The sequence below is a fragment of the Saccopteryx leptura genome, chromosome 2 (assembly GCF_036850995.1).
Source record: "Saccopteryx leptura isolate mSacLep1 chromosome 2, mSacLep1_pri_phased_curated, whole genome shotgun sequence".
NCBI classification, from domain to species: Eukaryota; Metazoa; Chordata; class Mammalia; order Chiroptera; family Emballonuridae; genus Saccopteryx; species Saccopteryx leptura.
In genome coordinates, this window is record NC_089504.1 from 310,777,880 (window position 1) to 311,931,312 (window position 1,153,433).

The 1,153,433-nt window shown below is 42.3% G+C and overlaps 13 protein-coding genes, 3 long non-coding RNA genes, 6 other non-coding genes and 3 pseudogenes across 46 annotated transcripts; 13 read left to right on the plus strand and 12 right to left on the minus strand.

Moving 5' to 3' along the window:
- Positions 1-23,405: 23,405 nt before the first annotated feature.
- Positions 23,406-238,589, plus strand: CALD1 (caldesmon 1). Of its 7 annotated transcripts, none has more exons than XM_066362748.1 (15): positions 23,406-23,424; positions 120,961-121,050; positions 140,796-140,908; positions 203,855-204,001; positions 207,837-208,809; positions 210,077-210,154; positions 214,111-214,250; positions 218,650-218,908; positions 221,681-221,821; positions 223,833-223,876; positions 223,991-224,069; positions 225,890-226,027; positions 226,477-226,572; positions 232,331-232,411; positions 235,875-238,589. In XM_066362748.1, the coding sequence occupies exons 3-15, from the start codon at positions 140,838-140,840 to the stop codon at positions 235,881-235,883; spliced, it is 2,256 nt and encodes a 751-aa protein (XP_066218845.1). In that variant the 5' UTR covers positions 23,406-23,424; positions 120,961-121,050; positions 140,796-140,837; the 3' UTR covers positions 235,884-238,589. The 7 variants fall into 7 exon arrangements, with proteins under 7 accessions (XP_066218845.1, XP_066218843.1, XP_066218847.1 ...); XM_066362746.1 differs by lacking the exon at positions 23,406-23,424 and adding an exon at positions 55,545-55,814; XM_066362750.1 differs by lacking the exon at positions 23,406-23,424 and adding an exon at positions 55,546-55,814 and having other exon boundaries at positions 235,878-238,589.
- Positions 180,331-184,918, plus strand: LOC136394014 (small ribosomal subunit protein eS1-like; annotated as a pseudogene).
- Positions 226,570-290,890, minus strand: LOC136391225 (uncharacterized). 2 transcript variants are annotated; one of them, XR_010748829.1, is made up of 4 exons: positions 290,599-290,890; positions 230,200-230,346; positions 228,045-228,113; positions 226,570-226,693 (listed from the first exon to the last, which is right to left on the minus strand). It is a non-coding gene; the product is annotated as an uncharacterized lncRNA (long non-coding RNA). The 2 variants fall into 2 exon arrangements; XR_010748828.1 differs by lacking the exon at positions 230,200-230,346.
- LOC136396350 (small nucleolar RNA U3) lies at positions 231,934-232,046 on the plus strand (annotated as a pseudogene).
- Positions 245,915-285,323, plus strand: AGBL3 (AGBL carboxypeptidase 3). 4 transcript variants are annotated; one of them, XM_066366174.1, is made up of 18 exons: positions 245,915-245,977; positions 247,483-247,543; positions 249,876-250,061; positions 253,325-253,432; positions 254,549-254,687; positions 256,013-256,792; positions 260,030-260,192; positions 262,153-262,279; positions 263,282-263,382; positions 263,605-263,717; positions 264,421-264,487; positions 265,153-265,239; positions 270,717-270,774; positions 272,423-272,494; positions 272,643-272,665; positions 275,759-275,972; positions 281,515-281,746; positions 284,945-285,323. In XM_066366174.1, the coding sequence occupies exons 1-18, from the start codon at positions 245,915-245,917 to the stop codon at positions 285,321-285,323; spliced, it is 2,973 nt and encodes a 990-aa protein (XP_066222271.1). The 4 variants fall into 4 exon arrangements, with proteins under 4 accessions (XP_066222271.1, XP_066222270.1, XP_066222272.1 ...); XM_066366173.1 differs by lacking the exon at positions 272,643-272,665 and adding an exon at positions 273,758-273,806 and having other exon boundaries at positions 275,776-275,972; XM_066366175.1 differs by lacking the exons at positions 272,643-272,665; positions 275,759-275,972 and having other exon boundaries at positions 265,165-265,239.
- TMEM140 (transmembrane protein 140) lies at positions 290,085-302,961 on the plus strand. Of its 3 annotated transcripts, none has more exons than XM_066362756.1 (2): positions 290,085-290,586; positions 301,564-302,961. In XM_066362756.1, exon 2 carries the CDS (start codon positions 301,578-301,580, stop codon positions 302,133-302,135), a length of 558 nt encoding a protein of 185 aa, XP_066218853.1. In that variant the 5' UTR covers positions 290,085-290,586; positions 301,564-301,577; the 3' UTR covers positions 302,136-302,961. The 3 variants fall into 3 exon arrangements, with proteins under 3 accessions (XP_066218853.1, XP_066218855.1, XP_066218854.1); XM_066362758.1 differs by lacking the exon at positions 290,085-290,586 and adding an exon at positions 293,333-293,428; XM_066362757.1 differs by lacking the exon at positions 290,085-290,586 and adding an exon at positions 299,520-300,002.
- A 308-nt stretch (positions 302,962-303,269) lies between these two features.
- Positions 303,270-307,581, minus strand: CYREN (cell cycle regulator of NHEJ). Its single transcript, XM_066362759.1, has 4 exons — positions 307,437-307,581; positions 305,600-305,871; positions 304,523-304,598; positions 303,270-303,822 (listed from the first exon to the last, which is right to left on the minus strand). The coding sequence occupies exons 2-4, from the start codon at positions 305,743-305,745 to the stop codon at positions 303,577-303,579; spliced, it is 468 nt and encodes a 155-aa protein (XP_066218856.1). The 5' UTR covers positions 305,746-305,871; positions 307,437-307,581; the 3' UTR covers positions 303,270-303,576.
- Positions 307,582-310,969: 3,388 nt separating this feature from the next.
- On the minus strand, positions 310,970-332,125 carry WDR91 (WD repeat domain 91). Of its 2 annotated transcripts, none has more exons than XM_066362755.1 (15): positions 331,968-332,125; positions 330,530-330,709; positions 329,750-329,810; positions 328,052-328,134; positions 326,957-327,087; positions 326,383-326,548; positions 319,144-319,299; positions 317,683-317,876; positions 316,758-316,908; positions 314,961-315,055; positions 314,663-314,831; positions 314,069-314,177; positions 312,902-313,014; positions 312,226-312,423; positions 310,970-311,509 (listed from the first exon to the last, which is right to left on the minus strand). In XM_066362755.1, exons 1-15 carry the CDS (start codon positions 332,088-332,090, stop codon positions 311,345-311,347), a joined length of 2,094 nt encoding a protein of 697 aa, XP_066218852.1. In that variant the 5' UTR covers positions 332,091-332,125; the 3' UTR covers positions 310,970-311,344. The 2 variants fall into 2 exon arrangements, with proteins under 2 accessions (XP_066218852.1, XP_066218851.1); XM_066362754.1 differs by having other exon boundaries at positions 329,750-329,957.
- Positions 332,126-332,384: 259 nt separating this feature from the next.
- Positions 332,385-332,536, plus strand: LOC136396003 (small nucleolar RNA SNORA62/SNORA6 family). The gene has a single exon (XR_010749439.1). It is a non-coding gene; the product is annotated as a small nucleolar RNA SNORA62/SNORA6 family (small nucleolar RNA).
- An 11,421-nt stretch (positions 332,537-343,957) lies between these two features.
- On the plus strand, positions 343,958-353,325 carry STRA8 (stimulated by retinoic acid 8). The gene is made up of 8 exons (XM_066362788.1): positions 343,958-344,143; positions 345,292-345,367; positions 345,941-346,025; positions 347,938-348,180; positions 349,621-349,921; positions 350,530-350,603; positions 352,679-352,790; positions 353,244-353,325. Exons 1-8 carry the CDS (start codon positions 343,958-343,960, stop codon positions 353,316-353,318), a joined length of 1,152 nt encoding a protein of 383 aa, XP_066218885.1. The 3' UTR covers positions 353,319-353,325.
- Positions 353,326-353,432: 107 nt separating this feature from the next.
- LOC136391241 (solute carrier family 23 member 1-like) lies at positions 353,433-381,010 on the minus strand. Of its 3 annotated transcripts, XM_066362785.1 has the most exons (14): positions 380,918-381,007; positions 380,299-380,377; positions 379,926-380,027; positions 378,611-378,757; positions 375,871-376,028; positions 368,572-368,731; positions 362,070-362,251; positions 361,154-361,274; positions 359,966-360,122; positions 358,933-359,186; positions 357,864-358,028; positions 357,366-357,474; positions 357,167-357,262; positions 353,433-355,311 (listed from the first exon to the last, which is right to left on the minus strand). In XM_066362785.1, exons 3-14 carry the CDS (start codon positions 379,965-379,967, stop codon positions 355,055-355,057), a joined length of 1,848 nt encoding a protein of 615 aa, XP_066218882.1. In that variant the 5' UTR covers positions 379,968-380,027; positions 380,299-380,377; positions 380,918-381,007; the 3' UTR covers positions 353,433-355,054. The 3 variants fall into 3 exon arrangements, with proteins under 3 accessions (XP_066218882.1, XP_066218881.1, XP_066218883.1); XM_066362784.1 differs by lacking the exon at positions 380,299-380,377 and having other exon boundaries at positions 379,926-380,059; positions 380,918-381,010; XM_066362786.1 differs by lacking the exon at positions 380,299-380,377 and having other exon boundaries at positions 353,434-355,311; positions 378,611-378,754; positions 379,926-380,059; positions 380,918-381,010.
- Positions 381,011-381,068: 58 nt separating this feature from the next.
- LOC136391244 (uncharacterized) lies at positions 381,069-391,889 on the plus strand. Its single transcript, XR_010748831.1, has 2 exons — positions 381,069-381,448; positions 390,440-391,889. It is a non-coding gene; the product is annotated as an uncharacterized lncRNA (long non-coding RNA).
- Positions 391,890-407,423: 15,534 nt separating this feature from the next.
- On the minus strand, positions 407,424-526,907 carry CNOT4 (CCR4-NOT transcription complex subunit 4). 6 transcript variants are annotated; one of them, XM_066362778.1, is made up of 12 exons: positions 526,701-526,907; positions 484,259-484,521; positions 468,789-468,986; positions 460,338-460,424; positions 459,110-459,211; positions 458,283-458,408; positions 455,028-455,152; positions 442,611-442,668; positions 440,537-440,786; positions 439,144-439,641; positions 409,527-409,739; positions 407,424-408,832 (listed from the first exon to the last, which is right to left on the minus strand). In XM_066362778.1, the coding sequence occupies exons 2-12, from the start codon at positions 484,430-484,432 to the stop codon at positions 408,531-408,533; spliced, it is 2,133 nt and encodes a 710-aa protein (XP_066218875.1). In that variant the 5' UTR covers positions 484,433-484,521; positions 526,701-526,907; the 3' UTR covers positions 407,424-408,530. The 6 variants fall into 6 exon arrangements, with proteins under 6 accessions (XP_066218875.1, XP_066218874.1, XP_066218877.1 ...); XM_066362777.1 differs by having other exon boundaries at positions 455,019-455,152; XM_066362780.1 differs by lacking the exon at positions 409,527-409,739.
- A 34,927-nt stretch (positions 526,908-561,834) lies between these two features.
- On the plus strand, positions 561,835-638,836 carry NUP205 (nucleoporin 205). Of its 2 annotated transcripts, none has more exons than XM_066362774.1 (43): positions 561,835-561,971; positions 568,467-568,609; positions 570,319-570,490; positions 572,224-572,368; positions 572,759-572,918; positions 573,341-573,569; positions 576,374-576,538; positions 578,903-579,078; positions 581,132-581,248; positions 581,637-581,774; positions 583,343-583,493; positions 584,533-584,738; positions 585,787-585,969; positions 587,451-587,501; positions 588,117-588,326; positions 591,909-592,008; positions 592,804-592,941; positions 594,399-594,588; positions 595,495-595,615; positions 596,658-596,739; positions 597,040-597,204; positions 599,979-600,103; positions 606,163-606,277; positions 609,437-609,586; positions 610,168-610,239; positions 610,568-610,725; positions 611,396-611,476; positions 612,307-612,498; positions 613,010-613,277; positions 613,372-613,470; positions 615,633-615,781; positions 617,011-617,202; positions 618,761-618,882; positions 620,683-620,821; positions 623,268-623,394; positions 627,929-628,005; positions 629,997-630,125; positions 630,310-630,436; positions 631,445-631,611; positions 633,445-633,568; positions 633,958-634,086; positions 634,632-634,705; positions 638,601-638,836. In XM_066362774.1, the coding sequence occupies exons 1-43, from the start codon at positions 561,944-561,946 to the stop codon at positions 638,751-638,753; spliced, it is 6,039 nt and encodes a 2,012-aa protein (XP_066218871.1). In that variant the 5' UTR covers positions 561,835-561,943; the 3' UTR covers positions 638,754-638,836. The 2 variants fall into 2 exon arrangements, with proteins under 2 accessions (XP_066218871.1, XP_066218872.1); XM_066362775.1 differs by having other exon boundaries at positions 597,046-597,204.
- LOC136393540 (peptidyl-prolyl cis-trans isomerase D pseudogene) lies at positions 602,951-604,066 on the minus strand (annotated as a pseudogene).
- A 1,131-nt stretch (positions 638,837-639,967) lies between the features above and the next one.
- LOC136391243 (uncharacterized) lies at positions 639,968-651,277 on the plus strand. The gene is made up of 3 exons (XR_010748830.1): positions 639,968-640,094; positions 649,228-649,281; positions 650,253-651,277. It is a non-coding gene; the product is annotated as an uncharacterized lncRNA (long non-coding RNA).
- Positions 651,278-656,010: 4,733 nt separating this feature from the next.
- SLC13A4 (solute carrier family 13 member 4) lies at positions 656,011-693,349 on the minus strand. 4 transcript variants are annotated; one of them, XM_066362769.1, is made up of 18 exons: positions 693,196-693,349; positions 692,547-692,781; positions 687,536-687,664; positions 678,233-678,369; positions 675,888-676,060; positions 675,487-675,541; positions 673,136-673,207; positions 672,544-672,583; positions 671,721-671,795; positions 669,840-670,024; positions 666,878-666,997; positions 665,695-665,796; positions 665,464-665,565; positions 664,690-664,787; positions 664,362-664,486; positions 660,679-660,840; positions 659,377-659,514; positions 656,011-657,545 (listed from the first exon to the last, which is right to left on the minus strand). In XM_066362769.1, the coding sequence occupies exons 2-18, from the start codon at positions 692,643-692,645 to the stop codon at positions 657,408-657,410; spliced, it is 1,950 nt and encodes a 649-aa protein (XP_066218866.1). In that variant the 5' UTR covers positions 692,646-692,781; positions 693,196-693,349; the 3' UTR covers positions 656,011-657,407. The 4 variants fall into 4 exon arrangements, with proteins under 4 accessions (XP_066218866.1, XP_066218867.1, XP_066218865.1 ...); XM_066362770.1 differs by having other exon boundaries at positions 693,290-693,328; XM_066362768.1 differs by having other exon boundaries at positions 692,547-693,349.
- On the plus strand, positions 676,948-677,023 carry TRNAS-AGA (transfer RNA serine (anticodon AGA)). Its single transcript has one exon. It is a non-coding gene; the product is annotated as a tRNA-Ser (tRNA).
- Positions 693,350-694,766: 1,417 nt separating the features above from the next.
- FAM180A (family with sequence similarity 180 member A) lies at positions 694,767-710,366 on the minus strand. The gene is made up of 3 exons (XM_066362772.1): positions 710,057-710,366; positions 700,367-700,467; positions 694,767-698,629 (listed from the first exon to the last, which is right to left on the minus strand). The coding sequence occupies exons 1-3, from the start codon at positions 710,130-710,132 to the stop codon at positions 698,285-698,287; spliced, it is 522 nt and encodes a 173-aa protein (XP_066218869.1). The 5' UTR covers positions 710,133-710,366; the 3' UTR covers positions 694,767-698,284.
- A 16,044-nt stretch (positions 710,367-726,410) lies between these two features.
- On the minus strand, positions 726,411-726,486 carry TRNAT-GGU (transfer RNA threonine (anticodon GGU)). The gene has a single exon. It is a non-coding gene; the product is annotated as a tRNA-Thr (tRNA).
- Positions 726,487-729,640: 3,154 nt separating this feature from the next.
- LOC136396322 (small nucleolar RNA U3) lies at positions 729,641-729,854 on the plus strand. The gene has a single exon (XR_010749661.1). It is a non-coding gene; the product is annotated as a small nucleolar RNA U3 (small nucleolar RNA).
- Positions 729,855-836,920: 107,066 nt separating this feature from the next.
- Positions 836,921-884,825, minus strand: MTPN (myotrophin). Its single transcript, XM_066362773.1, has 4 exons — positions 884,495-884,825; positions 850,466-850,579; positions 849,553-849,636; positions 836,921-840,325 (listed from the first exon to the last, which is right to left on the minus strand). Exons 1-4 carry the CDS (start codon positions 884,564-884,566, stop codon positions 840,239-840,241), a joined length of 357 nt encoding a protein of 118 aa, XP_066218870.1. The 5' UTR covers positions 884,567-884,825; the 3' UTR covers positions 836,921-840,238.
- A 39,437-nt stretch (positions 884,826-924,262) lies between these two features.
- On the minus strand, positions 924,263-926,008 carry LOC136391245 (protein SET-like). Its single transcript, XM_066362789.1, is given in 2 exon segments — positions 924,263-925,181; positions 925,183-926,008. Coding segments are annotated over 2 exon segments (828 nt in total). The 5' UTR covers positions 925,983-926,008; the 3' UTR covers positions 924,263-925,153.
- A 42,084-nt stretch (positions 926,009-968,092) lies between these two features.
- On the plus strand, positions 968,093-968,168 carry TRNAI-GAU (transfer RNA isoleucine (anticodon GAU)). Its single transcript has one exon. It is a non-coding gene; the product is annotated as a tRNA-Ile (tRNA).
- A 38,704-nt stretch (positions 968,169-1,006,872) lies between these two features.
- Positions 1,006,873-1,007,013, minus strand: LOC136396036 (small nucleolar RNA SNORA67). The gene has a single exon (XR_010749467.1). It is a non-coding gene; the product is annotated as a small nucleolar RNA SNORA67 (small nucleolar RNA).
- Between the last annotated feature and the right edge of the window lie 146,420 nt (positions 1,007,014-1,153,433).

Consider the following 1,153,433-nt stretch of genomic DNA (forward strand, 5'->3'; position numbering starts at 1 on the left):
CAAAACCACCCAGGTCACCCCACCCCTCAGGGGAGGGAGAAAGCGTGGGGTTCTGTGTCAGGAAGACACAGGTTTGAACCCCAGCTCCTCTAGCTGTGCTGGCTGCTTGCTCCCGGACAAAGAAAGGAAAATCATGGAAATGGCTATATGCCTACTGTCTGCCAGGCTGCAGGCTTGTTTTGCACACGCAGTTCAATTCACATTCCCTTTGCAATCACACTTTAAAGGAGCTTGGTGAAGTCATATGGTCAGTAGCTGGCTAAGTCACCCTAGGTTCGTTTGACTCCAAAGCCCATGGTTCTTTCTACTAGACCAGAGGTCCCCAAACTTTTTACACAGGGGGCCAGTTCACTGTCCCTCAGACCATTGGAGGGCCAGACTATAAAAAAACTATGAACAAATCCCTATGCACACTGCACATATCTTATTTTAAAGTAAAAAAACAAAACGGGAACAAATACAATATTAAAATAAAGAACAAGTAAATTTAAATCAACAAACTTACCAGTATGTCAATGGGAACAATGTTCCTCTCACTGACCACCAATGAAAGAGGTGCCCCTTCCAGAAGTGCGGTGGGCCAGATAAATGGCCTCAGGGGGCCACATGTGGCCCGCGGGCTGTAGTTTGGGGACCCCTGTACTAGACCATGCTGTTTCCCTAAATCTTCAGCCTCTTAGGGCCTCGGTTTCCTTGCTTGTTAAATGGACGTAGTCAGATCACTTCAGAAGGTAAATTGGAGCAACCTCCAGTCTCTTGGGGACTCTGGCCTCCAGGGGGAGCTCAACCTCCTCCTGTCTACCTCTCTCCCCTCCTCTGCCCTGGTTGGTCAGCTTGAAGAACTTATCAGTCATAGCACCGGTGGGGCAGAGCAGTGTGCTGAGATACCGGCCCTGTGCACTTCCAGGGGGGTGGCTTCTGTCTCCTTCTCTTTTTCTGTGTAAAGTTGCTGTCAATTCCCCTTGCCTTGGGAGTTGCAAAGGTGGAAGAAGTCAACTCCCTCTCCTTGTGGTCTCTCTTCCCCCATCCATGTCTGAGGACAATGAGATGAAGTGGCCCAGGGTTTGCTCCTTAGAACTGGAGAGCCCTGTCACCTGCTTCTCATTCCTCAGACACCATTGTTCTCCAGGGCCACTGGCCTGGCCTGGATACCTGTGTGGAGAGCCCTGGCCGGCTCCTGTCCAGGCCTCCAAGCAGGTCTTGTTATGCTTGATGGTCCTCTCCTTAACCCGGTGGTTTTAGATCTCATGTAGAAATGGACAGAGACAGACCTCCACAGGTCTCTCTTCCATGGAAAAAGGAGGCTTCTCTGGGATCGGCTGGCCCCCTAAATAAATTCTGCATTGCGTGTGGAATCCAAATCCTGTTGAGAATAAAGCTTTACTTTGTATGGTTTCATAATTTGTCCACTTACCTCTCTCAGGGAGGCTTTCAGATGTGGGTGATTTAGAGCACGATTCAGCTGTTCCCCAGTTTCCAGACCACAAAGAATTTTTTTTTTAATTCAGTGAGAGAAGGGGAGGCAGAGAAACAGACTCCTGCATGCACCTTCACCAGAATTCACCCCACAAGCCCACTTGGGAGTGATGCTTTGCCCATTTGGGACATTGCTCTGTTGCTCAACAACCGAGCTCTTCTTAGCACCTGAGACAGAGGTCATGGAGCAGTCCTCAGTGCCCAGGGCCAACTTGCTCCAATTGAGCCATGGCTGCAGGAGGGAAAGAGAGAGATAGAGAAGCGAGAGGGGGAAGGGTGGAGAAGCAGATGGGTGCTTCTCCTGTGTGCCCTGACCAGGATTCCAACCTGGGACTTCCACATGCTGGGCCAATGCTCTACCACTGAGCCAGCCAGCTAGGGCAACATAGGATATTAACATCACCCTTGATCTTCAGAACCCCCATTCCTAACAGTTAGTGTTTGACAAATGCTACCTCTCCAGTAAATGTGAGTAGAGCCCAAGAGGTCATACAGTTTAGGGAGGTTTCAACTTAGGGTCCCGCTGAAATCAGTGAGCATTCCCTCTCTCACTAGTCAACAGTTCTGTGAAAGCTTTGGCCAGTGTGATACAGCATGAGACAGAAGCAGGATACTTCTTTCTCTACATGGAAGAGAGAGGCCCCTTCATTATAACAGTTTGGTTTCATTCTTGGTTTGAATTAGGAGAATTTGAAATATTGCAATACATTATTTATAAACAACATTTTTAAAAAATGCAAATCCCCTCATTTTTATTTTTCTGTATGTAGAAGTGAGGGGAAACCTCAAGAAGTCTAACTCCAGATCTGGTGGCTGAGTGAGTATAAAACCTTGGCTGGGCTGTGTGCCCTATGGTGGTCTGGAACAGCCAGGGAACAGCTGTAGCCAAAGCTATTGACTGTGCTGCATCCATATTCTATTTTTTTACACATTCCAGAACTTTGGGAGTGAATTTGGTGCCTAGGGCCTTGTTTTCTGGGTTTTTTTTGTTGGTGTTGTTTTTTTATCATTTGCTATTGCTATAAGTGAATTTCCTCTTTGTGTCATGTAACAATGTCACTCAAATGCCTGCTAAGTGGTGGAGCTAGAGCTTTTAAAAAATATTCTTAGAACTAAAATAGGGATTGGCATGCTTTTCCTGCAACAGCTGGATAGTGCATATGTTGCGACTTGCATGCCATACGGGTTCTATCACAGTGACTCAACGCTTCCCCTAAAACATGGCAGCGGCCACAGGCGACACATGAATGAACGCCTGTGGCCGTGATCCAGTAAGATTTTATAGAGGAACACTAAAATTTGAATTTTATATCATTTGCACTTGTCAAAATTTTCTTTCGCTTTTTAAACTGTTTAAAAATGTCAAAACCATCCTTACCTCATGGGCTGTCCAGGTGATGGGCCAGATTTAGGTCCCCAGACTAGCAATTTGATGACATCGAATGCCATTAAACAGATGTTATTTATGTGCTTCACAGCTTTGTTAGAAGTAAAAGTAAGCCATAATGTTTGCTGACTTATGCAGCACACACATACACAAGGCGCACACCACATACACACATGCATACGTACTTATTCCTATGAAAAATAATTTTTAAATTTTGGGGGAGGATGTGATTATAGACACCATTCAATGGAAAACTAGATCATTTTTCAAGTCACTCTACAGAAAAGACATAAATAGATTGTACTATGATGTTTTATAATAATAGTTGTATTAATTAGTTACCAGTTAAGCTAGAGAACCAAAGAGATCTAAAAATACTATCACTTGAATGAGATAGAAATGCATCTGTCCCTCTGTTAGAGTACAGGTTGGCAGTGCAGGGTTGGGAGCTGATCCCTCCTCTCTTACTCTTCTATCAGCCTCAACACTCAGCTCTTACCTCATAGTCCATGATGGCTGCTTCACCTCCCATCATCACATCTACATTCCAGTCAGTGAGAGGGGAGAAAAGGGAAGGAGAGGGCAACTTGGTCATAATATATAATATATATATTCAAAAAACACTGCTACCTCCTTTCAGTTAACATAGAGCACCAAGAACTGGGTTGAAACACAACAAAAAGTCAACATGAAACAATCGTTTTCAAGATATTGGATATCAGGCAATAAAGGACAGCAATCCCTGAGAGATAGGACACAGATGAGGTGAGCCCTAAAGCTATCCCAGGCCGGGGTGCAGGATGGGAAATCCGGAGTTGGGGAAGTAGGGCTGGGAGTCCCGGGGAGGGGTCACAGGGCAGAGTATGGGAGAAGAGGTGCCACACAGTGAGACAACCCCAGAGATCTGTGGAGGGTCCCCCTACCCCCAGGTCTCATGTGAGCGCTGGTGTCTGCATGTGTGTGAGGGAGAAACTAGCCAAGGCCTGCGAAAGAATCACCAGAGTATATTAGAAAGAAAATTCCCTAGAGCACACACAGAATCAGGAATAGCTCCTCTTCCCACCAGCCAGAGAACACTTTGTAAGTCATGAGCATCACCGAGAATCCTCAGAGGGTTTTGCTGCAGTCTTAATGGTGGTCCCTTCTAACAAAGCTTAATACAAAGCCTAAAAGGATCAGATTGGTTCCCAATGTGATGGGATGAATGGTGACCCAAAGCCTAATTTCTGGAACCAATAAATGTTACCTTGTTTTGAAAAAGGATCTTTACAGATGTGATTACATTAAGAATCTTGAAATGAAGACAAGACTCTGGATTAGCCTTGCATGCCCTCAGAAGTGTCCTTCTAAGAGGAAGGCAGAGGGACATTAGACACACACAGAGGAGAAGGTGATATGAAGACAGAGGCAGAGGTTGGAGTGATGTGGCCAATGGAAGTTTGGCACCACAAGCAAGTAAGAAAAGACAAGAAACGAATTCTCCTCTGTAGCCTCCGGAGACACTCTGCAGACATGTTGGTTTCAGACTTCCGGCCTCAGAACTGGGAAAGAAAGAAAATATTTCTTACTGTTTTAAGCCACTAAGTTTGAGATCATGTGTTACAGCAGCTTCCGGAGACTAATACCCCAGGTTGTTTAACTGCAGCCCACAATGAAACTGAAGAATATTTTAGAGGCATACAAAATTATTCAGCACCCAACAAGAGACAGTTCACGAGGTTTAATATCCAACCAAAAATTGCCAGGCATGCAAAAAAAAAAATTTAAAAAGTTGGGAAATAGAATGCATAACGAGGAGAAAACAGCAACCAGTCAAACTGAGCCAGAAAAGAGCCAAAGTGTAGAATCAGCCCACATGCCATTAAGATCAGGACCTGAGGCTGCTACGGAGACTGCTAAGTCCGGAGTTCCATCACCAAACGATGAGCTGGAGAGCATCGGCGGACAGCTAGCAGTCTCAGCCACGATAGTAAAAAGAAAAAAACAAAATAAAACTTGTCTCACCAGTTGTATTAGTCAGGGTTTTATAGTCGCAAACAACTGAAACAGATGTGGTCAATTTAAGCAGAGAAAAAGCATTTAATAAAAGGATATTGTGTATTTCACAGACTTCAGAACCAGGCTTAGAAATTGAGCAGGAACAAATGAGGCCTGGCAGCAGCCAGGACCACAGCCAACATCGTGCGCGCTCTGGGCCCAGCCTGGTGAGGGAGGGTAAGGCTGGAGCTGCAGCTTGTCCGCAGAAGTCACCAGTCATGTGTGCAGCTGATGCTGTCAACCGCCAGGTAGGGTCCTCCTTGGCTCTGTTTCTTTGCTTCTTTGCAATGCTAGCTAAAGGCTGCAATAGATATATCCCCTCCCCCTTCCGGTGGGCAGAGCCTCAGCCACAGTATGAGCCCCAAGGGAGGCTGGCAGAGTGCGTCTTCAGTTTCTGCAATGCAAGGCAAATTTGCCCTGATTCAAGATGGATGAGAAAAAAAATCTCAAGCCTGACCAGGTGGTGGCACAGTGGATAGAGCGTTGGATTGGGATGCAGAGGACCCAGTTTCGAAACCCCAAGATTGCCAGCTTGAGTGCAGGCTCATCTGGTTTGAACAAGGCTCACCAGCTTGAGCCCAAGGTCGCTGGCTTGAGCAAGGGGTCACTTGGTTTTGCTGTAGCCCCCCGGTCAAGACACATATGAGAAAGTTGTTCATCAATGAACAACTAAGGTGCCGCAACAAAGAATTGATGCTTCTCATCTCTCTCCCTTCCTGTCTGTTCCTATCTGGCCCTCTCTCTGTCTCTCTCTCAGTCTCTGTCACATAAACACAAAACAAAACAAAACAAAAAAAAATGAGAAGAGGGCATAGAATCTGAACAGCCAAATCATCATCATCATCATCATAAATGATTGACAAAGGTCCGTTCCATGAGTTTGGAGTCTACTGATGTTAGTGAGCCGTGAGTGCAGGGCAAAAGCATTAGGGACTAATCTTCTACTCTTCAGGACCCAACTTCCTCACTAATCTAAGTCTGCCTTTACTTGTTATTCCTGATGAGTAAATTTTAGTCAGACATACATATTTGAGGTTTATGAAGGATCATTCGGAAGTACATCATTTGAGTCTGTGCTATTCATTTCCTATTTTGGAGTGATTTTCTTTACTAACATTAGTTACTCTATTAAGTACCTGTTGGCTACCAATCTTTGTATCCAGGCTGGGGAAGGATAAAATAAAAAGAGAGAATCACAGCTGGTTACACGGACTGTTCTTTTCATTGTGCTATGATATTTACTGTAGAGGATGATGTTGGCTCTGTTTTCGTCCTGACCAGTTTGGTTCCTGAGTTAATTCATTTTTTCTTTAATGTTTTATTTATTGATTTTAGAGAGAGAGGGGAGTAGAGAGAAGGAGAGATTTCAGAGAAAGAAAGGAAAGGAGAGAAAGAAAAACATTTATTTGTTGTTCTACTTATTTATGCGCTCATTGATTGATTCTTGTATGTGCCGATTGGGGATCGAACCCACAACCTTGACATATCAGGATGACTCTTTAACCAACTGAGCTATCTGTCCAGGGCTGGATTAATTCTTTGACCTGATGATTCTTAAGCAGTCACCCCATTCTCCTTTGCTGAAAGAAAGTATATGAGATTAGGAAATATGGGACTGGAAGGACCAGTATTTTAGACAGTGGCATTGGAATGATTTAAGAGTAATGGGAAGAGAGCTACATTGTCCTAGGCATTCTGTCATTTGAAGTTAATTTCTTGGACCCTTTCCATAGGTCCTCTCATCAAAATACAAAACTCTGCCTGACCTGTGGTGGCGCAGTGGATCAAGCGTCGACCTGGAATGCTGAGGTCACCGGTTCAAAAACCTGGGCTTGCCTGGTCAAGGCAAGTTTGGGAGTTGATGCTTCCTGCTTCTCGCCCCCCCTTCTCTCTCTCTCTCTCTCTCTCTCTCTCTCTCTCTCTGTGTCTCTCTTCTCTAAACTGAATAAAGAAATAAATAAATTTTAAAAAATACAAAACTCCCAGAAGGCGTGAGTTTTTTGGGTGATAACTATTTGTCACCACGGAGTGCTTCATGCAACAATTTAACTCATTATTCTACAGAAAATCCCCATGATAGAGGTAGTGTTATTATTCCTTTTCTAAAGATGAGGAAAGTGAGGGACAGAGAAGTCAAATTAGTTGCCCAAGGTCACACAGCTAGTAAATGGCATAGCTGGAACCTCTCAGCTAGGACAGAGGTGGCAGGGGACAGGACACAGGGCGGGGAAGGTAAGCATTGACTAAAGGAAGAAGGGAGCCCTGGTCCACTGACAGCACACAGCCCATGGAAGGTGGCCTGTGTCCAGGTGGGAACACATAGGGAAGATTTGGAAGACTGACACATCACCAAGCATCCCCTGGCCATGGGCATCTCTTATTTCTGGCTAGTGGACATTAGTTTTCTTGTGCACACTGTCCCTGACTGCAGGGCTCTGCCTTCTGACAGGCTCCCCAATTACTTTTATACCTAGTAAGAGTGGCCAACTCTGTCTGCCTCCTTGAGGTTCAAGGACAATGGTGGGAAAGAGAGCGCACTCTCAGTGGGCGTGGTGGGTGATGCTTAAGGAGATATGAAAGATGAGTTGTTGTCTATTGGAAACAAAGTCAGCCACATGCATAGCAGAGAGGCAAGCTCCCAATGAGAGAGAACAAAAGGGGTGGGCGCTATTGCTAAAGCTAGACAGAGTCCCACTGAGGGATTTGGCCCCTGGATGTCAGGTTCCATGGACTAAGCCCCACAGTCTTCTCACTGGAGAGAGGGATTCACAAAGCCCCACATAAACAGAAATACTCACCAACATGGAGCCCGTGAGTTGCTGCTGCTTGTGCCGGGGAATTTTCTAGCCCTATCGTGAATTATGAGTGTGAGTTCTGGGCACTGCCCCTTTCCCAGAAAGGGCCACAATCAAAACCAGGATTCACATTCCGTCCTGATTCTCTGTCTCTTTCTGTCCCTTCTTACCTCCCTCCTTCTCTCTTTCTCACAGCGTCCATAGTGTCTGACTCTAAATATAAATCAAAAAACCAGAAATCTTAGAAGATGAGTAGAGAACTAAAAAAAAAAAAAAACAGCACCCAGCAATTCTTTGGGTTTCCCACCCACCCCAGGCAGTGGTGGGCAAAAACAGGAGGGGGTCTGCCAATCCATCATGCAGTGACTTCAGCTTCCCAATCTTTTCATCATCAAAAAGAGTCGGGTACGATCAGCAGAAATAGGCTTCCCAAGGAGTCATGCAAGCACCACACTGTGATTTAAGCACTTAAAACACACACACACACACACACACACACACACACACACAAAAGCCTAGACTTATGGCACTTAGACTGATAACAGATTATATCTCAAAAATGCTTTCTCTCTGGCATCCTGTCTTATGAAGAAACACAGAAACTGGCCATGTGGATTAGTCTATTTATAATATGGGGGGGGGGCTCATTCATCTTCTTAGAATTCAAAAAATTAAAACATTGCTTAATACCATAATTAGGAACAATGCCAGTTACAAAACAGCATTGTAGAAGGTAATTTTCGGATTAAAATAGATGAGGCTTTCATGATTCATAATAAGATTTTATGTCAGACAGGCTGGCATTTGTGGGGGAGGGGGTGGAGAGGGATTGGAGTGGTGCAGTGGGGGGACTTGCAGATTCAGATTGCGTAGACCCAAAGGAAGGCGGCTCTTATCCAGCCCTCTCTCGCCTATCTTAGCCCACCAGACCTACTACAGTGCTCAGCCACTGTCAACTCCATCATCTGGTCTACCTCCTTTGTCTTCCCCTCCACTGTCCTGCCCCTCCTAGACTTCTCTGGTTCTGATTCTTCCTCTCTGTCTTCTACCCACCACTTTGACCTTTGACCACCTCCTCCTACACCAATAACCTGCCATCTGGCCTCTTGACTAGAGCTCCTCCTACCTGCCCTGAAGCTTTGCTCTACCGGTTTCACACACTCTCTCTTACTCCCTCCCTTTAGCTTCACTACTGGATCTCTCTCTGGATGTAATCATACTCGATTCTCTCCTATGCAAAGCATGTCAACCAACCAAAGAAAACCAAATCGACATGCGCACATGTGAACCCATTTCCTTTCTGTCTGCTAAGCCCCTAAAGCAAATGTCCCTTTCTTTTTCTCTACATCACAAAGTTTCTAGTCGTCTCTGTTAACTGCTTCCACTCTGATAACCACCCCACTTCCTTCTTAATCCTTGCAGTCCGGCTTCAACTTTTATAATTTTGTAACAGTTTAAATTTTTTTTTAATCGATTTTAGAATGATAGAGGAAGAGAGAGAGAGAGAGAGAAAAAAAAAGAGATTGATTTGTTGTTTCACTTTTTAAAGCATTCACTGGTTGATTCTTGTATGTATCCTGACTGGGATCAAGCTTACACTTTAGCAGATTGGAAGGATGATCTAACCAACTGAGACATCCAGGCAGGGTCTTAATAGTTATTTATAGGTCAAAAGCCTGTTACCAAATGCAGAGCTTTGTTTTATTCTCATTTTGATAATCACTTTATATAATTGACCCTTGTCTTCCACGCCTAATCATTATCCCCTATTCCTGAGAAATTCTCACCTCCTTTGTCTTGCCTCATAATACACTATTCCTATGCCCCCTTATACCCCGATGTCTCCTCTACTTCCTCTTCTTTTCCATATCTAAATATAAGTTTTCCCTAAGAATCTGCCCTTGACCCTCTTCTCCATCCTCTCTTCTACATGGTCTCCTGTTAAATTCATTCCGTTTCATGACTTTAATTCTTTCTTCTTTGGGACTCATTTCAGCAACTTCTTCTCTATCCCTGACAACTCTCTTGGTTCCAATTTGGTTTTACCACCTCCTTGCTGGAAATTTCCACTTGTATTTCCAGCCAGTGTGTTCATCTTAATGGATTCCTATTTAAATTCATCCTTTTCCCTCTTGAACACTTTTCTCTTTCAAATTCTGTTCATCAAGATCTTTCTAATCTCATCAGTTCAAGTCGTTCATGGAATCTTTCATTCTTCCCCTCTTCTTTGTCACCCATTGGCTTAATAGTCAAATCCTGTCAATTTTGTTAAAAACATATATCTTTTACGTTTGTTCTTGTATTTTTATTCCCACCAATATCCTTTAGGTCAAGATCTGTATTCTGAGCAATTTTATTTAATGCTGTGACCTCCTAACAGGTCTCCCTGCTTCCAGTCTTACTCTTTGGAGCTGCACCTTATAGTCTGACACACTGCTACCGCTTTCATTTTCCTAAAGCACATATCTTTATTTTTCTACTCAAACATTTTCAATGACGGCCCTATGCCTAATGTGTAAAGACCCAAATTCACACAATACACCTGGTGCCCTCTACTTCTGGCACCAAACTACCTCTCTGATTTTGTTTCCCATGAATTTTTCTTTTTCTGTTGCCATCAGTTCGCTACTTTGACCACAACAAACACACAATCACATGCTATACTATTACATCTAACACAAGTACCAAAACGTGGGGGAAGGGGGCCACGACCCCTTCTCACCTGGGGGCTGACAGCCACAGAGGGGCCGAGGCTGCAGGTCCTGTGTCTCCCACCAAACCTGGACCCCAAACCCCAGTACAGAAAACAAATATGGAGCCAGACAAATTAATAGTCAGAGGGGAGAATTCAAAGCCAAGCCACGCTCGCACAGCTGTTGGCAGTGAACGGAGCCTGTCTGCTCCTGCTCCCCTGAATTCACAGGCCGGGGCGCATCCTGGGGCCGTGAAGTTGAGGACACACATGCAGGTGGCCTGGAGAGACTCGGGGCCTCTGGGGGAAGCAGTGTAACTCTCCCTGAAAGCTTGAAGGACAAGCAGGAACAACCTGGGAGATACAGGCAGGAAGGAGCCAGAGGTGGGCAAAATCATTTAATCATTTAATCACTAAATTTATTTATTTATAAATATTAATAATTAAACATATGAATGAGATTCTATACTATATCTCGATTGTGTGCTCTATATAAATTATATTATATATAATTATGACAAGACGTTCTGAAGCAGGATGGGCCTGGGCATGGATGTCCCCACACTCATTCTGCTCCTTCACCATTCCCTTGACAGACGTGAGCCCTCCATTGCTAATGATCTGCCCTTTGCAACACTCACTACACTGATCACAGCACACTCTGCTGTATAATGACCTGTTACCTGTCTTATCCATTTGGGATTGGAGGAGGCCCTGATAAATTACACCCTTTTTCTTTCCACCTGAGTTTTGAACTAAAAAAGTGAGAAGAAGGAATGGCAGATAAGATCAAAACAACATTTGATTATTGATAAAACTGGTTCTGAAGAGAGGTGCTTTGTTGTGCTGCAACAATAGGCTTCCTAATACATGAAACCCCAGAATGTGACAGACTGCCCTGTAGTCACTGGCAGTGTGGGACAACACCCACCGCCCAGAGAGGGTGAGGCTAAACTGTGCTTCCCAGTCAGGGGTCTGAAAGTTACAATCAGCTAACTCACTCTTCCACCGGGTTATTTAGGCGGTGGGGGGGGTGGGGGGTGGATTTCTCCTAGAAGCCTAGAAGAACTCAAAATTCATTCTAATAAAACTGTAGACTTGATGGAGTTAAGGACTACATTTTGCACATCTTTTAATGTGATACACATATTGGGTGTTTACCAATGTTCGCTAAATTATTATAAATATCATTATTACATATAAGCTATATAATAAATCTATGACATAGAACTTATATTATGTAATGTGTATATTTTAAGTTGGATGTATTATAATAATATTATGAGCTACCATCCATAAAATATAAAGGTATTTCTATTAACAAATTATATGAAAATTAAAAGGCTACTAATATGCAACAGTGACATTACCAGAGCCTTATTGAGGCTAATTTGGCTATTACACCAGAAAACAAGTTATTCTTGAACCTGCACAGTAAGAGGAAAAATCTCACAGGGAAAGTGGACATGCTTCTAGCACCTCTTAGTATCACCAATAAAACAATGCTTCCTATCAAGATTTATTTCTTAAAATCATATTGAAGCTGCCATATTTTTCTTTCTTTCCAAAACTGATGAGGAAACTTATTCATATTATTTTTCAAGGCCAAGTCATTTAATAAATACATTTTTATTAATTTTAATGGGGTGACATCAATAAATCAGGGTACATATATTCAAAGAAAACATGTCCAGGTTATCTTGTCATTCAATTATGTTGCATACCCATCACCCAAAGTCAGATTGTCCTCCATCACCTTCTATCTAGTTTTCTTTGTGCCCCTCCCCCTCCCTCTCCCTCTCTCCCTCCTCCCCCTCCCCGCCCCCCCTCCCCCGTAACCACCACACTCTTGTCCATGTCTCTTAGTCTCGTTTTTATGTCCCACCAATGTGTGGAATCCTGCAGTTCTTGTTATTTTCTGATTTACTTATTTCACTCCGTATAATGTTATCAAGATCCCACCATTTTGTTGTAAGTGATCCGATGTCATCATTTCTTATGGCTGAATAGTATACCATGGTGTATATGTGCCACATCTTCTTTATCCAGTCTTTTTTTTTTTTTACAGTGATTAAAGCCTTTAAGCAAACTCTTGAAGGCCAAGTCATTTTGTACCACCCAGGCACTTTGTATAATGCCATCCATCTGGACACATAGAAAATTAGTGTTTGAGAGTCACTGTCTTCAAGTTTTATTAAGCTATTTGGTGTCAAGAAGATGCAGCACAAGTGTATGTCTTTGAAGTGCCTGAGTATTGACACATCGCCTCATCACAGCACATAACACAAAATTTAGACACATTAGTCTATTTGGAGGGGTCTTAATGGAAAAACTCATTGCACATAACAAACACCATTCAGTGTATTCAAATAACTATGTGCAGATGGGTGAAGAATTGAAATAAACCTTGGAACTTAAACTTGGGTGGTAATACCATATATGCATATAATCTGTTGAGTGTGTGTGTATCGTGTAGCATACTTATTTGGATAACAGTCAAACACCTCTGAAGGAATGGTATTTCTCTTCCTTCCTTCTCCTCCTCCTTCCCCTCTCTCTCTTTTTCTGTAGCTCTAGATAGAACTTGGTGCTCTTAGCAGAAATAAATTTATATAATGATTTCAAGTACTGTGGGATCCCTAGGACTGTTCCTGAGACTTGAGCTAAACATCATCCTATTACCATAAGGGACTTGAAAGTTGAATATGGAACATCTTGTAACATTTCATGATTACCCAAGATTAAACTCTGCTGGGTAGTAGAGATATTGAATAAGCCCCTCAGAGAAAACCATTGACTAATAAGGGAATACCACTTGAGACAAGACAGGGCTCATGGGCTTATTGCTGCTTCCCTTGTCAGACAGTGTGGTACCTAGGGGAGAGTAAGCTTCTAGGATAAGGGAGTGCTGCTTGCAAACCTGGAAGCTCTGTTCAGTCCCTGAAAGAATTATAGACACCTGTAGCTCCTGAGAACTCCTCTGGGTTCGATGTTATGAGGGGTTTGATAGAATCTTTGAGCAGCATCCTACGAAGAAGTATCTTGGGGACACGGATGAGCACCCTTCAAGAAACTGATGACATTACTACTAAAAGGAAAAAAGTCTACCAAGACACTGAGCAGACATCTACAAGAGCTGCTCATACTAAAAGCCCAGAATGGGAAGGAATGGCCAGATAAGGTGTAGTAAATCTTTTTCAGGGGGTTTTGGCCCCTGCTGTTCCCTGCATATGATGATTTTCATGGGAAATGGAAGTGTAAGTTCTTCTCTTTTATGTGCCTGTTAGAATAGAAAGAGTGAAGGCAGAGGTCACTTTCTGCTTCAAAACCCATCACCACCAATATAAAAAACTCGAACTAAGCAACTCCTTTAAATGAAGAGAATAAGTGTATTAGATTTGCAAAGATAGGATGAAATCCAAAAGTCTCTTCATGGAGTCTTAAGATCAATAAAAGAGAGTCTTAAATTCTATTTTCAGGATGTGACCCAGCCAAGAGGATAGCACATGCATGTGTTTAAAACTCTTTGTACATATACATATGCATGTGTATACAGCTACAGAAAAATGCCCACTCATGGACACACATCACCAGCTCCCTCCCCCCCTCCCCTCCTTCTCCACCCCTTTCTTATGCTAATCTACATTCTACTTAATCCCAGACTGATCCTGGCAACAGGATCCCTCCCTTTCCTTTCCTGCTCAGTTACATCAAACAGAAATCACACTTTTTTTTTTTTTGGCAGATAGATAAAATGAGTGCCCTCTCCATTCCTTAAAGAACAAAGCTAAACGATATATTATCTGCCCAATGGCACTTGGTTCGGGTAATAAACTGAACTCTGATATGTTGCTTTAGCTTGGTCTTCTTGTTCACTAATTCTTCTTCACATATGTTTCATCTACTGTTTAGTTCATCCATTGAAATTTTACTTTCAATAACTATGTATTTTATTTCTAGACTTTCCACTTGGTTCTTTAAAGATATCTGCCTTTCTTTCCCTTTTTCCTTTCTTCCTTCCTTGTGATGATATCTTGTGTGTTTTTTTGTAGATTTCTTTCCTTTAGTAATTCCTTTAATCATTCTAAACATGCTTATTTCACATTCTTTTTCAGATTGTTCTATTAGCTTGATTCCTTGGTAGGTGAGAGGTGGTGGTGATGCATTCTGTTGTCTGTAGTTTCTATTGACTCTTGCTCATGATAGATTTGTCTCTTCAGTGTTTTATAATTCCTTTTATAGTGAGCTTATTTTGTGTGGGGTTTGCTTATTTTCTTGAAACTACCTGTAATTCTGGATTGTAAAATGTTTCTCCACTATGTTTTTGTAATTGTTTCTTCCAGGCACTCCCAAAATATGACTCGCCAGGGACCAGTTTTTGCATTAATTTCTTGGCTTGGCAGTGTCTGGCCCATTCCAGTAGGGCAATTTTAAAAGCTAAATTCATGTGTAGAACAAGTCCAGGGTTTCAAATTCTCAAGAAAGAGTTTTTTCCACAAAGAGAGACAAATGAGTTTCCATGTCATTTTGCTGAGGTAGTTGGGGAATTTTAACTTATTTTATTATTATTAATTTTTTGGTCAATATTTTCCTTGATGGTTCAGGTCAACAAGGGTTTTAGCTTCATGTGGGAGTCTTATATCCACCCCCATCACATGCAGGCTCAAGGAGTTATCTCCTGTGGTCATTAAAACCCAAGTTTCAAGGGTTTTAAAGAACTGTAACTCCAATGCTGAAGGCAAGTAGAGCATGCATTCATACGCTAACTTATCTTGTTTTGTTTTATTTTTTTATCCTTCTGTGATTTGCCCTTTTGTCCTGTAATCTTAATTTTGCTTTAAAAATATTTTTTGTTCTATTTTATCCTGCAATTCTAGGCATGCCTGAAGGAAGAGTTTACAGGTCATGTTTGCATACCATATCAGAATTAGAAGTCCTTGTAGCTATGCTTTATGTGTTCTTCCTCATACTCTTAGATCAAAACTTCATGACTTTACGCTAAGGCTGATGCAATTGCCCTTGAATGTATTTTCCTCCAAGTGGTCTAAGATACCATCTCTCAGATGCATCTTTCTAAAATATCACTTTGTCCATTTGATTTTCTGACTTAACAATAGGTAATGATTTCCAAGTTGCCTGTAAAATACAGTCTGACTTTCTTATCCTTGCATTTAAGGTCATCTATAATCTGGCATCTAATTAAATATATTTTCTCTTGGTTTAAATGAAGAATCTTTTTCTCTGTTGAATATTTATTAACAAATTAGAAAAATACTATCTGTTACATTAAACTGTCAGCTGGATCCCTGACTATAGGACCAGTTTTTAAAATCTAATTTAATATGGGTTGTATTAGCCCTTGTGTTATCCCAAATCTTAGCATATGCCCTAACTTCAACAGACTTTCAATGTCTCCTTCTTAAATTTAAAGAGGGAAGTGGACAGTGATAATTGGACCAAGTCATAGAAGAAATGTAAGTGGGGAAAAGCTTTAACTTTAATGGCTTGAGGTGGGGGGCTTGTACACAGTAAGAAAACTAGGCAGAGGAAGTCAGTCCATAGACTGAGACACAAATGGGCACAAATCCAGTCTCAATATGAATTATAATCACACTCTATATATTTTACGTGACTTTTAGTTTTAAAAACATTTTTATATATAACCACAGTCCATCTGATCTTTACAACAACCTGTAAGGTAGGTAGAGCAAATTTAAAAATAAAGAAACAAGTTCAGAAAGATTATTCATTTATTTACTCAACAATTGGAACTGAACACACAATGCAGAGTACAGATGATGTATTATAGAATTTTATACCTGAAACCTACATAGTTTTATTAACCAATGTCATCCCCAATAAATTCAATAAAAAAAAAAAAAACCAAACAATTGAACAAATATTTATTGTACCAACTCTATCACAGGCACTAGGCTACAGTTCGGGATTCAGCAATAATGAAATGGGCCAAGAGAATTGTCTCATAGACCTAGCAGTCTTATAGTTCTGTGACTTATCCAAAGTTATATCTACCCAAGAAATGGTGGGCTTGGAATTAGAACTCAGCTCTTATAATTCTTGATCCATCAAACCCCCAACTGGCAGGTTCAACCTCACACTTAACTTGAAATAACATGTGGGTCCTACCTAAATTATATTTGCTGTTGGTTTTAGAGCCAGGCTTGCTGTTCATTACACTCATTTCCTTATTTTTCTGGGCATATAATTGGACTGCATTTCCCAGCCTCCTGTGCAGGTAGGAGTAGTCATGTGACTGAGTTTTAACCAATGAACTATGCAGAGGTGATTTGTACTACTTCCATCTGGACCATCGGAACACTGCATATGGAATAGTCTCTCCTTTTTATTCTTTAGCTGCTACATGCAGAAGAATCCAATGACCAAGACACAAGATAGAAGAAGCTAGATTTCCTAAATGACATATAGAAGGCAGCCTCTCAATCAAGGATACTTCATGTAACTTCCTGTGAGTAAAAAATCAACTTCTATTGTGTTTGTCTTACAGCAGATAGCATACTCTAACAAGTGCACCCTTCAAATTAAAGCCTAAAATGAGACTACAAGAATGGTAATCAAGTGACATAACTTTATTCTTAACCTGTTCAATGATACCCCCCATGTTCTTTATTGATAACCTGGACATAGACAACAATATTTTCATAAAGTTTAAAGGAGATACTAGCACTCCAGGAAAAGTTAAAATTTAAAATGATATTCAACAGTGCCATAAACCCAATGGATCTTGATATCTGCAGAGCATTTTAAATAAAATAGTATAATAAGGACACCCCTCAATGAATTCAGAGCTGCTTAAACAATCATACCCCAAGTGATTCATGAACACAGTTCAGTCTGCAGAGGGTTCTGCAATTGAAATATTGGGCTAGTCTCTTGGTCTTGTTTCAATCAACATTTTTATCAATGTCTTGCATGAGGATATAGAAGGTATGCTGATCAAGTGTGCTAAGACGCAAGTCTGGAGGGGATAGAAATAAGATATAAGATAGCTGACAGAATCAAGATTCAAAATTATCTTGACATGTTGCAGTTCTGAGCCAAAACTAACAGCACGAACCGTAATAAGGATAAATGCAGAGTCTTGTTTTTAGGTCCAGAAATGAATTATAGGAAGAGAGAATGGAGAACATGTTACTTGGCAGCAGTTGATGTATAAAGGCTCTGGGGGTCTTATTTGAGCAAACACTCCATTTGAGCCAACAGTTGTGATACGGCCCCCCAACCTGAGCTGCATTAATGGAAGCACTGTGTGATCATCATGAGACACTAGGCTCTGCGCTCCTCGGATGAAACCCTGGGTATTATTTTTAAATTCTGTGTATGTTGGAACAGTGACAAACTAGAGACTACACAGAGGAGGTGATGAGGATGGTGACTCAAGATGTCCCTTGATAATGCTAGCGTCATTTTTCCAGCTTTGTATTATAGTCTGTCATTTCCACTGAGTTATGGGTTCTATTACCAAAAGGATAATAATAACAATAAAAAATGGCACCAACAATGGTCAGAAGCAACATTGATTGAGTTCTTCCCATGTGCCAGGCACTTCTCTAAATACTTTACACGTATTGCCTCATTCAACCTTCATGGCAGCCCTATGAAATGGGCTCTACCAATATCCCTATTCTACAGATGAATGAAGGCATGGTGAAGTTAAGTCCTGTACTAAAAGGTGCAATTATGGAACAAACTTGGGCAATTTGACTCCAGGTTTGCTGCTTTTAACCTACATGCTATCCATCTGATCAAGCTGTCCAACTCCCCTATCTCAAGCACTCAATTTATGTTCAATGATTTTAATGAGGGAGAGGAGAATGACACATAGAAACCAAGTGATGGAAAGTACCACAGAGGGGAAGAACTCTCTAATGAGAACTGGGAACTTGTCTAGTTGCTCATTGCTTATAAAAAGAGAAATACACTCATGAGGTTTTGACACACCCAGGCACCTGTACTAGTAATCACCTGAATAATAATAATGTTGTACATATTTGACAGTTAGTATTTGGTTTTCAAAAACATTTTATTTTTGTATTGAGGCATAACTGACATGTAACATTATGGAAGTTTCAGGTGTCAAAAGCCTTTGAAACAACCTTGATGTCCTTTAAGCCTCTGAACTGTCTTGGGAATTAAGCATGGCAAGCTTAGAATGAGCAAATAAGCCCAGAATGGTTACATTTATTCACCCATCTACGTATTTATTCAACAAACATTTATTAAGTGACTATTATGTACCAAGCACTGCAGCAAGCTCACAAGAACCTTGTAAAGCAGATGTTACTGCCATTCCACAGATAAGGAAATGGAAGTCCTGAAGATTGTGTTAGCACTAGCATTATGAGACACACACACACACACACACACAGACACACACAGTATGTATGAGATGTTTGGGCCCTCCATTATGTATTTTTCTTTCTTTTTTTTTAAACGTTAGTCTTTTTTAGAAAAAATTATTATTATTATTTTTTTTTTCATTTTTCTGAAGCTGGAAACAGGGAGAGACAGTCAGACAGACTCCCGCATGCACCCAACCCGGATCCACCCAGCACGCCCACCATGGGGCGACGCTCTGCCCACCAGGGGGCGATGCTCTGCCCATCCTGGGCGTCGCCATGTTGCGACCAGAGCTACTCTAGCGCCTGAGGCAGAGGCCACAGAGCCATCCCCAGCGCCTGGGCCATCTTTGCTCCAATGGAGCCTTGGCTGCGGGAAGGGAAGAGAGAGACAGAGAGGAAAGCGTGGCGGAGGGGTGGAGAAGCAAATGGGCGCTTCTCCTGTGTGCCCTGGCCGGGAATCAAACCCGGGTCCTCCGCACGCTAGGCCGACACTCTACCTCTGAGCCAACCAGCCAGGGCAGAAAAAATTATTTTTATTTATTTATTCATTTTAGAGGAGAGAGAGAAAGAGAGAAGGAGGGAGGAGCAGGAAGCATCAACTCCCATTTGTGTCTTGACGGGGCAAGCCCAGGGTTTTGAACCGGTGTCCTCAGCGTTTCAGGTTGACACTTTATCCACTGCGCCACCACAGGTCAGGCCATTATGTATTTTTCAAAGAGTGAGATTGGACCAGTCATTTCCTTGTTGCCTCATTGTTAAAGTTCGCAGTCCTGTGTGCTAGAAAGGAGTTTCCATGATGTCCCATTAGCAGTTGAGTAACTAGTAGTTGAGCTCTTGGTGTCCAATATGATGTTCCTACCATGACCCATATTATATGAGGAAAAAAAATCAAAGTGGTATTCATGCAATTGAGAGTCATTATTAGCAGTAGGGATGAGAAGAGAAATAAACACCTATTAGAAAATGAGATCACCCTTGGAGAATGCTTTGAGATCTTTGGGAAAATGTGGTTGGGGGTGGGTGGAGCATGCTAGGACACCTTCCCTCTGTGGGTTCCAGACATTCCAGGCTTCTAGCCTCCCAGCTGTGGAATGTCCTGGAATGTGCTTGAATCAGTGTTGGCTGTGGAGCCTGGGTGCAGTGAGACTCGGCTAGCAGGGGCTGGTCTCGACCCACCTGGGATCTCTGGTGTGGTTCAGCAGCCCCAGGGCTGGGATGTGAAGAAACTAATAGGACAAGCACAACTTGTCACTGCAGGCCTCTTTAAGGGCAGAGGTCAGTCTGGAGCTGAAAGAACATAGGAGTTCCTCTGTCTCTTTTTGCAAATACCCGCCATGTCATTATAACGTCCGATAGAGGCTGTGCAAATGCCCCCATCAACCCTGTGTCCACTGAGAGGCACAAACAGCGTGTCACCTACTCTTTATTGAATGAACATCTTCTCCCTGATCAGTTTTCTAGGTCTTCAAGGTTAAAACTGAAGAAAGCTGTGGGACCCAGACAGTGAAGGGTAAGTAGTGTTGGTAGTGGAGAGACAGATTAGTTGGTCCTCCAGCCCTGGAAGTTCTTGGGAACTGTCCTGCCCATCTCTCTGCCCCAGTTTGTGTAAACATAAGGGCCAGCCCCCATGTGGCAGGCAGCCTTTTAAAGGAGTGTCAATAAAAGATCTTTCGTGAAGGTTTGGTATGCTTATCAGGGGAAAGATTTCTGTTTCTCTCCAGGGGAGATGTGAGAGACGCCTATGTTTTCCAACACTTCCCAGAAGAGAGCATGGGAGAAGGAAAATTACTGCTTGGAGTTTGGTTGCCAATGGCTTAGGGATCAGACCCCTTGGCCCTGGCTTGCTGCCTCCATGGAGAAGCATCTTTAACCTTCATGCCAGAGGGTGTTTTGCTTCTGGTGAGGGGAGGGGAGATCAGAGAGGAAATAAAAGCACAAAAATGAAAAACAAAGAATTCCTGAAGGTCTGATAAGCAGTTCAGCTATGCACCAAAACATAAATATTTGGCCAAATTATTTACTTCAAATGCTTCATAGTTCTCCGGTTGAGCCGTAGTTTTATTACACTTTGAAGTTTTCAGCTCTTGACAATCTGTGCAAATCTAAGGGGCATGGAGATTGGAGTTCATTTCCCTCCCTGAGATCCCAGAAAATACTTAGCTTCTTCCCTCGGATGCCTGGTAAAGTGATTTTGCTGTTTTGTTGGCCATTTTTTTTCGCATAGAGATGTTCTCGGTTCGTATAATCACTCAAGTCAGCATTTTATTAATGAACAAGCAAAAAATAGGCAGCACATCGTGGAAAACATTAGCGTAGAACTGATTTAAAAAACTCTAATGGTCATTCACATATCTGCCTCCTAATATAATCAGCGGCAATGCTGTAGTCCCATCTCTGTTCACCTTCTGAGATTGAAGAACCTTTTGAGATTTGCATGACTTCATTTAGAGCGTGTCTCACAAATATAGGACTCACATCTGATTTATTTGTGCAATGGCATGACAGAAATCACTTGTTCCCTTGGGCAGAAGACTTAACATCCCTAAAATCCAAAGTTTTGTATGATTTTTCAAGCAGTTGGTTAATTTCCTAAGTGCAGTACTGTAATAAATTCAACAACAATAACAACAACAACAAAATGACCAATCTGATCAGTTGTTTGTTACCATTTTAAAAATAAGTGGGATGTGCTAAAAAGTCTAGCAAACACTGGAACCCTCTTTTCCTGCAGCACCCATGTTTGAAGGTGTTAATTTAATTAAATAAGGAGGCCACTAGACTAGGGTGGCTTTAAAGGCTTAATAACCTATGTAAACAACCCACAACCTAAGCCAGCAATGTTTCAGGGTTAAGACATCAAAACCTCAGGACAACCAATCACAGCCAACTAGGCTTTTCCAAGTAAGGCAACCACTGAAGTTATAGCCAATCAGATCACTTCCCTGTTTTGCTTCCACATCTTGTCTATAAAGTCTTTCCCCAATTCCTGCTGGTGGACCGTTCCTAACTACTTCCGGTTTGTTTGGTGCTGCCTGATTCAAGTCAATTTTTGCCCAAACTCGTAAAAAGGTAACATGCCTCAGTTTATCTTTTAACAAAGGTAAAGTCAAGGAGGGAAAATTAAAACACAAAGCCCCACAGTTAAGCCCTGGTCCACTGGGAAACCTTTTCTCTAGTAGCAGGTCCTCATGCTTCGTAGTAATGAGAAATATTTTATTAAAGCCAGCAGTGGGTGATGTTATGCAAAGCTGTCACTTTCGAGGCAAAGCAAAGTGGCTGAGGAAGTATTATTCAAGCCTGCTCTCAGGCCTGAAGTCTTTGACCTCATTCCCAGGAAGCAAGACCAGGGACCGCGTCCAGATGTTTCTGGTGGGAGTGAGTGTGTAGCTCAGAATTCGGTCAGTTATTTCATGCAGAAAATCAGAGGCCCTGCCTCTTCAGGGTGGTTTTAACTATCTATTCTGCTCTCTTCTATCACAAAATATCTGTGTGTGTGTGTGTGTGTGTGTGTGTGTGTGTGTGAGAGAGAGAGAGAGAGAGAGAGAGAGAGAGAGAGAACAAGGGAGAGTGAAGGAGAGTGAGCAAGATTGATTACAGGATTTTATTTAAGAAATATTGGACATATTGAAAGTACAGGAGGTTCACCTATTATGCAGACATTACCTGAGTAACTCTGAAATGAGGCAAAATCAGAGTACACTAATCTAAGCTCACTAGAATAAGATTCTTCAAGAAAAGTTATCTCTGAGTCATCCCGGTCACTGTAACCATCAGCAAGTCTTTCCTCAAAGGCGCCTCTCCCTTCCCTTGACTCACCACCCCTTGGTTCCTGCCCTTCCTGAGCCTCTGAAGGCCCTTCTCTCTTTGCTCTTCTGAGGTCAGTTGAAATGCCTCTTTCTCCAGGAAGCCTTTCTGGGAGAAAAGGAGTGACCCTCTCCACATCACACAGACACTTTCTCTGGACTCTCATAGAATTTGAACTTGTTTACGGCACTGATTTTGCTGTGCCTCATGTCAGAGCAATTGAAGTTCATGTCTTATCCTTCTGTTTATGTCCTCTGATTGGTAAGCTCCTGGAAAGCAGGGTCTCTGACATATCTTACTGGGTACCTCCAAATTATTTAGCCCAGCACCTTGTGGGCACCGTGCTACAAGGCACACAATAAGCATGTGTTTATTAATACAATAAATGCACCCAAAGCCAGATCTACTGTAGAGAAGTGGCCGACAGCCTGCATGTTCTACAAGGGGGGATAAAAGAACATTTAAACTCCACTTTCTAAGTCCATCAGGTAAATATATCCCTTATTTTCTCTCCATCCAACTCAATATCAAGCATCTTAAATTTGGTTGGAATTGACTGAATGGTTTAGAGTGGAATAATTTATGTACACATCTCTCTTTTTCTTTCTTTTTTGTCTTTCTTGGGAACCGATGACACATCGCTGGACAGAGAGGAAACATATCTGGGTGGGAGAGACAGGGTGGGGCGCGTGGAGCCTGCATTCCGCTGGCTACTGGGTTTCGCTGAAAAGAGCAAGCTGTTTTCAAGAACCCTGGACTACAGTGCCTCCCTCACACTGTCCTCTGGGGTGCCTTCCTTGAGGAAGAGCAAGCTGGAGAGATGTAGGAGCTGAGAGTTCAGTCCAGCAAAAGGTAACGATTTTAAATCAAAACATATGCAAGAGGGGTGAATTTCACCTAAATTCCAAGGGGCAATTGCCACTCTGCTCTCACTCCTTGGACCTATCATCTCTGGTTATTTTTTTGAAAAGGGAGGGATTGGCGTTGTCTTGCCATTCCTTAGAAGTGGCTATTTAAAATATACTGTGTCTCTTTTTAGTCTCCTGATTGTTCTGTGTAATTCCTGGTATGATGTGGTCTGATTATCTAAGTAATGACAAGATGAAGAGAAAATGGTAGATGAATGAGAAGAGGACAAAAGGAATGAAGTCCATGTCTGTCCTTTCTTGCTCAGGGTCCAGAAGTTTTGAAAGACTTGGGGAAACATTTTTGTTGTGGTGACAGTGGAATGTGTTGCTCAGCTGGTGGTGGAGTGTTACAAAAGTCATGACTGTGTGGGTCGGGTGGAGCAGCTGCTATTCGTTCAGGGTGACTGGAGAGGACCCAGGGGGCAGTGAGTGGGAGGAGCTCTACCGCGCTGGGATCTCCAGCAATGGGAACTTACCGGCTCAGAGCTTAGACTGTCATTTGGATAGTCCCTCAGTTTGGACTTTTGTGGAAAGGAGAAAGCTAGTGAGAAATAATGGCTGTAGAATTGGCAATTAGTATTTTTTATTATTTATTTATTTATTTATTTTGTATTTTTCTGAAGTGAGAAGCAGGGAGGGAGAGAGACAGACTCCCAAGTGTGCCCAACTGGGATCCACATGGCATGCCCACCAGGAGGTGATGTTCTGCCTATCTGGGCCTTTGCTCTGTTGCAACCAGAGCCATTCTAGCGCCTGTGGTGGAGGCCATGGAGCCGTCCTCATTGCCCCGGCCAACTTTGCTCCAACAGAGCCTTGGCTGTAGGAGGGGAATAGAGAGACAGAGAGAAAGGAGAGGGGGAAGGGTCAAGAAACAGATGGGCGCTTCTCCTGTGTGCCTTGACCAGGAATCAAACCTGAGACTTCCACATGCTAGGCTGACGCTCTACCACTGAGCCAACCGGCAGGACAGTCTTCTTTATTTTTTAACTTATTTAAAAACATTTATGGTGTTGACGTGGTTTCAAGTTTGTTGATTAGTCTAATGAGGCTAGAGAAATAAAAAGAGAAAAGATACTTTTTTTCTTCACAAATACAAAGAACTACCTGTCACCCTGGGAACCCATAATGGAGGTGAGACCGGGTGCAGGGAACAAGAATGGAATGGGACTTTTGTGCTTCAGGACAATGCTTTAACCAACAGAGCTATCTGGCCAGGGCTCTTGGAATGGGACTTTTAAGGGACAGACCAGCAGAATGAGATAAAGGGCAGGTGTTATCTAGCCTTGGAGAACTTCTGAATGCAGAAGGTCAAGATTCACCTGTATCCAGGGACCCAAGTGGTCATTCTAACATGGTGAAGGAACTCTATTTGACCAGTCCTAGAAGAGGGATTCCCAAAGTTCCACAAGACAGATTTCTGAGATGCGAGAGGTGCGAGGGTGGACTACATTTCTGCAATTTAATTTAGAGAGTGGACATAGATTTCTAGAGCTGAGGGTTAGACAGAAGAGGTCCTTGATCTCACAGAAAGAGCAGACTCTCAGGCCTCTTTGGGGAATGTGGTTCACGGTAAAAAACAGCCTTCTAGAAGAAAGCCAGTAGGTACATGCCTCTGGAACTAGAGAGGTATGAGGAAGAGACAGAAACATGGGGAAGAACCCTTCAGAGAGCCTAAAGCAAGTGTTTTGGTAACAGGAGAACATTGGGAGCTATGGGTCATGCAGGGTGCCGTCCTCAGAATCTGTCACCTAACAGTCCCCTGAGTGAACACCCTCCAGTTTACAACTTCCTCCGACATGTTTCTGCCCATTGATGTTCCAGTCTGGGCTTTAAACCCTCCAATAAACCATCCTCTCCAAACATCCAGCCTTTCTCAGTCTCCTTCTTAATCAGGAAATGCCTTTTGAAAACCCCAGCCTTGGAGATAAATATATATATTTACTATTTTCTGCTCATTCAGGGCTTTGATATTCCCAATGCTTTTCCTATCAGTTGGAGTCCATTTTTGTTATTTGAACACAGAGAATTTAATGTATTAAAACACTGTGATGAATTATTAAACTGTTAACTCGGTCAGTGATAGGGTAAAAGAACTCTAAGATATCATGGAGGAAGCGATAACCGAAGCAGCTATCACCTGTAGGACTGAAAGAATAAAAGGAAGAACTGAGGTGATCACAACTTAGAAACTTCAGGGAGAGCTCCCACAGAGCTGAAATTCAGAGTTCTGGGAAGAGGCTGTGTGGCTGGTGCTGATGTCTTGGAGCTTGGGGGAGTGACCTCAGGAGACCTAGATTTCTGAGGAGAGAGCACAGATCAGCTGTCTTTGGGGACTGGGTGGAGGGTTGATGTAGCAAGTGTTAGGAAAACTGCAAACTAGATTGAGCTGTCGCTTCAAGAAGTAACTGCTACTGCTCCTGTGACTTAACAGGCTGGTGGACCAGAACAAGCCCCTTCCCTTCCTCCATCAACTGCTCTTTGGCGCCCCCTATTGGCTCAGCCTGCCTAAAGTCTAAGACAGTGGTCAGCAAACTCATTAGTCAACAGAGCCAAATATCAACAGTATAACGATTGAAATTTCTTTGGAGAGCCAAATTTTTTAAACTTAAACTACATAGGTAGGTACATTCCTTATCGAGGTAGCGCCCACATGTGGTATTTTGTGGAAGAGCCACACTGAAGGGGCCAAGGAGCCGCATGTGGCTCGCAAGTCCCAGTTTGTCGACCAGGGGTCTAAAGCATATGTATGATTGTGCTTATCTTTTCATTCCTTATTACTAGAATAATTCTACTTCCACTTTCTTAAAGGTCAAGTAAGAAATGGTCTACCACACAAGTCAAGAATGGTCTACCACTACATGGAATATTTAGTCAATGGTCAATTCTAGATCTTACTCTTCTACTAATTCTGTCAGAAATAGGCAATTCATTTTCTTTTTCTGACCCAGTGGCCCTTAGCAAAGTTCCAAAACAAGTCATTTGTGTTCTTCTCTAGTGCACCTGTTCTCTACACTGTTTCTGTTGGCAGGTTAGTCATGTGAATACCTTCTTGACCTAGGGTACCATCCAGTTTCCTTTTATCATAGGCCTGTTGTTTGAGAATAGGACATGTTCTTCCATCACTGTGTTTTAACCTGGAGTCCCTTCCTACCACATCTCAAAAAATCACACTATAGTATAATCTCAAACTGACTTTGTTTACAGCACACACTGAGCTGGTTAAGGAGACAGTATGAAGCAGTGTGGGCTCTGGACTGGATACTCATGTCTAAGTCCTTGTTTTCCCACTACCAGCTGTGTGCATTCCTTGTACAAGTTACTTAGCTTCTAGAGGCCTCTCATTTTCTCCATATGTAAACTGATGTAATAATAGTACCTACTTTATAGGGTTCTCCTTATATTTAAAAGTGATATGCACATAGTGAATAATCAATGACACCTAATTATTAGTAGAAAGATCTTGAAGTTGTATTATTTCCATTTTCCATCTCCCCTCTAATATTTTGGGGTGTAAAATACTAGGCACCTCTCATATATATATAAATATATATATTTAATTTCCGCTGATTTGAGGGAGAGAGAGGAAAAGAGAAGGAGAGAGAAACATCAACTCATTGTTTCACTTAGTTGTTCCATTTAGTTGTGTACTCATTGACTGTTTCTTGTATGTGCCTTGACTGAGGTTGAAAACATGACCTCTGGTGCACTGGGTTGATGCTTTATCCACTAAGCCACATGGCCAGAGCCAGCACCTCTCATATCCTTATTCATCTTCTCAGCTTATACTTGTCCCCGCAAAAACCACTTCCATAGGTTTATCAAGGTGATTGTCTTCCTTTCCTTATTTAACTTACTTAATTTAAAGTTTTTCAACTATGTCATCTAGTCTCCAATCACTATCCTTTCTTGGTCAAGAATCCACCGTTCATTCCAATACCTAAAACTACAGTTTTGTCTTTTAAACCTCATTTCTCATTATCATCTCTTTTCTGGGACATTCAATGCCCAGATCTTTCTTTCTCTTCCAAAGCCTTTACTGTTGGTAGAGAAAACTATAAGTTCATTATCAATGCTATGGATCCCTTTGATTCCTTGCCCAAGGCCTCCTAGTTTCTTTTTAGGTCATATCATTCATGATGCATTTTAGACTTAAGATGTGCTGGGAGGAGATTTCTAGGAGCAAGTTAATGGGAATCTTCAAGTGGTAGAAGAATAAGGAAAGAAGACCTGGGAGCTTAAGGGGGTCATTTTCCAGAGCTTGTTGACCCAGCTGGGGTATATGGTACGCACAAAATGCTTACTTCCGATAGGTTAAGTCGGGAAGCTTGATATCTAAAAATGAAGCTATCTGCATAATGCCAAAGAAATCTGTTATTTAGCTACATCGACCAGTCAAATAATTTTTAAGTTAATTTATTTTTCTTTCTGTGTTTGTATTTGCACATCCAGCCCAAGACTCCCAAAGGAATAAATTATTATTTCAGCCCAAGACTCTCAAAGGAATAAATTATTATTTCAGCATGTGAAGTTTTAGCTTCTTCTTTTGGCTACCCCAAACCATCCAAATTGTAAGAATAAAACTATGTATCGTATAGTAATACCTTCATAAATCTACCTCCAAGAGCCAGAAAAGAGGCCCCAAGAGTGGGGAATTTCACATGTGTCCATGCGTGTACACAGTGCAGGCGAGAAGATAAATGTGTCAAGAATAACCACTACCGAGTAATTATGTAACTTACATTTCTGCCAATAAATTCTGAGGCTGATCTATGCCAGATAGGACTATAAATCCAGTCTGTGCACCAATTATCAAAAGTGCAGCCTACAATCTTGAATATGTTATTTTCCGAGAGAAAAATAAACAATGGAATGCTCTGTTGGATCTGCGTTGCACACTCTGTTGAAGGTTGGGGTGGGATGTGGAGTCTGTTTGGAGAAGACTCAGCTTCGAAGAGAAGTTCACTCTAAGGACCCAGAAATTGTGATGACTTTATGAAACTGGAGCCTGGACTCTCACATGAGAAAATAATGAGAGAAGGCTTCTTCATTCTTGCAGAAAACATCCTTAGAGTAATGTCGGGATCTGTCTGAGAAATGGGAGTTTTGTAGAGTTGTGGTGCAGCCTGGGAGTTGCTAGATTTTTTAAGGCACACCTGGTAAGAAATGGCTCAGGTCAACAGCCCTGGCAGTGACTGCTGCTTCAAGAGAACTGTGGCAAAAGCCCATTGGCAGGGACATGACACAGAGAGGGCCACAATATGAGTTCCTCCCCATCGTTGTTGTCTTCACGTTCTTTATATTCTCACCTTGTAGCATCGGGCCTTGACTGTAATGATTGTCTGGTTCCTATTGCCTGTAATTTCATGCTTCTGATTCTCAGGTATTTGCTAGTCCCTTTCCAGCGCACTCTAACTCCCAAAGTTTGTGTTTTCCTTCTGAGTGCTTGTCTCCTCTGCTGCAAACTCTGCCCCCCCCCCAATTTCCCAGATGCCTTTGCAAGCTCTTCTAGCTGCATTAACTTGAGGCAGATGTCTGACTCAGCTTTCTCAGTCAGGGTGGAAGGCAGGGGACCCTTCCATAGCTATCCCCTGAATATATTTGTTAGGCATGTGTGTTCTGTAGGAGGGGGTGAGGTCCAGACCTAGCCAGCTAGATAGCAGTCTTCTTTTTTCAAGGGACATCCACAGTACAATTCTGAATGAGACCAGCCTGAGTTTGAATCCTGAGCTGGGAAGCCATAACAGAGGGAAAGAGAGGCAGTGTAGGGAACAAGAAGCAGGGCCTGCGATGTGGAAAGGAAGAACGTCATAAGGGAAGGAGGGGAGAAAAATGAATGACAAGTGATGCAGTCTTCTTCAGGTTAACTAGGTGTATACTAAAATGTTAGTCTTGGTTATTGTGGCTTGTGCAACTACCGTTGTCATTTCTAAAATTCTGCAACATCTCTTCTTTGTCATTTTTTAACAACACCTTGTCTCAAAGTACAAGCACAGAATGGAAGTGCATATTTAAAAATATGTATTAATAAAATAATGCACATTTTCTCATTTTTAACAATTAAAACATTAAAATAAACTAACATGCACTATTGACCTCTATGCCTAATCCCAGTCACCTCCCAGAACTACATCTGTTAACAGAGTTTTAGCCCTTCTAACCCTTTACAAACAAAAAAATTTACTTATATATGATCTTGTTCATGTGTTCATATGATTATGTTTAAGATATCTGGTTTTATTCTATATATATCATCATGAAACTTCTTTTACTCAACAGTATATAATGGAATTTCTTAATTTCACTACCTATAGTACTACCTTATTCTGCTCAACTGCTCTATGTAGAATTAGTTTATTTCCAACTTAGGTGATTACAAACAATTCTGTAACAAATAGCTTTCATCATGTGTGAAGGTGTACTTAGAATAGATCAGAGGTAAAATAGTTAGGCCATAGGGTATAAGCATTTTTAATTTAAATAGTAATTGTCACAGTCACACTTCACCCAAGAATGCGAGACAATACCATTTCGCCATACCCTCACCAACACTGATATTTTAAATTTTGTCAATCTAAAATGATATTTTTTATTGGCATGAAATGTCTTTTCATTATTGGTATAGTGACAATATCCTTTATTATGATTTCAATGGGCATTTATTTGATTACAAGCAAGATTGGACATCTTTGTCTATGCTTACTGTCACTTGGATTTCCTCCTCCGTGAATTCACCCGTTCACATCCTCTGCCTACTTTTACACTGGGTGGCTTATCGATCTTTTCTTCTCATTGATGTAGAAGTGCTTTAGATATTATTGATTCTACTCAGGGCACCTCAGGGGCACCATTCACCTTGCAGTCTACTTGCAGAACATACCCTATGCAGCAGTACCTGGAAGTTCTTCATTTTTATTTAACAGTGATGATTTATGTAAACACGGGGTGGGGCAAAGGTAGGCTTTCAGTTGTTCATATGGAAAATAACACAATCATTAACAAATAATAATGTAAGAATAAATTCTGTTTCCTGTATTCACAACTGTAATCCTACTTTTGCCCCACCCTGTATTTTATTCTTAATCTGTCGCATGTCTTTTAACTTTGCTTGTCTTATTTTTCATAATGGTGATGCCATTTTTTTGTCATATCTATTGGTCTTTTCCTTTGTGTTGTTTGCCTTCTTAGTCTTTTTAAAAATGGTCTATCCAACCAATGTAATAAAACATTTTCTGTACTTCCTCTGGTTTTGTTTTTTTTTTTAGTTTTTCTATGCTTATATTTTACTATATGTAAAAATTATTAGTGAACAATGTGACAGTGGGATATAAACTCTTTTTTTCCCTAGTGGATAAACCAGTAGTCCGAACAAATTATTGTATAGACATTTTTTTTCTTATGTAAAATGCTACCTTTATTATATACTAATTTTCCTATATTCATGAGTATATTTTAGGGCTCTGCATTCAGTTCATGTGATTAAAATAATATTTGGAGAAATTATTCATTTTGCTACAGGAGTTAAAGTGTTATCACTATTAATAAGTAAGAGCTAGTGATTCAAATAAAAATCTAGTCTATATTGCTTTTAATGCAGTGTACAACCTGATGTTATAGTAAACTCTCTTACAAGTTATATGGAGTTCTTACTTCTGAAAAGAGGCCTCATCAGTCTCAATAATCTGTTTGGCATCTGTATAAAAACCCTCCATTGAAGACCCCCCTCTCTAGGGATTGTTATAAATATATGGTTAGAACAAGTGGATCTTACATGATTCTTAGAAGATCCTGATGCCCAGTTAAACAGCCGACTTAATTTGATTTCTTCCTGAAAATTATGCTGGACTTGAAAACTCCTAATCTGCTTTAACTACATGCAGAGTAAATAAATAAAAGGTAATGAATATATCTCTTTTTTAATAAACTTATTATTAATTTTAATGGGGTGACATTGATAAATTAGGGTACATATATTGAGAGAAAACATCTCTAGGTTATTTTGACATTTGATTATGTTGTATACCTATCACCCAAAGTCAAATTGTCTTCCGTCACCTTCTCTCTGGTTTTCTTTGTGCCCTCCCCTCCTCCACTCCCCCCCCCCATTACCCCCACCCTCTTGTCCATGTCTCTGAGTCTCATTTTTATGTCCCACCTATGTATGGAACTATATAGTTCTTAGTTTTTTCTGATTTACTTATTTCAATCAGTATAGTGTTATCAAGGTACATCCATGTTGTTGTAAATGATCCGATGTCATCATTTCTTATGGCTGAGTAGTATTCCATAGTATACAGTATGTCTGTAAAGTCATGGTGCACTTTTGACCGGTCACAGGAAAGCAACAAAAGAAGATAGAAATGTGAAATCTGCACCAAATAAAAGGAAAACTCTCCCAGTTTCATATCTATTCAGTGTAGTTCGATGTGGGCTCACACACAGATTTTTTAGGGCTCCTTAGATAGCTATCCCATATAGCTTCTACAGACTTGTCACTGACTGATGGCCTACCAAATGGGGTTTCTCCACCAAACTGCCGGTTTCCTTCAACTGCTTATCCCACCAAGTAATGTTATTCCTATGTGGTGGCACTTCATTGTAAATGTGCCAATATTCACGTTGCACTTTGGTCACGGATTCGAATTTAGCAAGCCACAGAACACACTGAACTTTCCTCTGTATCGTCCACATCTCCACTGGCATGGCCATGGGCTGCTCTGCTGTATACACAGTATTACATCATCATCTGTGCATGCGCACATGCTGCCACATCATCCTACAGAAACTGGAAGGGTTTCCCTTTTATTTGGTGCAGATTTCACATTTCTATCATCTTTTGTTGCTTTCCTGTGACCGGTCAAAAGTGTACCATGATTTTATGGACACCTGTATATGTACCAAAGCTTTTTAATCTACTCGTCCTCTGACAGACACTTGAGCTGTTTCCACATCTTCACTATTGTGAACAATGCTGCCATAAACATGGGGTGCATTTCTCCTTTTGAAACAGTGCTATGGTGTTCCTGGGGTATATTCCTAAAAGTGGGATAGCTGGGTCAAAAGGCATTTCGATTTTTAATTTTTTGAGGAATCTTCATACTGTTTTCCATAGTGGCTGCACCAGTCTGCATTCCCACCAGCAGTACAGGAGGGTTCCCTTTTCTCCACATCCTCGCCAGCACTTATTCTGTGTTATTTTGTTGATGAGCGCCATTCTGACTGGTGTGAGATGATATCTCATTGTGGTTTTAATTTACATTTCTCTAATGATTAGTGATGTTGAGCATTTTTTCATATGCCTATTGGCCATCTGTATGTCCTCTTTGGAGAAGTGTCTATTCATTTCTTTTGCCCGTATTTGGATTGGATTGTTTGTCTTCCTGGTGTTGAGTTTTACAAGTTCTTTATATATTTTGGTTATTAACCCCTTATCAGACGTATTGTCGAATATGTTCTCCCATTGTGTAGTTTGTCTTTGTATTCTGTTCTTATTATCTTTAGCTATGCAAAAGCTTTTTAGTTTGATATAGTCCCATTTGTTTATCCTGTCTTTTATTTCACTTGCCCTTGGAGATAAATCGGCAAATACATTGCTGCAATAGATGTCAGAGAGCTTACTGCCTATGTTTTCTTCTAAGATGCTTTTGGTTTCATGGCTTTCATTTAAGTCTTTTATCTATTTTGAGTTTATTTTTGTGAATGGTGTAAGTTGGTGGTCTAGTTACATTTTTTTGCAGGTAGATGTCCACTTTCCGAACACCATTTATTAAAGAGACTGTCTTTACTCAATTGTATGCTCTTACCTCCTTTGTCAATATCAGTTGTCCATAAAGTTGTGGGTTTATTTCTGGGTTCTCTGTTCTGTTCTATTGATCTACATGCCTGTTCTCATGCCAGTACCAGGCTGTTTGAGTACAATGGTCTTGTAGTATAACTTGATATCAGGAAATGTGATACTTCCCACTTTATTCTTCCTTTTCAAGATTGCTGAGGATATTCGTGTTCTTTTATGGTTTCATATAAATTTTTGGAATATTTTTTTTATATCTTTGAAGTATGTCATTAGTATTTTAATTGGTATTGAATTGAATTTATAAATTGCTTTGGGTAATATAGACATTTTAATGATGTTTATTTTTCCTAATCATGAGCACAGTATATGCTTCCATTTGTTTGTATTTTCCTTGATTTCTTTTATCAATGATTTATAATTTTCCGAGTACAAGTCTTTAATCTCCTTGGTTAAGTTTACTCCTAGGTACTTTATTTTTTTGGTTGCAATAGTGAAGGGGATTGTTTCCTTAATTTCTCTTTCTGACAGTTCATTGTTGGTGTATAAAAATGCCTCTGGTTTCTGAGTATTAATTTTATATCCTGCCACCTTGCTGAATTCATTTATCAGGTCCAGTAGTATTTTGACTGAGACTTTAGGGTTTTCTATATACAATATCATATCATCTGTAAATAATGATAGTTTTACTTCTTCTTTTCCAATTTCGATGCCTTTTATTTCTTCTTCTTGTCTGATTGCTATAGCTAGGACTTCCAGAACTATGTTGAATAAGGGTGGTGAAAAGGGGCACCCCTGCCTTGTTCCTGATCTTAAGGGGATTGCTTTTAATTTTTGCCCATTGAGTATGATGTTGGCTGTGGGTTTGTCATAAATGGCCTTTATCATATTGAGGTATGTTCCCTGTATTCCCACTTTGCTGAGAGTTTTGATCATGAATGGATGCTAGATTTTATCAAGTGCTTTTTCTGCATCTATTGAAATTATCATGTGGTTTTTCTCCTTCCTTTTGTTTATGGGATGAGTCACATTGATTGATTTGCGAATATTGTACAAGCCTTGCCTCTCCAGAATAAATCCCACTTGATCATGATGTATGATTTTTTTCATATATTGCTGAATCCGGTTTGTTAATATTTTGTTGAGGATTTAGCATCTTAATTCATCAAGGGTATTGGCATGTAATTTTCTTTCTTTGTGTTGTCTTTTCCTGGTTTTGGAATCAGGATTATGCTTGCCTCATAAAAGGAGCCTGGAAGTCTTCCTTCCTCTTGAATTTTTTGAAATAGCTTGAGAAGAATAGGAGTTAGTTCTTCTTTGAATATTTGGTAGAATTCAGTTGTGAAGCCATCAGGTCCAGGACTTTTCTTTGTTGGGAATTTTTTGATAACTGTTTCAATCTCATTTGTTGTAATCGGTCTGTTTAGGTTTTCTGATTCTTCCAGATTAATTTTTGGAAGATTATATGTTTCAAGGAATTTGTCCATTTCATCTAGGCTATCTAATTTCTTGGCATACAGTTCTTCATAGTATTTTCCTACAATATTTTGTATTTCTGTTGTGTCAGTTGTTATTTCTCCACTCTCATTTCTAATTTTATTTATTTGAGTTCTCTCTCTTTTTTTCTTGGTGATTCTTGTTAAAGGTTCATTGATCTTGTTTACCTTTTCAAAGAATCAGCTCCTGGTTTCATTGATCTTCTGTATTGTTTCTTTAGCCTCTATGTCATTTATTTTCACTCTGATCTTTATTATTTCCTTCCTTCTACTACCTCTGGGCTTTACTTGCTGTTATTTTTCTAGTTCTTTTAAATGCAGGGTCAAGTTGTTTATTTGAGCTTTTTCTAGCTCCTTAAAGTATGCCTGTAATGCTATGAACTTCCCTCTCAGGATTGCTTGCTGTGTCCCATAAATTTTGAGTTGATGTATGCTCATTATCATTTGTTTCTGGGAATTTTTTTGTTTCTTCTTTGATCTCATTGTTAACCCATTTGTTATTTAGTAACATGTTATTTAGTTTCCAAGTGTTTGAGTATTTTTCATTTTTTCTGTTGTGGTTGATTTTTAGTTTTATGTCATTGTGATCAGAGAAAATGCTTGATATAATTTCAATCTTCTTAAATATGTTGAGACTGCTTTGTGCCCTAACCTGTGGTGTATCCTAGAGAATGTACCATGAGCACTTGAAAAGAATGTATATTCTGCTGCTTTAGGGTGAAAGGTTCTGAAGATATCTATTAAATCCAGTTGATCTAGTGTGTCCTTTAAGTCTGCTGTTTCTTTGTTAATTTTCTTTCTTGAGGATCTATCTAGTGATGTTAGTGGGGTATTGAAATCCCCTACTAATATAGTATTGCTGTTGATCTCGCCCTTTATATCCATCAAAGTCTGCTTTATATATTTAGGTGCTCCTATATTAGGTGCGTAGATATTTATAATGGTTATATCTTCCTGTTGGATTGCTCCCTTTATCATTTTATAGTGACCTTTTTTATCTCTTACTATAGTCTTTGTTTTAAAGTCCATTTTGTCTGATATAAGTATTGTTACCCCAGCTTTTTTTTCATTTCCATTTGCATGAAATATTTTATTCCATCCTTTTACCTTCAGTCTATGTGCATCTTTAGTTTTAAGGTGTGTCTCTTGTAGACAGCATATGTACAGGTCTTGTTTTCTTATCCATGCTGCTACCCTATGTCTTTTGATTGAACCATTTAATCCATTTACATTTAAGGTTATTATTGATATGTAGTTGTTTATTGCCATTTTATTCTTTAAAGATGTATTCTTCTTTTGCTATATTCTTTATCCCCTTTGATCTGTTTACAGCAGGCCCCTTAGCATTTCTTGCAGCATTGGTTTGGTTGTAGTGAATTCCTTGAGTTCTTTTTTTTTGTCTGGGAAGCTTTTTATTTCTCCTTCAAATTTAAAGATAGTCTTGCTGGATAAAGTAGTCTTGGTTGTAGGCTCTTGTTCTGCATTATTTTGAATATTTCTTGCCATTCCCTTCTGGCCTCAAGTGTTTCTATTGAAAAGTCGGATGTCATCCTTATGGGGGCTCCTTTGTAGGTGATAGCCTTTTTTTCTCTAGCAGCTTTTAATATTTTCTTTTTATCACTTAGCTTTGGTATTTTAATTATGATGTGTCTTGGTGTAGATTTCTTTGGGTTTCTCTTTAATGGAGATCTCTGTGCTTCTTGAACTTGTGAGATGTTTTCCTGCATTGATTTAGGGAAGTTTTCAGCTATGATATGGTTGAACAAAGTCTCTATCCCTTGTTCTTTCTCTTCTTCTTCAGGAACCCCTATGATGCAGATGTTATTTCTCTTTTTGTTGTCACAGAGCTCTCTTAGAGTTTCCTCATACTTTTTGAGTCTCTTTTCTTTTTTCTGCTCTGCTTCCATGCCTTCATTTATCTTGTCCTCTAACTCGCTGATTTGATCCTCAGCTTCATCCATCCTGCTTTTAATTCCTTCCATTGTGGTCTTCATTTCAGATATTGTATTTGTCATTTCTGACTGATTCTTTTTTATTATTTCAATGTCCTTTTTTATATTTGCTACGTCTTTATTTAGGTGTTCATAATGACCATCTATTGTTGTTCTAAGATCTTTGAGCATCCTAACAATCGTTATTTTAATCTCTGCATCTGGTAATTTGGTTATATCTGACTCATTCAGGTCCTTTTATGGGGATTTCCCTTGATTCATTTGTGTTGAATTTCTCTGCCTTCTCATTTTGTCTGTGTACAAGAACATTTTGGCCAGTGGAGCCCACTGGGTGTGGCCTCTGTGTTCCTTAGGTGTAGTCTGTCTGTAGGCATACCACCCCCTCTGCCACTGCTGCCTACGGTGTTCGGGTATGGACATTGCAGGTGCCAGCTCACTGGGGCTGTCGCTGCAGTTTCCACCTCTCTTCCACAGGAGAAACTGTGATCACGTGCCCAGTTCTACAAGCCTCGGCACCTCGGCCTTTGCCCCGCTCTTGCGGGTAGGGTTATGCCCCGTGCCTGGGCTGCAAGCCTCCACACTGCAGGCAGTGGTGAGCACCTTTGTTCAGCTGTGGGTCTCCACCTGTTTCTGGGCTTTCGCCCAGCCCCCATGGGAGGAGTCCTGCTTTGGTCAGCTGCAAACCTTGGCTCTGTAGGCTGGGCGAGGCTGCGTGCCCATGCGCCCTTGCTCAGCAGCGGGTCTCCACCCTTTCTGGGGCTCTTGCTCTTCCCTCTCAGGCAGGGTTGCAGGTGGGCCTGCAGCTGGGCCTGACCACCTTCACGCTTTCCCTCTGCCCCTGCTGGGCAAGACTGAGCTCACATCCAGTCCTCATTCTTGGCTGGCCAGCTTCTGCCCTTGTCAATGGAACCATATTTCCAGGTCCCGCCGCTGCCCGCCCTCAGGCGAGCCCTCTGCAGTGTGTTTAGGGGCACTGCAGCTCAGACCCTAACACTCACTACTGTAGTCCTGAAAGCTTCCGCCTTCTAAGCTACTCTGATCTGAGTGCCCCGGGAGAGCTTATTTGTCCTGCTTCCCTTTGCTGGTATTGCTGTTTCCAGGGGAAATATTCACTTCAGACTTGGGGAGTGACTCAGCCCAGGGGTTAAGGTGGCTGTTTCTCAAAGTGTTTCTCCCTGTGCCTTCTAGATTACACTATCTTTCTGCTACTCTGCTCCTCTCCTCTCTCCTGGCCCCGGAGCCCTGGGTGGGTGGTTGTGAGAGAGGTTTACTGCGCGTTCCCTTTAAGAAGAATCCTGGATCTGAGAAATCTGTCTCTTTCTCACAAACCATATCCTGACTTGTTTCACAGCTAAATACTGTCCATATGCCTCTTTTAGGCTCTGGGGCTGCAGGCTGGGGTTTTGTTCCTGGGGCTCAGGACCCTCCCCTCTCTGCTAAACTCACTTCCCACCATGCGAGTCTCTCCGGGCTGCCATTCACTCCAGGGATCTGGGAAGCCCTCCGCGTTTCCGCTTTTCCTATCAGTCTCAGTGTGGCTTCTTCAGTATTCCTTGGTTAAAGAGTCCTCTTAGTTTAGTCCAAAGTTGGTTTTTCCAGATGTTGGTTCTTAAAATTAAGTTGTAATCCACTTTCGTTCTGGGAGATGGAAGTTGGTATGTCCACCTACTCCGTCGTCATCTTGCCACTCCTATCCATTAATCTATCTTTTTAATAAACATATCTTTAAACTGTAAGTAAATTGATGCCTTGCAACAAGCGCCCAACAATATTGTAAAATGTGAGTTATTCCACGGAGCCATAAGAACCTTAAATGTAGATTGTGTCTGAATATCACTGTCTGACTAATAGCAGGCACTGAATAAATCTTTGCAGAATGAATGAAACTAGTCCTAGGTTTAACACAAAAGCATCATGTATGCTTTCTTTTCCCCACACAATTTACTAATTTGCTGCCTTCAGAGAGGCCATCTTGCTCTCGCTGCTTTAAGACATATGATGTTAGAACTTGGCATGCCTCTGGCTTTCTTAGCCAGAAAACTTTGAGTTAATTTAATTTTTTTTCCCCTTTGGGATGTATTGAAACCCATATGATGCAATTGACTATTCAAATGCTATAGAGATGTTTACCTGAAACCTATATGTTCTTATGGACCAATGTCAACCCATTAAACTTAGTTAAAATTTAAAAAAGAGAGAGAGATTAAAATAAAGAGAAAAGAAAAAATGCATTAGAGATCTTCTAATCTAACCATTTTATTGTAGAATGGGGATGACTGTCTTGCTGACTTGACTTGATTATATATATATATATATATATATATATATATATAACCATATTAATCATATTAATAGTGAATATGTGAATATTATTATACATTTAAACTTGAAATGAACTGATCATTTGGGATAAGGGTACAAATATATCTAGAAACACATGAAGTTAGTCCTCCTTCCTGTAAAATTTTTATAGCTCCTATTGTGTGTGTGTGTATGTGCGCGTGTGTACAATTATAAGAATGTGAGGGTGGAGAGGTTGCTCTCACCTATAGAAATATGGGACAATTTACAGTGACATGTGCAATTTGGGTTGGCTGCTTTTTACTTCAAAGTCTGTTTTACTTTGTGAAACAGTTTCTTATCACGTGTATTTATTATTCTTCCAAGGAATGCTGGGAAGGAGACTGCTTTTATTGAAGTTCTCATGTTGACATGTGAGAAAACTGAGTTCACACAGAGCTTGACATTCTCTTCCTGGAAATACATACTTAAAATAACCCACAAGATCCAATTAACTGTCGGGCACTGAGCTCAGTGCCCTCTTCTCTTCCTTTTTCTTCCAGCCCCAGGGCTGTTCACAGGGATGAAACTGATGTCACGTGGAAATTCCCCAAATCAAGAGTTGTTGAAAAATCCCCAGTGGGACACTGGATTAGGCATATCCCCACGTTGCTATTTCTGAATGTAAAATAATATCTCAAAGATTTCTGGCTCTTTTCAGCTAGTGTATTTGGCTCTCACACATGCTTGAGCACCAGGTACATCCCCATTATTGTTATGAAGAGCCTCTTGGATCCAGTTAAACCTATAGGCTATGCCCTCCAATAACTTGGAGTCGGTAAACATACTGGTGAGAGGCCAGTCATTCCATAAATATTTATTGTGGCACTGTACTGGAATTGCAGAGATGGTGATAAACAGGTAGCTCTGTCCCTGTCTTCGAGAAGCTCAAAGTGCCTGGTGGGTACTGCTAAGTAGAGAGGCAGTTGCAATATGGTAGAATAAGTGCACTTCTATTGGAAGTTCACTGTGTCGAGGGCTAGAAGGAGTGTTAAACTGAGGGACACTCTGAAAGGATTCCTGGAGGAAGGAAGGCCTGAAGAAGTTAGCTGGACACAGATAGGGGGAACAGTGTTCAATGCAGAGAGAACAGTATGTGTGAACACCTGAGGACAAGAGGGAGCAAAGCACATGGAAAGAAATGAAAAAAAGTTTAATCTGGCTGGAGCAGAGAGTGAAGGGGCTGAGCATGTCTGTCCAAAGGGAGAGGGGTGATGACCAAGAGGCTCTCGGAAAGGTGAACTGGAGCTAGATTATTCAGGAATGAAATTGTCAGCCCCTTTTAGATGACCAAACAGTGCACGTTTCGTTCATTCATTCAACAAATTTTTGTTGAGCCTTTACCATCTACCAAGAAAGTGCTGGGGATTAAACAATGAATAAAACAAAGATCGTGTCTGTCCATAATGAAATTTCATTCTAAGGAAGGGTGGAAGTCAATGAACAAGCAGCCAAGTTGAACATGTAACATGTTCAGTGGTGACAAAGGCCAAGAAAAAAAATAAAAGAGTTGGGGAAAGGCAATGTTGTGGGATGGGTCATTTCGTGCAGAGTCATCAAGGCACCTTTGATATGGTGGCATTCAGCAGAGATCTAAAGTGCAAGAGGGAGTCATGCAAATATTTACAGGGGAGAGGCAACAGCACATACAAAGGGCTGGAGCAGCTGTGTACCCGTTTTGTGGCAGGAATTATGTTGTAGGAGGCTTTCCTGGCTAGAGCAGGACAGAGAGGACTGAGGTGGTAGGAAATGAAATCTGAGAGGTAGGAGCGGGGAGATCACAGACCGACTTGTTGGAGTCTATTCTTAGTGGGGGATGGGAAATCAATGGAGAGTTTTCAACAGGGAGGAGGCATGGCCCTGCTGGTATAGTTCTAGCTGCAGCAGAAGAATGGATTAAGGATGAGGGCTGGGAATGGGGAACTGGGGTAGGCAGGAAGACCAATGTATTGCAGAAAACCAGAGGAGCAGTATGGATGCCCTGAACCAGGCAATGTCAGTGAGACATGCTACGAGTTAGAGGCAGAAGAGAGAGGACATTGAAGGGTGCTAAGGGGCACTCTGCCTTGGTCCCAAAATACTGTTAGGACAAACATGCACCCTGTCTGTAGTTTTCCCAATTATAGTATCTCTTTTGAGTTTTAAGAATTGATAGTCCTTTTAAAGCAAACACTACTATTTTTTTAAATCATAAAAGCACAGCATTTAGTGAGAAAAATAAGAAACAGATGATCTATGTATACACAAATAATTTATATTAAATTATATTATATTAAATTAAAAATGCATGCACACAAAACAATACTTATAATTGTTGGGGCAAAGGCATGCAATGCAAAGTATGCAAAATAAACAGAGCAGAATGGTTGCCTAAGTGCAGGGAAGTGAAATAAGAGGATATTATGAAAACATCAACAAATTTAACTTTTGCTTCTCCCTACCCCCACTCCCTGTCCCAGCCCAGTTTTCCAGAAGATATCTTATTCCGACATTTAAGAAAACTTTGGTGTTTTCCTTTCTGCACACAGTGGAATTTCACCAATTTCTTTGGAATGACAAGTATCAGAAAAAAGTTTTGTGGCTCTAAAACCACTGTCCTATAATCTATCAACATTCAAGGTCTCATGCACAGAAAATTTGCAGTAGATTAATTTCAAGTTAAAGAAGTAAAACTGGCAGTGAGGAGGCTGCTGTTTTGTTTTTTAATCTCAGTTGCATGTGGTAATCACTCATGACTAAGTAGCTCTTAACAGTTTATAAAGCATGTTTACATTTATTAATCTATTTGAACTTTATATCAACTCTTCAAGGCAGCTATTTTATAAACGAGGGAATTAAAACTCAGGGAGATCGAATGACTTACTAAGTTTCAGCAGATCGTTCGAGAAGGATTATTGACTGAGGCCTGAGATTTAAGAGATGGTTTTCAGGTGGCTCTCTGGAGCTGGAGGGACCGCAGGTAAGTGAGAAGTGGGGAAAGCCACGTGACTGAAGTCACTGAGGCAGGAGGTGCAATCCACGATCAGAGAGGAAAGGGGGGAGGATCCGTGTTGGGAATCATAAAAGAGGCAAGAAATGTGCTGATTATAGATCACTTTAAAAAGCTAAGCCAGCTTTGGACCTTATCCCGTTGGTAGAAAGATATTAACATTTTCTGAGCAAGGGAATTCAAGAGGAAAGTAAACAAACATTCAGGACTAAATCTGCACATTCATTTGTCATATCAGAAGAGGGCATTATTAAAAACATGATAGTAAGTGAAATTTTTTTATAGTCCCCATGTTGGGCAGATAAAATGTATTATGCTCACTTTGTTAAAGATGGCACTGCCCACGTAGAGGCCGTTGCCCAGGTGATATTAATGTGTGTTGGGGACGGGCTGTGGGCAGGCAGGATCCTTGGAGCCTGGGGCTTGGTTTTGGGATTAAGCCTTTCCCACCCTTTTTGATGTGGGGTGGTACAATCCCATCATGCCCCAGATAAGTGACTTTGTATTAGAGACTTCCCTATTTTGTATATTGGATTAAAGGTTTGGATTTCTACACTATAAAATAGGGGCAGAATGGGAGCTTGCTCTCTTGGTTCCTGAGATTAGCATGAGAGAGCAGAGAAAGGCCACATGGAGGAGGCCAGGAGAAGCAGCCAAGATGGAGTGTTGAGTGAGAAGCCAGTTTGTGCAGAGTTTGTGCAGGGAGAAGGAAGGAGATGGGGAACAGAGGTGAATAAGTCTGGTGAGCTAGAAACCTTTGATTCTAGGAAACTCGGATAAGTCAGTAGCTTTGTGAGCACTGAATATGAGTGGGTTTTGGAGCCCAGTGTGTATTTTTTACTTGCCCGCCGGGTGCAAGCTAGAATTAAAGATGGTGGCCCACTAGTTTTTGGCTCCGTTGTTTATTTACCGACTGTCCAAATACAATGCGAACCTGCATGTGAATGGCCATGATGGTGGCCCTGGCTGCTGGCTTTACATCCCACTATGATAAAAACGACCTCTCCCTCCTCAGTTACCCAGAGTAACCCACACTCCTTAGAATTTTTATGGCAACACTTGCCTGACTTTACTGCACGTACGTGACGACATGTGTCTGTCCACAAAAGGCAAGCCCCCTTTATGGGAAGGAGGTGACTGCGCCTTACACAGTTGGCACTGTATTCCCAAGGCTGGGAAAAGTTTGAGTAATGAAGAGGCGCTTCATAAATGTTTGTCTCATGAATAAATAAATGAGCATTTCATTCATAAAACAACTTCATATCTATTTTATCTCATTTAATTCTTTTTTCCCATTGATTATAGAGCAAGAAATAGAGAAAGGGAAAGAGAAAGAGAAAGACAGAGAGAAAAGCATTAAGTCAATGTTCCACTTAGTTGTTCCATTTAGTTGTGTATTCATTGATTGCTTCTCCTATGTGCCCTGATCAGGGTCAAACCACAGTCTCTGGTGGGCTAGGTTGACGCTCTATCCACTGAGCCACCTTGCCAGGGTCTATCTCATTTAATTCTTGTATCTGCCCTGTGAAGTCATCATGTTATTCTCGGAGAGAGAGAGAGATCAGGCCTGGGCCTGGGGCGTGGCCACATTGAGAGAAAAGAAAAAACAAGTGGAAAACTCAGAGGCCAGAGAGGTCAGACAGCAGGCCAGACATCAGTGATAGAAGCTAAAGACAAAGAGAGAAGCTAAAGTCACAGTGCTCGCGGAGGACTGTGGAATGGTCCACGGCCCAGGGATCTCAGACAGAACCGCTCTGAAGAGGGAGGGGGTCCGAAGTCAAAATGTCCCGGGTCTAGGAAGAAGTGAGGTCATGGAACAAGAAGGAGGGAGGGGCCCAGCATAGCCGAGTCACTTGGCGAAATCTGACACGGTAAGGAAAGGGAAGAGTGGAGCTAAAAGAAACAAGAGCCTGTCAAAGGAATGTTCCTCCCAAGGCTGGAACATGGTTACAACACAGAACAGTGACCAGTGGAAGAAGAGGGCAGCGTAAGGGAGCTTGGGGGTGAATGGACCTGCAGGGCCCACGTGAAGCTATCTGGATCTCTCTCACTCACACCTCTGTGACACACAGTGATCAGACCCGCCACAGAGCCTGACCAGGGCTTGGCTGAATTGATGTCACACACAATGACATGGCTTGTTCCAAGCAGCTGTCTTCCCCACATATCACCAGACTCAGCTACCTCTTTGCAAATACATTTTCTTTCTTTTTTTTCTTTTTTTTAAATTGGATTTTAAAAATAGTCTGCCCCCTAAGAGAAATCACTGCCTCTCAGATGACATTCTTTTAACCTCACCCAAAATAGATAAAATATTTTAAATGTTTTCTTATTTGCACCCCTCATAAATATGCCTGCAATGCAAAGCCAATTATGAGATTGGCTTTTTTTTTCCCTGAAATGAGTGGAAGACATAGTGTGTCCGTAAAGTCATGGTACACTTTTGACCGGTCACAGGAAAGCAACAAAAGAAGATAGAAATGTGAAATCTGCACCAAATAAAAGGAAAACTCTTCCAGTTTCATACCTATTCAGTGCAGTTCGATGTGGGCTCACACACAGATTTTTTAGGGCTCCCTAGGTAGCTATCCTGTATAGCCTTTACAGACTCGTCACTGACTGATGGCCTACCAAAACGGGGTTTCTCCACCAAACTGCCAGTTTCCTTCAACTGCTTATCCCACCGAGTAATGTTATTCCTATGTGGTGGCGTTTCGTTATAAACGTGCCAATATTCACGTTGCACTTTGATCCCGGATTCAAGTTTAGCGAGCCACAGAACACACTGAACTTTCCTCTGTACCGCCCACATCTCGACTGGTATGGCCGTGGGCTGCTCCACTGTATACACGGTGTTTCGTCATCATCTGCGCACGCGCACATGCTGCCACATCATTGTACAGAAACTGGGAGGGTTTTCCTTTTATTTGGTGCAGATTTCACATTTCTATCATCTTTTGTTGCTTTCCTGTGACTGGTCAAAAGTGCACCATGACTTTACGGACACACTGTCTTTTCTGATTAGGAGGGGCCACTGGGTTTCCCCACATGGTCCCGGTTGGATCTCAGACAGCCTTCCTTAAGCATGGGCCAGGAAGAGCAAACACATACAGCTGGGTAAACAGAGCAGAGGAGGGGTCTCCCTTAGCACCTGCCATCTGGAAGCCTATGTCCATCTTGTTCAGGTGTCTCAGCTTCTCCACTAGGAGGGCATTGCCTTAAAGGCAGCCACAGTGTTTTTACAAGATTATAAAAGGCACAGAGCCTAATACTAATCCTTGCAGATAATAGATGCTCAGGTTGGTTGAATGAATGAATGAATGAATGAATGAATGAACAAAACTATCTAAGAAAACTCTAGGTAAGGCTCTGGGTGATTCAGACCCCCATTGGAATCACTATTTGCACCTGCTCAGGAAACTTAGTCCGGAAAATATTATAACTGGGTGACTCTTAAATGTGTATCTCAAGCCTCATCCTTTCCCCTACATACCAGATTTGTATGCTTTTAGTCATCTTAATATGGCTAAAATGTGTCTAAGTGATTCTCACCCCTCCCTGCATCTCACGGATGCAACCTTTTTGCTTTCGCTGAGGGTAGAGCAACTTCAATAGCAATAAATATGGGCAGAGTGGAAACCATAGAGACAACCAGTTATTCTCCATAGCTTGGAAATAAGGAGACAGAGACTTCCTACAGGGAGACAGGAGACTGGCCAGTCCTGGCAGGGGAAGTGGGCAAAGGGAACATTCATCTCAGAGGCTGCTTCATCCTTTCATCAGCTCCTCATCCTCCCCCCCAGACAACCAGCGCCTTTCTCCTTCCCCCTGCTGCATCAACAAACCTGCCTCTCCTTCTTCCTTCTGTGCCCTATCAAAATGGAATCGGGTATAGTTCTAGTCCACCAATACATGGGTCTGTAAATAATTCATATGAATGGAATCACTCCCACTGAACCTTGCTGGGCTTTTTTCCACACAACAGTGTGGTTTTTGACAGCCAAGAGCATCTTGTTCATTCATTGTGGTTACTGTATAGTGTTCTATCCTATATCATAGTTTGTGTAGCCTCTTCCCTGTTGATCCCCATTGGGATTTTTGCCAATGGTGTTTTTATTACAATCCTCTAGTCAGCTGCCTTTTATATGTCTTCTTGCGTGTTGTTATCATGGTGAAAGGAAGACACTCAGGGGTAAAAGCAAAACATGAGATACCTCTTAAAGCCCCTACTCTTCACGGGGACACCATCACTCTGGCCACATCCCATTGGTCAAAGCAAATCACAGGTCCAGCTCACCTAAGAGCACCATAAAGACACATGGCGAAGAATGTCAGTGTTTAATCCCATTACAAGAGGAAGTGAAGAATTGGCTACAATAATCCAATCCATCTCAAACTACATTATTACTAAAGTCAAAGAATACCCTGTAGCTTTTAACAAAAAACAGTCATCATCTACTCCATCCCTGTCTATGTGATCCTTCTCACGTGTCATGGCCCCTCAACTCTTTCCCTGTCTCCTTTTCCAGGCCCTAAAGTTTGGGGTGGCATGTCCCACCTCCTCTCTTCACTGTTTGCACCTGCTCAGGTAACTTAGTCCCGGTTTAAAATATTATAACGGGGTGACTCTTAAATGTGTATCTCAAGCCTCATCCTCTCCCCTACATACCAGATTTGTATGCTTTTAGTCATCTTAATATGGCTAAAATGTGTCTAAGTGATTCTCACCCCTCCCTGCAAATTGGCATCTCTCTCGGTGGTCATTTCATTAAATAACACTACCATTCATGCAGTTATTTGGACCATAAAAGGAGGCATCCTTGATTTCTCTTTTCCCCACATCCCTCATCCAAACCATCAGTGAGTTGTAATGTATCCAAAATCCATTACTTCTTCAGTCCCCTGACCACAGCTACCTTGGTCCAAGCCAGCACCTCTTGCCTGTGAGGATGCAATGATAGCTTCTTCCTGCTTCGAATGCTTGCGGTCTCGCTGCCTAGTCTATACTGGGCAGCCAGGGTGATGGTTTTTCTCTGCTCAACCTCTTCCAATGACTTTCATCTTACTTAGAACAAAGCCCTTATGGTGGCTGTGAGGCTCTGGAAGATTGAATCTGGCCACTGGCAGCCATTCTTCTCCAGTTACTCTGGACTTTGCTGTCCCTTTATTGCATACCTGCAATTCTTGCAGTCGAGAGTGTCCTTCCTTCATATAGTCTGCTTTCTCCTTCCCTCTATCCACCTCTCTGTTAAAAACTTTCCGACAGGACTTCCCTGATTTTCTCTGTTCCTTTACCCTTTCTTATTTTTCCTTATGGCACTTTCCACTGCTTGGTATATATTTATGTATATATTAATTAACGCATTTATTTACCTCCCTCCATCAAAATGTGTTTTCTTCACAATGCTAAGAACAGGCCCCAGCACGTGGTGGGCACTTCATAAATATTTGTTCAGTGAATGAACAAACTATTTTGGGGAGTGGTATTTATTTTCATATTCCTTCATAATAGGTTAATTCTACTATTTATTAGAATTTCAATGGTAAACATTAACTATTGATTTCCTGCTAAACAAAGCAAAGCTTTCACTCTTATCCACCATCATCCTGCTAAAATGCTTTTGCCCGTTATCCTTCAAATCTAACTGCATCATCGTTATGCAGTGTGTACTTCATTATGACAGGGTAAAATTTCCCCACAGTTGAACTATAGAGAGCGTGCAATGATCACTTTTACTTTCATGTACAAACACAGTGTTTTTCCTGATATTATAATGACCTCAATCTCACATTTACTGATTTTCTGTGGACTTACTACAAATGCTTTCCCCCAAGAACATGCCAGGTAATCTATTTTGACTTTTTGTTAAAGTGTTCTTCCTGGAGTCCTCTACTCCAGTTGCTTTCTTGAATGGCTGCTGTCATGGAATTTTCTTTCAACATCATCATGGGACCAAACCACCTTTGTGATGAGTTTGCGTCTTGTATTTTATGACCCTTGTCTTTTCTTGGTTTCTAGTTTCAAACCCAACTGTTTTTTTTTCCCTTTGTACAGGGTGTATAACCTCAAGACCTTGCTAACTGTGGAATGAAATATGTTTCCATTCCTTGTCCTGGATACCCAGTGGGCCTTTTGAATCCAGAAACTTGTGTCCTTCAGTGTGGGGAAATTCTAATGTATTATTTCTTTGATAATTTCCTTCTCACAATCTTCTCTGTTCTCTTTTTCTGGAACACTCAGACATTGAATTTTTAATTGATTCTTGAATGTTCTTTTCTTTTTTCTCATCTTTTTCATCTTGTCCTCTTCTACTTTTTGAGATTTTTTCCCTAAACTTTATCTTCTAATTTTTGAATTAAATTATTATAAATTTCTGTCATAATATTTTTCATTTACAAGAATTCTCACCTCTTCTCTGAAAGAGCCTTTTTAAAAATGTTTTTGATTTTTTTTTTTTTTTTAAAGAGAGATAGAAAGAGACAGGAACATTGGTCTGTTCCTGTAAGTGCCCTGACTGGGGACTGAACTGGTAATCTCTGTGCTTTGGAGCAAAGCTCTAAACATCTGAGCCAGGGGTCCCCAAACTTTTTACACAGGGGGCCAGTTCACTATCCCTCAGACTGTTGGAGGGCCGAACTATAAAAAAAACTATGAACAAATCCCTATGCACACTGCATATATCTTATTTTAAAGTAAAAAAACAAAATGGGAACAAATACAATATTTAAAATAAAGAACAAGTAAATTTAAATCAACAAACTGACCAGTATTTCAATGGGAACTATGGGCCTGCTTTTGGCTAATGAGATGGTCAATGTCCGGTTCCATATTTGTCACTGCTAGCCCTAACAAGTGGTATGACGTGTTTCTGGGCCGTGATGCGAGCGTCTAGCGTCACCAGAAGTAGTACTGTACGTGAGCGATGCTGCGCTTTGCGGCGCCGCCACATACAGTACTCCAGGAGCACAGCATCCGCATCCTGTGCTCCTCTCACTGACCACCAATGAAAGAGGTGCCCCTTCAGAAAGTGCGGTGGGGGCCGGATAAATGGCCTCAGGGGGCTGCATGCAGCCCGTGGGCCGTAGTTTGGGGACCCCTGATCTGAGCGATCTGGCCAGGGCTGAACGTGCCTTTTCAAAGCATCTTTCTGTTATTTCGTGGCTATAATATCTTCTCTTATCTCTCTGAGGATAGTAATTATAGTTTTCTTGAAGTTATGTGGTAATTATAGTTTTCTTGAAGGGTTTTTGTTTCTCACTCTGCCTCTCTTTCCTCTGAGTTTCCTTTTTTATAATTCTGATTTCTCTTTCTTAACTTGATGTTCATATTTGGGTACTGAACAGCTGATTGTAAATTCCTTAGCGTGAGTTCACTAAAGGCCTCCGGCAATGGGCCATATGTTTTAGGGGTCCCTCAAATGTATCTTCGGATATTATTTTCCATGGGTATGCCAGTTTCCCTGGAGTGGAATCTTCCAGTTCTCTCTCTCTGTGGCATACAAATGTGACTGTTAGTGTGCTGGGAGTCGCACTGTGTGAAGCGAGTGGGGGTGTTTTTGTGTTCATTGAACACACTTTCACTTAAAAGTTTGGTTTGAGTACACAGCCTCTGACCTGTCTACTGCTTTGCCTGGCATCTGAGGTCAGAATGTCTCTTCGGAGAACAGACGTCCAATTTCTGTCTATTTCAGCTGATTGGGAGAGGGGTGCTCCCCTGTTTGTGCGTGTAGGGTTTTTATTTGTTCTTCTGTTTGTGTGTACGGGGGAGATATCTGGGTTTTCCACTGTTCCTTACTCATATTTTCAATCAACCCTGTTTTCTCCTTCATCTGTCACCTCCAGAGATTCCCTGGGCTTCTAACTCCTGAGTTTTTCCTGGTTCTGAGTCTTAATTGAGTTTTTTCTTCGTCCCTGGCCTCATTCTCCACAGGGCCAGAGTTTGGTTTCTCAGCTCTGTTAAGGCAATTACCAACCACCCGTTCATTTTCCATAGTCCAAAAACTGGCTGACATATGAACTGTGTTGATGTCTTTCCAGCACTCTTTGCCTTGCAGGATTTATTTACGCTTTTTATTTCTTGACTATCTCGTTTGTGTGAGGTTTGGGCAAGCAGCAGAAATAAACAAATGTTGTGCGTTTGATCTGCCAAGTTGAATCATATCCTCAAAAAAAATTTTTCAGCCCTTTCATTTGTATGTTCTATTTTTTTTATGATTGAAGAATCTGTCCATGTTGTATCTATCATGAAAATATTCATCTACAATATTTCCTAATCATTTCCAAGTTTTCTTTTTCATATAACCTCGTTTCTTTTTGTGCTGGGTGGGAATTTTGAAACTAATTTTATTGTTTCTACACAATCTATCGTAAATTTCCCGTTAATAGAATAGAATAGTCAGTGCTTTCTCCCTGATCTGCAATGCCTCTGCTATTATTTTAGGAATTTCCACATGTGCCTGGGATAGTTTTTAGTCTTCTACTTTGTCCTATTTGTGCATTCCTGAGCCAATAGCACTTACCTTAATTAGAATTGCTTTATAAATACCTCAGTACTTATTTGTAGATCTTTATTTTTCCATATGAATTTTAAGATTATTTTGTCAAATTCTATAAAATATATCATTTAGAAATTTTTAGCTGTAATAATAAATGCATAGGTGAATTTGAGGAGAATTTACATCTTTATAATTTTGAGGTTTGCCATTCAGAAAAGTGATATATATAGTTATATATTTTATATATTTTTTTTAATTTATGATTTTAATTTGTGTTTACATAGATTCAAGTGTCCCACCGAATATATCTCCCCCCACCCCCTTATTCCCCTCGCCCCCCCATGCCCTCTACCCCCAATGCCTTCCCCCCTTCCCTCCAGGATTTGCTGTCCTGTTCTCTATAACGCTGTGTTATGTATATATAATTTCATTAATCTCTTTCCCTTCTCTGATCCCATCTTCTCCTCTACTTTCCCTCTGACCACTTTCCCTCTGGTCCCTTTGATCCCGCCTCTGCCTCTGTTCCCTTGCTCAGTTCACATTGTTCATTGAATTCCTCAAATGAGTGAGATCATATGATATTTTTCTTTCTCTGCCTGGCTTATTTCATTTAGCATGATAGTTTCCAGGTCCATCCATGTTGTCACGAAATGTAAGATTTTCTTCTTCCTCATGGCTGCATAGTATTCCATTATATATATGTACCACAGCTTTTTAATCCACTCATCTACTGATGGATACTTGGGCTGTTTCCAGATCTTTGCTATTGTAAACAATGCTGCAATAAACATGGGGGTGCATTTCTTCTTTTGAATCAGTGATTTGGTATTCATAGGATATATTCCTAAAAGTGGAATAGCTGGGTCAAAGGGCAGTTCCATTTTTAATTTGAAAAAGTGATATATTTTACCATTTGTGCAGGCTTTTTACATTCTTCAATCCAGTTTTGTAATTTTCTTGCATATACATATTTTGTTATGTTTATTCCCTGGTAATTCACACACTTTTGTGATGAATATAAATAGTATATTTTTCTATTATTATTTTTTTTTTTTGTATTTTTCTGAAGCTGGAAACGGGGAGGCAGTCAGACAGACTCTCGCATGCACCTGACCGGGATCCACCCGGGATGCCCACCGGGGGGTGATGCTCTGCCCATCCGGGGCGTCGCTCTGTTGCGACCAGAGCCACTCTAGCACCTGAGGCAGATGCCATGGAGCCATCCTCAGCACTCGGGCCATATTTGCTCCAATGGAGCCTTGGCTGCGGGAGGGGAAGAGAGAGATAGAGAGGAAGGAGAGGGGGAGGGGTGGAGAAGCAGATGGGTGCTTCTCCTGTGTGCCCTGGCCAGGAATCGAACCCGGGACTTCTGCACGCCAGGCCGACCCTCTACCACTGAGCCAACCTGCCAGGGCCTCTATTATATTTTAAAACTAGAAATGGCTGGTTGCAGGAACTCTGGACTTTTGCATACTGAACTTGATTCCAATAATCTTGCTAAACTCTTTTATTATTTCTAATATATTTGTTGATTCTCTTGAATTTTCTACATACATAATCAACATCGTAGCAAATAAAGACTTTTTTTTCCCTTCTAATTCTAGTAGCTATTATTTCTTTTTTTCTTTTTCTTTGTCTTGGCTAAAACCTCTAGCCCTTTTTTTCAACTGTAGAAGAGACAGTCATCCTTGTCTTTTCATTGATTATAATGGGAATATTTTTAATGTTTCATCATTAGCATAATTTTTGTAGTGTCTCTCATGTTTATAAAAATTCTATTGCTAGTTTTTAAAGAGTGTCCCTTTTTTATAAGTGAGTACTAATTTTACCAAGTGTTATTTTTTATTTATCAAGATGATCTTTCTCTTTTCTTTTTTATTTTTTTTTACATTTCAACTACTAATATTATATATATATATATATATATATATATATATATATATATATATATATATATCAGTAGATTTCCAAATTTTGGCTATCTCAGTGTTATCTTTTTTTTTATGTTGTTGGATTCAATACGCTAATTTTCTCATCTAGGCTCATGAGTACACTTAGTCGATCTCTCTCTTTCTCTGTACTGCATTTGTTGTCCAATTTTGGTATCAACATGCTACCCATCTGACCTTATTGTTTTAGAAACTTGAGTTTCTGGAAACACTTTATTTGAATAAAAGAAAGTGTGAGTGTGGGGGGAACAGAGCATGGGGATGTTCTGCTACCTTTTAAAATGTCTGAACTATCTGTTCTGTTCAACAAAGTAGATATTTTAAGCTAGAAGAACGTGTATTTTTCATGGAACTACATGAAGTGATTTCAATGTTGAACACAAAAACATGGCCCGCCTTTACTTTCCCCAAATTGACATACAAGCAAAATCTAATTGCTCACTACTGATCTACATGATTACAAATAGTTCATTGGAACTGAAAATATATGAGTCATCCAGATGTTTCCAAATGTCTCATTATATTTGTTATGGTTGATTAGGTAGATCTAGCCTATGCCAGACAAGCTGTTCTCTATCTGGGATGATCCAAGTGGGAACTATCTTCCACAGAAACTTCCTATATAAATCCTGTGTATTTTTAGTGTTGTTTACAGATGACCTCTGGAAAAAAAGCAAGGACTAGGAAAGTGAAGTTTCCCATGGCAGAAATTGGCAACATTTATCTTCTTTCTTTTTAATTCCTTTCCTTTCTTTTTTATTCTTGCTTAGTTAAAAAAAAAAAAAGGTATATAGACAATGAAAAAAAATCATGTTTCTATATTATAATGTATATTATCTAAAATTTGCTAAATTATTCTTTCAACTATAGAGTTCCTCCACAGTAAGTCTATTTTCAAATACACAAAATAGGCCAAATGGTGGGTCATCCACTATACCCTGTAGAGGAGGTATTTAGAATTTATCTAGGGAAACATACTTCTCTTTTCTAAAAACATCAACCCAAAAATATTTAGCCATTTATCTTCTAAAAACCATACAAAATGCTTGTCCTTTTCGTGTTTCCTGCTGATAATATTTTCCCCATTTGTAGTGCAACTTTTCTTTCCTCTGGGAAGCTGGTACTTATTTTATTCATAGATTGCAAATTACACCCTGATGTTGTACAACCAAAGGGCATTACTCATACAAGCAGGGAGACTGTCGCTGTAGGATATCATCAGCAGTGGCCGCGTTAAACGGCACGTTAAAACAGGCCTCGTTGAATTATGGGATCATACTGCCTGGAGACACGGGGCCCCAAACATCTCTGGACACAGGTCATATTTTCACCCAGACATCACTGATTGAGTTGCTTTCACAGCTCACTGATGTCTGTCTGCCTTATGGTGTCTTCAAGCTCAAAGTTTATCAGGCTATGCAGTATATAATCTGCCTTAGCAACCTGTCCGCATAGGGGACCATCCCCAGCAGCAAAACTGTGTTCTCAAAATCTATTTCCAAATCATTTATTTGGGATCAGAAAACAACCTTCCCATAGGGACAATGCTATAAATGACGGTGCTCCACAAATGCCTGGTTGAGCCACAGTGTACTTGAAACATGGCCTTGATGGTCCCATTCCCACCGACCATTATTTATTCTGTTTCCCTGAGAAAGAGCATTCTGAGTTCTAACTTGAGATGCCTGCAGTTCACCTCTCCCTCTGCTTGGCAGCCTCCGCTGTAACTTTTTTAGGCTATCCCACCATAGCTGTTGAAGAGAGGGGATAGGGTAGCCTTCCCAAGGGAAAGATAGGTGTAATGTTGATAGAGGGGCCTCTGGGTAACTTGTTCACGCTGGAGGACTGAAGAAGGACACCACCCATTAGGACCAGTCACTTCACTTCTCATTCTTCTGAATGAGGCAAAAAGGCAGAGACTTTTTCCTAAGTAGAGGTCACTTCTAAGTAAAACCTCAGATTTTTGAAGACCAAGCTTCTTAAATATTTTAACCCTTCTATGTCAGTGATGAAATAGTCTCTAGGCACATAGCTATATATATATGACATATATCTAGCACCTACCCCTAAGGCCTGATGAATTAGTAAATGCTCATAATTTTTCAGTGTTATTGAATCCAGTCCTGATTGAGTGAATTCTATATATAAAAGTACAAGAGCACAGATTGAATGCACATGTGTGCCAGTTAACTTCATTCGAATTCAGCATCTCTCTAATTCATAGAGTGCATCCTACCAATGAAGGCTTGGTCAGAGTACTTTCAAGAAGTCATTAGAACACCAGTGTCATCTCTGTGGGTATATGCGCTTGTCTACACCAGTCACCAAGTAGGTGCTGGGTGTCTCCATGCCCTCTCTGTCGAACCCATTTTCTTGCACTAGCTCCCCAATGACACTTCTGAGGAAACCAAGGGGAAGGGGAGAGGGAGGTGACGTGGAACACCAATAAGGCTAGCCAAGACCTATTTAGGACCCTACTTACCTCAGTTTCTGCTGCTACACTTACTCTGGCTAACATTACCTGCTATAAGAGACGTCAGCCTTTTTGGTCTGTTGTTTTTAAAACACGTGGTGACACATTTTAAGGGGCTGTGCCTCTAGCAGGTTAGAATCTCGTGTGTATACCAGACCTGGGTCCCAGTCATTTCAGACTAAAAATGACATAATGATTTTTTTTCATTTCATATTACAACTACTTTTAAAAAACATACACTTGTGAGGCTCCCTCTGTGAAAAAGGCTTCCCTGCCCACCCCACCCCCAACAAACTTATGGACTGTTAACTTTTTAGTTCCATAGACTGTGCTTTCTTCTTAAAGTTCCATTTGTGTTCTACAAGACAGCCTCTTTCTCCAAGATTAACATTTCTCATGATTGTTCCTGACAATGGATTCACTTCCAGAGGCCCTGCGAAGGATAACCAAAAAAGGGCATGGAACGGGCTGGTTTTGGCAGCCTGCACGCAGTTTCTGAGCCTTTTAGGTCTCGGTTTTTCTGATGAGTGATTTCCTGAGCATGCCTAGGGAATGACAGGCATCTCCACAGGCAGGCTACATCCACCTCTGCTGAGGTGTCGTCATTGGCTGCCTATTAGAAAAACCTACAGGACAATGCATACCACCGACTGCCGACTGTAAACACAGGGGATGTGTGTTCACTTAGCACGGGCTTCTGGGAGGGGCTAAGGAAGGGCGGTCTGCAGTTTTATTGAATAGAGCAGTGTGTATTGGGCTGCCTGACTGCCTGCCCTCTTGCTGTGCTCCCGCTGAAAGAAATCGGGTCCTTCCTTTCCGACTTAGTCTCCGGGAAGAAGTTTCAGCCTATGAGGTAAGGCACCAAGGACTTTCTTTTCATCTCTTCCAGAGAGTCTGGGGACTTTTCTCCCTTTGGGTTTCAGTCGACATTCCTGGCTAAGGTAGCTGGAGATGCAAGACAGTAAAAGCCAATAAACCATGCAAATTCTCAGATCAGACTGAGTCTCGCTGCCCTGCAGATGTTCCCGGAAGACAAACAGGATGAGATTTCGAGTTCTGTTCTTAGAGTTGGGACTGAAGGAGAGATCAGATCATATAGAGGCGTACAGGCAGGGACCACTGGCAACTTTGATGAGAATAGCCTTTTGTTCAAGAGTCTGATGGGGGTTATACCTGATTGCCGTAGGCCACTGTCAGTACACACGCTGTGCCAGTCTGTTCACACCAGCAGGCTCTCCTGCATCTTTTGTTATCAGAGATTTAAAGAGGGTTTGCTTTTTACAACTTTTGAGGTTGATGAGAAGCCAAAAAGTGATGGGTTTGTTTTTTTTTAACTAAAGACATTTACATTGTATTCTGCTACCAGAATTTGAGTCTGGACTTGTAGAGCCGCCAGGAAATAAGGTCAGGGGTAGAAAGGGCACTGAGCACTAGTTGGGTTAATGTCACTGATCTGATATTTGCAAAGACAGAAGATGCCAATCGCGATCTGTTTCCTTACAACCTAATAATGGGAGAATGCACGGACTGGTGGGTGTGTTTTCTGAAATCACTTTCAACATCCCACCAAACTATTTCTTAAGAAATCTTATTTTCCTTTTTGAAAGTGCGCCTGAGTGTGTGACTTGATTATGTGAAACGTTGCAGGTTACACGTGTGTCCCAGAAACGAAGGAAACGGTCTTTCATTTCACGATAGCCAGACATATTTGGGCATCTTCAACAGTAGTACAAGGCAGCCGGTCGGTAGTAGCCTAGAATTCCTTTTAGAAAGAGCTGATTGTAAAGAGTGGGGTGGTGGTGGTGGGGATTTAAGTGGTGTGGCGATACATGGTCAAAAAAATAAAAAAGTGGATGAGAACACAGTACTTGGTATTCTTAGATCCCTTCTGTTAACAGGGCTATGTAAAATAGACTTGTAAACCGAAATAGTCAAGTCTTTCTCTGTGTTTGGCAAAACCAGACATATAGGATTAGAACTTAAGTGAAGGCTAGGAGGTATGTGACCAGAAGGGCAAATCTGATAGTTTTTTAAATAAATATGGATATTCCAGGTTTTCAGCTCCAAACGACTGGCCCCATTTAATACTGTATTATTCCATGGAGTGAGTTGGGTTTTTTTTTTTTTTTAATTGAGATTCATTTAATCATCTTTTCTCTTTGTATTTAGAAGTTGGGGGCTAATTTTCCTGAGCATGCCTCTCTCTCCTCCCAGAAGTGCTCTATGATAACAGGATTCCCTGGGAGTTTCTCCTCTGGGAACAGCTCGGAGTGAGTGTGAGAGAAGGGCGGCAGTTTGATTATCTTCCTTCCCCCAGAGAGATCAAGTTCCCGATCTTCACAGCGTTTTTCACGTCAATCAAAATATGGAGAGCAATTCCTTTTTTTTCAGCCCTCCTCTCTAAACCGTGTAGAGAATGCAGTCTGGAAGACAATCTATAGCCTTGGGATCAGAGGATAAATTCCACTTGGGAACCAACATCTCCAAATTCCTGAAAGAGTTCAGTCTGTGCCAGCACCCCTCTCTCCTTTCCTCCTGAGCTCCCCACCCCCCTACCCGCAACAACCACAAAAACACAGTTTGGAAATCGTGCTTTAAGTGTTCTGCTGTATCTAGTGATGGAGCGAAGGGATTGGGTATTTTACTTTACATTGAACTTTAGGCAGCTGTTTGTGCTGCTTTCTTCCCGTTGAATATTAGCTAGAACACATCTCCCCAAACAGGGAGGTGAGCAGAGCACAGTGGAGCTGCAGTGTGAGCGCTTTCATTTTATTGAGATCATTTAATACAGAGAAACACAGATGGTGTGCACAATCAGGAGAGTACCATGGATTAAACCATAGGTAACGTGCTGGGTTGTTTCCATTGCTCAAAGCCAATAGAAATGTGCAATTTAAATAATTTAGATGAAAAGATGGCTTTAATCATATATAATTCTGCCCTGGCTGGGTAGCTCAGTTGGTTAGAGCATCATCTTCATACACCAAGGTTGCAGGTTCAATTCCCAGTCAGAGCACGTAAAAGAATCAACCAATGAATGCATAAATAAGTGGAACAACAAATCACTGTTCCTTTTTTCCTCTCTCTCCCTTCCCCCCTCTCTCTCAAATCAATAAATTAAAAAATAAAAATAAATAAACATTCTTTCATTAAAGAGGAAAGCCAGGTTTGAAATGCAGCTTAGAGGATTTAAATGAGATACATATAAGCATGCCCTGAGAGGGAGCCTATTAATGATTCTAATTGGTTCTGATGACTGGCTTGTGGACCGTCTGCTCTGGGGCAGTACGTTGATCCCATGTCCAATCATGGAAGGTTCCATAATCAAGCCTAGGTATTCTCTGTTCTGACAAGTAAAAGGTATCTCAGTAGGCCTTTTCTTAAAAAACATATGTAGTTGTCTCCATTTGTCATTTTCACGGTAGCATGTTTACTAGTTAGTCATTCTTTAGCAAGATAAAAAAATAGTGACCTGTGGATGAGCATGAAGACGGATTAGCTCGGTCCCTGTCTGCCTGCAATCTATCACATGTCTCAGAAATGTGGTGGGTTGAAGCTGTGGTGGGGACAGGGGAAACGCTGACAAAGTGGTATGCAAATAACATGGTAGGACGAAGGAGGAGGTTAGGAAGATGCTGCCAAAAACTTTTCAGACTTTAAAGAAGAGTTTTCTGGGTAAATTCTCTCAGCGCCTGAAAATAGAACCATTAGCTCCTTACTGAAAGTCCTTCATCTGTCTAGTTCAAGTTTGTTATTGGAGAGAAGCCCATAGGTTCTGAGTAGTGGGGCAAGTTAAAGACGTACTTGTTGTTCGGGCTTAAATCATGAGCATCGCTATGAGAGCTCAGCCTCCATACTGGCTCCCCTACTTAAACAGCGCAGACCTGTGAGGAGGAAGCCATCAACTGTTTGGCCTCATCTGTAGAATGAGCATTCTTATGCTTCTCTTCCCTCCCATAATGTCCAAATGAGATGAGGCCCCATCTTCTGAATAGGCTATATACTCCAAACTCTCTGCCGTTTGAGTTTTGTGGACCTTATGCTAATCTCAGTTGGTCTCATCCCCACTTCTTACCTAGTATCCCTAATTATCTGCTCCTTCTTCATAGTTGTGGATCCTTGCATGGTATTTTCTGGATCCTAGTTCTTTCTAGAACTCTGAGCCTAGAGTCCGGAGCATACTGGTCTACCTCCATTTTGTCTGGTCATCAAAGACAAGAAGACACAAGTAGCAGGAGGCAGAATAAGACAGGTTGTCGGTGGTGCAAGGCCATCTCCAGGAATCAGGAAACCTGAAGATTCCGTCAAGTAGAAGACCGATGACAAGGTGCTGACAACAGAAAGGCCTTGGTAAATGAGGCGGCTCCTCTGCCTCCAGCCAAAAGCATGGAACTAATCCCAGCATGTCAAGGCTGGGCCGTGCAGGCGGGGGGTGAAATAATCAGGAGCACCTGGCTGCAGTGCCTGTTGGTATTGAGACCAGACTGCTCCATGGATCTGGCCTCTCACCTGTGTTTGCTTCAGTCTTTTGTATCCCCAGCTGGCTCTCCTGTTACCGACTAGTGGTGGCATCATTAAGTTCCCTACCCCCTGCCCCCCATCCTCCACCTCTGCCATCTTCCCTAGCTTCTCCATCTTCAGGCCAGCATGGGGCTTTCCTGATCCAACACTGACAACTTGCAATGACCCAGCTCTAGGATGAGGCCAAGATGACAGCAGAAGGGTCAAACCTAGATGTGTTCAAGATAAGGCAAAGGCTTTCACTTTATAAGGCACAGGGAGAAGAGTTAGAGCAGACAGAGTGATGTTACAGAAATTTTCATGGTACAGAGCCATTCTGCCTCTTACCCTCACTCCCCCCAACCCACAATTGGCTGGCAGAGGGTACTTGTTTTTTTGGGTTTTTTTTCTTTTCTTTTCTGAAGCTGGAAACGGGGAGAGACAGTCAGACTCCCGCATGCGCCCGACCGGGATCCACCTGGCACGCCCACCAGGGGCGACGCTCTGCCCACCAGGGGGCGATGCTCTGCCCCTCCAGGGCGTCGCTCTGCCGCGACCAGAGCCACTCTAGCGCCTGGGGCAGAGGCCAAGGAGCCATCCCCAGCGCCCGGGCCATCTTTGCTCCAATGGAGCCTTGGCTGCGGGAGGGGAAGAGAGAGACAGAGAGGAAGGGGGGGGGGGTGGAGAAACAAATGGGCGCTTCTCCTATGTGCCCTGGCCGGGAATCGAACCCGGGTCTCCCACACACCAGGCTGAGCTCTACCGCTGAGCCAACCGGCCAAGGCAGAGGGTACTTGTTTTGAGAGGAGGACAAGACAGAAAGGATGATCAAAAGGAAGAGGTGATGGGATTTGCCCTATCAAGTGTCCTTCCTATATTGTTGTTGTTGTTAGGGATACCTTTGGGAGTCTGTGCAAACTAAATCCTGATGGTCCTCTGTGAGCCTGTTCTTTGTGATTGACCAGAGAGAAGTCCTTGAGCTGGGGAAATTTGGGGTGGAAGCAGTATAGTCTTTATGTCCGTTGGATGGGTGGATGAGAACATAAGTAGAGGTGCCCTTTCTTTCTTTTTCTTTATTTAAAATTGATTTTAAAGAGAGGCAGGGGGAGAGAGGGAGACAGAAACATCAATTTGTTTTTGTATGTGCCCCAACCAAGGATCGAACCGGCCACATCTGCATTTTTAGGAAGGTGCTCCAACCAACCAAGTTATTGGGCCAGGACTAGAGGTGTTCTTTTTTTTATGATTTTAATTTATTGTGTTTACATAGATTCAAGTGTAACCACTGAATATTAGAGGTGTTCTTTCTTGTTACTCTGGGTTTTTGGAAGGAAGAAAGGATGGTGTAACAATGCAGATGGATAGTTACACCATTTCAAACAAAAGAAGATCATTTCTATAGAAGCAGTTTTCTGGGGAGCCTGCAGGAGCTGGAGAAGTCAGGAAGGGCTGCCAGTCCATGTTGCTGAGAGTGCACCAAGCCAGAGCTCAATGAAAGGATTAGAAGCAGCAGGGAGGGGTCATTGAAGGAGGAGAATCTTTTTCAGTATTTTAAGTGAATTGGGTGTTCTTGGTAAGTACGTACTCATTTTAGTATATGGCTTTTATATGTATCAGTGATGGAGAACTTGAAGATAAATTGCTTTTTAATCATTTCCTGAGGCTTTTGGCATTGTTCTGTGAATACACGGATGAAAGCACTTGACTTGAAGGAAATCATCTCACTTGGAGAGAGACATGTTAAGTAGGAATATATATAATTAGTTCCTTTTACACCCACATGTAACATTCCTGAACTGGGGAATGAGGCCTGTTGCCCCTATGTGCTAAGGATGGGCAGGGCTAGGTCCCAATGCCCAAGGGGTTCAAGGGCCAGAAGCACTAGGGACATTAATTCCATTGGAGTCAGGAGGGTTTAAGCCAGAGGGCTATAAAATTCAACAATGGGCTAATGTGTGAGTGAAAGAGAAACAGCAAAACTCAGAAGTCAGGCAGAGGTGCAGAAACCAAGATTCTGCTGAGCAAGGCAGTATATGGACAGGTATGGTGACATATGTGAGAGCTCTTGGCACAGGGCTCAGAACAAGTAGACCCTTATGTTTAATAGCTCCAGTAGCTCAAGTAAAGGAACAGGATCACAAGATGCATGTGGACTAAAATAAAAGGATGGAATCAAAAGGAAATCCAAGAACAGAAGCCAAGCTAGGATCAGGGTCCAAAGAGAGAGGGGTCGGAATCAAGGTGGGTTGAAGGATCTCAGCAGACCTTTATGTGCTCCCAGGGGTGTAACTCAGCTGGAGCACGGGTGGCTGCTTCTTTCCATTGCTCTACAGACTGGAACATTCCTTCTGTGCTTCCTGGTCAAATTCTGAAAGAGGAGATCTGACTGGTTCAGCTAATAACTATTGTCTTCAACAAAATTCTTTGGGGACACCCAACTTTATTGACTTGCCTATGGCTGAATTGCCAGTGGGTCTTGCAGCAGTAGTCACCCCTGGGAGGGAGGGTGGGCAGGTGGAGGGAATCCAGTGGGCAATTCTAGTTAGAAGAGAAAGCTAGACATGGAAGGCAAATGAGCTAAAATGCCCAACAGCTGTCAATGAATATCACTTAAATTTTTTGGTGACTGAATTGCTAGAGAGGCAAACACCCCATATCAGGGTCATAGGGTACTCAATGACCACTTCCGCATACTCCCGATGATCCAATCTTGAGGGAGGTTAGCCCGGAAGCTAGCACTCCTGATAACTGAAAAGATAAGAATGATCCATTTTAGAAAGGTCCTAAAGAAAAACACTTGGGTGTTTTTGTTGGCAGAAAACGTTCATATGAGTCATAGATGTGATATGGCTATCTCCAAACTCAGGCAATCTTTACCATCCAATAAATAATGATTTAATTAATCATTCAATAAATAAAAACTACTACATCTCAATGTAAATCACAATACTTAATAAGCTCACTGTGTCGAAACTAGTGTACTCTTAACAGGTGGAAGTTTTAGTTCCCGGCACTGTTCAAAGTGTAATCATTCATTCATTGAACAGCTGTCTCGTTGTCATTGGGAGGAGTAAAAAAGAGAACGTGCTCTATTCTAGACTCATTCTTCAGAGAAGCACTGACAGATAGGAACCCAGGGTTGGGCATCAAGGCCACAGGGGTCAGAAAAACAGATAAGGGATCTGGGGCTATTTATCCCAAAGGAAAGAACATAGGGGCCACATGGATGTCTTCAACTATCTGGAGCACTTTTATGTAAAGAGGGAAGAAAGCATCTGTGCTTTTTAAGATAGTAGGACTGAATACACATAGAGTCATGGATTTATTTTATTTTTTTTTTAGTTGAACAGGACCTTAGGAGTCTTAGCCCAGAGAGTACAAATAATTTTTTATCTGTTTGCCAACTCCCAGTAATTGGTAGTGATCATCTGGAACACTGTGTTGAGAAGGATTCTGAGGCTGAGTCTAAGCTCACCGGTGTGACAAATGCTGTCACTGATAGCCATGTCTGTTGTTGAAGAAAAGGGCCATTGATACTCAGGAGCCATGTATTGAATGTTATTGATGTGGTCCATAGATAGGTTTCTAACCTTCGTACTTTGGATCCCTGAGCGACCACGAAGTTATTGCAAGAGGTAAACAAACCCCTATATATGCAGCAATTATTTCTGGCAAACTAAATACAGAATACACCATACATAATATTGTGCTACTATTTTTTTAATATAGATGCAATATGATGATAAAATGTTCATCATATGATATATATCATATGATGGTAAAATTTTACATAGTTATTGAATTCATAGGAGCCCTGGTATTGTTTTTTTCCCCCCATCAGTGGACGTAAAACAAATGTATAATTATAATGTGGGGCCTGACCAGGCAGTGGCGCAGTGGATAGAGCGTTGGACTGGGATGCGGAGGACCCAGGTTTGAGACCCCGAGGTCGCCAGCTTGAGCGCGGACTTATCTGGTTTGAGCAAAGCTCACCAGCTTGGACCCAAGGTTGCTGGCTTGAGCAAGAGGTTACTCAGTCTGCTGAAAGCCCATGGTCAAGCCACATATGAGAAAGCAATCAATGAACAACTAAGGTGTTACAACAAAAAACTGATGATTGATGCTTCTCATCTCTCTCCATTCCTGTCTGTCTGCCCCTATCTATCCCTCTCTTTGACTCTCTCTCTGTAATGAAAAAAAAAAATTATAATGTGGGTGGGAAGGTTGGGCAAGATATTTGGGATCTTAACAAGCAATCCTTTAAAACAGTAAGCCAGTGATTTACTTTTTATTTCCCTAGCCACGGCAAGTAAAATTAAACATATATTTGTAGGTTTCTTTGATAAAATGTCAGTAAGATTCATAAAGGCAGGAAACACCTTTTTTTTTCTTCATTAATATACACTCAGCGCCTGGCACATCACAGAAGCCCAATAAATATCTACTGAATGAAAGAACAAACCAAGTGAATGGACCATGGTCACCCAGTTAATTTGTGGCAAAGGTGGTTACAGAACACACGACTCCTAAATCCTAGGCTGTTAAACCTTTTAGTACACTGGATTGTTTTGCCTGATAGCAAGAGAAAATGTCCCATTTTAACACTTCATGGATTGGAATTATACAATGCAGCCCTAGGTGCTGATAATCTAGTCAATTTTAACCAATGTCCTGGTCTGAATCAGGGCTTTTTGAAAACAACCATTCCTGAGACCCATCCCCTGGAGGTTCCAATTCAGTAGGTCTGGAGGTCCAGCCTCTGTAGTGTGTAAGAACTCCCCGGTGATTCTGCTAAAACACCCCGACTCAGAAAGAGTTCTGCATGAATATGCTGAAATACTTTATGGCAAATATGTGGAGTAATTTAGTTTTCAGAAACCTAGTTGTTTAGTTTTGCATAATCTCTTTCTAAAAGTTATTGCTGTGTCCTCCAAATCCTCAGTTTTGCCATAGAGTCTCCCCCAGAAGGGCTAGAATGCCTATCTGAACATTCCTCCGGCTTCCCATACGCTTTGGGTTTGGGCACCGAGCTATCAATCTCGTCAGGTCAAGCTTTCTGATGAGATTTCCAGTGTTTGCTTTTCTAAAGCACTGGAAATGTGGCAAGAATAAAATTTCTCATGGTATTTCCACTTCCTGTTCCAGGCACCATTACTAAGTGAAATTTAGGCTTCCGGGGAAGGGTGAATGAGGACACATTTTTTCTTTAAGTAGTTCTGTCCTTAAGATGTTATCCTTTAGCTATTTGACTTACCAGGAAAAACAGAAGATGTTGTCTTTTTCTGTTTGTTTTTGTTTTTCTCTGTTCTCCTCTTTGTGGTAAGGAATGTACAAATCCTGGGAGGGAAAAGGGGAAAAATTTCCTCCACCCTCACCCCACATCTCCGCTGGATTCGATGCTTCCCCTGTCCTTTCAGAAGCACATAAGCCCTGAGAAACAAGAGCCGTGGAAATGGGAGGGGGGCTTCTTTCGTGGGACAGAAAGTCCATCTCTAGGGTCTCCCTTTATTCAATGGTCAGGAGTCACATCCTCTGTGTTGCACAGAAGAATCTACCATATTCAGCACACCAAGTCCATAAATTACATTCACTAAGGATTGTAGAGCTCCAAGCTTCTCTGTGTGAGTGACCTGGTACAATCAGAATGCCAGATTGTTACTATATTTGTACCGATGCTATTTGGTTTACGAAGCTGGGCTTCCACTGTGTCCCTGAAAGAAGGGCTTGCTGGAGAACAGCAGCTAAAAAGGAAGTAGATGAGGACCCACGTCTGCATAGTGACACCATACTGACTCAGTCTCCTTTCCTTCTGACACTGCCCCCTCCACGCGCCCCAAACCGTGGTGGGCGGAGCCAGCTCCTACCAGCTCCTGAAAGGCAGCTGTTCTGTTCTCGAGATTTTTGAGAACCAGTTCAGTCATTTAAAAAGAATCAAATTCTATAAACTTACAGTTAAATAGCATATTAAAAGCCAGGATCATACATCCTCAAAACCCATCCCTCCCTAATTATTTTACTGTTTTACTATTCTCTGTGCTCTTGAGGTTAGTCATGTCTGTTGTGTCTGTATGATGGAAATACATCCTATAGAATGAGGTGTCAATGAACTCCTCATCCCAATTCTTTGCTCACTGATGTTACATTGGGGGCTTGAGATCAACCATTTATACCATGGAAATTTGCAAATGCCACAAGTCAGACTTCCCTCCCCTCCCTACGCTCCTTCCCCACAGAACTTATAGTCAAATATTTACTGTAGCTCACCACTGACCCTAGGCTTTCGGTTGGTAGAATCAGCCTCTACATAGGAGATTCCATCAGAATACCTCTGTTGTTTATGTGCATTCATCACGTCTGTTTATGATTGCAGCTTTATTTGTTTACTCGTCTACTATTTCTTAAGCTCCTGAAACATAAATACCATTTGGGGACCTTGTGAACGTTTTTCTGTGCTGTGACTTGAGCCTCATAAAGGGCCTTGCCCCACACATAATGGATGCTTATTAACTGAGTTCAATGAGTAAAGGAATGAATGTTCATAATTTCTTCTTGGTAAGAAAACTGAAGCCAGTATTAATGCTTGCACTCATTGATTCTTCTCTAATTCTATCATGACAGAGTGCTTAAAACAGTACCTGGCACATGCTAAATTGTATGTACATATTTATTAGATAAAAATCAAATAGATATTCTTCATAACAACCAAATTTACAGATAAAGAAACTGAGTTGCAATTCGGTTAAATAACACATTTCAGGTCACTGAGCTCATATGTGGCAGAGCCAAGATTCAAACCTACATAATCTGGTTCCATAGTCCACATGCTTGACCACCGCACTATGCTGTCTATTGCTAATTACTCCAACTGATGTAAACTCCTGTTTTGTGTGTGACTTTGGAGGTGGGAACTGTTTGAGAACAGACTTTGGAATCAGGGAGACTTGAATTTGAATCTCAAAGTTACCATTTTCTAGCCTGTTTCTTCACCAATAATAGGGTATTATTATTCCCTCCTTTTGTAGATATTATAAAGATTAGAAATAATATCATTAAACTGCTTTGCACATGAGTAGCTATCATCTGTGACTTCCTATGGAAGCCCTCTGTAGGCTGGGGCTTCCTTTAGTTCCTATGCCTTTAGCCATACACTCTCCCAAGTTGCCAACTCCATGGTCACAACAGATGCAATAATAGATACCGGTTATGGGACACCCTATTCCGGGTCGGCATAAGCACTTTCTAGCTAAATCTGTCTGCCTCTGAGGCTTGGACAGCCCTGCTCTGCAAAAGCTGCCAGCCACCATCACCCCTTTTAACCTCAGAGCTCCCTCCCCTGCCCTCATCACTGGATGGACACTGCCTTTACCATGCTGAATAACCTTTATCTAGCATGGCTAAGGGTTTTATTATACCAGAGGCTGGACTGTTATGTTGCTTTTAACTATTTTAGACCTGGAATGAGAGAAGGAGAGAGGAGAAAACAGAGACTCATTGGGAGAAAAAGTACTGAACTTGGGAGGAAGAGCGAATAGAGACAGATTGGTTGTCGTCTTGTACAAGCCCTTGTAGGTTAGAGGTGGTTGAGAAGATAAGCTAGCTCATTCAGCTGTCTTGAGGGCCTACTGCTCTGACAGGCACTGGGTAGTTGAGTAAATTAAATAACTTGCCCTAAGTCACACGACTGGCCAATGGCAGAGCTGGATCCAGCGCAGCTCCCTGACTTTGGTCCTTCCCATCCCTCCTGGGCTGCCAGCTCTGTGTCTTTGCTCAGGAAAACGACGATGGAAGCCAGAGTGGGAGGTTTCCGTAACCAATCATTATAATTTGTCAGAGAGCCACACAGCAGTTCAAACAGATGAGCACACTGTCATTCCCTGCCATATTAGGAAGTGGGCTAACCACCATTTCTTTCATTACCGATGGCAGAGATTACTCAAGGCAGAGTTAGGCAGGATGCGACTCTAGGCCTAGAGCAGTTTCAGAAAAAGAAGAAGAAACCTGCAGAAATACTTTTGTGGATTCCCCCCCCCACACACACCCCTGGGAGCAGAGAGACTTTAACAAGCAGGTTTTACAACTTTTCCCCAACTCAAGGAGAGATGTTCTGGAATTAGGGATGGCAGGATTCAACTCTTTGTCCAAATACATTAAGCTACTTTAGGGTTTGATCATGTCAGACGCAGAGATTGGGAAGGCCACGTCAGAGCCGATGCTGTGAGGACTGGTGAAACGTCAAGAGCTATACCCCTCTGTGCCGTGGGCGTCCACTCGTGTGGCCAGCCATTCTCAAATGTAGTATTTATCAATAAGGCTTCATATTCAAGTTTGACCTTCCTGCCCCACACACAGAATATTCATGTGGCCACTTTTTGCCTTAACAGTCAGGCATACTGGGGACTTCAGCACATGGCCCTGTACCCAACTTTACAGAACAGGAAGAAACAGAGGCATGAGCAGTTGGAATGACTTACTCTGAATCAGGGCAGTATGATCTTGCCACAGAGGACACTTGCCTATCCTTTTGGGTAGCGCAAAGAATTACTTTGTCTTGTCAAGGAAATGACAAATCTATAAACATTCTGGTCAATTCCTCCTAATGCCCATCTTTGACAAGACTGCATCCAGGGTATTAGCTTCCCAGGGTTCCTGTAATAAAGGACCACAAGCTGGGGGGGGTTTAAACAACAGAAGTCCAACATCAAGGTGTCAGCAAGGTGGGTTTCTTCTGCGTGCTCAGAGGGAAAGCTGTCCCAGATGTCTCTTCTGGGCTTCTAGATGGCTTTCTTCGTTCTCCTTGCATCTTTGTCTGTAAATTTCCTTCTCTTATACAGACATCAGTTGTGTTAGATTGGGGCCATTCCTAATAGCCTTGTTTTAACTTAATCACCACTATAAAGACCCTATCTCCAAATAAGCTCACAAAATAAGGTCACATTCTGAAGGACTGGGGGTTAGAACTTCAACATATACTGATAAGAATTCTGAGGGAGACACAATTCAGCTGGTAAGCTGCCCCAACTCAAAATGATAGTAGAAATCTATGTGCCATGTTTTCTAAACTTTAAGTGCCAAAGACCCTATAGCTGGTGGCATTTCATCTTCCCTCTGGGATTGCTTAGCTAGAAGTCACATGGCCTTTGGAACTTGCCCTTGACATTTACTTTCTGCCTTTTGCAATACAACATTCTGACCCAGCAAAAAGTCAGAAGAGGTCTCTGAGATGACGCACTGAAGGGCAGCTCCACATACTGTGGCCCGTCTATGGAAGCCTGTGGGACCAGGGGCAGACAGTCTGGTATGCAGCCATCAGAAGCGGGGGAGGGGGCTGGAGGCTGGATGAGGACAGGATGCTGGACCCAGGCAGCCTGCGATCTGAGAGGTGGACTGCTAGGAGGAGGTGAGCAGTGTTGGAGCAGCTAGTTGGCTGGGGATGCAACAATTGATGAGATTTTGCTGTGCCTGCTCAGGGTGGAGAGCAAGGATGGCTGTTTCCAGTCTTCTTTTTTTTTTTCATTGATTTGAGAGAGAGAGAGAAAGGGAGAGAAAAAAGCATCAACTTGTCATTCTACTTAGTTGTTCCATTTAGTTGTGCACTCATTTGTTATTTCTTATATGTGCCCTGACTAGGGATGGAACCTGTGACCTCCATACACTGGGAGGAGGCTCTGTCCACTGAGCCACCTGGCCAGGGTCTCCATTCATTTTTAAACATGCTGATCATAAGCACTAGTCCCCAACTGCAGGGGAAAATACAAGAAGCCCACACATGCTCGTGCTGTCGCTCCTCTGTCTGTCTCTTGTCTTTGTTCCCCATCCATCCTTAAATTCTTCTACTCTTTTCCTGTCGATGGCCCTTCTATCTTGACCCGCGCTTGGCGTGCTTAGTTACAAATAGCTCACACATTCGACCTCACCTCCCTTCCCCCTTTTTTCTTCTTTAGCCACTGTTTTCCTCTACCCTTTCCTGGAAGCTCCTCCTGGTGTCTGTTTCCCAGCTGTGGTCCGTTTCCTGCTCGTGGCTACTGGCTGTCCTGGGCCAGAGGTGATCTGTAGGGAGGCTGACTGTGTCATTATTATCCAGATCAGGGCACTTTCGAGAGGGAAAGGGGGAGCTGGTTAGAATTTTCCTGAAATAAGAGTTCTGAGCAGGGACGGGTCCTGGCCCTCGGAATGGCCCTCACAGCCGCGGTGCGGTGGGCCCTTCCATCCACCTCCCTGCACCTGGCAACCACCCCCTCTGTTTCTGTAGCTTAAAAAAGATCAGAACACTTATGTCCTGGTTCTTCTTTTTATCCCCACCCCAAGGACCTTGATATATTTTTGTCAATGTGCGTTTCTATCCCCCCCCCCCCCCACGTCTTCTCTTTCTTCTACTTTATTCTGGGTCCAGTCTCACCACTTGAATTCCTCTTCCCTCCTTGGTACAGTCCTGGCTGCATCTCAAGGAGGCCACATGTGTCTGCCCTGGTACACGCAGGACAGATTTCCCGCATTCCCGAGACAGAGGTGAACACACACAAGCACGCACACACACGCACACTGTTTCTACCACCATCAGATGTTCAAGTTGCTTTGGGTCTCAGATGAGCCCTGATTGGATGGTCCCCCCACTCCTGTACCTCTTCCAGAGACTAGAACAACCTGTACACCATGTAAGTAGCCATGCCCAGAACTCTTATGCAGACCTGTTCTCCGTATGTGTCTGGGATCTTACAGGCCATGTTTCTGATATGTGTACACTTGAAGTTCAAAATGTCATATAATGCCTGAGAAGTAAAAAGAAAATTCCAGTTAAAACTAACTGTGCACAACCTTCATTCTGACTTCGGCAATCCGGGTTACTCCAACCTCTCAAGGGGTGGATACCGAAGGCCTAGCCGTGGTTACTATCGGTTTAGCAGAAATAGAAATACACTTAGAGGCAAAAAGAGAGAATACACATTGACTTGGGCCCCCTTTCAAGTGTAGTTCTTTTTATGATTTGATCATCTTCAACTTAGGGTTCATTCTGAAAAATGACTTCGATGATCAAAGAGGGTCATGTGCGGAGGGCCCGAAGCTCCTTCTCGGCTGTAACCGGAGATGACAACTGGATGTCTGAAGTGCTTGTCAGGATAGCAGTGTCAGCTGGGGAAAGCTATGCTCATCCTTTTAATTTAGTTTACTTATTTTAGGGTTTTGACTGTAATTTTCTTTCTCTTTTTTTTTTCAAGTTCCCTAACAATTAATGAATGGAAAGAAAACAGTGAAAGAAGATACTTTAAGGACAGAAAGAGAATTTTGTTAAAGTTCTCTCCATCCTTCCCTTCCTTGTTCCCTCCCTCCATCCTCCCTTCCTCCTTTCCTTCCTTCTACTCCCTCGATCTCTCCTCCTCCTCCACCCCCCTCCCTTATCCTCCTTCTCCTTCTATTTTTTGGTTTCTTCTTCCATTGAGATTTACACAGTTGGAAATGTGCTATTGCGTGGCTTTAGCCTTGATGGTTTTATGTATCTCTTGCTTAGAGTCAACTTTACTTAGAAAAAGATTGCTGGTAACAAAAGGAAAAATTAAAATGCTTTAATTTCACTCTGTAGGGTAGGTATATATGGATGGAAACATCTACCAAGGAATTCTCTGTGGCCCCTAAACTGGGTAGAGTGGTTATGTCAGCCAGCCCGGAACTTCCGGCCCACCTGTGTTCTAGTAAATAATAGGAAATGAAATGTGTAGGCGTTGGGAAATGTTTTAAGACTTTTGTGCCTTTCCCTATTTCTGCTCTTTGATATGTTAAGAAAATAAAACAATTACTCCTTCTGTTGGGAGTAATTTCTGGCTTGCTCATTGTATTTTCCTGAAAGTGTTGGCAATAAGGTTTAAGGTTTTTTGATACCTTGACTCTTCTGTTTGGTGGGCCCTCAGACTCCAGGCGGTGGTCTAATATAAAGGAACCCCTGTTCCCCCTTCATGTCCACAGAGGAGAACGTGTCCCTTCTCTATAGCACCCAGGTAATGAGATCTTTAGTATAAAGGCATTTTTGAAGGTAGTATGTCTTTAAGACATGGTTTTCCTTTATTTTTCTTTTGAAAGATGAAGAGTTTTGCTGATTGGTTTTTTGGGGGGAACAGGTAAGTCAGATATTCATGAAGGAAACTCAGATTTAAAGTTTCAAATTTGAGATTTCCAAAAATTATCCTATGCATGACAGCTTCAGCGGGCTCCTTCTTCTAGGGCTGTCCCAACCCCTCCCTATTTACGGCTTTTCTTCTCCTTTCTTTCTTTCTTTCTTTCTTTCTTTCTTCCTTCCTTCCTTCCTTCCTTCCTTCCTTCCTTCCTTCCTTCCTTCCTTCCTTCCTTCCTTCCTTCCTTCCTTTTTTCCTCCCTCCCTTCCTTCCTTGCTTCCTTCCTCCCTACCTCCCTCCCTTCCTCTCTCCCTCCCTCCTTTCTCCCTTCCTTCCCTTCCCATCCCTTTTCTTCCCTTCCCCTTCCTCCCTCCCTTCCTCTCTCCCTCCCTCCTTTCTCCCTTCCTTCCCTTCCCATCCCTTCCCTTCCCTCCCTCCCTCCTTTCCTTCCTTCCTTCCTTCCTTCCTTCCTTCCTTCCTTCCTTCCTTCCTTTCTTCCTTCCTTCCTTCCTTTCTTCCTTCCTCCCTCCCTCCCTCCCTCCCTCCCTCGCTTCTCCTTTCCCTTCCCTTCCTTTCCTTTCCCTTCCCTTCCCCTCCTTTCCTTCCTTCCTTCCTTCCTTCCTTCCTTCCTTCCTTCCTTCCTTCCTTCCTTCCTTCCTTCCTTCCTTCCTTCTTTCCTTTCTTTCCTGTCTCTCTCTCTCTCTCTCTCTCTCTTTCTTTTGCTTCTGAAGCAAGTATAGTTCTTTCCATCCTCACCTTTAGAAGTAATATTGACAATCATCTTGTTGGGAGACTATCTGAAACTCTAAGGTGCTGAACAGCCTGGTAGAGACAGATTAACATTCAGTGTTATCTTTTTCTGTAATGTAGATGGAGAGTTTTTATTTTTATTTTTTTAAAGCTTTATCTAAAATGAAAGCACACGGTGGACAACTGCAGATCTTAGAATCATGTAGCCCTCAGACCTGTCTTCCATTGGCATTTAAATTTCTAGTACATGGGATCACATATGGGAGAGTGCTGTGCTTTGTAATGTCTTTGATTATAATATCTACAGCCGACTATACTGCAGTTTAAAGCTGCTCTGGGAACTGGAGAGAAGGAGTGCGAGGCAAGCGTATCTGGTCCTCGCAAGCGTGCTGGGGCCAAGCTAAGACACGCAATCACGTGGATGGGTCCAACTGTTTGTTTTTATTATTTTAAAAATATTTTTATTTCAAAATAATTTTTAGAGTCACAGAAGAGTTGCAGGAATATTACAGAATTCTCTATATCCTCACCCGATTTCCTTTATTGTTAACATTACTTACTTTGCACATTTGTGGCAACTAATGGGACAATATCGATCCATTATTAATAACAAAACCCCCTACCTTAATCTGGATTGTCTTAGGTTTTACCTAATGTCCTTTATTGTTAAACCCCTTAAAACAGAATCATGTTTTATATGGTAAAAGTTGAATATACTTTAGGGAGATATTAATGGAACTTTACTGCATGAGTGAAAACTGCATAAGCAAACTCTTTTCTTGAACATATACACGCTAACGGACCAGCGATCTCCTGAGGACTTTCTACCTGAAATACCTTAGACCTGTTCTGGCCTCCAGTTTGCTTCCCTTGAGGTCCTTAGTGGATTCCTTAGCCTTCTCCTGATGTGAGATGCTGGAACCCTACTGCTGCTGTCTGAGGCTGGTCGCCTCAAACAGGCAGTGAGATCCAGCAGCACCACCTGGCCCCTGGTGGCGCAGTGGATAAAGCATCAACCTGAATTGCTGAGGTCGCCAGTTCGAGACCGCTGGGCTTTCCTGGTCATGGCACATACAAGAAGTAAGTTGATGCTGAAACTCTGCCCTTATGTTGCATCAAACCACAGTTAACTTGCAAGAGCTTTGACGTTAATGAAAGTGAAAAAGAACTGATCCCAATGTTTTCCCAAATCTTGAAATCTCTAGGATTCGGCCAGTTTCAAAACACCACTATTAATGAAAAATACCTATTCTTAAAATATAAATTATAGAGGGCTTGCTTTATAGAAATCATCTCGACTAAAACCTCCCATATACTGAGCTTCCAGACGTTCTTTGAAATATGAGTTAGCAGCAGATGATAGCAGAAATAAATCTGTTTCATTCAGGTGCTGTCCTTGAGTAATTGGTGATGTCTAGCCGGGGACTCAATCTTCTACAAACTCAGTTCTTCTAATGAAGGGGTTGGTGTAGATGTGACCTCTCCTTGCTCTAACCTGGTTTGGATTTGTGGCTTTATCTCTCTCCCTCATAAGGCTTATCACTGTCCTTTCTATCAAGGTTACTTCCTTAATGTTGTTGTGCTTTTACTGACAAACCACTTTAAAAAGGAGAAAAAAAAAGCTAATTTAGTTTAAATAGTCATTACAAATGGGCTGCCTTCAGGTAACCAGTTGTTTGATTTATAACAGTTGGTTTGTTGTTAAAGTTGATTTTGTGCAGAGATACAATATAGCCCATGCAATGGAATCAATAAAGATGAAAATATATAATGATGAGGAAATGAGCTATCTTCCTGGGTACCTTCATATCAAGAAAATAATTAGAAGAACCTCCTTATCAGTGAGTGAAAATATTTTTGACTCAGACGTAGTCCTTAAAACCTCCTAATAGCAATGGTATCAGCACTTTGCATTGGTTATTCAAGCATAAGTAAAGCTGGTAAGAGATACCTTTCATAAAAGAAATGATTGAATTGACTCTAGATTAGGAAGACATCAAAGTCAAGGAAGAGAGTAATAGCTCAAGACTTGGGGTACAAATGGTTACGAGGGTTAGTCATCTGCTTTGGTCTTTCCTGTTCCACATGTAGCTGTATAGTTTACATAAAAGTTCCTCTCCCAAGGATCAGAAAGAACAGATTTATAGAACCAGATGTGCGTTAGCATTTCTACAGGTGTGCTGTGCAGCTGAAAGAACATGTTGTACCGGGGATGGAGTTTCTTATTATGTAATCAATATAAATTACCGCTGGAGTTTTACAGAGGTTGATAAAGCAAACATGTACCCTTTACACTGGCCTTTTGGCACGGACAGAAAACCTGCTTCACTTGGGACACAATGTGAAAAAGTGCACTCTGTGGTACTTTTATAAAGGACTTGGTAGCAAATACCATCAGAGTGATCAGGCAAAGTAATTCCAGTTTGCACGCAGAGGGGACTAGCTGGTGAATAGATGGAAATGGTGTTTATGTGTTTTCCTTCATCAAGAAAGACAAGGAACAGTTCATAAATATTTATAAAGTCTCTCAGCATCTGATTGGAAAGCGCCAAGGGGATGAAAATGATTAAAAGACCAGTGGGGGGAGAAAAAAAACTAGGAAAAAAAAAGATGAAAAAGAATAATAGCATTGGCAAATATCTCATTTAAATGGTACAGAGAGTCAGGCCAAAGTCAGGGTTATAAAAAAGAGTAAACTTGGTAAGGTGCAAAGCATTTTGTTAATTATACACAAAACGAGAGTTTAAAAATTCTAAATAGTAAGAGCAAAAATGTTGATTAACTTTGTGTCAATAACTAGCACAAATGGTTTTATCTTACTTAAGATTTTCTCCATGTTTTATAAATTTTGTTTTCAATTACAGTTGACATTCAATATTATTTTATTTTTGTTTCGGGTGTATAGCATAGTGGTTAGACCAGGGGTCCCCAAACTACGGCCCGTGGGCTGCATGCGGCCCCCTGAGGCCATTTATCAGGCCCCCACCGCGCTTCCACAAGGGGCACCTCTTTCATTGGTGGTCAGTGAGAGGAGCATAGTTCCCATTGAAATACTGGTCAGTTTGTTGATTTAAATTTACTTGTTCTTTATTTTAAGTATTGTATTTGTTCCCGTTTTGTTTTTTTACTTTAAAATAAGATATGTGCAATGTGCACAGGGATTTGTTCATATTTTTTTTATAGTCTGGCCCTCCAATGGTCTGAGGGACAGTGAACTGGCCCCCTGTGTAAAAAGTTTGGGGGCCCCTGGGTTAGACAATTATATAATTTATAAAGTGGTCCCCTGATAATTCTAGTACCAACCTTGCACCATATGTTGTTATCATAATATTATTGACTATATACCCTTTGCTATTATATTCTTACATCCTGTGACTATTTTGTAATTACCAATTTGTACTTCTTAATCCCCTTACCTTGTACACCCAGCCATCCCATCCCCTCCCAATTGGCAACACTCAGTTTGTTCTCTGTGTCTATGAGTCTGTTTCTTTTTTGTTTGTACATTTATTTTGTTCTTTAGATTCTACATATATGTGAAATCCTGCAGTATTTGTCTTTCTCTGTCTGACTTATTTCACTAAGCATAATACTGTCTAGGTCCATTCATGTTGTCACAATGGTAAGATTTCATTATTTTTTATGGCCAAGTAATATTCCATTGTATGTATGTAGCCCTTCTTTATTCAATTGTCTATTAACGGGTTGCTTCCATACCATGGCTATTTTAAACAATGCTTCAATGAACATGGGGGTGCATATATCTTTTTAAATTAATATCTTGCATTTCTTCAGTTATATTACAAGAAGTGGAATTGCTGGGTCATAAGGTAGTTCTGTTTTTTATTTTGGGGGGAACTTCCACACTGTTTCCCACAGTGACCGTACCAATTTGCATTCCCATCAACAATATACAGGGGTTTCCTTTTTTCCACATCCTCGCCAACTCTTGGCTTTTGTTGACTTATTGGTGATAGCATTCTAACAGGTGTGAGATGATATCTCATTGTGGTTTTAATATGCATTTCTCTGATGATCAATGATGTTGGCATCTCTTCATATGTCTATTGGCCATCTGCATGTCCTATTTGGAGAAACATTGGTTCAGGTCTTCTGATTTTTTAATTGGATTGTTTTTGGGTGTTGAGTTGTATGAGTTCTTTATAAGTTTTGGATATTAGCTTCTTATCAGATGTATCATTGAAGAATGTCTCCTCTCATTCAGTAAGTTGTCTTTTTGTTTTGATGATAGTTTCCTTTGCTGCACAAAAACTTTTTAGTTTGATGCAGTCCCATTTATTTTTCTTTTGTTTCCCTTGGAAGGCAATATATCAGAGAAAATATTACTAAGAATAATGTCAGAGACTTTACTACCTATGTTTTCTTCTAGGAGTTTTATAGTTTTGGTCTTTCAGTTAAGTCTTTAATTTATCTTGAGTTTATTCTTGTATATGGTGTAAGAAGGTGGTACTGTTTCATTTTTGTGTATCTGTCCAATTTTGCCAACACCATTCACTGAATAGACTGTTTATATTCCATTGTATATTCTTGCCTCCTTTGCATGGATTCATTGGCCACGATTACAATGTACTGGTGCTGTGTGAATACTGACCCCACAGAACAGGATTTACCCCAAGAGATCTGGTGCCTGCCAAGACCTCCCTTTGGATGTGCCACTTATAGAGCTAATCAGATGGTCCTGTGTTGTGGCCTGAAGCTGGCTATCTGGTGTGTTGGTTCTGGAGTCTCTTGGGAGGGACTCTGGTTCAGGTCAATGTCAGTTGCTGCCTGTGACCAGCCCACGGATACCTGTTAGGAGCTATGAAGTGATTGAAGCTTGTAACTGCCTGTGCTAGATCTGGATGCATGTTGGGGAGGAGCCATGCTGCAAACTAAGGTTGGCTGCCACCAGTAGTGAGCCTGAGGCATGTCAGTCAAAGTCCCAAGGCACCCTGAGACCTACCACTGCTTGCCGGCTGCCCATAAGGCTCAGTTTCTGAAAGAGCTTTGGGTAGAATGCAAGTTGGGTGAGGCAAGGTCTCAGGCAGTGACCAGGGTAGGGCAAGTGGCTTTCAATAGGTTTATACAGATTCAGATTTGGCACCATTGCTGGGCCTGAGACTACTCAGCAAAAGTCTCAGGGTACACTGATACTAGCTGCCTCCTGCCTGGGGCCCACGAAACTTTGTGGTACAGCAGGGTCTTAGGAAGTTATCAAGTTGGAGCTAGTGGCGTTCACCAGCTAATGCAGATTCAGATTTAGTCATGAGAGTGGAGAGCTCAAGCCAGGGACAATGTTGCCCAGCCCTCCAGCTCTTGCTCTGAAGCCACACAACCCAGTTTCCCTGTATGTTTCTGGCACCCTTAAGCTTCATAAAATTCCTCAAGAGTTTTTTTTTTTAAGACAGACTGCAATATAGGCCTAGGCTGGTTGTCACTGAATAAGCCTTGGCCCTAGGTAAGTTGGGTGGGGTAGGGCTTCAGGGAGTCATCAGGGTGGAGCTAGTGGAGTTTACCAAGCTAATGCAAGTTTATATTTAGCCTTGTGGAGGGAGGGCTCAATACAGGGTCACTCGTGGCTGTCCCTCTACGCATCGCCATAAAGCCATACAACTCAGTTTCTCCTTGAATGTCTCAGGCACACCTCAAGCTGCTGTCTCTCTGCCAGAGCCCAAGTTGAGTGCCTGTGAGGGATAGTTTTTATTCAGGCCCTTTAAGAGGATGCCTGGGTTTCCAGCAGCCTTCTATCTTACCCAGATGGATGGAACCCCCACTGATTTTTACAGGCAGATGTTATATGGGCTCCAATCCCAGCACTGGTATCTAGGCTGTGGAGCCTGACTTCTTAGAGAAGACCTCTGGAACTGCAGTATCCCTCCAGATTCTCAGCCACCACATGTGGGTTTAGGGCCAGCCCATTTCACATCTCCACTCCTACTACCAGTCTTGGCATGGCTTTTTTATGTCTATCCTTAGTTATTGAACTCCTTTTTGGATAGTCTTCGGATGGTGATCCAGGTTGTTTGTTCTATATTTTGTTGTAATTTTGCTATAGTCATGGGAGGAGGTGCGTACAGTGTCTTCCTACTCTGCCATTTTGATTGGAACCTGGTTTGAATACTTCTACTTGAATACTTCTCATTTGCTTAAAGCTTCTCTGATTTATTTTAACTCTGTTGTTCAAAGCTCTTATACTCTTACTAATTTTTAAAAGTTTCTCAATTAATTTCCAAGAGAGCTATGTCAGTTATCTCCCATAAAGATTGTGCATCTGTCCATTTCTCCTTTAAGTTGGCCATCATTATTAAGATTAGTCATATGCTTCAAGACTATGTTGTCTGGTATATATATACATTCATGATTCTTAAATCTTCCTGATGGGGAATTTCTTTCATCATTAATTCACCTTAAAGTCTATTTTGTCTGCTAGTAATGTTGCTACAACATCTTTCTATTGTTATTTACTTGTTACATAACTTTAAACCTTTCATTATTCAATATTTCTGTGAATTATTTAAAGCAAATTGCTCATAAATAACATGTAGATAAATGTCTATATATAGTAAGAAAGATTTCTATCATTTGACATATAGCCTACAACACAAAAGTGCTAATTTTTTTTCTCCAATAGTAGAAAGTTAATGTCTAACATTAGCAAAGCCACATACTCAACGCTGTTTCATATGGGTGTAAGAATATACAAATACATCTGCAAGAAAGAAGAGAAACTGTAGAAATAAACACCATCTTCCTCATCTTTCTAACATTATTATAACTGTATAAATATTGCTCCTGACTACATAGTATACTGTAATTACATTTTTGTTTTAGACTATTACCTTATTCCCCTTTAATGACAGTTTTCTGTCATTTATGTGAACATCAAACCCTTTTACATAGTCAAACAAATCAGGTAATTGTCTTTTTTTTTTTTTTTTTTTTTGTATTTTTCTGAAGCTGGAAACAGGGAGAGACAGTCAGACAGACTTCCGCATGCGCCCGACCAGGATCTACCCGGCACGCCCACCAGGGGCGACGCTCTGCCCACCAGGGGGCGATGCTCTGCCCCTCCGGGGCGTCGCTCTGCCGCGACCAGAGCCACTCCAGCGCCTGGGGCAGAGGCCAAGGAGCCATCCCCAGCGCCCGGGCCATCTTTGCTCCAATAGAGCCTTGGCTGCGGGAGGGGAAGAGAGAGACAGAGAGGAAGGAGGGTGGAGGTGGAGAAGCAAATGGGCGCTTCTCCTATGTGCCCTGGCCGGGAATTGAACCGGGTCCCCCGCACGCCAGGCCGACACTCTACCGCTGATCCAACCGGCCAGGGCCTATCTTCTTTTTTTTTTTTTTTAAATAAAGAATATTCTTGCCTGACCAGGCGGTGGCGCAGTGGATAGAGCGTCGGACTGGGATGCGGAAGACCTAGGTTTGAGACCCCGAGGTCGCCAGCTTGAGCGTGGGCTCATCTGGTTTGAGCAAAAATTCACCAGCTTGGACCCAAGGTTGCTGGCTCAAGCAAGGGGTTACTCGGTCTGCTGAAGGCCTATGGTCAAGGCACATATGAGAAAGCAATCAATGAACAACTAAGGTGTCACAATGCGCAACGAAAAACTAATGATTGATGCTTCTCGTCTCTCCGTTCCTGTCTGTCTGTCCCTGTCTATCCCTCACTCTGACTCTCTCTCTGTCTGTAAAAAAATAAAATAAAATAAATAAAAATAATTTTTAAAAAAAGGAATATTCTTTTTGTGAAGTTCTTGGAATTTTCTACATTTGTTGCATAGCTAGCTGTTCAGAATCTTTACTTCACAGTCATCTCAGGCATTTCCTTCCTAGGATTGAAAGGAATTTCTTTTGCATGTGGACTGAAATCTGAATCCTGTTTCCTTAATCCCATCTCCCTAGTTCTTTATACTTCTATTTTGATGGAAAAGATCATCTAGGAGCTTCCTGAGCATGGGTATAGAAGAGACAAAAAATTTTAATGTTACTGACTTAGCTTATACTTGATTCATTATTTGGCTGGGCATAGAATTCTAGGCAGGAAATCATTAGACCTAAACCATCTCAAAATGTTCCTGCATTCTCTTCTAGACTCCAGTGTTGATCTTAACAAGTCTGATGCCATTTTGCCTGTTTTCTCCACCTCTCTGGAAGTATATAGGATCTTCTATTTATCTTTAATAATCTGAAATTTTATGACAGTGTTTCCTGGTATAATTTGCATTTTTATTCATTCTGTTGAACACTTAGTAGACCGGTCAATCTGGAAAAATGCATTTTTTAGTTACAGGAAATTTTCTTTTATCATTTTGCTGATAATTTTCTTCCTACTCTATTTCACCACATTTCCCCTCTCTCTTTTCTGGATCTCCTCAACTGATCTTCTGATTTTGTATTTTCTCAAATCATTGTTTTAACTTTTCTGTATTTTATGACGATATCTGGAAGGCTTCCTTAAACTTTGGCTTTATAGTCATTGCTTTTAACCATAATATTTTAAATTTCCAATAGTTCTTTTGTTGTTTTTGTCTTGGGTGTCCCTTTTTTGCAGAGATAATAGTTCTCTGACCTCCTAGAAAATATCATTATATGTTTAAGGGCTTTTCTGTTCCTGGCTCATTCGTGTTTTCTATGGTGTTCCTATCTTCTGTTGTGTGTGCCATTCTCTGTCATTCATTCTTTCCTCAGAATCCTGGTGATCCCTGGCTGGCGTTCCGTATACAGGCGAGAGGCAGTAGGCACAAGGGCACTGATGGGTTACCTGGCAGAAAGTGGGTCAGTTTCTTTTGATGAACAATCACCAATGTCTGTATCTCTAGATCATTTTCCTTGAACAAGTTTATCCAAAGAAGCCTTTTACAATCTCTTCCTGGTGGTTTAAGCCAAGTTCTAGCATTCTGAGCCCTTGTAGGGTACTGCCTGATTGTGAAGGCATCCCCAAGGGATAGTTTCCCATTTGCCTTCACTGGTCCCTGTCAATTTCACTGTTTTGTTGTTGTTGTTTTTTAGATCATGTTTCATATCAGTTCCTTGGCTGGAATTTCTAGGCAGGTAGCTCAGATTTGGATCTCATTCCCTCACACAGAAAGGAGTTTTCTCCCCCTCAGCCCAGACTTTCCCTCTTGATGATAGGTTGCTTCCCCATTAGTTGGTTGCCATGGTTAGAGTATTCCTACTTCTGTTCAGAGAAGGCATGCAACCTTCCTAGCTCTTGGCTTTATGAATGAGCCATGTTCAGTTTTCTGCCTTGTTACCAAGGAATGCTGCCACACTTTTAAATGTTTTTTGTTCGTTTGTTTGTTTGTTTGTTTGTTTGTTTTTACGGGGACAGAGAGAGAGAGTCAGAGAGAGGGATAGATAGGGACAGACAGACAGGAACGGAGAGAGATGAGAAGCATCAATCATTAGTTTTTCGTTGCGACACCTTAGTTGTTCATTGACTGCTTTTTCATATGTGCCTTGACCGCGGGCCTTCAGCAGACTGAGTAACCCCTTGCTTGAGCCAGCGACCTTGGGTTCAAGCTGGTGAGCTTTTTGCTCAAACCAGATGAGCCCATGCTCAAGCTGGCGACCTCGGGGCCTTGAACCTGGGTCTTCCACATCCCAGTCCGATGCTCTATCCACTGCGCCACCGCCTGGTCAGGCTGCTACCACACTTTTAATTCAAGTTCGCCTCTCTGTCTTTTAATTCCCTTTGTATGTAGTAACCTGGTGGTGTTTTCTTCTTGTTTTCAAGCTCATTTAAGTGTTTCTATATGTTTTTCTTACTCTTCTTCTGCAAGATTTAAGTGTTTGAAGCAGAGTAGGAACAGTTCTCGGATCTGCTTAGGCCACCCTGACAAACAAAAATTCAACATGGGGGCCTAAGTAATCAATTAAAAATTCCTGTCTCTTAGAGCACTGAGTAAATCATAATCCCTAAGGTTGTTTGTATATATGTCTCCATCCTTAGCCATAAAACTTTACGTATTAAAAAGCTTCCCTATTAGAATTTTTGTAGTATTTATTTTTCTGTATGCTGGTAATTTGGGGATGTTAGCCAAATGGGGAATATTTTTCTGGTTTTTCTTATCACAACCTGGATCCCAAACAGTAAACCTGATAGATAAAAATGAATTCTTTGGAATATCCTACTAGCCACTGCCACTTTTTTTTTTAAACTTTAAAATTCTCACCTATTTCTTCATTCAGTCTGCACTAGTAATTTAAGAAAATTAAATTAGCCTGGGGTAGATTTAGCCTTAAATATATTTCAGAAGGTAATGTGCTGCCTCCTAAGATGATAGCTATGGTGGAAGAAAGATACTAGAAAGGCAACGTTCTGTATGTGTGCAAGTAAAGAACCATTGTGATGGTCAGAAAAGCTAGCCTTGGTCCATAATTCTATCTCTCATGCTCAAGCTCTTAAATAGTAGTGATTTTCCTAATGGGAGAAACGGAAATCTTACGCCGTGAGGATTATAAGGAATATGAGATCTGGAGACCTCAGATTGTATTTTTATCAAAGTATTAGCCCAAACACACAAAATTCTTTTTATGATTACATGGCTGGTTTATTAAGAAAACTGAATTCATTGGCAGTATGAAGACAAATGATTTTATATTTTTCCCTGTCCGTACACCTAACTGTTCTATGTCAAACTTCCTTTTGTCACTAGGTACAGGAGTCCCTTAATTACACCTCTGCCCAGCTCCTAACCTCAAAGAAGATAAATTTTTATTTTAAAATTCAATTCTCATCTCATATCTGATTCAAAGCTTTGCTCCCACCACCACCCCTCTGCCCCCGGAAATGGATTCTAGTGCTTACAGTTGTAGGGTCGTGGCTCTTGAACAACTTCCCCTTCTTCATCCCAGTGAATAACCTTGGAGGAGGAAGAGGAGGAAAAAAAGATCTCTGCTGGCCTTCCCACAATAATCAGTTGTTGTAAAATGACCTCAGCTAGTTGCCTGGTACTTTATGATGAATGTCGATAGTTTCCAATTATTAGATGTAGGCCCTGCTTCCTTCCACATAACCCCAATGCTACATGTGTGGTGAGCTACCATGGAAACACGTCTCAGACATTAAGCTCCGCACACATGCTAACATTTATTAGTCAGTAGCACAAAAACAATTATAAAAATTGTCCTGTATATTTGGGAAAGTTCTTTCTGTGTCCTTTTCATTGCTGTGACGAGCACCTTGTGCAAAAGGATCACTCTCTGAAAATGTTGCAATAGTCTGGTGGCAGGAGCAGCTTCCCTTCTAGACAGGCCCAATGGTCCATTCAAACGGGCATAGGGCTGAATAGAATCATCGACCTATGTCACACGTCCAAATCAGATTTTTCATGCTTGTACACACAAGAATGGAGATGCCAGAACAAACATTTCCAGCCAACCAATCACATATTTGAACACTCATCCTTTTGCCAAGTGAAAAATTATTTCTACATCCTTTATTGCTCTTTTGCAGAACTTCAGGTAGAAATTTAGATAGTGCATTTAAAATACCAGTCTTCTGCTTTCTGGAGTGTGTACCCTAACTTGAGTCCTTCGTATACTAACAACAGTTTCTAGCGTTCCGATTAGAGTTCATTTAAACACACAGGTATACACTATCCACACTGGAGTACTTAAAAATATTTTCCAACGATCTAACACTGAGCTAACTCTTTGAATACAGGTGATGAGGGATTTGTTTTCAGGGGATTAAAAAAAACAGTTAAGGATTTTAGATGAAAATAAAATACTACGTATTTTTTCTTGACAGAGACAGAAAGAGAGTCAAAGAGAGGGACAGATAGGAACAGACAGAGAGAAAGGGAGAGAGATGAGAAGCATCAATTCTTCATTGCAGCTCCTTAGTTGTTCATTGATTGCTTTCTCATATGTGTCTTGACCTGGGGCTACAGCAGAGTAAGTAACTCCTTCCTCAAGCCAGTGACCTTGAGCTCAAGCCAACAACCTTGTGCTTCAAATCAGTGACCTTTGGGCTCAAGCCAGCGACCATGGGGTCATCATGTCTGTGATCCCACATTCAAGCCAGCGACCCCTTGCTCAAGCTGGTGAGTCTGTGATCAAGCTGGATGAGCCTGCACTCTAGCCAGTGACCTCAGGGTTTTGAACCTCAGTCCTCTGCATCCCAGTCCGACACTCTATCCACTGTGCCACTGCCTGGTCAGGCAAGTACTATATACTCTTATTGATCAATGTCACTCCTTAAATTTTAATTTTCTAAATAAAATTTAAAAAAAAAAGAAAATAAGAAGAAGGAAATGGTACAACCAGGAGAAAAACTAATTCAGATAAAATCTATATATACTTGTACTAAGGAAATAAATGAAGGCCAGAATCCATGAACCTCTGACTTTCATGCTAAAATTACCAATAAAAATTCATGTATAATATTGGGACACAAAAAAGTATAGCTGCTACCAATCTTGCTCCTGGCCTTTGACTGACACTGCTAATTAAATCTAGCATTCTTTCTCATAGCTTCAGAATTCTTTTCCATTCAGGATTCCAAGCAGCTGAAGCTGGTAGGTGAGAACTGATGGATGGCGAGGAACTCGGTGTAGGGCAAAGGCATGGGGTCTCTACCCTCTGTCAGGCTTAGGCAAAATGTTAAACCCTTTTGAGCTTCCATTTTCTCCTCTGTAAAAAGGCAGGGGTGGGCGTTGTAAGAACTAAACGAAATAATATAAATTACCTAGCTCAGAGCCTGTAGAGTTTCAATCAATGGTAGTTACTGCCTCTCTCTGCCATGAGATTTTCTTTTTTTACCAAGCTGATGTATGTTGCTTTTAGCTTGTGTCTTTTCCAGGTGAACACCACTTCATTCTAGAACAAAATGTACATTCAACAGGGTAGAGTTGTCTATATTTTGACTGTCAGTTTGAGCCATGTCTGTCATTTTTTATTTTCCAACATGAAAAGAGAGGCTGAGAGTATTCACATTGGAAAACAAAGAAAATAAGATTAAAATTCCCTCAACTCAACTTTGGAGCCACTAAAATATCAATGTCTTGACAGCTTAGTCACAATCGCAACAGGCTGTGAGCCAACGTTTTCCTTTGTATTGTAGAGGTGATGAGAACATCTCTTCATTGGTAAAAAAAAAAAAAAAAAAAAAATTAAGCTATACAGACAGAAATGGGCCATAGGAGCCAAATTCCACAAGAACACCCCCGAGTTTGAGGCTTCCCCCCCAACGTTTGACAACATTTAGAAAAACAAAGACTATAAAGTTTTAAAAGGAATCTTGGATGGCTTACAGATATAATAAGGTCACCCAAACGCTTAGTAGATACTGAATTTATGTAAAAGTGGTTAAATTGATGAATATTATTCTCAGAAGTAGCATAAACTTAAGAATCATAAATGCTTACTAAAAGTAAACATATTATGACTAAGTTGTCAGTTGCAGTCTAATCAGCCCAACTGGCCTAATCCTGCGTTTTCAGCAAATAGACTTAAATCCTGTCCATATGAAATCAATCAAATGGTTGGAGATGGCCAGTCATCCAATAGGTTACTCTCAGCTGTTTTAATCAGTGTTTTCTAAATAGTCTCAGTTTCTGACACAGTCTTGAACTGCCAGCTTATGCCTGGTGAGGAATCTGTTCTCTTTTACCAGTTGGTTATAATTATACCATGATTTATTTATAAGCATATGTCTTATGGACTCACTATCAGTAGGAGTGCTGCATGCTGTTTTTCTCAATAGTTAATATACTCTTGCCCCGCTCCCTAGGACAACAGTGTGCCCTCTGAGATGCTCCATGGGGTGAGAAGCTAGTCTGCAACCATTGAACTGGCCAATGAGAGGATGAAACCGTTGACTTCTTCCTGAGTGCTCCCCCTTGTGGTGGCAACAGGCTTTCTCTTTTCCCGCACCCAAGAGCCAATATTTGAAACAATCACAGTAATGAAACTCTGTGAGGTCTGCTATGGCCTTCATTCTGTTCTCAGCCTTTGCATTCTCAGTCTGTGAATGCCCCCCCCCCCCCAGCCCCTTTTAGCTGACAATGCAGCAGCTAGCTGTGTGTAGGTAAGCCTCCTGGCAGTTCCTAGTCCACCCTGGGAATGACTGACCCCCGGGGTTGCATGCAGAGTTCCCCAAGAACATGGCAATCAGCGTGAGCTGTCAGCTAAGAAGACTGATTCTTCAGTCCTGGGTGCTTTTTCATTCACTCTCTGCTAATTAAGAGTCAACCCATAATTCCAGGTACAACTGGTATACCACCACCTCCTCACTGCCCCAGTCAGAAGCAATGCTTCTCCTCCCGGGTTGCCACAGCTTCAATGTCTGCGCATTATATCTAATCAGCAGGGTTTACTATTGTTCCTCTGCTTCCCCATCAGACAGGAGCAATCCTCATTGACCTTTGTAGATCCTGCTTTCAATTCCACGGCCACGCACAACCTCAAGCACAAGGTAGAGGGTCAACAGATGCCGAATTGAGTTCAATTAATCAAAGACAGAAATGTCCAGTGACAATGTATTAATATTTCTAATATTATACTACCTGGCATCCTACCTGGGCAGAGGGGTTGCCAAGAATCCAGAATCACCGGGAGATTGTTTTGAACTCCAGGCTGATAGTATAGATTGGTCAGAAAAGCTACTCAGGACACTGTGAAATTCTCTCTGGTCACTCCTCACCAACCCTCATCCTGACTGAGAACTTTCAAAGAAGCCTCTTTGTCCAAGATACATAATTAAGAACCTTCTCTTTACTCCTATTCATTTTAATAAAACCTCATAAAATTAGCCATCGGTGCCTTTTCATCACATTTGAAGTTTAATTGACTGATAGCTCAGACACGATGGAAACGCTTAGATTATCTTAAGTTGCATTTAAACAAAACCATTTACGAGAGATCTATTAAGCATCGACTTCTTAGATGGGCTATTTTTAATGTTTCCTAAACAAGTTATTGTCGGTGGGCCAACTTTCCCTCTCTGCCTGTCATTTTAGAAGCCCATTTGGACATGTTCTCTCGCTGGTCTTGTTCTCTCATCCCACTGGCTACAGAGGAGTCCGTTTTTGTTTGAAAGGGTCAAAACATTCAGAATCTGACATCCAAAATATGTGCTCTTTTTTTTCCTGGAGTCAAACCCCCTGAAGTATAAATTCTTTTTAAATGAAGAAAGCAGTGCCAAAAGGAATGAAACATTTTTGGTCCCCTTCCAAAACAGAGAGATAGCACTGAAACAGGAAGTGGATGATTTAAATATCCACTCGGCATCTTGGCAACATATTTATGTTTAAGGGACTTAAGGTTAAAAGGTTTTAGTCTGGCCTGGGAACACTCTATCTTCCCCTAGGGTTTGATGCTTTGGGGAAAATTTTTTAAGCACTTATCAAATATTTGCCATTAGCCATTTTTTTGGAGAGCAGATTGTAACAGGGAATGTCATAGGACATGATCCTGGTATGTAGCATGCCAGCATTTCTCTCCTGTTTCTTTTGATGATCTCTTTAGCAGTCTAGCTTGGGATGGTGGGACATTGTTTTATTTTCTATAAAGAAAGAAGAATGCAGTCCTTAGTTCTTTTAACTACTTCTCCCAAAGCTGGAACTACACAGAACGAGCGAACAAGCAGAATGCAGAATTGAGGGTTCTTTGGTTGTGTGTATGCCGTTTCCAGGGGTCATTGAAAGGCCCCCCCACCCTCCAGGACATTTCCCCTCACCCCTGTCTGAGTTATGTGCCTGTCTATTCTCACAGTGACACATGTCCATACCACACTACCATTTCTTGCCTTTTCTTTTCTTTCCTTCCATTCCTATTCTTCCCCCTTCCCCCATTCTTCATTCTTCCTGGTAGTACCTTGTAGGCCATTTGTTGAACTTTGGATTTTTTTTTCCTATGTCAGTTAGGCAGCAGTTGGAAAGTGATGACTTAGACTTTACATCTGGCTCCTGTGTTGAGAACAGAATGGTGGGGTGAGGGGGCGGTGTAGGAGTTGATGTAACTGAAAGACGGTGATGGCTCGCACTGGGTTGGCACTGGTGGAAATAGTGAAAAGCAGTCACAGATCTAGATATGGGTTTTGAACATGAGTCATCAGGATTTGCTAATGAATTGGAGGGAAAGAGAAAGGCAGTGTGTTCTGGAGCGAGCTTATGAGGGCTCATGAGAACTGATAGTTAAATCTATCACATGGTCTGACTTTGGGTGGTGGGCACACAATGCAATGTACAGATCATGTACATAGAGGTGAACACTTGAAACCTATGTGATCCTATTAACCAAAGTCACCCCAATAAATTTCATTGAAAATGGGACAAAAAAGAATAGTTGACATGTAAGTTAAAACCTGAAAAAGAAATCTTTAGCAATTTTGTGGGCCAGTTGTTAAACACCAGCCCTGTTACAAATTAAATTATGTAAACTTCTGGTTGATTGTATTAAAACAAAGGGTCATAAATACTAAAAATTGATCACTTCCTAATTATGTTATTATATTTCACAAATCATTTGTGCCCTTGAATTTATTTACATCCTTTGTATCTATGTGGTAGCAATACTCCATGATGGGGCACCCTGTGGATCTCTTCCTGACTCTGTGTTCACTGATGTGACATTTGTGGCTGGAGATGGATGATGGTAGGAATATTTATACAAGAGGATTGGGCCTTCCCTTATGATCCCCCCCCTCTGAAGCTGGGAGCCTGCTGTTACAGGCTTATAGCTGGGAAGAGGAGTCAAAAATGGACTCAAGGTTTTTTGGCTTAAGAAACTGGAAGAAGGCCCTGGCCCATTGGCTTAGTGGTAGAGTGTCAGCCCGGTGTGTGGAAGTCCCAGGTTCGATTCCCAGCCAGGACACAGGAGAAGTGCCCATCTGCTTCTCCACCCTTCTCCCTCCCCTTTCTCTCTCTCTCTTCCCCTTCTGAAGCCAAGGCTCCATTGGAGCAAAGTTGGCCCAGGCACTGAGGATGGCTCCATGGCCTCCGCCTCAGGCGCTGGAATGGCTCCATTTGCAACAGAGCAACGGTCCAGATGGGCAGAGCATTGCCCCCTAGTGGGCATGCTGGGTGGATCCTGGTCGGGCACATGTAGGTGTCTGTCTCTTTGCCTCCTTGTTTCTCACTTCAGAAAAATTAAAAAAAGAAAAAAGAAAGAAAAAGAAACTGAAGGAATGACGTTTCCATTTACCAAGTTCAAGAAAAATGTAGAAGGAGGATTGGGGGTGGAAATAAGTAGTTCGTTTTGTACACTTTAGATTTGACACAGTGACTGGGCATCTGATAGGAACTATTCAAAGGGCTATTGGATGTACAAGGCTGGGGTTCAAGAAGAGGTCCTGCTTGAAGATATACATTTGAGAGTCATCAGCATTTGTGTGGTATTTAATGCCAAGAGACAAGATGTATGGATGAATGCATGAGTAAATAAGTGAATGAATGAATGAGGAAGGGTTTGAACGAATGGTAAATCTTTAACAATTTAACATTGGGGGGAAAAAACAAAGAAAGCAAACAAAGTGAGAAGCAGCTTCTGCTCCTATCCTAGATCTCTCTTCAACCGACATTCCCTCCTGAATCTTGAACTCAGTAGACTCTTGTCTCCCACTCGCAGTCTCTGCCCAACCCTTTCCCCTCTGTCTTGACCCATTATCACCTATGACTGGGTATAACCCCAGTAGTTAAGTCCAATGGCTAAGCCTCAACTCCCTTGAGCCTGGCTCACCTCACTATTTACCAAACTGAGAGTTCACCTTGACTGAGCACAGATTTGTCCCTTCACAGATGTGTTCTGGACGAGCTCCTGGCGAGCTCCCTGGACTAGCTTCTGATCCATGGTCCACAGAAACAGTCTCTTGCTTCGTCCCCTCTACTTGAAACAGGCATTGTTAATGACTGCCATTGGTGCTTTAGTACACTTAGTTCAATGGTGCTGTCTTGATTTGTAAGAGAATAGTAATTCTAATTAACTTCAGAAGGCTTCAACTTGAAAATTCTTGGAGAACTCAGGAGACAGATCGATGTTCCTGACTCACTTTCTGCCTGGCCAGTGGTGGTGCAGTGGGTACTGTCCACCTGGAGCACTGAGGTCCCTGGTTCAAAACCATGGGCTTGGCCAGTCAAGGAAGATAGAACAAGCAATCAGTGAACAACTAAAGTGAAGCAACTACATATGAGTTAATACTTCTTGCTCCCTCCCCACCCTGTAAAATCAATAAATAAAGTCTTTAAAAAAAAAAAAAAGAATCTTCCTTTTAATTACTATCCTGTTAACCAAGATCATTCATTTCTGAATTTGTCCTTCCAATGGCAATCAACCTTCAGCCCTAACATTATATTTTTCTGGAAAGGTATAATAGCTGTATGCACATATATGGACTATAGAGTTTTAAAACGAAACCAAATTTTACATCCAATTCAAGTTTATCTCAGTATCCAGTCATGTGCGTGACATTTCAGCAGATGTGTCCCTGGCTCTGTCCTAAGTAAGGCTGAGGTACATGGGGACCCTTGCCATGGCCTTCAGCCCAAGAGCCTCACAGTTTATCAATTAGCAACTATTTATTGAAGGAAATTGCTGACCTTCCTGCATTTTCCATGTATTTTCACATGCTTGAGGAGGTGGGAAGTTACCATATTTTTCGCTCCATAAGATGCATTTCCCCCCCCAAAAGTGGAGGAGGAAATGCCCGTGAGTCTTATGGAACAAATGTTCATTTTTTTTTTAGCTGCTGCAGGTTCCTAGACCACTAGAAAAGTATTTGAACATTAAAGTCTCTTTTCATTTGTTAATAACAGTGCTAATGGTTGTTAATACTGCTGTTGAGTTTACATTGTTGAAATATTATTGTGGTATATTTTATTAAATATTTTAACACACCATTTGGTTCCGAATATTTTTTTTTCTTATTTTCCTCCTTAAAACCCCGGGTGTGTCTTATGGTCAGGTGCATCTTATGGAGTGAAAAATACAGTAATTATATTTAGTTAGTAATGTAAAAAGCTACCTCAAAATATTTGAAAGGGCTTATGATGTCATTCTTAGTTCATGTGTCCGTTCTCAGAAACAAAATTATTCCTGAATGGTCTCTTTATGTTCAGTTAATTCAAGCTAGCAGTTGGCTCTTTTGTATATACACCATCAATTTGTTTGGAAGATTTATGTTTATGTTGCTTTGACTGGCATTTTGGAGGGTATTTAGAATCTTCAAATGAATGGGTAAAATTTGGAGAGTAAAAACACTTTGAAGTGAACCCTGCTGTCCTATGATAAATATCTTTAGCCAAATTCCGGAGAAGACAATTCCAGTGATTGCAACGCTAGTTACATTTTACTGACTGTTCCATGCCTTTAGTAGGTGAGGCGGTATGAGTCAGAAGGTAGAACATTGAACTTAGGTTTCCTTGAACTTCTCTGATGGCATCTGTTTTCTCTCTGGCTTTGTAAGTAGTCATTTACCTTCTGTTTTGGAAGAGTGGCTGTTATAGGAATAGAGAGACAGGATTAGTTGAGTTGGATTATTTAGTGTCGAGAATGTTATTGTTGACACCAGATTAATAAAGTACTGTTTACATTTGCTAGAATATTGTAATTGCCTCTATTTTCTTTCATCTTATTATTATTATCATTATTATTATTATTCTCTAGTCAAAATTGTCAAGTGTGTACCTCTGGAGCAGTACAAGGTGGGCAAGTGTTCTGAGGGCTTCTCTAGGACTACAATAAAGTAGGGTTCTCTGTGTAATGAGTAGTTACCATCTCAACAGATAGACATGTACCTTCTAGAGCTGTTTAGAAAGGACTTTTACTTTTTATGTGCTCTTTTCTGACCGCTGACATTCACTTTAATATTTTTCATTTTTTAACTTTCTATTTTGAAATAGTTATAGACTAGCAGGAAGTTACAAAAATAGCACAGAGAGGTCCCAAGAACACTTCCGTTTTCCCCCTCACTAACATCTTCCATAACTACAGTACAGTATCAAAACCCAAGAAATCAACATCGGTACAATCCACTGACCTTCAGATAGGAAGGACGTTTTAAAACAAGAGATAATTCAAAACAACCACAGCTTTCCTCTAGAACTTGTCCCTTTTATGGGGAAGTACCTGCATTTCGTTCATTGAGCAATTTTCCACATTTTGAAGAAACAAACTCACCAGCAACTGAGCTATTCTTAAAAATTACAATATTTCTGAAGGATTATCTTTGTAAAGCCCAACCTGTTAAAGACAGAGCCCAGTTATTGTTCCATTTCACAAAGTACACAGAAGCTAAATGGTCAAACGACGTGGGAAGACAGAAATCAGTTGGCGATGAAGTATTTGGGAGTCCAAGTGAAGCAGGACTTTTCTTACACAGGCCACAATTTAAGGAGACTTTAAAGATAGAAGATTTTATTTCCCTGTATAGCATTTGTCTGAAAGGTCATAATATGTGTCAGCAAGATTGGAATTTTCAAACAATAGTTTTCCTTGCAGTAACTTTTTAACTATTTAATAGGAGTTTATCCCCCCCACTTTTTTCTTTAAAATTTTTTGAGTTGTATATGCAAAGATCATGTTCCTTGTAGAAGGAGGCAACACACACACACACACACACACACTCACACACACACACAGAGTTGAGTTGTTTTATTTTTTTTTTCCTTACAGTATAGCTACTCTACTCTGAATGCAAACAGCAAAATATTCTGAAGGGAACACAATATTTTAATTTTCAAGATTCATATTTTATTAGTAATGAATTTAGTTTTGTGGGACAATAATGAAACCAATGTGGAATGGTAAACCCGGTACCGTCTAAAGCAGGTTGAAGACTGACTTGAAGTTTCAACTAGAATTTCATCAGACATACGTTTTGCTTTGTAGGTATTTTTTTCCTAATTAAGTGAGAGGAGGGGAGGCAGAGACAGACTCCTGCTAGTGCTCTAACTGGGATATACCCAGCAAGCCCCCACAGGCTGATGCTCTGCCCATGTGGCACATGCTCCATTGCTCAGCAACCGAGCTTTTCTGAGCGCCTGAGGCAGAGGCCTCAGAGCCATCCTCAGTGCCCAGGGCCAACTCACTCCAATCAAACCATGACTGCAGAAGTAGGAAGGAGTGAGAGAGAGAGAAGCAAGAGGGGAAAGGGTGGAAGAAGCAAATGGCCGCTTCTCTTGTGTGCCCTGACCGGGAATTGACCAGGGGATATCCACACGCCGAGCCAATGCTTTACCACTGAACCAGCTGGCCAGGGTACTTCGTAGGTCATAATACTGGTTAATAAAAGGAAAACTGCTTTTTGATAATGAGTTATTGCAGAGGGCCTTCTACTTCAAACATATATGCATTCTATTCATGTGCTTCTCTGTTTTTGAAGGTTCAATGTTTATTTGAGGGAGGTTTATGTCAATTATCTAATCAGAAGCAGACCCAGACTCGGCCAAAAATATTTTGGAATGCTTGGCCCACTTCAAAGGAAGGTTCCATGTCTCCTTACCCACATGAACCCTATTTTTCATAGTGAAGAGCAAGGTCATTCGATTTTCTTTTTTCAGAGTGAAAATTAATTTTCGGCTGAATGCAATGGGTCATATTTCTGTGCTCAGTCAATCTTGCAATTATCACTTCACTCTGGAAAAATGTAACTCAAAGACCCACCACTGTGCCAGAGCTTCTGTGGGTCACCACAGAAATAGGTCAGGTGGCAGCCATGCTCCAAGAGGCTGCTGGATGCAATGTGAAGTTGGCATTGATGACGCACTCCAAGATCGAAACCAAGCGCTCAACCAGTGGCAGGGGTCCACAGGCCGACATTTTTGTTTATTTTTAATGGGAAACTTGAGGACATAAAATAGGACACTGGGTGCCAGGGGTATGTGGTGGGGGTTTCAATCATGTTTGGTCACTGGGGAAAATCTGAACTGGCCACTGGAAGGAGGGCCTTTCTTTGGAAGGAAAGACAACCAATCCAGATCCCAAATCTAGACAAATGTTTTTTCCTCCTACCTCCCATGAGAGCTCTTCTCATTTTGCACAAAGCAAGAACAAGCAAGGACAAGAAATCTGGCCAGATGGAGTAGTCACTTCACACAAGGTCCAGGAGAAAAAGTCAAAGGCCCAGAGGAGAGAATGCACTTGAGACATGAATGACACTCTCTGGGAAATCAAGAAGGATTCTCCTCTCCATTCCACCCTCTCACTTGGCTTCCTCAAGTCCCAGCTCTGACGTCACTTCCTCAGGAAAGTTTCAACTGACTCAAGTTTGGCTAATTCCCTTTCTCTGTGCACTGACAGTGCCTGATGCTTTCTCTAGAATGATATTGTCACATCTTATTGTAATATTTAATATTCATATCCCTAGTAGTCTGCCAACTTAATAAGACTGGGACAATGTCTTTTATATTTATAATTTTATCTGAATATTTAGAATATACAACATATTGGAAGAAAGGTTATAGGACATGGAGAAAGATAATCTTTGTTGCGGCTGGAAGATGGCTTCTTTGACCACATTATCCACTAGAGATGTTTAGGTGATCTGAAGCTCTACTTTGCACCTTAGTAATTAATAGAACTGCAAATGAGATTCTCGGTAAACACTAATGTCTGTAAAAAAAACACACCTCTGCAAGCCCTTTTCATGAAGAAGGGGCTGAGAGTGAAGAAGAAGCCCCTGCCCTTCTCAAAGCCAAAGCAAAGGATTTGAAGCAAAAAAAGCAGTGCTGAAAGGTGTCTACTGCCACACCCACACACACACACAGATGCAAAGATCCACATGTCATCCACCTTCTGATGGCAAAGACTCTGAGGTTTGAAGGTAGCCTGAGTATTCTCAGAAGAGACCCCCATGCAGGAGAAATGAGCTTGACCACTATGCCATCATTGGTTTCCCCTGACTACTGAGTCAGCCATGAAGAAGATAGCAGACAACAACACACTCGTGTTCATTGTGGATGTCCAGCCAACAGGCACCAGACCAAACAGGCTGTGAGGAAGCTCGCTGGTGTTGACATGGCCAAGGTCAACACCCTGATCAGGCCTGATGATGAGCGGAAGGTACAGGTTCACCTGACTCCTGACTGTGATGCTTCGGATGTTGCCAACAAAATTGGGATCATCTCACCTGAGTCCAGCTGGCTAATTTTAAATATAAAAATTTGACACTGAAAAAAGAATTAGAAAAATAGAAAATCTCGGCAACATTAGCCAAATATTTTTTTCCTAGGATGTGGGGTAGAAAGAAGCAGGAGGTGGTGAAGAACCATAGAAGTTTTGATTTTAAAATATATATTAGCATTTCTATTTTTTTAAAGGTTATTATAAAAAAGATTAATACTGTAACTTGGGTACAATGGGATTCATTCCTCAGAAAATGTTAAATGACAACATGAAACCATGATGACCATTAGAAGGGAGGGGAGGAGAAAAGCAATGCAAACTATTTACTTGCCTTTAGTGACTAGAATGTAATTGTTTGTGATTATTCTTCTATTTAACCAATTTAAATACAAAACAAAGTCTAAGCAATTGTTGGCATGATGATTATAAAATGTTAATGTTATGTACTTTAACAGTATAAAAATAATGATATGACTTTAAAATGGGGAAGGGAGGGAGTGTAAGAAAAAATGTAAGGGTACAAATTTCCTTATGTTTCATAGTAAAGTCAAAGAATGTCTAAAAGTGGCATCTGTAATTCAAACAATAATTATAAATCCAGTCTATCTATCTGTCTATCTATCTATCTATCTATCTATCTATCTATCTATCTATCTATCCATCTATTTATAAATCCTGTCATCTATGGACCATTTCCTTATTTCCTTCAAAGACTTAGCAATTAATTCTTATAAAAATGAGTAACCTGTGACAGATGGAACTCTCCCGTTGGCCAGACACTTATAGGGGAAAGTCTGAAGCTATTAATAAGACTGTTGAGACTAACTTCACAAAACAACTGACAACTTTGTGGCTTTTCACCAATTCTTGCTTAAAGCAGTGCCAATTCTTTGGGCAACCCTATATTATTTTGGGCACAGTACTGCTTGCTAAGTTGACGTTATACGTTGAAGGGAAATCAGAAATGTTCACTTTTAGAATTGTCTGTTGGTAAGGGGCCAGTAGCTGTCTCTTACTACGCCAATGTCTGGGCCCAAAATGAGGTTTGCCAGATATATGGGAAAATGTTATATCTCTTTGCATTCTACTGACAATTTATTTGGTGAATGATAAAGGGTAAATGGGATGAAGAGAGGCTTTCTAGAATTTCTAGAATCATGTGTCTGAACAAGACATAAATTTGATTAGTTCAGTTGCCCAACAGGGTATAAACAAGGCATTCAGTAGACTGACCAAAGTTTTATTCTTCAGTTGAATGTCATAATATACTGATTTTTATAAGAAACTTGACAAAATTTAATGTTACAAAATTTTTAAAGAAACAGACTCACTTGCCTAGCATACTCTTTGGATGTTGTAGGTATTTGATAATTGTTATATGAATGAATGCTAACACTCACTCTAAGTAATTTATGACATTGATATTTCCAAAGTATTTCAAATTTCTAAACTATCTCCTCTTACCATCTCCTTTTCAAATTCCTTCCACAAATCCTGAAACTTGTTCTACTTCATTAAAAGAGAATTAGGTATATTTTATTGCCTTTTGAATACCCAATTTTTTATTGTGTGATATAGTTAGTGTGTCTGTCTCTGACTAGATTGTATGTTCTTTGAAGGCCAACACTATGCCTTAATTTACCTTTGTACTTTATACATGGAGGGTCTGTATTCAAGTCAATAATTGTTGAGTTGACTGGAGACGAAATTGATGGGTAGGTTTATAGAAAACTTTACCTATGTAATAAGTCTTTGGTAAGGATCAAATGTGATCCTGAAGGTGAAAAAATTTTTGGTACTGTAAAGTTCTAAACTGGTGTTAGTGATTCTTATCACACCCATTCCTTGGTTGGAAAGTTTAACTTCAGAGCCCTTAAGCAAAAGTGCTAGAAAGTCTCCATACATCCCATTTACCCATTATCATTCACCAAACAAACTTTTCTCTGGAACAGTGCCTCCTCTGAGGATCATGCTGCCCACTGCTCACCCCAACTGCCCCTCATCTCTCTTCCTTAGAATGCCAGAGTTGCTGAAGATTAGGGAAGATTTATTTTTACCATTCCCCTACTACATATACATAGATATCATATCAAAAGTAAAATTTGTATAATTTTTATCCAAAAGGTGTTTTTGAGAACATAATTAGACAAGGAGTTGAAGCCTTAAGCACTCAACAGAACAAACATAGTGTCTAGATATTTGCATGTTTCACCGATTCACTTTGATCATAACCACAGGACAGCAAGCATCTGCATGAAAACTAAAAAATTCAGCCTCTTAACATGACTGATTACAAATAGCCAAACATTAGATACCATGTCATCCACATCTGGTTGATAGACTGTGAATTCCTTTTTTTTTTTTTTTTTTTTTAATCCAGATGGCTTCGGCCATAGCTAAAGCAGTCTATATGGTACTTGGCGTTGTAGAATTCAGCTTTTGTGCTGTTCTTATCCCCCTTCCTGCCATTGCCTGGATCTCATTAGAAACCATTAGTGATGTAATACTAAACCTATGGAATCTTAAACATGCTTTTAAAATCCTGTGGAATAAAGATGTCTCCTACCAAACCAAAAATGCAGTGGGAATAGACAAAGTTACATTTCTTTAAGAAAAAAAAAATGACTCATGTCATAGTTTCCAAACTGTTTTGACTGAAGCTTCTCAAAATAAACCTTCAGCAATATGCAGCCTTAGAAGTCTGACTTTGAAAAAAGAAATTATTTCTGAGAGTTACAATTCAATCCTTTCTGGGTGTTCATGTATTTTTGTAGATAACCTACTTTTATTTCAACCATTGAATGACAAAATATTAAATAGCCACCAGACTAAGAAAGAAAAGTATGTTTGAAGTGGTCTTAACTCCTACATAAACCAAATATAAAGAACATGCCATATAATTTTTTAAATTACCACAAAAATAGAATTTCCAGAACATTACCAGAAGGGGGATTTGGTCCATTAAGAATAACAAGACAGTTTGGATGTCATGAAAGTGGGAAGATTAGGCATGCAGTTAAGCTTAATAATGATATTTTTGATTCATAGGGTATTTCCTAGGCTAGGCAGCATTTTTAATTTTTCACAGCCTTGAACCTTAATCTTTGAAGGGTAATTCAAGTTTCAGAGCTTACATACTGAAATTTGTTTGCAGTGGCAGTTTGCCATTGACTTGCCTCCGGGTTCTTTTGTAGTCTTTCAGCTGGGGGACTCTGAGGTGGCCATTTGTTAAGTCCAGGTCTACATATGGCCACCGAAACAACTGGTTTTCAGTCAAATCTCATTTAGAAATCCAAACAACCAGTTTTAGTTCAGTTGATCAGATTGATTTAAGACATCAATTGCTTCTGGTCAAACAACAGCGAGTGAAATAACTGGGTAACTGGACTTTTTCTTTCTTTCTTTCTTTCTTTCTTTCTTTCTTTCTTTCTTTCTTTCTTTCTTTCTTTCTTTCTTTCTTTCTTTCTTCTTTCTTCCTTTGACAGTTTTCTTTTGCAGTGGTAGAAAGATGATAAAGATCTGCATTCTGGTTCCAACTCTTCCACCTCTTCCTAATTCCTACAAGTTTCTTAACTACTCAAGCCTCCTTTTTTTTTTTCATCTATAAATGGAGAGAAAAAAACCCCACTCACCTCATGAGTTTGTTGGAAAGATTAAATGAGAGATATGTGGCATTTGATACACACTTGGAATACACTAAATGTACATTTCTTCCCATTCTTGCTCAATAACACACATGGAGTCTTCTACTTTTCCATTTTCCATTGTGATGGGAACAACAATGAAAAATGAAGGGAATATCTAACACAGAATCCATTAGGCTATTAAAAGTACTTTAATCTAAGATGTATCGTACTTGGTTAAATCTGAGTTCTAGAGCCCGATTCCTCTAATGATGGCAAGAAGTGACCATTTTTGGAATGAATGTTATTCCCTGAGATTTTTTAACTCCCAGAACTTAATGTTGTTATCTTATAACTGTTTTTTCCTTTCCTTCAAAGGCCTTTTCAAAATTATCATCTAAAAATAGATAAATAAATAAATAAAAAGTAACCACTATCATCCAATAATATTTTTAAACTCTTCTTGAACCCATATGCATTTTTAGCCTGGTGCCAGCACTGAATGTATTGCAAATGTTTACGACCCAAAATGTCAAGAGGTTCTTCTAATATTTGACCTGAAACTATCATTTCTAAGCATTAAGAGTAAGATAAAGCGGGGAATGGAGGGTGGGGAAAGACAAGGCAACTAGCATTTGTAAGATGACAGTCAGTATAATAGAAAATGAACAGGCTGATAACACTCAAGAGGACTTGAACTTCAATCCCAGCTCTGTCTCATTCTAATGCATAGAATTAAGAGGATGTAATGTGCTCAGTTAAAGCAAGTTTGCTTTGCTATTCTTTTTTTATGGCACCAGAAAGTTAATTTTGGATTTCCTATTTCAAAGCATTTATTTTAGTGAGTAAATAGGGTAGTTTAAGAACTTTAAATTGCTCTAAAACATGTAAATATTAAAGAGGGAGAGAAATGAGTATATTTTTCTCTGTGCAAGGATAATTTCATAGCCTAAGTCTGAGATATGTAGAAGTTTTATAATATGTATATTCTTTCAAAATAATGTAAAAATTTTCTCCTTTAGTGAAGTCATGTGGAGTTAATTGTTTGCTTGTACAATTTACGAAATTATAATCAATTGTGCAATTAATGTAAAGACCTCTAATTAGAAAATAACCCAAGGTATTTTTATAATTACAATAAAAAATGATCTTGTCCCTTCCTGTAGATTTAATCTTCCAAATGATTTTATAATCATTAATAGCACAATCCTTAGGCCTAGGGTCAGAATTCAGTGTTGTACCTGGTAATGGCTCCCTCTATAAACTAATCAGAGGAGACTAGAGTACATTGGGGAAAAATAAAGGCACATTTCTAGATTCTTCATAGACTATGTTTTCCTCCAAAGTTTTACTGCCACCATCTTAAATCAGGTTTCAAGAATCTAAGAACTTATTTCCATAATATGTAAATTTAGTATTCATTTAAGCAAAATTGTCATCTATCCTGAGTTTATGCCCTCAGTAACTCTAAGAAGAAACAAATTTTTTTTCTTACACTTGGGCCAGATCGAATCTTTAGGCAGCACTCCCTTCCTCACAGACTAGGGTACATTTCAGGAGCCAATGGGTATATTTTTCCATTTCGATGGCCAGATATGGGATTGAAAAAAAGAATCGCACAGAATTGTACAGAATGGATTGAGATTAAGAAGTGGCTAGAAGCAGAACGTGGACTTTGCTGATGTTAAGAGAGCATTGTCTTCAGGTCAGGTACCATTCTACTGCACGTGACCCAATATAATTCCTACAACAATGGTGCAAGGTAGACTGTTTCCACTTTCATAGAGAATTTAAACAATTTGCAAGTCACCAAATAAGTGGCAAATCCGGAATTAAAGAAAAATCTCTCTGACTTCAAAACATCTGCCCATGCGTCCAAACAACAGAAGAAATTGCAGCATCTATTACCAGCTGACAATTGGGTGGAGAAAGTATACAAACAACGGGAATAGCAGGGAAGCAAGAAAGCCCTCGTGACTGAAACCCCAGTAGAACCCTCCGAAATGATGACTATTAATTGTATTTGTGACAAGAGAAAGGGTGACATTTAAAATAATAGTGATATTTCAAATATATCAGAGGGTTGGGGATCAGTGGAAATGGGAATGCCAGTCAGAGGTGCTTTTTAAAGAAAATAATGGTAAATCCATGATGGTCCCAAGATGGGAGGTAGAGATGATGAATTTCTTTTCAGCCCTCTGTTGAAAGCTATTTAATTTTACACAAACTCAGAGGAGCTTGGCATCTGAGCTGGGTATCCCCAGTTTTTTTAACCCAAGAAGGGCAACGTGTTCAATAGCCTGTCCCCAAGAGCCTTTTTGGGCAACTTTTATTATTCCTCTTGCTTTTAAGTGGTCAAAGGGGGCAGATGTCTGGTTTTCGTTACTGAGCAGGGAAGTACAGGTTCGGCTTCGTTGATGTGAATGGGTAAGCACTTATATCTGAATTGAAGTTTGTGTCTAAACAAAGGGCTCTGTGGCCCTTTTCTTACTAAAAAGTTGTTAAGTTTGGCAATCCTCACTCTGTCCCAGTTAAACATGTTCTTAGCCATATTAGGTTATGGGGATATAAGCCAATTTCCTGGCTGGTTTATGAGTAGGACCTCTGTACTGAGGCAATTTTCTTGAGAGCTTTTTCTCCTTAATTTCAAAGGAATAGAGACAACTGTGGCTCAGAGTATATATTTTGATATATACTCCCCAAAGTATTAGGAATAGCCGTGGAGACTGAAATCAGTTTTTTAAGCTGGAAGACTTGGAAAAAATGGGTATTTGTTTGTTTCTTATTGGAAAGCTATATCAATTTATTAAAAGCCCAACCAAATTTTATCACAGATGGAGGGGAGGAGTCAATACAAAAGTACATCCGCTCTCTTCGGTTTCCCGGTCTTGCTCTTGTTGCTTAGTCTCTAGGGATAGGGAGTCAGCATTCTGAGTTCTGGGTCCACTACATTCCAGGCAATTGCAGACACGGAACTTAATTTCATTGTCAAATGGAGATAATATACTGTCTACCCCCCCAGAGTTCTTATGAGACTCAAAGGAGATAATGCACGATTCAGCAATTACCATGCATATTTGTAAACTTTCCATATTTCCTCTTTCAAAAGACAACTTTTGGAGAAAGGTTGTAGCAGCAGAGTAAACATTTAGGTTATGTAACCGATTGCTTTGGTATACTTGTCTGTCCTTCGTTTGGAACTTCCCCTATTCTGCCCTGACAGCTAATAAATATCCACATACTCATTCATTTATTTAGTTTATTGATCACTTGGCAAATGCCAAACTCTTAATAGGAATTCTCTCTGCAAACAGATAATAAACCCATAGAGCTTCCCTGACTGGCTTATCATCATATACTATTTGGAAATATTTTGGCTGGTTGCTGGCCCCTTAATTCATTCCATACCTATTTGTTGAGTGACTGCTCTATTTTAGGTAACTGCGAAGTTCTAAGGAGTCAGTGGTAAAAACAAACAAACAAAAATCAGACACAGCCTTATGGAGTTTTCAATCTGGTAGGAAAGACACAAACATTAAATAAATAAGTGCTCAAACATAAATGTCCTTACAAGTTGTAATTGCATATGAAGATGAATGGCAGAGTTATAAACAAGAATAGCATGAAGGTAAATATGTTAAAAATCTGGGTCTCTAACACAACAATTTTTAATTTACTAGACCTTGGCAATGAATGGATAGGATGCTTGAAGCCTTTACTGTATGTCTCATGCTATAACACAAAAACCAGGGCAGACATTATTCCAACTTTGACTTTGTGGGTTTACGGGAAGCTAAGAGTCATCAGAGTGGGAAATGTGCTAGTATAACTCAGTAGGAGTCGGGGTGGAGTCATCCTAGTCTTGGAGAACAGCATGTCCCAAGGCTCAGTAGCCTACAGGATTTGGATCTATGCAAGAAATCGAAAGAACACTAGTGTGACCAGATCACAAAAGATAGTGGTAAAGCAGAAGTTGGAGAGGTAGGCAGATCATAAACAGAGGCCAGATCACACACAGAAGTGTTGGTCATGGTAAAGAATTGAATCTATGTACTGTGAAGCTATTGGAGTTCTTTAAGCAGGACAGTGATGTGATCAGAGTAATGTTTTCAAAACTGTTGTTACTTGGAGAAGACCAGAAGGTGTGAACAGGGAGACCAGGAACAATGCTCCTGGAATGGTCCAGATGGGATATGGTGGATTGAATTAGGAGGGTAGCAACAGTGATGAAGAAGGAGAACCACTGGATTGAGTAATTTATTGTGTGGGAGTGGTAAGGAAGGGGCGTCTGGAATGATTCCCAGGTCCAGGTGGATGCTGGTGCCATTTGCTAAGAAGGAAAAAACTATGGGAATGTGGACTATGTTTAATTATATTGTTTTTGCTTAAAGAAAAAGGAGCAGTGCTTGAATGTTTTGTGAGTTGTAGAGAGGAAACAAAAGTACAAAATAAAATCCTCATCTTCAGAGTACTTACACCCCAACCTCTCAACTCACTGTTGACACTTCTTAGGAGACCTTCTCAAACCACCAGCAGCTCTGCTGTGGTGGTATGGGCTCCCTCACTGCTTGGACTTCTCCCCTTTCTACATATAATGTGTTTGACTTTCATAGTTTAATTTACTCTACCTTTGAACTCTCTTATTTCTCAAGGCTCAAATTGGTCAATCTTTAAAGAGATGGTTTTTATAGACGGCATTTTAGGAGAGTTCTTCAATAATCTTGGTGTTGAACTGGATGCTACTTAGAGGTCTTGACCATTTTGCTTACTGTTATTTGCTATACTGTAACTCAACCACAAATACTTTAGTGGTGTTTCAATTACTGTTTCAACTTATCCGGTTGGTTTTTTGGAAACAAGAGGAATTCACAGAAGGAGAATGTGATTAATTTGATCCTCCCGAGAGACACTAAGCTCTCTACAAACATTACTTAGCAATTTAAAACAAAGCAGTTAAGTTTTAGGGACAAAGATTTATGTACAAGACTGTCCATCACAGCATCACTTATAATAGCCCAAACTTGGAATACTCTATATGTCCAATAATAGAGGAGTGATTTTATAAATCATGATATTATTCACCATGTTAAAACAATGACGTAGGAAAAATATGTATAAGTGAAAAAGTTGAATATATGACATTGAGTTTGCTTGTGAAATGAAATTATATGTATTGCTAAAAATAAAACTAGAATGAAATATAATGAAACATTAAAGTTATCTCAGGGTGGGAGGCATTAAAAGAGACTAAAAATTGATTTTTTTCTTTTCATATGTATTTCTGTATTTTCTATTATGAAATGTATCTTTGTATGCTCTTTATAATAAGAGGTGTATCTATGGAGCATTCAGAGCTAGTTCTGACTTTGCAGATTTGATGATTTGGGACCTTTTCCAATAGAGTGAAAGAGAAAGAAAAGTGGTCTCGAAATCATCACTTCTTCACTCAGTCAATCAATTATTGTCGTGAATTGCTCTGGGACTAGAAAGCAGTATAAAAATGTGATTGCTCACTCAAGGAGCTTATTGTCAGGTGCCTGCACTCTGGAATTGGACTCCTTTGGGTTCAAACAACCTAAAAACATAACAAGGACAGTTTTGATTTTCATCTCTGAGTTTTTCCTTTTGAGTCACATCAGGAAATGAAAGGGCTCAGAGAGAGAGAGAGAAAGAGAAAGAGAAACACTCCCCGAACAATCTAAGTATCTGTGCAGCCTCGATAGCATTTAATGCTGGCGAAATGTGATGTTTTCTTCTCTTTCTCTTCTGGCATATTTCATATAATGTATTTGTAGTCAGGGTTCTGGGATGGCATTTGTACACAAGCTTAGGTGTTTCAATTTATTCACAGTCATTTGTCATAGTCATGTTTTAATGTTTCAAACGTATACAGTTGTCATCTCTGGAAAGTTTATTTTAGAACTTTTCCTTATGATGCTGAAAAAGTAGGTTTTACGGTTATGTGTAGCAGCTCTGCTTAGCCTATAATTGTACCTTCACAACGCCAGAATTGTCATCTCAAAAAGAGACAAAGGGCTGCCCAATAATTATTTGGAGACAATTGCCCAAAAGGCTTTATTAAACTAATTTATCCTGTTCATTTAATTCCATCAACTCAGCTGAACATGATGAGGCTTCTGTTGGTATTTTTGTTGGCATATGAATTGAGGTATTGCAGTGTTTAAAACATGCTGCTCTTATTTATTATGGCATGTTCAAGTTAACATATTGTATTAATGTGGACATGGGTTTCATTGATCTGCATCTTCTCTCCATCCTCCATTTGGTAAATAACATGCTTTTTTTTTTTTTAAGAACAGCAGCCTGTATTTAAGTTTGTGGCTACAACAGATTGAAGACTAGATATTGTGTGCATTACCATTGACCATCTAATATAATTGCTGGTTAAAATGTCAGTACTAGGCTCCACCATGATTCTGATTATCCACCTTGTATCCGCTTTTAGCCTAGCTCTGGAAAGAAGGACATTAGATAATGAATCAGGCCTGACCTGTGGTGGCGCAGTGGATAAAGCATCGACCTGGAATGCTGAGGTCGCCAGTTCAAAACCCTGCACTTGTCTGGTCAAGGCACATATGGGAGTTGATGCTTCCTGCTCCTCCCCCCTTTCCCTTTCTCTCTCTCTCTCTCTCCTCTCTAAAATAAATGAATTAAAAAAATTTAAAAAAAAAAAAAAAAAAAAAAGAAAACATTAGATAATGAATCAAAATTTAAAAATAAGCCCTGGCTGGATAGCTCAGTTGGTTAGAGCTTTGTCCTAAAGCATAGAAGTAGCCAGTTCGATCCCCAGACAGGGCACATACAGGAATAGATTGATGTTCCTGTCTCTCCCTCTCTCTTTCTCTCTCTCTAAAAATCAATAAAATAAGCATTAAAAATTTTTAAAAAAGATTTAGAAATAAAAAAGTTTGAACATGGAGACCTCATTTATTTATTCACTTAGCCCATATGTATTGAGAAACTAGTGTGCTTGTAACTATGTGACACACTGGGGACATAGAAGTGAATAAAATGTTAAAAGGGTTCATCACATGTTAAGTGTTCTAACCATAATGAAAAAAAAACCCTCAAGTTAAAAACAAAAGAAGTAAATAAGCCATAAATAGTTTAATATAGTATTTACTTTCCTCCCTAGGGAGTTTGCTGTGTGAGGGCAGAGACCTTGTCTCTCGTCATCTCTGCTGTGTCCTTAGCAACTTCCATTTAATAAGCGGAGACAGAATTTCAGACTGGGCCTGACATTTTGTCTTACGAGATAGGAATCGTAGAAAAGCAAATCTCAAAATTTTTTTTCTGTGTGACATATGTGAGGAATGATATTCATAGGAAAGACCCACTCTCAGGAATACACATAGGTAGGCCTTTTTCTGCCACTCAAGAAATGTTCCTAGAATACAGTGTGTGAGAGTTAAATTTATAGGTATAATCTTAATCCTTCCCAATGCTTTTAAAAAGTAAACCATATGGAATCTCAAATTTCCGATGACACATATCACTAGTAATAACACTGTGATTGACGCTGTGGAAAGCCACAGTGGTGGGCTACCTTTCCTTGCCTGATCAATTTTAATGTTCAAGTGCTTAGAGATGAGGACAGTCACTTGAAGGATTTATTACCTGTTTGACTCTCTCTTCTGTTATTACTGCAAAGAAAGTCTAAATTCCAAGGGCCACAAAGAATCAAATCTGAAGACTGTTATTTAAAAAAAAACATGTAGGCCCTGGCCGGTTGGCTCAGTGGTAGAGCGTCGGCCTGGTGTGCAGAAGTCCCGGGTTCGATTCCCGGCCAGGGCACACAGGAGAAGCGCCCATCTGCTTCTCCACCCCTCCCCCTCTCCTTCCTCTCTGTCTCTCTCTTCCCCTCCCGCAGCAAGGCTCCATTGGAGCAAGGATGGCCCCGGGCGCTGGGGATGGCTCCTTGGCCTCTGCCCCAGGCGCTAGAGTGGCTCTGGTCGCAGCAGAGCGACGCCCCGGAGGGGAGAGCATCGCCCCCTGGTGGGCAGAGCGTCGCCCCCTGGTGGGCGTGCCGGGTGGATCCCGGTCGGGCGCATGCGGGAGTCTGTCTGACTGTCTCTCCCAGTTTCCAGCTTCAGAAAAAATACAAACAAACAAACAAAAAAACATGTAGCTCACGATAGCAGTTGGGAATCAAGCAGTGGATTGATCTGATTTCCAAAAACAAATGTAGTGGTTGATCTGTCTTAAAAACCAGCTCATGCTAAATGAACTTGGTTGTTAAGTTACCAGACAGAGACACAATGGTGTTCAGCAAAGACAACAGATCGGAGAACCGAGATCCACCCACCACTGAGAGGCCTTGGGTAAACCTTTAACCTCGCTAGGCTCTCTAGGTCCCATCTGTGAAATGTTACCAATAGTATTTGTATTACTGACCTCCAGGGTTGCCATGAAAACCACTTGAAAAAAGGGATGTGAAAGCTCCATTTACTGTAAAAGTGCTGTGTATTTGTATTCTTAACTCCTTCATGATACCATGAGTCGCTTGGAAATCAGTCCACAAGTGGCCGGACTCATTGACGATGGAAGCATAATTGCCCTGTGACCAACCCATTTTGTCTCCACCAAGCATTCCAGGCATGTCAGTAAGGGACCAGCATCTGTGGGAAAAAGTCAAAAGGAGACTGATCAGAGGAACTCCACTGGTGCTTCCCAGGGCCCTGTGCACAAAACGGTCCCCTGTGCATTGTTATTCTGCTGTGTTTGCTGATGTCCACAGTTTCTAAGACAATAACAGACCGATAACTGGGCGATGTTAACCAGACAGGGTGAGTGTGATGATGGACCAGTTTTCTAGAGCAAAGGGCTCTGTATCTCGTCCATGGGACTGCAGCCTTCACTGGCTACTCTTTCCATTGAAAGTGTAAACAGAGAATGCAGAGGCGGACTTTCTTTTAAATGATTAGGAATGACATCAGCCAATAAATTTTTTTCAGGGCTACGCACATGGATGGTTTTGCCTTTCGTTACACGGAGAGGACAAGGTGGTTGTAGGTTCTGACCTGAGCCCTGAGCCCTGAGCCCTGAGCCCTATCACTGCCACTGCCCAGATTCCCTAAGTCAGAGTTTTGTGCTTCACAGTCACCAAGTTCAAGGCTCTGGATTAAGTCTTGGCTCACAGCTCTGTGGTGGAGGAGGGGTGAGCAGCACTGGCTGATTAGAAGGTTGAGAAGAGGAACAGGATCATTACATTCTAGGTGTTATTTTGCTTTGTTTTGTGTCTTTTGCTCATCTTAAGCAACTGACCATAAAAGAAATATAATATATGGCTCTATCTTTATTAGTTAAATTTCAATTGGTAGTCGAAACTACACTAGAAAAAGTTTTAAGAATACTTTAAACAAACAAGTACATAGTATATAACAAGAATATGAAAATGAATTCACTAAATCAATAAAGCATGCTTAAATTTTCCACAAGTTGACTAAACTGAAAAAAAATAATAATTCAGTTGCTTTAATTGACCTGTAATCTCAACTGGAAAGTACTAAATGAGGATTTAGCTCCTTTGTGAATATGTAAAATTTTGAAGTCTTAAACTTCATTGTTGAGATTGTCAATAAGTTGAAAGTATACTGGAATTAAAGGAGTTCAGTTTAGTTAAACTAACAATTATTAAACTTATATTCTTAAAGTTGTGCTGTATAGCAGATATCTCCAACTAATTCTTCTTGCATGAAAAGGCGGTAGGAATCAAAGCCCTCTTATACTGCCGATGGGAATATAAAATGGTGTGGCCACTTTGGACAAATGTCTCATAGTCCCTCAAACACTTAAGCATAGAATTACCACATGACCCTGCAATTCCACTCCCAGGTATGTTCCCAAGAGAAATGAAAACACATGTCTATACAAAAACTTGTACACATATGTTTATAGCAGCATTATGCATAAAAGATGGAAACAGCCTAAATGTCCATCAACAGATGCCTGGATAAACAAAATGTGAAGTATCCATACAGTGTAATATTATTTGACCATAAAAAAGAATGAAGTACTGACACGTTTTACCACATGGATGAATCTTGAAAACATTGTACTAAGTGAAATGATTCATTTACAAACGACCATATAGTCTATGATTCTATTCATATGAAATGTCCAGAACAGGGAACTTTATAGAGGCAGAATATAGAATAGTGGTTGCTTAGGGTTGGGAGATATAGAGGGAAACGGGGGGAAGGTGATGGCTTAAGGGTTTCTTCTTCTTTCTTTTTTTCTTGTTCTTTGGATGATTAAAATGTTCTAAAATTGACTTGGTGATGGTTGCACAACTCTGAATATATAAAAACTATTGAATCTTACACTTTAAGTGGATGAATTGTATGGTATGTGGACTATATCTTTATAACACTAGTATTTAAAAATAAAATAAAATAATACCTGATAAATAAGATATACTTAAGAAAAAACAAAGAAGCCATACATAGACATAGGCAGAAGAGCACCAGGGACACTGTATCCATTGGAAAATGTAATATACATAAAGATTAAATGCCCCATTTCTTACCACTCATTGGAACCTGAGTATTTAACATGTTTTACAAATAACACAACAGATATCAGTGCTTGTTGATCATGGTAATGATGATAGTGAGGGTGGTGGCAATGATGACAACAGAAAAAATTGCCATGATCTCTCTAGTCTTTGGACTTCTTAACATCTTCATTAGGTCTTTGTGGACTTGTGATAGCTCAACCAAATTCCAACTTCAGATACACGTGGGTCTGTAGGAAAGATTACATTTTTCTCAGGAGCCAACATCTTATACATTTGTAGCCACAGGAAGCTTGTCAAACACTGATGTCAGCTACTTTCCCATGAGAAGTCCAGGAATTTCATAGAGCCATAAATGACTTTCTCTTTCCTATTTGCTTCAGACAAGCAGAGCACTTTTCATAAAGCTTAAAAATAAACATCTGACTTTTACCCTGCTGTGGATACATTCTTTTTTTAAAATTTTTATTTATTGATTTTAGAGAGAGAGGAAGGGAGGGAAAGAGAGAGAGAGAGAGAGAGAGAGAGAAAGATCAATTTGTTCCACTTATTTATGCATTCACTGGTTGATTCTTGTATGTCTCCTGACCAGGGATTGTCAGGACGACTCTCTAACCCAGTGGTAGTCAACCGGGTCCCTACCACCCACTAGTGGGCGTTCCAGCTTTCATGGTGGGCGGTAGCGGAGCAACCAAAGTATAAATAAAAATATAGATTTAACTATAGTAAGTTGTTTTATAAAGATTTATTCTGCCAAACTTAGCAAAAATCCAACATAAAGTACTTGGTAAGTAATTATTATTATATGCTTTAACTTGCTATTACTCTGCTCTATAAATATTATAAAGTAAAGTTACTTCTCTACTTTATAAATCACCATTACTGTGGAACCGGTGGGCAGTTAGAAAATTTTACTACTAACAGAGATAGATACAAAAGTGGGTGGTAGGTATCAAAAGGTTGACTACCCCTCCTCTAACCAACTGAGCTACCTGACCAGGACTGGATACATTCTTATTGCTTCTCCAATCAGAAGTTATCTTGCAAATGAAAGAAAGAAAGAAAAAAAGAAAAAAAGAAAGAAAGAAATTATCTTGCCTATAAAAATCCACTCTTGTTCCTCTGTTAACAATCAAAATCTTGACCATTGAAAATAGCATCATGGATCATTCTTAATTCAAAAAATGTCTGAGAAAATATAGGAAAGGCTCCAGCAAAATAGGCACTGTTTTAAGACATTAAAGCCCCCTTTCTTTGTATTATCATGTGATTTTGTTCCATTCCAATAAGGAAATTTTTTCTTCTTCGTAGTTGTACAGAATGACTCTTCTAAGGATATACATCTAAGCTATATCCTCTGCATTCCATGAAATTTCAAGGGAAATTCAGCAAAATTTCTTTGGCTACCTTGGCTAGTCCTGGCCACTTAATGGTATAGAAACAAGCTACAGGTTGATTCATTCTGCTTTCCCGATTCAGAATATGAGGAAGGAGGCTTACAATATCCCAGGTTCAATAATAGGTACTCTGTGTTATCTCATTCACTCATTCACTCACTCACCTAACATACTTTTATGGAGCATATGTTATATGCCATGGAATATGCTAAAAAATTGGCATAGAGTTATCAATAAGACCACGTCCTTGTCATCAAGAAGCCCATTCTTATACAATGTGACAGTACAGAGTGGCATTGCTGCCATAAAGGCATTAATGAAATAGTATGGGGGCACAGAGGAGGAAAAACCTTTCAAGGCAGTTATTACGATCCTTGTTTTAAAATAAGCAACTGATCTCCAACAAAGAATGTCCCTAAGGTCCTCCCTCTATCATGAACCCACAATCTGTTTTCTTTCACAATTCTTTGTGGCTTTTAAGGGGAAGGACCTATGTCCAATCCAGCCAAATAGTATAAAACTTCGTCAGCAATCCAGTGAGTCTGTATGTTTCAGAATTACAAGAGAATTCTTACTTTTGTTGACTAAGTGACATTCTTGAATTATAAGAACAATTCCCATAGTGTTTAGCCTGCTTGACAGGTAAATTCTTAACACAATATCTTATTAATATACCTCATTCCTTTTATTTCCTAATTTAAACAAATATCTGTATATACTCATATGCATAATTCCATAGTAATGTGGAAAGTGTATCCCATGAAAATCAAGAGGTTCTCCCAACAGACATTAAAAACTCACCCTAAAATATAAGCCTACCACGGACAAATGTTACTCAGGATACACAAGTCAAAAACGTAAATGGAAATACACAATTTAAACAAGCACAGAGGAAACTTGTACAAGGGTTTGATGCACATAGGAGCCACTGGAGACGTTTTGGAAGGTGGGTGGTAGAAAGTGAGAAGGGGAAAGTGTGATTAATAAGCGATGGGCTGAACACACTGTGAAGTTTCCCAACATCTTAAGATAAGTAGTCCTGTATATCTGAATTGCTTTAGTATGGGCCACTTGCAAAAACATTCAATATTTCCATTCTCAGATATAGTAAGCCAAAATATATATATGGAAAGTTCACTAAGTCATTGGTAAATAATCCAGTGTTGACTTTTAATTTTGAAATAACTGGCCAAATTGATCCCAGCCTTCCTGACTACAATTTTGCCCTGCAGAGTACATTGATTTGTATTACCTTATTGTTTTCTCTCATTGTTTGTCTTTCTTTTATTATTATTATTTTATTTTCCTACTGGTATAATATATGACCAGGGATATTGAACTTTTATGATTTTATGTATTTCGAGCTCATAAATTCCCTTCATTTGTCATATTTCTAGCCTGGGGCTTTATCTTTTTCTATTCACATGTTAGAAAAATAATGCTTTCTATGGATGTATAAAGTACAGAAATGTGTACAAATCATAATGCTCCAGCATGAGTGTTCACAAAATGAACACAGTGGGTAGTCAGCACCTGGAACAAGAAACAGAACATTATTAGTGCCCCAGAAGCCCCACCCCCTTTTAGAGTCCTGCCTCCTCCCTCCTCACCACTGCCCCAGGAAAACCAATTCCGATTTCTAAAACCAAGTATTAGTTCTGCCTGGTTTTTGAACTTCATACAAATGGAATCCTAGTGTGTGTGTGTGTGTGTGTGTGTGTGTGTGTGTGTGTGTGTGTGTGTGTGTGATAGAGACTTCTGTTATTTAACACTGTTTCTGAGATTTGTTGGTTGAGCAATACGAATAGAAGTTAAATAGAGCCCTGGCCGGTTGGCTCAGCGGTAGAGCGTCAGCCTAGCGTGCGGAGGACCCGGGTTCAATTCCCGGCCAGGGCACACAGGAGAAGCGCTCATTTGCTTCTCCACCCCTCTGCCGCACTTTCCTCTCTGTCTCTCCCTTCCCCTCCCGCAGCCAAGGCTCCATTGGAGCAAAGATGGCCCAAGCGCTGGGGATGGCTCTGTGGCCTCTGCCTCAGGCGCTAGAGTGGCTCTGGTCGCAACATGGCGACGCCCAGGATGGGCAGAGCATCGCCCCTGGTGGGCGTGCCGGGTGGATCCCGGTCGGGCGCATGCAGGAGTCTGTCTGACTGTCTCTCCCTGTTTCTAGCTTCAGAAAAATGAAAAAAAAAAAAGAAGTTAAATAGAAGTCAAGATTTGGTTTTCCTTTTTCCATATGGATATTCAGTTGAAGTGCTGAAAACTATCCTATCATCTGGTAGTTTAATAGAATTGGGAAGTTCACTTTAGTTAAATTAGGGCTGATGTGGCTGGCCCTGGCCGGTTGGCTCAGCAGTAGAGCGTCGGCCTGGCGTATGGAAGTCCTGGGTTCGATTCCCGGTCAGGGCACACAGGAGAAGCGCCCATCTGCCTTTCCACCCTTCCCCTTCTCCTTTCTCTCTATCTCTCTCTTCCCCTCCCACAGCCAAGGCTCCACTGGAGCAATTGGCCCAGGAGCTGAGGATGGCTCCATGGCCTCTTCTTCAGGTGCTAGAATGGCTCCAGTTTCAACAGAGCAATGCCCCAGATGGGCAGAGCATCGCCCCTTAGTGAGCTTTTTGGGTGGATCCTGATCAGGCGCATGCAGGAGTCTGTCTCTCTGCCTCCCCGCTTCTCACTTCAGCAAAATAAAAAAATAAAAAAAAAAAATAGGACTGAAGTGATTTGAAACTCATCTGCCATTTCCCCCCCCCCCCCCTTAATTTCTTTATTTCCACATATACGTATCCATGATCAGTACATTATATTGCTTGTTTCACATTTCAGGACACTATTGTGATGTCCATCCCATTTTGTTTCTTTTTCCTTTTTTTCTTACTAAACATGTTTTAAGATGCCATTCTGCTTTAATAGATGAGATTGAATTTAAAACACAATATTTGGTGAACTAGTTCAGTTTGATCTACATACATTTTACCATGCATTTATCGTACAAGATTTCCTCCAATTCATTGCTACAGTGAGTATCCTTGAATGTGTCATTTTATGTATTCTTGCAGGGTTATTTTTGTAATGTATTCCTAAAAATAGAAGTGGATTATAGACTATAATTCACATATTTAATTTTACCAAGCACTTCTAAATTACCCTACAAAACATCAACTTTTTGGATGAAACCCAGACCCTTTAGTTTGTTCTTTTTCATGGATGAACTCTCCAAAGGTCCTATCTGAGATTATATCCCAAGCTACATTCTTCTTTTCTTGTTTCTATTTTTTAAATAAAAGTATAATTTACACAGAGTAAAGCTTACCCTTTTTAGCTTATACAGTTGTATAAGTACCACCATAATTAGATATAAAACAGCTCCACCAACTTCAAAATGGTTCTTCCTCCTCAAACTTTAAATTCTTCCTCCTCAGCTGCCAGAGAGGTTGGAATCTCTGCTGTGCGTTTCATAAGCTTTCTGTTCGGTTTCTTATTCTCTTACATCCCCTTATCCTTTCTATTTTAAGGATTCAGCAGATGCCTGCAGGGATAAATCACTGAATGTAAGGCCACTTTTCTAGGCCCTTTTTCTCTCCAGATGTTGGCCCCTTAAGGCTTGGTTACTGAAGAGCTCTCCAATGCCTTCAGAGTTTGGTTTTTTGGAATTTTATCCACATTTTCTCATTGTTCTCCATGAGAGCATTGGATTGCCACAAGCCATCATAGGCAAACACCTGGGTTGGTCTATCCACATTAAACAGACTCATTAAGACCTTCTTTCAAAATGTTTTTCCTTGATATAGATCTCAAAGGGTAAAAGAAATGTCATTGTTGGCAGCTAGGACTACTCCGAGTGCTCAGTCTGGAAAGAGCTTTGGAGTCAAACAACTGGACTCCAGTTCCAACTCTGCTACTTATTAATGATGTGACAGGGAATCTGAATCTGTTTCCCTTCTTTCAAATGGGGATAAGAGAAACAACTGGTTTTATAGTTTTCTTTTGACGATTAAATGAGATAACAGATCGAGTACCTTGCACGTAGTAGGCATTCAGTGACTCATACAATATTATTATGTAATATGTCATCATTTCTCTTGAAACTATAAAGTGCACTCATTTCTTAGAAATGATGGAGAAGGTGTGGGGGTAGGTGGTCCCTGCAAACCAATACACTTTACTGAGCAGTCTGTTCTATGCTGAAAAGGGTGAACTTGATTGAACTTGTTTTATTCATAACCGTAACAAAACAATAATTTTTTTTCCTTAAAAGATCATAGAATTATACACAAACCATCTGAGTTGGAGGGATCTTAAAAATTTATTCCAAATGCTTCATGTTACAGATGAAAGAATGGAGGGGCCAAGAGTAGTTAAATGACTTGGTCAAGGTCAATTCACTCGTTAGTATTTATTTAAGTGGCCCAAATTCCCTAAGATCCCATATTTCTTCCCTTCCAAAATACTCCTTGCTCCCATATACCACTATAAATGTAAAACAGAGACCATTCTCAAGGGACAATTATTAATGTTTTATTGTTACTGGCTCATTCTAAAACCCATAGATCTATTTTTAAATATTGTATTTTAATTTCTATCCACACAAATGATGTGACTTCCTGCCAACTAAGACTGAAATAACTACTTACCATTCCTTTCCCATTCCAAGGATCTGTCCCGTAGCTTTTCTTTCCTCTGTTATTAAGAAGTAGTCTGCCTCAGCCTCCAATGCATAAGGAGGAGCTCACATAAACCCAGAGGAAGCGGTTCTCTTTAGTTTACCAAGTGGAAGGGGGCACCAGGAGACCTCTGTCATTCTCAGCACTGGAGCACAGGTGGCCTGTGTATCCCTGGCACTCTCCTCTATGGGGTAGGGACCGATGGCCAACACCACTAACCCCATCATGTTTTCCAGCAAAGGCGGCACTTGGAGGATCATTTTTGGGTCATTTCCTTTGTTTAGAAGATCTTTTAGCAGTGTGTATTCTATTGAAGGACAAATGAACCTGAATCCCAGATGGACCAAATAACTTGGAAGAGTTTCATGATCACAGAGCACACAGCCATCTTATAAAAGCTTCTACCTCACACCAGGATTCTCAGGGGCTCCTCATGGAACACTCCTTTTCCAGCTCTTCCCATGGGTCACGCCTTCCTAGAAACGTATCTTCAGCCTAGATGTCTCCTCTTTAAAGAGACCATTCCTCACCATCCAACTTCCAGTGCCCCTCTATCACAACATGCTGTGGTATTTACTCACCATAGGAAATGTGTGTCATCTCTATGTACCCCATCAGAGTGTAGGTTCCATGAGGCAGAATCTTTGGTCATACAGTGTGTCCCATTCGGGCTTAGTGTACTCACTCAGTGAATAAGGGAATGTGGTCATGGATCCTTACAATCAGGCTGGGTCAGCCGCTGGGCTTGAATGCTGGCTTCACCACTTACCAGATGGTTGAATTAAGCAAATGACTTAGATACAATGAACTTCTCAGTGTTGATCCTAAAATAAGAATGAGTATCTCACTAGATTGTTGTAGTGGTCAAATAAGATAAATGTATGCAATGTGATTAGAAGAGGTGCTAAAAACCCTTGATGCGCAGTAGTTATTATTTCCATAATTAAAATAGAACATATTATTTATTATAAAAAAGTCATGGGTTATAATAGATACGTATTAAAATTGAAATCAATGGGTCCTAATTCAACCCATAAGGTAAAATTTTTTTTAATTTATTGATTTGAGAGAGAGAGAAACATTGATTTATTGTTTCACTTATTTATGCATTCATTGGTTAATTCTTGCCTGTGCCCTGACCCAGGGATGGAACCTGCAACCTTGGCATATTGGGATGATGATCTAACCAACTGAACTACCTGGCCAGGACCAAGGTAAATTTTTTAATTAATTAAAACTGGTTTTGGCCCTGGCTAGTTGGCTCAGTCTGTTAGAGCATCATCCCAAAATGACAAGGTTGTTGGTTTGATCCCTGGTCAGGAAGCAACCAATGAATTTATAACTAAGTGGAACAAAAAAAATGAATGCTTCTCTCTCTCTTTCTCCCTTTCTCCCTCCCTTTCTTTCTCTGTCTCTTTAAAATCAATCAATAATAAAATAAAACAAATTTAAAAACAACTGGGTTCTTCTTGTTGGCCATTCAAAGTTATTCATTTTTATAAAGGAGTCAACCTTTGTGATAACTCCCTGCTATAATAAATTAGAACATCCTGAGGGTTTTTTAAAAAATCACTGCTCTTGGATAACTAGGAATCTCTTTGGGAGGAGCGAAATTCCTTCTTTCCTTTTATTATACCTTGATTCTCCCATAGTGAATGAATGCTTTCATATAAAACCCAGATTTCCCCACACGCTGCTGGTTCAATCAAAGGAGCCATGAAACAGTACCTGGCTGTTCGCCGTTGGCTGGGAAGGAGGCTGTGGAAGGAGACCTCACGTGTTTACCTAACGCAGCCCAGCCTAAGCTCTCCCTAACCCTCTCTCTTCATCTAGTTCTTTCCCTTCCTTACCATGTCCACTCTAGCCTTGCCCTCAGAGAATTCCAGCAACTGCCCCAGAGCAGTTCGGGTCAGCCAGAATCTGTGTAGGACAGCAAATTCAAAGCTATGGCTTGAGGCATCAGTGAGGAATGGTCCTCCCTGGCATCTATTTGAAGTTGCAGGATAACTGACAGTTACAGAAAGTTCTGAGAACAAGGCGTGAGAGTTTTAGCAACTTTCTGGCCCTTTGATCCCACATCTGAAAATAGAAAGGAAAGCATATCTGAAGAAAAGCTCCTCTCTTAGTCATTTGCCTTTAACTTTTACCATTTCTCTTAGAAGCTTTCCTTGCTTTGCCTCATGGACAAGGCAGTTCATGAGCACACATGTAGATGCTACAGACGAAAAATACTTCTTCTCCACTGATAGCATTTTCTTCTTGTTGTTTTTTTCTATTCATCCCCAAGTTTTAAAATAAAAACACTTAGGGACTAGGAAGCAGGGACAGAGAAATTAAGTGAAGAGAAACTGACCCTGCCAGACGGTTTGGGAAAGGTACTATGAATTTTTTTTTTATGAATTTGAATGTCTATCAGTATGTCGCTTTACAATCCAAGCACGTAACTCCTTGCCGTCTAGTCTCCTAGGCCTATGCTGAAGTCTGAATGTCAAGGATGGGAGGATTTTTGGGGTGGGTGATATAATGTGTGTCAGCATTTGAATGTAGAGAATTTTTTTAAGGTGAAAATTCCTGGGCCCCTCTGAAGGGTATCCTATGTTTTGGGGTTTTTTTTAAATAAACATGCCCAGAAGATTCTGATAGGCAGCCAGTCTGAGAATCCCCCTTTTCAGGTGACAGTACATCATAAATGCCATGAGGCCAAGGACAATGGCTATTTGCTCATTATTGTATGCCCATCCTATCCCTGGCACACAGAGGGCACTCAATCCATATTTGTTTGTAATTTTACGCACAGGAACACATTTTGTAATTTGCTCTCATCTAAATTCCATCATCTAGTACTCCGAAAATCACTTAGCAAGTGGTTCTTAATTGGGGGAGAGGAGAAGCAGAGACTGCTTTGGGAAATCAATGAAAGATAAAGCACGCAAAATTTGGCCTATGGTTTTGGGCAATTCACAATCTTCCTGAAACCCATTCATAGTTTCTGTTTATTCATTCACTCTTTCTTTTAAAATTTTTTTTAATTCATTTTTAGAGAGGAGAGAGAAAGACAGAGAGGAGAGAGAGACACAGAGAGAGAAGGGGGGAGGAGCTGGAAGCATCAACTCCCATATGTGACCAGGCAAGCCCAGGGTTTTGAACCGGCGACCTCAGCATTTCCAGGTCGACGCTTTATCCACTGCGCCACCACAGGTCTCATTCACTCTTTATTCATTGTGTAATGTCTTACTGGACACTGGCAGGGGGCTGGGAAAGGCTTAGATGCACTTTTCAGCTAAGGGATGGCTCGCAGGCAGGTCCTCTTGTCCACTACCCTCAGATTTATAGAAAAGACCTTCAAAATTTGGCCCACAGTAGAAGAAAAGGAATTTACATGGGACTTGTCTCTGTATCCCAGAAGTACAATTACATGTTTTATCACTCCAGATTTTTGGCTCCTTTAAAGGAGGGCCCATATCCCCTGTGAGCTGAGCAAGGTACTTTAGATGTGTAACAATACAGTAATTGACACATGTATTTGGAACGAGTAAGAAGAGGTGGTAGATATTCAGGGAAGGGAGCTAAGGTAGTCTGAGTGGCTGCTCAGAATAAGGAAATTTTTGCTAATTTAGGAGCCCCGACTCCTAGTTTTCAAACCAGCCTTCCTCAAATACCACAAACCATAGGGAACACACTAGGCAGGTTTTTGTTTTGGTTTGATTTGTTCGTTTTCTACCTGTGATGCCTGGAATGAGAATCTAGGACACCAGGACCGATTTCTAGCAGTGCTGTTTGTTTCAAGGCAGTGCCTTGACCTTGGTGAGCTTCGATTTTCTCCCAGTGCAAAATGACAGAAGGTGGGCCTGCCCTGGTGGTGGCGCAGTGGATAGAGCATTCATGTGGGATGCTGAAGACCCAGGTCCAAAACCCTGAGGTCGCCAGCTTGAGCACAGGCTCACCAGCTTGAGCACGGGGTCACCAGCTTTGAGTGTGTGATCATAGACATGACCCCATGGTCTCTGGCTTGAGTCCAAAGGTTGCTGGTTTGAAATCTAAGGTCACTGTCTTAAGCAAGGGGTCACTGGCTCAGCTGGAGCCCCTGGTCAAGGCACATGTGGAAAGCAATCGACTAAGAATTGCTGCAACTTGTGCCCTGGCCAGTTGGCTCAGTGGTAGAGCGTCAGCCTGGTGTGCAGGAGTCCCAGGTTTGATTCCCGGCCAGGGCACACAGGAGAGGCGCCCATCTGCTTCTCCACCCCTCCCCCTCTCCTTCTTCTCTGTCTCTCTCTTCCCCTCCCGCAGCCAAGGCTCCATTGGAGCAGAGTTGGCCCGGGCGCTGAGGATGGCTCTGTGGCCTCTGCCTCAAGCGCTAGAATGGCTCTGGTTGCAACAGAGCGGTGCCCCAGATGGGCAGAGAATCGCCCCCTGGTGGGCATGCCGGGTGGATCCCGGTCGGGTGCATGCGGGAGTCTGTCTGACTGCCTCCGTTTCCAACTTCAGAAAAATACAAAAAAAACCCAAAAAAATAAAATAATAAAATAAAAAAAAGAATTGCTGCAACTAAGAGCTGGTTCTTCTCATCTCTCTCCCTTCCTGTCTGCCTTTGTCTCTCTGAATAACTAACTAACTAACTAACTAACTAAATAAATAAATAAATAAGACAGAGGGTAGGGATGGGGGAAAGCAAGGTACATCCTTAAGGTCCAGCTGAGACTCCTGTTATTCTGCTAAATGAAAGGCAAACATGAAAAGGCCGGAGTTGTCATTCCTATACACGCATCCTCATTAGCATCCCTTGTTGTATCACGTTGGGGCAGGTTTAGGGTGTGATGGTGTTTTACTGTCACAGGTATTATTTCTGTGGTCTAATGCTTAATATTTATTGCTGTGTTTCAAGTGTAAGAGAGTTGACTCTAGGATATCTACGAGCACATTTCTATAATTATTTGCAATCCTCCGGCACCTCCTCACCTACCAATGGGTCAAGCTCCTAACCATCAACAAAGACCTGGGACAAAGCGAAGGGTCTTTGAGTCTGAAGTTTAGAAGCCTCGAGGGTTGAGCATGGAGAAGGGGTGGCCTAGACTGTGTTCTAAGGCCTTTATTTTCATTATTGGCGTGAGCAGTGCTCCCTGTTTCGTATTAACTACACTGCCTGCTCTCCTCCATTCTTTAGAATAATTTCAGGGTTGAGTCTGTAATAATTATGTTTAGTTTTTAAATGCACAATATATTTTTATGTCTATGCCTCATTTCCCCTTTAAGGGCCTAACTGACAATAGTACCTGAGGAAGGGGGAAAAGCGATATTTTATCATATGTAATCTACATCAGCAAAAATTCATTCTGCTTAATTATGTTTCCATTTTCCTTTTATGCCAGAGATCATTAAACCATTCCAAGATCAATCGAATTCCACAGGGTTTGGTGATCAACAAGAAGGCTCGGACGTGGATATCTGATCGCTTACCTGTGAGTAGAGTTTATGTAACTTGGGGACGGGGTGGGCTACTCTCCTCTTAGCAATTATATAGCCTCTCTGCCCAATTTTCTAAATTCTTGCGCCTAAAGATACATTGTGCTTTCTGCTAAGCCCCTCATCACTTACCTACCAGGCAATCGATCAAATTCAGAAGTAATTATTTAGTAATAGGGTGTTTTTGCTTGATATTTACATTTTTCCTGCATATATAATCTCTTTGGCAAAACAGTCCCCTTTCAATAATGAAGTCCTCACTTCCTGCAGAGAATGCTGGCGGCTTGAAGGAACGGAGGGAAGATGATCAGTCTTTGGGGGTGTAGAGTCACTGCACAAACACCGGTGATGTCAGGTGTATTTATTGGGTGCCCCTCACTTTCAACAAATCCCCCTCAGCTAGGGATGAACTTCAGCCAGCGGAAGGTCGACTTGGGAAGCAGAAGAGGGGTTTTAAAAAGTAGAGAGAGGAAGGAGAAACTAAGGGAAACTACACTTGTCCACAATTTAGCCGAAGTTGGCACCAGGAGGAAGAAAAGTTTTCAGTAACAAGCATGGTTCCTGAGCGATTATTGTCTCAGGAGTTTCTTGGTTCCATCCTGTGTCTGTTTGCTGTGGCTAGCGTGGCAAAATACCACAGACTGGGTGGCTGAAACAATGAAGATTTATCTTCTCAGTTTTCTGGAGGCTAGACGTCCAAGATCAAGATGTCAGCAGGTTTGGTTTCCTCTGAGGGCTCTCTCCTTGACTGACAGGAGACCATCTTCACACGACCACTCCACTGCAAGCATGTGTTTGGCCCTATTCCCCCTCCCCAAATTTCCTGTTCTTATAAGGACTCCAGTCATATCAAGATAGGACCCACCCTGCCTGACCAGGTGGTGGCGCAGTGGATAGAGCGTCGGACTGGGATGCCAAGGACCCGGGTTCGAGACCCCGAGGTCGCCAGCTTGAGCGCGGGCTCATCTGGTTTGAGCAAAAGCCCACCAGCTTGACCCAAGGTTGCTGGCTCGAGCAAGGGGTTACTCGGTCTGCTAAAGGCCCGTGGTCAAGACACATATGAGAAAGCAACTAAGGTGTCGCAACAAAAAACTAATGATTGATGCTTCTCATCTCTCCCTTCCTGTCTGTCTGTCCCTGTCTATCCATCTCTCTGATTCTCTCTCTCTGTGTCTCTGTAAAAAAAAAAAAAAAAAAAAAAAAAAAAAAAAGATAAGACCCACCCTAATGACCTCATTTTAACTTCATCACTTCCTTAGAGACCTGATCTCCAAACACAGTCACACTTGGAGGTGCTGGGGGTTAGAGCTTCAACATGCGGATTTGGGGGGAGCACAGTTCAGTCCACACACCCTATTGTCATCTTTTCTCTTACGTGCTGATTTTTAGCTTGCTACACGTGGACTTCTCTCTCATTCTCTACTTCTGAACTCCCTTAGCATTGATATAACCCTCAGGGCATTTGGTTTTATTTGCTAGTTTGTTATAGTCCTTTGTGTATCCCTATGACACTGCGTAATTTTTTGTTTAGTTGATGAGTACCTTTTACATCTCTCATGGCACAAGAGGAGGGTTGGTTTACAGTAGACATTTAATATTTATTGAAAGAAGGAAGGAAGGAAGGGAGGGGAGGGAAGAAAGGGATTTAGACGAAGCCTCTGAACCTGCTATTTATTTGCTTTAAGACTCTCTCTAAATGTTGATTATTAGTGGCGCTTTCTCTTCACTTGCCACCCCTCTGTTCCCCACAACAAGTGGGAATAAGTCAAGGTCAAGGCTGGATTAAGCGATGGCAGGAGAGTTCCCTCTGTCCTCAGAGAGGTCGGAAGGAGACAGTGAATAGCATAGACTTGCTCCAGGTAAGGTCACTCTCAAACACTGGGGACCAAGAGGGAAGGACAGTGAGTTTTCATTGAGACTGGCTGAGTTTGAAGGCTTAGGGGGTTGTCTGATTATTTGAAAAAGAGGCTATCAGAGGTCTGAAGGCTTCCTCCTTCTTCTCTGCCTGCCCCCACCCGTGTTTTATACAATGACCTTGAAGATACCAGCTCTCTTCAAATACCTTCTTCTCTACTTCCCTTTTGTTGTTTCTTCGAATAGCCAGGGAAAAGACGCCAGTTTCCTCATAACGACCCAAAATGTCAATGACACCCGAGTCTGTGATGTTTATGCTAATTTTTATTTACCTATAAGGTGAAAGGAGACATTCTGAAGTCAAGAGAAAACAGTTCTGCAATCTATGCACGGCCTAGGTGAGGTGTTCCGAATGAATGGTGGCCAGTGGCCAGCGTAGGTGCCTCCCGGCCGTGTTTCATTAATTTCAGGCTTGAGGACTTGGAGAGAAAAATCCTTTTCCTATGAACATGTAAAAAGAAGTGCTTTGAGCTGTGTGCAGGCTTTGCCCTTGTTTTAGAACAGCGTAGATGGGAGATTTTATAACCACTTTGGGCCAATAATTTTGGAGTCACTTGAAGCTCCAGATGGAGTGGAAAGAGATGGGTTTTTTTCTTCTCCTTTCCTTAAGTTTTGCTGAACAAGCCTCCCTGGGCACCCTGGACAAAGTGTTCAGTCTCCTGTTTAGTTCAAGTGTGCCCATGCTGGCTCTAGCAATATCTAAAGGGGTCTTTCTTCCACTAAGAGTCTTTTCTACAGCTCTCTGGCTGTGCTTGTAGAACGAAGCTCATATGAGAGGAGCTTGAGTCACTCCTTCCCTAAGTGCCTTACACCAAGGAGACTGCTTCCGGGTCCTTGTCATGGGGCATAAGGTGGACAATATACAATGAGCTCAAGATTGGTCAGAGGACACGAGGAACATGGGTTCCCATGGTTTCCCAACATTCTGGAAACCTTCATAATAAATAGGGTAAGAGGACATTCTAGCATCACTATCTACAGATTTTTAAACTTTGGTCAAATGATGATGTTTTTCTGACCGGAGAATTACACCTGGCCTTGAGAGGTGCCTCCATGAATGCACACATCCCAGCCTTGCATGGTTATTGATGAAAAAGAGGTTGTGCGAGGTGGATATGCCGAGACGGGTGCGGAGCACAGATAACAGGGAGAAAAACAGACAATGATGTTAGGAGTTCTGGTCTAGAACTTTCCCACCTTTAGTTCCAATGAGCACAAGTGTATACAGTAGAGAGAGAAGGAATGACCAGACTATATGGATTTCAACCAAAACTATCAAAAGTCTGACCTGAGGTTCCAACTGTGATAGAATTTGGTACAGTTTAAGGACACAGACCCAACTACTCCCAAACTCTGTTTTGGGATGTTCAATGAAACAGAGTTGTGAACATCTTGCCCCATTCCACGCAACAGCCCTCCAATGGGATTAAGTAGAACAGGCACTCAATCCAAGGAGGGAAAAAAATCTGAGACATTTTCCTTTCCACTGTTCTCTGTCTCCCAGGTCCAACTTAATGTCAAATTAAATCTAGATTTTTAAAATTGACTTTTACTAGAAGAGACAGCAGAACTGCATTCCCTGGAATAGATATTTTAGGCCAAACTTATTACTTAGGCTTTTTTTTCCCTCTTCTTTTTTGTTAATTCAAAACAAGATGTCTATCATTCACTCTAACACCAGCCTTTGAGAGCTGGAGACAAATGGAGTCTGAATATTCACGCCCATGTGGTACAAATGAGCTGTGATCTCAGGATGCTGGCTGGTTCTGTGACAGGGGAAAAGAGCAATTGACTAGTTTAATATTTTTGGCTGAAAACACTTTGTTCAAGAGCGATGGAAAAGGCCAACATTAACATTGAGTCCTGTGATTTAATGACCAAAAATGATATACCGTGGAATGGAGCATCCCAACTCTGGGAAAAAGTACCGTGGCCCCGCCCAGGGATGCAGAAAGGGAGCAGAGAAAGGGAGACGAACAAAACATGGGGGTGGGGCAGAAAGAAGGAGGGCTTCCAAAAGCATTTTCTCCCAGTTCTTCCAAAAATTCCACCCGTGAGTATGTTATGCCCACGATTGTGAATCTGATTCTATCACAGGAACTTACAAATTTATACATATGAAGACATTTGTTACAATGAGAAACTTGGGGGGACATATCTAACTGCCTCCCCCAGACTGCCTGCTAATTATTTAGAAATAAAAGATACAGGCCCTGGCCGGGTAGTTCAGTGGATAAAACATCATCCCGGCGCATTAAGTTCGCAGGTTCAATCCCCAGTCAGGGCACATATGAGAAGCAACCAATGAGTGCACAACTACATGGGACAACTAAGTGGAACGATGAATTGATGCTTCTCTCCCTCCCCCTGCCCCCGTCTCCCTTCCCCTCTCTTTTTCTCTCTCTTTCAAATCAATGGAAATTAAAAAAAAAAAAAAGGAATAAAAGATGCAATTGTAAGTCGGGGTTGTTGGAGAGACTGGTGACTACCACTAGCATCATTTGTCTTCTTTCTTGTTCTTCAAACAGATATATTCGGCTGCTCGTTAACTTATTCATTCTACAGCTGTATATTGAATTAGACCTTTTCCATCCCAGGTGCTATATTAGGTCTGGGCTGCACTAGCAATTTCAGTGTTCCTTCATCCTCCCCTATAAAACAGACTCTTGTTTTAGTCAATGCAGTGGAAAATTTGGTGAATCCAATAATGTGTTCATTGACGCAAATTGTGATTTCTGATACTTTTATTTGTTTTTCATTGGCTTCATCTTGGCCAAGAGTCATAATGTTTTAAATTTCTCTGCCCCTTCATCTACCTATCATACTCAATTATGTGGTTTATAGGCAAAACACTCCATGCACTGGCTATATCTATAATTCTACTTTTCTGAAAATCGCTTTGAAGAATAATGCATAATTGCCCCCAATGTTATGTTTCCTAAATTCTGGTCTGCATGCAGCGCTTTTTTGTTTTTTTTTTTAAGGGAAGGATATAACTGTAGTTTTGAAGTCATTGAACATTAAAAGCAAAGTAAGGGTGCTGGGATAGTTTTCTGGAACGCTCCTAAGAAGCAAAGATGAGACACCTGAAGTGGATTTTCTGTAAAACCAATGGAGCTTTAGCCATTGGGCCTTTCCTTGGACAGGTCCCTGCCACAGAGCCTGCTGCCTAACTTTGTACATTTCTTGGTGTGTTTTCTTTCTTAAAGAAGGCCTCCCAAATAATCTTCAGATTCCACAAAACCTGGATCTGCCCTAAGACTGACAGACAAGCTTAGATGGTCCAGCATAATGTCAATAGGTAATTAAATCAGTAAAACAAAGAAATTGCACGTTGATTGTTTTAGAGCTTTAGAATGAATTCAGCTTATTTTCAACATTACCCTTACTTAAATGAAGCAATAAATCAGTTTGCCAGAGTGCATATGGACATAAACGGGCTCATTTTTGCCTCATTTATAAACATTAAAAGTGAATGTACCCTAACAGGGAGCCGGTCAAATCCTCTAGACAGGAAATGGCTCCCAGGAAGGGACATTCGTAGAGTAGCGTGGGTCCTTCCAGGCAGTCACACAATCATCTCATCATTGAGGTTTTTGCCACAGTCTACCATGTATTCTGCATTTACTGGTCTTGTGAGATGGCACACAGAACTTTAATTAAAAGCACAGACTTGCCTACCAAGGTGGTGGCGCAGTGGATAGAGCGTCAGACTGAAATGTGGAGGATCCAGGTTTGAAACCTTGAGGTCATGTACTTGAGCATGGGCTCTTCCAGCTCGAGCACAGGCTCACCAGCTTGAACATGGGGTTGCTGGCTTGCGCATGGGATCATAGATGTGATTCCATGGTTGCTAGCTTTAGCCCAAAGGTGACTATCTTGAAGCCCAAGGTAGCTGGTTTGAGCCCAAGGTTGCTGGCTTGAGCATGGGGTTACTTGCCTGTTATAGCCCCCCAATCAAGGCACATATGAGAAAGCAATCAGTGAACAACTAAGGTGCCACAACAAAGAATTGATGCTTCTCATCTCTCTCTCTTCCTGTCTGTCTGTCCCTATCTGCCCCCCCCCTTCTCTGTCCAAAAAGAAAAAAAAAAGCACAAACTCTGGGACCAGGCTGCCTAGGTATAAATCCCAACTCTTTCTCTCTTTATCGATCTATCTCTCTCTTTTCCTTTTTCCAAGTGAGAGGAGGGGAGAAGGTGAGACAGACTCCCACATGCACCCTGACTGGGATCCACCCAGCAACCCCGTCTGGAGCCAGTGTTCAAATCAACTGAGCTATTTTTAGCACCTGAGGCTAACGCTCAGACCAACTGAGCCACTGGCTGTGGGAGAGGAAGAGGGGGAGAAGTGGGAAAGGGAGGGGAAGAAAAGCAAATGGTCGCTTCTACTGTGTGTCCTGACCAGGAATCGAACCCATAATGTCCATATGCCAGGCCAATGCCCAATCCACTGAGCCACTGGATAGGGCCATGACTCACCTTCTCTGAGCCTCAGTCTTTTTATCTGTAAAATGGGGACAATAAGGATTGTTATCAAGATTTTAGATGATATTTATAAAGTTGTTCAAACTGGAATTGGTAAATAGTAAGTGCTGCATTACCGTTGGTTAAATAAGTAAACCTCTCCATCTGGACTGTACCCCGATACGTGTTCACTTGTGGGTTCACCCTTGCAACTCTGCACAGTGCCTGGCCTGGTCAGTGATCAGCCATTAGTGAAGGACTCCATAGAATAGGGGTCACAACCCTGCAACCTGAGCCCAAGTTGACCTGCAATGTGCTTCCTTTGTCCAGCATGGGTATTTATAAAATTTGGATTTGAATGCCCTAAGGATGCTTGCATTCTCTATTTCCCCATAGGCCACCACTTCATAAAAATGGACCACGTTGGTCCTTAAAAGCACTTATCATTGCTGCTCACAAAAATTAGAGGATATTTTATCTTATAGCTTCATATTCCTTTTGAAATATTCCCTAATTTTTGTGAGCAGTATAAATAAGTTGAGTAAGTACCTGCTAGGCACAGAAATGTGCACTGCCTAACACCAAAGATCCTTTTCATCATGGACCGAGTGGACTGAGGCTACATCGGCCAGGTTGGGGTCAGGGACAGCTCAAAAGCTCAGTGACTTAAACAAAAAAAGGTTTGTCACTCCTGTTTTCTCTCTAACCCTGGATAGGCAAGGAAGGCTCTCTGGTCCATATTATTGTCATCCTTCCCTGAGGACCTCAGCTGACAGCTGCTATTCGGAGATATTGCTGGTTACCATGGTAGAGAGAAATCTCTGAAGGGTCTCACATCAACAATTAAAAGGCCCCAGAAGTGACATGACACTCCTGTTCACAATTCATTCGCCGAGACTAGTTACTTGGCCCCAGCTGACCACAAGGAGGCCAGTAAGAACAATTGATAGTGTGCAGAACAAAGCAAGAACATAGGACGACCAGCATTGAGGGTCATAGCTGTGGCATTCATTGGAACTTGGATTCTCAGGCCAGAAGCTTTTCAATAAGCTCAAGGCAGCAAATATTCCCATGCATCTGTAAGGGTGCAGCAGAAAACCCAGCACTTGTGAGCGGGTCACAAGGAGATCTAGGACCTCCACTGAGCAGATTCAGACTTGCTCAGGAGAAGTCTTGTAATTTTTGAAAAACAAAGGCATATAATGTTGATCACCAAAGAGAGCAGTAACAATAGTGTTGCAGATGTTCAAAGATTGGATCATTCTGGAATAAAGTTAAGACTGAGTTAGACTAAAAAAAAAATTATATATATATATATGGTATATATATATATATATGTGGTGTGTGTGTGTATATATATATGATTTGGAGGGCACTTCAGGTTACAGAAGAGAGGAAGCGGGGACGAAGGCCCAGAGGTAGAAACGAGGGCTAGATTATTTCAGGACTGCGGAGTTGGCCCGGCTTGTGTTTGCATGTGAGGGTGGGGTTGGGAGAGGAGCCAGATGATGGGTACAGTGCAGCTAGTTCATGGAGGGCTACAGAGAAGCAGGATAGTGGGAGGGAGATCATCTTCCTTCACTAACCCCCTCTAAAACTAAGGCACCTAAATTTCCCAGTCACGCCCTCACATGCCTCTTCCCCAAACCAAGACTCCCAGATGCTCAGTAGCATCCCAGACCCACCGGGCAGTCACTGAACGGAGACAGTAGTAAACCTTGGGTTGCTCCTGATTCCAGCTTTAAGCTTCTTTGATCGCTCCTCCTGCTAAGGAAGAATAATATATTCAAGTTCAAGTGAAATAGCCTCTCGTTGCTAGGGTCAGTTCAGCCTATTTTTATTTTTATTTTTTTGCTATGTAACATCTGTTTTTGAAATTCAGCAGAGACCCTGACTTAAATCTGTTTAACTTAAAAAGCAAAGGAACATCTTGTTTTCATGAATGTCCAGAGGCTGTGTGTCAACAAATAAAAGGTCTGTTTGTGGTATTCAAAGTGGAAGAACTGGTCGGGAGATGGGCTGCCACTGGGAGAGATTTATTGTGGCCTGGTCGTTTCTCGGAATCGGGAACCAAAGTTTGAAGAAAAAAAAAAAAAAAGTGGGCCAGCTTCGTTTAAATCAGCAGATTTCTGTTTGACAGCGGATGAGAATCGCGCTGTTTTGGTAGAAGGTCCCCGAGCTGGGTGGCCACTGGAAAGATGCGCTCTCACTCATTCCTCCTACTTTAGCTCTTGCAGGTGATGTCTAAAGTGGTTCCCTGGGTCAGCATAAATTCCAGCAGATGGCATCTGATAAATCATTATTTGTATATTACTCACGTGGGATCTCAGGTTGAAAAGAAAAGGTGAGACTAGTTCGCCCTCCCTAAACCGGACTAGCTACTTCACTCCTCACAGCATCTTTTGCAGGCAATAGTGGGGAGGAGTTGGATTTATCAGCACTTAGAAAAGTGAGTGTCTGGCACATAGCAGATGTCGTATATATTTGCTTACAAACTAGTCTGCGTGTTTCCTTTATGAACACACATCTGTGTGTGAGTTAATATCATTCCTGTTTGCAAAAGCCAGTACGGCCTGTGTCTTATTCTAGCCTCTCCACCCCAAAACCATTAGGTCATTGCTGTAGTTCTCTCGCACAGCAGCTTGTGTTTTTCCTTCCTAGCCCTTATCCCAATTTGTATTTTATTTATGGCCTGTCTCCACCATCAGACTATCAGCATGATAAGGGCAGGGTAGTCATATTCATAACTTATATGCCCCACCAAACAATGTGGCTAGTATGTGAATGGTACCTTGAAATACTTGTTGAATGCTTTTTATTGATGTTTTCATCATGAAAACAATAACAGTTTCATGGTTGTAGATCCTTAACAACTTTTAACTATATGGGAATTTAAGCACAATGAAGAAAACAATAGAGCTTAAATATACAGAGTTTTTTGTGTGTGACGGCATGCTCACATGAATTTGACCATACACTCTACTGCCTTCAGTAAAGGTCATGGTGGGATGGATCAGTCTAACCATCTCTAAGTTCTTGAAGTTGTCAGGTCACGTCGGCCATTATAGCTGGCCAAGGTTAATGTCATAGCACAAGACAATAGCTCAGTATTTGTTTTTCTCTCAAATAGTTGACTAATTTCTGGTGAAATTCAGTCTGTGACTTTAGCTTCATTTGCTAAATTTCAGCTCACTAAACTACCTAATAAAGGCCGAACAAGGATCTATAGTCAGAAAGATGTTTTGGGCGCCTGGTGGACCTGTGGCTTAATAATATACTCATTCATTTGTCTAGGGGTCCCCATAGACCTTTCTGAAGGTCTCGCAAACTCCAAACATTTCAACTTGAGTGGAAACAAACCGGATTCATTCGCTCTGTTTTGCTTTGGCTGCCTGTGTAGACAGGGTTGAAACGGGAATGATTTGTGAGCTCCAGAGAGTCTCTGGAGACATGCTCATTCGTTTACAAGAGGTGCAGCTCCACAATAGCTCCTTGCTTTGTGTACTTGAAAACATTCCCAAAGAAACAAAGTTGGATGCAGAAAAAATAATGAGAGAAAAGAAAAATAATACTCTGAATTCTGAACAATTCTACTTTAATAGGTTGATTTGTCTGCCAGCTGGCCGTAGTGTGGACTACTTGTAATATACACTTTTGGTAGGCCGCATTTTGTTCTTGGAACTGTTTATATTAGACTGCAGAAACTTAATTATTCTAAAATTGGCAGAACTCGCTTTGGTTACTTAATGCAAAATTGCTTAGTCATCTTTATACATAGTGTGGACAGCATTGTTTAAGTGTGAAAAATTGGGAAATGCAGTGGTGCTCCAAAAAGATTTTTAGGTCAGGTAGAAAGACAAGAAGGTGACATTTTTTTTTTTTTCAAGATGCTTAGCAGTTGGTTGCCACATGTTTTAATTTGACAGGCTAGGTGACTGTTGAGTTGAAGTCCTTGATTGCCAGTAATTTTCTGTTTTCTTTGTGGACTTTGTCGGGAGTAAAAAGCTGCTGCTTCTGCTTCTTAGAATGTATCCTGATCCTAGATTTTTCAAGGTTCGTGGTTACCCAGCAAAAATGGGAGGGACTCTAGCATCAGCTGTCAGATAGCTTTCTTGTTCTCAGAAACAAAGAGGTCATTTCAAGCTGGTTGTCACAAAGATCCCCTCTTAGTCTCTTTTGAGTTTAATATACAGCTTACCACACTTGAACTACTGCCTTCCAAATGCAATACAGATTTATAGGGCTTCGGCAAGAAGTAGGCAGGCAAAATGAGTTTCTTCCTCGTATTTTGGGGTCTGAAGTGGCGCCGAAGGTCTCCCGTTTTTCCAGGAATGCCCATGACAACCTCACACTCTTCCTGTGACCTGGGCTGGGGCTCCTAAGAGAGATGGTGAAAAAAGATAAAAGTCCTCTAGCCAATGGGTACTGACACCAGGCCTGGAAAGTGTAGGTTCCCAAGCAAACATCCAGAACAGGGCCTTCTGTTTCTAATTACTGAGAATGGTTAGAGAGCAAAATCAGGCAACACTTCTTCTTGGACTGATGGAAGCATTTAAATCAGCTCTGAATGTCAGTATGTTCTAATTATGATGGAGCAGTGGCAAGGGATCTCCGGAGGCCTTGGAGATTTGGAGTGTTTCAGGTCAACCCTGATTCTCATTTCTTATTCATCATGTGTCTGCTTTGTTCTTCTTTCTCTTTGAATGGCCCAGAACAAATATATTCCCCTAGTCAGTAATGCCTGATGCTCCTCTTCCTGAAACCAGAATGCCTTTCTAAGGCAAGGTTCTTTTCCACTAGAGGAAAACAACAACTCCAAATCACTCTATAAAATGGAGCTCCAAGGCCCTGGCTAGGCAGCTCAGTTGGTTAGAGGGTCATCCAAATATGCCAAGGTTGCAGGTTCAATCCCTGGTCAGGGCACATACAAGAATCAACCAATGAATTCATAAATAATTAGAATAACAAATCAATGTTTTTCTCTCTTTCTCCCTTTCTCTCTAAAATCAATAATTTTTTTTTAATGGAGCTTCATAGTTGACTACCACCCTCCCTAAATTACTAAATGCTCAAATGGCGCATGGCATTTTGACATGTGTTAGCTGGTTTGTCTGTTTACCAATTAGATACATCGAATAAAGAATGCCCTGGAATCCATTTCAATTCAAAGAATATGAAACTAAAGCTGACTAAAAGATATAACAGTTGGATCTTTGAGGGATTAAAATCTCCTAGGAAAGATAGCTGTGTTCTTAGTAATCAAAATACAAGTGATAGGCTAAGTACTGCAATAGATATATTATGTGGGTATCAGAACAAACTCATGTTAGTAAGTGGTTCAGAGATCCTACAGCCTTGTGCTTAGTCTTCAGCCTATACTGTGAGCCATTCCTGACATGAAGCAAAGTCCAGAAATCCCCACACTAACAAACTGCTGAAACCACCATCTAAATGATTCATGCAAAAGCAAAGAGGAAGCAGTCTAGGTGCTTTTCAATTTATTATTTAACCGCTGTGTAGATTTATATGTTTAAATTATTGATCTATTACGTCCAAGGGACATAATGGATAATATCCCTTGGTTTGGTTTCAAAGCTTTTCATCTTAGATTATAAACTCCTAGAAGATTGTCTGTAACTTGCTTCATAATTCCAGAACACGAGACATGCATTTGATGATCATGATGAATAGAAGTTGAAAAAAAAAAATCAGTAGGGAGTAATTAGTCCCTGGCCAATAATCACATGTCCTTCATGAACAATGACAAAGTACCTCTGAGACATACCTTTGAATTGTTTCCAAAAGTACAAATGGGTTTGCATTCAGCCATCTAAACTCCCTCACCTTGCTAATATCTTGTTTTTGATCACTAAATTAAAAGTGTTTGTTGAAAAACCAATCAGAAAGAGCAGACCCATGGAATGCTGATATTTTTATAATTGGGTAGACCACAAAGGCCAGAGGGTCATGCACAATAGAATTACTGTTGTGTAAAATATTGACACTCTCTGTTCCATGTTTATAATTGATAAAGACCAATGGCCTCTGATCTCTGGTCCCAAATAAACCACTCTTAGGCCTTGTCATGCAATTTGAAGTGTGATCTCTCTTCAGATGGTGTCTCAGCTTCTTTTGTGTTTGCCAAGACTTGTACTTTCTTAGTAGCAAGTGCCCAGTCACATTGAGATGGCCTGATTTAAGAGGCCCTCAACAGAAGAGAGAGGTTACTAATAAGGGAATTAAAAGAGCTCATCGAAGCTGACCTGTACCACACCTCATATTTCATTCCATCTTTTCTAGGAGATTGTAAGATCTTTGAAGACCGACACCATGTCTTACACACCTTCCTGTGCCTGAATGACATAACCTTACTTCACATAGTACAATCATTTTGTATGAGGAGTTGGAAGACCTTACATCATGGCTATCCAACAGAACTTTCTGTGATGACACAAATGTTCCTTGTACTGTCTTCTATGGAAGCCACTAGACACACGTTACTGCAGAGTACTTTATATGGGCTCATGAAGCTGAGGAACTGAATTGCTAATTTTATTTCCTTTTAATTAATTTTTTAATTAAAAAAATTTTTTTTCTTAAGTGAGAAGTAGGGAAACAGAGATACAGACTCCTGCATGCACCCTAATCAGGATCCACTCAGCAAGTCCCTACTGGGGTTACTGTGTCCATCTGGGGCCATTGCTCTGTTGCTTGGCAACTGAGCTATTGTAGTGCCTGAGGCAAGGCCATGGAGCCAGCCATCTGCAGTGCCCGGGACAAACTTGCTCCAACTGAGCCATGGCTGCAGGAGGAGAAGAGAGAGATAAATAAAGAAAAGGGGGAGGAGAGGGGTGACAAAGCAGATGGTTGCTTCTCCCATGTGCCCTGACCAGGAATTGAACCTGGGACATCCACACACTGGGCCAATGCTCTACTGCTGAGCCAACCGGCCAGGGCCATTTTAATTAATTTTAATTCAAATTGCCTCAGGTGACTCATGGCTACTGATTGGACAGCACAGCCATAGAACGTTAAAAATACCTTTTACTGTAGCCATAAACAAATGGCCACTTCATCTCTACCTGACTATTTCCAGTAATAGTGGGTCACACTTTCTCAGCAGCCCTACCCATTGTCACATAATTCTGTGGGGGTCAGGACCCCAACCTTACCACATCAGAATTAGCCTCTGTTATTATACATACATTTAGAAAGCATATATATACAATTTGTTTTTTGCAAAACTATGCATTTTTTTGTACTCGCAAACACAGATCGGTGGAAAAATCTCCATTTTTGCCATAAGGTTGACATCTGTGTCTTTTACTCTGCTCTTGGGACCAAGAGAGCAGCAGTGGCCACATGACCATTCTAAGTTGGCATTAACCTGTGTCTTTCAGCCTAATTCTCCTTGGATTTGCCAAGGAAACGTATTTTTAACTCTCAAAAAGGGCACAGAAGGAATTGTGTTCCAAATTTTCACTTCCCCTCCCTCTTCTAGGAAAACCTTTTGAGTTGGTTTAGAGATCAGTCTAAGTAGTAATCCTGTTTTTTTGCTGATTGGCTGTGGTTAAGGAGCTGATGCCAAAGTTTTGTATGGCTTAGTCGCCTTTCTTTAAATGGCGATAAATCTACTTTTTTCACTTGGGAGGGTCAAACAATGCTAGCCATAGAGCTTTGGACAATATAAAGTGCTCCAAATAACAAGGTAGCACTTGTGATAACATTGTAAGATGCAACTACATTTTTTAAATGTGTGGGTTTCCCTGGAGTTGAAAGTTAGCATATATAAATACCATTATTTTACAAATCTACAATGCCGGAAGTGTCCACTAAATAGAACGAAGAATCTTGCAAATGGAAAAATACAAATAGAGACCAAGCAATGAGAAAAGACTGAGCAGGAAAGGGAGGGAAAAACAAGACAGGACATAACCCGTTAGCTCTTAGGAGGGCTTTGTGTTCTAGATTCCACTGATGAGAGAAAAGAAACACCTGAAGAAGTCAGAGTTCCTCAGGGTATTCCTATTCACCCTGATGTCTAAATTGCTGGTCTTCACAAATGTGCCTTGATGATTTCATGTATTTTTTTTTTTAAGTAGCACAGGTTTTTGGAACAAGATGGTGAAGGTTGAGGAGCTCAAGTTAAATCCAAACTGTATGTTACAATCCATGGGTTTATTTGGTTTTTGAGTCCCAAATGAACCCTTCAGTTCAGCAAAGAGCAAGGCAGGTTGATAAATTGGATTTTTTTTTAAAAAGGACAAGAGTTCATTGTCAGAAAGAAAACACACCAGACTCACTGTGTAACTACTGCAAATGTGGGTTTGTGTAACTTCTGAGATTCACATATAATCTATTACCAAGGTCTTTAATTCTTTTTGTAAACACTGATTTGTCAATAAACTACAGAGATAAATCAGCTTGAGTTACACTTTTGATTCTCTGGATGTTAATCTAGAATAAAAGTCTAATGGTTTACAACTGCCTTTTGCCATTGATGATCGTTCGTCTCTTCCTTTGGGAGAGTAAGAGGGAGAGAACACAGTCTGAGTGGTAGAAGATGAAAAAAAGAAAAAAAGTCTACTTTTTCAGATCAGCTATAATTCCTAAGTGCCTATCATGTTGCGATAGTGAAAAAAAATTTGAGGCTGTATCTATTCACAAATGGTCTTAAGAATAAAGCATGTAGAAAGTAAAATATCAATAAAAATATTTAAATACTAGATAAGACTATTGAGGAGCTGTGGCGAGTCAGTATATTATTAATTACCAAAATGAGCGATAGATAGTCAAGGAGGGTGATTCCACTTCCAAGCGAGAGTCCACAAGAAAGGCATTGTGAAAGAAGTGAAACTTGCACCAGAAATTCATCATTGAATAGAGTATGGGCAGTGAAGAGAATAGGGAGCCCATTCCAATGGGTGGAATGGTATTAATAATGAAAGTGCAGAGGGGGGAAATGGTATGACACAGTTGAGAGGCAATAAAATATTTTTAATTAGGATGCCAACAGATGGTCTGCTTGAGAGAAGCTTAATGCTTTCTAAATCAGCAAATTAGAAGAGAACACACTTAGATATCAAATCATTTAGACCTGGAAGGGAGAAAATATGGATGTGTCATGTGTGATACATCTATCTTTCCTGGATTAGAAAGGAGGTATAGACCCATTATATTGCATGGAGTAGGATGAAACCTTGGACATCATCTGGTCTAACCATCACATTTTGCAGTGAAGAAAAGCTTAGAGAGGGCCAGTACATCTCCTAACTCTGAGTCAGGCCATCGTTTGTCAAGGATTGTAGTGGAGGGCAAACAAAGGATTAGGGAGAGTTAAAATGACTTGAAGAGCAGGGGGTAGGGAGAATGATGGAGTATGTCACACCCAGAAATCACTCAGCACGTGTAGTATGAAGAGAAGCATCTCTGAGTTGCCATAATGACCCAACTAAAATGAACACAAACTATTAGGAGAGACGATACATGGCCCCTGACTTTCTTTCCCAAAGCCCCGGATCTCATGAACAAAAACTAAAAAGCAGATAACAGGTGTGACCCAAGGTAGAGGATGGGTATGATAGGCTTGGTAGGAGCTTACAGAAGCAAGAAAGTCTGAAATATAAGTGCCAGGAAGTTCTTTTGGAAGCTAAAGTAACTTATCCAAAGTCCCCGACACAACAGGTTTTATTCTAGATGCATTTCAGGAGCAGTACTGGTATTGCCCCCAGACCCCCAAGGACTGTCCCCAACCCATTCAGTTTATGATAATTTGAAGGTAGATTGGACTTGCCTTTCACCACATGGCTTCTTCCTCTGATAACTGAGCACTTATGGTGTCATTACCAAAAGGAAGGGCAGTGCGTTGAGTGATTTGAAATCTGTAACACTGACTTATTGCTTAATTACTCAGCAGAGGTGTGTCCTGTTTTAAGAATATCCCATATGTAAGAACCCACATTGAAAAGACAGCTCTCAATCCATGTGTTTTGTTTTTGTTTTGTTTTGTTTTTGACAGAGACAGAAAGAGTCAGAGAGAGGAACAGATAAGGACAGACAGACAGGAAGGGAGACAGATGAGAAGCATCAATTCTTCATTGAGGCATCTTAGTTGTTCAATGATTGCTTTCTCATATGTGCCTTCACCAGAGGGCTACAGCAGAGCAAGTGATCCCTTGCTCAAGCCAGAGACCTTGGGCTCAAGCCAGCCAGCAACCATGGGGTCATGTCTATGATCCTATGCTCAAGCCAGCAACCCTTCACTCAAGCTGGTGAACCCACACTCAAGCTGGACGAGCCTGCACTCAAGCCAGTGACCTCGGGGTTTCGAACCTGGGTCCTCCATGACCCAATCTGACGCTCTATCCACTGTGCCACTACCTGGTCAGGCTAGATTCATGTGCCTTTGTAAAGCAATTTTTCTACTTTACAGAAGGAGTCATATCAGAGTTCTTTCAATAGTTTGACTGGAATCCCCCCAGCACAAAGATTTAGATTTTCATAAAACTTTTCAAAACCCCATTTGTCCCATCCATGATCGTAACTCCTTTAGCCGGCATTTCTCTTTTGGGCTACTCTGTCCATTTCTGACACTCCAGCATCTCTCTGCCCTGACATTTCATCACATCATTGGTTGGGAGCTTGTCATCCACTGGGGTTAGGGGAGGAAATGAGAGATTGCTAACTGGGGACATGGGAGCTACTGCTCTCAAGAGAGGAGAGAGGAATTCTACCCAGACATGGCCACCCTTATATAAGATCAGTGCCAGTACAGTTCAGAGAAGCTTTGTGATATAAGGGTAAAGATTAAGAAAAATCTTCAGTTCCATGCTGATGTGAGACCAAGCAAGAGCCATCTTCACAAACACACAGAGCTTTTCTCCCCCACACAACATGCACACACACCCCAACAGAGACCCACACCCCATGGTATATATCAGCAGATGGTGATTGCTCTTTTTCCTCAGATACACCCACAACACATCTACAAACATAAGGCAGAAAAGCACTTGTCTATGCAGATGTATTCTCTCCCGCCCCCCACCCTAGTGACCCTCTTGCATAATCAGCAGCATTCGTATGAGTAAATAACTAGATAGGTATAGACTCTATACCTATACTATACTATACTAACCTCTATACTATAGTATAGAGGTTTTCTAGGGTTGGAAAAAAAAAAGCTTACGTAAGTAATAAAAGGTGAGGAGTAGAAGGGGAGAATGGGTAGTAGAAAAAGAATTTGTGTGAGTCGAGAGCCAGGGAGGCTGGCCAGCCCAAGTGACCGCAAGAGGTTAGTCAGTTTCACTTCCCTCTGAGTCCTCCAAGATCCCACCAGCCATGTCCACCTTCCGCCTGCTGCTCGGGAATAGTTCTTTCACTGCTCATTAGCACCTCTGCCAGGGGTATAGGCTGAGGCTGGGACCCCTGTGGCTCGCAGGGAGCCAGCCGGACTGTTTAGCTTGGATGCCAGGGAGCTGAGGCTTGGAGGATGTTCTTCAAGCTACTCGGATAAATGAAGAAAAGAGAAATTGTTTGCTTACAGACAGACCTCTTTCTCCCATTTCTGTTTGCTGTCGCTATAGTTATTTGAGAAGTGGCTTCATAGACAACAAAAGACTTTATTGAAGAAAGGAAGGGGTAGAGTTGGGGTGGAGTTGACTCTGTCGCCACTCGGAGGGACCCAGGTTTGGTCCCAGGGCCCAGAGGGCTGTCCTCACACACCCTGCACTGTGCTCCGAGCAGGAGCCCATCCGGGGGACCCTCAGTTCACCTTTTTAAAAAATTTTAATTACTATGATGGAATCAGGCTGGAAGATGTAGAGAAATTTCTTTATGGTTGATGATATATATATACATATGTCTATATGTATGTATTTTTTAAAGGGAAACATTTTTTTCTTCATAACTAACAACTTCTTAGAATGTCCTCCTGATAAGAATAGATAGAAAACACCCTCAAATGATAAAACCCCAAAGAAACACTAGCATTTGAATTTCTAAAAGACTTGTAAGCAGTAAAAATAATAGCCCGAGGGAGAAGTAAGGGGAAAATTCAAACACTGGCTAGTTTTGTTTTTGTTGGCTGAGGGTTTTATTTTTATTTTTGTTTGTGTGTTTTTGTGTTGTTTTTTTTTTAGGGGGAAAATGCTTGGGGGAATAAAAACCCTGACAATTTATTTAAGAAGGGCTCTGAACTTGGTTTGGAAACCGAAGCTTTGTATTTTATTCCCTCAAAGATGCGTTAGGGGGCTGGCTTTTCGGTTCCGCCGGGCTCCTTAATTTTTTTACGCGGAGCAAATGGCTTGTCTCATGTGCACAGAGAAGGCTGGAAAATATTTTTTGTGATCTGAGTGCAGCAAAGAGTCTAGGATTCCAGAGGAAGTGGAGGCCTCCCGTTCCACACAGGAAACAATCTTCAAGCAGGCCTTAAATGCCAGATTCCAGGCCGAGTTTAACTAACCGCTGACAGCTCTGTAAACAAAGCAAGGACAAAAAGAGCCCGCTTCCCCTTTTCTGGTAGTCATTTTGGGTTTGGGGGCTGCAGGGGAAATTCTGGAATACTTGACTCCATGGCACAGAAAGGCAGGGGAAGCGGGCTCCTCCGTTGAAGATCTGGAAAGGGAGACTCGTTCTGGGATTCAAACCATCACGGAGGAGGTAGGAGAGGGGAAAACCGTCGGATTACCCTGAGCCGGGATTTTTAAACTCTGGAAACAGCTTGATCATAATGTAACCGCTTTAAAAAAAAAAAAATGCTGCTACGTGAAGTTTATTCAAGGTAGTGTTGCTGAGGTCTTTATCATCATTCTGATATTCACACTCTTTTAGATTATGCTAGTGATGCCTGGCTCCTTGTATTATTTTGTTTCTTTTACTTTTAGTTCCTACACGACCTATTCCCTCTCTTGCCACTCTTTTCTTTTTTTCCCCTCTTGTTTGTTTTTCCCTCTCTTTGTTCACTCTTTCATAACGTTCGTCTCCATAGTGTTCAGCAAATTACAAAGAACTAAAACCTTTCAGTAGCTCTTACGTGATCTCATCAATATTTCAAGTCTTCAAAACTTGTCTCCTGAGGTCTTTACTTATTTATTTATTTTTAATTGAAATCCTGGAATCTTACTTACTTGTCACTAATAGTTTTATGAATTAGTCTGAAATTAATACATAAAAGACTCCCCGGGCTCAGGAGTCAGAAATTGATCATTAAGCTACCTTACCTGGTCTTCTAAGGTGTTTTTCTTAAAAGTAAAGAAAAAAATGAGGGAATGAAAAAAACGGGAGGGGGGATGGGCTACAAGCTATTCACGGGAGATAATAACTCTGACTCATAGATGATGTTGATTCCACCTCCTCCTCTCTAGGACCCAGACATCATCTGGTCTCCCTGAACCTGAATCCACACCATGGATGATTTTGAGCGTCGCAGAGAACTGAGGAGGCAAAAGCGGGAAGAGATGCGCCTGGAAGCGGAAAGGTAAGAATCTAGGGTTGGAAAATCGTTTTTGTCTTGTGTTATTAAACCACATTGGTTTCAGGCTACCAGGAGCATCACAGCAGAAGGGCAGCATGTATTGTCCACTAGCCAGTTTGCAGCAGCAGTTATGGAAATTGTGCCTGTTAGTACTCCAAAGGCTGACTTAAAAAAAAAACAAGCATCAAGAAAAAGAGAGATTAGAGAAGAATCACATAGCTGCAGTACCCGATGCCTTTCAGAGTGGAATGTTTAAATGACAGAGTCAAGGTGTGGATAAAAGTTTTAGAAACAGTTATAATATTAAAATGACCTAAACATGACAAATATGGAATGCTGAAACCATTTAGGAAATGGGAGTCTTTGGTCTAAAAAGGTAAAAAGGCAGTAAGTCCCAGATGGATCTGTGACACTTTTATTCTTTTTAGCAATCCATGTATTGTGGGTTAATAGCTTCTAGGTATGTTACTGTGGAGATTCTGAGTCTGGTTGGAAGCTGTTACATTGTGTGAGGTTGTGTGAGTCCTCTGTCCTGGTCACTTCAAGGGCAGGTTAGGGAAATAAAACAATGACATGTGAAGCACAGGACATAAATGCATATTTTCCATTTTTTGGCCTCAGAGCAAAGAACAGTGGCATTTAATGTGGCTTAAATCAGATGATCTCTTGAGAAAGCAGAACAGGCATTCACAGGAGAAAAAATGTTAAAACAGTGATCGCCAAATCAAATCAGTGTTGCCTCACAGTAATTCCAGTGCAGAGGAGAAGGTAGAAGTGAGGGTGTCTTCACGATTCTGCAGTAGAGTACTGGAACTCATGCCTATAACAAAAAGTATTCGAGGCCATCGGCTCTACTTGTATGGGGAATGCAAAAGAAGAAGATAAAATGTCTTTGATTTACTTGGTCAGAGCAGGCTGCTGTTCATGAAATGCCTATGCACATACATGCATGGCACCATGCACTGTACCCGGGCTCTGTGGGTTCAAATCCCCGCTCTGCCACCACCGAGCTGTATTGGGCATGAGTGAGCAAGTGATTTCACTCTAAATCCCAGCTGCCTTATTTGTAAAATAGGCTTAACATCTCAAACGTTTGTGGTGGTTGTTGTAAAGATGACTGAGCTTCATGAATGACCTCATAGTAGGCTTCCATAAACAATAGTTATTATTATTTTTTTTAATTTTAGCTTTAACCATTATCATTAGCTAAACAAGTAAAAAACAAAATATCCTTATAGCCAGAATTGAACATGAGCTCCCAGAGAAGAAAGGCTGTCATTATCACATGATAAAATTAGCCAGGGAAAGCCCCTTGGGCAAGCTTAGCCATGGCGGAAGTCATGATGGTGGCGAAGAGTAAAAAGGGAGCCGTGTAGGTGAGGGATCACACCAGCAAAAGCCCAGAGGTGGAAATAAAACACCTGGTGCAAGAACCGTGTTGAGTGATTGGGAAAGCAGAAGTTGTACTTGTACGTCTTGGATGTTTCGGTATTGTATGGGCGATAGGCAGAGAACTTAGCAGGGGAGCCATGTACGATGAAAATACATCAGACAATGTTATCTATGGTGGACTAGAGTGGGGATCCCAGCACTGAAAGAGTTAGGATGGTGCATACAGTAATGAGGGCCTGAATCAGGGCAGCGAGTATGTGAATGAAGATCGAATAGGAGAGTCTTTATAGCGGGAGACTTAGCTAAGCTTTCAGGAGAGGGAGAAACTCAAAGACAATGCCAAGGAATAGAAGTCTGAGGAGCTGGAAAGAAAGCCCCCTGCATTGTCCCACCTGGGAAACTGGGACGGGTTCCATTCTTGGGTGGGCATGGGGGGGGGGTGTCTAATATCAGCTAGAAACCACATCTGAATGGAGATTTCCTCCAGGCATTAGGAGGTAGAAATTTTCAAGGTTTGTTCAGCAAGGGAGAGAAATTACTATAAAAGAAATACCTTTGGCTACACTTAGTATGGCAGGAGTTACACAAAAGCTGAAGGTGGTTGGAAGTGATGGTGGCAGAATGCAAGCACAGAGAGAGCAAGAGGCCACAAAGACATAATGAAAACCATCGGCGAAGACTGAAATGATCAAGGCAGTAGGAAGAACCAGGGAGAGTATTGAGGGCCCCAGAGCTGAGTGGACACTGTGGCCATGGTCAGCATCCAGGCTCCATAGAACATACCTCTTTATTCTCTCCAATAAGGTGTTATTTGGCCTCCAGTTCCCTTGAAAGCCCACACAATATCTTTACCCAATGAGTATGTCTTAAGCACCAGCCAAGTTTCAGTGTGTGTGTTAAGGACAGGAAAGAGAACGGTGTGATAGGAGCAGACAAAGTGTCTGCCTTTATGCCCCTCCTGGGAAATTTGGAGACCAAAGTCCAGCAGGATCAGAAAACAGACCAGGCAGAGTGTGGGGGCAGGGCCTAGCAGAATGGCGTTGGGAGGGACTCAGGAATGAGGACAGGAAATCAGGCATCAGGCTAGATCAATATCATCAGTGTCTTTGCCTTCTATGTGAATAAGCACACAGGGAATCAATGTGTAGGAATGTTAGCACTAACTTGATGTGGTTAGAGCCATGCTGTAATTAGAGTGCATAAACCAGGTCTCTTTAGAACCAGAATTTTGCCTAAGAATTTTCCACACAGCTGCATAGTCATTCCTTCCAGTTTTTTGGTTTTGTTCTGTTTTATGTGGAAGGATATGTCTTCCTGTCTTCCTTTAATGTCAATCTTAAAAGGAATGCACCCCATGAAGCTTAGGAAGGTATCTTTCATAACCTAAAATAAATTTACACAACTGTACCCTACCCTTGTTTAACTCCCACTTCTCTCTGTATTAATTCTTTTGGGGTATGATATGCCATCTGATTTCTTTCTTTTTTTGAGAAAAGTGCTTAAGTACTTTCTTGCATTCATACCCTTTTGTGTTTCAAGGTGAGAACCTTTTCATTCTCTTACTCCGGGCTCTGGTATGTAAGTCTGTGTTTACCTTTTAGGATTTTGTAAAATCAGATCATTTATGGGAATTATGAAGGTCCAGCCAACTTTGATGGGAAAGTTCAGGGTGTGTACAGGAAACAGATGGCCAGAACTAGAAACCAAGGGCTGCCTAGAATCGTGGTTTCAATCTGAAGATAAAGGGCATATAAGATTTTGGGTGTGTCCCTTTTCCTTTAGCTTTAGAATTTGGCTTAGACCTTGGCTTTCTCATCTGTCACAGGAGCTGGTATTTTCTTTGGGGGATTGATAGTCATTTTTACTTTCCTTTGGCTTTTGGTATCACCTAATTTTCTTTTACAATGGTCCTATATGACTTAATATAAAATCAAATAAAACAATAAAGCAATTTTTCAGTTTGGAAAATGTGATTCTATGGATCCTACCGATTATACCTGAGAAGACCTGACTCCCCTTTGGGTTTAGGGAAATAAAGAACTCAGCCCTGATAGGGAGTGGCATAGCAAACACGGAGTGGCCCCGGGGCTCAGAGCTGCAGGTTCTATAACTCTCTCTTTCAACAAATGTTTACTGGGCAGCTACTCTGCTCCACACTGTATATTGAGCACTGAGCATAGAGCAAAAGAATGACAGAATGGGGAAGAGTGAGTGTAATGCTTTTGAACCTATATTATTAAACCAAGTGATGATCAGGAAACTATATTTTTATATCTTCAAATAGAATATGTACTCTGATATTTACTGATACTTCCCAAAGATGGCTTATGCCTTTTGATTTTTTAAAATTCGATTTGTTGTTCCACTTATTTATGCATTTATTGGTTGCTTCTTGTATGTGCCCTGACCAGGGATCTAACCTGCACTCTTGGTGTATCGGGATGATGCTCTCACCAGCTGAGCTACCTGACCAGGGCCAGCTTATGCATGTTATACCCCTGTAGACTGTGTGGGGGAGAGAATCTGTGATTTTCCATCTGTTACCTACAAAGGCTTTCCAAATAAAAAATGCCCTGTTATTTTAATTAGTTGTTATTGAGTTTGACTAGCAGGTGCAGTTCTACTTTGCAATGATAAATCATTTAAAACTTGTACTCTCACCAGATGTTATAACTACAAGTTAAAAAGCGAGCCAGACTCTCATGCATTTTACTCCTCAGAAATAGGTCTCTGTGCCCTGCTTTCATGTGCTCGGGCCTAGCATGAACTCACCGCAGCACGGCTGCCCTGAGACAGGCATGCACACACCTCGTTCCCAGGGTTTGCAGTCCAGTCCATTTCAAATCCTCCAGCTTTCCATAACCTAAACCCCTGGTCAGCAAACTGCGGCTCGCGAGCCACATGCAGCTCTTTGGCCCTTGAGTGTGGCTCTTCCTCAAAATACCACGTGCGGGCGCTACCTCGATAAGGAATGTACCTACCTATATAGGTTAAGTTTAAAAAATTTGGCTCTTGGGCCCTGGCCGGTTGGCTCAGTGGTAGAGCATTGGCCTGGCATGTGGGAGTCCTGGGTTTGATTCCCAGCCAGGGCACACAGGAGAAGCGCCCATCTGCTTCTCCACCCCTCCCCCTCTCCTTCCTCTCTGTCTCTCTCTTCCCCTCCCGCAGCCAAGGCTCCATTGGAGCAAAGTTGGCCCGGGCGCTGAGGATGGCTCTGTGGCCTCTGCCTCAGGTGCTAGAATGGTTCTGGTTGCAGCAGAGTAACGCCCCAGATGGGCGGAGCATCACCCCCTGGTGGGCATGCTGGGTGGATCCCGGTCGGGCACATGCGGGAGTCTGTCTGACTGCCTCCCCGTTTCCAACTTCAGGGAAAAAAAAATGACTCTCAAAAGAAATTTCAGTCGTTGTACTGTTGATATTTGGCTCTGCTGACTAATGAGTTTGCCGACCACTGACCTAGACTATGAACCCAGGTAATCGAGAACATTCTTCCCTTCTTTATTCTGCCCCTTAGCCTGTGCATCATTTTGCTCTTCACCTTGACCTTGTCCTTGCTTTTGCTTTCCCACTGAATCCTTCAGATGAGGTCTTTAGATTGGTCGAAGGTACTTCATTAGGTCATCAAAAAATGTATCAAATATTTACAAAGTACAAAATACTATATTGAACCACAGGGGTGAGTGGTCACTAGTCCAGACAATGTCCCAGTAGTCACCAGGCTCATCTCTTAGGTCTATTAGGAACTTGAGAGCAATCTTGAGACTGAAAGAGATAGAAAAAAATTTCAGTGGGCAGAATGCATTGAGCAGGTAATCAGGGAAAATCCAAATGCATTGTTTCTGCACAAAAGATACCATTTGTTCACATCTCCAATTAAATGGTATTTTTGAATCAATTACTCTTTGAAGAAACAATTCGCTTTGCTATTTATAATTCTTCACCTATCTCATGAGAAGAAAACATTAATAGGCATGTTCTGCTTCCCTTTCTGTTTCTGTGTTTTATCTAATTCCCTCTCTGTCTTTGTCTCTATTTCTTGGTGCATCTTAATGGATTTTGCCCTGGTCCATGTGCATTTTCATTGACACTTGATTGACTTGTCTTCCTATCTCCTCCCATCCATACACCTAATCTGTTTACTTTGGATTTTAGACGTGTTGGGCAGCTAAAATATATTGTGCTCACTTTGTTAAAGATGGCGCTGCCCATGTGGAAGCCCATCGCCCAGATGATAATATTATTTGCCCTTCTTGCTTGGGATGGGCATGATTATATTAATGTGTGTTGGGGGAGGGCTTTCGCACCAAAAGATTTTAAAAGGAAGAGAGATCACGTTTTTCTGGGGAAGAGGGATTACATTCTAGGAGGTGAGCAGAGAGGAGAGCAGAGAAAGGCCACATGGAGGAGAGGAGAAGCAGCCAAGATGGCAGAATGCTGAAAGAGAAGCCAGTTTGTGCAGAGAGAAGGAGATGGGGAACAGAGGTGAATAAGTCTGGTGAGTTAGAAACCTTCGATTCTAGGAAATTCGGATAAATCAGTAGCTTTGTGAGTGCTGAATGAGTGGGTTCTGGAGCCCAGTGTGTGTTTTTACTTGCCCGCTGGGTGCAAGCTAGGAGTAAAGTTAATGGCCCACCAGTTCTTGGCTCTGTTGTTTCATTACCGTCTGTCCAAATCTAATGCGAACCTGCATGGGCCAGGTGGCTGCGATGGTGGCCGTGGCTACTGGCTTTACAAGATGGATGTGCTTTTGTATCCTCGGGGAATAACATAGTATCCTCGGGGAATAACATAATTCTGGTAAGGAATGGGGAATGTTTTCAAAGGGGTCAAATTCAACTTTTTCCTAGTCAACAAGTACAAAACAATGTTAGGCCTTTGTGTGTGTCTGCAAAGATGAACCGATTACAACTCCAACAGTAGGTATGTCTGAGTAGAATGTGCATGCTCTATATAATGGAAGCAACACTGAGAAGCATGGTAGGAAGAGGTATAAAGCTTAGCAGTCAAGAGTATGCGCTGTTGCATTAGGCAGCTGTGCTGTAAAATTCCAGGTCTGCCACTTATTAGCTACATGACCTTACAAGTTAACCTTCTGTTTCCTCATATTTAAAATGGGGGAACCCTGGCTGGTTGGCTCAGTGGTAGAGCGTCGGCCTGGCGTGCAGAAGTCCCGGGTTCGATTCCCGGCCAGGGCACATAGGAGAAGCGCCCATCTGCTTCTCCACCCCTCCCCCTCTCCTTCCTCTCTGTCTCTCTCTTCCCCTCCCGCAGCCGAGGCTCCATTGGAGCAAAGATGGCCTGGGCGCTGGGGATGGCTCCTTGGCCTCTGCCCCAGGTGCTAGAGTGGCTCTGGTCGCAACAGAGCGAGGCCCCGGAGGGGCAGAGCATCGCCCCCTGGTGGGCAGAGCGTCGCCCCCTGGTGGGCGTGCCGGGTGGATCCCGGTCGGGCGCATGCGGGAGTCTGTCTGTCTCTCCTCGTTTCCAGCTTCGGAAAAAAAAAAAGAAATGGGGGAAATAATAGTACCTATCTCCTAGGAATTGTGTGGGACTATGAAGATATAAAGGGATAGTACTAATCATCTCACGTTTATTAGATAATTATTATGTATTGAATTATTACTATTATTTATGATGCATTTATTCAACAAACATAACTATTAATTAGTACTATTATCTATTTTGATTCTCTGTAACATACAAAGAAGTGAAGATACATTTTCTATTTACCATAAAACAAAATGAAAACAAACCATGAAGCTTTTCTTTCTGCACTTCTCAGAGGGTACAAGAACTTAGGATGGTAGAGAGCAGGAATTGGCTGTTGAGCGAAGTTTTGGGTGGGTGTGATTGGTAACAATGTCTGAGTAAGGATTGCATTGTCTTAGGTAGAAGAAGAGTTAATGCCATTTCACGCTGAGCCTTTCTTTTCCATTGGGCCAAAGGGATTTTTAAACTCCCCTGTATCTGTGGAGAAACCCACAGCAATGCTTTACCCATGAAGCGATCTGAAGTGCACATACTCCTCTGCTCAGAGTTTGGTTCGTTTTTACAACAAGCAGGTCTCTCACTTGGCAAGACATGAGCGCCTTACAGTCCCAGCTCATGCTCTCCACACCCAGCGTGAGTTGTTCCTTCCAATCCGAAGAAAGGCCCCTATTGGAGAGTTGTGTTATCAAATTCGGTTGCTCCCAGACATAAATCAAGGGAATAAAAACACTCTTGCTGTTGTCATTGTTCATACATTTTTATGGACCTCTGAAATACTGATGATTAGATATTAGAAAGTAAATATTTTTACTGTGCTAGAAAGAAAAAACAATTTTAAAAAATGTATTGGGGGCCCTGGCTAGTTGGCTCAGGGGTAGAGTGTCAGCCTGGCATGTGGATGTCCTGGGTTTGATTCCCAGTCAGGGCATACAGGAGAAGCAACCATCTGCTTTTCCACCCCTCCCTCTCTTCCTTCTTTCTCTCTTTCACTCTCTATCTCTTTCTTTCCCTCCCACAGCCATGTCTTGGTTGGAGCAAGTTGGCCCCCATCACTGAGGGTGGCTCCATGGCCTCCTATCAGGTGCTAAAATAGCTTAGTTGCCAAGCAATGGCTCTAGATGGGCAGAACATCACACTGTTGGGGGCTTGCTGGGTGGATCCTGGTCGGGGTGCATGTGGGCATCTGTCTCTCTGCCTCCCTACTTCCCACTTAAGAAAAAAAAATCCACCGGGGCTACATTGTCCCCTCCCAGAACACTATCACTGAAACTTTTTTATGTGATTTAATACTGCAGCCAATCAATGATTATACAACATGCATGCACACATGAAATCACTTTTACTCACAGTGTTTAGCATTGTGACCTTGAAATGTTAAATCAAAACCTTATCAAATGAAATTTTTTGTTATTCTGTAATCAGAACATTACTTTCCCTTAGGAAGTTAAAGAAAATATTTCTTCAAACATGTCTAAATTATTAAAGTAGCTAAATTTGCTCAAAACTTCAGACCAGGCCCTGGCCGGTTGGCTCAGTGGTAGAGCGTCGGCCTGGCGTGCAGGAGTCCCAGGTTCAATTCCCGGCCAGGGCACACAGGAGAAGCACCCATCTGCTTCTCCACCCCTCCCCCTCTCCTTCCTCTCTGTCTCTCTCTTCTCCTCCCGCAGCCAAGGCTCCATTGGAGCGAAGTTGGCCCGGGCGCTGAGGATGGCTCTATGGCCTCTGCCTCAGGTGCTAGAATGATTCTGGTTGCAACGGAGCAACGCCCCAGATGGGTGGAGCATCGCCCCCTGGTGGGCATGCCGGGTGGATCACGGTCAGGCGCATGCGAATGTCTGTCTGACTGCCTCCCTGTTTCCAACTACAGGAAAAACAAAACAAAACACTTCAGACCAGTTTTCACTAACCTAAGAATTCCCCTAGTCCTAAAAGTATCCCACTTTGTGGTGATCAGTGGAGCATTGAGTCCAGGTCGTGGTGCAGTGGATAGAGCGTCTGACTGGGATGCAGAGGACCTGCGTTCGAGGCTCCGAGGTCGCCAGCTAGAGGGCGAACTCATCTGGTTTGAGCAAGGCTCACCAGCTTGAGCCCAAGGTTGCTGGCTTGAGCAAGGGGTCACTCATTCTGCTGTAGCCTCCGGGTCAAGGCACATATGAGAAAGTAGTTGATGAACATCTGAGGTGCCACAATGAGGGATTGATGCTTCTCATCTCTTTCCCTTCCTGTCTGTCTGTCTGTCTGTCTGTCTCTCTCTCTCTCTCTCTCTCTCACACACACACACACACACACACACACACACACAAAGAGTCCAGGACCTACCCAAGGTGACATTTGTTTAATAAAAACTGCAAAGCTAGATTAAGGACCTCACATGCTGGCTCATAAATCTATTCCTAGCTGGGGAAAAAAATGTGGCATATATATGAGTCAACACACAGTTTAAAATAACAGTGAATTTTTCTTTACAATCTGTATATGTGACACTTATAATTATCAACCTTTCACCTAAGGAAAGGCAAGATGATGTGTTCTGTATGGGTGACAAAGTCTGACAGATATGGGTTTGAATCCTGCTTTGGCAGCATACTAGTTGGGTGGCCCTGTGTCCAGTTACTTAAACATCCTTTGCATATTTTTTCATATAATGCAATGGGAATAACTATTCTGTCTTACGAGGTCATTGTAAAGGCTAACCATGAGGAGCACAGAGTATATGCTCAACAAATGTTTGATGTTATTATTAAAATCATATTACTGTTTTGTTAAGCCTTTGGTACAAAATAATAATTTATAGATTTTGTATTTTTATTCGTTTGTCAGTTCAGTCATTATAATTTGTTGCATCCTTACTACAAAGCTTCTTTCTTATAGTGATCCCGACACATACTAAGGTATTTCTACTGAGGTTGGGGAAGAGTTAAATCTTTTGGTTGCATCTAAGTGTCCCACACAAATATGACTGGCATATGAAGATTTTAAAAGCACATATTGTGACCAGGTGGTTAATTTCTAAATCATCAATGATATGTCTTTGATTTTAAATATGGTGTGTAAACATGACTCAGAATTTCACCTGAAGAGAGCAGTTCAGCAAAAAACAGTTTCTAAGTGAAAAAAAGTATCAGATTTTTCATCTAGTGTTAGAAAATAAAAGGAGCCATCATTTGTTGAGCATCAACCCAGTGCCAAGCTAGGTGATGCAATTTATATGCCTTATATCATTTAATTGTCGAAACAACCCCATGGCCTTAGAATACCATAGACTGAGTGGCCTGTAAGCAACAGAAACTTATTTCTCATGGTTCTGGGGGCTAGGAAGTCCAAGCCCAAGGTCCTGGCAGATTCACTGTCTGGTGACAGTCCGCTTATTGGTTCATAGACAGCTGTCTTTTCTCTGTGCCCTCACATAGCAGAGAGGTGAGGTAGCTCTCTGGAGTTTCTCTTATAAAGGGCACTTATCTTGTTCATGAGGGCTCCACCTTCATGACCATTTAGTCACCTCCCAAAGGCCCCACCTCCTAATACCATCCCATTGGGGATCAGGTTTTAATGTACGCATTTTGGGAGTGGGGACACAAAGATTCAGTCCATAGCAGGCATGGATCTTATTATCCCTATTTTACAGTGTGGAATCTGCACATCTGTAAGGCTAAGTAATATGTCCAACTTTGCATAGGTAGGGAGCACAGTCTGGTTTGTCTAGCCCAAATCTCAAGACAAGAACTTTCCACTATAAAACATGGATAATTTATAATAAATTGATAATTGATCTAATTTGGAATTTTTCATTGGTTGTCTTGGTGAGAGAGCCATCATCTCTACAATGCCAGAGTAAGTCCCTAAAATGGGGGAAATTATTTAAAGCAATTTTGGGGCCACACACTAAATGAAGTTATTGGGCCTAATTAAACTATTCTTTGTGCTCATTCAGGTAAATTGCATACATGTGTAGACACATTCATTGTGTTGTTTGCCCTCAAAAGATTTCCCATGTTATTCCCATTTCACAGAAAAGTAGCAATAGAGATCAAGTCTTCTCTCTCAAGCCAAAGAAGGCTGTTGGAATACTGTTCTTGGCTTGCCTCTGGGTTTCTTTCACTAAGACTGTATTCACCACTAGGACAGGGGCTTAGTCACATCATCGCTCATAAAAGCTTATGGTTGTCAATGACCTTATAGATAATCTCCTGCAGTGGCATGTTACTTTTTCATTTTTGGACCACACACTACTTTGAGTCTCTGCTGAAAACCCTAGACTCTTCTCCAAGGAAAATGCACACATTGCACCCACAGAACTTGGCACTTATTTTCAGTGGCGTCATGAACCTCCATCCACAAACCTCCAGGGTGAGGGACGGGCATGAACTCTGGGCCAAGACTCCCTAATCTAATGAAGACTAAAGAGGACTTTGTGTTTTACCTTTATCACTGCTGTCTTTTGGGAGGATGGAAAGGGGACACAGACATGATGTCTTCCAGGGAGCAGGATCATGCAGACTTGGGTTTGAATCCCGGCTGGGTTACCAGGAATAACTCTACTTAGCCTCTCTAAGCCCAGTTCCTCATCAGGAAAACGGTCATCATAACAGTTCTTCCTCATCAGGTTTCATGTAGATCAGTGGTCCCCAACCTGTTTTGGGCCACGGACCGGTTTAATGTCAGAAAATATTTTCACTGACCGGCCTTTAGGGTGGGACGGATAAATGTATCATGTGACCGAGACAAGCATCAAGAGTGAGTCTTAGACGGATGTAACAGAGGGAATCTGGTCATTTTTTAAAAATAAAACATCGTTCAGACTTAAATATCAATGAAACAGAAATAATGTAAGTTATTTATTCTTTCTCTGCGGACTGGTACCAAATGGCCCACAGACCGGTACTGGATAGAGGCAGGGAAGGATGGATGAATGGATAGATAATTAGATAATATATACGATGCCTATGATATGGGTATATGATACATGTATATATATTTGTGAATATGTGATTAGTGCTTAGTAAATGTTACCTCTTGTTGCTGTTTCTCAGCTGTTAGGAAGGTGCTATCAGGAAAGCTCTCTCCAATATCATCTCCCAAGAAATTCATTGTCTCAGCAGCTCTCTTCTGCTAAGTATCTGAATCTCTGACCATGTGCCTAGTCCCGATACCTTCAGACAATTTGGTGTCTGATCTCTACTTTGTTTCAAGCCTGTTTTAGCAGCCACCTTGAAAGTGATGGGAGAATTATGGCTAGGAAGCCGCCATACTGATAAGAAAATCTGCCACCTTATTTTTAAGAATCTTTCCTCATTTCCCCTACTGGCTTGAAATTGCAATAAAAATGCAGGATAGTTTGGTATCTAACATAGCCAAGTCTTTATCTCAATAGTTAATATATCCAATATTCAATTAATCATATATCTCACAGGGGTTTTGTTTTGCCTTGTGAAATTATCATTTCTTTTTTCATACTGTATAATGATGGTTTCATACTACTAAAGCAGTAGCCAAAGCCTCTCAACAATACTTATATAAGTACTGTACTAATAATAAAAAGATGTGCCTAGTTGTTACAAAATGATTTTTAATCCTTTTAGTCTAAATTAGTCATTTTATTCATCCTAATAATGAAAAAGCTGACATATAAAATAATATGTATAACATATCCAGAAATTATAGATCATTATAATGCATACCCTGTAAACCTATCACTTTAAGAACTGGAACAGTTTCAACACCAGTGAAACTCCCTGCAGTGGGAACCAGGCACAGAACTTTATATTATTAGTACAGTATTTATATTCATTGTTGAGAGAACTCTTGGTTACTGCTTTAGAGAGGACAAGAAGCTTGCCTTTCTAAACACACAGGACCAAAGGAGTCCTTCTGTTGTCGAGAGCTGGGAAACTTGGAAAAGTATGACAAAGAAGTGTCTACAACAGGGGTCCCCAAACTATGGCCTGCGGGCCACATGCGGCCCCCTGAGGCCATTTATCTGGCCCCCGCCACACTTTCGGAAGGGGCACCTCTTTCATTGGTGGTCAGTGAGAGGAGCACATTGACCATCTCATTAGCCAAAAGCAGATCCATAGTTCCCATTGAAATACTGGTCAGTTTATTGATTTAAATTTACTTATTCTTTATTTTAAATATTGTATTTGTTCCTGTTTTTGTTTTGTTTTTTTACTTTAAAATAAGATATGTGCAGTATGCATAGGGATTTGTTCATAGTTTTTTTTATAGTCCGGCCCTCCAACGGTCTGAGGGACAGTGAACTGGCCCCCTGTGTAAAAAGTTTGGGGACCCCTGGTCTACAAAGCAAGGAATTCTCATCAACATCAAATAAAAATGGAATGAAGGCTATCAAACATGTATGTTAACCATATCGATTCTGCCCATTGGTTTTCTCACTGACCGACACAGGTGTAAGAGCTCTGCATCTGTAGCCACCACTTGGCCTAGCGGGGGAATGGCAGAAGGAATTATGGCAGACTTCCAAATTCTTGGTCTAGGGAACTCTACCTCAATTACCTTGAAGTCTTCTAGGGAAATTCTTGATCTTTAATATTCCAAAGGTCCTCAGCAGTGTTACAAGCAAGTACCACTGGACATAAAACATGAGCCTGCTGTAATGATCTAGGGGCTGCATAGATAGATTCTCCTCTGCCTGTGGAGATTACAGAGGACTACCGTGAATACTTGGTGAATAACATCAGTTCTTTTCACTACTGTGCTGTCTCGTAGTAACATTCACCCGCAGTTGGAAAACCAGTTTTTAGTCTATCATAAATCTTCAGTAATTCAGATTCCTCCATTTTTGAATTTTTGTCATTTATTCTGGGATCATAGGACAGGCTAACCTTGAACTATTAATAAGTAAAGCATCTGATTAATATGTTAAATATGTAAGCTACATTCCATGGCTTAGTTTTTAAACACTTGAGAGGACAGCTTTTTAGAACTTAAAAAAAAAAAAAAGAGAGAGTTGGAAACATTCATTTACATTTAAGAACCTAATTTGTTCATTATAAATCATTTTTATTTATGCAATTTTTAAACAAGCTTTTAATGTTTTGTTAGCCTGGTGGAAGTCACTGGGTAGACTGAACATATTTTCAAAACTAAATTTGTTTTAAAATATTTTATAAATTGTACTGGCCTTCTTTCCAGATAGTCTAGGTAGGTGAGCTCAGATGTTGTACTTGAGATTAGTACCATTTGACCATGTTAAAATGTGATGGTTTATTTTCCATTTTAATAACTCCCTGTATCGCATACAGTTCCTTTGTTGGAATAAAACTCTTGGTAAAGTACACATCAGCCACTATAAATAGCAGCCATAAGCCTGTACATTTAGGAGAGTCTCCAGGGAGTGTATTTTAAATGGCACATTGTTTAGAATAGGAAATTCTTTCGATGTTCATATTTTCCATTGTGGGTGACATGAACTATCCCATGTCACATCTTCACCGGCTTTCATTTTCCTGCACCACTTAGGAATCCAACTGATACGGCTCCGATAGATGGCTCAATGTGTGCTTTTTATTTTCCAAAGGCTCTCCTAGGTCTGACTATCCAGTGAAAGTTCTGTGGACTTAGGGGCTCTCCAAATGCAACTTTGATAACTCCCAGAGCCAGTACTGGTGACTAGGTCATGAAAGAGTCCTTTATTCCTGGAGCTGGTTGCTCTCTGCTTAGAATAACAGCAGCCAGCCCATTTTTGATCCCCACAGAAAACCTTTCTGGGCCACTCAAGAGACTAATATGGGAAATGGCTGAACAGGAAGTGAACAAACAGACAAGCGGGATGGCTCACACTGGTGGGTTCGAAGAGGAGCATCCTCAGCAGGTATAATTATACAGCATCCTTCCCAAGGCACTATAGCAACTGCAGTAGATGTATATATACCTCTGCCCACTCCTTCCTTGAATGGTCCTTCTGTTTCTCCAATCAATACCGCTATGCAATTCTTGATTTTTTTTTTTTTTTAGTGGGGACCTACTTGAGAGGATTTAATATTCCCTTACCATTTCCCTTTTTTTTTTTTTTTTTTTTTGATGAAGAACATGAGAAACTACCATGAAGGGACTTTGGACAAAAACTGTGATATAGAAAGTGTGGCTAATGATCCTCTTCCTGCTACGCCCCCTTTAAGAGCTTTTAATTCTTCCTATGTAACCATGAAAGCCAAACCTTCCAAATGTATGTTTTCTGAGCCTCAGAGTTTATCCTGACTACTTAAGGAGCATCTTTGCTACAGAAACTCCATTGTTTATAAACTGAACAGGTCCAAGTTTTGGTAAAACTCAAGGCTGAGGCAGGATGGAAATTCCTAACCCCTTCATTTCTAAGTGCCTTATACCATGGGCACGTGAATGTAAATTCTCCCTCATTAAGGTGTTGGTCAGAGCTATGGGAGAGCTGAGCTGGGGAGGCATACCCTTCAGAAAGGAGTTAGTTTACCGTGAGAACATTGCCTCCAGTGCAGAATTACTGCTAGGAGACAAAGCTTGGTATCCTATTGGGTTATGTGGTCAGAAATTTAAGGCTCTCTCTCCCCCTTCTCTGAAAAGGGTTTAGAAATTCAAATCATTGAACCCAGACTCACAAAGTAACACACCCATTGGTGCACAGTCACTGGCAGGGTTATATCTGGAAACCTTGTCATTTCCTCTAACTTTGGATAAAGGTTTCGCAGATCTAGGCCTCCTCATCTGTAAAACAGCTAACACTTCTCAGGGTGGCTAGGAAAATGAAATGAGCAATGGACAAAGGCCATCAGAAGCATAAAGGGTGGCACACAGGACATGTTTCTCATGTAGGGGTGCCTGTATGATTCATTTAAATCGAGTTCACTTCTAGTTAACCCCACATTTAGTTGCATCGTGAAGGCAAATGATGTTAATATGCTTAGTCATTCCCTTTAGCTGGCCTGTTTGCTCTAATACTCAAGTCCCTAGTGTTACTTGTAATTAGCATCTGCACTGTAAGACCAGATAATCATTACATTACAGGGTTCGTACCAAACCCTCAGGAGTCCAGCAGTGAACAACCTGTGTAATTGAAAATTTCTCTAATGAAAGAACAAGTTTTGTGGTCTAGAGGGGGGAACTTCTTCAGTTAATCCCACAAGGATGGCCAGCCCCTGTCTAGTATTTCTTTCTGAAATAAAGTGTTTTACATACAAGTTAGGTCTTCAGTTTAAACTCTAAATAGTGGCTTATTTTCTAGTATCGGGATATAGTAATGAACTAAGAAATAAAAGAATAAAGAAATGTATTAGAACCCAAGATTTTTTAGCAAGATATGGGGTTTGATTTCTTTTCAGTGAAGTGGAGCACTTTTTGCTTTTATAAAGAGTTAATATACCTCAAAAAATACCGTGGGAAAGAAAAAGGAGTATTTTTAAGTAACAATCAAATCTCTGAATTAAAATTCCAGTTAATTCAGTTAACATTGACTATGTATAATACATATATTCTACACTAGACATTGAGTTTGCTAATTATACAAGTATAGCCTCTGGTTAATTTGTTACCATAAAATTTGTAATTAAAATAAATTTAGTGAACTGTAACACCCAGAACACACAGTCCTGGAAACACTATAAAATAGCCTCAGAATTGAATCTTTGAATTTTTAATTCTTAGACCCACTGGGAAGGAGTCAGAAGGAAATATAATTTGAAGTTATCCTAGGAAGACTCTGAATTCTAAAATACCTCGGAGACTCTCGGATTACATCAGCCCTCTGTACTTTGCAAAATGTTTTAGAAAGCTGAATGCATACTTCAGATCACTGGCTTTCAAATTAGAAGTGACTGTCTGCTACTTTTTGTATAAGTATCATCTATTTTACGTTCTTCGTTGTCTTCATGAGGTCTTAAAATTAAAAAGCTTTCCAGATGGCTTTTCAATTTAAAAAAATGTCCCTGGCCATATACCTCAGTAATATTGTCCCAATATGCCAAGGTTCCAAGTTCGATTCCTAGTCAGGGCACATACAAGAATGGGTAAATATGTGAAATAAATAAATGAATGCATAAATATATGGAACAGCAAATTGATGGTTTTTCCCCTCTCTCTCTCCCTTCTTCTCTCTCTCTCTCTCTAAAATCAATCAATATAAAAAAATACCATAAAAAAAGAATATGAATCAGATTTTTTATTAAATATTTTCACTGGAAAACCTTCCTGGTTCTATTCTATAAATGAATGAGCAAAGAAGAGTTCCATTAGCTTTTCCTTCCTTGATCCTAATAGTAGCTTAATTTCATTGCTCGGTATCTTCAGAGAAAAAAGCATCCTAAAGCTAAAAAGCTTTCTCCTAGTCTATTTCTAATCTCCTCTTAAGCTGCTGCTATAAAAGCCCCCGAGAATACCACCAAAGAACATTTCTAAGAAATTCAACATGTAAGTGTCCTATCATAGTAGATCTCCCAGATGTACGCAAGTGGAGTCCAACTGCAGTCTAGTGACTTAGTTGGTTTGGGCTGCTATAACAGAATTCCATAGATGGGATGGCTTTTAAACAAACAAACATTTATTTCTTACAGTCCAGGAGGCTGGGAAATTGATGATCAAGGTGCTGACAGATCCAGTGTCTGGTGAGGGCCCACTTCCTCAATTGCAGTTGTCTGTCTTCTTTTTGTATCCTCTTGTGGTGGAGGAAGAAAAACCAAGATCTCTCATGTCTCTTATTATCGGGACACAAATCCCATTCTTGAAGACTCCACCCTCATGACAGAACTAGAGTTATACAAACATACAGCAGCAACTATTCATTCAAGGAACTGATGTCAGAACACTACTATTTCAAAGCATTGTTTTATTGTTTTATTTTGGGGTGAGAGAAAAATCGACTTTTTTTTTCAATTACGGTTGACATTCAGTATTATTTTTATATTAGTTTGAGGTGTACAGCATAGTGGTGAAACAATTATAAAATTTATGAAGTGTTAAATTCATAAATGGGGATGGGTAGCCACTCCATCTACAAAATTCTGTTATAGCAGCCCAGTAAATCTAGCACCACCCGGTACCATACAGAGTTATTACAATATTATTGACTATATCCCCTATGCAGTACTTTGTATCCTTGTGACTGTTTTTTAACTACCAATTTGTACTTCTTAATCCCTTTATCTTTTTCACCCAGTCCCTGGACTTTTATCTTATCTGGCAACCCTCAGTTTGTTCTTTGTATTTATGAGGCTGTTTGTTTTGCTGTGCATTTATTTTGTTCTTTAGATTCCACATGTAAGTGAAATCATGCTGTGGCAAATGGTAAGGTTTCATTCCTTTTTATGGCCAAGTAATATTCCATTTTATGCATATACCACATCTTCTTTATCCATTCATCCATTATTGGGAATTTGGGTTGCTTCCATATCTTGACTACTTTAAATAATACTGCAGGGAACACAAGGAATAGATATCTTTTCAAATCAATGTTTTGGATTTCTTTGGCTATATACCCAAAAGTGGAATTCCAAAGTGGCTACACCAATTTTTACTCCCACCAAAAATGTATGAGGATTCCCTTTTCTCCATATCAATGTCTTATCATTTTCGGAGTACAAGTCTTTTACCTCCGTGATTAAATTTATTTCTAGGTATTTTTGATGCAATTTTAAATGGGTCTGTTTCTTTAATTTCTCTTTTTGATAGTTCATTATTGGTGTATAAAAATGCAACAAATTTCTGAATATTAATTTTGTATCCCACTACTTTACTGAATTTATCAGTTCTAATAGTTTTTTGGTGGAATCTTTAGGATTCTTGGGCCCCTTGGAAGGCTACTCCAGTGCAGGTAATGTCAGATGCTGCCTGTGACCAACCTGGGGCTACCTGTTAGGAGCTACAAAGCAATCTGCAGTTGGTCGCTGCCTATGTTGGGCCTGGGTGGACATTGGAGGGGCCACGCTGTGAACTGAGGCCAGCTGCTACCAGTACCACACCTGGGGTAGGTCAGCAAAAGCCAAAGGCATCTCGAGACTTGCCACTGCCTGCCAGCTCTCGGTATGGCTCAGCTGCTGAAGGAGCCTCAGGCAGAATGTGAGTTGTGAAGCAGGGTCTCAGGGATTCACAGGCTGGGGTGAGTGGTGTCCACCAGGTTAATACAGACTCAGGTTTGACATCAGTTCTGGGCCTAAGACCACTCATCAAAAGTCCCAGGGTACACCTGCCTGGGGCCTCCAACCCTTTGCAGTGGGGTGGTATCTCAGAGTTGTCAGGGTAGAGCTAGCGGAGTTCATCAGACTAATGCAGATTCAGATTTGGTTGTTGTTGGGCAGATAAAATATATTATGCTCACTTTGTTAAAGATGGCGCTGCCCATGTGGAAGCTCATCACCCAGGTGATGGTATTGGTTGCCCTTCTTGCTTGGGATGGGCGTGATTATATTAATGTGTGTTGGGGGAGGGCTTTCACGCCAAAAGATTTTAAAAGGAAGAGAGATCACATTGTTCCGGGAGAAGAGTGATTACGTTCTAGGAGGAGGGCAGAGGGCAGGGAGGAGAGCAGAGAAAGGCCACATGGAGGAGAGGAGAAGCAGCCAAGATGGCAGAGTGCTGAAGGAGAAGCCAGTTTGTGCAGTTTGTACAGAGAGAAGGAGATGGGGAACAGGAGGTGAATAAGTCTGGTGAGCTAGAAACCTTTGATTCTAGGAAACTCATATAAGTCAGTAGCTTTGTGAGCACTGAATGAGTGGGATTTGGAGCCCAGTGTGTGGTGGGTGCAACTTGCCCTCCGGGTGCAAGCTGGGATTAAAGATGATGGCCCACCAGTTCTTGGCTCCATTATTTCATTACCATCTGTCCAAATCTAATGCGAACCTGCATGGGCCAGGTGGCTGTGATGGTGGCCGTGGCTACTGGCTTTACAGTTGTGTGTAGGGAAAGCTCAACATAGGGACAATGGTGGCTGTCCCTCTAGGCTCGCTTGAAGCTGCAAAACTCAGTTTCTCCCTGGATGTGTCTGACGTTCCCTGAGTTCAACGGAATTCCTTGAATGTTTTTTAAGAAAGACTGCAATTCTGGCCTGGGTTTGTGTTGCCAAATGAGCCTCAGGTTATACACAAGTTGGGTGGGGCATCAGGGTGGAGCTAGTGGAGTTAAGCCGCTTAGTGCAGAATCAGATTTTGCTGTGTTGTGCATGCGAGAGAAGAGCTCAACCCAAGGACAATGACCGCTATCCCTCCAGATCTCACCCCAAAGCTGCACAACTCAGTTTTTCCCTCTATGTCTCTGGAACCCCTCAAGCCACTGTCCCTCCACCGGAGCCTAAGGTGAGTACCTACAAGTGACAATGTGTTTGTTGGTGTTTTAAGATGATGCCTTGATTTCCAGCAGCCTTGTGTCTCACCCAGACAGACAGAATCCCTGCTGATTTTCACTGCCAAATGTTTACATAGTCATCTCTTCTCAACACTGGTGTACCAGGCTGGGTCTGAGACCCCCTCATTCTTTAGGGGGCACCTCTGCAATTGAGATAAGTGGGAGTGAGGCCAGCCCCTTTCACATCTGTCCCTCCTACCAGTCTTGATGTGGCATTTCTTTATATCCTTAGTGATAGGACTTCTGTTTTTGCTAGTCTTCAGATAGTTATCCAGGTTGATTATTTTTTATAATTTAGTTGTCATTTTCAATTTGTCATGGAGGGAGGTGAGTGTCGTGCCCACCTACTCTGCCATCTTGACTGGAACTCAGAATTGACTTCTGTTTTATTGTATTAAAGATGTGTTTTAAGCTGGAAGGCAGAGGGGAGTTGGAGACATAATCCTTTTAAGATAGAAACTTTTCTCTCCAGAAGAAGAAAATAGTCCTGCTGGTTAAAAACCCCAGATTTTTTTTTTTTTAAACATCTTAGACAGTAGACCTAAATAATTTTTACAAAATACTTTTTTTTAATTTTAAAATTAAATTTAATGGGCTGACATTGATCAACAAGAGTACATAAGTTTCAGGTGAACATCACTCTAGCATTTGAACTGTTGATTGCGTTGTGTGCCCATCACCCAAAGTCAAATCATTTTCTGTCACCGTATATTTGTCCCTCTTTTCTCCCCTCCTTCCCTCCCTCCCTCCCTCCCTCTCCCTCCCTCCCCCTTCCCCCTCCCTCCCTCCCTCCCTCCTCCTCCCCCTCCCCTCCTCCCTCCCTCCCCCCCTCCCCCCCTCCCTCCCCCTCCCTCCCTCCCTCCCTCTCCCCCCCTCCCTCCCTCCCCCTCCCCTTGGGTAACCATTTCACTTTTTCTATGTTCATGATTCTCAGTTTTATATCCCACCTATGGTGAGCTATATATTTGTCCCTCTTTACTCCCCTCCCCCCTGTTCAAAAGAGTTTAAACAGAAACAGAGGGCCTCAAGGCAGATTGGCTGGAGGGGCTGATTCATACATGACAACATAACCTTTACTGAAGGCATGCAGACAACAGTCAACTCAAATCGTCTCATCTGTCCTCCTACAGTGAAAAATTACAAAGAAATACCATCAAACTTAGGAAGGCTTCATCGAGGTGGGGCTCGACACTGGTTCTTCTAGAATCACTGTAATTCAGAGAAGCAAAGGATCTTGGCAAAAAGAGAAGGAATAGCTTTGTTGGAGAAAGGCAGAAAGCTCCAGGAAATATCAGGCAAATGGTGGCAGATGCCAGTAAACTCTTCAGTGAACAAACATTCCCTTTAGATAAATGTTAGGCTGCATTGCATTGACTGAAGCTGTGTGTTAGTTGCCCATGGGGATAGAGCTAGAGGTCAGGATATGCTTAAGGAGAAGAATTAGCAAAGGAGTGGCGGAACTCAAGGTTTGGCTTTGGAAAAGACAAAATGCCCTCCTTTAAACTGAAAGGTAGTATCACAATCAGGAAACCTGCATTTTACCATGAAAACTACAGAGACATCAAGACAGGATGAAAGGACATCTCGCTCCCACACTCTCATCCTGTTTCATTCTAGATCCAAATGCTCACTCAGGTGGCATTGATGGTGATCCCACTAGAGTGAGACCGGATAAGGAAGGGAAAGGGGAGGGGAAGAAGTGGTCAGAGGAAGTGGATTGGACACAAGCAGGTTCAGGAAAATAGCTGCTTCCAGGTAGGCAGGAAGAAAATGAGATCCTAGAATAAACAGGACACTGTTACTTTAAAAGTTTTATTTATTTATTTTTTATTTTTTATTTTTTTGGCAGAGACAGAGTCAGAGAGAGGGACAGATAGGGACAGACAGACAGGAAGGAAGAGAGATGAGAAACATCAATTTTTCGTTGAGGCTCCTTAGTTATTCATTGATTGATTTCTCATATGTGCCTTGACCAGGGGGCTACAGCAGACTGAGTGACCCCTTGCTCGAGCCAGTGACCTTGGGTTTAAGCTGTTGAGCCTTGCTCAAACCAGATGAGCCTGCACTCAAGCTGGCGACCTCGGGGTCTCGAACCTGGGTCCTCCACATCCCAGTTCAACACTATTCACTGCGCAACCGCCTGGTCAGGCTAAAAGTTTTATTTCTTAAGCTGGATGGTGAGCACACCTATATTTGTTATAGTTTCCTTATTCTTTTTAGTTTGTTTAAAGATTTCAAAATAAAATATAATTTTAAAAAGGTACAGATGCCGCCTGACCAGGCAGTGGCGCAGTGGATAGAGCATCGGACTGGGATGTGGAAGACCCAGGTTTGAGACCCCAAGGTCACCAGCTTGAGTGCAGGCTCATCTGGTTTGAGCAAAGGCCCACCAGCTTGAACCCAAGGTTGCTGGCTCCAGCAAGGGGTTACTCGGTCTGCTGAAGGCCCGCGGTCAAGGCATGTATGAGAAAGCAATCAATGAACAACTAAGGTGTTGCAACGCGCAATGAAAAACTAATGATTGATGCTTCTCATCTCTCTCCGTTCATGTCTGTCTGTCCCTGTCTATCCCTCTCTCTGACTCTGTAAAAAAAAAAAAAAAAAAAAGGTACAGATGCCTGACCGAGGTGGCGCAGTGGATACAGCATCAACCTGGAACACTGAGGTCCCAGGTTTGAAACCCTGAGGTCACCGGCTTGAGCATGGGGTTGCTGGCTTGAGCCCAAGGTCATTGACATGATCCCAAGATCAGTGGCTCACTGGCTCGAAGCCCAGAGGTCACTGGCTTGAGCAAGGGGTCACTGGCTCTGCTTCAGTTCCCCACCCCAGTCAAGGCACAAATGAGAAGCAATCAATGAGCAACTAAAGTGAAGCAACTATGAGTTGATGCTTTTCACTCTCTTTCCTCCCTCTTTCTCTCTCCCAACCTGTCTCTCTTTCTTTCTCTCTCTCTCTCTAAAAAAAAAAAAAAAGAAATCTTACAGATGTCACTCATGCATCTTCAATTAGAATCTGCCTATGGCTGTCAGTAGAATCACATATAATTCTTAATGCTACCTGCTCCTGCAGAACTACAACCCCAATAAAAAAAATGTTTAAAAAGCCCCCTCTGACTGCTTCTGGATGTCTACACAAGATCATGAACGGTCCGTTCCACTTCTATGCAATCTCCCATGTCTTCCTGCAGCTAGGCCTCTGCTCCAGTGAGGCCCTGGCCCCTCTCTGTCATGAAGTCATTTGCACAAGACCTTCCACTGCCATTGCCCTGAGGCCCACCTGACCTTGGGCCTCTGTCTCATGCCCTTGGGATACAAGCTCGCAAGATTCCAAAATGGCCTGTATTTCTTCCAGTCCTCCGGAATTCTGAAACCACTCTATACTTTATATAGACGTAGGAATAGGGATCCTCAACTCTGCTCTGTCGCTCTTGCTCACCTGGGCATCAAGGCTTGGCCTGGACTGAGAACAAACCTTGGGCAATGGCCTCAGCTTCTCTGCAGTCCACGTTCCTTTTTGGCACAGCCAGGCAGTAATTGGGCTGGGCTAAGGGACCAATCCAAGACACACAATAGCAACCGCCCCTGTACATCGTCTCCCTGGGCCCACCCCAGCACTCAGACATACATGCTCAGATGTATCCCAGTTTCAGTGGTAGGCACAACTAAACCTGAGACCATGCCAACCATTCACATCACTGAACTTCCCATTTCAACTCAATTTCAGAAAAAATTACCTTGGTCAAGGCCATTATTTGCATGAAGCCACGTGGATTAACTCATTTATGCAGCACATACTATATATAGAAGGCCTACTCTGTACTGTGCTAACAGGGATGAGAAGGGGTCACAAGGATGAGTAAGACATTCTCTTTCTCCTCAGGACACTCATGGCCTCCTAAGCAGAGACAGAATTATATTGATAGAAACACAGTATTGGTTAAAGCTAGAACCTTGAGCTCTGTATTGCCTCAAATAGATAATGAGACTTCCCAGGTATTGAAATTCAGCTAGGGGTTCTTTGAAAGATTTTTTTTTTCTCCCTTTTTGAAACCAGGTTTTGTGTTCCTCAGTTTCCTATCTACATTACCAAGAGCTTAGTTAGACAAGACAAACACAAGACAGGGTATGCTAGAAGAGTTGAAAAACGGGCCTCCGAAAACAGTGTGATGTTCTATAGATTAAAAATAAATAATAGGCCCTGGCCGGTTGGCTCAGCGGTAGAGCGTCGGCCTGGCGTGCGGGGGACCCGGGTTCGATTCCCGGCCAGGGCACATAGGAGAAGCACCCATTTGCTTCTCCACCCCCCCCCCTCCTTCCTCTCTGTCTCTCTCTTCCCCTCCCGCAGCCGAGGCTCCATTGGAGCAAAGATGGCCCGGGCGCTGGGGATGGCTCCTTGGCCTCTGCCCCAGGCGCTAGAGTGGCTCTGGTCGTGGCAGAGCGACGCCCCGGAGGGGCAGAGCATCGCCCCCTGGTGGGCAGAGCTTCGCCCCTGGTGGGCGTGCCGGGTGGATCCCGGTCGGGCGCATGCGGGAGTCTGTCTGACTGTCTCTCCCCTTTCCAGCTTCAGAAAAATACAAAAAAATAAATAAATAAATAAATAATAATAATAACAACAAAAAATTATAGAGAAATGCTGGAAATCAACTAACTAAGCAAAAAATCTGGAGAAGAAGGGGAAAAAGCTGGATTTAGCACAAAAATGAATGAATAGCCTCTGTACAAGATGCTGTTGTCAATGCGTAGATGATGATAGGATGTTAGGACGTGTTCCCAGAGGTGGGCAGGCTGCACTGGGACTTTGTCTAGATGTGTTCAACCTCGGTCAAGCCTTGATTATGTCCAGTTTTGGCTATTCATTTGAAGAGTTGTTATAGTTCAGGCTGATATTAAAAGAGTGGATACTAGGCATTGGCAGATAGCCAAGAAAAGACGAGATTGAACGATGACTTCATATACCTGTGGCCCTCATCAAGATAAGTGGATTTCTGTTTGCGTGATGGGGCATCTAGTCCAATAACAGAATAAACTGAGCATAAGGCTGATGAATCACTGGCACCTTGATCCCAGGTGTCACCTTTGAAGTGTGGTACTTGAACTCTACTGTTTTGGGGGTACGATTCACTTTCTATCTTGTATTAAAATTTTTATATCCATCCTTTATCTCCCTTTGGGTCTGACCTTCTTATCTTCGGGCCCTCTGCAGCACGTAACTAGAAGAATTGCTTGGAGTAAATAATCAAAAGTTGTTAAGTGAAGAGGGGTGAGGTGGGGAACATGCTGGAACAAAACTGTATGGGCAGCGTGGTAGAGGAGATAAGAGTGTAGTGACCCAAGACAATTACAGGCCTAGACAAAGACCAGGCAAAGGATGGTTCAAGGATGTGTCAGCAGATGCCTTAGGACTCTGCTGGGGGTTGCATGGGAAGATGAAGGTGAGGGGTAGATAATGCCTTTCCCTAGCCCACCACGTATTCCTGATGGAACACCCAGGGGGGACCACAAACATAGCAAAGAAGATGAGGAAGGAGAGGAAAGAAAGAAGAAAGAGAGGAGTCCGTCCTTTCCACAGAGGGAGATGGATAAAGGGGGATGTATTTCATGAGAAGAATTCTTAGGAGGATTCATTAGAAAAGCAATATCATATGACAATTTGAAGCAATGTAGTTTAAATGACTATGTCCAGTGCCATGCGCATGCGGCAGACGGGGCGGGGGTTGGGGGCTGGATGAGTGGAGGGAGAAGTCATCAGCTGTGGAGGGAGACTATTAAGGGGCCAAGGGAAAAGAAGAAAGAGGTTCTGCCTGCCATTATGTAGTTAACCCCTTCATCTCCGTTTCTATTCACCCCCTGGTGAGCAGCTGTCTAGGCAAGATCTTTTGCCCCATTCTAAGAGTATAGAATCTATGAATAAGAACATTTTTCTTTAAGAGCCTTAAAAATAAAATCCCCCTTAATTTACTTGAACTGTGGAGTAGCTATTCTTTGGGTTTAAGTTGAGTTTCCGTAGGAGGTAAGCAGGTGTGTGTGTGTGTGTGTGTGTGTGTGTGTGTGTGTGTGACTTAAGAGCAGGAGGGCACGTCCCGTCCCATAGACCCCTCTTCCCTGGGGAACTGCTCCACGGTGGAAGCTGTTCGCAACCACTGCAGGCTGTAAAGTCTGGAACAGATCAAGTGGCCCAGTCTCCTACCTCCATGAAGTCAAGTTATTTTTTTAATCATATTTTATTAATGAAGGACCACCCGGTGGTGGGAGCTATTCCTTTCTATTTCACTGACCTCCCTCCAACCTTCCCAGCTCAGATTCACTTTGGTGATAAATTAGACAAAGTATCCGGAAATGAAAGGTGCTGTAATTGGAGAATGGCCCAGACGTTCGTTTCCTCTTTAGTTAAGAGTCCTGAACTGTCATGTGTGTGACAGCTGCTATCTTGCTACAGGATGATTGGCCCAATTGCCTATAAATGATTATTAATTCGGTTCTCAGAGAGAGTTCTGGAAGCAGGACACTGAGTGTAGTCTGTGCTACTCAATGAAAGCACATACTCCTGTCAGTCTCTGCGGGAACCGAACACTGTTCACCAATTACCTTCTGGTATGTTCTTCCTCATTTCTCTCACCTGGCCTCTCCAGCCCCAGCCGGCCGGACCACAGGGGTTTCTTGGACGCTGTTGCCCACCCCAGCCTGCTTCATCTCCTGACTCACTTCTCTCCCTTACTTGCAAATGCATCTGATCCCCTTTTCGTTCGCCTTTGGTACTTGCTGTCCCCCACTAGCGTCTGACCAGGTCCTGGACTTCCTTCTCTCCTCACTATTGTGATGTCCATCCTCTGCTGGGGAGCACACGTTTTGACACCTGTGAGTTCTACTATCTTAAACTGAAGACAGATAGCTATTTCCCAAATGCATTCTGTTAGTGACAGGGGCCAAATAAAGATGGGTGTGATTTTCCTCTCCCTGTCTTTACAGCGAGCTTCTGACTGTCTACAGACTCTATCCAGGCTACACGACCTTGTGAGCTTATTCTGACTATGCTGACACTACATCTGCCACCTCAGAATTGGAGTGTGGGTGGAAGGAGGGGAAATTAGAAGGTGAAATGTATTCCCAAAGTCAAAGGGGTCCCCTGAGCAGATGTGTTAGTTTTCTATCGTCTCCGTAACCAGTAGCCACAACCTTGGCAAATTAAAGCAGCAAATTGACGGTTCTAAAGGTTAGAAGTCCAGCACTGGCCCTATGGGGCTGTCACCAAGGTGTGGGCAGGGCAGCATTCCCTTCCTAGGGGAGAACCCACTTCCTTGCCTTTCCGGTTTCTAGATAACCACCATCCTGGGTTAATGGTCCCCGTTCTTGATTGTCCCTTCTCCCTCGGACCACAGCCGGAGAGGGTTATCTGACTTTAAAGACCTGTGTGATACGATTGAGCACATCTTGATCATCCAGGATAATCTCTCCATCTCCAAAAGCTTTTAACTTAGTCACATCTAACGTCCCTTTGGTCACGTAAGATAACATAGTCACAAACTCCAGGGACAAGGACATGAATGTCTTTAGGAAGAACATTATTCTGCCTGCCACAGCAAGCCCCTGAAGTTTTTGAAGGGGGTAAAAAATTACACATGCACAATTTGGTAGAAAGGATAATAGCAAAATGCCTCAATATCTGTTTCTGTCTCAGTATGGAGCAATAAACTCGTGCCAAGTCAGCGAGGGTTTTGTGAAGGCCTCTTGTGTGAAGGCAGACTCTTTTTTTTTTTCTTTTTTAAGTGAAAGGTGGGGAGGCAGAGAGACAGACTCCCGCATGTACCCCAACAGGGATCCACCCAGCAAGCCCCTACCAGGCAATGCTCTGCCCTTCTGCTCTGTTGCTCGGCAACTGAGCTATTTTAGCACCTGAGGTGAGGCCATGGAGCCATCCTCAGTGCCCCAGGCCAACTTGCTCAAACCAGTCAAACCATGACTACAAGAGGAAAAGAGAGAGAAACAAAGAGAAAGAGAGCCTGACCAGGCGGTGGCGCAGTGAATAGAGCGTCAGACTGGGATGCAGAGGACCCAGGTTCGAGACCCCGAGGTCGCCAAGCTTGAGCATGGGCTCATCTGGTTTGAGCAAAAAGCCCACCAGCTTGAGCCCAAGATCAAGGTCACTGGCTCCAGCAAGGGGTTACTCGGTCTGCTGAAGGCCCGCGGTCAAGGCACATATGAGAAAAGCAATCAATGAACAACTAAGGTGTTGCAACACGCAGTGAAAAACTAATGATTGATGCTTCTCATCTCTCTCTGTTCCTGTCTGTCTATCCCTGTCTATCCCTCTCTCTGACTCACTGTCTCTGTAAAAACAAACAAACAAACAAACAAAAAACAAAGAGAAAGAGAGGAAGGGGAGAGGGTAGGGTGGGGAAGCAGCTGGTCACTTTTCCTGTGTGCCCAAACCGGGAATCAAACCCAGGACATCCACACACTGGGCCGACACTCTACCACAGAGACAACCAGCCAGGGCCGAAGGCAAACTCTTTTAATGAGTGTCTCTTGTACTTTGCATAGTCAATATATGTTGAATGGCAAGTGTGTAATCAAAAAAGATATGTAAATGCTATGTGCATCATGAAATATGGAAATAGTTAACTTTGAAGTTCATTAAACTGCATTCACTCTATACATTATGGCTGTGATGACAGCATAGTGTGTAAGTAGGAAAACAACCAATATTTTCTAGTTAGTTGAAGAGAGCATTTAACCTAACTAAATTAAACCTTTTAAAGCTGAGCCCAAGAGTAGCTGCTGGAGTCCTACTCCCTAATAATGAAGCGAGTTGTTGAAATGCTCCTCGCTCCCGTGTCCTTGTTTGTGACATGACGCTTAGATCTCAGAGATGTTTCCCAAAGGGGGCCCCAATGTGTGAAGCTGATCGTTTACCACAAGAATCACAATCTTCTGTTGTGAAGATCTAAGTGGTTCCTTTCATTTGACAGAAAGCCAGTATTATAAGTAGCTTGCTGTCCCATCACCAATGCATTCATTCCTTGTTAGAGAGAAAGAAATGTATTCATAACTCAGGCTAGGACAAGTGTCATCTCCAGAGAGTGTCAGCACCACCCCATCCTCAGGGGCTACAATTTGATTGCTTTCCAAGCCATTGCTGACCGGGCTCCCTTGCCAGGCTTGGCTGATGAGATCACCACCAGAGTGCCCTGGGTGCTGACTGGGCCCTCCGTTGCAACATATCCTAGGCGGGCTGATGCGCTCATTCCACCGAGGGGCATGCGCACCAGACATCCTGTATAACCCGGTTTATCACTGGTGGGGCACTCTCTCTTCTCCCCTTTGCCTTTGCTTTGCATTTTTATATCATGCATATTTCCCAGGGAAAAAAAAGGGGGGGGAATAAGAGGAGTTTCTCAGATTTGATTTCTCAGTGGGAACTGTTTGCCTTGGAAGCCACCTACACCAACGCTAATTGAGAACAGAGCTCAGACCAAGGGCCTGAGAACCACGCGGATGAACTTCTCGGTGGGCTGATTTCCGTTGATCTTTTCAGAACTGGATTGTGTTTGCAAGTGATATCATGATCGGCCATGTTTCACTTTGACCAGTTCTCTACCGTAGAATAATTATTTGTAATTAACCATAGAAAGTCTTCATCATGAACAGTACTGGGGATGCTGGCCCCTCCTTCCCCAGTAATAACATTCTGGAAATCTCCAAGCAGTCGGTGCCTGGCCTTTACCATCTAAACACGATGGGCCTCTATTAGAGAGATTACAGTAAAAAATAACAATCAGCTCTCTGATGATCCTATGCTGAGGGAAAGGGTGGGGAGGAGTAGATTTGGCAGAGGACAAGCCCAGACTTTCGTCACAGGGACAGACCCAAAAGTGTTAACACAAAGGGACAACACTGGGAGCATCCTGCACGGGGTATTTGAGCTACAGATCACATGGCACCTCAGGGGGCCCGGCCCCCACCCTGACCACTCTAGAGGGTCTCTGCACCTCCAGCACCTCCGCCCCTTCCAGCTGCGGACATGCTCAGGGGATCCGGTTCGCAAGGAAGACGCAGCCTGGCCGCGCTCTCCCAGTGAGTGTTTGCTATGCCTATTTGGTTAACTCTCTCTCTCTCTCTCTCTCTCTCTCTCTCTCATAGAGGAATTGTAGTTGTAAAAGAAAAAAAAATGTTTAATTGTGGGAGTGGGAGGAGGGAGGAGAAACCAGCAGGCAGAGGGAGGCAGCGAGTATGGAAGTTTCAGACCTGTGTGAGACATTCTGGTCTACACTTCAGGGATGTTCTGATTGGTTTCCATTTTTATGTTGGTCTAAACTTCGGGGATGTTCTGATTGGTTTCCATTTTTATGTTGGGTTGGAGACCTTCGCAGGGGTTTATATGTAGAGTTTCTCTCCTCCCAATGCTGATGCATAGAGCATTGTGTGTCTGAAGATCTGCTGTTAATTTAGACCTGAGCTCTCTGCTCAGAATGACCCATTGGCAGGGCTCAGATGTTGGCTAAAGCACACATTGCCCAATCCTTAAAGTCAACAGCCCAAAGCCCTTAATTTACTGACCATCTGACTGTGACAGAAAGAACCAGAGAGCACATGCTATTGATCTGGAAATTGCTGAGATAACAGACTCCAAGGTTTAGAATCATGAAATCCTGGAATGTCAGAGCTCGAGGTGGGGGTGGCCTCCAGGGCTGTTTGCTGCAGTGCTCTTATTCCATGGACAAGGGCAGGGAACCCAGGGCAGTGACTCTGCTTACCCAGAGCCCGACAGCAGTCCGCCGTGAAGCCCATGTGTTCAAACTTACAGGCCAGGTGCCTTCTCACACTGGTGCTTGCGAGGTTTGGAAAACTTACAGTCTTGGGCAAAGGTACCGCACAAGAGTAAAAACACCAAGTGGGCTTTCAGTAAATCTTTCCCATTTTTGAGAGTTTTGGCACGGATTCAGCATGACAATTGTTGTTCCATTTGCTCCAGCATTTGTGCAACAGTTAATCAAATACACAGAGGGACTCAGTGGGGTCCTAAAAACAATACACATGTCCACTAGATTAGCAGATCTATTGGGTAACTAACTATAAGTGTGGTCAGCTCAAAGGGATCTGGGAGGTTATCTGTATCAGTGGTCCCCAACCTTTTTTGGGCCATGGACCGGTTTAATGTCAGAAAATATTTTCATGGACCGGCCTTTAGGGTGGGACGGATAAATGTATCACGTGACCGAGACAAGCATCAAGAGTGAGTCTTAGATGGATGTAACAGAGGGAATCTGGTCATTTTTAAAAAATAAAACATCATTCAGACTTAAATATAAATAAAACGGAAATAATGTAAGTTATTTATTCTTTCTCTGTGGACCGGTACCAAATGGCCCATGGACCGGTACCGGTCCGTGGCCCGGGGGTTGGGGGCCACTGATCTATATCATTCAATGGTTATCAAATTAGTTGGGTTTTTCTGTTTTTGTTTTGGGGTTTCTCTTAGACATTTAATGATACAAGGAGTTCTGTTCCATAAAGGAGATGTTCCATTCAGTTGGTGGTTTTGGTTCGAGTGCACCTTGTCACCACTCTCCCCAGTCACACCCATTGCTCACCCCTCCTTTCCCTACCTGCCCTCCCCACGCCACCAACACTTCCTGGGAATCCTAGGTCTCCATAGAACAGTTCCAAAACCATTGATCTTGTTTAATGCCTCTGTTTCCAATGAGGAAACTGAGGCACATGGTCAGTGGTGAAGGGCTTGCCCAGAGCTGGTCAACAACAGAGCCTAGAATGCTAGGAAGAAAGCTCTCTCTCTCTCTCTCTCTCTCTCTCTGTCTCAGTTCCTGGTTCTGACTTTTTTCCCACTCCATTGTGCCTGAGCTTCTGTGGTTCTATCAATTTACTTTCTTCATGTCTCTCCCACTCTTCTCTGCTCACTCTTCCATTTTCTGAATTTTAAGTTATTGCCTCCCATCTGGACAATTATAATTGCCCCTCATCTAGTCCCAGCCTCAGTCTCTCTCCTCTTTCAGATTCTGCCCCCTCAACCCCCACCCCCAACCTTTGAAGATAGAGCCCACTCTCTTTAACATGGTATTCAATGTTCTCCGCTATCTGCCTTTCATAGTTTTTCCCACTCTGAGTTTCCCCTCCTCTGGTCAAATCAGACCACTCATTGTTCCCCAAACTCATTGTGTACAAACCAACACCACTCCTTGACTCCCTTGATACCCTACCTGGGGAACACCCCTGTGCCTCAGTTTCCTCATCTGAAATAAAGGCATTAAACAAGATTAGGTTTCTGACCCGTTCCATGGAGACCCAGGATTCCAAGGAAGTTTAGGTGGAGTGGGTAGGATCGGTGGGGAGAGAAGGGACAGGGAGTGGGGGTGACCAATGGAGCATGACTGGGGAGTGTGGGAGGAATGAGAGGCTCTACCTCATCTGCTTCTGACTGCCTTCTTGTCCTTCAAGACTTTGATCAAATTCTACCTTCCTCCACAAACCTTCCTCAGTTCCTCTTTTTCCTCCATGCTAATAACCCACATCCACCCTCCTATGATTAGCCTTGTACTGAAGTTAGTGCTAAGCATGCCTCTTTTCCCCCTACCAGATAATAGTAATTCATTTGCGGGCAGGAACCATTGTGAATTTTTGAATCTTTTAGTTTCCAGCATGGTGCCCTATCTTAAGTTTCTTGTTGTTGGATTATCCAAACAGCTCATCTCAGTTCATGCTTTCCATCTGAGTCATTTGAACACACAAAAAGCCTCTGCACCTTTTGCTTTGGAAGGAGTAGTAGCTTAAGTGCCAAAACAGGTGCCCAACAAAATGAACTCTACATTCCTTCGCATTTGCATCAGATAATTATCGGTGTCATCACCTCCAGAGCTAGATTGGCAGTGTTTTTTTTAATGAGGCACATTAAAATTCCTGAATGTCAAGACCTACACAGAACCATGTTATTTTCAGGGGCAGGCGTGAATGGCGATCCTGTTCTTTAGAGTTCAAGGTGCTGCTTGATTCAGTCCCAATAAGATTATTGAGGCATTTCGTCACTTGCTACTTTTCTCATTTTCCCAAGGTCCTGGTAAAGTCTTCCTGAGTCAAGCTTTTGGATTTCTCGTACATAGTCATGCTTTAGTCCATTCACAGTTAAACTTCTCGTAAACAACTGTGCTCCTGATGTGTCCTGAGAATAAAAAGGTTTTGTTTTATGTCGCATTTTAAAACAAATGTGGAAGGGTGTATAAATTTTAAAACCATGGAATCAAAGAAACGTAGGAAATTATTTCGTTCATCCTACAGTTTTCTGAAGAAACGAAGATAAAAACATGGCAGGGAAATAAATGATTGGCATAATTATGTAAGATTCAGCAGATATGACAGAAGAGGTGTCCATACAAATGTTCAGATTTGTAAAAACTAAAAGAATACCTGTGTTATCCAGTCTTATTGGAGAATGTAACCATGGTCATTTTCCAGCATGCTAAGTTTAAAAAAAAAAAGCAAAATTTAATAGAAACTCTCTTTTTCCCTTCTTTAAAATAGATATCACAACACATTTGAAACACTTCCCAATTGCTGAGATTGTCATTATGAATATAGTTTTTTAAATTGTTCTGTGAAGCAGTGATACCTCAGTGAATAATAAGACTCCCATCCCAAAGTGGATGCAATTACTAAGTGCTGTTCTCTGTCTTATGTCGTTTATCTCCTCTGATGGCTATTAAGGCACCCATCTCTAGACCCCACTCTCTGTACAGCTGTAGCCAAGGATGTCAGTAATCGCCGTTGGTTAGGAGAGCTTTCAAAGTAGAAGTCAATAGTCCATGCGGAGGAGCAGTGAGGGGCCTTCTCTCCTACAAAGTGAAGGGCAAATGCATTCTGTGACTCTTGGTTTACATACCAAACTGGCCCTTTTTGCTCATGTTGTGGTTCAAAGACTGGTTTTAATGATTGATTCTTCTGGATCTCTTACCTGGTGAAGGGTGAAATTATTACTTGCTATTTAGTGGATGGACAATAAGAAAGAATGACAGAGAGACAAGTAATTGTGCTCTGCCTATATTGGGCACTCTATAAATAATATTGTTGAATTGCTCGTGCAGTGGTGACACCAAATCTTTGTGGGGAGTGATCTCGACTTTCTGCCTGTGTCCTTGCCACCTGGCCACAATCACACTGCCTAGGCAGTTGGTAGCCCTGGGCTTTTTCCTCCATACTGATGTTATTCGCATTGCTCATTTCTCTTTCCCTCACCTTCCCATTGACCTTGAAATGAGCGCTCACTTCCTGCTGCTTCTCACATCGCTCCCAGCCCATCAAAAATGGCTTTGCAGCAGGAATGGGGGATGGAGAGGTGCTCCTTCGCCATCTGGAGGCTACTGACTGGACCAATGAGGATACGTTGAGGATAAGTTTTTCCCATAAAAACAATGCAGCTTCAGTTCACAGTACTAGCTTCAGATATATCTTTGGGTCTGAAAGGTGGTTGTGGGCAGGCCTGAGATTCCCAGCTGCCATGTATAATGATGTTTGAAGTTCCAAGAGCTAATTTGCAAATTAAGGTTTTGGAAACAAACTTTTTATAAATACAGGACTGCCTTGGCTTCATTTCCAAGCCTAAGTGAATTTTTAAGAGGAGCCTTAAAAATAATCTGTAAACTTCACTAATTTCTATGCATTCATTCAACAAATATTCATGAAAGATCTTCCTGTGCTGGTTAGTGCTGCTGGGCTGGGAGCTAAGAACATAAAAGAAACAAAACACAGGTTCTGGCTTTAAGATAATCTAGTCTTCCAACCTCCACCCACTCAGGCCTCTTTCTTCCATCCTCCCCCATCACCTAACACTCAACATCCCTCTCTGTGTGGCTGTTCTCAGACCCCATATACCTACCAAGGGATCAAGTATTAGCTACCTGACTCTTTCCTGTTTTCTTTTTCTCTCCGATCTTTTAACTTACCATATTTCCCCATGTATAAGATGCACCCTTTCCTGAAAAATTTGGGGTCTAAAAACTGGGTGCATTTTATACAGTGGTTGTGGCATTTCAAATGCCATAAATGAAACTGAGGACAAGGCAATATATGAAGACAGTGATTCATCATCAGACACAGATGAGGACAAGCTAATGGATGGGAGTTTTGACAGTGATGAGGAGTTGTATGAATTTTATGATGAATAAAACATGAGTTCAATAACTTGATGTAATACTTTTTTTCCCCTCAAATTTCGGGCCCCAAAATTAAGGTGCATCTTATATATGAGGAAATACGGTATACTTAGGTTAAAATAACCTTAAATTTAAAAAATTAAGTTTATTTTGTGACTTAGTATCATATATATGCACACGCACACCTATGGACTTAAAACAAATATTTCACAAAGTAGTGCCCACTCTTGCTGTATACAGTGAATGCTCCCTGGTATTTTTTGTGTGTGTTGTACTATAGATTTTGTGTTAGCTTTATCTTTAAAGTATACAATGTGATGGTTTGATATAGCTGTACATTGTGAAAGGAGTCCCACCATGGAGTTAATTAACACATCCATCACCCCCATATTTACCTTCTTTTCCCTTTCTTGTTTGGTGAGAACACTTAAGTTCTAATTCCTTAGCACATTCCAGTTATATAATAAAGTATTTCAACCATAGTCACCATGCTATACAGTATATCCTCAGACATTATCCATCTTACAGCTGAAAGGGTATATACCCTGTTAGCAACCTCTCCCAAACTCCACCCCCTGGCAAACAGCATTCTAGTGTGTTGTTTTTATTTTTTAATTCTACATATGAGTGATGCCATACAGTGTTTGTTTTTCTCTGTCTGGCTTTTATCAGCATGATGCCCTCTAGATTCAACCACATTGCAAATGGCAGGATTTCATTCTTTTATAAGGCTAAGTAATATTCCACCATATAAATTATAAATGTGTATATATATGTGTGTGTGTGTATATGTACCTGTTTTTACTTCATTCATCCATTGATGGACATGTTGGCTGTCTTCATACCTTGGCCATTGTGGTCCATGCTACAATAATGTGGGAATACAGATATCTTTTTGATTTAGTTTCCTGCCCCCTGATATTTTCTATACCCTTTCTTTTTTAAATGAGAAAGCGCGCACGAGATAAATATATATATATATATATATATATATATATATATATATATATATATATATATATATATATATATGGAGAGAGAGAGAGAAGGGGAGAGGGCTGAGAAGCATCAACTCATAGTTGTGGCACTTTAGTTGTTTATTGATTGTTTTCTCCTATGTACCTTGATGGAGGCTCCAGCTAAGCCAGTGACTCCTTGCTGAAGCCAGCAATGTTGAGCTCAAGCCAGCAACCATAGGATCATGTTAATGAGCCCACACTCAAGCTGGCAACCCTGCGCTCAAGCTGGTGAGCCCACGCTTAAGCTAGAGACCTTGGGGTTTCGAACCTGGGACCTCAGCATCTCAGGTCAATGCTCTATCCACTGCACCACCACCGGTCAGCCTTTCTATATATTTTTTATTTCATTAAAATTAGTGGTCACAACCTACTAAATAGATTTCAGGAGCTGGAAACTGAATTTTGCAAACCACTGATCATACTGCATGAACTTGGTACCTTGGCCCCTGCCTTCGGAGCAGCTCGGACGGCTCTGCTGACGCGTGACCACACTGGCTGCCTGCAGCTGGGGTCCGCCTGGAGGTTTAAGAGGAAGCTTTTCTGGTGGGAATCAGAGTGTCTGGGTTCTGGCCTAGCTCCTTTAATAATCAGCACTGTGATGTCCAGGAAGCCACTTCATCTTCCTGCAACACAGCTATAAACTGGAGAGGCGCATGCCGGCTTGGTGTAACTCTGAGAGGCGGGGGGGCGGGGGTAAGGCCATCCATTAAAATGACATGCAGTTAAAGTATACAGGCAGATATTAAGTACAAGGCAAACGCACATCATGATTAAAGAGCCTTATTTTCTCAATTAAAATGTAACATGCAAGGAACAAACTTAGAGAGACCATTTGTTTTTGTAGAGTTGGGAAGAGATTCTTGCCCGGGCTATATAGTATTATGCAACTTTGTAAATAAAAATCTCCGAGTGGCATTTGTTTGTGATGTCGTAACTAGGTTTGTATTTAAGAAGCTCAGCCCAGCCATCCTCACTCCTCTGCCTGTAAATACTTTTTCTGGTTATAAAACCCAGGAAGCAACTAGGTGGTCGGTGGATTTTTAACTCACGAGTCAGTTTTGAAAGAGTGTGCTTTGTTGGATCATATCCGCTCTGGCTTGCTGGATTTATAAACACTAATTTCCAACTGTGTTTAAGACGACTTTTTATTAAAAACAACTGACATGAAGCAAAAAGTAACCGATAAAGGAGATTAACTTTTATGAAGGCAATATCAACTTGTAGAGAAAATATGGTACTTTTCTCATTGATCTTCACTTGTTCCTTATAATTTGATTGGAAACCTCATGCCACACAGACGTTGATTAGAATATTTCGCTCAAGTCCTGAACTTCCTGTGTAGGGCCTGGTATTTTTTGTCTGGTCTTTTCTATGCTGATGAACTCCTATTTAGGGCTAACCCACACTAGACATTTGTCTCTTAGAGGCCAGCTCTGCCTGCGACATTAGCAGTCCTTGTCTTTTCCTTACCCTCCCGTGACTGCTGTCTGATCCTGACAAAGAATGTCTATACTCACCATTTCCAGAACTTGATTCTCCAAATAACTCCTTTTGTATGTAACAGAGGTCATATAAAATAATATTATAATACAATAAGGACTACATTCACCCCAAAGAGAAGGAAATAAAGTTGCCACTTTTGCTCTGTAAAGGCTAAAAACATTCTTTACACAGATCAGCAACACCCCACCACAGGCTACAGCTCATAACGACCCTGCAAAATTTCCAGAGAAAAAGACATAAAATGCATAAAATTTAAGTAGTTTTTAAAACCAAGCTTTAATGTAATTTCATGACATTTGTAGTTTTTATGTACATAATTTCCACAGCTGTTTAATAAATTGTTATGATAGGCCTAACAATTTAATTGAAAAAGACTGTGTTCGTGCAACTTTTTTCATGAGTGAGGCCCGGGGGGTTAGGTACACTGAACCTTTGGCACAGACAGAATGGCTTTAAAGAGGAAACTGGCTCTGGCCGGGTAGCTCAGTTGGTTAGAACATCGTCACCATATGCCAAGATTGCAGGTTTGATCCCGGGTCAGGGCACATACAAGAATCAACCAATGAATGCACAAATAAGTGGAACAACAGATCAATGTTTCTCTCTTCTCTTCCCTTCTCTTTCTTTAAAATCAATTTAAAAATTTTTTTTAAATATAAATAAATAGGAACTCATCCCTGTCATCTCACAAGTAGACTTTCTGGAGTGAAGTAGCATTATTGGTTGGAAAAGGGGTCTCAGTACTCTTTCTATTAGCCAGACCTACCCTTCATCGCACAAAACAGGCACATTCTTGACAGATGAGAATCCAGGGCCAGATATCCTGATTCCACTTCTGCATTAAGACCTCATTCGTTACAAAGTGTGTGACCTTGAGCAAGCCATTTCATTTCTCTGTGCCTAAGTTTCTCCATCTGAAAAAAACAACAACAGGTATAATACCAGTCTTGCAGGTATAGTGAAAATTGAATGAACGCGTCACGTGACAGTGTGTAAACCATAGTGGATGTTTAATCAGTTCTACATTTTATTTTTTAAGAGAGAGAGGAGAAAGGAGAAACATTGATATGTTGTTCCACTTACTTATACACTTACTGGTTGTTTCTTGTATGTGCCCTGAAAATCAAACCCACAGCCTTGGTGTATCGGGACTCTAACCCAATGCTCTAACCACCTGAGCTACCTGACCAAGACCTAATCAGTGTTACATTTTCTACCTTTTCCTTCCTTTTCCTTCCTTTTTCGCTCCCCTTCCTAAAGACCCCAGAAAAGAGATGGCTTGGTATCTTATGCCAAGAAAGTCACTGGTGCCCGGGGTAGAAGGCAGCTCAATTCAGTTTGAGATTGATGGGTATTCATCACAAGTTCCATCTACATTAGAAAAGCCAGAAGAGTTCTTCTGCTCTGATTTTCGTTGGTCCATTTACTGACTGCTTAAAAATGGTAACCCATACTGCTACACTTTGGACAACTCAAGTTAAATGAAACTTGCTAAACTTGAACGTTGGGGGCCCACTATGGAATTACTACTTTTGGCCTAAACCAGATACATGGTGAGGGAGGGCGCAATAGGATGTAAGGATTTGTTTGCCAGAGGTTTGGATGCCGCCAATCTTGATGTGATTGTGCCAGGTAAGGGGAGTATAAATTAAGAATACTGACTTCGCACTCCAGATAAACTTGGATTCAGATTCGAGTCAACGTCATCTTAACTGTATGCCCTTTAGCAAATTACTCATTCGCACTGGCTTTCTTAGTTTATTTACCTACAAAAAGAGGGAAATGTATGTAAAGTGGTTAACACAGTGCCTGGCACTTGGTAAGTGCTCAGAAGGATGTTGAGGGGATGGTGATTAACAATGGTAATTACTGGTATGAATGGGGTGCCTGGGGGTGGATCGAGGTGGCTTTTGGGTAATTACAAAAGCATGAACAACTGTGGAGAGTTGTATTTTCCTACTGGCTGTTGTAACAAACCACCACCAGGTGGGTGGCTTAGAATAACAGAAACTTATTGTCTCACCATTCTAGCTGCTAGAAGTCTGGAGTCAAGGTGTCAGCGGGGCCATGCTCCTTCTGAGTCCTGTGAGGAGAGGATCTTTCCTTGCCACTTCCAGATCCTTGGCAGCCCTGGCTGTCCCTTGGTTTGTGGCATCGTGGCTCCAATGCTTCTCTTCCTTCACATGACATTCTCCCTCCTTCTCTTCACATACCTTCCTTCTGTGTGTCTGTCTCTGTGTCCAAATCTCCCCTTTTGGTAAGGACACTAATCATATCAGATTAGGCTCCACCCTAATGACCTTATCTGAACTTGACATCTGTAAAGACTTTATTTTCAAATTATGTCACATCCTAAGATACTAGAGGTTCGAACCTCATCATATTTTGGAAGAGGGCACCATTCAATCCATAATATAAGTATACAGACATCCTAGAATTTAAAGCAACAAGCCTGGTCCTTACCTCTGCATTTTAGTTTGCTGAGGTCTCCACAAGTAGGGCAAACCTTATGCATCCTGGGAAACCTATGTGACAATGACATTCTTCTATCAGTTAGGTAAATAGTGAACAGAGCACTTCCTAATCACAGAATGGAAAGGGCTCCTTAGACTCAGGCACAGGCAGAGACATCCCCCTCCTGCCCCGCCCCAGCGAAGGGCACCCAGTTAGTACATACCACGTCCAGTCATCCCCAGGGATGCAGCCTGGAAGACAGATTGAACCGCCCCGGGTCTATTAGGAGTTAGTATCATGGGAAAGATTTATTTTCCACTTACTCTCCCTCCACTCTCTATGTCTTAAAATTTCTGACATTACTTACGCATTGAATTTGACACAGGAAAGTATTTTGAGCCTGTCTCTCCTAAAGATTTATGGGCTGGGAGGGAGGTTCTGTATAACATCCCCTCCACGCAGGGAATGGAAACTCTGTTACCTGGCTGCCCCCCGGGAGCCTAAGAAGATGAGAGTTTTATGAGCCCATCTCAGAGCTGTAGGTAAATCTCCAACCAAGATAACCAGATACCAGAAGAGCAAAAGGAATACAGCAGAGGGGAGAATAAGTGTACAAGTTACAATAGAAGGCATCTCCATATATCAGATGGGTGGCAGGTTCACTGTAATGAACCACTCACCAAAATAGGCAGTAGAAGGTGCTAGAAAGGGCCAGAAAAAATCGTATTAAGAAGGTAGAACCATTCGATCTTTAAATTGTGTTCTGTATTAGTTTCCCAGGGCTGTGGAAACCAAGTTCTGCATACTGGGTATGTTAAAATAACAAGCAAGGTTGTCTCTGTCTGACGGCTGTGAGGGGCACCTGTCCCAGGTCCTCTCCTAGCTTTTGGGGGCCGTCTTTAGTGGTTTTGCATGAAGACTTGTCACTCTAATCCTCTGACTTCACGTGACATATTTTCTATGTTTCTTCACATACTCTACCTTCAATGTATGCCTGTTTCTGTGCCCAGATTTCCCCCTTTCTATAAGGACACCAGTCATATTGGAAGCGGTCCCACCCTAATGACCTTATGATGACCTCTGTGAAAGGCCATATTTCCAAATAAGATCACATTCGGAGGTACTGGAAGTTAGGTCGATAACATATCATTTTTAGCAGACACAAGTCAACCCATCACAAGCCCTAAAAGATTTGAAGTACAATACTTTAACATAGCATTTCATAGTTCAATTCATAAGCAGTAAGTGGAGTAATTTTCCAGTACAATAAGAATGCCAGCTGGCAGAAAGATATGGGGACAGTGGGGACTTCTGGATGCTCTGCTGACAGGCAGTCTGTTCAAAGCCATGTAGTGAGTCAGACTAACCTCCCCGCGTAGAGCTCTGACCCCACTACCTCTGGGTGTGAAGCCAGCCCCAAAGAATAGGAAGGGGGATTATCCTCTTCCACCAGGACACGCGTGTTTTCTGGCATGGGAAGATAAGGCTGTCTGGTGATAAATTCCCATCTGCATTTTAATGAGTGAGAGGTGACATGGATTAAGAGAGAGACAGAGAAAAATGAGAGAGAAAAAGCATTGAAGGTTTTGGAAGTTTGAGTTGCAACGCCCCCCACGCCTACCCCTACACCACCTCAAACAGCAAAGACAGAGAAGCTAGTCAACAGAGAATACCAACAAAAGAAAAGAATTTCCTCAACACTTATTCTGCATTTCTCAGTCTTCTCTGGTATTAACATTTAAAAACTTTTATTTATTGATTTTAGAGGGAGAAGATGGGAGAGAAAGAGAGACAGAAACATCGATCTATCCCTATATGTTCCCCGACTGGGGATGAAACCCACAATCTAGCCAACAGAGCTATCTGGCCAGGGCTGGTATTAATATTTTCAATGAAAAGGAGTTTAAGGTGCTTGAGTCAGAAAAACCTGTCTGCCCAATTCTCCCCCTTTGTGTTTGGAAAGAACAGCATACCTGGGAAGACATATAAGCACAGGACCTATAACCCTTATGATGAGAAGGAGGAAGAAGAGGAGGATCATAACAATAATGATAACAAAATAATAAAAATGTTTAACATTCATGTAGTACTTGCTATGTGCCAAACACTGTTCTAAGTACTTTGCAAATATTAGTTCCTTTAGCCCTTTGACAGCACTGTATGAGTTAGGTAACGCTACCTTCATTTTACAGAGGAGGAAAATGGGGCCAGGGAGGCTGATAGACTGGCCCGCCTCCTCTCCCCGCCTGGGTTGTGTGTTGACTGGCTCCTGGCTCCATGCCTGCTCCAGCCTGGCTTCTGGTAGCTCCCTCGCTCTCTCCAGATTAACACTTAACGGATGTTATGCCCTGTCCATGCTTTCACAACTCTCACCTCTGGTCTTTGAGTGGGAGAATCTGGCAGCAATTATAATATGACATCAGATCCTGCTTGATGCTTCTGCTGGCAGGACAGGGCCAGAGAGGGTGAGAGAAGTGGTCTGGAGAGGGTCTTTGAACTTTCATGACTCGTTACCTTAAATAGCCAGTTCAGGGCATTAAATACTGTTTCCCGTGCCTTACAGAGAAGTAATGAGTGTATCTGTTCCCCCAGTGGGAGACTTGGACTTCCATTCAACTAGCAACCACTCTCATTCCATTGCTAATAATATCACATGACTTTCCTAGGTCAACTCAAAGAGAATAAACTCTGAATAATTTTGAACTTCTCCATATCTTAACATCTAAACCCTGTCCTGTCGAAGTCAAAGAACTGAGACCTGGAAAGATTCAGAGATGCTATGTTGCAGTGGGCATACAGCCTAGACTTCAGGGTCAGCCACATGGTAGCTAAAATCCTATGTGTGATCCTGGGCAAGTGATTTGTGCTGGGTTTGCTCGTCTAGACTTAAAATAAGAATAACCATTTCTAAAAAGGGAGCCAAGAAGAAAGTGGCTGATTCATTTGCTAAGGAAGATTGGCACGTTGTGCAAGCACCAGCTATATTCAGTGTAAGAAATATTGAGAAAACACTACTCATGACAACTCAAGGAACCAAAATTGTAGCTGATGGTCTCAAGGGTCATGTTTTTGAAGCGAGCCTAGCTGATCTGCAGAATGAAGAAGTTGCATTTAGAAAAATTCAGGCTAACTACTGAGGGTGTTCAGGGCACAAACTGCCTGAGTAATCTCCATGGTATGGCTCTTACCCATGACAAAATGTGCTCCATGGTCAAAAAATGGTAGACCACGACTAAAGCTCATGTTGATGTTGAGACTACCAATGGTTATTGGCTTTGTCCATCCTGTGTTGGTTTCAGTAAAAAACACAACCATCAGATTCAGAAGACCTCTTATGCTCGGCATCAATAGGTCTGCCCAATCTGAAAGAAGATGACGGAAGTCATGACCCAAGAAGTGCAGACTAGTGACTGGAAAGACACGATTAATAAATTGATTCCAGATAGCATTGGAAGAGACCTAGAAAAGCCTTGCCAGCCTAATGTGTCCCAAGATGTCTTTCTTAGAAAAGTCAAAGTGCTGGAGATGCTCAAGCTTGAGTTGGGAAAACTCACGGAGCTTCATGGTGAAGGTAGCAGTGCTGGAAAACCTATTGGGGATGAGACAGGTACTGAAGGTGAATGAGCTAATGGAAATGAGCCCCCAGTCCAACAATCTGTTCAAGATTCAGGCTTTCAGTGGTGACAAAGAAAAAATCCTATTTGTGGAAAAAGAAATAAAGAATACTCATGCCTATTCAATGTTATTATAAGGATTAGATGAGCTGTGTCCTGTAGATTGCCTGGCACCGAAGAAGTACTGCACACATGGGAGTTATCACCATTAAATTAGCATCCTTGTCCTTTTAAACAATTTGTTTGTTTGCTTTACTCATTCAAAGTCAAGGTTGGCTGGTCAAGTACATTCCTCTTTTATTTTTTTTTTAAACCACCAATGTTACTGTTTATTTTTAAATAGACAGTGGCTGTTGTGTTTGACTTTTTCGCTTTAGAAATGTTACCTATGGCTTGAGTCAGATTTAGCAGAATGAGTTGTTAGCAGCAGCCTAACCCCAGAGGAGTGAGGTGAGTCTTGGGGCCTCCTACCATCTCTCAGGGGCCCAAGCACCCTTTGTTTAGAGAAACCTGAGGTACTTGAGGATTAAATTCTCTCTGGTAGCTTCAGAGCTCCTTGTCTGAGCAGGACCACATTTTTGTGACATCCTTAAGCTGAACGAGAGCACCAATTGTTCTCTAGAAAAGCCCTTGTTCTCCTGATGTCCTGGCTGGCTATAAGTCACCCAGCTCCACGGAGCCTATGTTTTCAGCTGTGACATAGGAATGATCATAGCGTCCATCTCACTGGTATTCCAGCAATCACATTAAAGCACCTCCATGATGCATGTGTTCTGTAAATTCTAGAAAGTCAGAATTGTCATCAGTTATTCTTTGCATGAATGTTGAGTTCCTGAGTTGACTCTGAAAACATCTTAGCCACTAAACAGGATGGAATTAACAGGACAGCTCTGCTGACACAGGCCATGACAGGGAGACTTCTCATTTTGATTTGGAAGCTCCTCCAATGTCATAGGAAAAAGGTGTGCACGGTGCTACCTTGTGAGGAAAGAAAGTAGTGGTTATCTAAGACAAGGGACAGAGCATGGAAAGGGGACCTGTGTAGACAGATGAGAAGCAGAAATCCAGAAAGAGGACAGGGCTTTTATTTTGTTCCAGGTTTAAAAAAAAAGAAAAGAAAAGAAAATGACACCTCTGGCTAGGTTCAAATGTGTGCTCTAGAACTGGAAGAGACCACCCAAGCCCAGCCCTTCTTGAAGGGTCAGACCCAGTACTCATGGGCTACCCATTCAACTCCCCACAAGCATTCAACATTCAACTTGAGATTCCTTGACTGCATTTCTAGAGCAAAAACGCCCTTCCAAAAAATGCATTTAAAATATATACCGTATATATATTAGGATTGGGGTTTTTTGGTTTGGCCTTTAAAAAAAAACTTTTTTTTTTTTTAATCCAAAACCGTAATTGTGGGCTACCGAGATGGGTTGCCGTCCACAGAGCGAGGATTTCATTTTTCCAGTCTCCTCCCTCAGTGGCTGTTAGGCTCTTCTCATTTTTGATGAGCTGCACATGTTGTGGAAGCCACTCCTGAGCCTCAGACACAGCGGTCGTCCTTGCCCCTGCCAGTCTCCTAATAAGGGAATGAACAGGCTGCTATTGGGGAGGTGGGAGGAGTCAGGCGGTAGATGATATTTTTGCTGATTGAGGAGGATAAGGTGTGGTTTGGCAGGTAACCTTGTTGGTTTGGCTGGCTCCCGACCTCGTCCTTTTTTTCCCTCTCTCTCTTTTTTACAGTTCCAATTCCATGAAACAGATTCTAACAATTGTTTTCTTGCGGATCCTTAGCTGAGCTTTGAGAGTAACATCTTGACCAAAAATCATTCATGATGGGGGAAATATTGGAACTGGGGGGTCATGTGATGTTTTCATCACAAAAGAAGGTTGAAGTTATAGGTTAAATCCTCCTGGGTACCAGGTCAAATTTGGTCATGAAGAGAATGAGGGATATACCACACAGGACATTTAACCAATTTTAAAAATTGTATCTGCACAACAATATTTTATTAATAGCTACATTCTGCATGTAGCCTGACCAGGCGGAGGCACAGTGGATAGAGCATCGGACTGGGATGCGGAGGACCCAGGTTCGAAACCCCAAGGTTTCCAGCTTGAGTGCGAGCTCATCTGGTTTGAGCAAGGTTCACCAGCTTGAGCCCAAGGTCACTCAGTGGCTTGAGCAATGGGTCACTTGGTCTGTTGTAGTCCCCCAGTCAAGGCATGTATGAGAAAGCAATCAATGAACAACTAAGGTCCCGCAACAAAGAATTGATGCTTCTCATCTCTCTCCTTTCCTGTCTGTCTGTCCCTATCTGTCCCTCTCTTTGTTTCTCTCTCTCTGTCACAATAAATAAATAAATATTTATAAACAACAAAAAACAGCTACATTCTGCTTGTAAATACTGATCTACCCCAATTATCAATACAAAGAACCTGGCATTTAGGACCATAAAGATAAAGGGCTTCATCTATTTCCACTCTGATCTCTAAAGACTTGCCCATTGCTCCTCTACTGTATTTATTATTATTATTATTATTATTATTATTATTGTTTTTTAGGTGAAAGAAGGAAAGATAATGAGACAGACTCCCACATGTCCCAACTGAGTTCCACCAGGCAACCCCATCAGGTGCCAGTGTTCAAATACTGAGCTATTTTTAGTGCCTGAGACTGATGTGCTCCAACGACACTATCCTTAGCCCCTGGGGCCACACTCAAACTAACCAAGCCACTAACTGTGGGAGGGGAAGAGAAAGAGAAGGGAGAGGAGTGGAGAAGCAGACGGCCACTTCTCCTATGTGCCTTGACCCAGAATCGAACCAGGACATCCATACCAGGCTGACTATCCTCGAGCCACTGGCCAGGACCCCTCTCTATGTTCTGAATGACTCTACACTTCCTTTGCCATAACTGCCTCTGGCTGGGACTGTTCACTCATTACGAATCAGTGTTTCTCAACCTGGCTGTAGACTAGAATCACCAGGGGAGCCTGACTACCTGGACTGCACCCCAGCAGGTTTGGTTGAATTGGTCTGGGACACAGCCTTGCAGAGGGGTTTTAAAAAGCTCCCCCAAGTAATTCTGTTGTGCCACCAAGATTGAGAATCGCTGCTCTAAAGGCATCTTCTTTTATATCCTCCTGCTTCCAGATGGCAGGGTCAGGCTCCTTTTCTTTCTGACGTCTTGCAACCTTTAAAGAACATATAGAGAGAAAACAAGTCAGACAGGTTTCTTCACAGGTTTGTAAGTTCAGTTCAGTTGTTTGAAACCTAACAGTAGAGAATTGTGCTTTCAACCAGAATCAACTTCTGGACACATGGGGGTATTGTTTATTTCCCATACATGTAAGGGGTAAGATACTCAGCCAGGTAATTGAAAGCCAGAGTGTCCATTTCAAAGTTATAAATAATAAAGATATATTTTGAATGTTTTCTCTGCATTTATGCAAGACAGTCATCCCTCAATATTTAATTTAATTAATAAATTCTCTATCTGGCTTTTTTCTTATTGCTTAATCTAATTAACTGCTCTATGTGAACTGCTGCTTGATCTAGTCATTGAACATTTAAACTGGCTGGCCGCTAATCTGATCAACTGCTTAATCTACTCGAGACTGATATAATCAGTCCATAATTTAAACAGTCCCTCTAAATGGCTCTTTAATCAACTACGGGTCTGATCGGCCCCTGATCTAATCTGCTGCACAATCTAATCAACAATTAATTTAATCAGCCACAAAACTGATCAGCTGCTTAATCTAGCAGTTTTATTTTTAATTTTTTGAAGACTCACCATACTGTTTTCTATAGTGGCTGCAGCAATTTTCCACCCACCAACAGTGCATAAATGTTCCCTTTCTCCACATCCTCGCCAACACTTATCATTTATTGATTTATTGCTTATAGCCATTCTGATAGGTGTGAGGTGATATCTCATTGTGGTTTTAATTTGCATTTCTCTGATCATTAGTGACACTGAGTGTCTTTTCATATGGCTATCTGGATATCCTCCATGTAGAAGTGTCTATTCAGGTCCTTGGCCTATTTTTTAATTGGATTATTTGGTGGGGTGGTGTTAATTATAGGAGGTCTTTATAAATTGTAAATATTAACTCCTTATTAGATACATCCTTGATGAATATATTCTCCCATTCATTCAGTAAATTATCTTTTTGTTTTGTTGTTGGTTTCCTTTGCTGTGCAAAATTTTTAGTTTAATATAATCCCATTTGCTCATTTTTTCTTTTGTTTCTCTCTGCCTGAGGAGATATATCAGAAAACATATTACTAAGAGAAATGTTTGAGATTTTGCTGCCTATGTTTTCTTCTAGGAGTTTTATGGTTTTGTGTCTTACATTTAAGTCTTTAATCCATTGTGAGTTTATTCCTGTATATGTTGTAAGAAGGTGGTCTAGTTTCTTTTATTTATTTATCTTTTTGCATGTATGTGTTTAATTTTGCCAACACCACTTATTGAATAGAGTGTCTTTACACCATTGTATGTTCTTGCCTCCTTTGTCATAGATTAATGACCATATAGGCATTGGTTTATTTCTGGGCTCTCTATTCTGTTCCACTGATCTGATTGTCTGTTTTTATGCTGTCTTGATTACTGTAGCCTTGTAGTATAGTTTGATACCATACAGTGTGATACCTCCAACTTTGTTCTTCTTTCTCATGATTGCTGTGGCTCTTTGGGGTTATTTGTGGTTCCATATATAATTTAGGTTCTACAGACACCCTAAGATGGCTCATACAGTGCTATAGGTTAGAAAGCAAACAGCTATGGGAACTAAAGGCCTGGGTCTAGTCCTGACTATAATTATTTGTGTGAGTCACTTCACCTCTTAGACCCCAGGCTTCCATGCATGATATATGGAACTTGGATTGAAAATAACCTCCAAAATTCCTTGTAGTTTAATTAGTCTATAGTTCTAAATACCACCACGTGGTAGATTTCACCTGGGATCTGATTTATTTATTTATTCATTTTAGAGAGGAGAGAGAAAGGGAGAGAGAGAGAGACAGAGAGGGAGACAGAGAGGAGAGAGAGAGAGAGAGAGAAGGTGGGGAGGAGCTGGAAGCATCAACTCCCATATGTGCCTTGACCAGGCAAGCCCAGGGTTTCGAACCGGCGACCTCAGCATTTCCAGGTTGATGCTTTATCCACTGCGCCACCACAGGCCAGGCACCTGGGATCTGATTTAAAAGCAGAATAAGTGCTAATCTGAGTTAATTCTTTGTGGCACAGTGAGTATAAGACAGCAGGGAAGAGGCCTGGCCTGTGGTGGCGCAATGGATAAAGGGTCAACTTGGAATGCTGAGATCGCTGGTTCAAAACCCTGGGCTTGCCTGGTCAAGGCTCATATGGGAGTTGACACTTCCTGCTCCTCCCCCACTTCTCACTCACTCTTTCTCTCTCCTCTATAAAATGAATAAATAAAATCTTTTTTTAAAAAATGGACAGCAGAGAAGAGTGGCAAGAATAGGAAAGGATATATATACTGTTCTGAAAAAATGGGAAGTCATAACTTATTGCTCTTGAAGGATCCTCTGCAGCGCTTCTGTGCTAAATGACTGCAGGATTTGCTAAACTGGAGCCTCCTCTTGCCGCTAAGATTTATGGAGCCCTCAGTGTTGGGTAGCTGCCCCACCCTCCCCTGTTTCGTGGGGAAGGCTGCAGAGTGAGATGGAACACCTGGAGCAGAGACTGAAACAGAAATCCTCCCTGTGTGCTTCCTTAGGGCCACCGCTGCCGAAGGAGCGTCTCCCCGCGGGCTGGGTGACATGGTTGGTTTACTCTTCCATTTATTAGCAGCCGGCAGTCAGCATGTGCCAAGCACAACTGGAGTTTCACTAACGCCCTTCATGCTCTCTGCCCTAGCCAGACTGAACTGTTTGCTTTTCCATATCCATGTTTCCTGACTCTGCAGCCTTCTTATTTGAGCTCTCTGTGTGTGGAAAGGTCCTCTTTGGTCCCCCCAACCCCCACACCTAGCCCCCTCTCCTAAAAGACCCAACACAATCAAATACCTCTTTCTCCATGAAGCCTTTTCCGATCCCTTAGTGGGAATTGTCTCCTTCCCCCTCTAAACTTTCAATCACTTTATCACTGAGTCTCCTGGGGTATTGACCTTATGTCTTAGCTTCCCTACCTGGTTAGACATGCCTTTCAAGAGTTTGGTTCACCTTGGTTTTCACCCTCAGTGGCTTGAATAGAGTAAATACTCAATAAGTAGCTGTTGAACGGGTGTGGTGCTAATTCCGGCCACCTGGGTGTCAGTTTGCATGTTGGAGTGGCATTACCAACCATCATCCCACTATCACAAGATAAGATTCTGCCCTCATTGCCCATCACCTTATCCTCAGAATCTAAGCTAAGGCCCTCTTGCAGCCCTCTTTGCTACCCAGAACTCACCACTGTGATGTCCCACCAGAATTTAACTGTCCTCCCGTCAGAGTCTAGGTTCCACATGGATTAGTGGTTTGGTTGGGAAGAGAAAGAAACCCAAGAATCGAAATCCTTCAGCCAATGCCAATGCCATAGCTTTGTCATTGGTACTGAGATGATATGGCATTTTTAGAATAAAGTTGGTTATTGCCCCTCCTGAAACACAGTGCCTCCTGTATTTGGTGACAGTTTTAAAGAACTAGTGATTGCACTGGTGTCTAGTCAGAAGACGTCATAAGCTTTGTTGGTTAATAATCTCTTGTTGGGTTAGAAATCTGCTGGAATGGACAGGTACCCTCAGGCAGCTTACGTGCTGTCCAAGAATGTTCCTCTCTGGCCCTGGGTGTCTGATTCTTAAGCTGTTGATGATTCTCATTAAACTAACACACACAAATATAAGTGCTCAGTTATGTCATATTATTCTATCTTCTCAAATCTTCCCATTTTTAGAGGGGTCTTCTATTAACTCAAAGGGAATTTTTTGTTTGTTTGTTTTAGTGAGAGAGAGAGAGAAAAAAAGAGAAAGGGATAAACAGATAAAAAGGGGGAGAGATGAGAAGCATCAACTCATAGTTGCAGCACTTTAGTTGTTCATTGATTGCTTTCTCATATGTGCCTTGATGGGGGGGAGCTACAGCAGAGCAACTGACCCCTTGCTCAAACCAGTGATCTTGGTTGGGCTCAAGTCAGCAGCCATGGGGTCATGTCTATGATCCCATGTTCAAGCCAATGACACTGCGCTCAAGGTGGTGACCTCAGGATTTCGAACATGGGTCCTCAGCATCCCAGGTCAACGCTCTACTCACTGCGCCAACATCTAGTCAGGTAACTCAAAGGGCATCTTAAATGTGGGATGGTTTTAGTTGGTTTGGTTTGGTCAAGCTGGCTTTTTACCAAATTGCCACAAATGGGTGTCTACTTTCTCCACCCAACCTGAAACAGACCCCATCTTCAGTAAGGTTTCCATCAACTTAGGAAGATGACCCACCATGTGCAGAGAAGACTCCTTGACTTCCTTTCACAATCTCAAGGAGTTTGGACCCATTAGCAGTGATTGGATCCCAGGTCCCCTGCAAGAAAGAGCCAAATGTCCAAGTTCTGGCCCTTCATTTTTCATTTCCTGTCTTTACTCAAGGTCTGTCTTTGTATCTGCTACTGCTTGTAAACAAAACACTGCAGTTCTAGCATGTGCCAGGGGCGCTATGAGCCAGCCAAATGTTAGGTAAGTTTATGCAACACCTCTCAAGTTGGCGAGGCAGTAATCACCCCAAAATGATCTTTCTTGTTAGAATTACAATCACTTCTTTTACCCGAGGTGCTATAAACAAAGCTTCATGTCATACCTATCAGTATATTTGAGCTTTCTGTTTCTTTTCTTTTTTTTATTCAGCGAGAGGAGGGGAGGCGGAGACAGACTTCCCCATGCACCCTGACCAGGATCCACCCAGCAAGCCCACTAGGGAGCAATGCCCTGCCCATCTGGGGTGTCACTCTGTTGCTCAGCAACCAAGCTCTTCTTAGTGCCTGAGGCAGAGGCCATGGAGCCATCCTCAGCTCCCAGGGCCAACTTGCTCCAATTGAGCCATAGCTGCAGTAGGAAAAGAGAGAGAGAGAGAGAACGAGAAGCAAGAGGGGGAGGGATAGAGGAGTAGATGGGCACTTCTCCTGTGTGCCCTGACCAGGAATTGAACCTGGAACATCCACACACCAGGTTGATGCTTTACCACTGAGCCAACTGGCCAGGGCCCTGAGCTTTCTGTTTCTAAAGAAGAGAAAAATAACAATAAAGGGTGGGGGAGATAGGAGGCTATGCCACCCAAATAGAAAAAAATAGAGCCAAGAGAGGGTATTGGGAAAGAGGAAATAAATACTAAATCTTTTTCCAATTAAGAAGAATGAGAGTGGAAGCAGGAAAGCTCCAGAGGGCACTTTTAGGGGAGGGAAAGAACATAAAAGACCTGTTATGAAAATCCATTACACATATATTTCCATGCATGGAGCACTGTTTGTCTACAGAGGCTGCAGAGAATCCTCTTGACTGACTGGGGACATGGGACTTTAGTTAGCAGTATCCACATGCTGTGTACCGTTTCCATCGGCTCGTCTGCTATACCACTTTCCCTTCACAAGGATTTCCCTTTAATTAGTCACAGGTTTGTAATCTTCACTTAAGGACAGCTTGTTTTCATTTTTCCAATCACTTTATTTCTTGGGCTCAATGTTTACCAGTGTGATAGCAGTACCATAATTTGAAACTCCACCATATGAAATTATAGAGCCTCGCACTACATCGCCCAAATATTTTAAATTAGTGAAACTGGGTCACACTAAGTACACGGCTCATCTAAAATGAGTTCGTGTTTTTACCATTAGAGACAAATGGATGTTTCTGTTTCTAGGAAGCGAAGTCTTGGACTATGAAAAGAATCTGCCTGTTTGTATATCTGTGGTCAGAGACAGTTGCATCCACATTGGTCATTGGGAATATGGGGGTTGCCCTGCACCCTACTTGGGACAGTTGCTAAACTGGCTGTCTATCCGAGTCCAGACCTAACATGCAAGAACAAGAGCAGGCTGCCTGACCAGGCGGTGGTGCAGTGGATCAAGTGTTGGCCTGGGATGCTGAGGACCCAGGTTCGAAACTGCGAGGTCACTGGCTTGAGCGCAGGGTCGCTGACTTGAGCGTGAGATCATAGACATGACCCCATGGTCGCTGGTTTAAAGCCCAGGGTCTCTGGATTGAGCAAGGGGTCACTGGCTTGGCTGGAGCCCCCCGGTTAAGGCACATATGAGAAAGCAATCAATGAACAACTAAGGCACCACAACAAAGAATTGATGCTTCTCATCACTTTCCCTTCCTGTCTCTCTCTCTCTCTCTCTCTCTCTCTCTTTCATTAAAAAAAAAAAAAAAAGCACAGGCTAAAAAAAAGAGAGAAAGAAAGAGAGCTGGCAATTAGTGTTGCCAAGACATTGACATCTTGGTCTGAATTGTTCTATCATTTTTTACTTAAAAAAAAAAAGAATTAACTAAGCCCAAGATTTATTGTCCACGTTTACAATGTGCATTAAAGCAAGATTGTCCTTTCATAGATACAACAGTCAGAAAATAGCCCAATTCAGATTTTACTTCTGAGTCACAGGATTTTTACAAGGCTGAGTTTATTAATGATGCTATTTATTTAAGATTCTTATTAGCCACAAAAATCCTAGTTTGGAGATGAAGAAAAGGTAATGTTAATGAAAACTCAGGTAGTAATTGAATTTATATCTCTATTAACCGCATTTATTTTTTTTTACCCATTGAGTCTTACGTAAGGGTTGAAAGAGTTTATTTTAATAATCTTACTGGCCATTTACACATTTCTCCTCCTTCTTTTCATTCATTTCAACCAAGATTTAACTTGAACAACCAAGTGAAAGGCGAAATATGTTTTCTCCAATATCAACCTTCTCTTTACATACCTTCTCTTTCCAACACAATACAATCTACAGACAAATTATAGAGTTGTGCACCTGAAACCTATATAATTTTATTAACCAATGTCACCCCAATAAATTCAATTAAAATAATGAAAATAAAACTAAAGGATTATATATTAAAGAAAAGAAATGGCCTGACCGGGCAGTGGTGCAGTGGATAGAGCGTCGGACTGTGATGCGGAGGACCCAAGTTCGAGACCCCAAGGTTGCCAGCTTGAGTGCGGGCTCATCTGGTTGAGCAAAAGCTCACCAGCTTGGACCCAAGGTCGCTGGCAAGGGGTCACTCGGTCTGCTGAAGGCCCATGGTCAAGGCACATATGAGAAAGCAATCAATGAACAACTAAGATGTCACAACAAAAAACTGATGACTGATGCTTCTCATCTCTCTCCATTCCCATCTCTCTGTCCCTATCTATCCCTCTCTCTGACTCTCTGTCTCTGAAAAAAAAAAAAAGAAAGAAAGAAAGAAAGAAAGAAAGAAAGAAAGAAAGAAAGAAAGAAAGAAAGAAAGAAAGAAAGAAATGTTTGGAAACCCTGTGCCCCATCTATTATTATAAACGATATTTATATAAACATGGAGAGTCTCAGAAACATAATGCATATATAAGTATGATTATGTAAAGTTCTAAAAAGGCAAATCTAAAAATTGAATCATTTAGGGTTGCATCACTTGGGGGATAAAACTACAAAGAAAATCAAGAGAATAAGTAAAATAACCCCAAATTCCAGCTAGACATTATTTAGAGGAACTTAAAAAGAAATTGGGATGGGATTGAGAAGGAGCACATAATCACCAAGGTGTGAACGCTGTTTAAGCTGGGTAATAGATACATGACTGTTTCATTATTATTCTTTAAAATGGCCATGTACTACACACTCATTTAAAGGTACAATATATTTCATGCTAGACATCTTTTTAATTTAAAATATTGACCCAAAGAATTAGAAGCCATCTTTTAAAAGTCTCCTGGGACTACCTGCTTTGGTTTAGAAAGGAGTCACTAAGTTTAGGGGTCTGGCTTCCCTAGAGCAAGACCATTCTGACAACCATGTTCCAATAAACCTTAATTGGCCACTCAGCCATGAGTCAGAATGCCCAGCACTCCCAGGTCTCTTCTGACCTCACACGATCCATCAGTCCTGATTTATTTGCTTGACAGGACGTTGCAGTCGTAAAGACGCTAAGAACCAGCCTGCAGCGATAGTGTACAGAGGCAGCACATGTTTACCTCCCCCACCCTGGTCTGTGGTTATAGACACTCATGTGATTATGGGATGACACCATTGTGTAAAACATATGGTAGACTGGTGGTGATAATTTGTGGGGACAACATATAAAAGAACTCCAATCCAACATGTGCAAGCACACAATCTCATACTGTTGAGAACCAAAATTTACGGTTGGTATGCAACTCTAGTAGCTCTCAGATGTGTGTGCGTATGGGGCGTTGGGGTGGGAGAGGAGGATACAGCTGAAGTGAGGCACACCTCTCTTCCCAGGTAAATTTCTCAGAGTATCTATCCCCTTTTATGCCTCCACCAGGTCAAAGTCACACCACTGATACACCAGTAAATCTTACAGTAAAATTCAGCATGTTTCTCTTTTTTTACCTTTTCCCCTCTATTATATATATATTTAATATATATATTAAATCAAGGCAGCTTTCTTTCATTCTATTTTATAATATTAATTACTAATGGGCCAATTGATGATTGGCTACCAATCCATTTCTAAACATTTTCTGACCTGGAAGTTATTTTTATTTTCTGGATTTTTTTCCCTCTGTTTTGATTTTTAATGCCCTTCTCTTAAAGGTATCCAAGGGAGAAAACATTCAGAATTGGACCTTATGTGCCTTAAGTGAAACCACAACATTTTGCAGACACCACATATAAACAAAATCATATTTAAGAGCCTGGAATATTTCTAGAAACCTCTTTTAACTTTCAAACATGCAGTCAATCTGCAGGGTGAGTATGACTCACTTCAGTAGCTCAGGATTTTTCCTCCTGATCCCAGCACGGCCTGAGATTGTTGCTAAGAGCATGTGAGCATTTCACAGAACTGAGTGCATCTGTTTTGGAGAATCTGCTTGCATTTCGTATTATGAAAACATCACTGGGGGTTTTTTGGTACATGAAAAAGAATAATGCAAGAATGTATGAGTCATTTTGCCTTCTAGTAGCTGACGAGCACAGTTTCAACCCACAGGAGGTGTTAACTCTTTAAGTGGAATGCCCTGTTAAGACCCAGGTTAAGACGGTGACGTTGGCAGAACCAAGAATGATGGAAATCAAAGGAAAGTAATTGACTAAGAAGTTCTCCTCAGTGGCTGTGAACCTGAGAAAACCTTCCTCCTGGGTCTGGCGTGCATGGGGAGTGTACAGCTGCAGAAAGTGGGGATGGGTTCACGTTTGAGATTGAGATCCACTTACAGCCTGTAACCTCTCCTTCAGCAAATGCCACCTGCTCTCAAATGACCCCTTCCATGAACGTGGAAGTATAATGGGATGCCCAGAGATAAGAACTGACCTTAGGGTGCAGCTGATTACTTATCTAATTTGGAATTTTAGGTGCAGCATTCTCTTTATTATTTTTAAATTAAATTTAATGGGGTGACATTGATCAATAAGAGTACCTAGTTTTCAGGTGAACATCTCTTACACATTTGAACTATTGATCGTATTGTGTGCCCATCACCCAAGGAACAATGAAAGAAAATGAAGAGACTTGGAAACTTGGGTCCAAATGGGACTCCTTTCAGTCTCTCATGAACTGGCCTCCTTTTAGAGCGTGAGCCTTCCATTTTCTCCAAGGTTGTGCTCACTTAATCCCCGTGCCCGCACGTGTGTGTGCTCACCAAACGTGAGGCATGTCAAAGAGCACAAAAACAGTTGGAAGGTGACAGTTCAAAGTCTGTTCAGTGGCTCTGGAAATTCTTACTTTTTCTTATTCTTTTTTGAAACGTGGTTTCCTGATCTGAGATCTTGTTTTGTTGATAACATACTATTGCTGGCATTATTACTTAAAACGTTCAAGGATCGTGTCCTGTCATCTGAAGTCAGGAAATAGCAAAATGGGAAAAGAAAAAAAAAAAAGACCAAATGAAAGGAACACCTTTCAAACCATGGGGAGCCTGGGGTAAAACCAAAATCAAACTGCCTGTATGGTAGATGCGATTCTGCCTTTGTTGCACAGGTCTTCAGAAACCTTGGACGGGGGTGCCGTTGTGAAGAGGGCACAACTCGTGCTTGCTGTGATGTCTTTCTAGGGAAGCTTCTGTCGCTTCTTTCTCTCACCCAGTGTACATTTAGAGCCTGGTCTGTCTGAGTAGGAAGATGCTGACTCCTCAGTGATTTCCCAGTTTGCCATATCTGCAGTACTTCCGTTTGTTTGAACTTGCTAGCTGAAAGGCACAGCGTGCCACACAGCGGTCTCGTTACTTGAATATACTGAGGCTGCAGCGCTCCGGCGGTGGAGGCTTCAAACGTCTTTGGTGTGAAAGCCACAGCATTCTAAGAGCCTTTTCTCAGTGCACAGATCTGTTTTTCCTTAGAATTTAACACCAGAGCCCTTCTAGCAGTGGTTCTGGAAATGGAAGAAAGGCCAGCTCTCTCTACTTTGTTCACACCGTTCACACAGTCAAATAACATCAACTAATTATTATGGACTTTTGAGGATGTTTAGCACTTATTCATACACTGAATATTCGATGAGCCAGTTTGCTCCCCATCAGAGCAAATATGTATGCATGCAATGGTTTATAAGATGCATGCTGACCCCTGCAGTAAGGTTGATCATACCTTTCTCCAAGTGTTCATGGCAAAGGCAGCTACCTAAGAAACAGAGCATAATTCTCTATAGTAAACCTGCTAACACCGAGCATGGGCGGGAAAGTTGCAGATTCTGGTCAGTGGAACATTTTTTTTAAATAGAGGAAGTCCTTACATAGCATTTGGGGTTACCTGCTTTTTTTTTTAAATAAAATGCATTTGATTAAAACTCTCATAAAGAGGGTTTAATCTTTCCCAGATGATTCAGAGGAAGTCCGGGTCCCACACTGCCTCTGAATCATGTGGGAACATCGGTTGTCTTTGTAGTGGAGAGAACCAGCAGACGGGTTAGTGCAGTGTCTGCTGAAGTTTCACAGAAGGAGCAAATGGATTGTTCTACTTTTATTACAATCCAGTGGGTGGTTAGGTATGATTTTTACTAGTCAGCAGCATCTCAAATATGTTTCCATCTGGCGTCTGGGAAGTTAGAAATGTAAACGTTTTATCTTCAACTGGAGCATAAAGCAGAGGTTGTTGTGTTAGCATCTGCATGTATTAAGGATGCTAAATACTCTGTCTTTTTGCATAAATTCTGCTTATGGTGAAATTAGCACTCACGCACGTTGCTGGTGTTACATACCTTTCCATGAGGCAGTTTGTCAATGCGTGTCAAAAGTCTTTAAACTCAGAAATTCTAATTTCTGAAAATGTTTTCTACGTAAGTACTGAACCAGTGTTAAAAGTATAGTTTTAATGTGATGTCCTTTGCAGTATTGTTTATAAGAACATAAAGTTGGAAAAGTCTTAACTGTCCATCAGTAGAAAATGGGTTAAATAGATTATAGTACATCCGTGTAATTACTGTGTACCTCTATACAAGGAATACCGTGTTGCTGTGAAAATTATATTTTGCTAACATGTTAGAAATAGTCATAAATAAGGTAAAATTTAAAAACCGTTTATAACATTTTATATATATATATAAAACATAATCCCACTTTTTAAAAATAAAAGTATATGTGATACATAAGAAAATGTGTGGTAGGATACTTCAAATATTAATCATGTTTATATCTGAGTGGTGTGATTAAGGAGCTCATTTTTACTTTGTCTTTTATGCATTTTGCATTGCTTGGTTTAAGAAAATAAGTGTAGCCTGACCAGGCAGTGGTGCAGTGGATAGAGTATCGGCCTGGGACACAGAGGATCCAGCTTCAAAATTCCGAGGTCACCAGCTTGAGCGCGGGCGGGGTCTCTGGTTTGAGTGTGGGCTCATAGACATCACCCCATGGTTGCTGGCTTAAAGCCCAAGGTCACTGGCTTCAGCAAGGGCTCAGCTAGAACCCCCACCCACCTCGCACCCAGTCAAGGCACATATGAAAAAGCAATCAATGAAGAACTAAGGTGCTACAATGAAGAATTGATGTTTCTCATCTCTCTCTCTCTCTTCCTGTCTATCTGTCTCTATCTGTCCCTCTCTCTGTCTCTCTCGCTAAAAAAAAAAAGAAAAGAAGTATATGTTGCTTTCAGAGTCAGAAAAAAAATGAACAATTAAGTTTCTTCAATTTTGAAAGAAAAAAAATATAAGCCTGTGATAATTATATGAAAGGTAGGTTGATGTGGGACAGACCTAACAGCAAAAAGCTACCTGGCTTTGCACACCAAGGACTAATGTAGGGAGTCTCACCTTAAAGAATTTCCACACAAAAAATAAGTCATTTGGTATGGATACAACCTCACTTACAAAGTCAACTGAGCCAGCAACTGGGTGTGTCCTGATTCAAAATACTATAAAGTCATTTGGGCTCTTTTTTTTTGGTTCTTGACTTTGAAAACAGTTTTAACATGTGTCTTCGTTAGTAGTAATAAAAAATCCTTAAAAATCTAGTTCTGGTAACTGAGCAGCCTAGGCAAGGGGCTACTGGTAGACTGTGATTGACTGTAAATTTCAGGCTCTACCAGGTAGAAAGAGTTAGAGAAGGCTGGGGATGAACTGGTTGTTCGGGCCACTCCTCCAATGAGAAATCTAGGCTGAAGAAAGACTGAGTGTGACTTGGCCTCAATGGCAAATCAAGTTTGTTCAGGGCTAAAAGCCCAGAGCATCTAGCCAAGAAACACGATGGTAGGTCAGAGGAAGACAGTAACATCCCAGATTGTTCAAGCGTAGTGGGAAACTAAGGGCTAAAAAGGAAACCCCTTTTAGGAAGTGAAGATAGTTCTGTTTGCAGCATAGGATTTCCCATATGGAGCTTTTATATCTCTTGCTTGTCTTGGAAAAGGAAGGCCCCAGTAATAGCCAAGACCTCGTGGCTGATCCAGAGATGTAGAAGAACGCATTAAGACTTTGTGTTTGATTAGCTTGGGAAGCAGTCATTAAGGGCTCTGCTGTGGTTAAAGCTGTCTACGGAGCAATAAGCCAAAGGAGTGTTAGGCCAAGAATCTGAAGGCTGAAGCCAAACCACTGAGAAGGTCTTTTGACTGCAAACTAGGCTGTGATTGAATTAGAAGGGAACATTCGAATCATGTCATGTTGTCACCTCAAGTTCAGCAAGTCTAAAATTGAACTCATCCTTCCTCATAAAGCAACTCTTTGACTGCACTTTCCTAAGAACAATAAAATCTTGCACTGTAAAATGCCTTACCATAACATCCATGATTTCAGCGGACTGTCACACACTCACAGATGAGGAAATTCAACTCAGGTTAATCAAGGGCTGCCAGCGAAGTAAGAAGCCAGTTCCAGAAAGCAGATTTTCTGAATTCTACTACCCTAGTCATCTTTGCACAATATCAAACTGCCCGTCTCGCCACGTTGGCAGAAATAAAACTGGTCAGCGACACTGTATTTATACTGGAATTTGAGTATTGCACACTAGCCAATTTCAGTAAATACGAGATCAAGATTTTTCCGAAGTAGCAAAGAACAAACCAGCCAACCTTAGGAATTGTTCATCTTGCTTTTTAGAAGATACCTAGATGAAAAAAATTTATAGCATTTGTATTATTGATGTCAAAGGTTAGAAACAGATAACGCAAAGCCCTGTATCTAAGCCTAAACACACCTGACCTGTAAATCTAACAGCAGTGAACCACTCTCGGTCAGAGAAGGTTCATACTGTTAGTATACATTGTACAGTCCTGCAATTCTGTTTTCTCTCCTTTGTAAACTATTTTAGCTTTGTCATTATACAAGAATTAGAAGCATGGAACTTTTACATATCTGGATATCTATTTGTAGATCTGTAAGGAGTATTGTAATGAAAGCACTTGAACTCTAACGTATGTAAAAAGCAGCCTGTTGCACAACGCAGCTCCATCCCAACCCCTGGACCCATCAGGCGAGCTTGTCCCTGGGCCAGCGCACCCGTGCCTTCTGGGCACTGTGTGTCTCCATGCACATTAGCCCGTCAACAGCGACAAGTTAACCATGCAGGTCGTTTCCTCTCGAGTCTCGGCATCATAGTTCCCAGGTCCGATTCTTCATTGGGGAATAAACATTGAGGGAAATGTATCTAACATAGTGATATTGATTATGTAATTGCCCTACATAGGCATTTGCTTCAAGTGAAACTATGAACGCTAAATATGTACATGTGAGGAACCTCTGTGCGTCTTCTACCTGCCCAAGTCTTTAAGTTTCTACTGAAATCTCCACATGTGGGCTCCCAGGATGTGCCGGCACGCGGGTGAGACCCTGAAGCCTATTTTAGAATGAACGTGGAGGGAGCTGCTCTGACTTTGATACTTCCTATCTGTTGTCACCTCCTCTCTCCAGTGAAAAGGAACTAAAAGGGAAAAATAAAATCCAAGCAAAGAGGATATCCTGCTTTCAATTATGATTAGTGATTTGAAGTTTTAAATGCCAAAATCCTGGTTTGGTAACTTAATTCAGTTCTTTTCTGACCTTGTGACAGTGTCGGCACAAATAATGAGTACAACATGCTGAATCTTTAATGCGTGTTTTGATTACTTTTAGCTAAGGCTTTGGGTTTCTGCTTCTAAACCTTACATCAGGGGTCCCCAAACTACGGCCCGCGGGCTGCATGTGGCCCCTTGAGGCCATTTATCCGGCCCCCACCGCACTTCCGGAAGGGGCACCTCTTTCACTGGTGGTCAGTAAGAGGAGCACATTGGCCATCTCATTAGCCAAAAGCAGGCCCATAGTTCCCATTGAAATACTGGTCAGTTTGTTGATTTAAATTTACTTGTTCTTTATTTTAAATATTTTATTTGTTCCCGTTTTGTTTTTTACTTTAAAATAAGATATGTGCAGTGTGCATAGGGATTTGTTCATAGTTTTTTTTTTATAGTCTGGCCCTCCAATGGTCTGAGTGACAGTGAGCTGGCTCCCTGTGTAAAAAGTTTGGAGACCCCTGCCTTACATGCTAGTCATCAGCTTGGTAAAGAAATCTAAATATGCTAACACAGCCTCGGAAGGGAAACCTGCTTTTGCATAGATTTTAAAATGTAAGCTGTTTATTTGATCATTGCCAGTTATCTCCTATAGATATTGGATTAGTGCTTTCAGATATGTAAAAGTTTGAAAACTAGAGAGTTTGGATATCTCAATCGGAACCGTCCATTTAGTACCTTGTGGTTCAGGAAGGAGTCCAGTTCAAAGAAAGGACTCACCAAGAACACCATAGCACTGTTTGAAAAGGAGAAATGCACCCCCATGTTTATGGCAGCATTGTTCACAATACCCAAGATCTGGAAACAGCCCAAGTGTCCGTCAGTGGACGAGTGGATTAAAAAGTTTTGGTACATATATACTATGGAATACTACTCAGCCATAAGAAATGATGACATCGGATCATTTACAACATGGATGGACCTTGATAACATTATACTGAGCAAAATAAGTAAATTAGAAAAAACTAAGAACTATATGGTTCCATACATAGGTGGGACATAAAAATGAGACTCAGAGACATGGACAAGAGTGTGGGGGTTATGGGGAGGGGGGAGGAGAGGGAGGGGGTTGGGGGAGGGGAGGGGAATAAAGAAAACCAGTTAGAAGGTGACAGAAGACAATTGGACTATGGGTGATGGGAATGCAGCATAATCAAATGTTAAAATAACCTAGAGATGTTTTCTCTGAACATATGTACCCTGATTTATCAATGTCACCCCATTAAAATTAACTTTAAAATATATATATATAACCATGGTATGAAGACATGTAACAATAAAAATTATTATTTAAAAAAAAAAAAAAAGGACTCAGGGCTGACCCTGTCAAGAAACCGGTGAAGATGGGTGGTAGTTGGCATGCTCAAGGGGTTGTTCTTGTGACGTTTGCAGAATCGCCTACCAGAGGAACGATGATGATGAGGAAGAGGCCGCCCGGGAACGGCGCCGGCGGGCCCGACAAGAAAGGCTGCGGCAGAAGCAAGAGGAAGAATCCTTTGGGCAGGCGACAGACCAGGTGGAGGTTAATGCCCAGAACAGGTACTGTGCTCTTTGGAATGGAGAATGTCTAAGTTGGTTCTTAGCCTGTCTGATGAATGGAATGTGTAGGGCAAATTCAACTCTTTTCAGTCCAATTTGTTTAATTATTTCATGGTCATTTCAGACAACTAATCAGACCAGTCAAACTGACTTCAACATTAGGACATTACTACTCCTTTCTCTCCCCCCCTACACCTTTCCCCAAACGTACTTCAACTGAATGATTTTGTTTTATTTTATAATCTAGTAATTATTTTTATTTACTCAATATGGTAAGTTATAGTTTTAAATAAGGGGAACTGTTTACATTCATTCTTTAGACCATTGCTCTCTACTTTGAACTAAAGATTTATTAATTTAATAATCCTGTATCTACCAGTGGCAGATAATACTTTTATTTTAAAAATAGGCATGAATTGCAAATATCTTATTTTTCCTGACATACAGGCTGACTCCATATTCTGTGATCACTACACTATTGAGCAAAGTGCAGAATCCTGTTTAATTTAATGCAGTTATTCAAACAAGCTTATGACTTTAATTCTACATTTTTCCTATCCATGCCCTGGTAGAACTCAGGGAAGTCGAGAGCACTTAAGAGATTCAACTTCTTCAACAAGGACTTTTACAAGTTCACACGTACAAGGTCACACAGTCCATTATGCTAGTGGCTAGTGTACATCATTGATGTGCCCCAAGGTGTAGAAAAGATGAGGCTATTTGGAGAGGAAAATGGAAGAAAATGTTCATATTAATGGACAACAATAGACTGTGATTAAATATAATGGAACCACCACCTAAGATTTTATATGTGGTTTTGGTCTTAGTTTGTTTTACTTTGTGTTGTTGGGAGGGCACCATTGATAGTTTCTTTAATTCAGTCTATCTAGAAAATTCTGAACAGAAAGAGTTCTGGCTTCTTTAGCCCAAATTTGAGTGGGTACACAGAAGGTTTCCGAAGTCAGTCTTGAAAATGCTAGCAGGCTGGATGAGTTCAATGAGGAAATGTATCGGTTAGGTGGAGAAACAGAGACCTTGTCTCTTGGTAAGTAGCTTCTAATTAGGGAGGAATATCGCAAAGGGGTTGGAGGTATATTCTCTGGGGTTCACTGCTTAGCTTTGAATCTTAACTTGGCCTTTCACTATATTTCTTCCATTAAATGGAAATGAAAATTATACCTTTCTCTTAGGAATGTTGTTAAATTTAAATGAAATAATAAAACATGCAAAACGCACAGTGTCTTGCACATAGTAGGCACCTAATTTTAACTATTATTAGGAAGATGGTGTCAGAGGCTTACAGAAGAGGGCTTTATAGTCATTCACTGCCTTTCCTACTTTTGAGCTGAGTTGGAAGGGGAAAACAGAGCCTAAAAATAGCAAATGGAGTCTTTGCTGGACTCTGGTTATTAGTGAATGATCAACAACGGTTAAAAAATTTACTCATAGTCTGTAGTGAGGTTTTTTTGTTGTGTTTTTTGCTTTCAAATCTTGCTTCTATTTGAGTTTCTCTTCTTTTTTCACATTTTATTAATAATAGTTATTTCATGCTGTTGATTAGACACAAAGTTCTTTTTCTTTCCAGTAAAATATATTAAGATCTGAAAACATGTGATTTACTTCTAAATTATAAACAACTGTAACTGGTATTTCTACTGGTGATTGCTGTCACGATTTATAAATTGGCAAAGAAAGGTTCAGTAAACTGTATTGGTTTCTTAAGAGTACTCTGATCTGACTAGCCCTTTAGAATTTGGGGTACCTTTTAAAAATTATTTGAATTCAGTTGATCCAAACACCTATGTACATCGACTTTTCCCCTTAAATTCTAAACTTTTTGTGTTTTAAGGGAAATTTAATCCTTGTATGTCTAATTCACGGAGACAGTGTCCTGTAGCAACTAGCAAAGGCCAAGAAAGTTTAAAATCTAGCCGTTGGTCTGCCATTTCTTATTGTTAAATGTGAAACGTGTTTTTCCAAAATTAAGTGAACTTGAACTTCAAAAGGGCCAAGTTCGGTATGAACCATGAAATTTGATGGAGTTTCTAAACATTACAAGACATACTCTTCCAACTCTGGCCACAGTTTCTAGTATCACATGACTAGTTGTTTCCTGCCAACCGAGACCAACACCCCTGGAGCGGGCAGTGTCCAGCATCCTGAAATAGGGGGTGAGGTGATGGACATGGTACAGTTAGATTTTTAGAGATTTTCTTTTCTCTTTAAATAAACATCAAATCTAACTGCTCTTTGTCTCCTGCAGAAAGAATGACAAGAGACCCTTTGTAGCTGGTGTATATATCACTTAGGGTAATGTCAACGGCTAAAGCAATGTGCCTTCACATTTTAGTAGTTTAAAAAAGTCATTAAGCCCTGGCTGGTTGGCTCAGCGGTAGAGCGTCGGCCTAGCGTGCGGAGGACCCGGGTTCGATTCCCGGCCAGGGCACACAGGAGAAGCGCCCATTTGCTTCTCCACCCCTCCGCCGTGCTTTCCCTCTCTGTCTCTCTCTTCCCCTCCCGCAGCCAAGGCTCCATTGGAGCAAAGATGGCCCGGGCGCTGGGGATGGCTCTGTGGCCTCTGCCCCAGGCGCTAGAGTGGCTCTGGTCGCAACATGGCGACGCCCAGGATGGGCAGAGCATCGCCCCCTGGTGGGCAGAGCATCGCCCCTGGTGGGCGTGCCGGGTGGATCCCGGTCGGGCGCATGCGGGAGTCTGTCTGACTGTCTCTCCCTGTTTCCAGCTTCAGAAAAAAAAAAAAAAAAAAAAAAAAAAAAAGTCATTAAAATGTACAAGTCCAGTGTGGTTACTTCTGACTTAGCAGGTAGAGCTGTTCACCTACTTTCTTTCCTAATGGGATGCTATCAATTCCTGGGTCTTTGGAGTCCTCTGATCTAGCCAACAGAGATAGAGATGGTAGAAAAGTATGCTTTTGCTTCCTGATTGTCTTGGTCTGGAGACATCACTTTGGCTCATATTTGATTGGAAATGATTGATCACATGGATCTACTGAAGTGCAAGGAAGAGGGGAGGGTAGAGATATAATCCTTGACTGACAACCACTTCCTGTGACTAGGAAGGAAGAGCATGCACTGTGGTGGACAGTCACACGCCTCTACCATGGAGGTCATCAGCATGAGTATTAGTATTTCCACACTATAATGGACACTCCCTTCCTCCCCAAGTACTTTGCGTTCCGCAAATCCAGTTCAAGAATTCTATGTAGATGACTTGATGATGTGTGAAAATACTGTAGGATACTAGAGGTATTCACTTATTATTCCAGTTTGGTCCTTGTCTTAGTTCGAGTTACCCAAGACACAGATCCTGTGAACAAAGGCTTGACCACAAGTCGTTCATTTGTAGAATGATCCCAGAAAGCACTGATCTCGGTATGGGGAAGGGACACAGGGGACAGAAGGCAACCAAATGATGGTTTCCGTTCCAAGCCAGTGAGCAATGTGGGGCTCAGGAGCTGAACCCCACTGGGGAACTCTAAGATCCAGTGTTCTCCGACTCAAAAGGTGTGGGGAACAGAGGTTTTATACACCAGTGTTCATCAATTGTTTGAGGGCTGCTCCCAGGGCGTGTTAATATTCAAAGCATTCTGGCACGTAGAGTAGACATTGGTGGCCAGAGAAAGACCAAGGGCACAGACTTGCACATGCTGTCAGTTGAAAGCCAGGTAGGTGTGTACTAATCTGGTAACCTGCCAGGGGTTATAGATGGGCATGGGTACCGCCAGCCTCTGCTGTAGTCCCAGGGTGGGTCAGGCTGGTGGATCCAGCTAACCGATTAACCAGCAGCACGCTTCTCTGGTGTTGTTTCTGCTGTGCAGTGTCTCCGACCAGGAGGTCAAGACAACCACCACCAACACTGAGGTGGAGGGCGACGACGAGGCCGCCTTACAGGAGCGCCTGGCGCGGCGGGAGGAAAGACGCCAGAAGCGCCTCCAGGAGGCGCTGGAGCGTCAGAAGGAGTTCGACCCCACGATAACAGACACCGGTTTGTCGCTACCAAGCCGGAGCCTGCGAGACGACGCGGCGGAGAACGACACCGCAGACAAGGAGAACAAGAGTGAAAGTCGCCAGGAGAGATACGAGATCGAGGAAACGGAAATCGTCACCAAGTCCTACGAGAAGAATGACTGGAGGGAGGCTGGAGAGAAGAAGAAAGAGGACAAAGAAAAGGAGGAGGAGGAAGAGGAAGAAGAGAAGCCAAAACGAGGGAGCAGCAGAGCAAACCAGGTAGAGGGGACGGCAGAAGAGAGAACAGTAGGGACACAAGAAGACACAGTGGGGGTGCCCATGAAAAATGGGCAGATCAGCACAGAGGAGCCTAGAATAGAGGATGAGAGGGAATGGGGTGCAGGCGAGCTTACCCGTGATGAACAGAGGGAGCAGGAAGAGAGGGAAAGAGCCCAGGCAGAGAGAGACAGGTTGGAAGCGGAAGAAGAAAGAGCAAGACTTAAAGCAGAGCAAGACCAAAAGCTAGCGGAGGAGAAAGCAAGACTTGAAGCGGAGAAAAAAGCAGCTGCGGAAGAGAGAGAAAGAAGGGAGGCCGAGGAGAGGGAGAGGGTTAAGGAGGAAGAGAGAAGAGCCGCAGAGGAGAGGCAGAGAGCAGAGGCAGAGACAGAAGAGAAAGCCCAGCTAGAAGAGCAAACGCGTAAAAAGCAGCTGGAGGAGCGGAGAGGGGAAGTGCCAGAGAAAAAGCTAAAGGGGGAAAAGGTAGAAGAGAAACCAGAAGGGCAGGGGGTCAATGAAAGGAAAGGACAAGAAGATAAACGGCAGACAGCTGTCCCACAGAAACAGGTACAGTAAACATTTTGCACCCAACGTGTGATGCCTGTGATTTGCGAGGAATGGAATGCACATCAAATTTGGGGCTGAGACCACATCCCCATAGCCACACATGCTTGGTCATTGGGCAAGCCGTTCATTTTTTTTTTTTCTTTTTTTAAGCCATAGCAATCTGCAAACACAAAGCAATCGATTGATGGCTCAGTGGTCATTCAACCAAATTTACTGAGACAGCCAGAGAGAAATGTAGTGCTCTGGGCTTGCTTGTTCTGAACACCAGAAAAATGAATGAACCTGAAGATGGTACTTGTGGTGGTGCTGTGTTGACTCGTGATTCTGCACCTACCTCTAAACTCGTTCTTTCTCACACTTTTGCCTCTATCCACGGGTCTACAGGAGGCAAGGGCATCTTAACACCTCACTTTACCCAGGGGTTTGGCATTTAATAGCAAAATTATCAGCACTGGGGTGGGAAACTGCCAAAAAGAAGAATCATGGTCAGAAATAGCATCTTAAGAAGGCAAATATAAACCCCTCAAGATCAACTGATAGTAAAAGAGGGAAAGATACCTGTTTGGACCGTTGTTAAAAAAACAAAATGTCAAAACCTTGGCATCCTGTAGACCTGAGCTTAATGTAAACTTGCAGAAAGCTCGTCATCTGGGGTGGCATCCATTTATAATTGACTGGTAATTAAAAGCATACATTTTGCTTCTTTTACCATCTGAATGACCCATAAGTTGACATAGCTCAAAGAAGGGTGGGAAGTGGTAGGGGAGGGGGGGAGGGTATAAGCTACAAAAGTTTTTTCTGTCTGCAAGGTTGCATTAAAAGCTCTGTACTTAACAACCTTCCGCTTGCATGATCACCTTCCAGAAAGGACTTTCTATCGCTAAGCCTGCATTGGGCTGCAGTTGTCTTTCACTCTCGCTTGTGACAAGGGGCTCAGGAACACAAGCTACAGTTGAGATGCTCGGGGACCAAATGCACCAGACCACACACAAAGTTTGTAAACACGCCTGAGGAGCACCACATCACGCTAGATAAGGGCAGGCACGTGGGAAACAGATTTTTCAGTGGGAAGTTAAATACCCGAGGCTGCTGTTTGAAACCACTGGCACAGAGGTGATGTGAGCACTGACTCTGCAAAAAGAGAAGTCAGTCTGAACCACGTGCCAAGTGACCTGAGCACCTTCTCACTCTAGTAAGAGCTAAAAAGGGCTTCTTTTACATAAGTGACCTTAACTGTTCTTGAAAACAAAAACAAAAACAAAAAAAGGAAGAAGAAAAGGGGACTAGAGAGCAACCTAAAAGAGAAAAGTCCCAAGAAGACAAGCCTACCTTCAAAAAAGAAGAGGTAAATATTATTCAGAAATCACCTAATTTAATCATAAAGCAACAGAGAGCAGTGTTCCATGACATTTTCAGTCTGATGATCTCCAAATTGTAACCTCTGATCCAGTGTTCTTCAAGCTGTGACTCATGATTCATTGAATGGTGAAATCAACATAGAGCATCTCAAAATCAGTTAAATGTGTCAATTGGCATTTTAAAAAAACAAAATAGACTAGAAACATCGGAGGGCATTGGAAGCACATAAGTTTATGTCACTGCACTGTGACATAAACTACTGTTCTGACTGTGGGTCATAGTCAAAAGAGCTTGAAAAACGCTCCTCTGATCAATCTTCCCTGCTTTCTAGTCTTCTAAGTGCTATTTCTTTTCCCTGGGCCATCCCACTCTCATCTCCATTATGAAGTATTTCCAGCTGGCTTTGATTAATGATTTAACTTCTCAAAGGAATAAAAACACCCCCACACACATCTCCATAGAAAATTTGATGAACGGAAGATGCTATTTGGTTTTTCAAAAGACAGTTTTTGGCACAATGTTCTGCATTGCATTTCTGAGGCACACACAGGAGCTGGTGACAGGGTGTTTGACTGTAGGTAAGTAGCCGATCAGTGGACCAGAGTCCACTGAGGAAAGAATGTCATGATCTGATATCACTGAAATACTACATCAGAAAGCCAGACTTTGTTTTAACCATTGGGCTTATATGAGTCCCAGGTCATCCTAAAAATTGGGACACTAATTAGTTCATAGTACTTGAACATGGTACAACTAAATTACCAAAAATGGAAGAGTTGAATTATTTTGCCCATAGACTGACCCGTAGCTATTGAGCACCAACTCAGATGAGATCTTGCTACATTTCTCTACCCATTGTGGCATAGATTAAAAAACAGGGGGGGGAAATCTGTAATTAGAAAACACATAACCAGATTAAATGGGGGCAGGGTGGTTATTCTCTTAAGTTGTGTTTTAATAAGATTCGTGTAAATTGTAAAAACCCTTAAATTCATGTTAGATTTATTTTGTTGAAGATTTACGTTCCTCGTTTCTGAGAGAACACATGGTGCTTTGGGAGTAAAAACTGAATCTGAGCTCTACCCATTTAAAGGAAGGAGCAAGCATAAATGCTAATAACTGGAAAACCAAATTTGGCTCTAATGAGGCAGCGAAGGAAATGGCGGGACATGTGGGGAAACACTGTTCTCATTTTGTTAACAGAACATGGCACATTCGTTTGCAAAAAAAAAAACATGAAAGTTACCTTGGAACTGAACTCAAACAGAAATGTCCCACGTGGGTTCTTCTCTAAAGCTGGTGTTTCGTGGTGAATAGCTTCATAGAAAGACGAGGGCATGAAATCGGAACTTAGTTCTGAAGTTCAAGTTGGGGAGGGGAAGCTGGCAAAGCCCTGTTTGGATTCTGTATTTTAAATTTAATTCACTTCCCTGAGACAGGACTGGTTTTCAATGACCAGAGAATTCCACGTCTATGTACTGGGTCCCTGAGCTGCAAAGAGCTCACCAGCTGTCTTCCAAGTCATCCCTTTGCCTCTCCAGATAAAGCCCAAGTTCAACAGGTGTCCCTGGAGTAATGATTTCAGACCTGCCTGTTTCCCAGTTTGCTCAATAGGACATTCTAGTGTCCCAACATTTTGGGCCTCTTTTTTATACATGGCCAGATTACCTCCTCTGCACAGGCTTAAATCATCATCATCATCATCATCATCTGCCTTTCCTGTTTTAACACTGCATACATAAATTTCTAGTTGAATGACCTGGTGTTCTCTCTAGCTAGTTGTATGGTTGCTTTAATGTAGACATCTTTAAATCATAGTTTACATGATTTAGTCATTTTAAACACCCTCCTCTGTTTTTTTCATTTCTTTGTGGTTAAAAAAAAAATCTTTTAAGCCTTTTCTTTCAAGGAGCAATGGAGGCTCAGTCAACCACACGTAAACACAAACATCACGTAAGCCTTCTTAGAGAAAACATTTCCAGAAGGCCCTCCAGTGCCTCCCAAAACACCTTCCATCTCCCCCACTGCAGTTTAACTCTCTGTGGCCCAAAGTGGGTCGCAGATGATCACCAACCTGGAAGGGTGAGGAAGAGATTGTCTGGCCCAGGGGTAGTCAACCTTTTTATACCTACCGCCCACTTTTGTATCTCTATTAGTAGTAAAATTTCCTAACCACCCACCAGTTCCACAGAAATGGTGATTTATAAAGTAGGGAAGTAACTTTACTTTATAAAATTTATAAAGCAGAGTTACAGCAAGTTAAAGCATATAATAATAATTACTTACCAAGTACTTTATGTCAGATTTTCGCTAAGTTTGGCAGAATAAATCTTTATAAAACAACTTACTATAGTTAAATCTATCTTTTTATTTATACTTTGGTTGCTCTGCTACCGTCCACCATGAAAGCTGGAACGCTCACAGTGGGTGGTAGGGACCAGATTGACTACCACTGGTCTAGCCTAACCTCCTCCTCTTATGTATAAGGGACCAGCATCCCAGAGAAGTTCAGTGACTTAATCAGAATCACACAGCTACTTTGTCTACAGCACTGGAACCAAAATTCAGGCTTCCTGACTTCCAGGCAAAGCCCTCAGAAAGGAGGGCAAAACCACAGCTCCCTTCTTCAGCATGTCCCCGTGATGCCAGATCCTAGGTGTCTACCCCTGGGAGAAAGATGAAAGTTTTAACACATTAGGGCAACATGGTAGTTGCCCATTAAATTACTATAGAATAGTCTGTCTATAGTAATTTAATCAAATAAGGCCCAAAGAAGGCAATCAGGAAAAGGATTATTGAAAGTTCATCAGTAAAGATATAAAAAACAAAAAACATAGTACTCTGCTTAGTAAAACACGTCCTTTGAGAGGTTATCTGAAGAATAGCTGGAAAGAGATGAATGATCAGGGAAGGGAAGGTTCTCTAGGCAAGACCTAAAGCCCTAAATTCTCATGGCCCACCCTGCTTCTGTAGGTTTCTTTAGAACATTAGTGCTTTATCTGTTTGTTTTAAAAAGAGCAATAATCAACCTTCCCTGTTTTCACTCATCTTTGAAGAATGGGTGAGATGATATAGGTAAAGCAAGTTGTACTCCTTTACCCCCCCCAAAAAAAAAGCTATGTAAATTCGGTTTACCCTGAAATAATCTCTTATTTAGTATGAGGACCTTATAACATGAAACCCACAAAATATTAAAGCTAATAACGGCTTTTCATGTATGACCTTCTGTCACCCGCAAGAATCATAAAACCACTTCTGGAGACTAAATTATTACCTGTGCTGGAAGTCAAGGTAAACCCTGGAATTTTTCGTATTCCATGCTAATTTTAGTGGTTTAGATGATTACAGACATGGTCCCACAGACCTCTGAGTCATCCCCCTACAGGAAGGGTTATTGTGTCTTCTGTCATGAAGACCCTAGTTATAGGGTCATTCTCCTTTGACATCAGCCAAAATCAGCTTGGCAGATCTGGCGAACCTAGTAGGTTTCCTCTTCCTTTCTCCTCAACACAGTTGTGTCTTTCATCCAAGAAGAAACCTATCCATGCAACCTGGGCACTTTCCCATCAAGATCACACTAATAATCACTCTTCCCACTGGGAACTGCAGACAGCCACTCATGTGGAGTTCCAAGAACATAATAGTTTCCAATGGTAACACCTCCAGCGCTTTTGAAAATAAAACCCCCAGTGAAATCAGGAATGATCTCGACTTCCTAAAATTGTACTCGAGGTCTTTGCTCAGTGGCTGGAGAACCAGAGAGCTCACACTCTAAGAATTTCTTCTGACACCCATCTCCACCACATTGTTCCATGGTGGTTTGTTTTGCTTGTGAGGTTTCTGGCTTCCTAACAGTTGGGGGGTCTTATTGGGTGATACCAACCCAAACCTAATAAGATGTTTTCATTGTTATATTTCTTCCTGATGTGTACTGTTGGTTAGATCAAAGATGAGAAGATTAAGAAAGAGCCCAGAGAAGACGCGAAGATCTTCTTGGATGGAAAGAAGAGTTTTACAGAAGTGAAGTCGCAGAATGGAGAATTCATGACCCACAAACTTAAACACACTGAGAATACTTTCAGGTAAGACACAGTTGACTCATTAACAGTGACTGTGTTTACATGTGGGGGGGGGGGGGGATCAGTCTCCCTATCCTGTGCCTCCAGCCAGAAAAGTGCTAAACAGACAACATACTTTTGTTGTGAGGTCACTGGTCATTGTCTCAGAGGTACACAGTCAGCAGGTCAGGCTATCAGTCGCCAACAGAAAAGACCAGCAATCATTGCTCAGGCAAGATTTAATCTGCTTTTCCCATAATTTAGCAAGGTAGATTATGTTTCGCATCCAAGTTTCTGTTCCTGACCTAGCATGCTCCTGTCAGATCAGTATATTAGGAAAGATTATGACTAAGATGCATATCATTGATTCATTCTCTGTATGGTCAGGCAACTTCATAACAGACCTTTTTCGGCACCATTTTCAAGAATGTTATTTTGTAGCCCTAGCTGGGTAGCCCAGTTGGTTAGAGCATTGTCCTGATACACCAAGGTTGCTGGTCAGGACCCCTACAAGAATCAACCAATGAATGCAAAAATAAGTGAAAAGCCAAATTGATGTTTCTCTCTCTCTCTTTCTCTTCCTCTCTCTTATAAAATCTATCAATAATTTTTTAAAAAATGAAAGAGTGTATTTCATAAAGGTTGTAATTTTGCATAAAACTAGGATTATTCTGTGGCCAAATATCTGGGAAACATCAGGTTAGAGTAAGTAAATCAGATCTCTTTGCCACAGGACGTTGAAAGTACGTGGTGTCAATTTGCATTCGGAATCTCTTAAGAGGGAGGAAGAAGGCATCTGACTGATCCTCCATTTAATAAACCTTTGGAAAAACCCTCTTACATGGCTTCAGCTACCCCCTCCTTACTCCATTATGTTGAAAATCTGGGCAGTTGATTTTAGGACAGAGAGACAACTATATGCAGGTAAATTCTTACCATTAGATACACTGAACACTTAGAGCTCCCAGCAATTTGGTGGAAGGACTCAAGTTGCAGGTGCCTGCCATGGACACCAGGCTACGTGATTCTCTGTGCCTCATTCCAACTCAACACACTGCCTCCAACTGCTGGTACCAGTTTTCATCCTCTCTCATGTCACTGGCTGCTATGCTGGATGTCCTGGCAAAGAGTCTGGGTCCCTATAATGTCCATGTCCAGGCAGCCTTCCCTCGACCCTGTTTTCCTGAACACTAAATAACAAAGTCTCCAAGTAGTTACGGTCCTCACAACAAAGTCTTTGTAACATACAGAAGTAAGTAGAGCTCCTAGGAATGATCATTTCCAGGCCCCCTAATAAGTTAAAATGGATAAACATAATTGTCCCCAAACAATTTTTCTATACAAAAAACGAGCAGAAACCTAGTCACAGTTATCCAATAGAAAGCCTAAATGGCAGAAAGCAGATGTAAAGAATTAAGAGTTTATCAGGAATTCATGGAAAATCTAGAAAGCAAGTTGATTCAGGCAGGTAAGCTGAACCCAAAACTTGTTAACTTAGTGGGTTAATGTTTTAAAACCCTAGAACAGCGTCAAGTTCATGAAAAGTGTTCGATGAAGATTACTAAACCGCACTAGCATTTTATGTTTGGTAGTTTAAAATATGTTTTGTGGGTATGAATAGATTTTTTTGGTTGTTAAAAGAAATAATGCTTTAAAAAAAATCTGTCAGTAGAAAGTTTTGGTTAACAATTAGCCAAGTTGTCAACCAGCTTCAGCCAAAGCTCAAATTAATAATTTACATGTCCATTGTGTGGAAATTTAGAGAGCTGGGTAATCCCAAGGGCAAGGTTGGAGAAAATGCCAACAGATTGAGCACTGAGAGCCCTTCAACGTGACTCTTACTTTCATTTTTCCATGTTTGTGCAGAAAAAAAAATGACAGAAACAAGCTGTCACCGTAAGGTTATTGTTTAGCTGCCAACATATGTCCACTTTAGTTTCCATTAGACGTTGGTGACCACAGATGCAGAGATGCCTGTTTTTGCCCCGTGAAGTGAGGAGCTGGGGAGGAGGAACCTGTTTAGGTTAGCACAGTGCCTACCAGCCCGATGAAAACAAGCTGTGTGTTTAATGGTGAGAGGTCTGCTGTTCATCCTAACACCTCACGAAGCCAAAAATAGCAGAGAGAGAGACTTCTAGAAGAAATTTTCATATTATTGGTGGCACCCGAATGCTGAGAGCATGCCCGCCCATCTGAGCAGAGGTGACAGGGACAAAACTCTTGTTCCTGTTTGGAGCATAACCCCTTTTGTTTGATTTAATTACTGTGCCCTTTGATATTTCTTATAGCTAGATTGTTTCCTCTAAGAGGTGATGTAAACATCTCAATTCAAGGAGCACATTTCTAGGGATCAATTTTACCAAGGGTTTTATAGAAAGTATGAAACAGGGTTTGTTTTGCTTACTGTTTATTTTCTTTATATAAGACTTAAAAGTTGGGGTTTTTTTCTAACCTTAGGAACAATTGTACTCTTTATAAAACATTCAGTAAATAGTAGTACAAAAATAAGTACCTACCACCCAAAGATAACCACTAGTAACATTTTTTCCCCAGGTATTTTCTATGTATATACATTCAAAATAGCCATGCATATATAACACAGCATGTGTTTATGAGTATAATTATAAAGCTACATTTTAAATCGATTGTTGCATTATGCATAACCATGTATCTTAGCTAGCCTTCTACACCAATGAATAGAAGCCTGCAGTTGCTGTTAAGAGTGTTCTACAGGCCCTGGCCAGTTGGCTCAGTGGTAGAGCGTCGGCCTGGCGTGCTAAGTCCCGGGTTCGATTCCCGGCCAGGGCACACAGGAGAAGTGCCCATCTGCTTCTCCACCTCTCCCCCTCTCCTTCCTCTCTGTCTCTCTCTTCCCCTCCCGCAGCCTAGGCTCCATTGGAGCAAGGATGGCCCGGGCGCTGGGGATGGCTCTGTGGCCTCTGCCTCAGGCACTATACTGGCTCTGGTTGCAACAGAGCGACGCCCCAAATGGGCAGAACATCACCCACTGGTGGGCGTGCCGGGTGGATCCCGGTTGGGCACATGCGGGAATCTGTCTGTCTGCCTCCCCGTTTCCAGCTTCAGAAAACAACAACAACAAAAAAAGAGTGTTCTACAGAATGGGAAGTACGATTTCTTTAACCTTCCCTAATGGTGGCATTTTGAATGTCCAAAATGAAGACTGAGTGACATCTAGTGGAAGCTAGAGTTTCTACAGGCACCGGTTCTGCCCGTCCAACTGAACACTAACATGAACACAGAGACAGCAAATGTCTCTGAAGATAGAAAGATCTTAAATTGAGAGATTTCCTCTCTGGAGTCACAAGTTCCCTTTAAGAACTTGAAAAAGTAATATCAGGATTTAAGGGACCGTCTAATCTTGACTGAGTTAAAAATAAGAGTTCCTTTTCAACCATCAAGAACCTAGAATTTTTTTAACTTCAGCTCCTCATAAGAAATAAATTTTACATCTTGACCCAGTGAGTCAGAAAATGGTCATTTGTCTTGCTCTATGCAATATATTCTGATGGTTCCTAGTTTGTTTGTTTGTTTGTTTGTTTGTTTTAATGCTGATTACAATTCACTAAATTGATTTTCTGACCTGCAGTTTGAAAAACATTGTAGGGTGCAGTATACTCAGAACTACCTCAGTATTTTAGAAGCACGAGATGGACACATAAGACAGATATTGTTGTGTCCTCTTGAACTCATTTTCTGTTTTATTCTTCTTGCTCTGCTGCTAGAAGCACCATGCCCGTCTCTATATCGAATAAATGGTACTAGACAGTGGTGATTCATCTGTTGCTTAGACAAAAGCGTTGAACCTGGGCTACCGATGTTCATATCTAGTTAAGAATGCCCTCACTACTTGTTGATTAGTATTTTAATAAATTTCTTTTTTTATAGCGAATTAATAAGCGACTGTAAATAGGCACATTTTCTTTACCCATTCACCCATCAGTGGACACTGAGATTGCTTCCATGTCTCTGCTGTTGTAAATAATATGCAGTGAACATGGGGGTGCAGACATCTTTTGGAGTCTGTGCTTTCTTTTTCTTTAGATAAATGCCCAGAAGAGATATTGTCGGATCATATGGCAGTTCTCTTTTCAATTTTTTGAGGGACCTTCCTGCTATTTAGCATAGTGGGTGCACCATGTCACCGTCCCACCAACAGCGTCTATTGGCCCCATGGTATAGCTGAGGAAGCCCAGGGCCAGGGGCAGAGCAGGGACTGAAATTCAGACTTGGAGACTCCAAGCGGACCCCAGCCTGCGCCTAGGGCTGGCGTAAGGATCTATGGCCTAATGACGCGCAGTGGAGATTTTCTGTGTGGGGTGCAGAACCTGCAGCCCGCATTCCCTCCTTCCGGGAGGGGCTACAAGGCACATGTGTGTCAAATTCTTTTGCCTCCCACCCCCAGCCGACCCGGAGGGAGAGCCAACGAGGCCAAGGAGGCGGAAGGGGGCTCCCAAGTGGAAGCTGGCAAGCGTCTGGAGGAGCTACGCCGCCGCCGCGGGGAAACCGAGAGCGAGGAGTTCGAGAAGCTCAAACAGAAGCAGCAGGAGGCAGCCCAGGAGCTGGAGGAGCTGAAGAAAAAGAGGGAGGAGCGGAGGAAAGTCCTGGAGGAGGAAGAACAGAGGAGGAAGCAGGAGGAAGCAGAGCGAAAAGTCAGGGAGGAGGTAAGCAGCTCATCGGCACCCCGGCTACCCGAGGCCCCGAGTGCGCCACTCTGGTGACCCTTCCGGCCCTGGGAATAACTTCCCCGGTGAAATGCTGCTGCTCTTTGGAGCACAGCCTCTTCCAAATACAGTTTAAGAATAATAAACTTGCTATGTGCTAAACATGGTTCCAAAACCTTTATACATATTAATTTATCCGATTCTCATGAGAACAGGTAGCTTCTCCCCATTTTACAGATGAGGAAACTGAGGCACAGAGAGGTTTATATATATAATTTCCCCAAGGTCCCACTTAATCCATTACCCTGTCCTGTCCCTCAATAAAGAACAGCAGAAGAGGGTGAAAAGGTCTGCAGATTAGTTATAAGAACCAAGAGGCACATGATGGTTGTATTTTTGATATTTAGAGTTTTCATAGGGAAGATTTTTTAAAATAGGACTGGGCTCTTTTAGTAGAAGAGTCTAGATTTTACCAGTCAGAGACAGTTCCTGCTTTGTTCATTACTGTAGACCCAGGAACACAAACACAGTGCCAGGCATGTAGCAGGAACCCAGTAATTATGAGCAGATAAATTTGTTCAGTATTTTAGGACAAAACTAAGAACAACAAATAAAGTTACCAGAAGGCTAATTTTAAAAACTGGGAAGTGCTTAACCACCTACAAGTTACATTGCTACCTTTGACAAGGTGCATTCTTTTCTTTCATCCTGAGGTATAGTATTCTCATTTTATGGACAAAGAAAGGGGAATCCAAGGGTTGGCTGGCTTGTGTGAAGTTAACTGACTAATCAGTGGTAGAATCAGTATTGGGACCCAGCTGCTCCAACTCAACCTGGACGTTTTCCCACTAACCTTAGGGAATAGGGATCTCCCATCATTCAAGAGATACAAAAGGACTTCAGATGCCTTTCGGACTTGGATCCTATACAAACATTCCCTAAACTGTGAAAAGATTGGAAAAATGATTCCAAAATCTCTCACAAGTCCAGCTGTCAGTGAGCCAATGGTCTCTGATTGGGAAGCGGTAGAGATGATAGACCTTTAGCATCAAGCACACCTGGGCTTTTATCCTAACAGCCCCTTGCAAGCCGGGACCTCCGGAACGTTACTGGACTACTCTGAGACTTCTTTTCCTTGTCTGTGAAATACCTACATTCAGGATTGTTGAGGTGATGAAATAGGTCATTGTATTCACAGGGCCTGGTACCGAATGGGCACTCAGGAAGTGGTCGTTATAATCAGTTAACATTATTTAAAGGAGGAGAGTACCAGTGAAGGCAGAATGCATTCTTAGAACTGGGTTGAATTGAAGATTATTTTATCTAACCTCCTACCCATATAACATACACTGGATGGTTTAAAAGCAACAGAAATTATTTCTCAGAGTTCTGGAAGCTGTGAAGCCTGGGAACAAGGCCTGAAGATTCTGTGTCTGGCAAGGGGGACCTTTCCTGGTTCACAGATGGCCATGTTCTGTGTTCCTACAGGGTGGAAGGAGCAAGGGAGCTCTCTGGGGGTCTTCTTTTGAAGGCACTAATCCAGGGGTCGGGAACCTATGGCTCACGAGCCAGATGTGGCTCTTTTGATGGCTGCATCTGGCTCACAGACAAATCTTTAATAAAAAAATAATAACGTTAAAAATATAAAACATTCTCATGTATTACAATCCATTCATTTCCTACCACTCTTGTTCATAGTTGCAGGTGGCTGGAGCCAATCACAGCTGTCCTCCAGGACAACACCAAATTTTTATTGGATAATGTGTAACATACACAGGTTGTTGTATGGCTCTCACGGAATTACATTTTAAAATATGTGGCGTTCATGGCTCTCTCAGCCAATCCCATTCATGAGGGCTCCATTCTTGTAATCTAATGGCCTGTTAATATCATACTGACGGTTGGGATTTCAACCTGTGGATTTTGGGGAGACACAGACATTTCGTCTGTAACACACGGGATTCTTATGAAGCATCTTCCGACAGGTAGATGTAAAGGTCCCTGCCTGAGATCACCCAGTGATAAAGAGTTCACAATCTGAAAATTACACAAGAGAACATAAAGCTATCAAAATCGTTCCCAAAGGGTGTGCAACTTAATCACAGCTCTGGAGGTTTTAACTGAGAGGAACAGGGGAGAATATTTTAGACCAGGAGTGAAGGCACAGAGGGGTTAATGCGACAGATCGTGAAGACCTGTGATTTCACCATTGTGGTGCAATATCTACCTCATTTCAGGCTTGTCAAACCAGCTAAAATAATTTCAATTGAGGTGGGGACAACCATAAAATCACCCCTTGTCCAATTTGGCAAATCTAGTGCCATGGATTTATATAACTTTGCACATAAGTTATCTCATTTGTCTTACAACTCTCCTAGGAACTGGGGAGAAGAGCTATTTATATTGATTGCACATGTTCAGAAATGGAAGGTCAGTGTCAAATGACTTGACAGGATGATGAGAACAGTGATCATCCCACTGAGCACTAGTCTGAGCGTTTTACATGGGCTTCCGCATTCAGTCCTCATCAAAGCCCAGTTCAGTGGATTCGATCATTATCCCCGTTTGACAGAGGCAGAGACTGAGGCACAGAGCAGATCAGTAACATGGTCAAGGTTGCAGTTGGGAAGTGGCCGCAATGGCCGCACTAGAGTGTGAATCAGGCAGTTGGACTCACAAGCTTTTTCCTCTGGCACTTGTGCTCATTTCCCTTACACACTCGTTCCCCTTGGTTTGAACTTCTCACTGATGCCCTTGTTATTTTCTCTCAAGGAAGAGAAGAGGAGGCTAAAGGAAGAGATTGAAAGGCGAAGGGCCGAAGCTGCCGAGAAACGCCAGAAGATGCCAGAAGACGGCTTATCAGATGACAAGAAGCCATTCAAATGTTTCACCCCTAAAGGTTCATCTCTCAAGGTATTTTTTTTATCAGAAATCTTTCTTTAATGCCTCGACTGTAATATCTTAGAAACTTGACTTTTGCCCCTTATTGAGTTATTGATGATTCAAAAACCTTTGCCTCATTTCCCTTTTTTCCTCCTCCTTTCAGCCATTGCAAAGCTTTTCTTTGTTTCAGCATGTGCCAAGGAGAGAAATAAAGTGCAAGAATTGGTATCTGTTATTAAATGCTCAGGTGCACGTTAAGAAAACAGTCGGCCCCACTAACATCTATTAGTATTATTTAACTTGTATTAGGAGTGAAGCATGTTTTCCTAAAACCTTAAGAGTATTTACGAATAGTCCATGCATCCCAGCCTAGTCCACTAACATCTCAGAAACGGGAAGGGACACTCAACCACACCACCTGTGGTAATTGTAGTCTAGTACAGTGGTCCCCAACCATTTTTAGGCCCCGGACCGGTTTAATGTCAGAAAATATTTTCACAGACCGGCCTTTAGGTGGGACAGATAAATGTATCACGTGACCAAGACAAGCATCAAGAGTGAGTCTTAGACAGATGTAACAGAGGGAATCTGGTCATTTTTTAAAAATAAAACATCGTTCAGACTTAAATATAAATAAAACAAAAATAATGTAAGTTATTTATTCTTTCTCTGTGGACCGGTACCAAATGGCCCATGGACCGGTACCGGTCCGTGGCCTGGGGGTTGGGGACCACTGGTCTAATAGACCCCTTGGCCTCCCTGAAGAGGGCAGAAAATGGACCCTTTCAGCACCTCTGCTTTTGCACCTGCAGGTATATGCAAAAAAAATAAAAGAGGGGGGTTCACTGTTTGCTAATACTAGGGGATACATGGTAAAAACTATTTCCAGCCTGGAGCCTGGGAATCATAAGGAGTCAGCGAATATTTGCTGACTTCCAGAGAACATCTGCATTTGAGTGATGCAGTTTTAGTAAAATATAATGTTTGATTTAGTAGCTTTAGGTTTAGCAGAAAGAAGTTCCTAACTGAAAAAAAGAAGAAGAGTGTATTAAAGACTAATGAACTGCCCACTTAATATACACCCATCACAGTTTCTCTGGGCTTATTTCTCACTCAGGCTGATACGAGCGTCATGGGATACCTCAGCCATTACTAATGAGCTGCACCCCAGCCTCGCTCTACCCCCCTTCTCCTCCTTTCGGGGCAAATTAAGTTCAGCAATAGGCTTGCTGGCTCTCAGGTTAGGGAACAGCTCACAGTGCCTCGTTATCTTCCCTATTTGACCCTATTACATACCAAATATATAGGCAAAACATTGTGGAACGTTGTCTTCCTCAGAGAGCATGGCACATCTGTACTCATGTGAACATGTCCTGATGGGTAAGAGCATGTGGGGGTTTTTGGGGGGGGGAATAAATTGTTGCTAAGAGAGTAGATCTTGAAAGTTCTCATCACAAAAAAGAAAAAAGTGTTGTCAGGTGATGGATGTTAACTAGACTGACTGTGGTGATCATTTTGCCATATATTCAGCTATTGAATTATGTTGTAAACCTGAAACAAATATGATGTTGTATGTCAATTAGAGCTTAATAAAAAAATAAGTAGAAAAAAATTATAAGTATGCCAGAAGGCAAATATCTATATCTATCTATCTATCTATCTATCTATCTATATATATATATATATATATATATATATATATATCACCATGGTCTTGAAATGTAATTATTTTGCCATTCCTTTAAATTATTTCAAAGGCATTTTTATTCCATTTCTGTCTAGCCTTTACTCTGCCTCCAGAACTTCATATTTCTGTGCACGCTGTCTCTGTCCGCCGCCAAGCTTCCCTTCATCCCAGACCTCAGTATCAGATACCTTCCATGTAGTTTCCCTCTCTGCTGGAGCCGCTACGCACAGCTCCCTAATACTCTCTGACACTCTTTGGTGCTTTTCCAAACCAGCGTCAGGGAGGATAGTGATATGGGCTGAGAAACACTGTTTATGAGATGAAAATATGAACTGGTTTTTTTTTAATTCCTAGATAGAAGAGCGAGCGGAATTTTTGAATAAGTCTGTGCAAAAAAGGTAAATGTAGTTGATTGTTCAACAACTTGAGACTCATCAGCCATTAGATGTATGGAAAGATTTTCTCTTATGTTTTTATGTATGTGTGTGTGTGTGTGTGTGTTTACTTAACAGTGGTGTCAAATCAACTCATCAAGCGGCGGTTGTCTCCAAGATTGACAGCAGACTGGAGCAATACACCAGTGCCATTGAGGTAAGAGATGTCCTCAGGGTCATGGCCAAACGGAAACCAACTCTGGTTATGTAAATGAGCATAGAAACACTTAGGACAATAAGCAAGTACAATGACCACATTACTGTTAGAACATTCATAATGCTTTATCATACTTTGAAGTGGTTATAGAGAAGAACAATAGTAAAGGTAAATTCTAGAAGGGTTTTAAATAAATTATTGGTCACTGCTTTCAGCCGGATTAGTCTTTAAAGAAGGTGTTATTATTTTAATGAATGGGTTGATTGATACTCAACTATACTATTTATAGGTTAGTATGTATATCTTCTAATATTAATTCCTTTTACAGTAAAATGTGTTGCCATATGTAGTTCAAACAGGTCTCATATAACCTTGGTTAATCCTCTTTCATCTATAAAAACTTTTATTATCAAATAAAAGTAGCAGTATAAGTTAATGTAAAGGTGATTGCCAGCTAGAGGTTATTGAAATTCAAATAGATTATTTTATACTTGAAAGACCATTGTGTTATGCTTTTGTCAATTTCAGTTTCCACCAAATTGACCTAGGGGTGGTACCATATTTAAAAATAATGTACATTTCCAAGTACCAGAGCACTAAGAAGGTAGGAAGCCATTAATCAAGATGGAATCCTGTTTTTTTCTCCCTTGTGGGTACTTAAGTCAATGATTTTAGCCGCCTTCAGTGTCAGAACACCTGCTACAAAGACATTGGATCAGCTTGTCTTGATTTTCTCCTCTTTTTTGTACGGCAGAGTGGAGATAAGTGTAAAATAATCCACCGTTAAATAAATGATGAGGGAATAAGAAAGAGATCTGAGTGATTTATCAAATGAATAATGAGGCCCTCATACTCGAGAGGGGACTTTTCATAAGATTCACTGTCCACTACAATAAAAGACACATGCAGAGTTATTTTCTGTGGTTAAAATTATTACAGCTCTAATAGGGTTAATGCAGCCAAGACTGTGGCTTCAGCCTTTACATAGTCCAGTGATGGTGCCACCACATGCTGACCACCTTGACAACACAGGGCACAGGCCACAGAGCAGGGCCAGGCGAGAAATTGCAGGATTCTGGGCATGCCCACAACTGCTGGCAAACTGTCTCAAATGCACACTTTTCTTCCTTGCACCCATTCTTTCCTCCTTCCAGTATATTCTCCATGCAGTGGTCGCTCAATCTTTCAGTCCTTTAGCACATCCCTGTCTCTGGTCCTTTGCATATGCTGTTCCCGCTGCATGGAATGGTGTGTGTGCCTTCTTTCACTTAGTCACTTGCAAATCTTCCATCCATCTGGGTTTAAATGTCACATCCTCAGAGTAGCCTTCTGTGCTCCCCTAAATCGGTATTATTTCCCTATTGTGTGCTCTCTTGGCATGCTTTATACCACTAATTTATCTTTCATAACACCGTGATGTGAAATAAATATGTGTATAGTTAGTTACGATCTTCTTGTCCTCTGCAGTTTACAGAGCAGACTGTCCTGTGTTGGGGACCACTATATCCCCATACCCTAGCCAGTGCCCTGTACACACATAGGCACTTAAGTATCTGTTAATGAAGTAGACTGTCATTTTAACGATATGTGGCATCCCGATAAAAAAGCATATTTCCTTCTTGAAGGACCCTCTGATCTAGATATCAGGGTTTGTTTTGAGGCATGTATGTCGTCAGAAGGCAGTTTTACAGCAGGAACTGTGACTCATTTTTAGTGAAGGCACTTAACACCATGAGTCTTTTAATTGATACTGTTGAGGAAGACAGTACTTGGCAAGAACAAATTTAGCACTATTCCTAAAGATAATTCACACACTTCAGGGAACGAAAACCGCCAAACCCACAAAGCCGGCAGCCTCGGATCTTCCTGTCCCTGCTGAGGGCGTCCGCAACATCAAGAGCATGTGGGAGAAGGGGAACGTGTTTTCTTCCCCCAGCGCGTCGGGCACACCGAACAAGGTGAGCATCAGGGCTCTGTCTCTTAATTTTGGAGGGCGGATTCTTTTTTGTTTTGTGTGGGTTTTTTATATAATCATACTAGTTAATTATAAAAGCAGTGAAGGAGGTGTGATTCTTTCTTTTGCAACAACTGCAAAAAGCAAGCTCAGAGAGCTAAAGTGTATACTATGCTCTGGTGACAGTACGCTAAATAGAGTGCTTGAAATTGATCATCAGCCTTGGAGTTGGGGGTGGGGTGAGGTGCCAGAGCAAGCCAACCAGATAACATTTGTTAAATATCAAGTTTAAGGTTTATTTGACTCAAAATATCAATTGTAACAATCATTAATTGGTGTTATGAGACGGTTATGTGAAATAACATTTAATCATGTTTTAAGATTGAAGATTTCTTTCCAGGTAAACTCTGTGGGGGTTTTTTTCTTTACTATTGAATGATTGACTCCTTGTAGGAAACTGCTGGCTTGAAGGTGGGGGTTTCCAGCCGCATCAATGAATGGCTAACTAAAACCCCAGATGGAAACAGGTCACCGGCTCCCAAACCTTCTGTAAGTACGTGGCTTCGGGTTTTTCTGAAGTTCTTTGATCTCTCAGCTTCTAGCAGCAGAAGAAAAGAGGCTGTTGGTCTCTGCCTGGGAAAGACAGTGCTCCTGTTCTTTGCTGTCACTGCTGAATAACGAACAGGGAAGGGTTCAGATTTAGAGAGAACAGTCCCAAGCAGTGGCACCATAATTGCCCAGAGGGCAGCAGTGGTTAGCCAAAGGCTGAGACCATTCAGATGGACACTCTTAACCACTCTATGTGTTTAGCTCCTAGTCTATAAATTATAGCCAGGGATTTGAAAATGAAAATGTCCAATAATCTCGGCCACTTTTTTGTCAAAAGCACCCCTAAACTTTATTCCCCAAAGAAAATGTATATCTCAGGCCCATATTGTCGAATTTGCCTAATTTCTGTAACTTAACACAAAAAAATACCATTCTTGGGTAGTGTTGAAGTAATTGCCATAATTTCTTTATCAACACCTCCAAAGCAAAGCTATTTTTAAAAACAGTAAAACTGGAAACTTAAAAAAAAACAAAAACTGGTTATAAGTGTTATTTTTAGACATCTAAAATTTTCTTATTTATGAAGTGTGGCTATCTTACTATAAAAATAGTCTTTTAACCTTTTCATTAAATGTATATGATAATTGCCTTGCATTTATCATTCTAATCATAAACCTTCTTAAGCTCCCTAATGTATATTGGCAAGCTTTCCCTGTTAGGTTGACTTTGATGTCTTTCTTGGTGCCCAAAGAAGCAGAGACTTGATGTTCACAACTACTCCATCCCAGAGGTAGAAGAGAAGCATTGTAAATCCAAGACCTCTGTGCCATTGAGCATTTAATTGCATCCATTGAGTCCATATGTAATCTCCAACGTCACTAAAAGTTTATCACTTTTTCAATTTAAGAAGAAAAAGACTATATTTTCTCACCTTCTTGGCTATAATACCTTACAGTCAATTAATATTCAGCTCAGGATTTTTTACTGAAGGCTCACATGAGGTGTAAAACTAACTTAAACCCAGTTTACAATCGGAAAGTCTTTATATATTGAAATCTTTTCCCCCTTCCCAGTAGATATAGGAAAGGGGGCCAATAACGGGAGTCAGGGGAGGCGAGGGCTTGTACCCACCAGATGTATACTCTTTAATGCCACCCAAGGTGACACACACAGGAGAAGTTACTTTTTAATGGCAATTTGTATAAATTTCGTGGCTCCAGGCCAGTGATGGTTGACCTTTTTTGAATCATGGACCCTTCTGAAACCCTAATGAAATCTAAGGACCTTCTCTCCTAAAACATGCACAGTTCCGGAAATTCACAGACCCACTGAAGAACTCTCAAACTAGAAAAGATAAAGGGAAGAAAGTCTGCTTTTCTCTTTGGTGACTTTGATGCATGGCTGCAGAACGAGGTCACCTCACGTTTATTATATTGGTGGCCTCTTTCATTTCTCTACCCGATTATACTCACACTTGGTCTGGGTCTTGATGACGCATACTCTTTTATTAGAACTTTAATCCTATCCTCGTCTATGTCGTCCTGATGGGAGGGTTAAAAAAAAAAAATTCAGTTATTCGAACAGGTATAACTATGTCCAAGTTTCCACCAAAAGCCCATTCTCTGGGGTTACTGACAGCGTCCTAAAAATGGCAGGACAAAAGTATGGCAGGGGAATTATAAATTAATGCCTGCTCTACCTACCAGTTAATAAGTAATGTGCTAGACCCTCTGCTAGAGGGTAGAAGGAACAGGAGAGAATAGGGCCATTCATACAGGTTGTCGTGATCTCCTTTCCCATGAGCCACTGGAATTTGCGGACTAGGCTGACTGACTTCCTGAAGGAGAGCCAGGTTGGCAGAAAGCGATATGTAATTGCTATTGTAAAGTAAAAGCTAGACTGAGTGCACTTAATAAACTACTTTAAGCTTAGTGCCCATTTCAGGGGTAAGAGATTCAGCACTTGTCAAAGTATGAATGGCAACCTGGCAGCATCTTTGGGAAAGGACGGGACCTGGGCCCAGGCAGACCAGGGGGTCACTCCCAGACATTACAGACCCAGCGGAAAAGAGATGAAATTTTTGAACTGCAGCAAGAGCCAGAAGGGTCCTGCAGATGCATTAAAATTTGTCCGGGGCAAGGTAAGTCCAGGAAGGCAGCTTAGAAAGACAGGTCAAGCCAAGATCTCACTTGGGTCTTGTCAGGGGTCTCACACTGGTGGCCTGCGGCTAAGACCTGAGCTTGGCCCACACCATTGTGCTTTGTTTTTCCTTTTAGAAATTATAATTCGAATACACTTTTGAAGTGTGGAAATGTGTGATCTTGAATTTGTTGATTCCCTCTTTTCCTTATTTTCTTACACCAAGCCTGTCCAGGCTGCTGGTTTCTAGTCTGGCCCTTCATAGCCGGTGTCTGAGTTTGGCACCTTTGGGACCCTGGTCATACTTCCCCTGAGCCCAGGATGATAGAGAATTACCTAAAGACCCCAAAGATGCCTTTTGATTTAGGACCCAAGGTGATTTATTCTCTGTCGCTTGTTTCTATCCCTTGCAGTGTAAGAGTAGAGGGGAAAGCCAGGGTTTGTATTTGCAGCTGCATGGCATGTAGCCCTTAAGAAAAAAAATCAGAGGGAAATTCTTTCACCAAAGTGGTCCTCACCCGACGAAACCTCAAGAAGGAAATCGGTATTTCCTTCGGGAATCAGTGTTCAGTTCTAAAATGCACTGGAGAGAAAATACATCCGCTACCAAGTTGTATAATAATTTCCATATATACTAAGAAGTCAAAGTGCTCAAAATATAGTTTGTCAAATCAATATTGGGAGGGGGGGGTCCCTGAAAATTAACTTATTTAAAAAGAAAACATTGATCGACATCAGATCCCTTACTGGGACCTGGAATGCTACTTGTGGGTAGAATTTATGGGATTTCAGTATAACTTGGTAACTGGCAGTCAATTCTGAGTATGCCTGTTTTAGCTGGTTCTCTGTTCTTTGTGTCTAAATTACATGTTATGTACAGCTAAATGAAAATGCTAATTTGTCTTTCTTTTTGTTTAAAAAAAAGAGAGAGAGAGAGACAACCATGTCTTTCTCAGCTGAATTCTCTTCTTCATTCTTTGATCTCTGGTTGATTGGAAACCTGCCTCTCCTGCCTTCATTTCTTCCTGTTCTTCCGGACTGAGTTTTTCTCTAAAATATAGTCTGGTCAGGTAATTACGTTTCTATTTCCCCTTCGATGTAAAATGCCAACTTACCGGTTGGATGTTACTATTTTCTGAAAGTAGACTCTCTAAACTCTTTAAAGTGACCTCAAAAGGTTCATAGGTAGAATTATAAGGGAACTACAGTCTCCATTTTCTGCCATAGAACATTCATGTGAAAGAAAAATATTGGTCTTCTCCGAATCAAATAAATAAAGTAATAATAGCCACTTTCCATAGCTTCCATCAGCATGTACCTAATTATAGTGTTCCAAAATTTTAAAACAGCCTTCCAGACAATTTGGCAGCCTCTCCCCACATTGGCAAATGTAGTGGAATCCTTCAAAAACAATTTGATTTGTTGCTCACTGGGTCCAAGTTAAATAGGTGTGACCCTCTAATAGAATATCAGGAATTCATGCCATACCGTAACTTCAGAAGCTCAGTAAAATGCAGGCAAATCTGAAATGCTTCCCAGGGTACCATTTGATGGGTGCATTCTCACTGTTGAGATCTCTACCCTGTCAGTCAGTGGCATCCATGAATAAATGCAACCGCTGTTCGCTTTGCCTTCCTAATGAGAAAAGGATGTGCCAAAGTAAACATGACTATTTCAGCGAAAACACATTTATTTTCTACGGACTACCTTTTGCCAAGTCCTAATCTAAGCACATGCTAGAAGAAAAGTGAATGGAAACAGAAACGTGGGTCTTTATCCAAACCAAATTAATTACAAGGTAGCAAAATGAAGACTCAGAGCTCTAGAACTGTTTTCTTCCCAGGATTTCCACATGTTCTCATATATGTCATTACATGTCAGTTTCTCTTATGGGTACAATTTGTGGTCGATGTTTGCTTTGGTGGGGCTGGGTTCTCCTGATGCACTTCTGAATTATCTACTGGCTCTGCAAGGACCAGAGGGATTTTAATCTGAGGAAAGTGACATTAGAAAAGTGTTTTAGTTTGGACTGCGCGGAAGCAGACCTTAACACAGTAATCAAGTGTAAGTCGTTTACTTGGGAGGTGGAGAAGAGAGCCAATCAAGAATGTTATTGATGTTATTACACAAGTCAGCACATGGGCTATTAAAACTTGATCCCACTGGGGAAACCCTAGAAGCGACCATAAAGCACAGGTTTCAGGGTTAGTTTTTTGACCTGAGACATGAGTGAGCCTGAGAAATATCCTTGCACTAAGTCTCGTAGGTGAGTGGTTGAGGACTGTTTTTGGGTGTGTTCACTCTGAACTTCCAACCTGCCTTCTGGGTAGGCAAAGTGTGCATCTGTAGCCGGAAGAAGTTCAGTGTTGGCGACTGGCTGTCAGGCTGGTATGCACTCGATTGTAAGGGCTTGGGGACATGAGTGGAGCACCAAAAGTTAATCTACAAGGGATCAGATGTATATCCAACCCCAAAGGAATTACAGGTGACCTTTGAACAACATGGGTTTGAACCACATGGGATGCAGATTTACATTTACATGCAGATTTCTTTACATGCAGATTACTTTCAACAAATACTGTCAATGTATTGTGTCCTCCTTATGGTTTTCTTAACATTTTCTTTTCTCTAGCTTACTTTATTATAAGAATACAGGTGTGATACATATAACATACAAAATAGGTTAATCAACTGATTATGTTATCAATGAGGCTTCCAGTCAACAGTGGGCTATTAGTAGTTAAGTTTTGGGGCATCAAAAGTTGGGTGCTGCCTGACCGGGCAGTGGCGCAGTGGATAGAGTGTCGGACTGGGATGTGGAAAACCCAGGTTCAAGATCCCAAGGTCTCCAGCTTGAGCACAGGCTCATCTGGTTTGAGCAAAAGCTCACCAGCTTGAGCCCAAGGTCACTGGCTCGAGCAAGGGGTCACTCGGTCTGCTGAAGGCCCATGGTCAAGGCACATATGAGAAAGCAATCAATGAACAACTAAGGTGTTGCAATGAAAAACTAATGATTGATGCTTCTCATCTCTCTGTTCCTGTCTGTCTGTCCCTGTCTATCCCTCTCTCTGACTCTCTCTGTCTCTGTAAAAACAAACAAACAAACAAAAAAAAAAAAACACAAAAAAGTTGGGTGCTGATTTTCTACTGCGCAGGGGTGTGGGAGAGGAGATCGGCTCCCCTCACCCCTACATTGTTCAAGGGTCAACTGTATTTAAAACCAAGACTATACTTTTAGGGATCATTTCTATAGTTTGTATTTAAAACCAATCTATACTGCATTCATTTCTCAGAGCATAGAAAGTTAAAAACGGGCTTTGTTCTTTTAAATATGCTTGTATTCCAATTTAACTGATCAGTAAGCAGCAGGTCCTTGGTGAAGAAGAACAGGACCTACGTGCTGGATAGTTCCAGCGCAGTCTCATCTCATAACACAGGTAATGGTCTCTATAAAAACAACGGCTAATGATCTTTCCCGTCTCATCCATTTCTGGTCACTAGGATAAAGTGTATCTAACAAGAAATGGATTCAAACAAACAACAGATGTGATCTGTGTAGACCTGGCCAGAGAATATAAGTGGCCATAGATTAATTTTTTTTTTCTGCTTTCTCTGTTAGGACTTGAGGCCAGGAGATGTATCTGGCAAGCGGAACCTCTGGGAAAAGCAGTCTGTGGATAAGGTCACGTCCCCCACTAAGGTAATCTACTGGAAGGATTTGCATTTCATACTTTTATTTTCCTGCTGCATCCTGCGGTATGGGGTCCCAGGTCAAACAGAGAAAGCACTGGCTCACAGAGCCATGCCCAGGTAACCGTCAGGTTCTACAGACCTGTGTATAGGAAATGCCAAGTTCACAGAGCCTGCGGCATCACAGGTTTGACAGTCATACAACATAAACAGCCCAGACCCGTGGACTAGTTCCCAGTAAGACATTCTAGAAACAGCAGAGTGGGTGGAGTGCTGTCAGCAGAAGACCTTCTGCTATAACCATGGCCACATTTCCTTACAAGGCTTGGAGCCGCAGCCCTCTGAAAACCACCTCGGGGAATATGGGGGAAATGTCCATCGCCCTGGGTGGTTCGAAAGCTGCTTTCTGGAACCATCCTAAGGGATTACGTTGCCAGCAGCTGAGGACTCAAGGTGGCTGTGACAAAAGTTAAAATACTATTCAAAAGTTAGGCAAAGCCCGCTACCCTATGAAAACTAATGGCTGAGAGTGCTAGGATTTGTCTTTTCTTTTTCTGGTCTTCTGCTCAAGGGATGTATTCATTGGCCGTGAGGCTCAGACTAAAAATAGGACCCCTTGTTGTACAAGGAGCTAATTCAACTCTTAATTATAGCCCTCCCCCATTTTCATTAAGAACGCAACATTCTCCTTGGAGGGAACTTGAAGAGGGAGAACTCAGAGACCAGCAATAAGTAAGATTAGAACAGTCTGCTCATGAACTTGGGAAAAGACACACTTTTTAAAGCAAACTCAGGAGTGAAGGAGACCTCAAAGGCACCTGGAGAGTCCCTGCAGTTCACTGGAGAGAATTCCTTCCCCTTCCCATCTTCTCCACGCCCTGGAGTCTGGTGCACTGGCCACATGTGTTCCTCCATCTCCTTATTAGTCTACATTGCTCTTACATTCAGGGAAACATGCTAGCCCAGTCTCTGTACTTATAGTGGCTTTTAAATATGTTCACCTTTCTAAGTCATTCCTAAATATGTTAAAGCACCTAGTAATAATTATCAGCTCTACAAACCACTATTATTTAGTGAGTGTCCATTGTGTGCAAGGCACTATATTCTACCTTCTTCATCTACATCATGTCATTTGACCCTCCAACCACCATGGGAGGTGGATATTATTATTACCCATATTTAGAGCTGAGGAAAATAAGGTCCAGAGAGGCTAATAACTTTGCCAAAGTCACACAGAAAATAAATAGCAAAGTCTGGCTTGCAACCCGGGCAGTCCGATCTGAGCCTACATTCTTAACCATTATTCGTGCTGTTTTCTTTAGAGGATTGCATGTTCTATAGAAAATATAGTTTTAAAGTCCCTTGTATAATTTTGTCCTGGTGAAAGGGGATAGAGAAGTTCTTTAGTTTTTTTTGTTTGTTTGTTTGTTTTTAAACAAAGAATGAAATTTTGTTGGCCTAACCATTCTGGCCCCTCTAGCATAGATCTCTGACCTTTGGGAAATGACAGTCCAAATGTTTATATAGCCTCTTTTGGAGTAAAGGTTGTCAGCTGTCCGTAGTCCAACATCACAGGTATAATGGGGCCATGCTATAACATTACCCTGAGCCAGAGTTCTGGGAAGTGGAGGGAAGATATGATCTGGAATGGTAGGACTTGGAGAACAGCACTCATGACACAGCAGGAACGGTGGTATTCCTTGGAATTGTGCAACATGGTACAAGGTGGGAAAGTGCCAGGGTGAGTCTCGACACCCACTGCCCCCTCCTCTTTGCTCGAGCCCACAAAACCCTTTCTACAGCAGTAAGAATATAACCACCAGGCCCAGAGCTGGGGTATGAGGTTGCAAAGTAGGTCGCTCCTTTGCTCCTAAATGTCAAACTCACTACACGTCCTGCAGCCACTTATTTGAAATGCAAATGCACAACACATTTGAAAATGCAGATTCATAATACTACATTCAGCCCTCTGTATCTTCAGGGTCTGCATCCGCGGAGCCAGACAACCATGAACTCAACCAACCACGGGTCAGAAATATTTGAAAAAGTGACGTTGTCGCTGACGTGTACTATACAGTTAGGTCTACCATGGCTGCATCCGTATTGATTGTCTAGACTCATTTTCTTATCATTATTCCCTAAACAATACAGCATGACAACTATTTATATAGCATTTACATTTACTAGGTATTATAAGTAATCTAGAGAGCATTTAATGTATACGGATTATACAGTGTGTCCGTAAAGTCATGGTGCACTTTTGACTGGTCACAGGAAAGCAACAAAAGACGATAGAAATGTAAAATCTGCACCAAATAAAAGGAAAACTCTCCCAGTTTCATACCTATTCAGTGCAGTTCGATGTGGGCTCACGCACAGATTTTTTAGGGCTCCTTAGGTAGCTATCCCGTATAGCCTCTACACACTCGTCACTGACTGATGGCCTACCAGAACGGGGTTTCTCCACCAAACTGCCGGTTTCCTTCAACTGCTTAACCCACCGAGTAATGTTATTCCTATGTGGTAGTGCTTCGTTATAAACGCGCTGATATTCACGTTGCACTTTGGTCACGGATTCAAATTTAGCGAGCCACAGAACACACTGAACTTTCCTCTGTACCATCCACATCTCAACTGGCATGGCCATGAGCTGCTCCACTGTATACATGGTGTTACATCGTCATCTGCGCATGCGCACATGCTACCACATCATCCTACAGAAACTGGGAGGGTTTTCCTTTTATTTGGTGCAGATTTCACATTTCTATCATCTTTTGTTGCTTTCCTGTGACCTGTCAAAAGTGCACCATGACTTTACGGACACACTGTATACAACTACTATGGCATTTTCTCTAAGGGACTTGAGTATCCATGGACTTTGGTGACCATGGCAGTCCTGGATCCAATCCCCCTAGTATATACCAAGGGACTGACTGTACTTTAATATTTGTGAATGCCTCAGTGAGGATTTTTAGCAGCTAGCTGGGGGAAAGAAGTGGTACACAAAAAAGACTGAGTTGCATAAGTTTCAAGGGAAATAGGGCTATCAGAACGAGAAGGGTGGGGAAGAACAGAAGAAAACTCAAGACAAGCATATTCCACTTCACCATTGGGCCTTGATGTGGCCAAGACTGAGTCATTCTGTCACGTGTGTGTTTGGGAATGTGCACTATAGATCCCTGGCCCTGATAGTGGAGTTAAAAAAAAATAACCTGACTGAATGCCCTGAGCAAGGTTAAATATCAAGATAGAGAAAAGGGAATATAAAGGAGAGGAAGGTAGAAAAGGAGGGAGGAAAGGGAGAAGAACAAAGTGAAAATAGCCAAAGAAACGACTTTAAGAGGAACCTATTTGAATAGAATGCCTCCCTTTCATAAATAGTTATTTCTGCCATATAATAATTCTTTTTTCCTTCTGACACGAAACATCTGGCTGGACCCGTGACCTGCCGATTTAAAACTCTCTTCTCTTAGCAGGTTTGAGACAGTTCCAGAAAGGAGCCAGAATAGCCACTCAAGACGCCGGACCAGCTCAGTGGAAGAGGGCTCATGTGCTCTGTTTTATATTTATGTTCATTTCCTAAATTGGGTTAATTTCCCTTTGGTTTTATTTTTCATTATCCCAGTAAACCCATGTATATTATCACTCTATTTAATAATCACAGTCTAGAGAAGTTCATGGTAAAAGTACTGCCTTTGCACAGGAGCCTGTTTTATAGAAACCCATGCTGTGAAATACTTTTCTACTGATCATCATCACTCTGCCTGAACAGTGAGGCCAACCACACCGGAAGTCAAACAAAAGGAGGGTCAAGTTGAAATTGCCTGAGGAATGTGTGCAGTATCCAGAAAAGCAAACCATAGTGCGTTTTTGGTGTTTTGTTTTTTGTGTTGTTTTTAATTAAATACAGAAGTCATGTTGTTTCTGCACTTTAAAGCATGGAAGAAATTATCTTCGTAGGCAATTGTAACACTTTCTGAAAGTAACCCGTTTCAGATTTGCGATACTGCAATAATGATTGTCTTTTTTTTTTTTTTTTTTTAATGTACTGTTAAGGTATTACTTTTTTCATGCTTGGTGAATATCTACATTGGATAATGAGGTTAGAAGACAGTGGTACTGATTTCTTTAGGTTGGTTGCTTTGTGGATTTCTTTGGTAGTGATAGTAAATCACATTTTAGATGACCTTGATCATGCATGTCTGTGCATACACGTATACAAACACACTAATGGTAGAAAGCTTTTTTATGTGCTAGGCTATTATATTTAGCAGTATGTCCTTGTAACTAGCCAATATCACAGCTTTTCAAAAATTAAAAGTCACAGTCTTATATTAATAGTCATATTGGCCAATGGAGACATGGCAGAATTGGTATCGATACGTTTTTCAATGCCCGATATAACCTATAAAAATAAAAAGAGATTTGAAATGTCAAAATGAATTGACATTTTCTATAAAACATAGTATTTAGCTTATAATTAAAAGCAATCTTGACGTCCAAGGTGAATGTTAATCTACCATCTGGGCCAACCTCAAAGCTTAGGGAAAACTTTATTCTGTTATCAAGTTCACAAGAGGTTGTCCTAGATGCTAGCTGAGGTCTCTTCCTTGTCTAAAATCTAAAGAGAATTTTAGTGACAAGGTTGTACAGATGGAATTCCATATATAGTTATATAAACACCAACTCTGGCTAATGTCTGGAAGCAAGAAAAGTAAGCAGAATCCAATATTTAGGAGTCATGACAGTCCCTCCAGCTTTAATATACTGAACCATTTTTTTAATTAAATGTTTGTACTTTTATGATTAGCCATTGGTACGCGCCATAAGTTGATAGTGTTGAAATCGCAAAAATAAATGTAACTTTTACTAGTTTTACCATTTTCCCCAAAAGTCTTGATCAATTCATCTTTTTTACACATGCAATCGAGACAGCAGATCTTACTTTAGCTTATAAGTGTTTATCTATTCTTCACAATAGATCAGCGATTTTCAACCTTTTTCATCTCATGGCACACACAAACTAATTCCTAAAATTCTGCAACATACCAAAAAATACATCTTTTGCCAATCTGACAAAAAAAAAATAGGTATAATGTTGATTCATTCACACCGGATGGCTATTGTTGTGTTGACTGTTGTCATTCTTTTTCTTTGATAGTCTAAGGAAAAGAGGTTGATGCCCCTGACTACAGAGTCAGCTACTGCATGTTTTGAAAATTCTTGTGGCACACCAGTTGAAAACTGCTGCACTAGATGGTAAAAGTACTCCAGGGTCTTGGCAATATGATTTATCATAGCGATAACATAGTGTAGTTCTATAAACTTATACCTCATTTGACTGAACCAAAGTTGTTTTACCACAATGAGGGAGCCTCCCAAATGACTATTTCCTAATCTACAGTATTCCCCTGGGAGAGCTAGCCCAAGGAAGGACTGGCATGAGCAATGCAATGACCATGGCCTTGCAAAGTCTTATTTTTCTCAAAAATCAGTAAAGAGTAGTTGAATTATCTAGCTTTTAACACACCTGGGTCAAAGGAAGGAAAAACCACCAAGATTGCACAAGTCATCCAGCCACGACAAAGTACATACGAGTCTATGATAAGATAAACTAGAATCCAAATGTTGTACCTAATTCAACCTTGACTTCCATCATTGGAGTGAAATGGATCCATTTTAATTAAGGCCCATGGTGATATAACATTGCTTTGTTGTACTTTTGAATGAGAGCTTCTCCTGATCACTATTATATATATATATATATATTTTTTTTTTTTTTCTAGAAAGTCTAAAGTTGAGAAGAAGATATATCAATCCTGACTTTTATTCCAATATCTGGATGGAATAAGTTTTAGGGTAGAATTTTGCTCAGTTTGGATTTTAATCTTTTGGAAAAAAAAACAATCCCATGTTTACCTGTTCGATTACAATTCTCTTTGTTTATCTTTAAGAGGTAAAACTGCAAAGTGACTAGCATGTTCTGTGAATCTGCCATTCCTAAGGATTTTATAAACACTTGATATTTTTCACTGACAGTTGATCGCTGCAATAAATATATATTGTGAAAATGCATCCACAATAAATGGAATTCCTCCAAATGCCTTGCCTCATTTGTTTTTATGTACTATATTAATGCTAAGAGTTATATCTGTTGTAATAAAGAGATAGCACAGCAAACTATTTCAGATTGAGTCTTGGTTTCATTCTTTAAAGAAGAAAAGCCATTTCATATTCTTTTTTTTTTAATCTTATACGGGCAATTTTTTTACCACAATATTGAAAATTGCTCTGGTCTGGACAACTGACCAAACATGTATGAAAAAGGTTAAAGAGATTTTAAAAATTCTTCCAAAAATATCAAATGTTCCTCCAGTCCCAGTGTTCACACACCACCCCTCTTGCTCCTGGGACAGCAGTACTGTTTCCCCAAAGAGAGTGTCTTTTATAGTAGAAATACCCATTTAATATATATCATTTGTTTGCAGAATACTTAGTGTTGGCAAGGCAGTGGCAGTTAACTACATTTCTATCTAAAGGTGTTTCTTCATAGCAATTTTGCACATTTATGTAGCATTCCTTGGTCTGAAATCTGAGATTCTTCCCATAAAGGTTTGAAACGGAGAGTCCAGAGCTCCTGAACCATCCCTAAATCCTGCCCATAAGATGAACAGAATTAACTAAGTTGCTGTAACTTAAAAAAAAATACTTAGTACTTTTTACTGCCAGGTTCTACCAAGAAGAACGATGGCATATGTGCAGACAATAAGATAGTTATCATCAAAGTCAATTCACAAAATTAAGCAATGAAAAGAATACAATCTGTAGGACTAATACCAAGGTGCGGGATTAGAGGTGGATGTAACTTAATTTTACAATGATATTATAGTCTATTGTATGATGTAGAAACAGGTGTATTGGAGGGTTTTTTCCTACCCTTGCTTCCATGTGTGCTCCAAATGGAAGAATGGGATGAGAAAGAAAAGATCTCATGATTCTAAATATGTGTTCTTCCAGAAAAGATGACCTAATGAGGTCTTAATTTGTGTCAAGCTTATTATCTGTGTTGTCCAAACAGTCTATCCTTCCTGATTATTTTTGTTCCTTTGTTCTATTACTGAGGGGGGGGGGGAATGTAAAAACCTCCCACTGTGATTATGGATTTGTCTGTTTCTCCTTATCAGTTTATTTTCCATATTTTAAGGTTATGTTTTAGGTGCATATACAACTCTAGAGAATCATTATATATTCCTAGTGATTTAAATATTTTATCACTATGAACTGGATTTCTATGTGTAGAAAAGACGTCTGCCTTTATTTTTTCTATTCTTAATATTGCTCTAGTTGTATTCTTTTGGTTACCATGCACAATATAACTTTTTACACCACCTTACTTTCAACCATCATCTAGTTTTAGATGCCTATCTTTGAAAATCATATGGTTTGAACCCAGGTTTCAATCCAGTCTGATCATCTTTGAGCTCTGACTAAAGAATTTAGTCCTTTTATATTTAATAGAATCATTGATATTTTTGCATTGAAATAGCATCCTAGTTATGTGCCAGCTGTTGCTTTTTCCTCACTTACCTTTGTGCCAGGATTTCTTCTGCTCCCAAGCAAATGCTGAACTACAAGAGGCAGCTGAGAGGCTGGGCTAGACTTCTGGCAAATCAGTGGGGCCAGAGGACAAAAGAATCTTCAACTGTCAAGGATGAGGATTTGTTAAACTACTTCCAGATCATGCGTTTCCAAAGATCCCATTCCAGAGTGTAAGGATGAGCTCAAAGGAATCTGGTCTTCATAAAGACCACCGCTTGCCTGCACTCTGGGGAACAATTACGTTGTTCTCGTGGGGAAATCAATTATAAATAATAGACATAAAATGTGACAAGATATTGAGTAACAATTCAAGAATTTAAGATAAAATATTGCAAGGTTTTAGTACATAACTGACAATTATGCAATATATAATTCAGGATTTAGAGGGAGGAGAGAATACTTCAACCTAAGGTAAGCAGAGGAAAAAATTGCTTTATTTTCTTTTGTACCCTCAGCAATATACCCAGTGTTCGACATATAGCAGTGCTTGGTAAGTGATGAGGTGATTTCCTGAGAAATGCAGTTCATAAACTCTGCTAGATGTACTGTTGTCAATTTTTGTAGAGTTCTAGAGATCTGATAGATTAACTTGTCTTATGACATTTTTATTCCCAGATTTATAATTCCTGTAGCAACTCAACCCTGCATCTCAGCTCCATAAAGACTGTTGGCCTCTTACTTTAATACAGATGTAACAGAATTTTGCCAACGCATGCTTTTAAGTGATACCAGTTTTTGTTATCTAGAAATTTCTTCCCCAGAAATATTTCATTAAAATGGGTTTTAGAAGTCCCAACTGATCATTTCTACCTAGATTTAAAAACCTTCATTCAATCATTTCTTCCTGAAGGTACTAAGATAAAAATCATGCAGCCCTGGCCAGGTAGCTCAGTTGGTTAGAGCATCATCTTGATACAAGGTTGCAGGTTCAGTCCCTGGTCAGGGCATACACAAGAATCAACCAATGAATACATAAATGGAGCAACAAATCAATGTTTTTCTATCTCTCCCTTCCTCTCTCTCTAAAATCAATAATTTTTTAATTCCAGGGAGCACTGCAGCAAGGCAAGTAGGTGCTCAAGTATCAGAGGGATATGGTGTCACTGTCACCAATTGGAGGTCAGCTAGTCAAACGGTAATGACAGCTAACATTTATTGAGCCCTTACCAAGTGCACGGCACTTACATGTTATTTTTCTCATGTAATCCTCATAACATGATAGGTATTACTGAGTTATTCCCACTTTGCATGTAAATAAATTGAAACACAGAGAAGTTAAAAAGCTTGCTGAAGGTTATGTGGATATTAAGCTGCAGAATATCTTAACCCAGGCAATTGGCTCCTGAGCCCAGGTTCCTAACGTGTAGGCCCCACAATCTCACAAGCGATGAGCATCCCTTGAAAAGCATGAAACTTCACACTGACCCTGGGAACTACTCTATTTTTTGTAGAAGAGGCAGGCAGCACTTTTACTACCTCATTGCCAAGTGTTTAAGAGAATGATGCTTTCCTCTGGTCCCCAAACGTAGATGTATTCTATAAACTAATTATGCAAACTAATTTTACCAACGATAGAAGGATTAGAAAAGATTTCACTGTGGGAATGACCGTTGAGCTGAGTCTTGGTCAATCAACTGGCTGGGACAGATCTCATGATTTGAGCTTAGAAACAGCTTGAGAGGTTTAGCCCTATCCTGGGTCTTCCTAGACCCAGACAGTCTGAGAAAGGCCAAGATGAATACTAGATGGGTGACCCCAGGGCTCCCAGGACCTAGTATGGTTTCTTCAGCCAAACTGGGACAGGACCTCTATAGCCACATAACCACTAACTTCTGTGATGTCATAAATAACTCTGTCCTAGTCACTTCATATTCTCATTTAAGTCTCTGCTCAATACACTCAAAATAAGTAGACAAAATAAACTAGTCTTAACACAACTTACATTTGGTCATGTTGCCAAAATTCTGATTCCCACACTGATCATTGTGCCTTTTAGAGTCTTGTTTTGGTTTTTCTTCTTTTCTTCCTCTACTTTTATTATATTCCTTTTATACTGAATGTTTGGAGTTCATAAATTCACTGAAAATTTGAGGAAAAGTTGTTGTAGGGGTAATGCTGCCTTCCCAAAGGTTTAAGCTGGCCGCAGGAGGAATCTGTCCAGTAACCTCTGATAAGAACATAGAAAAGCAGAACAAAAAATTCAGACTGACAGAAAGTCCTTGGGAAAAGTTTACTCCAGGTATGACCTCCACTTAAACCTAAATGCAAAGAATTTCATCTCTACTACATACTACTATTTGTAATAGAGTAGAAAAGAAAGAAAAAGAAACAAGAGTTTAAAAAGAAACAGTTGTTTAAGAAAACCATGTTTAACTTATTAGGTAAGAAAAAAGTCCTAATGAAATCTCTTTCCTTAAAATGATTCTGACTTCAGCCAAGCTTTGGTTGAACAGTACTGCCCAGCATTATTCACAGCACTGGTCTCTCGAAGCATTGGTATTTGCTGCTTTCCCCACCTGGCTAGGTCTTCCCCTAGACATCCACATGGCCCATCCCTTTACTTACTTCCGGTCTCTGCTCAAATGCCTCCTGGCCAGAGAAGCTTCCCTGTACACCCCATCAAAAGAGCAACCCCTGCACCAAAGACCTCCCACCCATGTCACTCCCTATGCTTATTTCTCTTCATAGCAGTCATCATCACCTGGGTGTTTGTTTGCCTTCAACTGGTTTGTCTGCCTTTTCCTAAGAGTATATAACCTCCATGCAACCACCTTACACCAGGAGCTGTCCCCGACAGAAAGTGGGCATTCAATAAATATTTTAACTAATGGAAGAATTATGATTTTTCAGGTTTTTAAAAAAAATTTCTAAGTATTTTTATGCACTAAAATATCTTTTCTCTATAAGACTACTTGAAATATGACCATGTAAAATATTTGGACTAAAAATCATGATTCAATCCCAGCTCTGCTATTAATTTCTTAGGTATCCTGGTTAGATCATTTCTTGGATCTTTACTCTGTACATCTGACATCCTGTGGCTCATAACCATGGCTCTAAAATCCAACAGAAAAAAAAAGAGATTCTGTATATAAAAATTATCTGCTCATGGCACCTTCAGTAACCTACTTATGGCATGAAACAAGGTACAATTATAAAGGGCAACTATCTTTCAAGAGAACTTTATCTGCCATGTGCTCTGGTTTTGTTTTGTTTTCTGGAATGTCCAAACTTGTAAATTGCTGACCTCAAAAAAAACCCAAACCTGTTATTTTTCAGAAACTTACAAAATCTAAAAATATCGACCCATTCCCATTCTTAAGCCCAAATGCTTTGCCCTTTATTCTACTTTCAAACTTGCTATAATTCATGACCTCCATTTCTACACTCCTACAAATCTCATGACATATAATGCCCCAGGTCGGAATCGAACACCTGAAGACTTTTTCCTAGCTACACTACTTGAGAACTTTCATATATATATTATCAAGCAGAACATCAGGAGAAAATCAAGATGGAAGGTAGAGAAATAATGTCTAAGTCTGTTATGGGAAGATCATATTTAATTAGATGAGGCCACCCGTGTGAAGTGATTTGTGCGGTGGCCTACCAGATTCAATAAGTGACTTCAGGTTCAATAAGGTACCTAATGATGATTATATAATATTTAAAGAATCTCTGAGCTGGTAACTTTCAGAGCTCACCCTAGTATATCTATGACTCTTCTGTCAAGTATTTAAAGAGAAAATTTACATTTCTGAATTGAATAAAGATTAGTCCCTCAATCGTGCAGAACGCAGCTCTGTGTAGGTTACAAATAAAGACCAAAAAAGCACCAGTCCGAACCAGTCTGTCCTGACACTTTGGGTCGTGCAGAACCCAAGAACAAATCACTGTCGTGCCTTCTCCTCCTAAATTTCCTGCCAGCCCAACCCCACCAGACCCTGGGCTGTTATTTTCACCCAGCTAAGGCTTCTCTCTGCCCCTAGTTCCCATCATTCTCCAGGGTCTCCGTTTCTCAGGCTGAAATCTCGCTGCGGCTCTTTCCCATCTCGCTATGAGATCCGCCCGGAGTCTCGCGAGGGTGGTCCCGTTGCCCTGGTAACGTGCCGCTTTGCCTCATGGTGAAGGGCGTGGCTGGAGCAGCTAAACTGGGCCGTAGTTATCTCGGGCTGCTCCGGGCACGGAAGAAACAACTGGCCTGGCCAGAGGACTTGGGGCGGGAACAAGAGGCCGGCCGAGGCAGGACAGTGAAGTGCGTGGTTCTGAAGACAGCAGATCACAGTCGGGGCGCCGCTTGCAGGAAACACAGCGCACGTGGACAGACCCCTTCCCCCTGGAAAATGAGCTGCTACCGGCACTATGATGTCCAAGCGTGAGCGTGGGAGAAACGCTTTTGACACTAAGAGTTGTGGCTTAATCGTCGTGCCCACCGAGAAAGTCATCGTGCCTGCCCGCAGACCTGCGCGGCGTGGCTGGGCGTGGTGGCGCCTGCTGTTGCTTTTTCTGCCTCAGCTGTGGAAGATACACGTGGAGGGCCCATTAGATCATCAGTGTGAGCCTCCTGAAGCTCAGGTTTTACTTTATAGCAGGTCAGGGCAGTTGGTGCTACCCTATCCAAGAAGTTGGCGCTTGGGGTGCTCTATGCACGAAAGAGATGTGGTTGTGGCTGGGTTAAGTTATTTATTTATAGCAAGTTAAGGGAATTCACATCCAAAGGTCTGTCTCCCCCTGAGAGGCTTAGCCGTCGCTTTAGGACTCCGGTTGGTTAATTACACGCTGATTTCTTCTTTGCAATTGGCTCACTTCATCTGGCTGGGTGCCAGTCAGGTTCCTCAAGTTACAGCCTCCTCTGCAAAATACTGTACCTACAGTTTATTTAGCAAGAATAGCATTTAGTAAGAACCTCCTAGACAGGAAGACCCCTGACCTGTCTTACGTTGCTGTATCTCATACGTTCATGGGAGGAAATAGAATTGAGATTTATGCCAATCCAGTTTCCCAAATCTATAATCATGGTGAAGCCCCAGGCTGCAACTTCAACCTCTTAGTCCTGAAGGTCTTAAGACAGACTTCCCTGTTGCGTTTGTAGTTATTTGTTATATGGAGCTTGGACTTTTCTTCTATGTAGTCTTGTTCCAAAACATGGTGTTTTTTTAATAAAGTAACTTAGTAAATAGACTGGGAATTGGTAAATTCCTTTGGCCTCAACAAAAATAGAATCTATTATTTCATTGTCTTAGTAATAAACACTTGGGTAGATACTTGCATAGTGAGGGATAATTGTCATCGCCAATACAACCTTCTGATAGCTATAGAAATTTTGGTAAGACAAATATAATTGAATATTAGAACAGAGATATTTTGTATCTACAAAAATATTAACCAAAATATAAAGAACAAAGTCTGTTGTAGGCATTTGAACTGTTGGTCAATTTTAAATTAAGCAGAAAATAAATTTACTGCAACATTTCACTGCCTGAATAAGTAACTAATTTTTCTTTGATTCTGTTATCTTTTTAATGCATCAGGATTATTCTGAACTTACTGCTTTCTGTTATTTAATTGTAAATATAAATAACAGATAACAGGGTGTAAATGATTTGGCTTTGTACCCTGTAAATTCTTTTTCAATTAAATGATTTACTTGTCTTTTATTGTGATTTGGTCTCTTTCTCATAGAAATGAAACATTTCTTCAAATCTTTGAAATGAAAGTTTATTTAGCTGTGTCCTAATAACTTAGTTTTTAAAAGAATTCCACTGTCAATTAACTACAGTTGAATATACTTGGGGTACTAGTTTAATGTAATAAACACTTTCAGTTTAAAAAGAAAACCATCAGTAAATTCCTTAGAAATTGTTTTACAGCCTACCTACATGATAAAAGAAATTTCGAGCCAAATACTAAAGAGATGTTGGAAGATTCAGAAGAGGAAGACTATTCAGATGGAACAATCAGTGATCAAGATGAATCAGTATGTTTTCCTCAACTTTATCTTACTTATTTTGAGATAAAACTTTTGTCACATAGATTCCTGGTAAAAAGTATTATAAAATCAGTTGAATTGTAAGAATCAGTTGGATGTTTCAATCACTTGTCATTGAGGAACAGACTTTGATTTAAAGCTAAGATATTGCTGGGTACAGTATGCCCCATCTAGAAAGAAAGCCAACATTGACAGTGTTTTTCCGAGAAAAAAAATTAAGATTTCTTCTAAGTCGTAGTAAAATGTGTGTATTAAATCATTATTCGGGTTTGTTTGTTTTTTATGATGCCTGTCCACGTTCTTATACATACTGATTCTACTGTGTTCACCACAATATGTATCAAATCCTGTAACCTCCTATGTTTTTACCTACTGTGTAGCTCCATAATAGGTTTAACGTGTCTGATATAACAAAGGAAAGGGGGGAATTAAAAGGGGAAAAACCAAAATGCAGTATTTAAAAATATTTTGTCTGTTGGGGTGGTGGACACACTATGCAGTGTACAGATGATACATTATACAATTGTATACCTGAAACCTATAACCAATGTCATCCCAATACATTTAAAAAAATGTTTTTAAACTATTTTGTCTGGTTCTAGTAATATTTGTGAGATATTTTCTTCCCATTTCAGTAAAGTATAAATTATCATGTATGTAAGTTAAGGTCCCAAAACTAGCTCCCAAATGATGTAAAACCCTTTAAGTCCATGGCTTCCTGTGTTCCCTTCTTTGTTGTTATTGTTGTTGTTGTTAATTCCTCTGAATTTAAATTGCCAAATTTACCAAGAACTTTTAAACTTTATTTCTTCCCTACAATCATTAATATGACCTTACCCTGTGGAAGAGGAATGAAAGATGAAAACTTGAAGGTTTCAGGATATTTGAAGTGTTGTGTGCTTTGAGACTTGTAACCCATAATATATTTTTATCATTATATATACACATACACACATACATACACACACACACACTTTTTTTTTTTTTTTTTTTTTTTGTATTTTTCGGAACTTAGAAACCAGGAAGCAGGCAGACAGACTCCTGTATGCACCTGACTGGGATCCACCCGGCATGCCCACCAGGGGGCGATGCTCTCCCCATCTGGGGCGCCACTCCATTGTGGCCAGAGCCATTCTAGCGCCTGAGATGGAGGCCATCGAGCCATCCTTGGCGCCTGGGCCAACTTTGCTTCAATGGAGCCTTGGCTATGGGAGGGGAAAAGAGAGATAGAGGGGAAGGAGAGGGGGAAGGGTGGAGAAGCAGATGGGCACTTCTCCTGTGTGCCCTGACTGGGAATCGAACCCCGGACTTCCACATGCCGAACCAACGCTCTAGCACTGAGCCATCTGGCCAGGGCCCCTTTATATATATTTTTTAATTAATGATGAAACACATGCACTCAACTCTGAATATAAACTAGAAGTAACACATTTCTGGATTTGGAAACTGTTGGGTTTTTAAAAGAGAAGTATTTTAAAACTCTTTTGTTTTAGGATGAGGATACCTTCATGAAATTTATAAGTGAAGATCTCCACCAGTGTGCACTTTTAACAGGTTTGAATTCATCTACATATTCACCCTTCTTATGATATGACCTTGAGTGAATGAAAAATCACAATATGAAGAAACTAGAAAAAAAAGATTGAATAATATAAAGAATTATTGTTATTGGAGAAAAAAGAGAAATGTATTCACTTTTTCAAGAATCTTTTGGAGTTAAAACTTTCAAGGTTTGTTTTAGGTAAACCTGATTTTTAATGAAACGAAATGAAAATGGTCAATACTTTATAAAGGACTTAACATAAGACTACCTTGACATTTTTTTAAATAATCAACTCTTTAAATGCATTTACAGTATTAATTGGTGTTATAATGGGCACAATGTTTTAGAACTGCATCTTTATTTAAATGAAGTATGCCTGTATAGAGAGTTCCCTTAAAGTCATTCATTTGCAAATTTACCTGTGTTTGTGGGCATCTTGATGTATATTTGATTTTTAAAAATGTATACATTTAGAGTTGTACTTTCACATACAGTAAAATATTTCTCAGAAATGTTCACTATATTTACATTTACAAAGAGTATGAGATATGAATCTAATTTTATTTCCTAATTCATAAATATCAATAGTTGCCATTTTGAGTCATGTTCAATAGACTCAAATTTACATTTACAAATAGACAAAGTATGGTCTGTTCATGTAATGGAATATCAGATGCTTAAGAACTGTCTGTTGGCCTGACCAAGCAGTGGCGCAGTGGATAGAGCATCAGACTAGGACCTGGAGGACTCAGGTTCAAAACTCCGAAGTCCCCGACTTGAGCACGGGGTTGCTGGCTTGAGTGTGGGATCATAGACATGACCCCATAGTCGCTGGTTTGAAGCCCACGGTCACTGGCAAGGGATCACTCGTTCAGCTGTAGCCCTTGCCCCCATCCAGGCACATATGAGAAAGCAATCAATGAACAATTAAGGTGCCACAGTGAAGAATCGATGCTTCTCATCTCTCTCCCTTCCTGTCTGTCCCTCTGTCTCTCTCTCAAAAAAAACAAACAAACAAAAAAAAAACTGTCTGTTGAATAAATGGATCTATATAACAATCTTCAGAAGTAGCAATGGAGGGTAATATTTACAAGTAGTAAGGTTTATATTCAAAGAGGTTGCATTGGCCAACCAAAATCATGTTAGAAACAAAGTAGGCCTGACCTGTGGTGGCTCAGTGAATAAAGCATCAACCTGGAACACTGAGACTGCCGGTTCGGAACCCCGGGCTTGCCTGGTCAAGGAACAGATGAGAAGCAACTACAAGTTGATACTTCCCACCCCTCTCCTCAATGGCCTCTCTCTCACTCTCTCCTCCCTAAACTCAATAAATAATAAAAAAATATCTAAAAAGCAAAAAAAAGAAACAAAGCGGTAGATTAGAACTCAGTTTGACTCCTAGTCCAACTGATCTATCTGCAATTACACAAAACTAGCCAAGAACTAACTCTAGGTAAAAAACCACATTTCATCGGTGGAAGAGCAAGAGAAATCAGACAAATGGAACCAAGTATGTGAAAGGTATAGAAGAAACCGAAGTGTAGCATCATGAAGGACAAAGGAAATGAGTTTCAGGAAGGGTGATTATCAACATCAACTGATGCCCCAGTCATCCCATTGAAAGAGAGAGAGTTCTGCACTGCCTACTTGGGACAACCCCATTGTATTCTATGTGAATTATGTTCCTGGGGCTGTGCACAGTAGCCCCAGAATGAGAACTGAGAAAACATTGTGACTGAGAGTTCACTAACAACCATTGAGAATATAGTTCCAGTAGGTGGTAAGGAAACATGGTCAGTGGGTATATTTAATCTATTACATAAATAGTTGCCTCGGTGTGATTAAGAAGACTCAACAGCAAACAGTTTGCTAGAAAAACTCAAGAAACAAATGCAATTCGTATCAAAATCCAAAATGTTTTCGTAGTAGCAGTGACAATCTAGTATAAATTAATATTGCCCTAGCTGCAGAGCTTAGTCGGTTAGAGCATCTTCCAGAAGTGCAGAGGTTGCCAGTTCAATCCCCAGTCAGGGCACCTTTAAGAACAGATCAATGTCCCTGTCTCTATCTCTCCCTTCCTCTCTCACTAAAATCAATAAATAAGAAAAAATTTTAAAAATAGCATTTGACACCAACAATTTATTTTACCTATTGTGAAGATCGTTACAAAATTTCCTAAGTACTTTTATTTTTTAAATGCCATGAATAACAAAATATTTATACTTATATCCACAGGTATTCACAAATTAATGGTATTGGAGAGAAAAAAGGAATATATAAAAAAATTATAGGTATTGGAGTGGTGCTTCTTAACACTCATGATTGTGTTGGATCTTTTTCCAGCTGACTCTATCAGCGACCCGTTTTTTCCCCAGAGTCCACAGGTGCTATTGGAATATCAGCTAGGGAAATGGGTGCCTCATCTTCGTGAGCCACGAGATTTATACGGTCTCTCTTCTTTAGGTCCACTGAGCCCCTCACGGTGGCCGTACCACTGTGAGGTCATTGATGAAAAAGTCCAGCATATTGGTATGTCCTTAGCAGTGTGGACAACTCAAACATATTAGTAAACTTACTTTGCCAACCTTGTTTTTAATGAAAAGACTCCTGGTGTTATATAGTCTTTCCAACAGAAATGTAAAATGAGCCATAATGTATCTCTATATGGAATTTAAAATAAGCTTCCCTAGTTGTACCAAAATTAATACTAATAACTTTATTGTGATCATATTACATATATAGATTAAGAAAGAGTGACACCTTTATAATAGTGTATCTTCATGCGCCCTGACTAGGATCCACTCAGTAAACCCTCTAAGGGACAATGCTCTGCCCATCTGGGGCCACTGCTCCATTACTCGGTAACCAAGCTATTTCAGCACCTGAGCAGAGGCCATGGAGCCATCCTCAGCACCCAAAACCAAATTGCTCGAACAATTCAAGTCATGGCTGTGGGAGGAGAAGAGAGAGTGAGTGACAGAGAGAAGCGGGTGGGGTAGAGTAGCAGATGGTCGCTTCTCCTGTGTGTCCTGACTGGGAATCGAACCCGGGACTTCCACACGCTGAGCCAACACTCTACTTTTGAGCCAACCAGCCAGGGCCAATATCCCACTATTTATTCCAGTTTTCCTTTATGCCACAGACAGGCTCGGCTAGTAATTGTCCAGGTGCTGAGTGAGAACAGTGTGGAATGAAGAAATAAACTCAGAGAGAAAAGGGATGGGATCAGGAGGTCTCTTTGCACAGCTGATAGCTTGCAAGAGCAAGTCTCCACCCCTAAACCACATTATTTATAGGGCAGAGCAAAGTCATTAGCAAATCAAAGAGAACTCTGAAACAAAGTCACATTTCTGAGGCAACCCAAGAATTCTCCCCAGTGCAGAAAACCCTCCACCCTGCATAACATCTTAACTTCACAAAAACAAGGATAAAAAGAAAACTGCCTCCAGTCTCTTCGAGGGACATGGGGGATAGGATGAGTTGGAAACACAGCTAACACAGAGGTGTGGAGAAGGGCATGTAAATTGCCTTTACCAACTTAATCAGTCAGAGGTAGTGGGGAAGAGCTTAGCCTTTAGCAATTTAAGAAAATGAGGTGGGGGATGGGCAGCAAGGATCCTGTCAGCTTATTGCCAGTCCCCCACACCTCTGTCCCCCAAAAATCTAAACAGCGAGGACCCTGTCAGCTTGCAGTCTCCAACACCTTTATTTTCCTTAGTATAATTTAAATTTTTTCTCCTGCACTACCTCTAAATTTTATTGTTAGGTATTATATTTTGTTGCTATTTTAAATAGAATCTTTATTGCATATTATTTTCTAACTTATTTCATAGAGGAAAGTTAAGTTTTGGTGTATTAATTTTCACCTTTTATTTCTAGTTTTTAAGTTATTGTACTTGTGCTTTTACACAATATCATCTAGGAGTAATGTAATTAAATCTCATTTCCAGTTTGTATACCTCATATACTTGTCTTTTTTGGGGGGGGGGGTTGGACTGAAGGCATTGACTGGTACTTTCAAAAAATATTTAATAGTTTTATAGTCATCCTGTTCCTCATTTTAATGGGAATGCTTTTAAAGTGTTTTCTCTAAGCAAAATATTGGCTTGTGGGTAGAAATAAATTTGGTTTTGATTTTATTAAGGAAGTATCCATTTATTCTGTATTATTAAAAAACTTTACCAGGAATAATTACTATAATTGTATTAAATGCCTTTCAACATGATTAGAAAGTGTCATATGGTTCTCACTTGATGTATTAGTTTGGTGAATCATACCAGTAGGTTCTTTAATACCGAACCAGCTGTATATCACTGGAATGAACTTCAGTTAGTCATAGTGTATTATTTTATGTTGCTAAATATAAAATACCAGAGCCAAGCATAGTCTGACACACATAATCCAATAATAAAAGAAAAGTAGGAGAATGAATCATCACCAGATTCTTTCTCCACTAAAAATGTGGCAACAGTCTGACCAGGCAGTGGCGCAGTGGATAGAGCATTGGACTGGGATGTGGAAGGACCCAGGTTCGAGACCCCAAGGTCACCAGCTTGAACGCAGGCTCATCTGGTTTGAGCAAAAAGCTCACCAGCTTGAGCCCAAGGTTGCTGGCTCGAGCAAGGAGTTACTCAGGTCTGCTGAAGGCCCACGGTCAAGGCACATATGAGAAAGCAATCAATGAACAACTAAGGTGTCGCAATGCGCAATGAGAAACTAATAATTGATGCTTCTCATCTCTCCGTTCCTGTCTGTCTGTCCCTGTCTATCCCTCTTCTGACTCTCTGTAAAAAAAAAAAAAAAAAAAAAAAAAATGTGGCAACAGCCTGACCAGTGGCGCAGTGGATAGAGCATCGGACTGGGATGCGGAAGGACCCAGGTTCGAGACCCCAAGGTCGCCAGCTTGAGCGTGGGCTCATCTGGCTTGAGCAAAAAAAAAAAAAAAGAAAAAAAGGCTCACCAGCTTGGACCCAAGGTCGCTGGCTCAAGCAAGGGGTTACTCGGTCTGCTGAAGGCCCGTGGTCAAGGCACATATGAGGGGGCAATCAATGAACAACTAAGGCGTCGCAACAAAAAACTGATGATTGATGCTTCTCATCTCTCTCTGTTCCTGTCTGTCCCTATCTATCTGTCTCTCTGTCCCTGAAAAGAAAAAAGAAAAAAAATGTGGCAACAACTAGAGTAGTTGGGCTGTGGAGTCTTTGATTTCCAGCTGAATAAGCTCATGGTCAAAAATAAGACCATGCATTTGAGCATGGTTTAGACAACTTTTAAGAAACTTCGTCCCAAAAATAATGAAGGAAAGAAAAGCTGGTATAGGTCAAGAAGAAGGCGGAGGTCCCAGGATAGCCTTTCTTTTGGCAAACAGGAGATACTTGAGCATGTATTGTACATAAGCTTAGGAGCCAACCATTATCACGCAAGATGCTGAAGATGCAAATAAAGGGAGAAAAAAGGTGAAGTGAGATCCCAGAGGTGGGTCCGAGAGCTCAGAGTCCGGGAGAGACAGAAACTCTAGTACATAATCTTTTACAACACAGAATAACCATGAGTGACACACTACAATCACTTAGGACAGGATGCTAATGATAAAGGGTTTTGTTCATCATTACTGCCTGGGAATCCTTGGTAATATTTAGCCCCACACAAAACTCTAAATTTTAGCCTAGATCTACCAGCGTAAAATTTGAAAATATACAATAAATTTTTCCTGTTTTGTTTTTCTCATATTCAAGTAATGTTTTCTCTCTATTGCTCTCTCTCTCTCTCTCTCTCTCTCTCTCTCTTTTCAGATTGGGCTCCTTCTTATCCTGAGCCAGTGTATGTTCCAACAGGCCTGGAGATAGAACCCCTTTATCCAAACTCCAAGGAAAATACAGTGGTCTATCTAGCTGAAGATGGTGGGTACACAATGAAACGTGTCACTATAAAATGTCATTTTATAGTGTGTGTGCGTGTGTGACCATGGATCACATTTTCATGCTTCTCTGCATGCTTTGTAATTTTTCTTTTTATCATATGCAAGACATTGTGAAGGCTATGTTGTAGGGGTCTCTATTATATTCTGTTTTAAACTTATGTTGAATTTTGTCCTGGTAGGCAGCTAAATTGCTGGTAGATAATTTTGCTTCTTTCAGGCTTGGTTTTATTTTTCTCATGGGGCCAACTTATAATATGTTCATTTCATCTTTAGTACTGGGGCATGGTTCCTACTCTTGGATGTGGTTCTTATGCCTCATGGACAGCCTTTCTGGAGTCCAGATTAAATGTCCGAGGTGCTTAGTGAAACCTTCCCACTCTGGCTATGTTGAAACTCCAGTATGATCTAGAATTGTACATCCTCTTTGTCTCATCCCCACAGCAGCACTCTTTCCTATCCTGCTTAGTCTCACCTGTGCGTGTGCAGTCCACCCCTCAGCAAAGGGCCGGGGAAACACCATGTAAACTGTTGACGCCCCTTGCTTCTTGTAGCTCTCTTCTCCCTGGTGCCCTGCCTCTCAAATTCAGCAGCCCCGAGCAATAATCGTGCCTCCTCAGCCCCGTTAAGACTGTTACACTATTTTTAAGTGTCACCTTCCTAAGATGTAATCAGAAAGTACTCACAAGAAGAAAGCCAGGGTTAAACACAGAGCTTAATTCCTGTGTTTATCTTCTTTCAAAAATCCGATATAGTTCTGGTCTATGTGTTGTTCAAATATATGAAAAAAAGTTAGCTCCTCTTTTTTTGTCCAGTTTCCTAGTCATTTATAGTTAAAGGTCAATTTCAGAACCAATTATTTCATAATCATCAGAAGAGGAATGGGTACTTTTAATGTAATATATGAATTTATTTTAGGCATTGCTTTTCCAGCCTAAATATTTTTGGATTTTCTTACTTCAACATGTATCAATTACTATACAAATTAAAATTTCTAGTGACACTTCCCTTATACTTGTACTGAAGCCCCAAACTCTGTGCAGAATAGCTTATACTTTTGACATGGCTTGATACTTTTATGGCCTCTTTCTCTTATCAGCTTACAAAGAGTCTTGTTTTGTGTATTCCCGAGTTGGGGGCAACCGAACAACCCCGAGGCAACCTGTGGATGATTGTGAGGACACTTTGATGTTTGAAGCAAGGTTTGAGAGTGGAAATCTACAGAAGGTAGTCAAAGTGTAGGTTTTAATTATGTTTATTTAGGGAACTAGACCATCAGCTATTTATTGTTTTCTGTATTTGATATATTACATATTTAGTATCCATCACTGAACTGTAATTCCTTGAAGTATAGATGCTAATAGAAGGGTACCCTGGAGGTGGATATTAAAGGTTCAAATAATTTTGAAAACTGTGAATTAAAGTTAAGCAGGTTTCCATACTGTACATTTTCAATATGAACTGTCTCACAGACACATATTACTCCTCAAACTTTTTCTTAGAGTAGTTCTTGGGATGAGTGTTTCATAAAATATACTTAGGAACACACATGCTATCCAAGGGCAGTCTTTCAAAAAATTCTATAATGAAAATGTTTAAACATGTACTTATAATAAAGGATAATGAATTTCTACATTAACTACCATATATTATCACCTAGATTCAATAGCTATCAAGGTTTTGTAACAAATTCATTCCACCTATTACTAGGTCACTGTTTATAACTACACACACACACACACACACACACACACACACACACACACACGTGCATGATGCTGATGAATAGAAAGTTACTATACTTGGTAAAGAAAAAGGTCACAACTAACCAGGTAAGTTTGATAATGCATACAAGGTGGGGCAAAAGTAGGTTTATAGTTGTGAGTATACAAAACAGTTTATTTGTGTATTACTTATTAATTATTGTATTATGTTTCATACAAACAAATATAAACCTAATTTAGCCCCACCCTGAATTATAAGTAATATACAGTAAAATTATTTTTGCCTTTAAGTATTCTCAATGACTAATCTAGGGAATACAAATAGTGATCAAATACAGTCCTCACAGTGTTTAAAATGTCTTAACCTGTGTGGTCGCATTAATTTGTATATGATTTGAATGTTCTCAGGGATCGTTATTTCAGGTCACTGGAATTAGAATCTAATAGAAAACAGAAATATATATATCTAAAGAAAAAAGAAATTGGACTTTAATTCAGTTTCAAGAACTCTTCAATTATTTCTAGGAAACAATTGGAACAAAAATATAATTTTTTATCAAATTCTCACTTTTACGTACTCTTGAATAATAATAAAAAGACTTTAGAATTAGCATAGAAGCAGTTTCACCATCTAATAAAAGGGATAATTTCTATCTTTTGCTATACTTCTATTTAAGATGCCGACTAACCATTGTTTCTACTGCCCAACCCCCCCCCCCAAAAAAAAAAAAAACCATTTTCTGTGAATAGGTAAAAATAAAATAGTTTTTCTTATTTCAAACCTAATGTCATTTTTACATTTTTATTTGCTTTTTTCCCCTTCCTTTTTTGTGTATTAGGGCAGAATTCGAATACCAACTGACTTTGCGCCCTGACCTCTTCACAAATAAGCACACACAGTGGTACTATTTCCAGGTCACTAATACCCAAGCAGGAATCGTCTACAGATTCACAATTATCAACTTCACCAAGCCCGCCAGTCTTTACAGTCGGGGTATGCGTCCACTCTTTTATTCTGAAACCGAGGCCAAGGTTCATAATACTGGCTGGCAGAGAATAGGAGACCAAATCAAGTATTACAGGAACAACCCCAGGCAAGATCGGCGCCATTCCTTCTCTCTTACTTGGACATTTCAGTTTCCACACGACAAAGACACCTGCTACTTTGCTCACTGCTATCCCTACACTTACACCAACCTGCAAGAATACCTCTCTAGTATCCATAAGGACCCGGTACGGTCCAAGTTTTGCAAAATACGCATCTTGTGCCCCACGCTCGCTAGAAATATGGTGTACGTTTTAACTATCACCACCCCCTTGAAGAACGCTGACTCAAGAAAGCGGAAGGCCATCGTGTTGACTGCAAGGGTACATCCAGGAGAAACCAACAGCTCTTGGATCATGAAGGGCTTCCTAGATTTTATTTTAGGAGACTCGTGTGATGCGCAGTTGCTTCGGGACACTTTCATCTTCAAGGTGGTACCCATGCTGAATCCCGATGGTGTGATTGTGGGGAATTACCGCTGTTCCTTAGCTGGACGAGATTTAAACCGTAACTATACCTCCCTACTGAAGGAATCATTCCCTTCCATTTGGTATACCCGGAACATGATCCATAGGTAAAATAAGCCTCAAAGTACCTCTCTGCTTATTTAGTGAACTTGGTAGTAAGAATTTTGGTCCCACAATCCCACTCATGTTAGTAACTAACTATAGCCACTTAATCTCCCCACCACCACCACCCCACTTCATTCTTCCTAACTCTGCTTCTAAATCCTACGGGCATTCTGCCACTGGATTTACTAGCCTTTTATTAAATAATGATAGTGGCTCCAGAACATTTTCATGGCTCTGTGAAACTAATAAAGGTGTATATTCCATATTTGACTTCTTGCTACAGCTAATGGTAGGCACTGATGTTTGCCTTGGGATCCTTGAATCCCTTATACATGAAAATCAATTATATCTCCTAGAGCTTTCTGGAACTATGTTGATCATGCGTTGCTCTACGATGAGCCTTTTGATTTGCAGGTTACATAGCTATTTAAAAATATCATGAATAATAGCCCTGTTTTCCCTTCGAATAATGGAACAGCTTTTAATTTTCCCAAGAATTCAGAATACTAAAATGCACATAATATGTAAAAAATTTTGTTGAATTACTAGATTAAGTGTGTGGAGCTGGAGTTAAACATACCAGAGTGGAATCTGCTATATCATTTGCTGACTGTGTGGCCTTGTACAATTTAAAAACAATCTAAACCCCAGTTTTACCATCTATAAAATGTGAATCATAATACCGTATAGGCGGAAGAATGAAATGACATTATTGTTGCTAAAGTACTCAGAATAAAATATGGAACATTGGAAGCTTTCCATGTATCCAGTGTTTCCTCAAATATAAAAAAATTGTTAAAGAATATAAGAATTACAGAAAGTATATTTTAATATAAGGTATTAGAATATCTTACCTGTAAGAAAAATATCCAAACTGTTTCTAAAGTAACTTAAATTAATGAAAGATGAGAGACCCTAAGATCCTGCTTTACAAAAGTAATAACACTTCCTTAGGAATTAATTACTTAGATGTAGAAGTGTCTTTGGACTCATAAGAAACCAAAAGACCATTAAATTTTGGGAAATGTTGGTTTAAAGATGTACAGCATAGTTCCTATTAAAGGAGCTAATATGATATTCTTGCCTGGGTGAAAAAGATGAAGGGATTAGCAAAGGAAAAGAAATGAATAGACAGACAGCAGTGTGGGGATTGCAGGAGGGAAAGGGGGTGGAGGGAGGGAAGGGAGAGTAGAGGAGGTATTGATGGAGGGAAACTTGACTTGGGGGGGTCAACACACAATACAGTATACAGATGATGTATTATAGAACCATACACCTAAAACTTGTATAATTTCATTAACCAATGTGACCCCAATAAATTCAATAAAACTTTTTTAAACAAACAAAACTTAAAATAGTCATTTAGTGGCTTTATATCAATCTGAAATTATCAATCAGAATTTATCGAGCACCAAATGAGTAACGGGCATAAATTAGTACATGTAACAGACTTCAAGATGAAATTTCACTATAGTTGAAAGGAGTATTCTTTCTCATAGACATCATGCTTTGAAAGTTTTGATTTTAGGTTAACATTTTTGTTATAAAAATACAGTAATCCACCATCCACAGTGTCACTTTCCACAGTCTGTTTTCTGTAGTCAACTGTGGCATAAAATTATTACATGGAAAAATTCCAGAAATAAACAATTTGTAAGTTAAATTGTATGCCATTGTGAGTAGCATGATGAAATCTTACCTTGTATCAACTGGGGCATGAATTACCCCTCTGTCCAGAGTATCCAAGCTGTATACATTACCCTCCTCTTCATCACTTAGTAGTCATCTCATTACCAGATTGACTGGCATGGTATCTAGTGCTTGTGTTCAGATCACCCTTATTTTACCCAAATCACAAGAGAAGAGTAGCAATGGTGGCAATTTGGATATGCCAAAGAGAAGCCATAAAGTGTATGTGTGTATAGGCAAAAAGACAGGGTATCGGAGCTCTGGTACTATCCAAGGTTTTAGACATACACTGGGGGCTGGGAATATATCCCCTGCCAATAAGGGGGAGACTACTGTTATAGATTTCATATTATTAAAAGCCATTGCTAACATTTTGGTATTTATCCTTCCAGTTAAAACAAATAATCTATGAAATTTTAAGTAAAATTATAATGTTATATAAAGTTTAGAAATATGAGAAGGCAAAAAACACCTATAATTTTACCACTTTAACGCCACCGGTTTTTTACCTTTTGAAAGCCATCATCAGTCAGTTTGTGGGGCTTTTTAAAATTACTTTTACATATATTGAATACCTAAACTATACAAGTTAAGGATTATGCTCTTAGGAGGATGTAATAATTTCCTTATTTATTATAAATTTACCAGGAAATAGTCAATTCAAGCTTTGCTAGCATTTTTCTTAAAATGATATTTATTCACGATCTGGCCAGATAGCTCAGTTGGTTGGAGCATTGTCCAAAGCACAGAGGTTGCTGGTTTCATTCCCAGTCGGGGCACAGACAGGAACAGCTCAATGTTCCTGTCTCCCTTCCTCTCAGGCTAAAATCAAGAAATTAAAAAAAAATTTTTTTAATGATATTTACTCACCACATTAATCAAGAATTAACTCTTCATTAGCTTCAGCACCAAATCATAAGGCACTCAACTTTTAACAAATATTTTGGATACCTGTGTGCATTGCCCTACACTAAATGATTTGAAAGATTTCCTATCCTTAAGAAGATTAAATGTCAAAAATAAGCAAACTTGACTAGGCAAGTACCAAGTAACTGGTACCAATATTAAGTGCTACAGGAGTGCAAAAAAAGATCTATGGGCTTGAATAGAAAGGAAAAGAGACGTGAGCTCAGTTTTGAAGGGTAATGGGGTAGTACTTGCATTTACAAAGATGAAGAAAGAAGGTATTTCAGTCAGAAAGAATCTACACGTGAGAGCTAATGGAAAAAGATGGACATGAACTATTTTCTGTATACAAAAGAAAGCCAAAATAAACCAGATCCTATTGGAGGAAGTGTTTGGAATAAGGTACATTTTGTCCTTTTAATGGAAGGCATTTGTATTTTACATATGTCAATACAAAATTATTGCAGAGTTTTTAAAATTGTATATTAAATAATAATATGCAGTATAGATAGGGAGTTTAAAGCTAGTAAATAAATAAGGAATCCTATTTATTTGGATATTAGACTTGTAAATACATAGTTGACACCCATAAAATAAAAACGCCAAGGTGAAATGTAGTAACTTATTCTTTTTCTTCTTGGTAGATTGATGGAGAAACGAGAGGTGCTTTTGTATTGTGACCTTCATGGTCATAGTCGGAAAAAGAACATCTTCATGTACGGCTGTGGTGACAGTAATAGATGTAAGGCATCGTATCTACAGCAACAAATCTTTCCACTTATCCTGAGCAAAAATTGTCCAGATAAAGTAAGCCCTTTTTAAGATTTTAACTTTTCCTTTATTAAATATTGCCCATGTGAGACAGCAGAATGGGTAATCTTATTCAGATTCAGTAAACTGATTTTTTAATTTACTTATTTTGCCTAGCATTAAATTGACCATACGAAAGTAACTATGTAGAGCCTGACCAGGCGGTGGCACAGTGGATAGAGCATGGGACTGGGATGTGGAAGTACCCAGGTTCGAGACCCTGAGGTCGCCAGCTTGAGCATGGGCTCATCTGGTTTGAGCAAAGCTCACCAGTTTGGACCCAAGGTCGCTGGCTCAAGCAAGGGGTTACTTGATCTGCTGAAGGCCCACAATCAAGGCACATATGAGAAAGCAATCAGTGAACAACTAAGATGTTGCAACGAAAACTGATGGTTGATGCTTCTCATCTCTCTCTGTTCCTGTCTGTCTGTTCCTATCTATTCTTCTCTCTGACTCTCTCTCTGTAGAAAAAAATAAAATAAAATAAAGAAGAAAGTAATGACGTAGAATGTTGAGTGACCAATAATTTGAAATACAAAGAATCAATGCCCATTATTCTACCACCATACTTGATGATTAAAAAAAAAAAACTGATTGCTTTCTTCCAAAGGTCAAGAACAAGGCAAGGATATCTATTCTTACTCCTTCAGTTCAGCCTTTTCCTGGAAGTTCTAACAAATGCAATAAGGCAAGAAAAGGAAAAAAATGGCAGACAGATTGGAAAGGAAGAAGTAATAAAGATGTCATGATTGTCTTCATAGAAAATCCAAACCAATCCACAAAAAAACTCCTAAAACTAATAAGTGAGTTTAGCTATGTCATAGGATATAAAGTCACCCCACACACACACACACAAATTTAATTTCTATAAACTCACAATGAAAAATTGGAAACTAATGTTAAAAACAATACCATTTACCATTTATTTTGTAGCTACAAAATAAATGAAATACTTATGACTGCAAAGGGATAGCATAAGAGAGCTCTTTAGAAGTGATGAAATCGTTCTCTATACTGATTGCCATCCTGGTTACACAAATCTACACGTGTTAAAATTCATAAAATGGAACACAAAAGGTCAAACTTATGTTGATTTAAAAATAAAATGACAAAAACTCTGTAGATACTGATGTTATAACAATTTTTCAGGCAGTTTTCAAATGATCTTTCATATGAAAATAAAGCATCTTTATTCTGTCTTGAAAATCAATAACACTAATATTCATTCTTAAACATTTTTAAGCCCCTTCCTATAGTTTTCTTTTTACATACAAGATTTTAGCCCAACAGTATCAAGAATTATTCAACTTGTTCTGAATGTATATGTTACGTATATGTTACGTATAGATAAAAGTGAAATCTGTATTTCTCAGAAATGTAAATATGTCCTTTTTTTTTTTTTTGTATTTTTTTCTGAAGCTGGAAACGGAAAGAGACAGTCAGACAGACTCCCGCATGCGTCCGACCAAGATCCACCCGGCAGGCCCACTAGGGGCGACGCTCTGTCCACCAGGGGGTGATGCTCTGCCCCTCCGGGGGGTCGCTCTGTTGCGACCCGAGCCACTCTAGCGCCTGGGGCAGAGGCCAAGGAGCCATCCCCAGCGCCTGGGCCATCTTTGCTCCAATGGAGCCTTGGCTGCGGGAGGAGAAGAGAGAGACAGAGAGGAAGGAGAAGGGGAGGGGTGGAGAAGCAGATGGGCGCTTCTCCTGTGTGCCCTGGCCGGGAATCGAACCCGGGTCCCCCGCACACCAGGCCGACGCTGTACCGCTGAACCAACTGGCCAGGGCCAATATGTCCTTCTTAAAATGAGTTATTTCCACTGGTCAGGAAATAAAAGCAGCTCCTGAAGTTTTAGAATTACAGCTCTTGAACAACCACTGTTCCACTTTCAATGCTACTCCCCAAGAATGACATTGTTATAAAAACGATGGGTCTCGTTCATTTGCTTCTTTCCAGTTTTCATTCTCAGCTTGCAAGTTCAATGTTCAGAAGAGCAAAGAAGGAACAGGAAGGGTGGTGATGTGGAGAATGGGAATCAGGAACAGCTTTACCATGGAGGCCACTTTCTGTGGATCTACGCTGGGTAAGACCACCCGTTCTCATTCATGGCTCTCAGTGCTCTAAACCAGAGACATTTTTAATGGAAGATTCATCGTGTAGATAGTTTAATAGTGAGCACGTTCTTCCCACTTAGATACGTGTACTGGTATCTAATCAATTCTGTGAATGGGATGAATAAACAAATTCCCACTATAGGGACCTCTATCTATCTCATCATTTCTCATTGTTAAGAATAGGAAGTTTTAGCATGTAGATGGAATACCTGATTGGTTGTTTCATGAATTAATTCTTACTTGCTTAATTTGCAATTTTTTAAAGAAGGGGTTTCTAAGATGACTAATGATTTCAAGAAAAACAGTGCTCATACCTAAAATACTAGGATAGAAATATTTTTCAGTGGATTTACTATTTGCAAGACAAACAGCCTGGTGTTTTATTGTTAATTTTTGTTTTCTGGTGAATTTATATTTTAATGGCAGCACCTGGTCCCTTGAACTAAAAATAGAAATGTTCTGTAGTTTCATTTAAGAAATCATTTAGTTACATCTAACATATATTTAGAATACCCCATATTAAGATAACTGTCATATTATTAGAAAATGGATCAACTCAAAGGAATACTGAAAATCCACATGTGTGATATCTGGCTAGTTTTTTAAAGCACCTTGAAACTGATATAACATTACTAATGATAATGAAAATGTCAAAATCATTACCCAAGTCTTTCTAAGTGATTGTTAGGGTGTTTGTAATCGGTAAGCAAGTATCCCATAACTTTCTTATTGAATTTATTTCTGCCTTCCAACATAAGAGTGCTCCGTGTTAAGTCACCTTCGGTGCAGGTGGTGGAGGGGAACGAGGGAAAGCAGCAAGCTGTTAATGACCTGCCCTGGAGGAAAACCCAAAGGACGGGATGTGGAATCATATCAGATGTTCTCTTTATAGTCTGTTTTACCACTTCAGCCTATATGCTAAGGAAAAATTAAGTCATCCTCAAGGGTAGATCAACTTATTGATGTTTTAGGTAAAAAACGAGGCACTCATTTCAACACAAAAGACTTGGAGTCAATGGGATATCATTTTTGTGATTCTCTCCTGGACTACTGCGATCCAGACCGAAATAAGGTAAGCAAAGCCCACTTGGTAACCCATTAAACTCCATCTGCCAGATACCATAACCTGCCTATGAGCCTATGGCACTTGATTCCTTTGAATATCCTAACAGTGTTCAGGGTTTTTTGATAGTTGATGTCCCGTGAACTATTGCTCAGATGTCTATAAGTATTCAATAATTTAATTAGGAAATAAAATTATTTTATCATTAACTCGTTTATCATTTTCCCCTAGTATTTTCAGTGCCTAAGAGAATTAGAAGAAATGCAAAAGCATGTAAACTTGGGAAAAGCCCTTGATGACTCAGAGACGTCTCTGAAAGAAATTACATTGGAGATAGAGTCTCAGTAAGTCAAGACAGTGGACGTAATGTAATTTGCTGTGCTATTTTACTGTGCTCTTTATAACATTATTAGGGTATAACTTTCTATCTCAACTGAAAATCCTGAAAATTTTTCCCATGCATGCTTCTTTGGCTAGATCTCATCAAGACGTTATTTATTCATTTAGTCAAGTAATATTAAATGAGCACCTACTATGTATTATGTGAAAGACATACTCAAATTGTTTTCAATGCTTTCATTACCCACAGAGAACTGATACATTTATAAAGATGCCACATAAATACTCTAAGTTAGTGATTGATAAGTGCAACATTCTGTGCTAAGGCAATGTCATTGGCTCCTGTAGGAAATGCAGAATAAATATTTCATTCTTTGTGTTTATTTAGAGTTTTTCAAACATTGAGTTAGTGCCCTGTAACCTCCAGTGGTGACTAATAAATTTATTTGCAGACAGAGGCTATCATTTTGAACTCATGGATTTGTTTATATTTGTTGTGTTCCCATCAATTTCAGCCAATATTCTTCTAATACCCTAAGATGCCTATAACCACCAAACATCTACACCACCTTTGTAAACATCCTTCAAATAATTAGAACTATCTTTACCATTCCAGGAAGGTAATAAAGCAAAAGTAACAGTTGAAATGTTAAAATGACACCAACACATTCTGTAAACTAAAATAATATTTTATTATTTTTTTTGTAGTAGCCGAGGCTCTGAGAGTTCAGAATCGAATGACTCTCAGAATTCCCTTCTCAAGCTAACTTCTCAGGTAGGAGTGAAAATTTCTGCCAATGGTATGTTAAATAGGTACTCTTCTTATTAGACCAACACTCAAGGGAAAAAATTTACAGTTGGGTTGTGTAGTACTAATTGTGGTTTTCTGATTATGTACCATATTTTTAAATCATAGAATTTTCTAAGCCTAAGGATTCTTAATGTTCTTACTTTATTTTTCAAGATAGTTTTTAAATTTATTTTTTTTTAGAGAGAGAGAGAAACACTGATTCGTTGTTCCACTTATTCATGCAACCATTGGTTGATTCTTGTACATGCCGACTGGGGATCAAACCCGCAACCTCGGCATGTTGGGACGATGCTCTAACCAACTAAGTTACCCCACCAGGGCCAACACTCTTACTTCATTAAACACACACACACACACACACACACACACACACACGAAACTATTCAAACCCAAGTCACCCCTCTGTTCCTTAGATCCCATACCAATTTGCATCTTCTTTTCACCTTCTAGAGCCTCTTACATTTATTCTGTGTATAATAGGCAGTTTTTAGTAGTACTTTATGGGAGGAATAGGAAAAAGACTTTATCCTCCTATAAGTGGAAGTCTCAAAGTAGTTTTATGTCTGCATAGATAAAGTCCTTGATATATTGATTCAATGTGGATTTTTAAATATGATTCTTTTACCTAGCTAAAATCCAAGAAAAAACATTTGAAAACAAAGAAGGAAAGAAATTCTACCATAGCGAGGCGTCAAAATGGCAGAGAAGAGCAAGAGGTTAGTGTTTATTGACCTGGTTGTCAGCAGCTTGTGAGGAAATGATTGCAAGAGAATGGCAAGTTCTTTCCTCTTACTCTTCTTATACCCTAATTGTTTCCTCAGGAAAAGCAAATGATTAAAATTTTGCTCATATTATTTACCGTTTATAAAAGCACAAAAGAACCTTAACAGATGAGAAGTGAGTCTTATTTAGGTGTGATATTTAAATCTCACCTATACTTGCTTTGCTTGGAGAAATATTTGAGGCATCTTACAAAGATGCAGCCAGGGATAGCAAGAGGAAGTAAATTAAAACTAAGAGCAATGGGAATACAGGAGTATAAACTATTCAATAGATGGTGCGGGGAGATCAGCTTCTACCAGGACAGCTGGGAGCTCTGCGAACCCATTCACTAGCAAAATTGAGTAAAATTATTTAAAAACAAAAAAACACAACCACTTCTGGTTGTGTTTTTAAAGTTTCTGGAAATGGTCCTAAGGGCATACAGCAAATGAGGAATCTTTGATTCAGGAAAACCTACAACTTGGCTAAAAAACAAAAACAAACAAACAAAAAACCAGTGAGAGCTTCTTGTATTTAAATCAACAGTTCTCCTCCCTATATCTTCCCAGCTCAATGAGACTGAAACTCCACTCCAGACTAGTGCAGCCCAGAAACAAGGGTCCCTCCTTCTACCCAGAAGGAGGCTCACCTTTGGGTGCTGTATCACTGAGAATATTTTCGGCCCTCAATGCCCTTGCCTTGGCTTGTCAAGGTGCGGTTCCACATTGGGAGAGGCAAACAGAGAAGACCAGAGACCACTGCCCTCTTCCCACCCACAGCTCAGCTACAGAAGAATGTCACTGTCCCCACCCCCAGCTCCAGAGACACTCAGGCCCCAGAAATTTTGCCTTGGGGGACAACCAGATAAAATAGCTCCTAATCTCTTTCCCAAAGAAGTGTCTTAATTTACAACAGATCCTAGAGAAATTCAAGTTTAAGGACCATTCTCAAAAGGCAGTTGATAGGGACTGGTAGGTAATAGGCTGAACTATTTCATCCACTGGGTTTGCCAGGGAGAACTGGGGAAAGAGACAGCTGGGAGGACCTCTCCTGGGATCAGGACAAAGCTCAACACTGACTTTAGAACCCGTGACTTCAAAGGAGCACAGATTTGATTGGCTTGGTCTGTAGGACAGTCTATGTCCTATGGCACTGTTTAAAGCAGTAAAGCCATCAGCCAGGTATTAATGGAACTTATACGTGGTCAGGGAAGGAGGCAAAGAACACCCCGCCAAAGCCACTGCCATCCCAGGGTGAGTGTGGCCACACCCACATCTGTAACCCTGGGGAGCAAATCTGAAGTTTAGCATTGCAGGTGGATGAGAGGCTTCACTAAATTAAACCAGCTGTCACTAAAGAAACAAACGAGTAACTAACAAGTCCAGAGGGATAAAGGGGGAAGGGGAGAAGAATGAGTACTCAGAGTTCAACAGAATTGTCTAGTTAGGAAATAAGCCTGACAAATGAAGATGGTCAATTAAAGGGGTATCCCTACTTGATGGGGTCGAAATAATCCATCCTTGGATCCCACCAATCAATGCTTCAGCGTCTGTTACCTGCAGAAAACCTGGAAGTTGGAGAAGACCTGAGGATCAGACTCAGAAGTTGAAAAGATTTCTACTCCGCTATTCAAACAAATAAAAACATTAGAAGTTGTTCTGTAACTATTTCCTCTGTTATGAGTAGTGATTGAGCACCAGTGGGAAATTGAAAGTTAGCAGAGCCAAGTTCATTCGGTACACAGTAAACATCAAATACGCTGTCATACTCCAAATGTGGATTGAATGAACTGGATCTAATTTCCCATGAACCTTTGAGGTTATTCTTCTTTCTTCCTCTCTTTATTCTATTTTTTCATGTTTTATTTTGAAATAATTATTGAGTCACAAGAGTTATAAAATGTATATGTGTACACTTCTCCTCCCCCAATAATAGCATCTACAGCAGGGGTCGGGAACCTATGGCCCGCGAGCCAGATGTGGCTCTTTTGATGGCTGCGTTTGGCTCACAGACAAATCTTTAATAAAAAAAATAATGTTAAAAATATAAAACATTCTCATGTATTACAATCTATTCATTTCCTACTGCTCATGTTCATGGTTGCGGGTGGCTGGAGCCAATCACAGCTGTCCTTCAGGACAACACCAAATTTTTATTGGATAATGCATAACGTATATGGGTCGTTGTGAGGTCAGGAAGTAAACTTCCCTCCTTTTAATCAAGTAGTCAGCTTGCTAATTGCAGAAACCCTTTTGATGAAGAAGATGGCTAAAAGAAAAAAAGATGAGGAGTATCGTACTTTTCAGTAGGAATGGACAGAGGAATTCGTCTTTATGGAGAGAGCAGGTTCTGCAGTGTGTCTAATATGCAATGATAAAATTGCATTGATGAAACGGTTAAATATAAAGCGGCACTTCAACACACACCATAATACATTTGCATCGAAATATCCAGCGGGGGATAGCAGGAAGAAAGCATGTCAAGAGCTACTGTGCAGAGTGCAAGCAAGTCAGCAGCAACTCTGTGTTTGGACCCAACATGGTGACTGGAATTTGGCTAGCTTTGCTGGTGCTTTAGCAATTGTGAGAAACAGAAAGCCATTCACAGATGGGGAGTATGCCAAAACATTCATGCTTGATGTTGCCAATGAACTTTTTGACAACTTTTTGGATAAAGACAAGATAATCAAACAAATAAGAGACATGCCTCTGTCGGCAAGAATTGTTCACTATCGTACCATCATGATGGCAAATCAAATTGAGGCAACACAAGTGAAGGACATAAATGCAGCACCATTCTTTTCTCTCGCTTTGGATGAGTCAACAGATGTAAGCCATTTATCCCAGTTCTGCATGATTACAAGGTATGCTGTCGGTGACACACTACGTGAGGAAAGTCTTGCTGTTTTGCCTATGAAAAAGACAACAAGAGGGGGGGAGGATTTATTCAAGTCTTTCACTGAGTTTGCTAAAGAAAAAAATCTACGGCCCTGGCCGGTTGGCTCAGCGGTAGAGCGTCAGCCTAGCGTGCGGAGGACCCGGGTTCGATTCCCGGCCAGGGCACACAGGAGAAGCGCCTATTTGCTTCTCCACCCCTCCGCCGCACTTTCCTCTCTGTCTCTCTCTTCCCCTCCCACAGCCAAGGCTCCATTGGAGCAAAGATGGCCCGGGCGCCGGGGATGGCTCTGTGGCCTCTGCCCCAGGCGCTAGAGTGGCTCTGGTCGCAACATGGCGACGCCCAGGATGGGCAGAGCATCGCCCCCTGGTGGGCAGAGCGTCGCCCCTGGTGGGCATGCCGGGTGGATCCCGGTGGGGCGCATGCGGGAGTCTGTCTGACTGTCTCTCCCTGTTTCCAGCTTCAGAAAAATGGAAAAAAGAAAAAAAAAAGAAAAAAGAAAAAAGAAAAAAATCTACCGATGGATAAACGTATTTCAATGTGTATTGATGGTGCTCCATGCATGGTGGGGAAAAACAGGATTCGTAGTGCTTCTTCGTGAACATGAAGAGAGATCCATCCTAAGTTTTCACTGCATCCTACATCAGGAGGGTGCTTTGTGCTCAGATGTGCGGCGAGCAGCTTGGTGAGGTGATGTCGCTTGTCATTCGGGTGGTCAACTTTATTGTTGCCCGAGCTTTAAATGATCACCAATTTAAAACACTGCTGGATTAAGTTAGGAATAATTATCTTGGTCTGCTTCTGCACAGCAATGTGCATTGGTTGTCAAGAGGGAACATGCTCAGCCATTTCGCGGCTTGTCTGAGCGAAATCCGGACTTTTCTTGAAATGAAAAACGTCGAGCATCCTGACTGAGTTAGCTAACACTGAGTGGCTCTTGAAGTTCTACTATCTCGTGGACATGACTGAACATCTGAACCAGCTCAGTGTGAAAATGCAAGGCATTGGAAATACAGTTTTATCCCTTCAACAAGCAGTGTTTGCATTTGAAAACAAGCTGGAACTCTTCATTGCCAACATTGAAACAGGTCGTTTACTACACTTTGAAAAACTGGGAGAGTTTAAAGATGCATGCACAGCAAGTGACCCTGTTCAACATCTTGATCTCCAGCAGCTAGCAGGCTTCACATCTAATCTCCTGCAGTCATTCAAAGCACGCTTTAGAGAATTTAGTGAGCGTACTCATCTTTTTAAGTTCATCACCCATCTACATGAGTATGCAGTGGACAGCGCTAACCTGAGTTATATCCCCGGTGTCTCCATCAGAAATTTTGAGCTACAAGCTGCTGACCTGAAGGCCTCAGACACGTGGGTGAATAAGTTCAAGTCACCGTATGAAAATTTGGAAAGACTTGCATGACAGCAAGCAGGGTTGATGAGCAAACACAAGTGGGGAGAAATAAAAAAACTTCAACCCGCAGACCAGCTGACTGTCAAAACTTGGAACGCTCTTCCTGTCACATACCACACACTGCAGCATATGAGTATTGCTGTACTGACAATGTTTGGCTCTACATATGCATGTGAGCAATCTTTCTGACAACTAAAGAACGTTAAGACCAACCTATGATCATATTTAACGGATGGAAGTCTCAACGCCTACATGAAGCTTAACTTCACCATGTATCAACCAGACTACAAAGCCATCAGCAAAACCATGCAGCACCAGAAGTCACATTAATGGTAAAAAGTACTTTATTCATCATTGGTTAGCAACAGCATAACAACATTATTAAAAAGAATTCAGAGACTTATTGTACTTTAAAAGTGTTGGTCTTACATAAAATGCACACATTTACTTGTATTTAGTGTTAAACATATTGTATGGCTCTCACGGAATTGCATTTTAAAATATGTGGCATTCATGGCTCTCTCAGCCAAAAAGGTTCCTGACCCCTGAGCTACAGTGTTTCGTGTCTCTTCGAGTCCATCTGCGTCCTATTGGCAACTCCCCTCACATAGAAAGCAATGCCATGCATGTTCTTCCTTCCTGTACTTCTTCGCGAGCGACAAGAAAATATCTTTCATCTTTTCTATATAAGCTTAGTTTTGTAATTGTTTATACATTTTCATACCATTTTATATATTTTCACCCAGTTGCACACTCTTACCTTCCTATATCTTTGCTTTTCTCATTTCAACACATGAGATTATAAACTACATGTTTTGCCTTTCATCATAAATAGGCTCTACATGCAATGAAAAGATTTTAAACTCCCTTTAAGGCCAAAATACAATATCAGTATTTTCTTCAACTCATTGCTATGGGAGAAAAGTAGTGTTGCTTTATCCACTGTGCCACCACCTGCTCAGGCTAGGAGCTTCTGATTTAAGAGATTATTTTATCCATTCTAAACCTATGAGAATAAAATGAGAAATGTTGAAAACAACTCTTCCATAAACCATATAGGAAATTTATCTCATTTTCATGTTTATAACATAACATTATTGTCCTTCTGGTTCTGTGTTCCATTAGGTTTGTGATAAAGGACATCTAGTGCAAAGACACAAAGAATCAAATTCTGATGTGAAAGGTAATGTTCTGCTCTGTCTTCTCAAATAATCAATTCCTTCACTCAACAAACACCTTTTTTTTTTGTGCTACAGCTTTGAGGTTGCAAAAGTGCACGGTGCTTAGGGATATTAAGAAATATATTACAGGCCCTGGCCGGTTGGCTCAGCGGTAGAGCGTCGGCCTGGCGTGCGGGGGCCCCAGGTTCGATTCCCGGCCAGGGCACATAGGAGAAGCGCCCATTTGCTTCTCCAGCCCCCCCTCCTTCCTCTCTGTCTCTCTCTTCCCCTCCCGCAGCCAAGGCTCCATTGGAGCAAAGTTGGCCCGGGCACTGGGGATGGCTCCTTGGCCTCTGCCCCAGGTGCTAGAGTGGCTCTGGTCATGGCAGAGCGACCCCCCGGAGGGGCAGAGCATCACCCCTGGTGGGCGTGCCGGGTGGATCCTGGTCGGGCGCATGCGGGAGTCTGTCTGACTGTCTTTCCCCGTTTCCAGCTTCAGAAAAATATAAATATATATATATATATATTACAGTGTGTCCATAAAGTCATGGTGCACTTTTGACTGGTCACAGGAAAGCAACAAAAGATGATATAAATGTGAAATCTGCACCAAATAAAAGGAAAACCCTCCCAGTTTCTGTAGGATGATGTGGCAGCATGTGCACATGTGCAGATGATGATGTAACACCGTGTATACAGTGGAGCAGCCCATGGCCATGTCAGTAGAGATGTGGATGGTACAGAGGAAAGTTCAGTGTGTTCTGTGGCTCGCTAAATTCAAATCCGTGACCAAAGTGCAACATGAATATCGGCACGTTTATAATGAAGCGCCACCACATAGGAATAACATTACTCGGTGGGATAAGCAGTTGAAGGAAACCGGCAGTTTGGTGGAGAAACCCCATTCTGTTAGGCCATCAGTCCGTGACGAGTCTGTAGAGGCTATACAGGATAGCCACCTAAGGAGCCCTAAAAAATCTGTGTGTGAGCCCACATCGAACTGCACTGAATAGGTATGAAACTGGGAGAGTTTTCCTTTTATTTGGTGCAGATTTCACATTTCTATCATCTTTTGTTGCTTTCCTGTGACTGGTCAAAAGTGCACCATGACTTTACGGACACACTGTATTTCATATCTTTCTCCAATGAACTCATCTTTTAATAGGGGGAGACAAACAAGTAAACAAGTTAACTGCAAGTTGTTTTGCAATGTATGTTTTCATTTAAAATTTCAGTGCATGGTTCACTTCTCTACATGTTCATAAATGGCGGCCAAGGATTCCATTATCTTAGTAAACCTTAATTTATTAGGTAACCTCACTGGTAAACTTTGCTTATGTTTTTTCTATTGAAAACAACAAGAAAGATCTTATAACTTCCCATTTGTGCATATTCCTAACTATTTATAGTATTTATAATAGATTCTTTAAAAAAATTGCTGATTCAAGGGTTATGAACATTTTTTAGTTTTGCTATAAATAGCAAAGATGCAACGAAAATTCATAAGATTTTGACAGCTGTATTAATTTAATTGAGCTACACTAAATATGTCAATTGTTTACATATTATATGCAAGCATTTTTAAAATTTAGAAACAGATAAATTTATTTAGAAAAAAATGTAGTAAAAAAGTCAATGAATTGTTTTTATGCTACTAATGATCTTTTCTAGATACAAGGCCAAATGCATCAGATGATCGTATATTTGATTATTTCAGAAGACAAATCCCTAATCAAACACTAGGTAAGTAAAATGGGAATTTGGACAAGCTCAAAGTGAGTGATGACTTATTATTTGTATGTGAGCTATTTAATAATAGTGTATGATCAAGATCTATGTTGAAGAAGCTAGATTATCTTCAGAATAGACAAGAAACAATTTCCCTTCCCAGAAATTTTAAATCTCAAATTCTTAGTGTTCTTTATAGCTCTAGAACTATATAGAGGAAGCCAACAGAAATTATTATATGTCCATTTATTTCTTGTCATTTTGTCTAGTTAAAAAGAAAAGAAAGAAAACATATATCTTATTGTCTAGCTTTTTCATTCTCATCTCACTGAGTCTTAAGGCTCAGAAAAGAACCTGAAGAGTTCTCCATTCTTATCTCCTACTCATTACAGGACCCAAGTTTATCCAACCAAATTACAATACTCTTCATTTCTTTGCTATAGAGCTATAACATTGAGAAAAAGTTCTTTTCATGTTGAGTTAAAAACATGATTTATTACATACTATACTATTTTTTTCAATCTGGTATGGCTGTGTCCTTGGTTGGCTTTTTTTTGTTTGTTTTTTGTTGTTTTTGTATTTTTCTGAAGTTGGAAACGGGGAGGCAGTCAGACAGACTCCCGCATGCACCCGACCGGGATCCACCTGGCATGCCCACCAGGGGGCGATGCTCTGCCCATCTGGGGCATTGCTCTGTTGCAACCAGGGCCATTCTAGCGCCTGAGGCAGAGGCCATGGAGCCATCCTCAGTGCCTGAGTCAACTTTGCTCCAATGGAGCCTTGGCTGCGGGAGGGGAAGAAAGAGACAGAGAGGAAGGAGAGGGGGAGGGGTGGAAAAGCAGATGAGCACCTCTCCTGTGTGCCCTGGCCGGGAATCGAACCTGGGAGTCCCGCACGCCAGGTCGACGCTCTACCACTGAGCCAACTGGCCAGGGCCTCGGTTGGGTTTTTAAAAGGTTATTCCCCCTACTATACAGAGATGTCCTTCATAGATCCTGACATACATATATCCAGTTCTCAATTTTTGACAGTTATTGGATAGGATTTCTGCTGTTTGTTATTCTGTTGAAACACTTTAATTAAAAGGCTTCCATGGTAAACATGTACTAACATATTTCTTATGTCTGAATAAGACAATTGTAGATTAATTGAAGATAAACTCAATTAAGTTAGCCATTAAATATATGAATGAGATAATTGTCAAGAAAGTAAAACATTAAGTTTTGTTAATCTTAAAAATCTAAGTTCAGAAACGTTATCATATATTTTCTTTTTTAGTGAAAACACCTGGACAAGCCTCTTCCTTGCTTCAAAAAAGATATTTGAGGTAGGAGAACTACTACTTTACTTCTTTTCCTCTGTTTTATAAGATTCTGAGTTTGAATTAAAGCAAAAGGTATGTCACTTTTTATAATGATTGCTGATTGAATGTCTCCTTAATATTCTACATAGTATCTGTGACTATGTCAGTTTTATACATAGGATTGCTGCCCAGATTACATATTTTGAAAGGTTCTGAGATTTTAATATTTCCAAACTATCCCTAATGGGTTCCTTAAAATTTACAGTTAGACATTTATTTCTATGCATATGTCATTGCAGTATCTGAGTTTCTCTTTTTTAAAAGAAATATTTCTGACATAAGACAATTATCCAATACTTTAGCATGAAGGACTATCAAATGTTTTATTATTTATAATAGTAATCAGAGTACTGGTCACATAGGGATACTACTACTATCTAAAAACTGAAAAAGGAATGATAGAAAGAGAAACCAGGGATACCAGATAAACTTTGTAGTTGTGTCTAAACCCATGATTATTATATCACTAGCTCCCTTGGCAAGTTTTTCCTATTGTTACAAATAATGTAAACAACCATCTGAACAGTGAAATAGGTAAGTATTTGAAAACAGACTGAAATTATAAAACAGAGGAAACATGGTATGCCCTTTCTTTCTTCCTGGGCCTCTCTTCTCAGAACTTGGTTTCTGTTCAAGAAAAAAGGGGTCTGGCCTGACCAGGCGGTGGCACAGTGGATAGAGCATCGGACTGGGACACAGAGGACTAAGGTTCAAGACCCTGAGGTTTCCAGCTTGAGTGCTGGCTCATCTGGTTTGAGCAAGGCACACCAGCTTGAGCCCAAGGTTGATGGCTTGAACAAGGGGTCACTTGGTCTGCTGTAGCCCCTCACGGTCAAGGCACATATGAGAAAGCAATCAATGAACAACTAAGGTGCCGCAACGAAGAATTGATTTGATGCTTCTCATTTCTCTCCTTTCCTGTCTGTCCCTATCTGTCCCTCTCTCTGATTCTGTCTCTATCAAAAAAAAAAAAAAAAAAAAAAAAAGAAAGAAAGAAAGAAAAAAGGGGTCTGTTGAAATAAGTAGAATCTCCTACCCCCAACACTTAAAAAATTAGGTAAGAAACCATCTTGGACATACCTGTACTTGGATCTAGAATTGATTTAAACTAAGACTTAATTTTTTAAAAGATATTATTTGTCATATCTGTGGAAAGAAATCAAATGATATATCAAGATAAGAGAAAGTAATACAAAAAGTTCTGAAGTTAAAAGATATGAATTCTAGCCTGACCAGTTGTGATGCAGTGGACAGAGTATCAACCTGGGGTGCTGAGGTCCCAGGTTTGAAACGCCGAAGTTGCTGGCTTGAACGTGGGCTTGTCTGACTTGAGCTCAGGCTCACTAGCTTGTGCATGAGGTCACCGGCTTGAGCGTGAAATCATTAATATGACCCATGGTCGCTGGCTTGAGCCCAAAGGTCACTGGCTTGAGCCCAAAGGTCACTGGCTTGAAGCCCAAGGTCTCTGGCTTGAGCCCAAGGTCACTGGCTTGAGCAAGGGGTCACTGACTGGGCTAGAGTCCCCCAGTCGAAGCACACATGAGAAGCAATCAATGAACAACTAAAGTGACACAACTATGAGTTGATGCTTCTCATCTCTCTCCTTTCCTGTCTCTCTCAAAAAAGAAAAAAGATTTAAAAAAAAAGATATGAATTCTAGACCTGCCCCTCCTTTGTCTTAGCTGTGTGATATTGAAAACAAACAGGTTAATCTCTCTAATTTCTTAATATTCTTTTTCATTCCCTCTCCAATGTGAGATGCAAGATAAGTTGACCATCCTGCGTCTATCATGGGACTGGCAAGAGCCCCAGTGAGATCATATCTGTAAGACATGCTGCAAGCTGTAATATACAAATAAAATATGGTGTTACATTACTCTTGATTAAACAGTTCACTGTTGACATTGAAATCAGAGTGCCCAATTTCTTTCAGCTCCCAAAGTGTGATTCAGAGGCTGAGCAAAATCCAACAAAGACATTTTTTAGAAACTTTCAAGAGACCATGCCAGAAAATAATCCAGCCCAAGAGCATGGATTTGTATGGAAACTACTTCAAAGTGACATCCTCAAAGTGTGTGATGAGCGTACAAACTCCCAGTGTCACTGAGATGACAAGGACACCAACAGAAGGTGGTTTTGTTTGTTTTTTAATTTTTAGGATTTTAATAAGTATACAGGTGGCTTTCACTGTATCGCTAATAAATCCTATGAAACCAGGATTTGGGGAACTGCTCTTATAAACAGAGGTGATTAATAACCATTTTATTCCCAATTCTGAAATATACTTGCCTGATTTAATAATCTCTGAGTTGAATGCAGAAGAAAATTATTTCCATTTAATATAGTCTTGGGGAAAAAAACCTATTTAATTGCTCTATTCTCAGTTATCTTTGTGTTATTGTTGCCTTTGAATACCACAGAATAAAAAAGCAATGAACCACTGATACAGCATGGATGAATCTGGAATAGTTGAGCTGAGTAAAAGAAGCTGGACACAGAAAAGTAAAGGTTACATGAAATCTCATTCTTATGAAATGCAAGCTAACCTGGAGTAGGAAGGGATAGAGTAGGGATGGACGGGAAAAGGGCAAAAAGAAATCTTTTAGGAAAGATCACTCTACATCTTGACTGTGGTGAAGATCTAACAGATGTTTGCACTGTTAAAACCCCAGGGTTTTGGGCCAGAGCAACTGGCTGGATTGAATTATCCATCTGCTGAGATGGCCAAGGCGAAGGAGAGAGCAGCAGTACAGTTTAGACATGCTGCTTGTCTGAAATGTCTTTTAGACATTGACGTGCAGGTATTGACTAGGCAGGTAAGTATCTGAATCTGGAGTTCAGGGAAGAGACGAGGCTGGAGATACAGTTGGAAATTTCTAGCATCAAGATAGTGTTCTAAAGCAGGAAGCTGGACGGGATCTTTTGGGCATGTAGACATAGGAGAGGGTTAAGGAGCAAGTTCTTGGGAACTCTACTGACAGATCAGGAAAAGAGGAAAAGCCCACAAAAGACTGTGGAATAGAAGGAAAGACAAGGGAAAGTGTTGTCCTGGAAGCCAATGAGAATCTCTCAAAGAGGAAGGAAACATCATCTAAGCCTAATGCTTCTGACATGTCAAGGGAAATGGGTTTACTGTTGGATTTAACAACATGGAGGTTTTGGGGGGAATCTGATCAGAGAAATTTCAGTACAGTAGTCCCCACCTGTGTCCACAGCTTCATTTCCCACAGTTTCAGTTTACCCCACAGTCAGCACTGTCTGACAGTATTAAATGGAAAATTCCAGGAAAAAAAAATTGCATGTTTTCAATTACGCACTATTGTGAGTAGTGTGGTGAAATCGCAAGCCATCCCACGCCATCCTCCCCAGGACATGAGTCATCCCTTTGTCCACGTACCCACCCTATATCCACTCCCCACCCATCCATCACTTAGTAGCCACCTCGGTGATCAGAGAGAGAAGAAAGAAAATGAGAGAGACCACGTTCACATAAATGTTATTACAGTATATTTCTATGATTGTTCTATTTTATTAGTAGTTATTATTACTCTTTTACCATATATAATAAATAAATTAAACTTTAGTATAGGTATGTATGTGTAGGGAGAAACATAATATACACAGGGCTCAGTACTATCCACACTTTCAGGCATCCACTTCGGGTTCTTGGAACGTACCCCCTGCAGGTAAGAGGGTAGTTGCCATTGTCCAGTTACCTACGTAATAAGCAAGACAGCCCGATCTCCTATATCTCTGTTTTTGGTATCCAGCAATGAGAAGCACTACCCATTTTACTCCCAGAGATCCTCTTGAATCTGCTTCTGTTCATTACACTGCTGCTCCTTTCTGCCTCCCGTGAATTACTGCATGATTAGCCTCCTACCTGGTCTCCCTGCCTCAGGTCTCCCTTCTCTTCAGCCCGTGAGCCTCCTGGCTGCCAGTGGGATCTTTCAAAAATGCTGATCTGATTATATCATTTCCTTGCACTCAATCTTCAATACACTCTCACTTCTGCTAACAATTCAATTCAAAAATCATTAAGCATCTACCCCTCACAAATCGTTCCTGACTCAGAAAATCTCCCAACAGTATTAACACAAAGCCTCTAGGCCTGACCAGGCGGTGGCATAGTAAATAAGAGTGCCAGACTGGGATGCAGAGGACCCAGGTTCGAAACCCCAAGGTTGCCGGCTTGAGCGTGGACTCACCAGTTTAAGCATGGGTTCGCTGGCTTGAGCGTGGGATCATAGACATGACCCCATGGTCACTGGCTTGAGCCCAAGGTTGCTGGCTTGAGCAAGGGGTCACTCGCTCTGCTGTAGTCTCCCACCACCACCACATGAAGGCACATATGAGAAAGCAGTCAATGAACAACTAAGGAGCTGCAACAAAGAATTGATGTTTCTCATATCTCTCCCTGCCTGCCTGTCTGTCTGTCTCTCTCTCTCTCTCTCTCTCAAAAATAAATAAATAACAAAGTCTCTAGTTTTGAACCACTTCTTCACAATGACTTGATATGCTAGTTATTAGAAACGACACCTGTGATTTCCTGAATGGGCCATGTTAGCCCCATACCTAGATTATTACAGTTTTTTTGTTTTGTTTTACTCAGATGATTTATACTGACTTATCAAGACAGATTAATTAGGAAGCTTTCCTGATCCATCCCTAAGGATGGCTCAAAGTCCCTCTTCTGCCATCCTGTATTGAGTACCCTGTCTTATCTCTATAGAAACATATTCTAATTAATGCTTCACTTTTCTCTCTCTACTTCTGTTAGTAGAGTCAAGGTAAGGATTATCATTTTTATTCCCATTTACCAAATAAAGCCTAATACCAGCTACACAATAAGCATTCAGTGAATGTTTGTTGAATGACCTAGAAATGACTTCTCAGGACTCCATAGATGGGTTTATTTCCTATATACCTACCCTCATTAAATACCTTTCAAATCCAGCTTAATTCAGTGAGTACTTAAGCTACTTGTTTCCTTTCTTTCTAATAAAGGCCGGTTTCTTTTTTAAAATAAAAAGCTTTAGGCCCTGGCCAATTGGCTCAGTGGTAGAGCGTCGGCCTGGCGTGCAGAAGTCCCGGGTTCGATTCCCGGCCAGGGCACACAGGAGAAGCAGCCATCTGCTTTTCCACCCCTCCCCCTCTCCTTCCTCTCTGTCTCTCTCTTCCCCTCCCGCAGTGAGGCTCCATTGGAGCAAGGATGGCCTGGGCGCTGGGGATGGCTCCTTGGCCTCTGCCCCAGGTGCTAGAGTAGCTCTGGTCGTGACAGAGTGACGCCCTGGGGGGGCAGAGCATCGCCCCCTGGTGGGCAGAGCATCGCCCCCTGGTGGGCAGAGTGTCGCCCCCTGGTGGGCGTGCCGGGTGGATCCCAGTAGGGCGCATGCGGGAGTCTGTCTGACTGTCTATCCCCGTTTCCAGCTTCGGAAAAATACAAAAAATTTAAAAAAAAAAATTAAAAATAAAAAGCTTTATTGTGGAAATTTTAAACATAAAAGCATAGAGACTAGGATAATGAACCCACAGGTGTTCTTCACCCGCCATTAGTAATTATCAACAGTCTGCTATTCTTGTTTCATCTATATTCCCACTTTTTTTGCTAAAATATTTAAAGCAAATTTAGCAAATCATATTGGTTTGCCATATCTCTAAGTGAACTTTTTTTCCTCAAAACCTAATGCATTTCTTACTTTTATTCTAAGCATATTCTACTTTTCTTATGCTATCTATACAACAATTAGGCATTATAATTGTAAGTATTCTTGTCTTATCCTTTAAAATGTCTGCTAGCCTTCCTTCATGCTCTACTCAGGGTTCTTGTTTTCCCCCCTCTTTCCATATATGTTGAATTTTTAACTGTGCTAAAATATACAGAACATAAAATTTACCACCTTGTTTTTATACTTATTTTTAAGCATCAAGCCCAGCAGTGTCTCCTATATTCACATTGTTGTGTTTACAATTGCCACAACCCCTTTCATCTTGCAAACCTGAAGCCCCCACCCATTCAACAACAACGCCCCATTCCTCTCTCCTGCCAGCCCCTGGCAACTCTCCTCCTCCTGATCTCCATGACCTCGACTCTTCCAGGTAGCTCGTATTAGTGCAATCAAATAGTGGAAGAGAAGTGCAGCATTTGTCTTGTTGTTTCCAGCTCCATGTCCTCAAAGTTCATCCATAGTATACCCGGTGTCAGTTCCTTTCATTGTTTAAGGTTGAATAATATTCCATTACAGGTGTACACTACACCTTGTTTATCCATTGACTCATCAGTGGGCACTTGAGTTGCTTCCACTTTTTGGCTATTGTGAGTCCTGCTCTTGTGAATGTTTATGTACAAATAACATTTTGAGATTCTGGCTTTTAATTCTTTCAGGCATTTACACAGAAATGGAATTGCTAGATTGGGTAGTAGCTCTATTTTTAATTTTGACTCACTGCCACACTGTTTCCCACAGTGGATGCACCATTTTAGATTCCCACCAACAGTGCACAAGGCTTCTCATTTCTCCACATCCTTGCCAACACTGGGTTAGTTTCTATTTTTTAGATAATAGCCATCTTAATGGGTGTGGAGTAGAATACTTTTAAAATAGAGTTTATTTCTGGAGCAGTTTGATAAACACTTTTTTTGCAAACATTATACTTGTATTATCACAAATAATTCCTTCATATCATTTAACAGAGGGGATTTCCAATATGCTCTCCCCATGGCTTTCCTCCTATCTCCATCCTTCTGTCCAAGCTATCATCCTCTCTCCTGGATTATTTCACTATTATTGAAATATGGTAAGCTTCTTATTTCAATAACCTAACCTACCTGCTTGTCCAACCTTGCCCCTATTTAATTATTCTTCACTCAGCAACCAGGGGGTGATCCTGTTAAACAAATCTAAGATGTGACACTCCTCTGCTTACAACCTTGCACTGACCCCTCCCCCCCACTTGACACTCAGTAAAAATCAAAGCCCTTATAATGGCATATAAGGTCCTAGGTAAGCTGAGCCCATCGTATACCTATCTGAACTCTTACCCCTTTAGCCACTGTGCCATCTTGGTATTCCTTGAACACACCACCATGCTTATACCTCAGGGCCTTTGCACTTACTATTGCCCTTGCCAAGAATACTCTTTCCTCTGAAAGCTGCTAACTCACTCCCCAACTCTGTTGCCACACCAGCATCACAGAGAGACATTCTCTGAACACCTTTCTAAAAACAGAAGTCAACCTTTCCCCAATAATTCTCTATTCCCTTCCCCAGCTTTATTTTATCCCATAAACTTTACCATTATCTAACACAGTAGTTTTCAACCTTCTTATTATACTTGGAGATGGGTGAAAATAGGAGAATTATTTGGGGGACCACTAAGGCAGAAATCATTCTGAGCACAAGCAAATTTGACTAAGATCATTGGGTCTATAAGGTTATCTCTTTTGCAGACCAGCACAAAATTTCTGGCAGACTGGTCCACAGAAAAGAGGTTGAAATTCTAGCATATTATATATTTTACTTGTTAATTTCCTTATTTTCTGCCCGTATAATTAAAAAATAAGCTTCAGATGGGTAAGAATTTTTAGATACAATCCTTGACACATAAGCTTCAATAAGTAATTGTTGAATCAGTTCAGTCTCTATATTCATATCTTTGTGGTGGCCCCCAGATCTGCATCACAACCTAAAGAGCAAAATGAAACCACCTGCATCTTTCCAAAGCAAGAAGACTGGTGTAAACTGGACAGATGATGAAAAAAGAATCTACAGAGACATAAGAATAGCTCAGACTGAGGAACTACTGCACTCTTTGATCCCCATCATGGAAGGCACTAAACACATGCCAACTGCTCAGATAAAACAGACATTCGATCCAAGAACCAGCCTCCAAATCCAGCCTCGGTAAGTTAATACAGTTTTGTCATGCTTAACTATTTAACATATTCTTTTTTCAAGAAAGCAAGGCTAAGTAATTCATTATCCTAAGGAACAAACATAGGCTCTTAACAATGGTGGCAGCCATACCACATTGGACAAACGGACAAAGGCCCAAAGCCGTAAGGAACATTAAATATGCAAAGAAGTTATCAGGTCTTATTTGGTTGTTGATTTGTGTGAAACCACTAGTTAATTTGAATCTAGGAATAAAGTATGACCATAGCCTGACTTGAAATTTCTCACCCATGTTTAAACTTTATAATCCTAGAGGTCAGCTGAAATTAGAAATAAATTAACTTGAGTTAACTTCAGCTTCTTGGTACTCAGAAGAAAACAGAAAGGATGAGACTAGATTTCTCTTAATGATAAACGAATAGAACCAACACGAAGGCTGACAGCAAACCTGTATAAATAAAAGTAATGCAGCCTGACCAGGCGGTGGTAGTGCAGCGGATAGAGCATCGAACTGAGATGCAGAGGGGCTTGAGTGTGGGGTCGCTGACTTGAGTGTGGGATCATAGATGTGACCCCGTGGCCGCTAGCTTGAGCCCAGAGGTCACTGGCTTGAAGCTCAAGGTCGCTGGATGCAATTAGACCTCTTAGGCGAAAAATATGAAACTTGACCTAAACTCATTACTTATGCCAAAAAATAAAATTCAAAATGGATTATGGACTTAACTGCACAACATAGCTTTATAAAACTTTAAAAAAAAATAGGAACTCTTTATAATCTAGAGTTGGGGGCAAAAAGTTTTACTTTCCACCAAAAGCATAATCTATAAAGAAAAATTGGTAAATTAGACTGCATCAAAAAACAGTGTTTGCTCTTCTAAAGACCTGGTTAAGAGGACAAAAAGGCAAGCTATAAAATAGCAGAAAATAGGCCCTGGCCGGTTGGCTCAGTGGTAGAGCGTCGGCCTGGCATGCAGGGGTCCTGGGTTCGATTCCCGGCCAGGGCACACAGGAGAAGCGCCCATCTGCTTCTCCACCCCTCCCCCTCTCCTTCCTCTCTGTCTCTCTCTTCCCCTGCCGCAGCGAGGCTCCATTGGAGCAAGGATGGCCCGGGCGCTGGGGATGGCTCCTTGGCCTCTGCCCCAGGCGCTAGAGTGGCTCTGGTCGCGGCAGAGCGACGCCCCGGAGGGGCAGAGCATCGCCCCCTGGTGGGCAGAGCTTCGCCCCCTGGTGGGCGTGCCGGGTGGATCCCAGTTGGGCGCATGCGGGAGTCTGTCTGACTGTCTCTCCCTGTTTCCAGCTTCAGAAAGATTAAAAAAAAAAAATAGCAGAAAATATTTGCAAACCACATAAATAAGAGATTAGTCATCTACATTGAAGTCTCAAAATGTAACAGTAAGAAAACAAATATTGTATTTAGAAAATGAGCAAAAAAATATGAACACATTTCTCCAAACAGACACACAGATGGTACATAACCACTCCAAAAGATGTTCCACATTATCCACTAGGGAAATGCAAATTAAAACCACAATGAGATAGCTCCGCACTATCAGAATGGCTAAAATTAAAAATAGTGATAACATTGAATGATGAGGATGCACAGAAATTGGACTGCTCATCTATGGCTGGTGAAAACATAGAATGGTGGAGTCACTCTACTCTGCAACACAGTTTTACACTTGCTTTAGAAACCACATATAGAACCACCATATGACCCAGAAATTGCTCTCCTGGGCATTCATCCCAGAGCAGTGGAAACTTAGGTTCATACATAAACCTGTACATGTATGTTTATAGCAACTTTATTTGTAATAGCCATTAGCTAGAAGCAGTTCACATGTCCTTCAATGGGTGAGGTGTTTTTAAGTGAGAGGAGGGGAGATAGACAGACTGCCACATGTGCCCTGACTGGGATCCACCCAGCAAGCCCTCTACAGGGTGATGCTCTCCCATCTTGGGCCATTGCTCAGCAATCAAACTATTTTTAGTACCTGAGGCAAAGGCTCCATAGAGCCATCCTCAGTGTCCAGGGCCTATGTTCTCAAACCAATCAAGCTATGGCTGTAGGAGAGGAAAGAGAGAGAGAGAGAGAGAGAGAGAGAGGAGGGGGCGGGGTGAAGAAAATTGTTGCTTCTCCTGTGTCCTGACCAGGAATTGAACCCAGAACTTCCACATGCTAGGCCGACACTTTACCACTGAGCCAACTGGCCAGGGCCAATCGGTGAGTTATTAAACACACTGCATACATCCAGGCCATGGACTACTACTCAGCAGTAATGAGGAAGGAATCACTTACACACAGAACCTGGATGGCTCTCCAGAGTTATGCTGGGTGAAAACAGCCAATCCCAAAGGTCATATACAGGATGATTCTGCTTATACTACAAAATTATATGATTCAGACAACAGATTAATGATTGCCAGGAGTTAAGGAGGGGATGGGCAAGGAGGAAAGCAGGTAAGTCTACAAGAGGAAAACGTGAGGAACTGTTCTGTACTTGATTATATTAGTGGCAATATACTGATTATACTATTGTACTATTATTTTCAAGATATTACACCTGGGGGAGACTGGGTAAAGGGTCCACGGGCCTCTCCGTATGATTTCTTCCAACTGTAGATGTCTACAGTTATCTCAAAATTAAACTTTTAATTCAAAATATAGTTGAGATTTTGTGGTCAAAAATGGAATTCTAAAGAAAACAGACTAACGAAGTGACTGCAATTTGTAATTTTTATAACCTCCCTCTCTAGAGGAAAACTTCCCTTTCTTGGACTTACATTGATATTTTACTAACTCTAGAAAAAAAGAGGCCCTGGCCGGTTGGCTCAGTGGTAGAGCGTTGGCCCGGGCGCTGGGGGTGGCTCTATGGCCTCTGCCTCAGGCGCTAGAATGGCTCTGGTTGCAACAGAGCATCGTCCCTTGGTGGGCATGTCGGGTGGATCCCGGTCAGACACATGTGGGAGTCTGTCTGACTGCCTCCCCGTTTCCAACTTCAGAAAAATACAAAAAAAAAAAAAAAAGAAAGAAAAAAAAAGTAAGGTATGTTTACTGAGGTCTTCCTAATTAAAATAGACAAATGAGATTTGTGAAATTTTAGAGAACATTAACTTCCAATTCACCAAAGGCAGGGGGGAAAGACATACTGTTACAAATACATAGGGTACACACTGGGCAAAAACTCATGTGTTTTCTTTCTCTCCTAGACTAAATCCTGCTACTTATGGAAACATAAACAGATACAGCACACCTCAGGCTACATCTGAACATCTCCCTCTTATAAACCGAGGGAACCTCAAGGTAAGCTCTTCAAAATGGCTTCAGTCTCTGTCTCAGAGGTCATTTGAAGGCTTGTCACCTCTCAAAGGGCACAAGAAAAGGAGCAAACATTCTCGAATCAAGGCCATAAACACTCCTTGGGAGACCCCTTCCTCAAGTTTTGAGAAGGATGCAAATATTATCAAAGGCAAGAGTCTACAAGCTGAAGAATACAGCCAGCAAAGCTCTGTGCAGATAGGCCCCCATCTCGCTGAAAATAAGGATGAGCAACCAACAAGAATGGTGGACAACCCATCTTTGACTTGAAGTTCCCGAGGCAGAAATAATCTAGCTTTATACTGCACCGAAAACTGTGGATGAAAGAACGTATGCTTACATATTAAAAAGAAGGAGAAAGAATAGCCTTTCCCATCTCTCAATCGCCCTTCCTCCGCCTACACATGCTTATACTAAACCACAAATCCTAGATACCCCATCTTCTTCAGTGGGAATATCTTTCAGAGCTAGAAAAAGAAATCCAGAGAAAACAAAGATTTTAAATCTTCTTAGGTATTTATATTTCATTACTGTCAAGATAAGCGGGGGAAAAAAATCTCTGAAATTTTGAATTCTTCCAAAATGACTTATTCATACAACACCAAAAACAATAAGAATTCAGGAAGGACTGACCTGTGTTATCACTGACTTTAATATCCCTGTTAGCCGCTTGAATGAATCAATCAACCAACAACATTTCCTGAATTTCTGTCATGTGTTTAGCATGCCAGAAACCAGTCGTCTGACTTCGTTTGCTTTAATATTGTATTGGATATTTTGAATCTTTTGCTCTCATTATTTGACTACCTGAGACACATCTCTTTGAGTTTCCCTTGCATGTTTCTGCTGTTTCTTGTTTTTGTTTTATGCTTTTCTGTCCAGGTTGAAGAATATTATTATGTGAGTCAAAAGATTAGAGTTTACACAGCCTAGGCAGTTCTCAAGTCACCTGTCGTTGAGGCCATAATGGGTCATCCTCAAGGACAGACATTAGTCAGTCAAATGTGGATCAAAGTCCTTCCAATCTGAACTAACTAATGCCAAAGGCATCTCACCCTCTAAATGTAAAACAACTTTAGAGGGAAATGAGGAATGGTTTGGATGAAAATACTCATCTAGGGGAAAGTCTAACCCGCCTTCCCAGAAAGATAGGAAATAGAGAATGGGAATTAAAGGACCATGAAAAAAAATGCTTAAAAAATAATACACATGAATGAAACAGGTTGTCTTTAGAGACAAACATACAAATGATGGTGACCTCCCCCACCAAAGGAAGGGCAGTTATGTCAGAGGTCCAGGGTCACGTGCAGGTTCAATTCAGATTTCAAAGCAGCCAATCCTGAATATCCAGAACCACTGTAGGATGTCTGTTTTTTCTCTCTTTTACAAGTAATTTAAATTTACCTCTATTTAGTTTACCTGCTGTTACATAATTGTATTCTTTGTTTGCGCATATTGATGTCTGATAGAATTCTAATTCCTAAGAGTGTTTTTAAATATAGATGGTTTTAATCTAATTGTGATACATTATTTCCATTTCATCGGGACCCTAGAGTTAGATGGTGTTAAGTACTGTGGTGTTTTTACTATCATTTTAAGCGACCGTTGACCTTTTACAAAACCAGGTAGAGACACTTGAAACATAAAAAAAGACTGTTTCAATATATCTCTTATTAGAGATCTGTAAAAGTAGCTCGATATTTACCTCAGTAAACTTTTACTGGTTTTATTATTTTTAAGAAAACAAACAAACGAAAAAAACCTAAACAACAACAAAGACATCCCTGGGAGAACCTGTATTTTTTATTAAGTTCGAAATTCATAGATGAAGGGATTTGACATTTATAACTATTAGTTTCTTATTTTGTAATTTTCTGAAGTTTGTCATTTTAGATTTGTTAATGATATTCATTGCAATGTAAGTCTATAGATTTTATGCAGTTAAAACTTTTCCCTGTAAAAAACAACAACAACCAAGGGACAGAGGCCAGTTCCAGGGCAGCAGCCTGAGGCACTCCTCCACCCACTCTTGGTGAGAACACCAGAACTGGTTTAAAAAGAAGGTCTCTGGAAATTGTCCCGAGGACATACAACAGGTGAAGAAACACTCATCCAAGAAAATCTACTAAATCTCAGTAAGAGCAGGGAGTCTACAGCACATGAGCAAGAACACAGGGATCACACTACCCCGTCGGTCCCCCAGTCCAGGGCTATGGTACCTCCCCAGGAGGGGCAGGCTGCTAGCATTTCTCAGGCCCCTACCTCTCCATTGCAGAGGCGAAATTCCAGGCAAGTACAGCCAAGAGGTCAGGGTCTCCACCCCAACACCCCGTCCCTCCACCCAACTAGAAGACAAAAGCTCTTCCGGGAATCATTAGGCCCTGGTCTCCTTTGCCACAGGTTGGTCACAGGGCTGAAGGTCCTTACAGGGAGAGGCAAGCTGAAAAGACCAGAGGCTACAGCCCCGCTCAGCACCACATGCAAAAAAGCAGAGGTATTGCTCTGGGAGAAAGGGGTCACTTTCTGCATGCTCAGCTCCAGGCAGTAGCTCGGATGCTTTGCCCCTGGAGGAGAGGCAGGCCATAAAGAGAGAGCTCTGATGTTCTCCCCAAGTGAACTGATTCGTTTGGAACTGAGTGTGAAGGAGTTTAAACCTAAGGGTGTTGTCAAAAGCCTTGGAGAGCCTGACCAGGCGGTGGCGCAGTGGGTAGAGCGTTGGACTGGGATGCGGAAGACCCAGGTTTGAGACCCCAAGGTCACCAGCTTGAACCCAAGGTCGCTGGCTCCAGCAAGGGGAAGACCTACGGTCAAGGCACATATGAGAAAGCAATCAATGAACAACTAAGGGGTTGCAACGTGCAATGAAAAACTAATGATTGATGCTTCTCATCTCTCTCCATTCCTGTCTGTCTGTCCCTGTCTATCCCTCTCTCTGACTCACTCTCTGTCTCTGTAAAAAAAAAAAAAAAGCCTTGGAGATTTCGGTGGGAAGCAATTAAGAGGATGTAATAGCTTGTTAAGGGCAACCAGTTTAACCAGAGGCCGCTGTGTTGCCCAAGGGAACCAGTAAAAGAGACAAGAGACAGCCCACCTAGGGTTTAAAATTTTTTTTTTTTTAATTTCCAATTAAAAAATGGCAAACTGGATACACATTGAATTTTGCTCCTTCTCAAAACCCCACCGAAATAGCAACTATTTTCTTTTCTTTTTATAAGACAAAGCTGCAAGGATGAAAATAAGAGGAGACCATTTTGGAAGCTAGAAAGTAAAATGGCTTTAAACTTCTCAGCAGCAACACGAAAGCAAGATGGGACTGAACGAGGCTTTCAAAATGATACAGACAGATTATCTTTAAGCTAAAATGTCATATTCTGTCTGACTTTGATAAATCATGTTTAAAAGTAGATAAAAAGAATAAATCAAGATGTTGGACATAGGAGATCCAACAGAGGACAGAGGCAAAGGGAATCCCAGCTGTGTGGCAGGTGGCCCAGACTGGAGCAGGCTGGGAGCCACTGGTGTGGCCCTTCTCAGAAAGAGATCAAAAGCTACACATACAAATTTCTCAAAAGAAAGATCTGACAAAGATTTAGGAGTTGGATGAGTGTTAAGTATATTGAAAACCGAACAAACAAAAAAATAAAGAAATTTATCTCCAAGGCAGACAAAAAGTTATGCAGGAAAAAGAAATCACAATGTGTTTTACATGGCTCAGCTCTTCTATATGGTATCTACATAGTTACAATACTGTAAACACTGAGTCTTGATTTACACAAAATTATAACAAGTTTGGAAGGAGGTGGGAGAGAGGACTTAATACTTGTGGAACGTGGAGTCAGGAAGAAGAAAACTAAATCTTCATCTTCTATAGTTGAGTCTATAGACTATACCTGAAACTGCAAAATCAAGAAGTACCAGGCCCTGGCTGAGTAGAGCATCATTTTGGCCCGCTGAGGTTGCAGGTTCAATCCCTGGTCAAGGCACATATGAGAAGCAATCAATGAGTGCACAACTAAAATGGAACAACTAAGTAAAACGAGTTGATGCTTCTCTCCCTCTCAAATCAATGAAAAAAAATTTTTAAAGGAAGTACCAGTATAAGCATGTTATTTAGAGAACTGAGGTAAATACTTAAAGAATCGGTTTAACAGGTGAAAGTGCTTGCCTCCGGAGAAGAAAGGCAGAGTGTGGGGCGGTTGCTTTTCACAATAAACTTTGAAGACTATCTGACTCTTTAAAAACTAATGTGCATGAAAACTTTGAGTACACTTTTAAAGCACATATTTATTTCTCTTCTCTATCGCGTCTCTTCACTCACCGGTGCTATTTGCAGAGTAGCTAGTTGACATTAGTACCAAACTGTTCATTTCTGTCTCTGCTTTGAAGACGTTTATTATGAAGGCTAAACTAGATATTTCAAAATTTGGCTTTTAATAATAATAGCTACCGTTAGTATATGCCCCATACTGTACAGAGCATGTTCAGACGTTATCTCCCATTTCCACAACAGCCATGCCAAGTAGGTTTTGCTTTCATTTTACAGGGGACAAACCAATGTTTGGAAAGTTAGGCAATTTGCTAATCTCCAGCAGAGCCTTGTTATGCCAAGGCCTGTATTTTCCCTTTCTGAGGTTTGAGTTTTTAAAGAACTGCAAAGTGGGGAAAAGGTAGCCAATCCAAAAACTCATGTGGGGGGAGGGGAAGAGAAACCTGGAAGGATTCAGCAATATTACTAAGTAGCTGTCTACTGATTTAACCAAACTTAACCTCATCTCAGAATTTCCAACTGATCAGAGAAGGAAAGTAAGCAAATTTTTAAACTCTGGCTAGGAGCCCCCATGATTACAAAATTAAAAGCCTCGTTCTGCTCTTATTTTGAAATCAGAGATGTTGCAGCTGCTCTGTCTAAACACCCTCGTGAGAATGCTGTGTCCAGGAAGCTCAGTCATCCCACAAAGCTAATTTCTGAAAAGTGGGGAACAAGATGGCATAACTGGTTCCCAGTGGGTGACCTGGGTCTGGGACCAGATGATCTTGACGGTCCCTTCTGTGATTCTAGGCTGTGTTTATCTTGGGGTTTAAATCCCTGGAAGGTTTGAGAGCGTCTTGGCCAGTTTCTTTCCTGGAATTGTAGTGATATAATCAAGACACTTACTTGTCTTAAAGTCACCTGGTTGGCTGGCTCCAAGTGTGGTTAAAGTGCATGATTTGTGACTGACATCTTGTTTATAAGCTGCCTTTCTGAGAAGTCAGGACCAGTACCGGCAAATTAAAAAGTGAAAGTGAAATCAGCTGATACTGACCTCAGCGCAAATGACCCAAAGTTCAGTGATCTGTTTACTCACGTACACACCACTGCAAAGGCAAGCAGCTCCCAGCTCAGGACAGCCTCGGTCTGCGATTGCCCATCCCCACCATCCTGTTTCTGTAGACTGACACCAGCCAGCCAGAGAGAACCAGCGAACAAGACACCGAGCCTGATTTCCTGCTTCCCCCTTTCTGCGAGTTTCTGTGGGTCCTGCATTTTCTTTTGGTAAGTACCTACCTTGCATGCACTTGTCGCTTGCCCGGACGGCTGCCACTCCGTACGATGCGTTGGTTTTCTTCTGAGACCGTTCACGTTCTAGCAGCGGGCATGGGGGAATTATTGGCAGTCGGTGTCTGTGACCTTCCGCCCCCCCTTGTACAGTTTACCCTGTACTCTGCTCTCCTCCCTGACTTCAGCATCACCCTGTGTATCTCTGGCCTCGGAACTGGTGAGGGGAATGCCGGGATCACTGGTTAGAAACCTACGGGGCTGAGCGTGGGAAGCAGGGGCTGGTTTGCCCGAGGTCTGCACCAACACCTGCAGCTTGTGAGGTAGATTGCTCATCAGAACTAGGCAGGCAGACAAGCAGAGATGGGGCCTGTCTCTCCGACTCGCAGTCCTAAACTTACGCAAAGGCAGTTACGGAACACTGTGGATCCTAAAATGCACACTGAGCTAAGGTTGCCAGAAAGACCTGCGTTCTTGACTTGATTCAGAAAGAACAGCATAGGGTCTAACAGATTTTCGGTGCCTGCGTTATCAGACTCCATTGCTTCTCAGGCCTTGCTGGCAACGCATGGTGGGTTAGTAGTTCTGTTCGTGCATACCTTTAAAGGTGTTTTTCTTTTTTCTTTTATTTAATATGGGCTGTTTTCATAGTAACTTTCATTATGCTTCTTCACTTATAAGATCAAAGGAGGAAAAATACATGCATCTCTGCGATCCGGTCTTTCCTTCTCTCCTAACAAAGTGCGTTATTCAGCGTTTTCTCCCTGGGCCCCATCCCTCCCAAAGTTCTGGGTCCCAGAGTCAGTTCACGTGATGTTCTCCTTTCAAGCTGCACCTTATTCTCTCTCCCAGGGTTCTCTGCAGCGTCGTCCCTCTTCGACCTCATTACTAAGGTTGTTTACGTCTGTTTGTTTTATTCCTTCACTTTTTCATAAATATGATACCTCCTTTTGAAAATAGTCTTAATGCAAAAAGAGAACAGTGGCCCCTAATGCCACTATCCAGAGACACCGCGGCCAACGCGAACGTTTTAGACCATTTCCTTCGCGTCTCTCGTGCGGTCACAGGATGTCGTGTGACTTTAGACCTGTTTTTCTAAATGTTGCATAGAGTTTCATCATCTTGCTGGGTTTTATCTTAATTCTAATGCTGAGCTTTCCAGTTGCTTCCCCTTTTTTTTTTCTTTTTGTCAAACTAACACTGTGATGAACATGCCTGTGGAGGAATGATGGCATTTCTGATTACTGCCTCAGGGACAGACTTGTAAGTGGAATTATTTGGCCAAATGGTGTAACTGTTTTTAGGAAATTTAATGCATATTGCCAACTTGCTTCCCGGATAGTTTGTAAGAATTTTCACCCATGCCATTGTTGTATAAGAATGCCAGTTGTACCATGCTCTTAAAATCAAGTGTTCTTATCTGCTGTTTTGATGAAGCACATAGATTATTTTCCTTGGCCTAGCTTTGATTATGTTACCTACGGTATAGACTTTTCTTTTACGTTAGTTAATGTTATACAGTGATTTCGAATAAACACATACTTGTTCTTTGTTCCCATTTCTGGCCCAGAATTTCACAAGTGATAAATACAGATAAAGACATCTTGTTTATCCATAACAAACCCTTTAAACCACATCTGTTAACGAGGTGACTTTTGGAAAACCCCTGAGGTTGCCAGGGATAGCAAGCATGTGATTAGAGGATTATAACTTTCAGCCCCACCCACAGACAGCCAGAGCCAGTGAGAGTGACTGGAGGTTGAGTTAGTCACCAATGGCCAATGACTTAATCAATCCCGTCCATGTAAAGAAACCATAAAAATCCCTGAAGTAGAGGGCTTGAGAGTTTCTGGGTTGGTGGACATGCTGCAGAAGTCATGGAAGCTCTAGTCCCCTTCCATCCCATACCTTGCCCTAGGCAGCTCTTCCATTGGCTGGTCCTAAATTGTAGCCTTTTATAATAAACCAGTAATCTAGTAAGTACTCTGTTTTCCTGCATTCTGTGAGCCATACTCAGCACATTCATCAAGAACAAGTTTTATGGCAATAGAAGAGGCAACAGGAAAACAGGGCAGGATTGGCTAAGAGCCTTACAAGGTTAGTGGTCCTGTTTCCAGGGTCAGGTAAGCAAGATACAGCTGAGCTGGAGGACTGTGATTGGCATGTTTTAGGTTTCCATGTTAGGTGTTTCCCATAAAGTGTAGGCTGAGCTAGGATGTCCTCCATTTTGTGAGTCCCATTCCCTGGTTGGCAAACTGTGGCTCGCGAGCCACATGTGGCTCTTTGGCTCCTTGAGTGTGGCTCTTCCACAAAATACCACATGCGGGCGCTACCTTGATAAGGAATGTACCTACCTATATAGTTTAAGTTTAAAAAATTTGGCTCTCAAAAGAAATTTCAATCATTGTACTGTTGATATTTGGCTCTGTTGACTAATGAGTTTGCCGACCACTGCCAAAGGTGAATTAATTTTATCAGCCCAAATCTAGACCTCAGTAGGCTTGGGAGGTGACCCCCAGATCCCCAGTGCTTCGTGAAGACAGATACCTTTTGTCCACTTGGCAGCCATAGGAAGGTGGGGTACTAACAAGTCCTGGCACAGCTCTGAACGAGAAGGGACAGCCGTCTCCGCCCTTCCTTGGGCACCTTGCCCACCAGGAAGCAGAGCCAGCCCAAGGAGTGACCAGAGGAGAGTCACTTTCCAAGGCTCCCAAATACTAGCATGAGGGACGGAGGGGGAAGCCCCTTAGCATGTGCTGTCCATTTGTCTGTGATTTACTCTCTTTGAGTTATTTTTCATGCGTTTAGAAGCCATTTCACATGCATTAGAAGCTCCCAGGTAAGAACCACATTCTCTTGTATGGGGACAAAAGTGAAGTTCATGAACTGCGTAGCCTCCCTTCCAGACAGCTCTCCAAATACCTTTTGCAAAACTAAAGGTCAGTCTTAACGACTGTCTATTATTCATTGCCTTTGTCTCTGTTTCTTTCACTGTTAGATACAAAGTGCATGGACAGGCCTTGGTCTTTACAGCAGGGCTGGTGGGCAGCATGGTCCTGAACAATACTTGACATTGACCCACGCCTCCCCAACTCATCGTGTGTCTATTTTCAGCTTCCCCCCACCACCTGGGGGCCTATTCCCTTATGTTGGAAGAGGGACATGGGATAATGGTGCACTCAGACACAGTCCTTGGCCGACAAGGCCCTTGGAGACCTGGGCCCCACTCACCTGTCCAGCTTCATCTTATCCCCTCTCCTCAGTCACTTGGTGGCAGCCACACCGGTCTCCTGTCTGTTCCTCTCCCAAGGGCGTGTTTAGAACCACTGTGCTCTCCTCCCAGAAGGCTCTTCCCTTGGCCCAACCCAGGGATGGCTCTTCACACCCATCAGGCCTCAGACCAGACATCTCCTTCCTAGAGGGACCACCCCTGACCCCCTAGTCTAGACTCACCACTGTCTCCTGTCAGTTTCTCTCCTCCACTGCAGCCTGTTTATTTCCTTCTCAGACTTTTTCAAAAGTTATAATTATCTTTAAAAAAAAAAAAATATGTGTTTGGTGTTTGTCTCCTCAACTAGAGTCCAAGGCCAGTGAAGGCAGGCCCCTGGTTCACTCTGGGTGTTCCAGAGTCCCCGGTCCGTGACTCAGGGAATCACCCAAAACGTGTCACTAATGGAGCCACCAGATGAAATTATGGACCGTCAGGAGAAGGGGGACAGGGAATCTCTGTCAGGATTGCAGGAGACAAGACTGGAGCAGCAGAACCAAGTTCACAGCCCAAGGCAGCCCCTAGTTCTTAGTTCAGTTCCTCTTCACCCCTGCTGTGGGTCCTGGGAATCTTAGCCTCCCATGAACCTGACTGAGTCCTCCCAATAAAACGAATGACGATGGGTCCCAAGGTATAGGCATTTTCTCCTTTTCTTAAGGGTTTTCTCTAATTGTTGTGTTTTGGGGTTTTTGTTTTTGTTTTAACCTTTGTTCCTAGCTGGATCCATCTGCTCCCAGAGGGCTAATAAATAACAAAAGAAGCAAACAAACAGCAAGTTAATATTAACGGCATCATCGAAACAGCCTATTTCAGTAGCTTGCTGCTGGTGGAGGTGGGACCCATGCGTCTTGCTCCATATTGCAGCCTCGTGGTGTCCTGTTTCTGCTGGGGAAGCTGTTTTTATTTCCATGGGAGAATTGCAGCAGTCAGAATGTCACAGTATTTCCTAAAGAGCTGATGTAAGGCCTGGCCATCCACGGGGCATTCTGGGAAACCCAGGCTGCTACCACCCTGCACGCATTTGGGAAAGTGCTGTGGCCCAGTTTTGGAGAAAAAGAGAGAAAGCCGGGCTCATATTTCTGTCAGAGGAAGTAAGACACTCTTGTCTTGCTTTTTCCCTTTTTATTTTTTGGCAGGGCCACACCCAAACCTTGAGCGCACTGCTCCTGAGTGCGTTGGCCAGAGAGAGGGGCCTGGTGGCCCCCCTCTACTGAGGAAGCATTCGATCTGGCTCTCTACATGGTCAGATTCTATTCTTCTATCTTGTTACTACCGTCTTCCTAGGCTTTGCTTCTCTCTCTCTGTTCATGCTACATGCCCTGACCCTCCGCCTCAGCCTCGCTCTTCCTTCAATTATTCATTCTCTCCCTGAATCACGGCTTTGTCGGTGTAATCAGAGCAGTCACAGGGACCAGTTTGCTTATATGGATGGAACAGACCTTCTGGAGTCTCCCAACAGCGTTATAAGAAAGGATATAGGAACAGGATGCCATGTGACATGCCCAAGGTCACATGACTAGTGAGCCCTGGGAATCCAGATGGACTGTGCTCGTAACCACATCCCTCTGTGACAGCTGCATCCTAGAGTCAGTCACCAGACATCAATGCCATCAGCGTTCGGGTCTTCCGATCCTTCATAGAAGCTCTGTTGAAGAACTCCAGCACTGTTTTTGTCCTCTGGAGTTGCACCCTATCAGGCTGGTTAACACTGGGCTTCTCTATTCTGGTCTTCGGTCCTCTATCCATGATGGTAATTTAAGTAGTTTCTTACTAGATCATGTCCACATACTGTGCTTAAATGACCTCATTTAATTTCTAGAACATCTACAAAATAAGTTGTATTACTATACCCATTCTATGTATGAAAACACCAGTCACAGGGAGGTTAAAATACCTAAGGTCACGTAGCTAGCAAATGGTGGAGCTGAGATTTGAACCCAGAACACCCAGCTTCAAAGCCTATGCCCAGAACCACACTGTCTAGTGACAATGACAACAACGCCCACCAGACCTCAGTCAGCACATGCTCAGATAGAGGCAGGTTCTTCCCGTGATTTTGACCATCCTGCCTGACAGACTTCCCCACCCACTGGCTGTGTGAACTTGGGGAAGTTACTGATCCTCACTAAGCCTGTTTTCCCCTCTGGGAAACGGAGATCATAATAGTAAATCTGCTCCCAGAGGGCTGTTGGGAGAACTTAATAATACCCACTAAGTGCTTAGCATAGAATAAATGCTCAAGAGATTGTGAAGTCTGTTTTTAATTCTTTATAAGCCCTTGGTCAAATAAGATTTCTTCTTAAACCCTTTCCACTGATCAAAGAGAATTCTAGAAGAAAGTTTTCCCTCTGTGGTCTCCTATAGCTTTCTTAAATCCTGAATGGAAAGGAAGACCAGGAGATTATTTTGTAACTGATAAATCACCCAATAAATTACCTTTTTTTTTTTCTTTCAAGAGTCTGTTCTAAAATATTTGCAAACTGTAACATCTGATAGCAACAGAATTATAACATCCAAATTCTAGCAGGCTATCCTCAAAGCCACAGTAGGAACTGCTCCTGGTGGCGGCGGGTTGGGGGTGGAGCTGCTAGCAACATATAGACGTATTCACACTGTAAAGATGTTTACAGAGTGAGACATAAAACATATATAATGTGACCTCAACTATGTTAAACACCATTATAGAAATGCACTATTAAAAGTGGTTATTGCCTGACCTGTGGTGGCGCAGTGGATAAAGCGTCGACCTGGAAATGCTGAGGTTGCCAGTTCGAAAACCTGGGCTTGCCTGGTCAAGGCACATATGGGAGTTGATGCTTCCTGCTCCTCCCCCCCTTCTCTCTCCCTGTCTCTCTCTCTCTCTTCTCTCTCTCTCTCCTTTCTAAAATGAATAAATAAAATAATTTTTAAAAATAAATAAAAGTGGTTATTTCTGGCCTGACCTGTGGTGGCGCAGTGGATAAAGCATCGACCTGGAACGCTGAGGTCGCCGGTTCAAAACCCTGGGTTTGCCTGGTCAAGGCACATATGGGAGTTGATGCTTCCTGCTCCTCCCTCTCCCTTCTCTCTCTCTCTCTCTCTCTCTCTCTTACACTCTCTCTCCTCTCTAAAAAAAAAAAAAATTAATAAAAGTGGTTATTTCTGTGCCCTGAAGTTATGGAGGAGATTTTCTCTATTCTGTCACATGTTGCTCCTTATCTACCATCAGCATGCATTTACTTCATTATAAACAGAATAAAGTTCACCTAAAAATGGCAACAATAACTCAGCAGTCTCCCCTTTTTCCCTCTGAAGGAAGCACAGGCTTAAAGGGAATTAAAAGGTTCATTGTGGTGAGAATGTGATTACTGCGATTGCTATAAGCAAAAAAAAAAAAAAAAAAAAAAAGGTAGGGTCTTAGGACATCTTAGTACAGCAGAGGAGTGCCATGGAGCTTTCCAAACAAATATCCATCTACTGTCACTGGGAAACGTTTAAAGAAGGAACCTAGGATGAGCCTCCAACCTCTCTGTCCATGAATGCCTGAAGTCTGCCGTATTTCCAATAGGAAGCATGTAGGAGTCATCCCAGCACTCTGTTGCATATGTGAGACAAAAAACACACGGCCCCTTGTCTCAAGGTGTCTTGGTAAGATATGTACATATTAAGATAGGTACACGAGCCCTGGCGGGTGGTGCAGTGAACAGAGCGTCATCCCGGAGTGCTGAGGTTGCTGACTAGGTCCCAGGGTCGCGGGATCAATCCTGAGGGTGCTAGCTCAACCCTGAGTTTGCTGATTCGAGCCCCGGTCTGGGCAAGTATGGGAAGCAAGCAATGGGTGCACAACTAGGTGGAACAATGAGTTGATGCTTCTCTCTCCTTCAAAAAAAAAAAAAAAAGTTATGTACATGAAACTGAAACTGGAAATACTGGTATTTGTGCTGCCTGTTGCCTGTCCCCACTCAGCCAAACAAATAGAGACAAGGATTGAATCTTTATGCGTGCTTTGTTCAGATGGCCGGTGATCTGAGCAGCTGGGGGTTATGTACCCCCCAAAATGATTTAACATTTCATCTCAGCCAACCTTTTCTATAAAGGGAAGAAAGGGAGAGGTAAGGAGTTTAGAATTTAGGAAAAAGTTAATTAGATAAATGTTGCAGTCCAGAGGTTTTGCTAGCATTTTTTCCTCTGCTGATCAGTAGTTCTTTATCTGTGTCCTTGTCAGTGGACGTTCCATCCTTGGAGCCTGGGGCTTAGATACCATCTTGGTGGCTTGCAGAGCTCTTGGGCCTGGAGCACAAAGGCGGTTGTTTGCAGCCTCGTGCAGTCACGTAGGCCTGTTCATGGGTCCCAGCTCCTGGAACAAAGCTTTTTACTTTGTCAATCAGTAAGCCAAAGCTACTATTACTAATGCTAAATTTTTAACTCTTGAGTTCCCCCATCAAAGTAACCAAAGGATACATGGCATTTTCATTCATTCTAGAAAACAAACAAAAAAAAACCCCCCAAAAAACCCCAAAATGAGTCTACTATGTATCAGGCACCATTCAGGGGAGAAAATGGAAAGCAGAAACAGATAAAAATTGTCCCTGGCGTGATCACAGCTACTGGGAGCATCCATTCTAGCTTTCGACTAAACCAAAGTGTGGGCTGAGGTGGTCCAGGGAAGCGGGGGGGGGGGGGGGGGGGGGGGGGATTAGGAGGATTTAGAGACAGAAAACAGGGAACTCTAGGAGGTGAGCAGAAGGGAAAGAGGACACTCTGGGTAGGTGCTGAGCTAAGCAAAGCAATATGGAAGCCCACAGCGAGCAGGGTTCCCAGTTCAAGTTCTAAGTCTCGCGAGATGGTGGAGAGCCCGAGGCATGCACTGGGCATCGGAATTGGGACTGAACTCCTCGTGCAGAGAGGGGAGAAGAAGAAACCAGGGACTCCACCACCTTCTCCACATGCCTGAACAGGGACTTCTTAGATCCACTCTCTTAAAAACCTCCAGAAGTTCAGCTGAGAGAAGAGGAAGTTGAAAACAAAGGCCTTCAGGAGCTACAGTGGGAGGAGGCTAATGCAATCTCCTTCTCTGAGAAGTCCTGCCATTCTTTTAAGACCAGCCGTTTTCAAGCAAAAGATGTTATATTTATAATGATTTTTGGAACCCAAATGTAACAGGCTTGACACAGGAGAAATAAGGAGGAACATTTCTACAAAGGAAACCCCACCCTGCTGATTTCTGGCCAAGGGAGGCAAGTCAGACCTTATTTCCTACAGCACAAGGATCTAAGTCAGAGTTCCAGCCCTAGAAATTCATTTTCTACCCCGAAATTCCTAACACCCCTAGAAACACAGATAGAGGCTCATGCAAGCATTTGTTACATACACACAGTATGTCCCAGTTGGGAATTTTTCCCCTCCCGGGCCTAAGCTGGTTAAAATCTCATTATGCCAGTCTGATAAGTCATGGACCAAAGACAGCGTTTCTATCCCGGTTCCTCTTTCTGTAGCGAGCATCACAGCTCTAGGAATCGCCCAACCGCCTTCAAACAAGGCCTTCAGCCACTTGGGCTTTCACTAATGAGGGCTTCCCAAGACTCAGGATAGGCGCTCGCAGGGGCAGCTTCCAGGGCCTCCGCTGACCTGGCCCCTCACTCTCCCACCCCAGAGTCCCCCTGCCGAGGTCCCCAGGCCATGCCCTGGGCAGAAGACCATGGTCAGGTGGTGGCAGCATGGATTCAAGCCCTCGCTGTGCGCACAGGCTTGCGCTGTGTCCTAATGGGCACCTGCCTCACCTTGGGCCACATCCCTGGATCCCTGCCTAAGGAGTCACTGATTACGTCTTTATTCTCATTCTTCGCATTCACTCCGGTCCCTTGAATGGAGCCATCTGCCAGACTAGTGTTTGTGCTTCCCCTTCCCCCTAAATTCATATCTCGAAACCTAACCTCCAGGGAGCCGTAATGACATTGAGAGGCGGGGCCTATGGAGATGACTATGTCATGTGGGTGGAGCCCTCAGGAATGTGACTGTCCCTATAAAAAAAGGCTTCAGAGACGCTCCCTTGCCCCTTTCACCACATGAGGACACAGCAAGGCTCCGTCTCTGAACCAGGAAGTGAGCTGCGCTAGACACTGAACCTGCCCGCACCTTGACCTTGGACTGCCCAGCCTCCAGAACTGTGAGAAATAGATTTCTGTTCTTTATACACCGCCTGCTATGTGGTTTTCTCTTATAGCAGCCCTTTTGGACTCACACACCGTCCCCTGCCTGCCCCACCTCCTGTGTTGTTTATTTCCACTTGGTCCCTTTCGGTTCTTGCAGAACAGACATAGGGTGTGGTCAGACAGACCCTCAGTCAGCTCTAGGGGAAAAAGGGGGCCATTCCGCCTAAGGGTCACTTCACAAGTTGAGCTCCATGGCTGTAGGTGTCTTGGGCCCTCTCCCCAGTACCACCAATGGCCGCGACTGGCTTCCTGGCTGGACGCCTCCAGCACTCCTGGCTGGGCCGCAGACTATCTGGTTCCTGGACAGGGCGCCCCTCCGCCTTCCGGCCCCAGCACCGCGTGCCTTGTCAGCGTGTAAATGGCTGTTCTGTTCTGTATTGGAAAATTTATTAAAAAAAAAAAAACAGTGCAACGATGATTGCTTTAGAGGCCAATTGGGAGAAGTCCTTCTGATTAGAATTGTAGTGAAGATTTTTCAAAGATGGTGAGGATGGTATATATACTGTTTGCTACAGTTAGCAAGTTTTCTGTGGCTCAATTTGACAATATGCAATAAAATCACTAAAGGTATTTCTCCCCTTGACCCAATCATTGCCGTTACATAGTTAGCCCTCTCCTTGACTACAATGGTGAGAAATGGAAACAACTTGTGCAATAGTGCACTGGGTAAATCTATGGCATGAACTATTATGCAGCCTTTGGCCATGTCTTTGAAGACTAACAGCCTTGGAAAATGTTTATACTATTCAGTGAAAAAAGCATTATGTTCAATGGGATGATTATTTAAAAATACATGAACATGCATATTGGTAGGTTAACGGGTTCTATGTACATGGTGAGGAAAAAGGTGTTTTTAATATTTTTAAGAAATATTTTCCAATATTTTTTATAATCAACATATATTACTGTTGTTGGGGAAAAAAAATACTGGAGTTGTTTTAAAAGCAGTGATGTGATTTCATCACTGGGTGGCATCTCGTCTCAGCCCAGTGATAAGTTCCCAGGGCAGGCGGGGGACTCGGGGGGTCTAGCAGTGGGCCTCAACCTGCTCACTTTAGGATGGGCTGCAGAACTTCTAGAACACACCAGTGCTGGCCCCAACCTCAGAAGTTCTGATCTGATTGGTCTGTGGCCACAGCTCCCAGGAGGCCCCGGGCCTTCCGCATCTGCCCCTTCCTTCAGTCCCCAATAACAGCCTTGTCCCTTGCCCTAGGCAAACCCACCCTCAACAGGGTCTGAGAAACCCCCTCACAAGTCTCCAGGGCTGGTGGTGCTGACGCTGTACATCGGAGGCACCCAGCGCTGCCTGGGAGAGCCTGTCTTCCAGCCTCTGCCCAGAGAAGGCTGGGCCTGGGTCCCACAGGAGGTCCCCCCCAGGTTTCTTGGGGGTGGGGGTTGGAGAGAATGGGAGGTTGCTGCGGGTTTTTACAGATTATTCCAGAAGGGAAGCATGAGCTTGTGAGGAATGGAGGGGGAGAGGAGAGCTGGACACTCACTGGTGTGACTTCTCTCCAGGTGGGCAAGCGAAAATGACCATCCCGAGGCCACGGCGGGGCGACCAGCTGCTGTTCCTGGGCATCATGGTCCTCACGGGCACAGCCATCGCGCTGCTGTTCTACGCGCTCCTCTGGAGGGCCGGCAACCTGGTGGACTTGCCCACCCTGAGAATCGGCTTCTACAACTTCTGCCTGTGGGACGAGGATGCCGGCTCCCTGCGCTGCCACCAGTTCCCCGAGCTGGAGGCCCTAGGGGTGCCACGGGCGGGCCTGGCACTGGCCCGGCTCGGCGTGTACGGGGCCCTGGTCCTCACCTTCTTTGTCCCCCTGCCCCTGCTCCTGGCCCGCTGCAACAGCAACGAGGGAGAGTGGCACCTGGCGGTGGGCTTCCTGGCGGCGGCCTCCACGCTGCTGGCTGGTGGCCTGGGCCTCTTCCTCACCTTCACCTGGAGGTGGCTCAGGCCCTCGCTCCTGGGGCCCGGGTTCCTAGCTCTGGGCAGTGCCCAGGCCTTACTCATCCTCCTGCTTATGGCCACAGCTGTGTTCCCCCAGAGGGCAGAGAAGGACAAGGGCAAGCTAGAGAGCTGCTAGTCCTGTCACGGGCCTGCATTGTTGCAAGGGCTCGGTCTGAACAATGCTCAGAGGAGGTGCCAGGGGTTCACGGGGTGGAATGGTTTCTCTGCCCGCCTGCTTCATAGCTCATGCTGGCCTCAAGCGGTAGCAGATGGGCCCCACTGAGGAGGGACACCTGCAGCTTCTTAGTGGTGGGTCATCTGTCCTTTGGGACTGCTGATACCATAGCTCACTGTTATGAGAATTCCTGCTTTAACTAACTCATCTGAGCACACAATTCTTATTCTCAGGATGGTGAAGAGATAAGGTTCCTGTCACAGGGCCAGATTTCCAGGACGATCTGCCAAAGGCCAAACTGAAAAACCCAGTGAAGGTTTATGGCCACAAATGGGGACATGGAGGCAGAGAGAGCACCTCAGTGTCCTGGGGCCCTGGTTAGCAAGCTCTCCCCTACCTCTCCATCCCTGCTCCATGACACTGCTCCCAAAGGTGCAGGAGAGACCTCAATGGAAGTCACTGAAGACAGACACATGGGCTTTGCATTGTTCCTGAATAAGTCTCCTGGGCCCGGGGAGTCCGCGGGCAAGTCATTCCTCACGTGGGAACTGGGAGTTCGGGAGCAGAACACGCCAAATCCTGAGCAAGGCGGAAGGTGAACAGACAGGATGGTTCCACAGCCACTGCCCTCCCTGCTCAACCCAGGCTTACAAAGGACTGTTACACCTGTACTTTGGGAACTTTGTGTATTTTTCAGCACCTGTGTATTAGAAAACCTGTACAGCAAACGGTCGCCTCATTCTATGCCTGTCAAAAGCATCCCGAATACAGAGGCAATGTAGACTCTGCTGATTTCTTGTCCTTAGCATGTCCCCTTTGGGGTCCTGTCCCACTTTCATGTTAAGAAAGCCCAGGGATCGAGGCCAAGGCCACCAAGTAGAAGGAAGGGGGCAGCTCAGGGGAGGAGGCCTGTCCCAAAGGTACCCCGGGCGCCCCACGCTCCCAGACAGAGCAGAGCACTGTGGGCAGTATGTCTTTGCAGGCTGAGGAGGGAGGGCTCACGGACTGATGGGCTGCCTTGTGAGGGGGACTATTTTTAAACCAGGCTTCCTCCTCAGGGAGAGGTTGTGTTGACAACACTGGAGAATTCCAGTGTACTGAGCAGCCACACTTTTTTTTTTTGTTTATTTGAAAATTATTAAAGTTGATTCTTTGGTGCCAATAAGTTTCACCACCACTACCTAATACAACAGACAATGGGGACTGCAGACCCTTGGGCTAAGGAAGATCACAGTGCAGAAGGATTCCAGCAGCAGATTCCTCACGTCCCAAGGCTCCTGGGCTCTGGTGGCAAGGTCCACCCCCCAGCCGGAGGGTGTGGAGCTGGGAGCAGCCCCCAGGCACAGAGCCAAAGCCCAGCTTCCTCAGCTGCTCTAGACAGAAAGTCCTGGGAACGGGTCCCTTAGCTGAAGAATATCTCCCTGACGTACTTGAACACATCCTCGTCTTCCTCGTCTTCCTCGGGGCTCCTGTAGGCAGAGTCCGGCCCCTGAGAAGGGCTGAGGCCTGGGGGTGGGGCACCGTTCCCATTGTCCTCGTCCTCACTTCTCCCAGGAGAACTTGGCGACTCTGGGCAGGTGGGGGACAGCTCTGGCTTATCAGGGCTGGCCAGGGGCGGCCGCTCCAAGGCCTCTTCCTGTTTTCGGCTCTGTGAAGCAGCAGAAACGGCACACAAAGCACATGTAACTGACAAAGGAAGGAGCTCAGAATGTAAAATGAATATGGGCCTAAGCTCTGTCACTTATGGGCTAAGCAACTTAGAAAAGTCCCCAAGCCTCAATTTCTTCATCTGTAAAATGGAAACAATAGTATCTGCAATGACCATATTGCCAAGATAGTGCAAGGATTATAGGAGGTAGCAATGTATAAAAACACCTGCTCATCTATACAGTACTACCCAAATGTAAGGTGCTACAATTATATTGGCTTCAGGAAGCCAGGAGACTTCAGTGCTGCTCTGCTAAGAGATGCAGTGGCCAGAAGTCATCTTGTCTGATTGAGACTCTGCAGAGAACACTAGCCATTAGACTATCTGTCCCCTACGCATCCACCCCAGCAGAGGGTCACCACACACAGAGGGCTGCTCTTCTTCACCCAGCCCGCCCTCCCCAGGCATCCAGCCCCAACTGCTCGGTCAGTGCACACCTCAGTGGGGGAGCCAAGGGGAGTGTGGCCTCAGAGAGTCGTGAGACAAGGGACAGGCAGAAGGGCAGACCGGCGAGAGGGCTTCCCGGGGCTGCTCGAGAATGCAGGGCATGTTCTATTGACATGAACCAAGGGCTGCGTCTAGTTTCAGCCCATAAAGAATCTGTGGTCCAAAGAGTAAGAAGAGACACAGCTGCCTATACCTCAATCAGGACCCCCAGAGCAACGTCGACGAGCTCGGCCTCACTCATGCAGTACACGGTCCTCACTGCCGGAAGTCTGAAAGGACATGACACTACAGGTGAGAATGATGGCTCTCGGGTGTCACAAGGAGGAAGGTGACCAAGACAGCTACATCCCTGTGCCTACTTGCTGGGGATGAGAGTGGCAGCTTCCTCAGGGCACCAATGTGACTTCCTCATTCTTGTGACCAGTGACTGGCATAGGGAAGTCATGGAGGCAACTGGGGGGGGGGGGGGAGTCGGGGAGGCTTCCTACCTTCTGCCATCTCCCCCAGGGGTCTGGAAATAGTACACTATTTCTGCCACTCCTGAGAGCCAAACTGACATACACATACTATATGTGAGCAGATCAAGTGGACCATTAGGTGAGACCAGCCTGCCACCTAGCTGAATGCATGAACACAGCACAGAAGGGCTATGACAATTAAAGAGGGAGGCTGGTCAATTAAGAAATCGTGGAAAAGGAAGAGCCCCAGCAGCAGCTCTGAGCACCAAGTGCTCCATCAGGAGAGGTCAGGGACATCCCCACCCTGGCAGCCTGAAGACCCCACAGTTAGCATCATTCGATTACCCCGGCCCTCAGCAACTGGTTTCATGCTGGCCCCGTGGCCTGCATCCTCAGTCCCAGGAGACCTGCTCACAGGAGGGCTGGATGGCCTGGCCCACTCATCTTGCCCACTGCATGGTCATTATTATTGTTGCAAATGAAGAGAGAGTGGCATTTTAGACAACTGGTGTTTGACAGCTCGGCTGATGTGTGAACCTCAAGAAGGGAGCCACTCTCAGGGAGCTGGAGAGCCTGACCGTGGAGTCACCCTGGGGCAGAGGCGTCTGTCTGTGCGGAGACAGCTCACACAGCCTCCCACATGCAGGCCATGCACCTCCTAAGAGCTGAAGAGACATAGACTGAAACACCAGCCCACCTCACTGTTCTGCCAACAGTGTAGGGCCCACCCAGCCCCAGCACCTGCGACATCCTCAAGTCCCTCCCCCTCCTCCTGACTCCCCAGGGCCCGACCCAGGCTGAAGGTGTCCCACCTTGCTGCAGCCAGCGGCACCTCTTCCATTCTCTTTCTCTTCGGGGTCTTCACCGGCACCCTCCTCTCCTGAGGCGCCTGGGCTGTCATCCAGCAGGGAAGGACCCTCTTTCTATCCCCAGAATTCAAGGCTTTCATCTCTCTCATCGCGGATGCAGAGTCAGAGCCCAGGCTTACGGACCAGCTTTTCTAATTCAGGACTGCAAATCCCACTTTCTCATCAGACCCGGAATTATAGGTGTTTGTTCTGGAATGGGAGCAGGGCTTGAATTCCTACAAAGAACAAAGCGCAGCAAATTAAACTAAGCTAGTACTCCCAGTCATTAGCCACAACTACTGGGCAGGTCACAGGTAAGCAGTTGGTGAGTGGGGCCCAAGGGACTCAGACTGGCCACTCACAGGGCAGCCAGGGAGGTGTGGTGTGGGCAAGCTGAGGGGCTCAGGGTGAAGCAGCTCTTAGACCTGCCCCAGGGCCCTGGCCCCCACACAGGCAGCCCCAACAGGAACTCCTCCAGTAGCCTCAGCACTGAGCCACTGGACACCCTCCCAGGAGGAAAAAAGGAGGAGCCTCTCCCCCTTCTCACCACCCCATATGCTCTGTGCCCAGCATGCTGTCTATTCTGCCACTAAAATCTCTCATTGAGGCCCTGGCCGGTTGGCTTGGTGGTGGAGCATTGGCCTGGCGTGCAAGGGGTCCCGGGTTCGATTCCCGGCCAGGGCACACAGGAGAGGCGCTCGTCTGCTTCTCCACTCCTCCCCCTCTCCTTCCTCTCTGTCTCTCTCTTCCCCTCCCGCAGGGAGGCTCCATTGGAGCAAGGATGGTCCCAGCTCTGGGAATGGCTCCTTGGCTTCTGCTCCAGGCGCTAGAGTGGCTCTGTTCGCAACAGAGCGACGCCCCGGAGGGGCAGAGCATCGCCCCCTGGTGGGCAGAGCGTCGCCCCCTGGTGGGCGTGCCGGGTGGATCCCCCGTTTCCAGCTTCGGAGAAATACAAGAAAAAAAAAATCTCTCATTGACTGCTCTCTCCACACTTCTCATTCCCTCCAACCTGGTGTGCTTACAAGAAACCCTGAGGCCATCTGATTCACTGGCCAACACCCCATCCTATCATCCAAAGATTCTTCTGACTGGTCTGTATTTTAACCAGCAGTAGGGATCAGGGACTCCACCTCTCTCCTTCCTACCCTCTCTTGATCCCACCTCGGCCCCTGCTACCACCCTGTGGCTCAAGGGGCGCAGGTCTCCACCTTCCCCTTAGCCGTCAGCTCTGAAAGCAGCTCGGGGCTCCCGCCTCCGGAGGCTCTCACTGCAGCCGAGGTTTACTCAGAAAAGGGCTTTAAACCAAGATAAGGGATTCCTCTCTGAACCACGACTTCACCATTTATTGTTCATCCAGAATGGCTGTTTATAATTAAAACAAAACAAACAAACACCCTAACTTGTCCCACAAGGGGCAGCGCTTTGCACATGGACTCACTTCTGTCCACTTCAGGCAGCGGTCCAAGTCACCTGCCACCGCTATGAGCGAGGCTAACCGCCAGGCCCGGCACAGCGCAACGGCCGAGGCAAGTTTTATCTGACCCCGAGGCAGGCATTATTAAGCCCATTTTACAGACGGGGGACTGAGGCTTGGTGATTCCCACTAGGTCACAAGAAAGTTGGAACGTGCAGGACGTAAACAGTTCTCCACACGCCGCCGAATCCAGAAGCACCGGGGCTGCGCGGGCGAGCTGGGAAGTCCGGCGGCCCCGCGGACACCAGACGCGCCCAGCCCTCCCGACTCTGAGCCCGCCCCGCTCTCGGGGACGCTGCACCGCCCTGGTAACACCTGAGTGCCGACCTGCAGGGGGCGGAGCCCAGGAGGCGCGAAGACATCCACGCGGGACTTCGCTGGCGCCAGAAACACCCCGACAACTCACTCCCGACCCACGGGAGAGTCCGGAGTGCGGAGGGCCGTGCCTTCCGGACTCACAGCCTCTTCTCGGCTTCCGGGGCGGGCCCGGCTCACGCTCGGTCTCCGCACTTCCAGCTCCCCGCCGCCTGCTTGCGCGGAGGCCCGGGCTGCGCCCCCTGCAGGCCGCTCGCGAGTATGCACCCTCAGCCGGCGGATGTGTAAAGCCGACCCCGCTGTCCTGGGTCCTGACAGTCCCCTTGACCAAACTCTAATCAGGTTCCTCTGAACTCTTCTCCACTAGGCCCTGACTTGGGGGCTTCCGTGTTCACCTCCACATTGTCCCATTTTAGCAAAATCCTGCTAAGTTGGTTCAGCCCGAGTCCCCCACCCTCAGCATTTGATCACCCCACAATCTGATGGGGTTCCTCATCCTCCACTCCCCCTCCAGCCCCCCCCCCCCCAGGTGATGACTGATCACCCAGGTTGCCTTTGGCAAGAATCTTGTTAGGTCAGTTTAGGTCAGTTTAACCAGAATACCCCCTTACCCTTTCTTCTTAGAATTTTCCATCCACAGACCCCCAACCTACTCCTTGGCTATAAATTCCCACTTTTCTCTACTGTTTTAGGAGTTGAGCCCAATCTCCCCCCACTATAAAACCCCACCGTAGTACCCGCCCCCGAATGACGTTAGCCTTACCGGTCTTTAACAAGCGTCATGAAAATGTTTTAACAGAATGCTATCTTTTAATGATCCTTAAATGTGGATCCACTGAGTTTTGCTGGTTGTTTTTTTTAAATGTAGATTCCTGGGGCCCCTGGATCAGAAATTATGGGAGGGAAGGGCGTAAGGTGAGTTCCTAGAGTGAAGGAAGAGAAATTAAAGCTACCATTTACATGTATCTTAAAGAAAGGTGTTACCAATATTTACAATTGAACTTGGCGGTCAAGGTGTTCCCTCGGCAAACAGGGTGGCTCCATAAAGCTGCCCAGGTGTCTTATCAGCCTAATGGGGAGCACTGCATGTTATCATGGAGTTCATTTCACATCTAGCTTTAACATCACACTCACAGCTTTAAACAGCCTAAAGGACGCTGGCAAAGACCCCCCCCCCCCCCAGGTCACAGACTAAAAACGCAAGCATAGTCGCAGGTGAAACTTCTCCTACTGCATTTTGAGGCAAAATGATTGATCGAAACTGAAAATCTGCACCCAAAATTACAAAATTATCAAGATAGTCATTTGAAATATGACTTACAACAAATCAGTTAACAATAGAATAATTTTCTCCCCATACTCGAGATGCACAATAGGGGAGCTTGAGCCCAAGTCCAGAGACCCGTCCCTGGAGCCAGGAGCTGTCCCCTCCACCTGTGCGGCCCCTTTGGTGTCTCCAAAGTACTTATATCTCTCTTCCTGAGTATTCATTTCAATCCTAGGGAAGTAGGCTGGCAAAGTTTAAATCAATCATGGCTTAAGGAGACAAATCAAGTCACAAAACTAACCTGCCGACACTAGTTTAAACCTGGGCTGTGCCTCTGGCCTTTGCAGAGCAACCCACGGGGGCAGGAACTGCTTTTCCTGTTCCAATGGAGGCACTAGAACCACTGACCTCTTGGGGCTTCTGCTCTCACAAGCTGTGAGCCGGGACAAACCCAATTCTACCTGGTGGGGGAAAGGCATTGTTTCATTTTGCTATTAGTAGAACCACTCCCTCCATATTTATCTCCTTAAAGCCTCTCCTCAACTGGCTGAAAAATTAGGTCCGGGGAGCAGGAAACCTGTGTATCTGCACAAAAGCTTTGAAAGGTGAGAAGCCCAAGTAGGGACAAACCCAAGCTGTGGGATTTGGACGCGTTGGAGTCAACTACTCAGATGTTTTGAATGCCGCGCTCAGGGAGCCTAAGGCTTCGGAGCAGAAGCGGGCAGGCACAGCCGGGTCCCAGGGCAGTGGGGGGAAGGCACCACGAGGCTCTTACCACAGCCAGGGCCCACACCTGTGCTGGGCATGTAGGCTCAGGGGCCAGAGGCCGGACCAGCCTGTTGGTTTCTTCTAGCTGCCTTCGTCCAATACATCGGAAGAGTCTTGCTGGGGTCTTGGGTAGATGCTGAGCAGGTATTGTGGAGAGTTTGACATGCTTCATCAAAGGATGAGAGCCCATCCTGGAGGGGTGTGGGTGACACAGGGAGGACCACCAGCATGAGGGCACTCGGGATGAAGTGAAGTTTGGAGGGAGGAGGGGAGAAACAGGCCAGGAGGGGCAGGGTTGCCCACACCACACTGTATTACCAATTTCAAAAGGCCACAGGTTAATGGTGTATTGGTTTTGTGGTTAGGAAACGTTGTGGTTTGGTTTTGTGCTTTTAGGCAGTGTTCTGAAACCCTCCACCATCCCTCCTGGTGGAGCCCCGATCACATCCCGCTGTGAGCCAAGCTCAGAGCAGAAGGGAGACGAGAGAACAGACAGCTGCTCAGTTTCTTCCTTCGTAGCCTTACAAACATTTCAGCAAATGGAACACATGACCACTTTTTAAATGACCTATCCTATGGAATCACCAGGGCAGATAAATAAGGTTGCTGTTTCAATGCAGAAGATGAGGAAATTTATAAATGGAAAAATCTGGTTTTCTTCATTTAAAGGGAGGATTACCAGGGTAGAGATCAGTAAAAATGTGTAACTACTTATTACTATGTCTCTGGTGTTTTTTCATAATCGAGCCATGTAAATACCTTCCCACTTTCCCCCAAACTCACAGCCAAAGCTTTTGTACCGATTTAACTCATGGTTTTCCAAAAGCAAGTAATCGGGAGTACCCCCACTCCAGATCAGTACCCAGCACCCATGACTGTGCTGGAGCCTAGTGGGCTCTACAATGAGCATTCCTAGCGGCATGTCAACAGGGCAGCCCTGCCAAGTGTTGGAGCCCGAGGCACAGGCCTGAAACGCCAGTACGAGGCTTATCAGCTGACTGTCCCCTGCCTCAGACAGAAATGGAAGTGGGAGAAGGGGAGCCATTCTCTTGTTCTTCCTCACCCTGTGAAAGCATCTGACTCTCTCAGGCCTCACTAACCAGGGAGCAGAAGGCACAGACAGGGCTGTGGGTACAGTGGGGATGAGCTTGGCCAACTTGGTCCAGTCCTCACACCATTCATCAGCAGGGGGCACTAGCGGCTGGCTCCACTCTCCCTCAAGGTGGTGTAGCTGAATGAGAGGACCCATGACAGAGGTATTGAGAAATGCAGCCACCAGAGGGACAGAGGCAGCCAGGGGCAGCCCCTTAGACCCTGCCCTTGTCCAGAGGAGCTTCTGTAACCGAAGCTGCCAACTCTCACGAGACAGAAGGAAGACTATGGCCTCCTTGACTTTGGCCCAAAGAAACAGGAACAGCACAAACCTTAGCTAGCCAGTGGAAAAGAAGTCCCAGGGCAAACGGAAGGGGAGGCGCTCTGCTGCACACACATTCCAGAAAGAGACACCAGCTAACCACAAGAGCATTCTTCTTTAAAAAGAAAGGAAGAAAGAAAACTGAGCAAATATATACAAAATACTGTCCATCTCTCCTGGCCAACGGAGCAGCCATTACGCCGCTTCTCCTGCTCCCTGAGCTTCCCTCCCGCTGTCTGGAGTGTGCTTCTGCACAGCGCAGCCTGCTGGCCGCTGCGGAACACCTGCCACTGCTCCATGTGGCTCCTGTCCCTATCACCGTGGCTCCACAGTGTCCCGAGTCCCCAACAGCCTTTCCCTGAAGACTCCTGCCCAGGCAGGGGCTGGAAGTGGAGCGTCCGCCCTCCTGTCTCATCTGTCCTCCCGCCTGGATAACACTGCTTCCGTGGAGGTCCCACGCAGAGGGTCCCATCAGACTTTGTGGGCCAGAAGGGTGGTCAGCTTGATCTTGCCGTCCATGGAAGCAGTGAGGCAGGTCCCGCAGTCCATCGCCGTGCTCCAGTCCACGGTGACCACAGGGGCCCGGTGGCCACCCAAGCTCAAGCAGCTCTCCAGAACCTTCTCATCCCCTCCGAGCTGTAAGAGGACAGGCGATGGGGAGGAGGTGTGAGCAGACACTGTTCACAAATATACCCACTTTATCCAGCAGCCCCTGGGGCCTGGGGGCTGCCACCCCACTCTGAGGATGTGCCCAGGCTCACATGCCCACCTTCCTGACAGCCTGTTTCATTTCTTGGCTCAGAAAATACCTCATTGTCCTGACTACAGTTCCTCCTTCATCCAGAGTGGGAAACAAGTCCCTGGTACGCTCTAAGGACAGAGAAAGTTCTCTGCCACCTGGAACCTGCATGGCCTGGGACCCTGCACCGCCCCAGCGGCTGGCCTCCCGCCGTCTCTGCTCCCGGGTGCTGGCTGCAGCACGATTCTGCTTCCTCGCTCCAGCACTTACCTGTCTGGAGCGTGCTCCTCCAAACCAACACACTTCCCAACCCTTCTCCCCACTCCTCAGTTTTCTACACTAACTTATACAAAAAGGACGGAGGCACCAAAGGGGCAGTCTCGTCAAAGGACAGCGAATAAACCAGCAGAGGAGGATGGGCTGTCACTCTGCCCCACTCCTCTGCTCACCCCAAGCTGAGACCCAGCCCTGCCGCAGGACGGCTTCAGCGCTGTCCACCTGGTCAGAGGCTCCTCCGTGGCCACATGGAGCAGGATGGGGACAGAGGCCGTGCTCAGCCTGTCCCAGCCCTCCGAGAGGAAGCTCCCCACCCGACATGACATCCCCCAGGTACCTTGTAGATGACGCCCCCAGTGGCAGAACAGGTCAGCATGTAATTTCCCTCCGAGTCAAACGCGAAGAGCCGGCCCCGGGGAACTTGCACCTGCTTGTAGCCGCTGTAACCGGACAGCACAAAGGGGCCCGTGGCGTCAGCGGGGAGCCCGAACTCGGACACCTTCAGGCCGCTCTTGTGGATGTTCCACTGGATGAACTGCGACACAAGGCACAGCCCAGTGCTCTCAGTGGCGGCGGCCCACAGGGGAGTGGCGGCCCGGGAGACAGGCGACAGGTCTGCAGGCCACCCGGAGAGCCACTGGGATGACCGCCCAGTCCCATTTCTCTCCAACACAATTTAAGCATTTTTTTAGGGAAGAAATTCTCAAAAAGGATCAGCAACCTCACATCCAAGTCTGAACTTTCTCTCTGGCTGGACAACCAGGAGGAAGCACGTGGGTCTGCCCCTTCCGTCAGAACGGCTGGCTCCCACTGGACGCATTTAAACCTCACCAAGACCCCCCTGTGCGACTGGTTACCAGCATCCCTACTGTCCAGATGATGAAACTCAGGCCGGGAGAGGCCCGAGGTCAGATGTAAGCCCAGCCAGCCCATCGCCATTCTGGTGCTCGCTAGACTCTCAGATGCCTAAGCCAGGGCAGGGAAGTCCTGCCCCCAGTCCTGCGCCCACCCACCTTCCCGTCCTCGCCGATGCTGTACACGGCGTTCTCGTCGTAGCTGAACTCCACGGAGCACACCTCCCCGCAGTGGGCCTTCCAGCTCATGGCGCACTCGTGCTGCTGCATGTCTGAGGCAAGCACAGGGAGACGAAGCTGAGTCCTGCCCACCCCGGGGAAGCATGGCCCACGGCAGGAGGCAGCCTCCACCCTCTGCCCAGTATGTGGCAGCTGTGCTAGGGGCAGAGGGCCTCGTGGAGCTGAGCCTGCCGCTAATTTTCTCCTCTGCTGTATCTAGTTTCTGTTTAACCTATCTTCAATAGCAGCTTCTTTCACTGGGGCCCCCCGCAGGAGCCTGAGCTCATCTGAAGTCCAGGAGGACACACAAGTCCTTCCTAGGAGGCCTCTAACTTCCCACCAGGGGAGGTGTGAAGACACAGCCCGCCACCCCAACCCAGGCTCTCATCTGTAAACAGCACGCTGGACAGGCCTGACGCACACTGTTCTAACGCTTTACGGGACAGTGAACTGGCCACATCAAGAGGACAGCATGGCATTACTCTCGCGGTTCCTCTCGGGTCTCACTCAGGCCACAAGGACTCAGATGGAACAGCTCAAGACTGAAGGACCGCTAAGCTCCACCCATCCCTCCTGTATCCACTGACACTGACCATGTGCAAGGTGAGCATAGGGGTCTGGAAACAGCAGACTCTGACCAAAGCTAAGTTCCATGACGAGCACCCTGAACTGGGGTATTTTGTTTTTTGGTGTGTTTTTTTTTTACAGAGACAGAGAGTCAGAGAGAGGGATAGATAGGGACAGACAGTCAGGAACGGAGAGAGATGAGAAGCATCAATCATCAGTTTTTCGTTGCGACACCTTAGTTGTTCACTGCTTGCTTTCTCAGATGTGCCTTGACCGTGGGCCTTCAGCAGACTGAGTAACCCCTTGCTCGAGCCAGTGACCTTGGGTCCAAGCTGGTGAGCTTTTGCTCAAACCAGATGAGCCCGTGCTCAAACTGGCGACCTCGGGGTCTCGAACCCGGGTCCTCTGCATCCCAGTCTGATGCTCTATCTACTGCGCCACCACCTGGTCAGGCTGAACTGGGGATTTTGCTTCTAGTCCTCCTGGCAAAAATCCAAGTCTCTCCCTGGGACCTTTAAGGGGGTGCCCAGAGCTGGTTACCAAACAGCCGGATGACACCGTCGGCCGCCCCTGTGACCAGCAGGTTCCCATTGTGATTAAAGGCTGTGCAGTTGATAGCGATGGGCCCAGGATCCAGAGAGAACTGGAGCTGGAAAAAACAAACTAAAATTTTAAATGTCCATGAATCAACCAGAATTCAAGACAAGTCCCGTCTGAAGCGGGGAGGAGGCCGGGAGCAGGGCGAGGCCCACCGGAGCATTCAAGGGACAAGCAATGCTCCGTCTCTGGATGGGGGACATAGGCACCACTGCCTTGCTCTTCTCATTATCTCATGTGTGTGAGCTCAGTATGCCTTTTTACATATTCAGTACTTAATTTAAAATTTTAAAATAACAAGTAAACATGAAGTTACAAAGCACGGTAAGTGCCTTACAGGAAAAGAACACGATCAAGGAGGACCCAGTTAAACGCGGCTGTATAAGGGAAAGCAGCTAAGGGACCCCGGAGGACAGGTGCTCTCCAGAGAGAGAGAGGACAGCAGGCAGGCGGGATCTGTGGCTGCAGGATGCGACAGGAAGTGCCAGGAGGCTGGAGCAGCGACCAGCTCCGGAGAGCCCTGGGGCGTGCCCGCACCTGCTGCTTCATGGTCTTGGTGTCCCACAGCAGCAGCCTGCCGGGAACCTGGTTAGTGCCCCTGCTGCTGATGTCCAGTGCCGAGATGTCCACCTGGGGAGCGAGGCTCGGAGCCGCAGCAGAACAGACAAAAGAGGCCCCGTTGGGGCTGCACGCGAGAGACAGGATTCTGCAATACACGTGGGGCAGGGTCAGCACTCCGCCCGCCCACAGGGGACAGATGGGGGTGGGGGTGGGGGAAGGCTCCGCAGAGTACCAGGCCCGCAGAGGCCGGGGGGGGGGGGCAGCGTCAGCTCACCTGGGCATGTCGTCATTGATGTTGATTTCACAGAGATTCTTCTTGGCTTCCGTGTCATAAAGGCGCACAGTCCCCACACCACTGCCCAGCAAGAGCTGGAATGAGAAGGGGGGAAGTCAGGTCAGGCAGGGAAAGCCACTGTAGGCCAGGCCCTCTCCTGTGAGGTATGGGCAGGCTGCAGGCTGAGCCCTCTCCGCTTATCCAGGTAGTTCAAGGGTAATCTGGCTAAAATGGATCTCTTTAAAAATTAAATAAAGAGGCCCTGGCCGGTTGGCTCAGCGGTAGAGCGTCGGCCTGGAGTGCGGGGGACCCGGGTTCGATTCCCGACCAGGGCACATAGGAGAAGCGCCCATTTGCTTCTCCACCCCCCCCCCCCTCCTTCCTCTCTGTCTCTCTCTTCCCCTCCCGCAGAGAGGCTCCATTGGAGCAAAGATGGCCCGGGCGCTGGGGATGGCTCCTTGGCCTCTGCCCCAGGCGCTAGAGTGGCTCTGGTCGTGACAGAGCGATGCCCCAGAGGGGCAGAGCATCGCCCCCTGGTGGGCAGAGCGTCGCCCCCTGGTAGGCGTGCCGGGTGGATCCCGGTCGGCGCATGTGGGAGTCTGTCTGACTGTCTTTCCCCGTTTCCAGCTTCAGAAAAATACAAAAAAAAAAAAAAAAATTAAATTAAATAAAGACATCAGAGCTGACCTTGAACGGAAGTAAAACCACAAAGGGAATCCGTGGATGGGAAAGAGGTGTCACCCGGACAGACCTGGAAAGGTTCTGGCTGATTGAGACCCTCTTTTCTTCCCTCCTTTTGTTTTAAATCCCAGCTGTTCCAGCCCTTCTTTCTCCCTCCTGATCTACCACCACCACCTCCTTGGGTGCCAGCCCAGCTGCTCATGGGCCCTGGGCCCCATCTGCGTGTTGGGGACAGCTCTGGTGCCGGGCCTGTAAAAGCCTCCAGAAAAAATAGAGGAAGCTACCTTTATCTTCAGGAACTTGCGATTTATTTGGTGAAAAGCCTCAAACGGAACATGTACCAGCAGCAGAAAGCACCAGAAGCAGGTCTGAGGGTACCCCCAGGAATACAACCTATACTACGACCTCAGCGTCCACTCGGCAAGCTGACACTGGGCATGTCCTGAGACCCTAGTGCCATAACCACAATGCCTGTAGTTGTCAGAATTGTGAAAAAACAAGGCTTGCCTCTTGGATTGCTTGCCATGATCCCCTTGAAATGGAGTAAAAGAAAAAACTACAAATCAACTTTCCTCTTTAACTACAAAGCCTACCTCAAATATTATAGTCCAGAAGGAAAAAGAACAGTGTACTATTTATTCCTGGAGGAATCAGACCTGTGAAAACCACCTAACAGGGTCCTATCCCCCACCAGCTTTGGCAGCTTCCTCTGGGCCTGACCCAGAAAGGGGTCTTAGCACTAGGGGGGAGCAGCTGAGAACGCTGGGGGTGAGTTGTCAGAGATGTGGACAGATGACGGGGCTGATGGGGAAGAACAGTCACACAGAAGGGAAAGCCAGACAGCTACAGGCAGGAAGGCACCTCTGCCATCTGACTGGAGTGTTCTCCAGGTCAGACTGCAGGCCATCTCAACTCTTGTTAATCCTACAACCTCCTTGCCATCCCTTTGTCACCCCCAACAGGAGCCTGCAGGGACAGTCCCAGATGTGTGGTCCCCATGAGCGAGCGGGAGGGGGTCTGACCTGGCCACCCCTCGCAGCCTGTGCTGCCTGACCAGTGGATGGCCCTGGGGAGTCTTCACAGACTGCCATGCAAGCACGCAGGCACGGTACTCACCAGCCGGTCCCGCTTAGTGGCCCACTCTAAGGACAGCAGCGGTGACTTGGAAATGGAGGATGCCTTGGTCTGCATGGTGGGGTTGAAGGACCACACTTTGATGACCCCGTCTACGTCTAAGCTGGCAACCCTCCTCCCCGAGCAGTCCACTCTAAGATCGGAGAAAAGGGAAGCCGTGAGCGTCCTGTCCACAGTGCACCATCCTCCAGCAAATTCAGATGCTTGCTTCTGACTTCGTTTTCAGAAATAACCCTGAAATGCCTACTCTCCAATGACAAGCGGGCGATTTCTAGAGATAGTCATTCATTTGTCCAAGAACTACTTAGAAGCACCAGTTATGTGTGGAGCCCTGGGAAGGAGGCACTCGGCCCTGACCTTGGGCACCCGCTGTCTGAGGACTGAGAGCCTCCAGGGCCCATCAGGGCTGTCAAAGCAAGGGACACACCTGCCCTCTGAACTTCACACTCTGAGAATTTCTTCCTGAAAGGTCACGTTCTAACCATGTGCAAGAACAAACTTATAAATGGGAAATACAGGGTGGGGCAAAAGGAGTTTACAGTTGTTCTTATAGAAAAGAATACAAGAATAATACAAGAATAAACTGGGTTTTGCATACTCACAACTATCAACCTACTTTTGACCCACCCTGTGTTAATCTAAAATTACCAACATAGAGCAAATTAAAATTGAGTGACCTTTAGGGAGTTCAAATAAAAGGCAGCTGTTCCTAAAACTCAGCGTCCCATGATTAGAAAGGACAGAGGCTGATGGGGTCAGCTCTGAGCAGGACACCCCCACAGCCGATGGCAGCTGCCTAGCTGCCCTCTGACTCTTAGTGGGTGCCTATGGTCCTTCAGGAACCAGGGCACTTTCCGCCTCCTGCTGGCACACCTGCACCCCCACAGCGTCCCGTGCCTAAGCCCACCTGCAGTGCATGATGGAGGAGTGGTGCTCCCCATACTCCTCCTGCCCCAGCACAATGAACGGCTGCTCTGGGCGCGCCCCTGCACCCTCAGGGCCGGCGGTGGCAGTCCGTGTCAGCGTCTCCTGCGCCTCCATGTGGAGCTCTGGGCAGGGCTCTGGCTCCGGGCCACAAGCGTCAGGCTTCTTCTCTGCACACTGTGCCAAGCGAAGTGGAGCTAAGTCAGCTGTGGCAGGTCTGCGTGGGCCCCACCCTTGCCACACACACGACACACCTAGGATGCCAGGCAGCAGCATGCTGCAAGGGGCTCTCGGCGGTTGTGGGTCTGAACTCCAAGAGCACGGCCCGCAAGCCCAGGAGAGACATGTGCCTGCTCTCCTGATGCCCCTCGGGGAGACCCTGCTCCTCTCACAGCCCCTGCTCAGGGAGTAAAGGGCCGAGGGCGCCCCCTCCTGGTCACAGAGATTTGGGACACACACCACTTGGACAGTCCAGGCCCCTGATACCCTTAAAATAGGCAAGTAGCTCCAATGAGGAGATGAATGGTCAACAAGAGGACAGGCAAGACTCAGGTAGCGAATCCCTTGGGCTTCAACCCAGAGTATCTGACAGAGGTGGAGGCAGCCTGACCCAAGTTCAGCAGTGACGGGAGCCCCGAGGGCTCAGCACGGCAAGGGCCCAGTCGCAGGATGACACGGTGTGGGCATGTGGCCCTCAGGGCAGCAACTCCAGACGGGTCCCAGGGGTTTAGGAGAAAAGGGTCCTGAGATCAAGCAAGTCTGCGGGACTCTGGGTTGAACCCAGGGAAACAGGTCTCTGTCCCACAAAATCTGACAGCCCGTGACAAACATATTAATATACACAAGAGAAAATAAGGAGAAAATGCAGCATGCGAGGGGTCCCAACCAATTCAGTCATAGAACTCACCTCATGGGAACCGTTTCATTTTTTAAAAAGAGTTTTTTTATTTCTTGATTTTGGATAGAAAAGAGGGAGGGAGGGAGGGAGGGAGGAAAGGAGAGGGAGGGAGGGGAGGAGAGGGAGGGAGGGAGGGGGAGAGAGAGAGAGAGAGAGAGAGAGAGAGAGAGAGAGAGAGAGAGAGAAAGGATGGGCGGGCAAGAACCAACAACTTGCTTCTCGTATGTGACCTGACCAGGCAAGCCCAAGGTCTCGAACCAGTGACCTCAGCATTCCAGGTCGCCAACCTATCCACTGTGCCGCCACAGGTCAGGCTCATGGGAACATCTGCAGTAGCATTTTATGGCCCCTATTTAGAAAATGCTACATCAGAAAAGGGGACCACTAAAGGGCCAGTCAAGCACAGTGCGAGCAGTTAAGCCCAGTTCAGCAAAGCCACGCTCTACACAAGAGCAGCAATCAATGGAGGTAAGAGTGGGCCCTGCACCACCCGCCATTTTCACGGCCCTCCGTGGGCATGTTTGGGATGCTGAAGACAGGCCATACCTGCAAAGTCATTGACAAGAGCTCCTTCCTTTCCTTGCCATGGTCCTGCAGGCGCCGCTGCCGGTGCTGGGACCAGCTAGACTCCCCAGCGGCCAGCCCGCCAAAGAGGCTCTTCCCATCCTTGGGCCCACACACAGGGTCCTTTGCCCTTGAGCTCTGGAGGACAAGACATCAGGCTGTGAGAAGTCTCTTCCTGTCTGTGCCCACGCCATGGCACCAGGGAGTGGTTTCTCTACCCAACAGCTCCTGGGTAAGGTTTCTCCCCAGCCATTCTGAGCAGGGAGTTAAAATGTTAGCATCCCGAGGAGTCCCGGGTTCAATTCCCGGCCAGGGCACACAGGAGAAGCGCCCATCTGCTTCTCCACCCCTCCCCCTCTCCTTCCTCTCTGTCTCTCTCTTCCCCTCCCGCAGCCAAGGCTCCATTGGAGCAAAGTTGGCCTGGGTGCTGAGATGGCTCTGTGGCCTCTAGAATGGCTCTGGTTGCAAGACAGCGATGCCCCAGATGGGCAGAACATTGCCCCCTGGTGGGCATGCCGGGTAGATCCCGGTCGGGTGTATGCGGGAGTCTGTCTGACTGCCTCCCCGTTTCCAACTTCGGAAAAATACCAAAAAAAAAATGTTAGCATCTCACTGGTGGGAAAAGCTAAGAGTGAAACAAAGGACCTCCTCCTTTCTGTTTTCTACTATGTCAGGAGAGACCTGTAGCCAGCAGTCCCCAGTCTGCCGTTTCTCTAACACCTGGGGCTAGGTATGCATATAATTCCTTGATCTAATGGGAACAATTAACTTTAGTTAGGGGGAAGGAGGTCAGCACAGGCCCTACACTAAGCATTCTAAACATTTACAAACAACAGTATGTTTGGGCAACACACACAAAAAGTTTATGCAACATACAATCACCTCCCTGGAGGGAAAAAGGAACACAATACTCTTGTGGGTCAAGTGCATGTAAGCCAGCTAATGTTAACAAACATTCAGGTATTTGGAAAAGATCACTAGGCAACCAGAAATTCTTAATAGAAATTAATGGAAAAACTCCTGTTAGATGAATGGCACAGGAAAGAAATTGGCATCTTCTGGCTCCTTTTTGGAACAAGAGTGACAAAGTGAGCCCAGGTTATAGCAAATGAATTCAGTAATCCCCACGCCACTCCCATGGAGAGAAGATTCTTAATCAAGAGGCTTATATTATAAGGAGCTGCCACCTCATCTCCTTTCCAGATTATCTGGACAGGACCTCTTTCCAACCTTCTTCCCACGAATCGTGATGGTCAAACTAGCCCCCTGACTTTCACAGGGGTACAGATACCAACAGCCACTCACGTTGGAGACCAACCTCCTAGCAAACTATTTACACACAAGACCTAAGTCAAGAGAAGAAAGTCTGCCAAAGTCTACTGTTGCTCTCTAGTTCTGCAACTTGCCATTTCTTATGTGAACACCATTTCTTATGTTAAAACAACTCAAGAGGACGAACCTAGATTCCTTGGGACCCCAGGAGTCATGTGAACAGTTCAGGAAGGAAAGTGTAAAGGGCTGGAGCCTAACTGGCTGAACTGTAGGGTATTTGCTATTTTTGTTTTTCTGACTGAAGCTCCCCCAGTGGTACCTACTGATTCTTGTTACCAGATGTTTCTTCTACAGAGTGTACTTCATTCTCATAATTCTGGCTTATTTGGGGAGAAGTGGGGTTCTTAGTCAAGATAAAAAAATAATCTATGAAGAAAAGCATTAACAGCAGCAGTATATACTAGTCACTGAATGTTTACACATGTAAGGCACCATGCTATCAACTTTACAAATATTCCCTTACAGATGAAGACATGACTTTAATATGAGTAGATGAAGCTTAGAGGGGTTAGATGACCTGCTCTACAGAGGTACTACTTGAAGAAGCTGAAATTCACAGTCAGCACCTCCATGCTTTGAAAAACCTGAAGACAGTAATACCATGAGGGGACCTTGTAGAAGCAAGTGACACTGAGTAGAGAAGATGAGAAATGTCACAATCTTGATGCTAAATCACCTATCTGAGACAAGGCCCTTCTCTGTGCTCTGGCCACTGTTGAGAGGTACCCCATGGTCCAGGGAACAATGGACAGGTCCCACAGTTTTAGAGAGAAGACTTCTCTTACCTTCTCAGAAGCAGAGGGTGGTCAAGACAGTTGATAACAGAGGGGTCCTGAGGTAACCATGGTATCCCTCACATGGTCCCCAGGTGGGTGTGCTCACTCCCTGGGATGTGACCCGAGTGCCAACCCTCATTACACAAACCCATTGATTCCTCCCCAGACCTAGTCATGCAGAGGACAAACTGCTCAGACTGAAGAATTGCACAGAGGTAGCTACATTTATATCAGACAAAATAGACTTTAAGCCAATTACTGTAATAAGAGATAAAGAAAGTCATTACATGATGATAAAGGGGTGAATTAATCAAGAAGATGTAACAACCATAAATATGTACACACCCAACATCAGCACCTATGTATAAAGCAAATATTAACAGACCTAACGGGAGAAATAGGCAGCAATACAATAATAGTAGGAACTTCAATACCCCACTTTCTACAATGGAGCGATCATCCAGATGGAAAAGCAATAAGGAAACACTGGACTTAAAACTACACATTAGATCAGAACGACTTAACAGACATTTATAGAACATTCCACCCAAAAGCAGCAAAACACACATTCCTCTCAAGTATTCATGAAACATTCTTCAGGATAGGTCACAAATCAAGTCTTAAAAAATTTAAGAAGACTGAAATCATACCAAGGATCACAATGGTATGAAACTGAAATCAATGATAAGAAAACAAAAAATTTCACAAATTTGTGGACAGTGAACAATGTGCTACTGAATAACCAATAGGTCAAAGAAGAAATCAGAAATTTAAATAAAAAGCTTGAGGCAAATGAAAATGGAAATACAACATACAAAACTCATAGGATGGGCCCTGGCCGGTTGGCTCAGCGGTAGAGCATCAGCCTGGTGTGCAGGAGTCCCGGGTTCGATTTCCGGCCAGGACACACAGGAGAGGTGCCCATTTGCTTCTCCACCCCTCCCCCTGTCCTTCCTCTCTGTCTCTCTCTTCCCCTCCCGCAGCGAGGCTCCACTGGAGCAAAGATTGGCCCGGGCGCTGGGGATGGCTCTGTGGCCTCTGCCTCAGGTGCTAGAATGGCTCTGGACACAACAGAGCGACGCCCTAGAGGGGCAAAGCATCGCCCCCTGGTGGGCATGCCGGGTGGATCCCGGTCGGGCGCATGCGGGAGTCTGTCTGACTGCCTCCCCGTTTCCAGCTTCGGAAAAATGAAAAAAAAAAAAAAAAAAAAAAAAACTTATAGGATGCAGCAAAAGCAGTTCTAAGAGAGAAATTCATAATAATAAACAACTATGTTAAGAAAAAAGAAAGATCTCAAATAAACAACTTAACTTTACACCTCAAGGAACTAGAGAGAAAAACAAGGAAAGGAATCTCAAAGTGAGTTGAAGGAAGAAAATGACAAAGATAAGAGAAAAAAATAGAGACTAAAAATGCAACAGAAAGGTTCAATAAAACTAAGATTTGTTCTTTCCAAAACATGTGTCCAAACACCTAATATTTTGATAGAAGAGGCCATGTTTTCTGAACCCAAAGGTGGCTATGGGTTCCACAGCGAGCTACATCCAAGGGGCTGAGCAAGGGAAGTCCCGTGCTCTGGGCTGACAGCTGTTTTCTGCACTAGTGGGATCCTGGAAAATCAGGAAGTCTCAGAAAGCCCGGAACCTGCAGGTGTGACAGATTTATCAGCCCAACCAAGATCTTTAAAGTGGCTATTTGAGAAGAAAAGGGAGGAACCCACATAAAATTCCATCTGTTCCCAGGGAAAGTACACAGATCACAGGGGGAACCTCCCTTGGAACCAGGAGTGGAAGAGGCTACAGGGGGAGACGGACACTGTTTTCTCTCCCTATTTTCCCACCACACCTGATAAATGCTGTCTTTTCCTTTCTCCATGCTTGCTGTTAAGTGCTCAATTCAATTGGCCCATACTAATGGAGTAGGGAGGCTTAGGATGGACTTCCATTTCCTCCAACTGACACAAAAGCCACTTTTAACACTCCTTCAGCATGGACAGAAATACAGCATTAGGAAGTACAAGGCTGAGCTTCCCTCACAAGTCAAGATGGCAAGGAAGTTGTCAGCATATCATTAGGCTGGGGGCTGGCCAGTACCCTAATATTCCAAAATGAAAATTCAAACAGGCGCTAATGAAAAGCACTACAATAAATTAAGAAGTGGCTTTATAATGACAAGCCAGTTTATACCAAGAGAACCGTGGACCTAAGTGTGACCTATCAGATCCTGCTTAAATCCTAGCTACAAATGTATATGGTGTAAATAAACAGTCACTGTGACATAACCACTAATTCAAAGTTTTAAGAGCAAACATCATAAAAATCTTAACTACTAGATTCGTATAACATTTCAGTGGCCCAAATTATATTCACATCTACCTGTCTCCTGAAGTTCAGGAGAGAGACTTTTAACTAATATTTTATCATTTGACCTCCTCACCTCTCACTCTGAAGAAGGCTATGAACTCATTTTCAGTGGCCCGAATACAGCTTACCTGGCAGTCCTCCAAATGGGGCAGGAAACAAGTGCCAGTAATTTGATCTCCCTTGCAGCAAAATAAAGCCACCCCAAAGACAGAACTCACATAGCAGAAGGACAGGCAAGAAGGCTCCCACCTCCCCATCCTACCAAGAACCATAGAAACAGCCCCAAGGGTAGCTGAGAATGTCTCAGTGGCTGCGAGGTGGTTTGAGAGTACACAAGGTGGTGCACTTAGTTTTCTTTACATGACAGCCAATGAGAGGTTACCTCTACAATAAGTGATTCCCACTGGCAGGCCCACAGCTGCTGCGTGGGCATGGAGGGAGTGGAATTAGAGCCGGAGGGAAGGAAGGAGTAGAAGCGCAAGCCGCTGAGCTGGTTGCTGTCCCAGAAGTCCCCAGGAGCTCAGGAACTGTGGCTTCGCCTCCACTGGTTGTTTAAATTCACCTCTAGATTCAGATTGACAGCACAGAGTGTATCACCACCTACTGTGCCAAATACGATGTATAAATACGTCAGTAATAATGACAACAGTAGGGCAACCAATTAATTACAAGTGGGCAAAATGCTGGTGTGGTGGAAATTTATATTGATAGATACAAATAATGTTTAATATGGGGAAGCCTAATCATTTTATGTGGTGCTAATTTAATAACATAGCTTAAGGCTTTTTGTTTGAGTATCTTGAACCTCAAATCTACTAGTTACTTTTAGAACTGAACCACCAATGCTGAGTCAATTACTAAATCAATTAAAAAAACCATTGGGTTTTTCAGAGGGTAGACACCTGTCATCTCCACTCAGGAACTGGACAGAGGGCTATCTTCGCTATCACATACAACATGGGGACCCAAGCTTTGTTTGGGTATACATTAGAGTCAAGGGAAGGAATGACTGCTACAAACTACAGGCTTTTACTCTCATCTCTTGAACGTGAACTGTGCGAAATATTCCCAATCCCGTTTCAGCCTCACCATAGGATACTTTGTTCCTGAACACACAAACAGCAAGGCCACAGGCTTCAACCCAAAGGAGCTCTCTGTGTTTTCTTCCATTTTTAAAAATACAATTGCGTAATTTCACACACATTCCAAGGCACCTAACACTCTCTACATGATCTATCACCCTTATAAACTATTGCACAATGAGAGGTCTGCAAAGTGAACAGTAAAACTTACTCAGACATAGTCCACAGAACTGGAATTCTGATGAAGTTAGAATTCAGAAAAATGGTCATAGAACTGTGATTGATGTTTGACTCATTAGTGCTAGTCATTGTGCATTGCTGCCACTATGTCTCAGAACTGACTCGGGTACCCATGCAGGCAAGTACCTTCACAGATGCAACTACGACTGAAACGTACTGAGCCCTTAGCATGTGCTAGGTACTGTATACCAAAGACCCTTAGTTCAGCCCCCATCATCCCCCCAGGGAGGAAACGCTATTATTATCCCCCCCAAGCAAAGTGGGGTGAGTTTGGGCAATCTGAGCAAGGGTGACAAACCAGGAGCTGGTGCAGAAAGCACAGTGGTCTGACCCTGAGGCCCCTGCTCTCCGACCCAGTGTCCTCTCAGCACCTGCCCTTCAACAGCAGTACTGACCCCAGAGCTGTGCTGACAGCCACCCTCCCACCCCACCCCCAGTGGCAGCCCCAAACTGCAGTGTCACTTGCAACAGTTCTCAAGCCCTGGCTGGCAGGAAGGTGGCGACTCACTTTATCTGTAACTGACGCAAGCATATTAGGGGAGAAAGGGTCCCTACCCGAGCAGTACAGCGGAACATGGGGTCAGCCACACCTTCACATCTCTGAAAGCAATGGCTGCCGACCAGCTCTGTGAGGAAAACTCCTCGGTGGCACCCTCAGCTGTCGTGGACATCCACCAGCATAAAAGAAATTCTGCAAGCTTCCATAAATGTGAAAAAATCCTTTGCAGAGTCAGTAAATTCCAACTTGTAAAAGAAATTCACTGGTTCTGAAGTAACTCCAATTTACTCTTTATCTACATCTACTTTATCCCTCAAATTCAAAATTCCAGAAGTTTAAAGTCACCGAATCACAGGCATAAAGGCTCCTGAGTGCAGAGGAAATCTCCGAGAAAAGGCGGGGCCCTTCTTCAAAGCATCCTTCCTCTCACTGACGTCCCCCTTCACCTGCTGAGCGTCAAGAGAGGGGGGCTTTCTGAGAGCTGGCACAGGAGCTCGGAAGTCCCTTTGGGTTAGAGCCGGGTCTGAGACCGGGCACCACGCCTGGTCAGCACACACACCGCTGCCTCCTGTCTCCTTCTGCCCACAACACGAGCAATTCCAGCCACGCACTTCCAGCTAGAGGGCAGGATGGGGGGAGGATGGGGCGGGCGAAGAGTGCGGGGAGTGGAGTTTCCTGCTATTCCTTCTGTCCTCCCACTGTACTGCTATCTCTAGTCTCCCCCTGCACAGTGTCACTTGTTGATGAGCAGAAAGGCAGGGAAGGGGCAGGGAAGAAAGGGAAGGATGTGTGACTTTCAGTCTAGCCAGCACACCCAAGAATCAGTCCTAAGGGGAAGGCAGACATGTCTCCACTTGACAAGTAGGTCTGGAAGTCTAGTCAGATGTCAGAGGCCCTGGCAAGAGTCAGAAAAGCAGACTTGTGCTTACCTGACCACTGACACACTCTTTCTTGGCCAAGCTCTGAGCCTGGGGTGGGCCCTGGGCAGGTGACAACCGGGAGGGGCTCTTCTTACTCTGAGGCAGCAGCGAGGACAGGAAGCCCCCACGAGGCAACTGCGTGAGGGAAGTGTTCCGCTGGCTGCACACCATGGCTCTGCACAGACACACACAACACAAGGTCACAGGCCTGGCAGGGACCTAGGAGAAGCTGGAGCACACACCTGCTGGGTGGCAGACAGCGCCAGTGCCCAGTGCCTTGGCCGGGGTTAGAGTGGCATCACCCTCAGTTCTGTGGCTTGTGCCAAGGCTCCAGGACTGCAATTGTGTTCATGTACCAGGCTGCACACACTGGGATGTGCAGGCTCTTGCATAGCTGCGCAGGCTCAGAGGACCTCGGCGGCCAGGGAACTGACTCAGAAAGCTAGGAAGGACGAACAGGGAGTGCAGCCAGTTCTTCGGCAATTCAGCACCTCTAGGAGCAAAAGGACCACAGCGCGGTGCCCCAAGTAAGCGCACAGGGGACAGAGGAGAGGAAAGGCTGGGCCCTCCCAACCACACTCACAGCTCCGAGTCCCCCAGGCGGTCCATGTTGGAGACATAAGGAGGCAACTTGTGTTGGACCACGGGCTCTTCCTCCTCTGGCTGCAGCTCCTCTTTCTTCAGTCGGTGGATTTCAGCTTGCAACGCAAAAAGCTACGCAGAGATGGGGCCAAGTTAATTGGTGACATCACCTCGCTGGGGAAGATTAGACACGTCACATCCAACACCCAACCTCACTGGCTCATAAGGCCACTGGCCCTCAGTCTTGGTGTCTGTCCCCATCTCTGCTCACTGCAGACTGGGAACATGAGCAAACGCCACTGTCACTTGGCTACAGTAAAGTGAGAAAAATTATCAAATATACAAAACTCACTCTTTTCTCCTTTTTATTTGACTCGCTTCCCTTTTATCACCTGACTTGCTTCCTCTTGAACGCACTGAGAAAAACAGCTCCACCCAATCCTGCTTTGCTCTTGGGGATCAACAAAATCAGACCTGGGAATTATCATGGTAAAGTTGTTTCAAATGACGTTCAGCATGTGTGACCATTTGCTAGAAGAAAATGATACACACACACCCCAAAGCCCAAGAATCTTAAACCCCCAAACCAAAACAGTTCGTCATCTTCCTTGTTCTGGAAATCTCCCTTTTTCTAAAGATGTCTTAATTTTAAGGATAAATGCTTTGAGGCAAAATGAAAGGCGAATGTGGGTCCCTGGCTCAGACTGGAGAAACACAGAGCTGAGCAGAACAATTAACTTATTCCTGGGTTGTAAACAATACAGATGTGGATAGATGTGGGAAAGGACTGGGGGTACGAAACAGACATCTGAACACAGGTCAGTTGCCAGGTGGCATGATTGTGTACAGTCTTCTCCTTTTTAAAAGTCCATGACTACTGCTGTGTTACTCATGCTATACATGTGACTTAAAATAGGAACCTCATCTCTGGTTTTTTGAGGCTGTTACAACCCCCAAGTCCCTAACGCTGACTTGCTGGTGACTCACTCTCACTTGAAACCAGTGCGCTCCTATACTCAGCACCCGCCGCCTCTACCTAACTGCAAACACGAAAAGCAGAAGTGCTCCCCCAGAAGCAAGCGTGTTCACAACCAACCTTCTGCCGCAGAACTTCATTTTCTTCCTGAACCTGGTTGGTCCTCTGGCACTCCGCATCGAAGTTCAGGATCACGGGAACTGGTGCTCAAAGTTAAAGAATAAGCCTGCCTGGGAAATGATTAAGAGACCTTCCCAGACTCTTGACACCATAGCAACCCCCTTGAACACCTGATGTGGGAAGGGAAGACACACTTGGCGCTATGGGCCCGTCTCACCTTTACAAAGTTGTTTCTCCCTGAGGCCAGACCTGGCCTGACTTTGTTCAGACAGACCTACAGACACATGACAACCTGCCCGGCTAGCCTACAGAGAGGGCATAAAGCCAAGCCTGAGCCCTCTCTCAATGCCAGCAATAGAGTCATATCCAGCAGGCCTCCAAGCCAGCCTAAGCTTCAGCAACATTCCGCTAAGAGCACGCCCAGGGCCACAGGCTCTGCAGGCTCATTGCCAGCCGCTCCACCAGCGGGCAGAAGGATCTGGCACTTGGCTCTCCGCTGCCCAGACTGAACCTCTCCCTGGCAAAAGTTCTAAGAAGAAAAGCTTTCTGCAGACTGGACAGCCACATGCCACCATGTGAATATCCACATTGTAGGTCGGGGTGTCAGTCCCCTCCGACCACCTTGAACGGCTTCCATCAGGAGGGAAAAGCAGGTAGGGCCCACTACTGAGGCAGTGAACAGTGGCTTGAGTGTGTGTGACCTAGTTTGCAGGGCATTGTCTTGCAGTGAAAGGACCTGAAGTGACATTTTCAATTTCCCTAGAGGGCCCACGTGGTTGTTGCAGAGCCGCCTCTGGCCTGACCCCTTACTGGCCTCATCTGAGGTCCTCGGGATGAAAGCAGCAGCAGGGCCAGAGGAAGGCAAAGCGGGCAAGGGTGGAATTCACAGCAGCCACAACACAAAATACAAGGACGCCCTGCCTACCTTCACCAGCAGATGTCCCTCCCAGAGGTCAAAAGGGCTGCCGCCCTGGGTGGGCCGCCACAACGCCCATCCATCAGTGAGCCACCAAGCAGCCCCATTCAACCCGACTCCCTCCCCTCTCCTAGAATTCCAGCCTAGGGAGTGAGCACAGGCAATAGAAGACGGTCCCAGGCCTGGAGATCGCAGGCGTTTCTGACAAAATGGTAAGTATGGCAGGCTGTAAACTGTTTACACTCTGTTTCTCAAATAAGCACAGAGAGTCTTAAGGCTGCTCTGTTTTCTGGCAAGGCGAGGAACACTGAGGTCACTATCAGAGAAAGCGCCCCAAACATTAACAGAGGGTGGAAGCTCCAGTCTAGAAATGTTCTCTACCTAATTCCAGCAAAGGCATGTGATCTCCTAGGCCAGGCACAGAGAGGCTGCTCTTGCTGACGAATGGTCTCACTAAGCAGCAGCTGCCTACCCAGCTGTGTGTGCTCAGAGAGGTCCTCACCCCTCTCTGAGGGCCCGGTGCCAGCACCCCACTGCATCTACAGTCTCCACCCACCCATGCATGTCAGCTAGTGCCTCAGCAGCAGGGCGTCAGAACTACGACTCATGATTTCCTGGCCTATGGACAAAAATGACCACAGTCTGCCAGCCCCCCTCACATGATGCATGACAATGAGCCTCGGGCATTTGGTAGAAGAAATTATTGCATCCAGAGCAGCAGCTGATTGCACTGTCTGGATGCATTGGGCTGGACCCACGGCCATAGGCCGCTCCAAGGATATGCATGCACCGGAACAGGACACTCAGGAAGTTATGCAGGGACACAATGAAGGTGTCGGCCCACTGTCGAGAAAAGTAGGTAGCAAAGGTGGGGTTGGTGTCTGGGGAGGGCAGGAAGGGCAGGACAAACCAATCCTTCCACTCAGCCTGGTTCTGGAGCTCCGTAGCCTGCTTTGCAAAGAACTCCTGAGCCTTGTCAGTTCTGTTTGTCTGCCAAGTCACAGAGCAGGTAGCAAGAGAGGAAGAGACAAAAATCCAGAGGTGAGAGTCTTCATTGCTGCACAACAAAGAGCCTTTGGACATCAGCCTGCTCAGTAAGTGGCCAAACATGATCTACAAACTCCACAAAATACAGGAAATCACCCCTTTCTTCTCAAGTTCCTGGTAATTTCAAAGAAGCTGGTTTAAACTAAAGTCTTGATAATAAATGCCATCCTAAAGATTAATTCCTAGTTGATTGTCAAATAATCTAACTAACTGTTCCCCAGGTCAGCTATAATCTTTATTGCTCACACTTTAACCCAGCTACTTATATTGTTAAAACACCAGCCAGGCTTACACACTTAAAACAAGAAAAGAAACGGGAATGAGGAAGACAAGTCAGATGATCTACAGATGAGAAGGGGGGGGGGGATTAGGAAAACAGTCAAAAATAACTTGCAGTGTGACTGTTCCACCCTTTCCCAGGGTAACACAGAAAGTCCTCCCTAGGGGCGAAAAGAAAACTCTCTTTCTGGATCAAATAACTCTTTCCACTAAGGAATCCCTGAACCAACAAGCACCTGAATTGTGTAGACAAGATAAAAGCGGAACAGGCTGGTTTTCAGCTTGTTGATGGTGGGTCTGTATATATCCTCCAAGCGACTGAAGAGGCGGCGCTCCAGGTAGCTCCAGTAATCCCGCAGGGCAGCCAAGTCGTACACCTGCATTAACTGCTGCAGCTGGTCCACAATCTTGTCCACCTGGTAGGAGAAGGCGGTGAAGGACAGAAGGGAATTCTCCCTCATTCCACAGCGTTAAAATAGGTCTTTCCTCTTGCTGTAGCTTTGGGATGTTAAAAAAAATTTTTTAAGTTCGTGATCTATAAGACTTTAAAAACATATTAATAGCTTTTAAGTGATTTTCTGATGTTAGGTGTATGGATTGACCCTCTAGCAAGTGCGGAAATTTCAGGTGTAAAAACACTGACTCAGGAAGCAGGAGCTATAGGTCCAGTCTTGGAAAAGAGAGAGGGAAACAACCTCCAGGGTTCTCCTCCCAGCTCCCCCATTCCAGGATTTCAAGGTGCGTGGTGAGGCACACTGACTGACTCCTTCAAGTCATCCAAGCACCTGCAAAGCCCTTGCAGCAGTCAGACAGAGAAGTCACCTCTTTGTGAGAAGCAATCACATCAGAGTACACAATCTGGAAAAGGTTTATGGCTACCAGTACCAACCCAACATCCCCATTTTACAGATCAGGGCACTGAGGCCTGGAGAGCTTGAAATGCTTTGCTTTTCCCACTAAATAGCCACTAACTTTGGCAAGACAAGAACCCAGGTCTCCAAGCTCCCCTCCAACACCCTTGCTGCTAGCTCACCGTCTCTCTCTCAATTTACCTGTCTGCACTCAAGTCAGCAAACACACATGTATAAATTTCAAGAACTTCACGGAAAATCATGTCTTAGCAGGGGAACTATACTACATTAAAATGTGCAATGAGATCTTCCTCAACTGCTGGAGCAAAACTGCCAATGAGTCACTGACAAGGCCATTTTAAATGAACACCGTAGGTACCTGAACCCAGCTAACATTTTGGGCTGCAGACCCCTTCGCTCTCAATGCCATCGGAAGCTATCTGTGTTGCCCAAATTCAACCGTCTACCCAGCCTTTGCTCCGAAAGCCTCATCGCCATCCCGGAGGCCGAGGGCTGGCCGCACCTGCAGGAAGGCTGGGGGCTTGGACGGAGCCCTGAACCAGGAGTTAGGGCACCTGGGCTGCAGCCTCCTCGGCGATGCTCCTGACTCGCTGGGCAAGCAACTTCGGGCAAGTCAGGTCCCCTCTCAGAGCCTCAGTTCCTCATCTGTCAGGTGCGGGCCAGACGCGCTCAAGTCGAAGGTCCCCCCCGGCGCGGCGCGGTGACAGCGCCGCTCCCGCCCCAGGGGACAGTACTGGGGAAGAGCCCGCTCAGTGCTCCCTCGGGGCCGCTTGTGCCCGCGCCGTTCCCGCCGGCCTCTCACCCGGAACCCCTTCTCCTTGTCCGCCTTGATCTCGGCGTCCAGCTGCCGCAGTGTGTACGTGAAACCGCGGAAGAGCAGGTACTCGCGGACTAGCTCGTCGGTGCGCTCCACGGCCTCCGCCATCGCTGCGCCAGCGCCGCGGAGCCGCGACACGCGAGGGGCGGTGGAGGGGCGGGGCCTCGGGCTCGCGGGGCGGGACCAGGCGCGGACGGCAGTTGCGTCACGCCGAGACCCGCCTACCCAAGCCCGCACGCACTGAGCGCCGCACTCCCGTGGCCCCGCCCCGCCCCCACCCCGCCCTGCTGTCCCGTTATCATCACTCTCCCGGAAGAGCGGCTAGAAGACGCAATGCTTTTCTGAGTTTCCAGGCAGCGCTGCGGCGGCGGCTTTGTCATCTGAGTTATTGAAAGTGGCGGCTCTGCACATTGTTAGAGCTTGGAGTTGAGGCCCTGGTGGCTGATGAACTCACAAGTGTAGGTAGTGTGCTACACGAGGGGCAAGTGTTTCGCTACAACCACAAGGGTCTCTGGCCCAATGAGTGGAGTTTGATAGTAATTCTTGCTACAAATTTAAAAAATAAAAATAAATAAATAAATAAAATAAAATAAAATAAAAAAGAAAGAGGCCCTGGCCGGTTGGCTCAGCGGTAGAGCGTCGGCCTGGCGTGCGGGGGACTCTGGTTCGATTCCCGGCCAGGGCACATAGGAGAAGCGCCCATTTGCTTCTCCACCCCACCCCCCTCCTTCCTCTCTGTCTCTCTCTTCCCCTCCCGCAGCCAAGGCTCCATTGGAGCAAAGATGGCCCACGCGCTGGGGATGGCTCCTTGGCCTCTGCCCCAGGCGCTAGAGTGGCTCTGGTCGTGGCAGAGCAATGCCCCAGAGGGCCAGAGCATCGCCCCCTGGTGGGCAGAGCGTCACCCCTGGTGGGCGTGCCGGGTGGATCCCGGTTGGGCGCATGCGGGAGTCTGTCTGACTGTCTCTCCCCGTTTCCAGCTTCAGAAAAAAAAAAAAAGTGGCGGCTGCCATCCAGGTCAAGTAGGGCAGGCCCTTGGAGAGCATCCCAGATAGTCGCGAAGTGGGCAGGGTCCTGAGGTACCCTGCTCATTGGCATTACATCACTGGATCCTCGGTGCCCCTTCCCCATTTTGCAAATGGGGGACTCTGGAGTCCCAATAGGTAAAGTGACTTGTATGAAGCCACACAACCAAGTGTGTCCATTCGAGTTCTCACTCCCCCAAAAGTTCTGCTTTCATTACTGAGACTAATCAACTACAGGACAAGATAACCGAGAGACACTAACATGTTAGGAGAAAAAAAAGGCAAGTTTCAGGACAGTATTTATAATATGGTCCCAGTTTCTTGTAAAAACAAAAACAAAAACAAAAAACAAGTGTGTGTGTGTGTGTGTGTGTACTTTTTTTTTAATTAAGCAAGATTATATACTAACCACTTAGTTTCTTTTTTCTCTAAGAGGTTGAACTATAAGGAACTATCACTTCTTTTTTGTTTGTTTGAATTTTTTGCTAGGTGTATCTATTTTCATAACCAGGGAAATATGATGTCTACCTCGCAGAGTAGTTATGAAAATTTTACATGATAATGTAAATATTTAGCACAATGAGTAGCCTGTCAATAAAACTCAATGTTTGCTCTCTTCTCCTTTCCTCTAATGGTGTAGCTTTCTGTATTTGTCAAAGCGCAACTCAGAATTATTACTGCCACTCTGTCCAGAACCTCTAATTCAACTATATGGAAATTTAGCTCCAAAGGGGCTCCAATATGCATCAGAGAAACTGAAAACATAACACCAAGCAAGCCACAGCAAGTCAAGGTAGAGACTGTTCCTCTCTCTCTCCCTCTCTCTCTCTCTCTCTCTCTCTCTCTCTCTCCACTTTACCTCTCTCTGCAGGTTTAAGTAACCCCAGGACAACCTGCCTTGCTTCTCAGAGCAAGAAAGAAGAATCGCCTCTGACAACTAGGAGGAACAAACCAAATTCTACTTTGAGTGGAATCTCCGATTGTCAAAAGCAAACTTGGGAAATCCCAACAAGTAGCAACCACCAAAACCTCTGCCTACAGGAAAGCTGTGAATTAGATTTCCCTAAGGACACCTATGTGTAACAGGGGAAAAGAAAGCTGAAACAACCAAAATCTTCAACATTAGGGAGAAGTTTAAATAGATTATGCTACATCCATCCCGTGCAATATTATGTAGTGGTTTAAAATCATGTTGTTACTGTTTTTTTCTCCCAAAAACTAATTACTTAGAGACATAGTCACACTGTGTGTTAAGAATGTAAGACTGACACTCCAAGAAAAAAAAATATGGGTTTTTCTTATAAATTATACATGTGGTTACTATATGACTCAGTATTGTATTCTTGGGCATTGATCCCAGAGAAATGAAAACTTATCTTTGTATAAAATGTCGTACACAAATGTTCAAAGCAGCTTCATTCCTAATAATCAAAAACTGGAAACCACTCAAATGTCCTCCAAGTTGTTGGTAGAAGCTGAAATAAACAGGGCCAACAGGCAATACTGTGACCCAGAGCACAGTCAACTTACCTCCTCTGGCTAAACAAACTGTAGTTCATCCATACTGTAAAACATTACCCAGTAATAAAGAGAAATGAGTTAGACATACACATAAATCTCAAGGAAATTATGCTGAGTGCAAAAAAAGCCAATCCCAAAGGTTCCATATGTACCAAAAGTTATGTTCCATTTATGCATTATTTTGAAAAGACAAAATGTAGACAATTTGGAGAACAGATTAGTGGTTGCCAGGGGTCAAGGATCGATTGGGGGCCCTGGCCGGTTGGCTCAGCGGTAGAGCATCGGCCTGGCGTGCGGGGGGGACCCGGGTTCGATTCCCGGCCAGGGCACATAGGAGAAGCACCCATTTGCTTCTCCACCTCCCCCTCCTTCCTCCCTGTCTCTCTCTTCCCCTCCCGCAGCCAAGGCTCCATTGGAGCAAAGATGGCCCAGGCGCTGGGGATGACTCCTTGGCCTCTGCCCCAGGCGCTGGAGTGGCTCTGGTCGCGGCAGAGCGACACCCCAGAGGGGCAGAGCATCGCCCCCTGGTGGGCGTGCTGGGTGGATCCCGGTCGGGCGCATGCGGGAGTCTGTCTGTCTCTCCCCGTTTCCAGCTTCAGAGAAAATACAAAAAAAACCCCACAAAAAACAAACAAACAAAAAATAAAATAAATAAAAAAATTTTAAAAAAAGAATGGATTGGGGCATATTAGAGGAAGGGGATGTGATTATAAAAGGGTAAATAGAGGGCTCCTTGTGGTAATGGAACCATTCAGCATCTTGACTATGGTTGTGGATGGGTGATAAAATTATAGAGAACTAAACACGAACACACACAAATATGTACAAATGAAACCTGGGAAATCTAAGTAATATTGGTGGGTAATAAATGTCAGTATCCTGGTTGTGATATTGTACTATCATTTTGCAAGATATTACCACTGGGGGAAACTTGGTATAGGGTACATGGGATCTCTTTGTATTATTGGCTACAACTGCATGTAAATCTCCAATTATCTCCAAATAATAAGTTTAATTTTAAGAAGTGTGATACAGAACTGTAGATACAACGTGATTGCTTTATATAATATTTATGATATATACATACAAAATGTTTATAATTCTTGGCTTTAAATAGTCGTGGCAGATTTTATGGGTGCTTTCTGACTCTGTGTTTATACCTTTTTTTTTTTTTCTGAAGTTAGAAGAAGCGGGGAGGCAGACTCCTGCATGAGCCCGACTGGGATCCACTGGGCATGCCCACCAGGGGGCGATGCTCTGCCCATCTGGGGCATTGCTTTGCTGCAATCAGAGCCATTCCAGCACCTGAGGTGTAGGCCATGGAGCCATCCTCAGTGCCCGGTCAAGCTTTGCTCCAGTGGAGCTGTAGCTACAGGAGGGGAAGAGAGAGACAGAGAGGAAAGAGAGGGGAAAGGGTAGAGAAGCAGATGCACTTTTCCTGTGTGCCCTGACCAGGAATCAAACCTAGGACTTCCACATGCTGGGCTGATGCTCTACCACTGAGCCAACTGGCCAGGGCCTATTTATACTTTTTAATATCTTTCAAATTTCATACTGTGGACACATACTCATTTTATTTTCTAAGTATAATGAATATCTTTAAACAGTGTGTTCATTTGTTTTAACAACTTTTAGAGATGGACTCTGCTAAAGTAGGAATTCCCAGTTCTGAGCAGCTTATACAATTCAGTTTTTGGAACCAAATGCAGGCCCTCACACCTAAACTTTGATTAGCAGGTTGCCTCATTTCTCTGTCTCCCAGCTTTTTCATCTGCAGCGTGGAGGCCTTGGGTCAGAAGAAACCTGAGTCCCCACAGCTCTTACGGTCCACAGGCCTCAAGCTGGTATAAGCACCCGCTGGTAACCTTGGTTGGTCTGTTTAGACACCATGGGTCCCAAAGACTGAAGGTGAACCACCTTCTCTCAGATCACTGTGACCATATCCCTTGAGGAGTTGCTTATGTTAGAATCAGAAAGTCCCCACTTGCACAGGGCAGGAAACTGCTAAGAATGGAATTAGACTGCCAGCAGTAGAAATCCATCAGTTTATGAGTCTATAAAATCATTCACTTTCACTGCTGGAGCAATTCAAGTCTCCTGGGTTAATAAGTAATACCGCCTTTGCAAACATCAAGTGCAGGGCCGCACGGGGGATTCCCATCTCTGTTGGCACACTTCCTAAAAAACAACGTCTTCCTTCTGCAATAGCTGGCCCAGTTCTCTCTCTCTCTCTCATTATTAAATTATTATTCTGATTCTTTGGGAAACCCTAATATACCTTGCAACAGTTCTTCACTTTGAGATGAATCCACTATTCCTTTACAGCTGCCTAATATAGGGAACATTGTGCAACAGTGGAAACGAACGAGACAGAGTTCTATGTACAAATATAAATGCATCTCCAACTGGTACTATTGAGTGACAACAGCATGTTGCAGAATGATACTCATATGTAAACTTCTGTCCTCCAAAAACTCACAAAACTATATGTTCCTAGGGAAAATACCTGTTTGAATGTAAACATCTAGCAAAGGATCTGGAAGCCTGATAATAACAGTTGTTAATTCTGTAAAGGTGAAGAGAAGACCAGGGTGGAGTCAAAGTGTTTTCATTTTTTTTTTTCTTGTATTTTTCTGAAGTTGGAAACCAGGAGGCAGTCAGACAGACTCCCGCCTGGGCCCGACCGGGATCTACCCGGCGTGCCCACCAGGGGGCGATGCTCTGCCCATCTGGGGCGTTGCTCTGTTGCAACCAGAGCCATTCCAGCACCTGAGGCAGAGGCCATAGAGCCATCCTCAGTGCCCGGGCAAACTTTGCTCCAATGGAGCCTTGGCTGCAGGAGGGGAAGAGAGAGACAGAGAGGAAGGAGAGGGGGAGGGGTGAAGAAGCAGATGGGCGCTTCTCCTGTGTGCTCTGGCCTGGAATTGAACCCCGGGACTCCTGCACACCAGGCCGACACTCTACCACTGAGCCAACTGGCCAGGGCGTGTTTTCATTTTTCCAAGGGGAATGTGTGTTATTGGAGAAATTAAAATTAGTTTTATAAAGAGAATTAAAGAGCTGACCAATGATTTGATTTATAAGAACTGAATTTGCCTGCCCCACAGTCATGTTACTGTGGGGTGTGTGGGAGAATCTCAGAGTATGATCTATGCTATTGTGAGGTGGGTATTGTATAACAGGATCTATGTTATTGTGGAAAGTATTTCAGAGTAAGATTTATGTTACTATGACGGGGTTATATGAGAATAGGATCTATGTTATTTTAAGGGATTTCAGAGTAGGAGCTATGTTACTGTGGGGGGTTATTTCGGAGTAGGGTCTATGTTACCCTGGGGGGGGCTATTTCATAGTAACATCTATGTTACTATAGGGATTATTTCAGAGTAGGAACTATGTTACTGTGAGGGGGCATTTCACAGTAGGATCTATGTTGGTGAGGGGTATCTCAGAGGGGCATCTATGTTACTTTGAGGGGAGTATTGCAGGAAAGCACCTATGTTACTTTGAGTAGAGTGTTTCTGGACAGGCTTTATGCTACTGAGAGGGACAGGTCAGGGTCAGAAGGTGATGGTGTGTGTCTGGATATTGCTAGGGAGAACTCTGATTATATTCAGAGTTGGTGGGAGGCCATCAAGAGGGCTCAAGGTCACCAGAAAATTCATAAGCAAAGCCTTCTGCCTGCCAGTTGTGGGGAAGGTGGGCTGAAATAGACAGAAGATCTGCATTTTCAATAAAGAAGTCAGGCGGGCCCTGGCCGGTTGGCTCAGTGGTAGAGCGTTGGCCTGGCGTGCAGAAGTCCTGGGTTCGATTCTGGCCAGGGCACACAGGAGAAGCGCCCATCTGCTTCTCCACCCCTCCCCCTCTCCTTCCTCTCTGTCTCTCTCTTCCCCTCCCACAGCCGAGGCTCCATTGGAGCAAAGATGGCCCGGGCGCTGGGGATGGCTCCTTGGCCTCTGCCCCAGGCGTTAGAGTGGCTCTGGTCGCGGCAGAGCGAAGCCCCGGAGGGGCAGAGCATTGCCCCCTGGTGGGCAGAGCGTCGCCCCCTGGTGGGCGTGCCGGGTTGATCCCGGTCGGGCGCATGCGGGAGTCTGTCTGTCTCTCCCCGTTTCTAGCTTCAGAAAAAAAAAAAAAAAAAAAAAAAAAAAAAAGAAGTCAGGCGGGCCCTGGCAGGTTGGCTCAGCAGAAGAGTGTCGGCCCGGAGTGTAGAAGTCCTGGGTTCTGCTTCTCCACTCTTCCCCCTCTCCTTCCTCTCTATCTCTCACTTCCCCTTCCACAGCCAAGGCTCCACTGGAGCAAAGTTGGCCAGGGCACTGAGGATGACTCCATGGCCTCCGCCTCAGGCACTAGAATGGCTCCGGCTGCAACAGAGCTATGCCTCAGATGGGCAGAGCATCGCCTCCTGGTGAACATGCTGAGCAGATCCCAGTCAGATGCATGTGGGAGTCTGTCTGACTGCCTCCCCGCCTCTAACTTCGGAAAAATACAAAAAGAAAAAAAAAGTCAGGCTACTATAGGTAAGGAAGCCTGTTAGTAATATCCCACCCTATGACAACATTTCTTCTGAATTAGATCTGCTCCCCAGTAAGACGCACCCAGGGCGGCAGGTGTGAGGGGCGGTGGTGGTTGAGAGGTGGGGTAGAGTGACTAGATGAAAGGCTGAGCAGGTCTGTTTCTGACCTTCAATGTGTCCCGTTGGTGCAAAGGTAGGTCTCTCCAACTCAGAGCTGCACAGACTCCCAAATACTCCCTGTTCCCATGGGGCCCCAGAGATGCTGTGATCGGGCTGGTGGTGGGAGGTGAGGAGCAGGGCCAGGGAGTGGAAAGAGGGTAAAAGCAGTTCCTTGGGGTCCTCAGAGACCCTGAGTCAAAGGCTGCCTGAGTGCCGGAATGGGAAGAGTAGAAATCATTTTATACTTATTGTGAAAAGGAGAGGAGAACTGACTCTCACAGAATGTGTTCTATGTGAGTTTCTTTATACATAACAACATTGTTTAATTCAATGATCCACCAAAATCTGAAGTTGAATGTCAGGAGTGCCAATCTCATGCCAAGTACCATATTTTCATGCTGTAGGTTGGGCTCACAGAAGGTCCTCAAAGTCACTGCAAGGTGGATCCTGAATTAGAATCCAAATGCATGAACCCCCAAGTGCATGCTGGTCAGGCTAGACCGTGAGACCTCTGCTAACTCCATATGTTCCTTGTGTTGGTAGTAAGAAGAAGGGGAAAAGGGAGATTCTGAGTTTTCAAGGCTGTTAAATGCAGATTTCCAGGCAGGAGAGATGGGGCTTGCCTACGTCAGAAAGCACCTGGCCTGGCCGTTGCTGCCAGTGTAAACCTGATGGCGTGGAATCATGACCATGACATATTTAGGGGTGCAGGGCTTCAAGCAGAAAGACACCTATGTACATAGAAGAGTGTATTCTATATTGGGGGGATGGATTTTTTCCTAAACTGGAAGACTACCTGCTTCCTTCTCTCCCAAAGGGTAACCAGAGCTTTTCAAGGGCTCTTCCGTGCAAACCCTCTTACTCTCTGTTCCTCTTTCTGCCTTTGTATTTAAAACATCACCCCCCTGTCCTTGATTTATACATCTCTCAGTTTCTGTGAAATCCACATGTTTCCATCTTTTTCCCTGAGACCTGAAGCCTGTGCCCTGGACCCTTTAATTTAAGGTGTCTTCTCTAAGGCTCAGGCTAACCCTATACGGTAAGTGGCATAACCCATTTGAAGGATGCTAACCTGGGGCTCAGTGGCAGGTGAGTGGGACCAGTTGGGGAACATCCATTTAGTTCTTGGTGGGCACAGACAGACCACGTGGAAAAACTGAAGTAACACAGGTATTGCCTCCCTCTCCCACTCAGCCTCCACTTGTAAAGGAGCTGCCACTTGGCAAGGTGAGAAGGTCAGGTCAGCCCCGCCCTTCTCTCTTCTCACCTCCACTTCTTGTGTGCCTTGGGACCCCAAGTTACATTGTTTCTTCCACTGCCAAACTCTCATTGGCCTGCCACAGTGCATTATCCCCATTGGCTGTGGAGGCTGGGGACACACCGTGATTGGTCTGTCCCCCTGTGCCGAGGTGCTAGGTCGGTTTTTTAGCCCTGGCAGAAGCCCTGGTCCCCACTCTGGCTGGTCCAAGGCTTGTGATCGCTGTCTCTGCCGTCGGCCTCCTGTGGCCTGCCGCATGTCAGGGGAGTGAGGACGTCGTGTGCATGGATGCCCATCCCTCTTGAGTGTGAGTATTGACTAAATGCTGAAGTTTTCACACCAACTCACCTCCAGAAATGTGCACTTAGCCTTGTTAGTATTTATTTACATGTGAATTAAGTCAAGCTCGTGTATCTAATCAGGTGAGCTTTTAGGTCTGAAGCCAGACTTTAATACAAACATTTGTGTATGTCATTGTGACGACCTATATATTTCTTAGAATGACTTGAGATTTTTTTTTTTACATGATCTGATAGATGTGCCTAGGATCTGAATGGATCAAATGCTTAAAAATGTTTAAAAGTTTCTCTGAACTTTTTTTTTTATTTAGTCAAGGAGTTTTGAAAAATGGCAGCTCTAATTGGGTATTAAGTTTGGGGTTAGGTTGAAACTATCTGTTATTCCCTGTCCCTAAGGTTTTCTCTCTATCTCCAGTTTCCTTTATCTCTTTCAACCCAGAGCTTCTGCTGGTCTCCAAGCCTGGGAGATGTGGTCTTAGCTGTCCAGGCAACAGAACTCTGCATGGTTTCAGTGTGGGAGAAGGAGCTCAGAAAGTCAGTGTTGACATTAATCACACATGCACACACGTGGTAGGCACCCTTATGTGCCGGATGCGTGGATATTTACCAAGGGCCTTCTTGGTTTGTTGGCAAAACGAGATCAAGTTAGAAATCAGTGTGGACTAGCTCTGGGAAACTTCTTAGAGGATTTGGAACTTAAACTAGAAATTGAAGAGCAAGTTGACTCTAGATAGGTAGAAATTGGGGTAGGGACATTCTAGGTGGGAGGCAAGTAGGCCACAGAATAGAGGCGGGTGGGTCGGATAGCAGATGTTTCTTTCATTGGTAGTGAGAGGAAGGGGGAAAGAGAGATTCTGAGTTTTCAAGGCTATTACCATGCGGATTTCTGGGCCCTGGGGATGGAGTCTCAGACTACACTCTCTACACTGCTCTAATTCTTTTTACTGCTGGGAACAGCGTCCTTAACACACTTTGCATCTGTAAGGGCTTTTGGGAAACAAGGTTTGTGTTTTCTCCTGTTTTTAAGTTAAAGATGACTTCTTGATCTCATTTTGAGAGTTAGTTCCTCCAGTCCTAGCCAAAAAAAGCCAACCTTGGAATAAGGCAGAGGGGGTTCTGCCCTCCCCCCCATCCTAGATTGTGACTTTTGTGGCACTTGTCCTTGGAGATCCATCTCTTCACACCAATCACAGGTACTGACGGGACAGATCCAACTGTATTATTGCAACAAAGAGTTCTACCTGAAAAATACCGTCTTAAGCTCCAGTCAGGTCCACAATGCAAGTCAATAAAAAAAATAACGTGAAAAGAATGTGTTTTGAGGGAATTCATAGCAAATCATTCCTAGTGGAGAGCAGGAGGCAGGATTTAGGAGAAAGATGTTTAAAATTGCACAAGGTCTAATCAAGCTTAACATCTACTTGGTTTTGATTCTCCCCTTAAAGCAGAGTGGACGGATCTTCTCCCATCTTCCCTGAGGTGTGCCCCACCCCACACTGGTATCTCCCAGCGCGTGACACAGGAGCCTGGGGCATTGCGGGGTGAAGTGGAGGCCACAGCTCCCAGTTGCTGGGCAGGATGCTCTAGCGCCACCTTCTCCCCTAGCGGCGGCAGCGAAAGCTGCTCCCAAGGGGTGCAAGTAATAGGACCGTCTGCCCCCTATGGGACAGGCAGAGGATCCTCCCACGTTGAGGGCGTGACTCCCGGTGAGAAACAATGAAACAGGAGCATACAGGGACCCTTAAGGGTGACTAGAGCGGCACCCACGTGCCATGGGCTCTGGGAAGCAAACTGGGAGGAAGCAGACACCCTGGCGAAGACCACATTGTTGGTGGGAGACTTGCCTTCTGACTTGATAGGCATTTTCAAATCCCACGCTGCCTGATGGGGTTGGCGACCTCTGGCCAACCTACCCCCTAGAACAGCGGTTCTCAACCTGTGGGTCGCGACCCCGGCGGGGGTCGCCCATTTGGCTTTAGGCGACCCCGCCGGAGTCGCGACCCACAGGTTGAGAACCGCTGCCCTAGAACTTAGCAGCAAAGCTTTCTTCTACCTCCTTCTCGATATTCCCTCTACAGAGGCGAGTCTGCTCCCAGCTGCTGTCACGTGGGTGCTTTGAGAGAGGTGTCGCCACGCATAAGCTCGAGCCAGAAAAGTCTCAGCCTGGACTGGGAAGTGTGTTTGCCCACCAGATGCCTGGGCCCACCCGGGTAGCTTCATATCCAGTTTCTGAGGCAGGGTCTGGGCATGCGTGTTTTCAACAGTCTCCCCAAGTGACTGACGTACATCAAAACCGTCCGTGGTCATGCCTGTCCCTGCACAGCAGGACTGAGCTCAGGGGGGGAATGGACCCAGAGGAGACCTCCCATCCTAATTCCCTCAAAACCCTGGCACTGAGCACCTTCTGGGGTCCAGAGGGATGAAGACGCAGACTCTGTGTTCAAAGAGCTGGCATAGCAGTGGTGGGGTAAGCGCCTGCTGGAGGGGTCCCCGCCTCAGGTAAGAGAATCTGGTCCCTGTCTCTTATTAAAACTGTTACGTATCAGTCCCAGAATCGCCTCTCCTAGAGAAGCGCCACTGGTTCGTAAACACAGATGTAACAAAGGACGACGCAATGATGATCTTCAGATGCCCCTAGAAGTGAAACAAGCCAAACTGACTTCTCTGTCGTCAGGTGACCTTTTGCTTTCACAGATAGAAGAGTGCGTTCTCTTCTTCTTGAATAGAATCTAAAGAATACACCCTGAAGGGTTTTTCCTCATATCTATATACCTGTGTAGCCACCACCAAGATCACAGTGGGGTGCTATCTTGCAGTAGGAAATACTACAAAGGGGGAGCCACATACCTGTTCAGCTTTTAACAGAATGTAAGGAATAGGATCTCAGGGAGTAATTTGCTCTTCTTGGCCACAGCGGTCAATTCACAACTGTCCGCTGAGTACCTGCAGTGTTCTGGAAATTTCCTAGTGTAAAGTAGCAGGGCCCTTCACATGTAAGTCAAACATGAGAGGGCTTGTGTTTTTAGGAGCTGAACATAAATAATAAATTTTGTGTCATCTGTTTATTATATATCGATTATTGATTCTAGTCATTGGTTGAGGATCCTTTACTTTCTTCCCACTTCAATCTGCCTTCCTTCTTCTTTTATATTATGTCTTTATTATTTAGGGCTAAAAAAAAAAAAAAGACACTGTAGCTTTTAATGGCGACCTCTGGAGAAGGCAGCGACCCCGGTGGCAAAGCCATGACCCAGCCCCTGGAGCAGGTGCTGGAGACCCGTTTGGCCCGCAGACGCCTGTCCCAGGCCCGCCACCGAGCCACCCTGACAAAGCTCTTCAGTGAGCTCCGGAAAGTTGTTTACCACCAGTCTGATTTCACAGCCTCGAAGGTATGAGGTCCTGAGTGTGTGCAGGGAAAGTTTCCACACGTGGAGGGACAATGGCGCAAGGTGGGGACTAGCGTGGAGATGCCACGCCCCCCTGGTTGCGTCATCGATGGAGGGGCCGGGATGGGGCAGAGGCCAGCTTTGGACCCCTCATGCTCTGTCTGCTGCTGTGTCTCTCTGCCTTGTGCCCCACTCCACACGGCTCTCAGTCCCTCCACTGAAATCAGCCCTTCCTCCCATGCCACCCCACAGCCCTGTGCTTCTTGCCTTTGTTAGCACTTACTGAATTCTTTTTGTGTTACAAGTAGTTGTTTCCTGCTTGTCTTCCCTGTTAGAATGTCAGCACCCCACAAGCAGGGGCTGTCTTGTCTGCTCTACATCCCCAGACCCCACACACAGTTGTGTCCCCTCAGACATGCATGCCTGATGAATGTGTGTCGCTCCCAACAGGTTTCAGTGGTCAGTCAGCGACATACATACAGCACTTAGCGCTTCTCATTTTTGAATAATCTTGCAGTTATCATTCTGACTTTAGTAATATTACAGGAAGGGAGGGAAAAAGAAAGGAAAAATGGAAGGGAGGAAGGGAGGGAGGGAGGATGGCAGGGAGGAATGATTGTGATTCTAATCTTGCAGAACAGGAAATTCAGAGTTCAAGTTGACACAGCATTTAAATTTCTAGATCAACTGGAGTGTATGCATTTAGCAAATAAAAAGCATCATTAGAATAGCACAGTTAATATTAACCAGCCAGTCGTATGTCCACTGTGACAAGTGAGCTGAGGTTAACGGAGAGCCCGTGCCCGCCTCCTGGGGCTGGTATTCGTTCAGACGGCCTCTGAGTCATTGCTCATCCCACCATCATGTAGTCCTTTGCCCTTTTCGTAGCCCTAGTAGTTGGCTGAATGCAACTTAATTGTTTCCAAATACTTTGGTGTTTTGGTGAGAACCATCTCCAGAATCCAAATTAAACGCCATGCCTCCTGCACATCAGAACAAACTTCCTACCCTTTTTATGGACATCATGGAGGACTGGGACTGCACCCAGAGAGCATGGCCTCAGACCCGGGAAGGGGCTCCCGTGTCCACAAAGGCAGTTTGTGCGGTGTGAGGCCAGCCTTTCAGTGTTGTCTGTCTCTGTCCTCCCTCAGTGGCAGGTTTTGAACAGGGCGAAGAATCATATTCTGGAACAGGAACAAATCTTGGATAATTTGCTGAAGGTGAAAGGTAACAGGTCCTACCTGCCACCCCCATCGCTGTCCCAGGGAAAGAGAAGGCTGGTTGGTTTTCCTATTGAAAACGGAGACGTTGGGTAAAGCCAAGTGAACAAATGTCTACTGAGCACCTACTGTGTGCCAGGCACTGTGCTTGGGCCAGGGTTATGATGAGATGCACAGCCTGACCTCAGGGGTCGGCCACCTGGGGCAGCATGACACGGTCCCACTGGGGTGCTGTGGAAGGGTCCCTGATCTCATCTTGAGAAAGGACTAGACCAGTGTTTGCCAGAACCGGGCTCCCTTCCTTGGCACTCAGTTTGGCAGAGGGCTGCTGGGAATTTGAGTTTAACGAGCTGGTTGGAGCTGAACACTGGAAGGGCTACTTTCAATGTCTTGACTGAGGCCGGCCAGTCCAAGAAGCCCTTTCCTTTTCCTTCACCTCTGGGAGGAGGGGTGAAACTGGGCTCTTGAGTCCTTAACCCCAAAGCCCAGATGGGCTCAGGGACCACCCATCCTCCCTCTGGACCAGAAAGGCAGGAGAGATTCCACAGTTTTGTGACCTTTGTCTTCAACTCCCCAACAGAATCCTTCAACCTGGAGGATGGGAATGCAAACAGCCTAGAGGAAGTCAAGAAGAAATATGTCAGCATGTTCTGCAGTGATGACGGGTAAGGCCCCCAGCACCAGGAGAACTGGAACGTGCTGGTGTCCCTGTTCAAGGTCACAGAAGCCTCTCCCCCTCCAGAATTCAGAACAGCAGAAGAGGTTCTGCTCACCCGCTTAGAACCCTCTGTGTGCTGGACAGAATTCTTTTCTGTTTTAATCTAATAATGTGCCTTGGATTTTTCTGGTGACAAAAAAATCCATGCTTATTACAGGAAATGTCAAAAATACAGAAAAGCCCCAAAGAGAAAATAAAAATACATGTAGGTTCGCCTCTCGTGGAAAACCAATGTTCATTTCAAAGCACAGCCTTCTAGTTTTGTCATTTTCATTTTGCACAGTATTTTATAGAGAAATGAAATCGTAGTGTTTGTTTTGTGTTGTAGCTTTTAAACACTCCACTAGTGGACTTACTGAAGGGTGCCTATGGAAATAAGGGAAATCTAAATCTCAGCCTGTTTTCCAAGCTTCATAGGAGCCTAAGAAAAGCCAGCTTGGACTTCAGAGAGGTGTCACGGATGCTGACAGGGGAACCTCATTTACAACGTCACACTCAAACTTTGAAAGGCAGACTGATCTGAGAAATGTCTTTCTTAAACTTCCATGATCTCATTTTATTTAACTCTTACACGACTGGGCTTTTCATGTGTACCATGTGGATACATTGTTTGCTGTGGTCTCAAGATGACATCACCCCTGTACCACGTCTTCATCCTGCAGAGCAGCCTGGACTTTGGGAGCGATGGCAGGGCCCATATCACCTCTGGTGGCCCTAGGGCACATCCAGCATGGTGACTATTCACATTGGCCTCTGATGAGACACAGGAGCACAAGCAATTTTACTTGCTCTGAAAATGGGACCAGCAACAGCTTGCTGTTTAGAAACTACCCAAAGCCCACGGAGATGAAATGATGTCTCCTACCATTTTGGGCAGGGCTACTGATGACTTATTTTCTTCTCTGTGCTCTTCTGTATTTTCCAAAAAAAATTTAACAACAAAAATGCATTTTATCCTAACAGGAAATAATCAGGGAGAAAAGATACATTACTAAATGAAATTCATATTGTAGGGCACAATCTCCTAAGATTACCTTCCATACACCATTTTGGTCGCAGAGGAGAGGAGGCAGGTGGTGTGAGTGTGCGTGTGTAGTGTGCGTGCATGCATGACAGGGTGATTGTAGCCAAATTTTACAAATCTGACTGGGCCCCACCTTCCAGTCAGCTTGGGAGATGCTCTCAGTGAGGTAAATGTCTGCACTGACATTTCCCCAATGGTTACCAAGTGCTCCCCATCCCATGGATTACATAAGCCATTCTTTCCTTCCTGGTTGAAGATATGAACTTTATCACATACAATAAAGTCTTATCAATATTTGTATCGCTCGCCCATAGGAGAATAGTCACATTTCTTTTTTCCCCCAGTTTTATTCTTCAATTACAGTTTGGCTACATTTTTTTTTAAATAGTGTAACTAGGGAGGATTTTTCACTAGCAATATTATAAACCTATAATAATTGAAACCGGGCTACCAGCATAAGAATAGATTCATTATATTGTGTAGTTATCATACCATAATTAGATAATTAAATTACGAGTGACCTTAAGTGTCTTTGTGCAAGATCACTTGTATTTCCCCTTGCTGGGAACTTTCTGTACCTGTTCTTGCCCATTTTCCTGAGGGACTGGTGGTCTTTTTCTTATGTAATTAATTGTAGAAGCTCTTTAGGTAGACTGAGACATTAGCTCTCTGTCTCATTTATGACTTGCAAACAATTTTCCCTTGGTCATTTATTATTTTGCTTTTGATGATTTTGACAGTTCTATATATTTTCCAAGATTGTGTTAAGAATTTTGGTGTCCATGTTCATGAGGGACACTAATCTGTAGTTTACTTGTTTCTGTTTTCTCCCCAGCCTGTTCCCAAATAATATTCATCCAAAGGAGTACGCCAACTTTTGCCCATTTGAGGCAGCCAGGAAGGATGCTGAGGAGGAAAATGAGGAGGAAGATGAGGAGGAGGAGGAGGAGGAGGAGGAGGAGGAAGAAGAAGAAGAGAAGGAAGACCACAAAGTGGAGGAAAAGGAGGAGGAGGAGAAGGAAGTGGCACTGTTATACTCCCCAGTCACTTTGTCACCAGACCTCATGGAATTTGAGCGGTATGAACAGCTGAGAGAGGTGGCTGCGTGCACAGCTGGAGCACACGGGGGAAGGGGGTTAAGAGATGAGGGGACGAGGCTCTGGCTGGGGCGTACAGCTGCCTCAGCATGCTCTCAGACCTGGCCCTAGTCACGGAAGCTGCAGAATTTCCATAGAAGGGGCCTGGAAGTGCAATTGGCAGAAAAGCTCAAGAAATAGTCTTGAAGCCACACGTGCATAGCAATATGCTGTTACTTAGACCAGGTGTTTATTTGGGGTGCCTTTCGGGGGGTGGTTGATGGGGACTATAAGGGCTAAAGCCTCCCCCCTACACATACCCCAAAAAGTCTGTCTCGGGCAGCATTATACAGTGTGTCCGTAAAGTCATGGTGCACTTTTGACCATCACAGGAAAGCAACAAAAGACGATAGAAATGTGAAATCTGCACCAAATAAAAGGAAAACTCTCCCAGTTTCATACCTATTCAGTGCAGTTTGATGTGGGCTCAAGCACAGATTTTTTTAGGGCTCCTTAGGTAGCTATCCCGTATAGCCTCTACAGACTCGTCACTGACTGATGGCCTACCAGAACGGGGTTTCTCCACCAAACTGCCGGTTTCCTTCAACTGCTTATCCCACCGAGTAATGTTATTCCTATGTGGTGGCGCTTCGTTATAAACGCGCTGATATTCACGTTGCACTTTGGTCACGGATTCGAATTTAGCGAGCCACAGAACACACTGAACTTTCCTCTGCACTGTCCACATCTCAACTGGCATGGCCATGGTCTGCTCTGCTGTATACACGGTGTTACGTCATCATCTGCGCATGCGCACATGCTGCCACATCATCCTACAGAAACTGGGTTTTCCTTTTATTTGGTGCAGATTTCACATTTCTATCATCTTTTGTTGCTTTCCTGTGACTGGTCAAAAGTGCACCATGACTTTACGGACACATTGTATAAGAAAGATGGCAAATGGTTGGTTCAGACCCCCACTGCCACTTACTTTCCTCCACAGACTTGAGATGCTTGGCAGCCAGATTGGCTTCGGGAGTGCTGGCTCAGTGGATGGAGGTTCCGTCCACACTAAGTCTGGCTCCCAGGCCTCAGAGTAAAGCAAGTGTCACATTCCGTCTGCACAGTCACAGCCTCGGGATTTTAAGCACTTCTCCTGTGGGGTGACAACCAGGCCTCTCATCTTCTCTACTCTGAGGCAGAGCTTCATGGGGTTGGGGGGACTGGGAGGGCGAGACGAAGGACCCTGAGGTAGAAACCTGTCATCCCGGCCCCCACGGTGGCTTCTGCTCTCCCAGGGTCAGGGGCCTGCAGAGACTAGTAAGGCTGAGCCACTGGAGTACCCCAGAGAGGTGGCTGGGCCTGTGGGCCGTGGACAACCCCACCCCGGAGTCCTGAGTCTCGGGCTTCAGATCGAGGAGATGGTGTTGTTTCTGTCCCAGCTATCTGAACTTCTACAAGCAGACAATGGACCATCTGACCAGGAGCGGGATGGTCTCCTCGCAGGAGGCGACACGCCCCGTCGTCTCTGCGGCCATCTCCCACCTGTGGCAGAACCTCTCAGAAGAGCAGAAGGCCCATCTCCTTCAGGCCTTGGCACAAAAGCCCAGAGGCCTTCTGGGCCTCCAAGGGGCCACCCAGGAGCCATCCTGTTCTGAGGGCAGCACCAAGGACAGTGGCGTCGACAGCCAAGGGGTCGACAGCCAAGGGGCCAGCTGCTCCCTCGGCTCCACCCCAGAGGAGGTGAGCAGACCCTTATGGTGGGGCGGTGTCACCCCAGGCCAGGAGACGCCAGGGATCTGCTTGGGATCACTTAGCAAGTTTGAGGTGCTGTTTGGATGCTGGCTCCCGAATGAAGTGAGTTTCTGATTTTCCTGACATCTCTGTAACCACACAGTGGGAGGATTGGAGAGATTAAGTCACTTGTCTGAGGTCACACAGCTTTGTGAGTGGCAGGGCTGGGGGGTCTGCTCTCCTGCAGCCTAATCCAGAGCCCCCTTGACCTCTGTAGTCAGCTGCCCTGGCCTGAAATGGCTTGATCGGCAACCCTGGGCTTAAACAGGCTGTCCCCTGGGGAGGTGTAACTGAGTCCTCCGGTAGCCTGCGCTGGGCACTGGCTCCTGTCTTCTTTGGAAAGAAGGGGCCACAGTCCCCAGTACTTCCCTCAGTTTGTTCTGGGTGGGCAAGAGCTCAGTATTCACCCCCTGGGAAGGTCACCGGGCAGAGACCTTGCTTTCACCCTTCAGGGGTGAGGGGCAGAGAGACGGTCTTCCTACCCCTCTCCCCACAGCCGAGGGCAGGCATCAAACTGCCGTCATTTCTGACACACGAAGTTCTGTGCTTTCTTTCAGCTCCTTTTTGAAGATGCCTTTGATGTGGCATGTTCCTTGGACAAAAGTGAGGTTCCAAGTACATCTAGCTCCAGGTGAGGATAGGGTGTGAGATGGTGTGTGTGTGTGTGTGTTTATACACATGTTAGCATGTGTGCCTGTGTGTGCCTGCATGCGTGCATGTGTGTAACAGTATGTATGTGTGTGCACCCCTGCTGGGGTGTTTAGGAGCCTTTCCCCTGCAGCCCCTCAGAGGGGAGCATAATTCAGTAGTTCTCAGAGACCCGCTTTTTCCTGTGATTCAAAGTAACCTAGGTCCAAGATTGTGCCACAGCTCTGGGGATGGTATTGTCTGGAGTTCTTCAGAGCAGAAAATTCTTCTATCCTGGCCCAAGGCTGAGACATAACAGGTTATCAACTCCATTCCAGTTCATGGTACACTGTTTTCCCAGGACGGGGTGGCCATGGGCAGCTTACAGCGAGGTGGCCATGAGCAGTCTGGTCGGAGAGGTGGGCAGAGGTCCTGGGCATGGAGAGCCTGGGCCAGCATGAAAACAGGCCCCACGCCTGAAGCTGAGGGGAATCTCTGAGCTTTACAAGGGGGAAGCTGCTTGTCATCTGGTGTCAACAGACGGGAGAGGAGGGGAGAAAATGGCTGACCCCATGGGGTGAGAAGACACAAAACAAGCAGCAGCTTGACCAAATCTTACCCCTGGGGTGTTTGCTCACAGAGAGCTAGTTTAGGGCTAAAATTCCCTTGCTACTTCGAAGAGCTGTGGTCTTACAGCCTGAAGATGCAGGCCTTTCAGTTACCTGTGCTTGTGTGTGGCTAAAAAGCAGCCTGAACATTTAGTTTTTCCACCTCAGGAGTGAGGGTGACATTCACATCCTCACGATCTCCACAAATAACTCCATTCTCCCCTGGGGCTGTGTGGCCACCGCTGTCCCTGCTAACCTGGCCACAAATCAACATCTGTCCTTCCCCTCCACCTGCTCCACCCCAGCCTAGACAGCCCTGCCCAAAATCTGCACAGCAATTTTGTGGGGTGACTCAAGCTCTTCTGAGCTCTGCGTGGAGTTGGGCTTTGCTGAAACTGGCTGGGGGCAGACATTCCGAGCCAGGCTTGGGCTGTGAAGACAACTTTGCTGAGAAATTGCTAAAGTGTACTTGGCAAACAATATTTGGAAATTCTTACTCCGCTGGTGGAACAGTGAAACAATCTATTTTAAAAATATTATTTTTTCTACTTTCCTGAGAAAAGGCAGGAGCGGCAGCCAGAGGGTTCCTAGCTGGCTGTGGGACCTCATTCCATAGGTCAAAATGCCAGCTGTCCTGGCATGACTCACGGCTTCTTTGCTTCAGGCCCCTGGTTGTTGGGCTTCTCTCCTTGACCCAGGAAGGCAGCAAGAAAGGAGTCTGCAAAACAGGTCTTTTCTCTGCATCCTTGTTCCGGGAGACCTACAGGGTGGAGGCATCCGAAGGGACTAAACCAGGGGTCCCCAAACTACGGCCCGCAGGCCACATGCGGCCCCCTGAGGTCATTTATCCGGCCCCTGCCGCACTTCTGGAAGGGGCACCTCTTTCATTGGTGGTCAGTGAGAGGAGCATAGTTCCCATTGAAATACTGGTCAGTTGGTTGATTTAAATTTACTTGTTCTTTATTTTAAATATTGTATTTGTTCCCGTTTTGTTTTTTTTACTTTAAAATAAGATCTGTGCAGTGTGCATAGGGATTTGTTCATAGTTTTTTTTATAGTCTGGCCCTCCAATGGTCTGAGGGACAGTGAACTGGCCCCCTGTGTAAAAAGTTTGGGGACCCCTGGACTAAACTCAAGTGTGTGACGTTCCCAGGAGTGGACCAGAGTCGTAGGGCATCACTGTAGAGGTTGATTCTCAGGGAGCGAGGACATCTTGCTCCTTTGTTCCAGGGGTCACAGCTCAGGACACTAAGTTAGGACACAGGCGCCAGTCTCCCCATCATCTCGCTTTCCCCATGGGTTCCAGATGTGACATTGGGGCTGAGGCAGTGCAAACCTTTAGGAAGGGCCCCTGGCTATCCGAGGATTCAGCTGGGTGTTTCAAAGTGCTTGATTCACACCATCATCCAGATCAGGCAGGGGTACAAGCAGAGGTCAACATGTGCTGTTTCTTCTTCCTCTCTGTTCTCAGTTCCATGCTCGCCAGCGGCAACCCAGAGAACCCAGAGGAGAAGTTTCAGCTCTACATGCAGATCATCGACTTCTTTAACGGCCTTTGCTGTGTTAACATGCAGCTGAATCAGGTAGAACAGAGTGGAGTACAGAAGACCTCTGCCCGCCCACCCCCCTTAGGATCCTAAAAGAGCTCTTGAGGGGGAGCCCCCCTTTTTCTCTGGAAGCAGCTGCAGGGTGTTGCATTGGTGGTGTCATGGTCTAATTCACCATCCTCTATTGATGGGCATTTGAATAAAGCGGTAAGATTTCCCATCTCTCTTCTGGGATCCTGTAAAACTCCTGGGTGGGAAAGAAGCCAGTTCTACAATATCCAGGAAAAGCCTTTCTGGTGATCACAAAGTGAAATGGGACCTCCCCCATTGCCCTCACTTCCTGGCCAGAAGCTGGAAGTACAGATGAAGCTGAAGAGGTGTGGGCAGACTAAGGGAGTGGGACTCGCCCAAGATGGTGGGATCTCCACATCCACCTGGGCTGGGAATCCTTAAATAAAAATCAATCCTCTTCCATCCTGTGTGTTGCAGGAGCCAGATGTCCCCGTGGATGATGAGATGATGATGTTGCAGTGCATGGAGACCTTTGACGACGACGATTTGTAGAGGGAGGGAAGGCGATGGATGAGGTGGACAGTGTCCGATTCTGAATGCCGGCAGCTAAGGTTGCAGCTGCCTCGGCCTTCTGGGATATTTTGGATGAATTGTCCCAGAAGCATTTTTTTTTTCTTAATTTTTTTTTTTCCAGAAGCATTTGATGGTTTTAGTTTTTGATGATTATAAAGTATGAAGAGCAGCATGGCTCCATGTTGGTCTTGCAGTGTTGTTTGGTATGAGGGGCTGGCTACAGCAGGACACACACCTGCTCCCCTTGTGTTGTGCTCCTAATCAGGATGAGGGGGTACCAGTGTAGCTGAGGCCCAGGACACGGGCCTTCTAAGAAAATGACAGGCAGGACCTGTCTCTGGAGGTGCCATGATACTGGGTACTATCAGCACACTCTGGGTTCAGGTTGTTTTTCTGGTGGGTTCTGGAGAGTTCTAGAGACCCACCACTCATCCTGCCCGCTCTGGGAGCCCAGGAACAGTTGACCTCAACCATGTGCTACAGGACAGCAGGGTAGAACCAGCTATAGCTGCTGCTTCTGGTGACAAAGACCCCTGAATGGAGTCCAAGCCAGGCCCTATAGTGTTATAAGCGCTTTCTGGACAAAGAGTGTGTAAGGTACCTGGGCAGGTATATTGGGTGTGATATGTGGTCAGACATTATCCCAGATGTTTCTATGAAGGTATTTTTTTAGGTGAGATGAACATTTAAATTAGTAGATTCTAAGTAAAGCAGATTACTTGCCACAAAGTGGTGGGCCCTGTCCAATCAGTCAGAGGACTGATTGACCAACAGATTGACTTCCCCAGAAGAAGAGGGAATTCTGCCAGTGACACCCTCAGACACTCGAGCTGCAACTCCTCCCAGCCTACCAGGGTCTACCCTGCAGATTGAGAACTCACAGGGGTCCACTGCTTAAAGAATCTGTCTCTCTTCTGTGTGTGTGCATCACATATATGTATCAATATGTAAACATGTATCAATCACATGTATGTATGTATACATGCATATATGTGTATGTGTATACACACATACATCCTACTGGAGGCCCCTAACTAATCCCGAGTGTGCAGAGAGAACAGGTTCACCTGGCCCTTTACAGTTCACACATCACAGTGACACAGTCACCTCTACTGAAGGCCCCCAAATGCTTTGGCTGTTTCAGCTCCTGTCCACTCCTCAGCCGGGCTCTCCCCACTTACTGTCCCATGATGCAGGATCTGCCCCCAAGGACCCTCACTGGGGGTGTGCAGAGGCTACAGCTCCGTTGGCACTTGACTGTTCACAAACTGCAGGGGCACAGAGGGGAAGGGCCTGGAGGGGCCGGCAGGTCCACCTGTCTCTTTGGGGAAGAAGAGACCTGTCCTTTCAGCCAACGGCCCCATGTCCATCCCCATCTCCACCCTAAGCCTCTTCCTCCCAAGGCATCAAAATACTGCCAAGAACATGTGGACAGAGGGAGTTTCTGCAGGGACATCGAGCTACACTGGGGTTACACTAGAGATGGGAGGGCTATAGCCCAGGCAAGGAGGCAGTGTGAGGCCAGGCCTCAGTGACTAAGTGACCAGGACAGCGCACTTGTCATGGTCTTCATCTAATGTCTGTTCGGCTCCCGGGTTGCACGGTGTATGGAGAGTCGGAGGTGCGGCGGGAACTCCTGCACATGTGGAGAGAGCAGTGCATTCTGGGTTGCCGGAGGGTGGAGAGGGCTGGGGACGTGCGACGGAGAGGCGGACTCACATCCGGGTCTCAGGGGCCCCGTGCGGGCGCTCTCCCGAGGAATTCTGGGAGCAGAGCGTGAGCTGGCTCACGCCCACCACTCCTGGCCCACCACGCTCCGTCTTGGGCCAGAAGGGCAGGCGCCAGGCGCAGGAGGACGTGCAGGACCTGGTGCCAACCCCACAGGGGAGGCCATAGATCTCCAAGACCTTCGTTGTCTCCTCAGACTCCTGGACTTGATTCCACGCCAGGAGGCCCCTTTCCTCCAGACTTCCTGGGAGGAGACAGTGAGCAGTCAAGATGGGGCCTGGATAGAGTGGATGAAGGTGGGCTGGAGGGAGCCCTGGCGCCCCTGCAGGCAGCCATGAGGTCCCCTCTCGGTGCCCTCCACCTGCCAACAGAGCCGCCAGGCCATCTCGGGAATCACAGCTCCGCTAGCTCATCAACTCCCACTGTGGGGCTGACACGGGGCAGAGCTCCAGAGTAGGACCTTCTGTGAACCACTGTCCTTCAATCAGGAATGCTGGCCTTTCCACATTTTAATGTTTCTCAAATGCAGACACTTTTTTACACGGGAGAAGGAAAGAACTAAGCATAGAATACCCTAAAGCAGGTGCAGACATAGAGATCCTTTCCAGCCCTATAGAAAGGTCAACAAGGGAACATCGAAAGCCACCAGGGATGGTGGCTCCGAGCTCTCCACTGTCCACATCCCCATGCCCCCAGCACTTAGAGACCCCATTTGCTCATCATCATACTTATGACCTCGTATTGCAAAGGACTGTTCTCTCATCTCTCTCCCTCATTAGCCTGTGGGTTTCTGGAGACAGAGTTCAGTTCCAGGCCACCAGCAGAAAGTGAGTATCGTTACAAAGTGACTTACAATATTTTTGCTGGTGGAGTTTGTTTTAAAATAATAATAATAATAATAATAATAATAATAATACCTGTGAGGCCCTGGCCGGTTGGCTCAGCAGTAGAGCGTCGGCCTGGCGTGCGGGGGACCCGGGTTCGATTCCCGGCCAGGGCACACAGGAGAAGCGCCCATCTGCTTCTCCACCCCCGCCCCCTCCTTCCTCTCTGTCTCTCTCTTCCCCTCCCGCAGCCAAGGCTCCATTGGAGCAAAGATGGCCCAGGCGCTGGGGATGGCTCCTTGGCCTCTGCCCCAGGCGCTAGAGTGGCTCTGGTCGCGGCAGAGCGACGCTCCGAGGGGCAGAGCATCGCCCCCTGGTGGGCAGAGCATCACCCCCCTGGTGGGCGTGCCAGGTGGATCCCGGTCGGGCGCATGCGGGAGTCTGTCTGACTGTCTCTCCCAGTTTCCAGCTTCAGAAAAATACAAAAAAAAATAAGGTAAGAAATAATAATACCTGTGAAGCACAATAAAATGCAGTGCAGTAAAACAGGGTATGCCTGTCCATAGCACCTGGAACACAAGTGCTCAAGGAGTTTTTATTAAATATATGAATGAATGGATGGATGGATACCTGCATTCTCTCCCTCACCAGCTAGACTGCAGGCTCTAAGAGAGCTGGGGCTGTGTCTTTTTCTTTTTGCTTCTGGTGTATTTTCTCACCGGAGGGCTCTGTTATGGGGTGAATTGTGTGCCCCCCCCCAAAAAAACTGTATGTTAAAGTCCTAACCCCTGTACCTTAGAATGTGACTATATTTGGAGGCAGGATTGCATTTGGAAAAATGACTGAGTTAGAGAGGAGGGCTTCAGGGTGGGCCCTAATCTAATCTGATGGGTGTCCTTATAAGAAAGGGAAACTAGGACACATACAGACACCAGGGATGCACACCCACTGAGGGAAGGGCAGGTGTGGACATAGTGAGAAGGCAGCCGTCTACAAGCCTAGGAGAGAGGCCTTAGGAGAAACCAACCCTGTCAACACCTTGATCTTGGATTTCTAGCTTCCAGACTGTAAGAAATTACATTTCAGTTGTTTAAGTCCCAGACTGTGGTATTTTGTGAAGGTAGCAAGCTAATATAGACCCATACAACCCACTCAGACCCACTCAGACTGTGGCCAGCCCAACCTGGTAATCAGTGCTAGAGAAGCAAAATGAGTGGCCTGAATGCTGGCCATCTACCCAAACTACTAGCTTTACAGAGTGAATGTGAACCCTACCAGGGATGGTGTTGTCCAGGAAAAATCCCAGAAAACCACCGACGAACATGCCCGTGGTCAGCAGCACCTGGATGACCTGGTCCAGCTGGAGAATCCCTAGAGTGAAGATAAAAGTGACAAGGATTCCCAGGGATCAAGGGCCCTGCTGGCTCTGCCCCTGGAGTGGTCACAGTCCAGAGAATGTATGTATTAGAATCACCTGTCTGGAGCCTCTCAGGGTTCTTGTTCACCCAGCTGGGAATGGCGAGCCCACAGTAGATGGAGAAGCCAAAGACAAAGAGGTTCCTGGATGAGTTCATGTCCACGTACTGTGGGAGAGAGCCCCCCATGGCAGCCCGGACCCATCAGCACCTTTGCTGCACACCAACCTAACACCCTCCCAAATGCCCCTCCCCTCCTATTGCCACCAGTGGTCTGAGGGGAGGGCACTGAACTCAGAGCAACACACCCTCTCAGGAGACAAGACAATCCCCAGCTCCAACTGGAACTGAGTGGTTTGGATAATCTAATTCAAACTGATACGATTTCTGGTTTTTGGATGCTTCTAACTATTTCTTTCTTCCATTGGGGGGGGGGGGCACTGGGACCAAGGATGCTCTTCTCCTTGCCTACCCCCACCCTGTTCCATTCATCTCAGTCCCCTGGCCTCCTTTCAAGACAGGAAATGCTGCTTCTTCCCCAAGGGTGCCCAGCTCACCTGAAGATTGGAAATCCCCACAGCGGAGATGACCCCAAACATCACAAGGAACATGCCTCCGATCACAGGGGTTGGGATAGTGGCAAACGCAGCCCCGATCTTCCCGAATATGCCCATCAGGAGCAGCACGCAGCCTGCAGCGACAATCACCATCCTGCTCCCCACCTACAGCACTCGGGGAGGGGAGGGGTCAGGATGAGACGCTCAGCACTAGTCGGGCCACACATCACAGAGGCCTCTATCCTGCTTCCGGGACACCTGACATACGCTCTGCTCCAGGGTACATGCAGAAGCAGCACCTCCTCACTCCAAAGTAACCCCCTCTGCTCCCACACAGGATATGGGAAAGGATGAGGGTGTGACCAGGTGGCAGCTGAATATTCCAGTTTGGAGGTCTGACACTCAAACTTCAGAAAGTAAAAAATTTCCTCAGTGCCCACAAAGCCACTGATATTCTGCAATCTCCAGGAGGAACTTCCTGCCTGGCAAGTGGCCACAACCAGGGAGGGTGAGTGTGGCAAGCAGAATGATGGCCCCTCAAACCTGTGACTATGTTACCTTGCCTGGCACAAGGGATTTTGCAGATGTGATGGCATTGAGGGTTTTGAGGTGGAAAGAATAGCCTGAGTTATCCAGAGTGGCCCGAAATATTCGCACACATCCTATAAGCAGAGGCTTTTCCTGGCCATAGTCAGAGGGCTGTGTGACCACGGAAGAGAGGTCAGAGAGATGCAGCACTGCTGGCTTAGAAGATGGAGGATGGGGCCTGTAGCCAAGGAATGTGGGCAGCCTCTGGCTAGTGGGAGAGCGAGGAGATGGCTTTGCCTCTGGGGCCTCCAGAGAGGAATACAACCCTACCAATACCTTTGTTTTAGCCCCATGAGACCCATGACATCAGATTTCTGACCTCCAGATCAAAAAAATCCTAAATTTGGGTTGTTTGATGTCACTAAGTTCGTGCTAAGTTTGATGCCACTAAGTTTGTTACAGCAGAAATAGGTGACTAATACATTGGGTGACAGATTTTGGCACCCTGCTTGCCCCCACTAGCCATCAGCAGCAGCCTTACCCTGGTGATGCCCAGTGCCCCGACATTCTCACTGTAGGAGGTGGTGCCATTCCCTGTCCCCCAGGCCCCTGCCACCAGGCAGCCGAGGCCCTCGATGCCAATGCCTCGGTTAATGGCATGCTTCGGTGGGGGTGGGGCCCCCACCAGCCGGGCACAGGCATAATAATCGCCTACTGATTCCACCATCGATGAGATCACCCCGGCGATGATCCCGAAGACCCCAGCCAGGCTGACGGTGGGGAGGCCCCACTGGCCTGAAAATGCAATGCAGAGGGAATATTAATCCAGATGATAACAGGCTACTGAACCCTAAATATGTAGTACCTTTGCCAGAGGGGGTCTCTGTGAGGTTTAAAAGACGGGGTAGCATGTCTCCAATGCCACCACCGTCCAGAAGCTTTGCCTCAGACTCATGCTCTATCATTCCTCCTTGAGGGTGGGTCGGACGCTCTGACCTTGAGATCACCATGCACAAAAAGAGCCAGCGATGGAGTGTCTTCCCAGAAAGACCTTGAAGCATTTGGAAGATGAGATTCTTACTCAGGGAGACCCTAGCTCCTCAGTCCATAGGCCAGGCAGCCCTTCCTGGAACTGGGTTATTTATACACCATGAGCCAAGAATTACGGAAAAAAGAGCCCAGAGGTGGCCTAAGGGATGACCTTGAACTTGTCTCCCCAGAAATGGTTTCATCAGTCCCAGGCTTCCCTTGTGTGGGATCTATCATGTCCAGGAGGAGACCCAAAGGTCCAGCTGGGAAGTAGACCTCTCTGTCCTCAAATGAAGGGTGCCTCACATTCTCACTGTAAGAAGGGGTACCATTCGCTGTCTCCAAAAGATTCTTAGGACAACCCAGGGTTCTCCTTCTTCTCTTAGGGGTCTGATACAGACTCCCTAGGACTTGGCCCTCATGGTCAGGTTCCTTAAAGAAAAACCCACCTCCAACCCTATTCAGGTCTCCATCCTGTGCCCTGGACCCTGTGGGCAATCCTGGGAAACATGCCCCAGGCCAGAGGGTCCCCATCTTCTCATTACCTGGGTAAGGGAAGCGAAACCAAGGGGCCTGGCTCAGGACATCGCCTTTGGTGTCGGTGCGGGCCAGGTACCCATAGGCTGTGGGGGCCGAGGGGAGGGTGTTAGTCACTGTGAGCACGAAGCAGAGGAGCCAGGAGATGCAGAGCGCCAGCAGCACCTGCCAGAGGAAGCCACTTTTCACCACCGGGCTGCCCAGTCCTGGCCCATCCCTCCCCCAGGGCCATTCCAGGGACAACAGAAATCTGGTCTGTGGTGGATAATTAGCACATTAAAGGAAGATAGAAAATAACCAATGGGGAGCCCTTGTGTCAAACAGAGGCAGAACATCTAGTAAAGTGGGCACTTATTACATAGTCTGCCTCAGTTTCTACTGTTTGCTGGTCACGTGACTTTGGATCAAATTTTCTGAGACTCGGTTTCCTCACCTGTACAAAGGAACTACAATTACTGCTCTGTAGAGCCTGAAGCAGGATTTCTTACAGCAGGGTCCCCAGATACATGATTTTTAATCTCTGGTGGCTGAATCCCAGACATCTGTACTTTTAGTACTGCCCCCAAGTGATTTGTATGCACACTAAATTTTACAACCACTGGCCCAGAGGGTTGTTGAAGGACCAATGAGATCATTATGTGGAAGCATTTTCTTACATTGTGAGATGGGGTCCACAGGTCAGTTAAACCTGGAAACATACATGTGATTGACAGCTACACATACACGAAAGTGTGGTGCAAATTCAACAGAGAAGGCTCTGAAAAGGGACAGACCATCATCCTCACAGGGCCCTTGGATTACCCATGAGCCACTGAGAAAGAACCTGATCTAAGCATCGTGGCCCTTAGATTTATAAAATTAGCAGTGAGCTTTGGCTGTCTCCCCAGTATCTGGCCATGAGGATGGCCCAGGGAACCTGAGAAGGCTGTCTGTCCTCACTGGTGCCCAGACCAGCAACCTCAGGCTGGGTTCTCTGCTTCTGGGAAGGAGGCATTGAAGGAAGACCTGGACGGCATTACCTCAATGGTCAGGGAGCATTCCCACAGACCACAGGTGCATTAAGGTTGGTCACAGAGGAGAGGCTGCTGTAGATGGGGGAGCATTGGATTTGGATACCATCTGGGAGTGCAGGAGGCTGCCCCTTACTCTCCAGGTGAATCAACTAAGAATGGAAGAGGGTGGGGAGTGCTTCTTACAGGAAAGACCTGAAACAGGTAGAACTTAGAGGTATGACACTTCTTCTGTCGTCTACAAACGGGCACAGGCACAGCGATGTTTCTCAGGTACTCAGAAAACAGCACGATGAGGAAGATGGTCCTGAAACAGAAACAAACCACACCCAACCTGGCGAGCGGGGAGGGTCTAGGACGCTGAGCCACCATGAGGGGCAGTGGCTGCCCTGGTGGTCCCCCTGGGGGGCTCACTTTCCTTAGGGGTGGCACTGAATTGATCCAGCAGTTGGAGCCAATAAGGCCAGGTCTGAGACCACCCTCTCTCCTGTGTCATTCTGCAGGTCCTTGGGGTCAGGCCACAATGGGCCAAGTGAATGACAGTGTCCTGTGTCATCTTCAAGTCCCTTCAAGGCTCTGTTTAAATGTTCAAGGCCTCTTTTCTCTAGGAAGCCTTCCTGATGCCCCCAGCTGGCTGTCACCACCCCTCCCCTGAACATGCACAACATTCTAGCTCTCATCACTGTGCCCTGGTATCACAGTCTTCTCTCTCTGAGACTGAAATAGGCCAAAGAGCTGAGACCATGTCTTTGTACCTTTCCCAGGTGGCAGAGGTTTACAAACATTTGCTCAATGAAAACCTAGTAGGCGCGGGGGCAAGGGGGGTGACGGCTGGTCATATCAACTTATTGTGAACCCTACACTAAGTATTCTTCTGTATTGCCTGTGGTTAACTCATTGTCTCTGTGTACTACTGATGTAATAATAAATGGTAGCAATAATAAATTATAAGTAGCAATTTCACTGTTTTTCAAGGCATCATGTTCACAAAAGTATCTACAAACCACAGAGTTGGCCAATATCTGGGATTCTTATTATTCTTACTGGGTAATCTTCCACCAAAGAGACGTTAGATGGTGCTCCCTCCCCAGAGAAGACTTACGTGGCGGAGATCCCCCAGTGGATCCCGGCATCATTGCCCGCCGAATCAAAGAGAGGCAGGGCCACCAGGGAGATGGTTGGAGCAATGGTCAAGGGGCCAATGAAGCGCATGAGATAGCCAATGAGTCCTGAGAAGCCCACCAGCATCTGGACACAGGATGCGACCATGATGGCACCCTGCAACTGGAGAGACCATGCAACTCAGACATCCCGAAACCTGCAGCAGGATGGTGGGCCTCGGCCCAGCCCAGGTCACTACATCTAGTCACCCCTAGGTGCTACATGCAGAGGCAGGGCAGAGGCAAAGCTGTACCCCAAAAGAACGAATGCAAGGAGAGCTCTGAACTCCCTCCTCTCTCTAGTTCTGGACTACCTGTTGGACATCCTCACCTAACACGAACCTTCTCAGAAAGTAGCCTTTTCAAAAGCATTTGTTGATCACAGTGATGATGATGATGATGACAACTCAATGTTAGCATCACTCAGGAGTGCACTGAACATCTTTTTGTTTTCTTTTTCTCTGTGTTCCTATTTCTATTGCAGGACTTAGCAATTTTTATTTTCCTGGAAAGGACCACATAGTGAATATTTTAGTCTTTGCAGGCCCTATGGGCTCAGTCAAAATTTTTCCAGAAAGCATGGGAACAAATAAGCCTGAGTTTCAATAAAACTTCACTGATAGGTTCTGAAATTTGAATTTCACGTCATTTTGACATGTCGTGAAATATTATTCTGCATTTGATTTTTTTTTTCCAACCACTTACAATGTAAAGCCATTTTTAACTTGTGGGCTGTAGTTTGCCAACCCCTGACCCATTGGACTGATTGTGTTTCCTTTACTGTTTTTATTGTTTTTATTTTATTCGTCTGGGTGTTATACATTTTATTTTATCCCTGATAACTTCCCTTACCTTGAAGTCTGCTCTCTCTGGAAGTAATACAGTGACTCCTACTTTCTTTTGATTAGTGTTAGCATGGTATATTTTTCTCCATATATTTACATTTATCTATATGTATCTTCATATTTAAAGTGGATTTCTTGTGGACAACATAGAGTTGGGTCTTATTTTTCGATCCTCTCTGACAATCATTCTCTCAATTGGTACATTTCGACCACTGATGTTCAAAGTGATTATGATGTAGTCAAATTAATACCTACCATATTCATTACTATTTTCTATTTTTTAATTTATTTAATTATTATTTTTTGTATTTTTCTGAAGTGAGAAGCAGGGAGGCAAAGAGAGACTTTTGGATGTGCCTGATTGGGATCCACCCAGCATGCCCACTAGGGGGTGAAGCTCTGCCCATCTGGGGCGTTGCTCCATTGCAACCGGAGCCATTCTAGCACCTGAGGCAGAGGCCACAGAGCCATCCTCAGCACCCGGGCAAACTTTGCTCCAATGGAGCCTTGGCTGCGGAAGGGGAAGAGAGAGATAGAGGGAAAGGAGAGGGAAAAGGTTGGAGAAACAGATAGGTGCTTCTCTTGTGTGCCCTGGCTGGGAATCAAACCCAGGAGTTCCATATGCTGGGCTGATGCTCTACCACTGAGCCAACTGGTCAGGGCTCCTCATTACCATTTTCTAATTGTTGCCTTCATTCTTTGTTTCAATTTTTGTCTTCTACTCTTTTTCTGCCTTTTGTGGTTTTAATTGAGAATTTTATGTGATTTCATTTTATTTCCTTTTTTAGCATTTTCTCTTCTTTTTAAACTTTTTTTTGTTTGTAGTGGTTGCCCAAGAGTGTATAATATACATTTACAGATAATCCAAGTCCATTTTCAAATGATATTATACCACCATGGGTAGTGTGAGTACCTTATAATGATAAAATGATTCTAATTTATCCTATTTGTTGCTGCCATTCATTTCACTTAGCATTCATATAAATATACCCATAAAAACTACCACAACACAGGAAAGTGATGTTAAAATTGGTTTAACACATTGAAAACTTAACTTGCCACCTTTTCCCAGTTTTCTACCCTTTTTTGCTACCACTATTTCCTTGAAATAGAATCGTTTTTCAGTTTTACTTCTCCATTACTTCTCACATCCCAGTAAGTCATGACATTCCGATTGGTCCTATAGTCACGCCACTTTTATCTGAGGCTAGTATTTGATGTACATGTGATCTGCTGACCATCAGCAGTTTTGAGGCGTGAAACGTGGGTAGACAAATATAATTCAGGGAACCATGGAAAATCTACTTTCACTTCCAACCGCCCGGCACAGAGTAAGTAAAATTAATCAATCAATCCCTTATTAAAATGAGGTTGAAATTTGTAAGAACGTCTTTTTGTTTATAGCATTGGTGAAAAACATTGGACCAGTAGATGGAGATAAAGTACCAGACACCAGACTTGGGTTTGGGCTCACTGTATTGAATACTTGGAAAAGATAGTAGAGTCTACTGTCTTACACCTCGGTGAGTGGAAACCAGACCCTGAGCCCTGTGCTTCAGAGAAGGGGTTGGCAGGACAGTAAATACTTCAGGTTTTGTGGGCCATATGAGGGTTCTGTTCCATATCCTCTTTTTAAAACAACCTTTTAAGGCCTGACCTGTGGTGGCGCAGTGGATAAAGTGTCGACCTGGAAATGCTGAGGTCGCCGGTTCGAAACCCTGGGCTTGCCTGGTCAAGGCACATATGGGAGTTGATGCTTCCAGCTCCTCCTCCCTTCTCTCCCTCTCCTCTCTCTCCCTCTCTGTCTCTCTCCCTCTCTCTCCTCTCTAAAAAAAAAAAAGAAGAATAAATAAAATAAAATTAAAACAACCTTTTAAGTGTAAAAACCATTCTTAATTTGTGGGTAGTTTTAAAAACAAACAAACAAACAAACAAACAAACAAAATAGACCACAGTCTGGATTTGGTCCAAAAGTCACAGTTTGCTGACTCCTGCTTTAGAAGACTCCATATATCATAAACACAAAATTAGATAGTAAATGTATTAAAGAAAATATGAGTGTCCCTATTACTTGGGATCCTAAGCTCAGTGCAGGGACAGCATGACCCATATCTCTAAACATCGTCTCTGGATACTAAGACTGTTCAGGTCACAGGGGAATTATTTTCCATAACTCCTGCCCAGTGTCCTTAGAACACAAGGTAACTCCTTCTGAATGTGACAGAGGTTTGTGTTATGGCAAAGGTGGAGGCAGACACTTCATTAGAACACAGGAGACAATGGAGCCACAGAAGTGATTAGGGAAGAGAAGAGCCAAATTAATTTGCCAGATCTTGCTTCTTGGATAGTATTAAGGCAAGAGATTCTCACAAAAGAAATTCGAGTCCTCAGTAGTCTGAGTAAAATGGGAAATCCTTTTAAGATTTTATTTATTGACTTTAGAGAGAGAGAAAGGCAAGGGAGGAGCAGAAAGCATCAACTTTGGTATGTGCATTGACCAGGCAAGCCCAGGGTTTTGAACCCATGGCCTCAGCATTCCAGGTTGATGCTTTATCAACTGTACCACCAGAGGTCAGGCAGGAATCCTGCTTCTTGTTCTATGCTTAATTTAATTTGGATCTACCGAGGCCAAGTATAGGCATCTTGGGGAAAGCAAAAATGACAAATAGAAAAAAACAAACAAATGAACAATACCGTACACACCACCTGTGTTCTGTGATTCATTACCAAAGGGCATCCTGATTTGGAAAAGGTAGCACAACACATGGCATTCTGAGTGTGGCCAGTCAACACACAGCATTGGCCAATCAGCACACAGCATGGGCCAATCAACACACAGAATTCTAAGATTGTGTGTCAACACACACAATTGTAAGATTGACCAAATCCAGGGCCTGACAGCTTGACAAAGAAAATTCTTAAAAATATCTTGGTCTGGAACTGCAAGTAACTGTGCTTTAAAGAATAAATAGCCCTGTTAACTCAGGGTCCACCCTGGGATTAAAAGGAAGCACAAGCTGTTGTTGAGATTATTAAAGCACAGCAAGCCCAGGTAATCAGAGCGTAAGCATGTGCAAAAAGGCTGTTTTTCTGTTTCCATTTATGGGCCAGATTGGAAAGTCTGGTGTGTTCAGGATGCATCCTATGCAATGGAGAGGATCCAGTGACAACATACTTATTAGATCATTTGAAAGTGCCTCGGAGAGGGACACCCAGGAGGGTTTAACAGTGTTATTTTTGCAGCCCACTATCTGAAGGATAGCAGAGAAGGATTCAAAATATTCTCTTTCAATCGGAGCAAGGAAATGGGCTAGAGGGAAGCCCAGCGGGGGAAAAGGAAGATGGTGGCAGGAAGAACTGGAGTCATTTAACAAATTACTGGATTAGATGATGCTACTCTTGCCCTTTACATTTAAAAGAAGTTGAAAATAATAAAATTATTTCTTAGCAGTATTGCAAGATACATCTTCAGTCTGAGATAAGGGGTGCTGGCATCAGAGTTAGTTCTACTAAACTGAAAGACATCTAATAAAACTGGACCTGAGTATACAGGGCTGTACTTAATGGACAACAAGGAGTGAACATTGTGAATATAACTGGCACATTAGGACATGGTCTTTTGCTTGAACTTTTCTATAAGATTAAGATGGTTCATGGATGAATTATGAGTTCACAGGGGAGAAAAAATGAAACTGGAGCAATATTATCAAACATACAGCAGTAGTGGTGTGCACTGAAATGTTTTGTTGACTCTATTCCTTCCCGTTGGTCAAATATGGGTAAGAATAGGAATCTTGTACGATGTCCCCTCTTCTGACTTTCCTTCTCCTTTATGTTTCAAATACAGATGATGTGACTGTTGTCACAGTCATGGGGCCATGAGGATACTGAACATGGATTGGGGTGGGCTGCAGCATGATACCCCGGCTGATCTAAGTCTTGCTAGCTCAGCTCCAAGGGATATACAAGGAACAGACTCTTCTCTGAGTCCAGGAATGCCCTTGGTCCGGTTCTAGTGAGCCTGGGGAAGCAGTGCTGAAGGCAGTAAGTGGGGGTTATATTCAGGCTTGAACAAACTTTGTACTGGAATCCCATTATTGTCTGGTGCTTGGGTAAGTCTGCTGTTGCTCTAGAGGAGGCGGTCCCTGGCTCAGCTTTAAGCCTAGGTGTTAAGGGTCAGCAGGGATGGAGATGGTTGGGCTTCCTAGAGATCTGAAGTGACCTTTATTCTCTCATATACCTCACCCACAAGCCACCAGTGCCCCTTCAACCCCCACACCGGGTGAGGATATTAAGGCCTGGGAGCTACCAAGTCTGTGGTCTCTGTGGGTGTGGCAGAAGTCTGCCAAGAATGCTCAGTGTGCTGCCTTCCTTATCTATTGCTTAGACAAGAGTGGGGAGCCTGACTGGTGTTGGCGCAGTGGAGAGAGCATCCATCCAGAATGCTGAGGTCCCAGTTCACAGCTGTGAGGTTGCTGGCTTGAGTGTGGGCTCACCAGCTTGAGCGTGGGATCACCGATATGATCCCAAGATTGCTGGTTTGAGCCCAGTAGTCGCGGGCTTGAGCAAGGGGTCACTAGCTCAGCTTGAGCTCCCCAGTTAAGGCCCATATGAGAAAAAAATCAATAAGCAACTAAAGTAAAGCAACTAGAAGTTGATGCTTCTCATTCCCTTCCTTCCCCCCTCTCTCCCTTCCAGTCTCTCTCTCTCTAAAATAATAAATAAATTGATCAATTAATTAATTAATTAATTAAAAAAAGAAGAACCTAGAGCATGGTCAACTTCAGAGTCTACTTTAATATCAACAGTTCCTTTCCTTTGATGATACAAATAAATTAAGCAAGGGTCAGGCTTCACAGTAGGTAAGCACAGGGGCACACTGTCCAAAGTGGGCAGACTAAGCAGACAGTACCCACTAACAGAATGGCACTGAGCCAGGCCTGGTCCTGCATGTTGGTTTGCTCCTTACTCTGAGCCTGCTATGGATATCTTTAGTGTGGCACCTGTGCATCTATGAAAAACTTGTAGCAGAACGTCTGGAAAACTCCAAGTGCTTAGTAACCACGATCTACTGCTACTATCATCATCCTCATCACCACCACCACCACCACCATCATCATCATCATCACTGTAATGTGTCTCTCTCCTCTTTGCTGTCCTAGCACTTAGCACAACCCTTGGCATCAACAATGACATTTGATGACAATACAAAACAAGAGTACTACCTACTGCCCTCTGCCTCCTGAGACTGGCAAGGGGAATGCTTGTGCTCTTCCCCCTTGAAATATTTGAGTGTTTCCAAGTAAACCTCACTTCCCTCTCCATCTTTCCTACCCTGGCTGCCCCAATCCTTCTTTTCTCATCATCCTGTTTGATTTTCCTCATTGCACTTAGAACTCTCTGAATTCCCCCCTTTTCATTTACTTATTGGAATAGTTTTGTCCCTCCCTTCCATCCTGTTCTGCACATCCACACACTAGGACGTTAGGTCCTCGTCTGTCTTTCTTAACGCCCAGGTGAGTTGCCTAGTGGTGAGTTGAACGATGAATGTTGAACAAGCGAATTAACACAGTACCCACCCGATCTCGTGTTCCATTACCTCTCGGATTCTCTTCTGCCATTCCTCGGTGAATTCAGGAGAGCTGGTATTCACCTGGCTGGCATTGAGTGTCCACTCGGGACACTTCCAGGTAGGAAGGGAGAGCATGGACAGGGAAGGTGCCAAAAAAGCAAATGTCCCTCCCTGGAGAATGGGCAGCCTGGAGGAGGGAAAGAATACATTACCCAAACAATCCTTTAGTACCCCAACCAGAGCCTTTTAATCCCAAGTCCTAGCTAGGTTTAGAGGCAACACATGACGCCTGCTGTTCTCAATATTCAGGGAGTTCCTGCCAAGCCTCTACTCAGACCCATGAACCCTGCCAAACAGGTAGGAGAGGTGAGGAGGGGAAATACAAGCAGACCTAACCCCCATCTTGGAGATGCAAGCCTAGGATCAGAGAGTCAGTATCTGGGAAATAATTTGGACACAGCACAGAGCTCAGGGAACACATGTAGTGGGTGCCACTGTCTACCCCTGTCCCGGGGGACCTTCTGCAGACCGCAGAGCCAAAGCAATGCTCACACAGGTGATGTTCTCCCACCAACAAGAGATGCACAGCCTAAAATCTGGGTTGCCAGCTTCCCTTGTGTCTTCGTAAATGAACCTCAAAGCCCAGCCCTCTACCTTCAGGCTCCTAATCACATGGACAGGATGGGTTTGAGGTCAATTATCAGGGTGTGCTCCCCACCCAGATCCTTCTCTCTCCCGGTAGGCGTGTCACTATGGCTTCCGTTAGAACTCTAACAGCGCCTACTTGACTTGTCTTCCCCTCGAGGTGCACAGAGCCTGATAAATTAACCTCCAACAATCTTCTCTTACCAGAAGGTCACTGGCTATCATGGCTAACCTAGTCTGCCTGCCCTGGACATTCCAATTTGGGGGTGAGGAGTGGAACGAGGGACCCCAGTATCTTAATTGCATTTGGCACTGTGGTGCACCCAGCTCAGATGCCTTGGGGTGTTTTTGAACACAAGATTTCATGAAGACATCTTAAAGAATTATTCCAGAGAAAGACTGAACATATTGAATGAAATGAAAATACATGGTTTATGAAAGAGTTCTGCTAAGTGGCCTTTGTATCCTGATCAAGCATTGGAACCAGCAATGCCTGGGTCAGCCAAGGTAGTGGGTTGTCTAGGTGTGTGCCCAGGCGTGGGGACACGGGACTGCCTAAAGCTCCAGTGATCCTAATGTGCAGAAATGTGTGGGCACTTCCTGAGAAGGCAGCACACCTGTAGGACTTTTTTTTTTCAATGTTTCCTCTAAATAACAGATGTTACAATATGGGACCTTTTTCACTGTTATTTGGCACTCCCATTTCTTGGGGGTTGGTTCTCTAAGATTTGTTTTCTGTGGTCCTTGTTTTCTCTTCTGTTGTTGGAATCCACGTGCTGGGACTGGTCCAAAGCTGTGTGTTTGTATCAATTCCTCCTTGCTTTGTGCCATCTGCTTGACTCCTGGGGTAGCACAGCCTGACCTGCAGTCTCTGTCTACTGTAGGGGCTCACGTTAACATTGAAGGGTCGATGTCTGATGTATGGCTGTTTTCGTGCATCACCACAACATGTCAGTTAGGATGGAGTTGTTTTTATTGGACTTACTCATCGTTTTAAAACTTAATCATTCTAGCATTGTTGTTGGATCAATTTCAGATCCTCCCTCTCTCCAATTCTCTTGTTTTTGTTAGATTTTATTTGCAAGACATGCTCTTATAATGTCCCACAAGTGTCGACATGCTATGTATTAATTTTAGCTATTCATTTATGCCTCATCTTGTTCCAAATAGGACTTAAAGGGACCCAGAACTATGTTGTGATACAGTAAGGATCTGACACTCTATACTCAGACCCTCCCATTTCATTTCCACCAGTCCTCCCCCCACCCCCATGGACCATTACAGAAGAAGCCAGTGTGAACACAGACAGATTGGGTTCTGGGAGCAAATCTCCGTGGCCACCCTCACAACACCCCACAGACAACATAAGCAGACTCTTCCTCCACCCTCCACCATCATTCGTATGCTCAAGTCCAAAGAAGAGAAAACTCTCCACCATTCTCCTTTATAACCACAATTTGCATCTTTTCTAAGATGAGATAAAATATCAGCATCTATAGTCTTAGGAATGTGTCTTCCAAATCTGCTAGGATTGATATTATGGGTTAGCAAAGCCACAGAAATGTGCACCCAGGGGTAATAATAATATCTAAGTTTACGTACTTTTTTTTAAAAAAACCGCATAGTGTTTTTATATTTTATCTCAAGAGTACTGCTTAGGCCTGACCAGGCAGTGGCACAGTGGACAGAGCATTGGACTGGGATGCGGAGGACCCAGGTTCAAGACCCCGAGGTCGCCAGCTTGAGTGCAGGCTCATCTGGCTTGAGCAAAAAGCTCACCAGCTTGGACCCAAGGTCGCTGGCTCGAGCAAGGGGTTACTCAGTCTGCTGAAGGCCCGTGGTCAAGGCACATATGAGAAAGCAATCAATGAACAACTAAGGTGTCAAAACGAAAAACTGATGATTGATGCTTCTCATCTCTCTGCATTCCTGTCTGTTTGTCCCTATCTGTCCCTCTCTCTCTGACTCTCTCTCTGTTCCTGTACAAAAAAAAAAAAAAAAAAAAAAAGAGTACTGCTTAGTGTGCAGGGCAAGATGCATTGTCTGTTTGGGAGAAAACTGGTGCTAGGGCAGGGGTGCCAGTGACCTTGGTGAAGAACTCAGAGCAACTTAAATGTCATTTAATAGAAAATGATTAAATAAAATAGAACATAAATATGTATTCTAGTATATGGAATACTGAATGAACATTTTTTTAAAAGTGCTGTTGCAGAAGTATGTGTATTGAAATGTAAAGATATTATAAGATATAATGCATTATACAATTTATTTTATTTTTTTTAGTGAGAGAAAAGAGAGAGAGAGGGAGAAACAGACAGGGATAGACAGACAAGAAGGAAGAGAGATGAGAAGCATCAACTTGTAGTTGTAACACATTAGTTGTTCATTGATTGTTTGTCATGTTCCTTGACCAGGGGGCTCCAGCCAAGCCAGTGACCCCTTGTTCAAGCCAGCAACCTTGGGCTTCAAGCCAGCAACCTGGGGCTCAAGCCAGTGATCATGGGGTCATGTCTATGATCCCATGCTCAAGCCAGCAACCCCGCGCACAAAATGGTGAACCCATGCTCAAGTCGGCAACCTCAGCGTTTCGAACCTGGGACCTCAGGATCCCAGACCAATGCTCTATCCACTGCTCCACTGCCTGGTAAGGCTGAACATGTTTTCAAATGAGGGGGAAAGACTGTTTTCTATCCCAATTAATTATTTTTTAATTATTAAAAAAAGGAACAGATAGTGCAATACCTTGTGGATAGTACAATCATTTTTTTTTGGTGTGAAAAACAAATTTTCTGTACCAGGCACTGAGCCAACTCCTTTATATACATTATCTAATTTAATTCTCAAGGCTTTGGAAAATATGCTACAGTTTCTCTTCACAGAAACATGGGGATTCTGAGGAAATAAATGCAAACATTGTCCAGGGTGGAAAGGAGAGGGAGCCTTAAGTCTCTACCAGGAAGGGCAATGTGTCTTGAGCACCCAAGAACCTGGGGGGGGGATGAACTCCAAGGAGGTTTGGGGTTGGGACACGTGGAGTTTGAGGGGCTTGTGAGTAATTGGGGAAGAGGTCAAAGTTGGGGACAGCAACATCTGGAGTTTTTTTTTGGCAGAATCCAACCTCACCTGCATCATCATTTCAATGGTCACTCTTGAGCTGATACAACGAGTGGGCAAAGGATGGTGGCACAGGGACTTCCTCTGACATAGGTCAGGATGGGGCAGAGCATCAGGAATGTAGGACTGATGAAGTCTTCTTGAATTAACAGAGTCACTGGATTGTAAGAAATCCTGGGTATTCGGAGTCCCCGCTACAGTCAACTACCTTGGGTTTGAACTGTGTAGGTTCACGTATGTGTGGACTTTTTTTTTTTTTTTCAATAAATACCGGCACTGTTTTCAATCTGTGGTTGGGAGTTTGTGGAAGCAAAGGGCCGACTGTATGCACTGATCTACACCATTTTGTACAGGGGACGTGAGCACCCACAAATGTTGGTATCTGTGGGGGTTCCTGGAACCAATCATTCATGGATCCCAAGGAACTGCTGATGTAGTTAAATTTTGGATGAGTCAAAAGTTATAGGTGGTGGCCCTGGCCGGTTGGCTCAGTGGTAGAGTGTCGGCCTGGCATGTGGAAGTCCCAGGTTCGATTCCCAGTCAGGGTACACAGGAGAAGCGCCCATCTGCTTCTCCACCCTTCTACCTCTCCTTTCTCTCTGTCTGTCTCTTCCCCTCCTACAGCCAAGGCTCCATTGGAGCAAAGTGGACTCGGGCTCTGAGGATGGCTCCATGGCCTCCGCCTCAGGTGCTTGAATGGCTCTGGTTGCAACGGAGCAATGGCCCAGATGGGTAGAGCATCACCCCCTAGTGGGCATCCTGGGTAGATCCCAGGCGGGCACATTCGGGAGTCTGTCTGTCTGCCTTCCTACTTCTTACTTCAGAAAAATAAAAAAATAAAATAAATAAAAAAAGTTATAGGTGGATTTTCAATTACCCAGTGGGTCAGCACCCCTAATGCCCACATTGTTCAAGGGTCAGCTGTACTTTACCATCAGACAAAATGCACTTTGTTCATCGTCTTACTGAGCTCCCTGCACCTAGGGAAGGCCTTGCTAAATTGTAGGGGATCCCATCACACAGGCCATGTTTTGGAATCTGTGGCATTTGTGGTATTTATCTCCTTGTTAAAAATTTATAATTTGCCTGGCCTTTGGTGGTCCAGTGGATAAAGCATTGACCTGGAATGCTGAGGTGGCCTATTCAAAGCCCTGGGCACATACAAGAAGCAATCAATGAACTAAAGTAAAGCAGCTATGAGTTGATACTTCTCAATCCCCTACCCCTCTTTCTCCTCTCTCTGTAAAATCAATAAATAAAAATCTTTTAAAATTATTGTAATTCGTAATTTGTGATCTTTTTTTAACTTCTTTTATTGAATTTATTGGGGTGACATTGACTAATAAAATGATATAGATTTCAAGTGTACAATAGAGGTTTCAAGCGTACCTGTATATTATTGTATTGTATCGTGTGTTGGCCACCCCAAACCAAGTCTCCTTCCATCACCATTCTTCCCCCTATACCCTCCTCTACCTTTCCCCAGGGATGATTCTCTTTGTGTACCTGATTTTGTATTTGTCATTCTTTTTTCTTAATGAGGACCCCCAAATCTGTGCAAGCTTCAGGCAGTCCTTGGTCTGGGTACTAAATCAATGTTAAAAGAAGAAGATACAAGACCAACCGATCTGACTAGAAAGGGTCCCTCCCTGGGAAGATGGTAACCCGGGGAGCCACTAGGTGGGGTTGTTGGCGTTCAGGTGGGGCGGGGACGGTGGAGGAGAATGTGCAGAGAGCATGTGTGGAAATAAGGAGGGGGAAGGCTGCAAAGACACATTTTCCAGGCTTCCTTCCCAGCTCTGCCCAGGCCAGCTCAGAGCAACAAGACTCCATTTTACTCAAACTGAGTTTACCAGCCTACATATAAATATAAAGGACTTAGTGGTTAAAAAAAAAAGGAATTTCAGTTATTATACCAATTGATTATCTCAATGCTACTGTAAGGGAGCAGGGCAATGTCATCCTTGCCCTTATTTGACAGGTGCCAGACCACAGATCTGGTTCAGTGACTGTCTACTGTCTTTACACAGAACAGAATTCATCTTCCCTGCTTCAACAGGTAACCTTCCTGAATTGGAGCCACTGTATTTGTCATTCTGGTATGTCCAGACCTGGGCATTTGGTTTATGCTATGCCAACCAGAGCTCTTCTCTGGATTTTTTTTTTTTTTTTTTTTTTGTATTTTTCTGAAGTTGGAAACGGGGAAGCAGTCAGACAGACTCCTGCATGCTCCTGACCGGGATCCACCCGGCATGCCCACCAGGGGGCAATGCTCTGCCCATCTGAGGCATTGCTCTGCTGCAACCAGAGCCATTCCAGTGCCCGAGGCAGAGGCCATGAAGCCATCCTCAGTGCCTAGGCCAACTTTGCTCCAATGGAGCCTCGGCTGCGGGAGGGGAAGAGAGAGACAGAGAGGAAGGAGAGGGGGAGGGGTGGAGAAGCAGATGGGCTCTTCTCCTGTGTGCCCTGGCCAGGAATTGAACCCGGGACTCCTGCACACCAGGCTGACTCTCTACCACTGAGCCAACTGGCCAGGGCCTCTTCTCTGGAATTTTAAAGTGTGAGGCCAACCAGAGCAGTACTTGCTCGCATGAGTGAGTGCCAGCAGCCCTGTCCACAGTCAGAGCAGGAAGCCCTGTGTGTGAGCACAGGTCCTGGCAGGATGATGGAGAGACAGCCCTGCCCTCAGACTAGGAAAGGGGAGTCCCTGCACTTAGCCCAATGCTCTGGAGGGCCCCACTCTGGCTTCTTCTGGGGAGGCATCTACAGGGTCAAGGAGACATGCCTATGTGCCCCTCCTCTTTGAGTCCCAAGAATTTTCTGTCCAAATGGTCCCAAGTCTTTTCTAGACCCTCCTTGGACCTCTTTCCCAAGTTTGTCCTGATGAAGACAGGTGTGCTCACCCCTAGGCCTGAAGGATGGCCAAGGAGTAGCTGTTTGGGGAATCTGGTGTATGCAAGGGTAGAAGTGTGCGGATGGAACTTGGATGTGCAGGTTGGGGTGTCCACACACATGCATGCATGAATACGTGTGATCTGAAGCAAAGCTCTAGGCAGAAATGGAATTGGGAAGACCCCAGACTGAGCCTTCCAAAGTAGAACTTTAAAGAGTCAGAGAACTCTAAATTCAAGCCTGGCCTTCCAGGTAAGATCACCAAGTTTGTAAGGTTGGTTTATAACTCTCGCCCTGGATCTTGCCAGTATTAGGGGCAGGCCTGCATAAAGACAAGAAATGGAGAGAAAGTCCTGGTGGCACTTGAGTCCACGATTAGACATGTTCCTGATGTATGATGTACCTTGACTCTCTCTTGGCTTGATCTTATAAGTTAATAAAGAACACATTTCTGCCTAACCTAATCTGGATTCCTGTTACTTTAATTAAGAAACCTAGTTAAAATAGACAGTAAGTGTTGGAGCTAGGACTTGAACCCCAGCTCTGACTCAGCTCTGTGCTCATTCTATCATGCCCCATCAGCCTCCTAACCACCTTTCTCGCTACAATCCAAGCACAACTTGCTGATACCCTGACAGATAAAAGTCAGAACCCACAGGGAGTAGTTGTACCTACCTGATGCCTAAAAACACTTGCAGGAGAGTGCAAATGCCAGAGACGAAGAAAATGGTGCTGATGAGGTAGCTCTGGGTGAGGGGGTCATGCTGCAGACACAGGCCCTTGGCCAGGATGAGAGGCACTGCCACGAGCCCCCCCAGGGCTGTGAGGAAGTGCTGTGGGCAGAAGAGAGAGAATAGACAGGCAGGTACATGGTGTGGCCATCTGTTCCACCTTCATTCCCATTTCTACTGATGGAGGCAAGAGCTCCACCACTGGTCTCAGAAGGGCCTGGTCATCAGTGACAGGCAGAGGTCCAGGCAAGCAGTGGCAACTAGAAAGGCCTGGAAGCAAGAAGCAGGAAGCAAGCCAAAGGGTCTGGGGTCGAAGGGCAGGGCCCTAGTGCCAGGAACTGATATCCTGAGTAATAAATCACAGCAAGGACACAGTTCAGGTGGACATAGCAGGAACCATGGAGGAAGCTTTAAGAACAAGAACAAGGTGAGAGGCTCATTAGTAAAACAAGATACAAGGTAAGGGCGAGACCATTGACCAGGAACACCTGAACACATTCTCCAGAAGTGATCATAGGCTGAGTCACAGAACAGCCTTAGTGAATTTAAGAGGATTGAAATCATACCTTAAAGCAACTAGGAAAAGAGCATACACAGCCCAAAGGTAGCAGAAGGAAGCAAATAACAAAAATCAGAGCAAAAATAAAGAAACCAGAAAAGCAACAAAAAAAGATCAATGAAACTAAGATCTGTATTCTTGAAAAGACAAACAAGCCCTTATTTAAACTAGTGAACAAAATAAAAGAAAGAGAGAGAAACAACACAAAGAAATAAAATCTGAAATAAAAGAGGAGTTGTCCTGGCTGGGTAATACAGTTGGTTAGAGCATCATCCCAATAGAACAATGTTGCAGGTTCAATCCCCAGTCAGGGCACATGCAAGAGTCAACCAATGAATGCGTGAATAGGTAAAACAGTAGATTGATCTCTCTTTCTCTCTCTCTCCTTCCTGTCTCTCTAAAATCAATAAAAATAAATAAATAATTTAAAAAAGAAATTAAAGAGGAATCATTACAACTGATACAATACAGGCACAAAGATCCATAAGACATAAATTGGATTACCTAAAAAGAATAGATAAATCCCTACAAACATACAACTTACCAAGTCTGAGTCATGAAGAAACAGAACATCTGAACAGACCAATAACAAGTGAGAAGTTTGAATCAATATACAAAACCCTCCCAACAAAGAAAAACCCAGAACCACATCATTTCACTAGTGAATTCTACAAGATTTAAGGAAGAATTAACACCATTTCTTTTCAAACTCTTCCAAAAAAAATTGAAGAGGAGGGGACACTCCCAAACTCATTTCATGAGGCTATCCTATAACCCTGATATCAAAGCCAGACCACAGGTTAACATCCTTGATGAAGATAGGTGCAAAACTCAACAAAACCCTAGTGAACGAAGTTGAATGTTACATTAAAAGGAGCATATACCATGACCAAGTGAGATTTATCTCTGGGAGGCAAGGATGGTTCAACATACATAAATCAATATATATGATATACTACATTAATAAAAATAAAGGCTAAAAATCATATGATTATCTCAATAGATGCAGAAAAGCATTTGACAAAATTCAACATCCTTTCATGATAAAAATATCTACATTAACCATTGTATTGGCTCATAATATTTTAAAAATAAGTATGACATTTGGTCTTCTTAATGTATTTAAAAGCACAAAGAAAAAAACAGAAATGTATATGCCATCCCCAATATTCCACATGTAAGAGTTTATAAAATTAAAAGAAACACATCTATGAAATTAGAAAATTCATGTTATAAAAAGTGAATGTTGAAAGATACCCTCCTTTTCCTAGTTCCTCTTCCTTTATTAGTTTTTTGTGATTCCTTCAAAACATACAAAATATTTATTTTTATCATCCTCTCTTTTGTTTGTTTTTAACACAAAAAATACCACACTATATATAGTTATTTATTTTGCTTTTTTACTTAATATATCTTGGAGAATGTTCCGTAACTTCAGGGCAAATATATATTTCTTTTTTAAACAGCTGCAGAAAAAAAGTTATTTGTTAGCTTGTATCACAATTTATTGAACAGGCTCCCTATGATGAATATTTTGGTTGTTTCTTGGGCTTTGTTTGTTTGTTATGTGATTTTGATTTTGATTTTGCTATCATTAATAATGCTATAAGAATATCTTTGTACTTATCATAACAAATCTTACCAGCATATCCTCAGAGAAATTCTTAAGCATTAGAGACTGGGTTAATGGTTTTGAATGTTTCCCATGTTGATTGAAATCACCAAATTGTCATCTAGGAAGGTTGTACCAAATAACATTCTAACAAATGTGTTCAAGAGAGACATTTCCCCCAAATTTCCCAAGCATTGGTTATCAAACATTTTAGCTGTTGCCAATCAAATAAATTAATATCGGTTTCCTTAAAAATAAAATGTCCCAATCAGTATCATACTGTAACCTATCAGCTCAGCATGAGAGAGAATCCTCCTTAATTCCTTCTTCTACTCCCAAACTCCTGGACAGAAAGAGAGACCAAAGTAGCCTTGTGTTCCCCTGGAGGTCAACTACACAATAGACAAGACCCACAACTCAAGAGTGGATCTTGACTGATTTTACCTGGGTGTGTGTTAATGGGGCTTTTGAGGCAGACTCTCTTTGCACCCAGTGTTTGCTGGGTGGCATTACCTGTATCCCCAAGAAGATGCAAAGGTACCATGGTGGGATGTCCAGGATGCCATAGACCAGGTGGCTGCCGCTGGGACTCCTGGACGGGTCCTTCTTCTTCCTGCCTTGGCCATCATCATGGAAGATGACCACGCCATCACCCCTCTGCTGGGAACAAGAGAAGGACACATCTGGGCATTTTGAAAGGAATCGAGTGAACTTGCTGATTTCAACTGTACGTATAGATGGATGGCCATCCAGGGGCAAGAGTCAATGAGACAGGGATAACTGTTGTCCAGCTTGGGATTTCTCCCAACTCAAAAGACAAATGGTTTTCGGTATTCTACCTCCGTGGTAGGGCCTTCATGTGAAGTCTGGGGCCGTGCAAATGAAGGAGGTGCCGTGCCCAAAGTCCTGGCAGAGAAGCAGCTTTGTGCAGGAGGGGATGGGGGTTGACTCCAAGGTCAGAAAATGGGCAGGTTTTCCTCCCAGCCAGTCAGGAAACTGGGGATCCTGGTCCCAGAATGATGTAACCCAGATTTGTGGGTGGCACCTGTCTCATAGCCCTAATGGGCCTCATTAGGGCTACAACCCCAGGTGGTGTGGCGGGTGGGGCTCTTCCCTCGGCAGTGGGCAGAAACAAGAGCAGAGGGTCTCCACTCAGTTCCCCCTGTTATTTTCAGGTGGCCAAAATAGGTTAGAGAGGTGATAGGGCTCAAAGTTTAACTAGAGAGGCCTCCAGCTGGGTTTCCCTGACTTCCCTCCTCTGGACCTCAGGTTTCCCATCTGTAAAACGGGAACAGAACATAAAGTGCCTGGGGCATTTTGGTCATGCAGTAAATATCAGTTTGGTCTCCCTCCTCTGCCCTCCACTCTCTTTTCTTTTGTTTTGATTTAGGAAAGGGCTTCCATTCAAAGAAACTAACCCTGAGAAACCTGGAAAAGGAACATTTCAATCCAACAGAGACCAAACTGTGAGTAAAGGTAAAGCAGAGAATGTCCCCCCTCGTCCTCTCCCTGTGTGATTCATTCACAGAGGTCAGCACTCAGGGAGGAGTCTCCGCCCCCGGTGATGGTGAGGTCCAAGCACAGCTGCCCCTCTTGTCTGGTCCCCTAAAATCTTTTTTAATTTAATTTTTATATGTTTAGATTGTATTTATTGATTTTAGAGGGAGGAGACAGAGAGGGAAGGGAGGGAGCGGAAAGCAGCAACGCGCAGTAGCTGCTTCTAGTTGCTACTCGTATGTGCCTTGACTTGGGGTTTTGAACCCGCAACATCAGGACGCTATGCTGGGACCCTCCCCCATCCCCTTCCCCCTCTCATACCAGCACTCACCAAGGGGTCTGGGCACTCAGAGCTGGTGGTGGCAGAGTTCATGGCCACTTGGGGTCTTTCCCTTCGGGTGCCCTCTCAGGATGACAAAAAAGTGAAGCCACTCTAGTAGAGAAAGATTAACTTCTCAATGCCTGCTGAAATAGGAAGAGAAAGACAGGGATCCCCAGCTGGGTGTGGAGAGGGTGGGGCCTGCAAGCCCCACCTACTGAGGGATAACAGTCCCACCCCACTCCAGCCCGCTCCCTCTCTGGTCACTGCAGGGGACCAAAGTGCATTCTGTCGCAGCAGACAGTTCATCATTTGACAAGTTGGGGTTATTGTAGAGAAGTTAATGATCCCCCATGGCACAAGGAAACAAAGCAGGATATATAACCTCTTTGGGGAAGGCAGGAGTGCATTTTCCGGAAGGTTCCAGCGGGCAGGAGATGAGGGGGGTGGATGAAGGTGAGGCCCTAGGCGGAAGTGAGAGACTTTTCAGTTTTCGAAAGCTGATTCCTAGTGACTAATTGAGCCGGAATGAAGGCATTGCGAAATTGCCCAATGGGCCTGGCCCTTAAGATGCATTAATAAAGTCATTAATGAGGAAGAGGGTATTGCTGTTGACCTGGAAGCAGCTGATAAAGCTCATGGGTGGGGCAAAGGCCTCCAGTGACACCTGGGGGAAAGAATGCCTTTAATCCTTGACACCCAGCAATGTCTAATCACCCACTTTTAGAAAAAGGAATCCAGGGAGGTATAATCCTGGGTCTTAGTTGAGACAGGCACTTGAAAGGCTCTATTCAAAAACTCTTGATAAAATCCCATTCCATAAAATTCAAAGCAAGCCAAGTGCCAGTTATTCAGGATGGTGGAATGTTCTAGAATGGGCGGCCCTGAGTCTCACTGTTCAGGAAACACTTGGCAGACACACACAGGCATCAGTGGGAGTTGGTCCAAGAGAAAGCACTGAACAACACAATGAGGAGACCATCGGCCGAGGAGGGGGGTCATACCTGCTTCAGGCTGGGACAGAAAGGCGAAGGTCAGAAGAGAGGCAGGGTCACCAAGCCGCTCCCCTTTCCTGAGCACGTCACCGTGTACACACTGCACTCCAACTTCTTTAGATGATCTTAGTTCATGTTCACAACAGACTAGCATTCACAGCCTTAGTTTGCAGATGGAGAGATTCACGGTTGGATAGGTTAAGCCGTTGGCCCAAGGTTCACAGCAAATGCAGGAACTGAAACTCAAATCCAGACAGTCTGGTTCTACAGCCCACAGGGGTCATGGAGGTGCCACTTGGAGACCACAGACCACGTGGGTCTGAAGACGGGAAGGATGAGGCTCCAGGGGAGACGGCCCAGAGAGCGTGGCCACAGAGGAGGCTTCTTCCTGCTGTCCATCAGTGAAAACACTGATCCTCCACAAACAGTGCCCAGGGGGCCCCAAGTTGGCCTCAGAAGTGAGCGGGGTGGCTTCACTCCAGGACGGCCTGGACTCCTGCCTCTGAACACACTCAATGCGTAAGCTGGATGCCTTACAAGGTGAGGACAAAGAGCAGGTGCCCGCATTCACATGGGTCTCTGCAGTGAGCTGCCCAGGCTTTGTTACCATGACGCCGGGCTGGTGTGGGTCAGAATGGGGGCTGCCTCCACAGCGCACTGCTGCCCCCAACCTCCCAGGCCTGCGGGCACGGGCAAAGCTGGCTTCACGCTGGGCATCGCTACTCCCTGTCACTTTCTGAGGTAATATGAAAGGAGACTTCTCAGAGACTCTGCCCTTTCAGGGTCTTGCCTTTTCTGGTGCTGCCTTCCCTGCTGCTTGTCTAGGCGTACAATTTTTATTTATTTGTTTGTTTGTATTAATTTTAGAGAGAGAGAGAGAAACATCTACTTGCCATTCCACTTACTTATGCATTCATTGGTTGATTCCTATAAATGCCCTGACTGGGTATCAAACCCATAACCTTGGCATATTGGGATGATGCTCCAACCAACAGGGAAATGATTTAAAGGCCACTGGTCTTTAAGAGGCTTCATTCAAATGAATACCTGATTTCACACACTCTTGACGTGGAATGACAGGAAACCAACATTAGCCACAGAGGGTAGGACTTTCTACAGTTTTTTGAGCCCTGACTTGTTTCTCAGTCATAGGATTTTAGGTTGTGATTTGCAAAATATTATTTTCCCCAGTTTTGATATGTACAGCTTGGGAAAGCGGCCTCAAGTGGATTGTGGCATTTGATTTATGACTTCATGGTCTAAATAATCCCCATAGTCATGCTTAATGGAATTTGTTTATAAAACAGAGGTTGGCAGACTCACAGGTCCGTCTGGCCCATTGCCTGTTCATGCGAATAGAGTTTTACAGGAATATGCTCATGCCCACTTGTCTCCATGGTCCCCAGAGCTGCTTTGTGTCACAATGGTTGAATACTTGTGACAGGTCCACAAAGCCCAAGATAATTTATTATCTGACCCATTACAGAAAAAGTCTGCTCACTCCTGTTCTGGAACACTAGTCCAAAGACTCGTGTTTAAAAAAAACAACACTCAATTTGAGAAGTCTCCAGCATGTCATTTTCATTGCACAATGTCAGTATGATTTTTAAATACATAAATGTAAACAAAGTATAAGTCTTTTTTTTTTTAACCTCATTTCTCCCCTTCGGTTGCTACCAGTCTTTGCTTTTCTCTTCAGAGCCTGACGTAGTACAAGCGTCTGTTTGGGTTTACTCTTGCGGTGCACAGACGTGACTCAGGGCCTAACAAGGACTGTCACGCAGGCAATTTGCCATTTATAATCTTGTTCCTCTGCTCTTATGGAACTCTCTGCTTCTGCAAACCCTTCCGCTTGCCTCTGTGCCTCGGTGTCCAAGTCCAACTGTTGAACAAGCAGGGCCCACGGAAACATGTCCAGGTGGGGTCCCAGGAGCCAGGGCTGGACACATGGATGGGATGAAACTGACCCAAGGGCTGCGGAGGAGTTGTGGAGCCAAGATCTGAAACCAGCTTGGGGAGAGGAAGGTTGAAAACCACTTCTCTGATATCATCCGGCAGACTGCACATCTGGGGAACAGGTTGTACTAATTCCTCAGCTGCTCCCAGCTGCCCCTTCTCAAGCAGGAACCGGTCCTGCAGCCAGTGTCATCTTTGTGACTGGGGCTCTTCCTTATAGTGCTCTGGCTCTCCATGCCAGGCCAGTGAGGCTTAGAGTGGAAGGTGGGGCTTCAGCAGGCTCGACCCTCCCGGCTTCTGCACATCCTCCTCACTCCAGTGGCTCCTCTTTGTGAATTCACTGAGAGGTTTGGGAGCCCAGGGCCGAAGAAGACCTGCTAAGATCTGTGCTATTGACTGAATATTCGTGCCCCCTGCCGAATTTCTATGTTAAATCCTAAAGCCCAATGTGATCGGATTTGGAGGTGGGGCCTTAGGGCGTAATATGGGCGGAACCCTTGTAAATTAAATTAATGCCCGTTATCAAATTGACCCCAGAGAGCTCCCTCGTCCTTTCTGCCATGTGAGGACACGACAAGAAGTCTGTGAAGCAGGAAGCAGGTCCTGACCAGACTCTGACTCTACCAGAACCTCGATCTTGAACTTCCCAGACTCTAGAACTGTGAGAAATAACTGCTTGTCATTCAAGCCACCCCTGTCTATGGCCCCAACAGACTAAGACAGTCTGGCAGGTGCAAAGTCCCCTGTGAATAGTTTCATAAGAAGAGAAGAATGGTTTTGGCCTCCTGCCTTTCCTTCGTCCAATCCCTTTCAATAGGAGTTTGACCTGAATATTTTTGGCAAGCAAATCGACTTTCTCTTCAGTCACCTCTAAGAGGGCCGAGCAGCACTGGGGCTTGTGGTGCACACTCATGATGCTTCTCCCGAGGACCACGCAAGGTGCCCATCACGGCCGGTTCCTGCCCAGCTCTGACAGTGACCCACACGTCCTCGGTCCTCTGCTGAGTGCCACCCTGACAAGATGTCAAAGGCTGATTTCGGGGCCCAAGCATGTAAATGTCTCATACCCCTATTTTGCCTCCACCTTCTTGCAGAGAGATTTTCTTACTGGGAAGTAGAATTCTAGATTTTGAGAGCTGGAAGAAACTATAGAAGAAGTTAATGTCCAGAGAGCCCTGGCCTGATAGCTCAATTAGTTAGAGCATTGCCCCGTTTGCAAAGGTTGTGAGTTTGATCCCTGGTCAGGGCACATAGAGGAACAGACTGATGTTTCTGTCTCTTTCTCTCCCTTCATCTCTCTCTAAAATTAATAATTTAAAAAAAAAAAAAAGCAAAGAAAGAAACTAATGTCCAGAGTAGAAGGGGACCTGCATGTTCCACACTCCTCATCTCAGTTAATGACACCAACATCCACCAAACATCCACGCCAGAGCTCGGTCCGCCATGTGTGATTCTTCCCACATTCTGCTCACCTCACCTCCTGAGTATATCACGGGGTCTCCAGTTCCCACTCATGGTAGCAACTGTATTAACCTCACCTAAGCCACCTTCGTTGTTCCTCTCTCTATTCTACAATGGCTTCCTTATGATTTTGCGCACAGCACTCTGGATAAACCATGTCTTTCTCCTTTTTAAAACTTACCCTGGCCCTGGCCGGTTGGCTCAGTGGTAGAGTGTCGGCCTGGCGTGCGGAAGTCCTGGGTTCGATTCCTGGCCAGGGCACACAGGAGAAGCGCCCATCTGCTTCTCCACCCCTCCCCCTCTCCTTCCTCTCTGTCTCTCTCTTCCCCTCCCGCAGCCGAGGCTCCATTGGAGCAAAAGATGGCCCAGGCGCTGAGGATGGCTCCTTGGCCTCTGCCCCAGGCGCTAGAGTGGCTCTGGTCGCGACAGAGCGATGCCCCGGATGGGCAGAGCATCGCCCCCTGGTGGGCATGCCGGGTGGATCCCGGTCGGGCGCATGCGGGAGTCTGTCTGACTGCCTCCCCGTTTCCAGCTTCAGAAAAAAAAAAAAATACAAAAAAAAACCCCTTCACTCTGACTCGCCTGTGCCCTGAGGAGACCGTTAGAACTTGTAGTTAGCGAAGCCTGTGATGACCTTCACAGTTGGCCCCTCTGAGTCCTCTTGCTCACCACCCCCTCAGGAGGCATTCCACAAATAGCAGTCCGATTTAATCATATTATCCAAATGTATTCAGCACGTCTCACTCATTAACTTGTGACTGAACTCTTGGGCTAGCTCTTTGTCCAGAAAGAGGTAGATTTTAAAACCCTACTCCTACTGTCCAAGATTCCGGCTATAAAACAACAGGAGATGTCCCAGGGAGAGGGCCGGTTCCGATTTCCTCTCCTGGAGCCCAGGATTCACAATCGCTTGCTGGCCAGATGCCCAAGGCAGGGGACACTGCTGCCACTGCCTCAGGGTGGAGGCACAGGGCTGGCTTTTCTCTACAACTTTAGAAATGTTATCTCCATTTTGGAGGGTTACACAGCCCCTTAGAAAAGGGCATAACTTAACAAAGGTCTTTGGTCTCTGTTCTGGTTTTTAAATGGGCCCGGGATTGTGCTTTCATTCTGGTATGGGGAGGCCAGCAGATCAGGAAATGACTACCGTTGAGAAGGTAGTTTGTTGAGTGCACAGAGGGCCGGCCACTTCCTCCCACTTTCTCCGGTCTCTGGCGCTCTCCGCAGCTCCCACCCACAACATCATCAGGAAGACCCGCACTCGGTCTACCTGACCTGGCTGGGATGTACCCTCATTACTCCCACACATCGACATTGACTCAGACACAGATGTTGGCAATGACTCAGAGTTACAGGCTGAGCAGAAGCCAACTGCTGACGCAGAGTCAACCACTGACCTCTACCTCACTGGTAATGTAACATCGATCACTGACATTTATTTGAGGAACATCCAGGCTTTGGAGTTGTCTATTGATGTGGAATCTAACGTCCCCAACTTTGTGAAAGAAGTCACTGAGGAAGCCATAGCAAATGTCACTGGTGATCATTCGGAAGAGCCTAGGACTGGAGCATCAGATGACCCCAGCACCTCCACAGAGAGCAATGGGTTCATCTCAGCCCTTGCTTTAAAATGAAGCGTATTCTCCATGGGCTGTGATCTTTATTCTGCTAACCACAACTTTCTAAGGAGCTTCTCAGCTTCTGAATCAACCTGCTACTCCATTATAGGAGTCTGAATAATTGTAAAAGACTAGTGAGCCTTAGGCTGTACCTAGCTGAGGATAAACACAGTGGAGACAATTGTCCCCAGACAGAGGAGGTGCATTTCTTAACCATGTTCCATTTAATATGGGATCAATAAATGTTCGTTTGAAATTAAAAAAAGAAAAAGAAAAAAGAGAGCTTGCTACTCACAGTTCCCAAGAGGAGGCAGAGTAGGCCACGTGGGGCCACACAGCAGAGCACCAGTCAGGAGGAAGACAGAGCGAGGGGGTGCTGGAGAAGAGCTTTCTTGTTATTTTTGCAGGGAGGAAGGACTGAGGCAGGGTCAGTAGCTGAACAGGTCTAGGGCTGGCTGGGCTGAATAGTTCTGGCTGTCCCTGTTTGTCTGGTAGCTGGCCCTGAGATGATTAGGGCAGGGGGATTGTGGTTTGGCCAGATTAAAGAGGGGGTGGAGGGTAGGGCTCAGGATTGGGTTGTTTGCATATGAAAGCGGTGCTCACAGGGGAGTCCTTTACAACCTCGACTAGCCTTGGGAGCAGCGGTCTGTCCCTGGTCAGGAGCTGCAAACATCAGAGCACCATGAATACAGGAAATAGCCCTGGCCAGGTAGCTCGGTTGGGTTGGTTAGAGCTTCATCCTAATGCAAGTTTGGGGGTTTAATCTCCAATCAGGGCACATACAGAAGCTGATCAATGTCTCTCTCTCTCTCTCTCTCTCTCTCTCTCTCCTCTTCCCTCTCTCTCTAAAATTTATAAACTCTTTTAAAAAAAGAGTACAGAGAATAACTACCAATCTGTATTTCTCAGTCCCTTTACCTTTTTCACCAGGTCCTGCTCCCCTCTGGCCACCATCAGTCTGTTCTCTGTCTCTCTGAGTCTGCTTCTGTTTTGTTTGTTCATTAGGTGCCACATGTAAATGCAATCATATGGTACTTTCTCTGTCTGACTTATTTCACTTAGCATGATACATTCTAGGTCCATCCATGCTGTCCCAATTGGTAAGAATTTTGTTCTTTTTATGTCTAAGTAATAATCGATTGTATATTTGTGCCACAGCTTTCTATCCACTGGTCTACTGATAGTACCAGTTGGGTGCTGGAGGTGTCAGGTAGACATTTATTTTTTTTTTTTTTGTATTTTTCTGAAGCTGGAAATGGAGAGAGACAGTCAGACAGACTCCTGCATGCGCCCGACCGGGATCCACCTGGCACGCCCACCAGGGGCAACCGCTCTGCCCACCAGGGGGTGACGCTCTGCCCCGCCCCGGGGCGTCGCTCTGCCATGACCAGAGCCACTCTAGCGCCTGGGGCAGAGGCCAAGGAGCCATCCCCAGCGTCCGGCCATCCTTGCTCCAATGGAGCCTCGGCTGCGGGAGGGGAAGAGAGAGACAGAGAGGAAGGAGGGGGGGGTGGAGAAGCAAATGGGCGCCTCTCCTATGTGCCCTGGCCGGGAATTGAACCCGGGTACCCCGCACGCCAGGCCGACGCTCCACCGCTGAGCCAACTGGCCTGGGCCTCAGGTGGACATTTTGTAAAGTATATGATTGTCTCCTCACTAATACAAAATAACACTGAATGTAAACTGTAATTGAAAAAAAAATAATAATTAAAAACAAGGAAAAGAGTAAAAACAATATAGAAAATATGAAAACATAGTTAACACAATGCTAGATGGAGAGGTTTTGATTTCTCACGAGCACATTGCTCACCAGAGCCGCCACCCAGGGTCCTCTGTTTGCATCATCCCCTTTGTAACCACCTCAGTAGTCCTTGCTTCCACAAAGAGGGGCCCATGGGTCACCTGGCCCATGGTGTCACAGTGGATAGAGCATCAACCTGGAATGCTGAGGTCGCCAGTTTGAGACCCTGGGCTTGCCCGGTCAGTGAACATACAACAAGCAAGCAATGAACAACTAAAATGAAGCAATTATAACTTGATATTTCTAGCCTCACCCCTCTGTAAAATCAATAAATAAAATCTTTTTTAAAATGGGGAGTGTCCATGGAAAATGGCAAAGGTAGACTTCTGGGAGAGAAAAATGGGAGCGTTTAACAAAACCTTTCCTTGTCATTCTTTCTAAATAAGCTGCACAACTTGGCAGGCAAAATAAACTGAGACTGAAGGGAGACGGAAGGGAGAGAGGCTGCCAGAGACCTCAGAGGAGGGAAGTGGAGGCAAGAGTTGAGCATGTGGGAGGTCCCTGCAGCTGAGTCACCCGCTTCTCAGTTGCTTGGCTTTTGTTCTGTGGATCCAACGCGACAGTGGCAAAGGTCAGTCCCTACTGATGTCTGCTTAGGGCTGGGAAGAGGGACGCAGCCGCTCATATCAGAGCAGCAGCACGGGTCAGGCGGGTCAGGCGTAGTCTTGGGTTTGTGGAGAGGAAGACATCAAAGGGTTGGGGAAACAGCTCTGGAAGGAGAAAGGGGAGAGGGAGCAGAAGGAGGGAGACACTCAGCTCCTGGCATCTGGAAAGTGCAGTGATCAGTACCTTCCTGCATGGAACTCAGACATCTATTCTAGTCAGTGGAGTATCTCGCGGAAGCTTCTTTGCAGGAGACTTGCAAACAGCAGCATGAGTTCATACTCTCCTCCTGGTGTAGCAAGAAAGCTTTACCCAGTGGAGGTTATTAGACACTCAGACAACTTTATCAGAGGAAAGAGAATTTATTAAAAGCCGGTGGAGCCCTGGCCGGTTGGCTCAGCGGTAGAGCGTCGGCCTAGCGTGCAGAGGACCCGGGTTCGATTCCCGGCCAGGGCACACAGGAGAAGCGCCCATTTGCTTCTCCACCCCTCCGCCGCGCTTTCCTCTCTGTCTCTCTCTTCCCCTCCCGCAGCCAAGGCTCCATTGGAGCAAAGATGGCCCCGGCGCTGGGGATGGCTCTGTGGCCGCTGCCTCAGGCGCTAGAGTGGCTCTGGTCGCAACATGGCAACGCCCAGGATGGGCAGAGCATCGCCCCCTGGTGGGCAGAGCGTCACCCCATGGTGGGCGTGCCGGGTGGATCCCGGTCGGGCGCATGCGGGAGTCTGTCTGACTGTCTCTCCCTGTTTCCAGCTTCAGAAAAATAAAAAATAAAAAAAAGAAAAAAGCCGGTGGAGCATGTGGGACAAACAACCCAAAGCACAAGTTCCCTGAGATAGATCTTCTTACAGGTGATATACCTTTTACAGAATACATATGTCCATGCAAGGGGCTCATGATTCCTTTGTCCAGAGCAGGGGGAGTCAACCTTTTTATATCTACCACCCACTTTTGTATCTCTGTTAGTAGTAAAATTATCTAAGCGCCCACCGGTTCCATAGTAATGGTGATTTATAAAGTAGGGAAGTAACTTTACTTTATAAAATTTATAAAGCAGAGTTACAGCAAGGTAAATCATATAATAATAATTACTTACCAAGTACTTTATGTCAGATTTTTGCTAAGTTTGGCAGAATAAATCTTTATAAAACAACTTACTATAGTTAAATCTATCTTTTTATTTATACTTTGGTTCCTCTGCCACTGCCCATCATGAAAGCTGGAACGCCCACTAGTGGGCGGTAGGGACCAGGTTGACTACCACTGGTCTGGAGGTATATATACATCACTCTCAAGACTCCAGGAGGGGAGAGTGAGTATCAGTAGGGTCAGCAAGGGAGAAGGGGTTTCCAGACCACTGGTCTCAGCTATATACAAGAAGCTGCTCCAGGCAACCTTTCAGAGAATTATAGGATGCAGTTAATCCATAACTAGCTGACTCAGTTACCCCTGCAGGCTCCTTTCCTTTGCATTCTTCTTGTCTCTTCCTTCTCAGGGAAGAGGGGAGCCTATCCTACCTTCCTCACTGGAACTGTCTTATTTAAGTTTTAGTGACACGCTTTCTTCCATAACTGTTTCCTGGCACAAAGATAGGGAAGATGCTTCACTCAACTCAAGCCTGGTCAGTGGAAGATGACAGATCTGTATTCGAACGTGGGGACAGTGAGGTCCGGACAGTGACTCATTGAGATCATTGCAGATGTTCTGTAATAGAATCCCTCCAGTGGTTTTCTACCTGCAAACATAATTTCTGCAGTGCTGGAAGGTTTTTCTTTCTCTCTCTTTTTTTTTTCTTCTTTTCTGAGTAAGAGGAGGGGAGATAGAGAGACACTCCCACATGCGCCAGACCAGGATCCAGGATCCACCCAGCAACCCCTGTCTGGGACCTATGGTCTGCCCCTCTGAGACCATGCTTGCAACCCAGCTATTTTTAGTGCCTGAGGCGGAGACTCCACAAAGCCATCCTTAGCACCTGGGGCTGATGTGCTTGAGCCAGTCGGGCCACGGCTGCAGGAGGGGAAGAAGGACAGAAAGAGAAGGGGAGGGTAAGGGGTGGAGAAGCTGATGGTCACTTTTCCTGTGTGCTCTGACCAGGACTTGAACCCAGGACATCCACATGCCAGGCCAACGCTCTACCACTGGGTCAACAGGCCAGGACTTGGAAGGTTTTTCTTTTCAGCATTCACTCTTGTAATTCCCGCTGCTCCTCTGAGTTACTCTAAAGAACCTCAGTGCCCAGGCTGCTGCTCTGCATCATCAAGACAGGCTCAGGACACTCTTTGGGCTCCAGGTTATGTTTTGGGGGCTGAGTGGGATGTCAGCAGCACAGCACTGACCTGTCCGTGAGGGTCGACACTGCAGTCTGGAGTCCCACAGGGTGAGCACGCAGCCACCAACACATTGTGAGCCTCCTCGACGCACATGAGCAGTTCCAAGGGCTCTACTCCTCAGCTCTTCTGCAGTGTGGTCCCAGGGAGTCCTGAGCACTCTGAGGACGGCTTTCCCCAGCCACGAGGGCCTCCTCCGTCAGCGGTGCGTCCACCTTCTCCACTGGGAGCTTCCTTCCAGAGAGGGTGCCAAGGAGCCGTTCTGTGTAAGCTCCGGGCCTGAAGTCTGAAAGCCCCAAAGGCTGGGCACCCAAGTACACCCCGGCCCTGTGGGTGGAGGGGCCCAGGGGATGCAGGGAGGAGCCCATGCCCAACTCCCAGCTCAGATTTTTGCAGAGGGTGCTGTGGGGGTGACAGGGAGACACTCGGGCTGGGGGAGCCCTGGCTGCAGGGAACAGCTGCAAGCAGGGAGTTCCATCAGAGAGCCTCCCGCCACCCCAGTCTTACCGTAACCCAGGTCAAGCACGGCCACTGTGTGGTAAGTAGCACCGGAGGATTAATATCCACTCTTGGGCTCCCAGCCAGCATTCCAGGTAATTCCCCTTGTGAAGCTGGGGGAGGTGGAGGGGCCTCTTTGTTTTATCACCTTGCAGCCTGCAGGAGCTTTGTGTGATGGTGACACCCAGTGGAGACACGGACACCAGCTCCCTTCTCCCTAGAGGCAGAAATTGGCCTGCCTTGTGCTGCCCCTGAAGATCCCGAACAGACCCCATCTTCCCAGGACTGGGCGTTGAGTGCTGTCCATGGTGCTGACACCCGACAGTAGGCAGAAGGGCACGCTGGATGGACGGAGAGGCCTGAGAGCTGACAGCTGCCGCTCCACGAGCTTCAAGGCCGCGGCTCACACAGTCGCTTACCACACAGGACTTACTAACTCTCACTATCTTGCTTTTGAAGGGAAGCAAATTTAGAAAGAGACTGTCCTCAGGAGGCTGAGTTCACAGAAAGAACTGAGGAGGAACTGGGTGACTCTGTCCCTAGACATCTTTAGAAAGAAGACAGGCTGCCTGCCATTGAATAGCAATTGGGGGAACAGCATGACCCATATTTGCAGGGCCTAGGACACAAGTACCCACAGAGGCCTACATCCATGTGTCTACTTGTTGAAAAGTTACAAATCAAGCTAACAAACTGAATAAACATGTTTTACCATCCTGCCTGGGTGCATGCCCTACATAAGCACTTAGTAACCGCCGGTGTGCATTTAGAATTCTCTGACTCCTGGGGGGCCTGTGCTTAAAAGCAGTGGACCGACCCCCACTACTCTCACCCTCAGCTCTTTCCCAGACTGTGGGAGCCCTGGGTGCCTGTGAGTGGACACCTGTCCATATATCCTCGCTCTACTCACCCCGCCCCAGGAGCAGTGGCTCCTGGCCACTCTTCGGTGGGGCCTGGGCCACACACCCGAGGAAGAGCCTGTACCTGCTCTGCACGTGGCCCTTTGGGCAGGAAGGCCAGGATCTTGGAATGATGGTGTGGTCTGGAAGAGGGGGCTGTGGCTCCCTGTTGACATGCCTTCCTGGTCCCATAGACCCTTTGCTCCACGGGGAGAAGGCACACTCAGAGGGGCAGATGGGCCTCCCCTGTTGTACCTAAGGGCGCTCCTGGGCAGGGCAGCTCAGCCCCTCACTCTCTCCTCTACCAACAAGCAAACAGCAGGTGGACGCATGAGCCTTGGAAATGGTGTTTTCTGTTCCCCTACCCCGGTCCTCTCTCTTGTCGCTGGTCTCCAATGCTCCATCACCAGACCCCACCAGTAAACAGGGCATACTCATTAGACAGTAGTTCTCAAACTTTTTGAAGTCAGGATGCATTTAAAATTCTAAAAATAATTGTAGGTGCACTATATACAAATTTCTGAGAACTATGTTATAATAATTAAGTCAACTATTAAAGAAAAAAATATAAAGTTCAAGCGTGCTTTTATGGTAATTAAATAAATACGACAAAATTAAATTTATTCTGACATTAAAATACATTTTTAGCCTGACCAGGCAGTGGCGCAGTGGATAGAGCATCGGACTGGGATGCGGAAGGACCCAGGTTCGAGACCCCGAGGTCACCAGCTTGAGCGTGGGCTCATCTGGCTTGAGAAAAAAAGCTCACCAGCTTGGACCCAAGGTTGCTGGCTCCAGCAAGGAGTTACTCAGTCTGCTGAAGGCCCCCGGTCAAGGCACATATGAGAGGGTAGTCAATGAACAACTAAGGTGTTGCAATGTGCAACGAAAAACTAATGATTGATTGATGCTTCTCATCTCTCCATTCCTGTCTGTCTGTCCCTATCTATCCTTCTCTCTGACTCTCTCTCTGTCCCTGGGAAAAAAATACATTTTTATGTTACATTTTTTGAGTTATGCTTTTTAGAATTCATAAAAAAGAGGGGTTGAACAATTTAAAAAAATGACAAAAAACTTATCTTTTTAAAATTTATTTATTTTATTTTTTATTTTTTTATTTTTCTGAAGTTGGAAATGGGGAGGCAGTCAGACAGACTCCCACATGCACCTGACCGGGACCCACCCGGCACACCCACCAGGGGGCGATGCTCTGCCCATCTGGGGCATTGCTCTGTTGCAACCAGAGCCATTCTAGCGCCTGAGGCAGAGGCCACAGAGCCATCCTCAGCGCCCAGGCCAACTTTGCTCCAATGGAGCCCTGGCTGCAGGAGGGGAAGAGAGAGACAGAGAGGAAGGAGAGGGGGAGGAGTGGAGAAGCAGATGGGCGCTTCTCCTGTGTGCCCTGGCGGGAATCGAACCCGGGACTCCTTCACGCCAGACCAATGCTCTACCACTGAGCCAACCGGCCAGGGAAGTTATCTTTTTACATATATATAGGTACATTCTTAGTAAGATTTAGTCAATTCAGCAGGTCCTGGTGCAAATGTGTTAAGTTTTTTCATTCTTGTGTTTATGAGAAACATGAGCCTGATGTGTCCTAGAGATTTCTTCAATGTTTGGGCATATATTTGAAAGGCAAACTCTCATTTCCTCATCAATACATTGAAGAATTCCTCTCTTTTTACTTTTGTGTTGAGGGTAGAAAATCCTAATTCACATAAATAGGATGTTGAAAATTGTAGTAAAATATTCAAAGCTTTTTTAGGTATTGTCACATATTCTTCTTTTATAGAAATCCAAAAGACTTCAATAGACAATTCCTTATGTTTAATCATCAATCCAAAACCCCACCATACATATCATCTTAACTTTACACCAAACAAAGGATAGAAGAAACTTGCCTCCAGTCTTTCTGGTGAACATGGGGGGTAGTATAAACAATCCAGCACCACAGCTTAACAGCCTTTTGCAACCTAATCAGGCAAGTGAGGTGGGGGGTTAGGCAGACTGTCAGCTTACAGCCAATTCCCCAAACCTCTGTCCCCCAAAAATCTAAACTTCAAAAACCCTGTTGGTTCTTTGGTCCCAAACAGGCACATACAGTGTGTCTGTAAAGTCATGGTGCACTTTTCACCGGTCACAGGAAAGCAACAAAAGATGATAGAAATGTGAAATCTGCACCAAATAAAAGGAAAACCCTCCCAGTTTCTGTAGGATGATGTGACAGCATGTGCGCATGCGCAGATGATGATGTACCACCATGTATATAGCGGAGCAGCCCATGGCCATGCCAGTTGAGATGTGGACGGTACAGAGGAAAGTTCAGTGTGTTCTGTGGCTCGCTAAATTTGAATCCATGACCAAAGTGCAATGTGAATATCGGCGCGTTTATAACGAAGTGCCACCACATAGGAATAACATTACTCAGTGGGATAAGCAGTTGAAGGAAACCGGCAGTTTGGTGGAGAAACACCGTTCTGGTAGGCCATCAGTCAGTGATGTCTGTAGAGGCTATACGGGATAGCTACCTAAGGAGCCCTAAAAAAATCTGTGTGTGAGCCCACATTGAACTGCATTGAATAGGTATGAAACTGGGAGACTTTTCCTTTTATTTGGTGCAAATTTCACATTTCTATCGTCTTTTGTTGCTTTCCTGTGACCGGTCAAAAGTGCACCATGACTTTACGGACACACTGTATTTCTCTGGAATACCATAGGGCACACCTGGAAATCTTCTAGGGTGCACCAGTGCGCCCTGGTGCACACTTTGAGAACCACTGCATTAGACCATTTACATGGATGGAGATGGAGTATTAGGCAACCACAGCAGATGTGTAGTAATGCAGGAGTAGGAACAGTGGACCAACCATTTCCACCCTCAGGCCCAAGGACAAGGTCGGGTGACTAAGGTCACGGCCCCACTCTCCACCCTCCCTCTAATTTTCTACTGGTGCTCCCCAAGGGCCAAACTCCACCAAAGTCAGAGGGCGCAGGATGTTGCTGTGGCTCATTAGGTTGGCCCCCGAGGGCTCACCACAGTATGGAGAAGTGTAAAAGGTGGACCTGGAAGGACAAACAGAACATATCTGGGACAGACACCAAATAATGACTCATATAGAAATGAACAGTCAGAGAAGACGAAAGGTGAGCATTTGTGAACAGTTTGCTCTCAGGATCAATGAAAACTAAAGTCTTGACAAGAGTGTGTGTTCAATACTGTGCTACCTGGCAATGGGGGTAACTGGCGAGCAGCTCACATAGATACGCTGCACCTGTGTGTCCTAACTCAGAAAGGTCAAGAGTCTGCCAAAGACACTGAGCTAAGTGAGGGACTGAGACCAGAATCTGGGTCCACCGCCCAGCCCCTGGCTCTTCCCACATTCCAGGCCAGCACTGACAAATGAGATCTATAAACAGGGTAGGGAGGGAGAACAGGTGCGGAAAACAGAACCGGGCTTCATGCAAGTTGGGTGTGGACATCTGAGCAGAAATAGCCAGCCAGCACTCAGACATGCTGGACCTCAGCCCATAGAAAAGAATCGCTGGTCTGCTCCTGATGCTGAGCACCAGACCCAGAGGTGGGAGAGGTCCACACCTCCTCTCAACAGAAGCTGGCTTAGGAGTCCGCTGTCCACCCAACAACCAGTATTCCACCCTTCCTGCCTACTTCCTTATTGGCTTTCTTCCTCTTCCTGCCCACCAGCTCAACTCCCTGACCGCAGCTCACACTCCCCGTGTCTTTCTCCAACCGTCAGCACATGTCAAGGCTACTGCCCTCGCCTTAGTTCATCTGAAACCTAACAGCAAGAGTATATATACATCCACCAGGGCCAGATTCGAAAAGAAACATCAGATGGGCAACACTGAAACAAAAATGAGAAGAAAACTGAAGGCATGATACAAACTGGCAGTGACATTGGGTAGCAAAATGGACACCCTGCACAGTGTCCCCTGAAATGTCATCTGATCAGAGAGCGAGAAGCTCTTCCCGAGTCTGTGACATGAAGCTGTGCTCTACGACTGTGAAGTGGCTCAGCCCCGCCCTCTGACACCACCAGGCTCATTGCGAGCAGTAGCGTTTGGTCTGAATGGGAATGTACCAGCTTTCCTGTCATTACTGGCAAGGTTGCTTAATTAACTTGCTGTCACTGTCACTGCTTTGGAGCGCAGTGCTACCTCTGCTATTTTTAGGGGCTTGTACTCGGAAGCCACCTGTCCCCTTTGCTGGTCTGGCTTCACATCAACTTGAATCGTGCAGGAAAGGAATGATGCCTCCTGGGGAATCTCACCTCGCTTCTTTAGGGTCCCACAGTTTCCAGATCAGCTTCTACCCTTCACAGATTCATCAACGGACACCACGGCCCTAAGAAGCCAGCCTATGAGAACTGGACTAAAGACACCAGAAGCCAGATGAGCCATGAGGCCTTAGAGCCCCAGACAAGGCTCTAAATCAATTGAGCTACCTGGCCAGGGTTCAATAGCCTTTTTTTTTTTTTTTTTTTGTATTTTTCTGAAGTTGGAAATGGGAGGCAGTCAGACAGACTCCCGCATGTGCCCGACCAGGATCCACCCAGCACACCCACCAGGGGGCGATGCTCTGCCCATCTGGGGCATTGCTCTGTTGTGACCAGAGCCGGTTCTAGCGCTTGAGGCAGAGGCCACGGAGCCATCCTCAGCTCCCGGGCCAACTTTGCTCCAGTGGAGCTTCGGCTGCGGGAGGGGAAGAGAGAGACAGAGAGGAAGGAGAGGGGGAGGGGTGGAGAAGCAGATGGGCGCCTCTCCTGTGTGCCCTGGCCGGGAATTGAACCCAGGACTCCTGCACACCAGGCCAATGCTCTACCACTGAGCCAACTGGCCAGGGCCGACAAATAGCCTTTTAACTGGTTTAATTATCTCCAGTTTTCTTTTCCTCCAGTTCTCTTTGTATAGTACAATCCAAATTACCTTTCTAAGATATGAAAAGATCTATTCTTCCATGCTGCCTACAAGAGAAAACCCACGCTCCTTAGCCTTGTGGTCAAGGACACCTACCTGACCTAAATATGAGCTCTAGGGAAGAAGGAGTCATGTCTGTTTTACTCCCAACTGCATCCCTAAAGCAAATCACAGCCTAGTCCCTCTGTGCTCAATAAATGTTTGGAATTAAAAATTATATATATATATATATATATATATATATATATATATATATATATATATATATATATGGTTATACATATATATGGATTATTTTTTGACAGAGACATAGAGAGTCAGAGAGAGGGACAGAGATGAGAAGCATCAATTCTTTGTTGCAGCACCTTAGTTTTTCATTGATTGTTTTCTCATATGTGCCTTGACTGGGGGTGAGGGGGGGCTACAGCAGAGCGAGTGATCCCTTGCTCGAGCCAGTGACCTTGTGCTTCAAGCTAGCAACCTTCGGGCTCAAGCCAGCGACCATGGGGTCATGTCTATGATCCACGCTCAAGCCAGCGACCCTACGCTCAATCTGGTGAGCCTATACTCAAGCTGGCAACCTTCGGTTTCAGACCTGGGTCCTCTGCATCCCAGTGCCACATTCTATCCACTGCACTACCACCTGGTCAGGCTATTTCTGGTATAATTAACAAGAAAATGAAGCTATCCCTGGAAGAAGATCAATATACAGATTTTGTCTATTGTGAATCTTATAAAAAAATTCTGTGTACCTTCTGTTAAATTTGACACTTAAATTTCTAGCTATTGACAACTGCAATAATCCCAAAATAATCATACAATCTTAACTTTTGGAAGAAACTTCAAGGGTCATTGAGGGGTCCAACTTCTTAGCTGGTATGGCATTCTTCTAAATGGCTCTGTCCTCACAATCAGCTGTAATTTGTGTGCTCAAGTCCATGGGCATCAAGACCTTTTCCAGGAGAGGGAAGCATGGTTTCAGAGCGCCCCCTACTGTTGGCCTTGTGTGGACCCAGTCCTCATGGTGAGACGTATGATACCTTCACCCAGTGGTAGTCAACTGGTCCCTATCGTCCACTAGTGGGCGTTCCAGCTTTCATGGTGGGTGGTAGTGGAGCAACCAAAGTATAAATAAAAAGATATATTTAACTATAGTAAGTTGTTTTATAAAGATTTATTCTGCCAAATTTAGCGAAAATCCGACATAAAGTACTTGGTAAGTAATTATTATTATATGATTTACCTTGCTGTAACTGTGCTTTATAAATTTTATAAAGTAAAGTTACTTCCCTACTTTATAAATCACCATTACTGTGGAACCGGTGGGCAGTTAGAAAATTTTACTACTAACAGAGATACAAAAGTGGGCAGTAGGTATAAAAAGGTTGACTACCCCAGCACCCCATCCAAAGCCGCAAGCCCAGGATTTTCTGCCAGGCCTGGAAAAGCTCCAAGTTGTCTCCACCTCCTTCTTTTCCCGTTTGCTCTAAGACGGATGAGCATTTCTGGGCAACATCAAATTATTCTGATTGGGCCCATTTCAGATATGCTAACCTGAATTCAGCCTTTGCTACTTGCTTTCTGCTCCTTTTATCCATCCTTCTACCTTCCTGCTACATTTCCCAGAGTGGTAGTGGCACATTTCCTGTGTTCTCAAGCTCTAACTCTCGATTCTAACAGGCTTACGACTTCCTTTGGGTGTGGGGGGCTTCCTTTATTCTACTTTGCCTCTCAAATTGTGTTGTCACTGTCCTCATATAAAACATCTTTGCAGTACACTGCCTCCAATTCATTCATTCCTACTCAGTCTTCATTCTGCAACCTTCTAAAACTGACTTCCAGGCCCAGTGCGGGATTAAAGGCAGCCCCTTGAAGATCATTACTAATCTCTTGCCAATAAAATGTAATAGCATCCCACTGCCCTCTGTTGTTGCCTTCCTTCCCTGTTGCATTTGGTTGAACTGAATGTCAAGAAGGACGCTAAGTGCCTGACCAGGTGGTGGCGCAGTGGGTAGAGCGTCGGACTGGGATGTGGAGGACCCAGGTTCAAGACCCCGAGGTCACCAGCTTGAGCGCAGGCTCATCTGGCTTGAGCAAAAGCTCACCAGCTTGGACCTAAGGTCGCTGGCTCAAGCAAGGGGTTACTTGGTCTGCTGTAGCCCCATGGTCAAGGCACATATGAGAAAGCAATTGATGAACTAAGGTGTCGCAATGAAAAACTGAGGACTGATGCTTCTCATCTCTTTCCGTTCCTGTCTGTCCCTATCTATCCCTCTCTCTATCTCTCTGTCCCTGTAAAAATAAAATAAAATAAGGATGCTAAGCCCTGGGTGTACACAGACAAAAAGTAGCATCCCTTCATCAATGGAGGTATATATACGGTACAAAGGGAGGCAAGACCACCCAAATCTGCCTGGGAGTGTGAGAAAGTGTGAGAAAGCTCCACGGAGCAGACGCCAACGTGAGGATGGGAGAGGTGTGCACATCCCAGGTTGAGAAATCGGAGATGCACAGTCACCTGAAATAGAGCACATTATCCTATCTGGTCGGGGAGAGGGCACTGCACACTGTGCCAGCAAAATGTTTAATTTCATGATGAAAATATTGGGGGTGAGGACTGAAGTTTTGACTGGGAAGTGACATGACCCATTTTAGACACTCTAAACCCAGGTGCAACCCAGGTGCTGGCTTGTCTGTTGACAATTAATTCATCATGAGCCCCACCCTCTGCTCCCCTTTCTGCTGCATCCCAGAGCTCAGATTCCTTCCACCTGGATCCCAGGTTAGACCCTGCTGATGGGAGGCACGCAGGTGAAATCTGAAAGATGGACGAGAAGAAGCCATACTCTGAGGGGTGGCAGCCCCAGGCAGGTGGCTGGCCATTGGCAAGTGTGAGGTTTTGACAGCTGCTCCCCAGTGCCCACAGAATCCCTTCGTTGATGCTGCAGGCAGCTGAGAGCTCTGTCCTAAGACTCCTGCACTTCCAGGTCTCCTGACTGCCAGCAGAGATCCTCTTGCCCCTTCCTCTGCCAGCCCCTCCCGGGGGATTGGCAAGCCCTTGCTTCCTGATGAAACCTTCACGAATACAGAATACTGGCTTAAATAATTCCTGCCTGGAAATGGTCCTGTATGGACACCATACACTCCGTTCTCCTTCATTTCAGACCACTCATCTTTTTTTACCCCAAGATTTCTCTCTCACTTCCCTCCCCTATAAAGATGACTCCAAAACTGGATTACTACCTCTGGCCTTTCTCCTAAGCTCCACACCCAAATTTTCAACTATTTCCTGGGCACTGCCACCTGGATGACCTGCTGAGACGTACAACTCAGCAGATCCAAAAATAAGAATCGTCTTCCTTTGCAACCAGTTCCTTTTCATGAGCCCACATATCCTTTAAGCACCAAAATGCTTATTTATTGCAGTTATCTGGCTTAAAACCACATCGTATACATACTGCTCACAAAAATGAGGGGATATTTTATCGCTTCATATTCATTTTGAAGTATCCTCTAATTTTTGTGAGCAGTATATTTCACTCTGATGTTCAAGTAAAATAATTCTTGAGAGGCTACTGCGTGCCAGGCCCTTTGCTAAGTGCTGGGGATATGTCGCTTAATAAGTACCCGCGCCCCCTGCTCTCAAACAGCTTACAATCTAGTGGGGGATCTAGGGGAAACCTAAAACAGTTCTGAAATTGCTTTTCTTACCCTTTAACTATATCCAATAACCTTCACCTGGACTAGTTCTCTAGGGTTAGTAGCGAGACTTTTATTATATCATGAACTTCTTTTTTTAATGTTTTGATAAAACATATAGGCACCTACCATATTTTGTGGATGATTTTAGGTCATCGATGGCCCTTGTGAGGCCAAACCTTACATGCCTTGGGTTCTTTCATTAGCCCGGACAACTCTACTTCAGCATCGCGCCATCCTCACCATTTATGCCCAGAGCTGTATATTTATAAAGCACCATCGTATATTTATAAAATATGTATTTATTTATTGTGGCAGAGACAGAGAGAGTCAGATAGGGACAGACAGACAGGAAGGGAAAGAGATGAGAAGCATCAATTCTTCATTGCAGCTCCTTAGTTGTTCATTGACTGATCTCTCATATGTGCCTTGACGGGTGTGGGGGGAGGATACAGCAGACAGACAGAGTGCCCCTTGCTCGGGCCAGCGACCTTGTGCTCAAGCTGATGAGCCTTGCTCAAACCAGATGACCTCGTGCTCAAGCTGGCGACTTCAGGGTCTCGAACCTGGGTCCTCCACATCCCAGTCCAATGCTCTATCCACTGCGCCACCGCCTGGTCAGTAACCAACGTATATTTATAAAGTACAATCGTATCACGTCTCTTCCCTGCTTGCAAACGAGCAACTGACTCATTTCCAACAGGAGCTGTACCCAATGCACCCTCAGGCCTTTTCTCTGGTGAGCCAACCGCACAAACCCCAGGTTCCTTCCAAACCGAGATGCGGTCCCTCACCGTGCTCTGTGCCACCTCGAAGTCTTCCTTTGTGAAGGCTGTCCCCCCCACCCAAGTCTCAGCTTATCCAGAGCTTTTGCTACTTTGACATTTTGTACTTCTGACACTCACATGCAGTCTTGTTTTAGAGTTAACCAATGAAACTTTTTCAGCAGAGCAGGGATCACATGAGCACCTGGGCATAATGGCCAGCCTCAAGTAGATGTTTGAAGAAAAAGAAATAAAAACTGGGACTAAATTAAACCCCAATCCTTTTTTTACATCTTAACACTAACTATGTCCTTCATCCTGTTCCCTCTCCTATGTAATTGTTCTTAAATATTTGAAGACAATTACCTTGTCGTTAGCCCTTATCTGTACCAAGTCCAGAAGATACTGGTTAAGGTGGTAGCCTAATTCAATGTAAACAAAACTCCATATAAACACAGAAGTGTCAAGAAGTCCTCCTTAAGGGCTCTCTTTCTCAACCATCCTTTGACTCACTTTATGATTTGCGATAAGTACATTATCTCTTCATATCCTTTCTTCCATTACCACTTAGCTAAAACCAGGGGAAACAGATAAAGCGCCCTTATCTTAGTTGTTTTATAAATATAAACCAGAAAGCTGACATAGCACGGGGAGCTCCAAAACAGAAAGGGAGTCGGACCAAAGTCAAGGATAAGTGTAGTTGCAGATGGCCAACGATTAGTTCTATCTCTGCTGTAAAATCCATGATCCAGGACAGAAACCCAACTTCTTTGGACCTATTTGTCTACTGTTGCATATTATGGAGACTAATCAAAGCCAAGGAATTCATGCTACTGACACAACAATGAAAAATAAAAAAAGGAAGTTGTAAAGCCAGCAGGCACGGCCAGGACCACTATCACAGCAGCCCGGCCTATGCAGGTTCGCATTGGATTCGGACAGTCGGTAAAGAAACAACGGAGCCAAAAACTGATGGGCTGTCATCTTTAATTCTAGCTTGCACCCGGCGGGCAAGTAAAAACACACACTGGGCTCCAAAACCCAATCACATTCAGTGCTCACAAAGCCACTGATTTATCAGAGTTTCCTAGAATCAAAGGTTTCTAGCTCACCAGCCTTATTCTCCTCAGTTCCCCATCTTCTTCCTTATCCCAGATACAAACTCTACACAAACTGGCATCTCACTCAGCACTCTGCCATCTTGGCTGCTTCTCCTGGCCACATGGCCTCTTTCTGCTCTCTGCTCTAATGATAATCTCAGGAACCAAGAGGGCCAACTCCCGTTCTGCCCCCACTTTATATTGTAGCTTCACAACCTCTAATCCAATATACAAAACAGGGAAGTCTCTACTACAAAGTCACTTCTCTGAGGCATGATTGGCTTGTACCGCCCCGCATCAAAAAGGGTAGGAAAGGCTTAATCCCAAAACCAAGCCCCAGGCTACAAGGATTCTGCCTGCCTTTAACCCGCCCCAACACACATTAATATCACCTGGGCAACGGCCTCCTCGTGGGGAGCGTAATCTTTAACAAAGTGAGCATAATACATTTTATCTGCCCAACAGAAGTCTTCTGGACTATATACCAGGCAGTGTATAGACATTATTTTAGTTTTGCGAAAACTAAAGCTGAAACTAAGAAAGCCACAGATCATTTATTTCTCTTTAAATGTTCTTAATTGTGGGCCTTAGCGTATTTAAATTAAGAAATTTCAACTCATAGTTGCCTCACTTTAGTTGCTCATCGTACGTGCCTTGACCAGGCAAGCCCACAGGGTTTTGAACCAGCGACCTCAGTGTCCCAGGTCAGTGCTCTATTCACTGCACCACCACAGGCTAGGCAATATAAGTATTTTTTTAAAGAGTTCATGCTTATTACCTCAGTCATCTTTCACTTGAATAGACCACTTGCACAGAAGTAGCTGCATCTGACAAAGGGTATGTCTCATGATTATATTTAAGGTATATAAGTTGTTTCACTTTTAAAAGCTTAAATTCCTTCAATATAATGACCTTAAATCAAATGATACAGGGTATGTCTTGTCTTCAAGTTCAGGCACAAAATGTTGGACAGAACTAACTGCATTCAGCTTTATATTAGTTAACATAGTATAAACCTTGTGAAAATATGTTGTTGACACTTATTATGTATTTTCAAGATATAATTCATACACAATTAAGGACAGACTATTTTTTCCTCCCCTGCAATTTCTAGAATAGTTCTAAATGTAAAGTAGCCTAGAAAATGACTGGCATCATCTGACTTGCAACCCTCCCATCAAATTGCAATAAAAGGAAAGTAAAACTTGCTTTTAATAAGCAGACTGAAATTTTAACCATTGAAATAACTCTCCTGTATGATGAGCCTTGGGAAAACAAACTACTGACTATGTCAAAAGAGTTTCATTGGAAAAGAGGATGTTATAAAGGGAGAAACCACTTCAGTGTAAACATATGGGCAGGTGCCAAACTAACAAATATACAACATGGTGACTGGCGTTCATTGACCAATGACAAGAAGCACTCCCCCTCCTTCCTCACAAACTATGCCTATTCACTTATAAAATCAGAGCACAAATCAGGACTAAGATGATAGATTATACCCACATCTTTAACTTCGTTTCTTCCTATATGTCTACTACAACTAGAATAAGGAGAAAACAGGGGAACTATAAGGAGTCAACAGAACAAAATGTGATGACCTAGAAGGCAGATAGTTGAGTGAACTCACTTATCTGATCTGAGAAGCCTCAAGCTAATGGTGAGGAAAGCTGAGACCCAACCACACAATCCTCACCACACAGAAACCGACAGTGCCAGGAATCCCTGAACCAAGGAAAAGAGGTGCAGGGTAGGGTGAAAATGAAGATTAGTAAGAAAGATGTTTTAAGAAGTTAGTTACTTAGATTCATTCTCCAGCTCCACACCACAGAGCAACCACACTTACCCTGACTGGGTGGATACCTGGAGACTTGATCTCTGGAAAGAATTCAAAACAGGGATTAAATAAATATATGCATAATGAATACAGAGACCACCAATCCAGCCCTGGCCATCAGACCCTTACCCTCCAGGCCAGCCATTGTAAGACTCTTCTCTTTGGAATGTGACCAGCCCCAAAGTAAAAGACTAAAGACATTGAGAGTAGAGGGTTCCCCAACATGGCCCAGCCAAATCTTCTAGCAGTATAGTTCCAACACGTAGCCTTCACGTTTCCAAAACTTCCTATCAGCTCTTGATCTTAGTCATGAGCAGATAACCAAGTTGCTATTATGGAAGATAGAGATCAAAGCAAACCAATTTAACAAACAATTAAACCAACTTGGAAAAATAGAAACAATACAAGGAGACTAAAACTATAAACAATAAAGTTGAGATAAACCTTGTTAGAAGGAAGAGCAATAAACAGAGAAGGAAAATTTGAAAAAGAAGACAAACAGAAGGAAAGTTCAGAAGGTCCGATATTTGAATAAGATATTCAGAAGAGAGAATAGAAAAAATGATTGCAAGAAATTCACTAACAAAATATGTCAAGAAAATTTCCCAGAACTGAAGGACATGAGTGGCCAGATTTTAAAGTCTATTGTGTATCCAGCACAATGAATTAAAATAGACCCACACCCAGGAAGACCATTGTGAAATTTCAGAGCACAAAAGACACAATTTCTATACACTTTGGGGGGGGGGGGGTGAGGGGGAAGATTATATATAAAGGATCAGAGCAGCTTTGGATTTTTTAACAGCCATACAAGAAGACAACAGAGTAGTTATGCCTTCAAAAACTTGAAAGGAAAAAATATTTACAATTTAGAATCCTGTATTTACCAAACTGTTAACCGAGGACAGAGTATTTTCAGATATGTCAATTACTCAATATTTATTTCCCACACCTTTTTCAAGTTACTATAGAATGTCACTCCAACAAAATTATAATTTTTTTTTAAAGACAAGGGATAGTGCTCACTTTGGCAGCACACACATATACTAAAAAGACTACGGTATGGCATATAGATATACAGAGGAGAATGATGCAAGAAAGGACAGAGGTGAAAATACTAGGAACAACAGCTGTGTACCGGATCTGAGTATAGTGACCGGAGACAGACACTGAGGGTTCTCGGTACCAACATCTCACTGCGATGCTACTGACAGACTGCCTGTCAGTTGGTCCAGGCTCTTTTCTGTGCTTACCTGATCACCAAAACTAATAGGTTATTTCTGTTCTCTCCGAGCCCTGGTGTACTATCAGCCGATGCTTATCTTAAACCAGCCCACTCCTATAATCTATTCCAGAAAACTGGAGGGAAGCCATGCTGAGCTTAGACACAGAACACAGCCCTGCTCTCAGCCAGACATCCAGGACCAGGCTCACACGAGCGCCCTGTTGGATGCCCCAACGATGCTGGACCCTGTTGTCCAGGATTCACTCATGAGCTTGAAACATTGTCTCCCCCAAATTTGCCTTTCTAGAAGTTATCAGAGAAGATAAAGCCAAACTATGACCCAGAAAATCTGTTTTATTTTCTAAAAACCTTGATCGCATTGTGACGTTGCCCTTTTCTTACACGGCTAGGGTTTGGTTTACTTCTCAGTTTTTCTAAAACTAAACAATGTATTTCTCAGGGATATCTACAGCAAAACTGAAGAAAGATTAATACACAAACCAAGATAATGGTTATTTGTGGATGGTGAGCAAAGAAAAGAAAGTATTTATATATTGGAGAAGAGGAGAGGGGGTCTTTTTAGATATAGTGGTTCTACTTTTAACTTGAGTGGTAAGCACACAGATTTTGATTGTTTTATTCTTCTTTGAATATTTATGTTTTAAAGTCTTATGCATGAGTCATTAAACTACAGTCACAGCATAGCCTTGCAAGGTAGAATTTCCCCCCTTTTACAGACAAAGCAACGTTTTTTTGTTAATCTATCCATACTTCAGGAATATCCAACTGCCACCCCTCAAACCCTTGATTACAATTCATGAGCACTTGATTAATTATATGTGTTGACCCATCATCGAAGCAAAGTTTACAGGACAAAGAGAACCTGAAGTCTTTAGTCCTCTCCTCTCTATCACAGTACCATTTTGATAAATTAGAAAAGGGAAAAAGCCCCACAATTCATCATTCACCCAGTCAACATCTATTTGTGGTGACACGTGAAACTACCCCGTTTCAGTTTTCAAGAACTGTGTAGAAACTGTTTATTTTGGAGGGAGATGTCAGGAGGATTGGTAGCAGATTCAGGTACAAGGTAAAGGTAAGGAGAAAATCACCCCAATACATAGAACCTAAGATTTGGATCTACTTCATTCATTCTACAAAGATTCCCTTAACGGATGTGGCCGAAAACAAGCAAACTCCCAACTGTGGACTTGAATGGAATCAAGTCAGGACATCTAAACCCTATAGAATACTAGGAATCTGGTAGGGGACCTTTCACTTCTGTCCTCTGTCAAATGCGGTGTGCCTATCTTTCTCTCCATCATTAGGTGTTCCCCAGAAAGGCTGGTCATTCAGGGAATGGGGGGGGGGGAGAATACATCACTGTTTCCCATCATGGCGCTCACACAGGTGCTGTACTTGTTTGGCTCCTGTCATGTGTCCCCAAGACAGCCAACATCTCAGCACAACAGTAGCCCATCTGCTCCTTCCTGGCACATGAGATTCCCCAGTGGGGAAGGGCTGATTGGCATAATACAACAGTATAAGGAGGTATCATCTACAGAAAAGCAACTAGAAAAGGACTTCTTTGGCACAAGATGAACTTCAAAGATGGTAGACTGACAATAAAACAATTTTTTCCCTTAATTTCTTCTCTACCATTTCTTCTCTACCATTCTCCCTATTGTTGAAGATGCACGACCCATGGAGACATCCCGTGACCGTGATCACAGAACACTTCAAACTCACAGGCAATAAAGTAGAAAGACAAAAGAACCCAGAACAATCCAAGGGTCATCATCAAGTTTTTTGTTTTATTTAAGATTTTAGTTTTAATTCTGAAGAAAGAGGTACATTTCCTTGTTTTTAGTTTTAGCGTCAGGTTATAACCAGGTTTGTTTTCTTTTCTCCTGTCTTTTCAATACTGCACAAATGTCCAGAAACTACAGGGTTAAGTAAAAGCTGCAGGCAGGGAGGTCAGAGATTGGCTCCTCATGATGATGGATGGCCCAGCGCAGTGCTATCCCAGAATGTCCTAGTCTGGTGAATTTAAAGTAAAAGAAAAAAAGATTCTGACAAATGAGACTCAAGAAATCACTTATATTTCAGCTTTTATATTATGCATAGGTATTAAATCTGTGAAGACTTTTTTCTTGAAAACATTGGAATTTAAGTCTAAAGCCAAAATTTTTTTTTTCCTTAGAAAAATAAAATCAAATAACTTCTTTCCCTTCTTATAAACTCCTAGCAATTGGCCACTTACAGATCAATTTGTCTTTCCTTCAACTTCCAATCAATCCTTTTGCTTAACAATAACACAATCAAGTCTTCTCCATCAACTTGCCAAAGGAATTAAAGACGAAATTAAATTTTAAAAAGGCATTTGCCCTGCACTAGGGATAAGCCGAACAGAAGATGGAGGCCAGGACCACTGCTTTCCCTCACGCAATTAGCAATCTCACTTCAATTCACCTGGTTTTCGGACTTCTGCAGTTGATAACACATTTACTTGACCAGTCCTAGAGATTAATCGTCATTTTCTGCTAAGCAGATTTACGTCATTATTAGGCGCGACAAACTAATTTTCTAAGTATCGAGACTGCCCTTTGATTTCTTTTTTTTTTTTCTTCTTCCTTAAAAAAGGCCTTTTTTCTTTTTTTAGGAAACATTCAACAGTGTCACTCAAATGCTGGATCAACAGAAATTCTTACAATAAAGAAAATAAAGATGGTGATGACCCTGCGATCGCATTGCACCTGGGGACAGGGAGAAAACAAATCAATCGGGAACCGAATTCTTCAGAACTTAAAAGAGATGCGAAGGGAGCGGTGGGTGGTGGGCCGAGAGGGAGAAAACAGGGCGGGGAAAATCCTGCGTTTTCTACTGGTTTCTCCTCTTTTCCTAATGGCGGTCCAGTGTCGAGCTCTGTAGTAAATCTGTGGGGGTTTTGCTGGGGGGTCTGAAGGCCGTCTGGAAGCCTGGGGGCGGGGAGTGGAAGTTGGAAGGGTTTGAAGGAGGAGGGTAGGGGTTCCAACTGGCTCTGTGCGCAGGGATCTGTGTGCTGAAGGGGGCGCTGTGGTGCGTTTGTGATGGGGCGGCGCCGGGGCCGTCCATCTCTGTGAGTGCCTGCAGGGACTTGAGCCAGTGTGGCGGATTGTCATCTTGAAGAGAGTCTAAACTGTTTCCTGAAGAGGCTGGAATACCTAGGGAGAGAAAAGATAACAAGAAGGAACACGGTGAGTTTGTGCAGAAAGAATAAATTTATCCACAAAAAAAACTTTTTTTTTTTTAAAGGTGATTAGTTTGCCCAAAAAGAAACAGAAGAAATAAACAATTTTCAACCCCTTCCAAGGAAAACCTTTTTTACCTTACGTTCCTTTTATCCCCTACCCACACCCACCACGATTCATTGTCACCGAAACCCATGCCTCTTCTTCAACTACACATTGTCCCCAACTGTCACAGGGTCAGAGAGGCAGAAATGAGTCCCCAGAATTGCATGACAGTATTTCCCAATTGTGCTCCTCCTCAAATAGGAATCCATAAACAAGAAAGCCTTATAATAGAGAGCTTTATTTTAAAAAGTGGAGTATGTTCCTTTAAAAGGTAAGTCAGATCCTTATTGTACTGGAGACCTAAAACGTATGCACCTGCTGCAGACGTTAGTGCCTACTTACACCAAAGAAGCAACCTGGGCACCCAATGCCTTATTATTACACAGTTAGGCCAACAGAGTTATGCTAGACTGCACCCCTGAGGAAAAACAACAACAACAAGCCACCTACATGGTGGCTTTGCGCAAAGAAACTGATGGGAAAGAGATTTCTGTTTTAGGTTAATCTGCACTACAAACCAAACGGATGGCGGTCAGTGGAGCCGAAGGAGTGAGAAAGTTACCTGTGATGATGGCTGGGTCTGTCCAGCTGCCAGGGTTGTCCCAACTCAGGCTGTCGGTGGTGGCAGTGTTGGACGGTGGTGCACTGTGGTTGGCGTTGGAGGGGGAGGAGGAATTGGGCAGTCCACCAAAGTTGATGTTAATGTTGGGTAGAAGTGCCCTTAGCCCGTCCTGCCATTCCTTCATATTTAAACTCTCTACAGAACTGCTGTTGTCTGGGAGATTTACCAACAAAAAAATGAAAGATAAAAAAAAAAATAAAAAGCTGACGTTAGAAACAGAGGTTGTTCTTTAGTGGTTAAATGGGAGAAGAATTATTCTTCCTTTATTTAGCATTTAAAATGGGTTTGTCCTAGGAAGATAAACTTGGTTAGGATTTTGCTCGGGAGTTCGGAGCCCCTGAGGCACATGAAGAAAAACTTGCTCAAGGATCAGGAGCAGGGGTTTCTCTTCCTTCAGGCTTTTCCCAATTTTCATTTGTGAATCAATAATCAGTTTACAGACACAGCGCTCCAGAACGCCATCTATGTCTGGCTACCTTATGAAGTTCTTTCTCAGTTAGCAAGGCACTTAGCCAGCTGAACTGATTTATTCTATTTTAAAAAAGCAAGCCTGCTTATTTCTGAGCCCTTTCAAAGGAATACGTCATTTTATGAAGAATAAACATAAGACAATAGAAAAAGAAAAATAATTAAGTTCTTCCTGATTACAAAACTGGTAATGCATTTCAAAGAAGAAAGGCAGTAATGACTAGGCTTTTGAATTCGAAGAGTATTTTCCCATTTTCACGAAGGCCAAAGAGGCAGGGGCTAAGCTACCTTTCAGACAGAGTAATTTCCTGCGTAGTCTGCCTACCCTGCACCAACAGTTCTACCAATCACTGAAAACACCAGTCCGGAAGTCCTACGGTTAGTTTTCTGGGTTCTATTTATGAATAGTATCACACATGACAAGGCACTATCAATATAAGATGTCTTTTATAAACTGTGACGAACGATCTACCACCATCCAGAATCCACATAGTATAACTAACTGCTCAGGAGGAAAGGATAAAGTCTAACTAGTGCTTAGAATTAATTGAAAATAGGAATATAGGTTAAACTACCAACTGGGGTTTTTGAGAAGAGCCTAGAAGATTATTTCTGGAATTGATTAGCAATCACCGATGTGATGATGTAAAAATGTTGATGATGATGATTATATTTTAACAGTCAATGCTCTTTGGTGAATTCAAAATTTTGTTTTGCACCAATCACTGATCTATGCCAAATTATATCCTGTTTCAGCAAGTGAATCATTTAACCTTATATTAACCTTATTTATAAAAAGACAAAAATCTACAATGAAACTCAAGAACAAGTCATCTCCACATTTACTAAAGTGAAGAAAAGGCAAGCTACACTATACAAATAAGTCAAAAGAAGGGAAAATAATTTTTTTCCACCTACTTGCATTTCACAATCAATGCAATTTCTTAAAGCTGACCCTTTTCTTTGCTCATTTTCATCATGTTGTACAATTAATAAGGCACCCCCACAGAACTTGTATAGATAGTGAGGACCAACCTGAACCCAGACTCTACCTGAGTTGCTGCTTTTTTAATAACACCAACTGTCTGTCTGTTGTATAGACTATTAACTGACCTTTTAATGGGTCAACTATTTAAGGGAGAACCCAGGGGCCTAAGAAACCTATGATTAAATGGAAGCAAAAAAGAAAAAAAAAAGCAGCATTATAGTATGTCCATCAATTAGCAGGGTAGACTGGACTTTGCAAGGAAGTTGGGGGGCAATTCTAGTCAACAACACAATCATCAGCATTTCCCTGGCTCCAACTGCATGTGACATCAACAAGATCGCACTAATAAGGTCCCTCAATTACAGGAATGTTTGGTGACTGTGGAACATCCAACCTTTAAAGTAGTCATGCTGTCAGATTGAATGACTTAAGAAGGTTTTCAATTATCCAGGAACTGAACTTTGGAAAACTAGGAAAACCTCCTGGCAGGGAAATAACCGTTCCCCGATAAAAAAAAGATGATGTATAATCGTGGAAAAATTTTGAAGATGAATGGTCCTGAACTAGGTAGCCAAAGTTAATAAGAAGATATGCAGATAATTTTAGCCTCTCTCTTCTACTGAGTAGGGAAAAAGAAAATACCTGTAACTCACTCAGACTGATTTTTGCCTTGTTTTGCTTTATTTAGTAAGAACTAAAACTAAGAAACCCCCTTGCCTGACTGGGCGGTGGCGCAGTGGATAGAGCGTCAGACTGGGATGCGGAGGACCCAGGTTCGAGACCCCGAGGTCGCCAGCTTGAGCGCGGGCTCATCTGGTTTGAGTAAAGCTCACCAGCTTGGACCCAAGGTTGCTGGCTTGAGCAAGGGGTTACTCGGTCTGCTGTGGCCCCACGGTTAAGGCACATATGAGAAAGCAATCAATGAACAACTAAGGTGTTGCAACAAAAAACTAATGATTGATGCTTCTCATTTCTCTCCATTCCTGTCTGTCTATCCCTCTCTCTGACTCTCTGTCACTGTAAAAAACAAAACAAAAAAACTAAGAAACCCTTAATTTTGCATTAATGGAATAACACTGCACTTACATAAACTTTATTTGACAATTGGTATTACGTGGCCCAGGCTCAGTAACTTGGTTAGAGTGTCAACCCGATATGCTGAGGTTGCGGGTTCGATATCTGATCAGGGTACATACAAGAATCAGCTGATGAATGCACAAATAAGTAGAACAACAAATCGATGTTTCTCTCTCTCTTTCCCTTCCTCTCTCTCTAAAATAAAAATTTATTTTAAAGAAAATTAGTATTACAGTAAACTCCAAAGACATTTGTTCATGGACAGGGGTTTTATGGGAACTCTAAATTTCCACTCAATTTTGCTGTGAACTTAAAATTGCTCTAAACAATAAAGTCTACTTTAAAAAAAAAAGACGATTGTTTCTCTGATTTTAGACTAATGAAATCAAGCAAGAGTATGTCAAATAAATTCACAAATGGCACATGATCTAGAAACAGTGAGAAACTCAGAGCTTTCTGGGTGAATTATGATTGTAAGATACCTTGGGAAATAAATTAGCCAATTTATAACTTTTCCAACCTTGTCAAAAAGCAGTCAAGTGACCTAGTCATTTTGGGAGCCTGACAGCCCAGGTAAACAGTATACAGAGAAGCTGCAAGTGTCTAGCAAAGTGGACTGACACATTCAGCTCTTGGAATGGGACTGACACATTCCAAGTTCCACAGAAGAAAAGTTTTCATCACTGTTTTCTCCACGATTGCTGTGCCAAGTCTTGGCACAAAGAAAGGGCAAGAGAAATCAGCTAACTCTTAACACCATCAAACTAGCTCATCTCTGTGCAGCGTACTTAAAGTTACCTCTTACCTTGCTCCTGCCACTGACCCAAATTTGTTTTAGCTTTTTGAACTTCTGTTAATTCCATTCCTTGCAATATACCAACAGGACGATTTATCAACCTTGGCACTCTAATGACATTTTGGACTATATAATTAACTACTTGTTGTAGGGGCTGCAGCACTGCTGGTCTCTACCCACTAGATGCTAGACACACATACATACACACACACAACCCTAGCTCTAACAGCTGCAAATGTCTCCAGACAATGCCAATGACTCCCGGGGCGGGGGGGGGGGGGGGGGGATCATTACTAGTTGAGAGCCTTCAACAAAAAGAATTCCTTGATTCCTGGGGCTCTAAATAAACCCACTTGTACAATTTCCCTTTCAAATAGTACCAGGACTTTGACCACTAGACCCAACTGGATGCAACTTCATTTCCCATTATTTGTATAGGACTTCACACTGGGGTACAAGTAAATCCGTACAAGTCTAATGGAAAACACCCTGGGCTATAAAGCGCAGATGAACTGTATAAGGAGGCTCCAACGGATTATTAATATAACTGTGGGCATGTCAGTCATTCTATTAGTGACTCAGGACCCTGTTTTGTAATTAGGAATGACGTCTGCCTTATTCTCGTAAAGATAAAATAAGAGAAGGGAGTGTAATGTGAAGGCCATTTCTTACCCGATAAATGTCTAACAACGAGTTTTTCTCTAGTGCTCAATACTAAACAGATAGCAAGCTTCCCAAAAAGCCGAGACAGGAATTCTCATTTGCTAGGAACTGTCTCTGCATAGTGGTCTCCTCCTGGGAACACAGGAATAATGCCAAGCATTCTCACAGAGGCAGCGTGTGGTTAGTCTAATCAACAAAGCTTCTTGTCACCAAAATATTGCAAAGGCAAATAACATGAGAAAGGGCTTTCAACTTCTCACAAGAAAGACTAAAGAAGACCAAGTGCAATAAAAATCAAGTTACTAAAAATATTTTATAGTAAAATGAGCAATTTTATTTTTAAAGTACTTAATTATTAGTAGGATACATTAGAGGATTGAATGATTTTTAAAATTTGCTAATATGTTTAAATGTTTTATGATATAAAAATTAATTTTAATTTACTTTTCAAATATATACAAAACACTATTTTTAAAAATAATTTTTAAAATAATTTTTATTTTTTATTTATTCATTTTCTGAGAAGAGAAACAGAGAGAGATATAGGGATAGAGAGAGAAAGGGAGAGAAGCAGGAAGCATCAACTCCCATATGTGCCTTGACCGGGCCAGCCCAGGGTTTTGAACTGGCGACCTCAGCATTTCAGGTTGACGCTTGATCCACTGCGCCACCACAGGTCAGGTCCAAAACACTATTTTTGATTCTAAATATTTTGAGGGCAAGAGAGCAAGTTGTTTGTAATAGTTTTATTTTTCAGTATAGGACTCAAAGACATAAAATTTAAAGTACTTTTGATGCCATATACCAAATGCTCACATTCCATAGTGTAAGAAGTATCAGTATACTTTCAGTTTACCTGGCTTATGAAACCTTTTATTAAAGAAAAAATTATAGCTATGTAGCTCAGTTGGTTAGAGCATTGTCCCAATATGCCAAGGTTGCAGGTTCAATCCCCAGTCAAGGCACACAGAAGAATCAACTAATGAATGCACAAATAAATGGAACGACAATGCAATGTTTTCCACTCTCTCCTTTCCTCTCTCTTTCTAAAACCATCAATAAAAATTTTTATAAATAAACAAACTATGGTTAAAATTCTGCCAGCTTGCTGACAGACTAACACCCAGTCCATAATGAGTTGATCATTGCACACTAAACAAGATGACAATCTCAACAACAAAAATCATTCTAAACAGTGTGTGTGTGTTAAGGTTGCCAAAATAAAAGTCAAAGCAGCTATTTCCTGAAAGCACCCAAAGACAAAGCACTTTAACCACGACTCCTGTTACCTCGGTGCTGAGACAATGCCAATCTGCAAAAGCAGCTGAGGACATGTCACAGGGTTGTACATGATTAATGAATACTACGAAACTACAGCAAAAAGAGAGGCCAGTTAGGCACGCGCATGGGAACTCCCTGGTGGGTGAAGAACAGTAGCCGTCATTCATTCACAGAGTTCCGTTAGTTTCTATGGAAACCCAAGCACATGAAAAACCCACACGTTGTAAGTACCTTTGGTATTTTTACACACCAGACTCGTCCAACTACTTACTAGGAAGTATAGCAGTTGCATTGTTAGGAGGACACATAGTCACTGTGTCCTTCTCTAACACACCCCCCCACCTCACCCTGTTATATACTATTTCCTATCAATTTCAGGCTGGAGTCCATTGCCATCAGCAAATAAGAAAGCCTAAACTTTCTTAAACGTCAACAACATGCCTCTAGCAACTCAAATATAACAAGTTACACTTGTCCTAGATGTCAAGCTAAACTTTATAGACCAAACAAAACTTCTATCAAAGAACTTAAAGAGAGTCTTTAGGATATAGACATGCTATACCCAAAAATCATTTCAACTTAACTAAAATTTGTAAGGAAAAGAACGACTGCGTGAATAAATTCTTTCAATCAGACGTATAAAACCAGATTATGAAAAAATGTTATTCTACTTAAAAAGAGTTGACTCTCACATTTCTAGGATTGTTTATTATAAAGCAAGACAGACCAGCAGTGCAGAACAGATTCGCTGCTTAAGGGTTCAACAGGTCTGAAAGTAGAGATTTGATTAAGTAAAAAAAAATTCTTAGAACTCAAATTAAAGAAAATTCTGAGAAGAACTGAACAAAGTCATAACAAAAAACAAGTAAAATTTATTCCCACTAGAAGGAAGCAGAAATGATATAAACTGGAAAAAAGAGGCCATGAGGATCAGCTAAGTATCACTTGGGTTTTCTAGACTGTCTTTACTTCCTGCCTTTGTCCTTGTTTAGGATGCTTTCCTGATCCGTCAATGAATTTTAAACTCACTCTTCCACGAGTCCAAGTCTTTTCTCTTCCACTCAGATCATTCCAGATGACAGAACTTATGATGGTCTGAACCACACTCACTGGGCAGCCAACCGTGCCGTGACACCCATCTACCATAGTTACTGCTTACCCTGACACAGAACTCATCTCCCCTCCCACACAACTGGAAAGGTCTGCAAGGAGGTATTTTGTACAATTCTTTAGCAAGTAGCCAGCATCTTAGAAACTGACACGTGCCAAGGGATCTGCTGAAGCGAAGGTCCAACTTGAGCTAGAAAAGTTGCTTTGCCCAAAAAGCTGGTTTAATTCCTATCTCTATAATGCTACAAATCAAACAGTTCTCTCCAAAGAGATGAAAATCTTTTTGAAAGCAGCAATCAGCTAAGCTTTAGGGTCCAAAGGGCTTCTCTGCATGTAAACTGAATGAAAGGAACTAAGATAGTGGTGCTTGAGATGTTAAAACACAAGCAGTGCCATTTTAAAAATCCAACACACCAAGATTATTTAAGAAATGTGTGGTTTTTTTTAAAGATATTCTAATAGTATGTATACAGGATGGTCAACTACAGTCCACCGTTTTTCTACTCTAGGCACTACTCATTCACTTGCTATGCACATTATGTAGTGGGTTACTTTAGTACCAACAACCCCATATGCTAAGTATCAGCCACATTTTACAAATGTGGAGACTGAGGGGCGCTGGTAGTTTAAAGACTTTGTCCCAGGTTAGATAATTTAGTGTCAAAATCAGTAATCAAAGCCAGACTGATTCCAAAGCTTTTCTTCTCACCACTAAGCACACTGCCAACCAGTCCCTGCCCTGGCAGGACTCATGGGCCAGGAGAAGGGGAGCATAGACATGATTCAACAACTACATCATGTGATAATAAATGCTATTCTAGTACGAAGGAAGAAAAAACAAACAATTCTGCCATCTTGCATGCAGTGTAAATAGTGAACAGAGAAGCTCGGAGGAAGAGAGGCTGACATGGAAGAGGGAGAGGGCATTCCATACGGAACAGAGAGCAGCAGAAGCAGCTGATCATAAAACGCAATAGAAACATTTCAAAATATAAGCAGATGTGTTTTTGCAAAATGAGTACTTTTCTAGAGTGTTCAACAAGGAACTATAATTCTGTTTGCCGAGGAGAATTAGATCGTCTAATGGGAACCAGAAAAACATCTAGATTATTTGCTTTATGAAGGACCTAAGGAAGCAGAATTTAAAGAAAAAAATAGAAAAAAATGTCCTGATATAAAGCTGTATATAGAATGAGGAAAAAGTAAACTTAAAATTTAATGCAAAAGATAAATATATTCTTAGAAGCATTATAACCTGGAAAAGAACGAACCTAAGCCAGACTATACATAGAACAGAGCTAAATGATGGGAGGTACAAAAATCCAATATAAGAAACATACACTATTTGAAGTTGGAAGCTGGGAGGAAGGCATTTCAGTGAGCACAAAACTGAGCACTGAGCACGAGCAAAGCTCTGTGAGGACACACAAGGACAATGGGGAGAGCTTATGGTCCAAGAGAGGACAGACAGATCCCAAGAGTATGACTTCACCAAAACAAATTACAAAACCGCAGACACACCAAGGGTGTCAAACATCTAACATCTCTGAGGGCTAAGTCTGCTATGCTAGAAGAAAACAGACCTGATCAAGATCACTTCTTGACCAGCTTCACTTTCCCAAGGTGGAAATGAGGAGGAAAATTTTCATTCTGGGCTTGTGACCAGCAAAGAACTGGTTGCCTATTGTGAACAGAAGCCCTCAAAGTCTGAGACGTAATTTCAGGATTTATAGAAGCAAGAAGCGAGTAAGTAGACTCGAGTTCCTGGATGGCAGGCATGCTGGCTATTTTTCCCATCACCAGTGAATTGCAAATGACCTATTTACCTGTTCTTTTTCCTACTAGATTGTGAGCTCCTCCAGGAAAGGGGCCTTGATTTAATTCTCTTGGTGTATAGTGAACAGTTCCTGAACTGAACCCGAGAAGTATTTATGTTTCCAAGGGAACATCCCTGCCTTTGTTTTTTGAGACAACAGCTTTCCAAAAAAAGGTAAAAAAAAAACAAAACGCACACATACAAAAACAAACAAACAATGGGCCAGGGTGGTGGCATGGATTAAGGAGGCAGTGCTTCACAGACCACAGAAGATGCTAAAATATGACATAATACAATAGTAATTTTAGTAAAGAAAATGGGGAGAAATCTAAAGAAACCAGATGTTGAACAGGGAGAATCTCATGGGATTAGATTTGAAAAATTTAGAAAGATGTATGGAGGTATATAACCTACCTGTATTAGAGTATATCATAATCCTTGAAGATTAAAATCAGAATCCACAATGACTGAGGCTTGTGAAAAATGCTGAAGGCAAGAAAAAGCTACAATGTGAACAAGAGAAAATTAGGAAAAGTCAACACAGCCTGTTATCAGTGTTAAGCCCCGAGACAGAAGACCGAGCTATGTGGTTCCATCTTCATTTTGCTTCCTTGTGTCTTCTTTATGAAAGAGCACACCATCCTCAAACCAGAAAGGACCGATTAAGCAATGTATACACGAGAACTGTCCATAGAGATGCACAACACTAAAAATAAAAAATAAAAATCTACTCGATTTAAATGAGTTTAAAATCTCTAGGTGCAGAACGAATTCTATCCCGAGGTGTTCACCCTCAGAGGCGATCACAGAGCCATTGTGAAGAGAAGAGCCAGAAGAGGAGGAGATGGCAGACTCCAGAAGCTACATGCTTATGATTAGTTCTTGGGGAAACTCTGAAACAGATGAGGAGCTGGGTGATTTCTTTAGAAATGAGTAAGATAGGTTCAAGCAAACACGATCTATTGTTTGTGTTCAGGGGCATCTTTCATGGGAAATAATACATAACATTTTGGCTAGATCCTCAGTTCCCTTCTAACTGAAATACACAGGAAGTTACTCTTTAATTTTGAAGTAGAACAAGTTGTCATGGAGGCAGGTTCTACTGACAATTGTTTTCCATTGGAAATATCCTTCTTCTACATCCTATGGTCCATTTCCTTTCCTCTTCAGTTACCTGCCCAAACCCAAAGACTGCAGCTAGCTGCATTCCCATCCCACTGACACATATATTCTCTAAAACCAAAGCAACAGAGTGATCAACAAGAGCCAAAATGCATTTCCATAAAGAATCAATCATATCAAAGCCATTTATTCTTTGGGTAGGTTTCCTAGGATGTCATGAATATATCTTGAATTCAATAGCTTCTGGTAAGTGTTCTGATGGTAACCTTTTGGGATAAGATGGTAAGGGAAGCACGGGTATCTACAGTGTTTAGGTGGATGTGCACAGAACTGAAGATACTGTGTCAGCCTTCAAGTTTCTGTTTGAGCTACCACTTGGCATATCTTTTGACTTCATGCTTTTTTGTTATGCTTAACAAACCGCACAAAGTTAACTTAAATATGCAAATACAAGCCAATTCTAGAGATGACAGAATCTATAATTAAAACTCTAACTATTCTTAAATTTAAATTCTTCACACAAATGTTATTAATAATGTTACTAATAACCTTTACCTATCCCTTTAAAATCACATAGGCATATCATATCATAATCATAATGTAAACTTGTAAGATGGTAATATGCAAATAGCATACACTCCAACCACACCAAATCCAAACACATAAAAATTCAGATACACAGATTTTTAAAAATGCATTAGGAAAGCACAAGGATGGAAGATGCTAACTGGTCAGGTATATAAAAAAGGTCTAGCCTGTAAGACCTTAATAGACTTTTTTTTTTGTATTTTTCTGAAGTTGGAAACTGGGAGGCAGTCAGACAGACTCTCGCATGCGCCCGACCGGGATCCACCCGGCATGCCCACCAGGGGGCGATGCTCTGCCCATCTGGGGCGTTGCTCTGTTGCAACCAGGGCCATTCTAGCGCCTGAGGCAGCAGAGGTCACAGAGCCATCCTCAGCACCTGGGCCAACTTTGTTCCAATGGAGGCTTGGCTGCGGGAGGGGAAGAGACAGAGAGAGAGGAAGGAGAGGGGGAGGGGTGGAGAAGCAGATGGGCGCTTTTCCTGAGTACCCTGGCTGGGAATCAAACCCGGGAATCCTGCATGCCAGGCCGACATTCTACCACTGAGCCAACTGGCCAGGGCTAGACTTTTAATATTTAATATGACAATTAGGTAATAGAACTTTTAAAAGGTAACATTAGGACCATATAAATAGATGCACAATGCCTAAATTAGCAATTGTATGATATTGGGCAAATCACAAATGATAAACACTCTGAGCCTAAATTTCCTCATTTACAAAATGGGGTAATACTTACCCCAGAAGGTATTTTTTTAATAAAAGAATCCTATAAACTGAAAGGAATATACAAATATGGTTTTAATTAAAAAGTAAATTATCTGATCAAATCTATTGAAGTGTGAGCTTCATATTTTAAGTCATTCATTGTCAAGTAATAGCATATGTAGAGGAGAACTAAACTACAGAGAAAATTAGAAACCCTGTTAAGTGTCAAAGGGTTGAAAGAACGAAGAATGTTTCATCTACATCCAGAAGTTACTAGATAAGTGGTAACTACATTCATATATTTAATGAGAAGCATAAATGGGAAAAAGATTTTGGTTTAACCAGGAGAAAAATATTCTTTAACAATAATAAGTTGCCCTAAAGATTCTCCCAACTATTAAGAAGTACAGATAGGTTGGTTACAAAATAGCCATGAGGATGTGAAGTACAGCATAGGGAATATGGTCAATAATATTGGAATAACTATGTATGGTGCCAGATCGGTACTAGAAATATCAGGGGGAACACTATGTAAAGTATATGATTGTCTAACCACTATATCATACATGTGAAACTAATACAAAATAATACTGAATGTAAACTGTAATTAAAAAATAATAATAATAAAATCTCCCTACTTAGGAAAGTATTAAGCTCCCCAAACAGCTCATCATTACTCAAAAAGAGTCTGGAAGAAAAGGTATTTTATAGACTTTCTGAATTCTGTGCATATTTCTAAGGGGAAGATGTATGTATGTATACATACACACACACACACACAGTGGCAAAAGTAGGTTTATAGTTGTGAGTGCATGGGTTTACTTTTTTTTTTTTGTATTTTTCTGAAGTTGGAAACGGAGAGGCAGTCAGACAGACTCCCGCATGCACCCAGGTTTACTCTTTTTAAAAAATTTTTTGGAGTTTATTCTTGTATTGTTATTTATTAATTATTGTATTACTTTTCATATGAATATATTTATATATTTGCATGTACACGCACATGCAGATTTGTGAGAATAATAATGAGCAACTGAAGTTAAGAAAAGTGTTATAAGGTAAATTTTAAGTTTGTGCGTGGGGAGTGGATGGTCTTAGGGAGATAAGGAAAAGTCAAGACTTGAGGTAATGAAGACAGAAGGACTGATTGTGGAGTGGCGAGGGGAATCTTAACACTTAATGGCACAGTACAACCGAGTGGCAAGTTAAACTCACACCCAAATTAATCTAATTAAAAGCTTCCAGAAGTCCAGATGTTAAGAGGGCAGATCCAGGCTTTGCAGACTTCCAAAAGCATCAGACCCTAACATCACTCTCTCAGCCATAAGTTTTCATTAAATGAACATTTATTAAATGTCTAGTCTGGAGCTTGATGCCACAATATTCTCTGGGAGCCTCCAGCTCCTAAAAGTCATGCTTTCTTTTTGTGTCGCTTTAGTGGATCCCTGGGAGCTGGCCGTCCTGAACAAAATCAGTGATGGCTTTTGATTGTTTAGCGCCAACAGAATATTTCTAGGGGGGATGAGTTCCTCTTCAGGCTTGTATTCGAACCAAAGTATTCAACTGACTATGCAGCAGTTCCTCTATGGTTATGTGTCTGCTGAAATTCCTAAGATTTCTGATGTTCACAATTTTCCAAGTATTCTAAAAGTTATTAAAAACACCAAACTCTGTTTTTTACTCCATTTGATCATATGGCTCACTTTTATTTCGAAGACCAGTCTCATCTTTTTCTGAAAGGTGGCTCCTATTTTATCTTAAGGGTTTAAATCAAAGTTATAACCCCCCCCCCCACAAAAGACAACTAAATTTATCAATACTGTGAAACATGATTTTGAGAAATTTTTCATAACCCAGCTATGAGCTTCATTTTTAGACAGTATCTTTTTGAGTATGAAAACAGTAATTTGTTTTATTTAATTTCAGAAAGGAATTATTTCAGGAAATGAAGTAATTTCCTCATAATTTTAAACTAAACCAAGTGAAGATACGGGTCTAGTCATGGTGATAGACATTTCTAATCCAACAGACCAAGCATGAATCTTTATGAGTTCTTCCTAGTTGTACTATTTACCCAAACCAAGAGATAGTTGTTAATCTGTTTTGAGATTGTTTTATATACATATTTGACTTTCAGAACGACCATGGATGCTTTGAAATTTAACTATTTTATCTATGTAATGTATAACTGTAAAAAATAATGCTATTTTACTTTTTCACCTTATTACTATTTACTAGGCTAAAAAATAATAAAAAAACTTTTTCCTTCCAATTTTCAAATAATGTCTTGATTTTAAAAGAATTAGTACTGGCCCTGGCCGGTTGGCTCAGAGGTAAAAGCATCAGCCCAGCGTGTGGAAGTCCTGGGTTCAATTCCTGATCAGGACACACAGGAGAAGTGAACATTTGCTTCTCCACACTTCCCCCTTCTCTCTCTTCTCCTCCCGCAGCCACAGCTTAATGGTTCAAGCAAGTTGGCCCCAGGCACTGAAGATGGCTTCATGGCCTCTGCCTCAGGTGCTAAAAAAAGCTTGGTTGCCAAGCAACAGAGCAGGGTCCCCAGATGGGCAGAGCATTGCCTTGTAGAGAACTTGCCAGGTGGATCCTGGTCGGGGCACATGCGGGAGTCTGTCTCTCTGCCTCCCCACCTCTCAATTAAAAAAAAAAAGAATTAGTACTATAAGAATGCATCCTTTTGAATTTGTAAAAGATTTCCAGAGATAGTTATGACAGAATCAATTCTCAATCACTGATGAGTCTTACTGTGCAGAAAGGAAAGATGGAAGATCAGATGAATACATCCTCAAATATAAATTAGAAGCTACAAGTCTTATTTTACTAGGTCCTATAGCTCTATACTAAACTAGAACATTTTAGTGAAAAAATTAATTTTATTAAAAATTACACACTTTTAAAACACCTTATTTTAGTCATATTGTCTAGAAGAAGTAAGTGATTTTTTAAAAGAGCTAGAATAACTCAGCAGTTGGGAAAAGTTTATAATGATAGTTGTACAATATCAAAAATCTTTATTAATTTGACATTTAATCTACTCCAAAACCCAGAATATGCTTTTCTGTTTAAATGGGTTTTAATTTAAAAAATATGATCATTCAAAATCAAAAGCCAGTCTAGAAACAGTTAAAAAGTAGATTTGTTCCCAGGGAGAGAGTTGATCATAGAGACTACTAAGTCCTAATAGGGATAGAGCTTCCTCCTTTGGAAAGGGAAAATTCAGGCTTGTCAGGGTTCCTGTTGGGGAATCATACAGGTAGTGCACATTAAGATCTAGTCAATACCACCTCCTCTAATTGTGGTAAGTTACACACAGAAAGAAGCTATTTCTTCTTCGTCCAAAGAAACTGGATAGAGGTAAATACAGGCTGGTTGAGAATTAAAACCTCAAAGTAGGCCTGACTTGGTGGTGGCGCAGTGGATAGAGCGTCGGACTGGGATGCGGAAGGACCCAGGTTCGAGACCCCGAGGTCGCCAGCTTGAGTGCGGGCTCATCTGGTTTGAGCGAGGCTCACCAGTTTGGACCCAAGGTCGCTGGCTCCAGCAAGGGGTTGCTCGGTCTGCTGAAGGCCCGCGGTCAAGGCACATGTGAGAAAGCAATCAATGAACAACTAAGGTGTTGCAATGCGCAATGAAAAACTAATGATTGATGCTTCTCATCTCTCTCCGTTCCTGTCTGTCTGTCCCTGTCTATCCCTCTCTCTGACTCACTCTGTCTCTGTAAAAAAACAACAACAACAAACAAACAAAAAAAAAACCCCTCAAAGTATGTTATCAAACAAAGGTTGAATGGCTGTATTTATTTGGAGATTATATAAGATCTTTGCTTATTTTAGTAACAGGCTTCATTCTAGTCACCTCTCATTTAAAATACAGGTGAGGTCTTGGGAGTTTATACCTAGTGGCACTGACTACACTAAAATTCAAGCAAGGTATGTTTATACCTATCCAAGACTAGGGAAGGCAATGGTTAGGTTAATAGAGAATGTTAACAGTTCAGGAGTAAATAGAAACATACCAGGTACCAAATCTTACCATAAATGGAAAATGGGATAGGGTATATATCAGTAATCCATAAATTTAAATAAAAACATAAGTGGAACAATGGTATATTGCTCAACACTCGGCTTAAAGACAGTAAGACACTTTCCTACTCGGTTAATAAAGTCATAACCCAGGGTCTCCTTTACCTGTAGCTGGATACTCAATTTGTAGATGTAATAAAGAAAAAAGAAAACAGCTTCAGGGTGTCAGTCTTCTTGCAAATGGCAACATGTACAGTGATGTTTAAAAGCATCCCAGTAACATTCCAGATCACTAAGTTCTGCTCCTAGACAAGTTATGTCAGTATGCAAGACGGTTAACAAAGCATAAATACTAGTGTATGTAGTCTTTGGAATAAGATCTCACCATATTAGGAAACAGCACTAGGCTATAAAAGTTGATTGCAGTTACCTTTCCTGCATTTCTTCTTGGACATGGTGATGACATTATCATCTTTAAAATCCTTGTAGAGATTCCCTTCTGTTTCATTACGCTGAAAACAGCCTCCTTGATTAAAAAAGAAATCAGCAGATATGCTATCATTTTCCATGGTGTAGCATAATAGTTGCTCGTCAAAGATCAATCTGAGATCACACCTTTAGTGTAGGTATTGTACATCTTAGTGCCATTCATATAAGGTGTTTTTTTTTATTAGAGTAGACACCAGTCTACAAACATGCGTGCTAGTCTTTAAACGTGCTTTGTCGCTATAGAAAAATCCTGCATAAATTTAATTCCACCTGTTTTACTCTTTATTTCAGTTCTGACATTGGTAACTATTTTAAGTTTACATTAAGAGTAATGGAAGGTTACATTTGCTCCCCACTGAAGTTATTACATGATCACTGGGCTACATTGAACATGTGGCTGCTTTGGTAACTTACAGGATATGTGATAGCAGATGCCAAGAGATGGACACTTTGAAAGCCTTCAGTTCACTATTTGCACTGACATTCAGTTGAAAGCCCTTGACTTGCAAGAACCACTCTAATAATCAAACTGGAAGACATAACAAAGTTGAGAGAAGAGATACGTTCTGAACCTTGGAAGTTCTTTTCTCCTTGAGCTACATGTTTGAAAGCAAATTCAAATGGTGAAGGCTAAGAGAACTTGAAATTGTTTGTTGGAATGTGATTATGGGAAAATCACAGTCCTTCTGAGCCTTATTATTATTATTTGGTCTTTAAAAGGGGAGGCTGTTAGACTATGTTATAGGCTTCAGAGCTCTGAAATTTTATGATTCTAATACAGATATTTTTTTTAATTTTTCTTAAGAAGCAGGGAGGCTGAGTGCCAGATTCCCACATGCACCCCAACCAGGATCCACCTGGCAAGCCCCCTATGGGGTGATGCTCTGCCTATCTTGGGCTGTTGTTCAACTGAGCTGTTTTAATGCATGAGGCAGAGGCTATGTATGGAGCCATCCTCAGTGCCTACGGCCAACTTGCTCAAACCATTTGAGCCATGGCTGCAGAAGGAGGAGAGGGAGAGGGAGAGGGGAAGAGAGAGAGAGAGAGAGAGAGAGAGAGAGAGAGAGATTGAGAAGGGAGAGGGGGAGGGATGGAGAAGCAGATGGTCACTTCTGTGTGCACTAACCAGGAATCAAACCTGGGATGTTCATATGCTGGGTCGACACTCTGCCACTGAGCAAACTGGCCAGGCCCTTTTTAAAAAAAAATTATTATTATTCTTTCCCTAGGTTTTCCCAAAGAGTGTGACATGAGACATAAACTTAGTAGCAGGAGTGAAATCTGATGAGTATAAGCTGTAAAAATATTTGTTCAGATAAAACATGACCAGGAATGAGGAGCCACCATTATTGTCCCTTACTGCATTTAAATTTAAACAGGGTCTTTATTTCTTAAAAAATATATTATTGCAAGAAATACAGCACTTATCCTGAACATGCAAATGAATCAGAACACAGCAGGAATAAATGAAAAGCCCCAGAGAGGGACTGACACTTTTTCCTGGGCCACATCTTCTAAGTGGAGGATTTAATTGAAAATTACTGTATGGAACCCAACACACACACACACACACACACACACACACACACACACACACACACACACTCAGCTTCATGCTCACACAGAGCTAGGCTCACACTCTCACTTTGCTAAGCAAACCTTTTCCTACATAATGCTCATCAAATGTCATGAAGACAGAAAGACCATTATTGCCATTTACAATTATTCAGATGGCTGAATCACATTTTACCTGCTAGGGAAAGGAAGTGTCTTAAGGTCTCTTGCGCACCCCCTCCCCCCACCACTTTTTAGGAGAGAGCCGGGTAAAAGTTGCTTGACCCACACTGTAAGTGCTGCTGTGAAGTGTGGAATATTATTTTAAGTCGTAACATTGCCTTTCAGCCAGTGGGACAAAATGGGAAGTGTAGACGCAGCTGCTGCCACACAGCCCAATAAGTAACAGGCCAAAGTTCTTAAGAGTTGGAGTCTTTATTCTGCTATTTTAACATTGGGATAGTTAAAGAATATTACTGGGCCACTGAATTGTACACTTTAAAGAGGTTAATTGTATGTTATGGGAATTTCACTTCAATTTCTTCCTTTTCTTTAAGTACTGGGTGCTTTAAAGTCTTTAGAAATTCTACAGAAGGGGGTGTGCTTCCTAACAGTGCACAATAGTGGGTCTCAGAGCCAAACAGAAGCTGGAACAACAGAACTTTCTAAGCACAGGACCAGTTTGGAGCTTCCAGGAACCTTTAGAATAACTGTAACGTGGATTGGGCTAAGAACAACATCAAGTCAACAGCTACCTTAGGAAGTATGGTCTGAGGGAACCCGGAGAAAATGGATTGGTTTGACAACTTCCAGTGGTTTCATGGAACTTCTAGGTACTTCCATCATATTGTCGAGGAGCTCAGATTGGTTAGGCTAGCCCTCTTAGTTCTAGGAACCGAACAGGTCTAAAACAGATTTCTGTGTAACTCAAACCCAGGAAGGTGCTCTAACACTGGGGAACAGAGTAGATTCCCCTTAATGAATCATGAAGTCTCAAGAGTGATTCTTTAGGAAAAGCTCCTGGTTGAAGAAGCCAACATGGCCAGCCATATACTAACAGCAGCAAATCACAGAATAGCGAGGAGGTCCCAGGAGCAGTGGCTTCCCGATCCATCAGCATGGTTTCACAAACACACTATTCTTGAACTTTGAAGCATTACCATTTTTCAATGTCATACCTGCTCTTTCTCTCATCTGATATGTCTGAAACAGGTCCAGCGAGTTAGAAATATTTTAGGGTCAGGATATTAAGGGTGCTTCCAAATTATCCAAATTAGGTATGCTTGCTATTAATCAAATAAGGAGGGAAAATAGGTTACCTAGCTCTGTCCCTTGACCTCTATTCCACTACATCTTCAGCAATTCTTCCTAAAGGTCACAGCTAAGAATACAAACTATGATAAGAACCAAGACTAGATCAGGTGAGTAATTTGCAGGTATGTATCTATTCATACAACATATTCTCTTTTGGGAAAAACTGTTAAAATATTTTTATAACCAGTTAAGAATACAATTCTTCTCTTTTAAAAAGAAAAGTTCTCTACTTTTCACAAACCTACTGCTTTAATTCCCTTTTGTTCTAGAAAGCAGAATGACCTCGTCCAACAAAGAGGAGACACCTTCCCTAATGCCGATGGGAAACTGTTTCTTCCCAGCTTGTCTGTGACCTTGGTAGGAACTAGCTCACATCTGTATTATGAGCACCTCAACTGCAGGCTCACCATTTGCCACGCCTACTCCCTCTAAACCCTTCACATCCTAAGTAACATGTCTACCAATCCCTCACACTCACTGGGCTTACCTCCACCTGTCCAGTCTCATCTCTGGCTTTTCGCAGGCTTCCATGTCCTCCTACCGTACTTTGAGGAAGGGATGCTTACTCCATTGCGCAGTTTTCCCTTTGGATGATCAATTTAGAGGAAACCTGACCCAGGATTCCTACGCAATCCCACTCTTTCTAGAATTTTCTTCTATCCAGTTAAACTTCCTACTCTCGAGAAAGGACTAGAGGAAAAGCAGGTAGAGAAGAGATCATACAGGTGATAAAAGCTAGCCTTTTTTTCCTACCTCTAGCCTAAAGTTCTTTACTGTCCTTTCTCTGGCTCTCACTCATCATTCAGCAGCGTGATCATCACACTAACCACAGCCTCCCGATCTGTCATTACCTCAACGGGACGGTACCTGTTCTTTGTCCTCATCGAAATAAAAAATCACTGAACTTTCTTCAACACACTGACACCACAGGTTCCCTCTTGCTGTAGTGGAATCTTGACAATATTAGGCATCTCAATGTTGTCTTCTTGAGTATCTTTGTGTCCTTTTCTTCTTCACCTTCTAACCAAACTCTCACTGACCACACTCAACATTTGCTTTGCCCACTCCTGATGCTATGTGCCGAACCAGAGGAAGTACAAAATCATACACATTTAGACTAAAAACTTTAAATTTGATCCTTATCTTGACTCAGCATTCTTTCATTTCTTCTCTTGAACTTCTAGGCTCATTCTCACAGGTTAATTTACTCTCTTTTCTTTATAGGCTCCCAACTCTACTCTTGCTCCCATTGTGCATTCAATAATTACTGACACGAGCCCCCTTATTCTCATTTTCTCTAATCGCACATTCTCTCTCCTAAATTTTCTGACTGTTCCTACAAGTGACAGAGGAAGGTGGATCCCACCTCTCTGCAGCTGAACCCATAACCTAACCTCATCTCAGAGGCTCACCCACTCCAAAGTACCTACAGAAATCTACTATCCTTCTGGATCGGCCCACCTTCTCTTCAGCATTGTCCATGTCTTGCTCTCACTGGTTCTATAGGTCCTGCTTTTAACAATTCAGGCATCTCACCTTTCTTAAAGCAATGTCTTCTAAGATCTACCGGCCACCTAATTAGCATCTTATTTGTTTCTTCCCATGTGTGTTGCTAATTGTGTGAAGTACTCAGTGACTGACTTGCCGAAATTCATACCCTTGACATTTCCTCATGAATCCTAGGAATCCGATTTCTATCTCTCTTTTTATGCAAATGACACTTATAAAGGTCACTAGAGCAGGGGTCAGGAACCTATGGCTCGAGAGCCAGATGTGGCTCTTTTGATGGCTGCATCTGGCTCACAGACAAATCTTTAATAAAAATAATAATAACATTAAAAATATAAAACATTCTCATGTATTACAATCCATTTTCTACCACTCATGTTCATGGTTGCGGGTGGCTGGAGCCAATCACAGCTGTCCTCTGGGACAAGGCAAAATTTTTATTGGATAATGCGTAATGTACATGGGTCGTTGTATGGCTCTCACGAATTACATTTTAAAATATGTGGCATTCATGGCTCTCTCAGCCAAAAAATTTCCCGACCCCTGCACTAGAGGGACCTTTACTAGCCAAACCCAAGGCTTTTTTCTTAGGTCCTTTCTGACTTCTAACTCATACTACTTTCTTCCCCATTCCCAGCACTGGTCTAGTCCAGGCTAGTCTAGTCTAACTGGTCTTAAGTTTGAGCAAGCTATTACCAAATTAATCTTCTTAAAATGCTCCAATTAAGTTCCATCTTTAACCAAAGATACTACAGTTCTGTACCATCAACCATATCCACATCAAGACTGAACTCTTCTGAGCTTTCAAGGTTTTTGCAGACTCAGCCCACCTTCCTATATGACCTGTACACCTCAGATGAGTCCATCTCCTTACCATCCTTCTTCCCTCCTAACCCCTACAGACCAGGCTAACCTCTAATTCTTTGTTCAATCTGTTGCCCTTACTGTGTTTTCCCTTTTCATCATCTACACTTCAGCCATCCTTAAATTAAAAAGCCCCACACTTTTTCTAAAACCTGTCCTTGAACCAGCTCCCAATAACTTCTTTCTCTAACTTCCATTTCTACTTTATATCAGCACAGCATCTGATTAGTTTGTCAAACATCTCGTGTATGATACCTGCATGTATCACTGCCACGTAGTCTGTACAAGGAGACAACATTGTAGGTACTTGTTCAGATCAAGAGGCTGAGAGGAGAGGGACACAGAACTCAGAACAGAAGGACTAGCTTGACCCGGATAACTGGCTTTGGTCATATTTTGTAGAAAAAGACATGTAGATCATGTTTTGGGTTGTCATCCTTTTATAATTTTAAAAAAATACTGTGTTTTCAATTGTACAAATCTCTCTCTCTCTTAGAGCCAATTAAGCAGATTTGGGGAAACTTCATGATCAAATAAACAAAAAAATCCAAAACCTTACAGCTCAACATAGGAAAAAATGTCCCTTGGTTTTCATGTATGTGTGAATAACATGGTGGTCTTCACTTTGTAAGATTTCAATGCACCTACAATCCGCTCCTTTCTGTTGGCTTTCTGAGGCCCAGACTCCGCGGGCGCTGCCTATAGACTTATGTCACGGCAGCAGAGAGCTCTGGCAGTCTTGAAGGTGCTTGGAATACCACGCAAATAGGAGCCAGGTCAGTAAAAACGTGCAGACACAATGCTTTCAAGTTGTTCTCTTTACAAGAAGACAGAGACAGCTCTCCTGAAGATGCAGGATACTGAGTTAAAAGTACAAGACATGAGGATACACACACATGATGGATAAATACTTAAATTAGAATAAAGAATGTATGTCTTTCCTGTTAAGGCTTTTTTCACTCCTGCCAAATCAGCATATATTTAAAAATTTCAAGTATCAGTATTCAATACACTCTGTTGTCAATATAGGAGTGATAAATAATGAAATGAGTCTGAACTGCTATGGCTGTTCTTGTGGTTAAAATGTATAAAGAGCTGGCCTCAGAAACAATCTGAAATAAAACTGTCACTAGACTGTTATCTTTGTCCATAGGGTCTGTACTTTACACAACCCTGTATCCCTCAAAATCTAGCTCAGGTCACTACACAGATTAGGCACTCAAATATTTAAATAACGCTTTGTTGAAATAAGGGGAAAGTACACAAAAGCACCACCTGGAAAAACAAAATACAACAGTAGAAAGAAAAGGAAAGTATTATCAATCAGAAAACATTTTCTAATGGAATCTTTAAGAAAATAAAGAGGCATTTGACATTCATCGTAAAACTAAATTCAATCTAGGTGTCAATTTCCTAAAGTGGCACTAAAACATTTCAAGATGGTAGTTCCTAATTTTTTTTCTTGGAGTGGAGGGGTCACCAACCTTTTACAAATCTAATAACTATGAATCTTCTCCCCAGAAAAAACATGGACAAATGTACAAGCACACAAACTCATAACTTTGCAAGTATGTCCATAGGGTTCTGGACTCCAGGTGTAATTCCTGATTTAAGGAATAAACTAGTCACCTTTTAAAGGTTAAGCAGGTAAAAACATAAAAATCTCCTTTATGCATGACAGATCAATGATGTAGGAACTTATTTAAAAAAATTTTTGAAGATTTTTAGAATTTTTCATTCTTTTTCATCATTTGGTTTGATCAGTTTACTTGCTACGTGAAATGCTGCTTTCTTGTGTGTTGTGTACTTTCTTTGTTGCTTTAGTATACATAATTATGACGATGATTTTAAGACTTCACTTTATTAAAAAAAACATACTACAGGGGGTCCTCGGGTGATGACAGTTTCGACATAACGACGTTTCGAGTTTATGACGCTTCCTCCCATGAAAATTTTTAAAAAACTGAGTGTTTCAGCTTATACCATTAGCGTTGTACTTTTCTTTACACTCACTTTTTGCCATTTTTTCTGTTACTACCGTACAGTGTACAGAACCGTATATTTACGCCCCTTTCCTTTGGCTTAGTTGTGTTTTTATGTTCTAGATTATGATTTTACAACTGTGTGAGGATAGGTAAGTGGCTTAGGCTAGGGTGTATTTCGACTGACACCAAAATTCGGGTTATGTCACTGTAGGAACAAAACTGTCATAACCCAAGGACCCACTGTATTCAAAATATTAAGTAAGCAAAACAGTAAGGCTTGTTATTCTTGGCTTACAAAGTCTTGGAATTACAAAGTTAGTTAAAAGATAATCTTTAGCTTTCCGTGTGAAAACATATAAACTGAAGCCTAACTCTTCAGAAGCTTTGTCATGACATATGGTGTACGCAGAAGTGAGGAGCAAGGAGGAGGAGGCAGGAAGACAGTTCTGAGCTCTAGCAAGTCCAGGCAAACTGCCTGACAGTTGTTTGGCACTGGCTAGGACTGAGAAAGGAGAGAGGCAGCTTCCACAGGAAAAGAAGCCCTGTTTAATGGGTGTATCTCTCAACAAAGAGAAGTACATACCTAGGAGCTAAGCACCTCTTATGTCTCTGTTGGACAATCCAGGAGAGGAGACGAAAGGCTTGCCCTGAAGGCTGGAGAGAGCTGTGCTCTACAAAGCTTATTTCAGGGAGCTCAGTTTGTTAAAAGCCCAAGAGCCTTCCTTAGCACCATAGGAGACAAGTGGGTGTCCTTGCCCCTTACAGCAAAAGTGAACCCATAATCAACCCATGATAAAAGGCTTCTAATTAGTCTACAATATTTCACTTGTAATGCTGTAACTTTCTTGTAATGTTATTCTAAAATTGCTTCTAAAAAAATGGGAGACTGTCATTTATGCAGAATTTCGCAAAAATAATTTAAATGGTTAGATAAGTACCTGTTTCTACACCCATTGTTAACCAAAGGCTATCTAATGGAAAGTAAACAGATTGTATATAGAGAGGCAATCTTGAAAACACCAACTCCACGATATTAAGTATCTTCTCCTCGAAAGGTGTTTTAGTATTATTTTAAATCTCTATGCTTTCTTTTTTGATCTTCACATTACCCTTCTAATATTTTTAACAAATGAAGGCAAATCTTTTAAGTCACAATGTGTTCTGAAAACCTCAAGAGGTGCTGACTCCTCCCTTTTTGCCAGAGGCTTAATTTATTAGGTCATGTTTTCTGAAGCAGCTTTTGTCCAAAGCTCAGAACCGAATCCATCTTATTTTCTTTCGTTACCAGTTTTATAATGATATCAAGAAATGGTGCATTCCAAAAATACCACTTCACATTAGACCCTAGTAGAGTACCCTGCTATCTTCTGTGATTAACTGAAATTAACTATGACAACTTACGTGGCCTAATTTTAGAGGATTCCCAATCTCGTCTCTTCCACCTTAGTCCCATTCTTGGTCAGGTACTTGTCATATAGTTTTATTATCACATTTCAATTATTGAACAATGAAATTTCCAAACAGATATCCCACAGAAGTACCGTTCGTTCAAAGAAAATGTTACACTACTATGGTTGCTTCTTACATACAACGTGTACCCCATATTCAAGTTTCTGATAAACCAACTGTGAATTGAAATTCTGTTTCTGAGGCATTTCCTGGTATGCTAGGCAGTGCATTAGAAAAGAGATTATATTGCATTTAGTCTATAATGATTAGTTTTTAACCATCTATATATAATTAACAACCATTCAAAAAGAAAGTGCAAATGTGCAAATAAGAGAGAACAAAAACAGTTTCTAAACATGAAATGCATAATACGATATAAATCCATACAACTAAAAACAATTACTGACAACATCCTTCTTGTGCATTAAATGACACCACCAATTGTTGTTTTATATGTATTCTTTCTTAAGTATTCAAAGAATGCAATAGACATTATCTTCTTAATTTTCAAATTTTTCATGAGCATATTAGGATATTACCATTTTTTCACAAATCAGAAAACAAGGAACTACCATTACCTTTGTATATTTTCAATAATAGAGCCAAACAAGAACAATTCTAGCTAATCTCATTTGGGATCTTCATTAGTACTACAAGTTTATTTGTGAGTTAAAAATAGTATCACTCATGAGAAACAATGCCAAAATTATTATGCTAATAAATTGTGTTAAAGGCCTAATGAAGAGATACTTTAGCAGCTATGAGGTAACACACTAATTGTAGGCATGAGGAACGTTTGTATCGGCTCTTTTGGGTGTATACATTAAATGCAAAATCAGAAAGGAATCATGCAAAGATCCGGTTGCCCATGCAAGCACCCCAGAGTCTAATCCTCTCCTCTCAGTTCTGCTGTCAGGCCACAGTAGTGTGGAGACTTGTAGGTTGCTGTCCTTGTTGTAATGAATGGGAAGAGGCTGACAGTGGCATGGTCGAAACCTTCACCTCTTCTTCCCCTGTGGAAAAGTCAGTCATGGTCTAGTTACGGGTGACTAGATTGTTAACAGTCCCTTTAAAAATGACTTCAATATTTGGAATACTGATACAAATATAAAATACATGCTTAATGGTTGGAATCTGGGTGTGAAACAAGACATGAATTTTAAAATATAAACTTAGCAAGTACCTAGAAAGTAGTTACACTCTAAACATACCCTTAAATTTAATACTATGGCAGAAATGAGAACAAATATAATAGATTTAGGATTATAAATACACAAAAAGGAAAAAAGAGACCAGGAAAGCCATTCTTTTCCAAGCCAATTGGACCTCTTATAAATTCAGATACTGCTAATAGTAAAAGTAGTATTTTGTAAAAAAATTAAAACCAAATTCACAGAAGTGAAAATATGATTTTTAAAAGAGAAAAATGACAAATCCATGTTTTAAAGCAGAGATTATGTTTAGAAAATAGAAAAACATATAACATGAATTTAGCAAATTACCATATAGCATCTGAAAATTAAATGTATACTTTTGAAGTAATTAGAAAAAGGAAAATGCTAACAATACAATGATCCAATTGACTGAAAGCAAGATGACTACTTCTGGGTCAGAGAACTATACATGATATGAGATCAGTTCTAATTATAATTGATAATTATTAGACTACAAGTGACTTGTTTCACACATGAATCAAAATTCAATCAAGTCACTGTTAAAACAGCTAGTTCAGAAACAAAGAAAATTTAAAGAAAAATGTCCTCTCATAAGTAAAACTGAATGAACAGAAACATGAAAAAAAGGTCTAATTCTAAGTATATCTAGAAACAACAAAGCTTACAGACTTAGACTTACAATTATTTATTTTTCCAAATAATTTTTAGCATTATGGAATAAAAACATCTTGGCAGAATTCCTTGAAAAAAATATCTGCAAAATTACATTTGGAAAGATAGCTTAACTGACAAAGAGAAGAAAAGGACTTTCAGTTTTAGAACAGGTTATTTCATAGTTTTTATGTAAATTGGCAAGGATTCCATAGACCCTATATAGATAGCAAAGAGGCTATGTAAGGGAAAATTTATACTACTTTGTGAGAACATGGCACTGCTGAGTACTAAGCAAAAGATTAATTTTCATCAAGTCAATAAACTTCATTCTGTTGTGTAACTATAGGCCATATCCCTGAGCTGGGACAATTGTCTCACAAATAGATACTATTGATAAGAAGGGACTCGCAAGTGTGTGAGAGCAAGAATCAATTATTACGGGAAGAAAGCCAAGTTCAGGTGCATGCCACTGATCTTCTTTATGAAGGAGAGCATCAATGTTGTAGTGGAAAACATTTCAGTGACTCAATTTGGGAGCTGGGTTCTCAGTCTAATGCTCTTACTAATTGAATGTGTGACTTTTAACAAATTATTTAACCTTTCTGGAACACAGTTTTGTCATCCCTAAAATGAAGAGTTGGATACGTCACTTTTGGGGACCAGTAAAGTCATTTTTTAGAACAAAAACACGTGGCTCCAATAATAAAAATCTGAATGGACTTACCATCACTCCCACTAATCAAAGTTTCCCCCAAGAATAATTAACTTCAAAATTCCTTCTAAACTTAACCAAAGTGCTGCCAAGAAAATGCTGCTAAAAAAATCCCTCCTAATTAAGGAAATAACAAATTTTAAACACGAAAATGTTTTCAATTATGCAAAGTAAATGGGAGCCACATTTTTGTCAAATCTCTGGCAACTGTCCTTCCCATGACAAGTTTCAGATTTATCAATTTTTAATGATTAACTGAAACAAATCAAACCTAAAAATTTAAATACAAGCATGTAATAAATATAGATATGGTGACCCGACACCTCTGAATATTGGCTCCTGACGGTCAGGGACCCTATTTTGCTCCACATATCTAAAGAATTAATATACATGCCTTTTCAGTGTCAAATATTGTCTAATAATATCTTAGAGTGGCTAGTCTCACTGAAACAGCATGTACTCTCTATTATCAAGAACTGACGGAAAAGCTACCCTTTGTAAAATACCATGATATGTATTCATTGCAGGTACAAAGTTGGACCTATTTCAATAGTTCAACTCAAGTACAACTGAGTTACAACTAGGGCTGGGGGAGGCAGATATTGCCTAGGTACTGAATTGCTTCAAATGAGACACAGTTAAGGTGTACACAGTATTCTAGACTTTTAGTTTCCTTCATTTCTAATTATTACTAAAAATCCTAAATCATCTGGCTACAATTATACAACTATTCTGTTTTGAGGCTTAGAACATTCAGCTTCTTGAGACAACTGCCAAATATTTACAGGCCATTAACAGTCTTCGTTATGATTCTTGATAACAATTTTAAATATTTTGGTACATTAAAACTAAAATTTCCCTAGTCATCTAAGCCTTAAAAATAATCTAATAATGAGCTTAATAATAAGTCACCATTTAAATACCAAGCAAGTATGCATAGTCAAAATCTGAAAATCTGAAAGAACAAATTCTCCCCACCTCCCACAAAAAATTTTTTTCATAAAGTATCTAAGTACTTTAAATGGAGATTTCAAATGACTAACATGAGGTCAACTACGCTCACAAATCAGTAGTTACTCACATATGTGGCATTTCCAGAACACCTACTGGCTTGAACTATCTAGATTAAAACTGCTCTTTTTGTGCTAATGGACAATACAGTGATAATTAAGTTGGAAGAATAGATAATGGTCATGTACTAAGTCAAACAAAAGTACATAATGAAAACAGCTAAGAACTCGAGTCCCACAGAGGCATCCTCCTTCCTATCAAGTCCTCGCTGGCTGCCTGGCTGCCGAGCTCCCCCTCCTCATTCATTCTCTCTACCGTGCACAAAGCACCTCCTGTTACAAAAGGCAGTTCAACTGCCTCTTCACATCACCACATAGTAACATAGTCCTGCCTCTAGGCCTTTATTTTGGCATTCCCATTAACATAAAAGGTCTCTCTCTTTCCCTCCTGCTAAACCCAAATCCAAGATACCACAGTATAGATCAATTTCTACTTCTGTGAAGCCTCCCCAACAATATAAGCTCCATTAATGTCTCTGGGATTCCAATAACCTATAGTTATCACTTTCATGCATAATCTTAATTTTATCTCTTCAACTATACTTTAAAATAGTTGGAAATAGTATCCAAGTTGTATAATTCTTTTGTATTACCCACATGGCCTGGTTCATTGTTGGGCAAACAGGAGCCCAAATAATCAATATAGTTGATTTAATATTTTATTTTTAAATGTATGAAATATTTAGAGGAACAAAACTTTAATTTTGATGTTAAAATCAGTTACAAGATACACTACTACTAATTAAAATTCCACATTCCTTAATGATTAAAACAAAGCAAAACAAAATTATACTCTTAATATGCTGTCTCAAAAGGAAGAATAGAAGGAATACCAGAAACCGAACACTTGGTGTTTCTGTCAGTATCATATGGGATTTAAAAATGCCGCTCTGGGTCACCTACTAACTACCATATCAAATAAACAAGTAGCATGAGTCCCACTGATGTGCAAACCACTATAGTTAAGTGCTATCAAGATTATGTAAATTCACTTCAGTGATCAACTGTTACCTTCACTACATCAATAGCCACAAACAATACTCTCAACCCACCTCCTTGTCTTAAAAACGAAATAATTGTTGTTCACAAAGAGATGAGTGCCAAAGAATTTTGATGGCTCCCTGTAAATTCATCCATCAAACTTGCTAAAAACAAGAGAACGAATGCCTTGCTGGTAAACAGCACATGTGACAGAAACGCTGTGCCATGCCATATCTTAAAGGCTATGACAGAGGATAAACATACATCTCATGAATTATACATGAGCGAGAAACTATGCTATTCTACTTGAGAGACTCAGAAGAGGAACAAACTCTTACCAGTCACTGCTAAAGCCCAAATTAAATGGAAAAACTATTAGGGAGAACGATGCCTTTAGATATAGAAGTCACTTGATCTACAGCTACACGAGACCTAAAAACCCAAAGGTTCTGAAACCTTCAAGGTAACAGTACAAAACCAGAAGTATTCTAGCATCACTTATGGGAACTTAATATTTCTCCCCCAAATAAAATCACACACCAAAAGGGAAAACACCTTTCCACAAACAATTCCCTTGTCACAAAAAGTATACTTATGCACGTATATGTCTGTGAAACATTAATAATCAGAGTTCTCAAATATTACTTTATTAAGACATAGCACAGTTTTGATGTGTGTGTATGTGTATATCAGTCAAAATAAGTAACTGCCAAATAAGTTAGAGAATGGCTTTATCCCTCATGCTCTCACTATTACCATTTAAAAAAATTTTTTTTTGAACCAGTTTACTTTTAAAGGGTATAATCATAACTTTTACCATGGTGTTGGCACCAAAATTTCAGAGCCCGTTTTTCCCTTTTTCTTTTTTGTATTTTTATGCCATGTGGAAGTTTGGTAACTATCCTAGGAAGTGACATGATTCCAAGCAGTAACTAGGTATAATACTCCACCATCCTTATAAAGCTCAATATTACAAGGCATTCACCCAATTAAAAATTTTGTAGATGATGATAAGAACTTGAATATTTTTCCACAGAAATTTCCAAAACTAAGGATAAGTACTCTGTTATTCAAATTTTTCCTCCCTACCCACCCGACCACCTGGAGGCGTGAGTGATTCACAAGTTCCCAAGGGCTAGAAAGGAACCTACCTGCTATAGGGATCCCTCCCAGACCTGTGTTGTGCTGTGGCGGGAGATTCAAGTCCAAGAAATTACTATTTGAGGTGGGGTTTGCTGTGTGGTTCAAGTGCATGATGTTATTGCGTGGAAAGGCCATCCAAGGGTAGCGGGCTGCCTGGCCTGGAAAACTGAATGAATTATAAACCGGTCGGTGCTGCTGAAATTGAGGCAACCTCTGTGGCAAGACTGAAAAGGTACTATTGAGAGAGTTGGCATTCGTAGGTGCAGCGGGGTGCAGGAATCCAGAGCCCGGACCTTTGGCGCTTGTAGTGTGTGAAGAGGAGTTCTGAAGAGATGTGGGCGAAAGGGAGGGCTGGTCTTGGACTGACAGTTCCTTTTCAATCAGGTCTGCTAAGGCTTTTCGAGTGACATCAAAGGGATCAAAACCCAAGTCATCCTCTGGCTGTTTAGAAGAACCAAAGCCAAATGCTGCTTGCCAGTCTGTAGAGGACGATACTGGGATGGTTTCTGTTGGGAAGAGAATGAGTGGTGAACTTAAAATACGCAGCTCACTTTCAGACTCAGTGAGTACCTGTACTAGTGAAACCTGTACATCATGTTATAGGATAAAGGCAAATACACACAAAATGTCTGATTTCTTAGCACATGGCCATTACAAAAAGACCTCAAATACCTCTAGCAATGATTTCATTCTTAAATAACTAACTTCAAAAACTGTGAATGATAGACACGGATGGTGCTGATCAAAAAAATGTACTTGGAACCCAAATTATACATATCATTTAAATAAAATACAGTAATAACAAACATAACAGAATTTATTAGTAAATCTGTATTCTAAAATGTACTTGTTAAAGTATAATTTTGAATATATGCTTTATATACTAAAAGAAAAGTAATGTAAGTTAAAGAAGTGTCTATTTAATCTTTATAGTTTTTGTTTGTTCCACTGACAATAGGTACTATTGTCCATGTTAATTTTATGCCATCCTTCACATTCATAAGAGAACTTAAAATAAATAAAAATGAAAATGGCTAAAAAAACTCACCAAAATATAAATTTTAATATAAACTAATACATGACTTTCATCAGCTGGGGGGAAAAAAATCTTTAACGATAAAAACACAAATCTGATAAAAAATGTAAGCCCTTAATACTTTGTAAGAAGAATAAGTTTTAGTATTGGAGAAAATTATCTTACCATTGATTTCTGGAGAAATCTGCCTGCTAACATGGGCAGGGCACGTGACAACTTATCTAGCCATCGAACTGCATGCAGTTTATTTAAATGTTTGCACGTTTATGAAAGGAGGAATGGGGGAAAAGGATAAAAACACCCAGCAAGGGTCTCATTCTAGTCTGAGTGTGATTCCTAACAGGCGGTAGCACCAGGAGACATACCTGATGTGAAGAGGCTCTGCGGCTCGGGGGCTGTCGGCCAGTCACTAGACGTCTGTGGGGAGCTGGGGAAAGGAGGAAGCCCGCTTGGAATAGGGTTGGGATGGCGAAAGTTATCTGAGAATAACGACTGTGACTCAGTTACTGCCCCTTCAAAAGGGGACCGTGCACTGTGATTGGATGAACTGATGGGGATGACTGGGTTAGATTTTGATAAACCAGGTGGTGGTGAAGGTGTGTCACTGTTAGATATCTAAATAAAATAGGAGAAGAAAAGAATAATCAGTATAACTTTATACGTTTTAATAAGTCACAATTAAAACGGCTTGCACTGGGGAACTTAGAAGACTTTTTTCATGAGCATAAATTTTCAAAAAGTCCATCAACTACGTAAGTATTCTTTTCTAAACTGACCCTCCTGAAAAGACTAAGGCTGTCTCCCTCCCCTCATTTCACAACCTAACCTCTCTCATTCTGCACAGAAAAGAGTCCCTCCTACTCTCTGGGCCCAACAGTGGAATCTTCTGGGAGCCAAACGAAAATTTATTAGAAGTATTCAGGTTGGTGAAGACTGGATTCTTTGGCAAACTAAGTGATTCCCAATACATTAGTTTTGGGAATAATGAAAAGAAGGTATTATCAGGTTATTTCTAAACACAGCATTAAAAATAACTTTTGTGATAAATCTTTACATGACTTTTAGGTATCTGAGTGATACTGACATGATACTGTTTCTCCCATCTCCTTTTTATGAACAAGTCAGCACTTCCCTTTAGAAATGTGAAAGCGGCCCTGGCCAGTTGGCTCAATTGTAGAGCATTGGCCTGGTGTGTGGAAGTCCTGGGTTCGATTCCTGGCCAGGGCACACAGGAGAGGTGCCCATCTGCTTCTCCACCCTTCCCCCTCCCTCTCTTTTCTCTCTATCTCTCTCTTCCCCTCCCACAGCCAAGGCTCCAATGGAGCAAAGTTGGCCCAGGCGCTGAGGATGGCTCCATGGCCCTCCGCCTCAGGCACTAGAATGGCTCTGGTTGCAACGAAGCAACGGCCCAGATGGACAGAGCATCACCCCTTGGTGGACATGCCGGGTGGATCCTGGTCAGGCGCTTGCAGGAGTCTGTCTCTCTGCCTCCCTGCTTCTCACTTCCAAAAAACAACAACAACAACAAAAAAAGTGAAAGCATGGGCAGGATGCTGCTGACGCTTATGATAAAAGGTAACATTCACCTACAGATACACACAAACCGACTGTAAAATGGCCCTATCAATCTCGGTAAGAGAATTTCCAATATAATTTGTGTTTGCTTAAAAACAAATTTCTATCAAAATCTATACTTGCATAAGTTGCTTTGATCAAATCAAAACACCAATATTTACGATATGTTGGAAGTTATATCTTTTGCAATTTTTTGAAACTTATTTAAGAAATCTTAAGTACTAACCTAAAATACACAAGAAGACATACAGATTTTCAATTTCTTTTACGGAATTTGTGAGCAAAAATTTTGGGAAAGCAGTGTATTTCAGATCTCTAGTTTCTCACAAATATTGCAAGAAATTAGCACTACAGTACTTTTTTTTTTTTTAATTATATAAGGTGTTCAGAAATTTAACCAGTGAAACCCTGGCAACTGAACAAGATGATAAAAGCATGCGCTGAAGAGCAGGGCCTCATTTGGGATCACTAGGGGCAACTCTGAACTGAGCTGTTTAGCTTATCATTTCAAATAGCATAGTTTTGGAGAAAGGGCAAAAACTGTTGTGAGCAAGTACACTGAGAGAAACAGGAAATGAAGTTTTGACAGCAAGGGACAGGGGAGGACTACTTCACATCGGATTAAGAAAACCAATAATAATATATGATCATAATGATAATTCTGAGTCACTATGAAAGGGTTAAATTACGCTCTATAGATTCTGTGAAGAAAAAGAGGGTAATTATAATACATTTAACAAGGATGTCCACCACAAGTGCTTTTAAATTGTTTAATATTTAAAGTATTTTTCACTATCTAGAAAATTCAGTTACACAGAACGCACTGTTTTGGATAAATAAAAAGATACAGTATCAAAATCTTACCTGCTGGGAATTATCACCATTCCCTATACTGAGAGAATCTGAAGGTTTCTCAATGGGGCTGTAAAAAGAAAACAAATCAGATAAAATCAGAGTAAAATTATTCTTCCACAATAAAAGCAAACTCCCCCCAAAGCTAGAAGAATAGACATCTTGTTCTCTTAACATTTATTGAAGTATTATGATATAAGACAGGCTGATGTTAAGGAGATACAAAGAAGTATAGTAAGATGTAATCATTACCCCTGTTCAACTTACATTCTAATTAGGTTCTCCAAAAACAATAGGTGAAACAATAGCTGATTTTAAAAGGTACTACTTAAAATGGATATGACTCCAAGTAACAGGTTAAAAGTCTAATAAATTATTTAATTTTGTGCACATAATTAATACATTCCCCCTTAAACTTCTTGAAATAATACTCATTTTTTTAGATATTTGGCAGGGGACATAAAAGTTATTGGCATGTTCTCTATAGGTTCTTAAGAGTGATAAATTTAATACTTCAATATCCTAATCATAAGACACACACACACATACAAGACTAACAGAAACAATCTTTTGTGTTAACATTTGACTCTTTATAAAAAAAATTAAAACTTGACTTCCATATAGAGAAAATGCAGTACCATAGCAAAGTAATACAGAATTTACTAACTTCAAGTCCATTTTAATTCATTTGACTTAAAAAATTTTGATATGCATTACACCATGGACATGGCATTGACATAGAACTAGCAAGTCATTTCTACAGCTAACTTGAACCCAGCACATGAATAAAATATAAGTATTAGTACCCAAATACAAATACTTATTTCTGACACAATACTAGAGAAAAAAATTAAGATTCTACATTTCTCAGAATTATTTTATTGCCTGAAAATATAAAGTCTCCTTACAGCCAACTTACTGGTTCCACAGTTACTTGCTTTAAAAAAAATTTAACAAGAGCTGCTACCCAACCTGAATACCAAGAGTACCTCCTGCAGAACACTGCCCGATGCTCCAGAATTTGACAGATAGGTCTGAAATTTACTTGAAGAGCACCTTTACTTCTTATTATTCACAAGATATCAATAAATCAATTCAAGTCATTAAGTCAAGTGGGTGATTACAAATACTTTTAAGATATAGTTCTGAGCCTGTTAGGTTTAGGGATATTTGGGGCTAAAAGACACGTGCAAACAAACGAGTATCAGCCATTGCCAACTATTCAATGAATTGTTTTATCAATAAATGTGACAGGTCTTTAGAAGTGAAGCCACTACAAGTGGGGCATTCAGGGAATATTTCCTAGGAAAGTTCAAATTTAAGTAGGCCCTAGAAAAGATTTACACTTTAGGAAAAAAGAGGAAGAACGGGGAAAAGAACAGCATTAAAAGTGTGTAGAAATTACAAGTCTATCAGTAACAGAAAGGTTGCAGATGGTTTAGGATGATTTTAACAATGGGAGGTAAGGACAGAAAGATGGACAGAGGCCGGACACGAGGCTAATGGAAATTTTAGCACAGCAATGATATAAACAAGGTAGTTTTTTTTTACAATTTATTTATTCATCTTTTTAGAGAGAGAGAGACAGAGAGAGGAAAGAGAAAGAACAGAGGGAGGAGCAGGAAGCATCAACTCCCATATGTGCCTTGACCAGGCAAGCCTGGGGTTTCGAACCGACGACCTCAGTGTTCCAGGTCAACGCTTTTACCCACTGCGCCACCACAGGTCAGGCCAACAAGGTAGTGTTTTAAAGATAAACTTGATAGTAACACGAAAAACAAGACTGGAACATAATACAGATAATCTGTGATAAAACTGCAGTGTTTACAAAAAAATTTTATGTGGTAAAATACACTTCACATAAACTTTACCCTATTTTCAAGTGCACAGTTCAGTGTTACTAAATACATTCATTTTGTTAAATCAACACTACTAACCATCCCCATTTCCTTTTTCATCTTGTAAAAACTGAAATTCTATACCCACTAAACAATCACTCACCAATTTTCCCCTCCCTGCAGGACCCGCCATTGTTTTCTGTATGATTCTAAGTATGTCGTATAAGTCGGATCATATATCTGCCTTTTTGTAACTAGCTTATTTCACAAACAGTAATGTCCTCAAAATTCATCCGTGTTGCAATATACTGAAGGATGGCCTTCCTTTTTAAGGCTGAATAATATGACATTGTATATACACACCAGATTTTTGCCTATGCAGTCATTGTGGAGACTTCGGTTGCTTCCACGTTTAAGCTAGTGTGAAACTGATGAGTCACATGGTAATCCTATTTTTCATTTCTGAGAAGCCGCCATATAGGTTTGCCCAGCAGCTGCACCATTTTACATGCCCACCAATAGCACACACAGGTTCGAATTTCCCTACTTCCTAACACTTGTTCTGTTTTTCATGTGCTTATTGACTATTTATTTATCTTCTTTGGTGAAATGTCTATATGAGTCCTCTGCCCAATTTAAATCAGGTTATCTAATTATTTTGTCGCTGAGTTTTAGGAGTTCTCTATATATTCTTTAGTCCCTTATCAGATACACAATTTGCAAATATTTTCTCGCATTCTGTGGGTTGCTTTTTACTGTGGATAGTGTCATTTTATTCACAAAATTTTAAATTTTCATTAAGTACAATTTCTTTTTCTTTTCGCTGTGCCTTTGGTGTCATACCTAAGAAATCATTGCCAAATCCAATGCCGTGACGCTAAATGAATGTCTTAAAGTGTACTAGTGTCTGGTCAAAACTACCCAGTCCCATTGGTACCAGATGAAAGAAGACTGGATACACTAAGATAAATTGCACACAGCTTTTTTATTTAAAACAAACAAAAAATCTGTAAGTTTCCCCACCCCGCCCAGGTCAACACAGATTTTATTAGGCACTTCTGCTCAGAAAGGCCTCTTTCTGAACAGGACTATTCTTCTAACACACCAGCCATGAAAACAGCCACACCTCAAAGGTAACGCAGGTTCAATTCCAGACCACCTAATAAAACAAGCATCACAATAAAGCAAGGCATAACCCTTTTGCTGGTGAAGAGCCTTGCCTTCATTTAAAAGAAAACAAAACACCAGTGAAGCACACTAGAGAGGAGTGGAGGTGTGCCCGGACTCTCACTTGCGCCTTGGGCAACACTAGAAGCAGGTCTTAGAGCAACAGCAGCTGCTCCCTGGGATTCCCCAGACCGGCTCTAGAGGCTCCAGCTTCAGCTCCGGTCCCAGGTCTGGTTGCGGCTTCTGTATGCCCTGGCAGCGTGGGCTCAGCCTGGCCCTAGCCCCCACCCTGCCTTCAGCTCCCGCCCTGCCTCAAGCAGTGGCTCTCACTCCAGGCCTAGCTCCAGCCCTCGTGCAAGCCCAGCTCCAGCGGCTACTGTAACTCAAGACACCTGCGTGTCAAGACCACAGTGAGCCTGTGTTCTGGGCACTTCCTCCGTTCCTGGAGATGAACTATCTCCTGGACTGGCACCCAGAGGCCTCACCCAGGGGACCTGGGGCTAGAGGAAATGCAGCAGGTTCTCAGCTACGTCCTCCTCAGTGAGCAGTTGGTAGTGGTGCATGCTTTCGGTCAGTGCGAGTGACTGCAGTGCCTCACTGGTGCAGGGCTGCACAGAGTAGCTGACAACCTTATCGCTGTCCTGATGTCCCCTCTCCTGATGACTCACTGGAGTACAGCAGGCCCCACAAATGCTCTTCTTCAGCCGCTGGGACTCCTGGCTCTGGTCCACAAAGCCCATGATGTGTCCATTGTTCCGGAGATCCATCAGGTGGTCGTGTACCCGGCTCCGAGTTTTGTCCAGACATTTCGCTGGGGTGGGGCTTCCTTGCTTACTAAAGTTCTCCCAGGACAATAGTGCACATACAGTGCTAGAGTGCTGCCCACAGAGCTCGTCCCTCAGCTTGTCAGCTGCCAACAGAAAGCAAAGCCCAGCAGTCTAGAGGGGATTTTTGAGGGGGGCAAGGGCTGGAAAAGAAGTGCTGATTCTGAGAGTCTGTGCTGAGCAGACTGAACCAGAGAACAGAGGCCCAGGCAACTGAGTGGGTTCATCTTAGAAACAAATAATAAGCACACGGAGGGTGGGTGTCTGTTTCAGCTCCTACCTTAGTCCCTGGTAGACGTATCCAGCCAGAAAGCTGACAACATGCAGTTCCTCGGCCACACCCTGTAGCCCCATTGCTGCCCTTGTCACATGGCCTTAATATTGCTCTATCAGTCTGGTAGCCAAAGTCCCAAATTAAGTCCTGACCCTTTTAGGGGTCAAAGTTTTCTGGTTTGAGGTCAGAATGCTGAACTTCTGGAAACCTTATAATGACAGCCTCCTGCCAATGAGATTTCTGCAGGCAGTGACCACTGCCTTCCGGGGATCTCACCAAGGCCTTGTTCACCCAGTAAATTTCCTCCTGGTCTTGAGGTTGGAAAGTCAGTGGGGCATTCAGGGCACGTAGGGTTTCTACCACAAATGCTTTGTGGAGCAGACACTGTAGCAATTCTGTCACATGGACCTTTTGTAGGTGTATCCCTTTGGTCAGAGGGTCATCCTATTAGCTAACTGGCTGACTTAATCACTCCAGCTCCTTTGGCAGCTGAAACAACAGCTTTGCTCCAGCTGTGAACCACTTCTCCAGCCGTTCCAACCATGGTCCAGGGAGTCCCAAGGTCTCAGGCCAACAGCTGTGGCAGCACTTGCTCCACTGGGGAAGGGAATAGGACTAGCGGTGCTTCAGAAGCACTCAGAACCTCTTTTCTCCCTTTGTCTAGTTCACTCAGAAGCTCCCACAGAAGCTGCGGCTCTCTGGTCCACGGGGATCCGCAGAGGGTATCCACACTGGGGTCTGGAGCTTATATCAAAAGCAGAAGATATCCTGCTGGTATTTCAGGTGGCTGATGAAGTTTCCCCGCTTTTCCATCTTGGCCCTCAATTCCAGCATCCAAGATTCAATGTCTTGCTGCCGGCTTTCCATAGGTACTTCAAGGCCTGGTTCTCCTTGCTCGACTGAGCCCTCTGAGCCTGGATCAGAATTAAAGAGATTAAAGATCATCTCAGCCAATCGGGTAGGAGCCTGAGGAAAGGTATGAATGTCCTGATAGAATTTTCACAAGTTGTGCTGTAGCAACAAGCACTCGGGGTGCACTCGAGGTCCTGGCTACAACAGCCATACTCAGGGTTCGGTTTATAAAAGGAGTGGACGGAATGCACGTTAGCCTTGGAGTTAGTGTTGCCCAGTGCAGTCTCCTGGCCGGTTCTGGTCTTCAGTCCAGATTGCCCAGTGCTGTCAAATGTCCACCGGCAGGAGGCTACTTATCCTGGAATGGGCTCTCAAGATTCTGCAGAATCTCCCACTATGCCATTTGGGGTCTGAATTTGGTTACGGACCCAGTTCCCACGCCCTTTGGGGGCAATGGCCACAGTTTCCAGTCTTTAGAGGGAGTTGTGGCGGGGCCTCCAGCCCTACCTTGGCCAGACCCTCTGACCCACCCCCATGTTGCAAACTTGAGTGGATGGCCAGATACCGGAGCTTGACATCCCAGCTGGCTGCACCAACACTGGCCGCCACTGGCCCAGCCTTTCTGAAATCAAGCTCTTTTTTGCCACATTGAAAAATTACCTTGAATTTGAAGTAAAAGTTGTGTTGTTCATGCCATTTCCTTTTTTTTTTTTTTTTGTATTTTTCTGAAGCTAGAAACGGGGAGAGACAGTCAGACAGACTCCCGCATGCGCCCGACCGGGATCCACCCGGCACGCCCACCAGGGGGCGACGCTCTGCCCACCAGGGGGCGATGCTCTGCCTCTCCGGGGCGTCGCTCTGCCGCAACCAGAGCCACTCTAGCGCCTGGGGCAGAGGCCAAGGAGCCATCACCAGCGCCCGGGCCATCTTTGCTCCAATGGAGCCTCGGCTGCGGGAGGGGAAGAGAGAGACAGAGAGGAAGGAGAGGGGGAGGGGTGGAAAAGCAGATGGGCGCTTCTCCTGTGTGCCCCGGCCGGGAATCGAACCCGGGACCTCTGCATGCCAGGCCGATGCTCTACCACTGAGCCAACCGGCCAGGGCCGTTCATGCCATTTTCAACAGGAAAGATTAACAACTACTTGCGCAGCACAAAGCAGTGGGGCAGAGGATGCCTAGTAGGGGAAAACACCTTAGAAAGGTGTTAAAAAGTTGGAGCATATTAATTTGGTTCTCTTATAAAAGCAAAGAAAAGCAGACAATATAAATTGAACTAAATCGAAGAATAAGAAAGGCCAAAACAGGCTGATGATCACCTATACTTATTCACTCAAATACTGACAAGTCAGGTAGTGAAAAACAGAAATCAAGATACCTGAAGACACAGCTGACTGAAAACGACTGAATTCAAGTGGGACTAAAAAGTTTTAATAGACAGTCTGGTCTCATAACACAATCAAGACATTATTTTCAGCAAGTGATGCTGTGTGTCTAAATCCTTGTAAAAAGTTCCTAAACATACAGTGTTTTCATGCAAACAATCTCACTAATTTTTTAAGAATAATTCTGAAATAATAATGACATTACAGATTTCTCAGGAGTAAATATTTTTCAATTAACCCAGTAGTTGGAATTCAGTGCTATGAAGCTTTTCAATGAATAACTACATTCTTATATTTAGTTAAAGTATAAGGTGTATTTCCAGGTTCTGTCCCTGGAGATATTAATTCGACTGGTCTAAAGTGAGACTCGCTATCCAATCACATTATGAGAGTAAGTAAAGAGAAACGCAGTAAAAAGCCATCAACTAAATCAACCTTCCTCGAAGCCTCGAAATTTATTAAGATTTTAGAGCTAAACGCATCATTAATATCCAATTTAAATACTTTGTTTTATAAGTAAAGAAACCAAAATTCTCAACAATCTGCAAGCAGGCAGTCTGACACAGCTGCCCCTCCCATGGATCATTAGGTGCTTGGAGATGTGGCTGGCTCCTAACCTTCCCCTAAGTCTACAGTTGGTGAACTAATAGTGTCACAATCTAAATCAGGGGTCTCAAACTCAACTCAGCATGTGGGCCGCAGAGCAAGATCACAGCCGTTCGGCGGGCCGCACTAGGTCTACAAAAGGCAACTGTTATGCAACACTTTTCTCACTGCAGTTGAAAACAAAAAAAAATCAGTACAACAAGCACAATCTGGGCCACATGCGGCCCGTTTGAGACCCCTGAATGAAGGTATTTCAAGCTGCAAACTTAAAACAAAATATCCAGTCCTTAAACATCACTATTGTATAGCTTCCTTACTCCCCATTCTCCTTGTTTGTATTCGTCATTTCAAAGTAACTTATGAATACAGAAAAACAGCACATTTATGATCAATACTCAATCTAACAGGTATACTCTCAAATTTCTAATAAAGGTGGGAGAGAGAAAATGACACATTCCTTTTTACGGGACAGAAAGAGAGTCGGAGGGATAGATAGGGACAGACAGGAACGGAGAGATGAGAAGCATCAATCATCAGTTTTTCATTGCGACATCTTAGTTGTTCATTGACTGCTTTCTCATATGTATGTGCTTGACCGTGGGCCTTCAGACTGAGTAACCCCTTGCTCAAGCCAGCAACCTTGGGTCCAAGCTAGTGGGCTTTTTTTTTTTTCTCAAGCCAGATGAGCCCACGCTCAAGCTGGTGATCTCGGGGTCTCGAACCTGGGTCCTTCGCACCCCAGTCCGACGCTCTATCCACTGTGCCACCGCCTGGTCAGGCGACACATTCCTTTTTAGAATTTATTGTTCTTTCAAATGAAATAAAGATAAAGACAGATTATACAAAATTTCACTTACTGTCATGCATGTGTATCAGGGAACCATGTAACGGTTCAGTAAGGATTAGTAGCTACAGTACTCTTTTATTTGTACTCTGGCTTAATTAGAAATAAGAGAAAATTACAATGGAAGCTCAGTGTCAGTGTATATAGTTCCAGGTTTTGCTTTCTTGCAATGTTAAAACTACTACTCAATACCTAAGAATGCCAAGAAAAGAGGGAAAGGAAGCATTCATTTTCTTTCTTCCCTATGAAGTTTAATTCTCAACTTATCTTAAGGAAAACTTCTCTTGGGTAGGGCCATGGAAAGTTACGCTGCTCATCTTTCTAACTTGGTAAGTCTTCCCTGTGGGAAGGAGAAAGCATCTATAAATCTGTCCCTACTGTTGTGCTCTGTATGGTGACAATGTGGAAATGGGGATCCCAGCATACCTTTGGTACCACTGACAGTCAAACTTACTCTAGCACAGGAGTTAGCATAGAAAGAAAGAAAGAAAGCTATAGGAGCTTGCCAACACAGACAGACAAACAACACAACTCTTGCTAACTTGGACTATTAACCATCCTTAATAAATCTGGGGGACCTACTTAAACAAAAACCAATCCCTCTCCCCATAGAACTAATTCCTATATCAGGTACTTATGCAAAGCACAGAACCATGTCAAAAATGTAATAAGCCCCAGCTGAGATTCAGTAGCACTGGCTTTGGGCAAAGTCATTAAATAAGTACTGTTCTAAATCCTCCTTGGTCTTCCCCCCTCTACAACTTGTTGCTCCTAGGAAACTCTTTTCCTGCTACTGAAACAGTTAGGAATATGTTCTGACTATACTTTGTATACAGGCAAAGCCAATAAAACATTAGCAAATCTATTCATAACTGATCACACACAAAAAAGAGCTAAATACTTATTATAAATGCCAAAAAGCCATTTGGTAAATTCTAACATTAACTTCCTATATAAAGAAAAAAGCTCAATAACTTGGAAATAACAAGATATATTCGTATTGTGATTAAAAATTTCTCAAATAGATACCACCTCACACCTGTTAGAGTAGCTATTATCAACAAGACAGGTAATAACAAGTGTTGGAAAGGCTGTGGAGAAAAAGGACCCTCATTCACTGTTGGTGGGAATGTAAAGTAATACAACCACTATGGAAGAAAGTATGGTGATTCCTCAAAAAATTAAGAATAGAACTACCATATGACCCAGCAATCAATCCTTCTACTGGGTATATACCCCCAAAACTCAAAAACATTGGAACGTCAAGATACATGCAGCCCCATGTTCACTGCAGCCCAGACATAGAAACAACCAAAAAAGCCCTTCAATAGATGACTGGATAAAGAAGATGTGGTACATATATACTATAGAATACTACTCAGCCATAAGAAATGATGACATCGGATCATTACGACAATGTGGATGGACCTTGATAACATTATACTGAGTGAAACAAGAAAGTCAGAAAAAACTGAGAACTGTATGATTCCATACACAGGTGGGACACAAAATTGAGACTCACAGACATGGACAAGAGTGTGGTGGTTACCGGGGGGGGGGGGGAAGGGAGAAGAAGCAGATGGGGGAGGGGAGGGACATAAAGAAAACCAAATAAAAGGTGATGGAGGACATTTTGATTTTGGGTGATGGGTATACAACATAATCAAATGTCAAAATGATCTAGAGATGTTTTCTCTGAATCTATGTACTCTAATTGATCAATGTCACCCCATTAAAATTAATTGTCTAAATAAAATTTACACTGTTCCTAAATTTTTAGCCTATGGATTCTCAAACAGGAAGAAGTGGCAGTGGAAGGTCCAATACAATCAAACAAGAAGAAGACAAAAATAAATCTTTCCTGAGAGACACCAATGACTTAGAAAGATACATGCTAATGTCTGGGATGGCTCAATGTTCTATTGTATAATATCTATTCTTCTAAACTGGATTTATAAATGCAAGTATTTTGAAATACAAATAGATTGGTCTACTCACTGGGGAAAGTTTAGATCTCTTTACTGCACATAAAACACTTAAATATACCAATAAAATATGGCAAACAGTATGAATTCACTATGCAGAAAAACTTAACTTCATTAAATACAAATTAAAATGAGACAGCTTTTTTGTTTATCAAATTGGCACATGTGCAGGAAAAAACACTCAACGGAAGGAAATAAGTACTCAATCTTTGACTCAGCAGCTCTAATGTCTAAGAATATCGGAGATAATCAAAATGTTTATATTAAAAAATATTCATCACAGTGTTATAAATAATAGCATCAAAATGAAAATGACATAATATACACCAAAAGAAGACTAGTTTAATTAATTTGAAATACTCATATATAATGGTTTGCTTGGCAGCCATAAAATATTGATTTCATGACATGGGAAAATACTCATACTAATGGGTATTAAGTCTTAAAAGGTAACAAACCAATGTATTTTGTGTTTATATACAGCCATAGGAAGGGAAAAAATACTACAAGGAATTCATCAAATCATTTTAAATGAAAACATCTGAGCACTGAGATACATACAATATGTACTTCTGTGTGCTTTTATATCATTTTTATATTCAGGAAATAAATATTATCTCAAAGAGATCATTTAAAATTTAAATTCCTGCTCTGAATTCTCCAGGGGCTGTATACCAAAAATAGGATTTTAATTCGAATGACCTTTTTAATGAGAACAATGATAAGTGTTATAAGCATCTGAAATAAATTTTTACAATACCCCTAATTCTTATAAGAAGCACTAGTCAGCAACCAACGAGGTAAGCAATAGCATATGTTCATAATAAACATATATGGTAGAAAAGAATAGGTTCAAAAAGACCAATGAAATGGGTCAAAGATTATCAACCCAGAGAGATTTCTTTTGGGCATGGCTTTTATTCTTAGTGTGGATATATACAAAGTTCACACAGTTTATTATACAGTAATTTTATGTTTTCCTTTGTGGCCTCTTCTATATACAGTGTGTCCGTCAAGTCATGGTGCACTTTTGACCGGTCACAGGAAAGCAACAAAAGACAATAGAAATGTGAAATCTGCACCAAATAAAAGGAAAACCCTCCCAGTTTCTGTAGGATGATGTGGCAGCATGAGCACATGTGCAGATGATGACGTAACACCGTGTATACAGCGGAGCAGCTCACGGCCATGCCAGTCGAGATGTGGACGGTACAGAGGGAAGTTCAGTGTGTTCTGTGGTTTGCTAAATTCGAATTCATGACCAAAGTGCAACGTGAATATCGGCAGGTTTATAACGAAGCGCCACCACATAGGAATAACATTACTCGGTGGGATAAGCAGTTGAAGGAGACCAGCAGTTTGGTGGAGAAACCCCATTCTGGTAAGCCATCAATCAGTGATGAGTCTGTAGAGGCTATATGGGATAGCTACCTAAGGAGCCCTAAAAAATCTGTGCGTGAGCCCACATCGAACTGCACTGAATAGGTATGAAACTGGGAGAGTTTTCCTTTTATTTGGTGCAGATTTCACATTTCTATTGTCTTTTGTTGCTTTCCTGTGACCAGTCAAAGTGCACCATGACTTTACGGACACACTGTTTATCTACATAAACATGCACATATGGGTGTGTATGTATATAAACAAGAATTAAATTATCTATAAATAATCTTTACTATCAAAGCAAAGAAACTTAACAAGGACTTCAAGAATTTAAATACACTTTTGAAGAAACTGACTCTGACAATAATCTGTGTAGTTATGCCTTGTATTTGAAAAATGGCCCTTACATTATTTTAGTCCTAAACCGACACTAGACTATACATGTAACAACCAGACATTTAATACATCACTTTATGCAATTTAACTTTGAAATAACTTTTAAAAAAAGAAACATATCTAAGTTAATTATAGCTATTTACTTTGAATAAATTCATTTTATAAAAGATAAACTTACCAAATTAAAAAAATAAAGATCTTAACTCATCAAACTTAAGGAACCTTCAGGATAGAGTACAACCCCCCAAATTATTGTTTTTTATCAATCAGACCATTTTCTGACAGACCATAACCAAATATAAAAGAAGATGTGAAGCACACCATTTCAGAATGGGACTCAGTATCTAAGACAAGTCTGTCTAGACACTGACACAATGTAGGTCTGCACAAAAACGAGCTGTCTCCTAAGATGAGTAAGATTCTGAATACGGGATACTCTCCTCACTCAGACAATACAAGACTTTAGTGATTCTTGAGACTAGACAACCATGACTATTTGTGTCCCCAATACATAATAAATAGTTCAATAACTCCCTCCCCTTTTACACTATTCTGTTCCCCTCATCAGGGGGAAAAACACTCAATTAGGTAACAAGAGCCTTTAATAACCAATATCCCCTAATTTCCTTTCTATCAGTGAGGGTGCTCCTATGGTTCAGGGTAGTCTGCACATCAATAAAATGGGAAGCAATCAAGAGGCTCTTCAAATATTCAAACCTAGAAATTCTGACTCAACATTTTGTATATAGGGCAACAATTCTGCATATATAATAGACACTGCAGGAAGGATTCTGTCTAAAAATGATGTAGAAGGAAAAGGAAAGATGGACAGACACGAAGGTAAGGTGTCTGATGACACTAACGTCGGTACTTACGTATCATACCTCTGCAGTGGGGTCACTTTGTTCTTATTCTTATCAACTGAACCCGTAGATAATTGAAGAAAATTGGGGTTTAATTTATATAATTCTTGTAGTAGCTTCTGTTCATATTCTTGGTGTTTACCTGCCTAATGGAAGAAGAAATTAAAACTGCAGTGGGGTCCACAAAATGGCTGGTATACAATACTGAATTACTTTCTGAATTATTAAAGATACCCTAAATAAAACATGCAAGTGTTTTTCATGTCAGAGAAACCTATGAGCAGGGTATCACAAAACCTTTTCTGGATCAATGAAAGTTCTCCCAACAAAACTAATATATTCCATTAATTAAGACATTTCATCCACCACTTTATTGTGTAGAAAAGTATATTAAGAACCAAATAACATTTTTGCTAGCTCAATAAAACTTGAAGGTCCCTTTTAAATCTACTTTTAAACCCCATCTTCACATGAAAATTAAGTATTGTAATAGGCCATTACTAAATTTTCTGAAGAACACTGAAAATCAGGCCCTGGCCGGTTGGCTCAGCGGTAGAGCGTAGGCCTGGCGTGCGGGGGACCCGGGTTCGATTCCCGGCCAGGGCACATAGGAGAAGTGCCCATTTGCTTCTCCACCCCCCCCTTCCTCTCTGTCTCTCTCTTCCCCTCCCGCAGCCAAGGCTCCACTGGAGCAAAGATGGCCCAGGCGCTGGAGATGGCTCCTTTTCCTCTGCCCCAGGCGCTACAGTGGCTCTGGTCAAGGCAGAGCGACGCCCCGGAGGGGCAGAGCATCGCCCCTGATGGGCGTGCCAGGTGGATCCCGGTTGGGCGCATGCGGGAGTCTGTCTGGCTGTCTCTCACCGTTTCCAGCTTCAGAAAAATACAAAAAAAAAAAAAAAAAAAAGAACACTGAAAATCAGCCAATTGTTTTCTAGACTAAAACTTCTTTGTTTCTATATAACATTTAATGTTTTAAACTCTAGACGAGGGGTTGTCAGTTTACAGCCAGCCACCTTGTTTTTTGTAAGTACGTAAAGTGTTATGGGAACAGTCATGTTCATTCATTAATAAACAGTCATTTATGAAGTGTCTATTACTTAGGAGTTGTCGGTGGCTGCTCTCATGCTACAACAGCAGAGTCAAGTAACTGCTGCAGAGACCGTGTGACTCAGAAGCCTTAAGTATTTACCAATAGGCCCTTTATAGAAAAAGTCTGGCAATCACTGCTCTATACTCAACAAAAAAAATTCTGTATTTACTGTAGTTGGTTATATAGCAGAAAGCAATGTCACAAACATTGGGGAGAATTAGGCAAAGACTGACTGTGGAAACTAGTCATATACAGAAAAAAATTACAATGAAATTACTTTGAATAACTTTTTGCTATCTGTAATAATATCATGACTGGAACAGCATATTTACTTACCTTTAGGATGGTTAATTGTTTTTAAAGTGTGGTCTAAATAGGTGCTATGGTGGAAAACTCAAACCGAAACAGAACAGATCAACACAAAGCAATAAAAACAAGCAAGGGTAGGGCATTACCATCTAACTAGGCAAAACGGTATCACACATGCACACAATGCATCGTTCCCTGTTCTGGGAGGGCTCTGGCCTGTTTCAGTTTCAGAGGGTACTGAACTTTGAGTTAGTGACAACAGAAAAATCTTCTGACGTTTGCCACGTTATAATTTGTTCAAATTTCCTTTCTACTTTGAGGAAATATTTTAACAAAGAAACCCTTCTACAAAGTAAATTTAAACTCAAGTAAAGAAGAGTAAGAGGAATTCTGGGCAATGACATGAAATAAATTTTAAATTGCTAAGAAAAATACAGTTAGAGATGGATTTTATATCTTTAACACATGAAAAGCCTTGAAATTTTTTTTTGTGGTCAATAGTTCAACAAATATTATGGCTTTGATTAGCCTCACAGTGATATTCAAATGATTCTACAGGGGCAGTTCACAAAACAGGTTAAATACCATTACAAATTAAGTTCTAAGGAACTGTCTTTTTTTTTTCTTTTTTAGTTTTACTTTCTAAAAAAATTAAATTTTTTTCAATTACAGTTGACATACACACAATATGTTATATTAGTTTTGGGTGTTGCCTATTTTACTGTTCAATACTACTTGAAAATGAGATCAACTGGAGCTCAGATAGTCTTCAACAGAGATTTTCACTGTAATAGTACCTGTGAGTAAAGCACACTGCACACTAATCAAAATTCAGTTTAAAAGAGTTACATAAATCTCAGATTTTGTCCAAAAACAAGCAAACAAACAAATAAAAGAAAAACTTAAAAAGCACTTCCTATATAATGAAGAAATAAGTCATCCAACAAAGATCTTATTTTAACACTGTTTTTGGATCAGAAAGACAACACTGTCACAAAATTCCAATGTATTTATTATTATAATGGGATTTAATCTGTAGTAACTCCATGTCAAAAAAGATATTATTTCATTTTATTTAATAATCTACTCTTAAAGGAGCCCCTACTAGACTTTCTCTAGCTTGAGCTGGAGAATGAAAGGTAGCAGTCAGTGCCCCCCACCTTCTAAATGAGGAGCATTCCTGCAAAAGTCCACAGCAACAATCTGAAGTTCTCATCTATAATAGGGAAGTGCAGCATTGTGCTTTGGTATAATCCTCATTTAATATGCCATATGGTCAACATTTTTACTTGTAGAGACATCTTTATACTACAAATCAAAAGGAGACAGACAGAAGAGGAAATGTAAAACTGAACATAATAAGCCTTCAATTTGCCCTTTACAGGATACTCTCATGGGTAGAATCATTTTACAAAAATAATGTGAGCTTACCAGCTGGATAGAATATTTTCTACCATGCTGTAAAGAGTAGACATGGGGGGGGGGAGACACAATTCATAATTACAGTGTTGCACTTAGCTGTCATTTTGCTGACCTTCCTCGTAAAGTAGCATTTCCCAAAATGCTTTTGTGGGTCAATAAAGTTCCTATTGTACATTCCTATCTTGGATATGTACTATTAAAGACTCTTGAGCAGTCAGTCCCACAGGAAGAAATCTTTTTATATTCACTAATCTAGCATTTCCAAACTTAGTGAACCAAAGACCAATTTTTATTCATACAGAACTGACATTCTATGAAACACTGTTTAGAAAATGCTACTTTAAAGTAATGCCAGTTAAAAAAATAATAATAAAACCCCTACTTTAGCAATTTTAACTTATAAAAAAGAATCTTCCCTTTTTCTGCAGATTAGATAATTCACATTAGTTTACTACCTGCATTTCCTCTTTTGTGAAGCTGGCCGCCTCGTCCCCCAATTCATGTAGATACATGCAGTCAGGTTTTGGACACTGCATATTCTTTAAGAAGTAACTGCAGTATTTTGTTGTACCTAGAGATGCCTGCAGAAAGGGGGGAGGATAGAAAAGGACCCAAAATGTGAAATGACACCACAATAAGAATGTCCATGTTTTGTGTTTTCACTTCACCTAAAATGAGACACAGACTTGACAAAACACGAAGTATGGCTGTGAATACTAGAGAAATAAACTATTAATAGTAGTGTTTATTAAAGATGATGCTCGTTTGGAAGAACTAACAGGAATTGAGCATCCAAATCGTCCCTAGAGATGAGAAGAGACAAAATCTGTTCCATGGATGAGTAGAGCTAGGCACATAAGAAGGCAACTTTCCTTTTGTAATTATGCCATTCTTCTTCCATTTACACTAGGCATTGCTTGGTGGGACCTTTCCCTTCAACCTGCACTGAACAATGTCCAAATATTTAAGAACACCAAATCAGAACTATTATCTACTTCCGATAAGAATAACAGATTCGTTTTTGCAGAATAAGATATGTGTAAATACAGCAGATTTTAAAAGATTATTTCCTAATAACGTAAGTGTTTATTCTTATTTGGCAAAACAGGACCCTACCTAAGTCGGCAGTAAACAAACCAGCTGGTTTAGGTTGGCATGGGTGCCTAAGAAGCAATCTTCAAATACACTCCCTTCAAATGTAGTATGTAATATGCTACGTACTGCTCTACTTACTACATTTCACCCTTTCCCCTTTAAATAAAAATCAAGGGAACCATGTTACCTTAAGCGTTCTGCCATCCACCACTACATTGTTGACACATTGTATGGCTCTCAGAGCGTCTTCTGACCGGATATAGGTTACATAAGCGCTGGCACTTGGACCCTAGGTGAAAACCCCGTTATTAGTTTCAAATTCAACAAAAACATTTAAAATAATTATCTTGCAATTTGCCTAGAAAATTCTAAAAGCCTTTACTACTACTATCATTAATAATAATCACAATAACTAGAAGTTGTAAAAGTTTTAATTAAACCATCTACTAGTTCATTTGAAAATAAGCACATTTAATGAATTTTATCTGTTCTTAAGCAGACTATCATATGTATCAATGAATGTCATCTTTTTTTTTTTTGTATTTTTCTGAAGCTGGAAACGGGGAGGAAGTCAGACAGACCCCCGCATGTGCCCGACCGGGATCCACCCAGCACGCCCACCAGGGGATGATGCTCTGCCCATCCAGGGCATCACTCTGTTGTGACCAGAGCCACTCTAGCGCCTGAGGCAGAGGCCACGGAGCCATCCTCAGCACCCGGGCCAACTTTGCTCCAATGGAGCCTTGGCTGCGGGAGGGGAAAAGAGAGACAGAGAGGAAGGAGAGGGGGAGGGGTGGAGAAGCAGATGGGCGCTTCTCTTGTGTGCCCTGGCCAGGAATCGAACCTAGGACTTCCGCACGCCAGGCTGACGCTCTACCACTGAGCCAACCGGCCAGGGCCAATGAATGTCATCTTTGAACTGTCATGTATTCTTTTAAAGTCATTTGACATGCTCATCAAAGTTACAAAAAACAAACTTTGAATGTTAGATTTTAAAAACTAAAATCTGAAGATACTGTGTCAAATTACGTTCTCCCAAAACTAAATGAACTTTGCAAGAATAGTCTATCTGCTAATAGCAGTTTAACAAATATGCTCTATTAAGTTTTTCAATATCTGAAAATATTAATTAGAAATCATTATCTAATTCTAGACTAACAACAGACTCAACCCTCCCCCCTAACCATCACTAAATCTTTGTTTTACTATTCACTTGTATTACTATCAATCCACTGTTAGTCTGGGAGAGTCCAATGAGCACCAAAAATTGCCCCACACCACCAATAGAGGTCACTACACTACTGAAGTCCTTGACCCTCAAGTTTCCTAACCACACAAAGTAAATTTTCCTTCTGAATAGCTTAAGTCAAACCCAGACCATAGGGAGAAAGGTAAAAATCCCTGTAATTAGTTACCTGTGAGCCTGCATATGATGTGCTATTATTGATGACAACTTTATGTATTTTACCAAACTTCCCAAAATATTCTGGTCGTTTTAAAACCTAGAAAAGAAAAAGAAATAAAGTATAAATTGTTCCCATTTTCATCAACTTGATCCTTATAATAGGGACATACACTCTTCAATGAAAGAAAAATAACTTTTAATGTTTTCTAATAAATGTGACTATTTCCTAATTACAATGTGTGTATTTAACCTACAGGAAATCATCAACAGAGTCTAAAAGCTATTTTTTTATTGACCCACTGAATAGAAACTGAGACTTCACTAAGTTTGTTTTTTCCTATTATGTTCTACTTTCAGCACCAATCCTCTAGGATCTTATGTTTACAATAAACACAAAACAGATGAAATATCCTGACCACATTTTCAACAGATGATCGATCCCTGTAAGAAATTATTTCTCAAAACAATGACCAAAATTATGTATTAAAGACAGAGATAAAAACTCAAGGACCTAAGTAGAAAACAGTCTTTACTCATAAATCTACTGCATATAATATTTGATATATTAAAGCATTGTTTATGAGCTACAAATTCCCAATATGGTAACAGAATGCTTCTCAATTATCAATGCTTTTACGATTTATCACTGTGTGTGTGTGTGTGTGTGTGTGTGTGTGTGTATTTATTTAGTTTTCTTATGCCAACCAATTTTACCATTTCTTACCTCTTCAATTTTTTCCCCTCTTTTCTTGGTAAATAATGTAAGTGAGGTGATACATATGGAAAAAAAAACAGTTGGAAAAACTATATACATTTCGTTCTCTATTATCTAGGTCAGGTGTCCCCAAATTGCGGGCCCCTGAGGCCATTTATCTGGCCCCCACCGCACTTCCGGAAGGGGCATCTTTTCACTGGTGGTCAGTGAGAGGAGCACTGTATATGGTGGCCCTCCAACGGTCTGAGGGACAGTGAACTGGCCCCCTGTGTAAAAAGTTTGGGGACCCCTGATCTAGGTTACTTCTTCATGATTACTTCCCCCTCATACTTGTAATCACCTTATCTACTCACTTAGCTTCTTTTAAAAACTTACTCGCTAAGTTGTGTGTGAGAATATTATCAAGTGTCTGGAAAGAACACTTTGCATACACTTCAACAGAAAGCTTTCATTGAAAGAGAGCTTGTTTTCTGGAGAGGCTGTAGGATCAGTAGGTCTAAAAAAAAATTTTAGGAAAAGAACAGAATATAGTTTTGAGGTAGTTGCAAATCATGGGAGAGGTTTTTTTTTTTATCAAGGTACATACTGGCAAACTGGCCAAGTTCAGATATGTTCTGCATCAGACAGAATCAAAGCCCTGTGAAACAGTATACGACAGAGGCGTCATCAATTCTTAACAGTTTGCAATTTAATATACAGATGACCCTTGAACAACACCATTTGAACTGTGTGGGTCCACTTATACACAAATTTTTTTTTCAGTTACTAGAAAATTTTTTGGAGATTTGCAACAATTTGAAAAAACTCACAGATGAACCACATAGCCTAGAAATATTAAAAAAAATTAAGTTATAGATGTGATGAATACATAAAATACTGTATATGTAGATACCAGTCTATTTTATTATCCTAGCATAAAATATACACAAATCTAACATAAAAATTTAAATTCTTCAAAACTTACCCAACATAGACCATACATGGTGCCATTTGCAGTTGAAAGATGCAATATTAAATCGTAACTTTATAAAATTACCTGCAATACATACTGTGCTGCTATAATAGCTTCACAGTCACCTCCTGTTGCTACTGTGGTGAGCTCAAGTACTACAAGTATCCACTTCTAATACCATGTGATGCTAATCATCTCCATGTGGAACAACTGTCTCTCAGTACATCAGGTGTCACAGTAAAAAGTGATCTCTTAAGGTTCTCAGGTATTTTTCACGGTGTTTAGTCCAACGCCATACATCTTGAATAACACCATGGCACCCATATGAAGTGCCACTAGTGATGCTGGACGTGCTCCCAAGAAGCAGAGGAAAGTAATGACATTATGAGAAAAAGCTGAAGTGCTTGATATATAATCGGAGACTGAGGTCTGCAGCTGTGGCAGCCGCCATTTTAAGATAAATGAATTCAGCATAAGAACCATGTAAAAAAAGGAAACTTGTGAAGCCCTTGATGCAGCTACATCAGCATTTGCGAAAACCGTAGACTTCAGAAAAATGCCTTTTTCTCTTGTATTGAAAAATGCAATATGGTTATAAGAGAGTCATATCTACAGACTCTAATATGATGTGAAAAAAAAATCAAAGTCATTATATGACTAAGCAAAAGAAAGGTGAAAGAGCTTTTAAAGCTAAAGAATTCAATGTGAATGAAGGATGGTTTGATAGTTTTAGAAAGAAGTTTGGCTTTAAAAATGTTGAGATAACAGGAGAAACAGCCTCTGTCGACCAAGAAGGAGCAGACAAGTTCCTAGACACCATTAAGAAAATCATTGAGAATGGATATCTGCCTGAACAGGTTTGTAATGCATGCAAAAGTCCCCTATTCTGGGGTGGAAATGCCACAAGACATTTATTAGTAAGGAAGAGAGGCGAGCACCAGGATTTGAAGTAGAAAGAGATAGGTTAACTCTACCGTTTTTGTACAAATGCGGTGAGGGGTATGATCAGGAGCACCCTTATCTATAAGGGGCTAGCCCCGAGCTTTGAAGGGAAAGATAAACAAGAGCTGACAGTCATTTAGTGGCACAACGAGAAGGCCTAGACAATGACAACAATCCTTTTTCTTGGATTGGTTCCATCAACATGTTGTCCCTATGTCAGGAAGTACCTTGCCAGTAAGCGATTCTCTTTTAAAGTTCCTTTGATATTGGGCAATGCCTGGCCACCCAGACCCCATTACTTCAACACTGAAGTGATCTACTTGCCCCCAAACACAATGTCTCTTAACTCAGCCTCTAGATCAGGGTCACGAGGACCTTGAAGGCTCATTACATGTGGGGCTCTCTGGAAAGGACTGCCAAGGGTATGACCCAGACCCCATTACTTCAACACTGAAGTGATCTACTTGCCCCCAAACACAATGTCTCTTAACTCAGCCTCTAGATCAGGGTCACGAGGACCTTGAAGGCTCATTACATGTGGGGCTCTCTGGAAAGGACTGCCAAGGGTATGGAAGGGAACCTGATAGAGCACCAGGAAAGTCTGGAAGGAGGACACCACTGAAGATGCATTGTTGTTATAGCGAGAGCTGAGAAAACTATCAAGCCCAGAACAATCAACTCCTGCTGGGGAAAACTGTCCAGATGCCGTGCATGACAGCATAGGTTTAAGGACAGAGCCAATGAAGAATATGGCAGAAAAGGTGGGAGGTGAAGGGTTTCAAGATACGGATTCTTGGAGAAACACAAAAGCTAACAGACATCCGTGAGAAGAATCAGCAGAGACAACTTGTGGAGATGAGTGCTTCCAACCGGAGCCAGGCTCCAGGGAGAAGCAGCACTAGAAACTGACAGGACAACCTGGCAGAAGGGTGCCGCCAATTCGGTTGCTTTTGCCTCCTCACACGACATGGGCCCTTCCATGACGCGGGTGTGGAAACCGAACCAAACAGTGGGAGAAGGACTGGCATGACCTCTGGTGCACAGGCAGGTCAAAGCTTTACCCACGGAACCTCCTGGCTAGGGCCTCTTACTGTTTTTTAAGTTTGCTTTCAAAGAATTACATTACTGTACAGTATACCTCTCTCATAATTGAAGAAACTGCATATCAAACTATCATTATAAGTAGTTTTTTATTTAATGTAATGTTCCCAATAGTGTGTTATTAATATGACTATAATAGTGTATGCCATAAAATATTTTTAATAGTTCATTCATTACTGCACAAGCTGGGCCTCCATGAAGAAATCATACAGACTACACTAGGATATCATAAAACAACCCTATTTTCTTCTTCATTATCAATGAATGAATTGTTATATCTGCAACTATATATAAACTTGTTTTTCAATTATCCTCCATTTTTGAGGTTTAGTGCTAGTAATACAACACCAAAGTGTTTTGTACCATATAAGCCATATTGATGTAGGTACTGACGATGATTCATCTTGTATACACACAACATAAAGTGGTATTGATAAATCAGTACTGTAAATTTATTCTTCCTATGATTTTCTTAATAATACCTTTTCTATAGCCCACTTTATTTTAAGAACATAGTACACAATACATAAACATACAAAATCCCATGTGTTAATTGATTGTTTATATGATTAGTAAGCCTTAGGCAACAGTAGGCTATCATTGATTAAATTTTGGGTGAGCCAAAAGTTATATGTAGATTTTTGAGTGGTTCTTAACCCCCACATTGTTCAAGGGTTAACTTTAATTACTTTTACCATATTCTATTTGAGATTCTTATAAATATGAGGTTGTCATGTTTCCTACAACAGATTTTAATGAATTAGAAGGTGATGTGATTACACTTTTCCAACCAAATCCCAAGGATTATGATAGTAATAGTAGCAAAGGCAATGACCCTCGGGGTTGTTCACAGCAAAATCTCAGGGTTGAGGGGGGTGGGAATAGTATATTTTTAAAAGTTTCCTGGCCAGTGGAGTGTAGAACTAACTTCATTCAATATTCCAGCTGGATGCATGCAAACTCAGCAAAAGGCTCACAGCCAAATACCTGCTTAAAGGGCTCTGGCTGGTCAGTCTGGGCTGCGTCAGCATCACGCATTACGTCCGAGTTTAGGGCAGAGTTCTGAATGAAGTCAGCGTGCAAGGGGGCATTTTGGAAATCTGTGGGAGCTTTTATTGGGGAAGGCTGTCAAAGTAACTGGGAGACACTATTGTTGGTCAGTGGATGGGAGCCAGGACAGCTCAGAATTCTTGGACTAGTCCTGAAAAACAGCACAACAAAGCATTGTCCTGCACAGCTTTTGAAATGTCCTGCAAAATATTCACGGAGCTGAGAAGACTCTTTATAATTAAGTGAACCTAGAAACAAATCCCGTATTATACATAAACATAAAGTAGTTCCCCCCAGTTTTGACATATTTTGAACTTGCAGGAAAGCAAATAATATGTAATTAAGAGAAGAGTACAAATGCTTTGATTGGAATTTTACTGAGAGTTGTTTCAGTAATTGTCACTGACATTTCATGGTTCCCAAGTTGCCAATGATACACCTGTAGCAATCTGCATTGTAGCTACCACATTCACAGTGATTCTATAAACATAGTTAAACTTAAGATTTTATTATATACTGAAAAACAGTACTTCACTAACTTGCACACACATATAAGTCATTTTTAGACCTAGTTAAAATGCAGATTTTTTAATTTTTTTTTTAATATTTTTCTGAAGCTGGAAACGGGGAGAGACAGTCAGACAGACTCCCGCATGCGCCCAACCGGGATCCACCCGGCACGCCCACCAGGGGGCGACGCTCTTCCCACCAGGGGGCGATGCTCTGCCCCTCCGGGGGCGTCACTCTGTCGTGACCAGAGCCACTCTGGCGCCTGGGGCAGAGGCCAAGGAGCCATCCCCAGCGCCCGGGCCATCTTTGCTCCAATGGAGCCTCACTGCGGGAGGGGAAGAGAGAGACAGAGAGGAAGGAGAGGGGGAGGGATGGAGAAGCAGATGGGCGCTTCTCCTGTGTGCCCTGGCTGGGAATCGAACCCAGGACTTCTGCACGCCAGGCCAACGCTCTACCACTGAGCCAACCGGCCAGGGCTAAGATGCAGATTTTGGTGCAGCGGTCTGAGGCAGGGCCTGAGAGTCTACATAACAAACTCCCAGGTGATACTCTGGGCTACTGGCCCAGAGGCCAGACCTTTAATAGCAAGGTTCTAGAGTAGTGTTACCCAAGTATTTATAATTAGAAATAGTCTTTTTATAATTACTTTCCTTTTATTTCTCCTTTAAGTATTTTGCAAATTATGTATGTAGACAGGTTATATTATCAAGAAGTCACTTTGTGAAAATCAAAGGGTGTGATAAAATACTAGTTTTGAAAAGTGTGTCTGATAAGGTTGAAGACCACTGACTTATGGGAAGTTTATGACCACTATTTGAGCATAGCTCCTTCAATAACAACATAAGATTATGTATACAATTATGCTGACACGTCGCACTGCAGCCAGAATGAGATTTTCCAAGCACAAATCTAGCCATGTCACTCTGTAGAGCCAGGTGAGAAAGCCTTCAGGCTCCATTATCAATCACCATTGCTCCTCCAGCCACACAAATCACTTGCAGCCCGAGCACTGTCCCATCCAGAAACATCTGTACAGTTCCTGTGCCAGAAGCACTTACCCCAAAGATAACACAGGGTATATACCACCCCCCAAAGGTCAGGTGCTAGCCTTTGTGCCTCCACAGCACACTTCTCATAGTGGACTGTTACTTCTGTAGCTAAGCAGTGACTACCTTCTTATTGCTGTATGCTCAGTGTCTTACAGACTTACACTTCAGGTACTCCATAAATGCTTATTTGAAAACTGAACTGTATTTGCACTGAACAAAAAGAATTCCATGGACACAGAACACTGTTGGGCCTCAATGTATCTGCAGATGGCCTATGGTTGAGCAGAAATGGCCTGCCCAGGCAAGAGAAATTCAAGTGGTTTAAACTTAAACTTTTTATATTAAGTTGAACACTAAAGATTCTGCCTAAACATAAGTCAACAGCAAAGTATTACTAAAATGAATAAAGAAAATACAGGGAATAGGCAGAGCACACTTCTCATCACCATATTTCCATATATCCAATGTCAAATACTTCACAGCGAGCCACTTCGCATACTAACATAGAACAGAAAAAGCACCCAACCTTCCAGTGCTGCTCTGTATACCTCCTCCAGCTCTACAGCTGACCAGATCCAGGAAGTATTTAAAAAATCAAGTACATTCCCATCTAAGGGTTTTCAAATCAAGATAAAACTTCCATTAGTTCACTGGAGTAGCAGTTTCAGAAACACGAAAGGAGATTCTAATCAATAAGATTAGTAGGAGCAAACAGAGGCAGGGAAATAAACTTGCAGTGGCAAGAGTGCCCTCTGGTTAGGACAAATGGCAGACCTGAAAGAGAGATGGGTTGATAAACTCTGGGTGGTATTCAAGGAAACGGGCAAGGGTGAAGGTGCATTGTGCCTACCTGGGAGTTACGTAGCTTAGGAAGAGGAAGAACTGGCTGTGAGGATGAATCACAGGTCTAGAATGCGCTCCCTCCTTAACATCTTACTGAAGACGTCTTTTCCTCCATGAACTCTTGACTTTGGAAAGAATGTGGATTCCTGAGGATCATGTAGCTCACTAAGGCCAGCATCCCTGGACTTAGGTCCTAGAAAATTCTTGGGTTGCTACCATATTTACTGTCAATGACAGAGCCTTCTTAGTATTATCTTTCTGACCTTCTCCTCCCCTGATCTGGAAGCCCACCCTAACCTCAATAACATCTAAACTCATCATCAATAAATGTGTATTATTCTCTCTAAATTAAATTTTAAAAAATCAGTGTTTAGACTCCGTAAATTTCCTCCTCCTGGGGTCTTTAGCTTAGCCAAGTCTGATGATTTCCACCCTCCTAAGCATAATCACTATACTCCTCCCTCTGATTGGTACCATGACGAGCATTCTTTCAAAACCTTCTCAATAAGTACTGCAGGCAGTTCCCCAAACTCTAGCTCTCTCTGACTGAAGTCAGCACTCTGGCTGTCAATCAGCTTCTAGCTGCCTTCCCATTAATCTAGTCAGTACCTCCTGGAATATCAGAAACTACAAGTTAGCAGATGTGCATTCAAAGGCATCAGGGCAAGTTATAAGTTCAATAGTACCCAAATAAGACCAGTGATGGAAAGAGAGAGAAGAGGTAAGATCTCTCCTGCCCCCAAACAAATGACAAAAAACCTGATCCATTATTTCCCTACATCAAATTCTCCCTCTTTCCCACAAACTGGCTTGAAATGAATGAGTCAAGAGTGATGATACAGTATAACAACAGTTCTTTAACTGTTCTATAAATAAGAACTGCTAGTTGGGCAGGATTTAAAAGATTACAGCTCTCTAGCAGGTTCATGTAACTGCATCTCCACTGTTGGTCCTTATATAGCTACAGAAAGAAAGTAGTCATGTCACATGTTAGCCCTGACAGCAAAACAGAACTATTATCCAAGTTTTAGGTTATCAGCTCTAAACAGGACTTCAGAAATCTAGTTCAAATGCCTAGTTTCACAACTGAAGAAAACAAGGCCAAGAAAGATTAAAACTTGCCTAAGATCACAACTGGTTATTGGTTTCTTAGTGATTATTTTTAAATTTGTTATTTTCTCCTAAGTTTTAATATTTTCAGTGGTGTCTTGCAGTTGGGCAGGGTCAGCTCGTATTTCCAAATATTAGAAGCAAAAGAAAAAAATGTCAAGATGAGAAAGAAAATAGACGAAAACTTACCTCTGGGTCTGCTAGGCGCTGAGACAGACCTACAACAAAGACAAGGTTTTTTTGTACAACACGTACACTAGCCAAATGTTTGCGATTTTCTGATATTTTCTGTTTTCTCTCATTTTGTTTCTGTTTTTTCTCATTCTTTATCCTTTGCAGTTCTTCCTGGGAGAGTGGTTTATAAACTGCTGGGTCTTCTGGATATGGCTTTAAGCAGAAAACAAACAAAAATTAGCATTCAATAGAAAAATTATATGAATAACACAATTATCCAGTCCTGGACAATGGGTATGTTACAATGATTTGTTACATTTCCCTTTTCCTACATCTTTTAATTGCTTAAAATATTTTTATTTAATAAATGTAAAATGTTAAATAAAATAGTTTTTAAACACTAGTTTGCAGAGCTGAAAACAGACCACTTTTGGTGCTAAACTTAAACCACTACCAAAGATTCTAAAATTAAAAAAACATCTTGGGATCCCATCAGTGTCTAGCACAAAGTTTACAAAAAAAGTAAAATTTTAAGGTGCTGTGTAAGAGGCAAAAAGTGTAAGTTTTCTCGTCTAAATATGGGTTATGTATTTAATCAACAAATATTTAATAAAAACCTACTATATGCTAGAAGGTTAGTGAAGTGCTTGTTTTTCAACACAATCCCAAAGAGACACAGAAGGGGAAATATAGAAACTATGGCTCGGCAGCCTGAATTTGGTTTCAACTTTACCAGCCATGTGGTCTTAGGTAAATTCATCAAACTCTATGCCTCAGTATCCTCACAACTAAAATAAAAATAATCTTAAAGGCTGGTCTAAAGATCAAATAACACTCATGAAACAATTATTAATATTACTGGCACACAGTAATCCTCAATACACATTAGCCATTATGCTCTTGTAATTTTCCCCTTTCTCATCACTGCAGTATTATCTTCATTCCTATTGCTAATGCCACAGCTACAAGGCCTGAACAAGAGCTGTGGACTCGCATGCCAGGCTTTGAATCTTGGCTCAGTCTTCACTCTCTGAGAAACCTTAGCTAAGTTATGTCTTATTTCCTTTAGCTTTCTGTCCTGTAAAATGGAAGTCACAATATTTTATTCGGAGAGTTTCTGTGAGTTTAAAAAGATAAATACATTTATAAAGTGATTAAAACTGTGTCCTGCACATTGGTATTTGTTGGTCAAATAAGTCTGTAAATATGATATATATGTTTGCTCGCTTATAGTTTGCACTGAGTTTGGGAAACAGGCTGTAAGCAGGCCAGGTAGTTACAGCCTGAGGCTTAGTTTTAAAACTAAGCTTTTCCCCACACCCTTGACTGTTGCATGATGTGGGTGGTGCACTCTCATGAGGAATCCCATTCTGCCTCAGATAAGTGACTTTGTATCAGAGACTTCTTTGTTTGTATATTGGATTAAAGGTTTGGATTTCTACACTATAAAGTGGATCAGACCGGGAGCTTGCTCTCTTGGTTCCTGAGATTAGCATTAGAGGGGAGAGCAAAGAAAGGAGAGCAGATAAAGGCTACGTGGAGGCCAGGAGAAGCAGTCAAGATGGCGGAGTGCTGAAAGAGAAGCCAGTTAGTGTAGAGTTTGTGCAGAGAGAAGGAGATGGGGAACAGAGGTGAATAAGGCTGGTGAGCTAGAAGCCTTTGATTCTAGGAAACTCGGATAAGTCAGTAGCTTTGTGAGCACTGAATGAGTGAGTTTTAGAGCCCAGTGTGTGTTTTTACTTGCCGGGTGCAAGCTAGGATTAAAGATAATGGTCCTCCAGTTCGTGGCTCTGTTGTTTCATTACCATCTGTCCGAATCCAATGCAAACTATCATTGGCCAGTCGGCTGTGATGGTGGCCTTGGCTCCTGGCCATACAGTATTCAATATGTCAGTTATTACTACTAATAAAAATAGTTGATAATAAATGGAAGATGGGACATATTAAGTAACAATAGCTAACACTGGACATAAATAGACCCCCAAAATTGGAATGACAGTTGGTTGGGAATTGTGTCTATCAGAAGATAGGAGTAGCAACCAGCAGAAACGACGCCATCAAGAAAAACAGTGGGAGCAAGGAAGAGGGGAGGAAATCTACAAAAGCCTGAAACCCTGCCATGCCTTTAACATAAGATACTTTGATTTTTTCATACATAAATAAAAACAATAAAAAACACCCTTTTCGTGAACACATATTAATAATGAAGGCAATTAAGAAAGTGACATTTTCCTCTATGTCCCTCTATTTCTACCATTAATATATTAAAGTCTCCAAAAACCTGTTCTGAAATAGTGAGGTGTATCTGGTGGTCCCGCAGGATATAAACACCCATACCATTAGATTCCCACATTAAAAATATGAATCTTCCAGCTATTTGGTCCTATTGGACATTAGTCCAATTTACTTTTGAGTGAGAGGCATAGAAAACAGCCAACTCTGTAATTTACCTGATGAACTAATAGTGTTGAATGAACTAATAAGAACTTTCAAAGTGAGTTTAATACATTTTAGAAGCTCAATAAATATGTGCCAAATGAACACCAACTTACTCCCTAGAACTGAAAATGTAGCGCTGCTCATTTTCTTTCAAAAAATGTTGTTAAAAATGTTCTTGCATTTTAATTTAGGGAAACAAATGGTTAAAGATCTACTACAGTGGGTTCAAGACTTCAACCAGTGATGCCCACTTAAGATTTTTCCCTCTCTTCTCCCTCACCTTTCTGTACCTGTATTATTCTCCTTCCACATCGTAATCTGTCAGCTAGATTGATTTCAATCCTATGGAACTATTTGAAGCTATCAAGACACAAGTATAAAACTGAACTGCATACAAAGCAATTAAAATACCTTTCCACAATATCACTTAAAATTTTCACTTGCACACGGAAACGCTGTTTTCTACCACACGGTTTCTTGATAGCTCTTCTTGGAATGTTTATCACTAAATTAATTTGAAAGCTGTTGCTCTGCACTAACATCTACAGTGGTGCTAATCCTCACCCTGAATAGATCAAACATATGGACTGCTCCTAATTCTACTTCCAAATGTAGTCCATGCCCCTGCGTTTTACCAGTCCGTGATAAGAAAAATACAAAAGTGGAGAATAAGCATTTAGACATGTTTATAACAACTTAAGATTGCCACACATTCATGTACGTCATCAGTGGACTATGCGGAATAAGATATTTATCAGTGTGGTTGTTACTGAACTTAGGTGGTAAATCACATGACACAGGCTGGTAACTAGTCATGTGTAAGAGGACCTTGTATTGGTCCTCAGAAGATGTGGGGCACGGGAAGTGAAGTGGGGGTTCAGTTTCAGTTCTGGTTCTTCGTCAGAGATAGTTCGAGAAACACTGACGTAACTTTTCTGAGACTCAAGTTCTTCTGTGAATATGAAGGACTTGATAAGTACCTGAAGGTTTTTTTTCTTTGCTAGCATTCTCTGAAATTGTAAAACCCCAGTAAAAGATGATGCAAAGTAAAGTAAAACCAAAAAAATGCATAAACACACAAAAAATAGAGAATGGCAAGTACCAAAAATTAAGCTCGTTTCAACCCTCATCAAGTGTATTACTGATGCAACTTGAGTACACTACACTTTATCTTAGTCTTTCTCTTATGTTATTCTAAAATTTTTGTTTCATGGAAATATTCCATCAGGCTTCAAAGTCAACTCTGGTAGAATATAACCGCTATATAACATAAAAAAACAATATAGGAGAACAAGACAAATTAGTTTGCTATAATTTACCTTCCAAATATCTCTTATTCCAACAACTTATATGAAGTTATAATATAAATACTAGCTTTTTATTCTTAACACATTTGTAAAACATTTCTTTTGTTAGGAGGAATTTAATAATTTTTTCTAGACAATATAAGATGTACTAATTTACCCTAAACAGAAAGGCCAATATGCAAAACCTTACTGGCCTTAACTTACCTAAATATTTCATAACAAGCTGGAAAAGCATGCAGTCCATGACAATTCCCTCTCCACATGCCACCATAAGTACTCACTCTATGAACCGCATGACAGAAAATTAATAAGCTGATACAATGAGGTAAGGAAGGGAAGTAGACTAACGATGAAAGATGAAGACGCATAATTTGAATTAACTGCAGAAAAAGAGTGTGATTCACAAAGCTAGTAACAGTAGTACTAAAAATAAATGTAAAGAAAAGTACATCTGGTCTACTGTTTGACAAAAACACATATGTTAAACTGAACTTTCTAGGACTATAGTATCAAATAAAAAATTACAAGCAGGCCCTGGCCAGTTGGCTCAGTGGTAGAGCGTCGGCCTGGCGTGCAGGAGTCCCGGGTTCGATTCCCGGCCAGGGCACACAGAAGAGGCGCCCATCTGCTTCTCCACCCCTCCCCCTCTCCTTCCTCTCTGTCTCTCTCTTCCCCTCCCGCAGCCAAGGCTCCATTGGAGCAAAGTTGGCCCGGGGGCTGACTCTGTGGCCTCTGCCTCAGGCGCTAGAATGGCCCTGGTTGCAACAGAGCAACGCCCCAGATGGGCAGAGCATTGCCCCCTGGTGGGCATGCCGGGTGGATCCAGGTCCAGCACATGCAGGAGTCTGTCTGACTGCCTCCCTGTTTCCAACTTCAGAAAATACAAAAAAAAAAAAAATTACAAGCAGAAAAATTTTCTTTAAAGGTACTACTGTGTGTTATCTATCAAACTAACGCTAAAGAGCAGGGGTCCCCAAACTTTTTACACAGGGGGCCAGTTCACTGTCCCTCAGACTATTGGAGGGCCACCACATACAGTGCTCCTCTCACTGACCAATGAAAGAGGTGCCCCTTCCAGAAGTGTGTGTGCGGGGGGAGGATGGATAAATGGCCTCAGGGGGCCGCATGCAGCACTCAGGTAGTTTGGGGACACCTGCTAAAGAGGGTGCCTGTGAAGCATTATTGTATAAATTATTTTCAACAGTGCTAATGTGGCAATAAATTGCCAAACTAGTAATTAAGGTGGCTTATAGTCTCTAGTGTAATCATTTAATTTCTTTCATATATGTAGTATGTTCCCACTTTTATTCCTAGTGTATTTGCATGTGTCTTCTCTTTAACTTCTAATAAGACATGCCAAGAGTTTGATCATTTTATTGGTCTTTTTAGAGAACCAGCTCTAACCCCTACTGACATACTACTTTTCTTCTATTTCACAAAATTCTGATTAATCTCTATATTCACCATTACAATAATTTTTCTTTTTCTGTTTTTTTAACCTGGAATTAAGTTCATTTATTTTTGTTCTTTGTTTCTAGTAAGTGCATTTACAGCTCTAACCTTTCTTCTTGCTAAAGACAATGAAAAACACTCTAAAGAACTTTATTTTTATACCAGCATCTTAAAAACAATAATGGTCTGCAATAGGGAAGTTCCAAGCCAATTTCTGGATGACAGTCAAAACCCATAGTGAAAAGTGAAAAGTCTGACTAACAACAAACAGGGAGAGAGGAACAAATGGGGGAAGAGGGACAGTATTCATAGCCAAAACCAACCCAAGGGAAGACTTGCACCCTGGAGACCAAAAGGCCTTTATGCTTGACCTGAACAAAGGCTTTCATGCTTGAAACATCCCTAATGCCAATGTATACAGGACCCAGCAGAGTCAAATGAAAGTCTCTAAAGGAGGGTAAATCCACTCTGGGCCATGGAAATCCCTGAAATAATTCAATGACAGGCATAGGTAACCAAGCACATGGAGAAATAAAGACATGAACAACCAGCAGAAACATCCATTACAGATAAGCTACTGGAATGACTGGACATACATTATTAAACAATGCTTACCTGTTTAAACAAATATATAACAAACTTAAAAACATCTGCAGGTCATAAAAATCTACTTTAAAAATAACATCAAATATGGAGAAAAAACAAACACTACTTCTAGAAATGGAAAACAGAGGAAGAATTTTAAAACTCAGCACACTGGACCTAAAAAATAAATTCAAACACTAGAGGACAGATCAGAAGAAACCATCCACCCAAGCATTAAGGAAAAACAGAGACATGTAATACAAAAAAAAGATTAAGAAACGTGGAAAAAAGTGAAAACGTCAGAAAAATATTTAATCAGAGTCCCAGAAAGAGAGAAAAAGAGAATAAAGGCAGTATCTGAAGAGATAATAGCTTAATTCTTCACAGAACTAATGAAACTCACCAATCCATAGATTCAAAAAGCCCTACAGTCTGACTGGTGGTGGCGCAGTGGACAGAGTCAACCTGGGGCACTGAGGTACCAGGTTTGAAACCCCGGGTTGCTGGCTTGAGCGCAGGCTCATCTGGCTTGAGCGTGGGTTCACCAGCTTGAGCGTGGGATCATCATGATTCCAAGGTCATGGGCTTGAGCGCAAGGTCGCGGGCTCAGCTTGAATCCTCCCTCCCCATCAAGTAAAGTATGAGACGCAATCAATGAACTTAAAGTGATGTAACTACGAGTTTATGCTTTTCATCTCTCTCCCTTTCCTTCTTTCAAAAAAAAATAATAATCATTAAAAAAGAATTATCTTCACTTTAATCTAATCTCTCAAAGCACAAGGTAGGAACTAGATCATCTGGTGATGAAACGTAAAAAAACAACAACAAACTTTACATGGAAAAAGAAAAGCAGAGTAAATACATACAAGTGAGTTCTAATTTTAGGAAATGGTTAATATTTCCACTGTGGCTTAACAGTGAATTTTAGTGCCAAATGGACTTAGATTTTAGTTTTGTGCCAGTTTGTTTGTACAAATTGTGCACACACACAAACATACATGGTTGTTAATTGTGTAATTCAAATTTTCTATTTCCTTTTAATTGTCTACTTCATCTGTCAATGTCTAAAAGAAACAAGTCAGAAGTCTCACCATCAGGAATACAGATGCAGTTTCCTCCTGGTACTGATATCAACTCAATACACTTTAAAGCTCTGCTCTTAACTAAATCAAGTTTCATGACTTGAAGGACCTTTTATCAGTAAGAAACAGTCCTCTTTGCCCTTTTAAAATGTGTTTGATCTTGAATCTGATTATGAATAATATCAGCACTATTATACCTTCTTTCCTCTATTTCCATTTGAACACACTATCTTTTTGTCTCTGGTTTCCCTGATATTTCTCTTTTATTTTCTTTTTTACTTATTTATTGACTTTAGAGAGAGGAAGGGAGAAAGAAAGACAGAAGCCTTGATCTGTTTGTGTATATGCCCCGACCAGGGATGGAATCGTCAACCTCTGCATATCAGGATATTGCTCCAACCAACTGAGAATTCCAGCCAGGGCAATATTTTTCATAGATTAGATAGATAGATTAGATAGATAGATAGATTAGATAGATAGATAGATAGATAGATAGATATAGATATATATGTTCCTAGTCAAACAGTTCTACAAGGATTACTAGGAAAAAGCAGTCCCCATCTTCTTGCTCCCTTATACCAACTGCCTATTGACTCTTAGCTGACTGTTTTGTCATTTACTATAGTATCATGAAATAACAAGCTTGCATTATTACTTCTTGATTTTTCAGTTTTAGATATCACATTGTACAAGTTGAAGATTTAACTTTCTTTCAGTCAGCCTAGCCATACATCCTAAGTCCACTTTCTAACCATCCACCCTAAATTTTGGTGGTCAATATTCATGATTACATTACCATAAAGTTCAAACGTTTATACACTTCTACCTCCATCTATGACGGAGTAGAGGGTAACAGACTAGACCTACTATAAAAAGCAACTGGAAAACTAAACAAAATATAGAAAATAAATGTTTTCAGACATTGAACAACAGGCAATGAACAGCGGGGTCCGTGGACTTTGAGAAAGAAAGAAAAGTAAGACAGATGGAACCATGGGGTTCAGAGCTTCCTGCTCTTCTGGCACCTACTGCATCCTGGTCCTGGGTCCAACAGTCACCTGAGCAAAGGGGATAGTGATCAAAATGTGAACTGAGGCAACTTAAATTTATGGGCAAAATAATACAAAGAAGAAACTAGTCAGAAAATTCCGGAAAGAGTTACACAGAGGAATCCTGTGACAGCTAGTTTCTGCAGGCAGCTCATCAACGAAGGACCCCTGCTGGGATCCATGTGAATGATGAATTTGGAGAGGAAAAAAAAAAGTGGCACCAATCACATGTAAACCTTTTCAGAATATAGAGAATGAGATGACATTCCTAACTCATTTATAAAACCTGTTTTGCTTTGATTCCAAATCTAAAAACAATATAAAAGAAAGCCACAAATACCCCTCATGACAGACACAAAAATCATTCTTAAAATTAGTAAATTGAAAATAAAAAAGATAATATAATCAAATGGGGTTTCTTCTTGAAAGAAACCTACAAAATAGTCACGGGGATGTAAAGTACAGCAGAGAGAATACAGTAAAAAATATTGTAATAACTATGTATGGTGCCAGGTGGGAACTAGAATTATCAGGGGGAACACTTTGTAAAGTACATGACTAACCACTATGATGTACACCTGAAACTAACATAAAATATTAAATGTACACTGTAATTTAAAAACTAAAGTTAAAAATTTTTAAAGTAATAAAAAATAAATCAATTAACCTAAATCACTATATACAATCATCTCTCCTTATCCTTTTTTATTTTTTTTATTTTTTTTATTAATTTTAATGGGGTGACATTGATAAATCAGTGTACATATGTTCAGAGAAAACATCTCTAGGTTATTTTGACATTTGATTATGCTGCATTGCCATCACCCAAAGTCCAATTGTCTTCCGTCACCTTCTAACTGGTCTTCTCATTCTTTTTAAAAAAAATTTTTATTTATTGATTTAGAGAGAGAGGAAGTGAGCGAGAGAGAGAGAGAGAGAGAGAGAGAGAAAAATATCAATCTGTTCCTGTATGTGCCCTGACTAGGGATCAAACCCATAACCTTTGCATGTCGGGATGATGCTCTAACCAACTGAGCTATCCAGCCAGGGAACTACACATAATCTTCTCAACAAAAGAATAGACATGAGACAAAACGTTAACATCTACTCATGATAAAAACTCTCAAAGCAAGGAATAAAGAAAAACTTCCTCATCATGATAAAGACCATGTAAAAAAAAAACTCACAGAAGCAGGCCCTGGCCGGTTGGCTCAGTGGTAGAGTGTCAGCCTGGCGTGCAGGAGTCCCAGGTTCGATTCCCAGCTAGGGCACACAGGAGAAGCGCCCATCTGCTTCTCCACCCCTCCCCCTCTCTGTCTCTCTCTTCTCCTCCCGCAGCCAAGGCTCCACTGGAGCAAAGTTGGCCCGGGTGCTGAGGATGGCTCTGTGGCCTCTGCCTCAGGCGCTAGAATGGCTCTGGTTGCAACAGAGCAACGCCCTAGATGGGCAGAGCATCGCCCCCTGGTGGGCGTGTCGGGTGGATCCCGGTCGGGCACATGTGGGAGTCTGTCTGCCTCCCTGTTTCCAACTTCAAAAAATACAAAAAAAAAAAAAAAAAACCCTCACAGAAGCAACATACTTAACAGTGAAATACTCAAAATCTTCCCACTAAGACTGAGAGCAAACAAAGACATCTGTTCCTACCACTTTTATCCAGTGTTATACTGGAGGGCTGACCCAATGCAATAAGGCACGAAAAATACTTAACAAGCATACATGATGGGGAGGAAGAAGTAAAACTACCTTTATTCACAGAAAACATGATCATCTATGTATATTTTTATTTTATTTTTTATTTTTTAAAAATTTATTATTAATTTTAATGGGGGTAACATTGATAAATCAGGGTACATATGTTCAGAGAAAACATTTCCAGGTCATTTTGACATTTGACTACGTTGCATACCCATCACCCAAAGTCAAATTGTCTTCCATCACCTTCTATCTGGTTTTCTTTGTGCCACTCTCCCCCTTCGCCTCCCCCCCCAGGAATTGATTTAACAAAAATCAGTTGCTGTGCATAATAGCAAATAACAATAGGAAAACGCAATTTTAAAAATAATACAATGTATCACAGCTCAAAAAATATAATAAAATATGCTATATACTAAAAACTACAGAACTTTGTTTTAAAAATCTTTAAAACTTAGAATGAAATGATAAACCTTATTCATGAACTAGATAAGTCAACATTTTTAAGATGTAATTTTTCCTCAAATTGTTCTGTTTATTCAACACAATCCTAATCAAAACCCAGGAGACAAGGCCCTGGCCGGTTTGCTCAGTGGTAGAGCGCTAGCCTGGCATGAGGAAGTCCCAGGTTCGATTCCTGGCCAGGGCACACAGGAGAAGCGCCCATCTGCTTCTCCACTTCCCCCCTCTCCTTCCTCTCTGTCTCTCTCTTCCCCTCCCGCAGCCGAGGCTCCATTGGAGCAAAGATGGCCCAGGCGCTGAGGATGGCTCCATGGCCTCTGCCTCAGGCGCTAGAGTGGCTCTGGTAGCAACAGAGCAACACCCCAGATGGGCAGAGCATCGCCCCCTGGCGGGCGTGCCGGGTGGATCCCGGTTGGGCACATGCGGGAGTCTGTCTGACTGCCTCCCCGTTTCCAGCTTCAGAAAAATACAAAAAATTAAAAAAAAAAAAACAATTAAAAAACAAACAAACAAACAAAAAAAAAAACAGGAGACAGTTAGTACAAAATGACAATCTAATTTTAAAAACTTAGATTGATCTTCAAATAATTATATCTTCTCTCAAATATTCTATTTCCTTTGTCTCTTTGCACTACCCTTTTAAGAGCTCTTCTCAACTTTATTTTCTTTATTTCTGCTATCATGTTTTAAATTTCAATCACAATGTCTATTGTTCACTAAATTTTTAATACTACCTTGTTCCTGTTTCATGAATTCAGTATCTCCCATTATTTCTGAGATAAAAATAATAATACTTTTGCTGAAGTTTTCATTTCTTTGGCCATTGGCCAGTCTCTGGTTTCCATGCAAGTGGATGTTGCATGCTGCTATGTCAGAACACCACCTGTGTTCCCACAGCTGCTTTCCACCAGGCTATTTTTCTCAGAAACGCTGCCCTCAAAGGACATACACAGGCAGTCTAAAGAATGACTAGGTAGCCTGGGCCTATATTTAGGAAAGCACCAAGGTACTTTTGAATCCATTAGGCTCAGCAACTGGGACTCTGTAGGTCTTTAAAACCGGCTCTCTCTCTGCTTTTCAAAGCTATTAAAGCAGAGGTCCTTTTTGCAAACAGGCTGTTTCACCTCGTGAGCCAAAACCAGGAGCTTACTTCAACTAACTCTCCCTATCTGCATCTCCAAGTTTATTTAAATCATGTCAATTTGCCACTTCAAAGTGCTTCTACAGGCTGTCTCCTGGCATGGTTCTGTTAAATTAAATGGTAGGTCTGTGATCCTCTCCAGGCTCCTAGAAACACCTCTGGTTTTCCTCTGTGTTAACACAACCACTGAGGCTGGTCTACAGAGGCATAAAGACTTGGTGGTCCCTGACTCAAACAGGTAATGTCACAGATATGTGTGCAGTGTTCAGCACATTCTCTGCCAAAACTAATACAGGTATAAACTCCAAGACTCTGTGTGGCCCACACTATTACACTATTTGCCTTCTATGACCCACACCAACCACGGGACTGGTACCAGCAAGGTTTGGTAGTCAAGAGAACATGGAGAAATTCTGGAAGCTGTGGCTCTACTAAGTCAACAAAGCACAAATAAATAAATAAATAAACAAACAAGTAAGTAAATAAGTAAATAAAACAAAACAATAATGACCTCAGCTAAGAATTATAACTTGGGAGACCCAAAAGGAGGTTTTCTAATACTTCTTTAATCCAGATTGTTTTTTCTATAAATAGTGGAGATCCTTGGTGCTCATACTTAGACAATCTCTCGTCTTTTCCACTGATCCTCTCTTTCTTATAATCTCATCAAGTATGATTATTTTATAAATGGCACTCCATATGTTGATAATTCCCAAATTTATATCTCCATACGAAAAACAAACTTGAATATTCACCTGTCTCTTCAACATCTCCAATTAGGAGTTCTAACAGGAATCTCAAACTTAACAAGTCTAAGTTCCTGATATTCTCAAAAAACCTATTCCTACCATAGTCTTCCCCATCTCAGTTAATAGCCACTCTTTACTTCCAGTTGCTCAGTGCAAAACCTTGCAGTCATTTTCATATCTTCTACTTTTCCTGCATAGTAGATATTAAACTTTATGAATCTTTGTATGTCTGAGAAAATGTTTTTTGGTTTTTGTTTTACAGGGACAGAGAGAGAGTCAGAGAGAGGGATAGATAGGGACAGACAGACATGAATGGAGAGAGATGAGAAACATCAATCATCAGTTTTTCGTTGTGATACCCTAGTTGTTCATTGATTGCTTTCTCATATGTGCCTTGACCGTGGGCCTTCAGCAGACCGAGTAACCCCTTGCTCGAGCCAGCGACCTTGGGTCCAAGCTGGTGAGCTTTTTGCTCAAGGCAGATGAGCCTGCGCTCAAGCTGGCAACCTCGGGGTCTTGAACCTGGGTCCTTCTGCATCCTAGTCCAACGCTCTATCCACCGTGCCACCGCCTGGTCAAGCTGAGAAAATGTTTTAATATGCTTTCACATCAGAAATTGAGAATTTCATTCAAAATTCATTTCACTCAAAATTTGGGAAAAAAAATTAACTAGTTTTCTCTTTTCTATGGCTGTAAAACAAAAACACCAGTATCAGTTTTATTCCTCTTCCTTTGTAGTCTATTTCTCTCTCATGAGCCTTTAGAACTATTTTTATTCTAGATATTCTAAAATTTCACAATTATATAAATATATGTTGATCTTTTTCAGTCATCTTGCTTCATACTCAGAGCCCTTTTAAGAACTGCTTTCCAGCATGAGAATTTTTCTTCTCTTAGTTCTTTGATTATTTCTCCCTATCTATTCTTACTTCACTGCTACTGAAACTTCTATTAGCAGAGATTAGAACCAGTAAGCAGATCTATAGTATTTTTCATGTTGCTTTTCTTTCATGCTAATTTTTATTTTTTGAACTATATCCTGCAAGGAAATACTCAACACAATTCTCCAACTTACTAATTTACTCTTGAAAAGTGTACATTCAGTTCTTCAGCCTATCTATAAAACTGATCATTTTCAAGATATCTAATATACTCTTTTTTAAAAATGTCCTTTCGCCTGACCAGGCGGTGGCGCAGTGGACAGAGTGTCGAACTGGGATGCAGAGGACCCAGGTTCGAGACCCCGAGATCGCCAGCTTGAGCACGGGCTCATCTGATTTGAGCAAGACTCACCAGCTCAAGCACAAGGTCGCTGGCTCAAGCAAAGGATCACTTGGTCTGCTGAAGGCCCATGGTCAAGGCACATATGAGAAAGCAATCAATGAACAACTAAGGAGCCGCAACAAAGAATTGATGTTTCTCATCTCTCTCCCTTCCTGTCTCTCTATCCCTGTCTCTCTCTTTGACTCTGTCACACACACAAAAAAATGTCCTTTCTTCATGCATGTGTCATTTACTCTTATCTCTTTGAGAAGTACCAATGACACTTTCAAAAGTTTCTCTTTGCTTATTTATGTTAGATTCTTTCATTTACGGTTTTTGTGCTTCTCTTTCATAATGTTAGTTTTCCAAAATATCTATAGATTCTTAGTTGTTGCACATGTTTACATGTAAGAATCTGTCAACCAGTCTGTAAATGCTATTTCTGTTTGCTGCAGGATGCCCTTTCATGACTGTAGTGAGGAGAAATTGCTGGACAAGGTATATCAGCAGTTCATCTCTTGTGCACTAGAGGTGCAAATTCTCCCAGAGTGTTTCCATCCACCTTATGGCTCTAACCCAAATCTACAATCAATGTTCCAGCAAGAGAGCATCTGTCTCTGCTATGTGGTGTTAAAGTTGGGCTGGACCCATAGGCTGCTCCAATGCCAAACTCAAACAACCACACCCATCATTTTTCCTAAGATATTAAAGCACCACTATTCTTGCCTTTTTGTCAGCAGTTTTCCCGAATATGTTTTTTGAGCTAATGCTTCTTTACTGAAACTGATCCCACTGGCCTTCTGTCCTTCATATTCCTCACACTTTCTAGTCCTCCCAGAAAGGCACCTTTTATTTATAATCAGCTTTGCTAAAATTAGTTCTGTTTTTATCTTTAATTTTTTGTCTCCACTTTCTAAAGATATGAGGTGATTCTAGGTAATCCCTTAAAATTGAAATAAATTTCATTGCAATTTCTCCAAATGACTGATTTTTGTCTAGTTACAATTTAACCATTGGTCTTTCTATTAAGATTCTACTGCATACCACTACAAAGGATAAAAAGAAAGAGAGAAAGAAAATGAGATAAACTTCATCATATTCCCAAGGCTCAGAGTCTTGGGCTATCCTGAAAGTTACCACTTTCAACAAAATAGTTCAATATGATCATCTTCTTATGAAATGACCAGGAACCAATTTTTAAAATATAACTGAATGTTTCTAACTCATTACTACAAAGTTGTTATACATTTTAACCAAAGCTAATGTTAAGGTTTTCATTTACCTTTCCATTCACATTCTTAAAGTATAAAAAATAAAATTACATACAATAAATATACATTATAAATAGGTTACATGTTATATATAATACTATGTATATATATAAACTATATTAACACTTAAATAGATGTTTTCATTCATGTAATATATATTACATGCCCATCAGATTTTTAAAACACTGAACAATGCATTGCCTTCTGATACATAATTCCTCTGGTAAGGAAATTAGAAAAAAAATAATTTAGGTATCTAAAGTACATTTCTTCTTCCTCAAAATCTGGTAGTAATGAACATACGAGCTCTTTCAAATGGGTAAACAGAAACAAAGGTTTAAATCATGTAGACATTAAAGAGAAGGCAAAAGAATAGATACTTTCATGAAGACCTAAAGTCACAAATAAAGTGCTTCAAAAGAGGAATGCAGCAATACTGCTCATCCTAATAGGTCATTCACTATAACTATTGCAACTGCTTATTAGAACAATCATACACAGAAAATATTAAAAATCACAGATTTTTTTGTCAAGAGTTAGAAGAGACTCAAAAGGCATATTCAATCCCAAACCTTATTACCCACTAGTTGATGTCTATGGATAAGATTCTTCAAAGACACAGTATTCTGAAGTACATATAACAGGACAGCATTATCAGCCTGGAACAGTTATAAGGACCCAAGAAATGGGTATTATGTTGTGAACCAGAATATCAGTCAATCTAACCCAACACTTGTTTTAGTAAACATCAAGGTTTCTCTCTTATTTTGTACTAGAAAATTAAGGTAAATCCTCCCAGATGTAATACTGAATGTGTTTTCCCAATTTTATATCTAAATTCTTTGCCTCTCTACACACCTAATCAGTTTAAAGCAGCCAAACTGAAAGCCAACCAAGAGCGTATGTGACTTTACCAAGATCATACACTTAGTTAACAACAAAGCCAAGAATTTCCTCAGACACATGTACAGAAAGTTATTTCAGAGTATTTACCTTTCTACATGCAGGACAAAGCCCATTTTCATCAGTGCGAATTCGATGCCAACAAAATCGGCAAATCTGGTAGCCACAGGTGCAAGGGAAAAAATTGATATCATCTATCTCCAAGGGCTCCATGCAAAGAGGACATTCCACAGGGTCTTCCTTTGCATCAGGACTGCGAGACATCTTCACGTTTATTAAACAGCAGCAAAAGTTTATAATAATTTAAAGGAGAAAGTTCAGCACTGAGAATTAAAATGTAGAACTTCAGAGACCTGCATGAGAAAAACAAAACATACTAATTACTACTGGGAAAAATGGCATTTTCAACAATCAAGAATCATTTTATCAAAAAATTTGAAAAAACATTAATCAGATCAATTTTTATCATCTTAGAATAGATTTCAAAATGAAATCCTGAAGTTTCCTGCACATCATGATAAAATGCTTGGCATTATTAATTTTTGTATTCAACAGGAAAAACAAAAAACTTCCTTTTTCTATATAAAACATTTAGTACTAACCTACTACTAATTATGGCACATTCTAGGAAATAAGTAATATACAGAAGCATCTTCTGCCTTAAAGCACTCTGTGAACTGTCTTATCTTTGACCTTAAAGCTAGTGCTCCTTAATACTTCCACATAACTAAAGGAGTATGATATTACTCTAAAATGTACCACAATTTATAAAATAAGCTCTAATGAAAATGAATTCAGTCATCTAAAATCACATCTTAATATCAAACCCTTAGCAAAGAAAACAAAGGTTAGTCTTTTTTTTTTTTAATATGCCAGATGGTCTAAATATTTACAATTAAATATATAGAATATAGCAACAAAAATTTCTGGGAGAATAAGCACCTATTAAATAATATAGATGCAAACATTTGTTCCACCAAAAGAAAACTAAACTAAAATAATCGAAGGTGCCATCTACACTTCTAATATACTTTAAAAAAAATTTTTTTTAATTTATTGATTTTAGAAAGAGAGAAGGGAGAGAAAGAGAAAGAGAAACACTGGCTCGTTGTTCCACCCATCCATGCATTCACTGGTTGACTCTTGTATATGCCCTGACGAGGGGTCGAACCCACAACCTTGGCATATCAGGACGACTCTCAAACCACCTGAGCTACTCGGCTAGGGCCTAATATTTTGATTATAAGATTTTATTTCCATAACTACAGCTTATTCGAGTTTTAAGTGAAGTAATTTATGGGATGCTAGAAAGGAAACAATATACAGGGTTTATGAATTGAAAAGCTTTCTAGAAAGTAAATTACTATAAATTTTAAAAATAACATATTGAGATTATGCTTTTTGACTGCTTTTGTCTTCAGGTTCTATTTTTTTTTCTTTTTTTTTTTTAGGGAGGAGGGGGGAGGGAGGGAGAGAGAGAGAGAGAGAGAAGGGGGAGGAGCAGGGAGAGAGAGAGAGAGAGAGAGAGATAGAGGGGGGGGAGCAGGGAGAGAGAGAGAGAGAAGGGGGAGGAGCAGGAAGCATCAACTCCCATATGTGCCTTGACCAGGCAAGCCAGGGTTTTGAACCGGCAACCTCAGTGTATTTTTTTTTTAATTAAGTGAGAGACAGGGACACAGAGACAGATTCCCACATGCGCCCCAACCAGAATCCACCCGGCAAGCCCCCTACCAGGCAATGCTCTGCCCATCTGGGGCCGCTGCTGTGTTGCTCAGGAACTGAGCTATATTAGTACTTGAGGTAAGGCCATGGGGCTATCCTCAGGGCCTGAAGCCAACTTGCTTGAACCATTCAAGCCACGGTTATGAAAGGGGAAGGGGGTGGGGAGTTGGAGAAGCAGATGGGCGCTTCTCCTGTGTGCCCTGACCAGCAATCAAACCCGGGACTTCCACATTCCGGGCTGATGCTCTACTGCTGAGCCAACCAGCCAGGGCCTTTGTTTTTTCATTTTAAAAATAATTTGGAAGAGGATGAATCTCCCCGTAGACAAGGAGGAAAAAGAACAAAACAGCAAGAAGAACCTTAGGATGGTTAATACAAAACCAAGCACATTTTGTACACTTCTAGCACCATGGAGAGATGCCATGAAGCCAGTGGCCAAGAGTAATCACACAACTGGAAAAACGTAGGAGGGAAGTCTGCTGTGGTAGAGCACCGGAATACAAAGTGAAATATGAAGCGCTGACTTTGCCTCATCCCTTCCACTAAGTAGCTGTATGATTTTGGATAAGACACTCAAAAGCTCTAGGACTCAATTTACTCATCTGAAAAATACTGAGACACACAAAATTTAATGGGATTTCAAGTAGAGAGAAATTTCCTTTTTGTAACCCCACTGAACTAAATTTTTAAAATAAGCTTTGAAATAAACTCTATCTCCTCTAAATATCTTGGCCAGGATTTTCATTTAGGGAAGAATAATTTTTATTTCATAAGCCAGTCAACTAAATTTAAAAAAAAATAATAATAATGAGCTGTTTAACCAGTGTCAGCCAATGTAGTAAGTGCACAAAATAAAAATCCTATACTTAAAATCATGCTAAAAAATTCCTTATCACACATAAAGTATTGTATATATGGTTTTATGCTTAGGACACTGTTCAAAAGATGTTTAAAAATACACTATAAATGTAAAGTACTGTAGCCACTACAGAAAACAGTTTGGTGGTTCCTCAAAAAGTTGTATACAGAATTAGTGTATGATCCAGCAATTCCACTTCTGGGTATATGCAGAAGGAACTGAAAGAGGGGACTCTTAATTGATATTGTATACCAATGTTCATAGCAGCATTATTCCCAATAGCCTAAGGTGGAAACAACCTATGTGTCCGTCAACAGATGAACGGATAAAAAAAAATGTAGTATGTACATACAATAGAATATTATTCAGCCATAAAAGAATGAAACTCTAGTACATGCAATAATGTGGATGAGACTTGAAAACATTATGCTAAGTAAAATATGTCCATCACAGACAACCATCGAATGATGCCACTCATAATGAGGTATCCAGGATAGGCAAATTCATTGACGTAGAAAGTAGAAGTTGGCAAGAGCTGGAGTCAGGAGAATAAAGAGTTATCACTTCATGGGAACTTAGCAATGAATTAGTCTTTTAAAGAAGGAAAGGGTTAAAAAATAAAAAATGAAACAGCAAAAAGCACATTTAGCCTCTCTTATCAAGAAAGCTAACTGGTTGTTTTAATTGTATCTAGTATACCAGTAACACTTACTTATTACTTTATGTAAATAGGTTCTAACTTTATTAATAAAGTTAGACAGTTGGCCCATGAAAGTTTTTTGCCATTTTAACAGTTCTTTTTTATTTTTTAATCTTCATTCAGTGATTCATTAGTTATTAAGTTCTTATTATTGAACATTTTATGAACTTGACTCCAATGGCAAGAGAAGTGAAGGCAAAGATAAATGAATGGGACTACATCAGAATAAAAAGTTTTTGCTCAGCAAGAGAAACTGATATAAAAATAAACAGACAGCCAACTAAATGGGAAATGATATTTTCAAACAACAGCTCAGATAAGGGCCTAATTTCCAAAATTTACAAAGAACTCATAAAACTCAACAACAAACAAACAAACAATCCAATAAAAAAATGGGAAGAAGACATGAATAGACACTTCTCCCAGGAAGAGATACAAATGGCCAACAGATATATGAAAAAATGCTCAGCTTCATTAGTTATTAGGGAAATGCAAATCAAAACTACAATGAGATACCACCTCACCCCTGTTAGATTAGCTATGATCAACAAGACGGGTAATAGCAAATGTTGGAGAGGCTGTGGAGAAAAAGGAACCCTCATTCACTGTTGGTGGGACTGTAAAGTAGTAAAACCATTATGGAGGAAAGTATGGTGGTTCCTCAAAAAACTGCAAATAGAACTACCTTATGACCCAGCAATCCCTCTACTGGGTATATACCCCAAAACCTCAGAAACATTGATACGTGAAGACACATGTAGCCCCATGTTCATTGCAGCACTGTTCACAGTGGCCAAGACATGGAAACAACCAAAAAGCCCTTCAATAGAAGACTGGATAAAGAAGATGTGGCACATATACACTATGGAATACTACTCAGCCATAAGAAACGATGACATCAGATCATTTACAGCAAAATGGTGGGATCTTGATAACATTATAAGGAGTGAAATAAGTAAATCAGAAAAAAACAAGAACTACATGATTCCATACATTGGTGGAACATAAAAATGAGACTAAGAGACATGGACAAGAGTGTGGTGGTTACCAGGGGTGGGGGGAGGGAGGACAGGGGGAGAGTTAGGGGGAGGGGGAGGGGCACAGAGAACTAGATAGAGGGTGGCGAAGGACAATCTGACTTTGGGCTAGGGGTATGCAACATAATTTAATGACAAAATAACCTAGACATGTTTTCTTTGAATATATGTACCCTGATTTATTAATGTCATCCCATTACCATTAATAAAAATTTATTTAAAAAAAAAAAAAAAAAAAAAAAGTTCTTATTATTTTTCAAATTCTAGTCTAGATCTTTGGGATATATTAATTGACCATAAGAGGCAAAAATCTATGCCTTGATGCCTAACTTTTATTTATTTATTTATTTTTGTGTTTGTGAGAGAGACAGAGAGAAGGACAGAGAGAGGGACAGATAGGGATAGACAGTAAGGGATAGAGATGAGAAGCATCAATTCTTCATTGCGGCACCTTAGTTGTTCTTTGACTGCTTTCTCATATGTGCCTTGACCAGGAGGCTACAGCACAGCAAGTGACCCCTTGTTCAAGCCAGTGACGTTTGGGCTTAAGCCAACGACTATCGGGTCATGTCTATGATCCCATGCTCAAGCCGGCGACCTTTGGGCTTCAAACATGGGTCCTCTGTGTCCCGGTCCGACGCTTGATCCACTGTGCCATCGCCTGGTCAGACTAACTGGGAGAGCTAAACAATGATCATAATAAATCAGTAAATTAAATAACATGAGAGAAGGTGATAATGCTGTGAAGAAAAAAGGTACTGGAGATGGGACTGCAATATAAATGGGCCAGTTGGAGTAGGTTTCATTAAAAGGTAACATTTAAAAGAGGTGCTTGAGGCCCTGGCCTGTTGGCTCAGTGGTAGAGCGTTGGCCTGGCGTACAGGAGTCCCAGGTTCGATTCCCAGTCAGGGCACTCAGGAGAAGCGCCCATCTGCTTCTCTACCCCTCCCCCTCTCCTTCCTCTCTGTCTCTCTCTTCCCCTCCCACAGCCAAGGCTCCATTGGAGCAAAGTTGGCCTGGGCGCTGAGAATGGCTCTATGGCCTCTGACTCAGGCGCTAGAATGGCTCTGGTCGCAACAGAGCGACGCCCCAGATGGGCAGAGCATTGCCCCCTGGTGGGCGTGCTGGGTGGATCCCAGTCAGGCGCATGCGGAAGTCTGTCTGACTGCCTCCCCGTTTCCAACTTCAGAAAAATACAAAAAAAATAAAAAATAAATAAAAGAGGTGCTTGAGCCTGCCCAGTCAGTGGCACAGTGGATAGAGTGTCAGACTGGGATGTGGTAGACCCAGGTTTGAGACCCCGAGGTCGTCAGCTTAAGTGCAGGCTCATCATGTCTGAACAAAGCTAACCAGCTTGGGCCCAAAGTTGCTGGCTTGAGCAAGGGGTTACTCGGTCTGCTGAAGGCCCATGGTCAAGGCACGTAAGAGAAAACAATCAATGAACAATTAATGTGCCACAACTAAAAACTGATGATTGATGCTTCTCATCTCTCTCCATTACTGTCTGTCTGTCCCTAACTCTCCCTTTCTCTGATTCTGTCTCTGTCAAAAAAAAAAAAAAGGTGCTTGAGGAAGCCATGCAAATATCTAAGAGAGCAGGTATGAAGTCAGTAGAGAGGGCCCAGGGAGGGGACATACCTGAAGTGTTTGAAGAACAGCTAACTCAGAGCAGACGGAGTAGAGTATGTAAGAGTAACGGTGAGGTAAGGACAGAGAAGTGGTGGCCCGAACCCTGTAAGGCAGGGGTCCCCAAACTACGGCCCGCGGGCCGCATGCGGCCCCCTGAGGCCATTTATCCGGCCCCCACCGCACTTCCGGAAGGAGCACCTCTTTCATTGGTGGTCAGTGAGAGGAGCATAGTTCCCATTGAAATACTGGTCAGTTTGTTGATTTAAATTTACTTGTTCTTTATTTTAAATATTGTATTTGTTCCCGTTTTGTTTTTTTACTTTAAAATAAGATATGTGCAGTGTGCATAGGGATTTGTTCATAGTTTTTTTTTATAGTCCGGCCCTCCAACGGTCTGAGGGACAGTGAACTGGCCCCCTGTGTAAAAAGTTTGGGGACCCCTGCTGTAAGGATTCACCAAACACACCAAAACAACTTTGGCTTTCTTTGTAAAATAAATTAAGAAGCCCAGAGAGTTTTAAACAACTAAATGGCATAGGTTTGACCTATATTTTTTAAAGTTCTCTCTTGGTTCTACTTCCAGCATAAGAGTGTATGGAATTCCATGAACCCACTCCCCAGTGGAACTGGTGAAAATACTTAAAACCATTTCAAGTATCTGGAAATGATCCCAAAAGCCTAAAGCAAATTAAACAACATTCATTCACTCAAGAAAAATATCTACTAAAACTCAGGAAAAATAGTAAGACTACTACTATATAGTATTTGAACCAAAACCGGTTTCCTCTGTCTCCCTCCCCCTTCCCAACTCAGTGAAACTGAAACTTCACTTCATATTGGTGCAGCCAAAAACACAGGGTACCTTGCACCACCGCTACCAGTCAGTTACCCTGCCAAGCGGGCAGGACAACAGCATTTCTCATCCTGCCCAAAGCCACCTGACCTTAACACTAAGATCCAGATACGTGCAGCCAATAGGTGGGGACTCCCCTCTTTCACCCAACTGCCCCACATGGAAAGAAGTCCTATGTTTCTGCTGCGTGTTAAAAATACTAGCCTCTACACTGCCCTCCACCCAGCTACTTCATAAAGCCCAGCTCCGACACCAGGAAGGCAAGACTGGAAGTCGTGATGCTCCCGTACACCACTTCAAGCAGTGCTTGCTCAGTGACTAAACGAGGGGTACCAGGCATGTGGAGTGAAAAGTGCACCACTGTCCCCACAATCCAACCCCAGAGCTAGATTTTTCCAGAAAGGTAAAGTGGGCCTTAAAACAGATAGCTCTGAACCTCTTCCAAAGGAACAGACTTCATCTGTAACAGTGTGAGCTTCAGGCCTAAGGGCGAAACCAGGAAGCCCGTGATGAAGGGCAACTACAAAGAGATTCAGATACAGGCTACACTGTAAACCAGCTAGTTTGAGGGAGGGAACATGGAGAATCAGGAATAAGATGAGCCTTCCTGCGGTCAGAACAAATTTCAAGGCTCTGACCTCAAGAACTCTCTCTTCAAGTGCACTCAAATTTTTTTGGATCAAGCTGAGAAGCAATTTGTGTCCTAGGGCATTGTTGAAAATAAGGAAGCAGTCAGCTGGCAATTAACAATGGGTGTGGTCAAGGAAAGAGACAGTGGAAGGGAGCCCTGCCCAAACCCCTGTCATCCCAGGGGGCAGGTGGGCATACCCAAGTCAGCAGCCCAATACCAGATGCTTAACACTGCAAAGAGGAATGGACTTCCCTAAAACAATCTATCCAGTCACTAAACAGATAAGCAAATAGTAATAACAAGCCCTGGGAGGGGTGGGAGGAGACCAGCACCCACAGTTGCTAAGTAAAATGTCCAGTTTCCAACCAGAAATTACAAGCCATGCAAAGAAACAGGAAAGGATATTACCCATGTACACCAGGAAGAAAGGAGGCAGCAGAAACTGCCTGTGAGAACCACCACATGTTGGATTTAACAAAGACTTCAAAGGAATCATTTTAAATATGGTCAAAGAATTAAAAGAAACCATGATTAAAGTAGTTAAGGCATGTATAATGAAAATGTCACAAAAAATAGAGAATTTCAATGAAAAGACAGATACAAAAAAAGAAAGAAAAAGAAAGAAAGAAAGAACCAAATAGAATTCTGGTGTTGCAAAGAACTGAAATAAAATCACTAGAGGAGATTACCAGTATGTTTTAACTTTCAAAAGAATGAACTAGCGAAATAGAAGGCAGCAGAGCAATAGATACTCCGCAGTTCAACGACAGCAAAAAAGAATGAAGAAAAATAAACAGGAGGTGAAGGAAGGTATAGGAGGATAAATGGTGAAGGAAAGAGACTTGACTTGGAGTGGTGAACACACAATACAGTGTACAGGAGTGTTGTAGAATTGTGTATCTGAAACCTCTATGATTTTGTTAACTGTTATAATTCCAAGAAATTCAATAAAAAGAAAAAAAATTAACAAAGCTTCAGAAATGTAAAATGCCAGTAAGTGCATCAACATACACATGACAGGAAGAATATTAGAAGAAAAGAAAAACATCTTCTTAAAAAGCTGGATAAAAATTAAGAACGATAGCTACACAAAATACATAAATCTCACAAATATTATATTGATCAAAGGAAGCAAAAAGAATATAATTGTGGTCATATAAATTTCAGAAGATAAAAGAAAACTATATTTTAGGGATGCACAGAAAAGTAGTGAACAGCTCTGGGTGCAAGGGAGAGGGCTATGAACCAGAGGTATATTGGCAGTGAGAGGGTATTCTGAGGTACTGAAATGTTTTTCTTCAAAGCATCCCCATAACCAAACCCACCTCTCTCAACTCGCTGAAATTAGCGATTTTATTTCATAGGCATATGAAATGGTGGTACAGCTGAGATCAAAACCAGGTGTTTTCCAAAGCCAAGCTACAACCATGGGAACAGCTGCATCAACCATGCCCTATGCCTATGACAACCTGTATCCCAAACTAAGTGTCAACAAGGAAAAGTTTCCCAAACCGCCTAAACAGTGTACTCTAAAATCCCCACCTCAATCCAATTCCCGATAAACACACTGGGCAACAATGGGCAAAAAATCCGTTTATTTCCCCCACATTTTAGGTCTCCACTTTCTGTGACATCTTTTCCAACTCGGAACCAAGGCCAGAGAAGCTGCTTTACATGGGAAAGAACATTAAAAAACAGGGCAGTTGAGAGAGCCCTTGGGGGGAGCTCTGGAATGGCTGCAGGAAGTGAGGAAAGAGCAGAGCAAATGACAACTAGAGACAGGTACAGGAACTCGTCCCAACTGGGTCTGCCCTGGGCCAGGAAGTAGTCCTTTCCCAGTCTGCTCAGATTGAAGAAAGGCCCGGTCTCTCCCCACTGCACCAGTCTCATGCACTCAGCACCAGTGGCCAGCAGTGTCTCAAGGCCAAGCATCCTCGCCTGGCATTGCAGTGCTCATTTCTGTCTCAAGCAGTGGCTGCAAGAGTCAGGCCCAGCCCTGAGAACCAGACAGGAACAAGGCCAGTGCCCTCAGAGCCTCAGCTGCACACTGTAAGGAGGAGGCATACACAAACAGTCCCAGCTCTGTCCCTAATAGCAAAAAATCGGAAACCTGTCAGCAATAGGAGAAGGCAAAATTATGGTATATTAATAAAATGAAATACCATACAGCAGTTTAAAACACTAAGATATATCGATATGTGTACATACATACTGAATGAAAAAAACTAATTGCAAGTACTATATAAGTTTTTATATTTTAAAAAACTATATATTCTATATATGTAAATATAATGATATGTGTAAAACTACAGAAAAAGTTATAAACAAGCTGGTAATAGTGGTTACATCTATAAAAACGATGAAGCAGACTGGATGAATTGGAAACTTGAGCCTTGTCTATGACTACACATTTCTTCTATAACAGCAAATTAATTTCACAAATAACTTTTTAAGGATATTAAACTTTGAATCCTCTGAGAACAAACACTGCATCTATCATGTTCAACACTGTACCATTGACAAATACATAGTACAAATCACTGGTTCTCACAACTGGGTAGAGGAAGAGTACGTAGAAGACTGATTAGAGTTTGTCACTTAGTAAGTACCTGAGAAATATTGGCATGAAATACCACATGAAAACTACAATAAAACCAACACCTTTCTGAATAATGCATGTGAAAGTATTAAGTAAAACTGTCCCCAATGATGTTAATCAGCATTTATTAAACATTTACAAAATGTTTCTGATGTTGACGGTCTCAGTAAACTTCTAAATAATCATATTGTTTGTATATAAAAATACAAAGAGTGAGAAAATTACCTAAAGTTTAGAATTGGGTACCGTTTCAAAAGAAAAAACATTCGCTTGGAAGTGCCAAAAGGAGTGATAATAAAAATGAAATATAAAAAATACAAAAGCAGAGAAAGTGAGATAAAACAATTAGTTGAGTCTAAATTAAGTTTTAACATGAAAGGAAAATGAGTAAAGAAAAAAATGGAAGGAGAGGAGAGGAGAGGGGAGGGGAGGGGAGGGGAGGGGGGAAGGGAGGGGGGAAGGGAGGGGGGAAGGGAGGGGAGGAGAGGAGAAAGGAAAAAAGGAAGAAGAAAGGAAAAAAGGAAGAAGAAAGGAAGGAAGGAAGGAAGGAGATAGCCAATGGTAGACTTATGAGTTTGGAATAACAAAGAAAGCAGTTGGGTTTAATTAAAAAGAAAACAATTTGAACAATGGTGGTAAGGAATGGAAGGAGAAGGGGAATAGAAAAGAAAATGACTAAAATAAAACATTTAGCACTATTTAGTTAACCAGTTACAATCCCCACATCATTTCTGCAATCTAGTTATAGTTTTATATAGAAGTATGCAACCATTACCTTCAATTATAATTACTGTAAAAACTACAGTATATGTATTAATGGGGCAGGGACTTTAAGCAGGCTAGTGGTACTAATAATATGTTTGTATAATAACTCTTTAGATAACTATAAAATGTTACTGCACTTATAACATGTAAAAGTGTCTGAACTTTGATAGTGGCTAGAACTTCAGCACTTATTTTACCAATATTTTGGAACTAGGTAAGTTGTAACACCTGTAATAACACTTTTATATTATAACACTTTTAGAAACTTTAATGTACAAAATAAATTTTTTTTTAAAAAATCTACTTTAAAGCAATTGAAGTATACAAAAAAACAAAAACAAAACATTAACCAAGCAGAAATCTATATCAAACTAAGAACCACAGAAGAACTAGCCTGAAGTGTCTGAGTAACAACTCAGACTACAACCTACTAGGTGAAAAAAAAAAATGTGTTCAAGTTAGCCTTACAGTAAGGAACAAGGATAAGTATTCAATACTCTGTATTCAGTAGGTGCTTAATAATAACAGAGAAGGATGAGAGAGAAAAAGGGGGGTGAGAGGACAAATAAGAGGGAACTAGACCATAAGCTAATACCAAAGTCTGAGTAAAAAAACCCTCCAGCTCACTTGCATGAAAATATAAATATAAAAATCCTAAATACAGTATTAACAAAACCAAATTCAACAATATTAAACTAAGTAGAGTTTTCCCAGAACTGCAAAGACTTCATGATAGAAATTTATTTACAACTCAAAAAGTCAAAACAAAAAACTGTTCAACTAAAAAAAAAAACTAAATAAAAAGTCACTTAATAAAACACAATGTTTGGGGTTATAAAAATCTCTTAAACTATGAATAAAAAGACTACCCCAGGCCCTGGCCGGTTGGCTCAGCGGTGGAGCGTCGGCCTGGCGTGCGGGGAACCCGGGTTCGATTCCCGGCCAGGGCACATAGGAGAGTCGCCCATTTGCTTCTCCACCCCTCCCTTCTTCCTCTCTGTCTCTCTCTTCCCCTCCCGCAGCCAAGGCTCCATTGGAGCAAAGATGGCCCGGGCGCTGGGGATGGCTCCTTGGCCTCTGCCCAGGCGCTGGAGTGGCTCTGGTCCCGGCAGAGCAACGCCCCAGAGGGGCAGAGCAACGCCCCAGAGGGGCAGAGCGTCGCCCCCTGGTGGGCAGAGCTTCGCCTCTGGTGGGCGTGCCGGGTGGATCCCGGTCGGTCGCATGCGGGAGTCTGACTGTCTCTCCCTGTTTCCAGCTTCAGAAAGATACAAAAAAAAAAAAAAAAAGACTACCCCATAACATGATAATGGATATCTATCCTAATACACAGTAATGATAAAACACCAAGGAATTGCCACTAAAATCATGAGTAATACAGGATGCTATCATTATTAGCATTATTCCAAGAGTTATTGCCAATGCTAAAAAATCTTTTAATTAAGCAACATTTTATGTAAAGAGTAATTCAAAATAGACAATGTAGACACAAACACAAATTACCAATATTGTAATGAAAAACAGACCTTATTACATATATCATAAACAGTGAAAACATAAAGATAAGAATATTGTTAAGTAACTTTATGCCAATGTATTTAACTTAAAACAAAATGCCTAGAGTCTATAAATACACAAGTTTCTAAAACAAAATGCCTAGATTCTATAAATACACGTTTCTAAAACTGACCCAAGAAGAGAGAGAAAATCTAGATTGTCATCTTTATGTTACTGTGATTTAATTTGTATTTAAAAACCTTCCAAGATGACTTAATGAGTGAATCCTTCAAATATTTAAAAAATAAGTAATAGCAAACTTAGACAAGCTCTTTTAGAGAACAGTGGAAGAAGAAATACTTCTATGAGGTAACATATTGTTATTATAACCTGACAAATTATATAAAGGCTAATGTGGAAAAGACACAATTTTAAGGGTATTTATCAGAATAAATGGTTTTGCTAAAGTTCTTCAACTATTATATGTTTTTAAAATGATTTTAGAGAGAGAAGAAGGGGAAGAGAAAGAGAGAAACATCAATCTGTTGGTCCACTTATGCATTCATTGGTTGTTTCCTATATGTGCCCTGACCAGGGACTGAACCTGCAACCTTGGCCAATCAGGATGATGTTCTACCAACCCAGCACTTCTTCAACCATTTTCATCTGTTCAGAAGATACTCTGAAAGGCTACTGCCAACAAATGCTGTACTCCAAATTCTAGCTACATAATGATTTATAGCTACAGGAATAAATATAATTATTTAATTGCTTCCATCTCATTCCACAGCCTGTCCTTGCTATACCTATAAAATCTTTAGAAATAACAGGTGGAGTGAATATAATAAAGATAGAGTTTTAAAGTAATTATGTCTTTTCTTATCAATACAGGATTTCAGTAAAATATTTCTAGGTGCTTCAGCAATCTTAAAATTGAAACAATAAGACCCATGACATTTCGGCCCTGGCCAGTTGACTCAGCAGTAAGAGCATCAGACCTGCGTGTGGAAGTCCCAGGTTCGATTCCCAGTCAGGGAACACAGAAGAGGCTACCATCTGCTTCTCTACCCCTCCTCCTCTTCCCTCTCTCTCTTTCTCTTTCTTCCGCTCCTGCAGCCATGGCTCAAATGATTTGAGCAAGTTGGCCCCAGGTACTGAGGTTGGCTCCATGGCCTTGCCACAGGCACTAAAATAGCTCGGTTGCCAAGCAACAAAACAATGCCCTAAATAGGCAGAGCATCACCCCATGGAGGGCTTGCCAGGTGGATCCCAGTCAGGGCACATGTGGGAGTCTGTCTCTCTGCCTCCCCACCTCCCACTTAAAAAAAAAAAAGGCCATGTGATTTCAAAGATTTTTTTAAGACAGATAATTTGTCTTATCAGTATATTCACTTTATATTGTATGTTCCTTTATTAAAAAAAATTACTAAGCAAACAATGCTTGAAGAAGGATAAAGGGGAAAAGTTCTTATAAAAATAGAAAATAAGCCCTGGCCGGTTGGCTCAGCGGTAGAGCGTCGGCCTGGCGTGCGGGGGACCCGGGTTCGATTCCCGGCCAGGGCACATAGGAGAAGCGCCCATTTGCTTCTTCACCCCCCCCCACCCCCCCACCCCCGTCCTCCTTCCTCTCTGTCTCTCTCTTCCCCTCTAGCAGCCAAGGCTCCATTGGAGCAAAGATGGCCCGGGTGCTGGGGATGGCTCCTTGGCCTCTGCCCCAGGTGTTAGAGTGGCTCTGGTCGCAGCAGACCGACGCCCCAGAGGGGCAGAGCATTGTCCCCTGGTGGGCAGAGCTTCGCCCCTGGTGGGCGTGCCGGGTAGATCCCGGTCAGAAACATGCGGGAGTCTGTCTGACTGTCTCTCCCCGTTTTCCAGCTTCAGAAAAATACAAAAAAAATAAAATAAAATAAAAAAATAAAAAAAAATAGAAAATAAATTTTGTAGATAAAGGTTGAAAAATTAATGGAAAGAGAATTCAATCACTTTATAAAACTGCCAGCTTTGGTAGAATCAGGGATGCTTCTAAAATCTAGGGTTTTGGGTTCCTTTGGTTTCTAGGGACTGGTGTTGGAACATCAGAATCAGCATGGAAAGTTACAAAAAGTATAATTAACCTATTCCAGGTTGATCCTATCTCCCTAAATCCAATCTCCCTATTTTAGTCTAACATAATAGGTCTACTTAACAGTCCTCCTATCTGTACTCTAAGAGAAAAGGGAGAAGGGGGAGAAGGAAAAGAGGGATGAAATAAGAAAAGACTGGATAATTAGAAACCACATGTCACTAAGACAGAGTGAAGACTCTTTCACAGGAAACTTCACTGTGAACCTTTTGCAAAACACTTTTGGCCAACATAGAGCCTAGCAGATTTTCTTACTAATGAAGACCTTCAAACTTGCAAATATTTAGCACATTCTCTATTTCAAGGTCAGAAAATAGGTATGTATAGCAGAAGATCTAGGTTAGAGTTCCAATTCTTACTATTATTCATTTAAAGAAGTTGGTGAAGTTACTTTCTATGGACCTAAGGCTTCTTTGTAAAATGAAGGGGTTGTATTAGATAAATCTCTAATGTCTCTTGATCCTGAAATCCTAAAAATACCAAGTAATTACATTAAACTTTCTATGGTTAAGCACAAAGTATTTTAAAAAGATTAAATGATATGAGAGCCAACAATAGGAATAAAATAAAATGTTACTTAGGAAACATATAATGAAAATGTTTTATGATTCTAGAGTTTAAGAAAATTAAGTTTTATTTTATAAAGCCCAATATTTTGATATCTAATGTTAATAAATGGCTCTTAACTTTAATGTTATAAAAGAACAGCTAGAAAAACCTAAAGGGAAGCTAGTGCATCTAGAGGCCCTAGGCTTCTGGACCCTGGAGACAGGGCTGGCATGACAACAGGTAGTCCATGCCAGCCTGCCCTTGGCACAGAGGACCCCTCGGAAGGCACTCAGGGAAGGGGCCAATTGAAGACTGGATAGAAGCCCAAAGAGCTTTTCTCAAAATTGGAGAACCCAGATCAACTGGCCAGAGATCCAAGAAGACTTAGAAGCGCCCCAAATTACCATTCAGCCAGTCTCCATTCCCACCCAGTGTTAACATTCTACTCACTGGATAAGCGCTCTGAAAGTGTCTGTCAGCCCAACACGCCTCTGTGTCCCCCAGCAAGCAGCTCTCTGTGCGTCACCAGCCATCCCAACCCAGCTCCCCACTGACTTCCCAAGCCCCTGGTTGTGGCTGTCCATCTTGTCTCTTCCCTGAGTCCTCCCCCTAACAGTCTTTAGTGGGACTGCCTCTCTCTGGTCGTCTGTCCCTGTGCCATCACCTGAACACCCTCAGGCGCATAACACCCTGTGTCACCCTGTCGCTGTCCAGTCTATCTTGCCAAGACAGTGCTCACCTCCACTCTACCCCTTTAACATACTGTCTCCGGAAAACCCATCACTTGGGTCTTGTCTTTAACCTTCAATGCTCACAATCCCAACAAAGTATTCAAATGAAATAATAATAATAAAAGTTACTGCACAAAAATGTTTTTCCTAAGGTATAGATAATGCAGTTTGAAGATTTACTAATTTTGATTGGAAGAGAGTCTGAATTAGTGGATCCTTTTCTGTATACACACTATATCTTATACATTAAATTGTTACTGAAGCATTAAATCACCGAAGATGATCTGGAAACAGCATGGCTATTAAAGCAAGTTGTTAATCAATCTGGTTTATTTTCTAAGTTGCTGGGCTCTAGTTTTAATCAACAAACTTAGTTTTAAATAAAAAAATAGGACTTGGCTAATTAAACCAAGAGTGCTGTCAACAAAACCAGATGAAGAATGCAGAAAGCTTCCTAAAACTCACCTGAGGAAAACTGTAAGTTTAAACATTATTTTTTAAAAGTGTATATATATTTGTGTGCACGTACAAAATCTGAAAAGTGTATGTGCCATGCTGACCAGAGGTGTTAGCTAGCTAAGTGATCCTAATGGGCAGCAGGATTCAATTAAGGACTTTTGCTTTTCTATACAGTTTGAATTTTTGTTAAAATGCATTACTTGTATAACAAAAAGTAAAACATTTTAAGAACAGAAATTTTAAAATACATATACTAAAAAATAAGTCATATTACCACCACACCACACGACCATGGGTTGGGGCAAGTTTATATAGTATACTTAAATGTCTAGAAAAAGAGATTAATGACAAGAAATAAATTCAAATAAAAATAATGTACTTAACAAACTAGATATTTAGGTCCAACTCTTACTTCTCCATTAAACACATTCCATTTCTAGGACTGAGCATTTCAATTTATAGTAATGTTTACTTATTAATCACCGTCTGTCAATTTTCCAGGGAACTGAAGTTCATCACTTTTGGAACAGCAAATCCTACTGGGCACCTACTCTGTGTCAGATATAGTACTAGACATTAATGATATTGATGGTGATGATGGCGGTGACGGTGGTGGTGATGATAGTGGTGAAGTCTGTTGTCTGGAGGACACAAATTAATGACTAATAAATTTACTATATACTCAATGACCTTTACTCTATTTACAAAGGCAAATTTTAGGTTCTTCCAGATTTAAAAATAAATCGCTATGTTCTAAACATAGCTGTGCAAACTCTCATGCCACTCTGCCTACTCCATGCTGCCACTACTTTCCCCACCAATGCCATGAGTCAACATTCTTAAAGATGTGAAACTGGCCTGAGCAGGCGGTGGCGCAGTGGATAGAGCGTCGGACTGGGATGCCGAGGACCCAGGTTCGAGACCCCGAGGTTGCCAGCTTGAGCGTGGGCTCATCTGGTTTGAGCAAAAGCTCACCAGCTTGGACCCAAGGTTGCTGGCTCCAGCAAGGAGTTACTCGGTCTGCTGAAGGCCCGTGGTAAAGGCACATATGAGAAAGCAATCAATGAACAACTAAGGTGTCACAATGTGCAACGAAAAACTAATGATTGATGCTTCTCATCTCTCCGTTCCTGTCTGTCCCTGTCTATCTCTCTCTCTGATTCTCTTGTCTCTATAAAAATAAATAAATAAATAAAAATTTTAAAAAAAGATGTGAAACTGATGGGAAATCTGAATGTTAAAGGAAAATATAGGCAAGAAAAGAGTCAAGGGCAAAAAATACATATAAACTCTGGTGCTTTAACTGAATTAGGCAGCATATTTTTTTCCTATTTCTTTTATGTGTTTTAAAATCATCTGTTAGCTTAGAAAAATAAAACTATTACAGATTACTTGACATGTATACATTAAGATTCTATTTTGAGTACTTAATTTATAGACTGAAGGCAAAGGAATAATATATCATACTTTCCCAGTTCTCAAGCAAACCAGACAGTACACTGCTAGAAATTTCTCCTCAAATTTTATTTATCTATTCTTTCCCTGAACTTTGATTTTTAATAAACATTGGTGTATTTTCTACTTTCTCCTTATAGCAAAGTAGTATGTAGTTCACTGCATATCACAAAATCACTCAGAATGCCATGCCTTATTCCTAATATCACACTTTTTTCACCTTACTTTTTAAAAATTTACCTTCCACCCAGAGAAGGGCACAGAGAAAGAAACAAGGACCTAGAATTAAGGCCTGAGTAATTCCAACCTTGAAGAGACAGCAGTGGAGGGAAAGGATGCAAAATAAGATCACAAAAGACTCTAGAAAGAGAGACATATATGATAAAAATAGTTCTTATATCACTTTCCTGAAAAAATATTGTGGCATTACAAACTGGGAAAAGAAAAAATAAGTTTTTTAATTGACTGAACCAAGCAGACATACAGAGAGATTTAAGCACAGTGATTGTCCAACTCATGATAAAAGTAGCATATTATTCTATTCAGAGGCTAGAGGGACATAAGACAAAAGAACTCTGTTCCGAGAGTACAATAGTACTCTATGATTTTCCTTCCAGGGATACTTTATATCAGTGGTCCCCAACCTTTTTTGGGCCACAGACCGGTTTAATGTCAGAAAATATTTTCACGGACTAGTCTTTAGGGTGGGACAGATGAATGCACAAAATAAAATTATGCGACCGGCGTAAAAACTGTGGTATTTTTAAACATAATTGTCGAACTTATGAGACAAGTGTCAAGAGTGAGCCTTAGACGAATGTAACAGAGGGAATCTGGTCATTTTTTTAAAAATAAAACATCACTCAGACTTAAATATAAATAAAATGGAAATAATGTAAGTTATTTATTCTTTCTCTGCGAACCGGTACCGGTCCCGGGGATTGGGGACCACTGCTCTATATCATTATGCTAATCAAATTTAATTTTTTAATGGATTTTGATTAGAAACGTTAATGTAATGCATAGAAGTTTGCGTAACCAAAAGCTCTGGTTAAGACTGATCATTTTCCACCCTCACAAGGTGGCTCAGTGAATAAAGTATCCACCTGGCACACCAGAGATCATGGGCATGTAAAAGAAGTAATCATGAGTGCACAACTAAATGGAACAACTAAGTGAAACAAGTTAATGCTTCCTTCTCTTTCTCTTTCTCTCAAATCAATGGAAAAACTAAAAAAAAAAAAAAACAAAACAAAAAAAACTTTCCCATCCTGCTTCTGATTTGTTGTTCCTATTAGATTTCTACACAAAGCAAATGAAAATGTAAATTAAAGCAACTCCAAGGAGACCATTTTATTCCTAGTGAGTTAAGTAACCATTTTAAAACAGTGATACCTAACTAAATATATTGAAAACTGAGTTGCTTATACTCTGCTGATAGCACTATTTATTGGTTCAATTCTTTTGAAAATCATTACAATGCAAAATCCATAATGATGGCACTATTTTCTGCCCTAATAATTCCATGATTAAAAACATAGCTTAGGCAAATAATTTAACTAAAAGTAATGTAAGGTATTTCAACTTGGCTAGCACTTGAGAGTGCACTTAATACAATTTAGCAGTCAATTTAAACAAGCTGAGGTCTGGTTTAAGTCAGTATAGAGACACGTATTTCCGACACCCAAACTTCCTTGCTGTATTCCACAGGTGTTACCTGTGTGACAGAACAACTAATGACAACAGATGGGACTACATCAAACTCAAAAATTTTTGCACAGCAAGAAAACCATCAACAAAACAAAAAGATAATCAATACTACATCTGATAAAGGTTAATATCCAAAATATATAAGGAATTCATACAACTTAAATACCAAAAAAATCCAAACAATCAAATTAAAAAATGGGCAAATGAGCAGCGGACCCAAAGAGACATTTTCCACAGACTACATAAAGATGGCTAAGAGACATACGGAAAGATGCTCTACATCACTATCAGGGAAATGCAAATCAAAACCTTAATGAGATAACACCTCACCCTTGTCAGAATAACTGTCATCAATAAATCAACAAATAACAAGCAATGGCAAGGATGTGGAGAAAAAGAGGACCCTCTCACACCATTGCTAGCATTGTAAATTGGTGCAGCCACTATGAAAACAAGTATGGAGGGTCATCAAAAAATTTAAAACAGAGCTGCCACAGGATCTGGCAATTCCACTTCTGAGTATTTATCTGAAGAAAACAAAAACACTGTATCAAAAAGATATATGCACCCCTATGTTCAATGCAACATTGCTAGTAAAACTCAAGATATGGAAGCAACCTAGATGTCCATCAATAGATGAATGAATAAAGATGATGTTGCATGTATACACAGGGTGGGGCTAAAGAAGGTTTACAGTTATTTGTATGGAAAATACAATAATTAATATATAATAATACAGTAATAAACTGTAAACAAACTTTTGCCCCAATCTGTACACCTGTGTGCACACACATACACACAATGGAATATTATTCATCAACAAAAAAGAATGAAATCTTGCCATTTGCAACAACATATATGGACCTAGAAGGTATTAATGCTAGCTAAAGTCAGACAAAGAAAAATACCATAGGATTTCCCTTATAGGTGGCATCTAAAAAAACAAAATTAATGAATAAACAAAACAGAAATAGATCCAAAGATATAGACAACAATATGGATGTCAAAGAGGATGGGGACATGGGGAGAATGAAAATGGTAAAAGAGTAAAATAATATAAAAAGATTTTAAAAAACCCAGCAAAACAAATTTCATTTTTAACTTCTCTTCAGTGAGAAGCAGGAAGGGAGACAAACTCCCACATGAGCCCAGACCAGGATCCACCTGATAATGCTCTAACCCACATGGGGCCATTGCTCCATCGCCAGGCAACTGAGCTATTTTTAATGCCCAAGTCAAGGCCATGAGGCTATCCTCAGTGCCTGGGGCCAACTAGCTCCAACTGAGCCATGGCTGTGGAATAAGAGAGAGATAGAGAAGGAGAATGGTGGAGAATCAGATGGTCTCTTCTGTGTGCCCTGACTGGGAATTGAACCCAGGATATCCACACACCGGGCCGATGCTCTACCACTGAACTAACCCGCCAGGGCCACAAAACAAACTTTTTAATAGTAGATTTATTTATAAATATTACTTCTATATTTTATATTTACTAATATTAAACAGATGTTAGTTTTACATTTCTAGTGATTAAAATTTTTAATTTGTCTTTTGTGGTGAGATTTAGGCCATTTTTTAGTTTTTAACATTTTTGTTTGAATGAAATATCTCGTTACTCCAGTCTTTAGGTAATTTTTTTTATTATTCTCCAATTCATCAATAAAAATGTGGTTATTCTACATATTTTTAGGATATTTGTATTAAATACATATTAGATTTATAGTGAAATAATGATTACTATAGTGAATTGTTTTTCTGAATATTAAATATATTATAAAAATCAACCAAGCCTGACCAGGCGGTGGCGCAGTGGATAGAGTGTCCAAGTGGGACACAGAGGACCCAGGTTTGAAGCCCTGAGGTCGCTGGCTTGAGTGTGGGTCTCATCCAGCTTGAGTGCTGGCTTGAGTGTGGGATCATAGACATGACCCCATGGTCACTGGCTTGAGCAAGAGGTTACTCGCTCTGCTGTAGCCACCTCCCCTCCCCAGTCAAGGCACATATGAGAAAGTAAACACTGAACAACTAAGGTGCTGCAATGAAGATTTGATGCTTCTCATCTCCCCCCCTTCTTGTCTCTTTCTGTCCCTCTCTCCATCTCTCTCTCTCTGTTACACACACACACATACAAATCAACCAAGTTATCATCCTTTGAACAAGTTGAACCATCATTAAAATAATGACAAAAGGAAAATTCAACCAAATCTCATCAGAAACCCTTAAAAGCATTCATATCATTCCATCCCATATGAACTGCTGCAAATTCTGGTCAAAAACATAAAAAAGTAATGCTAGAAAAAACATAAAATAACTTTAAAAGATTGTAAAGATAACAGAAAATGCTGGTTAAAAAAAACATTTTTTAAGGATTAATGAAATCAGAGTAAACTGAAAAATTCTCCCGTGAAATAATGCAATTTTGTTTATGTGCATTAGAAAAATATTTTTCTGAATACACTGATACAAAGAATTGGTAAATTTGACAAATTAGCCTATAAGATTAACTGACTTCGAGCCAGCATATCTGTAGAACAAATTCCTGGAAATGAAATTGCTGGATCAAGCATGGTATGTGCAATTTTTAGTTTTGACAGCATTGCCAAATTGTCCTTTAAAAATCTGCACCCATCTACTGTCTCACTAAAATCTATTCGAACCAAACATTTTAATCCTTACCAATCTAAAATGCAAATATATATATTAGAATCACTATTTTAAAATTTTGAGGGTATATATTTTAAAATGAAAGAAGTCCTTTAAACTAATTAAATTATGAAGAAACAAAATATATTTACATAATAAAATTTTAAATTATACAAAACAGCTTTACACTAATAAGAACGTAAAAACAGACAAGGCAGTGGCGTAGTGGATACAGTGTCGGACTGGGATGCAGAGGACCCAGGTTCGAGACCCTGAGGTCGCCAGCTTGAGCGCGGGCTCATCTGGTTAGAGCAAAAAGCCTACCAGCTTGAACTCAAGGTTGCTGGCTCCAGCAAGGGGTTATTCGGTCTGCTGAAGGCCCGCGGTCAAGGTACATATGAGAAAGCAATCAATGAACAACTAAGCTGTTGCAATGTGCAACGAAAAACTAATGATTGATACTTCTCATCTCTCTTCGTTCCTGTCTGTCTGTCCCTGTCTATCCTCTCTCTGACTCACACTGTCTATGTAAAAAAATAAACAAATAATTAAAAAAAGAACGTAAAAATAAGTTCTCATATCAACCAGAAACCAAGATAACATGCAAAAAATGAAAATATTGTTTATTTCAGGATTTAGAAATTAGAAGTTTTTTATTCCTTTCATAAGATTTTCTCCAGTGTTATTATCATGCTGATTTTCTTTTAACAAAAAGTTCTGGTGGCCTGGGAGTGAAAAATAATCAGTTTTTTATGCTACCCAGGCTTTTTATTTCCTGTCAATGGCCCACCCAGTTTTCAGTTGCCCAGAGCCAATATTTGATCATGATTTTTTTTTTTTTTTTGTATTTTTCTGAAGTGAGAAGCAGGAGGCAGAGAATCAGACTCCTGCACATGCCCGACCAGGATCCACCCGGCATGCCCACCAGGGGGTGATGCTCGGCCCCTCTGGGGCGTTGCTCAGTTGCAACCGGAGCCATTTTAGTGCCTGAGGCAGAGGCCATGGATCCATCATCAGTGCCCGGGCCAACTTTGCTCCAATGGAGCCTTGGCTGCAGGAGGGAAAGAGAAATACAGAGAGAAAGGAGAGGGGGAAGGGTAGAGAAGCAGATGGGCACTTCTCCTGTGTGCCCTGGCCGGGAATTGAATCCGGGACTTTCACACGCCAGGCTGACACTCTACTGCTGCGCCAACAGGCCAGGGCCTGATCATGATCTTCAGTTTAGCACTCTTCCCATTCTTTCAATCCTGGCCCTTAAATCCTATTACTTATATTCCTTTAATCACTCTCTCTTATATTCCCTTTTGTCTTCATCTCAACTGGATAACTAACATAAGAATCTATACTGCTCACAAAAATAAAGGGATATTTCAAAATGAATATGAAATGATAAAATATACCCTAATTTTTGTGAATAGTGTATATAAATCTCTCTTTAGAATCCCATTTGGCCTGACCAGGGGGTGGCGCAGTGGATAGAGCATCGGACTGGGATGAGGAAGGACCCAGGTTTGAGACCCCGGGGTTGCCAGCTTGAGTGCGGGCTCATCTGGCTTGAGCAAAAAGCTCACCAGCTTGAACCCAAGGTCACTGACTCGAGCGGGAGGTTACTCAGTCTGCTGAAGGCCCGCAGTCAAGGCACATATGAGAAAGCAATCAATGAACAACTAAGGTATCACAACGAAAAACTGATGATTGATGCTTCTCATCTTTCTCCGTTCTGTCTGTCTGTCCTTATCTATCCCTCTATCTGACTCTCTCTTTGTCCCTGTTAAAAAAAAAAAATTAAATAGAATCCCATTTGTACACAGTTCTGTTTGATCAGTACTTATCAAACCTGATCATGCATAGAAATCATGAATATCTTGTAAAAAAATGAAGAATCTGATCTGTAAATCTGAGGTGATTAAAGTTTGCATTTCTAGCAAGCTCTCAGATTATGCCGTTTTAACTTCATCTTTCAAGTCACTCTTCAGATTAAGAACCTTTAAATCAACTACCATTTCCTGTTCAAATTTAAATTTTTGGTGCTCAAGAATGCTATCTTTGTAGTACTGCGTGTAACCCTATAGCTCACAGAAGGTCCTCCACATTCTCCTTCCCACAGACCGTACTCATTTTGGTTTACTCATCTCCTTATATAATGTTCCCTAGTTTCATTTCAACTACTTTTCCCAGTCCACCTACCACTCATTCAAGTATTATCTTTTCACAAAACCACACAAATTAACCCTGTCCATATTCTTTACTCCCTTTCCAAATCCTGTAATACTTCTCCATTAAGTATCTGGTACCTGCTGCCCTATACCATTAGAACCACTGCAGAGGCGTTCACCTTGCATCCCATGAAATGCTCTGAGGACACAAATCTTCTTCTCATTTAATACCTAGTGATATGCTTAGCAAATAATTTCTTCATCTAAATCTAACTAGAGAATCACACTTTGTGGGTGCCTTTTGAAGGAGTAACAAAAACATACCACTATATTCCACCTTAGCATAGTAATATTTTAAGTACTATTTGCCACTACAAGCACAAATTAGACCACCAAGATAAAAACTGGTGACCATTTAGAACAAAGAATATTAAATTTTATTTGAAACTATAGAAAATGTCAAATGAGACATGAAAATAAATTATGGGGACTAAATAATTCTATGGGAAATAAACAAGGATAAAACAAAATTGTCAATGATGCTATACAAACTAATAATAAGGAACATGAACTAAACAGACTAGATGGGGCAGGGAATAGAGAGAAAGTTGCATAGAGAGAGGTAGGTGGGATTCCAATAAAACTAGGTAGAGTGCCCTGGCCGGTTGGCTCAGTGGTAGAGCGTCGGCCTGGCGTGCAGAAGTACCGGGTTCGATTCCCGTCCAGGGCACACAGGAGAAGCGCCCATCTGCTTCTCCACCCCTCTCCCTCTCCTTCCTCTCCCGTAGCGAGGCTCCATTGGAGCAAAGATGGCCCGGGCGCTGGGATGGCTCCTTGGCCTCTGCCCCAGGCACTAGAGTGGCTCTGGTCGTAACAGAGCGATGCCCCGGAGGGGCAGAGCGTGGCCCCCTAGTGGGCAGAGCGTCGCCCCCTGGTGGGTGTGCCGGGTGGATCCCGGTCGGGCGCATGCGGGAGTCTGACTGTCTCTCCCGTTTCCAGCTTCAGAAAAATACAAAAAAAAAAAAAAAATTAGGTAGAGTCAAAAATAAGTAGTTCATATATTCTTTTCAAGTGCCCATGGAATATTCACCCAGATAAATAATATCCTGGGTCATAAAACAAGCCTTAACAAATTTCAAAGAACTAAAATCATAGAGAGTATACTCTCTATTCATAATGGAATTCAACTAGAACTCAATAAAACCCCACACAACTGAAAATTTAACCACATACTACTGAAGAATAATCCATGAGCCCAAAAGGAAGTCTCAAAAAAATTTTTTAAATAGAGCTAATAAAAATGAACATATAACATATCAAATGTAGATAGAGGGGTATCCAGAGGAAAATTTATAGGATTAAAATGCTTTCATTAGATTAAAAAGGAAGACCTTATATCAATAATCTTAGTTCCTACCTAAAGAACCTACAAAAAGAAAAAAAAACCTCAAAGCACTGATTAAAAGGCACAAAAAAGTAAAATATTGGTATTCCCAAAATTGATCTCCAGGTGTAATACAATTCCAAGAAAAATCCCAGAAAGATTTTTTGTAGGTATAGATAAAAACCTATTCTAAAACTTGTGTAAAAATAAATAAATAAAGTTTGTGTAGAAAGGAAGAAGTCCGACAAGACCTAAAGCAATTTGGAAAAATATGAAACAAGTGGGAGGAATTACTCTTCCTGATGCTTTGACTTACTACATAGCTACAGTAATCAAAACAGTAGGAACTGATGAAGAGATAGACATACAAATGGATGAAACAGGATAGATAACCTGTAAACAGATCCACACAAATATGCCCAAATGATTTTTTTTTTTTTTTTTTTTTTACAGAGACTGAGAGTGAGTCAGAGAGAGGGATAGACAGGGACAGACAGACAGGAACGGAGAGAGATGAGAAGCATCAATCATTAGTTTCTCATTGCGCGTTGCAACACCTTAGTTGTTCATTGATTGCTTTCTCATATGTGCCTTCACCACGGGCCTTCAGCAGACCGAGTAACCCCTTGCTAGAGCCAGGGACCTTGGGTTCAAGCTGGTGGGCTTTGTGCTCAAACCAGATGAGCCCACATTCAAGCTGGTGACCTCGGAGGTCTCAAACCTGGGTCCTCTGCATCCCAGTCTGACGCTCTATCTGCTGCGCCACCGCCTGGTCAGGCCCCAAATGATTCTTGACAACGGTACATAAGCAATTCACTGGAGAAAAGATAGTCTTTTGAATAGATGGTACTGGAGCAACTGGACTTGGAAAAGAAAAAAGAAAAAACGAACACCAACCTAAACTTCATCTCATGCAAATATTAGCTCAAAATGGATCACAAACTTAAATGTAAAATGTAAAACTAGAAAATTTTTAGAAAAAAAAGAGAAAACCTTCAAGATCTTGGATTCGAGTTCTTAAGAGTTCTTAGACTTGACACAAAAGGCATAATACATAATAGTAAGAACCGATATATTGGGTTTTAGCAAAGTTAAAAACTTTTGCTCTGAACAACTCTATGAAGGGATGAAAATACAAGCTACAGACTGGGAGAAAATATTTGCAAACCACATTTTTCAAAGAACTTATATCTAAAATACATGAAGAATCCTCAAAACTCAACAGCAAAAATATCCTACTAGAAAATGGGCAAAGGACATAAAGCTATTTCATTAAAGAGGATGTACAAATAACATGAAAAAAATGCTCTATATCTTTAGCCATTCGGGAGTGCAAATTAAAACTATGAGCTATCATTAAACATCTATTTGAATGACAACAAAACAGGGATAACATCCAATCTAATTAGGATGTAGAGAAACTCACACAATCCTCATGAGATTTTAATAAAATCATAAAGCAACTTTAGAAAATAGTTCTGCAGTTTTTTAAAAACTAAATATGCACTTACCAGGTGACCCAGCAATTCTGCTCTTGAGCATTTATCCCAAAGAAATGAAACTTATGTTCACACAAAAATCTACACACAAATGTTCACAAAAGCTACATCAGTAAGAGACAACTGAAAACACAAATATCCAATAGGTAAATGGTTAAACAAAATGCGGCATGTCCACACCAAGAAATACTCCTCAACAATAAAAAAATTTGTTTTGATATACACTACATGGATGAATTCAGAAATTATTCTTATGGATCAATCTAAATCTAAGTCTATCTCCACAGCTAACAGAAATCCATAAAACTAAGAGAAACCAAAAAGGTAAGAGGATAGTCTAAAATCCAGAAAACTTAAGTAGCAAAATTTTGTTTCTATTAGTCTATCAAAGAATCTAAGAAAGTGAATTTAGTGAGTTCACTTTTTTTCTTTGTTCCCACAACCCCTATCTATACACCTCAAGTCAGACTCACCACATTTCAAGTGCTCAACAGCCACTTGTAGTTTGTGGGTACCATATTGGACAATACAAGTCTAAGAAATGGCTTGAGAAAAAAGGCATACATACGTACAAGTATATCTATTTTCAGACCAAGAGATTAAGTATGATCATCTGAAAGGATCTAAAATCAATAGCAATCCACATACAACATCACAATTTGTGATATGATTGTTAATCTCGGTACGAGAGCAACAGAATCAAGAATGACTCCCAAGATTTCTGGCTTGACCAACTTGAAGCTGCCAACTGAGATGACAAAGGCTATATGTATGTGGGTGAACCAGGTATGAGAGGGCAGATTTGGGAGGGAAAAGCAAGATTCTATTTAGGATATGTGGAGTCTGAGATGTTGTTAGTCAAATGGAAATACTGAGTAGGCAACTAGATATATAAATCCGGAGTTCAGGAGAGTAGTCTGAACCGGAGAAATAAATTTAAGAGTCTTCAACATTTAGAAGGTATTGAAACCTATGAAACTAGAAGAACCAAGGTAGTGAGGGTAGATAGAGAAGATAATCAATGACGAAGCCCTGAGATGGTCCAAGACAGAGGAGAGCAAAAAAGAAGATTCACCAAGAAAATCTGAGGAGCAGCCAATGAGTTCTGTGGAAAACCAGGTGGATGTGGTATCTTAAAAAGCAAGTGAAACAAGTATATGTATATCAAAGGAGAAAATAACATCATCAAATATATACTGATCACGTAAGACAAAACTGACAAGATTTAACAATGTCACTTGTTGGGAGACCTGAACAAAAACAATCTTTGTAGGGGCAAAGCCTGATTGGAAGAAGTGTAAGAGAGAACATGAGAAAACTAGAACACGTGCATTTACACAGTGCTTTAAAGAGGTTCTGCAGCAATGGAAATAGAGAACAAAGAAGAATGACCAAAAGAAGATACTTTTATGAGAAAAATAACAGCACATTTGCATGTTGAGAATGATATGAAGAGAAGGAAGAACCGATGATGTACAAAGAGAGGGGAAAATTACTATAGCAATGTCCAGAATAAATGAAAAGGGTTAGTTAGGATCACCAACCAGAGGAACTGGGAGTACAGAGAAGCAAAGACAGCTCATCTATAGCAACGGAAGGCAAGCAAGGCCTGTGAGTCAGATCAGTAAAGTACACAAGATGTGGTGGGAGATCAGAAAAGTTCTGACTGCTTCTATTTTCTCAATGAAGTAGAAAGCACGGCTATCAACTGAAAGTGAACATGACAAGGACAGCTGAAAGTTTAAGGAGAAGGGCCAGGTATATACTAAGTCATCTAGGAGTAGGGAAACTGAATAAATTAAGGAAATGGACTATGATTGCCAGATGATATTAACGGCCACCAGAGGTGTCTTACCATGAATTTAAAGTGAGAGTGGTTATATTACCATGTTTTTCTTCAGTCCCTTGTAGGTCACTGGGGCAGAAATGAAGTACTGAGAGAATCTGATTTACAGAGGGCTGAGACTTTGCCAAGTAAGTATAAAGGACAAAGGAGCAAGGGAGTTGAGAGAATATTGAAGGGAATTACCACAGTAACTGACCACTAGGAAACAAATTTACTCTACGTAAGGAGGGAAGAAGAGTAATCAAGGGGGCAAGGGACAGTGAAAAGGGAACAGAATCTGTGGGCTGGAAATCTTAATAACAATAAGATTGTTGTGTTGGAGTCTTAGGCAGAATGAGCTGAAAATACAGGTGGCAGTCAGAAAAAGGGCTGCATGAATTGAAAATCAGAAGGGGTTCAATATATCGGTAATAACAAAGCGTAAAATATGAGGGTAGAGTGAGTGGCTGAGGTAAGATAGAGAGCAAGAATATTAATTAGGGAAGAGGAATTTTAGAACTTGAGGCCCCAGTATTAGAAGAACCATAGCTAATAGATGTTGAAATTACAAAGAATTAAGAGAGGTACAGTGTTGGTAAGAATGACGACTGAGAGCTAAAATAGTCAAGAAAGATAAGGAGCAACCCAGGGTGCAGAAGATGCCAGCAAGCATGGGGGTTTATGGACAAATAACCAATTAGCAGACAAGTTTTAGGGAGATAAGGAGAGCGGAAGACATCTTCCTCATGTCCATGCTCAGTGGATCCAGTCCCCGCTGTCAACTCCAATTCAAAGGACAAGGTCAGAATGTGAAATGTGGTCTTAAATCTCAGTGCAAGGGACTCCCTGCGGACCATTCATGGTAGCATATAAAACAAATGAAAAACTTAATAGCCAACACACAAGAGGGCTGAAGGGAAAAAGTGTCTTTAGAAAAGTTGGAAGCAGAGGGGGCAAAAATAAGGATATGGGAAAATTCTGCTGGTGATGAAGAGGAATGAAAAGATAGAAATCACTCAGAACACTAAGGTCTAAAGACAGAGATATAAAGCGTCACCTGGGAGACTGATGGTGACTGACATAAAAAGGAATAAAGGATATAATAAGATTTGTGCTGATGGACTTCAGGCAAGTAATAGCTTCTAGGCTGTGAATGCTGGCAGGTGGAATGAAGGATCCCAAGCTCCCTGTCAAGGGAACACAGCAGTCAGGGGAGCATGCTTTAGCCTCAGTGCAAAGGGCTTCTCCCTCACCCCTAATGGTGGCTTGCAAGAAAACTGTAATGTATCTGCGAGGTTGCTGCAGAATTTTTAAAAATCAATAATATCAAGAGATTAAACCAGTACTACATATCTAATGAGCAAAGACAAATTTTTATTAGTTCATCAAATGCAAAATGTTATTGTAGCAAAAAAAGACATTCATCTTATATTTTCCTTTCGTCAGCAAATGAGCTTCCCAAGTGATTTCCAGGAAAACCAGTATCAACATGGACTCAGAACACTCATCTGAGAAAGAAAAGGAAGTCTCCTTTCTTTCTCAGAAAGAAAGGAGGTCAACTTTTATGTAGTGTCCATCTCAGAAAATTGGCTCTCAAGAAAGTAGCACCTCCAGCCCTTAAATTCATTTCTCCACCCACCCAAATTCAATGGTAAAATAATCTGTTCATTCAAAAACCATATACCGAGCACCTATTATGTATCAAATACATACTACTCACAGAACCTAGGATATACCAGAAACAAACATCCCCATCCTAGCAGATGAAGGTCAGCAACAAATAGCATATATGTGGTTTATATGCTTGAAGATAAGTATTACAGAAACCAAGTAAAACAATACAAATAATGGAGAAGAGAGGCCTGGATTTTAACTGTACATAAATTGTTAGGGTAGGCCTAGTTAAAAGGAGCTCATTTAAAACAAAGGTCTGAAGAAGCTGAACTAGCTATGTGGATATTCAGAGAAGTGTTCTTTAGGCAGAAGAAAAAGCCAGGGCAAAGGTTCTCAGGCCTCTTCACTTAGTTCTTGCCACTACTTGGCAATATATATTTTTTTATCTTTTAAAAATTTATTTAGAGAAGAAGGGGGTAGAGAAAGAGAGACGGAAAGAGGGAGAGAGAGAAACATCGATTTATTGTTCCACTTATTTATACATTCACTGGTTGATTCCTGTATGTGCCCTGACTGGGGATCAAACCCACAACCTTGGCATGTCGGGACAATACTCCAACCAACTGAGCTACTCGTCTAAGGAAACAATTATTTTATTAATTTCTTCTTTTTCTATTCTCATCAAGCTTCTAAGCCTACTCTCCACTCCACTTCAGCAGTGGGTGATAATTGCTAATATTTATCAAACATTCACCACATACCAAGCATTGTTCTAAGTGGTTTTAAAAGACTAAATAATTATTCCTTACCACAGACTTACAAAGTAGGTGCTACCACTGTCTCTAGAAAACAGATGCAAAAAGATTAAGCAACTTTCCTCAAGATTAGTAAGTCAACATGCGGCAGAGCCCTGAAACCCCATGTATAAGTCTTGTCTACGATAAAACCTAACAACGTTCAGCACAAAATACCTCCAGTTTTCTCATCTCTAATACTTAGACTCTCTCCAAATACACATTCAATAACTATGAAAGCTGCTATTCAACGTCTTCTTGCCATTCTCCCAGTCATATCCTAGACTGAATGGTCTTTACCTACAATTTCCACTACCTTCCTTCATCTCCCCCCGATTTGATTTACATTCCCAATTATATTCCCAGTCTACTAATATTGTTCTAATGTACTTAGTGATTATCACACCACAAGCCAAGGGGCTTTATCAATTCTCATTCTCCTTGAATGTTGTGTGAGACTATGTTTTGATGCCTTTTCTTTTTGAAATAGAAGCAATACTATGCTAGATCTTCCTATCCCTATTTGTGATTTCTCTCTCCTGGCAGAATATGTTCCTTTGTTTCCCAAGACTTATTTTCCATCTTCTTTTTATCTCTCTTATTGTTCCTTTAATACTTTTTTCACTTCTACTCCTTCAAAGGTAAAAATCCCAAAAGTTTAATTAGGATCCTTTATTTCTACCTCTGTTAACTCGGTTTCCCTTAGGTTCATTTATCCAGCATTTACTAAGCACCCTCTCTCTACCAGGCACACTGTATGGGCCACTCTGGATAGATCGGTGAACAGAATAGACAAAAAATAACCTATGCTATCAACAGCACTCAAAACCATCTCCCCCTAAAAACTACTTTAAACATGTCACTTTCCTGACTTTACATATATATATAATATATATATATATATATATCCTTGCAATAATTTCCCTCTTATCAACCAAAACTAAATTTCTCTGCCTTTATTCAAAACACTCCATAATCATTTTCCATTGTACCTATCCAGGTCCATTTTCCATTACTCCTTGGTTCAAAAAAATTCCAGAAAGGCTAGTCCTTTGATCACCCCTCAGACGCCGCACCTGTGTTTCCAGCTGATCAAATAACTACTGAAACATATGTCAAGTACCTAGACATAAAAAAGTATATTGAATAAAAAGCTAAGTGTTCAAAAATGGATTTTTGATTCTTTCAAATGTATAAAAATGGCAAACACTTAAACAGGGTTTACTATGTGCCAAACACTATTTCAATCACTTTATGTACATTATTTCATTTATACCACAAAACAATCCTAATATCTCCATCCTACAAACGAGGAAGCTGAGGCCCAAATAGGCTAAAGTAACTTGCTCTAAGTCTGACAAGTATTAAGTGGTGGAACCAAGATTCACACTAAGATAGCTTGGCTTCATGCTATGCTGCATACTCCTAGTAAGAGCAAAAATAAAAACAGAGCATTCAAAGAGCTTACATGGAAAACTATATTCAACTATGAAAAGTCGTTTAAGTTAGTCCTTTACTCCAAATACTGAAGAGTAATATTTCCTTTAATATCATGCCAAATTTTTTAAAATTCTAAAATTTAATACACATAATAAAAAAGAACAATCCATAAACACAAACACATGCTATATAATTCAGAGTTCTGCAAAGCTGCTGAAAATATTTGCTAAGCATGACAAAAGACTATATGGTGACACGTGACAAACAAATGTTCTTTTGTTAGTATAGCTATATTAAAGTATTTTACTGTCACACTGGTTTTCATCAAGATCAAAACAGATTTAAAACAATTCAGGAAGCCCTGGCTGAGTAGCTCATTTGGTTCAAGTGTCATTACAGCACACCAAGGTTGCAGTTTGCATTGCCAGTCAGGGCACACACAAGAAGCAACCAATGAATGCATAAATAAGTGGAACAATAAATCTATATTTCTCTTTCTCCCTCTAATCAATCATTCAATCAATTGATCAATTAAATGATCAATCATTGTTAAAAGTACAATTCAAGGAAGATAAGTACCTTAAAGAAAGATTAGCTTTACATATCAGAAGCAAAATCACATCTAGAACAAGGTGTAGTATTACAAAAGATTTTAGGAGAAGCATCTAATTTACACAGTCTCCAACCTATCACTAACTCTATGGTGAAAAGACCGTTTAAAACGTTTCTGAGGCCTGACCAGGCAGTGGCACAGTGGATAAAGCATTGATTGGCCAGAACGCAAAGGATCCAGGTTTGAAACCCAAAGGTCGCTGGCTTGAGTGCAGGCTCACCAACTTGAGGGCAGGGGGCACCGGCTTGAGCACGGAATCATAGACATGACCCCATGGTTGCTGGCTGGAGTCCAAGGTCGCTGGCTTGAGCAAAGGGTCTACTGTAGCCACCCCCCTCCACCCCGCCCCGTCAAGGCACATATGAAAAAGCAATCAATGAACAACTAAGGTGCCACAACAAAGAATTGATGCTTCTCATCTCTCCCTTCCTGCTTGTCCCTCCTCTCCCTCTAAAAAAACAAAAAAAGTTTCTGAGGATTAATCTAGTAAATTCATAAAGCTCTTTTTTAACTGATTACATACAATTAAAAACAAAAGTTAGAGATTCTTCCATAAAAAAGAGAACAATATAACCCTACCCAGGTAAATGGGAGAGTACCATACCTATCATTTTCTTCTCTTTCCCCTTTCCCTCTAGCAGAGAAAAGACACAACAGTTGTAAGGTTTTATGCGGGAGAGATTAAAATGCCTAAGCCTAGGTGGACAATAGTTTGATTTAGAAAAGGGCTTCTCAATTCGTACGGACAACCTAACTTAGAAAACCTAAAGTATGCAGCTAAAGGCAGCAAAGGAGCCAGTGGCGTGAATGCCTCAGACAAAAATACCCAGTGGCCATGAGCAGAATATGAAGTCTTCCTGACTATTTCTTCCTCTCCTCCCTTCTCCTGGGTTTACAATGTACCTACTTCCTGAATACCCAAGGAAACCCCAAAGCCACTTGCACAAAATCAGCTCCCTCTCAAGAATTATATGAATGAAAAATACACAAACTGTCATAATTTGAGATTAATTCAAGTTGTTAATATCTGAAAGAAATGTTTGGAGCATTTTCTCCTCCCCCCCACCACCAGCACACCATGACACCAAGAGGTTCCACACTCTAAGGGATTAAAATCTCTTAAGGAAAAGAATGGATTGGTAGCTACCACTGAAGATACTTTCAAGTACTATACACATACACACACACACACACACACACACTATATATATATATATTTGATATTTACATCCCTCCCACATGCAATGAGAAAGAAGCATAATCCTTCTCAAGATTCTCTGGCACACAGTCTGACCAGGTGGTGGCGCAGTGGATAGAGCGTCGGACTGGGATGCGGAGGACCCAGGTTCGAGACCCTGAGCTCACCAGCTTGAGCGCGGGCTCATCTGGTTTAAGCAAAGCTCACCAGCTTGGACCCAAGGTTGCTGGCTTGGGCAAGGGGTTATCAGTCTGCTGAAGGACCATGGTCAAAGCACATATGAGAAAGCAATCAATGAACAACTAAGGTGTTGCAATGAAAAATTGATGATTGATGCTTCTCATCTCTCTCTGTTCCTGTCTGTCTGTCCGTATCTATCCCTCTCTCTGACTCTCTTATCTCTGAAAAAAAAAAAAAAGAATCTCTGGCACACAGGGGAATCTCAATTCAATCTTAAATCCAAAATTAACATAGTAAAGCCCCTGTTAAACTCCCAAGTAGAGGACAATAGCTTTCTATTCTAGTGACTATATTAGATGGCACACATGAACAGCTAACTAAAGAAGTAATATATGTCAAAAATAGCTCTGAACATTACAAGAATTAAGGAAGTCTTAGGATGGACAGATGAAAAACAGATTTTCCCCAACAATGTACTATATATTGCATCATTGATTTAAACTTATTAATATTTCCCAAGTATCTAAAAAGTACATGGCATTATTGGTAGGTCGTACCTTTTATAACAATGGAAACAAAAATAATTGGTAAATTAATATAAATTTAACTTTGAAGCTATAGGCACCTAAGCTTGAGATGGTTTCAGACTCAGTTGTGAGAATCCCTAAAATCTGCATGCTAAATACCATGGAGAGGGAATATCTTGAAGGAAGAAGAGAATAAACTATAGTAGTACTATTGCTGACCAGGTGGTGGCACAGTGGATAGAGCATCAACCTAGGACACTGAGGACCCAGGTTCGAGAAACCCTGAGCTCGCCGGCTTGAGCGGGGATCATAGATATGACCTCAGCTAGAGCCCCCCAGTCAAAGCACTGAGAAAGCAATCAACAAACAACTAAAGTGCTATCTTGTATTTAAAAAAGTACTATTAATTTACTATTTAAAAAGCCAGAAGCAAATAATCTACTGTTCTCCCCCTGCTTTAAGATAAAATGTGAAATTTTCCTTTACTAAACAAAGAAAGCATGCTATCCGCAGAAATATAGACTAGATGAAGTTGGCTTAATGAAAGGTCAATAAACCAAAACAAAGAAAAGAATAACCTCAAAGGTCTCAGGTCATTTAAAAAATTCCAAATAAAACATATATGGTTGCTGTTGAACTAGATTTGTTTTTAATAATATCTTTTCAAAAAAAAGAGCATATAAAAATAAATGAAAGACTAAACTTTCATTTAATAATGTCCCTACTTTCTTGCTTGGCCTGCTGACCCAACGTTATCCATCCTTAAGGGAGCTTGGAGCTGACAATATTTAGTGCCCTATTTCATCAGAATTTCTTCTGCCCTAATCAGGTCATTAGTAAACTTTAAAGATACCCAATAATATATACCATTTATAAGCTGTTCATATATAAGTTTTATAATACTCCTTCTGAACTCATACACACATAAGAAGCAGATGGGGGGGAAATTGTATCTTTTACAAATGAATTATGTTCCATCCCTTACTATTATATAATAAAATTTTCTTTATCTTCCCAGCTCTTATTCCCCAGTGAATAATATTTAAAACTATTTGAAAACACTGGTAGTATTTACTACTGAAATTTTTTGAGATTTGAGTAATCATGCATCATTTCCTTTACAAAAGCTGGGCTTAGATAACTAATTGCAGTTTACTATGATATTAAAGATGAATAAACTACATTTCCTCAGTTCTCTATTCTCCAAAACTTTGGGGTCATGTCTGGACATAAGTGACTGAAGAAAGGGTGGAATCAATTAGCTACCAAATCCTGTAGAATTTCCGCACTAACATCCCTCAAAAGGCCCTTTACCTTGGTGACATAGACGTTGACTTTTTACATTCAACTGTCCATCCCAAAGTATGCTGCACCCTACTGAAACAGCAATCTTTCTAAAAAGCAGTTTTATTGTCATCTCCTGCCTCCCCCAACCTCTAATGGCTCCATAATGCTTAAAAGATCAAATTCAAATTGACACCAAATACACCTTTCATAACAGAGCTCTACCTTACTATATTAACTTCTCCAACACCATTTCCAGAAATTAATATCTTATTCCATGGAAACAAACTCCTTACATCCCTCTCACATCATGAAGTGTTTACTCATGGTTCCATCCCACACAAGGAATATTCTCCTTCTGAAGATGTTCTGCCTATGCAAACAGTACATATTCTTTATTCAAGTCTCACTTTCTCTAGGGAGCCCCACATCAAGAACTCTAGTCTGAAGATACCCCTACATTAATATATGACTCAGACTATATGTACCACACATTATTTATATAATGCTTTGGATAACACTAATTATATTATGGCAGTATGCTCAAGAAGATTATAAACTCCTAGAAGAGGCTGGACCATTTCCCAAGAAGTGGGTCTATAATAAGTACTCAAAGATTATTTAACAAGCTAATTGAATAGTCCTGATTTTTAAAAATCAAGATTATTTTATGTCAAAAGAGTGCTACTACAAATTAAATGACTAGGATTTGCTTCAAAATAACCCAAGTCAAAACCAGGGAGGTGAGGGGTAAAGTAAGTGGGGATACAGATGAACCCAGATGGACTATGAACTGATCATCTTTGAAGTGATAGCTACATCGAGGTCTATTCTTATACTTGTTTAAAATGTTCACATTAATAAGTTTACTCTTTATAAGTACTAGTAGCTTCTTTACTTCATTGTATGACAAAACCAAAATACACTGTAATCTTTTCTTTACCTAACAAATACCTAGGTCCACATTTAGAATAAGAAAAAGATTTCTGGAAAGATCTAACTTGGCAAGGAACTTTCATGATTCTAATTCTTATCTAAGAATTAATAAAAATTAGAGAAAAAAATCTAATAAAAATGGAGCGGACTCTCCAACAAAAGAAAAAAATTAACCTAACTACTGGTAGCAATACTATTGACATTTCAAATTTCTATTCAATTATAGTGTTCACAAAAGGATCCAACCAAACAATTGCTGAAAAACAAAACCACTAAAAAAATCATAAGCAAAATATAAAAGACAGAAAATCCTAAAGAAAAAAATAACATGCTACCAATTAGCCACTGTTATTTCAGGAAATTCAATCTGAAGATACCTATTGCTCTTAACAGGGAATGAATTAGGTTCCTAAACAATCAGGAAAATTAGTATTTCCTCTTTATTCCAAGGACTGTAAAACATACTTATGAAATTTCAGATTTTTGGCTTAATAACAATGTCTTTGTTGCTGCTAAGAATGCTCCACTTCTTTTATTTCAGCCTATAGCTACTTTCCAAAATTCAATCACTATAATTGTCGCTACATTATTCACTAATTCCTTCAAAAAGCAGAAACACAACACCTACTATCTTAAAATGCAAGCATTTTATTCTCTTTATACTGCTTTTTCATCTTGATTTTTTTTTTCTACACTGGTTTTAGGCATATATACAAACCAATCTGATTATTCTGATTTCCTCCTCTCTAATTTCCTCTAAATACTCAAGAGATGAGATATTAGTTACAGTAACTAAAAAAAAAAATCATATTTTAAACGGATATCTGATATATACACGTATAGAAATAAAAACAGCAAGGTTCATCCTAATAGCGACACATCATCCACCCATCACCCACTGCAATCAAAGTTTAAAACAGGCCAACTCTCTTATATAAACAGAGTTTAGTAAGAATAAAACCATCCTCACAATTAACCTCCTTAGCAAAAAAATTAACTCAATCTCAAATTGCCTTGTTAATTGTACTATCTTTAAAGTTAAGTTTTCCCAGCAAGTAAAAACAATCATCACCTTTTTAGTAGAATGTAATTTCTCTCTTCTGGTAAAAGAAAACTCTGATATGGGAAAAAGCTAACCTGAGGCACCAAAATAGTGTTGAAATTTTCTCTTCTATAAAATACTTTCTGATAAAAATAAATACATAAACATACTACAAAAAAGAAATGTGGCATAACTCGCTGGTTTATATATACTATTACTACGCTCGAAAAAGTTGACATTTAGCACACAATCTTTTCTAATACAGAAGGCCACATACTAATGAGATTAAAACAATTCTGGAAAAAGTTCTTTCAGAAAACCACTAAATATGTGATTAAAAGTCCCACTTATCTGCCTTCCTCACCTCACTAAATAATTCGGTAAATTATGTCATCTTTATAATTTGTGTACTCTCAACTTTGGAAAAAAAATATAGTCTTCAAAATATCAACAACATTGCCACTTTTTATGTAAGAATGAACATTTGCAAATTGTTCCCATTCTTTCTGAGGTCACATCAAATTTTTTAAATCTCACTGTGTTGAGGGAACACTTTGCAAAGTAGATGGTGGCTAACCACTATGCTGCACACAGTAATGCTGGATACAAACTGAAATTGAAAGATAAAATTTTAAAAAAATCTTAGAATGTGTTAAGAAATTGTATCCAATACATGCTATTCCAGGGGGATGAAAACCATTTATAAGTTCCACTTAGATTAAGAAATCCTTTGAGAAAAGTATGTAGTACATTCTAGTTATACTATTTCTAGAACACTAAAAACCTCTATAACCTATTTCCCTACTGTTTTTCTTTGGAACCAACTGAGATGAATGTTAACTTCTATCACAAAAGTCAAGACAGTACTATACTTAATAACACAAAACTAACCAAATTTTTACAAAGGCTGAAGTTTTCACAAATTAAAACTTTCTATTTCACCTGGTCTATAAAAATAATAACTTTGAGTTAAGATAGATCCTATCAAATATTATTTGTGAGCACCATCCCCCAAAGCATATTAAAATAAAGAGTGTAGCTTCACCTTAAAGATAGAGAGGAGAGAATGGGAAGACTTGTAAACACTCTGCTTAAACTAAGAGGATATTTTTCCACTCTCTTAAGACATGTAAAATAACTTTTAAAATAAAACTCCCTTAATGTAAGGAGTTTTTTAAGCAACACCCTCTTTCTTTTACACAGTAATGAGTTGTAGGTTATTACTAGTGCTCCCAGTTTAGACTGAAGTTGAGGGCATCACAAAACCATTGTCCTGCCTTCTGCCATTTGATTATAACTGTCTCATCCTAACAAAATGAATGATTGGTCTCTGCAACTTTGTGAAAACAAATGTTATCATATAATAAGTCAACTTTAAGTAATTCATGCTCAAAAACCTTCCTATGCATTTGAAGAATTCAACAACTGAGTCAGGCAGAAAGTATTCCAGCAATCAAAATTATGAAGCTGCACTGCTCATAATGTTACATCTAAAAATTTAAATCATACAAAAATATTTTGAAATCTTAGCTTCCTATTTCCTATCAAAATGTCCAACAACTTTAGATATCCTTAGATGTGATTTAAAGACCCCTAAGTAAATTCGTTTTGACTTCACAGTGCTAAAACTAAGAATTTGATAACTGCAGGGGGAAAAAAGTGTGGAGTGTAGAAAATTACTTGAGCATATGTTTACTGGGGCAAAATATCTTTACAAAAGAAAAGATGTATTAAAATCATTTACAGTCTTCTGCCAGTCAGACAATCCTCTCCTAAACACACTGCTTACAATGCAGCCAAGTATGACTGCCAAGGGTTTCTTAACCTGTGTGCTACGTTTGTCCAAAGCGAAAAGCTTCTCCACCAGCATATTACAAAGAAAACTGCAATACATTTTTTACTTAAAGTTGAAGATCAATTGTATTAAATGCATTCCTACTGATAAACTAAATGGAAGTAATATTTTTAAAAACCTCAAATTATAACTTAGGACAAAGTTTGCTATGTACATTGCTTCCAATTCCAAGGAGCAGGGATTTATTTAGTGTCCTCAAATTGGTGCTTAAGTAGCTAATAGGAAAAAAAAGAAGCTTTATGAACAGCTTTCCTACCTCGGTTTACATTTGATAAAATAGACCATTTATCACAATCAAGTGACCATGAAGCCAAATGGAAGATTCCTCAAGTATTAAGGTAAAATTTGTAAAAATCACAATATAGCAATGTGTAAAAATAATTAAAAGGGTAACTATGCATTTGTATTTACACTTGAGGTAGTATTACTTTTGCAGATAAGAGGTATATTACTGCATGAGATCACTACTACGACTTTTAACATTTTTACATTTATCTTAAAAACACAATGTCTTACCTAAACTTGAAATGTATGTGCCTGATTTATGTAATCCCGTTTGCTTTTCTGGTAAATTCTCTTTTTCACAGTGGTCTGGTTAAAGCAAAGGTTCCTTCTTCCCATTAAGCCATTAGTATTTTTCAGTTAGCTTTTGCCAAAACACAGCCATCATAAACCACCTCTTGCTTCTAGTTTTCTGCTTTTTAATGTAGATAATAATGACAGTGATTGCCACCAAATGCATGTATGGGCACACTTTGTCATTCCTTTCCCTCAGCCTCATCTCCTCTATGGCAAAATGAGGTAGATTTAATTGGGGTTGGGGGGATCTATTTTTCTTTTGCACACATACTCAATGGGGTTTTCAAAAGAATACAGTGTATTCAGATACTTACCATTCTAGGAATGTTAAAAGAGAGAATTTACCAAATTCAAAAATACTAAGTCTGAGATTATTAGCTGGAGAGGAAATTTCCACTCCAACCATAAATAAAATGTCATCAATTAAGCCGCACATCAATATAATTCACCTAGTCAATAATCAATGCTCAATATGGAAGGGGTCTGTAACCCACAGATAAAACCTTGCATATAATCAAAATATCAGTTATATCGGCTTGTGGAGCTCACAGATGAACTTGGTTGCGTGCCAGATTTATCTTGTTTGGTAATGCCAAGGCTAACGTTTGTTAGCATAATCAGAGCCCACATTAAGTGTCCTGAGGAGAGGCAATTTAGAAGAATGCCGAGGAGCATGAACAAACCGGTCCAAAATGAAAAGGTAGGGGGGAAAACACTCTCAACAGAGCCGAATCATCCAGCAATCACTGAAAACAAACCGGGAAACGTCCCTCCGCTGAGTAGCATAAGTAAACGCTCCTCGCTCAGAACCCTATTTCAGAGTACCCTACTCGTCCTTCATTCACTTCCCAACTTCCTCGACTTGACAGGGGCCCACACGGGGCACCCCCCCCCCCAGAAGTGAATTCTGGAAGAATCCGTGTGGGAAAGAGGGAAGGCACGGGCAATTCCCAGGGAAGCTGTGAAACAGGTGGGTCAGAACCAGCAGCAAGCCTCATCTGGGCGCTGAAAGGGCGGCTTTAAAGATGACAGATGCGTTCAAGGCAGAGTGTGTACCTCGGAAGCAGCTTTACTGTAGCAGACCGACCCGGGGGGCTCCTCGCAAACCCAAGAAGGGGGCAGAGGCGAACTCCAGAGTGGTCGGTGGCCGCGGAGCGAACACTCAGCAGCAGGACGAGTGGGCAAGGAGCAGCGGGATTGATTAGCAGGAGCAACGCAGTTCAGCGTGGAAGTGATGGCTCTGGTCATCTGGGGAGACGGGGGCCACTGGGCAAGGACGTCCGAGAGGGGCCAGGGGGCTGAGAAGGCGAGGAGTCCCGAGATCGGAGATCCCTGCCTCAGCCAGAATGGAAGGGGGAGAGCTGAAGGCGAAAAGCCGCCCCGGCTCCCCCAATTGAAGAAATTGCCCAAGGAGTCGCGGCTCGCCGCCGCGCCGCCGCCTGCCCCGCTCGCTTTTCCTGGTAACTGCTGTGGCGCAGAGGGGAGAGGGAGGAAGACCTGGAGGAGGAGGAAGACCAAGAAAGAGGAGGGTGAGGATGAGGCGGGGGGTGGGGAGCGAGGGGGGTGCGGCCTGCATAGTTCCAGCGAAGCCTCCGCTCTCTCGTAGCCGGTCAGCCCCGGGTTTCCCCTAAGCCCAGCCCCGCAGACTCACCCGCCTGCCTTGCCTCGCTTTTCCCGGAGCCGACTCCACAAGCTGCCGCGTCCTCACAAGAGGCCCCTGGACAAGTGTCGGGGAAAAAACTCTTCGGAACCGGGCCTGATTGCTTCAGCGAGTCCGACCTTTACGGCTGAGAGAGACACTCTCAGCTTTCGGTGGGTTCCACAGCCAGACGGGCCACCATCTTACATTAGGGTAAGACTCCTCCGGCTTCCCGTGCGCAGGCGCACGCTGATCCGGCAGGGAGGGGCGGGGGGAGGAGCTGGCGGTCGCTCCTACAGCACTCTGGGAATTGTAGTCCTCGGACGGTAACCATCCAGTTGCAAGCTGGGAGTTGAAGTTCTCTCTCCCAGGGCGGATGGCATCGCCCACCTCAAGTGGCTGGTAGGCTACTGCCTTTCTTCGTGTTTTGCTTCCTTTTCAGCCCGCGTGTGCTGCTCCACTGTCATTTGGTCGGCGATCTTCGTTAGGAGTTCCGTGTCCTCGGTGTCTGCTTAAATATGGGATACCAAAACTCGGGGCGAGCTTAACCAATTTAGGGGGAGCCAAGAACGTCTCTCGCCTGCTCCTCCTACCTAGATATTAAAAGAGGCGGGGTACAGGCAGATTGGCAAAGTAAGAGGAGCGCGGGATTTAATCTAGGGTAAGAATTTGATACTGAGTTGTCTGTTGTCAGAAAGAGAGCGTTAGTTTGTTTCTCCTGTTTGCCCATTTTGGAGCCACCAGTCTTTTATCTCATTCTCACCATTGATCCCCAGGGAAGAAATATCCTCAACTGCCAGGCACAGGTGTACAAGAGAACGGAAGACCCATGCACTTACAAAAACGTGTTTCTGGTTGTATAAATTTGAGAATGTTATATGGATTTTTGGTGCAAATTTTGGTTAGTTCGGTTTCCAGCCTGCACGGCCTTGAGCACGAAGTTCAGAAAGTCCTTTACATTACAACATTACATCCCAAAGAATATAAGAATGCACCCGCAATCCCTACCAGCCCCAAGACACAGAAACCAACTTCCTGGTTTCTTCCGATTGCCTCCGAGAATACTGGCGAAAGTGGCGCTCGAAGCAGTCGTTTTTGCTTATTGCGTGTATTCTTCCATTCATACAACAAATAATGAACTCCTTCCTCCTGTGTGCCCAGCACCGTTCTATACATGGGGAGATGTTGGTGAGCAAAACACAAAATTTCCTCTTCCCATTCTAGAAATTCCTGTATCCTAGTGTGTGTTGGGATGAGGGCAAAGGGAGAGAAGGCAGTTTTTTAAAAAATGTATCATTAAAACGCATAGTATGTCATAACTGATGAAAAAATTTAAAACAGAGAAGGGGAATAGGGAAAGAGGTTGCAATTTTAATCTGCATCTAATCTCATAGGACCTCATTCACTTTTTTATACATTAGCTTTTTGTATTTCGGTTTCTTCACTATGAAGAGTTATGTAATGAAAACTTAAAATATGTAATAAATTCATAATTTGCCATAAATTTCAAATTATAAAATCATAAAATGATTATCTAGCAAGGACACTTAGGAAATCATTTGGATCCAAGTTTGGGTAACTAACTGTGGAGAGATGTACAGGAGTAAAGAAAAGTAGGTTTACAGTTGTGAGTACCCGAAACAGTTTATTCTTGTATTGTTATTTATTTATTAGTAATAATTATAACATGCATGTTTTTTTTTTCATACGAATAACTGTAAACCTACTCTTGCCCAACCCTGTATTATTTTAAGTGTGTGTTTGTATATCAATTTTATAGTGGAGTGTAAACAAAGTAATAAAAAGAACAAAATAAAAAACTAGGATAGTTAATCATCATCTAAGTCAATAATGATTCACAACCTTATTTTACCCAATTCACCTTATTTTAATAACAAATATTTTTATAACGTTTCCTTTATTGGCTTAAAATGAAGTTCATAGTATAACCTACCTACATATATGATTTTGTAAATAATGCCCTGTATGTAATATTAAAAGTACAAAAGAAAGTAATTTATAATACAGTAATTCATATTTCAAATTACAAATGCCCAGGCATGACTGTTCTAGAAAACATAATCAAGTCATCATTTGCTGGCATTTATAAATAAAATCCCCATATATGTGAAAGCTACAAATGCCAACTGACACAAGTGTGGAGTTTAGGCCACCTCTGGTGGACAATACAAATTTGTCTTCAGTGTCCACTGTAACTGCATTCCTAAAAGATTAGCTGTTAGAATTATGTAAAAACAAATTTTTAAAAAGCTTTAGATTCATATATAAAGTAAGTCAAGTTTTAAGTACAGATCATTCTAAACAGGTTTTTTACATATGCTGGGGCATTTAAAACTCGTGAGGGACACTTGCGCATTTTGTAGGTCTTGCTCCTCCTGCCCTCTAAAGGCCAGTACCCGTAGTACCTCCCAGACTATCCAACACTAGGGGGCGATACCACACCTACTGAGAGTCATTTATTGGTGGGAGCCAGTGATTTTCAACCTTTTTCATCTCATGGCACACATACGCTAACTATTAAAATTCTGCGGCACCAGAAAAAAATGACCAAAAAAACAAAATGAAAAAACACAGGTATGATTTTGATTCATTCACACCAGACAGCTGTTGTCATCTTATTTGACAATTTAAGGGAAAAACAGTCAGTGCCCCAGACTAAATAGTCAGGTATTGGATGTTTTAAAAAGTCTTGTGGCATACTGGTTGAAAATTGCTAGTGGAGACTAACATATCTTAGACTAACATAACCAACCAATTAGTGACAGTCCCTTATCCTCTCAGGCCAGTGCTTAACTATACTGTATTACCAATTTTTACTATTTTTTAAATTTTTATATATTGATTTTTTTTTTGAGAGAGAAAAAGAGAAACATCAATTTGTTGTTGTAGTCCTACTTATTTATGCATTTGTTGGTTGATTCTTGTATGTGCCCTGACCGGCAATCAAACCCACAACCTTAGTGTATCAGTACAATGCTCTAATGAACTGAACTACCTGGCCAGGACTTACCAATTTTTCATATGTTATACGTATGTAAACGTGAGTATGTCTATTTCATGTCAACTTATCTATATATTCCAATATCATTTTTAAAGTTAATTAACATTAAATTTTGTTACCTAGTTGCTTAGTGATTCCTCAGTGTAAGACATCTATTCACTTAATAAATGTTTTTTAGATTTAAGCATTGTGCTTGTTGCTGGTGGAACAGTAGACATTGTCCTCATAAAGCATGGTGCCTAGTGATGAAGGCAGAAATGAAATAATCATACATATAAATAAGTACAACTATCAGTGTATATAAATATAAATATAATTTCTTATATATAATTATAACTGCTGCTATGAATCCCATGAGTACTATAAAAGTGTTGACAAGATGTTATGAGAATGTTTAAGAGGGGAACCTAATTTAGGTTGGTGGGGAAGAGGATAGGAAAGATCTTTACAGGTTAAGAGTAGATAATATGCAGGGGCCATGCAGTGGAAGACACTTAAGACTCGTGTAGCCTGACCTGTGGTGGTGCAGTGGATAAAGCATCGACCTAGAACACTGAAGTCACCAGTTCAAAACCTGGGGCTTGCCTGATCAAGGCACATACAAAAAGCAATCAATGAATGACTAAAGCAGCGGTTCTCAACCTGTGGGTCGCGACCCCAGCGGGGTCGCCTAAAGCCATTGGAAAATACATAATGCATATCAGGTATTTACATTCCGAATCATAACTGTAGCAAAATTACAGTTATGAAGTAGCCACCAAAATTATTTTTTGGTTTGGGGTCACCGCAACATGAGGAACTGTATTGCGGGGTCACGGCATTAGAAAGGTTGAGAACCACTGGACTAAAGTAAAGGAATATGAGTTGATACTTCTTTCTCTCCCTCTCTCTCTAAAATCAATAAATAAAAATCTTAAAAAAAAAAAAAAGACTAGCCTGACCAGGCGGTGGCGCAGTGGATAGAGCATCGGACTGGGATGCCGAGGACCTAGGTTCGAGACCCCGAGGTCGCCAACTTGAGTGTGGACTCATCTGGTTTGAGCAAACGTTCACCAGTTGGACCCAAGGTTGCTGGCTCGAGCAAGTGGTCACTCGGTCTACTGAAGGCCCGCGATCAAGGCACATATGAGAAAACAATCAATGAACAACTAAGGTGTTGCAATGAAAAACTGATGATTGATGCTTCTCATCATTCCATTCCTATCTGTTTGTCCCTATCTATCCCTCTCTCTGACTCTCTCTCTGTCTCTGTAAAAAAAAAAAAAAAAAAAAAAAGAAGAAGAAGACTAGTGTAGACTATGGTGAGCATGGCAGAAGTGGTATAAGATGAATTTGAAGAGAGGCAAGGGTGAGCTCATTCCAGATACTTACTGGCCATGGTAGGAAATGTAGATCTTATTCCATGGGGGAAAAGAAAACCTTTGAAGGAAAGAGACATGATTAATGTCTATCACTGGGAAAGGTAAAATTTTTTTTTACTTCCATTCTGCATGGCTACATAAAAAAGAGAAAGGCAAAAGAGCAAAAAAGTCAATCAATCAATCAATAAGGGAAAGGGAACTAACTATATATTCACCTGAAAGCATGTCCATCATATATTATTAGGTAAAGATTAAGCAAAAGACAACATTATATATTATATGTTATGTAATCCTTTTTTTTTTTTTTTTTGTATTTTTTTGAAGTTGGAAATGGGGAGGCAGACAGACAGACTCCCGCACGCGCCCGACCAGGATCCACCAGGCATGCCCACCGGGGGCAATGCTCTGCCCATCTGGGGCATTGGTCTGTTGCAACCAGAGCCATTCTAGCGCCTGAGGCAGAGGCCATGGAGCCATCCTCAGCGCCCGGGCCAACTTTGCTCCAATGGAGCCTCAGCTGCGGGAGGGAAAGAGAGAGACAGAGAGGAAGGAGAGGGGGAGGGGTGGAGAAGCAGATAGGCGCCCTGGCCGGGAATCGAACCCGGGACTCCTGCACGCCAGGCTGACACTCTACCACTGAGCCAACCGGCCAGGGCTCCATTTATTAGAAATAAAAAAAATACTTGAATATATTTCTATATAGTACAGAAAAAAGAATTGGAGGATGTATACACATCAGATTTTAGTGTTTGGTTGGTTACCATGAGGGATTGCAATTGGAAAGGGGTGGAGGGATTTTTTTTTATAAATCACTGTATTGATTTATTGTGTGTATGAATTAGTTTCATATGTTTTTAAAAATCAATCACTCTGCTATGTGGAAAATGAATAGGAGAAAAGAAGGAATGATAATGAAACAGCTAATTAAGAGAGCATTTCAGTAATCCAGATGTGATTCTGATTATGGTGGCAGTGAAGATAGAAAAGAGGTGATGAAAGCAGGATATATATTTTTTTAATTTTTATTTATTATTTTTTTTACAGGGACAGAGAGAGAGTCAGAGAGAGGGATAGATAGGGACAGACAGACAGGAACAGAGAGAGATGAGAAGCATCAATCATCACTTTTTCGTTGGGACTCCTTAGTTGTTCATTGATTGCTTTCTCATATGTGCCTTGACCGCGGGCCTTCAGCAGACCGAGTAACCCCTTGCTCGAGCCAGCGACCTTGGGTCCAAGCTGGTGAGCTTTTTTTTTTTTGGCTCAAGCCAGATGAGCCCGCGCTCAAACTGGCAACCTCAGGGTCTCGAACCTGGGTCCTTCCGCATCCCAGTCCGACACTATTCACTGTGCCACCACCTGGTCAGGCAGGAGAGAGAGAGAGAGAGAGATTTTTTTATTTTTATTTTTTGTATTTTTCTGAAGCTGGAAACGGGGAGAGACAATCAGACAGACTCCCACATGCGCCCGACCGGGATCCACCCAGCACGCCCACCAGGGGGCGACGCTCCGCCCACCAGGGGGCGATGCTCTGCCCCTCCCGGGCGTCGCTCTGTCGCGACCAGAGCCACTCCAGCGCCGGGGGCAGAGGCCAAGGAGCCATCCCCAGCGCCCGGGCCATCTTTGCTCCAATGGAGCCTCACTGTGGGAGGGGAAGAGAGAGACAGAGAGGAAGGAAAGGAGGAGGGATGGAGAAGCAGATGGGCGCATCTCCTGTGTGCCCTGGCCGGGAATCGAACCCGGGACTTCTGCACGCCAGGCCGACGCTCTACCGCTGAGCCAACCGGCCAGGGCCCAGGATATATTTTTTTGAGATTGAAAAAATAGGACTTGGTGGTGAACTGGATAATGGAGATGTTCTCATGAATGGCTCTCAGATCTCCTGACTTAAGTGGCCTTATCAATGGTGGCTCCTTTGCTAAAAGGAGAGTGGTGATTATTGCAGTAGCATCTGTAGAGAGCAGGAAAACAACTTCATCATAAAAACAAGTTTTTGTCCTGACCTGTGGTGGCGCAGTGGATAAAGCGTCAACCTGGAAACACTGAGGTTGCTGGTTCAAAACCCTGGCTTGCCTGGTCAAGGCACATATGAGAGTTGATGCTTCCTGCTCCTCCTCCTTCTCTCTCTCTTTCTCTCTCTCTCCCCCCCCTCTAAAATGAATAAATAAATAAATAAAATTTTTTTTAAAAAGCAAGTTTTCAGGGAAATGACGATTGCCCAATTGAGATTGGTGAACTTGAAAATCATGGCAACAGTATTTTGCCCAACTTGCTGATTTTTCTCTAATGTTTATCTGCCTGGGTTCTGCTTTAGGAACAACATGTAAATGGGCTTATTGAGGCTGGAGTGGGACAGTGAAACCAGGGAAAGGTTAATGGATAACCAACATTATGAGTTATTTCCTATTTCTTCAACCTTCATAAGTTATATATATGAATACTTTTAATAAATAAAATTGTCAAGTTATTTTTGAGATACAGTCTCAGATGTAGATCTGCTGGGCCCAATGAAATGATCAGTTTTATGACCTTTGTAATGGCCAGATTAATATTTACTTAATATTGATAAATATTAATGTCACTTTATTTCTGGAGTTTTTCTCCCCCTAAAATCCATTTACTTTGAGTTTTACCATTATTATTTTTTGTTATTTTAATTATTTAGTGAATATTTGAGTGCTAAATATTGGGTATACAGTCATAAGCAAAGCACTAACATCCCTCAATGATCTTAGTGTTTAAAAGGGAAAACAGAAAAGAAGTAAACAAAATAATAAGCAAGTAAAACTGTATGTTGTCAGAATAATAAAATAGGAAGGAAAAGAAACTAATAGAAATATCAGGAGGGGATTTACTTTAGATTGGAAATCTCTGAAGAGATAAGTTCATCTGAAACTTAAAGGATTAGAAGTGATCATCCATTTAAAGAATGGCCCATGCCAAGACCCTGACATGGGAATGCGTTCAGCAAATTCCAGGAACGGAACGTTAGCCAGTGAAGTTGGAGCCTACAAAGGCAGAATGGTAGGGGAGGAGGTTAGGGAATAAGGGAAAATTCAGATTATAGAGGGTTTTACATGGAATTTGGATTTTGTTCTAAGTCGATTAAGAGAGGATTAAATGGATTTGAAGCAGAAGAGTGACAAATCAATTTGTCTTTTCAAACATGAAAAAGAAAAATAATCTCGTGGACACAGACAACAGAGGTGATTGCTGGGAAAGGGGGGGTGATGGAGGAGGTTGTAGAGCGGGTAAATGATGATGGGTGGAGACTTGACTTGGGGTGACGAACCCACAATACAGTGTGCAGTTGATGTGTTGTAGAATTGTGCACCTGAAACCTGTATGAGTTTGTTGACTGGTGTCGCCTCAATAAATTTAATAAAAAAGGAAAAAATAAAAGAAAAAAGGAAAACAAAGAAATAGATAATGCCTCTCTTATTCCGCTCTTCTTACTCAACTTCTTATGGCGTACACACACCAGAATTTACCACATCACCAAATTAAATAGAAAATACATACGATCTTTAAGATATTTTTATGAATCACTTTGATTGAATAAGTGGTTGGCCCTATCTTCGTTTGTTCTCCCTGTCTTCTATGAATCCAGTCAACAAATATGTATTAAACACATTTTGTTTGCTGCTCTCTGTGCTAGACACAGGGAACTCTACAGTCATGCTCTTCTCTTTGTGGGACAGACAGACAGTAAACAAGAATGAGATGCACTGTGGTTAGTGCCATGAAGATGACAAGCATGGTGACTGGGTGAAGCACGCAGGAATGGATGAATCAGGGAAGCCCTCCCCAAGCAGGTGATGTTTGAACAGATCTGGGGCGTGAGACTCAATCAGCGTTTTGAAATTTCGTTTTGCACCTTACACATTTTTTATTTTTGATAAAGTAAATATCAATCTTTAATATCCCACATAAACCAAAAGCTCTTTGGGTTTTGGTTTTTGTTTTCAGAATAAAGGGGTCTGGAGACCAAAAAGCGAGAAAACTATTGTGGTTTCTCCACAGCTGTGATTGGTTTATTCCTTGTTCTGACATCATAAGGCATCACTGTGAGGGAATTACAAATCATTCCTATAGAAGGCCCTGGCTGGGCTGAGGATTTTGTCCTTTGTGGCCCAGGAAGCTGCCTGGTGGTGATCTGTTGGACTTGGTCTAGTTAGCTTTTTTTCCCCTTCATTTTGTTTCTTTTCTCTTATTACTTAACTCTTTTTTTTTTTTTTAAGAATTTAATTTTTCGTGCGGGGGACCCGGGTTCGATTCCCGGCCAGGGCACATAGGAGAAGCGCCCATTTGATTCTCCACCCCCCACCCCCCCTCCTTCCTCTCTGTCTCTCTCTTCCCCTCCTGCAGCCAAGGCTCCATTGGAGCAAAGATGGCCCAGGCGCTGGGGATGGCTCTTTGGCCTCTGCCCCAGGTGCTAGAGTGGCTCTGCTCACGGCAGAGCGACACACCAGAGGGGCAGAGCATCACCCCCTGGTGGGTAGAGCGTCGCCCCTGGTGGGCGTGCCAGGTGGATCCCGGTCGGGCGCATGTGGGAATCTGACTGTCTCTCCCGGTTTCCAGCTTCAGAAAAAATACAAAAAAAAAAAAAAAAAGAATTTAATTTTTTTTTATTCATTTTAGAGAGGAGAGGGAGAGACAGAGAGAGAGAGAGAGAGAGAGAGAGAGAGAGAGAGAGAAGGGGGGAGGAGCTGGAAGCATCAACTCCCATATGTGCCTTGATCAGGCAAGTCCAGGGTTTCGAACCGGCGACCTCAGCACTTCCAGGTCAACATTTTATCCCACTGCGCCACCACAGGTCAGGCTTATTACTTAACTCTTTTTTACTCTTCTCATTTTCATCATTTCCTTTTTTCTTCTTCTTCTTATTTTTCTTTTCTCACTTTTTAATTTTCTTTTTCCTCAATTTTTCTTCTCATTTTTAAATTTTTTTCTTTATCCTTTTTCTCATTTTTCTTTATAACATTTTTTGTTAGTATCATTAATATTGGTATAGTTAGTATGGTTAATGTCGTTTATTAGCATAGTACAGTTAGTATAGTTAATATTGGTATAGTTAGTATGGTTGGTTAGCATTGTTTATTAGTATTGTTCGTTAACTTATCATGAATGTGCCCTTTTCCTCTCTTCCCGGTCTCACTTTCATTCCTTTCTCACTTCCTGTATTTCTTGGAGTCATCTCCCACAAAACTATTTTCTCCCAAGTTCTTAGCTGTAGGTCTGCTTCTGAAGGAGTCTAACCGGTATACAGTCATATGGCCTATCCCCACCCCCCACAACTAATTCGGATCTAGGCCAGTGCCCTCTATTAAGTTTTCTCGTACCCCTTTGCAGTCAACCCGCTCTCCCTAACCTCAACCTCAAGCAACCACTGACCTGCTTTCTATCACTATTGTTTTGCTTTTTACATATTTTCATATGAAATAGAAACTTCATTTAAAAATTTGGATTTTGCCTGACCGGGTGGTGGCGCAGTGGATGGAGCGTCGGACTGGGACACAGAGGACCTGGGTTCGAAACCCTGAGGTCGCCAGCTTGAGCGCAGACTCATCTGGTTTGAGCAAGGCTCACCAACTTGGGCCCAAAGTCACTGGCTTGTCCAAAGGGTCATTCAGTCTGCTGTGACCCCTGGTCAAGGCACATATGAGAAAGCAATCAACGAACAACTAGGGTGCCACAACGAAGAGTTGATGCTTCTCATCTCTCTCCCTTCTTTTCTGTCCCTCTCTCTGACTCTCTCTGTCACTAAATAAATAAATAAATAAATAAATAAAAAGAAATTTTAAAAAAATTGGGATTTTATTGCATGGAAGTTTAAGAGAATGTATTCTATATGCTTGAAACTGCTAACTTTGCCCCAAAAGGATCTCAGGGAGAATCTCATTTGCGTCTCCTGCTGGGAGTCACAGGGATAGCCACCTCAGGAGACAGGGGTGGCCACCAGAAGTCTGCCTATAGAAGATTCCCGCCAAATCTCTTGAGACATGAATCTCCAGGGAAGAACCTAGCATACACAATTATAACAAAGCTTTAGTCATTGGAGGGCCAAGGGATGATACTGAGTCATGTTTTTTGGGTTTTTTTTTTTAACTCAGGTCTGTGTCCCAGTTCAGCCCCCTCCTAAACTCATAGTTGACTAATATGGACACCGAAGTGCAGGTATATATACTGGGGAGAGAAGGAACTGTAAGTCATGAGTCATTTCTGAAAAATCCATTTCCCTAAAAAATCTCTGTGTGACATTGCTATACAAGCACGATGTCTTTAATACTCATTCATAAAGCTTGACATCCAAAGCACTTTTGCCCAGAATATGAGGAGTTTGGCACCTTGAAAGATCCAGAATATATTTGCCACAGTGATGCACAGAGAGGGAGAAGATGACAACCAGGGCAGGTGATAGCTTGGTGAGCACCAACAGCCATGATGGCCATCTCCACGTGGCTTGGCAGGCAGCAGAACCCTGAGCAATTATAGCTACTGGGTTCCAGGAAGTAGACAGTATGCCCAAAGCTGAAGAATTTGTACATTTGAGTCAGACAGGTCTTGATTGAAACCTCAAATGTCGTTCTATTCTGCCTACATGAGTTGCCCAGATGTGACCAATGCTGACTAATGGTTAGTGTCCAATCTTTAACAATTATTTTATTCGTCCAAAAAGTACTTATTGAGGACCTACAGGTACCAGGCACCATGGAGGATATGGCAGGGAGCAAAGCAAGTGAGCTCCTTTTGCTAATAGGTGAAGTGCAAGGTCTCGACTCCCTCTGTGCTAATATCAGAATTACATTTCCAAGTTAGAGACCCTTTGCCACCTGCCACCAAGCTCCCTTTAAACAGCTGGGTTAGAAGTCTGCAGCTTTGCCCTGGAGACTTTCATCAATTTCCCCTTGACTCTCTGCCCTTCCCCTCCCCTGTAGCCAACCAGCTCCCCTTTGCTGGAAGAAGAGCATTCAGACACTTATCCTCTGATAGCCCTGATAACTCATCAGAAGGAAGGAGAGCTGTCTCATCCCCTGAGACCAGTGCAGCCCTTCTATACACCTTTGCCCTGCTTTCTACTCCTCTGGCTTTTCATGAAGAGACCAAACTTATAGCCCCGTGTTAGAGGTTATCCCATTGAAGATCCATTTCTGAAGATCTCTGCCCCTGTCCTTGTTTCTGTCACAGGCTGGCTCTGGTCACTTTAAGTTCATTTTATAGTTAGCATTCTAGAACACAAGGAACAGCCATGGACTGCCACGAGCCAGCAGAGCTAGTAATTCCAGGTCCCTGAGGGAGAACGATGCGGAATGAAGAAAATAGGCTTAAAGAAAAAGGATTGGATCGGGAGGCCTCTGCAAGCTGATGGCAAGTCAGAGAAAAACAGCCCCCGGTTTGCTTTATTATGTAGCCATATGCAAATAAGGAAGTGTCCCATTCAAAGTCATACATCTGAGGCAAAAACTGGAATTCTCTTAAGGCATAAACAGGAATCCCCCCACCATGCATAACTGAAATCAACCAACATCTGAACAAACAAAAGGTGATTGGAAGGGCATGTAAATTGCTTCTAACAACTTAAGCAAGCAAGTGAAGTGGGGGGATGGGATGACTGCAAATACTCAGCTTTATAGCCAATATGGAGGAGTGGGGGGGGGGGTTAGCCTTTTGCTAAGCCTCCAACTGCAAAGGGCTTTGCCACTTGCAGTCTCCCACAATGGACCCCTGGCTAACCTAAGTGGAAAATAAATTTATTAGAAGGATATTGGATGACTCACAGAATTGGCTGGGGAATGGAGAACCAGGCTTGGAAAACAGACAGGAATCGGGCTGGCAGCTGGAGCAGTCTGATTAGGAGGACAAACATCGCAGACATCACACTCATCACCGCTGCTCTGCACGGTTTGGATGGCCCTGTGGCATCTGTTAACTGCTGCCACAGCTAAAGTCTAGCAGATTCTTCCTGCTTGCATCACTGACTGAGTCCTAAACAAGCACTAGTCACAGAGCCTAGATTGCATGTCTGAGCTTTTGCTGTCCAGAAACTCAAGCAAAACTTGGTGCCATATTAGTTGATTAATCTCTTTGTTTTTCTCAGCTTCCCTGGCTGATACTCCCCTAACTTGGAAGGATCAGGGTTGGTCATGGTTCGAGAGGCATGATTATATTTGTGATGAGGCTTCCATGGGGTTCATGCTAACCCTTTTTGGGCCCATCATTGTATTACCATCCTTTGGATACTGTTATTACTTCTTTTTAATTTGAGACTTGCCCTTAAGTTCCATTGTAACTCCCATGCCCTTGTTCTCTACCACTTACTTTGCCATGTTTCTCTGCTACACTGTTTGAACCTGTTCATTCCACTGTGTTTTCATGACTAAGACCCCTCTCCTAGCCTTAGTCATTTCTACCTGTAGTCCTATAGTCTATCCCTTTTCCAGCTTTAAGGCCATTATACTGGGAAAATCTGTGTACATGTAGCTAAAGTTATTTCTCTTTGACCACCTCATTCTACTATCCAAACACTTCACTTACCTCTCTCTATTTTTTTACTTCATTTAACTGTTGAACCATCCTACTCATAAAGAGAGTAATTCATTCCAAAAACTCTAGTTTTCTTTTGCATGTTACAGACTTCTAATTTCTACTATAGTTGATTGTTCTCCTGAGTTTCTAGCAATTTTTAAAAAATAAATTTGGAAATAAGTACCCCCAAAGAGGTGTCAAAAGCATCCTTTTTCAGTGTTTATCTGATGTTATTTTTTTAAATACTTCTGATCTGTATGTTTAGGTACATTCTTTTTGGTATTGTTTATAATAGCCAAAAATAAGGTAAAAATATCTAATAGATAGTAGACTGGCTAAAAAATTGTGATATACTCATATAACAGAATTCCATATAGGCATTTAAAAGAATGATACAGAGGTATTTACATTGGTATGGAGCCATATTCCACACATTATAGTATGAAAAAAGCAGAGAAGAGAAGTATGTATTATATCATTTGTGGAAAAAATTGTTATTACAAATATCTTCAGAAAGATAAACAAGAAACAATGGTGATTCCCTCTGTGGAAGGTATCGTTGGCAAGGGGGGGTAGTATGTGGGCGGGGACATTCTTTTCCCTGCAAACTCAATATGGTGCCAAAAGAAAATAAGTTATTTCTATTGAGGAAAAAAATAGAGACGGAGGCAAAACGGTAAAATGTCTGATTCATCTGGGAGACCTTGAAAAAAATGACATCTTTTAAAGACTTTTGATTTATGGTTTATTTTATTTATTTATTTATTTATTTTTGTATTTTTCTGAAGCTGAAAACAGGGGGAGACAGTCAGACTCCCGCATGCGCCCAACCGGAATCCACCCGGCACGCCCACCAGGAGGCAACGCTCTGCCCCTCCGGGGCGTCGCTCTGTTGTGACCAGAGCCACTCTAGCGCCTGGGGCAGAGGCCAAGGAGCCATCCCCAGAGCCCAGGCCATCTTTGCTCAATGGAGCCTCGGCTGCGGGAGGGGAAGAGAGAGACAGAGAGGAAGGAGAGGGGGAGGGGTGGAGAAGCAGATGGGCGCTTCTCTTGTGTGCCCTGGCTGGGAATCGAAACCGGGACTTCTGCACGCCAGGCCGATGCTCTACCACTGAGCCAACCGGCCAGGGCCTGATTTGTGGTTTAAATAATTTCTAATTTCTCCTCTGGGTTTGATAACCACAAAGACAGGGGAAAATGGGATTTTTTTTTTTTTTTAATTTCATGTTATCTCTTTGGAGGGGCCTAGCTCCATTTTTTTTTTTTTTTTTTTTTTTTTTTTTTTCTGAAGCTGGAAACTGGGAGAGATAGTCAGACTCCCGCATGCGCCCGACCAGGATCCACCTGGCACGCCCACCAGGGGGCGACGCTCTGCCCACCAGGGGGCGATGCTCTGCCCCTCCGGGGCGTCGCTCTGCCACGACCAGAGCCACTCTAGCGCCTGGGGCAGAGGCCAAGGAGCCATCCCCAGCGAACGGGCCATCCTTGCTCCAATGGAGCCTCGGCTGCAGGAGGGGAAGAGAGAGACAGACAGGAAGGAGAGGGGGAGGGGTAGAGAAGCAGATGGGCACTTCTCCTGTGTGCCCTGGCCGGGAATCGAACCCAGGACCCCTGCACGCCAGGCCGACGCTCTACCTCTGAGCCAACCGGCCAGGGCCCCTAGCTCCACTTTTAAAGAGCCATTCTAGAACACAGAGGTTGGCTATCTGACTGTATCTTTCCCTCTGTGTTACTTTCTCTTCAACAGTTATGTATTGGGCACCAGCAGAATCACCAGGCCAGGTGTTACAGATTGAGGTGGCCCACGTGCTACAAACAGGTGTCATACTCTGATAAGAACAAAGTCGGAAGAAATATAAACTTGAGCATAACAACTCCCGCTTCCTCACTGAGGGCACTGCACAGTTCTGTGTAATTTTCTCATTCCAAGTCCTTGAAATACCAGTAAAAGAGATTTAAGAATTAAAAAAAAAATGCTTGTATTTTCAGGCACATTTGCTTCCAAACTATGCATTTTTTCTCTCTCAATATTCCGGTAGGTATAAATAATTTTTAAGAAACTAGGATTCTATTTTCATGGCACAAGCTTTAGTAGGACAAATCAAGTGAGTAAAAAACTGTAGAAAGTGTCACAGCAGAAGTTTCTGCTTCAATATTTTAAATACATGGAGTTAATTTTGTTTCAATATTTTTCACAATTTTCGTTGGATCAAAGGGATTGCAGCAAAATAATGCTGCAGGTTTGGAAATCAAATACTTCTTTAAGTCTTTTTTTCCCATTTGGCATTCTACTGACATCTAGCAATGCTATGAGAGTTCAGTTTTTCAGTTCTTTTCCAAAGATTTAGACAACTATTTCCACCTTTTTTTTTGCTGGGGTGGGGGGGGGGGCGGGGACAGGGCAGGGAGACATTTGTAGAGACTAAATAAAAAGCAGAGTAACAGAAATATCTGGTACTTCACTCAGGCAAGTTGCAATTGTGATATTCATCATTTTTCCACTGAAGGAGGCCAGTGAAAAATAACCAACCCAAGCCATAAAGGAAGCCATCAGGAAGCCACGCGGAAAACGAATTGACCACAAAAGCCTAAGGAACAGCAATCCCAGACTGTACAGTATATAGAGATAGATAGGTCATTCTTCATTCACATTGCATTTAGTAGTTAAGAACGTGGACTGAGAGACTGCCTGAGTTTTCATCTTGACTTTGTTACTTGCTACTGGTTGTTACTCTGTTCAAATTACTCAACTTCTGGGTGCCTCAGTTTCCTTATCTGTCAAATAGTACAGACCTCATGAGGTTGTTTAATATTTGCTCTTTGGACAGTGCTTGACACATAATAAACAGTAAAGGAAGGCTGGTTAGATTAATTTATTAATAAGTTTAACAAGTAGACATTGAGTAACTACTGTGGTCCAGGCAGGAAGCCAGATGCTTCGGTTACAATGATGAGTGCGAGAGTCACAGCATCTGCTTCCAGAACTCTGAGACTATGGGTAAAGACAGACAATTAAACAAGTGATGCCCTGGCTGGATAGCTCAGTTGGTTGGAGCATTGTCCCAAAGCACAGAGGTTGCTGGTTTGTTCCCTGATTGGGGCACATACAGGAAGAACTCAATGTTTCTCTCTCTCTCCCTTCCTCTCTCACTGAAATCAACAATAAATAAACAAGTGATTACAGAAGATGTAAGTAATGTTTCAATGGTGTATAAAATATATTATGGGAGGACAGGGATGTTCTTAGCCCAGGTCAAAGTTGGGTCTGACTGTTCTTGGAAGGCTGTTTGCAAGAACTAGAAAAGGCAGTGCAAGATGGTGGCTAAGTGGCCCTGGGAAGCCCAGTTCCCTGGTTTTGTAGCAGGCTCTGTCACTTACTACTTGTGTTACCTTAAGCAACTTAAGCTCTCTGTATGGCAAATTCCTCATCTATAAAATAAGAACCATAATTGTGCTTGCCTCTTAGACTTGTAGTAAAGATTAAGTTTACCCATCCTTAAACAGTACCTGGAATGTGGTAAGCACTAAATGGGTCTTACTAAGTATTACTTGAGTATTAAGTATTACTTGTTAATAAGTATTATAACATCATGAAAATAGGATAATAATATGATAGTATTGTTATAGTTGATCTTGTTTAGCTTTCATTATTTAGCTTTACCTCCCCTCTTGTGGAGCAGGTGAAATTTTTATAGCAAAATGTTTTCCCTACATCTTTTGCCTAAAATCAATGGTATAGCTAAAAACTTCTTCCCCGCTCCCTTTATAAGTCTAGCTTTTAGCACAGGTTTCAAAGGGACCTTGACATTTTTATTTAAGTTATTTTAAATATACCGTTTTTTAGAGAGAGATGATGGGAGGGAGGGAGAGAGAAGGGGAGGAAGGGAGGTAGGGAGGGAAGGAGAGAGAGAGAGAGAGAGAGAGAGAGAGAAACATTGACTGGTTGTTCTACTTCTGTATTTATTATGTATGGTTGATTCTTGATTCTTGCATGAGCCCTGACCGGGGATCAAACCCTCAACTTTGGTGTATGGGCACAACACTCTTAAGTATCTGAGCTACCCAGCTAGGGTAGGACCTTTAAAATTTTGGAAATTGGAGACATTGCTTTCACAAATAATACCAGCAAGCCTTATAATGTATTTAGGCTTTCTTTTGGGAAAAGCATTGAACTTGCAGTCAGATGACTTAGGTTTTATGCCTCCCTGAGCCACTTTCTGGATGGTCTTGGACAAGTCATTTAACTTGTCTGATCTTCAGCTTTCTCATTGGCAAATTTAGAGAGGAATAATTCATTTACCAAGTTGTTATAAGGACAGATGAGATAACATATGAAGAAAGGAGGACTCTGTAACCTGTAAAGATCCATTCAATTAGAAATACAGCTGATCTCATATGTGGAATCTAAAATAGTCAAACTCCTAGAGGCAGAGAGTAGAAGCAGTTGCCAAGGGTCGGGGGAACGGAGGAATGTGGAGGGGATGGTCAAAAGGTACAAAGTATTAATTATGCAAGATAAATAAGTTCTGGAGACCTAATATACAGCAGAATGCCTATCGCTAACATTCTACATGTAAAATTTGCTAAGGGAGTATTTCTTTTTTTTTTTTAATTTTTATTTATTGATTTTAGCGAGAGAAAGAGAGGGGAACATCTATCTGTTCCTCTATGTTCCCTGACTAGAGATCAAACTGGCAGCCTCTGCGCTTCAGAATGATGCTCTAACCAATTGAGCTATCTGGCCAGGACACAAAAGGGTAGTTCTTAAGTGTTCCTATCTCACACGTACACTAAAAAATAATAATAAAAGAGGTGGGAGGAAACATTGAGAGATGGATATATATATGGCGTTGATGGTGGTGATGGTTTCAAAAGTGTATACTATCCCCAAACTCTATAAGTTGTATATATTTAATATGTACAGCTTTATACATGCTAATCATACCTCAATAATGTGGTTTCAAAAACCTAGAAATACAGTCATATGCATTTGCCTCCTAAAATCTGATCTGGTTTCTGTAGCCAGCCACTTCCCTGGTCCATTCATGTTGCCCAGTACCAACTCATCCATCTGCCCCAAAACTTTGGCTACTTCCCTCAAACCCGGATCAACCCAGGAAGCTGAACTTGGGCTTAGATTGCAAAGCAGTAGGTTTGTGGGTATGGAAAGAAACTAAAATTGTTTTTCTTTCTTCTTCCCTCTTTTTTTTTTTTTTTGCTTTATTCTTTTTCTCTTCTCTCTCCTTTACTTCCTGAAAACCCCCTGATTCACCCATGCAACAAAAGGAGAAGAGGTAAGTGGAGTTTTTCTTGTCTTTTATCTGTACTTCTATGCTCCTTTATGTCGGTCTGTATCACAGAGAGTCACAGTAATGTTGCGGTTATAAATGTTGATGTATCTGGTACTCCTACGGACCTCTTTTTAAAAATTTGTTTTACAGGGCAGGTCCTCAATAAGTGTCTGCTGGGTCGAATTCACCTGAATAGAATGTCATCTAATTGAAGCTATTCAGAGCTCAGGACATAGTTCACACACTCAGATCAAGAGATTTATTCAAAAGGAGTTTCCAGGAGGTTAAAAATAGATATCTGGATCCAGGCAGTTTTGTTCAGAGAATTTCAGGGAGTGCAATAGCTCTGGCTACAGGCTAGGGGCTTTGTTATGAGAAAAATGCAAATATGAAGGCTTTGCACGCACTGCCAAGGAAGTGTCTGAGTATTTTTGAACCTTTGGCAGAGCTGTCGTTCTGTCTGGAATAAACTTCGTTCTCTTTCCTCGTGTCTCTAATCTTAGTTACAGCCTAACCCAGTAACATAATAAATAAGAAAAATTTACAGAAATCTTTTCTCTAAATCCTGATCTCTTGAAATTATGACTGGCAGTGTCTTCCCCACCAATAATTCTTAAGTCAAACTGCATGTTCTGACTTCTCTGCCTTAGTTTTGGTTTAAAATATTATTTCTCAATATCAGATTTGTCTTGTTTTTGGTTCATATTTATAGAGGTCCCCTAATACTTTATCTATGTATAACATCATCTTTAAAGTACTGCGCTTTATTTAATTATGTTTTTACATATAGTACTCTATATTTAGAGTATTATGTATGCACTAGAGTAAATTTATAGAGTGTAAATTTAGAGTAAATATACACTCTGTATTTAGAGTATATAGAGAGAGTATTTGGACTCCTTTTTTTTTTTTTTTTGTATTTTTCTGAAGCTGGAAACGGGGAGAGACAGTCAGACAGACTCCCGCATGCGCCCGACCAGGATCCACCCTGCATGCCCAGCAGGGGCGACGCTCTGCCCACCAGGGGGCGATGTTCTGCCCCTCCAGGGCATCGCTCTGCCTCAACCAGAGCCACTCTAGCGCCTGGGGCAAAGGCCAAGGAGCCATCCCCAGCGCACGGGCCATCTTTGCTCCAATGGAGCCTTGGCTGCGGGAGGGGAAGAGAGAGACAGAGAGGAAGGGGGGGGGGGTTGAGAAGCAAATGGGCGCTTCTCCTATGTGCTCTGGCCGGGAATCGAACCCGGGTCCCCTGCACGCCAGGCCAATGCTCTACCACTGAGCCAACCGGCCAGGGCCATGGACTTCTAAAGAAATTTATTTTAAGGAATTATTGAACTTCAACAGCAGTAAAAAAATACAAGTTAGGATGTGAGGGCAATCTGGCTGTAACATCTGTCACCCCATTGATTGCCAGGGTTGATTGGGCTGATCCATCTGGCTAGGGGGTTCCCCCTTCCTCCCTCACCACCCCAAGTGCACCTCTCCCAAAGCTGCATGCTGGGTCGAAGAGGATGACTTTTCCCGATAGAGGAGAGGACCATTCTTTGGTCAAGGATATACAAGTAGCTCAGCTCCCCTGCTAAAACCCCCAAACAAGCTCTCAAGGTCCATTTGTAAGAGAATATAAGATAGTCAAGCTTCCAAGACTCCAGACACATCCAAATGAGGGGGAAAATGCAAGATAAAATTAGGTGCTATTTAAAAGAAACACAAAATTTCCCAATAACACATTTTTAAATTATAATATTCCGTGTTGGTAAATGTTGTAGAATCAGGCATATCCCCTAGCAAGAATGTAAAGTTTCATTAGTGAGAAACTTAGGCATGAAACAATTCATTTGCCAAATGATTAATCTGAGAGTAAAACTAATAATGAAAAATTAAAGTAGTGATTGTGCTATTTGCATGAAACAGTCATTTGCAAGAAAACTTGTCTGAGTCTATTCAGGCTGCTCTAACAAAATACCCTAAACTGGGTGGCTTAGGAACAGCTGAAATTAGGCCCTGGCCAGTTGGCTCAGCTATAGTGTCAGCCTGGCATGTGGAAGTCCTGGTTTTGAGTCCCAGCCAGGGCACACAGGAGAAACGACCATCTGCTTCTTTACCTCCCCCCCTTCTCTCTCTCTCTCTCTCTCTCTCTCTCTCTGTCCCTCCCACCCTCCCTCTCCCACAGCCATGGTTTGATTGGAGCAAGTTGGCCCCAGGTGCTGAGGGTCGCTCCATGGCCTCATCTCAGGCACCTAAATAGCTCCCTGTAGGGGGCTTGCCAGGTGGATCCCAATTGGGGCACATGCAGGAGTCTGTATCTCTGCCTCCCTGCCTCTCAATAAACAAACAGGCCCTGGCCGGTTGGCTCAGTGGTAGAGTGTTGGCCTAGCGTGCAGGAGTCCCAGGTTCGATTCCCGACCAGGGCAAACAGGAGAAGCGCCCATCTGCTTCTCCACCCCTCCCCCTCTCCTTCCTCTCTGTCTCTCTCTTCCCCTCCCACAGCCAAGGCTCCACTGGAGCAAAGTTTCCCCGGGCGCTGAGGATGGCTCTGTGGCCTCTGCCTCAGGCACTAGAATGGCTCTGATTGCGGCAGAGCGAAGCCCCAAGATGGACAGAGCATCCCCCCCTGGTGGGCATGCTAGGTGGATCCCAGTCGGGCGCATGCGGGAGTCTGTCTGACTGCCTCCCCATTTCCAGCTTTGGAAAAGTACAAAAACAAAACAAACAAACAAATAAATAAAAGAAACAGCTGAAATTTACTTCTCACAGTCTGGAGGCTGGAAGTCCAAGATCAGGGTACCAGCATGGCCAAGCGAGGGCCTTCTTTTTGGTTGCACACTTCTTATTGTACTCTCATTTGGTGAAAAGGTGAGCTACCTCTCTGGAGCCTCTTTTAAATATGGGCATTAATGTCCTGGTCAGATAGCTCTGTTGGTTAGAGTATTGTTCTGAAGCTCAGAGGTTACCAGTTTGATGCCCGATCAGAGTACATACAGGAATAGCTTGATGCTCCTGTCTCTCTCTCTCTTCCTCTCTCACTGAAATTAAAAAAAAAAAAAGACTCAATCCATCTCTATTAAAAGAAAAGTGTTAAAAGAAATATAGGCATTAATTTTTTTTTCTTTTTTTTCTTTTTTTTTTTTATTTATTCATTTTTAGAGAGGAGAGAGAGAAGGGGGGAGGAGCTGGAAGCATCAACTCCCATATGTGCCTTGACCAGGCAAGCCCAGGGCTTTGAACCGGCAACCTCAGGATTTCCAGGTTGACGCTTTACCCACTGCGCCACCACAGGTCAGGCTAGGCATTAATTTCATTCATGAGGCTTCTAACCTCAATACCTAATCACCTCTTGATGGCCTTACTGACTCATACCATTGCATTAGGGATTAGGATTTCAATATATCCTAATTTGGAACAATACAAATATTAAGACCATAGCAAATCCTAAGAGACAGATTGCAAATGTGTTATAGAAACTTGGAAGACCAAGTCCAATCTAGACACAGAGTGTGTTCCCATCTCATTAAGAGGTTGCTGATGGAATTAATTCTGGAACATAATTAAAATGTTTTTCTGGTCACTTGAAGAGTGATCCTATGTTTTTTTAAATAATGCATTTTAGCCTGACCTGTGGTGGTGCAGTGGATAAAGTGTCAACCTGGAACGCTGAGGTCACCGGTTCAAAACCCTGCACTTGTCTGGTCAAGGCACATATAGGAGTTGATGCTTCCTGCCCCTCCCCCTTTCTCTCTCTATCTCCTCTCTAAAATGAATAAAAATTAAAAAAAAAATTTTTAATCTATATAAATAAAAATGTAAATGTTTGTTCAAAATCTTAAGTCTCTTAAAGCTCTTCACCTATTGCTTTGAAATTTTGACACAACATTGCATTCGAATATGCGCGTTTTTATATAGATTTCACACCTGTGACAGGTAAAAAAAATGCTTTTTTAAAAAAACAGTGCCATCTGTTGGACGTAAAAGCAACACACGCTATACTAAATATTTTACGATTCCATTTCAATGTTATGGGAGAAATATAAATCGCACATGGCTGAAGATATTTTCTGTCAAATACGCAAGAAAAATTCAAATATGAACATGGATTTCACAGCAGAAATTTACAACGAAGCGTTGGATAATGATTGAAGATTTGTGCTTAGAAATCGCAAACAGGCCCTGGCCGGTTGGCTCAGCGGTAGAGCGTCGGCCTGGCGTGCGGGGGACCCGGGCTCGATTCCCGGCCAGGGCACATAGGAGAAGCGCCCATTTGCTTCTCCACCCCCCCCCTTCCTCTCTGTCTCTCTCTTCCCCTCCCACAGCCGAGGCTCCATTGGAGCAGGGATGGCCCGGGCGCTGGGGATGGCTCCTTGGCCTCTGCCCCAGGTGCTAGAGTGGCTCTGGTCGCGGCAGAGCGATGCCCCGGAGGGGCAGAGCATCGCCCCCTGGTGGGCAGAGCATCGCCCCTGGTGGGCGTGCCGGGTGGATCCCGGTCGGGCGCATGCGGGAGTCTGTCTGACTGTCTCTCCCCATTTCCAGCTTCAGAAAAATAAAAAAAAAAAAAAAAAAAAAAACAAAAGAAAATGCAAACAAAGTTCTCAATCAATTGGGAATGCCATCACCGAATTGATCTGCTACTGCTTTGTTCGATGTAGAATTGTGTTGTGAACAAAATTACAACACGGGTGATCTTTTGTCATATGTGCAATAAAATATTCCTAAGCTAACGCTTGAGCAAAAAAGCATTTATGATCAAATAATGCAAACTGTCAATAACGGGGTTGGGGAAATCTTAGATGTGCCAGGAGGAACTGGTAAAACTTTCTTAATTAGATTGATTCTGGCAGCAATTCGATCCCAAAATGACATATAGCCTTAGCTCTTGCGTCGTCCGGAATAGCTGCGACATTGCTACAGATGGAAGAACTGCTCATTCTGTTTTGAAATTGCCATTGAACATGCAATTCATTGAAACTGCCACGTGCAACATTTCCAAAGCATCTGACATGGGAAAAGTATTGCAGAAATGCAAACTTACTGTTTGGGATGAATGCACAATGACGCACAAAAAATTGCTCAAGGCTCTTGATCGATCATTGCAAGATTTGCGTGGAAACATCAAACCATTTGGAAACGCATTAATATTGCTTGCGGGAGATTTCAGGCAAACATTACCTGTAATTGCTCGATCGACACCAGCGGATGAAATAAATGCTTGCCTGAAATACTCTACTTTGTGGCGACACGTAAAGACATTAAAATTAACTACAGATATGCATGTCCAGCTGCAAAACGATCTATCAGCTGAGATATTCTCACATCAATTGCTGGAAATTGGGAATGGAAAGGTGCCGGTTGATCTGACCTCAGGATGAATTTCATTGCCTCATTACTTCTGCCATTTAGTGCCGTCAAAAGAAGTATTGGTGGCCCTGGCCAGTTGGCTCAGTGGTAGAGCGTCGGCCTGGCATGTGGGGGACCCGGGTTCGATTCCCGGCCAGGGCATATAGGAGAAGTGCCCATTTGCTTCTCCATCCCCCCCTTCCTCTCTGTCTCTCTCTTCCCTTCCCGCAGCCAAGGCTCCATTGGAGCAAAGATGGCCCGGGCGCTGGGGATGGCTCCTTGGCCTCTGCCCCAGGTGCTAGAGTGGCTCTGGTGGCGGCAGAGCGACGCCCCGGAGGGGCAGAGCATCGCCCCCTGGTGGGCAGAGCGTCGCCCCTGGTGGGTGTGCCGGGTGGATCCCGGTCGGGCGCATGCGGGAGTCTGTCTGGCTGTCTCTCCTCGTTTCCAGCTTCAGAAAAATAAAAAAAAAAAAAAAAAAAAAAAAAAAGAAATATTGGTTGAAAAAGTATTTCCCAATACTCAAACCAATTATAAGAATCAAGATTAGCTGAGTGAACAAGCTATTCTTGCGGCCAAGAACAAACATTTGTTTACAAACTTAACAATATTATTCAGTCTAACATTCGAAGTGAGGCAGTCACATAAAAGTCCGTCGACACTGTTGTGGAAGCAGATGAAGTGGTTAATTATCCAACAGAATTTTTAAATTCACTCGTTCTGCCAGGGATGCCACTGCATGTACTGCAATTGAAAATCAGTGTGCCAATTATCATGTTGCGAAATACCAACCAGCCAAACCTTTGCAACGGCACACAGCTTGAAGTAAAAAAATTAATGAGCAACGTCGTAGAAGCAACAATCTTTTTTGTTTGTTTGTTTTTTGTATTTTTCTGAAGTTGGAAACGGGGAGGTAGTCAGACAGACTCCCGCATGCGCCTGACTGGGATCCACCCGGCATGCCCACCAGGGGGCGATGCTATGCCCATCTGGGGCTTCGCTCTGTTGCAACCAGAGCCATTCTAGTGCCTGAGGCAGAGCCCACAGAGCCATCCTCAGTGCCCGGGCCAACTTTGCTCCAATGGAGCCTTGGCTGCGGGAGGGGAAGAGAGAGACAGAGAGGAAGGAGAGGGGGAGGGGTGGAGAAGCAGATGGGCGCTTCTCCTGTGTGTGCTGGCCCGGAATCGAACCTGGGACTCCTGCACGCCAGTCCGACGCTCTACCGCTGAGCCAACCGGCCAGGGCTAGAAGCAACAATCTTGACAGAACCTTTCAAAGGTGAAAATGTCCTCATTCCTCACATTCCTATGATTCCAACGGATATGCCATTTCAATTTAAGAGATTGCAGTTCCCAATTCAATTGGCGTTTGCAATCACCGTCAACAAAGCTCAGGGCCAGTCTTTAGAATTCTGTTGTTTAGATATAGATACGTGTTGGGCAGATAGAGTATATTATGCTCACTTTGTTAAATATGACGCTGCCCATGAGGAGGCCGTTGCCCAGGTGATATTAATGTGTGTTGGGGGTGGGCTAAAGGCAGGTAGAATCCTTGTAGCCTGGGGCTTGGTTTTGGGATTAAGCCTTTCCCACCCTTTTTGATGTGGGGTGGTACAATCCAATCATGCCTCAGAGAAGTGACTTTAGACTTCCCTATTTTGTATATTGGATTAGAGGTTGTGAAGCTACAATATAAAATAGGGGCAGAACGGGAGCTTGCTCTCTTGGTTCCTGAGATTATCATTAGAGGAGAGAGCAGAGCAGAGAGCAGAAGGAGGCCACATGGAGTAGGCCAGGAGAAGCAGCCAAGATGGCGGAGTGCTTAGTGAGATGCCAGTTTGTGTAGAGTTTGTATCTGGGATAAGGAAGGAGATGGGGAACTGAGGAGAATAAGGCTGGTGAGCTAGAAACCTTTGATTCTAGGAAACTCGGATAAATCAGTGGCTTTGTGAGCACTGAATGTGAGTGGGTTTTGCAGCCCAGTGTATGTTTTTACTTGCCCGCCGGGTGCAAGCTAGAATTAAAGATGACAGCCCATCAGTTTGTGGCTCCGTTGTTTCTTTACCGACTGTCCGAATCCAATGTGAACCTGCATGGGCCGGGCTGTGGTGACCCTGGCCCTGGCCTCTGCCTTTACAACAGGGATTGCTTCTCACATGGACAATTATATGTTGCGTGTTCTAGAGTCGGCAAACCAGACAATCTCTATATCTGCACAGGCAATGGAACAACAAAAAATATTGTATACCCACAAGCATTGTGAAATTAAACATATTAGAAACATGAGCTTTCTCTTTTCTTTTTTTTCTATTTAACCAGACTGAGCCATAGCAACACGTGGCCGGGTACAGCTAGTTTATAATAAATAAATAAACAAATAAATAAATAAAGCATTTAAAAACAAACAAATAGGCCCTGGCTGGTTGGCTCAGTGGTAGAGCGTCGGCCTGGCATACAGAAGTCCCGGGTTTGATTCCCGGCGAGGGCACACAGGAGAAGCGCCCATTTGCTTCTCCACCCCTCCCCCTCTCCTTCCTCTCTGTCTCTCTCTTCCCCTCCTGCAGTGAGGCTCCAGTGGAGCAAAGATGGCCCGGGCGCTGGGGATGGCTCCTTGGCCTCTGCCCCAGGCACTAGAATGGCTCTGGTTGCAACAGAGCGACGCCCCGGAGGGGCAGAGCATTGCCCCCTGGTGGACAGAGCGTCGCCCCCTGGTGGGCGTGCCAGGTGGATCCCGGTCGGGCGCATGCGGGAGTCTATCTGTCTCTCCCCGTTTCCAGCTTCAGAAAAAGAAAAAAAATAAATAAATAAAATAAAAAAAATAAAAACAAACAAATAGGCCTGACCTGTGGTGGTGCAGTGGATAAAGCGTCGACCTGGAAATGCTGAGGTCGCCGGTTCGAAACCCTGGGCTTGCCTGTTCAAGGCACATATGGGAGTTGATGCTTCCTGCTCCTCCCCCCTTCTCTATCTCTCTCATCTCTCTCTCTCTCCCTCTCTCCTTTCTCAAATGAATAAATAAAATAAAAAATAAGTCATCTTGGTGTCATTATTAAAAAAATAAAAAAAAAAATAAAAACAAAGAAATAAATATAAAAAGAAACAAAAAATGAATACTTGGGAAGGGATTAGCATCCAGACCATATAAAGAACTCCTATAATTCAACAACAACAACAAAAACACAATAGAATTTTAAAAAATGGACAATAGACTTGAGTAGACATTTTTCCAAAGAAGATATACAAGTGAACAATGATCACATTAAAAGATGCTCAACATCACTAATCATTGAGGAAATGCAAATCAAAACCACAAATGAAATACCACTTTATACCCGTTAGAATAACTATTATATATACATATGTATAATTAAAAAGAAAATAATAAGTGTTGACACGGATGTGTAGAAACTGGAACACTTGCACACTGTTTTGGGAATGTAAAATGATACAGCGGCAACGAAACAGACAGTGATTCCTCCAGAAATGAACACGGAATTACTGTATGATCCAGCAGTTTCACTTTTGGGTGTATTCCCAGAATAACTGAACGTGGGGACTCAAAAAGATTTTGTTTACGAGTATTATTCACAATAATCAAAAGGCAGAAGCAACCCAGGGGTCCATCGAGGGATGAACGACTAAACAAAATGTGGTGCATACATACGATGTGATATTATTCAGCCTGCAAAAGGAAGAAAATTTTGACACATCCTACAACATGGATGAACCTGAGGACATTATACTGAGTGAAAATACACCAGTCTCCAAAGCACAGATATTGTATGATTCCACTTATATGAGGTACCTAGAATAGTCAAGTTCATAGAAGAATGGTGGTTGCCCACGGGCTGGGGGGAGGGCAGAATAGGAAATTAGTGTTTAATGGGTACAGAGGTCAGCTGGGGAAATTGAAAAAGTTTTGAAGATGGGATGGTTGTAAAGGTTGTAGAACAGAGTAAATGTACTTTATGCCTCAGAATAGTACACTTAAAAATGGTTAATTTTAGGTTTTGTATATTTTATCACTGAAAAGAAGTGAGTACCCAATCTTTTCTTAAAAAGATTTTATTTATTGATTTTACATAGAGAGGAGGGGGAGATGGAGTGAGAAGTATTAACTCATAGTTGCTTCACTTTAGTTGTTCATCGATTGCTGTATATGTCCTGTTAGGGCAAACCCAGGGTTTTGAACCTACGACCTCAGCGTTCTGGGTCGAAGCTTTATCCATTCTGCCACCACAGGCCAGGCTCCAATTTTATTCTAGGTATTATGCAGAGGTACTTTTAGAAACCAAGAAGCAACAATATTTCAAGGCTAGATAGTTCTTTTTTTCCCTTAAATTTAATTTAAAAATAATTATCTTGCTTTGGGATTGTCATGCTTATGGGTAGAGACTGAAATCTTAAAATCACAGTAAATTCTGAGTTCGTCGGGCCATATGAATTTTCTAATTTTAAAAGCATATAAATTAGTCTTATTACTATATAAATGCTTATTAAATGTGCAATTTAAAATACATATAAGTTTGTTCAACATGGCTGAATTAACACTGCATGGGAACCTCATTAATTGAATTCATTAATACTATACTATTATTAGTACTGCATTAATCCATTTTTATCAGACACTCTTATAGCTTATTTTTTGTTTCTTTAATTCCCATACTTTACCTTCATCATTCTTCACTCTGGTTGTGCTATTACCACAGCAGAATAGCTTCTAAGCTTTAAAAAATTTTTTTCCATTGATTTGAGAGAGGATGGTAGGGAGGGGAGAGAGAAAAAGATAGAAATATCAACTTGTTGTTTCACTTAGTTCCATTTAGTTGTGTATTCATTGGTTGCTCCTCGTATGTGCCCTGATGGGGGTCAAACCTGCAACCTTGGTGTGCTGGGATGATGCTCTCTCCACCGAACCACCCAGCCAGAGCCAAAGTTTGTTTTTTTTTTTTTTTTTTTTTTTTTTTTTTTCCATTTTTCTGAAGCTGGAAACGGGGAGAGACAGTCAGACAGACTCCCGCATGCGCCCGACCGGGATCCACCCGGCACGCCCACCATGGGGCGGCGCTCTGCCCACCAGGGGGCGATGCTCTGCCCATCCTGGGCGTCGCCATATTGCGACCAGAGCCACTCTAGCGCCTGGGGCAGAGGCCACAGAGCCATCCCCAGCGCCCGGGCCATCCTTGCTCCAATGGAGCCTTGGCTGCGGGAGGGGAAGAGAGAGACAGAGAGGAAAGTGCGGCGGAGGGGTGGAGAAGCAAATGGGCGCTTCTCCTGTGTGCCCTGGCCGGGAATCGAACCCGGGTCCTCCGCACGCTAGGCCGACGCTCTACCGCTGAGCCAACCGGCCAGGGCCTCTTTTTTTTTTTTTAGAGAGGAGAGAGAGAGACAGAGGGAGAGAGAGAGAGGAGAGACAGAGAGAGAGAAGGGGGGAGGAGCTGGAAGCATCAATTCCCATATGTGCCTTGACCAGGCAAGCCCAGGGTTTTGAACCGGCGACCTCAGCATTTCCAGGTCGACGCTTTATCCACTGCGCCACCACAGGTCAGGCAGTATTCTTTTTTTTTTTTTTTTAATTTTTTTTATTATTTATTCATTTTTAGAGAGGAGAGAGAGAGACAGAGAGGGAGAAGGGGGGAGGAGCTGGAAGCATCAACTCCCATATGTGCCTTGACCAGGCAAGCCCAGGGTTTCGAACCAGCGACCTCAGCATTTCCAGGTTGACGCTTTATCCACTGCGCCACCACAGGTCAGGCCAGTATTCTTATTTCTATGTTAATAGATGAAGAAACTAGGGCTCAGAGAGGATGAATAACTTGCACACCATCACACAGTAAGTCACTGGCCAAGTAGAAATTTAGATTCAGGGCAACCTGTCTTAATAAAAGTCTCTCCTCAACCCCATCAGCATGCTGTACCTTATTTTCAGTATCTTCCTAAAATCTCAACTCTTCCATGACATGAGAAGATGCAAAAGACACATCGCTGAAGAATGACCATAAGCCAAATTGAAGCAGAGAAATGACACACCATCAGCTTCATGCTGATCTGAAACCTTTCTTGAAATTGTCTCCAACTTATTAATTTTTGCATTTGTTTACACGGGGGAATATTTTCTATTGTCCTTTGTTTCTGAGTTTACATCATGTCCTGAACAGTGCCGTAGTTTATTTCAATTAATGCTGTCTTGTTCCTGGTACATAGTTTAGCTTTGAGTATTCTTCCGATGGGATGAATGCTCTACTTTTCATCACACGCAGACAGAATTCAGCTTCTCTCATCACTCCCCACTCTCCTGCACACGCTCCCTGCCTAAGACCGGAGCCAAGTATTCATGCTGATCCCCAGAGTACAATCAAGACTCTTTTTGATGGGATACATTGACTTTGCCAACCAGTACTTTTACATGACTCTTGTGCAACCCATTTCCCTGTTTTATGGCATGCACAGTGGTGGCACGTGTCATCTGCCAGAACCAAAGTTCTCACATGTATCTATAGGAAAACCTCTCAAGGTAGTTCAACCAGCTAATTCCTTAGCTGGAGCCCTGGTGTTTTTCAAAGAAGGAAATATAGTGTACCTTATCTTCTTTAGGTCTGTATTGGTAGTCCAGGCATTAGGAAAAGAGGGACCTAGTCTTCTTATTCTAGAGTTTTTAGGCACTTGCAAGAGAGATGGTAGTTTTTGAAACTGTCTTTAAGGAGCCTATAATATAGTCTGGTAATGGGTTAGGAGACAGTAGCTTGACCTTTCTCCATCTGTATTCATTCAACCATGTTTAGTGGCTCCCTGTTGTGTACCTCTACTCTTCTATGGGGAGCTTTTAGCCCAGAGGGACACAAAAGTTGTAGAAAATTATAATAAATTATGGGAGAGCAGAGCATGTAACCCAGCCTGAGGTAGAGGAGTAGGGTGGGGAAAGGTATGTCTGAGAAAGGTAATCAGACGAAGGGGCTAAAGGTATTCTAGAACTAGAATATAGTGCCAACAAAGATGCAGAGGGAAGGACGAGGCGATTACCATAGCCAAAGGGAACACCCCACGAAGAAGAGGGCTGCATGGGTAAGGGGCTCAGGGAGCCGGAGAGGCTGAGTGTGTATCTAAGTCCCCACTTAACCTGTGATTTTGCTTGCCACAGTTTCAGTCACCCATGGTGGCCAACCTCAGTCTGAAAATATTACATGGAAAATTCCAGAAATAAATAATTTACGTTTTAAACATCTATTCTGAGTAGCATGACAAAATCTCCATCCATCCCACCTGGGCCTTGAATCATAACCTTTGTTAGCATATCCAAGCCCGTTAGTAGTCACTTAATAACATGATTATCAGATCAGTTACCAAAGAGAGGAAAGAGAAACAGAGAGAGAACATTTGCATAACTTTTATTACAGCATATTGTTACAATTGTTCTACTTTATTATTAGTTACAAGTAAGTTAATCCTTACAGTGCCTAATTTATAAACTAAACTCTGGCATAGTTATGTATGCATAGGGGAAAATATTGTATTTACAGTATAGGGATTGGTACTATCTGCAGTTTCAGGCATCCACTAGGGAGTTGAAAACATTCCCTGCAGATAACAGGGGACTACTATATCTCCATTTAGCATGTATTTCGCCAGAGAAATAATTTGTTTTTATTTAACAAACACACAATATAGTGCTATGTATTTCACTTCCTTACATGGTTTTCTTAGCGCAGCAAAAGAGCAGAAGTGGAAACAACAAGGCTTCTTAAATCCTAGGCTCAGGACTTGCCCGATGTCACTTCCACTGCATTTTTTTTCACCTAAGCAAGTCGCGAGGCTCACCCAGATGTAGCATGGCTGATGATAGCACAATGGCTTGACTTCTGGGATGTGTGATTCATTGGGAGCCTTTTTAACAAGAAGCTAACAATTTTAATGGGAAGATGATCGTTAGCACATAGGGCTATAATAGAGGTAGGTGACGATGCAATAGAGCTATTAGGAAAGAGACTTCTGAATTGGATGCAGGGGTGGTCGAGAATAGCAGCAGGACCTGACCTGTGGTGGCGCAGTGGATAAAGCCTTGACCTGGAATGCCGAGGTTGCTGGTTCGAGACTCTGGGCTTGCTAGGTCAAGGCATATATGAGAAGCAACTACTATGAGTTGATGCTTCCTACTCCTCCCCTTTCTTTCTCTCTCTTTTCCCTTTCTCTAAAATCAATAAGTAAAATCTTAAAAAAGAAAGGAAAAGGACTAACATCAGGGAGGCCTCATTAACACAGGCTCTGAGACTTGGAAGGCCAGTCATGTGTGGGAGGTTAACTTGGTGAGTGGTCAACAGAGGGGGATGGGAAGGGAAGGAAGGGCATGCCGGGCAAATAGAATAGCAGGTGCAAAGGCATCAATACATGGTTCAAGAAAGCATGCTGTTCTGGGGGAAATGATAATAATATTCAGGATGGTCAGAGTAAAGGGCAGTTGGGGAAGAATGAAAGTGAAGAGGCTGAACCCGATCAGGAAGTGGCCAGAATGCCTTGCTAAGACGTTTTCAAATATTGCCCTTGGATAAACAGGTCATTGAGACATTTTGATCGGGGTAAGCTCATAATCTGATTTGTGTATCTGAAAATCATTTTGGGAATCCATGAGAAGGGAATGAGATGGAAATCAACAAGACCAGTGTAAAGACAATGGCAAAATCCCAAGTATAAGACGATGAGACCTGAGGAGAACAATGGCCTAGGGATCAGAGAGCAGAATATTTGTGAGGTACAATGGGTAGGATGTGGCAGTCGAAGGAAGAATATTAAAAGACTCGGGTTTCTGACTTTGGCAATCATATGAATACAGGTGGCAGGGTTTTAAGAGATAAGTGCTCACTTAAGTTATGGATTAACTGATTGGTTTTGAGATGCCAATGTGACAATCAGTAGAGATGTGGGGTACACAAGTTAGATACACAAATCTGAAAGATGGCAGAGAGGACTGGACTAGAATCTCTCTCTCTCTCTCTCTCTCTCTCTCTCTCACACACACACACACACACACACACACACACACACACACACACACACACACAGAATTCGTCAGTTAATGGGTAGTAGTAAGAAGCCATAGATTTCCTAGGAACACGTAGAAGGAAAAGAATAAATAGAAGCTGGGAATGACCGAAAGGGAAGCACTACATTTAATGATGAGAAGAGGAAGAGAAATTCCTGTAGGAAACTTAAAAAGAAGAACTAGAAAGATAGAAGGAAAACCAGGAACAGCAGTGCCCCACAAGTCAAGGGAGAGAATGACTGTGTGATGATGGATGAGGGGGCATTGCAGAAGCTAAAGTGTTCCTTCATAGAAAGCAAAGTGACCTACTCGGAGGGAAGTGTGTGGGCTGAGAGCATATGTGGAGGGGAAGGCTTGTAATAGCTGTGCTGAGAAAGAAAATCTTTGAATGCCGCTTCCTGCCAATTTTCTGCTCAATATTCTTCTCACTTTCACACTAAACTTCGCCTTTTCATTCTCTCTTCCCCTCCATTCTTTAAAACCACTTTAATTGTAGTCTGGCATTTCTCTCCGTATAACAGTGACTTTAAAATAAATCACCAATGACTTTTGTGTGCCTCCTAATATACATCTTACTGTTATTTGTTCAGGAGAATGAATTTTCCTGATATTCAGAACAACATATGCTGTGATTTTTGTCTAAATTATTTAATTATGATGTCCAACTGTGAAATGGGAATATAAATTATTTTCTCCCAGCCTCAGTGGAATGTTGGAGGAGGTGATAAAGTGAGGTTTTATTATTTTTATTTTATTATTATTATTATTGAGACAGAGAGAGGGATAGATAGGGACAGATAGACAGGAACGGAGAGAGATGAGAAGCATCAATCATTAGTTTTTCGTTGCGACACCTTAGTTGTTCATTGATTGCTTTCTCATATGTGCCTTGACTGTGGGCTTTCCAGCAGACCGAGTAACCCCCTGCTTGAGCCAGTGACCTTGGGTCCAAGCTGGTGAGCTTTGCTCAAACCAGATGAGCCCGCTCTCAAGCTGGTGACATTGGCGACCTCGGGGTCTCGAACCTGGGTCCTCCGCATCCCAATCCGACGCTCTATCCACTGCAACACCACCCAGTCAGGCATAAAGTGAGGTTTTAAGGCACATGGATATCTGAGATAAGTAGCTATAATTATAGCATCGCCTAATAAGAATGTTTCCAGAACCTGACCTGTGGTAGCGCAGTGGATAAAAGTGTCCACCTGGAATGCCGAGGTTGCTGGTTTGAAACCCTGGGCTTGCCTGGTCAAGGCACATGTGAGAAGCAAATATGAGTTGATGCTTCTTACTCCTCCCCCACCTCCTTTCTCCCTCTCTCTCTCCTTTCTCTAAAATCAACAAAATCGTAAAAAAATAAAAGTAATCAAGGACCTAATTAAAACTAAATAAAACAAAGGAAAGTATTAAAGAATGTTTCAGGCCCTGGCCGGTTGGCTCAGCGGTAGAGCGTCGGCCTGGCGTGAGGGGGACCCGGGTTCGATTCCCGGCCAGGGCACATAGGAGAAGCGCCCATTTGCTTCTCCAACCCCCCCCCCCTCCTTCCTCTCTGTCTCTCTCTTCCCCTCCCGCAGCCAAGGCTCCATTGGAGCAAAGATGGCCCGGGCGCTGGGGATGGCTCCTTGGCCTCTGCCCCAGGCGCTAGAGTGGCTCTGGTCGCGGTAGAGCGACGCCCCGGAGGGGCAGAGCATCGCCCCCTGGTGGGCAGAGCATGGCCCCTGGTGGGCGAGACGGGTGGATCCCGGTCGGGCGCATGCAGGAGTCTGTCTGTCTCTCCCCGTTTCCAGCTTCAGAAAAATACAAAAAAAAAAAAAGAGTGTTTCAGAAATTAAATAAGATAATGAAATAATAATATATAAATAAAATATAAAACAAATTATAAATATAAGTAATAATGCTATTTATTAATTAAGATAGTGTGAAATTCTCAATAATTATCTGGCATGTGATAGCAAATGATAATGACTATATTTTAGTTTGAAAATTCACAAACTAAAATTTAGCAAGTGAAAAAAGAAGATCCAGTTATTTGAGGGCGCATTTTATGAAATGGTATGTCAGCAAATTGCTTCAATATAATCTCCCATGTTGGGGGTGGGGTACAGGAATTGGCCATGTTATTGAAGGTACTTATTCTAATTTTGTATACATTTGGAATTTCGTAATAAAATGTTATCATTTGTTTTACTCTATACAACTATGTTGATGCAATATACTTGATGTATTGGAACATAAGGAATACTTAGTTTGTCATCTCTTAAAGTGAGTAGTAATGCAAGGAATATTTAATTTGAAATGAAGATGATTTAAATTTACGGTTCTTATAAATCATAAATGGGAGTTATTTCAACACTAGTCTCAGAATATAATTTTTTTTTCTTTTCCACCTAAACCAACTTTATGCATCCTTAAAAAAGAAACTACAAGTCCCAGGATGCACTGCACGACTAACGTGAAATTAAGGACCTCGCGTCTCCGAACTGGTTGCACTCGCCTTATATGTATGGGAATAATTTCGGCGAAAATTGACTTGTGTGGCCCAGAGCAGATTTTCGAGTCTTTGCACTCCTGGGTCAGCAGAGTGTGCTGTTCAGAGGGGAGTCAGAGTGGGACCTTTTGGTTCAGGTGTCGCCGCGGGCAGCCTCCCCCTTTCCTGGGGCTTCCGTGCGCACAGGGCTCCGTTAGGGCGCCTCCAAGATGGCGGCGCTGTTGGCGGTAAATTCGGGTGAGTGCGGCGGGGTGGAAGGCTGACCAGGGCTGGACAAAGATCGGTTTCCAGGGAGACACCCGGGCGGTGAGGTTCCTTGGAGTGCAAGCCCCCTGTTGTGCATAGTGTCCCCTTCTTCCTAGCTCTGGGTCTAGAGTCCCGCCCCTCCCCAGTTTGAATGGCGCGCGTTGGCGCGGCGGCTCCAGCCCTCCAGGTGGCCCTTGAGGGTCGAAACTCAGAGGCTCGGTCCGCTGCACCCCGGCGTGCAGTCTTTCGCGGCTCAGGGCCGAGCCCGATCCTTCCCACTCCCCACACCGTGGCGTGTCTGCGGCCCGGATTTTGCCCCGACGCGCATGTCTCGGGCCATGAGGCCACAGGACCTGAGATATTTTTAAGCCGCGAGCGCCGGCCAAAAACTCGCACCCCAAAGTAGGCACCAAGCTCATGGAGGTTGAGGGGCAGGGCTTGTAGGAAGCGAGGACTCGGATTATGAGAGGTGCCGAGAAGGGGTCCCCTAGGCCCAGCAGGTGACTCCCGGTTCCGCGGGTGTGGCCCGTTCCCCCAGCTCCTGCTCCTGCGCTTTTGGAGCGGTAGACTGTGGGGTCGGGGTGGAATCTAGACGGCGGTGAAGGAACTCTGAATGGTTTGATGTGGGTTCTCTTTTTGGCGATGCTCAACGTGGGGCGGTACACCCCCCCCCCCACTCCCCCGCCTCCAGGGGCGTTTGAAAGAGTGGGTGCATTTCTATTGTCACAATTCCTGGGATGCACGTTGGCGCCTAGTGGGCGGGGCAAGGATGCCTGAAAATGAATTTCCTGCTTAGAATGTCAGCGCAGGGACCGAAAAGTACTTAGCTTCCTGCGCACAGTTAAGAGCCTCCCTGCCTGGTGAATGCTTGTAGAGGCTCTCCAAGAGGACCCTTTCTTGGGACCTCTTCTTTCTGGCTCTGTAAAGTCATTTCGTTGGTGGTGGTGCTTTTGGTGCTGGTTTGTTCTGTTTTCCACAGGACCGATATTCTTAAAAAGTTTTAAATCTGAGTTTTTCAAATCAAACCATTTCAGAAATGCAGTGATGAATTATACTAATGAAGGGTTATGTTTATTGAGCACCTACTGTTTCCTAGGCACTGGACTGAGTTGTACTTTCATCCCAGTTAGTTCCCTTTATACACCTTTGGGGTGGCTGCTATTAAGTACCCCATTTTACAGACTTGGAAATAGAAGCATATTGTGGTTAAGTAACTTCCCCAAAGTTATACAGCTGATGATTCGAAGCCAGTCTTTGATTCTTAAACTAATACATGCTACTACTTAAATGCAACCTAATTAATTTTATTACATCAAGTGTTCACATATCTCAATGTTAGTAATAAAGTTACTTCCTTAATATTGTTATCCTGCCATCCCACTCTGATGTATATACTTAGAGTAACGCAGGTTATATGTGTGGTTATATACTTTTCTTTAGTACATACTCATGCCACTAAACAAATCATTGAAGGAAAAAGGAGTTGTCAATGGTGTTTAATTGACAATATAGAAAGGAAACATTATTAAAGAGCAAGAATCAGGAGACTATATATGTATTTTTTAATTTAGATGTTAGAGAAGCAACCCAAATGTCCATAAGTGGATGAATGGATAAACACTGTAGTATATACATACAGTAGAATACTATTAGTCTTTTTATTTTATTTTATTTTATTTTATTTTATTTTACTATTAGTCTTAAAAAGGAAATCCTTTCAAATAATGCAACATGGATGAGCCTTTAGAATATTCTATGAATTAAACTAGTCACAAAAAAAAATATGGTATGATCCCACTTATATGATGTATCTTAGAGTAGTCAAAGGAGAAACAAAGAATGTTGGTTGCCATTGGCTGGCGGAAGCTGGAAATGGGGAGTTGTTTAATGGGTACAAAGTTTCAGTTCTGCAGGAGGAAGAAGTTCTGGAGATCTGATCTACAACATGAATGAATTTCATGCTACTGATCTATACACTTAAAAGTGTTTAAGATAAGCAAATTTTAAGGTTTTTTTTTTCTTTTAATCATAATTCCTTTTTTTTTTTTTTCATTTTTCTGAAGCTGGAAACAGGGAGAGACAGTCAGACAGACTCCCGCATGCGCCCGACCGGGATCCACCTGGCACGCCCACCGTGGGGCGATGCTCTGCCCACCAGGGGGCGATGCTCTGCCCATCCTGGGCGTGGCCATGTTGCGACCAGAGCCACTCTAGCGCCTGAGGCAGAGGCCACAGAGCCATCCCCAGCACCCGGGCCATCTTTGCTCCAATGGAGCCTTGGCTGCAGGAGAGGAAGAGAGAGACAGAGAGGAAAGAGCGGCGGAGGGGTGGAGAAGCAAATGGGCGCTTCTCCTGTGTGCCCTGACAATTCCAAAAAAATTAAACAGCTTAGAGTTGTAGAAGGGGGAAAAAAACCAGAGGTTCTGTAGAGTTCTAAGGCCTGTGCTTGAGTTCCAGCTGCATTATTGACTAGTATTGTAACTTGTATCATCCTGGTAGAGTAGACATGCTGCTAGTACTATTGACATTGTTTGACAGCCCTTCCTGACTATTTTTCAAATGACCTCTGTCACCTAATTGAGAGCAAACAGAAGCCAACAGGCATGAACTCTCTCTCTCTTTTTACCCTAAAACCTGTAAACCTAGATATATCTGCACTCTTTGAATCAGTGACCCTGTGTCTATCCAAGGTAAATCCCACCCTTTATTCCCTGGGTTAGTCAACCTTTTTATACCTACTGCCCACTTTTGTATCTCTGTTAGTAGTAAAATTTTCTAACCGCCTATCGGTTCCACAGTAATGGTGATTTATAAAGTAGGGAAGTAACTTTACTTTATAAAATTTATAAAGCAGAGTTACAGCAAGTTAAATCATATAATAATAATTACTTACCAAGTACTTTATGTCGGATTTTCGCTAAGTTTGGCAGAGTAAATCTTTATAAAACAACTTACTATAGTTAAATCTATCTTTTTATTTATATATACTTGGGTTGCTCTGCTACCGCCCACCATGAAAGCTGGAACGCCCACTAGTGGGTGGTAGGGACCAGGTTGACTACCACTGCTTTATGCCTGTACCTCTGACTCCCATCTCCTTTTGGATATCCACCTCTCTTTTGCTCCTTTCCATTAACCTCCCTCTTTATCTTGATCTCATGCTTCCCTTCAGTTACTGTCCTCTTCACAAACCTTCCAAAAGGATTCACTAACTCCATTCTTATACCTCCTCTTCTCCGCCCGCTCTAGTCTCTTCCCATCTTCCTAAACAGCTCTCCGTAAGGTTAATATGTAATATGCTCTTCTATTTCCTTAAGTCCAGCAGACATTTTTAATCGTTGTTTTGCTTATCTTTAGAGTAAAGACCAAAATCCTTAACATTGGCTGGGAAGCCCTGCAGGATGTGGCAGTTTCGTCCCTTGCCAGGCCCTTGTGTGTTCTGTACTCTTAACTCTCTTGAGCTTCTCAGTTCTTTGGGAGTACAGCATTCTCTATTGCTTTGGGAACCCACGTGCTGTCCTTACTTTCTGGAATGCATGTCCTCACCCTAACCCCAAAGTTAAAGCATGCTTTTATCCTTAAAATATTCAGCCTGACCATCACTTCCTTAATGAATCCTTCCCTTCCCTAACCTCCCGGGCTATGTTAGATTCCCTTGATCTTTGTGCTGGGGCACCTCTCCTTCATAGCACTCACCAAACTGGATATTACACTTACGTATGACTGTATGATAACTGTGTTTCCTCACTACAACTCACCTGTACTGAGTTCATGATGAACGACTGAATAAATGTGACTGGCTGGAGGTATTCTTACATAGTAACACTTTGAGTAGTATGAACGTTCATGTATATCCTCGTGCCTCCTGAGTACAATCGATTTATTTTAAAAATGTGTAAAGCAACATTAAAAAAAAGGCAAATGTATGTTCTTGTTTCCATAAATTGGTTATCAAACAAACATGGTTTTAAGTTAATAAAACTGTAACTGGAACTAATTTCATTTTTTGAAAAAAATACTCACTCCCGGGGGTCAGCGAGCATGAAAATAACTCACTACTCAAAGGGTTAAGGAAAACAAATGTAAAGTATTTCTCAAATGAACAAAATCACTTAGCTTAAAATGACATATTTAGTAACTTGGAAAATTTTATAGCTTCCTTTTTATAGCAGGAAGGTATTTACTAAAATTAGTCAAACCAAGGTCAAGCTGAAGATAAGTCGTGTTACAGCTACCTTCTGTGATGTATTAATGGTGGGCAGAGGAGGCTAGTATACGTGGGAGGTTTCGGTGTAGAGTTTTTGACCTATTATTGGATGGCTCTCCATGAAAGGGAGGAAATGAAATTTTTTTTGAGAACTCACTGAGCTTATTCAAGCTAAGGATGTATAATGCAAAGAAATTTATTAGTTCTTCAAAGTATATTAAGTATTATTTTTATAGACAGTTTACTTTTTCTCAACTCTTTGTCAGATTTCTTAAATACTGTGGTAAGACAAGTTTCAGATTTGCCTAGGAGTCATTAAAAAAATTTTTTCCCCATTGATTTGAGAGCAAGGAAGAGAAAGGAAAAGGGGGGGGGTGAGAGAGAGAGAGAGAGGGAATCATCAACTTGTTGTTCCACTTAGTTGTACACTCACTGGTCACATCTTGTATGTGCCCTGACTGAGGATCAAACCTGAGACCTCCATGCCAGAACTACATTATCTCGGGCTGGGAACCTATGGCTTGCAAGGCAGATGTGGCTCTTGATGGCTGCATCTGGCTTGCAGACAAATCTTTAATAAAAAAAATAATAACGTTAAAAATATAAAACATTCTTATATATTACAATCCATTCATTTCCTACCGCTCATGTTCATGGTTGCAGGTGGCTGGAGCCAATCACAGCTGTCCTCCAGGACAACACCAAATTTTTATTGGATAATATGTAAAGTACATGGGTCGTTGTATGGCTCTCATGGAATTACATTTTAAAATATGTGGCATTCATGGCTCTCTCAGCCAAAAAGATTCCCGACCCCTGCTCTATCTGCTGAGCCACCAGGCCAGAGCTTTAGAAGTCATACAAATTTCACTTATATACAGTTTGTCTCCCAACTTGATTGTAGATTTTAAAAACCAAGACTGTTTCTCTTATCCCCTACTGTATACTGTTTAATTGTGGAGCTTAAATATTTTTAGGTCAGTGAATTCAGCTGAGTTAGGTAAATTTGTCTAGATGTGATCTGAATTTCTTTACTTACCAGTCTGTTCACCTGAATTCACCTTCTCATTTATGTATGGAGGCAGTGCATCTTAGTGGTTAGGGTACATTCTGATGCTAGACTGCCTGGGTTCACAATCTATTTACTTATCCCGGTGACCTGGGATGAGGTTCTAGACCTCCTGGCCTTGGTTTCCATATCTGTAAAATGTAGGGAGGCATAGTGGTGACCTTACAGCAGGGGTCCCCAAACTACGGCCCATGGGCCACATTCGGCCCCCTGAGGCCATTTATCCGGCCCCCGCCGCACTTCTGGAAGGGGCACCTCTTTCATTGGTGGTCAGTGAGAGGAGCATAGTTCCCATTGAAATACTGGTAAGTTTGTTGATTTAAATTTACTTGTTGTTTATTTTAAATATTGTATTTGTTCCCGTTTTGTTTTTTTACTTTAAAATAAGATATGTGCAGTATGCATAGGGATTTGTTCATAGTTTTTTTTATAGTTCGGCCCTCCAACGGTCTGAGGGACAGTGAACTGGCTCCCTGTGTAAAAAGTTTGGGGACCCCTGCCTTACAGTGTTCTGTGATGAAATAATACTTATAAAGAGCTTAGAACCATGCTCAGGATCATATAGCAAAAGCTCAGTGTTACTTCTTATTACTTCTTACCTTTACAAATCAAAATGTGACCCCATTTTATGAATTTACAAAAGTATTTCGTACTTGTATGCTGTTTTTTAATAGCTAGTATCCCAGCCAAAATAAAGTACTCTTAATTTCAGCATTCTAAGCTTTCAAAATCTGATCCCCTCCTCCCCGTACTCCTGCTTTCCGTTTGGATGGAAAGTCACTTAGGTTGATTGCATGCCTGTGGTATGCCAGGCACTGGATTGTGTTTGATCTGACGTATCTCATTTAATCATCCAGTCCCATGAAGCAGATGACTTCTCTATTTTATGTATAAGGGAAACTGGAGTGTGAAGAGGTTATTTCCTCACTCCATGTCACACAGTGAATAAAGTGGCAAAACAAGGTTTGGCTGATACTCCAATTTGAAGTCCGGATTTACTTTACATTACGTTAAGGTAGATAAAATGATGTTTCTAGTTTTGCTTGAGAATTGTAAGTATGCTTTTATGTTATAATGTTCGGTTTGAAACTATAATTCGGTGTATTTAATAGTAGCCATGAGCATGGCTGAAATATGTAGACACTGCCCGATGTTATTTTCCAAATGTATGTTTCATTTGATGCTGGTCTTATTTGTTTTTGTCTTGAAGCCGCCAGCCTCTGGGGTCCTTATAAAGACATTTGGCAAACGGTGGGAAATGCTCTCTGGAGAAGACAGCCTGAAGCTGTCCACCTTCTGGACATGATTTTGAAGAAACATAAACCTGACTTCATCTCATTGTTCAAAAACCCAGTAGGAAATTTTTGTTTTTGCTTCTTGGATTTGTTATTTTATTGGATTTTTTTAAAGATTGAAGGAGCACGTAAACTCTTACTGCATATAAATGAGCTATGTTCCTGTACTGGTCCACTGATTCAAGTTTTCTCTAAAAATTAATTTTTTCTAGAAGTAGTTACTATCTTCTTTTGATTCTCCATAGAAGTTAATATGGATTTATCTCTAGCTTGGAGAGATCTTAATATTTGAACACAATTTGAAAAGTTCAGTATATTCTAGAAAAATGAGTCTCCTTGGAATTTCTCACTTTATAGTTAATACGTCTAAGCTCAGTAAGATTATTTTGTTTCCAGCTACACTTCAGAATTTTAACTCTTCATAATGTTATGTGAGTTGTGTTAGCTGAACTAATCAATTTTGCATGTCATTAATTACTGCCTCTTGAAATCCTTTTCACCTAGGAATAGAATACTTAAGTAGAGGGGAGTTGTGTTTGGAAACTTGTTTTCTCACTGTTTGGCAATTTTCATTTATAGACTAACAAGATCATATGAGAACTGTATGAGTTTGTCTTACCAGAAATGGCCTTGTGCTTTTCGGTGTTCTATCAGTTTTTATTAGAAAGAGCCCTAGCCTGGGAGCCAGGTGAGCTGAGATCCGGTCTTGACTCCACCACTAGGGTTGTGTGACTATAGGCGAGTCATCTGACGAATCTGGGCACCTGTTTTCCCATCTCTTAATAGAGGAGTTGGATTAAATGACTTTTGTGGCCTTTTCTTCTTTTTTCTTTTTTTGACAGAGCAAGAGTCAGAGAGAGGGACAAATAGGGACAGACAGACAGGAAAGGAGAGAGATAAGAAGCATCAGTTCTTCATTGCGGCTCCTTAGTTGTTCATTGATTGCATTCTAATTTGTGCCTTGACTGAGGAGCTCCAGCTGGGCCAGTGACCTCTTGCTCAAGTCAGCAACCTTGGGTTCAAGCTAGCGGCCTTTGGGCTCAGGCCAGCAACCATGGGATCATGTCTATGATCCTACGCTCAAGCCAGTGGCCCTGCACTCAAGCTGCTGACCTTTGGGTCTCGAACCTGGGTCCTCTGTGTTCCAGTCCCATACTCTATCCACTGCGCCACTGCCTGGTCAGGCTTGTGGCATTTTTTAAGGTGTAAATTTCTAAGATTGTATGATCCATCAAATAATTCTGTCCTATATGTCATTTGTTAAATACACTGCTCACAAAAATTAGGGGATATTTCAAAATGAATATGAAGTGATGAAATATCCCCTAATTTTTGTGAGAAGTATATTTGAACCAAGTTGTAAGACTTTTGGGGGGGATAAGACAAAGTAATAAATACTATATTAATAAACTATCATTAGCCCCATTAATTGAAATTCAACTCATATATATCCATTTGTTATTTCCCAGTTGAAGACCTGATTGTTTTTATTTATTAAATATACAATTGGAAAAGTTTCTTAGAAACTTGAGAAATAATATGCCATTTTATGTGCTTTCTTAAAATTTCGTAGTTCAGAGTTTAGCAGAAGTCATTATTGAGAAGGTAGTAAGAGAATAAGAAGGTGAAGGTAAAGTCTAACTGTAGGTTATCTGATAGGAAATACGTTTTTTGTGATGTTACCAGGCTGCCTTGTGAATAAATTTAAGACCTTGTCTCCAGTGTACTCTTTTCATTGCATGACCTTACATATTTTTACCATTGTAGCCAAAAAATGTTCAACAGCATGAGAAGGTTCAGAAGGCCAGCACAGAGGGAGTGGCCATCCAGGGCCAGCAGGGAACCCGCCTTCTTCCCGAACAGCTCATTAAAGAGGCCTTTATCCTCAGCGACCTTTTCGATATCGGGGAGCTGGCCGCCGTTGAGCTCCTCCTCGCCGGTAGGTTGGCATTTAACTGAACCCACGGCAGTAGTACAGAATTATAAAGTGACTGCCTTGGACTTTAAAGTAGTATATCATTTAGATTCCAGAACAGTTTCTAAGAATGCCGTTTATTTGGAAAACTACATTTCAAGTATTTCTTTTTGTCTCTCTTTGGCTAATGGAAGGCTTTAGTTTAGCGATCGAAGGCATTAAGGTAATTTAACTTTTAGAAGGAGCTTTTACATGGTAGCTCCCCAGCAAAAAAACCACTGGCTGCATCTCAGAAAATGTTAGCACAAAGCATTTATTGTCATTGTCATATGATGAGTAAGAAGGTAAGGTCACTGCTTTTTTGAAGTTACTTTTTGAGGGGGTGATTCAAAAAATGAATGGGACTAAATAAGATCATCTCAATAATACCGAGTTCTAGGAAGAAAATAAAACAAGGCAGTGGGAGATAGAGAGGGGGAACAGGTTACTCAGAGAAGACCTCTTTGATACTGGGACATTAGACTGACCTGCATGGTGACAGGTGCTGGCCTGAGTTGCGGGAAGGGCGAACTGGGCAGAGCATGCAGCGAGTGCTTGCGGTGAGCACGGGGAGGGGAAAGGGCGAAGGACCTCTGTGGTGGGGACGGCCATGAGGCACCGGGAGGGGAAAGGGCGAAGGACCTCTGGTGGGGATGGGCATGAGGCACGGGGAGGGGAAAGGGCGAAGGACCTCTGTGGTGGGGACGGGCATGAGGCACGGGGAGGGGAAAGGGCAAAGGACCTCTGGTGGGGATGGGCATGAGGCACGGGGAGGGGAAAGGGCGAAGGACCTCTGTGGTGGGGACGGCCATGAGGCACGGGGAGGGGAAAGGGCGAAGGACCTCTGTGGTGGGGACGGCCATGAGGCACGGGGAGGGGAAAGGGCGAAGGACCTCTGTGGTGGGGACGGGCATGAGGCACGGGGAGGGGAAAGGGTGAAGGACCTCTGTGGTGGGGACGGGCATGAGGCACGGGGAGGGGAAAGGGCGAAGGACCTCTGTGGTGGGGACGGGCATGAGGCGGGAGTGAAGGAAGGCGACGATCGAGCAGGACTCTGATCATAGGCAGTCTCACAGGCCGTGAAAATTATTTGGATTTGGTTCTAATTGCAGTGGGAAGTTGTGGGCAGGGGCTTTAAGCAGAAGATGTATATAATCTGGAATAACTTTGAAATTATTCTTCTGCTACTGTGTAGAGAAAAGATGGAAATTTCTATAAAATAAGCAGTTCATTTTAATTATAACAAAGGAGCCACATGAAGAAGCAATGTAGGCATTTTAATTGAAAGAAAGTCTTAAGTGATCATGTGGCTGCCAATATCCCTTTTGACCTAAGGCAGCATTAAAAGAGGTATGCTGGCTCAGACAGAAGCAATCGCCCATACAGAGGTCTGAAGCCGCGAGATGACTTTGGGGCAGGGAGGGAGTGGAGTGGAGGAGTGATTGGACTAGGGAGAGAAAAGCCGTAGAAACTGCAACTACAGAGTGAAGAAGATGGAACACAAGGAAGACGGTTTCATTTTCAGAAAAGATAAGGGGAAGAAACTTCCAAATATTTGAAAGAGAATAAAACAGTGGAATGATGTTTGAAGTAGAGGACCTTTTGGGCCCTTTAAGCCCTGAGGTTCTGAGATTTCTTTGAATATCAGTAGTGATTTTTGTCTCGTCTTAACACATAAGTGTTTATTTACTAAATTATCCATCCGCTTCCTTTTCCAGGAGAGCACCAGCAGCCACATTTTCCTGGCCTCACCCGAGGATTGGTAGCGGTTCTTTTGTATTGGGATGGAAAGCGATGCATCGCGAATTCCCTCAAAGCCTTGATACAGTCTAGACGAGGAAAGACGTGGACCCTCGAACTCAGGTCTGTTTGCTTCTTAGCGTTTCAGGGGTTAATTAGAAATTACTTGAAGAAGTATCATTTTAGAAACAAGAAAAATTTCTGCTTAAATTATATATAATTTAAGTAATGTGTGAAACATAAGCCATAAATGCTTCCTTATTCTACCAAGAGTGATCCAGCAGGTTAAATGTGCTTTATTTTATTTACAAATAAAAGGTAGTTGAGTTATTTATGGTTAGAACCTGATTGAAACCCAGTGATCTGAAAAGGATGGAAAGACATAGGTTATAATTTCATCCTGGTTGTTTCCAGTAATGCAACATTACTGTCAAATGAGTGTTCACCGTGTCCGTGTGATGAGGAAGTATAAGCATTATTATAACTTTGTTTATTGATTTCTTTTCTTTACAGTCCAGAGCTGGTTTCCATAACAACACGCTTTACAGATGAGCTGATGGAGCAAGGGTTGACTTACAAAGTCCTCACTTTGGTGTCACAGATTGACGTGAACAACGAGTTTGAGAAACTGCAGCGCGAACGAGGTTTGGGCAGTGAAAAGCATCGCAAAGAGGCAAGGTTTCAACACGATCAAGTCCTGGCTTTTCAAATCTCAGAGGCAGAAAAGTCATGGCAATTAGAATATTCTTCTAGTACAGGCGTAGGAAAACCACAAATGCATGTTAGAGTGTGAAGGCACTTGTGTCTGCGAAATAGACTTGGTGGCTGTTTTAGCTTCTTTCTATTTTCTTTGCTATTATAGCTCTGGAATAATCGCTTCAAGAAATTGATTGTCCCACACAGGACCTTCGAGCTTAAGAATGAGGAATTAACAATAGTGTTTGTTTAGAATTCCAGAGGAGAGATTGTAAGATTCAGATACATTTATTTAGTTAGCCTGTATAAAAGATAGTTTAGATTTTGGATAAGACCAGGCTTCCCTGTGGTTTATATGTTTTCCTCTGATATGTTTTTCATCATACATTTTATTTCCAGGTTTCTGATCTCATCAAGGAGTGCAGGCAGTCTCTGGCAGAAAGCCTGTTTGCCTGGTCTTGTCAGTCACCGTTAGGCAAGGATGACACTCTGCTCCTCATTGGACATTTGGAAAGAGTAACAGTTGAGGCCAATGGCTCGTTGGATGCGGTGAATCTGGCTTTGCTGATGGCGCTGTTGTACTGCTTCGATATCAGTTTCATAGAGCAGACCTCAGAGGAGCGTGATGGTATTGCTCTATCCCTATTATACTTTTATTACAATCAGATTTTAAATTGCGGAGATCATGTTTAAGAGGGTGACACTTGAACTACTAAAGTTCAAAATTGTGCTTTTTATTCTTTTGTGTACAGTTCATTCATATTTGAATATTTACCTAAAAGATCACATTTTAAACATAATTGTAATTCTATTAGATGTTTCTGTTGTCTTTTTGGGTTTTGGAATGAGAAAATGTTAAAGGTTATGTACCACATGTTCATGAGTTACACATGCCTGATTTACCTACTTATTTCTTTACTATTTATTCATATTTTCAAGCTTTCCTGAAAACATTCTAAGGGAGGGTAGTGATCATTTTTAGTAATATATCATCTTTGACTTAATATGTTCTCAGAAGTGGATAAAATTTTACTTGGGAACCACATAACCCATGACTGCTTAGAATTGAGGATCTAAAAAAATGATTCCCACTAAGTTCTCCCTTGTTCTCCTTTGATGGTATTATCCAGTTGTCCTCTCATTCGGTATGAAACAAGGATGAATGGGACACTTCCCACTCATCTTTGGCGACTATTCTTAGCCACCAGGAAAGGCTTGTTTAAAACACAGCTACCCCTTTCCTCCAGTCAAGATGTCACATGGTACTTTGTGTGTCACAGAATAAGCAGCCCCTGTGCTCGTGCAGGAAGCTGCCAGCTAGTGCATTGGTCAGATGTCCTGTGTTGAATGAAACGAAGCACGGCAGTAAGGAGGGGGAGGCTGTATGAGCGGAAGTTCGTAAGCTGGGACTTTGCAAAGCTAACTGAAATGCCTGGGAAGTTTCACAGGGCAACTTAGATATACAGGTCTTGGCATGAGCTTGTAATTGTATCAACTTCAGGTGCTTAGATTGATGAACTTGTTTATTGTTTCTGTTCTTTTGTGTATCTTTGATTAATGAATGGGAGAAGTGAATGATTTGTGCTGCATGTACAGAAAGTAGATGGCAGCTTTCAAAATATAGGAAATTAAATAGAGAATGTGTTCTTAAAGGTTGGGAACCACCAAACTAATTATTCATGAGATGACATCAAAAGGCAGTACATACAAGGCCCTGGCCGATTGGCTCAGCGGTAGAGCGTCGGCCTGGTGTGCGGGGGGACCCGGGTTCGATTCCCGGCCAGGGCACATAGGAGAAGCGCCCATTTGCTTCTCCACCCCCCCACCCCCCTTCCTCTCTGTCTTTCTCTTCCCCACACCCAGCCAAGGCTCCATTGGAGAGCAAAGATGGCCCGGGCGCTGGGGATGGCTCCTTGGCCTCTGCCCCAGGCGCTAGAGTGGCTCTGGTCACGGCAGAGCGACGCCCCGGAGGGGCAGAGCATCGCCCCTGGTGGGCAGAGCGTCGCCCCTGGTGGGCGTGCTGGGTGGATCCTGGTCGGGCGCATGTGGGAGTCTGTCTGACTGTCTCTCCCCGTTTCCAGCTTCAGAAAAATACAAAAAAAATAAAAAATAAAAAATAAAAAAAGGGCAGTACATACAGTATAAGAAAATAATGAGCCTGACCAGGCGGTGGTGCAGTGGATAGAGTATCGGACTGGGATGTGGAGGACCCAGGCGAGACCCCCGAGGTCGCCAGCTTGAGCGTGGGCTCATCTGGTTTGAGCAAAAGCTCACAAGTTTGGACTCAAGGTCACTGGCTTGAGCAAGGGGTCACTCGGTTTGCTGAAGGCCCACGGTCAAGGCACATATGAGAAAGCAATCAATGAACAACTAAGGTGTCGCAATGAAAAACTGATGATTGATGCCTCTCATCTGTCTTTGTTTCTGTCTGTCTGTCCCTGTCTATCCCTCTCTCTGACTCTCTCTCTGTCTCTGTAAAAAAAAAAAAAGAAAAGAAAAGAATGAAGTAAAATAAACGAATTCTTTGGTGGTCTGTGGTGTTTCCCTTTATTTATTTATTATTAGTATTTATTCAGAATCCTCTGCTTGTTTGAAACACTGTAGTATGGCTGAACTGTAAGTTGAAAATTCTTTATTATTTGGCTATTCACTGATGTTATAATCACTAGGTACGTGATTGCAATTTTCATTCTTTGTTTTGGTCAGTTTTTACTTGATATTTTAATTCAGGCTGGCTTATTTATCTATGTAGTAAGATTCTATTTTGGTCTTTAAGTAGCATTGTTATATCTTAGACTTTACATGCAGAACACATGAGTAGCCTTTATTTTCCTGGTTTATAGTACACTTCTAAAAACCATTGAAAATAATGGAGTTAAAATTTAGGATTATTGGCCCTGGCTGGTTGGCTCATTGGTAGAGTGTCAGCCCAGCATGTGGATGTCCCAGGTTTGATTCCCATTTAGGGTACATGGGAGAAGTGACCATCTGCTTCTCCTCCCTGCCCCCTCCCCTTCTCTCTCTCTCTCACACACAGTCATGGCTTGATTGGTTTGAGCACATCAGCCCTGGGTGCTGAGGATGGCTCCTTGGAGTCTCCTCCTCAGGTGCTAAAAATTGCCCGGGTGCGAGCATGGCAGAGCTTTGGCTCCAGACAGGGGTTGTTGGGTGGATCGTGGTCGGGGCACATGCAGAAGTCTATCTCTCTTATCTCCTCTTACCTGGAAAAGAAGAAAAAATATTTTGGGGTTATTGTCAATTTCATTTCTTTTTAGTTTGTGTACAGTTTTTACAGTACTATAAATTTTGGTTTGTCAAACTTTAATGTTAATTAGTTATAATTCTTTGATGCTGACTTTGAGACATTACTTTTATATATCAAAATGAGAATTTTTCTTCTTTTTGTATAGCGGTCTGTTTCTGTGTTTTCAGATATGATTCATCAACTTCCACTGTTGACAGAGCGACAATACATTGCAACAATTCACTCCCGCCTTCAGGACTCCCAGCCCTGGAAGCTGCCGGGGTTGCAGGCCACTGTCAGACTGGCCTGGGCACTGGCACTGAGGGGAATATCCCAGTTACCTGATGTGACAGGTAAGTGGGTTGTAGGTAATTTTGTTATGAGAAAGAATGTACCCATTTTAATGGTATTTTGGAAGGGGTGTCATTTTTGCCATATATAAACATGAGCATGAAATGAAATTTTGTAAGGTGGTAAATGTAGACCTTTTCCCCCCTTTTCTCCCAAAAGAAATGATATGAAATATTATTTCTCTTAAATACAATTATTAAAAAGAAGACCTTTGGATCAATTAAGAATGGAAGTGGGATTCTGACTTAACAATTTGTTACCCACTATAGCATATCCTATTCTGCTGTTTACATTCATGTAATAATCATTCTTAAATAGTGGTGTACTCTAACAGGGTGAGAACTATGCCTTCATTGTAATTTGAAATCCAGGAGTTGTCAGTTGTTTTTATGGTAAATCTAGATTTTTTTCTTTTTAATTTAGTGAGAGGAGGGGAGGCAGAGAGAGACTCCTGCATGTGCCCCCGTTGGGATCCACCTGGCAAGCCCACTAGGGGGCAATGCTCTGCCCATCTGGGGCCCTTGCTCCATTGCAACCGGAGCCAATTTTTAGTGCCTAAGGTGAAGGCCATGGAGCCATCCTCAGCACCAGGGGCCAGCTCGCTCCAATTGAACCATGGCTGCAGGAGGGGAGGAGAAGAGAGAGATAGAGATAGAGAAGCAAGAGGGGGAGGGTTGGAGAAGCAGATGGGTACTTCTCCTGTGTGCCCTGGTTAGTAATCGAACCCAGGACATCCACATGCCAGGCCAACGCTCTATCACTGAGCCAACCAGCCAAGGCCTCAATCTAGATTTTATTAATGTTTTACAATTCATGGAGCATCATCAGATTCCTGTGTCATATCAATTGTATGATTCCAGAACATTTTGTTCACTAGCGTTATGCTGTTCCAGAAGGAGCTGCATAAGGCTGTTGTTTTTTTTTTGGTATTAGAAGTCTTTCTTTGGCCAAGTGTTTTTTATATTAAAGCTGAGAGGTAGCTTATTAGACATTTATATTCATGTACAAATTCTGTTTCTGGATATCCCTTATTCATTTACAAGTCTTATTTCAGTACATTTCTGGCATAAAATTACCTTTTAAACTTTTTTTTTTTTTTTTTGGTATTTTTCTGAAGCTGGAAACGGGGAGAGACAGACAGACTCCCGCATGCGCCCGACCGGGATCCACCCGGCACGCCCACCAGGGGCGATGCTCTGCCCCTCTGGGGTGTCGCTCTGTCGCGACCAGAGCCACTCCAGCGCCTGGGGCAGAGGCCAAGGAGCCATCCCCAGCGCCCGGGCCATCTTTGCTCCAATGGAGCCTTGGCTGCGGGAGGGGAAGGGGTGGAGAAGCAAATGGGCGCTTCTCCTATGTGCCCTGGCCGGGAATCAAACCCGAGTCCCCTGCACGCCAGGCCGACGCTCTACCGCTGAGCCAACCGGCCAGGGCCATCTTTTAAACTTTTAAGTGGCTCTGTGATGGTTAATCAAATTCATACACTACATGGTAGTGGAAGAAGACTTGACTTGGGGTGGTGAACACACAGTGCAGAGTACAGATGATGTGTTATAGAATTGTTCACCTGAAACCTGTGTAATTGTATTAACACCAATAAACCCAACTTAAAAATTCATATGCTTAATCAAATTCATGTGATATACTTGACTGCATCATTGCCCTGATCTTGAGAGGCATAATAGACAATGATGTAGTTGGCTATGGGAGAGTAGATAAAAGAGGCAAGAATCCAGACCCCGTTTCAAGTCCTAGATCTTTGGCTACTTAATCTCATTACCTTGACATGCTCATACCCTTTTATAAGCTTTGATAATTAGGAATGTTAATTAATAATTAACATTTTCTAACCATAAGATATTTTTGTAAATTTGAATTGTAAACACTGCTAGAGCCCTGGCTGGGTGGCTCAGTGGGTGAGTGCATCGTCTTGAAGTATAGAGGTTGCTGGTTTGATCCCTGATCGGGCACATCTGGGAACAGATCGATATTGTCTTTCTCTCCCTCCCTTTTCTTCTAAAACCAGTAAAATAAACATTAAAAAAAACTGCTAGAAGTGTTGGAATTGTTTATCTTATATTGCAGAAATGGTCGTTTACTGAAATAATGCAGATAACGTTTTAACAAAAGTCTCAATTTTGAAAAATTAGTTTCTACTCTCAATAGACTTCTGAAAATTTTTCTGATGTAATTTTTTAGTATTTTTGGGGGGTTTGTAGTCAGTTAGGCTTATACACAGTCATATTTTGTGCATAGCAGCACATGCTCAGAGTTTAACAATTTTGATACATCAACAGGATATCATGAGCTATTATAATCTAAATTAACAATGTTTTTTCCGTGTGCTGTTTTTCTAAATGCATTTCCAGCTCTCGCTGAATTCACAGAAGCAGATGAAGCAATGGCAGAGCTCGCGATTGCTGACAATGTCTTCTTGTTCCTCACTGAATCTGTGGTGGCGTCAGAAAACTTCTATCAGGATGAATTTTATATTCGTAGAATCCACAATCTCATCACCGATTTCCTTGCACTTATGCCAATGAAGGTAGGTGGAATAATTTAGGATGAGTACAAGGTTGTAGAAGAGTTTTATAAAATAATTTAAAACTGATCAATACACTTTATGCTTTAGCTTGTGAATTAGTTTGTGATTCCTGGAAATGAAATTGTTAACTGAGAATAAGCTAAAAGAATTAATTCAAGTTGAGAAGGTTTCTAATGAGAAAGTAATAGTTAAATGAAAATGCTTGGTAATTTGTGTCTTCTCCCTTTGTTTTTTAATTAACCTGACTAGAGTATCAGCTTTACTTATTTTTCTCAGTGAACCAGCTTTGGCTTCATATGATACATTGTTTCACTGTTTTTGATTTCTGCCCTTTTAAAAATATTTTCTTTTTAGCAGAGGTGAGAGAAAGAGAGAGAAACAGACAGGCAGTCAGGAAGGGAGAGAGATGAGAAGCGTCAACTTATAGTTGCAGCACTTCAGTTGTTCATTGATTACTTTCTCATGTGTGACTGCTGAGCCAGTGAGCCCTTGCTCAAGCCAGCGACCTTTGGGCTCAAGCCAGCGACCACGGGGTCATGTCTATGATCCTGCGGTCAAGTTGGTGAGCCTGCGCTCAGGCTGGTGACCTTGGGGTTTTGAGCCTGGGTCCTCAGCATCCCAGGCCGACACACTATTCGCTGCACCACCACCTGGTCAGGCTGATTTCTGCTCTTTATTATATTCTTTTGCTTTGGGTTTAATTTGCTCTTCTCATTTAAGTGTCTTAAGGTGGAAGCTTAGATTATTGATTTGAAATCCTTTTTCTAATATAAGCATTTAATATATATTTATCTCTACTGTTTTAGCTGTGTGACAAATTTTGATATTTTTGTTGTAATTTTATTTTTCTCCAATTTAATATATTTTTCTTTGTTTTCCTCGATCCTTCTTTGAGCAGAGGGTTGGTAGTGTTACTCAAGTCCTTCATATCCATACTGATTTCCTGTGTACTTGCTCTGTTGAATATTGAGAGAGGAGTGTTGAAATCTCCAACTATAATTTGGATTTATCTAGCTCTAATGTTTTTTAAAGAAGAAGTAGTTTTCTTATATCAGTTGTCATTTAGTTTACGCAGATGTTATAACGGTTCTCAACCAAGGCTATAATGTCCTTCAGCTTGTGTTCGGGAAATGAGTTGAGCCAGTTTTGCTTGTTATAGTAATTGTAGTGGTGTTGTTGGTAGTAGGTGCTAACGTGCCCTGCAGTGTTCAGGATAAACCAACCCGGTGAAGAAATGTCCTTCCCAAAATGTCAGTCATGTCCGCATTGAGAAACACTGTAGTTGAACTCAACTATCCATAGTGGAAAATGCATTGAAATTTTCAGATATTGTAATTTATGGATAGTAATAGCACAGTAAAAGTCCTAACCTATTTCTTCATGTCATTAAAGTGGAATTGATACTTACACAGTTTTTATGTACAGCTACTGCTCAACTTACGACCACGATTGGTTCTGACCGGTCGTAACACAATTAGGTCGTAAATTGAGTAGGCTATATGTACAGCACTGTGAAATGATGTTATAAAAATCTTTAAGTCATATTTTATCATAATTTTCTTTCATTATTGTTATATATCATAATTTTCTTTGTTCATTTTATGCCATTTGTATCATCTCTATACCATTTTGTTTCTTATTTTTACACTCATCAGATTTAAGTAAAACACTGCATTACCAGTACAACTGGTTTAATATTTGCAAAGACAATTTCCTCTTGGTAGACATCTTGGGAGGGGTTTGATGAAAAATATCCAAGACACAAAACACAAATTGCTGTACCGAGTCTGGGATAACAGTTGAAATGGTGCACGCGGAGATGGTAGTGCTGCCGGAAACTGGTCCGCACTGTCGTACGCCCAGCGGGTAACGCTTGCGCTGCCAGATGTGGAGCAGTCGTGGCTAGCGATTGTGGTCGTAAAGTCAAATGGTCGTAAGTTGCATAGGTTATAAGTTGATCAGTATTTGTAATCACTTTTAGGTAGTTGCCTGATCAGTATTATCACCCATGTAATGAATTTACATTTTAAAACACATGTCATATATTTATTAGGTGAAGCAGTTGAGGAACCGGGCAGACGAAGATGCTCGAATGATTCACATGAGTCTGCAGCTGGGTAATGAGCCCCCCATTTCGCTTAGAAGGGATCTGGAACACTTAATGCTCTTGGTAAGCCCTATATTGGGTGAATCGTCATCTTCTATTGCAGTAGTTCTCAACCTTTCTAATGCCATGACCCCGCAATACAGTTCCTCATGTTGCGGTGACCCCAAACCAAAAAATAATTTTGGTGGCTACTTCATAACTCTAATTTTGCTACAGTTATGATCCGGAATGTAAATACCTGATATGCATTATGTATTTTCCGATGGCTTTAGGTGACCCCGCTGGGGTCACGACCCACAGGTTGAAAACCGCTGTTCTATTGTTTTTTCCCTAACTTGGGAGAATTTTAGATCTGATATCTTAAGTGAATTCATTTAAAAATGTACATTTTTATTTAAAAGTAATTTTCAAGTAAAGGCATTTTCCCACAATCTTTGTTTACTCTCTGCAGATTGGTGAGCTATATAAAAAGAACCCCTTTAACTTGGAGCTTTCTCTAGAATACTGGTGCCCCACAGAGCCCCTGCAGGCCACCACTCTCCTGGGTTCTTATCTTGGGGTGGCCCACCAGCGACCCCCTCAACGCCAGGTGAGCTCTTAGATTTTCTACTTTTCTGCTCTGAGGTAGTAATTGGAAGTCTGGAAAACATGAACAATAACATTATTGCTGTAACGCCAATGACCACTAGTGTAACCTTTAGAAATTTACATTTTCCCTTTTTGTTTAAGGAGATTTAAAATTCTTAAATTTAAGTTCTGATTATTTTGGAGCTTATGTAGTCAGGCTTTTATAACGTACTAGGTATTTGTCAAATCATTAGAGATAGAACGATGTCTAGTCTCTTTCTGTGTAACTTGTTTGAGTTTTATCAGTATTAGTCTGTCCTCTGTAGGCAGGACAAGAGACAGCACACATCATTCTTAACAAGTTGGGGAAAGGTAGGAGAGGTACAGTACTAAAGGGAAAAGCCTGGGAGTTTTAATTGATGACAGAATGCCCATGAGTCAGGAGACAATGTTGGAAGAGCTCATTTAGCAGTAGCAGAAAGGATGGAATGGCATATTTGTCTTTTTGGGGGGTTTCCTGTTCTAAAAGATTTTTTGTGTTGAATTTTTATTTGTGCTGGAATCTAAGATCAGATGCCATTTCTTTTTATTGTATTTCTTGCATTTATTGTTTTATTTTTCTCCCAATTTGAAAAGTATTTTAGAGATTTATTAATTTTTTAAAGATTTAAAAAAATGTTCATGAAAATGTTCAAACATGGGAGATTAAGTGTATTAACATTCAACATCTTAATTTAATACCTTTTATTTTTATTTTTATTTTTATTTTTTATTTTTTTCTGAAGCTGGAAATGGGGAGAGACAGACAGACTCCCGCATGCGCCCGACTGGGATCCACCCGGCACGCCCACCAGGGGCGACGCTCTGCCCACCAGGGGGCGATGCTCTGCCCCTCCGGGGCGTCGCTCTGCGGCGACCAGAGCCACTCTAGCGCCTGGGGCAGAGGCCAAGGAGCCATCCCAGTGCCTGGGCCATCTTTGCTCCAATGGAGCCTTGGCTGCGGGAGGGGAAGAGAGAGACAGAGAGGAAGGAGGGGGTGGGGGTGGAGAAGCAAATGGGCGCTTCTCCTGTGTGCCCTGGCCGGGAATCGAACCCGGGTCCCCCACACGCCAGGCCGACGCTCTACCGCTGAGCCAACTGGCCAGGGAATTTAATACCTTTTAACCTTTTGCCGTGTTTACTTCATCTACTACTGTTAATTTTACTACTTTTATTTTGCTGCAGTGTTTTTTTAACTTTTATATATTAATTTTAGAGAGAGGAGAGAGAAAATGGGGGGAGGAGTGGGAAGCATCAACTCGTAGTACATCCCTCATAGTGCTTCTCGTATGTGCCTTGACCCAGTAAGCCGGGGGTTTCAAACCAGTGACCTCAGCATTCCATGTGGACACTTTATCCACTGCGCCATCACAGGTCGGAGTGCTGGAGTATTTTAAAATGAATTTCAGGCAGTATGACAGTTGGGCTTTGGGGAGGTTAATTCAGAGCACTTAATTAGTTTTAGTTAATATGTTGTCATGATTAGCTAGTTCTTATTGCCTTAAACTTAAGATATGCTTTATGTAAACTAATGGTTTTTCCCTATTTCAGGTTGTCTTGTCAAAGTTTGTTAGGCAAATGGGTGACCTGTTGCCTCCAACTATTTATATTCCTTATCTGAAAATGCTCCAGGGATTGGCCAATGGGCCCCAGTGTGCCCACTACTGTTTTAGCCTGCTCAAAGTCAATGGTAGTAGTCATGGTAAGAGAAGTCTGGATGTTGTTTAAGTTCCTTGTGACATTCTTTGGTTCAGTATTCCCGTCTATCAAAGAATCTTGGCTATTTGTGATAGGTTCTCCCAGGTGTATAAATTATTTTTACAATAACGGAGAAAGAAGTCCATGGTGGCTTAATGCATAGTGATTCTTTGACTATGTTCTCACAGATTGGAGAGTTTTACCATTTGCTCTATAAAATAGTTTGTTTTAAGAAGTTAAAATTATATAACATTTTTAAAGAATACATCTGCTTGGTGCTCAAAGCACAGTATATACCCCTGCCACTTAATGTTGATGTCTTTATTTTCGTAAGTGCTTGTTCCCTAAATTCCTGTTCGTAATGGTTTTCCTTTTGGCCCTCTTTCAGTTTCCTCATTTAATTTTCAGACTCGAGTCTGGTTAAACCAAAAGTACTGTAAAAGGGAAGAGAAAGAAATATTTATTAAGCATCTGCTTTATTAGGTAGATATTATCACTTTCATTTTTACATGGGAGGAAACTGAGGTTTAGAGAAGTAGTTTACCCGACGTCACAAGTCAGTAGGGAGCCATGACGGGAACAGGGGTCTGCCTGGCCCCAGAGACAGTGCTTTGACTGCTTGCTCGTCTTGTATGCTGTGCTTTTGCTCCAGTGCTCAGTATGTAATGAGTAGTGTCACTTAAAAATTTAGACGGTAGTCATCTCTCTGTGGGAATTCACGCTCAACATTTGGGAATTATTTAGTGGGAGTAGACGCCGCGTATAGTTAAATGACAACAGAAAGGCGCTCTCCTGAATATAGAGTAGGTAACTGGCATCCAAAGTAATCTGCCTTTGCCTTTACACAGGCACCTTGCATTCTTAGTCTTGAGGGAAAATGAATCCAGAGTTCTAGCTCACAGATGGATTCCGACCCATTTTGAACAAACTACTTATCTAGCACAAAGACTAAGTTGATTGTTTTACATTTGTTTCCTTCCTTCATTTCCAAGCAAATGCTTAGACGTGTTCAAAAGAAAATTCTGTGTTGTGTTTCTTTACAGTTGAAAACATTCAGGGAGCAGGAGGCAGTCCTGTTTCCTGGGAACACTTTTTTCACTCCTTAATGCTCTACCACGAGCACCTCCGGAAGGATCTCCCGAGTGCGGACAGCGTCCATTACCGTCACCTTCCTTCCCGGGGCATCACCCAGAAGGAGCAGGATGGACTGATAGCGTTTTTACAGCTCACGTCTACCATCATTACTTGGGTAGGTAGCCCAGCCACGGCATATGAGAGTGTAATTTTACTGTGTCCTAGTACAGTGGCATTGTAAGGAGCCCCCAAATTTTTGTGTATTAAATTTATGTACCACTAAGTTTATTAGTGATAACTATAGTGCACATATAGGTTTATATTTTGTTGTTTTGTTTGGCTTTGTTTTTTATTTCATTTCATAACCTAGTCTCTCTTTTTTTTGTTGTTGTTGAGAGGCAGAGAGAGCCTGCTCGTACCAGGAGGCTGAGAGGCAGAGAGACAGCCTGCTCATGCTGGGACCCGCATGTGCCCTGCTTGGGATTCACCCAGCAAGCCCACTATGGGGTGATCCTCTGCCCATCTGGGGCTGCTGCTTCATTGCATATCAGCCAAGCCGTTTTTTAATACTTGAAGTGGAAGCCATGGAGCTGTCCTCAGCGCTTGGGGCCAACTTGCTCAAACCAATCAAGTCATGGCTGCAGGAGGGGAAGAGAGAGAAAGAAGGGAAAGGAGAAGGGTGGAGAAGCAGATGGTCACTTCTCCTGTGTGTCCTTACTGGAAATTGAACCCAACATACACTTGCTGGGCTGACACGCTACCTCTGAGCCAACCAGCCAGGGCTCACGTCTCAGTTTTTTTAAGTTTTTATGGGAGTGAGCGTCGTAAACTTAAACATCGTATGTTGAGACTGCCGTAACCTGAGCACCCCCGTATTACAGTAGAATATATTACATGGTTGCAGAGAGGACCTAAAGTGCTGAGATAAGATTCATGAGACCTGGTGGAGTATTTTTCTCTGCATATATTACTTTCCATGCTTAGGGCTGTGAAAGTCATTCCAGAAAGGCTGTTTCTCCTCCATTCTTTACACTGACTGGGCTAGTGGTCTGATTAGATCCCATGATAGACTTCAAGCAGAAGCCACAGTCTTATTTTTATTTTAGTACATATTAAGCCTAGGAACTCTCAGTGTAAGTGCTAGAAGTTTAGATAATTACTAATCATTTTTCTTAGCTTTCAAAAATGGAAAGGCTTTTGTTCTTTTTGTGTTTGCCACTCAGAGTGAAAACGCTCGCCTGGCGGTCTGTGAGCATCCTCAGTGGACCCCTGTCGTGGTGATTCTGGGACTCCTGCAGTGCAGCATCGCCCCTGTTCTAAAGGCCGAACTCCTGAGGACCCTGGCAGCATTTGGCAAATCACCTGAGATTGCAGCTTCCCTCTGGCAGTCGTTGGAGTACACTCAGGTAGTATCACCAGCTCCTTTACTTCCATCATTATAATGTGGGAGGTGAGGCTTGACAATATCATAGAAGCAAGAGCATCCACTTTGAAACATGCTATACCATGAACTTCCCCATTAGAAAGTTACCATTTTGGTCCTGAGTATGAGAAACTAATGGGCTTGGGTTTTCCTCTTTGATCACTGACAACTTAACTGGGTTCCTGGGGACTGTTTCTTCTCTTAAGACTTAGATTTTCAGTGTCTGTAAGATATTGATGAATGGATAGCATTCCTCCTCTGTCTTTGAGACCTGGATGATATGAGCCTTCAGAAGCTGCCTGGACTCATTAAGTGTGGGGAATACCTTATTGTGCTTTCCTGCTTTTTTCTGTGCCCTTCCTGTGCAGAAGAGTGGTGGGTCTTTTTATTTTATAAATTTTAATGGGATGACATCAATAAATCAGGGTGTATATATTCAAAGAAAACATGTTCAGGTTATCTTGTCATTCAATTATGTTGCATACCTATCACCCAAAGTCAGAGTGAGGGGTCTTGATCACCTTTTTTTTCTTTAGATGTAAGCCCTATTGCCATTTATATATATATGCTATAGGCGGTAAAGGAAGAAAGGAAAATAAGGTTGTACTTACAGAGATATTTCTAGGAAAATGATTCAGTGGACCATCTGTTTGTCTTAGAAATACTATAGCATAAAGGAACCTGTGTTTCTAACACATTATTTGTGGAAGCAACTGTTTTGTAGTAGTGAAATATTCTAATTTGTGTCCTGAAGATATTAATGATATTTTACAAAAACATAAATTGTGGGAGTTGGTTTGTGCTGAGCGGCCCAAACACAGAAAAATGATTCTGTGTAATCATTTTTCATTCATGTGTGTATCACTACTTAATCATTGTCCTAATGCTTAGTGCTTTTTTTATGCCTGAGATGAAATGTGATTGCGTTTAGACAGTTCTATCCTTAGAACAAGACTCTTTTTTTTCTTTTAAAGAATCCCACCTAATGTTATATTCTCAGCTTGCAAGAGAGTTAAGTAACATGAAATTAATGATACCATAGACTGTGTGTGTCCCTAGCAAGGTCAGGACAGAACATCTTAACTCTGTACTTCTTGATTTTCTGGTACCAGTAGCAGGGTTGGTTGTAAACAGACCAGTGTCTACAACACTGGTGAGATTTCATCCCATAAATCCTTTTAAGATTTATTGCTATATTATCTAAGAGGAAGTTCGCTGAGGACACCTCTTGTGTGCACTTAGAAACGACCAGTTTTCTGATGCCCAGGTAATCAGAAGTTCTATACCTTGACGCAATTGCTAAAGAAAGTCCATAGAGACCTCTCAGTTGTCAGTTCTGGTTGACATTGTAAGATCTGTGGGTGTGCTGGGTGAGGAATGTGACTATTATATTGCGTAGTCACTGCTTTCTGTTAATGAATGAGCAGTGCTGTGCTTCTGACATGTTCTTTTCATTATTTTAAGATCCTACAGACCGTAAGGGTTCCAAGCCAGAGGCAAGCTATTGGTATAGAGGTAAAGTTTTCCTTTTAGTTTGAATGCTATATTTATATATTCACATGATAGAAAGACTAAGGATTATTCTTATTTTATTAAGTTTCTATAATTTTCAATTTTAATGTATTTTAATTTGAAGGGTTTGCTGCTCAGTGTTGAAACTTTTTATGAAAGGAACCAAAGAACTTGGGTTTCCAGGTTGGGAAAGGATGTTGTATGGTGGCCATCCAGACTGAAAGTTTGGTTGTAACTCATTTTAATTAGGTTACTTGGGCCAACCTGTAGTGGGACTTTGTTTCTTCTCTCTCTATACTCCCTCTCTCTTTTTTAAAGAAACATTTAAGATTTCTATTTTTAATTCAAAGTTGGGAACAATATGTGCAAATATGAAATTCTCCCATCTGATTGAGCTAGATTCATCTAATACTTTGTAGCACTTCTTAGCCTTTTGGCTAACTTCAAGTATCTAATACTTTTGTATTTTTTCCTCTAAATGAATAATAGTAATAATCTGTTATGTATTTTTTGGTGTGATATTGTAGCCACGTGAATGAGTTAATTATCTACAAAGTGCTTTACACCTTATAGCTGACATTTTTATGTTACCACATTTTCTTTATTTTTCTTTGGAAGGTTGAACTGAATGAAATAGAATCCCGGTGTGAAGAATACCCGTTGACCCGGGCCTTTTGCCAGCTTATTAGCACCCTGGTGGAGAGCTCATTTCCTTCTAATTTGGGTGCTGGACTGCGGCCCCCTGGCTTTGACCCCTATTTGCAGTTCCTTAGGGATTCCGTGTTTCTCCGATTCCGCACGAGAGCTTACCGGAGAGCCGCTGAAAAGGTGACGTTCAGAGAAAACATTCTTTATCCTTATTTATTTATTGCTGCTTTTTCTATTAAAGGTATAAGATGCTACAAATTCATTTCAGCTTTTGCAAGTTAGTAGGCTTCACAGTCTTAATACTGTAATGTCTATTGTCTGATTAATTTATTTGCATTACAAAATACTTTGGGCATTAAAACCAAAGCACTACTTTTTAGTGATCAGTCATCTAATTGATATAAATTCACAGTGATTCGGATCCTTAAATGAACAAACTTTGACCAAAATGGAACCGAAAATGTTACACCTTTGTCAGTTGGGAACACACTGCCCTTTACTGAGATGATTTAGGTTAGGAATTGAAATGAGTTTAAACTTGAGCAGTTTCTATTGACTGGTAGCACTTCTGGGTTGTGGAGTCTGGCTTAGTGGGACAGCGTATTATGGTCCATGTAGGTATGTGTGCCATGGACAGAGGCTGAGGGATCACTGACATATATGCACATTTGCTCTGGTCCTAACACATTCACAACTGAGCTTATCACTGTATCATCTTATGTAATTCCAGTATTACTGTGAGGCAGGTACTATTAATATTCCCATTTTACAGATGGAGGCTTAGCAAGGATAAGGAACTTACGTAAGGTCCAGGACCAGGATTTGAACCTAGGACTCTGATTCCAGATCCAGGCATAACCCCTAAGCTGTGTAAGAGACCCTTCCAGGTTCTGACATAATTCACTTTAGTTTTTAATACTGTGTATTGCCTCACAGAGTACCCTTGGATATATCTGCCTTATTTTTATAGTTAGCTATTTTTGAACCTTTTGGGTTTGTTTGTTGTTTTATTAATGATTATAAAAATAATTAACTTTATGCTCATTTTGACATTTTGGAAAAATATAAGAAGAAATTATGTCACTCATAATCCTGTTGCCAAAAAAAAGAAAAGAAAAATCTAATCTTTATCCTATGCATATATATACTTAAATTGAGATAATTAGTTACATTAGTTTGTATCTTTTTTGGCCACAAAACATAATATCATGAGGATTTTTTAAACTATTATTTGAAAAGTCTTTATAATGACTATATACCATATTTTTTGCCCTATATAAGACACACTTTTTTTCCCCCAAAAATGGAGGGAAAAATGCCTGTGCGTCTTCTGGAGTGAAAAATATGGTATTTTATTAAATATTTTAACACACCATTTGGTTCAGAATATTTTTTTCTTATATTCTTCCTTAAAAACCTAGGTGTGTTTATGATCAGGTGCGTCTTATGGAGCAAAAAATACAGTAATCATTACTTATATCTAGTTTATTCATTACCTTATCATTGAATATAGTTCGTTTCTAATTTAGTCTCAAAACTAAAGTTCATATTTTTGTCAATTGCTTTATAATTTTTGCTTCTTCTGTAGTAAAAATAAACAGGGATATACATTTTATTTAGGCTTAAGAATTACCTTGGTGATATTTATACACACACACACACACACACACACATACTTTTTTTTTTAATTCATTCAGTGAGGTGGGAAGGCAGACAGACAGGCTCCTGTATGCACCCTGACCGGGATTCACCCAGCAAGCCCCCTACAGGGAGATGCTCTGCCCATCCGGGGCTGCTGCTGTGTTGCTTGGCAACCAAGCTATTTTAGCACCTGAAGCGAGGCCATGGAGCCATTCTCAGCATCCAGGGCCAACTTGCTGGAACCACTCAGGCTATGGCTGCAGGAGAAGAAGAGAGAGAGAAGGGGGTGGGGTAGAAAGCAGATGGTCACCTCTCCTGTGTGTCCTGACCGGGAATTGAACCTGGGAACCACATGCCGGGCCAATACTCTACTGCTGAGCCAACTGGCCAGGGCCTGTTTTACTGGATGAAACACTAACAGCCTCATTAATAAAAATTATTTCAGATGGATAATGGATGCTGCTAATTACAATCTCTTCAACAAAATGTTCTGATGATTTTTGGCATTTAAGTACTCTATTTTCCTTTCCTTAAAAAGGTCATAGCGACCTAAGTGTTTAGAACATAGTCAGCCATATTCTTCCCAGGAGTCACTGCTTTTACCCATGCGTGTCTGCATTTCAGGTGCTGCTGCCTACCCTCGCTGTCATTAATCTCAGTTCCACCACACCATATTTACCCCGAGAAATTTCCCCTCAATTTATGAATTTATTTTACTTGAATGTCTTATTCAGATTTAACTTTAGCACCGTATTTCAGAACTCTGATTTCTCACAAAAACAGGGCTTTGGATTGAGTTAAATTAACAAACACAGAGTGTTAGAGGCAGCATGTATATTTATCAATCCTAAAATCCATTATTATGTGGTGATGAGCCTTTTTTATTTAAGTAAATTATTTTGAAAAATTTGGAAAATATAAAGTGAATAATTTTAAAATAAGTTAGAAAATCATCATTTAGTCTCAATTCCCAAACTCAGCCTTGATAAAGTCATGCAGTAAAAGTAATGATTTTAAAATAGTTTAAAAACCAATCTGCATATAATTACCAAACTCAGCCTTTTAAAATTCTGTGCAGTGAATTTTTAAAATAAAGTTTTAATTTTATTGTATATGTTTTTTCATTGACAAATATTTTTTCTTTTTGTTACGTAGGTTTTAAAAACATTTTAACAAAGAGGTGTGGTTGGGTTCTTTTGGGGCAAGCCTACCAGTAATTATGTCTCCTTAACACCTTTGGCTAGAAGAGCTGTGGGGTAGAACACTGGTCCAGAATTAGAAGACCGGGCTTGACCTCCTGTATCTTTGCTGCCAGCCTTCCAGACTTTATGGTCTCAGGGAGGCCATTCATGCTGTGAGCCTCACTTGCTTCACCTGGGAAATAAGGGTGATTAGAGGAGATGATTTCTCAGATCCTTTCCAGCTGAGATTCTTAAAGAAAATGAAATACTTAACACTTTGGAGAAGTGTCCAAATCTGATGTTTAATTATAAAGGGACTATGACTAAATTCTAAGTGCTTTAGATTTGCTGATGAAGCCTGAATATCTGCTACAGAGATTTTTCTGTAAGAGTAATGCTTTTACAAATGTTATACCTTGTAAAATTCGCCAGTTTCTTATCATTTAGCAAAATAAAGCACAATGAATCAGGATTGCAATGTAGTTTAGCATAAATTAGTAAATAGATACGGACTTGACTCATTTCGGGAGAAAAGTGGGGTGAAGAAAAGCCTAGCCTTGCCTGACCAGGCGATGGCGCAGTGGATAGAGCATCGGACTGGGATGCAGAAGGACCCAGGTTCGAGACCCCAAGGTCGCCAGCTTGAGCGTGGGCTCAACTGGCTTGAGCAAAAAAAAAAGCTCACCAGCTTGGACCCAAGGTCACTGGCTCAAGCAAGGGGTTACTCGGTCTGCTGAAGGCCCGCGGTCAAGGCACATATGAGAAAGCAATCAATGAACAACTAAGGTGTCACAGTGAAAAACTAATGATTGATGCTTCTCATCTCTCTCTGTTCTGTCTATCTCTCTCTCTCTCTGTCCCTGTAAAAAAAAAAAAAAGCCTAGCTTTGTCTCACCTTGGACTGTTTCATTGTGGTTGAAATACTTGTATCTTTCTGTAGTGGGAAGTGGCTGAAGTCGTTCTGGAGGTGTTCTATAAACTGCTCAGAGATTATGAGCCTCAACTGGAAGATTTTGTAGACCAGTTTGTGGAATTACAAGGTAATTGATTCTGTTACTTTTTTTTCCTTTATTTTATTTTTCCTTTTCCAAGTGAGAGAAGAGGAGATAGACAGACTCCCACATGTGCCCTGACCGGTATCTACCCATCAACCCACGTCTGGAGCTGATCCTCTGCCCAGCTGGGGCCATGCTCCCAACCAAGCTATTTTTAGTGGCTGAGGCATAGACTCCATGGAGCCATCCTCAGCACCTGGGGCTAATGAGCTTGAAACAGTCGAGCCATGGCTGTGGGAGAGGAAGGAGAGGGGAAGATGGGTAGAGAAGCAGATGGTCACTCCTGTGTGCCCTGACCGGGAATTGAACCTGGGATATCCACACACCAGGCCAATGCTCTACCACTGAGCCAACCGGCCAGGGCTAATTCTGTTACTTCCAAACAAGATGCCAGCTATTTTAAAAACTATATATAATTTATTAATTATATATTCTATATACTACATATTATTTCTGTTTATAAATTAAATTAGAATTTAAATCTTTTTTGTTCTTAGCAAGAGAAAATAAAGTAAAATTTTTTTGAATGGAAGACGAACATTGCTTTATACATTCTTTAGTGAGTTAACATATACTAGGAGGTGACTGGTTGCTTTGTGCAGATCAGCCTTTTGGGGAATTACCACTGTATACCATCTGTAACATTGTCTCTAAATTGAAACTTGGCCTTTATCTGTTCAGATACAATTTAATTCATAGGTCTCATACATTTCTTATAAATCAAGGGTACGAGAAGAATACTAATTCACCATCTCTTGGACTATGTTATGTTCTATTTAGGAGAAGAAATCATAGCCTACAAACCACCAGGTTTTAGTCTGATGTATCATCTTCTAAATGAGTCACCGATGTTGGAGCTCATTCTTAGTTTACTGGAAGAAGGCGTTAAGCAGCTCGATACCTATGCCCCTTTCCCTGGTACGTGCCTGAGTGTCTCTGTCTTGTCTTGAAAACAGTTTTGATATTTTCACCTTTTGTACACTGAGTGAGGGTTTGATATAACGAAATGATCTCTGAGGTTCCTTTTTCCTCTAAGATCTCTCTGTGGCTATAGTGGTGTGTTCAGGGAGCCATACAATGAAAGGAGATAAAAAGTGAAAGCAGGTAAGGGACAGAAACTCACTGTAACCATGTCTCATTGCAGGGTCTTCTGTAGGTCATTGTAATGAGCTTTCTTTCACTTTAACATGTTTAACATGCCTAAATTTAAATCTAAAGTAGTTTATATATATATATATATATATATATATAAATAAAAATATTATATATATATAATATTTGTAAAAGCACTCACTATAGTTCTTGGTACATAGTATTCAATAAGTTTTATTTACTATCATTATTACTACTAATTATTGTTTATTGAGTGCTGACTGTGCATTTTGTGCTTTTAAAAGCACATTATGTATTAACGCATTTAATCTGTAGGAAAGCCCTGTGTGGTAGATATTATTTCCAGTCAACAGGTAGGGACTTAACTTACAAAAAGGTCTCACATCTGTCACCAGCAAGTGTTAGGGCTGTGCCAGTAAGTGTCAGGGCTGCGATTTGAACCTTGACAGTTTGGCTTCAGAGCCCATGTGTTTTAAATTTGAATGAGGGGATAAGTGATCCTTGTTTATATTTTTAGCTTCTTTATTTTCCAAATTTTCCACAATGAGTATGTATAACTCTCAAACAGTTTTTCAGCCTTGGCACTGCCCATTGACATTTTGAGATGAATAACTTTTTTTTGTAGGTTGTGGGCGTTGTCCTGTGCATTGTAGGTCTCCACCCACTAGATGCCTGTAGTACTTGGCCAGTGTGACAACCAAAAGTGTCTCTAAACATTGCCACTGTCCTCTGGGGCCAAAATACACCCCTTCCCCATCTGACCATCTGGGAACCATTGCTCTAAATCAGCGATTTTCAACCTTTTTCATTGCATGGCACATTTATACTAGTTGCTAAAATTCTTTGGCATACCAAAAAATACATTTTTGCCAGTCTGACAAAAAAATAGGTATAATTTTGATTCATTCATACAGGAAGGCTGTTGTTATTCTTTTATTTGATAATCTAAAGGAAAAGAGGTCAGTGTCCCTAAGTAGTCATGTTTTAAAAATTCTTGCAGCATACCAATTGAAAGTCCCTGCTCTAAATAATTAGGGAAAAGATACAGAAACAATGACCTAGAAGCCATTACATGAAAATAATCTGAGTCACAAAAATTTCTTCGACTTCCATGAGTGAGCAGCCTTGTGAAGTTGCGACTGACAGTTTGAGAACTCGAGGGCTTTTTGAATCTAGAACTTTTCTTTTACCTTGTTTTCCTGAGACTTGACTCTGAGTTTCAAGGGTTTGCATGAATTCTAACTTCAGCCTTTGGTTACTAGGGAAGAAGCACCTGGAGAGAGCGGTCCAGCACTGCCTGGCGCTGCTCAACCTTACCCTGCAGAAGGAGAACCTCTTCATGGACCTGCTCAGGGAGAGTCAGCTGGCCCTGATCGTCGCGCCTTTAGAACAGCTCTTGCAGGGAATCAACCCCAGAACCAAGAAGGCTGATAATGTGGTGAACATTGCCAGGTAGGTGCCAGTTGCAGGTAGACAAATGATGAAATGAATCAGAGGGCTTTCTAGCTTTGGTTTCCAAATCTGGTCAGATCCCTAAAGCATCACTTTGTTATGGCCTCATTTTGTTCTTGTCTTCTTTAGCTCCTCTGATTTTAATTACTTTACAGGTTCTTTTTCTTCTAATTATTCTATGTCTTAAACATTTCCAAGAATAGAACGATACACAATCTTAATATTGTACGTCACTTGGAGAGAATTTGGATCGTGGTTTACTGGCAGGGTTCAGAGTTCCAGGACTTCTAGAAGCATCACTCTATCTATCTCTGCATTCAGCTTCCCCTTGCTTCCTCCCTGGGTGTGTCTGTCCAAACTTCCCCCTTTTATGAGTTCACTAAACACTGGATTAGCACCCTCCCTATTCACCTTAACTTGGTCGACTACCTCTCCAGAGACCCCGTTTCCAAGGTCACTGTGGGCTCAGATATCAGCATAGGAGTTTGGGAGGAACACTGTTCCACCCAGAAGATGCAGCATGTGTTCAGAAGGGAAACCATGGTCTAATTCCCCCAGAAGTGCTGTGTGAGTGGGATGAGCGCTGACTCTCAGTGTTCTTTATTGAGACTAGTGAGAAGCCGCATTTCATCACATTGCAGTAGTACCTTGAGATACGAATTTAATTCGTTCTGTAACTGAGCTCCTAAGTCAGTCAACTCGTATATCAAACTGACGATACTGGACCCGTGCGCCAACGCGCCAACTAGCGGCAGCTTCCCGAATCATGATTCGTATCTCGGAATTTCGCTCGGATCTTGAACAAAAATACGGATCGAGTCGCAGCTTATATCTTAAAAAGTCATATGTTGGTCTGTTCGTATCTCAAGGTACCACTGTACTCCTCAACTGTTTTCTTGTTTAAAGGTACCTGTATCACGGCAATACGAATCCCGAATTGGCCTTTGAAAGTGCCAAGATCCTCTGCTGTATCTCCTGCAACACCAATATGCAGATAAAATTGGTTGGAGATTTCACACATGACCAGGTGACTGATTTTGTTGTTAATTTTTGGTTCATTCTGAGTCCATATGGAAGTCACAATCTTGCTTTTGGGAAAATTCTCTAGGAGTTAGTATGTTTATATATATTGGGTGAAAACCTACTTGTGTAAGGGGCTATGATTTATATTTGAAGCACTGTAGTATTGATTATAGTTTTATTATATTATGTTACTATACGGGAGTCCTTGGGTTACAACAGTCTTGACATATGACATTTCAGGTTTATGATGCTCACTCCCATAAAAACTTAAAAAAATTGAGACGTGAGTGTTGTGGCTTAATCATTTTTGTCATTTTTTTTCTGTTACTACAATATAGTTTACAGAACAGTATATTTATTACTGATTTTCATACCCTGCTAAATTTCTTAAGGATTTGAGTAGTATCTAATCTCGCAGCCCAGAAATATAAAACTAGTGATAAGTAGATTTTTTTAAGATGAGAATTTTATTTTCTATTGTAATTAAGTGCCCATGGCATTTAGTATATAATGAAGAGGTCATAAAACAGCAATTTAATGGTATATTTTTAAAACAACTTGTGTGATTCTTTGGGAAAGAAGAATTAAGGAAGCAAGATTTGAAACCAATACACTTAAAATTTTTGTTTCTTTCATTTTTATAGAGCTAATTTATGGCAATTTAAAGATCTGAGTTTTCTATTAATTAAAAACGTAACTTAGGCCCTGGCTGGGTGGCTCAGTAGATAAAGCATTGGCCTGGCGTGCCAGAGGTTGTGGGTTTAACCCCTGGTCAGGACACGTATGAGAAGCAGTCAGTGAGTGCAAGACTACGTGGAACAACTAAGTGAAACGAGTTGATGTTTCTCTTTCTCTCCCTCCTCACTCCCCCTCTTAAATCAGTGGAAAAATTTTTAAAAAGTAATAACTACAATCTGATTACTTGGTTCAGATTTGCTTTTTTTATATATAGACAAATGTTTATAAGTATATATTATATTTATTATAGTTTCTCTAATATTTAGAAACTTTTTGTAATTTATTTTTTTATCATTATATGACTACAGACTATTAGTCAGAAGCTGATGGCTGGGTTTGTGGAGTGTTTGGACAGTGAAGATGCAGAAGAATTTGTGCGTGTAGATGAGGGTAAGTGTTAGGTTAACATGCGTTATTTTTTTATTTTATGTAAATACTTAATATAGAGGACAGTGTCATCTGTCCAGTGGTGACGTAAGAAACCTTAAAGAACTTGCCAGCGTGAATGTAGTATAAATGCGTAAGGCTGTTGGGAAACCTCTTAAATGAACCTGAGCTCAAGGAAACGGCTTACAAGGCAACTGAGACCAGAGGAAACGTGGCGGTTTGGAATAAAAGTTTTATATTTTTGAACTTGACTTCTGTTAACTTTTTACTGTTTGTAATTTCATTTGTGATTTTCCTGTTGAGGATCAGAACTTGAGAGGAGAGTAGCTGTAATCCGTCATGAAACAAGAATCCACATCTTGAACCTGCTCATCACCTCGCTGGAGCGCAACCCGCCCAGCCTTGCTCTCTACCTATTGGGCTTCGAATTGAAGAAACCCGTCAGCACCACCAACCTACAAGATCCAGGTACAGGCATTTACTCCGTCTTCTGTTTATGGAGCTAAGTAGTCTTGTGTGTGTGTGTTAGATAGAGGCAGAGAACGAGAGAGACAGGAACATCAGTCTGTTGTTCCTGTATGTGCCCTGACTGGGGATTGAACCGGCAACCTCTGAGCTTTGGGATGATGCTCCAACCAGCCGAGCTATCTGGCCAGGGCAGTAGTCATTTATTGAATGCTGGGCTCATGGGCTAATTCACTGAAAGAAATAACACTGGGGAACAATTTTTTTTTCATTTTCTGTTGCATGAGGTTTTAGAACTGTTTCTATATATTTCTGCATCACTGATTCCAAATCTGAAATCCATTTTTTGGTGCATGCTCTAGTTTTTATTCAATTTTAATTTCTTTTTGTTACAGTTAATGGCATGCATTGGTTTTTAAATTGGAGTTAAAGGGCAAAGACTCTTGGATTGAACATAACCACAAGGCAGTTACTGTTTTACAAACATCACTTTTACATAATTGTAGTTGTTTTTAAATGTAAAAAATTAGTATCTGATAAAAACACCATCTTATTTTGTCTTAAGATTGAATTATGGCTTCTTTGAGTAGGCATAAATGTAAGAATAGTCCTGACACCTTCTGTTATATATGTGGCTGTTACACACTTCAATGTCAAAGGCGCAGTATTTCATCATTTGTGACACGTGCATATATTGCCTATTTTCAAGTTCTCCTTGGCGATCAAGACAAGAATTGGGCTCCTCATATTGTGTGTCATAATTGTGAGGAAATGTTTCGTGACTGGACAAAAGGAAAACACAAAGGAATGCCTTTTGGTATTCCCATATTTTGGTGTGAACCCAAGAACCACAGCAGTGACTGTTATTTCTGACTGATCCATACAAAGGGCATCGGCAAGAAAAAATGGCATATGATTGCATATCCTAATATTCCTTCAGCAATACTACCTATCCCACACTCTGAGACACTCCCAGTTCCAGTTTTCAATGGTTTTATTTCTTCTAAGGACGAAGAAAGTGAACATGGTGATCAAGTGTATTTTGATAAGATGCATGAGGAAATGGTTGTAGAATCAGAAGGGTCTTTTTCTGATGCCAAGCAGTCATTAACCCCTCAGCAGTTTAGCCAACCCGAATTGAATGACTTAGTAAGAGATTTGGCCTATCAAAGAAAGCAGCTGAGTTATTAGCCTCCAGGCTTCAAGAAAAGAATGTATTTCACCAGTCAGCTAAAGTATTCCATTTCAGGAAGCAAATTTTTGTGAACAAATTTTTGTGGACTTTTTTTCCAAAGACAAACACTTGGTTTATTGTCATGATATCAGTAGTCTTCTCAGCCAGCTAGGTGTTACCACTTACAGTCTAACAGAATGGCACGTATTTCTTGACAGCTCTAAACGGAGTCTGAAGTGTGTTCTCCTACACAACGGTAATGTTTATGCAGCAGTTCCAATTGGTTATTCAACTAATCTGCGAGAAGATTATAATAACATAAAAATTGTCCTCGACTTTCTGAAGTATGAGGAGCATAACTGGATCATTTGTGTGGATCTTAAAATGGTAAATTTCCTGCTAGGACAACAGAGAGGTTTCATGAAGTATCCTTGCTTTCTGTGTTTGTGGGACAGCCAAGCTCAGGAGAAACACTGGACACAGAAGGAGTGGCCGAAACGTGAAGCTCTGGAAGTAGGGATGCAAAATATTGTGAATGAACCTGTAGTTAATCGAGACAGGATCATTTTTCCCCACTTCACATCAAACTTGGCTTAATGAAGCAGTTTGTTCAGGCTTTGAATAGAGAAAGTGAATGCTTTCAACATATTATTTCTGCTTCTCCTGCCTTGTCTTTCAAGAAGATAAAAGCAGGTGTATTTGATGGACCTCAAATTCAAACCCTCATACATGACAAAGAATTTTCCAGGAAGATGAATAAAGAGGAGAAAGCAGCATGGCAGTCTTTGGTGGCAGTTACAAAGAACTTCCTTGGGAACAAAAAAGCAGAAAACTATGAACTTCTGGTTCAAAGGATGCTGTTGGCTTTCCATGACATTGGATGTAACATGAGCATTAAGATTCACTTCCTAAACAGTCACCTTGATAAGTTTCCTGAAAATCTTGGAGCTATTAATGATGAGCAGACTACTGCTGAGCATCAAATGAGATTGTCCTCAGCAAGTACACAAATGCAAGAGCTACAAATGCAAATTTTTGCCTGAATAGAATTTAAATAAGTTTTGCACAAATTTTATGATTAAAATAAGTGTTTTAATATGTTCTATTTTGAAATTGTAGACAAATTCTGATGCAATCATATCTTCTAGTGTATTAGTGTATTTACTGCATTATATAAATTATATTTTCACAAAGATGCCCAAGAAGATATTCTACTTCATTATTTTAAACTAAATGTTGAAAATTTTACAATAAGATGAAAATCTAAAATCTTGAATTGCAAAAGAACTGTAGCTTACAGAGAAAAGCTGTCAGATTTGAGATCAGCACACTCAAATTAGGTAAGAACAAGTGTTTTTGTGGATGCAACAAAAATTTTGTTCCCCAGTGTAATGGATTGTGATGGTCCCATCTCTAGGACTTTAGGTCTGGACAAACTAATAAGCCTTAGAAAATGAGTATTTATCAATTCTTTATATCAATATCCGTAAGGCTGTTTACATTAGAGCAGGTGTTTATGGAATTTAGCTTTTATAAAGTTGTTTTCAGGTTTTTAATGTAGACATTTTAAAGGAAAAGTGAATTGTCTTTCGGTCTTACATAGGAGTTCTGGGTTGCCCTCGCACGTGCCTTCATGCCATCTTGAACATCTTGGAGAAAGGGGTGGCAGCGAGGACCGGCCCCGTGGCGGTGAGGGAATCGCCTCAGCTCGCTGAGCTGTGCTACCAGGTAGGCAGTGCTGTGTGCGGTAGCTCCTGAGAGAAGAAACTGAATGCAGTACTCAGATACGGTGCAGACATGAATGTGTAACAGGAACGCTGAGCTGAAATGAACTCATTTGTTAGTTTGACCCATCTTTCCTTTAAGGATAAAATTGGTAACACATAAACTCGAAGATCCTAAAGGTCTACACATCCTATATGTTGATAACTTGAGAAATGAGGGAAATTGGATTTTTGAGATGGATTTGACCAGGTCGTTTAGAAACCTTCCCATGGTGCTGTGGTGCTCCTTTCTGGTGAAGGGCACAGTGGATTGGGTTCAGAAGGCTCTTGGTTCCCATCTCTGCTCCTCACTAGCTGAGCTGCCTGGGGCATGCTGTGAAACATCTCTGAGGTTTTTAATCTGGGAAATGGGCTGTTGTGAGACTTAAATGAGAATGGAAGAATGTAAGTGAAACCACTTTTTAAGGACTGCAAATTATGCAGCCCAATAACTGTACGTAAGGTGGTAGAAAGTCAAATTATACAGTGTCAAGTTTGAACTGAAACGAGAAGTTTTGTTGACTTGTGTTTATTTTTGGTTTTGTTCATTTCACAAGTATTTTTTTTTTTTTTGTATTTTTCTAAAGCTGGAAACGGGGAGAGACAGACAGACTCCCGCATGCGCCTGACCGGGATCCACCTGGTACACCCACCAGGGGGCGATGCTCTGCCCCTTTGGGGCGTTGCTCTGTTGCGACCAGAGCCACTCTAGCGCCTGGGGCAGAGGCCAAGGAGCCATCCCCAGTGCCCGGGCCATCTTTTGCTCCAATGGAGCCTCAGCTGCGGGAGGGGAAGAGAGAGACAGAGAGGAAGGAGAGGGGGAGGGTGGAGAAGCAGATGAGCGCTTCTCCTGTGTGCCCTGGCCAGGAATCGAACCCGGGACTTCTGCACGCCAGGCTGACGCTCTACCACTGAGCCAACTGGCCAGGGCCATTTCACAAGTATTTTAAGAACTAGGCTTTATAAGATGCAACTAGTGTCTAAATTTAAGTGGCACCCCAATTCCCATTTTCATGGGAAGAAATGCATCATTTGCTGCTAGTGTCATAGATTTTTGTAATTTTTCCTTTTTTTTTTTTGTAATCATTTTACTATTTTCTTCTGTTCTCTTGCTTTCCAAACAACCTGTCACTAAAGCTAGGACTTCCTTTGGATCAAAATTAATTCTTCTTTAGTGAGGAAACAAGCTTGATGTACATTTGATTTTAGCACAGTGTTGGAGAATTTGGCAAACGCAGGTAGAAGCAGTGAGTAAACTTAGTCATCTAGCTAAGGGAGTTAGCGGGTGAAGAAAGAGACTGCAGCCTGATTGGAGACAGAATGGTGGCGAGAAGGAGAGGGAGGAGAATTTGACAGGCTGGAGCTCACTTGCCCTGCTCTGAGCCCTGCTAAGTTTTATTATGTTGGAACACAGGCTCTGGTTTGCCAGATCCTCTGATTTTAAAACTCTGTACTGGCCAAACAAAACATGTCTATACCAGCAGTCTGCCAGTGCATTACATATGCTCTGGAACTCGGCTGTACTCAAAATGTGGTCCAGCATTATCAGCCTGACCACCTGGGAGCTTGTTAGTGCCGAAGCTCAGGCCCCGCCCCAGACCTGCAGAGCCAGAGTCTGAATCTGCCTGTTAACAAGAATACTGCTCCATTTGTCGTGAAAGATGCTTCGGTCACCTGTCGGTTTATGCTTCAGAGAAATATTCAGACCTCTAAAAAGAGCTGGTTTGTTTAAAGAAATCTGATTGTAGCAAAATGAAATAATTTGGGCCTTGTTGATACTTTCACCATCCAATAATATAAGGCTTTCTGGGTGATAAGTCAAGACTGAGCCTTGTGTCTTTGCAGACTTGCTCGCTCTCTTTAAATTAAGAATGAGCTCAGGCCCTGGCCTGTTGGCTCAGTGGTAGAGCGTCGGCCTGGCGTGCGGGAGACCCGGGTTCGATTCCCAGACAGGGCACACAGGAGATGCGCCCATCTGCTTCTCCACCCCTTCCCCTCTCCTTCCTCTCTGTCTCTCTCTTCCCCTCCCGCAGCGAGGCTCCACTGGAGCAAGGATGGCCCAGGCGCTGGGGATGGCTCCTTGGCCTCTGCCCCAGGCACTAGAGTGGCTCTGGTCGTGACAGAGCAACGCCCCGGTGGGCAGAGCATCGCCCCCTGGTGGGTGTGCCGGGTGGATCCCGGTCGGGCGCATGTGGGAGTCTGTCTGACTGTCTCTCCCCGTTTCCAGCTTCCGAAAAATACAAAAAGAAAAAAAAAAAAAAGAATGAGCTCATATCAGTATTTCTAAACTGTAAACAAAGGGGAACTGAAGTGTCAAAGGGAACCCATTAGAGATCATACACAATACACAACACCTCTTATATTTCTTTCTTTTTTTATGTTTTTTTAATATTTTTCTGAAGCTGGAAATGGGGAGGCAGACTCCCGCATGCGCCCGACCGGGATCTACCTGGCACGCCCACCAGGGGGCGATGCTCTGCCCATCCAGGGCGTCACTCTGTCGCGACCAGAGCCACTCTAGCGCCTGGGGCAGAGGCCAAGGAGCCATCCCCAGCGCCCGGGCCATCTTTTGCTCCAGTGGAGCCTCGGCTGCGGGAGGGGAAGAGAGAGACAGAGGAAGGAGAGGGGGAGGGGTGGAGAAGCAGATGGGTGCCTCTCCTGTGTGCCCTGGCTGGGAATCGAACCCGGGACTTCCTCACGCCAGGCTGACGCTCTTCCACTGAGCCAACTGGCCAGGGCCCACCTCTTATATTTCTTATTGCCTTTATACAATCAATGTATGATATTAAAGCAAAACTGAATTAATTCCTTGTTAAGCCAGTGTTTTTGCATACGCTGCCTTCTCTATCTTTCTGTGCCTTTATCTTTTTGTTGGATTTTCAGCAGTCCGTCTGGATAGCTTGATTTCCCTGTACTATCCCCTGAGCTTTCCTAAGATCAGCCAACACTTGATTGTATTCTTTTCGTCCTTGTTACCCCTGAGCTCTAAAGTACAGTGCTTTGGTATTTGATGGATCTGTTTCAAGAGCCTTCAAACAATGCCGATTACTTCCTGCCATTTGACATCTTTAGTTTACAAGCTCCAATTGTCAACACACAGCTTAAAGCTGCAGGTTGCAACTTTGATCTATCTGCTTTCTCAATAACAGCCTTTGACCTTTCCACATATCTTAAAACTTTTTAATATTTTTTTTAGTAGCCATCTCCCAGTTGTGGGATTGAAAAATACATTTCCAATAGGTCTTATGTTATTAATAATAGTTAGTCTACATCTTTTAAATCTTTATCTGCATCTGTGGGGAGATCTGGGTGACTGTCCCTGGAACAGTCTTTTGGGAATACTCCGCCGCCACCCCTTTCCTTCAGTTCTCTGCATTCAGCAATAATGCCCAAGTTGGCAGGTTTTTGATTTTTCACTTCTGCGTTTTCCAGAATTTTTGCCACGTTCATTCCTTTAATTACTTGGCTAAATACCACATTTCCCATCCAAATGAGGAGTTGGAACTGTGATAAAACTGAGAACCATTTTTACTGCAGCCTGCATTTGCTGTGCTCAGTAAACCCTCCTGGTTATGCTTGTAATAGAAATTTTTATCTTCACCTTTTTCACCATAAATACTTTCTCCACCTGCCCCATTCTGATTTGAGAGTTTTCCACCTTGAACTACAAATTTCTTAATGCCTCGATGGAATGGGCATCCTTTGAAACGGAAAGGTTTTCTAGTGGCAGGTCCAATTCCTTTTTCTCCTGTACGCAACGCACGAAAATTTTCTCCAGTTTTGGGTACAATATCTGCAAACAGTTCTGAGAATTTGACTAACTCACTTACCTCCCGTGTCCATTTCAAAGAAGACTTGGGGTTACTGGGGTCGGAGGGTTTAGCTCCTGGAGACAGGTGCGACATTTTGGCTCACAGACACATTTCTGAGCAGGTGCAGAGCATCTTGTGGTCCCCGGCAGCCGAAACCCGAGAGCAGCTCTTGGCAGACACCAGACGGCTGGCTACTCTGTTCTTTTTAAGGATGGAGGGTTTTTTCTACCTGGTCTTGGAAACGAGGAGGGGTATTTTGGGCACACCCCTGTGAAATGTCTGGTGTGCTGTGGGCGCTTCTGTGTCCTCCCTGTAACAGTGGAGGAGGGTCTGTTCTCCTATCTTCTTCACTGGCCATCTGATACAAATAACTAGCTTTTATTTTGTTTTGAGAACTTCCAATTAGCCTATCAAGTTTTTTTTCTTTATAGAGCATTAAAACAATGTCAAGGCTGTTTAAAAGACAAGAATACATCTGCAACAGAACCATTTAAGTTTCCCTTGTGTTCCCTTATCTTTTTCTCATGTATACACATTGTTTATTTGGTTATACTCAGTAGACATACAGTTATGTGTCCTTTTTCCCCTCTCAGGGTATAAACTTTATATGCAGCCACAATGTAAAATTACATTTTGATTGTTTTCAGTTTTTTTCCCCCCTCTGCTTTATATGTTTAAGAATATATTTCTAGATATGGATTTACAGACAATTGTCATTCATTTGTTTTATGTATTTACAGTGAATACTGAATTGGCCAGTATCGAACCATTGCTCCTAGAGAAACTCGGGTCAGAATCCTGCTTGTCTCTGGCCTCAACATTTTTTCAGCTGATGACTCTCTAACTTTGTCTTATGTTTGGTTCTGTCTCTAGCCACTATTTCATGTGTATTCTTCATTCATTAACACCGAGTTCACGGCCAGCAGCACAACTCATGCCTGAAGGAAGCTTAGCCAACATTTTATTTTCTCTAAAGCACATCACAGCCTTTAATAAGTATTTATAAAGTGACTCATGAATGAATGAAAGTTCTCACTACCACTTTGCTAAATACTGGGGTTTGCTTTTACATTTAAATTTTTTTCTAATTTGCAGGAGAGGCCTGTCTTATCATTGCCTTAATTTTTTTTTAATTACTGAAAAAGGTGAACATTTTTCTTTGATTACTGGCTACTTTTGTTTTTTCACATGTAAAATGTGTTTTGTTTGTTTGTTTTTTGCCATTTTATCTATTTGGCTCTCTTAATGATATTTATATATTCAATGGAGATCTTGATACATATTATAGCTGTTCACTTTTTTCTCACGTTTGATATAAAAGCATTTACTCCTAATTCTATTATTTTCTGTTAAATTTTTATTTAGAGTTTATATTTCTCATTTATTTGAATCTTTAGATCTTTGTAATTCTTAAATTGCTTCAATTCTGATAAATTTATTATCTTCCTAAGGTTGGGGTAAAAAAAACAATACAACTATGGTTTTCAGAAGTTACTTCTAAGTAACATGCTACTAATAATAGTTAAAATACTGAAAGGTGTTAATTATCAGTATGTACATGTATTAAAACATATATTTAGAGGGCCCTGGCCGGTTGGCTTAGCGGAAGAGCATCGGCCCGGCATGTAGAAGTCCCCGGTTTGATTCCCAGCCAGGGCACACAGGAGAAGCACCCATCTGCTTCTCCACCCTTCCCCCTCTTCTCTCTCTCTCTCTCTCTTCCCCTTCTGCAGCAAGGCTCATTGAAGCAAAATTGGCCCGGGCACTGAGGATGGCTCCATGTCCTCTGTCTCAGGCACTAGAGTGGCTCCGATTGCAGTGGAGCAATGCCCCAGCGCGGCCGAGCATCGCCCCCTAGTGGGCATGCACCCGGTGCATGCGGGAGTCTGTCTGCCCACCCCCCTTCTCACTTTGGAAAAATACAAAACGAATAAAAACAAAAACAAAAAAACATATATTTAGAGTCATTTCAGGGGTAGTCCTTAAGTAATGTCTCTATCACTCTCAACTGTATTTTAATATATCTTTTTGAGTTAAGTTGCTACGGGCTGCTTATAACTCTGGACTTCTGAGTCTTATACCTGTGTTTACCCATTTTGCTTGAGTTGTTGATGGGTCTTAGTGTCCACTTCGTAGACCTCAGTTCACATTTTATGTTAAGATGTATTTTTTTAAAAATAAAACTGACCTGGGATGTTCTTTTAATTTTCAGGTGATCTATCAGCTCTGTGCGTGCTCCGATACGTCGGGCCCTACTATGCGGTACCTGAGAACCAGCCAGGACTTCTTGTTTTCTCAGCTGCAACATTTACCTTTTTCTAACAAAGGTAGGATATTATTTTTCCTTAAAACAAATGTGTAAAGTCCTCAGTTGAGTGGTTTTACTTATATGTAACTTTTGGGAATTATAGTTACATTTGTGGAATTTTGTTCTATTTTTTGTTACTTGCTTGTTTACTTGGGTTGCTTTTGTAGTTTGTGCTAGGTAAGACCGATGTTTTAGCTGTTAGCACAAAATTATTTAAAAATAGTCTTTAAAGATGGAATTTGACCATTTTCCTAACAAAATTTAAAATTGCGTTGAAGGATAAGAAAATATCTCTAAGAAAATTCTGGAAATTTAGATTTTTTTTTGAGTAAAAATTGTTTTATAAAAATCTGTTTTACTTTTGTTTCTTGTCTGTATATGTAAATTAATTATGTCTTGAAATGATAAATAGAAAGCTAGTTATGGTGAAAACTATTTATAACTTAGTTTATTGACCTAACCAATATAATAATCTCAGGCTACCTATATTTTATAGGATTCTACATTATATAATTTTCTTTTTTTTTTTTTTTTTTTCAGGGACAGAGAGAGAGTCAGAGAGACGGATAGATAGGGACAGACAGAAACGGAGAGAGATGAGAAGCATCAATCATCAGTCTTTCGCTGCGACACCCTAGTTGTTCATTGATTGCTTTCTCATATGTGCCTTGACCGCGGGCCTTCAGCAGAGTAACCCCTTGCTCAAGCCAGCGACCTTGGGTCCAAGCTGGTGAGCTTTTTTTGCTCAAACCAGATGAGCCTGCGCTCAAGCTGGCGACCTTGGGGTCTCGAACCTGGGTCCTCTGCATCCCAGTCTGACGCTCTATCCACTGCACCACCGCCTGGTCAGGCTATAATTTTCTTTTTGATCAATTTTTGTTGTTGTTGATCAATTTTTTAAGACAATTTTTTTTTTTTTTTTACAGAGACAGAGAGAGAGTCAGAGAGAGGGATAGACAGGGACAGACAGACAGGAACGGAGAGATGAGAAGCATCAATCATTAGTTTTTTGTTGCACATTGCGACACCTTAGTTGTTCATTGATTGCTCTCTCATATGTGCCTTGACCGCAGGCCTTCAGCAGACCCAGTAACCCCTTGCTGGAGCCAGCGACCTTGGGTCCAAGCTAGTGAGCTTTTGCTCAAACCAGATGAGCCTGTGCTCAAGCTGGCGACCCTGGGGTCTCGAACCTGGGTCCTCAGCATCCCAGTCCAACGCTCCATGCACTGCACTACCGCCCGGTCGGGCTTAAGACAATTTTTAAAATTCATATTCTATTCATACGGTGGTGGTCTATTGAGTTTTTTAAAGTTTATTTTGTAGCATCTTTATATTTTAGGAAATCCAGGCTTACTGATTTCACAATAATTTTCATTACTGGTGATCATCAGCTGATTTACTTAGAGTGATGGTATGAGAGACCCTGGGGAATTAGCCAATGACAAAATTTTTTCACTTTATTTTTATAAGTGTATCTTATTTTTAGTCCCAAGAGTTGTTTATATTAGAAGCTTTTTAGAAACTCTCTTTTATGTCTAATTGGAAAGAAAAGTTAATATTGCCTGTTATGATATCTGTTTTTAAAAAATTGATTTAGCGTTGCCCATTATTTTGTTTGTTTTTTTACAGAGACAGAGCGAGAGTCAGAGAGAGGGATAGATAGGGACAGAGAGACAGGGACGGAGAGAGATGAGAAGCATCAATCATTAGTTTTTCATTACGACACCTTAGTTGTTCATTGATTGCTTTCTCATATGCGCCTTGACCATGGGGCTACAGCAGACCGAGTAACCCCTTGCTCAAGCCAGTGACCTTGGGTTCCAGTTGGTGAGCTTTGCTCAAACCAGTTGAGCCCACACTCAAGCTGGCAACCTCAGGGTCTTGAACCTGGGTCCTCTGCATCCCAGTCCAATGCTCTATCTGCTGCACCACCGCCTGGTCAGGCGCCCATTATTGTTATTACCATATATAGTCATAGTAATAATAGTAATATTTGATGTTTTATGTTTATACTGTCACAATTGAGGACTTCAAAGCTAGGTATATTAACATGTTATTGGATTCAAAAACTTACATAAGTGATTTCTGACCTTAATTATATGGTTGATTCATTTGAAAAAGTTTTAATATGCACAGAGGGAGGGGCTCAGCCCTTCCTGCCAGCCGCTTTCTCCTGGCCACCACGGTGCCCAGTTCCTCTCTCTTCCTCTTGGTGTGGTTTGTATCACCACCCTTTTCTTTCTTTTCTTAAGATTTTATTTATTGATTTTAGAGAGAGGAAAAAGAGAGAAAGGAGTGGGGAGGAGTGGGAAGCATCACCTTATAGTAGTTGCATCTTATATGTGCCTTGACTGGGCTAGCCTGGGGTTTTGAACCAGTGACCTCAGCATTCCAGGTCTATGTTTTATCTACTGCGCCACCACAGGTCAGACCCCACCCTTTTCTTGATGAACTTGAGGGCCCACTTGTCCCTGGAGACCTTGAGCTGCTCCATGGCCCTCTGCTCATAAAGGGTGAAGCCACACACCACCCCCCAGTCACGCCCCGCATGGACTTGGTGTGCTTGGTGAGGTGCCTCAGCGGCACTTGTGCCTCGGCCTGCTCACGTTCCTGGTCATGTCGTGGACCTTGTTGAGCCCCACGCCGTAGGGCAGTGCACGCCATGGCTGCTGCAGCAGCAGACCCATCCCTAATGAGATGTCTAACCAAATGTCCTCGGTTATCTTGAGAGCTGTCATAAAGTTACACAGTTCGAATTAATATTTAAGTTTTAAAATGTATTTGTTTTGTGAAATAAAAATCAAGCTGTGATAGTTTTTAAGTATTTTTAACTTCTTATATGATATTTGAGAACTTAAAAAAATATTATGTTCTGTATAATGTGAAAATGTGACAGACTAGAATCCTGTAGTTCTGTGTGAAATTATCCTGGTAACGGAAACTTGAGTCTCTTGTTCTGCATTTGCTTTAGCTCATGTTATATAGACAGACATTGCCTTATTTTTTCTCCTTTGGCATCTTTTTATTTTAACTTTACAAAGTGATAAATTATATTGCCAAGTTTCATAAATTATTAACTATGTTACTTGAGAGTACATCTGATGAATTACAGAATTTAGGTCTGTTCCGATCTTGTGTTATTGTTTTGGGGAACTAACCTTAGGTGTTTCACTTCCAGAATATGAAATATCGATGTTGAACCAGATGTCGTGGCTGATGAAGACCGCCTCCATAGAGCTGAGGGTCACGTCTCTGAACCGCCAGAGGTCACATACCCAGAGGCTCCTGCACCTGCTGCTGGATGACATGCCTGTGAAGCCATACTCAGGTGGGCACGGGAATGTTGACATCTGTCACTGGGCCACTGGACAGCTGGGTGGGTGCCAGCAGAGAGCCGAATCCTGTGCTTAGTGTGTGATGACAGGCCAAACAAGTGCTTTCTTGTGCCCTTAGAATTTTTTCCTTAAAACACAAATAAAAATCATCCCATAATTGTCACTTTATTATTGTTTGAAACATCCACACTTTGCTGTATTCATATACAAAGATATTCAGTGGAGTTTTGTCACACAAAGCCAGCATGACCCAAGATATTTTACTGTATATTATATATGCAAATTAAGCAGAAGCTTTTCTAATCATCTCTTGGGCATGATTGGGTCCTGCCTCTTTTGGAGTTCTGATTATCCTCTTTTCAGTTGTGAAGTGGATCCCATAAGGACAGAAAGAATTAGAGGAATGCCGTTTGTAAGCCCTCATCGTCTTTGCATTTTAATGATCTGTTTGCACAGGGCTCTTTGACCTAGAAGCAATGGCCTAGAAATAAACTACTTTACGTTTGTTATTTTCAAATAAATTTTACAAGTATGTTCTTTTCCTGATCTGTGATTATTGCTGCTGCTCCCACAGATGGTGAAGGAGGAATGGAAGATGAGAACAGGTCAATCTCTGGGTTCCTTCACTTTGATACTGCTACCAAAGGTAGAGCCCTGAGTTCATGATAAATGTATAGATGGATATAAAATGACATAAAAGTTCAAGAGATAATTATCATGCTTGTATCTTCCAATTCTTAACTGGTATAGATAAGCTACCTGTCATCTAAAAAAAGATGTAACTAGGATGATGTGGTGAGAAAAAATATTTTTGCAATTAGATGTATTAGAAATAAAATGAAATTTATTTTGAGATTACAGTTTCTAGACTAATGCCCTCTCTGAATGTAGCACCCACTGTCTTTGATTCGAGTACAGTGGTTTGCTCTTCTCTGTGTCCCCAGGAAAATTGAACTACTTTTTATTTTTTCCAGTACGTAGAAAAATTTTAAGTATTCTTGACTCAATTGACTTCAGTCAGGAGATCCCTGAGCCTTTGCAGTTGGATTTCTTTGATCGGGTCCAGATCGAACAGGTGATTGCTAACTGTGAACACAAAAATTTACGGGGACAGACGGTCTGCAACGTCAAGGTAAGGACAGCTTTCAAGTGTGTGTGGTATCAAGTGTTTGAGCCTATGAGTTATCAGACAAAAGTACAATCATACAGTGGTTGTTTTCTAATAGAGATACTGGTTTATCGGGGAATCAAGCTGAATAGACCACACTCACTTTACCTGTTTATTTTATTTTATTTTATTTTTATTTATTCATTTTATAGAGGAGAGGGAGAGACAGAGAGAGAGAAGGGGGGGAAGAGCTGGAAGCATCAACTCCCATATGTGCCTTAACCAGGCAAGCTCAGGGTTTCGAACCGGCAACCTCAGCATTTCCAGGTCAACTCTTTATCCACTGCGCCACCACAGGTCAGGCCCACTTTACCTGTTTAAAGGGTTCCTCGTCACCTCTCTTAGTCACGCTGCCTAGCTGTAACAATGGAGTGGTTTTCACCGTGTTATGTACTTTCTACCAGGTAAACGGTAGTGGCCTCACTGTAGGAAGAAGATAACCAAGGCATTTGCACTAACTTACCTGCCCCAGAGGCTCTGGTGACCATTCTCGAATGTTGATTAGATAGTAGACAGAGTATATCTGAAGGTATCTGGCACTTTCCTCTAGGGCAGTGCATAGCAATTACTAGGGGTTAATGCTCTAGCTGTGTCTGAAATGGTCTTATTTTTCTCTCTTGACCCACTGATGTAGCTTCTTCATAGGGTTCTTGTAGCTGAAGTGAACGCCCTTCAGGGTATGGCGGCCATAGGACAGAGACCGCTGCTCATGGAGGTAAGCCTGTCATGTCTGTGTTAGTTTTCGCCTTGGAACTACTTTAACCACTTAAATTGTCAGCGGGAAATAATGCAATAAATTGACTTGTAGTTCATTAATGAATAAATTACTTAAAAATGAAACGAATGGAATCTTTGATTTTTGACTTTAAAACTGTTACCAACTGAACTGAAGCTAAGGTCTGGGTGCCAGAATGAATAACATTTTTTCTGCCTGTCTAGTTAAGGATCAGCAGCCTGCCCTTAGTGTGTGTTAGATGCCACCTGCTCCCTGTCAGTGAGGGAGGAAGGAGTCATTTGTCATGAAAAGTAGGGAGTGTGGGTAAGAGGTCAGGAGGGAAGAACCACATACGTGGAAACACAGCTGGCCAGGCCAGAGCGAGAGGCAAAGAAACAAAAGATGGAAACGTATTGTTGAACTTGGGTGTTAGGCAACTCCAGTGTCCAGAGTTAGTATGAGTAGATAGCTGCAAGGAGGAAGAAGATGGGGCTAAAAAACTGAGTTTTACCCGTACTACCTTTGCTCTCGCCATGCGCGCATGCTCTCTCTCTCTCTCTCTCTCTCTCTCTCTCTCTCTCTCTCTCACACACACACACACACACACATACACACACACACACCAGACATATATATTACTTTTCATAGCACTGGCCACCAGTGTAACATGGAAAGTTCTCTGCTGACTGGCATATGTATGGAAGGTTTCCAAAATATACTATAAATGCTTTCACAGTAACTGGCAGTGAAACTATAAGAACCTGTCGGCTGTGGGTAAAGGACTTGATTCGCCTCATGTTAACCTTGTCGTTGGACCTGTCTGGCGGCAGGAAATCAGCACTATCCTGCAGTACGTGGTGGGAAGAAACAAGCTGCTGCAGTGTCTTCATGCGAAACGGCACGTGCTGGAGTCCTGGCGGCAGCTGGTGGAGATCATCCTGACGGCGTGTCCGCAGGACCTCATTCAGACGGAGGACCGGCAGCTGATTATCCGTGATATTTTACAAGATGTGCACGATAAGGTGACATATTTCCTAAATTATTTGTTCTGCTGAACAGATATTTATACACGTAGTTTGCCAGTCTCCTTTTTTTTCCATTTTAGAGTAGGAGTAAGTCAAGCTGCACAATGCCAATGTTGAGACTTGCTTTGAGAAAGGTATTAGTTCTACACAGTGGTCGCTCTCAACCACGTATGTATCAAAATGACTTAGGGAGTTTTTAAAAAAATCCATATGGACAGAAATTCACCCCAGACCTATGGAGGGGGCCACTCTAGCGATGAGGCCATTGATGTGATTTGCCATTAAAGACCTCCTAGGAAATTCTGATAGGAATCCCTTTTGGTTAAGAACACGTTACCTAGCATCATATTACATTTCTCTCTCTCTCTCTATTAGGTTTTATTTTCTTTGAACAGTTCACTGATATTCTTATATTCTTATGGTAGCCGAAAAGCTAGGCATATACAAAATCTGTTCATGAGTGGAGTAGAAGGCCAGAGCCTCACTCTGATCTGTCTTCTGCTTTGAGATCCTGGATGACGAGGCCGCGCAGGAGCTGATGCCCGTGGTAGCCGGCGCCGTGTTCACCCTGACGGCCCACCTGAGCCAGGCCGTGCGCACAGAGCAGAAGCAGCCGCTCGCCCTGGGGCCCGGGGAGGCGCATTACGCTTTCATGCTCGAGAGTCCTTTCCCCGCCCCTTCCCTGGCAGACAACCCCCTGGTGGACTTTACTTCCATCGGAGATTCTTCACTACACATCATACTGAAGAAACTCTTAGACTTCATTCTGAAGACAGGTCTTTTGCATCTAAATTTTTGATAAATTACAGCTTTTGTATCTGTTTTACCTTGAGTTTGGAAAAAGGTTTTTACTTGACTGTGATTCCCGAGGTGGCGGATTCCAGCGCGTGAGGACGCACCTGTATGGCTCTCTGCTCTATTACCTGCAGATCGCCCAGAGACCGGATGAGCCGGACACCCTGGAAGCTGGTAGAGTTTGATCTCTGATCATTTTCTGGTTTTAGAGATCGGTTAGATTTTAAAGAACTTTTTATCTTTGTCTAAGCCAGCGGTTCTCAACCTGTGGGTTGCGACCCCGGCGGGGATCAAATGACCAAAACACAGGGGTCGCCTAAAGCCTCTGGTCTAAGCAGAGCTGTAATAAAGAAGTCTTTATGGAATTATTAAAGCATGTACTCTAAAGTAGAGGAAGAATGTTTAGTGTTCCACAGTTACGAAGGCAGTACACAAGTACTATGGAGACACACTCAAACACGACCTTAGCTTGTGTTTTTATAACGTGCCCTCTTGTCCCCGGTCCATTGCACACCGGTGCCACATTGTGTGTGTCGTCCTTCCTTCCTCTGTGGTGCATCCCAGCACTTATTTGAGCAAATCTTTTAAATGACTGTTTTTTCAAAGCATGGAAGCAACATTATTTTCAGTTTGCTTTATTTGTAGGCAAATGAATTATTTTTTACTTTTATATCAAAAAGTGTTGTGTCAAATAATCTTTTAATAAGCCCATGTATTTTTCAAGAAGACGTCACGTTGGAATTTCTATGACAAGAGCATGCACACTTTTCTTTTAATAGAGCCTTTTGACTACCTCTACCATTGACATGTTCATCAATAATATGTATATGTCTTTTTGTACTAATGGGAGGTTTTTCTTGGACAGAGTCCAAGAAATGGAGTTTCTTGTTCAGAATATATGCATAAATGCTGCTTTCTAAAATGTAGTTAATGTTTGTAATTAATAGTAATAAGCCAGATTCTTTGGTCTCCAGATATGAAAAATATTTTGATAGTTCAACTGGCCAGTCAGTGTACAATCCTCTATGCCAGTTTTTCAGGTTTGTAGGAACTTGTATAAGCACCTTCTGATAGTGGACTTCTGTGTTCTTCTGAGAACCTTATGAGCATTTTACTTTTTTCTATTTTCTCTTTGAGTATTTGTTATTTTGTACATAGATTCTCTGTGTATAAGACTCAGATTATCTCATATTATTTTTTACAGGCTATATATTTTTACATAATACCTTTCTTAGCAGGTAATAGCCAAATGATGTGTTTATAGAAATACCCTACCCACTTGATACACAATATTTTAAGGTCATTAGAAATAATAGTTCAGAGAAGCTTTATAAATAGATAGGAGTTGTTTTTTTTAAAGAGGTAGCAATGGGGATCCCACTCCTTTCCCCAACACGTCTAAAATTTTTAACATTGTTATTTAGTTGAATTGGAAAAATCACCACTTAACCACTAGGTGGCGCTATACATCATGATTTTTATAAGACCTTATCAAAATTTGGTAGTGTGACTTGAAAATTCTTTGTTTTTATTTTTCAAATGATCTATTTTTAGAGTAATTTCATCACTTAATTAGTTTTTTCTTAGCTATAATCACTGCTTATTTTTACTTATTTTAACTCAGGAAGTACTTTTACCCCCTAGGTCTGGTCGGCAAACAGTGGCTCGCGAGCCACATGTGGCTCTTTGCCCGTTGAGTGTGGCTCTTCCACAAAATACCACCTGTGGGTGCTACCTTGATAAGGAATGTACCTACTTATATAGTTTAAGTTAAAAAAATTTGGCTCTCAAAAGAAATTTCAATCGTTGTACTGTTGATATTTGGCCCTGTTGACTAAGGAGTTTGCCGACCACTGCCTAGGTAATAGTGTTTTTAAGTTTCTAATTAGAGATATGTATTAAATTTAATAAGTTTTTATTGAGCAAATACTTTTGTAGCAGACACTGTACCTACTTTTTGTTTTGTTTTAAAGCAAAACTGAATTTTAATGTTTATACACTTTTTTTCCATACCACTCTTACTTTAACATAACCATATGTACTAGGTGGTGGGCACCCACTGTTTTCTCTGTTTTATGTCAAAGCTCTCTGACTTAGAGACTGAGTGAATTGTTTGACAGAGCTGAGAATTAGAATTCGGTAATAAGATTCATCTATTTGTTTCTCTTGACTGTAACACCTCACATTGTCATATTTGTAGTCTTTTTGTAATCGGTAATTTTCCCTGACTATAATTTGATAGATAATACCTACCAGCATGTTTACATGAATGTAATGATTCAGTGACCAAATTGCTTTTTGGAGTGCTTAAAATTTTTCTGTTGTCACCGTTTTAGCCAAAAAAACAATGTGGGAAAGGTTGACAGCCCCTGAAGACGTGTTCAGTAAGTTACAGAGGGAAAACATCGCCATCATCGAGAGCTACGGCGCTGCCCTCATGGAAGTGGTCTGTCGAGACGCTTGTGATGGCCATGAGATTGGAAGGGTACAGTATTAACATTGAATCAGTATTTTGACTTATGAAGGCGTAAACTGATTCCACTTTTCAAGTGTATCATACATACTGAAAATTATTTTCTGTAGTGTATTTTAGTGAATTATGCTAAATTTGCTATAATTTGGAATTTTTATTTTGTTTAGTCCTGTTTTTTTTTAATTTTATTTAGAATCTCCATTAGTTCAGAATTTTTCCTCAGAGCGATCTTTTCATTGATCTTGCGGTTGCCCTGACACTACTAGAAATGGTGCCGCAGGTGACTTCCTGCTAGTGGAAAATTACAGAGCATGTGAACCAGGTTTTTGGGAAACCGTGGGAAACAGGATTTTAAGAAATGGGGTAAAATATAAACTGCAGTAAATTTTGAATTATGTTTTCTTTTTTTAAATTTAAGTGAAAGAAGGGGAGATAAAGTGACAGACTCCAACATGTGTCCAGACTAAGATCCACCTGGCAACCCCATTTGGGGCCAATGCTCTTTGCCCATCCAGGGCTAGCAACTGAGCTATTTTTAGTGCCTGAGGCGGAGGTGCCATAGAGCCATCCTCAGCGCCTGGGGCGGATGTGCTTGAACCAATCAAACCATAGCTGTGGGAGGGGAAAAAAGAGGGGGGGGCATAGGGAGGGGGAAAAAAGCAGATGGCCACATCTCCTTTGTGCCCTGACCAGGAATCAAACCCAGGATTTCCACATGCCAGGCTGACACTCTACCACTGAGCCAACTGGACAGGGCTAATTCTGAATTATGTTTAAAAAAATGTTTGTGTTCGTATACATGGGAAAAAGGGAGGATATAGAGCAAAATGAATTAAGTGTGTTTATCAGACAGTTTATCAGTCTATATATCTTCTATGTACTTTCCTATGTTTTTTATAATGAATGTGTCAAATTTTAGCTTTAGAAATAAAAGGCTTTTTTGAAGAATTTTTGCCTCACTAAATAATGTTTAGATTCTGCTGAAATATATTTAATGCCATTATTTTAATGTATTAGGTTTTGTTTCAGAAATAAAACTTTATCCTGAAATTTTTCCTTTTATCAATCAAGATTTTGGATATATAATTTTCAATTTCTCAAAAAAAAAGAAGAAACAAAAGAAAGTTTTATCACAAGCAGTGATTCTTCTTGTGAGAAGAGATGTGATATTTCCAGATGAAGGCCGTTTCTGTCCTTGGGCGTGTAGTCACCTGCATGTCTTGCACTCTGATTGTCCTCAGATGCTGGCGCTGGCTCTGCTGGACCGGCTCGTCTCAGTGGACAAGCAGCAGCAGTGGCTTCTGTACCTGTCCAACAGTGGTTACTTGAAGGTGCTGGTGGACAGCCTGGTGGAAGATGACCAGACGCTGCAGAGCTTGCTCACGCCACAGCCCCCGCTGTTAAAAGCCCTTTATACCTACGAATCCAAAATGGTAAGGCTTTACATTCATTTGAGGTTTGATCCACCATTCAATTCTTGGGGTGAAAAATATAGTAAAGAGCATTTGGAATGTTTCTATCATATAAGCCAGGGGTCCCCAAACTTTTTACACAGGGGGCCAGTTCACTGTCCCTCAGACCGTTGGAGGGCCGGACTATAAAAAAACTATGAACAAATCCCTATGCACACTGCACATATCTTATTTTAAAGTAAAAAAACAAAATGGGAACGAATACAATATTTAAAATAGAGAACAAGGAAATTTAAATCAACAAACTGACCAGTATTTCAATGGGAACTATGCTCCTCTCACTGACCACCAATGAAAGAGATGCCCCTTCCGGGTGTGCGGCAGGGGCCGGATAAATGGCCTCAGGGGCTGCATGCGGCCCGCGGGCCATAGTTTGGGGACCCCTGATATAAGCTGTAATCATTCTAAGTTTTAAATGTGGGGACCTAGGCTTTAAAATAGCCTTTTATTTCTAAAGCGTGTCTTCCAAGCGTGCAAAGGTGAGTTGGAATGATCTAGGGTAGTGGTAGTCAACCTGGTCCCTACCGCCCACTAGTGGGCATTCCAGCTTTCATGGTGGGTGGTCACGGAGTAACCAAAGTATAAATAAAAAGATAGGTTTAACTATAGTAAGTTGTTTTATAAAGATTTATTCTGCTAAACTTAGCGGAAATCCGACATAAAGTCCTTGGTAAGTAATTATTATTATATGCTTTTAACTTGCTGTAACTCTGCTTTATAAATTTTATAAAGTTACTTTCCTACTTTATAAATCACCATTACTGTGGAACCGGTGGGTGGTTAGAAAATTTTACTAACAGAGATACAAAAATGGGTGGTAGGTATAAAAAGGTTGACTACCCCTGGTCTAGGGGGTTAGTTGGATGATGGGACTGCTGCATGCTCAGGGTGCTGGTGGTGGCGAATCATGTGATACTGTGTGCTCTTTGAGGAGGGCAGGGGGCAAAGCTGTCCTTCCACAACAGAATCCTGGCGCGGAGTTGCCTCTGAGCATTGCAGTCCTGAAACACAGTCTTTCCAGTCCAGTGTAGAATTCATCATTTCTTGTACTCCAGATCTGTTTTCTCTGGTTCCTCCTGTTAAACATATCACAGTGTCACAATCATAGAAGCACTAGCATCTTCGATCGTTTATTAACTTTTCCCCCTCCTTCATTCATTTATTTAACAAGTATTTAATAAATATTATATGACGGGCATGGTGCTAGAGGATACAGCTGTGAAGGAGACAGACAGCTTTCCTGCCCCCCCTGAGCCCATGTTCTAACAGAACCTGCTGATAATTTGGATAATTAACTCATGCAAAACACTGTATGCTGCATTTCAGATATGCTATGCCAGTTAATTCTAAAAAAAAATCCTATGGGAAAGGTGGTGTAATGTAACCCCTTCATCCCCTGCTCAGCATTTCTCCTCAGTGAGGGATCAGGGTCCGCAACGTGCCGTGAGAGAGTCTCATTTCTATCTGAGGCCCTCGGATATGGTTTCTGTAGTGACGCTTTCCTTCTGTGACTTCTTAGGCGTTCCTCACAAGAGTGGCTAAGATACAGCAGGGTGCGTTAGAACTGCTACGGTCTGGGGTGATTGTGAGGCTGGCCCAGTGCCAAGTCTATGACATGCGCCCAGAAATGGACCCGCATGGGTAAGTGCCCATATAGATTGTTTTGTTAAGTTCCCCCCGAAGGCTTCTTCATGAAAGAAGGAAATTTCAACATAATTTTGCTACTGGTTTATAAACCTGTCTGTGCCAGTACTCTTTTATCTTGATGACTTTTTGGGGGGGGGAGTCATATGTCCCAGCCATTCGCTAACAAATGGAAGTTACTGATAAGGTTAAAAGTGGGTAGAGACCCAAAAGCTTCTCATTTTAGAGCAGTAATGTGAGAGGGAAATGGGGGAGTATTTGTTAATAAATATTTTTCATCCCAACCTGATTGTTTTGTTCAATAGAAATAGGTGTTTTCAGATATAGTGGTCTTTTAAAGCAGTGGACCATTTGGTACCGGTCTGCAGAGAAAGAATAAATAACTTACATTATTTCCGTTTCATTTATATTTAAGTCTGAACGATGTTTTATTTTTTAAAAATGACCAGATTCCCTCTGTTACATCCGTCTAAGACTCACTCTTGATGCTTGTCTTGGTCACGTGATACATTATCTGTCCCACCCTAAAGGCCAGTCCGTGAAAATATTTTCTGACATTAAACCTATCCGTGGCCCAAAAAAGGTTGGGGACCACTGTTTTAAAGTATCCTAATGAAATTCCAACTTCTTGTGGATTTCCTCTTCCTGCTGACTAGAACAGCATTTTATGTTTTTCTCAGTTTAACATTTTACCAGCTGCTTGCTAATTTGAAAGCTTTAGGTCAAGTTATTTTAAGTTTCAAACTTCTTAGCAGATTTCCCAGTTCAGTCTGAATATGGGTTTTATTTTTCCGTTTCTCTACATGGCTGCAACAGCTTTAGGCAAGCAGCCGACCCTCCTACCAGCCTATAACACTTAGGTCTACTTTTCTAATTTTCTTCAAAAGATTCACTGTCAAATTGAATATTTGAGTTTTTCAGGATTAACTATAGAACTATTATACCTCCAAAAAGTAAAAGAAAAAAATTTTCCCATTGATTTGAAAGAGACAGAGAGAGAGAAGCATCAACTCGTTGTTCCACTTCATTGTTCCATTTAGTCTGCACTCATTGGTTGCTTCTCGTATGTGCCCTGACTGGGAATTGAGTCTGCAACCTCTGTGTGCTGGGAGGACGCTTTGTCTGCGGAGCCACCTGGCCAGGGCCAAAACTTTTTTTTAATATTGCTTATTAGAAGTATTTTCACCTTACATGAAGAGGATTGAGTTAATTACATTGCTCAGATCCTGGCACTTGTCTGTGCAAAAAAGCCTTTCTCGTATTTTATTTCCTTTTGTTTTATATTCTGCTTCTATTTCCTTCTCTTTAGCAGGCAACCGTTTTCTTTAGTCTAAATGTTTAAATGTAAACATTTACAACAAATAATAGTTTTATTAATATGTTCCGAGACTTAATCTTAAAATAAGTGACTTGCAATCTCATTTTAACTTTTTAAAATCTTGGGTTTTGGACTCCAAATGCAGATTTATTTTTTGGCTTTGGGTACAGGAGAGGGACATTTGGGGAAGAACTGGTTTTTGTCTGTTTCTTACTTGTAATCTCTGTGGCCCAAGGGAGCATGTCGAGTAGAATAAGTATGTTTAGGAAATTTCAAGCATTGTCTTTTCAAATTATGCCGGTTTTCTTGCTGAGATTTTTCAAACTTTGAGCATGGCCTTCGGCTCCACTGTCCCCGTGTTGTACAGAGCACTCATTAGTAGCCTCAAGCCGTAATCGGCACGGCAAATGGTCAGGGGCGATGGCGTGTACCTTAACCCTCGCTTTGTTGCTTTCTCCCTGTTCGGTGGACGAATGAAGCATGTTTGTCATGAGGGACCCTCCGATGTTCATCCCGACACCGGTGGACCGGTACCGCCAGATCCTCCTCCCAGTTCTCCGCCTGTGCCAGGTCATCCTCACGTCCAGCATGGCTCAGCACCTGCAGGCGGCAGGGCAGGTAAGAGGAACCTTCGCGTAGACATCGTCGTGTGCCATACCCTCAGGTCACACTTGCAGGAAACCTAGACTAGGAACGGGAGTGAGTTTACTGTGACTCCCTGTCTGTGGCACCCCCAGGCATGGAAAGTAGGCCGCTGGACTTGACTCTGAACTTCAGTGGCCTGTATTTCTACTTCTGTTTGAAACACCCCAGCTAATTCATGGAATAGCGAGATGGAACAAGCAATCTAAATTTGTTCTTCAGTAAAAGAAGCTCTTATTGTGACGGGAATAAGCTGACTTCTAAAATGCACTTTAACTAGATATTTATTGAGAGGGGGGTATATACTATATTAAGCCTTACAGAAAATACAAAAGATAGATGATGTACCACATTTAGTTCTGATATTTAGAGAATTAAATAATTTTTTTTTCTTCATTTTTCCGAAGCTGGAAACGGGGAGGCAGTCAGACAGACTCCCGCATGTGCCTGACCGGGATCCACCCGGCATGCCCACCAGGGGGCGATGCTTTGCCCCTCTGGGGCATCGCTCTGTTGCGTCCAGAGCCATTCTAGCGCCTGAGGCAGAGGCCACAGAGCCATCCCCAGCGCCTGGGCCATCTTTGCTCCAAAGGAGCCTCGCTGTGAGAGGGGAAGAGAGAGACAGAGATGAAGGAGAGGGGGAGGGGTGGAGAAGCAAATGGGCGCTTCTCCTGTGTGCCCTGGCCGAGAATCGAACCCGGGACTCCTGCACGCCAGGCCGATGCTCTACCGCTGAGCCAACCGGCCAGGGCTGAGAATTAAATAAACTCATAATTCTTTTTGAGCACCAGAAATTAGTTTTATTTTCATGCTTTTCACTGAAACCTTCAAAAAATATAAGGTCTACCGGAAATTTCTGTCCGTTTCTATCACAACTTTTGACACGTAAGCACATGTTTATTTGGCGCATGTGTGCCTCTCTATTTTTATCACTTAATGTATACATACTGACGTAGCAAATTAACTAAAACAAAGTTGATTCACGTTCGTCTTATGTGTGAGTGATAGTGTACCCATGGCTACTGATAAAGTTCATTTACGCCACTATAATTTTTACGAATTTCAACAAGAAATGCTACAGAAGCATGTCTGTCGCATCCACCATATTCCCCGGACTTAGCACCCTCCGACTATCACTTGTTTTTGTCTTTATAAAATATTTTTGAAGGGCAAAAAATTCAAAAATGAAGAAGATATCAAACAAGCACTGGTTCAATTTTTCGCATCAAAAGATAAAACATTTTTTAAAATGGGATATACAAATTGCCCTCATGCTGGCAAGAAATCATTAATAATAATGGCAATAATATTATTTAATAAAGTTTATTGACGGTAAGAAAAATTTGTATTTTGTTTTATTCCCAAAATGGACAGAACTTTCCGGTAGACCTCATATATATATATAAATATATATATTTCTTTGTTTTTTTATGCTAATAATATAATATGTAACTTTAGCCTTTCAATGGTTAATTAAGCTGACCATCATGAATCTATAGTCTTATTGTATTGAATTTATTCAAAGTAAATAGCTATAATTAACTTAGATATGTTTCTTTTTTAAAAAGTTATTCCAAAGTTAAATTGCATAAGTGATGTTTTAAATGTCTGGGTGTTATATGTATAGTCTAGTGTCTGTTTAGGACTAGATGTAAGGGCCATTTTTCAAATACAAGGAATAACTACACAGATTATTGTCAGAGTCAGTTTCTTCAAAAGTGTATTTATTATTTATTTATTTTTTAAAATTTATTTTTTTACAGGGACAGAGAGAGAGTCAGAGAGAGGGACAGACAGGGACAGACAGACAGGAACGGAGAGAGATGAGAAGCATCAATTATCAGTTTTTCGTTGCGAGACCTTAGTTGTTCATTGATTGCTTTCTCATATGTGCCTTGACTGCGGGCCTTCAGCAGACCGAGTAACCCCTTGCTCAAGCCAGCGACCTTGGATCCAAGCTGGTGAGCTTTTGCTCAAGCCAGATGGGCCTACGCTCAAGCTGCTGACCTTGGGGTCTCGAACCTGGGTCCTCGGCATCCCAGTCCGATGCTCTATCCACTGTGCCACCACCTGGTCAGGCCCCACTCATTTTAAACTCTTGTTCTACTTCCATTTGGACAAAAAATAAATAAGTAAATAAAATAGGGGTCAAACAACAGTTTTTATGCACTTGTTCTAAGTTACATTACACTATTCTACAGTAGCCTCTAAATACATTACTTTCTCAACTTTGAAATAATCCCTTAGTTTTCTTAAGAAGTTTAGGTAAATGTTTGCTTCTTGAAGAAATAAACTATGTAAGTGTGAAAGACAGTTGCTTGTCTAGTTAGATTGAATTACTTGTTTCATTGTTATGAGTTATAAGTTCATAACTTTCTGCTCTTTCCCTCTGTCTTCATTTCTCCTGCTCTTTCTCGGGCAGGTGCTGCAGTTCCTCATTGCGCATTCAGACACCATCCAGGCCATCCTGCGCTGTCAGGACGTGAACGCCGGGTCCCTGCAGGAGCTGGCACTGCTGACCGGGATCATAAGTAAAGCTGCTCTTCCCAGTGAGTCGAGTGGACTTCTACTAATTCTTTACAGGCTGACGTGCACTTAACAGAATAGGCTTCTACTCAGCAGCTATGTGTGACTTATGGTACTAACAGAGTTCAATGCCTTTTTAGAAATACTAAGTTTATATTTATAAAACTGACATATGTGCATATAAAAAAATTCAGAGTCCAAGAAAATAATTAACACTCAAAATCCCACTATCTAGAAATTACCAAGAGTTAACATTTGATAAATAGCTTTTTAAACACTGTTCTCTGTTTAAACAATGCTCCCATGTACATGAGGGGGAGAGAGATACAGAGATGCACAGAGGTAATTTATAAGAATGGGATTACCTTTACATGCAGTGTTAGAGAATAACTAGTTTTACATAATTAACAGATAGAAAAAGTAATTGAAGAAAAGCTGAAGACATTGATGAATTTCAGACAAATGCTTATTACAAGAGTACAAGAGATACTAGTTCTTAAAAATCACTATGATTAAGAAGAAAAACAGATTATGAAAAGTTTTTAAGAGCCTGACCAGGCCTGACCTATGGTGGCGCAGTGGATAAAGCATCAACCTGGAACCCAGAGGTCACCAGTTCAAAACCCTGGGCTTGACTGGTCAAGGCACATATGGGAGTTGATGCTTCTTGCTCTTCCTCCCCTTCTCTCTCTCTCTCTCTTTCTACTCTCTAAAATGAATAACTAACTAAATAAATAATGATAAAAATTAAAAAAAAAAAAGCCTGATCAGGTGGAGGCACAGTGGTTACAGCGCTAGACTGGGACGTGGAGGACCCAGGTTCGAGACCCCGAGGTTGCCAGCGTGAGTGTAGGATCATAGATATGACCCCATGGTCGCTGGCTTGAGCCTAGAGTTGCTGCCTTCAGCAAGGGGTCATTCACTCTGGTGTTGGCCCCCCCCCCCCCCCCCGGTCTAGACAGATATGAGAAAGCAGTCAATTACGAAAAACTAAGGAGCCTCAATGAAGAATTGATGCTTCTCATCCCTCTCCCTTCTTGTCTGTTCCTTTCTCTCTCTGTCTCTGTAACAACAACAAAAAAAGTTAAGATAGTTTTGGTAATTTAAAAAATTATATTTCTTTCTTGCATGTAGATTTTAGACAGCTAACTTCTGATGGGAAAGAGGAACTGATGTGTTCTTTTATACTTCCTTTTCCACCTTCAGGTTATGTTTATGTATATTGTTTTTACTGTCATGTTTTAGAACACGTTCAATCCTGATACCATAATACCTCCAGCTCAGTGGTTCTCAACCTTTCTAATGCCGTGACCCTGCAATACAGTTCCTCATGTTGCGGTGACCCCAAACCAAAAAATAATTTTGGTGGCTACTTCATAACTGTAATTTTGCTACAGTTATGATTCGGAACGTAAATACCTGATATGCATTATGTATTCTCATTGCTACAAATCAAACATAATTTAAACATAGTGATTAATCACAAAAACAATATTTAATTATATATTGAGAAATATTACTAATGGACCTCCTAATGGTGTATTGGGTCTACCATTCTGTAAATAGCTGCTTAACTAATGGATCTGTTTTTTCCAGATTAGTGGCAAGTTTTCTATATAGAACAGTGTGAACTACGTCATAGGATACACTGCAGTTTCTGCACAGCATGGTATCTTTCAGGGCTCTTTCACACTATAAAGCAGCGGTTTCTGCAGTGGAATCCACATCTCATTTACTTCAATAGGAGACCCGTGGATTCCGCAGAAGAGAGATCCCCTGTAGGGCAGAAATGCAGTTCCCAACACATTTCTTCCTCTCCTATTCAAGTCAATGGGAGGCCGCAGCAGATTCCGCTCAAACATAGAGCATGTTGCGTAATTTTTTCCACGCTAGAACTTTTCCTAGAGCAGAAAAATTCCAAAGGTGGAATCCGCCACCCCCAGTAGACTTCTATAGGAGGCAGATCTTTTACACTGCAGAATCCGCTCAGCAGATTCCTCAGTGTGAGGCCTCTTTCAGTCTATTGGGGGTGGCGGATTCCACCTTTGGAATTTTTCTGCTCTAGGAAAAGTTCTAGCGTGGAAAAAATTACGCAACATGCTCTATGTTTGAGCGGAATCTGCTGCGGCCTCCCATTGACTTGAATAGGAGAGGAAGAAATGTGTCAGGAACTGTCATTTCTCCGCCTCTTATTGAAATCAAAAGGAGGCTGCAGCAGATTGTGTGGTAACCCGAGATTCTCGGGAGCTCTCTTCCACAAAATCCACCGCACTCCTAATGAAATCAATAGGAGGCGGATTCAATGCCGGAAACCGCTGATTTCAGCAGTTTCCTCATTCAGAATATGGGAAAATAGTGGGAGATAAGGGAGATAATTATACATTGGGGAACAGTGTGAACTACATCTTATAGTGGTCTCATAGTATAAGACCGATGTAGTTCACACTGTGTAAATGTATGGTGCTTTGTGTAAGTGTAAGCTGCTTTGTGTACTGTATAATGATTACACACAAAGCACCTTACACTTACACAGTATTGTGTGTATGGTGTGTGTACTGTTTTTACATTATTAACCTTTTTTACACCAGCAGGCTCTCTTGGCTCTCCGCCTCCTAGGCTTCTGTCTTCCGGCGCTTGCTGCACCCGCCCACTGATGACGTCAGCAAGCGCCGGAGACCGCAGGCATTCAGTTTGGAACGCACGTCCATAATGGCCTGAGTTCAAGCTGAATAGCTCTGCTGCAGACGGTAGCGCGGGTAGCGCGGCTTCTCAGCGGCTAAAGCCATTGGAAATATGTATTTTCCGATGGCTTTAGGCGACCCCTGTGTTAGTCGTTCGACCCCCACCGGGGTCGCGACCCACAGGTTGAGAACCGCTGCTCTAGCTATTTAGTTTTACTTGTATGTGGACGTGGGTTCACTTAAAAACATCAAAATCTGGTTTTTTCCTTCCATGGTTTTACCATTCTTGAGTTCTTTCTTTTCATTTATCTCTTGGCATTTTTAATCTGTATTGAGTCCCATCTCCCAAGTAAAAGTATATTATAGTCCCTGAATTCTTTAATGTTTATGAATGGCTAAAGGTTGCCTTTATTCTTGAATGACAGCATGGCCAATTATAATCTTCTTTCTCTTAGAACTCGTGATATTAATGATTAATAGCTCATATTTATTAAATGTGCCAAGAATTGTTTTATACGGTTAGCATTTTTTAAAAAGATTTTACTTATTGGTTTTTCAGACTAAGGAGAAGGGGAGGCGTGAGAAAGAAGTATCAACTCATAGTTGCTTCAGTTTAGTTGTCCATCAGTTGCTTGTCATATGTGCCTTGACCAGGCAAGCCCAGGGTTTTGAACTGGTGACCTCTGCATTCCAGGTCGATAGTTTATCCACTGCGCCACCACAGGCTGGGCTTAGCATGTTAATTTATTTAATTCTCACAACCATCTTAAGAGGTATAACTATTATTATCTACATTTTACAATGAGGAAACTGAGGCACAGAGAGGTTAACTTGTCCAAAATCGCATAGATAATACTGGTAGTAGAGAGTTTCCAAGGCAGTATGGCTCCTGAGCCTGTGCACTTACCTACCAGTCTACCCTACCCCCATTTTTCTGTTGGAGAAGTCTGAGAACAAGCCCTGATCCCACCCCAGCACCCCCAGCAGTTTTCCTCTCCAGGGTTGTTTCTGTACCTGAGCAGAGTGTTTGCAGGGCAGAGTATGGCACCTGGAGCCCAAGCTCATTCTGGGAGCCAGGCCCCACCCCACCCATCCTTGGTGTCTCGGTCCTGGGGCTCCCTGTGCTCATTTTCCCACCTCAGCCTGCTGGTCCCAGTTGGGCCACCCTTCTCACCTTCCCAAAGCCCCATTGTTGAGTGGCTCTCCTCCCAGCGGTTTCCCTTTGATTTCTGCAGGATGTTCCTAATTACTCTGATACGCTTCTTTGCAGATTGCATGAGAATTTGCAATAATGTGTTGGGTTTTCCTCTTTCCTCAGTACTACTCCTGAGGGGTGGGCTCAGGGTCAAAGTCACTAACTGAATCTGGATTTAGATTGCATATGAATCTTTGTAATATTTCCCCAAACTCCCCCTCGGCAGAGTTTGCTTATGCACATAAAGAATACAAAGTACTAGAACTGGTCTTCCTTGCCTTTTTTTTTTTTTACAGGGACAGAGAGAGAGTCAGAGAGAGGGACAGACAGGTACAGATAGGAATGCAGAGAGATGAGAAGCATCAATCATCAGTTTTTCGTTGCGACACCTTAGTTGTTCATTGATTGCTTTCTCATATGTGCCTTGACTGTGGGCCTTCAGCAGACTGAGTAACCCCTTGCTCGAGCCAGCGACCTTGGGTCCAAGCTGGTGAGCTTTTGCTCAAGCCAGATGAGCCCGCGCTCAAGCTGGCGACCTTGGGGTCTCCAACCTGGGTCCTCCACATCCCAGTCTGACACTCGATCCACTGCGCCACTGCCTGGTCAGGCTCTTCCTTGCTTTTTAATGTTTTTATCTTCTTGATTATAAAACTACATTTAAAAGCATTCCAAATTTTCTAGGTATATTATGTGAACTGGATGTTGATGTAAATGAAGGATCGCTAATGGAGCTACAGGGACATATTGGAAGATTCCAGGTAACTGCTTGTTATTTCTTTAAAAAGCAAGTGTAAGACTTTTAACAATGTCCACTGACCCTTCACTCATCCTCCCCAGTCTGCTCCCTGGGTTCGGCAAAGCCTTTCAGTGGCTTTAATCAATTCTTTATTATTTCCAAATTACATGCTTATATTGCTACTTCTTGATTATCCAATTTTAGGAATGATCTATTGATTTCCCATTGAGGAGGTTGAGAATCTAGATATCTTTACTCCTTTCCTCCCATCATAAAATATGTACACTTTTTATACTCTTCCATAATCAATATAACTATATCATAATTTTGATTAGATCAATGTTTAGTGTTAGATTATTATTACTGTGTAATTGGCATGGATGATATGTTACTTTTCTGTGTGACATTGTTTACCTTAGAGTAAATAATTTTTTTTTATTTGCTTGGTTTTTATGTATTTATTTCTAATTTATTCACGAACTCCTCTTCAATTGTATACTCTCCTATCAATATATTCAAACCTAGCAGATTGCTTATCATTTGCATATCTTTTTTTTTTTTGGTATTTTTCTGAAGTTGGAAACGGGGAGGCGGGGAGGCAGTCAGACTCCCGCATGCGCCCAACCGGGATCCACCCGGCATGCCCACCAGGGGGCGATGCTCTGCCCATCTGGGGTGTTGCTCTGTTGCAACCAGAGCCCTTCTAGCACCTGAGGCAGATGCCATAGAGCCATCCTCAGCGCCCGGGCCAGCTTGGCTCCAATGGAGCCTTGGCTGCGGGAGGGGAAGAGAGAGACAGAGAGGAAGGAGAGGGGGAGGGGTGGAGAAGCAGATGGGCGCTTCTCCTGTGTGCCCTGGCCGGGAATCGAACCGGGACTCCTGCACGCCAGGCCAACGCTCTACCGCTGAGCCAACCGGCCAGGGCCGGAAAAGATATTTTTAATGAATCATTCACAAGGTGATCTCTGGACATGTTTTAATACATCTATTTTAACTATAAGAATAGCAAACAGCCAGTTATAAGTTTTAAAAATAGATACAACAATTTTGACAAAATAAGTTTATATTATAATGTTTCTTTAATATGTGCTGTCTTATCCAACTTATTATATAAACATCAGTTTAAATAAGCTATTCATTTTGTACATATGTATGTAAGTATATGGAGGTGTGTGTGTAATACAAATTTTTAAAATATATGATTTTATTGTCCACTTAACTATGTGCAGAACACTACACTTAGCACTTTAAATGCAATTCAATGTCTCCAGTAATCCTGGCAACAATTGTACATGGTAGGAATTGCTTTTGTCACTCTAGATATGTGACCAGAGAGGCTTGAGGAAGTCAGGTGATTTGTTCCAGGTCACAGAGCAAAAAGTCACACACCTGCTGTTGGAACCCACATCTCTGATTCCAAACCCATGTACTAACTACTGGATACACTACTAGTTTTGAAAAGCTCATCCTTTGCCTCTGAAACCTTAGGAAAAATTGTCTTCTCAGATGAAGTGTACCAGCATTTCAAACAGATTTGCATTCTGTCTGCCAAGGAACACTTGTGTGTTCCCAGCCTTTTTTATGAAGTCCGCAGAAGTGGCCACAAAAGTACGAGCCTTTGAGTTTGAGCTCTAGGAGACAGTTGTCATGTTACAGATCATCTCCTATTTGCCATTTCACCCTGCCTCTCATTGTCCACTTGTGTTTATTTAATGAGTATTTGTCAATCAATTACTTGGTGTGATACAGAGAATTCTTAGATTATAGATGGAAGTCAAATGCTTAAAAAATTGATATTCTTGTTATGTATTGACTGCAAAGCATATACATTTGCAAAAAAAAGTGAATTTTAATAGTGCTAACTTTAGTAGACTCAGTTGGAAATAAGAAATCAGACGGTTTAAAGAGTGAGTCTATTCCCCACTGAGTTTTTCTTTTTTATATCCCTCAAGAAGAGAGGGCGCTGATTTTAAAAATACTTAGATATGAACAAAATGTCCTTTTCTTTTTCAGCGCCAATGCTTGGGACTGCTAAGTCGCTTTGGTGGCTCCGACAGACTCCGTCAGTTTAAGTTTCAAGATGACCATGTAGAGGGAGACAGAGTGAGCAGGAAAGATGAGATCGAGCTGGCCATGCAGCAGGTAGGGGCAGTGAGAACTGTGCCCAGTCTGTAAGGTTTTTATGTTTTTAGAAACATGATAAAAATAACAGTGATTTTATAAATTGATATCTAACTTTGTTCTAATTTAACAAATTCATCAAAGCTTTGTTCTCCTTTTCCATTTGGGGGGTAATATTTTGGTTACTGCTCTTCTTCCACTGCAGATTTGTGCCAACGTCATGGAATATTGCCAGTCACTCATGCTACAGAGTTCCCCTCCCTTCCAGCAAGCCACGTGCCTCTTCACCCCCAGTCTGTCCGAGACCCTTACCAGAGATGGACCCCGGCAAGGTGAGCCTGGTTCTTTCTCTGTGTTTGAGGAGTTCAGTTGTTCTGTAATAATGATTATAACAAGCTCTGATTGGCTCCAGTAAGATGTGGTCTTTTTCTATATGAATAACAATGGAAAATTTAAAAAACTGTAAGAAGGAGTGGCAAGAAGGTACAGTGGTCAGACTGGCGATCAGCTGGGGAGCTCGGGAGACTAGAGAAATCCTAGATTATCTGAGGATAAAGCTAGAAGAGTCTTGTGGCCAGAATATAGTTTTTGGTTTTTTTTTTACTTAGAGACAGAGAGAGGGCCAGATAGGGACAGACATATAGGAAGGGAGAGAGAGATGAGAAGCATCAGTTCTTTGTAGCGGCACCTTAGTTGTTCATTGATTGCTTTCTCATATGTGCCTTGACCAGGGGACTACAGCAGAGTGAGTGACCCCTTGCTCAAGCCAGCGACCTTGGGCTCAAGCTGGTGAGCCTTGCTCAAACCAGATGAGCCTGCGCTCAAACTGGCAACCTCGGGGTTTTAAACCTGGGTCCTCTGCATCCCAGTCCTACGCTCTATCCACTGCGCCACTGTCTGGTCAGGCCAGAATATAGTTTTGCATAGTACTTGAGACCCCAAAGGAAGGATCCAAATTTGTGTACATGGCTTGGGGTAAGGTTATTCTGCATATGGGTGGTGGGTGGGGAGACAGGTGTAAAGGTTTATAACTAACAGATTTCTGAAATGTCTTCACCCAGGAAAGGGTAAGCTCCGTCTGTGTCCTTAGTCTCACTTCCCATTCTTTCCAGGTCTTCAACCTTATGTTTATCCATATTCTGTACATACAGGAGCTCCTCACCACTCCTTTGAACTGTCAGTGGTATTTAAGAGTAGTATTGGGTTGGTTTTAATAATAGCTTACATGTCCTTAAATTCCTGGGCATCCCTTGTTTTAAAACAGGTCATTTGATATTCATATAAAATGCTTCTAAGTGGAACATGGTTTCTTTTCTTTTTTTCATCATGAACTCTGTTAGATACCCAAGCTCTAGTAGTTCCCTGTTGGCGCCTCCCTGGTTTGGGCATTATTGTCTACCTGCTGAAGCAAAGCGCGAATGATTTCTTCAGCTATTACGACAGTCATCGACAGAGTGTCAACAAGCTTCAGAATGTAGAGCAGCTTCCACCAGATGAGATAAAAGAGGTATGAATCTTATAATGAGTTGTGAAGCCATTGACTTCACTCATGAGGGTGAGGGTACGAGTGTCAGACTTGTGAGTAAAGATGACACAGGCAATGAGACAAAAGGAATTGAAACAATTCCTCCGTGTGGTTGAAGACGAGCCTCTCCCTTCAGCCCCATGCCTCGCAAGCACAGAAACTCTTGAATGAAAGACTGTGAAGTTGCACCTGTTCAAGAAGACCACCTGCCATTCAGTGAATGGCAGCCAGTCTTTGAATGAGAGAGTTTGGTAATTTATGCCCTAAAATCTGTGCTGAGAAACTTAGGCTTCTGTTATAGGTTTTTATTCAGTAGATGCGACTCAGTAGGTCAGGTGTCTGTCTGTGTCTTCAGTAGTTTTAGTCCCTGCTCAGTGAATTTTTCAGACAGTGGGATGGTATAGCAGATGTGACTGCCTGCTCTCAGTGACCCAGAATCATTCGTGGGCGTTTATTGTGGCTACAGATGCTGAGCTGCCAGGTTTGCTCCCTGAGTAGCCTGTCATCTTTCTCAGTCGGCACAGCTGAACTGCACGGCACCTCTGCCAGCACTGAAGCTGCCTGCTGCCCTGTGGGCCCGCTGTTGAACCATTTTGCCATTCCTGGTCCGCAGCCACTTTTCTACAACACTGTCGCTCGCAGAGTGGAAAAAGCCTGCGCCCTCCTGCCAGTCTTCTGATAATCACGGGGAGCGTATTGAGTATTTATGATGTGCCAGGCCCTGAGCTACAAATTTTACCTGAATACATGAAGCAGGTGTTTTTGCTCCTCTCAGTTCTCAGATGAGGAAACTGAGGCACTGGACATTTGAATACCCAAAACCACACCACCAGCCAGTCCAGGCTGAGGCAGGGGTGACCGGGTTCAGGTCGTTTCTGGGACTGTGGTTCCCACCTGGCAGCCCTGCTCCATCACGCAGAGCTTACGGCTCTCCATCCCCACTTCACTCTGCCCTCTGCCCGGCCCAGGGTCTGGATCTTACCTGAACCCCTGGGCTCTAGGGGTCTGCCCAGTAAAGATGGTGGGGGGAGGTTCTGGTCGGTGATGGTGTTTTTTTAGACCTCTATCTTACATTTTCTTCAGAAAAGACATGACAGCTCTTACAGAAATTCTGCATGGCCTTGTTAGCACCTACTGCTTTGAAAACTTTGTTGCTTTTTGTCTTAATTTGACAGGAAATTCAGGGTTGGTCGGCATCGATAGGATGGAGATGTTTGTTTTGGGGTCAGAACTTTTTCAGAAAGCAATAGATGAATATTCATTTGTAATTTGACTGCTTCCTGGGCTCTCACTTTTTTAAGTTACTAGCTTCCTAACTAGTTAATGACTCTTGTCTGCCAGGATGTTTCAACCTATTTGGATGCTTTTCCCAGTGCTTATCTCAAGGACCCACTTACAGTATTTTCATTGATTTTGGTTACAGTTTGTGCTATTCTTTTTTTTTTTTTTTTTTTTTTTTTAACAGAGACAGAGTCAGAGTGAGGGACAGACAGACAGGAACCGAGAGATGAGAAGCATCAATCTTTAGTTTTTCGTTGCGCATTGCAACACCTTAGTTGTTCATTGATTGCTTTCTCATATGTGCATTGACCATGGGCCTTCAGCGGACCGAGTAACCCCTTGCTTGAGCCAGCGACCTTGGGTCCAAGCTGGTGAATTTTTGCTTAAACCAGATGAGCCCATGCTTAAGTTGGCGACCTCAGGGTCTCGAACCTGGGTCTTCCGCATCCCAGTCTGACGCTCTATCCACTGCGCCACCACCTGGTCAGGCAGTTTGTGCTATTCTTAATACTGCATGTGTTTCTTTCCCTTTAGCTGTGTCAGTCTGTGATGCCCACGGGTGTTGATAAAATCTCCTCTGCCCAGAAGTATGTTCTCGCAAGACGGCGTTTGGTGAAGCTGATCAACAACCGAGCGAAACTGCTTTCCCTGTGCTCTTGTATCCTTCGTGACATCATAGCAGGACCGGACCGTGACCTTAAAGAGAAACTGCCAATGCGGGAACTTTTATTCTCACATTGTTTGGGCATCAAAACCATGTGGAAAGCGATATAATAACTATTCGGTTTTTTTCCAGTAAATGTCTGATGTATTTCCAAATTGAAAAAATTTCTTTTAGAGTAGCTACTATACAGACACTTTCTGTCTGCACAGGAGACAAGGATACTGGAGACTGCTGGCTCAGTGCCCCACGGGCCTCTCCTCTTTCTCACACACCTTGAATGGTGTCCTACCCCTGGCTGTCAGCCCGAGGCCTGGGTATATCACTAGATGGTGCGGTCTCTTTTGTGTTGAGATGTTTTCCTTGATCTGAGCTCCCTTCTGTAGTTATCATAGAGACCTGCCTGTATATCCTTTGGCGCCATCTGGAGTACTACTTGTTACATTGCACGCCCACGGACTCACAGGATTCCTTGTTTGCCTCCAGGACCTTGTTTAAAAGCAGAAGGCTCCAAGGTAAACTTTACTCTGCAAATTAATGAGCCATAAATGCCTTTTGATTTTGCTGCCTTGAAAAACTAGTCCCATTTTAACTTATTTTTTGTGTCTAAGTTACTAAGAGTAGATTGGATGAGTGAGCTCTACTTAGTTATTAGACATAGCTTTATTTTGTATTTCACTTCCGTCATGGGACATTGTGCGGAGCAGAAGAGCATCTTGGAGGTTCTTCTCTGCTGTTCCTCAACTTCTTTCAGTTAAGGGGTGACCCAGCTCCAGAGTCCCCTAGTCACTAATAATTGTCCAGAAGAATGGAAGTGGGTCAGTAAGCTGCTGTGACTGGTGAGCGTGTGCTGGATCCCTTAGGGGAAGAACAGGACAAGCTTGGGAGCCCTGGCCTGGGCCAGTGCAGTGCTCCCGGGCTTCCATTGGCTGGAAGGTGAAGTAGAGTTCTCAGTCTGGACCCACGTTTTCCATGACGCTGTGGTTCATTGTCTCAGGTTCTTCGCTGTGTTGTAGATAAATACTTGCAAAAATGGTTTGAGTGTGTCTTTTGTTTCTAGATTCCTTTGCTTCTGAAGCCAACATGGATTTTAGAAGTGGACTGACTAGAGTAAGCCAACATGACATCGACCAGGTAAGGTTCTAGTCTCCTACTCTTTTTATTTCTAAAAGGAAAAGGAAAATCTGGTCTATCAGTAAGATTATACTTTTCAGGATGTATATGAAGACCTGATTTGAGTTCTGGCATGACCACCAAATAGGTGTGGGACTTGGAACAACTGACTTAACTTCTGAGCCTCTAATTCCTCATCGAAAAAAAGTGCCTGGAACCTAATGAAAGTTCAGTAATTGGTAGGCATTATAATCTGGAAACTCTTAATTTTTTAAAAATTAATTTTGTAGAATTTTTAGGCATAAAGTATCACTCAACACTTAGCTTTTCAGAAAATAATTTAATGGAGAGATGTCAGTAGCCATTAAAAATTTTGCTGTAATAGATTATATAGTCAGGTGTTGCTTAATGAAGTGTGTCGTTAAGTGATTTTGTGGTTGTGCAAACATTGTAGCGTGCACTCACACAAACCTAAATGGTATAGAGCAGTGTTTTTCAACCACTAGTTTACAGATCAGTCAGCCAGAAATTTCATGCCAGTCCGTGATAGAGTTAACCACCCTGATGATGTATGATGATTATAGACCCAATGATCTTAGTCAAATTTACTTATGCTCAGGGTGATTTCTGCCTTAGCGGTCCCAAAATTATTCTCCTATTTTCACTCATCCCATGTGTAAAAGATTGAAAACCATTGATATAGCCTACTACATACCTACGCCACATAGTGTGTAGCCTGTTGCTATTGGGCTAGATATCAGTACAGACAGCATTATCACAGTGTGGAATACTGAAGAAAGTTTTAATCCAATGGTGTTTGTGTATCTATACATATCTAAATATAGAAAAGGTACAGTAAAAACATGGTATAAAAGATAAAAAATGGCACACCTGTGTTAGGCACTTCCATGAGCAGAGCCTGCAGAACTGGAAGTTGCTGTGGGTGAGTCAGTGAGGGTGAAGGCCTTGTTTATTCCTGTACACTGCTGTACAATTATAAACACGGTACGCTTAGGCCACACTGAATTTATTAGTTTTTTTAAATTATTTATTTTTTTACAGAGACAGAGAGTGAGTCAGAGAGAGGGATAGACAGAAACAGACAGGAATAAAGAGATGAGAAGCATCAATCATTAGTTTCTCATTGCACATTGCGACACCTTAGTTGTTCATTGATTGCTTTCTCATATGTGCCTTGACTGCGGGCCTTCAGCAGACCGAGTAACCCCTTGCTGGAGCCAGCTACCTTGAGTCCAAGCTGGTGAGTTTTGCTCAAGCCAGATGAGCCTGCACTCAAGCTGGCGACCTCGAGGTCTTGAACCTGGGTCCTCTGCATCCCAGTCCGACGCTCTATCCACTGCGCCACCGCCTGGTCAGGCTGAATTTATTAGTTTTATTCTTCATTAATAACCTTAGCTTATTGTAAATATTTTACTTTATAAAATTTTTAATGTTTTAAAACCTTTTTGACTCCTTTGTAATAAAACTTAGCTTAAAACACAAATCCATTGTGCAGCTGTACAAACATGTTTTTTTAGCTCCTTATTTATTCTATAATCTGTAAGCTTTTTTTTTGAGACAGAGATAGAGAGAGGGACAAGTAGGGACAGACAGACAGGAAGGGAGAGAGATGAGAAGCATCAATTCTTTGTTGCAGCTCCTTAGTTGTTCACTGATTGGTTTCTCATATATGCCTTCACTGGGGGGGCTACAGCAGAGCAAGAGACCCCTTGCTCAAGCTGGTGACCTTGGGCTCAAGCCAGTGACCTTTGGGCTTAAGCCAGCTACCATGGGTTCATGTCTATGATCCCATGCTCAAGCCAGCAACCCCGCACTCAAGCCGGCGACCTCGGGGTTTTGAACCTGGTCCTCCATGTTCCAGTCTGACACTCTATCCCTTGAGCCACTGCCCTGTCAGGCAAGCTTTTTTCTATGAATGTATTTGTTACTTTTTAAACTTTTTGTTAAAGACAAAGATACAAACACTCATTAACCTAGTTCAGCATAGGGTCAGGATTATCAATATCACTCTCTTCTACCTCCATATCTTATCCCACTGGAAGGTCTGTGGGGGCAATAACATGCATGGAACTGTCATCTCTCATGATAGCAATGCCTTCTTCTGCAACACCTCCCGAAGCACCTGCCTGAGGCTCTGGAGGAGGCATTGTTCCTTTCAGAACTGTGTCCACGGTGATTTTTAGTTTCTTTTTTTCATCATAGGTTTGCGTGTAAGCAGATAATGCACCGTGAACATTCCTCTCTATTAATGATGGCAACAAAGTCACTAGGTGATAGGAATTTTCAGCTCCGTTATAATCTTACGGGACACTATAACATGTGCAGCCCAGTGCTGACCAAACCATCATTATGTGGCACAGGACTATATACAGTAGTATGTGCTTAGTAGCCTCCATGATTAGTCATGTTGGAATTGAATGAAGAACATTCCAAAGACAATTAAAATATAAATCTTACATGAAACAAATACAAAGTCTTAGGTACAAAGCAGTTGCCAGGGAGTGTGGTGTTAGGGAAAATGAATTGGAGCTAGATCTGCTCCTAGGCAGCCAAAGTACATGCACTTAGCCATGGTTCAGTAAAGCCTCTGCTTTTCCTTGGACCCTTTTAGTCTCTTTCTTTTTGTTGTTGTTGTTTTGTATTTTTCTGAAGTGAGAAATTAGGAGGCAGAGAGACAGATTCCTGCATGCACTCAATCAGAATTTACCCTGCAAGCCCACCAGGCAAATGCTCCACTGCAACCAGAGCCATTTTAGCGCCTGAGGCAGACACCATGGAGCCGTCCTCAGCACCCGGGCCAACTTTGCTCCAATGGAGCCTTGGCTGCGGGAGGGGAAGAGAGAGAGAAAGGAGAGGGGGAAAGGTGGAAAGGCAGATGGGTGCTTCTCCTGTGTGCCCTGGCCAGGAATCGAACCCGGGACTTCCATGCACCAGGCCGACACTACCGCTGAGCCGACCGGCCAGGGCTAGTCTCTGCCTTTCTCAAGGCTGCAGGTTGGCTTCATCCAGGAAAGTGAGGCACAGTTACAGCATTTTCAGACCCACACTTAGCCCGACATTACAGATACTATGCTCTTGTCCTCCCCTGACTGCACTTGCCTCTTAGTGACTTGATAACAGTACTATAATTTGTTTTTTTTAGTGTGGTTTGTTAAGGGAAGCTAATGTGAAGTGAGGCCATGTGCTGATTTAGCTAAAGAATAGATCTTCTAGAAGATGCTTAATAAATATATGTTGAATTAACGACTGTTTCATTAGATTGGTCTGTTATAAAGTTAGAAGAAATGCAGGTTTAATAACTTTCTCACTCTGTGCTTTCATTGTAATGCCAAATCGAAGGCAGGTAGATTCATAGAGTATTGTACTTGATTTAGCTTTTCAATGTAATACCAGAAAGAGCCAGCTGAAACTATAGGCATTCTAAACTATGTATATAGACCTCAGATGTCTAAAGTATATACCAGATTTCCCTTCCCCATTTACATATATATTTTAAAGTAAAAGCATGCACATGTTTGTTTTTAATTGAAGAATGAAGCAAAAAGTAAAAGTTCTTTCCAATGTATCCTCTGTCTCTTTCTCCAAAGACCATTTGCTCTTGGTAACTTCTTACATGGCCCTTCAGGAAGTGTTTCTGTGCATGCCCACATGTTGGCAGCAGCATCAACTTATTTAAATCAGACTTTAAATTTTACACATTCATACAAGAAAAGAAAGAGAAAAAAGCAGTATGAATAAATTCTAGGGTGGAAAATGTGATTTTTTTTTAATTTGGTACATGAGAAAGGACCAATGTTATAAAGATTCGAAGCTATTTTAAATTGCAAGACATAGAATAAAAGAAATACATGAGACTGCAGTTTTAATAACGAAGTGTCATCCGTGTTCCTTCTAGCTTCAGGTTGACACCATCAGCGCTTTTGGAGAATCACTACAAAAGAAACTTCTGGACATCGAAGGATTGTATTCAAAAGTGCGGTCCCGCTATAGTTTCATACAAGCTCTTGTCCGACGTATCCGAGGCCTGCTGAGGATATCACGGAACTGAGAGCCGTACTTAATTATACTCTTCTAGGGAAGAGATGAATTGGGGAAAACTATCTCCTTTTTATAGATTAGTTTGTCTCTAAATTATGACCAAAAAATATTTTGCTATTTCTTTATATATGGACATGTTTTCTGTAAACTTCTTTGCCTGGTTTCATCCTCACTGGTAAAAAATAAACACTGAAAAAAGAAACAAACAGAACAAATACATGGTTAGTTTTTTGAAATTTTACCTAGAAAATGATTGACATTATCGGGAATCCAACATACAAACTTTCACTGGTCGTTCACTGGGGTTGTAGTTCCGAATGCTAAATTAAAGACATAGTGTGGAAATTCTCATTTTTTTCTCTTTGTACCTACATTGCACTTCTGTGGGATTTAGGGTTACCCCATGGGGCAGAGTGGAAAGTACACTATAGCCATGCTCTTTAATAGACTAGTGTATTCAGTACTGCAAACCATAGGTTATAGAAATGTCTCAAAAAGTCAAGCCATCTCTTTTTTAGTATTTAAATGACAATATAACTTTTGTCTCTTAGAAATGATTGTGAAATGTCTCTAATCATCTGCCTATATTTCTCATATAATTAATAGCCACAGTTAAGGCAAAAGAATTTGTAGTTACCTCTATTTCTTGTTCCAATTGTGTTTATGTTCAAGTGACCATATCATCTGAAAGCAGGGACTTCAGGGAGGTTAATAACTTGTTCATGGCTGCCAGGAAGTGCAATGCAAGGCGGTCATAATGGGACCAGACTCCAAAATCACCTAACCTCTATCACAGGTACTCAAGGCAGGTTATATAGCAATCCGGTGGAGATTTTGAAAAATACAGCCTTCCTCCCTTCCACAGATTCCGCATAGGGCCCAGGTAGACTGTGTTGCAAAGGTCCACAGGTGATCCAGCTTTGCAGCTGGGGTGGGAACCTCTGCCTCATGCAGTCCTTATAGGTCAGGAATACCTAAGCCTGGGTGGGCATCAGAATCTCTGGGTGCTGGTAATAACGCACATTCCGGGACCCGACCCAGCTTCACAGAAGCAGGATACTGGGACTGAATTCTGAATGTTCAACGCTGTCCAGCCCTGCTATGGACTTGGGACTTCATCCTCGCTGACCTCGCCCATGGGCCAATTTAGGCGGTAATTCCGGGGCGCTCAGTCTGGGGAAGCCGGGGCGCCGCTAGCGACTTCCGGGTGAGGTGAGGAAGGGGGGCGAGGGTGACCCGGAAGTGGACGACGGGTTCCGCCCCTCGCGCCGCGGGAGGCAGGATAGGGACGGGCCAGGGAGCTGCCAGCATCCATCGCGCCCTCTTTGCTGACATCATGCTCCAGTTCCTGGTGAGTGGGGCTGCCGAGACGCGGGCCGGGGGCATGTCTCGGGAGCTCCGGACGCCGCCGAGTCGGCCTGGGTCCGGGGGCCTGGGCGTCGCCTCTCGGGTGGGCCGCGGGGCCTTGCTCCTGCTCCTGCTCCTGCTCCTGCCCCGCACGCACCCTGGCCAGTGTGTCCCTGCAGCCTCTCAAGTCCCTGAAACTTAGCGGGTCGAGCGTCCCTCACTGTGTGCCGGGCCTGCGCGCTCCTTGTGACATTCTCGTGTTAGAGCGTTTGGGTCCTTTTGTGACTTCGTGACCGCCCCGCATTCTGCTCTCTCGCCCGACGTGGATCCAAACCCCATCCCGCCTCGGAGCCCTGCTGGCTGGCGTTTCTTTCCTCTTCTTCTTTCTTTATTTCTTTTGTTTCTCCTTTGTTGTGGGCGTACCCGAGACCGTGGGAGGGCCGGAAACGAGCCCTCAATTAGGCACCTGGCGGGGCGCAGAAACCCAAAGGCGGAGTCGGAGGCCCGGGTCGCCCCGGTCGGGTCTGTCCCAGCCTCCTGACTCCCGGAGGGGCTGGCTGCTGCCAGGGAGGGGTCAGCCCCCGGCCTCCAGGGCCTGTTTCTAAAGTGCCCAGTTAGGGGTAAAATGAGCGTGACCGTGAGTACACAGATGATTTTTCAGGGTTTTTTATTTCAGTTTGAAAAACGGGTTTTGTGGCCAGGCTTCGTGTATTTGAGGTTTTGCCCGGTGAGCGTTACAGGAGGTCTTGCCAAACAGATTTCCAAGTGAGAGTCTTGCCTCCAAATTTTTGTGCCTTCAAACTCTTTGATGCTTTCAAACCTCTAATAAGAGGCAGGTGTCGTGTTGCCAAGTAGTTAACGGAAAGCGGGTGCTGTGGGGATGAGACCCTTTCTCAAATGTTGTATTCTTTATCTGAGAGATTAGGACAAAATGTTTCTTCAATGTCCGTTTTGAGATGCTAATTGATTTTTAATTCTCCAGGCCAAAAGGGGGTGTCCTTGACACAAATTGACCAGGGCTGCTCCTCTGTCTCTGGAAGTTTCCACAATGTCCTAACTAGGTGTTAGTGTAGGAGTAACAGAAGTAATTACTGTTATTTTGTTGTAGGAAACAGTTGAAAAACAGTACCAATTTGCCCCCAAGTGTATAATTGAGTGTCAGACTCCAGCTGTGACTGGTTGATACAGTAGCTAATTGGTAGTTGATCCAATTATACCGAACTTTGTAAGTGCTTTCCCAGAGTGAATTTATTCGGTTTTGGAATAAACTTTTGCAGTGTGTAAAAATGGATGTGGCTGATTGGAGGTTTCAGAATTCTCGGCATTTAAGGAGCGATGCAGAAGCCTTTCATTAAGTCCCTAGCCCAGAAGTAACTGGCACACCGGATGTTCTGTTGCCCTCTGTTCTCCCACCTCCGCACTGCAGCTGTTGAAAGAAGTGGATTACCTTTCACCCTGATTCTACCTACCTCTGTCTGGTGGTTCACCAGCTTGTGAACTTGGGCAAGTCTTTCTCTGTGTTCTTAACCTGTGACCAGCCATCATGTCTAGGGATTTATGAGGTCAGACTCCTGGGTTTGAACCCTAGCTTCATCATTTTTAAGCTGTGGGAACTTGGGCAGCTTATTTAAATTCGCCCTGCTTCAATTTCCACATCTTAAAATAGAAACCTATCTCATGGTTTTGATGTGAGGAGTAAAAATAAGTTAATACATGAAAGTACTTAAAACAGTGACACTTTATAAGGACTCAGACATGTTCAGTTTCTCTTTGATAAGGTGTCAGTAATTCTGATTTAGTGTAGATGAAGGGAAAGTTTTGGCCGTGATGAAACAGTCACAAGTTAAGCATGGGCATTGTTGTGGAACACTCCAAGAGTTTCTTAGTTGTCATTTTTTTCTGGGAGACTGTTTCCAATGCACTCCATAGTATTGTGTTGCTTATACATTATTCATTCTTTCTTGGATTAAAATATTTGTTCCTGTAGTCTTGCTGCTGCTTTTCTCCTTGTTACTGCAGCAGCTTCCTTTTTTTTTTTTTTTTTAATTTTTTTTTTTTTTTTTTACAGAGACAGAGAGTGAGTCAGAGAGAGGGATAGACAGGGACAGACAGACAGGAATGGAGAGAGATGAGAAGCATCAATCATCAGCCTTTTGTTGTGCATTGCAACACCTTAGTTGTTCATTGATTGCTCTCCCATATGTGCCCTGACCGCGGGCCTTCAGCAGACCGAGTAACCCCTTGCTGGAGCCAGCGACCTTGGGTTCAAGCTGGTGGGCCTTTCCTCAAACCAGATGAGCCCACACTCAAGCTGGCGACCTCGGGGTCGCGAACCTGGGTCCTCTGCATCCCAGTCCGATGCTCTATCCACTGCGCCACCACCTGGTCAGGCTGCAGCAGCTTCCTTAATTGCAGTATCATTTAGCTACAGTTGCTGTAAGGAAGCTTTGGAAGAGAAGCCTGAAATGGTGGACGCTGCTGAAGGCCTTGTGTACACTGCCTGTTATACTGTTACTGGGTCACGTGTTGCTTTTCTTTCCCCCTTGAAGTGGTAGCACTTGGTACTCTTAATCACCTGCTCTTTAATCCCTTCTTCTTTGTCCTTTGGATCCTGCATCTCAGTTCTTGCTGACATTCTTTCACATTACAACACACCTGGATTTATTTTTATGGAAGCATCTGCACAGAGTCAAGGTGACTGGCTCTGGTGCTGGCCCCTCTGAGGGCTAAGGAGATCAGTGTCTTGGAGGACCAGTTGGGACGCGGCCCTATCTAGTCATATCTGCTTGTGCTGGCTGCTTTTCCCTTCTGCTTACTGAGTGCTCCTCAAGGCTCAGTTCTTGACTCTGCTCTTCTCTCAGCCCTCCCCCCCTTTACAGAGTCTGTTTCTTGTCACCTTCACCTCTTTGCTCACAGTCTCCAAAGAGTCCTTTTCTCTTGTCATCAATTGCCAATTAAACATCTCATGTTACATCTTCTATCTCAGACTCAACTTGTCTGGTCCCATTACCTTTCCCCACTCTGCAAACCACACCCAACTTCTTTTTCTGCTCCCCTGTCCTGGCTTCCTAAAATGTGAAATTTTGACTTATCTTTTATTTATTTCCCTCCTTCATCCTCCATATCAGCTAGCTGCTTTGCCTGACACATATACTTGGCTGGTATATAATCTTGGGCAAGTTACCTTACTGGTCTCTGCCTCAATTTCCCCAACATAAACTTAGCAATAATTGTACCTGTCTGCAAGGTTGTCAAGAGCATGAGTTAATTCATGGAAAAGCCAGGGTGCTACCTTGCACACAGTAAGCACTCAGTAAACATAGCTTGTTTTAACCCATCAGGTCCTCATTACTCTGTCTTTATGTCCACACTGCCAAGGTTGTAGAACAGGTCCTTTTTACACTTAACACCTTTGGACTTGCTACAGTAGTCTAGCTGGTGTAGAAAGGTAGGTTTTGGGTTGGAAGAGTTGTTTTAGGTGCTTCTGTCCAGCTAATATGCTGATGCTCAGTGCTTTTTATGAAGAGGGCATGTAGTTTACAGTTGGTCACCTCCAGTAACAGCAGACTCACTACTTCCACAGGTAATGCTTCCAATTTTGGTCCAAGTCTCCTTACTTAGCTCTACTCCTTGATGTTCAAGAGCAGTGCTCATCTTCATCACAATCCTTTGCATGTTTGAAGAGCATCATTTTGGTTCTTTTCACTGACCCTCACCTCCCCTGTTAGTCTTTTCTTTAGGCTAACCATCTGTTTCTTCCACCCATTCTTTATGATTTCAGGTTCATGCGGATTACCCTTCTCTGAATGTTCTAGTTTTAAATTCTTTTAAAACCTGCCACTCTAGTTATGGTCTAAACAGCTGCCAGAGTGATCATCTAGAATTAACGGGCTTATTGACATGGTCAGAAACTGTCAGTGGTCCCTGGGTTTGTCTGCATCAAGTTGTAATCACTTTTACTTGCTAATAATTTTGTTGTATTGGTTTTGTATCTAGCAGTTGTTCCTGTCTTTTAGCTCCAGTAGTCTGTCTGTAGGTTCCTTTGGAAGTGACTCAGGGAAGCAGTACTGTGAAGGCAGTTATATCTCCAGCGAAGGCAAAAAGGACAGTTTTGTGTTCCTTTCTAATTTTTATTACCTGCCCCTCCTCAAGCTGGGATTCCAGTGGACACAGTGAGAGTGGAGATCCCACTTTTGTTCCTCCTTGCAGTAGAAATGCTTCTCAGGTTTTAGTGTGACATTTGTGTTTCTGACGTTTTCTAACAGATTAAGGAAATTCTATTTCTAGTTTAAGGGTTTTTATTGTGATTGGCAGCTGACTTTTACCATGCCCTTTGCCACCTGGTGATCATATGATTTGTCTCCTTTAATATGTTAATATGTTAGATTTTGAACACAAAGCTCCTAACCCATGTGTCCCATCAGACTGGCATGCTGTGTATTGTTCCCTGCCCATTCCCATCTTTCTAGGATAGATCATCCATTCCATGGGAAGAAGCTGAAACCTTATGCGTCAATTTCCCTGAGCACATGGTGCTCAATCGGTACTTTGTGATTGTATCATTTATTTAATTAGGTATTCCTCCTCTGCTGATCCCTACTCTCAGATATTCCTAAACTATTGGAATATTTCAATCAGCTTCTTTGAGAACAGACAAACCAGTTCTACCCGATGCACCTCTTTCTGGAGCGTCACTAGCCAACTCTTTCGTGAATGTCCCTATTTAATTTACTGACTCAGTAAAGAATGAACAGTTCTTCCCCCCTTCATTCTCTAAGGAATATTATTGACTACAAAACCTAACTGACATCTGAAGTTGTGCCTCTCTGTGGTGGCAGGAGGAAGGATACAGGTTATATCTTATGCAGCTTTTTTTTCAATGTACAGAACGTGGGTTTTATTATTACTTGAAGCAGTTGTTAAACACATCTGCTAGTGCCCTCCACACTAAAATTTAAAGTGGTTAAAGACTAAAGCACAAAAAAAGGTGGGTTTTGTTCCTGTCCCCTTGGACTAAAGAGGTCTTCTGACAGCTATGGCTGAGACTGAAGTAGAGAAATAAAATTATAAATTGTTTTTTATTGTTAGGTAACCTGTACTTTCGGTTTTCTTGTCATTGTGTAGCTTTTCTCATCTGAGACCATAAAACATTTTTAGGTCTCCTTTTGAATGCTTGTTTAGCTACAGTTGCTAAATAAAATGGGATTATTTTTAGATTTCTTAAACCATTGTCAGTAACGATTCCCATCTGTCATAACTTGGTTTGGGTGTGTACATTTTGTGAAGGTAATTTGATGAGTCCCATTTCACATCCTTCAGGTAGCGTTCACTCTGGGTCATTGCTAGGAGCCGTCCCAAGATAAAAATTGTAGCTTTATTTGCTGATTTACACACGTGACAACTTTTTGATTGGGGAAGGGGCAAATGATGAGAAGTCAGATTGCTTTGAAGTTGACCCTGTTCTTCTGACCCTTTTTTATATGTTCAAGGTTCAGAGTTGTGTTGAAACTGATCGTGTGTGTAGACACGAGAACTGAGGGCATTTTTCTTGGCGCTCTCATGGACAAAGCCAACCACTTACCTGAGTAGGCCTCTCTCTTTCTCTCTGACATTTCTGTTCTTTAAAACATTTATCCAGTCTAGAAACATTAAAGTTGTCTTTGATTTCCTCAGTTTTATCCCATATAGCTGATATTTTACCAAATCTTACTGATTTTTTTCTATAGTCTTGAGATGTAATTTACACCTTACAAGTCACCCATTTAAAGTGTAGAATCAATGGTTTTTAAGATGTTCACAGACTTGTGCAGCCATTACCACCATCTAATTTCATATCTAACATTTCATTGCCTCTACAAGAAAGCACATACCCAATTAGCATTCATTTCTCCTTCCCCTCCTCACCCCCAGCCCTGGACAACCAATAATTTCTTTTGTGTGTCTCTGGATTTGACTATGCTTAGCATAATGTTCTCAAAGTTCATCCATGTTGTGTATGAATCAGTACTTCATTTCATTTTATGGCTGATTAATATTACATTGTATGGGTATACCATGGCTTGATAATCCATCCACCAGTTGGTGGACATTTGGGTTGTTTCCACCTTTTGGCTATTGTGAATAATCTTGCTGTGCACATTGATAATAGCTTTTTGTGTGGATGCATGTTTCAGTTCTCTTGGGTATATGTCCTAATGAATTACAGTGTCATGTGGTAACTGTGTGAATTACCACACTGCTTTCTCTAGTGGCTGTACCATTGTGCATTCCCACCAGCAGAGTATGAAGGTTCTGATTTCTCTACATCCTTGCACACACACTTGCTCATATTTTCAATTAAAGTTATCCCAGTGAGTGTATTGTGGCATCTCATTGTGGTTTTAATTTACATTTCCTTAATGACTAATAAAGTTGAGCATTTTTTCATTTGCTTGTTGGCCGTTTATATCTTCTTTGGAGAAGTGTCTGTTCACTTTCTTTGCCCATTTTTAAATTGGGTAATTTTTTTTTATCATTAAGTCGTAAGAATTCCTTACATATCCTGTATACAGGTCCCTTATCAGATATATGATTTGCAAATATTTTACTCCATTCTGTGGGTTAACTTTTCACTTTTTTGATGGTATTCTTTGAAACACAGGCATACTTAATTTTGATGCAGTCCAATTTATCAATTTTTTTGTTATTTGTGCTTTTGGTGATATATCTAAGAAATCATTGCCGACCCCAAGGTTATGATTTACTGCTATGTTTTATCCTAACAGATTTATAGTATTAGCTCTTACATCTAGGTTTTTTTTGTTGTTGTTTTTTAGAGACAGAGAGAGGGATAGATAGGGACAGACAGACAGGAAAGAAGAGAGATGAGCATCAATCATTAGTTTTTCGTTGTGTATTGCGACACTTTAGTTGTTCACTGATTGCTTTCTCATATATGCCTTGACTGTGGGCCTTCAGCAGACTGAGTAATCCCTTGCTCAAGCCAGCGACCTTGGGTCCAAGCTGGTGAGCTTTGCTCAAACCAGATGAGCCCTCGCTCAAGCTGGCGACCTCAGGGTCTCGAACCTGGGTCCTCAGCATCCCAGTCTGACGCTCTATCCACTGCGCAACTGCCCGATCAGGCACATCTAGGTTTTAAGTCCACTTTTAGTTAAGTTTTATTTATGATGTGAAGTAGGGTCCAACTTCATTCTTTTGCATATGGATACCCAGTTGTCCCAGCATCACTGTTTGAAGCCATTGAGTGTCTTAACACTGTTGTGGAAAATCACTTGACCATAAATGTAAAGGCATGTTCCTTGATCCTCCATTCTATTCCTTTGATCTTCATCGATTTTTAAGAAGAAAACAACTTATTCATATTTGCTTGCTACCATTTCTGCAGGAAACTGGCAGGCCCATGTTATGTGAAGGGGGACCATCCAGTCACCTGGATAGATTACTTGTTAGGCTCCCAGGTCTTGGCCTGGAAGATGTTAAACATTCTTGGCCTGAGGTTTCAGACTCACTCAAGACCTTCTGTCATCTACCTATAGGCTAACTTCTCAGACTAAGGATTCACCATATTTTATCTGTTTATCTATCTGTTCATTTATTTGTTCATTTATTCAGTGCACATGTGAAGGAGAGAGAGGGAGAGAAGGACAGGAAAGGCGAGAGATGAGACGCATCGAGTCACCACTTTTTAGATTTAGATTTTCCTTTTTTGATTTTTGTTTATTTACATTTAATTTTTTTTTCTGTCTAAACTCGCCTTTGGAGCACCCCATTAACAGTAACATATGAATGCTTTTTGGGCTTCATGCATTTTTTCCAATATTTCTCTTAATGTGTACCATTTATCTCCTTATGTTGTGTATTTATATATTTTTGCAGTATCCCACCGGTAAACTGACAGTATTCTGAAACTGGAATTGGATACAACTTGTCTAGAGGCCCATTGTTTTTGTGTTATTTTGTGTTTTTTAAATAACTGCTATATTTTTATGCACCCTAATGTCTGATGAGCACAAGCTTATAGTGAGGACCCAGCTGTAGTCTCTTCACATTTGCATCTCCAACTTGAGGACAAGGTTAGACCGCTCCACGTGTGACAGATGGCTTTAAGTCCCACACCTTGTTTTTCTACGTTAACCTCTGCTGTGTGTTGATGAGAAAAAAGTCAGATGCCAGTTTGAATTTTTGAAATTAGAAATTAGGTGTCCAGTGGAGATTATTAATTATTGGGGGTTGGGGGGAACCAGGGATTATAGATCATCATTAAAACTCAAAGCTTAATGCATGTCGGCTGTTTTGGTGTAAAGGGAATGCTTTCAGTTTTCATGGAGCAGTTTTGTTCAGGAGAACAGTCAGTCACCCAATGGAATAAACATTTATAATTCTCTACAGTTTGTGCCTTTTTCTCTTGTCACTGAGTAAGAGCTGGTTAGGGGCCTGTGTTCCCTGCAGGTTGAGTGTCCTGCCCATTAGACTCCGCCTGTGGCTAAGTGCCAAGCCTGTGCTCTCCTGGTGGTATGTCAGAATTTCCTATTCTCTTCTGTCATCGTGAATTTCAGTTTTTGAGTGTGTATCTATCTAGTTTAGGTTGTCCTGTGCTCCTTGCTGTGAATGACCCTGACAAGTCACTTCACTGTCCTGGGCATCACGTTTTTGAAATATGAAGAGACTGAACTGGGGAAGTTTTTTCATTTTCTAAGATCCTGTGATTTAACTGAACACATTAAAAGCTTAGTACTTTTTATTTGCTGTTGTGAGGAATAACAATACTCATAACCAAGAAGAGAAAAACAATAGCAGCTTTTAATGACAAAAAGCAGAACTCTGACTTGGGTTTCTAGAACTTACACTCAATTATTTATGCAGGTTCTGAGGGGATAAGGAGAATTCAGGTAGATTTGTCCAGTGCTCCCATTTATTCTTTTAATACTCTCTTTAACCTTTTGGAGGGATATTTCTATGTTCATTTTATAGATGCAAGATGTGAACTTCACACTGTGCTCTGCCCAGCCCTAGACTGGATGCCGGGGCCGCTCAGGAGACCGAGCTCCTTAGGAGAATGTTGTCTGTGTAGTCTGCTTTGGTATCAGGTGGCACCAAGCTCAGCATCCAGTGTAACTCTTCCTGTTCTGTTCTTTCAGCTTGGATTTACTTTTGGCAACCTGGTTGGAATGTATCTGGCTCAGAATTATGACGTAAGTGACCATATTCACTTCCTCCATGACTCCATGTAACAGATTTGTAGTGACTTGTCTTTGTTGAAGTAAGGCATGCCTTTCAGCTTCAGTGGGGTCCATAGGTCTGAGGGGAAAGTCCTGAATTTTGTAGAAAGATTTTGTGAAGTCACAGAAGCATCCATCCTCCATATCACCACAAGAGGGCAAAATCCCATAGCTGTAGATGGTCTCATGTTGATACTGAGCTGTGTTTGTCAGCCCAGAGTATTAAGTTAGATTCTTAGGGTTGTATTAGCCTCATTTTATAGACAGGCAAGTTGAAAACCTGGTGGCAGAACTGCCATGCATGGGAGCTCTGGAAAAGTAACGCTTGTTTTCAAAGAGACAAGGAAGGGAAACATAACATTAACTTTTATAGTGAAGCTTTTCGTGTGACAGAGGGAATGCCCTGTCAACCTTCAGTTGAGTCATGATTTTCGAGGCAGGGCTTTATCAGTTTGTATCACATTTATTGTTCATATGTACAGCTTTTCCTTGGCACTGGATTGAGCGGCCAGGTGGGTATATAAAAGTCAAAGTCAGGGTCTGGCTTTCAGGGAGGGAGCATACTCTTAACTCAGGGGTCTCAAACTCAACTCAGCATGTGGGCCGCAGAGCAAGATCACAGCCGTTCGGCAAATAGAAGTAGGCCCCTAGGCTTACTTAATTTTATCCAAAATATTTTGAACTTCGTGGATTAGTCTGCGGGCCGCACAAAATTGTTCGGCGGGCCGCATGCGGCTCGCGGGCCGCGAGTTTGAGACCCCTGCTCTAACTTACAACTTCTGAGATCCTGCTGTTGCAGTTAGGAGGCTCAAAACACCCCCATCTAGCAGGTCTCTTTCCAGAGGAAAATAGAAACTCCTACAACCACCATCTATCTCTGGAAGAAGTCAACAACTACTAATCAGTTAGATGCAAAATTGTAATAATCTCTTTTCTCTTTAAAGATACCCAACCTGGCTAAAAAACTTGAAGACATTAAAAAGGACTTGGATGCCAAGAAGAAACCCCCTAGCTCCTGAGGCCACCTCCAGCACTGCCTCCAGGGATCCCGAGTCCGTTCTCCCCGTGGGCCTCCTTTCCATCCGAACCAAACGCTTCTGTCTTAACCTCCAGTCTCAGCCCTCGCTAGATCCTGCACTGCCTTCGCGCAGGGATGGGGCCATGAGTTAAGAGCCGTCCTTTTCCAGCACCCTCACCTCCTCCCTTCCTCCTTCCAGCCACTTGGAGGTTGTCCTGAGACTGGAGTTATGGTGCTAGATTAGTAAACGTGACCTGTAATTAGGAGTCTCTCCCTTATTTGGGATCTCTACTGCCTTTTTCAAAAGAAAAATCGATGAGTTTTGTATAGCTGGTTAGATACAAATAATGCTGACTTCACAGCTTAGCAATTGGAATGGATGTTTAAACATTTGGAACTAAATTATGTTGTTTCAGGGTCATTAAAATTGAAATCTAGAAGCCAGGTTCTGGTGAATTTTCCATTGATTTTATACTGTTCTCAGAATAACTGACATCTCTCACTCCATAGTTGCTAATTTAACCAGTAAATCAATTTATTGCTCATCAACTGAGACGCTATATTCTGAGAACCCGGTTCATCAGGAACTGGGGAACTAAAACTTATGTCAAACCATGGCCTTTGTCCTCAGTAGCCTGCGCAGTCCAGTGTGCATGTTTGTCCTTAGTGATGTGTTTGGTCTCGCTCTCCTCCTTCAGAAGAATCATCATGCTTCCTTTGAGGGATCATAGGTGCATGTGACATTACATGATGGATCAACGACAAGTTGTCTAGAAAGGAAATGTTACACCTTTTCACGTTCAAGAATGTATTTACATTATAACTTTATAGTGATTCTCACAAGAAAATGTTTTGGGTTTTTTTCCTTGCCATCAGAAATTACCACTGTAATTTGTCAAATGTATAATGAGTCCATTTTTAAAAATTAAATGGAAATGTTTGAATACATCACTTTCCCCATGGGTCAAGATACAAAAGTGATTGAGAGTCAAGGGTCTCTCCCACCCTGAGCTCCTAGTTCTTGTTCCTGGAGGCAGGCACAGTCACCAGTTTCCTGTGCACTTGTGACAGGGTCTGTGCCCAAGGAAACACGTGTGTGGGGGTTAAAGGCAGTGACAAACTCTACGTAGACTTTGCACCAGCCTTGTTTTCCCATTCTGTATCAGTTTGTAAAGAACAAGGACTTTCTTTTTTGGCTGTGTAAGATTCTACTGAATGAATACACCATAACTTACTTAATCTATTACTGATGAAGAGTTAGGTTGTTCCTGCCTTTGCTGTCCCAGTGATACCCTTGAACCTAATGTTATTGTATGTATCTGTTCAGAGTACAGCCGTAAGCTGACGTCCTAAGCCTGTCATTTGCAATAGATATAAGTGAAGTCCCACTTCATCATGTGTTTTGTTTTCGAGGGCTTCTTGGGCAGCTTCGCTGGTGATGCCATTTCTGAGGACATCTTGGCAGAATCAGTAAACTGGAAGGTTATTTAGAAATCTTTTTCAGACAGTGGCGACAGAGATATGACAAGTGATTATAAAATGAAGTGATCCCTCTGCTCTCTGAGAACATACGTGTCATCCCTGGAGATAAGTGTTATCCATCACTTCATCCTGGTGTGTGAGACGTGTTAGGGTCCTGTGTGATTTGGCCTTTCCCTAGCAGCATGATACTGTTGTATTTTCTATAATATCCAGACACAGTACCTACCTCACAGGGCTTCTGTAGGAACAACTGAGATCATGTATGTGATGCACAATGCTTTGCAGATATGCTCAATAAATAGCAGATCTTAGTTCAAACATGCTGCTTTCGGTCAGAATACTTTTGTTTCTCTGCAGTTGCTTTAGAACCAGTTTATGAACTATGCAAAATTTGTCATTCCACAGTCACTGACTTGGTTGTTGATGAAAATCTAGTGTCTACCTTGATCCTACTACATGGCTCACAAGATGTGATCTTGATGGCTGAACCGTTAGCAGGATGAATTATAGCCTTGAAGAAGAAAGGGTTTCCATCCTCAGGAGTATTCAAAATGCTGCAAGCTTAGGTGTTCTTGTTATCAGTGCTGGACGCACTGCTATTTATGTGTGGTCTCCCAGAGTGGTGTCCTTGGGGAGGAAGGTCACTTAGATATTAGGGGAAGGTCTCTCAGTACTATCCCTTATAAACAGGGCTCATTTGGGATTAGGGCTTCCCTGTGGAGTGACACTTAACCTCACTGACAGGCCTGTTTCTACCAGCGGGAGCCATCTGGCAGCTACAGAGGGAACCCAGGCTGGCTTAGTGGGCACTGCTCCTACCCTCTTCTTGTTTTAAGTCCATGTAGCAGAGAAGAGGGGCCCAGTGCTCAGGCAGGATTATCTCCCATTGAGGTACAGGAGGGAGGACTCAGGCCAGTATAGATTCCAGGGTGTGGTGTGGGTGGGAGCTGCGGTGATGGTGATCATGGGACCGGAAGTTGCGTTCCCTAGTATTCTTTTTTTTTTTTTTTTTTTTTTGTATTTTTCTGAAGCTGGAAACGGGGAGGCAGTCAGACAGACTCCTGCATATACCCGACGGGGATCCACCCGGCACGCCCACCAGGGGGCGACGCTCTGCCTACCAGGGAGCGATGCTCTGCCCCTCCGGGGTGTGGGGTGTCGCTCTGTCGCGACCAGAGCCACTCTAGCGCCTGGGGCAGAGGCCAAGGAGCCATCCCCAGCGCCCGGGCCATCTTTGCTCCAATGGAGCCTCGCTGCGGGAGGGGAAGAGAGAGACAGAGAGGAAGGAGGAGGGGGTGGAGAAGCATATGGGCGCTTCTCCTGTGTGCCCTGGCCGGGAATCGAACCCGGGACTTCTGCACGCCAGGCCGACGCTCTACCACTGAGCCAACCGGCCAGGGCCAGCGTTCCCTGGTATTCTATATGGACCTTTTGCCTCGCGAACCAATGGAAGGATGGGAACAATAACCTTAGGACATGTCTTTTTTCTTTTAAAAATATTTGAAAACTTACTGCCACACTGGACCATAAAAGGAAGGTTACTCAATACTACTGAGGGTTACTGTTTTGTGAAAAATAAGGCTTCAAGATTGTTGGGAGCTAATGAATACATTGAACTTGAAAAGCTTATCCTTAAACTATAACCCTCCCAAACAAAAGGAGAGAAAAACCAGAACTACTTTATTTAAAATCATCAAAAGGGGCTGTAGTTTATGTTATTTTATGTATTTTAGTTACTTGATGTCTTAATAGACTTTTCTTCTGATTCGGGGTTTTACTCAAGCAGTTCCCTGCGTCTGATTAAAAGGCTGCATTTTGTGTCTTTTTTCTAACTCAGTGACTCAGTTTCCATTTGTATGACTGTAAAGTCGTGTGGCTGGTTTTCCTAGTTGTCCATGCACCGGGCTCAGTGAGCATGTGTACACGTGTTTTCCTTTCCACCACGCAGTTCCCTCCTGAGGCAGGCGGTGTTTGTTTTTCCGCGGAGGTCCCGCATTTTAATGCCGGTTCTGTTAACTCCTGAAGGAATGCTTTATACTGGACTGGAGCAAATGAGGCTTTTCTTTACTTCCCAGCCTGGTTCTTTGCTCACAGTGTTTCTGTTCCTTCATGCAGATGAATGAGTTCTTTTTTTCCCCAGTATTACGGCCTTGCGGGAAGGAACAGGGTGGAGAAGGGAAAATATTTTGAGATGTTGCCTGTTCTTAATAGGGGAGTTAGTAACATTTTAGATTTTCAGATGCTCAGTATATCTTTCCTAAAGCTGGGTGCAGTGTGTTTAGTCACACACTGAAGACCTCACCGGTGGCATGGATTTCAAGGCTTGGGGAGACCAAAGAATGAATTGAGGTTTTGTAGAAAGTGAACAGGGTGGGGCGCTGCCAACCCCGAGTGCTGGGCCTGCATGAGTCATTGCCCTGTGGCAGGCGAGGCCCGATGAAAGGTGCAGAGCGGGTGACATGTGCCATCGCACAGGGTTGGGACAGGAGGCGCTGTGGAAACAGTGCGGGCAGCCGTGCTCAGCACTCATGCGGTGGTGCGGCCCACAGTGAGCTGCCTGGGAACTTGGGTGGTCTGCATTCCCTCTGTGTGTTAGTGGTTTGAACATCTTGCCATGCTAGGGATTCCAGTGTTTGTAAACACATTTTCAAACGTGGGCCCCAAAGGTGAGGTCAACGACTTTATTTGGTTTCCAGCTAGAGAAACGGGGATCTAGTCTTGGAGGGAAAGCTAGCTATTTTTATTTATTAAAAGATGGCACTTGAGTCTTGGTGCTATGTAAATGTAATGTAAAATATTGTATACCATGTACTTCAGGGTGACTTAAAGGAATTTGAAAGACAACTTTAAACAAATTTGATATATAATTGACTTGAGAATGAGGCGCAGCCATACTTAGCATCTTCATTTCCTAGCTTTGCCATCTGTAGGTGCACTGATATAAGATGATCATTTACAACTTTTCCAGCCATATGTTGTCGTGTTAGAAGATAAAAATCAAATCACAGTATGTTTGCAAGAGACACAAGACTACTAAAGAGAGCTACTGGTTCCTGTCTAACATGGAGCGGTTTGAGATGACAAGGAGTTGTTAGTAGTATCTGGCATTCCCTGTCACTGTGGTGAGCAGAGTTGTCTGGCCTGACTCTCCGGTTTGGGGTGAGAGCAGTGCTGTTCTGTGGAGCGATCAGTAGACCAGCTGAAATGCCGGTCTGTCTACATTGGCTAGTGGAGTGCCTTAGCTCCGTGGGGCAGCAGGCCGTGGGAAGTTTCGCTGCTTTCCCTGTAGGAGTGAGTCCGGTTCTTGAATAGCTGAACAGTGGCCAATAATTCCAAGTCAGCTTTTCTTTCTCATTTTAGTTATATACACGCCTGGGATCTTATTGCTTATCTGCGCTTTCGTCTTATTGTCTGACTTAGGGGCTTACTGTCTCAGTTCTGTAATGGGTCGGCCATTTGACAGTACCCCTGACAATAGGAGTCTGACTGTCCTGAACTTTTTTTTTTTTTTTTTTCCTGAAGCTAGAAACGGGGAGAGACAGACAGACTCCTGCATGCGCCCGACCAGGATCCACCCAGCACGCCCACCAGGGGGGCACCGCTCTGCCCACCAGGGGGCGATGCTCTGCCCCTCTGGGGTGTCGCTCTGCCTCGACCAGAGCCACTTTAGCGCCTGGGGCAGAGGCCAAGGAGCCATCCCCAGTGCCCGAGCCATCTTTGCTCCAATGGAGCCTAGGCTGTGGGAGGGGAAGAGAGAGACAGAGAGGAAGGAGAGGGGGAGGGGTGGAGAAGCAGATGGGCGCTTCTCCTGTGCCCTGGCCGGGAATCGAACCCGGGACTTCTGCACGCCAGGCCGATACTCTACCACTGAGCCAACTGGCCAGGGACTTGTCCTGAACTTTTAAAGCAAAATAATTAGAGATGCTAGCTCAATCAACCAGCTGTAGTTACCAGTACTGGTATTTTATTTGGGCTCATTAGGTCATCACTTTTGTAAGCGGCCAAATAATTTGACCATAGCTATTGACAGGGCAGAAGCGGTGATGTTCCTGGTTAAACCTGGTCAGTCGTGTGCTGTCCTCAAGAGTATAGACGTGTTGATCAGCATGAAAGAATCTGACATTTCACAGATATGTGATAAACCAAGGGAGTGACCTCATTGATAAACTGTTGTTGTGGGAAAATGGCACATGCTAATAATGGGAACTTAAAATCAATGAATTTTTTATTGATTTTAGAGAAAGAGAGGGAGGGAGGGATCATTTGTTGTTCCACCTGTCCATGCTTTAATTGGTTGATTCTTGTACATGCCCTGACCAAGGCTTGAACCTACAACCTTGGCATATCGGGATGATGCTCTAACCAACTGAGCTCTCCAGCCAGAGCTGGAATTTAAGATCAACTAAAGCAATATAATAACTTTCCCCATAAGATGTATTTAGCAAGTAATTGGGGGTGGGAATCAGAAATAGCTAATGCCAGGAAACTGGAGGATTTGGGAGCTATATCCAGTCATAGCAAGGACGTCAATCCTGGAGAAAATGGCCTGGTTTTCAGGAGAAGGAGGCTTTGCTTTCCAAAGTGATTTTTCTCAAGGGAAACATTTATTAGCAGTTACAGTTTACTGTATTGTGTAAGTTGCTGGGGACTTTCAGAGACATAAGACACCTCCTGCATCTCCTGTCCCCTCAAAGGGCTCATCTGCTTGTAGACAGTGACTGATGGCTTTGGACCTTTCTGTACTTGTCTTCTCAAGGATGAACCACTTAGTATATCAAGAAGAAAGCCAGTCACATATCATTAATGGTGCTGTGGTCTCTTATCGTTTGGCCTCCTTAATAAGACAGGTATGAAAATTTTTCCTCCTTCTCAGCACTTAGCCACCGCCATGGTACTGGAGGCTCATGACCAGTGGAGAGAGATGCTAATCACAATGTGTCTTTCTCTACTTCCTTTTCCTTTGACAGCAGGAATAGCACCAAGCCTTTTTCAAAAGGGGAACACTGTTTCTTTATAGGCATTTGGTGTCAAGGTAAAGAGAAGCCATTGACAGATGCTTGAAAGGGAATCAGAGGAGCGATAAGAGTTATGAGCGCCTCCCAGGGCTCACTAAGAACTGCCTTTTTGTGGGAAGGACTTAGGACAGAAACTCCTAAGAGAAGGGAGCTGACGTTAGGCCTCAAGTCCTAGGTGAGACTTTCCTACAAAAGAGATGTCTCTGGTGTCATGAGCTGTGCACAGGTGGGACGATTGGGGTTTCTCCTTCAGCTCCTAAGGAGAGAGGAAGGAGTTAAGAATAACATCAGGCCTGGTGCAGCTAGTCAGTTGGCGAGGCTCAGTCTCGGGGTGGCCCAGCAGGCCGTCTCCCCTGTCTGTGTATTGGAAGGACTGACTGCAGAGATGGGGACGGAGGAGTGAGAAGCAGTTAGGTTTTGTGGAGCGCTGGTAGTGGGAGGCAGCCTGCCTACACCGAGGCGGTGGACGGCGGGACCTTCTGGCCTGCGGGGTCGTGTGCTCCTGGCGTTTTCTTGGCCTGTTTCCCAGTCAGCTTATGCTGTTTGCTGGCAGCTCCTTTGGTCGGGCTGTTGGCCCACTCGTGTTAGGCCTGATCAGTGATGTTACTGACCTGAGCCCAGGCTGGAAAAGTGTCCAGGTCGAAGAGGCTAACTCCCCAGGTATTGATAGCCACCGTCACTATCACCAGGCCAATGACATTGACCCCCAGGCCAGCTTTCACCTGCAGGACACAAACCAGCACACACAAGTCACTCTGAGCAGGCAGGAGCACCCTGGGTGCTCCCACCTGTGTCCCTGCCTGAGCCTCGCCCTGACCAGATCACAGCCACTCCCTTGATGCTGCTTTGTCCCCATCGCTGCCTGCGTGCTATAGTGCTGCCTCATAGGATGGCCCAGGACTGAGGGAGGACAGGAAGGCGGGGCTTGGGGCTGGGAAAGGCCTGGTAGAATCCTCTCCGCTTGGAGCATGTGCACTGTTGGGGGGGCCCAGCAGGTACATAGCATTCACCAGAGATGTGAGTGCTAGGAGTTACACTGAGAGGTCCTGTGGCTACGTGGTAGGGAGATGAGCTCAACAGAACTGCCCCGGTCTCTGTAAGATGGGGAGTTCCTGGACAGCCTTGGTGTACGACAGGTGTGGGGACTGGTGGGAGGAGCTGTGTATCTAGGGAAGTTGTGTGACTGGCTCACAGGGGGACCGGGTCAGCTGCCCTGCCCAGCCCTGCCACGGGAAGGTGGCACAGGGGTGCTAGCTTTGCTTCTTCCGAGGAAATGTCATCTCCGTGACTCTGACACCTTTCTTTTCTGCCACGGCATTGACACTCAGGGGAAGGGCATGTGAGGCGCACATGGATGGCACCGCCAGGCTGGCTGGCACTCTCCCAGGGCGTGCCCAGGCACACAGCCTGTAGTCACAAGGGCACTAGCTGGTGTTAAGTTGGGAACGCTGCAAGGGAAAGATAAATGCTATGTTCCCAGCAAACAAGTGGACATGTCCCCTGTCTGCTTTCTGGTACTAGCTCTGGGTGTAGAATCACTGTGACCCCGGGGAACATTAGGGGTAAGGAACCCCCATGTTTCCTTGCAGGTGAGAAGGGGCAGGTTCTAAAGCGGCTAACTTAGGGTCATTTAGAGCTGCAGGGACCACGCAGAGCAGTGTTTTTCAACCGCTGGTCCACAGACATTCCACCAGAAATTTCCTGCCAGTCCACAAAAGGGTTAACCAACCTGATGTACGAAGATTACAGACCAATGATCCTAGTCAAATTCACTTATGCTTAGTGTGATCTCTGCCCTAGCGGTCCCCAAAATAATTCTGTTTTCACTGGTCCTCAAGTGTAAAAAGGTTAAAAATGAATGATGTACAACGTCTTGGAGCCCCTTAGAAAGGGTGAATGGACCCTATTTCAGACAGCCTGCCAGCCATCTGTTGATTTCTTACTCATCCCCTAGCTGCCACAGCCCTGGGTATCGGCAGCACCCCAGTGAGCGGAGGCTGGAGGTGGGGCGGTTGGGGGGGGCAGAAGGGCGTGTGCCCAATGCTGACTTCAGCCTGACAGCGTCTTGCTGAGTCCCGCTGAAAACAGAAATGAGCTGAGGGGGCCTCCTTTTGCCACTGTTGCTTCAGGGCCTTCCTGCCTATTCTCACGGAAGACCTCTTACCTTGGGTCTCTACAGTTTCCCGGACTTCACCTTCTAGGAATAAACCAGCTTTGCGAATGAATATCCCCACTGTTCCCGTGAAGAAACTGAAGCCAGGACTGGGCAAGCTGGCGCCGCTGGAACTGGGCCACTCCTCTTTTCTGGCTTCTCTGTCCCTGTCCCCAATTTCTCCCGGATGAGGGTTGGGGGGAGCACATTACTGTTCTTCTTGGTGCTTATGGACCAACCCCAACCCTTTTATCCATACTGTTCTTTCTATCACACAAGACCAAGTGTTGACAGTCCAAGGACAACTGCTGCAAACTGATAAACTCGGGAGGAGGCAGTGCACACACCCACCCACCCTCTTGGCGTCGGGGCCGGGCAGGAAGGGGGCACCCACAGCTCACCATGTCTTTGATCTGGCAATGCCCGTAGCTGAAGACGATGGCATTGGGGGGGTTGCCCACCGGCAGCATCACAGCAAAGGAGATGCACATGGTGACCGGGATCAGGGTGTAGAGCGGGTTAATGTGTAGCGTCTCGGACTGGAAGGAGAGAATTCACAGGGCCATTAGCATCGTCACTGGGTTCGCATTTCCTGGGCTTACCATCACAGATGTGCTTTAAATGATGGCTCGGTGCTGGCCAGCCTTGGTGGGCCACCCTGCGCTGGGGGTAGTTAGATCACTGCCCTTGGGCACGCAGTGCTGGCCACGCCAAGTGCGTGCGTGCTACTCACTCCCAGGAAACGTGGGCTCCGAGCCACTTCTAGGAGGGAGATTTCCTTTCTTGGTGCTGCTCTAAGGAAGTGGTTGATAAATTTTATTCTTCAGCTGAGAAATTCTTCAAACACACGTCTTGTGAGTGAGCTGTTTTGATTGAAGTGGAGATCCCTCACCCTTGGGAACCCAAACTAAAGGGGCCTTTGCTCCATGTGGGTGTGAACCCACCAGCTGGCACTTGGTGCTGCTGGGTTTTCACCGAGCACACTCCCATGGGATGCTGGGAGGCTGGGCTTGGAGGGAGGCATCTGGATGGTGGGCAATGAGTTTGGCTTCGAAGAGCAAGAGGACATTGTGTGTATGGACAGGGAGGAGCCTTGATGTCACAGACCCCCCTCACAGAACGGACAGATGTATCTGTGTGTTGTCTCTGGGGCTGGGTCTGCTTAGCCAGGCTGAGACCTGGCAGCTGCTCTCCCGCCCTGGTCCATGAACAACAAGTTGTTCTGAGGTCGTGGCACGAAGCTGGCCTTGCCCCCGGTTCTCAGAGCCTCTGGACACTGGGATTGGGTGGAGGTGATGGCGGAGCTGTGGTCTCAGTCCTTGCAGCCGAGTGTACATCAGGGAGCATTTTGTCTCCATTTTCCGAGGTCCCTTCCCCGGCTCTGCTGTGGGGTCTTATCCCAGGAGAGGAAGGTTGATGGGATTGCGGGGACTCAGAATCCTATGTTGTACAGTTATGTTGTTCATGCTTGCTCCCATTCAGGGCTGCCCCTAAATGAATCCTAGTCTTTTGAGAAAGGGTTTCTAGAACCCTTGCTGTGGTTTATTAATTTATCTATTTACTTAGCAGTGACTGGTTGAAAAACTTAATTTTTCAAATTACAACATGAACACCGATGAGTGAAGGCATGAAAATTACCAGAGGAGCGAGGACGGCCGCAGAAGCTGCTCCTTGGCCCCGGCCGGCAGCCCTGCCCTACTCACCAGGCTGCACAGGATGGGCAGGAAAATGGTGATGGTGGCGGGGTTGCTCACAAACTCGGTGACGATGGACACCAGGACGCACGCCAGCAGGGTGACGGCCCACGGCGGGAGGCTGCTCAGGGACAACATCTGGTGCCCGATCCACGTGGAGAGGCCAGAGCTCTGCAGGCCAAAGGGGGCAGTTAGAAGAAAGGAGGAAAAGCCCATTCCTGGTGGAACTCCTCAACCCTGGGGGTCTGACATCCTGGGGGGTGGGGGTACCCAGGGGCCCTCTGCTTTGCCTCCCTGTTTTCAGGCAGACAGCGCCCAGCGACATTGCTGTTTTTTACAATGAGATTAGTTTTGTAGCCCAGAAAATTATTTTTTATGATTGTACGCCATTCGGTCTCAGGATTACCTGGTGGGTTGCTGTCACCCACCCTTATCTCCATGATCCTTCTTAGAACTTTGCCATGAAGGCTTGGCAGGGGTTAAAGATCTTTGGGGCGATCAGCTGCTCAACTTCAACCTCGTGACTCTTTCTCCAGCCTCTGACACTCACTGTGCATCCAATCAACAGTGCCCTTTACACAGACGCCAAGGGTAATCTCTACTTCTGCTTTTGAAATAGTTCTCTTATCACCTGCAAAAGGGAGAGAACTATGAACATGTCCAGATGGGAAGGAACCTTCCCTGCATTTGGAGGCGGTGTGAGGGGCAGAGCTGAACATGAGACGTTTTACACGAGTAATGAATGAAGGAGAGTGACTACGGGTCCGTCTCCATTTGGTGGGGAAGGCGCCTCACTGGCTGCCTGTTGTCGGTTCAAATCCCATCCCTGCTGACATCGCGACTTCGAACCTGCCCATGCTTTCTAATGATGTGAGATATGGAAGTATACTGCCACTCTTGGACCTTTTCCTTTAGCAACATTTGTACATTTCCATGCCAGTAAATGAGTATTCCTATTTGGCATAAGCCAGTGGGATGGAGCTGTTCATCGGGCAACAATGAGGGCTCTTCCCCTGCCCCCAAAACAGAGGGCACTGTTTAGTTTTTGTACTAAAAAGCCCCAGGTTGCCAATGCAATCTCTTGCCTTCCTCTCCTCTCCCTTCAATGACTGCCACGCTCTGCTTTTTCCTGTGTACCCTCGAACGGCAAACAGTGAAGTGAGGAGCAGGGCGGGAGGCAGGGCGAGCCATCTGTGCTTGCTCTTCATGCTCACGATGGAGACAGCTTCTCTCTCACCAGCGGGCTGCCTTTCCCCCTCTGCTGCAGGTTCATTCAAAGCTCATCCGATCTCTGCAGCGCCTGGGCCACCTCGTGGCAAGCTCCCAGACCCCTGATGACCGGGGTCCGGGGTTTGAGAATGCTCTCTGGTGTGTCCCTTTTTACCTTGGAGCACCTTTTCTCCTCAAACGACTGACTTGCAAATCCATTATGTGGATGGTATCATTTCATGACTGGGACAGAACCTGGAGACTCACAGGATCTCTGGAATTACAATCTCCTATAACACATTCAACCTTGCTCACCGGACAAAGACGGGGAGGGAGAGAAGTTTAGCTGAGTGGGAACCGTACATTTTTATAAAGAAATGGAGTGTTACTCATCATGTTATCCAAATAGCACTTGTAAGTCAAGTGAAGTGATTTAATGGCTGTTGTTTTTTCCTGGAAGAACTATTTTATCCTATAACTGGAGATAAACTTTTAAATTTATTTATTTATTTATTTTCGAAGTTGCAAACGGGGAGGGAGGCAGACAGACTCCCGCATGCGCCTGACCAGGATCCACCTGGCGTGCTCACCAGAGGGCAATGCTCTGCCCATCTGGGGCGTTGCTCTGTTGCAACCAGAGCCATTCTAGTGCCTGCAGCAGAGGCCATGGAGCCATCCTCAGTGCCCGGGTCAACTTTGCTCCAATGGAGCCTTGGTTGCGGGAGGGGAAGAGAGAGACAGAGAGGAAGGAGAGGGGGAGGGGTGGAGAAGCAGATGGGCGCTTTTCCTGTGTGCCCTGGCCGGGAATCGAACTCGGGACTCCTGCACGCCAGGCCGACGCTCTACCACTGAGCCAACCAGAGATAAACCCATCAACTAGACTGCAAAGTTAGAAAAAGCAACAACAGAGGAATCTTAATTGTTTAAATTTTGGTATGGAAACATTTTACACCAGATTATCCTTACTAATGTCAAGACAAATTATTTCAAACTCAGTAGGAATCGCATATATTGTACCTGCATTATATTTTTAAAATTAATAGAGTCAGAGTTTTATAGAAGTATCAATGGTCATACATGCATAATTTTGGTTAAAAAGCAAAAGGTCTTGCCAGACTAGGCTCAGAGGCCAAAACTAATAACTGAAATTCCATAATGATAAATACAATATCCTGAACTTGGACTTGGAAATATTAACAGCATATAGACAGCACTGGTGGAGGACTTGAGGCTTGACAGTGTCTAACAAAAGAACGAAGCGTTTTCGGTTTATTGCAGTTCCAATATAAATGCTACCATGAGAGCCAGTGAGGCCTTGTGAAAGCATCCACACAAACGCAGGTGCTGCTTGCGTCAGACGTGAGATGGGGCTCAGGGAATGTAATTGCTTTACTCTCGCCACCTCTGGGCCACTTCTGTGTAAGGCCAAGGGCAAATTAATGAGTCCAAGAGGAGAATCAGCATGGTAAGGGGTCACTTCTTCTAAGGGGTAATTAAAGGGACTGAAGAGTTTTAGTTGGAGAAACAAATGATCTAGAGGGATTGATAACTTATTTTAATAACTATCACCTAGCAGAGGTTTCCAAAGGACAGCGCCAGACCACTAGCAGAAGATGGGCAGAAGACCTGAGCTGGAAGTAGAGAAGGACTATTTTTTGTTCCCTGCAAGGAGTGCCCTGTCTCTGGAGGTGTTCCAGCCAGGGGTGCCATGGGAGGAAATCTCACAGTGTCTGGGAGCTAGGGCTCAATGTTCCTCCATGTTTGCTTCCAAGCATAGGACTCCGTGACATAGTAATGATGCAATGACCCATGACAAAGAGTCACAAGTGAGCCCAGTTTAGAATGGGTTAATGTGGACAGTGAGGCTAGAGGGGAAATGGTGTGACCCTTAGCCTGACTTATTCTTAGGATCATTTTCTATTTTAGGAAGGACTAGCACTGTAGGAAATTCAACTATTTCCCACTGGCCCCCTTTCAAAGATCTCATCCCAAATCCTTCCAATCAGGAAATCGAGTCATTTACATCCCCTTTGGCATATATTCTCTAAAGGGGCTCTGAATTTGCACAGGGACTGACTGAGGGACACTTTGCTGTGTGTCATTAAGGGTGTCTCTGGGTCCTTACAGACACATCTCCTGTCACTGTCAAATCCACAGAAGGTGGCTACAAAATCCAGTAAACCTCTCGCTGTGACAGTGCAGGCCCAGCAAGGCGTGACTGCCATGAGCCATGACACCGTGGGCCATGATGCCATGGCCCAGACGATCTGTAACTGGTCCCAGCAGTGCCGGCTCAGAAGCTTAGGAAGGACAGGCTCTCTGTTTCTGGCTGTACCACTTCCCTTCCCAGTGACTTGGGCGAACGCTCACTGCTCCTTCGGCTTCTTTGAATCTCGTCCCCCCTCCTCCCCCGAACTGGAATGATTTGGTGGGGAAGGTATCTGGGAAATAATCTGGCCCAGTAAGAACAGAATTCAAGGTACCTTGCTGCCAGAGGCCAGAGCATAGCCTCCTCCCACCAGGATGACGATTTCCCAGGGCATGGTCTTCTGGAAGTCCTTCCACGTGATGATGGGCTCCATCCTCGTCGTGGGCTCTCGGTCCTCCCCTACATCACAGGTGGACAGGGTGGTAGAGCCGGATGAGCCGTAATGGGTGTGACTGTGGAGACGGAGGCACCTGACAGCGGGGGAGGCTGCTCTGCTCTGTCTGGGCAGAACCAGAGGCCCTTGGCCAGGCCCCTTCTGACAATTCTGACTTGGGTATCATTTGACGGAGCCAGCCCCAGCCTCTCCGCTTGGCCTCTCTCACCGTCCTTCTTTTTCCCAAAGCCAGGCTTCTTCGCGGGGATCAGGAAGAGGAGGAAGCCCAGGAAGACGGAGACTGTGGCATCCGTGCGGTAGCCTTTCCTGGGAAAGAGACAGGCCACAGGACATCACCCCTCCTTGCCAGTGTTGCTAGCTCTGCCATGGTGGCTTTCAGGGGCGATGGTTCCTGTCTGGAGGCAGAGCCTGGCTAGGGTGGATGACTCCATGTGACCCTATGGGCCCGCTGACTGGGGCGAGTCCCAGAAGGAGTGATGTGGAGTTGCTCAGACAAAGGAGATTCGACAAGGACGGGTCTCTGTGAGGGTCACATCTCCACGTGGGTCTTTTCTCGGATGATAACCCATGTCAGGAGAGCTTGAGGCCACAGAGGAAGACGCAGGGTTGGGACAGGAGCCACTGCTTGCTTTTCCCACCCCAGGCCTCAGCCACTCCGTGGCCACAGTCCCCTCATAACTGGGATGCTCCTTGGTGGGCGTTTTCCCCTTCACTCTCATACCACCTATTGAGACGACCTCCGAGGCTCCAGGAGTTTGAGTTACAGGGCCACATTCACACAGCTGGATACGCGGCAGCACTGGGTCCCAGCGCCTATGCCTCAGTGCCACCAGCTGTGTCTCCTTCCTGCCATGAAAGGGGACTCCCCAGGGGAAAAGGTGTTTTCCTGGCTTTATGTGTGTCCCTGAGAGCCAAGGAGGGGGCTGGGGGGGAAGTGCTCACATGAGGGTGGTGCTCCTAAGGAGGGGAAGATACCACTTACTTTTCAAAGAAAGAATCCCAGCCAGGAACAAAGCCAGGCTCCCGGGTGAACCAGAGCACGGTCATCAGGATGAAGAAAAAGCCAGTCACCATTTCAGGGTAGCTGTGAAATAAAACGAGGACCTGCTCCAGGAGCGAGGACATTTCGGGCAGCTCTGTCCCCTGCTTCCGGGCTCACTTCCCCGGGCAGGCTGTCTCATCCGGAGGGGAGAAGGTGACGGCTGACTCCTACCTAATGGTCCCCAGCTTTTCATATTCCTCTCGGATCCTCTTCTCTGACAGCTCTTCCCTCTTGGTCTTCTTCTTCTTGCTCAGAGAGCAGGTCTCTTTAAAACTGAGGAGAGTGAGCAAAAGAGGAAAGGAAACCCACTTCCGAGGCCCGCGGGAGCTCCAGTATGAAGCAGATACTGCACTACCTGCTGGCGGGATCACTTCTCTCCCCTCCAGCGCTCTGCCCCTCCAACCACACCCATCAAGTGGCTTCTACTTGCCAAGTTACACAACCCTTCAGCATCCTTCTTCCTTAGCCTTTGGGTATTAAATCAACAGAAGTATTTAATCTCATGGATTTACTCAGGTGTCATTTAGGTCAGGTGGTTTCTACATATTTGTCTCTCATAATTGAGAATATGATGAGGCATATGTGTGTTTATCTGTCTAGAGACAAGACTTGTCTAGGGTGAAAGTGAGTGTTGGTTTTCTACCTGCAACACTGGAGGTATAGAAGTATTCAGCTATCATCGATTAGACAATGGTCTCTGAGTAATAAACTAAACAAGTCAGCTCAAAGGACACTTCCTGCCCAATGGGAGAGTTGAATTCCATGGACTAAATAGCAAAATTTCACATAGATCTTCCCTTTACGTGCTTGATGCTGGTCCAATTTGGAGTAGACTGTTGGTTGTGAAGAAGAGGCTTGCGATGCAGACTAATGTTAGAAATAATATTGCAAAAGGAATGCCCAACTTGTTACTTTGAGGGAAATGAGCACATTCTATACAACTACTAAATATGAATCACTCGTGTCTGCAAAATTCAGCCAAAGGCAACTTCTACTTGGAAGCGCATTTCTTTAGAATTTAGCTAAAATTACTTTATGTGCTTTGAGAGTAAAGAAACTGCATTGAACACTCTTCAGTTCAGACTTGTAAACTGGCCGTTACTCTAATCAGTTAGTTGTAATTAAGAACGGTCTGTGGTAGAGCTCACAGTGAAGTGCAGGGCTCAGGTGTATTTTGAACAGACAATGCCTGACTCGCCATCTAGTCCCCTGTCTCCCCCTAAGGGCATCCTCTGTGGTCCCCCTGGCAGCTCGCCCTTATGTGGTGCCCTCCAGGGCGGGGCCCTCCAGGGCTCGTGCTGTGACCCTGGAAGGACAGGCTAGCCTCTGCCTGGGGCAGGGCCCCGGGACTCACTTGCAGCCCAGGAACAGCCAGTGCATCCAGAACCAGCTGACCACCAGCATGATGAGGGAGATGGGGAAGCTGAAGAGGAACCAGGTGCCGAAGTTGACCACCTCCGCGGCTGGGTACTGACTGCAGGGGAAAGAACTGGGTCAGCGATGAGCAAAGGTGGATTTCCCTGTGCTCTCTGGGGGGAAATAAGCCAAATGCTCTTCAAGAAAAGAGCAGAACTAACACAGAGCTCACGGTAACAATATGGTGATATATGACCTAGAATTCACTTACTGGACAGTTACAAATGTACAGAGCCCAGCCAGGAATTACGAAGTAAGCTAAAAATGGCATCTCAGCAGCCAAACTTGATTTCATTGAAGTGTATATACTTTGCACTCAGGAGAATTGCTCAGGAGCTGTTTGCTCTTCATTTACATAAAGTTTCTAGTAAGTTTACTCCTCTGGTCTCCATGACAGCAGAGAATGGAGAGGCCATCTGGCATACTTTTGGAGTTTTGATTGGGGGATACAGGGTATTGATTCTGGAGAACTTTGGACTCCAAAGCCTCATGAAGGTTCTAGTTATTAACTGTGCCCAAAGGAGAACCAAGACTTGGAATCTCTAAATCCTTTATCAATCCTGTATCTGCTGCTGTCTCAGAAGACCAGAGAGGTTGTCCACAACTCCTCATTCATCATGGGGCAGAGCTGTGGCCCCAGTCCAGATGGTATTTCCTGGGAAGCCAGGATGGACCACACGTGAGCCATGACCTTAGCCTAGCAACACCTTGTTTCTTTACCTTTGGACCCTTCTTGCTGGGGCTGGGCATACAGATCCTCTAAGGGAAGCCACTGTGCCCCTCTTTTCATGCTAGGCACCGCACAGAAGAAGAGAAAAGGCCAAGAGCAGGCTCCCCCACCGCGAGAAAGAAATGGAAGCGCAGGAGGGAAGAGTGTTCAATCTCCCCTGCCATCACAGGGACGTCCACTCTTTTCCACTGTGGCCCGGTCTTGGACCTCACTTTACAAACGTGTGTGGCTCTTGGAGAAGTTAAACAGCTTGTACCCTCCCTAAAGGCCAGAATGGGTCACTGAGAGTGAGCATTGGGAAGAAAGGCTTTGGGATACAGAAGGATGCCCAAGGACATGAATCATTCAGTGACTCCTGGCCCCGGGCTAACAGGCATAAGTCTGTTGCATCATCTCTTGAATGTACACAGAAGCCCAGGCCCTGCTCCTGGACCCAGGAAAAGGAATGGACTTGTACAAGGGGTCGAATCGACTTCTGTGGATGAATGGAAGAGCCTAATAATATTTATACCATATTAAAAAGTGAGAGTACATATACTGAGCATCACAACTGATTTGCAGGTTTCTGAAACATAGCCAGAATGAACACTGCAGGTGGTCTGTCACCAATGCCAAGAAAGCACAGTGGCACTTCCAGACCAGGGGGACTTGGTTAGCCCAGCTTCCTGTCACAGAGTACCTGTTGTCCAGGTAAGCCACAATGACGACTACATGTACCATTGACCACTCAAGGGTAGTCTGAAGTGAACCAGAAATTCAAGAGCAAAAAAAAACAAAAAACTCAGAGTAATCCAGCGTGAGGGGTCCGTGAAGGTCAGATCCTAGAGAATTAGATCTGAAACTTTCATTGGTCCTTCCTCTTCCCTCTTCTATCCTTCCCCTCTTCTTTCTTCTCCTCCCCTTTCTGCTAAAATGAAAGATTTCTTTTTCCTCTTGTCCATGATTAATTTCTTCTTTCCGCTCCGGGTCCCACCCCTCCTTGTTTCCCTGTGACGTCACTCTATTATTACTCACCCTCTCCAAACCGTTCTGGTCTGCTCACCTGGGTCTTCCCTGCCGGCACCTCCATGTCTTCTGTCTTCAGCCCTGCCCCGCCCCCTGCTTTACTCATCCCCCTTTTTTAAGATTTTTTTTTTCATTTTATTTACTCATTTTTAGAGGGGGGAGAGAGAGGGAGAGAGAGAGAGAGAAAAGGGGGGAGGAGCTGGAAGCATCAACTCCCATATGTGCCTTGACCAGGCAAGCCTAGGGTTTTGAACCGGCGACCTCAGCATTTCCAGGTCGATGCTTTATCCACTGCGCCACCACAGGTCAGGCCTCATCCCTTATTATCACCCCACATCTCTCTCCCTTCACAGCCGGCTCTGTCTCCTCACCTCCACTTCCTCCTCAGCTCACTGACATTCGGCTTCTTTTTCAATCACTTGACCACACTGCCTTGCCTAGGTCACCGGGGAGGGACCTCCACAACACCAGACCAAACACATACAGTGTGGTCCTTCTGCTTGAGCATTTGGGCAACTTTCAAACGGGGGCCCTCCTTCCTCCTGGAAACACGTCGCTTCCCGTGGGTAGAATGACATTGGGTTTTCCTCTCTCCTGTCTGCTGCTGTTGTGTCCTCTCTTTTGTGGTCTGCTTTAGATGCTCGAGCTGAACACGTATGCCCCCTGCTCTACGTGCTCTCCCCGGACACCTCCTGCACACTCAGGGCTTCAAGTTCCAAATGCACGGCACCAGGACCGACTGCCACCTCATTTGTGGGGCTCAGTACAGGATGCAGAGGTGGGGCTCCTCGTTCAAATATTAAGACTATCCAGATGGTGAGAGCGGAGCATGAAGCCAAGCATGGGGGCTTCTGAAAATGGTGGCCCTGTGGCAGCACAGGTTGTGTACCCAGGAGGACAGCTACACTGGCCACAGCCAACCTAGGGCCAAACCTACCCAAACTTCCATTGTCACCTCTTTGTCGGGACACAGACTGGGTGACGTCCCCCAGCAGGGTCTCCCAGCAGAATCAGCACCTTTAGCTGGAATCACCCGATCATCTCTTTCCCTCTTAGTACAGAAACTGTCCTACTCCCATTTTCTGCTGTGTCCTTAGCACCTCGCCACGTCCCTGACACAGAGTGGGTGGTCAGCAGACACTTGTTGGCCAAGTGAAGCACTCACTTGTTGAAGTGTTCCAAGAAGATGAGGCTGGTGGAGGTGCCAATGATGGTGGTCAGGCCCCCAATGGTGGCAGCGTAAGAGATGCTCAGAGAGAGGCACTTGCAGACCATCTGGTCGTGGTGAGACTTGTACTTTCTGCTGGGCTCCTGGGGCTGAGGGTCGGGTGTCAGGACTAGTGGCTTTTCCTACCAAAAAACAAAAAACAAAAACCAGTCAATCTCTCCAACCCAGTGCAGGCATTCCGGCACATAAAGCCTGAAAACCAGAAGTGAAAAAAGCTTTGAACTTGGGTGTCAGACAAATCCCTATGTCACGTCTACCATTTCACAATCTGGCGGCCCCTCTGAATTGCACTTTTCTTCTGTAAAATGGGGGAAATCCCCAGGTTGTGAAGAGTAGATCAACTAATGTATCTAAAGCACTTAGAACACTTCCTGGCACTTAATGAATGGTAAGCTATGATTATCTTTGTGGTTGTTAATGTTATTGTTAATATTAACAACCTGTCCTGTTACTTGAGCCCCAACACAACTGGCTGCTCTCCACTTTGTGTCTGAATAACAAACGGAAGTTAGTTGATAGGTGTGGAGTTAGTATGACGGTCCTGATTAGGCGATGGCTAAAAAATAAGGCTTAGATGACAGAAGGAATCTAGCTCTCACTGGGTGGGGGATTGAGTGTGTGACTCTCTTTCCTTTCCTTCCCCACTCATTTCTCCTTCTTCCTGCCCCCTGGTGTTCCCTCCCACTTTCCCTCTCCTCCTTGCATGGGCCTTGCTTGATGGCTGTTCAGGGTCAGAGATTGCTGACCTCTGGTCTCAAGTGTAAACTTCAGAAGCAAGTGCCCTCATCCCCCTACACGCCTGGCCACCCCTATGAATCTTCATGAGACTAGGAAAGCCTGGGTGCAAACATCAGGCCGCATCATAGGACAACCATGGGGAAGAGGCCACCTTGCCACATTTCTTAAAGCCTTTAACTACTTCCCAGTCTTCCTAGGAGGACCCAGGTAAGTCTGAACCTTTCCGAACCTTCTGGAAAGGTTCATTGATTATCAGCTGGAAGAGACACCTCATAGATTCTCTGGCCCAGTGGTTTGCCACAATCTTTTCTTCTAATGCAATTCTGTACGGACCTCCAATATATAAAATAGAAATGTAGCATTTAATCGGCATACATCTATTTTGTAACTTGAGTGTGTACATGTGGTCGGGGAGACTTGGATTTGAACCAAGGTGTTCCCCTCCTTGGCTCAAGGACTTGGGCACATGATTTCATCTCTCTGCTTCACTTGAAAAGGGGGGTTCAAAATTCCTGCCTCACTGAGTGAGCCCAGACAAGAAAGAAATGCTTAGCAGAGTGTTAAATGAATGGTGGCAGTTATTTACGATGATGGTGGATGTTAAGGTCATAGAGATCATTTTGGTAAACACACAAATTCAAATCAAGGGTTCTAAGTGACCGCTGAAATGTCATACCAGCTCCTGCATCTATTTGGTTCAGAGGTGTGGCACCAGGAAAATCCTATTCTCACACAAAAGCAGTTGCCTTAAAAAATTTCCAGATACTCAAATAAAATACTTTCCATGTCCCTGAAGCTTCTTTGAGGAATGGTTTAAACACCTTCTGACCTAGATTAATCCTCAGCTTTTATAGCTGGAGAAACGGGGGCACAGACAGTAGATGGACTCGCCTAGTCAACAGTGAGTTCGATGTTTTATCTGCATGGCACATGCAGGCCAGGCAGGGAGGTGGAGAGAGAGCGTCTGGAGACAGCTCCCGAGCTTGATGCCTTCCCATCTCTGTCCTTGAGGACAGTGCCCCTCGGGAAGCTCAAGGCATTTCATGAGGCCAACAGGGTCAGGAGGTACAATTTAATTACCTGGGGCGGGTGCTGCTTGTCTTGGCGGTTCACTGTTTTAACGGGGTTAGTGATTGTGGGCGCCCCATTCAGGTTCTGTTGGGACAAAGACCATCACGCTATCAGGAAGAGGATGTTTGGGTCCCGAGAAGCACCACTTACCATCCCAGGGCCACCGCACTGTCCAGCACTGTGAGGACAGGAGACAGAGACCAGGGAGAGCACGCAGTGGGAAGCTACCCCAGCTCAGTGCCTGCCCCCATCTCAGGCACTGTCCAGCTGGGTGGTGAGCATCCCACTGGAAGAGGCTCTTGAAATTTGGCAGAATACCGCTCCATCTTTATAGGAGAAAGTGGCTTTCTGGAACTAATAAAGAATCCTTCGTTTCTCTTTAACACAAAATGTTAAAAATTATACCACAACAGAGCCCACTGTTTGGACTGATGTGAGATGTGAAACCAGCTTAGGGGGAGGGGTGAGGCCGAGCAGTAGTGTGCAGGGAACTTTGCTTCCCCCTACAAATCTGTAATAAGATTTTTGTATATGGAATCCCACCCCCCTCCACTAGAAGAAATCCTAAGGATGAATCGCTGGCTCTTGAAAATCTAGGGCTGACTACTGGGTTTCCAGGAAAATGGGCTAACTTGTACTTTATGTGCCTAAGCCCAGGACTCAGGGCTGGGGTTCAGAGCCAGGAGCCTGTCCAGGCTCTGGGAGCACCTCTCTGTCCTCTCATCCATGGAGGCCACGGGCTCTAGGACAAGCTGTCGGCATCTCTGTCCCTGAGTTACCTTGAGGGACTTGTCAAGTATCTCAAAGCACAGGAAACACCCCCAGGCTGTACCTTGTTCTGCATCAGAGACGTGCAGTCTGTAGTCGATGTGCTGGAACAAAGCAAAGATGCGGGAGAATCAGCAGCAGACCAGATGTCACGAGACGGGACTTCTCCCCACACATCTGTGACTGGTACAGGTGACCCCTCTAGACTGCATTTTTCTCGGCTACAAAGAAGCCTAATCCCACCGTATCACCTTCCTTACCTTCCAGAGAGGTTGTCACGGTTCTTGGGGATGGGGTCAGGGGCAAGGTGTGTTCTTAGACGTGAACCTGACACTCCTCATAAGAGCTAACGAGGAGTGCGAGTTAGGGGCTGCATACTCAAATACGGCTTTGAATGCTCATGACATGGTTAACCCTGGTAACACCTCCTTGGAGCGGGTATTACTGTCTGCATTTGCCGAGTAGGAGCCAAGGCAGAGAGGTCACTAACTTCCTTCCTATCTGCCTGTCTGGAGAGCCAGGGGCTCTGGCTGCACGCTTCTCACTGCCTGCCTCTGGAGGTCACTATGTAGAAAGAGAAGCTTGTGAAACACTGATCTGAGACGGTGAAAAGCACAGGAGCACCAGGAGATTGGGGGGGGGGTTCTGTTCCGCACCTGCACCTCAGGGGGTGGCAGTCAACTGCACGTGCTGAGTCCCCTGCACACCTGCTGGTCCCCAGCCTTCGCCTTGAGTAGAGAGGAAGGTGAGAATCAGACTACTGGCATTGCTGACTTACGCTGAGGACTGGTGGGCTGTTTCTGGGCTGTCTCAGCTCTGAGGACTGTGGGTGCTGCGACCTCCCCCATGTGTGGGACAGGGGGGGGGGTTCCTGCGTTCATCACTCAGATCCAGACTACGTCAGGGAAGGCTAAGGAGTCGGTGGCGGGTCAGTGCTCTTTGGAGGGAGTCGCTAGCCTGGGAGGAGCATTGTGAGGCCCCCCTCCTTCCTCCCCAGGCTGGGTGAGGAGGGCAGGCCGGGGCCCCTCAGGTGGCATGGGGGAGGTACTGGCCCGAGGGAAGCACCCTCACACCAGAGAGTTCTAGGGACGGCGTGAGCCTTTGCTTTGGAATTTGGGGACACATTTCGTTTGGAAAAGAACAAAGATGAGAGGCCAGTGGGTGCTGCCCAAGGCCAGAGTGAGAATGACCCCTACAAATGTGACAGCCAGTGCAGTTTGTGTTCAGCGGTCTTGTCAGGGGTGGGACACTCACAGAGGGGAGCTGGGCTAGAACCACCTAGAAAAGGCAGAGGCAGGGGCTCTGGCTGCACGCTTCTCACTGCCTGCCTCTGGAGGTCACTATGTAGACAGAAGCTTGTGAAACACTGATCTGAGATGGTGAAAAGCACAGGAGCACCAGGAGATGGGGGGGGGGGTTCTGTTCCGCACCTGCACCTCAGGGGGTGGCAGTCAACTGCACGTGCTGAGGGGCTGTGGGCAGCGGGCCACCAGGACACAGAACCGAGGACGAGGACGGCGTGAGCGTCCCCCAAGAGCATCTCAGCGCCATCGGGCCCACCCTTTTTGCCCCTTTGTTTTGCCTGCACCCTGGAGAGGTCAGAGCAGCAGAGTGAGTTGGGGGAGGACGGAGATGAAGAGAGATGTAGGAGAAGAGAGAAAGAAGAGTCAACTCTCTCCCCCACTCGCTTTTCCCTCTTATTCTGCAGACCTAGGTGGAAGAGGGGTGTTGTGAGCATGAGAGGAAAGGGGGAGAAGCTCTGGGTGACAGATGGAAGGTTGCAGATGAATCTGGACTAAACTGCTCAGTATCTGAAAGCAAGATCGTTCTAATATCTGCCGGGACCCAGCAAAGCTATGGGATTTGCCTGAGATATCATCAAGCCTGGAGGGGGACCCAATATTCTATGAAGGGGAGTCTATCCCAATCCACATGCTGGTTTTGCTCACTGTGAGTTCTTCATTTTTTTTTTCTTTTGTGTCTTTTTTTTTCTGAAGTGAGAAGTGGAGAGGCAGAGAGACAGACTCCTGCATGCACCCAACTGGGATCCACCTGACATGCCCACTAGGGGGCGATGATCTGCCCATCTGGGGCATTGCTCCATGGCAACTGGAGCCACTCTAGTGCCTGAGGTGGAGGCCATAGAGCCATCAGCGCCCAGGGCCAACTTTGCTCCAATGGAGCCTTGACTGTGGGAGAGGAAGAGAGAGAAAGTGAGAGACAGGAGAGGGGGTGGTGAAGCAGATGGGTGCTTCTCCTGTGTGCCCTGGCTGGGAATCGAAGCTGGGACTTCCACACACCAGGCTGATGCTCTACCACTGAGCCAACTGGCCAGGGCCTGAGTTTTCTATTTTTTTTATGAAAATAGCAAATTGCAAAACTGAGCTCTAATATACATCCAACTTCTAAAGTATAAGACTCATCACGGACTACCTTGAAGATACCACATTTTGATATCGAATCTCCAAAAGAAATCAGCTGTTGTTGGAGACAATTTCTTCTTTTCTAGTTCCTTCCTTTCATCCACCAGGGCTCTCTCACCACTGTCTTCTCATCCCCTACCTGTCACCTAGTTTTTCTTGGCCATCTCTATCTACCAAGACCAAATCTAGTAAGACCAGATCTATAAAGTTTTGTGATTCTCTAAAAATCTCCAGTGACATCTATTGTATATTTTTCCATGAACAGATTAAACATATTATTCTCCTAAGAGGGATGCCAATTTAGAGAAATTGCACTTGGTCTATATGTAGACAATCTATATTCCCGGACATCAGCGCCATCTTTCATCTCTCCCCTCGTCACTGTGCTACCCCGTGGTTAAGGGAGCTGCCTTCAAGATCGTGGCAAGTGGCTCCCAGGTTTGGAGAGGAAAGCAGGGCAGGGGGACGAGATGTGAGCATGGGCCATATGTCTGAAAGAGCTGTTGACGGGCCCAGGTCCCAGCGTTTCCAACCTCGAATGGACCGGGGGAGGCTCTGCCTGGGAGGCGGGCAGTCATACTCACTCTTCATTGACAAAGATGAGTTCCAGAGGAGGTTGGCTATTGTTTACATCAAGACCTACAGCAGCAAAGGAAAGCAGGACATGAGACATGGAGGTGGGACCTGCCTCTGGAGGGCAGGGCGCAGGGGCTCAGGGCTGCACGGGGGAGTAGGCTATAAAGGCTTCTGCTGGAGGTGTAGTGTGTGATGACTCCCTTCCCTTCCCCTCGGAAGCTGGTGGCAGGACTCGGGGCTTGCCCTGACCCTTGAGCACTTGGGGCAAAGGAGCAGTGGTGGCTGCTGTCAGTGGGGGAAGAAGGGGTCTCTGGTGATAGTGGGGCGGGGAAGCAGCAGAGGAAGGCTGGGGTGCATCACAAGAGGAGGGCAGAGGGGCAGAGGGAAGGTGGACTCCAGCAAACGGTACTGGTGGGCTCGGCCTCTTCAGCGTTGGAGTTGCTGGCCACGAGCTGCTCCTCTTCCGCACTGACCAGCTCCTGCAGCACGGCCTCCACGATGGGCATCACCATGGCGGTGGTGGACGTGTTGGACAGCCACATGGAGAGCAGCGTGGTACAGGTCATGAAGCAGAGCAGCAGCCTGGAAGGCAGGGAGGACAGAGCAGAGCGCTGACAGCAGGACCACCGCCCAGGGCCCGAATGCCCAACCCCCCGGGGTTCCTTGGGGGGCCTCCCACAAACCCAGTGGTGCTGGCTTAGGGGACCTTGGCTGGCGTTCTTCCAGAAATTCGGGCTTATATTCAGCTTTGAGCTCCCGGGGCTTGGCACAGAGTAAGCAGTAAATAAACATCTGTTAAATGAATGAATCACACTTCATGGGCTAGTGGCCTTAGCCAGAAAAAAACCTTGACTTAAGCAAAGAAAAGCTCTGGCAGCGGGGTCAGAGGGCATGGGCTTACTGATTGCTCGTCTCTCTCTGTGGATCTTAGCCTGGTGATGATGTATGTTTCTTGTGGAGAAAGGAACTCTACTTTTGCCCCTGCAGCCCAGCAATGCTATGAGTGCCACGACATTTCTTGCTTTGCAGCCAAATCACCATAGTGACCAAAACATTGAGCGTACGGTTCTGCCATTCCCGCCCCAATGTCAACGTGCTGAAGCCATAGCAATGTCCGTATCACTGTGAGCACTTCCTCAGCTTGTACCTTAAAGAGTCAATGCTTGGAGAAAAACACAAATAACTCTCCAGTTATGTCCCTTTGGCTTTGAAAACATGCAGTGTGTCGGCAGAGATGTGGTTCTTATTTCCATAAAATAAGCCAACATAAAGACCACCGTGTTTTTGACCCTGGGTGGAACCACTGACTTTGCACAACTGGGGACCGCACACCTATTGTGTGGCTTGTGTATAGGTAGGCCAGGGTCCCAACGGTGTTTTCGTCTAGGCTGCCAGCAATGAGAGTTTGCCTGCCCTGGATATGGAAGGGCAGACAGCACCACAGCCAAGGACTGAGGTAACCAGAAAGGGCCCTGGCTGTTTGGCTCAGTGGTAGAGCGTTGGCCCAGAGTGTGGAAGTCCTGGGTTCAATTCCCAGTTAGGGCACACAGGAGAAGCACCCATCTGCTTCTCCACCCCTCCCCCATCTCTCTCTCTCTTTCTCTCTCTCTTTCTCTCTCTCTTTCTCTCTCTCTTTCTCTCTCTCTTTCTCTCCCTCTCCCTCTCCCTCTCCCTCTCCCTCTCCCTCTCCCTCTCCCTCTCTCTTTCTCTCCCTCTCACTCTCCACCCCCCCCCTCTCCCCTCCTACTGCAGCCATGACTCGATTGATTTGAGCTAGTTGGCCCTGGTGCTGAGGATGGCTCTGAGGTAACCAGAGACAAGTGGAAACTCAGTGGGACATACATTCCTCAGGACAGTGCACAGAGGTTTTAAAGAACCTCTGGGTCCCAAGATGATATGAGCAAATGCCACTGTGCTCCTAGGAGGCTGCGTGTGACTGTTAACGTAGGAGGGTGAATTATGCTGAATTAAGCTGCCGTGGGAGACAGTCATTCAGCTAATGACTGATGTTGAAAACTAATCCCATATCATGTGTTTAGACCCCAAGGGGTTGCCTGACTCCTAGAGGTGTCAGGGCTGTTTACATAAAATGTGGCAAGAAGGCTGTACCCTAGAAGGAGAAGAGAAGCTTCCCCAAAAGGAAGACGGGCAGAGTTATCCAGCAGAGCATGGGTGAGGTTAGCCCTGGACTGCCAATCCTGACTTTCCTGCACCTTCCCCAGGGGTACGGCTCTCTCCCCGGACTTCCAACAGCAGAGATAAAAGAGGGAGCGCTGAAGGGTGCAAGTGCACCGCACGGTCAGATACAACATGTCAGTATGTCTGTGGTCTGGCAATAACAACCAAAACTCAAGGCAAGATGGGAGGGAACCTTCACATCTCTGTAAATGACAAAGAAGCGCCCCCCCCACTTCCTGTCCAGCCTGTTCCCAGGAAAAAGTTGGGAAACAATTCATGTTGGTCTGCTTGTTTCCCATGAGCCCCTTCCTATTATATTTTGTAATGCACTTGCTCTTGCAGTCTGGGTCGCTCAGATAAGTTATTAACACCGTGACACAAGTGACACCAGGGTCACACACTCAAATCTATTCCAGAGACACAGACCCTCTCGTTAGAGGGGGAGGTGGGGACCCCATGGCCCAGGTGTGCCATCCCATCCCCACTAATATTGATAGAAACAACCTGAAGTGAACATGCCCCAGTTGCCCACTGTCCAAGTAGCCCACTCCTGCTGGACACCCAAGTGCCACTTACATGCCCGGCTTGGCTCCGGCCATCATGACCATGCGCAGAGCAATGCGCTTGTGCAGGTTCCACTTCTCCACCGCCGCCGCCACGCAGATGACGCCCACCAGCAACAGCGTGGTGTTCTTGAAGTACTCCGCTGCCACCTACAGGGGGCGAGCACGGTCACCCCCAACCCAGCCCCAGGTCCGACCCCGGGCCCAGCCCCCCAGGAGCATGCGCCCTGCCAGACAAACTCATTCTCAACCAGACTGGCAAACAAGAAACAGGGAGTTGAAGGTTATTAAAATAGCCACTGTTATATGTATATATTAAAATTTTTTTTAAATTTATGCATACATACACACTATCTTGGGCAGGCATTATGCTAAGAATTTTACAGAGATTATTTCATTTAATCCTGTCAACCCTATAAACTAGATATTCTTATTCACTTTTTTAAAAGATATAAAAACACTATGAATATAATTTCAAAGAATAAACATACTTAACTTTATCTTAATCACAAAAAATTATTTAAATCACCCTGAGTTTGTCCCCATAACTCATGTTTCTTTAGTTTTTTTAGAGAATTATGTTTACTTTTATTAGAAAATAAAGACATGCTTATTATGGAAAACATCAAGGTACAGAAATGTAAAGATGAAATGACCCTGAATCCTACTGCTGTGAATACTTTTGGTTCTTCAATTTTTTAATGTCTATATTGATACATAATTGGATTTATATAATACGTACAGTTTTATACCCTTCCCCCCATTTTATATCCTACCCTGATCATTTTCTTATGAGATTTAAATTTACTGGAAAAATTCATGTTAATGGCAACATAATATACCATAAAACTTATTCGACCATTTTTTTATGTTGAAGGTTTAGGTTTGTTTTGTTTCCTACTACAAGTGCTTAAATTGTTAACCTTACATAAATGTGTTTATTCCCTTGGGACGGAGTTCTTAAGGTGTCTTTATAACTAGCCTTAAGCCTTAAAAAAAATTTTTTTTTAAATTTAAATCACTAAATAATCCAAAGTTCCAAAGAATTTCAAAATGGTAGTAGTACAAGGAATACTAACACACTATCTACATAGTTGTTTGTTTTTTTTCCTGAACCACTTGAGGGTATGTTACATACATTTGGCCCTTTACCCCTAAATACTTCAGCATATATTTCCCAAGAGTATGGATTTTTTTTTTCTTACACAACCATAGTACCAGTTATCAACGCCTTCCCACTTTTTAGTAATGAGGACATTGAGACCTAGGCCTGTTAAAAAGATGTTTCACATGTTTGGGGTCCACGGGCCCACTCTTCATTGATTCCCTCTCTCACAGGGAACATTTTCTCACCTTTGCTGCACAAACTGATCAGACTTCAAAGCCCAGTTCAGGCCTGTGCCCTCCGGAAACCTTCCTTGTGACTGTAGCCTCTCTGACTGTGGAACGTTCTCTGCAGGCACCATCAGTGTGACACATCACAGAGCACTTAGGGTAACATTCCAATTGTTGCTTCATGCTTGTACTATTTTTTTTTTTATGTGAACCTCTCTTGTCTTTGGATTTTAGTCTGCAAAAGGCCAAGGGCTGTGTTTCTTTCTGTATCTCCTCTAACATCTAGTAGAGCAACATGCAAAAGTAGATGCTTAATAAATATTTGTCACATGCACAAGGCTTATTCCCAACAATAGGACCATGATAGGAATTGAGAAGAAAAGATATACAAAAAAAAAAAAAAAAAAAAAAATTTAACGTCTAATTTAGAAACCCCTCTTGCAGTGAGAAAACAAGAACATTTTTAACTGTAGGAAAAAGAAAAATTGAACAGGAAAGGAACTGTATAGTGGAAAAAGATACAGTGTTAGATTGATTATTGGAGTAACACAACTTATGATATACTAATGTCGGGAGGATCGGGACCTAAGAGAACAGAAGCCTCATCTGCTATCACAGGGAGTCAACTAATAATGTCTAAACGTGATAAGTGAAGAATTTAACTCAGAATACATATAGAAATGTGGAGCTTAATACCAGAAGAAGCAGTTCACAAATTTAAGAGTTACTGACCCAGTGTGGGGGAAGTGGAACTTGGTGGGGGTACCATGGGGAGGGGTTAGAAAGGAAAATGCTGGTGTTTCATTGTGAACTTTTCAGTGTCATTTGACCTCTAAACTCTGCCTGGGCACGTTGATAACGTAAAAGTCAAAATAAAGGCAGCCGATTCCCACCCTCCCTTCTCTCTCTTGCCCTGTGCCTGGTTGAGTTTTGTGTGGGAGAGGGGACACCCACCCTTTCTGTGAACATTTCCTAGAGCCCTCTGCTTCTGGTTAACCTAGTTCTTGTCCCCATCCCTACTTCTCACTAACGTTGGCACTGTGCTCCCAGTGGGCGGAGAACCCCCCTCTCCCCCCTTCCCCGGGCTCTGCTGGTTTCATTGGGACTGGCTGCCAGGGGTTGGAAAGCCTGGTGCCAATGGGTGGAGATGCTGCCCCCTAGTGGAAGGTGGAAACCTGCAAACCTGCAAAGATGCCTGAAGGCAATGACTGAGCTGGGGGCCTAGGACCTCCCTCACTGCTTATTTACTCTCCCAGGATATCTAGGAAGGAAGTCCTGGCACTGGCCCTAAATATCTGGACCCAGGACCAGCTTTAGCAGGATGCTGGCTCTGTGCTGTTTTCTTATTGTGTGTGGTGGGCTCAGGTCTATTCACATGCCCTCCCGCCCTCTGGTCAGTGATGATGATGCGACGTGCTTGGTCGATGAGCCTGAATTTGCCCCCTAGTTTGTGATCAGGGAGTAATGTAGTTGAGTTGTGAAGAGTGGGGTCTTTTCTGTTAGCTAGGATTTGGCTGTGTGACCTCGGAAAACTTATTCAATCTCTCTGGGCTTCATGTTATTCATCTAAAAATAAACAAGGATGACGTAAGTTCCTATCTTTGGTCAAGCTGCTGTGATGATTCAGTGGCACACGCACACCAGCCAGCATGGTCACCACGTTGACAACCAGGATTCCTGGCTGTGCTGCCCGTTACTGAGTGGGCCACACAGAGGCTGACCTGGTCTGAGGCCATTAGCACGCAAGAGTGGACCCAGGCACTAGACTGCCTTTTCACTTTTATAAATTAAAATCTCGTCCAAAGGTGGTATTTGTTAGCTGTCTAGCCCACTGAGTTTCTTTTGCAATAAAACCTTGGTTATTCAGAACTCCTCATGGAACACTGGAGTTCTAGGATTCTTAAGGATTATCTTAATCATTTTCTAAAACATGTTCATGCTCACGTTTGCACTGGCGAATGCTAATTACCCCATTATCTAATTTCCAAGACTAACATTCTGTGCATCGGGAAACTCGATAAGGAAGCTTGTTAGAATTACTTGCGCAGAGAAAAATATATTTTTGACATGCATTCTTGTCCCATGAGTCGAATGCGTGGGTTTTGTGACATTTGCGTCGGTGTTTTTATTGCCTTTCTGCTTTTCTGCTCTGTGGTTTTTCTCAGTATGCCAAGTCACTGGGTTTGGAGAGCAGAGGTATTCCTGGACTGTGTGTTAGAAGGGGCAGGCTCCAGGGGTGCCGCGTGGAAAAGGGGCAGCGGAGGATAGCAATTAAGAGCTTGGGTTCTGGACTTCAGGCTGCCTGGGCTTACTGGCTGCGCGTCCGATTGCCTAGATGAGTTGTCTGCTATTGGACGACCTGCTGGACCCTCGTGACTCGTCACCCCAACCTTTTCAGGGGTGATTAATGGTATGAAGCTCACTGAATCCATCATGACGTGGCCCTTTGGTGAGATCACGCAGGCGGGCTCTCAGAACAGCGCCTGGCGTATAGGAAGCATTTAGTACGTGCTCGTGATGATCATGGAAGAAGTAAGAAAAGACAAAATGCTTCAAGATGAGAGCAAGGAGGGTTAGGAAACAAGTGTGCCAACATGATCGAACGGGGGGATAAGAGAAGGAAGTGGCATAAGGACTCACAGACATAGGTTCCTTCACATTTTCATCAGTGAAGGGTCAGAGCATAGCCAGAGCTTCCTGACCCAGCCTGGACTAAGAGGCACAAGGACAGAGGTGCTGCTGAATGGAGCGTGTTAACTAACCAGTTCATTGTTCGCGAATTGCAGGTGACATCTGTAAGTGACAAGCTTTTAAAAACGTGACTCTCTTTGGATACAATTGCTCTCTAGATAGGTTTTTTTTTTTTTCTTGTGGGAGAGACAGAGAGAGTCAGACAGGAAGGGAGAGAGATGAGAAACATCAACTCTTCGCTGCGGCTCCTCAGTTGTTCCCCGATTGACCTCTCACATGTGCCCTGCGGGGGGCTACAGCAAATAGATAGGTTTTTAAATTTTTGAAAAGTTGTATAAAAGGGGCAGGGGGAGTATGGCTGTATCCCTAGAAGTCTAAGGAGAGTGGGAATCCAGGTCAACCTCAGATTCACGCTCGGAATCGTCTAAAACGCGCACGACGCCCCACGAGGTAGGAATTTCTATTAATCTCAGTTTTCAGATGAGTGCATGGCACTTTAGAGAGGTCCTGCAACTTGCTCAAGACAAGTTAGCGACAAAGCTGATTCCAAGTCATGTCTGCCGCGCTCCCAGCGTGCGTCCCTACCCCTTCCTCACGGCCACTCCCCTTGCCCACGGTGGCAGTGGCCAGGGACCAGCAGGGTGTGTGGCTCTGTCTCTCTTGATTTGGGCATTTGGTGGCATCAGAGGGTGGGTGGGGTCCCCACAGAAATGCAGCCAATCAGTGCCCTGCTGCTGGCTGTTGACCTCACAGACCCAGGCTCTCTTTGCAAGTCAGCTGTCCTTGGGCCCCTGCTGATGGTGGAATGTTACCACCCCTCAGGAGACTGGTAGTGGCCTCTGGCTAGGAACTAATTTAAGGTTTTTTGTTTGGTTTTGGTTCATCTGAACAATTTTGCAGTGAAAGCCTGTAGACCCCAGGAGAGGACGCCTGGACCGGCTCTCCGCCCTACCAGGGCCGGAGCCCACAAGACACCGTTGTGGCCAGTTCCCCATTCACGCAGCAGAACCCAGCGCGCCTGGCTCTGAGCCCTTTCTGGGGACAGGACGCTGTGTCTGCTGGGTCAGGGTGTGTGGGCTCCTCCCGATCACCCGAATCCCCTACTGGAGGGCCGAGGCTTCCCAGCCACTCCACTGCCCATGGGAAGTGCCCGAGCACCCGGGGCTCTGCGTTCCCATCCCTAATCAGAGCTGGACTTTTTTCTTCCATCCATTGTATGTATTGGATCTCCTAAGATTTGAATTAAAGAAAAGGTGTTGTTGCTTTAAAAAAAACAATTTTTTTTCCTTCAAATTGTACCCTAGAGGAATCTCAAGCAGTGAGCACGGATGAGTGCAGACCTGACCCAGAAGTCGGCCCAGTCCCGCATGGCTGAAAATGGGACATAAAGAGCCCCAGTTCTCTCAGGACTGTCCGAGAGCTGCCCTCGTGGGGGAAACTGGGCTGGGTCTGAGCCCAGAGGCAAAAGGGCTGGCTCATTGTCAGCCCACAGGACATTAGTGGGGCCCCCAAAGGCTGCAAGACCTATAGGTTCCTAGTTCCGGCCCCCACTGAAGGCCTGGGTGTGGAGCTCAGCTCTGGGAGTGTCTGGGTGGCTGGGGGTGAGGGGCGGCCTGGACTCGGGCAGGTGGCTGGGCCCATGTGCTCGGCCTACACCCCCGCAGGCCTGTATGCAGGGGGTCAGCCTCCATAATGAGCAGAGGCCAGAAAGGCAGAGACGAGATCCAATGCCCCCGGGCTGAAACAAACAGAGGAAGCTGGAGTATTGGCACAGGTCAGGAATCCAGAGGGTCAGAAAGAGCAGGAACACACAGAGAAGCAGATTCATGACATCAGTCTCAAGCTTCACTTGGCTGCAGTGGCTGTTTTGTTATCGCAGCCGGAGCTGCCTCTTTGCCTCTCTTGACCTAGAAGGAACTGGAATCTGAATAAGACTTGCTGGGAGCTTGCAGTGAAGGGCCACTGAGGCCGTGGAGGCTGTGTGTGTGTGTGTGTGTGTGTGTGTGTGTGTGTGTGTGTGTGTGTGTGCGTGCATGCACGTGCGCACTGGTGGGAGGGGGCAGAGATAGGGAAAAAAGTAATCACTCTCAGAGGTAGTTCCTGAGCCTGGACATCTCGGAGACTAACCCAAGCCCCCGCATTCAAACCAGGCTGTTTACACCCCCAGAGAACCCTATGCCCCCACCTCTACGCCGTTCTCCTGTAAACAGTAAATTTTAGCTTGATTGGCAACACGTTAGAAGGGCTTAGAGAACTTTAGAAGCAAATATAATAACAATAGTGAGAGTCACAATGGAAGCAAAAAACAAACCCCCCAAACCTAAAAACGTATCTCAAATACAAGTTCGAAGTCTGTGTATCAGCAGAGGGAAGTAGTGGCCAGATGCCCACAGGAAGATCACAGATTGCTCCAGGTCAAAGGGCCCTCAGAGGCCCCCCGCCCCTCCCCGGCCCAATGCACAGAGCCTAGCTCCAGCACCCTGACATGATCACCTGGCTTGCACTTCCAGGAATGAAACCAGGGTTGCACATGTAATCCCTTTCCACCTTCCCTCCTATTTTGAGTCTCTGGTTCTGGTTGGACCTGTGAGACTGATTCTGCGTTCAGCTGTAGAAGCCAGCAATCATGTCCGTCTAGCTTTTTGGGGTTTTTTTTTGTATTTTTTTTCTGAAGTTGGAAACGAGGAGGCAGTCAGACAGACTCCCACATGCGCCCGACCGGGATCCACCTGGCACGCCCACCAGGGGGCGATGCTCTGCCCATCTTGGGGCGTCACTCTGCCGCAATCAGAGCCATTCTAGCGCCTGAGGCAGAGGCCACAAAGCCATCCTCAGTGCCTGGGCAAACTTTGCTCTAATGGAGCCTTGGCTGCGGGAGGGGAAGAGAGAGACAGAGAGGAAGGAGAGGGAAGGGGTGGAGAAGCAGATGGGCGCTTCTCCTGTGTGCCCTGGCCGGGAATCGAACCCGGGACTCCTGCACGCCAGGCCGACGCTCTACCATTGAGCCAACCGGCCAGGGCCATGCCCGTCTAGTTTTCCCTTCATTCCTCATGTGACTCACACTCTCATTTTTTTTTTTTTTTTGTATCTTGGCTGTCTTCCTCTGAATGAGCTCTATATCTTGAATCTGACGCTCTGGACACCTGTGTTTATCAACTCAGCAGATTTCGGTGCAGTTTGGCCACTGCTTAAGGGAATAAGTTCAGGGGTCACACAATCCTGGCTACAGGCTTGATTACTCACTAGCTGTGTAGCCTCTAGCAAGTTACTTAACCTCTCTGAGCTTCAGTTTCTTTCTCTGTAAAGATAAAAATAATAGTCACTTAGGCCCTGGCTGGTTAGCTCAGGTGGTTAGAGTGTCACCTCAATATGCTGAGGTTGTGGGTTCAATCCCTGGTCAAGGCAGATACAAGAATTAGCCAATGAATGCATAAATAAGTGGAACAATAAATCAATGTTTCTCTCTTTCTCTCTCAAATCAATTTTTAAAAAGCCACTTTATAGAGGGTTAAATACTAGAATGCATGTGAAGGACCTCCCCTAGTGCTTGGCATATGGTAAATGCTGGAAATTTTGGCAGCCACATTGGTCTGATAGATGACTCACACAGAGTTTGTACTCAACTAAGAGCCAAGGGTCTTTTTCACACGAACTGCTAACATTTATCCTTATAAAACTTCACTTTGTTGGCTTTTGTTCATTGTCTCCTCCTGTCAACATTGATTCTGTCATCGTACAGTAGCTGGCCCATCCATCTTTAAGTCATCTGCAAATCCAATAACATGCTTTTTATATTCTCACTGGCGCGCTCTCTCCAGTCCGATGCCCGTATGCTACTCAAGATGGCTCAGGTTCAGCTGTTCAGCCAGCATTCACGTTACGCGGCTGTGCTATCGTCCAGCCCACACTGGCTCCTCAGACTGAGATAATTTTTTGTGAAGGCACCAAAGAAAAGGTTAATTTATGTTCAACAACTTCTGTTTAAAAGATCAGGGAAATTAGAAAGCCTTTTAGAAAGACTTCAATAAAAAAAAAAAACGGTCAACATAAAGTTTGGGCATTTGATAGGGTAGATTTCATTTATCTAAAACATTCCTTCATAGGGAATTACATAAATCCCCTGCGATGCCAGGAAACAGGGCATTATAGCCTAGGGTCTTCCATGATTTTGCTAGTGGCGTGTACTTTCTGTCAGGATAGAAACGTCTCAAGGTCAGGAGTCATTTCTATTGTTTTATATCTTTTTTTGGCACCTGCAATCCTCAGAGAGGAAGCAGTCTAAGTTTTGCACACAACAAACTCTAATACCTGCTGACCAGCAGGTCACTGTAAAAGGAGCCACTTATAGGCACACATCGAGCCGACAAAGGGAAACTCGGAAGCATCAGCCATGACATTTATGAGGGCAGAAATTGTGTTTCATTATTGTCACCCTCAGGGTACCTGTAACATCCTATATTGCACCTGGTGGATACAAAACTCAGAAAATACTTTTCTGAATGTTGAGTGAATGGCACAAGGGACAGAAGCCACAGTCCCAGAGTCACAATGACCCTGCTATTCATATACCTGCCTTCATATGGAGAGTACGCTCTGGATACACCATCAAGAAACCCTGAGGGCCCACAGGCCATAGACGTCATAAATCCTAGAGGGACAAGAAGATGATTCCTCTGGAATAGGGGGCTCCTGCTGATGCCCACCCAGGCTAGCCTTTCTCGGTGAGCATGGCACATGCTGGCACGGGGGGTGGCTGGTGGCGGTGGCCCAGTTCACTGCCTCACAAAGCGCTATAACCCATGTCCTCTCTCTTAGTGGCATTTTCTTCTGAGTTTGACATCCAGTTAAACAGACTATATTTGGCCATAACTGCTCATTGTAGCCCAGTTGCTAAATGTCATCACCAGCCAGAGTCATTGATAAGACAGATGGCATAGGATTTTTCACCTCTGATAATAACACTTTCCCTCCGCCCCCTAACCCCCCACTTTGCCCATCTCCAGCCATTACAATGCCTAACCCTTCCCCGATGGCCTTCTTTTTCTCCTTGCAGTCACATTCCCTCGCACACTACTGGAAGGGGCCGTTTGAGGGAGACAAAAGTCAGACGTGGAGGGAGAGGGACTCAGGGTCTGAAAGAGCATGTGCAAAGGCTGAGTGCTAAGGGATTGTTCCTGAGGGTGAAACCTTCAGCCTTCTCAGGTGCTTTGTGCCTCCCCCTTCACCTCAAACCCTCTTTCACTGGCCTGACATTGACCCGAGCACGGGGCTGGGCCGCATGGGGGCTAACCTCGCTGGATCGGAGGACTCCGAAGAACGGGTAGAGGAAGGCGGGCACCAGGGCTGCAGCTCCGAGAGGCACGGCCTCGGACACCCAGTACACAGCGGTCACGATCAGCACGTATGCGCACGCAGCCTCCTGGAAGGGGAGGGGGTGGGCAGTTAGTCACAGGGATGGCCACTGGCCCTGAGAATCCGGACGAGACCCAGGGCACAGGCACTCTCAAGGTGGAGCTCTTAGCTCTGACTTGGACTGCCACAGGATATTTTGGTGTTAAGTTGATCGGACGCAGGCATTCTTGGGATAGTTGAAGGTAGGGATCAAATTGTGCGATCGGTCCATGTGTGAGCTCTGAGATAGGCACATTTGGGGCTGGCTAATTCCTTGCTGTGGGTGGTGGTGGTGGGGTTTATCCAGTGCATGGTAAGATGTTTAGCAGGATCCTTGACCTCTACCTATTAGATGTCAGTAGCACCTTGCCAGGGACAACCAAAAACGTCTCTAGACATTGCTAAGTGTCCCATGGGGGGGGGGGGATCATCCCTGTTCGAAGCCAGTGCCCTCAGCGGTGTCTGTTCTCACTGGTTGCTCTGTGACTCCCTTCCACCTGCTGCGTGCACGTGCATGGGGAAGCACTCTTCCAACAAAGGCAATGCAGAGTGCCCTCACCCGGAAGGGAAGGCCTGGAAATTGACCAGCGTTCCCCCAGCCCACCTCACTTTGCTGGTTTTACCTGTGGGTGCAAGGAATAAATCAACACATGTTCTTAAAAAAAAAAAAAAATTAGCCCTCGTTAACCTTGGCTTCCAGTAAGGCTGGTTGCCTGAAATGGCACTGATGAATAGTCACTGGTGTACTGTTGGAAGAGGTCACTGTCCAAGGGCCTTAACAATGGACTTGGAGGGCCGCAGTATGAAAGATCCAAGCCGGCTGTGGCTTCCTCGATTTACACATGCTGTAGTTCTCAACCATCTGGGCTCAGGTCTGACCTGCACTGAGGCTGGCTGGTCTTCAAGGAGCCCGACAGATCCTGTTCTGTTTATCTCTCCCCTGGGTTCCGAACAGGCGTCCTCACATTCTTGCACAAAAGTTACAAAAGGTCGCCATGATCAGCGAGGGTCATCGGTGAGGGGTTAACCCAGCGTGGCTGGAGGGGCCCTGGCTCCCTCATGATATGCCTGGATTATGGGGCTGGGGCTTGGGACATGGGAACTGACCCCAACAGTTGTTGACTGTAGCTCCCGCTGAGAATTCCTCGGGGGCCAAAAGACCACAGAAAAGTTAAACATTTTTTGGAAGTGCTGATAAGACAACTGACTGAATAGTGAAAAAAAAAAGGCTCCGTTTGGGAAAGAATGTAGTTTAGAGAAATGTCCCCTTTGTTGCAGAAAGAAAACTACACAAGGAGTTCAAAGCTTTTTAGCCCACTTGAGCCCACTTGTTCCCCTCCCTTCTCTGGGAAGGAGACAAATGGCAGTTGAAGATAAAGGGGACAGAATGTCTGCCCCTCACTGAGAAGTGCTCATTTCTTCCTGAGAACCTTGAGGGTCCTGTCTTTGTCATTCCAGGGACATGAGTTAAGGGAAGGGAGAAGGAGAGACAGATTGAAAATAATAGGAACTTTCCTTGCACCATTTTGCTTTGAATTAGGAGAATTTGGGTAAACCAAGGTAAACTTTTTGATTGCAAACTTTTTGTTGTTAAGAATTAGAACAGGTTACTGGAGGGTGTCACCAAGCCGGTATTAAGGACAGAGTAAACTACCTTTGTTGTTACCTGGGCCTTCCTTAGAGCCGAGGAAAGACCAGGAGACCACTTTCATTCACCTATGAAGTTTACACAGACTACCTTCTACCCCTTCTCAATCTCCTCAACATTCAATAGGTAAGCTTATATTCAGATACTCCAAAATACTCCGTGAAGTTTGGTTACAGGGATCCTGTGTCCCCACATCCGGCCAGTATCCAGCAGGTAGCTCCATCAGTGTGGGTTGAACTGAACTGGGCTCCTCTGTTGGCCAACAGTTCTCTGTTATCTCTCAGAGAAAATATTCTGAGCATCCCAGGCCCCTTATCGCTGCCACTGGTCAGCAGGTGTGCAGGGCTTGGCAGGTGTGCAGTATTCCGGCAGTGCCTTTAAGGGATAGTGTCATCAGTTTTTTTGTTTTGTTTTGTTTTCCTCCTGCTTACAAATAAGGGGGAGAGTTAAAAAGTAGCATTTCCCCATATCAGATGGTTCCTGATCCTGCTGTGACCTGATGCTGGCCTCTGCTCCCTTTTCAAGCATTGATCTCGACCACTCCAGTGACATCCCACCCGAACTTCACAGGAAGGGCTTGTGGTCTGTGTACTTGCTGTCTCGGTGACTGGGAGGCCTTTTTGGCATCAACCTGGGAGTTGGGTGTAACTTTTGTCCCTCCCGGGGGGGGGGAGGACATCGAAGCAGGGCTCCGTTACGGAAACCCCCTCTCGTACCCTCTCTGTAACATGGTAAACTAAGTCTGGGCCCCTGGTATTAGGGAGCTAGGCAGGAGACAGAGGGAAGGTCATTCTAACCCTTCCTAAAATGCGGCCAGTCACTTTGAAGGACCATCAGAGTTGCCAGTGAGGAGCTGCCACCCAGGTCACGTCTCTCAGCTCCAGCCCAGAGCAAACAAGTCCATTTAGGAATCTTAAGGATGAAGTCTCAGAATCTAAAAGTTTGATGCAAGGTAGGATGGAGGGTGACCTCAAGGTGCTTTTCTGCCATTGCAGAGGGAGAAGAGCAGGGCCCCTGTTGACAGTGAGACACCCAGAGAAGTCATCTCTGCAGGTCACACTGGGGTGGGTGGCAAGCAGGCTGCATCCAGTGCTCAGGGGATTAGCCACCCTGGGCTCCACCTAGCTGTCCCTGTGGCTATGCGGGTTAAAACATCTGCCCTCCACTAACCAATGAGCACTGACTGGGAAGCTCTGAGCTACTGTATTTCTCTTTTGTTAAGGCACTGGTTCTCAGCTGGGGGCAGTGCTACCCCCCAGGGGATGTTGGGTAATATCTGGAAGTATTGTTTGTTGTCATAATGGAGTTTGGGCAGTAGGTATTACTGGCACCAAATTTAGAGGCCAGGAATGCTGCTAAAAATCCTACAGTGCACAGGACAGCTCCTGCCACCACAAAGAATTATCTGGCTCCAGATGTCAGTAGTGCAGCTGTTGAGAAAACTTGTTCCAACCGAAAGAGAAACTCAGTCTGAAAAAATGGGCCTAAGCAAGAAAGGGCACTGTCCGTTGGTCTTAGTAAGCCCAGCTTAAAAAAAACTCTCTGCCAAAATTATGTATGGACCCTGTCCGAGCAGAGGTCCACCTGTCTCCCCCTTTCTCTCCTCTTTCCCTCCCCACCACACCCCTCTGCCCTCAAATGTAAGATTAGATTATTTTGCCTACTTCAATCATTTATTTTATTTTATTTTATTTTATTTTTGTGGCCATTTCTCATGAGTCATTGGTAAGTAAGAAGCTCAAAGACGGACCTGGAAATGCTGAGGTCGCCGGTTCGAAACCCTGGGCTTGCCTGGTCAAGGCACATATGGGAGTTGATGCTTCCTGCTCCTCCCCCCTTCTCTCTCTCTCTCTCCTTTCTAAAATGAATAATAATAATAAAAAAAAAAAAGAAGCTCAAAGACGGGGTCTCAGAATGAAATGTGGGAACGCTGCATCCCACAGTCCGGGTCCCCAAGGATGGGGATGACTTCAGGGGACACAGCAGGTGCCTGATACTGCTGTGGAGAAGAGGGCGATGATCTTCCGATAGCATTCCCTTAAATCCATTTGCTACTGAGTAAGAAAAGAAAAAGAAAAAGAGAGGAAAGGGAAAGGAAAATCAGCTCATTTAGACAAAGCAGAAAATTGACTGGTGTCAGGCCAAGAAAACTGTCAGCAGCGATCACTGTCGGCTAATCCCAGCCCGGTTTTAATCAGCGTCTCCTTGGCATTCTGGGGTGTTTATTCTACTAAAGATTTAAGTCAGTTTGTTTTTCAGAAGATGCATTCTAATCCCCTCTGTTTAACTTTATAGCTTAATCTTGGTTACCAAGTTACTCAGGGAGCTGCGTGGAGGGCGTGCTTCCCCTCCCACAAACATGCTTAACCTCTCCCTGCTTTCTTTTCCTAAAGTCTCAGGGGTAGCGCCAGGGAGGGGAAGGGTAAAGCTACTGAGGGGAGGAAGAGGAAGGAGGAGGGGGGAGAGGAGGAACAGGGAGGAAAGGAAGGGAGTCAAGCAGTGGTTTGAGAAGCAGGCCAAGCACAGAGCCAAAGCCATAGCTCCTTGGCTCATGCAAATGTGGTAAAAATCTAGGTCACGGTCTAGAGTTGGAGTTGGGGGCTCTTATTTCTTATTTATCATGTCATTGGATGTCCCGCCTTTGAGAACACAGAGAAGAAAACACAGTGGAGAGAAGCAATGAAAGGGCGGTAGCAGAGGAGGAGGGCGAGGCGCTGAGCTCTGCTTCTATTCAGTTCAAAGGGAACTCAGGAGATGAGGTTGCAAATCCTGGTTATCAGAGCCCACGCCCACCTACCGACCCATTCTAAGTGCACCAAAGCCCCTGGGGGCCACACCCCATCCCACCCCTGTCCTGCTGTCTCTCCCCCATCCTCTGCTCCCTGTCACCAAGAGGAGGTCTTCCGCACCTCCAGTGGTGCTCACATACAGATGGTCACATGTTGCGTCCTGACAACTATGGGACAAGGGTGTCCTCCTTCTTATCAGCACATGGGCCCAACCCTGCCGCCAGAGCCCCTCCTGTAATCTCTTTCACTCTTCGGGGTGCGGGGAAGGGGGACTGGGGATGACACAGAGGGATAAGAATGACAGTTTCTAGGAATAAAGTGTTTTAGCCTTCCCCAGGAAAACACTCCCTTTCTTCAAACCAGCTGGAAAGCACCCTGAGAAGCTGCATCCATGCCCCCTACCCTCCACCTACCTCCCCTGCTGACCTCCCACCTGACCCCGTGGCCCCAGAAGGGGACAGGCCGGTACTCACACTGCTGGGGTGGAGCATGGGCAGAGGCAGCAGCAGCAGCGGCACCACGATGGACAGCAGCAGCTTTCTTGCCCGGAGAAGGCCCTTCAGCAAGCCCATCCTGGACCTCTGCGCGCCGGGCCCCCCGGAGCCTGCTCCGCTGGCCAGATAAATGCCTTCGCTCCCCGCGATGGGCTCACACGCTGTCCAGAGAGACTGCTCACACCTCTCCCGGCTTCCAAGAGTCCTGTTTCGTCTTGGGGGCAGAATGGGAGGGCAGTTACAGCCCTGGCTTGCCCAGGAGGCTGGGCTCCTTGCCTCTTGTTTTAGGTGGGTTTGGTGAGCATGGTTTTATGCCCAGCCAAAAGGAACCGGGAAGGGATGGCACATGGGGCATAGTGGGTTCCTCTTTGTTGGATTAGGACTAGAGGACCTTCATTCTAGGACCAGCCAAAGCCCCCTTAATCAATCAAAATTCCACCTCTGCTGTAGCTGTTGGTCTTGAAGGAGTCATTTAAAGGCTTTTGTTTTTTAAAATTAAAGATGCCAAGAATACATCGTGCTCTTCATTATTTTCTCTCTCTCTGACAACCTGTTGTGGGCAGAATCAGTTTCACTCCCCAGCTATGCTCACTGTACCCCCCTTCCCTTAAAAAAAAAAATCTAGTACCCTCCCCCTCTTCCTTATATCAAGCCCTTAAAGTTTGTCGGCAGGAGAATGCAGACTGCAGATAGGACTGGGCTTCTTCCCCAGGACCTGACACCTTAACTGAGTTCAAATTTCTTTCCTTCAAATTGCTTTCCCACTTATAATGTGCTTTGAGCTTGGGCCTCAGGAGCAGGAAAAAAAAAAAAAGTCCCCAAGACATTCCTAGTTGTCACGGGACAAAATCTTGCGGGAGGCCCACCTTAACTTTCTTTCACCTATGGGAAGCCAGACAGAAGCAGTAGCCCCGCCCATTTCCACAGCCAATCAGCACGCCCATAAGAATGAACCAGTATCTCTTCTGAAGGCGCTTCTTGATTGGTCCCAGCAGGGGCATGCTGATTGTGCAGAATTTAGGCAACTTGCAAAGCTTATTTTTGTTTCTCGAACATCCCCAGGGCTGGAGTGATGACCATCCTTGGAAACATAATCCCACCTCCATGGGCACTGCTTTGTCATAGGTGACCCTAGGACACAGAACTTTCTCTGGGAGGGGCACTGCTGACCTAGTCCTTATGGGTCAGGTAGCAGGGAGAAAAAAAAAATCTTAATTCTGGAGAAATTAGCCCCAGAGCGTACAATAATACACGTTTCATACTTCTCTGGTGGCAGAGAGCATTTGATAAAAGCAAATGAGTCAGCAGAGGGTGTCAGACTATAAGAAAGTCCAGACCCTTTTAGAGAGAACTGGAAGGAGAGCTGTCTTTCTGGATCCGATGCCAGTCTCATATCAAAGGTCCTTGGTGCCCAGTGGTCTTTCAGGCTAGAGTAGGTGCTGCGACGCTCCTCTCTGAGGCTTTTTACCAAAAAGGAAGCAGGAGGCTCCCTTAGGCTGGGCTGTAAGGAGGAGATGGGAAGATAGGGAAGCTGCTGACAATTTCAAGGACAGGGCCTTTGCAGCAGGTGGGCTCCAAGCTTTTGCTGCTTACAGATCAGGAGAAGCCGTTAGCCTTTCTCAGAAAGGACATGTGGATATGGGACAAGGAAGAGAAAAAAGAAGGAAGAAAAAACCCCAAATGTTCTAAAAGTGGTGGTCCTCGGTAACACTGCCTTGAACTCAGAGATGCTGAACAGAGTTAAGGGTTACAAAACCCATGTTCTCTTAAATTTGCGGAAGGTAAAAAACGGCATTCCAAGATCTGTAGCTATCCCAGTTGGAAATGATCCCCAGGCTAAAGTTAAAGTGACTGGAAAACTGACCTCAAAAAACCAGTTCTTCTTGACTTCTAAGACAGGTGTACCTGTGGACAGCCCTGATCCCTTTAGACATTATGTTGCTATTATAGGATGGGCTATGATGACTTATCTCTTTAAATGCATGTTAAAGACTATTATACTCACTACATTTGGACCTTATTTTGCAATGATTTTGAAACTCAAAATGAACAATACCACATTTGTGATGTTTTGGTGGCAAATATTAAAGAGAACATCTGTGGAAATCAACGTTGCTGTCAAACACGTGAACCACTTCAAATTCCTTGGTGAAATAATCTGAAATAACAAACATTCCACTGAGCCTTATAACTCCATCATGACATATTTATTACACCTTTAGTGAATATTTGTTAAATAAAATTAAGTGAGGTGATTGACACAGTAAGACCAATAGTTCTTTAGAACTCAATCTACTTTTTCAGATGAAACCAATATTTTCCAGAATACAGAGTTTAAGAAACATAAGACAAATACCACGTATATGAGGTATCAGAAGTAGTCAAACTCTTATAAACAGAACCTGGAATGGTAGTTTCCAGGGACTGGGAGGGGCAGACAGAGCAAAGGGGACTTATTGTTCCATAGATACCATTTTTCCAGGATGAAAAAGTTCTAGAGATCTGTCACAGAAAATGTGCATGTAATTAACTTCACTGCACACTTAACAATGGTTCAGATGGTAAATTCACAGTTTGGTTTTTTTTTTAATACAATAAAAAAAAGTAAGACAGAAAAATGGATTAGGAAAGTAAGGGGCACCATGAAAGTCATTTAACAAACACTTGGTTTTAAACTAGTGATCCTGTGAAAATACCTTCTGACTAATTTAACACTTATGGGATTCTCTTTTCATTGGATTCAAGGAACAGTGAAAGTTTCAGCACATAGATGTTTTCCATGTCTCTTGAGTGACACCAGAGGAAGCCATAAGGATGCCACCTACAGAGGAAACTTCCGGAATTTCTGGATCCTCAAAGTTCCCAGCAATATAGAAATGGCAGAATTGGTTCCACCAGTCACAAGCCAGTTTCTACTACACGCATCACACCCCAAATTATTCTGTTTATGAGTAAGTTTGACAAAACTGTGACTCAGTTGTGACTGAAGTGTGTATGAGGTCATATTAATGAGACAAAATGGAAGATTCTGTTTTTGGCCACTCTTTGAATTTCTTGTTCATTGGGCAAAGAGGCGGGTTTGGGGGTAGCATATTGAGCCTAATATTTGATTTAGCATGTAAATGAGGTCACTGCTATAAAACTTTATGTGGGTCAACAATTATTTGTATACAGACTAAAAATAGTTTTTACGCATCTAGTTCCTGAAAATGAAATTTTTGTTTGTCTTTTAAAAAGGTCATCCCTTTCTTCTTTCTCTTTGTTTTTTTCAGTCATGTATTGCCACATGACTGTGGGCTCAGCTTTATGAATACAGCAGTACCTTTAATTATTTTGTTACAGGGCGAATGAACCACCATTGCTATCACTGGTCTGGGACCCATCCTCCTGGTCACAGATCCCCTCCCACGGGGAGCAGCCACACAGATTGGTGCATGGTAGCCAGGGACCCCAGGGAGGGTCTTTCCAGGTGGTGACTGAAGGCTCTCAGACCCCTTCTGATGGGATGAAAGACTGACTGTCAGGGTATTTATCATACAGTGTCTAGGGACTGGGAACTCTGCTAACCCCCTCCCCTTTCCACATCAAAGAAAATACAAACAGTGAAGGTAGATTGTGAGGCTGATCTGCCTTCTGGGCAATCCCAATCCTGTTTCTCCTCTGACCTTTGTTTTAGTCCCAGAGTGTTACCCAAAGGAGTCCGAAAGCCACTGTGCTCAGAGAATGAATGCGGGCAGGCAGAGATAGAGCACGCAAATGTCAACCACAGGACGCTTGGAGCTGTTCTAAGAAGTAGATGCAGCTCTGACTGGGTGGCTCAATAGAAAAAGCATCATCTCGGTGCACCGAGGTCGCAGGTATGATCCCCGATCAGGGCACATATGAGAAGCAATCAATAAGTGCACAACTAAATGGAGCAACTAAATGGAACAACAAATTGTCCTCCCCCAAAAAAGTCAATGGAAAAATTTTTTAAAAAGAAGTGGATGCAAAGATAATCAGAATCAGGCCCAAAGAGAGCTGCAGAGATATGAACTAAAATTAAAAAAGAAAGAGACAAGCAGAGTGACCATGTCAGAGAGAACAGGAAATATTAGAAAGAGAAAAACTGAGCAGAAAAGCATATATCAGATTGCATCTGAAGGTCGTAAACGAGCAGTCTGATCAGAGAACAAGGATGAGAGAGTAGAGTTGTTAATCTTCTGCACCTGAGAACAACAGAACGCAAAGCTGCAATTTTCTCTGAGACCTTCTTCCTGCTTCCTAGTATTTCTCCAAAAAGATCCCCGCAGCTCATGCTGCTAGGCAAAGCTCACTTGTTCAAAGATTTTAAAGAAGTACAGACCAGCTTCTGTTTGCATCAAAGGACAATTGTTAAATACCCATTTCAAAATCAGGTTCAGGCCAGTGAATACTCCCTCATTCAAAGATCAGGCTCCTTGTGACGTTAGCCTCCACGACCAGGAGATCTCCGAGCTAAGGAGGAATCCTTAATAGAAGCAGCTGCTTCACTCCTAGTGGAGAACTTCAGCTATTAACCCTTATTTAACACAGAATTATAACAAACCTAGCGACCTTGTTTTTTTAGGCAATGCAGCTAAGAAAGAACAAAAGGCCAAGGACAAGTGACAGAGAGGAAGGCAGCAGAAAAACTCACCCCAGATACAGAGTGAGCAAAGCCCGGGACCTTCCAGGGTTGGGACAAATCATCCAGCAGACCTCTTGGGTCAGGGGTGTCTCCCTGTCATATCTCACAGTTACTTAAATGGTCGCGGACATTTCAGAAGTCGAAGAATCTCAGAGTTTAGGTTATTCCACACCTCCATTCAAATGTTTCAGAGATACGAAATGAAAGCTTAGGGAATTTCATCTGCAGGGTCTCGAAAGATACCAAGTCAAGCTCGCTAAAATGAAAAATTGGCATTGGAAAGGGTGAAATTCTGTCACCTGAAAACCAGTTGTATTTGGAGCGCTTCATTCTCTGATGATGCTAAATATTTTGAGCATTAGGATAGAAAGGCAAGGTGATTGGTACCACCTCTGTTGGGATGACCATCTCTGCGTTGGCTTGTTTTCTTTGTTTAAAAGACAAGACATGCCTGTTTATAGTAGACCAGCCTTTGGATTAGAGAGTCAAGACATATAGGTCATTAAATTACCAATTTTCTAACTGATTCTTCTCAGTGACATTTAGAAAAGTTGAGGAAGATAGCCTTGGCTCACAAAGCATTTAATTAGCTGTCGCTCTAGCTTTCATATATCTTACTACAGAACCTTCAGAAAGATGTTCACTCAACTCAGCACCCTGAGCTCTTAGGACCAAAGACATCTGTCCCCCACCTTCCCAGCGTGCTCAAACCTCTATGATGTTTCCTCCAGCTCTGTCCTCACTCCGGGGTGTTTGTGGCAGTCACTCCATGTTGAAGTGAATCTTAGACTCTGCATGTCACCAGGCAAACTGTTCGGTCTCTGGAGGCACCTTGAATGACCACTCCAGCCCTTTCTTCCGGCCCAGGTTACATCATGACAAAGAATCAGATGTGCTTGTCGGGAAGCGGCCCGGGTAAAGGGCAGGGGGCTTAACTATGTTATCTCTGCTACTCTGAGTTGGTGGCATGTGTTTGGCTCTGCTCTCTAAAAAGGGAGAGAATGAGGAATTTCTGGATTACTGTGTTAGTGCTGGGCCCTACACCACGGTCCTGGTGTGGGCCAGTCTTTCAGGGAGACTCTCTGGAGCCCGAAGCCCGCATCAGGTCATGCCTTAGGGCTTGGAAAAGGCTAAGGAGGGACTGGGCCCAGACGTCCTTCTGATGCCCTTGGGACAGGGCTGTGCGGTAGGCCGCGTAGGCCAGGGTCAGCGCTGTCCTTTCAAAGTCCTCCTTCTTGAGGATGCTGGGCCGGCTGGAGAGGCTGGAGATCAGCCGGCGGATGTCTGGGATGCGCTTGGGGATCACGTGGTTGCACACCACGTGGAACTCAGACGCCTTCCGCAGGGAGGCCAGCTCCTCATCCTTGATGGAGATCCACAGGTCAGGGCTGATCTCAAGCTCAGCTAGCAGGAACTGGTGAGAAACACAAGATACAGAAAGATCTGAGGCATCGGGGCAGTGCTGAGGACGCCATTGTTTTCATGGCCATCTGCACTCATCTGGGGAGGCCGCCGTGGAAAGAGATTTGGAATCCAGGAGACCTGGGTTCCAGTTCTAACATCCCCATCAACTGTGTTACCTTGGAAAAATTACTTAATTTCTCTGAGCCTCATTTTCCTCCTCTGGGGAATGAGTAGTAACAATGATACTTTATAGCAGTGGTCCCCAACCCCCGGGGCCGTGGACTGGTACCGATCCGTGGGCCATTTGGTACCAGTCCTCAGAGAAAGAATAAATAACTTACATTATTTCTGTTTTATTTATATTTAAGTCTGAACAATATTTTATTTTTAAAAAATGACCAGATTCCCTCTGTTACATCCGTCTAAGACTCACTCTTGATGCTTGTCTTATAAGTTCGACAATTATATTTAAAAATACCACAGTTTTTACGCTGGTCGCATAATTTTATTTTGTGCATTTATCCGTCCCACCCTAAAGGCCGGTCTGTGAAAATACTTTCTGACATTAAACCGGTCCATGGCCCAAAAAAGGTTGGGGACCACTGCTTTATAGGGCAATTTTGAGAAGTAAATAGAACAAAGATGGATACCGTCTAAATGGTCCCTGGCACGAAGCCACTATTTAATGACCACTTATTATTTCTCGTATCCCAGGTTAACTCATTCTTCCCTTTCTCCCTCCTACCCACCGGAGATCTAAACTATGAACTATTTTGGATAATTTTAAATCAGAAGCATGGGATTGAAGGACACAGAGAATTGTACTAGGAGTTAAGAGGAATACAGAGATATGTCCTTGCTCGTCACCTGTTCTTTAAGGGTAGGGGTGGGGTCTACCATATGCATCCCCCCACTCAGGGCCTGGCTCAGGGGAGATTCCAAGTCCTACAATGGGAAGGACTTGACATCTACCCCCTGCCCAACTGTTCAGCTGCAGCAGGCTGCCCCTTCCTGCTACATGGAGGATGTCAGAGGATGTCAAGGCAGGAGGGGGATTTTGGAGACCATAGTCATCCCTCACTTATCAGTTGAGGACACTCAGGCTCAGAGAGACTTGCTGGCTTGTGCAAGGTCACATAGCTGGACGACGGGTGGCGGTGGCACCAGAACTAAAGCTCTGATCTGGAACCTGGAATTTTACCACTGAACTTAGTCAAGTGGCTTTGGGAAATTGACCTGTGGTTTGGAGAGGTGGGGTCTGGGTGGCAGAGATGTGACAGGTGGAGCAAGAAAGAAACCTTTGGGGTGGCCCCAGATGGCCAGAAACTGGGCTGTCACAGTAGACAGTTACTGAGACAGGGCTCCATGCAGAAGCCGGCTTGGCGTTGCCTGAACGCTACTGATGAGTCCTGCCTCACATCCTTGGCTCGAGATTGTTGTCCCCCTCTGCTGCTTGTGTGCTGGGAGTGGCATGTTGGGGGCCAACCTAAATCTCTAATTTTGCCCCCACTGATCTCCTAATGCCATCGTCCCCTGTTACGGCACGTGGGAAGGGAGAGGAGATATGAGGAGTACTTTACTTTGGGACCCCCAGAACTTGATGGCCCTTCCAAGCTAGTCTCGGCTGTTCCCTATGGCAGTTGAGGCCGTTCATTTCCACGGGCTCAGGTCACTTCTCCAAAAAAAAAAAAACCCAGACAAGTTGCAATGCCTTTGGGGTGACGTGGCCCCCTGCACCTCTGCCTACCTCATAGAGCAGTTCTACTTCCTCCAGGGAGCTCTGCAGGACGGGGTTCAGGGGCAGGGAGGAGGACCTCTTTGGCCGGTGGGCAGCAGGGAAGAGCACGGCTGCAAGACACAAAAGGATGAGCTATGAGGGCTGTACGCATGTGACCTCCTTCAACCGGGAACCTTGAGGTGAGCCGGCCCATCTTGAAAGTGACCTTCTTGACGCTGTGCTGGTCATGAAGCAGGAGAAATGACAGGCAACGCAGGGTGTGTCCCAGGGAGCTCCCGGGCATGTCAGATGTTCCTATTTCAGACCAGTGATTTCAAACCTGGCGCTTATCAGACATAGCCCAGAAAGCCTGGGAAAATATATAGTGGACAGGGGTAGGCAAAAGTAGGTTTACAGTTGTTTGTATGGGAAAGGACGTGCAGGTTATGATTATTACAATAGCTCTGTTAACTCTGTGGTTCAAAGATGCACAACTGTAAAGCCACTTTTTCCCACCCCTATATGTCATGGGAACTTATATTGAAATAAAACAGAAATGAGCAAACAACAAACCCCTCCAAATTCAATAAACGAGATGCCTAATAATACTGTACTCTACTAGTAATGCACATTTTAGCCCTTTGGAGAATGCTGGTTTATATTTATTGAAAACCCCTTTGATCAGAGGAGCAGACTTCTGGCTATTTCCCAGCCCTCTGAAATAGAGCTGCCAAGAATCTGGCCCCAGGTGACCAAGGAAAGGAAGAAAGCTGCCACAGGACTGGGACATGTGGCTCTGTGGGTGTGTGGGACCAGGCTCAGGGTTCCCTGCAAGGACCAGCTAACTTAGAAATGCATTTGGGACCAAGTCAATGACTTGCTAATGCTGCTTCTTCATGGTTACATTTAGAAACAGCCGTTGGAGCAAGATGGATGGGCTGCGATAGGTAGAGAGGGTCCAGGCAGAGCCACAGGTAGAGCAAGAATTAAGACCTTCCTGAGGACAAGTGAAGACAACAGAATGATACAGAATGTAGGAATAATCATTATAAATTGCAGGGTCGGATGAGGCTGGAAACAGACAGCCCACCCACCCCCGTAGCCTTCGGTCTACGAGGGCGAAGTGCAGACATGACTGGCAACCTGCTGCAGCTGATAGAAAAAGGGACAGCTTCTTGCACCCAAGGTCACTGGGATCAGGGTGCTATGTCAGATATTAAACCTCTAGTTGGTTTTGAAAGAAAGATCATAAGTCAGATTCCCTTAATCTTAGATGAGTATTCTTTCTGCTGCAGTTTGCTGCCTTTCAAAATAACTTTTCAAGCCCTGACTGGGCTTGAACCATCAACATAGCAATTAAAAGTGAAACATAAGTAATTGCATAGAGAGATTCTGGTTAAATCTCATATTGTAGGAGATGCTCCCAAATGCATAACCAACAAAGTAAGATTCTCTATATGGCCTGATACCTTAAGCCCAGAAGCAGGGAATGGACATAGTTTACCATTTGAGGAATTGATATCTTGGAAGTACTTAAAATAAATCTTGTCATTTAAAAAAGAAAAAGAAGAAGATAAAAGAACAGCTTATTCAAGACACTGGGTTGTGATCTTGCAGAAAACCGGGCAACTAACTGAAAAAAAAAAATCTGAGACTTGGAGGTAATTAGCGCTCCCTGACATTGTGCAAAGCTCAATTAGCATAACCGTGCATGCCAAGTCTGCCTCTTGATAGTGTTGTCCTGGGGCCATCAAGACAGGGTCCACTGATGTCCAATGTACTGTGGTAAAGAAGGCAGGGAACTGCAAGAGAATTTCAGGAAAGATTTGATCCAAAGTGATAAAAAGGAAACATCTTTGCTATATAGTTCTGGGAAAACTCAGTGGTAGGGACCTCCCTCTCCCTGGAAATAGCGGGTTGGGTGGAGTATTGCTATAATATTGCTTTCTCTGTGCTCATGTATTATCTGTACCACAGTTTCCTCTGGGGTTAGGATAAATATGGTGTTAGGTTTGTGCACCCTGAGCAGACCCTGGCAGGCTTCCAGGCTGAGCACTAGGCGCCACTGTTGGCCAACCAACTCCATCCACTGGGGGTGGCCTTGGCCGGCTAAGTGACCTCAGCTTCTGCAGACCATTGTGGGGAAGGAGTCTGTGAACTCCAGAACAGTGTTTCCTAGCCGAACATTTTAGCAGAATTTGCTCTCTTTGCCAGAAAAGGGCCAGTTTCCTGCAGAATCAGAGATGTTAGGGCTTCGCCTCTGTTCACTCAGGGCCTGTAGTTTTAGGTGGAGCTCGGGAGAGTGAGGCGTGTCCTGCTCATCGGGTTCACAACCTTGACCGCATGTTAGAGTCACCCAAAGGGCTTTAAAAAATATACTGATGCCTTGGTCCCAGCTCCAGAGACTGAATTAATTGAACTAGGGTGTATCTGGGACAGTAAAAATTTTAGAAGTGTCCTAGGTCCTTCTTCCAATGGCAGCCAAGGCTGAGAGCCAGAGGGCGTGTGGCCTGAGGTTGTAGAAGGTGCCATCACGGCTGCATGGCCATGCTCAGGTTAGCCCAGCGGTCCTCAGCCTTGACCGTACATTAGAATCACCCGGGAGTTTTTAGCAATCCACATGCCCAGGGCCACCTCCCAGGTTAGTTCATGGGCATCTCTGGGGTGGATGCAGGCATCAGGACTTGTATGGCTCCCGAGTAATTATAACAGGGAGGCAGGGTTGATAACCATTGGGGCTGTCCAGATCCACAGACAAGCCTATAGCACCAAAACCCAAAGCTCCCTCCCACCTGAGGCCTGCCAGGGTCACCTGAAGAGACCAAGGCAAATGAGCAGAGACACAAAGTGGGTGTGTACTTTGACTCTGCTTTCTTCTTGGTGGGCGATGACACCGGGCCCAGATCTGGTCCTGGACTGAGATGCGACCCATTTCTGGGGCTCATTCCATGAAAGCGGAGGTGAACCCTCTGCCTCAGACAGGATCTGAGAGTGGTGTCACCTCTTCAGTTCTTCCAGAATTTCTCTCTCGGTGAAATTACAGGTATTGGTTTCCTTTAAAAAAATTCACGCCCTGGCAGGTGAAGGGGATGGGAGGGGACAGATGACATGGGCACTGAGCCTGCTCTGCTGCCTGTCATCTCAGACTTTTTGTGGCTGCCTCTGGGAAAGATATTCACAGGGCTAGACCTGCACTTTGTCACTCATTTTAAAAACATTTTATTGAATTTATTGGGGTTGACATTGGTTAATAAAGTTATACATGTTTCTAATATACAATTCTGTAATACGTTATCTGTACGGTGTATTGTGTGTTCACCAGTCCAAGTCAAGTCTCCTTCTACGACCATTTATCCTCCCTTTCCCTTCTCATAACTTCACCCCCCTTTCTTAGTTCATTCGTGCAGGTGTTTCCATGGGAATATCATCACTCGCCCCAGGGGGACCTCTAGTTCTCAAAGAGTTGGGAAGAAAAGACTTCCTGGTTCAAAGCTGAATTTCATATGGAAATGTTAGTTCCAATAGCCCTTGTTCTCATAGTTTTAAAAAATAATAGAGTTTGGAGAAGGTTGTTAGAAATAGCTACATCCTGTAGACCAGGGGGATGGATAATTGCTTCAGAAAGTGTGTGGGGAGCACAGGAATCTGAAAGGCAGACCCTCTCTCCTCCCACTCCCCACCCTGCACCCCTACCTTCTGCAGGGACCCCTCACATCACTGTAGCTGCTTTGACAGTGTGAGTCAGGCAGGGACTTCTATGCCCGCTTGGGCGGTGGAAGTGCAGTCAGCTCTGGTCCTGCATCTCAGCGGCTGCCCAGGCCTCCCCTCGTTATAAATGGGATGAGGACAAATTCATCTCCCCTGGAGATGTGGCAGGTTATGCCTGCTCTAGGTCCAAACGTCTGGGTTCAAAGTTGACCATGCAATCACTCCAGATGTTTTTGTCCATAAAGGTAAAGTCTGGACCCTGCCACAAAGGCAGGTGGCCGAAACAAGGGCTGACCCACTCCGAGGGGTATGCATGCAGAGCTCTCAATTAGACTCACTCCCACGTGGTGAGGAAAACAGCTCTGCTCCCCCGGGAAGCCTCTTCCCATGAGCCCACCACACTCTCTTGTTCCGCCTCTATCCTTGCGGTTTCTGCATGCAGCCCACACATCTCACATCTGGCCTGCCATTCCCAGCTCCTGGGGGAGGACACGGGCTTGGCGCTTCCTCTTCTTGACCTTGGAGTCTGCATGAAGCTGGGCTCTGACTGCAGGCTCTATATCTATATTTTGGAATGATTAAAAAACCCCACAAATCCAGCTATTAAAAAGAAGAAAAGCAACAACAAACCAAACGTCCCTGGAGACTCTTCCATTCGTGTTTGCTGGGATGGTTTCCTTCCCCTTCCGTCTCGTCTCCCAAATTGATGAAGGTCACTTTAAGTTCGGCTCCCTTCTCGCTGTCAGCCATTGGGAAGCACGGTCTTTGCAGGGCTGGTGGGGGCCAGGGGGACCTGAGTACTCCCCCCCGGACTGCCATTAGCAAAGGCACTTCTGAAAAGGGGGAGGGCTGGGGAGGCCGGGCACTAGCAGAAGGACCGCGCGCCCGCCTAGGCACCACCTGGGCACTGAGCCTCGGGCGAGAAGATTGCTGGTGTGGTTTTGTCACAGTGACTGCCTTTGTGTACTTTTTTGGTGTAAAACTGGGTCAAGTGGTTTCTCCACTCAACGCTCCATCCCCAGCCCACTCTCCAGCTGTTTCTTCAGGATGTGAATGTGCCATGAGGGCCCCTCAGTGTGCCCAGGGGACACCAGAGATGCCCAGGTCCCCTTGCACATGACAGTCTGCTGCACAGGCTGGCCTGGGGGCGGGGGAGCTGTGAGCCTCCCTCCTCCTCCTCCACTCCTGGGACAGATGAGTCTTGGGGAGAAGTGGACTGTGCCCGACTTGCTGGACAGACCAGCACAGAACAAATGACTCGCTTGCTGGGCTGACAGCTGTGGGGTGGGGTGGCGGGGTTGGGCGACGGATGTGGAGGGATAGAGCAAAAAAGGAGAAAAAAACCAAAAAACCACACGGACACTGCAGTGTGGAGATTGCCGGCGTGGAGGGGTATAGGTGGAGGGGAGGAGGGGAGGGGGTGATACATGGTGATGGATGAAGACTGACTTGGGGGTTACTTTTTGCCATCTCCCCACTAGTGCCCTGGTTCGAGCCTTGAGCTCCTCTCCTAATGGTGTCTCTGCTTCCACCCTTGGCTTCCGCCCTCATTCTATTCTTAGCACAGCAACTTAAGTGATTCTGTGCCAACATAGGTCAGTTGATGTCACTCCTCCGCCCAGAACCCTTGATGACTTTCCATCCAAGAGTAGAAGCTCGAGTTCTTCAAATGGCCGCCAGACGCTACGTGACTTGACGTCTCACTATGTCTGAACTCATCTGCCACTGTCCCCTGGCTCACGCCACCCCAGCCACAGGCTTTCTCACTGTTTCTTGAGAAACCCAGGCATGCTTTTCCACAGGCCTTTGCACTTTGGTTCCTTCTGCCTGGAATACCCACGTTGCCTTCAGGTCTTTAGTCACCTCCTCAGGGAGGCCCTCCCTGACTGCCTTATTTAAAATTATAATCCTTGATACCCTCTATTCTGTCCCTATTTTATTGCTGTCCAACAAACCAGATGTTTTATTTCTGTATGTTTGTTGTTTGTTCTCCCCTACTAGAATGTCAGTTCCACAAAATCATGAGATGTTGTTCTTTTTGGTCACTGTATTCCCAGTCCTTAGCATCCTGCCCATGACTGTTTGTTGAATGAATAAATAATTCCATAGAAACACGTCAGCTACCTAAGTCACTAAACTCCATTTAAAATATTTTTTTAAATTTATTCATTTTAGGGAGAGAGGGAGAGACAGAAAGTAAGCGCAAGAGAAATATCGATGTATTGTTCCACTTATTTAGGCATTCATTGGTTGATTCTTGTATGTGCCCTGAATGGCAATCTAACCCGCAACAGTGGTCTGTCTATCAGGACAATGCCTCAACCAAGCTACCTGGACAGGGCTAAAGTTCTTTCTTTTCAAATAGATTGCTTCATTAAACCTTTCTCTTTCTAACAGGGTGATTTTGGAACTTATTTGGAGTTACAGGCCCTGGCTAATCAGAAAGGAGATGTCTCCTGTTTCCTACGTCCTGCCTTTACCTCTGAAGAGCCCTGTTCTGACCTGCAAAAAGCTTCTCTTAATGATCTCAGCCGAGGCTGGTCCTTGTCTCCCCCACGCCTTCGCCCTTCCTACCTTTCTTGCTCAGATGTACTGGCAAAAGCCTCCCTAAATGAAGAAGCCTGTTTTTACTTTGAGCCTGACTGTCTCCTTGAACCTTTTATAATCTGGGACAAAAATCACCTCTTCTTCCCTCCCATCCCGCAATAGGTTCCATACATATAACAGAGCAGTCGTCAGGCTAACCGTAGTCTCCACAGAAATGTCTACAGCATCTGGACCCAAGAGCTTATTGGAAGGGATTCCAACGGCAGACCATTTCAAGCCAAATGACAACCATGTTTTTAATGAATCCATTGAAGCAATTCTGTGGAAAAGGCAGTGGGCGTGGAAAGGAAAAGCTCTGGTTTACAAAAGATCTTTAGCCAGATCCTACTGATGTCATTTACTCATTTGCTCCCGGGCTAGCCCTTCAGAAACACAGAGGTATTCTGAGCGAGCCAGGATGTTGGCCCCAAGTGCTGGGGTCTGAGATGGGGGTGCTTCTGGAAGGGCTTCTGTGCGACAGCGCCCCTTGGCCAGATCATCCCCTCCACCCAGGGGGAGCTCCTGGCTGCTGGGAGGGACTAAGAGGCATGAATGACAGCGAGACTTTGAGATCACAGACCTGGGGTGGGGGTCAGGTCGTCAAAATCCACCTCTGTCCTCGCTGCTGAGTGATCTGGGCACATTCACCTGTTGCCTCTCTCCAGTTTTCTTAATTGTAGTGGTCAGATGAGCACCTCCCCCTGGAGGGGGTTGAAGGGGGTGCAGTAATGCTATGCCAAGTCGGCCAGCACTTACCGGACACAGACCACGGGCCCCTCCCTTCACTCGCAGCTGAAAAGTCACCTCACACTAAAACAGTCAGTCGCCTGAAAACGACATAAACTCGACCACATGCCCAAAGGGCTTCCTTGCCCTATGAAACTGTTTTCAAAAGAAATCATTTATAGGTATTTCATGAAAACAGATATAGTAATTAATGCATAGGTTTCTTATTTTCAAAGACTGGCTAGTTCTCTCCAGCCCCCCACACGTTGCTCTGCCAGGACCCCGGGCGGGCTGAGACTTGAGCCAGGTGCATTCAGGTCTCGGGCTGGCCAGACTCCCCACAGGTGAGTCATTTGGTCCTAGTTGGTGGGGCTTCGATCCTGGTGTGCATAGAAAGCTACCTCCCAGGGCCCAGTCCTAGAGAGCGCTTCTTAGAGCATGACCAGTAGGAAAAGGGATGCCCTGACAGCAGGGTGTGGGGTTATTTGCACATTTCTACACGTGGGCGTGGGTGTAGGGTGGGTGAAGTAGGGTGGAGTCTGGGTGGTGGCAAGGGGTTGGAAGGAGGCTGGATGTTGGGGCGCGGGGTGGAGAGGAGGTGGAGGATCTTACAGAGGGTGTTTCTTGAGACTGTTTCCAAAGGGAATGAATGAGGCCTAGATTTGGGGTGGGGATGGGGTAAGGATGAAGATGAAAGGAACAGTATAGACATTTGCAACAGTTGTTTTTTATTTGGGTGTGACTCCCGTTCCCTCTTTTTAAAAAAGATGGCAATTGTGTATGCTTTTTATAATCAGAAAAAAAAAATGTTAAAAGATCACAAAAAGACTTTATTGATGATGGTTGGAGGGACACCCTGTCGTTTGTTGATGGAACACTGACATGAACCACTATCTCGATTAAACATCGGCAGCTCATTCTGGCCTCTGTTTCAGCTGTCGGCTTCCTGATTGTTACTGTTACTGTTATTGGGGGCAGACCTTCCCCAGTGAGGCCCCCGGTGGGACCGGAGCGGTTGCTTCCAGGATGTTGCTGTAGAACTCTCTGTCAAGAATCTCAAGCTTTCGTTCAAAATTATTTAATCTTTTAAATGGCTTCATTGTTTAGTAAGCATTTCGTTTACATTTTTGTCTGACCCTCACAACAACACAGGGCAGGTCAGTTTTGGTATTGTTAATGCCACCTGTTAGTGACCTGAAGCTCAGAGAGGTTGAGAGGCTTGCCAGAGATCACACAGCCTGTTAGAGGCAGAACTCCAATCTGTGAGTTCCTTGCGGGGCTGCTCATGATGTGGTTATCGCGTTCACAAGCCTTGTTACAAATCAGATCATCTCATTTGGCTTTTAACAGCCCATGCGTTCGGGAGAGTGGGTTTTATTGTCTCATTTTTTAGGAGGCTAATTAAGTAAGGCCCTCAGTGACACCCAGGATAAGTGACAGAACATAACTCCAATGTCTCTTTGCTCTCTGTTTCCAAGTATTGCCCCAAAGTTTATGTACATGATGAGCAGGGAGCAGTGTGTGTGTGTGTGTGTGTGTGTGTGTGTGTGTGTGTGTGTGTGTGTGTGTGTTTGTGTGTGTGTGTGTGTGTGTAATGGTCTTACCAGAAATAAAGGTACATTGATTATTTGCCAGAAATAAAGGTTACATTGATTATTTGCCCCAGGGCAACAATAATTTCACAGTTTGGCTCAGAGAACTGGCAAATAAATCCCTAATCTCAGGCTTAAAAATAAGGGAATAAAAACCTAAATAAGTACAGTGCCCACCTCCCCTCCAACTCAGACCCCTGTGCTCCGAGCGCTGTCCCCACCCGGCCCGTGCCTTTCCCTGACACTCTCCCTGGGACCCAGGAGGCTCGTCCCTGTGCCGTGATGCCACCCTTCAGCCTGGATCTCTAGAAACACCTATGAGCCTGGCTTCTTTTTCCCGTTCTTTCCAGGAGAGAGACCTCAGTTGACTTGAGGTGATGCGTGGCAAGATCTCAGTTCATTCAGATCGGCATGGAGTGGTCAACACTCTTGGTCCCTGACTCCCTAACAGTGATAAATGCTAACTGGCTGGAGGTACCCCTCTCACCATCTGCTACCTGGAGCCGGTCCTAGGGCAGAGAGAAAAGATGGCATGCCAGCTCTGAGGAAGTACCACCCTCGGCAAGGAAGTCGGCCATGAGGATCAAGACCATGCCGGGTCCGTTCCTTTATGAGGTGGACTGGTGGCCGGTGGGGGCAGCAGGCAGGTAACAGATGGATGCTGAAGAATTACCCTTCCTCTCCTGCCATTGGGCTGGCTGTACCTGGCCGGAAAGATGTGTCCACTCCTGGTCAGTCTCCCCAGGTAGCATCTAGGCACCCACAGTCCCATCATGTTAGCATCAGATCTGGACACCTGCTCTCCACACACCTGGCTCAACTGCAGCAGCCTGGGGCAGGGTACATGAGGGAGTCTGTCCACATTCTATGGGGCAAAGATGATATCACCCTGGTTCCCCACCTTGACGAAGTCCCCTCAGTGGCTTTGATTTTTTTCAGTATCATTTCCCCACCATCTTCTAACACCTTCTAACATGTCAAGAAGCAGAGACAAGATCAAAGGAGGAGTGGGGTTCTAATTTCCTTCCCCCCTCTGAATGTACCCCCAAATTCCTAACCGTATTTAAAAATATGATGAGCATCAGGCAAATAGTTAGAAAGCACTCACCCCTGCTCCACCTGCGGGACACAGTGGCCTGCGCATCGTAACACAGCAGCAGAAGTAGCAGCGTCTTCCAACACATCTCTTTCTCCACGAAGGTGAGACGTCGTCCTCAAACCCGATAGGACCCCAAGAGCTACAGGTGTGCCCAGAACGGTGCTTGCTGGGGGGACGGTACTGTCCTTACCACCCTTTCCTTTTCAAAGAGAGGATGCCCTCTCCCACCTCAGAAGGTGGAAGCAGAGGCTGCCTCCTGGAGGGAATAGGAATGGGGACCTCTCTTATTCTGACTCTCTCTGGGATTGGGGGACGGGACTGCTACAGAGAGACTCTGTTTTTGAGCACATCTGGAGTGACTCACGGGGCATGTGATCTCTTTGGCAGTGGGGTGGAGAAATATAAATTCTGTACTTGAGTTCCTTGTGTTGGATGCACCCACTGGAATTTTTCTTTAACAAACAGACTCGTGGAACTTGTTAGAGAGCCCAGCAAAGGGCTGGCTGCGGTCCCCGTCTGCATACGCATACCAGAGCCAGGGCGAGGGCTGCAGGAAGAGCCGGGAGGCTTGCCTCGCAGACGCCGGGCTGGGCTGGGCTGCTGGAGCCCAGAGTTGCCTTCAGGACAGCAAAGTCACTGTAGTATCTGGACTGTCATGTGCTTCCCTAGAGCTAGACCTAGGGATATCAGTGCCTTCAGCCAAATGCTGGAGCCCTCCCCAAGGTCTGCAGGGATGCCAAGTTGGCAGGTTGTGAGGTGCAGAAGTGGGGAGGTGCTGCCCTGTAGGTATCCTATGCACAGGTAATGATCCAGGGGCTCATAGGTGATCCCCTTTCTCCATCCGCACTCACGACATCCAACTTTCTGAACTGCGTCCAGAAAATGAGACGCAAATCACTTCGATTCTCCCAAGCAAAATGCTAGTGTTTTTCCATGATAATTTTTTTGGGTAGCTAATTTATTAGTGAATTATTTCATATAGAGCTATAATTGACACCAGACATTCTGCAAGTTTGCTTATTGATTTGCTACATGTATCTATTTGCAATGTGATCAGCAACAGTGTTGTGTTAGCGAACACCTCTAGCAGAATGATCCTTTCTTTTTTGTGGTAACAACACCTAAGATCCCTGATCATTTTCAAAGTCCTGCGGTAGACACCTGGATTTCATCCAATTCCACTCACCCTCTCTGAAATTACCGACATGGAATGCTAAACGCTTGAAGGGCATTTAAAGATGGTGAACCCTGTGGGTTTCCAACCTGTGGAGGTGGTGCCCAGTGTGAATAGCCCACTCCTCTTTTATCTGTTACGAGAAGTTGCTTGAAAAAAAAAGTGACTATATAAAATTTAAACACCATTAATCTCACTAATATTGATAATAGCTACTGGCTGTTAATTTTCCCAGGCACTGTGCTCGGGACTCTCCTTGTATGAACTGATTTGATACACCAGGCTATGAGATCAGTGTAGAACAGCAATCTGCAGTAGAAGTATATTGTGAGTCCCAAGTGTAATTAAAAATTTTCTAGTAGCCACACTTTAAAAAAGTAAAAAGCAACAGGTGAATTAACTGTGATAATATATTTTATCTAATCCAGTACATCCAAAATATTATCATTTCTCCACATGATCAGTGTATTAATGAGATATTTCCTATTCTTTTTTTTATACTAAGTCTTTGAAATCCAGTGTATATTTTGCCTTATAGCACATCTCAGTTTAGACCAGCCACATTTTGAGTACTTAACAGCCACATGTGGCCAGTGGCTGCCACATTGGGCAGCGCAGGGCTGGAAGGTGTGAAGGCACGCTCTAAAGTCAGGCTGCCTGTCTTGTATCCTGGCTCTGCCCCTTACTTAGCTGCGAGATCTTGGCTAAATTCCTTGATCTCTTTTTGCCTCAATTTTCCTCATCTGTAGAATGGGGATAATAATAGTTTCTTCTGTATGGGGTTGCTGTGAGGAATCGATGAATTAATATAGGTATAAAGTGCTGAGGACTCTATCTGGAACATACATGTATGCTACATACACACAAAAAGATAGGTTCAGAGAGGTTAAGTAATCGGCCCAAGGTCACCCAGCTAAGAAGTGATGGAGCTGGGATTTGAACCCAGGTCTATGTGATCCCACAGCCTGCATGCAGACCTGAATCCCTAGCATGCCTCAAAGCTTTACCTGTGGGAACCCCTTAGTGGATGGTAAACCAGTTCTAGAGAGGTGGGGGAAACCCTGATTTGTAGCATTTGCCAATTTCCCTGGTGAAAATACTCCCACGATGGTTCATTTCAAGCTACTGATGGCTTAACAAATGGCTTGCAAAATTTCTGCATAATTAGCAACTCGGTCTCTGGAAGCCCAGATGCGCTGGTCCACCACCCCGTTCACCTCACTCACATGGTCAGTTCTGCAGGCTCTGACAACTCCTCGGCTTCTGCTGTATTCTTTTACTGTATTTCCTTTTTTTTTTTTTTTTAAAAATCATCTTTAAGCAATTTTTATTCTTATTTTTTAATAAATAAATTTTTATTAATTTTAAACTTATTTTTTATTTTATTATTTTTTTCTGGTTTCATTGAGATGTCATTGACACATACAACACAAGTACGCATCATAATGATTTGCTATACAGCATATATTGCGAAATGATTACCACAATAAGTTTAGTCAACATCTATCACCTCATATCGTTAACATGTTTTTTCTTGTGATGAGAATTTTCAAGTTCTACTCTCTCAGCAACTTCCAAACATTCGATACGGTATTGTTAACTATAGTCACTATGCTGTGCCTTGCATCCATGAAGTTATATTTATCTTATAACTGGAAGATTGTATCTTTTCACCATCTTTACCCATTTCCCCCATCTGCTGCCCCTGGTAACCACCAATCTGTTCTCTGTTTTTATGAGGTTTTTCCTAATTCTATATGTAAGTGAGGTCATGCAGTATTTGTCTTTCTCTGTCTGACTTACTTCACTTAGCATAATAATGTCCTCTAAGTTCATCCATGTTGTTGCTAATGGCCTAATTTTCCTCTTTTTTATGGCTGAATAATAATCCAGTGCATGCATGTATGTGGTACATATTAATCACATTTTTTTTATCCACTCATCCATTGCTGGACACTGGAGTTGTTTCTATACCTTGACTATTGTAAATAGTGCTGCAGTGAACATGGGGGTCCAGGTGTCTCTTCAGGATAATGATTTCAATTCCTCTGGATGTATACTCAGAAGTGGGATTGCTGGATCATGTGATGGTTCCATTTTTAATTTTTTAAGGGAACTCCATACTGTTTTTCATTGTGGCTACACCAGTTTACATCCCTACCAACAATGTGCAAGGCTTCCCTTTCCTCCACATTCTCACCAACACATCTCCTGTCATTGTGATGATAGTCACTCCAACAGCTGTGAGGTGCTATCTCATTGTGGTTTTGATGTGCATTTCCCTGATGACTAGTAATGTGGAACATCTTTTCATGTACCCATTGGCCATTTGTACATCTTCCTTGGGAAAATGTCTATTCAGTTTCGCTGCCCATTTTTTTTTTTTTTTTTTTTTTTCTGAAGCAGGAAATGAGGAGAGACAGTCAGACAGACTCCCGCATGCGCCCGACCGGGATCCACCTGGCACGCCCACCAGGGGCGACGCTCTGCCCACCAGGGGGCGATGCTCTGCCCCTCCGGGGATCGCTCTTTTGCAACCAGAGCCACTCTAGCGCCTGGGGCAGAGGCCGAGGAGCCATCCCCAGCGCCCAGGCCATCTTTGCTCCAATGGAGCCTCGCTGCGGGAGGGGAAGAGAGAGACAGAGAGGAAGGAGGGGGGGGGGTGGAGAAGCAAATGGGCGCTTCTCCTATGTGCCCTGGCCAGGAATCGAACCCGGGTCCCCCGCACGCCAGGCCGACGCTCTACCGCTGAGCCAACCGGCCAGGGCCTCGCTGCCCATTTTTTAATCAGGTTGTTCATAGTTATGCTTTCGGGTCATGTGAGTTCTTTGTATATTTTGGATATTAATTCCTTATCAGATATGATTTGCGAGGATGTTCTCCCATTCCATAGGTTGCCTTTCTTCTTTTTTTTTTATTTTTGTCTTTGCTGTGCAGTATACTTTGTAAAATCTACAAGGATTGCCCAAAGGACCTAGCATGTGACTGGGTGCCCTGTGGTGCCCGTTGAAAATTTGTTGATCGGTGCTGAAGCTAAGAAAGCTCCTGGTTTCTGGCACTGTCGTGAAAACTCTAGTAGTGAGTGATGGAGGAGCGGTGAGGGGAAGGCAGACCTGACTTGCCCCGTCCACGGATATCGCAATCTTGGCTGCCAGGCGTGGACTTTTTCACCTGCAGGCTCAAATCACCAAACTATCACCTACTATGAATCTGCTGGGATGCAGATCAGCTTCTGAATTGGGGCTGGGAACAAACGTGTTTGTAACTCACTCGTTTCCTAAGATGACGAGCCAGGCTGTCTTTCTCACCACTGCAGCTTGGCAGCCGGAGGCAAGTGTCTCCAGTTCTCAAGGAGTCTTGGGAAACCCTGGCCTGGTGCACTGCTTCGTTCCCCCCTCCATGTTTTTCTCGTTCTTGCTGAAATCCTATGCACTCTGGTGGAGACTGGCAAGCAGATGGGGAACGCCGTCTTCTGTAACAGATCATGGTAAAACCACAACTGTGCAGCTTCCCGGACCTTTGATGATTTCAAGAATACTTTAGGGGAGATGTGCTACTAAAGATGACGGTTTACAAGTTCACATTCACCCCTGAACTCCCACGGTGCCTACTGTGCATCCCCAGCAGCAGCACCAGTCCTTTTCCGGCTTAGCCCCATCTACCGTTGGCTGAGTTCTGACCTTATTTTATCTCATTCAGTTTTTACAGCGATTGTGTTCAGTAGATACTATCAAAGAGTCCGGTTTCCGTATGGCCACCTGAGGCTTAGAAAGGATACATAACTACTAAATGGTACCACGGACTACCTGGCAGCAGCCGAGATAAAAACAGAACGCCAGGGAAGCCTCTTCTATACCCTGGGAGCCTGATGCAGTGGAAGGGTGCTGGGCTGGCCTCACATAAGGGTCACAGGTGTGTGTGGGGGGGGAAGATTCTTAACAGCAATAGGTGTGGGGGGAACATTCTGTTCATTCTGAGGGCTCCAGCACAGAAGTGTATAGTCAACACCTTTTGTCTGTCCTCTGCTCATCCATTCATCTAGTTTTTTTTTTAAATTTTTTATTTATTTATTCATTTTAGAGAGGAGAGAGAGAGAGAGAGAGATACGGGGGGAGGAGCTGGAAGCATCAACTCCCATATGTGCCTTGACCAGGCAAGCCCAGGGTTTTGAACCGGCAACCTCAGCATTTCCAGGTCGACGCTTTATCCACTGCGCCACCACAGGTCAGGCTCATCTAGTTTGTTTTTTTTTTTAGCATCTTCTCAACAGGTATATGAAACTAAATAAGACAGCGTTCCTGGCCCTGGCTGGTTGGTTCAGTGGTAGAGCGTCAGCCAGAGTGTGGATGTCCCAGGTTCGATTCTTGGTCACACCACACAGAAGAAGCGACCATCTGCTTCTCTACCCTTCCCCCTTCTTCTTCTTCTTCTCTCTCTCTCTCTTTTCCTCCTGCAGTCATGGCTCGATTGGTTTGAGCATATTGGCCCCAGGCACTGAGGATAGCTCTGTGGAGCCTCCACTTCAGGTGCTAAAAATAGCTTGGTTGTGAGCATGGCCACAGATGGTTAGAACATCCCCCAGACAGGGGTCATCAGGTGGATCCTGGTCAGGGTGCATGTGGAAGTCTATCTCTCTATCTCCCCTTCTTTCACTTGGAAAAATAAGAAGGAGGAGGCGAAGGAGAAGGAGAAGGAGGAAGAAAAGGAGGAGGAGGAAGAGGAGGAGGGGAGGGGAGAAAGACAGTTCCTGCCATCTAGAATTGTCATTCTAATAGGGAAATAGACACTTCCACAGATATCTGGAAAGTGTGACATTAGATTTAATGATGGAGGATCCTATGTAGGAAACTAGAGGGGGGTGGCAGGGAAGGCTTCTTGGAGGGGGTGACACCTGTATTATGTTTTTAAGGATGAATTGGAGTTACTTAGATTGTGGGAGAAAATATGATGGTGAAAAATGGCACAGAAGAGAGAAACAACTTGCTATACAGAAGGAAGTAAAAGTGGTTTGGCCCTGTGGGAAAGTCAAGGACGAGCCAGGCAGCAGTGGGAGGCAGGCTGGTGGGAAGCCAGGACCAGCTGTATAGAGCCTTGTGTGCCACACTTGGACCATACCCTACTGGGAATTGCGAGTCACAGATCAGGGGACTGAAGTTGGCTTTCTGGTGGCTGGGTCATTGAAGGCGGGTGGGACAGGGTGGGGACCTGTAAAGGAGAGAGCTGATGTAGTGTTTGGGGAAAGGTGGTCAGGACCCGAGTCAGGGCAAGAGCCAGTGGTGAGGGACAGGAGGGTGTGGACTTGAGGAAGGTTGCAGAGGCAAAGCCAGACAAACACAGGAGGGGCTGAGAGTGGGAGCCGGGAGCTGACTAGAAGTTTGGGGTGTCCCCAGCTGAGATGGAGCCGGGAGGAGGGGGCACTGGTGTCAGGGACGCCGTGATTTCAGTGTTGGAGGGATTGGGTCCGAGGGGTGTGCTGGCTATTGCCATTACCTGGTTTCTACGGCGCTTGCTCCCTGCCACACCCTCTGTGGCCTGCTGCTGCTCTCAGCTGATGCCGGGGAGGGGTGGGGTGGGGTGGGGGGGATGGCTGCTTGCTCTCTAAGTTGATTACTTTCTCCTGCATCTGGGTTCCCTGCTGTGATTTGCAGCTGTGAGGAGGAAGGCAGTGTAGGTGTTTTATGGGGAGAAAAGCTCACTCGTGGGTGGATTGGGATATGAATGACAACAGATTCCTCATTGAGGGAAATGTGGACACTGTAACATAATTCCTCTGGGTCTCCTCCCTTAGCCCAGAGGGGCCTTCAGATCCCTTCTTTATCTGGTTGACTCTATTCATCCTTCACATGTTGGTCTAAGTGTTCCTCTTCTTGGCTTCCCTGCCCAGAGTGAGTCCCCCAGTGAAGCACGTGCATAGCACTGTGGATTTGTCCCTTGTATCTCATCCCACTTGCTATTTAACTTTGTGATATTTTGATTAAGCCCATTAAACTGCAGACTGTAAGCCCCATGAAGGCAGTGATTATGCCAGTTTTCTTGCTCATCATTGTATCCCTAGTACTTTCTGTCACTTAGTAGGTGATCTACCAGCAAGGGGGCCAGGCAGTAAGGCTCTTGATCAAGGTCCTGGTGGGAAAGAGGTGGCACATTCTAAAAAAGAATTGGAAGGGGTCTACTGAAGGGACCTTATCAAGGTCCTTTTATTCCCTTATCAAGGAATGAAAGAGTTAAGGGACCAATCTAGGGACTAGCCATGATAGGAGGCTGTTACTACTGGATACAGATTAAAATTTGCCCTCCTAGGAGATATTTTGAAGTCTTACCACCCCCCCCCCCAGTTCCTGTAAATGTGATTTTATTTGGAAATAAGGTCTTTGCAGATGTAACCAAGTTGAGATGCGGTCACTGGGGTGGGCCCCCGCATCTAATGACTGGTGTCCTTATAAGAAGAGAAGAGGAGACTCAGGTGGAGATGACAGCCATCTGACGCTGGGATGGAGATTGGAATGATGCACCTATAAGCCAGGACACCAACAACTGTGGCAACTCCTAGAAGCTAGAAGAGGCAAGGAAGGATTCTCCCCCGCATGTCTCAGAGGGAGCATAGTAATGATAATACCTTGATTTCACACTGGCCTCCAGAACTGCGAGACTATGCAATTCTGTTGTTTTAAGCCACTCAATATGTGGCACTTAGTTTCCGACCTGGGCCGGTTCACCCCTCCTTAGGCAACCTGGTGGTCCTCCGCTCCTGGGAGGTCACCATATTGATGCTGAACTTAGTGCGGACACCCGATCGGCATAGCGCACTACAGCCCAGAACTCCTGGGCTCAAGCAATCCTCCTGCCTCAGCCTCCCGAGTAGCTGGGACTACAGGCGCGTGCCACCATGCCCAGCAATATGTGGCACTTAGTTACAGCCACCCTAGGACACTAATATACCACTCTTGGTCATAAGGGACAAGGTGGGGGACATGAACTGCTTGCAGTGGACTGTTGCAGGGAGCCACCTGCCAGGAGCTGTGGCCCAGGTAGAAAAATGCAACTATGGCCCAGGAGGAAGGGGACAGGGAACTAAATGCCTTGATCTCTCTCCTCTTTCACCTTCTAATTTCCACCTCCGGCCTCCCATTAGCCCAGACCTTCTGGTAGCCACAGGGCAAGGGAGTTCAATGATATAGTCTACAGAAGTCAGCTTCTGAGGGACAGAGCAAGAGTAGCCAAGGGGGAGAGATCTGAAGGGTAAGCAGTGTTGATCCCATCCAATAAGTACAATTTTTTTTTAGGTGAGAGATGGGGTAAGAGGAGACAGGAGGGGTGATAGCAAGGCAGACTCCCACATGTGCCCTGACCAGGATCCACCTGGTAACCCCATCTAGGGCCAATGCTTGAGTGACAAGCTATTTTTAGGGCCTGAGGCTGCCATGCTCCAATGGAGCCATCCTCAGCACCTGGAGCCATGCTCAAACCAATCAGGCCATTGGCTGCAGGAGGGGAAGAGGGAGAGAAGGGGGAGAGGGAGGAGGAGAGAAACATATGGTCACATCTCCTACGTGCCCTGACTGGGAATCAAACCCAGGATATCCACATGCCAGGTTGATGTTCTATCCGCTCAGCCCAGTGGCTGAATGAATGAATACATGAGGGTGTGACAAAGACAGAGGTTACTTCTTGTTGCTGGTTTGGAAAGACAATTTTATGACGCTGCTCCGTTTCCATCCTGAGAAGAGAAGACAAGAGTCATGGTTTTATTTTGTTTTGTTTTGTTTTTGACAGTTTGGTCCTCTGTGTCTAGCTCGCAGCCCTGCCATCTGGCTCAGCACCCAGAGTCGGAGTCCTGTGGAGCCTCCCCCTTTGTGCAGCCAGCACCTTTAGGCTGGACTCTATTTTAAGGCTGTAAGTGAGGTAATTTAGTCTGACAACAGAAACACAGCTGTAATTATGAAGTGTCAACCTCCAAAGCTGAAAAGTCCTTGGCCCTCCAGGGTTGCCAACATAGATGACTCAGTACTTCATATACGCTTGTGCCAGGCCGGGCCGGGCCAGGCCATCCTGCGACGTGGAGGTCCACTCTGCGCAGAGGGAAAGGAACATTTGGGTAATTCAGCTTCCATGCGAGGCCTCCTTGTCCAGCTATTGCCAGTGCTGCTAGCTAGAGCGGTCATTCAGGGGAGTGTTAAGCCCACCAATTAACAGTCAAGTCAACAAAATGGGCCAGACCTCTCCTCTCGTGGCAATACTGTCCAGAGTGGGCTGCCCTGGCAAAGCCTCAGGCCAGTTTCCATGTCACTAGAACTACTACTACTCAGTACAACTACTCAGCGGCTTGGCTTTGTATGGACCCAGCGGCTGCTGCAAGCTCTCCATTCCAAAGGCAGGTCCTTTGTCCAGGGGAGGCCAGAGAGGACAAAGGACTGCATTTTTGTTTGACTTGTATAGCCTGGGACTTTTGTATTTCTCAGGTTAAAACTAACCAACCACACCCTTTGATTCTAGGTTTTAAAATTTCATTTAGTCTCTTTTTAGTAGGTTGCAGCAACAGCGATGTCACATGTGTAGAGACTTAGATGGACTTAATGTCAGTTGTTCCCTTCTGTCCCTCAGGCTTACAGACTTTACTAATGATGCTACTCATTTGTCTCAGAATTCTCTCAATGGTCTTCAGACCACTGAGAGAAGTGGACAAGAGTAGACAAGAGTCTTCCACGCGCAAACCACTGTGGCGAAAACGTGCGTGGTGGCACCTCCCTCTGAGGGGTTCCTATTCGTCTTTCCTTTAGCAGACGGAAGGCCAAGCAGTTTCCACAGAAGCAGAACTAAATAGGAGATGTGGAGGCTCCTTCACTTACTAAGCAGATATAAAGCAGGCAGGATATCTGGAGAAAAGACACAAAATGATTTCTTTGAGAATCCTCTTTTGGTCTGGAAAGCTGTGGGAAGGAAATGTCTGACTTGCACAAGGAGTCTCAGGGTGTTCTGGGAGGAAAGGGCTGGCTCTTCACTTTATGAGTCAGGATCTGCAAGGTTATGCGTATTTACAAATAAACACAAATTTCAATGGCTTACAACAACAAAGGTGGAATTGTCAATGACACAGCATTGTTTTCCTGAGCTGACCGTGCCTTTACTCCATGTTGTCTTCATTCTGGGACCCTGGAGAGTGGAGAGGCTTCTATAAGAAGCCCTGCTTGGTCATCACAACAGAGGGGAAAAGTCATATAAACCCTCTGGCTCTTACAGTTTCTGCTCCAATGTGACACACATCCCACATGTCAATTCCTCCCCCAAAGTACATGGCTAGAATGAGTCCCAGGGCAACCCCCAAGTTCAGCTGGGCAGGGTTGTGTAGTTCTCTCCTAGGATAGAAAAACGGAGTATTTTGTGAACATTTATACAATCTACCACAAGTGTTTACACCGTCCTCCTGAGGGTCAAAATGAGGGAGAGCTGTCAGGGTTGGCAGCAGGCTGGCTCTACCCGTGGCACTTGCAGGGGTGGCCAACTGGACCCCCAAGGTGAAGTTACTGGGAAGTTTGAGTTAGATAGATGATAGATAGATAGATAGATGATAGATGATAGATACAGATGGACAGATAGGCAGACAGACACAGAGATATCTGATGGACCCACCCAACTGAGGCAGAAGAGAAGGGGGTAATGGTTCTGGGTCCATGCGGTGCTGTTGGAGCCATCTTGATCCAGTCCTGGAGTTGGCTCATCCTGGGAAGTAGCTGAAGGAATCTTCAGGGGAAGAGCTCAGACATTCTGTGTCGTTTTCTGGACTGAGCATCACCGTGAGGGATCACTGCTGTGGCTTCCAGGAGACACTGTTGCCTATCTGGACCACACATCCAGGACCATGAACTTCACCCCAGCTGCCAGCCTGCCACTGCTGTTGGCCAGCCCGAGAGGACTAAGTAAGATTTGAGCCCTCCCCAAGGCTTTTCATTTTCTTTGTATTTTCTCCCCTATTTCCTACCTACCTGCTAATAAGGACTCAGATATCTCTGGATATATAAAGGCAAAGGGGTTGGGCCCTTGGAAATACAAACTCAGTTTTCAGCTGCCACCAATTCTGGGACTTGGTTGGAGTATGCTGTTTGTACTGGTAACTGTAAAGGGGGACATCTCAGTTACATAAAAATGTGTAAGTCATCATTCCTGAAAGAAATAGAATCCAGAAGGGAAGACATAATTTAGAAAAAACAAAACAAAACAAAATCTCACAATCAAGGCAATATTTGGTAGGAACAATAGATATTAATGTGAGACCCAAATAATCCTTTAATTTGTCAAGCCACTGGAAATGTTGGAGATGTTTGTCACATCAGTTAGGCCCACCCTGACTGATACACTATGTGTGTGTGTGGCGCAGGGAGGTGGGAGAAGGCATCGGAGAGGTGCAGGTGGTGGAGGGGTGATTCCAGAAGGAGTTTCTCAGAATGGAAAGTCTCCACAGTGGCATCTTTGCTGCTCTTTAGCTGGATACCATAGAAGGAGAAGACATTGCTGAGACTTTATAAAGGAAGTGGTTTGCAACTCTGCCAGTTAAATCCCATTATCTCCCCTGAACTCTTGCCGAGAAGGGGTTTGATGAATAGATGTGAACCTACACGGTGAAGCTGTCACTTACAGTAAGTGGCCAGTCTGCCCTGCCCCGAACCAGCGGGTGGCTGGGCTGGGAACCCAGGAGACATAGCCAGGGAGGCGCTTGCTCGAGGTCCCTGCTCCCAGCAGGCTTCGGGAACAGAAGCTAGTTATGCAGAGAATTTCCTGCCTTTGCAATCCTATTGCCAATAACCACAGCTTAACAAATTTACCTCCTGGCCACTTTTGGTGAATTAAAAAAACAACAACTTCCAAAGCTCTTTCAGGTTTGTCCTTAAAACCCAAACCCAGTCCAGTACCGGTTTCTTTCTGAATCAGACTTGGGTAAATGACTGACATGGGTTTATTTCAACAGCTTTCAAAATGGAAGAATGTCTTTTTCTTTTTCTCCTAATTTAGAAATGCTGGGGGAAGGAATTTGTTCTTGAAAGAATAAGTGGTGGGCGGAGGATGGGAAGAGGTTACGAAAATACCCCAGTGTTTGGATGGCGCCGATGGAACAGGGCCGGCCAGGGGCTGGGATAGGCTGACCTGGTGGGCTGAGGCCGCCCGGAGCTGATTATGCAGGGTGTTGTCACTTTAAGAAAAAGGTGAGGCCTGACCTGTGGTGGCGCAGTGGATAAAGCATCGATCTGGAATGCTGAGGTTGCCGGTTCGAAACCCTGGGCTTGCCTGGTCAAGGCACATATGGGAGTTGATGCTTCCTGCTCCTCCCCCCTTCTCTTCCCCTTTCTCTCTCTCTAAAATAGAATAAATTAAACCTAAAAATAAACAAATAAATAAATAAATACACACTACTTCTTTAAAAAAGAAAATAAAAGATAAAAGAAAAAGGTGAGATCCGCTTGAAGGAGTTCCTTTTATGATGGAGTTTGTGCACTGCCATTAGACTCGCAAGGCACATGGATCAGTTAGAGCGAGGATTAAACACAACTAACGAAAGAATAAGGATGAGTGTTAGGAATTCATTTAAGGATTTGTGAACTCCCGTCTGATGAGAGTGCTTTGGAGACCTGGTTCATCATCCCGCAGTGGGCCTGACTCTTTTCCACACAGCTCCAGGAAGAAACCACTTCTGTTTTCTGTGGGGGACCAGAGAATCGGTGGAAGCAGATACATTTATTGACGTCCCATTTCTGCTGGCCTCTTTCAAGTTGCGTCTGGTGGGTGGGACAGACAGAAGCACATCTTTCCTTTAAGGATAAACGTCATCCCCTAAAGAGAAATGGGCGGGTTTCTTGTACTTGAATAAGATCCCTGCTCTTTGTTGGTGAACTCACAGGTGCGAGAGTCCCATCTCTGTTTAGATCCGTGATGGCGAACCTATGACACACGTGTCAGCACTGACACGCGTAGCCATTTTCAATGACATGCGTCCGCATGCCGCCGCATACCAGAGAAGTATGGGGCCGCATGCTGAGAAGGACGTTTCAGCCTCGGTTCCTGCAGGGCAGGTGCAGTAGCGGAGGATAAAACATTTGCTGTAGTATAGACACTCTGTGCCGGAGGTCTGTAGGCCAAAACAACTAGAGTGTCTAGTTCTGGGACTTCCGGTTAGGCCATTAGGGGATCTTTGACCTCACTTCTGGCCGGCGGAGCAGGGAGCAGCGGAATGCCGTGGGGGACGCATCTCTGGGGGCCCTGTGATCGCCATTACCAGCAACCACATAACCACAGCAACCATCATCCAATCTACTGTTCTGGGGTGTTGTGGATTTCTAATTGACCATCATTACTGAGATAAGTGAGGGGGAGGCTGGGAGAGGCGAGTTCCTGTGCTATGGGTGCTGTTTCTCACCATTAGACATAGCGGCAGCCATCTTAATTTACATAAGATGCAACTTGCAGAATTTCAAGATAGCATCTGGGCTCAGGTGTTTGTCGACTTGAGGTCAAAGCTTGAGAATCTGGAAAGGTGCTGCTTGGAGAATCAAGAGGAGTGCCTATACGAACAGAAAATTTGGAGTGCCTGGAACTGATTACCAGACACTTTTAGCACCCTGAAAAATATAGCAATGGCTTTACTCATAATTTTTCCCTCTACATACTTTTGTGAGACCTTATTCTCAGTGTTAAATAATATCAAAACCAACAAAAGAAACAGATTGACAGATGAAGTTAGTAGCACTTGCTTGGGCATGAAGTGTACAAAATACCAACCTTCAATTGAAGATTTAGCCAATGAAATTCAGCAACAAAAAGTCACTAATAGGCAGGTTAGTTAAAGAATTCCCCCTCCCCCTCACTTATCTTAGTTCACGGCACCCCACACAAGTTAAATAATATCAAGACCAACAAAAGAAACTGACTGACAGATGAACAAAGAAGTCACTAAGCAGGTAAGTTAAATAATTAGTTTTTGACTTGTTAAATACAGTTATATATTACAATTATACATTTTTGTTATTTAAACTATAAATATCGCAAAATTATGGTGTTTTTTCTCGAAGTGACACACCACCCGAGTTATGCTCGGTTTTTTGGTGAATTTTGACACTGTAAGGCCAGTTGCCACGGCCACCATCACAGCCACCTGGCCCATGCAGGTTTGCATTGGATTCAGACAGTCGGTAAAGAAACAACGGAGCCAAAAACTGGTGGGTCATCATCTTTAATCCTAGCTTGCACCCGGCGGGCAAGTAAAAACACACACTGGGCTCAAAACCCATTCATTCAGCTACTCACAAAGCTACTGATTTATCCGAGTTTCCTAGAATCAAAGGTTTCTAGCTCACCAGCCTTATTCACCTCTGTTCCCCATCTCCTTCCTTCTCCCTGCACAAATTGCACAAATTGGCTTCTCACTCAACACTCCGCCATCTTGGCTGCTTCTCCTGGCCTCCTCCACGTGGCCTTTCTCTGCTCTCTCCTCTCTGCTCTCTCCTCTAATGATAATCTCATTATCATTAGAACCAAGAGAGCAAGCTCCCTTTCTGCCCCCATTTTATAGTGTAGAAATCAAAACCTTTAATCCAATATACAAAATAGGGAAGTCTCTAATACAAAGTCACTTATCAGAGACATGATAGGATTGTACCACCCCACATCAAAAAGGGTGGGAAAGGCTTAGTCCTAAAACCAAGCCCCAGGCTACAAGGATCCTGCCTGCCCACAGCCCGCCCCCAACACACATTAATATCACCTGGGCAACGGCTTCCACGTGGGCAGTGCCATCTTTAACAAAGTGAGCATAATATATTTTATCTGCCCAACAGACACACCAAGCTCAAAAGATTGTCCATCACTGGTTTAGAGGCCTGTTTGCTCTGCAGTACAGAGAAAGTTGGCAAGCAGGCTTGATAGCAGCTCTTAGAGAAGAGGTGGAGTTAGAGCAGAGTTTTTCAACTGTTGAACCACAGACTGGTTCGCTAGAAATCTCCAGCAGGTCCGGGAAAGAGTTAACCACTCTGATTGTTGGTTAAATAAGTTTGTAAAATGTGATTTTTATGTTTGCTTGCTTATAGTTTGCATTGGGGGCTGGGTAGTGCCAGGTAATTGTGATCTGTGAAATTGCAAATTATCTTTCTGCTTTTGAAGAGCCATTGTTTTGCTAAAGTTTGCTAGAGGAGAGGTTTTTGCACCAGGAAGTTTTGAAAAGAAGAGAAGAAAGAGAAGAGGCAAAAAGAAGCCATGTTTGCAGAGTGAGAGCAGAGATGCTGAAGAAGCAGCCATGTTTTGCAGAGAAAAAGAAGATGTGCAGATGGGGAACCAGAGGCAAAGGGCTTTGATTCTAGGAGAAACCGGAGAAAATTCTTCTGGTTGTGGAACTGGAGAACGTGTCAGGGATTTGGGAGCTCTAAATGAGTGAAAGGGAAGTGTTTTCCATGTGTGTTGCTTGTTGGCCGGTGCGAGACTTGAATAAAGGAATGGCCCACCGTTTTTTGGCTCCACTGCCTGAATTCAGTGAGAACCTGCATGTGCATGGCCACGATGGCGGTGTCCCTTGGCCATACACTGATGAAGATTACTGACCCAATGATCTTAGTAAAATTCACTGTGCTCAGGGTGATTTCTGCCTTAGCGGTCCCTGAAATAATTCTTCTATTTTCACCCATCCCCATGTGTAAAAATGTTGAAAACTACCACCGAGTTAGAGGATCTTTTGGCTGAAAGGATCTTTGAGACCATCTAGTCCCTCTTTCTATGTCTTCATGCTGTGACCTTTGGAAGGTGACTTTCAGCAAAGTTTGTTTGCATTGTTAAAGAACTAGCTTTAAGGGAATAAAGTTGCAGATCTAATTGGTGTTTTTAAGTGATTCCTGGAAGGTTTTTTTTTTGTATTTTTCTGAAGCTGGAAACGGGAAGGCAGTCAGACAGACTCCCGCATGCGCCTGACCGGGATCCACCCGGCACACCCACCAGGGGGCGATGCTCTGCCCACCAGGGGGCGATGCTCTGCCCCTCCGGAGCGTCGTTCTGTCGCGACCAGAGTCACTCTAGCTCCTGGGGCAGAGGCCAAGGAGCCATCCCCAGCGCCCAGGCCATCTTTTGCTCCCATGGAGCCTCGGCTGTGGGAGGGGAAGAAAGAGACAGAGAGGAAGGAGAGGGGGAGGGGTGGAGAAGCAGATGGGTGCCTCTCCTGTGTGCCCTGGCCGGGAATCGAACCCGGGACTTCCGCACACCAGGCCGACGCTCTACCACTGAGCCAACCGGCCAGGGCCATTCCTGGAAGGTTTTTATAGGCAGAGTGTGGGACGAGGAAGTGTAAAGTGTGGAAGGTCACCTCTTAGTGGAAGGCAGGGGGTCTTATTAGGCAGATTGCCTCACGAGGGTTGATGGGGAAATTCCAGACTGACTGATTGGTTTAAAATTCCATTCCTCAGAGAGGCTAAAGCTGCAATTAGGTGAGTTATTAAGTTCTAGCTCTTTGAAGTGACTTAGCAAAAGTGACTCCATTTAGGTCTTTTATTATTATTTTTTTAACAGAATAAAAACTAAAATAGGCACATGAGACTAATAAAAAAAGTCAAGCCAACAGCCCTCCTTTGAAGAAGATGTAAATATCCATCAACAGGAGAAAAGATAAACAAAAATGTGCTTTGTTTATACAATGGAATACTATCCAACAATAAAAAAGAACATGTTACTGATACTTCATGGATGAGCCTAAAAAGACATTATATTGGGCAAAATAATATAAAGTAATATGAAACTGAAGAATAAGCAAAACTAAAGTGTGGTAGTAGAAGTAAAAAAATTTTGGTTAATTCTGGGGGAAGTGGCTATTGACTGGAACAGGGCACGAGAGAACTTTCTAGAAGGATGGAAATGTTTTATCTTTTGAACTGGGTGCCTGCTGCCTGTGTGTGTGTGGGACTGAGCTGTACACTTGAGGTTGGCATGTTTTACTGACTGTAAATTATACCAGGAAAAGAATAACAACCCTAACCCAAAACTTAACAGTGAGCACACAGAATGGGAAATAGCTGGTCAGTTGACTTAGGAACATTTCTTGTCAGTAAAGTGCAATGAAGCAAATTTAATAATGAGCAACCCAAATAGAAGTCCCCTTGTCCAGTAGCTAAGTGACTTGGGTATGGGCACATTACTCAGCGTCTCTGAATTTCCGTTTTCCTTCTATTAAAAGAAGAAGAAGGTCCATTTGTTCATTGCGCACAGAATCTGCCACGTCAAGTGCAATGGCCTTGCATGGAAAGGACACGAAAACTCCAATTACAGACCTTGAGGCTAGTTTGCCCATACAGTGAGCCCAGCAGCACAGAAATAAATGGAGCTGCCAACAGCAGCCCCACCCGACTCTTTCCCTGCCTTCCTGGTTATAGCCAGCCCCGCGGGAGGGAGCGGTGAAAAGACCTTATGTTGAGCCCCAGACGGGAGCGCCCCTCCCTCCTCTGGGGCTTGCTTCTCCTGTGCTCCAGAGCGGCTCTTGTCCTCCAGCCCGCTGACCCTGAAAGGCTCTTTCTGTTCGGTGAATGAGTTTAAAGCCAGAGAGACAGAGAGAAGGAAAATATTTGAGGGTAGTTGACTCACACCCAGCCCCAGTGCTTAAAATATGTGGTCAGGATTCCAAGTCCAGAGGAAGGAAAGATGGTGATGGAGGGAGAGTTGACTTGAGGTGGTGAACACCCAATGGAATATACAGATGATATATTATAGAATTGTATACCCGACGCTACTCACATTTTAGTAATTTCTTGTTGTGGGGTACTCATCTATGCATTGCAGGGTATTTATTGGTATCCCTGGCCTCTACCTATTAGATGCTAGTAGTACTCCTCACCCCAATTGTGACAACCAAAAATGACCCCAAGCATTGCCAAATGTCCCCTGGGGAACAGAATTGCTCCTGGTTGAGGACCACTGTAATAGAAAATTAGTTCTTTCAGCTTAACACCTAAAGATGCATTGGGATGCACTTGTCACTTGAACATCTGTCTCATGCGTCAGTCTGTAAGTCTTCAAGGTCAAAGACAGGCGCCTATTCACCTTTCTGTTTCCTGTCCCTTGCTTCATACCTGGCATCTGAGCGATACGCACTAAATGGTTGAATGAACAAATGAATGAATGAATAAATGAACCGACTCCCTTGGAGACACTGAAATATAAACTTTCATTCACTGAATAGGTAGTGTTCTATTAAACATCAGCCTGGTATGGGCTGGAGTTGAGGCAGGAAGATTACCTGCATGACCTGAGGGAAATGGGGGCCTCTTGTTCATCTTGTTGATGTCAGAACATCCAAACCTATAGAGGATTTTTATAAAAATTGATTTGAGTCAAACAAGGTTACACCTAGAGGCGAGACCTCAACAGGCTAGAAAAAATGCTTTGGAGAGTAAGTTTGTAGTTTATACATTTGGAATTAAGGAAGGAACGTAAGGAAGATTACATGGAGGTGGGAGAAAGCCAGGTGAGGCTCGGGTTACAGGACAGTTAAGGATTATGGGCTGTCTTGAGGAAAGTCACTCTTTAGAAGGAAGGTTCTGAAATGGACATTTTAAAGGTGTGTTAACCTGGATACATAGCAACAATGGGCTTAAGGCAAAAAGATAAACCATTTATTTAAAAAGTTATATGCCTGAGGTATGGCTACTCACCATGACCTGCCCAGTTAGGAACTTATGATCAGAACATCCTGTGAGGTTATTTTTTGTAGAACTCCTTTTTTTTAATTTTTTTTTTTTATTTACAATTTGTGATTCACTGTCATCCATGGTCATGGGCCCATAGAGGCATCTTCTCCTTGAGTTCCTTCTCTTGGACTTGTCCTTTTTACAAAACAACAGAAATAGATTGCATGCTGAAGACATTCTTCTTACTGGGGATAAAGCCAGAATTCTGGGATATTGAGTCCTGAGAGTCTCATAGTTAAAAGGAAAGCGCTCCCCAATATTGTCATTAGGTAGTCACGAGAGCCATGGGAGGACATTGATTATAAAAGTTTGGCATTGGAAAAATCACAAGTGAAAAATAGATGGAAGAATCTCTACCACAAAATCCTATCTTATTGTTTTTTTTAATCCCAGAAAACTTCACCAGTGTTGTCTTTGGGCAAGTGACAAATCTCTTCTGGGTCTGTTTTCCAAACAATAAAATGCTTGAGAAGGTAGAATCCTCTTCTGTAAAAAAAGAAAGATAGAATTCATATGATTGCTTTCCAGACTAAGTTTGGGAGGTAACGCCTTATCAAGGATAATGACTGTTGCTTATGATTGATGGGCTGCTCTTGGAAGTAGGAGAAAAAACAAGACCAGTGAGGGAGACAGAAGACTTGGGGTCCCTCCCAGTCCAATGAGGACCTCCAAATAGGACCCGTCATCGGGATGGGAGGGAGGGGTTAGGAAGGTGGATAAAAGACTATACTTTCAGGGATCATTTCTATAGTTTGTTACTAGAGAGGTTTCTCTGATCGTGTAGAGTACCCAAAACCATGAGGAGGAGTTGCAGTGTTCTCTCCTGAGCGTGAAGCCGGCTCTTGGTGTTGCTTGTGCAACTGCCTTTTGCCATTGATGATCGTTCTTCTCTTCCTTTGGGAGAGTAAGAGGGAGAGAACGCAGTCTCAGTGGTAAAAAAATTAAAAATTAAAAAAAAAAAGGAAGGTGGATAAGTGTTAGGTGTTTCAGAAAGAGTTTGCTACTGACACCTGCACTTAGAGCAGGTGCTGGGGCAGGAGTGTGACCCCTGGGTGTCCTGGGGCGTGGGCAGGTCTGAGCAGCACCACAGGCAAGGGCCATCTGGTCTTTCCTGGGAGCCAAGGGTGCACAGACTCACAGAATTTAGGGCAGAAAAGGTTTTAGGGATCTAGTCTAACCTCCCAATTTTCAGATGGAACCCCGGGGAGATGGATATATGCAAATGGGTGTCCTCTCTCACATTTCACTGTCTGAACTGTAGGTGACCAGAACCAGCTGGTGGGGGATTGGGGGTGAGAGATGATGTAATAGGATTGTCAGGTTTCACACTTCAAAATTCAAGATGCTCAGTTACATTTAAAATTTTACATGAAGAACAAATGATTTTTCTAAGTATGTCTCAAATATCACAAGGAATATACTTATATACTAAAAATCCAGTCACCATTCTCTGAAATTCACATCCAGCTCGGCTTCCTGGGTTGTATCTTGAGATTCTCAGCCACATAGAAGCCCGAATCCTTGATGATGGTAATGACGTTGAGAACATTGTGCTGTCTCTGTATCAATGGGAGATGGCTGTCCAGGTCCTCTGCTCTCATCCACCTGGGGTTTTTAGAAGAGATAAAACATCCTGACGCCTTTAAGAAGAACAGGCAGCCAAGAAAAAGGAGAGAAGCTTCCGTAGATCATTGCTGCAATAGATTTCTTTCTCCAGTTCCCTTTTGTCTGGCTTCAGCAAGAGGCACAACTCACTCTTTAAGGATGTGAGGACAGAAGGAAGTGTGGGTAGATAAAGCTAGCACACTCTGTAGCATGTGTCCTGCGGAGATAATGGCTCTGAACCTGCAGAAATAAGTGGTCTGCTTTGCTCTTGAATAATAATGAGCTGGCAGCTTTGTTCTCTCTTCCTGGCAGCTAGAAGAAGAGCTTCTGACTTCAGAACGAAAGCAGTGACCTAGTGCTAACCATATTCAACAGAACGGGAGGGGACATTTACCACAAGAAGCCACCTCCTATCAGCCCCTTTTGAGAAGTATTTCCCCCCCACCTGTCGCGATGCCCAAAGGTCTGCCAACAAGTCTTAATGTGAATGACCTTCTCTTTTAAAAAAACACACACATCCCTGAGAAACACAGCATATGAAGCCATTATCCCTTTGAAATGAATTGTCTTTTGAGTTTTTCTAACTCCACATTTGGCTGAGAGCAGGGTCTTATGGTTATTGGATCCTAGGGCAGGAAATTCTTGTGGGGACTGAGTACTAGAGAGGTCGACCTGTGGGGAGCGGATATGAAGAAAGCCCAGAAATGAAGGCTCTTGGACAGTTTGGGAGAATGGGGAGGAGGGTTGGAGAAAGGGAGAAATGAAAGGAGAGGAGGGACAGTGGTGGTTGGGGGGGGGGGTAAAGCTACCTGCCACGCTTACCACCGCCACCTCTGCTGGGGCTTCCTGAGTGGAAGTGTCCCCAACTTCCCAGACGAGTGTGGGGTGAGCTTTGCTGAAGTTAGGGAAGCTGAACTCCTGTCCTGCTCTCTTGGGGGAGCTGGAACCCCCCCGATTCTGCTCTGTTCTCTTGCCCCTCCCTTCCAAATGCTGGGGGACAATGATGACACAGAAAAGAGAGGCTCTGCTGGGCTCTACCTGGGAGCCTTCAAAACCAGCGTCCAATGGCTCGAACATTAAGGGGTTTCTTTCTCTTGTGTGACAGCAAGTCCACTGCAGTCAGTGTGGGCTTAGTGCTCGAGCATGTCATCAGGATATAGACAACACATACTGCCCTGCAGTTGATGAGGGCGAGGGGCTTGGAGCCGGTGTTAAGTTACTTGTAGTGCCCTGGAAGAAAACCAATACAACATAATCAAGACAGTCCTGCCATTGTAGGCCTGTCTCTTTCCCACCAGAAGGAAAGCCCACCATATGGAAGTTGTCTCCAGTGCCATCCATCACGACGAGTGGCTGAACATTTCATCCTCCCCACCCCCAGGTATTTGACCCCATCGAGGTGTCGTCCATGGCTGCCCCTCCATGCGAGAGGGTACTATGAACACTGAGGGGTCCAGTTGGGTGCATGGTCTCAGTAAATTCTCTGGGCACAGGATGACCATTTTTCCTGAGTCCTCCACCCCAAACCTGCTTTACAGGAGAGCCGTGCTTTGCCTCTCACTCTCCCTGCACCAAGGAGTCTTACGCCGTGGTCAGTTCAGCTTCATTGCAGCCCTGAAGACGAAAGCCAGAGAAAAGCTAGTGTGTGGCCTGCAGGTCAGAAAGCTTGGACCACCCTGAGCAATATGTGACGTTTTCCATCGAGAAGGGTTCGTGCCATCACCGACCCTTAGAGGGCCTGCTAAGGGCTTCCTCCACTTCGTTTTGGCCAGCTGATGGAACACTTTTTAATTCAGATAACAGAAGAATTGGGAGTAGAATAAAGCCAGTTGCAAAATCATCTCTATGGACAAATAGATTGGTCATGGCCTAAATCAGGGGTCCCCAAACTTTTTACACAGGGGGCCAGTTCACTGTCCCTCAGACCGTTGGAGGGCTGGACTATAAAAAAAACTATGAACAAATCCCTATGCACACTGCACATATCTTATTTTAAAGTAAAAAAACAAAACGGGAACAAATACAATATTTAAAATAAAAAACAAGTAAATTTAAATCAAGAAACTGACCAGTATTTCAATGGGAACTATGGGCCTGCTTTTGGCTAATGAGATGGTCAATGTGCTCCTTTCATTGACCATCAATGAAAGAGGTGCCCCTTCCGGAAGTACAGCAGGGGCCAGATAAATGGCCTCAGGGGGCCGCATGTGGTCCGTGGGCCGTAGTTTGGGGACCCCTGGCCTAAATAAAGGTTGGGGGTTCCAGGGTCTGGAGCTGTGCGTTCTTCGTCTCAGACCAACTGTCCTGGAAGTGTGTCCTCTAGGTTTCAAAGGAGAACAAATACACAGCATGTCCTCTCCAGGGGACAAAGTTTGCCTGATTTGTGACAGTGACAAAGAGAGCTTTGGAATCGGGAGGCCTGGGGGCCAGCCCTGGTTTCCCGCCTGGTCTAGTGGAATGGCGCCGTGGTAAGTACTTAAACTCGCTGAAACTGTTTCCTCCTCTAAGACAGGGATAAAAGTTCTGCAGTGCCTGTTTCACGGGGAGGTCATGAATATGAATGCACATTTTAAACACTGTGCTGTCAGTAAATGTAGCTTGCCAATGGGGATTGCAACTGTGGATAGAGAGAGTTGATTTCTTTCTTCCTTTTTTTTAAGTGAGAGGAGGGGAGACAGACTACCACATGTGCCCTGACCAAGATCTACCTGGCAAGCTGCCTTTGGGCATGATGCTCTGCCCACCTGGACCATTGCTTGGTAACTGAGCTACTTTTAGTGCCTGAGGCAAGGCTACACAGAGCCACACTCAGCATCCTGAGTCAACTTGCTTGAACCAATTTAGCCGTGGCTGCAGGAGGGGAAGAGAGAAAAAAAAAAGAGAGAAGAGGAGGGGGAGAGGTAGAGAAGCAGATGATTGCTTCTCCTGTGTATCCTGACTGGGAATCAAACCCAGGACATCCACATGCTGGGCTGATGCTCTACCACCAAGCCAACTGACCAGGGCAAGAGTTGATTTCATAATTAAGGAGCCAGCCCATTCTTCGACCGCTGTTGTCTCTGGCAAAGACAGTGGTTTCTAAAGGATTGTCTGGACCATCATAGCTGCTAAGCAAAGTAAAAGTGTCATGAATTAGTCCAAATGAGCAAGTGGCGAAGGTCCTTTCACCCCAGGACTTGGGATGCTATGCTCCAGCCAAGCTGTTCAAAGCGATGGTGCATTCTGAGCTATGACACATCACTGAATGTGCCCATGGGCAGGGCCTGGGCACCAATCAGATGGAGTCTCAGATAAGTCTCTTCTTCCCCAAGGACACAAGAACCTGCTTCCTGGGGGATACCTGTGTTTGTTAGAACTCTGACCTTCCCTAGGAAATTTTCTTTGCTACTAAATTGTCTCTTTTCATTTTCTGTTTAAAAAAATATATTTATATAAAAAATAATTGGCTATCTCCAAAATGATCCAATGAAGGTGACTGTCTGGACACCTTGGTGGATTCCGGCATCCTGCGTATTGTGGGGGGGATGCCAATTGGCAGAGCAAACAGCGGCCGCTGTGAACCAGGCACAGCACCAAGCATGCACAAGCATCACTGCCTTTAATCCCCACTGGGTGATACTGTGATTGCACCCACTCTGTGGATGAGAACACCGAGGTACAGAGAGGTCAGGGAGCGTGCTCATGCAGCTAGGAAGGGGCAGGGCTGGCACTGAAGCTCAGGAGTGTCCGAGGCCAAAGCCCAAGCTCTCGACCTCCATGCAGTTGTTCACCTCTTTGCCTCATTTCCCCCCTCAACTTGCGATTTCTAATTAATCAAAGAGAAACCATGTTCCTTTTGCCCTTGAATGACCCATGTCTCCTTTCTTCCGTTGGGCAGCCCTGGGTTCAGTTCCACAGTGAGGCTCCCAGGGGAAGGAGAAGCGGGTTTGGTGTTGAGCTCTGGCCGAGACAGACTCTGACACTATAAGGAGTCTGGCATCTTCTCTGGCCATGATTATGCCCCCTGGCACGAAGGGTGCTGCAGGTGCCCCTGGCAGTTCTTGGTGTGTGTGTGGGAGGCGATGGAGTTTAAAGGGTTAGGGACAGGATGCTCTGCCACCTGAAGCTGGCAGGAGTCCTGCCTCACCATGCCAGCACTGTGCCCCCAAGCCCAACCCCACAGGCAGTCCAGGCACAGAGCAGGGGCGAAGTCTTCTTCTCATTTTCTCCTTCTTTGAAATGGGCGCCATGATGGGATACCAGAGGACAAAAGGATGGGAACATGGATTTTGCTGGTTGTTTTAAAAGCCTCACAATCAAGCCTGAGCTTCTTCACTCTGCAGACCTTGCAGAGGTGCCCCTGGCTGCTCCTTCTCATCTAAAACCAGTGCCGGAGTCACACCTCCAGAACGTGTTCCTGAAGATGCGGGCTGGGTGAGGGAGCTCTCCCTCTGCCTTCTGCGATTAGATTGCACCATTAAGACATCGATGCTGCTGGTGCATTTATTACCAAGATACTCGTCAGTTTCCTCCGAGACTGGACATTCTTCAAGGGCAGGGACTACAGCTCCTGGTGCATAGCGGATACTCACGCATGTTTGTTTATCCGAACCATTACACTGAGTTGAAAAGATCAACAGTCATTTCCAAAGGCCCCTTGTTGGGGGTTGTTGTTGTTGTTGTTTTTTGTGTTTGTTTTTAATATCTAACTCTTTCACCTCTTAGGCAGAGCTAGTCTTCAGAAATTTTAGTCATCTTTGGAAGTTTCCTTGCCTCATTAATGTCTCCGGGTCATGACTTAGTGTTCCAGGGAATTCCGGGGGAAAAAACCCTTTGCTTCTGCAAACCCTAACGTCCACTGTTCTGATAAAGGACCCCAGCTGTGACAAGGAGATTATTTACTTTAATGAGCAAAGCTAATTACTGCAGTAGATTCGGGCAGGGACAGAGTGTACCAGAGCAGGCTGCTGGCACATGTTCCCAACCCTCCAACTTGGCAATGGAGCCAGTGAGCCTACTAGGCATGCCAGTGCCTTTTGGTTTCCAAGTCGCCTGTTCAATAGCAAACAGACGTTAAGATCATGGTTTGGGGCTCGGTTGTTTTGACAGGAGCCAAGAACGGATTTCTGCGGCTTGTGCTTTTGCTCCCTGGTTCCAATTTATGTCGAATATAAACTAAAACAATTAAAGTCTGACTGTGTGGAGGGTGTGGGGGTTTGGATTCGACCCATCACTTCCACACCTCCTACAGGGTTCCTTTTTTCCTAGAACAGTCAACCTACTTCCTGACCCTTGCTCAGAAATGGCTGGTTTCCATGACTACCGCTAGATTGTTCCAGTCTGTGCCTGGAATTAGAGCCCTGTCCCTCCTCCCCTCCAAAGGCAACACAAGCTCACCTGCCGGGAAGTCATTGCCACCAACCCCACCTGGCGATATTCATGCCTTTATTTGTCATGCTGAACTGTGCTTGTACCAGATGCCAAATCCCGTTATAATTAACTATGTGGGGCATCTGCATTCTTTCCTTTGGGTCAAATTTTGATAAAATCGACCTGAGAGGAGGTGATATGCCTATTTTAGACATTGAACTTCAATATGCCTCTTTAAAGCAGGTATTGTGAAACCCTGTCCTGTTGACTGTACTGTATGAGAGGGACAAGAAAACACACACACACACACATGCAAAAAACCCTGCTCTCTGTTCTCCAAAGGTTTGCATTTCAGTGGGGGAATGACAAGACAGCACATGACCTCATGTGATGCACGGGCTATAGGGACAGTGATGGCATGGAGAGCAGCCAGCCGGACTGTTGGGACTTGAAGTGAGGCAGGGGACTCACGGGTGAGGTTAATTGGGAAGGGATTCATGGGAAAGATAGTCTGAAAGCGTAGGTATTATTTTGCTAGAGTCTATTGGAGAAGATACCCTAGGCCTGAGGAGAGATGTATGTGAAAAACTCAGAGATAGTTACCATGGCAACAAAGGATACAGAGACTCTGAGGTGCGGAGTCTGACGCACCTTTGACAGGGTCTGTAGGAGCTGAGGGTTTGATGGCACCTGAGGTTGGGTCGTGATTGAAACTGGAAGGGACCCGAGCGATAATGACATTGGTTCTCCTTGCAGTTCGGGAGTGGGGAGCATGTGTTGCCCAGCTTGAGTTAGACGCAGCCAGAGAGGAGTTTGGAAGGAATGGGGCTGAGGGGAGCCCTGAAGAAGGCAGGTTCAGCCAAGGGGATGGTGGCAAAAAATGGCCTGTCGCAAAGGCGATTTACCTCTAGGAACTGGAACTTCAGCGTACAAACCACAGGGAGGGAGCAGGAAGCCCTGGGGCAAGAAGAGTGAGCACTTGTTTTTTTTGTTTTTGTTTTTTGTTGTTCTTGGTTTTGTTTTTGTTTTTGCATGGAAACAACCAACACATGCTGTGCTTTGAAGCCTTGAGGACAAATAAGGAATTGTCATGGATCTAACTTCTTGAATTTTTTTTTTAACTTACAATAGAGAGATTCTTACCCCATACCATGTTGAGGAATCAATGTAAAAATAAGAGCTATATATCTTAAGTGTTTTATTTTAATTTAAAATACAAAATGTACATTCATTCCTTAATATTTTAATGTTGAGTTTGGGCTTCTCTAGGACCATGGGTAGGCTAATTGATGTTCCCCATTTTCTTTCTTATATGAACCACTTTCAGAACGGATCAATAATGACCACACATCCTTCGCTATTCCTCCCACTGAGAGGTGGAGTCCAATTTTCTTCTAGCTGAATCTGGGTCTGGCTTCATGAGTTTCTTGACCAGGAGAAGTCAGCAGGGGTGGCATTCTGGGATTTCCCTGGCTGGGCTTGGGATTTCCATGGCTGGGCTTGGAACTCCGGCTGGGCTCTTTGGAACATCATCTGGGAGCCCTGAGCTCCATGAGGCTCATGGGAGCTGCCATGTAAGAGTTCACGACCTCACATTCTTAGGGCTTGAGAAGCCACATATAGTTGCCCCAGATGGCAGTTCCAGCTGGGCTCAGCCTTCCAGCCATCCCCATGAAGGGGCAAGACATATGAGTGGGGCCATCTTGGGTCCTCCTTCCTCGATCCCACGTGGAGCAGAGAGATCGAATGGCTGAGCACTGCCTGAAAGTCTAACCCACAAAATGGTGAGTTATAAGAATACGGTGGTTGTTTTAAGCCACCAAGTTTTGGAATAGTTATGTCACAGATACCTGCAACCTCAGTGTAAAGAAGGGTAGACACAAGTTTAGACATAAGTGGACACAAGGAGAGACCTAGAGATCAGGTAGTTTGTTCTCCAATCTGCACATAAAACTTTTGAATATCATCAGAGGCCTCTCGAAATTGCAAAATGCAGTGACCACGTGGAAGGTGCCCCAGCCCCTTTCTTGTCTCACCTTTCCTGACCTTGAAAGCGGAGGCTGTCCTGTGCCTACTGATAGAATCCATTGGAGTCCGAAAAGACCAGTGTAACAGGCTTTATTGAAAGGAAGAAAGGAACCCTGCCGGGCTGACTCCCAGCCTAGGACTGGGCTTTAAGGGTTTAGGGGAGGGGGAGTGGGAAGAGTCGTGTGGCATTTGCCAATTGGCTGCTGGACAAAGGATTGTCTTTTATGGAAGTTTGAGTATGTTTAACTTCTAGCGGTCTTCAATCATCCAGGACTTCTCGGCTTGTGACGTCAGACATTCCTTTGCGGTAGGTCCTCTGCCGCGAGCCCTGAAATGAGAATTACTGGCAGGGTTAAAGAAATGAAACCTAAGACTTACCCTTCCTGATAACCTTGCTGGGACAGGGCCAGCCAGCAGAAGCAGATGGACGGAGCATCAGCCACATTGTGTCAGCCGTGTGACCTTGTTCCAAGGATCTGTTCTTAAGTGGTTGGTGTCTGTCTGCCTCCCCAGGGGCCCAGAGGGTCCCTGAGGTCAGGGACAGCATTTCCTGTTTGTCCAACTTTCCTTCTTTTCCTTCCATGCAGTCCACAGTGGAGAAGCTCCCTCCAGCCCCGAGGGGCAGCAGCCCAGCTTAGAGAGGGCTGGGAGCTTCCCTCCTGAATGTAGAGGGAGTGCGGAGTTGAGCGGTGGTGACAAGGGAGGGCCAGGCACCCACCGAATCTCAGAGAGGGAAGAAATGAAGAGGAAGGTCCCCACCCAGGGTCTTGATAGAGGCCTGAGAGGCTGGGGCAGCCCCTCCTGTGGCAGATATGAACCCCCTTCTCTGGCCGGTGCCCCTTCCTCATAACAAACTGCTCCCCGCTTGGAAACAATTTTTAAACTCTCTTCAGTTTGCTCTTGGCTTGACCTTCTACCCACCTGCTCAGATCCAAACACAGCTGTCCCTGGGACTACCAGCTGAGTCTCCAGATATCCAACGGGCTGGATCGGAGGTGACCTAGTGATGCTTCCTAGTCTTTTTTTCTTCTTCTTTATTGTTCTTGAACAGGGATTCTCCAAGTGTGGCCCCTGAGCCGCAGTATCAGGATTGCTGGGTAGAAATGCTGAGTTTTGGACACTACCCCAGACTCACTGAATCAGAAACTCTAGCGGAAGGTGAAGAGGTGGTAGAGGTTGGTCAACTCCATTTTAGCAAGGCCTCTTAGAGGAGTCTAACAATCACTACCATGTGAGGGCTACTATTCTGGAGACATGTGGCTGAAGTAAGGCCCTTGAGCAGCTTCCCAGATTTCAGTATTGACCTCTGTGTGATGGATGGGGTATCATTTTTGCAAAGACAAGCATCAGTGATTCTTTTATGGACACGGGTACACACAAAAATATAGGTGAAGGGGAAAGTGCTTCGCTGCTCATTCTTCCTCTCCCGACACAGCTGGTACCCACGCTTGGAGTTGTTTGAATAAGAGCACCAGTGTTAGAATAAACTTGCTCGCAGGGCGTCTGGGAGGCAGGTGCAGCCCGCCAGTTTGCATGCAAGCTGAGAACAAATACAGCACAGGGAGGCCCCATCTGCCTTCCCCCATTAGAGACAGAGGCAGAATGAATGTTTTGCTGGGAGGAGACCCCCCAATGTGCCACCTTAACTGGGGGCCTTAATTAGAAGCAGCAGTGGCCCTCCGGCCTGCTGGGTTTCCATTTGATGTGATTGCGCGAAAGGGCTGAGACGGAGAACTGGACCGTCTGTTTTTTTGCACACATGCTGAAAAGCTTTTTCGTGAAAGCCCCTTTCCAGTCTCTTATTTGCTGTCACATGCACCGGCATGCTTTCAGAATGATTTATACGGGGCGAACAGTGGGAAATCGCTGGGTTTCTCATGTTGGCTATAGATGATCAATTTCAATGCATGTTCTATCCGGCCCCTCTTGTCTCTCACAGGGGCCTATCCCTCCTCAGCCCCCTCCCCATTCACTCATCACTGCCCTTCCTGCCCCTCCCTCCTGTGAGTCCCTCTCCCCTTCCCCTGGTTCTGTCTGTCTAGAGACGTCCTGGTGTCTGGTATTGGTGCGGAAGCTGGACACTGAATGTTCAATATAAAAGTGCAAATACCGATTCGAGATATCAGTATTGTGATTTCATAGCTGCACCCCCAAATTGACCTGATAAATTAAAAACTAAATGGCTGCATAGTTTTTCTCGAGTTTTTCTGTCAATATAGACAACCAAGGACATACCCTAGGCTTGAGACACCAGCTGTAAGCTAGCTGAATGAAGAATAGGAAGTAGAAAAGGGGAGATGTGACCGTCTTCCTGGATCCGCCACGGGCTCATGGGCTTAGGCCAGGGCAGCGCTTGGCTCAAAGTCCTAACTACCTGTCTACAGCCTGACACTTGACTACACTGGGTAGACGGGCGAAACATAGGAACTGATCGATGAACATACCAAGGGGTCTTGTACTCAGAGCTATATTCAGTGATTGAACAAAGTCTCTCATGACTCTGTCTTGATATGATGGAACTCTTTTAGAAAACAATTGTCACAGAGCCTGACCAGGCGGTGGCACAGTGGATAGAGCGTTGGACTGGGATGAGAAGGACCCAGGTTCGAGACCCTGAGGTCGCCAGCTTGAGCATGGGCTCATCTGGTTTGAGTGAAGCTCGCCAGCTTGGACCCAAGGTCACTGGCTTGAGCAAGGGGTTATTCCGTCTGCTGAAGGCCCACGATCAAGGCACATATGAGAAAGCAATCAATGAACAACTAAGGTGTCACAGTGAAAACAATTGTCACTATGTACTAATGTTGAAGATTTTTATACCCTTTGAGCTAGTTAGTGAAACACTAACAAGTACATAATTAACATAAATAGAGGCATACACGCTCTAAAAGACTTACAAGATTGTTCATGGCAACATTATTCATAATGGCCACAGACGGGAAAGAACTCAAATGTTGTTAAAAGCAGAGTGATAAACAAAGAAATCTATATCTATACAATAGAGAACTATAAGCAATCAAATAAAGTAACAAACTAGTTATAAACAATACTGTGGACGCATCTCACAAGCATAATGTTTAGTAAAAAAAAAAAACAGATCTAAAATGATAAAGTATGCAAAAATTCATTTATAAACAAATAGAAAAACCAAACCAAAACATTTACAAAAATAAGCTGTTATTTTTAGGGGAAAGTACTTAGGAGTTAAAACTATAAAGGAAAAGATAACCATAAAAGTTAAGACGGCAGCTTTGGAGAGGATGGCTTAGTGCAGTGTTTGGGAAGGGGTTCTCGGGGGGTTTCTGGGGTACGAGTAATATTCTATGTTTTGACCTAGTTGGAGGTTATATGAGTATTCATTTTGTAGTAAATCATGGAGCTGTATGCTGTCTTGTGGAAAATAAAATACTTGGATTTGTTAAATAAAATTACTACATATTTAAATTCGTGATGTGCAGCCAAGGTGGTATTTGAAGGGAATTTCTTTTATTTTTTTAAAAAAAAAATGTTTTCAGAGAGGAAGAGAGATAGTGAGACAGATTTGTGCATATATTCCAACTGGTATCTGCTCAGTAACCCCTGGCTTGGGCCAATGCTCGGACCAACTGAGCTATCCTCAGTGCCCAAGGCCAACACTTGAACCAGTAGAGCCATTGGCTGCAAGAAAGGAAGAGGGAGAGAAGGGGGGAGAAGGAGGAGAAGAGAAGCAGATGGCTGCTTCTCTTGTGTGTCCTGACTGGGAATAGAACCTGGGATGTCCACACGTTGGGCCAATGCTCTGTCCATTGGGCCAACTGGCCAGGGTCTGGAGGGAGTTTTATAGACTTCAATGCTTGTACTATAAAATAACAATGGCTAAAATCAGGGAATTCAGCTTCTAACTTAAAAAGTTAGTGAAAGGACATTAAAATGTCCTCAAGATAGTAGAATGAAGAAAGCAATGAAGACTTAAAAAGAAATGAATGATGTAGTAAACAAATACAGAATAAAATGTAGACTAAAAATGATGGTCTATACAAAATGTTTGTTTGTTGATGTGACTAATTAACAAACTTCCAGCAAAATCGATAAAGATATAAGGCGAGAAGACACATGATCAATATGAAGAATAAAAGATGGACCATGTGGCCTGACCTGTGGTGGTGCAGTGGGATAAAGCGTCGACCTGGAACACTGAGGTTGCCGGTTTGAAACCTTGGGCTTACCTGGTCAAGGCACATATGGGTGTTGATGCTTCCTGCTCCTTCTCCTTCTCTCTCTCTCTCCCCTCTCTCTAAAAATCAATAAATAAAATATTAAAAAAAATTTTTTTAAATGAACCATGTATGGCCCTGACCAGTTTGCTCAGTGGTAGAGCATCAGACCAGCGTGTGGAAGTCCTGGGTTCGATTCTTGGCCAAGGCATACAGGAGAAGCCCCCATCTGCTTCTCCACGCTTCCTCTTCTACTTTCGTTCTATCTCTCTCTTCCCCTCCTGCAGCCAAGGTTCCATTGGAGCAAAGTTGGCCCGGGCACTGAGGACGGCTCCATGGCCTCTGCCTCAGGCGCTAGAAAGGCTCTGGCCACAACCGAGCTACGCCCCAGATGGGCATAGCATCGCCCCCTAATGGGCGTGCTGGGTGGATCCTGGTTGGGCGCACGCGAGAGTCTGTCTGTCTGCCTCTCACTTCAGAAAAATACAAAAAAACCCCACAAAACCCAAAAAATAACCCAACCATGTAGCAGATACAGAGGAAATTACAAAGATAAGAGACCATTATGAACAAATTTGCACCAGTAACACAGACTTAGGTGAGATGAACAATGTAATGGAAAAATATAACTTAGCAAAGCTGACTTCAAAGTAAAAGAAAAATTGCATAGTTTTATAATCATGGAAACAAACCACATACATTGAATTAGTAGTAAAAAAAGATATTCCCATTAAGAAAAATGCTAGGCTTGGGTAATTTTATAAGTAGATGTTTCAATAGACTTCATAAAATATTAAACTATTACACAAACCTTACAAAGAATAGAAAAAGAGGAGCACCGCCCAGCTCAGTAGATGAAACTAGTAAAAAATGTTCATGGTAAAAACAGATGAGGGCAGTATGCAAAAGGAAGACACAGGGCTGATATTCTCATGACCATAGACACAAATATCCTAAAGAAAATGCTAGTGAACTAAATGGATGGTATGTAAAAAGACAGCAAGTCCTGACTAAATTGGAATGAGGATTTTTCCCAGAAATGCAAGGCCAATTTCAGCATTTGAAATCAATGGATGTAAGGACCACCTTCACAGAGCAAATGAAAAAATTCTCTCAAAGCAGAAATAACTGTTCGATAAAAATCCAACATCAACTTATGATAAAGGCTCTTAGCAAACCAGGAATAGAAGGGAACTTTCTGAACCTTATAAAGGACATATACGTATCAAAAATCATTTGCAGCGGATGCTACCCTCAGTGATGAAATAGAAAAACACATCCTTTCTCAAAAAGAGGATGAGAATTCCTGCTTCCACCAATTCCCAGCCAGTGAGAGAGAGAGAGAGAGAGAGAGAGAGAGAGAGAGAGAGAGAGAGAGAGAATTATAAGGTATAAGGCCTAGAAAGGAAGAAACAAGATTGTCATTATTTATAGGTGATTGTTTGCATGGAACCTCAGGCAAGTTGTTAGAATAAATAAAGTGAGTTTAGCAAGATCGCCAAGAATAAACCCAATATACACAAGTCAGTTGCATTTTAATATATCAGTAACATTTGGAAAATTCAATTAGATAAAGCTATAATTTATGAGAGCAATCAAATAGAAGGAAATTATGTCCATTTTTCCAAATTGAAGCTTGAAATTTAAAGCGTTTCCAATAAAAATACCAATATGGCTTTTCATGGAAGTTGGCAAGCTGATTCTAATAGTTAGGTGGAAGGGTAAAAGTCTGAGAGTAGCCAAGAGCCTAGAAGAAATAAAAAACAGAGGAAGAGTTTTGCCCTAATAGCTAGCATGCCTCATTAAAAAGCAATAATAATTATTACAGTGAGGTATTAACCCAGGGATACATAAAAAGACCACTGGGTTGTGGGGGGACAGAGGGCCCAGACACAGCCCTAAGCACATCTGGAAACGTGATAAATGATAAAGATGACAATTACAGGAAAGGGAGGGAGTACTTGAGTATCCAATAATTATCCAGATGGCAAATCAATGAAATTGGAGCCCCACGTCAGTCCATGTACAAAACCGAGTCTGGATTGACTAAGGACTCAAAAGGGAAAGGTAAAACTTTAAGTCTTTCAAAAAACCCCCAAACCTAGACCATCATTAAGACCTCAGGGTAGAGAAGGGTTTCTTAAACATTACACAAAAGTGCAAGCCATCAAGGACAAGACTGATAGTGCTGTTAGCTTAATCAAGAACTATTATCAGGCCCTGGCCGGTTGGCTCAGCGGTAGAGCGTCGGCCTGGCGTGAGGGGGCCCCGGGTTCGATTCCCAGCCAGGGCACATAGGAGAAGCGCCCATTTGCTTCTCCACCCCGCCCCCCTCCTTCCTCTCTGTCTCTCTCTTCCCCTCCCGCAGCCAAGGCTGCATTGGAACAAAGATGGCCCGGGCACTGGGGATGGCTCCTTGGCCTCTGCCCCAGGCGCTAGAGTGGCTCTGGTCGTGGCAGAGCGACGCCCCGGAGGGGTAGAGCATCGCCCCCTGGTGGGCAGAGCGTTGCCCCTGGTGGGCGTGCCAGGTGGATTCCGGTCGGGCGCATGTGGGAGTCTGTCTGACTGTCTCTCCCCGTTTCTAGCTGCAGAAAAATACAAAAAAAAAACACACAAAAAAAGAAAAAAAGAACTATTATCAGACTCTAGAAAAAGAGTGAGAATTAAAGCCCCAAGCAGGAAAAAGATATTTGTAATACATCAACAACAACAAAAAGATTATTATTAAAAACTTAGAAACCATTAAACCACAAAATAAACAAAGAGAAAAGACAGATAAGAACATATGAAAAATGCTCATCTTCATTATTAATCATGGAGTGCAAATTAAAACAAGGAGGAGTTCCTATTTTATATCACCAGACCGGCAAAATTTAATAATTCAGACAATACAATAGATATGGAGCAAAGCATCATTGGTGGAAAAGTAATTAGTAACTTTGGGGAAAAAACTGACACTATCCAGAAAAGCAAAAGATGACAATAGCGCAATGACCCAGAAATTCCACTCTGTGCCCCCTGGAGAAATTCTTTCCTGTGAGTGTCAGGAGAGATGCACAAGAATTTTTATTTAAAAAAAGGATTTAAAAAAATTTTTTATTTATTTATTCATTTTAGAGAAGAGAGAGAGAGAGAGAGAGAGAGAGGGACAGAGAGAGAGAGAGAGGTAAGGGAGGAGGAGCAGGAAGCATCAACTCCCATATGTGCCTTGACCAGGCAAGACCAGGGTTTTGAATTGGCGACCTCAGCGTTTCCAGGTCGATGCTTTATCCACTGCGCCACCACAGGTCAGGCTAAAAATAGGATTTTTATAGTAGGATTGTTACTAATAACAAAAAACTGAAAACAACACAAATATCCACACAGGAGAAAATGACTATCTAAATTTTGCTACATACGTTGAAAACTACATGAATGACAGCTCACGGTAACAAAAGAATCCCAGCAACAGCGTTGAGTGAAAGCCATTCACAAACAAACACATACCCAATGACTCCATGTATATAATGTTTGCAAACATGAGAAAAACAAACAAGGTTTCATTCAGGGATAGGTCTCTATGCTGAGATGGTTGTGAGGTGAGTGTCATTGTAGACACATGCTATAGGCTAGGCTACAGTCTGCCTACCATTTTGGGTATGAGAACCCTTACAGGGGTCTCAAACTCGCGGCCCACCGGCCGCATGCGGCCCGCCGAACAATTTTGTGCGGCCCGCAGACTAATCCACGAAGTTCAAAATATTTTGGATAAAATTAAGTAAGCCTAGGGGCCTACTTGTATTTTTCATTTCTCTAGCATCCTAGCTAGATATTAGCTTAGTTAACAGAAGTTGTGATGCGAACTACAGTTTCTGGTCGTTTTGTGACACTGAGTAAACTGCATGTACGATTGTGCTTGTTGTACTGATTTTTTTTTGTTTTCAACTGCAGTGAGAAAAGTGTTGCGTAACAGTTGCCTTTTGTAGACCTAGTGAGGCCCGCCAAACGGCTGTGATCTTGCTCTGCGGCCCACATGCTGAGTTGAGTTTGAGACCCCTGACTTACCTGCTTCTCTGAGAGATGAGGACAGTTTGAGCGAGGACGCAGGCATCCTCGTGTTCCTGCCCATGTTCCTTGCTGTACCTTGGAAGGTTTCAGTGATAACTCCATGGAGATCAGCCTGGCTGTCTGAGGCCTCCCACCTTGATGGTCGGGGGCAAGGGACAGTTAACAGTTGCTGTGTTTATTCTCAGCCCACTGCTGGGCTCTGGGGTTGAACCAGAAAAATGTATGGATTTCTAAATTCCAAATAAGAGGCCTTGATGTGAATTTACTCTTGTTCAAACCCATCATCCTGGTTCCAGGGTTCTTTATCTTGCATCTATATCATACTAATATGATACTATTGTTATTTAAAAACTAGGATGTGATGGGAGAGGTATACCAGGCAATCTTTGGGTTCAACCAAAGTGGAAGTCAGCAGAGCTGGTCCTGCCTGTCTGTAGCCACTGAAAGGCAGAGTGTCTGGCAATGTCACATCTGGACAAGGATCCTGTGACAGGTGGGCTGCAGCTGCTCCTGCTTTCTGGTGAGGGGCTCCAGTGCCTGCCCCCCATCCCTCCTCGCCAAGGCAGCTGTCTGGTGAGATACTGGAGGGAAGGGAAGGTGACAAGGAAAAGCAAGGGAGGACAGGTGGGGAGGGCGGCGAGGGGGAGTGTGAGGGGAGGGGACCTGGACAGGCCTGGAAGTGAAGCTCTTCAATCTCCAAGCCAAGATTCCTTTGGAAATACACCAGGACCTTTTCTAGCAAGTCCCCAGACAGACCCACCATTCATCCGGACAGCGCCCTTTACTTTGCAGAAAATAACCAGCCAGCAGCTCCTGGACCGTGACCTGAGAAACACGGTCCAATGGGCAGGCCCCTCTTCACCCGCTGACACCCATGGCTGTCAGGAGGTGACATCAAGGCTTAAAAATAGCCTCCACCTTGCCCCCACCCGTCCTGGGCCCTGCGCTTTCCAGGGACGCCCTCCTCATGTTGACTTGGTCTTAGGCAGGGAGGGCATTTCTGGAAGAAGAATATTTCTATCCTGAGCTGCTTTTTCCTTCTGAGTAAGACCACTTGAAACCACATGTCTTTATGGTAACATTCACAGCAGAAAGGTGATTTCTATGAAGTTTGAACACCTGATTCAAGACTGAACTCAATCAGAGGCCAAGCCTCTGTCAGTGGCGTGAAGTGGGACACAATCACACACATAACTTGTCACAACCAAAAACTCGAAATGAAACCACCTGCAAACGGGCAGTCGGAGCTGCCGGAGAACAGGTCATTCGGAGCTTGTGAACCTGATGTTCATTAAACTCAATGACACTCGGAGTTCAAAAAGACCGAGCCCAAAACAACAGTAAGCCTTTAAACCATTTCTGGTCTTAGAGGCTCTAAAATCATATAACATAAAAGTGGTCACTGAGTTAAAATATGAAAACATGAACAGCAGGTTCTCCTATAACATCATTTTGTTTCACGTCGTCTTGTTACAACACATTTTCTCTACTTCTTTACCTGTTCACCTAACAATGAGCACAGGTTGTTTCCATGTCTTGGCTATTGAAAATAATGCTGCAAATGGACATGGAGGTGCAGACATCTCTTTGGGACAGTGACTTTGTTTCCTTTGGATGTATACCCAGAAGTGGAATTGCTGGGTCATATGGTATGAGCAACCGCCAAATTGTTTTCCGTAGTTCCTGTGCCAATTTACATTCCCACTGGATATCTAAAGAAAGGGATTAGAGTCTCACTCCATCCCCTGCCTGGAGACACCTGTGTTGCAGATATAAATGTGTCCAAACTCTGTGACAGTAAACTTGCTTTGCATGTGTATTCCTTTTTTTTTTTTTTTTTTTTTTTTAAATAAATTTTTATTAATGGTAATGGGATGACATTAATAAATCAGGGTACATATATTCAAAGAAAACATGTCTAGGTTATTTTGTCATTAAATTATGTTGCATACCCCTCGCCCAAAGTCAGATTGTCCTTCGCCACCCTCTATCTAGTTCTCTGTGCCCCTCCCCCTCCCCCTAACTCTCCCCCTGTCCTCCCTCCCCCCACCCCTGGTAACCACCACACTCTTGTCCATGTCTCTTAGTCTCATTTTTATGTTCCACCAATGTATGGAATCATGTAGTTCTTGTTTTTTTCTGATTTACTTATTTCACTCCTTATAATGTTATCAAGATCCCACCATTTTGCTGTAAATGATCTGATGTCATCGTTTCTTATGGCTGAGTAGTATTCCATAGTGTATATGTGCCACATCTTCTTTATCCAGTCTTCTATTGAAGGGCTTTTTGGTTGTTTCCATGTCTTGGCCACTGTGAACAGTGCTGCAATGAACATGGGGCTACATGTGTCTTCACGTATCAATGTTTCTGAGGTTTTGGGGTATATATACCCAGCATGTGTATTACTAACGAGTCATTCCATTAACCTCCTTAGCGCAGGAGAGGAGAAAGTAGATAGAGATGGGAAATTGGAAAGAAAAAAGAAAAACATTACTATTTATGGATTCTGTGATTGACTGGACAACCCAAGAACATGGACAGAAAGACAACCTCAAACAATATGAATATATATAGCAAGGTAACAGGCTACCGAGTTAATAAGTAAACCATAACCAGTCAGAAGATATAAAATAAAAAAGCCCCCATTTACAGTAGGAAGCAGAGAGAAAAAAAAATAAACTTCACCCCAAAAGGTCAAGGCTTATAGGAAGAAATGTTGGAAACAGTTCTGAAGGAAACAAAAAAAGATTTGAACCAGCAGAAAGACGTACTATGCTGTCATATGTCAATATTTCTAGGTGAACTCATATATTTAACGTTATTTCAATATAAATATAAACAGGCCCCCCCCTTTTTTTCTGGAGCTAGACAAAATGATTCTAAAGACTTCAGTGAAAACTAACGCAAGGAAATTCTGAACAGCAAGAGCAATAAGTGGTACTCATGTATATTATTAGGCCTCAATTTAAAAGTGAATAAAAATAAAATCTTTTTTAAAAAGAGTCATATGGTCCTAGTGTATAAGTAAGAAAACAAACTAATGTAACAATAGAAAGTCCAGAAATTGTCTTGAATACATAAATGAATTTATTATATAATAAATTTGGAAATTCAATGGAAAAAACAGGAACTTATAGATAAAAAGTGTTTTTGCAACTAGTTAGGCCATCTGGAAACATTTATAAGTCATACCTTATGCCATATACTAGGATAATTTCCAAACAGATCAATAATTTAAATATAATGAGCAAATAAAACCAACTAGAAAACAAGGAAGAATTTACTTATAACTCCAGAATGGATAAAGCCTTTTTAAGAATGATTCAAAATGATTCAGATGTCATAAAAAAAAAGATTACAATTTTTCACATTATAAAATAGTGACTTCCTCTGGCCTCCCAGGAAAGTGGAGTGGAACCCGGAAGTTCCACCTCACCCCTCCTTCCGCGTGTTGTCGCTACATGTTGGGTTCTCCGTTGTGTTAAGGAAACAGAGGCAACGTATAAGACCCATCATATGAAGTAGTGAGTGAGGTCTTCTGATTTTCCAAACTCTTTATTTCTCAAGAGGGCACGAACCATGTTGCTAAACCACCAGAATTGGCTAGAAGCTTTTCTGGTAGCAGCCCTCTCAACCAGCAGACACAGGGTCCCTGATTTTCAGCCAGAATCTGGTTTTGAGTGTGAAAAGAGCGAGGAGACTCGGTCAGGAGTCTTCAGTTCTGGCCACGCGTCGGAACTGTAGGAGCTCATGGAGCGTTTACAAGTCCCCATTGCTCAAGCCTCTTCCTCCCTCCCCTCTCCAGAAATCCTGATTCAGCGGGGCTGGGCTGGGCCCCAGTGAGTGACTCAGATGTCTGTCCAGGGTTAGAAACCACGATCTCGCCTTGTCCCAACACCGTGCCCAGGGAGCTGATGACCTTTGGCAAATCTCTTTACTTCCCTGGACTGCCGCACTCTCATCTCTAAAATACGAACTTGGGTTGAGGTCTCCAAACCTGGCCACAAATCAGTGACTCCAAGGGGGATAAAAGATATCTAAGTCCCACTCAGACTTACTGAGTCTGGATCTTTGGGACCAGGACCCAGAAGCCTGTAGTCTTAAAATTGTAACATGCACAACATGAATTTTACTTTTAATTGTACAGTCGAGCAGTGTTCAGTATATTTATTTACATTGTGCAGCCCATCTCCCGAGCTTTGGCAGAATGTCCTTCCTTTCTAAGGCTGAATAATATTTCATGGTAGGTACACACTGCATTTTGCTTGTCCATTCATCTGTCCAAGGACACTTGGATTGCGTCCATATTTTAGCTCCTGTGTGTAAGGCTGCTATGAACTTAGGTAAACAAATATTTCTTTGGGATTCTGCTTTCGATTCTTTTAGAATCGAAGTGTCTAGAAGTGGAATTGCTGGGTCCCACAGTAGTTCTATTTTTAGTTTTTTGAGGAGCCACTATACCGATTCCCATAGTGGCCGCACCATTTGATGTTCCCACCAACAGTGCACTGGGGTTCCAGTTTCTCTACATCCTCCCCAGTCCTGATGTGTGTTAGAAACCTGTGTTTATAAGCAGCTCCCCAGGAGATCTGGTACAGTCATGGGGTAGGGATCATTTACTGAATGGTGACTCAAGTCCCTTCCAGCTGCCGCAAAGTGCCCGAATTCATGTATAATGCGAACTCAAATGGCTAAACGTTTATGGTGTCTCAGCAATTGTCATAATTTGCCCACATGAGATGTTAATTTGAGATTATTCTCTAGCTGTTTTAGGTATGAGCACTTTTTCTCTCTATGTTGACTGCCAACTGCTGGTATCAGTGCCTGGCACATGACAGATGGCTCAAAAACTGGATGAATTCAATGAATGAACAGATTAAATGCTTAAGGCAGAGAGCATGCCTTCTGTTTACTGTGAATCTCGCCCTGTTCCCACCAGAAGAGCTGGGAGCGTGGTCAATACTAATGAGTGTTTGAGTGTGGAATAGACATGTACCTATCATTTTTGCCCGTGCAGAAGTGGGCACATTGAGAAGGCTGAGTGCAATGTGGACCCCTGGTGACCATGGTTGGGTTTTTTTTCTTACACGAGTATTTTTGGTCAAGGCAAAGCCTGTGTCGTCAGCATCAGAATGGATGAGGTCTAGAGGAATGCACCCCAATGAGTCTGTGCATTTCTCTTCCTGGAATGCGGGAGCTCCCATGGTCAGCCAGATGTTGGCAGACAAAAGAGAGAGGGGGCACCCTGAAGCAGAATCCATCGTCCCAGGAGCCTCCCATCCAGTGTGGCCTGCCTGGCTGGGTTGCTGCTGCCATCATGGCTTGCCACTATCTCAGGGGAAATGGAGCCGATCTCGACAGCACAGCCCGGAGAAGCAGGAAGGGAGAATGGTCCTTTGTTCTCTGGAAAGTGGAACAGGCTGTAACATCACATCTCTGTGATGCCCTGGTGACCACAGCCTTGTGGATGAATCCGGAGCTGTGTCCTGTGGGGCCCCCACTGCCTGAAGCCCTTCCGGTCTGGAGTGCCGTCACGAAGCCTCCTCACCATCATGGCCCTCACCTTGGGTGCCCCTCCATAGGGGAAGGGCATCATCTTTATCGCAGCACACTGCAGTTCCTGACTCTTAGATGCACCAATGGTTACGAATCAGATCTCCCCTTGGGGTAGACAGTCTTAGAGTCTATAAATCACATTTACATAGCATGTCATATTTAATCATACACAGAAGATGGTTTATTAACTTTTCAGGGTCGTGAAGTAAGAAAGCATATTTCTTTAACAACCTTGGCCAGAAGCATCTATGTCAGCGGTCGCCTAGGCGACCCCTGTGTTTTGGTTGTTTGACCCCCGCTGGGGTCGCGACCCACAGGTTGAGAACTGCTGATCTATGTCCTCTGCTCTCTCACCTCACCGATTGCTGGCTCTGCCTTGCCTTTCAGATCCCCTTGTCAACCTTGACTGTTTAGTACAGGGGTCCCCAAACTACAGCCCGCGGGCCGCATGCAGCCCCCTGAGGCCATTTATCCGACCCTCGCAGCACTTCCAGAAGGGGCACCTCTTTCATTGGTGGTCAGTGAGAGGAGCACAGGATGCAGATGCTGGAGCACGGTATGTGGCGGTGCCGCAAAGCACGGCATTGCTCACGTACAGTACTACTTCCGGTGACGCGGGATGCATGCGTCATGGCTCCGGAAGCACATCATATCAGTTGTTATGGCTAGCAGTGACAAATATGGAGCTGGACATTGACCATCTCATTAGCCAAAAGCAGGCCCATAGTTCCTGTTGAAATACTGGTCAGTTTGTTGATTTAAATTTACTTGTTCTTTATTTTAAATATTGTATTTGTTCCCATTTTGTTTTTTTACTTTAAAATAAGATATGTGCAGTGTGCATAGGGATTTGTTCATAGTTTTTTTTTATAGTCCGGCCCTCCAGCGGTCTGAGGAACAGTGAACTGGCCCCCTATGTAAAAAGTTTGGGGACCCCTGGTTTAGTAGATCAGCAGGCTCTCTGGCCTCTCAGGCACTGAGTTCTGTTGTGGAAGCTAGCAATGATTGAACAAGTGACTTGATTTCGAAACCAGGACGTGTTGAGGAGAAGGTTGAATCACAGAGATGGCCTTGGACCTCTCTCCTTCTTCTGGTCTTTGGATGATTATTACTTGATTCCTTACCCCTTGACTTTGTCTATGACAATAGAATTTTATTTCTCCAGCCTGGTTCAAAAATCTCCTTGGAACCTTGTTTCCCTGACCCTTTGGTGTTCGTGTTCTTGACTGCGTCGGGTAAATTTTGAGTTCAACTCAACCCCAGCAGCTGTGGTCTCATCCTGGCCGCATGGCGGGCCTCTTTGGGCCCCTCTGTGATGGGAGGGCTCAGACCAAGTAGAACATGAGCCTGATGAAAAGGTTCACCGTCTCTTAAAATGCACATTGTTCCCTTCTCCCACTAGCCAGTCCTGCCCATTCTTAGGCTTGACTATTAAAACGGAGCTGTCTTTACACAATGCCAAATACTGAAGGAAAAGTCAAATACGTGTATATTCTTAATGTTGTGCGATCTAAATGTTTGGCTCTACGGGAACCTTGGCATTGGTGTTTGTTCAATATATGGACACCCACACATTTGGATGAAGAAAGAAATACTCAGCAAATACAGGGACCACTGGCATTTGTAGAGAGGAGAGTTGGATGGCTGACTGGTCGTCAAGCTGTTTCAGGCTGGTATAGACAGAGCCTCCGTGTTTCTTATAGCAACACAGACTCTGATTACAAAGAGCTAAGTCAAATGAAATGGAAACGAGGGGCAGAGTCCAATGCCGACCTCTCTGGCCCACCTCCCTGCCCACTGCTTCCTGCTCTGGGCTCAGGGGCATGTGTCGGCTTGTTCAGCCTCTGTAACCCACTTTCTCAGCGCCGGCCCGTCTGAGGAGGCAAAGCAACTCCCTTATCCCAACATACCACAGCTACTTAGATGCGGACATTTAACCTTCTTACAAACAAAACCCCTTTACTCACCTTTATACTGGAAAGAGTGTAGCCTAATCTCCTGATTTAAGCAGGCTAGCCAAAAATAGCGCATCTATACCTCTTCTGTTCTAAAAAAACGATAATTTCCAGGAGTAAGTGCATTTGGCCTCAGGTCACTGGACCAGGAATTTCTGCATGTGCCTGAGTAGCTTTGTAAGTTTCAGAGTCCTCGTTGTCTTCTGGAGGCAGTGGAAAGAGAATGGACTTTGGTGTTAGATCACCCTGGACTCAAATATTGGGTCTAATGATTTCCAGCTAGGGGACTCTTCTCCAGGACCCTGTTTGAGTTTTGTTTCGCTTTTGTTCGCTTATCTACTAGTTACCTCTGGGCTGTTGTGAGGATTCACTGAGATAAGGTGTGGAGTTAGTTCTCTTCTGTGTCAAGCATGTTTGCTCCTCACGTGCCCACCCTCATCCCTTCCTGATGTACATTTATTCTTCACACCAGTTATGTTTTTGTTGTCGGGGGTTGGGGGTGGGGGTGAAAGATGGAGGACACAGCACAGCGGAACATCACGTTTATGTAACATTACAGAAAAAACTCGCATGTTTTTGTTCTGTTGAGACAGCCCATGTGGTCCTGCGTCCTTCTGCCTTCTAGTTTCCTCTTCAGTCTACGGCAGGATGACTTAGATCACCCAGAAAGCGCATTCTTGATCCGAAACATCAACACACTCTGTTTCCTTTGAACAGCAGAATCAAAGGAAAGCAAACAAGTGCACCAAAGAAACCCATTGTGTGTGTGGGCTGGGAAGATCTTGGTTGCCCTTGGAATGCTTGGATGTGAGCCCTTCCATCCAGTCTCAGCAGGCTGGAGGTGCTCTCGGGAGAACCATCCTCTCCGTCTCCTGGAGGACAGTGCCCCCTGCCTTCAAAGACCTGTCACTTCTCTTTCACAGTTCCAAAGCTCATGATGGCTGTCTAACAGCTCCTGGAGAATCCTTCCCTTCCTCTGCAAACATGTGGTGCGTGCCAACTGTGGGCTAATCTTGTTGTCGGCCAACTGGTTGGAGTTACATTTCCAGATGAACGGGTGCAATGCTAGGCAAACCACAGTGATCGTATTAGCCTCAGGCAGAGGGGTGTCTTAAAGTATTCACATTTAGACATTGTCCAAATAGTCCAATCATTCCAATAGCATAAGGGTAAATGATCAGTTCCTGAGTCTTCAAAATTTAAATAAGGTTTGTTTTCTTTTCCTGATCATTTGTAAGGGACAAAATCACTAGCCCTCTAGCCCTCTGCGACATGTGGAGGTCCCCTGACTGAAGGCAAGCATACCTTCAGGCTCTGTTTTTTTAAAGAGTGGGGAACATCGTTCTCTCTCCCCTACCCCACATTTCTCCCAGTCCCCTTCCTGGCATCACCTAGTTCTTTTTGTAGTCTTTGGGTCCCCAAATCTAGTCTGTTTCCATCAGCCCTTCTGTCCCTCTGGAGCAGTTACTTACCTCTGAGCATGCGCAGGGATAGGGATATTCTTTACAGGTGAGCCCAACACGTGGATCCATGAGCTGGCAGTGTGCTGGTGCCAACTTGCTCCCACTGGGAGAGCCGATGGCATGCATAAGCAGGATCACCCCCTCCCTGACAGCTGGTTTACTACTGCTCTGCGGGGGTGCCCGCAGCAACGTAATGGCTGCCCATATATTTACTCAGTAGGGTGTTTCAGACTTGAATGGAGGAGCTTTTAATTCCCAGACATGTTTTTCTTTCTTTTTAATAATTTTATTTTTTTAATGGGGCGACATCAATAAATCAGGATACATATATTCAAAGATAACATGTCCAGGTTATCTTGTCATTCAATTATGTTGCATACCCACCACCCAAAGTCAGATTGTCCTCTGTCACCTTCTATCTAGTTTTCTTTGTGCCCCTCCCCCTCCCCCTTCCCCTCTCCCTCTCCCCCCTCCCCCCGTAACCACCACACTCTTATCAATGTCTCTTAGTCTCACTTTTATGTCCCACCTATGTATGGAATAATGCAGTTCCTGGTTTTTTCTGATTTACTTATTTCACTTCATATAATGTTATCAAGATCCCACCATTTTGCTGTAAATGATCCGATGTCATCATTTCTTATGGCTGAGTAGTATTCCATAGTGTATATGTGCCACATCTTCTTTATCCAGTCATCTATTGATGGGCTTTTTGGTTGTTTCCATGTCCTGGCCACTGTGAACAATGCTGCAATGAACATGGGGCTGCATGTGTCTTTACATATCAATGTTTCTGAGTTTTTGGGGTATATACCCAGTAGAGGGATTGCTGGGTCATAAGGTAGTTCTATTTTCAGTTTTTTGAGGAACCACTATACTTTCTTCCATAATGGTTGTACTACTTTACATTCCCACCAACAGTGGATGAGGGTTCCTTTTTCTCCACAGCCTCTCCAACATTTGCTATTACCTGTCTTGTTAATAATAGCTAATCTAACAGGTGTGAGGTGGTATCTCATTGCAGTTTTGATGTGCATTTCTCTAATAACTAAAGAAGATGAGCATCTTTTCATATATCTGTTGGCCATTTGTATTTCTTCCTGGGAGAAGTGTCTGTTCATGTCCTCTTCCCATTTTTTTATTAGATTGTTTGTTTGTTGTTGAGTTTTATGAGTTCTTTGTATATTTTGGATATTAGGCCCTTATGTGAGCTGTTGTTTGAAAATATCATTTCCCATTTAGTTGGCTGTCTGTTTATTTTGTTATCAGTTTCTCTTGCTGAGCAAAAACTTCTTAGTCTGATGTAGTCCCATTCATTAATTTTTGCCTTCACTTCTCTTGCCTTTGGAGTTCAAATTCATAAAATGCTCTTTAAAACCCAGGTCCATGAGTTTAGTTAGTACCTATGTCTTCTTCTATGTACTTTATTGTTTCAGGTCTTATGTTTAGATCTTTGATCCATTTTGAGTTAATTTTAGTACAGGGGGACAAACTGTAGTCCAGTTTCATTCTTTTGCATGTGGCTTTCCAGTTTTCCCAGCACCATTTATTGAAGAGGCTTTCTTTTCTCTATTGTGTGTTGTTGGCCCCTTTATCAAAAATTATTTGACTATATATATGTGGTTTTATTTCTGGGTTTTCTATTCTGTTCCATTGGTCTGAGTGTCTATTTTTCTGCCAATACCATGCTGTTTTGATTGTCGTGGCCCTATAATATAGTTTGAAGTCAGGTATTGTAATGCCCCCAGCTTCATTCTTTTTCTTTAGGATTGCTTTGGCTATTCGGGGTTTTTTATAGTTCCATATAAATCTGATGATTTTTTGCTCCATTTCTTTAAAAAATGTCATTGGAATTTTGATGGGAATTGCATTAAATTTGTATATTGCTTTGGGGTAATATAGCCATCTTGATTATATTTATTCTTCCTAACCAAGAACAAGGAATATTCTTCCATCTCATTATATCTTTTTCGATTTCCCTTAACAATGGTTTATAGTTTTCATTATATAAGTCCTTTACATTCTTTGTTATGTTTATTCCTAGGTATTTTTTGTTGTTGTTGCAATTGTGAAGGGGATTATTCTTTTGAATTTGTTCTCAAATGTTTCATTGTTGGCATATAGAAAGGCTATGGACTTCTGTATGTTAATTTTGTATCCTGCGACCTTACTGTATTGGCTTATTGTTTCTAGTAGTCTTTTTGGGTATTCTTTGGGGTTTTCGATGTATAGGATCATATCATCTGCAAAAAGTGATTCCTTTACTTCTTCTTTTCCAATATGGATGCCTTTTATTTCTTTGTCTTGTCTGATTGCTCTGGCTAGAACCTCTAGTACCACATTAAATAAGAGTGGGGCCCTGGCCGGTTGGCTCAGTGGTAGAGCGTCGGCCTGGTGTGCAGAAGTCCTGGGTTTGATTCCTGGCCAGGGCACACAGGAGAAGCACCCATCTGCTTCTCCACCCCTCTCCCTCTCCTTCCTCTCTGTCTCTCTCTTCCCCTCCCGCAGCCAAGGCTCCATTGGAGCAAAGATGGCCCGGGCGCTAGGGATGGCTCTGTAGCCTCTGCCTCAGGCGCTAGAATGGCTCTGGTCGCGACAGAGCGACGCCCTGGATGGGCAGAGCATCACCCCCTGGTGGGCGTGCCAGGTGGATTCCGGTCGGGCGCGTGCGGGTGTCTGTCTGACTGTCTCCCCGTTTCCAGCTTCAGAAAAGTACCAAAAAAAAAAAAAAAAGAGTGGAGAGAGTGGACAACCCTGTCTTGTTCCTGATTTAAGGGGGAAAGCCTTCAGTTTTGTGCCATTTAATATGATGTTAGCTGATGGTTTATCATATATGGCCTTTATCATGTTGAGATATTTTTCTTCTATATCCATTTGGTTGAGAGTCTTAAACATAAAATTGTGTTGTATTTTATCGAAAGCCTTTTCTGCGTCTATTGATAAGATCATGTGTTTTTTGTTCTTTGTTTTGTTGATATGGTGTATTACGTTAACCGTTTTACGTATGTTGAACACATAAACTATATCCAACTTGAGATTCTGGGATGAATCCCACTTGATCATAATGTATTATTTTTTTAATATGTTGTTGTATTCGATTTCCTAGTATTTTGTTTAGTATTTTAGCATTTGTATTTATTAGAGATATTGGTCTGTAGTTTTCTTTTTTTGTGCCATCCTTGCCTGCTTTTGGTATGAGGGTTATGTTGGCCTCATAAAATGTGTTTGGAAGTATTGCTTCTTCTTCAATTTTTTGGAAGACTTTGAGTAGAATAGGAACCAAGTCTTCTTTGAATGTTTGATAAAATTTGCTGGTATAGCCGTCTGGGCCTGGACTTTTATTTTTGGGGAGGTTTTTAATGGTTTTTTTTCTATTTCTTCTCTACTAGTAGGTCTGTTTAGGCTTTCTGCTTCTTCTTGACTCAGTCTAGGAAGGTTGTATTGTTCTAGGAATTTATCCATTTCTTCTAGGTTGATGAATTTAGTGGCATAAAGTTTTTCATAGTATTTTACAATAATTCTTTGTATATCTACGGTACCGTGGTGATTTCTCCTCTTTCATTTTGGATTTTGTTTATATGAGTTCTTTTTCTTTTTTCCTTGGTAAGTCTTGCCAAGGGTTTGTCAATTTTGTTGATCTTTTCAAAGAAACAGCTCCTTGTTCTATTAATTTTTTCTATAGTTTTTCTGTTCTCTATTTCATTTATTTCTGCTCTGATTTTTATTATCTCCTTTCTTCGACTGGTTTGGGTTGTCTTTGTTCTTCTTTTTCTAGTTCCTTAAGGTGTGAAGTTAAGTGGTTCACTTGGGCTCTCTCTTGTTTGTTCATATATGCCTGAAGTGATATGAACTTCCCTCTTATCACTGCTTTTGCTGCATCCCATAGATTCTGATATGTTGTATTGTCATTTTTATTTGTCTGTATATATCTTTTGATTTCTGCACTTATTTCTTCTTTGACCCATTCATTTTTTAAAAGTATGTTGTTTAGTTTCCACATTTTTGTGGGATTTTTTTTCTCCTTTTTGCAGTTTAATTCTAGTTTCAAGGCTTTATGATCAGAAAATATGCTTGGTACCACTTCGATTTTTCTGAATTTGCTGATGTTGTTTTTGTGGCCCAACGTATGGTCAATTCTTGAGAATGATCCATGTACACTGGAGAAAAAATGTATACTCAGTCACTTTGGGATGAAATGTCCTGTAGATGTCTATCATATCCAGGTGCTCTAGCATTTTGTTTAAGGCCATTATATCTTTGTTGATTCTCTGTTTGGATGACCGATCTAGAGCCGTCAGCGGTGTATTGAGGTCTCCAAGTATGATTGTATTTTTGTCAGTTTTTGTTTTAAGGTCAATAAGTAGCTGTCTTATATATTTTGGTGCTCCTTGGTTTGGTGCATATATATTAAGAATTGTTATGTCTTCTTGTTTCAGTGTCCCCTTAGCCATTATGAAATGGCCATTTTTGTCTCTGAGTACTTTTGCTGTCTTGTAGTCAGAATTATCAGATATGAGTATTGCTATGTCTGCTTCTTTTTGAATGTTATTTGCTTGGAGTATTGTTTTCCAGCCTTTCACTTTGAATTTGTTTTTATCCTTGTTACTTAGATGAGTTTCTTGTAGGCAGCATACAGTTGGATTTTCTTTTTTAATCCATTCTGCTACTCTGTGCCTTTTTATTGGTGAGTTTAATTTGTTTACACTTAGTGTAATTATTGACACTTGTGAGTTCCCTATTGCCATTTTATAGATTGCTTTCTGTTAGTTTTGTGTCTTGTTTAATCTTTCTCTTTCATTTTTCTATCTTTTTTTTATTTGGTTGTATTCCATACATCTTTCCTCTGTTGCTATCTTTTTTAAATCATGTGCTTCTGTGGTGGTTTTTTCAATGGTGGTTACCTTTAAGTAATGAAAAGGGTTCCTACCCTGTTCATTGTAGTGCACTATTTTGTGAGTACTTTTGCACTCCATCGTCCTTTGCTACTGTTAATCTCCATCCTCTCCCCCGCCTTTCTTTTTGTTGTTGTCACAGTTTAAATTTGGTTTTATTGTGTTCTTCTTGGAGCTTTTACTTGTGGCTTTGTGTTTTTTGTTTTTTTTTTGTTTATTGTATCTGATTGGAGAACCCCTTTAGTAATTCCTGGAGTGGAGGTTTTCTGATGATAAATTCCCTCATCTTTTCTGTATCTGTGAATGTTTTTATTTCTCCTTCATATTTGAAGTATAGCTTTGATGGATATAGTATTTGTGGATGAAAGTTCCTCTCTTTCAGGACTTTAAATATTGGGGTCCACTCTCTTCTAGCTTGTAGAATTTCTGTTGAGAAATCGGATGCTAATCTAATGGGCCTTCCTTTATATGTTGTATTCTTCTTTTCCCTGGCTGCCTTGAGAATTTTTTCTTTGCCGTTGGTTTGTGCCAATTTCATTATGATATGCCTTGGAATAGGTTTGTTGGGGTTAAGAAAAGTCGGAGTTCTGTTTGCTTCTTGAATTTGAGGCTTTAGTTCTTTCCACAGGCTTGGGAAGTTCTCATCTATTATTTGTTTGAGTATGTTCTCCATTCCATTTTCTCTCTCTTCTCCCTCTGTTATACCTATTATTCTTATGTTATTCTTTTTGATGGAGTCAGATAATTCCTGTAGGGCTATCTCATTTTTTTTAATTTTTGAGTCTCTTTCTTCTTCTCTCTGTTGTGCCTCAAGTTGCTTGTCTTCTATTTCACTAATCCTACCTTCTCTCTGGCCTGTTCTATTAGCTAAGCTTGTTACCTCATTTTTCAGCTCGTGAATTGAGTTTTTCCACTGTTTGATTTGTTTTTATAGTTTCAGTTTCCTTGGAAATATATTCTTTGTGTTCATTGAGTTGTTTTCTGAGCTCCCTAAATTGCCTTTCTGTGTTTTCTTGTATATCTCTGAGTATTTTTAGGATTTCTATTTTAAATTCTCTGTTGTTTAACTCCAAGGTTTCCAATATATTAAATTTTTTCTCCATAGATTTTTCCTCATCTATCTGTGTTACCTCTCTTTCTTTTGTATCCATGATATTCGATTTTCTCTTCCTTAATTGCATCTGAGGGTGGTTTTGTTGATAGTATTAATGAGATTTAATAAAGAATAAAAAGTTAAAAAAAATCAAAGAGTTTTTTTTTAAAAAATTAATAATTAAATAAAGAAAAATAAAATAAAATTAAAATAAAAAAAGAAAATTATTCCCCCCCCCCTCCTTTTTCCCTCTCCTCTCCTCTCCCCTCTTTCTTGAGAAAATCTTGTGGTTAACTGTGAATTACATTGTACTAAATAGAACAAACAATGCCTGTAATGGAGGGCCTGAATTGGGGAGAAGTAATAAAGGGGGGAAAAAGGGAAAAAAGTGGGGTATGGACCCACAAAAAACAAATAAGGGAAAAATTTAGGTCAAGAATAAAATGATTTGCTTTTAGGTGTTGGTTGACTAAGAGTTATGATGAGAGGAATAAGAGGGAAACAGGAAAATGGGGGGACAAATTAAAAAATTACTATTGTATTTAGTGGAACAAGAACTAGATAAAATGGAGAGCCAGGGATGGGAGCTCTGCTAGTGAGTTAAAAAGGTGAAGTAAAACCCCCCCAAAATGCCACAAACATAAGTTTGAGTCCCAGATAAGATAATTTGTTCATTATTGAGGTTTGAATAAGAAGAGACGTAAAAGAGAAAGGAAGAAACTAATATAGAGGGAGAAAAGAAAGAGAGAGAGAGAAAAAAAGAGGGAACCACTAAAAGAAAAAAAAGAAAAAAGAGGAGAGAGAGAGAGTTAAGGGTTTTGGAGTGTAACCCTCATAGAGAGAAAGCAAGAGGAAAGAAAAGATAATGGGAGATGTAACACTTATGGGAAGTGTAGTTCAAGGAGAGGAGAGAATAAGACCGGCAGAGAGTTAAATGACCAAACTGGAGGAGGAAAAAAAAAATCAAGAATGAAGATAAGAGAAACAAATGAACAAATATAATAAAATGGGATAGGTTATAAAGTCTGTGGATTATTCTTGATTTTGAGAGGTTACCTTTTTGCTTTTTCTTTTCTCTCCCTCTTCCTGGTCGGTGACTCTGTATGCCGGGTTCTGCCCCTTTGGCACGTTCAGGTAGAGGTTTGCAGTTGATAAGTCTCTATGGCAATGTCATGTATTGTGCTTCAGTCTCGTTGGCAGTCGAGGCTCATTAGCATTTATAGGCTCCGACAGTGAGAGAGTCCATGTTCCTGGAGCCTCTCTCCTAGTCTTTCCTTCCTCAATTAGTAGCCTGATAATCCAGCTATGGGGTTGCTGCTACCTCTGCCTGGATAGTAAGAGGCTCAAAGAGCTGGCAACTCCTCACTCAGCACAGGGCTCTGGGTAAGGCTCAGTCAGTCAGAGCTGCTAGCATAATCAGGCGGGGCTTCCGCCCACTCAAAGACCTCTGGCTCTGCCACTCTGTCCGGTAACATGGGCGGGCACCCACTCCTGGGGCGCTTGGAGGAAACTCTCGCTCACTGTCTGTGCGCAGACCAGGATATCAGGCCGGCAGTCTCACACTCTGAGTGAAACCCCTGCCCGCATGGAAAAGTTCCAGCGTTGGAATTGGCTCTTGCTCCCTCCCCATGCGCAGCTTTTTCAGGGTGCTGGGGCGGCCTGGAGATTCCGCTTTTGGCCCACACAAAGGCCCCTGACTCTAGCCCTCTGTGGGATAACATGGGTGCCCACTGCCGAGGCACTTGGAGGAATCTCTTGCTCACTATTTGCACACGCAGACCAGGATATCAGGCCGGCCACCTCACCCTCTGAGTGAAACCCCCGCCCGCACGGAAAAGTTCCAGCGTTGGAATTGGCTCTTACTCCCTCCCCGTGCGTGGCTTTTTCAGGGCGCTGGGGCAGCCCGGAGATTCCGCTTTCAGCCCACACAAAGGCCTCTGACTCTGCCTTTCTGTGGGGTAACATGGGCGCCCACTCCCAGGGCTTTCGAAGGAATCTCTCGCCCACTATCTGCGTGCACCAAGCAGGAGATCGGGGAAAATGGCTGCCCCACTTGTCTTTCTTTGTCTGGGTTTGGTGCGAGTGTTAGCTTGTATTGACTGGGTTGCCACAGGCACAGTTTTTCCTCAGCTTGGATCTCCGTGCCACAGCCTGGTTCGGCCGTTTGTGCCGCGGCCTGGATCTATTCACCCCCTTTGCCTGCCTTAGTTTCTATACTCTCAGTTCCCAGTGAAAGCAGCCTTATTTAGGTTAGTGAGGAAGGCGGAGCATTTCTTACTCCCTATTTCCTTCAGGGTTTGATTATATATTTAGCCAATTTTTAGCTTGACCATACCTTTGGGTGTATTGCAAAACATCTGGAGGCTCCAAGGATAGGTTTTTCTGTTTCTGGTTGAAGATCTTGTTGAGTTTTGGGGGAGATTTATCGGTATTGCTTCCTACCGCACCATTACTCTGACGTTGATATCCAGACATGCTTTTCAGTGGAGAATTTCAGGTAGGCAGATTCTCTGCTTCAGGAAAACAAGTAATTGGTCTTCAAAACGATGCTGAAAGGTACCCTTTGGGAAAAGGAACATTTTAAGCCTTACCTCCTGTATCTGGCAACAACTTAACATGCCCAGGGACACCTTCTGTTTCTTATAATGTGATATCTCAGTGTAGTCTGGAAATTAAACAGGAGAGCACAGACCTAGCAGAAACCTGGCAAACTTAAGAGAAAAAAAAAATGGGTTGATTGGTCTAGCCTGAACTTCTGTGTTTCTACACACGATGGTGCTCTCTTCTCAGGAGAAGGGAACAGTTAGAGAACTGCTCATCGCTGAACCAGCAGCCAGAGAGTTGGATTCATCTTCATCTGCATGTTATAATCTTTTGCATTAGGACGGTTGGTTTGAGCTGAGCAACATTAAGGTCAAAGTCACTGGCCCATTACCTTACAAATGTATCTCTGTGATCATATGAGTCAGCATGAATTATTTCCAGTCCTGGAGCAATGGGAGTAGAAAAATGTAGCCCTAAGGCAAGCCTTCCTGCTGGTGAGTCTTAAGTTCACAGATGGACAGGAAATTATAACTGATGCCCTCCTTTAGATTAGTCACCACAGGGTTCCTCTGTCTCCAATCAGAAGACAGAGAAGGTGTCAGAGATCTCTCTGTGGACCCTGATCTTTTCCCCATTCTATAGGCCCAAAGAGGAATAAAGAGAAGGTGAACACCTTTATATATATGCGGCACTTTGGGAAATACGAAACAGTTAGGAAGTAACTAGTAGAAGATACCATCTCTGAGAATTAATGTTTGTAGTGTGTGGGGTCCTGTTTCAACAGGTCCAACAGTTAAGGAACATTCATGCTAATAACCCATTCAAGTCTGGGATCACAAAGGCAATCTGACCTAGAAGATCCTTCTGGATCCACTACCCACTGGACTGCTCTGTGGGATGTGGGGTATCAGTTGGCCATGCATCCGGGATAATAAAGAAGAACTCTTAGACCCTCTTCCAGACTAAGTGATTTAGACTTGGGAAATGTCCTAAAAGGGAAAAGGAAACGATCGAAGAAACGGGTGGTGTGGTTCCTGTCCAAATCCAAAGGCCTGAGGAGCAGGAGCACTAACGTCTGAGGGCAGGAGAGGAGGAATGTTCCAGTTCCACTTCCTCTACCTTTTCGTGCTGCGTGGGCCCTTAATGGATGGGATGACTCCCGCCTGCCATGGTGGGGTGATTTTTCACTCCATCTACTGATTCAAATGCTCATCTCTTCTGAAAACACCCTCGTAGACACGTCCAGAAGTGATGCTCTACCAGCTGTCCTGGCAATCCCTCAGCCCAGGCAAGTTGACGCAGAGAATTAACCATCACAGGATTTATGCAGATATATTGTGTGGCTCCGCTGAGTTAAGTACTTTGTAACTTGCTGTCCATTCAAAGTAAGTGTAGTAGTCAATTTCCGATCAAGAATTTTTCTGATTCTCCCAAGTGTTTGAGATCTTGCTTCCTGGCATATGTAGTTAGTTTGGCTCAGATGAACTCTTAAAAAAAAAAAAAAAAAAAAAAAAAAGGATCTTTCTTGCCTGGAACAGGCAATAATGGGATTAAATTTAATGCAGACTCAGTTATCACAATGTTAATCATAACTTCAATGGAACTAGACAGTTTTACAGTGTTATCAGAGGATATGCATCATTAAAATAAGTTGAGACTAGCATTCGGCAACTTTTGGTTAAGTGTGAGAGCTGGTTATTCTGAACTAGGAGATAGAGTTCTGAGACCACAAACATAATTTTGAACAGCACTCTTATGTAAATAGGCCCTCTCTGAATTTGTATTATAAAAGTCACACTACAAAGCCAAGCCAGTTAGGCCCTCTGGCTCTCACTTGCTATTATTAAACTCAACACCACTAATTTGGTTTTATTATTATTATTATTTGTATTTTTCTGAAGTTGGAAATGAGGAGGCAGTCAGACAGACTCGCACATGCGCCTGACCAGGATCCACCCGGCATGCCCACCAGGGGGCGATGCTCTGCCCATAGAATGGCCCTGGTTGCAACAGACCACTAATTTGGTTTTAGCAAAACAGGATTATTAAATTGGTTTTGTTAATGCGAATATTAATTTTTCTAGGTTTTTTTTCTTGGTATGTAATTTATACATTTGCTTCGGTACTTATTTATAAATTAAAAAAATTATACCAAGTTTTATGTCTGTACAGATTCAAGTAAGATTATAAAAATTTTAAGTCAAAGTGGAAGGTCCCTGAATTTTTTTTTTTCCTTTTTAGGGGATAATCATTAATCTAGCTTCAGAAAAGCTGATATTTGAGAGAAAGATCCTTGGGTTGTGTAGATATGGTTGGCATTATAAATTTGTCCCATATTCTTTAATTAGCTTTATGCATGAAACTTGGCTCTTCAATTGTTGATTATGCTTCTTTTGTATACTACACACATGCACACACACACACATATTGGGCTTGTAATAGCCGGCCGGGAAATACAGGTTAGATGGGAGTGGTCTGGGCTCTCTGAGTGGAGTGAAATTGATCGGAAATGGATTATTGTAGAAAGGAATGGAGAGACATGCATTCCTGTCTTGCGGAATTCTGTGTCTAGGCTACAAGTTCTGATAGGATAAAGGCCTTTGCATCTCCCTAGGTGCTAATGCAGAGGAGCCATTGGGGCAGTGCTTACAAAGTGGAAAGGTTTGCCCTCCGCAGAAGGAAGAGAAAGTAAATAACCTCGTTGGAGTTCTATGTGTGTGCATCCAGGGAGTCCATTGCTGCTGCATATACACGCACACATACACACATATACACATGCATACACCTACAAACACCTACACACACACACACACTCCTTCTTTCTTTGCAGTGCAGTGTGAGGGTCCAAGTAGAACACCATGATGGCATTGGCCATTTGAAGCCTTGTCCCCAGAAGGCCTTCCCGCATCTGGAAATCTGAGCTGAGCAGCTCAAAGCGGGTAATACAATCCTGGTCACATTTTCTATGAGTTCTCAAGTGTCAGCAACCTCCCTGATACACATAACCAGGGCTGAATTTCCCCTGGGCTGGCCGGGCCGGCCACACAGTTCAGAACAAGAACACAGGTTCTGTAGGTGTGGGCTTAATACAACTCATACTGTGGGCAGCTGGGCAGCTCCCCCTGCTAGATGTCCACATCACTGCTGTTAGTGAAGGGCCAAGAGAGCCCTGGAGGACATGCCTGGTGGGGGCTAAGAATCTGGCTTCTCTTCACCTGCTGGAACTCCAGGTTTTGAGTCCAGACTGGTGGTAGAGCAAACACGTCTGAGGGCACAGCGTAGGGATCCGAATTTTAAACCAGGGCCCCGGGGATACTGACGTGCCCTACAGTTGAAGAACTACTAGGTCTAGTTAGGCTGTCAGTGAAGCTGGCTTTCCTGCATGGCTGGAGTTCAGAAGTCCTCCCTTCCTTGGAAAGTGCCATCTACTGAGATGTGTGCTGTGGCCCCACTGACCACCTGTACCACTAGCAATCCTCATCCCCCTGCTCCTGCTGCCTTTCAGGCCATCAGGATAGGAACTGCTCTGACATTTAGATCTCACTTTCCTGATTTAAAATATCGCAGTCACAGCCAAGGCCTTACCCTTTCCTGCTGACCTCCCCTGCTAAGAGATGGGACTTTTCTTGAATCTCTTTCTGTGCAGGTTGGGAGTTCCCTTCATCACCTCCTCCACCTACCTCCTGCTGCCTTAAGTGATGTGACCCCAAACAGTTACACCAAGGTGATATGGTCCCGCTGCATATATTTCCATTGGATTATGGGCTTTACATTTCCCACCTTAATAGTGTACAGCAGTGTAATTAACATCTCATCAGATCTAGGGGCTGAAAGGAACTGGTGTACCTTTTAAAATCAAGGACACACACACACATCAAAGACAAAGAAAGTAAATGGGCATTCTTCTACCTCTTGGTATTTGAATATATGCAGAGGGCACTGTTACTAAGGCAAGGCTATTTGTGAATTTCAGTTCCTCTCCCTGCCACCATTTCTGCTGTGAACTTGCAGGAAGAGGGCTGTGAGGCTTAGCCTAACTCTCTGCTTTTAAACCCGAAAGTTTCCAGCTGGAGACTTGGAAGGAAGCTTGTAGTGAGGCCGCCTTATTTGTAGTCAGGGAATACTACAGATCACAGAAGACCCAATCCCTGGTCAGCCTTGCCCCAGGCCACTTTGCCTTCATGGGTGGAGTCGCCCAGTTTCTGTCTTGTGCGGGGAGCTATGCATCCACCTTGCCTGGTTCTAGGAGCTGGTTGCTTCAGTCTGGAATCTCTACCTGGTTTACTAGTCTTGTCTCAGGGGACCTGAGCAGTGTCCATCAGTTCTTAGGGTCTGGGTTTTGTCCCTGAACCCAAACCCTCTGTCTGGGTCTCTTATTGTTCTACCTTGTTGGTGATCTGTGGCAGGGGTCCCCAAACTACGGCCCGCGGGCTGCCATTTATCCGGCCCCTGCCACACTCCGGAAGGAGCACCTCTTTCATTAGTGGTCAGTGAGAGGAGCACAGGATAAGGATGCATCCTACTTCCGGTGATGTGGGACACACGCGTCACGGCTCTGGAAACGTGTCATATCACTTGTTACGGCTAGCAGTGACAAATATGGAACTGGACATTGACCATCTCATTAGCCAAAAGCAGGCCCATAGTTCCCATTGAAATACTGGTCAGTTTGTTGATTTAAATTTACTTGTTCTTTATTTTAAATATTGTATTTGTTCCTGTTTTGTTTTTTTTTTTACTTTAAAATAAGATATGTGCAGTGTGCATAGGGATTTTTTCATAGTTTTTTTTTTATAGTCCGACCCTCCAACGGTCTGAGGGACAGTGAACTGGCCCCCTGTGTAAAAAGTTTGGGGACCCCTGATCTATGGTGTCTATCATGAATCAGGGAAGCCATTTAGCATCTGCGGTGGGCTGAATAATGGCCCCCAAAGATAGCCATGCCCTAATCCCTGGAACCTCTGAGTACCATATTTCCCCATGTATCAGACGCACCTTTTTGGGAAAATTTTGGGGTCTAAAAACTGGGTGTGTCTTGTACAGTTGTGGTAGATTCTTTTTACTTTCATTTCCCACTTTATTGTGCTTGTTTTTGCGCTCATTGTTGAAGACGGTGATTTGTCATCAGACAAAGATGAGGACAATGGGGAAATACGGTAAATAGATTGGATTACATGGCAGAGGAGACTTTGCAGGTGTCATGAAGATTATAGACTTTATTTTTTTATCGAATATGTTAAGGTGATGCTAGTTAACATAATTATACAGGTTTCAGATGCCCAATTCTACAACACATCTCTGCACACCATATTGTGTGTTCACCACCCTAAGTCAAGTCTTCATCCACAATTTCTGCCCCTACCCTCTTCTGCCTCCTCCTCCCAGCCATCACTACACTGTTGTCCGTGTCCATGAGTTATTTTGGGTTTTTTTTGGGGGGGGGGTTCTTCTTTGCTCAATCTCTCCACCTCCCTCGTCTTTAAAATAGAAAAATTATCATGGATAATTGGGACCAGGTGAGTCCAATCCAATCTCACGAGCTCTTCAAAGCAAAGGACGAGGTAGGCAGGGAGGCTCCGAGCCTGAGAAGGATTTGCTGTCTGGCTGCTGTTCTGAGACTTAGGTGCCCATGAACAAGGACCCAAGAGAGGCCTCTAGGAGGTAAGTACAGTCCTGGCTCCCAGCCAGCAGGGAACGGGAACCTCAGGCCAGTAACTGCAAGGAATTGTACTTATTTACTGAACGAGTAATTAACCTGAATTAAGTTTGGAATCAGACTTTTTTCTTAGAGCCTCCAGAAGGCACACAGTCCTGCTGACACCTTAATTTTAGCCAAGTTGGAACTGTATTGAATTTCTGACCTACAAAAACTATGAGTCAATAAAGTTGTGCTCTTGTAAGCCACAAATTTTGTGGTAATTTGTTATGGCAGCAACAGAAAACTAACAAAACACCTCATTGTTCTATTTAAAATAACACAAATACACTTAAAATGAAAGCAAAGAATATACAAAAATCCTGTATATATTCTACATATTATATATTTGTTGCCACCACTAATAAAAATTAAGGTGCTTACTAATCTAATTCTTGATTTTCTGGGCTCATCACCCCTCTCCTGAATTTATGAACATTTCTTCTAGTGTCTCATGTCCTCCTAACCCAGGGGTTTCCTCTTGTTGCTTCAGTTGGGCAAGGATTCCCATGAGCTGAGCAGCTTAGTGTAACAACTACCGTATTTCCCCATATATAAGACAAGCTTTTTTTGAAAAACTTGGGGCCTTAAAACTGGGTGCGTCTTATACAGTGGTTGTAGATTTTTTTACTTGCATTTCTCGCTTTTTTGCACTTGTTTTTGCGCTCATTGTTGAAGACAATGATTCGTCATCAGACACTGATGAGGACAAGCTAACGGATGGGAGTTTTGACAGTGGTGAGGAGCTGTATGAATTTTATGATGAACAAAACTTGAGTTCAATAACTTTATATAACATTTTTTCCCTCAAAATTTGGGCCCCCAAATTAAGGTGCATCGTATACCTGGGAGTGTCTTATACGTGGGGGAATGTGGTATTTTATGACTGTTCATTATGGCCCACCATTTCATTTTCCACACACAGCCATGTGAGGATGTAATTACTGTCATCTTACAGGCGGGGACACTGACGTGAAGGCTCAGAGAGGGTGAGGGACGTGCCCAAGGCCATCTGTCAGTTATGTGACTGGGAGCCTGGGTCCACACCGAAGGCTGTGATTTCAAAGCCTGTGTTTCCAGTCACCGGACTGACTTCCTGCCGGAGTTAAGAATGTTTTGTTCTTTGGGTTTATCTCTGCACATTGTCTTCCTCTTGGACTGGGGAGTATGAATGGTTTAAAAAACAAAATTGTTTTCTTTTCCTTCAAGAGGTGGAACTTAATTCCTTTCTGTTTGCCTGGGCCTGGACCTGGGAGAAACTGAGGCCAGCCAAGTGCCCTGTGCCGGAGGTTGGAGAGGATTCTCCAAGCTCTAGATCACTGGGCCCCAGTCGCTATGTTTTTGAAAAAATTATTTTGTTTATATTAATTTTTCCATTGATTTGAGAAAGAGAGAAGCATCAACTCATTGTTCCACTGAGTTGGCCCATTTAGTTGTGCCCTCATTGGTTGCTTCTCATATGTGCCCTGACCAGAGATCAAGCCTGTGACCTTGGCATGCTGGGACAACACTCTGTCCACTAAGCTTCCCAGCCAGGCCCAGTTGCTATCTCAATAGCAAACTTCTGAGAGACCCTTAGCCAGAACCTCCCAGTTAAGCGGCTCCCAGCTCCTGTCCCACGGGAACTCATTCACGCTTGTTATTTTAAGCTGTGAAGTTGCAGAGTCACTTGTTACGCAGCCATAGGTAACTAATGCAGGGAGCCTTCCTATTATCTCTCAGTTACCGAGTCCGGAATGAAACTCCTTTTATGGAATCAGACATTAGAACTGGAAAGACCTTTGGGGATTGAGTCATGGACCTGTCTCGTATCTATAGTAAGACAAGCACATTATTAATGTTGACCTCGTGAGGCTTTTGTGAGGTAACAATGAAGTGATGGGAGCAGTGGGTCCAGGGTAGTGAACTAGGTGCCCCAGTAAAAGCTGGCCTTCCACTCCGGGTGAGGACACCAGGGCCCCAGAGCTGAGTCCTAAAGGTAATGCCCTGAAGCGTGGGGCCCAGGGTCCCTCCCGCTCCCTGCTTCGCCCCTCACCCCCACTTCTCTGCCTCTTACTCCTCCACCAAACGGAGTGAAGGCATCTGTAGAGCTCAGGTGATGTTTGAAGGGTGTGAGCAAAGGGGTTGGGGTTTGGGGTGATGTGCTGGACCACATTCGTCCCAGAAAAGCCAGAGGTTGTCCCTAGAGAGTGTCGAGGTCACTGTGATGGGATGGGTCCTATGTGACAGAAGAGAATGCTGGCTGCTGGGGTGGGGCCGAGTGCACAGACAGGGGCCAGGACACTGCAGGGCAGGACAGTTACTGCCCGGGGGTCTGCACAGCACTGTGCCCTTCCTTTTACCCCCATGTCGGGCACGGTCACCTTGCACCGAGTGGCACACCATAAACGTTTGTTGTCCCTCTGTCTCGAATACGCGTCCTCTCTGGTCCCACGTGCTACGCCGGCCTGGTCTTCACAGTGAAGCTTAGATACACCAGCTCCACACACGAGCATCCGTGTAGGATTTCTTAAGAGTCACAGAATATTTCGCCTTGAACTTGCTCACTGCCAGCTGATTTCTCCCGCTCCCAAGATAGGCAGGAGCTCTGAGTCTTCAGCAGACCTGGCTTGGGTCTTATCTCCCCCCTCACAGACCTGATCCTTCCCTGTCCTTCACAGGTCATTGACCCCCATGATGGTGAGCACTGTGGTGCAGGTTGTTGTGGGTGCAGGGAAATGGGGCTTTGCTCTTTGAGATGACATCACGTTAACTCTGTCAAAAGAGTTTCAAGATCAAGTGTGTGTGCCGTGAAGTCAGGTGTTCTCAGCTGTGTCAAAGCACGTGAGCTGGGAACACAGCGCGGGCCAGTAACTCATCCTACAGCCTCACAGAGGGTTGGCACCCGCGGTGGGCAGCTGTGCTGGCAGGGAGCTTGGCTGCGGAGAGCCATGTCCACTGACTGCTAGCCTGGGACTAGTTGTCTGCATGGTCGCACTTTTAAAATGAATGGTATGTGCCTCCAGGGATAGTCACGTGCCAGCAAAACTGTTAAAGTTACATTTGACGGGGAGAAAAGATGCTTGTGAGACTCCAACCGTGCAAACCCAGTCAGCTTCCCACCAAGTGGCACTCTTCTGTGCCCTGGGCGATTGGTGGCCCAGGCCCTCCGCAGGGGACTTGCATCTATTTGGGCCTCAGTGTCATTAGATAATGTAAAAGTCTCGTAGACTCAAACTGTCTTTGAAAAAAATCTCTGGTGTTACCGTCAAACTCTTATGTGTGTAAAACCCTGGGCCAAACGATGAGGCATGAATGTTAATGCAGAAAGTAACATTCAGCATATAGTGTGTAGGAATGAGTGCATATAAAAATATAACTTCATAGTATTTTTTTTTGTACTTTTCTGAAGCTGGAAATGGGGAGACAGTCAGACAGACACCCGCACGCGCCCGACTGGGATCCACTGGGCACGCCCACCAGGGGGCGATGCTCTGCCCATCTGGGGCGTCGTTCTGTTGAGACCAGAGCCATTCTAGTGCCTGAGGCAGAGGCCACGGAGCCATCCTCAGCGCCCGGGCCATCTTTGCTCCAATGGAGCCTCGGCTGCGGGAGGGGAAGAGAGAGACAGAGAGGAAAGAGAGGGGGAGGGGTGGAGAAGCAGATGGGCGCTTCTCCTGTGTGCCCTGGCCGGGAATCGAACCTGGGACTTCTGCACGCCAGGCCGACGCTCTATCACTGAGCCAACCGGCCAGGGCCAACTTCATAGTATTTTAAATACAGCCTCCCTATGCCCAGGCCGGATAGCTCAGTTGGTTGGAGCACTGTCCCATAGCGCAGAGGTTGTGGTTTGATCCCCAGTCAGGGCACATACAGGAACAGATCCATGTTCCTGTCTCTCTTTCCCTTTCTCTCTCTCTAATCAATCAATAAACAAATTAAAATAAATAAATAAATATAGCCCCCCCCCCCCGCCCCCAAGAGAAGGATCTCTAGACCCAGGAATCATGCTCTGAGGGTGACCAGTTGTCCAGAACTGTCCTTGTTTCAGTGCTGTAAACTCTGAATATCAGGGAACCCCAAAGTCTTTGGCAAACAGGGACAGCTGGTGACCCTCTCTCAGCACTGAGACCCCTCACATTGTCAGAGGGCCATGAGGACTGAGGTCAACCGAGGGCTTCCTGTTTCCCAGCTGTTCTGGCGAGCAAGGTAGCCTGCAAGTCTTCCTCTCTTACTCTCTCCATCCTCTTACCCCCAGAGCATGGAATGAAATTCACATTACTCTTATGAAATATCTGCAAGATACTGCCTCTTGATTCTACTGGGAAAGTGAGCGTGCGCGTGCACACACACACACACACACACACACACACACACACTTACACACTCCCCAAACAAAAAACCCCACAGGCTTTTCTAATATTGAATCCTTGATGTATGTCATCTGCAAAGCAGAAAGTCGGTGCATGTGTCTGGGTTTGTGATTGCAAACCCAGAAAGTCAGTACAGTGTGTGTGTGTGTGTGTGTGTGTGTGTGTGTGTGTGTGTGTGTGTAGGGGTGAGTGGCAGCTCCCGACAGGTCCTGGGAAAGTTGGTGCATGTGTCTGGGTTTGTGATTGCAAACCCAGAAAGTCAGTGCAGTGTGTGTGTGTGTGTGTGTTTGTGTGTGTGTGTGTGTGTGTAGGGGTGAGTGGCAGCTCCCGACAGGTCCCGGGCACCCCCTTGTGTGTGTGTGCATGTGTGTGTGTGCGTGTGTGTGTGTGTGTGTGTGTGTGTGTGTGTGTGTAGGGGTGAGTGGCAGCTCCCGACAGGTCCCGGGCACCCCCTTGTGTGTGTGTGTGTGTGTGTGTGTGTGTGTGTGTGTGTAGGGGTGAGTGGCACCCCCTTGTGTGTGTGTGTGTGTGTGTGTGTGTGTGTGTGTAGGGGTGAGTGGCAGCTCCCGACAGGTCCCGGGCACCCCCTTGCTGTGAGGTTCACTTTACCAGCTGCTGCCAGGCGATGGAGTTGACACCTTCCCTGACTGGGGTTGCGCCTGAGGCTGGGATGCCTTCCAGCCTCATTCAGTCAGTGCCAGGGGGCACATCTCCTTGTCAGATCTTGGATGGGGCAGGGGACAAGTGACTGACAGCTGCTCCCGGTGTCTGGTTGGCATTTGTGATCCTGATCCTGACTCGGCTTTGATACCAGCGATCCCTCATCAGACCCATTCCTTTTGCTTTACGTCGGCGTTCTCTAGACAGAGGGCCACTCGGAAAGGTTTCTTCCCCCCATCCTGTCTGGTGGCGAGAGGGTTCTGACAAGGAGCTTTTGTAGTGTCGATGGGACAACTGCCAAGTCTGAAGAGGGGGACAGAAGGGGGACCAAAGTGAAAGGACTCCTGCTCTGAGATCCCAAAGGCTGGGGAAGGGGGATTCAAGCAAAGCAAGGAATTGGAGTCTCCCCAGGAGTCTCGAAGGGGGTGAGATGGGACCAATGCGGTGGCCAGAGACAGGGACACTCCAGACAGGGAGTCCTGGGAGTGTCCTCCTCACCCCTTATGTGTCTGCTGGGAGGGAAGAAGAGAATGCTCCAGACCCCCACCCCCACCCCCGTCCTCTTTCCTCTGAGAAATAGGCTGGGGACAGTCCTGTTGGTCTGCATTCTCACACCAGTATTATGAATGGCCTGGCAATCTAATTACTGATTGGGAGGGGGCGCTAATTTAGATGTAATTAGGTATTTTCTCATTGTCTTGAGGAAAGCAGGAGTAACATCTCAAAGCCTTCTGTATATGGACCTCTGGAAGCCCAGCAACAAAGGCTGGCGCGGGGCAGTCACCGAGGAAGGCAGGTGGGCAGCAGGCTCCCACGGAGGAAGAGTGCCTCATGTCCACGGGGTTCTGGCATCCAGAAGAAGGAAATTGTTGGGATTCCTCCAGCTCCCTGCTCTGCAATAGCTTTTGTCCCCACTCCAGTCACAGCTGTGGTTACACGCCTCTTGCAAGCACTGCGTGTGAATTCCCATGATGCCGTATGTCACTCAATATCATCAGGTCCCCCTCATCCAAAGCCTGCCCAACGCACTCCATCGGCCCAGCAATCCTGGGAAAATCTCATCTTGGCGCTTAACGTGCATTTTAATTACATTTGTTGGCTTTTTGTGCTTCTGGACGGTGCTTTAACCAACTGAGCTATCTGGCCAGGGCAGCTTTTTGAATGCTTGTCTGCTCTCTTACCTGAGGTCCAGCGAGAGGATGGTGGCAGTTTCGCTCGACCTAGCATGATACCTGGCTTGAAGTGTGTGTGTGTTATAAATACCATTGACCGTAGGAAAAACATGGGTTTAAACTGCATGGGTCCAATTACACGTGGATATTTTTCCATAAATACTATAAATGTATTTTCTCTTTCTTAGGGTATTTCTATTTAAATAGAGTGGGTATACAATCTTATATTGGTTACAATAGTTGCAGATATACAATATAGTGAACTGATACGTTTATACTTCCAATGTGACCATCACACTAATTCTAGTAATCATCTGTCACCATGCGAACTTATCACATTATGGGCTATAGTCCCCTTCTTCTTTTTCACCCATCCCCTTGTTCCCTCCGCTCTGGTAACTGTCTTTTTTATCTGTTTCTATGAATGAGTCTATATTGTTTTAGATTCCACATATAAGCGAAACCATATGGCATTTGTCCTTCTCTGTCTGACTTATTTTACTTAGCATAATACCTTCTTGGTCCATCCATGTTGTCACAAATGGGAAGATTTTATTCTTTTTTAATGTTGTGTAATATTCCATTGTACCATGTCTTTTAAAAAATTTTTCCATTGATTTGAGAGAGAGAGAAAGAGAGGGAGAAAGAGAAGCATGAATGCATTGTTCCACTTAGTCATTCCATTTAGTTGTGCATTCATTGGTTACTTCTCATATGTACTCTGACCAGGAATAGAACCTGTAGCCTCAATGTGCCAGGACGATATTCTACCCACTGGACAACCTGGCTCGGGCCTGCACCACATCTTTACCCAGGCATCTGTCAGTGCACACCTAGGTTGCTTTCATATCTTGACTGTTGTAAACAATGCTGCAATGAACATGAGATGCCTATATCTTTCCAAATTAGTGCTTTCATTTTCCTCAGATAAATATCCAGAAGTATTATAGAATTGATGGGTTATAGGGTAAATCTATTGAGGACTCTTCATAGTGACTGCATCAATTTGCAGTCCCATCAACAGTGCACAAGGGTGTCCCCCTTTCTCTATATTTTCACCAGCATGTTATTTGTTGACTTTTTATTTTTTTTAATTTTTATTTTTTTACAGAGACAGAGAGTCAGAGAGAGGGATAGATGGGGACAGACAGACAGGAATGGAGAGAGATAAGAAGCATCAATCATTAGTTTTTCGTTGTGCATTGCAACACCTTAGTTGTTCATTGATTGCTTTCTCATACGTGCCTTGACCGCAGGCCTTCAGCAGACCAACTAACCCCTTGCTCGAGCCAGCGACCTTGGGCTCAAGCTGGTGAACTTTTGCTCAAACCAGATGAGCCCTCGTTCAAGTTGGTGACCTCAGGGCCTCGAACCTGGGTCCTCCGCATCCCAGTCTGACGCTCTATCCACTGCGCCACCGCCCGGTCAGGCTTTGTTGACTTTTTGATAATAGCCATTCTGATAGGTGTGAGGTGGTATCTCATTGTGATTTTGATTTGCGTTTCCCTGATGATTAGTGATGTTGATCATTTTTCATATACCTTTTGGCCATTTGTGTGTCTTCTTTGGAGAAATGTCTGCTTATATCCTCTGCCTGTTTTCTGATTGTTTTATAATTGAGTTGTATGAGTTCCTTACTTTATTAATATATTTTTTAATTTATTGATTTTAGAGAGAGAGGAAGGGAGGGGAGAGAGAGAGAGAGAGGAACACCGATCTGTTCCTGTATGTGCCCTCAGCAGGGACTGAACTGACAACCTCTACACTTCGGGATGACACTCTAGCCAACCAAGCTGTCCAGCCAGGGTGACTTCCTTATATATTTTAGATGTCAATCCTTTATTGGCTATATCATATTCAAATACATTTTCCCATTCAGTAGGTTGTCTTGTTTTGTTGATGGTTTCCTTCACTGGGTAGAAGCTTTCTAGTTTAATGAAGTTCCATTTGTTTGTTTTCCTTATGATTTTCTCAATGACATTTTCTTTTTTCTGGCTTATTTAAGAATACAGTATATAGTACATACAACATGCAAAATATGTGTTAGTGGATTGTGTATGTCATTGGCAGGCTTCTGGTCCACAGTAGCCTATTAGTTAAGTTTTTGGAGAGTCAAAAGTTGTACATGGATTTTCAACTATGCAGGAGGCTGGCACCTCTAACCCCTGCATTGTTCAAGGGTCAACTGTATTTATTGAATAAAGAAATGTTCTTTCTGATGAGAGTTTATTGTCTTTTTGTAGGGAGGCTAGCACAACTTGCTGAAATGGTTGTGCCCATAAGTAAGTAAATATTAAAGCAAACAGAAGAGAAAAAGACTCCCTATTTTAATGTTTGAAAGTGTCTATTGTATCGGGTGATGTTTATTTTAGTCCCACTTGTTCTCTGTTAATGAGCTTAGAAACTGAGTCTGGAAGCTGTTTGCCTTTCAGGCACTTTAATTTTTATTTATTGATTAATTTCAGAAAGAGAGGAAGGGGGACAGAGGGAGAGAAAGAGAGAGAGATCTAATTCCACTTGCTCAAGCATTCATTGGTTGATTCCCTGACAAGGGATGGAACCTGCAACCTTGGTGTATCAGGGTGATGCTCTAACCAACTGAGCTACCTGGCCAGGGCTTGCAGGCCCTTTAAATGAGCCACAGGAGGAGACTTTTCTGGGGGCAGAGAAAGAGGGAGCTCTCGGTAGCAGGGTTCGGGGTTTGGCACGTGGAGAGCAGGTTAGTCCCAGGTGGGATGCAGCCAGGCTCGTTCAAGATCATTTGCATCCAGGCCCGTGCCCTGCAAAGAAGAGGCGTGGCAGCCTGAGTGAACTCTGGAGAATCCAGAGGACTCGAGTTAAGCAGATGAGCCACCTGCTCTATTCTTAGTTCTCAGCCGAGGAAAACCAGTGGGCCAGAGCTGCGGAGGGAGTGAGGCCGGCAGAGGCCACATCTGTATGGCTCCCACTTTTAGTTAACTTTCCAATTAAACCCTCCTCCAGCAGACAGGGCCAGGGCCCACTGTGCTGACCTCCCTGCCTCCCCACCACAAATAGAACTCGGTTATTAGCAGCTGCTCCAGGCCCTGCTGTGGATGGCTTGCTCTTCCCTGGTCCTCTTGGAAGGGCTCTCTATCTCGGTGGCTGCCTGGTGTTACAGGGTCATCATTTCTACGTGAGCTGTACCAAAGAATGTTATCTCACACATTCTGTGGTGGTTGCGGAAGGCCAGTCTAACTGTGGAAAAAGTTTAAATCTGGGGCCCTTAAGGCCCTGGCCGGGTGGCTCAGTGGATAACGCGTTGACCCACACAACAGAGGTCGTGGGTTTGATCCCTGCCCTCCTTAACCACAGAACTGTTCTGACTTAAGCTTGGCTCCTGTGACCTGGGCCCTTCTAGCTACCTGGACGGGATTTCCTCAGACCTGCTTTAATCTCCAAAAGGTAGGACACCTGACCTACTTTTTCCTGTGTTCTTCTTACCTGTTAGAAAGACCTTCTTACCTGATAGGAAGACCTGAGTTCTCTTTGGTCCAGTCATCGATTCCGGTTCAGCCCACGTATTCTGGAGAGGGACTCAGCCAGCCTCTAATGATGCATTTATGGAATTTCTGTCATATGCTCAGCACTGAGTGGGCACCCAGGAAATGCCCGGGTCACTTCCTGGGACTCAATTTATCTGAATCTGCATTCGATGGCCACCTGAGGAAGGCAGGATAGATAACATTCCAGATTTATACGGAAATTTTATAAGCCTGATGGCATTTCTTTCCTTGTCTCGGTTGTGGTTATCTCAGCCTTTATCCCACCCACTCCAGCCCCCTCCCCTATCCAGATCCCGCCCCTACCCAGATCCCTGGCCTTTTCCTTTGCAGGTGGATGAGAGGCATTTCTTGCGTAGTTCACTCAGTCTCAACTTCGTTTTACAGCAGACGCTGCAGTTTCCAGAAGTGGCCACAAGAGGGCGCCCTTGGGGAGCACAGGCTGGCAGCCAGTCAGCCAGCCAGCCAGCGCCTCAGGGGATCAGATGGGCACTGAGTCTCTGCGGAGTCTGGGCCTGTTTGGCGAGGGGAAGGAGGGGACTGTAGAAATGGGGCAAAAGTGCAGGAGCCGTGGCAAGTTGGCCACGTGTCTGGTGGGCTGGTGAGCTGGCGGGTGCTAGGGTGGCCCCAACAGCCCACCGCCAGGGTTCCTGGGAGCCCTGTGGGAGGCTCATTGCAGCAATTATTAACCAAAGGATGTCACATCCTTTCCTTCTGTCATCGTAGCTTGCTGTTTCCAGGCTGTTTTCTAAGTGCATGTCCCAGGGAGCTACCCTCCTTCCTGTCCCCAAATCCTGTGACTTTATAAGGTCCTGTAAACTTTATGCCACGCCTGGCAACACCTGCCCCACTTAATCTGCATGTGTGTGTCCTCACGAACCCCTTCAGGATGCAGTCACAGATCATGGAAAACAGCCCTGCTCCTGGAGCGGCCGCTCATCCTCAGAAAGCCGGCTTCCCTAACGTTTAGGACTTCGGTGATGTGACTCAACCCCGGGGGTGCAGTGTGCAGGGAGGAGGAGGCCGGGCCAAGTGCCCCGGGGGGTCTGAAAGGTCGGGCCACTGTTCCTGTGCCCTGGTTATGACAAAACTTTCTGCCCAGTGGGAGTGTGGGCAACCAGAGTCAAGACCAGGCTCTGGGCCCAAGAACACGAAGCCTCGGACCTGCAGGGGGCGGACTGAAGTGGGGGAGGTCCCGGAAGGCGGTCACGGTGCCGGGGGACCTGCCGCTGGAGACCCCCAGCCACCGCCTGCCTCGGCCACACAGAACCGTGTCCTTTTCTCCTCCTGTCTCTCTGTTTCTCCTCCTGACTCTACCTGTGTGAGTAGGCACCTGCCACCAGGTCTCCTGTCCTCCATTACCCCCAGGAGACAAGGGCTGAGGGGGGTTTTGCCGGGGAAAGCAGTTCATTTCAAAAGCTCAAACTAACCCCGCGTTCATGTTCCCAGCCTCCTGGACTATCCTAACCTTGTAGACGGTAATGATGTGTGTGGGGACGATGGAGTTGTTTACTGAATCAGTTGAGTGATGATTGCAGAGACAGGAAACAGTGGAAGGCTTTTCCCACATACTATGTTCTTTGCTGTCGCTCTCGATGGTAATATAGGCTCTGGTGCTGTGTCCTGTGAATCAAGATGACAGGTCAGAATAGGGAGCCCAGCAGGGGATGATGGCAGGAAGGGGGTAGGCAGATCTAAGGCTTGTACCCCCTTTTACCCCAGAGAGTAAATGGGGTGGGACAGTCACAGGGCTGGCGGACTCCCTGGAGATGCTGTCAGCCCACTTACAGGATAAGGAGGGTGGCTATGCAAATTCCTCTCTGCCCACAAGATGGGGTGCCAGTTCTGCGGGCAGCCTTCTGAACAAAACGCCACAGTGGAAAGTTCCTTCTGGTGTCAGCTCAAAACACATCCTGCTGCAGCATAAAAAGACTGCAGATGGACCAAACTGGAACAAATGTACAGATAATTTCTTGTATTTAACCTTCCTAAGGCTTATCTGTCTGTCCATTTCTGTGGGGACTGCAGTTTGTTAAAGATTCATTCTGCTTGAAAGATCAGCACATATTTCTCTTGAATAATGTATACCCCTTAGATGAGCTTTTTGTCACAGATGTAGAATTTATGGAACACCCCATGCGTGTAGAAGCCGGGGCTGGGAAGTGAGGCTGGAGTTTTATGGTTGTGTTGGGTTGAGGGAAAATGTAGGATGCTTTAAATGCAATGGAACACGTGCTCAGATGTTGTAGGTGAGGTCCTGGCTTTGTGGATGTGAAGAGGTGGCTACAGGGAGGGGTGCAGGGGAGACACCCAGAGGTGAGCAGGACTTGGTCTCGTATAAACCACAGTAGGTTATACAAGGAGGTCTTCTCAGCTCTTCCACTGGAATGCCCCAGGACGGGGCCTGAGTGAACGGGCCAGGCACCTGAACTGGGATCCCCCGCGGTGGGCCCGGGGCTCCTCATTTTAACAAGCTCCTGGTGTTCGGGTACAAACTGAAGTTTGAACTATAGGATGCTCAGGCATGCTGCGGTGGAGGTGGCTGTCCATGGGTCCCTGGGAGGACGGGCGAGACAGCAGGCCGCCCTGGCAGCGGAGGTGGCTGTCCATGGGTCCCTGGGAGGACGGGCGAGACAGCAGCCTGCCCTGGCAGCGGAGGTGGCTGTCCATGGGTCCCTGGGAGGACGGGCGAGGCAGCAGGCCGCCCTGGCAGCGGAGGTGGCTGTCCATGGGTCCCTGGGAGGACGGGCGAGACAGCAGGCCGCCCTGGCAGCGGGGGTGGCTGTCCATGGGTCCCTGGGAGGCTGGACGAGACAGCAGGCCACCCTGGCAGCGGAGGTGGCTGTCCATGGGTCCCTGGGAGGACGGGCGGGACAGCAGGCCACCCTGGCAGCAGGTGGTGGTTTTGGACGCCCGATGATTTGTCCAATGAGAAGGCAGGCCCCTGGCCCGGGATACAGGGTCTGCAGCATTCCTCAAGAGGAGAGGGCCTAGTGAGAGCAGAGCAGAGCACCAGGCCTCCTCCGTGCCTCGGGGAAACCCAGCTGTGTCGCAGAATTTACCAGAAGGTTATGACCTGCTGGAATCGGGCCATTCGGGCCTCGCGGGGACAGGCCCGGTTCCAGGTGCCATCTTCCTGTGGGCCTGAGGCTCTGCGCCTCTTTCCTGCTCTGGCCGGGAGGGGCCCCAGGCCTGGGGAAGGCTGAGCTTGCCCGTGAAGGGCCCAGGCAGCTAGGACTGAACTGTAGGGGGCAGCGAGCCAGACATTAGCAGACCAAGGGTGACCCTAGAGGTGAAGAGAGAGATTTTTCAGGACAAGCTCCCTGGGGGAGCACTTTTTATGTTCCCCAGTGAACCCACACGAAAAGCAGGAAGACTCGAGTGTTGTGATGGACATACTGTTTTTCCTCAGGCTTGTTTGGGTAGGAAAGAATTCTGTGCCATAAGCAGAGAATTTTTTAAAATTATTTTTTTTGTGTGTGACAGGGACAGAGAGAGAGACAGAGAGAGGGACAGACAAGAAGGGAGATGACAAGCATCAATTTGTTGTGGCTCCTTAGTTGTTCATTGGTTGCTTTCTCATATGTGCCTTGACCAGGGTGGGCTACAGCAGAGTGAGGGACCCCTTAAGCCAGCGACCTTGGGCTTCAAGCCAGGTACCTTTGGGCTCAGGTCAGCAACCGTGGGGTCCTGTCTATGATCCCACGCTCAAGCCGGTGACTCTGCACTCAAGCAGCAACCTCAGGGTTTTGAACCTGGGTCCTCTGCATCCCACTCTGATGCTCTATCCACTGCACCAGCACCTGGTCAGGCAGCAGAGAATTTTTGAGCAGACCTGGTCGTATCAGGAAAACACTGACTTTGCCAGAGCCGCTGACAGGAAGAGTCATGTCAGGCGGGGTGCGGGGGGTGTGGGGGGTGTGGGGGGTGTGGGAGGGGCTGCCCAGTGGAGAAGGCACCTCTCGGCCCTTGGCTCCATTCTTGAACCTGAAAGCAAGGCTGTCTTTAAGAGACAGTGCTCAGAGCTGCTCATCTACACCTCTTTGTTGTTGTTGTTAGTGGTGGGGTTTTTTTGTGTTGTTTTTTTTGCATCAAAACCTCGAGGCTTTTCATATATATATATATATTTTTTTTTAATCTTATTTTTATTAATTTTAATGCAGTGACATTGATAAATCAGGGTACATATGTTCCGAGGAAACATCTCCAGATTATTTTGACCCTTGACTATGCTACATACTCCTCACTCAAAGTCAAATCGTCCTCCGTCACCTTCTATCTGGTTTTCTTTGTGCCTCTACCCTCTCCCGACTCCCTCCCTCTCCTTCCTCGCCCTCTCCCCACCCCTCCACCCCACTCCCTGTTACCATCACATTCTTGTCCATGTCTCTGAGTCTCATTTTTATGTCCCATCTATGCATTGGTTCATATAGTTCTTAGTTTTTTTCTGATTTACTTATTTCACTCCGTATAATGTTATCAAGGTCCATCCATGTTATTGTAAATGATCCGATGTCATCATTTCTTATGGCTGAGTAGTATTCCATAGTATATATGTACCAAAGCTTTTTACATATATACTATGTAAAAAGTCCACTCGTCCTCTGACGGACACTTGGGCTGTTTCCAGATCTTTGCTATTGTGAACAATGCTGCTATAAACATGGGGGTGCATTTCTCCTTCTGGAACCGTTCTATGGTGTCCTTGGGGTATATTCCTAAAAGTGGGATGGCTGGGTCAAAAGGCAGTTCAATTTTTAATTTTTTGAGGAATCTCCATACTGTTTTCCACAGAGGCTGCACCAGTCTGCATTCCCACCAGCAATGCAGGAGGGTTTCCTTTTCTCCACATCCTCACCAGCACTTATTCTGTGTTGTTTTGTTGATGAGCGCCATTCTGACTGATGTGAGGTGATATCTCATTGTGGTTTTAATTTGCATTTCTCTAATGATTAATGATGTTGAGCAATTTTTTCATATGCCTATTGGCCATCTGTATATCCTCTTTGGAGAAGTGTCTATTCATTTCTTTTTTACATTTTTTCTTTTTTTATTTTTTATTCATTTTAGAAAGGAGAGAGAGAGGGAGAGAGAGAGAAGGGGGGAGGAGCAGGAAGCATCTACTCCCATATGTGCCTTGACCAGGCAAGCCCAGGGTTTTGAACCGGCGACCTCAGCATTTCCAGGTCGACACTTTATCCACTGCGCCACCACAGGTCAGGCCACTTTTGCCCATTTTTTGATTGGATTGTTTGTCTTTCTGGTGTTGAGATTTACAAGTTCTTTATAAATTTTGGTTATTAACCCCTTATCAGACATACTGTCAAATATGTTCTCCCATTGTGTAGTTTGTCTTTTTATTCTGTTCTTATTGTCTTTGGCTGTGCAAAAGCTTTTTAGTTTGATATAGTCCCATTTGTTTATCCTGTCTTTTATTTCTCTTGCCCATGGAGATAAATCAGCAAATATATTGGTGCGAGAGATGTCGGAGAGCTTACTGCCTATGTTTTCTTCTAAGATGCTTAAGGTTTCACGCCTTACATTTAAGTCTTTTATCGAGGCTTTTCTTATTTATACATCTTTTGGTTAAATTTTCCATCTTGACGAATTCCCTAATGACATTTCTACAGCAAGTCTGTCCAAGCCTCGGGTAATTGGCACTGAGGAGTCTTATACGAGAGAGACCAAACCCTCCCTCACCGAAAAGCCAGGACCTCATTACCCACCGCCTCTGGCTCGTTCTCCCCCCCCCCCCCCCAAACAATCCCTGACTTAGAAGAAAAGGTAGTTTTCTGGGTGAAACTAAACAGTCCTTATGAAAGACTCCCTTCTCCCTTCTCCCTTCTGCATTTACAAAGTGTCCACCCGCTTCCCGGAAGGTCAGACTGCTTCCATGGTACCCAGAACACCTCGCCAAGGCAGACTGGCGCTGGCCTGCCCCTCCCTGCCCCACCAGCCAAAGCCCTTCTCCTGAGGAGGCCGAGTGCAGAGATGGGCAGGACTTTGTGTACAGTTCCCTTCTGCACTTCAAGTTTGACTTTGCAAAAACGCCCTTTCTTTTGGCTGCTAAGTCTACAAACTTGCTCCTTGACTGATTTAAAAAAAAAAATCAATGTCTCCTATTCTGTACTCTTTTATAACCCGGAGATGTTTGATGGAGGAGGTGGGGGAGAGCATTAGGTTGGTTAAACTTCACGTCAAACTTTCTGCCTCTTCCTCTCCCGTCCTTTGCCTCATCTCAGGAAGAGCTCAAGGTGCTCTTGAATGCTGAGATGAGACAGATGCTGGTGTAGCGCTCCTGGAGACCGTTTCTGTGAGCTCTGACCGGTTCAATCAGACAAACACGTGCACACACTATTTTCACAAGCAGACAAGGCAGAAAGAGGATACAAGGTGAGCTGGTTATGAGGTTTTGGAGAAGGTGACAATGTCTGGGGGGGGGGGGGTGTCTGACCCAGCTGATAGGACTGGAAGGGACAGTGAGACTCAATGAAAACATCATCTGTCGGACAGGTGGGCCTGGGGTTCCCAGGTCCCCGTGGAACACCTGGGAAGTGAGAGGGCAAGCCATTTCTCTACCTAGCCCTCCTTCCAGCAGAACACCTTGAATTGCCGTGATATTTGCATCGTTTTTTACAATAAACCCAACACCTTTCCCCTCACGATCTTATTTTACCCTTATACAGGCATCAGCTGAATGCATTATCATTGTACCAAGTTCAGAGGCCACAGTAATGTATTCTTTTGAGTTGAGACTTCATCAACTGGAGGAAAAGCTTTATGTGCTAGGGGTGGGGTTGGGGTGGGGGCAGGGAATCCCAAGGAAGTGCCACGGAAAGAAATAAGGACATGCAGTCAGGAAGGAAAAAGGTAAATATAAGATGAGACTTACCAAGCTGGCCACAAGCTCACAAAAAGAAAAAGAAAAAAAAAAGAAATAAAGAAAAAGAAAACTCAGAAGGTTTTGGTCATGGTCATGTAGGACATCGCCAAGGAACTAGCTACACCCAAGGGAGTCCCCTGTCACTGGCCCAAGTCTGTACCCTGGTCGTAGCCAGTTCTTCCAGCAGCTGCTGGGGACACCCGAACTTCTGCGGACTCGGCTGAGACCGGCACTTCCCACTGCGGCCGGAGCCGGAGGCAGAGTCTGTGTGCATGGAAACAGGTAACCTTCCTCCCACTGGCCCTCCCTTCCTCGGAAGTGACTACTCAAGAGATTAGTTTCCATCATTCCAGACCGTTCTCCGTGCATTTATATACACGTCTCTGTGGGTTTTAGAAAACATGAACTAAATAATTGAGCATGCATTGTCTCGCAATTTTTGCTCTAACATACCTTGTAGGTTTCCCGTGTGTGTCCATTATTTTAAATCCCCGTGTAGCCTTATTTAGTATAGATGTGTCATATTTTACTCCCCATTGAGGACCCCTTGGGTTTTCCCAGGTTGGGCACTCATAGTCAGCATTGCAATGAACGTGCTTCTGTGCACACACAGGGACTATTTCTCTGTAACAAATGCCTTGGGGTTGTAATTTGGGGTCAAAAGTACTTTGGGTTTAAATGACTACCCACAAAAATCAGGTAATTCCTGCCTTGTTGAAGTCCTTAGAGAAGTGTCTTATTGCTTCATTTAGATCCTGAAAGAATTTAAAGGTCAAGGCCACTTGACTCAGTTGGTGTGAGCATGAAGCCAATGAGGCCAAGAGATCTTGAACTTGATCCTCAACAAATAAATAGTGGGAAGGACGATTACATCCATGGTTGCAGACTCTGAACCTTGGCTAGCCGCTCTTCAAACATTTATCATTGGCCTTGAGGGGGAGAGAGCAGGAGTGTATAACCTGCTCCCCAAAGGACATGAATGAGCCTGACCAGCACTGTCCCATCCCATAAGTCTGTGGGGCATCATGATCAGGAAACATAATGTGGATATGGCGCCCCCTGGCTTTGTCGATGCCAAGTACATGGTAAGGCTTATTACTTAAATTCTTTGAGCTGTGGTTTCTTCATCTATAAACCATAGGTGGCAATATCTACCTTCCAGGGCTGTAGAGGTGGTTAAATGAGTCCAAGCAGGTAAAGCCTTTAGTGCAGAATCTGATGTACACAGGAAGTACTCATTCAGAGGTCACAACTGTGATCACCGCAATCACTCCTATCTCTGTTTCATTTCTGGGTTCAGGGCAGGGCTCAGCTACCTGGGAGCAGGAGGGCCGCTCAGGCCTGGGTCCCAGACCCTGGGGAGAGAAGCAAAGGGCATTTGCAGGTTCCTCACTCTCGGCAGCTGTGTGTGCATGGGCTGAACAGGAATTAGGCATCTCATGCTGTGGTTAGGTTTCACTATTTTTATTTCTTTTGTATTTTTCTGAAGTTGGAAACAGGGAGGCAGTCAGACAGACTCCTGCATGCACCCGACCGGGATCCACCCGGCATGCCCACCAGGGGGCAATGCTCTGCCCATCTGGGGCGTTGCTCTGTTGCGACCATAGCCATTCTAGCGCCTGAGGCAGAGGCCACAGAGCCATCCTCAGTGCCCGGGCCAACTTTGCTCCAATGGAGCCTGGGCTGCGGGAGGGAAAGAGAGAGACAGAGAGGAAGGAGAGGGGAGGGGTGGAGAAGCAGATGGGCGCCTCTCCTGTGTGCCCTGGCCGGGAATTGAACCCGGGACTCCTGCATGCCAGGCCGACGCTCTACCACTGAGCCAACCAGCCAGGGCCAGGTTTCACTTTTGCTCAGGGCTGCATCATGACCTCCATGGGTCCTCTGAAATGTTCACTTTTTAAGGGCCTCCCCATGCAGTGGAAAAAAAATTAGAATTTAGATTTTATAATGCATTGGCATAAAGATGAATGTAGTCTGGATTGGATTTATTAACTTTATTTTCTTGATTTTACAAGAAATTAAAACCTTTCTATGGGCCCCTGATCCAACTCAGGCCCTAAAGCACTATGCCCACTGTGGCCATCAGGGGCCCTGCTGGTGCTGACCCTCCCAGTGGGGGTGCAGGAGTCCAAGAGCCCCACTATAAGGTGTGATTTTAGAGGCAAAGGTCATTCATTCTTCTTCTTTTAAATGTTTATTATATTGATTTTAGAGAGAGAGAAGAAGGGAGAGAAGGAGAGAGACGAGAATATTGATCTTGCTTCTGTATGTGCCCTGACTAGGGATCGAACTGGCAACCTCTGTGCTTTAGGACAATATTCTAACCAAATGAGCTATCCAACCAGGGCTTTTATTTCTTAACTAGGTCACTGCTGCCTCTAGAGCAGGGATTTTCCTTTTTCACTTCCCTTGTAGAGCTGAGTCCTGAGCCCAAGGCTGACGTCTAGGGCTGGTTTGTTCATTTTAACACATTGCAACATAAATACAATTTGTCGTTGATCATTGTTATGAGGCTCCTTCAAAAGCCCTTCAAACCCTGATTCTCTGCGGCCTCCACAGACCCTACCAGACTTGGACAGGCCTCTCTGGCATGGCCTTGAGAAATGGGCTTCTCACACTGTTGGAGTCCCATGTCACCTGTTGCATCCACCGGGTACGAGAACAAACGTCGGAGACTTTCAGGAGTTTAGATGTTACTTTATTGGCCAGTTTAACCTGCGCAGGCGCGAACTCCCAAGATGTTCGGAGACACCGTGCTCACAAGGAGCTGCAAACAGGAGCCGTGCCCGGCACTTACAGCTAGGTCCTTATATATCCTAAGTGAGCAAGCATTATACAGAAGCAGATGTGGCAGTTAGCTATTCGCTAGGGAGGTTGCACGCAGCATAGCAACAGGGGCCGGCATAGCAACAGGGGCCGGGTTCAGCTTAGTGGCGAATTTCAAACATAAACTTCTGATAAGGGTCTCTGACCTTCTTTGTTCTCAGCCTCACAGGGGCCCTATCAGCACTCCCTGTTCCTGCTCCTTCAATAGTTAGTTACACTCTGGCAGCCAGCCACCGCACACCTCCCTGAATCTAACATCACCAAGGCCAGAAGAACGACATGACGTTGAGGTGCTTGGCTCTGTGCTCTCAAATTGCAGTGGAGAGTCACGTTATGCAGCCTCAGAAGCTTCCTGGTGGGGGGAGGCTGAGCTTCACCCCCCACATGCTCCCTGTGACCACAGCTGTTATTAGTCTACATGGTGAATTACCTGCTCACTCCGTTTGAGCTGGAGTTAGACCAGTGAGGATACCGGCTGGGTACCATCATTGCTGGTCACTGTTCTTTTTTTTTTTTTTTTTTTTACTTTTCTGAAGCTGGAAACGGGAGTCAGACAGACTCCCGCATGCGCCCTACCGGGATCCACCCGGCACACCCACCAGGGGCGACGCTCTGCCCACCAGGGGGTGATGCTCTGCCCCTCCAGGGCATCGCTCTGTCACGACCAGAGCCACTCTAGCGCCTGGGGCAGAGGCCAAGGAGCCATCCCCAGCGCCCGGGCCATCTTTGCTCCAATGGAGCCTTGGCTGCGGGAGGGGAAGAGAGAGACAGAGAGGAAGGAGGGGGTGGGGGTGGAGAAGAAAATGGGCACTTCTCCTATGTGCCCTGGCTGGGAATCGAACTCAGGTCCCCCGCACGCCAGGCCGACGCTCTACCACTGAGCCAACCGGGCAGGGCTGTTCTTTTTTTCCATCTACTCAGTTGGGGAAAACACTGTGTACCATCGGCAAGGGCATACAGTACGTGTTGGTTTCCAGGGGCCCTCTGTCCATCCCGGTGGTAACGCTAGGGTAAGGTAAGGGAAATATGACCCTCTGAGGGGAGTGTCATTTGAAAGTGCCTACAGGGCTGGCCTGATTGGAAAGCTGGGTAGACTGACAGCTGGGAGCCTGTGTCCATTTAAAGAGGCTCTGTCTCTACATGGGCAGGGCTAAGAGTGCATCCACACAGTATAGCAAGCTGATGTCCGGGGACAGACAGGACAGTCACTGTCAAGCTGGAGACAGATCACAGAGGCTGAACAGAGACCTCTGTGGAGCAGATAGCCGCTCGCTGTTCCTTTTGTAGGCTTGTTTTCATACGGAGCCTATTAATTCACATTGTATTTATAATCAACTGCTTTTTCAGCAGTAGTTCCTGATAATCTGTGGGCTCTGAATTTCTTTTGTACAACTTGAGAGCTGCTACAATGCTTAGTCATTGCTGCCGCATGTACCAGGGCAGCCAAATGTAAATACGGAGGTAGATTCCTAGCTGGGAGATGCAAATCTTAGCTACTCATTAACCCGGACCCTCAGAAGGTCCCTAACATGTCCTTTGTTGTGGAGACTAGTGGGAGGGAGACAAAGGTTAGGGCTAGGGACTGGGAAGTGAGGTGGACAGGATATAAAAGTCCCTGACTATTTAAAAGAGGAGGTTCTAAGCCTTATGAGACCCAGATCAAAGAAATGACCCAAGAACAAGGGTAGTGGAAACACACCAAGAATGTTTCTCCATCCATCTGTTGATTCTGTAGATTTTATAAATACTGTCTGAATCCTGGCATGGAGAGGTAGAGGCAAGAATGTTTCTGACATAGAAATGAAGCCCATCTGGTTTAGATGGTTGGTGTGGTGGAGAACACAGGTCCATAGGTCTTGGAAGGCGTGGGGAAGAATTCAGTTGTCACTTAGATCCCTGGGAAGCCGTTGAGAGCTTCAAGCAGAAGAGTGAAGAGCCTGTATTGTTTGGGAGCAGGGCCAGTGTCACTGAGACTGTGAGAGGGTGTTAACAATTCCACTGTAGGAACTAGAAGCTTTAACAGTAGGAGGCGAAGCTGTTGAGAATGCGCCTTGGGGTTGGTAGAGTGATGAGTCTTAGTTAAAGAAATTTTATAAATTGATTTAAAAAAAAACCCAGTAGAAAAATGAGCAGGATTCAACAATTCCTAGAAGAAGAAATAAAATGGCCCATCAATGTATGAGAAGTTCAGTCTCTCTGATTAGGAAAAATTATGTTAAGAGAAACAATGAGTTTATTTTTTAACCTGTCAAATTGGCAAAAATGAAAAGATTTATAATACCCTTTTTTGGGGGGAGAGGGTAAGGGAGAATAACTGGCCAGATCCTGGTGGAGTTTAATTTGAACCATCACAATATAAATGTGATTCCTGTTTGACCAAGCGAGTCTCATTTTGACTGTTTAGCCTCCGTGAATAATCAGACAAAGATGTAGGTACAAGATGTGAAAGCTGCATTGTTGGTGATAAGAAAAACTGTGAAATGTTTCTCAACAAGGACATGCTTAAATAAATCATAGGCCATATGCAGAAAAATGATATAAACCATTAAAAGGAAGGAAATCAATATGTATGTCGTGGTTTGAAAAGTTGTTCAGGACATTGTTAAGCAAAACAAGCAGTTGTAGAACAGCCTGTATTATGTGATCTTTTGTAAAAATAATGAAATAAAATTCTGTATCGGTAGATAGGGTTATAGATGTTTAGGAAAAGGTCCAAAAGGCTTACATAAAATTATCCAGTGTTGTCTTTTCCAGGGAGTGGGATTTTTAGTTCCTCATTCATTCTTTCATTCATTTGCTACATAGTAACACATGTCTCAATATGCTTGGGGTACTATAAATTATATACTGCATGTTGGCAAAGATAGACTTCACATAATTATGAGTGTGAAATATGTTCAGCACGCCAATATCATTTGCCTAGAATTTCCACTGGCGTCTCTTCTGATCTTAGTATCACACTAGATGTAATTTGAAAACAAATAAAATAACATCTTATTATTGAATAAGCGGTAAATAAATACCACACCCTGTGGTTCCCACTGTTTTCTGACAGGTAAATGAATGGAACTGGCTGTCACAGCATCTTCTTTAACAACAGAGACCAGTGCAGTCCTAAATCTTTGGAAGACACAGAAGTAGCAGGGAACAGCAGTTTTGATTTCTGTAAGATATGCAAAGATAAAACAAAAGACTGATGGAAGAAAGCAGATGAGGGCTATAATATTTTACAAGCTCACTATGCAAAAAAGGACAGGTCTGAATGAGGCATATGCCTATATAAATAAGCTATTTGTATCTCTCACAATCCCATTTTTGTTTAGCTTTTTCTGGGTGAGGTATCTATTTAAACCTGCTAAGTACTTATACAAATACATAGTAGTTTGTACACAAATATATATGTATTTTAAGTGATATATATATATTTATATATGAATTTAAGTTTATTATTATTTTAATTTTTCTTAAGTGAGAAGTGGTGAGGCAGAGAGACAGACTCCTGCATGCACCCTGACCAATATCCACCTGGCAAGCCCCTTACCAGGCGATGCTCTGCCTATCTGAGGCATTGCTCTGTTTCTCAGTAACTGAGCTATTTTAGCACCTGAGGAGAGGTCATGGAGCCATCCTCAGCACCCAGGGCCAACTTGCTCCAACAGAGCCATGGCTGTGGGAGAAGAGAGAGAGAGAAAAGGGAGAGGGGGAAGGGTGGAGAAGTAGATAGTTGCTTCTCCTGTGTGTCCTGAGTGGGAATCAAACCCAGGACATCCATATACCTGGCCGATGCTCTACCACTGAGCCAACCAGCCAGAGCTATCAATTTAAATTTATTCAAATGAGCATTGTAGTAATGAAAACTTTGAAATAATCCAAACGTTTTATATGTATGTGTGTGAATTTTCTGTGCACATATCTCTATATCTACATGTGAATATATGCACAGAAGCTCAGCGAGGATCCATAGTAACCCCCAAGCTGTGGTTGACTTGGGTGAATGGTCTATGGAGTTTTCATTTTATTTTATTTTTTTAATGTCCATTTTAGTTGCCAGAGATGTCTGATTTTTCTGTTGTGCACATACATGCTTTTATAATAGGAAAATTTTATTTTGAGGAAAAAAAGAAGGAAAAAAATCAAAGATGTCAACGGTGACCTGATCCAGAGATGATTCTGAGCAGTAATAATCGGGGCAGGGGCCAGCTAGGGGTGGGAGGTGATGGAGTAGAGGCAGGGAGCAGGGAAAAGTCCTTTAATAAACTCGAGTGGGGGTGAGGAAAAAGATAAGACCAAACTAGAAGTTGACGTAGAGTCAAGGGGAAGTTTCCGCTGCTTCTAAGCAGGTTTACAGTTGTTCATATGGAAAATAATACAATAATTTGTAAATACTCATACAAAGATAAACTCTCTGTGTTTCATGACCTCACAACTGTAAACCTACTTTTGCCCACCTTACAAGTGGTGCTGAACCCGGACTCATACGGGGGAGCGGCTGAAACTACAGGAGAGGGGCCGAGGGAGTTGGGGTCCAGAGCCTCCATGAGGAGCTGGTCTAGAGGGTGAGTGGGGCCCCTTTCCCACTGTGATCGGCAGGGAGGGAGGATAGAGGGGGCGCATGAAGAGTGGACAGTGCGTCCTCCTATCTGATGATTTCTATTACCTTCGTGACATAGGAGGTCAGAGGTTTACTGAAGCACAGGGAAAAGTCTTGACTTATTTGTATGACAGAATTCCAAGGGAATTCCAGTCCAGCTTAAAGTTGTAAAACCCACTCCAATGGCTTAGGCTGCGGAGGGGGCCAGTGGGGTCCTCCTGCATATGGAGAAATCCAGATTAACACTTCCCCAGTGGTCACTGTCGCTGTCAGGAGAGGGAGGATGAGAGAGCACACATACCAAACAAAGAAGGGTATTACATGACAAAGGAGGACCAGCAAAGCCCAAAGACAGCCAGACTCCCTGGTTGAGAGAGGAAACATTTTATCTTTGCAAATAGACTCAAAGTTCAGGTTTGAACATCCCGAGTCACAAAAGCCCCAACTGTACACTAAGCAGCATCCCGCTGAATCCAACAGCTCAAAAGAGGAAGAGACGATATGAAAGACCAGTCCTAATGGTCTGCAATTACTGACAAGTTTCGGGAACTGGTAGGAGGGAAGGATGAAGTCCTCTGAGCCTGTTCAGCCCCATAACCCACAGTCTCAGAAATGACGATTTGATCAGTCCTGCTAAAACACTAAAACGTGGGACATAAAAGTGAGACTAAGAGACATGGACAGGAGTGTGGTGGTTACGGGGGGTGGGGGGAGGGAAGGAGGGGGAGGGGGAGGGGTACAAAGAAAACTAGATAGAGGGTGACGGAGGACGATCTCTCTTTGGGTGATGGGTATGCAACAGAACTAAATGACAAGATAACCTGGAAATGTTTTCTTTGAATATATGTACCCTGATTTATTGATGTCACCCCATTAAAATAAAAATTTATTTATAAAAAACAAAACAAAAAAAACAAAAAAAAAACCTAAAATGTTCAACAGTGAACCTTTTAGATGTCTCAAACACCACTCTCTCCATTGCATGGTAAGGGTGATTTGGGCTTCATTGTTAAGTTGGTCTCATGGATAATCATGATACTGAACTGGAAGAGATCAAATTGTGAAAACTAATATTTTGGTGGGTAACCCTAGGCCGGGAAAGAGGGGAAAAAGAGAAAATAGAGCATAGGACATAAGAAATTTCCTCAAAGCTAAATGGCTACTCAGAACCAGGAGGAATGAATGAAAGTTGAGGAGCTACAATTTTATTAAGCAGGGACCCCTTCTCAGCATTGGCTAACACGTGAGCAAACTCTATGAAGCCTACGTGACCAGCTAGTCCTAGTAACACTGGACTTAAAAGTGATGCTTCCACTGAGGATGGTCATTTTCAATTGTTCTCAGCTCTTTCAGTGAATTTTATGGGGTTATGGACTAGTTATTGGGCCACCAAAAAGCCATTTTGAATGTGTGGGAGAATGAAAATTAATTTCTAATGTGGAACTTGGCTTTTTCTTCAGAACTCCCGATCCTAGACTTGTCCCATCAGAGAGACAGGTGGTGGTGGTGGTGGTATATGTGTGTGTGTGGGTCCCTGGCATGGTGGTGCCCACTGTGTGTGATCTGCACATTTCTCCAAAGGGATAAAAATCTTTAGTCTGAACAAAGTGAAACGTATGCTAGTGATGTTTAAAAGCATCCCTACCCATCAAGGCGACACCTTACAGGCAGTGGAAAGAAAGGAAGGACATAGATTTCCTCAATTAGGCTCAAAGCTTTTTGATTGCAATCTGGTTAAAATCTCCAGTGCTAATTATGGTCTGGGTTTACTGAGCCGAGAAGCTTCTGAAGTCGGCTGGCTGGCGCTGGAGTGTGAATGACTCTATTTTAATGTTGCAAAACCTCTCAAAGAACCACAAAGGCAACTGTTTCTCTCTGTCTTTGCTTACAACACCTGTTTACTGCTATTTGATTCTGTGTTTTGAGGCCTGTGATTGAGAGTCTAACACCTGGCTAATTAGGCTGATGTTTGTCCATGTTTTGAAACAAAGTTTTACTCCTGAGCTGTCATTCCGTGCTGCTGCGATGTATTAAATGGATTGGGTGTCTCAAAACTTGTTTTTGTTGTTGTTTGTTTTTTAAATAACCATTACTGGATAATAGCTTGTTTTCATTAAGGAGAAAATGAAGTTGAGAATTCTGACACTATAATGCAGCACTGTTTTATAAGACGGGGCTTCAAAGCGTGCTACAAAGAAAGCCTGCATTGAATTCCTACCCTGGACCCACTGAATCAGGATCTTGGGTATGGGGCCCATGGGCTGACATCTTGAACTAGTTCCCAGCGGGTTGAAAAATGCTACTTTAAGAGAAGGCCTTCTTCAGTTGGATCCTGGAAGAGACTTGGTTGCTCTCTGGGTAGAAACTTCAGGTTGGTATCTTTGAAATCCACGTGAACTGAGAGTTGGAGGTTTGGGTTAGTTCTTGGGAGAGCTCTGAGCATGTGTGTGAGTCTCACATCCCGGCTGGCTGGGTAGTGACCCCTGTGCACAGGTCTAAGAGGTGAGTGAAATGTGTGAGGGCTCTTTAAGGGGCCAGCTCCCTCCAGAGCCTCTCTCTACCCTTTCCCCATTCTTGTGCCCAGGAGGCTGACCTGCTTGGGCTGCAGCCACCAACCTCCTACCCTCTTGGCTGGGCAGGGCTGGGCTATCAAGAAGCACCAGCAGGAGGAAGGGAGGAGGAGCCCATTGGGCTAGACACTAGTAGGTTAACCGGAGGGCACCATGTTGGTTCAGAGAGTAGAATGACATGGCCAACTGCCCTAGTTTGTGAGGACTGAAGGATTCCCCAGGACGGGCTTTCAGAGCTAAAACCCAGATGGTTCCATGCAAGTTGAAGTGGAGTAGCTCCTTCCAAATTGGACCAGAGGAACACTTGAGAGGCACAGGACTACGGTTAGGAAACCACAGAGGTAGAGAGTACTTGCTGTTGCTCTTTAAAAACAGACACCCACTTTATTATATCATTTATTTTAAAAAGATAATACGTGATACAAAATTAAGACGTTTTAAAGGGAATGATAAGTTTTTTTCTACTCTTGACCTCTATCAGTTCTTTGCTTCAAAGGCAAGCTATGATCAGCTTCTGCAGGTGTATCCTTTCAAAGTTATTTTATGTACTCTTTTTTTTTTTTCCTGAAGCTGGAAATGGGGAGAGATAGTCAGACAGACTCCCACATGCGCCCGACCGGGATCCACCCGGCACGCCCACCAGGGGGCGACGCTCTGCCTCTCGGGGGGGGGGGGGGGGCGTCGCTCTGTCGCGACCAGAGCCACTCTAGCACCTGGGGCAGAGGCCAAGGAGCCATCCCCAGCTCCCGGGCCATCTTTGCTCCAATGGAGCCTTGGCTGCAGGAGGGGAAGAGAGAGACAGAGAGGAAGGAGAGGGGGAGGGGTGGAGAAGCAGATGGGCACTTCTCCTGTGTGCCCTGGCCGGGAATCGAACCCGGGACTTCTGCATGCCAGGCCGATGCTCCACCACTGAGCCAACCGGCCAGGGCCTTATTTTATGTACTTTTAAGTGTATAATATATTATTTTAAACATCCGAATGGTAACATACTATGCAGTGTTTTTCACCTTTTTTTTTTTTTTTACTTATCAGTATATCGTTGAGGATGTTCAACAATAGGTAATAAAGAGCTGCCATATTCTTTAAATTTAAAAAAATTGATTTGAGAGAGAGAGAGAGAGAAACACTGATTTGTTGTTCCACTTATTTATGTATTCACTGGTTGATTCTTGTATGTGTCCTGACCGGGAATTGAATTCACAACCTTGGCATATCAGGATGATGAGGAGCTGCCATATTCTTTTTAGTGGTTGTATAGTATTCCTTTGTCTGGATTTATTGTCATTTATAAATTTAGCAAGCCACCTATTCACAGATTTTGAGTTTGCTACTAATTCAGTGCCATTATTAAGGCAAACAAGGCCGCCATGAACCTTGAGCATCTGGGTCAAAGAGGATGTCCATTTAAAACTGTGAAAGTCAATGTCAAACTGGCTTTGTAGAGGTGTACTGATGCACACTCCTACCGATAGTATAGAGAACTGCCTGGTTGCCTGCAGCCCTGCTGGGGGTGCCCTTCAATTCAGCTACAGTCAAGGGTTGTTTGAGCAAGTCCTCATTTTTGTTTGTAAATCAGATCTTCTCCCATTTTGCTTCCCAGTTATAGAGGCAAAACTATTTGGGAGCCGGGGCCACTTCTTGCCTTTTGAGCTACTTTTGCTGAGTCAGCTCATTAGCTTTATTTGTCTCCAAAGGGCTCCCCAGCTGTGTCATTCTTTCTGGCCCTGCTGAGTCATGGGGAATGCTCAGCCCACTAGTGGGCGTTCCAGCTTTCATGATGGGCCAATCACGGTGCTGTTTGGTTGCATGGTAGGGACCAGGTTGACCAGCACTGCAAAAGTGGGCAGTTTTTATAAAAAGTTTGACGACCTCTAGAGGGACCTAGAGAGGTCTGTACAACCAGTAGCCAAATTGGAGAATACATCAGCTTTGTTTATTTGTTTGTTTGTTTGTTTGAAAATAGGTCAAATTCACAGTCAGTGAGGAGCTGGAGAGCTTCAGACCTGGGCAGCCATACCCGTCTAATATCCAGAATTAAGTGTGAATGTACATACATCTTTGTGGGCAGTTCAACGACCTGATCCAAATATCTGCCATCACTACCTCCCATCTCCAAATATTTTGTACATGTGGAGAGGTCAGTGTGACTCTCTCCCGGTTCCCTCCAATCAGTAGTGTGCTGGCATGGGCTTATATCATTAGAGAGCTGGTTGTGAAGATTTTAAGGAATTTTGTGAGCTGGTTGTTAAATAAAGCCATTTTTAAAAACTATATAAGTTTATAAATATAAATGTATGTATTAAAAACTGGTTATAAATACTCAAAACACATCACTGTCTTTTATACATTTTATTTATGCATTTGAGTTTTTTTACATCAAGTGTATCCATATGGTGGAAACACTATGTAATGGTGTATACTACTGTGTGTCTAGTCTCAACTCAAGAGCTGGTGCTGTCTCCTTGGTAGTTTAAAATCAGCCACAATGGGAGTATTTACACCAAGGACATTGGCAAATGCTACAAATCAGTGCTTGTTTTATTTTTCAGTTGTCTAGACTTAAGAAAGTGAAGGAAAAAAATATGAATGCAGATTAAATTTAAGCGTTTGTCATGACTAGAGCAGAAGGGGAACGAGGACTTAGTGATCATAGTTTATACAAAAGTGAATTTATCAGCAGCTCTCATCATATTTTGTAACAGTAAATTTATTGGGAAAAGTTAGCAGAGTGAAATGCAACTCCATCTGTCAAATAATGGCTGAATCACAATCCCTGTTTGACTATGGATAGCAGGCTTTAAAAATTAAAAATGGAATTTCCTATGACCCAGCAATTCCACATCTGGGAATATATTTGAAGAATCGTAAAACACTAATTCAAAAGAATATAGGCACCTCCATGTTTACTGCAACATTATTTACAATACCCAAAATATGAAAGCAATCCAAGTACTCATCAAGAGATGAGTGGATAAAAAAGCTGTGGTACATTTACACAGTGGAGTACTACTTGGCCATAAAAATGAATGAAATCTTACCTTTTGCAAATATGGATGGGCCTAGAGGGTATTATGCTAAATGAAATAAATCAGACAGAGAAAGACAAATACCTTATGATTTCACTTACATGTGGAATCTAAAGAACAAAATAAATAAGCAAACAAATAGACTCACAGATACAGAGAATAGACTGACAGTTGACAGAGGGAAGAGGGGTTGGCAGGCTGGGTGAAAAAGGTAAAGTGTTTCAGTTTTTTTACATCAAGTGTATCCATATGGTGGAAACACTATGTAATAGTGTGCTACTGTGTGTCTAGTCTCAACTCAAGGGCTGGTGCTGTCTTTTTGGTAGTTTAAAATCAGCCACAATGGGAGTATTTACACCAAGGAAATTGGCAAGTGCAAATATCACAGATTCGGGGGTGTGATGTTTCTTTAACTTGGGGTGTTATTCAGAATACACCTTGGCAGCTACAGAAGAGCCACAGAGATGTGAATTACAGCATTAGGAATATAGTCAATAATATAACTGTGCATGGGGCCAGGTGGGTATTTAAAATATCAAGGAAACGCTCTGTAAAGCACATGATTGTCTACTATGCTGCATACATCTGAAACTTACACAGAACAATATTATCTGTAACTGACCCCCCCCCCCAATCAACAAAAGTATCCCAGGATAAAAATCAACTCTATGGGACCTGCCATAAACACTGTATTTTATTACTATCTATAACTTATTATTGTAAATATATATATACTTTATATCTGTAAAATTTACAATAGCCTATGGAATGTATATAAATGCATTCACTTTTTGTTTTTTTGAGAGCTCTTAAGTATTTATCTGCACACCACCATCTCCAGCTCCAGAATTCTGTGACTATACATTGATTCCATGCTGTTATTCAAAAGAAAGAAAGAAAGACCTTTTTTTTTTTTTTTTTTTTTGCATTTTTCTGAAGCTGGGAACGGGGAGGCAGTCAGACAGACTCCTGCATGCGCCCGACCGGGGTCTACTCGGCACGCCACCAGGGAGTGATGCTCTGCCCCTCTGGGGCGTCGCTCTGTTCCATCCAGAGCCATCCTAACGCCTGAGGCAGAGGCCACAGAGCCATCCTCAGCGCCCGGGCCATCTTTGCTCCAATGGAGCCTTGGCTGCGGGAAGGGAAGAGAGAGACAGAGAGGAAGGAGAGGGGGAGGGGTGGAGAAGCAGATGGGCGCCTCTCCTGTGTGCCCTGGCCGGGAATCGAACCCAGGACTCCTGCACGCCAGGCTGACGCTCTACCACTGAGCCAACCGGCCAGGGCCAAGAAAGACCATTTTTATCAGTGAACATTCTGTGCAGGGGGGATAAGAGATGGTGAAGACACCATTTGCCACCTTGCTTAAGGAGCAAAGGTGAGGACTGAGGGGTTTACTGCGACCTCCATGGGTCACTAATGACTAAGACAGGAATCAGTCTAGCGCTCAGGAGCTGGCTTTTTGGAACCAGGCACTTTTTGCTAAGCCTATTTTCTGTTCCAAGGCCAGAAGCTTTGGCATTTTCCTAACTCAGGGGTTGGCAACCCTTCGGAATGAGCAAGCCAAGTCCTCATTCATTCATTCTAAGGTAGTGTGTGCCAGGAATACATTTCTAACTTTTAAAGGTTCTCTTAATCCAGGTTCTGGCTGAAGTCACTGTATAGAAGAACTCTTTTACTAAAACAAATGTGTTGAAACATAAAACCGAAAATCTGCAATTTCTGTAAACTCTGACATGAACTGAATATTTGTTATTTTTGTCCCTCATCTGTGGGAGTGTTTCATCTTGCCCTAGGTGACTTGATTGCTGAGACACATTTCTTGCATCCATACCCCAAGTCAGTGCTTCGGGGCCTCTGAGACGCTGTTGGCCACCCGAGGGCCAGGGTGAATGGGCGGGTGCTGGGGTGTTCCTGAGCACATATCACAGATTCGGGGGTGTGATGTTTCTTTAACTTGGGGTGTTATTCAGAATTCACCAAGGCAAACGAGATCCTACCTCTGCTTAGGGAAACAGTGAAGAGATTTACTGAATGGAGGTTAGGTAGGTCAAGGAACCCTTAGGAAGGCTGTAGAGGCAGGTTTGGAAAGAGACTAGGCATCAGCTGGGACCACAACCCAGGCACATTCCAAACGGCAGCCTGCTGACGGCCCTGCAGCTGCTTCTGCCACCCCTGAGCCCTGGGCTCTCTGCCTCTGAGTGTGTGCTGTGCTCTGCAGCCGTCTATGAGTCCACGTGTCAGCTGGGACGTGCCCAGGTACCTGGGAACTTTCTGGTCACCTGTGGCCCCTCTTCTCTCAGCAGGACACACTCTGACCCTCTTCTCCTCCTCTGCAGGCTCAGGGCTGAGTCTGGAACAGATGCCGGTTCAGCCTCGTTCCTGCTGCATGCTCTCTTACCTATCTTCAAGGCAGCACCGGCCCCTCCAGGGCGGCCTGGGCATGGTGCGTCCCCTGCCCCATCACTCAGCTGCCCCTGCTCGGCCCACAGTGGGCATGTCATCCTAAAGGAAAAGGGTGTGAGAAATGGGAGGCTGGGTCCCGACACCCTCATGTTTCCTGGGGGACGGGGGTCTCCTCGGCCACGGCCCGAGTCCTCTCGTAACTATGGCCCACATTGCTGTGTGTGTCCCAGGGGGCAGTCTCTTGTCTTGGTGTTTCATTGTGAAAAGCGCCTTAGTCATGACTGTTGGATAGACAGGTATCAAAATAACATGTCCCGTTTGCTTGGTGCTCCAGCATTTTCAAACATTTCCGTAATGATGAGCGCATTTTATTGTCTTAGTCAACCTCTGAAATAGCCATCATTGTCTCCATCACGGAGTCACGACACTGGGGCCCAAAGAGCCCAAGGTCACCCAGCTGCCAAGGACTGAACTTGACCCCAGCTCTCCTGCCCCCTCCCTTGGCGCTCCGTGGACTGTGTCTGTGTTGTCAGCCTTCTAATGACAATGGCATGTGCCTCTATGAAGAAGTCAGTTGCCCAAGATCTGGTTCCTTGCTGGACACTTGTGTCTCCCGGGCTGCTGGAGGCTCCTTCACTGAGCTCTGTCCTGGCTAGGGGGACAGGAGCCAGGCTCCCCACAAAGGAGCGAGGAGTTCTTAGCAGTCACAGAGCTGTGGGTTGCTTTATAGGCCTCCTGTGGGCCTGTAGCTGTCACTCACTCTCCTTCCCTGCAAGACATGGCACCTCTCGGGGGCAGGGCAAACGCAGCCCAGCCTGGCAGGGAAGTGGTCCCAGTCCCCCAGGAGGAGGCCTCGGAGTGGAACTCGCAAAAGCCCCAGCCCTGGGGTTTGGAAGACAAACGCGTTCTGTTTCAGACCAAGGGGAGTGTCAAGTTATTCCAGCCTGATGAGATTACAGCGCAGGGGATCACGAGGAATCAATTCCTCCAGCAGAGGAAAAAACCAGCTGGCACCGTGCAGGGTCCTCTGCTGAAGGTAACGTGGGGTCACAGGCTGGGAGGTTCCAGGTGGTGACGGGGCTAAGGCGACAGCCACCGGCATGGGACACAAGCCCTGAAAATAGCCAGTGATGGACCCAGAGAACGTCAGGAAGGTTCGCAAAGGGAAGCACAGCTTTGACGATCCAGACATGTTGGCTCCAGGGTCCCTTCTCTCTGTCCAGACACAACAAAGGAGAGATGGAGTCCAGCAGGAAGCATGGAGGAGTCAGGATTGTCACATGGAATTTAGAAAGGGAGACAGGACAAGGGCGAGGGCAGGGAGGCACTTTTCTTGGTCATGAAATGGAGCAGGGAGCCCCAAATCTGCGAACTCAAAGATAAATAATACTTCAAGGCAGTATTTACAAAGATTGAGATAAATGCAAAAAATAATCGGTAATGACCAAAATAGCATTTTGAAATAAGACTGGATGATATTGGAGCCTTAGGGAAAAAAATCAATAATATCGATCCTGTCTTTGTTTAAATTTTGGCATTTTGCTCAACATGGGGTTTTTTTGCTTTTTTTTTTTTCAATTTTTTTGTGGTAAAGCATATATAACACAAAAGTTACCAATTTAACCATTGTTCAAGTGCATAGTTCAGTGGCAGTAAGTGCATTCACACTATTATATACAGATATCACCACTAGTTCCCCCAGTTGGGCAGAGCATCGCCCCCTAGTGGGCTTGCTGGGTGGATCCCAGTCAGGGCGCATGCAGGAGTCTGTCTCTGCCTCCCCTCCTCTCACTGAATAATAATAATAAAGAAAAGAGAGATACTACTGTGTGTCTAGTCTCAACTCAAGGGCTGGTGCTGTCTTTTTGGTAGTTTAAAATCAGCCACAATGGGAGTATTTACACCAAGGAAATTGGCAAGTGCAAATATCACAGATTCGGGGGTGTGATGTTTCTTTAACTTGGGGTGTTATTCAGAATACACCTTGGCAGTTACAGAAGAGCCACAGAGATGTGAATTACAGCATTAGGAATATAGTCAATAATATAATAACTGTGCATGGGGCCAGGTGGGTATTTAAAATATCAGGGAACTGCTCTGTAAAGCACATGATTGTCTACTACGCTGCATACATCTGAAACTTACACAGAACAATATTATCTATAACTGACCTCCCCCCAATCAACAAAAGCATCCCAGGATAAAAATCAACTCTATGGGACCAGCCATAAACACTGTATTTTATTATTATCTATAACTTATTATTGTAAATATATATACTTTATATCTGTAAAATTTACAATAGCCTATGGAATGTATATAAATGCATTCACTTTTTGTTTTTTTGAGAGCTCTTAAGTATTTATCTGCACACCACCATCTCCAGCTCCAGAATTCTGTGACTATACATTGATTCCATGCTGTTACTCACCGGCCAGGGTCCAGTATTTGTCTTATCTCACTTAGCACCATGTCCTCAAGGTTCATCCATGTTGTAACCTGTGTCAGAATTTCTCTCCTTTTTAAGGATGAATAGTGTTCCATTTTATGTACACACCACATTTTGTTGATCCATTTATTTGTTGATGGTCATATGGGTCCTTCTGCCTCTTAGCTGTTGTGAATTATGCTGTGATGACTATGGAGATACAAATAACTGTTCAAGTCAGTTTCAATTTGTTTGGGGACTTGCTGGATTAGGTGGTAATTCAATGTTGAATTTTTTGAAAAACCAGCTTTTGCATTCATTTTGATTGTTAAAATAGTGCATTCGAATATCACTTATTTTGATGGCTAAAATTGTCAGGATTCGCTCCTGGAATGCAGGTCATGAGGCCCAGGGGTTCATCCATGGCACTGTGTTGACTGGAGCCACAGAACTCTCTTCTAGAAGGGTGAAAAGACCCCTTGGCTGGCTTGTTTTTTCGTGTTGTGTCCTTGGCTGGGAATATGATGTTTTGGGTTGCTTTTGTACTTGTGAGATCAGGTAACACCCACCTACCTTAGCCAGTGGCCCAGAGCTGTAAAGGAGCCGCCAGGGGGACGGTGTGGACTGTGACAGAGTGATGCTGTTCTCCTTGATGGGATGCAAACCATTCTGAGCAGGAGCTGCACCTGCCGCGCTGAGTTTCATCCGCAGCCCTTAATTCTACAGGGTTCCCCCTTTGGTTTTCTTATTTTTTTTCAAGCGAAGAGTCTCTTCCATAAAACCAACAAGATTTTGATCACTTTGTCCAATATTTATTTTTTTGTTTTTATTATTGCTAAAAAAAATAAATAAATAACCCCCCCAGGTCTGGAGTAAAACATGACCTCCGTTCTGACTTAACGCCCGTGGGCAGCCGGAGCACATTCTGGAATTAGAGAGACAGGCTCATCTGAGAAGCCAGGCGGTTCTTCTCTGTTTGTTGTTCTTGCGAGGACAGTGAAGGTGCTTGCTGATGCCTATGGTGGTTACCAAGCATCTTCTGGGTGTGAAAGGTGCCTTTGAAGAATGACACATTTGAGAAACCACCGACAGATACTCACTACTCACTTCTTGGGATCACTCCCCAAAGGGCAATTCATCCTTGGCTTTTCAAGTTGCAGATGGGATTCCCAGGTTATCATTTCCACCCACATGTTGGAAGGTCTCACCCTCATGGTGGACCTCTGAGCATCGTGAAGGTTGGTGACTGGCTGCCTGTGTTCTCAGGCTCATCCTGGGATGTAGGAGTTGGCTGTTGACTACTCATGTCTGACTCAGGGGCTTTCTATTCTTCTCTCATTTGTTTGGAAACCGGGTGGGGAATAGATAAGGGAGCAGACAATGGCATTTTACCAATGACTTGAGGGTGGTGGAGGAAAGCCTTCATAACTCTGCGCCTCAGTTTCTCCAGTGGCTCAACAATGACATCTGACCTCTCAGTGCCTTTTGTCTGTTGGAAGGAGTTCCTTTAATAGGAGAAGATGGTTGAGTCTAAGAGTATGTGCTGGGCTGGCTATTTATATTAACTCTACAGATAATTATGGGAGACCCACTATGCACCGGACACTATTCTAGACACAAAACATGGTTAGGGTACAGTTGGGGACACAGACAAGTACAAATATTGATCGACTTATGACCTATGCAACTTCCGGCAGCACTACCATCTCCTCGTGCACCATTTCAACTGTTATCCCAGACTTGGTACAGCAATTTGTGTTTTGTGTCTTGGATATTTTTCATCAAACCCCTCCCAAGATGTCTACCAAGAGGAAATTGTCTTTGCAAATATTAAACCAGTTGTACTGGTAATGCAGTGTTTTACTTAAACCTGACGAATGTAAAAATAAGAAACAAAATGGTGTAGAGATGATACAAATGGCATAAAATAAACAAAGAAAATTATGATATATAACAATAATGAAAGAAAATTATGATAAAATATGACTTAAAGATTTTTATAACATCATTTCACAGTACTGTACATATAGTCTACTCAATTTACGACCAAATCGTGTTACGACTGGTCAGAACCAATCGTGGTTGTAAGTCGAGCACTAGCTGTAAAAGGATTTGATGAGAGTAGATGTTCCTATGGTACCTAGTGCAGCTCAGCAAAAGGCAGCCCTCATTTCTGTCTTCCTTTTCCCCTCCCTCCCTCTCTCCTTCCTTCCCTCCCTCTCTCCTTCCTTCCCTCCCTCTCTCCTTCTCCTCCCTCTCTCCTTTCCCTCCCTCCCTCCGTCTCCTCCCTTCCTCCTTTCCCTCCCTCCCTCTTCCCCTCCCTCCCTCCCTCCTCCCTCTCCTTCTCCTCCCTCCCTCCTTTTCCTCCCTCCCTCTTCCCTTCTCTCTCTCCTTCTCCTCCCTCCCTCCTTCCTCTCCTTCTCCTCCCTCCCTCCTCCCTCTCTTCCTCTCTCCCTCCTTTCCCTCCCTCCCTCCTTTCCCTCCCTCCCTCTTCCCCTCCCTCCCTCCTTCTCCCTCCCTCCTCCCTCTCTTTCTCCTCCCTCCCTCCCTCTTCCCCTCTCTCCTTCTCCTCCCTCCCTCCTCCCCCTCCTCCCCCTCCTCCCCCTCCCTCAGTCACTGCCCTGCACTGTGCTAGGCTTTGGGGAAACAAAGATAAAGAAGTTACATTTTCTTCCTTTAATTTGCTAATAATCTAGAGAGAGAGATAGACACCGCCAACTCCCTTTCTCTGTATATGAGTTAAAAGCTGTGTACCCTGCCGAGTCCCTCCTCACAATAACCCCTTTATGGATTAGGAAACAAGGCACAGAACAGCCCTTAGTTCCTTTCAGACATGCAAATAGTAAAAGCAAAGCCAAGATGCAAACCCAGAGCCTTCTGATGCCAAAGCCTGAGCTGTCCTGTCTTTGCAGATGTTGGTCAGTGCTTGCCGAATGAATTCTCATTCCTGGGACACATGAGAAAATACCTGAACAGGCAGAGCAGGAAACATAACAGGTGCTTTAAAGATTAAAAAATATATATATCGGCCGTTGTTTTTTTTCCCCTCCTGCAATGTTTCTGTATAAAGAGAGAGGAAACAGCAACCAAAAAGCATCTTCTATGAATCGGTAGCATAGACTCAGTCAGAGACTCCAAACAGTTTGTGTTCCCTCCCAATTAGTGTGTTGAAGCTTTACCCCCAGGCTGGCTATATGGGGAGATGAGAACTCTGAGGAAACTGGTTAAGTGAGGTCATAAGGGTGGGGTCCCTATGAGAAGAGACACCGGATCTTTTTTGTTCTTCCTCTCATCTCTCTTTCTCTGCCTGTCTCTGTGTGCATAGAGGAAAGGCCATGTGAGGACACAGTGAGAAGGTGGCCACCTACCAGTTAGGAAGAGGGCCCTCCCCAGAAATGCCTTGGCCGCCTGAGCAGACTAACATACCTTCTGTTGGTCAAATACATTTGTAAATATGATATATATGTTTGCTCACTTATAGTTTGCACTGGGTGTGGGAGACAGGCTGTAAGCAGGCAGGGTCATTATAGCCTAAGGCTTAGTTTTAAGACTAAACCTTTCCCACCCTTTTAATACTAAGATATTTTCAAAACTAAGCTTTTTCCCACACCCTTGACTGTTGCATGATGTGGGGTGGTGCACTCTCATGAGGAATCCCATTATGCCTCAGATAAGTGACTTTGTATCAGAGACTTCCTTGTTTGTATATTGGATTACAAGTTTTGATTTCTACATTATAACATGGGCCAGAGGTGCCCATGCTGGAAGCGAGCAGAGAAAGGCCACGTGGAGCAGAGGAGAAGCAGCCAAGATGGTGGAGTGCTGAAGGAGAAGCCAGTTTGTGTAGAGTATGTGCAGGAGAAGGAGATGGGGAACAGAGGTGAATAAGGCTGGTGAGCTAGAAACCTTTGATTCTAGGAATCTCGGATAAGTCAGTGGCTTTGGGAGCCCAGAATGGAAAGGGAAGTGTTTTCCACTGTGTGTATTTCTTGCCCACCCAGGTGCAAGCTAGGATTAAAGGTAATGGCCCACCAGTTCTTGGCTCCGTTGTTTCATTACCGTCTGTCCGAATCAAATGCAAACCTGCATGGGCCAGGCGGCTGTGATGGTGGCTGTGGCTACTGGCTTTACACCTTCCTTCAGAGTGAGCGAGTAGTCTGTGTCCTGTCTTCAGTCCTGATCACTTTGCTTTGCAATGACTGCTCAGTGTCCAACTATGCCTTTCAGTTCTTTTTTGCATATTTTATCTACCATGAGGTGACCTCAGAAATACATCCAAGTTCTAGTAAGGAAGAGTCACAAGGAGACAGCTGTGTCATTTAATTTTGCCCTAACTAAATTGCTTATTTATTTATTTATTGTAGGCACAGCATTTGGAATCAACTGGTCACTACTCCATAGTTACTAGTTAGTCTGAGGTTCTCCATGAGCCAGTATTTTCCAGATCATCCTGGTTGTGAGCAGTCGATCCCTTCCCCTTTCTCCATTCCCCAGTCTGCTGATCATGGTGTCACTCCAACCATAGTTCTCTGTGCTTCTCTTCCCACATTACCCACTCCAAGCTTCACTCTCCCGAGCAAAAATGACAAAGACCCCCCCCCCCCCCCCCCGTACCTAAATGAGATGCAAGTTGGGAAACAGCTCCAGCAATGTATTGTTTGGGAATGTCTCTGTGTTTACTGAACCTCACCGCTTTGGAAGTGTGAGCTGAAGTTCTTAATTTTGCCCACATAAGGAAGCCACACTGAACATGCTATGTACCTGTTGGTCCCTCTCTCTGCTGGCCCTTTAGTGGCTTTTTTAGCTTGCAGATGCTAACTGCTATCTACAGGCTCTGTAGACATTTGTGATTCTGCCTCTCTGCCTTAAAGTAGAGCCAGAGCCTTTTCTTAACATCAATCTCTTTCTCTCTCAGTGTTCCAGGGTTCTGTAGTTGTCCTTGTGATTTTCAGCACATGGCATTAACGTCTGACAACCACGGCCCCAATAGAACAAAAGGCTCAGATGCAGTTCTCTTGAGGTCCATACGATGGAGACAGGAAGGACTTTGTGTTGTTCAAATCTTGTTCATCTACCCATTAGCCATGTAGCCTTGGTCAAGGTCTGTAAGCTTGTCTGTGAATTCACCTGTAAAGTAAGCATGACCACACAGGCTCCCAAGGTCAAGGTGAGTGTTAAATGAACAGGAGGTGCTCAAAATAGATTCTTTTTTCTCCTCCTTCCCATGAGCCTTCAATTGCTAGCTGCCTGATCTTCGCAGTCACCCCAATGTAGTGGTGACTACTCTGAGGTCCTTTGATTCCTCCAGTGCTGTGACTGGGATACAATAGCTGTTAGCTGGGTTCCTTAGGCGGGTTGTCTGGTTGGAGCCCCGCCCCCCACCCTCACCGTGATGAACTCCTTGGCTAAGTGGCCAGGCAGCTGTTTATGACTACAGTGGTTAGAAGAAAAGTGGAGAACATTTTAAAAAGTGCTAAAGAGGACATGGCGTGGGCTAGAGTCTGCCAGAAGAAACTGCTGAGCACAGCCACAGGGACCCTCCTTTCTCCATGTGAGAAGGAGGCTGACAGCGTGACTGAATTTCTGTTCTCAGGGAATTCACCAGAAGGAAAGGGGGAAGGAGCAGGCTTGCTGTTTTTGGCAATTTAAAACCCTGGAACATCTCTAGAGAAGTTGGATTCTGTCCTTGACACAAAGCCACCTCTTCTTTTTGTGTCCCTTCCCCCACCCCTTCATTCCGTTCTCTGTGGTATCCCAATAAGGCCAGACATGCTCAGTTATTACACAATTTACCTCTTTTCCCCTCCAGCTGAGTATTCTTGGGGGGCCCAGGTGCCAGACTTGCCACTGGTGAACTAGACCTGAGAACTCCGTTCAGAACAAGGTCTCTTGTCTCTCATGCACGTTATTTGTACATTCTTCCAAAGGCATGTGCATTTCTAAATGAGATGATCTATTTGATTGGGTTGTTCTACACTAATTATAAAAAGAATGAATGGTATGAGGGAATGTCTTTAAGAAAGCTGTGTTAATCTGACCATAACACGAAGCATGGACGAGGGAGGGAGTCCAGTCTGTCTGCATGGATAGCAAACTGCCCTTGGAATTTTTATGTGCAGTCTTGGACTCCTTGCTTTATGAGATACCTAGACACGATGGGATTCACTTGGATCAGCGAAGCATTAAGAACAATAGGCCTGAAGAACTGCCGTGGGTTTTCATGAGAAATGTCTTTCAGGAAAGGGAGAGAGACCTGTTCAGTATGGTGCTGCCCAGAGAGAGGTACGTTTCACTAGGTGAAATGTACCGACAGGCAGGTTTTTGTTTTTGCTCCTGTGAAGATGGCTGTTCTTTGAATCAGAAGATGCTAAGCACTATCAGAATGGCAACTGGCCAGGGAATCCCCGTCCCGATGGCTGATCTGACCCCTGTCCTTCCTGCCTCCTCCTGCCCAAGTCATCAAAGCTTTCTGTGAGTGAAAGGGAAATCCCAGTCATCAGCCTCAGGATGGAGTCCAGTTTTGCAGTGGAGAAAGACTTCTTCCCAATGGCTTGTATATACAGAGGGCAAGGCTGAGCCTCGGACGGGGCTGGTGTCGTCTAGATGAGAGGAAAGACTGACGGGGCAAGCCCTCTGTCTCTCGCACCGCAAGGCAGCATTCCCCACAGAACTGCCTTGCGTTGGGGAATGGACAGGTCCCAGACGGGCTGTGGCGGCCCTGTCCACGGGCTCCTGAATGCCGATGAGCATAAGTCAGATTTATTTTATCTCTGTGGACCTAGTCCCCCGCCTGATAAGGAGGCATCTTGCCAAATCTAGATATGCCATTTAAGGTGATGGGATACATTAAAATTCCTTGAGAATCAAATTATTTTTTCCTTTGACTCCAGACAATCTCTCTCTTTCCCAAAGAAAACTCATCTGGATGATTTATTTAAGGTAGTCATGGTTCTTTGGATCTTAGGCACACCTGACTCAATTTTTAGTACAGTAGAGTTTGAGAATTAAATTTTCTCTGAAGCAGCAAGAAATGAGAGAAAGCAGTAGTTGATATGCACTCGGGAGTCTTTCCAGGTCCAGAAACTTAAAGACCAGTGCAGTTTTATGGGTAATATCTCAAGAGCTCTTTATGTCCAATTGTATTCTTTTCCCATTTCTCTTAACAGAATCCCTCTCGTCTCAAGAGTCTAAATTGGTATTTAATAAGTCGTTATTTACCAGAATGCTATACAAAACTTTCTAAAGTGCTTATGACTCAAATAAACCAAGTAATGCAGCAGTCAATCACACGAAATCAAATCTATGGAGGTTGAATTACAATTTAGAATTCCCATGTGACTTTTCTGCTATCTCTAAGTCCTATAAATAATACTAACAATACTGAAAATTATCCTTTGTAACAAAAATCTTTCCCCATAAAACTTTTTATGGTGATTTACTGATGGGAATTGATAATTTAGCAAGCAGTGATGGGAAGGGATAAAACACTTGATGCATAAAACTAATATTCATTATAATAAAAACTCAGAGTAGTCCAGGAAGAATAAAGAACTTCAACTTAAGAAAAACCTATATATCTACAAAAAAACTTATAGGTAACATCATACTTAATGGTAAAAGATGGAATACTTTCTCCTTAAGGCAGGGAGCCAGGCCAGGATATTGGCTCTTACCATTTTTATTCTGAGATCATGATGTCAGCAGAGTGGGGCTTTGGTGAGGACACCTTTTGGCTAGCAGACTCACTGTGTGTTCACATGACTTCTTTGTGTGTGCAGAGGTGGGGGGGGGGGGGGAAGAAAGCACAAGCACTCTCTATAGCAGGGGTCGGGAACCTATGGCTCGTGAGCCAGATGTGGCTCTTTTGATGGCTGCATCTGGCTTGCAGACAAATCTTTAATAAAAAAAAATAATGATGTTAAAAATATAAAACATTCTCATGTATTACAATCCATTCATTTCCTACCACTCATGTTCATGGTTGCGGGTGGCTGGAGCCAATCACAGCTATCCTCGGGACAATACCAAATTTTTATTGGATAATGCATAACGTACACGGGTCATTGTGAGGTCAGGATGTAAACTTCCCTTCTTCTAATCAAGTAGTCAGCTAGCTAATGGCAGAAATCCTTTTGATGAGGAAGATGGCTAGAAGAAAAAAAGATGAGGAGTATCGTACTTTTCAGCAGGAATGGACAGAGGAATTCGCCTTTGTGGAGAGAGCAGATTCTGCAGTGTGTCTAATATGCAATGATAAAATTGCATTGATGAAATGGTCAAATATAAAGCGGCACTTTGACACACATCATACTACATTTGCATCGAAATATCCAGCGAGGGACAGCAGGAAGAAAGCATGTCAAGAGCTACTGTGCAGAGTGCAAGCTAGTCAGCAGCAACTCCGTGTTTGGACCCAACAAAGTGACTGGAACTCGGCTAGCTTTGCTGGTGCTTTAGCAATTGTGAGAAACGAAAAGCCATTCACAGATGGGGAGTATGCCAAAACATTCATGCTTGATGTTGCCAATGAACATTTTGACGACTTTTCGGATAAAGACAAGATAATCAAATGAATAAAAGACATGCCTCTGTCGGCAAGAACTGTTCACGATCGTACCATCATGATGGCAAATCAAATTGAGGCAACACAAGTGAAGGACATAAATGCAGCACCATTCTTTTCTCTCGCTTTGGATGAGTCAACAGACGTAAGCCATTTATCCCAGTTCAGCGTGATTGCAAGGTATGCTGTCGGTGACACACTATGTGAGGAAAGTCTTGCTGTTTTGCCTATGAAAGAGACAACAAGAGGGGAGGATTTATTCAAGACTTTCACTGAGTTCGCTAAAGAAAAAATCTACTGATGGATAAACTTATTTCAGTGTGTACTGATGGTGCTCCATGCATGGTGGGGAAAAACAGGATTTGTAGTGCTTCTTCGTGAACATGAAGAGAGACCCATCCTAAGTTTTCACTGCATCCTACATCAGGAGGTTCTTTGTGCTCAGATGTGTGGCAAGCAGCTTGGTGAGGTGATATCGCTGGTCATTTGGGTGGTTAACTTTATTGCTGCCTGAGCTTTAAACGATCACCAGTTTAAAACACTGCTGGATGAAGTTGGGAATAATTATCCTGGTCTGCTTCTGCACAGCAATGTGCATTGGTTGTCAAGAGGGAACGTGCTCAGCTGTTTCGCGGCTTGTCTGAGTGAAATCCGGACTTTTCTTGAAATGAAAAACGTCGAGCATCCTGAGTTAGCTAACACTGAGTGGCTCCTGAAGTTCTACTATCTCGTGGACATGACTGAACATCTGAACCAGCTCAGTGTGAAAATGCAAGGCATTGGAAATACAGTCTTATCCCTTCAACAAGCAGTGTTTGCATTTGAAAACAAGTTGGAACTCTTCATCGCCAACATTGAAACAGGTCATTTACTACACTTTGAAAAACTGGGTGAGTTTAAAGATGCATGCACAGCAAGTGACCCTGCTCAACATCTTGATCTCCAGCAGCTAGCGGGCTTCACATCTAATCTCCTGCAGTCATTTAAAGTGCGCTTTGGAGAATTTCATGAGTGCACTCGTCTTTTTAAGTTCATCACCCATCCACACGAGTGTGCAGTGGACAGCGCTGACCTGAGTTACATCCCCGGTGTCTCTGTCAGAGATTTTGAGCTACAAGCTGACCTGAAGGCCTCATACATGTGGATGAATAAGTTCAAGTCACTGGATCAAGATTTGGAAAGACTTGCACAACAGCAAGTAAAGTTGGCGAGCAAACACAAGTGGGGAGAAATGAAAAAACTTCAAGTCGCAGACCAGCTGATTGTCAATACTTGGAACACGCTTCCTGTTACATATCACACACTGCAGTGTGTGAGTATTGCTGTACTGACAATGTTTGGCTCTACGTATGCATGTGAGCAGTCTTTCTCACATCTAAAGAATGTTAAAACCAACCTACGATCACGTTTAGCAGGTGGAAGTCTCAATGCCTGCATGAAGCTTAACCTCACCACGGATCAACCAGACTACAAAGCCATCAGCAAAACCACGCAGCACCAGAAGTCGCATTAATGGTAAGAAGTACTTTATTCATCATTGGTTAGCAACAGCATAATAACGTTATTAAAAAGAATTCAGAGACTTATTGTACTTTAAAAGTGTTGGTCTTACATAAAATGCACATATTTACTTGTATTTAGTATTAAACATATTGTATGGCTCTCACGGAATTACATTTTAAAATATGTGGCGTTGGCCCTGGCTGGTTGGCTCAGTGGTAGAGCGTCAGCCTGGCATGCAGGAGTCCCAGGTTTGATTCCCGGCCAGGGCACACAGGAGAAGCACCCATCTGCTTCTCCACCTCTCCCCCTCCCCTTCCTCTCTGTCTCTCTCTTCCTCTCCCGCAGCCAGGGCTCCATTGGAGCAAAGTTGGCCCGGGCACTGAGAATGGCTCCATGGCCTCTGCCTCAGGCAAAGCATTTACCCCTGGTGGGCATGCCGGGTGGATCCTGGTCGGGTGCATGCGGGAGTCTGTCTAACTGCCTCCCTGTTTCCAACTTCAGAAAAATACAAAAAGAAAAAAAAATGTGGCGTTCATGGCTCTCTCAGCCAAAAGGTTTCCCGACCCCTGCTCTATAGTGTCTTCTTATAAGGGCACTAATCCCATCAGACTAGGACCCCACCTTGATTACCTCATTTAACCTTAATTACCAGCCAAATTGCATTAGGTGGCAAGTAAAAGGGAGGTGACATCCAAGTGGGAGGCAGGTATGGACCATGTCTCAGTGGTCCCTAAGGCCCCTGTGTTTAGAGATATGTTAGAAGCACTCATGGGACTCAAGCATATAATGGTACTCATTGCTAAGATTTATTCAAGTGCTGTAATAAGGGTACATATCTAATCATAAGGGAAGAAGACATAGGCTTAGACTGGAAGAACCTGTATGCAAGCTTTCTCATGTTCTCTCTGTCATACATGGGGTCACAAAATGCCCACTCTCCCCCTTTCAGTGAAATGCAGAGGTATGTCTGTGATATCTGCTATGGCATTCCATTAGAGACCCAGGGCACCAGGTTGTTACAAGGGCTGGTCACTGCAGAGCGTGTACCAAAATTCCAGGCTCCCAGAAGGGAAGGTGTTCAGCACAAACCACATTGCTTGCAAAAATCATTCAGGCACCATAAATCATCATATCATTTAGGAACTGTTTGAATGCCTAGTTCCCCGATGCCAACCTTACAGACTACCTTAGCCTTCTTGGGTCTGACATGTTAACTCTTTGATACACATACCCCTACTCTGAGGCATTTGAATAAACGAGGGAAGAAGAATGGTCAGGCAGGACATAAAGGCCAGGGTTACTGTGTGACATATGAATTGTGAGTTTTCATGATATAGCAGTGTACCCACACCGCCTCCCACACAACTTTGAGTCTTCTTGGTTCTTATTTATTGCTGTTCGTGCTGGGTTGAAACAATTCCCAGGTCTCCCTGCCTGCAGCCCTTTGCACACTAGCCACAGTACCTTTGCACAGGCTGCCAGGATGTAGTTTCTTGGCTCTTGTTTTTCTGATGTTGCTGCTTGCATAAGAAAAGAATCTAAACTGCCTTTCTACTGTTTTATAGGAAAAGTCAGGTTATTATATTTACTTGACCTTATTTACTTATTTCTATCTACCTTTCCTTTCTTCTCTCTTGACTCAGAGATTAGAGTCTCCCTCTTTCTGCTGAAGGCCAATGCTACCACCTGTGTCCTTGACCCCATCCTCTAACCCACCCCTCCCATCTCTGGGATTGTGCTTTCACTCATCTCTACTCTCCTGTATCCACTCCTCTTTGCTAGCCTTCTACTCTCATTACATATATATATATATATATATATATATATATATATATATATATATATATATATATATATATTGTATTTTAAGTCTTTCCCATCATTAAAAAGATGCTCAAACAGAACCTTCCCGTGCCCTCTTTTGCTGTTATTCTTTCTCCTTTCATTCTCAAACTTCGTGACTTATTTTTTAATCCTCTCTTCACCTGATTCAATCTTCATTACATTGCATTTGACTCCCACCTACAGAGTCCTACTGAGTGTTAGGAGCCTATGAGCACCTAATTGTGGAATCCAATGGGCACTTCTTATTTATTCTTTTCTTTGACCTTTCTGCTAAATCTGACATCATCGATCACACCTGCTTTCTGGAAGCGTTCTCTGTTCCCTCGGCTCCCAAGACATGACAACGTCATAATTCTCATCATCTCTATTTGACTAATGCATTGCGGGCTCCACTTTCTTCACCCACCATTTAATGGTTGGTGTACCCCAAGTTTTGTCTGCTGTGCATTCATCATAGTATATATATAGTCCCTCCAAGTGCTTTAATGACTATCTGGATACTGACAACTCCCCAGTTCATATCCCCAGCTCAGACATCTCTCCCAAGCTCTAGACTCAAGTATTCATGTCCATCTGGATGTTCCAGAACCTCAAATTCATCATATTTATAACTGAAGGAATCATTTTACCACTTCTGGGATTCCCCGTCTCATATAGGGGCGCTGTCACTCACTATAGACACACAAGACAGAAGTCACCAAGTCTTTTTTCTTCTTTTCCTTCATTCTCATGAGCCATTTCTCTTCCATCACCAAGTCCTACTGGCTCTATCCCTAAATGTTTCTCAACCTATTTTCTCTTCTTCTCTATTGCCAATACCTAATTTAGGCTTTCTCTATTCTTGCCCAGATCACTTCAAAAGCTTTCTAATAGGTCTCTTTGGCACCTGTCTTACCACCAACAAATCCATCCAACACCTTTTATAGAATACTTACCACATGCACTGTTCTAGGGGTTGGGAGGATAGTGCTGAGCAGATGAGACGTGGGCTCTGTTGTCACTGAGCTTACACTAAAGTAATGTGTGAGTGTCTGTGATATAAGGAATTAATTCCACAGGAAATAATTCCAGATACTGATTCTGCATTGAATTTTACTACAATTTCATCCACTTCTTTCCCCTTAGGCTAGCCATCATCATGTCCTGCATCATTCATTCACCTCCGAACCAATTCTAACTGTGCTCCCAGAACCTGTGTTCTGTGTAGCAACTGGGACTTGGAAAGGAAGGCTCCAGGGATGTTTCTGCCTGCCTCCATCACTGGCTCCAGAGCGATCTTCTAACCACAGCATAAGCCACGTTGCTTCCATGACTCAACAGGAACCCTCAGTGGTGGTTCCTCAGAGTTTATCACACAAATCCTAAGCACTGTAGCCAGAGAGGCAAAGCCACCCCTGGTTTGTTCCTGCTTTTCTCTCCAGAAAACCCTTCATCTCTTCTTTGGGCATTTGGTGTCCCCTCATAGCATTAACATTGTGTCAAAGTCCTCTGTGGATGTGTCTGTAGATAAGCTCCTAAGGTGCGAAGACTGGTTGACAATCTTATGACCGTTGTCTAGCTGCTTGCTGCTGGCAGCGTGGTACTTGGACCAGCAGCATGGATGTCGCCTGGGAGCTTGTTTGAATCTGGGTTTTGGAAATGAGATCTCCAGGGGCCTCACCTTCCAGTCTGAGAAGCTGGCCATTTTCTGCGTGCAATAGGTGCTCACTGAATGTTGAAAAGAACCAGCAACACAACCTAGAACACAGCGATGCATGACTTCCTTCGGCTGAAATAGATCCAAGTCACAAAACTGGCTGCTTTGAGGTGAATAAAACCCTACTAGGTGCTGTGGATGTGTTGAAAGTGTCTGTCACCACATGGCTGGTAGCATTAGTTTAAAGCAGTGGTAGTCAACCTGGTCCCTACCGTCCACTAGTGGGCATTCCAGCTTTCATGGTGGGCGGTAGCGGAGCAACCAAAGTATAAATAAAAAGATAGATTTAACTATAGTAAGTTGTTTTATAAAGATTTATTCTGCCAAACTTAGCGAAAATCCGACATAAAGTACCTGGTAACTAATTATTATTATATGCTTTAACTTGCTGTAACTCTGCTTTATAAATTTTATAAAGTAAAGTTATTTCCCTACTTTATAAATCACCATTACTGTGGAACTGGTGGGCGGTTAGAAAATTTTACTACTAACAGAGATACAAAAGTGGGCAGTAGGTATAAAAAGGTTGACTAACCGCCTGACCTGTGGTGGCACAGTGGATAAAGCGTCGACCTGGAAATGCTGAGGTCGCCGGTTTGAAACCCTGGGCTTGCCTGGTCAAGGCACATATGGGAGTTGATGCTTCCAGCTCCTCCCCCCTGTCTCTCTCTCCTCTCTGTCTCTTTCTGTCTCTCTGTCTCTCCTCTCTAAAATGAATAAATAAAAATTTAAAAAAAAAATTAAAAAAAAAAAAAGGTTGACTACCCCTGGTTTAAAGTAACATAGGGCTGGCCAGTGGTTACATTTACTTCCAAGCATAAAAGCTAGAGTTATCAGCTGTTTCAGAGGATTGACTCACATGTCCTTTCCTTATAGAATACACTGTAATTTTTTGTAAAGTCGCCATATGATCTAACACCTACCTTTTTCCTTTGAATAGTCAGTACTCTAACTGTTGAGAACAAACTTCTAAGTACCAAAGGCTCTGTTCCTATTTGAACCAGTAGCAGACAGTGCCTGAGTGCTAATGAGCTCATTAACACTTCCCTGTTATTCTTTCAAACGCTCTCAATTATTTTGCAGCCTGAATGAACCCATAAGGTCAAAAGGTCCCAGTTTTGCCTTGTTTCTAATAAACTTGCATACGTTGCTGTAACTTCTCTGTCACAAACCACAAAAGCGGGGCTAACAGTCCATCCCCAAGTGATGAAGATTTAGGGTTCTCACACATAGGAATTCTGATGTGTTTCCCAGGCACCCACACTCTGGTCACTCAGTGTCCCTCAGGCATGAGTGGTCAACACCAGAGCCTGGGGATAGCTGTGCCAGGTCACCTTGTAGTAGAAGAAGGAGCAGCGACCTCATCTCCTCAGGGAATTCAGTGCTGCTTGAACTCAGAAGTATCTCTTTGAAATGAGCTCTTACAACTCCAGCAACTATAACTAGCCCTGCAACCGATTGAATGTATGTGTCCTCCAAAATTCATATGTTGAAATCCTAACCCCCACTGTGATTGTATTAGGAAGTGGGACATGGGAGGAGTAATTGGGTCATGAGGGTGGAGCCCTCATGAATGGGATTAGTGCCCTTATAAAAAGGACCCTGGAGAACTCTCTTATCCCTTTTCTAGTATGTGGGGACACATGGGAAGTCAGCAGTTTGCTGTCTAGAGAAGTTCCTCTCTGGCATCTGATCACACAGCCTATTGGGAATAGACGTTGGGAATAGATGTCTGTGGTACTTTGTCAGAGTAGCCCGACCAGCTAGGATGGAACACTGCCTGGAGGATCTTTCCTGGCGTTTTCTGGGGGAGGATTTAAAAGTACAACGCTGATGCTTTGACCCTTTCTGAATGCCTACAAAATTGCAGGGACTTAAGAACAAGCAGCGGCGTGCTGGTAAATGTTTCACAACTGGCACTGATGTGGAGTATTTGCTGTTTCTATGGTGTAAATAACCTCACCATGGCTGATTTCCAGCTATCCAGAGGATGTCCGCCTGCTAAGGAAATTCCTGAGCATTTAACAGTTGGCTCTCACGAGCTACTAGGAGCTGACATCAGCTCACCACAGTGAACAAGTCTCCTTGTGCGTTCTGAGAAGCAGGACTTCCACGGTCAGGGGCAGATGCTCGCTCATTATCTTGGCTCTGTGCCTGGCTATGGGGAAAGGTCAGTGTGGACACGGGAAAATTATAGAAGATCAGCACTGAACTGTGCGGTCGAACACTGAGAATAGGGATGATTCCTACTTATCAGCATGTCTGACAACTCTCTCGGGGCCTTCTGCCAGAAAGCCATCATTCCTGTATGCGTGTAGAAGGACGCACAATGACACTCCAGAATTAGATTGCCAATCAGAAGTGTCCCAGGCAGAGCGATGATGGTCCTTCTGCACGTGCCAGGTGGAAGACAGTAGAGGAGTGCGGCGGGATTCAAGACTATGTCCAGTGGTGTCTCTCTTATTTAGTTTGATGCTCATTAACTCAAATGAACTTTTTATTGCGGGCTGGTATCTCTTTTCCTACAGGTGTGCATTCATCTTGTCGCTGTTTCTGAGGACTAGTACTCTGATTTTTTTTCTGCCTCCGTTAAAAATAAAATTTAATTCCCAGGATATGTACAGAGAAGGACGCATATTTCACTCTTCTTTAATCATAATTGAAAGCATAATGGAAGGCCATAGGTTCAATTCTGCTGAAGCCACTGAGTTATAATGGGGACTGTCCTATCCCCTGGCCATGGACTGTGTGCTGCTGTCCAACTGTAAGAACCCAAAGTAGAAATGGTGCTCTGGATATATTCTGTCCCATAAGGGGGACACCAGTGTCGGGTGGGGCCAGGTCTTCAGTAAAGTTGAAATGGCAACAGACCCGGAGCTTAGCAGACCTGCGATGTCAAGAGGGAGCTCAGTTTGCAGATGAGTCTTTTGGGGAAGACTGGGCAGGAAGTCTGGTATAATGCATAGCTCTGTGGTTTTCTGTTCTCTTTCATGGACGGCATGGAGCAGCCTTTAAGGTTTGTCATACTGGAAACTATGCAGGTGAATTATGGGTCTGTACACAGGTTGGATAGGAGGGAAGGAATAGGGACCCTTACCCAAAGGTAAGAAAACCTGACATAACCTCAACCAGCCATCTTCTATATGAATGTTGTTGGGTTTAAGGGGACTCTGGTCAGACAATGAACCCCATCTTAATGAACAGACACCCCCCCCCAAACAAAAGCACTCATTCTATCTTTTCTAGAGTATAGATGAGGTTTCAAGGATAACCTGTGCAGAAAGGACAGCACATTCATGAGGATTTGTCTGAAAGGTGTATATGCAAATTAGCTTGTGCATGAAGATATATTTTAATATGAAGAAAAGTCTACAAAATGGTGTCTGTGTTGAGATTGTGGTTATTGCAAATATTTTTACCAGTGGAAAAATAATTTGGAAGCAGATGCAGAGAAATGAAATGTAAGGTAGGCTGGTAGGATGACGTGTGAATATTTTACACACTTCCCTGATTTTGTAAGGTTGTTTGGATGTATTCAACTCTTTTGTGAAAGGATTTTCAGTATTCACGGAGAACAAAATGAGCTGAGGTTTCCGTGGGGAAACTGAAATCAGCTATAAGGAAGAGTTTCTTTGTGGGATGATGAGACCCAGGGAAGTGCTTATAGTAGAGCTGAGAAACCACCTTCAAGAATAGGATCCCCGCGCCCTTTACCATGTGGAGGGCATTGGTGGCCTCTGGAGTGGAGGGGTAAACCAGATGCTTCTGGAGATTCTCTCGTCTGTAGACAGTGGTCCTGATATACAGCATTCACTGAGACCCAAATGTGCCTCAGGGAATTGATGGCAGAGCTGTCAATGGGCTAGTTTAGAAAAAGTAGGGAGGTCCTGCCGATTGGCTCAGTGGTAGAGCATCGGCCCAGTGTGTAGATGTCCTGGGTTCGCTTCCCAGTTAGGGCACTCAGGAGAAGCGACTATCTGCTTCTCCACCCCGCCCCCTCTCCCTTTTCTCTCTCTTTCTCTCTCTCTCTTCCTCTCCTGCAGCCATGGCTTGGTTGGAGCAAGTTGGCCCCAGGTGCTGAGGATGGCTCCATGGCCTTGTATCAGGTGCTAAAGTAGCTTGGTTGTTGAGCAACGGAGCAATGGCCCCAGATGAGCAGAGCATCGCCCAGTTAGGGGGCTTGCTCAGTGGATCCCAGTCACGGCACAAGTGGGAGTTTGTCTCTCTGCCACAAGTGGGAGTCTGTCTCTCTGCCTTCCTTAAAAAAAAAAAGTAGGGGAAGACCAACTTTGATGATGGCCTCTGACCTCAAGATGCGGTTTCCCATCCCTGTAACTCATCCAGGCCATCCTGCTCCAGGGTCAGTCCATCAGGTGGACTTTGCAGAAACTCCTGCCATCATACACATTAAACCCAAAGGAACACCTCTTGAATGCCGAGAAAGACATTTGGAGCAGCTTCCTAGAGTGAGTCTTTTTGTCACCATAATGGGGACCACCTCCTTACACCCCACCCGGGCCGTTCTTCTCCAAGTTCAGTGTCGTCCGGTGTATAGTCTTTTCTTTCTCCCCCAATAGGAAAGTTATTTTGGTAACTTGGATAGCACTGTGGCCATATTTGGTTAGAAAGAAGACACTTGTCTGAGATACGACACTCTCCTAGAGTTAAAAGGTTCTCCTTTGCCCCAAGGCATGTGAGTGTAGCAGGAAGTTCACACCAAGCTTAGGACACAGACTTGGAGCCTGAGCCTCAGTTGCAAGCTCGCAGAGCCTCAGAGCTTTTCTCATTTGCAAGGTGAAGCTATCCCCTCCCTAGATTATGGAGATGAAGTGCACCAACAAGATGCCTGGTGTGTCCAAGGCCACCATGAAACATTGGTTCCCTTGAAAATGTTAGTGTCAGCATAGAGGAGACACACAGTTGGTGCTCCTGCACCACTTCCTGTACCCGGTCATGACTCATTCTCACTGTTGACCAACACACAGAAGGTGTCAAACAACAGACCTCGCTCGCCCTGAAAGGCACACTTCTTTGGGTGACTGGCACCTCTTCCCATGAATGTGGGTTTAGCCACAGATATTAGCAAAGACTGTTTCAAAACAACTGTGGGGGCCTCCTTCCCTGGAGCCGCTGTGAAATCCTATGAATGCATCTGTTCCTGGCCCTCGGTCCCTGACAGGGTTGGTGTCGGCTCTGAGTGCTTGCACACCCTTGGGAGATGACCGTTCTAGACTTCAGAGCCAGAGCCCTGCCACCAGACTTGCCTGCTGATGGCCGAGACAGTAATGCTGCTTCCCCCAGCCCGGGGGACCAGAGTGAGGAGGCTGTTCCCAGAGCTGGGTCTTCGCCCTGTTGGGTTGGGAAGGAAGAGTCTGTTAGAGCAGGATATTCAAGGAGAGCCCAGCGGGTTGACTATCCCAGATTAATGTAAGACCCCAACTAGTCAGTCACATCTTTCTGGAACGGTGGCTAAGAGCACAGGCTTTGACACCAAATGCAGTCCACTTGAGTACCTGACCAGGTCTTTAGATGCATGACCTTGGTCAAGCTACTTAGCCTTCCTCTCTAAACCTGGATCTTCCTGTGTTAAAGGCAATAACAATAACAATAATAACATCATCAACAACAACAGAAATGTCACTAAGTGACTGAGGGAATGAAGTAAGATAATATCAAGCCAGCAGCCCGGGGTTAGCAGCACATGACAGCAAGTTCTCGATCAATGTTATCTGTTCCCATCAGAACCAGACAGCAAGCTCTTTCTTTCTACGTCAATAATTGTTTGCTTGATATACTGACTCATTCTTCTTACTCCCTTAAACTTCAGTTGAAAATGCTTATCTTCTAGAAAGTGGGTGCTCAGCAAAACTTGTAACATGCATGGCCAAGGTGCCCTCCCCTCCACCACAGGGTGGCCCAGCACTTCATGGACATACTTGTTATGGCTGTATGGCAAATGCAAGCTCACATCTATGAGGTATGGGCGACAGGAAAAATTCATTCATTCAACTAACCATTATGGAGTGCCCAATGCATTCTAGGCTCTTCTAATGCTAGGGATACAGTGAGGAAGAAAACAGACAAAAATCTTCATCTTCCTGGAGTGACCACATTCTAATGCACAACATAATAAACACATGAAGTAAGAGAAATCTGTAGGGTATTTAATAGTAACAAGTGCTAGGAAGAAAAAATAAAGCATGGAAGGGGTGCATCAGGTGTTCTGGAAGGCTTTTAACATTGTAGCTAGGATGATGTATTAGGTTGCTAGGGCTGTCAAAACAAAACACTATGGGCTGGGTGGCTTAAACAATAGAAATTTATTTTCTCACCATTCTGGAGGCTGGAAGTCCAAGATTGAGGTGTTGGGAGGGTGGTTTCCTTTGAGTCCTCTCTCCTCGCTTGGAGATGGATGCTTCTCCCCATGTCTTCACATGGTCAGTCCTCTGTGTGTGTTTATGTCTCAATCTCCTCTTTTAAGAACACTAGTCATGTTGGGTTAGGGCCTACACTTAACCTTGACCTCATTTAACCTTAATGACTTCTTTAGAGACCTTGTTTTCCAAATCCAGTCACACTATGAACTACTGGGGGTTAGGACTTCCAACATATGAATTTTGGAAGGGGGCACAATTCAGCCCATAACACATAGCAAGGTAAAGTCTTATTATTGACATATTACTTTTGAATAAAGACTTGAAGGAAGAGAGGAAGCTAGCATGTGACTGTCTAGGAAAGAGTTTTCCAGGCAGAGGAAACAGCAGGTGCAAAGGCCCTGTGGTGAGAGCATTCTTGGCTTATTTTATGAACAGTAAGGAAACTAGCATGGTTGGAGCCAAGTGAAATGGAAAAGAAGTCAGAGGCATTTGGGAAGATTGGGTGGGACTTGTAGGTCCTAGTGAGACTCTGTCTTCTTGAGCAGAGATGGACACCAGAGGAGTGATGTGGTCTAACTTATAGGACCACTCTGCCATGTTGACATCCATGAAATGGGGTTAGGGCAGAAGCAGAGGCCTCTGTAATAACCAAGAGGACCAGGGAGGCCCCAAGGGGGTGGTCAGACACTATCAGACTCTGGATAGAGTTTGGAGAAAGAACTGAGAAGGTCTGCTGCTATGTCAAATGGGGAGAGAGAGGGAGAGAAAAGGAGAAGTCCAAGCTAACTGCAAGGTTTGGGGCCTCAGCATGTGGAACTAAGGGATGGCTATTTATCAAGAGGGGAGGACTGGACAAGAGCTCTCTGGGGGGAAATGAAGAGCCCAGTTTGGGATATGAGGTTTCAGATGCCTATAAAATTACAAATGGACATATTGAGTAAAGATATAATATGCAGGTCCTGGCTGGTGGCTCAGTGGATAGAGCATCAGCCCAGCGTATGAATGTCCCAGGGTCAATCCCTGTTTAGGGCACACAGGAGAAGCGACCATCTGCTTCTCCCCCACCCTCCGTCTTCCCCTTATCTCTCTCTCTCTCTTTCCCTCCCGCAGCCAGTGTCTTGATTGGTTTGAGCATGGCACCAGGCACTGAGGATGGCTCTCTTGGAGCACAACCGCCTCAGGTGCTAAAAATAGCTTGGTATTCAAGTATTGGCCCAAGATGGGATTGCTGGGTTGATCCCAGATGGGGTGCATGCGGGAGTCTGCCTCACACCTCTGCTCCTCTCACCTAAAAAATAAAATAAAAATAAAATAAGATAAAAGATATGATATGCAAGTGTGGCTGTTAGGTAAGAGGTTCTGGTATGGTGATATAAGTTCGGGAACCATCAGCATATATATTTTATATGAACCATGAAGCTACTGCTATGGTAAAGGAGAGAGGATAAATGCAAAAGGAGAGATTAAGAACAAATTTCAGGGTTCTCCAACATTTGTAAACAAAAACCAGATGGAACAGAGTGTCCGGCTCCTCTGGGGCCTCCAAGTTACCTCTTAGCTGTTCATAGGCCAGGAGTCTTTTCTTTGGTTTCTTGTTGACTTAGCAGAACCACAGCTTCCACAACCCCTCCTTGGTCTCTGGACTCCCAGACCTTGCTCATACCCGTGTCACGGCTGGAGTGGGGTCATGGAAGGCAGGCAGTGCAGGCCACACAGGGCCGTGGAGACTGCGACCCGGATCAGTGTGGCCAGAGAGCGTGCTGAGCACACAGGGCTATGACACCGCCCATCCTGGGCAGGGACCAGCAAGTCCTGTGTCACTGGAGACCAGCCTCCGTGGCTGTGTTCACACAGAGCAAACCAGGTCGAGGCTGGGAGAGAACCAGAAAGCCTACCATTCCCTTTAGACCAACCCTGTGGGGCCTTTCGGTGAAGTGGCAAATTGCGATTCCTGAGGTCAGTTGACGGGATACACACAGGCGGAGGGCCAGTGGAAGCCAGCCCTGGTGCCAGCCCACAGAGGAAACCTGCCTTTTTTTGCAGGAAGTCCCCCTTTGGTTTTGCAACTTTGAAGAGCAGACACAGACAGGTTTTGTTTTTAAATCAAAACAAGGCTTAATGTTCTTGTCTGATCTTAGCTATAGAGCCTGGTGGTGTCTCAAGGCCCTTTGTGCTTGTCTATACCTAGGCACAGGCCACCTTGTCCTTCCCAAGACTTGCTGCTGAGCGGGAGGTGGCCTCCATGTAGCCTTTCTGTGCAGAATTCACAATAGCAGCTGGTGGGCTGGCCGAGGGCGTGGGGTGTCCTTGGTACATAATGTGATGTCGGCTCATAGAGACAGTTCTTTCAGACCTCTTTCAATCTTCTTGATTACATCAGAAAGGCACATCGGGGTGCTGGCCTTCCACACCTCTCTCAGTGCTGCTAATCACCTTTTCTCGTGCAGAGAAACACGCCAGGCTCGGAGCCTTGGGAAGCCGGCAGGAGCCTGTAGAAACTCGAAGTCATTGCTTTTATTCATTTTCATGTTTACTTTTGATTTATCACAAGTGTCTCATAATGAATTCCTTCAATAATTGAAGTTTAGAAAATGACTCAATTTAAGAGAAATATTAATAAAAAATAGTACAAGCCATCAGTGGTTAAGGAGAAAAATTCATGACAGTAGCATGTTAATGACAGGTTCTTTTTTGACAACAATACTGCCACCGCGAAATCTCACATCTGGTGTGTGGAGTGCAGGTGCCTTTAATTGACTTGGGGGGAGGGGGAATCATCAACTCACATAGTACTTGCTTCCCATCTGTGCCTTGACTGGGCAAGCCCAGGGTTTCGAACTGGGGACCTGAGCACTCCAGGTCAATGCTTTATCCACTGCGCCACCGCAGGCCAGGTGGCAAATGCCTTTAATAACAATGGTGATCTAGGTTAGAAATCATTGGCCCTAAGAATTTTGAAGACGTGACATCTTCCTTTCCAGGGTTTCTGGGCAGAAGTCAGAAGTCACCCTGACTCCAGACCTTTTTAAAGGGATTTCTGTCTTCCTCTTTGGAAGCTCGTAGGCCCTTCTGTCGGTCCTCAGTGTTCTGAAGTTCTGTGTTGATGTGCCTGGTCTGGGTCAGTTTTCATCCTTTGGCTGAACACATGGCGGGCTCTTTCTCACCTGTCGGCTCTGGGAAATTTTCTTTACTTCTTTCTTTTTTTTACTGGAACATATTTGACATTCAGCTTTGTGTAAGTTTACGGTGTATAATGCATCAATCTGATACATGTATATTGTAATGTGATTACCATTGTAATGTTAGCTAATACCTCTATGGTCTCACATAACTGTCATTTCTTTTAGTGTTGAGAACACTTGAAATCTAGTCTCTTAGCAAGTTTAATGATTATAATACAGTTTTGTTGTCTATACCCACTATACTGTGTATTAGGTCTCTGGGACTTATCTCCTAGTTGAAATAGGTCCCCTTAAACATCCTCTCTCCCATTCCTCCATCCCTCAGCCCCAATGGATGAATAAAGATGTAAATATCACATCTATATATATATATATATTGAAATGTATATAATAGAATATTATTCAGCTATGAGAAAAAAGAAATTCTGTTATTTGCAATGTCTTCTGCAGCTCACGTATGCTTTAAACAAGGTAAACACTGGGGGAAAAACCCTTTATAAAATGGACAGCAGTAAAAATGCCTAGAACCGCCTGGCTGGATGGCCAGGAGGGGCTGGGCCACCCACTTTGTGGAGTCTAATAGGAGGGACTGTCAGGCTGCCCACACGGTCAGGTGCTAATCCCTGCGGTCCAAGCTCTCAGAGCCCCAGTCATCAGCAGGAGGGAGAAGCCAGTGGCGAAGGTCGCTAGGGCTGTTCATGTGGGAGCCAGGCCTCTCCTGCTCTTTGGTGGACACAAACAGCTGACAGTCTTGGAAATAAAGGCCCCTGGCCAGCCTCAGAGCCGGACACCTGAAAATAGGCCAGCCCCCATCCCCTTATTGCAGAGTGTGAGTTCTACATCTGTCTCCGTGAAACCAGCTTTCACAATCTGCCTTTCGCTTTGAAACGTCCCAATTCCCGGCCCCCTCTTTCTTCCTGTCGGGTGTAGAAATTGTGTAGTTCCTCCCTTCTGTACCATCTGTCCCCCAGCCCCCAAAGAAAATGTGGTTGGTGATCTGTTTCTCTACACCGCGAGTGCAAGGAATGGGGCACGCTGGGACATTAAAAAAAAAAGCTCTTTATTTTGAAATAACTTTAGACTTAGAGAAAAGCTATAAAAATAGCACAGAGCATTTCAAGGGCACTCATGTTGACATCTTACGTAAAGCAGTACAATGATCAAAAACCAAGACATGAATATAACAGTGTTAATAACGAAACTATAGACTTTCTTCTGATCCAACCCATTTCCCCAGGAATGTCCTTTCTCTGTTACAGGATTCAGTCCCAGATCCCAAGTTGCATTTATTTATTTTTTATTTTTTTTATTTTTTTTATTTTTCTGAAGCTGGAAACTGGGAGGCAGTCAGACAGACTCCTGCATGCACCCAACCGGGATCCACTCAGCACGCCCACCAGGGGGCGATGCTCTGCCCATCCGGGATGTCGATCTGTTGTGACCAGAGCCACTCTAGCGCCTGAGGCAGAGGCCATGGAGCCATCCTCAGCGCCCGGGCCAACTTTGCTCCAATGGAGCCTCGGCTGTGGGAGTGGAAGAGAGAGACAGAGAGGAAGGAGGGGGGGGGGTCGGAGAAGCAGATGGGCGCTTCTCCTGTGTGCCCTGGCCAGGAATCGAACCCGGGACTTCTGCACGCCAGGCCGACGCTCTACCACAGAGCGAACCGGCCAGGGCCCCAAGTTGCATTTAATTGTCATATGTCCTGGTATCCTTTAATCCAGTGGTCCCCAACCTTTTTTGGGCCATGGACCGGTTTAATGTCAGAAAATATTTTCATGGACTGGCCTTTAGGGTGGGACAAATAAATGTATCACGTGATTGAGACAAGCGTCAAGAGTGAGTCTAGACGGATGTAACAGAGGGAATCTGGTCATTTTTAAAAAATAAAACATCGTTCAGACTTAAATATAAATAAAATGGAAATAATGTAAGTTATTTATTCTTTCTCTGCAGACCAGTACCAAATGGCCCACGGGGTACTGGTCTGCAGCCTGGGGTTGGGGACCACTGCTTTAATCTATGGCAGGTCCTCAGTCTTTGTATTTCATGACCTTCGCGCTTTTTTTTTAAAGAGTGTTGGTCAATTGTGTGGACAGTTTGGGATGGTTTAATCTTTTCTCATGATTAGACTGTGGTTAGCTGTTTTTGGCAAGTTCTGTGGACAACATTGTGTCCCCTGCTTCTGATTTATATGTTCAAGTCGTAAACCCCAATGCGACCTTGGGAGATAGAAAAGCCCACTTCCCAGCTCACCTACCTGAAGACTTGTGACGGCACAGGAGTCTGGCTGCCTCTGCTGGGAGGAGCCTACACCTGGAATGACCAGGCGTGTCCGTGCACAGGGGAGGGCAGGAGCGCCCCCATGGCCATCTGTAGAGGCAGATCATGTTTGGGAGAGCGGTCAGGATTCTCAGCATCGAGAAAATCCTGGGGACAGGAGTCCAGCCAGTTATCATTTATTCATTCCTTCGAAGGGCCCTGGAAACAGGTAACAGTGGGATGGGAGAACAAGCCCTATCATTTATTAATAAACAGAAAGCCGGGGAACTGGGAGGGGGATGGGTCACGGAGGATTAATAGATTCCCTGGGCCCCAGGCTGGGGCTCTTCTAATGACTCCTAGTGAGGCTACTGAGAAGAATGGTTTTTTTTTTTCCCTTTCTTCAGCCAACCATGTCTGAAAAACTTCAAGATATTTCATTACAAATTCTTTATACGAAGACTAACCAGGTGGTGGCACAGTGGATCAAGTGTTGGTCTGGGATGCTGAGGACCCAGTTTCAAAACCCCAAGGTCACTGGCTCGAGTGTGGGTTCACCAGCTTGGGTGAGGGGCTGTTGACTTGCGCGTGGGATGATAGACATGACCCAATGGTTGGTGACTTGAGCCCAAAGGTGGTGGCTTGAGCAAAGGGTCACTGGCTCGGCTGGAGCCCCCTAGTCAAGGCACACATGAGAAAGCACTCATTGAACAACTAAGGTGCTGCAATGAAGAATTAATGCTTCTCATCTTTCTCCCTTTTTTTCTTTCTGTCTCTGTCTGTCTCTCACTAAAAGAAAAAGAAAAGAAAGAAAGAAAAACGTTTTGGGTCAGAGATACTGGATCTTTTTTTTTTTTAACTCCCTAATATTTCATCAGGAAGACTTCTTTTTAAAGTCATGGCTTTTTAATCTTCTGAAATGAGAGGGTTTAAACTTTAAAAAGGTAACCCATGTGTGTCATGCAACCAAAACCTATGATTTTGGTTATTCTCAGAGAGGAATGCCTTTGTTTCCTCCCACCATCGAACCAAGGAACCCCTCCTGAGGGAGCCGTTCTGCTGCCTGTGGCAGACAGCCAGGTTTTAATGGGGGTTTTATTGATTATTATCATTATGGAGAGAAGTGCTAATAATGGCATGAACCAAGATTTTATTTTTTATTTATTTACTTATTTCTGTAGTTTTATTTAGACAATTTTAACAGGGTGACATTGGTCAACTAGAGTACATAGATTCAGAGAAAACATCTCCAGATCATTTTGACATTCGATTATGTTGTATACCCATCACCCAAAGTCAAATCGTCCTCCATCACCCTTCATTTGGTTTTCTCTATGCCCCTCCCCTATTACTAGCCCCTCCCTCTTCTTTCTTCCCCTCCCCCTGGTAACCACTGCACTCTTGTCTATGTCCATGAGTCTCAATTTTGTATGAACCAAGATTTTAGCTCGGAGTTCCAGTCATGCCATGACCCACAGGATTTCTGTAACAGTGCACTCAGAAAGAAAAGGAGAGAAACTGCATCTGTGTTCGGTGCAAGGAGCAGAGACTTATTAGGATGCATCCTCCTCGGGGACATCAGGCCTGGGGACCCCATCCCGCTCCTGTTTCTGTTTTCTGCTGCGAGCTAAATGCCGGTCAACCTCTCCCTGGCCCTGGGGGCTGCTTACGGAGAGAGCTGGGCTCCCTTCTCCTGCGTGGTCCCATGAGGGCCACTGGGTTGGAGCAGAGCCCGGCAGGGTGGAGTCCTGCCACTGGGCCTTGACTCCTGAGTGGGCCCAGGGCAGAGAGATGGCCTTGCAGGCAGGGTCATTGGCAGGGTACCAGGCGGTCCCCCAGGCGGCCTGCTCAGCATCCACTCTGGTCTCAATGCTGCTGCCATCTGCCAACTCCCTTCTGAGTCTGAGCTGGCATCAAGGTTACACTGCAAAGGGCCAAGTCTAACCACGTGGAGCTTTGCATATCTGAGGCCTTAACATTTCATGCAAATACACAAACAACAGGGGAGGCCCCAGCCTCAGACAGGGGTGCTTGCCCTCCAGGAGCAGGGAGGCCCTCTCCACCACCCCCTGCGTGTTGGCTCCTTTTCTCCCAGCACACATCAGGACCTGTAGTGCCTTTATTTAGGAGTAGCCTTTGATTTTCAGTTGTCTTCTTCCTAGCATATAAGCCCTGTTGGGCCGGAGCCCTGTCAGTAGCATTTACTGTGATATCCAGTGCCCACAACATTGACCCAATAACTCGATTCAAGAATGTGCCAAGGGCCTGAACAGACATTTTTTTTTTCCAAAGAAGACATACAAATGGCCAATGCATATATGAAAAAGTATTTGCTATCAGTAATCATCAGGGACATGAAAATCAAAACCTCAATGAGATACCATCTCACACCTGTTAGGTTGGCTATTATAAAAAAAACAAAACAAAGGACAAGTGTTGGCAAGGGCATGTGGAGAAAAGGGAGCCCTTGTGCTCTGTTGGTGGGAAGGCAAATTAGAGCAGCCGCTATGGAAAATAATACCTAGAGGTTGCTCCAAATATTAAAAATAGAGTTAATACTTGAGCCAGAAATCCCATTTCTTTTTTTTAATTTTATTTTTCAATTACAGCTGGCATACGATATTATATTAGTTTCAGGGGTATACTGTAGTGATTAGACATTTATATAACTTACAAAGTGATCACCCTGATAAGTCTGATACCCACTGGGACCATGCATAGTTATTACAATGTTATTGATTCTATTCCCTATGCTGTTGGTATAACTGGCAATTTGTCCTTAATTCCTTCCCCCTTTGTCACCCATTTCCCCCATTCCTTCCATTCTTCCCACCCCCTGGACCCCGCAGTCTGGCAACCATGAATTGGTTCTCCATGTCTATGAGTTTGTTTCTGTTTGTTAGTTTTACATTGCACGGGTAAGTGAAATCATGTATTTGCCTTTCTCTCTCTGACTTAATCCACTTGGCATAATATCCTCGAGGCCATTGTTTTTCAACCACTAGTCTGTGGATTGATCTACCACAAATTTCGTGCCTGATACTGCGTGAAGATTATAGACCCAATGATCTTAGTCAAATTTGCTTATGCTCAAGGTGATTTCTGCCTTAGCAGTCCCTGAAATAATTCTCCCATCTTCACTGATTTCCAAGGGTAAAGAGGTTGAAAACCACTGCTCTAGGCAACGTCAGTGGTGCTGCAAATGGTAAAGTTTCACTCTTTTTTATGGCTGAGTAACGTTCCATTATACACACATGCCACATCCACTGTAGGTACTGTGTATACATATGTACCACATCTGTATCCACTTGTCTCTTGATGGACACTGAAGTTGTTTCCATATCTTGGCTATTGTAAATAATACCGCAATGAACATAGGGTGCATATGTTTTTTGGATTTCTTTTGGATACTCAGAAGTGAAATTGCTGGGTCATATAGTAATTTCTTTTAATTTTTTGAGAAACCCACATACTGTTTTCCACAATGACTGCCCCAGTCTACATTCCCCCCAACAGTGCAAGAACGTTTCCTTTTCTCCACATCCTCACCATCACTTGTTTGTTGATTTACTGATGACAGCCATTCTGGCAGGTGTGAGGTGATAGCTCTTTGTGGTTCTGATTTGTTTCCCTGATGATTAGTGATGCTGAGCATCTTTTGGTATCTGTATTGGCCATGTATATGTCCTTTCTGAGAAATGTTTATATTCAGATCCCGGATATTTTGATATTAAGTTGTATGAGTTTCTTACATATTTTGGATATTTGGATATTAACTCCTTATCAGATATATCATTCAGAAGGTTGTCTTATTTTTTATGGTTTTCTTTGCTGTGCAAAAAATTTGTTTGATATAATCCCATTTATTTTTTTTGTTTCCCTTGCTTGAGGAGATAAATCAGAAAACATATTACTAAGAGAAATGTCCAAGATTTTACTGCCTATGTTTTCTTCTAGTTTTATGGTTTCAGGTCTTATATTTAAGTCTTTAATCTATTTGAATTTATTTTTGTATATAGTGTAAGAAAACAATCCAGTTTCATTCTTTCGTGTGAGTCTGTCCAGTTTCCCAACACCATTTATTGAATAGACTGTCTTTACCCCATTGTAGGTTCTTGACTCTTTTGTCATAGATTAATTGACCATAAAGGTGTGGGTTTATTTCTGGGCTCTCTATTCTGTTCCATTGATCTGTCAGTTTTTATGCCAGCACCATGTTGTTTTGATTACAATAGCTTTGTAATATGCTTTGCTGTCAGGTGACATGATACTTCCAACTTTGTTCTTCTTTCTCAAGATTGCTTTTGCTATACGGGCCTTCTGTGGTATTATTTTTTTCTGTGAAAAACACCATTGGTATTTTGATAAGCATTGCATTGAATCTATAGACTGCTTTGGGTAGTATGGACAGTTTAATGATGTTAACTCTTCCAATCCATGAGTATGGGATAGGCTTCCATTTATTTATATCTTTAATTTTTTTCTTCAATGTCTTATAGTTTTCTGAATACAGATCTTTTATAATCTTGGTTAAATTTATTCTTAAGTATTTTATTTTTTTGGAAGCAACTGGGGATGGGATTGTTTTCTTAGTTCTCCTTTCTTTAGTTCAGAACTGGTAAATACAAATGCCTAATTTATACCTTCATCACAGGTATGTCTGTATAGGAAAAATCATAATATATATAAAGTTTGTTAATATCCAAGATTTTAGGTATCCACTGGGGGTCTTGGAACATATCCTCCGTGGGTAAGGGAGGGCTGCTATAGGCAAACTCATAGAAGCAGAGACTAGAATGGCAGTTGCCAGGGGTTGGGCAAGAAGGAAATCAGGAGGTGTTAAAGTGTATAAAGTTTTAGTAAGTCCTGGGGATCCACTGTTTTAAAAAAAGGAAGAAAGTAAGCGAGCATTGAATCCCTGAACCTTCCCATAGATTAGAGCAATAATGTTCAGCAAGGGAGCAGGTTGGAAGCATTGGTTTTGACTATCTGCCTGAGACCCGCTTTTATTCTCACTTCATTTGTAGGTGCCCGGGCTCTAACACGAGACAAAATTAATTGTACTGCACATGCACTGTTTACTGGCTGTTTGTTATTGAACCTCTCTTGGTGTTCCTCTTTTTACCATCTCATTATTGTGCAAGCTGAGTCAGATGACGAAGTTCTCAGCACAACACCCTAGCTCCCGTCACACAATCAATGTTAGCCAAAAAATTAGTTGTAAAAGTACGTAAGTTGGCTACAGAAATTTGGCAATTCACAAGTGGTACTGACATAGCTGGACCTGGCAGCCTCTCACGGGGGGTGTACGTGATTTGAGTGATCTAGTAGTATCCTCAAAACCAGCATTCAGAGGCCGGGAATTGTTAATGCACTATTTTCCTTTGTAGGATAAGTCGTTACGTCTATGAGTGTCGGCAGACGTGTGAACCATCAACGTTCTACCCAAACGCTGTAGGTGAGTCTGTCCCTGCAGCTGAATGCTTGGAGGTTGCTGGGGGAGGGGGAAAGACAGCCCTTTGTTCGGCTGCTCTATTTACAGCTGTGGTTCAAGGTAGCCACAATGGCCCCGCAACCTGCATTTGACCTCACAGTCAGCATTTCCTCAATGAATCGTTGTGACTCTGTGATACTTATCTTTACGTCATTGATTCCAGTGTGCAGTGTCAGTAGTACTTAGGAGGCTGATATCTGGGTACAATGACTCTCAGGACCACTGGTCCTGATAGCCAGTCATCCTCTAGCCAGGATTCACAGGAACAAAGGTGATCTTGTGTGTGACTGTCCAGTGGTCTGACATCAGCAGTTCAGAACATGTACAGTGAACACCTGCCCTGTGTCAGGTGCTATTCAAGCTGCCGATAACTTTTCTCAATCAGTAATTGTATTTCCATAGAGTAAAAGCCTTGAAAAAAAAAATCCAGATCCTAAATCTGATGTGTGATGATCTGGCTGGCATGGGGGACAGAGCTGATCTGACACAGAATATGGTTAGTTGGCACAAGGCGCGCCCACTGTGGTGGGAACCCACGTTCACACCACTGATGCCAGTACAGGGCAGGGGGGCTGAAGCCAGCAGGGACACTGTTAAGTGACTGCAGCAATCCCAGATACCTGCAAGGTGGCAAGCAGGAGATACAGAGGTGTCTCCCCAAAGTCCTTGACGTTTCCCTCACCGCGGTCAGGGCTGAAGTTTCAGGTGTTCAGCTGTGGGCTGCTGTGGACTATGGACAATACTGTCCACACCAAGTGAAAGGACATCTTACAGGGGAAAACCCTAATAATAGTGAAGGGCCATTCTCACCAGTGATACATCTTTGGAGCCACTGTGACATCCTACCCTGACTTCTTTTGCCCCGAATCTAACTTGGAAGGTTATCTTCAGATTTTCGTGGTGCCCAGAGCTCCAGGACTTGGCCAGAGTTTAGCTCTCTCGAGTCAAAGGCTTCCACCTACTCCCTCTAGGAAGCCTGCCTTGATGACATGCTATTCACAGGCCTTCAGACTATTTCTTTCTCCCTTTATGGTCTGTGCACTGGTCTTCAAACTTGGGCATCCATCCATCAGCCGGTTTGTTACGACATCACTGCTGCAGTCAGCCCGAGTTTGATGGGGCAGACCGGGCTGGCTATGGTGCTACTTCTACCCCAGGGACCACCTTTGGAGAATCACTGGTCTCGCAGAAAAAGGAAGAACAAGGATCTTCTAACAGTGATACATTGTGCTGCGTCCAAGTCCTGTGATAGCTGCTCTCTAATCACAAGAGTTTCATAGCAACGCACCCTAAGCTCTCTCTCCTACAGGCACGTGACTTTCATCTGCAGATGCTGGTCTGCTCTTTGATTATTATGGAAGTGGGCACTGTCTGCTTTAAAACATACTTAGCCAGACTTAAATTCTTTTATAGACCCTAATTCTTAAAACAGAAACTTCAATGTTTATAACCTTTGCTGTGGACATTCCCACCTACAACCATACATTGCCATGTTCATATACTAATATAAATATGTAGTTGATATACTAATATAACATTTATACTTCCGCCGCTACACAGAAGTTCCGAAAGAGAGCTTTTGCTGTTATTTTTGCTTGTGCATCTATTTTCCCCATATTAATGGGCCACTTCAAAAGTGACCTACACAATAGTCCGGGGGTGTTCACAAGGCTATAGTAGAACCACAAGTATTATATAAATCTGGTTCAGTTTTGAGGTTCAAAGTGATTTCATGTTAAATCAGACCTACTGAAAAGTACACCCTAAAAAGTGCGCATGGGCAAGCGAGCTTGGAAAAAATGGTGATCCTCCAAGGAATGTGCAGCGACTTCAGTGAGTGTATGGAAGAGCAGCTTTCATACCTACTCAGATCCTGACCCGGGATGGCCAGTTGCTCTGTCCCTCGTTTTCTTTCTCCTTTTTGCACAATCCCTCTACTCCCCCCCACCCCCACCTCCCCGTACCCTCCCTAGTAATGTGACCGAACATTTACAACCAATATGGATCGGGAGACTGACACAAAAGCTAAACCTCCCAATGAGTAGTACAGTTTATTGCAATTAAATCGTTCCTACGTCCTATTTTTCTTCTACTTTTTTTTTTCATGGAAGTGGGAGTCGGGGGGGAGGGGGATTTAGATGCACTAGACGCCTGAGGTCCGGCTGTGAGGAGCCTGGCTGGGGAAGGAAGAGGACAGGGACTGAGGGAGAGAAGTGCTGACACCTTAGCTGTAGCACAATTCAAGTTTATTCCATTTGTTCTTGCAACACAAAACCAAAACACAGTATTATTTAGCATTCTGATGTACATGAAAGAGGATATGAGAAAACCCAATTGTGTCCAAAGTATTAATTACACTGTGGAAAAAATGAACTCAAATATATCAAAATGCACAAAGCACTAGGTCTTCCTCCATTACTGCTTAGAAAGATATGATTGTTTCTCCATTTACAAAATAGAATCAGGACAATTTAAATTTTTAAAATTTTGCATGCAAAACACTGCAACTGCTTACGTAGGAGGGCACTCTCACCAGCTTCTAGACAGTCGAGTATACAATATTGCATGGAAGGAAACGCAGCTCAGTTGAAGTTTTAGAAAACAAATCAGGTACATACAGATTTGAACTCCATTATTTGGAAGAAAGAAATCAGGGACTAAAGGGGCTACTGGCTTGCAGCTTCCACACCGACCCCCTCGCCTCCCCTCCTTCGTGCCCCTCTGGGTTTAGGAGGGGAGCTATGCATACAGCTACTCAGGTACACACAGGTGCTGTATTTGAACCGTAGTCTGGATACCAGTCTGAAGCTGCAAGGGGGAACTGGTTAGTATTCTAATAGTATAGTAAACATGCAGGCGATCTTATACACCTGCTTGTAATTGCTATAGTGCATACGAAATGACTGACTGAACACAAAACTATAGAACATGCAAGGTTGTTGCTGAGATGTTAAATATTACTTCAGTGGAGAAAAAAAGCTTTCACTAATGCATGTAGTACCAAAAAGCAAACATGGTTTTAACTTCCTTTACTCAAAATATGAACATTAAGTGTTGTGAATTTCTCGGCCAAGTGGTTCAGAAATACATTATAAATAACCTAGTTAAAAAACATTGTAAACCATCTTGGTCAGGTTAACTATGTTATCTTCTCAAGCAACCGCTTCGCTGAGTACGGGGTTTGCACATGGCTGAGAAAGAAGGCGAAGCAGCCCCTACTGCAGTATGGGACGTTGGGACAGACGGACAGGGGTCATGTGGTCTCCGCACCAGGCGACTGTCAGAAGTGGACCAGGTTGGGAATGACAGGACAGTGCACTCTCTGCAAGAGCCAACTCTCACAAAACACTTAGGATGGGAAGGTGAAAACCGTGTAGAGGGTAAAAGCCCAAGCCTTTTCTGGATCACTTTATGCCAACAGGTGGAAACAAAGATATCAGAACACCTTGTCACTAGGCTGACAGGGAAAGACTGAGAGAGTGCCCTCTGTCTTCCGAGAGGATCGCTTCGGGTTTCAGTTCTGTGATGTGACCGAGTGCTGGTTCCGGACTTTTACTCCGACTTGGGCTGCGTGAAGGCGGCAGTTAGCCAAATGTAGCAAAGAATTTAAACCACTACTCTGTGATTGTTTTCCTGGGTGCAGAAAGATCGCAGGGCTAGGCAGGCTGTCAGTGAAAAAGCCACAGGATAAAAAAAGGGCTTGTGGGAACACACATACACACACACACTCAAACATTCTCTCTCATTCTCTCTCTCTCACACACACACACTCTCAAACATTCTCTCTCTCTCACACACACACACTCTCAAACATACTCTCTCACACACACACACTCTCATACTCTCTCACACACACTCACACTCAAACATTCTCTCTCACACACTCTCAAACATACTCTCACACACACACTCACTCTCATACTCTCTCTCACACACACACTCACACTCTCAAACATACTCTCTCCTCTCTCTCTCTCTCTCTCTCACACACACACACACACCAACCAACCAGTAACTGATCATTAAGATTTGTAATTAGCTAGGCTGACTGTTCTTGATAGTTTAACTGTTATCAAATGCTACATTGCCTTAAAAAAATCAATTCTTTATTATCCATAATCTGAATACAAGTCCCTAACCCACCCACCCCCCTTTCTAAAAATTTGAGGTACATTCAATTATTGCATGAAGTGGCTAAGGAACAATCCTAATATTTCTAGGAAGCTTATCTGGGTGGCAGGTCAGAGGAATCTTAGTATAATATTTTAAATGCAAAAGTAGCAAAATTTAAGGGTATGAGTTTTAATTAGTTGTACTGCTCATGAAATAAATATTTGAAAATGTATCTAAATGTTTTCTGCAGGTCCTAAGAACCCCATTTTAGGGCATATATATATAAGGACAATACATTTTGAAGGTGTCACACTTGATGCATGATTTAGAAAAGAAACAATATACTCTGCCGGTGGGTCGGCGTACGTTCAGCAGAATTTACCAACTTGGGGAAACCTGGTAACAGGCATATTTTTGAAGAGCTGGGGTTGAATTTGTCCCAATGGTCACCCCAGTTACGGCTTTGGTGCAGGTAATCAGCATCCAAGAGGTCCGAGAGGTGTGCCACAGGGCTCCCTGTCCTCCGCACACAACCACGGCGACCCATGCACTCAGCAAACGGGGACAACCCACAGGGCCCGGGACAACTGTTCTCTGTCTGATCCTAACAGGCTCATGGCCACAAGTCTAGTTTTAAATCCCCTTCTACTACCAGCAGGAGTTTAAAAGTGTTTCAATGTTATATAAATGTGTGAATCTAGAGGAGAAAAAAATAGGCATACTGGAATGGTTTCTCCTTTAGACTTCCCAAACTTAAGGTTTTATAAATAAAGCGAGTCAGTTTTACCGAGAGACATGAGAGCCATGTGGAAGGGGAGAGGAAATGCAAAGTTCAGTCATCTAGCAATTTAGAAGTGTGCCCCTCCTCACGGGCACTGAGCTTTCGGGAAGGCTGAGTCGCCGAAGAAAGATTTGGTCACCAACCACAGGCAGCGCCCTTGACTATACGAGGAGATTCCCCAAAGTGTGCACCTTAAGGCAGAAGGCGAGAGCCAGTTGCTATCTCAGCACCCAAGGTTTACAGCAGCAGCCACGCTGCTTGCACAGCGAGGGCTACCGTGTACACAGGGTTGGCCTCTGTGGAATCAGACCCTCAACATTATCTAATTCATAAGTGAGCGAGGGAGCTGAGAACGTCAAATGTGACGGTCTGGTGTGTCTTGGCTCTCCCTTGGGTGGAAGCTGTGTATTTTTGGGAAATGGAGAAGAGGCTGACTTGATCAGGAGTCCTAGTAAAAGCCTGATTGTGGTTCTGTCCTCTCCTCCATGACACTGTTTGTTCTGGTAGTCTGATTGGTTATAAATCTCTCTCTCCCCTCAACCCTCGTAAAGTGTTTAGCTGAAGAAGCTGGCAGATAGAGAGTGACAGACAGACAGGCAGCAGTGGGCGGCCACAGGAGGGGCGTCCTTCCGGCGCCGTCAGCCGGCCAGCCATCACTGAAGCAGAGCTTTGATGGCCTGGTTGTCGGTGGCTTCCAAGGCGGTCAGTCCATCCGGGCCTTTCACAGTCTTATCAGCACCCTGGGAGAGAGCGGAAAAGCCTTTGCCATTAAACAAGCCCACAGTGAGACGAAAACAGACTAGCTGGTTTACACCCAGAATTAGAAGCTCCTTTACGTAAACGGACTTTATTGAAGAAGAAAACCCTCAGCACTTGGCCAGGTTATGGATTAAAGTATAAAAATGGCAGATTATTTTTCAGGCACAAGAAATTGTAAACTACACACACAACTTGCCAATAACATTGGCAATGACGGGCTCTATACGTGCATATATTTACCCAATTAATTACGGTTTGAAAATCAATTTATCCCTAGGTGTAATATAAAATAGGGGGAAATCATTTTTGCTAAAGGAGAGTATTACAGTGACAAACTTATTTTTTCTTCTTTGCAATACTTTCTGGAGAGTGCCTAAGTATTATACACACAGTTTCTAAAATCCAGAGCTTACAAAACTTTTAGACAAACTCCTAAAGAACACGTATAATACTGCTTGTTGTACTTGTAAAAACTAAGCACCCACCGCCGGCTGTGGGCTGGGAGGGAGGCCCCGGGCTGCCCTCAACGCTACACCTGGGCAGTGCTAGCCTGGGAAGTTTTACTCGCAACACAGTGATTTAGGTCGATGTGGACATCGACCTTTGTGTCCATTGCTGTTGAATCTGTCTTTATTTACCAGATTAAAAGTTCCATGGAGGTAGGAATCTTGTCCATATTACAGTGCCTGGTAGGTGAGTCTGCTCCCCAACCATGTACCTCCCTAAGGAGTTTCCCACCATCCCTCACACACCATGCGCCGTGCCTTCATCTGTGCTGGGTTCCAAATGGAATGCCTTCCCCCTTCTCTGGCAAACCAGGCCAGCCATTTAACAGGTATTTACTGAATGTGTGATGTGTAGACACTGTGTAAGGGGCTGGCGAGTCAAAGTAAAACAAAACAGTCTGCCAGCCTGGCTCCCGTGGGGGACAGGCACATCAACCACCATGACTCAGTGGTGAGAACAGCAATGGTGTCATCAGTGATGAGTGGCTGTAATGCAGAATGGGATGTGAGATGCGGGGTGTGTGTATGTGTGTGTGTGCAGAATGGGATGTGGGATGCAGGTGTGTGTGTGTGCGTGCGGGGTGTGTGTATGTGTGTGTGTGCAGAATGGGATGTGAGATGCGGGGTGTGTGTATGTGTGTGTGTGTGCAGAATGGGATGTGAGATGCGGGTGTGTGTGTGTGTGTGTGTGTGTGTGTGTGTGTGTGTGAGATGCGGGTGTGTGTGTGTGTGTGTGTGTGTGTGTGTGTAAGAAGGAAAGTCTTTCTGGAAGAGGGCCTGCCTGAGCCGAGTCTTGATGAGTAAGTACAAGATGATTAAGTAAACCAGGAAGGAGAAGATGACAGATTCTAGAAGTTTGAAATGATCACAAAGTCCTTTCTTAGTTTATCTTTCTGATAGTTATTGGTGTGTTAAAATGCAACCAATTTCTGCATTGTATTAATAATTAATACAATTAATAATATTGATTTTGTGTTCTCCTAATTTACTGAACTCATTAATTCTAAGGTTTTTTTTTTTTGCTGTTGATTCTTAAGGGTTCTATGTAATATCATGTAATCTGCAAATACTTTCCAATTTGGATACCTTTTCTCTCTCTCCTCTGTTTACTGTGGCTAAGACTTCCAGTATCAAGCAGAATGGAAGCGGTAAAAACAGACATCTGTCTTGGTTCTGAATTTAAGGAAGACTCTTTAGGTTTTCACCACTGAGTATGATATTAGCTGTGGTTTGTCATATATGCCCTTTATGATGCTGAGGTATGTTCCTTCTATCCACCTTGCTGACAGCCTTTATCGTAAATAGTTTTTGGATGATGTCAAATGCTTTTTCTGCATCTATTGATATGATCATATAATTTGCATCCTTCATTTTGTTTATGTGGTGTTATCACGTTCATTTTGTGGATACTGAACCAAACTTGCATTCTGGAAATAAATCTCACATGGTCATGGAGTGAAATCTTTTTAATGTATTGCTGGGTTCAGTTTGCTAATATTTTAAGGATTTTTGCATCTATGTTCATCAGGGACATCTGTCTATATTTTTTTTAGTGTCTTTGCTTAGTTTTGGTATCATTCTTGTAACATAAGTTTGAGTCTTCCCTCTTCAGTTTTTTTGAAATAGTTTGAGAAGAATAGGGTTAATTCTTCACTGTTTGATAAAATTTAGCTGTGAAGACATCTGATCGAGCACTTTTGTTGGGAGTTTTTGACAACTGACTTGATTTTATTAGCAGTTATTGCTCTGTTCAGAATGTCTTTGTTCCTGATTTGGCCTTAGAAAATTGTATGTTTCTGGGGATTTACCCATTTATTCCACGTTGTCCAATTTGAGGGCACAGAATTGTTTGTAGTATTTTCTTATAATCCTTTTTATATCTTGGTGTTGGCTGTCATTTCTCCCCTTTCATTTCTGATTTTACTTATTTGGGACCTCTTATTTTCTTGATAAGTCGAGCTAAAAGGAATATCAATTTTATTTATATTTTTAAAGAACCAGCTCTTAGTTTCATTGATCTTTTCTACTTCTTACTCTATTTTGTTTATTTCTGTTCTGATCCTTATAATTTCCTTTCTTCTACTTACTTGAATGTTGTTTGTTCTTCTGTTTCCTAGTTCCTCTAGGTGTAAGGTTAAACTAGTTGAGATTTCTGTTGTTTCTTGAGGTAGGTCTGTATTACTAAATTTCTCTCTCAGAACTGCTAGGCTGTGTCCTGCAGAATTGGAGTCACTGTGTTTCATTTTTCTCAAGGTATCTTTTGATCCCATTGTTAACCCATCCATTGTTTAGGAGCATGTTATTTAGCCTCTACATCCCTCTGTGTTTTTCAGTTTTCTGTAACTGATTTCTAGGTTCATACCATGTCTGGGAGAAGATGCTCGGTATGATTCCAATCACCTCAGATTGAGACCTGTTTATTGAGACTTGTTTGTGGCCTAATACGTGGGCTACCCTGGGAAATGTTTCATGTGCACTTGAAAAGAATGTATATTCTGAAATTTTGGGGTTGATAGAAATAAAAGATTATATACAAAGTGCATAATACATATTAGATTTTCCACAGATGTTTCTTCTGCTATACAGATAATCAAGAATTAAATGTTTTAAATTTCTACTTGTGTCACAAATTTCATCTTTTATTGCATTAAATGTAAATGTTTAATTTCAAATATTCTAGTAATCTTCCTTGTTCTTAAACTGAGTAATCACACTGAGTTCTTAAACATCTGTTTACTGTTTTGTATTTTTCCTATGCTAATGATATACCAGCTGCCCGAAGCTAGTCGAGTCAGTCCCCCGCCCCCACCTGTCTCTGGTGCTTTTCAAACTGCTAGCCCTGCAAGCTTGTGAGCCACCAAGTCCCTGTGTGGAACCCTCAGGTGGAACCAACACTCGGGCCTCCCGCAACCCTGTCTTGTTCTGATATGCAATCCTGCAGTCCTCACTGCTTCTCACATTCAGAAGCCATGGGGCTCTGCCCAGCGCTGGTGCCCCAGGCTCGGAAGCCTGGTGTGGGGCTGGGATCCCTCCTCTACAGGGGGGACTCTGCAGCCCAGGTACCCTTCTTAATCCCCACAGCTGGGTGTGGGTGCACAGCCTGCTTTTTCTGAGTGTACCACCCTGCCAGTCTCGGCATGGCTGCTTCTCTAGATCCCTAGCTACAGGGCTTCTGTTCAGCTAGTCTTCATGTGGTTCTCAATGATGGCTGCTCCATAATTTAGCTGGTATTCTGACGTGGTCATGGGAGGAGGCTGTAAAACTAAATGAAGTTTGGCCTCATGAAAGTCCACTGGCTAATATAGTTCAAGAGTACCATTTCACAATTCACTCTTTTTGAAATAATGCGTTCACACAACACTGCTATTACTAGGGCACTTGAGATTTCCATCAGGAGGGCCAGTTCAGTACTGAACGATGAAAATTCCATACTGTCTGACAAACTCTTGTTTGGCTACACTGACGATAAGACTTATCAACAAATATGCACTAGCATCGTCTAGTCCAAGCACCCAGAAGGACACACACAGCTTGCTTCACTTAGGAAGTACAGTTTTCACCACAAGGCTGGAGCTGTGGAAAGCTGTGCACTGTGGCTTCCGATCTTATCACGAGCTGGAGCAGGGTCAGCCAAGCACGGCCCAGAGGCTTGTTTCTGTGAGTTTGCCTGAAATGCAGCCACGCCCGGGCGTTTCGTTTCTGTACTGTGATGGCGGCTTTAGAATTACAGCGCCCAAATTATGAGAGCAACCATATGGTGGCAAATCGTGCCTGACCCTTTAAGAAAACGCCCGCAACCTCTGAACCACAGAGCATTTTATACTACCTTTTAAATATTCCTTTTATTCCAAAAACTTCCTGGTTAAGACTTTTTAGGGTGGAAAAAAAAAAACAACCTTACTGAACTGAGATAATTCAAAATGACACGTGTGTATAGTCTAATTTTGCTTGGATAGAAACAGGCCCGGCCTTTGCCCCGACTGCTGTGCTGTCCAGTGGTCATGTCTACTGTGGACGTCTGGTCCACACTCTCGCTTGGGCCTCTCAGTCCTCTGCCCGATTTCTCAGGATGCTCTCGAGCCCTCAGTTTTACCTGTTTCATCTCTCTCCTGTCCCTTTCTCTTTTCACTAGTTTTACTCATGTTTTCCATGGACTGTGGATTTGGTGCAAATACCAAGAGCTTTGATCACCCTGCTTCCATCTTTTAGGTTATTATTAACAATTGTGCAGTTCTAGCTTATTATTAAAAAAAACAACAACCATTTTAGTTCTGAATTTAAATACTGTACTTGTTTAGATTTATTCACATATAATTTCTTGCTTATGATCCTCGCTGCTGCATCTCAGCCTTTCCCTTTGGGTTCGCTTCTTCCGAATGCATCCAGCTCCCCACGGGTTTGCTGCTGGGGCGCTGACCTCTCTGGGCGCGGAGTAGCCCTCGGTCAGCTCCTACCTTTTGCAACAAATACTCTCTTGCTCATATTAAGAAATGCTTTCTTCAACCCACCCTGCCCCTTTCTGTGTCTCAAGAATTCATTATAATTTCATGTCTTATGAACCCCTTCTTACGGTCCATAGTAAACACTGATTCATTTTAAAAACATCTCTTCTGTGATGGGGAAAAGGGGAGTCGCTGGCATGTGCTCAGACCTCAATCTTGAAGGGGAAGTCCCCAGGTGTTCTCTACATGACTGGCTCACCAATTAAAACCAGACCAAATAGCTTTTACAAACAGAAATATACCTGTTCAGTTTCTCATACCTGTCCCTGACAGTAACTGTGAGAGGCCATCTTAGGTAGAAAGAAAATGGGATTTGGAGTCATGATCTCAACTCCATTATATTCTGACTGACTTCAGTTGTTACTTAACCTCTCTGAGAAAAATGGTCTCCTGATTCATAAAATGGAGATGAGTATGCCTGTGCATCTGGGTTGATAGAAATGGAAGATTATATACAAAGTACCTAATACACATTAGATTTCTCCACAGATGTTAGTTTCTTCTGCTATATGGATAATCAAGAATTCAATGTTTTAAATTCTACTTGTCATTAATTTCATCTTCCACTGTATTAAATTTAAAAAGTAGTTTAATTTCAAATATTCTAGCATTCTTTTTGTGATCCCCCATTAGTATGATCCTCCTGAGTTCTTTAATTTCTATTTATTGTTTTGGCTTTTTCCTATGCTAATAACATACCAGCTGAATAATATACAAAGAATGTCAATGAATGTAGTAAACTTCTTAAACTGAATACTTTTAAAGTGAATTTATAATAATACATAAGGATTCCACTTTTGATAAAAAGCAGAGCAAACCAGATTTCATAATACAAACATTGATTGTAATCTACAAAATATGCACTGGAATAGCCTCATTTTAGCAACTATGGATTTTTAAAAGAGCACAATCAATTCCTAAAAAAAACCTGGCTAACAAAACTATAGGGTATCCATTAAAGAAGTTTATGCAATAATAAAATGAAAGTAATTTTGAAAAAGCAGAAGTACATTTTATTGGGCGGCTTTCATAAAGGTTAAAAAAATCGTTCATCTAAAATAACAGCTCTACACAGTTACAATTGATCCGCCACCAATAGAGCCCTCTTCTAATGTCATGGCTTAGCTATAACAATCAAGCCTCAATACAACAACAGCATTATAGGAGCAAGTAGAGGAAAAACAAGCTGGTTAAAAGTTAGAAAACTCAATTTACAACCAATAATCTAGCAACAGAGCACATATTTATAGAGGCCCTTCTAGGATAACATATTAGGGCCTAATGTACATGCAAATCCAGCCAGAAGAGTCTGTTTTTAACGATGGAATTGTCTCAACGACCTGGAGCATCTTTTGGAAATAAGGGTAAAGAACAATGAATGGTTCAGGTCATCTCTAGTGTAAGAATGATTATGTCTTTTGCTTGTCCCACAGGAAAGAGGCACATCAGAAAGAAATACAGTTCAGACCCCAGAGAGCATGCTTAGGACCATCTCATTTAGTAAATGACCAGAGCCTAAGGACCTCAGCTAAAAAGGACCCATGGAGGTTTTTGTACTTTCAGACAATAACACTCTTGGTGGGTAGAAAATATCATGGAAAGGAGGAGGAAGAAGGAATCATTTCCTTTTGTTTATTTTTACTCAGACTTACGGATTATTTGTTTTTAATTGAGATAACTGATATGTAACACTGTGGTAGTTTAAGGTGTACCCCACAATGATTTGATATTTGTGCATACTGTGAAATGATTATCACCTTCAAAGTTTAGTTAACAATCGTCACTTCTCATCCTTTTGTGTGTGTGTGTGTGAGACGGGGACTTTTAAGATGCACTCTCTTAGCAACTCTCAGATGTACAATACAGTACTGTAGACTGTTTCTTTACTGTACATGTAGCTGAGAGGTGGTGGCCAGAGGATTTAAGCCCATGCGGAGGAACAGAGCTGACAGGCAGAAAAATCAGATCCTGATCCTGTGGTATAAGCCCAGGGTCAGGCTCTGCCTCAACCGTACTTAGTGAGTCAACAAGATCTCTTCAAGCCTATCTGAGCTGGGTTTAGTTCCTTACAATACAGAGGCCAAACTAAAAAAATGTGGGAATTACATCAATTTTTCATGAACTATAAATCAATATTTGTAGCCTGCAACAACCAGTTTCTTAATACAGTAAGCAAAAATAATCCCCCAGAGCTGAAATTACCTATTAGTTTACAAAAGCACTTTTTCATCTTCTCATGAGAGTGGAGGGAACAGATAGTAAGGAGAAAGACAGTGGCTGGAAATCTTTGTGAGCACAACCTACCACAGGGGCAAAAGATATTTTCATTTATTTTGGCTTTTGGAGAATTTGTATCAGTATGGTGTGCAGTACCTAAAAATGACTGTTGCTATATACCAAAATCCTTCCAAAACTTACAAAGCCACCATACCTTTATAGAAATGCAGTAATTGTATTTAACATGAAGATATGGGCAAAACCCCCTAGTTTCAGAGGAACTGAATTAACTGCTTTCAGAACTATCTTTAAAAAGTCAAATAGCTTGACCAGGTGGTGGCACAGAAGACGGAGCATCGACCTGGGATGCTGAGGTCCCAGGTTCAAAACCCCGAGGTCGCTGGCTTGAGGCCAAGGTCACTAGCTGAGCTGGAGCCCCCTCCCCCCATCAACGCACATGTGACAAGCTATCAATGAACAACTTAAGTGCCGCAACTACAAGTTGATACCTCTCATCTCTCTTCTTCAATAATGTATTATAAGACAAATGTGCTCTCTTCTTTCCCAGTTTTATCTAATTCTCACTGAAGCTAACTTGATGAAGCAGCAAATTCTCTTCAGTCTTCGTTATAATAGAAGCTATTTATTAAACACGTCTGTACCAGGCATGGTGGCAAAATGCTTTATATACATTTACTCATCTAATTTCTATTCTTTCTTGCTTCTTTTTGCAGGGTTTTATTTTACATTTCTTATTATTTTTATTTATTTATTCATTTTAGAGAAGAAAGATGGAGAGAGAGCTAGAGAGAGAGAGAAGGGAGGAGCAGGAAGCATCAACTCCCGCATGTGCCTTGACCAGGCAAGCCCAGGGTTTTGAATCAGCGACCTCAGTGTTCCAGGTCGATGCTTTATCCACTGCGCCGCCACAGGTCAGGCTTGCAGGGCTTTATTTTAAAGGACCAAATGAAATGTTATGAATAACACTTTTCGGAGCATGGCCATGAAATGGTCATCTCAGGAGTAACAATGGGGCCTTATTTGGTAAGACTTCTTGCCCCCCCCCCCCCCCCCCACTTGCAGGTCCTAATAGCTAGCTAGAATGCCTGCAACTGATGCATTTTTCCTGAGGCTGGAGTTTGAACTCTATGAGCTTATAATAGCAAAGACAAATCAAGAGACCAGATGACCTGAAGAGCCCTCACTTAAACTGCCTCTAATATTCTTCTCAGTATGTACTACACGAAAAGTGCAAACTGTAACTAGTCTTTTTTTTAAGTTTTATTTATTAATTTTTGGAGAGAGGAAGAGTGAGAAAGGGGGGTAGAAGCAGGAAGCATATACTCATAGTAGTTGCTTCCTGTATGTGCCTTGACCAGGCAAGTCCAGGGATTCGAACTGGTGACCTCAGCATTCCAGGTCGAGGCTTTATCCACTGCGCCACCACAGGTCAGGCAACATTTTCTATATCATTAAGTAAAATGCTCACTGCTGCTAACATTTCCTTTTTCTGAGAGACAGACAGAAACGTAGAGATGAGAAGCATCAACTCATAGTTGCAAGATCTTAGTTGTTCACTGCTTCTCATATGTGCCTTGACTGGGGGGTGGGGGCTCAAGTTGAGCCAGAGGCCCCTTGTTCAAGCCAGCGACCTCGGGGTTTCGAACCTGACACCTCAGTGTCCCATGTCAATGCTCTATCCACTGTGCCACCACCAGTGAGGTGCAGCTAACTTGTTCTTTTACAGCAGGCTATTCTTGATGAAAAAGACTGTTTTATATTCTAACCTAAGTTCTTTACCCAGTGAACTAATAACAGTTTGTGGACTGGATATTTTGGGTTACAATGCCCTAGACCTCAATTTTGGACATTACTAGTTTTCTGTCCCTGAGACCAAACAAATTTAAATAAATTAACCAAATACTTAGGTGAAACAGTCACACAGTAATGGAAAAAGCGGTAAAGATTAGCAGTTGACCTCACCTTGGACAGAAGCAATTTCACACAGGAAACGTGCCCTTCATAGACAGCAGACAGAAGAGGGGTGATGTGGTGTTTATCTGGAGCCTGTGAAATAACAGAGAGATCAGCCATCTTACCTGGTTTTCATTTCTTCTTTCTAGATCTAACTAGGGAACGCCTGTGAATATTTTAAAGTCGGTGTCTGCCTATTTGCCTTTCTATACAAAGTACTTCACAGCTACAAGATTCTCGCCTCCACAGCAAGGCTTCTCCTTGGGAGTCAGCCACGTGATGTAGAGGGTGTAGGGCTCTGCCCAGTTCCAGTCCTGGCTCTGTCACTTCCTGTGTGCCTGGTTCTTAATCCCTCTGAGCCTCTACTCCCCACTAGTACAGAAAGGCCAGTGAGGTCCTGGAAGGGAAGAACACAGCCAATGAAAAGTACAAGTCTGCCACAGCTGGGCTGGGTGACATGGTGTCCATGAAATGTGGGAAGTTCATCTCATTTGCTGTCATGTTAAACATTTTTCTAAAACCCTGAAATGCAAAAGCCACAGGCAAAGAGTCGGAAGATGACTGCTCCTTTCTGACCCCTTGCCTACTGACCTCTGTCCAAAACTGTATTTTAGATTTACACGTGACTGCAGAGTCCTCGGCTCCACTGGCTGATGGCCACTGGCTCCGTGAAGGAGTGCTAACTCTCAAGCTGCTTTAGAACCTGAAGAGCAACCGCTCAGGGGAAGCATCCTGACCCTTAGCCTGAAGGTCAGTCTGTTCTGCTTGTTCTTAAAAAGCCCAACTATATATTTCTAGGTTACAGAATTCTGGTATAATTTCAGACTGTATTATTTTAAATGAGGCTTCCACAATATCTATTTTACACATCTACATAAAATTACCCAAAACATACAACAGAAGGACAGTGTTCTTTACATACATTGATATCCGCTCCTTTCAGCAGCAGAAATTCCAGGATTTCAAGCTGCCCACAATCTGCCGCATAATGAAGAGGTTTCCTTCCACCTTCTAGTGTCCGGTTGACATCTTCTCCCTGATAAAAGAAGCCAAATGAAAACACTATTTATTGGATGGTAGACTAAAGGAGGGAAGGTACTTGGCATTTTTAAAGTTCGAAGAATTTCACGAAATAATTGCCTTTTAAACAATTTTTAAATTTATTGATTTTTAGAAAAAAAGAGAAGCATCAATTTTTTATTCCACTTATCTATGCATTCATTGGTTAATTCTTGTATGTGCCCTGACCGGGGACTGATCCAGCAATTTTGGCATATTGGGACGATGCTCAACTGAGCTACCTGGCAAGGGCCAATAACTGCATTTCTTGCAAAGTGAGTAAGTAACCGAAAACTTGAAATGAAATTCTGCACAATACAGCACTTGGCACACAGTATGACAGTAATTCAAACCATGATTACTGAGCTGAAAACAAGCAACAATGCTAAATGTAATGAAATAGAGTACTGTGCTCTATTTCTAAAACATTCCGTCTGCATAATGTCAAGAGGTGGCCACAGGAGACTGATGAGTTCAAATACTGACTTTTTTATACAGATCATATGACATGTATTTTAATTCTTCAAAGAAAGCATCACTACTTTGATGAAATCATGTCATTATCACAAGTTATTAAGAATCCATTTCATTCATTCAACATTTACTAAAGTTCTACTGTATGGTGGACACTGTACACAGGGGACAACGAAGAGCAAAATCAGACATGGTTTTGATTGCATGGAGATTACCATCTAGTGTAATCACGTGTTTAAACATATCTCAAACTATAACTGTTATGAAGGAGAGGAACTCAGTGCTACACAAATACTTTTCAGAAGAACATGACATAATCTTGGTGATGGATGGGGTGGGCAATATCAGAAAATAAACTTAAGGCCTCAAAAAATAGTTTTCACTCATTGAGGATGAACAGATATTCTAACAATGATAAATACAATTATCCTCTCTGCTGACCAGTGACAACAGGTTTGGCTACTCTCATCTCTAATCTGTACATAATCCTAAAAGGGGAAAATCTCCATTTAACATGAAAAATCTAAAGCTGAAAGAGGTTAAATACTTTTTAGTGTGGCTCAGAGAGTAACAGAGTAGAGATCTAAACCTCAGAAGTACCACACTGCCAATTCAGTATTCTCCCTTTTTATCTTAAGGGCTTTGCAGAGTAGCAGTTTATTTTCTTAACTATTGTATTTTTCACGTAGCTTGGTTTGGTCAACTCATCAAGTCATATCCTGAACTGACGCATTCAGAGCTGTATCATTCTACAGCCATTCTGAGCTGTTATCTTTTCTTTCTGTTTTTTTTTTTTTTTTTTTTTTTTTTTTTTTTTTTTTTTTTTTTTTTTTTTTTTTTTTTTAAGCTGGAAACGGGGAGAGACAGTCAGACAGACTCCCGCATGCGTCTGACCGGGATCCACCCGGCACGCCCACCAGGGGCTACGCTCTGCCCACCAGGGGGCGATACTCTGCCGCGACCAGAGCCACTCTAGCGCCTGGGGCAGAGGCCAAGGAGCCATCCCCAGAGCCCGGGCCATCTCTTCTCCAATGGAGCCTTGGCTGCGGGAGGGGAAGAGAGAGACAGAGAGGAAGGAGGGGGTGTGGAGAAGCAAATGAGCGCTTCTCCTATGTGCCCTGGCCGGGAATCGAACCCGGGTGAGCCAACCGGCCAAGGCCCTGAGCTGTTCTTTAAAACACTCTATGTGGACACACAGGGAGGTATATACAACATGCTCAAGGTCAGTGGAGATGGCATTAATGCCAGTAACTCCAACTCTACCACTCAGTTGTGGGACCTCCTTTCCTGTAAAATGGGAATGAAAATACCTGTCATGGGGTTTTAGTGTATCATTAAAGGACATAATTCATGCAGAGTATGTAACAGTGCAAAACAGAGAAGGTTAACTGATTTCTGTGGAGCTCTGATGCTGATTCATCCCAGTTCTAAAGACTATCCAAACCTGGGTGAAGGCAAGTTTCTGCATTAACAGCTGAAATATAAACAAAGACAGGGTTTAATGTAATATACTTTATATTTAGAAGCAAATTTAAGTAGTAAGGGCAGTTTGGTGTACCGCCTTAGTCTGCATTCACAACTGCAGAAATGTGAGGCTGAGGGGAAGACAGATAGTGCTCCAATGAGTCATAGATAAAAGCAATTTAACTTCCATTCCATTATTACTATTAACTGGATAGGTCCTTTCAGTGAGACAAAGCAAAGAAATACCTGCTGTGTACAATTGATAGGACAGCTTTGTCAAAAAGGTATTTTCTTGTATCAAAATATCTGACAGCTTCCTTCCCTTTGTATAAGCATGCAAACGTATTCAAAATGGAGCTGTTGTGTTTAAACTCTGTCCTTTATCCCTGCAGACAGTGACTTTATAACTCTTATTTTAGCAGACAAGAATGACAACACTGGACAGGCTCTGTGTTACTAATAGGAAAGAAAGGACCCTCTTCCGCAGGCCTTCAGCAAAAGCCGCTTTATGGAGAAATCTATGGTACTAAATACCCATACTGGAAAAGGAAAAAGGTCTCAAATGGTATGTGTACTTCCACTCTCAGAAACTAGGAGGAAAGGATGAAAATCTCTGGACCTTCTGCTCCTTAATGCTGTGAACCTAAAAATACTCTAAACACAAATTAAATCCAAGTAAGCAGGAGGAAAGAATAAAAATCGGCAGGAACCAATGAAATGGAAAACAACAAAAAAATTGAAATCAAAAGCTGATTCTTGAAGATCTATACAATTGATAAGTCTTTAGCTAGAGTAATCATTAAAAAACAAACAGAAAAGATGCACATAAACTCCCAAGCCCCAGAGGGCTACACTGCTAAATTTTCCCAAGAATTCTACACATTATTCCAGAAAATGGAAAAACATCCAATTCATTCTATGAGGTTAGCATTACTGATTCTAAACTAGGACAAAGATGTTATAAGAAAAGAACACCACAGGCTAACAGCCTTCATGAACACAAATTCTGAATAAAATTTTAGTAAACCGAACCCAACAAAATATACCCTGACCAAGCTGAATTTATCCCAGGAATACAAGGTTGGTTAAATATTTTAAAACACAGTATAATCCCCCATTTTAACAAACTAAAAAAGAAAAACCACATGATCATCTCAGGTAGGACGAAAGACCATCTGACAAAGTCCAACATCTATTCCTGCTAGAGACTCAGCCAAGTAGGAAAAGAAGGAAACTTCCTTGGACTAACAAAGGCTTTTTACAAAAAATAACTAACAATCATACTTAACTAGTGAAAGACTGAATGCTTTTCCCCTTAAAATCAGAAACAAGTCAAGATACCTGTTTTCACCACTTCTAGTCAATGCTAACTGGACATTCTAGCCAGTATAATTAGAAAAGGAAAAAGGCATCCATTTTGGAAAAGGAAGAAGTAAAAACTGTTTTTGCAAATGACACGATCATCTATGTAGAAAATCCAAAGGAATCTACCAGAAAGTTATTAGAAATAATAAGTAATTTTAGCAATGTTGCAGGACAAAAGATTAATATACAAATAAACTACACTTTATACTAGCAATAAATAACTGCAAATCAAAACTAAAAATAATATTTAAAATAGAATTCAAAAATGACATTTAATGATAAATCTAACAAAAATGTGAAATACTTGTACACTGAAAACTACTAAATACTGTTGAGAGAAATTAGGACCTAAATAAACAGAGAAACATACCATGTTTGCGGTTAGAAGATTCAATATTGTAAAGATGTCAGTTCTCCCCAAATTGACAGACAGACTCACAGTGTAATAGCAGTCAAAGCTCCCACAGTTACTTTTTAGACATTGACAAACTCTCTCCAAATTTCATAGGAAAACAAAAACAATCTAGAATAACCGAAACAACTTTGAAAAAGAACAAGTGGAAGGCCAACACAATCTGATTTAAGAATTATTAAAACTATAGTAATCAAGAATGTGGCATTGACATAAAATGATAAACTATGCACATGAATTTACAGTGCTAGAAAGCAAATCCTGGGAGGGAGCAGGAAGGGCACTTGAGGGCATAGGATATGTTCATTATTAACCTGATAGTGGTGTTTGACTAGCAACTTACAGGTGTGATGGTCTAGGACTAGGTTCTAGCTTTAATATCAATAAACCAACTAGTATATGTACTGAGAAACCAGGTTCCTCGCCTTGTGCTAGGCACATTAAGGATACAAAAAGGTGGGATTGTGAGTCTGTCCACAAAAGCTTTAGATTTCACTGATTAACTGGTTCGATAAAATAAATATCAATTGCTAGATATCTCACCCACTAAAGTAGCCTGCCCCATTCTACCCAGTACTGTTAGTTTGGGTACTGCTCAAACATTTTCGCTGAAGTATTCCAAAAAAAACAAGAATACATGCTTCCCTGAATCTGAAAGTAGAATCTTAAATAACCAAGTTAAAAATTCAAATATATCTGCATGAATATGCACATCATATATACAAGTGTATGTTGTTTTAATATAAAAGTCACAACCCAAAACCCATAGCTATTATTCCCTCTCCTTCCTGCCCATGGATGCTTCAGGAATTTGGGCCATGTTTTACTCCACGGCTTAGAGTACCTCCTTGGAAGACAGATGACCATTAAAAAGTACAAGAAAATCTAATTCAGTCTCATCTATTTCTTTCTGATGCCATGATATGGTATGATAATTACCGATTCTGGACCTTTCCTCTTGAGAGCTAAAGACTGCTAGACAATCTATGAACAGATTTTGAAAGAGTCTACGAATTTTGAGTTCTTTTAACCAAAGTAGGTATGAATTTAAAAAGATGAAGAAACACTGAATTAGAAAAAGACAACACTATTTACAATTAGATTTAATTCAACAAACATTTACTGAGCCTACCAGAAGATAGGCACTGTGCTGCTTGCCTGGGATAAAAGAGGAAGGTCTGACTCAATCAATTTGCTGCCTACTAAAGATACATAGGAGCTTCAATGAAGGGAATGCTCAATAATGTTAACTTACTGACAAGTTATCTTTTATTGCAATTTAGCTTTTCATATATTTATATTTTGTGTTGCTAATTAAATTTTAAATTCCTTATACTTCTAAATAAAATCATATCTTACAATGTCAAATGTGATACTTTGTGACTGATTATGATAGAGTATCATAAAATAATAAGAAGTAACAGTATTCAACATGGTGTCTATTGATTTGGAGAGTGTGAATGTATGCACACGTGTATGCCAGAGAATATGCCTGAAGAAATCAATTAATATACTATGGTGTAATGAGTTACCAAAAGCCAACTGGAAACCCAGGAGTATCCACTAGACAGCACTGCTGAGGCTCCCCTGAAATAACATAAGGTGCCTGGCAAGTAGAAAGCACTCAATAAATGTCACCTACTATCACTATTATTATCAGAGGCCTCAGCAGTTCTCACCTGAATAGCTTTCTACCCAAGTTTTCTACCTTCTACATTTCAACAACTAAAAATCAAGTAAATCGATGTTACTAAAGAGTAAATAACCATGCAAAAAATTTTAACTGCCTTTTGTTGAACAATCCTCATAATGACACTAAAGTCATTTTCAATTTAACACCAATTTACCATGCTGGACTTTTTCTTCTTATTCATACACTGCTCCCAACAAACCAGTGCTTTCCCCACTCTGGGCAAACTTCATGTTGCTGCCTGCCTTTGGTATGGTACGCAGCTTCCACTCATGTCTTGATCTAGTGAAATACCACTTACGCTTCAAGGTCTATCTGTATAACTTTTACCTGATACACTTGATTTAGAATCCCTCCTTTCAATCTTCATAATTCTTGTTTATATGTCCCTCATTAGATTTATCTATATTCAATTCAGTATTTATTTACGAACTTCAATGAAAACTACATATTAGAGAAAGAACAATGCCTTATTTATATCTATCACCTACAATGTCTATGGGTAACTTGTGCATAACAGTCCAATTTAATGAATTAGTGTACTTATACCATCTTTGTCACACTATGTAACCTGTTGCTTACCAAAACAGCTACCACTTCACAAAGAGGTATTTTAAAAACATTACTAGAGTGTCTGAAAAGTAACAGAATCTCAATATTGAAAAGGACTCTGAATGCCATCTTATTCAACCACCCACCCTGTGTTTGAATCTTTGTTTATGTATACCCAACCTGCAACTAAGCATCTTTAATCTCTAATGACAGGCAACTCAAGACCTTATTGGCTAATCCATTCCTGCTTTAAATGCTGGAAAATCACTGTTACTGGTTCTGGTTCTGTTCCTTTGGGGTGCATGAAACAAGCAGTCCCTATTTTCACATTAGATTATTAATTATGTTTAACAGCCACATCACACTGTAGTGAAAAAAATTTTTTCTATATCCTTTGCTGTTATCCTAAACTTCAGTTTCTGATTTTCTGAGTATATATGTAGAACTATCATATAAATTGCTATTAAGTTTCATTTTATAATGGCTATCTTATTTTTCAAGGCTCTAAGTTATTTCTTGATTCTTATTAAAAGAAAATTATTGGTCCTTATTCTCCCCACCCCACCTCCAGCTGCACCTCACCTATCTTCATCCTGGTCACCTAAGGTATTTCTAAAAAAATTTAAGTAAGACTGAAAAAATGAGCCCCACCAGTGTTCAGGCAACTCCCCTGAGTTCACTAGATAAAGCAGTAGTGTATTTGGGTACTACCATTCAAACAGTCTTGAATCTAGTTCATTAAATTCTCATCCAATCATCCTTTTCCATAATTCCCCCAAACATATTGTTGCAACACCCAAATTTCAATGAAATGTTTGCGACTTCCCTTACCTAACAATGCAGGGACTGCAAAAAAGAAAATCAGTACAGCAAGACTTATTTCTAAGGACTCCCTTCACAAGTGTTACAAACAACCCCACTGCCACCACACACACTTATAAAGTAATATGTGCATTAAATACAATTCGGAAAATAAGGGATGCTTCTTCTAGTTCTATCATCCAAAGTACAACCATTATTACTACCTTGTTGTACTTGTTATTTTTTTCCCTATGAAGGTAGTTGCTTAAAAGTTATGATGACACTATTTATTATTTAATACAAGATACTTTGCTGTCATTCTTGAAAGGTACATAATATTCTGTCAAGTAGACGTGTCATAGTTTACTTAAATTTCCTCACTCTGGACATATAGGTTAATACCAAATACTCTATAACATTAAAGTTCTTTTTTATAGAACATAGTATCATATTTCATTGACTCCAAAGGACACATTTCCTGTATCTTAACACTGTCTTGGTGAATGGGGAAAGGTACTTCTGGGTCGATTATGTGCTTTGTAAAAACAGTTATTGCTATGCCTGGATTTACTACAAAACTAATATATGATTGAGTCAAGATGCTCGAGTGTGAAGTACAGAATTAGTTTGGAAATTAAATATTAAATAGTGTATTTTATATTTTAACTCTGCAATGAAGATATTAAACAAATTAAAACCAACAAGAACACATTAAACCCTAATGTAAATAACTATTTGTAAAAAAAGATGCTTAAAAGTCCTGACTATCTAAACTGTGTCCACAAACTGAAAAGGAAAGCAAACTGACCCCCTGTGTAAGAAGCATATTCTCAGAGAAGCATTCACTGATATGCCTGCCCCAACTGCTGTGAAAACTAGCAGGAAAAGAAACACACACAAAAAACCTAAAGAAAAACAATAAGGGGGTGTAAAAAAACTAATCATGTAGCAAAATAAAATACTAAACTGAAAACTCAAGAAACTTAATTTTAGAAAGCATTTACAGCACAATGAAAATGGAATTTAAAAGACATGGTTTCTGCGAAAAAGTTATCCTAAGACAAGAACCGGCAAACATATAAGGTGAACGAACTGAGATGCAGGCTGATGGGAAAAGGAGCTAGCACAGGGGTCTCAAACTCAACTCAGCATGTGGGCCGCAGAGCAAGATCACAGCCGTTTGGCGGGCCGCACTAGGTCTACAAAAGGCAACTGTTACACAACACTTTTCTCACTGCAGTTGAAAACAAAAAAAAAAATCAGTACAACAAGCACAATCGTACATGCAGTTTACTCAGTGTCACAAAACGACCAGAAACTGTAGTTCGCATCACAACTGCTGTTAACTAAGCTAATATCTAGCTAGGATGCTAGAGAAATGAAAAATACAAGTAGGCCCCTAGGCTTACTTAATTTTATCCAAAATATTTTGAACTTCGTGGATTAGTCTGCGGGCCGCACAAAATTGTTCAGCGGGCCGCGAGTTTGAGACCCCTGAAGCAGGCTGAGAAACTGAAACACAACGAGGAAATTAAAACTGCAGCTGCACAATTACAATGTGCACCGAAGTCAGTAGAGTTGGGTAACAGTACTCAAATTAGAAAACTCAATTATGTAAGGAAATGAGAACACACTTAAGGAATTCTCCCAGACTAGTGAGGTGATAAAGTAAAAATGATTGAAGAAAAAATGATCATTATAATTAATGAATGTGAAGTTCAAACCTACAAGTAAGACATAACCAGAACAAAGAGAACAGAATAGTTACAAAAGTAAACTTTTTGAGCTCAACAAAGACCTGAGCCTGTGTATTGTAAAAGCTCATTGTATTACAGATGAAAATCAGTGGACACCCACCTATTAATGCAGCTTGGCAATTTGTTTTATAAGGATGAAGCAAGCAAACACAAAAGAGAAAGTAAACATGTTAATGCTAAAGAAAATTAAACTACCCTAATCTCTTACTGTTGACCACGCTGCAACACTGAATTACAGAAGACAAGAGAAACTATCTACAGTAATGATGGGAGCTTATGGATCAGGTATAATCCTCTGAGGAGTTACTAATACTAACAGTAGTATAGTACATATGAGGTGTCCTTTAAATATGCTGGATGCAGGCAGAGGGTGGAGAACCTTTGATCTACCATGGGGTCCCCAAACTTTTTACACAGGGGGCCAGTTCACTGTCCCTCAGACCATTGGAGGGCCGCCACATACAGTGCTCCTCTCACTGACCACCAATGAAAGAGGTGCCCCTTCCGGAAGTGCGGCGGGGGCAGGATAAATGGCCTCAGCGGGCCGTAGTTTGGGGACACCTGAGAGAATAAAGCATGACTTGCGCATTCCACACAAGCAAATCAATATTCATGTGGACAGGCAGTCTTGGTATCAGCAAATCAGCCAATGTACCGCCCACACTCCTGGAGGATGGGAGGCCGCAGTGGGGAGACCCTCGACACTCCCAGTGCAGTAATTCTCCAACATTTTGGTCTCAGGATCCCAAAGAGATTTTTTGTTTATATGGGTTATATCTATGGGTACTTATGAAATTAGGAATTAAAGTAGAAAACTTTTTAAATACCTAATTCATTTAGAAGTAACAGAAAGAAACACATTAATATGAGATTATTAAAAATAAAAAAATGACTATTTTCTCCAAAAAGGATGGCCTTGCATTATTTTTTTTGCAAATCTTTTAAAATGTTTGTTTTAATAGAAGACAGCCAGATTCTCATACCTGCTTCCACATTTGTTTTAGTATATTATTTTGGCTGAACTTTAGGGAAAAAATTTGGCCTCCCACAGATATGTAGGTGAACAAGTAAAACATTTTTAGCAGCCTTTTCTGTTAATTATGGATATTCTTCTTTGACACTGCCCCAAACTCAGTAGGTGGTAGTTTGTTAAAGATAATTACAATGTGGAATCTGAAACTATCAATGAACTGCATACTCTTAATTAAAACCTATCAGTCTACTGGCACAGTGAATGGATCTTTATCCATGCATGATTTTGTAATGTCATGCACTGGTCATTTAGAATATTGGTTTACTGAGCTATGTAGATGTTCCAAATGTTGAAAAAGTTCTTTAATATTAATTATCAAAACATTCACATTCATTGATATAACTTCTAATATCATTTAACAAAAGCCTTTAAGTCCTGGGAAGCTGTCAGGCTCAAAATGGCAGATATAAATGTTCCAAAATTTGAATTTTCTCTTGAAAGCCCCAATCTTACCATTGGCAATAAAAAAACCATCAGTTGTTTTCCATGAACTGACAGGCTCACTAAATTTATTTTTAAAAAATGTCAGCCAAATATTCAACTCTGAATAACCATATTTATAGTTTGTCAGTTTTCAAATAAAAATAGTGTTCCATTAAAAAAAAAAAAAGCAGCTAGTTCAGGTTGCAACTCCAGCAGCTGAAGATGTGCTTTTACAAGCACTTTCAATTTCTTCAAACAGAGTATTAAAGGAGTGTATGGCACAGTCAGGATTTAATAAAAGTGATTTTTTTTAGTGGCTTCCCAAGGCCAATCTGAACTGACTCTGCCATAATGTTTAACTGCGCACGAGTGGGGGTTAAGTTCACGGTGACCAGCAGTTGTACAGTTTGGTGCTATGGCTTTGTTTCACACAGCAGTTTTTACTTGCTTTGGCTTTTGTACCATCAATAAAAGTGTCATCATCACAGTGAAAAGAGCAAATAAAGTCTTAATATATTATAGGTAGCTTGGAAATCATGCACAGATCATTCAAAGTGTATTCAGACTGGTAGATTTTAATGTAACAGTATGAACGAAGTTCATTGACCTCCTGAAAAGGTCTCCAGGGTCCCTAGAGATCTACAGCGCCTTGAGATCTGTTGCTCTAGTGATGCAAAATATACGAAGTCAAAATTAGGACACGAAAAGGGGAGATTTGGCAATAAAAGAGATAAGTAAAGCAAGCCTTTAAGCAAATATGGGTTTTAAAATGTAATGTCAAAGATAAGTCTTGAGAGGAAGGTACCTAATTTCATAAGCATACACAATCCCACATTTATGTAAAACAGAAAGTAGGGAGGCATTTGAGATCTTGCTCCCCAGCATATGCTGTCACTTTGGTTCAAATAAACACTTATAGGCCCTGGCCAGTTGGCTAAGTGGTAGAACGTTGGCTCAGCGTGTGGAAGTCCCAGGTTCGATTCCTGGTGAGGGCACACAGGAGAAGCGCCCATCTGTTCCTCCACTCTTCCCCCTCTCCTTCCTCTCTATCTCTCTATTCCTCTCCCGCAGCCAAGGCTCCATAGGAGCAAAGTTGGCCCGGGCTCTGAGGATGGCTCCATGGCCTCTGCCTCAGGTGCTAGAATGGCTCCAGCCACAATGGAGCAACACCCCAGATGGGCAGAGCATTGCTCCCTGGTGGGCATGCTGGGTGGATCCTGGTTGGGTGCGAGTCTGTCTGACTGCCTCCTCACTTCGGAAAAATACAAAAAAAAAAAAAGGAGGTGAGGACATAAAAACTATACTAGATTCTGTCAGACACAGGGTCTTATTGAGAGATTCACATTAAATACCGTATTCTGAATGTTTTTATGTGAATGATGACATATCCTCTGTGAATACTATGCACAATCATTTAAATGAAAATGCTTATATTCTTTGAATGCTTACCATGTGCCAGGCACTATTACAAGTACTTTCCAGATATTAATTCACTTAAATTATCACAAAAGCTATGAGGTCAGGCTACTATTCCTGTACAAGAAAACTGAAGCTCACAGAAGGCAAGTTGCCTAAAACTTTAAAACTTAGAAGAAGCATATGCTTATATATAAAATCATAAAATTATCTTTAGAGAATAGAATTATAAGGATACTCTGACTTTCTGAATTTCAATAATACCATATTTTTATAAAATGAGCATGCATTACTTTTATAATCAGTTAAAGCAACACAGACATTTTTGTTTTGAAAAACTAAAACCAAAGGTTATTGCTTATTTGTTTACTTAGCAAGTTATGGGGAAAAAAGCCAAGAAAATAAATTCCTTAAAAAAAAAAATGAAAGTAAGCTTAAACAAAGTAAATTCAAAGTACAGTGTGTCCGTAAAGTCATGGTACGCTTTTGACTGGTCACAGGAAAGCAACAAAAGACAATAGAAATGTGAAATCTGTACCAAATAAAAGGAAAACCCTCCCAGTTTCTGTAGGTTGATGTGGCAGCATGTGTGCATGTGCAGATGATGACGTAATACCGTGTATACAGTGGAGCAGCCCACGGCCATGCCAGTCGAGATGTGGATGGTACAGAGGAAAGTTCAGTGTGTTCTGTGGCTCGCTAAATTTGAATCCGTGACCAAAGTGCAACGTGAATATCAGCGCATTTATAACGAAGCGCCACCACATAGGAATAACATTACTCAGTGGGATAAGCAGTTGAAGGAAACTGGCAGTTTGGTAGAGAAACCCCGTTCTGGTAGGCCATCAGTCAGTGACGAGTCTGTAGAGGCTATACGGGATAGCTTCCTAAGAAGCCCTAAAAAATCTGTGCGTGAGCCCACATCGAACTGCACTGAATAGTGTGAAACTGGGAGAGTTTTCCTTTTATTTGGTGCAGATTTTACATTTCTATTGTCTTTTGTTACTTTCTCGTGACTGGTCAAAAGTGCACCATGACTTTATGGACACACTGTATAAAAGCAGAAAATTTAAAATGATCAGTTATGACTATAAATAAATGTGGACTATCACATTTCAAGGTAAGGAATCTTGGATTTTGTTAACAATAAAAAACCAACAAAAACCCAACCAGAAGCTGCTACTGAGAGAACCACTAAAAACAAAGTGACACAAGAAAATGTGTAAAATATACAAGAATGGACAAAATGTATCAGGCACATATGTTTTTTAAAATAAACTAATAAAAGTAGTATTAATATATGACTAAGAATTCAAAGTAAAAAAAAGTAAATGTGAAAAAGATGTTCATTTTTCATTTTAAAAATTATGTTAATCATGATTCTTTATCAGAGAAGAGCAAAAAAAACAAAAACAAAAAACAACAAAAACAAACAAAGCAAACCCTGAAAAAAATAGCAGTGTAGCAAGGGACTATCATAATAATCTCTGTCTTTGGCAGGTGAGGCTATAGCAGGCATGATTAATGAATTAATTAACATATCAAACTTTGGACACTATGGAAAGTACGCGTTCTACTTCCACTGAATATTACCTAAACTTGGTTTTAAAAAATCAAAGAAAATTTCAATACATTTTGAAGTTTAAAACCCTATGGGACCCACTCTCTAATCTCAATGCAATAGAACTGAAAATTAATATCAAAAGCTTTAGCACAAGCACAACACAGAACAAAAATCCCCAAGAAATAGCCTGACTAGGTGGTGGCGCAGTGGATAGATCGTCGGACTGGGATGCGGAAGACCCAGGTTCGCGCAGTGGATAGATCGTCGGACTGGGATGCGGAAGACCCAGGTTCGAGACTCTGAGGTCGCCAGTTTGAGCGCGGGTTCATCTGGTTTAAGCAAAGCTCACCAGCTTGGACCCAAGGTCGCTGGCTTGAGTGAGGGGTTACTAGGTCTGCTGAAGGCCCACGGTCAAGGCACATATGAGAAAGCCATAAATGAACAACTAAGGTGTCGCAACGAAAAACTGTTGATGCTTCTCATCTCTCTGTTCCTTCCTGTCTGTCCCTCTGTCTCTGTAAAAAAAATCCCCCCCCAAAAAAACCCCCAAGAAATAAACAACAAAAATAACACACAAAACAAAACATACAATACAGAAGCACACACACAACCAAACCAATACTAAATATCCTAAATTACTAATGGGGCAGACACAGAGAAACTCAATATTAGAACAGACTGTTTCAAAAATAAAGGTAAAGCCTGACCTGTGGTGGCGCAGTGGATAGAGCGTTGACCTGGAATGCTGAGGTCGCTGGTTCAAAACCCCGGGCTTGCCTGGTCAAGGCACATATGGGAGTTGATGCTTCCTGCTCCTCCCCACCCCTTCTTTCTCTCTCTACTCTCTCTAAAATGAATAAATAAAATCTTAAAAAAGAAAAAATAAATAAATAAATAAAGGTAAAAATTACATTACTTATGGATAGAGCCTAGACTGAAAAACTAAGTGAGCTTTAGAGAGAGAATTGACACAGAATATTACTGATTATTTTTTTCATAATTTGGTATTCTAGAGGAAGTAACCAAATTATTACCCAATACCACCAAAGCCAGATTCTGTAATAGTTTTCCAGTTTTGTTAAACAAAATTACTTGGTTTTAAAAAGTCTGTCATAGTTCTTTTACTTCACACTAGACTTTTGAAAACACTTATAATTTTGCCTAGGTCTTGCAATAATAAAGACATTTTCTTTGGTGACAGAGACAGAGAGAGGGACAGTTAGGGACCGACAGGAAGGGAGAGAGATGAGAAACATCAATTCTTCATTGCTGCACCTTAGTTCATTAATTGCTTTCTCATATGTGCCTTGAGGGCACATATAAGGGGTGAGGCTACAGCAGAGCTAGTGACCCCTTGCTTAAGCCAGCGACCTTTGGGTTCAAGCTGGCGACCATGGGGTCATGTCTACAATCCCAAGCTCAGGTCAGCGACCCCGTGCTCAAGCCGGCAACCTTGGGGTTTCAAAGCTGGGCCCTCTATGTCCCAGTCCGATGCTCTGTCCACTGCGCTACCACCTGGTCTGGCAAAACACTTTTTAAGTATATGAAATTCTGATAACTTTTTATATTAGCTGAAAATAACAATTTTTACAAATTTAAAATCCATTAACAATATCTGTACTCTATAGAATCATATAATTTATCTTCCTTCCAAAGAAAATTAACCTCAGAAAATCTGAATTCAAATTCAAAGATCTATTTTCTAGTTTTGTGTAGTTTTTTAAAAGTCAGTAGTAAGAGTCCATTTAAGCCCTGGCCAGATAGCTTGGTTGGCTCGAGTGGCACCCTGAGGCACAGAGGTTGCCAGTTCTATCCCTAGTCAAGGAACATACAGGAACAGATCAATGTTCCTGTCCCATTCCTTCCCTTCCTTTCTAATAGATTTTAAAAAAAAAAGGGCATTTAACAGCGTTCTCGATGCTTGAGCAAAACCCTCAGTATTTATAATGCAGCGTGTGTGTATAGGTGTATTGTATATACACATATATGCTGTTACTATTTCCTCTAGAATAATTATTCCTAAACCTCAGTCTGCTCAAAATCTATCCCTATAAAAATGAGTATTAGAATGGAAACAGAAGGACAACAGCACACAGCACTTTCAGAACTGCAGAAAATCTCCAAACTACTTCTTAAAAATCAGTCTTACTATTTTGGGTCAAAGTCTAGGAGCCAAAGTAGTTGCTGAATTCATCTTTCATCTTAAACAAAACTGGAAAAGTATTACAGAATCTGGCTTTGGTGGTATTGGGTAATAATTTGATTACTTCCTCTAGAACAGTGATTTTCAACCTTTTTTGAGCCACAACACATTTTTTACATTTACAAAATCCTGGGGCACACCACCTACCAAAATGACACAAAATGACACTCTAACACAGTACATATTATATAGTTAATAATATAGTTTCTAAATGTATTTATACTCACTTAGTGTGAAACCTGGGCCTGTTTTGATGAACACAAAAGGGATATCCTGGCAGGAATGGTAGAAAGACACACACGAAGCTCTTCCTCAACAGTTCTCAGTCTCTGTTTTTAGTTTTTATTGCAGTCAAGCTTGAGAAGCTCAGCTCACATAGATATATGGTTTAAAACGGGAGCAATGTCAAAATAGCTTTGTTGGCCAGAATGGGGAACTCCTTGGCAACAGATAATCAAAAACTGTCCAAAGAAAGATCAGCAAACTTTAGCTTTAAAGTTGATAGCATTGTGATGCATTGTATATCACCCTCTGCGGGGGCCTCTTTTAAAAAGAAAAAGGTCAAATATCTATATACACCATCAGGATAGACATAACTAGCTGAGGCTGAGGCTTCAGCTAGTGGTGGCAACATTTACCTCTAGTCCTGACCAGGATTAGAAATCGGGACCATGGAGAGGTGTAGCAGCTTCAACTACTCGCCGGGCAACACAATGACAAGTGCGCGGCAGCCCAAGCAGGGACCTTCCTGGGTGTGGATGAGAGGCGGCCTACTATTGGTTCATCGCTAGTGGTCGGGATGAATCCTAGAAGGTGATTGGTCAGTGAGCGTTCCCTGTGCCTCCACTCTTCATGTCGCTGATAGCTGGAGGGATTGTGAGGGGAATATTTATGTTCAGATGGAGGCGGCTGGCGGTGGGCCGGATAAATAGCCTCCACGGGCCGTAGTTTGGGGACCCATGTTTAATTTCCCCACGGCACACCTGACCATGTCTCACGGCACACTGGTTGAAAAGCACTGCTCTAGAATACCAAATTATAAAAAAAATAATCAGTAATATTCTATGTCAAGAGTAGAGAAGTCTTACAATGATTTAAGTTAAATTATGAAGTTTGAAATGAATCATGTTTTATGTGATTAAATCACAGAGGCCTGGCATCTTTTTTGATTTCCTTGTTGTTTGCACTACAAGTAGTTAATAGTATCTAAGAACACAAACACCCCAAATGTACTGGGTGACAAGAGGAAAGCCTATGATGATGTTACCTACACCAAATCCCATTTCAGACCCCTTTTCTGCCAGTTGGCTAATGCTAAGATGGAAGGGAACTGGTTCATCTAGACCAGGGGTAGTCAACCTTTTTATACCTACCGCCCACTTTTGTATCTCTGTTAGTAGTAAAATTTTCTAACCGCCCACTGGTTCCACAGTAATGGTGATTTATAAAGTAGGGAAGTAACTTTACTTTATAAAATTTGTAAAGCAGAGTTACAGCAAGTTAAAGCATATAGTAATAATTACTTACCAAGTACTTGATGTTGGATTTTCGCTAAGTTTGGCAGAATAAATCTTTATAAAACAACTATAGTTAAATCTATCTTTTTATTTATACTTTTGGTTGCTCTGCCACCACCCACCATGAAAGCTGGAACGCCCACTAGTGGGCGGTAGGGACCAGGTTCACTACCACTGATCTAGACTGTCTCTGCTAACACTCTTTAATTCTTGTTCAGACTTTGAACAATCTTCTTTGCCTGCCATTTGACTCCAAATTTTGCCAAAGACTTTCACCTCGAACAGATACTACTTCATCTGATCTTGATTTTGCCTTTTGGACAGAGAAGAATCGCAAGTTCTTTGTATATAAACTCCTCTTCTCCTGGTTTATGCAGCTCTAGATCTTTTATAAGACCTTAAAGCTTTAAAGAATTTTCCACTCACTAGCCATTTATTTGGTCAGTCATTCACTCAACAAACATTTACGAGCTCCCACTATAAGCTAATTATTATTTTAAGTGGTAGAAATACAAAAGCGAACAAAGACAAAATTCATCAGGTCAAGTAAAAGCTGCAACACGCTCAGCATGAGCTGAACTATGATCACTGTGGTTCCAAAAGTTTCTTTTTTGACAACAGGTTTGTGCTAAGTCAATAAACAAAAATTGAGACTCCATTCCTCCTCTACCCACTTCATCTTTTAAAAAGTACTCATATGCATGCAAAAAAAAAAAAAAGAAAGAAAGAAAGGAAACTATACCACCTTCTTACATGTATACAAGAGTAAACACAAAATGGATTAGTCTTAAAGGTAAGACTTGAAACCATAAAACTCCTAGAAGAACACATAGGTAGTAAAATATCAGACAATTCTCTTAGCAATATTATTTCCTGATATAGCTCCTTGGGCAAAGGGAAACAAAAGATAAAATAAACAGGACTACATCAAACTAAAAGACTTTTTGCACAGCAAAGGAAACCATCAACAAAGCAAAAAACCAACCTACTGCATGGGAGAAGATAATCACCAATAATTCATCAGATACCCTTATCTGATAATATCCAACATTTATAAAGAATCCATACAACTCAACACCGAAAACAAAACAAAACAAAACCAAAAACCAACCCAATTAAAAAATAAGCAGAGGACCTGAATAGACTCTTCTCCAAAGAGAACATACAAATGGCCAATGTTGCTTATGAAAATATACACTCAAGCCCTAGCCCGTGGTGCAGTGGATAGAACCCTGTCCTGGAGGCTGAGGTTGGCAGTTCAATTTCAGGGTGGCCAGTTCTAACCCCATTCAGGGCACATATGAAAAGCAATCAATAGGTTCACAACTAACTGGAATAATGAGTTGATGCTTCTCTCTCTCAATTCCTTCTCCCTTACTCTTTTTCAGATCAATGAGAAAAGATGCACTCAATATCACTAATGGTCAGAGAAATGCAAATTAAAACCCAATGAGACATTACTTCATGCCTGTCAGAATGGCTATCATTAATAAATCCACAAACAAGTTTTGGCGGGGATGTGGAGAAAAGGGAACCCTGTGTACTGCTGGGTAGAAATACAAATTGGTATATAGGGTCCTCAAAAAATTAAAAATAGAACTGCCTTATGACCCAGAAATTCCATTTCTTGATATATATCCGAAGAAACACAAACTACTAATCTGAAAGAATACACGCACCACTATGTTCATTTCAGTAATATTTACAATAGCCAAGATACGGAAGCAACCCAAGCGCCCATCAATAGATGAATGGACAAAAAAGCTGTAGTACATACATACAATGGGATATTACTTGGTCATAAAAAAAGAATGAAATCTTACCACTTGAGGAAGCACAGATGGATCTAAAGGGTATTATGCTAAGTGAAATAAGTCAGTCAGAGAAAGGCAAATACCATATGATACATCACAAGGTACATTGATACATACATTTTCCCTTTTAATTAAATTTTTATGACAAGTAAATGAGAAAATGTAGACAAAGTACTCAGCAAATAACCTAACATTAAATGGTGGCCACAAGAATATCATTATTATTATTGTTTATTTCATAACACAGAGCAAATATTAGGTCTTTGGTTTCCTTTATGGCTATTATTCTAATCACTTATATAGTCCAGACAGTACATTTCCTTCTGGTGGGATGCAAGTACAACTAGCTTCTGGAAATTTAAGGCAAACAAGAGACAACAGGTTAGGTACGTAAGTGAAGAAAAACGTCATTCCAAGGGGCTTTGTGATAAAAAGCATTAGTAGCTTTAACATCTACAATACAAGTATAGAGCAGGTCAGGAAAGTACAGTGTACTTAGTATTTCTATTTTCCTAGATGGCTCACTCTTCCTTTCACTAGATCTTCCCCAACTTTTTACAAGTCAAATAGTTTTTTTCCAAAACTATTCCCCTAAATAGTTTCAATATGGAATAAGAACATAGAGTGTATTTACAAATATGAGGTATATTTTTAATAGTTTCAGATTTCCTGCCATTAATGGCAAAATCTTTTATATATATCTCAAAAGTGTAGTTTGGTGGAGATATTTACTAGATCAGTACTTCTCACAGGACTCCATTAAACAATATTGGGTCTTCTGTATAATAAACATTCAGATAGGATGGCATTTATAGTATTTCTAAATGAAATGGTCATCTGATTCCTGCAGAGAACTTTTAAAAACGCCATTCTTCAGGCTAAAAGGAACAATTCTCTTCCTTTGATTTCCAAGATATGTACACGTTGCTGCAACTATGTTCTAAGGCATAAGTACATACTGTACTGTCACAAGAAACCAGTGTCCTCAAAAGCTACTTAACAAACAGTAGACCTAATTAGCATATGTGTGACCATTTTGTAGCACAGCAAGTAAGTTAATACTGGACAACTTGACTGACAGAAGAACATGCAAAACTATTAAATTTAACAAATTCTATATAGTTAACTCATTGTCCCCAATAATTCTGTCACAGGTAGGTATGACCTTTCCCCACTTAGAATTCAGAATTCCTTAAGACTGTAGTGCTCATATATTTTTTAATGACAGATCCTTTTGAGAATCAAATGAATGCTATGGCCTCTCCTTCCCTACAATCCTCCCTCTGTCCTGCTCCCTACCCTGGCCCTTAAGGGTAAAAGTTCTGACCTTAGGATATACCTTTGCCAAAAGAAATCACACATAATTGCATTGGTAACGTGAGTGGGTAAAACAGTACCAGAATTTTAAATCATAACACAGCAATGGATTCTAACGTGCAACCTACAACTGAGGGGCAAAGCAAGCAAGAAAGGTGAGAACACATTAATACTTCATCTGGAAAGTCACAATATAGAAAAAACGGATGCTACCACAGAAAGGTAGGTCTGAGAAGTGTAAAATCAACTTGCTCTTACGCTACATATCTCCTACAAACATGAACAATCTATCACCTCCTTAAAACCCTAGGTGTGTCTTATGGTCAGGTGCGTCTTATGGAGTGAAAAATATGATAAATAAAATAATAATAATAATGTTCACAGTAAAAAAAAAAGAACAGCAAAGCACATACATTGAGAATGAAAATTGCAAAATAAAACAAAGTCCTGTGGCTTTATTTATTTATTTTATTTTTTTTGTATTTTTCTGAAGCTGGAAACGGGGATAGACAGACTCCCGCATGCGCCCGACTGGGATCCACCCTGCACGCCCACCAGGGGGCGACGCTCTGCCTACCAGGGGGCGATGCTCTGCCCCTCCGGGGCGTCACTCTGTAGCGACCAGAGCCCAAAGTCCTGTGTTTTTAACACAGCTATACAAATATCTATAAATCTGTCTCTGGGATTCTTAACGTAGGACAATGAAAGGTTCTGAAATACATACACAAATTACAGGTTTTCATTTATTTACTTACCAGTATCACACAGAACTAATGGAAATCAAAGAAATAAGGTGTGAGCTAGAAAAACATCTAAATGTAAGGTAATGCAGAACTCTTTAAAGGTACCAATAAAAGTGTTAAGGATGCATCTACCTTTCTTACTAACAAAGTTTTTAAAGAGAAGTACTATAACAACTAAGGTCCCAAATATTCTCCCAAATACACTACATATATGCTACATAGAACTATACACTACACAGAACTATTTTTGAGAGAGAGAGAGAAAGAGAGAGAGAGGAAGGGAAGGGAGGGAAAGAGGGAGAGAGAGGGAAAGAGGGAGAGGGAGGGGAAGAGGGAGAGAGAAGCATCAACTAGTTGTTCCACTAAGTTGTGCCATTGATTGCTTCTCATGTGTCCTGACTGGGGCTCGAACCAGCGACCTCGAGATAGAAATAGTGATCTTTCCGCTCTGGAACAATGCTCATTAAGAAAATCCATTCAAAACAAAATATATTTCAATTTGGACAAGAGATTAATATGATCAAAATGTAGCTTCATTTGCAAGAAAATAACTCAAGGCTCCAAAGTTGGAATCGATATCTCATGTCCTGATCCAATGGTTTACATTCCTAAAGGCTGTATCTGTAAATAAACGCACGAGAGTGGGAAAGAGAAAAAGGGACGGAAGGTGAGGGCCAAAGAGAAAAAGGAAAAAGAAAAATTCAATCCCTCAAGTTTCAGATGCGATCTCTATAGCAATCCATTGATCTCTGAATGGGAAGGAGGGATACATACAGGGTGGGAGCAATAGTAGGTTCCCAGTTCATATGGAAAACAATATTTAATAAATAATGAGAATAAACTCTCATGTACTCAAAACTGTAAATTTACTTTTGCCCCACCCTGTGTTTTATTTAAGATTGTCTGTTTCAATCTTACGTGAATGACCGCTTGAATATGTTTTCACATCTTTTATTTTTAACAGAACTGCTTGTTTCACTGTTTTTCAGTACTGTCCACCATAAAAATAATCTAAAGGTAAATTGATTTTACTCCTTGAAATTAATATTTTTCCCAAAATTTTTCAGATTAAAAAAAAACAAACCTTTTTACTTAATTATTTTAGCTAGGATGTGTCTTGCTCCTAGTGTCTGTTTATTAATTTCTGAACAGGAATGTGGAAACACTCTATTTTCAATCTTGGGTCTTCTAAGTTTAGAAAACTTCTACTTAATCAGTTCAAACATGTTTGCTCTTCCCCATCTTTTGCTAGTTCAATCTCAATGCTCTATCTACTGTTAACACTTAATCTTTAATTCTTTAATCTATGTATTTTATTTGTAGTTCTAAAAAATTTCAATGCAAATGATTAAAAAAAAATGTGGTTTTTTTTTGTGTGTGTGTTTTTGGGAAGAAGTCAGATCAAATCCTGTCCTTCCACTATTAGCTGTAGGGTCTCCGGGCAAGTTACTTAATTTCTATTTCCCTAACTATAAAAGAAGAGAAAGCCCACCTGGGTAGTTGTGAGGATTAAATTACATATACATATATATACACACACACACACATCTATTGGTTATGTAAGGACCATATATATCTGGCATCGAGTTAAGAACTCAGAGTACTCAAAGAGAAAGCATTCAGTTTCCATTATCTTTCATCTTGAATTTGATGTTTGATTTGGCATTGATGTTTTCTTAAGTTGTTTAATTCCTCCTAAATCTACTGAGTAGGGAAATTATTTACTCAGAATCATACAACTTTTATTTGTCTGTACTATACACTCTTTTAACTGAATCTACCAAATAAAACTAATTCTCAGAAGAATTGTTCATTATTGTATTTCCATGGCTACTGAATACAGTGGCAGGCACTGTAGGTGTTCAAATGATATTTGCTGAATGAATTATGAATGGACCAGGGAAAACTGTGCTAACTGCCTTCTCTTTCACTCTGGAGCTGGAAGTCAAGCCAGGTTACAGGACTGACACAAGGGCTGGGAAGAGAAAAATTCTGGAACATTTTTGGTGACCTCTGATAGCTTAAAAGATTTTGTAGAAGTCCCTTTCAGTTTAAGGATCTAAATTAGTTCCTATCTGTGTATTTATAAAGAACAGTTCCTAATTTTCAAAATAACCCAGGCCTCTTGCCTCAGGTTCAGATTTACTGTAGAGAGTCGATGCTTTTTCTTTTAGTGATCTTTATTCAGCTTCTCTTCCCCATCCACACCTAGCTTTCTACGCCTTACTTTTCCTCTGTCTTTTAACCATAAAGATTCCTGAATCATATATTTGGAAGGACAACCCCCCAAATAAGTTTTTATTTGCTCATACAATTTAAATTATTTTTGATCTCAAGAACTCGAGGAGAAAAGAAATTTAGACAACCCAATTTTTGCAACTTCAGTGTTATGCAGAAGTGTGCAACAGGGACCTGGTGGCCATGTCCTGCTTACTCCCTGATTTTGTCAATTGTTACTAGAGCACAGACACGCTCAGTTGAGTATCATACACAACAGCAGACATGGCTCACAAAGCCATACAGTCTCCATCACAACTATTCATGTCTTAATAAAGGATCTACATAAAAACAACATAAATGGCAAATGTTTAGTTATAACGTGTTAGGCACTGCTTTGTGAATTTTACATCCATGATCTCTTAAAAATTAGACAAATAAGGCATATCATTGGGTACTATTAAAATCCCCATTTGCAGAGGAGAAAGCTGAGGTTTGACAAAATTAAATAATATGGCCAACGCTAGTAAGTGGTAGGATTGGGGGTCAAACCCAGGGCTACCAGAGTCTGAAGTGAAGTATATATGATTACTCTTCACAGAGGCTTTAAAAGGACAGATAATGAAGCTATTTTCTAAGGACTTAGTTTGCAGCTAGAAAGCTTTCAAGTTTACTGGCTTGATGGTCCACACGCATTTATATTGTTATAAGTAATGTGGCATTAAGTCTAGTTTTTAATATTTATTCATAATAATAAAATACTGATGATTCTTATTTTCACAAGGAAACAAGCGTGAAAACTACTTTTACTGAGACTGTATGGTTTTAAAAATTGGTTTTTAAATTTTTTTCACTGATTTGCTAGAAGGTAGAGGAGAAAGGGAGAGAGAGGAGGAGGGGAAGGTGAGAGAGGGGGGAAAGGGAGAGAGACAGGGGGTAAGAGGGCATGAGAGAGTGGGGAAAGAGAAAGAGAGAGAGAGAGAGAAAGAGAAGCATCAAGATGTTTTTCTACTTAGTTATTCCATTTAGTTCTGCACTCATTGGTCCCTTCTCCTACGTGCCCTGACCAGTGATCAAACCTGTGACTTCAGTGTCCAGAGTCTGTCTCCAAAAAAGGTTAGTGATGACACTGCCACAGCCACCTGTGATTGGAAGGGTCTGAGGAGCACAGTGAAATGACCCCTCAGAAGAGACAGGCCCAGGTAGAGGTAGCACCTTCTGCATCTGCCCTGGTCCTCAAAGCCCTCAAGGAACCGCCAAGACAGAAAGAAGCAAAAGAACATTAAGCACAGTGGAAATACCACATTTTTGATGGCAATGTCAACATTGCCTGGCAGATGCCGCGCTGATCTGTAGCTAGAGAACTCTCTGGAACTATTCAAGAGGTCCTGGGACTGCCCAGTCTGCAGGCTACAATGTTGATGGCTGCCACCCTCACGACATCATAGATGACATCAACAGTGGTGTGGTTAAGAACCACAAAGAAAAATATTTCAAGTGAAAATCATTTGACTAAAAAAGAAAATCTAAAATGATCCACGAGAAATTACAAGTGGAAGCTATTAATTTTATTACAACTATTATCAGAACTGTATTCCACAACTATCAGTGTGGAATATCAGTAGCAGTGGGGAAAAGTTAGATAAAGTTGACTTTAAAATAATAGTTTGAAAGCTTAGACCTATTCAAAAAAAGAAATGACACATTGTCTGTATACTATAAACATCTGTTACAAAGAGGTATATGGTAAAACTTTGAAAACAAAAGAAGGGTTATTTCCTAGAAATACCAATTCAACCTAAATTTAACTAAATTGTATTGTAGATAAGAGACAATGTGATAAATATTGGGAATACAAAAATAATTTCTATCTTAAAAAGCTCATAGCACAACAGGGGATACAGGCAGGTAAAAATTAATATGGGGCTCTTAAATGCAAGAACAGAAACCAATTCATATTGATGAAAAGAAATGTAATACATTAAGCAGATGTTAAAAGTAGCTCTCAAAAGTACTGGGAAGGTCAAAGAACCAGGCTCAGTAAATGGGCAGGAACCAAGGAGGTTTGAAAGGAATGAATAAAATTGAAATACGTCACAAGAACCCCCTGGGCACAGAGGAGATGCCCCACTGCTCCTCCTGTTTTTGGAAAGTGTTTTATGGCTGCCACCACCTCTCTTACTGTACCTGAGTCTCTGTATCAGCTCCAGATAAAAGCACTTAGTCTTGTTTGGGTTACAGGCCCGTTTCCTAAGAGTGGGCAGGAGAAAGCAATTTATTTGTCCTTTTCAGCTTTTGCTGTGCTAAGAGCCAGGCCTTGCCTTTCACCAAGATCCATACTCTTGTCCTAGGGAACTCTTCAAACACAGGAAGGGGCTTCAAATGCTGGGAAAACCCCACCTTCCGAGAGACAAATGCCCCACTACAAACACCACAGCTTAAACCAAGATCTGCAGCAGTATTTGGAGTTCTCAGAGACTACTGAAAGGTGCTATTCAAATGGAAACAACTGTCCACATCTAGACATGCACTTTTGTTTTTTTAAACCAGCCATTAAGAACAAAAGACATATTCCACAGTTTTGAGTTTCTTAAGCCACTGTTTTTCACATTCACGTCCAGTGACTTGCCAGTAAAGTCAGGAGCCCATAGCTCTCAAGTTTAAGAAACTCTACACTAGAGCATAAAAACAATAGGGAAGCTCTACATTAGATACCATGCTGGTGTAAATGAGGGATTAACTGCACAGTCAGGGGAATGCTATGTAGAACAAAAAATAAGCAGAATTTGCCAGGCAGATGGAGTGCACAAGAATGAATATTCCAATAGAAGTTAATAGCTAGTATAAAATATTTCATTAGAAAACACCAGAGCATAGTGTCAAAAACATCTGTTCGGGTTCATGAACACTGAATTAAAGTCCTAATCCTAATTAGCAGTATGATCCCAGTCAAGCTTTAATATCTAATATTTCCTCATTTACAGTATAAGGGAATTGAAGTTGATGAGCTTTAAGTAGTTCTGCTTCTAAAAAATGAATGATTATTGGTTATCAGTAACAATAGCTAACATACATTAGCATTCACCACATGTCAGGGAAATGGTACACAGTTTATTAGTATTATTACCTTCATTGTTCCCAGTTGAGGAAACTCAAGTTCTAAGCAGTTAACTAACTCACCCAAAAGTGCTACAGTATGTAAGAGCCAGAGCTGGAGGGTTTAAGTCCGAAGCCAATACCTGTAAGCTCTACACCATGGTTTCACCAATAACGCACTTTCAAATTCTTAAAAGTGCAGAATTGTAGCTTCAATTACACTATGGGTAAAGAGCTCATTATCTACAGCCACCTTTATTTGGATATCTAATTTTTCAGATGGCCAAGAGTCTTAACCTAAATATTAAAACATTCATTATTTCATACAGTAAACAGAAACCTTTATATATTACAAATGCCCCCATTTTGTCTCTGACTTTTTAAATGAGAGGAAAGTAGAGCAAATATACACTTTTCTTGAAGCTTGAGATTGCATTTATACACACTAATTACTGTATGGGCCTCTGGAACTTTAAGGTAACATGACACTTTGCTCTTTCGTTTTCTTGGGTCAGCTTATATTTTGATTTCTTCTCTCATGAATTCAGGAATTACAGTTCCTCTCCACCATGTAATGTTTTGTGGACTTAAAATAATCACATTTCTAAGCTTACCAAAACTATGATATACAGCTGGCCCTTTATATACAGGTTCACTGTTACGCAATTTTCAATAAATATATACTCAGCCCTCCATCTCCCTGGATTTTGTACCTGTGGATACAACCAACTGTGGTTTGAAAACATTCTTTTTGATCTGAGGATGGGAATCTGCTGATGCAGAGGGCTGACTATATGCACTATATTGTGTGATTTCACATAATGGATTTGAGCATTTGCAGATTTTGGTATCTGTGGGGAGTCCTGGAACCAATCTGCGCAGAAGCCGAGGGACAACTGTAGTTAAGTTTTGGGGGAAATCAAAAGTTATATGTGAACTTTCAACTGTGCAGCAGTCGGTGCCACCAAACCTCACATTGTTCAAAGATCAAGTGCAGTAAAGATACAGTTGCAATATATTTACTTTCGGCAATATGTTTTTACCAGGTAGTTTTTGATGTAATCTAAACATTTTGAATACCTGAACATTTCACTGATTTAAATACTTTCATATAATATATTCTTATAATCAGTCATATCTTCCTAAGATTCTTCATAAAGGATTAAAGCTAATGCATTATGTTCTTCGGGTCATACGATGCCAAAATTCCAGAAAAAGAAAGTTGAATGTTTATGAAAACATACGGGTTAAACGTGAGGTAGGTCTAAACAACTCTCACACTTTTCCCAAGACAATAGAAAAAAGAAAAAAAATTTAGAAGAACTGCCTGCAAAAACTCTAAAAGAGAATATAAGGGGAATTACATATTCTTACATACTAAAACATATTATGAAGCCATATTCATTAAAACAGTTTAGTATGAACAGAAGACAAGAAATCCAAACACATTAGAATTCTGTTCATGTAAAAAAATATACAAATAAACTATATTCCTATTTTATGCCTTACTTCAGAATAAATAAAAGGAGTTATCAAATGCCTAAAATGCAAAAAAAAATTAATAATCCCAGTTCTATAAGAGAGACCAAATTTATTTGTAATCTGTAGAGAAGAAATAAGTCTCTGTAAATAGGAAACAAAAATCCAGACAGGGAAACCGTTATCTATTTAACAATATTAAAGGCAAAGTCTGGTGTAGAACAACGACAAAATAGGTAAAGTCAAGACACAAACTGGGAAAAATGTTTGCAAAACATATGAGAAAAAGACTAACTCCTTTAATTTGTAAAGAATCCACACAAATCAATTAAAAACAACTAATAAAAAAATGAACAAAAATATATAAATAAGACAATGGGGGAAGAATACAAATGCCTATAATGTTTTAATAAGATACAATTTCCTTATTAAAAAAAATGCAACTTGAAGCAACGTATCACTTCCCAACTATTCAAATGGCAGAAACTAAGGAGTGTGCCGATGCCCAGTGCTGCTGTTGTTGGAGGGAAGGCTCGGGCTCATGCATTGCTGATGGGCGCCTAAGCTCAGAAAACTCACCAGGAGGGTTATACAGACAAGTCTCAAAGTTGTAAAATAATTTATATAAAGGTAATAACTACAATGTTGCTTAATTACAAAAATAAGCTGGAAACAAAATGTTTTATTATTAGAGCACTAGTTAACTAAATTGTGGTATATCCATAAAATAGAATACTACGCACCAATAAAAAAGGAGGGGGCAGATAAATTTCAATGTGGAACCTAAGTTGATTAAGGAATTTTCAAAAGCAAAGTGCAGAAGTGTGCATAGAATATTTTTTTAGTGGGAAAATGGAGGAGTAAATGAATTTTCAATGTTTTCCTGAAATTAATTATATGGACCTGTTCAGATAGGCTCACTTTGTTCACAGAAACCTGGGAAGGGAGTCATCACTGTTGCATTTTCTAGTATCTGAATTAATTTTATTTCACCTTTGAAAGTTATAAGAAATTATCCAGACAGTAGAATCATGGGCCGATTTTTATCTTTTTAAAATACTTCTGTCTTAAAACTACCCAAGTTTTATATTTTAAAGAAAGATACCACCTAAGGGGAATTGGTCAATGGAACACTAGTTTCACCTTTTTCTATTCAATGAAGATTTATCTTTTAAATAATAAGTATATATTATTTTTATAATTAAAATCAGCTTTATTACACCTTTAACTGTACTATTGTGAGGATAATGCTTAAAATCTCAAAGGAAAACACTACGGACATCTGAGTGAACATTTGCCTCCCAATATAAAAAAGATTTAAAGTCTAATAGGAAGAAAAGTATATTAATCTTTCTGTGTCTACTGAGGGTACCTATATCTTACACAAGCTGATATATGCACTTTCTGACTGGGTCATTAGCCCTGCTGTGGAAAGTGACACATTTTTATGATATGGAACTGATCATTTCAACAAGAAAAAGGAAATTGCGTAAAACTAATAATTACAAGAGTTTTAATCAGGACCCTCTTTTGAATTGCCTATTTTATGAGGGAGTGAAAAGCGATCCAAATAAGTTGCAATTTCTAAAGATTAGAGTTGATACTTTTCTCAGGTTCAAGAGATCCTATCCTCTCATAGGGCACACAATTGTTGGTTTTCAAACCTATCAGAGTGTCAAAGGCAGATGTAATTAGAATGGGGGCCGGAGAGGGAAAGGAAACCACAGAGAAAGGGAAGTTAGAGACCTGATGTATAGTATTTCACAGTAAGTGAAATAGAAGCACATGTAAACAAGAGAGTACATCTATCAGACCTACTGGAGATTATACAGAACTACATCTCAATACAACTCTTAAGCATTCACCTCTAAGAGATTGGATCTTCAAAATCTACCACAAAGCTCACCTCTAAGTACCCTCAATGGATAATTACCATCCTGCTGTGATTATTTTTAATACATATATACTCAATTACATGCTAGGAGCCCCTCAGTTACCTAGCATTGTTGAGCAATGAAGGTCAGTGGTTTGAAGTTTAATAGCAAGGAGCTTTGAAGTCAGAGAGGGTTAAAATCTCAGCTTCATTACTCAAGAGCTTTCTGACCTCAGGCAAGTTAATCTTTGTCTCAGTCTCTCATTTCTAAAAATTCTAAAATGGGATTATGTTTATGAGCTGATGTGATAAGGAAATGATATACCTGTACACAGCACCACAGTGCTCAAATATATAAAATTTAAAGTACATACTTTTGAAAAAAAGTGCTATTTATTTCATTTAAACCATTCTGAATAGGAATCACAATACTTTTTTTTCTTCCTAAGGCAAACAGACACAATTCGACTTTTTCTGTACTGTATAGAATCACAATTACAAATTATAACACAAAATTCTGTGACTGTAAATACAAGTTTTCACAAGCTATCAGCCTCTTTATAGACGTGCCTTGAGCAAAGATAGCTCCTGAAGAGATTTAAAGTTTACAGAGCTGTTGTCTCTATGCTAACTATTTTCAAATTGTTACATTAAAAAAACTTTTATAGTCATTTTTCTACTCTTCATTCATAGAGATAACAGGTACCTGTCTCTTGCAAGCCCCTGTCTCATTTTCTAAGTGTGCTGATTCTAACTTACTGCGAGCTAAAAAACCAGATAACCATTTGAAGGCAGACTGATAGGGTGAAAAATTTACAGGCTGTAGATTCAGACTTTGGGTTTAAATCCCAGCTGTGCTATGTACTCAGTGACCTTGTTAAGTTATTTAATTTCTCTCAGTTCAATTTCCTCATCCTCAAAATGGGAATACTATTACCTACACTGAAATGCTGTTGTCAAAAGCAAATGAAAACTTAGGTTAAAATCTTGCACAGTGCTTTATGGTACCTGGCAGTGTAAGTCATCCTGTCAATAGTAATCATCATTATATAACTAATGAAGTACATTGTAACTGTAGCTAAGTTACAAATAAAAAGCATCTTACTTTGAACATACACTTTTAATGTGTGAAATTCCTTGGTACTATACTGGAGATACAAAGATGAAAGAGAATACAGCATCTAACCCCCAAAGGCTCAGAGCCTAATTAAAAACAGACATGTAAACAAAATCACAGCAATTTGATGAATAAAACACTAAAAGAAGCAGGGTACCATCTGAAGTCAAAATGTTTTTCTGGAAGGTGGTATTTGGCTAAAAGGACCAACAGGGCTCACCAGGCTGGGGGCCCGGGGCTGAGGTGAACAGACTTGGTTAAGGGGATGACAGCATACATATAGACAAACGACTAAGAAACAGCATAGTACGGCAGGGTTTGGGGTTGGGTGCTGCTTGTAAAGAGGTGAGTTCAGAAAGGCAGGCACAGGCCAGATCACAATGACCAAGTGTGACAAACCACAGGGGAGTTGCCCATTTTAAAAATAATAACGGGAATCACATAAGTATTTTGAGGGAGTGAAGTAGGTTGGATGAAAAGGATAACATGCTCAGATTCACATTATGGAGAGGTCATTCCAGCTAAAATGGGCAAGGTGACCAGGAAGAAGGGGAAAATGATAGTCAAGAAAAATACAGTTCAGGCAAGAAAATAGGAGCAATTCAGAATGGAGAGTAAAGGAGTGAATGAGAGAGAGTAAATAGGTAGTCTTGATAACACTTAACAATTTGGGGAAAACCCCCAATTTCTTGTTTGGGCAAATAGTTGGGTCATGATGCCATTAGTCAAAATGGAGACAACAGAAACAATTTTTGAGAACAAAATGGGAGCTCAATTTGGAAATTTACCTGAACAAAGCCAACCATTCTGGAGCTCAAGTGAGGGCTGGATTAATCCCAATGGGAGAAACTAACATAAAGGCAAAAATGGAAGATGAAGGCAAGAACAGTCACTCAGAGGATGCATACAGATTGAAAATGGAGCTACGATAGCTGCTTATGAATATCTTACTTGCTGGCTTTCACTTCTTTTCCAACTGCACAAACCGAATTTTGTGTAGGATATTACTTATAATTTGCATACTACTTTAAAAGTATGTAAGCTTTTTCTCCATAGATCTGCTAAATATAGATGCTTAAGTTTCCTGATTTTGTCTCCAAATTCTTTACCATCATGGCAGGCCTAGCAAAGTGCCTGGGACCTGAAAGGTACCCAATAAATTAACTAAATATAGTTTGTAGGTCAGTCAAAACCAACAACTTACGCTTATCCATACTTCAGATTCCTGTATAGAAGTCAAAAGCAGGCAGAAAAGTACAATTATTGATTTTTTAAAAAACATTAATTAAAAAAGGAAGACTACTAAAAACGCTTCCCTTATGTTAACATTGAGAGATCTTCATAGGAGAACAGAGGAAAATATGTTAATGACTCTAACCCCTTAGGAGGAAAACTGGAAATTCCAATTTTTAAAATATACTTTCTCTGCACATGCATATACATAAACTCAGGAGATGGTAACAAGGGTTCATAAACTGGTGCATGAAAAAGGTGAATCCATGAATAGTCAGGGAAGATGGTTGTTGAGAAGAAACTATGTTATATGGACCTGAGGGAACAGGCACAGTCAAGGACCTCGGTGAGTAAAAATTGGAGGACTAGCTTTTGGCTGTTTTGGGTTTTTTTGTTATTTTTCACTAATAAAGCAAAAAATATTTTAAAATGATTCAAGTTACTCAGTAAAAACCAAGAAAGGAAAAAGCTCAATGATCTGCTCTTAGGACATTACAGCCCAACCTTTTTGGATAAAAGAGTTCTCAATACAGTACTTTCTTTTACTTTACTTTCAATGTCTATCGTCCCTTCTGTGCACATCCTTTTCGTTAATGAGTAGGCAAAATGGTAGTAGTAGAAAAATGCCAAAATCAAACATAATGACCTTATTTAAAAACTAACTGAAAATAAATTAATCCGTTGTTCTTGACACATATTTTTTCATAAATGTGTTTGTGTGATTGATGACTGTACAATTTATCTGTGTGCGGATGTGGACCTTGGGAATAACCTACTAGAAATCTTGGTATCATATGCTTTGCAACCACATTTTAGATTGTGAGCGACTGCATGGAGCAGTTAAAGAGTCTAAGTTTAGTTCTGGCTTCATCATTTTTTATCCCTAACTTTAGATTATTTTGTAAGTCTCTTGCATCTCAGTACTCTTATCTGCAAAATGGAACTAATAAAAGGGCATCACAAGGCTTACAAAGTTGATGTGTCAGGAAGACGCTACATAAATTGTGTTATTTTTTTTTGTAACTGTAAGCTCAGTACTTATCAACTTTTCATGTTTCAAGGTTGCACAGGAGCAAAAAAACAAAAGCCCACTCACTTCTGAAATACTGCGGTGTTTCAACAATGGAATGAGTACCATGGATTGAAGTGTTCCAAGTAATTTCTTCCCTTGAATCTTATTACACAATCCTTCAAATTTTTAAGGAACTCTTGCTTTTGGTTACTTGCTTCCTAACCCAGATCTCTGAAGCAAAAACAGTACCATGTTAGTAGTCATACCCTCTCTAAAGAACTAAAATCTAGTTCTTCACACTTTTAGGTAAGCAAGATGCCTCCATGGTTACGTCATAAAATTACACATCTGTTTCAGATTTCTTTTTAGATTATCATCATATCAAAACCACATGTAAGTTCTCTCCTAATTAACAAAAGCACAATTTTAGGGTCCGAAGGCAGGCAAGCTTGGAATTTTACCAGTCTACCACAATGTGGATTGTTTTATATATAGTTAAGAGTTTCCTTTTGGAGTTCACTTTTGAAGATTAGCCATCTTCATCACGATTTTACCCTCAAACATACCGTGACTCAACTGCATCACTACTTATAACACGTGTAAGTATTTCAGATGGAATCACGGACCAAGATGGAGTAACCCAAGTTAACACGCTTGTTTGAAAACTACACGGATACCATAAACACTCCCAGATGCTTACAACCTTCCCCCTTGAAGTAAATCTGCATTTGTGGTAGAGAGGGGAGAAGAAAAGACCACACCCAGGTTAAGACTCCGCAGTGAAGTGATATAGCAAGTTTCATAATTTTAACCATTGCTATTTTGGGTCCTCTCTTTCCACGGTCAATGAGTACGTTAAATTCACTAACGGAGCCCACAGTTAAAACAACAACAACAACAAAGTTCTTCTGATTCTAATCATTTAGGTCACTTCAGTCATAAGTAGGTTCAAGATGGAGAATGATTTTCATTCAAAGAAAGATGTTAAGTATGTTACTCTAGCTTAGAAGAGGGCCGAACTCAAATGAACCGATCTCAGAAGTGAGGCCAAAAGGGCCGGTTACTTTGCCTCCCCTCCCCCAAGGGATCTGGCAGCAGCCACACAGCAGGTACCTGACACAGACAACGGGGACCTTGTTACATGGACCCTCCCTTCAGTTCAGACGCCCCCTGACTCCCCTCGGTCCACAGCGCCACCTCCACCAGGATGTCTTCCCTTCCCCCACCCCAAACCACCTGCCCAGCTCCCATCCAAGTCCGCAGCCTCCTCTCCATCCTACTCCCCACTCTCGCCTACTCCACTCCACTCGGCCCGCTTACCTTGGCCACGTAGTCCTTCACCTCATCCAAGTCCCCGTTTTTCAGGGCCCACATGAACTCCTTGTCGCACATCACTGCAGCAGGGCGGGCCGGGCAGCAGACGAGGAGGCGGTGGCGGTGGGAGCAAGCGGACACTGCCGGGCGAGAGGGTGCGCCGAGCTGGGGAGGAGAAGACGAGAGGGCGGGGGCGGCTGCCAGGCGGGCGAGGCAGTTGGCCGCAGTGACTGTTGGGGCGGGAGAAAGTTCTTTTGCAGCTACCGGGCCCAACTGAGCAGGTTCCGCCTAGCCGAGGAGAAGCAGCAGCACTTGCACTTCCGGTTCACTCCCCACTAGGACCCTCCCCCAACTTCCTCTTCCTCTTCCCCTCGTGAGCTCCCGGACCCGCCCTGAGGGCCCGTAGCGGAGCAACAGTGCGTGTGCGCGCAGGCGCACTGGCTAGGCTAACTAGGCTGGCATGCCACTGGGTGGAAGGGGAGGAGTGGGTGGGATCCAAGGCCAGGGAACTGGGGTCAGAGAACTGGCAGCTCAAAGAGCGAGGGAAGGGAGAATAAAAGGTATTTCAGATGAGATCAGGACGTTTCTGCACACCATAAATGGGGGAAAAACCGTGCACAGAAAAACCCCAAGATGCCATCCAAAGGCATCTTGCTCACCTAAAAGTGTCCCTGTGATCTGAATTCCTTCTCTTTTCTTTCCCTCCCTTTCTTGGGCTCCTAAGACTGCTACAATATAGGGTTTTGGGGTTTTTTTTTCTGTCTTTTGTAAAGATAACGTGACCAATCGTCCTCCTTTAGGGGGACAGTCCTTCTTTTGTAAGTTCCGTCCTCCCTGAAAAGTGTCCTCCTACATGTCCTCCTTTTTGATAATGGGAAACTGATCTGTAAATGTCAGTATCCGATCAATGCAGAGTCGATCCATTGCCTGTGGTGTGACCTATTTTTATCTAAATGAGTACTTTTTTTCTTACAATTATTATTAAAAATTAATAGGCATGTAAGCATAATTACAATATAAAATATTACAAATGTTTTATGCATTTATCATATTATAGTATATTATTGTTGCAATGAATAAAATGTTTCTTTTATTTACAATATTGTTTTCTTCAATTTATTTTTGTCCTCCTTTTTATTGTAAAAAAGTTGGTCACCTTAGTAAAGATGAAACTAATTCCAACATTCAAGGAACTCTTTAATACTTATGGCAACAATGTGAATTTACTGTGTTGATACTACGTATAATTTCTGTAGAGGGAAAAGCTTTGTGTGTTGGGAAAGTTTCTATTCATCTCCCTGACAATAGATGTGCCCAGGACTGAGTCTTGAGCTTGATGCTTTAGGGCAGTGGTCCCTAACCCCCAGGCCACAGACCGATACTGGTCCCATCCGTAGAGAAAGAATAAATAACTTACATTATTTCCATTTTATTTATATTTAAGTCTGAATGATGTTTTATTTTTTTTAAATGACCAGATTCCCTCTGTTACATCTGTCTAAGACTCACTCTTGACGCTTTTCTCGGTCACGTGATACATTCATCTGTCCCACCCTAAAGGCTGGTCGGTAAAAATATTTTCTGACATTTCCGGTCCGTGGCCCAAAAAAGGTTGGGGACCACTGCTTTAGGGCACAGCAAACCTCACTGGCTTGTACAGTGGCATTTAAAATTTTTTGTGTTCATTTGTTTTTAAGGGTTTGAAGCTTTGGGCTTCTCTCCTAGAATTTGTTTCTAATACCTTAAGGCACAGGCGCCAGGTGAATTGTGCCTCAACCCTAATGATCAGACAAGCATACCGGAGCACAGAAGAGCCAATTAAAACTCCTAGTAGAACTACTATATATAGATAAAGTCTATAACTTAGCACACATTAAAAAAAACCAAGCTATTTTACTATGCTCATTGCCACATAGTGTAAGGGTTCAGAACACAGACTCTGGAACCAGATTGCTTAGTTTTGAATAGAGGACCCAAGCCTTACTAATTTTGTCACCTTGGGAAAACTGACTTCGAAGAACTCATCATAAGTATGTTCAGTTTTCCATATAAAAAGGGGATAACAATAGTGTTCAATAAATGTAATTTGGGGGGCTACCATTTAGAAATAGCAACTAGAGATGGATTTGAAATCACAACAAAGTCTCTAAACATTTAACAGCAACATGAATTATTGTTATTTGGTTCAGTTTACTTTAGGGCCATCAGAAATATAACTGTATACCTAACAATGACCCACTTCTGGAAACAAGTCTCAAGGAGGAATTTGTTAGTCCAAACCCAGAGTCTCCATCTCTCCTCCAATTCCCACTCACCTGTGTGATCTTTGAGTCACATCACACTGATGGCCCTTAATTTATAGCTCTAGCCCAGACTTCTCCTATATGACCCATTCACATATTTAACTGCTTACATATTTGAATATCTCAAATTTAACATATCCATGATAGGATTAAGTCTTCTAGATTCTTAACCTACAACTGCTCACAAAAATGAGGGGATACTTCCAAATGAATATGAAGCAATGAAAAAAAGAAGCATTTGATTTTTTTTATTAAACAAGAACATCAGAAAAGCAAATGACAAGTCAAAGAAAGTTGTTTGATTATGCAAATAAGATGCAAAACCAACTTTTATTTCATTGGTGAAAATGCACTATACCAGGCATGGCCAACATATGGCCCGAAGGCTGGATCCAGCCCACCTAATGAGTTTATGTGGCCCACGATTAAATTTTTAATATTCTCTGCACGATGCACTGTGGAAATGAAATAAGTGGTACTTTTAAATTGTAATACATAAACTACGATATCTTCAGTAATCTTCAGCTCAACTTATATTTGTGAACAAACTTTTTCTTTAATGAATCTAAATAAAAGTACAAGATCAAGATGGAATGATTTACATTTGGAGGCTGTGTTAAGAATAGCTACTACAAGTATAGAGCCAGATATTAAAAAAATAATAGGTGATGCAAAGCGCCTCAACACGTCACATTGGTTTTTTTGTTAATTTGTTGTACTAAATTACTTACATTTATTCATAAACAAATTACACAATAAAATTTTATTTACTTAAACGAATCGTTTTTGTATTTAACATTTTTTAATTTTAATATTTCATCCGGCCCGTGAAAAAAGTTTCCTTTCTAATCTGGACCCGGGGCAAAAACTGTTGGCCATGCCTGCACTATACAAAAGGCTGAAAGTACTGGAGTATCTGCAAGTTCCCTGATCTTGAAAGTGCATTTTGAAATATCCCCTAATTTTTGTGAGCAGTATAATTGTCCCTTGGACTTCCCTGTCTCTGTGAAAGACACCACCAGTCACCCCCTCACTACAACCAAAACATGGTGACAAAGATTCTCTCCTTAACCAAACTCTAGCTAGGCTTCTCTGAACCCTCTTCTCAATGAGGCCTCAACCTTGGTCTATCAAGACTTGAACAAACACTAATGTAGTTCCTAACAGCTCAAGACCACATTCCTAAGAAGGCCCTCGTCCATCCCTCCCTAAAGTTCCTACTTGAGAAAACTCAAAGCTGCCATTTTTTTCTTCATTTGTTCCAGCCAACCCCTGAGGACAGGGCAGGACTTCTGTCTCCCAGTCTCTGTGGGAGGGTAGAATCCTAACTTTGATAATTGCCAGTTAGCCCACACAGGTGGCCTATACTTACTAACCATTTACAACTTTTCATTTCCCTGACTCTTCCTGTTCCCTCATTTTCCCTTTAAAACACCCAATCACCTCTGGATAAATTAAAGTTGAGTTCAGATCACAGTGGATACTCTTCCTGTCTGTAGTAGTAGTTTTTACTCATGAGAGTTTGTGTCTGGCCTGACCAGGCAGTGGTGCAGTGAATAGAGCATTGGCCTGGGACACAGAGAACCCAGCTTGAGCATGGAATCATAAACATGAGCCCAAAGGTTGCTGGCTTGAGCAAGGGGTCACTGGCTCGGCTGGAGTCCCCTGGTCAAGGCATATATGAGAAAGCAATCAGTGAACAACTAAGGTGCCACAACAAAGAATTGATTCTTCTCATCTCTCTCTGTATCTGTTCCTCTGTCCCTCTCACTTAAAAAAAAAAAAAAGGCTAGTGTCTGGCTTTATCTTTGACAATGGGAGTCATAAATAACTCCTACTATTCCCTTTTATTCAATACACCACAAAGGTCCTTCAAAATATATCTATATTGTTCATTTCTTGCCATCTTTCTCCCTCTCTCCCTCCCTCCCTCTCTCTCTCTCTCTCTCTCTCTCTCTCTCTCACACACACACACACACACACACACACACACACACAAACACACACACAGCCCTTCCTGGCCCCATCATGTCTACACTGCTGTAACAGCCTCCTAGCTGGTCTTTCCATTTTTACTCTTACCCTTTTCCAAATCATTCCCCACATAGACAGAACTAATTTTTTAAAACATAAATAAAATATGTACTTCTTGTCCTTAGACCTTTCAATGGCTTCCTGTTGCATTGAGGATAAAATCCTATTCATCTCTCTTTCTCTCTCTCTGTCTCTCTTCTCTAAAATGAAGAAATAAAAATAATTAAAAAAAAAAAAAGCCTGACCTGTGGTGGCACAGTATATCAAGCATTGACGTGGAATGCTGAGGTCACTGGTTCAAAACCCTGGGCTTGCCTGGTCAAGGCACATATGAGAGTTGATGCTTCCTGTTCCTCCTCCCCCCCTTTCTCTCTTTCTCTGTCTCTGTCTTTCTTCTCTAAAATGAGGAAATAAAAATAATTAAAAAAAATCCTGTTCATCTATTATGGCTCTTGGGGCCCTCTATGATCTGACGCTGATGGTCTCTCTTATCTCGATGACATGCCCCTTTCATCTATTTTGCTTCTTTGGTTCCTGTAATTCTCATCTTCTGCCAGTTTCAGGAAAAACCAAGCTCCTCCTACCCTAGGGCCATTATGCTTGTTGTTTCCTGTCTAAAATGTTCTTTTCATTCTTGCTCACTCCTTCTGACCTTTGAGGACTCAATATAAATGTTACCTCTGAGAGACTTCCCAAACAATCCACTTTAAGTGGGTCTCTCAATTACTTCTACCATATTACCCAGTTTTATTTCCCCCTTATCACAAATATTTTCATTTGCCTATTTTGTTAGATATTCATGGTGTTCCAGAATTGTTTCCTTTTTGTCTGCCATCTTGGGCACAAGAGAGAATTGGTCTTCCTGGCTTCCTTGTGGTTGAGCAATGCCATGTAACTAATTTTGGCCTATTAGTTATGAGCAGAAGTAATATGAATCACATTAGTTACAAGAAGAAGTAATGTGAGTCAATGAAAGACCCTTCTGAGCTCTTTAATCTCTCTGTTATAGCAACCAGCAACTTTCAAGACAGTGGCTACAGTCAGTCTGGGCTCCTGAGAAACTGGAATGAGCGGTGCTTCCCTGCCATCCTATAATGGGTGTGTAGTAAAATAATAATTTAACTTTTGCTGTTTCAGGCCACTGCGTTTGGGTGGTTATTCCTATAGCAACACTGAGCAAATCTGGACTGATACAGAAATTTTTGTTACTAGAACAAACCCCTTAATTATGTAAGAAAATTTACCCCTCCACTAACTCAAGAAATATTTATTCAGCACTGACTATGAGCCAGTATAGTAGTAAATATTGGGCATATAATCTACAGCAAGATAGACAAGATTCTGGTCTTCATTGAGCCTACTTTCTAAGGCAAGAGGCTTACAATAAATAGGTACTTTGTTCAGGATGGGCTACTCTGAACAAAATATTTACATATTCTGCAATAATGCTCAACCCCCCAAATCATAGTGGCTTAAAACAAAATTGATGTTACCTGTTTATTGTGGGTTGCAGGGGATTTTCCTTCTCATCCTTACTTAGGAACCCAGGCTGAGGGTTGCCATTATATTTCTTGGGAAAAGTACATTGGAGAAACTCACAATGGCAATTATATGTTTAAATGTTCCCTTATGTTCACAACTCATTGGCTGTAATTAGTCACATGACCCAACCTTGCCACTCACTAGGAGCCCAGAAAGTGCCCCAAAGGGTGAAGCATGAGCAGGTAAAACTAGTGACTACCACCTTCAGCCCTTTTGATCATTAGATATTAGGTGTACCTTTCTTCCCAAATGCAAAATATATGCATACTCTTTTCCAGAGAAATAACCATAAAAAGTTCAGGGCACATACAAGAATCAACCAATGAATGCATAAATAAGTGCAACAACAAATCAGTCTTTCACTCTCTCTCTCTCCTTTCCTCACTCTCTAAAGTCAATAAATAAAAGTTTTTTTTAAAAAAAATAAAGAATATGAGTTTACAAGAAATAATTAATTTAATAAATACTAATTCAGTAGCCTGACACTGTTTTAGGATCGAGAAGAGAACAGTAACTAAGATAAAATCTCTGTTCTCATGGAGATAAATTTTCTAGTGGGAGAGACACATAATAAATAAGTAAATTAAGATAATTTTGGTAGTATTTAGTGCTATGAAGAAACTAAAGCAGGGTGTTATTTTAGTGAATGTTGTTGGGAGAGGAGCAACAAAGGCAGCCTTTTTGTGTTTTTGTTTGTTTGTTTGTTTTAGGTGAGAGGAGGGGAGAGATAGTGAGGAAGATTCTTGCATGTACCTGGACCAGTATCCACCCAGCAACCCCATCTGGGACTGATGCTCAAGTACCAAGCTATATTTAGCACCTGAGGCCATCGTGCTCTGATGGAGCTATCCTCAGTGCCTGGAGCTATGCTTGAACCAATCAAGCCACTGAAAGGCAGCCTCTTTGAAAGAAGAATTCTTATTTGAGTTGAGACTTGAATGAGGAGCGAGGCACTCAGCCTTCTGCAGGGAGAGCATTCTAGGCAGAAAGAACAGCAATTGCAAAGGTCAGGGCAGGTATATAGGCTTGGTAGGACTAGGAATTGAGTGGGCTCAGATAGTAGCAATGTGGACATGTAAAGTCAGAGCTAGTCCTGACAATGATGTGGACTTGCAGAGTGTGTTGTAGGAATTTTCTTGGGAGAGAAGAAAGTGTGACCTACAGAATAGTACTGACAAACTTTAAATTTGGTCAGAACAATGCAGTAGTCAACTGGCATTGACATCACACAGAAAGTCTCCATGAGTATGAAATTCAATTTCCCATTTCTCTTGCCTCTCTCAAGTTCTTATTCAGGTCATGTGCCTCATGCAGATTCATGAACAGCTAAGATCCTTATAGTTAACAATTTCAGCATGAGGTTTTACGCAACTCTGTTCATCATGTCCTGATTAAACCCTCTACAATGAATGCAGAGTATTAGCACCGAGTTTCAGGTAGCACATGCTGATGAGTCAGAGAGCAGTGGTAGACAAGGACCAGAGTAGGACCGAAAGGCAGCCTACAGGCTATGTTGTTCTGGTATGGGTATGGGGGAAGGGTGGCCATGAATCTGGGTAGACACAACATTTGAGCTGGGCACACAACTGGATCGAGTCTGGTTCTAGAACTCCCAGGGGACTTCTGTTTCAAAACATTTAGGTTCATTTTAGAATGGGAGTAGGCTAAGCTTAAACAGCCTCACCAGTGGAAGGTGAACAGCATCAGGAAGCAGGAAATTACCGTGTAGCTCTGATCCTTCAGAAACTTTCATTCAAGGATTGGGTCATGCTGGCAGCCGCAGACTCAGAGGTTGGCTGGCCTAGCAGAGGGGTGATGAGCCATTTGGGGAATTAACTTGACTCAAGATGAGTTAACTTGACCACACAGGGATGTTTAGTTCACTGATAAGGGGGGGATCCTGACTTATTGCAGATGCTAATTTGTAAGCACTTACTCTACTAAAAAATTTGAATTTCCTCTGTGTTCTGAATTACATGTCATGTTTTAGATTTAATAATTAAGGCTGATGTATCATTATAGCCTTGATTATGGAAACAAATGTATTGTTTAGACAAAATACTATCAATTGAAAAGTATGCTCTTTCCCCCTCTTTTATTAATCCACACCTCTGTGGATTCCCATGCCAGACACCATTACTCACCTTTGGCAGTAACTGAGAATTTTAGGTTGCATCCTTGGGTTGAAATGAATAGAGTCTGAAGTGCTAACTGTGCAATCTTAAACCTGTAAGAGAAAAGGCAAATGTCACACTGTCACAAGGGGCAGTGATTGCTGAAATGGACCCTTAGGGAACTATGCCAGACTGGATAGATGAAGAGACTGACTTTGCTTGCAAAGTCTGCCACATTGACTTGAGTTGGTAATACCACTAAAGACTTCTTAAAAAAGGAAGAGCCAAAACCTCACTGGACTAGTAAATAACAACCTGCCTTCAAGAGCAGGAATTGGTAAGCTGCCAGAGCTGATGACAATGACAACATGGAGACAGTATCAAATCTGATCATGTGCATCAGGCATCACTTCCAAAAACATGCTTCTAGCTGGAGGGGAATGGAATTTTGATTCAATAGTCACACATCCACGTGTTTGCATTTATAACATTCCCAACTCTAATCATTCTGCAATGTCCTCCTTCATATATACTTACTAAACAATATATATAGTGGAGAAACTGTATTTTATGAAATTGAAAGGTAGGCTACTAGGAAATATAGACAGAGAGTGTATGTGTATAACTGGGTAATTAATACCTGTAATTCACTTTGTTGTGAATAGACTCACTCATTCCATAGACTCTAAGTTGTGTCTGTTGACTCTGGGTTATAACTCAGGGAAGTAGTAAAGGGAGAGGAGACAAGCATGTCTCCATGACTTGATTCTCTCTCTCTCTCTTAATCAAGTGAGATGCAGGGAGGCAGAGAGACAGACTCTTGCATGCGCCCCTACCAGGATTCATCTGGCAACACCCGTCTTGGGCTGATGCTCTGCCTATCTGGGGCTACTGCTCCATTGCTTGGCAACTGAGCTATTATAGTGCCTAAGGTAATGCCACTGAGCCATCATCAGTGCCCAGGGCCAACTTATTCCTTCGAGCTGCAGGAGGGGATAAGGGGGAGGGTGTGTAGTTCGGAAAAGCAGATGGTCACTTCTCCTGTGTGCCCTGACTGGGAATTGAACCCAGGTCTCCTACATGCTGGGCTGATGCTCTACCTCTGAGGCAACTGGCCAGGGCCAGACCTGCTTCTCAAAAAGTTCTGTGCTTCAACAGTCAACTCATTAATACCTTCCAATGCTCAAAGCCAAAGGGCAGTAATTGTCCTTTACCACGCTCATTTCTTTAGAGCTGTTCTTATGTTTTGTGGTTGCTTTCCCATCCAGTGCTGTAGAACTGAGGCAATGGGGAACTCAGTTTCTTTGGGGAAGCTTCAAATGTTTAGATTCTGCCATGACTTTATGAATAATTGGTTTCAACATTGCGAGGTCATCCAAGATAGGTGAAAAGACTGGGATTACTTCTGCTAACTTTAAGAAAATTGACTAAAGGAAAAAGAAGACAGTAATTCACACTTTCATGAGCTATGTTTTCATAAAACATAAACTAGCCATGTCATCAATAAAAAAATAAGTCATAACTTATTTTCTGAAGATTAACAAAAATATCACATATTAATGTGTGCCATGCTTTGATATTTATTTTCTATGGCTTGAATTCTATTTCTATTTTAAAGATTAGAGATTTTAAAGACTATAGTTTATTCTTTCTTTTATTTATTTGATGCTATTTTTTTCAACCACAAGTTATAAAACTTCTTATGAGAAAACATAGAATTTTAGAATTCATTTTATTTTCTGTCCCCAGGCACCATAGAGTAAAACTCCTGAACCATTTGTATTTTTTTTTCTGCTAAATTTGGGGAGAGTCCATTTGCAGTGTACCCCCCTTCTCTGCTCTTTATAACATATGACTTTGTTGATTCACTATCTATATGGACAGGAGCCTGCATAATAAAAATGCATGTTATGAATATAATGGTTTTGTTGCTAAAAGAAAATGCTTAACTGGTATGAGGTGTGACGTCCTTATCAGGGAGGCTTGTACGTATTAACCATAGGGGAGGAGGGTACAGAAAGGAGTTAGGGAGAAAAAGGATAATAATGGTAAAAACAGGCATTCTATTGTTTTATAGATTATTAAAAGGTTTTACATTATTTCATATGCTCCAACTACCCTGTGAAGTTAATTTTATTGTAATTTTGCAAATGTGGAAGTGAAACAGGAAGAGGCGATGAGACTGTCTAAGGCCACATTGATTAGGTGGAGATGCTGGGGGCCCGTCGGGGCTTTTGGTCCATACGGTTTAGAAAATCTAGGACCAGATACACACAGTATAGTGAGAACAGCAGTTGGGTTTGCTAAGTCTCAGGTTCAAATACCCCTAATTGAGTGACAACATTTTAGAAAAGTCTCAAAACCAAGGAGAACTTACCCAAAGGAAATTTGTTCAAAGAATTTGCAGGAAGGGAGATTAAGGTGTGGCCTCATTGTCCACAATTCAGGCTTGAGGATGAGGTATGGGGAGACCACGGGAAAAAATTCTGCTTCTTTAAAGACCCGAGGGCAGGAGAGAGGCCTCTGGGCTGGGGAGGGAAAGCGCTAAGAGAAAGAAAAACTGGAAATGCAAGGAAAGTCATTGTGTTCATACCAGGCTTTCTCAAGCTCAGCATTACCGACATCTTGAGTGAGGTAATTCTATGTTGTGGGGAGCTGCTTTGTGCATTGTAGGGTGTTTACCAACATTCCTGACCTGTACCCACTAGACGCCAATAGCATTGACCCTCCTCATCTCAACTGGGACAACCTAAATGTCTCCAAACATTGCCAAGTGTCCTCCAAGGGACAAAGTCACCTCTGGTTGAGAAGCATTATTTAAAGGGGAATCAAGCCGAGTTAAGTACTGTAACCAAGATTGTATATTGTGAGCTTACCAAGCTGCATAAGGATTCCATCTCAACATGTATTTTTCTCACACTGTTGCAAAATATTTTGAAAGCAATGTGATTAACTTGCAAGATGCTCGCTTGTTGAACACATTTCTATAGATGTGTAGTATTGGGGCAAAATTAAAGGGGAAATTCTGGTCTCACTAGAGAAAAATCCCAAATTCTTGAGATAATGGTAATAGAATATTACCCAAAGCGGAAAATTTCCAAGTCTCCTTTTGTATCCCATGTAGGCATGCAAAACGGGTACAATCCTTCAGGAGGGCCATGTGGCCTTGACATGGTGTCAGGGGCCCCTTCTCTAATGTGTAGAGGAGCCTCTACTTCATATGATGCTCACTAGTACCAAATCACAAGGGCCCAATCTGTCCTTTGCAAAGCTTCACATGAGAGTTTCTCTCGTGACTGTTTCCTAGAAAAATGCAATAAAAGTACCACAAGCAATAAGATTTTGAACTTCTTCCAAGGAGGCCAGGAACAGCAGCAACTGAATTTTTAAAGGGCAAGAGGCCTGTGATATCAGGTTAACCTTAACCTTGTACAGTTTCTGAGGCTGAAACTGTACAAGGTTTGGGGAAGAAATATAATATGCAATTAATGGTTTTCTGATGGAGAAAAAATCCACCAGTGGAAAAAAATAATAATAATACAAATAAACCAGTCAAACAACCAGTATTTAACCAATATTTCATTCTTGCTCCAGGAGTACCATTTCGACCTAGGATGGGATATAATAAGGGATGTAAATCCTTGAGACAACTTCCCTGCTCCAACATACTAAAATTTTAATACACAGATTAAAAATATCATGCTTATTATGGAGAAATTATTAATGACCACTTTAGTGGACTTTTGCCCTTAAAAATTATTTCAGCTGTCCAGAATTGGAATGCTCATGTTATGTTCTGGAAATTCCCCTTCTAATGAATCCTGGAAGGAGGCAGGTTTCTTCGTAACCATAGAAGAAGAAAATGCTAAATCCTTGCTGTTCTGCCCTCTCTTTGAGACGGAGAACCCACCTCTCAGATGGTGCCAGCTGAGAGCCCAGAGCCTGTAATGTGGCAGGTGTGAGACCCAAATTCTGTGGTGGTGACCACTGAAGAAGACTGAGGTCCTTAGGGCAGTCAGCCATATGCAGCATCTGGGCCTGGGAGTGTCAGGGTACAAGCCATAACATCAGAGGCTCAAAGGTGACAATGACAGCAGTGGGGGCAGACAGGTCTGGGGGTTTTCACCAGACAAGTTCTGCCTTCTGATTTTGGCTGTTATTATCAGTGGCACAGACACATACCAGTTGTCCGATTCTTCCAGTGATTTGGGGGTCCATGTCTATTTTTTTTTAAATTTGTTTGTTTTAGTGAGAGAGAGGCAGAGAGACAGACAAGAAGGGAGAGAGAGAGATGAAAAGCATTAATTCTTCATTGTGGCACCTTAGTTGTTTATTGATTGCTTCTCATATGTGCCTTGATGAGAGGCTCAAGCCCAGCCAGTGACCCATTGCTCAAGCCAGTGACCTTGGCCTCAAGCCAGAGACCTTGGGCTTTAACCCAGTGATCTTTGGGCTCAAGCCAGAAACCTTTGGGCTCAAGCCAGTGATCATGGGATCATGATGATCTCATGCTCAAGCTGATGAACCTGCACTTAAGCTACAGACCTGGGGTTTTAAACCTGGAGACCTCAGCTTTTCAGGTCAATGGTGCCACCACCGTTGTTTTTAAATACAATGGTGCCATACCTATGTTTTTAATAAATCTAATTTTTGGCTTAAGTCAGCTAGAGTTGGTTTTTGCAACTGAGAACCCAAATGGTATAATCATCAACTTAAAAGAACCATATTAACAGCAACAGAAGCAGAAAGTTTGTTTTCAACACAAAAATCAGTATAGTAATAGTAGCCATAACAATAATTGTCAATACTTCTTGAGTGCTTATCATCTAAAAGGCACCATCCCAAGTTTGCCACCTTTGTTAACTCAGTAAATTCTGACAACAATCCTGTAGTAAACTGAGGCACAGAGAAGTACACAACTGGCTGAAATGCAAAGCTGGGCTTTGGATCTGACCACTTTAATGCCAGGGCCTGTGCTCTTAATAGCTATCAAGTAAAGAGCCACCCTCTTTGCTAAGAAACTTCTTTTTCCATTGCTCTTTTAATTTTGTATATTTTTTCAGGAAAAGGGCCTCCATTTCCCTCTTGATAATCTAATACAAGAGGCTTTACCATCTCCAGGGAGGACAAAAAGAACTATAACCGGTACAACTACTTAGCCAGCATAGTCTTCATTCCCTTACTCATTTAGTGAACAGGTAATAACCCCCTGTAGCAGTCAGACTCCTAAAATGACCCTTAATGGGATGAGATAGCACTCCCGTGATTAGTTTACGTAAGATTGCAACTCCTGTTTTGCTAGCAGACTCTGTTTTCTCCATGGCTGGCATGCTTGGCTTGCAGGTACAGAATGAGCTGTCATGTTGGAGAACCTCACGTGGCCAGGAACTCAAGAGAGCTCCTAGCCAACAGTCAGCTAGGAACAGAGGGTCTTATTCTAAGAGCATTGAACTTGGCCAACACCCAAATGAGCCTGGAAGCAGATCCTTTCCCAGTCAAACCTTCAGATGAGAGAGAACCCAGCCCCGGCCAATGCCTTGATTGCAGACCTATGAGAGAGACCCATGGAAGCAGACTAGCCAGCTACACCATGCCTAGGGTTTCTGACTCATGGAAACAGAGATAGCACAGACATGTGTTGTTTTAAGCTGCTGAGTTTGTGATAAGTTGTGATGCAGCAAGAGGGAATCTACTCAATACCTTGTGAGTGTCCAGTGCTTTTTCTACGTAGACCAGGTCCCTGGCATCACAGAACTGATGAAAGAAACGAACATGAGAACATCAGATAGTGATTAGTGCTCCGAGACAAATTAAGTATGGTGATGTTGTAGGGCTGTTCTGTCCAACAGTAGCGCCTATCTGTACATGAGACTATTTATATGAAGATAAACTGAAATTAGAGAAAATGAAAAATTCAGTTCCTTAGCTGCAGTCACCATGTTTCAAGTGTGAAATCAGTCGCACATGGCTTAGCTGCGGCTACCGTATTAACCTACGTTAATTATAGGCCATTTCTATCTCAGGAAGTTCTCTTGGGTGGTGTTATCACAGACAATGACAGGGGAACGAGGGACTTTAAAATGAGATGCCAGGGAAGGCTTCTCTGAGAGGCATGACCAGAAGGACAAGAAAAAGCCAGACCTGCAAGATGGGGGCAGGACCTGCGGCAGAGGGAACGAGATGCCCGCAGCCCATGGGTGGGAACTGCTGTGGGGTGTTCAACGACAGTGTGGTGTGATCTTACTGATACAGGAGGAGAGGAGTAGATGAAGGAGGAGAGGAAAACTAAGAGCCCGATAGCATAGGGTTTCATTGTTCAGGGTCAGAGGCTTGGGTTGTATTCCGAGTACAATGGGAAACTCTGGAGTTTTTAAGCCAGGGAGTTAACATGATGTGATTTATGGTCATATTCTCAACAGATCGCTTTGGCTAGTCTGTAAAGAACTGATCATTGGGGTAACAATCAACAGTTGATTGCTTGGAGAAATAGGTAGATCGCCCAGGAGACTACTGCAGTAGGGCAGGTAATTATAGATTGACCTGGGGAGATGAATGGCTGTTGTGCTAGAGAAATAGACAGATAAGGGGGCTACTTTCAGATGTACTGCTGATAGGACTTGATGGATTGCATGGGGCTGTGGGGGGGGGCATGACAAAAGGATTGTATTCACAATTTTGATGTGAAGAAAAGACTGGATGGTGGTAGGACAGATGAAAGGAAGAACAGGTTTGGAGGGCAAAAGTGAATGGCTTTCTTCTGGTCATAGTGAATTTGAGATGCCAATCAGACATGAAGTAGTAAGGTCAAGAGGGTTATTAGATAGGCATCTGGAGTTCTGTGAAGTCAGAGCCTGAGATATAATCTGGAATCATTAGCACATAAGTGCTGTATAGAGTCATGGGACTAAGGAGAGGTTGCAGGGGAAACAGAGATAGGACTGAGCCCCCAGGGCACACCGGCATTTCAAGAGGAGAAAAACAACAGAAGAACATGACGTAAGTCACACTGTCCTCTGTGATCCTTTTCACTCCCTAAAGCAGTGGTCCCCAACCCCTGGGCCGCGGACTAGTACCTTCCGCAGAGAAAGAATAAATAACTTATATTATTTCCATTTTATTTATATTTAAGTCTGACCAATGTTTTATTTTTTAAAAATGACCAGGTGCCCTCTGTTACATCCATCTAAGACTCACTCTTGACGCTTGTCTCAATCACATGATACATTTATCCGTCCCACCCTAAAGGCCGGTCTGTGAAAATATTTTCTGACATTAAACCGGTCCCTGGCCCAAAAAAGGTTAGGGACCACTGCGCTAAAGAACTGGATTAGTAGCGACAAGAGTACTTCCTACAATGGAGATCAACTAGACTTTTAGCAGTACCTGTTTGTTATTTATAAAGCAAAACTGGCCCTGGCTGGGTAGTTCAGTTGGTAAGAGCACTGTCCTGACATGGCAAGGTTGCAGGTTTGATCCCTGGTCAAGGCACATACAAGAATCAACCAATGAATATCTAATGAGTGGAACAACAAATTGATTTTCTCTCTCTCTCTGGCTTCCTCTCTCTAAAAATCAATTATTAAAAGGCTAAAAAGAAAAAATAACTGTAAAAAAAATAAGTAAAAGGCAAAACTGGGGGGTAGGGGTGGTGGCAGGAGGAAGAGAAGTTAAATTACAAAAAAATTTCAAACCATCTACCCTGGAGGTCTAAAGGGTTCACCTCTCCAAGTTCATCTAGTGCCACTCCACCCTGGGCTCACCAGGTTCTAACCACTGGGGTCTTTCAGGCCCTCAAACATCCTAATTTTTTCTACCTCAGGACATTTTCACATACTCCTTCCTCTAGCTGCCTCTTTTTCCTTCTTTCTTAAACACTCTACCTATAGTAAATCCTCCTTGTTTTCCTATCTCAGCGAGTTTTTTTGTTTCCTATATAGTACTTATTATATTTTATATTTTTATTTTAGCTGCCTCTCCTGATAAAATATAACCTCCACAAATGAAGGAACCAATTTATGTCTTTTTTCTCCTCATATCCTCAGGGCCTGGGCATAAGTACTTGTTTGATAAATACCCTCGGTACCTGGAGAGATATTTGTTGGATAAATACATTTATTTATTGAGTGTAGGACACTGAAAGTTGTTTAAGAGATTATATCTTATACAAGCCATTCAATTCTATGGTATATTTTTATTCTTTTTTTTTTTTTTTTGACAGAGACAGAGAGACAGATAGGGACACACAGACAGGAAGGGAGAGAGATGAGAAACATCAATTCTTTGTGGCTCCTTAGTTGTTCATCGATTGCTTTCTCATATGTGCTTTGACCAGGGGGCTACAGCAGAGTGAGTGACCCCTTGCTCAAGCCAGTGACCCTGGGCTCAAGCCAATGACCTTGGTCTCAAGCCAGCAACCATGGGGTCATGTCTATGCTCCCATGTTCAAGCCAGAGATCCCTCTTTCAAGCTGGTGAGCCCGTGCTCAAGCTGGTGACCTCGGGGTTTTGAACCTGGGTCCTCTGTGTCCCACTTTGACACTCTATCCACTGTGCCACCACCTGGTCAGGCCTTCGTTCTCATTCTTATAGATGAAATGACAAAGGCTGAGAAGGGTTGAGTAAGTTGGGAACACTCACAGAGCTAATAAGTAGTCGAGGCGGCAAGTGAAGCCAGATCCAGGTATTCTAAAGAGGGAGGGGAAGGAGGTAGCAGGAATATGGCAACATGGGGAAGCAGAAGCTGGAATAATACACCAAACAAGAAGACTTAACAGCCGTCCAAGCAGCAGAGCCCAAGAGGACTGTTGACTGGAACAGAGATTCAAAGGGATAGCTGGGTGATGGTAGAAGCATGGAATGTAGATTGCAATGTTGAACAGAGCTGTTCAAAAACAAGATGGGGAGGAGTGGGAACCAGGTCTTGTCTTGGAGATAGGCACAAAGGTGCCAGACAAGCAAGACAATCCGAGTTCACTGACCGCAGTACCTGTGCAGTCTCCTGCCTGTCACCTGCAAAACACAAAGGGACTGCAAACTTTGAGAAATTTGATAGACAGTTTCACGATATGTAGGTTTGCAGTTACCCCTCATGCATTTATATCATGTTTATTATTATGCATTTGGGAGATTGTTTGTGTCTGTCTCTCTGTAAACTCCATGCGTTTGTAGTTTGTTTTGTTAAATGTTGTATTGTAATGCCTACTGCAACAGCACTAGGAGAGACCAACAGGTATTTAATGAATGAATAAATAAATAATGACAATGATAGTGACACTAATGGGAAACACATTGGGTATATGCTATACACCAAGCACTGTTCAAGTATTTCACACATTTTTACTACTTCTTGCAGCAACTGTATGAGATAGGTATAATAATTTCCCACATTTTATAGATGAGGAAATGAGGCTCAGAGAGGTTCAGCAAGTCACCCAAGGTCACACAGCTGATAAGTGGCAGAGTTTGGAAACGGAATGTTGTCCTAGAGACCATTTTGCTGCGCCACCTTTAAATGAATGAACACATGCACAAATGATTGTTCTAAGGACCACCTGGCATCACCACTTTGGATGGGGAGCATCTGAAGACTCTCTTCAGAGCCAGATTTTTATTTTGAGAATAAAGATGGCAAATATCCTGTCTGCCTTGTCTTTTATTCGTTCCAGGAAGGGAGCACTTTGGCCTGCAGATAACTGGATACACAAGACAGACAGCTGGGTTACAGCTAGAATAAGAGGCATACCACAAATATGAGCAGGAGATTCTGAGAATAGAGTTTAAGACTAGTGCAAAAATCAGAGAAGAAGTGCCTGACCTGTGGTGGCGCAGTGGATCAAGTGTCAACTTGGAACATGGAGGTTGCTGGTTTGGAGCCCCGGGCTTGCCTGGTCAAGGCATGTGTGAGAGTTGATGCTTCCTGCTCCTTCCCACTCATCTCTCTCTCTCTCTCTCTCTCACCCTCTCCCCTCTCTAAAATGAATAAATAAAAAATATATTTAAAAAATCAGAGGAAATGTGTGAGGGGCACCCAAACACGTGGGTCAGACTGTGGGGTGAGAAGGACCTGCAGATGTATATTGAACAGCATTTTCTAAACATAATATATTTTTTTCAGGCATGAAGATAATATACTGAGATGAAAGAAATTTAATAACATGCTAGCATCAAAAGGAACCCATATGCATTTTATTTTTTAAAAACCCTTGGATTAAAATCAACATCGAAAACTATTATAACAGAGAACATCTAACTGTATAAAAATACTCCAAAATGTGATGGATAATCTCACTTCAATAACAGACTGTGTGGGCTTCATTATGGTTTATGAAGTAATGAGAGTTTAAGGTCCAGTGCTTTTAAAAATTCACTTCCTTTTTTTTCTGTAACCTTGCTTCTATTTCCTAATCTATCTCCGATTCTGAGAGGTTTACTAAAGGCCATTTAAGATAATATAATTTAGTTCTCCACATTTCTCTGAAACCTAAATTGAAAACAAGTATTTCTTAACTATCAATTAAATATTTCAGTGTTTATTGCTAGTTCCACATATATTATAAAAGTTGAGTGCTTTATGTTAGAGAAGAATCTGAAGTCATTCTTAGCTAAATGCATTATTCTATTTGTTGTGTGTGTGTGTGTGTGTGTGTGTGTGTGTGTGTGAGAGAGAGAGAGAGAGAGAGAGAGAGAGAGAGAGAGAGAGGGAGAGAGAGGCAGACAGGAAGGGAGAGAGATGAGAAGCATCAACTCCTTGTTGTGGCACCTTAGTTATTCATTGATTGCTTTCTCATATGTGCCTTGACTGGGGGGCTCCAGCAGAGCGAGTGACCCCTTGCTCAAGCCAGTGACCTTGAGCTCAAGCCAGCAACAATGGGGTCATGTCTATGATCCCGCACTGAAGCCAGTGACCCCATGCTCAAGCTGCTGATCCCGCACTCAAGCTAGAGACCTCAGGGGTTGAACCTGGATCCTCAGCATTCCAAGCCTATGCTCTATCCACTACACCACTGCCTGGTCAAGCCATATATTATTTCTTAATAGAAGCAATTTTCACTCTTGACTCCTTGGTGGGTTTCTTGGTACGCTTATCATTTGAATCCAAAGAGCCCTGATAGTTATCTCTCTGGATACTGGAGGCTATGTGCTTCATGACAATGTAATATATCATCAAGGGACCATTGAACCTCTAGGCGTTCTTGCATCTACTTGGACCCAGTTCACCTGGAGCCCAGGGCCTGGTATGTTAGGTAAGAGGTAGGTTGATTTGTATTGCTATCATATGAATGAAAGGTTTTGATTTTTCTTCTCTAAATAAATTCATTCTTTAGATTAGCACACTGGCTGCATTGAAAAATCCTTTTATAGATGGAAATGATACAAAAAGCAGTTTTTCTTTTAGTTGCTCAGAATGAGTCCTCTTTATTCTCTCATCCACAGACAAAATACATTTTCTGGGAGATGAACAGGCTTTGTATCTTTGTCTACCCCACTGTGCTCACCGCCTGTCAGACTCATCTAAAATAATTTTGCATCTGATGTTACAGTTTAGGTTCCGAATGGGATCTGAGGATGTCAGAAAAATGACAGCATATGGAAAACAGCTAAAAACCGAGGATGTTTAGTAAAAAAAAAGAAAACTGGTGTTCTGATCATTGTTCTTAAATCATTGCAGTGTGACTCTATAGAGATGCAGAGGAAAAAACCAGAAACAATTAGAAATTATCTTTGGGCCCAATGTATGATTTTTACATGATGAGAATTCTCAGGGTAGAGTGGGCCCTTTAAGGGGTAGAAGGCAGGTAGTGATCTGTGCTGCTTGGGTGATGCGTTTTTAGGGGTGCTACCAAAGTGGCTTTCACTTTGGGTAGATGGTTGGATCGGTTGACTCCCTAAGATTCATTTTAACTCTAAGATGCTATGATTTCACAATATTTAAGAAAAAAATCCAGCAAAAAGATGCTCTGAGACCTGACTGTGTGACATGGACAAGTCTATCCTTGTCTCTGGATTCCAGATCCCTCATCTGCAAAATGAGATGGTTGGACCTTCGATCAGGAAAGTGTATCCGTTGACCTTTGGGGTGCATCCAGCCTGAAATATTAGGAGGAATCATTGGAATCTGCCCCCATATTTTCCCTTTTGAGTGCATCCAGATGTTAATGTGTTAGTGGTTCATAAAACAGTACCAATCTCACTCACATTTCAAAAATTCATGCAAGTGGACCATCCAAGTTGTAAGAGTTGTTTTCTCCCATTTGATGCAACAATGTCACTTTCATTTGAAAGAGAAAAAAATGTAAGCTGAAAAAAATCTTAGTTTTTTTTGGTCTTTGTACTCAGTTTTGACTAGCATCGCTCTAGGTAATGCTTATGGTCTCCACATCTTGAATATAGTTTACAAGTCCTTAATAGCTCTTAGAATAATAGAGTCTAAGACTAGAAGTTGACAAGCGTTGGCATAGGAAGCTTCCACCACTCAGAATTCAGCATCGGCTGGGTCTCAGGAGAGGCTAAGGAAGGGTCAGAGGTAACTTCTCTTCCACTTGCAGGAGGAAATCCATTTCTCACAGCACAGAGAACAAAATCACATTTAATCTTTACTCAAAGTCCTTTCCAAAGCACTTACTTTCTCAGCAACCAGAATCAGCCTCTTTTCCAGTGAATGTCCTAGTCATAAGAGCTTTTACTCAGGAAACAATCATTATTTCTAGTAGAGGTAGCTGAAAATTAGATACGATCCTAAGTTCTGTGAGCCCAAAGTCCTCCCTACTATATCCCTGGAAAATAACAATTTGGCAAATGCTGAGAACTTGATATTTTGGTAAATCAGCAAATGAATGAATGAACAACTGAGTGGCTAAACTGAGTGGAGTTTTATTCGAACTTCAGCTATACTTCTAATGGTGATGGAGCCCCCTGCTGGAGGAATGGATATCACATACAGTATGTATCTGCATGCAGTGGACTGAAAAGATTTTAATCACTCCTGTTTTTTAGATCAGTCATAGAGGAAGGGAGGTACCTTATTGGACAGAATATTGTATAAGGCTCTGTGAAGAATCACTGGCTAGCACAGGACTCAGTTTATACTAATTGGATATGTTATAGGTCCTACAATGGACTTCCAAACCAAACTTCATATACTAAAAATTTTGATATGATATTATAAATCTACCACTTGTAATGCAAGCAGCAATAAGCAACATTATCAAATGAAATTTATATATTAATCTGATATACACACATATATTTATACAGCACAAAAATGATATAATATAAAGTCTTGATGCTGCATAACAATTATGCAAATGATGAGCAATTTATTAAAATCACTGGGTATTACTTTTCATGGAATCAAGACAAAATGTTAGTTTTTCTTCCCATTAGTTATTCAAAATGAGAACCACTAACACTTTACACATGGAGTTTCTCTCTCTCTCTCTCTCAGTCTGGAACTAACCTCTCCCTTCTTATAGTTCCTTGCTCACCTGTCTCCTTCCCATGTCTTACCCCATATCCCCATTGCTCCCCAGGGGTCTGTCATCCCCACCTGAGTGTTTCTGCTGCTGGTCTGCTCTCACTACGCCGGACACTGGACGTCTAAAAAGGGAGAGTGGGCTGAGTGAGCAGGAATTGTCTTTCCAGAAAGCAATAACACTGTTACCATGCTTTGGGAGGAGGCTAAGGTGGGGTGGAAGAGATTTAGGCAGCAGCATCTGTCACGAGGTAGGGCGAGAACTCAGTGAGATGGTGCACTGGATCCTAGTAGCTTGGAGACTCAGGTCTGAATGAGCAGACACATGACCGTGGAGAGAGTGAATAGGACAGGCGCCCCTCACCAGGGAATGGAGGAAACAGTCCAGGGTTGAAAAGTATGAGGAAGCAGGGGGTAGCCAACCCGGAGAGCTCCAGATTCCTGTATCCAGTATAAACAATTCATTCATTCATTCATCTGTTAATTAATTAATTAATTAATTAATTGGGACAGAGACAGAGGACAGAGAGAGGGACAGATAGGGACAGACAGGAAGGGAGAGAGATGAGAAGCATCGATTCTTTGTTGTGACACCTTAGTTGTTCATTGATTGCTTTCTCATATGTGCCTTGACTGGAGGGCTACAGCAGAGCAAGTGACCTTTTGCTCAAGCCAGAGACTTTGGGCTCAAGCCAGTGACCTTGGGCTCAAGCTGGTGAGCCTTGCTCAAACCAGACGAGCCTGTGCTCAAGCTGGTGACCTTGGGGTTTCAAACCTGGGTCTTCCTCATCCCAGTCTGATGCTCTATCCACTGCGCCACCATCTGGTCAGGGTCTGAGATATGTTTTAATGCAGGGGTAGCCAACCTTTTTATACCTACCGCCCACTATTGTATCTCTGTTAGTAGTAAAATTTTCTAACTGCCCACCAGTTCCACAGTAATGGTGATTTATAAAGTAGGGAAGTAACTTGACTTTATAAAATTTATAAAGCAGAGTTATAGCAAGTTAAAGCATATAATAATAATTACTTACCAAGTACTTTATGTTGGATTTTCGCTGTTTGGCAGAATAATTCTTTATAAAACAACTTACTATAGTTAAATCTATCTTTTTATTTATACTTTGGTTGCTCCGCTACCGTCCACCATGAAAGCTGGAATGCCCACTGTGGGCGGTAGGGACCAGGCTGACTACCACTGTTCTAATGTCTGATAAAGCTGATCTCTTTTAGTTACTCTAGTTTCAAAATTATCATGGATATTCTAGCTCATTACCACCACTGCAACATACACAACAACAATTTCTTGGGGATTTCTATGGAAACTAGAGAGAAATTTTTAAAATGATTTTCGGTCTTTCACAGCAAGATCACTGTCTTGTATTTTTCTTAAAACACTTACTGCATGAAAATATTTTAAAAGTTCCTTTATATATTAAGGTACTGAGACCTCTGTGTGTTTCAATTTATTTTTCATTTTGTCTTTTGACTTTTTTATGATAAATTTTCCCATTAATAGGGAGTGATGAGGGGCAGGGGATGTCTTTGTCATGAGGGTAAAAAAATGCAAAGACTTCTGGGCCAAACGATTGGAAACCTGTGTTGGAAAGGAGAGTGTGGTACAAGTTGACATTGGAGGAGTAAGTAGGGGTCCTACCAGGGACCCCTGTTGGGAGCACCACAGAGCTCCAACTTGTTGGCTGTGGTGAAGAGGTACATTTGATGCTGCTTTCAAAGAGAACTCGTTCATTAGAGGACTTCAAGCAGAGGAGTGACAAGATGTGATCTATGCTTTAAAATAATCACACCGCATGGATAATTGGATGGGGGGTGGGGGATACAACCAGAGTGGAAGCAGGGAGACCGCTTAGAGGCTGTTACAGTGGTCCAGGTTAGAAGGATGCTGGCCTGTACTAGGATGAGGGTGGCAGAGATAGGAAGGAATACATTTCAAAGATATTGGGGGGGGGGGTACAGCCAAAGGGGACTGGATAGTAACCTGGACATGTGAGGATGAGGGAAAGCGAAGAATCAGAAATAATTCAGTTTTTGACTTAACCAACTGAGTGTTTGGTGGTGATGTTTACTAAAATGAGTGTGAGATGAGTAATAGGTTTGGGGACAGAGAGAAGAAAGAGTTCTATTTTGGACATGGTGGTTTTGAGATGTCACTTTGGCATGCAGGTGGAAATGTCAATAAGGCAGTTGGGGTCTAGGAAGAAGCTTGGGAGGAAGGCTCAGGTTGGCCTTTTAAATTTAGGATTATACAGATGGACCAGATGAGGTTACATGGTCAAGAGTTTAGACAGAGAGGAGCTCTGTGGTGCTTCCAACTTTCAGATGTCAGATTAAAGAGGTATAGACAGCAAAGGACAATAGGGAAGGAGAGGCAGCAGTGTATGGTGGCCACAAGAAAAAAAAGTGGAAAGAGAAGCTATGCTGACTGTTTTTAAGATGTTTAGTAAAATAAAAATATACTTTTTTTTTTGTATTTTTCTGAAGCTGGAAACGGGGAGAGACAGCCAGACAGACTCCCGCATGCGCCCGACCGGGATCCACCTGGCACACCTACCAGGGGCGACGCTCTGCCCACCAGGGGGTGATGCTCTGCCCCTCCGGGGGGGGGGGTCGCTCTGCCGCTACCAGAGCCACTCTAGCACCTGGGGCAGAGGCCAAGGAGCCATCCCCAGCGCCCCGGCCATCTTTGCTCCAGTGGAGCCTTGGCTGCGGGAGGGGAAGAGAGAGACAGAGAGGAAGGAGGGGGTGGGGGATGGAGAAGCAAATGGGCGCTTCTCCTATGTGCCCTGGTCGGAAATCGAACCTGGGTCCCCCGCACGCCAGGCCGACGCTCTACCGCTGAGCCAACCGGCCAGGGCCCATGTTTTTATTTTAATAGTGAATAAATTATAGTCTGTATGAGTTGTATCAGCCAATGTGGGCATAACTCGTAATGATGAAATGTATTTCAAGTAAAGAAAATAAGACAATGATAAAAACTCATCATTACTGCATTTTTTCCCTGAAAGAATTGGCCAATAAAATTATACAAAAGGAAAGAAAATTGCCATTTCACAAGGTTAAAAGCCTTTCTAGTATCTTTACTGGGATCTGACTAAATTTATAGATTAATCTAAGTGAAATGAGATCTTTACAAATTTAAGCTTTTTATCAGAGTACAGGCTATGGGATTTCATCAAGTTGTCATTTCTGGACCTCAGTAGGAAGATAACATTTTCTTTAGGAAGGTTCCGCTCATTTCTAGTTACATTTAGTCCTAGGTATTTCAAAAACCCTTTCTGTTGCTACTGTTAACATCTCTACCTGTATATATCAATATCAATGTTGACAGCTACAGAGATGACCTTTAAAATATACAATATATATTTTAAAATTATGCACAGAAAGATCACACTAAAAATGAGCAGAATCTTTCTAAAGAAAGAAAACACACACTCTCTTCATGTGTGGCTGTGTGCATGTATCTATAGATATATTGATTATGGCATATTAATATACATCATGCATGTGTATATGTGTATATCCATAAACATTCTCACACACACACACACTCTTTCTGGGAAATACTTAAATCTATCTTTGACTTTTAAATTTCATTTCTGTCTGGTACTGGAGCCTTTGTTTTTCCCCTCCCCTAATTGTAACACGTCCCATCTTCATTTCTTTCATGAGGCTCACTGGGCACACAGACATAAGATCCTTAGGAACATTCTTGGTTCTTTCTTGACAAGTCCACACTCTTAAAGAAGTATGAAGACAGAGCCTTTTCCCCCGGGCTTTTCCAGATGAAGGGTAGGAGCAGGGAGGGGACCTTGTGATGGGCACTGAGCGGTGAAGAGTGTGGTTGGTCATTGGAGTGTTGTGGTCCTGTTTACAGTCATGACTAAAACAGCAGAAGTCTTAAGAATCCCATGAACTGTGACATTACATTTCAATGTTAATTCAAATTTCCTTTTATATCCTATGTTTTTGGTAACTCTTGTTTTCCTCTCTCTCTCTTTAATGAAACTTAATTTCCATAACAACTAAACTGCTGTAGCTCTTCAAATAATTCCCCTCGAAAACCTTGTGGGAAATATTTTTAATAAACACTGAAAAGTACAGTTCTGTTTCTTAGCTCTTACCCCAAGTGTCTAAACAGTTCCTATGAGCTTTCTCCTGGTCTGTTTAGTCTAATTTCGTACAAAATAGGAAATCAGTTGTACAAACCCTTTTTTTTGTTTGTTTGTTTGACAGAGACAGAGAGAGAGTCAGAGAGAAGGATAGATAGGGACAGACAGACAGGAAGGGAGAGAGATGAAAATCATCAATTTTTTGTTGTGGCACTTTAGTTGTTCATTGATTGCTTTCTCATATGTGCCTTGACTGTGGGGCTACAGCAGACTGAGTAAGCCCTTGCTCAAGCCAGTGACCTTGGGTCCAAGCTGGTAAGCTTTGCTCAAACCAGATAAGCCTGTTCTCAAGCTGGTGACCTTGGGGTCTTGAACCTGGGCCCTCCACATCCCAGTCCGATGCTCTATCCACTGTGCCACCGCCTGGTCAGGCTACAAACCCTTTCTTAAAAGAATGCAAAAGCCGATGCTTGATTTAACATACATGTATACATTAACATATTTGATAATATTTGGAACAATAATTAGCATATTAAAATAGAATTTGATATATTTTACATTTTTATAATATATATTAAAATTCTAGTTGGCTGCTTCTTTATACAAAACCAGTTACTACATTTGTTTTAAGCTACAGAGACTAGTGGGATTTAATATTGAAACACAGGGGGTCCTTGGGTTATGACACAGTTCTATTCCTACAACAGTGACATAGCCTGAAATTTGGTGTAAGTCGAAACACACCCTAGCCTAAGTCACTTACCTATTCTAACACAGTTGTAAAACTATCATCTAGAACATAAAACACAACTAAGCCACAGAAAAAGGAAAAGGACATAAATATACTGTACTGTACACTGTACTATGTGTTCTTCCACCGTGCACAACCAAACTAGTTCGCCCACGTAGTCTGTAAGTACGATGCTAATGATGTAAGCTGAAACACTTCTCAATTTTTTAAAGTGTTTATGGGAATTAGCTTCGTAAACTTGAAATGTCATATATTGAGATGGTCGTAACCTGAAGACCCCCTGTATTGGGACTTGGTTGGGGAGCTCAGTTGGTTAGAGCACTGGCCTAATATACCAAGGTTAGGGGTTCCAACCCCAGTCAGGGCACATATAAGAATCAAACAATGAATGCATAAATAAGTGGAACAACAAATCCATGTTTCTCTTTTTCTCTTGCTCTCTTTCTAAAATCAATGAGTAAAACATTTAAAAATATATTGTTCTCTTCTTGAACTTTGACTTAATTATCTGGAAGAATGAATACAGGTAGAAAGTAGGGTGAGCACAGTATGCCAAGAGAGAATCAATAGTGAGATTTGACATCTTCAGATTATTGCTATAGGCTCATTCGTTAAAACCATAGAATTAACATTATATTGAGACCCTCAATATAGCAAATGGATTTATGAATGATGCTTGTTGGAAAACTTAAAAGTTCAAATGGTTTATGGGAAAACAAATGAGAAAAGAACCCAATCTAACTTGACTAGAGATGTAGTCATTACGGCTTGATTCCCAGGTGCTCAGATGCTTGTCAAGAGCTCCCTAAAGGCAGAGGGAGAAGCAGATATAGGGATGGTGGATTTGACAGAAAAACTCCAATGAAGGAGTGAAAACTGAGTGTGTATAAGAGACTTTATCCTTCACCTTTATACACTTGCTTTGGTTCTGGTGTCTGATATAACTCACTGTTCTGAGTTCATGTAAATTCAATGTTGGTGTCATAGAGTATGTTTGGGACCACTTGATTCCATAAGGCAACTCAAGGGAATATTTTCAGTTCTCGAGTAAGGATCTAGTATCATGGTACATGTGTTTTCTTCCCATACTCCAGGTTAAGTCTTTACTTTTGATAGTAAGCTCAGAATTTGCCTACATAGTTTAGAGGTAAGAAAAGTTCTATATCAAGAGGTTCTGCCATCAGTCTCTAGGGGGACCGAGGGAGCATGTGTGACTCAGTACAACTCATGATTGCAGAAGGAAAGGCAGCCCACACTACATTTTCTGATATTGGAAGGTGAGTAACATCCTCCTAATTCAGGCTTTCTCATACCCAAATGCTCAGAATGCTACTTAGGTAATAGCCACGGTAGTACAACAGAAACTTACTTCCACCCAGCTGCACCGTCTTTAGGTAGTTCTTTCCATGGGAAAACAAAAATGTGCTTGTCAAAGTCTCAGAATTATTGACCTGGGCTTGAGCAGAGCCTTGACCTTACAAACATAACAGTGTCTTCCAACCACATGTTGATTTAAATTATTTTGTTAAAATACTAATTATGGATAAACAGAAAAACATTTTATACTTATAGCTCTTATATAACTACAATCCAAATCAAAGTCACAAACTAATGATCTACAACCTAGAAAACCAGCAGAACTCAAATCTGTAACATTTAGTTAATGCTGGTTTGTCATCATGTGAATATAGTACTTGTGCAGGATAAATCTCTTTGTGGCTACCATATTATTCTAGATGGATCCTGTCATGATCACTCTCTGCCTTGCAATAGGGCTCAAAAATAATTTCACAGTGTCAGCCAGAATGAATAGGTAATGGGCTTTGTTGGGGGAGACTTACAAGGCAAGTCAGCAAGAAAACAGACATATGATCGTTCCTGGAGGGAGATGGGTTGGAACCAGCAAGCTTCGCTAGACATGCTGTGGGTCTATATTTGAGTGAAGGTTCCTCGTTCTCTATTCCTTTTACCTTTTTATAGTATAAACACAATAACGCAGCTATGTTAGAAGCGAGACAAATGGACCATTCCAACTCTTAGGGGAAGGATAGATAGTCACTAAACTCAGTTTGGTGCAGTTCCAACTGGCTTGTGACCCAGAGTGAGTGCATAGGACCACTCTCAGACAATTCTGCCTGTTACGTTATAGTGTTACATGTTATAAGTTCATTGGAACTTGGTATGTTTAAGTCACCATAAGCTAAGTAATGATTTAATTCTCTCAATATTTTCCTACTTGACCGTTTGTAAAGCTTATATTCTATGGTATGTTACAATATCATATAGTCTTCACTTGGGTAAAACCTTGTTTATGTATTTGCTTAGACAGTGTTAACCTAACGGCAAAGGCAAGCCCTAAAACTGTGGAACAGTATTCAATGATAGAGTATTCAATCATTATCATTCAATATCATTCTGAACATTCTTACTGTTAGATTATCATAAAAACAAAACCACAAAACTAAAAACTCCTGTAGGGAGCATTCAGACACCTGTGAATTTGGGAGATACTGGAAAGACCAAGGATGTTGGGGTTAGGCACCCTGGACTTGAATCCTAGCCCTTCTGGTTTAGTAGGTGGCTTTGGGAAAGTCATCGAACCTCTCTAGGTCTCAGTGTCCGAATTTGTAAAGTGGGAAGGACATTCAATCATTCAAAATAAATTAACGAAGCTGGTACTGTTCTAGTGCTGGGAATCTAGCCATGAGCAAGCTAAGAACCTGCTTTCATAAAGCTCACATTGTCAGGGTGGGGAATTCAGAGGGCAAATACACAGAAAGTAATTTCATGTAGTGATAAGTGGTGTGAAGAATACAGAGCATTGGATAGAATAGAACCAGGGGTAAAGGCAGAGGTGTTACATTAGTCAAGGAGACCAGGGAAATACTCTCAGAGGATCTGTGACATTTAAGCTGAGACCCACATAATGGGAAGAAGTCAGATGCCTGGATGAGCCAGGAGATGTGGGAGTGACTTTGTTGTACCTGAGGGATCATCAGAAAACTAGTGTGATGGAGGGCAAAGGAGGAGGAAATGACGAGGTATACTTGGCAGGGGTGTTTAAGGATTATGTGAGCTAAATGTAGGAAGTCCCCAGTACTGAGGCCAACCAACAAAAGACAAGTATCATTTGTTTTATAGATTACAAATTTATATTTGATAGGTTAAAGAGTTAGCCTGTTCTAAGCAGGAAAGTTTTGTTGATCTCACTTGGGGGATGAGCATGTCATTTAACTGTTTTGTTCAGTTACCTGTGTTGTTCACATTTAGTCTTTGTGAAGTTTTTCTCAGTGATGTTTATGGTATCTTTTTAACAATCTCAGGACATACATTATTCATACAGTCATAGAATCTTTACTTATTCATTAAAGCTGGTGGTACTTTCGAGATTGTCCTGCTTTGCTCATTTTTCTGGTAAGCAGAATGCCGCCTAAGGAAATGATGCTATTTAAAATCACAGAATTAGTGGCAGAGCCGGTACAAGGTCCCAAGTTGCTGGACTCATAATCGCCTATTCTTTTCATTATCCTAACTTATTCCCTTCTCCTCTTCTCCCTCCCTAGTCATAGCCTAGTTTTTTGTTGCTGTTATGATTAGCAAAATAATACTTAGCTATGGTCAGGGTCATACACGAGCCAGTGATATTAGCAGCAATTTAAAGCTTTTTAGATAGATTACATCATAGATGCTGAGGGCATTGTTATAAACTGAGTGTTTGTGCTTCTCCACCCCAGTTCATAGGTTGAAGTCCTAACCCCACAATGTGATGGTTTTCAGAGGTGGGGCCTTTAAGAGGTAATTAGGTTCAGATGAAGTCATGAAGATCGAGTTCTTGTGATGAAATTGATGCCCTTATAAGAAGAGATCAAATAGCTTGCACACTCTCTTTGCCATTAGAGGACACAGCAAGAAGGTGGCCATCTGTAAGCCAAGAGGAGAACTCTCACCAGAGCCTGACCATACTAGCACCTGATTGTGGACATCCCAATATGTTGTTCCATCCACCCAATTCGTAAATTATGTCACAGCAGACTGAGGCAGGCCTTTATATTGTGACATTTACGATCTGCTCTATTGTTGAATATTTACTAAGGTGGCAGAGAATCAAGCAGTAGGCTGGCTGACCCAGGAAACCTGACTGATACAATTAGTGGAATTTTCTTGGCCGACTTTGCAAAGGTTTCTCACCTTAACAGCAAAAGTGTTCACTTAGAACACTACCTTAGAAACTCTGGTCACTATTGATTTTATAACGCGAAGTCAAAAGTTGAAGATCTCAAAGAAAAATGCAACCTAATAATATGATCCCGGGGGGAACTTATAATGATTTGGGCCATCCTGATGAAATACATCACTGTCAGAAAATAGCTGAACTAGACGGGCTTGATATATGCTAAAATGCAGGACAATTTTGTGCTGGTAATTGAGAATTGGATCTTTGCTAGTCATTTTGTTAGTGATGGATGAGTCAGTGGAGAATACAATTCTTGTTGAAAGCTACATTACAGATATAGCGCTGACACTTGGGAAAAAAGACTTTGTCAGTAAATAAGCAATACATACACAACAGAATTGATATCTACAGCAACGATTATATTCCATTACTTTTATAAAGTTTCCTGGCCTACTGATGCTTAAGAAAATATACTGCTAAATAGCACCTAGAACAGGATGCGTTAGTTAGTTGAAAGGCTGCTTTTCACAATTTAGACTCAATTGCTATCTATAGAAGATGTCCAAGCGCTTATAATTGAATATCTGACAAATAGAAAATAGAGCAACTCAGTGCTCACCTCAGTCAGCAATTACACATACCATTTTTCTATCCTCTTACATTTGTGAATTTGCTTGCAAAATATTTAGAGCAATTCTTCAATACTGAGTAATGGGAAGAGCATGTGGTGTCGAAGACCCTTCTGCATGTTAATCAAAGATTCAATTTTTAAAAAGTTTCAAAATATGAGAAGAATACCTATAATCTTAATGGTTTTGTAAGAGTTAAACGGAATAAGATGTGTGAAATGTGGTCTGAAAGAAACACAAAACAGGTATTATATACCCATAGATTTGTTCTACTTCCAAATTAGAAAACTCAACACAAAGGAAGTAAATGAATAATGGGTGGGCAACAAGCAATGGAAGTGTGAGTGGAAGAATTCAGTGACTTAAGCTCATTGGAGGAAGCTAGCTTAAGAGAGGTCTCACCCTCCAGAGGAGGGCAGGAAAGCATCATTAGCAGAGAAATCAGTTGCCTTCCTGGGAACCAGTTGGGAAGGAGAGTGGAACCCTCAGAACAAGGATTTGGGAACCTTCTTTTCACCTGGCTCATAAGCAGGGCAGCCTAGAACACTAAGCAGTGCAGAGGGCAGGCCTGCAGCAGCCAAGACCATTCAGGTCTGAGAGGAGGAGGATGTCTCCGCCAGGGGCATTTGTCCGGTACAGGTGGGTGAGGGGGTGGAGCTTTCATCAGCATTTTCACTCCCCACCCCCTAGATCTTAGCAAAAAGCCAGCTTGCTATGCAAATATAGCCCGAAGGCATCCTGGTTGCCTCTCAGCCCTTCTTATTTCCAAACTTCTGGAGCTCTTATTCTTTTCTGTCCTGTTTTAGAAGCAAAATGTCTCACTCTTTGTTTCTTTAGAATTTATCTTATTCACCAGACAGTAAGGTCTATGAGACGCACTCCCTGTCAGTTTCACTTCCCATTGTCTCCTTGGAGCCTGGCACATAGTAGGTACTCACTAAGGAGACAGTGATTATGTACAAGGATGTAAATAAGATGAATATGTAAATAAGGGGTGTGGCCTTGGAGAGAAGTCATGTTTACTGATTTGCCTCTTTTGTATTCCTTTTCTTACAATAATGTGGTCAAACCTTTGAATTACCAGGTAGATAGATGTTTGACTGTCCCATTTAGTCAATGAGAAGTCTCACACCTGGTAAGTGATATAGAATTTGGACCCGATTTGACCAGAACAAACCCTACAGCCTTCCAACCGCAGAGGTTCCCTTTAAATCACAGCGATAATGACAAAAGGAGGGGAAGATTTAGATTCTGTTCTACAGGGGGAACTCAGAACCCTCCAGCTGTGATGCTGGGGGTGCGTAGACCTGAATTTTCTGGTTTTTATTAATTACAGCGAGAATCTGTTTGAACTAGCACTAGTACATTTGCAGCATAAAGGAATGAAAGGCAATAAAGGAGTGAATAAAAAGGATAATCAACCAGAAGGTGGTTGATTTTTTTTTTTTTTTTTGTATTTTTCTGAAGCTAGAAACCCGGAGAGACAGTCAGACAGACTCCCGCATGCACCCGACCGGGATCCACCCGGCACGCCCACCAGGGGGCAACGCTCTGCCCACCAGGGGGCGATGCTCTGCCCCTCCAGGGCGTCGCTCTGCTGCGACCAGAGCCACTCTAGCGCCTGGGGCAGAAGCCAAGCCATCCCCAGCGCCCAGGCCATCTTTGCTCCAATGGAGCCTCGGCTGCGGGAGGGGAAGAGAGAGACAGAGAGGAAGGAGAGGGGGAGGGGTGGAGAAGCAAATGGGCGCTTCTCCTGTGTGCCCTAGCCGGGAATCAAACCCGGGACTTCTACACGCCAGGTTGATGCTCTTCCACTGAGCAAACCGGCCAGGGCCTAAGGTGGTTGATTTTAACCCCAGATCCACAAAGATGAGAATGACTAGTAGCCAGGGAACGACACTAAGGTGAACGGGGAGGACACCACGAAGACGATGAGTCAGAGCTGTCTCCGAGCCTGAAGGGGATAGATGGGAAAGAGAAGCAAGGCAAACACATTAAAAGCCTACATTGCAAAGGTTTTCGTGTCTTCTGTTCAGTTTTCTAAAGTTATAGTGAGTTTCTCACCTTCAGTTCATTAAATAATCTATTATTTATTTATTTTTTTTGTATTTTTCTGAAGCTGGAAACAGGGAGAGACAGCCAAACAGACTCCCGCATGTGCCCGACCGGGATCCACCCGGCACGCCCACCAGGGGCGACGCTCTGCCCACCAGGGGGCGATGCTCTGCCCCTCTGGGGCGTCGCTCTGCCGGGACCAAAGCCACTCTAGCGCCTGGGGCAGAGGCCAAGGAGCCATCCCCAGCGCCCGGGCCATCTTTGCTCCAATGGAGCCTTGGCTGCAGGAGGGGAAGAGAGAGACAGGGAGGAAGGAGAGGGGGAGGGGTGGAGAAGCAAATGGGCGCTTCTCCTATGTGCCCTGGCCGGGAATCGAACCCCGGTCCCCCGCACGCCAGGCTGACGCTCTACTGCTGAGCCAACCGGCCAGGGCCTAAATAATCTATTTTTAAAAACACTGACCATGGCCTTTGGAGAGTCAATGAGGCTTTGCAGGGGGGCGGTTTCCCAGCATCAGAGAAGGAAATCCATGAGGCCTTTGGTGCCCTGAACGAGTTACCTCATTCAGATTGTGAATGTTTGTTTGTGCTGTAATTATGATATTAATTGTGAGCTTTAAATTTACTTTTAATCAATAGGCAAGAAGTTTGCTATTGGTTGCAGCTAGAACAAAACCTTCTTACCAAATCCTAGCAGGTTAGGATGAGGTGGCATCACTGTTTCCTATTAAAGGAAATAGGCTCCTAGATGATATTGTTTCTAAGAAAAGCCACAGTGCTTGGGATTGTCCTCTAACATTTTGAGGTGACATCTTGCTGGCCCACACTCCGCCCCTTGGAGGTGTGGAATCCCAGAGGCAGAATCCTAACATGAATGGATCAGGGGCCCAAGGTAATGGGACACTTTTCATGTTCATTCACTCTTTGTCTCCTATCCTGTGAAAGTGATAGTGAGAATGGATATTGTTGTGCACTGGCTCAGGCAGCAGCTCAGTGGGGCTGGACTTTGGACGCCTAGACTAGGGGTGATAAGTGAAAGAGCTTAGTGCCTCATATAACTCTAAGTTCAACTTGTTTTCCATTCATCACTATTATCATTTGAATTGGTTCCATGAATGTAAAGATGAAATCAAGTACATTTGAGCTCTGGCTGGTTAGCTCAGTGGTAGAGCTCTGGCCTGGTGTGTGGATGTTCCAGGTTTGATTCCCGATCAGGGCACACAGAAAAACCCATCTGCTTCTCCATCCTTCCCCTTCTCACCTCTTTCTCTCTCTCTGTCTTCCTCTCCTGCAGCCATAGCCCGACTGGAGTGAGTTGGCCCCCAGTGCTAAGGATGGCTCTATGGCCTCTGCCTCAGGTGCTAAGAAGAGCTTGGTTGCTGAGCAACAGAGCAATACCCCAGATGGGCAGAGCATTACCCTCTAGTGGGCTTGCTGGGTGGATACCAGTTGGGGCACATGTGGGAGTCTGACTCTCTGCCTCCCCTCCTATCACTGAATAAAAATTTAAAAAAGTACATGTGAATGGTGATTCATCCAACTTGGTACCAGAAATGATATATTGACATACACAATAACTACTCAGTAGCCTTGTCCACACTTCTTGGAAAAACAGTGATAGTTTAGCTCATTGAATCATAGCAAGATGGATCAATTCATATAATTAATTAATCTTATCATTTATCTTATTTATTAATCTTATCTAATGACTTTTGCTACTACACAATTAATTAGGAAGCATTTTGATACACTGATTAAACACAAATGATTTGGAATCAGATAGGCTGGTCTCAAATCCTGGCTTGATTATTTACTAGGTCAGTAGTCTTGGGGAAATTACTTAATCTTGCAACCTCAGTCTCCTCATTTGTAAAATGGGCATATAAAATGTAGCTTGCTAGATTGTTATGAGGATTAAATAAATTAAACCACATGAAGCACTTAGAAAAGGTCTATCCCACATCAAATCTCAGAAAAAGAATTCTATATAGTTGCTTAATAGCAAGATGTACATTTTCAACATTTTGAGATTTCTGAAATTGGAACACGTCTTAAAATTGTTCCAAAGAGACTGTCTAGGTGCCAGTCAGAGAAATTTTCCAACATAGCCTGGTATGGAAGGTAGGTGTTCACCTCAGTTGAGTTAGTACCATTGGTAGTACCACAGGTGCATCTCATTTAAATTAAAGTTAGAAGTGTAATTGTAAAAATCAACAAAAATATTTTTAAACACATTTGCACCATACTGAAAACATTAAAACAAAAACTTACTGTGTATGCAGAAGACTGCCTATCACTCATCAGGCAATGCAATTAAAGACATTGGTGAAGTCTAAGTTTTTCAGAATACACACAGAATTTTCAAAGGTAGGAGAAAGATGATTCTAACCAATTTTGTGAAGGCCTATCACTCAAGCTCAGAACATCAGATAAAAGCTTTTAGCTGACTTTCAAGAAAAGCAGTTAAAATTCCAGTGATGGGTAATTCAATTAAAAAATCCTGTAAGTATAGTCAAAGCAGAAATGTATTTAGACAGAATTCCAGATTCTTTGCTATGCATTTAAATTATATTACCAATCCCCAAATTGCTACATCTGTCATGACAATGAGCATGGGCAATGAATATTAGAAAATCTTTATGATCCAAAAGAATCTTAGAATTAGTTTACACTCTATAAAAGAAGTATGGAGTCAGATTTTGATGGTTATATTAATATGGGATAAGAAAGTGGTGTGTGATGGTTAAGGACAAATATGAACTTTTGTAGGCTCTTAAAATATATACATATATGGGCTGGTTGGCTCAGTGGTAGAGCATCGGCCTGGTGTGCAGGATTCCTGGGTTCGATTCCTGGCCAGGGCACACAGGAGAAGCGCCCATCTGCTTCTCCACCCCCCCCCCCTTCCTTTCTCTCTGTCTCTCTCTTCCCCTTCTGCAGCCAAGGCTCCATTGGAGCAAAGTTGACCTGGGCGCTGAGGATGGCTCTATGGCCTCTGCCTCAGGTGCTAGAATGGCTCTGGTTGCAACAGAGCAACACCCCAGATGGGCAGAGCATCGCCTCCTAGTGGGTGTGCCGCGTGGATCCGGGTCAGGCACATGCGGGAGTCTGTCTGACTGCTTCCCCGTTTCCAACTTCAGAAAAATTAAAAAAATATATATATACATATAGCCTGGCCTGGGGTGGTGTAGTAGATAAAGCGTTGATGTGGAACACTGAGGTCGCTGGTCTGAGACCCTAGACTTGCCTGGTCAAGGCACATATAACAAGCAATCAATGAACAACTAAAGTGAAGCAACCATGAGTTGACACTTTTTGCTCTACTCCTCCCTCCTTTCTCCATAAAATCAATTGATAAAAAAATCTTTAAAAAATTATATAATTATATGTATTATATATATTATTATATATCATATTTATAATATATTATATATAATACGGTGTTTGCTTTTGTTGGAAGAGTTGTCAGTAAGTTGATGCCTCTTACAACGGATGATGTCTTTGAGTCAGGAAATATAATCAAGATGACTGAAAATTTCAGGTTGGATATGTCAATATCTTTGCGTTGTGTGTGGTCATCTCACAGCACCTCCCTGGTGGCTACTTCTCACACTGTGACAGTATTCCTCTGGCCCCAGTGGATCAGACCAAGCAGGCATCCCTGGTTCAAGGTGGACCAGAGTGCCTTCCCCAGGAATCCGGAATTGGAACACAGAGATAGAGTCTCTGAACTTGGGAGGAATGAGAGCATGCTATGCATATACAGTATCGTAGAGGGACAACTATGCCAAGAAGAAAGAAAGCAGGCTACCGAGAGAAGCAGCAGTGAGACACGCGGAGAGAAGAACCCCTGCTGCTTGCTGCCTTTCCTGTTCTCGTTCTTTCCAGTCCTCCCTCAGGCCTGCCACTGCAGCCTGTGTCTCTTAAGTTACCTCTACATTGTTAAAATACACTCGCCACATTTTTGCTTAAGTTTGCTCAGGTGGTTTTCTACTATTTTTTTTTTAACCAAAAGAGTCCATATGTATAGTCACAGACTAAGCCAATAGTATTCACTACTATGATTTGGGATTCCACAGCTGGAAACCCCTGGTCACAAGCAACAGGGCTCTAGACACCCTCCCATGTGCCCATTATGCCATAAAACATGTTATCATTTCCTGTGAGGATTTTTTTTTTTTTTCAGAGACAGAGAGAGAGAGTCAGAGAGAGGGATAGATAGGGACAGACAGACAGGAACGGAGAGAGATGAGAAGCATCAATTATCAGTTTTTGTTGTGACACCTCAGTTGTTCATTGATTGCTTTCTCATATGTGCCTTGACTGCGGGCCTTCAGCAGACTGAGTAACCCCTTGCTCGAGCCAGCGACCTTGGGTCCAAGCTGGTGAGCTTTTTGCTCAAACCAGAGAAGCCGTGCTCAAACTGGCGACCTCGGGGTCTCGAACCTGAGTGTTCCGTGTCCCAGTCCGACGCTTTATCTGCTGCGCCACCGCCTGGTCAGGCTGTGAAAGCACCAGTTTAAGATATGTTTTAAAACAAATCAACATTGGGGGCAATGATAAATTGATGTGCTTGTGGCAAATGGACTTCCATCCAGGGCTCTTCAGAGCTTAACATTTAGAACAAGAAGAAAGACCATTTTTCTCTTTTAGTGTTTTTCACTTCCCTCGTTTGCGACTTATTTTACTAGTCACCCCGTTTTAGACTCCCTGGCTTGCCTCCCCTACTCAACTAGTCCTCTAATTATTTAGGTGTGGGGGGGTCTCTTAAGGGTTTTACCCTTACAAGTTTTCTTTCTAGACAATTTTATCAAATTTTAGGGATTTAAATACCATCATAATGCTGGTGGGTGGGAAAAGGGGCCACATACTAAACCTGACCACTCAGGGGAGGCCAGCATGGTGGGAGACCTATAGTAACCACATAGGATGGTCTGAAATGAACACTTTCTGGCTAAGAGCAGGTCCATGTCCTATGTCGGTATCTTCCCTAACAAAGGTTTATTTTTACTTTCGTTGAGCTTGTTTATTGTCTTTTTGTATCTACGATAAATACCTTTGGAATGTCAGGGATTTCCTCCCTCCACCCCCACCCACAGAGCATAACTAGAGCAGAGACCACAAATTCCCTCATTGTTATTGTTGTCCTGTTAATAGTTGACTGTTAACTATCCTGTACCCACCTATGTAAAAGAAGTATGTGTCTCTTCTTTTTATCCAGAGATTCCCCCCCCCCCCCGCTCTGCTTTCTCCCGCCTCCCTCCACCAGTGCATTTCTTGCAACCGCCTTATGCTTTCTCCTTTGATTGTAATGCATAAAATAAGGTGCAAAACTGCTCTTCTCTGGAGCATTTTCTCAATCCGTTGAGATTTTGCTTCCTGGCAACTGTCGTCAGTTTGGCTCAAACAAACTCATAAAAATTCTTACAGGTTTGGACGTTTGTTCTTCCGTTGACGTGCTGAAGACCAAATTAATGCCTCCAGCCCTTCTCTCATCTGAACACCCGGCATGTAGATCCATCTGCCTATCTGACATTTCCACTTGACTGTAACACAGATGTGGCAAGATTCAAATGGGTTCTTGGTACCTTCTGCAAATCACTGAATCTCAGTAAATGGCTCGCCATCTTCTCAGTTACTTGAACAAGAATACTAAGAGTAGTACTTTTTTTTTTTTTTTTTTTTTTTTTAAATCTTTATGTTCCTTTATTGGAGCAAGATTCCTGACCAGTATACAGTGATGTATTTACTAAACAGAGACCTGTGCAGAAATTACATACTATCCATCTAGATAGGTTTCCATTACACTTTGCCTATTGATGGGATAGTTCCGTTTATAAAGTTTTATACATCAAAGAACTTTGAATCTGACCAGGCTGTCCATTAATCCATCTCTGAGAAAGTTAAGGGGCATTTAATTTCAGCTACTATATTTTACAGCATTAAAAAGCTTAGGCATTAGGTAGCTTCTCAAAATGTTGTTCTCTGCACAGTGGCATTGAGCAGACGGAGCACAGTCCCACATCTCGCCCAGAATCGCACAGAAGGGTCTTATTTGAGAACAATACACTAAATAGCTGGTACTTAGAAACAAAAGTACTCCTGAGTTTCTTAACCACCAATACGAGCTTCTTACTCTGAGCCTGTCTTCTCGGCCATTTTATAGTGCCAATAGAGACTCGCCAGCAATAGCCCCATTGTGTAACTTGGCAGTAGAGCACCAGGTCTGTCTGATGGTGGTGGCAGGCACTATTGTTCTATCCAGGTAAATACAGACCCATTTTTTTAAATGCCAATTTCAAATACAAAATAAAGGGTACAACATACTCAGAACTGAGTTTTGAGCAATCTGGTATCCCAAATGATTTAAAATTGATAGTAAATTGTACTCATGATGTTTCCCAGCTATGGAGACATTAATACATTGATTCAAATCCCTTTACTCAGTCTACATAGCCCTGAGGTCATCCTGCAAAGTGCATATCAAAAAATATGGAGTTAGGCTAACCAAGTTTGACAATATGTTACACAAGTCAAACTTGAAATCTGTACTGAGAGAAAAGCATCAAACCCTTTGTGTACACATTTAGTTTTATTGTAACAAAGCAACTTGTACACTTTGAACGTTTAAAACTGAGCATCATCTTTCCTTTCCAGTGAAACAAAAAGAAAATTTAAAAATAAACAGGAACAAAATTACAATAGAGCAATGTCAATTCTGAATAAGATCCTACAGGTTCTGCTGATTCTCCCATCGAGTGGCAGGGCTCAAGTCATCATTAGGAGAGAATTTTATTTTAAAAGTGTCATCTTAAACTGCAAGGATGTCCGTTAAACATCACAATTAAACATGCCAAAGGAGAAGCCATGTTGTCAAAATGCCCACTTAACCCACCCAAACATCTCAAACCCACCCTTTGCTGACCTTCTATAACCCCCCCCCCCCATTTTTTTAGTTTTTTTTTTTTCTTTTTTTAAACAAGAGAAAGTAGACAGATACATGTTGGTAAATACTAACTGTCCATATTCACATAGAGACACAGTGTAATCTCTGAGCCCAATATACAGAGAAAGGAGGAAAAAAGCTAGAATTCTATGCACTACTACACAGGGGCCTAGCACCCTCCAGCTTCCAGCAGAGCTAAGGGAGCAGAAGGTTTTTCTTTTTTCCCACAGAGCACGGTGGTGTTGATTTTATGAAGTTTTTGTTGAGACAGGAAGGGATAAAAATGAATTTGGAACAGAAAGTGGCAGAGATTCTTTTCCCACTGTATTCGCTTAAGGTACATTCCCCTTCCCCAAATAAGGTGAGAACCATGGTGTGTAAAAGAGAGAAAAGAGACCTCAAAAACAGGGCGACTGAGCACAAGAGGGGAAAAAAAAAAAAAAAAAAAAAAAGACTGCAACTTGCTCCCAGGGACTGGAGAAAATTAAAAAAGGGGGTTGGAATCCATCAGTGTTCCATTAGTCATCTTCTCCTTCATCTTCCTTCATCCTCATCCCCTTCTTCATCAATATCTTCCAACCCTTCTTCTTCATCATCATCATCATCATCTTCTTCTCCTTCCCCTTCTTCATCATCCATGTCAGGAACCAAGTAGTACTGTAATGGATTTGGCCAAATATCATCTTTGATGACTTCTCCTAATTCATCAGCACCTGCATCAGAATGGTCAGTAAACCAGGTAAAGAAGCTCTCTGGTTCCTCATGCTGTCTCTTTCTGCTGGCTTTATTCTGCGTTTGACTTGAACGTTTCGTCAAATCCTTTCCAGATTTCCATTTGATTTCAGTGGACTTTGAAGATGGATCACCACTCTCATTCAGATGAAATTCTTTGGAGAGAACTTTATTTTCAAAGTAAGGATTTTCATCAAAATAAAAATCTATTCTGTAACCTGATTTAATATCTTCAAATTCTGTCACTTCAACTCTTGTCAAATAATGCAGCGCCTCTTCATCCTCTTCCCCAAGCAGTGCAGACACTTGTGGATGGTTGACAAATGTTGTTACCCAAAAATTTGGGATTTTGGCGATCAATTCTGACCTCTTCTGAAAAAATGGTTGGCGGAGTTTGTTATATTTCTGTTCTACTTTCAAAATCTCCTCACTGGCTTGCTCATTAAGTCTGTCTATTTCATTTTGTACTTCATCAATATGTTCAATTGCTTCTTGCTGTTCTTTTTCTCCTTTTGGCAAGTCCTGAGAGACTGACTTCTTCTCCGGCTTGGGGGCAGGAGGCAGTCTCGGTTTCTTCGTCTGAGATGGGAGCGAAGGCTGGCGTTTGGGAGCCATGCTGTGAGGAAAGTCCGAGAATCCGAGCGAAGGGAAGTTGCAAGGCTGGAAGAAGCTCTAGGAACTCAGAGTAGTACTTGATTCCTTCTTTTTCTTCTCCTTTGTGTCTAGTCTATCATAAAATTCTGTTACTTCTATTTCTTAAATATGTCTCAATCTCTCTTCTTCTCTCCAATTCCACTGTTACCACTTACTCCAGATCAACGTCTTCTAGTCTTCCCATACTAATTCACTGTTTGCACATTATTCAAGCTGATAGTCTTAAAATAGAAATTACGTCAGGTCACCCCATCTCCCCTTGCTTAAAACCCTCAGTGACTTTCCATTAACTAGAACAAAGTCTGAACTCCTAAACACAGCGCCCACTACTTGCATGGTCCTGTTCCTTCTATTCCAACCACATATCTCGCCCTTCTCCCCATCAATGGATGGAATTCACCAGATTTCTTTTTCCTTTCTCAAAAATACCATGATCTTTCCTCTTAATCTTTGCATAAGCTGCTTTCTGTGAATGTGGTATTTTAGGAGTTTTTGAAACCTGAGGTCTAGGAAATCAGACGTATGTAGCTGGCCCCATGAAACAATACTCTTGAATCACCACAAAATTTCCCTTCTATTATCTTGTTTCTGCCGGTGGCACATTCTATTAAAAAAGAATTATGTTCTCCTTGGGATTTCTTGCAGAACAGACAACAACTCTGCTCTGATTTTGATAATTGCTAAACTGCTGTTTATTTTTCTCCTAATGAATGTGGGCAGGAGGTAGAAGCTTATTAATTGCTCTGACATTTCTTTCTAATATATTTGAAGCTCAGGTGTTGAGCGGGCATGTGCCAGGTTTTAATTACTGGCACTTGTTTGTCTCATGGGGCATATTGCTATTTTGTGCCTCTGGGTATAAGGTATTCATCTTCTTTCTCAGGTCTCTGGTTTTTTTTTTAATCGTTAATTCTTTGGTTTTATGAAGTATGCTAATCACCCTAGGTGCAAAGATCTCTCTAGACACCAATTCATAGAAGAATATTCTCCCCAATGAATTTTAAGAAGAAGCAGAACTTATCCTAAGACTATCCAATGGTAGAAGCTCTTAATTTTATCTTGAGCCAATTCCTTTGAACATCTCATCAAAGCTTTGCAATCATTGTATAGGAAAATGCATATACATGCATACATGTGCTTTTTGGATGTGCATTAAGAGTTAATGGACTGGCTGAAGCTCATATAGGAACCCTAAGCTAAAACCACTGCTTTGCAATGCTCTCTTACAGACCTTGGGAAACTCCTTCAGTTTCCATCCACAAATTTGACCAATCAAGTATTTTTGATGGAAAAGAAGAAACATTAAAGGCCAGAGCATGAAGGTTCAATTTCTCTCACCCCTCAAAGTAAGAGTTAAGGATCTACCTTTACCCTCCTTATCTTCACCCTAACATTAATCCTCTACTCCTGAGAGTTACATTATCTAACATTCTATCATACTGGAGTGCTCTCCGAGTGTCAAGAACTATGCAGAGCATTTCAAAGTATTTCATTTTTCTAATACACTTCGAGATAAAAATCATTCTTCTTTACAGAGGAATAAACAAAATAGCAGAACTAAATGCCACAGACAGAAGAGAATGGGGTAGGCTAGCAAACAGAGGCGTTTCTGCTCTGGGAAGTTCATGTTCCTCTTAATTCATTCAACAAATCTCTCCTAAGAATATACAATGTAATTGGTACTCAGCTGAAGTATTTGGCTGTCACCAAAAAAGTAAAAAAAGATATAGTTCATGTCTTCAAAGATCTCATGGTGCCATTAGATCTTTTCTTAATACATTTATTGGAGGGATATTAATAAAACTTCATAGGTTTCAGGTATATGATTCTATACCCTTGATCTTAGCCACAAGGCCAAGAAGTGATCAGGTGTACAATTCTATAATATATCATCTGTATATTGTATTGTGTGATCACCCACAAGACAGTTCAATAATCCAGCCTCCTTGCTTTCGATGGCACCAAAACAAGAATGATTTCTGTACTCAAAACACCTATGATTTATGCAGAGGATATTGAGGTAGACATATGGCATTGATGCAAAGGCAAATAAGTATTGGAAGAGTGGTATGAACCCAATGAGACAAGCTTCGTGGGAAAGGGAGAGATGGGGGGTGGCAGATTGGACTTCTGTGTTGGCTCTTTGTTGAATCTCTTGGCGGTTCTATGGGGACCTAGGCTAGTAGAAGACAGAATGTCTATCTCTGTAGACTTGTCGCACCACCCAAATCCTCTGACCTGTGAGATCCTTGAACCTAAACCTGAATCTTACTTATTTTTTAAATATTTTTTTCAGGGCTTAGCCTAGTTATTGCCAAAGAGGCAACTCAGTAAATGTAGGTTGATGGAATTGGAAACAAAACAAAAAACAAAATAGCAAGCCCCAACCAACCAACTACCACTATCATCAAGAAAGAAACCTAAAGCCTACTTACATATGCTATTGACCTAAGGAATAACTTCAGTCCTTAATTTCTAGGATTTGACTGCCTAATATGGATGTACAGAAGTAGATATAGGAAATGCTTTGTACATATCATGAGCCTCCTGACTGTGTTAAGAAATAATCCAAGTCATTGGAGGAAACAGTATATAAAGAGAATCTCTAATTAGTTATTTCTATTTATGTGGCTATTTTTTTTTTCTATTTGGTACATGATATTTTAACATGGGCTGATCACCATCTAAAAAATGCTGATTTACTTCCTAACTTATGAAGACTTCTCTATACTCAGACTGTTTTTTATTCTGATATGAACATGTAACACTTTGAAAGGTTTTAAAACACTTATTTGTTCTTTGCCGTAATTTCCAGTAATTATTTTTTTCCATTATTGGCAATGCTTACATAGTCACATACTAATACATATGAGTGCAAATTAGTTTATCTTGCAGATTTGTGGTGTGCCTACAGAAAAAACAAATGCCTTATGTTACAAACATTAAGGTTTAAATGATCTCCTAAAAGTTGCACAACCAGGCCATAGGGTTTAGAAGTCAAAATGAAAAAAACAAACCCCTTTATTCTCTCTTCTTTATTTAAATAACGAGACCAGTAGGGAAGAATTGGGAAATGCTATTAGCAAGCAGCTAAGTTACTTATTCATAACACAGTGGAAATAGAAAGCTTCCACATGTGGGAGGGTTGTGAATACTTTCAGCCAGTAAACTCTCTCTTTCCCCTTACACTTGGGCCGGCAGTAAGAACACAGTTCTCCAGGTCTACTCAGATCCTACTTAGTTTTTCAAAGCAATGACTTTGCTTTTATATCACTTGCATTTGCCATCGACCCTGGTTGTGCCATCTAATTTCCTCCCATTGATGTCTATCTTCAGCATTCAGGAAGAATTTAGCAATTATTTTTGTAGGGGCAGGGAAGCTATGTAGTTATGTTTATGACTTCATCTTTCTTTCTTCTCCCACCCTCTTCATGGCTTCTCCTCCTTTTTCTGGCCTTTATTTGTGTGTGTTTTTCCCCCCATTTCTCTCTTCCTCTCTTCTATCTGACTCTCTGTCTCTGTGTCTGTCTCCTGTCTCTTTTCTTTTTCCATCTGCCTGTCTCCTCACATATTTATTATGGGTTGCCACATGCCAGGCGCTGGATTAGGGGTTGGGGATTATAAAGATTACGAAGAAGACAGTTTATACTTTCCAGAGTTCTCAAGATAGGATAGGACTGAGAGGAAGAAAATGAAATGGAAAATGTAGGAACAGCAATTAACAGAGGTATAAACAAGGTGTTACAGTAGGACCAAGAAACATTTAACACTGTCTGAAAAGATCAGAATGAAGTGAGATATGAATGAAGTCTTCAAGAGTTTTTCAGGTGACCAGAGGTGGGACCAGGTGAGAGGCCATTGTCGTGGGAATAGCACGTGCTGAGGTGGGGAGGTGAGAAAATACTGAACACTGTAGAAATGGCAAACAGGGCTCCTATAACTAATCCACTGAGAGCCACAAATGGAGGGTGACTTACAGATCAATAGTACCTATAATCCAGCCCTGGCTGGTTGGCTCAGTGGTAGAGCATCGGCCTGGCATGCGGAAGTCCCGGGTTCGATTCCCGGCCAGGGCACACAGGAGAAGCACCCATCTGCTTCTCCACCCCTCCCTCTCTCCTTCCTCTCTGTCTCTTTCTTCCCCACCCACAGCCAAGGCTCCATTGGAGCAAAGATGGCCCGGGCACTGAGGATGGCTCTATGGCCTCTGCCCCAGGCGCTAGAGTGGCTCTGGTCGCAAGAGAGTGACACCCCGGGTAGGCAGAGCATTGCCCCCTGGTAGGCGTGCCGGGTGGATCCCGGTCAGGTGCATGCGGGAGTCTATCTGCCTCCCTGTTTCCAGCTTCAGAAAAATACAAAAAAAAAAAAAAAAAATAGTACCTATAATCTAATAGCGATACTGACCTACATGCCTACACAAATCCTGTGCAATTTGGTACAATTTCAGTTTGACTTTGTGTTTCTTCCCATAATCACTTTGAAACATACACACTGTTGCTATATTGGGAAACATTCTCCCCCCCTCAGACTGAATCAATAGGGCTGGGTGAAGGGGACCCCTCAATTTCTCTGACCAGAAGGTTGTATTAGGCTCATTATTTCCTAAACTGAAAGTAGGAACCAAATGTTAGAGCCTTGAGGGCAGCCAACATATGATTCCACTTTCCTATCTATAGAGTTTTGAATCAAGTAAGAGCTAGAGAAAGAGTCAGGCAAACAGAATCCAAGTAACCGTTAGTAGTGATAAAGGCTAGTTTGGAGAACGTGGCGTGGGCATATGGAAACACAACCCCTCAGTTCTTTACCCCAGAACAAGGGAGGTTCCCTGGCCCAGTGGAGGCAGGCTGGAACATGGGCTTTCCTGCACTCTAGAGGAGATGGAGCATCAGGTCAGAGCTCTCTGTGGGCGGGCAGGCAGAAGCATGGAAGAAGGGGAAGTACACACTAGTCACAGAAATCGTCCCACCCATCATGGGATTAAATATGTATGTGGGCAGAGGTCATTCGCACTACGTTGATGATGTTGCATGGAAACCTAGAGCCAGTTAAGATTGCCCCCACCAACTTCAAGTCTACCATTTGTCAACTGTCTTCCTCACCCTAAGAAACTGACATCTGGGTGAGGATAGTCTTGGGACCATTTTTATGCAAATCCCTCGCATGAACTGGCATAGCAAGCAGCAAAGCCTTTGTAAGCACAATGCTTATAGCTGCGTTCTTCTTGAAAGCGGAGGCGTAATGAGTTCACTTTCTAGGGAACTCCTGGGTCTGTGATTCTACATGATCGTGCTCCATTAAAAAGAGTGGCTTTGAGAAACAAAACGTTATGGTTTTAAAAAATGCGAGGGGCCCGGGTCTTTAAAGAAACCTAGAATTAACTGAGCATAGGATTAGAGATAACGTGGCAGTGGGACCCTTTGAGTAGGCTGTAAATTTGGAAAAACGGCTCTCAGGGTATTGTTGAGACATCAGGCTCTGTTCAGCACATTTTGTTCTGGTCACATTTAACTGCACTCTGTAAAGCAAACTACTCCCCTCTCCAGCTCTCAAGTACTCTGCTTTCCTGGTGATGTAAGTTTGGTTGGGGTGCTGTGTTCTTTCAAGATTAAGACAGCTGCTCCAGTCTAGTTTAGAGATGCCTGCATTTTGCTGTCTTTTGTTTTTTTTTTAAACAGTTGGAACCAGATTTACAATTTCATTAGTAAAAAGCTGTAATCTGTCAGCACACCATGGTTTTGGTAGCTGCAGAGACATGCCTCTGAGGAAAAAGTGACTCCAGCTCCCCCAAAAGACATGCACCCAAGCCCAGAATATATACTGAGACCCCAACATTACCTTCCTGGATCTGTGGCCTGGTCTTCCGTGTCCCTGCTGTTGCTGCTAGATTTGCCTACAATCTCTATCGTACATTCTTGCTCCTGTCCAGAGGAGACATTTTTGGCTTGTGCACCTCATTTTCCCTGATTCCACTTGCTTTCAAAGTCAGTGAGTCTCTAGCATTAGTGAGTATACCCATCACTTGAGGGAGTGTTGCTTGTTCAAAATGCAAACTCCTGGGCTGGACCTTAAGAGATTTTGACAGATCTGTAATGTGGCCCAGGAATCTCACTTGGAACTAGCACCCCCAGAGAGTCTGAGAAAAGTGGCCATAGACCTTACTTTGAAACATCCTGCCAAGTATGACACCCTGGGTCCTGCTTAAGCTCACTCCAGTATGTGTTGGTCCACCTCCAATTTCTGCCCTTACTACCCTCATTTAGGTACTGAACTCCTGAAGGAACTGGGTTTTCATAGCTGGAGACAAGCTGCCTTCCATGATGCAGGGTGACATAGAGACTCAAGTTGGGGAGGTGTTTTGAGATGAAAGAGACAGCCTAATTATGTTGTTAGCACACACTTTCCAGAAGGCTAGAAGTTTAACATGGTATAGTTCAGCTCTGTCCAGTTCAACAGAGTTACTCTCAGGCTGGGTGCTTTGCGATGGGGATCCAGCCCTCTAAGAGCTTAGGGTTTCGGACAGGTCACTGTTAGGCTCTTGGTTTTCCCACCCAAGCAGTCTGCCAAGAAATTGGTTGGCTTCTGAGATTGAGTTGCAACCATGACGTGATTTTGGGGTTTTGCTCAGTAGTTGGAAATGTGTTCTATAACCTTACTTTGAGACACTCGATGGATCATCTGCATCCATTTAGAGATCAAGCCTCATGAAACTTGACCTCAAGTTTGGGGAGAACCATGAATCATATTGCTGTAAGGGAAACTATAGACATTTCAGTGGAGTATTAATCACAGAACTTCTGAATGTCTAGAACCATTGTAACTTTTATCTACTTTCTGGTATTCTATTAATTGATTTTTATTTATTTTGAACCATTCTCATACCACTTAATTCTTCTAGAATATTCTTTTACTGATGGTTCATTTTCATTGTATTTTTAATATTGTTAGTTTACCATTTTAGCAGTGTCCTTTTGTTTACTATGTCTATTTAATCAGGCTTCATTTTATATTCTTGTCCACTATTTTAATTTTACCTACGCACTTGGATCATTTCATTGCTATGCCTTTTTTTGAATAGTAAAATTGAATTTTGGATGAATTCTTTGCAGTTTTATTTAGTACAGGAAAATTACTTTCAAGTTGGATTTATTGTACCCGTTTTTATGACCTGCTTTGTCATCACCTAAGCTCCCTATTAATATCTTCTTTATAAGAAGCATGTTTCATAAAAAACTTGTTTGAAATCCAAACTATTCACTATATGCTGCCTGGGGGGAAGTTGTCTGGGATGCTAGCTCTGCTTGGGCAGGTGTCGGCATGGTGCTGTCATGCCAGGTTTTTTTTAGTATGGACTGAACCACAGGTGGTATGACCAGAAGGCCAGTACCAAAATTGCTGGAATTGTCATCTTCTTTTTTTTTAAATTTTTAAAAAATCATTTATTTATTTATTTATTCATTTTTTTAGAGAGGAGAGGGAGAGACAGAGAGAGAGAGGAGAGACAGAGAGAGAGAAGGAGGGAGGAGCTGGAAGCATCAACTCCCATATGTGCCTTGACCAGGCAAGGCTAGGGTTTTGAACCGGCGCCCTCAGCATTTCCAGGTCGACGCTTTATCCACTGCGCCACCACAGGTCAGGATGGAATTGTCATCTTCATTAAAAAAAAAATTGTGTGCCTCAGTAAAAGGCAGACTGTGTAGTATTAAAAATTATTATACTTTTCACCCCTCTTATGCAACATAGTACTGGAAGTCCTTGCCAAAGCAATCAGACAAGAAGAAGAAATAAAAGGTATCCAACTTGGAAAGGAAGAGGTAAAACTGTCATTATTTGCAGATGACCTGATATTATCTATGGAGAACCATAAAGATTCTACCAAAAACTTAGAGAACTGATAAATGAATTGAGTAAAGTAGCAGGATACAAAAAATAAATATTCAGAAACTGGTTGCATTTTTATACACCAAGAATGAATTATCATAAAGAGAAACTGAGAAAAACAATCCCATTTATGATTGCATCAGAAAGAATACCTAGGAATAAATCTAACCAAGGAGGCAAAAGACTTGTACTCAGAAAATTATAAGACATTGAAGAAAGTGAAAATTGACCATTTTATGACTTTTACTGCAGTCCTATTTTTATCCCAGCAGATTGCCCAGGAAACCTGAGTGATGTATGTTAGATAACTATAGAAATGTAAGGGATCATTATGAAGGCATTCTACAGGTACATTTGTGCTTCTGTCTGCTAAATAGACCTCAGAATGTATACAATAGGGAACCAAAGTCAGCAAGCTTTTATTTTATTGCTCAATGTCATGTTCAGCCCTCTTGGACCTCAGACTTTTATCTTTTAAGTTTTGCTAGGTTTTGTTTGAATATGTCGAATTAGTGCTTTGAACTCAGAATTTAAAAATTATTGAATGTGTTAACTGTCATCAAACTGATGTAGGGAGTGCATAAACATTTAATAATTTAATACCAAATTGCTGCACATGCATTCATTCAACAGATACTCACTGGAAACGTATGACACAGCAGGCAAAGTGCCAGGAAGTCACTCATTCACACCCTCATTCAATGAACATTTAGTGAGCACCTTGTTTTTGTCACTGGGAGACAGTGGAGACAAGAAAGATCATGTCCTTGTTCTCATGAAGCTTAATTTTAAATGAAGGGAGAAGTCAATCAATGAAGAAACACGTAAATAAGAAAAAATATCATCTATAGTGAGTTCTGTGCAGACAATTCATAAAGGAGAATGTGACAGGGAATGACTAGGTTGCTACTTTAGCTTGTAACATCAGAGGAGGAGACATTTAGTGGAATTTGAAAGATGAGAAGGAACCCGCAGTGTCAAGGTAGGTGGGAAGGAGTGCACACCAGGCAGAGAAATAAGAACAGAGGCCGTGGGGTTGGGATAATCTTGACCTATTATATGGGCAGAAAGAAGGAGGCCTTCACATGAGGTTGGCATGGCCTGAGGTTGGAAAGGAAGGCAGGGATCAGACTTTTCAGGAGTCTGGAAGTCAGATGAAGGGGTTTGTGTTTTATTGTAATTGTGCTCTGTGACTCTTGTCACCGAGGAGCATTTTAGATAGTGGGAGTAGAAGATGCTAGAGCAATAACCCAAACGAGAGAGATGAAGTGTTGGCCACTGAGGACAGCAATGGAGGTGGAGTGCAAGTAGAAGGATGCAGGATACAGAGTTGATGGGATTTGCTGAGGTTTAGGAAAGAAAGAAATCAAGGATGACTCTTGGAGGATAGACCATGAACCCGGGTAGACAGAATCTCTAACTTTACGGAGGCTGGGGAGACACTGTACATGAGTAACCCCCTAAATACAGTGGGAAAGCATTAACACTGAAAAGATTTTCAAGAAGAGATTTTCATTGTTATGAGAGGGTCCAGAGAGGTAATGTGTGGAAGATGCCCCGTGGTAGGTTAGCGCTGACTTATGCTCAAGGAAGACTTGTTCTGGACTAAGACCTAAATCGCATTGATAACGTGGAGGGAACATCTTGCTCCTCAAGCCGGGGAATCTCTGCCTGACCCTTTGTTTAGCAAAGGAAAGCGTCCAACTTGAGCCCAGAGCAACCTTACTCCCATACTCCCCTCCTCTTATTTCCACGATGTACAGAAAGATAAAAAAAATTTTTTTTAAGAAAGTGCCAAAGCAAAAGGGAGAAACTGTGTGTGCCGGTTCACAGACGCTGCCGGATGGCCCAGGCTGCGGGTTGCGGACGTGGGGGGCAGCCTGTTCTTTTCTTACAAGATGCATTAAAAAAGATCAGCTACCTCTTCCTTTCCCATGAGCCTGCCAGCCAAGAGGTAGCAAAGCTGTTTCTTTGTTTCTCTATGTCTTTATTATCTCATGAGCCTTTCTTCCCTCACATTTGAGAAAAGTTTGAAATGATTAATTGTACAGAACTTGGCACAAGGATCCTGGCTCTGCCTCTAGCTCTGTGCACGCGCATGCGTCCTTGGGTAAACTTCCTAAGGCTCCACATCCTTAGCTGTAAACTGGGGGTATAGTAACTGCTCCATAGAGGTGGGGGACAGAGTGAACTAATGAAGGTTAAGCTCTTAGCAGAGTGTCTGCCTCATTGTAAGTGATGAGCATGTGCTGCTATAACAAATAACAAACCCGGGACTTAAACCAATATCACATTATCTTATGTTCTTATCATTATTTCATAAAAATGGGTTGTCACTGGTCCAAAAATCAAGGTGTGCCAGGGCTGGTTTCCTTCTAGGGGTTCGAGGGAAACATTGCCTTTTTTGGCTTCTAGAGGCTGCCTGCATTCATGGCTGGTGGGCCCCTTTCACCTTCATGACAAGCAATCCTACCACTCTGACCTCTAACCTAGTTGAGAGAAGCATTGGGAAAGTTGGGAACATTCCTGGTGGGAAGCAGTCTAAACCCACAGCAAGACTGTGGGGATCTCCATGGCCCATTGGGGTGAGGATGACTCGTAAGGAATATAATGGCGAATTGGATTGACATCAGATTTTGGCAGAGCTGAAGGATTTGCCCAGTCTCTCCAAGGCCGGAGAGAACCTCTCAAGATGGCGTGTTTTGAGAAGGTTAATTTGAGGGCAGGTATGATTGAAAATGGGTGAGACCGAAGACTGGGAGCCCAGTTAGCAGACTGCTTTAGTGTTGGTGTGAGGTCAGTGCTTAGTAGCTGGGGTGGAAGAAGCAGCAATAAAAGGACTGAATGTGGAGGAGAGAGAGAGGAAAGTGTTAAAGAAAGTGTTGTCTCAAATGACGGTGTTAATAGGAGGGACAGGATCAGAATACTTGGTGTTTGGCCTAGAGGGAGTGAGTGTTAGCCTTAAAGATTTCCTGGTAATTTGGATCATGTCAATAAGCCTGTTTTTGTACAGCACTGTTTGGTAACTTTGCAACAGAAGAGCAACTCAGCATGCAAAGGCATGAGTGAGTTCTCCTTCAAATGCGATAAAACTAAGACTTTAATTCTTATCAAGCCCCTGTAAGATCTTCTGACTGTCTTCTATGGCATAAGCATTCACTTAGGGCAGAAGAGGGTGGTTCTCCTCCTCCCATTAAGTGCCTAGATGAAAAGCAGTTCTATAATAATCACAGGAAGACTAAAATGCTAATCCCCCTCTTGTCTTGAAAGGGAGGGAGGTGGGAAACCAAAGCACAGCCTTCTGTCACCTGAGCCACCTGAGGTCAGCACGTGAGGACTGAAGGTTGGCTACCAGAATAATTGCTATGGGAATAATTGACAGAGGTGCTTTATGCCTGGGATATCCACAGCGGTGACCTCAGGAAGAAGATGCAGATGAATGTGCTTGGATCTCTGCAAAGGAGCATGGATGGAATCATGACATGAACAGGAAGATAAAATATAGGAAAGACCCCCTCCTCGGGTCTGTATAATGGCAAGGGAGCCGATCAGAATTCTGGAGAATTCTCAGAGGGCATTTTAGCGTCTGAATTTAGAAGTCTGAGCACTTCTGCCAAAACACCTATTTCACTAGTGCCTACCAATGTGAGTAGAAGAACCATGGCTGGAACTGAAGACTGTCGCCGAAGTCACAGAGCCAGTGCTCGTGTGGCATCGGGAGCTGCACTTGCTTACTTCAAGTCAAGTGTCAATACTGTGTGTGGCAGTACTGTGACCGACCTGCAGGGGTGCTGGGGGCTGAAAGATGCACCGTGATAGGTTAGCGCTGACTTCTGCTCTGTCACTACTCGAGCTGACCAGTATCCTAAGTCAACAGCTAAATAATGAACTCTCCCATCTAGAAATTGCCCAAACTGGGCAGCCCTGCCTTATGCCTTTGGTTTGGCATAATCAACAGTATCCTGGTTTGGATTATGAATGACGTTGCTCCCTTCCCTTTCATGGTACCCTAGCTCACTCTACAGCTCATCTACATGTTTCTGGATATGAGGGTTGAACCCAGAGTTCCCCATGCCTGGACTTTCCCCTTTGCTCTGCCTGCAAAAGTGTTGTCCTCATGAGAGTCCATGTTCATAGAGGGTGACTAATATCTGAGACCTGCCTTGGAGAGGTGTCCCTTTAGAGGGGCCCAGAGAGAGTTGCATTGCTGCTGGTGAGAAACTGAATTGTTCTCTTGTTTATGCACACTAGGGAACTACACTTAGAATAATCTGTCTTAGCCACTGCCTTGAGTCCAGAGGGCTGGACTGCATTTCTTAAAGTTTCTGAGACTTGCTCAAGCTGATCGTGGTTACTCTTATGAATGATGTAGGGAGAGGCTGGAATTGTCACCACCACCCTAGCTCTTCTTAGTAACCTCCCGGAAGGCAGAGTCTCAAACCTTAATTCTTTGATTCTAATTATACGCAGGGTCTAACACAATAGCAGAAGTATGTGGCAGTTTAATAAGAAATAAATGCAATTACAGCAACAGAAGAATTATTTCCATCTCACAGCTGTGCCCCCCTAAGCCTCTCTGGGTGTTATTGAACAGATCACATTCTATTGTACAGCCAGAAATGCTGCTTGTAATTTATCACATCAAAGACACTGCTTCTCACCCCCATCTCCAAGGTTATTTCTAATTTCCTTTATTGGATTTTTTTTTTTTTTTTTTTTTTACAAAGTACAGTCTTATAAAGGGGACTTTTATAAAGAATTTTATAAATTATTACTGAAATTAAGGTAAGTCATTACGACCCATAATCAACTTAGAAAAATAGTTTTTTTTCAGGAGGAAGCAACAATTATTGCGATTTTCCTCGTGTAGGTCTTCAAGTTGACAATTAATTGGTCTTTGCTGGAAGGAAGCAGCGGCTTAGCTTAAAATGGTTTCCTGGATTGATTATAGTTTAGGCAGAATCTTGAAGAATGTGTTTGTGTGGAAACCCATCCTCGGAAGTAGAAGACATTTATTTTAGTGATTAATATGACAACATAATGATGGCAAGAGAAAAACATAATACCGCATTTGAACAATTTAGTAAAACAAATCTATTTTGGGATTTTAAAAAACCTCTCCACTTTATCAGCTTCCAACAAACGTTTCTATTTTTGATCAAAGATAAAACTACACTTTTTTGCTTCCTAAACTTAGTAAGTAAAACCTACTTATTAAGGGATTAACTTGTATCTGTTGAGAGCTAGCCTGTCCTTCAATTACCTAGCGAGCTACCCAGCACAGGGAAATCTCATTGCTGACGCTGGGGGTCCAGGTGACAGGAAGACATACGGCCGAGCCACCCCGCTCATCCTGGCTAACTGTTGACTCACTGTTTTGCAAGTTTGGGATACTACATAGGAGGACATTCTTCGGAGAGACATTAGGAGGGTTTTAGCTGGCATCTGACGCCTGGGACCAGGCTATAAAATGAGAGGGAGTCAGCAATGAAAGGGAAATAATATATTAATCTTCGGTCATTTCACAAATTTGTGCCTGGCTGGGCATTTCTAAGACTCCTTTCTCAGGTAAAGTGGAGGTCAAAGTGGAGGTGTTCTTCATCTATCGTGAGATTCACCTTCAGTCATCTTTCTAAAGGTCTTGTCCACCTACAGAAATTCACTGTAATGAATGGGTGGTGTGGTAATATTTTCATTTCTCTCCAAAAGATTTCTTTGGGCTTCGTTTCCTTACACCTCAAGTGTAAGATTAACTTTCAGCTTTCCAATCTAATCCTCATAGGGCCATAATAAATAGCTAGTGATGAATATGTGTTCAGAGCAAAAAATCTGTAGAGAGAACACCCAGTGAAACCAGTTCTCCCTACATCAGGTAGCTGTCTCTATAGTGCTTTGTGAGATACCACTGAAACGACTCTGTTCTCCAATTCTCTCCTCCCTCCCACATAGCCTCAAATCCCAACCATTAGTGATTAGCTCTGCTAGATTAAAAGATGATGTTTCTGGGATTTTCTTTGAGTGTTAAACCCTGTGGATGGGAGGTGAGATGGGCTGGGGAGGAGGCATTCTGTCACAAATGAATTCATTAGCCACTAGCAACTTAGTTCCATAACAGCAAAGGAAGTAGTAGACAGAGTCTGCATGTTAAGGAGCAAAGAGGGGATGAGTCTAGAGAATATATTTAGTGCTGTATTAGAATGAAAGGGTTCTCTACATTGGGGGCTGAGTTAGAGGGAGTTTATATTGAATACCCAGGAGGGAGGCACCTGTTATGGTTTTTTGTTTGTTTGTTTTTGTATTTTTCCGAAGCTGGAAGCGGGGAGGCAGTCAGACAGACTCCCGCATGTGCCTGGCACGCCCACCAGGGGGCGATGCTCTGCCCTTCTGGGGCGTCGCTCTGCCGCAATCAGAGCCATTCTAGTGCCTGAGGCAGAGGCCACAGAGCCATGCTCAGCGCCGGGGCAAACTTTGCTCTAGTGGAACCTTGGCTGTGGGAGGGGAAGAGAGAGACAGAGAGGGAGGAGAGGGGGAGGGGTGGAGAAGCAGATGGGCGCTTCTCCTGTGTGCCCTGGCCGGGAATTGAACCCGGGACTCCTGCACGCCAGGCCGACGATCCACCACTGAGCCAACCGGCCAGGGCCCCTGTTCCGGTTTTTGACAAGCCTAGAAGAGGTGAAAGAAATTGAAGAACAACTTCATTTGGTTCACAAATTGCCTATGGTTGTTTCTGCCTATGCTCATGTGAATAAAATAAACTCTGACATCTATGGGTCAGTTTAATATGTTAGATGTTTTCATAATTTTTAATTGCATGCAGTGGATGTTGTTATAAATGCTTTACCTATATATTAAGTACCTTGATTTTCAAACAGCCCTTTGTGGTTGCTCCCATTAATTTCCCATTTTATGGATGAGGAGACTGAATCACCCAAAGGCACATGGCTGGTAAATGGCAGTGCTTGGAGTTAAAGCCAGGCTATCTAGCCCCACAGCAATACTCTTAATAGTTACCCTCTTCTAGTCTTCTTCATACATGTGATTTCTTTTAGGAATGACATGTACTACTTCTTTAAGCTGTTCCTTTGTTCAAAACCATTTATTGAACTAGGATCTAGGGCAGGGGTCCCCAAACTACAGCCCGCGGGCCACATGCGGCCCCCTGAGGCCATTTATCCGGCCCCCACCGCACTTCTGGAAGGGGCACCTGTTTCATTGGTGGTCAGTGAGAGGAGCATAGTTCCCATTGAAATACTGGTCAGTTTGTTGATTTAAATTTACTTGTTCTTTATTTTAAATATTGTATTTGTTCCCGTTTTGTTTTTTTACTTAAAAATAAGATATGTGCAGTGTGCATAGGGATTTGCTCATAGTTTTTTTTATACTCCGGCCCTCCACTGGTCTGAGGGACAGAGAACTGGCCCCCTATGTAAAAATTTTGGGACCCCTGATCTAGGGTATGGGGAGCAATTATCCCAGTTTGCTTGCAAATGAGGGATTTCCTGGGATGTAGGACTTTTAGTACTGAAACCAGGAAAGTCTTTAGTCAATTGGGATTGTGTGTAACCCTATGCCAGGAGCATGACTGTGATAAAAATTAATAGCAGGCCCTGGCTGATTGGCTCAGTGGTAGAGCATTGGCTCAGAGTGTGGATGTCCCAGGTTCAATTCCTGGTCAGTGCACACAGGAGAAGCGCCCATCTGCTTCTCCACTTCCTTTTCCCTCACTTCTCTTTCTCTCTCTTCTCCTCCTGCAGCCATAGCTCGATTAGAGCGAGTTAGCCCCAGGCACTGAGGATGGCTCTATGGCCTCTGCCTCAGGTGCTAAAAAGAGCTCAGTTGCTGAGCAACGTAGCAATGCACCCAATAGGCAGAGCATTGCTTCTTAGTGGGCTTGCTGGGTGGATCACATCTGAGTTGCATGCAGGAGTCTGTCTCTGCCTCCCACTGAATGATAAAATAATTAACAGCAGACGTGCTGCAATAGAGCGTATAGTCTAGTGGTGAATAATTGCATGTGTGGTTATAAATGTAGATAAATGAAAGAAATGACAACGTTCTATGTGTGCAAGGAACACAGGGGTCATGAGAACACTGGGCATGTTAACTATTGTAACAAAAGCAGGGAGTTCCTAGTGTCTGTTCCCTGTGTCTAACTCCTGGCCTAAGAAGAGACTGATACAGGTTAATTTTCCCCTCCAGATTGATTTATATTGTTACCACATCACAGAAAATCAGAGCAGAGTAACCAATAACCAAGACTTATACCACCAACGCCTCATTTATCCCAAGGATGCATTCATATTACTGTTTAAACCTGATGTATTACTCTTCAGATAATTATTCATGGTGCAACTATATTTTTTAATCCCACTTTTGTTTTTATAATTTACAACTGCAGAGAGCCCCTGAAGCTGTTTTTAAAGAGGATTAAGGTACTGCATCAAGAAGATTCCATTTCTTATCAGCAAAATCCATTGTAGTCAAGGAATGAACATGAAAGATCGTTACATGTTTCCCCAGAAATTTAGGAGACTGTGGAGGTTAAAAAGCAGAAAGAGCAGCAGGAATGTAATATGTGGGGAAGAACTCCAAGGGCGACCCCTTTTTGGCTTTTTGTGATAAGAAGTAGTGCTGGGACTCATCCTGAGCCCGGAGACCTAAAGGAAAGAACGGCCACTCTAGCAGGACACTGTCCTCTACCATCTCCGATCCATTTTCAGAACAGCAGAATATGTTAGAAAAACTGAACCAGGAGACAACCTTCATTGTAGGTCAAGCAAGGTAAAAAATTAATTAAAAAAGAACAAGCTCTACTGAAGTGTCGGTCAGCTCAGGCTGCCCTAGCAAAACACAACAGACTAGGTAGCTTAAACAAGGAGAAATGATTTCCCACCATTCTGGAGACTGGAAGTTCAAGGTCAAGGTGCCAGCAGGGTAGGCGTCTGGTGAGGCTCACTCTTTGGGTTGCTGATGGCCTCCCACTGTGCAGACTAGTAAAGGGAGAGAGCACTCTGGCGTCTCTTATAAAAGCCCTGATTCTGTCATGGGGGTCCCACCCTCATGAGCTCATCTGAACCTAATTACCTCCCAAGGGCTCTGTCTCCAAATACCATCGTATTGAGAGTTAGGGCTTCAACATCTGAATTTGAGGGAAACATAATTCAGCCCATAGTTTAGTTTAGTGACAAGATTAGCAGGACAAGTGTTCGTTTCAAGGAATTAGTGGAGAGACCAGAGGTCTTTTCAGCTGGTTTGGAGAAGATGGTTAAACCTCAAACCATAAGCATTAGCTCTGGATTGAAGATACAGCATGTCCCTAACTGGAGAATAGTCCATCACAGAAGCAGTGAAATGGAGTAGGTGGGAGGCTGGGTTCTGGAACTGGCCTGCCTCAGTTTGGAGCTGGCCTGCCTCAGTTTGAGCCTGTGAGCCGCCACTTACAAGCCAGGTTAATGGGAGATTCCTGTGCCTCGGGTTAATGACAATAATAACAGTGCTAAGAGCCAAGCGTTGCTGAATGATTACATAGTAAATGGGAAGTTCGTATAAGGGATACAGAAGGCCTTTACAGCAAGCACGGGCAAAGGGTCCTGGGGGAAAATAGGGTCGAGCAAGGAGCTGGGGGTCAGGCCAGGTGTAGGGACTGAACTCAATAGGGCACACGCTGCATTCAATCTGTGAAGATGATATGTTTTGATCAGTGTATATGAAGAAAATCTGGCATCAGACTGATATGTGGTTGAAAATGAGAGACTATTAAGAGCTTTCTTAGATGATGGTGGATATATTTAAAAAGATTTTATTTATTGATTTTACAGAGAGAAGAGAGAGAGGGGTGGGGAGTGAGAAATATCAACTCATAGTTGCTTCAGTTTAGTTGTTCATTGGTTGCTTGTCATATGTGCCTTGACGGGTCAAGTCTGGGGTTTTGAACCGGCAACCTCGGCATTCCAGGTTGGCACTCTATTCACTGTACCACCGCAGGTCAAGGTGGTGGATATTCTTCTGTGAAATTACACCTCAAATCGACAAGTTGTGCTGGAATGTGAATCCACATTAATGAACTTTTCCTACTCCATCACATTAAAACCTATTGGCGTGTCTTGCACTTTGGAAATCTAATTTCTTTTTTTTTTTATAAATTTTATTGGTTACTTCGTATAATTGTTGTACCTTAGTTCTATATGTCTAATACATTTCTTTTTGAATTGGTTGTATTAGAGCAGGGGTCCCCAAACTTTTTACACAGGGGGCCAGTTCACTGTCCCTCAGACCATTGGAAGGCCGGACTATAAAAAAAACTATGAACAAATCCCTATGCACACTGCACATATCTTATTTTTAAGTAAAAAAAACAAAACAGAAACAAATACAATATTTAAAATAAAGAACAAGTAAATTTAAATCAACAAACTGACCAGTATTTCAATGGGAACTATGCTCCTCTCACTGACCACCAATGAAAGAGGTGCCCCTTCCGGAAGTGCGGTGGGGGCCGGATAAATGGCCTCAGGGGGCTGCGCGGGCCGTAGTTTGGGGACCCCTGTATTAGAGTGAGATGCCAACAATGTTTTGGCAACTTTTCTTGGAGAAAAGCCCATATATTTTGCTTGCATGTGGCCTGTGGTTGAGGCTTGCCTCTTGCTCATTGTTGTGCACAGTGAAGGAAGACCTCCTGCCTCCTAAGGAGAGGGGATGGATGGTCCTTGTAATTTTAAAAATCTTTCACCAACAGTCTCCTTCTGGCAGCTGGGGAACACAAATGACATTCATTCTCTTTGTCTACAAGATTGCTTAGTCATTGTGAATAAGCCCAAATAGAGTCAGAACTGCATTTGTTTGAGAGAGTTATTTGGATTCAAATCCCAAGCTTGCAGTCATGGCGATAAGGGCTTTAAGCATGTAAGAAAAGATGCTGGCTTTTTGAGGTTGCACCTAAGAGGGTCTGCTGCCTTTAATATAGCATTTTTGTATAGACATAAAATATAGCATATTTTGTATATATATTCATATATATATATATGTTTTATACAGTGCACTTTATAGAGTATTTAATTTATATATAGTATGTTCTGTTTTAATTTCCTTCTTGACTTTTTCTATTCCTCACCCCCGCCCCTGGTCCCCTTCTGTTTTGTCTCTTTTTCTGGAAGCAATGGCCTGTGTGTGGCTAGGAGAAAAGAGAAGGAATAGCTTGCTTACTTCTGCTTGCTTTTCTGCCTTCTCTCAAGCTTTTAAGCTTCTCATACTATCTGCTAGCTCCACTTTTTCAGAGTGTGTGTATATTGAGCCAGTTATCACTGTTTGCCCACCACTTACAGTGTATGTATCCATTTTGGTTAGTGCTGTGATGCTTAGAGGAGGATGAGAGGCTTTTAGGACCTTGACTGCCTAATCTAACCTGCCTCGTTTTCACAAGGGAAGAACCCGAGGACAAGATTGGTGAAGTGATCTGGACAAGTTCAAACGATACATGGCAAACTAAGTGCATGCCCTCTGTGCAGGAGTGAGGAACCAAGCCACAGTGTGACTTGTGATTTAGGTGCTGCCCAATGGCTATCTCATTTCCTATCAGGGCAACCACCCCTGCTTTATAGATGATGAAAGTGAGACTCACAATATTTAAGACATCTTCCCAGCCCCAAATTATAGAACACTGGCCAGCTTGATTGCAAATTCTACATTTCATCTCCTGTCTCCTAGCTGTCCTGCCTCCCTGCCTCCCACCCCCCTACGCAACAAGATCAATATCAAGTAACAATATGTCCCATCAGTTATGGGCTTCCACTGGTAAGAGATGTGATTAAAAATATACTATTTAAACAGTGGCAGGACTCTGTTCCTTTAAGACTTAGAAAACTGATCTATGAAAAGAAACTTTCTTGGAGACCTTACACCTGACCTGAAGGTTCATTAAAAATATCTCCTCAATCTCACCCCACTTAGCTAGGTTCATGCCACAGAAGAAAAATGTTAAGCATTAAATTTATGCATTGGTATTTTAATCAAGTCAGAAAACTCCTCCTTGTCTGCTTAACATGGGAGTTAAAAATCTGCATTTAAATTGTGGTTCTAAAATATAAATCTTAAGGACCTGAGAGGTCCTTCCCCAAAGGAACAGTGTACAGAGAGTATGAAGTTTTTGCTTATCTTTGATTCTGCCAGCGCGCAGAAAGTTCCGGGACGAGTCGGAAGGAGGACCGGTTTTAGGAAATAACACGAAAATGCTTAGGGATTTGGTACAGAACTTCATTTAATGATAAGATTTTTCCAGTCATTTATAAGGGCTTGAATCTTCATGATCTGACATGAATTACGGTGTGGGACTGCTAATAGGCAATTTATCCAACAGCTGTAGGAAGGGTTATTGCTTTCCATCAACAGTCACACATACTTGTTTTGTGGCGACGCCTGGCAGCTGCTAGAGAAGGATTTGGGTCCCTTAAGTGATGGGCACATGGGCTTCTCGAACTGGCAGTCTTCGCATGGGCTTTGCACACAGGAGCAGAGCCTGGCTTGATTATCATTCAAAAGGAAAGGAGCCTGACCTGTGGTGGCGCAGTGGATAAAGCGTCGACCTGGAAATGCTGAGGTCGCCAGTTCGAAACCCTGGGCTTGCCTGGTCAAGGCACATATGGGAGTTGATGCTTCCAGCTCCTCCCCCCTTCTCTCTCTCTCTGTCTCTCCCTCTCCTCTGTAAAAAGAATAAATTAAAAAAAATTTTTTTAAAAAAAGGAAAGGAAACTGCTTTGGTTGTAAAAAAAAAAATTGTGGGTCTTTGTAAGTGTGAGAGAGAACATTGCACTTGTCACTCCATAAACTCTTCTTCATGTACCTGTCTAGTCACAAGCTTTTCATCTGTGGACAACCTGTACAACGTGATTAGATTCGTTTTCTCAAAGCCAGTTTTGAAGGCGTTATGATTAGCTGTGTGGATACATTCACTGACTTCACAGTGAGGTGGGATCACAACACAGTTTCTCCGCCTGACTTTCTTCAACAATATGGACCCTGCCTCCTCTTCCATCCTGACCTCGTCTAGGTGACCCATACTTGTCCAAACCAAACTACTCTTCTGTGTCACTGGCAAATGTAGAGACATCACTTCTGGGGCCATCAGGGCCCTGGGGAAGGGGGAAGCTGGGTGATGAATCAGACGGGACCTGCTGATCTTACTTATTGGTTAATTGAGGTCAACATGTCCTTTTCCACCTCCACTTGTTCCCACACTCCATTTTGTCTACTATTGTATATCTTAGTTCTTTCTTTAAAAATGTATTTCATGGGGCTCCTACTATAGAACCTTCTTTCCTGCACTGACTCAAAAGACTATGGATTTTGCTTCGCAGATACATGTCAGGGTTTCTTCTTGCTGCTCTATTGATCCTTTTAATCCAGGATGCACGTTATTTAGATGTTATTATACCTGCTTGGGGAGAATAGCAATTCTTTGTTGCTGCAGTTTTCATGTCCCTCCTTCCCCTGTTCTTGCTTTTGCTCATCTCCTGCTGAAGCTGCTAAGTCCTTTGAAGCTGACTTGGTTACTGAGTCTTGATTAATCCCAGGCTGCAGCCTGCCTAGCTGTAATTGCAGCATGCCAAAGCAAAAATCTTAATGATTTACACCAAAATCAGATGCTGGAAAATTGCTCTCGACAATGCTATTGAAGATGGTTTCTCAGGGGCTACCTCTGCTCTGCTGTAAACATTGCTTAAATGTTGCAGAGCTATGTCATCTGGGTTGAGGAAAATCAGGAAATTGATGGAAAATTGAGTGGAAAAGTTGGCCCAACAACTGAAGGGAATGAGGTTATATATTTGTTTTGTGATGTGTGTGTGTGTGTGTGTTGTGCCTGCATAGTTTTTAATGTATCAGTTTGGATTAGGTTTTGTTTCATATCACATTAAAACACGACATGAAAGTGTTGAAACAATATAGATGTTATTTCTTTCTCCTGTACAAAAAGGCAAGATGTAGGTAGTGTAGGCCTGGTTTGTGTCTCTTTAAAGTCCTCAGGGATCAAGGCTTCTACTAGGTCCCATCAACCTTAGATTATGTTTTTCATCCTCATGGTCCAAGATGCTAAGACTTCAGTCTACACAAGTGAGTATCAGGTACATAAGGGAAGGGGCAAAAGGTGTGCCTCCTTATGTTTACAGAGCCTGGCCAGAAGCCATATGACACTTCAGATAACATTCCATTGGCCAAAATGCAATTACATGGATATGCCCAACTTCTAGAAAGGATGGCAATGTGTTCTCCTAGTGAGGCAGAAAGGCGACCAGCTAAATTGAGTCTATTAAGAAAGAAGGGTGTGCCCTGGCCGGTTGGCTCAGTGGTAGAGCGTCGGTCTGGCGTGCAGAAGTCCCGGGTTCGATTCCCGGCCAGGGCACACAGGAGAAGCGCCCATCTGCTTCTCCACCCCCCCCTCCTTCCTCTCTGTCTCTCTCTTCCCCTCCCGCAGCGAGGCTCCATTGGAGCAAAGATGGCCCGGGCGCTGGGGATGGCTCCTTGGCCTCTGCCCCAGGCGCTAGAGTGGCTCTGGTCGTGACAGAGAGACGCCCCAGAGGGGCAGAGCATCGCCCCCTGGTGGGCAGAGCGTTGCCCCCTGGTGGGCGTGCGGGTGGATCCTGGTCGGGCGCATGCAGGAGTCTGTCTGACTGTCTATCCCCATTTCCAGCTTCAGAAAAATACCAAAAAAAAAAAAAAAAAAAGAAAGAAAGAAAGAAAGAAGGGCATGATGGATGTTGGGAAATAAGTTTTTTTCGCACGAGTCACTGTTTCTCATGATCCCTTCCCTCCAACTCACCTCCATGGCCAAGCTGCCTCCTGTGGACCCACATTTTCTTTGCTCTGACGGGTCTTTCTCTGCTTGAAAGGAATGCCCTGTGCTGCCTTAGCTCTTGACAATCACCTTGACCATGAATCTTTTCCTGAGGCTTCCCTGAAAGAAAGCTCTCCCATCTTGGGATTCCTATAACACCTATTTTGTTACCATTTAAATCATACTGATCACACCTTGCCTGATAGGACAATCATTTGTACATACTTGTATATATGTTTTATTGATATGTTTATCACAGGGTATATACTAGATTCCAGTGATAGGTGGGCCTGTTTTAGGGATGACTACATCCTTGAATATGTAAGACTTTGCTTTGATCATATTCACTCACTCAGAAAAAACATTTATGACTACCTTGGACCAGGATACTGTGGTTGGCAGGTGCAACGTCTTCTGGGGAAGATAGGCCTACATGTAATTACAACATAGGGTGCCTCGTGCTTAGTAGGGAACTTGCTAAAGAGATAAACTTTACCCCCTTGCTTGACTTACTTGACATCTAAATTGAAAATGTGGAAATATAAATCTCATTTACTAGAGCAGGTAAACACAGTTTTAGAAACCCCCAGCAAAGAGTTATAAAAAACTTGAAGTAATACAGGGGTTGGCAAATGTAGTACCACTGTAATACAAATAAGTAATACAATAATTAAGAAATAATAATGCAAGAATAAACTCTGTTTCGTGTACTCACATCTGTAAACCTACTTTTGCCTACCCCGTGTGGTCTCCACAGTTGTAAGACTATCATCTTTATTATATGCGGCTTAAGTGTCTGTTTGTCGCCAATAGCTTATTGGTTGCTTGCATAACTGTACTAGCCAATGGGGTGAAGTTGCCATGGCATTCAAAAAGTCCCGCCTTCTGGCATACCACCTCACAAATTGAGGTTAAAGATTGGAGCAATTATTATGCTGTTAAGAAATCTTAACACCAGAAGGGGTCTTTGCAATGGTTCAAGACTAGAGGTTCTCCAATTGAAAAATAATGTCATAATAGCTAAGTCTTTGACTGGCTCCTCTAAAGGTGAAATACATGTCATTCCAAGAATTGATTTGGCTCCATCTCAAACAGAGTTGTCGTTTCAATTGAGACGTAGACAATTTCCTGTAAAACTTGCCTTTGCTATGACCATCAATAAGTCTCAGGGCCAAACGCTTAAGCGTGTTGGCATTTTTTTTACCTGAGCCTGCATTTGGACATGGTCAACTTTATGTTGCCTGTTCAAGAGTTCGTGAAAGAACGAACGTAAAATTAAAAATAATTGATGGTCCTCTGCAAGGTGAGCTTAAAAATGATGGAAAGATCTACACAAGAAATGTTGTATACAAAGAGATCTTTGACATATGAATTAACATTTTATTATTTAAATCACCTTTATTTATTGAGCTAGCGGTGGCTCTTAAGAAATGTACCACCAGTGGTTTCCTTCATTGCACTCTACTTTAAGCAATTAAGCAAGTAGAAGGGGGAAACCCTGTGGGGCAGTAAGCAAAGGGGTGTCCTCGCTGCCTGCCCTGGGTAATTCAGTTTGAATTAGCAGACACCTTTGCACAAATCATTTTAATTACAATTTATAATATCTAGAACAGCGGTCACTTCGTATGACTGCCAGGCTTTCTAGTTTGTAAAAAGTAAATAATGCTAAATGTTTAGTGAAGGTAGAGAATTCAGGCTCCAGCTATTCTAAAGCATTCTGCCACCTTCTCCCCTCCCCTCTCCCCTCTTTCTCCTCTTTCTCCTCTTTCTCTTTCTCTTTCCTCACTCCTAAAAAGGCTGTGGGAGGCCCTGGCTGGTTGTCTCAGCGGTAGAGTGTCGGCCTGGTGTGCAGGAGTCCTGGGTTCGATTCCTGGCCAGGGCACACAGGAGAGGTGCCCATTTGCTTCTCCACCCCTCCCCCTCTCCTTCCTCTTTGTCTCTTTCTTCCCCTCCTGCAGCGAGGCTCCATTGGAGCAAAGATGGCCCGGGCGCTGGGGATGGCTCTGTGACCTCTGCCTCAGGTGCTAGAATGGCTCTGGATGCAACAGAGTGATGCCCCAGAGGGGCAAAGCATCGCCCCCTGGTGGGCATGCCGGGTGGATCCCGGTCGGGCGCATGCGGGAGTCTGTCTGACTGCCTCCCCGTTTCCAACTTCGGAAAAATGAAAAAAAAAAAAAAAAAAAAGGCTGTGGGAGAAACTTATAAAAAATTATCACATGTACCAAGATAAAATAGAATTCAATATAAGAAAGTCAAGCAATTGGATTAAATGGAACAAGAAGATGAAGCCAGAAGTGAGGTTATGAAGTAGAATGAACTAATGGATGTTCTAAGGACTTCTAAAATTTTGCTGGAAGGACACTCTCAATTTTCATTTGAACTTTTTTAGCAGCTCACACAAGGAGGATAGCACGACCCGTTGCATGGTGGAGTGTCTGCTCTTAGATGACATCCAGGAGTAGGTGAAAAGCTGATTAATGCATGTTGAACAATATTTTTATAACTATCTGCAGCAGTTGCATGAGGGTCAGTGCTAGTTACAGGGTTCTGTTGTGGTTTGGCTCTGGTTTGTTAGAAGTGCCAATGGCTTGAAGCATTTGCTGGTTGAGGCCCATCCCCAGAGCTACCTCTGGACTCAGACCCTCCCTTCACTGTCCCCCACGCCCAGCTGTCTAAACCAAGTTGCAGTGCTCTAGGTTGGCCTTCAGGGTGAGGCTGTCCCTGACAGGTATAGACATTTCCTATTATCTCTATTGTAGATTATATTTAAGCCATGGAAATTTTTTAATTGATTGATTGATTTTAGAGAGAGGGGAGAAAGAGAGAGAAAGGAGGGAAAGGGAAGAGTAGGAAGCATTAACTTGTAGTTGCTTCCTATAATGTGCCTTGACCGGGCAAACTTGGGTTTTGAACTGATGACCTCAGCATTGCAGGTCAATGCTTTATCAACTGAACCACCACAGGTCAGGCAGAAATTGTTTGTGTGTTTTTTTTTTAATCAGCTTGCTTCAGTGATGAGCATAACAGAAGGTGGAAGAAGATGGCTCTTCCTCCTAGCTTGTCTTTTCAGAGAAAGGAAAAACCAAAGCCATGGTCCTCAGAAATATGAAGAATTATGGCTATGAACACACACCAAAAAATAGTTATTAAAACATATAACCATGCCTATTACTACTTTATCCAGTAAACCTAGAGCTGCCCTTCAATTGATGGCTGTTTTATGAGTATACTTGATGTGCTGAGTTGACTGTACTCAAGAAAAGTGCTTTGCAACCTTAGGTTTGCATCAGTAGCTCCTTTAGAACTTTGTAAAAAGAACAGAGATCCAGGTTCCATACGTAGAGGTTCTGATTCATGAGGATGAGGGCCAAGTCTGGAACCTGCATTTTAATAATGCTCAATAGAAGATTCTATAAACTGCTGTTCTGGACCTCACTGGATGACCCTGCCATAGCACTCAGGATGCCGAGGAGATGGATAGACCAATAAGCCTTCAGAAGCCCAGGTCTACAAGATGAGCCAATGGTGGGATTCTGGCTTTATTGAGTTCTTACTGGTTTGCAAACATCACGGGAGGTGGGTGCTGGGCTTCCATATTTATTTTTCTTCATTTCTGATATATCAGGCACTGTGGCACCTTGGAAAACACCCTCAACCTTGGAATCTGGAGTCATTGGTTCAAGTTCTGGCTCTCTTACACATCCATTGCATAACTGTAGACAATTCATTTCGATTTTCTGAGTCTATTTGCTTTTAAAGTGGAAATACCATTACCTTCCCATCTCATAAGATTGCTGTGAGGATTTTATCATATCACATATGAAAATGACATGTGGCCTGTCAAGTGTTCTGTATATGTAAAGAATTATTTTTAATGAGATCCCTTTTCATCAACCCACTAACAGTCTCTTGTTGATAAAAAAAAAATGTTGTAGCCATTTTGAGTTTTCTGGTTTGTCACTTCACAACAGTGCAGTCTTTAGGGTACTAAACTACAGTAGGCATACCTTAGAAGCCATCAGGTGAGCACCAGGGCCAGAATAGGTAGGTGCACTGACAAATCCCAGACTGAAACAAACACCTACTGGTTGCTCCCAGTGTATAATTCCTCCTTCTCTAAGAAAAACAAGGAGGACACTTGTATACGCACCTCTCTGGTCTATCAAGGGATAGACCATGACCTACACTGGACCAAGCAGATTTTTAGAGCAAAAACTAGTTCCAGGATATTAAGAGCCCTGAGCTGAGAATGTGCATGGGATTCTGTGTGTTTGGAAGAAAAAGATAGGGCTTCAATGTCGAGGGTCATTCCTTGACAAGGGCTTCTCAAATTATATACCTATTTGAAATCTATTTTGGTGTTGTTGGTAGGTCATCTATTTCCAGTGGTTGGAAAAGAAGAAATCTATTAATGTATCTTCCTGTTGAGAGAAAAATCTGTGTTTGTTATTTCCAGTAGTTTCTAGAAATGATGGGATTGAGAGAAAGAGATCCCTGCTTTCTTTGTGGCCAGTTTCATCAAGTTCAAGGCCTAGTCACCTTAGGAGGGTATAAGATGACCAAGTCTCAGTATTAAAAAAGAGCCAGAAGTAGATATTTGAGAGCTGTTTCCCTTACTGCCTGCTCCATGGAGGAGAATTTAGACCAATCATACCACAGTTAAAAATTTGAAAATGAAACCAAGTACAACTAACTATTTTAACCTTGAGGAAGAAGTTTGGTAAGTGGGAATTTCCTCTTCTTCCTCATAATAGAGTTGCTAGAAAATAACTTCTAAATTAAACTTCAGGAAAGGGAGATTTGGGAACATTCCAGAAGGAACCAGCCCCAGGAAGGATTTGGGGAAAATGGGTCTTTACTATCTACATTCCTCATGACCCACAGCACCTACGATAATCTCAATTCCCACGGTGCCTTCTGGCACCCCTTTTCCTACCCTTTTCCCATTTTGACCTGACTTCTCTTTCAACATTTAGAACCACGCCCATTAAATCTCATTTCTGCCCTGGCCGGTTGGCTCAGCAATAGAGCGTCGGCCTGATGTGCGGGAGACCTGGGTTCGATTCCCGGTCAGGGCACATAGGAGCCCATTTGCTTCTCCACCACTCCCCCTCTCCTTCCTCTCTGTCTCTCTCTTCCCCTCCCGCAGCCAAGGCTCCACTGGAGCAAAGATGGCCCGGGCGCTGGGGATGGCTCCTTGGCCTCTGCCCCAGGCGCTGGAGTGGCTCTGGTCGCGGCAGAGCAACGCCCTGGAGGGGCAGAGCATCGCCCCCTGGTGGGCAGAGCGTTGCCCCTGGTGGGCGTGCCGGGTGGCTCCCGGTGGGGTGCATGCGGGAGTCTGTCTGACTGTCTCTCCCTGTTTCCAGCTTCAGAAAAATACAAAAAAAAAAAAAAAATCTCATTTCTGTGGCAACTTAATCCAGATTGCTTTTGAGAAGAAATAAAGCAACCTGAGGAAATTAACTTGTACTTCTGTTTGGCATAAATTTGAGGTCACCTTGTATTTGGCTCAATCAATACAGTAATAGTCTGTTCAGGGTTTTGAGACCTTCCCTTTTCCATTCTATTGCAATAAACTCAAATGTGAGCTGAGATCAAATACAGGAAAATGCCCGATGTCTGCCCTCTATAACCTTGCTGGATTCTAAATATCAGTGTGGTATTCTATTACTACCCCCTCCACACAGTGGTTAATTCTATAGATTGATTTGAAGTTATCACATTGTTTTGGCTTATTATGCAAGGTTTAGTTTATTATTGCTTGATACAAAATGCCCTTCCTTATCATGAGAGGGAAATTATTTCATTCTCTCAATTAGTGAATTAGTCCCTTTAAAATATAATTAGGATCTGAAAGAGATCATTTTGTAAAAGCAAAGCTGGTTGGTTTAAAACAATCTTTTGTTTTGCCCCAGGAATATCTGGAATACTGATATAAACCCTTCAATATTTGTGGAGAATCATGGCATTAAATAGAATTTAGTACCTTAATTTATGGGAAATTTTCTGCTCAGGAAGAAGGTAAAACCCAGGAGATTTTAGGTTGGCAAAATAATTATTATTTGATATCATGGTATTTTCTTGAAAACACCTTGCCTCTAGTCATTTTTACTTCTGGAAAAACTCATTGATTACTAATTTTGTGGAGCATCAACCTTATTGAATTAGACCTCCTTAAATTTGCATATTAGAGTCTGTGTTGATAAATTAGACTTACAAGTTGTGCTTTGCCACTAATTGAACATTTCAGCAGATTTTAAAGCCAATGAACTCAATTTCTTTTCTTTTAGAGTTTATTTAAAAAGAGTCCTGTCCATAGAATACGAGTTCTTTTCCTCTCTTGCATTTCCTCCCTAAGGAAACCATATAGTTTATTGAGTGCTTGTAAGGGATACTGGCTGATCAGAAAAAAGGAGGCAGAATGGTGGACCTGAGTGGTGCCACACATTTGCTTGTCTGGTTTGTATTAAAAGCATCATTTTAAAAGGTATTTTTTTAGTTGACCAGGCAGTGGTGCAGTGGATAGAGTGTCAGACTGGAATGCAGAGGACTGGGGTTTGAAACCCTGGGGTCGTCAGCTTGAGCACAAGGTTGCTGTCTTGAGCATAGGATCATTGACATGACCCTGTGGTCGCTGGCCTGAGCCCAAAGGTCACTAGCTTGAAGCCCAAGGTCACTGGCTTGAACTCAAGGTTGCCAGCTTGAACAAGGGGTCACTTGCTCTACTGTAGCCCCCTAGTCAGGGCACATATGAAAAAGCAATCAATGAACAACCAAGAAGCCGCAATGAAGAATTGATGCTTCTCATCTCTCTCCCTTCCTGTCTGTCTGTCCCTGTCTGTCCTTCTCTCTGTCTCTCCCTCTGTCTCTGTCACACACACACAAAAATGGTATTTTATTGAGCCTGGCCTGTGGTGGCACAGTGGATAGAGCATTGACCTGGAATGCAGAGGTCACCAGTATGAAACCCTGGGTTTACCCGGTCAATGCACCTATAATAAGCAATCAAGCAATGAACAACTAAAGTGAAGCAACTAGGAGTTTTCTGTTTGTTTGTTTTTTTTGTTTTTATAGATAAATTTTTATTAATTTTAATAGGGTGACATCAATAAATCAGGGTACATATATTCCAAGAAAACATGTCCAGGTTATCTTGTCATTCAATTCTGTTGCATACCCATCACCCAAAGTCAGATTGTCCTCCGTCACCTTCTATCTAGTTTTCTTTGTGCCCCTCCCCTTCCCCCTCCCTCTCTCCCTCCTTCCCTCCCCCAACCCCCCGTAACCACCACTCTCTTGTCCATGTCTCTTAGTCTCGTCTTTATGTCCCACCAATGTATGGAACCCTGCAGTTCTTGTTTTTTTTTGATTTATTTATTTCACTCCGTATAATGTTATCAAGATCCCACCATTTTGTTGTAAGTGATTCGATGTCATCATTTCTTATGGCTGAATAGTATACCATGGTGTATATGTGCCACATCTTCTTTATCCAGTCTTCTATTTTATTTTATTTTTTACAGTGATTAAAGTCTTTAAGCAAATTCTTGGCCAATACAGCAAGAATCCATAAAAGAGTAGTGTCCTTAACATGTTTACCAAGCCCAAGTTGGCCCCAACACCATGCCAAATCCCTTAAAAGTGCAATCCAACCCCAGTTCAGTCTGTTAGGAGCTGTCACTAGGAGCAGGAGTCCAGGACAAGTCCACCTCCAGGAAAAGTCCGCATGGTACTGGAATTGTTCTCACAATTCTATACTTTGCAGCTCACGTCCAAGTCCCAATGACTGTTGCTTCTAGATGGTAATGATTCAGGTAGACTGGAAAAGCCATCAGCAGTATGTGTAGAGATGGAGCTTCTGTTCTCCTCTGCCTGGAGAGATGAGAGCAGGTTGCTTTTCCCTGGAGCTCTGCGACTGTGGCTTGGTAAAGAGAACCTTGGGATACACTAAGCTGGGTGGCAAAGGTAGATTCATAATAGAAGTTGGCAAAAGGGGGAAAGAGAGCTCTAAATTAGGAGTAGGTCCCAGCCTGAAATATGAGTGGGGCATTGAGGTAGGAGGAATAAAGGAAACACTATATATTAAACAAAGCAGCAGAAAATAGGACTGTCAACACCCACAACAGAGATCTTCGAGGGAAGAATAAAAAACCTGACTATTCAGGCAAGACATAGTTAAGTGGCCCTTGTGCAAATGAGATCAGTTTACCTGCTTCTTGGAAGAAATACCCTAGGCTCGTCCACAGTGTCGTAGATGGGGCCGACAGCCCTGGGCACCTTCAGCCTTCAGTGGCAATCCCCAGCATTCTGGGCAAGGTTAGGTCATAGGTGGCTGGAGCAGGGCTGGAAGAGACTGAACCCTCCCTTAGAGGAGTGATGGGGAAGCCTACCTTCCAGTGTCCCTTTTTCCTCACAGCAGAGGCATGTAAGCCTGGCAGGCTTTAGCTCAATGACCTTCCTTTCCACTATTGGAGCAGGACCCAGATGGCATCCTATGAGACACCTTTGGGGCGTTGGAGCCTTTAAGGGCTTATCCTAAGAGCTGGTAGTTCCCCTGATCTCTATTGGGCTTTTTCTGCCTCTTGGTATCTTAAAAGCCGTGCTCAGAAGATCTCGCTGAGGGGTTTGAGGATCCCCATTCACCTATATAAGTCTTTTCCATATATCTGGAGCTATTTGGAAAAAGACAAAACAGTGTTATTAGCTGGATCAAATAAAGAAGGTAGTAGTTTGCAGGAGAAAAAGATTTGTTCATCAGCATTCAAAAGAAATTTAAAATTTTTTTAAGTAAAAAGCATGATATGGTAGACCCGTAGGAGTTCCAGGATATGACTCCCCCCTTTAAAATTTTTTTAAATTGACCTTAAAATATTTGCTGGGTACACTTTAATAATACCTTGACTTTAAAGATTGTAAGAAATACACATAATTCAAAAGGTTTGACGAAATACAGTAAAAGCTTTTGCTCCATATGCAGGAGCATTGTCAGTTTAACCAGTTTAGAAAATCCAATAATAGAAAAATGCATGCAGAAAATGAGCTATAACATGCTTAGCAGCCTCTCCTGTTCTGATAGAGGTTACTATAAATCCAGAATATGTATCCACTGTAACGTGGACATAGGACTGTTTGCCAAATGAAGGTATGTGAGTAACATTCATTTTCCAAAGTTGTCCTGATAGGGGTCCTTGAGGGTTAACTCCAAATGAAGGGGAAGATTGTAGTATAGGACCCCTTGGACAGGATTTCCCAATCTGCCGTGCCGCTTCCCGAGAAAGTTGAAACTGTTTACACAGGGTTGCAGCGTTCTGGTGAGCTAGGAGTTGATACTTCTTGCTCCCTGTCCATCTCTTTCCTCTCTCTTTAAAAATCAATAAATAAAAATTTCTTTTATTTAAAGAGGTATTTTACTGATGAGTTCACTTGATTATCTCTCAGGGACAGATCGACATTGGCGGACTGGCTAACCAACATTCGTAGGAATTATTAAACAAAGTTTGTGTCTTTTTGTGTTTAGGATCTTTCGGCAGCTGTGGGGTAAAGCATTCAGGAGGTTTTTCTATCTGTTACCAAAAGCTGTATATTTGGGAACTGGCTTACATAAATGTTTTCTTTTCTTGAATTTGGCCTTATAAATGATACATAATTTTTCTTGTTTTCAGTCTGTTTATGAGGAACCTGCTGTTTTGGTGCCGGATTAAGTGAAAGAGGTGAGAGAAATGCGCTCCCTTTTCTGTGCAGCTGGTAGAACTCACCTGCACAGCGGGGAGTGCTCTTGCGAACCTTTTACTGAGGGATAGACTGGGTTATGCCTGAATTCTCTCTCTTGGTCTTCTGACGATGAATAGCTCACAGTTAACGAGACAGGTAGCTATGATTAGAGCTCAGTGTCTTCATGGAACAGACCAAAGCTAAATCTACTCAGTATTCTTGACTTCATTAGACACCATGACAAAAAAACAAGCTTATGTATCTACTGGCAGGGTCATTTCCATACAACAAAAAAAAAAGACATATGTCCAAACTATACACTGACATCTTTAAGCAGAGGAGTTGAGGGGAGAGTAGTTTTCCTACAGATCCCCACAAAGTGTAGCCACTAATCTGATCATGGTGCTGGTTTATGACCGGCTGACCTAGGGATCAGAGGAAATCAGGTAGGGCTGGAACAAGCACTAGAAGGGAGTCAGAGGTCACAGCCACGAAGAGTGTGAGGGAGGAAGGGCTAAGGCCAAGACACGGTATCTTTTTTTTTATTTTAATTTTTTTATTTTATTTATTTATTTTTAGAGAAGACAGAGAGAGGGAGAGAGAGAGACAGAGAGAGAGAGAAGGGGGGAGGAGCTGGAAGCATCAACTCCCATATGTGCCTTGACCAGGCAAGCCCAGGGTTTCCAACCGGCGACCTCAGCATTTCCAGGTCGACACTTTATCCACTGCGCCACCACAGGTCAGGCAAGACACGGTATCTTAATAACTGCATCTTGAAAGAATCTTACAGATCATAATCTAATATCTTACAGATCATAGTCTAACCCTCTCATTTTCCAACTGAGGAATCAGAGATCAAGATGTTTAAATGACTGTCCCCAAATCAGACATCTTCTTGTGGCGGAGCTGTGACCATGTGATCAGGACACAGGTCTCCAGCCACTCACCTCACCAACCCTTTTCCCAAAAACATTTGTCATCGTTAGAAACTTTGTGTGGCCGGTGGCTCATGGCTGCAGTGAAAGTTGTTGAAATGAACCTCATCATTCAGTAATTATCTATTGAGAGCCAGCTCCATGCCAGGTTCTGCTCTAGGCACTGATGTCTGTAGAGTGACCTATTCCTGTTCTTCATTTTCCCTGGAGACTTCCCTTTCTTTTGACACTTTTTAAAATCAGCACCTCTCTGAGACTCATTTTCGCTGTTTACATTAGCTTCCTATTAGTTCTTGAAGGTTTATGGTGGTGGTGGTGGGTGTCACTGACAGTTTCAGGGGAGGGAGTATCTGATGTCTGTTGTAAATGATTGCTCATAATTTTGTATTAAAACTGTCCATAATGCCCACATAGGTTTGCTTTCTTAAGTGTTTCAGAAAATCAAATGGTTATGATAGTTTCACAGAAGATGGAGAACCAAGAAACTTTGCTTGTATCTAGTTGCAAAAGCTGCCTCACGAACAAGAATTTGCATATAGATTTCTCAGGAAACTTGAAGAAAGGCAATGGGTTTGGGAAGGAGTTTGGACCAGAATATGTTCTATATCATGACCAGCAGATAGATGATTATTTTCCCCCCATAACATATATATTATGCTATTTATTTTTCTAGGACTCTCATGATATCCCAAACGGAAGAGTATCTTAACATTTTGCCAAAAACTAAGGGTCGGCACTCTTTATTTCTATCGGTTGCAGAAAAGAGATGCCCCTCTACTACTTGAACTTGATAAGCAATATAAATATTGCATTGATAAGGTTATGACAAAATTTTATTTTGTATAGAAATAAGCTGCTCCCATAGCTCAGAGTTTGAATTAGAATTATCTTAATGTTTTGGTTTGTTTTAGATGGAGAGGTACTAACATTTGGGAATTTACAGAAGTAGCAAGGGAACCTGGACTTTTTAAATTACGGTTTTGAAATTAGGATTGCACAAACTCCAGTTTTTCCTCATAATTGTGCTTTTTTCTATCTCAGGAAATGCCGAACTTCACAAAAGTGGCAACTAGACTACCGTCTGGTCAAGTGGCCCCAGTTATGTAGTAACGATAGCGTTCAATGCTATGTTTTATGGGATGTTTCAGCTTCTGACTTGCTATCAATACAATTATTGAGTTGAATTACCTGGCGTTGCTAGAGTAGCCTAGATAAGAGACTTTCACATCGACCTCGGGCATTCAGGGCCCATTAAACAAGCCTGGGGATTACTACAGAATAGCAATGAAGTTCAAGTTCAGATGTCCTGCAAGTATAGTTTTTTTTTTTCTTTTCCCCCTTTCAAATGAGCAGAAAATTTTAGCTAGGAGAAAGCTAGAGGAAGGGATTCTGGACTCAAGAGAGTCTGGCTTGACTCTCAGAATAAACACTGAGAGACAGAAAGGAGAGAAATAGATTTCTTAAGGGCTGTACTGCTCCACCTGGGATAAGAATGCCTTTAAGGAGGAGTCTGTGAAGCATAGAAAGCAACAGGAATGCTGTGGAACATCTTCCTGAAGGTCTACTAATAGGATCATTTTGGGAAAACATTTCTTTAAAAAATATGAACTGTTAAATTATGAAACAGAAGTTATGATTTGTACCAGCATTTGAACTAAAGACCTCAGAGGAATTTCAAGTGGTCGACTGTAGAGGCTGACTGAGTTCTTAGAGAAAGTGGAGAAGTGAAGAAAGCAGTGATGTAGGTACCTCTCCTTCCACATCCCTTCCATGGGGAGTGACAAGTGACTAGCATTTTCTAGGTATTTACTTCTAGACAATAACACAAAGTGTGTTTTATGAACTGGTCTGCCTCGTTGCCTCGTGACATTAACTGTAATGTGTGCTTACTCTTTATAACTCGACCCGAACCTGTCTTCCCAACCACCTCCACTTCTCTTTGTCATTCGCCTTGTGTCACAGCCAAACTACTCTCAATCCATTTTTCGAGTAATGTCCCAGGCTGGGTTTCCAGGAAAGCAGACTCGAAGACGGAGATTAATGCGCAGGAAGTTTATTAGGGAGGGCCCTTTGGGATGAATAACTACTGTAGGGAAGGAAGCAACACTGGGCAGAGAGAGAGGTTGAGCTGCGTTACACTCTCCTCGAAAAACCTCAGTTGACCCCAAGGCTAGTTCTGAAACTAGGGACACTTCAGAGTTGTCCCAAGTTGGGGTGAGGGGCTGGGCCTTTGTCCCTCTGTGTAGAGCAGTTATTGGGTTTTAGCTGTCTGGGAATATGGTTGCTAGATTCAACAAACAAACGTACATGGTGCCCAGTTAAGTTTGAATTTCAGATCAACAATAAATAGTTTGTTTTAGTACCTGTACATGTGCATCTCAGGCAGTGTTAGAGACATACCTCTACTAAAAATTATTTGTTGTTGATCTGAAATTCAAATTCCACTGCATGTCCTATATCTTATGTGGCAACCCTATCAGGGAAGGGAGCAGGACCATTCAGAGAAGGAAGGAACATTTGCAGGGGAAATCTAGAAAGGCCTCTGTAAGAAAATGGTACTAGAGCAGGACCCAGAAGGCAGGCTGGATTTGGATGTGCAGAGATGGACAGCCCTGGGGAGCACTCCAAGGGTGCACAGAAGTCATGGTGCATTTCAACCAAACACAACTTGTCTCAGTAAAAGTGATTCCCAAAGAGGCTGCCAAGTGAAAGATGAGGTGGGCAGCAAGCAGTCTCAGCAGTTGAAGGCACGAGTCCTCCAGTCCACTAGAGGGATGTGTTTGCACATATCATAGGCATATATCACTTCCCATTTTGCATCAACATTAGTTGTCAGTGTGGGAGTCAGGTAGATAGATGAGCGTGGCTTTTAGGAATCAAATAACAGTATTCAGTGGGGGTAAAACAGGGAGGTTTTGTGGTTCTTTATTCTCACTTTAAAAAAATGATACTACTTCAAGATTACCCAGATGAAGAACCTCCCGGGAGCTTCCTCCATTCCTAAGAGAAGGAAAAAGATATTTTTCTAGATGCCAAATATATGATTTTACTGTCAGGAACCAGGACTAACTTGACAATCAATTCTGTTATATAATAGTTTCAGAAAGAATAGCTACAGAGCAATTGTTATCAATCTAAAGTTCTCATATTTGTAAATGTCTCTTGATATCTAAGGCCCTTATGAAACACATCCTTACCCAGCAATAAACTCATTTGCTTATTTAAGTGTGTATTTTGCAGTTACAATACACTAAAAGATTACATTACTTTATGGGCATCTTATTAAGATATTGCATACTTCAGATGAATGATTGGTTATTTTGCCTAAAGTGTTTTCTAGGCTCAAATCTTAATGACTATGAAGCTATGACATAAAGATTTAGGGCCACTGTCACCTAATTTTCTTTATGTTAACACGGACACCTAATCTTCTTCTGAGCAAAATCTTGGTTCTGGCTGGAGGTTATCCCTAGTCCTGTCTCTGCAGGGATCAGAACTTATTTTTAGGCATATGCCATTTTTTAAACAACTTGTTCTAATTTCTAACCCAGCTTAGCTGAACCAAGCCAGACAGCTGTGCACTTCACAAAAACTTAGCATACTTGTTCTTATCTGCTGTCAGGAAATATAACCCCAACTTGTAGTTCCATTGTAATTATCAAATCTATTTTTATAAAGGATTATCCAAAAATATGCTAGTTATTGATTTTTTTAGATGTCATGAAATTCATAGCTTGAGTACTGAAAGCGACATTCTTATACCATATTGTTTTGACTTTCATAAAATTGCCTTAAATAAATTGTTTTAATTTTCTCCTCTGTTTACCTTGAAGAATATTATACAAAAGATTTCTGTGCCCTGGCCAGGTAGTTCAGTCGGTTAGAGTGTCTTCCTGATACACCAAGCTTGTCGGTTTGATTCCCAGAATACATACAAGAATCAACCAATGAATGCATAAATACGTGGAACAAAAAATCAATGTTTCTCTCTCTCTCCCTTCCTCTCTCTCTAAAATCAATCAATAAAAATTTTTCAAAAGAATTCTGTGAATTCTCCTTTAATAATCTGTTGATAATAATGATAGTACTTATTTATTATATGATAATTCACAAATTCATTCATTCATTCATTCATTCAATAAACACATATTGAGCAATTTCTACATGCCAGATATTTTTTTAAATGCTGATGGCTAAAACAGACAAAAATCTCTTCATTGAACTTATATTTAAGTGAGTGGGGGGTGGGGGAGATATTTACAAAAAGATAAAATGTAAGTCGGTGGTAAGTGCTACGGGGACTATTAAAGCTAGGATGGGGATGGGGAGTTGTGATTTTAAACAGGTGGCCATTGAAATCTTCTCCAATGATGCCTCGTATGACGCACATGTTTTGCACTGGGATGTTGTTCCTTATTTAATCCTGTGAAGATGTAGTTCATTATATTACACAGTGCCCTCTTAATGAGGCCCCACGGGAGAACTTTCCCTTTGGTGGTAGAACTACCAAGAGTTGGGCTTCTTGAGTAACTGGTTTCTTTTACTGTTGGGCAACAAGAATCATGTAACAGATCATGTTTACCTCTTTGTTTAGGCTACAAGGAAACTTAACACTTTGGCATGAACAGGGAGTACTGACCTTACTCTTGGCTTTGTCTGACTTTTTCTACTTCATTTCAGCCTTTGTCCCAATTGACTCACCTACTTATGTTAAATTTTATTTTATGTCATTATATTTTTATTTTGGTAAGCTTCCTTATCTTTTCTTTTAACAAGGTAAGGCATGAAAAAAAGAAATACCCAAATATTTGCATGTACACAAACATACACATATATAATACATACATAAACAAATGACCATATGAGATGTAATACATCTTTATTTCACCGTACCTTGGACCTTGAGTTCTTATTTGAAAAGGCTTTTTATGCCTCCTGGTACCTTGCTAACATAGATGCTCAATACATTGTTATGGAGTAACAATTCTAGTAGCAGTTACAATTTAAATGAGAAAGATATTCATGAATATCTGAAGAGTTTTTCCCATTTGAATATCAAGGAAGTAAAGTTTTGATGGTTTTGTTTTTTAAAGAACACTATTCAAAACATCATATCCTGTTTAGTATAAATGTGTGGGGCAAATCTGGAACATGATTGATATATAATTATGACTCTTTTACACCACTGTCTAAAAGTTTTTAATCAGGGGGTTTCAGTAATTCTGGGATGATGAAACCCTTCAAAAACTATCATTTTCTCTCCAGTCACACAAAAATTATGTGCAATTTTAGAAGAGTCATGGATACACCAAAGCCCATCCATCAACCAACCCCAGGTTATGAATGCTTGTTATATATTTCTTTTTAAGTAATACTGCATACTCTTAAATTTTTAGCAGCAGAAAACAGAAAGATTACCTTTAACTCCAGCACCAGGAGATAGCTATTTGCTCAACATCTGAATACATGTATCTTTGATCCATGTATTTTTATTTTTTTGGACTGTGCTGAGCTTACATTATTGATATGATTTTATAACTTGATTTTATTTTGTTTAATGATATATAGTAAGTAGTACCCAATGGAATTAAAAACTCTTTGTATCCATTCTTTTTAATATTTAAATATATATTTATAAATATATACACCAAAATGTAACACAACTGTTAGAAATGATGTGTCGAATATAATGTGCTTAAGCAGTTTTCTGATGTGAAAGAAGGATTCTCCCTCTCCTCTTTTCTTTGCTATAATGTTGCTAGGAACATCTTGGGACAAAACCTTTTTGTTACATTTAAAAATTTCCCAAGGATTTCGAGATGGAGAGTTACTAGGTGCAAATGTGTATCATAACTAAAACTAATGACATGCATGTCCAAATTGTTTTTCAGAAACACTGTTCCAATTATCCTGGCACCAGCAGTGTGTGCAAGCACCTTAAAAAGCATTTCTCTTTCCTCACTTTTGCCAGTAGTACTATTAAAAACAGAATCAGGCAAACAAAAAAACCTATTGTAATTTACTAGGTAAAAATGGCATCATTTTTTTTCTTAGATCTGCATTTCTTTGTTTACAAATGACGTTTACATTCTAAAAAATATTTTAGAACTTTGCCTTTTCTCTTGGATGAGCGATCATGTGTTTGCTTCACCAATCTACTGAGGAATGTTTTTTTTTTTTTCAAATTTATTTTTAATGTGCATTTTATACAACAAGGTCTTAGGAGAGTTTATTTCTTTTTCCTGTAAGTCCTACCTTTTAAAAGTTTATTTCTTGGCATTACATTTTTTGTTTTTGTGCTGAGATGCAAAAGGAAATTTTCTTTGATTGTATTTTCTAAGTGGGCACTGTACATAAAGATGATAGATTTTTACATGTTTATGTTCCAATATATTTTCAGTTGATTCTCTTGGAATTTTTAGGTCTATTACCATTTCTTGTTGGCAAAGAAAATTCCTCTTTTCTAAGATTTGTGGCTTTTATTCCTATTCTATGTCTCACACTGGTTAAAGCTTCCAGAATGTTTAAAAATGGTGATGATATAGGGTAGAATCTACTTTGCTTCTTATTTTAATGGTGACATTCTAATATTTCATTGTTAAGTATATTAGAAGTAGGCTTAAGATAAATTATTAGGAATGAGCTTAGAATTTTATTAAATGCCTATTCTGCATATATTATTATGACCTTATGCTTTATTTTTTACTGGCTTATTGGTTTAATAATTTTTATTTCTTAAAATTGAATCATTTTTTTTTCGCATTGGGGAATACATTTTATTTGATCATGGTGAATTGTTCAAGTTAAACTGAATTGAACTTGCTAGTATTTTATTTAGAATGAGCATAATAAAATGAAACTAGTATGTAGATTTCTGTTTAACACTTATTTGTCAACTTTTGGGGTCAGAGTTTGTTTTACTAGATTCACAAAATGAATTGGGTCACTTTTAATCTTTTTCTATGCCCTGAAAAAAAATGATGTAGACTGGGAATTATCTGTTCCTTCAACTATTTGCTATGTAGCTATACAATACTTTAACTTAAACCTGTTATGGAAAAGAATTATTTGACAGCTTTCAATTTCTTCTGTGGTTATTGATCTCTTTAGGCTAAAATTTTTAAAATCAATTTTGGAAGATTACATTTCTCTTACCTCCATTTCTTCCTCATATTTATGATACTCTACTATTTATTAGGTTCATGTCTGATATGATGTTATTGTGAGTTATACTTTAATTAATGTAAAAAGATCCATAGTCCAATTTAATGATTTTTTGCCTTGACTTTCTACTTTGGTGATTCTATTGCTTCACCTGCCTCGTTGCGTCTTTTATCCTTTATTCTCTCTCCCTTTCTTCCTTGTTTCTCCCTCTACATCTCTTATCTTTTTGTCTTTTCCTGATTGAGCAGTAACTGGCTTCTTGAAATTTGTGAAATGGTTTGGACACAATTAAGAACAGCTTTCTTTCTCTGTTTTCTGTCTTCAAATGTGCCCTGCATATTTCTCTCCCCTAATCTATGATGGTATGTTGGGTCAAAATGTCCATTCCACTCTAATGTAAAACTCTCATCTCTCATCCATTTGTAGTTTCCCCAGGTTCCTCACTACCCTGAGCCCAGGACACTGTTGGACAGACAACGTCTATGTTCTTCTCCTACTAACTCTCCCTGGTCTCCCTTCTTATTGTGGCTCTTCTGGGGTATGTGTGTTGGGGTGTGTATATAGGAGAAGCAATCAGAGAAAAATGCACAATCTTAAAAAATGTTTGTTTTGTTTTAAATGTAACTGACCTTGTGTTGTAGTAATGTCTTGGCTAACACCGTCTTGCCTTATATATTATACTTCCTGTGTGGTAGGACACTGTATTAGGGTTCCTCAGATTAAACAGAACCAGTGTGTGTGTGTGTGTGTGTGTGTGTGTAGTGTAGAGAAATAGAATGTGTGTGAGAGAGGTTGATTTTAAGGAATTGACTCACATGATTACGGAAGCTGGCAATCCCAAAATCTGCAGGGTAGACCAGTAGGCTGGAGACCTAGGGAAGAGTCAATGTTGTAGCTTAAGTCCCAAGGCTGTGTGCTGGCAGAATTCTTTCTTTTTTGGGGGTAAGTCACTATTTTTTCTCAAGGCCTTCTACTGATTGGATGAGGCCCACCTACATTATGAAGGATAATCTGCTTTACTAAACGTCTACTGATTTAAGTGTTAATCACAATCATTTGGGATAGTGTTTGACCAAACATCTGGGTACCGTGGGCTATCTAAATATTCAAGTCAACACATGAAATTAATCATTGCAGACCCACTGCACAATTCTACTGTCATTTTGTGACTTCTTACTTTAGCAGTTTGCTTCTTTCTGTTGGGGTGTCTCACCCTAGCAAGCCATCCTCTTTGGAGAGGTATCTTCAGGAATGCTCAAGCCTTTCTACCTACCCGGTGTCCTCTGGGCCCATAGGAAACACTTCCATCCCTTACCCACCACACTGTTGCCTCTCCCCTTCTTTTCCATTCCACGCTACCGTGGTCAAGCTGTAGCCCTTAGAATTCTCCAGGGGAGCACCAGATACAGTACTCATTTCTCTATGTTCTCACAAGCCCCTAAATTCCCAGGGACACCATAGCAAACTCCCAAGAACTTTCTTACTGACTGTGTCTCTGCTCTAATGGTAAGGTCAGGATGTGTTTACCAGTTCCCACAGTTTAAAATGTTAAGTATCCAGCCCTGGCCGGTTGGCTCAGCGGTAGAGCGTCGGCCTGATGTGTGGGGGACCTGGGTTCGATTCCCGGCCAGGGCACATAGGAGAAGCGCCCATTTGCTTCTCCACCCCCTCCCCCTCCTTACTCTCTATCTCTCTCTTCACCTCCCACAGCCAAGGCTCCATTGGAGCAAAGATGGCCCGGGCACTGGGGATGGCTCCTTGGCCTCTGCCCCAGGCGCTAGAGTGGCTCTGGTTGCGGCAGAGCAACGCCCCGGAGGGTCAGAGCATCGCCCCCTGGTGGGCAGAGCGTTGCCCCTGGTGGGCGTGCCGGGTGGATCCCGGTTGGGCACATGCAGGAGTCTGTCTGAGTGTCTCTCCCCATTTCCAGCTTCGGAAAAATACAACAACAACAAGAAGAACAAAAAAAAAATGTTAAGTATCCAACAGGAGACTGAGCTGCAGGTCTCCTCTTCTTAAAGGCACCCCCCCATCTCTCTAAATGTTTTTTTGTGAAACAGGGCGGGGGTAGTGCTCTCTCCCCTCCTCCACGGGGGAGAGAAAAGCCTCAGCACATTTTCCCAACGAGGGCTGCTCTAAAATCTCCCTCAATTCAACCTTTCTTTGACTATATTTTTTTAGGTAAACAGGTTGGGGCCTGGCGTAAGAACCTCTTAGAAGTCCAGAGGGCATATGAGAGCAGCTCTGTGCTCGCTTTAGAATTTTGCCACAGGGCTTCCCACTTTGAGGCTCCAAAAACAATTCTGAGACAACAGGAAAAGTCCAATTCAATATCAAGACTTTATCATTGCTGTTCCTCATATTTTCAATTTCCCTCTGTTGTTTTCACTTTACTATAACATTTATTAATATAGATTTGTATTTTAAAATAGTCTAATTTGAGAAAAATTTCCTTGTAATAAAAGAGCATGTCATCTTTAAAACGTTCAGCATCCACATCTAGTTTGGGTTTTCATGTTGCCTATTTTCTTTTCTTTTTTTTTTTTTTGTCTCCTTGTGCTTTTGTTATAGTAATATAAAATATCTAATATATAGAAATAAGTTAGGATATAATATTAAAAGCCATTAAGGCAGGTGAGTAAGGCTACACCCTCTGGGCAAGAGCTAACAGCGTGTAGAGATGTGATAGGCAAGGCCATGCCCTCTGTGCAGGGCCCAGGAAGTGTGTGTGTGTGAAATTATATGTAGATAAAAGACCTTCCTGTGAGGAACTCCCTGAAAGGGGCTTGATGAGATAACCCTGTAGATTAGCACCCGTTCGAAGGCCTAGGCTAGAAAGGGTACTTAAGCCAATGGCGCCCCAGCGCAGTCAGTCGTCCAGACTCCGATGTCAAACACAGGTCGTCTCCACATGGTTCTGACCAAAGACCAAAGGACAACCGAGAGGAGCACGCCGACAGGGCCCCATTAAGCTGTACCCAGGCACGCCATTGGATCTGTGAGAAATAAACTGCCTGTGTGATTCTTGCAACTAACTTGTGTGTTGGTTTGTGTCTTTCCTCTGGTGGCGATTGGTCTCGGTACCAATAAGTAGAACCCTCACAGCTGCCTCAAGACTATTCTGGAAGGGGCTGCCAGCCCTGCCGTTAAGCGGGAGTGTCTCATTGCAGGGGAGGTCGAGTAGGGGACACCTGGTCAATGTAGAGTTCGGGCTCTACTGGGACAACGTTCTATTGTATTTAACCACATCTACTAAGTATTTATTTTGTCTTCTGTCATGCTTTTGAATTTAAGTATTTCGCTGTATTTATGGTAGTGATTGACTCTGACATTATCAAAGGTTCAATTAATTTTTCTCTCTCCCTTTGTGGAAGTCAAGGACAGACAGCTTTGACTCTTTCCTGTGTCCGATGAGGAATTTAATATGCCGTAGCATTAGGTCCCCGCCCTTTTCTGTTTCATTTGTCTTTCTTACATCTTTCTTTCTTTTTCTTTTTTCTGGGATATTTTCTCAAGTTTGTTCTCCACGTTGCTGAAAACATTTTCCTCTTTATCAGTTTTGCAGTTTACTGCTTCCTCCACAAATTTTTATGCAATTTCATTAAAACTTACACTAGTTTTTAATAACTTCCCTTTTATATCTGCTGCTATTCCAATCTGTTCTCTTCTATTGGCTCCCTGTTTCTTTCTCCCTCAGAAGCTATTTCTTTGTATTTAAGGGGAGTTACTACAAAGGAGTTTGGAAAAATATACTCTGTGCCATATAACCATGTGACTGTATTTAATATCCCTGAACTGTACACTTAAAATAATTAAAATGGTGTAAAGCCAGGAGCCGGGGCAGGGTCACTATCTCAGCAGCCTTCTGGCCTATGCAGGTTCACATTGGATTCGGGCAGTCGGTAAAGAAACAATGGAGCCAAAAACTGGTGGACCATTTTCTTTAATTCTAGCTTGCACCCGGTGGGCAAGTAAAAATACACACTGGGCTCCAAAAGCCACTCACATTCAGTGCTCACAAAGCCACTGAGTTATCCGAGTTTCCTAGAATCAAAGGTTTCTAGCTCACCAGCCTTATTCTCCTCAGTTCCCCATCTCCTTCCTTATCTCAGATACAAACTGCACACAAACTGGCATCTCACTCAGCACTCCGCCATCTTGGCTGCTTCTCCTGGCCTCCTCCATGTGGCCTCCTTCTGCTCTCTGCTCTGCTCCCTCTGCTTTCTCATGCTAATCATCCCAGGAACCAAGAGAGCAAGCTCCCATTCTGCCCCTATTTTATAGTGTAGAAATCCAAACCTTTAATCCAATATACAAAATAGGGAAGTCTCTAATACAAAGTCACTTCTCTGAGGCATGATTGGATTGTACCACCCCACATCAAAAAGGGTGGGAAAGGCTTAATCCCAAAACCAAGCCCCAGGCTACAAGGATTCTGCCTGCCTTTAGCCTACCGCCAACACACATTAATATCACCTGGGCAATGGCCTCCTCGTGGGCAGCGCCATCTTTAACAAAGTGAGCATAATATATTTTATCTGCCCAACAAATGGTTTTATTTAATATATATTTATCACAATAAAAAATATATTTTCCTACAGAAAAAAAATTTCAATGTGTACTCTCCCTCTGTGTACTTAGAATAGTATTTTCTTTCCCTTGTAATGAAATATTTTCTGAGTTTACATGTTTTGTGTATTTACTGACTTTTCTGTTAAATTATCTTCAGCATTGGCAGGATTTTTCCTGGCTCTGTTTTGTCAAAAGTCAGGGTCCATGAAGTGTCCTAAGTATCTTTCTGGGTTAAAATAGCTCTCTCTTTGACCTAGATCTGGAGTGGTCTGCATGTTCAGAATCTCCAGAACCAATTTTAGATTTTGCTAGAAATTGTTTGGGACCTTCTGTTCTTCCAGATTTTATTTATTTACTTATTAAAAAAGAATTTAGGCCCAGATCAGGTGGCTCAATGGATAAAGTGTCGACCCTGCACACCAGAGGTTGTGGGTTTGACTTCTGGTCAAGGCACATAGGAGAAGCAATCAATGAGAACACAACTGAATGGAACAACTATGTGGAACAACAACTTGATACTCTTCTTTCTCTCGCTTCCCTCCTCTCTCTATTAAACCAATGGAAAAAATTTAAAAAATGTTATAGCACATAAGCAACAGTATATAATTCTTTTTTCTGAATGCAGTTGTTGATATTTGAGAGACTATGCCCGGTGCACGCACAGTTCCCAGAAACTCTGGCTCCACCCTGGTCTATGGAGCGTTTCTGAACATGTCTACACATCCGGGATAAAATATGCGACAGGTACAACCTCCACCTGTTGTTGGATTGACACCTGAGATCTGTGTCTTGATCCAAGTGAAAGAAAAGGGACTGTTAGAAGTGGAAGAAATGTGGATGTCATGAGGGCTGGCCAGATAATAGTTCTTGGGCAGTGTGAATGTGTGTGTGTGTGTGTGTGTGTGTGTGTGTGTGTGTGTGTGTGTATGGGTGGGGTTAGTCAACTGCTTGAGATTCTGGTATTGTACCTTCTGTATGCCGACAGTGGGGCAGATCATAAGAGTGAGTAGATTTTTTTCCCCTAACTTAATCGATGTTGTCCTGTTCAGGAGCTCTAAATTTGTTTTAGTCAAGAATTAATTTTTCTGGCCCTGGCCGGTTGACTCAGCGGTAGAGCGTTGGCCTGGCGTGCGGGGGACCCGGGTTGGATTCCCGGCCAGGGCACATAGGAGAAGCCCCCATTTGCTTCTCCACCCCCTTCCCCTCCTTCCTCTCTATCTTTCTCTTCCCCTCCCGCAGCCAAGGCTCCATTGGAGCAAAGATGGCCCGGGCGCTGGGGATGGCTCCTTGGCCTCTGCCCCAGGCGCTAGAGTGGCTCTGGTCACGGAGGGGCAGAGCATCGCCCCCTGGTGGGCAGAGCATCGCCCCCTGGCGAGCAGAGCGTTGCCCCTGGTGGGTGTGCCGGGTGGATCCCGGTCGGGCGCATGCCGGAGTCTGTCTGACTGTCGCTCCCCGTTTCCAGCTTCAGAATTAAAAAAGAAAAAAAAAAAAAAAAAAGAATTAATTTTTCTGCAGCCAGTGCAAATGGCTCTAGCTTTTGTCCAGTTTTCTTGAATTGCTGAAAATATCTTCCTTGCCAGATCTGCAGGTAGAATGAGGGTAGGATAATTACTTAGAAGAAGGTCAGGTTAGAATCCGGGGTGCAGAGTCAAACCGGAAACAATGGGGGCATCTGGTGTCCAAGTGGGAAGGGGGTGGCGGTCAAGCTGGATGGCAGGACCTCCGAATCAGTGTTGGTCTGGGAGCTCCGATCTGAGGGGCACAGACAAGAGCCTGATAGTGAGGACCGGTGCTGTTATGGACACTGAATAAGATATGCTCTTGGAAAGAACATGGAAACGCACGACAAACCCTAGAGATTGTTAATTAATGCCATTATCATTGTTGAAGCGCAATTGCCCAATCTGTTTTCCTTGTTTAGGAGAAAATGGGAGGGAGTTTAGAAAACCTGCCAAGTTGTGCTGATGAAGCTGGGCACAGTCCAGGCAGCCCTTACAAGTACTGCAGAGGCCAGAAGAGGCAGGTGCAGTCAAGATGGCTGTAAATGGTGCAGATGAGATGCCTGTTACAGCGGGGGAATTGCAATTTGGCAGGAGGTGGACTAAACCAGTGTCCAAAACCTCCCAATAAAAATACACAGATATTCTAGATAAAATCTGAATATATAGTTCTGGCTACAAGAAAGAACTATGAAGTATCAGAAATGAAGAAAGAACTAAGATCAGAGTATGAGAAATACTGATGTATCTGTCCTTTTTACCGGAGGGACCCAAAACATTGAAGACACGAACAAGGTCCGTCGATTACACATCAAAGCTTTATTGTCTAGCTTGGCCAAGCGGCGGCAGCTCCGACAGAAATCTGAGGGAGAGCGCGCCGGCCCTTTGTTCTACCTAGTTTTTATAGTTTTGTAAGTGGGAAGTACACAAGCAAAAATTGTAATTAGGAGCCCTTTACCACTATTGGTTATAGTCATATGTCCTTTAACATGATAGGACCATGTTCAATTTGCAAGCCATACATCATTTTGGAGAAAACAAAATTTACAAGCCAACACAATGGTAGAAAGATGTCTCTTTACATATTAAAAGCATTCCTATATTATCTAGTGTTTATCTGCCATCTCTCTGTCCAGAGTCACACGTGTTAACCACACGCATTTACATAGGAGAGGTAGTTTCGGTGGGGACAAATGCCCGCAAATGGCTCATTGCTATAAGAAAAGGTTTATTTTGGCTTTTCTCTCCCTGTACCTGGCTAGCCATTCACCCCTTTCCCCACAGGTGTGGTGGAATGTCTGGGAATCCATGTCTTCCTCCCCTTTGCATTTACAATACAATGCCAAGGGCCATCCTGGTTATGCCAATCACACAGTACAGAGACTATTCTCACAATTTCTCTGCACACCTTAACCCAAATTAATAAAATGTTCTCTAAGCCTCTTAAAATATTAATATTAATTCTGTAGTTTTTGGTACAACACCTGCGGGTGAAGTGGCTCAGTGGCTCCTCAATAGGTTGGAGTGACAGTTTCTGTTTTGGTGACCTTATGCCTGAATGAAATGATGTGTTGTAAATGAGAGCCTTGCATAAAGTAAAAACCTTTAAAGAACTGTACCCTTAATGCAAGAGGTATCTAGAAAACAGTCTGCCATTGTATAGAGGGGATGTTGTTTTTGTTGGTTTGAACTCTGGATTTAAAAAGCAAATTCTCAACAGAAGAACCTATAAATCAGGACTGTATCGCACAAACTATTCAGGTGTCCTCAAAATCCCTAAGCTAAAACATAATGAAAGTTTGTTCCTGTGTATTGATATCCCTGGGGTACCTAGGACAGCAAATACAAAACCACTTATCTCAAATGATTCTGGAAAATTCATATTGTACTTACAACTTTTCTGTAAGTTTAAAAGCATTCTTCAAAAAAAATTATTTTTTTTCTGACAATATTGTGGACTAGATGTCCCAAAGGAGAAAAGAAATCTTTCCAGAACAATTTGCTTAAAATGCTGAATATAGCCTAACCTGTGGTGGCGCAGTGGGTAAAGCGTCGACCTGGAACACTGAGGTTGCCGGTTCGAAAACCTGGGCTTGTCTGGCCAAGGCACATATGGGAGTTGATGCTTCCTGCTCCTCCCCTCCTTCTCTCTCTCTGTCTCCTCTCTCTGAAATGAATAAGTAAAATCTAAAAAAAAAATTTTTTTTAAAATGCTGAATATAAAACGAAAGGAAAAAACATCTTAAAAGCATGCAGTAAAAAGGAAAAACATGCAGGGACCAGAAATGTCGAGAGGACATGGTTTACTAGGAGTGAGTGACCTCTGGAAGGCCAGTTTCTCCAGATCACCTTGTATTCTGGAGCCTCAGCTTTGTTTGGTGACACTTGGGAAACAAAGACAGCTCCCGTGTCTAAGTAAGGAGGGAGGTCTGATCAGCAGCTACTGGAATCTGCTAAAGGTGAAAGAAAACTCCCCAAAGGGAAACTTACCTGGGAAACTTACCTGCCTCCATCTTGGCAAAGTACAGAGTGGAACAATCATTTTTAACATCTGAGAATTCTTAATCACGAGCTTACACTCCATGGGTTTGGGGCTGGAATTCACAGCACCTGTGTGCCCTGGTGAACATTGAGTTTAGTGTTCCTGGTTAAGGGTTGCGTAGTTAGCAGGTTTTCTAAGATACATGTCTTGAAGCAAGGATGGAAAGTGCTGAGGCTTATTTGGGAATAAATCCAGCGCTGCTGGGCTGATGGAGAGTGTTGGGCAGATAAAATGTATTATGTTCACTTTGTTAAAAATGGCGCTGCCCACGTGAGGCTGTTGCCCAGGTGATATTAATGTGTGTTGAGAATCCTTGTAGCCTGGGGTTTGGTTTTGGGATTAAGCCTTTCCCACCCTTTTTGATGTGGGGTGGTACAATCCAATCATGCCTCAGAGAAGTGACTTTGTATTAGAGACTTCCCTATTTTGTATATTGGATTAAAGGTTTTGAATCTACATTATAAAATGAGGGCAGAACGAGAGTTTGCTCTCTTGGTTCCTGAGATGATTAGCATGAGAGAGCAGAGGGAGCAGAGCAGAGAGCAGAAAGAGGCCATGTGGCCAGGAGAAGCAGCCAAGATGGCGGAGTGCTGAGTGAGATGCCAGTTAGTGCAGAGTTTGTATCTGGGATAAGGAAGGAGATGGGGAACTGAGGAGAATAAGGCTGGTGAGCTAGAAACCTTTGATTCTAGGAAACTCGGATAAGTCAATAGCTTTGTGAGCACTGAATGTGAGTGGGTTTTGGAGCCCAGTGTATGTTTTTACTTGCCCGCAGAGTGCAAGCTAGGATTAAAGACTATGGCCCACCAGTTTTTGGCTCCATTGTTTCTTTACCGACTGTCCGAATCCAATGCGAACCTGCATAGGCCAGAAGGCTGCTGTGATAGTGGCCCTGGCTGTGGCTACTTGCTTTACAGAGAGGAAACTGAGGCAGGGGAACCTGGGGAGCTGGGCTGGAAGGTCTTGTGCTCTGGCCATTGCTTGATGACCAAGGCGCAAGCCCCAGCTGGTGCTCAGAGATTAGACTGCCTCAGGGCATTTTATGGGAGGGAGGAGGGGACTAAGATCCACCCACCTGGCCCTCCCATCTCCTGTTTGTCTCTGGGAAAGCAGGTCCTCCACACTTCCAGGTGGAGTCCTGTGGCCCCTCAGCAGGTGTTTGGGATACGAGATTCATGCTCCTCATCTGCTTGTTTCACTTAAATCTAGAAGTGGTTGGAAAACTCCCCCGAGTGAGACTACACGTGTGGCTAATGGTCTGTGGCACATGACAGTGATGAAGGGGAGAGGTCCGGGCACAACCAGGACTGATTCTTGTCAACCCCTACGTGTGGCAGCATGGTCCAGGAGGGAGGCAGGTGAGGCAGCTAAGCAGATATGAGAGATTAGGGTCAGATAAAGTCCTCCTTGTGGTTGCTCAGATCTAACCACCCTCTCCTCTTATTTTAGGCTTCATTACTATAGCATAGAGAGTCTCCATTTTTAAAAAATTTATTTTTGAAAACACGATATCCTCATTTCTTCTCAGAGAAGAGAGGAGTAAGTCCTCTTCAGAGTGGTAGCCAGCTGTGATGTCTTGGTAGCTATATAGCAAAACCTTAGTGATCAATGCGTACTGGTCCCACCACACTGTAGTTGGTTTTGATGTTGTACTTTATATTCTCAGTCGCCCTTCACCACTACATATTCCAGAGTCCCTCCTGCTTGTGTTGTAAGGTACCAAAAAGCTGGAAATTGATACTGATATTCTGGGGGGAAAGGTGAGACTTTCCTATCAGGCTTTCCTGTCACATCCCTCCTTTAGGGAGGGGAGGGAGAAGAATGTAGAAGTTTCTGGCTTGCAAGAACAATGGGTCATTCAGTTTTAAATCTAAAATAAAGGTTAACCTAGAAACTTCTCTTTCAATAGGAGGTAGAATTTACATACCACCTTGCATTGATTGTAGTTCCTCCCCCTTCCTGGAATCTTGAGGGTAAAATACCTCTAGGCTAGTGAGGGAAGATGAGCCTGAAAAGATTTATAAACATCCTTGATTGTGTTACCTTGAAAGTCTTAATGTTTCTGTGTATCCCTTAAACCAAGGGTAGTCAACCTTTTTATACCTACCGCCCACTTTTGTATCTCTGTTAGTAGTAAAATTTTCTAAACCACCCACTGGTTCCACAGTAATAGTGATTTATGAAGTAGGGAAGTAACTTTACTTTATAAAATTTATAAAGCAGAGTTACATCAAGTTAAAGCATATAATAATAATTACTTACTGTAGGGCCAGGAGCCGCCATCGTGGCCATTCACATGCAGGTTCCCATAGGATTCCGGCAGACGATAAAGAAATGGCAGAGTCAGAGGACGGGGGGCCATCCTATTTATTGGTGTCTCACCAAGACAGGCAAACCACAAAAGAAGACAAGGGAAAAGCAGAAAACCAGCTCTTCCCATGAAGGGCAAGGGATCAGGGAAGCCCCTGCAATTGTGATAGCAGGAACTGTGTGTCCAAGCTCCTGGTCTGTCCCACTTTATAGTGTAGAAAACCAAAATCCCTTAATCCAATATACAAACAAGGAAGTCTCCGATACAAAGTCACCTATCCAAGGCATAACTGGATTCCTCATGAGAGTGCACCACCCAGATCATACAATCAGTCAAGGGTGTGGGGAAAAGCTCAGTCCCAAAACCAAACCCCAGGCTACAACGACCTGGCCTGCCCACAGCCTGTCCCCCACACCCAATATAAGTCACAAGCGAGCAAACATATATATCATATTCACAAACTTATTTGACCAACATTCCACCCCTTTTGCTCGCTTTACAATCTAAACCACAGGCATCTTCCATGATGGTCACTGTGCAAGGAGTAGGATACATTGCATAAACAGAAATAGTACCAACTACAGCAATAGGATTAACAGATCAAAAACTATGGGCGAAATGAGAGAGCTGTCAGTGGCACCAAGAGAGGCAAATCTTTTCCCTCTGGCAGAATACAGGCCAGAGTTTTGTCTGCAGACAGCACCGTAGCTGGCACCAGAGGCCGCCCTGAGCGGGCATACCAAACCTTATTGGCCAATACACCAGCATCTGCTGGTTCTATGTGTAGTAAAATAGGGGAACTCATTATTGGCCATAAAGAAATTACAAAGGTGCCCTTCAAAATGCTGTCCCCTTGAGCACTCAAGGGATAATACACTTCTACCTTAGGTGGCCAGGTGCTGGTTGCCCAAGGAGTTAACTGGAGGTTCACCTCTAACCCCTTTCCCCATGGTGCCAACAAGGCCACCCATCTCAGATGGGGGGCCTGTACAGTCCAGGGCCAAGTCCATTGAAGCCGTTGTCCTTTAAGAAGGGCTGTTGGAGCAGGCAAGAGCACGTTGCCCTGCTGTCCGAAACCTGGCTTGAGTAAAATGTCCTTGGTGCGTATCTGCAACTGAATAGGGGCAGCTGTCCGATGCAGGAGGGCCTCTACTGGAGCTGGGCTTCCCCGTCGAGGTCGCTCATTCAAAATCCGAAGTACTGTCCATAAGCGGCGTGTCCATCCAGTAAGAGAGCCGGTGCCCCCTCCTGTCGCAGTCCCTGCTTTAAGAGTCCATTATAACGCTCAATGATACCAGCAGCCTGGGGGTGGTAGGGAACATGGTACTTCCAGTCCACCCCCAGCTTTTGAGCCCATTGCCTCACTGTTGAACCAGTGAAGTGGGTACCATTGTCACTTTCAAGGACCAGCGGTCGCCCGTATGCAGCACTCAGGCGGTCCAGAGCCTGTATGACTGCCCTCTGGTCAGGGTTACGAGCGGGGTAAGCAGCAAGCAGCCCGGTGGCAGTATCTACACAAGTGACTGCATACTGGTACCCTTCTGACTTTGGTAAGGGTCCAATGATGTCTATCTGCCATCGTGTCAGTGGGACATGACCCCTCTGGATCTGTCCAGGTGACACCAGTGGTCTCCGAGGGTGTTCCTTGGAACATACTGCACATTGCTCACAGGCTGCAAGTACCTCTGCATAGGACACAGGCAAGTTCCAAGCCTTAACCGTAGCCCACATAGTTTTCTGTCCTGCATGGAGCAGGCGCCGGTGGAGCCACTGTGCCACATCACCTGCAGGGGAGTCTCCAACCATCGCACCCTTGCCAACGTATCTGCCTCATCATTCCCAGGATGGGCTAGAGGGGCATGCCCTGTGACATGATATACTGTCACCTGCTTCTGGTGTCCTATTTCCCATAAGTCCTGCCACATGGCCTGACCCCATAATGGACGGTGCATTACCATCCACTGGTTAATGTGCCAAGTAGCAATCCAAAGGGTCAGTCCACGATAGACAGCCCAACTGTCAGTACAGATCACCAGAGGTGAAGGTTCATTATGGGCAACTAGCCAAACAGCTCTTAATTCTGCCCATTGGCTGCTTTGGCCTGTACCCGTGTCCATCCAAATAGTCTCAGTGGCCGGATGGAAGGCAATAGCCATCCATTTGGCAGGTTGGCCCCTGCTGGAACCATCAGTATACCAGGCATCTTCGGGGATGGGCACCCGCCCCTCCTGGTAGGGACTGACCTCAGGTTCTGCCTCCTGAGCCCCAGTTGCACCTGACTCTAAGGTCGCATAGGTGACTGGACCCAAGACTTCCTGCAGTTCTGCCCTCAATGGGCTGGTGCTAAGAGCACAGCGTTATTGCAGATAGGCACCCCACTTGGCCAGGGTAGACATTTGGGCCATACCACTACGTGGTTTAGTTGCCCAATCTCTCACCCATCCAGCTATAGGGTATGTTGTTTTGACTGTAACTGGTGTTGTGGTTGTAATACTCTCAGTTGCCAGGAGGGCAGCATACACAGCTGCCAGCTGCTTCTCTACTAATGAGTAACGAACTTAAGCACCTTTCCACAATTGGGACCAAAATCCAATAGGTTGCTGTAGGCGCTCTGTCCGCTGCCACAAGCCCCATCCAAACCCCTCCGAGGTTACATGAACATCCAGCTCACAGGGCCTGGCAGGATCAAACACATTCAAGGCCTGTGCCACCTTGACAGCTCTCTTAGCAGCTGCAAATGAACCTTGCGCCTGCTCAGTCCAATCCCAGCGAACCCCCTTTCGAATAAGGTTGTACAAGGGGCGTAGTAACTGAGCCAAATGCGGTATAAATGCTCGCCAATACCCCAACAAACCTAAGAATTTAACTGTTTTAACTGTTTTACCGTAGTGGGCACGGGGTATGCTTGAATCTTATCTATAACTGCGTCAGGGATAACTTTTGTCTTACCCGACCAGACAACTCCCAAGAATTTAACAGATAACCCAGGTCCTTGTAATTTGTTCTCGTTAACTGCCCAGCCACATGCTTTCAAATGGGATAGCAGGGTAGGGACTGCTTGCTCCAATTCTGAAAGAGAATCACTAGTTAGCATAATATCATCAATATAATGGTACATGCGGACTACCTCTGGCTGTTTCCATTTAGCCAGGTCAGCAGCCACCAGCCCATGGCACAAGGTGGGGTATGCATATAGCCCTGGGGTAACACTGTAAAGGTCCATTGTCTCCCTTCCCAACTGAAGGCAAATTGGTCTTGACTCTCTGCGGCTATATCAATAGAGAAAAAAGCATTGGCCAAGTCTGCCACAAAGTGGTATGTCCCCAACTCATGGCTTAGCCGATCCATCATGTTAGCTATCGAGGGAACAGCAGCGTGCAAAGGGGGAACAACTTTATTAAGTTCCCTGTAATCTACTGTCATTCTCCAGGTTCCATCTGCTTTGTGCACAGGCCATACTGGGGAGTTGTAAGGACTGTGTGCTGGCCGGATGATCCCCACCTTTTCTAGTTCAAGGATTGTCCCTGTGACTTCTTCATAACCACCTGGCAGGCGGTACTGCTTGGTGTTAGTCACACGCAGAGGGACGGGTAATTGCAAAGGGGAATGTTATGCGTGTCCCCGCAATACTGCCTTCACAACCCTGATCCGCAGCTGGAATTCCCCAGCTGTAGTTTCCAACCACAGTCCTTGCAAGACATCTACCCCCAAAATATACTCAGGAATAGGAGATACATACACCTTATATGGCTTAGGAGGCAGTCTCCCTATCCCCAATGGAATAGTTATTGGCTTCACTTGAACAGTTTGGCCCCCATAACCGTCAATGGCCACTGGGGTCCCAGCAAACCGCTCTGGGTTTCCATAGAGAAGGGAACATTCTGCACCTGTATCCACCAAGGCCAACACCCGTTGTACATTGGAAGGGGACCAGTGGATAGCCAGTTCCACATGTGGCCTCCGGTCCCCGCCCATCCCCGTTAGACGGGTCCCTCGGCCTTTTTCCTATTCAAACTGGTACAATGGGTCTTGGGAGTTCTCCTCTCCCGTCTCTATCATATAATCTTGTAACCGAGCTGTACGCGCACCAAACGTTTTATTGGTAGCTGCTGGGGCCTTTCGTCTCAGTGGCTGGAACTTCTGTTCCGGTTTAAGCTGCCGCCAAAGCTCCAAAAGAATTTTATTAGACTGGCCATCCAATTTCCCCTTATCTGCTCCAGCCGCAATCAAGTCTACCCACATCTGTGTTCGGGTAACCTTTACAGGCCCGTTTCCCTTGTTAGTTGGGGGGGAAACATAGGCAGCAGCCCTCACTGCTTTATGATCCCGAGTGGCCTCCAGCTCTCCCAAATCTGCTACCATCTGTGTAACTGCATTGATGGGCTGCCCCACATAGGGGCCCAAGATAGCCACAAGTGACCCAAAAAGGGCTGACGGGGCGCTAGCAAGGACAAATTCCCTCATTTTGGCCGTAAACACTTCCTCGTCTGGCCCACGAGACCCAGGGTTGAAAACAGCATTCTTCATACCTAGTTCTCGAAGGACCTTTACTAACTCACTGTAGCACTGCCACCGACTCATTGCCCCCGGCAGTTCTCCAGCATTCTGCCAGACCATACGAATGGCAGCCATCACCCATTCTAATAGGGTATGGTCTCCTGGGTTGCCATGGCAGTTCTGAAGACGCTGCCTCAAGGAAGAGTGTGTGGTAATGGCGGCCAATTTCTCCATCTCTGTTCCGGAGAGCATGATGCCATCCACCCCTATATCCCATAATCGTAGTAACCAGGCTACCAGGGATTCAGTAGGTTTCTGCCTAAATTGTGCCCCCAACTCCATCAGCTCTGCCTGGGTATAGGGCCGGACCACAGAGTGTTCCATTACCTGGGCTGGAGGCTGTGGCTGCCCCTGAGGGACTCTTTTGTTGCTGGGTTTTTACCTTCTTGGCGACAACTGGTCGGGCTCTCAGTGTGCGTATGGCAGCTTCAGCCTGAGCCTTCTCATCCTCAGAAGAGGAGTCGCAAGCGCCTGCTCCCGCTGACTCAAAGCCAATCCACCGGCACGGATGCTGCTGCTCCTTTGGTGACCGTTTAGGCTCCTGTGGCTGCTGGCTTTTGGCCAGAAGCTGAGACTCGAGCTCTTGAATCCGCAGTTGTTTCTCCAACAACTGCCGGTGAAGACGTTCAGCTTCCAGGGTAAACTGCAACTCGCGAACCCGTAATTCCTTCTCCAGTGCTCGCTCCAATTCCAGCCTTTTCTGCCGTTCTATTTGCAATTCATACTGAAGCTTTTGACCTCGGGCAGTTTCCTCTTGAGTAAAAAACATGTAGCCCATGGCCCCTAAAAGGACAGCCATGGGGAGCCAGAGCAGCAACCAGTACTCTATCCCACCCATCAAGGGTGGTGGCTCCATACCAATCTCTGAATCCTGCCGGAAACTACGCCAGTTGTAAGGCCAGGAGCCGCCATCGTGGCCATTCACATGCAGGTTCCCATTGGATTCGGGCAGACGATAAAGAAATGGCGGAGTCAGAGGACGGGGGGCCATCCTATTTATTGGTGTCTCACCAAGACAGGCAAACCACAAAAGAAGACAAGGGAAAAGCAGAAAACCAGCTCTTCCCATGAAGGGCAAGGGATCAGGGAAGCCCCTGCAATTGTGATAGCAGGAACTGTGTGTCCAAGCTCCTGGTCTGTCCCACTTTATAGTGTAGAAAACCAAAATCCCTTAATCCATATACAAACAAGGAAGTCTCCGATACAAAGTCACCTATCCAAGCCCTGGCCGGTCGGCCTAGCGTGCGGAGGACCCGGGTTCGATTCCCGGCCAGGGCACACAGGAGAAGCGCCCATTTGCTTCTCCACCCCTCCACCGCGCTTTCCTCTCTGTCTCTCTCTTCCCCTCCCGCAGCCAAGGCTCCATTGGAGCAAAGATGGCCCGGGCGCTGGGGATGGCTCTGTGGCCTCTGCCTCAGGCGCTAGAGTGGCTCTGGTCGCAACATGGCGATGCCCAGGATGGGCAGAGCATCGCCCTCTGGTGGGCAGAGCGTCGCCCCTGGTGGGCGTGCCGGGTGGATCCCGGTCGGGCGCATGCGGGAGTCTGTCTGACTGTCTCTCCCTGTTTCCAGCTTCAGAAAAATTAAAAAAAAAAAAAAAAAAAAAAAAAGTCACCTATCCAAGGCATAACTGGATTCCTCATGAGAGTGCACCACCCAGATCATACAATCAGTCAAGGGTGTGGGGAAAAGCTCAGTCCCAAAACCAAACCCCAGGCTACAATGACCTGGCCTGCCCACAGCCTGTCCCCCACACCCAATATAAGTCACAAGCGAGCAAACATATATATCATATTCACAAACTTATTTGACCAACACTTACCAAGTACTTTATGTCAGATTTTCTCTAAGTTTGGCAGAATAAATCTTTATAAAATAACTTACTATAGTTAAATCTATCTTTTTATTTGTACTCTGGTTGCTCCACTACCGCCCACCATGAAAGCTGGAACGCCCAATAGTGGGTGGTAGGGACCAGGTTGACTACCACTGCCTCAAACAAATGTTGCCAGCTCCTACCGTGACATCATGCTCTCCCCCGCCCATGGGTGAGCAAGGGTATATAGACAGCCCCCGAACTATTTTTGGGACTGCACGATTTGGGCCTGCAGATGCCCCGTGTCAGCCATATGTGGCCGGCATATTTAATAAATCTCCTCCTCTAATAAAACTCTTCAAAATTCATCTGGACTGGGTGTCTCTACGTGAACTGGATGAAATGAGGTACAATGCCTTTCAGAATCAGGGGTGCGGTACTTTAACACACTTGGGCAATAATTACGCTGGTTCAGGTCTCTGGTTGCCTTCACCTGAACTTTTTGCTGCTCTGCTGGGTTGCAGTTTGTAGAAAATAGCTTTGTGTCATGCTTATGTACCCTTAACATTCACCTTCACACACAGAAGGCTGCTTTCTGGGAACCATCAGAGTCTGGGACTGAAAGACCACACTCGCCACGAGCAAACGTAAAGTGTCAGAAAATGAATCCCCAAGAAGCAGCTACGAACCGTCAGCGGACTTGGAGATGATGGACAATACCCCAGCTCCTCATGTTTTGGCTTAACATGTTCCACACTGACTGAGTCACCCAGCAGGATTTCACTGCAGCTGCCCACAGTGGCAAATTGGTTCATTACACTGGCTTTCCCCTTCTTGTCTAGCTTCTCCCTTTCCTCCTGGTGGGGTCAGGGGGTCAGGACTTCCTCACAAGTAAACTGCTGTACGCAGATCTTGTCTGAGTTTCTGGGGAACCCACATTAGCTGTACTTGCTCACTGATAATACTGGGCTTGATAGTACTACGAGACACAAGTGAACCTCCATTTTTCAGACAGACTCACTCCTGCTCCCATTGTAAGTGGCAATCCTAGATCTTTCTAAATATCAGTATCAATTACCGCCACGCTTACTCCTTTGCCTGTTGGCCACACCAGAGCCCACTGGAGTTTTCAGTTCAGTAGAGATCTTGCTATGTCCCTTCCCCCAAGAGACCAGTACCTCTAACTCTTCAGAGTCCAAAATTGGGGCCAAATTGCACAAGTGGGTCATAGGGTCCCGTTTGGAAAGGGGCTGCTTTTAATTGCACTCCTTGGTTACTGGAGAGTGGTTTTGTTGTGGTCAGAGACAAATGTGTTGGCTGTTGGTTCCACCCCAGCCATTGGAACCCAGACTATATCATTTGTTGACTCAAATACATGTGCTGCGTTCTTGAGGTGAGCTCCCCAACTTCACACGTGTTAAACTTCAGTTAGCAGCTTAGCCGGTGTTTGATGAGCTGTGCCAGCATTCCATAGGATTGGTTGCTTCTGGTTGATGGGTACATTGTAAGACCGAAACATCCTGTGGCCATAAGCCTACTAACATAGCGCTGTTGCTATAAAGTGATTATTGTGAGATATCTGTGGGATACCATATTGATGGATAAGACATGGGTAAACCCTCAGCTGGTGGCTCTGGCATAGACACTAGCCAAGAAGAGCAAACACGTGTGCAAATTATGTATCAATTCCAATGAAGAATTGCTGCCCCCTGCAGGTTAGAAGAGATGTTATGTAACTGACCCACCACCAGGGGGCTACCAGAGCTTCTCGAAGAATGATGGTTTACAGTGATCGTGCATCAGTCTCTTTAGCTGACAGTTGTGTATTCAGCAAGGGCCCTGGTTAGGATAGGTTGATGCAGGCCAGGCTAATGCAGCTTCTTCTCCTTTGGCTTGCCCATGAACAAGCTCCTTTTAGCCTTTTATGTTATTTGGATAGGTGTTGGTGCTTGTCCACTCTGTCCAGTGTAATTCAGAGTCACAGATCGAGCCCTTTGAGTTTCACTCATTGGGTCCAGGTGAGAAGCAAGTAGTTTCATAACTATGCTGTCTTTTATGGGTGCCACAGGACAGGATAGGACTCAGAGCACGGTACTTTCCCAGAAATGCTCATCACAATTTCTCCTTCATCTCCAACAAGCTAACCCTTAAAAAAATATTCAGTGTGGACAGAAGGTGTAAGTAAGAGTAGTGAAAGCACTTTTTAGCTAGTGCCATGGTGTATTTTATTGTGTGCTGCCATCTCATTCTGCTAACTGGTACCATTCCGAGATCTCAGGCAGGGCTTCTAACGTTAATATTCTATAAAACAGGCATAACCTCCCATACTACAGTTCAGCCGAGAGAGATTTTCACATATGCACAAGAAGATATGTGCAAGGAGCTTTGTTGTAACATTGTTTGCAATAGAAAGAAAAAAAAATAGAAGAAAAAAAAAAAAGAATCTAACTCTAAATAAAGGAGCAGGCTAATAAACTCCAGTTATTCGAATAATGGAATACTATATAGCAGCTAAAATGAACGAATTAAATCTCAAAAACATAATATTGAATACAAAAGGCAAGTTGGATTCATACAGTCTAATATCATTTACTTAAACATTAGAAACCCCACAGAACATAACATACGATGGCTTTCAATGTACACTGATGTGAAAATATTAAATACAAATAAAAATGTTATATCAATCTCTAGGAAAGGAGAGAGGACTAGGGGAAAATCTTATCCTTTAAAGAAGACAGAAAGTAATTTTTAAACAAATGTGATAAAAATATTTGCATTTAATGAAATTATATTAAAATTAAATTAATAATAATATACAACTGATATTATACAATTAAAATATAACTTAATATATAGATACACTTTAATAAAATATTACCTTTCACCTTGATACCATTTTTAAAAAGAATTTTATAGTACTTTTAAAATCATTTATAATTGAATTCATAATTTGAAGAAAAACAATGGACTTGGTGGTATAAAAGGCCACAAACTATTTGTTCCTAAATATTTAGTATGAGGCTGACTTTTTGGCACAAAACTTGCACTCCTTATTAATTTTAACAGATCTCTGTACATTTGAATAATAGTGGTATGAGGTAATATTGATTCCGTTTCTGAACAATGAATGATGCCAACAGATGAGCCATTTGTCTCAAAGATGTAAATAATTTAGCTTTTTCTCAAAATATCATTTATTTTCCTATGTTGGGTACATTCAGAGTTCTAGTCAGAGTGTAGCTCTTCTATTCAGAGTTGATTCTAATTCATCCACAGAGGTTCTCCCACCAGCTGCATTAGGACGCAAGCCCCGTGTAGGGTGGGCTGTGGGATCCCACCTGCTCCTTCCTCTCTTGGCTGCTCTGCCAGGACACCTGGGCAGCCGCAGCTCCCTCCTCTCTGCCCGCAGCTGCCTCAGCTCCCACCTGTGGTCCTGTGGCTCCCACTGGGTCTCCGAGCCAGAATGTCCCTCCGTCTGTTTACATGCTTCTATTGGTCTTTACACCATTAAAGGCAAAAAAGGCATATGTTAGCCAAAACTTAGGCAAAAAATCATTTTAAGGCTCTCTGATCGTTTCCTCTTACTACACTTCAGACTGTTCTGTTCTGCTTATAAAAACATTTCTTGATCATCTATTATGTGCCAGAAACTTTGCCAAGTCCCAGCAGTAAAAAAGATGATTAATAAATAACTTTTGCTTTCAAAGACCTGAGTCCGGTGACTAATGACCTGTTCTGAATCCTCTGTGAACTTCGGGAACAGGAAAGATCCGCTTCTGGTACATCCTGTCTTCTCTGCTGAGCCTCAAGCTCGTATTTCCAGCTGCCTAGTAAACCTTCTCCTTAGATGTTTCGTGGTAACCTCACATTAAACACGTCAAAATTGTTTTCCCTTATTTTCAGATGGCTTCTGTTCCCGACTTCCCTGTTTTTCTTTGACTTGGCTTGAGAGCTCCTCGTTCAATCCTCCATTACCTTTATTCTTTCAATAACTTGCTGGTCTTCAATGGTTACAATTATTTTCCATTCCCAGGGCTGGTGATACTGGTCCTCAGGCTCTTGCCATTACAATTCTAGGAGTGAAGATTTCTTGCCTCTGTACCCCATTTTTCTGCATAGAGTCAGCATCGTTATTGTCTAGTGGTGGTTCAGTATACTTGGAAATTATCTGATGCAGGCACCCAGCTTGCCAGGGTTGTCACACAGGACCAACAATGACGGTAACAACAGCAACAGCACAATCAAGTTCAAGGAATATTTGTTGGCTACTTCCGTGCAGCAGTTTGGGGAGTGACCTGGTGTGAGGCTAACCTTGCTATGTTGCGGGCCCAGGGTTTTACCCATAACTGTGCACTAGTCGCAGAAAGAAAAAAAACCTAGGCTTGTAAAATCATCCTCTGAGGGGGTGGGTTTATCCTCTTGTTTGGATGCTGCTTTTTTCCATTTCCTTAGGAGGTCGCTAAGAGAGACACACAAATAGGGGCTCTCTCATGTTACTGTCATGGGCAAATGAATCATGTTCTAATTGCAGATCACCAACAGAATCGGGAAACCTCAGTGTCAGAAAAGCTAAGGAAATTATTTGCTATAGGCAGACAAAAGGTTCTGATCTTTTATGTCTATTTTTAGATAAACAAGAGGTCTATTTTTTGTTTGTAACCAACTTGGTGTCTGAAATATTTTAAGCACTCACACACTTGTCTCTGGGTCAAATAAGGCCAGACAATAAAATCCCTTAAAATGATATATTTAAAAATGAAAGAACATTTCAGGGAAAAATACATACCCTGTGTGATGAGCTGTAACTTAATAAATGGCCAGTTACACTCATACCCAGGATGTAGTCGACTTCACATTAACGCAGAATTTCTTTCTGGCTTGTTGATTGAGTTCGGATGACTTCCAATAACCGTTAGGGAAAATTAGCAAGAAACATCAATAGAAAAGTAATTTAGAACTTTTATTTAGGAATCAAAAAGAAGTTCACTCTTCATTGAGTTAAGGAATAGCTTTAAGTTAACTGGAAGTCTCGAGTGATTGACTCTGTTCTGTGCAATTTGGGAATTTATTTCCATTTCTCAGCCTGTGAAATAAGGTGATAAGAAGAAGGATGGTAGTCATGCTGCTGTCTGTGTATATTATTTTTATTGTCTCTAGTGATTGTATAAAAGATGTTGTCATATAGGCTCACTAACCAATGATAGTAAGTCTTCTTCTCCAAATGGTTGGAGGTCTCACTGTAGTTGTGCCAATTGACTATGGATGAGGTTTATCCCAAAGTGGGAAGGTCCTAGTAGGTGGGGGATTGAAACGAGACTCTTTGATGATGTAGAAAGAACTGGCACCATGACAGGTAAGCTATGGGACATGCCAAGAAGTCATTGGTAGGGAGCAAGACAGGGTTATTTGACAAAATATGATTGAAAGGATTTGAAAAAGTAATAATTTCACTTAAAAGACATCATTAAAAGTTGAAACTGTTTCATGAACCATCCACATTGGAAACATTGGAATGCTCTTAGTATATATAGGTCCCAAATCCTGAGATTGGGATTTGCAGTGACCTAGATTTTCAGGGAATTTCTAAATCTATTTTTCAGTGATGTTAGCTGGAGCGAGATTGGGAAGCACTAAAGGAGATTGCAGCCTTTTCTGGGGCCCTATGCTCTGGGATGCAGGGGTGGGAGGTGAGGAGTAGGGGAGGGGTCAGCCTGGGGAAGAGGCCACCTTGTGAGAGAAGTGTGCGTAAGAAGGCAGTTTGAGCAGCAGTAGTTCACCGAGCCCTAAGGGGGATGTCCTGTTTGGCAGTGGGTCCTTTGTTCCTGTCTTTTGGAATCTTCACTTGCTGTTCGTGAGGATTGAGGGCAGATGTTTGGGGATGGGGGCAAGGTTTCTTTTCCCCATTAGGTCGAATCGTGTAATTATATAAAGTTGGGACTGGAAGGCATGAGGTCATCCTCTAACACTCTCATTTTTTTTTTTTAACAGAGAGAGAGGGATTGATAGGGACAGACAGACAAATAGGAAGGGAGATGAGAAGCATCAATTCTTTGTTGCAGCACCTTAGCTGTTCATTGATTGCTTTCTCTTATGTGCCTTGACCGGGGGGGCTAAAGCAGACTGAATGACCCCTTGCTCAAGCCAGCGACCTTGGGCTCAAGTGGTGAGCCTTGCTCAAACCAGATGAGCCCCCGCTCCAGCTGGCGACCTCGGGGTTTTGACCCGGGGTCCTCTGCGTCCCAGTCTGAAGCTCTATCCACTGCACCACCACCTGGTCAGGCATGACACCCTCATTTTCTATAATCCCTGTTCTGCTAGTCCCCAGTATAAGCTGATGGACCCCGGCTCTTTTTCCATCCTACTTAGGTATTTTGGAGAGTCCCCGTTCACTAAACAACCAGTGTCTGACCAAGGCTCTGGTTAACCACCGTATAGTTCTTGCTATTCAGCACCTGTTCTCTGCAGCTGGGACTTGTCATCATCCCCACTGTCTCCGAGCAGGCATGGCCACTCCTGCCCATGCTCAGAAGCTTTTAAAGAGCCAAGACCTTTAAAAATGGGTCAAGGTTGTTGTGGCTGGGTGCTCTCTCCCACAAGTGCTTAGTTTTTCTTTCCTCAATTACCTTTGGGTACATTATTAGTTTGCCAGACATGCCCACACATATCTGAACTCAGTGGTGAACATAGTTTAGGCTTAAGCTGGGACACCTTTCTTCAAACTATGAAGAAATAGAAATTGAGGAGAGGTGAACCTGGAACCATGTGACGTGTGAGACTAGAACTAAAATATCCATTAAGCATAGTTAGTATCTATGCTTAGAGGCACGGGGGTTAGAGCGAAGGAGTGAGAAGGAGAAAGAAGTGAACCCCAGTCTGCTTTTGGGAACCACAAGGAGATGGTATGTTACCTAATGGTTGACTAAAACACAATGTGAGGCCATGCATGATCCCGCCTAATACTTAGGTGACAGCCGCGAATCAATGTGACTCATTTGCTCTTAAATTAATTCAAAACCTGTAATTATTCTTTTATGACTATTATTTTTTCTCAGATGTGAATATTTTCCTTGTAAAAAATGCAAAAAACTTTTTTTAAAAAAATATTGATTCAACCTGGAGATTAATGGTCTCAGATCCCTTCCATATGGGAGTCAGCCGTGGCTGTGTATTTTATTAAAGCAATCTTATTTATGACCTGAGTCTGGAAGCCTGGTGGTGTCGGAAGCTGCAGATGAGAGTTTAGTTGTAGATTTCTGCATGAAGCATTAAACGCTGTTTACAACTCCGAACACTTAATTTTGATTGGACAGATTTACTGTTTCAGGGGACAGTTTCCTGGAACTGTTGTGGATGACTGTGATTGCTGAGCTTGCTGTAGGGTGCCTTGAGAAACTGTTCTGAAATATAAGAGTGGCAAAATTCTTCTCTTCCAGTGCACTTCTTGGACATTGAATAGGCACATTTCTTCCTTAAGACTAAAGGACATGTTTTGTGAGGTGTGGATGCCAGGTGCTTAACACTTGGCTAACTCCTAACTCAAATTTGGAAGAGACACTGTTCTCTTATTTGATGAACATTCCTGTAGAATTGTTCTGGATTCTGATTTCTCCTCAAGCCAGAGGTGAGATGTAATCAGTGTCTCTTATCTTAGCTCTTTGAATTGTGGTGAGAACAGGAACAAATATTTAATTTAATTTTAATTTTTATTTATTGATTTTAGAAAAAGTAAGAAAGGGAGAGGGAGAGAGAGAGAGAGAGAGAGAGAGAGAGAGAGAAAGAGAGAGACAGACAGAAACACATAGAAACAATGGATTGTTGTTCCACTTATGTGTGCACTCATTGGTTGATTTTTGTAGTGTTCTGAATGAAAATTGAACCCGCAACATTGGTGTATGGGGATGATGCTTTAAGCAACTGAGCTACCTGGCTAGGGCCCAGGAACAAATATTTAGAGAGTTCTTATTCTTGGTGCAATGAGAAAGGGGAGGAGTCAATGGTCTCTAGTGCTTGACCTCTCTGTAGGAGTGTGCCCAGGAAGGTGGGCATTGAGCCCCAGGTTAAGCCATAACTGAGAACCACAGGCTCATTTTATTTTCAGTTTTAATGGTAAAGGGATGGATAGGATATACACATCATAAAACAAAAAATAAAACACCTGAAACTAATATGAAAGAATATTGGCTATAAACTGTAATTGAAAAACAAAATTTAAAAAATTGAAAAATGGAAAAATAAAATTAAGAGCTTGAGCTTTGAAGTTGGTTAAAAGAGAGTTTGATTCCTGGATCTTCTAGTCACTAGTAGGTTGACCTTTTATGTGTTGGTTTCTCTGAGCCTCAGTTTTTTCACTGGTAGATTATTATTTGGCTGGTAGGATTGTTATGAGAGTTAAATGAAGTGATGAGCAAGTAGCACCCAGCCCAGTGAATGACATAGAGCAGAAAGACAACTACCACATGGTTTCACTTATCTGTAGAATCTAAAGAGTAAAATAAATGAAGAATATCGAAACAGACACATAGATTCAGAGGTCAGACTGATGGTTGTCGGGGGACTGGGTGAAAAATGTAAAGGGATTAAGAAGTACAAATTGGCAGCTACAGATTAGTCACTGGGATGTAAAGTACAGCATAGGGAATATAGTCAGTAATATTCTAATAACTATGTATGGTGCCAGGCGGGTACTGAAAATATTGGGGGGAGCACTCTGTAAAATATATGATTATCTGACCACTATGCTGCCTACTTGAAACTAATGCAAAATAATATTGGATGTAAACTGTAATTGAAAAATAAAAAAAATGAAAAAACAAAATAAAAAGTGGATGAGTAGCTCATCTACCCTGTGTCATACCCTTCAGGGAATGACATAAGTTGGTCCAATCAAAGTACAACTCAATGTGGGAGTTAAGAGGGAGAAACACCCTTTCCCCCTCTGAACTTAGAACACAGAGAAAGACTGAAGCTGTTGGCAGCCATTTTGCTTAATACCATATATTGTAATTAAGGTAATGTAGGGAAGATGGCCAAACCAGTAGGTATAATTCATGACATAATTTCAATCACTTACCCCTAAATATTTCAGCTAAATAAATGAATATATACTACTTTTTACTTAAGTTCTTTACTTGCAATCAAATGAGTCCTGAATGCAAGGTGTATAATAAATTTTAGTGATTCTACGCCCCACCCCTCCTTCCAAGAGAACTCTGCAGAGAAAGGATGAATGTAATTGAGTGTTCTTGCAGAATTCCTTCAAGGAGGCAGAAAATGCAAGGGAGTGCTTTCCAGTCTAGGTGATTTCATATACATAAAACAACTTCCAGAATTTATTTTTATTAACAAATAAAATTCATAAAACACCAACAACGACTATGTACTCTCACTATTTTCTCATAAAAGAAAGAGCTTTTTGAAAAATATATTCTAAAGTAAGAAGTACAGACTACAGTAAAGGACAGTAGTTTAAATGGAATAAATCTAGCTTTGAGAAAAATGAACTGCTTTGTCCTTATTTCATTTTCTCCCGGAGCAGCGAAAATGTCAGTGGTTTTATAAATTCTAGGTCTGAAATAAGACTTTTGGGAATCAAATTCTGGCTCCAACACTCACTAACTGTTCCTTAATTACCCTGAGTATCTGTTTCTTCCTCGGTGAAATAGGAATAATGATAATATCTGTTGCATGAGGTTTTTGTAAGGACGAACGGAATTAATGTATGTAAAGTTTGTAGACCCAGTGCATGACACATAGTAAATACTCAATAAATATTGTTGAGTATTATTGTTGTTATTGCTATTATAAGTACTAATCAACAATCATTATAGGGGTTTGGGACAGATATGAGATTTTAATTTCAGCCTTGACCTTGAGTAGGCATGTCAGTTCAGTAATCTGGGTTTCAGATGTTGATTGGTCGAATGTAGAAATTTAGTTAATCTCCAGAGCGCCATGAACTCTGTGAATGCATAAGACGATGTAAATTCTCTGGTTCTGCTTTTCTCTTGGCGACAGGGGTGGGGAGGGTAGAAGGGGGGGATCAGGCACCATCCTTGGTCATCTAGCGCTTTCATGGGACCGCCAGCAATCCATTCTGCCCCAGGTGTTCCTGTCAGATGGCTGCTCTTCTTTCTGGGTGACAGGAAGGCATGGAAGAGAAAAAGCCTGTTGAATGAGTGAGTGGAGGGAATCAGGGTAGGAAGTTTCCAAAGATGAAGTTGGGAAAATACCAATGATGCCAGACACAGTGGGCAACAGTTTGGGGTAGGGGCTGGGGTGACAGGTTGTTACTATTTCTGACCTGTTCACTGCCCTCTACTGGCAAAGCCTAGTACTTGCTGAGAAATAACTCCACCTTGGGAGTCCCACCTGTTGGTGAGGGCAAGCTCGTCCTTGAAGGAAAGCTGAGCGTCCTTCCTGGTGAACATAAAGATGGGTGATGAAATGTGGGTTTGTGGACACCAACTTTGCAAGGAAAAAAAGAGTTAGGGCTACTCAAATAGAGGTTAGAAGCCCCACTCAGCTGATGGGCAGAAGGAAGCTTCTTATGGTTAGATAACTTCTTTAGCAAAAGCAAGGTTGAGTTGTAGCAAGTGAACTTGATTTGAAGGAAACACTGAGCTAAAGCCAGCCCAGGGTTGAGTTTTAATAGTTCATTGTCTAATGCGACTTTAGGCTCAGGAGAAGAAGAGATTAATAGAGGGAATCAAAAGAGGAAGGGGAGGAAAAGAAGAGAGAAAATTAAAAAGTAGAAGAGGTAAAGTCAAAGAAGGCAACTGGTGTCTATTTTAATTCTTCAGTATTAAGAATTTTTCTTAATTCTGTTTCTCAGGTGGCTTTATGATGCATGTTCCCCCCTTTGGATTTGATGTTTTTAATTTTTTAGTTTCTGAGTAGGCCAGTAAGTGTTGTAAAAGTTCCATTAAGAAAGGAAGAGAGCTAAATTATACAGATGTGTGTCTTACTGGTCTTTAAACTGTATGTATGTGTATAAACACTATAAACTTATTTAAGTATGTTGTATTCCACAGTAAAAAAAATGTCAAAATAAAGGAAGAGAGGGAAGGAGAAATATTTAGTTTAAAAATGAAAAGGGAACAAAATTGATGTCTTACAATAACTTAATTCATCCTCCTTTGGGTCAGTTATATGTTTTTATGCTAAGCGTCAGGTAGGAGAGAAGAAGATAGGAAGCAATAAAAAATTTCAAGAACTTCCAGTTTTGGGAATTATAACATAGATGCATGCTGTAAGATTTTGTTTCTATTGAGATCATTTTTGCAGTTTATGAAGCTAGTGAATTTCCATACAACACTGGTGAGAAGCGATGTGGAATACATGAAAGAGGAGAATGGTTCCAGTACTAAGATGAATGTAACATTTTGCTGGTGATGGGCTTAATGTTTATGGTCTAACCTACAGGTACAAACCTGCCCTGTTACTTGCTCCAAACTACTTTCGCATTCTCTTTTAAGATGTATACTCATTGTATTGTTTAATGTAAGGAATGAATAGATGCTTTCTTGAGAACCCCGCCTTATGGGTATATCTTGATGAAAATGGATTGAACTGAAAATTTTAAACCTATACTTTTAAAACCCAACTGATAATACTCTAACCAAACTGGATACCAAACTGAAAGAAGACTATAAAGGAGAAGAGAGTGCTGAGGTGTTGAGGAGGTACCAGCCAACAAGACAGTCCTTGGCTTTAGCCCGGGACTTAAACCTGAAGAGGAGTACGTTGTGGATTGAATGTTTGTGTCTCCCCACTTCCAATTCATACGTTGAAAATCTAATCTCCAAAGTAATGGTATTAATAGGTGGGGCCTTTGAGAGGTAATTACATAATGAGGGTGAAGCCCTCATGAATGGGATTAGCACCCTTATAAAAGAGATCCCAGAAAGCTCCTTAGTCCCTTCATTCATGTTAAGGACACAATGAGACATCATCATCTCTGAACCAGGAAGGGGGTTCTCAGCAGACACAAATGGTGTTAGTTCTGGAGAAGCCAGTGCCTTAATCTTGGACTCCCCAGCCTCCAGAACTGGGAGAAAGAAATGTGTGTTGTTTAAGCCACTTGATCAATAGTATTTTTGTTATAACAGTCCAAACCAGCTGAGACAGAATGGAAAAGAGTCACATCTGGCACAAGCTTCTTCTTGGTGGCACTGTGTCCAGTGTCCCTGAATCGCCCATTTTATTCTTCTCTGCCCTGCTTCAGCTCTTTTTATGTTTGTCACTTGTCTGGGAACCACAAACCATCTCACCCTATCCATGTTCTCTTTCTCTCTCTCTCTTTTTTCCCTAGTTATAAATATCAAGCTTCTCCAGAACTAACAGGTATAATAATACACATTTAGCAACCAGATTTAAGTTTGGCAGTACAAAGAACCTTATCTGTCTATTAGTTTTGGTTTTCCCATTTCGAGTCAATTAAATCTCACCAACATTTCTGAGAACTCCAGATGTGTAGAGAGGGGGAATAGCAAGGTTAAAGATATGGGCTCTGTCCTCCAGAAGCACACGGTTGGTTATATTTTGGGGCCACTCATTTCTGTTGCCAAATTCTTAGAATAAGATGGCTTCTACATATACTTTAGTTTGTTAGATAGAGGGAATCCTCTTTCAGTAATACCATTGATGATAATTGTTACTGAATAAAATTTATTGGGAAAAAGAAGAAGACTGAATATTTCAATTACTGTTTTTGCTCACAGAAAAGGCCATTATGTTATAGAGACATGGCTATAGAAAAAATAAGTTTTAAAGGAGTTGAGGGTTAAGAAGGTGGAAATCAGGAGAGTCCATGAACTACTGTCAGGAGGATGTGGTCCTTGTGAACACTGTGGCCACTTAAACACACAGACTCTGCCCCAAAAGACCCCTCCACCCCATTCTAAAAGGAAATAGAAGGAAGAAGGAAAAATTATTCCTGATCTTACACAGATTTAATTCTCAACAATAAAATAAAAATAGATTTTCTTCCAAAGACATGATGTGTGGCTAATTTAAACCTATAACATTTTCCCCTTGTTCTGGAAAATGGGCTTCTTCACAACACGAATCTTATTCCAATAAATATTGAGCTGTGTATGCAAAATGCAAATGCTTGAGTCTCCTACTCTTGTATGGCCACTTAACTAAATTTCAGTTGTCAAGGAATAAAAAATGATTCAATTTGCAAAATCTATTTCATTGTTATGCCTTGCTTTGGATGTAATGCCTTTATTCATGAAGATTAAGTTGCTTAGATGGAAAGAAAACAACAATTCAGTCAATTGCAGCAACTTTGAAATTCTGAAAAATTGACAATGTCAAGGTGATAGGTTAAACTTTTTACTTTTTTTTATTTTTTAAAACTTTTTTTTTTCTTTTTTCCAAAGCTGGAAACGGGGAGAGACAGTCAGACAGACTCCCGCATGCGCCCGACCGGGATCCACCCGGCACGCCCACCAGGGGTGGCGCTCTGCCCATCAGGGGCGATGCTCTGCCCCTCCAGGGCGTCACTCTGCCGTGACCAGAGCCACTCTAGCACCTGGGGCAGAGGCCAAGGAGCCAACCCCAGCGCCCAGGCCATCTTTGCTCCAATGGAGCCTTGGCTGCGGGAGGGGAAGAGAGAGACAGAGAGGAAGGAGGGGAGGGGGTGGAGAAGCAAATGGGCGCTTCTCCTATGTGCCCTGGCCGGGAATCGAACCCGGGTCCCCCGCACGCCAGGCCGACGCTCTACCGCTGAGCCAACCGGCCAGGGCTTAAACTTTTTACTTTTGACTTGGATGTTGGCATGTTGCTAGCCTTTGAGTCAGATATCTGGGTTTGAAAGCTGGCTCACACTTCCTAGATTATCCTGATAAGTTTTTCAACCTTTTTGTGCCTTTTTTTCTTTCTTTTTTTATTTTTTTATTTTATTTTATTTATTTATTTTTTATTTTTTATTTTTTTCATTTTTCTGAAGCTGGAAACAGGGAGAGACAGTCTGACAGACTCCCGCATGCGCCCAACTGGGATCCACCCGGCACGCCCACCAGGGGCGATGCTCTGCCCACCAGGGGGCGATGCTCTGACCATCCTGGGCGTCGCCATGTCGTGACCAGAGCCACTCCAGCGCCTGAGGCAGAGGCCACAGAGCCATCCCCAGCGCCCGGGCCATCTTTGCTCCAATGGAGCCTTGACTGCGGGAGGGGAAGAGAGAGACAGAGAGGAAAGCACGGCGGATGGGTGGAGAAGCAAATGGGCGCTTCTCCTTTGTGCCCTGGCCGGGAATTGAACCCGGGTCCTCCGCACGCTAGGCCGACGCTCTACTGCTGAGCCAACCGGCCAGGGCGCCTTTTTTTCTTTAAACTGGAGGTAATAACAGTGCTAATTGCATAGGGCTGTTTTGAGGATGAAATGAGTTCCTCATGATAAAACATTTAGAAGAGCACCTGGTACAGAGTATCAGTGTCATCATCATCATTTTGATCATCTTCATCATTATCAACTATCATCATCAGCACCATCATCATCATCATCATCATCTCCTCTCAGGTTAATTGACTCAGCATCAAACATTTCCTTTTCATTGATGAAGACTGAATTTGCATGATTTACCTTTCAGAGAAGTTCAGCTAAAATTTTCTGTCATGGGACCACTACAGCCTGTGGGTACAGTCATCGCACAAATACTCACCTCATGCTGCTTGTCATTTAGTGTGTTCCTCTCACTTACTATTTCCCAGTCCACTTAACTCACAGATGACTCAAATGGCTGAAAGAACATGAGCCTTTCTCTTCTCTATTTGTTCTGGGTTGAAGCAAGAAGTAGCTGTCTTTTAAAAAGAGAAATTGGCGAATGGATTTCTGGTAGACACATTCTGCTCTGTTCTCCTTCTTGTTCTGGCTTTACAGGGAATAACAATAACCCTCTAGTGAGGGTGACAGAAGGGAGCCTCACTCCAACTCTCATCTAGTGTCTCTCCATGGCCAGACCTCAGAACCAGGGGTGTTTAAATTCATTCCAGAAGAAATGGCTTTGGGATTGGCTTCAGAGAATAATTAGACTTATTTAATAGGTATTAAAGACCATACACAAGCTTCAAGTATATACATAATAAAATATATAGAGAATGCTGGAGGCACTTACTTTATCTACTGAAGACAAAAAAGAATATTGGGTTGTTAGAATAAAGCTTTATGTAGCAGGTATGAGATGAGCGAATTCTAGAAAGCGGCTTCATTGGGTAAAGGGGCATGGCCTCTTGTGGATATAGTTCATGTTTCTTATTTTCACTTGTTCATGGAGTACTTCTATCTAAAAGACATTCCCTATCCACTACCCCCACTGCTAACACTTATGGCTCATCTCATATTTGTTTATCAATTAGCTACTGTGTGTTGTCATATAAAATGATATTTAGCCAATTATATCTCGATTAAGTTACAAAAAATTCTTATTCTTTTGGTTAAAAAAAAAATAAAAAGAATGTATTACCTCCTAATAGCCTCCCAGCAATCTAAGTGGTTAAATGTGCCCTTTATGAATGGAGACACTGAAGTTCCCACAGGATAACTGATGAAGTTATGCTCAAACAACAAGTAACTGGTTCATCTGATAGAAAGATCCCACTGTCTTAGTTCATAGTCTCCTTAATCTCACCAGAGGAAACAGGTAACTTTAAGACTCCATGAGGATACATTCCAGGGCTGTGGTACTTTCCTGCAAAAACCAGAGTCAATTTTAATTTTCATCCTAGCATTTGAACTTAAAAGATGAGAATGGATTTCTCTTTAAAGATTATTTCTCGGTAGACACGGCACATAGTAGCTCCTACTGTTTTTAAATGCCACGCCGATGGTTTTTTCTTTTTCCAAAGTCCGTGACTGATTTAAACCAGACGGACAGCGGCAGTAATGAACGACTCTGAGATCTTCATTATTCCTTTCCAGTGCTTTCCGTTCTCCTCATGCGTGCCCCTTCTCATTTGGTGTTGAGATAGTTTAATGAGTTTCTGAGTGATTGTTTTCCACTTTCCCTAATATCCCTGCTCAGGTCACTAAATTAGAGGGAAGCGTTTTAGCAAGTGGGAACGGAAACAAAAAGTTATCATTAGCAGAGGGCAGCTGAAGTCACAGCTGTTAGGAGTGTGCAATGTTTCTTGACTACAGTGTGGAAAAGACACTGTCAGATGGAAGGGTTAATTACTAGATGTTGGCTTCAAAAGAAGATGGGGCAACTTATGAGATCCATTGGTCAACAGCAGTAAAGGATACATTTCTTCTGTCGCATGCTGCAGTCATCAAATACCCTCTTCTGCAAGGTGTTAGGTGCAAGAAACAGATGCACAGATTTTTATGTCCCCACGTTCCTGTGGGGTTTCATTATCAACAGACTAGGAATCTGGTGACTAGACACACAAAGCCAGAGTCTTCGTGTTCAAAACAAAGCCGACAAACAAGTTGCAAATATTTCTAAGTTGGTATGTTTTTGAATGTTTCTTTTTCTAAGTTTCCCTTTGCCTGTGCCCACTCATGTGGCATCTGAGTCTCTTCCCAGCCAAGGCTGTAGATGAAAACTTAATTTAGATGAAAACTTAAGTCTTTTCTGAGTGCAAAGAACCAATCTGTAATAGTATTTATGATCACAAAAAAGATACCAAAAATTCTATAGGTTTTAGGTGCCTTTTTCCCCATCTATTCCAAGACATGAATTTGGGTCTGTAGCAGCTGGATTGTTCTTGCAAATCACAAGAACCTTAGAGAAGAACATATGATGCAAATCACAGATGACCTTAGGGAGGAACTTGTGTTGCCCTCATATTAGTTTTCTATGGGACTGGTGTTGAATATTCATTGGGTACACCAGACTGATTTGTTTGGTGTCTCACAGTAAACCCCTATGCCTTATGCATAGCGGGCATTCGATAGGTGCTTTTTAAACAATTAAATATAATCATTTGGGAAAGTCCCCGAAAGAAAACCATAAAATCAAGACAAAGAATCAAAGACTCCTGAATTTTCATGTAAAACTTTATCTCTGGCAATGCAAAGAAATGGCTTCCTTCCCAACTTAAGAACCATCAAAATTGATAGAAAAGGAGGAGTCTCAATACAGCCAACATATTTACAAGTAGGTAGCCACTTGCGGTATAAAATGAACCTTATTTAAATTCTATGTGTAGCCTCAGTATATTTTCACATTCCTGTATGGGAATGACTATTCTAAGTGTCTGATATTTGTATGCATAAAAAAATGGTTGTTTCATTTATATATCAATGTGACTTTTGCCAAGGATGTAAGTACCAGACATTGATAAGTAAAGATGCTTGGGAAAAAGTAATTAGAAAGTGGAGAAATTAAGCCACTATCATAAAGGAGTAACCTCGAATGTCAAGCTGCAAGGATTAAGGTATTTGAGACAAGTCATATGTTAATTATAGGGATCTATATCTCCACAGGTTAAACAACAGACCAATGAGTTCATTACCAGGACTCCTGGTTCTGGATTAAATTATTACTTTCAAAGTTTTATTTGGTGGCACTTTTTTTTTAACATAAAAAAAAAAACATTTGTGACAATGTCCAATAAAGTCCAGGGGCTTTTTGCATGATTTTGGCCTAAAAATGCTTTCATCATATAACCCCATTGTAATTACATAGTTGTCTCTCTGCTAGACTGTAAATCCTTGGATGCAAGAACAGTATCTATTTCATTCACTTCTGCATCCTCAGAGCCTAGCATAGGGTATGTGGTGGTAGCATTAAAAAATTGTGCACACCTGTTAATGTTATTGTACTATTAATTACGAGTAGTTCTATACAAAACAGAACACTTAACTTTTAATAAAATTGTTTAATGCATTCTGTTATATGCATGTTCAATCAAAGCAGAAAAGGTAGAAAAAAGCCCTTTTAGGGAGGGAGGGGATTGGGAATGGGTAGTTCAATAGTCTAGCAACATTATGAACCCACTTTAGGTTTATGGTCATTAATTTAAAGCGAGTCACGGGCATGGACAACAGTGTGGTGATTACTAGAACACTTTAATTCTGTGCCTAAAAGACCTATAAATTGATTTTTTAAGCGATGGCTCACCTATAGTGAGGTAAATTCATATTGGAATCATTGGCAAGATGATTTGTTCTCAAATTAGAGAAGACCCAGATACCTTAGCAAGACACACTTAAAAATAGAATTTTCGCAAATTATTTGAGATGGGAATCTGAAACACATTAGTTCTCATGTCATTAATTCCATATTGAGTGAGCTGGAATAAGAAGGTTGAAGTGCTTTAGTTTCCACGTCAGGTTAAGCAGAATTAGTGGAGTCAGCACTTAGGATTTAGCACACAGGTGGGCTGAGATGCTATTAGTCCCAGCACTGGTGTGTAGGTAGATAACCAACATTACGAGTGATAAGAGAAAGGGTCAGAGACAACAGAGGGGCAGAGATGATGCACTCTACAAGACTATGGAAAATGAAGTCATCCTTCAAACAGTTCTGAAATAGCAGTTATGAATCAAGAACCTATAAGAAATGAAGAAGGGGAAGAGACAGATGGTAGCTCCCTGCTCCCGGACCACGGCTCTTATGTAAGACCTGGTGAAGCAGGGTTCAGCCCCAGGATGGCCAGATCGCATTCTGAGGAAGCAGGAAATTGGGAGCATCTGGTTGAAGGGATTAAAAGGGGTGGGGAAGAGAAAATAGAAGCTTCTGGATAGCAGATTTTGAAGCACAGATGCAATCAATGACATTGCCACCCAAACCTGAAACTTTGAAGCTAAGTAAGTATGGAACTTTGATACGTGACATATGGTGTTTCACATATAAAATTTACAGACCATCTGTGAGACCCAGTGGGGCTTAACTCTGAAAGGATCACTGAAGATTGGAGAACCTTCTATATTTCCACACCCAGAAGTGACTAGACAATCAATACATATTAACAGAATAGTCTTCGTGGGTCCAAGTCTGGTTGCCATAGAGTTGATAGAAAATGTCGAAAAGATGATCTTATCCTTCCAAACCTAAGGGAAGATAAGAACAGGAGGACAGAGTGCATGGCTTTTGATTTCTTTTAGATCTTAGGCTTCAGGTTTGTGGCCTATCATTATAATTACTCCTGTGCCTTATCTATATATTTTCTTGCCCCGCTCTGGCTTCTCACTTGCTTGGCAAAGCCACAACCCTAAATAAGTGGAATCTCTCTGCCTTTCTAAGCCTGCACCCTGCAACTGAATATCTCTGGAGAAAAACACACAAGCTGGCTGTCTTGGCTCACTTTATTTATTATTTTTATTTTAATTGAATTGATTGGAGTGACTCTGGTTAACATAGTTATATAGGTTTCAGGTGCCCAATTCTACAACACATTTCTGTACACGGTATTGTGTGTTCACCACCCTCCAAGTCAAGTCTTCGTCCATCACCATTTATTCTTCCTATACTCTCCTCTACCTCCCCTCTCAGCAATCGCCACACTGTTGTCCATGCCCATAACTCTAAATTTATGACCATAAAACTAAAGTAGGTTCTTGATGATGCTAGGCCATTGAACTACCCGTTCCCAATCCTCTCCCTCCTCTGCTCACCTAAAAAGACTCCTTTCCACCTTTTCTGCTTTGATTGCCTCTTCTCATTCTCAGGTGATAAACCTTTATTTCTCTGAGAAGATTGAAGTAATCAGAAGAGAATTTCTAGACGCCCACACTCCATTTACTTCCCTAGCAACAACTGCATCTGTACACTCTGCTTTCTGGCCCGTTCCTATATAAAGCATCTTTGCTTTTATTGAAAGCTGGTTGCTCCACTTGCTCATAAGAGCCCATTACCTTTTGCCTACTCAAGGAAAGCACTCTAGAAGTTCTTTATTCATTCCCTATGCATCACTGACTGGCCCCTCTCCATACTAGACTATCTCTACTTTCATTTTAAAATGCTGTCATTTCTTTCATCTTGAACAAAACAAAATCTTCGCTGAATCCACTTTCCTCCATCAGCTATTGCCTTTATTTGCGCACTTTTGTACAAAGCCCAATGCTTCCACTTTCTCTCTTCCCATTCATTCTTAAACCACTCGAGTCAGGCTTTCAATTATGCAAATTCCAGCAAAACTGACCTTTAAGGTCACTGGTGACCTGCACCTGGTCAATCATAATGGTCAGTCCAGAGCCTCCTCCCCTTGGCAGCGTTTAGTCCCTCCTTTCTCTTTGATAGATCTGATTCACTAGTTGAGTCTTCATTTGATGTTACATCACTGGCTGCTCCTTCTTATTCCCCTGGGTTGCTTTCTCCTCTTCTCCCAGCCTTGATGTCAGAGAACCCTAGGGCTAAGACCTCGGTCCTCTTCTTTTCTCTCTGTTTTCTTACTCCCTTTATTTAGATCCATTTTATCTAGATCATACAACATCCACATACAGTAACATAACATCAGCATACTGATGACTTAATTTGCACTCCTAGCTATCCCAGAATTCTTTCCTAAATTCTATATATATATATATATATATATTTTTTTTTAATCAAAGTACCTACTCAGCTACTTGGCATTTCTCCTTGGGGGTCTAGTAGCTATCTCAAATTCAGCAGTTGTGAAACCAAAGGTTCTTGTTCGTTATGTAACTTCTCCCTCCACCCACTCACCTATAGTCTTCCCAAACTCAACTGATGGCAATTTGGTTCCTTCTGTCAACTTTTCAGTCATCTTGGGACTGTCCTCTTCTTCTCATATCCCACATTCAATCTCTTGAAAAACCTTAAAATTATATCCAGAATCCAAGTACAGTATTTCTTACCAATCCACTATAACCATCCTCACCTGAGCCATCATCTTCTCTCATCTGGGTTCCTGAAAGAGCCTTCCTCCTAAGTGATCTCTCTTCTACTTTGCTATTATCCTACAGTGGCAGATTGGTCCTCTTAAAATGCACATGCGTTCATGACACTCCACCCTCAAAATCCCATCTGACTCAGAACAAAAAGTCATGGGATCCACCATGATCTGGCCTCTGTTGTCTCTCAGCCTCCCCTCTTCCTTCTCTTGCACTGTGTCATTCCTTTGAGACGCGCTGGCTACCTTACTGTGCCTCAGATTTGATCTATACTCTCCAATCTATGGACCCTGTCTGGAATGCTCCTCCCCCAACATGTTCTTGACCCAACTACTCAGCTTCTTTAAGTCTTTGCCTGGCCCTACCTTTCTTAATAAGATCATTTTGACCGTTCTCTTTAATACTACAAACTGCTCTGACCCCTAACAATCCTGCTGCCACTTACTCTGCTTGGCTCTTTCTTTTTTTTTTTTGATAACATGTATCATCTTCTTATAGATTTTATATATATATATATATATATATATATATACACATATATATAATATATATATTATCAGATGTTTTATGTTTATTGTGTCTTTTCCCTTTCCCCCAGTGAAATTCCATGAAGGCAGAGATTTTTGATAACTTAAGTACCCCAAGGATCCTAGAACTCTCCCCGGAATACAGGATGTGTTCAATAAATCTGTTGAATAAATGAATGAGTAGTGGTAACTCTGAGGTCATCACGGATGTTAAAATTTATCCAAGTGCTTCTTGGCCTCTCTTCAGTCTTCTGAGCATATTTCTTAAATAGTCCAGACAATTATGTAGCCATAAATTCTGGGTGATGGTTCAGGTGGAAATTTATAGCCCTCTTATTTTGTGGCTAAAAGTATAAACAGTGTCTGTGTTTTTAAATAAAATCTTAAGGTTTTATTTTTTTCTTTTTAGCTTTGCACTTTTTGATTTGGTTCTAGCAAATTATCTTGCTGAGGACTTGGAAGGAGTTCTTTAGGATGAGCAGTTCTAGTAAAGAAAGGAACTCGGCCAATTCAAATGCAAAGGTCAATTGTCTTGAATAAAATTGCATATTGAAAACATTTACAGTGTTCCTTGCCAGGTGGCTCAGTGGATAAAGTGTTGTCCCGGGACACCGAGGTTATAGTTTCAACCCTCATTTAGGGCACACAGGAGAAGCAACCAATGAGTGTACAATGAAATGGAGCTATTTGCATTAGGAAGTAGAGAAAAATTACTTTAAATTTATGTTTATGGATATTGAATTTTTTTCCTGTAATACATTTTTGTTATGCTCAATCTGAAATTTCATATCTAAACACATTTTTTCCTTTGGTAAATTGCTCACTGCAGTGTATGTTTATAGTTATTAAAAACATACTTATTAAACTATGTATGCATTTACTAAAATTTTACAGCAAATGAAATATTTAATATTAGTTTTTTTTTATTATTCTGTCTTTTATGGGAGTGTAAGTCCCACCAGATTCACAAATATGAAGAAAACTGTTTCTATTACTTTTATTGTAAATACTCATATTGTTTTTCAGAATATTTGTGCTGTTTTACATTTTCATCAGTTATGAAGGTTCTGTCTGGCTGTTTTATGTTGAATATTTATTACCATTTTTAAAGTTTATTATTTCAAAGAAGATTGATATACAGTGACATAGTTACTTTTAATTTTATTTTTGTCTCCATTTGAATTTAATAGGTTGTTTTATTTTTATTTCTTGTACAAGTAGTAGTTATTTTTCCTATTTTTTTTTGTCATCTGGAGAGTGTTTCAATTTGGTGATTTACAACCTTTTAAATAATATCATACAATAAGGCTTGATACCTCAATAAGTCCAATTAGTTACCAGTGGTTGCCAACTGGCATCAGAATGTCCTCTGGGCACTCAGAAGTGTCCAGGGGCTGTTAGGTTGTCACTGTGCATGAGAAACAAACCAGCAGGTAGTTGGTGGGTCCATGGATGTTCAATGTCCTGAAATGGACAGCCCACATATTAAAATACTGTCTTACCTCATAGCACCTATGGAATCCCCAACTGAGAAATACCATTGTAGCGGAAGTTAATAGAAGAGCAAAGTGCTGAGCTGGGCTTGTTCACCTGCACAGAACTAGTGCTTCATTTCCTATCTGGTCAGTAATAGAAACTCCACCCATCCATCCATTGGCAAACAATATCTTGGCAGCTAGAGTAAATAAATAACATTTTTTTTTTTTTTTTTACATGTAGGCAGCCAAAGGAAGGCAAAGGAAGTGACGTTCTCCCTGGAAAACCTGAGGCATGCCAGACTTTCTTCCAAGGTGCTCTACTTTCCTGAAGAGGGGGCACTGTGAGGCCCCTTGGAGAGGGAATCACCTTGGTTAATAAGTAACTTCTTTTTAAAAATAATTACTCTTTTTTCCCTATATTGATTTCAAGTGAATTGTGCAAGTTGATGCATAGTTAGAATTTTGTTGTAAGGGATGCCGATCAGGGTTATAGATGAAATGCCTTCTTTTTAATACTGTGACTCTGGGACCAGGGACCAGTAAAGAACTGGTGCTGTATTTTCAGACTCTGCTTCCTCAGTCTCCTTTGATGCATGCATATAATAGGGTAGAGAACTAGGTGCATGTACTTAGAAGGGTTTTGGACCAGAATTTCCCACTTGCCCTAAGGGACACCATGTTTTTGACAAAAAGAAAAAAAAGGAAAGAAAGAATGTGGGCTGTCTCAGGTGAGTAAATAGTTAAGGTTTTTGACATGGGTTTGCAAGGATAAAAGGTTTATTTCTCTGCCTCGTATACCAAATGATGTTCAAGCAAAAAATAACCTTAGTTTGTGACTTAAAGCTTGTTTATTCCACTATCTTGTATGCATTGGCAACAATTTAATACCAAATTAAATTTAATCTGTCCTACTGATACTATTTCCTTCTGACTTCCAAAATGGCCCTGGAACTTTATGTAACAGATAATGGCTTATCACTTATCATTTCTCCTTAATCTGAAGAAAGGCTTCTGATAATGTCTGAAAGGCAAGTTGATATAACTTCAGTCATCGCTTTATCACTGAAACTCATTATAAGCTAACATTTACTCATTTTTATAAACTTCCAAGGAACAGCATCTTCTCATCTTCATGATGCCAAGTATTTCTCTATTTAGTATATTCTCTTTCAGAAAAGTTTCACTTTCTCTACTTCAATTTCTTATCATGCTGGGTAATTATTGAATGAGCCTTTTAGTTTCACATGTAAATCATCTTCCTTTAGCTCTGATGGGTTTAATTATCTCCTAAATCTTCCCTCCCCCACATGCATTGTTTAAAGAGAGCAAGCAATAAAGGATGATGATTTGAGTTCTCAACATAATTGACAATAAGTCATGTCTTTGGGTTATTGACTTGACAGTAGACCTAAGTCCTGCCTATTTTACGTTTATGAGATGGTTTTATTCTCAGGGCCATCTTGGTGTTGCCAGGTAGAAAAAAAAATCAACAGTAGGGAGAATGTCAGATGAGAGAGATAAACTACCTTGGTTCTTGCTGGTACAGCTCTGCCATATAGCTCTTGAATTGGTGTCATAAGGGGAGTGAATATTGGGCAAGAACCACTTGGGAACCTTACCAGATGGGGTTTAATGAGGAAATGAGGCTGGGAGGGAGCTAGCCCCAAAGGGTGGCCCTGAAGCAAAAGCTGGTCTGGTCAAAAGAGGATACCTCAGGCTGGTTGACGTAGCTGTTGTGTCTAAGATGGTTAATCCAATAAGGCCAAGGCATAGTAGGAAAGGGATCCAGAAATTGGTCAATGTCAGGAGGTTATTCATGTACTCCCATCTGTAAAGGTGGTAGATGGGAGGTCCAAAGAGCAAAATCATTTTTAAAGGAAATCATGGCTAAGAGGGACCCAGAAGGGGGAATGGGGATTTCAGTTATCTGTGGTTTAGGTTCTGGAACAGGGATGTCAGAAATGGGGTGCTAGGTAGGGAGTTAATGTGGAAGCCTTGCTTTTAGATACAGGTGAATGTAGTATGGGGAATGAAATTTGTGCTGAATCTAGGGCAATATACGTACAAGGGTATCCATGCTCGATGGCAAAGGAGGATCAAGAATGAAAGCCTCATTTACTAGATCTCAAGGTTTTACAAACATTTTTACTCATTCTTTCTTTCTGATTAAAAAAATAATATAACACTTTTATGCTCTGGCCAGATGGCTCGGTTGGTTGGAGCATTGTCCTGAAGCACAGAGGTTGCCATTCGATCCCTGGTCAGGGCACATACAGGGACAGATCTTTGTCTTTCTCTCTCTCTTTCTCTCTCTCTCCCTTCCTCTCTTGCTAAAATCAATAAATTAAAAGAAAATTTAAAATAATATAAAACTTTTGAAGGTAACTTAGAAAATACAGTGAAGTATAATGATAAACCAAAGTACCTCAAAACCTTACACCAAGGAATTGCTCCCTTTAACTATATTACCTGTCCATTCATTTGTCTAGCCATTCATTCATTTATCTTTAGCATTTGAGATTAAACAGAATTTTATAAACCGTTTTAACCTGGGCATTTCCCCATGTCATCAAGAAGGTTTAAAGAGTTTGCTAATATTTTATTACAGAATTACAAATGCATTTATCTTCTTAATGTTGCACATTTATTCATTCAGTCCATATTTTTGGAGTGTCTACTTTATGCCAGACACAGTCCTGGTTGCTGGAGATCCTTCAGTGACCAAGACAAAGACCCTACCTCTCTAGAGCCCACATTCTAGCTACTTGACCTTCCAACTGTTTCTATCTCCTTTTGCCCAGTATAAATAATACAGAACACAAATAATCTCTGATTATTCCTTTGGCCATAATTATTTCAACAACATTTTCAATTTCTATTCCATCTCTAGTGTGTTTCCATGATCTGTTTAACTATTCACCTGTCTATGGACATCTGCACTGATTCCAGTGTTAGGCTTTCAAAGCTGCTATGAACACTGTGAGCACATTATTTACAAGTTTTCATTTGTTTGAGGTAAATTCCCAAGAGTGCATTTACCATTGTAGGGATCTATGATAAGCACATGTTTGTTTGTTTTTTTCTAGAAATTGCCAAAATTTTCCTCAAAGTGTCTGCATCCCCACCAGCAGGGTATGAAAAACCCAGTTTCTCTGCATACTCACCAGTATTCAGTGTGGTAACTATTTTTATTGCAGTCATTCTGATCGATGTTTGGTCATAGCTCATTTGTAACTTCTAGGTAACTAGAGGTGTTGATACAAAGTTATGGGAGGAGCACAGAAGAAGGATATCTGGTCCAGAGTAGGTGTGGAGAGGCCAGTGAGTTGTGTGTGCGTGTTTGTGTATGTGTACATGCTGATATCATTCTGACTTGGGCATGAATATTCCTAGAGGAGCTGAACTCTACCTACTGACGTTTTAAGAGTTTTGGGGAGTTCATGTCAGACAGAATTCTTGTTTATTCCTCAAGTCTTTAGGATGCATTTTAGAAGGCAGAATAGCACTCACTGGACCAGCCATTCCCTGTTCCCCAAGAATTGTACAAGCGCCCTCTTCTTTCTTGAGGTTTTCTTCCTCTGCATCAGGAACGGGTTTCACCAGTTCATTTTTGCCTTGTGTGCAGTTAAGGCAAATACCAGCATCCCTCCTGCAGAAATCTGCATACTCAGTTGCGATTCCTTAAACAGCACCCAAAGCTGCATCTCTGCCTACAGCCGTGATACTGGCTTTAGTGACTCCCGGATGCCAGGGGTCCTTACCTCTCCTGGTGGGTTATACCATCCTCGGTTCTTCCCAACCAGTCCCATTTTGCCCTATTTCATGTTAACATTCATGACCGGTCATTAATTCCACTGTCACCCAACATCATGTCTCCTGGTACCTTGGTTATTGCTTTAGGCTCTTTAAGATCATCTATTGCTAAATGTTTTTCTCTCTCTTTAATGGGCACAGGCACAACCTGATAGCTTCAGTAACATCTCTCATGCAGTGATTCTCAGAGGGCCTAGAAGGGGAGAAAGGGGATGTGAGGGGAGGCCTGTGCAGCTTGGAAGTGGATGGCATGAGACTGATAGGGCTGTTCTAGCTTCCCCATCCTGTCCTGCACACCTGGGGGGACTGTGCACTAACCACCCAACTTCCTTCACAAAGGAGCAACACTAACTGGACCAAGGCAAGCCACTTTTATTTTTTATACTTAAACACTAAAGTGTTTGTTTCAATTAAATTTAACAAACATTTCTTGAATTCTTACTGTAAGAAGAGCACTTTCAGGTAAGTATGGCTGAAAAGATAGAGTCTTCTCTAAGGAAATTTCTAACTTGAGAGGAAACATATATAATTATACAGCCTGGCAAAAATGTTAATCATTTCAGTTAACTTTGGGGGTAAGGAAGTATGTTATTTTAGACGAGTCTTCAGCACAAGGGAGATGTGGTCCCTGAGGTCAAAGGGGGCTGGAACGGGGTGAGCACACTGGATCTTACGGCCCAAAACATAAGGATCAACGTTCCTTCAAAGGTTGTTAGAAGTCATTAGTGGCTCAGGAATGTGACAGAGACTGACAGACCAGCCTCCTGAGAGAAGCTACATTATACCAAGGACAGGAGGTTTGGATATTAAGTTTACGTTCTGGTCTAGCCAGGAGCCTGTGATGTGCTTCCATTTTCCCACGGTTCTAGAGAACGGACAGTTTAGTGTTACAGGTAAAAGAGTGGTGTGATGGAATTTGACCAACATGGGCGAATAAGCAGCAGGAGCTGATGGTGGAGTCCAGGGCTAGTGCTCGCTGAATAACGCAGAGAGCAGGACAACCCACCCATAAGTGCTGAGCTCAGTAGTAGCCCAAGAAAAATGGCCTCTTGGTGCCATATGATTCTCTCAGGAGAAGGAACAAATCTCCCCGTTAGGGCCCGCTGCTGTTATGAATCCGTGTAAAAGTCTGAGGGGAGAGTCCATAACATCAAGCCTCCATGCAATTACTTTAAAGTATTGACTAGTATTTTACCACAAAAGATGTCTTCCTTAGATTTATAGGCTTTAAAGAACAGAGGTAATGGATATTGGACATTGGAAACGATTCTTGTCTTAATGAGGATGTGCTGATGCGGGGTGTTTTTTGTTTTTTTTTTTCCCCATAAAGTCCCAACAGAACTTTTCTTCTGAATCATATAAGTGTTAACCATTCAAGTGATTTGTCTTTAATTTCCAATTCTATGTGTCTTTACTTTCCTATTTCTCTGAGATGTGTAAATTCCTGGTAGGAAACATGAACAAGGTGTGATCACAGCTCCGGCTTCTCAGGCTTGTTGGGGAAGGATTCCAGCCCTCTGGCAGGGTGAGAGGGAGCCCTTCCTCTCACTGAGACCAGGAAAATGAGAATCTAGGAGGAGGGGAGACAAAGGACCAGCCCAACCTCCTGATGGGTTTTAAAGAGAAAATGTTAATAAGTAGGATGCAGATAATCATGGGCATATCTCTTGAAACCCTTTTCACTTAAAGCAGTAATAGGAGTCTCTTTAAAATGCTCATTCCTGCATAAAGAGAGAGGTAATTCTAGAAGTAATATGCTGATGTCACTCTAATGTGGCTAAACATTGTAGGCCACACCCAATGTAGTTTATGGTAGACAACAGTATTTTAAAGAAAGTACTATACATGGATTAAATTTGTATTGTAAATGTTTGCCTAGGAATAAGACGAGAGTCTTTTTAGTATTTAAGTATAAGTTTTGAATTTCATAGGAGAGCAGTGGGACTATATGTATTTACCCTCCCTTTGTTTGATGGCTTTGTCAGACTTGACTACACAACCTCAGGTCAAACTATTCAAAATGTACAGAGTGCAATTAATTAAGCAATATTTTGCTTATATAATGTTCCTGCTTTTCTGCCCCTCCCAATAAATAAAGAAATAGGAAAAGAAAAGAAAAAAAAAGTCCAAAAGCCAACCATTTTATTTTTAGAAGCAACTGTATTTCCCCCAACTGAATTAGCAAAGCTTTATTTTTTAAAAACAAAAACAAAAACATGTATTCTGGCCAAATTGAAGTGCTGGGGAATTCTGGGCAAAGCTACCCACCTTCCGGGCTGGTTCACAGATATCACTCTATGGGAGGGTTGTTTAGAAGTGTGGGGGCATCAGGGCCAACCTGGGGGAGAGGGATGTTACCACGTTAAGAGCCCTTCTATTGTCAAGAATCAAGAGATACAATAGGGAGGGAAGTGCACGAGCCATTAATAGTTGGATGAGCCAGTCTGTTTCATTGGTATTTCAGAACCTAGCACTAGAGAAGAGAGAAAGCTGGAGGCCAAAGGGAATCAGAGAAGGAAGACAACCTTAGACTCTGTCCTCATGTAGGTGGTCCACTGGATGGCATTGAGGATCCATGAACTATTTCTTTCTTTCTTTTTTTTTTTTTTTGTATTTTTCTGAAGCTGGAAACAGGGAGAGACAGTCAGACAGACTCCCGCATGCGCCCGACTGGGATCCACCCGGCACACCCACCAGGGGGCGACGCTCTGCCCACCAGGGGGCAATGCTCTGCCCCTCTGGGGTGTCGCTCTGTCTCGACCAGAGCCACTCTAGCGCCTGGAGCAGAGGCCGAGGAGCCATCCCCAGCGCCTGGGCCATCTTTGCTCCAATGGAGCCTCGGCTGCAGGAGGGGAAGAGAGAGACAGAGAGGAAGGAGAGGGGGAGGGGTGGAGAAGCAGATGGGCGCTTCTCCTGTGTGTCCCGGCCGGGAATCGAACCCAGGACTTCTGCACGCCAGGCCTACGCTCTACCACTGAGCCAACTGGCCAGGGCCTTTTTTTTTTTTAATTATTTTTATTTTATTTATTCATTTCAGAGGAGAGAGAGAGAGAGAGAGAGAGAGAGAGAGAGAGAAGGTAAGGAGGAGCAGGAAGCATCAACTCCCATATGTGCCTTGACCAGGCAAGCCCAGGGTTTCAAACCAGCGACCTCAGCGTTCCAGGTCAAGGCTTTATCCACTGTGCCACCACAGGTCAGGCCACGAACTATTTCTGATGTTTCTAAAATAAATCTAACAGAAATTATACATTTATTCATAATAACACTGCACAGACTAATTAAAATGTCAAGTTTTTTTGCTTTGGGCCGGGATTATATAAAGTCATTGTTGTAATATATTTATCTCAATCCAGCCAGAGTTCTGATTATTGGCAGGTGCGTTTCTTAGATTAATGAAAAGGGAAAATGAATTATGACTTAATACATGCCTGTCTATAGATAAAATCTTACAGACCATGAGGTCTGGGGGAGAAAGTGATAAGAGCTTTAGGGCTGAGAAAGCTGATAATTGCCATGCTTGAGAAGAGAGAGATTCTGATGAGTCTCTGCTCTACCCCGGGGCCTTGGGAATACTTGGTGATTATGTATATTGAATCTTTATTCTAGTTACAAGACAAATCTATCTTAGGCTTTCTGAAGAGAGGCACATCTGAGCTGAACAAATACATAAAAGGTTAGCTCAGTAGTGAGCCTCAGGTAAGTGATGTTTGCCATCTCTCCATAAAATTGATTTTTGCAAAGGAAATTCTTTGGATAAGGTTCAAGGGCTTACTTCCGACAGTTGGGAATACAAGATGAATGAGCCCTCATCTTGGACAAATGGCTTTGCCTTTAAGGAATAGCTGGGTTGGGAAAAAGGTCCTTGTGAGACCCTTGCTGGGTGCTCATCTTTTTAGGGGAGTGTGGTACCATTTGGAGAAGTGCCCCCTCTGTTTACTTATCCAGGACAGAACCCATTATTAGAAAATATAGTAGGAATCACTTCTTAGCCTTTTGGCTAAGAACAAGTATCTGTTCTTACCAGAAAATACAGTAGGATTTCAGGGGAAGCACATGGGTCCATCCAACCAAAAGTTTTCAATGTATATTGTAAAGCCAGAAGCCACAGCCAGGGCCACCACCATCACAGCAGCCTGGCCTATGCAGGTTCGCAATGGATTCAGACAGTCAGTAAAGAAACAACGGAGCCACAAACTGGTGGGCCATAGTCTTTAATTCTAGCTTGCACCCGGCGGGCAAGTAAAAATACACACTGGGCTCCAAAACCTACTCACATTCAGTGCTCACAAAGCCACTGACTTATCCGAGTTTCCTAGAATCAAAGGTTTCTAGCTCACCAGCCTTATTCTCCTCAGTTCCCCATCTCCTTCCTTATCCCAGATACAAACACTACACAAACTGGCATCTCACTCAGCACTCCGCCATCTTGGCTGCTTTTCCTGGCCTCCTCCACGTGGCCTCCTTCCGCTGCTGGCTCTACTCTCTCTGCTAATGATAATCTCAGGAACCAAGAGGGCAAACTCCTATTCCGTCCCCATTTTATAGTGTAGAAATCCAAACTCTTAATCCAATATGCAAAATAGGGAAGTCTCTAATACAAAGTCACTTCTCTGAGGCATGATTGGATTGTACCGCCCCACATCAAAAAAGGGTAGGAAAGGCTTAATCCCAAAACCAAGCCCCAGGCTACAAGGATTCTGCCTGCCTTTAGCCCACCCCAACACACATTAATATCACCTGGAAGATGGCCTCCTCATGGGCAGCATAATCTTTAACAAAGTGAGCATAATACATTTTATCTGCCCAACATATATTTATAAATCAAAGACTTTAAAAGTATAAATGCCTAGGAGAGGTCAGCAGGATATGCATTTTCTTCTCAAGTGAGTTCCTTTGAGTGATTAAAAGTTAAGGATAATTGAAGTCTACTTCTTTCGAATGTGATTGTAGAGAAGATGAGTAGGCTAAGCACTGGATACCCCAAAGAGTTTAAGAAGAAGGGAGGGAAGACATCAGAAAGAGAAAACCCAGAAACTTGATGTCCTCACTGTTAGTTCAGAGGGCTCTGTGGTTAAAGGTCATTGTGTGAAGGCCACTGAGGCTTGTAGGAAGGTAAGCTCCATCGTGGTGTGTGTTTGGGAGGTGGAGCTTAGAAAGAAGGATCCACAAAACTTCTGCTTCAAGTGTTTTGACTTTCTTAGGGAAAACGCAACCAAGAAATATGTAATCAGCTTTTCTCCAAAGCACCCTTTCTCCTGTAGCAAATTTGGCTTCCCATCAGGAGAGCATCCTGGGCATGTCCCCGTGGGCTGCCCAGGCTGCCTTGCTCTCAGAAGCTCCCAGTTCTGCAGAGGTTCTTGGCATGACATAGCCATGGTCACCTAATTACTAAATTCCGTATTTTTACAGCCTGACTCCGCTAGTGACTTCTAGCTATCTATTTTCCTTTAGAAGGGCCACATTTTAATGTTTTGATTTAGAACTATTTGAATATTGCAGAGGAATCTTTAAAAACAGGGGGTGTTTTTTCCCCCAGGGACCAGAGTGCTGTCGTCCTAAGATAAGCAAAACCTGCCACCTCTGAGATCATTCTGACATCCCTTAACTGCATGAAGGAGATTCAGGAAACAATGATTTCCTGGGACAGTGAAGGAAATATTGGACGCAGTGCCATTCAATTACCAGAAAATAAAACATAGATTAAACATTACACAAAAGCCGTCAGTCAGAAGAAGAGGTGTTTTATTTTTACTTTTTTCATTTTGAGAAAAAGATTTAATGAGAACTATGTGTGCTAGAACCTAAAAAAGTGGAGGCTATACAAAAGAGAGGTCCCAGGTTGAGAAAAGAAATAGATTTCAGATTTTATAAAACCCGTCTTCCTCCCTCCACACCCTATCCCCAAAAGTCAGACCAACCTTTGAGAAAAACTTTAATTAAGCTTGTTCTGAAAAGCATCTGAGTTATTTTTTTATATTTTATTCTATTTTCCTTCAGTGGGCCTTTGGGAGCACAGGTATCAAGTACTGTATGTTGCTTTTGTCGTCTAACTGTTCCTGAAAGACTTGATTCATCTACCCAGAGCCCCCCTGTGACTGAAGGCTGTTCAGCCTTGCTGCAGGGTCCCGACCTTTCGTAGTGGTGACAATGCTAAGTGCCTCTGCCCACAGCCTGGGTGACCTGGCAGCTTGTCACATGTTCAAAGGCAGTAGATGCCAATAGGCAGTTCAATATTTTCAGCTCCCATTCTTTTGGTTTAGCTTCAACTCAGTGTTTACTTCTAAAGAAACAGTAAAACAAAAAAAATGTGGGGTGATGGCAAAGTTCCCAGATTTAAAACAAAGAATTTTATTTTCGCATTTAATCTTTAAATGCACCTGTAATGTCTTCAGCATCATGAGATCTTCAGCGTCTTGAGGTTTTATTATGATTAGCATGTGCAAGATCTGAGGGAGCAATTTGAAGAGACATCCCCAAATATTTTCTCTCTCTCTCTGCCCATAGATAATTTACCAGCTAATTGTTCAAAATCTAAGCTTCCCAGGGAGTGGAACCTCAGGGTCCAATAATTGCTCTGCTCCGTTCTGATAGGGAAGAGGAAGAATTTAACAACTGAATGATAAAACTGATTTTTCAAAGTAATAAAATAATAGGCATCATTATCATTTTATAAAAAAAATAGATGTAGCAAAAAGAAGACATTTCAGGAAAAAATAATGATGAATAATTAGTTGAAAAATGATAGTATGCAAAAAACAGAAAGTAAACTTTTTATTTTATTTATTTATTTAGTTTAATTTTATTTTTTTAAGAGAAGGCTAAGGTAACTACCATGTAGAAAGAACTTTAGCCACAAGAAAATGAGCAGTTTTCTGTCAGTAAAGGGCAGAATAAGTTGAAAAGGGCTTTTGCTAAGTCAGGGGAGATTACAGTTGGATCCAATGAGGATCTTCAGGACTGAAAAGGGATCAAGTCCTGACCTGGAATGTTCCAGAAAGCTACTTATTTTCTCTCCCAGGTGACCTTCAGGGGAAAAAGAGACAACTCTTTGTTCTGAATCATTCACATAAATAACAGCAGAGACATGGACGATGGTTTCTGGAATTCTCTTGAAGCTGAAAACTTTCTTTTCACTGACAGTTCACTTAATGTTGTTTCCCTTTGGGGTATGTTGTTATGCCGCGGAAGTAAATGTTACTTATCTGGGTTAGCAGCATCTCCATCCTCAACGTGGTCCTCCGTCTGATAAATTTCTAAATCCATCTTTTACTCCTTCTCCTCCTCTCTGACCGCACCTACATCCTCACTGAAGCTGATCCACTGCAAAGGACTGCAGAATTTAAGATGCTGGACACGTGGCAGGTCCCGCCAGGTGCTGCTTTCACAGCTAAATTCTAATCCTCAACAAAAAACATTCAAGAGAGCCGCGTCAATCTTCCGCTGGATAAAATATAAATGAAGAAACGGAACTAAGAGGCTTGCTTAGGCTAATTATAGACAGAAACTTGAGACTCCAGTTCTTTCTAATCCAAATTCTGCACTTTGAACATGTCATCAAGTGAGAAATAACTAAGCCATTGCTTCACTTAACTCCTAAGCTTTGGGAAAGTAAGTTCATCTTTTTAATTTCAAAGTCTCTGTTACTTTGGGGGTCTGATGCTTTTTAAAAAATTTTTAAACTAGGACATACAGGAGTCCTATGAGGAAGTATAATGACAGCTCAATTTTATATCATATGGGATCTCACCTGATCATAACATGACAGTCTCTTTTGGGCACATACTTCCTGTTCATATTTCCCAAGATCCACATCCCAAGAGGGAGGTGTCAGAGGTGACTGTCTTTCCTTGTGTGTAATTACTTTTAATTTACGCACTCTACTCTTGAGTATCAGTTGTGGCCAGGGAAACTGGTTGGCATTCCTCCCTGCCCATGGCTTGAGCCAAAGAAAGTCTATACAGAAAATATAGCTTTGAACATGGCTTTTCTTAGAACGGCTTTGTTGTTTGTGACATACGTATCTCCTATCTGTATAACACTCATAAAACTTAGAGTTTGTTGAATATTTGGAGGTCATCTAGTTAAGATGGCGAATATCTTATCATTTATCATCTGTCCCCAATAGATTGGATTTAGAAAAACAGTGAGGGGAAGAGCTTTGAGATTGTACCAAGGCTCGTGTCGTACCACGAGCTTTGAGATTGTACCAATACAAGAGCTCAATACAATCTCAAGAGCTTTGAGATTGTACCAATACTCGGGGCAGAGGAGTATTTGTGTCTTGTAAGTGTTATCCCTAATGTATACAAGTTTAATTTTATAGATGAGCCAACTACAATATAGGTTGTTTGCTGTCTTGGCCAGTAAAGGGTCCAGAGATATTAAGCCCAGTAAACTCTGCCATAGTGCTATAAATAAGGTACATTTTTTTTTAACAATTGTATAACATGAAGAACCTCATTATGGCAAGAATAAGGAAAAACAATATTTTTCTGTCAGTTCTGTTGCTGTATGAAAAAGAGAAAAATTTTTTTCATCTATTAGCTATATCAAAAAAGGTTATTACAAATTAATGTGTACCATTCATTTATTTCTCTCCTCCCCTCCCACTACTGGAGAAGATAAGAGGTAAGACAGGCCCATCCCAGGTAAGGGAGGTGGAGATATTGAGGGTTAAGGTTCCCTTCTTACTACACTTCACCCCATATTCATCTGTTTTATGTGTTGGGATCCCACATAACCTTAGCCTCCCTCTTTTGAGAATAAGGGTCAGTAGTCAATAGCCGATCACTTTATATTATAGTTAGTACCGTCATGGGGCGTGTTTTTGATAGGGCTTTACTGTCGCTTGGTGCTTTTCAATGAAAAGTATTCTAAATGGTAGTCAAGAGCAACTGCACCCCCTTGGGGGCCTGGAATGTAGATGACAGTGGCTCTCAGCAAGTATAAAATTTCCAAGAAGACTGGCGTTTTATCTTAAAGTGTACTTGAACTTTAGATTCATTCAGTAGCATATTCAAATTTGTTTTAATATAATTAGTTTTAAATGCGATTGGTGCTCCAGGACTAACAGCAATGACCATAGCAATGATAATAATAATGGCTAATATTTATTTATCCTGTGGCTTGAGGCACACATTGGCACATGACCACATGTGTTCCCCAGATTGAGAGTAACGGAAATCAGGGCTTGTATAATACAACAAGTACATTTTTTTAAAGGTTTACGTTAATGAAGGCATGAAAGAGATTGGCTATTGCATACTTGCCCTGATTCCTTCTGTCTCAATTTATATCATCATTTATTGAATTCTCTTCATCCTGAAAAAGTGTTGCCTGGCCATCAGTAATTTTTAAAGCTGCCTTTGTTTTAAAGGAGGACTTCAGTTTTCAGATAGCATGTTATGTGGGATCCCAACACATAAAACAGATGAATATGGGGTGAAGTGTAGTAAGAAGGGAACCTTAACCCTCAATATCTCCACCTCCCTTACCTGGGATGGGCCTGTCCTTACCTCTTAAAAACCTGTAACTCTGATAATCACAGTGTAATGTGTCCATATGTTTTGACTAAATTACTGCCAAAATATGTTAAATGCTTTTTAAAAATTCAGAAATTGAGTTTTTTTAAAGAATAAAGTGTCCTTTACTGGATATTTCCTTCAATATTTATTATAGAAAGAAAGTTTCACCTAATAAGGCTGTTTTAACTTTTAACAACTTAAGTTGTAAACTTGAAGACTCTTTTCACACACTGTGTACTCTTTCCTTGATGATTGGTTTACTCATTTGATAACAAGATTAAATATTTGTATTTATATCAATAGATTACCTTCTACTGGTATGGTATAGAATTGGGCAGGCTTCTTTCTTTCTTTTTTTTTTTTTTAAATTTTATTTATTCATTTTAGAGAGAGAGACAGAGAGGGAGAGAGAGAGGAGAGAGAGACAGAGAGAGAAGGTGGGGAGGAGCAGGAAGCATCAACTCCCATATGTGCCTTGACCAGGCAAGCCCAGGGTTTCGAACCGGCAACCTCAGCATTCCAGGTCGACGCTTTATCCACTGCGCCACCACAGGTCAGGCAGGCTTCTTTCTTTTTGCCAGAAACAGTTAATTACTTTTTTTTTTTTTAAGGCAATGAGCCTTATAAGATATAAAGTTCCAGGCACAAGTCTTTTGCAATGAAACCCTTCTAATTTTGTACTTAGAATTATTTCAATTCACAATCAGATATCCCCTCCCCCCACACTTTCTGAGTCCTCTGCTGGTGAGAATTCTTTTCTTTCAATATATGAACTGCAGTAAATGGTAAATCCTTCTGTTTTGGTTTACAAAGGACCAAAGAAATTTCTCATAATCCAGATGTTTGTTTTTTGTCTTGAGCACTGCTCGCCTACAGTTACCCTTTAAAAAAAATAGAGATGGATGATTTTCACTACAATATCTAATTACTGTTTTCTTTTTTCCTGAAAGACAAGGTATATCTTCTAATAGAACATGGCAAAGTAGTATGGCTAATCAATCAGGACAAGAACAATACTTAAGAATATTTCTATAGAACTTGTTTGTTTTCTATTCCCTTTCTCTGCTGTAATTTGTGGAAAAGTCTGATATTTGACGTTTGTAGAGCCCATCCCTTCCTAGATACAGAAAGTCTTGTCACATGGCCGATGATCAAGACTCTTGGTCTGCAGGACTTTTCAAGGCTTTCTTGGTATAGTTGCTACAGCAGATACGAGATTGTTGTAAATCTCACGAGAAAATTCGAGGGTTGGAGAGAACAGACACCAAATGAGAACGTTATGGCATTTTGTACCAGAACAAGGATAAGCAAATTGAACAAGTTCCTTCCCTAAAACGACTTATAAAGAAACAGGACCCGACTTCCAAATAGGACCCAGAATCCCAGCAGCAGGTATGTTGCCCTATTTAGAAATCACAATAGGACTTACGTGTGGATATAATTATTATTACTATTTTAAGAGAACTGCTGTTAGACGGGCAAAGAGTTTCTTTTTGTGACAACCCAAAGTCTGTAAAAATGCAGTGTGATTAAATATGGATATATCATTTGTTTGTTTTTTGTAAGGCTGTATATAAACAATTGTCTCTGTTCATCACCGATAGCACAGCAGGCTAGTGGAAGGAATGTGAGTCAGGAAATGGACAAGTTACACACTGGCCACTGATCATCCTCACCATAGGAAGGAAAATCATGAGGTCGATTGTTTGCCTATGGAGATGCATCATGTGGTTGTTGGAGGAGGTCATGGAGGGCATGACATGCAGGCTGACCAGTGAGCTAGATCTGGGCAATTTGAGATTCTGTACCCACTGGGTGTGAGGAATGTACCTCACACCACCCACACTGTTTTCAAGGATGTAGACTTGGGAGTGGAAGGTGGTGTTGGGACCATCCATACGGTGTATGTGACTGAACCCATTAACTCTATAAACTTTAGGATTTTAACAGGGTCGAAGATAAACTTGTCTGTCCTACAAGTCAAGCCTGGCAAGGTCCCTTCCTTATTAGAACTGCCACCTCTCCCTCCTCCCCGGCCTCGCCTGCCCACATGGACCGGGCCAGGTGGAAGCCATGGAGGTCATACCAGCTAAGATTGTGTGTTAGATACACACTTTTCATGTTTGTAGTTTTTTTGTTTTTTTTTCTGGTTAGGTTTTGGGGGAAAGAGTAGAGACAGCTGCCCATGCTGGTTGTCAAAAATCAAATATAAACCGTAATAAAAAAAATAAAGGAGTTGAACTTTGAATCTCAAATCTTAATCTGACTCATCGCATTAACCATGAACAAGTGAGAAACTAACAAACAAAAAAAGAAACTGAAAATTCAGTTTAGGATTTTTTTCCCCCTTATGCTATGTAAGGAAAAAACTGATACATGGTAAGGAAATGTTTCCAAGATTCTGTGGATATGTGTTATGTGAATTTTTGTGGGAACAGGGCCTATAAACTTGCATTGATTTTCACAGAGGGCCGTGGCTCAAAAAAGTTGATTTCCAGGTTTCTCTGGTTTTTAAAGAGATTTAAGGAGATGAAATCCTTTTCTCTTTACAAGGAGCACTTGAAAACTGTGTGGAAAGATTTGAGCGTAATTAGAAATAGACAGGCATTTTCTATGCATTTAGGAAAGTCCTTAGGACAAGTGAAGTGGCACAGCTTATTACGATAAAATCATATGTTAATCTATAAAGGACTTCTTTTTAGTATGAACATAAATCCTCTTATCCAGAAAAAAAGCAGAATCAGTAAAAATAAAGAAATTGCTATTGAAGTCTCTCTATCCCGTGAGTTATCGCGAGGATAGGATGAGTCAGTAACAGACAACAGTTGAGGTCTGATGCAACCCAAGTTTATTTCACTGACCCATATCAGTTCAGGGCAAGAACATCTGATACTGTAACATAATTAATAAAACAACATTATTAAAAGGGGGATTAAGCTTAACTGGGTAAACACAGCCATACGCAGCATTAAGTGATTTCTTAGTGTTTTTCTTGTATCATTAGAAAATCTGGTAAATAGACAAGAAAGCTGGACTGATGGGAGTAGCACTGACATAGGCTCTTGTTGCATCGAACTTGCACGGGAGACAGTTATCTGTTCAAAATACGCATCGGATCACGGTAACCCCTGTATTTCAGTGAGAGATTTTTAAGTGTTGTGGATTGTTGGGGAAACAGCTATGTTAGGCTTGTACTTTGATTGATTGGTGCATGAGCACGTAGCAGAGGCATGTGTGCATAGTCTATGTATAGCTATGGGTGCTTTGTCTCAGGGTGGTGGATGGCGGATGGTGGATTGCCTGCCCGACACTGTGAGGGGTTGTTTTTGCTCTTCATTCACTTGCTGCCACGAGAAGAGGTTTTCCCTGCCTGTTTGCTCATCTGCTGTTGAAAGACTTGATTAAAAGGGAATGGCCCAAGGCTTTCCGGCTCTGCAGTTTCTCTACTGTCTGCCCAAATCCAATGTGGACCTGCCTGGCCTTGGCCACCGGCGTTACATGGATTTTTTTTGGGGGGGAAGCTTTATTCCTAATTCTTGAAAGAAATATTATATTTTTATATTGGAAGAGCAGCCTCGAACTTGAAGAAGCTTAGAGCCAACAGGATTCTGAGGCTGGGATGTCTTTGCAGGCACACAATGTAGTGGAAGACTTTGAATTTTGGAGTGTGAGGGACCTAGGTTTGAATGTTGATCTTGCTGCTGATTTTTTCAGTGTTCTATGGGGATTAGCTAAGTGTTGGTCCAATGTCAATATTTAGCACTGGTTGGAATTCACCTTTTGCTTTGCTTTAATCCTAAGTACCCAATTCTTTTGAGACTGGTAAAAAAAAAAAAAGAAGAAGAAGAAAAAAGAGCCGGGAGCTGTTGTGTTCCTTACACTTGCCAACTGCTTAATAATCTCTGAAATTTTGCAGACTTTTGTTATGGGTTTTGTGCTTCATGGGTTGTGTGACCTTGGCTAAGCTACTTAACCTCTGAATCTGTTTCTTAGCTGTGAAATGAGGATAATATCTGCCTTTATGGGTTGGCATAAGAGCTGGATGTGGTGCTTTTAAAGCCTGCAGCACAGAGCCTGTCTTCTGTTCGCCACTTGGTTCTGACATTTGACATCTAGCTCAGACTTGAAAGTATTTAGGAACACAGAGGTCATTGCTTTGTGAGAACACTGCTTTCCTTGTAACTCAGTTCTCATTGATAGACCACTTATTGAACCTGTTTGCATTCCCAGTAATAACAAGCTTAATCGCTCTTAGATATGATGAACTTTTCAAATGTTTGAGGACAGACATTGCATCTCCTCCTCCCTAGATTTTAATGTACTGTTCATTACACCATTATTGCAAGATATTATCTCAAGACACTTCATCCTTCTGTGCACAATTTAGTGTATCGATTTCTCTTTTCAGTGTGGTGTCTAAAACAGGGTATGACATTGCTAGAAGGAATAATATGATTATTGCAAGCCCGGGATCATTGTTCCGCCATTGGCAAACTAAGTCACTTTAGAAAACTTCGCACTTCAAATCTTAGGGCCTCAGTTTTCTCATTTATAAAATGAGTTGTTTGAAGAAACAACACCTCGCATTGCTTCTTGCCCTAGAATTTTGTAATTTGATGCTATCTACATGCATCAATATTACATTTTTTAGATAGTAGAGTTCTTGGTTAATTTCACTAGCAGCGTTTCTTTTTAATTGAGTATCTGCTTTGTGCTTGACTCAGTGAGAAAAAAAAAAGCACAAAAATATCCCTCCTCAAGGGGCTTATGTTATTTAGTGATATGACATGAAGCAGAAAATTTTTAAAGAGAGAGGATGACAGTCTTGAGATATTAGTCATTCTGCTTCTACATGGTGCATAGCTTATTATATCATTAACAAAAGTTAGCTATTATCAGCGGCAGTGCTCATTAACAGGTAATAAAATTGACATCTGAAAATGAAACCTCTTATGAATATATATATATTGTTCACAAAAATTAAAGAATATTTTATTGCTTCATATTCATTTTGAAATATCCTCTAATTTTTGTGAGCAGTATATTTGAGGCTTTTCTCTGCAGAGACCACTGTGGAAGAGGAGACAGTGTCCCATCACTGGCATTGTATTCCAGGCCATCTTCGGGGCCACGTTAGAAAAACAGTCCCAGTCACAGGACACAGTCCACAGGGTAGGGCAAAAGTAGGTTCACACTTGTCCGTTTGGAAAATAATACAGTAAGTAATAAATAATAATAATCCAAGAACAAACTGTTTCCTGTACTCACAACTGTAAATCTGTCCCCCCCCCCCTTGTGTATTATGAACTTGAGTCTAAGAACAAGTCCTCCTTTCTGAGATGGCATCTACAACAGATTAGAGACACAGTAGTATTCTGCCACCAGGGTGACTGAACACAAGGCATTGTCTGATGAACCTCTCTCTTTTTCTCTGCCTGAGCAGCTTGTAAATGTTTAGACAAACCTCTTTCCTTGTGGACCTGAACTATCATGATTGCTTCTTTCTCCCACCTGTTGTGCTTGCCCAATATTGTCATGGATATTAACAGGCCGATGGCTGATGGGAAATCATATTTCAATGGTGAAATAAGACTGATAAAAAGTATTCTTAGAACAACCATGAAAGAAAATCGATTGCTTTTAGTGTTTTCTTTTAAAAAAAAAATCAAAAGCCACATTTGCTTTGAAATGCAATGTATTCCTGAGGTTTCTCTTCCTCAGTCTGTTTCTTCCCTCTGCCTTTCATGGGCACGGGCAAAAGAGGAGGCAAGGCAGGCAGAGGCGCCTTTTCCAGGAGACTCAGCTGCTCACATGCCTGGGAGACTCTTCCACATCCTGCTCCGGGCCCTGCCAGAGCCGCAGGGGCTATAAATGTCTGTCTGGTTCTGAAGAGGATCTCAGGGGCAGAGTCCTGGCATTTTTAACAACAACACATTCTTGAAGTATGTCTGGAAAAATTTCCCCTTAGGCTTCTATTATCTTGAGCTCACTTTGCTCTAGTTTATTCCCTGTTGTATGTCTCCATATCTGTCCGTTCAGATAAGAGGCATGTGTGTGTTGCATTCATCTTTTTATCATTTGTGTAGCTGATTAAAAATGTCAGATAAATGGGCTATTTGGCACCAAGTGAGGCTAATCGTAGCTAACATGGGGCGACCTCCAAATCTTTTAATTCTGCCTTTTGTTTAAAAGGCAGAAAACATGAAAGAGTCAATGTATCTCAGCTTGATACGAGGGGATCACAGTTCACATACTGGGAACAGCTCTTTCTCGGCAGGTGGATTTGTGAACCTGCGGAGTTTGCTGTTTACTGGGACAAACTCTTCAAAGTCCCTCCTGTCTCTTCTTATCATGGTCTATTTGAGGCTGTTGTCCTCCAAATGGCATCCTCTCATGAGCATTTTAACTTGCCTTACCGTGCCAGCAGACTTTTTTCTAGTCTATAGATAAGAAACTCAGTTTTATATGGGTCCCATAAGGCCTGTTTGTCAACTGTGCAGATAAACACTTCTACCCTGGGGGTATCCTGGTGACAAGAACCATATGTTATCACTTCAAGATAAATATCTAAAGCCACTTGGCTATTAGTTTTCTGCCAGCTTGGATGCCCAGCTTTACCCTTATTACCACTTATGGTCCATGGTGTGACAATTATGTGTGAGGCTTGAATGAAATGGAAATTGGCTGGATTCCCATCTGGGTTAAAATGATGAATTCTTAGAATCCATCGTGAAGCTGAATAATGAGTTGAAGTAAATGGCCACATAATTCAATGGAAAAAGTTTTATTTAAGAGAAGTAGTTTCATTTTCGTAATGATGGATCTAATTGATACAGATTAGCCTTGTGGAATAAATTCGCTGGGTCATTAATCAATGCTTCATATCACCTAGCCCAGATGGTTAGACCAAATATTGTCAAAGGGCTTACCGTGTTACACTGGGATAGGGAGTCATGGGATCTAGACAGACCTCGCTCTGAATTCCAAGATTAGAAGTCTAGCTAACTGGGAAACATCTGGCAGATGTTTATGTAGTAGCTTCTTAACTGATCTGTTACTATTCTACCCACTTGTGGTAGGCTGAGTAATGGCTCCCAATACATCCGGGTCCTAATCCCTGGAACCTATAAGTGTGATTTATATGGTAATAGGGTCTTGGAAGATGTGAATAGTAAATATCTTGAAAGGAGGAGATTAGCCTGGATGACATAGGTGGGCCCAGTATAATTGCAGGGTCTTTACAAGAGGGAGGCACAGGAGATTTTACCACACACAGAAGAGAGAAGGCAAAGTGCCTATCACAGCAGAGGGAGAGATATTTGGGGATAATACCCTGCAGATTTTAAAAGGTGGAGGGTATTTATTTAAAACGGAGCCCTTAGGCCAAAGAATGCTAGGAATGCATATCTAGAAGCTAGAAAAAGGAAGGAAACAGTTTTCTTCAAGAGGCCTATGGTCGGATCATGACCTAACTGATTTCAGCCCAGTATAGCAGATTTCATTGATAGTACTGATCTTTCAGAATGTAAGAGGGTAAATTTATCTTGTTTGAAGCCAGTTGGTTGGTGGCAATTTGTGATAGCATCAATAGGAAACTAATACAACTGCCTATGATCTATCCTATACATTTTGACTAGATGGCTGTTAGTAAAACATAATTTGCTAATACCGCAGGATTGCTAAGTGTATAAGGAATACAGACATCAAGAAGCAGTAGTTCTTGTCACACAGTGGCTTGTATTATGTTAAAGAAAATACATAAACTAGCAAAAATTTAAATAAAAATCAGAGATATTTTATGAGCACACACAGGATGCTTTGGGGACATGGAAGAGTGGCAACTTGTCTAGTGTCCTGGGACACTAAGTCCAGGTATTGAGCCTGTATGAGTAGCGATGAGAGATTACACTAGAGAGAAATGGGAGGGAAACACTCTTCTATAGACTGAACCGTGTCCCCCAACATTTGTATGTCGAAGCTCTAACCTCCTATGTGGCTGTTTTTGGCCAAGGGAAGTAAATTAGGTCGAATGAAGTAGGTCTGTGATCCAATAGGGTTAGTGTCCTTGTAAGAGGAGACCTAGATTGCTGTGGCTCTACCATGTGAAGACACTGTGTGTGTGTGTGTGTGGGGGGGGGGGGAGGTGGCTGTCTACAAGCCTGGAAGAAGACACTCACTAGAAACTGAATTGGCTGATGTCTTGACCTTGGATTTCCCTACCTCCAGAACTCTGAGAAAATCAATTTCTGTTGTATAAGTCATCCATTCTGTGATACTGTGCTACGGCAGACCAAGCAAACTAAGATAGCATTTATACTTCTTTTTAGAGGGAAAAAGCAGGATCAGAAATATGACTTTGCCCTTTAAAAATGAAAATGAGCTTTTAATCAGTAAAGTGCTTACTAGCTAGATCGAAGTCTTCTGTCAGTTTTTGACATGCAGAGAAATGATAATCCTGGTCCAAATAAACTTTTTAATTTACTTTTCTGTTCTACACATTAAAATGCTTTTTAAGATTCCATCTTTCAATCACTTGTGAAACATTGTTTGAATCAATTCTATAAGTCATAAAACAATGAGTATTGTGAAAACTCATGATGGTTTAAAAATTGTACCAGTTGATGTAAACAGTAATTTTATTAAATGTGTCTTAAAGGAGCGTTGTATTCAAAGACTATACATACCTCAGTTTGTGATTTTTCTTATTATAAATCATTCTACTCTTTATTTTCCTACTGCAGGATACATTTGAAAATAAAATGGTACTTGACATTTTCCTCCTGAAACTTATGATCATTTCTTTCACAGAGAGAAGGGGTCACCTTTGGAGATCTTTATATGTGGCTAAGACTTCAAGTTGATCATGTTGGTGAAAGTCCATGAAAGAGATTTTTAAAAAGTTTTATTTTTAATTGTGGTAAAACACATGTACCATAAAACCGATCATCTTAACTATTTTTATAAGTGTATAATTTAGTAGTGGTAGGGACATGCACATTGTCATGCAACCAATTCCCAGAACCCTTTTCATCTTGCAAATCTGAAGCTCTTTATCTATTAAATAGTTCCCTATTCTCTGATCCTCCCAGTTCTTCCCCACTCCAGTTACCATTCTACTTCCTGTCTCTGTAAATTTGACTATTCTAGGTGCTTCATAATAACTGGACTCATACAGTATTTGTCTTTTTGTGACTGGCTTCTTTCACTGAGCATAATGTCCTCAAGGTTCATTCATGTTGTAGCATGTGTCAGAATTTCATTCTTTTTCAAGGCTGAGTAATATTCCACTGTATGTATATTATACCACCTTTTGTTTATCCATTCATCTGTTGATGGACACTTGGGTTGCTTCTACATTTTAGCTGTTGTGAATAGTGCTGCTGTGAATGTGAGTGTGAATATCTCTTTGAGACCCTACCTTCAGTTTATTTTCATTATATACCCAGAAGTAAAATTTCTAGATCACATGGTAATTCTATTCTTAATTTTTTGAAGAACTGTCGCTGTACTGTTTTTGACAGTGGTTGTATCATTTTACTTTCCCATTAATAGTGGAAAAGGGTTTCACTTTCTTCACATCCTCTACAACACTTGTCTTCTGTTTCTGTTTCTTTCTTTTTTTGTGTGTGTGACAGGAACAGAGAGAGGGGCAGATAGGGACAGACAGACAGGAAGGGAGGGATGACAAGCATCAATTCTTTGTTGCGGCACCTTAGTTATTCATTGATTGCTTTCTCATATGTGCCTTGACTGGGGGGAAATAGCAGACAGAGTGCCCCCTTGCTCAAGCCAGTGACCTTGGGCTCAAGCTGGTGAGCCTTGCTCAAACCAGATGAGCCTGTGTTCAAGTTGGCAACCTCGGGGTCTTGAACCTGGGTCCTCCACATCCCAGTCACATCCCAGTCCAATGCTCTATCCACTGTGCCACCACCTGGTCAGGCTCTTTTTTAAATTTTTTTATATTAGCCATTCTAATGGTGGAAATGGCATGGAATTGTGGTTTTGATTTGCATTTACCTCATGGTTAGTGATGTCATACACATTTCCATGTATTTATTGGCCATTTGTATATTACCTTTATTTATTTATTTATTTATTTTTCTTTTTTTCATTTTTCTGAAGCTGGAAACAGGGAGAGACAGTCAGACAGACTCCCGCATGCGCCCGACCGGGATCCACCCGGCACGCCCACCATGGGGCGGCGCTCTGCCCACCAGGGGGCGATGCTCTGCCCATCCTGGGCGTCGCCATATTGCGACCAGAGCCACTCTAGCGCCTGGGGCAGAGGCCGAGGAGCCATCCCCAGCACCCGGGCCATCTTTGCTCCAATGGAGCCTTGGCTGCGGGAGGGGAAGAGAGAGACAGAGAGGAAAGCGCGGCGGAGGGGTGGAGAAGCAAATGGGCGCTTCTCCTGTGTGCCCTGGCCGGGAATCGAACCCGGGTCCTCCGCACGCTAGGCCGACGCTCTACCGCTGAGCCAACTGGCCAGGGCCTGTATATTACCTTTAGAGAACCATGAAAAGGGATTTTAAACAATGACACGTGTAGTCAGATTTGGATTTTGGAAAGGCCACAGCGACAGGTTAAGTGGAAGATGGACTAGACAGGGAATCAAGCAAATGTAGGGCAGAAAGATAGAAGGCTCTCACAGTTTCTCTAATGATGCTTCTTCATTTTCAAATAGTTATTTCCATCCGCTCACTAGTCTCAGTCTTCTTTCCAAATTTTACCCTTGTTGTCTTTTCTTTCTTTCTTTCTTTCTTTCTTTCTTTCTTTCTTTCTTTCTTTCTTTCTTTCTTTCTTTCTTTCTTTCTTTCTTTTTTTTTTTTAAATTCTGTGTCTTCTTCCAAATGGGTCGTATTTCCTATTGGCATTCCTACCTCACAACTTTGTGATTTTGGGGGTAGGGTGTCTGAAAGTAACTTACTGCTCCTTTCCTACCTAAAAAGGTATAGCTGTGTAGCTTTCCTTTAAGATCTGTCTTGGTTTCTGTCCTCCTCAATTATTATTCTGACTTCCGTGGTTTGTTGGGTTGTCTTCTCTCTCTCTCTCTTTCTCTCTTGTGGATGGTTATGATATTTATTTAGTACTTACCATGTGTTAGCCTGCATCCCTATGAGTTATATTTGTATATGGAATTATAATGTCCTGAGCACATAGATGTTTTCTTGTATCTACTTATATCTATGCCAGTATATTCAGACTTTACTTTGTTTGGTCTCTTTGTAATGATTGGTAAGTGTTTGTTACTATAATAAAAAAATGTGTTTGGGAATACTGTAAATTAGGTCACATTTAGACAACTGAAGTTGTCTGCATAATTTGGCTTTTTATGCATATAAAATCATGCTTCATTAATTCAGTCTCAAAATATAATTGCTTTCTCTCAAAATATTCAGTTTTGGGAGACAGTAGAATGCCAAGCAATATTTTAGGGAGAAAACTAACATTACTTTTGAACATCTTCTATGGGCCAGACCCTATACCAGGTACTCCCTGCATGTTATTTAATCCTCACAGTAATTGTTTGCAGTGGGGGTTAATATCCACTTTTAAAGACGAGGGACTTAGGGAAGTTCAAGGAGATTAGAGACTAAATAGGTTGGTGTCTTAATGGTTGGGGGTAGAATGATCAAATGTTGAATTAGCCTCATTTTGTGAGAGAAAAGAGGTGGAGAATGAATTTTAGAAATGGTTAGGAGATAGAATAGATTTTGTGTCTTTTTGGGAGGAGTAGGGAGATAGAAATCTGAAGTTCTGGCTTGTGCCACTCAGGAATTTGGTGCCATTTACCTACATAGGGCAGAGTAATGAGCACATTTTGGGCCATAGTCAGGTGAAGTCAGGTGACAGAAACACAAGCTTAGAACTTAGGAGAGAAGTATGGCTGAAGAAGCAGTCTTAAAAACATGTGACAAATGGGTCATTCATTCAACAAATATCTGCTATTCATACCATTCTAACAGTGGGGTGGTGGGAGCAGCCAGCCCAGGACACAGGCAATAGGACAGTACATTGTCTGCATAGAATAAAACAAATAAGAGTTGGTCTTTTTTTCCTTTTTTATTCTCCTTATGTGTTGCAATACCAGTAATAAAATATTTCTTCCTGAAAAAGGCTTTTGTTAGTAAAAATTCTGAACAATTACTGTGGTTACTATTGCATTTTAACAATATTATCTACACACTTCAAAGTAGTGCATTTTTATTCATATCTGTTCACAAACATTGTCCTCTATGTGGAGAAGATAATTAGGAGACTTCCCTGTTAAATATTCTGCTCCTGAACCATGGGAACTCAAGTCCCAGGCTTTTGTCTCAGGAGTAAGTGTATAATTGTTTGGGATCTTTTTTTTTTTTTCTTAAGTGAGAAGCACGGAGGCAGAAAGACAGACTCCCACATGTACCTGGACTGGGATTCACCTACCAAGCCCCCTATGTGGTGATGCTCTGCCCATCTGGGGCCATGCTCTGTTGCTCGGCAACTGAGCTATATATATTAGCACCTGAGGCAAGGCTATGGAGCCATCCTCAGCGCCCAGGGCCAAGCACCACTTGCTCATTTGAGGCATGGCTGTGGGAGGGGAAGAGAGAGAGACAGAAAGAGAGAAGGATGGGGGAGGAGTGGAGAAATAGATGGTCACTTCTCCCATGTGCCCTGACTAGGTATCAAACCTGGGATATTCACGCATCAGGCTGCTGAGCTAACCAGCCAGGGCCTGTTTGAGATGATTTAAGCTCACTTTGAGAGCAGTGCTTGTCTCCATACTCTGTGATACTACGTATTTTTGCATTCCAACAGATTAGAAATAAGCAATGGCAGCACAATGAATAATAACAAAGAAGCAGAACTTGGGTTATGTCTGTTCTGTCATACCATTTGACCCTTGGAAATTTTTATCTGCATTTGTAAAAGAGTGGAAAATAATTCAGTCTGAATTTTAGTTCATATATGAAATACTTCACTAAATTTGAATGTCTTAAAATGGCAATGCATTCTTTATTGTACATCACTTTAAAATTCGACAGCCAATCAAGAAAATGCTAATTATTTTGTGATGATTACCGGAAAGAGTTTCAACCCTTTCCTCTCAAAAGCAACCTCTTCCCCCTGAAATGCCACCCTCTCCTCTCTTTTTCCTTAGTTTTTCAGATTTCCAGTCTCTAATTCTCCAAACGTCTCCACTTGATCAGGTTTCTCTTTATCCATGCATAATTTAAAAGACTCACAGTAGCCTTTCTTTTTCTCCAAAGTCCCTGTCTGCCCCCACAGGGGAATTCAAATGTGAATTCAACCCCCAATTTCTGCCTCTTGTTAAACAGAAAGTACTTGAAACTGAAATTACACTCCCTTCCTCACTTCTATTCTTCCATTATGTCTTAGGGCACATTTTTATTCATGACTAAAGCACAAAGTACTCTACTATATGCTTGTCTGTTCTTCAGCAATTTCTCTCTAAGTAGAGAAACAATAGTGGAAAATATATAAGTAGTTGACCTTTTGCCTTCTTCATCCAGAGATCTTACAAATTTTCTCTTTATATGTCCTAACACATGTTTGGTAGTAAATAAATATCTTGACTGAATAGAAGTACACACACACACACACACACACACACACACACACACACAAATTGGAATCATACTATAAATGCATCTTTTTTTTTTTTTTTTTGTATTTTTCTGAAGCTGGAAACGGAGAGAGACAGTCAGACAGACTCCCGCATGCGCCCCACCGGGATCCACCCAGCACGCCCACCAGGGGGCGACGCTCTGCCCACCAGGGGGCAATGCTCTGCCCCTCCGGGGCGTCGCTCTGTTGTGACCAGAGCCACTCTAGCACCTGGGGCAGGGGCCAAGGAGCCATCCCCAGCGCCCGGGCCATCTTTGCTCCAATGGAGCCTTGCTGCGGGAGGGGAAGAGAGAGACAGAGAGGAAGGAGAGGGGGAGGGGTGGAGAAGCAGATGGGTGCTTCTCCTGTGTGCCCTGGCCGGGAATCAAACCCAGTACTTCTGCACGCCAGGCCGATGATCTACCACTGAGCCAACCGGCCAGGGCCTATAAATGCATCTTTATATTATCTTCTTCCCTCCATAAAATTATACTAATAGAATTTCCTAGAGCTTAACTAATTTTCAAATGTTTTCTTTTATCATTCCATATCTTTTTAAATATTGATGTAGCATAAATTATTTAATCATCTCCCTATCGGCCATTTAGGCTGTTTTAACATTGCAGTAGATTCCCTGTACCTAAATATGTCTGCATTTCTACTAATTTTGTTTGGATACATTTCCAAACGTGCAATTACTAGATTAGAGGATTTAAAAACAATGCCTGGTACTGGGTTAATACTCAGTAATTATTTCTGTAATGACTTAAATAAAATATCAATTTTTTGGCTTTGGTAATGTCTTGCATAACTATATGCACCATCGATACCAGGAAATCGGCATTGGTACAGAGTGCAGAGCTTATGCAGACTTCACCAATTATATGTGCACTTGTGTGTGTTCATTCTATATAGTTTATCACATATGTAGATGTTACCTGTGATGGCGAGGCCTCATGAACCCTCCCTGTGTGTTTGTTTTTGCTTCCTGTGAATCAGTAATTATTTTACACCAAAAAACTTAAAAATGTATTGCTTATCTACATTAAAAACATTGGTGTAATATTGAAAAAAATCTGGGAAAATGCACACCTAATTAATAATAGTTTCTGGTCCTGGGAGGTGTGCTAGATTGGAATGGGAAGTGGGTGGGAAGGATGTTTCCCCCTCACACAGTTGTTCTACTTTAAAAAATACACTCTGAGTATGTCTGTGCCCATATTAAATACCTCTACAAATTAAACAGCCCTTCGAATTTAATAATTTAGAATAGATCAACTCAAGTATGACAATATATAGTGTTTGCCGAATACCTTATCTCCCTCTCATTGTTCATATTGGTTCTTGAATTTATTCTTTCTCAAATACTGATTGCAATGTATCACAGTGTTTAAGGACCCAGAAAGCATTTATTGATACGAGTCTACTGAATTCATCTAAGCTCTTAGCAGTGGGATAGAGCAGATCATTTTTCCTCATGCATTCTCAAACAACCCTCTGACTTCTTTCACCAGTTGCTCCTCAAAGGGCTCTTCATTTTCCCTTTATTTATTCTCTTCTTGTCTTGCTGTGTCATTAGGTTCAAAGCTACAGTGTATCAACACTCATCTTCTATGTTGGAATTTTATATTTCGCATTCCTTCGTCCAACGGTCTGCAGAGAGTAAAGCTAATGCAACTCTTTCTGGCTCAGAACATACATCCCGGGAGGTCGAACTACTTAATAGCTTGGTGAGCTATTAAGGCAATCTTTGAGTCCTAAACCTCAGGAAATATATTTTTTTTCAAATTAAGTATAAAAATTGTAATTAGTAGACATTACTGTGATATTTCCAATATTACCTTTAGGACTCATGTCAGATTTTGTCTCTTTCTGCATCTTTAAATGTTTCAGATCTTTTGGATTGCTTTAACAAAAAATACCAAACACTGGGTACCTTGTAAGAAAAGAAAGCAATTTATTTCTCACAGTTCTGGAGGCTAGAAGTCCAAGATCAAGGTGCCAGCAGTTTCCATGTCTAGGAAGAACTAGCTTCCTGTTTCATGGGTGGCTGTTTTCTCTCTGTGTCCTATATGGTGGAAGCGGGAAGCAGGCTTTCTGGGGACATCTTTTCTTTTTTAATCAGGGCCCATTCATGAGGCCTCTGCCTTCACGACCTAATCACCTCCCAAAGGCTCCACCTCCAAATCCCATCACATTGGGGATCAGGTTTCAGCAAATGAATTTTGGAGGGACACAAACATTCTATCTAATTCATTAGAAGTTAGATGAGAACGAATCAGAGCCTACTGTTTTGTTTCCACAATAACAACGAGTGTTTGGGGTTGGTAGTCATATACAATAGTACAAATAGGCAAGTTAGCATCCTGCAATACAGTTTTTACATTAAAATGTATGAGAAGGAAAGCAGAAGAATTCAGAATCACCAAGCAAAGAATTTCAAGGTTAGAATTCAAGATCACTGCTAGCATTATAATTTGCAATTGGAATACGCACTTAGAGCACTTTTCACTTTGTCAGTAAGACACAAACCTCACTGCTCATGTTACTTTGATCTTGGTCAGTGTGGTTACCTATTTCTTCCTGCATCCCCAGTGTCTTACGTGATGCTCCTACTTAGCTGATGTTTCACAAAATCTTGTAAATCGATTGGTGGTAGACAGGAAATAGGCAGGTGTTCTTTAATGTGATTACAGGGAAACTTTACCAGTAGCTACTTAACCAGTAGCTTTCCAGGTCATTTAAGTGAATTTTGATCATAGGAGAAGTAGTAAAAAATTACTTGAATTTGAAGTGAGAAAGAGTATGGGTAAACTCAAGACGGAAACCAAGAACAGGGTGAGGGACAACCCTGTTGTCACAGATAATTGGGAAGTTGAAATTGAATGGTATCATTCAGGGATTGCAACATCTGAAATATATAAGAATGTTTTTACTCTCCTATGGACTGTGACTACCGTCCATTCATTCAACTAGTATTTATTGTATATCTTTTACTTGCAAGCAATGTTCCAGGTTGGGGAATAAAACAGTGAACAAAGTAGGTAAAATCCTATCTTCAAGAAGTGAACATCTGGGGCGGAGGTAGAGTAGGGTAAGGATACGTAACGAGTCATGTCACAGGCTGGAAAGTAATACGGATAAGAAGGTAACTAGGATGGTGGGCACCGCTGCAGTTCAGATAAAATATCCCAGCAAAATTCATTGCCTTTGTTATATCAATGTCAAATTGAATAGTGGGGCTTCTCAGAAGCATGGGTAACTGGATTTGGACCCATAATCTCTCTCAGTATTAAAACACTCATTTATTTATATAAATATGATAGAACTTAAAACCGTGTGTAAAGAAACACATATATCCGGGGTATCCCTCTGAGACCACCCTAGCAACACCCTCTAGTTCTTAAAGCTCCTACAGTTTTCCCTTAATTGAAAGTCAGCAGGTTGTCCAGCACGGGTACGCTCTATACAGCATGCTTACCCTATATGTATTAGAATCATGCAAAGATTGCTTGATTATCCGTTTAGCTCCTCAAAAGCCAGAAAGGAGAGATTATCAACACAGGGTGCACATGGTCACTATCCTGAATCCTACTTTAATTGTTCTTTTCTAATTACTAGGGAAACCTCTCTCTTTTCATCAGGTATGTATTTTTTACTGATTAATTACTTTCATCCATTTAAAACTAATTTCCTTAGAAATTCCTCTAAATGATTTCTTAATCATGGCCCTTGTTAGAGAACTTACCTTGGTATTAAAGAGGTTATACCTCCATTCCCATGAGTATTTGAATATGTAAAAACTGATCTTCATGGTGTCTAAAGCAGAGATGATAGTTTGGGGCCCAGAAAGTGAATTACAGGATGATGGAGGCGTGGCAGGAAAGAAAATTGGAAAGAGAGAGGGGAAAATGAGCAACAGTGAGACATTTGGGAACAAGTAAAGGTGAAGAATGCAAAAAAAGCTGATCAAAGTTAAGTGATACAGTTGAGATAATTTAAGCAAGTTTTACACGTTAGTGACATAATTTTTCCTGAGCACTGTATGCATTTGAGAGGCTACTGAATTTTTGGATGGCAACATTGGTTAAATATTTATCAATCAATCAATCAATCTATCTATTTATCTTATCAATCTATCTCTTCTCATAAACTGCCTGTGAACAAGGGAGTCATCCCTACCAAGGATAAAGTGTGTGGGATTAAGTAGCCAAAGGCCTGAATTCCTCAGTGAAGTGGTCCTATGACATATATTTCCATAAAAACATTGTAATAAAATGTACTTGTAAAATTCTTACAGGGAGGGTAAATAAATTGGAAGAAATTTTAGGTGAATGTCATTGGGATATAGAGTTAGGATAGTTAATGGGAACAGGGAGGAATGAAAGAAGAAGCAGACGGGCAGATGGGTGGCTAATAGCTTACCCCTCTGCGGGCTTCCCTGAATCCTGCTGAGAAAGAAAGGCCAACAGTGGGTCCCCTTCCTCCAGCACACGTGGGCAGCTTGTGAGCATTGCGTGGTAAGACTTTTAAGCTTGAAAATAAAATTGAGTCTTGTAGGAGTTTTAATGAGGGTATATGCACTATTTTTTGTCAGCAAACCTGCACTTAGTGGGTTAATGGGCTCCAGCCACAACTAAAGGTGGAAGTAGTTATAAGACTAGTGGGACTTCAAAACCCAGTTAAACTTATACCTCATGCTAGTCCATCACACCCCAGTGTGGAATGGGGTTCTTAGGGCCTCTTTAATATCTATGGGTCTGTGCAGTAGATGCTTTTTGGCATTCATAGCTCATCATTAGCAAAGCTCCATGTTGGGTCAGATTTATTTTCTGTGTGTGATTGACAATTTGGCCTGTGTGCTCGTGGACCTGCTCATCCCAGAACTCATCCTCTGTGAGTTTTCTTTTTCTTTCCACGAAGAAATGGGTACAAAGACCCTCAGCTTATACAGGTGTGGAGATTCAACCTAATTCTTCTGATCCCTTAATCTTATTCTGCTTCTAGATTCTTGAAGGAGTATAAACTCTTTCTTCAAATAAAGTTGTGTAGGAAGTGCAATTTTACCAGCATATGTTTATTATAGGGTCCTAGAAGTGGTGGTTTAATAATGTGTTTACAAATTCCTTGATACTTCTTCCTCCAAAAGGTAGAGTTTAAGTTCCCTCTCCTTGAATATGGTCTAGACTTAGGGACTCACTTTCAACCAATAGAATGTAGCCAAAAAAATAAAATAATAATAATAAAAATGATGTTATGTGACTTCTGAACTAGGTAACAAAAAAGACTCAGCTTCTGCCCAGTTTCTCTGGTTCTGGTATTGGTCATTCTGGGTTAAATCAGTTACTATGTATGAAAAAACTCAAGCAGCCCCATGGAGGAACCCACATGGAGAAAAACTGAGGTGTCCTACCAAAGTCCAGTACCAACACACCATGAGAGTGAACCACATTAGAATTAGACCCTCAAGTCTCAGTCAAACCTTCAGATAATGCAGCCCCTATCTTTCTGACTGCAGATGGTCATATAACTCCTGAGACTCCTTCTTTATATGGAAACTAGAATGATGATGCATTTAATATAAAATGCTTTACAAATAATGATTAATCGCTCGTATACACTATTCTCTTTTTCCTTTGACACAATACTTCTAATTCATAGCCTTAGGTCCTGAAACTTAGTGAAAGTCATGTTCTGAGTTAAAATGAATATAATGAGATTTTCCTGATGAAGACAATTCCCTGTGATTAGCAGGTAAAACCTTACGTCTAGCTTGAAAAATGGCAGGCTTGCTGTCAGTTAGGCGTGTCCTAACCTTTAGCTCAGTGTACGAATGCGTTCGCAGCTATTCTTTCCAAACCAGTGGAGCCAGTAGGCCCATTGACCTTTACGGAAATGAAAACAGCAACAACAGGGAGGGTTGTATTTTTGCTTTCTCCTCTTACTTATTTGTACATTCGTCAAAACTGACTCCAATTCCTTTTTAGAAAGGCCTCAAAAGGAGTATGCGTGTGTGTGTATCTGAATTTAGGTTTGGGGTCCAGAGGGAGTATTGGAGAGGATTGGATGCTAAAAAAATAAACTTTAAGAAAGAAAATTCTAATATTTCTAGAAGCTAATTCATTCTTTAGTGCTATGGACAATGGAAATATTTAGCCTATTGCACTTACCCTACTCGTTTTTTAAAAAATTACCTTATGTCTTTTATTTTGCAGTGTTTGGTGTTATTGTTGATTGGCTGCTTCAGACACTCTTCCCCATGGTTTCCCAGACAATGCTCTTTTAATTCTCCACCCACCTCTTCAGTGTATCCTTATAAATACTTTAATGGACTCCTCTTTCTTTTCCTGCCCTGAAGAGTTTTGGACACTGTTTATTCTGGATGTGCCTTTTCCTTCCCTGTTCTGCATGCTTTTCTCATCCCCACCTGGTTTTGCTATCTGAATGCTCGTGGAACCCCGACCCGCTTTTCCTGCTCCCCCTGTTCACTCACTCTTCCTCATTGGTTGTTTGCTCATTCAGTATTCGGAGAACAATGGACATTGACAGATTCTTTATTGTAACTTTCTTGTTTTATAATTATAATTAGAAATAAGTTACCAAAACAAATTTTACTGGGAAAGAATGGTATTGCCAAATTATTATGTCAGTTTTTTATCATGGTTAACAGTTCCTTTAACTGTTATCTAACTTCTTCTTTTTTCTGTCTTTAGCAACTGGTACATATAGAATGAAATAGCCATGTGACAGGTGTGGAGAGAGAAGGATTTTGGTGAAGGGTAGTCTGAGAGCAAGCAACTTTGAACACTCACTCTGTTATAATCCGTCTCCTTTTTTTTAAAATTAAATTTAACTTGATCCCTCTTTTCCCTTTCTTTTTCTTGAAGAGAGATGGTCAGTATTTCAGTTTCTGTATTCTCCCAAATTTAACATAGAATTCATCAAACTTCAAACTCAGTCTTGTATTTCCAAGGAGAATGAAAGCAATTCAGAAATGTACTCTTCTTCCTAGGCCACTACTGTGAATACTTTTCATAAAGTGTTATGAAAAAAACTGTGTATGGAGAACATTTTTCTAACATAGATCATCAATTAATTGAAATTTTTGCCTGCTTAAAAATGATGTATCATCCTACTCTTCTTCCTGGAACTGTTAGTTATACTGTTTGTCCCCCCCCCCCCCCCATTCATTAGTATACTAAGTGTGGTCCAGAGTGTGTAAGGTCATAACAGGTAAGTTTTCTTGTCTGCATTTGGACCTTGCTTTTTCAATCTGCAGTTCATCAGAGAGGATTTTCTTGATTTCTTAATTCCTATCAGTTTCTTGTCTTCCCTTCTCAGATACATCCTCCGGACTTAGAGGTTTAATGTGCATTATTTTGCTTTTAAAAGCTGTTATCATCTAGTTTCCAATCCCCAGATACTACCCTCTCCCATCTCCTAACATGAAAAGTGGTGCAGCATCCTCTTAATTCACCCCACGGACTTCCATCCAATAAACATGTTGAATGCCTTCCGTATGCTAGCCACCTTGCTAGGTGCTTAGAATACAAAGATATATAAGTCATAGTTCCTGTCCTCAAAAGGTCCTCATCATCCAGTAGGGAGACAGGCACAAAAACAGGAACTTACATTACAGAATGATAAGTACTGTTATCAGGCACAGGGAAAGGAAGGCACAGGGCACAGAGATCCAAGGAGGAGAAATGGATTCTGCCTACGGAGGAGGGAGAGCTTCACAGTGTGGTGGGGCTTGAATTGTTCCTTGAGTGATGAGTGGATTAGTAATCTCTGTTTAAGAATTTTGTTCCAATTAATATGGAGACACAGAAAAGAGCAACAAAACAACCCTACTTTCTTCAATGGGGAGCATTATAAATGATCCTGAGTTAGAACATAATGGGTGGTCTGTCTGATACAGTTCCTCTGGAGAGTTAGTCCCTAAAATCATTTCAGTTTGTAATTCATAATTTAAACTCACCCTTGAGCTTCTTTGTGGGTTCCCATTTCTCCACTCTCCACATACGGCTTTTCTTCTTTCATTTAAATGACATTCTATCAATGCTTTTTTTTTTTCTTAGTGCCTTTTTAAAGTGTAGTTGTGGTAGGCAGAATAATGTCATCTCCCCTTCCAAAGATATCCATCCTAATTCCCAGATCCTGTGACTATGTTACCTTGCATGAAAAAGGGAAGTATTGTAGCATATGGAATTAAGTTGCTAATATATGACCTTAAAAGGAATGTTCTGAATTGTCTGGATGGGTGCAGTGTAATTACAAAGGTATTTAAATGTGGAAGACTCGAAGTGATAATCCCGACTGTGGTAGGAGTTGACAACCTTTGGCGGGGGTAAGTCTGGGCAAGTTAACGAAACAAAGAAACCAATAAGAAATAGTGGAAATTGAGAGGGAAAACTAGAAATCTTACAGTAAAAAAAGTGTCCACAGTCTCAGATTCACAGAGGGATACTATGGAAAAAAATTTTTTTTAACAACAGAAAGATAATATTAAGAAATCATCTCACTTTTAAGTAAATTTAATAAGATGCAAGACAACAAAGACATTCTCTAGAAAGTTGTAAGTTATAGGTTTGGAAAAGAAAAGAGATGAGGAAAGACTTTGTCTATCTTGGGAACTAAAGAGGGGAGACCAGATGTTTGCTTTTCCAATGAGTGAGATTTTGGCTAAGTCAATTTCACACCAAAATTCAGGCCTGGGAATAATATTGATATGTGTGTCTAAGGCACTGGTCTACAAGATAAATATTTAATCCTCATAACAGTCTGATTAGGTAGATACTCATACTATCACCTCTGTATTGTAGGTGTGAATATTGAAGCATGGTTACTTGCCAAGGGTAGGCCAGGTTATTTAGCACCAAGGTTAGGGACCTTCATCACTATACCCTACTGCCTTGGGAGGGGCCTCTTTTGGATTATGGGGAGTGATGATGGCTTGTTTAAGAATGGACTGATACTTTAAAGACTGAGCCATCCTCTTTCATAACAGCAATGGGATGAGAGTTCAGGTTCAAACCTTGTTTCGCCACAGCAAGGTAACACCAACAAAAAAGAATAAAGGCATCAATCAATTTTTGCAATGTAGAACTTTATTAAATTTCCCAATGGTTTGAATAATCTGCATGATGCTAAATTAGTAGGTAGAGTTTAGGAATGAGAGGAGAGAGGAGTTTGGAGCAGGACTTCAAACCATAGGTTCTAAGCAATTGGCAGTATGTAGCTTGAGAGCCAGGACTATGTAGTAAAAAGTAGCAGTCCTTACCATAAGTGATTGTGTTGCTTTGAAGCTTATCAACAGTAGAAGCAACCTTGTGTTACCTGTGCTGTGAATCTTCCCACTGCAGGCATGTTGGGGGCTTCAGAGCTGGACAGCTCCCAGAGGGCACCATTCCCATAGAAGATGATTGCTCCTGGAGTTGGGCAAAAGTGGTCCTGCTGACGTGTTTGTGTCCGTGGAGAGAAGCCTGCAGAGTTTGCAGTTTCTGCAGCTCCACTTCTTGACTTTGGAAGATAGGTGTGCTCTGTAGTCCCCATGCTCTGCAGATCTCAGAACCCTCGTTAGTTGATAAGCACTTTCCAATCCGCCTCTTCCATTATCTCCTGCCTGCTTTAGCTTCAGACACATTCGCATTCATCAGTCTCGTCTTATCTGAACAACGGGCAGGGACCAGCACCAGGCACAATGGAAGACATAATGTGCAGAGGCTTGAATTATATTTACATTCAAGAAGCCTCCGAAAAGAACACTTTGCAAGTTACAGACTGTCAGTGCCACAGCCGCCATACACTTGTCTCTGACTTTTTGATAAGGGTCAAGTTCAGTCAGTGGGTGCCTTTTGGGGTGTCCTTCAAGTGCCTTGCAGTGTCATAGTCCTGGCTTTCTGGAAAGAGTTGCTCTAGCCTGGTGACTTTGGTCAGGGAGTTAGGAGGGACAAATGCTACCAGTTTGATGCAATAAGCATGCATAGAGCCCCTTCTCTGTGCCAGCTTCTGTTTCTTGCTTTCAGGAGCTTGCAGTGAAGAAAATTGAGGAAGATCATGGAAGGAAATCAGCGCAAGTCAGTGTGAGAAGAAGTACTTTGAGGGAACAGAGAGAGATGTGATGACCTTGGGGAGCTCTGGGAGGCCTCCTGGAGGAATGATGCCTAAGTAGGTTTCCTCCAGTCCCCACCTTCTAAGTCTCTGCAGCCAATCAGATCCCTCTACCAAAGGTTCTCAGCCTTGGCTCACTTCAGGATCATCTAGGAAGCTTTGAAAATTCCCAGTGCCCAGACTAGCTCATGCTCTCCGGGGATGGCACCCAGGCTGGGTACCTTCTAAAGTTCTTCATGTGATTCCACTATGCAGCCAAGTTTGAAAACTACTTTCCTAGAATAAGACTTCGGTGATTCAAAAGAGTTAGGAAGAAGGACCATATTATGGTTTGGAGACTCTGTTACCATATTCTGAGAAGTCTGGGAAAGAAGAAGAATATTGTTGTGTAATGATTAGTGGTTATATCTAAGTTCAAGTACAGGAGCGTCACAGACTATACTAGAGTAAAATTCAGGAATGAACCATGAGAGCAAGGCATGGGTATTTGTTGAAGTAAGTGTCATATAGTGACCCTTCTATGAGTTTTGTACCTGCTTTCTCTGGAAACATCTGGGAGAAGCTTGCATCTTAAAGTACATTTAAAGGGAAACCAGAAAAGTTCATTTAAGGAGACAGAGGAAATATATATATATTCAGGCATCAATCTTAAAATTATGGAAATTGTTTGCATGTTGTACCACCCTACAAAGTCACTTAGGAGTTTTAAATTGTTTAATTTTTTTTAACCTATAAATTTAGAAGAAATAGGCCACCCGAGGCTCACATAAAGACTTGAGAATCATCGCCTCTACTCTTAAATGCCTTCTCATCTATCAAGATGTTCTAGTATGGTGTTGATTTTTCTGAGAAGAGAATGTGAGAAACAGAAAAGTCCTTGGAGGCCATCAGTCTGGTTGCTCTCAAATGGAAATTGAAAAAGGTTAACAGAATTACCTGGAGTGCTTTTTTTTCAAACTACATTTGTTCAGCTGTCCCATATTCTTCTGTTTTCATGTGAAGGTGTGAGGGCAGGTAATATTTGAATCTCGGATGGATGGTGTTAGTTTGGAAATTCTTCATGGTGGTTCTGATTCTTCCTTCCTTTGTTAAGAACTTGGTTTAATTCAGTCTGTCTTTTCATGAACAGAGCCTCTGAGACATAGAACAATTATGGTAAGAGATACTATTTAGTTGGGGAACAGAGTTAGAGCTAGGACTCAATTCTTAAAAACTCTAGGTGTTTTGTTCCTTTCATTAGCTACATGCAGGAAACTTATAGACAGCTTCCTTTTGCTAAAAATTCTCCAATATTTGTAGGGCACATACAACTTTGACACTTGTTCTCTACTGTTTTACATTGTTTTTCATGGTTTCTTGTGCATAAATGTCCTATTTTCTGATACTGTAAATTTATGAAGACTAGATAGCATCTCTTAAACTTCCTTTGTATTTCTGAAGGCAACTAACTCAATGATGAGCTAATACTAAGGGAGAAAATAGAGTTGATGATTAGTTTATTACTATCTTGAAATACTCTATTTGATATGATAATATTAGGTACAACATTTCAAGTGCAAATGAAGTTCTTGTTAGAAATATTGTTCGTATCAGGAAATTCATGGTAATTAAAGATGAACATGGCCCGTGGGACAAAATAAATACACAGACTTAACACGTCCTAGTCCAGAGAGAGTTACCTTTGGGGCAGGGTCCAAGGTAAAGAGGCAGAGTATTCTAACAGGGCTCTGGAGAATTCTAGGACAGATAGTACTCCAAAGTCAGGGCTTATTGGCAGATGACTTTAAGGAGTTCTGCTGGTTGAGGGTAACATGGAGGTCACTTGAACAGGTTCAGGACAAAGACAGAAGACCAACTATCAGAACAAGAGTTTTGAACACAAAACCTAAATAATCTAGAAAGACCTTGGTTAATTTGCTGTACATTTTATGGTCTTATATCTTTTCCCTTTTTATTCTCCTACGATGATGTGTTTCTAATTTATAGTCAGATTTTTAGATTACTGGCAGACAAACAGAGTGAATTTAATTAGCCAGGCAAAATAAAAATGATTTTTTTAGTGGCTGTTAAAATTTGAAAGATGTTAACGTGCTTTTTTAATGCAGTCCTATTTTTATTGTAAATATTGTTTCATTGTTAGCGCTGTGCTAATTGTTGTTTTGGGGAATGATTTACATTTTTAAAATGATGGGAGAAGTCATTTTGGTTACAGCTAAATGTTTTTATTTACTTACACTTTTTCCCCTCCCATAGTTGGTGCCTTTTACGACCACATCCATTTTTATCTGAACCTAACATGATTTGGTAAAATGAAGTTTTTTTTTTTTTTTTTTGTCCTGCTCAATCTTTGTATCATAACTTTAACTTCTCACTGCTTGGTCAAAGGACAAAGAAAATGGATATTATTACTGTTGCATCCTGATATCCCTTTCATTACCTTATTGTTATTTAACATGATACAGTCACATTTTATTGACACTTACGCATTTTGTCTAAAATTGTAATGTCAAGTATATGAGGGCAGAGACTATGTCTTATTGATTAAGCAGCAGTTTCCAAAGTAGCTGTATCAGAAGAGTGACCTGAGGTACCCTTTAAAAATTTAGAATTGGCCCTGGCCAGTGGCTCAATGGTAGAGTGTCGGCCCGGCATGTGATGTTCTGGGTTTGATTCCCACTTAAGGCACACAGGAGAAGAGCCATCTGCTTCTCCATCCCTCCCCCTCCCCTTCTCTCTCTCTCTCTCTCTCTCTCTCTTTGTTCCCTTCCAGCAGTCATGGCTGAATTAGAGCAAGTTGGCCCCAGGCACTGAGGATGGCTCCATGACCTCCACCTCAAGTGCCAAGAAGAGCTCAGTTGCTAACAATGGAGCAACGCCCCAGATGGGCATCGCATCTCCCCCTAGTGGGCTTGCCAGATGGATCCTGGTTGGTGCACATGTGGGAGTCTGTTTCTCTGCCTCCCCTCCTCTCACTGAATAATAATAATAATAAAATTAGAGTCTAGGGCCCTAATTGAGAGATTTTGACTTTAAAAGGTTAAGGAGAGTCCCAAGAATCTGAATTTTTAAAAGCTCACCCAGATAATCTTTATGGACAGATGGAGTTGAAAATTTCCAGCTTAGAGCATGGAACACTGCCCGGCATTTAGTAAGTGCTCACAATGTTTCTTTATTGTGGAGCCTGAATCACTCAGGAAAGTGATGTGATCTGTGTTTGACATGCTCACCTTATTTTGTTCTATATTCTGTGCTTTACCATGCTTCACCAACCACCTGACAAAACCCAATTCAGATGCACTCTTTTTGTTTTTATGCATAATCATAACAAATAGCCACAATGTTTTTATTGCACTTTTTAAAACTACTTGAAAAATCTGATAGTACTTTTAAAGTTTTGTGCTCATCCTTTGTGATAGAAATGACCCTGTTGACTATGGTCACCATTTGGGAGTGTTGAATATGGCTGAGAAGACTGATATGTGACAAGTGTCTATTTCACATTGTGTATATCAAAACACTCTCCCTCAGATCCTGGCTGCCACTGCTGTTTTCAAAGTCTTCTGCTGTTTTAAACATAATCTAAATGATGTATTTGTTCCAGAAAGCCATCTTATCTCTGATTACTCTCCCTGCTGTCTGGTCTGATCGTGCCTCTTTACAATTGCCCTTTTTCGGATTATCATATAGCAGCCATCCATTCTCAGTACGTGGCCGATCCAGCAAAACTGTGACAGAAAGCTGCAGTTGTCAGCTGAATGAATGGCTCGTTTCAGCACAGAGTAGTTCAGTCTCATTTTCATATTTTTTTGTGGGTGACCCTGATTTGCGATTTAAAGTTTAGTAAGCATCGTTTGTGACATTGAAGGAATGTTTCAAGAAGCCTGACTTGTCAGTTGCTTGGTGTTTTTTAGATTCCTATGGTTGTACAGAAATGTGTGTTTGGATTTTACTTCATAGGTTGGGAGTAGAGACACCGATGGTCACAAAAAAAAAATCAAAGAATGAGACAGATTGGCTGATGGAGGATCAGGGAGAAAAGTAACAGAGAGAAGAGAGAAATATGTAAGAGAGTAAAGAAGAGATGGAAATGTGAAAGAAAGTAGTAACACTCAGTAACCTAGGGAGGCTCTCTTAGCAGGCTTTGCTTTAATGGAATGAATCATGAAGAACATGTCACTGATTCTATGTGATATGTGATAGCACTTGAGCCCACTAGTGTTTTGCACATTTGCACTGTGGCCCTCAACAATCTTTCCCTATTCTTATTTACAACCTTTGAGGTGTTCATGGGAAGATTATTTCCTTTGCATCAATCTTTTAACAGAAATTAGACCAGTGCAGGTTTTTTTTTAAATAGATGAACTGTAGATTCACAAGTTGGGCATAGATCCACAAATCTCCTAGAATTTGTTTGTAAAATTTGTACTTTACCTGCATTGAAAAAAATTTTTGCTGAATTTATTGGGTCAACATTGGCTAATAGAAGTATATAGGTTTCAGGTGTATCATCTGTATATTGCATTGTGTGTTCACCACCCCAAGTCACATCTCCTTCCTTCACCATTTATCCCCCTTTACCCTCTTCTACCGCCCCCATCCCCCTTTCCCTCAGATAATCACCATACTATTGTCTGATGGATCCTGGTTGGTGCACATGTGGGACTATTGTCTGCATCTATGAGTTTTTTTCTGCTCAATTCCTTCACCTTTTACACAGCCTCCCAATGCCCCTCCCCTCTAACAGCTGTCAGTCTGTTCTCTGTCTCTATGAGTCTGTTTCTATTTTGTTTGTTAATTTATTTTGTTCATTAGATTCCACATGTAAGTGAAATCATTTGGTATTTGTCTTTCTCTAACTAGCTTATTTCACTTAGCATAATACTCTCCAGGTCCATGCCTGCTGTCATAAAAGGTAAGATTTCCTTCTTTTTTTACAGCCAAGTAGTATTCCATTATATAAATGTACCATGGCTTTTTTATCCACTCATCTACTGATGGGCACTTGGGCTGCTTCCAAATCTTGGCTATTGTAAATAATGCTGCAGTGACCATAGGGGTGTATATATTCTTTTGAATCAGTGTTTTGGGTTTCTTTGAATATATTCCCAGAAATGAAATGATTGAGTCTTAAATAAGTTCCCTTTTATTTATTTTTACAGAGACAGCAAGAGAGTCAGAGAGAGGGATAGATAGGGACAGACAGACAAGAATGGAGATAAGAAGCATCAATCATCAATTTTTTGTTGCAACACCTTAGTTGTTCATTGATTGCTTTCTCATATGTGCCTTGACTATGGGGCTACAGCAGACTGAGTAACCCCTTGCTCAAGCCAGTGACCTTGGGTCCAAGCTGGTGAGCTTTGCTCAAACCGGATGAGCCCACGCTCAAGCTAGCGACCTCGGGGTCTTAAACCTGGGTCCTTTGCATCCCAGTCTGATGCTCTATCTACTGTACCACCACCTGGTCAGGCAAATCAGTTCCCTTTTAAATTTTTTGAGGACTCTCCATACGATTTTCCACTGTGGCTGTACCAATCTGCATTCCCACCAGCAGTGCATGAGAGTTCCTTCCTTTTTCTTTATATCCTCACCAGCACTTGTTATTTGTTGATTTATTGACAGATTATAGCTAATGAATTTGAAGCAGTAATCAAAAACACCTAACAAACAAAAGTCCTGGACCAGATGGCTTCACAGGTGAATTTTACCAAACATTCAAACAAGAACTAACACTTATCCTTCTCAAATTATCCCCCCAAATTCAAGAGAACAGAAGACTTGCAAGCTTGTTTTATGAAGTCAGAATGATCCTAACTCCAAAACCACATAAAGACAAAAAAAGAGAAAGACACTAAAAAGATCATACAGTAACATCAAGTGGGATTTATCCCAGGAATACAAGGTTGGCACAGTATCTGCAAATCAGTTAACATGGTACACCACATAAAATGCAGGATAAAAATTGTATAATCATCTCAATAGATGCAGAAAGCATTTGATAAAATTCAGCACCCAATTACAATAAAAACTCATCAATGTGGAAATAGAAGGAACATACCTCAACATAATAAAGGCCATTTATGTCAAACTAACAGGCAACATCACACTCAATGGGCAAAAACTACAAGTGTTTCCCTTAAGATCAGGAATGTGACAGGGATATCTGCTTTCATCACTCTTATTCAACATAGTACTGGAAGTCCTAGCCACAGCAACCAGACAACAAGAAGAAATAAAAGTCATCAAAACTGGAAAGGAAGAAGTGAAATTGTCATTATTACCCTGTGTTTTTTAATCTCCAATGGGGAAGGCCAAAAAAGTCATCAGATTTTCAAAGGGACTTCTGCTCAAAAATTATTTTATTAAATTACAATTTTAGAAGGTCAGCTAGTAAAGGACCCCAGCCATAAAAACCTATCATTATGTAAAATATTCTCTGGATAACAGTGAGCAGAGCTCTGAACTAGCTCGATTACTGTTTTGGGTCCCAGACCAATGCTTCCTCCCTCTAATAGTTGGTTTGATGTGTGATTAACCCTCATCTTCCCAAGGAGTCCTGAAATCTCAGATGTAATTCTTCACTTTTCTGATAGTGGAAACACCAGTGACTTAACCTTTCTTTCTTTCTTTCTTTCTTTCTTTCTTTCTTTCTTTCTTTCTTTCTTTCTTTCTTTCTTTCTTTCTTTCTTTCTTTCTTTCTTCTTTTTTACATAAACAGTTGACATCGGAGACTCGTTTCAGGTCTGAATTACAAGTGTAAGTCACTTGTATGTGGGATTTTTCTTCTGCAAACTGGCAAACGTATTTGCATTTTCATTCTTAACCTTTTAAAAAATGTCTATTGCATTAGCTTATTTGCAAAGTATTTTATAACCACTTGAATGTAAATACATTACTAGGGTCAGGTTGAAGAACACAACTTCCAGCACAGACCTACCTCTAGATGACCATGATTATCGATTGGACTTTTGATTCTGTTTATATAGTTTCTTGCCTGGAAGTCTTCTGCTAGCCTCTTAAGCATAGCTACATAATCTCTCTTTTGTGCTAAATTTGTCAGCCTGGGACAGAATCAGGGCTACTATCAGTCTGGCAAAAACCTGTGGGCTGATAAATCATTGGCTCTGAGTTGATTTTCCAGTGGGACAGCTGCCCTGAGTTGCTGGGAGGAACCCAGCAGAGATTAATTATAGGAGAAGAAAGAGGAGGAGGTCAGAGACCAGGTATGGTCCTATCGAAACTCTTAATCATCCCTCTCTTATGACAGTGGTATTGGGTGGCAGGTAGAGAAGGAACAACCCAGCTTATAGTGACCTCAGCCACAACTAGTCAGACTGCCATGGGGAAGTTTTTATGTATTCTTTAAATGGATTTTATTCTAGAGTCATTGTCTCAAAGATTTGTCTCTTGCATTTGTTTATTTATTAATTTACTTTTTTTGCAAAGCAATATTAAAACTTCTGTCTCTATGGTAGAATATTTCATTGTTTGGAGTAAACTTGACCCCTAAATCCTTTTCTTTTTGTTTATTAGTGCAGAGATCAGGTAGCATTTGAGCAGAGACATAAGGTTGTGGAGGAGGGAGGCTCTGGCCAATATTGAGGTCTAGGGAAGTCAGGAAGTCTGGGTACCAGGACAGCACACCAGGTTTAAGACCATGGCAAGGGCATAGAAGAAAGCAGAAGAAATAAAGTCAAAGGAGTTCAGCCACATCAGAGTCTGGAAGAACAGCTATAGGGTGCTCGAGCTTGGGAAATAGATATATATATAGGCAGTTGAGTGAGAGAGATTGGATAACTGGCTCAGAGGGCCAGATATCACAACCCAGACTTGATCTCTGGCCTGCAAGTTCAATTAAAAAACATATAGCTAAAAAACCCCAAAACTTTGCTAACATATTAGGAGCCTTATAAGGATCCTTTATTATATGAGTGTGAGTAGTACTGTGCCACAGCCAGAGAAAATAGGAGAACAAGCAGAATGAACTGGGAGCCAGGCAGTTCCTGACAGCGCCTTTGACAGATTTTACCGGGACCTGGTCAAACTGCTTCTGTTTACTTTTTATAGACATCCGTCACCTTTCTGATTTATCGGTCCATAGCACTTATTTGCATCACATAGCTCAAGCATTCAACCCTTTTGCACATTTTTATTTATGAAAAAAGAAGAAAACTCTGTTGGGATGCTTTTACTCTTGGCTGTTTTCTGATTTATTTCAACCTTATTGAATCTATCCAAGAACAAATAAAATACAGGACTACTGTTCTGTATCAAGTAGATCTTGGATTGATGCATTGGGTCCATTACCCCACAAATAAAAAAGAGGAAAAGGAGCTGCCGTGAGGGGGACTTTGAATGTTAACAATTTTACCTCTGGGTTCTGGTTGTTTGGAAACAGCCTTACCTAACCCCCTTTCTGGACAGATAAGCACATTTAAATGAGCCAAATGCAAATCTAGGCATTTCTTACAGTGTAGGCTCTCACTTAGGATTGTAGAGAGTGGGATGAGTTCTAAGCAATGCTCACATTACTATTGAATATATTCTCTGCCTCACTTGCTGGTTTTATTCCTCTTCTGAGAAGGTGCAAGCGAGGAGCACCTGACACCACTGAGTTCACTCCCACAGTGCTTGGAAAGGGATTTCAATGGCCCCAGCAAGAGTGATAGGATGAAAAAATGTCAGGAGTTCACATGGAGCTGGTAAATAGCGTATTGTAAGAGACTTGAGGAGTAAAAGCTTATTGCAGGGGTCCCCAAACTACGGCCCCCTGAGGCCATTTATCCAGCCCCCGCCGCACTTCCGGAAGGGGCACCTCTTTCATTGGTGGTCAGTGAGAGGAGCACATTGACCATCTCATTAGCCAAAAGCAGGCCCATAGTTCCCATTGAAATACTGGTCAGTTTGTTGATTTAAATTTACTTGTTCTTTATTTTAAATATTGTATTTGTTCCCATTTTGTTTTTTTACTTTAAAATAAGACATGTGCAGTGTGCATAAGGATTTGTTCATAGTTTTTTTTTTATAGTCCGGCCTTCCAACGGTCTGAGGAACAGTGAACTGGCCCCCTGTGTAAAATGTTTGGGGATCCCTGGCTTATCGCATGTTGGCCTCATCTATAGAGAATTCTGATTTACCATTAAGATATGAAAACTGGCTAGATACCCAGACAGAAAGATATGCGAGTGACGCTGGAAGTCACTCCAGGTGTGGGAGGCTGGGGACGGGGAGCCATGACAGCAGGGACAGGTCAAAGCAGAGTGAGTGAGGTGCCTCCCCCCGTGAGAGTTTTCCCAATTTCTTCAAATCTTGGCTGCTTTTAAAACAGTAAATAGCCTTTGTCAGCATCTCCCTCTCATTATTGTTCTGCCTTTCTCCAGGATCCTTTTCTGTGGCATTGACCTTGGTGTTTCCAGTCAGCCTTTGGAACTTAAGTTATTTCTGTTGGCTTTCAGTCGGAGAACATACTGAGCTCGTAGCGGTCCTTACCAAGCAGTCTCTGTGATCCTAGGAATCTTGTAATTCTATACCTTAGTTCATCTCTTTGACTGTGTCTCAGACCCAGGTCACTCCATTCGGTCATCCTGGACATCGTCGGCTCTCCTGCCATCCCTCCACCATGTCCTGACCAACTAATTATCTACAAAAGTAGATTTTCATTTTTTTTTAATCACTTCACTTCCTTGCTTTTCTTCCCCTGCCCTGTAGCTTGTCAACCCAACTGAATGCAGTCGACCCAAACCCTTTGTAATTTTTCTCTCCAGTGATTCACAATATATGTCCTCTCTGATTTGGCAGCAACTTAATTTTAAGAATTCTGCACTTAAAATTTCATATGGCATCATTGGCCCTGAGTCAGGGAGTGGGTATTATGACCAAACACTTATTGTTCCTCTTTGGTGTCTAGCAAGGTGGGAATTCTGATACAGGGCTATTTTATACAAACGATTGGGAGAGTCTGAATGAACTTTAGAATTATCTTGAGAAGGCAGCAAGGGAAGGAATTTTAAATTAAAGCCAGAGAACCTTCTGTTTCCTACCACAGTTACAGGGAGGCTGACAAGTTAACTAATTTGTGGCTCTCCAAATATAATAAACAATAGATGAAAATAAATTGAGATCCTCCAGGCAGTCGGATGGAGGCTCACAGGGGCCGCAGCTTCCTGGGATGAGGAGGTTAAAGCGCCTATGCTGATATTTAGAATGACATCATGAGGAGGGAATTAGATGTGTGGGTATAGGTTGTGGAGCAGGAGAAAGTGCACAGTTATAGCAAGAGTAAGAGGCTTGTTGTGATTCTGTTTGACAAACGCTCTTCTGAATGAAAATACCCTCAAAGAAATGGAGCAAAACATCATCAGTTTGAGGGCTCTGCGTATGGTATCGTGCCATGTGGGTCAGAAGGAAGTATTATAGAATTGCACACCTGAAACCTATATAATTTTATTAACCACTGTACCCCCTGATGCATCCAATAAAAAATTTAAAAACAGGAAGTCTAAGTTTTTGATCCCTTTTCTCAGGTGGAGAAAGGGATTTAGAGGTATGTCAGGATCTAGAAATCCAGTTCTAAGATGCTGGGACTAATTTACTGAGTTGTGAGTCTCTGACAGACAGGATCTATGAAAGCTAGGTCTGGTGTATAAACTTCCTTTTTTGTTATAAGACTTATAAAATATTTTATTTATTGATTTGAGAGAGAGAGAGAGAGGAAGAGAGAGAGAGAGAGAGAAACATTAATCTGTTCCTGTATGAGCTCTGACTTACTGGAGATGAAACTGGTAACCTTTGCATATCGGGATGATACTCTAACCAGCCAAGCTATCCGGCCAGGGCTGGTGTAATAACTTTCCATCCAAATGAATGCAGGTTAAAGGAGTAGAAACTGGATTTCCTAAGATTAAGTCAATGGAGATAGCTAAAGTTGTTAGGCGTCAAGAATTTTACCAAGTTTTCTCTTGGGATAATAGGAACCTTTATAATGAAAAGCTAAGGGTTCAGACTTAAAGTTAATATTAATGATTATGATTATGATAATATCATACATTTATGTAGATCTTTGGACTTGACAAAACAGATTTAAAAAGTGATAAGTAATATGGAGTATCTCTTCTTCAGAGAGAAAATGAAGGAGATAGATTATATCTTACAAAGGCCCCAAGGTCATTGTTTCTCCTTGTTTTGCAAGAGCAGGAAAATAAGGGACATGATGGATAGCTGTTAGAGCTGTGATTGTCTCCTGCTCTATTGGAAACAGAGTAAGAAGTCCAAGGTGACATTGATGCACATGTGTTGTGGCATGAGCTGGCACAGGTATAATAGTGATCATCACCATGATAGGAACGTGTTCTTGTCCTGTCTTTCCTGTCACAGGAACATGAGCTTCCACTGGGGAAGCTTTGCTTCCTCTTGATGCCAGTCTTGTTATGTGACTGTTTGAGCTGTCTTAAGTGGTCCCCTGGCTCCCCTGTACACAGAGGTGAGAAGGAGACAGCCACGTGTGCTGGTTGGCTTAGACGTTCCCCTGCCTGGAGGGAGTCTGGAATAGATCAATGATTTTCAACTGTTTTTTTTTGCCTCATGGCACTCATAAACTAATTACTAAGGGAGAAGAGGTCAATGCCCCTGACTGAAAGCAACCTTTTTCATCTCATGGCACACATAAATGAATTACTAAGGGGGAAGAGGTCAGTGTCCCTCTTTTCTTTTAGTAATTAGTTTATGAGTGCCATGACAAAAAAAGAGGTTGAAAATTGCTGGAATAGATGATGATGACTCTTGAGCTTAAAGTCCAGGATCCCTGCCTGGAATGACCAATGAGCTCTGCAGCACCGGGGGTCATTGCTTCTGCATAGCTTGGACAGCAGCTATTGCCTTGCTAGGTGGTCAGTTGCGTCTGTTCAATGAGGAGAGGGGATTGCCTGCTTGCTCAGTCTTCTCAAAATGGTACCCGTCTCCACTTTTCCCATCACCGTCTTTCTGAATCAGGTTGGTCGGCTAGCACATGGCTAACCTGATTCTAACGCCAAATCAAGGAGGAGTATTTGCAGGGCTAATGTTATACTTATCATCTGAGGAGTATAGTACAGTTCAAAAATAATTTGCATTTCATGGATTAGGAAAGGTAAACCACTTTGTTATAAAATAGACCATATACCATACTTTCCAGTGAGTCTTCTGCATGAGTGTAGAGTAGCGTCATGACAGCATTGTTTGTTTCTTTTTTGTGCTCTTTGCCATGCCAGGTTACTTTTTCTTGCCATATAGATTTAATTTTGACAGTGACTAGATCACTAAAAATAGAATTACAGCATCATTTTAATCACAGCCATTTCAATTACTCATCAACATAACAATGAAAAAAACCCAAACCAAAACAGAAGGGTTACCACAGTGTTTCTGTGTTGTCACCTCTTTTAATAGGTTCCTGTGATTGTCTCATGCATTACCAACCAATAATGGAGACTGAACTCTTATAGGTGGGATGCGTGTACCTGTTGCACTGATGGAGGCTGCCATGTTGAAAACATAAGAATCGTAATCTTAAATATATTTTACCCTATTTGCTTTTTTTTTTTTATCCCCATTGAACTGTTGGGTATTTAATTTGCTTCTCCCCTCTTTTCCTTTGTTTTCTTTAGTCTTTTTGTTATGACAAAGGAGAGATTGGGGATAGCAAAAGAAAAAAACTATTACATTTTTCTAAGTCACAGCCAAGACTATTTAGAATTGAGGAAAGTCCTTAGGAAAGATTTTCTGTATCTTCAAAACCTCACACAGTATTTAATACTGCACAGGGAGTGGGGGTTGCGTCGATGTGTGAGGGAGGGGGGAATATTCTAGAGGCTTCTCTCATTCTGCAGAACTGCTCTAAGTATGGACAGACCTATGATCATCTGCAGTGTCTTCATCGTCCTCTATTAATTCATTGATAGTTTTATAGACCACAAGGCAAATATTAGTTTTACATCACCTTGCTTACAAACACGATCATGAAACAAGTTCTAGAATTCTTCTTTCGTGAAACTGGCTTCTATAACCAATTGAGCATTTTTAGATGCACTTAACTTTTTAAATATTATCTTCTAAAATCTAGTATCTGCATCATGCTATGGAATCATTCCTTATAGACAAAACTTAAAACTTCCAGAATGAAAAGCAATATTTACTCCTATTCCAATGAGCTTTCTCCACTCTAAGAAATAGTTTCAATCTCAGGGTGTGATTTGGGTTCAGAGAAGCTTATTTTAGGAAAGCTAGGGGTGAGATACATTTGATTTAATTTGTTGTTAGTTGATTTATATGTAAGTGTTGTCAAATAATCAACTGGTTGATCTGTTTGAATAAATTAACTCACCAAAGTCTGCAAAAGATTGAATCAGGAATTGGTCCAGGTTATGTGGGGTCTGAGGCTTTTACAACTTTTAGAGCTTTCTTTAAGAAAAAGAATACAAGCCCTGGACAGTTGGCTCAGCAGGAGAGCTTCGGGCCCATATGTGGAAGTCCCAGGTTTGATTCCCGGCTAGGGTACACAGCAGAAGCACCCATCAGCTTCTCGACCCTTCCCCCTCTCCTTTTCTCTTTCTCTCTTCCTCTCCATCAGCCAAAGCTCCATTGGAGCAAAGTTGGCCCGGGCACTGAGGACGGCTCCATGGCCTCTGCCTCAGGTGCTAGAATGGCTCTGGTTGCAGCAAAGCAACATCCCAGAGAGGCCAAGCATCACCCCCTGGTGGGCATGCCTGTTGGGTCCTGGTCCAAAGCATGCAGGAGTCTGTCTGTCTCCCCCTGCTTCTCACTTTGGAAAAATACAAAAAAAAAAAAAAGAAAGAAAAAGAATACAAAGTCACAATGTAACTTTAAATTAGGCATGAAAATAAATATTTATTTAGAGTAAGAAATCACAATTTTTTAAATGCATTTAAAAAAGTATATAGATACCCAAATCATCACAAAATCACCTCAACACAATAATTTTATTAAATACCTTCCCAATGCACATTTACAGTTACTACATTTTTTTATTGTATTCTCTTTGCCTCTTTAAATATCATTTTTACAGAGAGAGTAGAAAGACAGTAGTTTTTTCTTAGCATGGTTGATTCAAAGTCAATTTGTATCACTAATAGTTTAGAAACATTTATTTCGGCTTAGTAATGCTTTGTTAATAATGTCATGTAAATGTTCAGGACTTTTGTCAAATTAGAAAAAATCTCTTTAAACTTTGCTTTGTATATAAACTTTACAATTTTAGACACTTGAAGTTTTTTTAGGCAGTCTCTAATCCAGAATATTATTTGGTCTGACAACATTCATTAAATCATGCAAATTGTGGTTTTCTATCTACAACATTCATTTATTTGCCTTTTGCTTTCCTTCTGCTTTGAGCCTGTCCTTGTGTAAATTTTCTTCTTGTGCTCATAATACTGATCTACAGATCAGTTTTAGTTTCCATCATGACATAATAAGAGTTTTAGTGGTCTTAAAATTTCTGCCAGTATTCTCTTTCAGTTTATATTTTGGCTTCTTTTTATCATATATGAATTTGGGTATTATCCATAACTCCAAAAGTATCTAAAATTAAAGCATAAATGAGAATAGTTCAATGCATTTAAAAATTTTTTTTTAAAAGTGAAAAGCAGGGAGGCAGAAAGACAGACTTCTGCATGCACCCCAACAGGAGTCCACCTGGCAAGCCTCCTACTAGGTGACACTCTGCCCATCTGGGGCATTGTTTTGTTGCTTGGCAACTGAGCTATTTTTAGCACCTGAGATAAGGCCATGGGGCCATCTTCAGTGTCTGGGACCAACTTGCTCCAACTGAGACATGACTGCAGGAGGGGAAGAGAGAGAGAGAGAGAGAGAGAGTGAGAGAGAAGTGAGGGGGGAGGGGTGGAGAAGCAGAGGGTAACTTCTGTGTGCCCTGACCGGGAATTGAACCTGGGACATCCACAATCTGGGCCAACCTACCCCTGAGTCAACCAGCCAGGGCCTCAATGCATTTTAAATTGCTGCTATATTATGTTGAAATAAAGTGTTGTAATCAAATGGATCTTTTATTACATACAGGGTCTTATTTACCCTTTGAGTAGTATAAACATTCATGTATGTCCTTGTGTCTCCTGACCATCCAGAGTACAATTGTACAAGAATTATTTTAATAATATGTAAGGCAACATTAAAAAAAGGCAAATGTATGTTCTTTTTGTTTCCATAAATTGGTTATCAAACAAACATGATTTTAAGTTAATAAAACTGTAATGAGCTAATTTCAGTTTTTGAAAAAAACCCAACTCATTCTCGGAGGTCAAGCATGAAAAAAACTCACTACTCAAAGGGTTAATAAATACTTGTGCTTGTTTCTTCATTTTATTTTACTGTGTTAGTAACAATATTTGTTCTATTTCATCTAGACCCACCAGACTTTATCAGGACAGTAGGTGAAAGATAATCTAAGATGTAATCAATATCTTGGGATACATAAAATGTGTAACAGTTGTAGTAGTAGATTTGTGCTCTACAAACACAGAAATTCTAGTAAATTTTATTAAACAATAGTCTCATCAATAAAAGGAAAAATACATGGTGCATTTATACCTGTGTATGCTGCATAATCAAGTACCTTTCTGACAGCAGAAAACTTTAATTTTGATCATATGATAACAAGAATGGAATATTCTGTGAAAGTATTATACAAACTAGCTTTTGACTTCCTACAGTCCATACCTTGTTTCTCTTTCACAGCCTACATAGTTCTGGTGCTGGGTCCAACCACAGGACATGCTAACATCTTAACACAGCTTCTGGTCATGCATTTCAGATTGTGATGCTAGGTTGGTTGGCACAGAGGGCTGTAGGAATATTTTTAGATGTCATCCCTACACTGGGATGCCTGGACCCAACTTAACATAAATGACTGGGAGCTATATAAATATGTCCTATTTAACCCAAACTCAGTATATCCCTTTAACTCAACCTCTTAGCCCAAACTTCAAATGAATCGTGATTACACCGGCATCACCCAGCACAGGGGAAAATGGAACAGATGGGAAATCAGACCAGAAAGAAATAGTAATCTAAGCCACTGCAGTTTAAGTATCTCACATTCGCAAATTTTATGGAAATATATTATGATGTCATATGTGGCTAGGTCTTCTCTCGCCTTTGTAAGACGCAAGCCTCATTAGTCACACGGTAAACCTCATTCTGGGACAAGTCTGTCTATGCCTTTCTCGCTCTCCTTTTTTCCTCTTAAGTTCACTTGGCGATGGCCAGAGCATGATGTCATCCTTTCAGTGTGAGAGACATCACGGGATTCTTCCTGGAAAGGGAGGCCATGGAACAATGGAACAATGGGCTATATAAGGAATAAAGCTGCCACTTCCCATGTTTTTAAGGGGCAGCAGCTTCCCATTTGCTAAGTGACTTTTAATTTTGCTCATTAGCTCTTTCTAGCGTCTTCTGTAGGAAGTAAGGTCTAATACTTCTACAATAGACAATGAAACACAGGCTAAATATATTTTCCAAATTTACATGGGACTCTAATGGCTGCAACAGTTGGGAAATTCTCTGTTAAATACTTTATTTATTGTAGGACTTCCCAGAGCTTTTGAATTGTTAATGTGAACATCAGAGGTGTTTCAAGAAGGAAGTAGGTTATGCAACATTTTCTAAATCTATTTGATTAAGAATTTTTTATTTTTTAATCCACAGGGTCTTCTACACAGAACTGACCTTGTGGAGGAACGTGGTGTCCCCACCAGGTGAGGAGCCGAGGCTGGCATGCCTGTTTGAACCAACTTGAGAGTGCACATTGTTCAAAAGACACTGTAGTTTTCAACAGACACCTGTTCCTAATAAAACTGTAATTATCCACAAGCCTGGGACGACTAACATTGTACATAGGTTTTTAAAGTAGGTATCATGCAAAGGAAGGCTTAAAGAAATGTAAGCAACTCAATATGCAAAATGATCATTAAAAAAAAAAACCTCATCTCAACTGTGGATTGCAAATCCTTGCAGAAATCTTAACCATTTGTTCTGCTGTAGTCAAGATGACCCCGAAGGGCTTGAAGCCAGGTAGGTGTAAAGATGGCTTTAAAAGGGAAGAGTGGAGCTGAGTGAAGACTCAGAGTTAGTGGACATGTTTATGAGACTGGAAGGGAGGAGGTATACAAAGTATGAAGACAGAGATGAAGTCCAAGTCCATTGTGTCAAGGCTAAGAACGAAGGCTGTGTTGACCTCTGCACTGCCCATAGAACCCTTAACTGGGGGCTTTCTATTCTGTTGCTCTATCCCTTAAAACTGGACCCCCCTGTCTACCTCTGCTGCCATTGCTCAAGTGCAGCCCTGCTTTGCATTAAAAACTGCTTCTTATTTTTTAATGGGAACACCTGTCTGAAGCTTTATTTTATTCTAGTATAGTCTCCTAACTGCTGCCAGAAATAACTTCCCCCAAATGCAAAGATAATTATGCCGTGGGCAGCCACACAAGCTCTTTGGAGGAAAGCCACGATGATGGCAAAGTGGGAAGAGAAAAGGAGGGAAGATAAGATGGCCAAGTCTCTGACCCTTAGGACGTAGAGTATGGGCCAGGTGACAGGCAAAGACAGAGAAAAGCAGTGCCCTAATATTGCAGTGTGTAGCATGCTTATGTCCCCAAGTCCTAGATCCTGCTAAACTTCTATTGGGATTTCTCTATACATCAAGATTTAAGGCAAGCTGCCATTGAGGAGTTCAACAGTGTCCTTCCTGTGTTTGTCTGAGACTCATCAGCTGCAGACAGACACAATGTGAACTGCAGTACGTATATGTTTGCGATCACTCAATGCTAACTCATTGTTTTCATTCCCTTTGCCAGTGGCCTTTCTTTCCACAAAGAGTCTCTCCTTGTTTGGCCTGGCTGATACACGACATAAGGCTCTGGACTTCTTTCTGCAGGTCAAAGCCTCCTGCTGAGGGACAGGATGGGAAGTGAGAACTGGTGAAGAAAGAAGGAGAAAAGGTACGAAAAATACCAATGCTATCTGTTCTGGTGGAAAATTGTAACAGGGGAGTTTCTAACGAGAATTAAGAATAAAGACAGACACAAATGGAATCCCAGGTCTAAAGTATAACATTGGGAGACCAACCTTAGCGTCACAAAGTGTTGTGTTCAAGTTTTGCTCTGCCAGTTCCTGGCTGCTTGTTAATATCTATATATAAAAAGTAAAATGTCATTAACACTGGTATGCCTCATAGGGCGGTTGTGAGAGTTAAACATTTCCCATAATTAGTGTTGAATCAATGTTCACTAATATTTTTTTTTTTTGTTATCGATGATTGCCTGATTAACAGAAGTTGGGCTTGAAGTTAGAAAATTTAGCAGTTAGGAAAAAATGATTAATATCTCATCTTTTCTCACACTGATTGACTTACTGACAGATTGTTAACAATTTTTTTTTTTGGAGCACCTATTAGATTCAAGGGGATATACTTCAAAATAGAAGATACCCCGGAGGAGTGTAAAATCTATAAGTTTAGAAATGCAGCTACTTTAAATCCCATTTTGAAGTAAGGCAAAGATCCTTTAAATGTCAATTGAATACTCGAGCAACAGATTAAAAAGTCAAAATGTTAGCTCTCAACTCACAGGTCATTTACTCAAACCTTTTCATTTATAGAAGCCCAAGTAGAGTTGCTTCATTCATTCATTCATTCATTCGTTCATTCATTCACCATTGTTTGTTGAGTGTCTTCTATTTGTCATGTCCTATTACCTGACAGGTGCATAGCACCTCGGGCATAGCAGCGAACAGAACAGACACCATATATTCTTTATTAGAGCTTCTATTCTAGCGGAGGGAAGCAGACAGCAGCAAATGAGTAACATTTCTGGTTGTGGCATGTGCCCTGAGAAAACTAAAGCTGGGTGGGGGTGAAGAGGGACAGGGGGCATGTGTGTATTAGTGGTATGTGTGTGTGCCCCCTGTCTTTCTGATAAGGGGAGATTTAAGCAGAGACCTGCAGGATGGGAGTGCCAAATTCGCTTGCTCCAGAGCAAAGTAGCACTTTAAGGAGGACCCCTGACCAGACTGGCCACCTGCTCTACCCACTCAAGTTTAGGGTAGATTTGGGAGAGCGTTTGAAAATGAGGGGAAGTAGCAGACTGGACGTCATGGAGGAACTTGTTCACGCCTTTCAGTTTCTGGCTCATGATGATTTTCAGTAGGTTACACGAATCCTCTGTTGGTGGGTAGTGGACTGTTAGGCCATGGAACAGAAAGACAGAAACTAAACGCTTCTTGTTTTGATACTCTCTCTTCCACTTTTTTGACCTACATGAGTGTGAGTCAGTGTAAGGGTATCTGAGACAACTTGATCTTCTGCAGAAATAGCATCTCTATGAAATTGAAAGGAAAGTGAAAGGGACACAGGGCTTAAGTTCTAGGGTGCATTCTCACTGATGCAGCACCTTAACAGCTTTTAGTCCCTGACAGCACAGCCAACTGTTAGAGCCCTCTCACTCACATGTGGGGATGAAGAGAGAAGGGCCTCCAACCCTCTCTCTGCCCTCTCACTGTGGGAGTTGAATTAACTGTCAACAAAAGGGCAACTTCAAAGACAGACAGAATGAAAGCATGTTGCTTCGTGCCCTTCAACATTGAAGCCATACATGTGAATAAATTGCTATTTTTCAGTGGAATGGTGCACTGTTGACAGGGCGTGCACAAACAAAGAAACAAACAGACAAACAAATGAAAAATCACCAACAGACTCAGTCCTCTCCAGCCTGAACATCAGTCCTCTAGATGGGAAATTCTTTGGGCAATTCTGTGGTAAATAATCTCTAGGAAAAATGTTTTAGAAGAAACAAATTACTCTCACTGTTAGTTAATAAAATTGGGGAACAATGCTATAATCTCTTTACTGACAGAATAGCCTGGAGACAGACATCAATCCTATCTAGCACTACAGTAATCAAATAGAAGATCTCATTGGGTTTGCCAGTGCACATCTGGCCTGTTGCAAGGAGGAAGGTAGTTTTCTTAGATATCTCCTCTTATTTTCCTTTGAACATTGGGCGTCACTGACCTTAACAATGGCTCACGGGGAATATTCTTCAGCATCTTGATTTCTGCATCCCGTATTTAGCACTGAGTTCTTCAGCGTGGGTCAGAAGTATGGCCCATAGCAGAAGTCCTTATATCATCTGGGAGAAAGGAAAAATAGTTAAAGACAAAAGGAAGTCAGGTTATCAGTGGATAGCCCTGTCAGTTACTGTGTTTATTGCACCTGCGATAGTAGTTGATTTTTAAGTGGTATTCTTTTATAGAACACTGAAAACAATGTTTCCCAATTAAACTATGACACTGTGTTTTGCACACCTTAAAATTATTTTACATTGAGATATTTTAAACTATATAGACCTCGGTTTTTCTTTTTATCACTTACCATCTTGGTGCATGTATAAGGAAAATGCAAGTACAGTAAACCGGCTGCTATTGTGGGAAAATGTGCCATTAGAGGCATTCCTCTAACAAAGATAGTTGCCGCACTACTGCTGTATTTATATCCTGTTGTTCAGTATCCATACCTTTCCTCGTGTACAATCCCTTCTTACTCAATGTTGAATAATAGTACAAAAGTTTAAAGACAGCAATGAAACCCATCATGTGTACTCCTGACAATGCAAATAACTGAAGTGTCAAGCCTATGAAGATCTATGACCAAGTTGGCACATGTGCGGGTGGTTACAAGTCCATCACAACTGCCACCTGGGTGACAGTGGTTTTTAAGATGCCATCAATTAGGGAATGCATCTAAATTTCAGAGATAGAAAATATATAAGGGGAACACCCAACATTTGATGAAATACAATAGTTACAGAATAGTAGGTGACAAAACCCTGTAATATTTTCTAATCCCATGGAACGAAGGGGAAGAAATGTTGGCTAGTGAATATTTGACTTTGGGTGGATATATTTCGAATTCTGAATGAACTCTGGCACATAGGAGCTTCTCAGTATGAGCCTCTGTAGAGAATGAATGGATAACTAAAGTTGACTTTTCTCCCCTGAAACAAAGGACAGGTTCTTGTTAGTGCCACTCTTCATTTACACAATAATAACAGAAATTAAATTTTGACAAAAGAAAGATCACCAATGACCTCACAGTTCTCATATAATCACCTTATTTTTAAATATTTCTTCCTAATGTGTATCTATATACATTCTTAATTTTCACAGTTGTAATCATAATAATGAATGTAATATTTTATGTTTCCACTGAATATTATATCAAGACAGTATAATTACAATTTTATGGCTGTGTAATGCTCCATTGAGCTATACACAATAATCTATTTAAACATTTCTTACTGTTCTACTTTTAGATAGCTTCTGATGCTTTGCTGTTTTAGGTGGAACTGCAGATGACAGTATCATGCACTTAGTTTTTCCTTCTGGTTAATTCTTTCCTCAGAAAACATTCCCAGGAGTGGAATTTTGGGGTCAAAGGAAATGATACATATTTATAGCCCTTGGTATAAATTGCCATGATAAGGCTCCAATAAAATTTCAGTAGCAGTTTCTCCTTGAAGGTTCTGTAGGACAAGAGATTGTTTTAGCTACTTTATGATACTTGTCTTCTCTGTTTTCTGGGACATGAATGTCATTGGAGGTATGGCTTAGGGAAAGAGGAAAACAAATAAAATGCATTGTTGTGGCTAGTTGCTACAGTGCTCTTTGATTCTCTTACAGCCTGGAAGCTGCAGTTCAATTCTTTTTTTTTTTTTTTAATTGAGAGGCAGAGAGAGACTCCCACATGTGCCCAACTGGGACCCACCCAGAAAGCTCCCTCCAGGGTGATGCTCTGCCTATCTGTGGCTGTTGCTTGGTTGCTCTGCAACTGAGTTATGTTTAGAGCCTGAGGTGAGGCCGTGGAGCCATCCTCAGCCCCCAGGGCCAACTTGCTCGAATTGAGCCTTGGCTGCAAGAAAGGAAAAGAGGGATGGGGGGAGGAGAGGTGGAGAAGCAGATGGTCACTTCTCTTATATGCCCTGATCGGGAATCAAACTCAGGACATCCACATGCCAGGCTGACACTCTACTGCTGAGCCAACTGGCCAGGGCCACAGTTCAATACTTGCCTCTACTTTTCTAGCTTTCTTGACCCCCTGCAACTGGGTATAAGGCTCACTCCTCTCTCTCTCAATCTCTCTCTCTCTTTCTCTTTTTCTCCTTCCCTCTTTCCCTCCCTCTCTCCTCTCTTCCTCTCTCCCTCTCTCTCTTCCTTCCTTCTTTCCTTTCTTCTTTCATTGAAGTAATGAGCAGCTCACAAGCTGAACTGACTTAAATGGGTTTAGAAAAAAAATGAATCATTCTGAAATAATAACATTACAATGCATTGCCTGAGATAAAAAAAAATACGCCATGTCAAAAATAGGAGATTTTTCCTGCAGTTCATGGAGCAGTTGATATTTATGAAAAATTCAGTTTAAAAATAAATTGCAATTATAAAATGCAAATTTGGAGAAAAAAATCTAAGATAAAGGGCTGGTCATGGAGAGAGATAATTTACTACTGTTTTCCATTAAGATTAATGTTCTAGGGAAGATGGACTGAGGAAGATTTCTTTTTAATGGTTTTTTTTCCTTGTAAACATAATGAATCAGCCAATCCCCAAGTCAGTCTGGGATGAAATGAAGAATAAAAAAGTATACAAGATGGGCTCTCACTTACTGCTATGATAACTTTTCCAGAGAGCAGCTAGCTTATCCTGTTAGTGAGTCTACTTGGTGGGTGGGGCTGAGGGCTTGTTGATGAAACTTTTGATCTCTGTCATCTGTCATCCACTGTTTAGTCTTCAGAGGGTTGTGTGCATGTGGTTTTGTTTATCCTCTTGATTATCACTCATGGCTCAATTATTTTCATATGGATAATTCTTTAGCCACATATAATTACTAGCATCATAAAAGTATTGCATTTTATGTTTTTTATTGAACATTTCTATTTCCTCTATGTAGAATTTTGTTGGCTTTCCTGCAAATCTAATTATTAAATATATAATAAACATAACATTGTTTAGTTCCAATTGGCACAATGCTTGAAGCTCAACGAATATTTGTTGGATGAATTTTAAATATTCTAAATAACAAATATAGTATGGAACTCTTAAGACTGTGTCGCTTTTGTAAGTTCATCGGTTATTAGGTAAAAAATAGGATTATGTTGAAACCTAAATTCAAGTATTAAAATCAAATATTAAGTTGTCAACTTTATCATAGAAACCAATTATATTTAGTTATTTGATACCAAAATATCACACATTATTTACTTAGTTTTTAACATAAAAATTGAAAACACTTATTAACTGTAATGACTACAACTATCACCTTAAGTATATATTGTAGCATATCAGGAGCTTTGATTACATACACCTATAAATAGTAATTATAATCTTACATATGTTAAGATGTGCAAGGAATTTTAAATATTCCAGCAGGTAATTTTTTTTACTTCACAAATAATAGCTTATACTGAAAATATCTTGAGCACTTACCTTTTGCTAGACAACACAATAATTATATTATATATATTACCTTGTTTAGCCCTCACAATAACACTAAGTAAAAGAAGTAGAACTGTAGGTTAAAATGAATTACTTAAGGTCATAGAGCAGAGTCACGTAGCAAACTTGAGCTTTAAGTTTTCCTGTGACCTTGAGTCTGGGTACTTTTCATTATTCCACATGGGATATGTATATTTATAGCAAGCATAAAATTATTTCTGCACAGTGGAGTCTTTGAAACCCCATTCTACCCTTTATTGTCATCCTGGGGTCTAACATAATTAAAATTCTCCTAGTTGAAACAAATAGGCATAAAAAAGCATCGGTAATTAAGTAAAAAAAAAGGAAAAGAAAAGAGTTGAGCTCATGATTGACATGGAGAGTCAGGGGTGATAAGGCTGTAAAATGCAAGAATGAATGCTCTAAAGGAGATTATAACAAACAATTATGAGCATGTGGTTTGAGTTTAGTTTAATAGGACAGAATTTGTCTCCCAGTATTCACATCATTTTCTGTTTATATAAACTAGCTACATGTTCGTTGGCACCATCAAGGTGAAACTTTATAGCTTTGATTTAGTTATAGCCAAATCTGACTTCTTTGCACTTTATATGTCTACTGAGAAATAAACAGGGAAGCTCATAAAAATTAAGGTTAATGGCACTGGTTGACTATCCGTTCACAGGAAATTAGATGGCTCTTTTATGATCATTTTGAATTGTGGGTTTTAATGTTTGTAACTAAAGACGACTGCCGATACCAGTCCATCCTTGCCACTGGCTTTTTACTGTCATACAGAAGTAAAGGGTGAACGGAAATGCAATGAAGTTTATTTTTAGTTTATACATTGGATTAAAATTTAAAAAGTACACGAAACATTTTTGCAGAAGAAAATTAGCAAAAGCGTCAACTGACAGCTGATTCATAACATCAGGCACTTTAATAAAAAGTATGTACATTAAGTCACTTAATTGTTTACTTAGTAAATTGTTTCCAGTCTCCAGTACCATGGTTGATAATTACATTACATATGACATAGTTTGTATTGAACAGACATGTGATGCTTATTAAATTTCTTATTAGCCTGGCCAGGTGGTGGCGCAGTGGATAGAATGTGGGGCTGGGACGCAGAGGACCCAGGTTTGAAACCCCGAGGTTGCCAGCTTGAGTGTGGGCTCATTTGGTTTGAGCAAGGCTCACCAGCTTGAGCCTGAGGTCGCTGGCCTGAACAAAGGGTTGCTCAGTCTGTTGTAGCCCCCCCACCCCTTCAAGGCACATATGTGAAAGCAGTCAACAAAGAATTGATGCTTATCATCTCTCCCTTCCTGTCTGTCAGTCCCTATCTGTCCCTCTCTCTGTCTCTGTCTCACACAAAAAAATTCTTATTATTGAAGAGGTAGAATATTAAAAATTAAAGTCTTTCTTTAAGTAGCCAATTGAAGCAAAAACTGATGCCTAAAAAATTACTTGCGCATTCAGGTACAGCTCACATAAAACTGCTGTAAGATAGTGCATTTGACTTTTCTTTTCTTATTTTTATTTTTTATTTTTTGTTCAGTGAGAGGAAGGGAGGCAGACAGACTCCTGCAGGTGCCCTGACCAGGATTCACCTGGAAAACCCACTAGGGGGCAATGCTCTGCACATGTGGGGCATTGTTTTATTGCTCAGCAACTAAGCTCTTCTTAATGCCTGAGGTGGAAGCTATAGAGCCATCCTCAGTGCTCAGGGCCAACTTGCTCCAATCAAGTAATGACTATAAGAGGAAAAGAGAGAGAGAGAAAGAGAGAGAAGCAAGGGGGGAGGAGAAGCAGATGGGTGCTTCTCCTGTGTGCCCTGACTGGGAATTGAACCTGGGACATCCACATGCCGGCCTACGCTCTACCACTGATTCAACTGTCCAGGGTCTGAGTTTTCTTTCTGTGAGATAATTAGCAAGATCAGAAAAAAGGTCACATCACGTTAAAAGTTCAACTTTTCCCCTAATTTATCTTTCATTCATCATGTTCATTTATTTGTTAAAAATAGATTGGTGCTGGTAATAGTGTCGAACAAGTCAGGGAAGTTCTGGCCCTCAAGGAGCTTACAGTTTATAAAGTAGAATTGAAGTAAGTCATGGTGAGTCCCATACAGGGCATCATGGGAATGACTAACAGGAAGACAAACTTGGCTGGATATGGGAGAAAAGATCAAGGAGAGGTTGGTTAAGTGCTAGGGAGATGTTGGGAGAAGTAGGTAGAATATTACTGGCAAATGTTATGGAGGCCTTATTTAGGTAAGAAGAAGAATGTGAAGAAAGGATGGTGTAATAGGACATGAGTTTAGAAACTTAGGGGTGAGTGGAGTGTGAGTAGTAAGAGTTTAAGTCAGTAAGACGGGGGGGGGGATCCCTATCTTGCTGGTCATGTGAAGAATTTTTAACAAACAAATGAGCATGACCTACTGGTCCTCTAGGTCATGTGAAGAATTTACAGCAATCCCACTTCTGGGTATGTATCCAAAGGGATTGAAACATGAATCTCAAAGAGTTGTCTGCACTCCCATGTTCATTGCAGCATTATTGACAATAGCCAAGACCTAGAAACAAACTAAATGTCCCTCTGTGGAAGAATGGATAAAGAAAATGTGGTGTGCACATACAGTAGAATATTACTCAGCCTTTAAAAGACAAAGAAATCCTGCTATTTGTGACAATAGGGTTGGACCTCAAGGACATTATGCTAAGTGAATTAGCCAGACACAGAAAGATAAATACTGCCTGATTTCACATGCATATAGAATCTGAAACAGTCAGACTCATGAGAGCAGGGGCTGAAATGGTGGTTGTCAGGGCAGGTGGGAGGGGCAAGTGGGGAAGTGTTGGTCAGAAGGTACAAAGTTTCCCTTTTGACACATAAATAATTTCTGGAGATCTGTATAGCATTAGGCTTATAATGAACAATTCTGTATTGTGTACTTAAAAATTTGGTAAGAGAGTAGATCGTATGTTAAGTGCTCAACTGCTCTTACCACAAAAGGTAAAAAAACAAAACAACCCTTTAAAACTAAAAAAACAAAGTGGGCAGGTGGGAACCATTGGAGGTGATGGGTAAGTTTATGGCATTGTTCATGGCGATGGTTTCCCAGGGGCGTACTTATTTCCAAACTCATCAGGTTGTATACATTAAAATATCTACAGCTTTTTGTATATTATATCTCAATAAAGCAGTTAAAAAAGAATTATATATAAATAGATATAAAAATCTTTTAACTTTAATCTCCCAAAGAGATGCAATTGAAACATCCTTACAGTGTTAAGGAACTTTGAATAAGAGAAAAGGACAACCATTTCTTTGCAATTCCTTTACAAAGTGGCCTAGAGTGGAAATTTATTTGGAAAGATGTGATAGTCTCAGTTGAAGAAATATTTAATAAATAGTAACATAAATTTCCTTGTAAGATAGAACTCCTTTGTCAATAAATTTACACCTCAGGTTACTATACAGTTGGTCTCTAAGACCATTAATAAAACAACATTGCCATCTACTCAGCATTAATATGCTGGTGTAGACAGAAATACCGTATAAAGGTGCTCATTGTTCGTATCTGTTCAGGAACAGAAAATTGAGGATTTATGAGCGTGGCGGTGACCTCTGTTATACCACAGGGCTATAGATGTTTGCATTCCCAGCTGAGTGCACACTCTTTCACAATGACCTGTGAGCAAAAGAAATACCTTAATTTTAAACCTTGCCTCACATTGTACCCTGAAAAAAAATTTAAAGCAACTTCTGATATATATATAATGATGTCAATTGCTTTAGAAATCAATCAACAAATATGTGTTGAGCACTATATTTAAGTCAGGCAGTTTACATATACCTTTGCCACCCTCTCCCCCCCTCACAAAGTTCAGAAAATGAGGTATTGTAGGTAGGCATCTTTCTTAGTCAAACTCCGGATCAGAAAAGTAAATGGGTTCTAGGACACAAAACTAATATGTAGTAGAGTTGGGGTTTAAACTTAGGTCTGGCTGTATCAGGAGGGTGTGCTATTTTTGGTGCCATGCACCATCTCCAAAGGCTGTCTTTAATATTTATTAAGTCACTTACATGGACTGGTTCACAAACCTGTGTCATAAGAAGAATAATGGGAAGTTGTAAATTATTAAAATGTTGGCTTTGAGAAAATATTATTTGCTATTATGGGGCAGTGTTTATGATAGGTCAGCTGGCTGCTGAGCAAAAGATAAAATCATGGGCAATGGGTTTCTTATTCTGTTTAAATGGTCATCTCTTGTAGAAGAAGGCCATTTCCACGCTTGTTTCTTTGCTTATCATTTTCTTAAATACCTACCTACATGAGGAAGGTCAATGGAAGTCCAGGCTTCTTGGTGGGCTTTCATTCAAATATGATGGATGGTAAATATGAAACAGCAATAAATATGCACAACTCCTGGGAATTTATTTATTTAAAAAGAAAGTCTAGCATCTCTTGATTTATATTTTGCAGAAGATCGGTATTGTGTTAAACATTAAATGTTCTGCCAAAAATGGTTGGCCCTACAGTGAAAAAAAATTTAGGAAATTCTGAGTGATCCCTGTCAAGCTTGATCTTTATAATTGCATTTCTTAGAAGCCTTAGTGAGTGCATTCTAAGGACTGATTCCCAGGCCCCACCCCAAACCCATTTCCTGAGAATCTCTGGGGCGGGGCTCGGGCATCACTGTTTAAAAGAGTTGTCTAGGTGATTCCAGTACGCAGAAGTGCATTGCAATGAGACATTTCTTTTAGGACCCACACTCAGGCTTGAGGCCAATTCTTCTTCCTATCCCCTACTGTTTGTCACACTGGAAAAAAATGATGACAAATGACACAGATTAAGAAGGCTTTTGTGTCTGACATAGATTCAGGTCTTTTTTCAGTGAAAGTCAATTTTGATCAGATAAACCTTCTATGAATCAGTAGTGATGGGAAAACAGATGGAACTCCGGCTGGAGTGCAAGAAATGGCCAGAAACCAAGCCAGATCCCACACTGTGTTTCTTCTGGGTTCTGTCCACAGTGCTTCCGTTTTACTAAAGGCTCAGCCAGACTGCCTCCGGTGTGGAGTGCCCTTTGCTGCCACCCGTCTCTGTTGCCCAGGACACCCGTTGCTGTAGCCCTGTTGGGGGCTGAAGCCTGAATTTCATCTTTCATCTTTTTACTTGAGCCCCTGGATTCTGGCAGAGACTTCAGGTCCTATTAAATGTGTTCTTGTTCTCTTTCAGTCTGCATGGCTGCAATTTTGTGAAATGAGTTTATTAAAGATGAGGTCTCACTGCCATTTCTACTTCCTTCCATGGAGCCCAGTGTCTCTAGGGTGGAGAGGAATCCAGGAGAGAAGACCCCGTCTCCTGGGCTTGCTCACCTCCCCGGCCACCTGTCTCACTACGGTTTCCAGCCTCACTGCCGCATTGCAGTCCCCTCTCTGCAGGTCCATGAGCACTTGCTCAAGTGGCTCTCTCTTCTTTCCTCCACCTTATAAGCACTTTTCTGGCTAATTCTCACAACTGGCTATTTCTTCACAACTCAGCTTGAGACCACCATTCCTGTCAATGGCCCCCTCCAATGGCCAGTCTTGAGTGATAGAAGGCCCAGAAAAATCCTGTGAAGAAGACATACTTCTGAGATAATAAAAAAGATTCACAGGCTCATGTGTGCTATAGATAGGACCCACTACATGATGTTACAGTGGTAATTTACATATATTTCTCCCCAGCTGAGTTGTAGGTGTCTGTGTTTTGTTTTCTAGTTCCCAGCTTAATGATCGACACCTCAGAAATGCTTACCTGACGTTTTGCGAGTACTCTTGCTGTCCCACATGCTCACCACACCCGTTCACCTAGTCACACCGTCCCATGCTTTTAGAACCTTTCTCTTCTTTTCTAAACCTCTCTATTTGACAATTATGGTCCCGGCTATACCCCCTTACTATTGCTTCATATTGATTTCTACTTGCTAACTTATTTTTACTTTGTAGTATGTATTTTATAAAAACGTCACACGAGTTTTATATTCCCGAATGGACCATATGCTTTTAAGGCTACCTGAATTCTCCCACTGACTTCTGATACTGAATGCTGATGATGTTAACTTAGGTCTGCATTTTAGCCTTATTTTGTCTACCTGTGTGTATGCTGTCTCCACTGTGCCCTCATACTGATGGTTCCAGCAACGAAATTCCTGCTTGCAGAGGTCTTCATTTGTTCTTTATTTTAATCAATTCATGTCTTCATTTAATATGTATTCACAGCCATTCAGCTTCGTGGTGCTACTTGGAACTATAGCAGTAAACAAAACAGACAAACATTCCCGCCCCAGTGGGTAGAGGCAGAACGTAAACAAGATAAACAGGTAAAACGCACAGTGTTACGGAGGAATAAAAGTATCGGAGAAAACGGAAGTAATGACAGGATGCTAGAGAACGTCGAGGGAGTTGCAGTTGAAAGTAGGAGGACCTCATGATAGTGTGGCCTTTGGGCAGCGTCCTGAGGTAAGGGACCCCATGAGTACCAGGGGAAGAAAGTACCAGGAAGAGGGAGTTGCAGGTGCAAAGGGGCATGCTAAGTGTGTTGCAGGAACAGCAAGGATCAGTGAGGTTCAAGCAAGGTCAGTGGGTGAGTGGTGGGAGAGAGAGCCAGAGAGGTGATGGGGTTGGGCAGAGACTGTAGTGCCTGGAGGTCACGGTGGAAACTTGGCCTATTTATGAGAACTTTCTAGGGTGCTCACTGTTGAAGCGATGCCATATTCAGTGCTTTTGTAGGATACAGCGATGAATCAGGCTTGGACTCTAACCTCAGTTCATTGCTCATAGCGGCACTGAGGGTGATTTTGACTTTCCTCATTATACTTTTCTGTTTGATATGATTCAATAACTGGGAAGGTGTTTCTGTGGCAATCAGAAAATGATTTATTTTCAAATTTTTAAAAAAGAAAGATACAGGTAAATGTTTAGCCCACAACAAACCCTGGGGCCAGTATGTGGTCCCTTGCTCACATGGGGTAGACTTCCGAGTCCCCACGTAGAAAGGCTTATTTGCTTTGTTGATATATTTTTTCTGTCTGCACAACTCGGGTGGATCTAAGAATACATCGCTGCCTCTCACTTCCTGTCTTTGTTTCCTAAATGTCTTTTGACATCCTCTATTCCATGTGAAAATGAGACATGAAGACACCACAAAATGAAGCCATATTTTTCAGCGGAACCTGCATAACTGATGAACCCAGCTCCCATATGCTGGGCCCAGTTTGGGACTCTGGTCCAGGATTAAAAAACGCTTCTGGGTCCCCAAGGACACTTATTGTTCATGGTTGTTACGTCTTGAATATCTGGTCTTGAATAACTGGTACCTATTCAGGTTTTGATTGAAGAGTTTTAAAAATGGGTTTGTCCTGCCCCTTAACCATCCCCTCTAGAGTACTGACGCAGCCAAGCAGAAAAAATTTAATAGAGTTTCGAAAGGACTGAACAAAAGCCATAGTTTCCCACCAATCCCCTTGGGCAGCTGGAGGCGCCTGCGCTGAAGTTCGGAGGCATTAATCCTGCTGGCTTTGACTTTACCAACCGTGTCTTATTCCTTTTCTCTTTCTCGCTGGGCACTTCATTGTGGAGTTGTGTCCATAAAGGAAAGGTCCCGCGTGGATTGCAGTTTCCCGCGTGTGCTTGGGCAGCGGATGCTGTCAAAAGCGCTCAGCGTAAGAACAAAACGGCTCTCCGCAATGACGTCCTTTTTTTTAATTTTTTTTTATTACGGATTGCCTAGCTATCTGATAAGCTGCCCTTTTGATTTAGGGTTTCAAAGAGAATTTAATCATTTAAGTGAATGCTCTCGAAAGCAATTGCCTTCTCGATGTCCAGGTTCTTAATCACGCCTTCGGTCTGCACTGCTGTTTTATTCCCTTTAATGTTTGGATCAACACGTAAATAACCGAGGACGGTGGCTGGCTTAACTCAGGGCAAGTGTAATGGGAAGTTAGAGACGAAATCCAGGCTCAGTGGAGGAAAGAGAGAACGTGCCCTTGAGGGAACAAAAGAGACGCGGTGCTGATCCCCTCTCTCAAAGGATGGCTTTTCATGTTTACGTTTTTATATCAGAAATACATATGAGAGCATTCCATATTGGTTTTCCCCAAAGTGAGTTTCAGGAAACAATAGTCCCAGAAGGTGTTCTAGGATAGTGTTCGAAGGTCAGATACGTTTGAGGAGTGCTATCTATGTAGGATACACTGTTACTAGTGAGTTTCAACATGTGTTAGATTTTCCATAAAGTTTTATTTTGTTGAATATAGCATTTTTCTTATTTGACTACTGAATTCTTTTAGAAGGACAGCTTATAACCAACCAAGTTTTAAGTTCCTTTCTTCCTTTTGGAAAAAGGAAAAGAATAACAAATTCTTTGTAAATGAGATTAAGACAGTCACTGGAGTCCAAAATTAGTGTACAAATTAATATACTAAACTAAGGTGTCTTCTACTTTATATCTGATGTTATGGGACTTTAGTTTTAAAAAGATGAAGAAAGCAAATACAACAAAATGTTAGCCATTGTTAATTTTGAATAGAACTGTTTTTAAGATTCTCTAAATATTTCTAAAATGGAAATACCCATTATTAGAATTTTAGGGGTTCAAGTGAGAAATAGACACAAAAGGCAGATATATGAGGTCAATATATCCAGCTCCATCTCTATTGTTATTATTATGAGATCTGGACTGGAGCTGGTGGCCAGGACCTGCAATCACTACTACGCTTTCTAAAACCCGCTTCCTGGTTGGACCTGCTGTCCCTTCCTGGAGTGACAGGTATCTTATGGATACATGAAAGCAGGAGAGTGGAGTCCCTCTGAACACCCTTTATAGCTCCATCATAACTCAAGTCCAGTTTTCTTGTCCATTTCAGAAGTATCATACATTAAATATAATCCCACGAGGTGCCATACTTTATAGCATGCTCCCACTATGATAGTCTGCCTGAACTTCTGCCTTTTATATTCCTCCATATGGTTTCTAGGCACTGACATTCCCACATCTGGAGGCTCACATCCGGTTACAGATTCTTTAAGCTGTGATTGCATTTGTTCCTATTTTTATCTGATTGATTATTTTTGAATAAGGTACATCTTTTGATCGCTGTCTTCATAATGAATTCTACACTACCAAGTCTCAGGGATATTTATGAGGCAAAATTGATCTTCTTAGCTAAGACTCAAGTTCACCTTAACTATTCTCCCCTAACCTGTATTTCAGTCATTGGTGTATCTGCAGAAACAGATTGTTGTAATTCCAACTATGTTCTTTGAATTACTGAGCACCTCATCCACTGTTCATTTTATTTCTTTTTTTTGTCAGAAGTAATGTTGACTGTCTTAATATTTTCCCCATTTGATAATATTTCACCTTCCTTTTCAATGTTAAGTTAAAGTTCTCTCAATCAGAAGAGAAAATTATTTTTTTTCCCTAGTCATCATGAGGTACTCTTTGTCAGAGGCATTCTATAATTTCTCAGTGGGACTCAAGGATACATGCCCTATTCCGTCTCTTCAAAGTCAAGGAAGACTAAAAGTGTACAAAATATAAATAATTATAAACCTATTTTTACATTTCCATATAGAGGCTTCTGTTTCATTCTTCAGGAAGAAACATCATTGGAACCTCTTTTCTTCTTATCTTATTTTCCTTGCAAGATGAGCTGGGGATGACTTCTATTTGGAAGGAGTCCTGGTCATGGAAGACCTAGAATGCTAGTGGTAGAAGACATAATAGAGAGCCTGCCAAGGACACCTTACATTCCTGGCTCTGGAACTCTGGGAATAAGGTTTTATTTTCCATACTCTCACTCTGAGAGTAGTTAAGATCTAGAAAGCCCAGAAAACCATTCAGCTTCATTTTAGTTCAACTTCAATTTAGTTAGTTAAAGCCTAAACCTAAAGGGCTTTGATGCCCAAAAGAAATGTCCATAGCTCATCCAAGCAGTGTTACAGAAAATATTATACAGCTATTTTTATATTGACATATAGAGGCTTCTGTGCCATTCTTCAGGAAGAAATAGCATTGAAGAAGCCCTTTGTGCTATTTTATCCAACTTCTTCCTCCAACAAGGAGAGTGAGACTAATTCACTTGGTGAGATGAGAGACCCCCCTTGAAAGTTTTTGAGTGCCATTTATGAGGACCGGCCACTGCACTTACAATCAGGTATTTGGGAGATCTCTCTCATCTATACATGCTTCCAGGGTTGGCAGGGACTTGTACTTTTCTACTCTGTTAATTTCAACTTTGTAAGGACTCGAACTGCACGGGCATGTGCGGGTTGCATACTTACCAAACTCAGATTTAGGGAGTGGTAGAGGAAGCCTTGCACTGACCTCTGATCCTGATTTACTGGCAATTAAGCTGACAGTCTGATGATGAGTTAGCTAGTTATTTGTGTTTATACTGCAGAGGGGACAAGGGAAAAGTGGTAATTTGGATGCTAAATCCCACCCAGAACTTTTTAGCACTTAGATGACCAGAGAACTAGATACTACTGAGATTCAGATAGCAAATATTTAGGCTAGGAATATAGAGCTTTGCATTTTCCTGGAATATATTCTCAGTAGGGTGACTCCCTCCTCACACCATGTGACCTGTTATAGTGTCAGCTAGTCAAGGGTTCAAGGACTTCTAGTCCCTGTCAAATATCCCTTTCCATCAGCTAGAGTCCATATTCCTAGCCAAAATCCTATTCTTTCATCTAGAAAACCTCTTTCCTGGTTGTCTGTGTTGGCTCCTTTAAGACGTTATGTAAATTTCAGAGCGCCACACAGTTGGGTCTTGGGCACATGCTCTCCTCTATTTGCTCTTTCTCATAACTAATCTCATTTAGTCCTTTGGCTTAAATAATATTTATATTCAGTGATTCCAAAATTTATTACTTCAGCTCTGCTGTTTCCTTTCAGATTTAGAGCCTTGTGTACAATTACTTTTGCAACATCTGTATTTTGACGTTTAGCAGTCAGCTCAAGTTTAATATTTACAAGGCGTAAGTAAACCTGCTTTTTTTTCCCCTTCAATTTTCATTATCTTAATGTATAACATTATCTTTTTTGGCTGGCCAGGTAAAAAGCCCACCTAATTCTATATTTCTTTTTCTCACAAGCTCCACTCCTGCACCATAAACAAAATAGCCCAAACCGAACAACTTCTCTCCTTGTCTGTTAATCTGAACCATCCTTCTCCTGGACTACTATGACAACCCACTGGTTCTTCCAAATGCTGCTCTTTTCTGTTTACACCCTGTTCTTTGTGGAAAGACCAGGGTGTTCTGCTTAAAAGGTATATTGGACCTGAAATGAATATAATATTTTTTGTAACTGATTGTTATTAAAAAAATACTTAAATAAAAGAAGTAAATTGGAACATGTCTCTTTCTGCAGAGAACCCTCAGTGACTTCTTGGCAGATTCAAAAACCCTAAACTCTTAAATTATTTGGCTCCTCCAAGACTTTTTGGTTTCATTTGTCATTTTCTCCTTCACGTCCAATGTACTAAGCCAGCTTCATTGGCTTGTTCTGGGTTGTAGAATGTATTGATCTAGCTGACTCTTTGCCTAGAATGTTCTTCCCCCAAGATCTTTGTATAACCCACTCCATTTCTGAGCCTCAGCTCAAGAGTCATCTTCCCAGGTCTTTTCTAATCAACTATTTGTCACTTCATAGTGACAGTATCTATTACACTATTTTTCTTGCATTTCTTGTAGCTCTTCCCATGGTTACCAGAGTGTATGTTTACATATTTATGGTGTGTTTCCCACTAGAAAGTAAGCCTGGTAGGAGGACTTAACGGTGTTGTTACCCATGATCTCATCTTCAGCAGTGCTTAGCAGAGAGTTGGCTCTCAGCAAACACTTATTGAAAATGAGCAGATGTTATATCTCAAAAAAGCTTCTTTCTTCCATTTTTGACCCAGGAATATTGTTTACTATTTGCTCAATGTGTTTTGTTTTATGAGCAGTCAAGTGTCTGAGTGGTGAGTCACCAGCCCCCACGATGCATCTCTTTTTCCAGTGGCAGCTGATTGGTTTCTGGATCGCTCCAGGCTGTGCCCTCCTGGACACAGAGGGTGTGGGCTGCCTCTACACAGGAGGCTCAGTAGCACCTTGTTAAGTCAAAGTCTTCTCCAACTTTCTCTTGGTCCCCTTGTACTTTTTTAGTATTTTCCTTTTGGACTTTTTTTTATTATGATACATAATTACAATATTATGTATGCTCAAGAGTCTATGAAGCCCTGGCCAGTTGGCTCAGTGGTAGAGCATCGGCCTGGCATGCAGGAGTCCCGGGTTTGATTCCCGGCCAGGGCACACAGGAGAAGTGCCCATCTGCTTCTCCACCTTTCCCCTTCTCCTTCCTCTCTGTCTCTCTCTTCCCCTCCCGCAGCCAAGGCTCCATTGGAGCAAATTTGGCCCGGGCACTGAGGATGGCTCTGTAGCCTCTGCTTCAGGCGCTAGAGTGGCTCTGGATGCAACAGAGGAAGCCCCAGAGGGGCAAAGCATCGCCCCCTGGTGGGCGTGCCAGGTGGATCCCGGTTGGGTGCATGCGGGAGTCTGTATGACTGCCTCCCTGTTTCCAACTTCAGAAAAAAAAAGAGTCTATGAAGGTTTGACTGTAACAGGGACAATTCCAGTTTCCATCTGCGGTCTCAGCATAATTATTAGTGGCACCCCCTTTTGCCCTCAACATTATCTCAGTTTGGACAACATCAGTCACCCTTATGGATAAGCCTATGTGCAGTCATTCTTCCTCTTTGGTTGCTGAACCTCTGTTCCCCTAGTTTTTATCCTTCCCAGTGAGGGGTCTCAGGTGGCATGCACTCAACATGGATCCCCAGGGAGCCCTCATTACACACTGTCACATCTGGCCATTGAGGTCCGATGTGGGCTTTGCAGCCGCTGTCCTCTTCTATGAGGGCACGCAGACTAATTTATCTAGGTGAGATGAATTAGCAATTAACCATTAGCCTCCTTAGTGCTGCTGAGCTGGGCGTTTGCACAGGGAGTTGCCTGCCACAGCTGCGTCATCAGCACAGAGCCCAGTACCTTCAATATCTGAACACCTCTTGTCTCTCTCTCTCTCTCTACCTCCTCCTCTTCTGCCAAATGAATGCTCACTGTTTGTTAACAGGACCGCTAAGCAAGACTAAAATTTCTTTTTATTTTTTTCTGTCTCGTTTTTATATGTTTTTTCTTTTTTTGTCTTATATTGTTTTCTTTAGCCTGCTTGTGCTTCACTGGCAAGGCCTTCAGGAATCAATAAAAAAAATCATTTTACTTATTGATTATATCTGGGCTAGCAATATCTTTTTATAGGCACGATTTATTAGCCATTGATTTGTATGACTTAAAATGCTATGGTCCACTCCTTTTAAATAGTCTGTAATTCAGATTTCTACCACTGAACTATATTAGTCTTCACCCAAATTAGTTTTAACTGACCTCATTTTATGAAAGAAAATTCTGCAACATGGGGTGATGTTTCACGGAAGCATCTGTGATTTGACTCCATCTGCCTTAAGATGAGTTATTCTGACATCACTGATAACTTTTTCTACTTGTGACATACACTGATATATCTTTGCCATCATGTAACCTATTTAATATGGTATCAGTTGACTTTAGGAGGCTTTTTTAATCCCTGAAGATTTCTACCAACTCTGTTTTTGGTGCTTTAAAGGGTGTTGAAATAAGTAGGTTCTGAGGTTTTTATTATGCTAATTTGTTTTTGTTGTGTAACAGACTGTCTCAAAACTTAATTGCCTGAAACCATAACCATTTATTCATTGAGCGCATGCTTAAAACCATAACAATTCGTTGGATGATTTGGGCTAGTTCAGCTTGGAGGTGCTTGGGCTGATCTTGGCTGGGCTCACTCAGGCAAATATAGTCACATCACTGGGTTCTAATTCTAGGGCTTGGTTTGCGACAGGCTGGAGTGATAGGGGGTGCCTGGATCACATGTTTCTTAAGCCCAGCAGACTCTTCTGGGCTTATTCCCATGGCAGAAGGGGTCCTAAGAATATCAAAAGGACATGCCCTAGTGGACAAGTGCAAGTCACTGCTTCTGTCCCGTTGGCTAATATCTGATTAGCCCAGGTAAGACATATAGCTAAGATTACAGTCAGTTTGAGAGGGCACCACAGAAGGGCATGGATACATACAGCAGAATCATTGTGGCCTTTTTCTTTGCAGACAACTTATCAAAGTGTCATACACAGAAACAATGCCGTATTCATACTTCCTGTGTAGAAGTCAATGAAATCTATGCATAAAACTTAAGAAGGTTTAGTTACAAAAGTGTGAAAAGAAATGTAAAGTGTCATCTAATTATTTCATGACGTAATCCTAGAGGACACTATTATAGTGAGACTCAAATATATTTTAGTAAATTTTATGGACTGAATTGTGCCCCCCCCCCCCAAGTGATTCATTGAAGTCCTGATTCCTAGTATTCCTAGTACCTCAAAATGGATTCTCAGTCTTGTATTTGGAGATAGGGTCTCTAAAGCGGGAACTAAGGTAAAATGAGGTCATATGGGTGCTCCCTAATGGAACATGACTGATGTCCTACGAAGAGGGAAGGTTAAGACATAGACATGTGTGTGCACAGAGGAAAGGTCATACAAGGACATAAAGTGAAAGCAGCCATCTACAAGTCAAGCAGAGAGGCCTCAGGAGAAACCAAACCTGCTGACTCCTTGATCTTGACCTTTGCAGCCTTTGGCACTATAAGAAAAGAAATATCCGTGTTTAAGCCACCCTGTTTGTGGTGTATAGTTATGGCAGCATTAGCAAACTGATACAGTAAATACATCTGAATGGGAAGTCAAGTTTAAGCATATATCACATGATGTATTCAGTATATAAAGAAAAGCTCATTCTCTGCTCAGTATTGTAGTAAGATACTAAGAATGACTCCAGAGAAAAATGCATTTTCTCCATTCTTTCAAAACTCAAAATTGAGTTCTGACTCTGTTCAAGAAAATTATTTTAGCATATTTTGTGATTCCTGCACAAAAGTAGATTCTATTGCAGTTGAAAAGACAGGACTGAGGCTTTGGGGAGAAATCTATGCTTATGTAACAGCATGTGTTAATTTTTCATAATACCTATTTCTTTAAGTTATTTACAATTTGTTTGAATTCTCACAATTCTCTGTTTTTCTTTAGGACAAACACTATTATTACCTTTTCTCTCTAGCACCTAACAATAGATGAATGTTTTGATTAAAAGTTGTACTGGGTGTGAGTTAGAACTGAGAGAGAAGGGGGTCAGGAGGAGTCTGTCAAAAGAAGATAACATCAAGGGTGGTTGAGCGGGGAGTAAGGACCGATGATGACAAAGGGGTGTGGAAGAGCTACTCTTGGGACTATGGAACTAGGAAGCCCACATGTGAATTCTGTTCAGCTATTCCAGGAAGTGAAAAGTTATGTCAAAAAAAGGAAGCTTTAGTCCAGGGCCATTCATTCCTTGTTTCTTCATAGGTCCAATTTGCAAGTTCTGATTTTCATCCCCTATTATCCTACTGGTTATGAATTTCTTAACTGTTACATAAGCATGCAGTATTCTGGTTCAGATAGTATCCAGAAATGCAAAGAAAATTCCCAGGAAGAGAATGGTTACTTTAGAACGGATTTATTTAAGGACATTATGGGAAAGGTGAGTCATAATCATTTCAGCTATAAACATAAAAGACTTTGATTCTTTTCCTAACAAGTGGCAACTCATATAAACTTTGCACTTAGAGGTAGTTCTCATTTAAAATTTGTTCAAGGAAAGGAGATTACCTTTATATTTTCACAGGAGCTGAAGGTCTAATTGTTATGATACCCCACTTCTCAGGATGATTGCTTTTAAAGACCTAGCAGTGGTTTCATCACATCAACCTCTGAACCATTTCCAGTGGGAATTAAAGCTCGGGTGAAAATTTGGAGGGCCAAGAGCTTCCTCTCCCAAAGCAGAGAATGTGAAATGAAAAAACGTGTGACTAGAAAGTGTGACTTGAAGAATTAAGCAAAAAGACTTAAAATGCACAGTATAGAAGCCATGGCTTTTTCTAAGTTGTGATATCACTTTTGGTAGACCTCATTCTTAAGCCAACTTAAAGCGTTCTCCAAATAATTTTACACAGGCATAGATTGTTAATGCATTACTTTCATGGGCATAAAAACATTGGCATAGTCTTGGAAATGTGTAAATTTAAGCAATAACTATACAAGACTTTAATTTAAAAGACATTTAAGAGCCTCAGAAGGGAAAGATGTCAATATTGATGAGAAAAAGATAGTACCTCTGGAAAGTATGCTATATCTATTTTACTGAAGAACACACTAGTATAGGTGATATTGATTTTAAATACAAAGAGTATGGGTGGCAATCAAAGAAAAAAGAGAGAACAGAAATTACAAACATAGAAGTTTACTTAACCAGGACATTACTTCCCAGTGGGAAAGTGAGGTTATCAGAGAAAAACTCTTTTCTCTTCTATGAGAAATTAGTCTCAGAGGAGACTATGGGGGATAAGACTATGCAAGGTCCCAGGGGAAGCTTCCGACTTTGGGGGCAGGGTTGTAAAGTGATTGGATAGCTCATCTTTTGGGCAGAATAGGATGAAGGGGGGAAGGAGTAGAGAATCAATGACCAGAAAAAAGGAATAAAACATGAATTTTTGGGTGAAACTATTTCAATCACTTTTATTTTAAACTTATTTATTTAAACAAATAATACATTTTCATGCCTACTTCCCCTGCAAAAAAACCTTGATAGGCACAAAGTATAAAATATGTCATCCTCCAGGACCTGGTTGGTTGGCTCAGTGGTAGAGCATCAGTTTGGTGTGTGGATGTCCCAGGTTCAATTTCCGGTCAGGGCACACAGGAGAGGCGCCCATCTGCTTTTCCTCCCCTCTCCTCGCTTCTCTCTCTCTTCCTCTTCCCCTCCTGAAGCCATGGCTTGATTGGAGCAAGTTGGCCCTGGGCACTGCAAATGGTTCCATGGCCTCTGCCTCAGGTGCTGAGAAGAGCTTGGTGGTTGAGCAACAGAGCAATGCCCCATAGTGGGCTTGCCAGGTAGATCCTGGTGGGGGTACATGTGGGAGTCTGTCTCTCTGTCTCCCCTCCTCTCACTGAATAAAAAAAGAAAAAAAAACATATATAATTCACCCTCTATTCCCCATTCATGACCTATAATTTTCTACTTTCCCTATCTGTGTCTCATTTCTATTTAGAGGCAATCTAGGAAAAGATATGTATTCTCACCCAAAAAAGGAAAAAGGAAAAACAGTGGACATAAATGGTTGCATACCCCATTAGTGATTTGGAACCTTGCTTTCTTCTTTTAACAGCCTTTTGAATATGAGCCATTTTAGTACCTACAGAAATGCCTTATTAGACAAAATGTTCCAGAAAATTCTATTATATGGACATGCCTTAGATGGTTCCACAGGTTTAAGTGCTATATTTTAATATGTGGGTGTTCATATGGCTGTCCTAGCTTTTTGAGTCAAATGCATATCTCATTAATTTTTACTTTTTCTTCTTCAACATTAAAGGCATTTATGATTATGTATTTGCCTCTGATTCCTTTTATGTTTCTTTATTGTAGCCTCATTGTCAGTTAATTCCTAAAAAATTCTGAAGTTTATTTTGATTGTTTCTTCTTTGACTCAAAACTATTTTAGAAAACTATCTTCTAAGGTGATGAGACATTTTTATTATGCTTTGGCTATTAAAATATAGTTTGACTTCCTATTTTTAGACTAATTCACAATACTACTTTAACAATGGAAATTTTTTCTTTTTTAGGAAAACAGAAGGTATATTTCTTGTGAAAGTAGCTAGCTCTCTCTGTGGAGTCTCACATGATAGTGCTTGTAGAAACATTCACTAGCACACCCTAAACCTGTTCCTGTTATTACCAGCTATTAGAATTATACAACCTCATAAAGAAATTACTGAGATTTAGGGATGTCTACTGTAATCCAGACAATAAAAGTGAGAATACCATACAGCGAAATTACACATTTTCATGCCATGAATGCTGATTAGTAATTGGTGCTCCCTGCAGTAGTTGAAAATCCAATTTTTTTGGTAATTTATTTATTGATTTTAGAGAGAGAGGAAGAAGAGAGAGAAAAACCAATTTGTAGTTCTACTTATTTATGCCTTCACTGGTTGATTCTTGTATGTGTCTTGACCAGGGACTAAACGCATAACCTTTGCATATTGGGAGGATGCTCTACCCAATTGAGCTACCCGGACAGGGCTTCATAAATTCACTTTTTATCTTATATAAACCAAAGGAAATTTTCTTTCCCTTGATGAAAAAACATCCACTTTGAAGGGCAGGTAGGGCCTTCTCTGTACCCTCTCTAAATTCGATATATACTCAGTTCATGATTTAAGGTGATTTTTCTCACTCTGTAATTTAAGAATGCCACTACCCTCCTCCTTAGAATGTCAAGAGCGATTGTTTATGTTAAGGCAAGCTACAAAAGCGGTCAGGAATGATTTGACTAAGAGATTAAGCCTGACGTCCCAGAGGGCCATCAGATCCATTGTGAATACAGGGTGCCCCTCCTCCAAATCCATTCATTGGCTACAGTGACCTCTGATATAAGTGCTACATAAATAGATCTGGTGCATGTTCAGGCACTGGGTGGGCTCCGCTCAGAAGAATATCACTCTGCATTTCTCAAGCATTTGTGTATTATTGGTTGTATCTAAGAGAGGAAAGAAAAGCACCTTTTCTCATTATAAGAGACTTAGCAATTTGTGGATCTATAAAGGAAAACAGCACTGCTATGGTGCTGAAGAACTTCCAATAAATCAATAACTTTATAATTTTCAAAAACTAGGGCAGGGAGAACAAGTACAAAAGAATGAGTAATGGCTCGTGCTACCCTCACTTTTTTTTTTTATATCTCACTCTTTTCCTTTCCAATCTTGCAAATGACTTTTTTGTTTCTTCTTGCAAAACAAGTTGGTGGACAATTAGATGCATACTTTTCTAGGTTGAGAAGTAATAGTAGCTGACATGGTACAATAATTCTATGAAAAATATCTAATTAAGTGATTAGTTCTGTTTATGAGTACAGGAACCTTAGCATCACCTATGGCCCTAGATTGCTCTCTCTCTTTTATGTGTTTATTTGGAGTCCCTCTCACTTAACTGCGAATTTCCTTGAGGGCATAGGTCTACATAGCTGGGAATGACTGAAGAATAGATTATAGAAATGTCTTGGGTTTGAAATAGCTGTAATAAGGCCAAATTCAAAAACATATCAAAGGAAGTTGGAAAGCTTATTGTAGAATAAAGGAGTCTTAGCCAAGTAAGTTTTGTTTTGTAGGTTGACCTTATTGTCATGTACTTACTGAGATGATGTTTTGGGAAGTAAAACCAAAGAGTCTGGAAGGAGGCCAGGGAGAGGCAGGAGCTGGAGAAAGCACCAATGTAGACACCAACCAGAATTAAGACGTGGCTTATCAACAGACCACCCTTCACATGCAAGTAATTTACTTGTGATGCAGCTCTGTGTCTTAAAAACCAAAGGTACCAGCCCTGGCCGGTTGGCTCAGTGGTAGAGCGTCGGCCTGGCGTGCAGAAGTCTTAGGTTCGATTCCCGGCTGGGGCACACAGGAGAAGCGCCCATCTGCTTCTCTACCCCTCCCCCTTTCCTTCCTCTCTGTCTCTCTCCTCCCCTACCGCAGCCGAGGCTCCATTGGAGCAGAGATGGCCCGGGCACTGGGGATGGCTCCTTGGCCTCTGCCCCAGGCACTAGAGTGGCTCTGGTCATGGCAGAGCGACCCCCGCCCCTGGAGGGGCAGAGCATCGCCCCCTGGAGTCTGTCTGACTGTCTCTCCCTGTTTCTAGCTTCAGAAAAATACAAAAACAAACAAACAAACAAAAAACCCAAAGGTACCATAGGCTTTATTGCTTATGTGTCATGAGCAGCCATAAAGCTATGTTGAGATTTAAGCACTTTGAAGATGAAAAGTTCCTTTTTTAAAAACTTTCTGCATTGTCTATGCTCTGACATTAGGTGGAAGTAGAGAGTTATACACATAGAGTCCGAAGATCTAAGGCCACCAAGTCTAAAGACCAAACAATCCCCCCTATATGTCAGAAAATGGGATGAATTTACATTTGCGCAATTAATTTGATTCTAGGTTTATAGTATGTATTGATCTTTTCAAATAACCTGTTTTCAGTTTCACTGGTTTTCTCAATTTTTCTTCTTTTAATTTCATTTATTTCTGCTCTTTAAATTTTGTTTGTTCTGTTTGTGTTGGTTTGATTTTGTTCTTATTTTTCTAGTTTCTTAATGTAGATGCTTCTTTTATGGATTTCAGCAATTTCTTCTCCAGTAATATATAAATTTAATGTTCTAAATGCTCTTCCAAACATTGTTTTAGCTACTTCCACAAATTTTGGTATATTCCTATTTTCATTCAGTTCTAAATATTTTCCAACTTCCTCTCATGGACTAAATGCTTGTAGCTCCCCAAAATTCATCTGTTGAAGTCCTAATTCCCATATAATGCTATTTGGAGTGAGGCCTTTGGAGATAATTAGGTTTAAATAAAGTCATGAGGGTGGGGCCTCCAAGGTGGGATTAGTGCCCTTATAAGGAAAGGAAGCAGGACCAGAGCTCTCTCTCCAGTGTGTGATGACACAGGGAGAAGGCAGCCAACTGTAGGTCAGAAAAAGGGCTCTTACCATGAGCTAAATCTTTTGGCACCTTGATATAGGACTTCTCAGCCTTCAGAACATGAGAAATAAAGTCTTCTATGCTGGAGTCTGTCTGTCACATTGAAAATTATTATGCATTTTGGTGAATTTATCCTTTGATTACTTTGTGATATCTATTTTTAATCCAGGTTTTCATGGTTTCTAAGTAATTTTCATATATTTCTAGACACTTCTTTTACTTTGTATTTTCATGGCATATGTTGTAAAATAATCTTACTTTTCACCTTATCTATCATTACATTTAAATTAGATTTCTTGTAGCATGGTAAATTGGGCTTTGTGTTTTTTATCCAATCTGATCATTTTTGTCTTTTAACTAATGTGTTTAGACCAGGGTTTGGCCAACTATGATCTGTGATCTGTTTTTATCCTTCCCATTATCTAAAATGGTTTTTACATTTTTAAAGAGTTGTAAACAGACAACCTTAGAAAAATATTCAAAAGAGAGTGTACGTGTCCTGAAAAGCCCAAACTGCTTATTATCTGACAATTTACAGAAGATGTTTGATGACTTGGTTCTCTCTTGTTTCTACCTTGCTGTTGCATTTAATCCATACAGTTGATGCATTGTTCCACAGAGCAATATAATCTATTGTGAAGGAGTCTGCTGGTGAAGTAGGGTCAGTCCCGTTTGCTTTATGGCATTGCCAAACAGGTGAGAGGACAACAGTCCTTTCACTGATGTATGAAGCCAGCCATCTGCTCCAGTTTCTCCAGCTCCCAGACTATAATTTGATGCTGAAAGAGATGGTCTGGATCCAAGCAAGCTCTCCCACTGCCAAAGGGGGCAGTTGAGAAAATTGGGCTCTATTCTAATCCCATGACTCAGGATTTCAATCTGTTCTTAAAAGGGTTCTCAGGTGCCCTCTCTGATTCAGAACATTTTGTCCTCCAGACATACAAAAACTCTAGCTTAGGGTCACAGACGTATTCCTTTTTTCCTCCTTGTTAAGATCATGTCTAGACAGAGTCTTTGAACTTGTCCATCCATGCTCCCACAAAATCACTCAAGTACAGGTGGTACCTTAAAAGCGGTGAGAAGCAGCCTCAGTTGCCCTGGTCACTAAGGACAGTAAGTCCTCACTTAATGTCATCAGTAGGTTCTGAGACTAAGTGAGATGACGTCAGGTAAAATGATGTTATTTGAGGACCTTCAGAAAAAGGAACTGATGAACAAAATCAAAGGGGATTGTCATTGCAAAGAATACCCGGATTCAAGCAAGGTAAGGATGAAATAAATCAGAAGGTAGGCAAGCAGGAGAAATGGCCTTCCAAGGGATGCTTAGAGATGGCATTGTAGCCAAGAGAGGCAATCAGACACTATGCTGCTTAGGTCTAGCCCTGACCTCTTTCTTCAAAATAGGATTTTTAAGCTAGTAAACAAAATTGAGCCTAAAAATTGCTCAGGTGGTTATATTAAGAGCTAGGGGACAGGGAAGGCTCTTGGTCATTTTATAAACATGCTGCAGTCAGGGCCAATGAAGATGTTTTCATCACCCGATTGAAGTTTAAGCCAGACTAGGAGACATTTAGCTTATGAGTTCTTCCACCAAATAATGAGTTCTCTATTTCATGCATCTCTTCTCAACTTCATTTATGATTAAATTTTTATTGTGATCATTTATTATTTTTATTTAAAAATTACATGAACATGGGTAAAAAATAGAGGCATACACAGGCTTTAAAAGAAAAAGCAGAGTGATGGCCAAGGAGCTCAATTAGTGGGAGCATCATTCTGATACACAAAGGTTGCCAGTTCAATCCCTAGTTGAGGCACAGACAGGAACAGATCAATGATCCTGTTTATCTCCCTCCCTTACTGTCTGCCTAAAATTAATAAATAAAGTTAAATACAATAAAAAGTAGAAGTCTCCCACCTGACTGTAGTCTGTAGTGTTACTTCCTGTCTCATTTCAGGGTTTGATTCCTCTGATTACTTTTTCTTTTCATTACATCTAAAAATCCCGTTTTGAGGTACATAATTATTCAATATTAGAGGTCTCTTATAGGGTTCTCCAATGGCAACAAAACACTAGCTTGAAATCAACCACCTCAATCTTCAGTGGCTTTCTTGATGGTGCCAATGGAGGCTACACTCATTTTTCAAATGTGGCATAACTGTACCTTCTTCCTTTGGTTATTTAATATTTTTTTTTGGTTGTTTAATCTTTTTGGGAAGTATTAAGAGGACACAAAATATGGGAACTTATCCATATTTACTTCTACAGAAAGATAATCCTTATATATCTCTTTCAATTTAGTGACTAGATTAGAATTGGAGCACTTAGAATTTGTCATATGGCTATTTTTTATACTAGCTGCTGTCTTTTTAGTCCTAAGAATGTCTTCAAATTGGATTTGGTATGATCACTCTGTAAGAGATTTGAAGGTATAGTTGATTTGAAAAGTCAGATAAATACAGAAATCTAAGAGGCTTTCCATTTTTCATTTGCAAATCTGTGACCAATTGAATTTCATAAGGAAAGATCTATATACTTCAAAACACCACGACCTTAACATACTCATTTAAGAGGTCTTAGCTTCTTCTATTCTGTTTTTTTTTGTATAATAAATGCAAAAAAATTTTCTTTTGGTCCTTTAAGTTCACATCATGTAAATAATGGAGAATGCTTAAATCATATGTAATCATGCACTACTAAAAACCTGACTTACACTAAATAAATAGAAAATGAGCACTGGTTAAATGATTAAAATCACAATTAAAATTCTGTTAGAAATGAAAATAATTTACTAAATTGAGGTCTTCTTAGTTGTCACAAGCTTTATTTCTTTCCATTAGTAATAGATATTGATATTTGAATTTTATAAGTGAAAGCTTTTCAAGCATGATATATTTCAAAGAGTAAATATTCTTTACGTAAGGCTTTGAGAGTTACTTACCGTCATCGATCACTGTCTTTGACAAATAAGACGGTTATTAAATTTGGTAATAGCTATTCATTGTTTCTAGGGATGGCATATATATATATATATATACATATATATATATATATATATATAACTTATATACTATCTCGTTTCACAACTTATGGGGTTTAGTTATAATATTTTCATTTTTTATGAAAAAAGGTATAACTTAGCTTAACATATATATATATAATGTATAATGTTTAATTTCCAAAGTCATATCTTTTAAGGACACACCAACATTAGTTAACAACTCATCTGGTTAAATATCCAGCAATCTAGGAAGGAGATGGTATCCTTCAAAAGCTAAATTGTTGATACCATTACATTATTCGGTCAAAATAACTCCAGGCAAAGGACACAAGAGCGAATCTGTGAGTTCTACATTAGAAAAAAAATGATGTGTTTCTTCTATTTTAAGATCCTGAAATACAAATGGTGTTTGAGAAAGTCAGAACTTCAAAAAAGGAATAGGCAATGAGAGAAAGGGCAGTTCAAGTGCCATTCAGGAAAACTATCTCCATGTCTATTGTTAATGGAAATACTTAAAAAACTGAATCACCCTGGCCGTTTGGCTCAGTGGTAGAGCGTCGGCCTGGCGTGCAGAAGTCCCGGGTTCGATTCCTGGCCAGGGCACACAGGAGAAGCGCCCATCTGCTTCTCCACCCCTCCCCCTCTCTTTCCTTTCTGTCTCTCTCTTCCCCTCCTGCAGCGAGGCTCCATTGGAGCAAAGATGGCCCGGGTGCTGGGGATGGCTCCTTGGCCTCTGCCCCAGGCGCTAGAGTGGCTCTGGTCGCAACAGAGCGATGCCCCGGAGGGGCAGAGCATCGCCCCCTGGTGGGCAGAGCGTTGCCCCCTGGTGGGCGTGCCGGGTGGATCCCGGTCAGGTGCATGCAGGAGTCTGTCCGACTGTCTTTCCCCGTTTCCAGCTTCAGAAAAATACAAAAAAAAAAAAAAAAACAAAACCAAAAAAACAAAAAACAAACAAAAACAAAAACAAAAAACTGAATCACTTTTTTAGGATATGTATTCTCATTCTCTGACATGGAAATAAATGGGCTATTTGTATGTATCAGGAGTTTAATCACTTGAGAGGAGATGGGTAACTATTCTGGTATGCGTGGGAGACTAATGTATGAAGGAGAGAAAATAAGAGTTGGAAAAGGATGGATAACATGATTTGGGAACCCTATGGGTTATTTTCTGTTGTTGACAGTTGAGAAGGATGAACAATTAAATGATTCACAAGGGATCAAATAAAGCCTATGACAGCACGATAGAAAAACTGTGTCAGGGGCCACAGTTTTAAGTCTAAGAGCATTACTCTTAGACTTAGGGGGAAAAGCAACAAATCAGTAAAAAATACGTAAATCTCACTTCTCTCTTCCTCACTAGTGTCTGAAAGCACAACTCTGCCATTTCCTTGAAGTAGCTAGGTTCTACCTCTCAAAAGATAATTCACAGTCCAATGTGAAATATAAGCTGGTCTTATGAGGGGGAGAAAGAGACGTAAAAAAATATAGTAACAGGTGGGAGGCATGTGAGTGCCCCACGTTAGCAAAGGCCCTTATTTCATTTAATTTTCATTTAATTTTATTTGTGTGCATACAAATGTACCATCAAATATTTCTGAAAGAGACTCATTATTTGACATTTACAGGAAAGGTACATGTTTCTAATAGTATTCTCTACTGACCCTCTAGTCCCAGTTCAGAAGCATACAAACATCAAAACAATTTCAAAAAATGAAATTGGGCAAAGGAAGAAATAGTGAGTGGACCAGTAAGCATCACTATTGCCAGGCAATACCATAGCTGTTACTTATATATAATACTATCTCATTTCACAACTTATGGGGTTTAGTTATAATATTTTCACTTTTTTATGAAAAATGGTATAACTTAGCTTAAGAAATTTCTGCTATAGTATGTAGTTTTTGAATGGGAGGGCCAGCTTTCAAATCAAGCTTTCAATGCTTCTGTCCTATCTAATGGGATCTCTGGGATGGCAGTGGTGAAGGGAACGCCGGTTCAGCTCAGACTGAACGTCGAGGGGATTAGGGATGACATTTTAGCAGAGATGATGGAGTGCTGTGACTAGGAGCAGAGGGATAATTAAGGCAAAGAAAGTACTATGTTGATTCGGGACCAGTAATTGGAAGAAGCCCGTGGTGTTATGCCTCATGTGAGATGTGAGAGGTACATACAAGCTTGTGTGCTTTTGGAAATAAGTCAGCCTCCCAGATCTGCACATGATCCTGCTCCAGAAAGGGGAAGTGGGAAGGAAGAAGTACACATAATTCCTCCCCCGCCCCCCGCCGATGGCAGTGGGGGACAGAGGAGCCCAGGTCCCATGGATATGGGTCCAGGGACATCCATCCCTGTATTTTGTGAGCAGAGTGCTGGTGGGTCTTGTGCCAAGAGAAGCCTCACTCAGCGCAACATGCAATAGAATATTAAATAAACACGTTTTACTTTTTGTTTGTTTTAATTTTGAGTACAGTAGACATTAGTAGTTATAACCCACACAATCCAAAGCTCTGAAGTCTGCCATAAATTTTTAGAGTGTAAGGGGTTCTAAGACCAAAATGTTTCAGAACTGCTGAGCTGATGAGGTAGTTAGAGTCTAAAGCTTGAGAGAACAGGTGTGCCAAGCCAAAGTGTTCTCAGTTCATCTTTAACATGATGGAGAGCTACTGAACGGTTTCAGATAGAAGAGGGGGAAAATCTAATGTTTAGCTGTGTCATGCATATGGGTATCCCTGTCCTTTGGTGAGTAGTTAGCTTAGTGCTTTAGCTCAGTGGAGGCTTTGAGAAGAGGCATAGTGATCAGCTAGGAGGTGATCTAGTTGTTGAAGGCAGAAGTGAGGAACAAAGTAGTGATAACCAATTTGGAGAAATACTGGAACTCTACAGGATCTAGTGACCCGTACAATGCACAGGAGGAATGAGAGCAAGGACCCCTCCCAGGGGGGCCTCAGATGCTTCTGGGTGGGGTGTTTCAGAGGACGCTAACAAGCTAAATCGACTCCCATCTCTCAGATCTCTGCATGCTTCCCCAGACCTCTGCGCCTTTTGGCCTCTTTGGAAGATGGCTCAGCAGCTCCTGGAGCCCCTTTGCTTACATGTGCAGAGAACCGAACGTGCCTGGGAATTTAGATTTCCCATCCCAACCCCAAGATGGCTTTTAGACAAAGACTGCACAGGAATACGAAAGCACAGCTCGCTCGCCTTGAGTTGGCACAAACTAAGAGATGCATAGACACTCCAGAGCTCCCTTGTGGGATCAGACTGAGGCTGGGACTTCTGCTAAAATCACACTGTTGCTTTCCTTCTGTTTTTCCCCACCTCCTTTCTCTTATTTCCTTAGAGCTCTTCCCCACTCTGCGATTGCACCTAATTTCATCGGAGAGTCTGCCCCTGCAGAACTGGACAGAGACAGGGGTCCTGGTAGCCTTCATTTTACTCAGATAGATTATACCAGATATGGAGCAGAGTTTAGGGGATGAGTAGAAATTTTACTATTGGATATGTTGATTTTAAGTGCACTTTGATCACTATGTGGAAATATCTTGTGAATAGTCAGATCTAAATTAGAAATATTGATGTGAGTGCCATCTGTATGTAGATGGTCGTTGAAACCATGGGTATGAATGAGGATCACTTAGGAGAATATGGGGGATTCTAAAAGTGAGGACTGGGCCATTAGGACATTTTGACAGGTGCATATTAACATGTTCTTCATAAAAAACCCTTTTCACACTAGGAGCACTTTACATTTTCATATTCAGAAACATCATCATCAATCATTTGAACTCTAGGATAAGAAAGGAAGGTTGGAGGCTCCGTATAGTTATCATTATCATTTCTCAGATGTGGCATTTGAGACTCGGAGAATTCATGTGAATTACACAAAGTCAGGAAAGCCACAGGACCAGCACAAAAATCCAGGTCATTTAATTCCAAGCACAAAGCTTTTCCTGCCACCCAACTGCTTTTGAAAAAAAATGTTATTTTCTTTTTAATCTTCTACATACTCTTGCGACATGTAGGCAATTGTCTTGTCTTTTGTGGACTCAGCACTTTTGCAAACTCATATTACGTCTGCTCCAGCTTTTCTGGGGCTCTCATAAAATTATCATGTTCTCCTGCAGGATAACAGTGTTTGAAGAATGTCATCTCTTTCAAGAAGCCACCCTGAACCAGCTTCAGCCCTTTGGCTCTTTCTTAATAGTTTTGAATTTCTTTTATAACCTATTCTTTTTCATATTGTATGCTGATCGACTACCCTTGATTGTTTTCCTTGACTCATTTTGTGCATTTTTAGTTTTCTTCCTCAACTCTATTGTGATCTTTAACAGATACGTTTTTATACAAAATTAATAAATTCTCATTATAGATGCTTTTGTGAAAACATAAAAAGGTAACCTAGTCACTCTTAATTTTTCCACGAGCTCATGAATTCACTTTACATAGTAGTTGCCACTTGTAAGCATTTGAAAAGCATTTTGATTTTTCTTAGTATATAGTTCAGTTCATTGAATAAGGATGTGACATCTGCTTTGGAATTTATTAAGTGGGAGATAGACTTGTGAATGATAACTCAGATATTTAAGTCAGGTTATACAAGCAAAGATAGTCAGAGATGAGACTTATTGGGGGGATTTTTCCTTTTGCTTATAGGAGATTCTGACTTGACTGGAATAAAATGCTTAACAGATTTCATTGTCTTCATTTGTTAGGGTGACCCATTTGGTGAGCTTGCATTTTTACTTTCCTGTCCTTCTTGGTACTATTTAGACAGCTGAGAACTCAGAACTAATAAACAATCTGGTTTTATCTGATTCTTTTTCAGCTGTCAAAACATGATCGTGACCTCCTCTCAGAATTTAATGTAAAACATTTTTTCTGGACTTGGATTAATATTTTTTTTAAAGAGAGTTCTAATAGGTTATACGTTCCATTTGTAGCCAAGAATCCCTCCAATCAAGTTTTTCATGTTATCCTAAAGTTCATCTGGCTAGCATCCTTTCTTGTCATAGTAACATCATTGTGTATAACTATGGCTCAACATTAATATTGGTGTATTAGACTTTCAAACATTTGTTTCTTCAAACTACATGCTGCATTTGCACCTTGCTGGATAGCATTTAAGCAGTTTGCCTGGACATTACATATTCCCAGCACAGCATGAAAATGCATTTGCTAAGGGCTTTGTTGCTGTGGTTTTAGATGAGAAAGGAGCAAACTTTCCTCCCTCTCGAGACATTTAGATTAACTTTAATTGATTTCTAAAATACATTATCATGATCACAAAACTAAAACACATAAACTTATTTTTTAATAAAGCAGGTTACATTGGGGGTTTGACTTTAAAAGCTTTGACATGCTGAAATACAAAGGAGCTTTATTTTTATAACTTAGAGAAAAACCAGCACACTTGAAAAATATTTTTAATTTATGCATATGCTTCCAAAATTTGAATAGACATAAACTTGCTTCTGAAAAGAAGGCTTTTCATTTTGAGGGACTTCAAGTTACAAGCCCTTCCAGTGTGTAGTTTTAAAAGCATATGTCCTTGTTGTCAGACTAATGCAACTTTATTGACTTTAAGCTTAGAAAGAAATCAATATATTTTCAGAAAAACATGGAAGAAGGTAGAACTGCCATGTAGGTATATGGTGGACACTTTCCACCCAAGCTATACCTTTCAAGGCATGGTCCATGGACCCATTGTATTAGCATCCTCCACTGATGTGGTATTGAATATATGGCTTTTCTAGAACAAATGATGCTACTCCCCTAGACTGTTTTGAAGTGCTTGACCTCAAACCTGCCAACCAACTCCTGCTCAAAACCCTACTGAGATCAGGGCCTGACAGGTTAAATAGTCTGGGCAACATGGTATCTACTCACTTCTCTAGAGAATCTATACCTCGAATTAGGGCAGAGCACTAGAAAATCACATAACTGCTTCACATTGACCTGACCCCTAAACCACCACCTTCATTATATTCATTGTAAATGAATCTCTGTTTTTATCTGTACAGTATTTGGTAGATAATTCTGGTCAAAGACACATTATCTATTATTTTTTTTATAATTTTTTTTGTATTTTTCTGAAGTTGAAAATGGGGAGGCAGTCAAACAGACTCCTGCATGTGCCTGGGATCCACCTGGCATGCCCACCAGGGGGTGATGCTCTGCCCATCTGGGGCATTGCTCTGTTGCAACCAGAGCCATTCTAGCACCTGAGGCAGAGGCCATAGAGCCATTCTCAGCACCTGGGCCGACTTTGCTCCAATGGAGCTTTGGCTGCGGGAGGGGAAGAGAAAGACAGAGAGGAAGGAGAGGGGGAGGGGTGGAGAAGCAGATGGGTGGTTCTCCTGTGTGCCCTGGCCAGTATTCAAACCCGGGACTCCTGCACACCAGGCTGACACTCTACCACTGAGCCAACCGGCCAGGGCTTACCTATTATTCTTGGTAGACAGTCTCACTTGACAAGTGCATTTAGATTTTTTTATATTTTTTATTATTTTATTTATTCATTTTTTAGAGAGGAGAGAGAGGGAGAGACAGAGACAGAGAGGAGAGAGAGAGAAGGAGGGAGGAGCAGGAAGCATCAACTCCCATATGTGCCTTGACCAGGCAAGCCCAGGGTTTCGAACTGGTGACCTCAGCATTTCCAGGTCGACGCTTTATCCACTGCGCCACCACAGGTCAGGCCAACATTTAGATTTTTTTACCAGGGAAGAAATGCATGTGCCCATGTTGTTTCTCTCCCTCTGACTTTTGTCTCTTTTTCTCTCCTAAAATTGGTTTGCTTTCATCAAACAAATAACTAGAAGCACTCAACATACTTTTTCTTTTCTTTTTTTTGCCTTTGAGGAAATTCAGAGAAAAATTGAATAGGCAATCACAATAATTATATCAAACCTCATGCTTAGCATTTTTGCTTTCTCCTACTCTTCTTATACCTTTGACATGTTATTTTCCCCCCAGAACTTTGTTGCATACATGCATTTTATATTGAGTTGCCTTAAATCCCTTTTGAAAAGCAAAAAGTATAAACAATCTCTTAAGGATACTTTTTAATGGAAATGTTATTGTCAGCTTTTATCTCATATTAAAATAAATGTTAGATCATTATTTACTTATAAATATTAAGCTATGAAAATGCCTAGAAGTAAACTCTGAGAATTTGTCTATCTGAGCTCTACATTGGGCAGGACCTTCCATGCTTAAATCCAATGGAAGAATTTGCAAAAGAAAGACAGTGATTCAGTGACTTTCAGAAGTTTAAACTGTTCACGTTAAATTAAAAAATGGCAAAGAAAAATCCTTACAACAAATATAAAAGTGCTTAATAATGTTGATTTATAAAAAAGTAATTAAATTTATTTTCATTTGGTCCTGTATGGTGTCAGACTAATAATGAAAAATAAAATCAAGAAGAAAAATCCCAAGAATTCAGTAAATAAAGGGACAAAGACCGTGCATGCTTGCTTCACCAAAGAGACAATACAAATAGTTATTAAACACTGAATTTTTAAAGAAAATACATAATAGGTAAAAAAATGAAGACCTTCTAAATGCTCAACCATAAGAGAATGTAAAGTAAGAAATAGTATGTTTGAAACAATGTATAGTCAGAAAATATGATACTAATACATACATTTTTAAAAAAATATGGAATACACTTATGATAGAATTTTAAAGCAGACCACAGAATGATATGAAGTATGTAAAGCAATGTATAGAAAAGTCAAGAAATTATGGTAGCACCTGACCAGGTGGTGGCACAGTGGATAGAGCATTGGACTGGGATGCAGAGGACCCAGGTTCAAGACCCCAAGGTTGCCAGCTTGAGCATGGGCTCATCTGGATTGAGCAAAAAGCTCACCAGCTTGGACCCAAGGTCGCTGGCTTGAGCAAGGAGTTACTCAGTCTGCTGAAGGCCTATGGTCAAGGCACATATGAGAAAGCAATCAATGAACAACTAAGGTGTCGCAATGAAAAACTGATGATTGGTGCTTCTCATCTCTCTTTGTTCCTGTCTGTCTGTCCCTATCTATCCCTCTCTCTGACTCTCTCTCTGTTTCTGTAAAAAAAAAAATGAAAAAGAAATTATGGTAGCATTTTAACAATTTCTCCAGGAACTGGGGTATAATATTTAAAAAGTTTAAATGTTTCTTCTCCCTTCTACTTTCTCCAAAATGAACTTTTATTATTTTCTTTTCTTTTCTTTTCTTTTTTTTGTATTTTCTGAAGTTGGAAACAGGGAGGCAGTCAGACAGATTCCCGCATGTGCCTGATTGGGATCCACCCGTCATGCCCACCAGGGGGCGATGCTCTGTCCATCTTGGGGCATTGCTCTGCCGCAATCAGAGCCATTCTAGCACCTGAGGCAGAGGCCACAGAGCCATCCTCAGCGCCTGGGCAAACTTTGTTCCAATGGAGCCTCGGCTGCGGGAGGGGAAGAGAGAGACAGAGAGGAAGGAGAGGGGGAGGGGTGGAGAAGCAGATGGGCACTTCTCCTGTGTACCCTGGCTGGGAATCAAACCTGGGACTCCTGCACACCAAGCCAGTGCTCTACCACTGAGCCAACCGGCCAGGGCCTATTATTTTCATATTGAGAAGAAAACACAAATACTCCATGATGTGTTAGTTGTGAGAACTTGGTCAAGTGACCCCTTTTGTAGGGTCATCACCACAGTCCACAGTGTTGTGTTGGCACTCCATTAAAATGTAATGAACCTTCCAAGTATAAATGGATATGAAAACGATGTAAGCCCCAGCGGGCTGGCACCGGCAATGCCCATACCCGAATGCTCTAGGCAGCAGTAGCAGAGGCGGTGGTGGGCCTGCAGGCAGACCACACCTAGGGAACACAGAGGCCACTTTCATTGGACTCCAGTGGCAAAAATCTTTTTATACGCAGACAAAATGGGAAGGCAGAGAAATGCAACACAAATGAATCAAGAGAAATCCCCAGAAAAGGACCTGAATGAGTCAGATATAACCAAATTACTGGATGCAGAGTTTAAAATAATGAATGTTAGAATGCTCAAAGATCTTAGAACAACAATAGATGGTCATTTTAAAAACCTAAACAAAGACATAGCAAATATTAAAAAAAGGACACTGAAATAATAAAAAAGAATAAATCAGAAATGACAAATACAATATGAGAAATAAAGACCATAATGGAAAGAATTAAAAGCAGGATGGATGAAGCTGAGGATCAAATCAGCGTGTTAGAGGACAAGATAAACAAAAGCACAGAAGCAGAGCAGCAAAAAAAAAATAAATAAATAAAAAGAGAGAGACTCAAAAAGTCTGAGGAAACTCTAAGAGAGCTCTGTGACAACATAAAGAGAAATAACATTTGCATCATAGGGGTTCCTGAAGAAGAAGAGAAAGAACAAGGGATAGAGACTTTGTTCAATCATATCATAGCTGAAAACTTCCCTAAGTTAATGCAGGAAAAAGTCTCACAAGTTCAAGAAGCACAGAGAACTCCATTAAAGAGAAATCGAAATAAATCTACACCAAGACACATCATAATTAAAATACCAAAGCTAAGTGATATTAAAAGCTGCTAGAGAAAAAAAGGCTATCACCTATAAAGGAATCCCCATAAGGATGACATCTGACTTCTCAACAGAAACACTTGAGGCCAGAAGGGAATGGCAAGAAATATTCAAAGTAATGCAGAACAAGAACCTACAACCAAGATTTTATCCAGCAAGGCTATCATTTAAAATTGAAGGAGAAATAAAAAGCTTCCCAGAAAAAAAATCCTCAAGGAATTCACTACAACCAAACCAATGCTGCAAGAAATGGTAAGGGGACTGTTGTAAACAGATCAAAGGGGGAAAAGAATATAGCAAAAGAGGCATACAGCTTTAAAAAATAAAATGGCAATAAACAACTACATATCAATAATAACCTTAAACGTAAATGGATTAAATGATCCAATCAAAAGACATAGCGTAGCTGCGTGGATAAGAAAACAGGATCTATACATATGCTGTCTACAAGAGGCACACCTTAAAACAAAAGATGCACATAAACTGAAGGTAAAAGGATGGAAAAAAATATTTCATGCAAATGGAAATGAAAAAAAACGCTGGGGTAGCAATACTTATATCAGACAAACAGGAAGATATAACCATTATAAATATCTATGCACCTAATATAGGAGCACCTAAATATATAAAGCAGACTTTGATGGATAAAAAGGACGAGATCAACAGCAATACTATAATAGTAGGGGATTTCAATACCCCACTAACATACTAGATAGATCCTCAAGAAAGAAAATTAACAAAGAAACATCAGACTTAAAGGACATACTAGATCAACTGGATTTAATAGATATCTTCAGAACCTTTCACCCTAAAGCAGCAGAATATACATTCTTTTCAAGTGCTCATGGTACATTCCCTAGGATAGACCACATATTAGGGCACAAAAATGGTCTCAACAAATTTAAAAAGATTGAAATCATATCAAGCATTTTCTCTTATCACAATGGCATAAAACTAGAAATCAACCACAACAGAAAAACTAAAAATACTCAAACACTTGGAAACTAAATAGCATGTTAATAAATAATGAATGGGTTAACAATGAGATCAAAGAAGAAATAAAAACATTTCTGGAAACGAATGATAATGAGCATGCATCAACTCAAAATTTATCGGACACAGCAAAAGCAGTCCTGAGAAGGACGTTCATAGCATTACAGGCATACCTTAAGAAGCTAGAAAAAGCTCAAATAAACAACTTGACCCTGCATCTAGAAGAACTAGAAAAAGAACAGCAAGTAAAGCCCAGAGGTAGTAGAAGGAAGAAAATATTAAGATCAGAGCAGAAATAAATGACATAGAGGCTAAAGAAACAATACAGAGGATCAATGAAACCAGGAGGTGGTTCTTTGAAAAGATAAATAAGAGTGATGAACCTTTAACCAGACTCACCAAGAAAAACAAAGAGAGGACTCGAATAATTAAAGTTAGGAATGAGATTGGAGAAATAAAAACTGACACAAAAGAAATACAAAATATTGTAAGAAAATAGAACTGTATGCCAAAAAATTAGACAACCTAGATGAAATGGACAAATTCCTTGAAACATATAATCTTCCAAAAATTAATTGGGAAGAATTAGAAAACCTAAACAGACTGATTATAACAAGTGAGATCTAAACAGTTATCAAAAAACTCCCAACAAAGAAAAGTCCTGGGCCTGATGGCTTCACATGTGAATTCTACCAAATATTCAAAGAAGAACTAACTTCCTTCTGAAGCTATTTCAAAAAATTCAAGAGGAAGGAAGACTTCCAAGCTCCTTTTATGAGGCGAGCATAATTCTGATTCCAAAACCAGGCAAAGACAACACAAAGAAAGAAAATTATAGGCCAATATCCCTGATGAATTTAGATGCTAAAATCCTCAACAACATATTAGCAAACCAGATCCAGCAATATATGAAAAAAATCATACATCATGATCAAGTGGGATTTATTCGGGGAGGCAAGGCTGGTACAATATTTGCAAATTAATCAATGTGATTCATCACATAAACAAAAAGAAGAAGAAAAACCACATGATAATTTCAATAGATGCAGAAAAAGCATTTGATAAAATCCAGCACCCATTCATGATCAAAACTCTCAGCAAAGTGGGAATACAGGGAACATACCTCAACATGATAAAGGCCATCTATGACAACCCACAGCTAACATCACACTCAATGGACAAAAATTAAAAGCAGTCCCCTTAAGATCAGGAACAAAGCAGGGTGCCCCTTTTTACCACTCTTATTCAACATAGTTCTGGAAGTCCTAGCCACAGCAATCAGACAAGAAGAAGAAATAAAAGGCATCCAGATTGGAAAAGAAGAAGTAAAACTGTCATTATTTTCAGATGATATGATATTGTATATAGAAAACCCTGAAGTGTCAACCAAAAAACTACTGGACCTGATAAAGGAATTCAGCAAGGTGGCAGGATATAAAATTAATATGCAGAAATCATAGGCATTTTTGTACACCAACAATGAACTGTCTGAAAGAGATATTAAGAAAACAGTCACCTTCAGTATTGCAACAACAAGAAAAATAAAGTACCTAGGAGTAAATTTAACCAAGGAGATTAAAGACTTGTACTCGGAATATTATAAAACATTAATAAAAGAAATCAAGGAAGATATAAACAAGTGAAAGCATATAGCATGCTCCTGGATAGGAAGAATAAACATTGTTAAAATGTCTATATTACCCAAAGCAATTTATAAATTCAATGCAATACCAATTAAAATACCAATGACATACTTTGAAGATATAGAGCACATATTCCAAAAATTTATATGGAACCAAAAAAGAACATGAATAGCCTCAGCAATCTTGAAAAGGAAGAATAAAGCGGGAGGCATCACACTTCCTGATATCAAGTTACACTACAAGGCTATTGTACTCAAAACAGCCTGGTACTGGCATACGAACAGGCATACAGATCAATGGAACAGAACAGAGAACCCCGAAATAAACCCACAACTCTATGGACAACTGATATTTGACAAAGGAGGTAAGAGCATACAATGTAGTAAAGATAGCCTCTTCAACAAATGGTGTTGGGAAAATTGAACATCGACCTGCAAAAAATGAAACTAGACCACCAACTTACATAATTCACAAAAATAAACTCAAAATGGATAAAAGACTTAAATGTAAGCAGTGAAACCATAAGCATCTTAGAAGAAAACATAGGCAGTAAGCTCTCCGACATGTCTCACAGCAATATATTTGCCAGTTTATCTCCACGAGCAAGTGAAATAAAAGACAGGATAAACAAATGGGACTATATCAAACTAAAAAGCTTTTGCACAGCTAAAGACAATAAGAACAGGATAAGAAGACAAACTACACAATGGGAGAACATATTCAACAATACGTCTGATAAGGGGTTAATAACCAAAATTTATAAGGGACTTGTAAAACTCAACACCAGGAAGACAAACAATCCAATAAAAAAATGGGCAAAAGAAATAAATAGACACTTCTCTAAAGAGGACATACAGATGGCCAATAGGCATGTGAAAAAATGCTCAACATCACTAATCATTAGAGAAATGCAAATTAAAAACACCATGAGATATCACCTCACAACAGTCAGAATGGTGCTCATCAACAAAACAACATAGAATAAGTGCTGGCGAGGATGTGGAGAAAAGGGAACCCTCCTGCACTGCTCGTGGGAATGCAGACTGGTGCAGCCTCTGTGGAAAACAGTATGGAGATTCTTCAAAAAATTAAAAATTGAACTGCCTTTTGACCCAGCTATCTCACTTTTAGGAATATACCCCAAGAACACCTTAGCACAGTTTCAAAAGGAGAAATGCACTCCCATGTTTATGGCAGCATTGTTCACAATAGTGAAGATCTGGAAACAGCCCAAGTGTCCATCAGAGGATGAGTGGATTAAAAAGCTTTGGTACATATATTCTATAGAATACTACTCAGCCATAAGAAATGATGACATCGGATCATTTACAACAACATGGATGGACCTTGATAACATTATACTGAGTGAAATAAGTAAATGAGGAAAAACTAAGAACTATATGAGTCCATACATAGATGGGATATAAAAATGAGACTCAGAGACATGGACAAGAGGGTGGTGGTTAAGGGGGGGGGGGGGAGTAGAGGGAGGAGGGGTGGGGCACAAAGAAAACCAGATAGAAGGTGATGGAAGACAATTTGACTTTGGGTGATGGGAATGCAACATAATCAAATGTCAAAATAACCTGGAGATGTTTTCTCTGAACATATGTACTCTGATTTATCAATGTCACCCCATTAAAATTAATAATAATAATAAAGAAAAAGATGATTGTGGTTTTGGTCACTTCTGGTCACACAATCCTGGGCACCTCCCTTTCTTTGTCTTAGTCTCAGCTGATGAAGGGCATCAACTACATTTTTAAAAATAGTTCCCCCATTTTGAAAAAAAACAAAATTATGCCAAAGACAAGGGAAAAAGTTGATTATGTCCATCTGCATTGATGTCTACCATCCCCAGACCCAGATCTATGAACTGAGCTTACAAATTTGAACACTCGTTTCTTATAGCCTTTAACCTTGGGTTGGCCCACATTACTCACTCCTTTTTAAACATAGCCACTGTGCACCAATATACTTTAATTATATCTTTTATAAGAATCTCCAAACTCTCTGTACTTGAAAAATAAATCAAACACTCTACTTGATTTCCTCTCTGGATGACCTTTGGTTCCCTCTCCTGAAGGTGCCATTCTTTGATACCACTCTTCATAAATCTGGGGTCAAGGAGAAAATGTGGAGGAATACAGTTTAGGCTTGGGGCTGGAGAGTCTGTTAACACAGAAGGCATTGGCTTTTGAGTCTAAAGACGTTTTCTTCTTGAAAGAATGCAGTTTAAACTGCGTTTTGATCCTGGGAAACCCAATAAATTCTTGACTCTTTCCAGTTGGGAACATCATGTACTAGTGAGCTTGTCCATGAAGTCAGAACTTCTTCTTTTGCACAATTCCTATTTTAAACTTTAAAGAAAGGCTCACAACTGAGCTTTCACAAACAGTAGCTGTTTACTTTCTTCCCACTAAAATAATCATCGCAAATACCCCTCTGAGAATGTATATTTTCAGATGCCAGGTAATCAAAGCTTAGTTGTACTCAGAGGGTTTTTTGGAAGCAAATGGAAAATAATTGCTTTAAAGTACCCACTTGTGAGGATTTCTGCTCATCAGTATAATTGCCAGCAGCCACTGTCTTTCTGCCACAATAAATTCACAATGATTCATTAGCTTTTATTGGGGGGATGAAATAGATCATCTTGTTGACATTGACTTTGATTTTTTTCATGGCTTCCATTGATTTTATATTGGAATTATAGTTTGCACATAAATGAAAATAATAAATGCCCCCCACCACACTTTAAAGAGTAGTGTAGGTATTAGAAAGGGATAAAATTAAAACTTAGCTAGCCTTGCAGGATTGAGATATGAGTTCTTAGTGTGAGTATTTACTCCAGGAGCGTTTTTATTTCTTTGCTTTTGACAGAGGAATTTAATTTCTTGACTATAAGCCTTTGCACACAGAACCCAGCAGTTGGCAAATAATCCTTAGGATGTCGTCTTAAGTATCTTTGTCCAGCCATCTCTTGGTTTCAAATGAACAGGATGATTGCTGCTTTTGCTACTGGGGGGAAAATGCTGGCTTAGACACTATTATCTTATTTAATGGATTCTCTAGATTGATGGGATCATGGTTAATGTTCCGCAAGGCTATTTTGTTTGTGCAGATGTTGGTCAAAATTACCTTTGTGGATTCACTCATCTTTTCAACAGCTTGGGAAATACATTCTGTCTTTACCTTTGCCGTACAAGATAAAATGATCAGGTGGTTTAGGAGGACCGGTTACTTGCATCAATTACTTTGTTGGGATTTTCTCAACTCACTCAAGGGTCAACTGTAGCTTTCCCAGGTCAGTTTAAGTTGGCATCTGAGTCCCCTCCAAGCTGGTGCATGCCCTGAGTATGTGACTGACCAAATGCATGTCCGGGGCCTGTCTCGTAGTGGTACCACCCACAGTTCTGCTACAGTCTCAGCCTCTGTAGCCAGTTGGAGGGTCTGCATTCTAATTTCTGCATCCACTACAGTGGAAATAAGAAACCTAAATAAATAGAAACTTATGACTGCTCACGTGGTATTTTAAAATTTCAAATGGTAGGTACAGATGGAACTAGTCAAGATTGCTTCAAGAACAAATAAACAAACCAAGAGCTGATTTAACAATTTTAGGATGTTTCGACCTTATAAAACAAAACATAAAGGACTTCAAGGAAAAAAAATGATTTTGTGAAAAGCTACATGGAAGTGACTTCAAAGAGAGAAGCCGAGGGGCTGAAAAGGGCCTATTTGTCAAACACTGGTGAGCCAAGCGGGTAATGAGCAGGGGAGTCCAGACCCCCTCAAGACAGTAAAAGGACATGAGCACAGGCCCTAACAAGTTAACATCGAGCAGCCAGAGTTCAGGGAAACAGAACAGACAAATCACAGGCTTTTAACTGCACAGTGAGCAGGGGGCTCACTTCAGATCAAACCCAGCACCCCTTACGCTGTGTCTAATCATTTGTTCAGCCGGCTTGAGAGGTGGCTTCTGTCCAGCACAGCACTGGGGATTTTTACAACTACAGTGAAGGGAAGCAAGAAGCATTTCTTCAAAACAAACAAAGAAATATAAGTTGGTATTTTCTGATTTGGAATTTTGTGAAGCAGCTACCTAGTCTTGAGGCCAACAAAGGAAAAATAACAAAGTGCCTAATTTTTTCAATGCTTGGCCATTTCTAGAAGAAATAACTAAATAGAAGGATACCCAACAAAGTCTTTCCGAGTTGAACCAGGGCGATTTTCAGCTGTTTGGATAAATACCCTCAATTCCCATTAATATATGTTGCATTTGTCCTGTCATGGAGAATGTGCAGTGTATTGCAATGCAAATTTAATTTGGTGGAAAGCTTGCAAAGTCAGTAACATTCTCAAGATTCTGATTTTAAAGAACTTTAAAGCTAAGGGTGAGTAAAAATGGATACATTGTGCATTCTGGTATAATAATTTACCCTAAGAAGTTTTTGTTTATACTGTATAAGGAAGGGCTGGGGGAATATATTTGAGCATATGCTATTTTAGCCTTTCTACCCTTAAAGCATCAAAGAATAAGATTTGGAAGAAAGGATAGTTATCATGGAATTATGGGGCAGCCATCTGTGCCTTTGATGGAGAATAGATGTGGGTCAAGATTAGAGAAAACATCAAAGCTTGCATTTTGCATTTATTGGACGTTTTATAAAACTGGTCTCATTGAACAACTGAAGCACTGAGTGAAGTAGACTTTGGTTTGTGTGCTGTCCAAAACATGTCCATGTCTCCTTCTTCCGTTACTACCATTGCATTTATTGTTCATTGTACATCCATTGAGTACCTGATATAGGTGTCTCCTCTCTTGGGGTGGGTGGGCTAAGAGATCAAGATTCAAACTTATTTTAGCCATCCAAACACTCACACTCTCAAATCCATTCTCCCGTGTATACCTTACCAAGCTCTGGAGAAGTGTCTTAATACATTACTTCCTACTACACAGGAAGTTATCCACAGGTAGCTTAATATTTACCCAAATGAATAAATATCTTCTTCAAATTTTAGATGACAAATATGGGGGTGGAAGCTCTTGAAAAGAACCTAGATGAAATTCAAGATGTCTTCCAGGAAGCCAGCATAGAAATCCTCTAGGGTTTTAGTTCTCATTTGAGGTGAAAATTGAAAAGAGAGAATATTCTCAATTTAGGAAGTAAATTTTCAGCTCAGATAGTTCAGTGAGCAAAAACTGTATCTGATTGGTCCTAGGGTGCAAATTTTAACGTCTTTGTCTTAGGTTGTGTGTTCTAATAAATAGTATTAAGTAATTGTTGATGGCCAGGCCACAGTCGATACATTCTTCACTGCTTAGACCAGGGGTCCCCAAACTACGGCCCGTGGGCCACATGCGGCCCCCTGAGGCCATTTATCCGGCCCCGCCGCACTTCCGGAAGGGGCACCTCTTTCATTGGTGGTCAGTGAGAGGAGCATAGTTCCCTTTGAAATACTGGTCAGTTTGTTGATTTAAATTTACTTGTTCTTTACTTTAAATATTGTATTTGCTCCCACTTTGTTTTTTTACTTTAAAATAAGATTTGTGCAGTGTGCATAGGGATTTGTTCATAGTTTTTTTTATAGTCCGGCCCTCCAACGGTCTGAGGGACAGTGAACTGGCCCCCTGTGTAAAAAGTTTGGGGACCCCTGGCTTAGACTATGAAGACAGCAAAAGAGCACCATTAAATGTTGCAGAATGACAGCTACTTGGAGGAAAATCCCAGAGAACATAGTGGTTGACCCCTAGGAAGCAAGTGGTGCAGAGGAAGGGGGTGCTCTGGCTCTTTGCAATTGTTTAATTAAGGTTTGGCACCAAAGAATTTTAGTACTTTTGTAGATTCTTTTAAGAAATACTGTATTGGCAACACTATATGGAAAAATATGGACATTAATGACTCTGACTTCAAAAGTAATCACAAAAGAGTCAGACTCGGAACATGAAGAAGCTTTAAGGCTACCCATTAACTGATATATTTTGTGTATGGACAACAGTCATATGTGAATAAAAATTTCAACGTTAAATACCTAAAAGAGCATCCTCAATTTGCATGTGACAAAATTCAAAGTGATAGGGACATATTCTGTCAGTTTCTTCAGCAGTTTTTTTTTTTTTTTGATTACTACATAGAATAAAGAGGCCTCTTAAAAATCAATCTGTAAATCTTAGATTTGAGGACATCTGATATATTCTTCTAAAAGTTCCATGAGGTGTCCTGAAATCCTCTTTATTCTGGGGTGTACAAGTTATCAGAGTAGAATAAACCCAATGGCTTCAATGCACAAAGCTTAGAATCTAAACCACTGGTTAGAAAAATCACACGAAAGCCTAGTAACACAATACTAGAAGCTCTGGAGCACAGGGCTGACAGGTATGTTGGGAATTGGGTTCGATCAGAATTTCAGTTAACGGGCCTCTCTTGCATCCACCCTGCATGCAGCACAGATGCTGGCTGGGCTGTTCCTTCTATTTTCCCGGAAACTAATTTGAGATTTCTGCAGGTTCTGACAACCTGGTGAGGGAAACAAACCATTACTTTGACTGTTTGCAAATCTCATAACCTCTATTTTCTTTAAAGCAAAGTTATTTCTATATATCCTATTAATTTAGCTTAAATGATCCTAGCTCCTGGCTATGTGTAATCAGCTTTTTCCTCCTTTGTACTTAGTGTTGGCTGAAAATGAATGGGATGAATGAATTAGAAAATGTATTGTTTAAGATTATCCACGACTGCCTCTAATGTCATGATACTAGTGCAGTTTCCAGGCCATGGGAGACACAGGCAGATGCAGTTCTCTGTGTCCGAGGCCAGCTTACAAATGCATGGTCAGAGAGGGGTCTTCACTGGAGAAGTGCCCCCTGATGTCACATGGAATGGAATTTGAGCATACTGTTCAGTAGTAGCTCCAAGCACACATAGCTCATTCACAGTAGGAAACCTTACAAAGGATTTTGAGGGCGATTCCTGATGGGGGTTTTAGGGAAGGTATTATTTGGGTGGATCTCTGAAGGGTTTTGTTTTTCCCTGAGTAACTAGCCTTGGTGAAGATAGTGTCCATTGGTCAGTTTAATGGACTCAACCTCTGTTGTGGAGGTGGGAATGGGAGCCTCTTACCTGGGGATCCTGGAGAGATGGGAAAACAGGGAGAGAATTCTGGATCCTTTCTCTGAAGGTGGGACCACCTCTGAGCCCCCATGCCATCAACCCGGTCAACCCACTGGGTGAGAAGTCCAAGGTGAAGAGGCACTTAACTCTCTTGAGAGGTTTGGAAGAGTGTAGCTCAGCTACTCCTTAGAGAAGAGGTTAAGAGTTGAACTGGATTTTGAAGGATGAGATAAATGAGAGTTTGCCCGAAAGAGCTGAGGAGTTTATTTAGATAGGCCAGGATTTCCCAAATCTGGCACTGTTGACATGTTGGACTTGAAAATTCTTTGTTTTGCCATGAAGTAATACCCTGTGTATTGTAGGCTGTTCAGCAGCATTCCTGTCCTCTACCCACTAGATGCTAGCGCACCCCACCCTACACTCCCCCTCTTGACAATGCACATGTCTCCAATGCTCTCATCTCCAGTTGAGAATTCTGAATTGAGCCAATAGCAGATTTAAAAACCCTCGGGTTGCTTTCACTGTTGTACTGTTTTCACCACTGGTCTATCAACTTCCTCTTTCAAGAAAATGAGACCTTACTCGGGTTTCTCAACTCTGTTCAGTGACCCTAGTTCTCATCAGTCATTCAAATGACCATATACTTATCCTGCTGGGTTGTGTTTTGCAAGTTTATTTGATGGTTGATGCATCAGAGGTGTGCCAAGACCAAGAACACGGGCTCCTTCCTCAGTCAGTTTATGGCTAGAGGTTCAGGGCTTGACATTTACTCTTTGATTTTTATTTTATTTTTTTAGTTTTATATATGCCAGTTAATCTTTCAGAATTATGTTCCAGTTTTTATGTGATTTATTTTTCACCATAAACAAGTCTTTAATTGTTACTACTAATCATTAACTCATAAAGATTCTAACTGCTAGTGTAATTATTAACCATAAAACATTAATTTCCTAGACCACCACTGATTTAATCATTGTCTTTGACTTCATGCCTCCTCGCATTGGCTGCTTTAGGCTGTGTACCTTCTCGTCCCCATTCTTGGGGACGCTTCTGATCTGTGAGTCTGGGACAGGGTACATTAATTGTAGTCCCAGGATCATGTCTCAAAACTTGATTAATCCCAATCCCTACTTGTTTTCTATGCTCAACACCCACATGAAGTTTATACCCTACCAATTGATCTGTTTTGTTTATACCTGGCCCTTTATAGCATTAACATTTACATGAATGGGATTATTATTTGTAGTAACAACAAAAAAAATTGGAAGGTGCATGCCTGCTTAGATGTTGGGGTCTGGCCAGCCATGACAAAGGGACGTCTGAAATGCATACACATGCATTCAACCATAATGGTTGTAAATGCTTCATGAGCAATTCCATTCCCTATGTAATATCACTTGAAAACTATCACATGCCATCCACTCGGAACACTAGGCATCTTACAAAAGACAGCAAACACTTAATTCTCTACAAGTGCATGGTAGAGAAGCCTAGATCCCGAAGGGTATGCATGCATTTGTGCGTATTCATGTGAGTGTACTGTGACCAGCTGTGATTCCTCGGAGGGTTCTGTGTACAAATTTTATCTCACATCAACTTAGTGATGGGATCTGTGGCACTCGTGATCACGACATTATGTGAAATGATATCTCAGATGGGACCACTCACCAATTTGGAAACAAACCCGTGCTCTTGTAAAACAATAGTTTTTACGTTTATTTGCATAAATTCTTTTCTGTAACTTAGAAATTGATTTCATGTTTAGATGGCAAAATATAACTTTTTTTTTAACCGAAGTTTCCTTTATTTTCCTTTTAGTATAGCTTTGCCATTTTTCTATGTGGGAAGCAGATACAGAACATAAAAGTGTTTTCAGTTGTCTGACAGCTCCCCAGGAAACTTTTAAAAGCTATTAATTTAGAAACAATTTTGCTTCTATATTTCATTTCTCAATTGGTTATGATGGAAGAAATTGTCACACCCAAAGGGAGAATCGTGACTTCAGGCAATACATAAACAGTGAGTCTCTTTGGAAACAAGGTCTTGTGTTCACGTAAATGCACCAGTTACAAAGAAATACATAATTAAATCTGGGAAGCATGAGACCATGACAGAACTCTTTCTCGATAATCGTCACCTGTCAGGCCTGTGAATCATAACACTTTATGAAGAGAAAACACTGATTTTGTACATTGTCTTTATTGCCCTAAATGTTTGATTAGGTGAGGCTGCGCCCATATATTATCCACTCATTTATTAAATATTTAAGCAAGAAATTCTTGATATTCCCAAACATCTGAGATTTCAATGTCAAAAAATAAGTTACTTGACCACTCTGAGTTTTAATGTGTTATTTTAATAATAAGTACCAAGGTACCTCCTTTGGAGAATTGTTGGGAGGCATAGAAAATAACGCATGTATTATTAGCTAGTGAATGCTTTGTGGGTGCTTAATAAATGATATGTTGCAAATCATCAGAAGAAAAATAAAATCTGGCCATTCTGCTTGTGAATTTGAATTACAAAAGGTAGCTTTATAGTTAATGTATTATGATGTTTTTTCACCTTGTAATATATTATAAAAGGTTCTGTGTATACAGTACTCACTAAAAATCTGACTATGTTACATAAACTTTATAGTTGTTTTATCTGTGTAGTGCTTAAGAAATAATATATTGTATTAAACATTGGTGAATTAGTATAAATTATGAAACTGTTCTGTTCTATGCACTTGGCTTCCAGTGGCTTGTGCTGCTTTTAATTTTTCTACTTAGAAAACAACAATTCAGCAAAGAGTTATTGAACATCAACAATGAGCAAGACAAAGTTAGAGATAAAAGGATGAATGTGATGTATTTGTATAGAAATTAATTGCAATTCAGTTTCCCTTAGGAAAGTAAGGCATCTCCAAATTGCTTTATAAGAAGAACTCATAAGCGTAGGAGTTAGCTGAATATATAATCCCCCTAGCTGGAAACTGTATTTTCCAGGCTCGTTTGCAGTGATCCTGGTTGGATTCTAGACAGGGCAGGTTAATCTGAGCCAGAAATACACCTGCATTCTCAAAACATGTGAACATTGCCCCTTTCCTCCTACGTGCACCCAGAAATCTCATCCTGTTATGGGAAAACAAATAAGCCAGTGCAGTAAGAATAAGAAAGCAATGACCTTGGCCCTGGCTGGGTATCTCAGTTGGTCAAAACATCATCCCAATGTGGCAAGGTTGCAGGTTCAATGCTCAATTAGGGCACATGAAAGCATCAACCAATAAATGCATAAATAAGTGGAACAGCAAATCAATGTTTCTCTCTCTCTTTTTCTATATGTCTCTTGCTCTCTCTCTCTCTCTATCCCTCTTCCCCTTATTTTCTCTCTAAAATCAATACCTTATCATTCTAAAAGAGCAATGACCTCAAACTCTAGACTTCTGCTGGTTTAAGCAGGTTGCCTTCAAGAAGAACTATCTACCAAGTGTGGCATCCAAGAAAGCTTGCCAAGAAGAAAGAACACACTGAGCCAGGTTTGCTGCAGTGAGTGCTCTACACTCGGGCGCAGCTGGCCCATAAACTGTTCTTCCTCTTGACCTTGACCTATCTATCCTTGGTAGAGAGTTGAGGTTGGGGTGTGGAGTGAAAACTCCACCCATGCCCGCTTATGAATAAAATGGCTGGTCTGTTTGGAAAATTCAGTGGAGAAAGCATCAAACCAGTTAGTGGTGCCATGCAGACAAGTGACCCAATCGACAGATTTTTTTGTTTTGCTTTTGTTTGTATTTGTCTCAGGACCCAGAAAATATTCACTTACTCATCTGTACCCATACAACAAATCTCTCTGTCTTTGAAAACTACAGATTGATTGCAAAGATCCCTAAGGAGTGGGTCTTGACAATGAAAAATTACTTTTACCTTTGACAGAGAGAGTATCTGAGGAAGAAATCAAGCCAAGAGTTAGTGCTTAAAATGATGGGGGAATAAGAGAATGCCAAGTCAGCCTCAGTGCTGATGGGTGTTCTTATTTCCTCGGAACACTAACACTTAAGAGCCCCAAGCTTCCTATTCTGAAAGACTGCATTGAATGTTTGCCACTGACTTCTGTGTTTCTAAGATGCCTGATGCTTTTTCCCTTTGTTCTTTGTTCTTCAGAGTTGACATTTTCTTAATGATACTTTACTGTAACCCAGGTTTTATGTTGCATCAAATAGTATGTTAAAAAGAAATCCCATAGGACTCTGTTGGTAAATTTGCAGCAGTTTATTAGAATTTTAAATACTTTATAAAATGGACTTTAAACACCTACTTGGAAGAATTTGAAAGGAAAAAAATATTGACCTTTATAATAAATTGATACTGTTATAAAAATATACCCTAGAGAACACTGGAAGTGTCCTGGCCATTTAGAATCAGACACTAGCAAAATAAACTCTTTAAAGTAGCTCATAAATATATTTTATATGTCTTTCATATATGGGAGAATAGTACAAGGCATTTTTTTTTATCCATAATTATTTTCTTTGCGTCACAGGTATCTATCTAGGAAAATATGTCCATGACATTTAGGTAGATTCTGAAAATTGTTATCAGTTTCTGATGTGCTCTGTGAATTAGCCCCTTGCCCCGCTGTCGATGCATCCAGTCCCCTGTCTCTGGCAAGACCAAAAGCAGAACCTTGGCTGCTGGAACCCTCCAAGAACACAAGCTCCGCACCTGGCCGCCCAGGGCACTGCAGAGCATGCCAGCGCCTGCCAACCTCCCCTTCGAGCTGCCAGCGCCCCATGTCAAGGGCTGGCATTTGAGCAGAGGGCAACTGTGCCTGATGTCATGAGTCTTGTTATCTGTGCTGAATTCTCCATCTCTTGTCCTAACAAAAGGTGTTGGCATTATCTTCTGTTGCTGTGAAATTTTTTGGCATGAATGCTGCTAACGCTTGGCATCCTCGATGATCCCATCCCGGTGATATGCTCTCCGTCTCCCATTGCTGCCTTCTCCTGCAAGCTCTGACACAAGTCCATGAGACTAGCCAGAAGGTGCCTACCTGGAGGAAACCGTGTTTCCTACAGAGTCATCCATGCCACCAGTGAACTTGGCTGTGCCCTTTCCTCTGCCCTTAGGTGGAGGTTGGTCCAATCAATGTAAACAGGGGCACAGGAAACTGATTTGGCGTGTGGACGGGGACTGGGTAGGCTTTGGGGGATGCTCAACAGCTGTAGGCAGAGATACCATTCAAGGTTTTCAGGCACTGAGTTCTTCTCCTCTTATCTGTGGGAGGTGGTCATGCGAATCCTGAACAAATAGAACCAAATAATGGTGAGCTCCCCCATATGATGGTTAGTGCCATTTTTTTCAGAGTGGAGACATAGGCAAGTATGGAAAAATTTGGCTTTTTTCCTGAATCAGGGGTACTCTTCTAGTGTACAACTTAGACCTCAGAGGAGACTATAGACAAAGTAAACACCACACACAAATCAATGCCTCAGCTCCCACATCCATCAATATTATTGGCAAAAGACCAGGAACTTACAGCATGTTGTTGTATCATCCCTTCCCACCAATCTGAGCATGGTAGCTGTATTAGGGGAAGGCAGCAGTTTCCTAAGCATAGGCAGGATTGGGAAGGACGCAAGGGGACACTCCAAGGCATCAACTCCAAAGTCACCATTTTGTAACCAGCCAGGGGATAAACAGCTCCAGGCCCTGAGCTGCTCCTGCTCCAATTAAAAAAGAAATTTCACATAAAAAAAGACACACAGAATACTCTCAAGCAAAAAATAAAAAATATATATATATATATGTGTGTGTGTATACATATATATTGAATTAAATCAAATCTGAATAAAACTTTTCTTCACACCATTAATTCTGTTCTTTTTCTTTTCCTCTGCTCTCTTTTAGACATTTCTTCATTCTCTTTGACTATTCCCTGCATATACCTGTTTCTGTTTTTTATATTGTTCTTTTTTCCCCTATTCTCCTTTCCTTCTCACTTCAGTCCTAGAGTACTTAGAAACCAATTTTCTTTATAATCAAAAATGTAGTTATAAAGAAAGTTGGAGAACAAAATCCCTTGGCAGGTGGGGAGCTAGCATCTATTTTTCCCCAGAGATCGGGTACTTGGTTTTCCTCATCAACAGGTATTGCAACACAGGCTATTTCTGAATTCAAAAATACTTTACATACTCAGCATGCTTAAAAAAAAACAAACTTCTCACTTCAGTCACATTTTATAGATGAAAACAACAAAATGAATGAAATATGAGTCACCTTTAAGATGTGCAGCCTGCCTGTCAAATTCATTTCTTCAATTGAATGTCTTATAAGGTGTCACCTTTTGGCACATGTGACAGTTAATGCCCAATTGTTGCCACAGATGATTTAACATTTGTGTACACATGAGATGACATGCCATAATTTATGGAAATGTCAATTCTGTGCAATGACCACAACTAGTGATAAATGTGCTGTCAATTTCTGTATAATTATTCCACATCTATCTTCCCACTTTGGGGTATGTGGAAACGCATTAGTGCATAACCAATGCACATCACCTCAAAGATCAATATTCTATTTCAAATAAAAAATGTGTTCCTGTATACTTATCATGTTATTCTTGCTGATGATTTTTCTGTTCAGTTATGTTGCATTTCAATTTAAAAGTAACGTTAGATGGTCTACCTGGATTAGAATGAATGACTATTTTGGTCAGAATAAGCATGTACTAGATATGTACAATTTTAATTTAGATATTAATTCTGTTCTGTGACTTGATTTACATGATTTAATTTGTCCACTTGAAATACAGACCAGCTATATCATGCTCCAATTAAATTTTACTCTTTGAGCCTTTTGATCTGAAAACCTTTGTGTGAGTGTGTGCATGCATGTGTTACTTTGGCCTTTTCTTCCCTGTCTTTTACTTTGCTTTCTCTTTCTTTCTTCTGTTGATTTCTCTTTGCTGAATTTGTATTTTTTTGGGTTAAAGGTTGTGGTCAAATAGGTAGGGCCAGTAACGGGCAATTTAAGCTACCTCTTTGACAGATAAAAAAAAGACAGTTATGTACCTTCAGATACTTTACAAATATTCTCATAGTTTCTAGAGAGAGTAGAAGAATGTAAACACCTTAATTTCATAGGCATCCCTAGCCTAGTCACGTCCTTGTAAAAGGACATGAAGGTACACCCTTGGCCTTGTGCTGCACTCCAAAGATGCGTGACATAGAATCGCCAGTAATTGGGTTGGAGAGGAGTGTGGCTTGCCCATGCTCCGAGGTTGTCACTCAGCTGGTGGGAGCACTGGTTGACCCCTTAGCAGCCCCCTTGCAGGGCTGCTCTGTTGTTCTCCTCTGGCAAAAACAAGCATTTATTTATAAATATTTATAAGATAAATTTGACATCCAAAGTGTAAATTTAAGGTGTGTATCATGTAACATTGATGCATTTATATATAGTAATGTGGTTACTGTTGTAACAATATTAATCACATTACATACTTGTAGCACAATACTATTTTCTACATTGGATAAACTTTACTATTTTAGTACTTGTTACAAGTTTGTATCCTTAAACACCATCAATCTTATCCTCCCACCCTTCATCCCCTAGTAGCTGCCATTTACTTTTTTTTATGTGTTTGATTTTTTACGTTCTATATATGTGACACTTTCTCTGTACAGCTTATCTTGCTTAGCATAATGTGAGCAAGGTCTATCCATGTTGCTGCAAATGCAGGCAAGATTTCCTCCTTTCTCAGAGCTGAGCAGTAGTCCCTTGTATATATACACTACATCGTTTTTATCCAGTCATCCACTGATAGGCATTTGGGTTCTTTCCATATCTTGGCTATTGTGCATAGCGCTGTGATCAATTTGGGAGTGCATATATCTTGTTGAATTGTTTTCACTCCCTTTGAATGTATTCCTAGAAATGTAAGATCATACAGAATTGCATCATTGTATGGTAGTTCTAGCTTTAATTTCTTTGAGAAATCTTTGTATTATTTTCTACAGTGGTTTGTTAGCCCAATTTACATTCTCACCACCAGTGCATGGGGGTTCCATTGTCATCTTTGCAAGCGCCTGTTGTCCCTTGTTGTATTAATGATAGCCGTTTTGACAGGTGTGAGGTAGTACTTCACTGTGGTTTTTATTTGCATTTCCCTGATGATTCATGGCATTGAGCATCTTCCCATTGGCCATTTAGCTGTCTTCTTTAGGAAAAATGTCTATTTACTTCTACTCATTTTTAAATTTAATAGTTTTATTAAGTTGTGTTAGTTTTTTTATTTTGCATGTTAACATATTATGCCTATTTTGCATAATATACAGCTTACAAAAATTCTATCTCAGTCTGTAGACCATGTCTTCATATTGTTCATTGTTTCTTCTGCTGTACAGAGGCTTTCGGGTTCTAGTTTCATTTGTTGATTTTTGCCTTTGTTGTTTGGGAAAAGCACTCATATTTAGAAATATAGAATCTTAGGTTATTTTTTGAAAAAAATCACCATTCACTGACAAGACTATACTAATGAAGGTTTTAAAAAAGTAAGTTAACTTGTGGTCTGAACAGCGAAACAGGAAAAGTGTACCCCCTGAAAGAAGTACAGCTCAGGAGGAACTGAGATACCCAAGAAACATGTCAGACTTTTCCAGGCTTGTGTGTTTGAGAATTACGTTTTGTCTCTGGGTAGTGTGTGTGTCTGTCTAAGGTCTAAGCGGTTGTACTGCAACTCTAATCAATTCTCTGGGCCAAGGAAATTCTATGTTTAATTGACAATACAATGTAGGACAGAAAACACCCAGGCAACCCTGCTAGCCACGTTTCTAAGGGGTCCCTGACCTTCAGAGCTCTGTCCCAGCTCTCCTTTTCATACCTGTCATCCCAATTACTTATCTGCATAGTGATTTCTCTGTGTGTGGCCCTGAACCTCTCTTTAATGTCAGTACATTTCAAATGTCTCATAATCGATAGAATTCATTCTTTGACTTCTTCCTTTCTTTTCCTGTCACTTCCTAATACGAATTTTAAAATAGTCCCTTAATGACCTCTCAACCGAATTCCTTCTCGTCACCTAAGCTTTTTTCATTCCAGATTGGCTGACCATGTTTCTGTCCTGTGTTCTGACCACGCTCCATCCTTGGGCTTTAGCTTAAGACCAAACAATCCTTCTCTACAGTTTTTCTTTTGTTAATTCCCATTCATCTGCCAGATAGATCTTGGTTCAAGTAATCCCTTGCAAGAGAAGCTCTTCCTGATTTCCGTGGCTAGGTGAAATCCTCTCATCGTGTCTTCTCTGCATTGTAATTTTACATGTGATTATTTGGTTAATGTATTCCTTTGCCACTAGATTGTAAGCCGCTCAAGGGCAGGGAACATTTCTGTTTTTGTTCATAATAACTGTGAATACAATCTCCCCTGCCTTCCCCAATGCGGTGTGTGTGTGTTTTTAATGAACTGATTGATGGATAACTGAATGAACGGATAGATGGAGACTCATTACTGACACAGTTGCATTGGAAAGTAATATTTATACCAATGACAATAAAAGGCAAATGCGGACATTAGTAACACAAGTCACAGCCTTTCAAGATAATTTTAAAACTTCTTTTGTAAAGTGAACTATCCCTAAACCTATAAATAATGCATTAAAACAACCCGAAACATACAGAAGACTTTCCTATACGGTATCTCATTTCATTCTCAGAATGGCTCTTTCTCTGTTTCAGACACGAGGAAGGTGAGATTAAAGAAGGTAAGAAAGTTTTTCATGGGCAACATTGGAACCCAGAATATCTGACTTCTAGGATGCATCACTTCCCATGACACAAGACTGCTACTATTTTTGGTGTAAAACAATGTAATGTTCTCAGTTTAGGATATTTTGGCTTTAGAGATACTTTATTTGGTTTAAGAAATGTTACCCATTGTATTTTATTTTACATAAATTTTTTTTCATTCATGTAAAATGGATGAGTTTTGACTATACTGATGTTTTGCAGTTGAACTTTTTAGTGTGAAGATAGTCATAGAGCTTCTAGGGGTTTAAGAGCATGGTACCCCCAAAATATGCCATTCCGGCATATTGATTACTTTGAGTTAAAGGCACTTAAAATACAACAGATGCAAGAAGGGCAAACTGACCTTCCTTTTTCTTCCTGAAAGCAGGAGATAAAACTCTCGGGTGAAAAGTCCCCTTGCTGTTCTGGGAGGAAGGAAAACATTCTTATCATCAGAGACAGGGGGGTTGAGGCCCAGAGAAATCCATACAAACAGACATTGTTAAGCTAACCCTTAACTTCCTGGGTACTTTTCCCCGATTGCCCGGGGCCCCAACCTTGGTCTTGTCACTCTCCACACTTCAGTACTCTTTGCTCAACCTAGTTTGTAAATGTTTGGCTCTCTGCTACTTTGGGTTGACATTTTTCTTGTTGAAGGTGCTGATGGACATGTAAAAATTACTAAGTAACATTTGTGTGTTTTTCTTCTGTTAATCTGTCTTATATGTCAGTTTAATTCTTAGGCTCAGACAGAGATCCATAAAGGGTAGGAGAGAAAAATTCCCTTAAGAGGTCCGTAAAAAGATGGAAATGCCTACCTGAAATGTCTTTTCATGTAACATTTCCCCATAACACTGCTATAAACTAACTACAGATGTTTCTCGTGACATAAAATGGAAGCGTTTTGCTTTTTCATCTAGAGATTTTCAAACATCCATATGTTGAGCATGTCAGCCCAGCAGGAAGATGATGCTCTCATAAAGACAGAAGGTCTGAGGCAGAGCCAGGCATTTTGAGGTGAATTTCATCCGATAGACACAAAGCTGTGAATAATATTTGTCTTCATTCACTTTTTGGGATTCAAGGAAATCAGATCCAGACAAACATTGTGATGGTTAATTTATGTGTTAACTTGCCTGAGCCATGGGGTTCCTAGACATTTAGCGAAACATAGTTTTGAGTGTGTCTGGGAGGGCATTTCCAGGTGAGATTAACATGTGAACGGGTAGACGGAGTCAAGCAGGCTCCCTCCCTCGTGTGGGTGGGAATAGAAATGAGAGCCTGAATTAAAGGCTACCTGACTCTGGAGCTGGGACATTGGTCTTTCCTGACTTTAGGCTTGAACTTGAAAAATGGCTCTTCTTGGACCTTGAGCCTGACAGCTTTCAGAGTTGACGCCAGAGTTGGCTCTCCTCATTCTTGGGTCTTTGGACTTGGAGTCAGGCTCAGATTGTAACTACACCATCAGCTCCCGGGTCTCCAGCCTCAGTCTCTCTCTCTCTCTCTCTCTCTCTCTCTCTCTCTCTCTCTCTCTCACACACACACACACACACACACACTGAGGAACCTCAACTAATACAGATTTGATACCTGGAGCCATGCGGGTGACACCACAACCCCATGGACTTGGAAGATGAGACTAGAGACAAAATGGATTATTCTCAGACCTTAAGATCTAATGGAATTTACCTGGCTAGGTTTTAAACTTGCTTAGGACCCATCACCTCTTCTTCCTTCTGGTCCCTCTGATTTCTTCTTTTTGAATAGGAATGTCTCTTCTATGACTATCCCATTATTGTATTTTGGAAGGACATAACTTGTCTGCTTTCAGAAGTTCATACTTGAAGATGAATTTTGCCTCAGGGTCAGTTGTACCTTTTGTCTCATCCATATTTGACTTTTAGATGAGGTTTTGGACACAAAGCTTTAGAATTCATACTGGAACAAGTTAAAATTTGGGGCTGTAGCAATGGAATATTTTGTATGTGAGAAGGACATGCAAAAATTAGGAAATATCATGTTAATCATATGGAGGATGATTCTATGATGATTAAACATCACAAAATCAGTGAGATGTGGATCATTCAATAAATCATTAGACTTTTGATTAATCAATGTCCAATATTAAATTGTTAATCAGTGCAAGTTTTTTTTTAATAGTACTAGAACATATTTAATGAAAGTTTTAAAGAAATGGGTGTTAAAACTTCAAACCATAAAAGACTAGATAAATATAAGTAAATATTTCTCAAACCTCTGCTTGGGCATCTTCTATTTTGAAAAGCAACAAAAGAAATTACTTTGGCAATAATAGTAGAGTTCACTACAATTAAATGTTTTTAAAAACCTTCTGCAGCCTAAAGTGAAAAGACCAATCTATTAAGCAGTCTACAGATTTGGAGAATATTTACAATGCATATTACAGAGAAAGAGTTAAAATATTTAATATATAATACTTACACAAGACACCCTTAGATTAAAATACCCCAACATCACGAAAAAAATAAACGGTCAATAAACAATTTATAACACTGGAAATATGAGTGGAAAAATGGCTGAAAACATATGGGGAAATGTGAAGTTATGAGTAAAATAAATGTCAATTAAACATCAAAATAGTATATTTGACATTTATCTTACCTAAACTTTTTTTTTAAGTGAATATCTTCATACTGGCAGAAGTATTTTCTTGTATACTGCTGTGAGAATATAAATCACTCAGCCCTTGGGAAAGCAATTTGCAAAGTTTATTGTAAGCCTAAAAAATAATACTTTTTCATATACTGATAAAACTATATCTAAGGAAATAAATTTATCGGAGGAAATAAAGTGAAATGCCTCATGCGTCAAAATGATGCTGGAGATACACACATGCATGCATATGGAAGAGGCTCACATGATTAACAGTAAGGAGAAGGTTAAATGAATTGGGCTAAACGATTATGGAGACATCTAAAGTAATGTTTGCTGCACAGAGCACTTGTTATAATTTAAATGAAAAAGACCTAGGTAATAATATATGCATATAGTTTAATCTTAACTATGCCAACAGAGCTCATCTACAAGACAGAAGAAAGAATAAAGAATATTAATGGTAGACTAGTCAGTGGCCTTGTTTCAATATAAGTGCAGTAGCAGGATCGTGTTGTTGTTATTAAATTTTAATAGATGGACTTTGTGGGAGCAGGTGTTACTGCCCATCCGTGATGATAAGAATTTGATTGAACAATAATGTCTTTACCATAGTTTGTTCACTGACTTTGGAAAGCAGCTATTCAACCTATTTGATCCTCAGTGTCTTTAGCGCTCATATGCTATTAGCAAAACAAACGAACCAACCCCCAAACGCATGCGCGTACGCACTCACACCCGTACGCACACACATCCTCACTCTCAGGGTCATTTGAAAGACAAAATAAGGTTTGAATGTGAAAGTACACTGTGCATGCCCTGTAGATACATATTTTCATACAGTAGTTGATAACTATCAAGTATCCTGCTTGAGTCTATGGCAGAATGTTACTGACACAAACTTAATCACAGAGGTAACTTCACGACTATTTTGAGTGATGTTCCTATAAAGAAGTTTATTTGGAAATCTACAAGTGTTATAGATTTGTCCATGAAAATCAAATCAAAGTTATCTTTATGTCAGCAAGACTGTACATGCCGAAAGAGCTGTCTGTCAGGTTATTAATATAAAAAGCACTGGCTAATTAACAAAAACGTTCAGTTGAAAGAGCGTGGAAAAGCAAGCTGCCAACGTGAAAATGAAATTTGAGACCTAGAAGTTTTGATAAGGGAAAACTTGAAGATTTTTGGCATAAAGGGTAGGAGTGACAGACATAGGCTTTAAGGGTAACAGACCATGGGTGGGGATTAGGAGTGGGAGGAGTTCTTTTGTCTCCATGGTACCAAAGTGTGGAGGAGGCTCTGGACTACATGGGTTTGGACTGTTCAAAGGGACCAAGTCTATATAGGGGTCATGTGTAGAGACATCAGAATGGCATTTTGCTTTTGTCTGCCCATGAGATTCTTCAGTTTAAGAAGAGTAACAAAAGTCTATTTCCAGAGGATAAAATAAGGCCAATACATTTTTGAGTTTGGGGACTCATGTACCTGCTATTTATAAGACCTAGGTGGAAACAGAGAGAAATAACTTCCAGCAGTTCCATAATTAGTTGTTCAGGCTGAAGACCTGCATGATGTTTAGAGCCACATAGTGTAAATTCTCCATCTTTCCGGGGCCAAACACCCAGTTGTTAGGTTATTATCCTTTGACTTTTGTCTTTTTCTCTTGCCTAATGTTCGGCCATAGGCACATTCCCTTCTGTGAAGGGAAAAAGAAAAGATAACTAAACTTTGTTGGTCTTGTGTCTTTTTAGAAGTTCTGAGAAAATCAGAGGAGGTTGAAGCTGCTACTTGTAGTGAAGTTCCTGAATTATTTGTGTGTAGATAAAATCCTCATCAGTGATATAATGAGATAGCTGATGTCATGTTCAACATTCTAGTCAATGTTGGATGTTATAGCTATGAATATTTATCTTTATATTAAATCCCATTACCCAGCAAGCCTGTTACATGATTAAAGGAAAAAGATGTGAGATGCAGAATTTTGAAGCTATGCTCTTCTCTTTCAGGAAGTGAACTGTCTTTAAAACTATCATGGAAACAGGACAACATCAAATTAGGGATTGGAAATCATGTAGGGGAAGAAAAAAAAAGAGATAATAAAAACAAATGACAAAAAAAATACATTTAAAAAAATTGTTCAGAGGTAGACATTTTAAAACCTTTTGGAAATTTCTATACATATATAATAGTTACTTTGTGAATATTTTAAATGAAAGTTATGACTTTTCCAGATGAAATCTTAAGAAAGTTTTTAAAAAGCACATTGGGGAGGTGGGATAAAGAATAGACCTAAAGCCTGATATGGTGGTGCAGTGAATAAAGCGTTAACCTGGAACACTGAAGTCGCCAGTTCAAAACCCCGGGCACACCTGCTCAAGGCACATATGAGAAGCAACTACTACTAGTTGATACTTTGCATTCCTCCCTCTGCCTTTCTCTTCTTCTCTCTCTCCTCTTTCTAAAACCAATAAAAAAAAAAAGAATAAATCTAGAGAATCACATGGATGACTATTTACTTAACTGGCCATCATTTTGCTTTGTTATAGAATGTGAGGCAAATATACCTTATCCCAGTGATTTTTTTCCTGTTTATAATATACACTTTGTTAATATCTGGATATCATCAAATGTGCTTTCCCTTCTCCTTAGTCTATCTCTTCATTCCTTCTTGTAACATCTGTGTGTGATGCTTTTTGGAGAATATTATATCAACATCAAGCTAAGGAAATGTCTTTTAAATTTCTAGATAGGAAAAACTGAGATTCAGAGGCTTGAATTTTCAGGCTTTCAGATCTCTTACTCCAAGAGCCTAACTTGATTGTTTGTGTCAATCTTTGTTATGCTGTTTGTTGAAATTGATCTCGACAGATATTTTACTTGCTTGTGCTATCTTGAATTTCTTTAATATGAACAAATTATCTTCCAACTTGAGAATGTAGCTGATAATCACTAAGGATATTAACCTGATTGGTATAAACATCTTTCATTGGCTGTTTTTTGTTTTGTTTTATTTTAGTTTGGGAACCCCAAAGACATGAACCATGGCACTGAATAAATATTGATAAGACTGATGAAAAGAAATATTTTATGAACATAAAATATTCAAAAAGAATCAAACTAGTAGCTTCATTTCAGATAGAGAACAGGCTATTCAACTTATGATTAAATTTTAAAAGAGGCTTGAGGCAGAAAAATATAAAGGAAAAAAGACTGCCAAAGTAATTCTGTTGAAATGCATTGATCATCCATTGATTTATTTACTCATTTCTTTCACAAACATTTGTTGAGAGCCTACTATGTCCCAAGCAATATTTTTAGTGTTAAGCATATAAGATGCTTTCAATGTCTTTCCTGTTCTTAAGGAATTCTGCCCATTAGGGGAAGCAGACAACTAAATCAATAATTACAGTGTAGTATGGTAAGTACTGTTAACAGAGATAACAGAATGGTGTTGTAGCAGAGATGAGTAGTGCCAACTGAGTTTAAACGAGGGTAATCAGGAAGCAATTTGCAAGCTAACTATTAAATGTTTGTGCAGGAGTTAGATGGAATGATGGACAGGGGAAAGAAGCGGATGTGGACTTGTCCTTCAGGCACAGAAAGTGGTAGACCCAAAGCACAGATGTGCCATATGGGAACAGTAAGAATCTTTGGCTGGCGCTTAGAGTAGTTCTTGAGTCATGTTTTGAGATTAGGCTGGAAAAGGAGAGAACGTACCATGGAAGGCTTTATACATCATTGCAAGGAGGTTGGATTTCATCATCGAGTCATGGGGAACATTATTCATGGTGAGCAAGATATGGAAGCAACCAAAGTGTTTTTGGATAGGTGATTGGATGAAGAAGATGTGGTGCATAGAGGGATGGGAAAACTAAGTTTATAGTTTTAATACAAACAATACAATAATTAATTAATAGTACAAGAATAAAGTCTGTGTTTTGTGTACTCACAACTGTTAACCTACTTTTGCCCACCCCTGTATATACAATGGAATACATATGGCCATTTGTGATAATGTGGATAGATCTTGAGAATACCATGCTAAGTGAAATAAGTCAGAAAGAGCCAAGAACCATATGATTTCATTCATCCGTGGGCTATAAAACTGAAAGCAACAAAGAAACATATAAGACAAACAAGAACTCGTAGACATAGATGGCAGTAGGGTGATTACCAGAGGGAAAGGGTGCTGGAGGGAGGTAGAAGAGGGTAAAGAAGGTCAAATATATGGTGATGGAAGGAGACTTGACTTGGGATGGTGAACACAATGTAATATACACTTGAAACTTCTATAATTTTTTTAATATTTAATTTTTAAAATGTTGATTTTATTGATTTTAGAGAGGAAAGGAGAGAGACAGACAGACAGAGATGACGGAAACATTGATCTGTTCCTATATGTGCCCTGACCAGGGATCAAACTGACAACCTCTGTGCTTCAGCACAATGCTCTAGCCAACTGAGCTATCTGGTCAGGGCTATATTTTATTAATCAAGGTCACCCTAAGACACTTAATAAAATTTAAAACATGTAATGGTTTCAGTGGGTAAAGGCAGAGAGATGACATAATCATAGGGATTAGATCACATGAGAGGAGAAGCTGAGAGTAAGCCTGAATCAAGGTGGCAGTGAACCCAGTAGAAAGATTTTAGAGGCATACTTGACAGGATAAATGATTTATTAAATGAGGGGATGAAGGGGTAGGCAAGCAAAGGGAACTAGAGAATGAGTAGAGGGTAAATGGTGTTTAGAGAGCCCCCTCCACCTTTTTACCATTCTTGAATTCTTAAGGCTGGACTAATAACAAAATCAACCCAAGACCAGATTACTTGGAGAAAAACTAGTATGTGCGCATGGGAGACCATAGATGATACAGCTCAGAAATGATGAACCAGCCAGCTCTTTGTACTTTTTAGACAAAGAAGGCAATAAATTTGTGAAGATATGACAAGATGAATGCACTTTAGGTTGAGGTGCTCATTACTGAGGAACCTTGGGTTTGGGTAATCAATTAGTAAAAGAATAACAAAGGTTGTTATTGCAGCTTCTTGGCTCTAGATTTCTTACCTCTAGTGATAAGTGAGCAGACTTATTTCAGGAACACAAGGGAGGGTCAACGTACCCTTCTGCACTCATTCTTGTCAAATAACTTTAAAAAGTAATCAATAGACCATCTGGGATAGTTTGGGGTGAATGACCCCGGGCCCCAGTTTTGGCATTGTACATTCCTGACTGAAAGGATCTATGAATTTAGAGAACCATTAATTAGTTGGCTATGTTACTAGCTATACATCAGTAAAAAGACCTATTTAAAAACAAATGGAAGAGTAGGTCTTCAGGGAATACCTCTCAAATACCAAGTATATTTCTGGGACACATGGTTTCCTTGGTAACTCAAGGGCTGGGGAGAAGGAGAGTTGTGAGCTTGCTCCCAGAGACATGGAGGGAGGGAGCTGTGAGCATTCCTGGTTTCTTTTCAACATGGTTAAAATTCACAAAAGCGTTGCTACCAGTGAATGTTTGTACCTATGGGATAGGAAAGGAATCATTAAAAGATAAGGAAGATTTGTCTGACTGTACCTTTCTATATCTAAATGTGCAGGAGAATAAGTTACAAGGCCTTCAATCATATTCACTAGTCAGAGATGTGTTAGTCTTATTTTTGGTTCCATTAGGTTAAATTTATGTAAACGGTTTTTAAGATTCTCTGAGACCCAACCAAAGTGTTTAGTTAGAAAATAATATCCTGCATGAAAAGGCAGTTGGGATGGGAATTATTTAACCTACAAAAAATGAATGCAGACTTTCTCAATGAATGAGACAGATTTGGTTGTTTCTAATTACCTGATAGGATTGAAATACTATGGTCACAAAACACACACACATAAACACACACACACACACACGGGTAGAGAAAGAATATTGATAATAAAAGCAATAAGGTGCGGATCATGAAGACCTAGAGAACCACAAAAATCTTAATGTAGTGACTAAGTGAGTGATAAGATGTCAGAATAGGGACCTTGAACATTTTCTTTTAAATCTCTAGTTTCCGGTAGGACCTATGTGGAGGACTTTTAGTCTCATCCTTTACTTGATGGAGTTAACATCTCAATTCTGGTTTATAGTGGTTCTGCAGATTTTAGATTATGTAAAAATTCCTGAATTAAGTGTTTCATGCAAGAAGAAAGATTGAGAAGGAATCATTTGTTCAGGAAATTTACTGGAACTAGCTTGGGGGCCAGATCTTGCTTGTCATGTTGTTACCTTCAAGAAAGTGTACCTGTTTTTTTCCTTCTTAGCATCTGGTTAATGATCCTACAATTGAAAACCAACAAACATTATGTGTAGCAGCAAGCTAAGTAATAATGAGCACATATTGAGCTGAAATGCTCCAAACTTGCAAGGACTAGGGTTAAAAGGTGCTTATAGGACAGGTTGAAGATAAAGGTCATTCTGAAGAAATTGAGGTCAGCCATGAAAAAATAAATTAAATGACCAGAACAGTGTTTGTAAGTAATTTTTTTAAAGTAAAAAATACTTCCTCTTTAGAAGGAAACAGAAAATATTATTTTCAATAATTTGAGAACTAGGGATATAAGAACATGCTAATGTGGATGGTCCTATGAAGTATGGATAGTTGAGATTCTTTTGTACTCAACCTCACCTTATAAATCACAGTTCATCCATACCATACCTGCTTCAACTGACCGGAAGCTGCAGCCTTATCAAATCTAAGTGATATTTCCTATAAAATATCTGTTTATCAATCTTAGGCTTCCTTCTGTACTGATGCTTTCTAGGCTGTGTAGCACCTGAGAATTAAGTTTATATACTTACGAGCTTTTCTCCATTTTTTCTCTCCTGCTTGCTTGTCTCCCTTATCCCTCTAAATTAAACCCCTCCCATTTTGGGGGGGAGTCATATAGTTACCATTGAAGGCAGAAAGAAGAAAGATAAGAGAAAGAATATTCCATGAGAATAGTGCCTGATTTAAGACATCGCATACATGAATGCTGTTGTCACAACTGAAGGTCATCAAACAATGAGATGAATTGGAAGATTCCTGAAGCAATGTATTTGGAATTACTGAAGCAGAGACCTTTGTAAGAGCTACACACAAAGGCTGCTTACCTTACCCTGCCAAACAACTGAGCACAACAGAAACAATTCTCCTAGTCACATTCAATTCCCTTGTTATATAATGGTTTTGATGCAGACATTCAGGCAGGAAGAGGTAGGGAGGGTTCCAGGTAACTGAGGGTTCAAAACCTACTGTGGGTTCTTGGCTTTATGCAGGAAATAATTCAAACATGAGCCAGCATAGAGTTTAAAGTGAGCATAAGTTTATTAATGAAGCAGTGAGACAGAGGGTGGACTACTCCATAGTCAGGAATGTCCCCCCCCCCTTTAGTGAGGTTGCTTCCTTTATTGAGGTTCATTTAATTGGGAGGTAGGGTATTCAATAAGGGGGGGGGATATTTAGGGTCTTCCTGGGAAAGGGGTGGAGAATTCTCAGTGGAACTCCATTGGCCATTTTGTGTCCTTTTATGGGCTTTCCCTGTTACATTCATGGCAGGGAGGGCTGTGTTGTTTAGCATGCTAATGTATTACAATGAGCATATAATGAGGCAAGGGGTTATCATTAAGTGAAATTAGTCACCATGTTGAATTGAGCTGGTCTCTGCTGGTTTTAAGCCATACATTCCATGGGGGTGGGGGTGGGGTCTTACTTCCTATTGAGAGTTCCTGTAGCTTTTATCCAGTGTAGCTATTTCACCACATACCCTCTCTTGGTTTTATGTACAGATTGAATAGGGACTTCTGTTAGAGGCTGAAGAACTGGAGGGGATGATAATGGAATCTGATATCATATATAGAATGAATACTAAATGTTTCTTTTTAAAAACAAATTGCTGAGAGAATAGTGAAATCTGTCATTTTGATTTTGGGAGAAAAACTATAAAACCATTACAAAGGCATGGACATTTTCTGAAGAAAATTCTCTACCCTGGTTATTTAGTTAGCATCTTTTGAGAGGAAAAAGAAAAGTTTCACCAGGGGTATTTTCAATATATGAGTTTTAAATTACTGCCAATGGTAGTGTAAATGGGAAGCGACCATTTTCACTGAAAAGCTGTATCATAGGACAATGATGGATATTTGGATGCTTGGATTGGAAACTGAGAACCAGAAAGAGAAGACTATATTTTCAGAATTTTGTAAAAGTTGGCAGCCATTTTAGGCCAGATAGAAAATTGGAAGACAGTGTTTCCACATCTTTCATGGAGATAAGGGCTGAGAAAAATTTTGCATAAGAACAAGAAGAAAGTGGGTAGACCTAAGCAAGCAAGAACATATCTACCTTCATAGGGAGAGAAGCACTTGGTCAAGGAATGGAATGAATTTAGGGAAGTGGAGAGAGATAAGAGAAGTTGAAAGATTTAAGAGCTATGGTTTGGAGGTGATAATAGAGTTTCAAGACTGTTAAGTGCTATAGTACACTCCGTGTCTACATTAAACCCATACAGCTGATTCTGCTTATTGTATAATATGGTAAAAAAAAATGGGTTATTACTTAAATAGCTAGCATTAAAATTGTTTTTCTGGAAGGAACTGTTTTTGGCTGGAGTTTTATCTCAGTGTTGGCAGAAGTCATGTGGGTTACAGGGTATCAGAGAAAAGAGCACATAGTTTCATGGGAAAGACTTTTTTGCTCTTCATAAAGAGAAAGGAGAGCAGAGTGGAAGAGAAGAGAGAAAGGTATAAGAGAAAGAAGTCAGATGATGATGTCTTCTGGATGTTCTATCAGGAAGGATCCAGGAGACAGATTTGATAGTAGTCTGACCACAGAGTTCTTTTGTGGAAAGATATTTATTAGATTCAATGTCTTCCTAATTCCTCAAAGAAAACCATAGTCTAAAGCAGTGGTTCTCAGACTTTTTGGAGTCAGGGTGCATTTAAAATCCTACAAATAATTGTAGGTGCAATATATACAAATTTCTGAGAAATATGTTATAATAATTAAGTCAAATATTAAATAAAAATATAAAATCCAAGCATGATTTTATGGTAATTAAACAAAATAAATACAAATAATTAAATTTATTCTGACATTAAAAAAACATTTTTATGTTACATTTTTGAGTTATGCTTTTTAGAAATCATAAAAAAGTACATTTAAAAAATGATAAAAAAGTTATATTTTTATATATATAGATACATTCTTAGTAAGATTTAGTAAATTTGGCAGGTCCTGGCATGAATGTGTTAAGTTTTTTCATTCTTGTGTTTATGAGAAACATGAGCCCAATGTGTCCTAGCGATTTCTTCAATATTTGGGCATATATTTGAAAGGCAAACTCTCATTTTCTCATCAATACATTGAAGAACTCCTCTCTTTTTACTATTAATTGTGTTGAGTGCAGAAAGCTCCCACCATACATATCATCTTAACTTTACACCAAACAAAGGATAGAAGAAACTTGCCTCCAGTCTTTCTGAGGAACATGGTGGGTAGTGTAAACAATCCAGCACCACAGCTTAACAGCCTTTTGAAACCTAATCAGGCAAGTGAGGTGGGGGGTTGGGCAGACTGTCAGCCAATTCTCCCAACCTCTGTCCCCCCAAAATCTAAACTCCAAAAACCCTGTTGGTTTATTTGGTCCCCAACAGGCACATATTTCTCTGGAATATGATAGGGCGCACCTGGAAATCTTCTAGGGTGCACACTTTGAGAACCACTGGTCTAAAGCCAAATAGTGAGTTTGGATACAAAGCATCTTCTAGACATGCCCCTTACGTACCTCTCCTTCCAAACGTATTGTTGTCATAGTCTCCTTCTACATAGCAATTAGGAGCTGGAACTGACTCCAGCTTTTCAACAAAATCTACTAGATACCCAAATTTCTTGTGTGGGTGGGGTTTGGGGGTAAGCCATGTGAGGGCTAAGCTCAATGTTCATTTTGATGCTTTGCAAAAAACAGTCATCAATGAGTCATTTACTCCAGGCAAACTTTTTTCCCTTTAAACTGGCACTAAAATATCTTTGTTTTATAAAGATACCAGAAACATTATTTTTTTCAGACCCAATCTGTTGCTGCCAATTCAACACACTTCCTTAATGAGGTATAGCTCAATTGTCTTTGAATTGTTTGCAATTATCAAATAAAAACCAAGTTAAATGTGGGTTAAACATATCTCTTCCACCTCATGGGTTGATAACCTTGGTCAGAGAACATTTAATAGTCTCCAGATGTTTATACATACAGATGGTTATCTGAATATATAAAATGGATTATTTGTCATAATTCTTTTTCCCAATTTGGAAAAATTTGGTTGATGGCAAAATGGACATAAATCAGTAGAAGGGCCAGGACCTGTGGTTTCTAGTCCTGGATTCTCCAGTAGCTTTTCTGTGATGTTGGTAAGTCATCCTTCCTTTCTGGATCTCAGTTGCAAGACTTACCAAATAAGAAGACTGGATTTGACTCTTTCTTCCTTCCCCAAATATCTGTAAATGTTTGATGTTATTACAGAATCAAATGGCTGTTTCTGAAGTCTTATAAAAATATCCTAAGGCTGTAGTTATACACCAAAACAGCTGATGCCATTATATAAATACTTTAAATTATTTAGTTAATTTAATCTAATTCCTAGATAATTAAAGCAAATGAATGAGAAACAATATATATGAATTTGAGCAGTAAGGTGGTAAGGATCAGATCTGATCAACTCTGAAAATAATTACTTTCTAGAGTTCATCCAAAAAGATGATATCAAAACAGGTAGGTAATCTGACCTAAGTTTGAAAAATAAAGTGCTTTTTGAGAGGAGAATGAGTTTGTCTTAGAATAACTTACAGCTCTTCTAAGAACATAGATAAAATATTCAATGTCACTAGTCATAGAAATGTAGTTGAAACAAGAAATATGTTTGTGTATCAGATTTTGAAAGCCCAAATAGGTAAAAAAAAATACTAATGTTGTTGAAGGTATAGCAAGGTGGGAAAATTCAAATTAGAGCAACTAGGTGTAGAAATTTTGAAAGCAAAGAAAAATAAATTATGGCTCAAATATTGCCACTGTCACTAGCCTCAATAGCATTCAGAGTGTAGCTTTAATATATATCAGCTAAAAGAGGTGGCACCTTTCACATATATAAAATGTGTAATATGTTATATATGTTTGTGTATTATATATTGCACACACACATATACACAAAACATGTGTTTGAACTGTGTGGGTCCACTTGTGTATGAATTTTTTTTAATAAATACTGTAAATTTATTTTCTCTTCCTTATATGTTTCTTAGTAGCAGTTTCTTTTCTCTAGCTTTGTTTTAAGACTACAGTATATATTTCTTACATATAATAAAGAATATGTTAATTGTTCATATTGTTGGTAAGGCTTTGGTCAACAGAAGGCTATTAGTAGTCAAGTTTTGGGAGAATCGAGTTGTATGAGGATTTTCAACTGCATAGGTTTGGCAGTGCTTCCAACTCTCATTGTTGAACATACACTTATTGAGAGAGAGAGAGAGAGAGAGAGAGATGCCATAGAGTTTCCAAAGAACAAATAGGACAGTCCCCAACCATTGGCATCTCTTGACACATTTGGGGGGGGTTCTTTCGTTTTTTTCCCCAAAAAATTAGTAAGACACAAAGAATAGTGTGGGTCAAATAAGTTTGCAAATATGATGTATACGTTTGCTCGCTTATAGTTTGCATTGGATGTGGGGACAGGCTGTAAGCAGGCAGGGTCCTTATAGCCTAAGGCTTTTTTAAATTTTATTTTATTTATTCATTTTAGACAGGAGAGAGAAAGGGAGAGAGAGAGGAGAGACAGGCAGAGAGAGAAGGTGGGAAGGAGCGGGAAGCATCAACTCCCATATGTGCCTTGACCAGGCAAGCCCAGGGTTTCGAACTGGCAACCTCAGCATTTCCAGGTCGATGCTTTATCCACTGTGCCACCACAGGTCAGGCTCTTGACACATTTTTTAAAAAAGGAATAATTCAAGGCTGGATATGTAAGAGATATAAGGTTGCCCTGGAAAAAAATGGTTCTTTAAGGGTTAGAATCCTTCTGGACTATAAATCTGAAGGTGAGAATGTTTAGTAAGTTATGGTAGGTAGATCTTTCTCCCAACATAGCTTAAAAGCAGTTGAAAAATCCGGGACAATACTTCTATTTCCAGCAGAATAATGGGCGATGTAGTCTGAGGGTTTTGTTCACTAAAATACATTGTGATCCTTGATCAGTTACCCAACATACAATATTTAATGCATTATTGACTTTGCTAGAAAGTAAGAGAAATATCCGAGGGCAAAAATGAACTAAGAAAAATAAAACCCAGTGAGATGAAAAGACATTAGAGAGAAGTAAGTTATAAAGAAAGGAAGCAGCTGGAAAATGGTCAAGTATGGCTACAGGAAGGAAAACTCCTATGAAATCACTAATATTTAGAGATTTTGGCCTCTGGCAAAGTGAGAAAACTAGACCCAATGATCAATTCTACATTAACCTTTAGCAAAGGGGTTTTATACTTTTCTCCCCCTGGAAATCTGATGAAGCCTATAGATTTCGTTACATAATGGTGATCCCTAACGCATAAAATAAAATATATACCAGTATAAATAAACCAACTACATATAAATAGAGTTATCAAAGTATTTTTAAAAATTTGAGACTATTATTTATCTGTACTTTCTAATTTTTTTAGATAATAAAATTTAATATAGCTCTAATAACTATAATTTTAAAATAAGTATGAATGTAAAGGCTATTTTGATTCTGCAACTACATAAATATGGTTACAAGTACTAGTCTGGCTTCTTTTGCTATGTTGAGAAAACTCAGTATTAATGAGATAGTTAGTTGTTCATCTTAAGGAAAAAGTGAAAGAACAGAACTATATACACAAGAGAATACAGAAGCAATACTATAATTACATTAGGAATATAACACTAATAAAAATAAATCAAATATAAAGAAGTGGGAAAGACAAAACCAAAGCTTGTTTTTTTAAATATTAGTAAAATAGATATCTGATGAGATCAATCAAAATTAGAAAAGGTGGGCCAACTTGGACTTGGTGAACTTGTTAAGGACACTACTCTTTTATGGATTCTTGCTGTATTGGCCAAGAGTTTGCTTAAAGGCTTTAATCATTGTAAAAAAAATAGAAGACTGGATAAAGAAGATGTGGCACATATACACCATGGTATACTACTCAGCATAAGAAATGATGACATCGAATCACTTACAACAAAATGGTGGGATCTTGATAACATTATACAGAGTGAAATAAGTAAATCATAAAAAAACAAGAACTGTAGGATTCCACACATTGGTGGGACATAAAAACGAGACTAAGAAACATGAACAAGAGTGTGGTGGTTTCGGGGGGCAGGGGGAGGAGCACAAAGAAAACTAGATAGAAGGTGACGGAGGACAATCTGACTTTGGGTGATGGATATGCAACAGAATTGAATGACAAGATAACCTGGACATGTTTTCTTTGAATATATGTACCCTGATTTATTGATGTCACCCCATTAAAATTAATAAAAATTTATTTATTAAAAATAAAGGAAACACAATGATTGTTAAACATATAAAAAAATTAGAAAAGGCAAAAATATACAATATTAGGTATAGAAAAGAGTTATAATTACATACAGAAGAGATTCAGAAGATAAGAAAATAGTGTACTATGGTTATAATACTGTATCAATGGATATAAAAACTTGAGTATACAGATTCTTAGAAAAACATAATTTCTCTACACTGACTCCAGAAGAAATAGAAAGCATGACAATTTCTGTACCATTCAATGAACCACATAGTCTAAATTCTCCAAGAAAAAAAAAACTAGTTATAGAGTGCATCACAAAAGAATTCTACCAAACTTTCTAGGAAGAGTTTTACTATTATACATCTTTAAAATAATAGACAAATAAAAGAATATTCTCTTAACATATTTTAGAAAGCTGGTAGAATCTTATTGCTCAAACCACACAGAAGTACCATGAGAAAAGAAAACAATAGACAATTTACTCAGGAACATGGGAGTGCAAATTCTGAACAAAATCCTGCCAAACTAAATCCAGCTATAGCAAGATTTAATAAATAGTGGGGGTTGTTTTTTCAGATATTGATGAGTGTTATCTTAAGCAGTCTATAAATTAAACTCATGATATTGACAGATCAAAAGAGAAATGAGCATGATTTTCTTACAAGTTGTAAACAATTGATAAAATTCAATACCTATTTAATATAAGGTTTTTTTGGTATTTTTCTGAAGTGAGAAGTGGAGGGCAGCAGACAGACTCCTGCATGCACCCTACAGGGATCCGCCCGGCATGCCCAACAGGAGGTGATGCTCGGGCCATCTGGGGTGTTGCTCCGTTGCAACCAGAGCCATTCTAGAGCTTGAGGTGGAAGCCATAGAGCAGGGGTCCCCAAACTTTTTACACAGGGGGCCAGTTCACTGTCCCTCAGACCATTAGAGGGTCACCACATACAGTGCTCCTCTCACTGACCACCAATGAAAGAGGTGCCCCTTCTGGAAGTACGGCGGGGGGCCAGATAAATGGCCTCAGGGGGCCCCATGTGGCCCGCAGGCCATAGTTTGGGGACACCTGCCATAGAGCCGTCCTCAGCGCCCTGGCCAACCTTGTTTCCATGGAGCCTTGACTGCGGGAGGGGAAGAGAGAGATAGAAGGAGAGGGGGAAGGGTGGAGAAGCAGATGAGCACTTCTCCTGTGTTCCCTGGCTGGGAATTGAACCTGGCACTTCCACAAACCAGGCTGATGCTCTACTGCTGAGCCAACTGGCCAGGGCCTATAAGTATTTTTTAAATTAGGAAAGGAAGGAAACTTTCCTAACCTGAAAATGACTGTCTAGTAAAATGGTTTTAAAAACATCATTATTGAAAAGTAGAACATTTTCTATGAAATTATGTAGAAGACATTAATGACCAACCAAACTGCCTCTATTTCATGCTCTTTTCTATGTTTTATTGTATTAAGTATAGGCAAGATAATTAGAAAAATAATAAAAGAAAAATATTAAAAGATACTAAGAAGGAAAAAACAAGTTTCATTATTTGAAGAAAATGATTGTCCAAGTAGAAAACTTGAAAATGTCTTTACATTTATTATTAGAATTAATAAGAGATTTTAACAAATGTAGCTGGCTATAAGATGTAAAAAATTAATTGAATTTTTATACAGCATCAACCAACAGATACATAATTAAAAAATGATAATTTTCACAATATCTTTAAAGTATAAGAATACACAGAAATAAATGTAACAAAAATACATGAGTTGTAGAGAGAAAATTAAATAAAAAGCTTTTGTAAGATACTGAGGAACTGAATAAATGAAAACATGTAATATACTAATGAATTGTAAAATTTAGTATCATAAGATACTTGTTCTCTACAAATTAACTAGAGAGTCGATGCAATTTTTAATTAAAAAATTACCAGTAGAGAAACATTGACAAGCTGATTTAAAAAATTTGAAAAGAAGAAAAATGGTCAAAACTTTTCTAAAAAAATTTTGGTATGAGAACTTGCTTTATAAGATATCAAAATGACTCTAAGTTTATAATATTAAATGTGATGATATTTAAACTTGGTAGACAGACGAACTCATGAATAAGGATCAAGATGCCCAAACAAAGCCCACTTTTGTAACATCTTGATATGCAACAGAGGTAGGACTGGAGATCAGTGGCAAAGTAGTGCTTATAATTTTTTATCATCTTGGGAAAAAATTTTATTAGATTTTTACCTCAAACCATCCACATAAAACAATTCTGGCTTATTTCTGAAGGCCAGAAACTATAAACTTTTTAGGATAAAATATAGGAGTCTATTTTAAACCTTATAATGGGAACTATTTCTTAAGATGTCTAAGAAACACAATGTACAAGAAAAGATTAAAAAGACTGCATTGAATTAAGTACTTTTTTGTAAATTTATTAAAAAAGAAAGGGAAAAGATAATACATTAATTGGAAGATATTTTAATAATGTATAACTGAACAAAGATTAATGGTTTTGTCATGGGCACAAGCAGGAAAAATGAAGACAGCTAGCTTCTGGAACATTCTTTTAAGAGCTCTAGAAGCCACAAACACCCTTACTATTGGACATCCTACATCACTTGCATCAGATATTTAAACATTAATCCATATCCTACCTAGAGAAAATATATTTTTCTGTATAAGACTATAACCATTTATAATTTGAATTTTGAAATTATTGGCCCATAATTAATTCATTTGATTTACGATGAGAATGTATCTTCATTATAGACTCAGGCAATTCAGATTAATTTCATGTAGTCAGCGACTTGTTCTTTCTGAAGAAGACTGAAAGACCAGCTAGCGGGGATGGTTATTTGCCTGACTTTCATACAGGTTTCTGCTGCTCCTCGTTTCAACCAAGTTAGCCCCACAAATCCTGGGCATTTGGTTAAACCGTGTGGTTTTGACTGTTGACGTGGGCACTAACTATTTTTGACTTGTCCTGCCAATAGTGGGCAGGACCCACCAACTGCTCACACACTAGCTAAACACAGCAGCTGCTGCTCCAGAGAGGTGCCAAATGTGATATTTCACTGTTTTAAATAATCAGATACTTGTGAGTCACAAATGGCCCTTGGGACACCAGCCTGTTTGGTGTTTGTTGGTGCTGAGGATTACTCGGGAAGGAGCAGGACATCATAGGTGAGAGTTAATAGTGGAAATTTTTCATTTTATTATGTGTGGACTTGCGGTGGGGGAAGGAAGAGCTCCAAGTCACATTGTTACTATTCTTTGTACCAGCTCAAATTCTTAGAGACTGATTAAAACTCACCAGTTATTTAAACAGAGACCAAAGGGTCATTTGTTGGGGGTTCTATGGTGTGACTCCCATTGAATGGGAGATTTGACCACAGTGACCTCCCCTGTGTTTCTGGACTATGAATTCCTTCATTCTGGAAAAATTTTAATTGTGGAAATGGGGGTGAGAGGCAGGGCAATTTTTTATATAGAAGAAAAAGGGTTGCCTGTGTATGTGTGCATTTTTTCCACATTAAAAACAGCTATTGCCTTGGAAAAGGGATAGAAATAACATTTAATACTGTACTGGGAGCAATCAACTATCAACTTCAATCTGTGCTCTCTGAGCTCACAAGGCTGACCTTGCGAGTAATGTCTTGTATCTACGCAGCATCAGAAAAACCGGTCATCTAGTGGGAAGAGTAATCAACTGACTCTTGTGAGGGCTGGGTCTTGTATTTTGTGAGGACTGCACCAGCATCCCTGAGGCATGCAACGCCCAGGCAGTGTGCCATTTTCATTAGCAAGATGCAAAGAGCTTGAATCACACCATGAAGAACCAGGTCGAACTTTGTTAAGTTGTAGTCCTGTTTTAGCCTTACAGTTTTGATAAAATAAAAGATAGTTGTAGTGTATTTTGAGCTCTCATGGTTAACTTGGTAGTGGCAGAGCCTGTGCAATCAAGGTCAATAAGAACTATGTGTTTCCCTTCAAAAAGAAAGGTTGCCTTTTCTCATCATGTTCATTGTGGTAGAGTATGTCTCATTCCTCTCGGGAGCAGGAGATGGTCAGGTCCGGTGGGAGTACACAGTTCCCTCTGCCCAGTAGCTTGAGGACAAGTATAGCAATGCCAACTGGGGGCCTGCGGACATGTTTTGATTGGCCTATATAGAATTTAAAAAATTAAAAAAAATTGTTGCTAACACAGCAGAATTATTTTTCATGCAACATTTTTGCTAGCTTTCCTTGAAAAAAAAAAAAAAAGAAAGAAAGAAACAGCATGAGAATACTGGGGCCAAATTCCTCAGTTCAGGCACTCGAGAGCTGGAGCAGCCACTGCTGTCTCCGGGTGGGATCTTACCCATCACTCTCTAGCGTCTGATTGGCTTCAGTCATTGACCTTATGCACCCAGTCCTGTAAGACATTTGAGGCTACTGATTATGATGTAGAGTGTTATGTCTAGACTCTCCACCTACCAGAATGATTCTCTCTATCCAATGGAGCTCTACTCACAGCCTGAGCTCTCACAGTGTCTGTCTTCTACTCCCCTCCTGCCTTTTTAAATTTTACATGTTGTAAAGTTCAGAGAGAGACTATAGCACAGTTGCTTTCTTAATAGCTTGTTTGGTGGTTTTCTATGATCCCGGGCATCAGTCATTTCTGTTGGCCAAGAGTCTCTGTTCTATTGAGTCTGTGTTTGGTAAACAGTAGCTCTTATCTTTATACCAGCTGTCCTCATTGGCATTGGTTGGTATGTTCGTAATTATCCCTGGGTTTGTAGCTCCCTAGGTACATACTAGGTTCAGCGTTTGTTTCCCTGGTCAGAATCAGCACATTTGACTAGTCATTTCTCTTTCCTCCAGGGCTCCTTGTACAGTGGCTTTTTGTGGAAGCTTCCAGAGTTAATTACTCTATGCCATATGGTTTTCCAGGGATACTTTTTAAAGGGGAGTTCTTCAAGGTCTTGATGATTGTCTAGAGGAAGAAAGACACTCCCAGCGCCCGTTCCTTCTGGAATTTCTTCTCTCAACTCAGAGTCACCTAACTTTATTTCTGTTGGTGACTTCTCAATAAAGGGTATAGAACACATACTTTTTTTTCATCAACGTCCAACTTCAGGTTTCAAAGGAACTTGGCAATAGTTTCAAAGTTTTCTATGTTTGTTCTATGTGTAAAGAGGCATATATTAAATAGAAAAAATATGTCCTCAAAACCCAAGGTAAATATTTAAATTGTACTTCAATAACTACTTAAATTAAAGCAAACTGTATGAATAAAAATTCATTTGTATAACACTTTCAATCAAAGCTTTCATCTACTAAGTCAATTTGACAGACCAAATATCCATGTTACAGGTATAAGAGCTCAGTGCTGTTTTCATAGTGGAGACTATATTCATATATCAAATAGTTTTCATTTCTATTTTTAATTCAGCTTTTTACTGTCTTGAAGTTTTATTTTTTATTTATTTATTTATTTTTATTTTTATTTTTTGTATTTTTCTGAAGCTGGAAACGGGGAGAGACAGTCAGACAGACTCCTGCATGCGCCCGACCGGGATCCACCCGGCACGCCCACCAGGGGCGACGCTCTGCCCACCAGGGGGCGATGCTGTGCCCCTCTGGGGCATTGCTCTGCCGCGACCAGAGCCACTCTAGCGCCTGGGGCAGAGGCCAAGGAGCCATCCCCAGTGCCCGGGCCATCTTTGCTCCAATGGAGCCTTGGCTGCGGGAGGGGAAGAGAGAGACAGAGAGGAAGGGGGGAGGGTGGAGAAGCAAATGGGCGCTTCTCCTATGTGCCCTGGCCGGGAATCGAACCCAGGTCCCCCGCACGCCAGGCCGACACTCTACTGCTGAGCCAACCGGCCAGGGCCAGTCTCGAAGTTTTAGATTGGAAAAATACCTCTATATTTAGAATGACAGAAGGATGTTACCTAATGGTCAAGTTGGGAATTATTATCAGTATTGTAAAGATATGTCATAGGCTGTCAAATAGGACTCAAATCAGTGGGAGATAAGGCATTAAAGAAGTAGAAAGATTTTATCTCAGAAATTCCATTTCTAGAAATTTATATTAAAAAATATTTAAGGATTGTTTATACATTTTGCTAAAGGATTATTGAGAGGGCATTTTCTTTGTAATGGTTAAACACTGGAAATAAATACTTGAAAATATGGTATTAGCTAAATCAGTTATGTTATATCAGCATAATTTATCCATTAAAATGAGGTTATAACCAGAATACTTGGAAACATTGTAGATGTTGATCAATAGGGTCCTGGTTGAATATAAAAATAGTTCATTTACACAACAGACTATTATGCAGCCATAGAGCAGAATGAGGAATCCATCAGCTTATATGGAGTGATCTCCAAGATATATTATTAATTAAAAATAGAGAAGATTCAGAAAAGTATATTTAATATGCAACCATTTATGTATCAGTGTATATGTATTTACATAAACATCCATATGTGTATGTACACACATATAACATATATGCATGTATATAATATAATAAAATAGTCAAAAAGGAAACAAATACAGAAGTAAGATTTCCGTGACAAAATCTTGTTAAATAATTTTGACTTTTGAAACTGATACATGATTTACATTTTTAAAATTAAATTGAATCAAAAAGACACTAGAGTAACCAATACAAATTAAAAATGGAAACAAATGAACTTAATTGTATATCCATTTGCAGGTATTAACTGCAGAAGGGAGGAATGATTCAGAAACAGTCGCTTGACCACATGTATTTAGTGCAATATATTCCAAGGACAAATAGAATTGCAAACACATTTTCCAGTTTATTTGGTTCTCTGGTTGTTAGCAATAAAATTGGTATCACATTTTAAAACTGTTTTACATCTATTATGGTATAATGTACAAATGTAGTTATTTTCATGTCATCAGTAGCCACACTTTTCAAAGTCATGGAAAAGAGAAGCACATTAAGATGGAACCGTAATAGCCTCGTTTCTTCCTAACATCTGACTCTCACTCTCTCCAGTGGACACAGACTTGACCTGTGAGGTTGACTGTGGTTCCCAGCTGGCTGCTCTCAGGTTTCTTCTCATTGGTTTTCTGTGCACAAGCATAGCCGTCCATGTTCTATAAGTGTGGTTGCTTCGTGCCCAGCTTCCCCTCAAGCACCACACGTCTCCAAACTGTAGGCCCTCCCTTCTTCCATCTGTCTTCACACAATCATGGCTCTCTGGGTCTGGAGCACAGTCCACAAACTATTTTCAAATCAATGAGTCAAGGAACAGATGAAGTATAAATAGGGATTTAAAAATATTCATAATGTTTTAGATCCAACCTGAAAATTGTCAGATAAGCCTGTTCTGGTTCTACCAATGGCCTTTCCTTTAAACAAACCCAGTAAAACATCGCAGAATTATAAAATAGACACCTTAGAGAAAAATCCCTTTCAAAAGAAATTTGTCTATTTTATAACGTTTCTGAAATAAGTTCACTCAATATGTTCAAATTGGAACTTAACCAAATGCCGTTTTAATGTAGTAGGTGTTGGGGGAGGGAGGGCAGGGTCCTACGCAGATTTAAGTGTCCGTGTAAGAATAGATTAATGGGAGTGAGGGAATCAAGGTCTGACGAGTCAACAAGCATATTGCCAAACACTATATGCCAGAATCAGTGTTATGTGCTGTTTTGAGGATAATGCCAAAAGAGTAGAAATTGTGTTTCTTGTTTTAGAAGGATTAAATTTACTTGGGAAATACAAAGAGATGTTTATATAACTTAAGGCTATACTACATATGCTCAGCCACACACATGCAAACACATACTTTTTGGGGAGGATACAAAAGAAATAATTAAAAGAGGTCCAAACTTTTCATTTAAGAGGGTATTATTAATGGAGTGAACTGAGTCAATTCAATATCCTTTTATAGCAGGGGTCTCAAACTCAACTCAGCATGTGGGCCACAGAGCGAGATCGGGCCGCACCAGGTCTACAAAAGGCAACTGTTACGCAACACTTTTCTTGAACTTCGTGGATTAGTCTGCGGGCCGCACAAAATTGTTCGGCGGGCCGCGAGTTTGAGACCCCTGTTTTATAGTATCTGAAATTATACTATGGGTATATTTTATTCTTATGATAAGAAAACAATACTTTAAAATTTCTATCTAGGTCTATTACATCTCACACAGAGCTAAGCGTGTAAGAGGTACTTAATGAATATTCGATATCTTGCTCCACATTTGAAATAACTTTTAAAATGTTAACTAAGATAATGGTACATTCAAATGAAAACTGCATAAAATAAGAACAGACTGAACAGTGAGTCAGGGAAGCTGATTAAATGAAAAGAATTGCTTTAGTTGTGTGATCATGTTGGTTTTCTATTGTTTCAGTGAGGAGGATATTAAGCATAAACAAATTTGTAAACCCATTTTGCAAATATTCCCCTGGGGGCTTCGGTGTGCCTCTTAGCAAGAAGTGGACCCTGCAGAGAACTCCTGAGAAGAAAGCTAAACAGCTCTTCACTTTAATCTTGTGTTTGGCATTCAGATGAATATTCAAATAGGGTCAGCGAAGTGAACCTGTTTATAATAGCACTTGGAAACTCAAGTTAAATTATTTTAAATGGGCAGAATACAGACCAGCTCATGAGTTTAATTTATCTCTTTTTTGAACCAGTGTGTCTTTGTATCATGTCATGAAGTGCTAGTGATTAGTTCATTCTAAGGACATGCATGAGGGATAACAATATTTGCTTCTTCATGCTTATTTTCTATGGTATAAGTATATTGATATTATATATACATTTTACATAAATATAAATCTCATTATATATGATACTTAATAGTAAAAACATATTTGTATGTGTTAATGCACATATATGTGTATATGTTTGTATCTCTTTGTCTCCCAGTTTTCTTAGAGGAGAATAACAATATTTTACCTTTGGATCTAACATGGGGATTTCATTTACTTATCTATATATTTGTTCACTTTTTTACCCATTTTTCTAAGTACTAGGTGCCAAGGAATTTATGAAAAATAAGAGAGAAAAGCATAGAAAGTCACAGCAGTATGAGGCTGGTGGCCTTCTGGTTTCTGAAGGCATCCATTGAATTACAGCTGCCCAGGTCTAGGAGAGACAGTGATATGACTGGTGAGTTGTGATTCATATCAGAATCCGAGATCCTTCTAAATGTCTTCCCAGAGTTCGTTTGCATAATCATATGGTGAGTTATAATCATATGGTGAGTTATAATCCTTCCGAGTAAAATCAATGCATTTTAAAGATAGACTGAGAGAAGAAGAAATAGGAACATTGCCCCCCCCCCTTTTTAAAGATTTTTATTTATTCATTTTAGGGAGAGGAGAAAGAGAGGAGAGAGAGAGAGATGTGGGGGAGAGGAACGGGAAGCATTAATTTGTAGTTGCTTCCTGTATGTGCCTTGACAGGGCAAGCCTGGGTTTCGAACTGGTGACCTCAGCATTCCAAGTCGACGCTTTATACACTGCACCACCACAGGTCAGGCAGGAACATTGTCTCTTTAAAAAAGAAAAACCTAACTAAACCCTTACCTGTGCGTCCTCAGTGGTGAACCTTAATTTTCTAATATACAGAATGAGCATAACGATTATAAACAAGAATATTTCAGGAGAATGCTGTGAGGATCAGTGGTCTGATAGGGAGGTGGCAAGTACCATGTGTCACACAAAGTATGTTTTTCAAAAAATATTTGTTACTCAGAAGGCAACCCCTCCTTCAGCATCACTTGGAAACTCAGGTGCCCCTAAAAGCCCATTGACTCAGAACCTGCATTTTAATAGAGTCCTCCAGGTGTTTCATGTACCCATAAACAATTGCGAAGCACCGGGTTAAGAAACAGGCTTTACTTGGGACAAAGGCTGTTTTGGAGGAACTGACCAGCCAAGTTCAGTAAGAGCCACGCTGTTTCCCATCACAGGGCATCTGGGAGAAGCTGGAGGATGAAGATGGGCTTATTTCCAGGGAGGGATTCTGCCTCCTTAGCTAACCTCTGATAGTGCAAATAAGAGAACCAGTTTGGGTTCAGGGAAGAAATGATCAGGGTTTGGATACCCACTGCAGAGTGTTTTCTGAGAACCAGCGGCTGGTACCTGGTGACTTTTTGAGAAATTGATTTCAAGCTATTGGAGGAGGTGGTAATGTGGTAGGTTGATTTGGACACAATTACCTCTTACCGGGAGTGGGAAATCCCCTTTCTTTGTCATCGTGGCGTTCTAGATGCTTTCTTGGTACGAACAGTTGTCTCTCTCCACCCATTGAATGAAACAATGTGTGTAAAGTCCATGTATTATCTGTGCAACTACAGCACCTGCCACATGGTGAACTTCAATAGCTAATTGCTATTATTTTTATGTAGCTTCAGATGCAATTCAAATTTTAGCAATCATCATTGCCTTATAGTTTATCTGAATTCAACAGAACACCTTGCTATGGACTGAATGATGTCCTCCCCTCCTCTACACAATCATATGTTGGAGATAGGGTCTATGAGGAGATAGGGTCTATTAATGACCTTATAAGTGTCAGAGAGGGAATGTACAAGTTTTTATGCCCTTTAAGGTGTAGTATCCCAGCTCATTATGAATGTTTTATATATATTATAAAAGGGAAACTCACTGATGGTTGACTCTACCCATCCCATGAAGAACCCATCCTGCCTTGGAGAAAAGCTGAAAGAGATTCGACAGAGAGCAGAAAGTTTTCCTTTGTAATGAAGTGTGGGGTATGACATCCCAACAAGTTTTCAAAACAAGAATCATTATATGAATTATTACTATTATTATTTATTACAGAAATAAGGGAGATAGCTTATCAAAAGAAGCAAGATTGTGTGAGTGGCAATGAAAAGTTGTGCTTTGAGATGGGTGACAACTTGGGATCCTCTATGGGTTTCCATGGGAGAGGTTCGGGGACCTCCCTTCTGGAGGGTGGCCGTTAAAATGATTCTACTCCTACCATGATACAGCCCAATCCAGAGACTGGCTGGATGTCTCTCAGAACCCAGCCCAAATTTCTGAAGGGGAGCACTTACTTGGTCCAGTTTGGTTCAGATTCCTACTGCTGACCAATCAGTTGTGGTCACATCACAGCACTATTATGCTGACATTAGCACAGAGTGGAAAAAACAAAACAGATATTGTCCAAGAAATGCCCCATAGAAAGGGGAATCGTTGTTAGTGGACAGACACCTGCAATGTCTACACTACAAAGAACTTTTGATCAGTTTCCTTTGTCACTAATAACATGGGGTTGTTTCTTATTCTACTCTCAGAATGTAAAGATTGGAGTGAAAAGGGGATTATCTTCATTTACAAAGAAAATCTTTTCATCAAAAGATTTCAACCTCATGACCTACTTGGAGCTATCGATCCCGGGAGCACTCAACAGTGGGTATAGAGATGAACAGTGGGTAGGAAATATAAGGCCTGCGGGGAGAACCTTTCAAAGAGACAGGTGGTTAAACTTCCTTGTGCAGTGAGGCAGGGTAAGCAGGACTTTGGCAGGAGGCCTGCCTCACTTTCTTTGAGGGGACCGCAAAGCTCATTTCTCTACAGCAGATTGCTCTGTTGATGATGATAATGAAAAAAAAAAAATCAATGCCCCACGATAAGCATTCTGAGTAAGTAGCTACCATTGGGTAAGCATTTTCTTTTTTAAAAAAGTTATTAGTCTTTAAAGATTTTACTTTCTTTAGAGCACGTTTAGGTTTACCGCAAAATTGAAAGCAGGGTACAGTGGTTTCCCATAGACACCACATGCTTCATGTGCAGAGCTTCCTCCATTATAATGATTCCCACCAGAGTGGCTTATTTGTTACAACTGATGAACCCACCCTGACACGTCTTAATTGCCCCGAAACCATAGTGTTACATTAAGTTTCACTCTTTGTGTTGTACGTTCTATGGGTTTAGACAAATGTATAAGAATGTCTACAATGGATACAAATGTTATGTATCCATCATTATAAAACATTCAGAGTTCTCTTAGAAGGCAGGGGTGAGGCATCCAGGACTTGAAATAAATTTTCTTTTCAGAGAAGAAGCATATCCCTCCATTGGTTTCCAGGACCCAAAACCGTTGACAAGAAGAAAGTTTTTAGGAAACAGAAGAGGACTATGGAATCAAATTAAACCAAAAGAGCAGTTGGTCATATCTTCTTGTTTTCTAATAAGAACACCATGAAAGTTCAGTCCTGGGGATGCATTAGCAAAATTCAAAAATTTTACTTTGATTATCTTTAGGGAGAAACCATTTTCAGGCTCCCAAGAGAGTTGTTATGAGTAGGAGTTGAATCATAGGCACATAAAACACATATATGAGGTGAAAAATCATTTTTTACAATCATCTCTTGGTTTTTTATTTTTAATTTAACTTGGAACTAGACTTATTGAGAGCATTCTCTCCAGCTACTGTTTTGATGGCTGGAAGCTGAACTCGTGGACCATGAAGAGGGAAGGTCAGATGGGTGGGAAGGAAAATACGTTTTTGAAGGAGCACACCATTTTACAAATTCTGTTGCTTAGTGGTTATGCTGTGAGTGAGATTGTGTGTGCTAAATAGATTAGCTGGTGCATGCCAGGAGAATTAAGGGTTAAAGTAATCCCCTTCATACTTATATAATTAGTTTCCAGCTCACAGATTATGTAGAGCAGATGAAACAGTGTGAACTGAGCAGTGCAAATCCACTCCTACCTACGAATAATTTCATTGTTTGTTGATGGAGCTGCTTTAGACCCACAATCAAAGGTATCCAATAAGGAGAAGTAGAAATGTTTTCTCTCTTCTGCTCTGTTTTGTCTCTTGCGATTCACAAAATTTAGGACATGAATTATAAAACTTATTATAAAAACGTTAAGCAGTCAAATGAGATAATTCTGAACCTCAATGATTCTGGCTCAACCTGGTGAGGTTTTGTGCAGGCTTGCCTGGTCTGGGACTACCTTTATGGAGAAGTTGGGAAATGCTAACCAGGCTACAAATTTTAGGAGTCTGTCCCTAGACTCCTTCTGAGTTTTGTGTGATCATGTATAAATTAGGACCATTTTATCAGCAATTTTCTGATTATTAGACTCGCTATGCATGTAAGAGACCAGTTGGGCAGGAGATCAAGAACAAAGGCATGCAGAGAGTTCCCCTGGAGAAGTTCAGGATGGCCTTATCATCTGAATTATTCACTTATTCATTCAACAAACTCCAACTGAGCATTTACTTAGTACCAGGCACTGACACTGGGGAACAAAATTTTTGTTGCACCCACAAAAACATTTGTTCTTACCTAATTCGAGTGTGATGATTTCAAATCTGACATTAGTTTTTCTCTCTAAGCTACAGTTTTTTTTTGCAATTCAAGATTTTAGGTTTTCATCTTATTGTAAAATTTTCAACATTTAGTTTAAGATAATGAAGTAGAATGTCATCTTGGGCACCATCTTTGTGAAAATATAATAATTTATATAATGCACTAAATACACTAATATACTAAAAGATATGATTGCATCAGAATTTGTCTACAATTTTGAAATAGAACATATTAAAACACTTATTTTAATCATAAAATTTGCACAAAACTTATTTAAATTCTATTAAGGCAAAAATTTGCATTTGTAGCTCTTGCATTTGTATACTTGTTGAGGACAATCTCGTTTGATGCTCCAGCAGTACTCTCTGCTCATCACTAACAGCTCCAAGATTTTTGGGAAACTTATCAAGGTGACTGTTCAGGAAGTGAATCTTAACGCTCATGTTATATCCAATATCGCGAAAAAACAGCATCCTTTGAACCAGAAGTTAATAGTTTTCTGCTTTTTGTTGCCAAGGAAGTTCTTTGTAACTGCCACAAAAGACTGCCATGCTGCTTTCTCCTCCTTATTCATCTTCCTGGCAAATTCTTCATCATGTACAAGGGTTTGAATTTGAGGTCTATCGAATACACCTGCTTTTATCTTCTTGAAAGACAAGGCAGGAAAAGCAGAAATAATATGTTGAAAGCATTCACTTTCTCTATTCAAAGCCTGAACAAACTGCTTCATTAAGCCAAGTTTGATGTGAAGTATGGGAAAAATGATCCTGTCTCGATTGACTACAGGTTCATTCACAATATTTTGCATCCCTACTTCCAGAGCTTCACGTTTCAGCCACTATTTCTGTGTCCAGTGTTTCTCCCAAGCTTGGCTGTCCCACTAATACAGAAAGCAAGGATACTTCGTGAAAGCTCTCTGTTGTCCTAGCAGGAAATTTACCATTTTTTTTTATAAATACTAATGTTTATTCTCTTTTTTTTATAGATATAATAGAAATTTTTTTAAAATAATTTTATTTTTTTAATGGGGCAACATTATAAATCAGGATACATATATTCAAAGATAACAAGTCCAGGTTATCTTGTCGTTCAATTATGTTGCATACCCATCACCCAAAGTCAGATTGTCCTCTGTCACCTTCTATCTTGTTTTCTTTGTGCCCCTCCCCCTCCCCCTTTCCCTCTCCCTTTCCCCCCTCCCCCCGTAACCACCACACTCTTATCAATGTCTCTTAGTTTCACTTTTATGTCCCACCTACGTATGGAATAATGCAGTTCCTGTTTTTTTCTGATTTATTCAATACTTAGGAAATTTACCATTTTAAGATTCATACAAATGATCCAGTTATATTTCTCATATTTCAGAAAGTCGAGGACAATTTTTATATCATTCTTACTAAGTCATTCAATTTGGGTTGGCTAAACTGCTGAGGGGTTAATGACTGCTTGGCATCAGAAGAAAACCCTTCAGATTCTACAACCATTTCCTCATGCATCTTATCAAAATACACTTGATCACCATGTTCACTTTCTTTGTCCTTAAAAGAAATAAAACCATTGAAAACTGGAACCGGGAGTGTCTCAGAGTATGGGATAGGTCATATTGCTGAAGGAATATTAGGATATGTGATCATATGCTGTTTTTTCTTGCCAATGCCCTTTGTATGGATCAGACAGAAATAACGGTCACTGCTGTGGTCCTTAGGTCCACGCCAAACCATGGGAATACCAAAAGGCATTCCTTTGCGTTTTCCTTTTGTCCAGTCACAAAGCATTTCCTCATAATTATGACACACAATATGAGGAGCCCAATTCTTGTCTTGATTGCCAAGGGGAACTTGAAAATAGGCAATATATGTACATTTCACAAATGATGAAATATTGCGCCTTTGATGTTGAAGTGTGTAACAGCCACATATATAACAGAAGGTGTCAGGACTATTCTTACATTTATGCCTACTCAAAGAAGCCATGATTCAATCTTAAAACAAAATAAGAGGGTGTTTTGATCCCTCTTGTAAAAAGATAATAACTTTTTACATTTAAAAACAATTATGTAAAAGTGATGTTTGTAAAACATTAATTGCCTTGTGCTTATGTTCAATCCAAGAGTAGTTGCCTTTAACTCCAATTTAAAAACCAATGCATGCCATTAACTGAAACAAAAAAAAAATTAAAATTGCATAAAAACTAGAGCATGCACCAAAAAACAGATTTCAGATTTGGAATCAGCGATGCAGAAATATATAGAAACAGTTCTAAAACCTCATGCAACATAAAGTGAAAAAAAATTGTTCCCCAGTGTTATATAGTTGCCAACACTCAAAATACTTTCCCTGAACAGAGTACATTCTCTCATAGAAGACACACACATTAAGCAAATAATCACATAAATAAACAGATGCTCAAATTATAGTTAAGTCCTGGGAAGGAAAGTTCAAGGCATTGTGAGAAGTAGAATGAGTCTTGACTGGGCAGGTGGATGTGTCAGGAAGGTAGTCCGATGTTGCTGGGGACCTAGAAGTTTTCTGTGGCTCAGAGCAAAGCAGTTCTGAAGTCTCCAGGGTCTCCAGGAGATTTAAGTTGGCATCAGAACCCATCAGTGAGGACACAGGGCTCTTAGAAGGGCTGGGCTGGCCACTAATTCCTCCCACTTACACCCAAACATTCTTTGCTTCTGCCATCTGTTGCAGACCCCTAGTCTGCTCCATCTTAACCCCCTCTTCATCCTCATTGTCACTCCCCAGCACGTGGCATTCCTATCCCCTACCCTTGTTCCTTGCTAACCTTATACGGGACTTCTCTGTCTATGTAGTGTTGAGATAGAGGCTGTCCTGGAGGCTCCAATTACTTCGGTTACAGTGGAAAGTTCATTGATTAGTCTCCTACAGAAAAAGATTCTATCACATAACTACTGACTACCTTTTAACTTCAAAAAATCCCTACTCTCATGGACCTTGATAACATTATACTGAGTGTAATAAATAAATCAGAAAAGACTAAGAACTATATGATTCCATACATAGGTGGGACATAAAAATGAGACTCAGAGACATGGACAAGAGTATGTTGGTTAAGGGAGGGGGGAGAGGTAGCAGAGGAGGGGAGGGGTACAAAGAAAACCAGATAGAAGGTGATGGTAGACAATTTGACTTTGGGTGATGGGTATGCAACATAATCAAATGTCAAAATAACCTGGAGTTGTTTTCTCTGAACATATATACCCTGATTTATCAATGTTACCCCATTAAAATTAATAACAACAACAACAACAATAAAAAACGTGTGCTTGAGGGAGGAGGGCTAGAAGGAGTGTGTAGACTGGGATGATATACAAACACATCTGGGGAAACAAGAAGAATGCTTTGCAAGGATAGCCAGCCACTGTCTGTGTGCAACAAGCTATGCACGTTTCTTGGAGAGAGCGCTGGGGAGAGAGGAGGACAAGTTTATACCATAGGTGAGCTCATTAAAATGACAAATGTCTATGCCAGTTGTCACCACTTCTTCACTTCCTGCAGAATCACCCGTTATTTCTGCATTGGTTTGAGATAATGCTGTTATCTTAATAAAGATCACTCTGATGATCTATTTATTAGCATGTAGAATACGAAAAAGTAGAAAATAAAATGATGTCTAATCCCATTATTCATAAAACCTCATTCAATGCATTTTAGGTACTTTTTTCATAGAGGAGTGAAGTAACTTGCTGAGAAGCTATTTGGAAAGGAACTCTATCTGCAGTTGGGCTAATGTTTAAATAGCATCTCTTTTTTATACTTTTACTTTCAATTTATTTTATACCTTTATATTTAAAGTGAGTTTCTTAGAGGTG

Bases quoted from the DNA above. Each gene is read 5' to 3' on its own strand.
- MTPN (XM_066362773.1), bottom strand. From the start codon at position 884,566: ATGTGCGACAAGGAGTTCATGTGGGCCCTGAAAAACGGGGACTTGGAT. The intron at 850,580-884,494 runs GTAAGCGGGCCG...TTCTTTTATCAG, and splicing joins TGAAGGACTACGTGGCCAAG to GGAGAAGATGTCAACCGGAC. The intron at 849,637-850,465 runs GTATGTAAAGAA...GTTATTTCACAG, and splicing joins TGAAAGGAGCGGATATCAAT to GCTCCAGATAAACACCACAT.
- CALD1 (XM_066362748.1), top strand. From the start codon at position 140,838: ATGGATGATTTTGAGCGTCGCAGAGAACTGAGGAGGCAAAAGCGGGAA. The intron at 140,909-203,854 runs GTAAGAATCTAG...TGACGTTTGCAG, and splicing joins ATGCGCCTGGAAGCGGAAAG to AATCGCCTACCAGAGGAACG. The intron at 204,002-207,836 runs GTACTGTGCTCT...TCTGCTGTGCAG, and splicing joins GAGGTTAATGCCCAGAACAG to TGTCTCCGACCAGGAGGTCA.
- CNOT4 (XM_066362777.1), bottom strand. From the start codon at position 484,432: ATGTCTCGCAGTCCTGATGCAAAGGAAGACCCTGTGGAATGTCCTCTT. The intron at 460,425-468,788 runs GTAAGTTTTCGT...TTTCTTTTCTAG, and splicing joins AGCGCCTAGCAGACCCAGAG to GTTTTAAAACGACCAGAATA. The intron at 440,787-442,610 runs GTAAGATTTTGA...TATTTTATTTAG, and splicing joins ATGGTGATAATTCCCAGCAG to ATATCTAACAGTGACACACC.
- WDR91 (XM_066362754.1), bottom strand. From the start codon at position 332,090: ATGGCGGAGGCCGTGGAGCGCACCGACGAGCTAGTCCGCGAGTACCTG. The intron at 314,178-314,662 runs GTGCGGGCACGC...TGTTTTTTCCAG, and splicing joins CCAAGACCATGAAGCAGCAG to CTCCAGTTCTCTCTGGATCC. The intron at 311,510-312,225 runs GTACCTGGGGGA...GTCCTCTTACAG, and splicing joins CTGGGGGCGTCATCTACAAG to CTCGGAGGGGATGAGAAGGT.
- SLC13A4 (XM_066362769.1), bottom strand. From the start codon at position 692,645: ATGGGCTTGCTGAAGGGCCTTCTCCGGGCAAGAAAGCTGCTGCTGTCC. The intron at 678,370-687,535 runs GTTAGCCCCCAT...CGCCCCCTGTAG, and splicing joins GAGTCCTCCGATCCAGCGAG to GTGGCAGCGGAGTACTTCAA. The intron at 664,487-664,689 runs GTGAGAGAGGCC...CCTGTGATGTAG, and splicing joins CTTTGGGAAAAAGAAGGACG to GGGAGGACCGAGAGCCCACG.
- CYREN (XM_066362759.1), bottom strand. From the start codon at position 305,745: ATGAGAGAGATGAAAGCCTTGAATTCTGGGGATAGAAAGAGGGTCCTT. The intron at 304,599-305,599 runs GTGGGACACCTT...ATGTCCTTTCAG, and splicing joins GTGCCGCTGGCTGCAGCAAG to ACTTCCGGCAGTGAGGACCG. The intron at 303,823-304,522 runs GTATAGGCAGCT...GCTGCTTCACAG, and splicing joins CTCTGGGGGTCCTGATTGAG to AGCCGAAAACAGGAAGAGGC.
- TMEM140 (XM_066362756.1), top strand. From the start codon at position 301,578: ATGACCATCCCGAGGCCACGGCGGGGCGACCAGCTGCTGTTCCTGGGC.
- AGBL3 (XM_066366173.1), top strand. From the start codon at position 245,915: ATGTTGGAAGATTCAGAAGAGGAAGACTATTCAGATGGAACAATCAGT. The intron at 247,544-249,875 runs GTTTGAATTCAT...ATCTTTTTCCAG, and splicing joins CCAGTGTGCACTTTTAACAG to CTGACTCTATCAGCGACCCG. The intron at 263,718-264,420 runs GTAAGTCAAGAC...TTTTTTTTGTAG, and splicing joins ACATTGGAGATAGAGTCTCA to TAGCCGAGGCTCTGAGAGTT.
- STRA8 (XM_066362788.1), top strand. From the start codon at position 343,958: ATGGCGACCTCTGGAGAAGGCAGCGACCCCGGTGGCAAAGCCATGACC. The intron at 349,922-350,529 runs GTGAGCAGACCC...GCTTTCTTTCAG, and splicing joins TCGGCTCCACCCCAGAGGAG to CTCCTTTTTGAAGATGCCTT. The intron at 350,604-352,678 runs GTGAGGATAGGG...CTCTGTTCTCAG, and splicing joins CCAAGTACATCTAGCTCCAG to TTCCATGCTCGCCAGCGGCA.
- FAM180A (XM_066362772.1), bottom strand. From the start codon at position 710,132: ATGTGTTGGAAGACGCTGCTACTTCTGCTGCTGTGTTACGATGCGCAG. The intron at 700,468-710,056 runs GTGAGTGCTTTC...TGTGTCTTGCAG, and splicing joins GTCCCGCAGGTGGAGCAGGG to CCGTGCTCTTCCCTGCTGCC. The intron at 698,630-700,366 runs GTAGGCAGAGGT...GTTTCTCACCAG, and splicing joins AAGTAGAACTGCTCTATGAG to TTCCTGCTAGCTGAGCTTGA.
- LOC136391241 (XM_066362784.1), bottom strand. From the start codon at position 379,967: ATGAACTCTGCCACCACCAGCTCTGAGTGCCCAGACCCCTTG. The intron at 361,275-362,069 runs GTAAGTCTTCTC...TTTCTGTTTCAG, and splicing joins CACTGGGGGATCTCCGCCAC to GACCATCTTCCTCATCGTGC. The intron at 359,187-359,965 runs GTAATGAGAAGA...TTGCATTTTCAG, and splicing joins GTTTCGCTTCCCTTACCCAG to GCCAGTGGGGCCTCCCCACC.
- NUP205 (XM_066362774.1), top strand. From the start codon at position 561,944: ATGGCGGCGCTGTTGGCGGTAAATTCGG. The intron at 583,494-584,532 runs GTAAGAGAAGTC...GTTTCTTTACAG, and splicing joins AGTCAATGGTAGTAGTCATG to TTGAAAACATTCAGGGAGCA. The intron at 609,587-610,167 runs GTGGGCACGGGA...CTGCTCCCACAG, and splicing joins GCCTGTGAAGCCATACTCAG to ATGGTGAAGGAGGAATGGAA.